This window comes from Maylandia zebra, linkage group LG3, assembly GCF_041146795.1.
Source record: "Maylandia zebra isolate NMK-2024a linkage group LG3, Mzebra_GT3a, whole genome shotgun sequence".
Lineage (NCBI taxonomy): Eukaryota > Metazoa > Chordata > Actinopteri > Cichliformes > Cichlidae > Maylandia > Maylandia zebra.
This window is the reverse complement of record NC_135169.1, coordinates 15,508,037-16,661,469: the sequence shown is the minus strand read 5'-3', so window position 1 is coordinate 16,661,469 and position 1,153,433 is coordinate 15,508,037. Positions and strand designations below refer to the sequence as shown.

Below are 1,153,433 nucleotides of genomic sequence, written 5' to 3'. Positions count from 1 at the left end.
TCAAATTTTAATATATGTATGCATTAAGTCCATAGTAACTACTAGGGCTGTGCGATATGACCAAAATCTCATATCCCGATATAAAACATCTATTGTCCGATAACAATATAAATCACAAAAATTTAACATTTTCTGTAACTTCTGTGAATCTCGGTTTTCTGAAGTGTTTCCAGTTGGGCATCGTGTACCTGAAGTCGAGTGTTTTAACCGATGCATTTTATTATTACGTCAGGGATGTTTTGTTTGTTATGTTGGCCTTGGCTCTCCCTTATGTTATACCTCAGTCTGAACCCAAATCTCATCACCAGCATTAAATAAACCTTCTAAAATTACCATCTTGGCTCCTCCTTCTCTATCCCCAATTTATGTTACATCCCCTGGCTAGTCTAGGGGGTTGAAGGGTCATCATTTTCAGCTCCTCCCATAAATGAAACAAGCCTCGATACGCACATCACAGAAACGCCCGCTAAATTACTCGACACAAGCTTTGAATCCTCGATACAGAACATCACATCACTACTCTGACCACTACCAGTAGGCAACGGGTGAAGTGTCTTGACCAAGGGCTCGAATCGAAACCTTCCGATTGCAAGGCGAACTCCCAACTCTTGAGAACTCCCAACTCCCAACTCTACGAGAATAGCCTGGGGCGGCTATTCTCGTAGGCTAGAATCATGGCATTGGTCAAGGACGGTCCAGGCATGGGATTTCTCTCCTGGAAATATCCACATTATTTTTTCCTTTCTGTTGGTAGGTGGGACAGTGCACTTGTGGCAAGTAAACAAGCTAGAAGACTGGCAATCTTGGTGGGTATCCAGAAGCAACACATTAACAAGAGAATTCTGAGTAAAATCAGAGTTACTTTCCTTAGTAACTAGTTCCTTTGAAGGTAACGAGTAACTTAAAGTAACTGAGTTACTTTTGACAGAAGTAACTAGTAATGTAACTCGTTAATAAATTTAACGTAACTTACCAAACACTGGTTGTCATTTAATATGTTATCACCTCAAATGACATTTTGTTCAACAATGTAAAATCTCTTTATTAGGTAAATTGTTTTCTGTATGTGTTGAATTACATAAACTCAGGGAAATGTCTGTTTTTTGAATCAAATGCAGCTACTGATATGATGACACTGACTCTCACAGTTTTATTTTGAAGTTTACTTGATTGAAATGATTAGCAGAGATTGATCTTCACTTTATCACTAATATAATTCTCAATTTATTGTTTCATTAACTTAATATAAATGCATATAAATGTAGCCCAGATGAGAAAAATCATATTTATTCTCTTTTATATTAACTGTCTACATCAGCAAAACGTCATATTTCCTATGACCATTGAATGCACCTCGCTCAGCGACCAATCAGAGCCTACCCAGGCCGCATTGACCCTGTCAGCCAGGAAGTGAGGTGAAGGTGCATGGTGCTCCCGGGTTTTCTCATCTCTGCAAGAGGAGTGGAGGCATCTGCTACTCAAACCGAGAAATCCACGGACAAAAGAGAGGAAAAACTCAGGATTGAGAGGAAGGAAAGCCAGCCTACTTACCTGCTGGAAGTCCGGAGTTGAGTGGCTGGATGAAGGAGAGAGGCAACGTCGGTAAGACGAATGTTATTCTGATGAAAAAAAACTTGTAGAGACTTACCGTCGCGATCATGCTAATGCTAGCTCGGTGTCTCACAGGCTAACCACTCACCTTTCATCCGGAGAGCTGCTGCAATTCCAACGCCAGTGTGTGTTGGGCATTTGTGAAACAGAGCAACGGTGAGCAACATGTTCTTAGCTGCTCTAAAGCTAATTTTTGTCAGTTCACTGTGAGTTTAAAGTAAGCTAGAGGGTAATTTTTAGTGCATTTCTCTCTCACGAATAGGCCTATAGTGTGGAGAAATTAAGCACACCGCTTTAATGCCTCTGAACTGAACTCGCATGTATATTTTGTTGCTTATTTGCACATAGTTCTGAATTTGTTATGGTGTATTGTATTTTGAATGTCAATGGTTACTTACCATAAGCATTGTTTAATTAATGTTTACATGAATAGAGAAATATTTGATCAACTTAAATGTTTAGTTCTCATATTTGATATGCTTGAAAATTGAATGTTGTACAACAGAACTGTGAGATTTGATAAGATTTAAGATGTCGATGCAATGAATGTGAGGTGATGCAATATTTTGATTTTGTATTTTAACCTAAAACAATGCATCTGGGAAAGACTGATTAGAATATACATTTTATGACCTGGATTATAGGTCAGGTTTTTTGGAGAGGACGAAAAAGTCCAAGGACCAGGACGATATTCCGGTCGTGATAGATGGCGAGCCAACCACTTTGAGGACGATCTACCCCAAAGAAGATACACACCACACACTCATACATTCCAGTTACACTCACAAGGACCTTTGAAGTTGGCTATCGCCAGCTTAACTCTAAATTCTTAAAGGGCCCCAACGAGTACTTTTATTTTGTTTGAGTGTGCACACTATTTATTTTATTTTATATTTTATCTGTATAAATTGGACAAATACCTGTTATACTTTGTAACAATACAAGAGTGGCTACTCAAAAGTTAACCTTGTTTCCAGATCATTATTGCTGCTCAATACTTTGGCTCCATACGAATTTGGTGTCTTCTGATTCTGGCCAGGGTCTTATTACGAGCCCGAGTAATTATTGCACTGTAATTCACCTTTATACCTTAAAGTTGGTTACATAAAGCTTTCATAAAGCTGCCCGAGAATTCAACATTAATGAATCAATTGTACGGAAGTAGATGAAGCAAGAAGAATGAATTGAGTGAAGTTTGACTTATCTGACTGCTTTGCTTTGCTTAACCCTTCAAAGCCGGTCGGAGCGGGCATGCTCCATTTTGCATAACTATTTTTAAATCCCAGTAGCACTGCAACCACGTAAGCTAGCGCAATAATATTTTTTGCATATGAAACCGGAGGAGGTGTACTTACACCTTCTGCCATCAGCTTGTCCTAGGTCACAGTTTCCTTCCATATATAGGTTTGAAAAAACAACATAAAAAGCCCTTGAAGCAACAAAAAAATGTTCCAGAAGCACGTTTTGCCGATCCGATCAGCCGTTTGTAACACTTCCTACGTCCATCAGCACGAACTATCGCATGTCCGCCATGACCTGCCAGAAACTGGAAGTGACGTCTGTCACGGCTGGTAAGGCGAGCCGTGTGGTGTGGAGGAAGGAGGACCCAAGATGCAATCAGTGGATGAAAATGCTAGTGAAGTTTATTTACAAGGTGTAGTGGCAAACAAGCAGTGGGGCATGACAAATAACTGAAAACTAGTGATGTGTCCTGTGTGTCGAAGCTTCGAATCGTGCGTCGGGTAATCGCGGGGGCGTTTTTCTGAAGCGTGTATCGAGGCTTGCGTTGATTACGTATGCAGTGACGTTCGAGGCCTCGCGGGCAGTCCGTACCACGTGACTGATTCGGGAACTGGTTCACCGGTTCGCGCCAGATTCGAAATAAAATGGGCAGCAAAACACAGCTGATTCCCCCATGAGCACTGTTATAAAGTCACAAGCACATTCACATCACAACTCCCTCCCTTTTTGTTTCCATGTACATTCCTGTGTTAAGCTGCCAATTTATTATACACAAACATTAATTCAATTAATATAATATAAAATTAGTATAATATTAAATATAACTAATATTTAGAGTTCAGTTATTGGTGTCATGAACAATAGTAATTCCTTTATTCATTCAACTTGAACACTAGTTTGTGTCATTATTGAGATGTACATAAGCATGATTACGCAGTTACACAATCATCCCAAAAACTGTGTACTGATAGTTTCCACTTTCTCTTTTGTATCAGACATACTGAGACAATATTCGGGATAAATAACCATAAAAAACAATTTATTTATTCAGTTTAGAGGTTTACACATCACATCATTATAATCATTGAGCCCGTTTCACTTGAATTGTCCACTTGATGGCGCAGTAGAGCAAATGAATCATCACAATGCTTCGAACCATGAGTCGACCAGTTGGATGGGAAGCTTCAGTTCATCATGAGGCTTCATCTCACCATCACTACTGAAAACACCTAAACTGGGAAAACTAAAATAACAGACCTGGGAGCATACGACAAAGGGACGAGAGGCAGATGACGAGCAGGACACCAAGTAACACAGACGAACCGGCAACAGGCAGGAGAACACACAGGGCTTAAATACACAGACCAGTAATCAGGGGATGAGAGACAGGAGGGCAACACAGCTGGGAGGAATCAGAGCTGACGGGACAGGGGAAACGTAAACTGAACACACTCACATCAGACAGAGACCTTCACAATAAAACAGGAAACTCAGACACGGGGAACCAAACAAGACACAGAACTAAACAGACAGCTTCACAAACAGACGGGGTGACACCATAGACAGACAGAGACGCAGACTCAAAGGCAGACCGAATATAATACATAGAACTCAAACCATCATCATCAACTAGAAAATGATAACAAACTAAAAGCGCTGGGTCACCGACCCAGGACCATGACAAAGTCATTTTGCGGAAATGTAGTTTTTCATCATCGGGGCCTTATGAGCCTATACTGGTGTTTTTAAAAGTTATGTTTGACTTTATGCCTTTCTGTGTCGTTTCTGGGATGCTTAGGACTCATATTGCACTGCTGGAAATAGTTTAGTTTGATGCATATGCTGTTTTCTTTGCAAATTTGCACTATAATATTTATTTTAATTTTTCCTGCCATTATATGAACATTGGTGTATTTCAAAAATAAAACTATGAAGAAACTCAAAATAAATTTCCTGTGGTGGGAAACTATTTTGTGCAACTTTTTTGTATTTACAGTTTTGAGGGATAAGCCTCTTAAATTTCTCTAACTACAAATATATTTAAAAAAAAACAAAAACAATTTTCAATTTTTTATAGTTTATTGCACTTTTTTGCAATTTATGTAGTTACTACGCACTTAATGAATGCATATTATTAAAAGTTGGGCTATAATGGTTGTATTGATGTATATCAACTTGAAATGCTCCCAGAAATGGCTCCACAGCATGTAAAAATATTATATAAGCTCTGGCGGATTTGGTTCTATGGTAGGTCTTAAAGGGTTAATGCGCCTTATGGTCTGAAAAATACAGATGGTGAAACTGAGAAATTTGTATCTGGAAGGATGTATTTGTTGGCAGCAAAAAAAAAAAATTGAGTTGAAAGAAAATGAAATGGAGTGTTTCAGAAGTAAAGATGATGGCCATGTAGGTCTGTGATCAGAAGCCTAAACCAGCTGTCAAACACATGGTTAAAACCAGTGTTAAAACAAAAATCTTTTCTTTAGAATTACACTTTAAACTATTTTAAAGGGGATTTGTTTAAGGTTTTGGGTGTGTTTGAAACCTGCTCAGCAATAATGCTCTAGAAACAGAGTGTATACATGACACCTTTTTATTGATAAACATAAAAAGTTCAAAGAATGGACTTGTTATGGACTAACATAATCTTCAAACATAAGTTTCAAATTCTTATTAACACAAATCTAAACCTTTCTCTGTATTACTGATTTGAACTTTTTCCTTCTCACATCACAAAAGGTATTTAAAATATACCTTGTAGACACCATTCAGAAAACTTAATCTAGATCATTTGTGGTGTATTATTTCAATTATTTCCACTGAATGATAGTTAGTAAACCTATAGTAATTGTGATGTCCAAAGTCAACAGAAAACAATTTACTGACATTAAGATACAAATTACACTCTGTTCCTGTGTTTATTGTCCTTTATCTCCATATTGATGTACAATTAATTACATGCAGATGAATTCAATTCACACCCATCATCATTGTATTTTGCAGGCCCCCATCTTCACTACCACAGCTGCACCTCCCACTAAAGCCCCAACTACCGCCCCCACTGCAGTACCTACTGGTCCCACCGCAGATCCAATAAGTACTCCTGTAATTACTCCATGACCCACTCCACAAATGGACACACAGGTTGCTAGAAAAAAACGACTAAAGCGGTTGTTTTTTTCTGCCACTTTTCTTGCCTCTGCAGGAGTTATGGATAAATTTTCTCTCATAATTTGTTTTATCTCATCTACAATAGCTTGATAAGCCTCTTTGAATATTTCATTGGTATAGTAGCTTCCTCCGTTGACCTTAACCATCACATTGATCTTTTCCAGCAGCTCTCTGACCTGAGTGGGTTCCTTGTTTCTGTTGTTAAAAACATGATATCCTCCATGACACTGACGGATGAAGTCAGAGAGAGCTTTACTTTCTTTAATGAAGTCCTCTATGTTGAATTCATCTGCCTCCAGATTGTCTCCATAAGTGAACAACACCATAGTGTAATGGTTTGCTTCCTTGCCAAATATCTTCTGAATCATTTTCACTGTGGTTTGTTCTTCCTCTGTAAATCGGAATGACTGCAGCACAACCAGGAACACATGAGGACCAGGAGCAGCAAATAAGATGCACCTAGCAATCTCTGTCACCACCTCATTGTTACTTTTTACAGTGTCAAACAGACCTGGAGTATCGACTACAGCCAGTTCTTGACCTTCAAACTGACAGGTTTCCTTCTGACACTCTGTTGTTACTGAGGAAGGAGATGATGTAGACTTGAAAGCTTTTGTTCCTAAGATGGTGTTTCCTGCTGAACTTTTCCCAACTCCAGTTTTCCCAACTAGCACAATCCTAAGACCTTTGTCCACTGGTTTCTCTTCTTCCTCCACTCCTTGTTCACCTGTGTGGAAATTTCATTGATATATAAAGGTATTAGTGACTTTTGAAATGTACCTCTACTTATCATCAGCTTGTTTCTTCCACACTTCTGAAGAATTGTCAGTATAATCAGAAAAATCCTGACCTCATTATGTGTAGTTGTTAAAGCTGCGAACATGAAACGTGTTCAGTTTCATGCATCCAGCCTGCTGTAAGCTGCTCCACCCAAATCATAAACTGTGTCACTGGATGTAAACAAGTCTGAGCAAGCCTGGTAACAAATGCTTTACATACCATCTCCAAGAAAGAAAAAATCTTTGGTTTGTTTTATGACTATCTAAAATGTTAATTTCCACGGAGAAGCTGGAGAACAACAGGAGAATTCTGTCAACTAGCAACTCACGGTTTACATTGTACTTTTGATCAGACAAAATCATCTGAAAACACAAACATGCATTTTTTTTTTATCTCTGTGGACCGAGCACAAATTTATTCATCAGAAAGTAGGCTTTGTGAGGTTGTCTTTGTTTGCGTACTCTACTGAGCAATTCAGACAGTTATTGTACACATGTACAAGTTTAACCCAATACATGTCTGCCAAGCTGCGTTGCTCTTTATCTAAAGTGTAAAGTACACCTGGAAAAGAGTGTGATATATAGAGAGGCACTTACCAATCTGGACAACCTGTCTGTCCTTGTCGTCTTCCATAGTTTTGTTTCAGGCCGTCGTCGTGTGAAGTGTGACCTGCTGAATAGTTTCGTTTTCTTCTTAGCTTTCTTATATTCTGCTTCTAGTCCCCTCCCCTTAAACATGCCATTCAGACACACTTATGTAGCTGCCTCATGCCTGTGCCGAAGACATCTCATCCCAAAGATTATGTGTGTGTGTGTCAACCTTACATGCGCTCTCAATTCACCCGTTTCACTTCTGACCTTTTACCAGACAGAGAGACAAAAGCCACTCTCATATACTGTATGTCATAACCGAACTGAAACTATGTATATGTAATCTACTGAATAAATGTTTTAATCAAGAACCTCCACTAAAAGCTTAATAAAAGAATATAAAAGTATAACAGACAATTTGAATACCCTAGTTATTCACATAGCCTCATCTAACCAGCTCCTCAGAATAACCTGGACTTAGATTCTGCGTTCGGTTTCAGTTCTGCAAACTCTCTGCAAGCCTGCAGTTTCCTGTCACTCTGACTCTGTACAGAGTGTACTCAAAATCAACAGAATCAGCACATACACACTTAAGATTATAACAAGCATTCAAAAGAATTTAAGATTATAGATTCAACTCAACAGTTTAAAGTGGTTATAACTGCACCTGTAATAAAGGCTAATTGGGTACCAAAATGTTTAAACATCTGAATGCACTATCAATGCTGTAGATTATATTATCAATGCCATGGTAGTGATGATTATTACTAACAATAGCAGCAAAATATCTCTCCACTCTGTTGAGTTTGTAATCAGGCAGCGGAGGCGACGTCTGGTTTCAACACTTTATTTTAGGCTTTACAGCGGAGCTCCATCTTGTTCTCGCTCTCTACTTTCTTCTTCTCCTCTTTCTCTTACCCAGCCTCATTAGCGACACCCCTGGTCTGACAGGGTAACAGCATGTACTAATTTTCTTCATTTATTATAGAACCTTGTAAACACAACATCTCCCCCTTTTCTCAAATAATACTCTCTCCCTTGTAGCACAACATGAAACATTCGACAGCCTTTTACTTTTGTGGCAATTAGTAACTTCAGAACAGTATTAGATATATATCCTGATAAAAGAACTGTAATGGCAAAGTAAACATGCCCCGGATCAACCCTGAATCAAAAGGAACAACCATGTGCCCTCTTCTCAGAAGTCACAGCTGGAATTAAAGATAACTAATGAAACTCAAATGCACTTTCCCTTCACAGTCATTTCTCACATCTGCATATTTCTCCTTTCTTTTTACCTCTGGACTATTTCATAACAAAGTCTTTTGTCCATCTTGGTGGTTGTCTGTCCCTCTGCAGTGTGGGACGTGTAGCAGTCTGTGCTGAGCTGATGTTTTCTGTCTCTGTATCAGCTCTTTGTGTGCTTTTTGAGTTCTCTGGAACAAGTGAGAGACGTGCTGCATTCCATCTTCTCCCATCGCTGAGGATGAAAGAACTCTCACCCGTCTGCTGCTGTACCTCCAGCGGCTTGGTGTATTGTGGCTCTCCTTTTCCCACATGGAATGGCTTTCGTACTCTCACTGAAGCACCCACAGTCACTTTAGTAGGTTTAGCACCTCTCTTTCTGTCCGTATAAAGTGCACTTCTTTTCTGTGTCAATGTCACTTTGGATCTGATGTGGTCATATTGTCCAGCATCCTTTGGTGGAGGCAGGATGTTGAGTTTAGTCCGCATGGCTCTTCCTCTGAGGAGCTGGAAAGGGGGCTCACCGGTTGTAGCGTGGGGAGTGGCTCGATAATTTTGAAGCAGTTCTGTAACCACAGTTTTCCATGGTCGCTGAGTAGCTTGTGCTGTCTGTATGGAGTCCTTCAGTACTCTATTAAAGCGCTCCACACATCCATTTGCTTGAGGATGATAGACGCTTGTCCTTATGTGTTTTATGCCCCTTTCAGCGAGAAACTCAGCAAAGGCAGCTGAGGTGAACTGCGGACCATTATCAGTTGTAATTTCATAAGGGTTTCCTTCACGGGCGAAAATGGAAGTCAGGAATGCAATCACTGTCGCAGTTGAGGCGTTTGGTGTGAATGCGACTTCAGGCCACTTACTGAAATAGTCAACTAGTGTGATGGCAAACCTGCAGTCATAGGTTCCTTGTTCAAACGGACCAACAATGTCGACAGCAACATGTTGAAACGGACCCTCTGGGAATTTGATGGGTTGTAACGGTGCAGGTGAAACAGCTGCAGTCTTGTCACACGATTGGCAGGTTGTGCATGTGGACAATATTTCGTGGACCAGTTCATCCATGTTTGGCCACCAATATAGATCTCTCAGGCGTTGTTTGGTTCGGACCATGCCTTGATGTCCTTCATGGGCTAGGTGCACTACTTTTCCTCGCAGAGATTTGGGAACAATCAGCCGTGTTCCTCTAAATATCAGCGGTGATTCTGCTGCCAGTTCATGTCGGACCAGGAAGTAGGGTTTGACATCATCTGGTAAGGATTTGCTTACTTTCGGCCAGCCCGAAAGAACGATCTGTCTTAGTTTTGTTAATTCAGGACAGTCTTCACATTCTGCCTTGAAGTCAGCCAGTGGAAGCGCTGTTAGCTGAGGAGAAATTTCAGCAATCTCTGTGATTAAGTCCTGTTCAAAGTCTTCATTTGTGTTTGTGGTATGCAGGGGAACACGGGACATACAGTCAGCTATAACATTTTGGCTTCCTGGACGGTACTCTAAGTCATACTGGAAACACATCAGTCTGGCTGACCAACGTGCTATCCTCATGCCAGGTCTGTTCATCCCCTTAGTACTTAACAGGGTGGTGAGGGCCTGGTGATCAGTTCTCAGAGTAAATCTGCGTCCCCATATGTACGTCCTCCATCTTTCAACGGCCCATACGCAGGCAAGGGCTTCTTTTTCAATTGTTGAATATTTCCTCTCGGCTGGGGACAGGGTGCGGGAACCAAAAGCAACAGCACGTTCCTCATTGTTTGAGTTGATCTGGGTCAGAACAGCTCCAAGACCATAATCTGACGCATCAGTGGTGATGAACGTTGGCAGATTTGGGTTGAAGATTGCCAGTGCTGGGCTTTTTAGTAGCATTTCCTTCAGTTTGTTGAAGCTTTCATTTGCTGTATCAGTCCATTGAAGTTCAGCCGTCTGACTTGTCCGAAGTAACTCACGGAGTGGTTCAACCACAGTTGCATAGTTTGCTAGGAATTTGCTGAACCACGAAGTCAAGCCTAAGAAGGAACGAAGAGCAGCCATGTCCTTTGGTGCAGGGGCTTTGGCAATGGCAGTCAGGTGGTCTGGGCTGGGACTCAGGCCATCCTTGGAAATGACATGTCCCAAGAACGGAATAGATGTCTGTCCAAATGAACTTTTGTTGAAGTTGATCTGCAGACCGACATCCTTCAGGCGTTGGAGGACAGCCTGTAACCGTTCATCATGCTCTTCTCTGGAATGTCCATACACTATTATGTCATCCAAGTAGTTCTGTACTCCTGTCTGGTCTTTTAGGACTGTTTGCATCATCTTTTGGAAGGCAGAAGGGGCTGAAGCAAGTCCAAATGGAACTCGGGTAAACCGGAAGAGTCCCTCATGGGTTATGAATGCTGTGAGGCTTCGGCTATCAGGGTGAAGAGGCAGTTGGTGATAAGCTGAACTTAAATCAATCTGGCTAAAATGTGTAGCCCCAGCCAGCTGTGCGAACAAATCCTCCATGTGAGGAAGAGGGTAACAGTCCATGATCACACTCTTGTTAGGTTCACGCAGATCCACACAAAGTCTTAAGTCTTCCTTACTTTTTCTTCCCACCACCAGAGGACTCACCCATTCAGCTGCATCCACTGGTTCGATGATGCCTGCTTGGAGTAGACGTTTCAATTCAGCTGACACCTCCTCGCGTATGCTGAGTGGTAGACGCCGTAGTTTTTGGCGAACCGGCTGTACTGTCTTGTTCACTTGAACTTTGTGGATAAACCCTTTAACAGCTCCGAGATGATGGGAAGAAGAGGAATCAATGTTATTGAAGAATGATCCTGGCACTTTTCTGTCATTGTTTGCAACCCTCACTGAAGCCTGTAGGCAGCCAATGACAGGCAAGTCACCTTTTGCATAAGTGACAAGCTTAACTTTCGGTTCAGTCAAAGCACAGGGTGCAAAATGTTCTTTGTAGATGGCTTCTGGGAGGATAGATACTGAAGCTCCTGTATCCACAATTAACTCCAGAACCTGAGAGTTTCCCTGTGGTGTTTCAATGTTCATTTTGCATATAATCTTATCACATGCTGCAGTCATCAGTTTGTGATCATCGACACATAAAACTGTAAACTCAGGAACAACTACTTCCCTGACCACTGCTACAGCTGATTTACAAACTCTGGCGAAGTGCCCTTTTTTGTTGCATTTATCACAGTTTACTGTTGCTGCTGGACAGTTTTTATCATTAGCCAGGTGTTTCTCGGATCCACATCTGAAACGATGACGCTGTTGCTCTTTATCACTTGCCTTGTTGTGCCATTCTTTAGATGTAGGTCCCCGAGCTTGAGCCGGTCGCGCTCCTCTTTTTCCCCGAAGACGTGCGTCCTTCACCTCCACAGCTTGTACTGCCGCAGTCTGGGCCGTGGGCGCAGCAGAGAGGAGTGTAGCATTCTTGACCGCAGCCTCCACCTGACATGCAATAGTAACTGCCTTGTCCAATGTGAGGTCCTCCTCCAGCAGCAATTTTTCTTTAACAACACTGAGATTAGCAATAGCAACAAGTTGATCCCTAATCATTTCACCCTCCATTATTCCAAAACCACATGGCACAGCTAACGCTCTGAGGGCGGCAACATACTGGGTCACCGTTTCATCAGCCCGCTGAACTCGCTGTCTGAATGTGTGCCTGCATGCCACTACATTCACTTTAGGGACAAAGTGGTTTTCAAGCGCAGTCATGGCTTCAGCAAACGTTGTACCTTGATTCGGCAGTGTGTAGAACAGTCGTTGTCCCTCTGGTCCCAAGCAATGTAATAAGACGGCTCGTCGTCTCGCCTCCGGCCATGCATCTCCCGTAGCATTTATCACTAGCATGTAGTTCTCAAAGAATTTGCGCCACGTCATAAACGGTATTGGCGGCTCACCCGCATGTTGCAAAAAGGGCGGTGGGCTCGGTACTGAGGCGCTCATCTTCGTCGCCAATTTGTTGAGTTTGTAATCGGGCAGCGGAGGCGACGTCTGGGTTCAACACTTTATTTTAGGCTTTACAGCGGAGCTCCATCTTGTTCTCGCTCTCTACTTTCTTCTTCTCCTCTTTCTCTTACCCAGCCTCATTAGCGACACCCCTGGTCTGACAGGGTAACAGCATGTACTAATTTTCTTCATTTATTATAGAACCTTGTAAACACAACACACTCTCAATACACATTATTAAAACTGTGGTCAAACAGTACTTGTCTTGATGAAAGAAAGCAATTGATTCTTGCTGCCTGCTGATTCCTCTTCTGAACAGTGCAAGGAGTGAAAGGCAGTGCAAAGTGACGGAAAAATCATACTCTCTAGCTAAATACCATGAGTAAACAGACCAAGAGAACTAATGTGAGTCATTAAGCCAGGTTGCGTGTCAAGAGGAGCAGGAAGAGAAAAAGAGGAACATGTCTAGACATGTCACTAGGGATCTGAAAGAGTGCTGGGCAGAAAAGACAAGACATTACTTCTCCTTGTCCTAAGTGGATGGCTGGAAACTAACCGAGCCATCTGCACTACAACTTCCCAGTAAGGCCAAACAGATTGTTAACCGTCCTTCTCAGTAGATCATTCACTCTCAAGTAAGAGGCAGAGGCAGCAATTCTTAGACTAAAGTGTACATTTGAGTTGACCAATGGTCATGTTATGCCTGTGGTTCCTATGCACAATGGACTAAGTACTGAAAATGCTGCCCATGAACTCTCTTTGGGGACTAAGGATGAATATATGAAATTGGCTCATGGTAAGTTGAACTTAGAATTAGACTGAATTCTGTACATCTGTGAATAATAAGTTCATGATTTTGAACTGTCTAGCTCCTCTAACCTGGCCCGGTTAGTACAAGACAAGCTTTTGATTGTGCGTAATGATGTGTCCGCTACCTCACAGTCTAAAGTAGTGATGGGCAGATGAAGCTTCATGAAGCACTGAAGCTTTCCATCCAATTGGTTCATCCCAGCACAAAGCTTCTTGAAGCTTCATTTGCTCTAGCAGGACACCTACTGGATGTAAAAATATTAGTTGGCATGAATTTGAAGAGTGTGGCCTTTTGCACACAGCCTGTAAATGTCAACAACAAAAGGAGTGTGTAAAACATCTATATTGTAGTGATGCAGTATACTGTGTATATTTATACTGGCAGTATGGAAAATGATCATTTGGAAATGCTTAAAATGGAAACGATCATTTACTGTGAGGTGAGGTGTGGTTGGGGTGTGGACAGTGGTTGTGCTTTTGTAACGTTGAGGTATGGACAGCTACACACTGAGGCGTCAGTCCTGCCCATATTTTATTCAGTAAAAACTAAATTTTCACTGCTTTTATGACCTTTTTAGTGGGGAGAACATAGCTAGGATTTAATGATTTAACAAATCTTTTGAATCCTTTGTCCTCCACAATGCTAAATGGCTGGGAGTCCTCAATCACCATGGTAACCAGGTCTTCATCTATTGGAGATTGTTCTCCTGAGGAAAGACAATAAAGATAAAGCACAAATATAAATATCACACACATAACTTATTACAGCTGTATAATATTGTTACATCATTTAGTAACATTACTGCATGCTGTATTATCCTGGCATTTGATGGCTCACCTGGTCTTGCTGCACAATTGGTGTTCCCCTTATTCTCATGCAAAGCTCTGTAGTGCCTAAGCATGGATGAGGTGTTGTTGTTATATCCCAGCTCCCTGGCACATAGCAAACACTTCACCTTGTACAAAAGTACAGACAGCTTAACATAAGTTTTATTGCACCATCAGTATTATGAAAATACATCTTCTGTAGAAATTTACATACCTTGTTGGGAGGAATAAAATAAAAATGTTCCCACACTGTCCTGGGAACGCCTTGGTGTTCCCCCGGATAAGCTGGAGGAGGTGGCTGGGGAGAGGGAGGTCTGGGCCTCTTTGCTTAGGCTGCTGCCCCCGCGACCCGGCCTCGGATAAAGCGGATGAAGATGGATGGATGGATGGACACAGGGGAGGACATCCTCCTCTTCTTAGCTGGCTCCATACTCTCCTGACTTTCTCTCCTCACTCTCACAAACCTCCAAACTGTCTCCAAACTCTCACTAACCGCAGCTCTCCATCAAACACCTACATTTTGTACGAAGTCTGGGGGGTTTTATCGCTGTCATATCTCGCAGCAAAGTTCGAACCACTTCATGAACCAGTCACGTGGTACAGCCGGGCAGCGAGGCTTCAGACGTCATCATTTTCAGCTCCTCCCATAAATGCAAGCCTCGATACGCGCATCGCGGAAACGCCCCCTCCATTACTCGACACAAGCTTCGAAGCCTCGATACAGAACGTCACATCACTAGTCTAAAGAGCCACCTATATGTGCTAATTGTTCTAACAGGAGGGGGTCTCCTCCAGGTGGGAAGTGCCCGGAAAGCATCCTTGTCAGACACCCAAAACATCTCAACTAGCTCATTGCTTCCACAGTCGCTCTCAAATTACCGAATTATACTAAAGGGCTATTATTGTGCAGCACCAGTTTATAGCATCATATTTATGTTCGCTCGCTCTGCGGTAGAGTATCACTTCCTGTTCCTGCTCAAACAAAGTGGTGTTTCTGAGTCACTTATTTGCTTAGCAATTTAATTAACAACTTTTAAATACATTCTTCTTTCATAGTAAAATCTTCACGTGCTTCATCCAAAGCACACTTTCTGTGTACTCACTACCTAATTTATAGCCAAAGTATTCACTCACTGTCTCTGTACTGTCTCGTTAGCTTAGCTTAGCTTAGCTTGTAGCCGACTCGCTAGCACCATGGCCTCTTCACCTGTCCCTCCTGCACTTTCTTGCTCATTGTGTCAGATGTTTAGTTACTCCTCGGCCTCCTTTAGCAGTAATGATATCTGTAACAAATGTAGCATATTTGCAGCTCTGGAGGTCAGGATTACTGAATTGGAGACTCGGCTTCGCACCCTTCATTCACCCGTAGCTAGCCAGGCCCCTGTAGCTGGTGCAGCCGAAGATAGCGTAGGCCCCGCTAGCTGTTCCCCTGCAGACCCCAAGCAGCTGGGGAAAGAGGGCGGCTGGGTGATGGTGAGGAGGAAGCATAGTCCTAAACAGAAGCCCCAGGTACACCACCAACCCGTTCATGTGTCTAACCGTTTTCCCCACTCGGCGACACACCCGCCGGGGTCAAACTCTGGTAATTGGTGATTCTGTTCTCAGACATGTGAAGCTAGAGACACCGGCAACCATAGTCAATTGTCTTCCAGGGGCCAGAGCAGGCGACATTGAAGGAAATTTAAAACTGCTGGCTAAGGGTAAACGTAAATTCAGTAAAATCATAATTCACGTCGGCAGTAATGACACCCGGTTACGCCAATCGGAGGTCACTAAAATCAATATTGAATCGGTGTGCAACTTTGCTAAAACAATGTGGGACTCTGTAGTTTTCTCTGGTCCCCTCCCCAATCAGACCAGGAGTGACATGTTTAGCCGCATGTTCTCCTTAAATTGCTGGCTGTCTGAGTGGTGTCCCAGAAACGATGTGGGCTTCACAGATAATTGGCAAACCTTCTGGAGGAAACCTGGTCTTGTTAGGAGAGACGGCATCCATCCCACTTTGATGGAGCAGCTCTCATTTCTAGAAATATGGACAAATTTATTAAACCCCTCAAAATATGACTATCCAGAGTTGGGACCAGGAAGCAGAGTTGCAGTCTTACATGCCTCTCTGCAGCTTCTCTCCTCCTGCTACCCCCCAAAAAACCCATCTCCATAGAGACTGTGTCAGCTTCCAAAAAGACAAAAAACAAACTAAAAACCAGCAACAAACAACTTAAACATAAACAATCACAAAGAAAGAACAATACAGTATCCACATCTGAACCAAAGAGTAAAACAGTGAAATGTGGATTATTAAATATTAGGTCTCTCTCCTCCAAGTCTCTGTTAGTACATGACTTAATAATTCCATCCATCCATCCATCCATCCATCCATCCATCTTCATCCGCTTTATCCGAGGCCGGGTCGCGGGGGCAGCAGCCTAAGCAAAGAGGCCCAGACCTCCCTCTCCCCAGCCACCTCCTCCAGCTTATCCGGGGGAACACTAAGGCGTTCCCAGGACAGTGTGGGAACATTTTTATTTTATTCCTCCCAACAAGGTATGTAAATTTCTACAGAAGATGTATTTTCATAATACTGATGGTGCAATACAATTTATGTTAAGCGGCTTTACTTTTGTACAAGGTGAAGTGTTCGCTATGTGCCAGGGAGCTGGGATATAACAACAACACCTCATCCATGCTTAGGCACTACAGAGCTTTGCATGAGAATAAGGGGAACACCGATTGTGGAGTGTAGGAATGTTTAGCTGATGTAGAGTTTAGAAATATGTTATCATAGAATGTAGAATTATTGTAGAGACACTGTTTGTAAAGTAATAAAGGCCTTATTGTGTTGTGAATTTAGGAGTAGATTTTAGAAGGCTTCTCCCCCATTAAGTGGAAATTCCCCAGAGGATGCAAGGGGGGTTTTATGACCTCTAGGAAGATATCTTCACCCACAGTGTTTTAACTGTCACGCACACACATCCACACACACAGTCACACACGAGCACTCACATAGACACGTGGGAACGTGCACATGTAGGCATTCACGTGCTCGTGCACATAGACACAGACAGAGTTTGCAGCACACCGTAGAGGGGGTTTTATGATGGGGTCACTTCTATAAAGCTGGCTGTATCTAACAAAGGGGTGAAGATTTTTGCAGAGGGACACCGGCCTCATCTTCCCTTCTAGAAGTGCATGCTTAAATGAAGAAGAGTAAAGATGAACGAAGAAGAATGAAGATGAATAAAGATTTTGTAAAAATGACTACTGAGTCCGGTGCCATCTCTGGATGCTCGAGGAATAAAAAGAACCGGGGTAAAACTGATTTCGCGACAGGAGCAAGACCAGGTGAGCCATCAAATGCCAGGATAATACAGCATGCAGTAATGTTACTAAATGATATAACAATATTATACAGCTGTAATAAGTTATGTGTGTGATATTTATATTTGTGCTTTGTCTTTATTGTCTTTCCTCAGGAGAACAATCTCCAATAGATGAAGACCTGGTTACCATGGTGATTGAGGACTCCCAGCCATTTAGCATTGTGGAGGACAAAGGATTCAAAAGATTTGTTAAATCATTAAATCCTAGCTATGTTCTCCCCACTAAAAAGGTCATAAAAGCAGTGAAAATTTAGTTTTTACTGAATAAAATATGGGCAGGACTGACGCCTCAGTGTGTAGCTGTCCATACCTCAACGTTACAAAAGCACAACCACTGTCCACACCCCAACCACACCTCACCTCACAGTAAATGATCGTTTCCATTTTAAGCATTTCCAAATGATCATTTTCCATACTGCCAGTATAAATATACACAGTATACTGCATCACTACAATATAGATGTTTTACACACTCCTTTTGTTGTTGACATTTACAGGCTGTGTGCAAAAGGCCACACTCTTCAAATTCATGCCAACTAATATTTTTACATCCAGTAGGTGTCCTGCTAGAGCAAATGAAGCTTCAAGAAGCTTTGTGCTGGGATGAACCAATTGGATGGAAAGCTTCAGTGCTTCATGAAGCTTCATCTGCCCATCACTACTTTAGACTGTGAGGTAGCGGACACATCATTACGCACAATCAAAAGCTTGTCTTGTACTAACCGGGCCAGGTTAGAGGAGCTAGACAGTTCAAAATCATGAACTTATTATTCACAGATGTACAGAATTCAGTCTAATTCTAAGTTCAACTTACCATGAGCCAATTTCATATATTCATCCTTAGTCCCCAAAGAGAGTTCATGGGCAGCATTTTCAGTACTTAGTCCATTGTGCATAGGAACCACAGGCATAACATGACCATTGGTCAACTCAAATGTACACTTTAGTCTAAGAATTGCTGCCTCTGCCTCTTACTTGAGAGTGAATGATCTACTGAGAAGGACGGTTAACAATCTGTTTGGCCTTACTGGGAAGTTGTAGTGCAGATGGCTCGGTTAGTTTCCAGCCATCCACTTAGGACAAGGAGAAGTAATGTCTTGTCTTTTCTGCCCAGCACTCTTTCAGATCCCTAGTGACATGTCTAGACATGTTCCTCTTTTTCTCTTCCTGCTCCTCTTGACACGCAACCTGGCTTAATGACTCACATTAGTTCTCTTGGTCTGTTTACTCATGGTATTTAGCTAGAGAGTATGATTTTTCCGTCGCTTTGCACTGCCTTTCACTCCTTGCACTGTTCAGAAGAGGAATCAGCAGGCAGCAAGAATCAATTGCTTTCTTCCATCAAGACAAGTACTGTTTGACCACAGTTTTAATAATGTGTATTGAGAGTGGAGAGATATTTTGCTGCTATTGTTAGTAATAATCATCACTACCATGGCATTGATAATATAATCTACAGCATTGATAGTGCATTCAGATGTTTAAACATTTTGGTACCCAATTAGCCTTTATTACAGGTGCAGTTATAACCACTTTAAACTGTTGAGTTGAATCTATAATCTTAAATTCTTTTGAATGCTTGTTATAATCTTAAGTGTGTATGTGCTGATTCTGTTGATTTTGAGTACACTCTGTACAGAGTCAGAGTGACAGGAAACTGCAGGCTTGCAGAGAGTTTGCAGAACTGAAACCGAACGCAGAATCTAAGTCCAGGTTATTCTGAGGAGCTGGTTAGATGAGGCTATGTGAATAACTAGGGTATTCAAATTGTCTGTTATACTTTTATATTCTTTTATTAAGCTTTTAGTGGAGGTTCTTAATTAAAACATTTATTCAGTAGATTACATATACATAGTTTCAGTTCGGTTATGACATATATGAGAGTGGCTTTTGTCTCTCTGTCTGGTAAAAGGTCAGAAGTGAAACGGGTGAATTGAGAGCGCATGTAAGGTTGACACACACACACACACACACATAATCTTTGGGATGAGATGTCTTCGGCACAGGCATGAGGCAGCTACATAAGTGTGTCTGAATGGCATGTTTAAGGGGAGGGGACTAGAAGCAGAATATAAGAAAGCTAAGAAGAAAACGAAACTATTCAGCAGGTCACACTTCACACGACGACGGCCTGAAACAAAACTATGGAAGACGACAAGGACAGACAGGTTGTCCAGATTGGTAAGTGCCTCTCTATATATCACACTCTTTTCCAGGTGTACTTTACACTTTAGATAAAGAGCAACGCAGCTTGGCAGACATGTATTGGGTTAAACTTGTACATGTGTACAATAACTGTCTGAATTGCTCAGTAGAGTACGCAAACAAAGACAACCTCACAAAGCCTACTTTCTGATGAATAAATTTGTGCTCGGTCCACAGAGATAAAAAAAAAAATGCATGTTTGTGTTTTCAGATGATTTTGTCTGATCAAAAGTACAATGTAAACCGTGAGTTGCTAGTTGACAGAATTCTCCTGTTGTTCTCCAGCTTCTCCGTGGAAATTAACATTTTAGATAGTCATAAAACAAACCAAAGATTTTTTCTTTCTTGGAGATGGTATGTAAAGCATTTGTTACCAGGCTTGCTCAGACTTGTTTACATCCAGTGACACAGTTTATGATTTGGGTGGAGCAGCTTACAGCAGGCTGGATGCATGAAACTGAACACGTTTCATGTTCGCAGCTTTAACAACTACACATAATGAGGTCAGGATTTTTCTGATTATACTGACAATTCTTCAGAAGTGTGGAAGAAACATGCTGATGATAAGTAGAGGTACATTTAAAAAGTCACTAATACCTTTATAATACACAATATACAACTACACATGTTACTCAACTACACATGTTTCTTTTCCAACTATTTATTTATGAGTGACTTATGTATGTATGTATGTATATATATGTATATATTGTACTATTCTTAGTTAGTGTATTGTCTGTCTTGTCTTAATGTTGGTTTAAAATGGAGCACTGTAACAAAAATAATTTCCCCCAGGGATCAATAAAGTATTCTGATTCTGATTCTGATATATCAATGAAATTTCCACACAGGTGAACAAGGAGTGGAGGAAGAAGAGAAACCAGTGGACAAAGGTCTTAGGATTGTGCTAGTTGGGAAAACTGGAGTTGGGAAAAGTTCAGCAGGAAACACCATCTTAGGAACAAAAGCTTTCAAGTCTACATCATCTCCTTCCTCAGTAACAACAGGGTGTCAGAAGGAAACCTGTCAGTTTGAAGGTCAAGAACTGGCTGTAGTCGATACTCCAGGTCTGTTTGACACCGTAAAAAGTAACAATGAGGTGGTGACAGAGATTGCTAGGTGCATCTTATTTGCTGCTCCTGGTCCTCATGTGTTCCTGGTTGTGCTGCAGTCATTCCGATTTACAGAGGAAGAACAAAACACAGTGAAAATGATTCAGAAGATATTTGGCAAGGAAGCAAACCATTACACTATGGTGTTGTTCACTTATGGAGACAATCTGGAGGCAGATGAAGTCAACATAGAGGACTTCATTAAAGAAAGTAAAGCTCTCTCTGACTTCATCCGTCAGTGTCATGGAGGATATCATGTTTTTAACAACAGAAACAAGGAACCCACTCAGGTCAGAGAGCTGCTGGAAAAGATCAATGTGATGGTTGAGGACAACGGAGGAAGCTACTATACCAATGAAATATTCAAAGAGGCTTATCAAGCTATTGTAGATGAGATAAAACAAATTGTGAGAGAAAATGTATCTATAACTCTTGCAGAGGCAAGAAAAGTGGCAGAAGAAGACAGTCGCTTCATTCAGCGTTTTATACGAACTAGTAGGTCCATTAGTGGAGTGGGTGCAGCAGTAGTTACAGGAGCACTTATTGGATCTGCGGTGGGACCAGTAGGTACCGCAGTGGGGGCAGCAGTTGGGGCTTTAGTGGGAAGTGTAGCTGTGGTAGTGAAGATGGGGGCCTGCAAAACACAATGATGATGGGTGTGAATTGAATTTATCTGCATGTAATTAATTGCACATCAATATGCAGATAAAGGACAATAAACACAGGAACAGAGTGTAATTTGTATCTTAATGTCAGTAAATTTTTTTCTGTTGAATTTGGACATCATAGGTTTACTAATTATTACCCAGTAGCAATAATAAAATAATACACCAAAAATTATCTTGACTTGGTTTTCTTAATGGTGTAAACAAGAATTATTTTGAAATACCTATTCTTCTGATATGAGAAGGGAAAAGTAGAAAGCTTTACATTTGTGTTGATGAGAATTTGACAGAAGAAAATAAAAGCATGTTAGTCCATATATTCCCCAGACTTTTTTATGTTTATCAATAAAAAGGTGTCATGTATACACTCCTTGTGTCTAGAGCATTATTGCTGAGCATGTTTCAAATTAAAATTAACAACCAAAACCTTAAACAAATCCCCTTTAAAATATTTAAAGTGTATTTCAAAAGAAAATATTTTTGTTTTAACAGCAGCTTTAACCTGTAAAATCTGTTTCATTCCCAGAACTTAAATAAATTATGTAAAGTTGCCTCAAAAACATTGACTAAAGCTGACTTAAGATAACTAAGTTTGGGTAAGATATTCATTATAAGTACACAGTACTAAGAATAACCTGATACAGTGGCTTGCAAAAGTATTCGCCCCCTTGAACTTTCCCACATTTTGTCACATTACAGCCACAAACATGAATCAACTTTATTGGAATTCAACGTGAAAGACCAACACAAAGTGGTGCACACGTGAGAAGTGGAACACAAATCATACATGATTCCAAACATTTTTTACAAATAAATAACTGCAAAGTGGGGTGTGCGTAATTATTCAGCCCCCTGAGTCAATACTTTGTAGAACCACCGTTTTGATGCAATTACAGCTGCCAGTCTTTTAGGGTCTGTCTCTACCAGCTTTGCACATCTAGAGACTAAAATCATTGCTCATTCTTCTTTGCAAAACAGCTCCAGCTCAGTCAGATTAGATGGACAGCGTTTGTGAACAGCAGTTTTCAGATCTTGCCACAGATTCTGGATTGGATTTAGATCTGGACTTTGACTGGGCCATTCTAACACATGGATATGTTTTGTTTTAAACCATCCCATTGTTGCCCTGGCTTTATGTTCAGGGTCGTCGTCCTGCTGGAAGGTGAACCTGTCTCAAGTCTTTTGCAGACTCCAAGAGGTTTTCTTCCAACATTGCCCTGTATTTGGCTCCATCCATCTTCCCATCAACTCTGACCAGCTTCCCTGTCCCTGCTGAAGAGGAGCACCCCCAGAGCATGATGCTGCCACCACCATATTTGACAGTGGGGATGGTGTGTTCAGAGTGATGTGCAGTGTTAGTTTTCCGGCACACATTTTGCATTTTGGCCAAAAAGTTCCATTTTGGTCTGATCTGACCAGAGCAGTTTCTTCCACATGTTTGCTGTGTCCCCCACATGGCTTGTGACAAACTGCAAACGGGACTTATGGTTTTCTGTTAACAATGGCTTTCTTCTTGCCACTCTTCCATAAAGGCCAAATTTGTGCAGTGCACGACTAATAGATGTCTTATACACATTTCCCCCCTGATCTCTGCAGCTATAATGGGCTATAATGGTTGTATTGATGTATAGCAACTTGAAATGTTCCCAAAAATGGCTACACTACAGAATGTAAAAATATAATATATTCTCTGGCGGACTTGGTTCTATTGTAGGTCTTAAAGGGTTAATAATGCGTTAGTCCCTACACTGCTAATAACACACATTCCAACACACTGAGTAAAGGTTTGTGGAATTATACAGGTACACAAGTACACTCAGGGAACACTTCATTAGGAAAACCTGTAAGCTGCTCATTGATCTAAACATCTAACCAGCCAATCACATGACACCAACTTACTGCACTTAACCTGCAGAAGTTCAGACTTTCCTCTGCAGGAAAACATGGTGCAAGCTTTACAGAGCTGTTTCAAGGTTTCTGAAAGAAGAGAAAATCCATAATTGACGGACCTTCTTCCATTGTGTAAAGTTATCTTCCTCCCTCTTTCTCTTTGTCATGTGTTGCAAAGTTGGTGTGAAATGTAAAGACCAGAGCTGGATCATTTAAAATGAATTCTTAACGCATCAGAGCACATCCTGCAGGTTTAAATCCAATATTTGGTAAAGCCTCGACTTACATCAGAACCTCAACACTGAAAGCATTGCTCATCTATCTTTCAATCCCCTTTTATTGATCAAGTTTGTCTTATTTCTATTATACATCGAAAGTGAATCAAGTGAACCATTATTTGATTGTCATGTTAAACTGGAAACAGCAATGTTACAGATGTCGATCATTTGGTTGCCCTAACTATCTCTATTGTCCTCCCTGGACCAGGATTTATGAATCTATTCCTCTCACAACTAATGAAACAAGTTGATGTTAATGTGGCAGCACGAGGTGAGAATAAAGTAAATACTCTTCACAGTTTGAAAGAGAACGCCACCCAATTTCACCCAGAGAATACTGGAATTAACACTAATCACCAAGAAGGCAGTTAGGTTTTTGATACTGTGATACTGTTAAAGGAGGTAACACCTCAAATCCGATGAAACACCTGGCGACGCATAGCTTCTTTTTTTTTTTAAAGTCGAGAATTGCGCTGTATTTGATAGCTTGCTGCAAGACCTCCCACTACGAGCACATCTACTGCGGGTGTGGTGCCTGTTATCGGGCCCGGAGTTAGCAACATCCCCCAAAAACCGCAAGAGGAGAGCCCTTTTTTTTTGTAAGCGACTCAGGTTGTAACTGAGTCGCTGGAGATTTTGGCAGAAAATTAAAGCGAATGGTAGTTAAGATTTGAACAAATTTATTTAAGCTTCAGTATTACCAAATACACTTATCAATTGTCTTATAACTAACAATATTTGTCTAAATAATCTCCAACACCCTGGAGAACAACGGGGAGAGTTTTAGAGACTCTCCAAGATTATATTGATCAGTGCTTTCAGGATCTCGTGATGAAGAAGGCCCAGTGTGCAGCCTCCCCGGCCAAACCTGAGACGCCGTCGTCGAAAAGACAACGCCCGGCAGATTCCCCCGGCTCAACATCGCCAGCCGGCAAAGATATTGCCGACATACTGGAGTCAATCGACAGGCGATTGTCCAGTTTCGACGCAAGGCTGTCCTTGGTGGAGATTCTTCACTGAGAATTTAAATGCTTGCGAGAATCCCCGGAGTTCAGCCAGCAGCAGGTGGAAACGCTAAGGGAGTCGGTGAAATGTCTCACAGAAAATGTTACCCAGCTCAATAGAGAAAATAAAAAAATAAAAGAAACAGTTATTGATCTACAAGCTCAGAGCATGCGTGATAATCTGGTATTTTCTAGTATTCCAGAAGCTGCTGGAGAGGACGCGGAGACCACGGTAAAAAGCTTCATCAAAACCCACCTGAAGCTGCCTGAGGACACGGTGAAGAACATCGTCTTCAATCGGGTACATCGCCTTGGCCCCATGTGGGCTGCGACCGGGAGACCACGTCCTATCGTGGCCAAATTCGGCCACTTCAAACAAAAGCAACATGTGAAAAGCCGCGACAGGGAATTAAAAGGAATGGACTTCAGCGTGAACCACCAGTTCCCCAAAGAGATCCTGGAACGACGCAGGGTCCTCTTCCCAATCCGATGCGGCTTTATCCAGAAGGGCTCCCGCGCTGTCATCGCTGTGGACCGGCTGTACGTGGAGGGACAGCTCCACCGCGACCCCAACATCACTCCATGGCTGTATTAACCTCACACCAGATAAGAATCAGCTACACCCTTTCCCTATCCACTCACACTAACTTGCATTAACATCTGTTATCAAATCGCATCTTAAAGTGTGATTTCATAGCAGAATTAACACCGTCACTCTCCGTCAGTGATTTAATTGGAATGTTTACGTTTTGTTTTTTGTTTTTTCCCCTCTCTTTTCCCCCTCTTGTTTTTATGCTGCTCACCCCTGTCCTTGGTTTCTTTCTTTATTCCTTTCACTGCCTTGATCACCTACTTCGACACTCATCCACAAACAACATCCTTTATTTCGACACATACGCACCATGCGCTCAACAGCAGCACATTTACATCAGTCAGACAGCGCACACAGTCATTTAGGATACACACACTTAAGCCAAGCCTACTCATATTAGTAAATATGCATACACATAGTCAGACTCAGGGAGCATCTCGCCACACATTTTTCTCTCTCTCCTTCTCTTTATTTATGAACAAGTGACGTATTCTCTCCACCTGTCTAAGCGACGCACACAGCATACATCCCTAGTTATGCACAGAAATCTATGGGTGCACTAAAGTTCGTTACATGAAATATAAATGGAGCTGGCTCCAGAGAAAAGAGGTTAAAAATATTTAACCAACTCAAAAAACTACAGGCAGATGTTGTCCTTTTACAAGAGACCCACAGACCTCTTAGAGGTTCGAATGGACTTAAAACACCTGAGTTTCCTAATGTGTTCTCAGCTTGTTATAATTCTAGACAAAGAGGAGTAGCAATTTTAATACATAAAAATATTAATTTCACAGTACTCTATACAGTTATAGATCCAGAGGGCAGATTCTTAATCATTAAACTATCTATACTTGATAAAAAGCTGTGTATTGCAAGTGTATATGGAATCAGAATCAGAAAGGGTTTTATTGCCAAATGTTGAGCAGGTTTACAACATTAGGAAATTGCTGCGGTGCTTCAGTGCAAACATACTGTCATAAATTGCACTTAAATAGACATGAAAAAATAAAAGTAAGAATAAGAATTAAAAGTGCTACATAGAAAGATATATGCATGAGATATACATGAGATATATACATGAGAATAATAATTAAAAGTGCTACGTAGAAAGATATATACATGAGTGCAGGTGGTGATCAGTGCCAAACATGGAATGATGCAGTGAACACAGCGTAGGGTCATGTGTTAGTGGCGGGAACAGTCATATGGTTATTGTTCATGTGTCCGACAGCAGAGGGGAAGAAACTGTTCTTATGGCGAGAGGTTCTGGTGCGAATGGACCGGAGCCTCCTGCCTGAGGGGAGCAGGTCAAACAGACTGTGTCCAGGGTGAGAAGGGTCAGCTGAGATCCGAGCTGCACGCCCCAGTGTCCTGGAGGTGTACAGGTCCTGCAAAGATGGGAGTCTGCAGCCAATCAACTTCTTAGCAGAGCGCACAACACGCTGCAGTCTCTGTTTGTCCCTGATAGTGGCTCCAGCGTACCACACGGTGATGGAGGAGGTGAGGATGGACTCGATGATTGCAGTGTAGAACTGCATCATCGTCCGTGTTGGCAGGTTGAATTTCTTCAGCTGCCTCAGGAAGTACATCCTCTGCTGGGCTTTCTTGATGACGGAGGTGATGGTGGGCTCCCACTTCAGGTCCTGGGTGATGGTGGTACCCAGGAAGCGGAATGAGTCCACAGAGGTGATGGGGGTGTCAGTCAGGATGATGGGGGGGAGTGGGGCTGTGTGCTTCCTGAAGTCCACAATAATCTCCACTGTCTTCTGGGCATTCAGCACCAGGTTGTTGTGGCTGCACCAGGAATAGAATAGAATAGAATAGAATAGAATAGAATTCAACTTTATTGTCATTGCACAGGTACAGGGCAACGAAATGCAGTTTGCATCCATCCAGAAGTGCTTTAGTGATATAGGTATATTACAATATATATTAGCAATAGTATAGATATGTAAGTATATTACAGAAATGGGTCTATTATGGTATGTTATAATGTACATGGTATGAAGTATGTTGTGAATATTCTAGAACTATACAGTGGGACAACAAAGTATTTAGTCAGCCACCGATTGTGCAAGTTCCCCCACCTAAAATGATGACAGAGGTCAGTAATTTGCACCAGAGTTACACTTCAACTGTGAGAGACAGAATGTGAAAAAGAAATCCATGAATTCACACGGTAGGATTTGTAAAGAATTTATTCGTAAATCAGGGTGGAAAATAAGTATTTTGGTGATATTTAGGAATATCACCAACTACAAGCCTAAAACCCCCCACTCCGCTGATGACTTGCTCTTGGCCAACACCCTCAATGTCACAGGCTGGGTCTCTGACCCAGCGCTCTGAGTTCATGTTTGTATTTGTCTCATTTTGTTATGTGATTTAGTTTGTGTTATTTCCTATCTGCCTTTAGTTTAGGCAGTTATTGTTCCTGGGTTTTCTATGTTTTGGGGTTTTGTATTTATTCATCACATATTAGGTCTGTTAAGTTGTGTTGTCATGTTTTAGTTTTAGTATTTCCTGTTTTATTCTGACAATGTCATGTGTTCTTTGTTTATTGTATTTAGCTTTCCTCTCCTGGTCCTGTCATTAGGTTTATGTCTGTCAGCTGTTTCCCCCATGTGTCTCCACTTCCCCTGATCACCTCATGTATGTATTTAAGCCCTTTGTTTTCTGCATGCCATTGTCAGGTCGTCTGCTCATCCATGTCTCATCTCCAGGTACCCATGTCAGTTCACTATGGTTAAGGTTTTTCATGTTTTGTTATTAGTTCACCCAGTTTAGGTTATTGTTTAGTTTTCAACGATGCCCTGTTATTTTGTACCCTCATTGCTAGTCTCAATAAACGGCTTGTTTTGTTAATCCACACCACGTTTTGGTCTGCGTTTGAGTCCTCCTCTGCAACACATACGGTCTGCCCCAGTCAGACCGTGACAGTACGACCTGACACCTCAAGTGACTGTTTTGGGTGTGGCTTCACCCCTGGACTTTGCTGCTCACCAGTCAGCTTATTCTGAGACTGCCTTTGCAAACCTACCTACTCCTGTGACCACTCCTGAGCTCCGCTCTCCACCACCTGTCCCGGCTCCCAGGGTGAGGCCAGCCAGGACACAGCCTACCTCCGCACCCGTACCTACTCCTCGGGTGGGAGTGGCTCGTGTCTGGCGGGTGCCTGCACCCATTCCTGTGTCCGCTGAAGGCTCAGGTGAGCCTATCCAGCCCCTGTCCTTGTGTTCTGTAGGCTCGGAGATATGTCAGCAACAACTACCACAATCACTACAACCTCTCATTTTTTCCATAGTTCAGTCTGTTGCTCAATTAGCTCAGTCATGTGGTCAGGCTTCAGTTTTGTCTCCAGGTCAGGCTTCAGTTTTGTCACCCATGCCGGTCCCCAGGGTGAGGTCAGCCAGGATACAGCCCGTCTCCGCACCCGTACCTACTCCTCGGGTGGGAGTGGCTAGCGTCCGGCATGTGCCTGCACCCGTCCCTGTTTCTACTGAGGGCTCAGGAGAATTCAGTCTACAACCCACACCGCCATCACTACTGCATGCCTTTCAGTCATTAGCTCGGTCACTAGCACTGTTAGCGGCCCAGTCCATAGTACACTTTCCTGTGCTTCCGTTAGCTCAGCCCTTAGCCCACTGTGCAGCTCAGTCATTTGCTCCATCACCTGCTCAGCCTTATGTTCAGCCGGTGGTCTCTGCACCTACTGCTCATGCCTCGTCAGCTGGAGGGCCCGAGGAGCCCGTCCAGCCTCATGCCTCGTCAGCTGGAGGGCCCGAGGAGCCCGTCCAGCCTCATGCCTCGTCAGCTGGAGGTTCAGGAGAACCGCACCAGCCTCATGCCTCGTCAGCTGGGGGTTCAGGAGAACCGCACCAGCCTCATGCCTCGTCAGCTGGAGGGCCCGAGGAGCCCGTCCAGCCTCATGCCTCGTCAGCTGGGGGTTCAGGAGAACCGCACCAGCCTCATGCCTTGTCAGCTGGAGGGCCCAAGGAGCCCGTCCAGCCTCATGCTTCGGTTTCTGCGTCGCCTGGGCCGGCTTCGGTTTCTGCTTCTGCTTCGCCTGGGCCGGCTTCAGCCTCTGCTTCTGCTTCGCCTGGTCCGGTTTCAGCCTCTGCTTCTGTTTCGCCTGGACCGGCCTCAGCCTCTGCTTCTGCTTCGCCTGGTGCCGCCTCTGCCACGTCTGGTCTGGCCTCTGCCATGCCTGGTCCTGCCTCTGCCACGCCTGGCCCGGCCTCTGCCTCTGCCACGCCTGGTCCTGCCTCGACCCAGCCAGAGGTCGACGCCACGCCTCTGCTCGTCTCGCCTGCCACGACCCAGCCAGAGGTCGACGCCACGCCTCTGCTCGTCTCGCCTGCCAAGCCACGTCCAGCATGGCTGTTTCCAGGGCCTGTCAAAACAGCCTGTTCACAGAAATCCACCAAACCACCCGAAGGGTCACGTCCACATCCACACTACAGTCGACCGCCAGCCAAGCCACCCGACAGGTCTTGTCCACGTCGCCGCCGGCCGGCCGCCAGCCAAGCCGCCCGAGTGTGGCCAGCCATACCTGCTTCGCCACGGCCACCTTCCTCGTGGCCGGCCCCCTGAACCTTTGACCTATGAACTGTTATGCTATCGACCTCCAGGACGGCCCCCTGAACCGTTTCCATGTCGCCACCGTTGCCGTCCGCACGGACGGCCCCCGGAACTGTTTGGCCTTGAACTCCTGTGCTGTCAGCCTCTGGGCCGGCCCCCCCGATCTAGTGAACTCTGGGTTTCTGGACCGTCACCCTCCGGGTCGGCCCCCTGAGGAGTTGTGTACTGTTCTCTGTGCTCCTCTGCTTTTGATGGACATTTTGGTTTTTTTTGGCCTTGTTTCTGGCCCTCTATCCTGGACCCCCGCCGCCCGCCCTGTGTGGGTTGTTTTTGGGTTTTGTTTTGTTTTTCGAGGTTTTTGGGCGTCTGGAATCCGCCCTTGAAGGGGGGGCTCTGTCACGGTCCTGGGTCTTATGGCCCAGTGTTTTGAGTTTTAGTTCATTTTGATGTTTATAGTATGTTTAACATCATTATGTCTCCTATGTTCATTTGCTTATTAGATTCCCCTTGTGTATCAAACCCTGTTAAGTCTCCCTTGTCCTTCATGTGCTTCATGTCTGCGTTTCTTATGTTGTCATGTTTGCATTTCTTTGTTTCCCATTTTGTTTTGAAAGAGGTCCTGTGTTCCTGCATTTTGTTTTACTCTTCCCCTGTGGCGTTATGTTCATATTGATCTACTGTGCCTTTCTGTTCCATGTTTCAGGTCCCTATGTTCTGTCTCCCCCAGTCTGTTAAGTTCACATGTCTTGAGTTCCGTCAGTGTGTTTCCTGTTTTACTTTCACAGTCTGTTCTATGTTAATGTTTCTAGTTTTGCTTCCCTTGCCTCGTCCTGCTTAATTACACTCAGCTGTGCTCTCCTCCTGTGGCTCATTCCCCCTCATTATCCCTCAGTGTATTTAAGCCCCATGTTTCTCTTTGTCAGTGTTGCGTCCTCCCTCATGGCTGTGTGATTTTTCCCTGTGGCTCCTTGTGCTTTTGTTTTCCCAGTTTAGTTTATTTTGTATTGTTTTTCGTGTCCCACTTCACGCCAGCAATAAAGCTGTGTTTTTTGAGTTTACCTTTTGACTCTGTGAGTTTGCGTTTGGGTCCTACTCTTGCCTGCACACAGCCGTATTGTGACACTCAACGACTTTTACTGCCGTTTTGACGAGCCATCAGGCAGCCTTCACACCTCCAACGGCCCCAACAATAGAGACACTTTGGACACTCATTCCCCCACCTCTCCCCCCTCCATAAAGCCATCACCACCTTCAAACACTTCACCTACAACACCCCCCTCCTCACCCCACACAAAAGAGGATTTCACACCACCTCCTCCCACCACAACTCTTCATATTCATGAAGCAGGTGTGAGGAAGCAGTTTAACCCTTTAAGACCTACCATAGAACCAAGTCCGCCAGAGCTTATATTATATTTTTACATGCTGTGGAGCCATTTTTGGGAGCATTTCAAGTTGCTATACATCAATACAACCATTATAGCCCAAACTTTAATAATATGTCTGCATTAGGTGCATAGTAATTACATAAATTGCAAAAAAGTGCAATAAACTACAAAAAAATTGAAAATCGTTTTTGTTTTCTTAACATATATTTCTTGTTAGAGAAATTTTAGAGGCTTATCCCTCAAAACTGTAAATACAAAAGTTGCACAAACTAGTTTCCCACCACAGGAAATTTATTTTAAGTGTCTTCATAGTTTTATTTTTGAAATACACCAATTTTTATATACTGCAGGAAAAACGGAAATAAATATTATAGTGCAAATTTGCAAAATAACAGCATATGCATCATAATAAACTATTTCCAGCAGTGCAATATGAGTCCTAAGCATCCCAGAAACGACACAGAAAGTCATGAAGTCAAACATAACTTTTAAAAACACAAGTATAAGCTCATGAGGCCACGATGGTAAAAAAACTACATTTCCGCAAAATGACGTCACTTCCGGTTTCGGGCAGGTCATGCGGTGATAGTTCGCGGTGATGGACGTAGGAAGTGTTACAAACAGCTGATCGGATCGGCGAAGCGTGTTTCTGGAATATCATGTTTTTGTTGCTGCAAGTGATTTTTATGCAGTTTTTGCAAAGCTATATGTGGAAGGAAACTGTGACCTAGGACAAGCTGATGGCATAAGATGTAAGTACAACTCCTCCAGTTTCATATGCAAAAAAAATTATTGCGCTAGCTTACGTGGTTGCAGAGCTACCAGGATTTAAAAATAGTTACGCAAAACAGAGCGTGCCCGCTCCGATCGGCTGTAAAGGGTTAAGAGTCTGAATGCTCGAAAAGCTCCCGGCCCAGACGGTGTGTCTCCTGCCACCCTCAGACACTGTGCAAACGAGCTGGCCCCAGTGTTTTCTGGCATTTTCAACTCCTCACTGCAGGCATGTCATGTGCCTGCCTGCTTCAAGTCCTCTACCATAATCCCTGTCCCCAAGAAACCTAGGATCACTGGACTAAATGACTACAGACCCGTGGCTCTGACATCTGTGGTCATGAAGTCATTTGAGCGCCTGGTTCTCTCCTATCTCAAGACCCTCACGGCCCCCCTCCTGGACCCCCTGCCGTTTGCATACAGAGCCAACAGGTCTGTAGACGACGCAATCAACATGGCCCTACACTTCATCCTGCAGCATCTGGACTCCCCAGGAACCTACGCCAGGATCCTGTTTGTGGACTTCAGCTCTGCCTTCAACACCATCGTTCCAGACCATCTCCGAGGCAAGCTTTCCCAGATGAATGTGCCTGATCCCATCTGCCGGTGGATCACTGACTTCCTGACGGACAGGAAGCAGCATGTGAGGCTGGGAAAGAATGTCTCGGACTCCCGGACCATCAGCACCGGCTCCCCTCAGGGCTGTGTTCTTTCTCCTCTGCTCTTCTCCCTGTACACCAACTGCTGCACCTCCACCCACCAGTCTGTCAAGCTAATCAAGTTTGCAGATGACACCACCGTTATTGGGCTCATCTCGGACGGGGATGAGTCTGCCTACAGGAGGGAGGTTGAACGTCTGGTGTCCTGGTGCAGCCACAACAACCTGGTGCTAAATGTCCAGAAGACAGTGGAGATTATTGTGGACTTCAGGAAGCACACAGCCCCACTCCCCCCCATCATCCTGACTGACACCCCCATCACCTCTGTGGACTCATTCCGCTTCCCGGGAACCACCATCACCCAGGACCTGAAGTGGGAGCCCACCATCACCTCTGTCATCAAGAAAGCCCAGCAGAGGATGTACTTCCTGAGGCAGCTGAAGAAATTCAACCTGCCAACACGGACGATGATGCAGTTCTACACTGCAATCATCGAGTCCATCCTCACCTCCTCCATCACCGTGTGGTACGTGTAACGTGCGGCGACACTAAAGCAGTCGCGCCAGAATGCCACTCTAAAAAGAAAGATTCTTTAAAATACAAGGGGGAGCAAGCGAGTCAGATACCACGGGCACAGCGAGGAAGCAGGTCTGATCAGAAACAGTTTATTACTAGGCCAGGGAGCACAAATAAAAACACCCTTAAAAAGTACGTAATAAAATGTTGTCAATCTACTAAAACTAAATAAAACAATTCTAAAACCGGTAAAACTAGCATTTGCTACATTCACTAAAACCCCCCTTACTATAATTATGCCACGTGTTCATTATGGGTCCATCCGCAGGCCAGGAATTTCTTCTTTAGAGCAGAGTCCATGCCAGCCTCGTCTTCGGCAGACAAGAAAGAGCCTCCCATCTTCTTGTCCTTCCGCTGACCCAGCACTTCCCAGCCCGGCTTGCGTTCTGCACCCGAATCCATCATGTGACCACCGCCACAGCTCCCCTTGCGTCAGTGTCAAATGCAGGCCTGCTGCCAATCACACGCGTTGTCTCTTACTGTTGCCATTCCATGAGGTCAGGACTGGGTCGCCGCGTCACGCTGGCCATCTCATATTAACCTTCCAGTCTGGGGCCTCTCTCCTTCGGTGCTCAGTTAGCCTGTTTTTAAAAGGTCTTTACACAGCTGATAGGCCACCTCTGGACACGCCCCTGCCTCAGCAGGTGGTCCCTATCAGCTAATTTGTCCCATGTGCAGCGAGTCCACAGTGGATAAAAACCATGTCACATAAAACACAAAAAACCATGCAATAGAAACAGAATAAAACCATGCAAATAAAACACCACTCATAAATAAACACTAAAAAGCAGAATAAAAACAATATACAAGATAAATACAAATTTCCACTGTGTGACATACGCTGGACCACTATCAGGGATAAACAGAGACTGCAGCGTGTTGTGCGCTCTGCTGAGAAGGTGATTGGGTGCAGACTCCCATCTCTGCAGGACCTGTACACCTCCAGGACACTGGGGCGTGCAGCTCGGATCTCAGCTGACCCTTCTCACCCTGGACACAGTCTGTTTGACCTGCTCCCCTCAGGCAGGAGGCTCCGGTCCATTCGCACCAGAACCTCTCGCCATAAGAACAGTTTCTTCCCCTCTGCTGTTGGACACATGAACAATAACCGTATGACTGTTCCCACCACTAACACATGACCCTACGCTGTGTTCACTGCATCATTCCATGTTTGGCACTGATCACCACCTGCACTCATGTATATATCATGTATATATCTATCTACTTAGCACTTTTAATTCTTATTCTTATTTTTATTTCATGTCTATTTAAGCGTAATTTATGACAGTATGTTTGCACTGAAGCACCGCAGCAATTTCCAAATGTTGTAAACCTGCTCAACATTTGGCAATAAAACCCTTTCTGATTCTGATTCTGATGGGATCAGACAACTACTGCAGCATGTGAGAATGGTAATAAAAGTAGCTATGGATATTAGCAACGACATCACTACAGGGAGTGCAGAATTATTAGGCAAGTTGTATTTTTGAGGAATAATTTTATTATTGAACAACAACCATGTTCTCAATGAACCCAAAAAACTCATTAATATCAAAGCTGAATGTTTTTGGAAGTAGTTTTTAGTTTGTTTTTAGTTTGAGCTATTTTAGGGGGATATCTGTGTGTGCAGGTGACTATTACTGTGCAGAATTATTAGGCAACTTAACAAAAAACAAATATATACCCATTTCAATTATTTATTTTTACCAGTGACACCAATATAACATCTCCACATTCACAAATATACATTTCTGACATTCAAAAACAAAAAACAAATCAGCGACCAATATAGCCACCTTTCTTTGCAAGGACACTCAAAAGCCTGCCATCCATGGATTCTGTCAGTGTTTTGATCTGTTCACCATCAACATTGCGTGCAGCAGCAACCACAGCCTCCCAGACACTGTTCAGAGAGGTGTACTGTTTTCCCTCCTTGTAAATCTCACATTTGATGATGGACCACAGGTTCTCAATGGGGTTCAGATCAGGTGAACAAGGCGGCCATGTCATTAGTTTTTCTTCTTTTATACCCTTTCTTGCCAGCCACGCTGTGGAGTACTTGGACGCGTGTGATGGAGCATTGTCCTGCATGAAAATCATGTTTTTCTTGAAGGATGCAGACTTCTTCCTGTACCACTGCTTGAAGAAGGTGTCTTCCAGAAACTGGCAGTAAGACTGGGAGTTCAGCTTGACTCCATCCTCAACCCGAAAAGGCCCCACAAGCTCATCTTTGATGATACCAGCCCAAACCAGTTCTCCACCTCCACCTTGCTGGCGTCTGAGTGGGACTGGAGCTCTCTGCCCTTTATCAATCCAGCCACGGGCCCATCCATCTGGCCCATCAAGACTCACTCTCATGTCATCAGTCCATAAAACCTTAGAAAAACCAGTCTTGAGATATTTCTTGGCCCAGTCTTGACGTTTCAGCTTGTGTGTCTTGTTTAGTGGTGGTCGTCTTTCAGCCTTTCTTACCTTGGCCATGTCTCTGAGTATTGCACACCTTGTGCTTTTGGGCACTCCAGTGATGTTGCAGCTCTGAAATATGGCCAAACTGGTGGCAAGTGGCATCTTGGCAGCTGCACGCTTGACTTTTCTCAGTTCATGAGCAGTTATTTTGCGCCTTGGTTTTTCCACACGCTTCTTGCGACCCTGTTGACTATTTTGAATGAAACGCTTGATTGTTCGATGATCACGCTTCAGAAGCTTTGCAATTTTGAGACTGCTGCATCCCTCTGCAAGATATCTCACTATTTTTGACTTTTCTGAGCCTGTCAAGTCCTTCTTTTGACCCATTTTGCCAAAGGAAAGGACGTTGCCTAATAATTATGCACACCTGATATAGGGTGTTGATGTCATTAGACCACACCCCTTCTCATTACAGAGATGCACATCACCTAATATGCTTAATTGGTAGTAGGCTTTCGAGCCTATACAGCTTGGAGTAAGACAACATGCATGAAGAGGATGATGTGGACAAAATACTCATTTGCCTAATAATTCTGCACTCCCTGCATGGCCTTATACTTCCCAAACTGTCTGTTGAACCACCCGTCTAAGGGGTTAGTAATGCCGGAGTCCTCTGTCATTTGGGATGATAGTGTTCACAAACCTTCCAAGGCTCTGGTTACAGTGCCATCTGGGGCTGTGTTTTTTGGAATGAAAGTGCAGCACAGAGGACCCACCATAGTTCAGCCCCCCCCCCCCCCCCCCCCCCCCCCTCTTTTAGCCAAGAGCATGTCCAGAGCCATTCGATTCTGCCAGGCCATCAAGGATGCGGCAGCCGGCTGTTCGGATAGGTCCGCCACTGCATCCCGTGTCAGATTGGCCAGTCGTTGGACATTGTAATGTACATAGTTGATTCTATCCACATTCTTATTCGGAGTTACCCATAAGAAGATGGACTCAAACCTCCCTGCAACCTGGTTGGCCAATTTAAACTCATCAGGGACACCTCTGGGGACACCTACAGCATCTATATAAGTTCGGGAGTTTTTAGCCAAATCAAAATCTTCCGTTGTGGTCCTACGGGCCCTTCCCACATGGGCCTCTGCAGAGGCGTGGGACCCTGCTAACACTATAGGGAGTGCCAACCTCACAGTTGTGCAGGTTCCTGACCAGCATAGTGTCTCTTAACACCTTGTCACTGCACCACCAGAACAGATCGGCTCGAGCTGCATTAATGCTGCTCATAATTTCCCCATTTTGTGACATTTATTATTTTAGCACACCATGAATCATCAGGAGGTCCTACAGGGGTGGCATTAACCCTGGTTAGGCACATAAAATTTCTGGCCTTTGCGGAGAACACGGGGGTTGACACTTTTCCTTACCACTGGGAAGGGAGGGAATACAGTGCAATCATTGTCCACCCTCTCCCTCATATGGAGTTGCAGCATGCAATCAAATCCTGGCCTGTCCTCCCAGAACAATAAAGGGGGAGACACAGTGAACAGTGTGGGGCGGGCTGCAGGGCAGGCCACACAGTCTGTCATGTTGTTTACCCTGGCTGTGTATGTTATCCAGTCAAGCCAAGTATTTTTGTCTAGTAACCCGTCTCTACTTGCACGACATTCTCTGGGGAGGTGATATTCAGAAAATTTACAAAGGGGTCCGCAAGTGGTCTGAACCTTTGCTTGGCTATGGTGGCGGTGACCTCTGTTGCATTAGCACGGGTCATACTGTGGTTTGGGCTTAGTGCATGATGTAGTCTTACCTTTATTATGCCCATTGTGTCTGCACCGGCCTGATCCACTCCTATGATTAAATAAAAGGAGTCTTTTTTGGAGTCGTGGCATTGTCCTGGGAAGTTTGGTCTCCTGGAAAGTGGGGTTTCAATTCAGGTTATTAATTGTTAGCAGTAATGGTTTCAGGCCACTACCAGTCGCCAATTAGGCTCTAACAAAGGAAAAACTATTCTTACTTTTCATCTTACCCTCTGATTTTGTCTGTTCCCCCAGTACCCTGGCTTGGAATGCCACCACACAAAACTCCAACATGATAAACATCATAATCTCTCCAGCTTTCATTATAGCCTTTACAGTCTATCACATTGCACAGATCAAAGCTGAAAGTCTGGGTGGTCGCATACATATAGTGTAGGTCAATGTATCCGCCATACTCAGTAAGGCCTTTGTCTCTCATCTCGTGGGTTGCTCTTGGCTTGTCGCAGGTAGAGGGTAGACTGCCTACTACCTGAATGAGGTGCAGGGATTATTCTGCTCCGTTTGTCTTTTATAGTTGTTCTTCCGTTCTGGGTGGTTCTCCTCCAAAGAGTTTACAGTGGCTGGCGTTGATCCAAGTAACTTGTTCTCCAACTTTCACCGCCGTTTGTGTGGTCAGCAGGACTTGGAATGGGCCCAGCCACTGCTTCGCCTTCCAGTGTCTCCTTCTGAAATCTTTCACTAACACCCAGTCCCCTGGTTTGAGTGGGTACAGGGGTCCTTCTGCTGGCCTGGGCAGGGCTGCTTTCACTGCTCGGTGTACCTGTAAGAGAGTCCTGGAGAGATTTTGACAGTACACAATCATTTCGCTGTTGCACAACTGTGTGGACATGCCTGTCCATTTGGGGGGTTCTGCCCCCACTCTGGCAGGTTGTCAATACAACACCTCATAAGGGCTGAGGTGTACTGGAGGTCTGGTTCGCGTATGCACATACATCAGCACGAGGGGAAGTGCTTTTGGCCATGTGAGGCCAGTTTCTTCACAGCACTTTACCAGCTTGGATTATAAGGAGCCGTTCATTCTCTCCACAGCACCTCCAGGTTGTGGGTGATATGCACAGTTGTTTGCAATTTGAAACCTAGTTGCTCGCTAATCTCCTTCAATGCCTGGTTCACAAAGTGAGTACCATTATCACTTGTGATTTTTTTTTTCCGGGATGCCCCACCTGGGAATGATTTCTGACAGGAAGGCTTTTGCCACTGCACTGCTGTCTGCACTTTTAGTGGGGAATGCTTCTACCCACTTAGAGAACACGTCCACTATTACCAGACAATACTTCTTTCCCTCGGCTGGTGTCAATTCAATGAAATCCATCATTAGATGGTCGAAAGGCATGTCTGGTGGGGGGTGTGCTGCAGTGTTTACCTGTACTGGGCGTTCCACATTGTTGGTCGCACAAATGAGACACCTTTTACAAAACCTCCCAGCTGCTGTGGAAAACCCTTTGGTGAACCATAATGATGTTACTGCTTGTAGCATCCCCCCTTTGGACGCATGGTCTAACCCATGTGTCCATTTTAGAAACCAGGGGAAGAAGTGTTTAGGTAGACATGGGTGGCCGTCAGGAGATCGCCAGACAGATTCGACCAGTGTGCAGCCATGTTTTCTCTCTGGGAGGCAAATGACTGTACAGCAGGAAGATCAGCGAGGTTAGGTGTGGACAGTGGTGCCAAGACAAGTTGGAAGGGTAGGCCTCCTTCGGCGGCTGCTTTGGCTGCTGCATCGGCGGCATTTCCTTGAGAGACAGAATCAGTTTTACCTGTGTGTGCTGCACACTTCACTACAGCAATGCGAGCAGGCAGGAGGATGGCGTCCAGCAGTGCTGCTACCTGGTTAGCATTGAGGATGGGCTTCCCATCAGATTTCAGGAACTTTCTGTGCCTCCACAAGGCGCCAAAATCATGCACCACACCGAACGCGTAGCGAGAGTCAGTGTAGATGGTGGCCGACTGACTCTTGTTGAGGAAAACATCTGATTTTACTGTCACTATATATCATTCATAAAGCACTGTCCTTATTTCATCGTTACTTCATTAGTCTGTATTACTTATCATCAGTTTATCATGTATCATTTACCATTTATTTCAGAGCACGTAGGATAAAACTCATTCTAGAAGTAATACTCTATTATGTGCAGAAGCCTGTGGTCCTGCTGGACCCTGGAACGGTCTATGTTCAGTTTTGCACGTATTCAGCCTTACACCAACACGCACGTACACACACACACTTATGGAGAACTGTGAGGGCGTCTCAGGACATGCTCCCTGTTTGACACACACACACTCACAATCGACACGAATAGATATACACACCACACACACTGGTTGTCTCGGAGTGCTGGACTGAGTGGAAACATCTGGAGTCCATATAAGGAGAACTTTTTGAGTGGGGTGAACTGTTATCATTTCCAGTAAGATCTAACTTTGTGACGTCAGAATGACTATAAAGCTTTCTGTCTTTGTGCAAACGACGAAGAAGTCCGGCTCTTCCCACACTGTATAATGTGTGTTTTAATAAAATGATTTGTGCTGACCCACTATGGATTCTCAGTCGTTTGTCTCTTCCTCAAATACGAACCATGACACTCTCCGCAAGTTTACAGGCTTCTGTGAGCTCCACAAGTTCTGCAGTCTGTGCTGAGAAGTGTCTGGGCAACGAGCCTGAAAAGAGAGTGGCATGATCAGAATAGACAGCAAAACCCACCCGGTTAGTTCCACGTGAATCATGTGAGGAGGAGCCATCTACATATAAGTTCTCGATGGGAACATCTAACAAGTCAATCCAAGGTGTACAAGTTTCACCCAATACAGCAGTGCAACTGTGTGGCTCACCATCCTCTAGCGTGGGGAGAAGAGTGGCTGGGTTGACTGTTGTGCATCGCTTCACTGTGATGTTGGGCATGTCAAGCAGTATGGAAGAGTACCTGAGCCAGCGAGCTGCAAAAAGGTGTGAAATTTTCTGCTCCAGCAGGGGGTTAGGAACCACAGGGGCTCTGGGGATTACATCCTTGTTCACAGCTTGTAAGTCCTGCACAAACCGCCACTCAACAGGTTCATTTGGTCCTCTGATTATCTTCACAGGGAATAGTGGAGTGCAAACCGGGGAGGTGGGGAATGGGATAATTACTCCGGCATTTAACAAGGATTCAAACACAGGAGTAATCCCCTCTATGGCTTCCTGTTTCAGAGGATATTGTCTTTGCCATGGTCTAAAAGAGGACTTTGGAGTGATTACCACTGGCTCACAATCTGTAATCAGGTCTACATCATACTTAGATGAGGCCCACAGGCTGTCAGGCACCTCTGTCAGCAGGGGGTGTGAGGAGTTTAGAGGAGGTGTCGCTTGAAGCAGACAGTGTGAGACAGCTATGCCCACTAGCTCAACTGAGTGGACACAATGGACTGTATACATCACGGTTTGGTTGTAGGCTTTCATTTCTCGAGAAAACAGCACTGTGGGATTCTCTGTGGTCTCCCAATCGCAAGCGCGGTAGCACCGGTGCATAAATTCTCCCATGTCTTCCCACTGGCAGCTGTGAGCTTTTGCCAGGGAAACATGTGGGACGGATGCATCCATAGTAAACATGTTTCTTTGCTCAGCGGTGAGAGAAATCGCAAGCGCAGCAAATGTGGAGCTCCAAAACATACATGTCACAGTTAGTAAATCATTCTCGGTTCTGCACCATTCTTCCTCATAACTGTCATCAGGGCCATGCAGAGAAAAGTGAGACATGCAACTCAACTCTCCAGGAGCCATAAAACAGACATCTGGAGGCATGCAGTTGTGAGTTGCTTTTATGAATTCTGTAACAAGCGGCCCCTCCTCCAGCTTCCACCCGTAAGCGAAAGCTGGAGTCACGGGGTTATATTTCACCATCATATAATCATAGTCAGATTGCGTGATTGTGATGCCATTATAGCAGGAGATTAAACTTATTTTCATTTTGCACATCAAATCTCTGGCAAGAAAATTGACCGGGCACAGGTCTGACCACAGAAAACCGTGTGTGAATTTTCTACCCTGTCCGTCTAAACAACACAGGGGTATGGTTAAAGTTTCTCTCTGTATGGTTCCTGATGCAGATACAGAATGAGTGAACCTCTCACCCAGCACGGGCTGGGGTGAGAGAGAATCTGAGCGTAGTACAGAGTGGGTGGCCCCAGAATCTACAAGAAATTCTACTTCCTGATTAAAAACGAACATTTTTTACAAGGCGCGCCATTTAAATGTACATATGTACCAGCTGGTGACAAAGAAACCTGCTCTACATGCTCAAAAGTGTGATGTATTAAAGTGTGTGTAAAACATTTTCTACATCAATGGGTGTGTGTGATTTTCACTTCCCTGTTATGATGAGGTGGGCAAACCACAGCCTGAAGCATACTCTGGCATCCTTTCCCCCCAGTCTCAGTCCGCATGCATCCACCGCTGGCCCTGGTCACTTTGGCGTTGATGCTGGTCACCTCTAGGGTAGCCGTAGTTAGGGCAGCTTCGCCTCCAATCTCCATGTTCACCACAGGAAAAACAGATAGCTAGGTCTCTTCTCCAGTGTTGTCGTTGTCGATCGCGTCCTCGATCACGTCTTCCTCCCCGGCCTCGGTCGTGCCAGCTGCCTTTACCGTGGAAGCCACTCCACGGGTTCGCTGCAGTTTTGTACAGCGTTAAGGCCGCGTTGTGGAGATCGGCGCTCTGTTTTTCTCTTTCTTGTTTTTTCTTTCGTCCAGGTGATTCTGAGCATGGCGGGCATGGCGTCGCAGTTCCGTTAGCCGAGGTTCATCATCTCCCCCCACATATGAACACTTCACCTCGGCTGTCACACCTGGTCTCAGTCCTCTGAAAATATGGCCGCAGAGATTGTGCTCATGTGTGGAGGCGGAGGCGCCCGTCATGTCTTCTTTGGGTATTCCGCCATTAGCTTCAAAAACAGTTGTCATGCAATGTATGAAATCATCCACAGATTCATCCTTTCTTTGCTTACAAGCCTGAATCTTTGACATGTCCACCTTATCTGGGAAAACCTCCTTTAGCTTATCCACCAGGTGGGTCACTGCAGTACAATATTCACGGTTTTCTCCATGCTCATAGGTAAGGTGTCTTATCTTCAGCGTAGGATCAGGCAAGTGAGGTGATATTCTCCTCAGGTCACATGGTTTCAGCTTGCCTGCCAGTGCGCATCTAATTTCTTGACCCGTGGGACGATATTCTTGGCAGAAAATTAGGAGCTGCTCACCGAACTTTGCACCCGACACGAGCGGGTCAGGTAGATGGCTTGTGGCGTCAGCGATGTCTGACTGTGTCCACAGTCTGTCAACTAAAATAGGTCCCTCGGGTCCCGCCACTTCCACCATCGGGAGCTGCAGGTTTTCTCCTTTCGCCTGTTGCTGTCTCCGCGTTCTCTGCACGGTCTGGAACTTTTCGAACTCCTCGCTGCTGTCTGCATTCTCTGTATCGTCCCACTCATCATCAGTGAGACAATATTCAGGCTGATCCGTGGCAAAAGGAAGGGCGCAATATCCATGGCGGCTGTCCTTACTTCTGCACTTTCCTCTCACATCTCTCCGTTTCTGTATTTTCTCTTTCTTCGCTTCAGCTCGCGACGCGCTCCGTGTGACTGAGCGCTTGGAGGGCCTCTCTCGGCCCTGTGTCGGATCTGAGTGTCATTCTCTCCGCTTCCTCCTGGCGGGGCTGCCGCTCCTCAGTCGCGGAACTGGCACTGGCATCCTCTGGTGGTGAGGTGTGTGGTGCAGAGCGGGATGGGGAGGGAAAGGAGTCCAGGTCTGCATCGGCTTTCAGGCCCTGCAAAACAGCTTGTACTGGGGCACAAGGAGAAGCACAGAGAGTGCGTGAACAGGGAAATGATGTTTTGTTCTCCGTGTTATACGAAGGTGGAAGAAGCGCGGAGGCACACTGTGCGTCTTCCACGCACTTCTCTAGGTAATTCTTTCAGAGCTGCTTCATTTTCCCTCCTTTCTGCTTCCCTCATCCACATTTTCAAACATTCCTTCTCATCGCTTACCCTACGCAGATCACAGAATGTCCCCCACTCAGGGGTCAAGCCTTCCTGTGTGAGCTTCCATCTCCTGGAAGACATTCACCAGTTTCTCACCATCTATTTCCCGGCATAAATGAGGTGTGAACCAGACATGCTAAACTCAGTAACATGAAAGAATTTCATCAAGACAATACATTAAAGGACAATACACTAAAGAGAAATCTAGGGATGGGTATCGTTTAGGTTTTATCCGATACCGGTGCCAAACCGGTACTTTTGAAACAGTGCCGGTGCTTAAATGGTGCTCAAACCGGTGCTTTAAGAATGGAAAAAACACAAAATTGGTCCAAAAACCTCTCATGTTCAGCTGTTTTTTTGTAAAAAGATAACAATGTTAGCCTTTTCTGCAGCTATGGGGCATATATGGTATCACTCTTGGCTGGAAACAGTGCTTAACCAATGAAAAAACAAAAACTTTGTCCAAAAACCTCTCATGTTCAGCTGTTTTCCACTTTTTCTTTGGTCATTTTAGCCTTTTTGGCCAGGGTGAAGGGAGCATCTGCCATCAAACAAGAAGACAGCCGCATGTAGCTATGATGATGTTTGCTAGTTCACCTTACATGCATTAATGTAATAACGTGGTTAGCCTACTCAGCGTAAATTACGCACGAACAACATTAAGCTACTCACGCAGAGAAGAACGGCTGCTGCATCATCATCCTCATCATTTCTGCTACACTGGCAGGGCTAGGGGCCAGGACTCTCCTCTTCGTGTTTTTGGGGGATGTTGCTAACTCCGGGTCCGATAACAGGCACCACACCCGCAGTAGATGTGCTCGGTGTGAGGTCTCACAGCAAGCTATCAAATATGGCGCATTTCTCGGCTTTTAAAAAACAAAAAAACGCTATACGTCGCCAGGTGTTTCATCGGATTTGAGATGTTACCTCCTTTGACAGTATCACAGTATCAGCTTAAAGCACTTGTTGCTGCTGAGTTTGCATCTTTTGCTGTGAAGTACAGCCAGACTTTTGACCGCTTCGCCTTGGGCATTTTTAATCTGTAGCTCTGCTCTAAAAGAACGTACGTACCTGGCCCCGCCTACTATCCTCGGAAACATAAAATGATTGGCTAGAATCTAAAGTGTATCACAGCTCAGGAAAAAAAAGCACCGAAATAAAGCACCGAAATGTGCGCTGCTTTTCTGTCTGGTTACTACCGTTTATGTTAGAACCGGTGCCGTCATGGCACCGGATACCGGTACCCATCCCTAGAGAAATCCCACAACACGCTTCATCCCATACACAAAATAAAACTCCAGTAAAACTATGAAATCATAACAACACCTTGTCCCTGAACGTGCTCAATCCCTCCTGGGCTTTTGTTGTTGTTTTTGTCATCTATTTAAATTGTACTTTTGATCAGACAAATTCATCTGAAAACACAAACATGCATTTTTATATAAGCCAGTTACAATCTCTGTGGACCGAGCACCAATTTACTCATCAGAAAGCAGACTTTGTGAGGTTGTCTTTGTTTGCGTACTCTACTGAGCAATTCAGACAGTTACTGTACACATGTACAAGTTTAACCCAATACATGTCTGCCAAGCTGCGTTGCTCTTTATCTAAAGTGTAAAGTACACCTAAAAAAGAGTGTGATATATAGAGAGGCACTTACCAATCTGGACAACGTGTCTATCCTTGTTCTCATTGTATGACGTACCATTATGTATTCATGATTTGAATCCTGGGTAGTGCAAAATCCCAGAAATAAACCTTAGACAAAGTTAATCTGTGAACTAAGGTGTAGATCTATTAGGTTATGTTGTGGTGATCCTCGGGTTGGGGAGTGGGTGCTCATACTGGAGTGCAACATTAAAACCAATGTAAGATGGACAAGAAAAGTTGAAAGCCATCAGGTGCTCAGTTTAGAAAAAAAGAGAAAAGAAGAGGAGGAGAAACGAGCAAAAGATACAGGTAAGCAGATGTGTCATTGGATAATGGCAGGTCATCCTGAAAAAATCTGAATCAGAATACTTTATTATTCCCTAAGGAAATTATGTGGCTTACAGTTGCTCCAAGAAGAAATGGTAAAGATAAATTCAAATTCAAATTTTTATTTGTCACATACACAGTCATACACAGTACGATATGCAGTGAAATGCGTAGACAACTGCTCGTGACCTAAAGAAAAAAAAAAGGAAAGGGCTATGAATAAGATAGGAAATAAATATGAAAAATTAAAAGGGGTAAATTTAACTAGGAAGGAATAAAATATAAAAAAACTAAGGTTAAAAATGAAATAACTGTACAACACAAATTAGAATGAAGGGTAAATTTAACTGGGAAAGAATAAGATAAAATATATAAATTAAAGTTGAAAATAAAATAACTGTACAACAAAATACACAATATAGAACTATATAAGAATGTATGAAGAAATATAAATGTATATATATACATATATATATACATATATATATATATATATATATATATATATATATATATATATATATATATATATATGTATATATATATATATATATGTATATATATATATATATATATATATATATATATATATATACACACGCACACAATAACAGCAGCTGTACAAGTATTAACTGGGAATGAAGAATATAGTGACCAGTGTTGTGCGATCCACATTATGTCTTGTGCAGTGCAAATATGCTTAAAGTGATTTAAGTGATAACAATGTCCAGAATGTCCAGTGTGTGTGTAAGAACTATATGTGTGGGTCAGTACTGTGTGGTGGTGTGTTTGTGATTGAGAGACCGTATCGCCTGCGGGAAGAAGCTCCTCCTCAGTCTCTCTGTGTTGGTCTTCAGGGAGCGGAATCGCTTTCCTGACCTCAACAGAGAGAACAGTCTGTTGTTGGGATGGCTGAGGTCCTTCACCATCTTCCTGGCCTTGGTCCAGCACCGCCTGCTGTAGATTGAGTGCAGGTCAGTGAGCTCGGAGTGGATGGTGCGCTCAACCCTCTGTAGAGCTCATCTGTCTAGCATGGTGCTGCTCCCGAACCAGGTTAAGATGTTTCCCGTCAGGATGCTCTCTATGGTGCACGAGTAAAAGTTCCTGATAGTAACAGTAACAGACTAAACTCCAAACAATACCTTATGTTACAGATTTTAATATTAATTAGTCATTGTCAATTGTTGATTTGTCCTGTTCTCATTGTATGACGTATTATGATGGCTGTTTGGTAGCTGTTTGCATGCTATGCATACTCTCTCTCTTCATATGTGTGTGTGTGTGTGTGTGTGTGTGTTTCTCTGGTGGAATTCAGTATGGTTCCGACAACAGTTTTATGTTAACCCTTTAAGAACTACCATAGAACCAAAGTCCGCCACAGCTTATCTTTATATTTTTACATGCTGTAGTGCCATTTTGGGGAGCATTTCAAGTTGCCATAAATCAATACAACTTTTATAGCTCAAATTTTAATATATGTATGCATTAAGTCCATAGTAACTACTAGGGCTGTGCGATATGACCAAAATCTCATATCCCGATATAAAACATCTATTGTCCGATAACAATATAAATCACAAAAATTTAACATTTTCTGTAACTTCTGTGAATCTCGGTTTTCTGAAGTGTTTCCAGTTGGGCATCGTGTACCTGAAGTCGAGTGTTTTAACCGATGCATTTTATTATTACGTCAGGGATGTTTTGTTTGTTATGTTGGCCTTGGCTCTCCCTTATGTTATACCTCAGTCTGAACCCAAATCTCATCACCAGCATTAAATAAACCTTCTAAAATTACCATCTTGGCTCCTCCTTCTCTATCCCCAATTTATGTTACATCCCCTGGCTAGTCTAGGGGGTTGAAGGGTCATCATTTTCAGCTCCTCCCATAAATGAAACAAGCCTCGATACGCACATCACAGAAACGCCCGCTAAATTACTCGACACAAGCTTTGAATCCTCGATACAGAACATCACATCACTACTCTGACCACTACCAGTAGGCAACGGGTGAAGTGTCTTGACCAAGGGCTCGAATCGAAACCTTCCGATTGCAAGGCGAACTCCCAACTCTTGAGAACTCCCAACTCCCAACTCTACGAGAATAGCCTGGGGCGGCTATTCTCGTAGGCTAGAATCATGGCATTGGTCAAGGACGGTCCAGGCATGGGATTTCTCTCCTGGAAATATCCACATTATTTTTTCCTTTCTGTTGGTAGGTGGGACAGTGCACTTGTGGCAAGTAAACAAGCTAGAAGACTGGCAATCTTGGTGGGTATCCAGAAGCAACACATTAACAAGAGAATTCTGAGTAAAATCAGAGTTACTTTCCTTAGTAACTAGTTCCTTTGAAGGTAACGAGTAACTTAAAGTAACTGAGTTACTTTTGACAGAAGTAACTAGTAATGTAACTCGTTAATAAATTTAACGTAACTTACCAAACACTGGTTGTCATTTAATATGTTATCACCTCAAATGACATTTTGTTCAACAATGTAAAATCTCTTTATTAGGTAAATTGTTTTCTGTATGTGTTGAATTACATAAACTCAGGGAAATGTCTGTTTTTTGAATCAAATGCAGCTACTGATATGATGACACTGACTCTCACAGTTTTATTTTGAAGTTTACTTGATTGAAATGATTAGCAGAGATTGATCTTCACTTTATCACTAATATAATTCTCAATTTATTGTTTCATTAACTTAATATAAATGCATATAAATGTAGCCCAGATGAGAAAAATCATATTTATTCTCTTTTATATTAACTGTCTACATCAGCAAAACGTCATATTTCCTATGACCATTGAATGCACCTCGCTCAGCGACCAATCAGAGCCTACCCAGGCCACATTGACCCTGTCAGCCAGGAAGTGAGGTGAAGGTGCATGGTGCTCCCGGGTTTTCTCATCTCTGCAAGAGGAGTGGAGGCATCTGCTACTCAAACCGAGAAATCCACGGACAAAAGAGAGGAAAAACTCAGGATTGAGAGGAAGGAAAGCCAGCCTACTTACCTGCTGGAAGTCCGGAGTTGAGTGGCTGGATGAAGGAGAGAGGCAACGTCGGTAAGACGAATGTTATTCTGATGAAAAAAAACTTGTAGAGACTTACCGTCGCGATCATGCTAATGCTAGCTCGGTGTCTCACAGGCTAACCACTCACCTTTCATCCGGAGAGCTGCTGCAATTCCAACGCCAGTGTGTGTTGGGCATTTGTGAAACAGAGCAACGGTGAGCAACATGTTCTTAGCTGCTCTAAAGCTAATTTTTGTCAGTTCACTGTGAGTTTAAAGTAAGCTAGAGGGTAATTTTTAGTGCATTTCTCTCTCACGAATAGGCCTATAGTGTGGAGAAATTAAGCACACCGCTTTAATGCCTCTGAACTGAACTCGCATGTATATTTTGTTGCTTATTTGCACATAGTTCTGAATTTGTTATGGTGTATTGTATTTTGAATGTCAATGGTTACTTACCATAAGCATTGTTTAATTAATGTTTACATGAATAGAGAAATATTTGATCAACTTAAATGTTTAGTTCTCATATTTGATATGCTTGAAAATTGAATGTTGTACAACAGAACTGTGAGATTTGATAAGATTTAAGATGTCGATGCAATGAATGTGAGGTGATGCAATATTTTGATTTTGTATTTTAACCTAAAACAATGCATCTGGGAAAGACTGATTAGAATATACATTTTATGACCTGGATTATAGGTCAGGTTTTTTGGAGAGGACGAAAAAGTCCAAGGACCAGGACGATATTCCGGTCGTGATAGATGGCGAGCCAACCACTTTGAGGACGATCTACCCCAAAGAAGATACACACCACACACTCATACATTCCAGTTACACTCACAAGGACCTTTGAAGTTGGCTATCGCCAGCTTAACTCTAAATTCTTAAAGGGCCCCAACGAGTACTTTTATTTTGTTTGAGTGTGCACACTATTTATTTTATTTTATATTTTATCTGTATAAATTGGACAAATACCTGTTATACTTTGTAACAATACAAGAGTGGCTACTCAAAAGTTAACCTTGTTTCCAGATCATTATTGCTGCTCAATACTTTGGCTCCATACGAATTTGGTGTCTTCTGATTCTGGCCAGGGTCTTATTACGAGCCCGAGTAATTATTGCACTGTAATTCACCTTTATACCTTAAAGTTGGTTACATAAAGCTTTCATAAAGCTGCCCGAGAATTCAACATTAATGAATCAATTGTACGGAAGTAGATGAAGCAAGAAGAATGAATTGAGTGAAGTTTGACTTATCTGACTGCTTTGCTTTGCTTAACCCTTCAAAGCCGGTCGGAGCGGGCATGCTCCATTTTGCATAACTATTTTTAAATCCCAGTAGCACTGCAACCACGTAAGCTAGCGCAATAATATTTTTTGCATATGAAACCGGAGGAGGTGTACTTACACCTTCTGCCATCAGCTTGTCCTAGGTCACAGTTTCCTTCCATATATAGGTTTGAAAAAACAACATAAAAAGCCCTTGAAGCAACAAAAAAATGTTCCAGAAGCACGTTTTGCCGATCCGATCAGCCGTTTGTAACACTTCCTACGTCCATCAGCACGAACTATCGCATGTCCGCCATGACCTGCCAGAAACTGGAAGTGACGTCTGTCACGGCTGGTAAGGCGAGCCGTGTGGTGTGGAGGAAGGAGGACCCAAGATGCAATCAGTGGATGAAAATGCTAGTGAAGTTTATTTACAAGGTGTAGTGGCAAACAAGCAGTGGGGCATGACAAATAACTGAAAACTAGTGATGTGTCCTGTGTGTCGAAGCTTCGAATCGTGCGTCGGGTAATCGCGGGGGCGTTTTTCTGAAGCGTGTATCGAGGCTTGCGTTGATTATGTATGCAGTGACGTTCGAGGCCTCGCGGGCAGTCCGTACCACGTGACTGATTCGGGAACTGGTTCACCGGTTCGCGCCAGATTCGAAATAAAATGGGCAGCAAAACACAGCTGATTCCCCCATGAGCACTGTTATAAAGTCACAAGCACATTCACATCACAACTCCCTCCCTTTTTGTTTCCATGTACATTCCTGTGTTAAGCTGCCAATTTATTATACACAAACATTAATTCAATTAATATAATATAAAATTAGTATAATATTAAATATAACTAATATTTAGAGTTCAGTTATTGGTGTCATGAACAATAGTAATTCCTTTATTCATTCAACTTGAACACTAGTTTGTGTCATTATTGAGATGTACATAAGCATGATTACGCAGTTACACAATCATCCCAAAAACTGTGTACTGATAGTTTCCACTTTCTCTTTTGTATCAGACATACTGAGACAATATTCGGGATAAATAACCATAAAAAACAATTTATTTATTCAGTTTAGAGGTTTACACATCACATCATTATAATCATTGAGCCCGTTTCACTTGAATTGTCCACTTGATGGCGCAGTAGAGCAAATGAATCATCACAATGCTTCGAACCATGAGTCGACCAGTTGGATGGGAAGCTTCAGTTCATCATGAGGCTTCATCTCACCATCACTACTGAAAACACCTAAACTGGGAAAACTAAAATAACAGACCTGGGAGCATACGACAAAGGGACGAGAGGCAGATGACGAGCAGGACACCAAGTAACACAGACGAACCGGCAACAGGCAGGAGAACACACAGGGCTTAAATACACAGACCAGTAATCAGGGGATGAGAGACAGGAGGGCAACACAGCTGGGAGGAATCAGAGCTGACGGGACAGGGGAAACGTAAACTGAACACACTCACATCAGACAGAGACCTTCACAATAAAACAGGAAACTCAGACACGGGGAACCAAACAAGACACAGAACTAAACAGACAGCTTCACAAACAGACGGGGTGACACCATAGACAGACAGAGACGCAGACTCAAAGGCAGACCGAATATAATACATAGAACTCAAACCATCATCATCAACTAGAAAATGATAACAAACTAAAAGCGCTGGGTCACCGACCCAGGACCATGACAAAGTCATTTTGCGGAAATGTAGTTTTTCATCATCGGGGCCTTATGAGCCTATACTGGTGTTTTTAAAAGTTATGTTTGACTTTATGCCTTTCTGTGTCGTTTCTGGGATGCTTAGGACTCATATTGCACTGCTGGAAATAGTTTAGTTTGATGCATATGCTGTTTTCTTTGCAAATTTGCACTATAATATTTATTTTAATTTTTCCTGCCATTATATGAACATTGGTGTATTTCAAAAATAAAACTATGAAGAAACTCAAAATAAATTTCCTGTGGTGGGAAACTATTTTGTGCAACTTTTTTGTATTTACAGTTTTGAGGGATAAGCCTCTTAAATTTCTCTAACTACAAATATATTTAAAAAAAACAAAAACAATTTTCAATTTTTTATAGTTTATTGCACTTTTTTGCAATTTATGTAGTTACTACGCACTTAATGAATGCATATTATTAAAAGTTGGGCTATAATGGTTGTATTGATGTATATCAACTTGAAATGCTCCCAGAAATGGCTCCACAGCATGTAAAAATATTATATAAGCTCTGGCGGATTTGGTTCTATGGTAGGTCTTAAAGGGTTAATGCGCCTTATGGTCTGAAAAATACAGATGGTGAAACTGAGAAATTTGTATCTGGAAGGATGTATTTGTTGGCAGCAAAAAAAAAAAATTGAGTTGAAAGAAAATGAAATGGAGTGTTTCAGAAGTAAAGATGATGGCCATGTAGGTCTGTGATCAGAAGCCTAAACCAGCTGTCAAACACATGGTTAAAACCAGTGTTAAAACAAAAATCTTTTCTTTAGAATTACACTTTAAACTATTTTAAAGGGGATTTGTTTAAGGTTTTGGGTGTGTTTGAAACCTGCTCAGCAATAATGCTCTAGAAACAGAGTGTATACATGACACCTTTTTATTGATAAACATAAAAAGTTCAAAGAATGGACTTGTTATGGACTAACATAATCTTCAAACATAAGTTTCAAATTCTTATTAACACAAATCTAAACCTTTCTCTGTATTACTGATTTGAACTTTTTCCTTCTCACATCACAAAAGGTATTTAAAATATACCTTGTAGACACCATTCAGAAAACTTAATCTAGATCATTTGTGGTGTATTATTTCAATTATTTCCACTGAATGATAGTTAGTAAACCTATAGTAATTGTGATGTCCAAAGTCAACAGAAAACAATTTACTGACATTAAGATACAAATTACACTCTGTTCCTGTGTTTATTGTCCTTTATCTCCATATTGATGTACAATTAATTACATGCAGATGAATTCAATTCACACCCATCATCATTGTATTTTGCAGGCCCCCATCTTCACTACCACAGCTGCACCTCCCACTAAAGCCCCAACTACCGCCCCCACTGCAGTACCTACTGGTCCCACCGCAGATCCAATAAGTACTCCTGTAATTACTCCATGACCCACTCCACAAATGGACACACAGGTTGCTAGAAAAAAACGACTAAAGCGGTTGTTTTTTTCTGCCACTTTTCTTGCCTCTGCAGGAGTTATGGATAAATTTTCTCTCATAATTTGTTTTATCTCATCTACAATAGCTTGATAAGCCTCTTTGAATATTTCATTGGTATAGTAGCTTCCTCCGTTGACCTTAACCATCACATTGATCTTTTCCAGCAGCTCTCTGACCTGAGTGGGTTCCTTGTTTCTGTTGTTAAAAACATGATATCCTCCATGACACTGACGGATGAAGTCAGAGAGAGCTTTACTTTCTTTAATGAAGTCCTCTATGTTGAATTCATCTGCCTCCAGATTGTCTCCATAAGTGAACAACACCATAGTGTAATGGTTTGCTTCCTTGCCAAATATCTTCTGAATCATTTTCACTGTGGTTTGTTCTTCCTCTGTAAATCGGAATGACTGCAGCACAACCAGGAACACATGAGGACCAGGAGCAGCAAATAAGATGCACCTAGCAATCTCTGTCACCACCTCATTGTTACTTTTTACAGTGTCAAACAGACCTGGAGTATCGACTACAGCCAGTTCTTGACCTTCAAACTGACAGGTTTCCTTCTGACACTCTGTTGTTACTGAGGAAGGAGATGATGTAGACTTGAAAGCTTTTGTTCCTAAGATGGTGTTTCCTGCTGAACTTTTCCCAACTCCAGTTTTCCCAACTAGCACAATCCTAAGACCTTTGTCCACTGGTTTCTCTTCTTCCTCCACTCCTTGTTCACCTGTGTGGAAATTTCATTGATATATAAAGGTATTAGTGACTTTTGAAATGTACCTCTACTTATCATCAGCTTGTTTCTTCCACACTTCTGAAGAATTGTCAGTATAATCAGAAAAATCCTGACCTCATTATGTGTAGTTGTTAAAGCTGCGAACATGAAACGTGTTCAGTTTCATGCATCCAGCCTGCTGTAAGCTGCTCCACCCAAATCATAAACTGTGTCACTGGATGTAAACAAGTCTGAGCAAGCCTGGTAACAAATGCTTTACATACCATCTCCAAGAAAGCAAAAAATCTTTGGTTTGTTTTATGACTATCTAAAATGTTAATTTCCACGGAGAAGCTGGAGAACAACAGGAGAATTCTGTCAACTAGCAACTCACGGTTTACATTGTACTTTTGATCAGACAAAATCATCTGAAAACACAAACATGCATTTTTTTTTTTATCTCTGTGGACCGAGCACAAATTTATTCATCAGAAAGTAGGCTTTGTGAGGTTGTCTTTGTTTGCGTACTCTACTGAGCAATTCAGACAGTTATTGTACACATGTACAAGTTTAACCCAATACATGTCTGCCAAGCTGCGTTGCTCTTTATCTAAAGTGTAAAGTACACCTGGAAAAGAGTGTGATATATAGAGAGGCACTTACCAATCTGGACAACCTGTCTGTCCTTGTCGTCTTCCATAGTTTTGTTTCAGGCCGTCGTCGTGTGAAGTGTGACCTGCTGAATAGTTTCGTTTTCTTCTTAGCTTTCTTATATTCTGCTTCTAGTCCCCTCCCCTTAAACATGCCATTCAGACACACTTATGTAGCTGCCTCATGCCTGTGCCGAAGACATCTCATCCCAAAGATTATGTGTGTGTGTGTCAACCTTACATGCGCTCTCAATTCACCCGTTTCACTTCTGACCTTTTACCAGACAGAGAGACAAAAGCCACTCTCATATACTGTATGTCATAACCGAACTGAAACTATGTATATGTAATCTACTGAATAAATGTTTTAATCAAGAACCTCCACTAAAAGCTTAATAAAAGAATATAAAAGTATAACAGACAATTTGAATACCCTAGTTATTCACATAGCCTCATCTAACCAGCTCCTCAGAATAACCTGGACTTAGATTCTGCGTTCGGTTTCAGTTCTGCAAACTCTCTGCAAGCCTGCAGTTTCCTGTCACTCTGACTCTGTACAGAGTGTACTCAAAATCAACAGAATCAGCACATACACACTTAAGATTATAACAAGCATTCAAAAGAATTTAAGATTATAGATTCAACTCAACAGTTTAAAGTGGTTATAACTGCACCTGTAATAAAGGCTAATTGGGTACCAAAATGTTTAAACATCTGAATGCACTATCAATGCTGTAGATTATATTATCAATGCCATGGTAGTGATGATTATTACTAACAATAGCAGCAAAATATCTCTCCACTCTGTTGAGTTTGTAATCAGGCAGCGGAGGCGACGTCTGGTTTCAACACTTTATTTTAGGCTTTACAGCGGAGCTCCATCTTGTTCTCGCTCTCTACTTTCTTCTTCTCCTCTTTCTCTTACCCAGCCTCATTAGCGACACCCCTGGTCTGACAGGGTAACAGCATGTACTAATTTTCTTCATTTATTATAGAACCTTGTAAACACAACATCTCCCCCTTTTCTCAAATAATACTCTCTCCCTTGTAGCACAACATGAAACATTCGACAGCCTTTTACTTTTGTGGCAATTAGTAACTTCAGAACAGTATTAGATATATATCCTGATAAAAGAACTGTAATGGCAAAGTAAACATGCCCCGGATCAACCCTGAATCAAAAGGAACAACCATGTGCCCTCTTCTCAGAAGTCACAGCTGGAATTAAAGATAACTAATGAAACTCAAATGCACTTTCCCTTCACAGTCATTTCTCACATCTGCATATTTCTCCTTTCTTTTTACCTCTGGACTATTTCATAACAAAGTCTTTTGTCCATCTTGGTGGTTGTCTGTCCCTCTGCAGTGTGGGACATGTAGCAGTCTGTGCTGAGCTGATGTTTTCTGTCTCTGTATCAGCTCTTTGTGTGCTTTTTGAGTTCTCTGGAACAAGTGAGAGACGTGCTGCATTCCATCTTCTCCCATCGCTGAGGATGAAAGAACTCTCACCCGTCTGCTGCTGTACCTCCAGCGGCTTGGTGTATTGTGGCTCTCCTTTTCCCACATGGAATGGCTTTCGTACTCTCACTGAAGCACCCACAGTCACTTTAGTAGGTTTAGCACCTCTCTTTCTGTCCGTATAAAGTGCACTTCTTTTCTGTGTCAATGTCACTTTGGATCTGATGTGGTCATATTGTCCAGCATCCTTTGGTGGAGGCAGGATGTTGAGTTTAGTCCGCATGGCTCTTCCTCTGAGGAGCTGGAAAGGGGGCTCACCGGTTGTAGCGTGGGGAGTGGCTCGATAATTTTGAAGCAGTTCTGTAACCACAGTTTTCCATGGTCGCTGAGTAGCTTGTGCTGTCTGTATGGAGTCCTTCAGTACTCTATTAAAGCGCTCCACACATCCATTTGCTTGAGGATGATAGACGCTTGTCCTTATGTGTTTTATGCCCCTTTCAGCGAGAAACTCAGCAAAGGCAGCTGAGGTGAACTGCGGACCATTATCAGTTGTAATTTCATAAGGGTTTCCTTCACGGGCGAAAATGGAAGTCAGGAATGCAATCACTGTCGCAGTTGAGGCGTTTGGTGTGAATGCGACTTCAGGCCACTTACTGAAATAGTCAACTAGTGTGATGGCAAACCTGCAGTCATAGGTTCCTTGTTCAAACGGACCAACAATGTCGACAGCAACATGTTGAAACGGACCCTCTGGGAATTTGATGGGTTGTAACGGTGCAGGTGAAACAGCTGCAGTCTTGTCACACGATTGGCAGGTTGTGCATGTGGACAATATTTCGTGGACCAGTTCATCCATGTTTGGCCACCAATATAGATCTCTCAGGCGTTGTTTGGTTCGGACCATGCCTTGATGTCCTTCATGGGCTAGGTGCACTACTTTTCCTCGCAGAGATTTGGGAACAATCAGCCGTGTTCCTCTAAATATCAGCGGTGATTCTGCTGCCAGTTCATGTCGGACCAGGAAGTAGGGTTTGACATCATCTGGTAAGGATTTGCTTACTTTCGGCCAGCCCGAAAGAACGATCTGTCTTAGTTTTGTTAATTCAGGACAGTCTTCACATTCTGCCTTGAAGTCAGCCAGTGGAAGCGCTGTTAGCTGAGGAGAAATTTCAGCAATCTCTGTGATTAAGTCCTGTTCAAAGTCTTCATTTGTGTTTGTGGTATGCAGGGGAACACGGGACATACAGTCAGCTATAACATTTTGGCTTCCTGGACGGTACTCTAAGTCATACTGGAAACACATCAGTCTGGCTGACCAACGTGCTATCCTCATGCCAGGTCTGTTCATCCCCTTAGTACTTAACAGGGTGGTGAGGGCCTGGTGATCAGTTCTCAGAGTAAATCTGCGTCCCCATATGTACGTCCTCCATCTTTCAACGGCCCATACGCAGGCGAGGGCTTCTTTTTCAATTGTTGAATATTTCCTCTCGGCTGGGGACAGGGTGCGGGAACCAAAAGCAACAGCACGTTCCTCATTGTTTGAGTTGATCTGGGTCAGAACAGCTCCAAGACCATAATCTGACGCATCAGTGGTGATGAACGTTGGCAGATTTGGGTTGAAGATTGCCAGTGCTGGGCTTTTTAGTAGCATTTCCTTCAGTTTGTTGAAGCTTTCATTTGCTGTATCAGTCCATTGAAGTTCAGCCGTCTGACTTGTCCGAAGTAACTCACGGAGTGGTTCAACCACAGTTGCATAGTTTGCTAGGAATTTGCTGAACCACGAAGTCAAGCCTAAGAAGGAACGAAGAGCAGCCATGTCCTTTGGTGCAGGGGCTTTGGCAATGGCAGTCAGGTGGTCTGGGCTGGGACTCAGGCCATCCTTGGAAATGACATGTCCCAAGAACGGAATAGATGTCTGTCCAAATGAACTTTTGTTGAAGTTGATCTGCAGACCGACATCCTTCAGGCGTTGGAGGACAGCCTGTAACCGTTCATCATGCTCTTCTCTGGAATGTCCATACACTATTATGTCATCCAAGTAGTTCTGTACTCCTGTCTGGTCTTTTAGGACTGTTTGCATCATCTTTTGGAAGGCAGAAGGGGCTGAAGCAAGTCCAAATGGAACTCGGGTAAACCGGAAGAGTCCCTCATGGGTTATGAATGCTGTGAGGCTTCGGCTATCAGGGTGAAGAGGCAGTTGGTGATAAGCTGAACTTAAATCAATCTGGCTAAAATGTGTAGCCCCAGCCAGCTGTGCGAACAAATCCTCCATGTGAGGAAGAGGGTAACAGTCCATGATCACACTCTTGTTAGGTTCACGCAGATCCACACAAAGTCTTAAGTCTTCCTTACTTTTTCTTCCCACCACCAGAGGACTCACCCATTCAGCTGCATCCACTGGTTCGATGATGCCTGCTTGGAGTAGACGTTTCAATTCAGCTGACACCTCCTCGCGTATGCTGAGTGGTAGACGCCGTAGTTTTTGGCGAACCGGCTGTACTGTCTTGTTCACTTGAACTTTGTGGATAAACCCTTTAACAGCTCCGAGATGATGGGAAGAAGAGGAATCAATGTTATTGAAGAATGATCCTGGCACTTTTCTGTCATTGTTTGCAACCCTCACTGAAGCCTGTAGGCAGCCAATGACAGGCAAGTCACCTTTTGCATAAGTGACAAGCTTAACTTTCGGTTCAGTCAAAGCACAGGGTGCAAAATGTTCTTTGTAGATGGCTTCTGGGAGGATAGATACTGAAGCTCCTGTATCCACAATTAACTCCAGAACCTGAGAGTTTCCCTGTGGTGTTTCAATGTTCATTTTGCATATAATCTTATCACATGCTGCAGTCATCAGTTTGTGATCATCGACACATAAAACTGTAAACTCAGGAACAACTACTTCCCTGACCACTGCTACAGCTGATTTACAAACTCTGGCGAAGTGCCCTTTTTTGTTGCATTTATCACAGTTTACTGTTGCTGCTGGACAGTTTTTATCATTAGCCAGGTGTTTCTCGGATCCACATCTGAAACGATGACGCTGTTGCTCTTTATCACTTGCCTTGTTGTGCCATTCTTTAGATGTAGGTCCCCGAGCTTGAGCCGGTCGCGCTCCTCTTTTTCCCCGAAGACGTGCGTCCTTCACCTCCACAGCTTGTACTGCCGCAGTCTGGGCCGTGGGCGCAGCAGAGAGGAGTGTAGCATTCTTGACCGCAGCCTCCACCTGACATGCAATAGTAACTGCCTTGTCCAATGTGAGGTCCTCCTCCAGCAGCAATTTTTCTTTAACAACACTGAGATTAGCAATAGCAACAAGTTGATCCCTAATCATTTCACCCTCCATTATTCCAAAACCACATGGCACAGCTAACGCTCTGAGGGCGGCAACATACTGGGTCACCGTTTCATCAGCCCGCTGAACTCGCTGTCTGAATGTGTGCCTGCATGCCACTACATTCACTTTAGGGACAAAGTGGTTTTCAAGCGCAGTCATGGCTTCAGCAAACGTTGTACCTTGATTCGGCAGTGTGTAGAACAGTCGTTGTCCCTCTGGTCCCAAGCAATGTAATAAGACGGCTCGTCGTCTCGCCTCCGGCCATGCATCTCCCGTAGCATTTATCACTAGCATGTAGTTCTCAAAGAATTTGCGCCACGTCATAAACGGTATTGGCGGCTCACCCGCATGTTGCAAAAAGGGCGGTGGGCTCGGTACTGAGGCGCTCATCTTCGTCGCCAATTTGTTGAGTTTGTAATCGGGCAGCGGAGGCGACGTCTGGGTTCAACACTTTATTTTAGGCTTTACAGCGGAGCTCCATCTTGTTCTCGCTCTCTACTTTCTTCTTCTCCTCTTTCTCTTACCCAGCCTCATTAGCGACACCCCTGGTCTGACAGGGTAACAGCATGTACTAATTTTCTTCATTTATTATAGAACCTTGTAAACACAACACACTCTCAATACACATTATTAAAACTGTGGTCAAACAGTACTTGTCTTGATGAAAGAAAGCAATTGATTCTTGCTGCCTGCTGATTCCTCTTCTGAACAGTGCAAGGAGTGAAAGGCAGTGCAAAGTGACGGAAAAATCATACTCTCTAGCTAAATACCATGAGTAAACAGACCAAGAGAACTAATGTGAGTCATTAAGCCAGGTTGCGTGTCAAGAGGAGCAGGAAGAGAAAAAGAGGAACATGTCTAGACATGTCACTAGGGATCTGAAAGAGTGCTGGGCAGAAAAGACAAGACATTACTTCTCCTTGTCCTAAGTGGATGGCTGGAAACTAACCGAGCCATCTGCACTACAACTTCCCAGTAAGGCCAAACAGATTGTTAACCGTCCTTCTCAGTAGATCATTCACTCTCAAGTAAGAGGCAGAGGCAGCAATTCTTAGACTAAAGTGTACATTTGAGTTGACCAATGGTCATGTTATGCCTGTGGTTCCTATGCACAATGGACTAAGTACTGAAAATGCTGCCCATGAACTCTCTTTGGGGACTAAGGATGAATATATGAAATTGGCTCATGGTAAGTTGAACTTAGAATTAGACTGAATTCTGTACATCTGTGAATAATAAGTTCATGATTTTGAACTGTCTAGCTCCTCTAACCTGGCCCGGTTAGTACAAGACAAGCTTTTGATTGTGCGTAATGATGTGTCCGCTACCTCACAGTCTAAAGTAGTGATGGGCAGATGAAGCTTCATGAAGCACTGAAGCTTTCCATCCAATTGGTTCATCCCAGCACAAAGCTTCTTGAAGCTTCATTTGCTCTAGCAGGACACCTACTGGATGTAAAAATATTAGTTGGCATGAATTTGAAGAGTGTGGCCTTTTGCACACAGCCTGTAAATGTCAACAACAAAAGGAGTGTGTAAAACATCTATATTGTAGTGATGCAGTATACTGTGTATATTTATACTGGCAGTATGGAAAATGATCATTTGGAAATGCTTAAAATGGAAACGATCATTTACTGTGAGGTGAGGTGTGGTTGGGGTGTGGACAGTGGTTGTGCTTTTGTAACGTTGAGGTATGGACAGCTACACACTGAGGCGTCAGTCCTGCCCATATTTTATTCAGTAAAAACTAAATTTTCACTGCTTTTATGACCTTTTTAGTGGGGAGAACATAGCTAGGATTTAATGATTTAACAAATCTTTTGAATCCTTTGTCCTCCACAATGCTAAATGGCTGGGAGTCCTCAATCACCATGGTAACCAGGTCTTCATCTATTGGAGATTGTTCTCCTGAGGAAAGACAATAAAGATAAAGCACAAATATAAATATCACACACATAACTTATTACAGCTGTATAATATTGTTACATCATTTAGTAACATTACTGCATGCTGTATTATCCTGGCATTTGATGGCTCACCTGGTCTTGCTGCACAATTGGTGTTCCCCTTATTCTCATGCAAAGCTCTGTAGTGCCTAAGCATGGATGAGGTGTTGTTGTTATATCCCAGCTCCCTGGCACATAGCAAACACTTCACCTTGTACAAAAGTACAGACAGCTTAACATAAGTTTTATTGCACCATCAGTATTATGAAAATACATCTTCTGTAGAAATTTACATACCTTGTTGGGAGGAATAAAATAAAAATGTTCCCACACTGTCCTGGGAACGCCTTGGTGTTCCCCCGGATAAGCTGGAGGAGGTGGCTGGGGAGAGGGAGGTCTGGGCCTCTTTGCTTAGGCTGCTGCCCCCGCGACCCGGCCTCGGATAAAGCGGATGAAGATGGATGGATGGATGGACACAGGGGAGGACATCCTCCTCTTCTTAGCTGGCTCCATACTCTCCTGACTTTCTCTCCTCACTCTCACAAACCTCCAAACTGTCTCCAAACTCTCACTAACCGCAGCTCTCCATCAAACACCTACATTTTGTACGAAGTCTGGGGGGTTTTATCGCTGTCATATCTCGCAGCAAAGTTCGAACCACTTCATGAACCAGTCACGTGGTACAGCCGGGCAGCGAGGCTTCAGACGTCATCATTTTCAGCTCCTCCCATAAATGCAAGCCTCGATACGCGCATCGCGGAAACGCCCCCTCCATTACTCGACACAAGCTTCGAAGCCTCGATACAGAACGTCACATCACTAGTCTAAAGAGCCACCTATATGTGCTAATTGTTCTAACAGGAGGGGGTCTCCTCCAGGTGGGAAGTGCCCGGAAAGCATCCTTGTCAGACACCCAAAACATCTCAACTAGCTCATTGCTTCCACAGTCGCTCTCAAATTACCGAATTATACTAAAGGGCTATTATTGTGCAGCACCAGTTTATAGCATCATATTTATGTTCGCTCGCTCTGCGGTAGAGTATCACTTCCTGTTCCTGCTCAAACAAAGTGGTGTTTCTGAGTCACTTATTTGCTTAGCAATTTAATTAACAACTTTTAAATACATTCTTCTTTCATAGTAAAATCTTCACGTGCTTCATCCAAAGCACACTTTCTGTGTACTCACTACCTAATTTATAGCCAAAGTATTCACTCACTGTCTCTGTACTGTCTCGTTAGCTTAGCTTAGCTTAGCTTGTAGCCGACTCGCTAGCACCATGGCCTCTTCACCTGTCCCTCCTGCACTTTCTTGCTCATTGTGTCAGATGTTTAGTTACTCCTCGGCCTCCTTTAGCAGTAATGATATCTGTAACAAATGTAGCATATTTGCAGCTCTGGAGGTCAGGATTACTGAATTGGAGACTCGGCTTCGCACCCTTCATTCACCCGTAGCTAGCCAGGCCCCTGTAGCTGGTGCAGCCGAAGATAGCGTAGGCCCCGCTAGCTGTTCCCCTGCAGACCCCAAGCAGCTGGGGAAAGAGGGCGGCTGGGTGATGGTGAGGAGGAAGCATAGTCCTAAACAGAAGCCCCAGGTACACCACCAACCCGTTCATGTGTCTAACCGTTTTCCCCACTCGGCGACACACCCGCCGGGGTCAAACTCTGGTAATTGGTGATTCTGTTCTCAGACATGTGAAGCTAGAGACACCGGCAACCATAGTCAATTGTCTTCCAGGGGCCAGAGCAGGCGACATTGAAGGAAATTTAAAACTGCTGGCTAAGGGTAAACGTAAATTCAGTAAAATCATAATTCACGTCGGCAGTAATGACACCCGGTTACGCCAATCGGAGGTCACTAAAATCAATATTGAATCGGTGTGCAACTTTGCTAAAACAATGTGGGACTCTGTAGTTTTCTCTGGTCCCCTCCCCAATCAGACCAGGAGTGACATGTTTAGCCGCATGTTCTCCTTAAATTGCTGGCTGTCTGAGTGGTGTCCCAGAAACGATGTGGGCTTCACAGATAATTGGCAAACCTTCTGGAGGAAACCTGGTCTTGTTAGGAGAGACGGCATCCATCCCACTTTGATGGAGCAGCTCTCATTTCTAGAAATATGGACAAATTTATTAAACCCCTCAAAATATGACTATCCAGAGTTGGGACCAGGAAGCAGAGTTGCAGTCTTACATGCCTCTCTGCAGCTTCTCTCCTCCTGCTACCCCCCAAAAAACCCATCTCCATAGAGACTGTGTCAGCTTCCAAAAAGACAAAAAACAAACTAAAAACCAGCAACAAACAACTTAAACATAAACAATCACAAAGAAAGAACAATACAGTATCCACATCTGAACCAAAGAGTAAAACAGTGAAATGTGGATTATTAAATATTAGGTCTCTCTCCTCCAAGTCTCTGTTAGTACATGACTTAATAATTCCATCCATCCATCCATCCATCCATCCATCCATCTTCATCCGCTTTATCCGAGGCCGGGTCGCGGGGGCAGCAGCCTAAGCAAAGAGGCCCAGACCTCCCTCTCCCCAGCCACCTCCTCCAGCTTATCCGGGGGAACACTAAGGCGTTCCCAGGACAGTGTGGGAACATTTTTATTTTATTCCTCCCAACAAGGTATGTAAATTTCTACAGAAGATGTATTTTCATAATACTGATGGTGCAATACAATTTATGTTAAGCGGCTTTACTTTTGTACAAGGTGAAGTGTTCGCTATGTGCCAGGGAGCTGGGATATAACAACAACACCTCATCCATGCTTAGGCACTACAGAGCTTTGCATGAGAATAAGGGGAACACCGATTGTGGAGTGTAGGAATGTTTAGCTGATGTAGAGTTTAGAAATATGTTATCATAGAATGTAGAATTATTGTAGAGACACTGTTTGTAAAGTAATAAAGGCCTTATTGTGTTGTGAATTTAGGAGTAGATTTTAGAAGGCTTCTCCCCCATTAAGTGGAAATTCCCCAGAGGATGCAAGGGGGGTTTTATGACCTCTAGGAAGATATCTTCACCCACAGTGTTTTAACTGTCACGCACACACATCCACACACACAGTCACACACGAGCACTCACATAGACACGTGGGAACGTGCACATGTAGGCATTCACGTGCTCGTGCACATAGACACAGACAGAGTTTGCAGCACACCGTAGAGGGGGTTTTATGATGGGGTCACTTCTATAAAGCTGGCTGTATCTAACAAAGGGGTGAAGATTTTTGCAGAGGGACACCGGCCTCATCTTCCCTTCTAGAAGTGCATGCTTAAATGAAGAAGAGTAAAGATGAACGAAGAAGAATGAAGATGAATAAAGATTTTGTAAAAATGACTACTGAGTCCGGTGCCATCTCTGGATGCTCGAGGAATAAAAAGAACCGGGGTAAAACTGATTTCGCGACAGGAGCAAGACCAGGTGAGCCATCAAATGCCAGGATAATACAGCATGCAGTAATGTTACTAAATGATATAACAATATTATACAGCTGTAATAAGTTATGTGTGTGATATTTATATTTGTGCTTTGTCTTTATTGTCTTTCCTCAGGAGAACAATCTCCAATAGATGAAGACCTGGTTACCATGGTGATTGAGGACTCCCAGCCATTTAGCATTGTGGAGGACAAAGGATTCAAAAGATTTGTTAAATCATTAAATCCTAGCTATGTTCTCCCCACTAAAAAGGTCATAAAAGCAGTGAAAATTTAGTTTTTACTGAATAAAATATGGGCAGGACTGACGCCTCAGTGTGTAGCTGTCCATACCTCAACGTTACAAAAGCACAACCACTGTCCACACCCCAACCACACCTCACCTCACAGTAAATGATCGTTTCCATTTTAAGCATTTCCAAATGATCATTTTCCATACTGCCAGTATAAATATACACAGTATACTGCATCACTACAATATAGATGTTTTACACACTCCTTTTGTTGTTGACATTTACAGGCTGTGTGCAAAAGGCCACACTCTTCAAATTCATGCCAACTAATATTTTTACATCCAGTAGGTGTCCTGCTAGAGCAAATGAAGCTTCAAGAAGCTTTGTGCTGGGATGAACCAATTGGATGGAAAGCTTCAGTGCTTCATGAAGCTTCATCTGCCCATCACTACTTTAGACTGTGAGGTAGCGGACACATCATTACGCACAATCAAAAGCTTGTCTTGTACTAACCGGGCCAGGTTAGAGGAGCTAGACAGTTCAAAATCATGAACTTATTATTCACAGATGTACAGAATTCAGTCTAATTCTAAGTTCAACTTACCATGAGCCAATTTCATATATTCATCCTTAGTCCCCAAAGAGAGTTCATGGGCAGCATTTTCAGTACTTAGTCCATTGTGCATAGGAACCACAGGCATAACATGACCATTGGTCAACTCAAATGTACACTTTAGTCTAAGAATTGCTGCCTCTGCCTCTTACTTGAGAGTGAATGATCTACTGAGAAGGACGGTTAACAATCTGTTTGGCCTTACTGGGAAGTTGTAGTGCAGATGGCTCGGTTAGTTTCCAGCCATCCACTTAGGACAAGGAGAAGTAATGTCTTGTCTTTTCTGCCCAGCACTCTTTCAGATCCCTAGTGACATGTCTAGACATGTTCCTCTTTTTCTCTTCCTGCTCCTCTTGACACGCAACCTGGCTTAATGACTCACATTAGTTCTCTTGGTCTGTTTACTCATGGTATTTAGCTAGAGAGTATGATTTTTCCGTCGCTTTGCACTGCCTTTCACTCCTTGCACTGTTCAGAAGAGGAATCAGCAGGCAGCAAGAATCAATTGCTTTCTTCCATCAAGACAAGTACTGTTTGACCACAGTTTTAATAATGTGTATTGAGAGTGGAGAGATATTTTGCTGCTATTGTTAGTAATAATCATCACTACCATGGCATTGATAATATAATCTACAGCATTGATAGTGCATTCAGATGTTTAAACATTTTGGTACCCAATTAGCCTTTATTACAGGTGCAGTTATAACCACTTTAAACTGTTGAGTTGAATCTATAATCTTAAATTCTTTTGAATGCTTGTTATAATCTTAAGTGTGTATGTGCTGATTCTGTTGATTTTGAGTACACTCTGTACAGAGTCAGAGTGACAGGAAACTGCAGGCTTGCAGAGAGTTTGCAGAACTGAAACCGAACGCAGAATCTAAGTCCAGGTTATTCTGAGGAGCTGGTTAGATGAGGCTATGTGAATAACTAGGGTATTCAAATTGTCTGTTATACTTTTATATTCTTTTATTAAGCTTTTAGTGGAGGTTCTTAATTAAAACATTTATTCAGTAGATTACATATACATAGTTTCAGTTCGGTTATGACATATATGAGAGTGGCTTTTGTCTCTCTGTCTGGTAAAAGGTCAGAAGTGAAACGGGTGAATTGAGAGCGCATGTAAGGTTGACACACACACACACACACACATAATCTTTGGGATGAGATGTCTTCGGCACAGGCATGAGGCAGCTACATAAGTGTGTCTTAATGGCATGTTTAAGGGGAGGGGACTAGAAGCAGAATATAAGAAAGCTAAGAAGAAAACGAAACTATTCAGCAGGTCACACTTCACACGACGACGGCCTGAAACAAAACTATGGAAGACGACAAGGACAGACAGGTTGTCCAGATTGGTAAGTGCCTCTCTATATATCACACTCTTTTCCAGGTGTACTTTACACTTTAGATAAAGAGCAACGCAGCTTGGCAGACATGTATTGGGTTAAACTTGTACATGTGTACAATAACTGTCTGAATTGCTCAGTAGAGTACGCAAACAAAGACAACCTCACAAAGCCTACTTTCTGATGAATAAATTTGTGCTCGGTCCACAGAGATAAAAAAAAAAATGCATGTTTGTGTTTTCAGATGATTTTGTCTGATCAAAAGTACAATGTAAACCGTGAGTTGCTAGTTGACAGAATTCTCCTGTTGTTCTCCAGCTTCTCCGTGGAAATTAACATTTTAGATAGTCATAAAACAAACCAAAGATTTTTTCTTTCTTGGAGATGGTATGTAAAGCATTTGTTACCAGGCTTGCTCAGACTTGTTTACATCCAGTGACACAGTTTATGATTTGGGTGGAGCAGCTTACAGCAGGCTGGATGCATGAAACTGAACACGTTTCATGTTCGCAGCTTTAACAACTACACATAATGAGGTCAGGATTTTTCTGATTATACTGACAATTCTTCAGAAGTGTGGAAGAAACATGCTGATGATAAGTAGAGGTACATTTAAAAAGTCACTAATACCTTTATAATACACAATATACAACTACACATGTTACTCAACTACACATGTTTCTTTTCCAACTATTTATTTATGAGTGACTTATGTATGTATGTATGTATATATATGTATATATTGTACTATTCTTAGTTAGTGTATTGTCTGTCTTGTCTTAATGTTGGTTTAAAATGGAGCACTGTAACAAAAATAATTTCCCCCAGGGATCAATAAAGTATTCTGATTCTGATTCTGATATATCAATGAAATTTCCACACAGGTGAACAAGGAGTGGAGGAAGAAGAGAAACCAGTGGACAAAGGTCTTAGGATTGTGCTAGTTGGGAAAACTGGAGTTGGGAAAAGTTCAGCAGGAAACACCATCTTAGGAACAAAAGCTTTCAAGTCTACATCATCTCCTTCCTCAGTAACAACAGGGTGTCAGAAGGAAACCTGTCAGTTTGAAGGTCAAGAACTGGCTGTAGTCGATACTCCAGGTCTGTTTGACACCGTAAAAAGTAACAATGAGGTGGTGACAGAGATTGCTAGGTGCATCTTATTTGCTGCTCCTGGTCCTCATGTGTTCCTGGTTGTGCTGCAGTCATTCCGATTTACAGAGGAAGAACAAAACACAGTGAAAATGATTCAGAAGATATTTGGCAAGGAAGCAAACCATTACACTATGGTGTTGTTCACTTATGGAGACAATCTGGAGGCAGATGAAGTCAACATAGAGGACTTCATTAAAGAAAGTAAAGCTCTCTCTGACTTCATCCGTCAGTGTCATGGAGGATATCATGTTTTTAACAACAGAAACAAGGAACCCACTCAGGTCAGAGAGCTGCTGGAAAAGATCAATGTGATGGTTGAGGACAACGGAGGAAGCTACTATACCAATGAAATATTCAAAGAGGCTTATCAAGCTATTGTAGATGAGATAAAACAAATTGTGAGAGAAAATGTATCTATAACTCTTGCAGAGGCAAGAAAAGTGGCAGAAGAAGACAGTCGCTTCATTCAGCGTTTTATACGAACTAGTAGGTCCATTAGTGGAGTGGGGGTAGCAGTAGTTACAGGAGCACTTATTGGATCTGCGGTGGGACCAGTAGGTACCGCAGTGGGGGCGGCAGTTGGGGCTTTAGTGGGAAGTGTAGCTGTGGTAGTGAAGATGGGGGCCTGCAAAACACAATGATGATGGGTGTGAATTGAATTTATCTGCATGTAATTAATTGCACATCAATATGCAGATAAAGGACAATAAACACAGGAACAGAGTGTAATTTGTATCTTAATGTCAGTAAATTTTTTTCTGTTGAATTTGGACATCATAGGTTTACTAATTATTACCCAGTAGCAATAATAAAATAATACACCAAAAATTATCTTGACTTGGTTTTCTTAATGGTGTAAACAAGAATTATTTTGAAATACCTATTCTTCTGATATGAGAAGGGAAAAGTAGAAAGCTTTACATTTGTGTTGATGAGAATTTGACAGAAGAAAATAAAAGCATGTTAGTCCATATATTCCCCAGACTTTTTTATGTTTATCAATAAAAAGGTGTCATGTATACACTCCTTGTGTCTAGAGCATTATTGCTGAGCATGTTTCAAATTAAAATTAACAACCAAAACCTTAAACAAATCCCCTTTAAAATATTTAAAGTGTATTTCAAAAGAAAATATTTTTGTTTTAACAGCAGCTTTAACCTGTAAAATCTGTTTCATTCCCAGAACTTAAATAAATTATGTAAAGTTGCCTCAAAAACATTGACTAAAGCTGACTTAAGATAACTAAGTTTGGGTAAGATATTCATTATAAGTACACAGTACTAAGAATAACCTGATACAGTGGCTTGCAAAAGTATTCGCCCCCTTGAACTTTCCCACATTTTGTCACATTACAGCCACAAACATGAATCAACTTTATTGGAATTCAACGTGAAAGACCAACACAAAGTGGTGCACACGTGAGAAGTGGAACACAAATCATACATGATTCCAAACATTTTTTACAAATAAATAACTGCAAAGTGGGGTGTGCGTAATTATTCAGCCCCCTGAGTCAATACTTTGTAGAACCACCGTTTTGATGCAATTACAGCTGCCAGTCTTTTAGGGTCTGTCTCTACCAGCTTTGCACATCTAGAGACTAAAATCATTGCTCATTCTTCTTTGCAAAACAGCTCCAGCTCAGTCAGATTAGATGGACAGCGTTTGTGAACAGCAGTTTTCAGATCTTGCCACAGATTCTGGATTGGATTTAGATCTGGACTTTGACTGGGCCATTCTAACACATGGATATGTTTTGTTTTAAACCATCCCATTGTTGCCCTGGCTTTATGTTCAGGGTCGTCGTCCTGCTGGAAGGTGAACCTGTCTCAAGTCTTTTGCAGACTCCAAGAGGTTTTCTTCCAACATTGCCCTGTATTTGGCTCCATCCATCTTCCCATCAACTCTGACCAGCTTCCCTGTCCCTGCTGAAGAGGAGCACCCCCAGAGCATGATGCTGCCACCACCATATTTGACAGTGGGGATGGTGTGTTCAGAGTGATGTGCAGTGTTAGTTTTCCGGCACACATTTTGCATTTTGGCCAAAAAGTTCCATTTTGGTCTGATCTGACCAGAGCAGTTTCTTCCACATGTTTGCTGTGTCCCCCACATGGCTTGTGACAAACTGCAAACGGGACTTATGGTTTTCTGTTAACAATGGCTTTCTTCTTGCCACTCTTCCATAAAGGCCAAATTTGTGCAGTGCACGACTAATAGATGTCTTATACACATTTCCCCCCTGATCTCTGCAGCTATAATGGGCTATAATGGTTGTATTGATGTATAGCAACTTGAAATGTTCCCAAAAATGGCTACACTACAGAATGTAAAAATATAATATATTCTCTGGCGGACTTGGTTCTATTGTAGGTCTTAAAGGGTTAATAATGCGTTAGTCCCTACACTGCTAATAACACACATTCCAACACACTGAGTAAAGGTTTGTGGAATTATACAGGTACACAAGTACACTCAGGGAACACTTCATTAGGAAAACCTGTAAGCTGCTCATTGATCTAAACATCTAACCAGCCAATCACATGACACCAACTTACTGCACTTAACCTGCAGAAGTTCAGACTTTCCTCTGCAGGAAAACATGGTGCAAGCTTTACAGAGCTGTTTCAAGGTTTCTGAAAGAAGAGAAAATCCATAATTGACGGACCTTCTTCCATTGTGTAAAGTTATCTTCCTCCCTCTTTCTCTTTGTCATGTGTTGCAAAGTTGGTGTGAAATGTAAAGACCAGAGCTGGATCATTTAAAATGAATTCTTAACGCATCAGAGCACATCCTGCAGGTTTAAATCCAATATTTGGTAAAGCCTCGACTTACATCAGAACCTCAACACTGAAAGCATTGCTCATCTATCTTTCAATCCCCTTTTATTGATCAAGTTTGTCTTATTTCTATTATACATCGAAAGTGAATCAAGTGAACCATTATTTGATTGTCATGTTAAACTGGAAACAGCAATGTTACAGATGTCGATCATTTGGTTGCCCTAACTATCTCTATTGTCCTCCCTGGACCAGGATTTATGAATCTATTCCTCTCACAACTAATGAAACAAGTTGATGTTAATGTGGCAGCACGAGGTGAGAATAAAGTAAATACTCTTCACAGTTTGAAAGAGAACGCCACCCAATTTCACCCAGAGAATACTGGAATTAACACTAATCACCAAGAAGGCAGTTAGGTTTTTGATACTGTGATACTGTTAAAGGAGGTAACACCTCAAATCCGATGAAACACCTGGCGACGCATAGCTTCTTTTTTTTTTTAAAGTCGAGAATTGCGCTGTATTTGATAGCTTGCTTCAAGACCTCCCACTACGAGCACATCTACTGCGGGTGTGGTGCCTGTTATCGGGCCCGGAGTTAGCAACATCCCCCAAAAACCGCAAGAGGAGAGCCCTTTTTTTTTGTAAGCGACTCAGGTTGTAACTGAGTCGCTGGAGATTTTGGCAGAAAATTAAAGCGAATGGTAGTTAAGATTTGAACAAATTTATTTAAGCTTCAGTATTACCAAATACACTTATCAATTGTCTTATAACTAACAATATTTGTCTAAATAATCTCCAACACCCTGGAGAACAACGGGGAGAGTTTTAGAGACTCTCCAAGATTATATTGATCAGTGCTTTCAGGATCTCGTGATGAAGAAGGCCCAGTGTGCAGCCTCCCCGGCCAAACCTGAGACGCCGTCGTCGAAAAGACAACGCCCGGCAGATTCCCCCGGCTCAACATCGCCAGCCGGCAAAGATATTGCCGACATACTGGAGTCAATCGACAGGCGATTGTCCAGTTTCGACGCAAGGCTGTCCTTGGTGGAGATTCTTCACTGAGAATTTAAATGCTTGCGAGAATCCCCGGAGTTCAGCCAGCAGCAGGTGGAAACGCTAAGGGAGTCGGTGAAATGTCTCACAGAAAATGTTACCCAGCTCAATAGAGAAAATAAAAAAATAAAAGAAACAGTTATTGATCTACAAGCTCAGAGCATGCGTGATAATCTGGTATTTTCTAGTATTCCAGAAGCTGCTGGAGAGGACGCGGAGACCACGGTAAAAAGCTTCATCAAAACCCACCTGAAGCTGCCTGAGGACACGGTGAAGAACATCGTCTTCAATCGGGTACATCGCCTTGGCCCCATGTGGGCTGCGACCGGGAGACCACGTCCTATCGTGGCCAAATTCGGCCACTTCAAACAAAAGCAACATGTGAAAAGCCGCGACAGGGAATTAAAAGGAATGGACTTCAGCGTGAACCACCAGTTCCCCAAAGAGATCCTGGAACGACGCAGGGTCCTCTTCCCAATCCGATGCGGCTTTATCCAGAAGGGCTCCCGCGCTGTCATCGCTGTGGACCGGCTGTACGTGGAGGGACAGCTCCACCGCGACCCCAACATCACTCCATGGCTGTATTAACCTCACACCAGATAAGAATCAGCTACACCCTTTCCCTATCCACTCACACTAACTTGCATTAACATCTGTTATCAAATCGCATCTTAAAGTGTGATTTCATAGCAGAATTAACACCGTCACTCTCCGTCAGTGATTTAATTGGAATGTTTACGTTTTGTTTTTTGTTTTTTCCCCTCTCTTTTCCCCCTCTTGTTTTTATGCTGCTCACCCCTGTCCTTGGTTTCTTTCTTTATTCCTTTCACTGCCTTGATCACCTACTTCGACACTCATCCACAAACAACATCCTTTATTTCGACACATACGCACCATGCGCTCAACAGCAGCACATTTACATCAGTCAGACAGCGCACACAGTCATTTAGGATACACACACTTAAGCCAAGCCTACTCATATTAGTAAATATGCATACACATAGTCAGACTCAGGGAGCATCTCGCCACACATTTTTCTCTCTCTCCTTCTCTTTATTTATGAACAAGTGACGTATTCTCTCCACCTGTCTAAGCGACGCACACAGCATACATCCCTAGTTATGCACAGAAATCTATGGGTGCACTAAAGTTCGTTACATGAAATATAAATGGAGCTGGCTCCAGAGAAAAGAGGTTAAAAATATTTAACCAACTCAAAAAACTACAGGCAGATGTTGTCCTTTTACAAGAGACCCACAGACCTCTTAGAGGTTCGAATGGACTTAAAACACCTGAGTTTCCTAATGTGTTCTCAGCTTGTTATAATTCTAGACAAAGAGGAGTAGCAATTTTAATACATAAAAATATTAATTTCACAGTACTCTATACAGTTATAGATCCAGAGGGCAGATTCTTAATCATTAAACTATCTATACTTGATAAAAAGCTGTGTATTGCAAGTGTATATGGAATCAGAATCAGAAAGGGTTTTATTGCCAAATGTTGAGCAGGTTTACAACATTAGGAAATTGCTGCGGTGCTTCAGTGCAAACATACTGTCATAAATTGCACTTAAATAGACATGAAAAAATAAAAGTAAGAATAAGAATTAAAAGTGCTACATAGAAAGATATATGCATGAGATATACATGAGATATATACATGAGAATAATAATTAAAAGTGCTACGTAGAAAGATATATACATGAGTGCAGGTGGTGATCAGTGCCAAACATGGAATGATGCAGTGAACACAGCGTAGGGTCATGTGTTAGTGGCGGGAACAGTCATATGGTTATTGTTCATGTGTCCGACAGCAGAGGGGAAGAAACTGTTCTTATGGCGAGAGGTTCTGGTGCGAATGGACCGGAGCCTCCTGCCTGAGGGGAGCAGGTCAAACAGACTGTGTCCAGGGTGAGAAGGGTCAGCTGAGATCCGAGCTGCACGCCCCAGTGTCCTGGAGGTGTACAGGTCCTGCAAAGATGGGAGTCTGCAGCCAATCAACTTCTTAGCAGAGCGCACAACACGCTGCAGTCTCTGTTTGTCCCTGATAGTGGCTCCAGCGTACCACACGGTGATGGAGGAGGTGAGGATGGACTCGATGATTGCAGTGTAGAACTGCATCATCGTCCGTGTTGGCAGGTTGAATTTCTTCAGCTGCCTCAGGAAGTACATCCTCTGCTGGGCTTTCTTGATGACGGAGGTGATGGTGGGCTCCCACTTCAGGTCCTGGGTGATGGTGGTACCCAGGAAGCGGAATGAGTCCACAGAGGTGATGGGGGTGTCAGTCAGGATGATGGGGGGGAGTGGGGCTGTGTGCTTCCTGAAGTCCACAATAATCTCCACTGTCTTCTGGGCATTCAGCACCAGGTTGTTGTGGCTGCACCAGGAATAGAATAGAATAGAATAGAATAGAATAGAATAGAATTCAACTTTATTGTCATTGCACAGGTACAGGGCAACGAAATGCAGTTTGCATCCATCCAGAAGTGCTTTAGTGATATAGGTATATTACAATATATATTAGCAATAGTATAGATATGTAAGTATATTACAGAAATGGGTCTATTATGGTATGTTATAATGTACATGGTATGAAGTATGTTGTGAATATTCTAGAACTATACAGTGGGACAACAAAGTATTTAGTCAGCCACCGATTGTGCAAGTTCCCCCACCTAAAATGATGACAGAGGTCAGTAATTTGCACCAGAGTTACACTTCAACTGTGAGAGACAGAATGTGAAAAAGAAATCCATGAATTCACACGGTAGGATTTGTAAAGAATTTATTCGTAAATCAGGGTGGAAAATAAGTATTTTGGTGATATTTAGGAATATCACCAACTACAAGCCTAAAACCCCCCACTCCGCTGATGACTTGCTCTTGGCCAACACCCTCAATGTCACAGGCTGGGTCTCTGACCCAGCGCTCTGAGTTCATGTTTGTATTTGTCTCATTTTGTTATGTGATTTAGTTTGTGTTATTTCCTATCTGCCTTTAGTTTAGGCAGTTATTGTTCCTGGGTTTTCTATGTTTTGGGGTTTTGTATTTATTCATCACATATTAGGTCTGTTAAGTTGTGTTGTCATGTTTTAGTTTTAGTATTTCCTGTTTTATTCTGACAATGTCATGTGTTCTTTGTTTATTGTATTTAGCTTTCCTCTCCTGGTCCTGTCATTAGGTTTATGTCTGTCAGCTGTTTCCCCCATGTGTCTCCACTTCCCCTGATCACCTCATGTATGTATTTAAGCCCTTTGTTTTCTGCATGCCATTGTCAGGTCGTCTGCTCATCCATGTCTCATCTCCAGGTACCCATGTCAGTTCACTATGGTTAAGGTTTTTCATGTTTTGTTATTAGTTCACCCAGTTTAGGTTATTGTTTAGTTTTCAACGATGCCCTGTTATTTTGTACCCTCATTGCTAGTCTCAATAAACGGCTTGTTTTGTTAATCCACACCACGTTTTGGTCTGCGTTTGAGTCCTCCTCTGCAACACATACGGTCTGCCCCAGTCAGACCGTGACAGTACGACCTGACACCTCAAGTGACTGTTTTGGGTGTGGCTTCACCCCTGGACTTTGCTGCTCACCAGTCAGCTTATTCTGAGACTGCCTTTGCAAACCTACCTACTCCTGTGACCACTCCTGAGCTCCGCTCTCCACCACCTGTCCCGGCTCCCAGGGTGAGGCCAGCCAGGACACAGCCTACCTCCGCACCCGTACCTACTCCTCGGGTGGGAGTGGCTCGTGTCTGGCGGGTGCCTGCACCCATTCCTGTGTCCGCTGAAGGCTCAGGTGAGCCTATCCAGCCCCTGTCCTTGTGTTCTGTAGGCTCGGAGATATGTCAGCAACAACTACCACAATCACTACAACCTCTCATTTTTTCCATAGTTCAGTCTGTTGCTCAATTAGCTCAGTCATGTGGTCAGGCTTCAGTTTTGTCTCCAGGTCAGGCTTCAGTTTTGTCACCCATGCCGGTCCCCAGGGTGAGGTCAGCCAGGATACAGCCCGTCTCCGCACCCGTACCTACTCCTCGGGTGGGAGTGGCTAGCGTCCGGCATGTGCCTGCACCCGTCCCTGTTTCTACTGAGGGCTCAGGAGAATTCAGTCTACAACCCACACCGCCATCACTACTGCATGCCTTTCAGTCATTAGCTCGGTCACTAGCACTGTTAGTGGCCCAGTCCATAGTACACTTTCCTGTGCTTCCGTTAGCTCAGCCCTTAGCCCACTGTGCAGCTCAGTCATTTGCTCCATCACCTGCTCAGCCTTATGTTCAGCCGGTGGTCTCTGCACCTACTGCTCATGCCTCGTCAGCTGGAGGGCCCGAGGAGCCCGTCCAGCCTCATGCCTCGTCAGCTGGAGGGCCCGAGGAGCCCGTCCAGCCTCATGCCTCGTCAGCTGGAGGGCCCGAGGAGCCCGTCCAGCCTCATGCCTCGTCAGCTGGAGGTTCAGGAGAACCGCACCAGCCTCATGCCTCGTCAGCTGGGGGTTCAGGAGAACCGCACCAGCCTCATGCCTCGTCAGCTGGAGGGCCCGAGGAGCCCGTCCAGCCTCATGCCTCGTCAGCTGGGGGTTTAGGAGAACCGCACCAGCCTCATGCCTTGTCAGCTGGAGGGCCCAAGGAGCCCGTCCAGCCTCATGCTTCGGTTTCTGCGTCGCCTGGGCCGGCTTCGGTTTCTGCTTCTGCTTCGCCTGGGCCGGCTTCAGCCTCTGCTTCTGCTTCGCCTGGTCCGGTTTCAGCCTCTGCTTCTGTTTCGCCTGGACCGGCCTCAGCCTCTGCTTCTGCTTCGCCTGGTGCCGCCTCTGCCACGTCTGGTCTGGCCTCTGCCATGCCTGGTCCTGCCTCTGCCACGCCTGGCCCGGCCTCTGCCTCTGCCACGCCTGGTCCTGCCTCGACCCAGCCAGAGGTCGACGCCACGCCTCTGCTCGTCTCGCCTGCCACGACCCAGCCAGAGGTCGACGCCACGCCTCTGCTCGTCTCGCCTGCCAAGCCACGTCCAGCATGGCTGTTTCCAGGGCCTGTCAAAACAGCCTGTTCACAGAAATCCACCAAACCACCCGAAGGGTCACGTCCACATCCACACTACAGTCGACCGCCAGCCAAGCCACCCGACAGGTCTTGTCCACGTCGCCGCCGGCCGGCCGCCAGCCAAGCCGCCCGAGTGTGGCCAGCCATACCTGCTTCGCCACGGCCACCTTCCTCGTGGCCGGCCCCCTGAACCTTTGACCTATGAACTGTTATGCTATCGACCTCCAGGACGGCCCCCTGAACCGTTTCCATGTCGCCACCGTTGCCGTCCGCACGGACGGCCCCCGGAACTGTTTGGCCTTGAACTCCTGTGCTGTCAGCCTCTGGGCCGGCCCCCCCGATCTAGTGAACTCTGGGTTTCTGGACCGTCACCCTCCGGGTCGGCCCCCTGAGGAGTTGTGTACTGTTCTCTGTGCTCCTCTGCTTTTGATGGACATTTTGGTTTTTTTTGGCCTTGTTTCTGGCCCTCTATCCTGGACCCCCGCCGCCCGCCCTGTGTGGGTTGTTTTTGGGTTTTGTTTTGTTTTTCGAGGTTTTTGGGCGTCTGGAATCCGCCCTTGAAGGGGGGGCTCTGTCACGGTCCTGGGTCTTATGGCCCAGTGTTTTGAGTTTTAGTTCATTTTGATGTTTATAGTATGTTTAACATCATTATGTCTCCTATGTTCATTTGCTTATTAGATTCCCCTTGTGTATCAAACCCTGTTAAGTCTCCCTTGTCCTTCATGTGCTTCATGTCTGCGTTTCTTATGTTGTCATGTTTGCATTTCTTTGTTTCCCATTTTGTTTTGAAAGAGGTCCTGTGTTCCTGCATTTTGTTTTACTCTTCCCCTGTGGCGTTATGTTCATATTGATCTACTGTGCCTTTCTGTTCCATGTTTCAGGTCCCTATGTTCTGTCTCCCCCAGTCTGTTAAGTTCACATGTCTTGAGTTCCGTCAGTGTGTTTCCTGTTTTACTTTCACAGTCTGTTCTATGTTAATGTTTCTAGTTTTGCTTCCCTTGCCTCGTCCTGCTTAATTACACTCAGCTGTGCTCTCCTCCTGTGGCTCATTCCCCCTCATTATCCCTCAGTGTATTTAAGCCCCATGTTTCTCTTTGTCAGTGTTGCGTCCTCCCTCATGGCTGTGTGATTTTTCCCTGTGGCTCCTTGTGCTTTTGTTTTCCCAGTTTAGTTTATTTTGTATTGTTTTTCGTGTCCCACTTCACGCCAGCAATAAAGCTGTGTTTTTTGAGTTTACCTTTTGACTCTGTGAGTTTGCGTTTGGGTCCTACTCTTGCCTGCACACAGCCGTATTGTGACACTCAACGACTTTTACTGCCGTTTTGACGAGCCATCAGGCAGCCTTCACACCTCCAACGGCCCCAACAATAGAGACACTTTGGACACTCATTCCCCCACCTCTCCCCCCTCCATAAAGCCATCACCACCTTCAAACACTTCACCTACAACACCCCCCTCCTCACCCCACACAAAAGAGGATTTCACACCACCTCCTCCCACCACAACTCTTCATATTCATGAAGCAGGTGTGAGGAAGCAGTTTAACCCTTTAAGACCTACCATAGAACCAAGTCCGCCAGAGCTTATATTATATTTTTACATGCTGTGGAGCCATTTTTGGGAGCATTTCAAGTTGCTATACATCAATACAACCATTATAGCCCAAACTTTAATAATATGTCTGCATTAGGTGCATAGTAATTACATAAATTGCAAAAAAGTGCAATAAACTACAAAAAAATTGAAAATCGTTTTTGTTTTCTTAACATATATTTCTTGTTAGAGAAATTTTAGAGGCTTATCCCTCAAAACTGTAAATACAAAAGTTGCACAAACTAGTTTCCCACCACAGGAAATTTATTTTAAGTGTCTTCATAGTTTTATTTTTGAAATACACCAATTTTTATATACTGCAGGAAAAACGGAAATAAATATTATAGTGCAAATTTGCAAAATAACAGCATATGCATCATAATAAACTATTTCCAGCAGTGCAATATGAGTCCTAAGCATCCCAGAAACGACACAGAAAGTCATGAAGTCAAACATAACTTTTAAAAACACAAGTATAAGCTCATGAGGCCACGATGGTAAAAAAACTACATTTCCACAAAATGACGTCACTTCCGGTTTCGGGCAGGTCATGCGGTGATAGTTCGCGGTGATGGACGTAGGAAGTGTTACAAACAGCTGATCGGATCGGCGAAGCGTGTTTCTGGAATATCATGTTTTTGTTGCTGCAAGTGATTTTTATGCAGTTTTTGCAAAGCTATATGTGGAAGGAAACTGTGACCTAGGACAAGCTGATGGCATAAGATGTAAGTACAACTCCTCCAGTTTCATATGCAAAAAAAATTATTGCGCTAGCTTACGTGGTTGCAGAGCTACCAGGATTTAAAAATAGTTACGCAAAACAGAGCGTGCCCGCTCCGATCGGCTGTAAAGGGTTAAGAGTCTGAATGCTCGAAAAGCTCCCGGCCCAGACGGTGTGTCTCCTGCCACCCTCAGACACTGTGCAAACGAGCTGGCCCCAGTGTTTTCTGGCATTTTCAACTCCTCACTGCAGGCATGTCATGTGCCTGCCTGCTTCAAGTCCTCTACCATAATCCCTGTCCCCAAGAAACCTAGGATCACTGGACTAAATGACTACAGACCCGTGGCTCTGACATCTGTGGTCATGAAGTCATTTGAGCGCCTGGTTCTCTCCTATCTCAAGACCCTCACGGCCCCCCTCCTGGACCCCCTGCCGTTTGCATACAGAGCCAACAGGTCTGTAGACGACGCAATCAACATGGCCCTACACTTCATCCTGCAGCATCTGGACTCCCCAGGAACCTACGCCAGGATCCTGTTTGTGGACTTCAGCTCTGCCTTCAACACCATCGTTCCAGACCATCTCCGAGGCAAGCTTTCCCAGATGAATGTGCCTGATCCCATCTGCCGGTGGATCACTGACTTCCTGACGGACAGGAAGCAGCATGTGAGGCTGGGAAAGAATGTCTCGGACTCCCGGACCATCAGCACCGGCTCCCCTCAGGGCTGTGTTCTTTCTCCTCTGCTCTTCTCCCTGTACACCAACTGCTGCACCTCCACCCACCAGTCTGTCAAGCTAATCAAGTTTGCAGATGACACCACCGTTATTGGGCTCATCTCGGACGGGGATGAGTCTGCCTACAGGAGGGAGGTTGAACGTCTGGTGTCCTGGTGCAGCCACAACAACCTGGTGCTAAATGTCCAGAAGACAGTGGAGATTATTGTGGACTTCAGGAAGCACACAGCCCCACTCCCCCCCATCATCCTGACTGACACCCCCATCACCTCTGTGGACTCATTCCGCTTCCCGGGAACCACCATCACCCAGGACCTGAAGTGGGAGCCCACCATCACCTCTGTCATCAAGAAAGCCCAGCAGAGGATGTACTTCCTGAGGCAGCTGAAGAAATTCAACCTGCCAACACGGACGATGATGCAGTTCTACACTGCAATCATCGAGTCCATCCTCACCTCCTCCATCACCGTGTGGTACGTGTAACGTGCGGCGACACTAAAGCAGTCGCGCCAGAATGCCACTCTAAAAAGAAAGATTCTTTAAAATACAAGGGGGAGCAAGCGAGTCAGATACCACGGGCACAGCGAGGAAGCAGGTCTGATCAGAAACAGTTTATTACTAGGCCAGGGAGCACAAATAAAAACACCCTTAAAAAGTACGTAATAAAATGTTGTCAATCTACTAAAACTAAATAAAACAATTCTAAAACCGGTAAAACTAGCATTTGCTACATTCACTAAAACCCCCCTTACTATAATTATGCCACGTGTTCATTATGGGTCCATCCGCAGGCCAGGAATTTCTTCTTTAGAGCAGAGTCCATGCCAGCCTCGTCTTCGGCAGACAAGAAAGAGCCTCCCATCTTCTTGTCCTTCCGCTGACCCAGCACTTCCCAGCCCGGCTTGCGTTCTGCACCCGAATCCATCATGTGACCACCGCCACAGCTCCCCTTGCGTCAGTGTCAAATGCAGGCCTGCTGCCAATCACACGCGTTGTCTCTTACTGTTGCCATTCCATGAGGTCAGGACTGGGTCGCCGCGTCACGCTGGCCATCTCATATTAACCTTCCAGTCTGGGGCCTCTCTCCTTCGGTGCTCAGTTAGCCTGTTTTTAAAAGGTCTTTACACAGCTGATAGGCCACCTCTGGACACGCCCCTGCCTCAGCAGGTGGTCCCTATCAGCTAATTTGTCCCATGTGCAGCGAGTCCACAGTGGATAAAAACCATGTCACATAAAACACAAAAAACCATGCAATAGAAACAGAATAAAACCATGCAAATAAAACACCACTCATAAATAAACACTAAAAAGCAGAATAAAAACAATATACAAGATAAATACAAATTTCCACTGTGTGACATACGCTGGACCACTATCAGGGATAAACAGAGACTGCAGCGTGTTGTGCGCTCTGCTGAGAAGGTGATTGGGTGCAGACTCCCATCTCTGCAGGACCTGTACACCTCCAGGACACTGGGGCGTGCAGCTCGGATCTCAGCTGACCCTTCTCACCCTGGACACAGTCTGTTTGACCTGCTCCCCTCAGGCAGGAGGCTCCGGTCCATTCGCACCAGAACCTCTCGCCATAAGAACAGTTTCTTCCCCTCTGCTGTTGGACACATGAACAATAACCGTATGACTGTTCCCACCACTAACACATGACCCTACGCTGTGTTCACTGCATCATTCCATGTTTGGCACTGATCACCACCTGCACTCATGTATATATCATGTATATATCTATCTACTTAGCACTTTTAATTCTTATTCTTATTTTTATTTCATGTCTATTTAAGCGTAATTTATGACAGTATGTTTGCACTGAAGCACCGCAGCAATTTCCAAATGTTGTAAACCTGCTCAACATTTGGCAATAAAACCCTTTCTGATTCTGATTCTGATGGGATCAGACAACTACTGCAGCATGTGAGAATGGTAATAAAAGTAGCTATGGATATTAGCAACGACATCACTACAGGGAGTGCAGAATTATTAGGCAAGTTGTATTTTTGAGGAATAATTTTATTATTGAACAACAACCATGTTCTCAATGAACCCAAAAAACTCATTAATATCAAAGCTGAATGTTTTTGGAAGTAGTTTTTAGTTTGTTTTTAGTTTGAGCTATTTTAGGGGGATATCTGTGTGTGCAGGTGACTATTACTGTGCAGAATTATTAGGCAACTTAACAAAAAACAAATATATACCCATTTCAATTATTTATTTTTACCAGTGACACCAATATAACATCTCCACATTCACAAATATACATTTCTGACATTCAAAAACAAAAAACAAATCAGCGACCAATATAGCCACCTTTCTTTGCAAGGACACTCAAAAGCCTGCCATCCATGGATTCTGTCAGTGTTTTGATCTGTTCACCATCAACATTGCGTGCAGCAGCAACCACAGCCTCCCAGACACTGTTCAGAGAGGTGTACTGTTTTCCCTCCTTGTAAATCTCACATTTGATGATGGACCACAGGTTCTCAATGGGGTTCAGATCAGGTGAACAAGGCGGCCATGTCATTAGTTTTTCTTCTTTTATACCCTTTCTTGCCAGCCACGCTGTGGAGTACTTGGACGCGTGTGATGGAGCATTGTCCTGCATGAAAATCATGTTTTTCTTGAAGGATGCAGACTTCTTCCTGTACCACTGCTTGAAGAAGGTGTCTTCCAGAAACTGGCAGTAAGACTGGGAGTTCAGCTTGACTCCATCCTCAACCCGAAAAGGCCCCACAAGCTCATCTTTGATGATACCAGCCCAAACCAGTTCTCCACCTCCACCTTGCTGGCGTCTGAGTGGGACTGGAGCTCTCTGCCCTTTATCAATCCAGCCACGGGCCCATCCATCTGGCCCATCAAGACTCACTCTCATGTCATCAGTCCATAAAACCTTAGAAAAACCAGTCTTGAGATATTTCTTGGCCCAGTCTTGACGTTTCAGCTTGTGTGTCTTGTTTAGTGGTGGTCGTCTTTCAGCCTTTCTTACCTTGGCCATGTCTCTGAGTATTGCACACCTTGTGCTTTTGGGCACTCCAGTGATGTTGCAGCTCTGAAATATGGCCAAACTGGTGGCAAGTGGCATCTTGGCAGCTGCACGCTTGACTTTTCTCAGTTCATGAGCAGTTATTTTGCGCCTTGGTTTTTCCACACGCTTCTTGCGACCCTGTTGACTATTTTGAATGAAACGCTTGATTGTTCGATGATCACGCTTCAGAAGCTTTGCAATTTTGAGACTGCTGCATCCCTCTGCAAGATATCTCACTATTTTTGACTTTTCTGAGCCTGTCAAGTCCTTCTTTTGACCCATTTTGCCAAAGGAAAGGACGTTGCCTAATAATTATGCACACCTGATATAGGGTGTTGATGTCATTAGACCACACCCCTTCTCATTACAGAGATGCACATCACCTAATATGCTTAATTGGTAGTAGGCTTTCGAGCCTATACAGCTTGGAGTAAGACAACATGCATGAAGAGGATGATGTGGACAAAATACTCATTTGCCTAATAATTCTGCACTCCCTGCATGGCCTTATACTTCCCAAACTGTCTGTTGAACCACCCGTCTAAGGGGTTAGTAATGCCGGAGTCCTCTGTCATTTGGGATGATAGTGTTCACAAACCTTCCAAGGCTCTGGTTACAGTGCCATCTGGGGCTGTGTTTTTTGGAATGAAAGTGCAGCACAGAGGACCCACCATAGTTCAGCCCCCCCCCCCCCCCCCCCCCCCCCTCTTTTAGCCAAGAGCATGTCCAGAGCCATTCGATTCTGCCAGGCCATCAAGGATGCGGCAGCCGGCTGTTCGGATAGGTCCGCCACTGCATCCCGTGTCAGATTGGCCAGTCGTTGGACATTGTAATGTACATAGTTGATTCTATCCACATTCTTATTCGGAGTTACCCATAAGAAGATGGACTCAAACCTCCCTGCAACCTGGTTGGCCAATTTAAACTCATCAGGGACACCTCTGGGGACACCTACAGCATCTATATAAGTTCGGGAGTTTTTAGCCAAATCAAAATCTTCCGTTGTGGTCCTACGGGCCCTTCCCACATGGGCCTCTGCAGAGGCGTGGGACCCTGCTAACACTATAGGGAGTGCCAACCTCACAGTTGTGCAGGTTCCTGACCAGCATAGTGTCTCTTAACACCTTGTCACTGCACCACCAGAACAGATCGGCTCGAGCTGCATTAATGCTGCTCATAATTTCCCCATTTTGTGACATTTATTATTTTAGCACACCATGAATCATCAGGAGGTCCTACAGGGGTGGCATTAACCCTGGTTAGGCACATAAAATTTCTGGCCTTTGCGGAGAACACGGGGGTTGACACTTTTCCTTACCACTGGGAAGGGAGGGAATACAGTGCAATCATTGTCCACCCTCTCCCTCATATGGAGTTGCAGCATGCAATCAAATCCTGGCCTGTCCTCCCAGAACAATAAAGGGGGAGACACAGTGAACAGTGTGGGGCGGGCTGCAGGGCAGGCCACACAGTCTGTCATGTTGTTTACCCTGGCTGTGTATGTTATCCAGTCAAGCCAAGTATTTTTGTCTAGTAACCCGTCTCTACTTGCACGACATTCTCTGGGGAGGTGATATTCAGAAAATTTACAAAGGGGTCCGCAAGTGGTCTGAACCTTTGCTTGGCTATGGTGGCGGTGACCTCTGTTGCATTAGCACGGGTCATACTGTGGTTTGGGCTTAGTGCATGATGTAGTCTTACCTTTATTATGCCCATTGTGTCTGCACCGGCCTGATCCACTCCTATGATTAAATAAAAGGAGTCTTTTTTGGAGTCGTGGCATTGTCCTGGGAAGTTTGGTCTCCTGGAAAGTGGGGTTTCAATTCAGGTTATTAATTGTTAGCAGTAATGGTTTCAGGCCACTACCAGTCGCCAATTAGGCTCTAACAAAGGAAAAACTATTCTTACTTTTCATCTTACCCTCTGATTTTGTCTGTTCCCCCAGTACCCTGGCTTGGAATGCCACCACACAAAACTCCAACATGATAAACATCATAATCTCTCCAGCTTTCATTATAGCCTTTACAGTCTATCACATTGCACAGATCAAAGCTGAAAGTCTGGGTGGTCGCATACATATAGTGTAGGTCAATGTATCCGCCATACTCAGTAAGGCCTTTGTCTCTCATCTCGTGGGTTGCTCTTGGCTTGTCGCAGGTAGAGGGTAGACTGCCTACTACCTGAATGAGGTGCAGGGATTATTCTGCTCCGTTTGTCTTTTATAGTTGTTCTTCCGTTCTGGGTGGTTCTCCTCCAAAGAGTTTACAGTGGCTGGCGTTGATCCAAGTAACTTGTTCTCCAACTTTCACCGCCGTTTGTGTGGTCAGCAGGACTTGGAATGGGCCCAGCCACTGCTTCGCCTTCCAGTGTCTCCTTCTGAAATCTTTCACTAACACCCAGTCCCCTGGTTTGAGTGGGTACAGGGGTCCTTCTGCTGGCCTGGGCAGGGCTGCTTTCACTGCTCGGTGTACCTGTAAGAGAGTCCTGGAGAGATTTTGACAGTACACAATCATTTCGCTGTTGCACAACTGTGTGGACATGCCTGTCCATTTGGGGGGTTCTGCCCCCACTCTGGCAGGTTGTCAATACAACACCTCATAAGGGCTGAGGTGTACTGGAGGTCTGGTTCGCGTATGCACATACATCAGCACGAGGGGAAGTGCTTTTGGCCATGTGAGGCCAGTTTCTTCACAGCACTTTACCAGCTTGGATTATAAGGAGCCGTTCATTCTCTCCACAGCACCTCCAGGTTGTGGGTGATATGCACAGTTGTTTGCAATTTGAAACCTAGTTGCTCGCTAATCTCCTTCAATGCCTGGTTCACAAAGTGAGTACCATTATCACTTGTGATTTTTTTTTTCCGGGATGCCCCACCTGGGAATGATTTCTGACAGGAAGGCTTTTGCCACTGCACTGCTGTCTGCACTTTTAGTGGGGAATGCTTCTACCCACTTAGAGAACACGTCCACTATTACCAGACAATACTTCTTTCCCTCGGCTGGTGTCAATTCAATGAAATCCATCATTAGATGGTCGAAAGGCATGTCTGGTGGGGGGTGTGCTGCAGTGTTTACCTGTACTGGGCGTTCCACATTGTTGGTCGCACAAATGAGACACCTTTTACAAAACCTCCCAGCTGCTGTGGAAAACCCTTTGGTGAACCATAATGATGTTACTGCTTGTAGCATCCCCCCTTTGGACGCATGGTCTAACCCATGTGTCCATTTTAGAAACCAGGGGAAGAAGTGTTTAGGTAGACATGGGTGGCCGTCAGGAGATCGCCAGACAGATTCGACCAGTGTGCAGCCATGTTTTCTCTCTGGGAGGCAAATGACTGTACAGCAGGAAGATCAGCGAGGTTAGGTGTGGACAGTGGTGCCAAGACAAGTTGGAAGGGTAGGCCTCCTTCGGCGGCTGCTTTGGCTGCTGCATCGGCGGCATTTCCTTGAGAGACAGAATCAGTTTTACCTGTGTGTGCTGCACACTTCACTACAGCAATGCGAGCAGGCAGGAGGATGGCGTCCAGCAGTGCTGCTACCTGGTTAGCATTGAGGATGGGCTTCCCATCAGATTTCAGGAACTTTCTGTGCCTCCACAAGGCGCCAAAATCATGCACCACACCGAACGCGTAGCGAGAGTCAGTGTAGATGGTGGCCGACTGACTCTTGTTGAGGAAAACATCTGATTTTACTGTCACTATATATCATTCATAAAGCACTGTCCTTATTTCATCGTTACTTCATTAGTCTGTATTACTTATCATCAGTTTATCATGTATCATTTACCATTTATTTCAGAGCACGTAGGATAAAACTCATTCTAGAAGTAATACTCTATTATGTGCAGAAGCCTGTGGTCCTGCTGGACCCTGGAACGGTCTATGTTCAGTTTTGCACGTATTCAGCCTTACACCAACACGCACGTACACACACACACTTATGGAGAACTGTGAGGGCGTCTCAGGACATGCTCCCTGTTTGACACACACACACTCACAATCGACACGAATAGATATACACACCACACACACTGGTTGTCTCGGAGTGCTGGACTGAGTGGAAACATCTGGAGTCCATATAAGGAGAACTTTTTGAGTGGGGTGAACTGTTATCATTTCCAGTAAGATCTAACTTTGTGACGTCAGAATGACTATAAAGCTTTCTGTCTTTGTGCAAACGACGAAGAAGTCCGGCTCTTCCCACACTGTATAATGTGTGTTTTAATAAAATGATTTGTGCTGACCCACTATGGATTCTCAGTCGTTTGTCTCTTCCTCAAATACGAACCATGACACTCTCCGGAAGCTTACAGGCTTCTGTGAGCTCCACAAGTTCTGCAGTCTGTGCTGAGAAGTGTCTGGGCAACGAGTCTGAAAAGAGAGTGGCATGATCAGAATAGACAGCAAAACCCACCCGGTTAGTTCCACGTGAATCATGTGAGGAGGAGCCATCTACATATAAGTTCTCGATGGGAACATCTAACAAGTCAATCCAAGGTGTACAAGTTTCACCCAATACAGCAGTGCAACTGTGTGGCTCACCATCCTCTAGCGTGGGGAGAAGAGTGGCTGGGTTGACTGTTGTGCATCGCTTCACTGTGATGTTGGGCATGTCAAGCAGTATGGAAGAGTACCTGAGCCAGCGAGCTGCAAAAAGGTGTGAAATTTTCTGCTCCAGCAGGGGGTTAGGAACCACAGGGGCTCTGGGGATTACATCCTTGTTCACAGCTTGTAAGTCCTGCACAAACCGCCACTCAACAGGTTCATTTGGTCCTCTGATTATCTTCACAGGGAATAGTGGAGTGCAAACCGGGGAGGTGGGGAATGGGATAATTACTCCGGCATTTAACAAGGATTCAAACACAGGAGTAATCCCCTCTATGGCTTCCTGTTTCAGAGGATATTGTCTTTGCCATGGTCTAAAAGAGGACTTTGGAGTGATTACCACTGGCTCACAATCTGTAATCAGGTCTACATCATACTTAGATGAGGCCCACAGGCTGTCAGGCACCTCTGTCAGCAGGGGGTGTGAGAAGTTTAGAGGAGGTGTCGTTTGAAGCACACAGTGTGAGACAGCTATGCCCACTAGCTCAACTGAGTGGACACAATGGACTGTATACATCACGGTTTGCTTGTAGGCTTTCATTTCTCGAGAAAACAGCACTGTGGGATTCTCTGTGGTCTCCCAATCGCAAGCGCGGTAGCACCGGTGCATAAATTCTCCCATGTCTTCCCACTTGCAGCTGTGAGCTTTTGCCAGGGAAACATGTGGGACGGATGCATCCATAGTAAACATGTTTCTTTGCTCAGCGGTGAGAGAAATCGCAAGCGCAGCAAATGTGGAGCTCCAAAACATACATGTCACAGTTAGTAAATCATTCTCGGTTCTGCACCATTCTTCCTCATAACTGTCATCAGGGCCATGCAGAGAAAAGTGAGACATGCAACTCAACTCTCCAGGAGCCATAAAACAGACATCTGGAGGCATGCAGTTGTGAGTTGCTTTTATGAATTCTGTAACAAGCGGCCCCTCCTCCAGCTTCCACCCGTAAGCGAAAGCTGGAGTCACGGGGTTATATTTCACCATCATATAATCATAGTCAGATTGCGTGATTGTGATGCCATTATAGCAGGAGATTAAACTTATTTTCATTTTGCACATCAAATCTCTGGCAAGAAAATTGACCGGGCACAGGTCTGACCACAGAAAACCGTGTGTGAATTTTCTACCCTGTCCGTCTAAACAACACAGGGGTATGGTTAAAGTTTCTCTCTGTATGGTTCCTGATGCAGATACAGAATGAGTGAACCTCTCACCCAGCACGGGCTGGGGTGAGAGAGAATCTGAGCGTAGTACAGAGTGGGTGGCCCCAGAATCTACAAGAAATTCTACTTCCTGATTAAAAACGAACATTTTTTACAAGGCGCGCCATTTAAATGTACATATGTACCAGCTGGTGACAAAGAAACCTGCTCTACATGCTCAAAAGTGTGATGTATTAAAGTGTGTGTAAAACATTTTCTACATCAATGGGTGTGTGTGATGGCATCAGCCACACAGGGGTAAATTAGTCCATTTTTCACTTTATTATTTTGCTTTGCAGTTTTCTTAATCATTTGGTTAAACCTAACACTGGTATTATGAGGCGCGCACATAGTAACATTGTGTTGTTTTTCTAAAATGTTTTGTTATAATTATGTTTCTCTTTCTTTGAGTTTCCTGGGTTTGGGCGGTGGCTGTTTCCTGTCTGGGCAAAAGGCGTGGCTGAGGACTCTGGGGACAAAATGCCTGCTCAGCAGGACCAACCATGGGCTTACCAGGAGCAGGGGTGTTTTAGGTTTAGTTAGGTTATTCTGTGCTTAGTTAATATTAGTGTGTGTTTTTGTTTTCCCCCCTATTGTGTTCAAATGGTTTGGCCAAATCATTATAAAAGCTACCCTCATGTGTCTTTGTAATTAGGTCAGTTTGTGAGTTAAGTTGTGTCTCACTTTGTTTTGTTTAAGTTTCTGGAAATTCTTTTTTGTAGAGTTATATTTAGTTGACCTGTTTTTTGGGCCTGCTAAGTATGGTTTTGAATTTTGTTAATTTTGGACTTTTTTGAGGGTTAAAATAAAGAAAACCCTTTTTGAATATCTTTTTTTGCCTGTGTCCTCTTTGCTTTGGCTGCTTGGTCCCTCACAATTGGTGGCAGCAGTGGGATCTGCCAGTTGAGGACACAGGTTTTTTTTCTTTGAGGTTTTTTTTTTTCACCCCCAGAAAAAAGAAAAATGCATCGAGGAGGAAAGGTGGAAAAGAAGAAAGGAGTAACTGTTCAGAAGGAAGCTGATGCTGAGGAGGAAATTGGAGTCTCTGAAATGGTGGAGAGCACTGAGGTTGAAGAAAGGGAGCCATCTCTGTCAGATCTGATGTCGATATTGCAAGCTCATATGGGTCAACAGGAGGCTCGGGAAGCAAGGCAAGAAGCGGTAACTGCACGACAAGAACAAAAATTCAAAGCATTGCAACATCAGTTTCAGCTTTTACAGTTAGAGGTGCAGTCCCGGACATCACCAGTACCAGAGCTACCATTACCTACCACAGAGTCACCAGAGTTACCTCACATTCCTAGTTCCCCTCAAGCTGAATCCAGTCAGTCATTATCAGGTCAGTTTTCATTGCATGAACCCAGACTGGAAAAGTTGACTGATAGTGATGATATTGAGCATTTTTTGACTACATTTGAACGCATTGCCTTAGCATATCGTTGGGAAAAAACAGACTGGGTTTTTCGATTAATACCACTGCTAACGGGCAAGGCAAGAGGGGCATACGTTCATATGGGTATTGATGACTCTCTCAGCTATGACAAAGTTAAAGCTGCAATTTTGTCCAAATATGATGTTAACCCTGAGACCTACAGGCAGCGATTCCGTTCACTGGAAGTCAGGCTTGATGAGAACCCTAAGGAGTTGTATGCTCGACTTAAAGATCTGTACGGGAAATGGATTCAGCCAATAGGTAAAACAAACCAAGAAATTGGTGAAATAATCATCCTTGAACAATATTTGAGAATGTTGTCCCCTGAGCTGCAGGTTTGGATTCGAGAGCACAATCCGTCCTCTGCAGCGAAGGCAGCTGAGCTGGCAGAAGTATTTGTAGCTGCCAGGAGGAAAGGGCAACCTTGGACCTGTAATGCAAATAAAATGCCAAAGGAAGGCCCCAAATCAGCCCAGATGTATCATCAAAGGCCACTGTCAGCAGATAAAACTCTTGTGGGTGAGAACCAGTTTGCTGGCAGACCATTAAAAATTCAAAAAAGATCGTTTGTTACCTCTGTGGGTTAGAGGGCCACACAAAGCCAATGTGCCCAAAAACCTCAGCTAAGATGGTTCAAATGTGTTTCATGCCACGTTCACATGCTGAACATGGGCTCCAGTGTGACCAGACTGTTAAAATGATAAAAATTGAAGCTAATGGAACAACTTTAAGAGCTTTACTTGATTCTGGCAGTTCTCGTACACTGATACACAGAGATTTTGTGCCCCCCAATATTGTCCGTGTCAGTGATACCATCCCCATTTGTTGTGTGCACGGAGATGAGAAGATGTACTCAACAGCTGACATGTACATTAAAGTGAATGGACACTCTCCTTTTAAATGTTGGGGTGGTTGATAACCTGCCTTATTCAGCTATTCTGGGACGAGATTTTCCAGTGCTTTTTGATTTGTTGGAGTCAGACCAGAATCATCAATGCAATGTGGCTGTTACTAGAGCCCAAGCTCAAAAATCTAGTGAAACCTCAGAAGTTTTCAGTGCCTTGCCATTTTTTAATGAGGAATGGGAAGTTGCACCTGTGAAGCCTCGGAAAAGTCGCAGACAGAGGAGACAGGAGAAGTTCCAGCATACTATAGTACACCCAGAAATGCATACTGACCCAGACTTGCCTTTGGGACTTCAAATTCCTGGCAATATAATAGAGTTGCAAAAAACTGATCCTAGCTTAGCTTCCTGTTTTCAGCGAGCAATAGACAAGGACCAAGTAGAGGAGGCAGGCATTAACAAAAGTGACTATGTCTTGCAAAATGGCATACTTTACCATCAGATGGGCTCACTTCTGAAGCTAGTGGTCCCCCAAGAAGTTGGAGAAACTGTGCTTAATTTGGGACACTCTATTCCCTGGTCTGGCCACCTTGGTAAGCACAAAACCACAGCTCGTATTAAACAACATTTTTTCTGGCCTGGCCTCCATAGAGATGTAGCCTAAGAGCTGTCCTCAGTGCCAGATGACATCCTCCAAAGTCCCTTCCAAAGCTCCACTCCAACCACTGCCTATTATTGGTACCCCATTTGAGCACCTCAGAATGGATATTGTTGGACCCGTTGAGAAGAGTAAGTCAGGGAATCGCTATATGCTTGTAATCACTGATTATGCAACTAAATATCCAGAGGTCTTCCCACTGAAATCCATCAAGGCAAAATCAGTAGCTTTCTGCCTCGTACAGCTCTTCGCAAGAGTAGGGTTCCCACAGGAAATACTGACTGATCAGGGGAGTAACGTTATGTCCAACTTACTAAAATAGGTGTACAAGCTGCTGGGCATTAGAAGCCTGAGGACTACCCCATACCATCCTCAGACTGATGGGCTAACAGAACGGTTCAATCAGACTCTGAAGCAGATGCTCCAGAAGGTGGTAGATAAGAATGGTGCTGATTGGGATCAGTGGCTTCCTTATCTTCTCTTTGCCTACAGGGAAGTGCCACAAGCCTCCACTGGTTTCTCTCCGTTCGAACTTTTGTATGGGTATGAGGTACAAGGACCTCTAGCCCTGTTAAGAAACATCTGGGAGGGAGGCAAGGAAAAGATGGACTCTGTTAACATTGTTTCCTATGTTGTGCAGATGAGGGAGCGACTGCAGAAAATGAGTGAGCTTGCTCAGTCAAATATGACCAAAATCCAGCAGAAGCAGAAGTTTTGGTATGACCGAGCAGCTCGTCAGAGGTCTTTTAGTCCTGGACAAAAGGTGTTGGTGCTCCTCTCCACTGACAACAACAAGCTATTGGCTAAGTGGCAAGGGCCCTTTGAGGTTCAGAAGAAATTGGGGGTCCACTACTTACCAAGTGTTCATCCCTGGAAAGCCACGCTCCAGTTGTGTTCTGCACATAAATCTTTTGAAGGAATGGGCGCAGCGCCCTGAAAAGACAGCAGAGGTGATGCTCATAAGGGGTGTGCCAGAGGAAGAAGAGGTTGGTGAGCAATACTTGCCTTCTGCTGATGTGGTAGATTTTGACCTTTGTCATCTGCCAGATGATAAACAGCTTCAGGTGAGAGCTGCATGCAACTCTAAAGTGCTTCAAGTGAATCCTGGCCGAACAGATATTGTTGAGCATGACATTGTCATTAAAGAGGGCGTCTCAGTAAAGCGTTTGAGCTACAGGATCCCTGAACGTCTGCTGATATCCCTGAAGAAGGAAATTGACCTCATGTTGTCCTTGGGGATCATCGAGCCATCAAAGAGTGAGTGGTGTAATCCGGTGGTCCTGGTGCCAAAGAAGGATGAAAGCATGAGGTTCTGTATAGACTTCAGGTACCTAAACTCAATATCACTGTTTGATTCATACCCCACCCCACGCATTGATGATTTGCTGGAACGGCTGGGGAAGGCAAAGTATTTGACCACACTTGACTTGTGCAAGGGATATTGGCAGGTGCCACTAACGGAGCGATCAAAGAAGTTGACTGCCTTTCGAACACCTTGGGGTCTCTTCCAATTTACAGTGATGCCATTCGGGCTGCATGGGGCTCCAGCAACCTTTCAGAGATTAATGGACCAAGTACTATGTGGTTTCTCAGATTTTGCATCTGCATATCTTGATGATATTGTCATCTACAGCACCACATGGGAGGAACACTTGGAACATCTGCATGCTGTCTTCGACCGTCTTGGCACTGCTGGGTTGACGGTGAACCCCTCTAAGTGTGTTTTTGCCTCTGCTGAGACTGCGTACCTGGGCCATGTGATCGGGAATGGGGTGATCAAGCCTCAGGTCAGTAAGATCCAAGCCATTGAGTGTTGTCCTCTCCCACAGACAAGGAAGCAACTAAGATCCCTTTTGGGCATGGCAGGCTTTTATCGTCGGTTCATACCACAATTCTCCACCAGGGCAGCTCCACTAACAGACTTGACAGGCATCAAGTGTCCTAATCAGATTAACTGGACAGAGGAGGCTATAGCAGCTTTCAAGGACATTAGTCAATCACTGAGTAGCGAACCAGTTTTGTACAGTCCAGACTTTAATGAGCACTTTTTCCTTCAAACGGATGCATCTCATAGGGGTCTGGGCGCAGTGCTACTTCAAGGTTTGGAAGGAGAACGTCATCCTGTTGCTTATATCAGCCGAAAGCTGTTCCCAAGAGAGGTTCGGTATTCAACAGTGGAAAAGGAGGCCCTTGCCATCAAGTGGGCCCTCGATTCCTTCAGGTACTACCTTCTTGGAAGAGAATTCACCCTGGAGACGGATCATAGTGCACTTCAGTGGATGGAAAAGATCAAAGATAAGAACGGAAGGATCACAAGATGGTACCTTGCTCTGCAACCTTTCCGGTTTGTCATCAAGCACATTCCTGGGAAGAACAACGTTACCGCCGACTTCCTTTCTCGCTGTACCAGCGAGAGTCCTGAAGAGGAGGGGTGTGTGATGGCATCAGCCACACAGGGGTAAATTAGTCCATTTTTCACTTTATTATTTTGCTTTGCAGTTTTCTTAATCATTTGGTTAAACCTAACACTGGTATTATGAGGCGTGCACATAGTAACATTGTGTGGTTTTTCTAAAATGTTTTGTTATATTAATTATGTTTCTCTTTCTTTGAGTTACCTGGGTTTGGGCGGTGGCTGTTTCCTGTCTGGGCAAAAGGCGTGGCTGAGGACTCTGGGGACAAAATGCCTGCTCAGCAGGACCAACCATGGGCTTACCAGGAGCAGGGGTGTTTTAGGTTTAGTTGGGTTATTCTGTGCTTAGTTAATATTAGTGTGTGCTTTTGTTTTCCCCCCTATTGTGTTCAAATGGTTTGGCCAAATCATTATAAAAGCTACCCTCATGTGTCTTTGTAATTAGGTCAGTTTGTGAGTTAAGTTGTGTCTCACTTTGTTTTGTTTAAGTTTCTGGAAATTCTTTTTTGTAGAGTTATATTTAGTTGACCTGTTTTTTGGGCCTGCTAAGTATGGTTTTGAATTTTGTTAATTTTGGACTTTTTTTGAGGGTTAAAATAAAGAAAACCCTTTTTGAATATCTTTTTTTTGCCTGTGTCCTCTTTGCTTTGGCTGCTTGGTCCCTCACAGTGTGTGTGATTTTCACTTCCCTGTTCTGATGAGGTGGGCAAACCACAGCCTGAAGCATACTCTGGCATCCTTTCCCCCCAGTCTCAGTCCGCATGCATCCACCGCTGGCCCTGGTCACTTTGGCGTTGATGCTGGTCACCTCTAGGGTAGCCGTAGTTAGGGCAGCTTCGCCTCCAATCTCCATGTTCACCACATGAAAAACAGATAGCTAGGTCTCTTCTCCAGTGTTGTAGTTGTCGATTGCGTCCTCGATCACGTCTTCCTCCCCGGCCTCGGTCGTGCCAGCTGCCTTTACCGTGGAAGCCACTCCACGGGTTCGCTGCAGTTTTGTACAGCGTTAAGGCCGCGTTGTGGAGATCGGCGTTCTTTTTTTCTCTTTCTTGTTTTTTTCTTTCGTCCAGGTGATTCTGAGCATGGCGGGCATGGCGTCGCAGTTCCGTTAGCCGAGGTTCATCATCTCCCCCCACATATGAACACTTCACCTCGGCTGTCACACCTGGTCTCAGTCCTCTGAAAATATGGCCACAGTGATGGTGCTCATGTGTGGAGGCGGAGGCGCCCGTCATGTTATCTTTGGGTATTCCACCATTAGCTTCAAACACAGTTGTCATGCAATGTATGAAATCATCCACAGATTCATCCTTTCTTTGCTTACAAGCCTGAATCTTTGACATGTCCACCTTATCTGGGAAAACCTCCTTTAGCTTATCCACCAGGTGGGTCACTGCAGTACAATATTCATGGTTTTCTCCATGGTCATAGGTAAGGTGTCTTATCTTCAGCGTAGGATCAGGCAAGTGAGGTGATATTCTCCTCAGGTCACATGGTTTCAGCTTGCCTGCCAGTGCGTATCTAATTTCTTGACCCGTGGGACGATATTCTTGGCAGAAAATTAGGAGCGCTCACCAAACTTTGCACCCGACACGAGCGGGTCAGGTAGATGGCTTGTGGCGTCAGCGATGTCTGACTGTGTCCACAGTCTGTCAACTAAAATAGGTCCCTCGGGTCCCGCCACTTCCACCATTGGGAGCTGCAGGTTTTCTCCTTTCGCCTGTTGCTGTCTCCGCGTTCTCTGCACGGTCTGGAACTTTTCGAACTCCTCGCTGCTGTCTGCAGTCTGTATCGTCCCGCTCATCATCAGTGAGACAATATTCAGGCTGATCCGTGGCAAAAGGAAGGGCGCAATATCCATGGCGGCTGTCCTTACTTCTGCACTTTCCTCTCACATCTCTCCGTTTCTGTATTTTCTCTTTCTTCGCTTCAGCTCGCGACGCGCTCCGTGTGACTGAGCGCTTGGAGGGCCTCTCTCGGCCCTGTGTCGGATCTGAGTGTCATTCTCTCCACTTCCTCCTGGCGGGGCTGCTGCTCCTCAGTCGCGGAACTGGCACTGGCATCCTCTGGTGGTGAGGTGTGTGGTGCAGAGCGGGATGGGGAGGGAAAGGAGTCCAGGTCTGCATTGGCTTTCAGGCCTTGCAAAACAGCTTGTACTGGGGCACAAGGAGAAGCACAGAGAGTGCGTGAACAGGGAAATGATGTTTTGTTCTCCGTGTTATACGAAGGTGGAAGAGGCGCGGAGGCACACTGTGCGTCTTCCACGCACTTCTCTAGGTAATTCTTTCAGAGCTGCTTCATTTTCCCTCCTTTCTGCTTCCCTCATCCACATTTTCAAACATTCTTTCTCATCGCTTACCCTACGCAGATCACAGAATGTCCCCCACTCAGGGGTCAAGTCTTCCTGTGTGAGCTTCCGTCTCCTGGGAGACATTCACCAGTTTCTCACCATCTATTTCCCAGCGTAACCAGCGTGAGGTGTGAACCAGACATGCTAAACTAAGTAACATGAAAGAATTTCATCAAGACATACATTAGGACAATACACTAAAGAGAAATCTAGGGATGGGTATCGTTTAGGTTTTATCCCATACCGGTGCCAAACCGGTACTTTTGAAACGGTGCCGGTGCTTAAACGGTACTCAAACCGGTGCTTAAAGAATGGAGAACACAAACTTTGTCCAAAAACCTCTCATGTTCAGCTGTTTTTTTTGTAAAAAGATAACAATGTTAGCCTTTTCTGCAGCTATGGGGCATATATGGCATCACTCTTAGCTGGAAGCAGTGCTTAAACAATGGAAAAAACACAAACTTTGTCCAAAAACCTCTCATGTTTAACTGTTTTCCTCTTTTTCTTTGGTCATTTTAGCCTTTTTGACCAGGGTGAAGGGAGTATCTGCCATCAAACAAGAAGACAGCCGCATGTAGCTATGATGATGTTTGCTAGTTCACCTTACATGCATTAATGTAATAACGTGGTTAGCCTACTCAACGTAAATTACACGCGAACAACATTAAGCTACTCACGCAGAGAAGAACGGCTGCTGCTGCTGCATCATCATCCTCATCATTTCTGCTACACTGGCAGGGCTAGGGGCCAGGACTCTCCTCTTCGGGTTTTTGGGGGATGTTGCTCCGGGTCCGATAACTGGCAACCCACCCGCAGTAGATGTGCACGGACTGAGGTCTCACAGCAAGCTATCAAATATATGTCAAATATATGGCTGTACTTCACAGCAAAAGATGCAAACTCAGCAGCCTGCAACAAGTGCTTTGAGCTGATACTGTGATACTGTCAAAGGAGGTAACATCTCAAATCCGATGAAACACCTGATTTGATTTTTGATTTTATTGATTAGCATTCAAATTCAAATCTCAGTGAAAACAGTGAAAAACAAAACAAAACAAACAAACAGTGAAAACAGAACAAAAATCTACCATAAAGAAAGAAAGCATGAGACAAGGCTAATCAAAAGGTATTGGCTGAAGCATTTGCTTATTACGCCAACCCTTTTCACAAAATATCTTTTTGTATGCAGCTCCTGTACACAGGGCTTGAAGAAAATAATAAAACAAAGCAAAAACCAAACAAAGCAAAAACCAAACAAACAAACAAACAAAAAAAACAAACAAACAAAAAAAAACTTTCCACCTTAGATAAGTAACTACATCAAAGCAAAAGAATCAAGAGGTTGTTTTTTTTTTCTCCTTTTTGCTCTTTTCATTCTTGATTTATATATTTTTCTATTACTCTATTTTTAAACATGTTTTTAAACAAGGAAAATGAACTACACCTTTTTAAATCACTGTCATAACTATTCCACAGGTTAACTCCTCTAACAGAAACACATCTCTGCTTTATATTTGTCCTTATCTTGTTTTTTTTAAAGAAATCTGTTCCCCTTAAGTCATATTGACTCTCTCTGACTTTGAACAGCTTCTGAGTACTGGGGCAAAGCAAGTTATTTTGTGCTTTATACATTATCTGTGCCATTTTATATTCAACTAAATCATAAAATTTCAGGGTATTCAGATTAATAAACAAAATGTTAGTTGGTTCTATATAGTTTGATTGGTTTATAATTCTTATAGCTTTTTTTTTGTAACTTGAAAATATGAAGAGTGTTCGTTTTATATGCATTACCCCATATCTCCAGACAGTAAGTCATATATGGAAGCAACAGAGTACAATAAAGTGTGTATAATGTTTTTTTGTTCAGGACATGCTTTGTTTTATAGAGAATAGCAATGGTTTTTGACATTTTTGTTTTCACATGGTTTATATGAGACTTCCAACTCATCTTGTCATCAATTATCACTCCAAGAAATTTATTTTCGTACACTCTTTCAATTTCAATTCCATTAACCCTTATTTTAGATACATTTTTCATTTGTCTAGTGCCAAAAATAATCAATTTTGTTTTCTTTATATTTAATGATAACTTATTTACATCAAACCAGTTTTTTAATATATTTAACTTCTTTTCCGCTGCAGTCAGAAGCTGTTCTAAGTTTTTACCTGAGCAGTACAGAGTGGTATCATCAGCAAACAATACACATTTTAACAGTTTGGAAACACTACATATGTCATTTATATATAATATAAATAATTTAGGGCCCAGCACAGAGCCCTGAGGAACACCACAAGTTACCTTCAACTGCTTAGATTTTACATTATTGAATTCGACATATTGATATCTTTCATCCAGGTAACTTTTCATCCACTTGTATGCTATCCCTCTTATGCCATATCTCTCTAGTTTATTCATTAATATAGAATGATCAATTGTATCAAACGCCTTTTTTAAGTCTATGAAAACACCAACATTATATTCCTTATTATCTATAGCATTAGATATCCCTTCAACAAGTTCCATCACTGCCATTGAAGTGGACCTTTTCACTCTAAAGCCATATTGGTTATCACTTAGGAGATTATGCTTCTCAATATATTTATCAAGTCTATTAACAAATAACTTTTCTAAAATTTTTGAGAACTGTGGGAGTAGTGATATTGGCCTGTAATTGGTAAACTGACATCTCTCTCCGTTTTTATGGATTGGAATAACTTTTGCTATTTTCATTTGTGAGGGAAACACACCAGTTTGAAAGGACAGATTACAAATGTATGCGAAAGGTTGCACTATATATTCTATAATACTTTTAACTAATATCATGTCAATACCAAAACAGTCAGTGGACTTTTTATTTTTAAATGTCTTCACAATGTTAATTATTTCTCTATGAGTTACAGCACCAATAAACATGGAGGACACATTCTGAGTAATATGTTTATTTAGGTCGTTATTATTTCTTGACTCTGGAATTTCTTTTGCTAAATTAAAGCCAACATTTACAAAGAAATCATTAAATTCATTGTCTTTAGTTTTATCAAGCACAATATCTTTATCTTTTTTTTAAATAATCTGGATAATTCTTATTTTTTGAGCCCTTTTTGATTATACTGTTTAATATCCTCCATGTTTCTTGTGTGTTACTTCTACTTTGCTCCAATAATTTGTGGTAATATTCTTTCTTACTTGTTCTTATAATATTTACTAATCTATTTTTATATAACTTGTACTTTATTTCAGCATCTTTTGTCCTCTGTTTTATAAATCTCTTATATAGATTATTTTTCTTTTTACATGCATCTTCTATCCCCTTTGTGATCCATGGCTTATTTGATCTGTGATGCTTTCTAGTGATTTTCATTAAAGGACAGTGTTTTTCATATAGTGAAATTACAGTTGATAAGAATGCATCATACGCACTATTTGAATCTTCATTTGCAAAAACCTCATTCCAATCGTGTTCCTTTAAGTCCACCTGGAGGGCAGCAATGGCTCTTGTTGTTCTATGTCGTATCATATCAAATATTTGATTCTTTTGTTTAGTTTTAATCCCAAAATAATTTTGAAAAATTGCAAAAACAGGAAGATGATCGCTTATATCAGTTATAAGAAGTCCACCTACTATTTCATGGTCAATTTTATTTGTGAATATATTATCTATCAATGTAGCTGTATCAATTGTTATTCTACTTGGTTTCATAATTACAGGGAAAAGGGAGTTACTATACATTGTATTTATGAAATCTGTTGTTTTCTGATGTCCATTTGGGTTTAGCAAATCTATATTAAAATCACCACAAATTATTTGCACTTTTTTATCATTTAGGTTGCTAAACATAGCAGCAAGTTTTTCATTGAATATCTCAAGGCATGAACCTGGTGTCCTATAGATGCAACTTATAATTATATTGTTAGCTTTTTCAACATGAATTTCAATAGTGACACATTCCAATACGTTATCTATGGTGCTTGACATGCATTCAATCAGACTACATTTCAAAACTTTATCTACATATAAAGCAACACCGCCTCCTTTTTTATTCACCCTGTTCATTGTAAATAATTCATATCCTTCCAGTCCCATTTCACTAACTTTCTCATTATCGAGCCATGTTTCTGATATTGCAATTATATTAAACTTTTTTAACTTACTTAAACATTCTGTAATTTTAGAAAAAATTTTATACAGGCTTCTACTATTGAAATGTATGACCGACAATGCATTTGCCATTTTAATATTCACATTGAATTGGTCATCTGTATAGTACTCACAAGTATTATTGGTGTTATTGTAGAAGTGGGTATCTGGGTCAATGTTACTTTCAGGGTCATTCATGTTGTGCTCTGCATAGTTACACGTTTTGAAGTTCGTTTTCTCAGCGTGTGTGGCAAAATAACCACCTTGACAGTCCTTTTCATAATCAAAGTCTTCCTCTTCAATATCTCCGAATGGAAACCTATAATCTGTGTCCAAACTTGTCATTTATGTGTTTTTTTTGTTGTTGTTTCCATTGTTTTTGAGCCATAAGGCCAGAAACACTTTCCATACCCATTGTTCATTATCCAATCGTCACTTTTCCAATAGATTCCATAGCAGATTCCTGATTATTTATATTGCTCTAAGTCTTTGAGTTCTCTTATCATCACAACTTTCGCTTCTTCGGGATTGCCATTTAGTCTTATCATTACTTTGCAGTTCCTCGTCCATGTCGCTTGTATCTTATTTTGTTTTCTCAGGCTGCGTGCCTGTCTTGCAATTTCAGCAGTCTTTTTCGTTAAATGTTCATTTAAATACACACCAGTCCCTTTTAGCTTCTTACCCTGTTTCAGTAACTCAATCTTTGTTTTGCGACTCACAAACCGAAGAATGATTGCTGGCTTTGTTTTACTGTCTTTTCTGGGGAGCGTGTGGCATGCTGCAATATGATGGCTCTGAATACTTACATTCTTCGTTTGAAGGAATTTTATCACTTGCTGTTCAAGCGTTTGCAGCTCCTCTACCGGGGCATCTTCACCGTCTTTACCTCCGCCAGCTGTTACTCTGGCGTAGGTTCGGTGTTGCGTCTCCAGACCACTTATGACTAAATCATCCATTCTTGTGTATTGTTCAAGGTCCTCGATTCGCCGTTCCAAGTCGTCTATTTTCTTGTCCTTGTCCTTTATGAGGTTTTTTAGTTGTTTTATTTCATCCATTAGGTCATGTAGCATACCTTGTTGTTTAGCCACTTTGCTCAGTTCATCAGACATGAAATTAAGCGATTTCCTAATCTCCTCCAACTCCTCTTCAACTCCTGGGTTAGCTTTTTTAGGTGGCATCTTGAAAATGGTGAGATTAGTATTTCCTTGTGATGGCCCGTTGAAGTCACTGTTGATTTACTTGTTGGTGCCTTGCTAGAGGAGCCTGGGCCCAGTGGCTGCTGGAGGATCCTGGGCCTGGTGGAGCAGGAGGATCAAGGGCCTAGTGACTGCTGGAAGAGCCTGGGCCTGGTGGCTGCTGGAGGATCCTGGGCCTGGTGGCTGCTGGAAGAGCCTGGGCCTGGTGGCTGCTGCAGGATCCTGGGCCTGGTGGCTGCTGGAAGAGCCTGGGCCTGGTGGCTGCTGCAGGATCCTGGGCCTGGTGGCTGCTGCAGGATCCTGGGCCTGGTGGCTGCTGGAGGATCCTGGGCCTAGTGGCTGCTGGAAGAGCCTGGGCCTGGTGGCTGCTGGAGGATCCTGGGCCTGGTGGCTGCTGGAAGAGCCTGGGCCTGGTGGCTGCTGCAGGATCCTGGGCCTGGTGGCTGCTGCAGGATCCTGGGCCTGGTGGCTGCTGGAGGATCCTGGGCCTGGTGGCTGCTGGAGGATCCTGGGCCTAGTGGCTGCTGGAAGAGCCTGGGCCTGGTGGCTGCTGGAGGATCCTGGGCCTGGTGGCTGCTGGAGGATCCTGGGCCTAGTGGCTGCTGGAAGAGCCTGGGCCTGGTGGCTGCTGGAGGATCCTGGGCCTGGTGGCTGCTGGAAGAGCCTGGGCCTGGTGGCTGCTGCAGGATCCTGGGCCTGGTGGCTGCTGCAGGATCCTGGGCCTGGTGGCTGCTGGAGGATCCTGGGCCTGGTGGCTGCTGCAGGATCCTGGGCCTAGTTACTGCTGGAAGAGCTTGGGCCTGGTGGCTGCTGGAGGATCCTGGGCCTAGTGGCTGCTGGAAGAGCCTGGGCCTGGTGGCTGCTGCAGGATCCTGGGCCCAGTGGCTGCTGGAGGATCCTGGGCCTGGTGGAGCAGGAGGATCCTGGGCCTAGTGACTGCTGGAAGAGCATGGGCCTGGTGGCTGCTGGAGGATCCTGGGCCTGGTGGCTGCTGGAAGAGCCTGGGCCTGGTGGCTGCTGCAGGATCCTGGGCCTGGTGGCTGCTGGAAGAGCCTGGGCCTGGTGGCTGCTGGAGGATCCTGGGCCAGGTTTGGTTAGTGTTGTTGCAAAGAGATTCTTAATCGCAGTCGTTTTATGGATGCATTAAAACGAATGTATTTGCTTTTTCCACACATAAATGTACGTGTAGAACTTAGGGACCTGTCCAAAAACAGGTGGCTGCAGACTGACCACAGAGGCTGAGCATGCCGCGGCAGCAGCCCTCCTCTAAATGTTCCTGTGAAAAGTGACGCATAGCGTTTTTTTGTTTTTTAAAAGCCGAGAAATGCGCCATATTTGATAGCTTGCTGTGAGACCTCACACCGAGCACATCTACTGCGGGTGGGTTGCCTGTTATCGGACCCGGAGTTAGCAACATCCCCCAAAAACCCGAAGAGGAGAGTCCTGGCCCCTAGCCCTGCCAGTGTAGCAGAAATGATGAGGATGATGATGCAGCAGCAGCCGTTCTTCTCTGCGTGAGGAGCTTAATGTTGTTCGTGTGTAATTTACGTTGAGTAGGCTAACCACGTTATTACATTAATGCATGTAAGGTGAACTAGCAAACATCATCATAGCTACATGCGGCTGTCTTCTTGTTTGATGGCAGATGCTCCCTTCACCCTGGCCAAAAAGGCTAAAATGACCAAAGAAAAAGTGGAAAACAGCTGAACATGAGAGGTTTTTGGACAGAGTTTGTGTTTTTTCCATTGTTTAAGCACTGCTTCCAGCCAAGAGTGATACCATATATGCCCCATAGCTGCAGAAAAGGCTAACATTATTATCTTTTTACAAAAAAACAGCTGAACATGAGAGGTTTTTGGACCAATTTTGTGTTTTTTCCATTCTTTAAGCACCGGTTTGAGTACCGTTTAAGCACCGGCACTGTTTCAAAAGTACCGGTTTGGCACCGGTATCGGATAAAACCTAAACGATACCCATCCCTAGATTTCTCTTTAGTGTATTGTCCTTTAATGTATTGTCTTGATGAAATTCTTTCATGTTACTTAGTTTAGCATGTCTGGTTCACACCTCATTTATGCTGTGAAATAGATGGTGAGAAACTGGTGAATGTCTTCCAGGAGATGGAAGCTCACACAGGAAGGCTTGACCCCTGAGTGGGGGACATTCTGTGATCTGCGTAGGGTAAGCGATGAGAAGGAATGTTTGAAAATGTGGATGAGGGAAGCAGAAAGGAGGGAAAATGAAGCAGCTCTGAAAGAATTATCTAGAGAAGTGCGTGGAAGACGCACAGTGTGCCTCCGCGCCTCTTCCACCTTCATATAACACGGAGAACAAAACATCATTTCCCTGTTCACGCACTCTCTGTGCTTCTCCTTGTGCCCCAGTACAAGCTGTTTTGCAAGGCCTGAAAGCCAATGCAGACCTGGACTCCTTTCCCTCCCCATCCCGCTCTGCACCACACACCTCACCACCAGAGGATGCCAGTGCCAGTTCCGCGACTGAGGAGCGGCAGCCCCGCCAGGAGGAAGCGGAGAGAATGACACTCAGATCCGACACAGGGCCGAGAGAGGCCCTCCAAGCGCTCAGTCACACGGAGCGCGTCGTGAGCTGAGGCGAAGAAAGAGAAAATACAGAAACGGAGAGATGTGAGAGGAAAGTGCAGAAGTAAGGACAGCCGCCATGGATATTGCGCCCTTCCTTTTGCCACGGATCAGCCTGAATATTGTCTCACTGATGATGAGTGGGACGATACAGACTGCAGACAGCAGCGAGGAGTTCGAAAAGTTCCAGACCGTGCAGAGAACGCGGAGACAGCAACAGGCAAAAGGAGAAAACCTGCAGCTCCCGATGGTGGAAGTGGCGGGACCCGAGGGACCTATTTTAGTTGACAGACTGTGGACACAGTCAGACATCGCTGACGCCACAAGCCATCTACCTGACCCGCTCGTGTCGGGTGCAAAGTTCGGTGAGCAGCTCCTAATTTTCTGCCAAGAATATCGTCCCACGGGTCAAGAAATTAGATGCGCACTGGCAGGCAAGCTGAAACCATGTGACCTGAGGAGAATATCACCTCACTTGCCTGATCCTACGCTGAAGATAAGACACCTTACCTATGACCATGGAGAAAACCGTGAATATTGTACTGCAGTGACCCACCTGGTGGATAAGCTAAAGGAGGTTTTCCCAGATAAGGTGGACATGTCAAAGATTCAGGCTTGTAAGCAAAGAAAGGATGAATCTGTGGATGATTTCGTACATCGCATGACAACTGTTTTTGAAGCTAATGGTGGAATACCCAAAGAAGACATGACGGGCGCCTCCGCCTCCACACATGAGCACAATCTCTGCGGCCATATTTTCCGAGGACTGAGACCAGGTGTGGCAGCCGAGGTGAAGTGTTCATATGTGGGGGGAGCTGATGAACCTCGGCTAACGGAACTGCGACGCCATGCACGCCATGCTCAGAATCACCTGGACGAAAGAAAAAACAAGAAAGAGAAAAACAGAGCGCCGATCTCCACAACGCGGCCTTAACGCTGTACAAAACTGCAGCGAACCCGTGGAGTGGCTTCCACGGTAAAGGCAGCTGGCACGACCGAGGCCGGGGAGGAAGACGTGATCGAGGACGCGATCGACAACTACAACACTGGAGAAGAGACCTAGCTATCTGTTTTTCCTGTGGTGAACATGGAGATTGGAGGCGAAGCTGCCCTAACTACAATTACCCTAGAGGTGACCAGCATCAACGCCAAAGTGACCAGGGCCAGCGGTGGATGCATGCGGACTGAGACTGGGGGGAAAGGATGCCAGAGTATGCTTCAGGCTGTGGTTTGCCCACCTCATCAGAACAGGGAAGTGAAAATCACACACACTGTGAGGGACCAAGCAGCCAAAGCAAAGAGGACACAGGCAAAAAAAGATATTCAAAAAGGGTTTTCTTTATTTTAACCCTCAAAAAAAGTCCAAAATTAACAAAATTCAAAACCATACTTAGCAGGCCCAAAAAACAGGTCAACTAAATATAACTCTACAAAAAAGAATTTCCAGAAACTTAAACAAAACAAAGTGAGACGCAACTTAACTCACAAACTGACCTAATTACAAAGACACATGAGGGTAGCTTTTATAATGATTTGGCCAAACCATTTGAACACAATAGGGGGAAAAACAAAAACACACACTAATATTAACTAAGCACAGAATAACCTAACTAAACCTAAAACACCCCTGCTCCTGGTAAGCCCATGGTTGGTCCTGCTGAGCAGGCATTTTGTCCCCAGAGTCCTCAGCCACGCCTTTTGCCCAGACAGGAAACAGCCACCGCCCAAACCCAGGTAACTCAAAGAAAGAGAAACATAATTAATATAACAAAACATTTTAGAAAAACCACACAATGTTACTATGTGCACGCCTCATAATACCAGTGTTAGGTTTAACCAAATGATTAAGAAAACTGCAAAGCAAAATAATAAAGTGAAAAATGGACTAATTTACTCCTGTGTGGCTGATGCCATCACACACACCCATTGATGTAGAAAATGTTTTACACACACTTTAATACATCACACTTTTGAGCATGTAGAGCAGGTTTCTTTGTCACCAGCTGGTACATATGTACATTTAAATGGCGCGCCTTGTAAAAAATGTTCGTTTTTAATCAGGAAGTAGAATTTCTTGTAGATTCTGGGGCCACCCACTCTGTACTACGCTCAGATTCTCTCTCACCCCAGCCCGTGCTGGGTGAGAGGTTCACTCATTCTGTATCTGCATCAGGAACCATACAGAGAGAAACTTTAACCATACCCCTGTGTTGTTTAGACGGACAGGGTAGAAAATTCACACACGGTTTTCTGTGGTCAGACCTGTGCCCGGTCAATTTTCTTGCCAGAGATTTGATGTGCAAAATGAAAGTAAGTTTAATCTCCTGCTATAATGGCATCACAATCACGCAATCTGACTATGATTATATGATGGTGAAATATAACCCCGTGACTCCAGCTTTCGCTTACGGGTGGAAGCTGGAGGAGGGGCCACTTGTTACAGAATTCATAAAAGCAACTCACAACTGCATGCCTCCAGATGTCTGTTTTATGGCTCCTGGAGAGTTGAGTTGCATGTCTCACTTTTCTCTGCATGGCCCTGATGACAGTTATGAGGAAGAATGGTGCAGAACCGAGAATGATTTACTAACTGTGACATGTATGTTTTGGAGCTCCACATTTGCTGCGCTTGCGATTTCTCTCACCGCTGAGCAAAGAAACATGTTTACTATGGATGCATCCGTCCCACATGTTTCCCTGGCAAAAGCTCACAGCTGCCAGTGGGAAGACATGGGAGAATTTATGCACCGGTGCTACCGCGCTTGCGATTGGGAGACCACAGAGAATCCCACAGTGCTGTTTTCTCGAGAAATGAAAGCCTACAAGCAAACCGTGATGTATACAGTCCATTGTGTCCACTCAGTTGAGCTAGTGGGCATAGCTGTCTCACACTGTCTGCTTCAAGCGACACCTCCTCTAAACTCCTCACACCCCCTGCTGACAGAGGTGCCTGACAGCCTGTGGGCCTCATCTAAGTATGATGTAGACCTGATTACAGATTGTGAGCCAGTGGTAATCACTCCAAAGTCCTCTTTTAGACCATGGCAAAGACAATATCCTCTGAAACAGGAAGCCATAGAGGGGATTACTCCTGTGTTTGAATCCTTGTTAAATGCCGGAGTAATTATCCCATTCCCCACCTCCCCGGTTTGCACTCCACTATTCCCTGTGAAGATAATCAGAGGACCAAATGAACCTGTTGAGTGGCGGTTTGTGCAGGACTTACAAGCTGTGAACAATTTTCCAGCTGTGGTTCCGAATCTCCACACCATTTTGTCCCAAATCCCATCTGATGCTATGTGGTTTAGTGTTGCTGACCTGACTAATGCATTCTCTGTTCCAGTTCACTACTGTGTGCACCCACACAAGAGCAGTGTCTGAAAGATTCTCTCACTTTACTGACACACTTGCATCACAAGGGCCACAAAGCGAGTAAGTCAAAACTACAGTTTTGTAAAGAGCAAGTCACATTCTAAGGGCATGTGATTTCTTACAACTCTCACCAGATTTCCTCCAAGAGGGTGGAAGCTGTGATGACCATTCCAAAACCTCTCACCAAAAAACAGATGTCATTCCTAGGAACTACATCATACTGCCGCAATTTCATTCCACACTACTCCTCTGTGGAAGCCCTACTTACTGCACTCATTCATGGTACAAGTCTGTCAGCCAATGATTGCATTTCTTGGACACCAGAGGCCTGAGCTGCCTTCACTTCCTTGAAACAGCTGCTGCAAACAGCGCCCGTTTTAGCGCTTCCAAACCCATCCAAACCATATACACAAATGGTGGATGAAAAGAATGGTTTCATGTCCTCTTTTCTTTTACAGCAGCATGGTGATTCACTTCGCCCGGTGGGTTATTACTCTTCCAAGCTGGACCCAGTGGCTGCAGGACTACCTGGATGCCTACGAGCAGTAGCTGCGTGTGAGAAGGCCGTGCTCGCCTCACGTGACATCGTAGGGTCTCCTCTGGCAGTGCAGGTACCCCATGTAGTTTCTCTCATTTTGCTGGAGCAGAAAATTTCACACCTTTTTGCAGCTCGCTGGCTCAGGTACTCTTCCATACTGCTTGACATGCCCAACATCACAGTGAAGCGATGCACAACAGTCAACCCAGCCACTCTTCTCCCCACACTAGAGGATGGTGAGCCACACAGCTGCACTGCTGTATTGGGTGAAACTTGTACACCTTGGATTGACTTGTTAGATGTTCCCATCGAGAACTTATATGTAGATGGCTCCTCCTCACATGATTCACGTGGAACTAACCGGGTGGGTTTTGCTGTCTATTCTGATCATGCCACTCTCTTTTCAGGCTCGTTGCCCAGACACTTCTCAGCACAGACTGCAGAACTTGTGGAGCTCACAGAAGCCTGTAAACTTGCGGAGAGTCAGTCGGCCACCATCTACACTGACTCTCGCTACGCGTTCGGTGTGGTGCATGATTTTGGCGCCTTGTGGAGGCACAGAAAGTTCCTGAAATCTGATGGGAAGCCCATCCTCAATGCTAACCAGGTAGCAGCACTGCTGGACGCCATCCTCCTGCCTGCTCACATTGCTGTAGTGAAATGTGCAGCACACACAGGTAAAACTGATTCTGTCTCTCAAGGAAATGGCGCCGATGCAGCAGCCAAAGCAGCCGCCGAAGGAGGCCTACCCTTCCAACTTGTCTTGGCACCACTGTCCACACCTAACCTCACTGATCTTCCTGCTGTACAGTCATTTGCCTCCCAGAGAGAAAACTCTCTGGCACAAACATGGCTGCACACTGGTCGAATCTGTCTGGCGATCTCCTGACGGCCGCCCACGTCTACCTAAACACTTCTTCCCCTGGTTTCTAAAATGGACACATGGGTTAGACCATGCGTCCAAAGGGGGGATGCTACAAGCAGTAACATCATTATGGTTCACCAAAGGGTTTTCCACAGCAGCTGGGAGGTTTTGTAAAAGGTGTCTCATTTGCGCGACCAACAATGTGGGACGCCCAGTACAGGTAAACACTGCAGCACACCCCCCACCAGACATGCCTTTCGAACATCTAATGAAGGATTTCATTGAATTGACACCAGCCGAGGGAAAGAAATATTGTCTGGTAATAGTGGACGTGTTCTCTAAGTGGGTAGAAGCATTCCCCACTAAAAGTGCAGACAGCAGTGCAGTGGCAAAAGCCTTCCTGTCAGAAATCATTCCCAGGTGGGGCATCCCGGAAAAAAATCACAAGTGATAATGGTACTCACTTTGTGAACCAGGCATTGAAGGAGATTAGCGAGAAACTAGGTTTCAAATTGCAAACACACTGTGCATATCACCCACAACCTGGAGGTGCTGTGGAGAGAATGAACGGCTCCTTAAAGTCCAAGCTGGTAAAGTGCTGTGAAGAAAATGGCCTCACGTGGCCAAAAGCACTTCCCCTCGTGCTGATGTATGTGCATACGCGAACCAGACCTCCAGTACACCTCAGCCCTTGTGAGGTGTTGTATTGACAACCTGCCAGAGTGGGGGCAGAACCCCCCAAATGGACAGGCATGTCCACAGAGTTTTGCAACAGCGAAATGATTGTGTACTGTCAAAATCTCTCCAGGACTCTCTTACAGGTACACCGAGCAGTGAAAGCAGCCCTGCCCAGGCCAGCAGAAGGACCCCTGTACCCACTCAAACCAGGGGACTGGGTGTTAGTGAAAGATTTCAGGAGGAGACACTGGAAGGCGAAGCAGTGGCTGTGCCCATTCCAAGTCCTGCTGACCACACAAACGGCAGTAAAAGTTGGAGAACAAGTTACTTGTTACGCCAGCCACTGTAAACTCTTTGGAGGAGAACCACCCAGAACGGAAGAACAACTATAAAAGACAAACGGAGCAGAATAATCCCTGCACCTCATTCAGGTAGTAGGCAGTCTACCCTCTACCTGCGACAAGCCAAGAGCAACCCACGAGATGAGAGACAAAGGCCTTACTGAGTATGGCGGATACATTGACCTACACTATATGTATGCGACCACCCAGACTTTCAGCTTTGATCTGTGCAATGTGATAGACTGTAAAGGCTATAATGTATCGAGGACAACATCTTATTTTACTGTCACTATATATCATTCATAAAGCACTGTTATTATTTCATCATTAATTCATTAGTCAGTCGTTTGTCTCCTCCTCAAAAACTTGAACCTTGACATTTTGGTGCCGAAACCCGGTTTGAGGAGGAAACTAATGGAGCTTGGCTGACGGTCTAGTGGTGTCAGACGGACGGCCGGGAGGTCCACTGAGTGATGGGCCCCGAAATATGAGAGGTAAGCACCGCCTGTTGATGGATCTCCAAAGGTGCTGAATTGGAAATTAAGCTAAATTAAATGTTCACTCGGTGGAGCTTCCGTTCTGTCCGTGGTGATTTTGGGGTAATTAGTGTTAAAAGCAGGGAATATTTCCCTGACTAAGTGTATTGCTGTTTATTTTGGGAGTGAACTTTTGAGTTAAGAGGTTATGTGTTTAAGTCAATACGGTTTAAAGGGTTAAATGTGGGTTGATTATTGGGTGCCAGCCAAATCAACCGGTAGTGTAGGGAATTTGGTCAGATTGACCAGCAGAAACGCAGTTTCGGGTGTCAGATAATTAATAGTTGAGTGTGGAGACCTCACTTTGATGCTTATAATACCTTGAGTAAATTTAATTAGGACTGGGGGCGTGGCCCCCCTAAGAATGCAGTTTTGTTCAGCAGGTGGCACTGACCAATAACCATGGACGCGTGGTTATTTTTAGCTCGGAGTGGCTTTCCGCGGGATTCGAACACCCGTTAAATAAGCTAGGTGATCTATGAGTGATTACCTTTTATACTGCATTGATTGGGTGATAGAGTCGGACTCAGCTGTAACCTTTAACGTCGGGGACTTGTGACCTTTAAGTAAAGCCAAAAGCGTGAACTGGGATATTTCACGCAGCTGGTGGAGGTTCTGGTTTTGCCGGACGGGAAGCAGTGATAAATTAATTAGGACTTGGGAATCTGACCGCTTTCAAGGCGGCGTCCTTGAAGCGTTTAATTGATCAGCAAGGCGCGGCCTGGGCTATAGATGCTTTTAAATCAGTCAAAAGTTTAGGAACACCAGCAGAGAAATAGAGAAGATAAGTTGTTCTGGCATATGGTGTTTTTCTTACGTTTATACGGGCCCGTGTATGTAAATAGAATGTAAATTACCTGTATGTAAATAAAGTATAAATTAGTTGTACAAACTGTCTGTTGAATTTGAAACTCTTTTCTGTTCTCCCTGAGATGGGATTTTGTGTGTATGTGTGCTGGAAAAAAAAAAGGAAACTCTTTTCCTTTCTCTCTCTGTGTGCGTGTGTATTTCTGCTTAGGAGAGGGAGGGGGGCCTGTGAGAGTGTGTGTGTGATAGGAAGTTTGCATGCCCATATAAGAAAAACTCTGGGCAGATAGAGCGTAGGTCTCTCTCTCTCTCAAGCAGTTGCAAGAAGGGGGGCCTGTAACCCCGCATTGAGTGTGTGTGAGGAGAGAAGGAGAGAGAGGGGGGCAGCGTGCGTCCATTTAATATTGAGGAAAGTGCAGAAGCTGTTTTTTCTGTTTCTTTAAGGTTGAATGGGCATGAGGCGAATGGAGGTTTTAAGAAAAGAAATGAAAATCATATTAATGCTATGTTTTAGTGTGTTAATACAGGTTACAGATGAATAAAGGTGGACTTCTCTCAACCTGGAATTTTGAGTACGGCGCCATAACCAGTAGAGTAGTATAATTGGGAGAAAACAGGCCAGATTTTGGCTTAAAATTTTACAGCTTGACCTGGCACTTGTCCCGATCCTGAGAAGAAGCTCAAAGGACAATTAATCTCCTGATGAAGACCAATAGAACATCGTGAACTTGAGAAGAATTTACAAGCAGCCAAAAACAGTGCAACTGAACTGTTAACCCTGAAACCAAACTGACATGCACTCTGAGTTGCAGGCTGGATAGTTGAACGGTGGGAAAGCACTGGACACTGATTGTCAGATTTGCCATGCTGGGAGTAATCGTGAAAGAGACGATTGAAGGCATCAACAGCGAAGAAGAAACCACGTGATGGAAAATGCACGGTGGACTGCAGGCTGGTAAGAACAGTGTGACATGACACTGAATGTGATATTTTGCCAGGTTGGGACTTAATCCAGAAGGAAGATACTGAAGAGAAACGGAGAAGAAAGAAACTGTGCTGGTGAATCCAGGACAATAGATGGACACTGAGAGAAGAGGACGGGAACCAGTGAGAGGTGAAGCTTGACTGTAAGAATACGGGGTATAATTAGATTGAAATGAAAGCCTGAACTCATGATGGTGTTTAGAGATGTCCACCAGAAAACTAAAAGAGGTAAACAGAAGAAGGTAAAATGAAGAAAGAAAATAACTGACAATTACATGAGTGAATGGAAAACACACATACACAAAGTGTTACAGGTGAAATTATACTCTTATAAAGAATCAGAAGTGAGATAGTTTTGAATTAAGAAATCAGTGAAACGATGCATGAATTAAACCTGACTATAACATATAGAGGCAATGAAGAAAGCAGCTTACACGCACTGAACATTAACAAAAATACATAGGAACAGCAATGAAGACCTGCTTACACTTACGGGCAGTTTAAGTACTCATGATAGTAATAAAATGTCTCAGTTGTGTTTCTTCAGGTGGAAAATAAACAGACCTGGATCAATTCTCCACGTGCAGCAGTCGGAAGAGACCTATAGGTTAACTTGACTGGATATGTTAAGGCAAGTTTCTGGTTGAATTGTTCACAGCGCCATGTCTCCATAAACCTGACAAGTGGGCCCTAACTTCTGGCAGAGGACCAGGAATGCTGTTAATAAGGTGGAAACTTAAAATTTGGGTTAGCAAAATTGGGGAAAGAAAACTGACGGCTTAAGTGGAGAAGATGTGCAAGAGTCTGACACACTGCCAAAAGCAACATATGCAAAATCACATACACAAGCAGAAAATGCATTAACCTTACAAGGACAAGCTCATAATGATTACTGCATAGACATTGATTACACTTGGCTAAGAACACAAACATATCCAGTGAAGAACAGCTTGGTGTGAATGGTTAATAAAAAACATTTGAGTATGTTGAATCTAGGTATGTTAAAGTGCGTAAAGGGGGTGATTGTTGTGTGCAAATTGTGTGGTTTTAACTAGACTTTCGGTGTATTGAGGAGGTGGAATTATGTGGTGACAATACTTGTGTCTTTAAGGGGTTTGAGGTTGTAGTGGTGATGGGCTGATTTTGTCAGCTAGGGTGGAATTGTTGTTGTTTTTGTTTTTAATAGAGGGAGTTTTAGGACAGATGGACATGTTTGAGAGGGGCCCATTATTTTTGTAACAGTGCACTCAAAGAAAACCTGTCAGGTGATTTTGTTTTGTGTTTTCATGAGCTAATAATCAGCTCTCTTTTTCTCATTTTTGTTCTAAGCAGGCCTGCAACAGTGAATAACAGCGCTGACAAATTCTCGGGAAGAGCAAATATAAGGTGGGCTTTCCAGATTACAACTGGCTGAGGAGAAAGCTACCTGTGGGGATCTGATCAGGTCGTAAGTCCCTGTCTAAAGGATTGTTGCAATTCAATCCAGTCCAAAACATAAGGAACTATTTTCCTAGGCTCCACTGTTAGCGAAATATGGTGTGACTGCATGTGAATAAATGTGAACAAACAATTTGCTTTTACTAGAGAAAGTTTCTGTTTTATTGAGTGGGGTTATATTATGGGATTATAGTATATTGTTGGGAGAATCCCAAATGCTAAAGGGGGTAGGTGTCAAAATAAAGGAAATGTGCCAAATGTTAAAGGGGAAAATCAGTGAGGGTTGAAGAAGGAGAATAGGTTTGATTTCTTTTTTGATTTCTAGAAGTAGTGGTTATAATGTAGGCTTACACATACAGTTATTACATAGATTTATTTTTGGGATAAAGGGGAGAGCTTAAAAATAGAGATGATTTCTTTTTAATATACATATTGCATTCTGTGCCTTTAAAGGAGTTGTGGCTCAATTCATCTCTTGAGGGTCACGAGCTTTTGGCTAGCGCTATGATTGGCCAATCTACTGTGAGGAGGATATGAGTCATTGAAGGATTGCAAGCGCTTACAGACACAGAGTCCCGAAACACACATGAGAGCATGGATTCCAGGCAAAAGGCCTCAAATTCGTTTAGCTTTTAACTGAATTTAAAGACGGACCAAAGAGGAAGGAAAGCATAGATTTTGAGTCTGATAAACTAGAATTAGAATGTATTTTTACATTAAAAGGAGCGAAATGAAATGAAAAGAGTTATATCAAAACAGGTTATAACATAGGAAATGTGAGGTTAAAGTGAAGTTAGTGTTAACACACAGGAGTTGTTTCTGGGTAGCATTTAGCTATGATGAAATTTATGCAGGAGCAATTGCTTATATGCTTAAACTCAATTGATTAAAGTGGAAATGGGGTTTTGTTTCCTTTGCAGTAGATCTCGGGACCACAAGAGAGGGTCAGAGCGAGGACACAATCTATGGCGACCTCTGGTGTCCCAGAAGGCGAGAGAGGGAGTGTGGAGCAGGGAAATTATTTTACTGCTATTGCTAAATAATAAAACATCATCACCATTGCATTAATAATATAATTTACAGCACAGATATTGCATTTGGAGGTTTTAAACAGGGTGTGTCTTTCAGAAACACTAAGTCATATTATTTTACTAAGCTCTTAGTAGGGGTTTTTGATGAAAACATTTATTCAGCCTCTGGTCTGGTAAAAGGTCAGAAGGGCAACGGGTGAATTGAATTGAGAGAGCATTTGAGGACGACACACACACATGCAATGGAGTAATGAAAGTCATTAGGATCAAACACAATTTTAAGTAGGTAATACTGTTACCATCATCATGTCTGGTTTATTGAGTGGGTTGAGAACTGATACATAGATGACTGAATTAGTATTGTTTTGGGGAACGTGATAGCAGGAGTAAATAGGATCCTGCAGCCAGAGTCTAAATGACTGAAACTAAATGAGGGAAACTAGGAGAGTTTTGTTTTGTTTTATTTTGGGGTTTCTGAAGTATGGGGAAGGTTTTACCATGGCACCAAGTTTTAGAGTTGGTATTTTTTCACCTATAAGAGAAAGAATAGTCAGTGACAAGTCCTAAGACCCAGGCTTCTTTTTATTTACTTTTGATTTTTGATTTATATTTTGAACAGTGCACTGACTTTTGTTGGAGAATCTTTTCTTTAAGCAGATCTGCATATCGGAAATTACAAGCGTTACACGTCGGCGAGAAAAAGTGTTGTAAGTGAGTTTCTCCACATTAAAATGGGTGCTGGAGAAAGCCACATGGTGGGACAATATTAAATAAAAGTCCCGGCCTAAAAAAGGATTCAGCAAGGTAATCCGACCTCAAGTTCTTGTTTTTCTTTTTTGAAATGACGTCATTTTGCTGAGGACGGAAATCTAAATGCGGCGATGGTTTCCACTATCAGCAAAGAAAGAATGGATGAATGAATGAATGGATGAAAGACTGGAAATAAAAACAAATGGACTGACTGGTAAAAGATGACAAGACTTGACCACGACTCAAGGTTAACCACCTCCACCTAGATAGGACAAAAGGGTGGATGAATTTATGTGTTTCTTTCTACAGGAGCAGAAAGAGGACAGCGACATCTGAGGTTGCATGACAATTTAACTTTAACTTTCTGTGTATGTGAAATTGTGTGTACACACCTGCGCAGCGTTAACACTCTTTTTTTTTTTAAGTTGACAAGTGGTTGATGTTTGCCAATAATGTTTTCCTACTACAGGATTTCTGGGCTTATGTGTGAAGAAACGGTGTTTATGGGTTATGATTTGGTAAGGCGATTAAACGGCGGGAGACACATCCTGTCTTGAAAACAGTGTGATTCTTTTTACAGGAAATCTTTTATAGCATCTCTGGTAGGTAGATGGCTGGCCGCGGTCAATGTGCTGCTACTGTTTGCTTTGCTTTTGTTAAGAATGTGTGAGGAGGGTGCAGTAGAAAACAGACAAGTGACATGAAAACAAAAGAATAATAATAAAACAAGTAATAATAACAATTAACAAATTTGGGGACAGTTTGTCGTAGAGCTCACTAACTGGCCATTAGGGGGCTCTTAGTGATAAACCAGTGGAGTAACATTGCCCAAGTGTGAATAAAACAAATTGCGGCAATAATAGTGATTTAATGATCGGAGAAAATCTGAACATGATACTTGTCTGTTGTGCTGAATCTTTTAGTAATCTTATGATTTACAGGGGGTTGTAAATAAGCTGTTTGATTTAACAGATTTGCTTTTTAGGTGAATTGGGAGTTAAAGGAGCTTAACATGTAACTGCTGACTGATGTTTTACACAAGGTTACAGGTTGACAGGAGATTGTTTTAGAGAGAATGTATGACGTTCTTGTACAGGTCTCAGTAGGGAGTCAACATGTGTGAGGCGACCAGGAGGGCCCAGGAGGAGGTGGCCCCGGGAGAGAGCTTACTCGAGATAAGCTCCACCCAACACAGGGGGAACATAGAGGCAGAATAATCATCTCCCCTGTGCACCTCCTCACCAGTAGTCCACCTGGTTGAGGTGAAGAATGAAGAGGAGCGTCGTGCCAAGCAGCAATTGATTAATTCATTCCAGGCTCCTAATAGGCTAGGGCTCTAGTCTGAAGTAATTGATAGTTTAAAGGAATCGTAATAGTTTTGTACGTTAATTGCATATTTTATACTCATAACTTGATGCTCTTATTACGAAGTTTAAAGTAAAAGTAAAAGAGCCTGAGAAAAGGGATCATGAAACTGTGGGGAAAATTGGAAACTAACGAGGATGTTGGGGTTGATAAGTGCTGTAACGTGTTGGTTGAAGTTATGCTGGCAAGCCAGCCCAAGAGGGGGAGTTATCGAGGAAAACATCTTATTTTACTGTCACTATATATCATTCATAAAGCACTGTTATTATTTCATCATTAATTCATTAGTCTCCATCAGTTTATCAGCATTTTATTATCATCAATATTATCATGTATCACTTATCATTTAGTAAATCTGCTACAATAGAATTCTAGATACAATACTCTATCAGTTAGTAAAGCACCAGTTTAGCTGGGGATCCAGTCAGGCCGCAGTAAAGTCATATGAGGACACTCAACTTTGGTTGGCCTGAACTCACAATATAGCAAAACTGCACACTTAGATACACACTTGGTTATGTTCCCAGATACAGAGGAGTGGAAACATCTGGAACATGTTGTTGTTCTTAGCCATAGAAGGACATAGAAGTGAGAACTGACTGATACTTATCATGTGACTTGACGTCATCATTGCAATAAAAACCTTGTGAAGAGACTGTTCGAGGGAGATCGGCTCTTAAAGGCTTGTGATGCTCATCTTCCCCATATGTACATATGTATAATAAAAATCACTATTTTGACATCTACTGAGAGACCATGCAGTCGTTTGTTTCCTCCTCAAAAACTCGAACCTTGACAAATGAAAGCTGGAGAGATTATGATGTTTATCATGTTGGAGTTTTGTGTGGTGGATTTCCAGGCCAGGGTACTGGGGGAACAGACAAAATCAACAGAGGGTAAGATGAAAAGTAAGAATAGTTTTTCCTTTGTTAGAGCCCAATTGGCGACTGGTACCAGCCTGAACCCATTACTGCTAACAATTAAGAACCTGAATTGGAACCCCACTTTCCAGGAGACCAAACTTCCCAGGACAATGCCACGACTCCAAAGAAGACTCCTTTTATTTAATCATAGGAGTGGATCAGGCCGGTTCAGACACAATGGGCATAATAAAGGTAAGACTACATCATGCACTAAGCCCAAACCACAGTATGACCCGTGCTAATGCAACAGAGGTCACCGCCACAATAGCCAAGCAAAGGTTCAGACCACTTGCGGACCCCTTTGTAAATTATCTGAATATCACCTCCCCAGAGAATGTCGTGCAAGTAGAGACGGGTTACTAGACAAAAATACTTGGCTTGACTGGATAACATACACAGCCAGGGTAAACAACATAACAGAATGTGTGGCCTGCTCTGCAGCCCGCCCCACACTGTTCACTGTGCCTGCCCCTTTATTGTTCTGGGAGGACAGGCCAGGATTTGATTGCATGCTGCAACTCCACATGAGCGAGAGGGTGGACCATGATTGCACTGTATTCCCTCCCTTCCCAGTGGTAAGGAAAAGTGTCACCCCCCGTGTTCTCCCCAACGGCCAGAAATTTTATGTGCCTAACCAGGGTGAATGCCACCCCTGTAGGACCTCCTGATGATTCATGGTGTGCTAAAATAATAAATGTCACAAAATGGGGAAAATATGAGCAGCATTAATGCGGCTCGAGCCGATCTGTTCTGGTGGTGCGGTGACAAGGTGTTAAGAGACACTATGCTGGTCAGGAACCTGCACAACTGTGAGGTTGGCACTCCCTATAGTGTTAGCAGGGTGGACCATGATTGCGCTGTATAGGGCTTTGGAGCGTGATGTCACGGGGGTGGGCGTGGAAAGGATTTTGGCCCGATCCGCCATTTTGGGGGTCTAAGTGTTGTCGGCTGCAATGTTCGATCGCACGACCGGCACTTGAATAAGCTTGAAAAGGGTTTATCTTTTAATTCTTTCCCAACCTGGAAGCAACACGAGCAGCTCGTGTATCGATGTTACCAAACGAAGGCGTCTAGCCTGGATAGCAGCTGTGAGACGAGCTGACGTGCAGCTCTCTTCCATCTCCAAATATCTGTTGGTGCTCCAGACATTTTCATTCCGGTAAGTTCTAAATATGTTCATATCTCTCTTTATAGCCTATTAGTTTCATTTTCGATGCGCTCTGAGGTCATAGCAAATTAGAACAAACATCCTACTGAGTGCAGAACTACCGTCTATTTATAGAGTTGCTAATTATTTGACATTATTGCAGCAAACCAGCCGATGAAATGGATGAAACATCATGACTGGGTTCCAGCGCTACACAAGGGACCTGCTTCAAACAAACCACCATGCCAATCAGATTACTTCTTCCATGTGAGGGTGAAGAGGTGACCCTTCTGGATAAGATGGTGAAGGTTTGCTGCGTTTGGTGAACAGTGTGATAATAAAACCAGAGAAGAATGAAACCTGCTCCTGTTAAATATTCTTAAGTCTTTTGCTGTATAAATAGCAGTATTTTTTCAAAAGATACAGTAAATAAAGTAATGTTAGTAATGGGTGATATCATGTAAACATGATTTTGTGTGAACATTTTGTCATTTGTAAACTATCAATGACATGGATTCTACATTGTACCTGATGTGATGTTCTATAAAGTGGTTTCAATAAAAAAAAAAGAGGCAAAAATTAGTTTGTTTCTTTATTCAACTTTTGAACAGTGGGACTCAGTCAGTACATATTCAGTAAATGCAAATTATTTACACGGCAGTGCACTACAGGCATACATCTAGACCCCTAGATAAAACATGATGGCATTATAGCAGTGACAACTCCTCCACAGTAGCAGGTGGGAGTTTTCTTTTTTGAGGCTCCTTTTACCTGTCACTACAGATGGTCTGTTTATGTTTTGATCAAGAGCCTTTTTTGGGCAGCTGAAGAGAAGTCGTCTATCTTATGGCCAACCTCTGGCTGTATCTTGGTCATATTACCCAGCAAAACCCGGTATGCAGGTTCATCTGTAACAGTCCTTGTGCCACGGATCAACACTGTTGCATCTACTTTAAACAGAAGAGCAGCGACGTGGGTGCAGGTCTCTGCAACTCCGGCCATACAGGTGCAGCGGGCGGCTTCAACCTTCCCTGTGATGCTCACAGTGACCCATGGCTGCAATGCTGGTTCATTCAGTCTTAGAGTGCAGCACCTGAAACACACACAGACAAAGTTCATTTAAAGACAAGAACTATGAGCCAAGGCCGACACAAATGTGTTTTATCTACTTTATCATAAATGTAACAAAGTGTCTAGAAAGTTAGCACACACATGTAATTATGCATTTCTTTATGTGTCCATCTATAGAACGCTGCATGTTATAGTGTAAATCTGCCTGTTCTGTCAGAAACCTGCCTGCAGAAAATGAACCTAAAGTATGTAATGCAAGGATGTCATCACTTTAGAGATGGAGAAAGCATAAAGTGACAATTATGAATCACTTAATATGATAAGGAGATTCTGCAGGTCATTAATCAATGTATAAAATTAAAATAAAATGTATTTTTAGTGACACAGGATACAAATATGGAAGCAAGATGTATAATTAGAATTATAATAAACATTAATAAATCATTGCAATTTCTTTAACCATAGAGAATAACTAAATCCTTCAGGACAGTGTCTCATCAATGCACTGAACTCACTATGTTATCCACCTAACAGCCTCCACATGTTCTCACTGTAATTTCCCCTCATGAATGAATTTATGCAGCACTAATGTGAATGTTTGCAGGGAAATCAAACGCATTTCACACGCAGTACTCGAGCTGACTTACCTTTGTTTGAATGACGACTTGTACGCTGATTCCACAGATAAGGTATGAAATATGTCAGGCTACGTCAATAGTGGTTGGTCTTCAGGGTTTCTACTCCACGGCCGTATTTCATACGGGTCCACATTTCCAATGCACGCTATTTTCTGCAAGTACCGCCGCTTCGCCTCTGGACGCAATCGGTCTCTATACAGTCCATTCTCTATTGAGCTGCTTTTAAGCATCTTGTAATCGTCGTTCCAACACAGTGTGTTTGATTTGATTCGTAGACCCCGAAAATGGTGCCGCGCTCCCACAATGCATTGCGGCGTGACGTCAACTCCAAAGCCCTATTAAGTACTCCCTTCCCAGTGGTAAGGAAAAGTGTCACCCCCCGTGTTCTCCCCAACGGCCAGAAATTTTATGTGCCTTACCAGGGTGAATGCCACCCCTGTAGGACCTCCTGATGATTCATGGTGTGCTAAAATAATAAATGTCACAAAATGGGGAAAATATGAGCAGCATTAATGTGGCTCGAGCCGATCTGTTCTGGTGGTGCGGTGACAAGGTGTTAAGAGACACTATGCTGGTCAGGAACCTGCACAACTGTGAGGTTGGCACTCCCTATAGTGTTAGCAGGGTCCCACACCTCTGCAGAGGCCCATGTGGGAAGGGCCCGTAGGAACACAACGGAAGATTTTGATTTGACTAAAAACTCCCCAACTTATATGGATGCTGTAGGTGTCCCCAGAGGTGTCCCTGATAAGTTTAAATTGGCCAACCAGTTTGAAGGGGTGTTTGAGTGCATCTTCTTATGGGTAACTCCGAATAAGAATGTGGACAGAATCAACTATGTACAATACAAAGTCCAACGACTGGCCAATCTGACATGGGATGCAGTGGCGGACCTATCCGAACAGCCGGCTGCCGCATCCTTGATGGCCTGGCAGAATCGAATGGCTCTGGACATGCTCTTGGCTGAAAAAAAAAGGGGGGGGGGGGGGGGGGGGGGGCTGAACTATGGTGGGTCCTCTGTGCTGCACTTTCATTCCAAAAAACACAGCCCCAGATGGCACTGTAACCAGAGCCTTGGAAGGTTTGTGAACACTGTCATCCCAAATGACAGAGGACTCCGGCATTACTAACCCCTTAGACGGGTGGTTCAACAGACAGTTTGGGAAGTATAAGGCCATACAGGGAGTGCAGAATTATTAGGCAAATGAGTATTTTGTCCACATCATCCTCTTCATGCATGTTGTCTTACTCCAAGCTGTATAGGCTCGAAAGCCTACTACCAATTAAGCATATTAGGTGATGTGCATCTCTGTAATGAGAAGGGGTGTGGTCTAATGACATCAACACCCTATATCAGGTGTGCATAATTATTAGGCAACGTCCTTTCCTTTGGCAAAATGGGTCAAAAGAAGGACTTGACAGGCTCAGAAAAGTCAAAAATAGTGAGATATCTTGCAGAGGGATGCAGCAGTCTCAAAATTGCAAAGCTTCTGAAGCGTGATCATCGAACAATCAAGCGTTTCATTGAAAATAGTCAACAGGGTCGCAAGAAGCGTGTGGAAAAACCAAGGCGCAAAATAACTGCCCATGAACTGAGAAAAGTCAAGCGTGCAGCTGCCAAGATGCCACTTGCCACCAGTTTGGCCATATTTCAGAGCTGCAACATCACTGGAGTGCCCAAAAGCACAAGGTGTGCAATACTCAGAGACATGGCCAAGGTAAGAAAGGCTGAAAGACGACCACCACTGAACAAGACACACAAGCTGAAACGTCAAGACTGGGCCAAGAAATATCTCAAGACTGGTTTTTCTAAGGTTTTATGGACTGATGAAATGAGAGTGAGTCTTGATGGGCCAGATGGATGGGCCCGTGGCTGGATTGGTAAAGGGCGGAGAGCTCCAGTCCCACTCAGACGCCAGCAAGGTGGAGGTGGAGTACTGGTTTGGGCTGGTATCATCAAAGATGAGCTTGTGGGGCCTTTTCGGGTTGAGGATGGAGTCAAGCTCAACTCCCAGTCCTACTGCCAGTTTCTGGAAGACACCTTCTTCAAGCAGTGGTACAGGAAGAAGTCTGCATCCTTCAAGAAAAACATGATCTTCATGCAGGACAATGCTCCATCACACGCGTCCAAGTACTCCACAGCGTGGCTGGCAAGAAAGGGTATAAAAGAAGAAAAACTAATGACATGGCCTCCTTGTTCACCTGATCTGAACCCCATTGAGAACCTGTGGTCCATCATCAAATGTGAGATTTACAAGGAGGGAAAACAGTACACCTCTCTGAACAGTGTCTGGGAGGCTGTGGTTGCTGCTGCACGCAATGTTGATGGTGAACAGATCAAAACACTGACAGGATCCATGGAAGGCAGGCTTTTGTTGTGGGATTTCTCTTTAGTGTATTGTCCTTTAATGTATTGTCTTGATGAAATGCTTTCATGTTACTTAGTTTAGTATGTCTGGTTAACACATCATTCATGCCAGGAAACAGACGGTGAGAAACTGGTGAATATCTCCCTGGAAAAGGAAGCTCGGTCAGGAAGCCCTGACCCCAGAGTGGGGGAGATTCATACAGGTGATAGAGAGTCTTTCTGTTTAGAGCCAAGGTGTGAACTGCAAGTGTAAAAGTCTTTTGTTTTGCGACTGTGTACAAAAGGGACCTGAATTGTTCATTGTCAGTGTCAAAGGATTTTTGTTTTTACAGGTTTTATTATTCATATAATAATCAGCTAAGAGTGTTTATATTTCTGTTTGTACTCAACCAGCTGCACAATTAACCGTTGGCTCTTTGCTCTATAACGGAAACTGTTTGCCGTCACATTATCTGTCAGCAGCAGGAAATCGCCACCCAAGAGTAAGAAACGACCTTGTAGAGAACACAACGTTTTGAGAAGTTACACCACATTTTATCCCACAACTTAGACATTCACATTACTCACACCCTCATTACACATACATATAGGATCTTGGGGGTGGGCACAATACACGGAGTCCAAGTTACCATCAGGGTGTACACCTCACCCCTGGCTTCGTTGCCCACCTCTCAATTTTAAATACATGTAGACATTGAGGGCTAACAGGAGGGACTATGCGCTTACCTGCTGCTTTCTGGCAGGTAGCTCCATGCCCTCCTGGGTTTTAATTGCACCTTAGAACACACATGCATCAACACTACTATGAGCGGGTGGAGGGAGGTTTGGAGTCTTTTCTCACCCCCGTTCTCTGCGGCCTGCTGGAGCAAGGGGGGCTGGGAGGAGTTGGCCGTCCGGCTGCGGTCTGGGGTGTGGGGCCTCCCTGCTGCTGCGGAGTCGGGGCGGTCTGCCTCTCCCCACCGCAGGGAAAAGGGTAACACCACCTGGGTCTGGGTGCAGTTCCCCCCTCCAGGGGCAGGGGTACCTAGACCCGGTATGTAGAGTACGCTTGGGGAGTGTGATTGCGTATACAGCGTCTCTTTATATTTGTCTCCACGTCGGTTGAGTGTGAAGTGCACATGAGAGCATGAGGGTGGGAATGGATGTTTGTGTCTGTGTGTGCCTGTATGTTTGTATCTATATGTCAGGTTGGGTATCAGACGCCACCTCTCTGGGGACATCTCGGGCCTTCCAAGGTTTGGAGGCCTATCTCCACCCACCACCACTTCCCCTGCCGGTGGCGGACTCCCTCAGGTGTCGGTGCATTGGTGGTTCTTTGTGTCTGGGGGTGGGCGTCCGGGTACACACCGGCTCACTCCTTGGCGGCCGCTTATTGGGGCTCGCTCGGGCCATTTCGGAGGTGGGGTGCCCCCGGCCTCTCGGCCTGGGGCTCGGTCACTCAGGCACAGCTGGCTGCCGGCGGAGCCCACGGGCGCGTCACTGCAACCCCCCCTGGCTTCTGCTCCGCGGCTGCTGAATGAGCCCTCATCTGGGACTCTCCTTAGCTCTTACTGGGACAGTGGCGCAGCTGCCCCTCTGTGGGTCTTCCTTGGTCTCTTGTGTTCTGGGGGCCTCTGGATGTCTGGAGTTTTGATCTCCTCCATACCCGCTTGATACCATAAAGGACAGGGCTGTGGCTCCCCACACTCCCTAACAGATCATTACATGGAGAAACCTTTGGAATGCAAGCATGCTGATCCACACAGGTATGCACACAGGTGTACACATGGGTATTCACAGACGCGGACTAAAGCTTTCTTGGCTGCTGCCTCAAAGCACACTGTGCGCTGTCTATCTTGCGTGCTGAACAATATCGTCTATTATTTAGTAACTATTGATATTTATGACTAGCTAGTTTATTGTGATGGTGCTTTTTTTTTCTATTATTGTGTTGCTCTTTGTTGTTTGCTGTCTCCTCTGTTTGTTTGTTTGTTTGTTTTTTTCTCCATACAGGTGACCCAGGAGTTTGTTTTTTTTGTTGTTTGTTTTTTTTTCTTTCTTCCCCCCCTTCTCACCGTCTCTTCTCCCCTTTGGTTTTCTTTCTTTCTCTCCCCCTCTTTCTTTCATTCTTTTCCCCCTGTCCTATTAAAAAAAAAAAAAAGAAAAAAGAAAAAAGATGACAAAGGATGAATTGAAGCTCCGCCATCACGTGATGTCACATGCTGCTGTTTCTGATGTCACTTAAAAAAAAAAAAAAAAAAAAAAAAGAGAAGTTACACCTGCCTGCTCGACAAGATAAGCATGTTATTTCCTTTTTTGTATGCGTCATGCTGTGTATAAATAAAGGCAGAGAGCTGCTGCAGGGTGTGAGTCTCCGTTGAGCTCTCACCCGTGCACGTTAAACTGCTGAAGTGTCTGAGTGTTATTTTATTATATCTGAGTGCTTGATAAGAGAATATCTCTCACAGTCAGAGACGACTTTCAGTGCCCCCTGCCTGACGTCCCTCCTTATGCATGAGATAGCTGAAATAAAAGTGTTGTTACAACTCATCGTGTTGGCAGGCTTTGGTAATTAAAATTTCCACAACAAGCGACATAACCCAAACGAAAAGACATAAAACAAACCAAAGATTTTTTGCTTTCTTGGAGATGGTATGTAAAGCATTTGTTACCAGGCTTGCTCAGACTTGTTTACATCCAGTGACACAGTTTATGATTTGGGTGGAGCAGCTTACAGCAGGCTGGATGCATGAAACTGAACACATTTCATGTTCGCAGCTTTAACAACTACACATAATGAGGTTAGGATTTTTCTGATTATACTGACAATTCTTCAGAAGTGTGCAAGAAACATGCTGATGATAAGTAGAGGTACATTTCAAAAGTCACTAATACCTTTATATATCAATGAAATTTCCACACAGGTGAACAAGGAGTGGAGGAAGAAGAGGAAGCAGTGGAGGAAGGTCTTAGGATTGTGCTAGTTGGGAAAACTGGAGTTGGGAAAAGTTCAGCAGGAAACACCACCTTAGGAACAAGAGCTTTCAAGTCTACATCATCTCCTTCCTCAGTAACAACAGAGTGTCAGAAGGAAACCTGTCAGTTTGAAGGTCAAGAACTGGCTGTAGTCGATACTCCAGGTCTGTTTGACACCGAAAAAAGTAACAATGAGGTGGTGACAGAGATTGCTAGGTGCATCTTATTTGCTGCTCCTGGTCCTCATGTGTTCCTGGTTGTGCTGCAGTCACTCCGATTTAACAAACCACAGTGAAAATGATTCAGAAGATATTTGGCAAGGAAGCACACCATTACACTATGGTGTTGTTCACTTATGGAGACAATCTGGAGGCAGATGAAGTCAGCATAGAGGACTTCATTAAAGAAAGTAAAGCTCTCTCTGACTTCATCTGTCAGTGCCATGGAGGATATCACATTTTTAACAGCAGATACAAGGAACCCACTCACGTCCGAAAGCTGCTGTAAAATGTAAAATGACAACATTTAACAATTCAATTTAACAGAGACCCCCTTCCTGTTAGAACAATTAGCACATAAAGGTGGCTCTTTCAGTTCAGTTCTTTTTTATTTCAAACATATACATTCACCAACATTTCATAAAATCATTCCATGCAGTTTTTTTGAAAAGGAGTAGGCAGAAGTATATACTTATTTAGCCCTACCCCTGAGGTTTACATCCTCATCATCTAAATTTGAACAACAAAAATATATACAACGCCTTTAACTTAGAACATAACATCACAAAAAAATATTTTCTTATGTTCAACTAAAACTATATTTAGATTTGCTAATTTGCAGAAGAAAATAAACATCAGTCTGACTGCTGTCTTGGGTTAATTGCATTTTCTTCATTCTTATACTTATTTAAAATTTCTTTTTTGAGTTTTATTTTAAATTGGTTTATATCACTACTGACTTTTATTTCTTCTTTTAACTCATTCCAGAATGTAACTGCCCCTATTGAAATCCTTTTCAATGTTGTTCTTACTCTTTGTATTTCTAAATTCCACTTCACTCTAAAAATTATACCTCACTTCTCTCTCTAAGAACCATTTACTTATTTCCATTGGGAGCATCCCTTTCCTTGCCTTATATATTATTTGCACTGTTTTAAACTTCACCAGATCCTGGAATTTTATAGCTCACATCCTAATAAAGAGTGCATTTATGTGAGCCCTATACCCCTCCTGATTTATTAATCTAATAGCCCTTTTCTGCATTATGATTATAGTCTGAATATTACTTTTATATGTATTGCCCCAAACCTCTACACAATAACACATGTATGTTAATAGCAAAGCACAATATAACATATACAATGTTTTCCTATCCAGAAATCCCCTTTTGTGAGTGTGGACACTTCATCTATTTGCTCTTTAAATGCTTTGCTTCTTTTATTGATTTTTTCCCCCCCTTTTTTCCTTATGAGCTTACCTGCGATAGCTTCTGGACACTTATAGATCATTAGGACTAAAGTGTTCTTAACAGAAACAGCAACATTTTTATAGTTACCTTATCCTCAGCGCTCCGTGTGTCTGTGGCCTAGACACAGCTGAAGCCTGATTACAGCGTCTGGGCACCGAACAGCCTCAATAGCCTGGAAAGGGGCTAACCGCTAGGCTAACTAGCAACAAGATGCCTTCCCTCTCCACAGATGACTACGACAGCCTCCTGCAGAAGATTGCAGTACTGGAGACAAAAATTCATCGCTTAGAAGTAAACGTGGAGGTAAATGGACTGTGTGGAAATGAAACAACCTTGCCTTTGATTCAAAACAATGGCGATGAGCAAGCTAGTACACAGCTAAGGAGCACAGATAACATGACCAAGAAAGTAGACTCTGTGCATTATTATAAATCATCAAGTGATAATCCCCACTTGGACTGTCTTGGTGCAAAACCAAGACATAAATCATGTCTCCTGGAAGGGGGAGGACGTATCACGGGCAGAGCACAGCGAGCTGAAATCTCTGAAACCGACTGGCCTTCATTTCCTACGAGACAGAGAAGCTCTTCTACCCCTGTATACGAGAGGAAACAGGTCTGGACAACCGTGAATAGGAAGATTAACAACAAACCTTCAAAACAACAGAATCTGAAACTGCAGAACAGATTTGCTCCACTATCAAAGGACCCTGGATCTATATCAGACAACCATCCATCTAAAAGCAGCAAAGTAAGGTCTGAAAATCTGTTGAAAAGTAAAAGACCACAGGGAAAGCTAAAGGCTAGGCCTGAAACTCTGATTGTGGGTGACTCTGCCGTAAAGGATGTACAAAGGATGTGTGGTAAGAACACTAAAGTCCTCTGCTTTCCTAAGGATATGGTCAACAACCTGAAGGAGAGAATTCTTCAAATTGCAGATGAATATCGAACTGTGACAAATATTGTTCTGCATACAGGGTCAAACGATGTGTCCAAACAACAGTCGGAGGTTCTGAAACTGGACTTTACCGGATTACTAAATACTGTAAACTCTCTGAATGCAGCTGTATACATCAGTGGACCTGTACCGGCGGTCAGAGGAGGAGACGAGAGATTCAGCAGGTTGTTTACACTGAGTAAATGGCTTATATCAGCATGTGCCGACCACTCAGTGCATTTTATCGACAACTTTAATATTTTTTGGGAACGCAGGCATCTGTTCAAAGCAAATGGATTTAATTTTAACAAGTCAGGGGTGAAACTGTTCACCTCCAACTTGTTTTATTCCATACGTCATCCATCTGTGCTTGGTGCCAAGGCTGAGATAAACGAGGAGTTATCCCATAAAGAGGAACAAACAGTACTCCAAGAACAGACAAAGCCCAGCAGAAACCTTGAGGAGGAGCTCCATTTGCCCCCACCCGGGAAGAGCCTCAGAAAGGAGAGACATCTGAGGCAAGAAGAGGGGTCCCTATTTGCCTCCAACTCTCTCAACAACACCAACGACCAGGACCAGGGACCACGACCTTCCCCAGTCCCCCAAACCCCTGACAGGCCATCACCCTCCTCCCCCTCCCTTTCTCCCTCCTCCCCACACCTGAAATTCACTGAGGAGATGATGGAGCGGGTCAATGCTGGGCTCAGATCTACCCCCCGGCCGAATCCCTTTTTGTCCCCCATAAACCCCCCACCAGAGCGGCCAAAGGTTTGCCATCGAGTCCCACCCTCAACTAGGGCTGCCACAAACGATTATTTTGATAGTCGACTAGTCACCGATTATTTTTGCGATTAGTCGACTAATCAGATCATCATTCATTGGACGTAAAACGTACAGCTTATTGCACCAGCAGCATCTGCTCTTATATAACTATCATTAGCTTACAGCTTTAAGTGTTCAAGGTATGTGCTAACTAAAGATAAAGACAAGATGATAGTTTATTAAATTTTAATAAAATTTGCAGATTGTTTCAGTGAAGTTTAATAAACTCCTTGCTATCTAAAATATAACAGGACACCGGAGTAGATTCTGGAGTATCTCACACTTCTGATAATCAGCTGTCTGCTTGACGTTTATTCAGCTGTGTAAAAACTATAACTTTAATCTCAGCCAAACCGATTTACTCAGGAACAAATAAAATACTGAAAAAAGCCAAACAATAACATTTTGAAGTTATCTAAGTGACTCATATATCATGTTTAACCTGAGCAGCGAAAGACAGCGGTGGGTTTGAAAACGATTAGCCGGGAGTCCGGTGTTCTCACGGCTCTAGTTAACCTTGCCCCCAGCTAGCTATCGAGCTAGTGGGTAACAGACGTCTCCGAAAACGTCGGAGCGCTTTTGAAAATATGTGGTGTCTTGATAAACTGAGCAGATATTTGATGTTTACACAGCTATATTCTCGCCTGAAAATATGTTAAACGTTTATTTTGTGACCCAGAAAGAATAATAAGAGTAATATTAAAACTAACTAGAAAGCGAAAATTTCTGAAGAAATTTTAAGTGTGCCTATGCCACCGCTAATCAGTGTAGTTTGCCATTCAAACGGCTACAGAGAGCAAAACTCAGCAGAGCAGCCATTCTCCACCATGAACTATGGTAAAACCAAACACCGCTCGCGCCTCACAGATGACAGCTTACAGTTATGTGTAAAGATGAGGTGACTTCGTACAGCCCCAATTTGTAGACGCTGTGCGCAGAGGTTCATAAGCAGACCCGACAATGTTTGCATAAACACGCTTTGAAGCATTACGTTATGGACCACTTTTCACACATAGTTGCTGTACCCACACAGCCGGCTGTAGCTTTTCATCTTACAGCCCGACACATACAAAAAAAAAAGAAAAAAAAAGAAAAAAGAAACAGCCGAGAGAGCACAGACTTTACGCCTGAGAGGCGTGATTGCAGATGCCGCTGAGGTGGGGCCACCTCCCCTGCAGCGGCACAGCAGACCACGCCCTGCCACACACATCAAACACGTAAAATAAATATTTATGCACTTTTGCATTCACTTTTTGTTTTTTTTTTACTTTTACAAAGTGTTCTGAATGATTAACAATGGTCTACAGCCAATCTTGTGTATTATTTTACAAACTTTGGTTGTAAGATTCAGATAACTATTTAATAAAAGCTAAATATTTTATACGAGAGTAAGAGAGAAAAGTATATCTTTGTGTCCCCCTCTCCCTGTTAATGCCCTACCTAGCCTAGAAATTAAAATCAAATGAATTCTAACAACAGCTGATCAAGCTTAAACGTGCTGCTGTTGTTTAGCGCGATAAACAAACAAGAGAGAAAAGCCGATCATTGATCAGTTTCACGATTGAAGTTGCAACAGGCGAGAGAATGACAGGGGAGCCTGAGTAACGACAGAATAAATCCAGCTTTGTGTCTTCTTCCATTCTACCTGAAGTACGGGACAAACTGTGTTCCTTTTCAGCTCAATACGAAACGCGTAATATTTTCTCTGAATGCGGGATGATTTCGTTTGCACGGGACGGTTGGCAACCCAATAACTAACCTTATGAATACAATAAAGTTCACCATCAGTAACACAGCACCCAACCAGCTGTACGACTTATTGGTCGTGTCCAAATTCATGGGCTGCATCCTCCTGAGGCCGCATTTATAGACCGATTACGTCATGGCGCGGCCCAGCCAAACTCCAGTTTCCAGCAATGGCAACTGAACTTGAAAGTGTTACTCATTTGTTTTATGACTGTTTATATAGTGCTACATTTTGGAGAGAGCTTGAAAATTATATACTGTGCAAGACAACATACGAAATCAAAATTGAAGGGAAGAACATTATCACTTATTTTGAAACTAAAGAAAAATATAAATGTGCCATTGTCAATCTTTATATCTTATTAGGGAAATTCCATATACATAAATGTAAATTTCAAAACTCAACCCCATCATTTAATTTGTTTTTGATTGAAATTGAATATTATTTAAACTCTCTTAAATTAACAGGGCTGATTGCGGGAGGAAAAAAAAAACCTGACCTAAACAAGGTCAAAAACATAAATTATCATTCACAGAAGAAAATGAAACAGCATTCTACTGCTGTGACAAAATAAATACATAAATAACAAGGACAAGTAATTAATGCCATGTTTCATACAACAATCAACAAACCATCATCTCTTATAATGAATTTCATTCAAAATACTATTATAGAAAAACATTCTCATGGGTCCCATCAAAGTATATCAGCCACAAAGCTAATAACTACAATCCAAAGTTAATCAAATATATTTACAAAACTCATTTAATCACAGGTGTTGCGCAACAGATTCAATAATTTAAATGGAATTTAACTCAATGCAAAATCTCATAGGCCGTTTCGGCATTTCATCAGAAAAGTAACAAAAAACATCCAAAACGGACAAAACTACAAAAATCAAATCACTCGTTCAACTCTAGATACGTTAAGTCAACATTCGGCCATAATGGAATAAACAAAAACAACAATATTCAATAGATGAAACTAGTAATTGCACTTATTGTCGCTAGCCTAGCATTAGCTTACCGGCATTGTAGGATGTGCGATCGCGGCTCCGCATTTACATTAATTGTGACAAAACAAAACAAACAAATAACTCACCGTTGAGTCGATTGTGAGGTAGTGTAAAGACGAATGAATCGGCTGGGTTATTGCACGCTGTCAACTGGTCTGTAGTGTAGGATTTGTCGATATCTGACAAGTACGCCAACCACAGGGACACAGCGGCCGCCTCGCATTTCTTTCACCACATACGAGGGGAAAGAGACACATACCGGTGGCTAGCTAGCTCCGCGTTAGCCACCACCAAACAACTCCGTTTTTCTTCATCTACCAGCATCATTGGCCCATATAAACGAAAAAATAAGTCCAGCTAAGACAAAGATTGTTTGCGGAGCGACCGGGGATGAAAGGAGTTAGAGACGCCAAGCCTGGGTGCTTTGAGTAAAGCGGCGCTAGCCGGCTAGCTAGCGCTAGCTAGCCAACATTGTGAAAAATCTGTTGCCAATACTCCCGACATACCACTAGATTGAGCCAGCACACCACAAATTAAGTTTAGATAAGTTTCGATTTACTGCCCATTCATTTCAATGGGCAAAAACTTGCATTAAAATATTCATATTTAAAAAACTATAGAAGTAATAACCACCAAAAGTCATAGCAACTCATTCCAGCTCCAGCCGCACAAAATTATATAACATATGTGAACCTTGTCTCAAAACTGTGGGACGAGTTACGGACCAAAATTTCAGGCGGAAAAAGGAAAATAACTAGAAAAATTTGCATTTCCTGCGAAAATGCTGTGTGGATGCCTTAAGGGCTGAAGATATCTGCTGAAAAAAGCTGAAAAAGTAGAAACCCCCCCCCCCCCAAAAAAAATGCTGCCCTGAGCAGGATTTGAACCTGGCCCTTCTGGTACTCAAAGCAGGTTCTCATGTCACTGAACCAAGCTCTTTCTCACAAAGAAGAGGTGGAGAGACTGACAATTGTGCTGAAATGAGCAGAAGAGGCTGAGAATTGTGCTGATAAGAGGTGAAAAGGCTAAACATTTGGGAGAAAAGTGGTGAATCAGAAGAATTTCTGCTGAAAAGAGGTAAAGAAGCAAAAAGATGAGCTGAAAAGAGGTGTAGAAGCAGAAGTGCTTGCTGAAGATTGCTGTATGTGCAATGACACACTGGAGAGTGTCAAGAAAGCAGAGCGCATGCAAGCAGGGAACATGTGTAGCCACTGTCACAGGTAGGATTCGAACCTCTGCCACCGGGTCTCACGGAAGCTGCCCTACCCTATGAGCCAAATGAGTTCTGGTCATAAGCAAAGATATGATGAGAGGGAAAATGTGCACTGTGGAGCAGAAGCTCAAATTAGCAGAAAAGAGGTGAAGAGGAAGAACTTTGTTGTGAAATGAGGTAAAGAAACTGAAATTTGTGCTTAAAAAAAGTGAAAAGGCTGAACTCTGAAATCCTGCTAAAACAGCAGAAGAGGCTGATATTTTTCAGCTACTCATTGAGCCAAACTGGTTCTCACGTAACTGAAAAAAGGTGGAAAAGCTTAAAATTCTAATGAAAACAGCAGAAGAGGCTGAGATTTGTGCTGATAAGAGGTGAAAATCTTGAACCAATCAGAGGTACTGCTTCTGTCTGCTTCATCAGGCTGTGTACTTGTATGTATTTCTGCCATAGACTGTTAACAAGAATCTGAAGTCCATATTAGAAAAGCTGGTAAAATCATAAAACTTTGCAGAATTGTAATAAATTATCAATATGAATTACCGGTCTGTGATAGTGTATAATTTTGTAGTTAAAAAAAACATGTAGGCCAAGGTGGAATCGAACCGACGACCTTTGGTCTGAAGAGCCGTGTCATTACCAATCACGCCACCTGGAAAAGGGGGTGGGCGTCTGAAAAAAAAGGTTGATGAGCAGTGAGAATTTGATCGCGGTGAGAGGCAAAAAACGCCGTTTTTTGGAGTTACAAAACGTCGTGTAACTCAAAAACTAGGTGGACTGGGTGAATCAGCGGACTTTGGAGTACTTTGACTGCGATTTACATAGCTCTTTGTATCTCCGTCGCGGAGATATGACGAGAGAAGAAACGGCTTCATTTCCAGAGTTTGTAAAATGAGAGGAGGACAGATTTCCACCCATCAAACAAGTCTAACTCATCTCAGAACGGTAATAGGTGAGAAAATAATTCTTGAATTGTGAGCGTCAGGAGTGTCTGAAGATATACGGGGACAAGCCTCATGTCTTAACTTTGCTTCGTTAAGGAGATATGACGATTTGAAAATGCCTTCAGTTTCAGTATTTCAGCTCTGAGTTTCACAACCTCCCCATAGACTTTGAATGGGGAGTTTTTAGACCTTGTGTCACTTCGAGGCAAATTGTGAAAAAACCGTAACTCTCACAATAATTATAGTGACACTGTCTTAAAGCCAGCAAAAATACCTACGTTTTGATGTATAATTTGTGGAACTTGAGTGGAAATTGAGCGAGTAGCAAGAAGTTGTTCAGACATGAAGAGAAAATTCAGAACGGACGAGTGTGCACTGGGAGTTAATTGCATAGCAACCATAGCAACGCATGTATTTTCTGAAAAATCACAATTTTGCAACTGAAGACTTAAAGAGAGATAAGATAAAAACGGTAGAAGATCTGAAAAAACTGAATCACACAGGAATAGCCCAATCATTTGAGAACGTTTTAAAGTTTGAATGGAGTTTCTAGGTGAAAGTATGAGGAAGTAGTTAAGTTTCAAAGACAAGAAAGTTTTAACAGAATTGTGGAAGTTTTCCATTCATTTCAATGGGACAAATTAAAGGAAAAAAGTGTAATATTTTAAAAAGTATAATAGCAATAAACACCAAAAGATAAAGCTGGAATTAGCAGAAAGAGGAGAACAGTTTAGAGTTTGAACGGAGAAAATCGGCTGAAAACTGAGGGAGTAGTTAAGTGCCGAAAAACGCGGAGCAACTATAAGAATAAAGTTTAAAGAGAAACAGGATCTCAATAGTGTGGATGCCTCCTTCAGGGCATCCACACAACTAGAAAAATTTGCATTTCCTGCGAAAATGCAGTGTGGATGCCTTAAAGCTGAAGCTGCATGCAAAAAGTAGCTGAAAAAGCTGAAAAGTTGCAGAAATTGTAAAAACTTTGCAGAAAAAAAGGAACATTGCTAAAATGTAATAATTTAGCAGAACTGCAATATCTTAGAGGAAACATAATACTTGGCAGAAATACAATAGCATAGCAGAACTTAGCAGAAATATTGTAATTTACCAGAAACATAACTTCTCAAAAATACAAGAATTTAGGAGAAATAGTATAAGATAACAGAAAGAATATATTTAGCCAAAAATACTTAAACATTACAGAAACACTATGATTTAGAAAAATAGTACAACATAGCAGAAATATTGTGATTTACCAGAGACACTGTGATGCACTATGAATATTGTAATTTTAAATTAAGACTATGTTTTAGCACAAATATTATAATTTGGCAGAAATACAATTATATAGCAGAAATGCTATATTTAGAAAGAAAAATATAATATAGTAGAAATACAATGATTTAGCAGAAATACTACAATATAGCATAATAACAATGATTTAGAACAAATACTATGATTCAGCAGAATAGCAATAACTGAAGTAGAAATATTGGAAAAGTTAAATGACAAGATGAAAAAAAACAGAATATGGTTAAGTTCCCTCAAAACTAATTGTTGTTCACCTGTGAAAAAAAAAAGAAATAAAAATAAATTAAAAAACAAGAAGGAACAGCCAACAATTACACATAAAATCAAATATGTATACACAAATGCACAGAGAGAGAGACACACAGAGGGTCTATGCCAGTCAACCAGTCTGAATATATTAAATGTTTTTCCAACAATGAGATGATGCCCTAAAGTTGGTCTCTCTCTCTCTCTCTCTGTCACACACACACACACACACACACACACACACACACACACACACACAGAGAGAGAGAGAGAGAGTGAGAGAAGTAAGTTTCTAGGTCAGCCTGGGAGCTGCTGAATTTGAATCCACCAATCAGAGTGGCTGTGTACTTTTTCCCGCCAAAACAGGTGCTTCTGTTTACACAGAGAGACACAGGATTATTGCAGTCTATTTCTCATAGTGACGACTCCCCTCAAACAAATGACCATAATTTCCTAACCGTAGAGGCTAGAACGGTCATTCTTACACTGTTTTGTTCAGAAGTGATTGGGGAATCTTCAAGTGTTGAGAATTTATCATTAAAATATGAATTTTTAGAGATATATGACATGGATGACTTGTTGACTTAGAAGCCACGAATTCCCCAATATGCAAATTTGAATGCCTGAGCCCACATATATGATTGGCTGGCTTAGAAGCCACGAATTCCCCAATATGCAAATTTGAATGCCTGAGCCCACATATATGATTGGCTGGCTTAGAAGCCACGAATTCCCCAATATGCAAATTTGAATGCCTGAGCCCACATATATGATTGGCTGGCTTAGAAGCCATGAAGGCCCCAATATGCAAATTTGAATGCCTGAGCCCACATATATGATTGGCTGCCTGGGAAGCCGTGTAGGCCCTGATTTGTGGATTTGAATTCCTCAGCCCTCAGATATGATTGGCTGGCTTAGAAGCCATGAAGGCCCCAATATGCAAAATTGTATTCCTCAGCCCACATATATGATTGGCTGCCTGGGGACCTGGCAGTAATATATAGAAATAGTATGATTAAGCATAAATACTACATTTGGTAGAAATACTATGTTTTAGCACAAATACTATAAAAAGCAGAAATACTATAATTTAGCAGAAATAATATATTAAGCAGAAATACTACATTTAGCAGAAATACTATATTAAGCACAAATCTTATAAAATAGCAGAAATAGTATGATTTAGCACAATAGTAATAAGTTAAACAGAAAAATTGGAAAAGCAAAATGGACAGCTGAAAAAATGCTGAACATGCTGAGGGTCCCTCAAATATACTTGTTAAATGACAAAAATCTGCAAAAAAAATGAAATATAACAGCCACACAATCACAAATATGTACACATAAGGAAACACACATGCACATAGAGACATACACACAAGATCCAATTCAATCAACCAGTCTAAATATATTGAATTTGAATCTTAGAATGAGATCATCCCATTAAAAGGCTTTCTCTCTCTCTCTCTCTCTCTCTGTCACACACACACACACACACACACACACACACACACACACACACACACACACAATGGGATCATCCCATAAAGAGGTTCTCTCTCTCTCTCTCTCTCTGTCTCTCTCTCTCTCTCTCTGTCACACACACACACACACACACACACGAGATCTAATTCAGTCAACCAGTCTAAATATATTGAATTTAAATCTTACAATGGGATCATCCCATAAAGAGGCTCTCTCTCACCCTCTCTCTGTCACACACACACACACACACACACACACACACACACACACACACACACACACACAAACACACACACACACACACACACACACACACACACACACACACACACACACAGGGAGAGAGAAGTAAGTTTCTAGGTCAGCCTGGGAGCTGCTGAATTTGAATCCACCAATCAGGGAGCCTGTGCACTTTTTCCCGCCAAAACAGGTGCCTGCACACAGAGACAGAGACAGGATTTTTACAGTCTATTTCTCATAGTGACGACTCCCCTGAAACAAATGACCATAATTTCCTAACCGTAGGGGCTAGAGTGGTCATTCTTACACCGTTTTGTTCAGAAGAGATGGGGGAATCTTCCAGTGTTGACAATTTATCATTAAAATATGAATTATTAAAGATATTTGACTTCTAATGCACCATAACTGAGTAGAGCGAAGCAAAAACTGCCTTGACTTGCCCTCAAACAACGCATTGTAACTCTAAATCTTTTTGGAGTATCGATATAATTCTTTCACCATAAGAGACAGCAGGCTTTGGTGAACAGTCATGGAAATTTTCAGGTCTCTGTGGAAATCCAACAAAAACTTATGACGAGAGAAAAAAGTGGTTCATTTCCAGAGTTTGAAATCTGAAGAAATCTGAGCGAAGGACAAATTTCCTACCCTCAAACAAGTCCAACTCATTTCAAAACGGTAATAGGTGAGAAAGAAATTCTTGAATTGTGAGCGTCAGGAGTGTCTGAAGATATACCGGGACAAGCCTCATGTCTTAACTTTGCTTCGTTAAGGAGATATGACTATTCGAATATGCCTCTCATTACAGAAATGCAGCGGTGAGTTTGAACAAACTCTCCATTGACTTTATATGGAGAGTTTTCTGACATTGTGTTGGTCTGAGGAGATTTGCCAAAATTCTATAAATCCCACAACAATGATAGTGACATGTTCTGAAAGCCAGCAAAAATACCTACGTTTTGATGTATAATTTGTGGAAGTTGAGTGAAAATTGAGCAAGTAGCAAACAGTTGTTCAGACATGAAGAGAAGACTGCAAAAGCTTCAGTGTCACACTGGAAGCCAAGAGCATAGCAACCATAACAACGCATGTATTTTGTGAAAAATCACAATTTTGCAACTCAAAACTTTAAGAGGCATAAAAGTAAAACGGTAAAAGATTTGAAAAAGCTGAATCATACCTGAATAGCCCAATAATTTGTGAACATTTTAAAGTTTGAATGGTTGCTCTAGGTGAAAGTATCAGGAAGTAGTTAAGTTTCAAAAACAAGCAAAATTTAGCAGAATTGCAGAAATTTCCCATTCATTTCAATGGGACAAATTAAAGGAAAAAAGCTTAATATTTTAAGAAGTATAATAGCAAAAAATACCAAAAGTCATAGCAGTCATTAGCAGAAATAGCAGAATAGTTTAAAATTTGAATGGTGAAAATAGCACAAAAATTGTGGAAGTAGTTTATCGGCGAAATACGGAGCAACTAGAAGAATAATAAAGTACTAGAAAAATTTGCATTTCCTGCGAAAATGCAGTGTGGATGCTTAAAGCTGAAGCTGTATGCAAAAAGTAGCTGAAAAAGCTGAAAAGTTGCAGAAATTGTAAAAACTTTGCAGAAGCAAAAGAAGTTTGCTAAAATGGAATAACTTAGCAGAACTGCAATATCTTAGAGGAAACATAATACTTGGCAGAAATACAATAGCATAGCAGAATTTAGCAGAAATATTGTAACTTACCAGAAACATGATAACTTCTCAAAAATACAAGAATTTAGGAGAAATAGTATAAGATAACAGAAAGAATATATTTAGCCAAAAATACTTAAACATTACAGAAACACTATGATTTAGAAAAATAGTACAACAGAGCAGAAATATTGTGATTTACCAGAGACACTGTGATGAACTATGAATATTGTAATTTTAAATTGAGACTATGTTTTAGCACAAATATTATAATTTGGCAGAAATACTATAATTTAGCAGAAATACTATATTAAGCACAAATCCTATAAAAAGCAGAAATGGTATGATTAAGCACAAATACTACATTTAGTAGAAATACTTTGTTTTAGCACAAATCCCATAAAAAGCAGAAATACTGTACTATGATTTAGTAGAAAAACTATAATTAATCAGAAATAATAAATTTAGCAGAAATACTATATTAAGCACAAATACTATAAAAAGCAGAAATAGTATGATTAAGCATAAATACTACATTTAGCAGAAATACTATATTAAGCACAAATCCTATAAAAGCAGAAATAGTATATTAAGCACAAATCTTATAAAATAGCAGAAATAGTATGATTTAGCACAATAGTAATAAGTTAAACAGAAAAATTGGAAAAGCAAAATGGACAGCTGAAAAAATGCTGAACATGCTGAGGGTCCCTCAAATATACTTGTTAAATGACAAAAATCTGCAAAAAAATTTATTACAGCCACACAATCACAAATATGTACACATGAGGAAACACACATGCACAGAGAGACACACACACAAGATCCAATTCAGTCAACCAGTCTAAATATATTGAATTTGAATCTTAGAATGAGATCATCCCATTAAAAGCCTTTCTCTCTCTCTCTCTCTCTCTCTCTCTCTCTGTCACACACACACACACACACACACACACACACACACACACACACACACACACACACACACACACAGGGAGAGAGAAGTAAGTTTCTAGGTCAGCCTGGGAGCTGGTGAATTTGAATCCACCAATCAGAGAGGCTGTGCACTTTTCCCCACCAAAACAGGTGCATCTGTTTACACACGCAGCAGCACAGAGAGACACAGGATTTTTGCAGTCTATTTCTCATAGTGACGACTCCCCTCAAACAAATGACCGTAATTTCCTAACCGTAGGGGCTAGAACGGTCATTCTTACACCGTTTTGTTCAGAAGAGATGGGGGAATCTTCAAGTGTTGACAATTTAATATTAAAATATGAATTTTTAGAGATATATGACATGGATGACTTGTTGACTTAGAAGCCACGAATTCCCCAATATGCAAATTTGAATGCCTGAGACCACATATGTGATTGGCTGGCTGGGAAGCCGTGCAGGCCCTGATTTGTGGATTTGAATTCCTCAGCCCTCAGATATGATTGGCTGGCTTAGAAGCCATGAAGGCCCCAATATGCAAATTTGAATGCCTCAGGACACTTATTTGATTGGCTGGGAAACTGTGCAGGCCCTGATTTGAAAATTTGAATGTCTCAGTCCTCACAGAGGATTGGCTGCCTGGGGACCTGGCAGAAATATATAGAAATACTATTATTAAGCATAAATACTACATTTAGTAGAAATACTATGTTTTAGCACAAATATTATAAAAAGAAGAAAAACTATAATTTAGCAGAAATACTATATTAAGCACAAATCCTATAAAAAGCAGAAATACTATAATTTAGAACAAATAGTATAAAAAGCAGAAATACTATAATTTAGCAGAAATACTATATTAAGCACAAATCCTATAAAAAGCAGAAATAGGATGATTAAGCATAAACACTACATTTAGTAGAAATACTATGTTTGAGCAAAAATCCTATAAAAAGCAGAAATACTATATTAGGCACAAATCTTATAAAATAGCAGAAATAGTATTATTTAGCACAATAGTAATAAGTTAAACAGAAAACTTGGAAAAGCAAAATGGACAGCTGAAAAAATGCTGAACATGCTGAGGGTCCCTCAAATATACTTGTTAAATGAAAAAATCAGCAAAAAAATGCACAGGGAGAGAGAAGTAAGTTTCTAGGTCAGCCTGGGAGCTGCTGAATTTGAATCCACCAATCAGAGAGCCTGTGTACTTTTTCCCGCCAAAACATGTGCCTCTTTTTACACACGCAGCACAGAGAGGCACAGGATTATTGCAGCCTATTTCTCATAGTGAGGACTCCCCTCAAACAAATGACCATAATTTCCAAACCGTAGGGGCTAGAGCGGTCATTCTTACACCGTTTTGTTCAGAAGAGATGGGGGAATCTTCCAGTGTTTACAATTTATCATTAAAATATGAATTATTAAAGATATTTGACTTGTAATGCACCATAACTGAGTAGAGCGAAGCAAAAACTGCCTTGACTTGCCCTCAAACAACGCTTTCTAACTCGAAATCTATTTGGAGTATCGATATCATTCTTTCACCGTAAGAGACAGCAGGCTTTGGTGAACAATCATGGAAATTTTCAGGTCTCTGTGGAAATCCAACAAAAAGTTATGACGAGAGAAAAAAGTGGTTCATTTCCACAGTTTGAAATCTGAAGAAATCTGAGCGAAGGACGAATTTCCTACCCTCAAACAAGTCCAACTCATTTCAGAACGGTAATAGGTGAGAAAGAAATTCTTGAATTGTGAGCGTCAGGGGTGTCTGAAGATATTCGGGGACAAGCCTCATGTCTTAACTTTGCTTCGTTAAGGAGATATGACGATTCGAATATGCCTCTCATTACAGAAATGCAGCGGTGATTTTGAACAAGCTCTCCATTCACTTTATATGGAGAGTTTTCTGACCTTGTGTTAGTCTGAGGAGATTTGCAAAAATTCTATAAATCCCACAACAATGATGGTGACATTTTCTGAAAGCCAGCAAAAATACCTACGTTTTGATGTATAATTTGTGGAAGTTGAGTGAAAATTGAGCAAGTAGCAGGAAGTTGTTCGGACATGAAGTGAAAATTGCAAAACCTTCAGTGGCACACTGGAAGCCAAGAGCATAGCAACCATAACAACACATGTATTTTGTGAAAAATCACAATTTTGCAACTCAAAACTTTAAGAGGCATAAAAGTAAAACAGTAAAAGATTTGAAAAAGCTGAATCATACCTGAATAGCCCAATAATTTGTGAACATTTTAAAGTTTGAATGGTTGTTCTAGGTGAAAATATGAGGAAGTAGTTAAGTTTCAAAAACAAGCAAATTTTAGCAGAATTGCTGAAGTTTCCCATTCATTTCAATGGGACAAATTAAAGGAAAAAAGTGGAATATTTTAAAAAGTATAATAGTTAAAAATAGCAAAAATCATAGCAGGAATTAGCAAAAATAGCTGAATAGTTTAAAATTTGAACGGTGAAAATCGGCTGAAAATTGTGGAAGTAGTTTAACGGCGAAAAGTGTACGGAAGCAACTAGAACTAGAAAAATTTGCATTTCCTGCGAAAATGCAGTGTGGATGCTTAAAGCTGAAGCTGTATGCAAAAAGTAGCTGAAAAAGCTGAAAAGTTGCAGAAATTGTAAAAACTTTGCAGAAGCAAAAGAAGTTTGCTAAAATGGAATAACTTAGCAGAACTGCAATATCTTAGAGGAAACATAATACTTGGCAGAAATACAATAGCATAGCAGAATTTAGCAGAAATATTGTAACTTACCAGAAACATGATAACTTCTCAAAAATACAAGAATTTAGGAGAAATAGTATAAGATAACAGAAAGAATATATTTAGCCAAAAATACTTAAACATTACAGAAACACTATGATTTAGAAAAATAGTACAACAGAGCAGAAATATTGTGATTTACCAGAGACACTGTGATGAACTATGAATATTGTAATTTTAAATTGAGACTATGTTTTAGCACAAATATTATAATTTGGCAGAAATACTATAATTTAGCAGAAATACTATATTAAGCACAAATCCTATAAAAAGCAGAAATGGTATGATTAAGCACAAATACTACATTTAGTAGAAATACTTTGTTTTAGCACAAATCCCATAAAAAGCAGAAATACTGTACTATGATTTAGTAGAAAAACTATAATTAATCAGAAATACTAAATTTAGCAGAAATACTATATTAAGCACAAATACTATGAAAAGCAGAAATAGTATGATTAAGCATAAATACTACATTTAGCAGAAATACTATATTAAGCACAAATCCTATAAAAGCAGAAATAGTATATTAAGCACAAATCTTATAAAATAGCAGAAATGCTATGATTTAGCACAATAGTAATAAGTTAAACAGAAAAATTGGAAAAGCAAAATGGACAGCTGAAAAAATGCTGAACATGCTGAGGGTCCCTCAAATATACTTGTTAAATGACAAAAATCTGCAAAAAAATTTATTACAGCCACACAATCACAAATATGTACACATGAGGAAACACACATGCACATAGAGACCCACACACAAGATCCAATTCAGTCAACCAGTCTAAATATATTGAATTTAAATCTTAGAATGAGATCATCCCATTAAAAGCCTTTCTCTCTCTCTCTCTCTCTCTGTCACACACACACACACACACACACACACACACAGGGAGAGAGAAGTAAGTTTCTAGGTCAGCCTGGGAGCTGCTGAATTTGAATCCACCAATCAGAGAGGCTGTGCACTTTTCCCCACCAAAACAGGTGCATCTGTTTACACACGCAGCAGCACAGAGAGACACAGGATTTTTGCAGTTTATTTCTCATAGTGACGACTCCCCTCAAACAAATGACCGTAATTTCCTAACCGTAGGGGCTAGAACGGTCATTCTTACACCGTTTTGTTCAGAAGAGATGGGGGAATCTTCAAGTGTTGACAATTTAATATTAAAATATGAATTTTTAGAGATATATGACATGGATGACTTGTTGACTTAGAAGCCACGAATTCCCCAATATGCAAATTTGAATGCCTGAGACCACATATGTGATTGGCTGGCTGGGAAGCCGTGCAGGCCCTGATTTGTGGATTTGAATTCCTCAGCCCTCAGATATGATTGGCTGGCTTAGAAGCCACGAAGGCCCAAATATGCAAATTTGAATGCCTCAGGACACATATTTGATTGGCTGGGAAACTGTGCAGGCCCTGATTTGAAAATTTGAATGTCTCAGTCCTCACAGAGGATTGGCTGCCTGGGGACCTGGCAGAAATATATAGAAATACTATTATTAAGCATAAATACTACATTTAGTAGAAATACTATGTTTTAGCACAAATACTATAAAAAGCAGAAATACTATAATTTAGAACAAATAGTATAAAAAGCAGAAATATTATAATTTAGCAGAAATACTATGTTAGGCACAAATCCTATAAAAAGCAGAAATACTATAATTTAGCAGAAATACTATGTTAGGCACAAATCCTATAAAAAGCAGAAATACTATAATTTAGCAGAAATACTATATTAGGCATAAATCCTATAAAAAGCAGAAATAGTATGATTTAGCAGAAATACTGTATTTAGCACAAGTACCGAAAAGTACCAGAAATACTATGATTTAGCAGAATAGTAATAACTTATTGAAACAGAAATGCACAGAGGGACACACAAACACAGGCTCTAATCCAGTCAACCAGTCTAACTATGTTCAATTTAAATCCTACAATGACATGCTGCCAAATAAGGGCAGGGTCCTCTCTCTCCCACTAAACACACACACACACACACACACACACACACACACAGACACAGAGGGAGAGAGCTGCCGAATTTAAATCCACCAATCAGAGTGGCTGTTTACGTTTTCCCGCCAAAACAGGTGCATCTTTTTACACACGCAGCAGCACAGAGAGGCACAGGATTATTGCAGCCTATTTCTCATAGTGAGGACTCCCCTCAAACAAATGACCATAATTTCCTAACTGTAGGGGCTAGAGCGGTCATTCTTACACTGTTTTGTTCAGAAGAGATGGGGGAATCTTCCAGTGTTAACAATTTATCATTAAAATGTGAATTTTTAGAGATATATGACATGGATGACTTGTTGACTTAGAAGCCACGAATTCCCCAATATGCAAATATGAATGCCTGAGACCACATATATGATTGGCTGGCTGGGAAGCCGTGCAGGCCCTGATTTGTGGATTTGAATTCCTCAGCCCTCAGATATGATTGGCTGGCTTAGAAGCCATGAAGGCCCCAATATGCAAATTTGAATGCCTCAGGACACATATATGATTGGCTGGGAAGCCGTGCAGGCCCTGATTTGAAAATTTGAATTTCTCAGTCCTCACAGAGGATTGGCTGCCTGGGGACCTGGCAGAAATATATAGAAATACTATGATTAAGCATAAATACTACATTTAGTAGAAATACTATGTTTTAGCACAAATACTATAAAAAGCAGAAATACTATAATTTAGCAGAAATACTATATTAAGCACAAATCCTATAAAAAGCAGAAATAGGATGATTAAGCATAAACACTACATTTAGTAGAAATACTATGTTTGAGCAAAAATCCTATAAAAAGCAGAAATACTATATTAGGCACAAATCCCATAAAAAGCAGAAATAGTATGATTAAGCATAAATACTACATTTAGTAGAAATACTATGTTTTAGCACAAATAGTATAAAAAGCAGAAATATTGTAATTTAGCAGAAATACTATATTAGGCACAAATCTTATAAAATAGCAGAAATAGTATTATTTAGCACAATAGTAATAAGTTAAACAGAAAAATTGGAAAAGCAAAATGGACAGCTGAAAAAATGCTGAACATGCTGAGGGTCCCTCAAATATACTTGTTAAATGAAAAAATCAGCAAAAAAATGCACAGGGAGAGAGAAGTAAGTTTCTAGGTCAGCCTGGGAGCTGCTGAATTTGAATCCACCAATCAGAGAGCCTGTGTACTTTTTCCCGCCAAAACATGTGCCTCTTTTTACACACGCAGCACAGAGAGGCACAGGATTATTGCAGCCTATTTCTCATAGTGAGGACTCCCCTCAAACAAATGACCATAATTTCCAAACCGTAGGGGCTAGAGCGGTCATTCTTACACCGTTTTGTTCAGAAGAGATGGGGGAATCTTCCAGTGTTTACAATTTATCATTAAAATATGAATTATTAAAGATATTTGACTTGTAATGCACCATAACTGAGTAGAGCGAAGCAAAAACTGCCTTGACTTGCCCTCAAACAACGCTTTGTGACTTGAAATCTATTTGGAGTATCGATATCATTCTTTCACCGTAAGAGACAGCAGACTTTGGTGAACAATCATGGAAATTTTCAGGTGTCTGTGGAAATCCAACAAAAAGTTATGACGAGAGAAAAAAGTGGTTCATTTCCACAGTTTGAAATCTGAAGAAATCTGAGCGAAGGACGAATTTCCTACCCTCAAACAAGTCCAACTCATTTCAGAACGGTAATAGGTGAGAAAGAAATTCTTGAATTGTGAGCGTCAGGGGTGTCTGAAGATATTCGGGGACAAGCCTCATGTCTTAACTTTGCTTCGTTAAGGAGATATGACGATTCGAATATGCCTCTCATTACAGAAATCCAGCGGTGATTTTGAACAAGCTCTCCATTCACTTTATATGGAGAGTTTTCTGACCTTGTGTTAGTCTGAGGAGATTTGCAAAAATTCTATAAATCCCACAACAATGATGGTGACATTTTCTGAAAGCCAGCAAAAATACCTACGTTTTGATGTATAATTTGTGGAAGTTGAGTGAAAATTGAGCAAGTAGCAGGAAGTTGTTCGGACATGAAGTGAAAATTGCAAAACCTTCAGTGGCACACTGGAAGCCAAGAGCATAGCAACCATAACAACACATGTATTTTGTGAAAAATCACAATTTTGCAACTCAAAACTTTAAGAGGCATAAAAGTAAAACAGTAGAAGATTTGAAAAAGCTGAATCATACCTGAATAGCCCAATAATTTGTGAACATTTTAAAATTTGAATGGTTGTTCTAGGTGAAAATATGAGGAAGTAGTTAAGTTTCAAAAACAAGCAAATTTTAGCAGAATTGCAGAAGTTTCCCATTCATTTCAATGGGACAAATTAAAGGAAAAAAGCTTAATATTTTAAAAAGTATAATAGTTAAAAATAGCAAAAGTCATAGCGCACATTAGCAGAAGAAGCAGAATAGTTTAAAATTTGAACGGTGAAAATAGCACAAAAATTGTGGAAGTAGTTAAAGGACGAAAAACGAGCAACTTGAAGAATAATAATAACTAGAAAAATTTGCATTTCCTGCGAAAATGCAGTGTGGATGCTTAAAGCTGAAGCTGTATGCAAAAAGTAGCTGAAAAAGCTGAAAAGTTGCAGAAATTGTAAAAACTTTGCAGAAGCAAAAGAACTTTGCTAAAATGGAATAACTTAGCAGAACTGCAATATCTTAGAGGAAACATAATACTTGGCAGAAATACAATAGCATAGCAGAATTTAGCAGAAATATTGTAACTTACCAGAAACATGATAACTTCTCAAAAATACAAGAATTTAGGAGAAATAGTATAAGATAACAGAAAGAATATATTTAGCCAAAAACACTTAAACATTACAGAAACACTATGATTTAGAAAAATAGTACAACAGAGCAGAAATATTGTGATTTACCAGAGACACTGTGATGAACTATGAATCTTGTAATTTTAAATTGAGACTATGTTTTAGCACAAATATTATAATTTGGCAGAAATACTATAATTTAGCAGAAATACTATATTAAGCACAAATCCTATAAAAAGCAGAAATGGCATGATTAAGCACAAATACTACATTTAGTAGAAATACTTTGTTTTAGCACAAATCCCATAAAAAGCAGAAATACTGTACTATGATTTAGTAGAAAAACTATAATTAATCAGAAATACTAAATTTAGCAGAAATACTATATTAAGCACAAATACTATGAAAAGCAGAAATAGTATATTAAGCACAAATCTTATAAAATAGCAGAAATGCTATGATTTAGCACAATAGTAATAAGTTAAACAGAAAAATTGGAAAAGCAAAATGGACAGCTGAAAAAATGCTGAACATGCTGAGGGTCCCTCAAATATACTTGTTAAATGACAAAAATCTGCAAAAAAATTTATTACAGCCACACAATCACAAATATGTACACATGAGGAAACACACATGCACATAGAGACCCACACACAAGATCCAATTCAGTCAACCAGTCTAAATATATTGAATTTAAATCTTAGAATGAGATCATCCCATTAAAAGCCTCTCTCTCTCTCTCTCTCTCTCTCTCTCTCTCTCTCTCTCTGTCACAGACACACACACACACACACACACACACACACACACACACACACAGGGAGAGAGGACTAAGTTTCTAGGTCAGCCTGGGAACTGCTGAATTTGAATCCACCAATCAGAGAGCCTGTGCACTTTTCCCCACCAAAACAGGTGCATCTGTTTACACACGCAGCAGCACAGAGAGACACAGGATTTTTGCAGTCTATTTCTCATAGTGACGACTCCCTCAAACAAATGACCGTAATTTCCTAACCGTAGGGGCTAGAACGGTCATTCTTACACCGTTTTGTTCAGAAGAGGTGGGGGAATCTTCAAGTGTTGACAATTTAATATTAAAATATGAATTTTTAGAGATATATGACATGGATGACTTGTTGACTTAGAAGCCACGAATTCCCCAATATGCAAATTTGAATGCCTGAGACCACATATGTGATTGGCTGGCTGGGAAGCCGTGCAGGCCCTGATTTGTGGATTTGAATTCCTCAGCCCTCAGATATGATTGGCTGGCTTAGAAGCCATGAAGTCCCCAATATGCAAATTTGAATGCCTCAGGACACATATATGATTGGCTGGGAAACCGTGCAGGACCTGATTTGAAAATTTGAATGTCTAAGTCCTCACAGAGGATTGGCTGCCTGGGGACCTGGCAGAAATATATAGAAATACTATGATTAAGCATAAATACTACATTTAGTAGAAATACTATGTTTTAGCACAAATCCTATAAAAAGCAGAAATACTATAATTTAGCAGAAATACTATATTAAGCACAAATCATATAAAAAGCAGAAATACTATATTAAGCACAAATCCTATAAAAAGCAGAAATACTATATTAAGCACAAATTCTATAAAAAGCAGAAATACTATATTAAGCACAAATTCTATAAAAAGCAGAAATACTATATTAAGCACAAATCCTATTAAAAGCAGAAATACTATATTAAGCACAAATCTTATAAAATAGCAGAAACAGTATGATTTAGCACAATAGTAATAAGTTAAACAGAAAAATTGGAAAAGCAAAATGGACAGCTGAAAAAATGCTGAACATGCTGAGGGTCCCTCAAATATACTTGTTAAATGAAAAAATCAGCAAAAAAATGCACAGGGAGAGAGAAGTGAGTTTCTAGGTCAGCCTGGGAGCTGCCGAATTTGAATCCACCAATCAGAGAGCCTGTGTACTTTTTCCCGCCAAAACATGTGCCTCTTTTTACACACGCAGCACAGAGAGGCACAGGATTATTGCAGCCTATTTCTCATAGTGAGGACTCCCCTCAAACAAATGACCATAATTTCCTAACCATAGGGGCTAGAGCGGTCATTCTTACACCGTTTTGTTCAGAAGAGATGGGGGAATCTTCAAGTGTTGACAATTTATCATTAAAATATGAATTTTTAGAGATATATGACATGGATGACTTGTTGACTTAGAAGCCACGAATTCCCCAATATGCAAATTTGAATACCTGGAGCCCACATACATGATTGGCTGGCTGGGAAGCTGTGCAGGCCCTGATTTGTGGATTTGAATTCCTCAGCCCTCAGATATGATTGGCTGGCTTAGAAGCCATGAAGGCCCCAATATGCAAATTTGAATGCCTCAGGACACATATATGATTGGCTGGGAAACCGTGCAGGCCCTGATTTGAAAATTTGAATGTCTAAGTCCTCACAGAGGATTGGCTGCCTGGGGACCTGGCAGAAATATATAGAAATACTATGATTAAGCATAAATACTACATTTAGTAGAAATACTATGTTTTAGCACAAATACTATAAAAAGCAGAAATACTATAATTTAGCAGAAATACTATATTAAGCACAAATCCTATAAAAAGCAGAAATACTATATTAGGTACAAATCCTATAAAAAGCAGAAATACTATATTAGGCACAAATAGTATAAAAAGCAGAAATACTATAATTTAACAGAAATACTATATTTGGCACAAATCCTATAAAAATAATAAATACTATAATTTAGCAGAAATACTATATTAGGCACAAATCTTATGAAAAGCAGAAATAGTATCATTTAGCAGAATAGTAATAACTTACAAAATTACAAATATGAAGGCATATTGAAACACAAATGCACAGAGGGACACACAAACACAGGCTCTAATCCAGTCAACCAGTCTAACTATATTCAATTTAAAACCTACAATGACATGCTGCCAAATAAGGGCAGGGTCCTCTCTCTCCCACTAAACACACACACACACACACACACACACACACACACACACACACACAGACACAGAGGGAGAGAGCTGCCGAATTTAAATCCACCAATCAGAGTGGCTGTTTACGTTTTCCCGCCAAAACAGGTGCATCTTTTTACACACGCAGGACAGAGAGGCACAGGATTATTGCAGCCTATTTCTCATAGTGAGGACTTCCCTCAAACAAATGACCATAATTTCCTAACCGTAGGGGCTAGAGCGGTCATTCTTACACCGTTTTGTTCAGAAGAGATGGGGGAATCTTCCAGTGTTAACAATTTATCATTAAAATATGAATTATTAAAGATATTAGACTTCTAATGCACCATAACTGAGCAGAGCGAAGCAAAAACTGCCTTGACTTGCCCTCAAACAACGCTTTCTAACTCTAAATCTATTTGGAGTATCGATATCATTCTTTCACCGTAAGAGACAGCAGGCTTTGGTGAACAGTCAGAGAAATTTTCAGGTCTCTGTGGAAATCCAACAAAAAGTTATGACGAGAGAAAAAAGTGGTTCATTTCCACAGTTTGAAATCTGAAGAAATCTGAGCGAAGGACAAATTTCCTACCCTCAAACAAGTCCAACTCATTTCAGAACGGTAATAGGTGAGAAAGAAATTCTTGAATTGTGAGCGTCAGGAGTGTCTGAAGATATACCGGGACAAGCCTCATGTCTTAACTTTGCTTCGTTAAGGAGATATGACGATTCGAATATGCCTCTCATTACAGAAATGCAGCGATGATTTTGAACAAGCTCTCCATTCACTTTATATGGAGAGTTTTCTGACATTGTGTTAGTCTGAGGAGATTTGCAAAAATTCTATAAATCCCACAACAATGATAGTGACATTTTCTGAAAGCCAGCAAAAATACCTACGTTTTGATGTATAATTTGTGGAAGTTGAGTGAAAATTGAGCAAGTAGCAAGAAGTTGTTCGGACATGAAGTGAAAATTGCAAAACCTTCAGTGACACACTGGAAGCCAAGAGCATAGCAACCATAACAACGCATGTATTTTGTGAAAAATCACAATTTTGCAACTCAAAACTTTAAGAGGCATAAAAGTAAAACGGTAAAAGATTTGAAAAAGCTGAATCATACATGAATAGCCCAATAATTTGTGAACATTTTAAAGTTTGAATGGTTTTTCTAGGCGAAAGTATGAGGAAGTAGTTAAGTTTCAAAAACAAGCAAAATTTAGCAGAATTGCAGAAGTTTTCCATTCATTTCAATGGGACAAATTAAAGGAAAAAAGCTTAATATTTTAAAAAGTATAATAGCAAAAAATAGCAAAAATCATAGCGCAAATTAGCAGAAATAGCAGAATAGTTTAAAGTTTGAACGGTGAAAATAGCACAAAAATTGTGGAAGTAGTTAAAGGACGAAAAATGAGCAACTTGAAGAATAATAATAATAATAAAGAATAAAGAGAAACAGGAACTCAATAGTGTGGATGCTTAAAGCATCCACACAACTAGAAAAATTTGCATTTCCTGCGAAAATGCAGTGTGGATGCTTAAAGCTGAAGCTGTCTGCAAAAAGTAGCTGAAAAAGCTGAAAAGTTGCAGAAATTGTAAAAACTTTGCAGAAGCAAAAGAACCTTGCTAAAATGTAATAACTTAGCAGAACTGCAATCACTTAGAGGAAACTGTAAAGCTGAAGCTGTCTGCTGAAAATAGTTGAAAATAGCTGAAGAAGCTGAAGAAATCAAAGTCAGTGTTTAAAAAGTTGCTGAAATTTTAATAACTTTGCAGAACAATATCAAGTTAAGAAAAATGTAATAACTTAGCAGAAATGCAATAATTTAGAATAACATAACTTAACATAACATAACAAACAAAAGTAGTGTAACCTAGCAGGAATAATATAATTTAGTAGAAAATTAAAAACTTGGCAGAAATATTACAACTTATCAGAACTGCTAGAATTTTGCAGAAATGTAATAATTAGGCAAAACTGTCAACAGATAACAGCTGAAAATGCTGAAGTAACCTCAAAGTTACTTGTTTAACTGTGAAAAATTACCAAAAACATTAGAAAAGGAAGAAAACGTGCCAGCAGATAAACTAATGTGGAACAAAACCAAGGTAAAATTGCAAGTTTGCACAGCTGGTGAAATCTAAAAATGGCAAAAAAACATAACAAAGGCAAGACCCACACAAACAACATTTAGGTAATAAATGCACAAGATGCTGCGGTCAGAGATTAAAACACCCAAAAATAATGTTATTGAAATGCCAAAAAGTGGCAGAAAGTTTAGAAAGTAGAAAACCAGTAGTAGAAAAGTAGAACATTCAAATATTTTTAGAAACATATGATACAAAATATTTACTCAGTTGTTTCCAATGATTACAATAATGGCATAAAGAAATAAAAATACCATTTGGGACAAACAGAAAAATATTAATAGAAAATGCAAATCAAATTGATCTAAAATCTATACAAACAATTGAAGCATCTGTTGGAATTGTGAACATATCCTTGTTTGCCATGTTTATGTTTATGGCCCTAAGATGCGCAGACACATGATAGGCTATTAACTGCAAAAATATACACATATATAGCAAGTGAGAGACAAAAATATATCCTCTGATTTGCTGGAGTTTTGTGTAAATACCATTTGGCAAGGATAAACAACATGTTCCTATGCCACATTAAAATTTTCATAAGCTTAATTTTTTCAATTAGTTTACAGTTTCCTGATTTGATGATAAATATGGTACCAATCTACAAAATACTGTCAAAATGAAGTCCACATTGTGATATATTTGAGGTGTGGAGAGTCACACAGCTGAACAATCGATTTGCATATTTAAAGAAACAAGGATCAAATAAAGAACATCGTTGTGGAATAAATTACAGTGAAAAATAATCACTGCTTTGCGTTAGTGAGTGACTTATGATGAGGTATTAATTGGCTTAACTTTACCTCTAACAGCTTTTCACATAGTGCTGTGACCAGGGTGAAATCCATCATAAAGTAACTGTAAACAGTAGAACCATTAGCATGAATGTCATGGTTCTACTCTGATCAAAACTCAAGTCAGCTGTTTGACCTGATATAAAATGATAAAGAGGAACACATATAAATGACCTTTATGAACTTTTCAAAATGACTTTATATGTCTGACCCATTATCTATATATATTACAGCAGCGGTCCCCAACCCCCGGGCCTCAGACCGGTACCGGTCCGTGAGTCGTTTGGTACCGGGCCGCGAGAGATGAGGCTCAGGTGTGAAATGTATAGTTTTCAGGGTTTTTATCGGTTTTCAGCGTTATTTTGTTATCGTTTTTATCGTTTACTTGGTTTTCCTGGGTCTTTTCACGTGTGTTATGAATAAATTTTCTTTTTTTCAGTACCGGTACTAGTTTTATTTTGTTATATTTATCCGCGACACCTTAAAGGCCGGTCCATGAAAATATTGTCGGGCATAAACCGGTCCGTGGCGCAAAAAAGGTTGGGGACCGCTGTATTAGAGCAGATGTGGAAAACCACTGTTAGACCTACTCTATACTAATGTAGTTACTGACACCCCATACTAAGGCAGGATTCATACAAACACACATTATTTATTCTCTTAAACACTTTCTTTTTTCACATTTTGAGATTGTGTAATTTCTAAAAAGAATACATGTAATGGTTCAATAGATATAGTTATTTAAATGTCCATAATAATCACATGATCATTTTTGTACATCCTACAATCCAGGATTTAGAGCTGTGTGTCTGTATGAATTCAGCTTGCTATACTTATAGACTTAGATATATTAATCCACTATTTACCCAAACAAGTTACATTGTTTGGGTAAATAGATTGGGTTTGTTCTACAAAATAATTATTCAACAATAAAAAAAAACACAAAAAAAATCTGCACATTAATCCAGAGTTCAGTTTCATATGTCTGATATTGTTAGTTAAATCTGATGACACAAACACAGTCAATAATTCATTGCTAGTGTGACATGTGGTCCTTTTTGCCTTTGACCAATGATATGCTGGGTACTTGGACCAGTTTAGTATTTGCTGTCACAGAGGAATGTTAACCAGAAATCCGGAAGATAAAACTTAAAAAAAATATGTTAATTGCAAACATGTTTTTGCTTAGTAAAAGGATTGAAATTACATGGAAACTGTCACCTTAAAGCCTCATTGTAAATATCATCACAAACAGATGTTTTCCACACAGTTAACAAAGCTCCACCACATCCGATCAGTGCACATAAATCTAAAAGAAAACAAAAACAAATAAAATAAAAAAAATTAACACAAGGGAAGACTTTTGATTTAATAACTAAGCTTAAAACAAGTGTTACCTTTGAATATTTGTGGGAAAAATCTGATGCTACCCCAAGAATACAAAGCCACACTGGAAACGATGACAGGCTTGCAGCCCTGTGTCTTCCTGGAGTGAGGTGCCTGATCAGTAGCAGTGAGTTGACAGAAGTTGGTGTCTGTAAGAGTGGCCAAACACTGATACTCTGTCCACTTGAGTAGAGTCTAAGAAGCTGGAATGCAGGCACACTGGACGAGCTTGTTCTAAAAAATACAGAAAAAGGAACATTTTATTTGTGTTAAGGCCTAAAAACTACAAATAAGTTATACAATGAACAATGTTGAAATACCTTATAGGTGCTGCAGGCCACATAACCAGAATCCAGAGCAATCTCACAGTCACATGATGGTGAGGAAAGACATGAGCTCTGCAATGAGGTTTGAAGGCCTCAGTTGGGACACGGAAGAACTCAGAAGACAGCAATACCTGCACAGAGAGACAGAGTAGAAAAAGCATAGATTTGTAATCCGTAATGTGAATTAAAACTCAAAAAGTGTCAACAAGTATAATCATTTGAGTGTGGAATTATTTATGCACTAAACAGGATTTTAATTAATTAATTGAATTAAAAACACTGCCATTTTTTATCAAAGATAAAGAATGATACCTCTCTCTGCTCTGAGGATCACTGAGCATCTCTGACAGGAAATAGTTTCCTCAGTAGGAGTCATCATTCATGGTCTCAGAGGTGTGTAGTGTGGCAGCATCATGACGGTCTCCAGATCAGGCAGGAGGTCAGGTGATGGGTGTGTCATCTTCTCCATTGAAGACACACTGGTATAGCAGTTCATAAAACAGCAGTCTCTGTGTGGCATGTGGTTATCTGTGCAGTCCAGCACTGATGGATCAGGTTTGGCTTAGCAGTTCATGAAGATGGTGTTAAGATGTTGTTGTTTCAGCTGAGGATGGTGAAGTTTGAAGGTTTTCCCACAAAGGAAACAGGACTGTGTGTGCCCTGTCTGAAAAAAATACATCTACAAAACATACAGTGCTTTTAACACCACCCACCCACCCTCCCCACCCACCCATCTCTGCCCCCAAGTGTCTATATAATGCTGGTATGGGGTGTCAGTTACTAAATCTAATTAGTGCGTCAGAAAGCGGGGGCTACACCTAAAGCCCCCGCTTTCTGATGTCTTTGTTTATTATCAGCTTTTTCCAGCTGCTCAGAGAATTCTGACTTGGCCTTTATCCACCCAAACCCAAACCCACCCAGATAAAGGCCAAGTCAGAAAATGGATGCAGAAACTTTCCATGTACTTCTAAATCAGTTTTTATACAAATTCTGTAAGCTGTAAAAATGTTTTTCTCTACATAATGTATAATTATAGACATCTCTGTTAGCCTGAAGATAGTTTAAAACTTTAAAAAAAATTTACCTGTAAAACATGATAAGCAAAACCTCATTCATCCCAAAAACATTTGATTCTACAAAATTTACTATAATCAAGAAAATATAATTGTCTGTATTTATTCATGTGACCCATAATAAATACCTGCATTTATCTGGGATTTATTTATTTACTATTTCATATTTGAAAGCATCTTTGAGGGGAAGATCTCGTTTGTTGAGATACATACGTCAGAGTAAAAAAAGTATCAAAAAAGGAGATAACAATTAACATCCATGAAAAAATGTATAAGTAGATTTAGTCATTTAAAACATGAGAATAAAAAATAAATTATGTCCATTTAATGCAGTATATTTCAGATCTGAGGTGCATGATAACAGAAAGCAGATCTCCCGGCTCTGCATGAAGTACAGCCATGATTTGGTGAAATGATTAATAACATTGCAATAAGAAAGGGTCTTCTTACAGACAGAGTAGGGAAGACAATTTTTTCCAATGAAAAATATTTTTCATACTCTACAATCAGTAAACTCTGTAACAAACATGATCTGTAATTGTTTCAAAACTCACCAGACGCCTTCATGATTGGCTCAAGGACAGGACACAAAACACAGGGTTGTGGTAACTGTAGTATGATCTCAGAACACCTGAATGACGACATAGCTGTGGCTGAGAAATAAAAATGAGGTCAAGCAGGGTGTTCTTGTCTGTAGTGGCAGAAGTGATCAGCTGTGAATACCCTCTAGACTGAAACTGCTCCAGAATCTGTTTTCTTCCACTCTGCAACTGGTTCTCATTAAAATCTCCACACACAATTATTGGGTGACAGTCCATTATTTCAAGTGAATCTAAAAGACTTACCAGGTTTTGCATGAATGGTGTCAAACTGTAGTCAGGAGGTCTGTACACAACAGCAATGAGTGCAGGGAATGGAGCCTGAACCTTCAACACTAAAAACTCAAGATCAGTGACATTATGCAGATACTGTTTTACCTGAACCTGAAAATGATTCCTCAAATACACAACAACTCCACCACCACTTCTGCTGGCCATGTGAGGAAAGTTTGTGTAGGACACATGTCTGTTGCGTTTGAACATGGTGTAGCCATCCAAATTAAGACTGTCTGCAACAAAGGAGCCTTGGAGGTGAGACTCTGTGAGACACAAAACATCTGCTAAACACATTTCATGATGACTCTTGATGTCACTGATGTGAGATGGCAAACCCTCCGTATTGTGATGGATCAGTGTAAGAGTGTCAAGTCTGTTGGCTGTTTCTCTGACCTGAAGAAGAGGCATCATTTCCTCAACACTGGCTTGTCTCATGGTTTGGAGCGCTGCAGTTACCTCGGGATTGGCGTAAATCTTTTTCTCATCCAAGTCCTGTAAATACAGTCCACTGAGAGACGTCACCCTGCTGAGAGCAACATAAGCCATACCTGGTTCAAAAATGTTCTTCATTGAAACTACAGCTGTCTGTGTTGTAAGACCCTGAGTTTTGTGAATTGTGCAGGCGAATGCTAGCTTTACAGGAAACTGTCTGCGTACCGCTCCTTTAAACTTCAGACTCTCCTCTGCTCTCTCAATGTAAACCAGATCATCAGATGCTGCATTAGCACTGCGGTTGTGTCTCATAGGCTGCCGGTTGTCCATTCTGAGCCCCAGTTTAATTATGTGTCCATCATTTTCAGATCTCACCACCTTTACCAGTATACCAAAAGCACCGTTGACCAAACCGTTTAGTGTGTCCAAGTTTCTGGTCAGCATAACTCGAGCTCCTTCAGCAACATTCAGAGTGTCAGGTAAATCATTTCGCCCACCTGTAAATGGTTTGTCTCTTCGTTCCATTCTGCCTGTACGTTTATCCTTCTGGAAATCGTCTGCAGTGATGATTATGATGTTTGAATGAAGCTTCTTCAGGGTATCTGTGTTATGGGATTCCACATTCTTGTTGGTGGCATAAATGTGTAAGACCTCAGTTGGACATTCTTCTGGTGCAGTCACAGCCTGTGACAACAAATCTCTGTCGCACTGAGAAAGCTCTTCTGTCTTTTCTTTGACTCTAATCCTGTTCAACATCTCTGCAAAGGCCACATCATCTTTCTGACGCATGATCTCGGTTAGAGTGATCATCTGAAAATGTTCCTGCCATAGGTCAATCTGTTCTGGATCGTAAACGCAGAGAGGTTTAGACTGTCGCACTGGTGGCAGCTGGTAAAAATCTCCAACAGCTAAAACTGACATTCCACCAAAAGGTCTCTGAGTGCCTTTGATTTGTTTCAGTCTTGCATCCACATAAGCAAAAAGGGGTTTTGAAACCATTGAAATCTCATCAATAACAATAATTTCAGCATTCATCAGCTCAGATCTGACTTCATCCAGTTGGTTACCAAGTCCTTGAATGGGTGGTTTCAGACTCCTGGGTAGTTTCAGTAGAGAATGTAATGTAGAGCCATTGATAGAAAAAGCTGCTGTCCCGGTAAATGAAGTCAGTAAAACAGTTGGATTTGATATGTCAGCTTCTTCTGCATTAGCAGGCAGTCTGCTCAGGATCTTTGATGCTTCAGAGTGAATACACTTAATCAGATGTGACTTTCCAGTTCCTGCACCACCGTTGATATAGAAGAAAAATGGATCTGGGTTCAAACCACAAACTCGCTGAATACACCAGTCTCTTATGGCATAGAACACGCAGGCCTGCTTCTGGTTCAGATTCTGATACATTACACGTACCACGGCTGGATCGACTGCAGGTTGTTCTCTGATGGCTCTGATCTCTGTTACAGCATCAGACTGACGACTGTAGTCGGGGACATTCTCCTGTTCGTTCTCATCATCAGAATGTCTCTCAGGAAGATTCTCATCACATTGCAGCCTCACAACTTCAGATTCAGGAGCCAGATTACACCATTCATCGATCACAACATCCCTATTTTGTTCAAACTCTTCCAGTGCACTCTCAATATCCTCAGAGTTCTTCTCATACTTGTCTTTATTTCTCTTCACAATCCGTTTCACAGACTCACTGTGGTCTGAACATGGAAGTCGCACAAAACCTGAGTTGTAGAAGGACTGATAGGTTTGGAAACATTGTGGTTTCAGTTCCTGCTCTGATCTGTGTGGAAGGTAAAGTCTCAACAGTCGACCATAATATTGCTCAGGATCTTTTTCCTGTGAACAGTGGTAATATCTGATTATAGCTGGTTTATCATTCTTTCGCCTTTGTACAAATCCAAGCTGGTTTAGAAGAGGAAGCACATCTTTTCCTTCATTTGGACCACTCACCAACCTGCACAAGGCAGCAAAATCAGCCAGTGACATTTCCTCATATTCTGGGGTCTCAGGTCTGCATTTGTATTTATCACTCAAACTTGTCATCCAAATATTACAACTGTCATGTGTTGTGCTTTCCAGGAAGCTCATGGGCCGACTCATTTTTACCGGGTTATCATCTGTTGGTACAAATACAACACTGCGGGAACATTTTTTCATTTTTAGGCCACAGACTCGAGTCACACACTCCTGTGCACTGATCTCTCTCTTTTTTGAGTAAGCCTGCATCACAGCTCTCATTTCATCACATTCATTGACCATGTTGTTTCCAGAGTTATCAATAACTGTCTTCAGGTATTCAGAGAGGCCAGATTCTTTCTTCGTTATATATTTACAGAGGTATTCTACACATGAATAGGCATTCAAAATGAATGAGACATCTAAATTAGAGTTCCAGGCTTCAAGCAGGTGTGGGTTGTAATTGTTGATCCAACAGTCCTTTGGGTCACGTTTCAGAATCAGACCTGTTTTCTTGTTTATGTTCTGGAGGCATTGTTCATACTCATTCATTGTCAAGTTGCATCGTGACAGAATCTGCTCTATGGTGAGGGAAGCAGCTTCAGGTTCCTTCAGCAGGTTCAACAAAGGTCTGAGTTTGGCTTTTGCAGCTTCAGTGTCTGAATCCTCATCCTGTCTCACAATCATTGTTCTTGTGGATGGTGGTTTTGGAAACCCAAATCTACAACCAGAGTTCACACTCTTAAAGCATGTTTTTGTGTGGTTTTTGCTGTGCTTTTGTAGTTCAGTGACTTTTTTGTGCAGTTCAGGTTGCTTTTCTGGATCAGGGAGTTGAGCTGAGATGTATCTGTCCACAAAGTCACAGACAGTTTGGTCGTCATCCACATCTGCTTCTACCTTTTCTCGAATCCACAGCAACATGTGTATATGCGGACTACCTCTGTGCTGGAACTCAACTCTGTAAAAGTAATCAATGATCTCACCAAGGGGCTGTGCAGGAGAAAAAAGCAAATCTCTGAACAAAGCCTCAACACGCTTATCAAACATCCGCATGGTAGTTACTGGATTTGATCTTAGAATTTCACACTTTTCTGACCAGTCCAGGGCTCCAAAATCAACCTCTTCACCTTGCTGTCTCTTTATTGCTTGAATCACTTCAGGCCATCTCATCTCAGCAGCAGAGAAAGTGACAAAGAACTGAGGTGTTCCTATTTGACGAATCATACTGAATAAATCTTTGGTAGTTTTCTGCCAGTAAGCTGGAGTTCCTCTGAGTGGCTGCATAAATCTGATTGCATCTTTATTTCTTACCAGCTTCTCTACTTCTGTCTTACTTTGTAACATTCCTGATGTGATTTTGCGTCCATCTTTGGTCATAGTTTTACCTTTCCTTAGCTGTATTGTCATGCTGGAATTAGCCAAATGTATTTCAGTGACAAACTGTGAGAAAAACAGGTAATTTGTGTCTTTAGCAAATCTTGCATCAATGTTGAAAAGCCTTGACTTGAAGTAAGCACTTGGTGTGAGTTTAAGAAGTCTCTTTTCATCCAGTGTATTCTGACCAGTAGGAAACTGCACAGGAAATGCCATGGCTTCCAAATGAGGAGTTCTGAAGAAGCTGACAGGATTGTTTCTTTCTGCAGGAGCCACACAATATGTGTTATCACTGAAACAGAGAATCTCTTCTGAAATGTCAACAGGCTGCAGACAACTTTCTAGAGCAAAACCTCCATTGTTCAAATCACTTTCTGGTTCATCTGGATTTTGTTCCTCTGGTTGTTCATCACAGGATTGCATATTAATAGCTTGTTCACTTTCAGACTCACTTTCGCACAAAAGGGCATCTTTTTCATAGTTGTCAATTTCCATTAAATCTGCTTCATCATAATCATCACTTCCCATGCTGGCTTCATCACTGCTGTCATCATCAGGTAATGTTGGATCACAAAGCAATGCATCATCTCTGATAACAATATCTGTGTACTGTGGGTGAATCTGTTTCAGTTTACGCAGGGCTTCGATCAGTTTAGACCAGGTGACAGTCTGGAACAGCTGATGGCCTTTGTAGCACAGTCGTCTTTTCAATTTCACCCTCATGATCTGTGATTGGCTTCTGAGCCGAGGTAGATAGTCAACTGTTTGTTGGACTTCAGATGGTACACACACCACATTACCACGTATGAGTCTTTGTCTGCCCTTTGGAAGAGGAATAATCTTTGCAAATGGTATGCATTTGGCAATCAGATGTCTCTCCAGAATGTTGAGATCACACAGTTCAGCTGGAATATCCTGCAGTTCTAAACCGTTGACAGCAGCAAGCCTGGGCATGCATCCACTTTTGAGGGAACTGTGACACGTGTGACAGATATACTCCTTTTTTCTCTCAACAGGAAAGCTGCAGTGATCATTACATGCTTCATCACACACATGAACAAATTTACCAGTTAGACACTGCTGAGCTACAGTTTGGTGTTTTGAGTAATTTTCTCTTTTGCAGATTTTCACCTGATTAGGAAAAGAAGCTTTTAGACAAACAGTACAAACATAAGATGGTGCTGACTTAATGTTGGATCTGAAACGAGATATGGCCTCATTCATTAAACTGTTATCTGGATGACACTGTAAACTTTCAGCTGGTCGATGCATCTGACGATATTTTCTTTTTATGTTCATTGCACATCTGATATTATGCATCTGTCTAAAAGAAAAACCGTTCCAATATTTTACTCTCATTCGTTCTCTCATATTCTCTTTGTGTTGTTGCTGAAATTGTCTCTCTTCTCCATAACGTTTAGTGATGTAACATTTTTTTTTCTGTCTAAATTCTACACTTTCTTTATATAGGTTAGAAACATATGACCTCATGTAAGCTTTATGTTTCTCTCTGAATTCGGCACAAGTTCTGTATGTTCTTGTTATTCGTTCCTTCTGCTTTTCTCGGAACACGGGAGATTCTCTGTATGTTCTTGTTATTCGTTCCTTCTGCTTTTCTCGGAACACGGGAGATTCTCTGTATGTTCTTGTTATTCGTTCCTTCTGCTTTTCTCGGAACACGGGAGATTCTTTGTATGTTCTTGTTATTCGTTCCTTCTGCTTTTCTCTGAATAAAGAATCTTCTTTATACATCCTTATGACACGTTCTCTTTTTCTCTCTCTAATTTTAGCACTTTCTCTATAGATCCTTCTCATTTGCGCCTTCTGTTTTTCCTTAAAATCATCTCTTTCCTTATAGATCTTTCTCAAATGTTCCCTCTGTTTCTCTCTATATATAGGATTTAGCTTATATAGATTACTTTTGTACACAGTCTTCTTTTGTCTGTGATCAGGATCCTTTCTTTTTGGTAGTTTTTGTTGGGCCAATGATCTTCTCCTCATTTTTTTCCTTCCCTGTTTACTATATTTCAGCAGTTTATGTGAAAGTTCCTGTGTTGTCTTTGTTGAACAGTGGTTGGCAGCGGTTGGATCCTTCTGAGGAACAGAATCTGATGTTACCTGAGGTTCTCTCACAGAAGATGCAGAGGTTTCTATTTCTAAATAATCAGAATTGTTCAGCTCAGCAGCTGGCTCATTTGAATAATCCACTCTGGATGACATCACTTCAGTAGCTAAAGTGTCGGCCACAGTTTTCTGTGTCTGCTCAGTGGACTTTGGGGTTTCAAATTCAGGTTCATTTAAAGCTGGTGCTGAAACAGTTGTAGCTGTTTGTCTGTTTTGATCAGCATTTCTTTGGTCAGCAGCGTTTTCACTGTGGAACTCAACAGGCTGTAGCTCATAAGCACAGGTTGGTGCGATGCTACACATTCGGTACAAACGTTTGATCCTGTCAATCATGTCGTTAAGACGTGTGAATTTTAACATAACTGCAGTTCCACCACTTACACTTAGCGACAATGGCATTCCTGTAGACTTACGTGGGTGAGGGTCAAAGTATGCGTATTCACCTGAAGTCAGCCTGGAAACTGCGATGGCTGTTCCTCCCATGACTAGCAAAGCGTAGCGAAACTCTGAAGCCAAACGCTGTAGTCCCTGTTCAAGGCTCGGAAGATGATCTGTACCGTCAAATGTGCCATAATGAGCAAACTGAGACATGTCGACTTGATACTCGTGTCTGCGGCTGATGATCACAGTGGGAAGTTCATCACAGGCTAGAAACACGCTGTTCACAAACCTCTTTCTGGCATCTGAATACACGGCATGGCCTTTGTCCAACACACGGTTGAGATCTGCTCTGGTAATGAATTCATCCTCGTGTAAGAATGACAGGAAAACCAAACTGTTCGCCATGCATTGCTGATTCCGGTACTTTCCATACTTAGCATTGGCCTGGCTTCGAGACGCACAGATGCTACTCACTCGTGGACGACTTTCACTGTTTGTAACCTGTACATGAGACGGTCCTGGAGCTTCTCCATCATGCTGCGTTTGCACAGTTAGCTGGGGTTCAGTCTGGATTACCTGTTGTTCTTTAGCATTTGGCACAGATGATGAGCAAACACCTCTCTTTACCACATCTGCATAAGACACTGCGGCCGTCTGAACGCTGAGCTGCACTTCTGGACTGGGAATACTTGTAACAGACACCTTTACCTGCTCACCGGTCTGAGAAAGATTTACCTGCTCCTTCTGCTTTTGCCATCTAAGCTTCTGGGACTGTGACCTTTGACCTTTCCTTGGCATTTTGTGCAAGTACAAACTGGACCTTATATGTATTTATACACAAATGTATACAAAACTCAACCTGTAAACACTGAAAAACTCAAGTTTCTATTAAATGGATCAACTATACAAATGGTAAAGTGTTCTTATGACCGTTTAATTGATGTAAAAGGCTGGCTTAAATACAAACTCAATATAAAAGTTATTGAAAGATCCTTAAAAACGTTTTATTGTAGCTTTTTCAACAACTGTATATTATTACTTCTTTTTTTTAACCAGACTGGTTAATGAATAGGTCTATACTTCTGTGAAGTAATATGCAGAATAAATCTCAACAATCAACAGGCTATAATAAAACTCTTAGCTTTGAAGTAGACTTTGTGTAAATCTTTGAGATATCTAAAATCTAAAGCAAATATAAGGAGCTGTGGTGGTGTGGTGATCAGATGACAGGCGATGAGGATTCTTCAGCTGGATGTTCTGCAGCAGTCAGGAAACAGGAAGTCTGGGTCCTCAGGGCAGCTTCTCAATGACAATTGTAACTCAATACTTACACTGAGTAATAGAAATGGGTTTTTCCTTAAATAATATTAGTATAAACTTACTGTAGTCAAATGTTATAGTCAATGAAACAGACTTGAAAAATGTATTTGAATCTAATTTAATATTTATGTAAATAGAGCAGTCTGAATGTATATATTACAAAATAACCAGATTGTCTTATTACAAATAAACCTTTAAGAGGTGTATATTTTATATAATTTATCAAAGCAATTGCACCTGTAAGCCAATCAATGTTTATTCCAAAGTGTAATGCAAAATTAAAATGACAAATGTAGGGCTGTGTAAGTAGTTTCTACAGTGACTTCTACTATACTGTATATTCAACTTCTTACTTGTAATTTCCAGTAAAATGAGTGGATATGAGAGAGTTTAACGACAGGAAAGAAGGAGCAGTGAGAGCAGAGATCTCTCAGATTTCTGAAAACAGATCGTCGAAGTTGCGGTAACTTCAATTTCCAAAAACTTGGTTTGTTGTCAACCTTGGTTTGTTGTCAAACTTGGTTTCTTGTCAAACTAGGGCTTATGCTTGTCAAAATTAGATAGAGTACATGGCGGAGAATGGATAGAAGATAGAATGGCTTGTCAAAAAAGATGGAGCAGGGAGAGGGAGAGTGATAGGACAGACTGAATTTGCTTGTTAATGGCTTGTTAATGATAGAGGGAGAGGGTTTTCTGCAGCAGGTCACCTGTAAGACAGAAAGAAAGTGGAATTAGACACACTTCCAATAAACCTGGCTTTACCGTATTTTTCAGACTATAAGGCACATTTAAAAGCCTTTAATTTTCTCAAAAATAGACAGTGCACCTTCTGTATGGTTGTGCTTACTGATTTCAAACCAATTCTATGTGGTACACGGCACTCTGTCAAATGTTTTAGTATGACTTTGGTAAGCTACAAAGCAGCACCACTTGATGTATTGTCGGAGCATGGCTTTTCTTTTTTTTTTTTTTCTTTTTTTCTAAGGAGCATGGCTAACATAGTCAGCACCCTCATAGAGTAATTCGTACTGTGCTTCAACATAATATGGTGTGTGTGTGTATAAGGGCCTGGCACCTGTTGAGAGCCATGCTTATGAAGCAGATTTCAAACTGATCAATCCACATTCATCAGTCCATAAATCCTGAAAAGTGAGTGTATTGTTCTGTATTTTGTGTCTTACAACTGAACAATTTTGAGAGTTATTGTAAATGAGTTGAATAAAGTTTGACTTATCTGTTTTGTTTGGCTTAATGTGCCTTAGAATTTAGTGCGCCTTACAGTCCGAAAAATACAGAACATATATATATCATTACACACTGAAGAGTCGTACAGTACATTATTAGATTCAACTGAATGAAAATGTTTATCATATGGTGGTGGAACATTTCTAAGGACATTTTTGCATTCTATTAACACAATAAAAACAAACACAGTCTGTAAACCAAGATGTGGTGCTACAGTAACTTACTATAAACATTATATGGTCAAGCTAAACCCACACAATGAAGTCAGAGCAGACAGTTTCAGACCACCTGCTTTAAACACTTCACAGCACTCAACTCACATGATCCTAAATGCCCAAAGGTCTCAAATTCCCGTTTCTGTGTGTACTTACCTGGTTCAACAGTATATCATAATGTCTGGGGAGCCGTTAACATAAAAGTAAAAAATAATTTACTCAGTATGACTTTTGGCAAAATGAAAAATTTGGAGACAGATGACTCCTAAACAGCAGTTTCTACATTTTTCAGTCAAATATGGGGCATGTTTAATACACACTCCACTAAATCTACAATAAACTTAGCATGGCCGATATTAGGGCCTAATTAAAAATGTACTATGATGATAAGAGAGATCTGTAAGTCTGGAAATGTTTACACAGACTTTTCTACGATCTGATTATTCCCAAGAGCTGTGCTGACTCACTCCACTAAACTGAATGTCCTATAATGAGAAACATTTCCCAGCACTGTACCTCAGACAAACCTTTACTTACCAGACTGGAGACGATCAGATCAGCAGTCTAGAGAAAGGAAACAATTAATCAGATCACTGTTTGATGATTCAGACTGTTGAGCCTCTTCACACACAATCCAATTTACTGTGACATAAATTAACTAGTAAAATTCTTAATTTATTTAAGGCTTTATGAGCTTAATGTAGTCTAAAGAGGAGATAAATGAACTGCAGCGTCTCACATGGCTGTAGCAAGTGTAATAAAAGCATTCATTACTACAGAAATATAAAGAATAGCCACCAATATTTGTTGGCACAAGTGCAGGATATACCAAATATTTCCTACACAGAAGCTTTGTGGCTCCAACATTTTCTACAACAGGTCAGTACTACTAAAGTGTGAAAGCCAAAACTTTTAAAAATGTTAGATACAAAATAATTATATAAATCAGAAGCAACAGAAAACCTCGTCATGTCTGATATGAATATGTAAATCTTAAAATAGTTTTAAATATTGACATGTTACAATAGCAGAGGTGCACCATGTTTTGTAATTAAAATTAAATGTCTTAAATTTTTACACTAAAAAGTCCTTTCATTATACCTGTTGCTAGGAATATTTATGTATTTTGCAGTGTACCTTTTTGGCAACTTTTCTATTAAATTTTAAAACACATTATATTCACCAAATAAGTGATAAACGAATTAGACACACTGGCTGTAATGTACCTAACAATGTCCACTCACACCTCTGGTTTTCTTAGTTTTTCATTATTGCTTAACTGTACAAAATACTTCTACAGTGTTCTGACTTTAATGTAACACATCAGCAGAATTTGAGAGACAATATGAATCAATACCTGTGCAGCTCTTAAGTGTTTGAGCAACCACTTATACTGACTCCCCTAAAACACTTTCATTGTTTTGTCTGCTACTTAAATCCACAAACATAAGGAGAAAATGAACAACTGACATTTAGCTATGTTTGGATTCAATAAGCCATAAGAAATTTAAATCATACATAAATGGGCTATTAAACTTCAGGGACATTTTCAGGGACAGTCAGAGGTCCCGTGTGAGGACTTTGCTGCTACAGGTAATAAATCCTGACTTTGTGTTTTTGCCCATCAGTAAATGGAAACATATCACAAAAAGTCAAACTACTGTATGTAAGTTGTCAAATGTGCTACGCAATGCCAGGTTCATACTGCCTCAGTTACAATCACTGTTTACTTACCAGCAAAGGCAAAACCAAAGATCTCTTTCACTCTGTGTAACAAAAGACAAAGCACAAAAATACAGAATGAGACAACTCAAATCAGCATCACAGTCAATACTGCATCACTCTGTGTAGTACAAAAGATTCAGTACATTCTTTGTTTACCACAGCAACAAACAACTCACCTTTTTCTACACCTTATTAAAGATTACTGTCTTCATTAAGGTAAAATATGGTTTCATCCATTTGTAATAAGCCACACACGTCTCTTAGTTATGTGATAGCTCTATTAGTTTGGTGCTATTAGATAACACAGTAGATTTAATAAGCAATGATTTGCTACACCTAGCTCTGCACACTTTATCAAATTCTGACATCACAATTTCAAAGCATGAACAATCATAAATGAAAGCTTGGATGATATTTTTGTAGGCTTCAACATTTGAGTTCGTCTGCATTCAAATTCTGCTTCCTAAAAATATTATCACCTGCACACAGTATCATTTAATATGCTGTTGTTTTAAATATCTACATATCATATTTATAATATTAATGGTGCACTGCTGCATTTTATTTATTTGAAGGTGGACTTTTTTATATTTCGTTAGTTTTTCACAAAGTGAGAAGTTAAACAGAGCTGCAGGTGTAGGTTTCATTTAAAAAAAAAAAAAAACAACCTGCACAAACAAGTGTTTGTTAAACAGTTCTTAAAATTTAACTAAAAAACTAAAATTACCTAATTAAAAAAAACTTCTTGTTAAGAGATGTTATTATTCTTATATTATGTGTTTCATCCTCACTCTCTCTCTCCCTTCTGTTAATTAACCCACAGCACAAAAACACACCGGTACAGGCACGTGACTCTTTTTCTCCCGGCTTTCAGTCAGAAGCTGTGTCCCAAAATGTCGGCTGCATCCTCCGGAGGCCGCATTTGAAGGCCGATTATGTCACAGCCAGTCGACGAAGGCTGTCTCAAATGCGGCCGACAAATGAGTCCTTCATTTCCCCGAATAAACTTTTAACATATTTTTAGGCGAGAAAGTAGCGGTGTAAATATCTGCTTGGTTTATCAAGACATCGCATATTTGCAAAAGTGTGCCGACGTTTTCAGAGACGTCTGTCACCCACCGGCTCGATGGCAAGCCGGGAGGGGGGTTCAGACCCCCGCTCTTTCGCTACTCAGGTTAAACATGATATACAAGTCACTCTGATAACTTAAAAATGTAATTGTTTGCCTTTTTCTGTGTTTTATTTGTTCTGGAGTAAATCGGTTTGGCTGAGATCAAAGTTATTAGATTATTAGATTAAATAAAGCTTTATTAATCAATCCGGTGGGTTCCTCCGGGATTTTCACACAGCTCAATAAACGTTAAACGGTCGAGAATTTACGCCAGTGTCCTGTTATATTTTAAATAGCAAGGAGCAGACGGCCGAGTTTATTAAACTCCAGAGAGACAGCGGTGACGCAAATCTGAAGGCTAGACCGTCCAGTTTCACAGCCTTCTCGGTCCACGTAGACCGCGAAGGCTGGGTCCTCCGAAAGATGCAGCCGACGTTTTGGGAAACAGCTAATGGCGGTAAAATGGCTCCTTTGAAGTTGCCGACCCTGCTGCTTCAGCAGCTAATCAGTGGTTCTAAAATGACGGCTCATTACCTTACAACCGAAAGAATGAGGCCGTTTTTAACTGACTGATTTGTGAAGAGAATTAACTTCAGCTTCCCTAACAGACTCAGAAACACTAACACACCGAATGAACCAAATACAACACAATAACTGTAATAAACAATCAAATGAACCATATTAATTTCACACTGGGCCTATAGCAGCTAGGCTAGGCGTTAGCACTTAGTGCTAGCATACCAAACACTCCTTTTAAATAGTAAAATTACAACGTTTCACTAAAAAAGCAGCCATTGTGTTACTTTAACATGACTTATACTTCGACTGGCTTCATAAGTCACTAACAACAACTGGGTAAATCCCTCATACAGCTTATAGACATTTCATTTCAGAAAAGAGAGACAGAGAAGCAGCGCTTACCGGTGGGGATCGAGCTGAGAGTGGACGGAGATTCAGGAGTCAGGCAGAGACGTTAAAAAAAGAGGCATTCACGGGTAGTGGGAAACTCCGCAATTACACAAAATTGGCATGGAAAACGTGAAAAATATATGTAAATTTAAATATTATTATACTAGATTTTTTTGCAACAAAAAGCAACTAGCAGAAATTTAATTCTATAAGTTTAATAAATGTTTAAAACAGGATTCTTTGAATTTGAAATAATGGTTAAAAGACATAAATAAACACAAGGTCATTATGTTAAAATGTACTTTATTATGATAGATTTATTTAACTGACTGCAGTAATAAGAACAGTCTTCTGCTGAACACCAACACCAAGGAGCTGGTGTTGGTGATCGCCTAAGCATCCTCACAGTAGGAGCTGCAGAGGTTCATCTCACTCCACTGCAGGACTCAAGAGGTTCAGGAGGTCCCTTAACCACACTGCTATGAGACTTTTTAACAGGGACTCCTGATATGTTCATTGCACATTTGTTTCTTTTATTCTACTACATATTGGTTGTAATCATGAATTCTGAATTGCTTTAAAGCTGAAGCTGTCTGCTAAAACTAGCTGAAAAAGCTGAAAAGTTGCAGAAATTGTAAAAACTTTGCAGAAGCAAAGGAACTTTGCTAAAATGGAATAACTTAGCAGAACTGCAATATCTTAGAGGAAACATAATACTTGGCAGAAATACAATAGCATAGCAGAATTTAGCAGAAATATTGTAACTTACCAGAAACATGATAACTTCTCAAAAATACAAGAATTTAGGAGAAATAGTATAAGATAACAGAAAGAATATATTTAGCCAAAAATACTTAAACATTACAGAAACACTATGATTTAGAAAAATAGTACAACAGAGCAGAAATATTGTGATTTACCAGAGACACTGTGATGAACTATGAATATTGTAATTTTAAATTAAGACTATGTTTTAGCACAAATATTATAATTTGGCAGAAATACTATAATTTAGCAGAAATACTATAATTAATCAGAAATACTACATTTAGCAGAAATACTATATTAAGCACAAATCCTATGAAAAGCAGAAATAGTATGATTAAGCATAAATACTACATTTAGCAGAAATACTATATTAAGCACAAATCTTATAAAAAGCAGAAATACTATATTAAGCACAAATCCTATAAAAGCAGAAATACTATATTAAGCACAAATCTTATAAAATAGCAGAAATAGTATGACTTAGCACAATAGTAATAAGTTAAACAGAAAAATTGGAAAAGCAAAATGGACAGCTGAAAAAATGCTGAACATGCTGAGGGTCCCTCAAATATACTTGTTAAATGAAAAAAAAATCAGCAAAAAAATATATAACAGCCACACAATCACAAATATGTACACATAAGGAAACACACATGCACAGAGAGACACACACACAAGATCCAATTCAGTCAACCAGTCTAAATATATTGAATTTGAATCTTACAATGAGATCATCCCATTAAAAGGCTTTCTCTCTCTCTCTCTCTCTCTCTCTCTCTCTGTCACACACACACACACACACACACACACACACACACACACACACACACAGGGAGAGAGGACTAAGTTTCTAGGTCAGCCTGGGAACTGCTGAATTTGAATCCACCAATCAGAGAGCCTATGCACTTTTCCCCACCAAAACAGGTGCATCTGTTTACACACGCAGCAGCACAGAGAGACACAGGATTTTTGCAGTCTATTTCTCATAGTGACGACTCCCTCAAACAAATGACCGTAATTTCCTAACCGTAGGGGCTAGAACGGTCATTCTTACACCGTTTTGTTCAGAAGAGGTGGGGGAATCTTCAAGTGTTGACAATTTAATATTAAAATATGAATTTTTAGAGATATATGACATGGATGACTTGTTGACTTAGAAGCCACGAATTCCCCAATATGCAAATTTGAATGCCTGAGACCACATATGTGATTGGCTGGCTGGGAAGCCGTGCAGGCCCTGATTTGTGGATTTGAATTCCTCAGCCCTCAGATATGATTGGCTGGCTTAGAAGCCATGAAGTCCCCAATATGCAAATTTGAATGCCTCAGGACACATATATGATTGGCTGGGAAACCGTGCAGGACCTGATTTGAAAATTTGAATGTCTAAGTCCTCACAGAGGATTGGCTGCCTGGGGACCAGGCAGAAATATATAGAAATACTATGATTAAGCATAAATACTACATTTAGTAGAAATACTATGTTTTAGCACAAATCCTATAAAAAGCAGAAATACTATAATTTAGCAGAAATACTATATTAAGCACAAATCATATAAAAAGCAGAAATACTATATTAAGCACAAATCCTATAAAAAGCAGAAATACTATATTAAGCACAAATTCTATAAAAAGCAGAAATACTATATTAAGCACAAATTCTATAAAAAGCAGAAATACTATATTAAGCACAAATCCTATTAAAAGCAGAAATACTATATTAAGCACAAATCTTATAAAATAGCAGAAACAGTGTGATTTAGCACAATAGTAATAAGTTAAACAGAAAAATTGGAAAAGCAAAATGGACAGCTGAAAAAATGCTGAACATGCTGAGGGTCCCTCAAATATACTTGTTAAATGAAAAAATCAGCAAAAAAATGCACAGGGAGAGAGAAGTAAGTTTCTAGGTCAGCCTGGGAGCTGCTGAATTTGAATCCACCAATCAGAGAACCTGTGTACTTTTTCCCGCCAAAACATGTGCCTCTTTTTACACACGCAGCACAGAGAGGCACAGGATTATTGCAGCCTATTTCTCATAGTGAGGACTCCCCTCAAACAAATGACCATAATTTCCTAACCATAGGGGCTAGAGCGGTCATTCTTACACCGTTTTGTTCAGAAGAGATGGGGGAATCTTCAAGTGTTGACAATTTATCATTAAAATATGAATTTTTAGAGATATATGACATGGATGACTTGTTGACTTAGAAGCCACGAATTCCCCAATATGCAAATTTGAATACCTGGAGCCCACATACATGATTGGCTGGCTGGGAAGCTGTGCAGGCCCTGATTTGTGGATTTGAATTCCTCAGCCCTCAGATATGATTGGCTGGCTTAGAAGCCATGAAGGCCCCAATATGCAAATTTGAATGCCTCAGGACACATATATGATTGGCTGGGAAACCGTGCAGGCCCTGATTTGAAAATTTGAATGTCTAAGTCCTCACAGAGGATTGGCTGCCTGGGGACCTGGCAGAAATATATAGAAATACTATGATTAAGCATAAATACTACATTTAGTAGAAATACTATGTTTTAGCACAAATCCTATAAAAAGCAGAAATACTATATTAGGTACAAATCCTATAAAAAGCAGAAATACTATATTAGGCACAAATAGTATAAAAAGCAGAAATACTATAATTTAACAGAAATACTATGTTTGGCACAAATCCTATAAAAATAATAAATACTATAATTTAGCAGAAATACTATATTAGGCACAAATCTTATGAAAAGCAGAAATAGTATCATTTAGCAGAATAGTAATAACTTACAAAATTACAAATATGAAGGCATATTGAAACACAAATGCACAGAGGGACACACAAACACAGGCTCTAATCCAGTCAACCAGTCTAACTATATTCAATTTAAATCCTACAATGACATGCTGCCAAATAAGGGCAGGGTCCTCTCTCTCCCACTAAACACACACACACACACACACACACACAGACAGACACAGAGGGAGAGAGCTGCCGAATTTAAATCCACCAATCAGAGTGGCTGTTTACGTTTTCCCGCCAAAACAGGTGCATCTTTTTACACACGCAGGACAGAGAGGCACAGGATTATTGCAGCCTATTTCTCATAGTGAGGACTTCCCTCAAACAAATGACCATAATTTCCTAACCGTAGGGGCTAGAGCGGTCATTCTTACACCGTTTTGTTCAGAAGAGATGGGGGAATCTTCCAGTGTTAACAATTTATCATTAAAATATGAATTATTAAAGATATTAGACTTCTAATGCACCATAACTGAGCAGAGCGAAGCAAAAACTGCCTTGACTTGCCCTCAAACAACGCTTTCTAACTCTAAATCTATTTGGAGTATCGATATCATTCTTTCACCGTAAGAGACAGCAGGCTTTGGTGAACAGTCAGAGAAATTTTCAGGTCTCTGTGGAAATCCAACAAAAAGTTATGACGAGAGAAAAAAGTGGTTCATTTCCAGAGTTTGAAATCTGAAGAAATCTGAGCGAAGGACAAATTTCCTACCCTCAAACAAGTCCAACTCATTTCAGAACGGTAATAGGTGAGAAAGAAATTCTTGAATTGTGAGCGTCAGGAGTGTCTGAAGATATACCGGGACAAGCCTCATGTCTTAACTTTGCTTCGTTAAGGAGATATGACGATTCGAATATGCCTCTCATTACAGAAATGCAGCGATGATTTTGAACAAGCTCTCCATTCACTTTATATGGAGAGTTTTCTGACATTGTGTTAGTCTGAGGAGATTTGCAAAAATTCTATAAATCCCACGACAATGATAGTGACATTTTCTGAAAGCCAGCAAAAATACCTACGTTTTGATGTATAATTTGTGGAAGTTGAGTGAAAATTGAGCAAGTAGCAAGAAGTTGTTCGGACATGAAGTGAAAATTGCAAAACCTTCAATGACACACTGGAAGCCAAGAGCATAGCAACCATAACAACGCATGTATTTTGTGAAAAATCACAATTTTGCAACTCAAAACTTTAAGAGGCATAAAAGTAAAACGGTAAAAGATTTGAAAAAGCTGAATCATACATGAATAGCCCAATAATTTGTGAACATTTTAAAGTTTGAATGGTTTTTCTAGGCGAAAGTATGAGGAAGTAGTTAAGTTTCAAAAACAAGCAAAATTTAGCAGAATTGCAGAAGTTTTCCATTCATTTCAATGGGACAAATTAAAGGAAAAAAGCTTAATATTTTAAAAAGTATAATAGCAAAAAATAGCAAAAATCATAGCGCAAATTAGCAGAAATAGCAGAATAGTTTAAAGTTTGAACGGTGAAAATAGCACAAAAATTGTGGAAGTAGTTAAAGGACGAAAAATGAGCAACTTGAAGAATAATAATAACTAGAAAAATTTGCATTTCCTGCGAAAATGCAGTGTGGATGCTTAAAGCTGAAGCTGTATGCAAAAAGTAGCTGAAAAAGCTGAAAAGTTGCAGAAATTGTAAAAACTTTGCAGAAGCAAAAGAAGTTTGCTAAAATGGAATAACTTAGCAGAACTGCAATATCTTAGAGGAAACATAATGCTTGGCAGAAATACAATAGCATAGCAGAATTTAGCAGAAATATTGTAACTTACCAGAAACATGATAACTTCTCAAAAATACAAGAATTTAGGAGAAATAGTATAAGATAACAGAAAGAATATATTTAGCCAAAAATACTTAAACATTACAGAAACACTATGATTTAGAAAAATAGTACAACAGAGCAGAAATATTGTGATTTACCAGAGACACTGTGATGAACTATGAATATTGTAATTTTAAATTGAGACTATGTTTTAGCACAAATATTATAATTTGGCAGAAATACTATAACTTAGCAGAAATACTATATTAAGCACAAATCCTATAAAAAGCAGAAATGGTATGATTAAGCACAAATACTACATTTAGTAGAAATACTTTGTTTTAGCACAAATCCCATAAAAAGCAGAAATACTATACTATGATTTAGTAGAAAAACTATAATTAATCAGAAATACTAAATTTAGCAGAAATACTATATTAAGCACAAATACTATGAAAAGCAGAAATAGTATGATTAAGCATAAATACTACATTTAGCAGAAATACTATATTAAGCACAAATCCTATAAAAGCAGAAATAGTATATTAAGCACAAATCTTATAAAATAGCAGAAACAGTATGATTTAGCACAATAGTAATAAGTTAAACAGAAAAATTGGAAAAGCAAAATGGACAGCTGAAAAAATGCTGAACATGCTGAGGGTCCCTCAAATATACTTGTTAAATGACAAAAATCTGCAAAAAAATTTATTACAGCCACACAATCACAAATATGTACACATGAGGAAACACACATGCACAGAGAGACCCACACACAAGATCCAATTCAGTCAACCAGTCTAAATATATTGAATTTAAATCTTAGAATGAGATCATCCCATTAAAAGCCTTTCTCTCTCTCTCTCTCTCTCTCTCTCTCTCTGTCACACACACACACACACACACACACACACACACACACACACACAGGGAGAGAGAAGTAAGTTTCTAGGTCAGCCTGGGAGCTGCTGAATTTGAATCCACCAATCAGAGAGCCTGTGTACTTTTTCCCGCCAAAACAGGTGCATCTTTTTACACACGCAGCAGAGAGAGGCACAGGATTAATGCAGCCTATTTCTCATAGTTAGGACTCCCCTCAAACAAATGACCGTAATTTCCTAACCGTAGGGGCTAGAACGGTCATTCTTACACCGTTTTGTTCAGAAGAGATGGGGGAATCTTCAAGTGTTGACAATTTAATATTAAAATATGAATTTTTAGAGATATATGACATGGATGACTTGTTGACTTAGAAGCCACGAATTCCCAAATATGCAAATTTGAATGCCTGAGACCACATATGTGATTGGCTGGCTGGGAAGCCGTGCAGGCCCTGATTTGTGGATTTGAATTCCTCAGCCCTCAGATATGATTGGCTGGCTTAGAAGCCACGAAAGCCCCAATATGCAAATTTGAATGCCTCAGGACACTTATTTGATTGGCTGGGAAACTGTGCAGGCCCTGATTTGAAAATTTGAATGTCTCAGTCCTCACAGAGGATTGGCTGCCTGGGGACCTGGCAGAAATATATAGAAATACTATTATTAAGCATAAATACTACATTTAGTAGAAATACTATGTTTTAGCACAAATACTATAAAAAGAAGAAAAACTAATTTAGCAGAAATACTATATTAAGCACAAATCCTATAAAAAGCAGAAATACTATAATTTAGAACAAATAGTATAAAAAGCAGAAATACTATAATTTAGCAGAAATACTATGTTAGGCACAAATCCTATAAAAAGCAGAAATACTATAATTTAGCAGAAATACTATGTTAGGCACAAATCCTATAAAATAGCAGAAATACTATAATTTAGCAGAAATACTATATTAGGCATAAATCCTATGAAAAGCAGAAATAGTATGATTTAGCAGAAATACTGTATTTAGCACAAGTACCGAAAAGTACCAGAAATACTATGATTTAGCAGAATAGTAATAACTTATTGAAACACAAATGCACAGAGGGACACACAAACACAGGCTCTAATCCAGTCAACCAGTCTAACTATGTTCAATTTAAATCCTACAATGACATGCTGTCAAATAAGGGCAGGGTCCTCTCTCTCCCACTAAACACACACACACACACACACACACACACACACACACACACACACACACACAGGGAGAGAGGACTAAGTTTCTAGGTCAGCCTGGGAGCTGCTGAATTTGAATCCACCAATCAGAGAGGCTGTTTACGTTTTCCCGCCAAAACAGGTGCATCTTTTTACACACGCAGCACAGAGACATAGACCTGCTTCTTTCAGTTTATTTCACATAGTGAGGATTCCCCTCAAACAAATGACCATAATTTCCTAACCATAGGGGCTAGAGCGGTCATTCTTACACCGTTTTGTTCAGAAGAGATGGGGGAATCTTCAAGTGTTGACAATTTATCATTAAAATATGAATTTTTAGAGATATATGACATGGATGACTTGTTGACTTAGAAGCCACGAATTCCCCAATATGCAAATTTGAATACCTGGAGCCCACATACATGATTGGCTGGCTGGGAAGCTGTGCAGGCCCTGATTTGTGGATTTGAATTCCTCAGCCCTCAGATATGATTGGCTGGCTTAGAAGCCATGAAGGCCCCAATATGCAAATTTGAATGCCTCAGGACACATATATGATTGGCTGGGAAACCGTGCAGGCCCTGATTTGAAAATTTGAATGTCTAAGTCCTCACAGAGGATTGGCTGCCTGGGGACCTGGCAGAAATATATAGAAATACTATGATTAAGCATAAATACTACATTTAGTAGAAATACTATGTTTTAGCACAAATACTATAAAAAGCAGAAATACTATAATTTAGCAGAAATACTATATTAAGCACAAATCTTATAAAAAGCAGAAATAGGATGATTAAGCATAAACACTACATTTAGCAGAAATACTATGTTTGAGCAAAAATCCTATAAAAAGCAGAAATACTATATTAGGCACAAATCCCATAAAAAGCAGAAATAGTATGATTAAGCATAAATACTACATTTAGTAGAAATACTATGTTTTAGCACAAACAGTATAAAAAGCAGAAATATTGTAATTTAGCAGAAATACTATATTAGGCACAAATCTTATAAAATAGCAGAAATAGTATTATTTAGCACAATAGTAATAAGTTAAACAGAAAAATTGGAAAAGCAAAATGGACAGCTGAAAAAATGCTGAACATGCTGAGGGTCCCTCAAATATACTTGTTAAATGAAAAAATCAGCAAAAAAATGCACAGGGAGAGAGAAGTAAGTTTCTAGGTCAGCCTGGGAGCTGCTGAATTTGAATCCACCAATCAGAGAGCCTGTGTACTTTTTCCCGCCAAAACATGTGCCTCTTTTTACACACGCAGCACAGAGAGGCACAGGATTATTGCAGCCTATTTCTCATAGTGAGGACTCCCCTCAAACAAATGACCATAATTTCCAAACCGTAGGGGCTAGAGCGGTCATTCTTACACCGTTTTGTTCAGAAGAGATGGGGGAATCTTCCAGTGTTTACAATTTATCATTAAAATATGAATTATTAAAGATATTTGACTTGTAATGCACCATAACTGAGTAGAGCGAAGCAAAAACTGCCTTGACTTGCCCTCAAACAACGCTTTCTAACTCGAGATCTATTTGGAGTATCGATATCATTCTTTCACCGTAAGAGACAGCAGGCTTTGGTGAACAATCATGGAAATTTTCAGGTCTCTGTGGAAATCCAACAAAAAGTTATGACGAGAGAAAAAAGTGGTTCATTTCCACAGTTTGAAATCTGAAGAAATCTGAGCGAAGGACGAATTTCCTACCCTCAAACAAGTCCAACTCATTTCAGAACGGTAATAGGTGAGAAAGAAATTCTTGAATTGTGAGCGTCAGGGGTGTCTGAAGATATTCGGGGACAAGCCTCATGTCTTAACTTTGCTTCGTTAAGGAGATATGACGATTCGAATATGCCTCTCATTACAGAAATCCAGCGGTGATTTTGAACAAGCTCTCCATTCACTTTATATGGAGAGTTTTCTGACCTTGTGTTAGTCTGAGGAGATTTGCAAAAATTCTATAAATCCCACAACAATGATGGTGACATTTTCTGAAAGCCAGCAAAAATACCTACGTTTTGATGTATAATTTGTGGAAGTTGAGTGAAAATTGAGCAAGTAGCAGGAAGTTGTTCGGACATGAAGTGAAAATTGCAAAACCTTCAGTGGCACACTGGAAGCCAAGAGCATAGCAACCATAACAACACATGTATTTTGTGAAAAATCACAATTTTGCAACTCAAAACTTTAAGAGGCATAAAAGTAAAACAGTAAAACATTTGAAAAAGCTGAATCATACCTGAATAGCCCAATAATTTGTGAACATTTTAAAGTTTGAATGGTTGTTCTAGGTGAAAATATGAGGAAGTAGTTAAGTTTCAAAAACAAGCAAATTTTAGCAGAATTGCTGAAGTTTCCCATTCATTTCAATGGGACAAATTAAAGGAAAAAAGCTTAATATTTTAAAAAGTATAATAGTTAAAAATAGCAAAAGTCATAGCGCACATTAGCAGAAATAGCAGAATAGTTTAAAATTTGAACGGTGAAAATCGGCTGAAAATTGTGGAAGTAGTTAAGTGCCAAAAAGTGTACGGAAGCAACTAGAATAATAATAAAGAATAAAGAGAAACAGGAACTCAATAGTGTGGATGCTTAAGCATCCACACAACTAGAAAAATTTGCATTTCCTGCGAAAATGCAGTGTGGATGCTTAAAGCTGAAGCTGTATGCAAAAAGTAGCTGAAAAAGCTGAAAAGTTGCAGAAATTGTAAAAACTTTGCAGAAGCAAAAGAACTTTGCTAAAATGGAATAACTTAGCAGAACTGCAATATCTTAGAGGAAACATAATACTTGGCAGAAATACAATAGCATAGCAGAATTTAGCAGAAATATTGTAACTTACCAGAAACATGATAACTTCTCAAAAATACAAGAATTTAGGAGAAATAGTATAAGATAACAGAAAGAATATATTTAGCCAAAAATACTTAAACATTACAGAAACACTATGATTTAGAAAAATAGTACAACAGAGCAGAAATATTGTGATTTACCAGAGACACTGTGATGAACTATGAATCTTGTAATTTTAAATTGAGACTATGTTTTAGCACAAATATTATAATTTGGCAGAAATACTATAATTTAGCAGAAATACTATATTAAGCACAAATCCTATAAAAAGCAGAAATGGCATGATTAAGCACAAATACTACATTTAGTAGAAATACTTTGTTTTAGCACAAATCCCATAAAAAGCAGAAATACTGTACTATGATTTAGTAGAAAAACTATAATTAATCAGAAATACTAAATTTAGCAGAAATACTATATTAAGCACAAATACTATGAAAAGCAGAAATAGTATATTAAGCACAAATCTTATAAAATAGCAGAAATGCTATGATTTAGCACAATAGTAATAAGTTAAACAGAAAAATTGGAAAAGCAAAATGGACAGCTGAAAAAATGCTGAACATGCTGAGGGTCCCTCAAATATACTTGTTAAATGACAAAAATCTGCAAAAAAATTTATTACAGCCACACAATCACAAATATGTACACATGAGGAAACACACATGCACATAGAGACCCACACACAAGATCCAATTCAGTCAACCAGTCTAAATATATTGAATTTAAATCTTAGAATGAGATCATCCCATTAAAAGCCTCTCTCTCTCTCTCTCTCTCTCTCTCTCTCTGTCACAGACACACACACACACACACACACACACACACACACACACACAGGGAGAGAGGACTAAGTTTCTAGGTCAGCCTGGGAACTGCTGAATTTGAATCCACCAATCAGAGAGCCTGTGCACTTTTCCCCACCAAAACAGGTGCATCTGTTTACACACGCAGCAGCACAGAGAGACACAGGATTTTTGCAGTCTATTTCTCATAGTGACGACTCCCTCAAACAAATGACCGTAATTTCCTAACCGTAGGGGCTAGAACGGTCATTCTTACACCGTTTTGTTCAGAAGAGGTGGGGGAATCTTCAAGTGTTGACAATTTAATATTAAAATATGAATTTTTAGAGATATATGACATGGATGACTTGTTGACTTAGAAGCCACGAATTCCCCAATATGCAAATTTGAATGCCTGAGACCACATATGTGATTGGCTGGCTGGGAAGCCGTGCAGGCCCTGATTTGTGGATTTGAATTCCTCAGCCCTCATATATGATTGGCTGGCTTAGAAGCCACGAAGGCCCCAATATGCAAATTTGAATGCCTCAGGACACTTATTTGATTGGCTGGGAAACTGTGCAGGCCCTGATTTGAAAATTTGAATGTCTCAGTCCTCACAGAGGATTGGCTGCCTGGGGACCTGGCAGAAATATATAGAAATACTATTATTAAGCATAAATACTACATTTAGTAGAAATACTATGTTTTAGCACAAATACTATAAAAAGAAGAAAAACTATAATTTAGCAGAAATACTATATTAAGCACAAATCCTATAAAAAGCAGAAATACTATAATTTAGCAGAAATACTATGTTAGGCACAAATCCTATAAAAAGCAGAAATACTATAATTTAGCAGAAATACTATGTTAGGCACAAATCCTATAAAAAGCAGAAATACTATAATTTAGCAGAAATACTATATTAGGCATAAATCCTATGAAAAGCAGAAATACTATGATTTAGCAGAATAGTAATAACTTATTGAAACACAAATGCACAGAGGGACACACAAACACAGGCTCTAATCCAGTCAACCAGTCTAACTATGTTCAATTTAAATCCTACAATGACATGCTGCCAAATAAGGGCAGGGTCCTCTCTCTCCCACTAAACACACACACACACACACACAGGGAGAGAGGACTAAGTTTCTAGGTCAGCCTGGGAACTGCTGAATTTGAATCCACCAATCAGAGAGGCTGTTTACGTTTTCCCGCCAAAACAGGTGCATCTTTTTACACACGCAGCACAGAGACATAGACCTGCTTCTTTCAGTTTATTTCACATAGTGAGGATTCCCCTCAAACAAATGACCATAATTTCCTAACCTTAGCGGCTAGAGCGGTCATTCTTACACCGTTTTGTTCAGAAGAGATGGGGGAATCTTCAAGTGTTGACAATTTATCATTAAAATATGAATTTTTAGAGATATATGACATGGATGACTTGTTGACTTAGAAGCCACGAATTCCCCAATATGCAAATTTGAATACCTGGAGCCCACATACATGATTGGCTGGCTGGGAAGCTGTGCAGGCCCTGATTTGTGGATTTGAATTCCTCAGCCCTCAGATATGATTGGCTGGCTTAGAAGCCATGAAGGCCCCAATATGCAAATTTGAATGCCTCAGGACACATATATGATTGGCTGGGAAACCGTGCAGGCCCTGATTTGAAAATTTGAATGTCTAAGTCCTCACAGAGGATTGGCTGCCTGGGGACCTGGCAGAAATATATAGAAATATATAGAAATACTATGATTAAGCATAAATACTACATTTAGTAGAAATACTATGTTTTAGCACAAATACTATAAAAAGCAGAAATACTATAATTTAGCAGAAATACTATATTAAGCACAAATCCTATAAAAAGCAGAAATGGTATGATTAAGCATAAATACTACATTTAGTAGAAATACTTTGTTTTAGCACAAATCCCATAAAAAGCAGAAATACTGTACTATGATTTAGTAGAAAGACTATAATTAATCAGAAATACTAAATTTAGCAGAAATACTATATTAAGCACAAATCCTATGAAAAGCAGAAATAGTATGATTAAGCATAAATACTACATTTAGCAGAAATACTATATTAAGCACAAATCCTATAAAAGCAGAAATAGTATATTAAGCACAAATCTTATAAAATAGCAGAAATAGTGTGATTTAGCACAATAGTAATAACTTAAACAGAAAAATTGGAAAAGCAAAATGGACAGCTGAAAAAATGCTGAACATGCTGAGGTTCCCTCAAATATACTTGTTAAATGACAAAAATCAGCAAAAAAATTTATGACTGCCACACAATTACAAATATGTACACATGAGGAAACACACATGCACAGAGAGACCCACACACAAGATCCAATTCAGTCAACCAGTCTAAATATATTGAATTTGAATCTTACAATGGGATCATCCCATTAAAAGGCTTTCTCTCTCTCTCTCTCTCTGTCACACACAAACACACACACACACACACACACACACACACACACACACACACACACACACACACACACACACACACACACACAGGGAGAGAGAAGTAAGTTTCTAGGTCAGCCTGGGAGCTGGTGAATTTGAATCCACCAATCAGAGAGGCTGTGCACTTTTCCCCACCAAAACAGGTGCATCTGTTTACACACGCAGCAGCACAGAGAGACACAGGATCATTGCAGTCTATTTCTCATAGTGACGACTCCCCTCAAACAAATGACCGTAATTTCCTAACCGTAGGGGCTAGAACGGTCATTCTTACACCGTTTTGTTCAGAAGAGATGGGGGAATCTTCAAGTGTTGACAATTTAATATTAAAATATGAATTTTTAGAGATATATGACATGGATGACTTGTTGACTTAGAAGCCACGAATTCCCCAATATGCAAATTTGAATGCCTGAGACCACATATGTGATTGGCTGGCTGGGAAGCCGTGCAGGCCCTGATTTGTGGATTTGAATTCCTCAGCCCTCATATATGATTGGCTGGCTTAGAAGCCACGAAGGCCCCAATATGCAAATTTGAATGCCTCAGGACACTTATTTGATTGGCTGGGAAACTGTGCAGGCCCTGATTTGAAAATTTGAATGTCTCAGTCCTCACAGAGGATTGGCTGCCTGGGGACCTGGCAGAAATATATAGAAATACTATTATTAAGCATAAATACTACATTTAGTAGAAATACTATGTTTTAGCACAAATACTATAAAAAGCAGAAATACTATAATTTAGCAGAAATACTATATTAAGCACAAATCCTATAAAAAGCAGAAATAGGATGATTAAGCATAAACACTACATTTAGTAGAAATATTATGTTTGAGCAAAAATCCTATAAAAAGCAGAAATACTATATTAGGCACAAATCCCATAAAAAGCAGAAATAGTATGATTAAGCATAAATACTACATTTAGTAGAAATACTATGTTTTAGCACAAATAGTATAAAAAGCAGAAATATTGTAATTTAGCAGAAATACTATATTAGGCACAAATCTTATAAAATAGCAGAAATAGTATTATTTAGCACAATAGTAATCAGTTAAACAGAAAAATTGGAAAAGCAAAATGGACAGCTGAAAAAATGCTGAACATGCTGAGGGTCCCTCAAATATACTTGTTAAATGAAAAAATCAGCAAAAAAATGCACAGGGAGAGAGAAGTAAGTTTCTAGGTCAGCCTGGGAGCTGCTGAATTTGAATCCACCAATCAGAGAGGCTGTGTACTTTTTCCCGCCAAAACATGTGCCTCTTTTTACACACGCAGCACAGAGAGGCACAGGATTATTGCAGCCTATTTCTCATAGTGAGGACTCCCCTCAAACAAATGACCATAATTTCCAAACCGTAGGGGCTAGAGCGGTCATTCTTACACCGTTTTGTTCAGAAGAGATGGGGGAATCTTCCAGTGTTTACAATTTATCATTAAAATATGAATTATTAAAGATATTTGACTTCTAATGCACCATAACTGAGTAGAGCGAAGCAAAAACTGCCTTGACTTGCCCTCAAACAACGCTTTCTAACTCGAAATCTATTTGGAGTATCGATATCATTCTTTCACCGTAAGAGACAGCAGGCTTTGGTGAACAATCATGGAAATTTTCAGGTCTCTGTGGAAATCCAACAAAAAGTTATGACGAGAGAAAAAAGTGGTTCATTTCCACAGTTTGAAATCTGAAGAAATCTGAGCGAAGGACGAATTTCCTACCCTCAAACAAGTCCAACTCATTTCAGAACGGTAATAGGTGAGAAAGAAATTCTTGAATTGTGAGCGTCAGGGGTGTCTGAAGATATTCGGGGACAAGCCTCATGTCTTAACTTTGCTTCGTTAAGGAGATATGACGATTCGAATATGCCTCTCATTACAGAAATCCAGCGGTGATTTTGAACAAGCTCTCCATTGACTTTCTATGGAGAGTTTTCTGACCTTGTGTTAGTCTGAGGAGATTTGCAAAAATTCTATAAATCCCACAACAATGATGGTGACATTTTCTGAAAGCCAGCAAAAATACCTACGTTTTGATGTATAATTTGTGGAAGTTGAGTGAAAATTGAGCAAGTAGCAGGAAGTTGTTCGGACATGAAGTGAAAATTGCAAAACCTTCAGTGGCACACTGGAAGCCAAGAGCATAGCAACCATAACAACACATGTATTTTGTGAAAAATCACAATTTTGCAACTCAAAACTTTAAGAGGCATAAAAGTAAAACAGTAGAAGATTTGAAAAAGCTGAATCATACCTGAATAGCCCAATAATTTGTGAACATTTTAAAATTTGAATGGTTGTTCTAGGTGAAAATATGAGGAAGTAGTTAAGTTTCAAAAACAAGCAAATTTTAGCAGAATTGCAGAAGTTTCCCATTCATTTCAATGGGACAAATTAAAGGAAAAAAGCTTAATATTTTAAAAAGTATAATAGTTAAAAATAGCAAAAGTCATAGCGCACATTAGCAGAAATAGCAGAATAGTTTAAAATTTGAACGGTGAAAATCGGCTGAAAATTGTGGAAGTAGTTAAGTGCCAAAAAGTGTACGGAAGCAACTAGAATAATAACTAGAAAGATTTGCATTTCCTGCGAAAATGCAGTGTGGATGCTTTAAAGCTGAAGCTGTATGCAAAAACTAGCTGAAAACGCTGAAAAGTTGCAGAAATTGTAAAAACTTTGCAGAAGCAAAGGAACTTTGCTAAAATGGAATAACTTAGCAGAACTGCAATATCTTAGAGGAAACATAATACTTGGCAGAAATACAATAGCATAGCAGAACTTAGCAGAAATATTGTAACTTACCAGAAACATGATAACTTCTCAAAAATACAAGAATTTAGGAGAAATAGTATAAGATAACAGAAAGAATATATTTAGCCAAAAATACTTAAGCATTACAGAAACACTATGATTTAGAAAAATAGTACAACAGAGCAGAAATACTGTGATTTACCAGAGACACTGTGATGAACTATGAATATTGTAATTTTAAATCAATACTATGTTTTAGCACAAATACTATAATTTGACAGAAATACTATATTTAGCACAAATCTTATAAAATAGCAGAAATAGTATGATTTAGCACAATAGTAATAACTTAAACAGAAAAATTGGAAAAGCAAAATGGACAGCTGAAAAAATGCTGAACATGCTGAGGGTCCCTCAAATATACTTGTTAAATGAAAAAAATTGGCAAAAAAAATATAACAGCCACACAATCACAAATATGGACACATATGGAAACACACATGCACAGAGAGAGACACACACAAGATCCAATCTCTTACAATGAGATCATCCCATAAAAAGGCTTCCTCTCTCTCTCTCTCTCTCTCTCTCTCTCTCTCTCTCTCTCTCTCTCTCTCTCTCTCACACTCACACACACACACAGAAGTAAGTTTCTAGCTCAGTCAAGCAGCCTTGGAGCTGTTGAATTTGAATCCACCAATCAGAGAGCCTGTGCACTTTTTCCCGCCAAAACAGGTGCATGCAGCACAGAGAGACACAGGATTTTTGCAGTCTATTTCTCATAATGACGACTCCCCTCAAACAAATGACCATAATTTTCTAACCGTAGGGGCTAGAATGGTCATTCTTACACCGTTTTGTTCAGAAGAGATGGGGGAATCTTAAAGTGTTGACAATTTATCATTAAAATATGAATTATTAAAGATAATTGACTTCTAATGCACCATAACTGAGTAGAGCAAAGCAAAAACTGCCTTGACTTGCCCTCAAACAACGCTTTCTAACTCTAAATCTATTTGGAGTATCAATATCATTCTTTCACCGTAAGAGACAGCAGGCTTTGGTGAACAATCATGGAAATTTTCAGGTCTCTGTGGAAATCCATTAAAAAGATATGACGAGAGAAAAAAGTGGTTCATTTCCAGAGTTTGAAATCTGAAGAAATCTGAGCGAAGGACGAATTTCCTACCCTCAAACAAGTCTAACTCATTTCAGAACGGTAATAGGTGAGAAAATAATTCTTGAATTGTGAGCGTCAGGAGTGTCTGAAGATATACTGGGACAAGCCTTATGTCTTAACTTTGCTTCGTTGAGGAGATATGACGATTCGAATATGCCTCTCATTACAGAAATCAAGCGGTGATTTTGAACAAGCTCTCCATTGACTTTCTATGGAGAGTTTTGCGACTTTGTGTTGGTCTGAGGAGATTTGCCAAAATTCTATAAATCCCACAACAATGATAGTGACATTTTCGGAAAGCCAGCAAAAATACCTACGTTTTGATGTATAATTTGTGGAAGTTGAGTGAAGATTGAGCAAGTAGCAAGAAGTTGTTTGGACATGAAGAGAAGACTGCAAAACCTTCAGTGGCAGACTGGAAGCCAAGTGCAATAGCAACCATAACAACGCATGTATTTTGTGAAAAATCACAATTTTGCAACTGAAAACTTTAAGAGGCATAAAGGTAAAACGGTAAAAGATTTGAAAAAGCTGAATCATACCTGAATAGCCCAATAATTTGAGAACATTTTAAAGTTTGAATGGTTGTTCTACGTGAAAATATGAGGAAGTAGTTAAGTTTCAGAAACAAGCAAATTTTAGCAGAATTGCAGAAGTTTCCCATTCATTTCAATGGGACAAATTAAGCTTAATATTTTAAAAAGTATAATAGTGAAAAATACCAAAAGACATAGCAGGAATTAGCAGAAATAGCAGAATATTTTAAAATTTGAACGGTGAAAATCGGCTGAAAATTGCGGAAGTAGTTAAGTGCCAAAAAGTGTACGGAAGTCCCAAGAGGAACTCTATAGTGTGGATGCTTAAAGCATCCACACAATAATAATAAAGAATAAAGAGAAACAGGAACTCAATAGTGTGGATGCTTAAAGCATCCACACAACTAGAAAAAATTGCATTTCCTGCGAAAATGCAGTGTGGATGCCTTAACGGCTGAAGATATCTGCTGAAAAAAGCTGAAAAAGTAGAAACAAAAAAAAAAAAAAGATGCTCTGAGCAGGATTCGAACCTGGCCCTCCTGGTCAAAGGGCAGCTATTTAGCTCACTGAGCAAAACACTTTCTCACCAAGAAAAGGTGGAGAGATTGACAATTGTGCTGAAATGAGCAGAAGCTACTGAGAATTGTGCTGATAACAGGTGGAAAGGCGGAAAATTTTTCAGAAGAGGTGAATAAGCAGAATTTGGGCAAAAATAAAGGGGTGAAAATTCTGCTGAAAAGAGTTGAATGAGCAGAATTCTGCTGAAAAGAGGTTTTTGCTGAAAAAGAGTTGAAAAAGTTTGGATTTGTGCTGAAAAGGGGTTAAAAAAAACTGAAAATTTTGCTGAAAAGGGGTGAAAAAGATGAAATTTGTGTTGAAAAGAGTTTAAAAAAAGTTTAACTGTTAAGTGAAAGAAATGTTGCCATAAGCTGGATTTGAACCCAGGCCTCCCAGTCTGAGAACGGATGCTTATCTCACTGAGCTAAAACACAGCTCAGCCCATCATGCAAAATCAGTGACCACATTGATAATGTGTTCCATTCATTTCAATGGTCAAAAGTCATAACACACATCAGCAGAAATAGCAGAATTTTTTAAAGTTTAAACATAGTATTTCTGCTAAAACTTAGTATATATACTAAATAATATTTTTTTCCTGCCAAATCATAGCATTTGTGCTGGAACACAGAAAGTTCTGCCAAATCATACAATTTGTACTAAAACATTATTTATGATTAAGCAGAAACACTGGGACTTGGTAGAAATACTATGATTTACATGAAATACTTTGACTTAGCAGAAGTACTACAATCTAGGAAAAAAGTACTACAGCATAGCAGAAATTCTATCATTGAGCAGAATTACTAGGATTTAGAAGAAATACTAAGATTTGGCACAAACACTGATGTGGCTCAAGAACCTTTATTGTGCAGTTATACTATGATTTGGAAGAAATACTATACTTTGGCACAAATACTATGATTTGGAAGAAATACTATGTTTTAGCACAAATACTATGATTTGGCTCAAATACTATAACTATCCTCGGTCAGAAGGAGAGGCTGACATCCAGGGATTAGATTACCACAGGTGGAGTTTATTGCGGTCAGATGGATGGTACAGGGAGGTATGGCATACAGTAGGAGGATGTGGAGAGGTGATATGGTGTGGTTTCTATGATTAAGAACAGGGTATGCATTACAACATGCATACAGATTAAAGATTAAGAAAACTGGCAACAAATTCCTCCACTACAAATCAGTCTGATGCCACTTTTTACAGGGTTCCCGTTTACTAAGGCACTACCCAAAAGGCGCCACAAGAGGGCACTCCAACACAAGAGCTGACCTATTTACACTGATGCACTTAGTAAACAGCCCCTACTTAGCCACTACATAATACAGTGATATTACAGTATACAAATTCACACAAATACTATGATTTGGCAGAAATACTATGACTTAGTAGTAATACTATAACATAACAGATTTCCTAAAAAAAACTATGAAATTGCAGTAATTCTATGACTTGGCAGAGATACTACGTTTTAGCACAAATACTATAACAACGCAGAAATACTATGACTTAGTAGTAATACTATAACATAACAGTTCAATGTTCTTGCACAAATACCACAATATGGCAGAAATACTATGTTTTAGCACAAATACTGTGATTTGGTATAAATACTATGATTTGGCACACATACTATATTCCGCAGATACACTATAACATAACAGATATTCTACAACTTAGTAGTAATACTATAACATAACAGAATTATTATTTGGGCACAAATACCACGATTTGGCAAAAATACTATGATTGGGTACAAATACTATGATTTGGCAATAATACTGCATTTTAACACAACTACTGAGATTTGATTGAAATACTATGATTTAGAAGAAATACTATTACTCCATACAAATACGATACTTTGGGACAAATACTATGTTTTGGTTCCAATACTATGATGTGCAACAAATACTATGATTTGGCACAAGTACTATGATTTAGTACAAATACTATGATTTGGCAGAAATACTATGACTTAGTAGTAATACTATAACATAACAGATTTCCTAAAAAAAAACTATGAAATTGCATTAATTCTATGACTTGGCAGAGATACTACGTTTTAGCACAAATACTATAACAACGCAGAAATACTATGACTTAGTAGTAATACTATAACATAACAGTTCAATGTTCTTGCACAAATACCACAATATGGCAGAAATACTATGTTTTAGCACAAATACTGTGATTTGCTATAAATACTACGATTTGGCACACATACTATATTCCGCAGATACACTATAACATAACAGATATTCTACGACTTAGTAGTAATACTATAACATAACAGAATTATTAATTGGGCACAAATACCACGATTTGGCAAAAATACTATGATTGGGTACAAATACTATGATTTGGCAATAATACTGCATTTTAACACAACTACTGAGATTTGATTGAAATACTATGATTTAGAAGAAATACTATTACTCAATACAAATACGATGCTTTGGGACAAATACTATGTTTTGGTTCCAATACTATGATGTTCAACAAATACTATGATTTGGCACAAGTACTATGATTTAGTACAAATACTATGATTTGGCAGAAATACTATGCCTTAGTAGTAATACTATAACATAAGAGATATACTATGGTTTTGCAGACATACTATGTTTTTGCACAAATACCATGATTTGGCACAAATGCTATGATTTAGCAGAAATACTATGATTGGGTACAAATACTATGATTTGGCAATAATACTGCGTTTTAACAACAACTACTGAGATTTGATTGAAATACATACTATGACTTAAAAGAAATACTATGACTCCATACAAATACGGTGCTTTGGCACAAATACTATGATTTGGCAGAAGTACTATCATTTAGTACAAATACTATGATTGGGCAGAAGTACCATGTTTCAGTACAAATACTATGATTTGGCAGGAATACTCTGGTTTAGCAGAAATACTCTGATTTAGCAGAAGTACTATCTTTTGGTAGAAATTCCTGCTAAAAGGTACTATTTCTGCGTTTTAGCAGAAATACTGTAATTTGGCATAAATACTATAATTTGGGATAAATACTATGATTTGGCACATATAATATATTCAGCACATACATTATAAAATAACAGAAATATTTGGCCCCAAAACCATGATTTTGCGCAAATACCATGATTTTTGCAAAAATACTATTATTTAGCAGAAATACTATGATTTGGCAAAAGTACTTAGATGTAGTAGAAGTACTTTGCTTTAGCAGAAATACTATGATTGAGGAGTAATACTTAAACATAGGAGAAATATTGATACACAGACACACATACACAAAGGGAACAGGAGCTGTGGAGAGTCTGGGCTTGGTATATGTAGGTCAGTTAAATTAGCTGCACCTGCTGTAGTCAGCCCTTACACACACAGACACAGAGAGAGGTGTGAGTTTTCTTCAGTGTATTTCTGACATTCAGGATTCCCCTCGAACAAATGGCCATAATTTCCTAACCGTAGAGGCTAGAACGGTCATTCAGACATCGTTTTGTTCAGAAGAGATGGGGGAATCTTCAGGTCTTCATAATTCAGAGATAAAATATAAATTATTAAAGATATATGACTTGTAATACACTGTAACTGAGTAGAGGCGAAGCAAAAACTGCATTGACTTGCTCTCAAACAACCTTTGGTAACTCTAAATCTATATGGAGCATCAAAATCATTCTTTCACCGTAAGAAACAGCAGGCTTTGGTGAACAGTCATGGAAATTTTCAGGGCTCTGTGGAAATCCATCAAAAAGATATGATGAGAGAAAAAAGTGACTCATTTCCAGAATTTGAAATCTGATGAAATCTGAGCGAGGGACAAATTTCCTACCCTCAAACAAGTCTAACTCATCTCAGAACGGTAATAGGTGAGAAAATAATTCTTGAATTGTGAGCATCAGGAGTGTCTGAAGATATGCGGGGACAAGCCTCATGTCTTAACTTCGCTTCGTTAAGGAGATATGACAATTTGAAAATGCCTCTCATTACAGAAATCCAGCGATGATTTTGAACAAACTCTCCATTGAGTTTATATGGAGAGTTTTCACACTTTGTGTTACTCTGAGGAGATTTGCAAAATATCTATGAGTCCCACAACAATGATAGGGACATTTTCTGAAAGCCAGCAAAAATACCTACGTTTTGATGTATAATTTGTGCGGCTTGAGTGGAAATTGAGCGAGTAGCAAGAAGTTGTTTGGACATGAAGAGAAAATTCAAACAGTTTCACTGTCCCCTCTGAGTTAATTGCATAGCAACCATAGCAACGCATGTATTTTCTGAAAAATCACAATTTTGCAACTGAAGACTTAAAGAGAGATAAGATGAAAAAGGTAGAAGATCTGAAAAAGCTGAATCACACAGGAATAGCCCAATCATTTGAGAACGTTTTAAAGTTTGAATGGAGTTTCTAGGTGAAAGTATGAGGCAGTAGTTAAGTTTCAAAGACAAGAAAGTTTTAGCAGAATTGTGGAAGTTTCCCATTCATTTCAATGGGACAAATTAAAGGAAAAAAGTGTAATATTTTAAAAAGTATAATAGTAATAAACACCAAAAGTCATAGCCGGCATAAGCAGAAAGAGCAGAACAGTTTAGAGTTTGAACGGTGAAAATAGCACAAAAATTGTGGAAGTAGATCCACGGCGAAAAGTGTACGGAAACACCCGGAATAATAAAGAATAAAGAGAAACAGGAACTCAATAGTGTGGATGCCTATTAAGGCATCCACACAATAATAAAGAATAAAGAGAAACAGGAACTCAATAGTGTGGATGCTTAAAGCATCCACACAATAAAGAATAAAGAGAAACAGGAACTCAATAGTGTGGATGCTTAAAGCATCCACACAATAATAATAATAAAGAATAAAGAGAAACAGGAACTCAATAGTGTGGATGCTTAAGCATCCACACAATAAAGAATAAAGAGAAACAGGAAAACAATAGTGTGGATGCTTAACGCATCCACACAATTTGCATTTCCTGCGAAAATGCAGTGTGGATGCTTAAAGCTGAAGCTGTCTGCAAAAACTAGCTGAAAAAGCTGAAAAGTTGCAGAAATTGTAAAAGCTTTGCAGAAGCAAAGGAACTTTGCTAAAATGTAATAACTTAGCAGAACTGCAATCACTTAGAGGAAACTGTAAAGCTGAAGCTGTCTCCTGAAAATAGTTGAAAATAGCTGAAGAAGATGAAGAAATCAAACTCAGTGTTTAAAAAGTTGCTGAAATTTTAATAACTTTGCAGAGCAATATCAAGTTAAGAAAAATGTAATAACTTAGCAGAAATGCAATAATTTAGAATAACATAACTTAACATAACATAACATAACAAACAAAAGTAGTGTAACCTAGCAGAAATAATATAATTTAGTAAAAAATTAAAAACTTGGCAGAAATATTACAACTTATGAGAACTGCTAGAAATTTGCAGAAATGTAATAATTAGGCAAAACTGTCAACAGATAACAGCTGAAAATGCTGAAGTAACCTCAAAGTTACTTGTTTAACTGTGAAAAATTACCAAAAACATTAGAAAAGAAAGAAAACATGCCGGCAGATAAACTAATATGGAATAAAACCAAGGTAAAATTGCAGAGTTTGCACAGCTGGTGAAATCTAAAAATGGCAAACAAGACAAAACAAAAGCAAAACCCACACAAACATTTAGGTAATAAATGAAAAAGATGCTGCGGTCAGAGATTAAAACACCCAAAAATAATGTTATTGAAATGCCAAAAAGTGGCAGAAAGTTTAGAAAGTAGAAAACCAGTAGTAGAAAGTAGAACATTCAAATATTTTTAGAAACATATGATACAAAATATTTACTCAGTTGTTTCCAATGATTACAATAATGACATAAAGAAATAAAAATACCATTTGGGACAAACAGAAAAATATTAATAGAAAATGCAAATCAAATTAATCTAAAATCTATACAAACAATTGAAGCATCTGTTGGAATTGTGAACATATCCTTGTTTGCCATGTTTATGTTTATGGCCCTAAGATGCGCAGACACATGATAGGCTATTAACTGCAAAAATATACACATATATAGCAAGTGAGAGATAAAAATATATCCTCTGATTTGCTGGAATTTTGTGTAAATACCATTTGGCAAGGATAAACAACATGTTCCTATGCCACATTAAAATTTTCATAAGCTTCATTTTTTCAATTAGTTTACAGTTTCCTGATTTGATGATAAATATGGTACCAATCTACAAAATACTGTCAAAATGAAGTCCACATTGTGATATATTTGAGGTGTGGAGAGTCACACAGCTGAACAATCGATGTGCATATTTAAAGAAACAAGGATCAAGGATAAAGAACATTGTTGTGCAATAAATTACAGTGAAAAATAATCACTGCTTTGAGTTAGAGAGTGACTTATGATGAGGTATTAATTGGCTTAACTTTACCTCTAACAGCTTTTCACATAGTGCTGTGACCAGGCTGAAATCCATCATAAAGTAACTGTAAACAGTAGAACCATTAGCATGAATGTTATGGTTCTACTCTGATCAAAACTCAAGTCAGCTGTGTGACCTGATATAAAATGATAAAGAGGAACACATATAAATGGATGTGACCTTTATGAACTTTTCAAAATGACTTTATATGTATGACCCATTATCTATATATATTACAGCAGCGGTCCCCAACCCCCGGGCCTCGGACCAGTACCGGTCCGTGAGTCGTTTGGTACCGGGCTGCGAGAGATGAGGCTCAGGTGTGAAATGTATAGTTTTCAGGGTTTTTATCGGTTTTCAGCGTTATTTTGTTATCGTTTTTATCGTTTACTCAGTTTTCCTGGGTCTTTTCACGTGTGTTATGAATAAATTTCCTTTTTTCGGTACCGGTACTAGTTTTATTTTGTTATATTTATCCGCGACACCTTAAAGGCCGGTCCATGAAAATATTGTCGGGCATAAACCGGTCCATGGCGCAAAAAAGGTTGGGGACCACTGTATTAGAGCAGATGTGGAAAACCACTGTTAGACCTACTCTATACTAATGTAGTTACTGACACCCCATACTAAGGCAGGATTCATACAAACACACATTATTTATTCTCTTAAACACTTTCTTTTTTCACATTTTGAGATTGTGTAATTTCTAAAAAGAATACATGTAATGGTTCAATAGATATAGATATTTAAATGTCCATAATAATCACATGATCATTTTTCTACATCCTACAATCCAGGATTTAGAGCTGTGTGTCTGTATGAATTCAGCTTGCTATACTTATAGACTTAGATATATTAATCCACTATTTACCCAAACAAGTTACATTGTTTGGGTAAATAGATTGGGTTTGTTCTACAAAATAATTATTCAACAATAAAAAAAAAACAGAAAAAAAATCTGCACATTAATCCAGAGTTCAGTTTCATATGTCTGATATTGTTTGTTAAATCTGGTGACACAAACACAGTCAATAATTCATTGCTAGTGTGACATGTGGTCCTTTTTGCCTTTGACCAATGATATGCTGGTTACTTGGACCAGTTTAGTATTTGCTGTCACAGAGGAATGTTAACCATAAATCCAAAAGACAAAACTGAAAAAAATATGTTAATTGCAAACATGTTTTTGCTTAGTAAAAGGATTGAAATTACATGGAAACTGTCACCTTAAAGCCTCATTGTAAATATCATCACAAACAGATGTTTTCCACACAGTTAACAAAGCTCCACCACATCCAATCACTGCACATAAATCTAAAAGAAAACAAAAATAAATAAAATTAACACAAGGGAAGACTTTTGATTTAATAACTAAGCTTAAAATAAGTGTTACCTTTGAATATTTGTGGGAAAAATCTGATGCTACCCCGAGAATACAAAGCCACACTGGAAACGATGACAGGCTTGCAGCCCTCTGTCTTCCTGGAGTGAGGTGCCTGATCAGTAGCAGTGAGTTGACAGAAGTCGGTGTCTGTAAGAGTGGCCAAACATTGATACTCTGTCCACTTGAGTAGAGTCAAAGAAGCTGGAATGCAGGCACACTGGACGAGCTTGTTCTAAAAAATACAGAAAAAGGAACATTTTATTTGTGTTAAGGCCTAAAAACTACAAATAAGTTATACAATGAACAATGTTGAAATACCTTATAGGTGCTGCAGGCCACATAACCAGAATCCAGAGCAATCTCACACTCACATGATGGTGGGGAAAGACATGAGCTCTGCAATGAGGTTTGAATGTCCCAGTTGGGACACTGAAGAACTCAGAAGACAGCAATACCTGCACAGAGAGACAGAGTAGAAAAAGCATAGATTTGTAATGTGAATTAAAACTCAAAAAGTGTCAACAAGTATAATCATTTGAGTGTGGAATTATTTATGCAATAAACAGGATTTAAATTAATTAATTGAATTAAAAACACTGACATTTTTTATCAAAGATAAAGAATCATACCTCTCTCTGCTCTGAGGATCACTGAGCATCTCTGACAGGAAATACAGTTTCCTCAGTAGGGGTCATCATTCATGGTCTCAGAGGTGTGTAGTGTGGCAGCATCATGATGGTCTCCAGATCAGGCAGGAGGTCAGGTGATGGGTGTGTCATCTTCTCCATTGAAGACATACTGGTATGGCAATTCATAAAACAGCAGTCTCTGTGTGGCATGTAGTTATCTGTGCAGTCCAGCACTGATGGATCAGGTTTGGCTCAGCAGTTCATGAAGATGGTGTTAAGATGTTGTTGTTTCAGCTGAGGATGGTCAAGTTTGAAGGTTTTCCCACAAAGGAAACAGGACTGTGTGTGCCCTGTCTGAAAAAAATACATCTACAAAACATAAAGTGCTTTTAACACCACCCATCCCCCCATACCCACCCATCTCAGCCCCGCAAGTGTCTATGTAATGCTGGTATGGGGTGTCAGTTACTAAATCTAATTAGTGCGTCAGAAAGCGGGGGCTACACCTAAAGCCCCCGCTTTCTGATGTCTTTGTTTATTAGCAGCTTTTTCCAGCTGCTCAGAGAATTCTGACTTGGCCTTTATCCACCCAAACCCAAACCCACCCGGATAAAGGCCAAGTCAGAAAATGGATGCAGAAACTTTCCATGTACTTCTAAATCAGTTTTTATACAAATTCTGTAATCTGTAAAAATGTTTTTCTCTACATAATGTATAATTATAGACATCTCTCGTAGCCTAAAGATAGTTTAAAACTTTTAACATTTTTTACCTGTAAAACATGATAAGCAAAACCTCATTCATCCCAAAAACATTTGATTCTACAAAATTTACTATAATCAAGAAAATATAATTGTCTGTATTTATTCACGTGACCCATAATAAATACCTGCATTTATCTGTGATTTATTTATTTACTATTTCATATTTGAAAGCATCTTGGAGGGGAAGATCTCGTTTGTTGAGATACATACGTCAGAGTAAAAAAAGTATCAAAAAAGGAGATGACAATTAACATCCATGAAAAAATGTATAAGTAGATTTAGTCATTTAAAACATGAGAATAAAAAATAAATTATGTCCGTTTAATGCAGTATATTTCAGATCTGAGGTGCATGATAACAGAAAGCAGATCTCCCGGCTCTGCATGAAGTACAGCCATGATTTGGTGAAATGATTAATAACATTGCAATAAGAAAGGGTCTTCTTACAGACAGAGTAGGGAAGACAATTTTTTCAATGAAAAATTTTTTTCATACTCTACAATCAGTAAAATCTGTAACAAACATGATCTGTAATTGTTTCAAAACTCACCAGACGACTTCATGATTGGCTCGAGGACAGGACACAAAAGACAGGATTGTGGTAACTGTAATATGTCCTCAGAACACCTGACTGCAGACATTTCTGTGGCTGAGAAATAAAAATGAGGTCAAGCAGGGTGTTCTTATCTGTAGTGGCAGAAGAGATAAGCTGTGAATACCCTCTAGACTGAAACTGCTCCAGAATCTGTTTTCTTCCACTCTGCAACTGGTTCTCATTAAAATCTCCACACACAATGATTGGGTGACAGTCCATTATTTCAAGTGAATCTAAAAGACTTACCAGGTTTTGCATGAATGGTCTCAAATTGTAGTCAGGGGGTCTGTACACAACAGCAATGAGTGCAGGGAATGGAGCCTGAACCTTCAACACTAAAAACTCAAGATCAGTGACATTATGCAGATACTGTTTTACCTGAACCTGAAAATGATTCCTCAAATACACAACAACTCCACCACCACTTCTGCTGGCCATGTGAGGAAAGTTTGTGTAGGACACATGTCTGTTGCGTTTGAACATGGTGTAGCCGTCCAAATGAAGACTGTCTGCAACAAAGGAGCCTTGAAGGTGAGACTCAGTGAGACACAAAACATCTGCTAAACACATTTCATGATGACTCTTGATGTCACTGATGTGAGATGGCAAACCCTCCGTATTGTGATGGATCAGTGTAAGAGTGTCAGGTCTGCTGGCTGTTTCTCTGACCTGAAGAAGAGGCATCATTTCCTCAATGCTGGCTTGTCTCATGGTTTGGAGCGCTGCAGTTACCTCGGAATTGGAGTAAATCTTTTTTCTCATCCAAGTCCTGCAAATAGAGTCCACTGAGAGACGTCACCCTGCTGAGAGCAACATAAGCCATACCTGGTTCAAAAATGTTCCTCATTGAAACTACAGCTGTCTGTGTTGTAAGACCCTGAGTTTTATGAATTGTGCAGGCGAATGCTAGCTTTACAGGAAACTGTCTGCGTACCGCTCCTTTAAACTTCAGACTCTCCTCTGCTCTCTCAATGTAAACCAGATCATCAGATGCTGCATTAGCACTGCGGTTGTGTCTCATAGGCTGCCGGTTGTCCATTCTGAGCCCCAGTTTGATTATGTGTCCATCATTTTCAGATCTCACCACCTTTACCAGTATACCAAAAGCACCGTTGACCAAACCGTTTAGTGTGTCCAAGTTTCTGGTCAGCATGACTCGAGCTCCTTCAGCGACGTTCAGGGTGTCGGGTAAATCATTTCTCCCACCTGTAAATGGTTTGTCTCTTCGTTCCATTCTGCCTGTACGTTTATCCTTCTGGAAATCGTCTGCAGTGATGATTATGATGTTTGAATGAAGCTTCTTGAGCGTATCTGTGTTATGGCATTCCACATTCTTGTTGGTGGCATAAATGTGTAAGACCTCAGTTGGACATTCTTCTGGTGCAGTCACAGCCTGTGACAACAAATCTCTGTCACACTGAGAAAGTTCATCTGTCTTTTCTTTGACTCTAATCCTGTTCAACATCTCTGCAAAGGCCACATCATCTTTCTGACGCATGATCTCGGTTAGAGTGATCATCTGAAAATGTTCCCGCCATAGGTCGATCTGTTCTGGATCGTAAACGCAGAGAGGTTTAGACTGTCGCACTGGTGGCAGCTGGTAAAAATCTCCAACAGCTAAAACTGACATTCCACCAAAAGGTCTCTGAGTGCCTTTGATTTGTTTCAGTCTTGCATCCACATAAGCAAAAAGGGGTTTTGAAACCATTGAAATCTCATCAATAACAATAATTTCTGCATTCATCAGCTCAGATCTGACTTCATCCAGTTGGTTACCAAGTCCTTGAATGGGTGGTTTCAGACTCCTGGGTAGTTTCAGTAGAGAATGTAATGTAGAGCCATTGATAGAAAAAGCTGCTGTCCCGGTAAATGAAGTCAGTAAAACAGTTGGATTTGATATGTCAGCTTCTTCTGCATTAGCAGGCAGTCTGCTCAGGATCTTTGATGCTTCAGAGTGAATACATTTAATCAGATGTGACTTTCCAGTTCCTGCACCACCATTGATATAGAAGAAAAATGGATCTGGGTTCAAACCACATACTCGGTGAATACACCAGTCTCTTATAGCATAGAGCACGCAGGCCTGCTTCTGGTTCAGATTCTGATACATTACACGTACCACAGCTGGATCTACTGCAGGTTGTTCTCTGATGGCTCTGATCTCTGTTACAGCATCAGACTGACGACTGTAGTCGGGAACATTCTCCTGTTCGTTCTCATCATCAGAATGTCTCTCAGGAAGATTCTCATCACATTGCAGCCTCACAACTTCAGATTCAGGAGCCAGATTACACCATTCATCGATCACAACATCCCTGTTTTGTTCAAACTCTTCCACTGCACTCTCAATATCCTCAGAGTTCTTCTCATACTTGTCTTTATTTCTTTTCACAATCCGTTTCACAGACTGACTGTGGTCTGAACATGGAAGTCGCACAAAACCCGAGTTGTAGAAGGACTGATAGGTTTGGAAACATTGTGGTTTCAGTTCCTGCTCTGATCTGTGTGGAAGGTAAAGTCTCAACAGTCGACCATAATATTGCTCAGGATCTTTTTCTTGTGAGCTGTGGTAATACCTGATTATAGCTGGTTTATCATTCTTTCGCCTTTGTACAAATCCAAGCTGGTTTAGAAGAGGAAGCACATCTTTTCCTTTTGGACCACTCACCAACCTGCACAAGGCAGCAAAATCAGCCAGCGACATTTCCTCATATTCTGGGATCTCAGGTCTGCATTTGTATTTATCACTCAAACTTGTCATCCAAATATTACAGCTGTCATGTGTTGTGCTTTCCAGGAAGCTCATGGGCCGACTCATTTTTACTGGGTTATCATCTGTTGGTACAAATACAACACTGCGGGAACATTTTTTCATTTTTAGGCCACAGACTCGAGTCACACACTCCTGTGCACTGATCTCTCTCTTTTTTGAGTAAGCCTGCATCACAGCTCTCATTTCATCACATTCATTGACCATGTTGTTTCCAGAGTTATCAATAACTGTCTTCAGGTATTCAGAGAGGCCAGATTCTTTCTTCGTTATATATTTACAGAGGTATTCTACACATGAATAGGCATTCAAAATGAATGAGACATCTAAATTAGAGTTCCAGGCTTCAAGCAGGTCTGGGTTGTAATTGTTGATCCAACAGTCCTTTGGGTCACGTTTCAGAATGAGACCTGTTTTCTTGTTTATGTCTTGGAGGCATTGTTCATACTCATTCATTGTCAAGTTGCATCGTGACAGAATCTGCTCTATGGTGAGGGAAGCAGCTTCAGGTTCCTTCAGCAGGTTCAACAAAGGTCTGAGTTTGGCTTTTGCAGCTTCAGTGTCTGAATCCTCATCCTGTCTCACAATCATTGTTCTTGTGGCGGGTGGTTTTGGAAACCCAAATCTACAACCAGAGTTCACACTCTTAAAGCATGTTTTTGTGTGGTTTTTGCTGTGCTTTTGTAGTTCAGTGACTTTTTTGTGCAGTTCAGGTTGTTTTTCTGGATCAGGGAGTTGAGCTGAGATGTATCTGTCCACAAAGTCACAGACAGTTTGGTCGTCATCCACATCTACTTCTACCTTTTCTTGAATCCACAGCAACATATGTATATGTGGACTACCTCTGTGCTGGAACTCAACTCTGTAAAAGTAATCAATGATCTCACCAAGGGGCTGTGCAGGAGAAAACAGCAAATCTCTGAACAAAGCCTCAACACGTTTATCAAACATTCGCATGGTGGTTACTGGATTTGATCTTAGAATTTCACACTTTTCTGACCAGTCCAGGGCTTCAAAATCAACCTCTTCACCTTGCTGTCTCTTTATTGCTTGAATCACTTCAGGCCATCTCATCTCAGCACCAGAGAAAGTGACAAAGAACTGAGGTGTTCCTATCTGACGAAGCATACTGAATAAATCTTTGGTAGTTTTCTGCCAGTAAGCTGGAGTTCCTCTGAGTGGCTGCATAAATCTGATTGCATCTTTATTTCTTACCAGCTTCTCTACTTCTGTCTTACTTTGTAACATTCCTGATGTGATTTTGCGTCCATCTTTGGTCATAGTTTTACCTTTCCTTAGCTGTATTGTCATGCTGGAATTAGCCAAGTGTATTTCAGTGACAAACTGTGAGAAAAACAGGTAATTTGTGTCTTTAGCAAATCTTGCATCAATGTTGAAAAGCCTTGACTTGAAGTAAGCACTTGGTGTGAGTTTAAGAAGTCTCTTTTCATCCAGTGTATTCTGACCAGTAGGAAACTGCACAGGAAATGCCATGGCTTCCAAATGAGGAGTTCTGAAGAAGCTGACAGGATTGTTTCTTTCTGCAGGAGCCACACAATATGTGTTATCACTGAAACAGAGAATCTCTTCTGAAATGTCAACAGGCTGCAGACAACTTTCTAGAGCAAAACCTCCATTGTTCAAATCACTTTCTGGTTCCTCTGGATTTTGTTCCTCTGGTTGTTCATCACAGGATTGCATATTAATATCTTGTTCACTTTCAGACTCGTTTTCGCACAAAAGGGCATCTTTTTCATAGTTGTCAATTTCCATTAAATCTGCTTCATCATAATCATCACTTCCCATGCTGGCTTCATCACTGCTGTCATCATCAGGTAACGTTGGATCACAAAGCAATGCATCATCTCTAATAACAATATCTGTGTACTGTGGGTGAATCTGTTTGAGTTTACGCAGGGCTTGAATGAGTTTAGACCAGGTGACAGTCTGGAACAGCTGATGGCCTTTGTAGCACAGTCGTCTTTTCAGCTTTATTCTGATTACCTGTGAATGGTTTCTGATCCTCGGTAGACAGTCAACTGTTTGTTGGACTTCAGATGGTACACACACCACATTACCACGTATGAGTCTTTGTCTGCCCTTTGGAAGAGGAATAATCTTAGCAAATGGTATGCATTTGGCAATCAGATGTCTCTCCAGAATGTTGAGATCACACAGTTCAGCTGGAATATCCTGCAGTTCTAAACCGTTGACAGCAGCAAGTCTTGGCATGCGTCCACTTTTGAGGGAACTGTGACACGTGTGACAGATATACTCCTTTTTTCTCTCAACGTGAAAGCTGCAGTGATCATTACATGCTTCATCACACACATGAACAAATTTACCAGTTAGACACTGCTGAGCTACAGTTTGGTGTTTTGAGTAATTGGTTCTTTTGCAAAGTTTCACCTGATTAGGAAAAGAAGCTTTTAGACAAACAGTACAAACATAAGATGGTGCTGATTTAATGTTTGATCTGAAACGAGATATGGCCTCATTCATTAAAGTGTTCTCTGGATGACACTGTAAACTCTCAGCTGGTCGATGCATCTGGCGATATTTCCGTTTTATGTTCATTGCACAGCTGATATTATGCATCTGTCTGAAAGAAAAACTGTTCCAATATTTTACTCTCATTCGTTCTCTCATATTGTCCTTGTGTTGCTGCTGAAATTGTCTCTCTTCTCCGTAACGTTTAGTGATGTAACATTTTTTTTTCTGTCTAAATTCTACACTTTCTTTATATAGGTTAGAAACATATGACCTCATGTAAGCTTTATGTTTCTCTCTGAATTCGGCACAAGTTCTGTATGTTCTTGTTATTCGTTCCTTCTGCTTTTCTCTGAATGAAGAATCTTCTTTATACATCCTTATGACACGTTCTCTTTTTCTCTCTCTAATTTTAGCACTTTCTCTATAGATCCTTCTCATTTGCGCCTTCTGTTTTTCCTTAAAATCATCTCTTTCCTTATAGATCTTTCTCAAATGTTCCCTCTGTTTCTCTCTATATATAGGATTTAGCTTATATAGATTACTTTTGTACACACTCCTGTGATCAGGATCCTTTCTTTTTGGTAGTTTTTGTTGGGCCAATGATCTTCTCATTTTTTTCCTTTTCTGTTTACTATATTTCAGCAGTTTATGTGAAAGTTCCTGTGTTGTCTTTGTTGAACAGGAGGCAGCGGTTGGATCCTTCTGAGGAACAGAATATGATGTTACCTGAGGTTCTCTCACAGAAGATGCAGAGGTTTCTATTTCTAAATAATCAGAATTGTTCAGCTCAGCAGCTGGCTCATTTGAATAATCCACTCTGGATGACATCACTTCAGTAGCTAAAGTGTCGGCCACAGTTTTCTGTGTCTGCTCAGTGGACTTTGGGGTTTCAAATTCAGGTTCATTTAAAGCTGGTGCTGGAACAGTTGTAGCTGCTTGTCTGTTTTCATCAGCATTTCTTTGGTCAGCAGCGTTTTCACTGTGGAACTCAACAGGCTGTAGTTCATAAGCGCAGGTTGCTGCGATGCAAAACATTCGGTACAAACGTTTGATCCTCTCAATCATGTCGTTAAGACGTGTGAATTTTAACATTACTGCAGTTCCACCACTTACACTTAGCGACAATGGCATTCCTGTAGACCTACGTGGGTGAGGGTCAAAGTATGCGTATTCACCTGAAGTCAGCCTGGAAACTGCGATGGCTGTTCCTCCCATGACTAGCAAAGCGTAGCGAAACTCTGAAGCCAAACACTGTAGTCCCTGTTCAAGGCTCGGAAGATGATCTGTACCGTCAAATGTGCCATAATGAGCAAACTGAGACATGTCGACTTGATACTCGTGTCTGCGGCTGATGATCACAGTGGGAAGTTCATCACAGGCTAGAAACACGCTGTTCACAAACCTCTTTCTAGCATCTGAATACACGGCATGGCCTTTGTCCAACACACGGTTAAGATCTGCTCTGGTAATAAATTCATCCTCGTGTAAGAATGAGAGGAAAACCAAACTGTTCGCCATGCATTGCTGATTCCGGTACTTTGCATACTTAGCATTGGCCTGGCTTCGGGATGCACAGATGCTACTCACTCGTGGACGACTTTCACTGTTTGTAACCTGTACTTGAGACGGTCCTGGAGCTTCTCCATCATGCTGCGTTTGCACAGTTACCTGGGGTTCAGTCTGGATTACCTGCTGTACTTTAGCATTTGGCACAGATGATGAGCAAACACCTCTCTTTACCACATCTGCATAAGACACTGCGGCCGTCTGAACGCTGAGCTGCACTTCTGGACTGGGAATACTTGTAACAGACACCTTTACCTGCTCACCGCTCTGAGAAACATTTACCTGTTCCTTCTGCTTTTGCCATCTAAGCTTCTGGGACTGTGACCTTTGACCTTTCCTTGGCATTTTGTGCAAGTACAAAGTGGACCTTATATGTATTTATACACAAATGTATACAAAAACTCAACCTGTAAACACTGAAAAACTCCTCAAGTTTCTATTAAATGGATAAATGTAAAACTATACAAATGGTAAAGTGTTCTTATAACTGTTTAATTGATGTAAAAGGCTGACTTAAATACAAACTCAATATAAAAGTTATTGAAAGATCCTTAAAAAGTTTTATTGTAGCTTTTCAAAAACTGTATATTATTCTTTTTTTTTAACCAGACTGGTTAATGAATAGGTCTATACTTCTGTGAAGTAATATGTAGAAAAAATCTCAACAATCAATCAACAGGCTATAATAAAACTCTTAGCTTTGAAGTAGACTTTGTGTAAATCTTTCAGATATCTAAAATTTAAAGCAAATATAAGGAGCTGTGGTGGTGTGGTGATCAGATGACAGGCGATGAGGATTCTTCAGCTGGATGTTCTGCAGCAGTCAGGAAACAGGAAGTCTGGGTCCTCAGGGCAGCTTCTCAAAGACAATTGTAACTCAATACTTACACTGAGTAATAAAAATTGGTTTGTCCTTAAATGATATTAGTATAAACTTACTGTAGTCAAATGTTATAGTCAATGAAACAGACTTGAAAAATGTATTTGAATCTAATTTAATATTTATCTAAATACAGCAGTCTGAATGTATATATTACAAAATAACCAGATTGTCTTATTACAAATAAACCTTTAAGAGGTGTATATGTTATATAATTTATCAAAGCAATTGCACCTGTAAGCCAAACAGCCAATCAATGTTTATTCCAAAGTGTAATGCAAAATTAAAATGAGAAATGTAAGGCTCTGTAAGTAGTTTCTACTGTGAGTTCTACTGTACTGAAATTCTACTACTGTAATTTTAACTTTGTACTTGTGATTTCCAGAAAAATGACTGGATGTGAGAGAGTTTAACGACAGGAAAGATGGAGCAGTGAGAGCAGAGATCTCTCAGAATTCTGAATACAGATTGACGAAGTTCAGGTAACTTCAATTCCAAAAACTTAGATTCTGGTAAAACTTGATTTCAAGTCACAGGATTGCGTTTCAACTCAGGTTCAAGTTTGTCAAATTAGATAGAGCACATGGCGGAGAATGGATAGAAGATAGAATGGCTTGTCAAAAAAGATTGAGCAGGGAGAGGGAGAGTGATAGGACAGACTGAATTGCTTGTTAATGATAGAGGGAGAGGGTTTTCTGCAGCAGGTCACCTGTAAGACAGAAAGAAAGTGGAATTAGACGCACTTCCAATAAACCTGGCTTTACCGTATTTTTCAGACTATAAGGCACATTTAAAAGTCTTTAATTTTCTCAAAAATAGACAGTGCACCTTATGTATGGTTGTGCTTACTGATTTAAAACCAATTCTATGTGGTACACGGCACTCAAATATCTGTCAAATGTTTTAGTATGACTTTGGTAAGCTACAAAGCAGCACCACTTGATGTATTGTCGGAGCATGGCTACCATAGTCAGCACCCTCGTAGAGTAATTCGTACTGTGCTTCAACATAATATGGTGTGTAAGGGCCTGGCACCTGTTGAGAGCCATGCTTATGAAGCAGATTTCAAATTGATCAATCCACATTCATCAATCCACAAATCCTGAAAAGTGAGTGTATTGTTCTGTATTTTATGTCTTACAACTGAACAATTTTGAGAGTTATTGTAAATGAGTTGAATAAAGTTTGACTTATCTGTTTTGTTTGGCTTAATGTGCCTTAGAATTTACTGCGCCTTACAGTCCGAAAAATACAGAACATATATATCATTACACACTGAAGAGTCGTACAGTACATTATTAGATTCAACTGAATGAAAATGTTTATCATATGGTGGTGGAACATTTCTAAGGACATTTTTGCATTCTATTCACACAATAAAAACAAACAGAGTCTGTAAACCAAGATGTGGTGCTACAGTAACTTACTATAAACATTATATGGTCAAGCTAAACCCACACAATGAAGTCAGAGCAGACAGTTTCAGACCACCTGCTTTAAACACTTCACATGCACTCAACTCACATGATCCTAAATGCCCAAAGGTCTCAAATTCCCGTTTCTGTGTGTACTTACCTGGTACAACAGTATATCATAATGTCTGGGGAGCAGTTAACATAAAAGTAAAAAATAATTTACTCAGTATGACTTTTGGCAAAATGAAAAATTTGGAGACATGACTCCTATACAGCAGTTTCTACATTTTTCAGTCAAATATGGGGCATGTTTAATACACACTCCACTAAATCTACAATAAATTTAACATGGCCGATATTAGGGCCTAATTAAAAATGTACTATGATGATAAGAGAGATCTGTAAGTCTGGAAATGTTTACATAGACTTTTCTAGGATCTGATGATTGTCAAGAGCTGTGCTGACTCACTCCACTAAACTGAATCTCCTATAATGAGAAACATTTCCCAGCACTGCACCTCAGACACCTTTACTTACCAGACTTGAGACGATCAGATCAGCAGTCTAGAGAAAGGAAACAATTCATCAGATCACTGTTTGATGATTCAGACTGTTGAGCCTCTTCCCACACAATCCAATTTACTGTGACAAAAATTAACTAGTAAAATTCTCAATTTACTTAAGGCTTTATGAGCTTATGTAGTCTAAAGAGGAGATAAATGAACTGTAGCATCTCACATGGCTATAGCAAGTGTAATAAAAGCATTCATTACTACAGAAATATAAAGAATAGCCACCAATATTTGATGGCACAAGTGCAGGATATACCAAATATTTCCTACACAGAAGCTTTGTGGCTCCAACATTTTCTACAACAGGTCAGTACTAGTAAAGTGTGAAAACCAAAACTTTTAAAAATGTTAGATACAAAGTAATTATATAAATCAGAAGCAACAGAAAACCTCATCATGTCTGATATGAATATACCTTTAAATATTGACATGTTACAATAGCAGAGGTGCACCATGTTTTGTAATTAAAATTAAATGTCTTAAATTTTTACACTAAAAAGTCCTTTCATTATACCTGTTGCTAGGAATATTTATGTATTTTGCAGTCACCTTTTTGGCAACTTTTCTATTAAATTTTAAAACACATTATATTCACCAAATAAGTGATAAACTAATTAGACACACTGGCTGTAATGTACCTAACAATGTCCACTCACACCTCTGGTTCTCTTAGTTTTTCATTATTGCTTAACTGTACAAAACACTTCTACAGTGTTCTGACTTTAATGTAACACATCAGCAGAATTTGAGAGACAATATGAATCAATCACTGTGCAGCTCTTAAGTGTTTGAGCAACCACTTATACCGACTCCCCTAAAACACTTTCATTGTTTTGTCTGCTACTTAAATCCACAAACATAAGGAGAAAATGAACAACTGACATTTAGCTGTATGTTTGGATTTGATAAGCCATAAGAAATTGAAATCATACATAAATGGGCTATTAAACTTCAGGGACAGTCAGAGGTCCCGTGTGAGGACTTTGCTGCTACGTGTAATAAATCCTGACTTTGTGTTTTTGCCAATCAGTAAATGGAAACATATCACAAAAAGTCAAACTACTGTATGTAAGTTGCCACATCTGCTACGCAATGCCAGGTTCATACTGCTTCAGTTACAATCACTGTTTACTTACCAGCAAAGGCAAAACCAAAGATCTCTTTCACTCTGTGTAACAAAAGACAAAGCACAAAAATACAGAATGAGACAACTCAAATCAGCATCACAGTCAATACTGCATCACTCTGTGTAGTCCAAAAGATTCAGTGCATTCTTTGTTTACCACAGCAACAAACAGCTCACCTTTTTCTACACCTTATTAAAGATTACTGTCTTCATTAAGGTAAAATGTGGTTTCATCCATTTGTAATAAGCCACACACGTCTCTTAGTTATGTGATAGCTCTATTAGTTTGGTGCTATTAGATAACACAATAGATTTAATGTGCAATGATTTGCTACACCTAGCTCTGCACACTTTATCAAATTCTGACATCACAATTTCAAAGTATGAACAATCATAAATGAAAGCTTGGATGATATATTTGTAGGCTTCAACATTTGAGTTGGTCTGCATTCAAATTCTGCTTCCTAAAAATATTATCACCTGCACACAGTATCATTTAATATGCTGTTGTTTTAAATATCTACATATCATATTTATAATATTAATGGTGCACTGATGCATTTTATTTATTTGAAGGTGGACTTTTTTATATTTCGTTAATTTTTCACAAAGTGAGAAGTTAAACAGAACTGCAGGTGTAGGTTTTATTTAAAAAAAAAAAAACAACCTGCACAAACAAGTGCTCGTTAAACAGTTCTTAAAATTTAACTAAAAAACTAAAATTAACTAATTAAAAAAAAAGTTCTTGTTAAGTGATGTTATTATTCTTATATTATGTGTTTCATCCTCACTCTCTCTCTCCCTTCTGTTAATTAACCCACAGCACAAAAACACACGGTACAGGCACGTGACTCTTTTTCTCCCGGCTTTAAGTCAGTGTGTCCCAAAATGTCGGCTGCATCCTCTTTTTTTTTTTTTAACTTTATTTATCACATTTTAGACATACAGTCAAGTCGGCTGCATCCTCCGGAGGCCGCAGTTGAAGGCCGATTACGTCACAGCCAGTCGACGAAGGCTGTCCCAAATGCGTCCTTCATTTCCCCGAATAAAGGTTTAACATTTTTAGGCGAGAAAGTAGCGGTGTAAATTACAAATATCTGATTGGTTTATCAAGACATCGCATATTTGCAAAAGTGTGCCGACGTTTTCAGAGACGTCTGTCACCCACCGGCTCGATAGCAAGCGGGGAGGAGGGTTCAGACCCCCGCTCTTTCGCTACTCAGGTTAAACATGATATACAAGTCACTCGGATAACTTAAAAATGTAATTGTTTGCCTTTTTCTGTGTTTTATTTGTTCTGGAGTAAATCGGTTTGGCTGAGATCAAAGTTATTAGATTATTAGATTAAATAAAGCTTTATTAATCAATCCGGTGGGTTCCTCCGGGATTTTCACACAGCTCAATAAACGTTAAACGGTCGAGAATTTACGCCAGTGTCCTGTTATATCTTAAATAGCAAGGAGCAGACGGCCGAGTTTATTAAACTCCAGCGAGACAGCAGTGATGCAAATCTTAAGGCTAGACCGTCCAGTTTCACAGCCTTCTCGGTCTTTGAAGGACCCGGCCCACGTACACCGCGAAGGCCGGGTCCTCTGAAAGATGAAGCCAACGTTTTGGGACACAGCTAATGGCGGTAAAATGGCTCCTTTGAAGTTGCCGACCCTGCTGCTTCAGCAGCTAATCGGCTCATTACCGCACAACCGAAAGAATGAGGCCGTTTTTAACTGACTGATTTGTGAAGAGAACAAACTTCAGCTTCCCTAACAGACTCAGAAACATTAATACACCGAATGAACCAAATACAACACAATAACTGTAATAAACAATCAAATGAACCATATTAATTTCACACTGGGCCTATAGCAGCTAGGCGTTAGGGCTAGCATACCAAACACTCCTTTTAAATAGTAAAATTACAACGTTTCACTAAAAAGCAGCCATTGTGTTACTTTAACATGACTTATACTTCGACTGGCTTCATAACTCACTAACAACAACTGGGTAAATCCCCCATACAGCTTATAGACATTTCATTTCATTTCAGAGAGACAGAGAAGGAGAACTTACCGGCACGGATAGAGCTGAGAGTGGGCGGAGATTCAGGAGTCAGGCAGAGACGTAAAAAAAGAGGCATTCACGGGTAGTGGGAAACTCCGCAATTACACAAAGTTGGCACGGAAAACATGAAAAATATATGTAAATTTAAATATTATTATACTAGTTTTTTTGCAACAAAAAGCAACTAGCAGAAATTTAATTCTATAAGTTTAATAAATGTTTCAAACAGGATTCTTTGAATTTGAAATAATGGTTAAAAGACATAAATAAATATAAGGTCATTATGTTAAAATGTACTTTATTATGATAGATTTATTTAACTGACTGCAGTAATAAGAACAGTCTTCTTCTGAACACCAACACCAAGGAACTGCTGTTGGTGATCGCCTAAGCATCCTCACAGTAGGAGCTGCAGAGGCTCAACTCACTCCACTGCAGGACTCAAGAGGTTCAGGAGGTCCCTTAACCCCAATGCCATGAGACTTTTTAACAGCGACTCCTGACATGTTCATTGCACATTTGTTTCTTTTATTCTAATACATATTGGTTGTAATCATGAATTCTGAATTGCTTTAAAGCTGAAGCTGTCTGCTAAAACTAGCTGAAAAAGCTGAAAAGTTGCAGAAATTGTAAAAACTTTGCAGAAGCAAAAGAAAATGTAATAACTTAGCAAAACTGCAATATCTTAAAGGAAACATAATACTTGGCAGAAATACAATAGCATAGCAGAACTTAGCAAAAATATTGTAACTAACCAGAAACATGATAACTTCTCAAAAATACAAGAATTTAGGAGAAATAGTATGAGATAACAGAAAGAATATATTTAGCCAAAAATACTTAAACATTACAGAAACACTATGATTTAGAAAAATAGTACAACATAGCAGAAATATTGTTATTTACCAGAGAGACTGTGATGAACTATGAATATTGTAATTTTAAATTAAGACTATGTTTTAGCAAAAATATTATAATTTGGCAGAAATACTATCATTTGGCAGAAATACTATGATACAGCACAAATACTCTGGTTTAGCACAAATATTATAACATAGCAGAAATACAATTATATAGCAGAAATGCTATATTTAGATAGAAAAATATAATATCAATCAATCAAGCAATCAATCTTTATTTATTAAGCACTTTTCATACAGAAAAAATGTAGCACAAAGTGCTTTACATAGTTAAAAGCAGCCCACCCCACCCTCCAACTGACTCTCAATATAGTAGAAATACTATGATTTAGCAGAAATACTACAATATAGCATAATAACAATGATTTAGAACAAATACTATGATTGAGCAGAATAGCAATAACTGAAGTAAAAATATTGGAAAAGTAAAATGACAAGATGAAAAAAAACATAACATGGTTAAATTCCCTCAAAACTAATTGTTGTTCACCTGTGAAAAAAAAAAGAAATAAAAATAAATTAAAAAACAAGAAGGAACAGCCAACAATTACACATAAAATCAAATATGTATACACAAATGCACAGAGAGAGAGACACACAGAGGGTCTATGCCAGTCAACCAGTCTGAATATATTATATGTTTTTCCAACAATGAGATGCTGCCCTAAAGTGGGTCTCTTGCCCTCTCTCTCTGTTACACACACACACACACACACACACACACACACACACACACACACACACACACACACACACACACACACACACACACACACCACACACACACACAGAGTGAGAGAAGCAAGTTTCTAGGTCAGCCTGGGAGCTGCTATTTATTTATATAGTCTATTTCTCATAGTGACGACTCCCCTGAAACAAATGACCATAATTTCCTAACCGTAGGGGCTAGAGTGGTCATTCTTACACCGTTTTGTTCAGAAGAGATGGGGGAATCTTCCAGTGTTGACAATTTATCATTAAAATATGAATTATTAAAGATATTTGACTTCTAATGCACCATAACTGAGTAGAGCGAAGCAAAAACTGCCTTGACTTGCCCTCAAACAACGCTTTGTAACTCTAAATCTATTTGGAGTATCGATATCATTCTTTCACCGTAAGAGACAGCAGGCTTTGGTGAACAGTCATGGAAATTTTCAGGTCTCTGTGGAAATCCAACAAAAACTTATGACGAGAGAAAAAAGTGGTTCATTTCCAGAGTTTGAACTCTGAAGAAATCTGAGCGAAGGATGAATTTCCTACCCTTAAACAAGTCCAACTCATTTCAGAACGGTAATAGGTGAGAAAGAAATTCTTGAATTGTGAGCGTCAGGAGTGTCTGAAGATATACCGGGACAAGCCTCATGTCTTAAAGTCGCTTCGTTAAGGAGATATGACGATTCGAATATGCCTCTCATTACAGAAATCCAGCGATGATTTTGGACAAGCACTCCATTCACTTTATATGGAGAGTTTTCTGACATTGTGTTGGTCTGAGGAGATTTGCCAAAATTCTATAAATCCCACAACAATGATAGTGACATTTTCTGAAAGCCAGCAAAAATACCTACGTTTTGATGTATAATTTGTGGAAGTTGAGTGAAAATTGAGCAAGTAGCAGGAAGTTGTTCGGACATGAAGAGAAGACTGCAAAAGCTTCAGTGTCACACTGGAAGCCAAGAGCATAGCAACCATAACAACGCATGTATTTTGTGAAAAATCACAATTGTGCAACTCAAAACTTTAAGAGGCATAAAAGTAAAACGGTAAAAGATTTGAAAAAGCTGAATCACAGCTGAATAGCTCAATAATTTGTGAACATTTTAAAGTTTGAATGGTTGTTCTAGGTGAAAGTATCAGGAAGTAGTTAAGTTTCAAAAACAAGCAAAATTTAGCAGAATTGCAGAAGTTTGCAGAAGTTTCCCATTCATTTCAATGGGACAAATTAAAGGAAAAAAGCTTAATATTTTAAAAAGTATAATAGCAGAAAATACCAAAAGTCATAGCACACATTAGCAGAAATAGCAGAATAGTTTAAAATTTGAACGGTGAAAATAGCACAAAAATTGTGGAAGTAGTTAGCGGACAAAAAACTGCAACTTGAAGAATAATAAAGTATAAAGAGAAACAGGAACTCAATAGTGTGGATGCTTAACGCATCCACACAACTAGAAAAATTTGCATTTCCTGCGAAAATGCTGTGTGGATGCCTTAAGGGCTGAAGATATCTGCAGAAAAAAGCTGAAAAAGTTGAAAAAAAAAAAACCCAAAAAAATGCTGCCCTGAGCAGGATTTGAACCTGGCCCTTCTGGTACTCAAGGCAGGTTCTCATGTCACTGCACCAAGCTCTTTCTCACATAGAAGAGGTGGAGAGACTGACAATTGTGCTGAAATGAGCAGAAGAGGCTGAGAATTGTGCTGATAAGAGGTGAAAAGGCTAAACATTTGGGAGAAAAGTGGTGAATCAGAAGAATTTCTGCTGAAAAGAGGTAAAGAAGCAAAAAGATGAGCTGAAAAGAGGTGTAGAAGCAGAAGTGCTTGCTGAAGATGGCTGTATGTGTAATGACACACTGGAGAGTGTCAAGAAAGCAGAGCGCATGCAAGCAGGGAACATGTGTAGCAACTGTCACAGGTAGGATTCGAACCTCTGCCACCGGGTCTCACGGCAGCTGCCCTACCCTCTGAGCCAAATGAGCTCTGGTCACAAGCAAAGATATGATGAGAGGGGAAATGTGCACTTTGGAGCAGAAGCTCAAATTAGCAGAAAAGAGGTGAAGAGGAAGAAGTTTGTTGTGAAATGAGGTAAAGAAACTGAAATTTGTGCTTAAAACAAGTGAAAAAGCTGAACTCTGAAATCCTGCTAAAACAGCAGAAGAGGCTGAAGGAAATTGCCATCCCGGTTTTCCTCCGTGGCGTGAGCGATAAGCAGAGTTTTTCCCTTTCCTTATAAGATTCCTAATTATTCAAAGTAACACTCAAGTATGCCGTTCAGCAGGTTAGTTACAGCGCCGGGAGTAGCTTGGGAGAACAAGGAAACACAGACTGCTTCAGGTTGCTTTCCCAAAATCAACTCCACTTTATTCACAAGTACAACAGTTTATATAGAGGGTAAAAATCATGAGACAGCAGATTATCAGTTTAAACCAGTACAGACCAAGATAAGGGAGCGTCTTCCTGCCCTTGGGTGAAGAAGCATCCTTTGTGTAGTTTATTAGTTCAGATACAATTGTGATTATCTCAGCGACATATTTTCAAGGCACAAAACAAAGAGTTCTTACATTAGTGAAATCTGAAACAAACCATTTGGCCTCAACAGGCGTCTCCTAAAAGATTAAGAAACTAATGTAGCTGAGGGAGTGATCTCAGTGGTATTTCAACCTTGTACCAGCCTGTGATTCTCACACATAAACTCTTGGGTCAAAGAGAAAAATAACTAAAACAAAGGGGCCTTATTGAATGACAGAGTTTTCCTGCATAATGTCACTATAAAACAATATCCAGTAAATGCTCCCATGGTACTAAAATACCTAACAGTTCCACTCTTTTTTTATTATTATTTTTTTTAAAAATAATAACTCAAATATAAAGGAAAAATCACAAATGTAATAACATAATATAAAAAGCAAATCATAAAATGCAATAGTTCACAACCTAATGTTCAATATACACATCAGGAACATCATTGGTAACATCTGGCACATCCTCAGGATCAATTTGTGCTAATTGCAAATGCATTGAAGTAGCTGTACTGCTAGCTATATGGGTTATCATTGAAAATGTGGCTTGCAGAAATGTGAACAGGGCTGCAGTTTACAATACGAAATAGTAAATAAAAATCCTAAAGTTAATGCAGTAGATATGATTAATAACCTAAATATATAAAAAAGACAGTTCTTAAGTCGTCTCCTGGCCTGGTCCCAGGTTCGTGTGATGACAATGGGCAATTCATTTTCTCCATTATCAGGATGAAACGAGTCTATCTTTATCAGGTTAGACATTGTGTGGTACTCTAGGCTTTCTGTTCCTGCTGGAGGTTCGAGTACCTTGTTGTTGTTCAGGCGGGGGATCAAAGGGCTTTCTGAGTCTTGGCTCTTTCAGGCGTTGTGTGTTAATCAGTGATTGTGTGTGTGTAGGTGTATTGGATCCGGGCGTTGGCTCGCCTGAGATGTCATCTACCCGTGTGTGTTTATTTGTTCTTGTTCCTGGCGCTGGCTCGCCTGAGATGTCGTCTGCTTGATCCGACGCCTGAGATGGTCCGATTGGGCTGGTCTTAACCCTGCTGGCATGAATCCACTGAGGTTGTCCGTCTGTGAGGATGCTGGTTCTTCGTCACTGCCAGTACAGCCTGGTGGCTGGAAAACGCGCGGCCTCCCAGAGTGTCCTTGGTTTTAGTGGCTTCACCAACACGCATCTCCTGGTCTCCACTGGTGGTCTGGAACTGTGGAGGGGAGAGGCTACGAAAGACAAACTTTCTGATAGTTATTATTCAGCGTTTCTACCAAATTGTAGACATCGTCGGACAATGCAATATCTACATCACCTTCTGATAGTGGTGCCCCTCTGGAAGCTGACCATGGTCTTGGAAATAGTCTTATTTCAAATGGAGATAATTTGGTTACTGCAGATGGAGTCATTCTAATCTCACAGAGGACTTGAGAAAGTAATTTGACCCAGGTCATTAAAGTTTTAGCACACTTTTGAATTACTTCTGATGTGAATGGAGATCCTCTATCACTGTTAATTTGGTGAGGTATTCCGAATCTGGGTATTATTTCATTGCTCAACTTTTGACAGACTACTTCTGCAGATTCTTTTGAGGTTGGATAAGCTTCTACTCATTTACTAAATTGATCCTGGTAGTACTTGATGCTTCCTTGTGCTGGCATGTGTGTAAAATCAATTTGTAATGTATGAAATGGAAAATCTGGTTGTGGTAAATGCTGATGTTCTGCTTTTAGTTTTCCTACATTAGTTCGTGCACATGTTAGACAGGTTGCTAATATGCTTTTTACTGCATGCAATGTTTTCTCAATTACAAATCTTGATTTTACAAATAAATCTTGATTTTACAAATCTTGATTTTGCCCCTATTACCCCTCTCTTTGTCCGACAGGACTCACACGTGAAAATGTCGGACAATGACTGGCAGTAGGGAAGATGGGAGGGCAATCAAACCCTCAAAATTTTTGTATAGGCCATCCTTGTCATCTAAGGTACAGTCATTATTCTATGCACAGGCTTGCTCTTATATCAATTTTAAATCAAAATTTGTGTCTAAATAGTCTGGGAGTTTAACAAGTGGCAGCTGTAGGGGCACAGATAATACTTCCTGTGGAGGTGCTGCAGCTGTGATGCAGCTGCAGCCTTGGCTGTCACGTCTGCTAGGGCATTACCTGTTGCTTCGTCTGTGTCAGCTGTACTGTGTCCTTTCGTTTTTACAACTGCAACGGCCGATGGCAGCTGTATAGCCTGCAAAAGTCTTTGCACAAGATCAGAATTAGCAATCGGTTTTCCATCAGCAGGTCTAAATCCTCTTTGTCTCCACAATGTGCCAAAGTCATTTACAACGCCAAACGCATAGCGGCTGTCTGTGTAAATCGTCACACGCCTATCCACATGTAACTCACAAGCGCGTATTAAAGCCATGAGCTCTGCTTTTTGTGCTGAGTGAAATGGTAATGAGTGAGCCTCTAGTATGATGTCAGGCAATGTCACCACTGAATAGCTGTGGATTTCTGTATACGTGTCATGCAGTCATGATCGTCAAGCCTGTCTGAGCCAACCTGTCGGTCAGAAGAACACAGCATAGGATCAATAAATGTGCTGGCGAATTGGGTGTGCTGCTCGCTTTTATAGTGACAGTTGCATATGTTGTGTAGTTCTGTTTGCTAGAATGGTCATGACCTGGTGATTGGTGTGTAGAATAGTGTCATGTGAGAGTGTGAGCTTCTCGCAGTCCCTTATCATGATAGAGCAAACTGCTACTGCCCTCAGGCAGGCCGGCATTCCTGAACAACCACGGACAGCACCTTGAATAGAAGGCTACTGGACGGTAGCCACTGCCATGCTCTTGGGCCAGTACATCTGTGCAGGTTCACAACAGTCACGCAGAATGTGGTCATGAAAAGAACAGTCTGGTATCCACTGTCTGCAATAGTTCACCATGCCTAAGAAGGACAGCATTTCCTTCTGTGTAGTAGGCCGAGGGACAGAGGTCACAGCTTTGACCCTGTCTGCAGTCATGGAACGTTTTCCGTGAGACAATGTAAATCCCAAATATTGAACAGAAGTCTGACAGTACTGCATTTTCTTTGCTGATGCTTTGTGGCCAGTCTGTTGAAGATGCTGGAGAAGCATGTGTGTAGCAGTTTGACATAGTTCCTCACTTTCAGCACAGAGGAGGAGGTCATCCACGTGTGGATCAGGGTGCAGCCCTCAGGAGTGACGCTGTCCAGGGTAGCACGGACCACCATTGAGAAAGCAGCAGAGCTGTCTATCATGCCTTGGGGCAAACGAATCCAAGTGTACTGCTTATTTCTATGTGTGAATGCAAATAACGGAAATCCACCACAGTAAAATGTGTGGCTGTTGCTGGAATAAATGTCAATATGCTGCGAACGTCTGGAAGAGAGGTAGCAGAGGCATAATGACTGCATTAATTTGCCTTAAGTTTTGTGTGAAACGCCATACGCCAGGTTTGTTAGGCTTTGGCACAGGATTGACAGGAGTGTGGGCTTTATTACTCCTGTAGTCAATAAATCTCCTATGATGACATCTAGAGCTGAGGCTTTTTCGGTGGAAATGGGATATTGCTTGACATATACTGGCTTGTTGCATTTCATGAGCTGTGCGTGATAATATATACAATCAATATAAGGTAGGTTAGATCTATGTGTGACATAATGGGTTAGTTATGTCGTAACCTATGTCTGAGTTATGTGACAAAATCACTGTTTGACCTTCACTTGTGTGAGCAGTTATCATGTTGTTGAACAGTGTGAGAGAAACAAAAGTGTGGCTTGTTGTATTTGTACACGTTTTTTTTTTTTTTTTTTTTGGCACAGTGTGTGACGTGGAATACCAGAAAAAACGGTGTTGAGTTCATTCTCTGCTGAGGCGTCCAGCTGACACAGAGGCTGTTCCTTCTCCATTATGTCGATATATAGGGCAGAGAAAACATAAGCTGTTATCAGTGTCAGCAAACATTTCACACTTTGTGTTAAATTAAATACACAAATTCATTTTTGCTCTGGGTGTTTGCGGCTAATGGAAAACTGAGCTAAATTTGCACCTCTAGCTTGTCTACCTTGTAAATTGTAAGGCTGCTTATGTGGAGCCATTATTGCGTGCTTCCCGTTGTTGCCAGTCACCTTGACTGGAAGAGCTCCGCTAATGCCTAGTGGCAGGAACTTGTACTGCATTCTGTGGTCGAGGCGTGCGTGCTTTGTTGGAGACTGAAAATCGATACTCACGAAATCAATGTCCTAGCTTTTCCACAATAAAAACACACATCTCTACTCTTATCTTTCCTTCCTCTGAAATCTCCCTGCTGCGCTGGAGCAGATCCTGCATACATTTTTCACTTTCCTCTGAGCCTTCAACATTATCTTAACACTTTTAGCTTTCATGGTAGTATCTGCACTGGCCTTCAGCTTTACTGACCTGTTTTCTGGCGATAATCGTTCGGGATAGGGCTCCGAAAAGAGATTAGAATGCATTGAACTTACAGTTTTTAAGTTGTAAACAAAGTCAGTCACGTAAGTACTTCCGCATGTTCTGGTTACGTAATCATGGAAGTCTTCACCGATTCGCGGACACGTCACCGGAAGTGGGAGGCGTCCTGAGCCGTCATTCGAAACTTTATATTTTATTTTATTATTTTTTTTGGTTTTACAGATAATTTTGATTTTTTTATCGGACCTGTCTGTGGTCTTTGAATTATTCTGACCCATGTTCAGTGATTTCCAGAAGGGTTTACACGCTTTGAAGGATTTATGTTAGTATTTTGCTGTGGCACAGCTTAGGTTACTTTAAATTTTATTGCTAGCAATTTTTGTTTGGGTGAGTAACTTCTCACATAACGAGCAACTTCTCGCAATACAACAGGCAACTTCCTGTGTCTTTCAATACAACAGGCAACTTCCTGTGTCTTTCTGCTTTTAATTTACCTTATTCGGGGACTAAAGAAGTCGTCAGTGTATCTCTCTGGATCACTAAGTGAAACTTGCATCAGCATATCCCGTTTTCTTTTATGGGTCGATCACTGAGAAAGGTATAATACAGTCTCATATAAATATAAAAGACATATATTTACCTTAGTCAGCGTCCCACTTCTTGACACCAAAATTGAAGGAAATTGCCATCCCGGTTTTCCTCCGTGGCGTGAGCGATAAGCAGAGTTTTTCCCTTTCCTTATAAGATTCCTAATTATTCAAAGTAACACTCAAGTATGCCGTTCAGCAGGTTAGTTACAGCGCCGGGAGTAGCTTGGGAGAACAAGGAAACACAGACTGCTTCAGGTTGCTTTCCCAAAATCAACTCCACTTTATTCACAAGTACAACAGTTTATATAGAGGGTAAAAATCATGAGACAGCAGATTATCAGTTTAAACCAGTACAGACCAAGATAAGGGAGCGTCTTCCTGCCCTTGGGTGAAGAAGCATCCTTTGTGTAGTTTATTAGTTCAGATACAATTGTGATTATCTCAGCGACATATTTTCAAGGCACAAAACAAAGAGTTCTTACATTAGTGAAATCTGAAACAAACCATTTGGCCTCAACAGGCGTCTCCTAAAAGATTAAGAAACTAATGTAGCTGAGGGAGTGATCTCAGTGGTATTTCAACCTTGTACCAGCCTGTGATTCTCACACATAAACTCTTGGGTCAAAGAGAAAAATAACTAAAACAAAGGGGCCTTATTGAATGACAGAGTTTTCCTGCATAATGTCACTATAAAACAATATCCAGTAAATGCTCCCATGGTACTAAAATACCTAACAGAGGCTGATATTTTTCAGCTACTCATTGAGCCAAACTGGTTGTCACGTAACTGAAAAAAGGTGGAAAAGCTTAAAATTCTAATGAAAACAGCAGAAGAGGCTGAGATTTGTGCTGATAAGAGGTGAAAATGCTGAACCAATCAGAGGTACTGCTTGTGTCTGCTTCATCAGGCTGTGTACTTGTATGTATTTCTGCCATAGACTGTTAACAAGAATCTGAGGTCCATATTAGAAAAGCTGGCAAAATCATAAAAGTTTGCAGAATTGTAATAAATTATTGTGGAGTAGGGAAATTATTTTACTGCTATTGTTAAATAATTATCAACAGTACCATTGCATTAATAATATAATCTGGAGTTTATATTGCGTTTTGAACAGTGTGTGTCTGTCAGAAAGTAACAGGACAGGAAACAGGCTTGCAGAGAGTTTGCAGGACTGAAACCGAAAGTTATTCTGAGGAGCAGGCTAGACGAGGCTATTTTAATTGCTAGGTTATTTAAAAGATTCTGTTATACTTTTATATTCTTTTACTAAGCTCTTAGTAGAGGTTCTTGATTAAAACATTTATTTAACATAGTACATGTAGTTTCAGTTAGGTTATTACACATAAGGATGAGCCTCTGGTCTGGTAAAAGATCGTGAGGGGAAACAGGGTGCAATTGTGGTTAGCACACACACTCAGTTAGAGAGAATCATTTATAGGTGGAAGTTTAATCATGTTTTGCTTGGCTCGCAAAAGCAGTTTGTCGCCGAACTGCTGCTGAGGTGTCAGGATGATAAGCGAGCATCCGGCAGTGACAGGAAGCACCTGCTATGAAGATGGAAGACGATGCTCTTTTAAAAACTGTGTTAAAAGGTCTTTGTGGTGTTGATCTGACGTATGTATAAAATGTATCTGTGACGTATGAAGGGGCGTCAGTAAATCAAACCCTGATGCTATAAAATATCTGTTATGCTTTGAGGAAGTTGAAGATCACTTCCTGTCTGCGCACAGAGTGACTTCCCACACGTGTGTCCATTAAAAATCAACTGTTTGACAAAGAGCTTTTGGACCAATGGTTGTTTGTACTCTCTTCCTCAATCTTTGAACCTTAACATTTTGGGGGCTTCTCGTCCGGTGGTTGAGGAGGAGAATTGGAGGTTTAGATGGAGAAATTTGGTCTGAGGTGGTCTGACGGGCAGACATGAATTCCAGTGGTCGAAGTGAGTGGGCATAAGCCGGCTTATCCAAAAGGTAAGGCACTACCTGTTGAATTATTTCCAAAGTGTGCCGAATTGGATATGATAAAATTTAAGTCTACTCACTGAAATTGCCGGTAAATGTCTGTTTTGATTTTAATGAGAATCTTATGACAGTACTGAGGATTTAAAGCAGTTGGACTGCTGAAGATAATTTAATACGGTTGGACCGTAAAAGCAGTTGGACTGCTGGTAAAATGATTGAATGTGGTTGGACCGCTAAAAGGATTTAATACGGTTGGACCGTAAAAGCAGTTGGACTGCTCAATGATTTTAGTATGTTAGGGTATTTGGTTATTTTTTGGTTATAAGGTTGGACCTGCTTCAGTCTTACACTTTGTTGGGTGTTTTGCTGTTGTTCCAGAATATTATAAATTACTCAAGAACGCCAGTTGGACTGGTAAGAAGCGCAGTGCTCAGAGGCAACGCTTGCCAATGCCAGGGACGCCTAGGCATTGTCCTCGAAGGTAGAGGGATAGTCAGTTGGTCACTGTGGAGCTTGGGGCACTCCAGAATAACTAGTGGTTGGACCACTTTACCGTTTGGAACGGTAATCTGCGCTTTTTTGGGTAGTAAAGGCTGGGCCTTGGGTGTTGGACACTTTTAAAATTGTGTTAGGGATTTTAGAGATGAGGCCAGAAACTGTTGGACAGATACTGGTTAATTGATTACAAAAAAGTTGGACTTTATCGGTTGGACCGTTAACTTAAATTTGTCAAAATTGTTTAGGCGCTAAAAGCTGACAGATCTGACAGTGGTTGTAAATATAAGACGTCTTTGTAATTATATAAGAAGATCTCTGTGTGAAAGGAGTCTGAGGTAATGCTGGAGCTATTTTTAGACGGAGTGTGTGAGTGTGAAGATGCAAATTAGTAAGCAGTGAACTGTTTAAACCACAGTTGGTTTTAAAAATGCTGCTGCAAACATTGTTGAGTGTGTGTTTAAGAGGCCATTTTTGTTTATTAGAGGGTTATAAATAAAGTTTTGAGTTACAGAGGATGTATAGTAATTGACTGAGTTTGGATGTAGATATAAATATATTGAGTGCACTGTGTATACTTAAGATTAACAGATTACTTTCAGTAGTAACTTGTCTCCAGCAATAGTTGCTGGTGTGTTTTATTTTTTCAATTTCTTGAGAAAAAAAAGGAAAAAAGAGAGAGTGTGTCGTGGGTAGAGAGGGCGACCGGGAGCAGCATTCTAACAGGCTACAGCCAATGCAGTGTTTCGAAGTGTGCAGTACTGTTATTAAAGCCTCATCTCTTCAGTACTCTCCGGTGTCTCAGCTGATTAACCTCGAAGGAGGACAAACTTCGGCCCTGGAGGAAGCATCTCCCCTTGCGTCTCCCGACCACGGTGAGGGGACTGACGGCGAGGGATGGTTAACACTTGATATTTATCATCATATAATCATAGAGGGGCTGATAATATTGTGGCAGATGCACTATGCCATGTAGGAATTTAGGCCGAGCATTTCTTCAGGGGTAGAAATGTGGCTACTACATTTTATATCCAATACTTGATTTTAAATTGTGGGTGTTATGACTCAGGTCATAATTTTGTTTGTTTTCACTCCTGATGGTGGCATTGTTAATCTCTCTCTCTCTCTTTTTTTTTTTTTTTTGGTCGCTTATGTAAGTTCCAGATGGAGGCTGGCCACCGGTTGAAGACTGAATGAAATGCCCTACAATTTAGGACCAGTGTAGCTCCACCTACTTCCTGCTTCCAACCAGGCAGTTATCTACTGTGTGTGATGAATTTTCTGTATCTAGAAGAACTAGATTAGTTATTTTTTCTATGTATTGTAAATATTGTGAATAGACTATTTTGTTGATTGACCTGGTAACTGTTTTCATAGGAAGCTTATGGCTTTTAAAACCTTTTCTCTTGTTCAGGTTAGGGAGACAAATGACAGGCCTGGATTTTCTTTGGGATTTTCATGATAGGAAAGTTGATTCGGTTTACTTTCTTGAATATTTTGTTTGTTGTTTTGGCCATGCCCAGCCTGATGTTTCCTACCTTCAAAGATAAATAAAATATTTCATTTCATTTCAATTCATTTTATTTTGTTTCACACATGGTACAGCAGTAATTCATTTCCTATACACAAACCTTCCTTTCAATTGAAGTAACACTGTATCCATGCATGAGAAGGAACAGGAAGAAGAATAAATTCTTATTAACACCTGCCCACTATCTGTAATAATACAAGTAGGCACTTACAACCAAAATACACTCTGACACTATCCTACACACAGCTAAACAAAACAAAGAAAACAATATACTCAACAACAAGCAATACCACTAAATATAAAACTAAAAGGATAATTCTTTCTACAGTTAACTCCTGTTATTTTCATCTTCTTCATATTGGTTTATCATTTTATTCTTACAGCACATTTTAAATTGAAAAACATTTGTGCAGCCCTTACGATTATCATGGAGACAATTCCATATTTTACACCTTTGTGTGGTCCGAGCAAACGGATGCTTAAAATACACTGAACAAAAATATAAACGCAATACTTTTGTTTTTGCTCTCATTTTTCATGAGCTGAACTTAAAGATGTGAAACATTTTCTACATACACAAAGGACCCATTACTATCAAATATTGTTCACAAATCTGTCTAAATCTGTGTTGGTGAGAACTTCTCGTTTGCCGAGATAATCCATCCCACCTCACAGGTGTGGCATGTCAAGGTGCTGATTAGATAGCATTGATATCGCTCAGGTGTGCCTTAGACTGCCCACAATAAAAGGCCACTCTGAAATATGCAGCTTGATCACACAGCACAATGCCGCCACTTTTCATGTCCGATGTCTCCACAGTACAGTTAGCAAGCATTTAGTTAGCACCAGCAACTGCGCAAACAGACATACAGCAAATAGTGAAGGTCTGGTAGAGAAAGCCGCTTGGTTAATACCAAGTATTCAGCAAAGGAGGGGGGTTACATTACTAGATGATTAAACATGCAACTGTTTTGCTGGCAATAATTAAAATGATTAAAGAAAATTAACAAGCTATTTATTGTTATGGTTCGTTCGATTTAGGGAAGAGAAGAAAGCAAGCCCAGGCCGAAGTAGGTGTCAAAAAATAGTGATCTTTATTACACACTTTGCGCAGTCAGTGTGGGAAAGACAATTTGCAATACAATCCTTCGTCAACTGGACCGTCCCGTCTCCTTATATTGCCATTATGACATCACAGTTGGATCTTTACTGGAAATGATCACAAATGATAACAATTCCCCGCCTCTCAAAGAGTTTTCCCTTATATAGACATCAACTGCTACTCTTAAGAGAAAAACAAGTGTGTATTACATTGTGCATTTTGTGAAAGTGTATCTATCAGAGAAACTGTCCTCAGACGACCCTCCTATTATTACTAAGTGTGTAGGTGAACGTGCGTGTGTTACATAAGTGCGTGCATGTGGTTACAGGCCGGCGTACGTGCAGAACTGAACGCAGGCGGGCCTGGGCCCAACAGGACTGGTGGGTCTGAGCGGTGTGACTGCACTAAAGTGCAACAACTTAAGCAGATAACAAGAATGATACAGAACCTCAATAAACAGTCAGTGTGCATTAATATTTGCTCAGAGTAACATAGATGTAATTAAAAGATTATTTTGTCAACAGATTCAACAATGGTAAATGATTAATCAATGATAACTGATTATGAGAATACAAAATAAAATATCTCCTGATCACACTCCTCCTCTTTGGCCTTTAGAAAAAAGGCCAACATTTAGAGATATTGTGTCACTCCTCCGTCCAAGCGGCTTCTCGCAACGGCATCATATGTTCCGGACCAGCTGACCCAGCTGAACCAGAAGCTATGGCCCTGCTCACCAGATTACCCAACACCTGCCTCACCAGAGGAATGAGACAACACCCGATCAGCAATAAACCTAGAAAAACTAAAAGAGAAAACATGGCAGACATAAACAATCCCTTATATTGCCCAAAAACAGATGTGATCCAGTCTCCCAGCCTCGAGTTCACGCCTGATTGCTCATGCATGGTTCTAGATAACGCTTTCAAATTCTCCAGCGCCCGTGTGACCGTTCTGTCCGGAGCTGTATTGTTGGGAATAAAGGTGCAACATAAGTCCCCAAACATCGCACACACGCCTCCCTTTTCAGCCAATAACATGTCCAGCGCCATTCGATTTTGGATTCCCATTAACGACGTCGGACCTAATTGTTCTGCAAGACCTTCCACCGCGTCCCTAGTGAGATTAGAGAGTCTCAACACATTATAATGAACATAATTAATGCGGTCAACGTTTTTATTTGGAGTCACCCACAAAAACACACTTTCAAACCCGGCCGCTATCTGATCAACTAACTTATACTCATCTGGAACTCCTCTGGGAACTCCTATGGAGTCAATCCAGGTTGGCGAGTCCCGTCTTGGATCATACCTGTGGATACCCCCTGTGGCTCTCCTTCGTCTGGCTGTAGACACATCCGCGCCTTGCTGTGGAACTGTCTCTAGCCTACTGCCTATGAGCATCAAAGGTGCAGCTAGGCGCACCAGAGCACACGTTCCCACACTCCCCAAGGGAACCTGCACCAAAAGGGTATACTCTTTTGTGATTGTCCTCTGACACCAGCTTGGATCAATCCTTCCTAGCCTAAATCTCACTCTGTCTGTAGAGAACTCAAAACATGTATAATTATCTCGTTTTGGTGTGAATGAACCTGGTTGTGTACGTTTATCAATTGGCGGATATAAACCTGACAAAGTGGTGCAGTTACCTGTGTCCACCGCCTCTCTAGTTAATCTCAGCATGCAATTATATCCCCACTCATCCTCTGGATACAGGGGAGCGGGTTCAGTAAACAAATGAGGTCGAGCGGTAGCACAAGCAACACAATCAACCACTTCCTGCTCTTTAGCATTTTGAGCCACCCAATCTAACCAAAGATTCCTATCTCCAAAACCTGTGGCACGCTCTATCAACTCCTGAGGTTTTAACCTAGTATAATCAGTGGCAACAAACCATTTCTCTTCTGAGTCCTTGTAAGTAACTGTCTCTAAGGGATCCATTTGCTCCGTGAGATTCAGTGCTGAGTCATTTCCCAGCGGTTTAGACCTGGGATTAAATAAATTCACCCGAATTATCCCGAATGGATCTGTCCCTACTTTATCTACCCCTACTACTAAATAAAACGCACCTCCATCAAACCCAGGTTCAGGGAGTTCACTCCATGGTCCTAGGGAAAGAGTAATAGGGTTATTTGTAACAGAATAATCTCTCTGAATAGCTATTCCTTCAAGGGCCGGTGGCACTGTTGGCTGCCATCCTACCCCTGTCCACGCGACCACATCCTGCCAAGAACACCACTGATCCGTTACATAGGTGTAGATGTCACTATCCCATGATGGGCCCCACACCGACTTAGGGTAACACATCATTGGATGATAACAAACCCACACATTATATGTTCTCCAGCTATTCCCGTCACCCGAGCATTTAATTACCTCACACAAATCGAATGTGAACGCTGTCGTGGATCCATTAACATACCCAAACTCGACTCCGCCACTGGCTTTGAGACACCCATCATCCCCACCTGAACCAACCGCACGCTTGATAATTCATAATTTTATAAACTGGAATGATGAAATTATATTGGGGGGTTATATTGGCTGGATCTCATTATTGGGGGGATCATGACCCCCATAACCCCCTGGAAATTACGCACGTGAACGGTGAAGTTACTGCTCTGTTAACCGTATGTTTTTGTAATAGAGAAGACATTTAAAACCTTCTATAGAAAATGTGTTTATTTTAGATTTTAAAAAAATATAAGTATCTAGCATATTAATACAATTTGCATTTTTCCCCAATAAGAATGTGTATTTCAAAGAAAATGAGATTTAGAGATAGAATGACAGACCACTTATAATTAATTGATCGCCTGAAATTCCTCATTTTACATTTTCTCACCAAAAGTGTTCTATCAGTCTTTGCTTTCTGGCAGTTTTGCTTGGCTCAACTACATGGGAGGTAAACCTTTGTTTCTTCTTTACTCTGAAATGATTCCAACCTAAAGGCTAAAGAAACTAACTCCACTACATGATCACTTGACAACACAAATCAGCCAGCTGCTAATGCATGAGACACACCTGGCTTGGTTAACCAAAGGGCAGAAGGTCTTGATCCCCAAGGATCCCACACTGAAAAAAGAAAATAGTTGAACCAACTTAATTGAATTATTTCAATTGGTAACACCAAATTTAATTAAGTTCTTTGAAATTAAGTTAATACATTAAATTAACACAACTGATTTAAGTTACATGTACTTAATAAATTAATTGCTGTCAAATAAACATTTTGCATTAATCCAACTTAAAATTAAGACATTTCAACTTAAAGTTTTCAGTTTTTCCAACCCAATAATTTGCATAACCCAAAAGTAAAATATTGCTCTTTGCTAACCTAATAATGTGGTTTAGTGTAAATTACTTTTTGTAGTGACTCTAAAATGAAATTTTAGTTTGTATAATAAAGCTTAAATCAAAATTTTAAGTTGCCTGAAAATATTTTTCAAAAATTCAAAATCCAATGTTTTTTTTTTTAAATGCTTTATTGTATAAATGTAATAAAGTATTACCTTTATGGCAACCAACACAGCTTTTGGTCAAATACATTACACATTTGTCCTTTTTGAAACACATATGCACAAAATGCAAGTAATGCTTAGTAGGACCACAAAGTTGTCAACAAAGTGTAAAGTGCAACACAGTATTACACAAATATCAATCTTAACACATACAGTGTCAACTATGAAAAAGTGCCCCAAGAGTATACAGAAACTTCTCTTCAGCTATAGCCAATGAATAAATATCTGAACAGTGTAGCTGACCAATGGGGATGAAAAAATATAAACACTCCTCTAGAGTTTTAGAATGTCACAACAGTTTGTTGTATAACTGAGCACATCAAACCTGAAATGCAACCTTTCCCTTGAAACGAAGGCAAATATGTCTGAAAAAAAATTAAAAAATAAATAAAAATACCATAAAAGCACATTAAATTGGGGTTTGAGGTCTCTTGGAGCATAAAAAAGGCCCAACATCCAAAAGAGACTACATATTTTACATGCTATATGTCCAAACACAGTTGTTCCTTCGCATTATGGCACAGGGCCATTTGTTGGTCATTGTTCTGTGCCATTACTGGGAGCTTTGAAGTTTGATATACAGATTTTGGACTTTGGGGGACATCTTGTGCTGATCAAGCTGCATGAAGATTTTTTGGAGCACTTCAAAAGTGAAGCGAAAGGGTTTTGGATAAGCTAGGTTGAGTGCATAGATCAAACCTAGAAGCAGGGCACAAGCTGAGGCAACTGAAGTTAGTTCATGCAACACTTCCACACCCTCAATGACAATGCCAATGTCTTCAGGTGGCTCCTGCAGTCCCTCCCCCTCCTTCCGAATCACATACACTGCCATGGTGACCTCCTCCAGGTCCCTCTGAACATCATCTGCTCCACAGTCCTACAGAGGGGTACAAGACACAAACATAAATCATCATTAGCCTCACTTCTTACTGTGATTAAGTGTTTGGGTGATGTACCAATATGTGTTATGTGCTGGGCTATTTCTTGGCTGGGTGTCATCACACACCAGAAACAGCAGAGAGAGGTGTATCAATCTGACTCTAATCAAATTGTAAGCAAGAAAGATAAGATTTCCCAACATGTCAAACTATTCCTTTGAACTTAAATAATCAAGTAAGCCCGTCTTACTTAAAACAAAGTCAATCCGATATGTAATGTGTTGTTGCTGGGAATTACATAATGTCCAATATGGTCATGATAATAAATACATGTCAGCAATCCAACTAGGGTTCACGTGTTATGTTTGTTCTAACAGTTAACTTTTTTGTGTCCCTTTGACAAGATGTGCTGACAAACTGTTGAAACTTACAAGGTATTCCTTGATCAGGCCATCTGCATCTTCTCCCAGGAAGATGGTGAGGGCTTTCAGCACACATTCCCTCCGATGATTAATGTCCACAGTCTAGAACAACAAATGTTGAGTAATTTTAAACTCTAAATTTCATAAGACAGACATCCTTACTCTTATTGCTTAACTTACATGTACTTTATTTAAAAACAGTAATTCACAAGCCCAGAGATTCATTACAGAAAGAAAAGGGGATGAGTTCAGTGCAGTCGCTAAAAACATTCATGCATATGAAAGCCATGATTAGCATTGGCCTGCCCATATTGTCTTTATGAAAGATTCAGTTAAATATATATATATTTTTTTGGATTCAGATATATTTTGACAGCCCTCTTAGTTACGAAGCATCTTGTTTGATGGTACAGATTTACCTGGTCCAATGTGTCCAAGATGTTCGCAATCTTTTGGCGTGTTGCTCCTCCTTTGGCACGTATGACTTTGATCAGCTGACTTGAGTGCATGTCTAACTGGGCCATGAACTTCCACTCAAGAGGAACAGCCATGAGCCTCTGGAACTCTGTATTTATCTAAAAACAAAACACAAATGACAGTAGATATTGTATTATGGAACAAAATGCTGAAACTGATTGTATGCCAAAATGTCTATATCCCAAAAAGTATAACATATATGGGAATTCAAAATGTAAATTCTTTCATTAAGTTCAGTGTTATAAAATCTCAACCAAATCAAGTTATGACCGATTCATGAAAGTTAACTGCAATAAATCCCGAAGCATACAGACTTCGATCACTTCAGTTCCATTCTTACCTCTTTCTGTGTGAAGAGTGCAGGCCATCTGTCCTTCAGTTCCTGAATGCTTGGTTCTTGGTTTACCACCTCATGTCGTCTGTAGGCAAACGTGTTAGCCATTTTGTCTGCGATGACCCTTTCATTGTCCCTTATCCCGATCTCTGTCAGAAGTTCTAGTCTCACTTTTTCCATGCTGTCCAGAGTCTCACCAGTAGGAAAGGATGGATAAAAGTTAGCTTCAGAACGTTTTGGCTTCTTCACTTTTTTAGCAGGGAAAGCATCTGTAGTAGCTTTAGATTTCAGTGAGTTTACACACAGCTCTGGACACCCCTGTAATTTGAGCTGGGTCCTGTAGTTTGCCATTTTGTACTTCAGTCGTTGTTTCCAACCGTAGCAGCCATTGAATGATCCAGGTTCTTTCAAACATGGGTGCTTTTTGATAAGGGCCTCTGCAGCTGCGCAGAAATGTGCATCCTCTGGATAGGCCTTGTAACGGTAAATTTCTTCTGCAACTCTTTTCAGGATATCAGACAGCATTCGGGCGCTTAAAGTCAACATTTTTTGGCTCACACGGTACTCAGTATTCCCCCTCTCTAGCTGTAGCTCTGTGTCATATGAAAATTGGGGAATTGCAAAGTCTTCTGGCCACTGTTGTGTTCGAGATGACATAGATTCAGGGGATGAGAGGATAATTGTGTCATTTGATGCCACCGAAATACCGTCATCAGACTCAAATGAAAGAGACAGAGATGAAGTGGACTGATCGGCACTGATCAAAGGTGGATTTGTTTGCTGGTGGATCACTTTGATTGTCCCCAAATTCCGAAGTTCGGTGGTAGAATTCAGATTAAAGAAGTCGTTGCCAAAGTCTTGGTCCATGTATTGCAGTCTGAAGTTACCTTTTAACCCAAAGGTAGTCTTTATCGTGCTGAGAAGGTCTTCAAGTGACTCTGGGATGCCATTTGGAAGAGTCAGCTTTTCAATGTTGTTCTCTCCTAAAATCACCTTCAGTCTTGCAGGTGTTGAACCAGCCATGGTGGTCTGAGAACAAAGCACAAGCACAGTTAGTGAGGATCAACATGTAAACCACTGACATTTCCAATTAGGAGAATTTCATGTCAAACTAGAGGAAAAGAGAGAAGGCAAAGAGAGGAGGAAAGGGGAGGAGAAAATGAAGAGGAGAGGTGGAGATCAGCTGAGGCAGCGAGGAGAGAAGGCAAACCGAAGAGGAGAAGGGAGGAGAAGAGAGATGGCGAGAATATGGGAGACATTGAAGAGAAGAGAGAAGGAGAGGAGGTGAGGAGAATATAGGAGACAATAAGGAGAGGAAAGAAGAAAAAGAGAAGAGAAGCAGAAGGGGGGAGAGCATAGGATTAGCATTCACTGACTGGAATCCAGCGACCTGCATTAAAAAAAATGACATAACTGATGAATTGCCAATGACATCATCACACCACTTTGGCTTGCAGTATAAAATAAATATGTTCTGAGAACACATTAGTATTGTATGGGTCTGGGTTTTGTTTTCCCACTTAAGAAAATACTTTATCATATTTTGAGGCCTCACCATTTAAACATGGACATATCTTTTCAAGGTGACAAGACGCATCCCTCTAATATTGTAGTCTGCCAGTGGGTAGGTATCATGCAGTTCTTGTGGCTCAACAAGTTCCACTTCTTTGCTTGGTGATGTTTTGAGATCATAAGCTCTGTAGTGTTCCATATACCATCCGCTAAGCTTTTTCAGAATGAAGATTAGTTTGTCCTGCAGTATCACCATTTGGATGATTTCACCAAACTCTGGCAGTCCTCCCAGTGAGCCGTGGATCAAGATCATCCCACACTTGTAGATTATTCCATTATATGCTACACTTTTAGCCAAGCACACATTGTCCATATCTGGAGACTTCTGTCTCAGTGCATTTGAGATGTCCTTGTTAAGAACATCAATGTGAACAGTGGAAACATCTGTTACTTCCAGTGGGGGTTTGGCAAAGCTAATTGCATGCAAATGATATGCAATCTGATACTGATGTCTCTGTGAAAGGGAAAGAAGTACATTTTTGAAGCATCTGATGTTCCTTGTGTGGAGAAGGGAAATTATTTTACTCCTATTGTTAAATAATTGTCATCATTACCATTGCATTAATAATATAATCTGGAGTTTATATTGCATTCAGGGGTTAAACAGTGTGTCTTTCAGAAAGGCTAAAAGTAACAGGAAACAGGCTTGCAGAGAGTTTTGCAGAAGTGAAAGCAAAGTCTAAGTTATTCACACAGTTATTATGTTTAGTAGAGGTTCTTGATTAAAACATTTATTTAGTAGAAGACATACACATAGTCTCAGTGAGCTTCTGGTCTAGTGAAAGGTCAGAAGTGCAACAGGTGAATTGGGAAAGAACATTTGAGGACGAGACACAGACAGTAGGAGGTGAAGAGGTGACACAAAGAGCATGTGAGGTCAACACATACACACATATTAGTTAGACTTATTTAGAGGAGAGATTAGTTATGTCTCGACAAGAAAGAGGAACAATTCACTTTGAGACAAGAACGGAAAGTACCAGCCATAAAAATAGAAGATGATTTTCTGGGTGAAAAGTCATGGTGATGTTGATCTGATCTATGTATAAAATGTATCGGTGACGCATGAAGGGGCGTCAGTAAACAAACCCTGATGCTATAAAATATCTGTTCATGCTTTGATTAAGTCGAGGACTACTGGCTGTCTGCGTACAGAGTGTCTTCCCACGCGTGTATTCATTAAAATCATTGTTGGACCAAGATCCTCTGGACCAAGAGTGGTTTGTACTCTCCCTCCTCAATTGTGAACCTTAACACTTGCAACTCTTTTAAAAAAACTATGCTTTGCTTCGAATCGCATAGTCCATAGTGCAACCAGTGGCCCAAACTTACGGATCAAGTATGGATAATGTTCCAAGTAGTGGTGCTTTGGTTTAAGATTAACATCTGGGAAAACCTCTTGAAACTTGATTCTGTGCTCGGAGATCTTAAAACCAAGATATGCAATGGAGTCCTCAGTATGAACAGGACTGACAACAAGATCAACAATGTCCTTCAAGTCTGTTAAGATGTGCCAAGCGGGCTCCTCACAGGGTACACTCTGCCCAACGAACAAAGGCAAAAATCTGATAAGACTCCAGTTCTCGTGTGCATTCCCTCCTACACTTTTTTTGGATGCAAAACTGAGAGCCACAGGATGAGGTCGATTTGTTTTGTCAGCCCACTTAAAGTTGAAAGATGATATTGCTTCATTCAATGTACATAATGTGAAATACTTTTTTTTTATTAACAAATTGAGGCAAAGCGCAAGTTCAAAAGGAACAATTCCCTCAAAAAGATCATGTACAACATCAGGTGGAAACCCAGTGGTAACATCAAAATGTGAGAGGTGCTTTGACAAAATACACTTTGATTTCACACCATAATAACTGGGCCATTTGTTTTCCTCGATAATTCGTAAATGATCTGCATGAATGTCTTTTGTTCTTAAAGTAAAGACTTCACTTCTGACTTCAATAGTCTGGAACTCTGATGTTTCTGCAGTGCAAAATCTACATACGTATGTCCCTGAGAAATTTTCAAAGAATCCAGCAATACTGTGTGCACCAAGGTTGTTGGCAACAACACACTGAACAGTGCCTTTTACTGTTCTGCCCAACTTTGACAGAAATATCCCACTCTGTTCCAAAATTACAAGATCATTAATTACAGGTTTTAACACTTTCTCATACCCATAGCACTTCAGATCATTACTTTTGATTAAAGCAGCCAAATAGATTGAGGTTAAAGCAGAATTACAGCCTGGTGGCAAATTACCCAAAACCCAGTACAATCCACAAATTTTATGCTTCCTCCGTGATGTACCAAGGGGATTACATATTTCGAATTCATCAATGTATAATATCAATGAAATGCTTTCCTGCTTGGACAACAGTCCATTTTCATGGAAGAAGTCACCATCGAAGATAGTTTTGTAGTGCACATAAGTTTTTTGAGGCTGATTATCTACAGTATTCAAATTAACAGCCTGATCCAAGATTGTCTGGCAGTCAAGAATATGCTGCAAAGACTTTAAAATTGAAATATATTGGAATGACTTGTTATTTTTTCGGTCAAGTATATATTCCACTGGTTCCACTACTTTAAAGTGGCTCTTATAGTATGCTTTTCGTCTCCAAGGACTGGAAAGTGGACCTTTATCTCCAATTGCTTTTTTTACAGGGTTTGTCTCACAGAGTACACTGGCTAGCTTTTCAACAACTGACTGGTCAAATTGGCATCCGTTGTCTTGTAATACTTGGCTAATAGTCTTTTGGGTAATCGCCACAGAAACAGAACCAATCAAATAGTTTAACTCCTGCAAAAGCTCATCTACAGCTGCATTAGACACAAGAAAGATGTGTTCCAACTTAAGGAGCACTGAAGCAATTTTAAGCTCAATATCCTTCTCTAAGTTTTCAGAATACCCATTGTCAAAAGCAGAATTTAAATTTACATCACTCTCTATAATTTCCACATCTGAAATATCACTGGCAACACTGGCAAAAGATTCATCAACAGAACTTATTCCAGGCTTAAATGTGTTCACTGTACCAGAGTGTTTTCTGTATTTATGACTTTTGAAGTTCTCATAGACATTGGTTTTATATTCACAGTTTTGGAACACACATGTTACAGTCTCCTTATTTTTAAGATGCTGATAGATATGTTGAAAATATTCTCTTTCTGTGGAGAGTTGATTATGGCCACAAATATGGCAAGTGAATGTGGACGCAGCTTTGGAGACTGCTTGTTGGGCAGGGTGATTTCTTGATAGATGGCTCAGTAGGGCGTTCCAAGTCTTGAACCTACATGCACAATTTAAATAAGTGCATGGATATGAGTGGCCTCGTCCGTAATGCCTATGAATCAGTTTGTAGTGTTTGAGCAATTCAGATCTTTTTGTTAATGTTGTCCCACAGTCCTTGCATCTCCACATGAAGCATAGCACTGGAGGAACAAAGAGACACGCTTTACTGGGTGTATATAAATAATTTGAGAAAACACAGAGGGAGAGTTGGGCAATATTACAATATATCAATATGGTGATATGAGACTAGATCTCATCTCAGCTTTTTGCCACATTGCCCAACACAAAGCGAATCATTTAAACACAAAATGTATTCATCAAATGTAGCCAGCCCTCTCTAATTAGATTTTAAAGGGATAAGTTCAAAACAAAAGTTTAAAAACAAAACCCAAATGCCCATAGGTAAATTTTTTTTTTTTGCAATTGTTTTATATATAAAGCCGATTCCTGTTCAGTGTAAAACTGAATTAAGTTTAAATGAGACATTACTATTTTGAACTTGCATACCTTTGTTGTTGATAAACTGAAAGTACGCAAGTTCACAGGTAAAACGAGCTGCCTGGCACGCCTCCACACAGGAATGCCCCTCTTGAAGTAGTCACAGAGCTGAGAAGAAGTTAGGTCAGAAGGTGGCGATGGGGCATCACATTGGACACCAAGCCAAAGGTTGTGGCACTGTCCAGGGTTCCAACCAGAGGTGATGTAATCTTTCTGCCATCAGCAGACACCCCTCTGGAGAGGTTGACAGGAAGGAAAGGAAGCGCTACCCAAAGTCCTAAAGATTAAAGATATGTTCGAGTTAGTCTGTCGATCTTTCATCATGTTTACAGTGTTCATCTGCATCTATGTACTTATATATGTATCCAGACACAGACCAGAAGTGTGCTAGGTCTACAAGAAATCTGATGGCTGTATTTTCTGTGTTCAATAGCGTAATACTTTCTTCTATGATTTCTAATTTTGATTTTCTGCCGCACACCATCTCCCTCTCACACGGCTGATCCGTGTGTGTACGAGCGCTGCACGCACCCTTTCTCCTCGCCTTCTTAACGTTATGTACATTGAAAGCAATGCAAGCGGCAGTAAATGCATGCTTCCTGGAGCCACCACAGCTAAACTTTACCTCCTACATCACCCGTGGCCGTGACCGCGTGAACTATTCGCGCCGACAGGCATACTGCGAACAACCACTCGTGTATAAATGCGCGCGCCCGAAGTAACGTATTCTGAAGAGAACCGCGGCCCAGCTTGCCGCTATAATGTGCTAATGCTAATGAATAACTAACAGTAAGCCAACACCGACACACTGCATGAATACACAACTTTAAGCTAGCGTTACGATATTAAAACAAGAGAGTACCGCCGGAAAACTACTAACTTAACCTACATGTCCAAGCACAAACTACCAACAGGTCTGACATTTCGCTAATGTTAGCAGGGCTGAATGATAGCGGTTTGGTCAGGTCAGTTTACTAAACACTTTACAAACTTAACAATACAGTTGGAATATTTTTATATCTAATATATTAAAATATGTGTTCTACATTTGACTTACCTTCAAGGACTATGGAAAAAGTAATATCTTCGTTACCTTATTGACCAAATTGTTCACGAGGTCCTGCCTGCAGCCAAGTGCCTCTCAAATTGTTGTTCTCAACCGCAAGTAGAAAATTCTGGAGAAGGCGGAGACGTCATGACATCAGATGCACTGTGTCAGGAGAAACCTAATTGATGCAGGTTGACTCTAATGAGAATAGCAGGTTACATGTGTACTGAGGGAACAACACGTAATAACAAGTTGATATACTCCACAAATTTAGACTGGCTCCACTAAAGCAGAAATCTTAATGAAACTGACTCTGAACTTTACATAACTTCAACTACTGCTGAAATACACTTTTTAGAGTGCAAGAAAAGACCAGTCCTGTGCACTCTCTGGAGTTACTAAAACAAATCCTATGTCTCTTGGAAAGCTTGATTAAGGATCAGGAATTAAATTTGGGGATATGGAAAACAACACTGGAGGCTAACTTCAAGCCAACTGTACAAGCCATCATAAATTGTGGGATTAACAAAGGAGATGCTTTGCCCCCACTGCTGTTCTGCATGGGCCTGAAACACCTGGCTATGGATATCAACTATGAAGTGGAACAATTGTAAGCTGTCTCCACTGCATGGATGAATATAGAGAAGATGGCTGTATTCCAGGAGTGAACGAGACATTGGTTGATTGATGCACACGACTTGATTTTACAGCAGTGACATTAGAATTTCATTTGGACTGGAGAACTGCAGTCAGATGTTAACAAATAGAGGGGACCTCAGCGCAGCAGCAAGCAGGCTCGGTTTTTTTTTAACGACCCATTGCCAACGCAAGAAAGTTGGCGTTTTTACAACAGCAGCCTCATTGTTCGGCCGGGTTTTTTTTTTCTCTTTAGCATCGTTCAAAAGTGACTTAGCTAGCAGTGGCAACTTCTATCTTAAACAATTAAAAGTAATACCCAGATTGAAATATAGCAAGGTGTTGTATATTTAGTGTGCTGATAAGGTTTTCAGTATTTTTATTTTTTATTCCAAGGCTGAAGACTGATGGCGTAATGACTGCACCAATGGCGTGCAGTCATTACGTGTTGGTTTCCAAACTATCTATAGTGGGGCAAAAAAGTATTTAGTCGGCCACCCATTGTGCAAGTTCCCCCACCTAAAATGATGACAGAGGTCAGTAATTTGCACCAGAGGTACACTTCAACTGTGAGAGACAGAATGTGAAAAAAAAAAATAGGATTTGTAAAGAATTTATTCGTAAATCAGGGTGGCAAATAAGTATTTGGTCAATAACAAAAATACAACTCAATACTTTGTAACATAACCTTTGTTGGCAATAACAGAGGTCAAACGTTTACTATACGTCTTTACCAGGTTTGCACACACAGTAGCTGGTATTTTGGCCCATTCCTCCATGCAGATCTTCTTGAGAGCAGTGATGTTTTGGGGCTGTCGCCGAGCAACACGGACTTTCAACTCCCGCCACAGATTTTCTATGGGGTTGAGGTCTGGAGACTGGCTAGGCCACTCCAGGACTTTCAAATGCTTCTTACGGAGCCACTCCTTTGTTGCCCGGGTGGTGTGTTTTGGATCATTGTCATGTTGGAAGACCCAGCCTCGTTTCATCTTCAAAGTTCTCACTGATGGAAGGAGGTTTTGACTCAAAATCTCACGATACATGGCCCCATTCATTCTGTCCTTAACACGGATCAGTCGTACTGTCCCCTTGGCAGAAAAACAGCCCCATAGTATGATGTTTCCACCCCCATGCTTCACAGTAGGTATGGTGTTCTTGGGATGCAACTCAGTATTCTTCGTCCTCCAAATACGACAAGTTGAGTTTATACCAAAAAGTTCTACTTTGGTTTCATCTGACCACATGACATTCTCCCAATCCTCTGCTGTATCATCCATGTGCTCTCTGGCAAACTTCAGACGGGCCTGGACATGCACTGGCTTCAGCAGCGGAACACGTCTGGCACTGCGGGATTTGATTCCCTGCCGTTGTAGTGTGTTACTGATGGTGACCTTTGTTACTTTGGTCCCAGCTCTCTGCAGGTCATTCACCAGGTCCCCCCGTGTGGTTCTGGGATCTTTGCTCACCGTTCTCATGATCATTTTGACCCCACGGGATGAGATCTTGCGTGGAGCCCCAGATCGTGGGAGATTATCAGTGGTCTTGTATGTCTTCCATTTTCTGATGATTGCTCCCACAGTTGATTTTTTCACACCAAGCTGCTTGCCTATTGTAGATTCACTCTTCCCAGTCTGGTGCAGGTCTACAATACTTTTCTTGGTGTCCTTCGAAAGCTCTTTGGTCTTGGCCATGGCGGAGTTTGGAGTCTGACTGTTTGAGGCTGTGGATAGGTGTCTTTTATACAGATGATGAGTTCAAACAGGTGCCATTCATACAGGTAACGAGTGGGGGACAGAAAAGCGTCTTACAGAAGACGTTACAGGTCTGTGAGAGCCAGAGATTTTCCTTGTTTGAGGTGACCAAATACTTATTTTCCACCCTAATTTACGAATAAATTCTTTACAAATCCTATCATGTGGATTCATGGATTTTTTTTTCACATTCTGTCTCTCACAGTTGAAGTGTACCTCTGGTGCAAATTACTGACCTCTGTCATCATTTTAGGTGGGGGAACTTGCACAATCGGTGGCTGACTAAATACTTTTTTGCCCCACTGTATATATTACTGAACATTTGATAAAATGTTAAGTGTGTGGTGCATGCTGAATACATCACTTCAACAACCCTAAACTGCTATTGTAGTTGATAATGACACAAAAACGCACTCTAGTTTGGATTAGCTGGATCATTTAGATATTTAAGTAGGGGTGGCAGAACATCAGCTCTCTGTAAGCATCTGCACAGAGAGCACGTGTTGAGAAATCAGTTTTACCCCGGTTCTTTTTATTCCTCGAGCATCCAGAGATGGCACCGGACTCAGTAGTCATTTTTACAAAATCTTTATTCATCTTTATTCATCTTCATTTAAGCATGCACTTCTAGAAGGGAAGACGAGGCCGGTGTCCCTCTCCAAATCTTCACCCCTTTGTTAGTTCCAGCCAGCTTTATAGAAGTAACCCCATCATAAAACCCCCCACAGTGTGCTGCAAATTCTGTGTCTGTGTCTATGTGCACGAGCACATGAGTGCCTACATGTGCGCGTTCCCACGTGCCTATGTGAGTGCTCGTGTGTGACTGTGTACGCATACATGTGTGTATGTGTGAGTGCACATGAGTGAGTGTGCGTGTGGATGTGTGTGCTTGACAGTTAAAACACTGTGGGTGTAGGTAACTCCCTAGAGGTCATAAAACTCATCTCCCTTCCAGACCACAGTTATCAAGTTACAAATCTTGAGACCCCCAACCTAAACATCCTCTGGGGAATTTCCACTCAGTGGGGGAGGGGTCTCCTACAATCTTACTCCTAAGTTCACAACACTATGAGGCCTTTATAATATTAAGGGCAGTATCTCTACAATAGTTCTACATTCTATCTTAACACATTTCTAAACTCTAAAATAAGCTAAACAATCCTACACATGCTAACACTAAGCTAGTAAAAAACCCAGCTGAATGAATGCTGACCCCAGGCCAGTAGCCAGACCCTGAACTTCAAAAGGTAAAAAACAGATTAGCCGTTAATCTGCTAGGTTTCTACCTGTTCGTGTTTCTAAAGTAGAATCACTGTACGATTGCTTTGTAGTCTCTTAGTGCTGGTTTTTATCATTGTGTTGTGTTGTCAGTTTTGTGTTCATACCTAGATACTACAAGCCACAAGACTATTGGAGCAATGTCCATTGGATAAAATAGAAAAAAAAAGCTAAAATATTTGGCAATAATACACAGCTCCATGTTTTGCATATCAGCATATCAGTTTTGCTACTTTGTATATCAGCGCAAACACCTCATACAGACTGTCAAGCATGGTGATGAAATTCCTCATCATAGAGTCAAGTGTAAGGCCGTCACTCCGATAAGTAAAGCATGTCTGAAATTGAGTCATGCAATAGGACAAGGACACCAGTAACTCTACAACATAAAAAACCTTAAACAAGCTATGCATAAAGAAATTCTCACAAACCTGAATGAAGTGACGCAATGTTGCAAAGAAAGGTGGGCCAAGACTCTTCCACAACAATGCAAGACATGGATAATGTCATTCATGCTATTGCTGGTAAGAAAGGGTCTACAAACTACTGAATCATGAGGTACACATTTTTTTCCACAAGAGTACATGAAACTACCAACCTGTGCACTGGCTGGATTTACTACAATAAAGCCTATAACTCCTGGAATACATAGAACTGTACAAGAGCAACAGGATGCTAAGATTTGAAATTGAATAGGGATGTGGAAAACAAATCTTCTTCATTATTATTTCTCAGTTGTTTGTCTGTTAAATATATTTTTGCATAGACATACATGGTTTTAATTTACTGTCCATAACTGCCTTCATGTGAAAGCTACGGAGTCATCAGGGTCTGTTTTGAAGATTTAGTGGTTTAACCTTGTTCAGCTCAGTCTTCCTGTTCACACAACTGAAAACACTGTTTACAAGAACTGTTGCAGTTTATAAGAAGACACTATAAGGTTAGTGCTAACCACTGAGTGTGTATTTTCATTTAGTCTGTCTAAAGTGTTTGCTTTAGTTCATAAAAGAAAATTTAAGCAAAGTGTGTCAATTTTGAAACAATAGAATTACTGAGACGTGATGCAATCACTGATATACAATTCACATGATATTACGATAAGACAAGATAATACAAGCTTGTCATTGTTAGCACAAGAATACAGTTATTCTACTTGATTAAAAGAGTAATGATAAAATATCTTCTATGCTGTATTATGACCCAGGTCGTGTTTTCGTGTATTGATTTGGCTCCTGCACACCTGGTGGTCGCATTGTTTATTTTCTCTGTTTTTGTGAAACCGTACCACTTCTTACATTGTACTGTAATGCCATATGGGTTATGAAATGCTGCAGCCAATGTCCTAAGGCTGATGAATAGAGTACTCTCTGGTGTCAGCAGCTGCAAAGTATACTCAAATAATATTGTAGTTTATTCATCAACATGGTCAGAGCACATGGACACTTTGCAGGAATTCTTCACCAGGTTAGAGAGTGCATACTTGACTTTAAATCGTGTAAAATGTGAGTCTGACAAAGCTGTGGTCTAGGAAAACAAGTAGGTCAAGAGCAAGTGTGCCATTTGGTACAGGAAAATCCAAAATGGCTTGAACCCTGGCTTTCAATTTCTGGGTATGTGTGGCTACTATCCTGCTTTCTGCAAGTTGGGCTTTGTTGGTTGTTCCTTTAGCTGATTTGTGAAGTCCTGCCGACACTTTTGTGTGGACTTCTGGATGTCAGGAGTCATTTGACTCAGCCAAAGCCCGGCTGTGCAGTGCTCCAGTGGTGGCTGCTGCTTATTTTTCTTGTGCTTTCAAGCTAGAGGTGGATGCAAGTTCTTATGGTGCAGGTGCTGCACTTCTCCAGGAGGCTGCTCACCCAGTGTGCTGCTTTTCAAAGAAATTCAATACACATCAGAAGAATTGCAGCACAAATGAAAAGGAAACCTTAGCATTACTTTTAGCACTGCAACATTTCCTGTCTCCCATGCGCAATAACATCAGGGCCTCATGCATTGGTCCATATTGCTGCAAGATTTTAACCTTGATATTTATCATCATATAATCGTAGAGGGGCTGATAATATTGTGTCAGATGCGCTATGCCATGTAGGAATTTAGGTTGAGCATTTCTTCAGGGGTAGAAATGCTTGATTTTAAATCGGGGGTGTTATGACCCAGGTCATAATTTTGTTTATTGTTTTCACTCCTGATGGTGGCATTGTTAATTTTCTCTCTCTCTTTTTGTTTCCTTATGAAAGTTCCAGGTGGAGGCTGGCCATCGGTTGAATGAAGCTCCCTGTAAATTAGGACCAGTGTAGCTCCGCCTACTTTGTGCAGATTTATGTACTGTGTGTGATGAAGTTCCTGTATCTAGAAGAACTAGATTAGTTATTTTTCTATATATTGTAAATATTGTAAATAGACTATTTTGTTGATTGATCTGGTAGCTATTTTTGTAGGAAGCTTATGGCTTTTAAAACCTTTTCTCCTGTTTAGGTTAGGGAGACAAATGAGAGGCCTGTATTATTTTTTGGATTTTCAAGAAAAGAAAGTTGGTTCGGTTTCCTTACTTGAATTTTTTGTTCGTTGTTTTGGCCGTGCCCAGCCTGATGTTTCCTACCTTCAAAGATAAATAAAATATTCAGTTGCTGTAACCATATACGTTTTTGTAATAGAGAAGACATTTAAAAACCTTCTATAGAAAATAAGTTTATTTAGATAAGAAAAATTAATTTTAAGTATCTAGCATATTAATACAAATGCATTTTTCCCAATAAGAATGTGTCTTTCAAAGAAAATGAGATTTAGAGATAGAATGACAGACCACTTTTAATAAATTAATCACCTAAATTTTTTTACATTTTCTCACCAAAAGTGTTCTGTCAGTCCGATTGCTTGCTGGCAGTTTTGCTATGTGGCTCAACTACATGGAAGGTAAACCTTTTATTGAGAACTAAGTACATTATGAAATCAACATCAGATTGTTTCTTCTTTATTCAGAATGAGGTGTTACTTGGACACTTGGATAATGTCATTTGGACTGAAGAACTGTAGTCAGATTAACAAACAGTTAACAAATAGGGTTAAGGTAGTCAGGACTGAGTGGACCACATTAACAGAATGTAAAATAGCAAACACTGAGGATAGCTAAAAATTACTCAGGAATCCCATACACCCATGGGAACCACGAAGAGACAACTAGGATAAAAGGTGATTTTAAAGGGCAGGGGCTATCAATTTTGGCTGCATGTTATAAGTGTCTCTCTCTTGCTCAAAATGAATCTGTTTTTACATTTGTCTTCCCAATAGACTGTGTTGACATCATACGTTGTCGCAGATTTTAGTATACAGTTGCTTTATTTAATAGTGGACTCGACTGAGGATTTCCACTTAAATATGAGAATACTCTTTACCTCCTAATTGTTACAGTAACACAACATTTAAAAAATGTATATAAAAAAAAGTCTTGGTTAAATGAGGACAAGATCAAGGCTCAGTTATAATACACCATTCTAAAATTAACTACATGTTACATAGCTTAGTCAGATTTGTTTGGAATTGCATCATGTAAAGGTGCCACCAGCTTACATGTTACGAGACCAGAGGTCTAGCTGAAAAAATACTAAGACTAACAGGACTAATAGTAATAGTCCTACTTTCCATTATGCCAGCAGCCAGTTTTTAAAAGCTCATACCTAACACTCTCATACCTTAGTCTATCATACTTTTTTAAACACAAAGTTGTTGGAATATCATACATATCTGCCTGTTATCGACTGAAATAAGGCTCAAAATCCTCAACCCATATAACAAAGATAATAAAACAGGGTCTAACCTACATTTTTTCAGTTATATTTCAGTCTAATTTTAATACAGCAGTAGCAATAAACCATGGAGCTCACAGCTCTTTGCAAGAAACTGTGTGAGTACTTTTGTCTTCTTGTAAAATGTAGCAATTTATTCATAAAACATTAAACAATTTACAGTTTGAATTACATATAGGGAGGCAGGATTCCTGTTTTGATAATAATATGTTGTTTGATGGGGTTATTTACAGACATAATGTTTGGAATAAAAAGTCTAAGACACTTTTGTGTTTTCTTCATCTCTACAGTTACAGCTTTTTTGTTGTTGCTGGTTTTACAAATTGACTATAACTACACACATGACAGATGTAAGTTATCATCAACTTAAAAAACCCACAAAAACAAAAAAACTAAACAGAGACATAAAGGCATAAAGAAAAAAAAGAAAGAAAGCAAGTCATTAAATATTATTATTCAGTGCTAAACAAGTTTTTAGGGTCAGTTGTCTACATATGTGTTGTTGATTTCAAATTATCACTATATTGTCAAACTCATTTCTTTATATTTTAGTATCATTGTTATTACATTTCAAATACAGCTTTTGCTCAGATTGTTCCCACTGGACTTCAGCTCTTTGAATATAGCTCCCTCTCAATTAACTGTGAGGGTCTTAATCCCGAAACTGGATGGACTGTAAAGAGGAGACGAAAGGGAGAAGTCAGTGCATGTGTCAGTAACTGGGTGACAACAACTGCGTCTGTCTGCGCCATCAAACCTGTTTATCTCACAGAAAGTGGGGAATACTGGTGTGAGAATTGAAACGAGAGGAGAAACACTGTCAACGTCATAGTCGCTGGTAATATGCATTTATGTAAAAAAAATATTTTTGATAATTAGCTGGAATAAATCTAAGCTGAAATGTAAAGGTAAATTAAAGAATAGAGAAATTATAGTAAAACTAAAACAAGCGGGAGAAAAAAGGTGCTCTATCTGGACAGGTATACTTTGCTACCTTTCAGAGCTGCCTTAATTCCTTTTTTTTTTTTTTTTTTTTTTTGTCCCGTTTGGATCTATAGCCATCAGAATTGTTGTCTTGAGGCCAAGAAAGATGCCAAGCGGATTTATTTTACCAAGTGGATCATCATGGCCTTGCCATATTAGTCCATTTGGTTGACCTTTATTATAATTATGAATTTATTTTATTTTCAGTTGCAAACGGGACAGACATAACTGTGGGATAGGACAGGGGGAAAGAATGAAAGAAAGAGGGGGAGAGAAAGAAAGAAAACCAAAGGGGGGAAGAGACGGTGAGAAGGGGGGGAAGAGAGAGAAAAAAAACAAACAACAAAAAAAACTCCTGGGTCACCTGTATGGAGAAAAAAAAAAAACAGAGGAGACAGCAAACAACAAAGAGCAACATAATAATAGAAAAAAAAAGCACCATCACAATAAACTAGCTAGCAGTAGATATCAATAGTTACTAAATAATAAACGATATTGTGCAGCACGCAGGATAGACAACGCACAGTGTGCTTTGAGGCAGCAGCCAAGAAAGCTGTAGTCCGCGTCTGTGAATACCCGTGTGTACACCTGTGTGCATACCTGTGTGGATCAGCATGCTTGCATTCCAAAGGTTTCTCCATGTAATGATCTGCTAGGGAGTGTGGGGAGCCACAGCCCTGTCCTTTATGGTATCAAGCAGGTATGGAGGAGATCAAAACTCCAGACATCCAGAGGCCCCCAGAACACAAGAGACCAAGGAAGACCCACAGAGGGGCAGCTGCGCCACTGTCCCAGTAAGAGCTAAGGAGAGTCCCAGATGAGGGCTCATTCAGCAGCCGCGGAGCAGAAGCCAGGGGGAGTTGCAGTGACGCGCCCGTGAGCTCCGCCGGCAGCCAGCTGTGCCTGAGTGACCGAGCCCCAGGCCAAGAGGCCGGGGGCACCCCACCTCCGAAATGGCCCGAGCGAGCCCCAATAAGCGGCCGCCAAGGAGTGAGCCGGTGTGTACCTGGACGCCCACCCCCAGATACAAAGAACCACCAATGCACCGACACCTGAGGGAGTCCGCCACCGGCAGGGGAAGTGGTGGTGGGTGGAGATAGGCCTCCAAACCTTGGAAGGCCCGAGATGTCCCCAGAGAGGTGGCGTCTGATACCCAACCTGACATATAGACACAGACATACAGGCACACACAGACACAAACATCCATTCCCACCCTCATGCTCTCATGTGCACTTCACACTCAACCGACGTGGAGACAGACATAAAGAGACGCTGTATACACGATCACACTCCCCAAGCGTACTCTACAAACCGGGTCTAGGTACCCTTGCCCCTGGAGGGGGGAACCGCACCCAGACCCAGGTGGTGTTACCCTTTTCCCTGCGGTGGGGAGAGGCAGACTCCGCAGCAGCAGGGAGGCCCCACACCCCAGACTGCAGCCGGACGGCCAACTCCTCCTAGCCCCCCCGCTCCAGCAGGCCGCAGAGAACGGGGGTGAGAGAAGACTCCAAACCTACCTCCACCCGCTCATAGTAGTGTTGATGCATGTGTGTTCTAAGGTGCAATTAAATTCCTAATGGGATAGATTTCAACAAGGTGCTGGAAATATTCCTCAGAGACTTTGGTCCATTTTCAATTCAGTTCAATTCAATGTTATTTATAACACCAAGTCACAACTACAATTGTCCTAAGGCGTTTCTTATTGTAAGGTAAAGTGGATTTGTTTGATGTGAATGTGAAATTTCCATTCTGCAACATCCCAAAGGTGCTCTGCAGTCTAAAATGCTTTGTTACATGGTGTGTTGTCCTGTTAGATGGATTCATCATACAAATAAAGGGATAGTCATCATCAATACAAAAGGTGTGCCAAGAAATTATTCCACACACTATTATACTGCAAGCAGCATGCAAAACTGCTGATACAAGGCAGGATGGATCCCTCTATCTAGATATCACAGAAGAAATTAAGAGTCATCAGATCAGTTCTAATTTTTGTGAGCCTGTGTAAATTGTGGCCTCACTTTTCCTCGTCTTAGCTGATAGAAGTCGCTTCTTTTTCTGTAGCCCATCTGCTTCAAGGTTCAGTGTGTATTCAGAGATGGTCTTTTCTATAGCTTAATTGAAATAAGTAATTATCTTGTTACTTTTGTTTCCCAAACCACTTGAATGAGTCTGGCCTTTCTCCTCTGACCTCTGGCATTAACAAGTCTTTTTTGGATCAGTCTCTGTAGACCCCAAATATGTTTGTGTTGGTCATGACCCAAAGCATAGTCAAGCTCACTTAAATCACATTTTTTTCCCTATTCTGATGCTCAGTTTGAGCTTCAGGTAAACTTGGCCACTATCCAGTGCCTTTATACACTGTGTTGCTGTCTTGTACAGTATATAACAATAATCAAATCACTTAAACTAATCTAAAAAAAACATTTTCTGAGCTAATGCTGAGATTGTTCTTATCTTATCCCCATGCTCTGAGTTAATGATAATCACCCAACAGGAAAGCAGAGCAGCTGGGCATTGAGTGGAAGTATGATGTAACTCAAAATCCTTCTGAATTAACCATCTAACAGGCAAAACTGAGCAGATATTTTAGCAGATATAAATTCCAAAATCAATTCACACTTTGGACTTTTACCCTTTTTAGTGTCCCTGCTAGAATTTTCACCTCTTAGATCCAATTTTCTGAACTGCTCATCTCACAGAAGACAAAAGGGAAGAACCCAGAGTCTCTTTTACACCCCATTTTTATACCTGTTCACTCTTTCTCCCCCCCTTTCCTACTGGGCATCACATCTTCACATTTTGGAAATCCAATCAAGTTGTTGACATTTTATGATCCGCTGTCCACCACACATCTGTCACTCTCTGTCTGTCTGACTTACATGATTTAACACAAAGTTTGTACTTTTTAAACCTTTGAAATCAACTCATTGCATTTTCTTTGTTATTCTTAACATGAAGAATTTGAGGAACATTTTAACTTGAACATTTGTTGCAGCATAATCCCTCTTTGTTTTAAATACAAAGGGATATTTTCTTTAACCTTTTTAAAATCTGTTAATTAACCTTTTTTAATTTTTATTTATTTATTTATTTATTTTAATAACTTATTTTACTGAATCATACATTTTGTAGTCAGACATTTTCTAATATAATTGGCCCCAGGCTGTCACTTTCACCCCCATCCTGCACCACACACACACACACACACACCAAGGTCAGATTCTTGGTGAAGCCTGTTATTAGAAACACAAAACTGCCACGGTTGAAGCTGCTCATGAGCACTCACACATTTCACCACAGAACTCAGACATTAAAACAGTTATTTCTATTACTCAAACTATGTTTGTCATTAATATATTGATTACATTTGTATTTTATTTATCTTGATTAAGAATACAGGGAGTGCAGAATTATTAGGCAAGTTGTATTTTTGAGGAATAATTTTATTATTGAACAACAACCATGTTCTCAATGAACCCAGAAAACTCATTAATATCAAAGCTGAATGTTTTTGGAAGTAGTTTTTAGTTTGTTTTTAGTTTTAGCTATTTTAAGGGGATATCTGTGTGTGCAGGTGACTATTACTGTGCATAATTATTAGGCAACTTAACAAAAAACAAATATATACCCATTTCAATTATTGATTTTTACCAGTGAAACCAATATAACATCTCCAAATTCACAAATATACATTTCTGACATTCAAAAACAAAAGAAATCAGATCAGGTGAACAAGGAGGCCATGTCATTAGTTTTTCTTCTTTTATACCCTTTCTTGCCAGCCACGCTGTGGAGTACTTGGACGCGTGTGATGGAGCATTGTCCTGCATGAAAATCATGTTTTTCTTGAAGGATGCAGACTTCTTCCTGTACCACTGCTTGAAGAAGGTGTCTTCCAGAAACTGGCAGTAGGACTGGGAGTTGAGCTTGACTCCATCCTCAACCCGAAAAGGCCCCACAAGCTCATCTTTGATGATACCAGCCCAAACCAGTACTCCACCTCCACCTTGCTGGCGTCTGAGCCTGACTGGAGCTCTCTGCCCTTTACCAATCCAGCCACGGGCCCATCCATCTGGCCCATCAAGACTCACTCTCATTTCATCAGTCCATAAAACCTTAGAAAAACCAGTCTTGAGATATTTCTTGGCCCAGTCTTGACGTTTCAGCTTGTGTGTCTTGTTCAGTGGTGGTCGTCTTTCAGCCTTTCTTACCTTGGCCATGTCTCTGAGTATTGCACACCTTGTGCTTTTGGGCACTCCAGTGATGTTGCAGCTCTGAAATATGGCCAAACTGGTGGCAAGTGGCATCTTGGCAGCTGCACGCTTGACTTTTCTCAGTTCATGGGCAGTTATTTTGCGCCTTGGTTTTTCCACACGCTTCTTGCGACCCTGTTGACTATTTTGAATGAAATGCTTGATTGTTCGATGATCACGCTTCAGAAGCTTTGCAATTTTGAGACTGCTGCATCCCTCTGCAAGATATCTCACTATTTTTGACTTTTCTGAGCCTGTCAAGTCCTTCTTTTGACCCATTTTGCCAAAGGAAAGGACGTTGCCTAATAATTATGCACACCTGATATAGGGTGTTGATGTCATTAGACCACACCCCTTCTCATTACAGAGATGCACATCACCTAATATGCTTTATTGGTAGTAGGCTTTCGAGCCTATACAGCTTGGAGTAAGACAACATGCATGAAGAGGATGATGTGGACAAAATACTCATTTGCCTAATAATTCTGCACTCCCTGTAAAATGCTTAATTATTATGAAATGCATGAAAGCTCTGTTTTAGAACTTTGATCACTTTTACTCACATAAGTCTGACTATTAAGACCTTCAATATCTCTTAGCTGTGATGATGAGGCGGCCAGGGGGGGACTTCAATCTCATTCTACCCCAGGTCTCACGACAATACAGACATATTTTCTTCTTCCTCTCACAGTGTAATTCTTACTTACACACAGACAAAAGATTTAAAGGATCACAAAAATGTTGATACATTTTATCATAACAAACTCTCCTATGATAAAATACAGTAAAACTGCATTTCTTGTTTAAATGTATATAGTATAAATTTAAAGCAAACAAATAAAGAAACATTAGGCATCACATTGCAAAATGACAACAAGAGAAAAAAACAGCAAACTCCATATTTAATTTGTCGTGTTACTCTGTCCTTTGCTGAGGGAGAAAAGCAAAAAGAAAAACGGGTCAGGTTTATAACTGAAGACACAACACGACAGTTTGTACGTGTGATTTTAGCAAGAAATATATACAAGAAAAACTTACACACCTGTTCATTGTTTCTCGCTTGTTTCTCTGACAGTTTCTTCTTAATCTCTTCTATGTCTTCCTGTTTCTTTCTCAAGTGTTTAATAATTTGTTCCTTGTCTATTTCTAGTTTTCCCTTTCTTTCTGTCATTTGGATTATAATGTTCTCGGTTTCCTCCATTAGCTTTTCTGTCATCTTTAACAGTTCTTCATGTACTTCTGTTCTCTTTTCCAGGTCAGTTTTTTTATCTTCACGCTTATTCATTTTTTTCTCTTTGTCAAAAGTTGGGGCTTTGTCTTTCTCCAACTTTTTCTTGACCTCTTTCATCTCTGCCTTGTCCTCCTGCAGCAGTGTGTTGAGTTTTGTTCTCTGGTTCTTCAGAGATGTCTTCTGCTCCATCAGTTTTTCAATGGTTTGTCTGACATGTTTTAAATCTTCCTCCTTGTTCTGCAGCTCATCTTCAAGTCTTTTCTTTTCCTCACGTTCTCTCTGTAATTTTTCCTCCATCTCTGTTTGATGTGGTTCATTTTCATCCTCATCTTGTTTGCTGATTTCTGTGTGATAAAATTGCAGGAATTTACTATACCAGTAATCAAATATAAATGGAAATAAACATTAAACATTTGAAGCATTACTATAGAGTCTAGAACAAAGTCTTCTTTTGAGATGGACTGACTTTCAGATGTATTTCAAAATTCAGTGAAAATAGATGTTCAGAAATCACAAATGAAGGATATTTAAAATAACATTAGATGTACTGAAACTGCTACATGTGAGTCAGAGAGGTTTGGCCAATTTTATTCAAAATCACATCTATTCATGCATATCTAATTTTCACGTTTAATTTTCTTTCACTGCTTTGTTTATATGAGTAAACGAGTGAGAACATGACATTTTGGTCGCAATTCCTACAACAAGGATGAAGCACAAAAAGTTTTCATTTATATTGTTGCTATAACTATAATTTTACAGTGGGTGATTTCCTCAAATATTTTTACCTTTGCCCCCAAAATGTCTCAGTCATACTAGAGGAAAACAATAGGAAGGCAACTTCCTCGTGTGGAATTTCTACACATTCAGCAGGTGGTTGTGGCAACCAGGTGTTCTTCTAGAGGTTGATGGTGTTCTATACTCCACTTCTGATCACAAGGGAATTGCACAGGTTGCTAATGGGATGCAAACTGGATGTTATAATGATATGATATATGATATGATATAATCACAGTCTGACTTGAAGTAAGTCCAGTTACTCAACCCGTCCAGTTACAGACGGGCAACCACTTGCCAATAATTAACACTTAGTTTATAAATGCAGACAGAGAGTCAAGATATTGCATTCAATCTCAGTCAGTCTGCACTGATGGGAACAATTCTGCATGTCTTAACACATCTCTTTACAACACAGGACACAGGGTTATATTCCTTTATAAAAGTAAAGTTGCTGAGAGCCTCCAATTTTGCTAGTAAATCGCTGTAATTTCTGCAGTCTCCATCCACTGTTTTCCCTCGAGCGCCTTTAACATAACTGTTTATGTGTTTGTGTCATTTTTATTTGAATCACGTTTGTACTTCTTAGCCCTTAATTTTAAAGGCAGTTACACTAAAACCAGACATTAAAAAGGCCTGATGATAATTTAAGGTTGGGGTAAAAAGTACAATGTAGTTTGAACTTACTGGTTTTCTTTTGTCCACATTTCCATATTAGGATTACTGCTGTCCCGACGCTTATTAAACAGACAGCCAAGTTGATGGTAATGTGAACAGCAGTATTAGACTGGACCATGAAGAGATCACCTGTAAATACAAGGAGACAAAATGTTCTAGATTCTACTTTCTGTAACTGAAAATTAATGTGAGTCATAAAAAAGCATTTCTACCTGAAACATGGATTTGTGTCTCTTTGATTTGACTGATATTCTTCTGTTGAACTTTGCAGGTGAAGCTGTAGCTCTGTCCTTTCTCCACAGTCACTTTACTGCTGACAGTATAGAGGCCATCAGAACCTCTGACAATCTTTGTAGGTTCAACAGAAATGGGTTTTCCCTCACTGTACACCCACAACATCTGAGGCTCTGGATACCAGCCATTAGATTTACACTCTAACACCATTTCATTTTTGACATTAGTGAGTTCTATGACTGGTGAGGAAACTGAACCTACAAAGAAAAGAATGAAAGACAAAATATTGAAATGTAGTTGCCAAAATATATATCTAAAAAAAAGATTCTTAAAATAGTTACAGTTCGCCCAAATGTCTCTCTTTTTGACCTTAACTCAAATTGTCCTTTTAAACTTATAGAGAGGCACAATGCTATGTGACATCAACTGTGCCAATCTAACTGGTCAAATTTCTAATAATCTTACTTATTTATTCCATTTTCTCTTTTCAAAGTTCCTGTATATAGGCTGAAATTAACTTGTACCTATCCAAGTAGTTCTTTGTCAAATCAGCTTTCCTCTGGTTCATCTTGGTAAAAGGGCCTCCTTGGCTGAAGTGTTTTTCTCATGGGGCCAGATACCCCTCAGTTGGCAAAAAGCCCATTTAGTGGGTGCACAAATCCCCTGTGATTCTAAGTACTTTTGTTTTTTGTTATGTATCTCTCTTATTTGTCCAGTTGTACTGCTTAATAACCCAGCTGCTCCATGTGCTACACTGGTCAGGTTGTGTGCCCTAATGGCCAGAAAACCAGAATGCCAATGACTCTGTAGTCATTCCCCTGTCATGTTCATGTCAATATGCTCAGTCCAAATATCTGTCCAGGAAGTATTTTCTAGCCCAAGTAAGAGCTATTTTGGTTACCCAGAATGATTGCACTTCTATTCTCAACTCATATGCCTCTGTGAATGATCCACTTTCTACTGGAGCTGACCCAAGTGTTCCTTTATCCCTCTTGTCATTCTGAGTGCCCTTTGACCTTCAATATCTATGTTGCTTAAAGTCTTTCTTCACATCTAAATTGCAAAGTGAAGAAATTAATCTGAATTAAATGAAACTTACCTACAGCAAGCGTCACCACAGTTTCTGCATTAAATTTAGGTACAAGGCATTTGTATGTTCCTGCATCAGAGAGTTGCACTGTGGAGAGTTTCAATGAAACGTCTCCACACTGCAATTTGTTGACAGAGAGTGATGTTCTTCCTGTGTACAAAGGATTCTGCTCAGTCAGAAGCTCCACACCCTCTCGCCTCACATAGACAGATCTAGGTTTGAGGTCAGTTCTGGACCAATCCACAGTCAGGTCAACAGCATCCACAGCAGGTTCCAGATGGCATGGCAAAATGATGTCATCACCAATCATGGCCACTACTGGCTGAGTTGGACCAATCATTTGATGCTGACCTAACAAATTTAGGGACACAAACAAATTCTGCAGTTTAGTAATTGTGAAGATCAGTCTGAGCAAGATATGTAATTGATTTATTTAACTACATCAACATAAACTGGTGCTGTTACAGTGTGTGTTTCCATCATCTGTGAAAGACTACAGGTAAGAACTTTAAATTGTGTATTTTATAAATGTTTGTGTGCAACTTACCACCACAAGTTTGTGTTAGAAAAAGGAGGACGGCAACAACATGATGCAAAACCAAGAGATGTTTATTCTTCATAGGACTCATTCTAGATGTCTGCAACAAAACAAAGGGGGGGGGGGCATAGCAACACACACCTTTTTATATTAAGCCATTCTCTGATAGAAAAAATGAAACAGTGAAAGACTGATTTGTAGACTGTCACGGTAATATCACATTTGAAAAAATTATTTAATTATGTTGAATTTATTTTTAATCATTTCGAAATGCGCTCCTTTCCAGGAGTAACAGTAACAAGAGAGATCAAGACCATTGCAGGAAATCTGGACATTCAATTGAAAGACAAGCTGGGAATTGTTGACTTTTTTTTCTTATCTCTTGATGAGAACTACCATGTCATCTGGACAAAGCCCAGTTACTCATCTTTACGAAGTCATTATACTACAAGCAAAATAACAAAAGCACTTTTTACTAAATCAAAGGTCTCCCTTTTTTTTCTCCTTTGTGCAATATTTTAGCAGATGTGCAATTTTCATAGCCCTTCCACCCTTATTTATTTATTATTTATTATATTTGAGTGTACATAGTGTTTATGTATTTCTTTCTTCTTCTTTTGTCTTTTATTTTCAAACCCTGTGGTCTTGTTACATAATTTAATGGTGCAAGTAACTATACAATGACAATACAAGTTCTACATCTAAGTCTGTGAAATTTAGCACAAAAGTAAGTTTTTATTGATAAACAGTGATAAAACATTGGTGATTTTTTTTTCTGTCCCATTTTCATTGTCTGATTCCAACATCTACTCTTACCAGTAACTGCTTATAAAGAGATCAAAATAATAGAGGGATGAAAGTTGAGAGACAAGAGACACAAGTAACATTGAGTTCAGTATATCCATGAGGTCCTCCTCAACCAATAAGCTGTGTCTGTGCATAGGTCATGGTTTCTTTTGTCCTGTTTGCAATTAATAGACTTACGGTCTATAAAATGCTGATAGAAGATAGGGATTTTGTTTCAAATTGTAAACTCTTGAAGTAGCAACTAATAACAGCATGTAATTAAAAGTACACATTTTAAATATTTATGAATGTACAAGTATCCAGAAATAATAATTATGTTACTTTCGCTCCTTACAGCACTCTTTGTGCCTCTGTTAACTGTTAATGCTAATGGGATCAATGTGATTTTATGTATTATAAGCACCTACTAGAAAACTGAGGCTAAGTAATCTAAATAAATACAGAAGGAAAAGATTACAGTTTAGCTTTCTATGGTAAAAGTCTACATACCTGTCGAACTGCTCAAAACAGTCACCAAAGCTCAAAGAAAGTAAGTTGTAATAAAACTATGTGCACTCTCAACCCAACCCTCTGTTAAACAATAACGCGTGTTTACTTTATAGTTACTGATATCAAAGGTCAGTTCTTTTCATAAAGTGAGGACGGGTTGGAATTTTGTTAAACTTTCAATTTGATTCATTTGTTCATTTAAGTCAAAGCTGTGTTTTAACATGATGAATGTGCTTCAACATCCTACATGCTGTGAATTCCTTGTTTAGGAGTTGTGAACAAGGACATTATGTCCGTGAAAGGTGTCAAATATAACTCACTGTGTATAGTGCATACAGCTTTCTTGGTGTGTGTATTTAAGAGCAGCGCTTCAGTAATTGGATGACCCATTTCATCAAATGAAATGATAAGGGTGTAAAAAAATTGTTACATGGTATATTTGCATTGGGTCTTTAAAATGTTTCTCTCTTCTGAGTGAAAGAGCTTCAGCTCTCTCACGGCATAACTGGCAATTTTAAATATTGGTGTGTGGTTTTTAAAGAGAAACACTGGAATATCACTTTCCACACGTGCTGTCTGGTTAGCTTTTAATGTGCTTGAATTTGCTTCATTTAGAGGACAAGCCAGGTACATATACACACTAACAACAGTTTTTCTTTTTGAATAAGAGGCCATGCTTTGGCTTAAGCACCTCTTCAAACATACATCAAACATATCTGCTAAGATGATCTTTTTCACCCCATTAAATGATCAGTGCATATTTACAGATTTACATGCTCTCTCATACACACCCAATTCTCCCAACCCCCACCAACACACACACACACACTATTGGGAAAATATATTTTCTAGCGCTTATTTGCCGTGTATTTTGTTTTATGCATTTAATAACAGGTCAGTATATTAAAGGCCGTCTTTGAGTTATAAACTGTGTCATAGGTCATTAGAAAATTGTGCAGAACAGGATGTACTCAGGATGTGTCATAGACTATTATAGGCAGTGTTGGGGAGTAACGGAATACATGTACCGCCGTTACGTATTTAAAATACAAAATATGAGTAACTGTATTCCGTTACAGTTACCGTTTAAAAAGGTGGTATTCAGAATACAGTTACTTTGTTGAAATAAATGGATTACACTGCGGTACTTTCCTGTTTCATATTGTCGCGGGTCAGGACTGTTTGGTTTTGTTTGACAGCTACGTTCTTTTGTTCCAGGCGGCAGCGTTGCGGTTGCCATGGTTACAGGGGGGCGCTCTGCATGTTTCCTTGGTGAGAGAGCGCCTTTTCGTTGTTGTTGTTGTTGTGCTAAGCTAACAGGCAGAATGCTACAAGCATAGCTCTAAAGAATGTAGCCTCATGGGTAGTGTAGTCCGTGTTGCAGGGAGAATGGACTGCCATACACGTTATGGGTCTGTGAGCGCGAGGAGGGAGAAAAAGGGGAGTGGAAAGGTACGAGTTGTCATCGAGGAAAAACGGGAGCTGGAAGCATGTAAATATAATAACCACTTCAGCCAAGAAGAGAGCCTGACGAGCCCAGTTGTAAGTAAGCTATTAAGACTCGACTGTACGCTGTGTTTGTGCTTTCCTCCGAAACAATAAGTTCTGTTGGAGCAGCCTTTCAACGCTTCTCTCTGTCTCTCGCAAGCAGAGTTGACCCACACAACAAAGTAAAGCCATTTTTCGGCTACAATCCCGACAAGGAACCCGTATTAGTCAGAGGTCCCTTTACTACAGTTCAGTGTCGCGGACCTTCAGTAATAGTAATAAACCACACAGCAATAGTACATTCACGTAGTTGTAAAAAGCATGATAATATGTTAAGTAATCCAAAGTATTCAGAATACATTACTCTCATTGAGTAATGTAACGGAATACGTTACAGAATACATTTTGGGGCATGTATTCTGTATTCTGTAATGGAATACATTTTAAAAGTAACCTTCCCAACACTGATTATAGGCCTCATATTAAGAACAGGAAACAGCAAGGAGAGAGGCAGTTAAGATAGATTTTTAAGTAATTGTAGAAGATCACCAAAAAAGGAATCATATCTAGCTGTCTCTAACTGTAACTGATGGATGATAAATATACTCTGCTTACGCATGAAGAGGCCTGAACCCTGACATATACAACTGTGTATCAAAGTGCTTCCTCTTTGAGATCCACCGGACCACGCTTTGGGCGGTGTCGTGTGGATGTCCCACATATATGTACTAAAATAAATTATTGTTGTTAACTGGACCTGTTCTGAGTATTGGTTGTTTGTTCTCAGCACATCAACAAAGAATCGAGACAACACACACACACACACACACACACACACACACACACACACACACACACACACACACACACACACAAAGAGATCCATTTATCTCTTTCCCCCAAACACAGACACACATCACATATTCAAAGCCTGGATGTTTCAGATTCAAATGTATACATATTTCATATGTTCTGTTGTGTATATCTTTTGTTGGTGAAGTTTTCCGTGTTGGTGCAGTTTGCATAATAAATGTGCTCATTGATGAATCAGACGTTGATCTAAAAATAGTTTCACACACACATCCATATAAATCACTCTTGGGACGCCCTGGTGATCACACGGCTCCAGAATATAAGTGGCAAAAAGGCAAAAAGGCAAGAATTTCATGCATTAGCCTACAATGGAAAACAGTAAAAATGTAAAATATCACTACTTTTCTTTAAAAAATGCTGACATGAAATGAACGGGGCATTTTTGTGTTGAGAGAAACTATACAAAAAAATAATAATCCAATCAAATTTATTTTGTTTCTCTTCTTTGACATGTCCAAGAATCGAATCACCTCCAATTTCTGCTGTACAGACTCCATTGATTCTTTTAAAAAGCAACTGAAGACATTTTCATATAAAAACTTTTTCAACTAATTTGTTGTTTTTATGTTGCACGAATCAGCAGCAGTCTCCCACACAGCAAAATTGATATGGCACAGATCTGGCCCACACAATGTGCTTGCCAGAGGTGGCAGACCAGATTCCTACTTGTTCTCGGACTCAAAATCAAAAGAAAACCAAAACAAACAAAAAAGAAACCAAACAAACAAATAAACATAAAGACTTACCACAGATAAAGACCCTAGACTCAGACACAGTGATCCAAACTAATCCAAAGTGTCGCTGTTAAAGTGAAATGAGTCACTGGAGCCGAGCAGGAAACAAAAACTGAGACAAGTATCAACCAGTTACTGCAAAACAGACACTCCGGTTGGACCAGTTTCTAACGTTCATTGCTGCACATTCCTTTATGTTTATCAGATAAACACTGGGCATTACTAACACAGGGATGGCTTACCTTGACTGCATACGGCATCAGATCAGTTCAGATCATGTGTAAACCAAAGAGGAGCTCAAAATGGTTTTGTCATGGTGCTGGGTCATTGACCCAGTGTTTTGTGTTTGGCATTGTGTTTATTATTATTAGCTGATCTGATGTTTAATTTCTTCATGGTTATCTTTATTAGTATGTAGGTTTCATCGTCAGGGTTTCCAGTAGTAGGTTTATTTCCTGTGTCGTTACCCTGGTGCTTTGTTTGTCTCCCTGAGTTTGTGTTTGTGAATTTCCTGTTTTACTTTGAAGGTCTGTGTCTGCGAGCGGGTCTATCCCATGCTTTGCTGTGAGACTGAGCTGGGCAGACATCTCTGAAATCATCGACACACTTTTGTAAAGAGGCTCTATCTTGACAAACCGACCAGATATCTGAAGATTAAACCACTACATTCTCGGCTAAAAAATATTAAAACTATATTTGGTGACACACAAACAGGGTTTTTCAAAGTACAGTTCAGTTAGTTTCCACATGCCGGTTGTTTGTTTGCAGAAATGCCTTCTAAAAACGATGGCCACCAGGCCAAAGCAATGGTTTTGACTCGATCAGTGTTAATCCCGCCCCCGAGTTTAATCGGTGAGGTTGACAGATAAAATTATTTCATGGTGAGACCTGAAGGAGTCAAGTGTGCCAAAATTAATTAATTAAATACACATTAATTAATTATGTAAATGTTCCAATAATTAATTAAATGTGTCAAAAATATTAATTTAATTAACATGTTTAATTAATTATTTAATGGTGTATTTAATTAATTAATTCATTCATCATTGTCAGTCCTGGCATTCCATATGCTACAGCTGTATGTATGAATATGTGTCTCTGTGCTCACAGTCCACCTCTCAGGAACCTGCAGTTCATTTTTAATCTACTTTAAACAGACCTCACAAAAGGCTGATGTGGCTGGTTCAGTAGTCCGATTTAAGTATGATACCTTTGGACAGGGATTAATCTGGTACGTCGCTTCACTGCACTCTTATGTATTTTCCCCACACCTGAATAAAACATACTGATATTTACAAATAACAGATTCAGCTGATGAAGCCTGACTCAATCCTGATTCTGCGATTCTGCGATCTGGCTGCGATTAAACACTTTACTGGAAACTTTATTAACTAGTAACTTTATCAGTCATGACAGAAGCTAATATTTCTGTGCTAACATCGTTTAACCAGTAACAGCTTTACTCCAATATAAGCTAACATTTACACCGTAACTTTAAGCTAGCACCATAAAGACGGTAAAACGCGTAATAACATCTACAAATGCATCTTAAAGCTGTTATATTAGCACTCGGTGTATTACTAACATAACCACATTAACATTACTGACACTCGCTGACTTTTAATAGTCATTCTATAAATGCTGTCCGTTTAAATGGTCTTACCTGTACACACTGCATATCCACCGGATTCCAGTCAGAGTGGATTCTGGAGTCTCCCACGCTCCTGTTAGTGATCCTCCATCTGGATGGATGAGAACAACCTTATGAACAAACTAGAAGGTAGAGAAGGTCCCTTCTGGCCCATATTTATGGAAATGATTTCTGATAATAACACCCAATGTATTGACTGGTAGCATCCGAAGTGGGTGCATGGTAATATAAACCCAACAGATTTAAAACAATATCATGTCAGTTTCTTTTCTTTTCTTTTTTACATATCTTTTAGACATAATGCTCATATAAGAGGCTGTTCTAAAATAGACACAATTTGCAGTGTGGAGGCCAATCCCACTATCGAGAGTAGAAATGTAAGCACATAATTATACAGCATAGTTATCAAAGAAATCATGTTAGCAAGTGCTTAAGATTTATGTAGGTCTTAGCATATGAAAAACCATCAATACTGTAGTATTAGTGATGCCATTAGATCTTGATGAAAACTTTTACAAGTTGTTACAAGTATGTTAAATATACATTACCTGAATACAACAGGATGCAAAGAAAAACCCAGCAAAAGATAAATGACCTCATTTTTGGCTTATGTAAAAACCAAAAAAACAAAAAATGTAATTGATGTAGTATTACAGAGATCAGCAAAGTCTACTTAAATAAGAATAAAAGAAAAAGACACAGTGATGTGTTTAGGAGATCTTTCCTTTTTCTAAGGGATTATTTAGCTTGGATTTTTGAAGCATTCAGGAAATGTGTAAGCAGTCATTTTACTGTACAACGTATCTGCTATAAATTGCACTGTATACTTAATATCAATTATCTGTATAAATGCCGTTTTTTGTAAAAACAATCACTGTGTACCACCATCAGAAACTAATGCTAATATAGAAAGAGATAAATAAATACAAATAAATAAATAAATTGTAAGATATTATGAATTGTTATGCATTGTTAGGTATTACTGTCATTGCAAATTATCATTAACAGGAATTTTATCAAATCATACGTACATACCATGGAGTGTGGCAGAATGTCAGCTCACCTCAGAGGAAAGTAAGTTGCCTGGTCAAAGTCCATTTATAAAATCTTGCTATTGTGGAGGAATGTAAAGACAACAGGAGAGGTCTCAATATGTCTCACTCCAACTTCTTTATTCACAGCTTCACAACAACTCCACATACAAATAGCGCCAAAACCTCCACCCCAGCACTTCCCTTGACCTTGGGTGTGAGTGGAGCCACCTGGTGGTCTGCCACACTATCTCTTTTAATTGCTATCACCCTAGAGTAATTATTTAATACAGATACATGCCTAACCTATGACTTTTTCCTCAAAGTCAAATTGAAGAACTGCTGTAAGCTAATTAAAAACGCACAAAAAGAAAAAGCACACAACCCCCCCAAACACACACACACAAAAAGTAAAAAAAATGTAGGAAATTGGAAGGCTGTCTGTTGTTCAGTCCCATCAACATGCTGATAATATTTAATCTGAGACTGCTATAAATCAGATATGTTGCAGCAACAACATAGCTGCCTTTAATTTTAACTGTGTTTATTGGAATTGACCTTTAGACGACAGGAGGTAAAGCAACACACCAGAGAGAGAATCTTTTAAGAAAATGTGGTAGATGTGGTCTTTGACAGATTATCACAAGAATCATAAAAACTAAATGATCATAAAATTTATAAATGGGAACAAAGAAGGAAAAGTAAATATAAAAGAAAAAAGGAAAAGAAAACTTGGCTGTGAAGGGGGTGGCACAACTTTTTTTTTGAGTTACATACTTTTTCCACATAGGTTTTGATAGATTTTGTGATTGATCTGAAACGTGTGACAAATCTGCAAAACAACAACAAAAAAATCAGGGAGACAGCATTGTAAAAACATAAAAATAGAATATAGAATAGAAAAATACGTAGAATATTAAGATGGGAGGATGAAGACGCACAGGAACCGACAGCACTGGCGGCTTCCTAAACAGTAGAAAAGGGCCTGCATGCCCAACCGTCGTCCCCTGATCGATGATGATGATGATGAAGCTTTATTTGTCACTTGCAGTTGCCTGCAGTGAAATTGGACCTCTTCCAATCATACACACATTACAAAAACATCACACCGGGGAGACAGGTCAGAACAGGTAGCATTAAAGAAAAACAGTGAAACGTACAACATAGTAGGGAAGAGGAGGAGAAAAAAAGAGAACTCCACTCAGACTGAGCTCCTTATAGGGGATCAGTATGAGAACAGAAAACAAAAACTCCTTAGTACAAAAAGCACATAAATGTTCACACTGTAACACCATGAAAACCCATGACAAGCAACAGGGGTAGCTAAATGGGGTTAGAGTAAGCCAATGTAGAAAGCAGCATCGGCTCCTGCAGAATCTCTGGTGGAATCCAGGCGACCCGGCTTCTGCATCAGGTTGGGGCAAGCGTCGGAATGCGGATGTATCTGATGGTAGATCTTTATTTGCAAGTCATTTACTGCAGTGCTGCTCTGATAATGGCTTAAATCTCTCCAGTAAAGTCTTTTTGCCTGATAATAGCTACACACATATTAGAGAAGCATGGCACACAACATCATGGTTAGATCATTGTATCTGCACAGCTCAGAACTCATTAGAGAGAGTTTATGAGCATTAATTAGCATCTTGCTCTTACTGATCATGTGCCTGTATCTCTTTATCTGTATATTTGGGCAAATTGTCTTCGATTAATAATATATTTGAGGGGAAAATTGGTCTAACCTGATTGAGGAGGATCTTCTGGTATATTCTGATAGGATTGAGCTACCAAAAGATGCATTTACATGTTAATTGTAATAATCCCCAACATGCGGCTGAGTTGTGTTCCTTATATGAGAATATTGTGGAGTCCCTACTCATGTCGAGCAGCTCACTGCCTTAGACTAAAATGTATAAAGCTAAATGAGGCTGGAAGTTACAGTGGGATGCAAAAGTTTGGGCAACCTTGTAATAGTCATTATTTTCCTGTATAAATCTTTGGTTGTTACGATAAAAAATGTCAGTTAAATATATCATATAGGAGACACACACAGTGATATTTGAGAAGTGAAATGAAGTTTATTGGATTTACAGAAAGTGTGCAATAATTGTTTAAACAAAATTAGGCAGGTGAATTAATTTGGGCACCACAAAAAAAGAAATGAAATCAACATTTAGTAGATCCGTCTTTTGCAGAAATTACAGCCTCCAAACACTTCCTGTAGGTTCCAATGAGAGTCTGGATTGTGGTTGAAGGTATTTTGGACCATTCCTCTTTACAAAACAGGGCCCTGTTTCAGGAAGCCGGTTTAGAAAACTCAGAGTGAAAAACGATACGCAGGGTTGAGTAATCCCGAACTGTCCAACTCGGAATATTCGGTTTCAGAAAGGCTGATAACAATTAGTTCAGTCAACGCGGAGTTGCTTTAACCCCAAGTGAAGCGCGCGGACGAGGATACATAAAGCCCTGATAAGCGGAGCACAGATTAAGCGAGTCACCATGGAGACGGAGGGAAAGAAGGCAAAGAAGGCGTGATCAATGTATTTTACAGCGCTTGAGGCCGAAATTCTGATGGCAGCATATGCCGATAACACGCAAATTCCGCGGAAAAAAGTAACACAGCCACAGCTGCGAAAGACAGGGAGCATGCATGGCAAAACATAGCCGACAGAGTCAATGCGTGAGTGTTAATATAAACATTGATCTAGGGATTTCCACCCATTTAACACGTTATTTTATCATATGTTATTTTATTTGTTATTTTATACATTTTATTTTGTGATGTGATGTGAGCGCAGGTGCAACCCAACAGGCCCCAAACGTTCCTGGCAGCAAGTAAAAATGAAATATAAAAATATAGTCCAAACAGGTAAGGTGTAATTGTATTATGAGCCACAGTGCTTGGTCTGTTTGTCTGATGTAAATCAATTGCAGTTAGAGGCTACATTAATTTTCTTTCTGTAAGCACTTATTGAAATTATCTGAGCACATTACAAGTAGATATTTGCGTACTCTGTATGCTCAAATGTGGCCCGTTATAGCCAACAGAAAAAAAGCGGAGGCCCGAAAAACAGGTGGGGGTCCTCCACCACCACCACTCACAGAGGCTGAGCAGTTGGCCCTCAGCCAAAACAGTGGGCGCCCTGTGGCCGAAGGCATCTCTGCGGGGACATCCTCTGAGTCAATAACCCCGCAAGACACAAGTGCCTACATAGGGGGTAAATTCAAAATAATACATGATGTGCATACATCCTTTCTTCACAGTCACCTTTGCAGTGCTACTCATTCATTTGATAAACTCTTTACCATAATGGATTATTTTGTAGTGAAGTTATTTTCCTACTGATTTTGCCTTCCCTCAGTCTTGGTTGTCTTTGAGAGCATAATGACAATGAAGTGTAAGGTGATTGGTATGTTTGTTAATTGCCATTTGGTCCCTTGTAAGTTATAAGTGACCTGTATAAACCTCATATTCTATCAGTTGATGGTGGTGGTGTACTGCATCTGGTGCAGCCTCCTGTTGAGCCAGACCAACATGCAGTTGTGAGTAATACTCCACAGATTATATGAGTTTACAGTAGAACAGCAATGTTGTCTATTTCTTTACTACAGGAAAATAATGAAGAAACATTGACAGCTGTTACAGAGGAGGAAGCAACAGAGACACTTTATGAGGTTTACATCTTTTAATACTTTGTGTACAGGAAATACAGGCGACCAATAAAGCCAGTTGAACAAAAAATCTGTTTATTCTTCTTTCAACATGTTGAGGTGATGGGTCAAAAGAAATGATTGTGACATATGGTGTCTCTGACTGCTCTTCCATCTTGTATGTCCGTGGGAGGGTCAGGATGTTCATGGTTTGGATCACTGCTGTTTGGTTCAGAAGGACAGTGTTCTCCTCTAATTGTGGCAATGTTGTGAAGAATCACACATGCCACAATAATGTCACATGCCCTTTCTGGGGTGACCCTGAGTCTTTGCAGGCACTGGAACCGGGCCTTAAGCATTCCGATAGTCATTTCAATTCTGGCTCTTGTCCTGCAATTAGCCAGATTATATCGCTGCTGTGGGCCCGGTTCAGGGTCAGGGTAAGGGGTAAGCAAATAGGGTAAACATGGATACCCCCTATCACCAAGCAAGTAGCCAGTGAACTCTCCTAAGACAGAAGGATACACTTCAGTTCAAATGTCCCTGAAGCAATTGGTCTTTATATATTTTAAAGTATTCTCAACTCACCATGTCCAAATTTTGTGCTCAGTGTACATTCACGGAATATTTGTGAGTCATGGACAGAGCCTGGCCACTTGGCTTCCACATTTGTGATAATGTTGGCAGCATCATATATGATCTTCACAGTGCAAAGAACACAAATTAGCATCCATTACTATAATGAAATAATTTGTTAGTTTGAAATGCTACAGGGAACTATGTACCTGTACATTAATGCTGTGGAAAGACTTCCTGTTCACATAGTCTCCTTCATTTACTAAAGGAGCAATGACTGGAATGTGAGTACCATCTATACAGCCAATCACGCCTGGGAACCCTGAAAATAAATGTAAAATTTAAGTAGTAGTCCAAGTATCACCACACCATAAATTAAGTTTTGGTCCTGATACCTGCAATTTTGTGGAATCCCTCTTTGATGAATCTTGTGGGTCTATGACCGGGGAACACCACAGACGAGTACAGGGGACGTTTCAGTGCAACTGTAACATTCCTGACTGCCCGACAGACGGTAGCCTTGGAAACGTGCTCAGCGTCACCAATATTATACAGAAAGCTCCCGTTTGCAAAAAAACGAAGTGCAATACAAATAATATGTACAGAACTGAGAGCATGTCCGCGATGTGTCACATGTGTAATATATGGCCTGAGGATGTTATTCAAATAACTTATAGATTGTGCTGAGAAACGGTAACGTTCGCACAGAAAATCATCAGGAAATGATAAAATGTCCAAACGCGCTCTAATCACTCTCTCCCGGCGGAGAGCTCTGCGGAGAATTTGGGCTTCACGATCTACTGGCTCTTCAAGGAAGGGGCACGCCATGTCCGACACTTCCTACTGTCAGGTTTCCGACAAAGGGGCGGAGACAGTCAGGGTTAGTTGTAGTAAACCTGCTAGGGGGCAGGTTAGCTTCACGGCGTGTGTCGTCATAGTGACTCACTCAGGCTTCAGCTGAACTCGCTTTGTGAAACCGAAAACCCAGAGTTTTCGTTAACTCAGGGTATACTTACTCAGTTTTTCCACTAAACCGGCTTCCTGAAACAGGGCCCAGCTCTAGTTCATTTAGGTTTGATGGCTTCCGAGCATGGACAGCTCTCTTTAACTCACACCACAGATTTTCAATAATATTCAGGTCTGGGGACTGAGATGGCCATTCCAGAACGTTGTACTTGTTCCTCTGCATGAATGCCTTAGTGGATTTTGAGCAGTGTTTCGGGTCGTTGTCTTGTTGAAAGATCCAGCCCCGGCGCAGCTTCAGCTTTGTTACTGATTCCTGGACATTGGTCTCCAGAATCTGCTGATACTGAGTGGAATCCATGTGTCCCTCAACTCTGACAAGATTCCCAGTCCTTGCACTGGCCACCAGAGATGGGCAGTAACGCGTTACTGTAATCTGATTACTTTCAGGTAACACGTGAAGTAAGGGATTACTATTGCAAAAACGGTAATTAGATTACTGTTACTTTCCTGTAGGAACGCTGCGTTACTGCGTTACTAAAACCGTGATTTTTTTGGGAGAATGTCTCATGACAGTGACGTAAGCGAGTACAACGTTCGTGACAACAGCTGTGTGCAGATCAACAATGGATAATATATCGAGTGTGGGAGAGAGTATGAGTGTGCAGCATTTAAAGCGTGGAAGTACTGACCTTACTTTGAGTTTGATTCCATAAAAAGTGACAAAAAACATTTGTGTCCGTTGTGCGTGGGAAGAAAGCTTCTTTTTACAGCGAAAAAAAACCCCTAAACTTCCAAGCAAGCAATGTACAGAAAATAGGTTTAAATGTTAAATAAATTTCTTCCAGTCAGAGAATGGTGCATATAATTAAATTTTTGCTTGATGCATAAAGTTAAAAGATTAAAACTGATAAAACAAGTTTTAAAAAGACACTTTTTCATTTGATTACATTTTGTATGATGGATTATGCAGAAAAAGTAGAATTGGGCTGAAAGATCTATCGCTTTATCACCTATTCAGGTTGTAAATTGTGTTTTTAAAAGTAACTAAGTAATTAATTATTTTTGAAAATAAGTAATCAGTTTGGGGAAGTAATTGGTAATTAGTTACTGATTACTTTTTTCAAGTAACTTGACCAACACTGCTGGCCACACAGCCCCACAGCATGATGGAACCACCACTATATTTTACTGTAGATAGCAGCTTTTCTTGGAATGCTGTGTTCTTTTTCCTCCATGCATAATGCCCCTTGTTATGCCCAAATAACTCAATTTTAGTTTCATCAGTCCACAGCACCTTATTCCAGTATGAAGCTGGCTTGTCCAAATGTGCTTTAGCATACCTCAAGCGGCTCTGTTTGTGCTGTGGGTGGAGAAAAGGCTTCCTCTTCATCACTCTCGCATACAGCATCTCCTTGTGTAAAGTACGCCGAATGGTAGAACGATGCACAGTGACTCCATCTGCTGCAAGATGATGTTGCAGGTCTTTGGTGCTGGTCTGTGGGTTGATTATGACTGTTCTCACCATCCTTCGCCTCTGCTTATCTAAGATTTTCCTTGACCTGTCACTTCCGGCCTTAACTAGAACTGTGCCTGTGGTCTTCCATTTCGTCACTATGTTCCTCACAGTGGAAACTGACAGCTGAAATCTCTGAGATAGCTTTTTCTATACTTTCACTAAACCATGATGTTGAACAATATTTGTTTTCAGGTCATTTGAGAGTTGTTTTGAGGCTTCCATGTAGCCACTCTTGAGAGAAGATGCAAAGAGGAGAAAAATTTGCAATTGGCCACCTTAAATACACTTTCTAATGACTGGATTCACCTGTGTGTGTAGGTCAAGGGTCAATGAGCTTACCAAACAAATTTTGTGTTCCAATAATTAGTGCTCAAGGTATTCAAATAAATAAAATGACAAGGGTGCCCAAATTTATGCACCTGCCTAATTTAGTTTAAGTAACTATTGCACACTTTCTGTAAATCCTATAAAATTCATTTCAAATATCATTGTGTTCATCTGCTGTATGATATATTTAAATGAAATTTCTGATCCAAACAACCAATAATTTATGAAGGAAAATCATGAAAATTATCAGGGGTGCCCAAACTTTTGCATCCTACTGCATATGCTAATGAGCTTTAAAAGATCCTTTAAGGCTTGGGTGGAGTCAGGGCAGAGATGTTATGGCGTTATCTGTTTGAACATAGGAAAAGCACAGATACTCATTTTAAGTATGCTTTATGTTTTATTAAAAGGAATGAATTTGGAGACTAATAAAGTAAATAGTTATTTCTAGAATTTTTTTTTGATGAATAGTGTTAAGAACTCTGTACCAGCTAATATTGATTGTTAGGGGCTCAGCGGAAATTACTCGAATATAACAGAAACATTACTGTGATGTGTTTTATTTAAACTGATAATAAAGAAGATGTTGTAGTGTTATCAAGAGTAATTTAAGACGCAATTAAAAACGTTTAAAGGTAGTAAGGCATGGGGGATGGATATCTGCTGAACATTTAGAATTTGCTAGTAAAAAACTTTGCCCACCCTTTGTTTCACAGGGTCATAGTCGATATGATTTAATTCTTCTTGTCAAGCTGTTATTGATGCCTCCAAAGTGTTTGATCGTGTAAATCATGAAGAGTTATTCTGTAAGTTATACAACAAAGGGTTTCCCAAATCTTTGGTTAGAATTCTGTCCTTGTGGTATGCCCATCAGTCCATGCACATAAAATGGGGTAACCGTGTGTCTGCCCCCTTATATGTGGGGAATAGGGTTAGACAGGGGAGTGTTTGGTCTCCTCGTATGTTTAATGTTTACATGGATGATTTGTCAAAGCTGTTAGATGACTGTGTAAAAGGTTTTGATCAGTGGTTGTTAGTAGTTGTAGTAGGAGTGCTTTAGGAGAAGAAGTTTGTCTTTAACACGCTGTACAAGACAAAGCAACAGAAGAAAATGTGTTTTAAATTTAATGTTGGTGACACTGTACGAATATCAAAACTGAGAGGCGTGTTTCGAAAAGAATATGAGCAGACCTACACCGATGAAATCTTTACCGTCAAAAAATGCATACGGAGACAGCCACCAGTGTACAGACTAGCGAACCTCGCAGGAGAGGTATTGAAAGAGACATTTTATGAGCCTGAGATACAACGTGTGGTTGTTGATTAAAACAAAGCATTTAAAACTGAAAACATATTGGCTAGAAAAAAAGTGGGACGGAAAAAGGTGGCACTAGTGAAATGGCTACGATGGCCCGCCTCTTTAACATTTGAGATTCCGAACAAGTCTTGCATAGGTCATGTGAACTATTACATGGACCTTCTTTTTTTTGTATTATGCATCAAACTTATGCAAATAGCTTGTAATTTATTTGAACAAATCTAGGGAGAAGCAGCTCCTTTTTAGCTTCTGTGATGCATATACTTCTCACACCTTAAATTACGGTTCTCAAAGTTAACATGTCTCATGTTACCATCTTGTATTTCTAAAACACAGCCTCAGCGTATGCCTTGTAGTCTCTCAGATGGAAAACACCAATGATCTAGATATTCAGAAATTTCTTCAGGCCATATTTAACGTCTTAAGTTTTGTTGTTTTTATGTTTTACATAAAAAATTTCAAATTTTTATATTATGAAATGAAAGCATCTGTGTTTATCTGTGCAATATGTCACCAATTTTTATTCAATAACCAAAAAGTACACAAATACAAGATTAAATATTTTATTTATCAAATATACATAATTACACATTGATACAATGAACAAAGTGTGTATAAAAATTACACACGGTGTATGAAAAACATTATAACATACAGATAAGTGTTTAATGATAATCTGACATACTTTTAAAGCATAAGAATAAGTTTTTAAAATCATATTCTTTGATGATCACATTAAATGTATCACATTTTCAAAGCATGATATAGATTTGCACTATGTTAGCATATGAACTAAAGTAGGGGGATGATTTCTCTAACATTAGACAGGGCGCAACAACAAATAACGTATGCGTCTGGGGACATTGTTAGAAGCAGAAAATTAACGTAATTAAAACACATTTTTTAACACTTTTTCTGACTAAATGTAAATTAAAAAAGCCATCGTGCGATTTCAGGCTTTGTCAAGGGTTGTCGTGGCAATGGAGAAATAAAACTGTTCCGCTCATTCAGACAAGACAAGACAAAGAATTGCTTTAAGAACGTTTCATAACTGGATGCCAAGACATCCCCGCAACCCATAAAGAGTAGTGGGCTGAGGGGGGGAATAAAAAAAAGCACTCCTACTACTACTGTTGTTGATCAATGGTCATGAGAATTTGCATATTAATGATCAAGGATCTGACCTCCCAGCCCATTGTTCCTTCAGTGGCGCTAGTTTCAGTCATCATGCAAATGTACTGTTTATAAGATTGGGGAAGGCTGTGTGCAGGCAGGAGTGGTGGTAACGAGGTGTGCAGACTCACGGAGATGGAGGGTAAACTCAAACTTAGATTTATTGTAAAACAAAACCAAAAACTCAACGGAAAACTACAAAACCAAACAGGGTGACTGGCAGAACATACAGCATGATAAGACGCTAGAAAGCAACATGAACAGATGAAAACACAGGGCTTAAATACACAGAGGGAGCAATCAGTGAATGAGAAACAGAACGGAAACACAGCTGGGGCAAATCAGAGCTAACGAGACGAGGGAAGCAAAACCAGATACATTAACATAGGACACGGACTTTCAAAGTAAAACAGGAAACACAGATTGGCCTTACAGACAGACTCACAAGCAGACACTGTAACAGAGGGAACAGAGACGTGGGACCAGGGCAGACACAGACACCGACTGGACACAGAACAGAGGGAGTATGGAAACCCAAACTTAAGAACTACAAAATCATAAACCAAGAAGAACCGGGGAAAATAGAAATGCAAAACAGAAACCAAAACCTTCACATTAATAAACCAAGATGAGAACATAATGGTACAAAAATGAAAACACTGGGTCAACGACCCAGGAACCCTAACAGGATGAGTGACGAAATGTTTCTGCCACTGAAACAAATGAACAGAATCAACCTTTTGGGATGTGTAACAGGTTGTGCAATTGGCAATACCATAGTTAACCATTTGATATACGCAGATAATTTAGTAATCTTCTCCCCATAAAGTGCTTTCCTTCAACAATTATTGAGGGCCTGCTCTCAATATGATCTGGAGTTTGATATCCAATGCCAAGAAGAGTAATATTTTGATTGCCAGAAGTAAGGAGAACCAGAATTGAGTTATTCCTGAATTTTCTCTGGCAGGCTGTTCTTAAAGTGCAAACTGCTGTTAAATATTTAGGTCACTACATATATGATGATTTGTCTGATGATATGGACATCTATAGACAATGCCGGTTAATATATACCCAAGCTAATATGTTGAGTCAAAATTTTGGTATGTGCACTGTTCAAAGTGCAATCAGACAGGGACCACCAGGTATAAGGACTCAGATGCAGACAGCACACAGAGACACAGGCTGCCTGTGAAAGCAGTGCTTTATTTACAGAGTGAGAACTGTGGAAAACAATAATCACTAAACACTGTAAACCTAAACCATGCACAGGCGATAGTTAAGTACGTAAAGCAAGAGAAACACTATTAACTAAGCAATGCTATGAACATTTACAGTTCTATGAATGTGGCTACGCTATAACCACAAAGTCATTTACTATGAGGTGTGAGAGTCCAGAACAGAGCTAGTACAGAACCCGATACTGGGTGACTGCAGGTACAGGAACCCAGAAGTGGCTGGAAACAGGGAGGCTAAGCAGGGGACTGGAGGCTCAGTGTCTCTGCAGCGAGAAAAAAGCCGTTAGGTGAGAATTCCAGGCGGGAAATCCAGGTGATAAACAGCAATACGTGCACAGTCTTACTTTCTCATAAGGTGGGGTGAAGCGTGGAGAGGGGCACGTGGCCCGGGTCAATAGTGAAGTTCAGAGCTGAGATCGCATATAGAAAAGAACAGAGTAGCCCTTCATTGTCATTGTACATGGACAACAAAATTGTGGGTGCTCCACACCAACTGTGTGTGAATAAAATATAAATAGTAGACATCAGGAATAGATAGTAAACAGAAAAAATATACACAATCAAGAGTGATATATACAAAACAAGAGAAATGTATACAAAAATAATAAAGGCACACATTAGACAACAAGATAGTTTCAAAGTACTCGGAAGTAGTGCACATAGTCTTAGTCTGTGTCTGAAGTCTCTGTATGAGTTTCCTGAGTGATGGGGGTTACTCAAACCATGGCTCAGATTGGTGAGGTGGGTGGGCAAGAGTGGGGTGTGGGGGGGCAGTGTTTACTGCCAGTCCGCATGGCCCAGGGGAAGGAGCTGTTTGTGAGTCTGGAGGTGTGGGACCTGATTGAGAGGTTAAACAGCCTGTTGAGGATTCCTGCCAGTTGGTCTGCGCTCTCAGTCTCATCCTGACCTCATGTTTCTCGAGGGAGAGGGGGTGTGGTGGTTGTGGGGGAGTTGGGGAGGGGTGGTGATTTATATGGATACACCGTAATAACATGGGAATGGTTGGTGATATTAAAGTCCTGTTTGTGGCACATTAGTATGTGTGAGGGGGCAAACTCCTCAAGATGGGTGGTGACCATGGTGGCCATTTAGAAGTCGGCCATCTTGGATATAACTTTTGTTTTTCCAATAGGGAGAGGGCCATGTGACACATCAAACTTATTGGTAATGTCACAAGAAAAACAATGGTGTGCTTGGTTTCAACATAACTTTATTCTCTCATGAGTTATTTACAAGTTTCCCTTTGTTCCCCATAAAAGTTAATCATGTGGAGAAAAAAAAATCCCCAGAAGTCGAGGTAGCTTCTACACTGAACAGGAAAAAGGAAGTACTGCACCTTCGCATCTGTGATATTGTGCTTTTACTCAGTGATATCTTGAGACATGTGAGGGGTAACATGGAGGTCACAGGGCTGGGTGTGAAACAGAGTAAGTACTGATTCTTCTTTCCATCTCAATTCAATTTCAAAATCTTAAGATACAACAAAAACAGTCTTTGTCTACGTGTTTAACTACTGCAAAAATTTTAAAGATTTCACGTGTTTGAATTGTGAATTAGTGTGTGTGATTACATAATATATTACTGTTATCAAAACATGAATCCTACTTTTAGTCAGTGTTTACAATATGTATTTATTGAAAAAGTTGGAAAATGGTTGAAATATCTCACTAAAAGTTAAATTTGATATCGACTAGTTGTGTTGATCAAGGTTTTCTTTTTGTGTCTGCAGTGGTGATGATACTCTTTCTGCTCATAGCTGAAGATCAGAAATGGTGCTTTGTTCAGAAATGTAAGGAGAAATTTTTGATATATAAATTGTAAAAAAATGAGGATGTAGTTACTGTATGTATTTTCTATCCTGAGGTTCATAATTTGAACAATGATGGCTGTCTTTGCTTTTCGTGTAACTTCATGTGACTTTTTCATTTCACTTTTCTTTGAACAGTGAATATCAACTGACTTTATTTTTTCTTCTCTTTTCTTCTTCTTCTTTTTGTAATTATTTGTGCAGCAGAAGGAGCTTATCTTCATGTTCATCCAAATAGACTGCAGTTCTTTGAATATGACTCCATCTCATTAAACTGCTCGGGGTTTCATGGCCCAGCAGAATGGAGAGTGATCAAAAAGCTTGGCTTAAATTCTACTCAGTGGGAAACATCAACAAGAACTTTGTACATTAAACCTGCCTTTAAGTCACACAGTGGAGAATACTGGTGCGGAAATGAAGACGGAGAGAAAAGCAGCACTGTCAACATCACCATCACTAGTATGTTTAGTAACCGCCAGTTTAAAAAATCCCAGTATTATGTCAAAATCTCAAGATTGCCTTCAGTTAAAAATATTTTTACAGTCATCTTCACTTTAGTCACATTTAAACATGGACTTTGTATTAAATGGAATTTGTATTTTTTTATTTATTTATTTTTTTTTTGGGGGGGGGGGGGGGGGTGAGGGGATCACTGTATTCATCATTATAATTGTTGCTGTCTTTTTTTTTTTTTTTAGGTGGAGATGTGATCCTGGAGATCCCTGCTTTTCCTGTTATGGAGGGAGACAATATTGCTTTGGGCTGCAAGAAAAAAACAATACCTTCCAGTCTTGCAGCTGATTTTTATAAAGATGGCCACTACTTGGAAACTGGATATGTAGGAAAAATAACCATTCCCAATATTTCCAAGTCTAATGAAGGACTGTACAAGTGCATCTTTACTGAATCTCAAGGGAAATCACCAGAGAGTTGGCTGACTGTTGGGGGTGAGTAATAACCACATATTTGACGTATAATTGTGTATAAAAGAAAGAGCACGCACATAGTACTTCCCCTCTTCTGCTCTTTTAGCTTTACGCAATAATTAGTCTAAAAATGTGATGCTAAAACAAAATCGCAATGTACCATATAAACCAAGGCTCACCAGGATTCATCTTCTAGTAAAAAAATCTTTAATATATTGCCTGCATGACAATCTGGAAAACAAAAAAGTCAATTGAGACAAAACAAAAAGGTTGATTGTTTTGCCAAGATCTGTTTGACAAAATGACATTAATTATGAAACATTATATTGTCACAGAATAAATACTAAGAGGTTTTGATAAGTGCTTTTTTTCTTTGACTGATAATCTCCAGGAGGAAACTTGAATATTGCCATACTAATGCTTTTGTTGTGTTAGCAGTGAATATTCCTACTACACCTCAAGAAACAATACCTACAGATAATGAAAGAACTCCTGAGGAGACACCCAACTCCACTGAGCCCTCAGTCTTGTTGCCGTCTGTCTTTACCATATTAGGTGTAGCTGTGCTGGTAGTTATTGGAGCACTTTACTGCCGGAAAAATAGAGGTATAGAAAAAATGATTTACTTTATTCTATATAGAATGCTTCCCTATAAAGGAATCATTCTAAAACCCAACACATTTGGTAGTTCTCACATTTGATCTCTCTGTTTATCTATTTTTCTATCTAATAGCATGGGCTTTCTCGGGGACATCAGCACCAGGTGAGAATCACATGGTAAATGAACAGAAACCACACTGCATAACAATACTATTATATAAAATTACTAGTAGTAGTAATTACTCCTCTTGAAGCATAGTTGTAATTTCAAGTGAGGCATTAACTCAAGCCTCTAGACTTTATTGAAATTCTTTTTCCTGAAGTCTAATGAATACATTGACTGTAAAGATTACTGTTTTTAAAGTATGTATCTTTTTATGTCTACTCTACTAATATTACTTTATATCTATACATGTGTATACATTGGTGTCATATGTTTATTTGTTTCAGTGTATGAAGATGTCAGGGTACCTGATCTAATCATGGATAAACGTGATAATGACAAAAAAAACAACAAGAAAACAGGTACTTATTACATAATATCTTGTTTTATACCATAGTGTGGTTGAAAATAGCAATAAGCATACTATTGTAATGCATGTAGGTATTAGAGTATAATGTACGTAGCATAATGTAAAGTGGTGTGAAAAAGTTTTGGCCCCCATCCTGAATTCCTATTTTTTTGTGTCACACTTAAATGTTTCAGATCATCAAACAAATTTAAATATTAGACAAAGAAAATGTAATTAAACACAAAATGCAGTTTCTAAATGAAGGTGTTTAATATTAAGCTGGGGATCCAAACCTACATGCCCCCTGTGTGAAAAAGTGAACCACACACAGGCCTAATTACTGCCACACCTGTTCATGCCATGCCATGACATCATGTCGGTATCCAAGAAAATTCTGAAAGAAATGAGAAAAAACATAACTGGCATCAATCAGACTGGAAAAGCTTAACCCACATCTAAATCTGTGGGACTCCACCAAACCACAATGAGAGGCAGTAAATTAAATTAATTAATTCTGGTGTCTTGCAGCACGGTGGCACGGTGGTTAGCACTGTTGCCGCACAGCAAGAAGGTCCCGTGTTTGCGTGGGTTCCCTCCGGGTACTCTGGCTTCCTCCCACCGTCCAAAGACATGCAGTTAGTGGGGATAGGTTAATTGGATAATCCAAATTGTCACTAGGTGTGAATGTGCGAATGAATGTGAGTGCGAATGGTTGTCTGTCCCTGTGTGTTGGCCCTGCGACAGACTGGCGACCTGTCCAGGGTGTACCCTGCCTCTCGCCCTATGACAGCTGGGATAGGCTCCAGCGCCCCCCGCGACCCTGAAAAGGATAAGCGGAAGCGAATGGATGGATGGATGAATTCTGGTGTCTACCAAAACATCCTGAAGGAGAATGTACAGCTAGCTGTTCATGACCTCAAGCTTAAGCCCACTTGAAGATTCTGCAGCAGGATAATGATCAAAAACAAATGAGTAAGTCCTCTCTGAATGGCTTAAGAAAAACAAAATGGAGACTCTGGAGTGGCCTAGTACAAGTCCTGACCTGATTCTGATGAGATGCTGTCTGACAAACATGCAAAAAAAGAGGAAATCAGGAAAGGGACAAACAGGTTTTTACACCACTGTATGTGTATAAAGCCTTTTATATCCATAATAATAATGTCTTAGCTCCATCTTACCATTAATCAAAGGATTTATTGCTTCTTGTGTTGAATTAAGAGGTGAAATGTATTTTTATATTGTTACAGAACGTCAGAGAGCAAATGTAGCTGATTCAGACAGTGTTACATATGCTGCTGTCACAGTCAAACCAAAGAGGGAGAGAGGTAACTTATTTGTATTAAGTTATTTTGTGTCGTTCGCTGACAGAAGCACAAAATATGTGAAATATGTTATATGGATGGATAATATATTTTTTTCATTAATAAGGGCTAGTGACAGGTTTGTAGCTTGAACCTATTCGCTGGAACGTTGAAGACAGTATAATTACACAGCAAGCAAGACACGAAGTAGGCAAAGTTCTTCATGTTTCTCGTGCACGGGAGAGAACCGGACAAACGCCGTTTCTTCGCTTGACCCCAGTTGCTCTCGTCCGCTCCCCCGTAACACTTTTATTGAGGTTACATGAATATGCATAGGTTCATTAACATATGACGTCTACATACAAACAAAGAGTACCTTGTGTGTGTGTGTGTGTGTGTGTGTGTGTGTGTGTGTGTGTGTGTGTGTGTGTGTGAGTCAGAGTGTGACCCCATAAATGACTTCCCTAAACCTGCTGGTCTCGAAGTACAGCAGTTCATCAAACCAAAAGGCACTTAGACTATTTTTCTGTTGCACCCTTTATTAAGATTTTTGCTTAATTCCAGTCACTATTACGTATTTCACATCTATCGCATCTATTTTTTTGTCCTGAGGGTAATAAAGTGAACCGACGACGTTATATCTCTGTTCAAACATGAGTGTTACTTATACCAGAACAGACATGCTGTCATTTGTAAATGCACTCACTGTGGTGAACTACTTATATTGCAATTTTAGTACAGATCATTTTGAGATGAGTGAGAAACATTGTGTGGCAGGAACTTCATTCTACATTAAAAGGAAACTGAAAGCACATAACCACATAAACTATAATAGCCATGTTTAAGTAAGCTGATTCGTTGTTTTGTTTTCATACAGGTCATGTTCTCTGTCTGTGTACTTAGTAATTACAGTGTATCTGTCTACATACTGCTTTAGTATTAAAGTGTATGTGGCTGATACATATAGTTTGTCATGTTCTTCTCTTATTTGTCAGTTTGTAAAAGGAAAAATGAATCCGATCCAGAGAAAACAACATATGCTACTGTTGCATATCATAAGAAGGACCGAGGTAATTTTCGCCTTACAGACTACAGCAACGGGACATTTGTAGACATCAAAGCAAGCCAAACAACATCACATTTTTGTTTGTTTTCCAGGTTATTGACAGCAGAAAAATGCATCTGAATACAGAAAAAGTTAAGACATAAATCTGAAGCCTTTTGAATTTTTTTTTCGAGTTTTATTGTTTTTTGGATGCATTACAATGTCCACCTTATACTGTTTCTTTTGGCTGTGTTGCAGTTTTACTGATTGTAAATCTAAGTCTTATTATTATTTCAGACATGACCATGTTATGTTATATATTTAGATTACATAAATCTTTGTTAATTAAACAAAATAGAAATATATATTTAAATGTTGGTTTTAATAATTGTTTTCAAATGCAGGCAAGCAGACTTTCAATCTAAATATTTGAATTGTTAAATCACAAAAACCTATCTTTGAAAAGGAAGAAGTTATTAACTTTTTTCTTTTTTGTTAAAAAAAATAGAATATCTATTGAGAGCATTTCGGACAATTGTTTTCCCATATGAGCTTCAGCTTAACACCAACAGGGCTTGTTTTAAAGGCAGCGGGTTATTATATACTAAGAAGTTATACTGCAATGCTATTTGTTTTAAGCACTATTGCTGCTGTGGCGATAGCTAAAAGTACCTGTAAATCTCCATTTGAACCGAAGCAGAGATGCAGTGTGACAGAGGGACTATACGGCCAAAACTATTCACCTATCCAGATCAGTGAATTCAGGTGTTTCAATCAGTTCCAAGGACCTAGGCATGCAGACTGAGTCTTTACTTTAAGTTCTGCTCGTTTGCAATGCTTTCGGCAAAGACGAAACGGCCAGGTTGCTGGACTCCCGTGTCAGTGAAGAACAGGAACATTTTGCTCCTCCTCCCCCATCTTGTCTTTAGGTGCTGCACTGTCACATGACATGACTTAAAGGCTTTGGGGGTTGTTAAGTTGCTTACATATTAATTATATTTTAATTAATTATATTTTACACCAGTTGTTTTTGTTGTTTAGAATTTTAATTGTAATTTTAGTATTATAGTTTCTCAACAGTACTTGTTTGTTTTAATTTGTTTACTGGTTTGCTTGCACTTTTAGATTTTTATTAAAAAAATAAATAAATAATAAAAACTTGATAACCAAACCACCACGGCAGACCTGATGGCATTTTCATGCTTCGCAGCATCATTTGTTCTTACAATAATTACACGGTTGCTGTATCACTACATTCAACGACTGCAGTTCTCCCGCTGCCAGCCCTACACATCACCACCAACAACAACACAAGAAGAGCACAGGTTTTAAGCTGGAGAGGTGTGATTGTAGATGCCGTGCAGGTGAGTCCATCTCACCTGCACCGTGTCCCTGGCCAGTATGATAACATGGCATGTTATCATATTGAAGGCATCCACCAGAAGATGGGGGATAGACATAGAGGGTTTAAGTTCTCAGGTTGGCTGTGGCGCTTAAACAATGCTCACTTGAAGCTCAAAGGCAAAGAAAATAATTCCGACAAGACAGGATGGATCCATGCTTCATGCCGTTTGCTGCATGCAAAAATTTGACCACGAGATCCATCAGACCAGGTGATATTTTTACAGACTTTTTTTTTTTACAGTTATGGTAATAATGAGGAAGGACATGTTGTAGCTGTATTGCAAGCTGAGTGACAGCAGAGGGCAGAAAAGGATGAATTTCTTTGTTCACATAACTGTGAGAGAAAGGACAAAGAACTAATAAAGGATAACATTACTATTGTGTATATGGCTCATCTCAGTGTCAGTAAGACTGACACAAATCTACTAATCTGAAAGATGGAGAGTCAGAGTCATTATAGCAGTAGTTCAATTTAAAGAATATACTTTTGGTAGATTTAAGCAACTTAATATATATCAAAGTAAATGTGGTCGATCTTTTAAAATAGATAATTAAATAAAATATAAATTAACCATAATGTCATTTATGACATATTAAAAACATTTTAGTGATCATATTTATAAAAATGACGAATATAATCTTGGTTAAAGACCGATTAGTAGACCATCATGTGTAATTTTGATTAAATTATGACACAAAATAACTACTCCGACAGATACCTCATCATAGTATAAGTTTATTCAGCCAGATATGCTATTGAAAGAGCAAAACTAATCTAAACTATTCACAAAACATAGTTTTACAAAAAAGCATTTACTTTACACTAGAAAAAGTTGGCAAAACAAATCTTTGCCAGAAGCTACGCTCACAGTACATTGCACCAAGTAGAATCACTGAGCAAGGTAACTTGTCATTAAAAAAAAAAAATAATAATAAATTAGGTTTTCCCTGCTAGCATCACACACACACATACACTTTGATTTACATCATTATGAAAGAAATGTATTTGCAAGCAGCACCCCCCTCCCCTTTCGACAGGTTGTGTGTGAGACCTCAGCGCAGCAGCAAGCAGGCTCGGTTTTTTTTTAACGACCCATTGCCAACGCAAGAAAGTTGGGGTTTTTACAACAGCAGCCTCATTGTTCGGCCGGGTTTTTTTTTTTTTTTTCCTCATTAGCATCGTTCAAAAGTGACTTAGCTAGCAGTGGCAACTTCTATCTTAAACAATTAAAAGTAATACCCAGATTGAAATATAGCAAGGTGTTGTATATTTAGTGTGCTGATAAGGTTTTCAGTATTTTTATTTTTTATTCCAAGGCTGAAGACCGATGGCGTAATGACTGCACCAATGGCGTGTCATTACGTGTTGGTTTCCAAACTATCTACTGTATATATTACTGAACATTTGATAAAATGTTAAGTGTGTGGTGCATGCTGAATACATCACTTCAACAACCCTAACCTGCTATTGTAGTTGATAATGACACAAAAACGCACTCTAGTTTGGATTAGCTGGATCATTTAGATATTTAAGTAGGGGTGGCAGAACATCAGCTCTTTGTAAGCATCTGCACAGAGAGCATGTGTTGAGAAATCAGTTTTACCCCGGTTCTTTTTATTCCTCGAGCATCCAGAGATGGCACCGGACTCAGTAGTCATTTTTACAAAATCTTTATTCATCGTTATTCATCTTCATTTAAGCATGCACTTCTAGAAGGGAAGACGAGGCCGGTGTCCCTCTCCAAATCTTCACCCCTTTGTTAGTTCCAGCCAGCTTTATAGAAGTGACCCCATCATAACCCCCCCCCCCCCCCCCCCCCCCCCCCACGGTGTGCTGCAAATTCTGTGTCTGTGTCTATGTGCACGAGCACATGAATGCCTACATGTGCGCGTTCCCACGTGTCTATGTGAGTGCTCGTGTGTGACTGTGTACGCATATGAGTGAGTGCACATGAGTGAGTGTGCGTGTGGATGTGTGTGCGTGACAGTTAAAACACTGTGGGTGTAGGTGACTCCCTAGAGGTCATAAAACCCATCTCCCTTCCAGACCACAGTTATCAAGTTACAAATCTTGAGACCCCCAACCTAAACATCCTCTGGGGAATTTCCACTCAGTGGGGGAGGGGTCTCCTACAATCTTACTCCTAAGTTCACAACACAATGAGGCCTTTATAATATTTAAGGCAGTATCTCTACAATAGTTCTACATTCTATGTTAACACATTTCTAAACTCTAAAATAAGCTAAACACTCCTACACATGCTAACACTAAGCTAGTAAAAAACCCAGCTGAATGAATGCTGACCCCAGGCCAGTAGCCAGACCCTGAACTTCAAAAGGTGAAAAACAGATTAGCAGTTAAACTGCTAGGTTTCTACCTGTTCGTGTTTCTAAAGTAGAATCACTGTACGATTGCTTTGTAGTCTCTTAGTGCTGGTTTTTATCATTGTGTTGTGTTGTCAGTTTTGTGTTCATACCTAGATACTACAAGCCACAAGACTATTGGAGCAATGTCCATTGGATAAAATAGAAAAAAAAAGCTAAAATATTTGGCAATAATACACAGCTCCATGTTTTGCATATCAGCATATCAGTTTTGCTTCTTTGTATATCAGCGCAAACACCTCATACAGACTGTCAAGCATGGTGATGAAATTCCTCATCATAGAGTCAAGTGTAAGGCCGTCACTCCGATAAGTAAAGCATGTCTGAAATTGAGTCATGCAATAGGACAAGGACACCAGTAACTCTACAACATAAAAAACCTTAAACAAGCTATGCATAAAGAAATTCTCACAAACCTGAATGAAGTGCAAGACATGGATAATGTCATTCATGCTATTGCTGGTAAGAAAGGGTCTACAAACTACTGAATCATGAGGTACACATTTTTTTCCACAAGAGTACATGAAACTACCAACCTGTGCACTGGCTGGATTTACTACAATAAAGCCTATAACTCCTGGAATACATAGAACTGTACAAGAGCAACAGGACGCTAAGATTTGAAATTGAATAGGGATGTGGAAAACAAATCTTCTTCATTATTATTTCTCAGTTGTTTGTCTGTTAAATATATTTTTGCATAGACATACATGGTTTTAATTTACTGTCCATAACTGCCTTCATGTGAAAGCTACGGAGTCATCAGGGTCTGTTTTGAAGATTTAGTGGTTTAACCTTGTTCAGCTCAGTCTTCCTGTTCACACAACTGAAAACACTGTTTACAAGAACTGTTGCAGTTTATAAGAAGACACTATAAGGTTAGTGCTAACCACTGAGTGTGTATTTTCATTTAGTCTGTCTAAAGTGTTTGCTTTAGTTCATAAAAGAAAATTTAAGCAAAGTGTGTCAATTTTGAAACAATAGAATTACTGAGACGTGATGCAATCACTGATATACAATGGTCAGAGCACATGGACACTTTGCAGGAATTCTTCACCAGGTTAGAGAGTGTATGTTTGACTTTAAATCATGTAAAATGTGAGTCTGACAAAGCTGTGGTCAACTGTCTAGGAAAACAAGCAGGTCAAGAGCAAGTGTGCCATTTGGTACAGGAAAATCCAAAATGGCTTGAACCCTGGCTTTCAGTTTCTGGGTATGTGTGGTTACTATCCTGCTTTCTGCAAGTTGGGCTTTGTTGGTTGTTCCTTTAGCTGATATGTCAAGTCCTGCCGACACTTTTGTGTGGACTTCTGGATGTCAGGAGTCATTTGACTCACCCAAAGCTCAGCTGTGCAGTGCTCCAGTGGTGGCTGCTGCTGATTTTGCTTGTGCTTTCAAGCTAGAGGTGGATGCAAGTTCTTATGGTGCAGGTGCTGCACTTCTCCAGGAGGTTGCTCACCCAGTGTGCTGCTTTTCAAAGAAATTCAATACACATCAGAAGAATTACAGCACAAATGAAAAAGAAACCTTAGCATTACTTTTAGCACTGCAACATTTCCTGTCTCCCATGCGCAATAACATCAGGGACTCATGCACTGGTCCATATTGCTGAAAGATTTTAACCTTGATATTTATCATCATATAATCGTAGAGGGGCTGATAATATTGTGTCAGATGTGCTATGCCATGTAGGAATTTAGGTTGAGCATTTCTTCAGGGGTAGAAATGCTTGATTTTAAATCGGGGGTGTTATGACCCAGGTCATAATTTTGTTTATTGTTTTCACTCCTGATGGTGGCATTGTTAATTTTCTCTCTCTCTCTTTTTGTTTCCTTATGAAAGTTCCAGGTGGAGGCTGGCCATCGGTTGAATGAAGCTCCCTGTAAATTAAGACCAGTATAGCTCCGCCTACTTCGTGCAGAGTTATGTACTGTGTGTGATGAAGTTCCTGTATCTAGAAGAACTAGATTAGTTATTTTTCTATATATTGTAAATATTGTAAATAGACTCTTTTGTTGATTGATCTGGTAGCTATTTTTGTAGGAAGCTTATGGCTTTTAAAACCTTTTCTCCTGTTTAGGTTAGGGAGACAAATGAGAGGCCTGTATTATTTTTTGGATTTTCACGAAAAGAAAGTTGGTTCGGTGTCCTTACTTGAATTTTTTGTTCGTTGTTTTGGCTGTGCCCAGCCTGATGTTTCCTACCTTCAAAGATAAATAAAATATTCAGTTGCTGTAACCATATACGTTTTTGTAATAGAGAAGACATTTAAAAACCTTCTATAGAAAATAAGTTTATTTAGATAGGAAAAATTAATTATAAGTATCTAGCATATTAATACAAATGCATTTTTCCCAATACGAATGTGTCTTTCAAAGAAAATGAGATTTAGAGATAGAATGACAGACCACTTTTAATAAATTAATCACCTAATTTTTTTTTACATTTTCTCACCAAAAGTGTTCTGTCAGTCCAATTGCTTGCTGGCTGTTTTGCTAGTTGGCTCAACTACATGGAAGGTAAACCTTTTATTGAGAACTAAGTACATTATGAAATCAACATCAGATTGTTTCTTCTTTATTCAGAATGAGGTGTTACTTGGACACTCTTATAATGTCATTTGGACTGGAGAACTGTAGTCAAATTAACAAACAGTTAACAAATAGAGTTAAGGTAGTCAGGACTGAATGTAAAATAGCAAACACTGAGGATAGCTAAAAATTACTCAGGAATCCCATACGCCAATGGGAACCACGAAGAGGCCACTAGGATAAAAGGTGATTTTAAAGGGCAGGGGCTATCAATTTTGGCTGCATGTTATAAATGTCTCTCTCTTGCTCAAAATGAATCTGTTTTTACCAGGGCCGTGCAGAGAGGTTTAAAGGGGCGGGTGCTCAAAGTTAAAAAGGGGCACATTGAACCAGGCTGAATAACAACAACACACATTCATCAAGAATCTAATATGGGAAGGGCGGGGCTGTGTTGATCTGAGACTGTAGACATTAAAAAGTCCACAGGAGAGATGGTAGCTGATTAAACAAGTATCATGAGATAATAACAAAATGCAAAGATTGGTGACAGCGCTTGGAACCATAAGGCAACAAAAAACTGTGACATAAACTCAGCTCTGCCTGTGAATCACTCTTTGCTTCTCTTCTTCCTTCCATCCCATCTTTTCATATATCACTCTCCACTTGCTATGTGAGAACAAGGCACAACTTGCTATTGCAATAAACTATAATCTAATTATCCACACCTAACAACTCCAGCACTTAATCTATAATAAAATGATGACAGAAAAATGTTATAGCACTGCCTTTAGTAGCCTCACACAGCTCCTGCTGTTTCCTCCTCATGTCCTTACCAGCCATGTCTGCACAATGTTATATCATGAGTAATATTTTTTTAAATCCAGCTAAATAAAACACACACATGCACGCACACACAGTGACATTTTAGACCTTCTTCAGAATACTGTATATACTATGGGCATCACTGTGCTGATCCAGAATCCTTACATTATTATTTATTACTAGAGCTACAATAATAAAGCAAAGAGGAGGGGGAAGTAATAAATATGAAATAATGTCATTATGATGATTCCATTTGTTTCACTATCCACTCTGTGCAGGGGCAAAGCTTATTACATGTTTAAACTGTAGAGATACAATCATTTTACTGCTGTAAAATCCAAATTTTGTCTTATTTAAAATATAAATCTAATATAATCTGCTTCTTAATGTATGTTCTTTAAAATACAGCTTGTGTTTTTTAATATATTATAATTATAATAATTATTATGTGGACATGCATATTAGATCGTTTTTTAGTGAAATATAATCCCTCCAGAAAGGCAGGAAAAGCCCAGAAACTTACTTTAAAATTAAATATGTTCTAAATACTTTAAAACTAAATATGTTCCCTAAAACGGTGACAGAGCTACAGACCCATGACAGCCTTACACAGGTAGCCAGCAGCTGTGACCAGCACTACTTGTGCAGTTAATAAAAGGACAGGTAATGTTTGTCGCGCTGTTGCACACACAGCACGCTCGTTTGTTTCAGTTCATCAGTTGTAATAAGCTAATACTCCTGTGTGCTACACACTACAGTGTGCGCTGCACACCTACTTACTGGTTTTGTCGCATCAGTCTGTGTCTCTGAGTTAACTTGTGTTTCTCCTACAGCTCCGGACCGCAAAAAATGCGCGTACTCTTTGTGAGCTCGTTCCCGGCTCGTAACCAGCGCGTTCTGCCGTCGAGGGCGATCATTGGTTAAATGTGATCATGTGACTGATGCAAGCCAGATCCTTTTATTTAGCAAAACTGTGATTAATAGTTAAATATTATTGTTGAGGGGCACAGACAAGACTCCGCACGCACACACACATAAAAAAATAAATTAAAAAAATTTAAAAGTTGCCTCAACAAAAGGGCACTTTGGGCACTCATCAGGAAAGGGGCGGGTGCTCAAGCCCCTCTAGCCCCCCCCTCTGCACGTCCCTGGTTTTTACATTTGTCTTCCCAATAGACTGTGTTGACATCATACGTTGTCGCAGGTTTTATTATACAGTTGCTTTATTTAATAGTGGACTCGACTGAGGATTTCCACTTAAATATAAGAATACTCTTTACCTCCTAATTGTTACAGTAACACAACATTTAAAAAATGTATATAAAAAAAGTCTTGGTTAAATGAGGACAAGATCAAGGCTTAGTTATAATACATCATTCTAAAATTAACTACATGTTACATAGCTTAGTCAGATTTGTTTGGAATTGCATCATGTAAAGGTGCCACCAGCTTACATGTTACGAGACCAGAGGTCTAGCTGCAAAAATACTAAGACTAACATGACTAATAATAATAGTCCTACTTTCCATTATGCCAGCAGCCAGTTTTTAAAAGCTCATACCTAACAAAGCACTAGTTAGTCTATCATACTTTTTTAAAAACAAAGTTGTTGGAATATCATACATATCTGCCCGTTATCGACTGAAATAAGGCTCAAAATCTCTGACCCAAATAACAAAGTTTTAGGCGAAGCTAATAAAACAGGGTCCCTTTGTGACACAGCCTGAGCCGAAGTTTATTTTTGCATTAGTGGTATCCATCAGTCACACAGTAGGAGGCGGGTCTAACCTACATTTTTTTGTTATATTTCTAATTTTAATACAGTCACTAGCGAGACACCATGGAGCTCACAGCTCTTTGCAAGAAACTGTGTGAGTACTTTTGTCTTCTTGTAAAATGTAGTAATTTATCCTTACAATGTATCCTCCCTTTCTGAATTCCTAATTTGATAATGACATGCTGTTTGATGGAGTTATTTGCTGAAAAAACTTCAAATTTAAAAAAATCTAAGACCCTTTTATATTTTCTTCATCTCTACAGTGACAGCGTTTTTGGTGTTGGTGGTTTCACAAATTCAACATAACTATGCACAGGACATGTGTAAGTTATTATCAACTTAAAAGCAAAGAAAAACAGACGTAAAAGCAGAAAGAAAGAAAGAAAGAACGTCACTAACATATTATTATTCAGCAGTAACCAAGTTTTTTTAGGTCCTACATATATTTCAAAATATCACTATATTGTCAAACTCATTTCTTTTTATTTTATTATCATTGTTATTTTTACATTTCAAATACAGCTTTTGCTCAGATTGTTCCCACTGGACTTCAGCTCTTTGAATATAGCTCCCTCTCAATTAACTGTGAGGGTTTTACTCCTGAAACTGGATGGACTGTAAAGAGGAGACGAAAGGGAGAAGTCAGTGCATGTGTCAGTAACTGGGTGACAACAACTACGTCTGTCTGCGCCATCAAACCTGTTTATCTCACAGACAGCGGAGAATACTGGTGTGAGATTGGAGGCGAGAGGAGCAACACTGTCAACGTCACAGTCACTGGTAATATGCATTTTCATAAAAAACATTCACTCAAGTAACACATGAGCTTTAAACTATGTATATTACCTGCAATAAAGCGAGTCGTGTGTTACAAAAAGTTAGTCAGAGGTAAATTAAAGCTTAGATAAGTTAGAGTAAAACCCAAACAAACAAGAAAAAAAGGTGCTCTATCCAGACACTTTTTCAGGTTTACTTTGCTATTACTGGGTTAGCCCTCTTTTCCTTTCAGAGCTGCCTTAATTCTTGATGCCATAGATTTCAACATGGTGCTAGAAACATTCCTTAGAGATTTTGGTTTATATTCAATTCCTTTTATTCAATTCAATTGAGTTAAATTTTATTTATATAACATCAAGTCACAACTACAATTGTCTCAAGGTGTTTTATAATGTAAGGTAAAGACCCTACAATAATATGTCTATATTGACATGATGAAAAACATCATCACACAGTTGCAGTGGATGTTTCATGTGCATGTGAATCTCCCATTCTGCAACAAGGGGCTCCACTGAATTTTTGTTCACAGAACCAATATAAGATGCTTTGTGAGAAGGTGTGTTGTCCTGTTTGATGGATTCACCACACACATGAAGGGATGGACATAGTCAGCACTAATACAAAATGTGTGCCAAGAAAATATTCCCCACACTATTATACTGCGAGCAGCATGCAAAACTGCTGATACAAGGCAGGATGGATCCCTGTATCCAGATATCACAGCAGAAATCCAGATTCATCAGATCAGTTCTAATTTTGGCGAGCCTGTGTTAATTGTTGTCTCACTTTCTTCTTCTTAGCTGACAGGATTGGCTTCTCTTGCTCTGTAGCCCATCTGCTTCAAGGTTCAGTGTGTATTCAGAGATGGTCTTTTGCACAGTTTAATTTAAACAAAGTAAGTATTTGAATTACTTTTGTTTTCTTATCCACTTGAATCAGTCTGGCCATTCTCCTCTGACCTCTGGCATCAACAAGGTATTTCTACCCAGGGAGCTGATGCTTATTGCATATTTTCTCTCTTTTGGATCCGTCTCCAGAAACCCTAGAGATGATTGTGTTGGCGACGGTCATGAGCCAAAGCATAATCAAGCTCATTTAAATCACCTTTTTTCTCCCATTCTGATGCTCATTATCCAGTGCCTATACACCAAGTTGCTGTCTTGTGATTGACTGATGAGACATTCGCTTTAATAATGACAAAATTAAACAAAGTGACAACATTTTGTCAAAGCAGCTGACTCTCAGTAATGTCTGTTGATATTTTAGCTGGAGCTGTGATCCTGGAAAGTCCTGTTGTTCCTGTGAAGGAGGGAGAAGTCGTGACTTTTATCTGTAGAAGTACCATGGCCCCTTCTGCCCACATAGCAGATTTCTTCAAAGATGACCGACACATCAGCAGCAGCTCCACAGGCAAGATGACCATTACTAGAGTTTCTGAGTCTGATGAAGGGCTTTATAAGTGCAATATCTCAGAGTTTGGAGAATCTCCAGAGAGCTGGCTGGCAGTCCGAGGTGAGACGTGAAGATTTTTTACTATTAGGCTCAATTAAAAAAAAAAAAAACAAAACAAGTCACAGCAAAAATATAAGACAGTAAAACTGAAAAAAGTCATTCTCAAACACCAAATATTAAAATAAAAATAACAAACTGTAATTATGAAAAACAATTCAGATTTAAATCAATCAATCTATCTATCTATCTATCTATCTATCTATCTATCTATCTATCTATCTATCTATCTATCTATCTATCTATCTAGATTTTTCTAAATTTTACAGTTCTTGCAATGCTGTTAAATAGTGTTTTATTAATTTTAAAATGTAAGATGTGAACATCTCTCTTGATTATGTATCGACTGTATGTTTTAAAATAAAAAAATTAAACAGCTTAAGTATAATATTTATTGCCTATTCAAATGCTTCTCTTTCCATCTGCTATTTGTTCGGTTTTGTAACTCTAAGAAGTGTAAATTAGGCATGTTTTGTTTTTTCTTTCTTTCAGCCTTTCAAAGAGGCACTCAAAATGCTCAGAGCTACTCACAGAACTCTTGCCATTGTTACCTGGTAGTATGGACTATTTTCACTGTAATCATGGTAGTTCTGCTGCTGCTCATCGTGGGACTTCTTTACCGTGGAAATATATGAGTTACAAAGAACTGACTCAAACTCACTTCACCAAACAAACAATCGTTTCTGGGGTTTCATTTCATACCAAAATAGAAATATTCTAGCAAGAAGCTTTGGCTTTGTCTTGCTTAGCCAAGGCTTATTTTTTTCTCTAATCTTCTCTAAAATATAAGGTTGTGCTTTCATAATTTCCGATATAGCTTGAGGTATTTTATTTTGTCTGATCTTAGACAAGCACAACGTGTGACAGCTTTTACTATATATAATAAATAGTAAGAAGTTTCAGTTTCTGTTCAGTTACCACTTGCAGAAATGATCAAAGAGTGAAATCAACCACAGGTTAACAATCCATTAAAAAAAAACCTGTAGTGGTGGAGTGTGGTCTGTAGCTCAGCTGCAGGGGAGGGGTGGTATAGTGGGTTGAGGGCTAGTGCCAGGGAGGCTGGCTGGTGCTATTATCAGTAGTTATCTAATCATCCCTCCCCTATTTGTACAACAGTAGTGTGGTGGGACCAGAGAGAGAAGAACTGAGCTGGTGTCACTGCAAAGTGTTATTATGCAGTAAGGAAAGAAAGTGTGAAATAAAGAGTCTGCACAGCAACAGAAAATTTCTGGATGGGGCCCTCAATATCTTGTTACAGATGGGCTTTATAATTTTAGACGCTCTACATAGCTATACATATGAGATGAATTAAGATAATTCTTTCAGCAAAAAGTATTTTTGAAAATAGTTTGGAAAATCTTATTACTTTAAAATATTATCAAAATCTGCTACAACTGTTTGAGGGTGAAAGGAGGAAGACAGGACAAAAGGTATGCTGTGGAGGAGCCAGAGATTACATTAATGACAAATAATAATTAAATGCAGAATGGTGTATAAAAACATGGTGAGTGAAAAAAAACAGATAAGGGAAGAAACAGTGCATCATGGGAAGCCCCATCCCAGGCATAAGTAACAGGTTCAGGGTCATCTGACCCAGCCCTAAATATATACTTAGGGCTGGATCATTCTTGTTTTTGTCTTTTTTTTTTTTGTTCCTGCAATTCTCAGACATCAAATAAAGATTTCACTGGAATTATTACACCATAAATCGGTTCCAGCATTTTTTTTGTCTGCAGTTATAAATTCTTCCGTGAAAGTATTATTTTCTCTTTAGATTTCAAAAGTGAAAATAAACCAATAATTGAATAACCACATCAAATCATCTCAATAAGCCAACTCCATAATACTTCAGGTATTTATTCACTTACAAACATAAAACATTTTTTTCATTATTTAAAAAAAAAAAAGTAAATATATGATTTACTATTTTTTTTAAATAGCAAATATATGAGGTGACATGGTAGTTGCCGCACAGCAAGAAGGTCAATTCCACCTTCCACCATCAGGCCAGGGTTTTTCTGTGTGGAGTTAGCACATTCTCCCTGTTTTTGCGTGGGTTCTCCCTGGGTACTCCGGCTTCCTCCCACAGAACAAAGATATGTTAGTGGGGATAGGTTAATTGATCAATCTAAATTGCCCATAGGTGTGAATGTGAGTGTGAATGGTTGTCTGTCTCTGTGTGTTAGCCCTGCGACAGACTTTCCAGGGTGTACCCCGCCTCTCGCCCTATAACAGCTGGGATAGGCTCCAGCGACCCCCGCGACCCTGAAAGGTATAAGCAGAAGCGAGTGGATGGATGGATGGATGGATAGTAAATATATGATATTTCAGCAACTGTAATTCTACCAGAGTATCACCAGTATATTTATGACTTTAGTAATGTTGGGAAAAAACTGCTGACCTTGTTGTCCTCATATCAGCTGGAAGATGTGCTTGTATTATTAGTAGAGTTTAATGTACGCTTGAGTATAAAATAAATAATGGTAAACATGATGTGAGCAAAAAAGTAAAAAAAGTAAAAAAGTAAGCAGCTTTAAACTGATTATGGACAGTGACTTTCATTCCTTCTTAAAAAGATCAACTAGAAGTCATCAGAACATTACACTGTTTGTAGTTCTTTTGCCAGCTTTAACCCTTTAAGACCTACCATAGAACCAAGTCCGCCAGAGCTTATATTATATTTTTACATGCTGTGGAGCCATTTTTGGGAGCATTTCAAGTTGCTATACATCAATACAACCATTATAGCCCAGATTTTAATAATATGTATTCATTAAGTGCATAGTAATTACATAAATTGCAAAAAAGTGCAATAAACTACAAAAAAATTGAAAATCGTTTTTGCTTTTTTAACATATATTTCTTAGTTAGAGAAATTTAAGAGGCTTATCCCTCAAAACTGTAAATACAAAAAAGTTGCACAAAATAGTTTCCCACCACAGGAAATTTATTTCGAGTGTCTTCATAGTTTTATTGTTGAAATACACTAATTTTTATACACTGCAGGAAAAACGAAAATAAATATTATACTGCAAATTTGCAAAAAAGCAGCATATGCATCAAAATAAACTATTTCCAGCAGTGCAATATGAGTCCTAAGCATCCCAGAAACGACACAGAAAGTCATAAAGTCAAAGATAACTTTTAAAAACACAAGTATAGGCCCTGAGGCCCTGATGGCAAAAAAGACTACATTTCTGCGAAAATGACGTCACTTCCGGTTTCGGGCAGGTAATGGCGGAAATGCAAAAGTTCGCGCTGACGTCTATTCCAACGTAGGAAGTGTTATGAACAGCTGATCGGATTGGCAAAGCGTGTTTCTGGAATATTATGTTTTTGTTCCTGCAAGTTCTTTTTATGCAGTTTTTGCAAAGCTTTATGTGGAAGGAAACCGTGACCTAGGACAAGCTGATGGCATAAGATGTAAGTACAACTCCTCCGGTTTCATATGCAAAAAAATTTTTTGCGCTAGCTTACGTGGTTGCAGAGCTACCGGGATTTAAAAATAGTTACGCAAAATGGAGCGTGTCCGCTCCGATCGGCTCTAAAGGGTTAAATAAAAGGCTCACCTTCTGTTATGTCAAGTTTTGTCACTTTACGTGTCTATGTTTGGGCCCAACTCGTCACTCCATATAGTCTGCCACAGCCAGACTGTGACAGAATAATACTTAGACCATTACCTTTACTGTTTCACAAAAGGTTAAAAAGTGAATGCCCACACTTTAGACTTTAATTGCAGAATATTTTATTAAAGAAATTTAGCAAGAGCAAAGCAAAATCAAATAGCAAGAATCACAAAATAATAATCAAATCACTTAAAATGCAAAACTGAGCACATATAAATAAACGAGATATACATTCAAAAAACGAAATCACGGGTTCACTGTTTGGACTTCCATTTTCAAGTCTTAAATCCAATCCTCTAAACTGCTCATTTCACAGAAGACCCCCCCCACACACACACACACACACAAAGAGATAACCATTTATCTCTTTCTCGGAAACAGACACATACATCATATATTCAAAGCCTGGATGTTTCAGATTCAAATGTATACATATTTCATATTTTCTGTTGTGTTTATCTTTTGTTTTTGAGGTTTTCAATGTTGGTGCAGTTTGCATAATAAATGTGCTCATTGATGAATCAGATGGTGATCTGAAAATTGTTTTACACACACATCCATATAAATCACTCGTCCGACCCCCTGGTGGTCACACGGCTTCGTAATGTTAGAGACAAAAATAATAGAAATTCATGCATTAGCCTACAATGGCAAAATGTTTGAATCTGATGGAAAACAGTAAAAATATAAAATATCACTTCGTTTCTTTAAAAAAAAATGCTGACATTATTGAATGCATGGTTTTATATTACAAGAGTATTACAAGAGAGATTTAAAAATGGGGTTTCAATGGAAGTGAATGGGGCATTTTTGTGTCGAGAGAGACTATACAAACAATAATAATGCAATCAAATCAAATTTTTTCCTGTTCTTTGACATGTCCAAGAATCTAAAAACCCCCAATGTCCCATCCTCGTTCTATTTACTGTATGGAAAACTACACAATTAGACTTTTTTCAATGAATAAACTGGCATTTCAAGGCTTAAAATCCTGAAATTAATTTAATGTTTGATCATTGTGAAAAGGGCTCAAGATGATTTAGTGATTTATGAAAAAAAGCAGATTTTGTGTGTGTAGAATTTTGTGCACAAAGGTGTTGAAATGGTGCAAAATGCATCAACAGAGTATGGATGACATGTAAGATTAAAGGACACAAGATTTTAAAAATTTGACTAAAAAGAAGATTTCCTTCAAAAATCCATGTCACGAGCTATAACACGGCCAACATGATTGCCAAATTTTAAAAAAAGTCCTAAAAGGGGCATGAGGGTTTCAACGGTGTAGTAAACAGTAATCACACCCCTGTGGTTCACTCACAAGAGTAACATTGTACCAATGCCTGACTATCATAACTCCACAAATGATCAAGGGTGATATGTCATCGTCAGGATTTGAGTTTTTTCAGCATGAACCACAAGTCTTTGGGCTAGTGCCCCCTCTCCTTGAGTTGCTACAATATTTTCCTTTGAAAGGCGAGCTCTCTAGCTTTGATTGACAAAGTGCAAAACAAACATGATGACTGTAAAGCTTAAAATCAACCAAACACCTCCAAACTTTCAGGATTCTTTCTGAGGAGGAAACTGACTCTGCCTTCAAACAGCTGAAAACTCGTGTTAACTGATGATTGTTACAGTTCAACACAGACAGGTGCAAACTCAGTTTAATCTACGTAAATTCAGAAAATGTGCTTCATCTTCAGTCATTTCAGACAGCTGTGCTCCTGGGTTTCAAGCAGTCATTTTCAAAGGAGAGTTTTATAAATTATCTAGTTTTAATAACTGTCTGACAGAAATCAAGCAATGGTTAAACATGAACTTCCTCCAGCTAATCTTCGATAAAACAGAAACCTTAATTATTGCTCTCAACCATATGATTTCAGAAAGTAGACAGCATATCAGCTTCTTAGACCTTCCTGTTAAATCGAGCCTTAGAAACCTCGGTGTCATATTTGACAGCTCAATGTTGATTGAGAAACATTCCAAACGGCTTGTCCAGAACTGTTTTTATTATCTAAGGAATACTTTAAAACTCAGAGTAATGTTGTCAAAGGCTGATTAGTCATGCTTTTATTTCTTCCCGTTTGGATTTTCCAGTTGTGTTTTTACTTGTTTTAACAAATAATCTTTAAATCATCTTCAGACTGTGCAGAATGCTGCAGCATGTCTCTTACCAGGCACCAACAGAAGATCTCATATCACTCAAGTTTTGGCCTCCCTTCACTGATTGCCTGTAAGTTTTAGGCTTCATTTTAAAATTTTAGTTCTAACCTGTGGATCAGTTTCTAACGTTCTAAAAAAAAAAGTCTTAAAACTTAGAAACTATGATTATTAATAGTGTGCTGTGTAATGCCAACATTTATAAAGTATAAAGATTTAAAATATCATATCACATTTGACCTTTGACCTCTCCCATAAGTTCAACAGCTCAACCTGAAAGTCAAAGTAATGATAATGCTTTATAGAGCCATTTATTTAAAACTATGTCTCTGTTGGTACTGACAGCGTGTAGGGAATGATACATGGGGATTGTAAATATCAGGTTACTTTGGACCTCTGACCTTTTCTTTAGGGTCAAATATGTTCAAACTTGCATAAAATGTATTTCATCTATGCTTCAAATTCTGCTGCCTTGATATTGGTGACATGTTTCATGACTTTATTTTGTGCATTACAGTAACAGGTTACAACCTTAAATACAAACTAATACATTTTCAATGTTGCTGAATGTTTTTTAAATAAATTGTTGAAATCTTATTTTCACTTCATATTCATTTTTAAATATTTGCATGAATTTTTCTTAAAATCAAATGAATGCTACACTTGTACTATATCCACATAAATAGCAAATAATTATACTCAAATTATGTCAGGTGTTTAAGATCAGTTTTAAAATACTGTTTGACATGTTCGTTTGCTGGAACTCGTGTGGAACAAGTCAGTGTTACTGTTTTTACATTAAATCCAACAGTGACCTCTAGTGTCAATCTCTGGTATTGCACTGAAAGGACGCAGCACAGCTGGAGCTCTGTTTGTTCAGCCTCTGAATTCTTCGAGTGAGCTAGCCTGTAGCTCCAGGTCAGCTGCAGAGTTTTTGACCTTAAACAACAAACAACAGAGGGCTTTGTGATCAGATCAGGCTCTGTGTGTCCTTCCTTTAATTCCCGACTCTGACATCAGCTCACAGCTTCTAATTAGTGAAATTAGTAACTAGTATTGACATTCAAGTTGAAATCCAAACTTCTGCTGAAGAAGAAATGTTCATGTCACGGTATGCCATGGCACACCGTGGGGATGTGGGGAATTAGTACCCAAACGCTGGACTCTGATGAACAGTTAATTCCCGTGTGATCCCCTGACTCCCGTGTCGTGTCTTCTTCCCAATAAGTCCATGCCTCGTGCTCTCCGCTCCGTGTGTCCGCACTCCCTGTGCTCGCTGCTCTCTGGCTTTCCACACTCTTCCTGGTGGAAACAATAGAAGCAGCCGTCAGGACACTTAACTACTGTGGGCATACACTCACTGAACTTGTCTCTCTAAAAACACTTTGTGGAGTCTCACGCAATGATCCCACAACAGTGAGAGCTCCATCATACTCTTAAATAGCTCCCCCGATGAGCCTGATCAGCAGCAGGTGTGTGGCAAGGTCTTAAGGTGTGGCCAGCCCCCTAGCACGGCCACACCAACCAGGCCTGCAGGTGCCTGTCAGCTGGCCTACAGGAAACAGCCGCACTGCGTACACTCACCCACACACAACTGCCTATACATACAACGTGGAAACACAACAGCAGCACAGACCAACTAAAAACACACTGTCCACACTGCTCATGGACCCTGGGTCCCTGACAGTTCAGGTCTTCTCTGTGGTTTCCACATGCTGATGCTCTCTTCATTAAGGCGTCTACACTGGTGTGTGAGCAGGAGTCTCTGTTTAAAACAAAACAAGTTTGGACTTCAAAGTATACACTGTTTTTTAAATTTTAACTACAGGCCAGTAAATCCAGAGTTATGATTTAAAAAAATATAAGCCATGATTTCTTCTAAATACTGTTGTCACTGTGTTTTTTTTTTGGATAAAAAAAAAAAAGCATTTAAAAAGCAAGGACAGCGCGAGAACAGTAAAGAAAGAAAAAAAGCCACCTCTTTCCTATCAGTGGAAACAATGTGCTATGTCGACCAAGTAAAAACAAAAGTCAACATGTGGGATTTGGTTGTTTAGGAAGAGGGGAAAGTTTGGGAAGTGTTGGTAACAGCAGCGAGACAGAGCGAGCGAGTGAAAGAGAGAGAGAGAGAGTTTCAAGATGTGGGAGATTTGTGATGTTTAGTGTTAGCTTGTTAATGCGTTGATGCCGTCTGGCCCCACGCACTGGGCGATCCGCCGTAACTAGTTAACGGAGATTAATGCAGTTATGGCGTTAACGTCATTTTAACGAGATTAACGCTGACAGCACTACTGTTTTTATTTACATTTTTTACAAAGCTCCAACTTATTTGGAAATAGGGCAAAAATCATGGTTCATAAGTCACGTCACTGTTTGTTGTGATCTTTATAAAGAATCACTTTCACCTCTAACTTTGTTCTTTTCATTCACAGCTGCTGTTTGCAGAGGTCTGGATCACAGCGCTGTTGTCATCGCCATAATTTTAGCAGCATTTGACTCTGAAAAAAATGTTTTTTTAATAAATAACAGATAAAAATACTACATGGATTATCAAATAATAATTTTCCTAAGAAGGCTTAAAGAAGCTTTATATAATGCAGCATAACTAATTAAAATCAAAGCTAGAATAACTCTGTGTGACATCATCAATTACGATATGAAACATTTCCTGGAAGAACTCACCAACAACCAGCCTGATATCTGCAGCTCTCTTCAGGCCCCATAACTCTGGGAAGAAACATCTATCTGTATATTCCTTCTACTGAGAGCTCCACCGTGCAATGTGCTGCAGCTTTTCAGGCCATCCTTGAACAGCTCTGTCCTCCCAGCGTACCTCCACATCTTCATGTTGTTGTCATCCTGGTTTTGGTTTTAACGGTGCACATACTGGCTCTGTCGAGGAAGGTCCGGTCTCCACCACTCCTTGTCCACAACTGGAGGCTCCAACTGACATGGCAGCATGGCATCATTGTCATGAGTGGCCACGATTGGATGAGATGAACCGATCGCCTCAGGATAACCTGAGCCACAGAGAGCAAACATGAAACATTTCATTGTTTTTGAAACATGGTGAAGCTCATTTAGTCACATATTCACTGAGCATCCGGCCAGAGTCAAAGAGCCCTGCTACACATGTTCAAACACTTATGCATATAAGAGTCACTTGGAGCTGCTTTCATGCCATGGTGAAATTCTTTATAACAAAGTGTTAGAGGAGGTCACAACATGAAGAAGCAGCAGACAAGCCAAAGCAAGCAAACATGTTTACGGTTTCTTTCAACAGCTCAAACTATCTGCATTTATAACATCCACCATACCTGCTGCTGAACCACAGCATGGTGTTTATACTCTTTACTGTACACATCCATGTATATACTGTATATATAGAAACCACTTATGCACTCTTTATTCATTCCATGATTTATTCCAAAATCTTTGAACTTTGCAGCATAAATAGAATTATTTTGTGGAAAAAAATTCAGAAAAAGTTGCTTTTTATTTAATTTTTCCTCATGTTAATCTTTGAAATATCTTCACCAGAAATAAATAGCTATTAATTAAATGTCACAAGCAGGAGGCCTCAGTATCAAAATAAAGCGAAAACTTGTGAGATTTCATCAGAGGTGTAAATATTACAGCAGATGTTACTGTGTCAATGTTACTGAGGCTGGAACATAGAAAAATAGATTTTAACCTTGCCTAATTTATTTTTGGATTGCTTTGGATAAAACCACTTTGAAAATATGCTTCAGTAGACAATAAACTCCAGAAAACCAGGAATCAACACATCTGTGCAAAGACTGATGCTGCTGAAGTGAAACAGTGAAATGTGATCAAGCTTTTAATAAACTAGTTGCCAGGCATTTTTCCATTTGGAGCATTTTGGCACCATCTGTCAGCTGAAATGTCTTAGGTATTGAACGACAGAAATGATTGAACTTGATGTACATGCCTTAAAATTGTTGTTTTTTGAATAATTATTGAAGAACGACGTACACATTCAGGTATATTGGATCTTTGTGCCTTTGCGTAATGCACTTTTAGAAAATAGCCTCGGCCCTTTAATTCTGAGGGGCCATAACTTTGGCTTCTATTGGCCGATTTACATGTTTGATCCCTCTTTTTAATCATCTGAGCCAAAAGAGTCACGCTAATATAATGCTGTTTACATCAGTTCCACCAATCAAAAGTTTTAAGACAAAAAATGCACGTGACAAACAATTTACAACACACTCGCTCATCCGATCACACGTCTGTAATCGGGCTGAAAATGTTGAAAATGTTGATTGCTTCTACCTGAAACATTGTGAACGACCTTGTGTATTCAGGAAATGAGTTTATAGAGGCTATTGTCAGCATCTGTGAAGAAAAACTAATAAATTTCATGAAAGTTTGTAACTGCTCTTTTAATTATTTTTTTTTTTGTTTTCTGTGTGTTTGGTGATAGTAGAAATGGTTTAGCTTTTTAGCTAAACTTTTTAGCTGCGATGCGGAGGTTTCTGTGGATACCACACATGTGGATATTTACATAACAGACCTTGTATCACAACTGATGAAACAGAACCGTGCTTTACTAAAATCTGGCTTGATTCATTTCAATAATTCGGCAGTTCCTTGGTGTCAATTTCACAACCTGAAAAAAAATGGAAGGGTGATATCAGGTTTATGAATCTAGTCTACTGTTAAGAAAAAGGAAAACAAATAAATTTTCATCTGTCAGATAGAAAATACCTTCTGGTACTCTTCAGTCCGTCAGTGCCTGGGGGAGGTGGCGTACAGGATTCAGGAACAGAGTGGCCCCTTATCAGGGCATGACCATCCATCTGGGGCAACAGCGGGGCTGTGAGCAGACCTAGACTCCATTCCTACAGATTCTTCTACCAACAATGTGGCCCCACCTAGTTCCCACCTCCTGACTCTCATGCTGTGAGTCCCATGACTCCTGGGCCAGTGACCTCTCCTGTTGCAGCCTTTTTCTCCTGTGGTCCACATCATATCTTATGCAGTCAGTCTTGTCTCTGTGTTTGTATTTCTGTCTGTGTGTCAAGGTTGCATCTCTGTAGTCCGTACTTCCTGTCTTATATTGCCAGTGCCGAGTGTTTAGTTAAGTTTCTGTTATTCTTTGTGTTCCTTTCCACCTGTGTCAAATTCTTGTATTTAGTCTATTCATGTGTGTGTCTCCTTATGAAGTCTGTTTACTTTTTTATCTGTACCAAGCTCTTGTGTTGTAGTCAGTCGAGGTTTCCTGTTTTATTTATTCATCATTCCATTCAGGTGTTTTTTCTCTTCCCTGACCTCATTTGTGGATTTAAGTTTTCAGTTTTCCTTTGTTCCTCATTGTATTGTGATCCGTCCTACCCCAGGCTGTGTGCTCTCTCCTAGTATTAGTGTTTCTAGTTTCTATGTTCCCAGTTCAGTTGATGCCCGAGGTTTGTGTTTCCTGTGTTGTTCGGGCATGAAATTGGAAATGCTGTTGCACCCTCAGACCTGATTCTAGGATCACACTGTTTTTAAATGTACACATTTGTGTGAAAAAAACAGTAAGCAGCAGTCTGTCAGAGTGGGCTCCTGAAAGGATTGCTGCACCTCCAGGTCAAAGGTCAAACCCTCCTCTATGCCTCAGTTTACTGAGCACTGAGGTATTTTGTGTCACAAAATAAGCAAATAAAAAAAATAAGTTTAAGGTTTGGATAATCATCAAAAATGTGGTTTGCTGCATGAGGGCAACATCCCACATAGCAAAATTTGTATGGCCCGGATCTGGCCCGCACAATGTGCCTACATGTGGCCCATATACTGCAAAGAATGAAGGCCCTTTGGTGGCCCAGATCTGGTTTGCCAGAGGTGCCCCACACATGGGTCAGCACAAGGCCAGTTGCAGAAACACTGGTGGTCCTGTGCTGGCCCATGTATGGATTACCTCTGGAAAACCTGACCTGGGCCACCAAAGGGCCGTCATTCTTTGCGGTATGTGGGCCATGTGTAAGTTGTGTGCAGTCACGGGCCAGCTACAGACACAACTTCGACCCAATAAGCTTCCGATCAGCTACAGCCACCCAGTGGTAAACATGAGTAAACCCTCACTAGGGTTTGGATAAAGTGTACACTCACAAACCTGTCAAACCTGCATTTGAAATGTTGGCTACTATAGCAGTATAGTATTGCAACATAGCATTTGGGTCCATCCATCCATCCATCCACTTATCCTTTTCAGGGTCGCGGGGGGCGCTGGAGCCTATCCTAGCTGTCATAGGGCGAGAGGCGGGGTACACCCTGGACAGGTCGCCAGTCTGTCGCAGGGCATTTGGGTCTTCTAACTAAAATAGGAAAATAGGAACATAAATAGTGCCATCATTGCCAGACCTGGCCCACATGTGGTTGACATACACCCTGCCATGACACCAGTCAGTCGGAAGTGCCAGCTTGATGCCAGATCGGGGCCAGACCTGTTTTCTATGACCCTGGGCCACATAAACCAAACCACAATCTTGCCAGATGTGGCATGCCATCACATAAACACTGCCATCTTTGCCAGGTCTGGCCCATATCTAGATGACATACCACTTAACATGCCAGAAGTCAGCCAGTGGTGCCGTCTTTACACTAGATCCGGGCCAGACCTTTCTGCTACGTGGGATATAGGATTAAATAAACTATTTCACAAAATAGTATATCATCCCAAATGATATACAAAAAACTTAGTAACTGTCAAGTGTTACGAAATCAGTTTTACCCCGGTTCTTTTTATTCCTCGAGCATCCAGAGACGGCACCGGACTCAGTAGTCATTTTCACAAAACTTTATTCATCTTTATTGTGTGGACACTATTGAGTTCCTTCTTGGTGTTTCCGTACACTTTTCGCCGTGGATCTACTTCCACAATTTTCAGCCGATTTTCACCGTTCAAATTTTAAACTATTCTGCTATTTCTGCTAATGACGGCTATGTCTTTTGGTATTTTTCACTATTATACTTTTTAAAATATTAAGCTTTTTTCCTTTAATTTGAAATGAATGGGAAACTTCTGCAATTCTGCTAAAATTTGCTTGTTTTTGAAACTTAACTACTTCCTCATATTTTCATGTAGAACAACCATTCAAACTTTAAAATGTTCTCAAATTATTGGGCTATTCAGGTATAAATCAGCTTTTTCAAATCTTTTACCGTTTTACTTTTATGCCTCTTAAAGTTTTGAGTTGCAAAATTGTGATTTTTCACAAAATACATGCGTTGTTATGGTTGCTATGCACTTGGCTTCCAGTGTGCCACTGAAGGTTTCTCTTCATGTCCGAACAACTTCTTGCTACTTGCTCAAATTTCACTCAACTTCCACAAATTATACATCAAAACGTAGGTATTTTTGCTGGCTTTCAGGAAATGTCACTATCATTGTTGTGGGATTTATAGAATTTTGGCAAATCTCCTCAGACCAACAGAAAGTCCGAAAACTCTCCATAGAAAGTCAATGGAGAGTTTGTTCAAAATCACCGCTTGATTTCTGTAATGAGAGGCATTTTCGAATTGTCATATCTCCTTAACGAAGCAAAGTTAAGACATGAGGCTTGTCCCAGTATATCTTCAGACACTCCTGACGCTCACAATTCAAGAATTTCTTTCTCACCTATTACCGTTCTGAAATGAGTTAGACTTGTTTGAGGGTAAGAAATTCGTCCTTCGCTCAGATTTCTTCAGATTTCAAACTCTGGAAATGAACCACTTTTTTTCTCTCGTCATATCTTTTTAATGGATTTCCACAGAGACCTGAAAATTTCCATGATTGTTCACCAAAGCCTGCTGTCTCTTATGGTGAAAGAATGATATTGATACTCCAAATAGATTAAGAGTTAGAAAGCGTTGTTTGAGGGGAAGTCAAGGCAGTTTTTGCTTTGCACTACTCAGTTATGGTGCATTAGAAGTCAAATATCTTTAATAATTCATATTTTAATGATAAATTGTCAACACTGGAAGATTCCCCCATCTCTTCTGAACAAAACGGTGTAAGAATGACCGCTCTAGCCCCTACGGTTAGGAAATTATGGTCATTTGTTTGAGGGGAGTCATCATTATGAGAAATAGACTGCAAAAATCCTGTGTCTCTCCATGCTGCGTTTACCTGTTTTGGCGGGAAAAAGTGCACAGGCTCTCTGATTGGTGGATTCAAATTCAGCAGCTCTCAGGCTGCTTGACTGAAAACTTGCTTCTCTCTCCCTGTGTGTGTGTGTGTGTGTGTGTGACAGAGAGAGAAAGAGAGAGAGAGAAAGCCTTTTTATGGGATGATCTCATTGTACGATTCAAATTCAATATATTTAGACTGGTTGACTGAATTGGATCTTGTGTGTCTCTCTCTGTGCATGTGTTTTTCCATATGTGTCCATATTTGTGATTGTGTGGCTGTTATATTTTTTTTTGCTGATTTTTTTCATTTAACAAGTATATTTGAGGGACATGTTCAGCATGTTCAGCATTTTTTCAGCTGTCCATTTTGCTTTTCCAATTTTTCTGGTCAAGTTATTACTATTGTGCTAAATCATAGCATTTCTGCTGTTTTATAAGATTTGTGCTAAATATAGTATTTCTGATTAATTATAGTTTTTCTACCAAATCATAGTACAGTATTTTTGCTTTTTATAGGATTTTTATAGGATATTTATATTGCTTAATATAGTATTTCTGCTTTTTATAGGATTTGTGCTTAACCCTTTAAGACCTACCATAGAACCAAGTCCGCCAGAGCTTATATTATATTTTTACCTGCTGTGGTGCCATTTTTGGGAGAATTTCAAGTTGCTATACATCAATACAACCATTATAGTCCAGATTTTAATAATATGTATTCATTAAGTGCATAGTAATTACATAAATTGCAAAAAAGTGCAATAAACTACAAAAAAATTGAAAATCGTTTTTGCTTTTTTAACATATATTTGTAGTTAGAGAAACTTAAGAGGCTTATCCCTCAAAACTGTAAATACAAAAAAGTTGCACAAAATAGTTTCCCACCACAGGAAATTTATTTTGAGTGTCTTCATAGTTTTATTTTTGAAATACACCAATTTTTATACACTGCAGGAAAAACAAAAATAAATATTATAGTGCAAATTTGCAAAAAAGCAGCATATGCATCAAAATAAACTATTTCCAGCAGTGCAATATGAGTCCTAAGCATCCCAGAAACGACACAGAAAGTCATAAAGTCAAACATAACTTTTAAAAAGACGAGTATAGGCCCTGAGGCCCTGATAGTAAAAAAGACTACATTTCCGCGAAAATGACGTCACTTCCGGTTTCGGGCAGGTAATGGCGGAAATGCAAGAGTTCGCGCTGACGTCTATTCCAACGTAGGAAGTGTTACAAACAGCTGATCGGATCGGTAAAGCGTGTTTCTGGAATATTATGTTTTTGTTCCTGCAAGCGCTTTTTATGCAGTTTTTGCAAAGCTATATGTGGAAGGAAACCGTGACCTAGGACAAGCTGATGGCATCAGATGTAAGTACAACTCCTCCGGTTTCATATACAAAAAAATTTTTTGCGCTAGCTTACGTGGTTGCAGTGCTACTGGGATTTAAAAATAGTTACGCAAAACAGAGCGTGCCCGCTCCGACCGGCTGTAAAGGGTTAATATAGTATTTCTGCTAAATGTAGTATTTATGCTTAATCATAGTATTTCTATATATTTCTGCCAGGTCCCCAGGCAGCCAATCCTCTGTGAGGACTGAGGCATTCAAATTACATATCAGGGCCTGCACAGCTTCCCAGCCAGCCAATCATATCTGAGGGATGAGACATTCAAATTTGCAAATCAGGGCCTGCACGGCTTCCCAGCCAGCCAATCATATATGTGGGCTGAGGCATTCAAATTCGCATATAATGGGGCCTTCGTGGCTTCTAAGCCAACAAGTCATCGATGTCATATATCTCTAAAAATTCATATTTTAATGATAAATTGTCAACACTTGACGATTCCCCCATCTCTTCTGAACAAAATGGTGTAAGAATGACCGTTCTTGCCAATACAGTTAGGAAATTGCTTCTCTCTCCCTGTGTGTGTGTGTGTGTGTGTGTGTGTGTGTGTGTGTGTGTGTGTGTGTGTGTGTGTGTGCATGAGAGAGAGAAAGAGACCCTCTTTAGGGCAGCATCTCATTGTTGGAAAAAAATATAATATATTCAGACTGGTTGACTGGCATAGACCCTCCATGTGTCTCTCTCTCTGTGCATTTGTGTATACATATTTGATTTTGTGTGTATCTGTTGGCTGTTCCTTCTTGTTTTTTAAATTTATTTTTATTTCTTTATTTTTTTTCCACAGGTGAACAACAATTAGTTTTGACGGAACTTAACCATGTCCCGTTTTTTTTTCAGCTTGTCATCTTATTTTTCTAGTATTTTCACTTAAGTTATTACTATTCTGCTCAATCATAGTATTTGTTCTAAATCATTGTTATTATGCTATATTGTAGTATTTCTGCTAAATCATACTATTTCTACTATATTATATTTTTCTTTCTAAATATAGCATTTCTGCTATATAATTGTATTTCTGCTATGTTATAATATTTGTGCTAAACCAGAGTATTTGTGCTGAAACATAGTATTTCTGCCAAATGATAGTATTTGTGCTAAAACATGGTATTGATTTAAAATTACAATATTCATAGTTCATCACAGTGTCTCTGGTAAATCACAGTATTTCTGCTATGTTGTACTATTTTTCTAAATCATAGTGTTTCTGTAATGCTTAAGGATTTTTGGCTAAATATATTCTTTCTGTTATCTTATACTATTTCTCCTAAATTCTTGTATTTTTGAGAAGTTATCATGTTTCTGGTAAGTTACAATATTTCTGCTAAGTTCTGCTATGCCATTGTATTTCTGCCAATTATTATGTTTCCTCTAAGATATTGCAGTTCTGCTTTTTTAGCAAAGTTCCTTCGCTTCTGCAAAGTTTTTACAATTTCTGCAACTTTTCAGCTTTTTCAGCTAGTTTTTGCAGACAGCTTCAGCTTTAAAGCATCCACACTGCATTTTCGCAGGAAATGCAAATTTTTCTAGTTCATCTTCATTTAAGCATGCACTTCTAGAAGGGAAGACGAGGCCGATGTCCCTCTGCAAAATCTTTACCCCTTTGTTAGTTATAGCCAGCTTTATAGAGGCGACCCCATCATAAAACCCACCCACGGTGTGCTGCAAACTCTGTGTCTGTGTCTATGTGCACAAGCACGTGAGGGCCTACATGTGTGCGTTCCCACGTGTCTACTGTATATGAGTACTCGTGAGTGACTGTGTACGCATACCTGTGTGTATGTGTGTGCACGTGAGTGAGTGTGCGTGACAGTTAACCCTTTAAGACCTACCATAGAACCAAGTCCGCCAGAGCTTATATTATATTTCTACATGCTGTGGAGCCATTTTTGGGAGCTTTTCAAGTTGCTATACATCAATACAACCATTACAGCCTAAATTTTAATAATATGTCTGCATTAAGTGCATAGTAATTACATAAATTGCAAAAAAGTGCAATAAACTACAAAAAAATTGAAAATCGTTTTTGTTTTTTAACATATTGTGGCATGCAGAGGAATCTTTACAAAGAAGCTCACAGAGAGAGATTGAGCTTGTTATTCAACCCCAAGCTGGTAGGGGGAGCTCTTTATTACAACACTTACTGATGCTACACTGTGCTTCGAGGGTCATTAACAGCATAACAGAACTCACTTATCGTTGCATTCATTCTATAAAACAATAACTGTAAGTGACTTTGAACCGCAGTACAAACATAACATTCAAGATAACATTTAAAAGTAGTGTAACCATAAACAATAAAACAAGAACATCTAAATAGCAGCATATGTCCCAAGGCATGATGGGAGAGAACTAGCTGTTCCCCCAACACGCCACAATATATTTCGAGTTAGAGAAATTTATCCCTCAAAACTATAAATACAAAAAAGTTGCACAAAATAGTTTCCCACCACAGGAAATTTATTTTGAGTGTCTTCATAGTTTTATTTTTGAAATAATTTCTATACACTGCAGGAAAAAACGAAAATAAATATTATAGTGCAAATTTGCAAAAAAGCAGCATATGCATCAAAATAAACTATTTCCAGCAGTGCAATATGAGTCCTGAGCATCCCAGAAACGACACAGAACGTCATAAAGTCAAAGATAACCTTTAAAAAGACCAGTATAGGCCCTCAGGCCCTGAGGGTAAAAAGAACTACATTTCCGCGAAAATGACGTCACTTCCGGTTTTCGGGCAGGTAATGGCGGACATGCAAAAGTTCGCGCTGACGTCTATTCCAACGTAGGAAGTGTTATGAACAGCTGATCGGATCAGCAAAGCATGTTTCTGGAATATTATGTTTGTGTTGCTGCAAGTGCTTTTTATGCAGTTTTTGCAAAGCTATATGTGGAAGGAAACTGTGACCTAGGACAAGCTGATGGCATAAGATGTAAGTACAACTCCTCCGGTTTCATATGCAAAAAAAAAATATTGCGCTAGCTTACGTGGTTGCAGAGCTACCGGGATTTAAAAATAGTTACGCAAAACAGAGCGTGCCCGCTCCGACCGGCTCTAAAGGGTTAAAACATTTGTAGAATATAAACAGAGCGCTCTGCTTCTCTTTACAGCTCCTCACTCCACCAGGGCTCTGTTTGGCACTTTCTGATTTCTGAGTGTGCAAATGTGGTGCACGTACTGCGGCAGTCATACAGACAACTAGATAGTCCAAAAGTTGGCCTACCTATTACTGGCTGAGGTTTTAGTAGAGTTGTGGCTGAACCACATAAAAATATATAATTAATTTTAATCTCCCCAATCAATGATAATGTTATGTTGGAATTAAAGAGGGTCAAAAAATGTTTCAACCGAGTTTGTTTTACAGATTCTGTATAGCAGCTTTAATATAGGGAGGACACAACTTCCAGATTGTATGAGTAAAGTTAGGTTTTTTCTTCTTCTTTGGAGCACAACTTTAACAGTTTCTGTTACATTTTCTAAATAGAGACATTGACTGAATTTCAAAATTCTCCCCTTTCTTAGAATTCATGAAGATCATATCTTTATAACTTTTTTTGAACTTCTTTATGTTTGGACATTGTTTCAACTGCATATTCAAATGCTCTACAGTTTCACTACACACACAGAAACACTTGCTTTGAACAGAATCTGTGCTCTTTGAATTTCCAGTAGACTTGCAAGTTTTAATGTTTCAGACTGCAAGAATAGTGCGTTTGTATGATCCCCATAACCTGCATTGTGGATAATTTGAACTGTTTTTTTAAGAGTAAAAAATGAATGTAATGTACTTTTATAGTTATTTCCCCAGACCTCTATACAATAGCTTAAGTAAGGTGAAACCAGTGAACAGTAGAGAATATGAAGTGATGTCCAGTCTAATACCTCCTTTGCCTTGTTAAGGATTGCAATGGTTTGTGATACTTTAGAATGAATATATCTTATTTGTGCTCCCCAGTTAAGTTTTCATCTGTAACTACCCAACCATTTATTTAATTTTTTCCCCTAACAGAGGCTCTGCAGAGTTTAGACAAATCAGAGAAAATTACAATTCTGATCTGGTCTCTCATCAGAGGCAGCAGATAAACCAGTGCAAGTAGTGCAATACAAATATATTCTTTAAATATCATACAATATGATTTCCTGAATTGTTTTAAATGGTGTCTCTCATAGTGGGAATGCACTTACAATGCAAATTTTACACCCCTCCATGATTTCTAAGTGGGGGGACTTGCAAAATTGCAAGGTGTTCAAATACTTATGTTCCTCACTGTATATCCCTTTACAAAAAAGATGTTCTTTTAAATATAAAGCAGCTCACTCTCTCTGGAAGACAATACCCGCTAGTGAGTTATTTAGAAACACAGGAAGTTCTCAAAAGCAACACATTCTCGTTTCAGTCTGATGCTCACACAGTCAGCAGCAAGCCAACATGCAGGTCAGAGTTTCCAGCATCAGACTCTGTGAGTACTGACATTATCTGTCAATAAAAAGATATTAAGTCAACTGTTGAGAAAATGTATGTATGAACTTAAAGGGAAATTATTATATCCAAAACACACCCATACATTTTCATGCATTCATTATGCAAATTTGTAACTTCTCAATGATAATCTCTTTGTCCATATTTCCAGTGGTGAACATGCTGTTTTTGTTTGTTCCAAAAGCTGGATTGAGTGTTTCTCAAAGACATAGTAAGTAGTTCAAACTCAGCTTGAGGCATTTGAGATACTGGGGTATAAAAATAAAGTTGATTTAATATATCACATACATCTCATAACAACTTGAACGTTTCTGTAACTGCTGCAGTTGCTGTTTTTAGATTCAAATCTGAAAGAGTACAACAAGGGTACTGCATTAACCTTTTAAAACACAAAAATAATTCTCTGAAGGAAGCATACAAAAGAAAGAATGGAAATGCATATTTACTTATTCGGTAGATATGTGTAAATATTTTTTTGTTATTCTGAAAATATTTCAGCAATATATTAGTGCTTAATTCTTTTCTGTTTGTATTTCTCTAAAAAAAGAAAGAAAATACCTTTGATTTTCTGTCTCAGATTCAGGTTTTCCTCAAGTTGCTCCAAACAGACAGCAGTTCTTTGAATTAGAATCTATCACGATCAGCTGTGAAGGGCTAAATGGACTGAATGGATGGAGAGTGATGAAAAAGATAAATGGAGATGTTAGAACATGTGCTTCATCCTGGGAAACATCTACTGGGCCTTGCAATATTATTAATGCATATCCAAAAACTGACAGTGGAAAATACTGGTGTGAATATGGAGGAAAACAAAAAAGTAACACTGTCAACATCACTGTAGCTGGTATGTACATGGAAAGAAATATCAACTATATATTGACACATTTAGGTAATTTAGTTTTTAGATCAGTTGTTTTGGTATATCATAAATGGCACCATATTTTTGAGAATCAAGTATTACCAGTAAAAGAGAGTTTTTCAGATAACAGAAGCATCATGATCACAATAAGGTCTGTTATAAGTGTGAAATAATGTTTTATGTCTTAAAAATGATATACGACCTATTGTCTGTAGTAGTTGAAAGATTTGTTTGTATGAATAATTTCAACATAAATTCCACATAAGGATAATTTTTTTCCTCCAAGTCCACAAAGTTTTCAGATCATTTGTCATTCACATTTAGATGGTCCTGTGATTCTGGAGAGTCCTGTCTATCCTGTGATGGAGGGAGAAAATGTGAGCTTGTATTGTAGAAAAAAGCATGCAAACTGTAGCTTCACTGCAAAATTCTATAAAAATGGTGCCTCAATTAGGAGCAGCTCAACTGGAAACATTACCACTCCCACTGCATCCAAATCTGATGAAGGACTCTACAAATGTAGTATTGCTGATACTGGAGAATCACCAGAGAGCTGGCTTAACATAAAAGGTGAGCTATGCCTGTGTGGGTTTTATTAATCACAGGTTATGCTTTTGTTGAATTTTGTTTTAGTCGAAACTAACTATCAGAGAACTGATAATACCTACAACTGTAGCATTTTGAGACTAAAGGCTTTCTAAAGTCAGATTTTGTAAAGGAAAACATAAATTTGTTTCATTATGAGATATTGACTGTTGTTTTTTCCTAGCTGCTTTTAACTGTTAATTTGGTTTATTTAAAATGTAAAATGTTGTAAATGAAATTATATTTCATATTTAACAATTAAAAATTTCTTGAGATAATAATTATTCTGAATTGTCCCAGTATAATGAAAATTAAAACTGGTGAATAAGAATCACTTTTCATTATCTTTATAGCAACTGATTTTCAAGCACACGGGCCTTCTCAACCCACTGGACTTATTGTGCTGCGCTCCATTGGTCTCATTTTTTTGTTGGTGACTTTTCTTGTCTTGGTGGCACTTCCACAATATTGGAAACATAAACTGTCATTATAGGTACTCGAAAAGAAAAATAAAGTTTTATATATTTTACATTTACATTTTTACTCTTCAGTTATAACAGATAGCCATCTGTTAACCAAGTGCTAGTACATCCAAAACGTTGTTGTCAAGATTCTTCTTTCACTGCTTATTAAGTTACTTTAGGGAAAACTTTATTGATATATATATATATATAATTTGCCAATTGTCATAACAAACCATCAACCACGATTAACACTTTTTTTCATTGTCTCCACAGACAATACAAGGTAAGGTAATTTACCTGTTTTTAACAGACTGACAAGAATAATACAATAAAGATTATAAAATATATAGAAATAAACATTAAATCACAGGTAAAGTCTCTCAGGTAAAGTTTCCAGATGAATAGACAGCTTTAATGTCAAAACCAGAAAATGGGGAGTTTTATAGAACTTTTAATGTTTGTTCCTTTTATGACTGTCAGAGTTTGTCTTCTGAGAAAATGCAAGTGCTGGTAAGCATTTTAGAATCAGGACTAGAAATGTACAGATAAAAATAACAACACGAAACCCTCAACATATTGTGCAGCAGCAGCTGTTGGTGTGATATATTTTACAGTCTGTGTTCTATTTAAGGAATCAGAATTAAAATACTAAATACCAACATACAGATTGACAAGTATGATAATCAATGTTGCATCATCTAAGCTAGCAAAGTCTTTACTAATTAGTTAAGATGGTAGTTTTATAAATAATGACATATATAAAATGGAAGACTGCATTTAAACCTTTGTTTTTTCACATTGCTTGGATGCTCTTTAGTGTGAGACAGGTTATCTATCTAAATTGTAGATGCAAACAGAAAACTGAATTATTTTTTCAATTTGTGTATGAATCAAACATATGAATGACAGATAAAACCAGTGCAATCTAAAATAATAGTTAATTATCAGCTCACAAAAAAAAAGAATAATTAAAAAACAAATTAATACATTATGACTGGACATAATGAAGTGCAATTTATAGAAAAATAAACTGGTAAATTACAAATGAAGGCAAAACTTTTAATTTGAGGGAAAAAGCTACAGGAAGTGCAGAATTATTAGGCAAGTTGTATTTTTGAGGAATAATTTTATTATTGAACAACAACCATGTTCTCAATGAACCCAAAAAACTCATTAATATCAAAGCTGAATGTTTTTGGAAGTAGTTTTTAGTTTGTTTTTAGTTTTAGCTATTTTAGGGGGATATCTGTGTGTGCAGGTGACTATTACTGTGCATAATTATTAGGTAACTTAACAAAAAACAAATATATACCCATTTCAATTATTAATTTTTACCAGTGAAACCAATATAACATCTCCACATTCACAAATATACATTTCTGACATTCAAAAACAAAACAAAAACAAATCAGCGACCAATATAGCCACCTTTCTTTGCAAGGACACTCAAAAGCCTGCCATCCATGGATTCTGTCAGTGTTTTGATCTGTTCACCATCAACATTGCGTGCAGCAGCAACCACAGCCTCCCAGACACTGTTCAGAGAGGTGTACTGTTTTCCCTCCTTGTAAATCTCACATTTGATGATGGACCACAGGTTCTCAATGGGGTTCAGATCAGGTGAACAAGGAGGCCATGTCATTAGTTTTTTTTCTTTTATACCCTTTCTTGCCAGCCACGCTGTGGAGTACTTGGACGCGTGTGATGGAGCATTGTCCTGCATGAAAATCATGTTTTTCTTGAAGGATGCAGACTTCTTCCTGTACCACTGCTTGAAGAAGGTGTCTTCCAGAAACTGGCAGTAGGACTGGGAGTTGAGCTTGACTCCATCCTCAACCCAAAAAGGCCCCACAAGCTCATCTTTGATGATACCAGCCCAAACCAGTACTCCACCTCCACCTTGCTGGCGTCTGAATCGGACTGGAGCTCTCTGCCCTTTACCAATCCAGCCACGGGCCCATCCATCTGGCCCATCAAGACTCACTCTCATTTCATCAGTCCATAAAACCTTAGAAAAACCAGTCTTGAGATATTTCTTGGCCCAGTCTTGACGTTTCAGCTTGTGTGTCTTGTTCAGTGGTGGTCGTCTTTCAGCCTTTCTTACCTTGGCCATGTCTCTGAGTATTGCACACCTTGTGCTTTTGGGCACTCCAGTGATGTTGCAGCTCTGAAATATGGCCAAACTGGTGGCAAGTGGCATCTTGGCAGCTGCACGCTTGACTTTTCTCAGTTCATGGGCAGTTATTTTGCGCCTTGGTTTTTCCACACGCTTCTTGCGACCCTGTTGACTATTTTGAATGAAACGCTTGATTGTTCGATGATTACGCTTCAGAAGCTTTGCAATTTTGAGACTGCTGCATCCCTCTGCAAGATATCTCACCATTTTTGACTTTTGTGAGCCTGTCAAGTCCTTCTTTTGACCCATTTTGCCAAAGGAAAGGACGTTGCCTAATAATTATGCACACCTGATATAGGGTGTTGATGTCATTAGACCACACCCCTTCTCATTACAGAGATGCACATCACCTAATATGCTTAATTGGTAGTAGGCTTTCGAGCCTATACAGCTTGGAGTAAGACAACATGCATGAAGAGGATGATGTGGACAAAATACTCATTTGCCTAATAATTCTGCACTCCCTGTATAATTACAAAAACAGTCACCAACTGATTGGGCAGTTCCCTAGTGGAGGTTTCCAGTATGTCACGGACTCATCTTTCAAACTTCATTAAGTTAAACACGAGAAACACTTTCCTTTTTACATTTTGAACCACCATGCAGACCTTAATTGTCTGGAAAACATTTTCCAACAAATGCAACTCAACAGTTATATAAACTAATATGAAGTTTTCTAGATGTCTGATTATTTTCTTTTGTTACACTATATTCAAACTGGGTGGTATTATTATTCTTTTAGTAGAATTCCTTCTATAAATCAAAAAAAAAAAAAAAGAATGAGGGTAATACTTGTCTCCGGTAGCTTTGTGCTCTTTAAAATTAAATATCTTATTCCATCCATCCATCCATTTTCTCCTGCTTATCCTAGGTCAGGTTGCTGGGGCAGCAGCCTAAGGAGAGAAGCCCAGACCTCCCTCTCCCTAGCCACCAATAATCCATAGTCCATGGGAACACCAAGGTATTCTCACACCAGCCCAGAATTATGATCTCTCCTGGTTCTGCCCAAGGGCCTTCTCTGGGTGTGACATGCCTGGGACACCTCACCACGGAGGCATTCATGTCAGATGCCTCATCCACCTGAACTGGCTCCTTTCAATGTGAAAGAGTAGTGGCTCTACTCTGAGCCCCTCCTGGATGGTTTAACCCTTTAAGACCTACCATAGAACCAAGTCCACCAGAGTTTATATTATATTTTTACATGTTGTAGTGCCATTTTTTGGAGCATTTCAAGTTGCTATACATCAATACAACCATTATAGCCCACATTTTAATAATATGCATGCATTAAGTGCATAGTAATTACATAAATTGCAAGAAAGTGCAATAAACTACAAAAAAATTGAAAATCGTTTTTGCTTTTTTAACATATATTTCTAGTTAGAGAAACTTAAGAGGCTTATCCCTCAAAACTGTAAATACAAAAAAGTTGCACAAAATAGTTTCCCACCACAGGAAATTTATTTTGAGTGTTGTGGAGCAGGGAAATTATTTTACTGCTATTGTTAAATAATCATCATTATTACCATTGCATTAATAATATAATCTGCAGTATGATCATTGCTTTGACAATGTAACAGATAGCTTTAAGATGGCCTTAAGATGTTTATGATGATGTTAATTTTGTATTTCAGATGCAGTTATAACTATTGTGTACACAATGCATATCTGTGCTTATTTGAGTTGATGTTCAGGTTCATTAATGGTCTTAAGCTTCATCTAGTGAGAGTGTCTAGATGATCCATGCTGAGGGAAAACTAGAACATAGAAGGAATTGCAGTACATGCTTACACAACAGTTCATTTTAATATCTTTTATATGTTCATATTCTTATATTAAGCTTTTAGTAGGGGTTCTTGATTAAAACATTTATTTAGTAGAGGACACATACATAGTTTCAGTTGTTACATATCAGAGTGGCTTCTGTCTCTCTGTCTGGTTAGAGGTTAGGAGCTAGTCGCGAGGTGAAACAGGGTGCAATTGTGGTTAGCACACAGACACACACACACACACACACTTAGTTAGAGAGAATCATTTATAGGTGAAAGTTTAATCATGTTTTGCTGGGGTTGCAAAAAGAGCAGTTTGTCGCAGAACTGCTGCTGAGGTGTCAGGATGACAGGCGAGCATCCGGCAGTGACAGGAAGCACCTGTTATGAAGATGGAAGACGATGTTCTTTTTAAATTGTGTTAAAAGGTCATTGTGGTTTTGATTTGACGTATGTATAAAATGTATCTGTGACGCATGAAGGGGCGTCAGTAAATCAAACCCTGATGCTATAAAATATCTGTTCATGCTTTGATTAAGTTGAAGATTAATTCCTGTCTGTGTACAGATTATTCTTCCCACACGTGTGTATTCATTAAAAATCATTGTTTGACCAAGAGCTTCTGGACCAAGGGTGGTTTGTACTCTGCCTCCTCAATTTTGAACCTTAACAGTGTCTTCATAGTTTTATTTTTGAAATACACCAATTTTTATATACTGCAGGAAAAACAAAAATAAATATGATACTGCAAATTTGCAAAAAAGCAGCATATGCATCAAAATAAACTATTTCCAGCAGTGCAATCTGAGTCCTAAGCATCCCAGAAACGACACAGAAAGTCATAAAGTCAAAGACAACTTTTAAAAAGACCAGTATAGGCCCTGATGGTAAAAAAGACTACATTCCCGCAAAATGACGTCACTTCCGGTTTCGGGCAGGTAATGGCGGACATGCAAAAGTTCGCGCTGACATCTATTCCAACATAGGAAGTGTTACGAACAGCTGATCGGATCGGCAAAGCGTGTTTCTGGAATATTATGTTTTTGTTGCTGCAAGTGCTTTTTATGCAGTTTTTGCAAAGCTATATGTGGAAGGAAACTGTGACCTAGGACAAGCTGATGGCATAAGATGTAAGTACAACTCCTCCGGTTTCATATGCAAAAAAAATTATTGCGCTAGCTTACGTGGTTGCAGAGCTACCGGGATTTAAAAATAGTTACGTAAAACAGAGCGTGCCCGCTCCGACCGGCTCTAAAGGGTTAAAGGGTTAAGTCCTTACCCTATTTCTAAGGGAAAGGCCAGCCACCCTTCACCGCAAATTCATATTTCTGTTATCCTGTTCTTTTGTTCACTACCCAGAACTCATCACCATAGGTGTAGTGGGGATGTAGATAGAGCAGCAAATCTTGAGCTTCACTTTTACACTCAGCTCTCTTTTCACTACAAAGCTGCAGTCACAGCACTAATCTGTTTCAATCTACCAATCTCCCGCTCCCATCTCCCCTCAGTCATGAACAACACCCAGAGATACTTAAACTCTTTAGATGTCTGGGTTATCATTTCCTCCACTTCACACTTGGCTACTAACCACTCCAGCGCAAACTGGAGGCGACTACATGAGGCCAACAGAACCTCATTATCTGCGAAAATCAGAGACAAGATTCTGAGGCCAACCAAGACGAAGTCTTCTGCCATTTGTATACTCTTCAAAATTCTGTCATTAAAAATTATACACAGACTCACTGACAAAGTCTTGTACTGGGAGAGTCCAGCACCCACTGGGAATGAGTTCAACTTATTGTCAACAATGCTGTCCAAAATCTTGCAATAGTTTTATAAGGACCAAATGTCTCATAGCAACGGGCCAGAAAACCCAGACTCCTGAAGCACCTCCTACAGAATACTACGAGGGACACAGTCAAATAACTTCTCCAAGTCCACAAAACACATGTAAGGGGTGTCCAAGTTCATAGGCTGCATCCTCCTGAGGACCGGGCCTTTGCGCGCTACGTGGGCTGGGTCCTCAGGAGGCTGGGTAGGCCGGAAGTGAGCAACTGTATAATTGGAGGGTCTAACCTTCAGATTCGCGTCACCGGATGTCTCAGTGGAGTTTAATAAACTCAGCCGTCTGCTCCTTGCTATCTAAAATATAACAGGACACTGGCGTAAATTCTCGATCATGTCACTCTTCTGTTTAATCAGTTTTCCGTGTGAAGTTTATTCAGCTGTGTGAAAACTATAACTTCAATCTCAGCCAAACTGATTTACTCACAACCAAATAAAACACTGAAAAAAGCCAAACAGTAACATTTCTAAGTTATCTCACTGAACTATATTTATCATCTTTAACCTGAGTAGCGAACGACCGTGGAGGATTGAAAACGATGTGCTGGGAGTTCGCTGTTTTCACCGGCTCTAGTGAACCGGCTAGCTATCGAGCTGGTGGGTAACAGACGTCTCAGAAAAAGTCAGAGCACTTTTGCAAATATGTGATGTCTGGATAAATCAAGCAGATATTTGAAGTTTACACAGCTACATGGCTTGCTGAAGATTCTGTAATTTACCTGTTGCAGTTTTTCAATACTGTCTCTGACCACAGTCTATGACAATGTGTATGTATGTTCTGCTGCTGCTATTCTGACCAGTGTTGTACACTATAGAAGTCAGCTTGAAAAAAAAAGTATGATCTAAACTATGTATAAATTGTACAGTATAAATTTTAAACATATTAAAGTTTCATGTTGGAATTGAAATTGTTGCATTTCTGTTTCACTATTATTATAGACAAGTGTCATTTTGTTATCTATGAGATCCACTGGATTCTGATGAAGAATATCTTCAATGACAAAAAGAAAGACAAAAAAAACATTTCAATTGCTGAATCCAATATTTTCCAGTGCTACTACAAAGCAAAGCAAATTATCAGCATATGTAGTACCACTACTGTTATGATTATTAGTATATATGTATTAGAGCAGGGCGATATGACCAAAAATATTTATCACGATATAGATTTGAAAATTTGCGATAACGATCTAACTGACGATATAATTGACACTAGACAAAATACTTTACAACTCTACAACTTTATTAGTGCAAAAAACACATCAATGTATTTTCACTTAAACAAGCAGCTGTTTTTTATGTGCATTAAAGTTATATAAAAATGTAACAGTGCAAATGCAGATTCCTTGCTGACAGTTTAACCAAAAGGCATTTCCAGTGGAAATTGGCTGACATATCCTCAGCATAACCATGTATAATATCCACAAAACTTAAAAAGAGGTTATACACACACAATACGGTAAAATTATGTTGAAGCACCGTACATATCACTCCGCGAGGCTCCTGCCTACGATAGCTGTAATGCTCCGACAATCCATCAAGTTCGTAGCTTAGCAAAGTCGTACTAAAACATTTGACAGATTTTCGAGCATAAAATCGTTTCGAGATCAGTAAACACAACCAGAATTCAAACATAAGGCACACTGGATTATAAAAATGTCGATTTTCAGAAAAATCAAAGGATTGATTTTAAGTGTGCCGTATTTTCCAAAAAAACACGGTAATAACGACAGTCCGTTAGCATGCGCTACCAAAAATAGTGCTTTGTTGTGTGTCTGACGGACGAAAGCTAAACCAGTTCCACACCACTGAAGTTGCAGCATTTTTACAAACCAATTCTGGTTCATCCGTTTCATTCAACCATCCGCTTTCGCCCTTATCATTCTCCTGACCAGCCGTTGGTAATCATTCCTCCCGGCTAGAAAGGGGTATTTAACCTGGACTCGCGGCGACAGTCGACGTGGGATTATTACTCCGAACTGGTATAGTCCGTGCGAGCAGTGTGAGCTTGTTATTCGGCTAGCGTGTGGCTAATGGTGGATTTTCCTTCTTCCTCCAGGAGGGGCGAGCGGAGAAGCGAGTTGGGGAGCACACACACTAAGGGAGTTACAACACGGAACGCACTGGGAGCAAGGGACGAGCACGATTGGAAAATTGCACTTTTGAGTGAATTGTTGGACTTGCCTGTCTGTTTCACTGTAAATAAACGCACTGTGTTTCTGTGAAGAAGAACCGCGCCTGGGTCCCTCTTTTCCGTGACAATAACTCAATGAATCAAAACGATAAAAGTTTAACATAGGCTGGATAATCATGTTTAAAATAAAACATTTTTGGATACATGATTATTATGACATGTCATACATTTTTCTGCTGCATATACACCATTTTAAAACAAAGAACAGTACATTATAAAACCACATTTAGGCTGCATTAGGGCATTATTTGATTGCATGTAAATGGAAAAGATTCTGTAAAATTTTGACACCCTGGTTTATTCAGTTGTGGACACTGCTTATGTTTGATGAATTTCAATTCACTTGATGCTTTATTTTGGCATTCTACTTTGCCAAATTATATACTTTTAAAAAATAGATGTTATTTTAAACAGACTACCTCTCTCTCTCTCTCTCCCTCTCAGGAAGACCAGAACCTGTCAGTGGATTCACTGTGGATGTTTTAACTTCTTATTGATAAATACAGGACTCAACAATAATGATGAAGAAAATATTTTTAAAATATTTTATATGTTTAACTGTCATTCTTAATCCTTACAGTGATTAATGTCCTGTTGATCTTAGTTACAGTAGATTAATTCAGTGACTCTCAAACGCATATTAAGTAGTTAAAAATGTATATTAATGTATTTCTAACAAAACTATAATAGGCTAAATATTATCTCTTATTGTGGAAAACATCTTATTTTACTGTCACTGTATATCATTCATAATGCACTGTCATTATTTCATTATTACTTCATTAGTCCGCATCAGCTTATCATCAATATTATCATGTATCACTTATCATTTAGTAAATCGGCTATAATAGAATTCTAGATACAATACTCTATCAGTTAGTAAAGCACCAGTTTAGCTGGGGGTCCAGTCAGCCCGCAGTAAAGTCATATGAGGACATGGTGAACTTTTGTTGGCCGGAAACGAACACTCTCACACAACTACACATTCTACACACTATTGGTTATGTTCCCAGGAAAGCCTGAGTGGAAACATCTGGAAAATGTTGTTGTTCTGGAGATAGGGGAGATAGGGGAATTCTGCCGAATTCTGCTGACGTCATATTAGGCTATAAAGCTTTCTGTATCGAGCAGAGAAGCTGGAAGACCGGCCTCCCACACTCTGTCTGCGCTCCCTGCGGGGGGAGATGGAGTCTGATGTTTTGCAGTGCCTATCTTCCCCATATGTACATATGTATAATAAAATCACTATTCTGACATCTACTGAGAGACCATGCAGTCGTTTGTCTCTTCCTCAAATTCGAACCTTGACACTCTTTTTTTTTTTTTTTTCTTTTTGTTCTTTTTTTTCCCACTGGAAGAATAGATACGGGTCTGTGTGGATAGATTTTACATGGCTTGAGCTGAGGGCGAGGTTGAAGTAGAGTAGACTCATAGAAAAAGCTCATTTCTAAGAAATACCATAGCAGAACAGTTGGTGTGGGAGTGGTTCGGAGGCAACAGTCAGGCAATCCAATGTGGAGACATGTATAGCAAAATTTACAAAAAGATTAAGCCAGGCTGACTGTTACAAAGCCTACAATCAAGTGATGTGGACAGAAGCAATTGGATGATTACAGAGCCCAACCCTACCACCTCTAATACCAGAGAAAGGAAGGAAAACTGTCCTAACTGAGAAGGAAGTAGATGTAGTGGATGTATAAATAGGGCTATGCGTAAAGGGGGTCTATTATACCCAGCAGCCAAGAAAGCTTTAGTCCGCGTCTGTGAATACCCATGTGTACACCTGTGTGCATACCTGTGTGGATCAGCATGCTTGCATTCCAAAGGTTTCTCCATGTAATGATCTGCTAGGGAGTGTGGGGAGCCACAGCGCTGTCCTTTATGGTGTCAAGCAGGTGTGGAGGAGATCAAAACTCCAGACATCCAGAGGCCCCCAGAACACAAGAGACCAAGGAAGACCCACAGAGGGGCAGCTGCGCCACTGTCCCAGTAAGAGCTAAGGAGAGTCCCAGATGAGGGCTCATTCAGCAGCCGCGGAGCAGAAGCCAGGGGGAGTTGCAGTGATGCGCCCGTGAGCTCCGCCGGCAGCCAGCTGTGCCTGAGTGACCGAGCCCCAGGCCGAGAGGCCGGGGGCACCCCACCTCCGAAATGGCCCGAGCGAGCCCCAATAAGCGGCCGCCAAGGAGTGAGCCGGTGTGTACCCGGACGCCCACCCCCACATACAAAGAACCACCAACGCACCGACACCTGAGGGAATCCGCCACCGGCAGGGGAAGTGGTGGTGGGTGGAGATAGGCCTCCAAACCTTGGAAGGCCCGATGATGAAGAAAATATTTTTAAAATATTTTATATGTTTAACTGTCATTCTTAATCCTTACAGTGATTAATGTCCTGTTGATCTTAGTTACAGTAGATTAATTCAGTGACTCTCAAACGCATATTAAGTAGTTAAAAATGTATATTAATGTATTTCTAACTAGAGATGGACCGATCCGATATTACGTATCGGTATCGGTCCGATACTGACCTAAATTACTGGATCGGATATCGGAGAAAAATAAAAAATGTAATCCGATCCATTAAATATCACGAAAGCACCTCACAAAACTTGCAACACGCCGTAACTCGCCTCAGAACGTCGGAGCAGTATGCATCACGTGATAGAGCAGCTGTGGCATGCGGGACCTGTCGGTGGTCTGGATAGCATTTGGAGCTTCGCTAGCAACCTGGCATTTCATCTCCGACAAAGTTATCCCCGAGAGAAGTAAAGCAAGTGTGTAAGTCCATCTCTGAATGTTTGTAAAGCATTCCCACGTTAAGCTTAACGAGCGACTGCCTCTCGCTCTCCGGCTGCTACTTCAATCGTGAAACTGCTAATGATCAGCTGATCGGCTTTTCTGTCGCGAGTCCGTGTCTCTTGTTTGTTTTTGGCCCACTTTGCACCAGAAAGAGGAAACCAGCGGCTGAACAACAGCAGAACGTTTAAGCTTGATCAGCTGTTGTTAGAATGTATTTAATATTACTTTCTACACCAGGATCTTTTTCTACGTAGCTGAAGGCTGGTAACTGTGCAGGGGCGGATCTAGCAAAGTTTAGCCAGGGGGGCCGATAGGGCATTAACTGGGAAAAGGGGGCACAAAGACATACTTTTCTTTCTTATTCTCATTTAAAATGTCGAGCTTTTAATAAATAATTATCTGACACCCAAAGTTTTAATTTGATGTAAAATGAATAGAAGTCAATTACTGTATATAGTGACTATTAAGTCTAATATATATACCCTAGTAAGCTATAGTACTTTTTACTTTGGGAAGGTACCATCTGTGCAGTCTGCAATTTTGTTGAAGAAAGATGTTGAATCTATTTAATATTTCTTGAAAAATAATTGATTTCTGTGCATTTTTTTTCACACTGCATCAAATTAAGGTTGATTACGTTGATTAAGCATCATGAGGTGGAGCATGAGGGGTGGTTCCCTATTTTTTATTTATTTATTTTTGTTGTTGCTGGGAGTTGGAACCCTATTAGTTAGGTTGCTTAATATTTACGCTAAGTACTCTTTAAAATACCAGAATAGGGAGGATGGTGTAGGTTTAAGTTTATTAGATTGATCAGTATTGCTGAACTATGAAATATTTTTTTTGTATACAGGTATAACAGAATAGCTTTAGTGTAGTTGTTGTTTTAAACTTGAGTATGAACTTGCAGACTTGCAAAATGCAGCAAGATATTTTAAAAAACAGTTTTGTTGATTAAAAAACACTATATCGGATTCATATCGGTATCGGCAGATATCCAAATTTATGATATCGGTATCGGTATCGGACATAAAAAAGTGGTATCGTGCCATCTCTATTTCTAACAAAACTATAATAGGCTAAATATTATCTCATGACAACTTGAAAGACCTACAAAACAAAGCTAAAGCTAATGAGCCCCACTGTTTCCAGGTCTGATGAAGGGCTCTAAAAATGTAACATCTCTAAGACAAAAGAATCACTAGAGAGCTGGCTAGTTTTTGGAAGTAAGTTTTATCAAGAATTTAAAAGTGTGCGTTTCGTCATTACAGAACGTTATTTTTTAATTTTTTTATCTTTTGAAACAAATAATAATAAGCCACTAATAAGCACTAGTTGCCTTGGTCCTTTCCAATGTCAGTCCAGAGAAGAAATGCAGACTTACATATCTCTTTAGCATATTCTGAAAACAAATATCCCCATGCTACATGATACTGTGGTAATATAATTTGCATAGTTAATGTTGTGAATAAATATTACATGTTACTGTCATGAAATTACTGAAGTTTCATAAGATAAGATACAATAAGATTTTTGTCACTGCAGAAAGTACGTTTAAGAGCAGTAAAAGTTAAAGAAAAAACATAATAGAATAGAATAACTTAAAATAGAATTACATACTATACATAATATAATAAAATACTATATGCAATAGAATAAATTACGATACAAATTGACTAAAATGCTTTGTTATAGTAGGAAGTATAGTGTGGTCATCTGCAGTAGAGTCTGACAGGAGTTGGAAGGAAAGACCTGTGAAATCTCTCAATCCCACATTGTGGGATTGAGAGATTCTGCCACTGAAGGCAGAATAAAAACAGGCCTCAGCCTGCCACTGAATGAGCTGCTCAGTACTGTCAGAGTCTCCTGCATGGGGTGGGAGATGTTGTCCAACAGGGATGACAGCCACCATTCTCCTGTCACTCACCCCACCTCCACCAGGTCCAGAGGGCATCCAGTCTCTTCTCTTGCGCAGGACTTGACAACCCTTGAGCTGCAGCCGATGTTGGAGACTGCCTCCTGGATTAATCAAACCTGTTAAAGAAGTGATTCAGTTCATTTGCCCACCTCACATCCCCCCAGGAAGAGAGTTTTGATCTTTGTGGCTGAGAAAAACATTTTCATCTTCCTCTCTACTTTGAAACATACAGGCAAGTCAAGACTATACAGAGTCAGCAGGGCCCCACATGACTGAATCCACCCAGGTGATGCATACTCTCATCACAAAACGAAACATGATGAAGGGTATTTTGCCTAACGTGTGGAAATATTGAAAATATATCAGCCCTAACTGTTTAAAAGGCTAGTGGAGTAAAAAAAAATGTAATCATAAAAAAAAGACAAAAGATTAAGGCTGTTTACATAACACATTAACGCATCATTGCAATTAAAATTTTAATGCAATTAACCCATCTGGAGCGCAGAATAAATTAATTTTGGACAAACTGCCCGAAATGCATTGGCAACAGACATTTCATTCGTCATTCTGCGCTCCAGATGGGTTAATTGCGTTAAAAATTTTAATCGCGTAAATTGTGATGATGGATTAATCCCCGTTAATGCAGACAGCCCTAAAAAAAAAAAAAAAAAAAAAAATATATATATATATATATATATATATATATATATAATCACTTTAGTGCTACAGACATTAAATCTGTCTGATTTTTTTGGAGCATTTTTGAAAGTCATGTCATTATTTAGTCATTGTTACACTGTGTTTCAACAGCTGAAGATGTTCTCACAGAGAAAAAGACATACTTAGCCAGCTTATTTTTTAACATCTCTAACAATAACCACACTAGAAACCCACAGACAAAAATGTGTGAAGCTGAGCACCCTCAGTTCAACATGTTGGAGCTGAAGGTTGTTTGCAGGTCATGGAGTATCATAATGAAAATGCTATTTGGCATTGCTATCATTAGATTTATTTTTAACTGGTGGTCATATGACCATCTCAGCCACTTGACATCTGAAGCAGAGTGTTTGCAAGTGAGTGAAATATTTAAAATTAACAAACTGTTTTAAATTTGGTACCTTATTTTTTTCATCATTGTATTTCATAGATTAACAAAATTTATTACAGTGGCCATAAGGCACACCGGAATATAAGGCCCACTGTCGATGAACGGGTCTATTTTCATACATAAGGCGCACCGGATTATAAGGTGCATTAAGCAAAACAAAATCAGATAAATCAAACTTTACTCAAATCATCCTTCTTGCTTCCTCCACTTCTGTACCATTGATGGATTATCTCAGTTGTTCTCCTGACTAAAGTTTGGTCCGTTTACAGCATCCTGCTATGCGATTGCATTTGCCCATAACCACGGGGAACCCTCACGTTAAGTTTTATCGTGTGGAAAAAAGTTAGCATTCATCCTCCAGCTTCACTGTGTTTATGTTATGCTAACATAGCTGTGTCGCTAGTCATCACGTAGCACATCATTATATACCAGCTAGTCCAACTTCAGCAACCCTACAAACATGCCTGGATGTTAAGCTTAATTGTTACACCTGGTAAAGCAGCAACGCTGATCATTTTACTAAAGATGAAAGAATTTAGACGGTTTTCAACTCTCAGTGATGCCGCAGTGTTTGTTTGACTTTGGGACCTGAAGCGGATAGAGTTTTGGACCCAGATTACTCCGCGAGGCTCCTGACTACAGTAGCTGTAATGCTCCGACAATCCATCAAGAGGTGCGGTTTCGTAGCTTACCAAAGTCATACTAAAACATTTTTTGACAGATTTTTGAGTGCCATGTACCACATAAAATCGGTTTGAGGTCAGTAAGCACAACCAGAATTCATACATAAGGCCCCCCGGATAGTAAGGTGGATATGTCTGTGAAGGTTCTCAGTCATCCAGGTCATCGTAGTCAAAGGAGCTTGCAAAGAAAAAAAGAAAAGCGTCTGGACTTCTTTAAGTTACTTGAGTGAAAGAAACCATCTATGTCCACTGTGAGCGACCATCTTTGAACAGAGGCGGGGGTTTACGACACCAACTCTCTGCCATCTATAATCCAGTTTTGAGATCCCTTCCCAGACGCCTTAACGCCCACTCACATCCTGGGCCATCTGATCTCAGGAATTCGCATGATAAGGTGGGGCCAGGTTTCACAATGAACTCACCCGAAACTGGCTGATTGGGACCCACACCCAGTTTCACACCTTGGCTCAGGCGATTAGAGGATCATCAGGGGGTCCTTTTGTCCCTCTGTGGGGGGATACTCCCACTAGGTTTATATCTGGGACTCTCCACCATTTGACCTTAGAACTGAAGAAGCTTCTCGGATGAGAGGTGAAACGTCTTCAAGTAACTTAAAGAAGTCCAGACGCTTTTCTTTGCAAGCTCCTTTGAGTAAGGTGGATAGTAAACACTTAAAGGATTTTAAGTGTGCCTTATAGTGGGGAAAATACAGTAAATAATTTAGAAGGGCAACAATTTGTAATTTTTTGGGTGCTGGAAGTATAATTTCCAGAATGCTTCAGCTTTCATTTAAAAGAAAAATGAATATTTTGAAATTTAATTTGTATTCAAAACAGAATTGACCGTAGCAGGCTGACCGGAAACCGTTCATGAGGGTACCAACTCAGTTTTAACAGAAGAGGATTTGGATCACTTCTAAAATACAATCCAAAGCCACGAATGAAGGATATATTAGTCTCCATTGTTCTTTTTTGATTTTTAATGTTACTGAAGTTATGAAAGCTATGAAAAGAACTGTCAAAACAGTAACATTTAGACAGAAGACAGTGAACATTTCTGTGGTTATTAACAGAATTTTAATGTTTTAGATTGTGCAGGCTACTTACTTTTATATAAAGAGTGTGTGTTGATTTATAATACAGGGTGGGCCAGTTATATGGATACACCGTAATAACATGGGAATGGTTGGTGATATTAAAGTCCTGTTTGTGGCACATTAGTATATGTGAGGGGGCAAACTCCTCAAGATGGGTGGTGACCATGGTGGCCATTTAGAAGTTGGCCATCTTGGATAGTCAAAGGAGCTTGCAAAGAAAAGTGTCTGAACTTCTTTAAGTTGCTTGAAGATGTTTCACCTCTCATCCGAGAAGCTTCTTCAGTTCTAAGGTCAAATTCCTGAGGTCAGACGGCCCAGGATGTGAGTGGGCGTTAAGGCGTCTGGGGAGGGACACCACATTGTTAAGTCTGTCACAGACTTAACAATGTGGTGTATGCTTTACAGTGCAGCGAGGAAAGCCCAGACCTCTACATTGGAGAGACCAGACAGCCACAGTCTTCGAACTCCATATTCTACAAAATTTCTAGATAAATAATTTCCAACTGATGTCAATGGACTACTGAGTCTACTAGAATGTTGATGATGGCTTAAGGTGGTCAATGAGAATGACTAACCAATGTGCGAGTAACACTGAAATTGAGTGATACTATCATACTTTTAAAATCATACTATATGCAAGAGAATCACTTATTGTGGAGTTATATGTATTCACAACAACTCATGTCCTTAAAATAACTATACATTTTTTTTGCAATATTGCTGTTTAGTAAGTTTTCACATCTAAGAATATGAGCTAAGTTTTACCATCAATAGACATTTTATTTTTAGTTTACTAACGGGAACCCAAAACCATCTTGTTTATGCTGTCACCTCACACAGTAAAGATGCTCTCAAAGAGCTATTTTGACATTTGTCACGTACTGTGGTCACCACAGTACGTGACAAATGATAGTGTCATGAACATTGGGTTATATTAATTTTGTGCACCATGAACTCTTACTGTCATGTACCAGTAAGATTCTAATGATATTGGCCATCTATAAAAAAAATAAAACTGCAGAATTTGTATGATCTGAAGTATTTTTCAAATGTGCTGTGGGAATTGAACACGTCAAAGTTCCATATTGTAGTTGGAAAAGTTTTGTTGATTTTCTTCTGCAATATCAAAACACAGCATGAATATTTTTATTCCTCATTTTAAACATAAACAGAACATAAAGAATTAATGGTGAACAGAGGAAAGAAACACAAGTGTCAGTCTGAATTTCACAATCTATCTTATACGTTACTATTACTGAGAACTTGAAGAATTAAAAGAGTAGGCTGAATGATCAAAATCTAGAACTGATCAAACATAAACGAATAAAGAAATTCAAGAAATTGAACATATAGTAGGTTGCAGGGACATTTTTTATGCAATCACATGTGATTGAAATTGAACCCTGTTGGGCCCCAGTCACTACAAAGAACCACAGGAAGAGGAAATTCCTTCAAAAGAATATATCCTGATTTGAGTTTGATGCTCACACAGTCAGCAGCAAGACGACATGGAGGTCAGAATCTCCACCAACAGTGTCTGTGAGTACTGACCTTGTCTTTTGTAAAAAAAAAATATATATATATATATACAAATTAAAAAATAAATACATGGATTAAGGACAAATAACAATATTCAAAATACAGCTATGCATTTGCATGAAGTCATTATGGATGTTTGTAACTGCTCACTAAAAATGCATAGGACTTATTGCTAATGATGGAAAAAAAACCTGTTAAATATTAAAACTGTCATTCTCAATCTTTTCAGTGATGAATGTCCTGTTTCTGTTGGTTATAGTTGCTGAATTCAGTGATTCGCAAACATATAGTAAGTCTTTAAATATTCATTTTGTTGTATGTCTAAGTGTGTATGTATGTTATTGATTTAATAAATCTTATGAGAATATGAGTTTTCTGAAACTACTGCAGTTACTTTTTTTTCAGCTAAAAATAGAACTACAATATAACATAAACCTCTAAAACACTTGTGAAAAAACTGCACGCATACGATCTATCTATCTATCTATCTATCTATCTATCTATCTATCTATCTATCTATCTATCTATCTATCTATATATATATATATATATATATATATATATATATAATTATTTGAAAGCAGTCGAGCATTAGAGTGCTTAATGTATATACATTTGTGGTTGTCTGAAAAACAGTTTTTTGAGACTATTATGTTCTGTATTTGTTGAGTCTTTATTTGATTTTCTGTCTCAGATTCAGGTTTTCCTCAAGTTGTTCCAAACAGGCAGCAGTTCTTTCAAACAGAGCCTATCACTATCAGCTGTGAAGGGCTAAATGGGCTGACTGGATGGAGAGTGATGAAAAAGATAAATGGAGATGTTAGAACATGTGCTTCAACCTGGGAAACATCGACTGGACCTTGCAATATTATCAATGCATATCCTTCAAGTGACAGTGGAGAATACTGGTGTGAAATGGGAGGAATACAAAAAAGCAACTCTGTCAACGTCACTGTAACTGGTATGTACATAGAAAAAAAAATAATTATAAGTTGACATACTTAGTCCATCAACAGTTTTTAAAAAAAACAAAAGAAAACTCTGTTCAGTTTCAGTACATCACTTACAGTAATAGATAGTGTCATATTTGGTACTGTAGTACTGTGGTAGTTTTTATAGCACACACACACACACACACACACATATATATATATATATACACACACACACATATATATGCTGCATGTGCATTGTAATAAGCAGAAAAAGCACATATTTGACACAGATGTCTGTTAAAAACGATGTGAGCTGTCATGACTGTTGACTATGATTAACATGTAAAAGTCCCTTTTTACACAAAATAACTTCCATATTTTCTGCCATTTAGATTTAGAGAGTCATGTGATCCTGGAGATTCCTGTCTATCCTGTGATGCAGGGAGAAAATATGACCTTGCATTGTAGAAAAAAGGATGCAAACTCCAAGTACACTGCAAAATTCTATAAAAATGGCATCTCCATTGGGAGCAGCTCATCAGGAAACATAATGGCTCCCACTGTATCCAAATCTGATGAAGGACTTTACAAATGTAGTATTGCTGATGCTGGAGAATCACCAGAGAGCTGGCTTAGTGTTGAAGGTAAGATGCATCAATATTTTCTAAATAAATTAGAGACAAACTTTGTACCCAAACTGTATTTTAGACCTTCATGATAAAGTGTGTTAATGAAGAGCAACATGTGGTCTATGATGAACATACCTACTGTGCAAAGTGACGCCAGAGTGTTGCTTTTATGTGTCATCTTTGGACATCGTATTTTGGTCTACTAAAGGGGTTGTTGGTAACACCACGTAACATCTTTTATGTCTACTAAACGTCTAGTGTTGACGTCCATTGGACCTCTGTCCACAGGCTATGTGTAGTCCAAATGTGGTCGTTGTGGACGTCTTTTCAACAACAAACTAGACTCATTGTTAATGTGGTTTTTAATACAACTTCTTTAGTGGGTGGAGGACATGTTTTCTATTGGCAACTGGTTAATTTTTATGAAGCTTTGTTTACACCTTTGTATGCATGTCCAGTTATCATATGCGGCTGAGACATAAATAAATAAATAATTTATTTAGACAGAAATAAAGTAATTGGAAAATGATCTGGAACAGTGTGCCACCTTTTGAAAAAGGGCTAAATCATATTGGGCATACATAATTATATTGAATAGGATTTATTTTATTTTTTAAAATATTTAGAGTAATTTACAACATAATTTTAATCATTTCTAATACACAGTGCAATCATCTTTCTGGCAGGACATCCTACAGTGCCTTACTTCAAGCTCTACCTGGTGCTCTGCACAGGTTTCAGTGTTTTATTGGTGGTCATTCTGCTAATACTGGCAGGAGTGTTTCAACATAATAAACATCAACAAACCATCAGAAGTCGTACAGAAGAAACTTCTTTGACACCAAGTATGCTGACAGTTGGCTCATCAAAACATTTTATTTTTTTATGACTTTTTATTTTATAACAATAAACATACTTTTTTCCTGTTTATTTTGTCTTTTTCATAAGCAGGTGCTCACAATTCTGCTGCCTCCTTCCAGCCTCCCTCTTCTGCACAAACAGGTTAGGAAGGCAAACATCTGTTTAAGAAAAAAAAAAACTGAACTTCAAATGTACAGGATCATGGAAATTAGAAACAAGCAAGCAAGATTGGTCAATTAAATTAACACTAGTTGTTATTAGGCAATATGATGATGTCAAAATATACCATGTTTAATAACATTTTTTTAATTATAATTTGCATGTTACTGTTGTGGAAAGAAATATGTTGCGCTTTCTTATGGTAGAAGCATAAATGCTACAAATTGGTCACTTTAGCCCACTGGTTGCGAGGCAACATGATGACAACATAATAATTGATATACAGTCCCGATCAAAAGTTTATGACCACTTGAAAAATGCCAAAAAATCATGGTTGGATCTTAACTAGGTTCCAAGTAGAGCTTCAACATCCAACAAGAAGAAATGGGAGTGAGACATGTTTTGAGCCGGCACCTTCATTCATTCATAAGATAGTGCTGTTTTACAGCTGATCAAAAGCTTAGGACCACACCTACAAAAGAACCTGTAAATCCCCTCAAAACAGAAATCACAGTTCCAAACATGAACTCAATAATGAGTAGCTCCACCATTATTGTTGATCACTTCAAAGATTCGTTGTGGCATGCTTGATGCAAGCGTTTCCATGAGGTGAGTGGGAACATTTCTCCAAGTGGTGAAGACGGTCATCTACTGTATGGAACTGTTGTCCATTTTGTAACTGTAGTCCATTTTTTGTAAACTTCCCTTGCCATTCATCCCCAAAGGTTCTCAGTTGAATTTAGATCAATGGAACATGCACGATAGTCCTAAAGAGTGATGTTTTGGGTGGCTGTAGCTCAGGTGGCAGAGCAGGTCAGCCACTAATCAGAAGGTCGGTGGTTCGATCCCAGGCTGCCTACTGGCTGCATGCCAAATATCCTTGGGCAAGATACTAACCCCATGTTTGCCTACTGGTGGTGGTCAGAGGGCCCGGTGGCGCCAGTGTCCGGCAGCCTCGCCTCTGTCAGTGCGCCCCAGGGCAGCTGTGGCTACGATGTAGCTTGCTATCGCCAGTGTGTGAATGTGTGTGTGAATGGGTGAATGACTGAATGTAGTGTAAAGCGCTTTGGGGTCCTATGGACTAGAAAAGCGCTATACAAATGCAGGCCATTTACCATGTTATTATTGGAAGAAGTCCCTTGTCCTGCGGGCATTGTGTACTGTAGTGTTGGCGTGTTGAAAAACCCAGTTGTTACCACACAAACAAGGGCCCTCAGTTATTAGGGATGCTTTTTGCAACATCTGGATATAGCCACTGGCCGTTTGATGCCCCTTTCACCTCCTGAAGCTCCATTATAGATTTTAAAGGCATGTGGTCCTGACCTTTTGATCAGCTGTAAAACAGACTGTTTAAGTTTAAGCGATGTTTATAAATTGGAAGCTCAAAAAATTTGTTACGTTTGTTTATTTTAGTGAAATTCAAATAATAAAAAAAAATCAGCCATTTCAACCAAAAAACACCAAGGTTTTAATCATCACTCTGGTTTTGGTATGTCTCTTTGATTTGATTTTACTGTCTGCACTTTGACATTGTTATCATATAGAAAGAGTGTCTAGAATCAGAGTTGTTGTTGTTGTTGTTTTGTTTTTTTTTAAATTTCAACTAAAAAATGTCTGCCCATATCATATTCGTTTAAGGTCTTGACTTGTCGCTATATTTCAGTGCCTGCAGTGGTAAGCATAGCTGAAGAAAACAACGAGACATATTCCCTCATCACAAAACCAAGAATGTCGACAGGTAATTTGCCTAAACTGAAAACATTGAAGTTATAATACCCTTAATTGCTTAGATGTGTAGGGGAAGTGTCATGGTTCAGGAGTTTTTGACCCAGCATTCTGAGTTTGGTGACTTGTGTTTTATTATGTTCTAGTTTATTTATTTAGTCTAGGCTTTATTTGGCTCTATGTTTTGAGTCCTGTTTCCCTGTTTAGTTCTTGTATGTTTAGGTTCCTCCCATGTTTGTGTCTCCTCAATATGTTGTTTATGTTGTTGTGTCTTCATCGTGTGAGTCTGTCCTCCATTGCCCTTTATGTCTCATGATGTCTTTATCTCCCTTTTTGTCCCTTTCTCTTGCTCTCTCCCTTTGTGTCTCGTCTCTTCTTCTTGTTTACATCTCTCCCATGGTGTCTCATTTCATGTCTCCCCTATCTGTCATGTGTCACTTTGAAAGTCTCACGCCCCATGCTCAGTATGTCCAGTTTAATTCCTCCTGTCTTGTCATTGTGTCAAGTTGCCCCAGCTCCACATGTGTTTCCTCTTCCTTTGTCACCCTCATGTGCATTCAGGTAGTCTTTGTCATTCATTTTCGGTCAGGTTGTCTGTTAAGTTCATGCCATGTTTCCAAGTTTCCATGTTCCAGGTATCCACACACCCACACCAGATTTCATGTTTAGGGTTTTTCATGTCTATTTTTGGTTTTCCCATTTTAGGTTATTATTTAGCTTCATCTTGGTTCGCCTTTCCCCATTGTTTTGTAGTTTGCCACCAGCCATAATAAATGCCTCACTCTTTGTGAAGAATCCTTTTTTTTGCCTTTGGTTGTCTGCATTACTCTCCCCTACACATGATCTAACAGCATAGATCGTGACAGGAAGAAAAACATGTCACCATATAAAAAGTAACATCGCTCTGAAGACCATACGTGTGTCCCAGCCAGAAATGAGTGAGAACAATTTACATTTTAAATGTAATGAAAAGAAAAATCACTCTTATGATGTTTTGTTGTTATATGCCTGCAGAGGACAATGCACTTGAATCAGTCCAGGTGATGTATGCTATGGTCAGGAAACCCAGGGATGTGAAAGGTAATTGACACTGAAAGTAGACTATTAAATCCTTAATGCTCACCCCATGTTTTGGGAACAATTTAGGGTTGCAGCAGGACTGGAGCCTCTGCACATTATCACTGAGCAAAGGGCCAGGACAAATACATCTTGGACAAGATGGATATATAATCTGACAGTAATGTTATATTCTTGGTTTTTAAATTATATATTTTTTTAAACACAGCATGCACGTGTTTCATGCTGTTGATATTTTCAGCTTTGTTTTTAACATCTCAGAAAAAAACCCACACGAGAAACCCACAGGCAAAAATGTGTTGATGAGTCTATCTGATGGTCTATCATGCAGCAGCCAGATAAGACTGTTTTAACAAATAACTGTTTTGAAATGTATTGTGCCTCCAAACAGAGATGGCAGTAGTGAGCTGGTTGGAGTCCCACAACTGACTGGCATGGATCTGGATAACTTTTACTGCACAGTACAAGACTAAAAATAAAGGGAATGCTGGTCTTCAGTGTGCATTTTATTTTCTTTGTTAATGCCATCATGAAATCTAGAAAAAGTGACACATGTTTATATATATTTATATAAAATACAATGAAACATTTTTGTGGTTAAAAACACATTTAATTAGTTAACTTCTAGTTAATTTCTAATATGTGAAAAGATGGCAGTTTATATCAAATTGCAAATATCTCAACCTGCATGTTTAAAAAAATATTATCTCTGTTCTTATTCTGAGAGTGAAAACTTCAGCCACCTCATATCATCATGTCTATTTAAACAGGGAGCAGTGTGTTAATAAATATTATTAGTGAAGCCCAGGTCTATTTGCTATGCCTAATTGTAGACATGAGTACACTGTTGCAGTTCTTAAACATGCTCACTGTGGCTTCTGTGGCAAGACAGTGTGACAAATGCTATGTTAATGTAATGTGAGCCATCAACAGAATATCCTTTTATGGTAAAGATGGTGGTACTGTGAACACAAGGTGAATCTTATGTAAAATTATGAAGATGGCGGAATAAATTGAAGGCAAAAAATGTGCGTTCTTTTAATAAAAGCAAATTTATGTAAAATTATTTTTTGTTAACTTGTGTTGTTGTTGTTTTTTGAGTATCCATAAAATTTAAGAAAATAAATAATAATAATAAATGAATAAATATATAATCTTAAGTGATATATATATATATATATATTAAAAAAAATTCCCCACTCGCCCCTGTGGGCGGTCAATCCTTCAAGCTCGGGTCCTCTACCAGAGGCCTGGGAGCTTGAGGGTCCTGCACAGTATCTTAGCTGTTCCCAGGACTGCACGCTTCTGGACAGAGATCTCCGATGTTGTTCCCGGGATCTGCTGGAGCCACTCGCCTAGCTTGGGAGTCACTGCATCTAGTGCTCCGAATACCACGGGGACCACCGTCACCTTCACCCTCCACATCTTCTCGAGCTCTTCTCTGAGCCCTTGGTATTTCTCGAGCTTCTTGTGTTCCTTCTTCCTGATATTGCTGTCATTCGGAACCGCTACATCGATCACTACGGCCGTCTTCTTCTGTTTGTCTACCACCACTATGTCCAGTTGGTTAGCCACCACCATTTTGTCCGTCTGTATCTGGAAGTCCCACAGGATCTTAGCTCTGTCATTCTCCATCACCCTTGGGGGCATCTCCCATTTTGACCTCGAAACTTCCAGGTTATACTCGGCACAGATGTTCCTGTATACTATACCGGCCACTTGGTTATAGCGTTCCATCTATGCCCTGCCTGCTAGCATCTTACACCCTGCTGTTATGTGCTGGATTGTCTCTGGAGCATCTTTACACAGCCTGCACCTGGGTGCCTGGTGTGATAAACCCCAGCCTCAATGGATCTTGTGCTTACTGGAGACCAACAAGATGCCTTCCCTCTCCACAGATGACTACCACAGCCTCCTGCAGAAGATTGCACTACTGGAGACAAAAATTCATCGCTTAGAAGTAAATGTGGAGGTAAATGGACTGTGTGGAAATGAAACAACCTTGCCTTTGATTCAAAACAATGGCAATGAGCAAGCTAGTACACAGCTAAGGAGCACAGATAACATGACCAAGAAAGTAGACTTTGTGCACTATTATAAATCCTCAAGCGATAATCCCCCCTTGGACTGTCTTGGTGCAAAACCAAGACATAAATCATGTCTCCTGGAAGGGGGAGGATGTATCACAGGCAGGGCACAGCGAGCTGAAATCTCTGAAACCGACTGGCCTTCACTTCCTACGAGACAGAGAAGCTCTTCTACCCCTGTATACGGGAGGAAACAGGACTGGACAACCGTGAATAGGAAGGTTAACAACAACCCTTCAAAACAACTGAATGTGAAACTGCAGAACAGATTTGCTCCACTATCAAAGGACCCTGGATCTATATCGGACAACCATCCATCTAAAAGTGGCGAAGTAAGGTCTGAAAATCTTTTGAAAAGTAAAAGGCCACAGGGAAAGCTAAAGGCTAGGCCTGAAACTCTGATTGTGGGTGACTCTGCCGTAAAGGATGTACAAAGGATGTGCGGTAAGAACACTAAAGTCCTCTGCTTTCCTAACGATATGGTCAACAACCTGAAGGAGAGAATTCTTCAAATTGCAGATGAATATCCAACTGTGACAAACATTGTTCTGCATACAGGGTCAAACAATGTGTCCAAACAACAGTCGGAGGTTCTGAAACGGGACTTTACTGGATTATTAAACACTGTAAACTCTCTGAATGCAGCTGTATTCATCAGTGGACCTGTACCGCCGGTCAGAGGAGGAGACGAGAGATTCAGCAGGTTGTTTACACTGAATAAATGGCTTATATCAGCATGTGCTGACCACTCAGTGCATTTTATCAACAACTTTAATATTTTTTGGGAACGCAGGCATCTGTTCAAAGCAAATGGATTTAATTTTAACAAGTCAGGGGTGAAACTGTTCACCTCCAACTTGTTTTATTCCATACGTCATCCATCTGTGCTTGGTGCCAAGGCTGAGATAAACGAGGAGTTATCTCATAAAGATGAACAAACAGTACTCCAAGAACAGACAAAGCCCAGCAGAGAACTGGTGGGCTTTGTCTGTTCACTCATGAGAAGTGCCCTCCTCCGTTGGCAAAAAGGGTTTGACAGATTCAGAATTGTGCACCACTTTATGGTAATATGTGTGGTTGTGAGAGTAACAGTAACATTAAAGACAAGTGTCTTGTAGGTGACAGAAATGTAAGTTTAGTCTGCAGTAGTAAACATCTACCTCGTGTGGAACTAACAATGTCAAAAGGTGAAATAAACTATTGAAACATTGTACAGCTTAACCCTTGTATGGTGTTCGGGTCTGTGAGACCCGTTTTCAGTTTTTTTCAAAAGAAAAATTAAACAATTAATTATTTTTTCAACCTGAAATTCATTGGCTTATTTTCTGTGAAGAACATAAATCCAAACTCATTTTCAATGACCTCATACTGTACCTCCCCCCACACATTTACATTACATACAAGGTGTTCGGGTCCACTGGACCCAGGTCTAATAAAAGTGTTGAAAGTGTAGGTCCTGTGTTCCCACACTCTGTCTTCCTCCTTTCTGGTGCTGCTGATAGTGTTTTCTTCCCCTCCTGCTCCTGCACAAAGTTGCAACATTGTTGAAAATTCAACTATCAACACCGTCTGCTCTGACATTCCCACACATTTTACCCTCTTTCTTGAGGGATCCAAATTTTATTTTCTCATACCCTGTCCCTCCTGCAAATTAGGGGCATAATACTATAAATAAGACTTTGCCAGTGTGGTTCTTTATCACAACTGATCAAGATGGCAAAAGATTATCTGCTGCGAGGGCGATCCAATTGATTTTGGAAGAGAGAGGGGCTTCGGATGATGATGTTGACAAAGAGGTTTCAGAATATTTCACATTTCTGAAAATTCAGAGTCTGACAGTGACTTTGAAGAGGATGAGGTTGAGCACCATTTAGTAGCAAAACGAAGACGAGTACCCCATCTGCAGCCAGCTCCAGGACCAGAACAAGCCCACCAGACAGCAAGTGAAGAAATATGGATGTCAACAACTGGTGAAATTGAATGGTCTTCTTGCCCAAGAAATGAGCCACCCTGCAGAGCTGTTACTGTGATAAGCCAGGGCCAACACGGCTGACAGTTACTCATGTGCAGGACATCAAGTCTTCATTTTAGCTTTTCATCCCAGATTCCATCCAGAAAATTATTCTGGATTGCAGTAATCTAGAAGGAAGGTGTGTTTTTGGAGAGAGGTGGAAGGAGATGGACCAAATTCATCTAAGAACCCCAAAGGCCTACTTTGGGGTTCTTATCCTTGCAGGAGTTTTCAGGTCCAAAGGGGAATCCAAAGAATCCCTGTGGGATGCAGAAACCGGCAAGAACCTTTCCGTGCATCAATGTCTCTGGAAAACTTCCACAAAATTTCCAGGATTATCCGTTTTGATAACCGAGACGACAGACCAGCTCGACGGCAGAGAGACAAGCTAGCTGCCATCAGGACAGTGTGGGATAAGTGTGTGCACCACCTCCCCTGTTTTACAACCCTGGGCCTAATGTCACCATCGATGAGCAGCTGATCCCATTTAGTTGTGAAACATATTGCTTCACGTGTAAATGTGTTGTGTCTTTCCACTCACTCCACTCACTAAATTCACAGACAGAGAATTTAAACTAAAAAGGTTAAATTTTCAGAGTTCACATAGTCATGTGACCCAAGTTTCCTCCTGTGGTCTCCTTCTGCTCCTGCAACAGAGACACACACAGAGATACATCCACACCTTTGTCAGGTGGGGGTTGACTTCACACAATGGTGTTAAGTCAGTCAGTCTTGTCAGCTTTTGTCAGTCAGTCAGTTCCCCATTTATTTTAAAATTCTTACTCATTCACTCAGTGATTCCTTCTTTTGCTAATTGTGGAAATTATTGTCGCATTCGTTTCCACGCTCAGCAAAACGACATCATTTCAAAAAGAAAAACAATTTAGACTGGATTTCCTCGTTGAATCCTTTTAGACAGGAACTTGTTTCCTAATTGTCCCAAATAAGTGGATTTCTCCTGAGCCCATTTTAATTTTGGAGAAGCTCACTTTGCAACAGTTTTCTCGACGACGCTTCGATTCTAATCGTGCAGATCTGCTCAAACAGAGATCATCAAACAAAACTTTCAGTGCACCATGAAAGTAACAAAATAAAAGAAAGAAAATAAAGGAAAGAAAGAAAATAAAGGAAAGAAAGGCCTTGTTAAAGTCATGACACGTGTTCTTCATGCCAGGGGGATAAATCGTAACAACCCAATTGGCAGGCTCAACTTAATAACATAAGACAAATCAACAGCCAGTTTAATCTCAAACATTCATCCAATCAGCCATACACACAACATATAGCATAACCCTGTTGTCTTAGCACATAATAAGTTTCTTCTCATGTAACTAAATGTGTGCCATGGTAAAACTTCTTCACACACCAGAAACTCACAATCAGCTCACTCAGCTCACTCATTTAAGACCTCTCATCAGCATTCTGTTTTCTCCTCTATGATGCAACCATCTGTCCTCCTATAATATTCAGTCCACTAGTCTATGTATCACTTTCATCTTACTAGTGACTTGGACAAGATGACAAACAGAATCTCATGTTTAAGATGCTGTCTGGTCTTCATGAGTATCATTGTATGTGTATATGCATGTAAGGTTTAGTATAGTTAATGCATTTTCTGTATGTTTTTGTGTTAGTCTCTCATCACACTTTCATTATTCTCATCACTGCTTAAACAACACACATCTCTCTCTGTTTTTTGTTTTTGTTTTTTTTAACTGTACTTTTCTCCAAAACAGAAAATAGCATTACAGCTGTTTCAGACTGAGAAACACCAAACACTCTTCATGCTATCATTCATCCACACAACTATTTTATTCCTTTTTGTCCACTGGGCAGGTGATCTGCAGAATCAGTCTGCCCCAGCTGGATACCTTTCACACACACCATGACGTCAGACACACTCACGGACTGGATCAGGAGAAAAACTTTCTTCATCTTCACACTCTGGGACAGAAACACCATATGTTTGTTTTTTTGTGTTGTGTCAGGGATGGATATGTAGTTGTAACGTTTGTGTTCACTAACTTTACTTTCTGTTTCCTACCCTGCCTAGTCTGTCTTGGACTCAATGCTGCTCCTAATGCCTCTCCATACTCAGCCTTTAATTTCTCCTCCACCTCTGCCTCTGCTCTCTCACGCTGTTCTCTGGCTCTTCTTTCTGCTAACATTCTTGCTCTTTCTAAAGCTTTTCTATGGTTCTAAAGTAGTTGCAGTGGATTGAGCTGTGTTTTCATCCTCAGGTTTCACAACTACTGCTTGCAATATTGCTCTTTTAACATTCTGTGCTTCTCTTCTCTTTTGAGCCTGCTCCAGCCACAACTTAGCAACTGCTAACTGCAACTCCTTCCTCTGCTTCGCTTTCCCTGTTTTACCTGCTACACTTACAGCTATTCTTTCTACAAGCATTTTACCTTTAACTTCCACTAATGTCCCTTCAAATCCATATTTTTTACACCAACAACCCACATACTGCGTGCTGCCCGGTGAAAATTTCTCCATAAATTTTACATCCCCTTCTAAGGCAGACTTACACATTTTATTCTCCATTACAAGACAACAATCAGCCACACTCACGCAGACCACGTCTGGCCCGCACACCCACACAACATAGGCCTATTGCTTGCGTCTGCACGCACAGCTAGCGCTCTCTGTTGAAAACTCTCAAACGCCCCATATGGCGGAGAATTCAACCTTCGGACACTCTCTAACGCCCCAAATGGCGGAGATTCCGGACTCTTTTCACGGCAGAGTCACCGAACCTAGGTTATCTCCACGCCCCACACAGCGGAGAAGCCTGCGTCTCTCTCACGCGGCTAGCGCGCTCCCGTACCTGCGGTCAACGCAGGGTCACGTAGCCGCTCTCTAAGGCCTTCTGTACTCACTGTTTGTTTACGTTCATGGGAAGAGTCTCTGGATCCCGTCAATCGTCATCCATCCCGAGGGGAGTTCAGGCGCAAACTTCCCGGCCTGGTGACAAAGCAAAGTGAAACACCAGGGCTTTACGTCAATCATCCCAGACGTTGCGGTGGTGTCCTCTCCCTCTCCTCGGTGGATGCAATGTGTTAGGATCCGGCTCGAGGACCAAATAAATGTTGGGTCTGTGTTTCCACAAGCCCCGCTAATTCTAGAGACTTATTCATCATGAAGAAAACAAGACAGTCGATCGATCCATTACTTGCGCAAGGGAGGCCTCTCATCTGTGTCCAGCACGACAATGACCCCGATGATGGCCTCCTCTCGCTGCCTTTTATTGACAAACATCAAACAATAGTTTACAAAACACCTCCCCTTGCAACCCCCTTTGGTTACAAAGACAAGGCACTGTATGTAAATGTATACACTGAGTGTGTGTGTGTGTTATGTGAGAATGTGTGTGTGTGTGTGTGTGTGTGTCAGACCTCCTGCTGACCAAAGGGTCGTAAACCCAGGAAGTTTACATCAAAAGAAACAGATCTTTCAGATAGGATGTATCTACAATAAAACCTCCCCCAGCACAGAGTGGTTGGAGAGGTGGTCAGGATCAAAGGAATGGCTTTGATCCTACTGCTTGAACTAAGACTGTACAAATTTAAGAAACACAATGGCAACATTCAACAATTAGACTTAACAGCAGGTCTTTCAGGAACTGTACTAAACTGGTTCAAAACATACTTAGAAAACAGGAAATACTTTGTATCAATAGGTAACTTCACATCTGAGCAGACAAGTATCACATGTGGAGTTCCCCAAGGTTCCATCTTGGGACCCCCTCTGTTTAACATTTACATGCTCCCACTGGCACAGATTATAAAGAACAACAAAATAAACTACCACAGCTATGCAGATGACACACAAATATATATCACAATGTCACCAGGAGACCGAGGCCCTGTACAGGCTCTTGGTAAATGCACTGAGGAAATTAATGTCTAGTTGTGCCACAATTTTCTCCAGCTAAACAAAAACAAAACTGAAGTAATAGTCTTTGGCGCCAAAGAAAAACGATTACAGGTCACCAGAGAACTTCAATCTATACACCTAAAAACCACAAACCAGGCGAGAAATTTGGGTGTAGTGATGGATGCAGAGCTAAACTTAGTAAGCTGATTTTGTTATTGTCTTAATGTGTTTTTCTATCACCTCAAGAATATATCAAGGATAAAAGATTTGATGTCTCAACAGGACCTGGAAAAACTAGTCCATGCATTCATATTTAATAGGCTTGATTACTGTAACAGTAAAACAGGTCTACCTAAAAAATCAGTCAGACAACTACAGGTCATTCAGAAATCTGCTGCTCGAGTCCTCACTAAGACCAAAAAAGTGGACCACATCAGTCCAGCTCTGAGGTCTTTACACTGGCTGCCTGTCCGTCAGAGGATAGACTTTAAAGTTCTGATGCTGGTCTATAAAGCTCTGAATGGTTTAGGACCAAAATACATCAGTGACCTCCTGACCCAGTATGAACCTTCCAGATCCCTCAGGTCATCTGGATCCGGTTTTTTATCAGTTCCCAGAGTCAGAACCAGACACGGAGAAGCTGCATTCAGCTTTTATGCTCCTTATATCTGGAACAAACTCCCAGAAAGCCTCAGATCAGCTGAAACACTCAGTTTATTTAAATCCAGGTTGAAGACTCACCTGTTCTCAGCTGCATTTGAATAAAGCACCAAATCCACACTTTTAAGCTTAAATTTCAAAACTAACATTTTAACTACTGATTTTATCTACTGTTCTGATTTTATCTGTTTTGATTTTATATACTGTTTTGTTTGTTTGTTTGTTTGTTAATTAGTTAGTTTGTTTGTTTGCTTGTTTTAATCAATTTTAAATCATGCTTTTTATTTGTTTTGATTTGGTAGGATTTCTGGATATCAGCCACCTCCTCTATCTGCCGGTGGTACATACCGTGCACGGGCCTGTCCTTCCATGATGGTTCCTTGCCTTCCTCCACTTTCTTGGGTTTCTGCTGCCTGAGGTATTCACTGAGCACTCGGTCAGTTGGGACCATCTTCGTGATGTATTCGTGGATGTTCCTTGTCTCATCCTGGACTGTGGTGCTGACACTCACTCCTTCCGCTTAGCGTACAGCCTCAGGATGCTGGACTTGGCGTGAAACCCTCCATGCATGGTAAGGAGCTTTCTTGCCTTGATGTCAGTGGTTTCTATCTCTTCCTTTTGCCTATTACCCCAGCAGGGTACCTGATCACGGGCAGGGCATAGGTGTTGATAGCCCGGATCTTGTTCTTACTGTTCAGCTGACTCCTCAGGACTTGCCTGACCCTCTGCAGGTACTTGGTGGTTGCAGCTTTCCTAGCGGCCTCCTCGTGGTTTCCATTTGCCTGCGGGATCCCCAGGTACTTGTAACTGTTCTCTATGTCTGCAATGTTGCCTTCTGGTAGTTTGATCCCCTCAGTTCTGACTACCTTCCCTCTCTTTGTTATCATCCGACTACACTTCTCCAGTCTGAACGACATTCCGATATCATTGCTGTATATCCTGGCGGTGTGGATCAGTGAATCAATGTCTCGTTCACTCTTGGCATACAGCTTGATGTCATCCATGTACAGGAGGTGGCTGACAACTGCTCCATTCCGTAGCCAGTCTTGTCAATTATCTCACTGAGGGGGTTCAGGCCTATGCAGAACAGCAGTGGGAACAGAGCATCTCCTTGGTAGATCTCGCACTTGATGGTGACTTGTGCTATGGGCTTGAGGTTGGCCTCCACTGTTGTCCACCACATCCCCATTGAGTTCCTGATGAAGGCTCTCAGGGTCCTGTTCAGGGGTCGGCAACCCTGAACAGGTTATCTGATGGCACGACCATAGCTTAGATTAGATTAGATTAGATTAGATGAAACTTTATTAATCCCTCGGGTGGGTTCCTCCAGGAAATTCAGTTTCCAGTAGCAAAGCACCGAAAGAAGTTGCATGTTACAGATACATTAAGGGGAATGAGAGTAAGGATATACCGTATTTTCACGACCATAAGACGCACCGTACAAAAAGGCGCAGTCTCAGTTATGTGTGCCATTACTGTATTTAACACACACATAAGGCGCACCTGATTATAGGGCGCATTCAAGTATGCGTGTTTAAAAATAAAGCGGGAGCAAAACTGAGTTTGGTACTCACATTTTTATTACCGGTAATCGTCATCATCAGCATACAAGCATACAAGTATGCGTATTTAAAAATGAAGCGGGAGCAAAACTGAGTTTGGTACTCACATTTTTATTACCGGTAATTGTCATCAATCAAACCCATCGAAGTCCTCATCTTCTGTGTCTGAATTGAACAGCTGCGCTAAATCTCCATCAAACATTCCAGGTTCACTTTCTTCACCGTCAGAGTCACTTTCCGTGCCGTGCGGCTCCTCGGGAATGATGCCGGCTTTTGCGAAAGCTCGAACAACAGTGCCAGCAGACATATTAGCCCAAGCATCTACAATCCATTCGCAAATTGTGGCGTACCTGTAACTCGCCCGGCGCTGCCTTCCACTCTTAGTGAAACTGTGGTCTCCATCGGTCATCCATCGCTCCCACGCCGCTCGCAGCCTTACTTTGAACGGCCGGTTCACACCGATGTCCAGCGGTTGGAGTTCCTTTGTCAGGCCTCCCGGAATGACAGCAAGCTCACAGTTCATTCGTTTCACTTGTTTTTTCACATCGGCTGTGAGATGGGCACGCATAGAGTCACAGATCAACAGCGATGCGTTGTAAAAACCACCTGGTCTCCTTACATACACCTCCCTCAGCCAGTCTTTCATCATTTCCTCATCCATCCAGCCCTTTTCATTTGCCTTAATGATGATTCCTGCTGGAAACTTCTCTTTAGGCAAAGTCTTTCTCTTAAAAATCACCATAGGCGGCAGTTTCTGTCCATTAGCATGGCAGCCAAGCACAACAGTAAAAGAAGACTTTTCGTGCCCCGTTGTGCGTATCGCTACCGTGCTGGTCCCCTTCTTCTCCACAGTGTGACTCACCGGGATGTCGAAAGTGAGCGGCACCTCGTCCATGTTAGTGATGTGGCTGGGCTGGATGTGTTTGTCGGCGATGTGTTTGCTGCAGTAGGAGCAGAAGATGGCCAGCTTTTCATTATAATCCGCTGGAAGTTGCTGCGCTACCGTAGTCCTGGTCCGGATGGAAAAATGGCACCGTTTCATTTCTTCTGCTAGCGAAACCGCTTTTAGTCAAATGGTGACCGTCGAAACGCTTCTCCCACTCGTTCTTTGCTCAGTGATCCACTGCTCGAGTCTTTCCTCCAACTCGGGCCACCTCGCCTTATGTCCGCGGAAACTCAGCTGCGTCTTCTTGACCTGTCGGAGCTTGTTTTCCAGCTTCCTCCACTTGCGAACCATCGATTCATTAATCTTAAATTCTCTCGCGGCTGCTCAATTTCCATGTTCCTCCGCGTAGCTGATGGCCTTCAGTTTAAACTGTGCTTCATAAGCGTGTCTCTTTGCCATTTTCAGGGTTGTTAAAACAACGATGTTCCGCATAATGCACCTACCTGTCCTTTTATACAGGTATGTGCGATTGTCCCGGTATATACGATCAACGCCCACACTTCACCCTTTAGCGTTCTCATGGTGTTCTCTACTACGTCCTCCTTACAACACACAGGGCGCACTGCACTATAGGGCGCGCCGCACTTTTTAAAGAAAATCTAAGGCTTTTATGTGCGCCTTATAGTTGCGAAAATACGGTAAGCATAAATACACCATATATACACATATACACATATATAGATACAGAATATACAATATGGATAAATAGGATTGCTCATTTGAGTGAGTATATTGCACACAGCTGGACTAGCCATCGGGCATACCAGGCATTTGCTCGGTGGCCCGATAATTTGTCTTTTTTTTTTCTTTTTTGTAACGGTATAAACAATGAAAGGTGGTGGATTGGCCAGATGCTGGCCGGTGTGTAAAAATAACTCAGTTGTTTGGTGGTGGCTATGGCGGAGCTTCCACAGATTCAGTAACATTAGCAAGTGGTGGAGGCCAGCAGGTGGATCAGGGAGAGGGGAGGCAGGAGGAGGAGAGACCCGAGGCAGCCGCCGGTCCGACTTCAGGTAAGAAGTTATGACCTGCAGTCTATCTGGGTCAGATATGAACCAAGTTTAGGTGGAGTTTATTTTCGTTGTGCTAACTTTTTACAGTCAGTTGCAATAATTTGTGCTGCGTACTAGCTAGCATGACAGAGTTTCAATACAGCTGGGTCGGTGCTATGGTGTTACTGATAGTGAACTTTATTTTATTCATAAGGTAAGTTAGTAGAGTTGCCAACTGTCCCGTAAAAAGACGGAATCGTCCCGCGTTCAGAGAAATTATTACGCATTTTGTGTTGAGCTGAGAAGGGACGCAGTTTGTCCCGGACTTCAGCTAGGATGGAAAAAGACACAAATGTGGAGTTATTCTGCCATTACGCTGCACAGCTGCCTCTTCTTCTCCTCTCATTCTCTCCCCTCCCTCTCCTGTTGTTACTTTAATCATGAAACTGATCAATGATCAGCTGATCAGCTTTTCTCTCTCGTTTGTTTATCGCCCACTTTGCGCCAGATGTCACGCTAAACAACAGCAGCATGTTTAAGCTTGATCAGCTGTTGTTAGAATTGATTTAATATCACTTTCTACTATCAGCTGAGGTTTGCTGGAGCCACAGTGCCACAGTGCTGGTCATTATGTCTGTTTGGTTATCTGGTGAGAGGGGAAACGTGAAGATGAAACCAGGAGATGTCCTTACTGGATCATCAGAGCTGAACAGGTGATGGAGAAACAGGTTTACCTTTTAGGTGACATGAATAAATTGGAGGGAAGTTATGAACTGTTTCTGAGAGACAAATGACACCAGGATCCTTTTCTATGTAGCTGACGGCTAGTAACTGTGCAGGGGCGGGTCTAGCAAAGTTCTGCCAGGGGGGCCAGGTGGGGCAGGGAAAGAGGGACACAAAGAAATACTTTCTTATTTTCATTTAAAATGTCTGGCGGTTATTAAGTGATTATCTGAAGCTTACAACCAACGTTTTTATGTGACATAAAATGTATAGAAATCATACATATACTAACAAGACTGTACATCACTGTCACAACAGCGTTTGTTTTCATTCAAAGGCTTTATGGCTTTAATACCTGGTGGGCCGGTCTCTAGTCAAGCCCGGGCTGTTTTTTTGTCCCAGTCCAGCCCTGGGCACGACACGCAGTGAATTAATCTGAGAAGGTGCATCAAAAAATAAATGGCAAATCAGCTCGCATAGACACATTAGTTGTTCCTCGTCTTAATGACGGTATCTTAGCTAACAACCCCAACTACTAGATTAAACTTGTAATTGGCTAAAAATAACTTAGCCTACTGGTGAGAGGGACATTTTTAGCACTTTTTCCACATTCCGACACTTCAAAAGCTTCAGGAGCTTTCCGCTCAGCACAGCATCAGCACCACGGAAATACACGGACACATCTGTAGACTCGAGACACAATGGATTTTTGGGACTTTCTGGTGTATGGACCAATGTTTGATTTTCTGAACAAACCAGAAATCTTTAATGAGCAGCTAGATTTGTCTCGCATTAACTGGCTGAGTTAATGCCAGTTAATGCAACATCAAAGCAGCTGGAATCAATAGATGTGCGTGTTCATGGAGCTTGCATTTTCACCTGCTGGACATCAATACCTGACAAGTTTAACTGTCTTCAGAACATTGTAGAGGCCTTATTGAAAGCATTTGGCTCTACATATCTGTGTGAGCAGATTTTCTCTCACATGAGTCCTCAGGTAGCCGTCTGAATGTTGGACACTCGGAGACCTGTGTCTCTGAATGGGAGACCAAAGATCACATTAACATGTGTGTCTTTGTATTAACAGACATGCCATATTGGCTCAGTTTATTTTTCTTATCATTGTTGTGAGGAGACTATAAATAGCATTTGTATTTTCCGTTGTACAGTTCATTTGCTGTTATGGATAAAAAGTGTCTTTTTTGTTTCAAAATAGATGATAACTATTCGCTGATAGCTGCCAACATCTGCAAACAAATATAATTCTATAAAGTGGTTCTATATATTGTGTAACTGTTCATATAGAGCGTTATTAAATTTATTGCTAATGCAATCATATGGCACACTGACTTCTGAGGAAATTTTAAATGGCACTCGCCATCAGAAAGGTTGCCTACCCCTGGTCCTGTTGATCTTATATAGTTCTAGGCATTCCAGGATCCAGGTGTGGGGCATTGAGTCATAGGCCTTCTTGTAATCAATCCAGGCAGGGCACAGGTTGGTCAGTCTGGTCCTGCAGTCTCGGCTGACTGCTTGGTCTGCCAGTAGCTGGTGTTTTGTGCCTCTGGTATTCTTGCCCATTCCTTTCTGTGCCCCGCTCATGTATTGACCCATGTGCCTGTTCATCTTAGCCGCTATGATGCCTGACAGGAGCTTTCACGTGGTGCTGAGGCAGGTTATTGGTCGGTAGTTGGAGGGGACCGGTCCCTTTTGGGGGTCCTTGAGGATCAGGACTGTCCGGCCTTCGGTAAGCCATTCCGGGTGTCTTTCGTCAACTAGCAGCTGGTGGAGTGCAGTCAGCTTCTTCAGCCAGTAGGCGTGAACCATGTCGGGCCCTGGTGCTGTCCAACTCTTCATACTGGAGACCCTTTCTTGGATATTTGCCACTGTGATGGTTACTGGACCCTGTTCGGGGAGGTCGCTGTGGTCTGCCCTCAGATCCACTAGCCACTGAGTATTGCCGTTATGGGTTGCGTCCTTCTCCCATATGCTCTTCCAGTATTGTTCTGCCTCCAGCCTTGGTGGTGCTGTTCTCATATTGTTCCCCTGCCACTGAGAGTACACCTTGGCTGGTTCCGTGGAGAACAGCTGGTTTATTCTCCTGCCTTCTATCTTTCTGGTGTACCTCCTCAAGCGGCTGGCCAAGGCTGTGAGTCGTTGCTTGGTAGTTTCCAAGGCCTCATGTAGGGACAGCTTCCTGTACTTCTTAGGCACCTTCCTCATCGCGCCTTTCTGCAACTCCGATAGTTGGCTTACCTCCCTCCGTGCTAACTTGATCTTAGCCTCTAGCCTCCTCCTCCTCTTATTTTAGGTGATTTTAACAATTGTAATCTTAAGAGATCACTGAACATAATTTCTTAAGACTACAATATAATTAAAAAAATTATATTTCACCTGTCCTACAAGGCATAACAAAACGCTGGATTTGTGTTATGGATCAATTAAGGAGGAATATAAGTCTGTGGCTGGACCTGCACTACGTTCTTCAGATCTCCAAAGACATCAAGAATCTGATTCTTAAAAGGAAAATTCCTTTTAATGAGTATGACGTTTCCACTATGAGGACATTAAGGAAGGAGGTGAGAGCTGTAATAAAGAAGACGAGATATAAAAATAAGATTGAAGCAGAAATGAGTAGTAATTACCTTAACAGAGCTTGGTGTGGTATGAAAACCATCTAAGGGCTACAAACTAAGGGTCACTGTAACATTTCTTAAGATGGGTTTACCTCTGACAAACATTTGGCAGATAATTGTAATAGTTTTTATCTTTATTTTGAGAATCTTGATTGTTTTATGGAGACGAGTACACTAAAAAAAAAAAAAACTACTACTCCCTCATCATTTTGTACTGAGGAGAGGGGTGTAGTTAATGTCTTTAGACACACTAAGATTAAGAGTCCTGGACCTGACAACATCTGTGGGCAGGTACTGAAAACTTGTGCTGATCAGTTGAGTGGGATTTTTCATCACATTTCTTTCACTTTCCCTAGAGTTACAGACAGTATCAAAGATTTGGAATAATCCAATCATTGTTCCAGCAGGAAGAGGTGTGGGATATGCTGTTGTCACACTCATGCATTTCTTGTGTAAGCATTTTGAGGGCCCTAACACTCATGCAAGATTATTATTTACTGACTTTTCGTCAGCATTCAACACAATTCAGCCCACCTTACTTGCTGATGGGCTTTATAACCACCTTAAGCTCGATCTTAGTCTGATTAGTTGGGAGCTAGACTTTTTCACTTACAGCTCACAATGCATGAAGGTGAACCATGTACTTTCTGATGTGCTGGGTTGCCGTCTCTCACCCCTTCTTTTAATTCTGTATACGAATGAGCAGTGTTACTAACAGACACATCGTAAAGTTTGCTGATGACACAGTGATCGTTAGTGTTTTTGTGGGGGACGAGACAGGCCATGGGCAGGTTGTAGAAGATTTTGTGGCTTGGTGTGATGAGTCCTTCCTTTCATTAAATGTGTCAAAAACAAAAGACATGATTATTGATTTCAGGAAGTCTTCTTTTAGTTCATCACCTTACTATTATTAAAGCTGCTGATATTGAGCATTTAGGGGTTGTTCTTGACCACAAACTGTTTTGACTGTGTTTTGAGCCTCATGCTGATGTCACTACCAAAGAAGTTCAGCAAAGACTGTTCCTTTTAAGGAAAATTACATATTTTAAAGTCTCATCTGAATTGCTGACGTTGTTTTACAGAATTTTATTGAATATGTTATTTCTTTCTGTATCGCTGCTACAGGACCGGAGGACAGCAAAGAGAAAGAAAGAGAAATTAGGAAGAGAGTTAACAGAAGGAGAGGGAAAGAACAATAGAGGAGAAGATGTCACGGTACTGGGTCTGCAACCCAGTATTTGTGTTTCAGACTCTGTAATTATATTATTTGATTATTGTTGTCATGGTTTTGGTTTTCTTTAGTTCTTAGTGATTGTAGTCCTTCCTCCCTTAGTATTTATATTAGCCTGTGTTTAGATTCTGTTCTCATGTCTACTCTATACTTTTCCTAAAGCCATCATGTGACAGATCATAACTGCCATAAATGTATACAATTAATAGTAATTGTATATTTACTAAATGTATTTTGCAAATAAAGTTAATTCTCCTGATAAGGTACTTCTTTTTCTTTTACACATTTTAAAGATTTTAATGGCATGCTTAATATTTTTACAACAAAAACTGATTTCTTTTTCACCAAACAAAAAAGAAATACACACTTGTAGGGAATTTAGAAAGACAAGTTACAGTCAGAAATCTGATTATTATCTCATATTATATAAAATGTAAATAACTTGCACATTAAAAAAGAACAAAGACAATAAAAAGAAAAAAAAGAAAAAAAAGTATATGTATGGACTGGTACATGGCACCAAATATGTAAAATGATCTAATGTTTGGTTTATATTATTATTAGAATTTTATTAAAATGGAACAATAACACTGTAATGTTCTTTGTGACTGAAAGAGCGCAACTGTCTTTTGGCTCTGAAACACATTTCTCCTTATATGCAGTTATCATAAATTATATGCCCACTAGAGGTAACTAAAGTTCATTTAAAATTGTGTCACTAGGGTATTCTGCTGTTGTGTTAAAACTGGTGATGACAGGCTCTCTTCTGTGAAATAAGTGCAATTCATATCGTCTCTACTATAGCTGCTGTTTTGGATTTGGTTTCATCCATGTAATTATCTTGTAGTGCTGTGTTAGAGATTGTAAATGTCTTACTTTTTTAACTGTGATAAATGAATGCTTAAATGAATAATGTGAGCGTTATTTAATGTTCACTTTTATGCCTCTGAATTGCCTGATTGGAACTGTATTTGAACTTCATTTCTCCTCTTCTCTATTTTCTCCTTCTGTGTATGAATTTTGTATAAAGTGTCATCTAACTCTATCTTCTTCTCTGTCATTACATCAATCCCATACAACACTGATTTTCTTTGTGTTTCCTTTTCCTCTATTTCTGTTTCAAGGTTTTCCTTCATTGTTTCAAAATTAGTTTCTGTTTCAATACCCTCTTCTTCATTTATTTTGTCAGATGTTTTTTCATTTTGTTCTATTTGTTTAATATTGTTTACCAGCTGACTCTGATTTTCATCTTGCTGTTTTTGTAGCTCGAGCAGTTTCAGTTTCAGTTCATAAATATCATTTTCTAAGTCACATTTATGACTCATTAAAAATTGAACCACCATTATCAAATGAAATTTGTCTTCCTTTCCTTCTTTAAAACAAGTGTTGAGGTTTTCTTGTTCCATATCAAAGTCGACAGTGTCAGTACTATCTTCTGTGAGATGCAGTGCTTCTCTTTTTTTCTCAGTGAGGGGCTGACACTCTCTGTGATCAGTGGAAATTTTTGTCTTTCTTCCTGTTGTACAAAAAAAGTCATTTAAATTGACAGAAATACATTATTTTGTCTTTCTTTAATAAATAATGGATGATTTTTTTAGTCACTTTATTTCCGTTTTTAGTCAAAAAACTGTACCTTGATGTTTTGAACGATATTTCCAGACAACAGAGACAACTGCCAGAATAAGCAGGACTGTCACAACAACACTTATGATGATGTGACCAGCAGAACTACATGGAGGATTAAATAAATCACCTGTAATGAGAACACACAGAATATCAACAAGTAGCCTGCAGCAATTTTACAAACAAACAAAAAAAATATAACTAAATAACTTGTTTTTTACCTGGAACATGTATGTGTGTCTCTCTGCTCTGGTTGGTGTTCCTCTGTTGGACTCTGCAGGTGATGTTGTTGCTGTGTCTCTTCTCCACAGTCACTCTGCTGCTGACAGTATAGAGGTCATCAGGACCTCTGAGGGTCTCTGTAGGTCCAGCAGAGAGGAGGTTTCCCTCACCGTCCAACCACAGCAGCTCAGGCTCTGGATACCAGCCTGCAGACTCACACTGTAACACCACTTTACTACTGTCCTCACTATTTCTCATTAAAGTGATGATAAGTGATGAAACTACACCTAAAGATTAGGAAAAGAGAAAACACATTACTGTTGCTACCAGTTACAGTCACCAAAGAGCCAAGTTTAAAATTCTGGGAAATGTATTGACTACTTTTACACCAATCATATTTGAACCACTGAATAGTGACCTGCCCTGCTGTCAATACATAAGGTACTGACATTCATTTAGGGGCTTCTTTAACATATAAACAATCAAGCAGTTGTAATGCACTACCGACTGCTTTATTTTTATTTCACTTCAATTCAGCTTTACTTATATAGTGCCAAATCACAGTCAAACAGTCAAATCAAGGTGCTTTATATTGCAAGGTAGAGACCTTTCAATAATAAAGAGAAACTGATGACTCCCTATGATCAAGCACATGGCAACAATGGGAATGAAAAATTCCCTTTAAACATGAAGAAACTTCCAGTAAAACCAGCTTCAGAGAGCGGCAGCCATCTGCCATAACTGGTCGATGATGAGCGGAAGAAGACAGGACAAAAAACAGATTATAATTTCTTTCCTTTTGCACACATCAAAAACCACTCAAGGAACAGGAATGACTTTGTTGTCAACCCATCCTTCAAACTCCCCAGATAATAATATGATAGAGTATTCATTCACTGTAACTAAGTTTAGGAATATAATCCACCCACTGTTATCATCTTCAATGCCCTGTACCAACATAGAGCAGAGCATCTACCTGAACGCTACTCCAACAGAGGTCGATTATCTTGTTAATAATTTCACCTCCTCACTACGTACGACTCTGGATACTGTAGCTCCTGTGAAAACTAAGGTCTCTAATCAGAAGTACCTGACTCCGTGGTATAATTCTCAAATACGTACCCTAAAGCAGATGACTCGTAATCTGGAGAGGAAATGGCGTGTCACAAATTTAGAGGATCATCATTTAGCCTGGAGAAATAGTTTGCTGCTTTATAAGAATGCCCTCCGCAAAGCCAGAACATCTTACTATTTGTCACTGATTGAAGAAAATAAGAACAACCCCAGGTTTCTCTTCAGCACTGTAGCCAGGCTGACAAAAAGTCAGAGCTCTTTTGAGCCAACCATCCTTTTAACGTTAACTAGTAATGACTTCATGAACTTCTTCACAAATAAAATTTTAATCATTAGAGAAAAAATTACCAATAATCATCCCACAGATGTAATATTATCTACAGCTACTCTTAGTACCATTGATGTTAAGTTAGACTCTTTTTCTCCAATTGATCTTTCTGAGTTAACTTCATTAATTACTTCCTCCAAACCATCAACCTGTCTTTTAGACCCCATTCCTACAAAACTGCTCAAAGAAGTCCTGCCATTAATTAATTCTTCGATATTAAATATGATCAACCTACCTCTAATAATCGGCTATGTACCACAGGCCTTCAAGCTGGCTGTAGTTAAACCTTTACTCAAAAAGCCATCTCTAGACCCAGCAGTCTTAGCTAATTATAGGCCAATCTCCAACCTTCCTTTCATATCAAAAATCCTTGAAAGAGTAGTTGTCAAACAGCTAACAGATCATCTGCAGAGGAATGGTTTATTTGAAGAGTTTCAGTCAGGTTTCAGAGCTCAGCACAGCACAGAAACAGCTTTAGTGAAGGTTACAAATGATCTTCTTATGGCCTCTGACAGTGGACTCATCTCTGTGCTTGTCCTGCTAGACCTTAGTGCAGCATTCGATACTGTTGACCATAATATCCTATTAGAGCGATTAGAACATGCTGTAGGTATTAGAGGTACTGCACTGCAGTGGTTTGTATCATATCTATCTAATAGACTCCAATTTGTGCATGTAAATGGAGAGTCCTCTTCACACACTGAGGTTAATTATGGAGTTCCACAGGGTTCAGTGCTAGGACCAATTCTGTTTACATTATACATGCTTCCCCTAGGCAGTATCATTAGAAGACATAGCATACATTTTCACTGCTATGCAGATGACACCCAGCTCTATCTGTCCATGAAGCCAGATAACACACACCAATTAGTTAAACTGCAGGAATGTCTTAAAGACATAAAGACCTGGATGGCCGCTAACTTTCTGCTTCTTAATTCAGATAAAACTGAGGTTATTGTACTCGGCCCTGAAAAGCTTAGAAATATGGTATCTAACCAGATTCTTACTCTGGATGGCATTACCTTGGCCTCCAGTAACGCTGTGAGGAACCTTGGAGTCATTTTTGACCAGGATATGTCAACGCACATATTAAAGAAATATGTAAGACTGCCTTCTTATATTTGCACAACATCTCTAAAATTAGAAATATCCTGTCTCAGAGTGACGCTGAAAAACTAGTTCATGCATTTATTACTTCCAGGCTGGACTACTGTAATTCATTATTATCAGGATGTCCAAAAAACTCACTGAAAAGCCTTCAGTTAATCCAAATGCAGCAAGAGTACTGACAGGGACTAGAAAGAGAGAGCATATTTCTCCTGTTTTGGCTTCCCTTCATTGGCTTCCTGTTAAATCCAGAATTGAATTCAAAATCCTGCTCCTCACATACAAGGTCTTAAATAATCAGGCCCCATCTTATCTTAATGACCTTGCAGTACCATATCACCCTATTAGAGCACTTCGCTCTCGCACTGCAGGCCTACTTGTTGTTCCTAGAGTATTTAAAAGTAGAATAGGAGGGAGAACCTTCAGTTTTCAGGCCCCTCTTCTGTGGAACCAGCTTCCAGTTTGGATTCGGGAGACAGACACTATCTCTACTTTTAAGATTAGGCTTAAAACTTTCCTTTTTGCTAAAGCATATAGTTAGGGCTGGACCAGGTGACCCTGAATCCTCCCTTAGTTATGCAGCAATAGACATAGGCTGCCGGGGGATTCCCATGATGCATTGAGTTTTTCCTTTCCAGTCACCTTTCTCACTCACTATGTGTTAATAGACCTCTCTGCATTGAATCATATCTGCTATTAATCTCTGTCTCTCTTCCACAGCATGTCTTTCATCTTGTTTTTCTTCTCTCACCCCAACCGGTCGCAGCAGATGGCCGCTCCTCCCTGAGCCTGGTTCTGCTGGAGGTTTCTTCCTGTTTAAAGGGAGTTTTTCCTTCCCACTGTTGCCAAAGTGCTTGCTCATAGGGGGTCATATGATTGTTGTGTTTTTCTCTGTATCTATTATTGTAGGATCTACTGTACAATATAAAGCGCCTTGGGGCAACTGTTGTTGTGATTTGGCACTATATAAGTAAAATGGAATTGAATTGAATACAACAAGCCCTGTCCTCAAATGGCCATGCCACAACCATCAGAAGCCAAATGATTTCCTGCCTATATATCCCTGTCTCAGGCACAAAAAGGACAGCCCAAACAATAGAGCAATCTCTTCTGACCAGGCAAGCAGCACCAAGACCCTTTTAATCAAGTAGTTTTAATGTTGGACCTAACACATTGTCTAAAACTGCTTATCAGCTACCTTTGTACTTCCATTTGATAAATGGTGCCACCTTACCAACACTAACTACAATAAAACAAAATAAGACACCACTTTTGATATTGTTGTTGATTGCATTCATTGCAGCTGTCTTTGACTTATTATTACAAGCTATCTTTAATTTATGAGTGAACCTTTCCTAAATTTATTCCAGTACTAATGCAACAGCAAGGATTCATTTGTTTTAATTGTTAACAATAATTTTGAATGGATTCAATATATATGTAATTAAACAACAGAATGCAAAAAAAAAACTAGAGCAAAAATGTTTGTGGAAATTGATTTAAATAAACATTGGCTCACTTTGTAAAATAGAATAAAGAGGCCACAGTGTGTCTTTTAGCTGAGAAAACACTTCATCTAAAAATGGAAATGAATAATTTTCCCTTTCAGTGATGATGTGTAGATTTTTCTTTTCAGTTTGTCATCATTTTGAGCACAAATATTGACTCTACACTGAATGCACATTGTTATTGGTTTGATTTTAGTGTTATTCTGTATGTTCTTTTGCATGTATGTGTTAAATGATAGTGCAGCATAACATGCTTATTTTACCCTTATGATTTTTTACTACTATCATTGTACTTTTTCTAAACTAAATAATGACTGATGATTTTCAACATCAGATATCATTTTGACCTTTCTGTACAAGGACAATATCTCCACTTACCAACAACAAGCTCAACAGTGGTTTGTCCACTAAGGGCAGGAATGAAGCATTTGTATGATCCCCTATCTGACAGTTTCACTTTGGAGAGTTTTAGTGAAATGTCTCCGAGCTTCAGGTTGTTAATGGGTAGGGATGTTCTTTCCATGTAGGCTTCATTTTTTTTATTCACGAGCTCCACGCCGTCACGCCAAACATGCACAAATTTAGGTGTGAGGTCAGATCGTGTCCACTCTACTGTCATATCAGCAGCATTCACAGCAGGATCCAGATGGCATGGTAACACAGTGTCATCACCAACTATTGCCACAACTGGCTCAGATGGACCAACCACCTGAGACACACCTAAAGGAAAATTACAAATACGTGTTAAACATGTTAAAAAAAAAAAAAAAAGGTTCGGAAGCCCAGGTGATGTAACTCTTTTAAATTTGCTGTTTTACTCTATGACATAAATTAAACGGCTGATATTTAATCAATAACATAAATATCTGTGTAATTAATAGACTTCGATGTTTTGTATAATTTGTGTAACTTCATGAACATAAGACTTATTTACCTCCACAAAACTGAAAGAAAAAAATAGAGTGATGAAAAAGAAAGACACAGATGGCCCCAAGTGGCATCTTACAGCAACGTCCGTCCTTCAGGCAAAACATTGTAGAAGTTTGAAGACTGAAATGAAAAATATGGGAAAAAAATCATAAAGAAATTGCACATTAATCATACAAATAATCACTATAAACAATTATGATTTGGCTTTTCACATCACAATTGTAGACATATAAAACATATTGAGGCAACTGTCATTGTGTCATTGTGTGTGTGTCAACTACCAAATGAACAAATTGAAAACAAATCTTTTTCTGGCCAGACGCGTGGCAGCACTTCTGCTATAATTTTGTTCGTATTTAACAAAATTAAAAATGCAGACATAAGTGTACACATTAGTTTCTGACTGCTAGTGAAAATTGTTTTCTTTACAAATACCTCTCTCATTGAACCAACAGAGCCAATCCCTCAACATGTTTGTACTCTCTGCTCATATTGCCTTCATATGAATTAATTTTTTGAATTAAAAGAATGTATTTGGACATTGCACTCAGCAACAAACAAATTCTCCCTAACAAAAAAGTGACTTCAAGGGCCAAATTGCGTTATATTTCTTCAATATACGGGCCGCAAGTAGGGGTGACGTGGGCCGCAAGAGTTTCAGACAGCAGCTTTAATTGGATGATCATACGACACAGATGCTAAAATTGTAGAATGTGTTCTCAGTTATAATTCTCCATACATGTATTTTTCAGGGGTATAACAACTTAAAACACTACAAAGGCTGAACAGTTAAGTCCAGGCTACATGGTTCACACAGTCAGCTTGATATGCTGTTGATAAATCACTCTCAGAGTGGCAGTGCCTGTGCCATGTTTATATAATATTGATACTTCAGTTGTAAAATATTATATTGCATATCAGATGTACCAATAAGAAAATATATTAAATATTATGACACTTATATATATCTTATATACACATTTATATCAACTTTTTTTGTGGTCTACTTTCCCCTAGCTCTCCAGTCACAATATCATATGACATGCCTTTAAGCACTTTTGCATCCTCCTTTCAAGGTCTGTGTGCAGAAGGCAGGAAGGGAGGAACCAGAAGCAGACTCCAGGATGTAAAACTTAAACTCAAAAAACCTCAGCTTTATTGCTTGCACGAGTCAAAATAAAACCAAACCGGAAAAACTGTGAACAGAACACACAGGATACTTATACTTGGAGGACAACATGGACAATAAATACAAAGAGTAAACGAGGGAATGAGGGCCAGGAGGGAAACACAGATGACACTAATTAAACAGGCAAGACCGGGGAGACGTAAAACCAGAAACACTGCCATGGGTCAAGGGACCGTCAAAGTAAAACAGGAAACACACGACAGAGGCAAGGACTTCACACTGAACAAAGGGACCACGGAGCACAGAGACAACAGTGACATGACATACAAAACAGAAACCAAAACACAAGTAATCATAAACCACAATGAAATCACGGATTAATAATAATAAAAAAACAAAAGTTAAAACACTGGGTCACCGACCCAGGACCGTGACACTCCATATTCACTCGGTCAAATGTAGAAAACAAACAACAGACTAAAAGGTTTGGACAGATTGAACAAATGATTAAAAGCATTTTATGCAACCAATCATTTCCCTACTGATCATTTTAAATGAAATTTAAAGTATTATTAAAGCCTACTTGCCTCTCACAGTCACAGGATGCAGTCAGTTTCTCTGTCAAAGTCCACTGAAATGACCTCATCTGTTAATCATTGATCTGTACCTTGTTTGATATGGCATATCAGAGCATTTAGAGTTTACTGGCTGTGTTGCCTGCGTGGACGTGTCCTACCCTCTTTCCAGCCTAATGTACCACCTCTGTGTAGGGCTGTTTCTCCACAGAGAGGAGGTACCCTGGCAATTAGTACTTAAGGCCAGAGAGCCTTTGTGTTATAGCCTGTGGACTGAGATTGTTCTTGTAAACTCTTTCAACCTGGACAATCCTATGTGCAGTCTTTAGATATATTTTGGCAAGCTTTCAAATAATTTATTTTCCAAAAAGGAGGAATGCTGTCTCATTTCACTCTGTACTGTACATGGCTGAAACGACAATAAAAACCACTTGACTTGATATACTAAACAGTATATGAATGGGACATTGGTGGTGATTAAAGTTTTGGACAAACATCAGCAACAAAACTGATTTCACTGCATTATTTTGTTTTTGTAGTGCCGAATACTCCTTCTTGACACCTACAAGAAGGAAAATTGTGCCCTGTTCTCAGATGGACAGCAAGTGGAGAGTGATAACTCAGATGAGGAGATGGAAGGGGGAAGAGAGGCAGAGTAAGTTCAGGGCTTTTCCTGCCTTTCTGGAGGACTTATATTTCACTAAAAGTTATCTAATATGCATATCCACTTAATTATACATTATTATAATTTCGATATTATAAAAAAAAAACACTATTTAAAAAAAATACATTTGATTACATTACATTTATATTTCAAATATGGCAAAATGCTCATTTGCTGATAAATTATTGTATCTCTACAGTTTACAAATTTAATAAGCTTTCTCCCTGCACAGAGTGGAAACAAATGGAATAATCGTAAATACATTTTTTCCTATTTATTACTTTATTTTTTTTTCTCATTGCTTTATTATTATAGCTCTAGTAATACATATTAAGAGAAGGATTCTGGATCAGCACAATGATGGAAACTTGTGGCCATAGTATATACAGTACTCTGAAGGAGCTCTAAATGTCACTGTATGTGCGTGCGTGCGTGCGTGCGTGTGTCTGTTTTATGTGTATAGATTTTTAAAATTATTACTCATATAACATTGATTTTCATCCATAACCTGGCGCGTAGCATAAGAACACGGACGGTCACCTTTCGGGTTCCTCAGTGAGAACAGGCTGGACTGATGCAATCCAGTTCCTTTTATTTAGCAAAACTTGATTAATAGTTAAATATTATTGTTGAGGGGCACAGGCAGGACTCCACATGCACAGACACATTAAAAAAATGCCTCAAGAAAAGGGCACTTGGGGCATCCATCAGGAAAGGGGCAGGTGCTCAAGCCCCTTCCGCCCACCCCTCTGCACATGCCTGTGTGTCATGCATTTTCTTTTGAGTTGGGAAGAAAATGACCACACAATTTTAAGTTTTTCTATTTTGCTTTTTTTTTCTGTGTTTATGTTTTCCTTTTCTTTTATAATTGGAACTGATCAAATCTATTCATGATCACAGCATGTAATAATACTGTCAGTCCAGGGTATTATTGTTTGTTGAGCTAGGGTTAGCAATTTAGACATATGCAATCTATATTATTCTTGATGAATCTGACAAATACCCAGGAATTTGTATTATAATTTCTTTTTTTTTTTTTTTTTTTTTTTTTTTTTTTAAATGACATCAGAAACAGCAGTATGCGACATTACGTGATGGCAGAGCTTCAGTTCATCCTTTGTCATTTTTTTTTTTTTTTTTTTTTTTTTAATAAATAGGACAGGGGGAATGAATGAGAGAAAGAGGGGGAGAGAAAGAAAGAAAACCAAAGGGGAGAAGAGACGGTGAGAAGGGGGGGGAAGAGAGAGAGAAAAAATAAAAAGAACTCCTGGGTCACCTGTATGGAGAAAAAAAAAAAACAAAAAACAAAAAAAACAAACAGAGGAGACAGCAAACAACAAAGAGTAACATAATAATAGAGAAAACAAAGCACCATCACAATAAACTAGCTAGTCATAGATATCAATATTTACTAAATAATAAACGATATTGTGCAGCACGCAAGATAGACAGCGCACAGTGTGCTTTGAGGCAGCAGCCAAGAAAGCTTTAGTCCGCGTCTGTGAATACCCATGTGTGCATACCTGTCTGGATCAGCATGCTTGCATTCCAAAGGTTTCTCCATGTAATGATCTGCTAGGGAGTGTGGGGGGGCCACAGCCCCGTCCTCCAGGGTGTGAAGCGGGTATGGAGGAGATCAAAACTCCAGACATCCAGAGGCCCCCAGAACACAAGAGACCATGGAAGACCAACAGGGGGGCAGCCGCACCACTGTTCCAGTAAGAGCTGAGGAGAGTCCCAGATGAGGGCTCGCCCAGCAGCCGCGGAGCAGAAGTCAGGGGAGTTGCAGTGACGCGCCCGTGAGCTCCGCCGGCCCCCAGCTGTGCCTGAGTGACCGAGCCCCAGGCCGAGAGGCCGGGGGCACCCCACCTCCAAAGGGGCCCGAGCGAGCCCCAGGCCCCAGGCCCCGACAAGCGGCCGCCAAGGAGTGAGCCGGTGTGTACCCGGACGCCCACCCCCAGACACAAAGAACCACCAACACACCGACACCTGAGGGAGTCCGCCGCCGGCAGGGGAAGTGGTGGTGGGTGGAGATAGGCCTCCAAACCTTGGAGGGCCTGATGTGTCCCCAGAGAGGTGGCGTCTGATACCCAACCTGACATATAGACACAGACATACAGGCACACACAGACACAAACATCCATTCCCACCCTCATGCTCTCATATGCACTCACTCCACACTCAACCAACGTGGAGACAGACATAAAGAGACGCTGTACACACAATCACACTCCCCAAGCGTACTCTACAAACCGGGTCTAGGTACCCTTGCCCCTGGAGGGGGGAATTGCACCCAGACCCAGGTGGTGTTACCCTTTTCCCTGCGGTGGGGAGAGGCAGACCACCCCGACTCCGCAGCAGCAGGGAGGCCCCACACCCCAGACCGCAGTCGGACGGCCAACTCCTCCTACTAGCCCTCCCGCTCCAGCAGGCCGCAGAGAATGGGGGTGGGAGAAGACTCCAAACCTCCCTCCACCCGCTCATTGTAGTGTTGATGCATATGTGTTCTAAGGTGCAATTAAAACCCAGGAGGGCATGGAGCCACCTGCCAAGGAGCAGCAGGTAAGCGCATAGTCCCTCCTGCTAGCCCTCAATGACTAAGTGTATTTAAAATTGAGAGGTGGGCAACGACGTCAGGGGTGAGGTATACACCCTGATGGTGATTTGGACTCCGTGATTGTGCCCACCCCCAAGATCCTATATGTATGTGTAATGAGAGTGTGAATAATGTGAATGTCTAAGTTGTGGGATAAAATTGAGGCAGAGGCAGCCAGAAGGGGACAGGGGGGGGGGGGGGGGTAGCCTCCTCTGCACCCTGGTGACATACCCCCACTCGAAGGCCCTGCATGTGTGGGTGGTTGTGGAGGAGCGGGAAGAGGGAGGCAGCTGGAGATGGGGAGGGAAGGAAGGGAGGGGCAGGTAACCCCTCCCTGGGGCCAGCTCCCCCGCTGACCCCAGTAGGCACTCCCACCCTCTGCGACCCGCCAGGGAAGGGGGGCCCAGGCCCATCCAGACCGGGGCCCAGTGCAGTAGCGCCCCCCGGCTCCACAGAGCCCTGGACAGTCCACCCAACCCCACCACAGAGAAAACTGCACCCACCCCACCATCCACACATCTTCCAGACTACATAAGACGGTAAACGCCCAGGCTGAGATCTTCCTCCACCTCTCCTGTATCTCCCCCTCCTGCAGAGAGTTCCTGAAGAGAAGAAAGCTCCTGCAAGATGTGACCATCCCCCCCACCAGTTGAAGAGCCCCCCAGGCGGCTCGACGCACCGGCGGCACCCTGCTCCAGGGCCGGGCCCCCATGCACCCACCCGCCCACAACCCCGGCAACACACCAACCAGGACCCAAGCCCCCGAGGCCCGGCCCGGGCCCCAGCCCAGAGACGGAGCGCCCCCAGAACCTCACGCCCATCCCGGACCCACCCAGGGGCAGCCAGGTTGCCAGGTCAGTAACCCACGTCCGTCAGCACAGACCCTCCCCTAGCCCCGCTGCTTTTTAAGGAATATTCATATTCAATATCAGTCATTTCATTTTATAACCACGTATCCACCCAGGATCATGGTGGGGCTGAGCAATGTCCTGGGATCCTTGAGTGAAAGGCAATGTACCCTGGGAAGGACCCAGTCTATCATAGCTGTATTCAACATTTCGTTAAAAAATATGAATGCAAACAAAAATCAAACTAGAATTCTTGAAAATGAAAGATGGCTGTGTATATTCAAATCTGTTTGTGACTATCATCAGTGGAGGCTGAATGCAAAGTGCATTCTAAATTCAAATGAGCTATATGAATGTGCAAAGAGTCACTGTCAAGGCTAACAGATGGATTCAAGTGTAGACCACGTTCTGGCAAGCAAAAGGTTGCTAGAACGTTATTTATTTTCTTGGGTAAGTATTTGATTAGTCCTATGGGGTAAAGGATAGGATAATTACAAGCCATATGGCTTCAGCCTATTCCTTTTTTCGGTTATTGTTTGCTTGTGTGTGTGTTTTCCTCATTTTTTTTGTCAAAGTAAAATGGAAGATTTACAAGGTAGTAGTAAAATCTTCTATGCTATATGATTTTGCGATTGTGAATAGTAAATAGACTCTTTCTGATATAATGGTTTTCTACTGTACTTCAGCACTCAAAACACTTTGTACAATATACAACAAAGGGGAAGACCAATGAAACTACTTATGGTGTGCAGTGTGGGTTTCTATGGCCGATCAGTTCCCTTGGTTGTAATGTACAGGCGATCCAGTTAACTTGTCCATATTGTGTGTTCATCCTAAACTATGATTTATTATCCATTATCTATAGGGCATGAGAAGAGATTTAAGATAAATTCTTGGCACTGTGATACTGGAGAGTCCTCCCCATCCTGTGATGGAGGGTAATAAAGTGACTCTGCAATGTAAAAAGAATCAGACACCTTCACTGCTGAATTCTATAAAGATGGCATCTTTATTGGGAAAAGCTCAACAGTAAACATTACCAACCCCACAGTTTCCAAGTCTGATGAAGGACTCTACAAGGGCAGCTTTACTGAATTTGGGGAAGAAAGCTGGCTCTCTGCCAAAGGTGATGTATGCACCTTTTAAGAATGTCTCGTGCTGATATACCTGCAAACTTGACAACAAAGGTTTTTCAGACTACATGTAGCTGTCCTCTATGTCAGCTCACACATTTACATTCATGTCACACTTATTTCTGCTTTCCCATTTTATAATTATTACTTACATTTTGATTAGATATCTTGAGTTTGTAAATGATCAGATTACATAATTGGAATACAATGTATCCAATTCAGGGTCACGGGAGGATGAAGCCTATCCCAGCTGATACAGGACAAAGACAGGCTGCCAGTTTATCGCAGGGCTAACACAATATGTGTAACAGAAAATCCACTTAAATGTTTGATATTTCTAATAATAATCAGAATTATGACTATTATTTAAAGGTTTCTTTATAAATACATGTAACCCATATTTGAGTATGGCTTAACTAGAATACACCAGAATAAAAGAATCATTAATCTAAGCAGCACACTTCATTTGTAATGAATAAACCATAGGTGCAGCAGTTAAGGAGTTAACTGTTCTGGTTTAGACACGTGTTACTCTAGGCCAATGAGCTGCTGAGACGTGGTACAGGCTCCGCCTGCCGCCCCTGCCTAGGAGGACACAGATTTTTCTCTTTCTCTTCCGCTCGCGAACCTTCCATGAGCAAGCTAGTGAGGAAACGAGACACGGCGATTTACTGAGACGAGGTATGAAAAAGAGTAATATAGACGGAGAGCTAGCACTCGCCGTTTACGAAAGATTGTTTTACTGTATGTATATTGCTAAGACGAGTAATTAGCTGGTTCTTTTTACATTGCTTAGTCGAGAAAGGTCGGGAGTTAAAGACGGCGCCATTTCATCGGTCGTGCGCCATCTCGCGCTGCTCCGTCTTTCTAATTCTGAGATCGGTGAGCAAAATATTTTACTTGTTCATTATTTAGAAATCAGAAATCAGAAAGGGGTTTATTGCCAAATGTTGAGCAGGTTTACAACATCAGGAAATTGCTGCGGTGCTTCAGTGCAAACATAGTGTCATAAGTTGCGCTTAAATAGACATGAAAAAATAAAAGTAAGAATAAGAATTAAAAGTGCTACGTAGAAAGATATATACATGAGTGCAGGTGGTGATCAGTGCCAAACATGGAATGATGCAGTGACACAACGTAGGGTCATGTGTTAGTGGCGGGAACAGTCATATGGTTATTGTTCATGTGTCCAACAGCAGAGGGGAAGAAACTGTTCTTATGGCGAGAGGTTCTGGTGCGAATGGACCGGAGCCTCCTGCCTGAGGGGAGCAGGTCAAACAGACTGTGTCCAGGGTGAGAAGGGTCAGCTGAGATCCGAGCTGCACGCCGCAATGTCCTGGAGGTGTACAGGTCCTGCAGAGATGGGAGTCTGCAGCCAATCACCTTCTCAGCAGAGCGCACAACACGCTGCAGTCTCTGTTTGTCCCTGATAGTGGCTCCAGCGTACCACACAGTGATGGAGGAGGTGAGGATGGACTCGATGATTGCGGTGTAGAACTGCATCATCGTCCGTGTTGGCAGGTTGAATTTCTTCAGCTGCCTCAGGAAGTACATCCTCTGCTGGGCTTTCTTGATGATGGAGGTGATGGTGGGCTCCCACTTCAGGTCCTGGGTGATGGTGGTACCCAGGAAGCGGAATGAGTCCACAGAGGTGATGGGGGTGTCAGTCAGGATGATGGGGGGGAGTGGGGCTGTGTGCTTCCTGAAGTCCACAATAATCTCCACTGTCTTCTGGGCATTCAGCACCAGGTTATTGTGGCTGCACCAGGACACCAGACGTTCAACCTCCCTCCTGTAGGCAGACTCATCCCCGTCCGAGATGAGCCCAATAACGGTGGTGTCATCTGCAAACTTGATTAGCTTGACAGACTGGTGGGTGGAGGTGCAGCAGTTGGTGTACAGGGAGAAGAGCAGAGGAGAAAGAACACAGCCCTGAGGGGAGCCGGTGCTGATGGTCCGGGAGTCCGAGACATTCTTTCCCAGCCTCACATGCTGCTTCCTGTCCGTCAGGAAGTCAGTGATCCACCGGCAGGTGTTTCATGAAGGCCTTGCAAGTAAAATGTTCCAGTGTTTAATGATAATTGTTTAGGAATGTTCTGTAGGAAACTTTGTTCAAATTACTGAAACCCAGCAGTTGAAGTGAATGTGTGAATTGGGATTTTATGAGGAACTTAATATGTCCCATGACACTGTCGTTGACAGGTCAGGTTTTTTCTTTTGTTTGGTTTTGTTTTTTTTGTTTCTTTGGTTGTATCTTCCTGGTGCATTCCAACGGATCCTGAAATTGATGGCGAGCCAACCCTGTTGAAGGACCAAATGACTTTGTTCTGTCCTGCACATCAGAGTGTGGTAGGCCAGATGCAACAAAACAGAAACACACCACGCCATTTTGTACTCGTAGTCCCCCTTCTTCACACACATCCCCCTGGACTCACGGGCGGGTCGTTTTAAGGACTTGTTTTACGGACTCTGTACATTCCATGAATGTGAACAAAAGTGAGTGTGAGCGGTTGGAAATAATCCTCCAGCTGATTAACTGTTGCTATTTGTTAACGAAGTCTGTGAAAATGCAAATAAGTGTTACCATTTATATGCTGATGATTGAAATTGTGGTTCATTGTTGGATGTGAACCTGTTCGCCTGTTTTGTTTTGTTTTTGTTTTTTCTGAAAGCCGAAGCTGACCTGGACTCCTACCCTCCCCTCTACCATCGTTGCCCTCTCCGCGACCATCTTTGACCCTTTGACCCCTGAAGGCCACAGCAGCTGAACTCACAACAACAACTTGAGGATGTCAACAGTGCTGCAAAAGAGCGATCTCATGCAGCAGAGACGGAGAGCACTAAAACCTAACGCCCGTTTCACTACACGGGGGAAATTCCCAGGCTGCGTCAGCTGACAGAGCTGTGACGAGACGCGCATTAAGCCCGGAGGAAAAGGGACGGTGAGCAGAAGAATGCTGACCTCTGAGAAGAGCCGAACAGCAGAGCTGCAGAAGGCCGTGGAGCAAAGTAAGGACAACATAAACAGACTCCAATCTGACGTGGAAGGAAAGACTCTGAGGTTTTTTGCCCTCAGTAAGAGCTTAAGGCATCAGAGCAGAAACTGAGCATGGCTCCGGAGGAGCTGGCTGCTAATGGAACTCATCAGTCAGATGTGGAGCTTCACGTACAGGACTTGTAATCAGGCGGAAGCTTGCTGGAGCAGGAGGTCGTCAGACTTGACGCAAAGCTCCAACAGCAGGAGTAAACCCTGAAAGACCATACAGAAGCAAAAGGGTCAAGGTACAAGGAGAAGATGCAGGCAGCTGCAACAACGGATGAAAACAGACCCAAAGAGGAGGGGAGGACCCTAGGCCATGCGTCAGGCCGCTGGTTTACCTAAACTACAGAACAGGAAGGTGATGAACACAAACATACACCAACACGCGAACACACACTTCTGCATGCACCGACTTAGAATGAAGAGAAACACACACATGAACACTTATGCACTCGTTGAGGGAGTGAAAACTGATACATACCCATGCACTAAAATCAAAATGTTGATTTAATTTACTAAGAAGTGACACACAATGCCCCAGCTGCTGCAATGAAGAATGCTTTACTGACAAAGGCTCAATGCTGCACACGACAACGTCAAATACAGAATTTGCTATAATAATAAGCCCAGAGGGCATTTGTGTGGTCTGGGGAGCAGAGTCCGGAGCGGTTTGGTTATGAAAATGATGCCTGTGCGAGATATCTGGGGCTTAAGGCCTCGACTTAATTGTTTACTCTACACTAAAAAGAAAAGAAAACACTCTGAGCAGTGGTGCAGAGTGAAAACGAGGAATTAACAGTGTGAGTTTTATTTCAGAGCGCCACGTCATTGTGATGGAGATTTAATAAAGGAGGAACACACGGACAAAGAAGAAGAGAAGGGGGGGCAGCCCTTGAACGCGATTGCCTGAGGCATTAAAGTTCTGTACTAAATTCTGGTTTCCAGTGTGAGAAAAGTCACGCAGTGCCAGTAGTAGAGCTAGGTTGAGTGATGATTCTAAATTACTGAAAGTAAATCATCGTACACCGTTCAAGTTTCATGATAACGGGGATCTAGACTTTGTTGAACCCTAGGCAATTTGAACAGGTAAAAGTCGAGTGACCAAGTAGCAGTTGAATAAAAGTCATTGAATAAGTGTTGAAATAAACTGGCAGAATTAAGAGAATTAAAACATTTCAAGAGCTCAACTTACTTAATGGTTCAATTTTGTTTCACGAACGCAAAACATATAGGTTTATGAATATGAAAAGGTTGAGGTGGTGTTGATTTGACTCTGTGTAGGTTTAGGTTGGTATTTTTATTGATGGGAAGAATATTCAGTGACAAGTCCTAAGACCCGGGCGTCTGCATTTTGTTTTTGTTATTTTTCATTTTATTTTGTTTTATATTTACTGATTTTTGTTTGTGAATCTTTTCTTTAAGCAGATCTGCATATCGGAAATTACAAGCATTACACGTCGGCGAGAAAATTGTTGTAAGTGAGTTTCTCCGCATTGAAATGGGTTCTGGAGGAAACACTTGTGGGGACAATTAGAAACGAGAGTCCCTGTTTAAAAAAGGATTCAGCGAGGTAATCCAAACTCAAGTTCTTGTTTCTTTTTGAGATGACGTCATTTTGCTGAGTGTGGAAACTAAATGCGACGACAGGTTTCACTATCAGCAAAGAATGGATGAATGGATGAAAGACTGGAAACAAAAACAAACGGACTGACTGGTAAAAGATGACAAGACTTGACCATGACTCAAGGTTAACCACCTCCACCTAGATAGGATAAAAGGGTGGATGAATTTATGTGTGTTTCTTTTACAGGAGTAGAAGGATGACAAAATATTCGAGGATGAGTGAACCTTTAAATGCCATTTTTGTGTCTTGTGTTGTTTACAGAGGTAACTGCGCAGCGTTACCATTTACATTTTCTTCCCTACAGGGTTACAGTTTTAATGTTTTTCTATTACAGGATTTCTGGGCGGATGTGTGAAGAAACGGTGTTTATGGGTTAGGAGTTGGGGATGCTATTACACTGTATTCTGGTGAGAGTGTTGGGGGAGACACACCCTGTCTTGAAAACTGTGATTCTTTTACAGGAAATGTTTTTATAGCACCTATGGAATGAGGATGGCTGACTACGGTCAATGTGCTGCTGATGTTTGCTTTGCTTTGGTGAGAAGGGTGCAGTAGAAAACAGACAAGTGACATGAAAACAAGTAATAATAACAAATAACAAATTTGGGGACAGTTTGACCTAGAGCCCACTAACTGGCCATTAGGGGCTCTCTCTCTTGGAATAACATTGCCCAAAGGGCGAATAAAGCAAATTGTGGCAATGATAGTGATTTAATGATTGGAGAAACCTGAACATGATACTTGTCTGTTGTGCTGAACCGTTTATTACTCTTATGATTTGCAGGTGGTTGTAAATAAGCTGTTTACTTTAACAGGTTTGCTTTTTAGCTGAATTGCAAAATACAACTAGAACGATTGATTGAGACTAATCGCTACTAACCTGAAACTGAGGAGGTTCTATATAAGGAGGAATTAAAACAGGTATAAAATGCATCTGATCTTTAATTGCAGGTGGGACCATGAAGATTTTTTGGTACAGATTGCAGGTTGTTGCTCATTATTGAAGTGTGCTCATAAAGGTAAAAGCTATATAGGGGGTCTATCATTTGGTCTGTGTTTTAATAATTTAGGTATGGCTAAATTAAAGGTTTCTAGACAATTTAGGGAACGAGTGAGAAGCATAATTAGATGATCAGAAACGGAGTACTACACTCAAGTTAGAATTAAGAATGCCCAATTTGTTTGAGGTCTGTTGTTCATTTTTATACACACATTGCAAATGTGCTTATAAGGAGCTGGCACTTAGTCTGTGAAGGTCAAAAGCTTCATCCGACAACGGATCGGATTGATATATTGGTGCTATTGACTTCACGTGCAGAGGGTTAAATGCATGCACGCTTACACACATAAGCATGGCATAGGATTGGAATAAACAAAGTCAACGACCTTAGGTTAGGAGAACCAGCGCAGGAGAGGTGTTGGCTTTCTGTCTCTTGCAGAGAAGGGAACAGACGCCAGACGGGGACACGGAGATATGGGGACCCTTCACAGCAACTGGGGTCAAGTGTCATGGCCTTGGGGCTCCTTGATAAGATGGATCCCATAACCACAGCGATAACCAGGAAGGGGTTGGCTAAAACTAGGAACACCAGAGACCAACGTGGTTCGAGAGGCTTTTGGCAAAAAGGGGGACACGGCGGTGACAACGGACAACAAACACACAGATCTGTGTAGCGACTGAAGGGTGGTCTAACCCCGGAAGACGAAGAAAGAAGAATCCGAGGGCGTTTCTTCACTCCAAGAGGAGGTGGTAAAGGGGCCTGAAGCGTGTCAGGCTGAAACTCGAGTCTGAAGCTAAAAGAACAGCTGGGTTGTGGGAAAATTGGAAAACAACGGAGGTGTTGGGATTGATAAGTGTCATAACGTGTTTGTTTGGTTTGGAAATAAATCCTGGTGTGAGTTGGGCTGGCAAGCCAGCCCAAAGAGGAGGAATGTGACCAGGAGATATTTCATTTTGTATTCTTATGATCACAGTTATAATCAGAAGTATCAATCATTAATCATTTACCATTGTTGAACCAGTTGACAGAATAATCTTTGAACCATATCTAGGTTAACATTAATCTACACAGATTATCAGTACTCTAATCAGTCTATTGTTGTTCTGTACTATTCATGTTATTTGCTTAAAGCTGTTTCACAGTTCTGTAATCACTCAGAAGCCTGTGGGGCCTGCTGGACCCTGCCTTGGTTCTATGTTCAGTTCTGCACGTACACAGGCCTTGAAAGTACATGCACGCTCTTATACAACACATGAATGTGTACACACACCCTTAGTAAGAATAGGAGGGTTGTCTGAGGACAGTTTTCTGATAGATATACTTTCACAATAGACACGAATAGATATACACACAACACACACTGGTTTTCTCTGAGTGCTGGGCTGAGTGGAAACATCTGGAGGCCTTATAAGGAGAACTTGTGGAGTGAGGGGAACTTCCTGAGTTCTGAGAACTGACTGATACTTATCATGTGACTTGACGTCATCATTGTAATAAAAGCTTTGTGAGATGCTTGCTCGGGGGAGATCGGCTCTAAAAGGCTTGTGATGCTCATCTTCCCCATATGTACATATGTATAATAAAAATCACTATTCTGACATCTACTGAGACCATGCAGTCGTTTGTCTCTTCCTCAAATTCGAACCCTGACAATGTGAACTGTACTTCTAGAAAGGGTGCACCCAGGTAAGATTTCTTTTTTTTCATCGAATGATTACTGTGATTTTGCCAAAAGGTATTATTAAGAGAGTACTGGTACCGAAAGGGAATAATTTCATTTGTAAGTGTTTTGTATGTTTGTCATAATGTCCTGTTGTTTCTAATTGAAAAGAAAATACAATTCCGGTTATTTTTCAAAACTCGCGGTTGTCTGAGTCTCATTCAGTTCGCCTCTCCTGTACGTAGCCGAACCTACTGGTCCAAATCTTTGAGCTCTTTGGTGTCAAATTTGGGTGACATACTCTTGTTTTGATCTGGGAGTATTCGAAACACGCACATCAGTGTTACAAGTTGGCGAGCCAGCAGCCAGGAGTTATTGTGAAACTGCATGAGACTCATCTTATTAAGTATTACAACGATAAGAAACAATCAAAACCTAGTTTGACAAAATGGATGTAGTACTTAAAGAGGCAATTAAAATCCCTAACTCTGTAATCATAAAAGGGCTTACTAACAGTGACCTTGATGAGGAAGTAGCTATTTACCTGGGGAAACACGGTTCAGTTAACCGCCACATCCGTATAGATGATCCGCATTCTGAGTTTCACAGGCAGATCATAGCTGAGTTCAATCATGCCAGTGCAATGGATACTTTGAATCCTCTTTTGCCGCAGACTATTCGAAGCTCTGCTCAGCCTGAAGTCACGTTTGGAATTAGGAGTTTAACTGAGGCATATGCAGCGAATGCAAGGAATGTCACAAGAGCATACATGAGACAACTGTCTGAAATGGCCAATCTTAGTGGCCATTCACTAGAAAACATGCTCAAAGAGGGACTGGCTAACTTAAACGCGCCTCCCCTATCTCCTCAGCCTACAGTTTCTCCCCCTGTTGACAGAGGCGAGACAAGTTTGCATGCACAGGGTGACCATTCCCCCAGTCAACCTGCTGCTGATTTTTCACAGTCTATGGATTCGATTCCAATCTTAAATCAAAACCTGACCGATCTTGACTCACCGACCCAGTTCCATCCCACACTTGAGCTTAACCCGCCCAATGTCCGGCGGGTGGTAGTTGAACATGTGGTGCGCAGTAGTGAAGTTTCTTCACACTCGCCCATGCCGAGCAGGATTAGAGCTTTCTCTGGGCGCATTCCTCGCCCTAACAGTGAAGCTGATTACGACGCCTGGCGCACAAGTGTTGAAGTCCTCATGAGTGATCCAGCCGTTTCTGACTTGAACTGCACACAGAGGATACTTGACAGTCTTCTGTCGCCTGCCACAGATGTCACTAAGCATTTAGGTCCAAATGCTAGACCCTCTGAGTACCTGAGAGTACTCGATTCTGCGTTTGGAGCCGTCGAAGATGGCGATGAGCTCTATGCGCGATTCATGAACACACTTCAGAATGAAGGAGAAAGACCATCAGCCTATTTGCAAAGGTTACATGTCTGTTTGACCAAAGCAATACGACGAGGAGGTGTCAATGTGTCGGATTTTGACAAGCAATTGCTAAAGCAATTCCTTCGCGGCTGTTGGGAGGATAATCTCATCAGTGACCTCCAGCTAGGACAAAGAAAAGAGAGCCCGCCTTCGTTCTCTGAGCTACTCTTGCTTCTACGCACGGAAGAGGACAAGCAAGCCTCAAAAGTCCGTCGTATGAGACAACATCTTGGTCAGAGCAAACCTGGCCCTAGTAATCCAAAGCACCGGGCCATGTCAAATGTACAAACAGCAAGTAGCTGTGAGTCCGACCTCGATGTGTTAAAGAAACAAATTGCTGATTTGAGTGCACAACTTAACAGTTGGAAAATAGAAAGTCAAAAGCAAAATCAGCCCAAGCACTCAAAGTCAGAGTGCCACACAGTTAATGCCAAAGTCGAAGTCTACCCCACGAAAAGGAAGGCTTCGACCACACAGAACTTTGCAAAAGCCAATGCAAAGCTGCGTCCTTGGTATTGCTTTCACTGTGGTGAGGACGGTCATATTGCCTCATCATGTGAAAACGAACCAAATCCATCCTTAGTGGCCACAAAGAGAAAACAGCTGAGAGAAAGGCAATCTAGTTGGGAAGCATCAACTAGGGCCAGTGATGAGCCGCCTTTAAACTAATCCCAGCCTCCAGTGTGGGACAAGTGGGGGCTGCCGGAGACAATTCTCGTACCAAGCCTCAACGTGCCTTTTCAAGGGAAGTTCAGTCAAAAGCGCCGTCTATACACCTTCCAAAGGGGTTGGTCGGAACTAAAACTTCTGCTACTGTCATTATCGCTGGCAGAGAAACGAACTGTCTTCTTGATACAGGGTCACAAGTGACAACCGTGCCTCAGAGTTTTTATGAGAAGCATCTCTCAGACTTGCCTATAAACCCGTTGGGCGATCTCCTGGACGTAGAGTGTGCAAACGGCCAATCCGTCCCTTATCTAGGTTATGTAGAACTCTCAATCACCTTTCCCAAGAACTTTGTGGGTTCGGATATTAGTGTTAATACCCTAGCATTAGTTATCCCCCCTCTGCGAGCCAAGGCGCGAGAACAGATCTTGATAGGTACAAATACTCTAGATGCCCTTTATGCTGACTTCCATGAGTCCAGTGCGAACTTTCAGCCCGTCCCCCATGGTTTCAGAGCGCTCCTCAAAATCCTTGGAGTATGTCGAAAAGCCGCTAACAATTGCAGCCTTGGGTGTGCAAAGTTAACGGGTAAAGAGCAAGCTGTGGTGGCGGCAGGGCAGACGGCGGTTTTAGAAGCTTCGGTGTACATTCCCAACTCCATTAATGAGAAATGTGCAGTTGTCGAATCGTCATCAGATTTTCCCTTGCCCAGTGGTTTGCTTGTGTTAACTGGTCTTGTCAACCTGCCAGCCAAGCGGCCTTGTAAGCTGCCGGTTATAGTGAAAAATGAAACCGATCACGACATTGTTGTCCCGTCAGGCCGTGTGCTAGCTGACATTAATGCTGTGACCAGAGTCATATGTAAAGAACAGACAGAGAAGATGTCAAACTCTTCAGACCACTCAGGAAATTCTTCTCAACCTGAAGAAATCAGTTTCGACTTTGGAAATGTCTTGCCTGATGAATGGAGAAATCGTGTCACAAAATTGCTAAATTCAATGCCTGAAGTATTTTCGCAGCATGCATTGGATTTTGGACACACAGAAAAGGTGCAACATCACATCAAGCTTAGTGATGAAACCCCATTCAAGTCCAGACCCCGACCAATACATCCACACGATGTGGAAGCCGTGAGGAAGCACCTGCAGGAACTGCTTGACGTGGGAGTGATACGGGAATCTGAATCACCATTCGCTTCCCCAATCGTAGTAGTCAAAAAGAAAGATGGTTCAGTTCGCTTGTGCATTGACTACCGGAGGTTGAACCTCCAAACCATCAAAGATGCATATGCACTCCCGAATCTGGAAGAAGCTTTATCCGCTCTAGCAGGGTCGAAATGGTTCTCGGTCCTGGATCTCAAGTCGGGATACTATCAGATTGAAATGTCAGAGTCGGACAAGCAGAAAACAGCCTTCGTATGTCCCTTAGGATTTTGGGAATTCCTCCACTTTTCAAAGGCTCATGGAGCGGTGTATGGGTCCGATGAATCTTAAGGAGGTACTTGTCTTTATTGATGATCTCATCATCTTTTCATCATCTCTTGAAGAACACGAGCAACGCCTGAAGAGGGTCCTGTTGTGGTTGAAAGAGTTTGGGTTAAAATTGGCACCCGAGAAGTGTAAATTTTTCCAAACCTCTGTTAAGTATCTCGGCCATGTTGTGTCAGAACGTGGAGTCGAGACTGATGCAGAGAAGATCAAAGCCCTCACGAGTTGGCCCGTCCCCACCAACCTTAAAGAGTTAAGGTCATTTTTGGGCTTTGCTGGGTACTACCGGCGATTCATCCAGGGTTTTTCTAATATTGTAAGGCCGTTGAATGAGTTAACCGCTGGTTACCCACCATTGAGAAAAGGAAAGAAAAGACCCACGAAGCAACAAAGCTCCATGTACCATAGCCCGAAAGAGCTATTTGGGGACAGGTGGACTCAAAAGTGTCAAGAGGCTTTTGAACAAGTCATTGGTAGGCTAACCTCGGCCCCAGTGTTGGGTTTTGCCGACCCCAGACTCCCATATATCCTCCACACGGATGCTAGTACCATTGGCCTTGGTGCCGCTCTGTACCAACTCCAGGATGGACAGTTGAGGGCCATAGCCTTTGCTAGCAGAGGACTTTCAAGAAGTGAAATGAGGTATCCAGCCCATAAGCTGGAGTTCTTGGCTCTCAAGTGGGCTGTCACCGAAAAGTTCTCCGACTACCTGTATGGTACGGAATTCACAGTAGTGACAGACAGTAATCCGTTAACGTACATCCTAACATCAGCGAAGCTGGATGCAACGAGTTACCGTTGGCTCTCAGCCTTGTCTACTTTTTCATTCCAACTCCAGTACAGGGCTGATAAACAAAACGTAGACGCGGATGCAGTGTCTCGTCGTCGTCATGGTAGCCCAGGTGATGATCCTGTCTCACAGAAGGAAAGTGAAAGGATCCGGCAATTCGCCCTCACTCACCTCAGTGGCGATGACAAAGAAATGGTTTCTAGGGAGGTTGTACAGGCCATCTGCGAAAGGCATTCAGTTAATTCTGCAGGCCCGGATTCAGTGTCATTCACTTGCCCAGGCTTGGCTTTAGTTGAGTCCTTAGCCTTACATGCTACAGCTGTCCCTGATAGCTTTGCAGAAGAGCTGTTGGATGGTTCTCCTCTTCCCCCACCTATGGCAGAGGATGAGCTCAGACAGAAACAGAGGCTAGACCCAGCTCTCGATGCTATAGTCACTCTGTTAGAAACTGGTCAGACCCCACCTCCCAGTCTTAGAGCAGAACTACCTGAGCTTCCCTTGTTGCTGCGTGAGCTCAGTCGTCTTGAACTGCAGAATGGAGTTCTTTACAGAAAGAGGCAAACCGGTCCAGACATCTCCTTTCAACTCGTGTTACCCGAGGAGTTGAGGTCAGTAGTCTTCCAACACCTCCACAGTAACATGGGCCACCTAGGAACTCACCGCACTATTGACCTGGTCAGAACTCGGTTTTACTGGCCAAAAATGCAGACGTCAGTTGAAAAAATGATCAACACGTGTGAACGGTGTGTTCGCCGGAAGTGTAGGCCGGAGAGGGCAGCTCCCCTCATGAACATCAAGACAAGCAGGCCCCTTGAACTGGTCTGTATAGATTATCTATCTATTGAGCCAGATCAGTCTAACACTAAGGATGTATTAGTTATGACTGATCACTTCACTAAGTTCGCAGTAGCTGTCCCTACACCCAACCAACGAGCGCGCACTGTTGCAAAGGCCCTCTGGGAGAACTTAATTGTTCATTATGGTGTCCCAGAGAGACTTTTAAGTGATCAAGGTCCCGATTTCGAATCGAAGACAATAAAAGAACTCTGCGAAATTATCGGCATGAAAAAGATACACACAACGCCGTATCACCCCAGAGCCAATCCAGTTGAGAGGTTCAACAGAACACTTCTCCAAATGCTTGGTACCCTGAATGACAATGAGAAGTTGCATTGGAAAGAGTATGTAAAGCCTCTAGTACATGCATATAATTGTACCAAGAATGATGTGACAGGCTATTCGCCTTATGTGCTGATGTTTGGGAGACAACCAAGGCTTCCCATTGATCTAGTATTTGGGTTGCCTGTGGATGCTCAGAAGAAGTCACACTCCCAGTACGTCAGTGATCTGAAACATAGGTTGGAGGAAAGTTTTAAGATCGCAACATCAAACGCACAAAAGAATGCTGAGCGCAATAAAACCCGCTTTGACAAGCAAGTGGTTGACTCAACTCTCAACGTGGGCGACAGGGTTCTCGTGCGTAATGTTAAACTGAGGGGAAAACATAAGTTGGCAGACAAATGGGAGGAAGATGTGTATGTAGTTCTGAGAAGAGCGGGTGAACTACCAGTCTATACGGTTAAACCGGAAGCGAAAGAAAGACCAGTCCGAACAGTGCACAGAGACCTGCTCCTTCCTTGTAGCTTCATACCGGTCACGGAGTCAACTGAAAACAGTCCCAAAAAGCCCCAAGCTCGGCGGAACACAAGGCAAACTGTTGTCCAGGAAGACGACGACGACGACCTCGACTCCGAGTACTTCCCAGTACCCACCTGGATACCAATCTCCATTACCAGTTCCATCAAGCCGACTCTCGTTGTGCCCCGTGCTGAAAGTGTGCAGAGACCACTTCCAGCTTATGATGAAGCCGAATGTGACAACCCCACCGAATGTGACGACCCCACTGAATATGACGACCCCACCGAATGTGACAACCCCACCGAATGTTACGACCCCACCGAATGTGACGACCCCACCGAATGTGACGACCCCACCGAACGTGACAACCCCACCGAATGTGACAATCCCATCGGACGTGACAGACAATCAGAGGAAATTGAGGAAACGGAAGTTGTGAACTTACCCGAAACGGAAGTTGTGAACTTACCTGAAACTGCAACTGAGAACTTACCCGAACATGTGGACTTACCTGAGCCTAGTTTGCGGGAAACCAACGTTCAAGTTAAAAATCCTGTGGAAAGGACCCAGCAACCTAGTGAGCAAGTCCTGCCCGAAGTGGATGAGACGATGCTAGAGCATCCTAATGACCAAGAAAGAGTCATAACTGAGCAGCCCAGTTCATTTGGTTCACAGAACAGCTCTCAGGAAGAACATGACGTTCTTCGTCGATCTCAAAGGTCACGTCAGACACCAGAAAGGTTGCAGTATTCTACCTTAGGTAACCCCTTACTGTATGTTGTTAACGCAGTATTTAATAGCCTAAACGAAGCCATTTCAAGCTCTATGCAGTCTAACCATTTGGATGCACAGGGACGTGCATACCATCAAGTGGGGAGGGTGTAACCCATATTTGAGTATGGCTTAACTAGAATACACCAGAATAAAAGAATCATTAATCTAAGCAGCACACTTCATTTTTAATGAATAAACCATAGGTGCAGCAGTTAAGGAGTTAACTGTTCTGGTTTAGACACATGTTACTCTAGGCCAATGAGCTGCTGAGACGTGGTACAGGCTCCGCCTGCCGCCCCTGCCTAGGAGGACACAGATTTTTCTCTTTTCTCTTCCGCTCGCGAACCTTCCATGAGCAAGCTAGTGAGGAAACGAGACACGGCGATTTACTGAGACGAGGTATGAAAAAGAGTAATATAGACGGAGAGCTAGCACTCGCCGTTTACGAAAGATTGTTTTACTGTATGTATATTGCTAAGACGAGTAATTAGCTGGTTCTTTTTACATTGCTTAGTCGAGAAAGGTCGGGAGTTAAAGACGGCGCCATTTCATCGGTCGTGCGCCATCTCGCGCTGCTCCGTCTTTCTAATTCTGAGATCGGTGAGCAAAATATTTTACTTGTTCATTATTTATGTGTTTCATGAAGGCCTTGCAAGTAAAATGTTCCAGTGTTTAATGATATTTGTTTAGGAATGTTCTGTAGGAAACTTTGTTCAAATTACTGAAACCCAGCAGTTGAAGTGAATGTGTGAATTGGGATTTTATGAGGAACTTAATATGTCCCATGACACTGTCGTTGACAGGTCAGGTTTTTTCTTTTGTTTGGTTTTGTTTTTTTTTGTTTCTTTGGTTGTATCTTCCTGGTGCATTCCAACGGATCCTGAAATTGATCGCGAGCCAACCCTGTTGAAGGACCAAATGACTTTGTTCTGTCCTGCACATCAGAGTGTGGTAGGCCAGATGCAACAAAATAGAAACACACCACGCCATTTTGTACTCGTAGTCCCCCTTCTTCACACACATCCCCCTGGACTCACGGGCGGGTCGTGTTAAGGACTTGTTTTACAGACTCTGTACATTCCATGAATGTGAACAAAAGTAAGTGTGAGCGGCTGGAAATAATCCTCCAGCTGATTAACTGTTGCTATTTGTTAACGAAGTCTGTGAAAATGCAAATAAGTGTTACCATTTATATGCTGATGATTGAAATTGTGGTTCATTGTTGGATGTGAACTGTACTTCTAGAAAGGGTGCACCCAGGTAAGATTTCTTTTTTTTCATCGAATGATTACTGTGATTTTGCCAAAAGGTATTATTAAGAGAGTACTGGTACCGAAAGGGAATAATTTCATTTGTAAGTGTTTTGTATGTTTGTCATAATGTCCTGTTGTTTCTAATTGAAAAGAAAAATACAATTCCGGTTATTTATCAAAACTCGCGGTTGTCTGAGTCTCATTCAGTTCGCCTCTCCTGTACGTAGCCGAACCTACTGGTCCAAATCTTTGAGCTCTTTGGTGTCAAATTTGGGTGACATACTCTTGTTTTGATCTGGGAGTATTCGAAACACGCACATCAGTGTTACAATACATTTTAATTTTTTTTATAACCCCTAGAATATAAACCTGAGCTGTTTCAGATTCTGAGATCTGACCTCAGTGACCTGGCTGTGTCCTCACTGCAGCTCCTTCTTGGAAGTACGTCTGCTTCTTGTCTTCCCCCAGTGATGACCGCCTGCACTTAATATCACGTACTGTACCTGAGGAACAAAAAAGGACAAACACTTGCCTTCATTTAAGAAGTACATTCATACAGAGGTAATCTATGGAAACACACTAGTTCACCCTTTGGGAGAAATCAGTTCCTGTGAAACATTTCTGTAAATGAACATCATGGAGAATGAATGAAATGAGTTCTTCAGGTGACTCAGCAGTCCCACACTGACAAAGGAAACTTCTGTGGAAGAAGAATCTGGATTTTTTTTTATTTCCAATCCAGTTAAACTATTAAGGATTAAGCAACAGTGCTCATCTTTGCTCTTCTGAAATCTGTGTTAAACAACAACAAACATAAATTAGTAACAAAAATACAGCCGAGTAGAGGCTTTACAAACCACCAGCAGCCATAATGCTAAATTTTAATCTTCAAATGTTTCTGAGCCATCTTCAACCTGCTTTTAACACATTAAAGTCCAACAGTCAATGCAGCCTGACTCAATCCTAGATGTTCAGCACACAGAGACACAGAGGTGCCGTTTAAAGTTTAGTGTTAACCTGAGTCACTGATCATTTGCAGTATTACAGAGTCTGGCGGTCTTTGCATGATGTCCACATCACTGTAAGTTTCTAGCTGACTCTCAGGTGTGACAGGTGTGCCAGCAGGAAAGAGTAATAATAACCTGCATCCTGAGGTTTGTCATGCAGGATTAAAGGAGCCAGGCTTTGTTCACACAGCTAGGATTGTATTTTACACTGACCCTGGGTCAGTATAAGTATCATACAGTTTAAACGAAGCACTGAAACTTGCACATATTTATTACAGATGCATTGAAGCTAATCAAGATAATGTCAATCTGTGGCTGCAATTAATCACTTTACTGCAAACTTTATTAACTAGTAACTTCATCAGTCATGACAGGAGCTAATATTTCTGTGCTAACATCGTTTAAAGCTAGTAAATAACAATTAGCTAATGTTGTTCATGAGACTAAAGTCATCTCACTTTGGTAATGTAGATATAATATGGCCAATATTATATTAATCATTATTAGTTATTACAGCAGTGAACATGAACTCTGCGCCAAACACTGAGCTTCAGTAAAGATTCAAGTTGCATTTATTTATATTTCCTTTCACCTTAAATCTTCACTTAAAGACAAGTATCTTTGACAGTGTATCTATAGATGTATTATATATAAATGACAAATATTGTTCTTTTAATATGTTGGCATTACTAAATTTGGCTCAATGCTTACATATATGTGTAAAAAGAAAATGTACGAGCTGTGAAAACTGTGTCTGATAGAATGAAGAGTAGACTGATATATTAAATATTCCTTTATTGGGTGAGAAAATCAGACCATGTCATAACTGCTTTAAGTCATACAGAATAGATATCAGAGCCTTAAACAGGCTGACTTCTGCTAAATGGGTCAAACTGGGCAGAAAGTATCCAAACACATAGCATCCTTATAGAATATGACGTAACACTATAGATCAACTTACCTCAGAATATATAAAGCATATAAACAATTACAGCAATATGATGCAACAAACACAGCAGTGCTACTAATCCAAAATACTCAAAGCTTCATAGAACTGAAACAAACATTTATTTTTAGCTCCATTCTGCTGCTGATACATACTTTAGGTTTCTGAATATTAAACTTGTCTCTGCCTTTCATAGTGTGTAACTTGAAGGCCCTGAGTACTTTCTCCCACACTGAAAACACTGGGATGATACAATTATTTGAACATTACCTAATAAGACTGATTCAGGACAGACAATTAGTTATGTTAAACTTTCCTAGCAGTCCTTCACAAACAGGGAACAGTCTGTCTATTCTCTCCATCTGTGAGCTGCTGCTGGCTCTTCCTCCTCCTCTTCCTCACACACTGCTGAGTTTGTCCTGGTGGATCATCAGGGGTGCAAAGCCTCACAGATGATGTGCAGCAGTGGGTCCCTCAGTCTGTCCTCACTCTGGACACTTGCAGTTGTCACACATGGAAATCAAATGTGTGATAAGCTGCAGGATTCAAACACAAGTGTAACTTATAAATACATGTTCATACTTTTATTCCACAATCAGAGAGAAAGAAACAGAGAGAGAGTGCAGGACAGACAGACAGGTGACAGTCTCAGGTGTTTACACTGCTACAAAACAGCACAGGAGGATTTAGTGTTTGTGTTATTACGAGTGCTAAACAAGAAGAGTTCCCAGATGGTGCAGTGGACACATGTGTGACTCCTGTGATTAAAGCATCTTTCTTTCAGCTTAACGAGTGAACCGTCAGCTCGTTCAAACACATGTTAAAGTCTGTTTGGCTCGACACGACCGAACAGAGGCAGCAATATAACATAGCTAACATTAACAGTGCAGTGAATCCTGCTTGTGCCGTGATATTCAGGACTGCAAACCGAGCAGAATCACTGACTTTCAGCTTGTTGTGTTTGTGGATATATGACTGACTTTAATTATCCACAAAATCATCACATTCTCTGTAAGATTAAGGTCAACTATCGAACGGCGTATAAAGTAAAGGTTTTAAAACAAAGTAAATGCTGAAAGTACAAACATCGCTAATGTCACATAACTTTGCCGGCATGTGGCCAACAGTAATGTTTTATTGTTCCTCATTATTAAACATTTGCACATAAATAAGTGACATAATATTCAGAACTTACTTTTGAAAGTTTACTCTTTGCCCGCTCCGCTTCCACTTCTTTGAAGTGTCTCCCAGTCCCAGTGCACTTGTTAGCATGTTTAGGTTCGTGCAACTGGTCCGTCCGGTTATTGTCTCCCCAGAAACATTTCCGTTGTGTTGTGTGTGCTTTTTCAGCGTTTTTCTTTTTGCACCATTTTTCTTTTTGCAGGTGTTTTTTCTTATTGCAGCATTTTTCTTTTTGCAAGTGTTTTCTGAAGTTGCAGTCTGTTTGGCCTCTCAGGGCCACTGTAATGAGCCTCTTAAATTTCTCTAACTAGAAATATATGTTAAAAAAACAAAAACGATTTAAAAATTCTTTGTAGTTTATTGCACTTTTTTGCAATTTATGTAATTACTATGCACTTAATGCATACATATCATTAGAATTTGGGCTATAATGGTTGTATTGATGTATATCAACTTGAAATGCTCCCAAAAATGGCACAACAGCATGTAAAAATATAATATAAGCTCTGGCGGACTTGGTTCTATGGTTAAGTGAATAAATAAATATATAAATAAATGGTTCCCTTAAATGAAATATCCACTTTGCAAGTATTGCAAGTTGCCCTGTTGTCATCCGTTCTCGTAAAGTATGACCAAACTTTTGAGCGTTTGACCCGCCATGTTTCCTGCCAGGTAAATGACGCTACGCAACGTGGTGACGTCATTCAGGTCGACTGGAATCGATAAGGTAATCGTTTGCAAAAATGGCAAACAATTCCAAGGAATTGAAATAGTGGGAATCGGTTCTCAACAAGAACCGGGTTTCGATACCCATCCCTAACCACGATAAAGTCACACTTCATGTACAGCTCTCTCTCTCGCTCTCTCTGTACTTCAAGAACAGTTTCCCGTCTACCCGTTATTTACAGCGCTGTCGGACGCTGTTTTTTTCCTTTTACTTACATCCGAAAAGAAAGCCTCATTTCTGCCGTTCAATATTCAATTCAATAGGCTTCTGAACAAATGTAAACTTTTTAAAATTATGCAAAATGCAAAACGCTTAGCTGTGTCTGTAATAAAACTGCTGTAACTTCAGAGGTAATGTTCATATTGTGGCGAGCTCAGACAAGGAGGAGACAGAATTCCGTTCGGTCTTGCTCTCCCGCCCTCCTAGCCAGGGAGCACAGCCATTTATTTACATCTGCCAGAAGAACACTGCCGCTAGCTAACTGCTCAGCGCGGCAACAGCACAGCAACAACAACAACACACAGGGCGCCCTCTGACCCCGGAAGGACACACCGTCACAGCGAGAGGGCATCACCCATCACTATGGTAACATAAACAAAACATAACTGTAAAAACAGAACCCCGAACAGCCCTGACCCGCTACAATATGTTGATTAATGGTTTTCATTCGTTTTTGATGTACTGCAGAATATTTTTATAAAATCCCAGGCCAGGAAAATCACCTTCATGTTTTTCTGTGTTTTGTCTTCAGCTACTTTGACACAAAGGCATCTGCTGTGATGCTTACACCTTTGATAAAGTCTCGCGAGTGTCAGCTTCCTTTTTATAGATACAAAAATATGTAAATGTACTGATCTGAATTATAATATTTCTGACTGTCTGAGGCAAAATTTCCCAGATTTAACCCTACCATAGAACCAATTCTGCCAGAGCTTATCTTATATTTTTACATGCTGTAGTGCCATTTTTGGGAGCATTTCAAGTTGCTATACATCAATACAACCATTATAGCCTAAATTTTAATAATATGCATGCATTAAGTGCATAGTAATTACATAAATTGCAAAAAAAGTGCAATAAACTACAAAAAAATTGAAAATCTTTTTTGTTTTTTAACATATATTTCTAGTTAGAGAAATTTAAGAGGCTTATCCCTCAAAACTGTAAATACAAAAAAAGTTGCACAAAATAGTTTCCCACCACAGGAAATTTATTTTGAGTGTCTTCATAGATTTATTTTTGAAATACACCAATTTTTATACACTGCAGGAAAAACGAAAATAAATATTATAGTGCAAATTTGCAAAAAAGTAGCATCTGCATCAAAATAAACTATTTCCAGCAGTGCAATATGAGTCCTAAGCATCCCAGAATCAACACAGAAAGTCATAAAGTCAAACATAACTTTTAAAAACACCAGTATAAGCTTATGAGGCCTTGATGGTAAAAAAAAACTATATTTCCGCGAAAATGACGTCACTTCCGGTTTCGGGCAGGACATGGCGGACATGTGATAGTTCACGCTGATGGACGTAGGAAGTGTTACAAACAGCTGATCGGATCGGCAAAGCGTGTTTCTGGAATATTGTGTTTTTGTTGCTGCAAGTGCTTTTTATTCAGTTTTTGCAAAGATATGTGTGGAAGGAAACTGTGACCTAGGACAAGCTGATGGCATAAGATGTAAGTACAACTCCTCCGGATTCATATGCAAAAAAAATTATTGCGCTAGCTCACGTGGTTGCAGAGCTACCAGGATTTAAAAATAGTTACGCAAAATGGAGCGTGCCCGCTCTGACCGGTTTTAAAGGGTTAAATCGAATCGAAATGAATTGAATCGAATCATGGACCAAATCGATTCGGGACCTTGTGAATCGGAATTGAATTGATTCTAGAAATCAGTGACGATACCCAGCCCTACTACCAATACTTCCTACAGGCCCATGTGGGCACTGCTGACACTGTCAGCTCTTGTGAGGGCCACTTTAGTGTTCAAGTAGTACCAAAAAACAAACAAACGAACTAGAAAACACCCACAAATATTTCCGAAAATCATGTTTTTTGGTGGGGTTTTTTTGTTTGGTTTTTTTCCTTCTTTTTTTTCTCCCTTTTTCTTTATTAGTTTTTCTGTTTTCACAAACAGTACATAATTACTGTTAAGGGTTCAATATTGAGGAAGGGTACAAGAGGTGATCGAAGAATAACCACACTGATCCGGCCGGGTGAAGTCAAACGATGATTTTAATACACGCGTGGGAAGATCACTACAGACAGCAATTGATCTTCGACTTAATCAAAGCATAAACAGATATTTTATATCACCTGGGCTTAAATTTAATGACGCCCCTTCAACGTCACAGATACATTTTATACATAGATCAGATCAAAACCACAATGACTTTTAACACAGTTTAAAAAGAACGTTGTCGTCGTCTTCATGACAGGTACATCCTGTTACTGCCAGATGCTCGCTTGTCATCTTGACACATCAGCAGCAGTTCTGCGACAAACTGCTCTTTTTGCAACCCCAAACAAAACATGATTAAACTTTCACCTATAAATGATTCTCTCTAACTGAGTGTGTGTGTGTGTGTGTCTGTGTGCTAACCACAATTGCACCCTATTTCACCTCGCCGACTAGCTCCTGACCTCTAACCAGACAGAGAGACAGAAGCCACTCTCATATATGTAATAACCGAACTGAAACTATGTATATGTCCTCTACTAAATAAATGTTTTAATCAAGAACCTCTACTAAAAGCTTAATACAAGAATATGAACTTATAAATGATAATAAAAATGACCTGATATAAGTGTTCTGTAAGCATGTATTGCAATCCCTCTATGTTCTAGTTTCCCTCAACATGTATCACCTGGACAGTCACGCCAGTGAAGCTTAAGACCCTTAATGAACCGAACATCAACTCAAAATAAGCACAGATATGCAATGTGTATAAAATAATTATAACCGCATCTGAAATACAAGGTTAATATGATAACAGTATGCATAAACATCTTAAGGCCATCTTAAAGCTATCTGTTACATTGTTAAAGCAATGATCATACTGCAAATTATATTATGTTGGTAAAATACTTTTGTTCATCCCCACATTACATAACATAATAAAGTGTACAATTCAGAACCAAAAATAAATAAATAAATAAAAAACAAACAAAAAACAAAAACAAATAAACAAAACAAAAAACAAACAGACTAATAACTAAGCACAGAACACCAGCTCAGTTCCATCTAAAAAATAAATAAATAAATAAATAAAGAGAGAATACAATACAGTACCAATACCTGTGGTCCCAGTATTACGCTGCAGTTTGAACACTCAAGAGAATCCTTGTAACATAATATTAGAAACATCAGGTTCCACATAATTCAAGTATGGTTCCCACACCTTAAAGAATTGATCTGTTTTTGAATGCAGTATACATGCAAGATATTCCAATGGCACTAGATCCAACACTACTCTTTGCCAACCTTTAATAGTTGGTGCTTTTTCATAAATCCATTGGAGTAGTATATTCTTCCTTGCCGCATAGGTGAGAACACAGTACAATCTCCTATTATTCTTGGATATTAATCGCCGGCTGGGGAGGCCCAGTATGAGAGACAGAGGGTCCATGTCCAATTCACAACCGAAAATCTTCTCCATTTCAGATAACACATTAGACCAATTTTCTTGCAATTTCAAACATGACCAGAAGCTGTGAGTTAGGGTACCAATTTCTGTCTTACATTTGAGGCACATGGGTGAAAGGGTAGGATTATATTGATGTCTGCGAAATATGGATATATGCATTCTGTGTAAGATTTTTAACTGTATTGCTTTGGTACGATTACAAACTGAGATTGATTTGGCATAACTCCAGACATCTTTCCACTCTTCATCATCAATTGCTATACCTAACTCCTTTTCCCATGTGCCTTTAAGCCTCTGTGAAATCACTGAAATACAGAATATAAAGCCCTATAAAATATCTTCACAAGTACCTCTTTGTCTGTTAAAAATAATAATTTTTCAACAGGAGAGACTTCATGACTCTCACTAAAGTTAGTACTATGTAAAATATAATGCCTTATCTGTAAGTAAAGGAAAAAGTCATGTTTGGGGAGAGAATATTTCTCAACCATTTGGTCAAATGGCATAACTACATGGTCGGAGAATAAGTCCCTCAGTCTCTGAATTCCTTTGTTCTTCCATTCCTTAAAACCTATATCGAACATCCCCGGTTGAAAGTCAAGATTATTCACAATAGGGGTAAACACAGATGTTAACTTCAACCTTCCCTCAATTCGACATACTGACCGCCAGGCCTTAAGAGTATTAAGTGTGACTGGATTATCACAGCTCAATCTAATATCTTTAAAGTTCTTAAAGAACAGTAAGTCCCTTAATGGATACTTTGAAAGAGAGGTTTCAATCCCCAACCAGATAGAGTGTGAATTATTTGTGACCCAGTCATGTTTTTTTTTTAATTCAAATATTGAATTACAAGACAAAACTGCAAATATGGACTCTTAACTAACTGAAGCCTTTCATTGAACTACCAAATAAACACATTGGTACTCTCTTTCTGGCCAGACGCGTGGCAGCACTTCTGCTATAATTTTGTTCCTATTTAACAAAATACAAATGCAGACGTAAGTGTACACATTAGTTTTTGACTGTTAGTGAAAATTGTTTTCTCTCCAAATAACTCTCATTTTACCAACACAGTCAATCCCTCAACATGTTTGTACTCTTTGCTAACATTGCCTTCATGTTAAATAATTTTTTGCTTTTTAAAGAATGCATTTGGACATTGCACTCAAAACCAAACAAATCTTCCCTTACAAAAAGCTAACTTCAAGGGCCAAATTGCATTACATTTCTTCACATCAATATACAGGCCACAAGTAGGAGTGACGTGGGCCACAAGAGGCCCCCAGGTCGCAAGTTTGAAACACCTGCATTAATCCGATGATCACACAACACAGATGCTAAAGTTGTAGAATGTGTTCTCAATTATAATTTTCCATACATGTATTGTTCAGGGGTATAACAACTCAAAAGAGTACAAAGGCTGAAGAGTTAAATCCTACTCATCATTTTCCCATTATTCACTTTTAGTGTTGTTCCAGCCTACATGGTTCACACAGTCAGCTTGATATACTGTTGATACAGAAATCCACTCTTACAATGGGAGTGCCTGTAATCATAACTCTATGACAGAATGCCAAAAATACACAACAATGTCCTGTAATACTGTGTCGGAGTGCCATATTTATATAATATTGATACTTCATTTGTAAAATATCACATCACATATCAGATGTACCAATTAGAAAATATATAAAATATGTTGATATTCATATATATCTTATATACACATTTATATCAACTTTTTTTGTGGTCTGCTTTTCCCAAGCTCTCCAGTCACATGATCATATGACACATGACTTCAAGCAATCTTTTGCCGTTTTGTATCTTCCTGTCAAGGTCTGTGTGTAGCAGACAGGAAGGGAGGAACCAAAAGCAGATTCTATGATATGAAACTTAAATTCAAAAACTCCAGCTTTATTGCTGGCACGAGTCAAAACAAAAGCAAATTGGAAAAACTCCTAACAGAACACAAAGGCCAGTACAACAACGCGACACTGAATGGAGGAAAACACAGACAATAAATACAAGGAGTAAAGTATGGCGTTATTTTTGTGCCACTATTCTGAGCACACATAGAAAAAGTTTTGAGCCCACGTAAAAATAAATTGCAAGTACAAGTGTTGCATTTTGAAGTTAATTTTATTTTGAGCAAAGAAAAGCTAAATTTGAGCAAACAAAATTCATTGCTGCGCGTGAAATATGTATTTCAGTGTTTGCTTTTATCCGTATACACACACAATAACAGCCCCTATCGCTCAGTTTTTGCATTTGCTCTTGGTCAGATCTCTGTGGATCTGCTCGCAGTGTGTGCTTCAAAAACAACCAATCACAGACTTGGATGGCAAAATTCTGATATATTTATAATATAGCATTTAATATTTATAATATAATATTTAACATATAATCTGACCGTTTTTGGAGCTGCCTTCAGGATCTCCATGTATTATAGATTTAATTTAGAGCCAGCTATTAAAATAAAAACAGAACATTTTATATCAGGGGATAGGATGGGTGAAATTCAAAAATATAGAGAGAAGCCATTGCTGGGGTAAACGTTCTGCAGAGTCTCTAACTGAGCCCAGCATGCCCTGGGTTTAAATACTTCCTACAGAAACATAAGGCAGTACATTGGTGTTTCACACCTTTGGTCTTTCCCCCCAAAAACAGTCCATACTCCCTTGCTACTTCTTACAGTCGCTGAAGAGACAAAAGACTTTTCCTGTGGAGTTGTCTGCTTCCCCCTGAATTACAATCACCCGGCTGTTCAATGGCATGAATGTGGGAGGCATTGAGACATGCTAAAACCCATTGGCACCAAGGCATTACAAAATAAAGTAATGTGAATAATAAATAAATAAAATAAATTCCTCTACATTTGTCAGACTTTTTATCTGATTTAATTCTCAGCTCAGATAAAATAATTATTGTGGGTGATTTTAACATCCATGTAGATGCTAAAAATGACAGCATCAACACAGCCTTTAATATGTTATTAGACTCAATTGGCTTCTCAATTGGCAGCTGGATAGTGTACTGGCAAGACGACACAACTTTGGAGCAGTGGTCGCAAGTTCATTTCCCACCAGGTATCCAATAAGAGTCCTGGTTAGACACCCCATGCTAAAATCCAAGCCCTGGAATGGCGCGGCTACGTCTGCAGCCTGTCCGCAGCTCGGACACAAGCATTTCAGTACATGTTGTGCTCTGTATAATTGTGTATGTGACAAAGAAAGGTTGTTTGTTCATCAAAATGTCAAAGAACCCACCCACCACTTCAATCACACTCTAGACCTTGTTTTAACATATGAATATTTAACAGTATTTCCTGAAAACCCTCTCCTGTCTGATCATTTCCACATAACATTTACAATAATTGATTACACAGCAGTGGGGAGTAGACTTTATCACAGTAAATGTCTTTCTGAAAGTGCTGTAACTAAGTTTAAGAATATAATCCACCCACTGTTATCATCTTCAAAACCCTGTACCAACGCAGAGAAAAGGAGCTACCAGAAATCTACTCTAACAAAGGTTGATTATTTTGTTAATAATTTTGCCTCCTCACTACGTATGACACTGGATACTGTAGCTCCTGTGAAAAATAGAGCCTCAAATCAGAAGTACTTGACTCTATGGTATAATTCTCAAACACGTAGCCTAAAGCGGATAACTTGTAAGATGGAGAGGAAATAGCATGTCATAAATTTAGAAGATCATCATTTAGCCTGGAGAAATAGTTTGTTGCTTTATAAGAAAGTCCAAGGAGTCTAAGGAGCTTGGAAAGAAAAGCGTCTGGACTTCTTTAAGTTGCTTGAAGACCTTTCACCTCTCATCCGGGAAGCTTCTTCAGTTCTAAGGTCAAATGGTGGAGAGTCCCAGATTTAAGCCCTGTGGGAGTTTCCCCTCAAAGAGGGACAATGGACCCCCTAATGATCCTCTACCTAATCACATGAGCCAAAGTGTGAAAATGGGTATAGATCACAATCAGCCAAGGTTTTGGGTGAGCTCATTGTGAAAACTAACCCCACCCTATCATGTGATTTCCTGAGGTCAAATGGCCCAGGATGTGAGTGGGTGTTAAGGCATCTGGGAAGGGATCTCAAAACTGGATTATAGATGGCAGACAGTTGGTGTCGTAAACCATCGGCTTCTTTCACTCCTCTTTCAAACCATCTGTCTTCTCTGTCCAAAATGTGAACATTGGCATCCTCTAAAGAGTGACATTTGTCTTTTAGATGCAGATGGACCGCCGAATCTTGTCCCTTGAAGGTGGCTCTTCTATGTTGTGCAATGTGTTTATGAAGTGGCTGTTTGGTCTCTCCAATTTAAATGAATGTGCTTTAGTTTTTGTTTGTTTTGTTTACTATGTTCCTAAAATTAATTGCTTTTCTCAGACAATAAAGATGTCACTGGGCATATTACACCATGAATCAGTTCTAGCATTTATTTATTTATTTATTTAATGCTGCAGTTATGAGTTCTTCTGTGAAAATATTATTTTTACTTTGGATTTCAAAAGTGAAAATAATCTTTAATTACATGCTGCAGAGTAACCACATCAATTCATCTCCATAAAACTTCCGATATTTATGCACTTGCGAACATAAAACATTTTTTTCAAATTATTAAAAAAACAGGCAAATATGTTAGAGCAACTGCAATTCCTTCAGAGTATTACCACGAACGTTAATATTTTAGTAATGTTTGGAAGAAACTGCTGACGTAATTATATGATGTGCTTGTATTATTAGTAATGTATGCTTGAGTGTAAAATAAATAAGGACACAGTAAATGTGGAGAAAAAAAATGATGTGAGCAAAACTCTGATAGTTGATACTGTTCATCTGGACATAGCGTTTTCAGTCGGAGAAATGTTTCATCACTCATCCAAGTGACTTTTTGGATGAGTGACAAAATCTCAGGACGTACCACAATTCACGGATCACATTAACTTGGTGGACCAACACATCAAGTTCACCAGGAAGGATATGAAAAGTGGTAGGTTAGCCTTCTTAGACTGTAGGATTTCCATCAGTAATAGGGGACTTTTAGAAGTTGATGTGTACCGTAAATCAAAGCATACAGATCAGTGTTTAAGGTTTGACTCTCATCATCCACTGGAGCGCAAACTGGGTGTCATCAAGACACTACATAGAGCGAACACTATCCACACAGACACAGCGGCCAGGGAAGCAGAAGAACATCACATCAAGAAGGCCCTGAGTAAATGTGGTTATCCCAGCTGGACTTTTGTGAAAGCTAGGAAGGTGCGTATAGAAAGCTCCAGCCGATCCAGGAGAGAAGGACAACCGCTGCCCAAGCGAAAGCCTGTAGTGATCCCGTACGTGTCAGGAGTATCGGAGCAGCTGAGACACATTTTTTCTAAACACCGGGTCTCTGTGGCCTTTTGAACCCCAAAACACGCTGCACCAAAAACTGGTCCACCCCAAGGATCGGGTCCCCCGACACAAACAGAGTAACATAGTGTATGCTGTTAAGTGCCAGGAGGATTGCCAGGATTTATACATCAGGGAAACCAAACAACTTCTGGCAAAGCAGATGGCACAACACAGAAGAGCTACCTCGTCAGGCCAGGACTCTGCAGTCTATTTACACCTACAGGCCAGTGGACACTCTTTTAAATCATGACGATGTACACATCGTGGACAGGGAGGAACGCTGGTTTGAGCGCGGAGTCAAGGAGGCCATTTACATGAAAAGGGAAAGACCATCTCTGAATCGAGGAGGGGGCCTAAGGGTACATTTTTTGCCATCTTACAATGCTGTGATTGCAGCCATACCCCAACTCTCTGTGAATGGTACTCATGACCATTGATCAGTGGGCTTTGATCAGTGGTTGTTGATCAATGGTCATGAGAATTTGCATAATTAAGATTAAGGAACTGACCTCCCTGCCCATTGTTCCTTCAGTGGGCTGGTTTCAGTCGTTATGCAAATGTACTGTTTATAAGATTTGGGGAAACCTGCAGTCAGCTGAGACTGAAGACGTCACTTGGATGAGTGAAGAAACGTTTCTCGCACAAAACGCTACGTACAGATGAACAGAATCAACTTTTGGAGATTTACTTTCCTGGATGATTGAGCATGCATCAAGATGTGAGCAAAAAGTAAACCACTTTGATTGTTGATGGACAGTAACTTTCTTTCCTTATTAAACAGATTATAATCAAGTAGAAGTCATCAGAACATTACTTATAGATCTATTCGTGTTGCAAGTTAAATCTGGTCCACTCCCCAGCCTGAGAAACAACACTGATGGAAAGGAAAAATGGTACGTCATCACCAACTACTGCTTTGATTGGCAGGGTAACCTGTAAGAGCTATTTGCACTAATAAAGAATAATACTCAGACCACTACCTTTGCTATTTCAAAAAAGGTTAAAAAGTGAATGTTTACAATTTAGACTTTATTTACAGAATATTTTACTACAGAAATTTAGCAAGAGCAAAGCAAAAGAAAAATCAAATACTAAGAGTCACAAAACAATGAAATTAGCCTTGGAACAAGTGGAGCAGTAGTAATCCTCACAAACTCTGCTTCCACCTGAAAACATGTCAACAAACACAACATACTGTACTGTAAATATACATACTATATGTACACATATACATACCTTATAACTTAAACTAATGTAGAAAGACCTCATTAAAGTTATAATTTTAACACAAACATTTACACAAAATGCTAATGGAGCCATTACAGCTTTTATTATATTTATATTATATCTATTTATAAGTTCCAAAAAATATTGATCACAGCTGGTCTGAAAAGAATTTCATGCCTCAGGCCCTTGAACTGCAACCTTTACAATGGTTCAGATGTGGAGAAGAAATAACAGGGGCATGGGATGGGTCACTAAAAAAAAAACTTATAAAACAGTTTTGTTTTTAAAAGTATAACAACAGTTCACATACCACATACAAGCTCAGCAGTACCACATACACCACATCAGTATAGGAGGGAGCAGGTAAAGGCCCGGATCTGAAATTTATAAAGTAAAACAAGAACTTCATTACTTAATTTCAAGAAGCAAATTATTGATTGAATTACAACTAAATAAAATACTACTCAGAAGAAAAGCAAGAGATTGACACTGCCATGTGCTAACTTTCTATAGAAGCAATTATCACCAGGTCTGTCGACCTCCATTGTCTGTCCACTCATCTGTCGTGAATAATTTTATTAAAAAAATTAAGTGTGTACTTTCACAAACTGTAATTTATAACTATGCTGATATGTATAACTCCGCTAGGAAACATGCTGTATTTACAGACCATTTTTACATAATACAGATTACTGACAGAGCATAACAATGGTGTCACAGTGGCTTTCGCCCTTGACTTTTTGGATTTTAAATGTCACTTTATGCTATCCTTGCCATCCTATTCGATATTTACGACTCTCGGATTACAGTAAAGGAATCCCAAGAAAGCAAATGAAAAAATAACCCCATGAACCCCTGTAGCTAATCCCTTAATAAAACAAAAAACAATAAAAATGTTTCTTACACGGTCCACAAAATAAGCATGTCCAGGACCCAGTAAAACTAATGTAGAACAAGCGCACGCAAACGATATAACATGTCTTGTAAGTGAAGAAAATATAATCTGATCAAACATTATTCAGCTTTAAATATTGTTCAGCTTTAAAGTTACTGTGCAACTGTGTAATAAAAATGTGCTCACGACTTTGGCCTTGAGAGCGATAAGAAGCGATCGCCTCATCCTGCAGGTGCAAGATATCTGCAAGCGAAGAGACTAGAACACCCAAGGCCGATTTCCTTTTATGGAGTTGTTTTTCTGCTAATGCAGCACTTTCCTCACAACCCCCTCCTGTAAGTTTTAGAGAATATATACCTATCCTCACAGCAAATCTGGGGAATCTCCTGATGTGAGCTGTGTTGAGAGGTTGTCTCTGTCTCAATAAAAGTTCACTGATTCCCCATCTGCCGCAGGTGTCCGGTTGTCTTCATTCTCCGCCAGCCTGGTTAAGTCAATTCCTCCTTAACATCTAAAAGAACCTATTTAATGAAGGAAGACGGGTTCACTTTGTGTTTAATATTATTCTATTGCTGTTGTGTTTTTTTTGTATCCTTCAATTGGCGTCACGAACAGGATACGCTCCAGGTCAACTGGAACGGATGGGAGGACTTCGGCCGTGGTCTGAGTGAACGGAGTTTGGACAAAAGCTGTGTGCACACAAAAACAAGGTAAGCAGACCTTTTATTTCTGCTATATTGAACATTATAAAAATACTTAGTGTCCAAACTCCTAGTAATTCATAACCAAAATTGTCTGGCTTACTTAAGGCTTGTTGAGAATCAGACAAGTGAATAAGAAATAAGTGAATAAGAGATAAGTGAATAAGAAATAAGTGAATAAGTGAATAAAGATAAGAGTGAACTGAGGTCTGACCACGGTTGCAGCCGACGGGTTGCTCTCCGGTGTCGGATACATACCTCAGTGCAGGTCTGGGACCTTGAAAGGGTTTATTAGTAACGCCTTTCTAAACAAATTAAAAGGTTAAAGGCCTTGAGAATATTTTTTAGTAATATTCTCTAAACTACAGAAGGGTTAGGAAGGCCCAGAGGACTTTATTAGAAAAGATCCTCTAAAACTTAAAAAGGAGAAGTACTGGTTGGAGTCCAAAGGAGGGGTCCCTTTGATCAATAGGAGAAAACGGATCTCTTCTTAAAACCCCGATGATTTTAGTGTTTTAAATGTTTTGATGTTCTGTTTGATATTGGACACACATAAATACACGCTGAATGCTTGCTGTGGAACACTGGGCAGGACAGTTTGGTTCTCCGTTGTTCACAGATTACACAATTAAAGGAACTAGGTTCCTCTTTTGGTTAAAATAATACACCACACATAGAATTTTTTTTTACACATTTATTACATACATAAGGAGGGTAATGAGTGACTGCAGGTAATGTATGAAGTGTGAATGAGACGTGTGAACAAGGTGACAACCAACTAGCACCCCTATCAGGAAGCTCTAGGCAAGGTTACCCGCCAGACTCCGGTTTGGTAGAAGCTTGGTAACACCTGAAGGGATATTTCAGTGCTGACTCACCTTTAAAGCAGCGCCCCAGCTGTTAGTGCCTAACAGAGGCAGAAACCCAGCTGGCCCAAATTCTCCTTTAAAATCAATAAAAGAACACTCCTCCATTGACAGTAAAATGGATGGAGAATTAGATCGAGAAACTAATGATGATGGTTGGGGTCCCGGTGTTATTCTTAGCACATTGGGAGAACAATTAACATGTGTTGAGACAGTCATCAACTCCACACACCAGCCTAAAGAAGCAAAAAAGCAGAAAGAGTCATTGAGGAAAACAGCTGAAAGGTTAATGAAAGAAAAGGGAAAGGACGAGGGGAGTAGTGGTAACTGGGGAATAATTTGGCAGAATAAGGCTATGCAGGCAAAAGAGAAAGAGGAAGAAGCCAACTCAGCAGCAGCAGGTGCAGGTGTGATGAGCGGGGTGAGACACAGAAAGGAAGCAGATAAGCACGCAGGCCGCAAAGCTAAATTTAATCACTGGGTGTGTTTATGGGAAACTGCAAAACCACACATGAAGAAAAATAGGTCTCAGCCACCTCCCTATTCTGCCTCAACTCCTCCCTCAGCAGGCATATATCCGGTACTTAATATCTCTGGTGGAATAATGACTATTGGAGAAGAACCGCCCGTAGCTCCAACTCCCATAGATACCAAGCATTTTTGCCCAGGAAGCTCCTCTCTGTCGGCGACATCCTCAGCTAGTAGTAGAGCCCCCTCTTCTATGTCCCATTGTTTTGGAACCGGATCTGAGGGCCTAACTGACCCCCCTGCGAGCGCACCATTTGCGGTTCGAATGAACAGACAGGAACCCACTGAACAACAATTAACTGATCAAGAAGCAGCATTACGCAGCTGCTTAAATGAACATAGGTCAGTGGTCCAGGTGAATAATCGTGTTGCGTCAGCCCCTCTTTCCCGGTCCAACCCCTTTGCCAGCACTCCTGTCGCTGTTAAAGGAGATCTGACCGCTACTGCAAAAACTGAGCCTGGCACTTCACCAAATGTCACAGTTACCATGTCTTTGGTGGGCCGTCAGGATCCGGAAACACAGATGAGTTTAGCCCACGTTTTTGCTGACACTGCTACCCCACCAGGCGGGGAAGAAACTGAGGATACTGATGATGAACTCAGTGACCTTAACAATACACCCCCCTCTACCCCTCCCAGTTTAGGATATCAGACTAGATCTAAGGGCCCTGTGCCTCAGCCTCCAGGCATATTTCCCCTGGTCCAGACTAAAGCGCAACGTAGACCAGTGTATCAACCTTATTCATTCGGAGATGTCCAGGCCTTAGTGGACAAACTCCCTGACATAACGGAGGGAGGGAATGCCTGGTTGGCTGGTTTGGATAAATACACAGCTGGACAGGACCTCGCACTGGGAGATTTTAGAGCTATTATAACTAGGTGCACATCCCGATCTCAGGCAGCGGACCTGGAACAAAATGCGGGTACTACCATGCATGAGAACGAGGTGCCACTAATGCAGGCCTTGAGGTTTATTGGACCGGCCCTGCGCAAACAATTCCCACCCAAAAATCAAGGCACCTTACAGAAATTTAAATGGGAGGGAAAGCAAAATCCCACCCATTATCTAAATCAGGCTGTTGAAGACTGGGTGAACCATACAGGTCATCACCCCAGTAGGACTTGTTCACAGAGCATGTGGTTTAGAAGGGCGGTGCTGAGGGGCATTCCGGAGTCAGTAAGCCAGAAAATGGAGGATAATCCTGATTTGCAGGACTGTGACTTTGCAATCTGGAAGAAACATTTGATTTTTAATCTTAACAAAGTGCAGATTAAGTCTGATGATAAAGCGGAGAGCGTCGAAGATTTACAGTTGCAACTGTTGAAGGTTCAGCTGCAGAAAGCTAAAAACGACCTGGGTGGAAAAGGTGACAAGCCTAAAAAGCAGCTTGTGGCCGCTGCGGCTCCCCCTCCTGGTCCAGTTGCCCCTGATTTGTATCCGAACCCATGGCCAACTGATCCACAGCCCCCCCAGTATGGTGCTTATCACTCCCCGGCCCCTTATGGGCAGAGAGGTTCCCCATTTGGAGGAAACAGAGGTGGTTTCAGGGGAAGGGGTCAGATGGGAGGTGGTAGGGGAGGCCAGATGTATGTTTGTTTCCGGTGTGGACAACCTGGACACTGGGCTAAAGCGTGCCCTTTGAACCCGGCTGCTGGAAGAGGCAGGGGAGCCCGTGGTGGGCCCTATCAGCATCCTGGCCACAGAGGTGGACCTCGTGGTGCTGTAGTTGGAGTGCCCCCGGCCCCACAGATGCCTGTGATGGGGTGGGAGTACTACGAGGGTGGTCCCCAGCTATAGGACACCCCACAGACTGCCCAGGACGGTGAAGGGACAACGGCGGACCCTATGCTGTCCATAACTGTAGATAGAAGAAGAAGCAGCTTTTTAGTGGACACTGGAGCTACGTACTCCACCATTAAGGATGTTGCTCGTGAAAGACTTACTGACAGAGTGATTACAGTGGTGGGCATATCTGGGGAACCTAAAACTCTGCCTTACACCGTGCCCCTCCCCACAACGGTTGGAGATCAGACCTTGTTACACAGCTATGTTTGTTCAAAACAGGCGCCTGTGAATTTACTGGGAAGAGACTTGTTGATTAAATTAGGAGCCACAATACTCTGCTCTTCACAAGGCCTAACTGTGACTCTCCCTACTGGGGTTGTACTTCCCTGCTCTGATGGGCCAGAGGGAGGTGGTCAGTTTCTGCTGCAACCCTCCTCCTGTTTGGCGGACTCTGCTGACATCTACTGGGCATTATTGGAAGTTGAAACACCTGCTGAACCAGGAGTTTGGACTGCTTTTCAGCAATGGCGGCCGTGGCTCTCACTCCTGCATCCTTATGTCCCTCCCCCTGACCCACCTCATGTTACACTGTTTTATGACAGGCATGACACCACCTGGTACCAGCACATGTTCCAAGAGCAGTGTGAGGGGCGGGCTTGGTCTCTGAACATGTCGTGCATTTTTGCGGCACCGGAGGGAGTGGCAGCAGCGGTTACTTTTACAACAGATCAATTACAGTGGTACATGATGTCTGATGAGGCAGCTCCCCATGTGTCACTGGCCTTACATCCTGGACACCAGGCTAAGGAGCTGGGTGGAATGGTTAAACGTTCCCTTGCGGCCACTGACTGGACACCTACAAAACTCCCACAGGTTTTGTTTTCTCCATCTACCAAGACATACCAAATTTTAAATGATTGCTTTAATTCCTCAACACTGCAACATGGAGTGGTCAGCGGGTCACATGGAAGAGAACACACAGACCACTGTGATGCTGCGCCTTTACTCGACTCTCTTCCAGATTGTTTGTGGTCCCTTGGACCCACAGATGTAGGTTTAGTTGATGTGGAGCCAGTCTCTTTTCAACTGTCATCTGCTACCCCTTTGTGGCAGCCTCAGTACCCACACAGACCGGAGGCTGAGGCTGGGATTGCAGAAACAATTTCTGGTTTGGTCACGGCCGGTGTCTTGGAGCCCTCCTGCTCTAAGTGGAACACGCCCATCCTACCCGTTGAGAAAAAAGGCACGGGGAAGTTCAGAATGGCACATGATTTGAGAAGGATTAATGCCTTACTTGGCACTCCTACTTTGCCTGTGCCTAATCCTTATGTTGCCTTGACCAACCTCCCACCATCTCATGCCTGGTTCACCTGCATTGACTTGGCTAATGCCTTTTTCTGCCTTCCACTTCGTGAGTCACTGCGTGACATTTTCTCATTTACATTTAGAGGCCGACAATGGCGTTACACTCGCTTACCACAGGGATTTGCCCTCTCCCCAGGACTGTTTAATCAGTGTTTGAAAGAACTTTTACAAACCAGCCCACTACCATCTGACTGTATGTTAATACAATATGTGGATGACCTTTTGCTGTCTGCCCCCACGGCTGACATCTGTTTGGAGGCCACCAGAGTGGTACTTCACCACCTGGCCAACACAGGTTTTAAAGTGAGCAAAAACAAACTACAGATTGCAAGAAAACAGGTTTCTTTTCTAGGCCGCATGGTCTCACAGTCCGGTATTTCCTTGTCCCCAGAACACAGGAACTCCATTTTGCACCATCCAAAACCTCTAACTGTAAAAGACATGTTGTCATTTTTGGGCCTGACTGGTTACAGCAGGACCTATGTCCCAGACTATGTTGGCCTTACTTCCCCTTTGCGCGTTTTGGTAAATGAACAAGGCATGAGAAACCTCTCTGCTCCCCTCTCATGGACTACAGAAACAGAACAGGCGTTTATAAAGTTAAAACAACAGCTTTCTGTCGCCTCTGACCTTGCTGTGCCAGATTATGCTTTGCCTTTTCATCTTGATGTTTCTGGAACTGGAACCCATATCAATGGTATCCTGTTCCAGAAAAAAGGGGGAGAGAGAAAAGTGTTGACATATGTAAGCGTAATGCTTGACAACACTGAAAAACGCCACCCACCGTGCACACAACACGTTTCTGGACTTGCAAAAATCATTCAGAAAACAGCACACATAGTGATGAACCACCCACTAAAAATTTTGACATCACACAGTGTGGTGGCCTACGTCTCCTCACAGGCCTTCACACTCACTTCACTCAGGCAGAGACGCCTCAGTACCATTTTGGAAGCACCACACATCACCTACTCACATGAAGGCATAAACATGGCTGATCACATGGGATCAGGGGAACCACATATGTGTGAAGAGGTTGTGCAGGTACAGGAGAAAATCAGGCCAGATTTGCAGGCAGAACCTCTAATGGATGCAGAAAAAGATTGGTTCACAGATGGATGTTGTTTCAGAACTGAAAGTGGAATGTTGAAGGCTGCATGGGCAATAGTGGAACAGACAGACATGAGATGGAAAACAGTGAAAGCAGAACAGTTGACAGGACAACAGTCTGCACAGAGAGCTGAACTGAGAGCGGTGATTGAAGCCTTAAGGATGGGAAAGGGACAGAAAGTGAATATATACAGTGATTCAGCTTATGCTGTGGGAGCAGTGCATGTGGAGCTCAAGCAGTGGCTAAGAGCTGGTTTTTTGACAGCCAGCGGAAAGCCTATTAAACATGAGATAGAAATGAGGGAATTAGCGGAAGCACTGTTGTTACCTGTTAAGGTGGCAGTGGTAAAATGCAAAGGACACAGTGCCGGATTGGACTTAGTGGCATTAGGTAACAAACAGGCCGACTTAGTAGCTAAGCAGACAGCTGGTTACTTACCCTCCCTGATTATGGTAATGGACCCAGAAGCCACACCCCCTCCAGAAAGACCACCCATACAACTAGGCCTAGCCACAATCAGAGAGTTACAGGACAAAGCCAGCCCCCAGGAAAAATCATTATGGGTAACAAGAGGGGCCACAAACACAGATGTTTGGCGTGGCCCAGATGGAAGGCCCATTCTACCGCCAGGGGTCAGACAGACAGCAATGGAAGAGGCACATGGAGTGGGGCATGTGGGACCTGCACAAATGATGAGGAACTTAGCCGCCTGGTGGCACCCTTATCTAAAAGACATGACAAAATACATGGTTAAAACCTGTAAGGAGTGCAACCAATTTGGAATCAAGCCCGCCTTCAAGCCAATAGCAGGGTACTTCCCCATCCCACTTTGCCCAGGGAAAGAAATAATCATTGATTACACAGACATGGTGGACAGAGTAGGTAGTTACAGGTACCTGCTGGTGGCTGTGGATGCATTTTCAGGTTGGCCAGAAGCCTGGCCGACAGCAAGTGAAAACAGTAGAACTGTGGTGAAGTGTCTGATTAATCATTATATACCACAGCATGGGTTTCCCGAGGTCATAAGGTCGGACAATGGTTCACATTTCAGGAACCACGATCTGCAGAGGGTTGAAGCCGCATTAGGTTTGAAACATAAGTTTGGCTCAGTTTACCACCCCCAATCCCAGGGGAAAGTGGAAAGGATGAATCAAACTCTAAAAACTAAATTGGCTAAAATCTGTGCACAGACCAAATTAGATTGGGTTAAGGCATTGCCTCTTGCATTAATGTCCATAAGATGCTCAGTAAATCAAACCTCTGGTTACACTCCATTTGAGTTGGAGCATGGCAGGCCTTTTCCTGGCCCCTCCTCTCGCCTGTTAATGTCGGATGAAGCTGATTCAGACCTCGATCCGAGGACATATTATAACATGCTCCGCAGTTTTGTTGCCCAGTATTCCTCACAGGTCGCTGAAAGAAACCAGCAAGAGCTGAAAGAGGCGGCTACACCTGGAATGGACTACGTCCTCCTGAAAGTCACAAAGAGAAAGTGGGCTGAGCCTCGCTGGACAGGCCCTTACCGCATAACAGAGCGGACCTCCCACGCTGTCAGGCTCGAAGGGAAAGGTGACACCTGGTTTCATTACACACAGTGCGCTGCTGCCACCGAACCAGGAAGAACCTTGAGAGAGGTGCAGAAGGACCTGTCAGAAGGAGCTGCAACAGCATCACCAACCACTTGAGGGAGCCAAAACTCAACCTACAAGCCGGCTGGTTACAAAAGGGGGTGTTCTTCATACTGAACTAAACATTTTTATTTTTCTATTTTTAACATCTTTTATGACTTTGCTTTTATATTGGCTTGAGTTTTTAAGATTTACATTTTACATTGCAATAGTTTTAACCGCTGAAAGCTCATTTAAAGTTGTGTCACTGATACTTTTTGTTGCTCTTTAACTCCTAGAACACGCCCTTGGCGAGGTGGGGGGAACTGGACCACCTTTCTGTGCCCCATCATCCTCTATTAGAAGACATCCAAGCTAAGTAAACATGTCTTGGCCCTTTCCCCCTGAAATGACAGGCAGGCAAAGATGTTGCGTCTTTGTTTGCTTCCTGGCCCTGGGTCTCATTCCCATTGGCATAATCCTGATCTGTGAAGGGCCCCCGACACTTCTGACACCTTCAAGTTCAAAAGCTTCGCCCCCTTCTGACAGTCCCAATCTGACAAATGTAGCCCCTAGGGTCTTGCCCACCACTTCCTCTCCAGTTTTGCCCACGCCCGATCCATTTAGAAAGAAACGAGACACGGTTACCTCCTGTACCCCAAGTACGACTAGAATGATTACTCTCTGTGTCCCCAACAATAAAAGTTGGGTAGTCGAAATAGATTTCGCTAGCTTCCCAGTCACTCCCGTCACCAAAGACCAAGGGGGGGATCTTTTTAACCTTGCAGTACATCTCTCCTCCTCAGTGTGGTATATAACCCTGGGAGGTTGGCATCAGTGGAAGTGGTCCAGTTTAGTGTCAGAAACGGACCTCGATTGGTCCAAGCACTCTAGGGGGCAGGCTTTGCACTGGAGAAACCAAAATATGCTCAGAATAGCAAAAAAACCGGATCTTTCAGGCTTAATTTTTACCCTAAAGGATCTGACCTTGACCTCCTGTCAACAATTTATACTTGCCCCTTGGACTGATCGCACCGCCCTGTATTGGCAAATGGAAATATGCCCTAGCGTTGGTGCAGCTCCAAGCTCTGTAGTTAAAGATGATAACCCCACCTTTAATGGCCCTCCGGTGACATATACAAACGGGGGGAGAAACGGCCGAATACGCATTGTAGACACAAATAAAATGTCTAAAGATGACCTCTTCCAAATTCTAACCGGTATTTCTGGAGCAACAAACAACTGGTTACTACTAGCTGAACAAGCTGCTGACAAGACGGCTTCCGACTGCATAGTGTGTATGGGAGCCCGCCCCACTTTAAGAGTGGTACCGGCGCCAGTCAATAGTGCATGCCTCCTGCATCTTATGAACAATACAAAACGAGGTCATTGCTCATATCTGGAAAACCACTTTCCTAAAACTCAACGCTCGGTCTCTAATAAACCACCTTTCTTTTCTTCAGATGTAGCTGTGAACAATTTCACTTGTATTAACCTGACTGGCAATGCAGTAAAACTAGGTAGCTTGAACTCTTCTTGGTGCACTGAGATGACGGTTATGAAACCAAACTTCCGACCTACGGCTAGGGCTGATTTGTGGTGGTGGTGTGGCAATAACAAGTTATATGATGGTTTCCCTCGGGATGCGTCAGGCCTTTGCGCTCTCATAACTCTTATTTTACCTGTTTTAGTCACTCCAGTAGATCTCTCTATAGAAGTACACGAAGTTGGCCTCCCATCCTCCTCTGAACGCCGCTCTAAACGTTCTCTAATCCCAGGTTCAGCTCATAATCCAACCTATATTGATGCTGTAGGTATACCCCGTGGGGTCCCCGATGAATATAAACTGCGAGACCAGGTTAAAGCAGGATGGGCCTCGATACTTTGGATGGTTGAAATAAATGCGAATGTAGACAGAATTAACTACATTCACTTTAATGTGCAACTGTTGGCTAATTACACTCGAGATGGTTTTGAAGCTGTGCATGCACAGTTATCTGCCACTTCCCTAATGGCTTTCCAAAACAGGGTCGCAACGGATTTTCTCCTCGCAGAAAGAGGCGGAGTCTGCAGCCTTTTTGGTCAGGAGTGCTGTACCTATATCCCCAATAACACAGCTCCTGATGGTTCCCTCACTAAAGCTATTACTGGTCTCACAGCTCTCACTGTTAAAATGAAGGAACACTCGGGCGTTGATACTGCCATGTGGGACTCTTGGCTTAACATGTTTGGCAAATATAAGGCCCTTGTAGCTTCCATCCTAGTTTCCATCTCAGTTTTTGTTGCTGTCCTAGTCACCTGCGGTTGCTGTTGTATTCCATGCATTCGATCCCTCTTCCAGAGACTGATTGTTACAGCTCTCACTCCTGAGGATAAGGATCTCGCCCGGCAGATGCCTTTATTGGCTAGTCAACTTCCCACCTCCTCGCCAACGGATGATGAAAACTCTGATCGTGAGGGTGACGAACATTATCGTCTTTCTCTTGTTTAAATGCTTCTAGAATGGTTGTTTCTCTGTGGTGTTTTGTATTAGGCTTGTTATTAATTGTTTCCCTCACCCACTTCCTCTTGAAGGATATATCTGGTTGAACTGTGTCTGGTCGGGTTGTGAGGGTTAAGCGATGTTCTCAGGGTCTCCGGACTTAAGCCTGAGCGAATGTGTACTCCCACCACTGGATATAAATTGTTTTTTTCCACACCCCTTCCTCACGTTTTACCATAGTCACTTTTGAATGTCCTTAGCAGTTACCGTTCTGGGTTTATTTTACGGTTGATTTATTCTTTCACATTTTCACGTTTATATCTCTCATTATTATAGTATACTCTGTACTCTCCACATTTTTATCATTACTTATGCTTTTTGGTTGCTGGGTTACAGGAACTGTTAATTTTGTGTCACTACCCTGGTTGCACTGACTCGTTGTATCCTTGGGTGCAGGACAGCTGTTACTGCTTTCGTCGGGAACCGAGACTGCTTGCAGCCGACCCCTGGGCAGGGTGGTGCCTGGACTCTTTTCTCCTCATCTGCAATGACAGATAAAGACAAATGACAAGACCCGAGGAGTTTTTCGAGCCAGGCTTCGACACGTCTCTGTGTTCCTTTGAATGTTACTTATTTTTGTGTGTTGACCCATTTAAGATGGGTCAAAAGGGGGGTTTGAAGAAAATATAATCTGATCAAACATTATTCAGCTTTAAATATTGTTCAGCTTTAAAGTTACTGTGCAACTGTGTAATAAAAATGTGCTCACGACTTTGGCCTTGAGAGCGATAAGAAGCGATCGCCTCATCCTGCAGGTGCAAGATATCTGCAAGCGAAGAGACTAGAACACCCAAGGCCGATTTCCTTTTATGGAGTTGTTTTTCTGCTAATGCAGCACTTTCCTCACAACCCCCTCCTGTAAGTTTTAGAGAATATATACCTATCCTCACAGCAAATCTGGGGAATCTCCTGATGTGAGCTGTGTTGAGAGGTTGTCTCTGTCTCAATAAAAGTTCACTGATTCCCCATCTGCCGCAGGTGTCCGGTTGTCTTCATTCTCCGCCAGCCTGGTTAAGTCAATTCCTCCTTAACATCTAAAAGAACCTATTTAATGAAGGAAGACGGGTTCACTTTGTGTTTAATATTATTCTATTGCTGTTGTGTTTTTTTTGTATCCTTCATAAGACAAACGCAAAATATAACCATGCTCGCCATGTAGATACTACACAACATAGTCAAAGAAAAAAATGGTCTTAGCTCTCAAAGAAACAGCAGCTTGACGCCAAAACAACGTTTTCAAGTTAAATTTGAAGTCTTGCGCATGAGCAGGCACAAGCTGTGAAACCTTCTTGTTCTTCGCGGTTTCATTACAACTGTTTTTGCATTACTGCCACCTTGTGGACATACAAGGTATATCGATCCTAATTGACTTAACTTAAATGTTATGCCATCAAGTAACACATTAGTATTATGTACGTTGAATAATAGACACAATTACGTAGACTTGATTAGAAAAACATATGTTAACTTAACAAAAACATATATTTTAAGTAAAATGAACATAAATAATTAATATACACTGAACAATCCCCATCATTCATTTTTTTGAGTGTGTCTGACCTACATGATTAAACACAAAGTTTGTACTTTTAAACCTTAAATTCAATTTATTATATTTTCTTTGTTATTCTTAACATGCAGAATTTGTCTTTAGCACATTTTCACATGGAGATTCATTGTAACATAATCTCTTTTCAGACACTTTCTGAGATTAGTGGTTCCAGTGTGTCTCTTTCACCCCCATCCTGCACCACACACACACACACACCAAGGTCAGACTCTTGGTGAAGCCTGTTATTAGAAACACAAAACTGCCACAGATGAAGCTGCTCATGAGCACTCACACATTTCACCACAAAACTCAGACATTAAAACAGTATTTTTATTACTCAAACTATGTTAATTATATAATTATATAATATTAATTATATTAATATATTGATTACATTTGTATTTTATTTATCTTGATTAAGAATAAAATGCTTAATTATTAGGAAATAGATGAAAGCTCTGTTTTAGAACTTTGATCACTTTTACTCACATGAGTGATTATCCGGTTGTTCAGTCTGACGTCACTAGCCGTGTCTGGGTCTAAACTCCGCTGCAGGTCCATATATCAAACGATCACTATGGCATTACTGAGAGTTGAAAAACTGTCTAAAGTCTTTCATCTTTAATAAAATGATCAGCGTTCTGCTCTACCAGGTATAACAATTGAGTTTAACATCCAGGCATCCATGAAAACGGAATTTATGACATTTAACGGAGTTAGAAGTTAGCAGGGAGTTAGCTCGCTAGCTTCTATCTAAATACAATATAGCATGTCCTGACTGTGGGGTTTTGGAAACAAATTAAAACGTATAGCTCTGTTATCACTTCCAACATAAAAGAAGACAGAAAGCTAAACAGCAGTGACATTTGTAGGGTTACTGAAGTTTGGCTAGCTGGTATATAATGATGTGCTACGTGACCGCTAGCGACACAGCTATGTTAGCATAATATAAACAAGCTAACTTTTTTTCCATTCGATAAAAGTTAACGTGAGTGTTCTCGGTGGTCAGGAACAAATGTAATCGCATGGCAGGATGCTGTAAAAGGACCAAACTTCAGCCAGGAGAACAATTGAGATAATCCATCCACAATACGAGGTTAGTCATTCATATACTGCTGCATGGGCTGGGCTGTAGTTACATCCTAAGGTTTTAAAAACTGAGCTTAAATAAATGATTAGCGGTAAAAAAAGCCGAGGGAGGTCAACAGTGATTACTGACTGTTTTAGGAGCTTTTTGAGATTAAATAGAAGAAAATACAAAACATTAAACATGTTAACAACACAAAAGCCATATTAAACGCAGCTACTTTAGGCCCGGAAGTAGGATTCGTCACGTCATCAACAACCGGATTAAGAACTTTTAACATCTCTTAGCTTTGATGTGGAGGCGGCCAGGGGGGAGTTTAATCTTTTTCTACCCCGGGGGCCCGTTCTTCGTACCTCGCTAAGTAAGTTAGCCGGATTAGATTGTTGACGATTTCGCGTGATCCTGGATCAGTCGGTTCCCCGAAGCTCATCCGGGACTTGCTGTCATAGCAACAGAGCCGTAAGCGTAAACCTGCTCGGGAGCAGGTTTACTTTATGTAAACAGGATTAGATCGCGGCCACGCAGGTATGTCCGCTTCATTTATACGAAAGCAACAGCGATATTTTTCCACTGTTTCACCATAAATAAATATTATCAATGTAACTAAAGATAATGCAGCACTTGATCCTTTTATTGATGTCACACAGATACATACAGGTCATTTCCTAAAAAAGGGAAATGAACTATTAACATTCTATTACATGTATGTGATTATTACAGATGTAATTCATATTTCAGAGTAGTAATTGTAAATTACTTCGTGTAATCAAGATGAGAGACCACGGCTATAAAAGCGAAGGTGGATTTGGGAAGCCTGTCGCAGCCATGTCCTGTCCGTATACGCGACCAACCCATTGCGGAAGGTGCAAGATTGATAAGGAGAGTCCTCAGAATTCAGCGTATATTGCGGGACAGACAGGATCCTTTAGCTCAGCGCGACAGTGTGCTCATTGCGAGATATCGATTTTCCCGTGAGGGTATTATTTACTTAACCAACTTGTTGACGAGGGGGTGCAGGACCACCACCTGTCTTTTTTTCCTCTGCCCTTTTCTTGGTTGCTGTTATGAACAAACTAACAGAGTATTACAGGCCAGTATTACCTTGCCAAGAGACGCAAAGCAATCTAAGAGATAAATATTACCATTCTGTAGAATACTCCTGTATTCCACTTTTACTTGTTCCCATGTTCTTGTGGGTCCTGTTGTGGGTCTAATGTGAAAGGGGATATAATATAACATATTATAATATAATATAATGCCATATGATATTGGACAATATAGTGTCATATGATAGATCTACCCTACCGCCTACTGGTGTTGGCCAGAGGGGCCGATGGCGCGATATGGCAGCCTGGCTACAACCGTAGCTGCCTCCACCAGTGTGTGAATGTGGGAGTGAATGAATAGTGGTATCGTAAAGCGCTTTGGGTGCCTTGGAAAGCGCTATATAAATCCAATCCATTATTATTATTATTATTAAATTACCTACGAGTTTGATTTGTCAGCAACTTTCTGCCAGCCCTCTCTCCTTGCTTTTGCAGCCTTTGCAGTGTTCTCTTGCGTTTTAATTAAACTCTGAAACTCCTGAAATCCCTCACTCAAGAGTTCTTGCTCTGCTGCCGGAAAATACCGAGCGCGCCCCTTCGACATTTTCGCCGACCAATCAGCGGGTTGCCGATCAATGTTTCTACTATCGATGCGTAGCCCCTTTTACGACACCCAGTGATGTCACATTCCTGCGTCCAGCTGTAGTAATCGTCAACAGCAGGTGTGTTCGGGGAACCGGATTAGCGAGCTCACGGTTAGCGCGATGATTTGATCTTGGATGTGTCATTTGATCTTGGATGTAGTAAGCGACGTACGAAGAACGGGCCCCGGGTCTCATGACAATACAGATATTTTCTTCTTGCTTTCACAGTGTAATTCTTACTTTCACAAAGACAAAAGATTTAAAGAATCACAAAAATGTTTATCTCCTATGATAAAATACAGTCAAACTGCATTTCTTGTTTAAAAGTATATAGTATAAATTTAAATCAAACAAATAAAGAAACATTAGGCATCACATTGCAAAACGACAGCAAGAGAAAAAAACCCAGCAAAATCCATGTTTTTTTGTCGTGTTACTCTGTCCTTTGCTGAGGAAGAAAAGCAAAAAAACGGGTTAGGTTTATAATTGAAGACACTGGAAATGTAAACTGAACACAACACGACAGTTGGTACATGTGATTTTAGCAAGAAATATATACAAGAAAAACTTGCACACCTGTTCAGTGTTTCTCGCTTGTTTCTCTGACAGTTTCTTCTTAATCTCTTCTATGTCTTTCTGTTTCTCTCTCAAGTGTTTAATAATTTGTTCCTTGTCTATTTCTAGTTTTCCCTTTCTTTCTGTCATTTGGATTATAATGTTCTCCGTTTCCTCCATTAGCTTTTCTGTCATCTTTAACAGTTCTTGATGTACTTCTGTTCTCTTTTCCAGTTCAGTTTTTTTATCTTCACGCTTATTCATTTTTCTCTCTTTGTCAAGGAATGGGGTTTCTTTCTCCAACTTTTTCGTGATCTCTTTCATCTCTGCCTTGTCCTCCTGCAGTAGAGTGATGAGTTTTTCTCTCTGGTTCTTCAGAAATGTCTTCTGTTCCATCAGTTTTTCAGTGGTTTGTCTGACATGTTTTAAGTCTTCTTCCTTGTTCTGCAACTCATCTTCAAGTCTTTTCTTTTCCTCACGTTCTCTCTGTAATTTTTCCTCCATCTCTGTTTCATGTAGTTCATTTTTGTCCTCATCATGTATACTGATTTCTGTGTGTTAAAATTGCAGGAAAAAAATATTTGGAAAATAGGGACAACATATTAGTCATTTTTATGTGTTCACGTGTTGACAGTATTAATTTACTATACCAGTAATCAAATATAAATGGAAATAAAGAGTTTGAAGCATTACTATAGATATAGACGGATATTTAAAATAACATTAGATGTACTGAAACTGCTACGTGTGAATCAGAGAGGTTTCGCCAATTTTATTCAAAATCACATCTATCTATTCATGCATATCTAATTTTCACATTTAATTTTCTTTCACTGCTTTGTTTATATGAGTAAACGAGTGAGAACGTGACATTTTGGTCGCAATTCCTATAACAAGGATAAAACACAAAAAGTTTTAATTCATATTGTTGCTATAACTATAATTTCACAGTGGGTGATTTCCTCAAATATCTTTACCTTTGCCCCCAAAATGTCTCAGTCCCACTAGAGGAAAACAATAAGAAGGCAACTTCCTCGTGTGGAATTTCTACACATTCAGCAGGTGGTTGTGGCAACCAGTTGGTCTTCTACAGGTTGAGGGTGTTCTATACTTCACTTCTGATCACAAGGCAATTGCACAGGTTGCTTATAGGATGCAAACTGCCAACAAATAATCACAGCGTGACTTGAACTAAGTCTAGTTACTCTCTGACAGACGGGCAACCACTTGCCAATTGACACTTAGTTTATAAATGCAGACAGAGAGTCAAGATATTGCATTCAATCTCAGTCAGTCTGCACTGATGGGACCAACTCTGCATGTCTTAACACATCTCTTTACAACACAGGACACAGGGTTATATTCCTTTATAAAAGTAAAGTTGCTGAGAGCCTCCAATTTTGCTAGTAAATCGCTGTAATTTCTGCAGTTTCCATCCACTGTTTTCCCTCAAGCGCCTTTAACATAACTGTTTATGTGTTTGTGTCATTTTTACTTGAATCACGTTTGTACTTCTTAGCCCTTAATTTTAAAGGCAGTTACACTAAAACAAGACATTAAAAAGGTCGGATGATTATTTGAGGTTGGGGTAAAAAGTACAATGTAGTTTGAACTTACTGGTTTTCTTTTGTCCACATTTCCATATTAGGATTACTGCTGTCCCAACGCTTATAAAACAGACAGCCAAGTTGATGATAATGTGAACAGCAGTATTAGACTGAACCATAAAGAGATCACCTGTAAATATAAGGAGACAAAATGTTCTAGATTCTACTTTCTGTAACTGAAAATGAATGTGAGTGATATAAAAAAAGGCATTTCTACCTGAAACATGGATGTGTGTCTCTTTGATTTGACTGATATTCTTCTGTTGAACTTTGCAGGTGAAGCTGTAGCTCTGTCCTTTCTCCACAGTCACTTTACTGCTGACAGTATAGAGGCCATCAGAACCTCTGACATTCTTTGTAGGTTCAACAGAAATGGGTTTTCCCTCACTGTCCACCCACAACATCTGAGGCTCTGGATACCAGCCATTAGATTTACACTCTAACACCATTTCATTTTTGACATTGGTGAGTTCTATGACTGGTGAGGAAACTGAACCTTCAAAGAAAAGAATGAAAGACAAAATATTGAAATGTAGTTGCCAAAATATATATCTAAAAAAAAGATTCTTAAAATAGTTACAGTTCGCCCAAAGGTCTCTCTTATTGACCTTAACTCAAATTGTCCTTTTAAGCTTATAGAGAGGCATGATGCTATGTGACATCAACTGTGCCAATCTAACTGGTCAAAATTCTAATAATCTTACTTATTTATTCCATTTTCTCTTTTCAAAGTTCCTGTATATAGACTGAAATTAACTTGTACCTATCCACTATATATATATGTTGCTTAAAGACTTTCTTCACATCTAAATTGTAAAGTGAAGAAATTAATCTAAATTAAATGAAACTTACCTACAGCAAGCGTCACCACAGTTTCTGCATTAAATTTAGGTACAAGGCATTTGTATGTTCCTGCATCAGAGAGTTTTACTGTGGAGAGTTTCAGTGAAACGTCTCCACACTGCAGTTTGTTGACAGAGAGTGATGTTCTTCCTGTGTACAAAGGATTCTGCTCAGTCAAAAGCTCCACACCCTCTCGCCTCACATAGACAGATCTAGGTTTGAGGTCAGTTCTGGACCAATCCACAGTCAGGTCAACAGCATCCACAGCAGGTTCCAGGTGGCATGGCAAAATGATGTCATCACCAATCATGGCCACTACTGGCTGAGTTGGACCAATCATCTGATGCTGACCTAACAAATTTAGGGACACATACAGTTCAGCAGTTTTGTAATTGTGAAGATCAGTCTGAGCAAGATATGTAATTGATTTATTTAAGTACATCAACATAAACTGGTGCTGTTACAGTGTGTGTTTCCATCGTCTGTGTAAGACTACAGGTAAGCACTTTAAATTGTGGATTTTATAAATGTTTGTGTGCAACTTACCACCACAAGTTTGTGTTAGAAAAAGGAGGACGACAACAACATGATGCAAAACCAAGAGATGTTTATTCTTTATAGGTCTCATTCTAGATGTCTGCAACAAAAAGGGGGGGGGGGGGGGGGGGGGGGGGGCATAGCAACACACACTTTTTTATATTAAGCCATTCTCTGATAGAAAAAATGAAACAGTGAAAGAGTGATTTTTACAGTGTCACGGTAATATCACATTTGAAAAAAGTATTTAATTATGTTAAAATTTATTTTTAATCATTTGGAAATGCGCTCCTTTCCAGGAGTAACAGTAACAAGAGAGATCAAGAACATTGCAGGAAATCTGGACATTCAATTGAAAGACAAACTGGGAATTGTTGACTTTTTCTTCTTAGCTCTTGATGAGAGCTACCATGTCATCTGGACACAGCCCAGTTACTCATCTTTACGAAGTCATTATACTACAAGCAAAATAACAAAAGCACTTTTTACCAAATCAAAGGTCTGTGAAAATTTGCACAAAAGTATGTTTTTGTTGATAAACAGTGATAAAACATTGGCTGTTGTACTGTGCCTTTTTCACATTTTCTGGTTGCCACATCTACTCTTACAAGTAACCGCTAAAGAGATCAAATTAATAGAGCGATGAAAGTAGAGAGACAAGAGACACAAGTAATATTGAGTTCAGTATATCCATGAGGTCCTCCTCCAATAAGCTGTCTGTGCATAGGTCATGGTTTCTATTGTCCTGTTTGCAATTAATAGACTTACTGTCTATTTAATGCTGATAGAAGATAGGGATTTTGTTTCAAATTTCAAACTCTCCAAGTAGCTACTAATAACAGCATGCAATTAAAAGTTCACATTCTAAATATTTATGAATGCACATTATCCAAAAATAATAATTATGTTACTTTCACTCCTTCACTACAAAAAATGTTTTCGCTTACACATTCTTTGTGCCTCTGGTAACTGTAAATGCTCATGTGATTAATCAGATTTTATGTATTATTAACACCTGCTAGATAATTTAGTAAGTAAAGTAAGTAAATAATCAAAATAAATAAAGAAGGAAATGATTACATTGTAGCTTACATGGTAAAAATCTACATACCCGTTGAACTGCTTAAAACCATCCCCACAGCTCAAAGAAAGTAGGTTGCAAGAAAACAATGTGCACTCTCAGCCCAACCCTCTGTTAAACAATAACGTGTGTTGACTTTATAGTTCCTGATATCAAAGGTCAGTTCTTTTCATAAAATGAGTTGAACTTTGTTTAAATGAACAAATGAATCAAATTGAAAGTTTAAGTCAAAGCTGTGTTTTAACAGTTGAATACGTTTCAACATCGTACATGCTGTGAATTTCTTGTTGAGGAGTTTAGGAATGAACAAGGACATTATGTTTGTGAAGGGTGTCAAATATAACTAACTGTGTACAAGGAGTGACATGAAACTCAAGGTGTAGTTTTATCAGTTAAGTAGTTAGTAGAGTGTTAGGTGAAAACAGAGAGAGGAAGACAGAAAAGAAATAGAAACACGTTTATGTTTAAATGTCTTTATGTAAAGTGTAGATATAATGCATACAGTTTTCTTGTATGCAAGAGCAGCACTTCAGTAATTGGATAAGCCATTCCATCAAATAAAATTAATTAATAAGGGTGTAAAAACAATGTTCTTAGCTATATTTGCATTGGGACTTTAAAATTCTTCAACACCATGGCCATTCCTCATCTGAGAGAAAGAGCTTCAGCTCACTCACGGCACAGCTGGCAATTTTAAAAATAAGTGTTTTCTTAAAGAGAAACACTAGAACAAAATTTTTTTGATTGGCTGTTTTGGTCTCCAATCAGCTCGCTAGCTACTGTAGCTAACCCCAGGCAAATATCCCAGAATGCATTTTGTCCAAAACTCAAACGAGGCAATGGCGGAGGAACGCGGCTAAAAAGTTTGAAATATTACTCTTTCTGGATCACAAAATAAACTTCTTGTCATGTTTTGGGTGAGTCTGAGTGATTTTCCACAGCATCAGCTCTCCTCCCCTGGGTGGAGCTCTCCTTGCTCCTCCCTGCTCCTCACCTGTTGGCAATTACTCCAGCAGTATTTATGACAAGCGCTCACAATGAACCTTCGCCAGATTGTCTGCTTGCCATAGTCAGTTCTCTGCCTCACATTTTGTCTTGAGTTCCTCAGCGTGTTTTGCTTAACCCTTTTTTCCTGCTCGCTAGTCGGCACCTGGATATATTTTCCAACTCTCGCCATAGTAATGTTTCAGGATTCTGGTCTGCTGCTGCTGGTAAAACTCACTCACAAACTGCCATCCTCACCTGCCTGCCTCCCTGCACACCCACATCGCACTCTGTACTCACCTTCATCTAAATCACCTCCTCCTCCAGCTAATCTCCACCTGCAGCCATGTAAGACCTTAGTTTTGAAATCTTAGGTTCATTTACAACGCCGCGGACCACTCTGATTATTATCTCCTATAGTTTCCATCGCCCGTCACTTAGGTCCAGTTTTTGGTTCTGTGCTTTGTCCATTCCTTTTCACGGGCCATTGAGCCCTGGCACTTTTAAGATACTTTCAGGTGAGAATTTTGCTGTGTAAACTTCAACTATCTGCTTGATTTATCAAGACATCACATATTTGCAAAAGTGCTCTGACGTTTTTCGAGATGGCTTTTACCCACCAGCTGACTGGGTGGTCAAGGCACAGAATCCCAGCGCATCATTTTCAAACCCCTCTCGGTCTTTCGCTACTCGGGTTAAACATGATATATAAGTCACTTAGATAACTTCTAAATGTTCATGTTTGGTTTATTTCAGTGTTTGATTTGTTCCTGAGTAAATTGGTTTGGCTGAAATTAAAGTTCAGCTTTATAACTGGACCGTTTTATTTAATACTGAAGTCTTATTTGGAGAGCTGTCAGTCTATTTTGAATTTCACCCGTCATATCCCCTGATGTAAAATGTTCTGTTCTTAGTTAAACAGCTGACTCTGAATTAAATCTCACATAAAAATATTTAAATTCAGGAGGAAACATTTCACCGGGAGCAATAACAGCATGTTACTACATGGAGATCCTAAAGGCTGCTACAAAAATGATCAGATTATATGTTAAATATTTGTTCAATTCTCTTCCAAAATCCAGCCATCTATTGTCAGTTTTGTGTGTCTACTAAAATAAAAACAAAAGCGTTCTAACGTCTCACCTGTTTGTTGTTATTCAGGCATACATGTGTACAATTTTTATTGAGAGAGAGATTAAATTTGTGTTTCTGTCATGTAGTGAGTCATTGTGCTTAACTGTATGAAGTTTATTAGACATTATGAAACATGATATGTAAAATTGAATTTTGCCAAAGTGCTTTTTAAAGTTATCTTAAAAAAAAAAACTGCATCATGTGTAATTTCAATTGCAAATATTAATCACAGTTAAATTAAGAGGGAATGGCAGTAAAAACTGGCGTTCTCAGGAAGTCTGGACTTGCGAAGTCTGAACGTGAGTGCGGGCTCGTTTACTTGAAATTTGAGAAACCGCCCCATTTTTGATTAGTATGTTTAATTATTTTATTTTAAAGTATATAATTTTAAGACTATTGTTGGTTTTAAGCTAGTTTAAACCAAACCACTCCACTGGATTTAGCTACATTTTGGACAGTGTTCCCAAAATGCAGTAGCTAGCAAGCTGATTGGAGACAAAAACAGCTAATCAGAAGTTTTTGCATCCAAGTCTGTTATTGGTTGGTATTGTAGTACATATATAACGGTGTACAGAAAGAGTTGAACATGCAGGGAGCAGAGATGTTGAGAGTGCGAGCGACGCACTGCGAGCAGGTCCCCAGAGATCTGACCAAGAGCAAATGCAAAAACAGAGCTAGAGGGGCTGTTACTGTATGTGTATATGGATAATAGCAAACACTGAAATACACTGTTTGCACGCAGCAATAAATTTTGTTCACTCAAATTGATCTTTTCTTTGCTCAAAATAAATTTCTCCTCAAAATACAATACTTGTACTTTTACTTGTACTTCAATACTTGTACTTGCAATTTTTTTTTTTATGTGCCATAGATGTTGTGCTTCATTCAGGCATCCCCCAGCATGATGCCAGGGCCCACAAGATATTCAATTTTAAGAATCTATCATGTGGCCACTTCTTTTGACCTTTTCTTCTCTCCTGACATGATGCTGTTGATTATGTAAATGACAAACCTCAAGTTAGGCATTCGATGTCAGGATGGGGTGATGTGAAGAGATTTGAGTACACAGGACTTCTCATCCTAGCAGATGTGTATCAGTCCAAAGGGGAATCTATCCTCATCCCATCCTGTGGGATGAGCATAATGGGTAACCAATCTTCAGGGCCACCACGTCAGATAGTAAGCACCAACCTCCGACTCACCTGTCCTTATCAACACAAGGAGGCTCCAGGGTGTCAAACTTACATGTTATAAGTTTTTCATAACCTACTCCCTTGCCCAGTATCATCCATACTCTGTATCAGCAGAGCATGGATAATACTGGTAGGGAATATCAAGGCAAACAAGCCGGAGCTTCCCTCCAACGCTGAAGCTGACAAAGGGGAGAGCTGTCTTCTCATCTCTGTTTGCATTCACAGCCACCACCATGGCAGTAAGTTACATGTCCTCCTCCTGAGCACCAAGACTGTATACTAACTAACTGTATAACTGTATATCAAGATTATAAGTAGAAACCACAAATGATCATGCATTTATTTAAAAAAAATAAATTATATTAAATATTGTGAGTGGTGAGGAAGGACTTTTATGTTTTTCTTGTTTGTTTTTTTTCTTGTCCTCTTCTTCAATTGCATCGATGAGTCTGCCTTCAATAATTTAGTACTGTTCACTGTTGTGGATCCTTCTTGGAATCAGCAAAGAACATACAGACAGAGATTATTCTTACAGGTGCTAGGGAAATCCTGACATAATAATAATAATAATAATAATAATAATAATGGATACTTTATTGATCCCCATGGGGATTACAGGATGCATGGTGTTATACTACAACGGCAGAAGTAGAAGTGAATGGGGCATTTTTGTATCGAGAGGCACTACACAAAAAATAATAATGCAATACAATCCATTTTGTGTCTGTTCTTTGACATGTCCAATAATCTAATCACCCCCAATGTCCCATCCTCATCCAATTTATTACATGGAAATTTATTTTTTGTGAGTTTTTTCAATAAATAGTAAATGATTCAAACATTTAAAGTGGAATTTAAAGGCTTAAAATCCAAAAGATAATTTAATACTTGTGAATACTTTAATACAAGTGATATATGACAAAAAGCAGAAGAAATATTGTTGGTTGAGGTTTTTCTGGCAGATTTTGAGAGTGTAGATTTTTGTACACAAAGGTATCGAAATGGTGCAAAATGCATAAGCAGAGTATTGATGAGAAAAAGACTAAAAGACTCTAGATTTTAAAAAAGAAGATTTCTGGCAAAAATCCATGATGCAAGCTATAACGCAGCCAAACACTCCTGTGTTTCACTGACTAGAGTAACATTGCTGACATTGTACTAATGCCTGACTGTCACACTCCCACAACTGATTGTGGGTGATATGTCATCATCAGGGTAACCGGTTTTGTTTTTGGGTTTTTTTCAGCATGAACTGTGAGTCTTTGGGCTAGTGCTCTCACCCATCGAGCCCCTAATATATTGTCCTTTGAAAGTAGAAAAGTGAGCTCTAGCTATGATTGACAGAGTGCAGAACAAACCTGATGAGTCTAAAGCTTAAAATCAACAAAACACCTCCAAACTTTCAGGATTTTTTCTGAGGAGTAAACTGACTCTTGCTCTCAAGAGTTTGTATCAAGCAGTCATTTTCAGAGGAGAAACCGAAACAATTCATGTGAGTTGACTCCGCCCACTCTGTACACAGCAGAGCAATCAGCACCAGCCTGAAAGAAAATCTGAGAAACCTGCTGCAGTCAGTCAGCTCTGTTTTATCTCTATTTGGCAAATACATTAAAGAAAAGCACAAAGGCTCAGCCAAGGCTGGAGATGACCCATCAAACACTCACCAGGAACACAGATAAGCTTAGACTATGACCTTTTATTTTAAAATTAACCTGCTCCATAGCAGTGTAACTTAGGTACATAACTAAAACTGAAAGCTCAGAGTTTCTTTTAAGTCACCTTGATGAGACAAAGTCCTGCTTTGAGTGCAGGTCTCTGCACGACTCCAAGAACAGTTCTTTATAAACATAAATACAGCTTTTCTCACACTTTGCTGCTACATTTGGAGCTTTTAACAACTGACAGACATATGTCATCTTGTATGTGCTCACGGTTTGACAGCAAAGCAACAAAAAAAATAACTTTTTTTTTCTTTAACCACATATTTCAGTGTTTTTTATAAGGTTCTTGTTTGTTTGTTCTCTGAATCAAAAAACAAAACAACAAAACAGCAAAGAACCAGACAAATAAATAAAAAAAGACTTACCACAGATAAAGAAACAGTGATCCAAACTGTTGCTGTTAAAGTGAAATGAATCGTTGTAGCTGAGCAGGAAACGAAGACTGAGACAATGATTAACGAGTCACTGCAAACCAGACACTCAAGTCTGATCAGTTTCTAACGTTCACTGCTGCACATTCCTTGGTGTTTATCAGATAAACACTGAGCATGACGAACACAGGGACGGTTGACCTTGATTGCATATTGCACCAGATCACTACAGAGCATGTGTAGATAGCTCAGCAGTTTCTTATTACCTTCAACAAGGAGCTCATGTTTTTGGTAGTGTTTGCATTACGTTCTGTCTGTAAACAGCTCTAAAAACTCTGTAGGGTGTAGAGCAGGATGATGTTATAACAATCCAATGAAATCTGGTTTCCGTCCACCAAGGTCAACTTTATGACTTGTTGGTGGAAAATTGACAAAAAGTCTTAAAACTTGTACACTTGTACAAGTGCACTGTGTAACAACATTTATAAAGTATAAAGATTTTAAATATCATGTCACGTTTGACCTCTGACCTCTCCCCAAGTTCAACAGATCAACCTGAAAGTCAGAGTAATGATAATGTTATATAGAGCCATTTATTTAAAACTATGTCATTGTTGGTACTGACAGCATGTAGCGAATGATACATGATAAATATCAGGTTACTTTGGACCTCTGACCTCTTCTTTAGGGTCAAATATGGTCAAACTTTCATAAAATGTATTTTATCTATAATTCTAATTCTACTGCCTTTATATTGGTGACATGTTTCATGACTTTGTTTTGTGCACTACAGTAACAGGTTGCAACCACTTAAATACAAAACAGTACATGTACAATGTTCCTGAATGTTTTTAAATAAACAGTTTCTTATAAAAACCCTTTTATTTTGGTATTTACCATTAAAAATGTAAATGTATTTGAGTCAAAATCAAATGAATGCTACACATGTACTATATCCACATAAATAGAAACTAATTATACTCAAAATTATGTCAGGTATATCAGATTAGTTTTTAAACATTTTAATATTCACTGTATACATCTTTTGCAAATAGTTTCTTCGGTGCCCCTTGCACCAAACTTTGATGTATTGCTGGTTACATACAGCCTTTTTGTGACATTGTTGTGGAGAACATAGAATGGCTCAATTTATTAAAATGAGGAGATAATGATCACCTCTTCCCTGGGGTAATGAATTTGGCCACTCTGGCATGGCAACACGTTCTCACTCCCAACTCGTCAAACGTGTGACGCATGGTCAGGCTCCCTCTGCTGCACTTATGGACGCGCAGGGTACCCCTCTCGCGTCGGGAATTGACGTGAAGGGTCCTCCGATTGAAGAGATTGCCGCGGAAGTGCCTGTTGTCGGTATATTTAGACATTTTCCAAATCACATTGTAGTGACGTATACAGAACACAATAAATTATATACAAGAATAAATCAATTTACGGTACTCCTCTGGTGTTCTGCAGTGAAAACTTGTGGATCTAGGGATTAACATAGTTGCCATGGTTTCCTCTCTTCTCTTTTTTATTTTGTGTGATCAAGACAATTCTGGAGAAGATGGGCCTAGAGGGGAAAGTCACCCCCTTGCAGGCCAAAAGGAAAATGGGATAACTTACAAAGTATGGATGTGTGTTATCAAGAAGATAATTCTTAAGAACACAAGTTAACCCTTTAAGACTGGTCAGAGCGGGCACGCTCCGTTTTGCGTAACTATTTTTAAATCCCTGTAGAACTGCAATCACGTAAAGTAGCACAAAAATTTTTTTGCATATGAAACCGGAGGAGTTGTACTTACATCTTATGCCATCAGCTTGTCCTCGGTCACAGTTTCCTTCCACATATGGCTTTGCAAAAACTGCATAAAAAGCACTTGCAGCAACAACAACATAATATTCCAGAAACACGCTTTGCCGATCCGATCAGCTGTTCGTAACACTTCCTACGTTGGAATAGACGTCAGCGCGAACTAGCTCATGTCCGCCATTACCTGCCCGAAACCGGAATTGACGCCATTTTGTGGGGTTTTTTTTTGTTTTCTTTTTTTACCTTCAGGGCCTTATGAGCCTATACTGGTGTTTTTTAAAGTCATCTTTGACTTTATGCTTTTCTGTATCATTTCTGTGATGCTTAGGACTCAAATTGCACTGCTGGAAATAGTTTATTTTGATGCATATGCTGTTTTATTTGCAAATTTTGCAAATAAAACTATAATATTTCTTCATTGTTTTTCTGAATGTGTTCGCCTCTCGGCTCTGTTTGCGCTCCTGAAAGCTATTTTTAGTAGATGTGGGGTGACTATTTTTATTTGTGGTTTTTAGATTTACTCGTCTTAGGAGGAACAAATGCCAGCTGCTTAAACCCAATTCTAACCCTGTCACTAAAACCACATTCTGAGTCTCAAAAATGCCTTCAAACTTGTGGGGACCGGGATTTTGGTCCTCATAAGGGCTGTTGGTCCCAACAAGTATGGCTGACTTCCAAATTTTTGTTCCCACCAAGATAAGATTACATGGTTACACACAGGTGTGTTTTCATCATGGATCAGTTTAGATGATTAAATCATCAGAATAAATTATAACAGAAAAATTATTATTAGAAATCAACTTAAATAATAAACACATCAATATTTTTTTGTAACACATTAGCACTTTCAAGAGCATTACTTTTAGTTAATGGAAAATATTATCATTGTAGTCTCTCCTATTCTGTCCACTTTACAAAATCCATTTAGGTTTTACCCAAATACTACTCAGTAAAGTCTGAACATAACGATGTTTTTGAAAAACTGCTGCTTAATAATAGTGTTTATAGTACATAGTAAATTGTTTCCTCTTCTTCTTGGACTTGCCGTGTACACCTTAATAAAACACTATTGTTTAGAAGTTATAGTTTGTTTTTATAAATACAGCTTTACAGTTTACAGTTCAACATACTGCATGTTTTATTGTCTTGGCTTTTATAGAATTAACATGTTCAACTGGAATCTTTCTGGGTGACATTTGAAATTTTTCCTTGTTTCTGTGTGCATATTAAGTTAATTGGTGATTCTCCCTCTGTATTTTAGCATATTCATTAAACTCAAAGAGAAAAAAAAATTCAAGTAAAATAAACATCTGACTTCTTAGACAGATGTTCATCAAGTGAGTTTCTTCTGAATCTCTTCTATTTTATTCTAAAGAAACAAAATAAAATATTCATCCATCCATTCGCTTCCGCTTATCCTTTTCAGGGTCGCGGGGGGCGCTGGAGCCTATCCCAGCTGTCATAGGGCGAGAGGCGGGTTACACCCTGGACAGGTCGCCAGTCTGTCGCAGGGCCAACACACAGGGACAGACAACCAGTCGCACTCACATTCATTCGCACATTCACACCTAGTGACAATTTGGATTATCCAATTAACCTATCCCCACAAGCTGCATGTCTTTGGACGGTGGGAGGAAGCCGGAGTACCCGGAGGGAACCCACGCAAACACGGGGAGAACATGCAAACTCCACACAGAAAGACCCCGGCCTGATGTTGGAATTGAACTCAGGACCTTCTTGCTGCGCGGCAACAGTGCTAACCACCGTGCCACCGTGCTGCCTAAAATAAAATATTCTATGATAAAATTCACTCAAAATGCATGTCTTGTTAAACTGTATATAGTATAAATTTAAAGCAAAAAAATATAGAAATATCCGGCATCACATTGCAAAATGACAGCACTGACAAAAATAACCCATGTTTTATTTGTTGTTTTACTCTGTCCTTCGCTGATTAAAAAAAAAGGAGAGACATTAAAGACACTGGGAACGTAAATTGAACACAACACGACAGTTTGTACATGTGACTTTAGCAAGAAATATATTAAAGAAAAACTTACACACCTGTTCAGTGTTTCTCGCTTGTTTCTCTGACAGTTTCTTCTAAATCTCTTTCATTTTTTTTGTTTTTTGGGGAGTTTAATCTTTTTCTACCCCAGGTCTCATGACAATACAGAGAGCATATTTTCTTCTTGCTTTCACAGTGTAATTCTTACTTTCACAAAGACAAAAGATTTAAAGAATCACAAAAATGTTTATCTCCTATGATAAAATACAGTCAAACTGCATTTCTTGTTTAAAAGTATATAGTATAAATTTAAATCAAACAAATAAAGAAACATTAGGCATCACATTGCAAAACGACAGCAAGAGAAAAAAACCCAGCAAAATCCATGTTTTTTTGTCGTGTTACTCTGTCCTTTGCTGAGGAAGAAAAGCAAAAAAACGGGTTAGGTTTATAATTGAAGACACTGGAAATGTAAACTGAACACAACACGACAGTTGGTACATGTGATTTTAGCAAGAAATATATACAAGAAAAACTTGCACACCTGTTCAGTGTTTCTCGCTTGTTTCTCTGACAGTTTCTTCTTAATCTCTTCTATGTCTTTGTGTTTCTTTCTCAAGTGTTTAATAATTTGTTCCTTGTCTATTTCTAGTTTTCCCTTTCTTTCTGTCATTTGGATTATAATGTTCTCCGTTTCCTCCATTAGCTTTTCTGTCATCTTTAACAGTTCTTGATGTACTTCTGTTCTCTTTTCCAGGTCAGTTTTTTTATCTTCACGCTTATTCATTTTTCTCTCTTTGTCAAGGAATGGGGTTTCTTTCTCCAACCTTTTCGTGATCTCTTTCATCTCTCTCTTGTCCTCCTGCAGTAGAGTGATGAGTTTTTCTCTCTGGTTCTTCAGAAATGTCTTCTGTTCCATCAGTTTTTCAATGGTTTGTCTGATGTGTTTTAAGTCTTCCTCATTGTTCTGCAACTCCTCTTCAAGTCTTTTCTTTTCCTCACGTTCTCTCTGTAATTTTTCCTCCATCTCTGTTTGATGTAGTTCATTTTCATCCTCATCATGTATGCTGATTTCTGTGTGAATAAAAATGAAAAAAAAATGTTGAAAAGTAATATCACTGAGAGCTAAAAAACTTACTTGCTTCCTACAGTAAACATTTTTCCCCCCAAAATTTCACATTTGCAGGGGAAAATGAAATCATAATCAACATAACAAAAAAGTTAAATAATTCGCACTGAAACAGTATTAATGAAACCTAATAAATATCAGTTAGATATATATATTATGTTTTTAAGAAACATTTTAAACTAGAACACTAAAAAAAAAATAGATTATGTTGGTTCCAAAGGTAGGGATAAATTTAGTAATCAGTACGTGTTTAAAGTTCCAAACTACTGCATCCATGAATTTAATGATTATCTGCGTTTGTCAGAAAAGTATGATAAAGTTAGAACTTACTTGTTTTCTTTTGTCCGCATTTCCATATTAGTAATACTGTTGTAACAATCAATATTAAGCAAACAGCTAGGTTGATAGTAATCTGATCAGCAGGATTACACTGGACCAAGTAGAAATCACCTTAAATTAGAAAGCACACAGAATATACTGTCTGTAAATAAGAAGTAATGTGAATAACTAATAAAGTCAGGCCATAGCTGGACTGGCCATGGGGCATACTGGGCATTTGCTCGGTGGGCCGATTGTGATTTTTCGTTTTCATGGGCCCATGGGGTTTTTTTGGTTTGTCTTTTGTAACGGTATAAACAATGAAAGGTGGTGGATTGACCAGATGCTGTAAAAATAACAGTTGTTTGGTGGTGGCTATGGCGGAGCTTCCACTGAGGCCAGCAGGTGGATGAGGGAAAGGAGGGGAAGCAGGAGGAGAGACCTGAGACGGCCACAGGTGAACTGAAGTTCAGGTAAGAAGTTATGACCTGCAGTCTATCTGGGTCAGATATAAACCAAGTTTTGCTGTAGTTAATTTTCGTTGTGCTGACTTTTTACAGTCAGTTACAATAACTCGTACTGCGTACTAGCTAGCATGACAGAGTTTCTATACAGCTGGTGGGTGCTACTACTGATAGTGAACTTTATTTTATTCATAAGTTTAGTTAGTAGAGTTGCCAACCTTCCCGTAAAAAACGGAATCGTCCCGTATTCAGAGAAAATATTACGCGTTTCGTATTGAGCTGAAAAGAAACAAAGTTTGTCCTGTACTTCAGCTAGAATGAAAAAGACAGAAAGCTGGAGGTATTTTGCCCCCCAGAAAGCACAGCTGTTTCTTCTTCTCTCATTCTCTCCCCCTCCCTCTCCTGTTGCTACTTCAATCATGAAACTGATCAATGATCGGCTGATTGGCTTTTCTGACACCATTCACTCTTGTTTATCGCCCACTTTGCGCCAGAAAGAGGAAACCAGCGGATGTCGCGCTAAACAACAGCAGCACGTTTAAGCTTGATCAGCTGTTGTTAGAATTTATTTAATATTACTTTCTAGTATCAGCTGATGTTTGCTGGAGCCACAGCTGTAAAGCTGCTGGTCGTGATATCGGTTTGGATATATGGTGAGAGGGAAACATGAAGATGAAACCAGGAGATGTCCTTACTGAATCATCAGAGCTGAACAGGTGATGGAGAAACAGGTTTACCCTTTAGGTGACATGAATGAGTTGAAGGGAAGTTATGAACTGTTTCTGAGAGGATCCTTTTCTACATAGCTGAGAGGTGGAAACTGTGCAGGGGAGGGTCAAGCAAAGTTTTGCCAGGGGGCCAGTTAGGGAAATTAACAGGGAATGGGGGGCACAAAGAAATACTTTTCTTTCTTATTCTCATTTAAAATGTCTAGCTTATAATAAATAATTATCTGAATCTTACAACCAAAGTTTTTATCTGATGTAAAATGTATAGAAATCATACATATACCAACAAGACAGTTTACATCACTGTCACAAACAGCGTTTGTTTTCATTCAAAGGCTTTTTGGCTCTTCCTATAATACCTGGTGGGCCGGTCTCTAGTCAAAATGCCCGGGCCGAATTTTTGTCCCAGTCCAGCCCTGAGTCAGGCATATATCATTTTTCTACCTGATACATGGATATATGCTTCTTCAGTCTGGTTGATGTTCTTCTGTTGGACTCTGCAGGTGAGACTGTAGGTCTGTTTCTTGTTCACAGTCACAGTGCTGCTGACAGTATAGAGGCCATCAGAACCTTTGGCACTGTTTGTAGATTCAGCTGTGATTTCATTTCCCTGACTGTTCAGCCAAAACACGTGAGGCTCTGGATACCAGCCATTAGATTTGCATTTAAAGAAGATTTCATTTTTGACTTTGGATATCTCCATGACTACAGAAGAAACAGAACCTACAGGGGAAATAAGGATAAAAGTTATTTGGAATGCAAAGTTAAGAATTAAAACATTTTTGAATTATTTCAGTGGTTCATGTTATTCCAAATTCCTTCCCGATTACCTTCAATTACTCTGTGGTCACGCCATATACTTAAGCTTTTTGTTGAAATGGTACAGTGGCTTAAATTGTAATTATAAATACTACTATGCTCTTTTAAAGATCCATTATGGTTGTCCGATTTAATCCTGTTACATATTTAACCCTTTAGAGCCGGTCGGAGCGGGCACGCTCTGTTTTACGTAACTATTTTTAAATCCCGGTAGCACTGCAACCACGTAAGCTGGCGCAATAATTTTTTTTGCATATGAAACCGGAGGAGTTGTACTTACATCTTATGCCATCAGCTTGTCCTAGGTCACGGTTTCCTTCCACATAAAGCTTTGCAAAAACTGCATAAAAAGCACTTGCAGGAACAAAAACATAATATTCCAGAAACACGCTTTGCCGATCCGATCAGCTGTTCATAACACTTCCTACGTTGGAATAGACGTCAGCGCGAACTTTTGCATGTCCGCCATTACCTGCCCGAAACCGGAAGTGACGTCATTTTCGTGGAAATGTAGTCTTTTTTACCATCAGGGCCTCAGGGCCTATACTGGTGTTTTTAAAAGTTATGTTTGACTTTATGACTTTCTGTGTCATTTCTGAGATGCTTAGGACTCATATTGCACTGCTGGAAATAGTTTATTTTGATGCATATGCTGCTTTTTTGCAAATTTGCATTATAATATTTATTTTCGTTTTTCCTGCAGTGTATAAAAATTGGTGTATTTCAAAAATAAAAATATGAAGACACTCAAAATAAATTTCCTGTGGTGGGAAACTATTTTGTGCAACTTTTTTGTATTTACAGTTTTGGGGGATAAGCCTCTTAAATTTCTCTAACTAGAAATATATGTTAAAAAAGCAAAAACGATTTTCAATTTTTTTGTAGTTTATTGCACTTTTTTGCAATTTATGTAATTACTATGCACTTAATGAATACATATTATTAAAATCTGGGCTATAATTGTTGTATTGATGTATAGCAACTTGAAATGCTATATGGCACTACAGTATATAAAAATATAATATAAGCTCTGGCGGACTTGGTTCTATGGTAGGTCTTAAAGGGTTAAATGTCCATCTGGTCGGGTCAAATGCTTTTTTCTTTTGTTGTTTTTTACCCAGCTGCCCAAATGTTCCTCTCATTGGCCTTAATGCCCTATGAAATGTCTCTAATTCTAAATACCCTCACTATCTTCCACACCTCTCTCCTGTTAGTAAACTGCACTTCTTGAGAACTCAATAAACTATGCCATGAGTCTGGTCAGTCCAAATCTCAATCCAGTTAGCTATGTTAGCTCAAGTAAGAACTAATCTGTCTTTCCCAAATTTTATTCAACTTATATGCTCCTGTAGATGATTAACTTCCCAGTAGAATATCCATCTTGTCATCCAAGGTAACCTTCTGTTATTTGTCAGTATCCCATCCCTTAATGTTTTTCTTTTTTTTTTTAAGAGCAAATGGTATTGATATCAACTTACCAACAACGAGCTCCATCCCAGTTTCTGCACCAATTTCAGGAACAAGGCAGTTATACATTCCTGCATCAGAGACTTGCACTTTGGAGAGTTTCAATGAAATGTCACCGCATTTCAGTTTGTTGACAGACAGTGATGTTCTTCTGGAGTATAAAGTATTCTGAGTCACGAGCTCCGCATCGTCCCGCTTTAAGTGGACAAATCTTGGTTTAAGGTCATGTCTAGACCATTCCACAGTCAAGTCAACAGCATCCCTAGCTGGATCTAGCTGGCATGGTAAAATGATGTCATCCCCTGTCATTACAACCAATGGTTGAGTTGGACCAATCATCTGAGACTGACCTGTGGATAAAGTATAATAAACAAATACTGGTAATATAATTACACTTGCTTTGGGTAATTTTTCTTGGGCTGCAATTTCCCAGGTGGTGTTTTCTTTATATCTTTCTTCCAGTTGTCTTGCAACACTCCCATCACATATACACAAAAACTCTCACCACATTAACATTATTTTCATTGTTCAATATTACTCGGCAACTTACCTCCACAATGCCATGTTAGAAGAAGAAGGATAACATCATGATAGAAAACCAAGAGAAGCCTGTCCTTCATTGAACGCATTCTGGATTTCTGCATAGTAAAAATAATATAAATACAGTGGGTGTGGAAAGTATTCAGACCTCCTTAAATTTTTCACTTTTTGTTATATTGCAGCCATTAATGTACACACAGCACCCCATAATGACAGAAAAACACAGAATTGTTGATGTTTTTTGCTGATTTGGAGGAGGTAGAGCAGGTCATCTGCTAATCTGAAGGTTGGTGGTTGGATTTGCATGTAAGATTGAAAGCACATCCATAGAGAAAACATTCTGTGAATTAAGTCCTTTCAGTACTCAGAGTAGAAAATTGCTAAGAACCTGTGTGATATCAGTTACACAGTTTCAAATTTATACATATATTCTGTTGTGCTTATCTTTTGTTGTTAAAGTTTTCAGTGCTGGTGCAGTTTGCATAATAAATGTGCTCAATAATGAAACACATGTTGATTTAAAAGTAGTTTCACACACACGTGCATATAAATCACTCTTGGGGATCCCTGGTGGTCACACCAGTTGCAAAAAGACAAGAATTTTGTGCATTAACCTACAATGGCAAAATGGCTGAATCTGAGGGAATACAGTAAAAATGTAAAATAAATACAGCTTTTCTTCAAAATAAAATGCTGACATTACAGGATGCATGGTTTTATACTACAACAGTATTACAAGAGAGAATAAAAAATGTGGTTTCAGTAGACGTGAATGGGGCATTTTTGTGTCGAAAGACACTACATAAAAAAGAATAATGCAATCAAATCAATGTTGTTGCTGTTCTTTGACATGCCCAAGAATCTAATCACCCCAATGTCACATCCTCATCCTATTTATTATATGGAAAATTATTTTTTGTTTGACTAAATAATTAATACATCAGATGTTTAAGCTGTCATTTAAAGGCTTAAAATTCTAAAAACCACTTAATGTTTTATAATTTTGAAAAGTGCTCAATTTGATTAAGTGATTAATCAGCAGAGTATGGATGACATCTAGTTCAAAAATGTGAATAAAAAGACAATTTCCTTCAAAATGTCACAATCTATAACACAGCCAACATGATTGCCAAATAAATAAAAGTCCTGAGAAGGGCATGTGGGTTTTTACAGTGTAGTAAACAGTAGTAGCTGCTGCTATATCTTCCTTTGAAAGCAGAAAAGTGAGCTCTCTCGTTTTGATTGACAGAGTACAGAATAAACCTGTTGAGCTTAAAGCTTAAAATCAACCAAACACCTCCAAACATACAGGTTTTTTTTCTGAGGAGGAAATTGACTCTGCCCCCAAACAGCTGAAAAGTCGTGTTAACTGATGATTGTCACAGTTCAACACTTTAATCTCAGTAAATTCTACAAACGTGCTTCATCTTCAGTCGTTTCAGACAGCTGTGCTCCTGAGTTTGTATCAAGCAGTCATTTTCAAAGAAGAAACTGAAATTATTCATGTGAGTTTACTCCGCCCACTCTGTAAACAGCAGACCAATCAGCACCAGCCTGTGGCATTGACAGAAAGAAAATCTGAGAAACCTGCTGCAGTCAGTCAGCTCTGTGTTTTATCTCTTTTGGGCAAATAAATTAAAGAAAAGCACAAAGACTCAGCCAAGGCTGGAGGTGACCCTCAAACACTCACCAGGAACACAGATCAGCTTAGACTATGACCTTTTAGTTTAAAATTAACTTGCTCAGTATCAGTGTAACTTAAGCACATGACTAAGACTGAAAGCTCAGAGTTTCTTTTAAGTCACCTTGATGAGACAAAGTCCTGCTTTACGTGCAGGTCTCTGCACGACTCCAAGAACAGTTCTTTATAAACATAATACAGCTTTTTGCTGCTACATTTGGAGCTTTGTGGGAGCTTTTAACAACTGACAGAAACATTTATCATCTTGTATGTGCTCACAGTTTGACAGAGAAACAACAGTCTGACTTTATTCAGAGTTTATTCAGTAACATGTAGAAAAAATCCCTTTGTTTTTCACATTTTTTGTGTTTTGTTATAAGGTTCTTGTTTGTTTGTTCTCTGACTCAAAACAAATGAAAAACGAAAACAAACAAATAAAAAAAAAGACTTACCACAGATAAAGACCCTAGACGCTGACACAGTGATTCAATCTGTCACTCTCAAAGTGAAACAAGTCGCTGGAGCCGAGCAGGAAACAGGAACTGAGACAATGATTAACGAGTCACTGCAAACCAGACACTCAAGTCTGATCAGTTTCTAACGTTCACTGCTGCACATTCCTTGGTGTTTATTAGATAAACACTGAGCATGACGAACACAGGGACGGATGACCTTGATTGCATATTGCATCAGTTCAGTGCCGAATCCGATCATGTGTAAACCAAAGAGGAGCTCAAAATGGTTTCAGGAGTTTCTTATTACCTTCAACAAGAAGCTCATGTTTTTGGCAACATTTGCATTTCATTCTGTCTGTAAACACAACAGCTCTAAAAGTTTGAATGTATTCTGATAAAACTCTGTAGGGTGTAGAGCAAGATCATGTTATAAAAATCCAATAAAATCTGGCTTACATCCATCGAGGTCTTCACGGTAAACTTTATGAGTTGTTGGTTGAAAATTGACAAAAAAACTTAAAAGTCAAAAATTATGATTCTTAAAAGTGTCCTGTGTAATTTCAACATTTATAAAGTACAAGTCAGAGTAATGATAATGTTATATAGAGCCATTTATTTAAAACTATGTCATTGTTGGTACTGACAGCATGTAGCGAATGATACATGATAAATATCAGGTTACTTTGGACCTCTGACCTCTTCTTTTGGATCAAATATGGTCAAACTTTCATAAAATGTATTTCATCTATGCTTCAAATTATTTAGCCTTTATTCTGTTGCCGTGCTTCACGACTCTGTTTTGTTCATTACACTAATAGGTTACAACCATTTAAATAAAAAACAGTACATGTACAATGTTCCTGAATGTTTTTAAATAAATCTTTTTCTTAAAAAAAAGTTTTTTTCACTTCATATTTATCATGTATGTTATATGAATTTGACTAAAAATCAAATGTATGCTACACATGTAGTCACATAAATAGAAAATAATTATATTTAAAATGATGTAAATTATATAAGATTAGTTTTAAAAGACTCTTTGACATGTTTGTATGCTGGAAGCAGAGGCTCCCACTCATATGTGGAACAAGTCAGCGTCAGTGTTTTGACACTAAATCAAACAGTGACCTCTAGTGTCCAGCTCTGTTATTGCACTGAAAGGACACAGCACAGCTGGAGCTCTGTGTGTTCAGCCTCTGAGGTCTTCAGGTGAACCACCCTGGTGCTCCAGGTCAGCTGCAGAGTTTCTGACCTTATAAGACAAACATCAGAGGTCTTTGTGATCAGATCAGGATCTGTGTGTCCTTCCTTCATTTCCCGACTCTGACATCAGCTCACAGCTTCAAATTAGAATCAGAATCAGAATCAGAATCAGAAAGGGTTTTATTGCCAAATGTTGAGCAGGTTTACAACATTAGGAAATTGCTGCGGTGCTTCAGTGCAAACATACTGTTATAAATTACGTTTAAATAGACATGAAAATAAAAATAAGAGTAAGAATTAAAAGTGCTAAGTAGATAGATATATACATGATATATACATGAGTGCAGGTGGTGATCAGTGCCAAACATGGAATGATGCAGTGAACACAGCGTAGGGTCATGTGTTAGTGGTGGGAACAGTCATACGGTTATTGTTCATGTGTCCGACAGCAGAGGGGAAGAAACTGTTCTTATGGCGAGAGGTTTTGGTGCGAATGGACCGGAGCCTCCTGCCTGAGGGGAGCAGGTCAAACAGACTGTGTCCAGGGTGAGAAGGGTCAGCTGTGATCCGAGCTGCACGCCCCAGTTTCCTGGAGGTGTACAGGTCCTGCAGAGATGGGAGTCTGCAGCCAATCACCTTCTCAGCAGAGCGCACAACACGCTGCAGTCTCTGTTTGTCCCTGATAGTGGCTCCAGCGTACCACACAGTGATGGAGGAGGTGAGGATGGACTCGATGATTGCAGTGTAGAATTGCGTCATCGTCCGTGTTGGCAGGTTGAATTTCTTCAGCTGCCTCAGGAAGTACATCCTCTGCTGGGCTTTCTTAATGACGGAGGTGATGGTGGGCTCCCACTTCAGGTCCTGGGTGATGGTGGTACCCAGGAAGCGGAATGAGTCCACAGAGGTGATGGGGGTGTCAGACAGGATGATGAGGGGGAGTGGAGCTGTGTGCTTCCTGAAGTCCACAATAATCTCCACTGTCTTCTGGGCATTCAGCACCAGGTTGTTGTGGCTGCACCAGGACACCAGACGTTCAACCTCCCTCCTGTAGGCAGACTCATCCCCGTCCGAGATGAGTCCAATAACGGTGGTGTCATCTGCAAACTTGATTAGCTTGACAGACTGGTGGGTGGAGGTGCAGCAGTTGGTGTATAGGGAGAAGAGCAGAGGAGAAAGAACACAGCCCTGAGGGGAGCCGGTGCTGATGGTCCGGGAGTCCGAGACATTCTTTCCCAGCCTCACATGTTGCTTCCTGTCCGTCAGGAAGTCAGTGATCCACCGGCAGATGGGATCAGGCACATTCATCTGGGAAAGCTTGCCTCGGAGATGGTCTGGAAGGATGGTGTTGAAGGCAGAGCTGAAGTCCACAAACAGGATCCTGGCGTAGGTTCCTGGGGAGTCCAGATGCTGCAGGATGAAGTGTAGGGCCATGTTGATGGCGTCGTCTACAGACCTGTTGGCTCTGTATGCAAACTGCAGGGGGTCCAGGAGGGGGGCCGTGAGGGTCTTGAGATAGGAGAGAACCAGGCGCTCAAATGACTTCATGACCACAGATGTTAGAGCCACGGGTCTGTAGTCATTTAGTCCAGTGATCCTAGGTTTCTTGGGGACAGGGATTATGGTAGAGGACTTGAAGCAGGCAGGCACATGACATGCCTGCAGTGAGGAGTTGAAAATGCCAGAAAACACTGGGGCCAGCTCGTTTGCACAGTGTCTGAGGGTGGCAGGAGACACACCGTCTGGGCCGGGAGCTTTCCGAGCATTCAGACTCTTAAACTGCTTCCTCACATCTGCTTCATGAATATGAAGAGTTGTGGTGGGAGGAGGTGGTGTGAAATCCTCTTTTGTGTGGGGTGAGGAGGGGGGTGTTGTAGGTGAAGTGTTTGAATGTGGTGATGGCTCTATGGAGGGGGGAGAGGTGGGGGAATGAGTGTCCAAAGTGTCTCTATTGTTGGGGCCGTTGGAGGTGTGAAGGCTGCCTGATGGCTCGTCAAAACGGCAGTAGAAGTCGTTAAGGGTGTTGGCCAAGAGCAAGTCATCAGTGGAGTGGGGGGTTTTAGGCTTGTAGTTGGTGATATTCCTAAAACCTTTCCACACAGAGGCTGAGTCATTGTCTGAGATCTGCTGCTGCATCTTCTCAGAGTGCTGATGTTTTGCAATGTCCACTTCCTTAGTGAACCTGTACTTGGCCTCTCTGTAGCAGTCCCTGTCTCCGCTTCTGAACGCCTTTCTCTTTTCCAGCCACAGCTTTTTGAGTTTAGGAGTAAACCAGGGTTTGTCATTGTTATAACTCACCCTGGTGCGTGATGGCACAATGCTGTCCTCACAGAAGTGGATATAGGAGGTGACAGTGTCCGTAAACTCGTCCAAGCTGTTAGAAGCAGCCTTCATTGTGTCCCAGTCTGTAGACTCCAAACACGTGCGACGCTCCTCCACAGCCTCGTTGCTCCACAGTTTTTTGGTCCTCACGACAGGTTTGGAGAGCTTCAGCCTCTGTCTGTACGCGGGGATCAGGTGGATCATGACGTGGTCAGAAAGTCCGAGTGAAGCGCGGGGCACCGCACGATAGGCCCCGCTGATCGTGCTGTAGCAGTGGTCTAATTGTCCTCTCCTCTCTGGTCGGGCATTTAATATACTGCTTGTATTTGGGAAGCTCATGGCTCAGATTGGCTTTGTTAAAGTCCCCAAGAGCAATGATGAGAGAGTCCGGGTATGTCCGCTCCATGTGCAGTGTCTGCTCCGCGAGTGCGCACTGAGCTGCCTGCGCATCCGCATCTGGCGGGATGTAAACAGCGGCCAGGATGAATGAAGCAAACTCCCGCGGAGAATAAAACGGTTTGCAGTGAATAAAAAGGTATTCCAGAGAGGAAGAGCAGTGCTGAGCAATCACTGTTACATCTGTGCACCAGCCACTATTAATGTAGAAGCAGAGACCTCCACCTTTGGTCTTACCAGAGAGAGAGGCCTGCCGGTCCGCACGCAGCAGATGAAAGCCCTCCAGCTTGAGCACGCTGTCCGGGATGTCCTCACAGAGCCACGTCTCCGTAAAACATAAGACACAGGAGGAGGCAAAGTCTCTGTTCATGCTTCTCATCAGGGCCAGCTCGTCTATCTTATTCCTGAGTGAGCGTACATTGGAAAGGAAGATCCCAGGAAGAGCAGTTCGCAGTCCGCGTCTCCTCAGACGCACGAGTGCGCCGGCTCGCTTACCTCTCTTTCGGCGTCTCACTTTCCTGATCAGAGTCAGAGCAGTAAATCTGCCGCAGATGCGACAAATATTGGAAGTAAATCCACAGGTGTTGTAGTCCTGTAGTTAAGGAGCTCTTCTCTGGTGTAAGAATATCCAGAGGAGTGCCCAGACACAGAAGTTATGCACAAAAACAAAACAGAAGTAACGCACTGAAGCACCAGGGCATCCATACGCGGCGCCATCTTGGATCAACCAAATTAGTGACTGGTGTTGAGATTCAAGCTGAAATCCAAACTTCTGCTCAATAAGAAATGTTCAAGTCTTCTCTTCAGCAGCTTCTAGGATCTCTTCTTCTGACTCTTTGCGTCCAGCTGTTGGTTTCCACATGCTGAGGCTCTCTTCATCAAGGCCTCTACACCGGTGTGTGAGCAGGAGTCACTCTCTTTAAAACAAAACACAACTGAATATCACAAGTTTAAGAAACTTCAAAGCAGAGACGGAACAACAGAAACAATCATATTTGATGAAAGTGCTCTGATAGAAACTGACCTCTGTCTAAGTCAGTATCCACCTGCTCCACCCAGGATCAGCAGGAGGAAGAAACTCACTGCAGCAGCAGCAGCGATCAGTCCTCCTCCGCCTAAAAATAAGAACATCCCACACAGGAGACGTTACTGAAGGAGAACTCAAAGTCTTTGCACTTTTATTCTGAAGTTGTTCCATGGTTAGTAGAAACAGGTTTTTGCTGACAGGTGAAGCTCTGCCTCTTTTTATTTCATGTTACTGACCTGCTGCCAGGTAGTGACAAACTATCCCTCCAGCTTTTTTGTGTTGCTGCCATCAGCTTCAAACTGAGCTGATGTTTTTTTTTTTTCAATAAATAGTAAAAGGTCTCAATTTAAACACTTGGTGTTTTCTATGTTCTGCTGTGAATCAAATGAGTTTATGTGATTTGCAAATCACTGTTTTTATTTATATTTTCTACAAAGCTCCAACTTATTTGAGAATAGGGCATAAAACAGGTCACTGTTTATTGTGATCTTTACAAAGAATATTTTTACCTCTAATTTTGTTATTTTTCATTCACAGCTGCTGTTTGCAGAGGTCTGGATCACAGTGCTGCTGTTGTCACTGCAGTTTTAGCAACGTTTGACTGTGAAATAAATGTTTTTAATTAACAGAGAGAGAAAAAAAAACATGACTCTGTAACTCTGGGAGGAAACATCTGTATATTCCTTCACCTGAGAGCTCCACCTTCTTGATCTTGATCAATGCGTTGCAGCTTTTCAGGCCATCCTTGAACAGCTCCGTCCTCCCAGGTTTCAGTTTTAAAGGGCACATGCCTGTGCTGGCTCTGTGGGTCTTCGGGGTCAGGAGGAAGGTCCAGTCTCCACCACTCATGGTCCTCAACCAGGGGCTCAACATGACATGGCAGGATGGCATCATTGTCATGAGTGGACACGATTAGCTGAGATGAACTGAGGATAACTTGAGACACAGAGAGGAAACATGAAACGTTTTAGTGTTTTTAAAACAGGGTGAAGCTCAAATATTCACATATTCCCTGAGCATCCAGCCAGAGTCAAAGAGCCTTGCTACACATGTTCAAACACTACTGCATATTAGAGTCACTGGGAGCTGCTTTCACGTCATGGTGAAAATCTCTGTAACAAACCGATAGAGGAGGTCACAACATGAAGAAGTAGCAGACAGAGAACTGTTTCAGCTGAAGTTGTTGATCCATTTTCACTCTGCAGTAATCTTCTCTGTTCTCTGCTCGTCCATCACTGCTTTTTTGGATCAGCCACCAAATAGGACAAGAACAGACCACAGCAGACAGTGAGGTCTGCAGAAAACATCACTTCTGCTGAACTGATCTCCAATCAGGAAACAAGCAGGTATCATCACTGCAGACCCATCACACACTGAACACTGTAACAGCTCCTAACCTCTGACATGTGTTTCTTTCCACAGGCTAAACTGTCTGTATTTAAAACATCCACCATACCTGCTGCTGAACCACAATGTGCTGTTTATACTCCTTACTGTACACACCCGTGTATATACTGTATGTATAGAAACCAATTATGCACTCTTTATTTATTCCATGATTTATTTAAAAAATATATATAAATATTTCATGGAAACTGATTTAGAAAAAGCTGCTTTTTATTTAATTTTTCACATGTTAACCTTTCAAATATCTTCAGCAGAAATGAATAGCTATTATTTGAGTCTGAAATGTCTTTCTGAGCTTCCTGCTTAAAAAAACCACACGCAAAATGAACAGTATTTCTTTGCTATAACAAACGAATCTTGGTATTAAAATAAAGCTATTGCTTCTGAGATTTCATCAGAGATGTAAATATTATAGTTGATTCTATTGTGTCAATGTTACTGAGGCTCGAAGATAGAAAAAGTAAGTATGTTTTAACCTCTTCTAATTTATTTTTGGATTTTATTGCATAAAACCACTTCGAAAATATGCTTCAGTAGACAATAAACTCCAGAAAACCAGGAACCGATGTATGGACATTATATAAAAATTGATGCTGCTGAAGTGAAACAGTAAAAGGTGATAAAACTTTTAATAAACTCATTGCCAGACATGTTGCCATTGGAGCATTTTGGCACCATTCTTTGGTATTGAACGGCAGAAATTATTGAACTTTATATACATGTCAAAAAATGGTTGTTTTTTTTAATTATTTTTTTTAAAGAATTACCCCCACACTCAGGTACATTGGATCTTTTTGCCTTTTAGAAAACGCACTTTTAGAAAATAGCCTTTAACTTTGGTTTGCTTCTCTGTAGCTTGTAGGGTGGGCTCGCTAGAATGGGTTAGGGCGCTCTTGGATGAACTGGATCTAGTTCAGTTATTCGAGTAAACAATGAAGATCAAGATCCGTTAGAGTTTATATTCTAACACAGCAAAATGAGCAGAGAAAAAAAGACAAAAAATATAAAATCAATTTGCAGCTGAATGCAGGTTTCCCCAACCTTATAAACAATGCATTTGCATAATCTTCAACTCAGACTGAAAGTGTCACTTGGATGAGTGACGAAACGTTTCTCCCACTGAAAATGTCCAGTTGAACAGAATCACCTTTTTGGGATTTCCTTACCTGGATGATTGAACATGCATTTAGACAATTTAAAGTTGAAAATTTAAAGTTTCAACTTTAAAACAACTTTATTACTTTTTCTCCTTTTCCATTTTCTACTTAACATGGAATTAACAATAATCCCATTACTTTTGAAAATTTAGTCACATATGAATATACTTCACTCCTTTTTTCATTCAGTTTATGAAATTTATCTTCAATTAGATTCATCCTCAGTTCATTCTCGGATGAGCATCCATTTTGACATAATCTCCTTTTACTTTTTCTCTTTAAAACTTGTGGTTTGCTGATCACAATATACTCAATAAAAATAGTCAATTGAATATATTGTACATTTACAATATATTCAAACAGGCTGTGTAACTCACTCACCCTTCCCATCCTGTTCACATACACACAGACTCAAAGCCTCTGAGGTCATCTTTACACAAACAAGCCACTACATAAGAAGTCTAACTGAAAGGCCCTTCAGGAACACACGGAAAACCTAATCCACACCAAGCCCTCTTGCCACCATGGAGTTGTGTAACTACCTCAGTGACCTTACCCTCAGAGTAGATGAGTCATCTACCTCATCCAGAGACTCTGCTTCCTCTACGGAAGACATGTTAGTGAACTTCAAGTACTCCTTCCACCATCCGACAATATCCTGAGTTGAAGACAACGAGACTCCACCCGCACTATACACAGTGTGGGTAGAGCACCACTTTCCCCTTCTAAGTCGCCTGACTGTTTTCCAAAATTACTTTGAGGCAGTCCGAAAGACAACATAGCACCTGGGATCCCTGGGACACACAAATCCATCCATATCATTTTATATTTCAATGGATTGAAATGATAAAAGTTTAACATAGAATGCATAATCATGTTTAAAATAAAAGATCTTTATTGTAAGGTAGTGACTTACAAATAATATGTCACAGGGTGTCACTGTTGAGCTGCATATACACTGTACACTCAAAAAAATCTGTTGTTGGATGAACACAATTTAATCATGGCACCCTTTTTGCACACAATTTAACCAAGTACAATAAACCCTTTTGGATCATGTCAAACCAACACATTTAGCATTTGGTGGTTTAATGTAATCAGATTACGTTGGATCAACATACTATACTTACATTGATTTGAAGTGATTTATTTAAGTATGTAGAGTGAAATTTGTTTTAATTCATTCTACACAATTTAAAAAGTTTAGGAAAACAGAATTAAATCTTGTTGTTTCAACAACTACTTTGTTAATCAAGGCAATGATTTCACTCATTTCAACCAAATTATTTCAATTAGATTTGTTTACATTTGTTACACATTTAGAAACCCACTACTTTACAAAAAAAGTCACAATCAGATTATGATAACATTATCTTTATTAACTGGATTTAGTGGACAATATAAAAGCTTACCATTTTTGTACACCTGCAAGCATTATGCCACTTCAAAAGGTAAAATGTTAGAATACTTATTTACATAGGTAATATGTTGGAACCAAAGCTTCCACAACTAAAAACAGATGCAAAATTTGCTCAATATATCGACTGCATTTTAAAAAATTAAACTAAAAGATAAAAATACATCTCCCACTTGGCAAATTAAAACATGTGACAAAATCGAATTGTGTGAATTTGGAAAAATAAAATAAAATAATTAGAAATATTTTGGGGGCAATACAACAACAACAAAAAATTCCATAGGTGATGAAAATCTATATTTGTTTGGTGTATCTCATTGAAATAATTATTAGTTTGACCAATTTTTATATTTCTGTATTTATTTTTTTAATTTTGGTTGCAGTCCTCCACAGCTAGCAATATAGTTTTGCTGTGTTTTAAAACATGCTAGCAAGCAAAATGGAAACAATAATACAGTGAACTTAACAGGTGGCAGTGGTCTTAAACTTTACAGGACCTTGATACATAAACACAACATAGTACTTCTGTCAGTACTTCTGATCCATTTTGAGCCATCTATATAAGGACAAACAAAAATCATCTGCAGTGCTGTATAAAAGGTGAATTGCCCAACAGAGAGAATCCAAAAACTTAAAAAAAAAATGTTTTAAATGAAAGAAAAAAAATATAAACAACTCAAATATTAACATTATATATTGGAAATCACCATTGCACCAATGAACCATTCAAGACCTATCAGTCATTTTCAAGTGCTCTCACCCCATAAGCTTGTTTTTCAGAAACTGCACCTTTGAAGACAGCTTTTGTCCATCAAGATTTAAAAGTATCTTCTGGAGGACTTCAAAGGTGCATTTAAGTTCTGGTGGGTAGCTCAGGTTCAAACGGTATATGAGTCCAAACAACAGAGCACATGCTTGTGCAATGTTACCCAAATCAGTGTTAGCCTCCACACCCTCAATCACGACACCAACGTCCTCTGGGTCATCTTCAGGTTCAGCACCCTCCTTCTGGATGACGTACACCCCCATCACAGTTTGCTCCATGCAGCTTTTTGCCTCGCTGTCCGTATCCTACATGAAAAAGTATAAGACAACAAAGTAAAATTTAAGAGATTGTTTAAACAACTGTTTCTATGCTGTTCATAAAATCCAAGTAGTCAAAGTAATAAACAGAAAATTACACCACTAAAGTAGTTGTTAGTAATTACTCCAATACATAAATTATAAAATACACCTCTCATGTCAAAAGAGGTGGCATAATTGACCTCTCACCGGCCCCTCCCCCGAAAGGGCCATTGTCCAATTACACATTATAGCAACCGTTACTGTGTCTGACAAACATTAACCTCAAGCAAGATGGAGAAGCGGTGTGCCCACCGATACGCCGAGAGATTGTGTCTGGAGGAGTTGTGTTCTTTCCATTCACAAAGTCAAAAACAACGTGAATGGATTAAACAGTGTGTATGGCCCCATTCCCAGGTAAATGTACTGAACATTATGAAGCATGTCTGCTCGCACATTCGGGTACCCATTGGTGCGCAGAGGAAACCATTTGTTTGTCGGACGTAGCAAGAGTAACTTAGGGGGACAGGACTCGAGAAAAGGCTAACTCAGCTGCTAAAATAAAACAGGTATAGAAGTAGGGCTGCCACAAACGATTATTTTGATAGTCGACTAGTCAGCGATTACTTTTGCGATTAGTCGACTAATCAGATCATCATCCATTGAACATACAGCATACAGCTTATTGCACCAGCAGCATCTGCTCTTATATAACTATCATTAGCTTTCAGCTTTAAGTGTTTAAGGTATGTGCTAACTAAAAATAAAGACAAGATGATAGTTTATTAAATTTTAATGACATTTGCAGAGTGTTTCGGTGGAGTTTAATAAACTCCTTGCTATCTAAAATATAACAGGACACCGGAGTATATTCTCCAGCATCTCACACTTCTGATAATCAGCTGTCTGCTTGACGTTTATTCAGCTGTGTAAAAACTATAACTTTAATCTCATCCAAACCGATTTACTCAGGAACAAATAAAACACTGAAAAAAGCCAAACAACATTTTGAAGTTATCTAAGTGACTTATATATCATGTTTAACCTGAGTAGTGAAAGACAGCGGTGGGTTTGAAAACGATCTGCCGGGAGTCCGGTGTTCTCACGGCTCTAGTTAGCCTAGCCCCCGGCTAGCTATCGAGCTAGTGGGTAACAGATGCCTCCGAAAACGTCGGAGCGCTTTTGAAAATATGTGGTGTCTTGATAAACTGAGCAGATATTTGAGGTTTACACAGCTACATTCTCGCCTGAAAATATGTTAAACGTTTATTTTGTGACCCAGAAAGAATAATAAGAATAATATTAAAACTAACCAGCTGCCGCCATTGTTGGAAACGAAGCAGGGCCGCGATGGGCCGCGCTATGAATTCTGGGACACAGTTTCTTCTTCTTCGGGGTTTAACGGCAGCTGGCATCCTTGGACATGCAGTGCTGCCATCTTCTGTTTCAGTCCATTATTACACTCTTAAATCCTACTGATTCCTGCGTCTTTTGTGATCTTACAAAGCTTCAAACGACGCGTCGACTATTAAATTAGTCGTCGACGATTTTGATAGTCGACGTAATCGTGACTAGTCGACTAATCGTGGCAGCCCTATATAGAAGTGTTAGTACTAAACAGCTCAAAGTTCATAGACATTTCTATTTACAAATACTGATGACCATAACAATGAAAAAACAACAGGACTTGTTTTAATCCAAGTACAGATTCAAAAGCAATATAGTCTTGATGCATGTTAAATGCATTGTATGTTTGTGTATCAAGTTTAAGTAGGCATAAATTTCTTTCCTTCCAATACCAAATTCCAGAAATTCTTTATTGCAACGCTTAATACTGTTTGGTATTCAAGACATCCTTTCCCCAATACCAGGTGTCTTGTTGCTAATCTCAAAATTTTAATTTTAATGATTTGCATTTGAGGCAACGTCACAATTTGTATGAGAATGTTACAGACAACATGCTGTCACAATGGCTCACCAAGTACTCCTTTATTAACTTCTCATAGTCTTCGTTTAGGTGGATGCACAAAGACTTCAAGATGCATGCTCGTCTGGTATGGATGTTGTCATGCTGGAGAGGAGGAGGAGATAATATGAGCCAAAACCAGTCTGTTTTTCTTAAAGCTAGGGTAATCAGTTAACTTGCATAATTATTCTTTAGGTTAGAACCTGGCATGTACCACTTGTTAAGCCGAAACAAAATTGACAACTTCATCTCCAAATAAAAGTTATTTTTGCTGCCTATGACAAAGTCTACTCAATCCTAATACAAACCTTGGAGATGGCAAGCATGAGACCTCTTATTTTCTTTCCACGTGTCCCTCCTTTGGTCAGAAAGATTTCCATTAAGCGTGCCGCGTATTGGTCAAGCTCGGCAAAGAAAGTAGATAGCAGAGGCTTTGTGGTGATTCGCAGAAACTCCTTCTCAATCTGCAATAGAGAACAAATACATTGATTAAAAACGCAACTGTATATTTCACTCACTTCACATCTAAGCTGACTAAAGCTGCTTTTAGAAGACCATGCAGACATCAGTGCTGTCTGTGTAGGACATGAATCAGTCTGTGTCAGATACTGAATTTGAAATTTCCACTAAAGTCACAAGTAAGAGGCAAGTGGAACCAAGATCTAGGCCATTTGCTTTTTGAAGTTTGCAAAGACTGCTAAATTGCACCAGTGGTAGTTCACTCTTTGCAACACAGTATGCTGTTCTAAACAGATTTTTCAGGTTTATTTTTAGTATATTATTTGCAATTGGTGTTTGTTCTGGGAAAGATATTGCAGACTGAGCAATAATCCATTTCTAATGGGGGCCTTTCTTAAAATGACTGGTCCCAGTAACAAAGGCGCTTGTCGACTCAGAAATCGAGGGAAAACCAACAACACACCCGGCAGAACATTATGTTATTTACACGGGTGCACATAAGTGGTCCACATGTGCGCATTCGCTGTCAAAATAAAAGACGCGCAACAGATAAGAAGTTGCAACGCACGTTTGCATCCATATAAAAGGCACTGTTTTTGTCCGCTAGAGTGGGATTTTCACGGCACATTCTGCACCACATCTGTGTGTTCATCATTTGTTTGAAGCCAGCTCACCTCCTGCAATCACTTTTGCGAGAATACGCGCTTCTTTTGTGGTTCGGACTCCTTCTGACATTTCTTTGGAGGTGGAGGAAAACCAAAGTAATTGCTTAAAGGAGCTTCTTCGACATATTTAAGAGTTCTAAACAAATATGTCCTCCTCCAGAAAATCTTATGTATGCAAACACGCGTTGCAACTTCTTATCTTGTGCGCGTTTTTTATTTTGACAGCAAATACGCACTTGCGGACCACTTATGTGCAGCCCCGGTTATATAGCTCGTCATGTTGCAGCCACAGAAATTCTTTTGTCCATGAAACCATAAAGCTGCACTTTCTTTTTGCCTTATAGTCTGATTTGTCATAACTTTTCCGTTTTGTGGTAAGCTTTTCTTTGGCTGTCACTTCTTCACCCTGACCTGTCTTATTTGGCTAAGCAGAACTACAATTAATATCCTGCTGCTTTTACACACGCACTCACATAACACTCAGCGATTGTCTGCGCGATCAACCTCTCACATGTTTAAGCTGCGGGAGATTTCACTTGTCATGTTTGCATAGTAAGCTAACGATTGATAAGACGATGTCAGAGGAATTGGTGCACAAATTATCATCACTCACAGATCAGTGCTGTCGCTCTCTATACACAGGTCGCGCGATTGCAAAGTGAAAGCAAAAAACAAGCGCAAATTCAAACGCGATTTCAATATGTCACATATTGACAGTGGCTCACCGATGCCAATGACATAATTACCCAGCTACATTTCCGAAAGAATGCAGAAGCATTGACATATATTTTTCCTTCTTATGACAGCCCGACGGGCAGGGCAGAGATAGATTTTGGTAGCCCGACTGGAAAAATCGCTAGCCCTGGGACGTCGGGCTAGCCATTTTGCGAGCCCTGTACAGTGTTTCAATAATTGTACCTACTACTCTCCCTGATGGAACAACGCTTGCACTGCCACATACAAGTCACTGAAAGAAAAAAAGAAAAGCAGTTTTAAGGATAGTTTTATTGGCACCTTTTTTTCACTTTGATTAAATCATAAAACTATCATAAAAAATATATGATGGTAAAAGGCTTACCATGTATTAAAGAGGAGGCACAAACAATCAGAAAAAGGGGTCAGCTTTCTTTGTGGTGTTACTATGGTAAAGAAAACAGAAAAAATTATTTTATAAAAATTCCACAGTGGATTTTTTTTTACTTTGTTGCAAATGTATAAAAAAAATACAAATACATATAAACACCTCTTGCAATATAAAATTCACAGATAAATATCCAATCTGTTGCCAAATGTAATAGCAGTGTTTCACACTATGCAATAAAGATGCGGGTAGTTGCGGTAAAGGTCCGACAGGCAATTTTCATAACTATCCGCCATTGCCTTTTCCTCTGACCTCGTGTTTATGCTCTTTTTCCCATGCACTAGCATCAAGTCAATTCGAAGGATGCAGCCCCTGAATTTGGACACAGCTAATATTTAGCAAATCGCGCATGCTAGTTTAACTTGCATTACTGTGAGAGGCCGAATGCTTAAAATAAAAGGAGAGAGAAAGAAAGAAAGAAGAAAAAATGCAAATGATAATAAAAAAAAGTGAACAAAGACCATGTCTTGCAATAACCGTCATTTAAAACCAAAGTGAATGCTAACAGAGCTAGGTAGAAGTTCAATGAGACAACCATACTAGCTTTAGCTAACTTCATTTACTTTGAAAGTGAATTACAAACGTGTTAAATATTGAATTAAACATATCAATAACCGCTAAAAACACTATAAGACTAACTGCAAAAACGGGTAAAAAAAAAAAAGAAAAACAATGAAGTGGAAATGCTAATAATAGTATAAATATACCCAGAGCGGATTATAAATCAGGTATTAGACGGTACCGATTGGCACCGTCTAATACCAGATTTTCACTGTATTTGCTCCACTCCCGCTGTCTAATGACAACTTACACATTTGGAATTAAAAACATTGTTAAACAATTAATGGACAAAACAACTTCGTTTGACTAAGATATTTTGAGTTATTTATTACTTACCTGTATTGTGGAAGATTCCGCAGAGGGAAATGGCAGTCCACTGAACACATATAACTTCTCCGCGTTCCCGCCTCTTCACTTTTGGGAAGTTTGAGCATGCGCACTAGGCATCGGTTTTAGAGTTGTTGATTTAAAATAATTACATTTAATTGAACTGAAGAATGCAAATCTAGTTCATTAAACTTTTTGTTATTTTATGTTAAACCAACAACTGATAATGATTTAAAAACCTAAACTCAATATGTTCATGTTAAATAGACAAATGTCTATTGAATTAATCAAACAACTGCCTTAGTTGACTTTTTTGAGTGTAGATTTGAGCAATTTTGACAATTGTCCCCTACAGGACACCCTAGGTCGAGTTTCCTGTTTGTGAGGGCGCCATCTTGGCTCAGAGTTTTCTGTGATTACTTTGCAAAGTAAGCACTGTCTTTGGCATTCCACATAGTTTAGATTAAAAAAATCAGTATTATACTTTGTAAAATGGTGATTGTCCAGTCAAACTATGAATATACTGTATTTATTGAGATGTTCATGTACTGTCTGATGAGAGTGTGTTTATGTTTGGAAATATCTGTGGCGATTTGGGGCAACACTTCTGCTTGCTAACAGAGGACTCATTGATGCAATGATGAAGAAGATGAAGAATTAGTTCTTCAGCTACAGTTTGCTAGTAGTGTTGTTATGTAAATTTTGCCTCATACACGTACCTGAAACCAAGAAATGTTGTTAAGATGCCAGCAGCTGAGTTGGAGTTGTTTATGCCCCAGTGTCTAAATAAGCGCTGTGGTCCGACCCACATATTGAATGACTGGTCTCTCTACTGTGCACCCCAATCCAAACCAAAATCACACAACACAGAGTCCAGGGTGGAGGGAGATCCTTGGACTGGCAGGGTTACATATACATGATTATTATGTGATCTTATACATTCTTCCGCTGCATAGAAACAGACATTTTTTTAATCATGTAAAACAAAGAACAGTGCATCAAATAATCACATTTAGGCTGAATTAGGGGCTTTTTTAATTTGATTGCATGTAAATGGAGTGGAAACCACATCCTTGTTTATCCTTTTATGCACACAATGTTCTTTTAAACACAGAGCATTTCTCTGTCTCAGGAAGACTAAAACCTGTTGGTGAGCTAGACAAACACAGGAAGAGGAAGTTCTTACAAACAACTCATCCTCATTTCAGTCTGACACTCACACAGCCAGCAGAAAGACAACATGGAGGTCAGAGTTGCTGATATCAAAGTCTGTGAGTACTGATCCTTGTCTATCTATACAAACATACTGAATAAGCTATTGAAAAAATGCACCTATGAAATTAAAGGGCAAATTAAGATATCTAAAACACACTTATAAATATTAATGAATTAATTATGGAATTTGTAACTGCTCAGTGCTAAATGCAGGAATCAACACTACAGGGAGTGCAGAATTATTAGGCAAGTTGTATTTTTGAGGAATAATTTTATTATTGAACAACAACCATGTTCTCAATGAACCCAAAAAACTCATTAATATCAAAGCTGAATGTTTTTGGAAGTAGTTTTTAGTTTGTTTTTAGTTTTAGCTATTTTAGGGGGATATCTGTGTGTGCAGGTGACTATTACTGTGCATAATTATTAGGCAACTTAACAAAAAACAAACATATACCCATTTCAATTATTTATTTTTACCAGTGAAACCAATATAACATCTCCACATTCACAAATATACATTTCTGACATTCAAAAACAAAACAAAAACAAATCAGCGACACTCAAGGACACTCAAAAGCCTGCCATCCATGGATTCTGTCAGTGTTTTGATCTGTTCACCATCAACATTGCGTGCAGCAGCAACCACAGCCTCCCAGACACTGTTCAGAGAGGTGTACTGTTTTCCCTCCTTGTAAATCTCACATTTGATGATGGACCACAGGTTCTCAATGGGGTTCAGATCAGGTGAACAAGGAGGCCATGTCATTAGTTTTTCTTCTTTTATACTTTTATTATATTTCTTGCCAGCCACGCTGTGGAGTACTTGGACGCGTGTGATGGAGCATTGTCCTGCATGAAAATCATGTTTTTCTTGAAGGATACAGACTTCTTCCTGTACCACTGCTTGAAGAAGGTGTCTTCCAGAAACTGGCAGTAGGACTGGGAGTTGAGCTTGACTCCATCCTCAACCCGAAAAGGCCCCACAAGCTCATCTTTGATGATACCAGCCCAAACCAGTACTCCACCTCCACCTTGCTGGCGTCTGAGTCGGACTGGAGCTCTCTGCCCTTTACCAATCCAGCCACGGGCCCATCCATCTGGCCCATCAAGACTCACTCTCATTTCATCAGTCCATAAAACCTTAGAAAAACCAGTCTTGAGATATTTCTTGGCCCAGTCTCGACGTTTCAGCTTGTGTGTCTTGTTCAGTGGTGGTCGTCTTTCAGCCTTTCTTACCTTGGCCATGTCTCTGAGTATTGCACACCTTGTGCTTTTGGGCACTCCAGTGATGTTGCAGCTCTGAAATATGGCCAAACTGGTGGAAAGTGGCATCTGCACGCTTGACTTTTCTCAGTTCATGGGCAGTTATTTTGCACCTTGGTTTTTCCACACGCTTCTTGCGACCCTGTTGACTATTTTGAATGAAACGCTTGATTGTTCGATGATCACGCTTCAGAAGCTTTGCAATTTTGACACTGCTGCATCCCTCTGCAAGATATCTCACTATTTTTGACTTTTCTGAGCCTGTCAAGTCCTTCTTTTGACCCATTTTGCAAAAGGAATGGAAGTTGCCTAATAATTATGCACACCCGATATAGGGTGTTGATGTCATTAGACCACACCCCTTCTCATTACAGAGATGCACATCACCTAATATGCTTAATTGGTAGTAGGCTTTCGAGCCTATACAGCTTGGAGTAAGACAACATGCATGAAGAGGATGATGTGGACAAAATACTCATTTGCCTAATAATTCTGCACTCCCTGTAATGATGAAGAAAAAATATTCAAAAAGTTTACATGTTTAACTGTCATTCTTAATCCCTACAGTGATTAATGTGCTGTTGATCTCAGTTACAGTAGCTGAATTCAGTGACTCTCAAACACATAGTAAGTAGTTAAAAATTCATGTTGATCTATTTATAACAAAAATGTAATAGGTAAATATTGTCTCATGACAACGTGAAAGGTTCGGCAACTATTGCACTTACTTTTGGGCTACAACAGCTGCAAAAGCATAGTGCATTCCAACACAACATTACATTAGAATACAACTTTGAAAAAAAAAATCTGTATTTAAGAAAAACCTAAAAATACAGCATACATGTGCATTTGTTTCAGTAAATATAGTAATATTGTCCATTTGTGTTTTGAAAGACAGAAGCAATAACACATCTTGATTTTCTGTTTTAGATTCAGGTTTTCCTGAAGTTGTTCCAAACAGGCAACAGTTCTTTGAATTAGAATCTATAACAATCAGCTGTGAAGGGCTACGTGGACTGACTGGATGGAGAGTGATGAAAAAGATAAATGGAGATCTTAGAACATGTGCTCCAACCTGGGATAGAGCTACTGGGCCTTGCAATATTAGTAATGCATATCCGAAAACTGACAGTGGAGAATACTGGTGTGAAATGGGAAGAACACAAAGAAGCAACTCTGTCAATATCACTGTAACTGGTATGCACATACACCAAAAAATATAAAAACATATTTAGTCCATCCACTTTTTAGATCTGTTGGTTTGGTATATCAGTTACAGTGTTGCGTGTGTGTGTGTGTGTGTGTGTGTGTGTGTGTGTGTGTGTGTGTGTGTGCTTAAACAATCATTTTACACATTTCGCTTAAGGAATGACATATGTCAGTTGTTTTTGGTAGCAAACACAGCACATTATATTTGGAAATTAAGCATTACTCTGATAACAAAGGCATCTTCGTCAAAGTTTGTATAATGTGTTATGCATTTTTTCTTAAAAATGATATTTGACCTATTGCCAGTAGTATTTGAAAGATTATATAATTTAATCAGAAATCAAGTTTTCTATAAGAAACTTTTCAAGTCATGTGCCATTCACATTCAGATGGTCCTGTGATCCTGGAGAGTCCTGCCTATCCTTTGTTGGAGGGAGATAATGTGACCCTGCTCTGTAAAAAGAAGCATGCACACCCCAATTTCACTGCTGAATTCTATAAAAATGGTGCCTTCATTGGGATCAGTTCAACAGGAAAGATGATGAACCCCATTGTCTCCAAGTCTGATGAAGGCTTCTACAAATGTGGCATTTCTAAGACTGAAGAATCACCAGAGAGCTGGCTAGCTGTTGGAAGTAAGTTTTATAGACAATTAAAAGCTGTGTGTTTTATCTACAATGCATTTTGAAGCTTTGCATAAACATGAAGTTCATGTGTTCAGATACGCATTATTTGATGAATGTATACCATAAATTGATGGTTTAGGGTTTGTGTTTGGTTTTTTATATTAATATAAAGTGTTTACATTAATTTACATCATTATAATTATGTCTAATACACAATGCATGCAATTATCTTTCTAGGAGCTGATGCTCCACCTCAGGTGCTTCGCTTAGACCTCTACCTTGTGTTTGGCATTGGTTTCTGTATTTTAATGGTGATTATTTTGGTCCTTCTGACTGGAGTATTTCAACATCAGAAACATCAACAGACCACCAGACGTCACATAGAAGAAACTTCTTTGACACCAAGTATGGCTCACCATTATAGAACATGACTTCTTGTTTAGCTTTGAAACCAATAAACCAAATCATAAGCATTGGCTGCCCTGGCCCTCTCTGATGTCACTCCAGAGTAGAGATGAAGACTTACACCTTTTTTAGTAGATTTTAAAAACTAATACATGCCCATGCTACATTTCTTTTAGAGTTTTAAAGTTTTTTAATTTTAGTCTGTTCTTAGATGGGTACTAGGTAACATGATAATGCCATAATATGACATACATAGTTGAGGTTTTGTGAATACATATTGGATGCTACTTTCATGAAATTAAAATCATGCTGTCCTTTTTTAAGATGTTCTAGTGCTGAAACACTGTAAATTTGGTATTATTATTTGGTAGGTGGTTGCTAGGCAGCATGATGATCGCATAGTACTTACATAATATCATAAATGCGTATCTTTTATGTTACACTATCTGTACTTTGTGATTAGCCTTGGCATGTGTGAGTCAAGCTGAGGAAACATTTTTCCTTCATAGTTATCTTTGTATTATGGTCTTGACTTGCCTGTATGTTTCAATGTCTGCAGGGGTCAGCATAACTAATTCTACCCAGGCGATGCGTACCCTCATCACAAGAAGCAAAGTTGATGAAAGGTAATTTGCCTAACGTGAAAATATTGAAACTATAACATCTCTAGCTGTTTAAAAAGCCAGTGGAAGAAACAATGTAATCATTAAAAAAGAAAAATAAATGATTTTTTCAGCAGTCCATCACTTTTCTGCTCCAGACAGAAATTATTGATCAAGACTTAAATTTATCTGATGTTTTGTGAGCATTTGTTAAAGTCTTGTCATTATTCAATCATTGTTACACTGTGTGTCAGCAGCTGAATCTTCTCACAGAGAGAAAGACAAACTTTACCAGCTTCTTTTTTTAACAGAAGGTCATGATGTCTGACAATAACCACACCAGAAACCCAAATACAAAAATGTATGCAGCTGAGCACCCTCACTTCAACATGTAGGTTGTTTGAAGGCTGTGAAGTATCATAATGAATGCGCACATAAGATATATTTTTAACTGGTGGTCACATGCTCAGCCACTTGACAGCTTAAGTTGTGTGTCTGCAAGTGAAATAAAAAAAGACTAGAAGTTTTTAAATTTGGTACCTTATTTTATTTTATTTTATTCATAATTGCATTTCATAAATGAACAAATCGTATTAGAGTAAATAATGTAGAAGAGCAACAATGTATAAATCATGTGTTGTTTCAAATATAATTCCCAGAATGCTTCAGGTTTCATTTAAAAAAAAAAAAAAGAATATTTTGAAATTTAATTTGTACTCAAAAGAGAATCAACCCTAGCAGGCATGTTCATGAAGGTACCAACTCAGTTTTAACAGAAGAGGATTTGAAACACTTCTATTGTACAACCCAAAGCCACAAATGAAGGATATATTAGTCTCTAATGCTCTTTTTTGAATTTTAATGTTATTGAAGCTATGAGTGTATGGAAAAAAACTGTCAAAAGAGTTGCATTTAGAGAGAAGACAATGGACATTTCTGTGTTTATTAGCAGAATTTTGATGTTTTAGATTGTGCTTTTCTATAAACAGTGAATGTGTTGATTTATAATTGATGAAATGGTGTCAGTTTGCATGAAATAAAAATGACCCCAAGACCATGTTTTTTCATCGTCTTTATTCTTCACATGAAAGAGGAAACTTCACCCACCTCACATCATCACTTCTAATTTAAAAGGTAGCAGTGTGTTAAAATTAAACATGAAAGAGAGAGACAGGTACAGGACATTACAGGTATGAGAGTGCTGTTGCAAATTTTTAAAAATATACTCACCGTGGCCTTTGCAGCAACACAATATGACAAATGTAGCTTAAGACATAAAGCTAAAATGTCATAAGCCATCAACACAATGTTCATTTATAGGAAAAATGGTGATAATATTGTCAACACAAGACTTGTCTTATATGAAATAGTGAAGATTGGGTAAAGTAATTCTAAAATACATGTTTGCAACATGGCTTTCATCTCAAAAATTCTTGAAAGGGTGTTGTCGAACAGCTAACAGGTCATCTGCAAAGGCTTATTTGAAGAGTTTCAGTCAGGTTTCAGAGCTCATCACAGCATAGAAACAGCTTTAGTGAAGGTTACAAATGAGGCAGTATCATCAGTAGGCATGGCATACATTTTCAGTGCTATGCAGATGACATACAGCCAGTGTTGGGAAGGTTACTTTTGAAATGTATTCCATTACAGATTACAGAATACATGCCCCAAAATGTATTCTGTAACGTATTCCGTTACGTTACTCAATGACAGTAACGTATTCTGAATACTTTGGATTACTTAATATATTATCATGCTTTTTACAACAACGTGAATGTACTATTGCTGTGTGATTTATTACTATTACTGAAGGTCCGCGACTCCGAACTGTAGTAAAGGGACCTCTGACTAATACGGCGGGGTCCCTGTCGGCTCGTAGCCGAAAAATAGCTTTACTTTGTTGTGTGGGTCAACTTTTCTTGCGAGAGACAGAGAGAGGCGTTGAAAGGCTGCTCCAACGGAACTTATTGTTTCGGAGGAAAACACGAACAGGTGTTTTCCTCGAGTCTTAATAGCTTACTTACAACTTGGGCTCGTCAGGCACTCTTCTTGGCTGCAGTGGTTATTATTATATTTACATGCTTCCAGCTCCCGTTTTTTCTCGATGACTGCTTGTACCTTTCCACTCCCCTTTTTCTCCCTCCTCGCGCCCACAGACCCATAACGTGTATGGCAGTCCATTCTCCCTGCAGCACGGACTACACTGCCCATGATGCTACATTCTTTAGAGCTATGCTTGTAGCATTCTGCCTGTTAGCTTAGCACGACAACAACAACAACGAAAAGGCGCTCTCTCACCCAGGAAACACACAGTCGCAGAGAGAGAGAGAGAGCGTCGCCCTGTAACCATGGCAACCGTAACGCTGCCGCCTGGAACAACAGAACGTAGCTGTCAAACAAAACCCAAACAGTCCTGACCGGCGACAAAATGAAACAGGAAAGTACCGCAGTGTAATCCATTTATGTCAACAAAGTAACTGTATTCTGAATACCACCTTTTTAAACGGTAACTGTAACGGAATACAGTTACTCATATTTTGTATTTTAAATATGTAACGGCGGTACATGTATTCCGTTACTCCCCAACACTGCATACAGCTTTATCTATGTCACGGTACTGGGTCGTGTGACCCAGTGTTTGAGTTTTTATGTATCTTTTGTATTCATTTTTGTTCTAGTTTAGCTCATCTAGTTAATTTCTAGGTTGCATTTTAGTCCTTTTTTTTTTAGTTCTTTTTGTCATCCCCCCTGAACCAAGGCTACATTCACACTGCAGGTCTTAATGCTCAATTCCGATTTTTTGATCAAATCCGATTTTTTTGTCTGCTTGTTCACACTACAAATAAAATGGGACAGCAAACGTGCTCTAGTGTGAACACTCAAAGCGGCCCAGCCCGCATGCGCAAAAGAAGACGTCACACACATCTCTGTACACCCAGAGCAAACAATATTGTTTGACTGATGGCCCTTAATATAAAGACTTCAGACTTTACGTTTCCCAATTTTTGCTTTAAGTTATTTTGTTATTTACATAATAATCTAGATAACCTAATAATTATCACATCTTATCTTACAGAGAATGTGATGATTTTGTGGATAATTAAAGTCAGTCATATATCCACAAACACAACAAGCTGAAAGTCAGTGATGCTGCTCGGTTTGCAGTCCTGAATATCACGGCACAAGCAGGATCCACTGCACTGTTAATGTTAGCTATGTTATATTGCTGCCTCTGTTCGGTGGTGTCGAGCCAAACGGACTTTAACGTGTGTTTGAACGAGCTGACGGTTCACTCGTTAAGCTGAAAGAAAGATGCTTTAATCACAGGAGTCACACATGTGTCCACTGCACCATCTGGGAACTCTTCTTGTTTAGCACTCGTAATAACACAAACACTAAATCCTCCTTCTCTGGTGCTGTTTTGTAGCAGTGTGTACACCTGAGACTGTCACCTGTCTGTCTGTCCTGCACTCTCTCTCTGTTTCTTTCTCTCTGATTGTGTAATAAAAGTATGAACATTTATTCATAAGTTACACTTGTGTTTGAAGCTTATCACACATTTGATTTCCATGTGTGACAACTGCAAGTGTCCAGAGTGAAGACAGACTGAGGGACCCACTGCTGCACATCATCTGTGAGGCTTTGCACCCCTGATGATCCACCAGGACAAACTCAGCAGTGTGTGAGGAAGAGGAGGAGGAAGAGCCAGCAGCAGCTGACAGATGGAGAGAATAGAGAGACTGTTCCCTGTTTGTGAAGGACTGCTAGGAAAGTTTAACATAACTAACTGTCTGTCCAGAATCAGTCTTATTAGGTAATGTTCAAATACTTTTATCATTCCAGTGTTTTCAGTGTGGGAGAAAGTACTCAGGGCCTTCAAGTTACACACTATGAAAGGCAGCAACAAGTTTAATATTCAGAAACCTAAAGTATGTATCAGCAGCAGAATGGACCTAAAAATAAATGTTTGTTTCAGTTCTATGAAGCTTTGAGTATTTTGGATTAGTAGCACTGCTGTGTTTGTTGCATCATATTGCTGTAATTGTTTATATGCTTTATATATTCTGAGGTAAGTTGATCTATAGTGTTACATCATATTCTATAAGGATGTTATGTGTTTGTAGACTTTCTGCCCAGTTTGACCCATTTAGCAGAAGTCAGCCTGTTTAAGGCTCTGATATCTGTTCTGTATGACTTAAAGCAGTTATGACATGGTCTGATTTTCTCACCCAATAAAGGAATATTTCATATATCAGTCTACTCTTCATTTTATCAGAAACAATTATCACAGCTCGTACATTTGCTTTTTACACATATATGTAGGCATTGAGCCAAATGTAATAATGCCAACATCGTGGCTCAAGAGATGGGCGTTCGTCTTGTAATCAAAAGGTTGCTGGTTCGAACCCCGGCTCTCGGTCGTTGTGTCCTTGGGCAAGACACTTCACCCGTTGCCTACTGGTGGTGGTCAGAGGGCCCGGTGTCTCAGTGTCCTCGCCTCTGTCAGCGGTTGTGGCTACACTGTAGCTTGCCATCACCAGTGTGTGAATGGTAGTGATGTGACGTTCTGTATCGAGGCTTCGAAGCGTGTGTCGAGTAATGGAGGGGGCGTTTCCGCGAAGCGCGTATCGAGGCGTGCTTCATTTATGGGAGGAGCTGAAAATGATGACGTCCGAAGCCTCGCTGCCCGGCTGTACCACGTGACTGGTTCAGGAAGCGGTTCGAACTTTGCCGCGAGATATGACAGCGATATAAACCCCTCAGACTTCATTCAAAATGTGGGTGTTTGATGGAGAGTTGCGGTTAGTGAGAGTTTGGAGACAGTTTGGAGGTTTATGAGAGTGAGGAGAGAAAGTCAGGAGAGAATGAAGCCAGCTAAGAAGAGGAGGATGTCCTCCCCTGTGTGGGAACATTTTGAGCTTATATCTCCCAACAAGGTATGTAACTTTCCACAGAAGATGTATTTTCATAATACTGATGGTGCAATAAAACCTATGTTAAGCTGTCTGTACTTTTGTACAAGGTGAGGTGTTTGCTATGTGCCAGGGAGCTGGGATATAACAACAACACCTCATCCATGCTTTGGCACTACAGAGCTATGCATGAGAATAAGGGGGACACCGATTGTGGAGCAAGACCAGGTGAGCCATCAAATGCCATGATAATATAGCATGCTGTAATGTTACTAAATGATAGAACAATATTAAACAATGCAATAAGTTATGTGTGTGATATTTATATTTGTGATATTTATATTTGTGCTTTGTCTTTATTGTCTTTCCTCAGGAGAACAATCTCAAATAGATGAAGACCTGGGCCCTATTTCAGGAAGCCGGTTTAGAAAACTCAGAGTGAAAAACGATACGCAGGGTTGAGTAACCCCGAACTGTCCAACTCGGAATATTCGGTTTCAGAAAGGCTGATAACAATTAGTTCAGTCAACGCGGAGTTGCTTTAACCCCAAGTGAAGCGCGCGGACGAGGATACATAAAGCCCTGATAAGTGGAGCACAGATTAAGCGAGTCACCATGGAGACGGAGGGAAAGAAGGCGCGGTCAATGTATTTCACAGCGCTTGAGGCCGAAATTCTGATGGCAGCATATGCCGATAACATGCAAATTCCGCGGAAAAAAGTAACACAGCCACAGCTGCAAGAGAAAGGGAGCATGCATGGCAAAACATAGCCGACAGAGTCAATGCGTGAGTGTAAATATAAACATTGATCTAGGGATTTCCACCCATTTAACACGTTATTTTATCATATGTTATTTTATTTGTTATTTTATACATTTTATTTTGTGATGTGATGTGAGCGCAGGTGCAACCCAACAGGCCCCAAACGTTCCTGGCAGCAAGTAAAAATGAAATATAAAAATATAGTCCAAACAGGTAAGGTGTAATTGTATTATGAGCCATAGTGCTTGGTCTGTTTGTCCGATGTAAATCAATTGCAGTTAGAGGCTACATTAATTTTCTTTCTGTAAGCACTTATTGAAATTATCTGAGCACATTACAAGTACATATTTGCTTACTCTGTATGCTCAAATGTGGCCCGTTATAGCCAACAGAAAAAAAGCGGAGGCCCGAAAAACAGGTGGGGGTCCTCCACCACCACTACTCACAGAGGCTGAGCAGTTGGCCCTCAGCCAAAACAGTGGGCGCCCTGTGGCCGAAGGCATCTCTGCGGGGACATCCTCTGAGTCAATAACCCCGCAAGACACAAGTGCCGACATAAGAGGTAAATTCAAAATAATACATGATGTGCATACATCCTTTCTTCACAGTCACCTTTGCAGTGCGACACATTCATTTGATAAACTCTTTACCATAATGAATTATTTTGTAGTGAAGTTATTTTCCTACTGATTTTGCCTTCCCTCAGTCTTGGTTGTCTTTGAGAGCATAATGACAATGAAGTGTAAGGTGATTGGTATGTTTGTTAATTGCCATTTGGTCCCTTGTAAGTTATAAGTGACCTGTATAAACCTCATATTCTATCAGTTGATGGTGATGGTGTACTGCATCTGGTGCAGCCTCCTGTTGAGCCAGACCAACATGCAGTTGTGAGTAATACTCCACAGATTATATGAGTTTACAGTAGAACAGCAATGTTGTCTATTTCTTTACTACAGGAAAATAATGAAGAAACATTGACAGCTGTTACAGAGGAGGAAGCAACAGAGACACTTTATGAGGTTTACATCTTTTAATACTTTGTGTACAGGAAACACAGGCGACCAATAAAGCCAGTTGAACAAAAAATCTGTTTATTCTTCTTTCAACATGTTGAGGTGATGGGTCAAAGGAAATGATTGTGACATATGGTGTCTCTGACTGCGCTTCCATCTTGTATGTCCGTGGGAGGGTCAGGATGTTCATGGTTTGGATCACTGCTGATGTTTGGTTCAGAAGGACAGTGTTCTCCTCTAATTGTGGCAATGTTGTGAAGAATCACACATGCCACAATAATGTCACATGCCCTTTCTGGGGTGACCCTGAGTCTTTGCAGGCACTGGAACCGGGCCTTAAGCATTCCGATAGTCATTTCAATTCTGGCTCTTGTCCTGCAATTAGCCAGATTATATCGCTGCTGTGGGCCCGGTTCAGGGTCAGGGTAAGGGGTAAGCAAATAGGGTAAACATGGATACCCCCTATCACCAAGCAAGTAGCCAGTGAACTCTCCTAAGACAGAAGGATACACTTCAGTTCAAATGTCCCTGAAGCAATTGGTCTTTATATATTTTAAAGTATTCTCAACTCACCATGTCCAAATTTTGTGCTCAGTGTACATTCACGGAATATTTGTGAGTCATGGACAGAGCCTGGCCACTTGGCTTCCACATTTGTGTTACTGTTGGCAGCATCACATATGATCTTCACAGTGCAGAGAACACAAATTAGCATCCATTACTATAATGAAATAATTTGTTAGTTTGACATGCTACAGGGAACTATGTACCTGTACATTAATGCTGTGGAAAGACTTCCTGTTCACATAGTCTCCTTCATTTACTGAAGGAGCAATGATTGGAATGTGAGTGCCATCTATACAGCCAATCACGCCTGGGAACCCTGAAAATAAATGTAAAATTTAAGTAGTAGTCCAAGTATCACCACATCATAAATTAGGTTTTGGTCATCCTGATACCTGCAATTTTGTGGCATCCCTCTTTGAAAAATCTTGTGGGTCTATGACCAGGGAACACCACAAACGGGTACAGGAGACGTTTCAGTGCAACTGTAACATTCCTGACTGCCCGACAGATGGTAGCCTTGGAAACGTGCTCAGCGTCACCAATATTATACAGAAGGCTCCCGTTTGCAAAAAACCGAAGTGCAATACAAAGAATATGTAATGAACTGAGAGCATGTCCGCGATGTGTCACATGCGTAATATATGGCCTGAGGATGTTATCCAAATAACTTAGAGATTGTGCTGAGAAACGGTAACGTTCGCACAGAAAATCATCAGGAAATGATAAAATGTCCAAACGCGCTCTGATCACTCTCTCCCGGCGGAGAGCTCTGCGGAGAATTTGGGCTTCACGATCTACTGGCTCTTCAAGGAAGTGGCACGCCATGTCCGACACTTCCTACTGTCAGGTTTCCGACAAAGGGGCGGAGACAGTCAGGGTTAGTTGTAGTAAACCTGCTAGGGGGCAGGTTAGCTTCACGGAGTGTGTCGTCATAGTGACTCACTGAGGCTTCATCTGAACTCGCTTTGTGAAACCGAAAACCCAGAGTTTTCGTTAACTCAGGGTATACTTACTCAGTTTTTCCACTAAACCGGCTTCCTGAAATAGGGCCCTGATTAGCATGGTGATTGAGGACTCCCAGCCAGTTAGCATTGTGGAGGACAAAGGATTTAAAAGATGTGTTAAATCATTAAATCCTAGCTATGTTCTCCCCACTAAAAGGTCATAAAAGCAGTGAACATTTAGTTTTTACAGAATAAAATGTGAACAGGCAGGACTGAGGCCTCAGTGTGTAGCTGTCCATACCTCAACGTTACAAAAGCACAACTACTGTCCACACCCCAACCACACCTCACCTCACAGTAAATGATCATTTCCATTTTAAACATTTCCAAATGATCATTTTCCGTACTGCCAGTATAAATATACACAGTATGCTGCCATCACTAGAATATACATGTTTTACACACTCCTTTTGTTGTTGACATTTACAGGCTGTGTGCAAAAGGCCACACTCTTCAAATTCATGCCAACTAATATTTTTACGTCCAGTAGGTGTCCTACTAGAGCAAATGAAGCTTCAAGAAGCTTTGTGCTGGGGTGAACCAATTGGATGAAAAGCTTCAGTGCTTCATGAAGCTTCATCTGCCCATCACTAGTGAATGGGTGGATGATTGTGTATAGTGTAAAGCGCTTTGGGGTCCTTAGGACCAAGTAAAGCGCTATACAAATACAGACCATTTACCATACTAAACGAATAATATGTCTCTTATATATAATACATCTGTATATACACTGTCAAATCTACACTTGTCTTTGAGTGAAGATTTAAGGTGATAGGAAATATAAATAACTGCAACTTGAAAAAAGAGTTCAAGCTCACTATATATATCTATACATCATAATAATCTGACAATACATATATTGTCCATATTATATTTACATTACCACAGTGAGATGATTTTAGTCTCATGAACAACATTAGCTAATTGTTATTTACTAGCTAATCTTAAATGACTGTTCAGTACAGAAATGAAGCCCAACAATCATGTTTTACAGTCCCGTGGTCTCAGCCTCAGATACTCAACTAATCAAAGTGATGTCATGACAAAAATGAATGACCAACAAAACATTTTTTCTCCTTCATTTCTGTCAAACAAAGCTGTATGTAACGTTTCTCGCGGTTAGTATCATGGTTGCTAGGCAACCTGAACAGTGTGACGAAGGCTAGACCGTCCAATTTCACAAGCCTCTTACTTCCGCACTTCTTGTACTTCTTGCACTACGCGTACTACAGTACGCGTAGTACAGTACGCGTAGTGCGCGCATTTCAAGCGTGCAGACCCTGAATTGGGATACAGCCTCTGTGTTTCATTCAGTCTGCGTCGCGTCATCTGTTACCATCCCTGTCACTTTAGCTACACGTCATAATTCATAGTTCTCAAGACTCTGTTATTGTCATGTTCATAGTTATCTGCTCCTGTTGTGTTTTCATAGTCTTTCATGTACCAGTCCAGAATTCTGTTCTTTGCCTTTTCATGTCCTGTTCATTGCTCATAGTTACAGTAATAAGTAACAGTCTTAGTAATTGATAGTCTTTAGTTGTTTCCCAGTTTAGGTTCTTTGTTTGGGTTATTGCCATAGTTTATGTTTGGTTATTTTTGCTTTACTGTTTACCGGCCCTAATAAAGGCTCGCTTTGAGTTCAGTAAAAGTTTTGCCCCCTCATCTGTGTCCTCCAAACACCCACCGTGACAATCTATCCATGAAGCCAGATAACACACCCCAATTAGTTAAATTGCAGCAATGTCTTAAAGACATAAAGACCTGGATGGACTCTAATTTTCTTCTTCTAAATTCAGATAAAACTGAGACTATTGTACTTGGCCCTAAAAATCATTTTCTCTGTTAACTTTGTATACGTTAACTAGTTAACATGAAAACATGTTAACTTGTAAAGTTTTAGATTTGGGAGGGAGACACTATCTCTACTATTAGGATAAGGCTTAAAACTTTCCTTGGATGTTTAGTAGTTGCAGTGGAGAATGTTCATTGGCAGTAGTCTTCTGCCAATGAACAAACTTACATTTGAGAAACAAATTAAATTAGTTGTTCAGTTCTCCTTTTTTAAATTAAGACTCCTATCCAAGGTGAGATCATTTTTATGATTTGTACAAAATGCTGCAGCCTGCCTTTTGACTTGTGTGAAGAGACATCAACATATTACTCCGGTCCTTGCTTCCCTTCATTGGCTTCCAGTGCATTTTAGAATTTAATTTTTGACTTATAAAGAGCTAAGTGGCCAGGCACCAGACTATTTGTCTGACCTTTTGCAGCATTATACGCCCTCTAGAGCCCTTTGATCAAGTGATCATTTACTCCTTACCTTACACAAGTTTAGGAAGGTTCATAGAGGGGATCAGGTGGCTGCGGTTGTGGCGCCGAAAATGTGGAACGATCTACCTCTCCACATTAGGAAGGCCCCAACTGTTACTCTTTTTAAATCCCATTTTAAAACATTTTTTTTTTCACTTTGGCTTTCGATACTGCATGAGAGTTACCAATTCTTTTATCCTAATTTTCTTACCTGTTGTTGATGTTAATGTCACTGTTTAATTATTACTTTGCACAGCACTTTGGTCAACTCTGTTGTTATTGAATGTGCTTTGTAAATAAATGAATAAAACAAATAAAATAAAATTCATCAGTTGGATATGTCAGAGCCACCGGCCTGTAGCTGTTGAGGTCCTTGGGACGTGGAATCTTTGGCACTGGTACAACACAAGAGGTTTTCCAGAGCTGTGGGACTCTCCCCACCCTCCGGCTCAGGTTGAAGATGCGCTCCATCTGGACCCACTGCCTTCCTGCCTCTGATCCTCCTCAGTTCCCTCCTAACCTGGATGTTCGAGAGAGACAGGCTGGAGCTTTGTGTTGGCTGCGTGCTGGATGCTGTGGTTGGGGGTGGAGAGTAGTGATCAGGGTGAGTAGAGGAGGTGTGAAGTGGCTGAGGTATCTGAGGTGGAACAGCAGCAGTGGGGGCGGATAAGTCTGCAGCTGATGTTGAAGACTGCCTCACGGCTAAATCAAACCCATTAAAGGAATGATTCAGTTCATTTGCCCACCTCACATCCCTCCCAGGCACAGAGTTCTGACCTTTGTGGCCCGAGATGGTTCTAAGGCCTCTCCAGACTCCACCAACGTTGTTTTCTTGAAGCTGGTTCTCCATCTTCTGCCTGTAGCTGTCCTAGCCTTTCCTTATCAGTCCCTTCAGCTCTCTCTGCACCCTTTTCAGCTCCCCAGGCGCAGAAGAGGCATACAGGTAATACACTGTATGCCTCTTCTGTGCCTGAGTAAAGTAAGTCCAGTGTTTTACTGTCTCTGGTTGGGCATGTCAGATACTGGGTGAAGGTGGGAAGTGTGGAGTTCATCGAGGATTGATTAAAGTCCCCTAATATTAGGAGAAGAGCTTGTGTTTGCAGTCTGCTGACCACAGTATGGAGAGCGTCACAGGCTGCATCCGCGTTGGCCAAGGGAGGGACATACGCTGTTATCACGATAACATGTGAGAAACCCTGGGGATGTAGAACGGACACATACTAACGGCTAACAGCTCAATGTCTCTGCTGCAGAGTTGTTCTTTCACAGTGATGTTCCCAGGGTTACACCATCTGTCGTTCACAACACTGCCAGTCCCCCTCCTTTCCTCTTACTGCTCTCTCTCGTCCTGGTCGCCCGCAGCAGCTGGAATCAAGGTAGTGTCACGCTCGTTCCGGAGTTAGCAGTGTTAGCCAGGACTCACCGGTATTCCCTCTGTGACCAGGTTAGCGATGTGAGCCCAACCATCTAATTAACTCTTAAATTAATTAATTAATTTATTTATTCATGTATTTTTTTTTATCAACTACAGAAAGAGTAGCTTTCTAGATATCTAATTTTAAGTCCACATTTTAAGTCTACATTTTAGAGACATAATTGGAGAATACTGGTGCGAAATTGGAGGGATGCATATAAGCAGCACAGTCATCATGCATAATTCATAATATTTGCATTTGGCATACTTAGTGGGATCCAGATAAAATTTTGTTTCCCTCTTGACCAAGCTGCATCTCTGTTTTAATGTATAGCATAGAATAGATATGTACAGTATGTAACGCTAAGTTATTTAAGGACTAGTTTATGTCAATGGATGAATTTACTGACTGACGCGCAGAAGAAATAGTTCTTTATGGAGCCCAGATGGTGTGAATGATGAGACCAAAAACTGCAATGTCTTGTACCAAAAATATATTGAAAAAATAGGGGAAAGGGGAAATGGAACAAAATAATTAATACAACACACAACGTAAATGTCCACAATTAAATAATAAATCAGTGCTGTGATTTTTCTGTGCAAGAGTCCTTTTGCTAAGAGTCCTTTTTTTTTGGTCCTTTTCTTTTTAAAGTTCACTTTTAAGGTATTCCTCCTTAGGGTCCAGCTTCATACAAGGGGGAAATATGTCCGTAATCCAAAGACGGCTAAGTGGGGGAAAAGAGGGGAAAACAAAGAATGGTCCTACCGGCTCGCCACTTCAATATGAAGAAGATCAATTCAAAGGGGAAAAAAAACCTGACCTGTAGGTCAGAAAAATGTCCATTAGCACATCAAGTTCAATTCAGTTTACCGGTAAACAAGTATATTCTTCTGCATGTCTAGGTAACAATGCAAACCATAAATCATCATCAATCCATGTACAACAGTTAAATCATTAATCATCTTAGCTACGTAGCTTAATCTATACAGTCCAGTAGCGTTCGCTACAAACAATACAAAAACAACAATAAAGGAAAACAACTGTCTAACAGACAGCATAGCCGAATTCAAGGCAACACATAACAATAATCTTTCAATCGCACTTTGTTTCAAAGTAAGCCCATTAACATGCTTAAGTAAATAAAGTGTTCAAAAACAGCGGTTTTTGAACCGGAGTTCTGCTTGCGGTGGGAGCGCTGCCGCACAAAGTCATTTTCTAATCGCGAAAACGATCGGCTGGTTACTGACAACCAAAGGTTGAAAGATATTAAGGACACTTACCGCTGAGTTTAAAGTTTAAAGATGAATTGAGGGGAGAAAACGCTTTGTTTTCCAACACCGTTCTAAATGCCATAAGCTCACAGCCACAGCAGGAGTCGAACCCGGAAGTATCCCTCCACAGCCGGTTTTCAGAGTTGCCGCGACATGGAAGGAGCCAATCAGAAGAGGGACCTCAAATCAGCTGACGTGGGTCATGTGACAGGGAGTAGTTGATATGGGTTACAGGTACAAATGAGCCATGAGGAGAAAAAAAGCCATTTTGTAATAATTTATTCATGAATTGTAATGGAGCTTAAAAAAATATAATGGAATACCTGGGACAACATGAACTATATGGAAAAAAAATATTATGCCACACCACTTAATCTGAATCTTTCCTAAAAATGTTGTGTGGATTAAAATGCCATAATGATTCAGGAGATTTTAAGCATTCTTTTAGCTTATAGCTTTAGCTGTACATTTTCTCCTTAAATGTACAGTTCAGGTCCATGAAGTCCAGAAGGCCAAAACCACCTTTATCTTTAGGTCAAAAGGCAATGATTTGTTCTTAGTCTCATTAAATCAAGCACCTATTCATGCTTCTACAAACCTGGTCACTGATTTAAAGGGTTGTACAGAAATTGTCTTTCGCTCCTGGGAAAATTCCACAGTCATATGTTGTGTTATTTCAAAATGGCTTTTAGGAATCACAGTGACTCAGCCACAAAGCGGAAGAAATAAAGTTACAAAGCAGGGGTCGCCAAGTGGTTAGAGCCATAGTGCTTTAAAGTTCTCTCTATTACCCAAACTCTGCTGACTCAGTAACTGCAGAAATCTTAAACTATGGCATTACCATCAGCCATCAGCAAAAACAAAACAAAAAAACAATAAAACACGGTGCACTGTGGTTTCTATGACTGAGCAATTACTTGATTTTTTTAAATTTTCACCAGATGCCAAAAAGTAGGCTGAGTGATCGAAATCTAAAATTGAGAAAACACAAAATTCAATAAATAAAAGGGCATAAAACAAATAATAGTCTGTAGGGGCATTTTCATGCAATCACATGTGTTTGAAATGGAACCCTGTTGGGCCTCAGTCACCACAGAAGCACAGGAAGAGGAAGTTCGTACAAAATAATATATCCTCAAGTTAGTCTGATGCTCATGCAGTCAGCAGCAAGACAGCATGGAGGTCAGATTTCCCACCATCAGAATTTGTAAGTACTGACATTGTCTTAAAAAAATACATGGATAGACTGAAGGGCAAATTAATATATCCAAAATACAGCCATATATTTGCATGTATTTTTATGGTGAGCTGTTTGTAACAGCTGTTTGTAACAGCTCACTAATAAATGCATAGGACTTATTATTAATGATTAGGGATGGGTATCGAAAACCGGTTCTTGTTGAGAACCGGTTCCCACTGTTTCAATTCCTTGGAATCGTTTGCCATTTTTGCAAACGATTCCCTTATCGATTCCAGTCGCCCCGAATGACGTCACCACGTTGCGGAGCGTCATTTACCTGGCAGGAAACACGGCGCCTAAGCGGCTCAAACGCTCAAAAGTTTGATTATACTTTATGAGAACCGATGACAACAGGGCAACTTGCAAAGTAGATATTTCATTTAAGGGAGGAAACACTACGAATATGCAAAAGCATTTGGTCACAAAACACGCGATGACACGTGTTTTTAATTCCGCTCCGGACTCGTGACTCTCAACCCAGCAGCAGCAGTAACGTTGCACGTCCTCTCCCGTTAATGCGGCAGGTAAATAATCAACTAACAGTGCATATTATGTTAGCGCAATCTGCCTTATTACAAGACCTGCCATTACTGTACATGTAGGTGACCATGATGAGAGAGACAGACAGAGTCTGGCTGGCGCTCGCTGGCAGTTCTCGCTGCAGTCTACCGGTAGCGTCTCCTTTCAGGCCAGGATAGACGAATGTTACCGAGCAGTGACTAAGTTTGTGGTCAAAGGCTTGCACCCATTTGCCACAGCAGATGCCCCCGATTTTCGGTAAGTGAATGTGTTTAATTGTAGGCAGGGACATTACTGGATATTCTTGTGTAATTGCTACAGAATAATATTTATTTTATTATTTTACATTTACAATTTTTTTTCCTGGGGACCCTGTGACACCCCATTGAAGAGCCGTAGGCTGGATCTCTTAAGATCTCACTGTTGGCTTTGTAAGGCCATGTTACTCCTAAATTTCTATCTTGTTCAAAGAGAAGATATAAAACAAAGTTCTAAGCTAATCGACCTTAGTGTTCTCCTTTTTAAAAAAAAAAAAAAGAATCGATAAGAGAATCGATAAAGAATCGAATCGTTAAACAGAATCGAAAATGGAATCGGAATCGTTAAAATCTTATCAATACCCATCCCTATTAATGATGCAAAAAACCCCAAAAAAACATGGTTATGCTTTATAATATGAACCATAAATAAGGTGCAAGTACCCTATTCTAACGTGCATTTTGCAGACAACAAGGTACAAATACACCGTACTTACATGCAGTTTGCAAGCAACAAGTCAGGTTTTTGCAAGAAGCAATGAACAAAGTACACTGTAAGTACAACTCATGTTTTTGAAGTCAACGATGAAACAAGTAGATTGTAAGTACTGTGTACTTTCTAAAATGTGAGTCACCTGCAAGACCCCTGAAACAATTAAACAATTACACTGTAGCACACATGACTAAGGCACAAGTAGCCTGTACTTTCATGAAATATGAAATATGAAATATTTCAATAATAACATAAAATTTAATTAGGTAATTTTAATACTGGGTGATTTCATGGTAAAATCCTGGGAAAAAAACCCAACAACTATATTTCTCCATCTTGGATCTTCTGCCAGTTGATTCCTGCAAAATGCAAGTAAATACAGGGTACTTGTGCTTTATTAGCTGGTTGTGTTAAAAAGTGTTATCAAAAACACTGACAAAAATATTAAATGTTAAAAGTCTCATTCTTAACCTTTTCAGTGCTGAATGTTCTGTTGCTGTTGGTTACAGTAGCTGAATTCAGTGATTCTCAAACACATAGTAAGTTTTTAATTATTCATGTTGTTTTTTGTGTTTTTTAAGTGTCTGTGTGTGTGAATGTAATACTGTGTGTAATAGATTGTATAATCTCTTAACAATCTGAATGTTTTTGAAACTAATGCAGTTGTTGTTTTCCAGCTAAAAATAGAGCTACAACATAAACCTCTAAAACAGTTCTGAAATAGCCCCCTATATGTATGTATATATATGTTGCATATATATATATATATATATATATATATATATATATATATATATATATATATATATATATATATACATATATATATGTGTGTGTGTGTGTGTGTGTGTGTGTGTGTGTGTGTGTGTGATATTTATTTATGGAATGAAATTTGTATATATATAGAATGATCTTCTGAATATATTTAATGAAAAGTGACGTTAAATTTGTTTGCATTTTTATGCCTTATCTTGGATGTAAAATGGTATAACGGTTTCAGTGATATGGTATTATGTGTTATCATGTGCTTCAGCTTCTGCTTGACATGTTATCTCAGTTGACATCTCCATCTTTGATTGATAATTTCTCTCAAGTATTGTGCAAAATCTTCTCTTCGTTTGAACAGCTGTCACAAGACAGTTGTCAAACTCTTCAAACTACTGAAATATTTCTGCTGTTGCCATATTGTAAAGGCAGATAATTCAGAAAACCTTAACTATCAACATGAGGTTCATTTATTCTACATATCCAAGTTTTATTCTATATATTTAGACATTGACGGCAGAGTCTTTATTTGATTTTCTGTCTCAGATTCAGGTTTTCCTCAAGTTGTTCCAAACAAGCAGCAGTTCTTTCAAACAGAACCTATCACTATCAGCTGTGAAGGGCAAAATGGGCTGAATGGATGGAGAGTGATGAAAAAGACAAAAGGAGATGTTAGAACATGTGCTTCAACCTGGGAAACATCGATTGGACCTTGCAAAATTATTAATGCATATCCATCAACTGACAGTGGAGAATACTGGTGTGAACATGGAGGAATACAAAAACGCAACTCTGTCAACATCACTGTAACTGGTATGTACATAAAAAAGCAATTATGTGTTAACATATTTAGTCCATTCACCATTTGTTCTGTTAAGTATATCGATTACAGTAATGCACAATGTCATATTTGATATATATTTTCATAACACTAAGGGATAATTTTTCTTCATAAAATGCATCACAATCATAATAAAGTAACACATATACATATATATTTACTGCATGTGCATTGTAATAATCAGAAATATCTATTTAAAACTGATTTGAGCTATTATTGTTGTTAGTAATGAATGAATATAATTAATGATTTCTATATATGTATAATTTTAACAAATATCACTTTTTTAAACAATAACTGTTATACATTCTTCCATTTAGATTTAGAGAGTCATGTGATCCTGGAGATTCCTGCTCAACCTGTGATGCAGGGAGAAAATGTGACCTTGCATTGTAGAAAAAAGGATGCAAACTCCAGCTACACTGCAAAATTCTATAAAAATGGCGTCTCCACTGGGAGCAGCTCATCAGGAAACATAATGCTTCCCACTGTATCCAAATCTGATGAAGGACTCTACAAATGTAGTATTGCTGATGGTGGAGAATCACCAGAGAGCTGGCTAACTGTTGGAAGTAAGATGCATCAATATTTTCCCCCCAAAAATGGAGACAAACTTTTTATCTGTGGCAGCAAAGATGGACCTGATTACACTTGAATGCTTTTCAGCATCTTTACTCACTCAGTTTCTTGCGTCATACACTCACAGCCGCAGCTTTTTAGCTGCCAGCCACATGTACACAACAACAACACAGTCAGGACCCAGTTCACCCTTATATGCAGGGGAGGCATGACGAGCTGATGCAGCTAAGGTGTGTCTGTCTCACCTGCAACCGCGCCAAAGTACCCAAACTATATTTTAAAGCTTCATGATAAATTGTGTAAATGAGAAATAATATATGGTCCATGATGAACATAGCCACTGTTCAAAGAGACATCAGAATGATGCCTTTACATGTCATTTTTGGAAGTTCAGTCCTGAAGTTGGTTGTTTTGTAACATAAGGCAACATCTTTATTTCGATATCTAATGATAGTCTGGTGTTGACGTCCATAGGATTGCTGTACACAGGTATGTGTAGTCAAAATGTGGTCGTTGTTGACATCTCTTTTTTTTTTAACAACAAACTTTTAGGTTATATTGAAATATCTGAAGTTCTTGTGGTGTTATTCTTAGTAAGGGTTTAGTTGACGTTTAGTCTAGTTGTGTTTTCACCCATGTCTCTGTGTTTGTGTCTTTTCCTGTCTTTTGTGTTAGTCTGTCATAGGTTTCTTGTCTGCGTGTTCATGTTGTCAAGTTTGTGTTATCATGTTATCATGTCTACGTCTCTACATGTTTCCTGTTTTATTTTGTAAGTCTTGTGTTTCTTTGTTCAGTGTTTAGTTTTACTCTTCTCCTACGATGTTCATGTTTCTTGTCCATACAAACTCTTCATAGTTTCTCACATACACCTGTGCAGAACCGTATTCATGTCACTGTTTTCGTAGTCACTGTTTCTTCCGATTTAAGCCTTAGTTTAGTTTTGTCCCAGTTCTTTTTTTACCTTGGTTTGTGTACTCATGTTGTCACCCTCTATAAGAGGCTCACTTTTTGTTTGTCAAAGTTATTTGTTGTCTATCATTCACGCAACACACAGTCAGCTCCAGCTGCCTTTTGTTGTCCCATGTTTCCTAGCACATTTTTTCTATTGGCTAATGATTGGATCAGTATGCTACCTTCTGAAATGGGACTAAATCATATTGGGTATACATAATTGTCTTGAATAGGATTTATTTAAGTTTTTACATGAATATATATATATATATATATATATATATATATATATATATATATATATATATATATATATATATATATATATATATATATATATATATATATATATATATATATATAGTAATTTAAAACATTTTAATCCTTTCTAATGCACATTGCAATTATCTTTCTTGCAGGTCATCCTACAGTGCCTTACTTAGAGATCTACCTGGGGCTCTGCATTGGTTTGGGTGTTTTATTGGTGGTCATTCTGCTAATATTGGTAGGAGTGTTTCAACGTAATAAACATCAACAAACCATCAGAAATCACACCGAAGAAACTTCTTTGACACCAGGTATGTTGACAGTATGCTAATCAAAACATGTCTTTTTATTTTATAACAATAAGCATGCTTAGTGATTCCTGGTGGATATTAATAATAATATTTTTTTTCTTGTTTATTTTGTCTTCTTTATAAGAAGGTGCTCAAAATTCTACTGCCTCCTTCCGGTCTCCCTCTTCTGCACAAACAGGTCAGGAAGGCCAACATTTGTTTAGGAATAAAAAACATGAACTTCAAATCTACAGGATCATGGAAATTAGAAACACAGTCCTTTAGTAAACCATATACCCTAGGACATGCACCTGCCATTGTATTGTTTGGTCTGTGATTTTAGTCCCTCAGCAGTTTTTTTAGTGTTAATTGTGATATCAAATGTTTCATTTAGCTTTTAATTTAGTTTAATTATATATATTTTTTGTGGATAAAACAAAATTTAGGCATCTAAATCTTTTGAATTTTAATCTTGTCTTAGTTGACTGAATATGATTAATATTATAGCAGACCTTTGATTAAAATTGTTGAATAAAACATCATCTTGTTTTAGTCATAATTTAGTCAACTAAATTCATAGTTTTAGTCGACTAAATATCATAAGACTTTAGGAGACTAAAAATGTATTCAGTTGACTGAAATAGAAAGTATAAAAGTTTGAAGTATTTCGACTGGTGTGTTTCTCCAGACAACTTATTTTCCTTGACATAAAATGTGTCTCTATATCTACTCTTAACATTTTGTCACATTTTCATGAGACACGGGGAGCACGAGAGCTAGATCTACCTTCCCCTCTGCAAAAAAAGGCTTTACCATTTCCCAGTATAACCTTACTGCACAAGCAAGATTGGTCAATTATTTTTATTAGGCAACATGCTGTTATCATTTTTTGTATATAAATTGCATGTTACTGTTATGAAACAAATTGTGTTGTGTTTTCATGTGGTAGAAGCATATATCCTATAAATATGTGCCACTCTACTGGTTGCTAGGAAAGACAATGACATTGTAATAACTAATATAAATACGAACTATCAGGGTCCTAAGATGTAAGTAATATAATTTAATTTAGTAATAACTTGTTGACCAAAAACAACAACACAACATTTTAACCATCACTCTTGTTTTGTCATTTCTCTTTCATTTTACTATCTTTACTTTGAGATGGTTATCATATAGAGAAAGTGTCTAGAATGAGAGATTTAAAAAAATGTAACTAAATTGTCTGCCCATATCTTTATACTTTGTTTAAGGTTTGGCTTATCTTTATTTTTCAGTGCCTGCAGTGGTAAGCAGAGCTGAACAAAACAATGAGACATATTCCCTCATCACAAAACCAAGAATGCCAAAAGGTAATTTGCCTAAACTGGAAAACATTGAAGTTATAATACCCTTAATTGCTTAAAAGGCCTAGTGGAAGAGAAATATGCTATCATATAAAAAGTAACATCTTCCAGAAGTCCACACATCACATTTTCACAGCCGGAAATAAGTGAGGACAATTTACATTTGAATGTAATGAAAGAAAAATCATTCTTATGATGTTTTGTTGTTATATGTCTGCAGAGGACCATGCACTTGAATCAGTCCAGGAGACGTATTCTATAGTCAGAAAACCCAGCAATGTGAAAGGTAACTGACACTGAAAAGATTTAACATCCTTCATGCTCACCACTATGTTTTGAGAACAACTAAAATGTATGTTAGTTTTGGTGCTTTTGGGGGATTTCAGTGACAGTGATGTTATATATTTTTTCTTTTTGATTTATATTTCTTTTAAACACACCGTGTGTGTTTCATGTTGTTGATATTTTGAGCTTTGTTTTGTGGATCTCAGAAAAAAAAAAAACCCACACAAGAAACTGACAGAAATATATGTTGATGAGTCCCCTCGGTTTATCAGATTTAAAACAGTTAGATAACACTGTTTTAAATTTGGAGCCTTAATTTGTCATAGTTGGCAAAAAAAATTTGAAATTATTAGTTGGTTCAAATATAGTTTCCAAAATTTCTGATAGCTATGTTGTTATTTCAAAATAAATAAACAACTGTTTTGAAATTGATTGTGTCTCCAAACAGAGCTGGCAGCAGCGAGCTGGTTGCAGAGAGATGCCAGTCAACGAATTACTGACATGGATCCGGATAACTTTTACTGTGCAATACAAAACTAAAAGTAAAGGGAATGCTAGTCTTCAGTGTGCCTTTTAATTCCTTTGGAAAAATTGGCATTTATATAAAATACAATGAAACATTTTTGTGGTTATTAGCACATTTCATTCCTTTTGTATAAATAGTTAATGTCTAATTGGTGAAAAGATGGCTGTTTATAGAAACTTGCAAACATCTCACCCTCATGGTTTGTTTTCTTAATTATCTCCATTCTTCATCTGAGAGTAAAACGTCTGTCAATTCACATCATCATGTCTATTTTAAAGGGTAGCAGTTTTTTAAAAAATAGTGAAGCCCAGGTCTATTTGCTTTGCCTCATGCCTCATTATAGATATGAATGAATACACTGTTGCAATTTTTCAATATACTCACTGTGGCTTCTGTGGCAACACAGTGTGTCAAATGTTAGTGTTGTGTCAGCTATCAACAGAATATCCGTTTATGGTAAAGATGGTGATACTGTCAACACAAGGTGGGAGAATAGATTTAATGCAAAAAAGTCTGCATTTTGTTATAAAAGAAATTTATCTAAGATGATTATGTTGTTAGCTTGTTTTGTGAGTTGTTTTCATATATATATATATATATATATATATATATATATATATATATATATATATATATATATATATATATAATTGATTCATTTCTAATTTTTTGTAATATGTTTGGTTTGGACTCTTATTAAAAACACTGGCCTAACAACTCATTTGTGGTTAATATAATTATTTATTGTTGCTATAGTGAATTGACATGGTAAGGTATTTAATCTCAGAATTCTTTCCTCACACAACAGAGCTATTTCTTCAGCATTGTGACCAGCACTAGAAGTACTTCAAGTTGTATTTTTTCTCCTCCTGATTTCAAATCAGGAAACTTTTGCATGCAAAATGAATGTGATAACATCAACATCACAAACCTCCTTTGTTTAGTCACAAAAGAACGTAAAGGACACAAATATTTTTCTAGCAGTACAGGTGGATAATCAATGTTAAAGGGCAACATTTAGTACTCTAAGGTAGTAGTGAGACATGTTTTATGATTTAAAGATGGTGAAAAGTAAATGGACTCTATACACCATGTTTCATTCCCCCTTTTAACAAACACATTCATAAAAACACATTTTTCTGTGTTTTTATGTATTTTCTGTGCTGGTGTGATGGAAGAGGAAGCTAGGCACAGGATGAGATGGAGATCAGTAATCCACTGTGGCAAATCTCAAAGGGAATAGTCGAAAGAAGAGCTTGGGCTGATGGATGGAGAAGTAATGTTTTATCTGTGAAATAACCTTTTTTGACAACTGTTGCATTTTAGGGGAAAAATGAAATTAAGATCGTTAGATATCCAAGTCACCTCATCTGTCTCGTCCAATGAAGATCTAAGCACTGAAACATCAGGTTAATGGAGAGACTTGATGTGTTTTTTCTTTCTACCACATCTGTCACCTTGCAATGTTTAAGAACTGTACAGTAAAAACATCCTCCAAGATTACTTGTAAAGTATCAGCTGGGTACTTGTGCCTACTTTGTACAACTTTCAGCTTGCAGTAAATGTTTTACGAAACTGTTGAAGACGGTAACTTTCTAAAGACATCACTGTGTACATTTACAGTATTTTATATGGCCACCATGTATTGAAGTAGCTATTACCTGGAAATAAGCTGAACTGGAAATTGGCTCATGTGGTTATTACTCTTTTCATCAGAGTTTGTTTATTAAGAGATATCCATTCAGCATAACAGTTCAACCACTTTTTTTAAAATCTTTTACTGTCAACTAGAAGATGCTGCTGATATGAAGAGCTATTAATACACTGACTGGTAATGATAGTTTCACTTGTAACCACACACACACACACCAGGCTTAAAAACACGACATCATGTGACAGATCATGACTATCTTTAAATATCTGGTGCATTTAATAGTGATGGTACATTCTGCTGATAATGTGAATTTTGCTGTCACGGTACTAACGTATTTTACACGTTTTAATGTCTTATTTGACATTTTGACACAACCTTTGTGAATTTTTTTTTTCTTAAACAAAAGAGAACTACACACTTGCAGTATATCCAAAGCAAAACTTTAGCTTTAGAAAGACAAAATTAAAGACAGAAAGCAATCAGATAACAAATAGATTTGGAAACTGTGATGTAGAATGTGAATGTATGAACTGGTACATGGCACCAAAATGCACTAATATTCAGTTTATATTAAGGTCATCGCCAGTGTTGGGTTGTCATTACCAGTAAGAAAGGAAAAAAGCTACACAAAAATGCCATTTCCTTGACACAGGCAACTCTATCTTGCATCGGTATCTACTCATATACTGTTGTCATAAATCTTATGGCCACTAGAGGTCACTGAGGTATAATTAAACATTGTGTGAGTGGGGCAACTCAACCAATGCCTTCTACTGTGTTTATCTGGTGATGACAGGGTCTCTTCTGTGGAAGAAATAAAAGTCATCTTCTCTTTACTTCAGCTGCTGTGGTTATGTCAATGTTAGAGACTCTTCATTAAATGAATAATGTGACTGTTTTAGGCTTTACTTTTATGCCTCTGGTCTGTCTGATTGGAGTTACATTTGAACTTCATTTCTGTTCTTTATTTTCTCCAACTGTTCAAGAATTGTTTCTAAAGTCTTGTCTAATTCTTCCTTCTTCTCTGACATTACCTGAACCGCATACACTACTGATTCGTTTTCGTGTATTTTTCTATCAAGAGCTTGCTTCATTGAACAAAAAATAATTTTTGTTTCCTCATCTTGATTTATTTTTGCAGACTGTATATTATTTTGTTCTGTTGGTTGCATATTTGTCACCAGTTGATTTTTATCTTGCTGTTTCTCTAGCTCCCGCACTTCGGAAGTAAGTTCATCAATATCTTTTTCTAAATTAAATTTATGATTCATTAATAATTGAACTGCTGTTAACAAATGAAATTTGTCTACTGCTTGTTTTTCTTTTTGAGCCTCAAGATTTTCTTGTTTTGTATTTATGTCACCAGTGTCAATACAGTCTTCGGTGAGATGCTTTGTTTCTCCTTTCTCCTCAGTGTCGAGCTGAAGTGATCTGTGATCAGAGGACGTTCTTGTGAAGTTTCTTCCTGTTGTACAAAAGAAAGTCATTTAAATTCACAGAAATCTATTATCCTATAATTTTTTTAAGAAAATATTTTTTTTGTCACTTTTTACAACAAGATACTGTACCTCGGCGTTTAGAACGATATTTCCACACAACTAAGACAACTGCAAGAATTAGCAAGACTGTCACAACAACAGCAATGGTGATGTGAGCCGCAGAACTACATGAGGGGTTAAATAAATCACCTGGAATGAGAACACACAGGATATTTTACACAAAAAATACATAAAACTATAACTAAATACTTTGTGTGTTTGATTTTTTTACCTGGAACATGTATGTGTGTCTCTCTGCTCTGGTTGGTGTTCCTCTGTTGGACTCTGCAGGTGATGTTGTTGCTGTGTCTCTTCTCCACAGTCACTCTGCTGCTGACAGTATAGAGGTCATCAGGACCTCTGAGGGTCTCTGTAGGTCCAGCAGAGAGGAGGTTTCCCTCACCGTCCAACCACAGCAGCTCAGGCTCTGGATACCAGCCTGCAGACTCACACTGTAACACAACTTTACTGCTGTCCTCACTGTTCCTCATTACAGTGATGGTAAGTGATGAAACTACACCTAATTTTGAAAAGGGAAAACACATTGGTCACCATAACTAGTAGCAACACTAAAGGGCCATTAAATTTATTGCAAATGCACTGAATACTTGTACACCAACTGTATTTAAACCATTTAACAGTGACATGAAAAACACTATTCTACTATTCTGTATTTTTTACCCTTGTGATTTTTTACTACTAACAATGTTTTTTTTTTCTAAACTAAATATTGACTGATGATTTTCAACATTAGATCTCATTTTGAGCTTTCTGTGCAAAGACTATATCTCCACTTACCAACAACAAGCTCAACACTGGCTTGTCCACTAAGCGCAGGACTGAAGCATTTGTATGATCCCCTATCTGACAGTTTCACTTTGGAGAGTTTTAGTGAAATGTCTCCGAGCTTCAGGTTGTTAATGGGTAGTGATGTTCTTTCCATGTAGGCTTCATTTTTTTTATTCACGAGCTCCACGCCGTCACGCCAAACATGCACAAATTTAGGTGTGAGGTCAGATCGTGTCCACTCTACTGTCATATCAGCAGCATTCACAGCAGGATCCAGATGACATGGTAACACAGTGTCATCACCAACTATTGCCACAACTGGCTCAGATGGACCAACCACCTGAGACACACCTAAAGGAAAATTACAAATACGTGTCATTTTTGAAAGAAAGTTACCAAACATTGTTTTATTAGTTTCTGATTAGATTATTTTAAACCGAGGTTCAGAAGCACAGGTGTTGTACATTTGCTGTTTTAGCCTGTGGCATAAATGAAATGGCTGACATTTAATCAATAACAGAAATATTTGAGTAATTAATAGACTTAGATGTGTTGCATAATTTGTGTAACTCCATAACGATAAGACTTAATTACCTCCACAAAACTGTGCTAAGTGAAAGAAAAAAATAAAGTGATGAAAAAGGAAGACACAGATGGGCCCAACTGCCATTTTACAGCATCGTCCATCCTTCAGGCAAAACATTGTAGATGTAGACTGAAGTGAAAAATATGGGAAAAAAATCCTAGAAGGCACAGAAAATTGAACATTATTCATACAAATAACCACTATAAACAATTATGATTTAGCTTTTCACATCACAATTGTAGACATATAAAGCATCTTGAGGCAACTGGGGCAACTACAGAAGAACCTTATCTGTTAATCATTGATAAAGGACAATCTGTCCCTTGTTTAATGAGGCTTGTTTGATATGGCATATCAGAGCATTTAGAGTTTACTGGCTCTTTTGCCTTTGTGGGCGTCCTACCCTCTTTCCAGCCTTATGCACCACCTCTGTGTAGAGCTATTTCTCCACAGAGAGGAGGCACCCAGGCAATTTGTACTTAAGGCCAGAGAGTCTTTAGTCTCTGGTGGGCAGTTACAGTTTATATTATCACATTTTTGTTAGACAAATAAAAGGACACAAAATATCTGTCTTAAATTTTTCACCGTTGCAACACCTTTGTAGACAAAAATGTACACTGACAATATCTGCCATAAAATCCTAATACAGCAATATTTTTTCTGTCCTTTTCCCCAAAAATAACCAACTTGAGCGCTTTTCAAAATGATCAAACATTAAATAATTTTCAAGGTTTGAACGCTTTAAATGCCAGTTTAAACATTTGAATCATTACTTATCTATGGAAAAACTGACAAAACCTATGTTTGTTTCCATATATGTGTCTGTGTTTTTGAGGATTTTATGGCAGATGTTGTAACATTGAGGTTGTCATGTAAATCTGCTGTACAAGGCAGGATGAGGACCCAAAAACAGGACTCAATACTCATAAGAACTACATGAAGAAGGAGCTTAATTTCATTGTAAAAACTACAACACTTTATTATTTTCTGCACCCTAAGACACACTTAAAATCCTTGAATTTTCACAAAAATCGACAGTGCGCCTGATAATCCAGTGCACCTTATATGTATTCTGATTATGCTTAATGACCTTGAACCAAACTTATGCGGTACACGGCGCTCAAAGATCTGTCAGAAAATGTTTTAGTACGACTTTGGAAGCCGCACCACTTGATGGATTGTCGGAGCATTACGGCTACCGTAGGCAGGAGCCTTTCGGAGTAATCTGGGTCCAAACTCCGTCTTCTCCAGGTCCCAAAGTCAAACGAGTTGAAAACTGTCTAAACTATTTCCTCTCTAATAAAATGATCAGCGTTGCTGCTTTACTGGGTGTAACAATTACGTTTAACATCTAGGCATCCATGAAAACGGAATTTATTAAATTTACTTTAGCTGGAAGCTAGCAGGAAGTTAGCTCACTAGTTTCCATCTAAACATGATATACCATGTTCTGACTAAGAGATTTCTTAAAAATTCAAACGTACAGCTCTGCTATCACTTCAACATAAATTCGACATAAATGAAGACAGAAAACTAAACATCAGTGACGTTTGTAGGGTTACTGAAGTTGGACTACCTGGTATATAATGATGTGCTCCGTGATCGCTAGTGACAGCTATGTTAGCATAACATAAACACAGTGAAGCTGTGCTAACTAAATGCTAACTTTTTTGACTTATCTGACTTGTTTGTTTTGCTTAACCCTTTAAGACCTACCATAGAACCAAGTCCGCCAGAGCTTATAGTATATTTTTACATGCTGTGGTGCCATTTTTGGGAGCATTTCAACTTGCTATACATCAATACAACCATTACAGCCTAGGTTTTAATAATATGTATGCATTATCTTTATAGTAACTACATAAATTGCAAAAAAGTGCAATAAACTACGAAAAAATTGAAAATCGTTTTTGCTTTTTTAACATATATTTCTAGTTAGAGAAATTTAAGAGGCTTATCCCTCAAAACTGAGAATACAAAAAAGTTGCACAAAATAGTTTCCTACCACAGGAAATTTATTTTGAATGTCTTCATAGTTTTATTTTTGAAATACACCAATTTTTATATACTGCAGGAAAAACGAAAATAGATATTATGATGCAGATTTGCAAAAAAGCAGCATATGCATCAAAATAAACTATTTCCAGCAGTGCAATATTAGTCCTAAGCATCCCAGAAACGACACAGAAAGTCATAAAGTCAAAGATAACTTTTAAAAACAGGAGTATAGGCTCAGATGGTAAAAAAAAAACTACATTTCCGCGAAAATGACGTCACTTCCGGTTTTGGGTAGATCATGGCGGACATGCGATAGTTCGCGCTGATAGACGTAGGAAGTGTTATGAATAGCTGATCGAATCGGCAAAGCGTGTTTCTGGAATATTATGTTTTTATTGCTGCAAGTGCTTTTTATGCAGTTTTTTCAAAGCTATATGTGGAAGGAAACTATGATAACATATGCAAAAAAAAAAATTTGCGCCAGCTTACGTGGTTGCAGTGCTACCGGGATTTAAAAATAGTTACGCAAAACAGAGTGTGCCCGCTCTGACCGGTTTTAAAGGGTTAATGTGCCTTATAATCTGGTGTGCCTTATGAATGAAATCAGACCCGTTCATCGGCAGCGTGCTTAATAATCCGGTGCTCTTTATGGTCCTAAAATATGGTAAATAGGAGACACGAAACCAAAACTGCAAACTAGAAACAAGGAACTAAAACTAGAAAACAGGGAAATTGGTTAACTAGAACTAGACAAACCAGGAGGAAATTCACAGCTTCAAGGAAGACAGAGAAACAACACAGCAACATGGGACAACGCAACAATGTGCAGAGCAAATAACAGAGTCTAAATACACAAATAATAACAATGGAATGAGACACAGGACGAAAACACAGCTGGAACAAATCTGACAAGGATTGAGACAAGGAGGAAGCAAACTGGAAACACTGAACACAGGACTTGGAACTGTCAAAATAAAACAGGAAACAGACAGAGACTCAAGACATGCAAGATGGCAGACACTACCTTCACCCAAAATGACCAAAGAAAAGTGGAAAACAGTTAAACATGAGAGGTTTTTGGACAAAGTTTGTGTTTTTTCCATTGTTTAAGCACTGCTTCCAGCCAAGAGTGATACCATATATGGCCTATAGCTGCAGAAAAGGCTAACATTGTTATCTTTTTACAATAAAACAGCTGAACATGAGAGGTTTTTGGACAAAGTGTGTGTTCTCCATTCTATAAGCACCGGTTCGAGCACTGTTTAAGCACCGACACCGTTTCAAAAGTACCAGTTTGGCACCGGTATCGGATAAAACCTAAACGATCCCCATCCCTAGGTTTCACTACCATCAGGTTAACTGCACAGCCCCCAGGAATCCCTGAGAGAGTTGTATCAGTCAACCAGTAAATTTTCTAGTGTTAGATATTCTACCCTTTTGACGCCCTCTACTGAGGCAGGCCCACCATGGGTCAAGTAATCCTCGGCATGTGTCTCACGGTTAGCTGACTACCTTAGCTGCCCGAGTGATGTCAGCCCTCTTTAGTCATAGCCAGTGACTGGTCCTCTCAGCAGTGTTATTTAATTCTCTTATAGCCTGCCTTTGTGCCTGTCCTCTGATTCCAGTCTCTCTAAGTAGTTTTGCTGTTGTACTGGCAACAAAGCCCCTGCACCCCACTTCCACTGGGCAGACCTTGATCTTCCAACCGCTGTCCTCTACCAAGTATGCATACTGCAGTTTCTTACACTCAAATGCTTCCTAATTGCATCCTCCCATGGTACCATCAGCTCAGCCGCGTAAGCAAGTTTTAAGGAGTTAGACCAAAGGACAAGGTCTGGTCACAGAATAGTTGTTACAATCTCTATGGGAAAAATTAACTTCTGATCTAAGTCACTCATGAAAGTGGAAGATTGAGGAAATATTTCTCACACTGTAAACGCTACATCCAGATAAACAGAATGAACCTTTTAGGGACTAAATCCCAGAGGATAATTGAAACCTGAAAATGCATGAACACTGGGTCACAGGCTCAGTGCAATGACAATAGTTAGATTTAAGACCGTTATTCGCAATAGAGGTATTTATAAATAACACAGAAGATCATTTTTTAGCTTTTATAGGCAAGCTCTGTAAATAAATATTTATTTAGGATCTGCTACTACTTTACACTGTATTGAATTCGAGTCTGTTTAACCTCAACACCCTGGTTATTTATTTATTTTTTTGATCACAGTTTTAGACATATCATATTGAGAACTAAAAGAAAATTAATATTCCCATTTAACTTCATGTGACTTCCTGCCTCGTTGCAGCTAAAAGAAACCACCCAAACACAGGATATCTGTCACGGACCCGGCTCTGGGGACTCGGGGTCCGTGGGCAGTGGGGACTATGACTGTTGTTGTTGTTGTTGTTGTTGTTGTTGTTGTTATTATTATTATTATTATTATTATTTGGTGTGTTGTCTGCACTGCCCCTTGGCACATCTGTATGTAGGCAGGTATGTGTGTGTGTGTATTGCCTTTCTGCTGTGGCCAAGTTACAGGCACCTTCAGCCCTGGGGGCGTGGCCTAACTTGAGGGCTGGCCACACCCGAAGTCCTGGCCGCACACCTGCTCCTCATCTGGGCTCGTCGGGGGAGCTATTTAGATGAGCGATGGAGCTTCCACCGACGCTGGATTATTGCGTTTGACTACACGTCAGTCTTCTAGCAAGTCAAGTCAAGTGAAGTGTGAGTGTATGCCTGCTGGGATAAGTTGTAACGGCTGCCTCTATTGTTTTCCCCTCAGGAGGAGTGTGGGACGAGAAGGAGCAGTGAGCACGGGGAGTGCAGGGACACTGGGGATTTATTGTTGTTTACTTCACCACCTTGTAAATAAACACTGTTGCACTGAAGAGTCCGGCGTTTGGGTCCTATTTCCCCATCTCCCCACGGTCTGCCAGCCAGACCGTGACAATATCAATGGAAAGCCCGGGATGTTCTGTATTTCGTACATCAGGATTTAGTAGGGTAGCTTAAATAATTTAAAAAGTATAGATCAAGAAATGCCCATTATGGAGGGCATAAATGAATAGACTGGTTGCTGGGAGGATATTGGCATGTCTTTCTGGCTGAACAGAAAATTTGCCTTATCTTAGATTTCCTGGAATCTACCTACGCTACTCTCTGAGTGCCTGTGTTTCCCTGCTTCTCATCTTTCTCCTCAGCTGTTATTATTCGAATCCCTTCATTTGATAGCTTTGAAAGTTTTCTGTAGACATTCTTCAATCTCGTTTTTCTTTTCTCCAGCTCTTGAGCTGCTGCAGTCAGCTCTGTATTTTATCTCTATTTGGCAAATACATTAAAGAAAAGCACAAAGGCTCAGCCAAGGCTGGAGGTGACCCATCAAACACTCACCAGAAACACAGATCAGCTTAGACTATGACCTTTTATTTTGAAATTTATTTTTAGTGTTTTGTGTTCTTGATTGTTTGTTCTCTTACTCAAAACAAATGAAAAACAAAACGAACAAATAAAAAAATAGACTTACCACAGATAAAGACCCCAGATTCCGACACAGTGATCCAAACTGTCGCTGTCAAAGTGAAGTGACTTACTGGAGACGAGCAGGAACTGAGACAAGAATTAATGAGTCACTGAAAACCAGACAATCCAGTCTGATCACCTTCTAGAATTCCTTGGTCTATTCATCATGTGAACAGTGAGCACTATGAACACAGGGACAGGTTCACTTGTGTAAATCACGTGTAAACCAAAGTACAAAATAGTTTCAGCAGTTTGTTATTACCTTCAACAAGGAGCTCATGTTGTTGGTAGTATTTGTATTTCATTCTGTCTGTAAACACAACCAGTGTTGGGACTAACACGTTATTAAGTAACACGTTTTAGTAACTACGTTATTATTGTGGTAACAAGCACGGTAACTAGTTATTATGGCAAAATCAGGAACGCGTTAATCGTTACTGGGATTTAGGGTCGTTATTTGTTACTTCGTGTGGTGGCTGTCGCGGCGCTTCCACAGATTCAGTAACACAAGTGGTGGAGGCCAGCAGGTGGATGAAGGAAAGGGGATGCAGGAGGAAGAGAGACTGCCGGCCCGAGTGTCAGGTGGACTGAACTTCAGTTAAGAAGTTATAACCTGCAGTCTATCTGGGTCAGATATAAACCAAGTTTAGGTGGAGTTTATTTTGCTTACGCTGACTTCTTCGTACTGGGTACTAGCTAGCATGACGGAGTTTCTACAGCTGGGTGGGTGCTATGTTACTGATGTTGAACTTATTTTGTTCATAAGGTTAATTGTCAGTGGAAAATTGTATTTAGTAGTCAGTACAAGCTTTTAATGATATAAGTTTACATGTGATAGAATCCTGCATGATGACCTTTTCCTTGCTTAGAACTGATTGTTCTTTATAAAATGTGTTCTGATATTTTTATCTGAATCTTCCCACAGCGATAGTGGGAAGTTGAACAAGCAGTTCTGACCTCGCTCGTGCACACACACACACACACACACACACGCACACACACAATCACATACGTAAAATGCAAGAACAGAGCGCGCACATCACAGGCCCCCACTCTGATGTGAGCGCTCTATGACCGCCCTTGCAAGTAAAAACTGCAGCGTGTGACTTTCTACTCTCTGACTCTCAGCTGAAGAAGTGTCTTTTAGAATGAATCTCTTGACAATTATTTTGGTCCTTCGTAGCTGGGGCAGAAACATCAGAACTGTTATCTGTGACTCTGTTCCAGGATCTGGCAAGACTGATTCCTGACGCCGTGGGAAGCCAGCACTGAAGTCTGTTGACAGCCCTCTTAGACGAGGACGAAAGCCCCGCGACGTAAATTTGGGTCCGGGCCGGTGTTTATAGTCTGGTCCACGGCGGTGGGATTCAGTCTGGCGATCCGAACCACCAGTGAGACGTCTGAGGGTGAGAAACACTATTTTGATGTATAAAACCACCGAGAAGGTTTTAAGAAACGCGTGAAATAAGGTGATAAAATAGGTTAAGTTCGCCAAAAGGAACTAAGTTTAGACTAGTTTTAGAAGTAGCCATAAAATATCTATGTGTGTATGTTTTGGAAGTAAGTTGATTTTACAGCACAATACGCTGCTGAACTACTTCCATTCTGTTTTCTTTGCTGAGGCTCGCGTACTGGTGATAAAGGAGAACGGTTGAGTTTCATCTCATAAAACTGATACTGCTTCACCGTTAGGGTGAAGTCGAAGGCCGTATCAGTAAACCACTCTGAAGTCAAGCGTGCCAGCGACGGTCCAGCAAAATCTTTGAAAATGGGGAATAAACAAGCAAAATTAACACCTGATGAGGAGCGGTTAGAAAAACAACAAGCCGGAGCAGGAATCATCCAAAAGAAGGGGAGAGGAATGCAGAGTGGAAGAGCAAGAGGTAGAGGCAGGTTTAGACACACACCAAACAGTGGCTTTAGCACTACATGCTGGGAGTGTGGGGAAAAGGGACGCCTTGCACGTGACTGTAAGACACAGAGAACGCCCGGCACAGAATGACTGGCTGCAACCACTGTGGCTGCCACCACCCAGACAGATGAAAGGAAGAGGCAGACAGGCAAAAAAGAATAAAAGCATTAACAAACAAAGAAGACAGAGACTCAGAACAGGATAGCAGCTCAGGTGATGAGAGCAGTTCAGATCAGGAAGAACGTAATAATCCCTCACCCAGTGAAAAATTAGAGGTCAAAGTAGAAGTTTAAAAAGGGCTGGAAACAAACCCGACTGAATACATATAAATACAAGAGGAATAAAGTTAAATAAACCAAAGGCTTAATTACATTAGAGCTTAACTGTAATGTATTCAAACTAATAATAGCAAGGATAACAACCTGTAAACTGGTATTAACAATGAGACATGCCCAGAATGAATAGAATGAATGAAAGCAGATAATTCACACAAACACATACTAAATAAAATAGAGAGATGCATAAGGTATATTAAGGTTGTGTCATTGTTCAGCCACGGAAAGTGTGGAAAATGTCTCCAGCTTGCAAAAGGGTGAAACTGCAGATCACCCGCAGCCCTAGGTGGATACAAAATAAAAATAAATAAAATATTGTAATATACCATTGCTGTTATATAAAAATAATAGCATTAATAATGAAATAATATTAATATGAAGAGGAACCTTAGTCAGTTATGATGTGAGGTGGATAATTGTTAGAAATAGTCTGCATCAAGCTTAAGGTTGCTCAAATTCAGTACAATGACATATGAGATGAAGAAAATAAAGAGAATATCTAAACTAATTAAGTGCATAGAGGCACTTGACCTGCTTGAAAACCTGTCATCCTGGATGAGACATTATTGAGATATAGAGCACACCTATACTAACAACTAATAAGCTAAACCCTGCATACAACAGCTAAGCTACAAGAGTGAGAAGCTGAATTAAATATGTGGTCACTGTAAGCTGATGAGCAAGTAACACGTTTTCTAGAGCAGGAGCTGCATGAGAGCTCAAACATGCAGCTGTCTGTGAGCTCAGTTTTTTCTTCTCTCATACTTCTGATTTGTTTTTGGCAGCAGCCTTTTTTGCATCCTGACTCATGTGTGTAAAGCGTTCATGTGATCAGCAATTTGTTTTTTGTTTTGTTTTGTTTGCTTTTGTTTTGTTTTGAAAAATAAGTAACTTTGTGATCACACTCGTGGATCACAGTGACATATAATGATTAGGCATATGATTTACTAATGCAGATTAAGTTTATTCTAAAGTTCAAGGAGAACGAAGAAGAAGAACAGCGTTTTCAGTTGTGTCTTGACTGTTGTTCTCTGTGTAGTGTGCTGAGTTTTTTGCTTTTTGTTTTTGTTTTTGACGTGTTGCTTGAGTGAGGAGCACTGTGACTTCTGAAGTAGCTCTCACCATGCGACCTTGATAATGATAAGTTCAGAGCCAGCTGAGAGCTGGGTTGTTTGCTTTGTTTTAGGTGACAAGGTAGAAAAGTTAAAACTTAGTTTCTTGTCTTGAAAGCTAAACAAAAAAAGGGGGTTTTGTGTTTCTCAGCCATAAACAACTACAATTTCATTTTCTGTTTTTTGAGAAAGGAAAATGTAATTTTTATAATAATAATAATAATAATAATAATAATAATAATAATAATAATAAAACAAAGAGTGATGTTTTGTTTAAGTGGTGAAGAAAGCTAATACTGCAAAATACCGTCTAGTGCATGATCTGCGAGTAATAAATGAAATCACTGAAATGATGCTACCAGTAGTAGCAAATCCTCACACTATACTGAATCCAGTCACTCCAAAAGAACAATGGTTCTCAGTGAGACTTATCAAACGCCTTGAGGCGACTTTTGTTGTGATTTGGCGCCATATAAATAAAATTGAATTGAATTGAATTGAATTTTTTCTCTCAGTGCCTTTCCACCCCGACCCACAACACCTGTTTGGCTTCACTTTTGAGGGGCAGAGACAGTTTCTACTCTACGTAGATGACATTTTAGTGACTGGCCACACAGAGGAAGGGTGTAAACAAAATACTATGGCTATGTTACGCCACTTGGTTAAGTTAGGGCCACAAGGTATCTTTAAATAAACTCTAATTATGGAGACCTGAAGGCACATACCTAGGGCACACCCTCTCAGGTGAAGGCAGAAAGCTACTGAACAAAAGAAAAGAAGCCATACAAAATGTGCCACAGCCACAAAACTAAGCATTCACATCCTGTGAATGTCAGTGAGCATGAGTTATGATCTTGGCTCCCTGTTTTTCTGCTTTCAACAAAAGGTGGGGGTGAAGCTCCCATGTAATGTCCTCTGTTGTCTCTTCTATCAGGGGGAAAAAAAGGGTCCCTGACTCTCTGAACACAATATTCTCTTCATAGCTCAGCAATATGAAATGTCATGAAATAGTCTAAATCACTCACAGAAAATCAGCAGCATAGGATGATACAAACTTATCTAATACATCTAATGATTTTCACATTCTTTTAACTCAGAAGTGTGATGCAAACTAAAACTACATACTGATTACACAAGAAGTATGATGTGGCCTACAGCAGTATCATGATTCACTCAGTTTGATTACAGGTATAATGTAACATATAACAGCATAATAATCTCACAACTGCTACAAGCACATTTGCCTTTCTTAACACACGTGAGAGAAAGGCAGCTGTTAAGAAAATGCCCTTTTGAGTGAGACAGGCCCACAGGCCCTGCATGCAAGCGTACTAATACACATACAGTACATGCAATGAAGAACAGCTTACACTATAGCACACACTATACATGCGCCTATATCTCCCATTGGTGTTAAAGCAGGGAAATTTTGAAAGAATTTTGTTATCAAATGTTGAATTTATCCACTGCTGACATTTAACTCTCCAGCTTGCAGGACAATAGGTGAAACGTTTGTGAAAACAGAGAAGAAAAAATAAAGACAAAGAGAGTCTGGTATGACCAAGCAGTAATCAGACAATACATTTAGTTGGTAATACAATAAATTGTGAAATGCTCTCTGGTTGATTGATGCAACACAAGTAATTTACTGTATGAAAGATATTCTCTTTTGTGATAATATTTTGAACGTGTATTTCTGTTGACCTCTCAACGTAGCGCATTATGAGCTGATATGCAAATTTGTTGATTGATACTAGATTTGGAAAAATGAGTGGATTATAAAATAAGAGAATAAGAAGTAACAGAGGGTTGAAATCAGTTTCTTATTTCTAGTGTGGAGGAAGGTTTTATCATGGCACACATCTGTTTACATGGGAGCAAACTCCTCATGTTACGCGACATTTAGCAATTTGCAAATGTGCAGCACATCAGAAGAATGACTCTGAAATTACAATTTTGCTGACAAAGCTGCAAAAGCAGCAGCCACAGCAACCACAGTCTTACTAACAACTCGTGAAAACCACACCAGTCCACTATCTGTACTGCAGGGCGAACAAAAAGCAGCATCACCAAGAGAACAGAAGCAAAACACAGAGCAGTAGACACTGATGATATAGTGAAAATAGCAGGAAAACCCATTCTTCCCAAGTCATTACACAAAACAGCCGCTCTAGTGAGGCATGGTTTTGAGCCATGGCTCATCAGGAGGGATACTCTGAGGGATGGTCTTTATGATATACCGACAATTCTACACTATGCATTTTGAAATTTCAGCAAAAGAATATGTGAGAACATGTATGACCTGCCAAAAACGGGGCGGGGTGTATATATAATAGGACATGATAAATCCTATTCCCAATGGTTAAATGTTTATAGTTTAACAAATGGACCTTATCCACTAGCAGATGTGTTTTGGATATGTGAAGAAGAAATTAAGTCTGTTCTATTACCAAATTGGAAAGGCATTTGTGATATTAACGGCTCAATTTTATGTGATCAATTTTGCAGACAAAGAAGAAAATGCCCTCACACATACACACACACACACACACGCACACACACACACACACACACACACACACACACACACACACACACACACACACACACACACACACACAGCAAATGTTTTTCATGCTGCTGAAAGCAACATAATGAATCCCTTAATGTCTTTCTGCCTAATTTGGTCAACTCCAAGCCAAACTGGGTCTTAGCTCTAACTTCTGTCATGCAATTATTGGAGTTGCATCTGGAAGCACTCAAAGCTTTGCAAATGCTTCTATATCATTTGCCTTACACATGGCTCACCACCATTTTCTAAACAGTTCTATTTACTCAGTTTTTGTCTTGGCACGAGGCGTGAATGGGCATTGACAATATATTAAATAATTGATGGTATTTTGAAGAGATGGTACAATACCATTTTTTTATGTCCGATGCCGCTATCATAAATTTTGATATCTGCCAATACCGATATGAATTCGATACAGTGTATTTTCTAATCAATAAAACTGTTTTTTAATGTCTTGCTGTATTTTGTACAAGTTCATACTCAAATTTAAAAAGACAAAACAAAAAACACTAAAGCTACTCTATTATATATGTATGCAAAAATTACACTGCACCCAAAATATTTTGTAGTTCAGCAATACTGATGTTTTATTTTAACTTTTAGCAGAACTTTAAACCTAAGTATTTAAAGTAATAAAAGTAATAATGAAGTAATTTATATAATATATATGTAACATGTAAAGTAATAATAACAAGTAATATATATTGCAATTTTATGCAGATTTAAAAAACTCTGGTTCTGAAAAAAATAAGTAAAAGTGCAATATCAGTACAAATTAATGTTTCTATTCAACAACCTAAAAAAATCTGATTGTAGAATGGACCCTTTTATACTTACAGCTCAACATAAGTAAGACATCCAGAGTGGAAAGCAGCGCAAATAAATGCAAACACAGCTTCATGACACTCATCTTTTATCAAGATGGATGTCAGTGTAAGCTGTTTCTATCATATCTAACCTGAAATTTGTGTAATTTCTATACAAAACTGTGTTTTTCATAAATTTATTTTAGAACCATAAAACTGTTTAGCCTGCAACACTGCTTTTTGTAAAACTTGAGTCTATCCATCGTACGGTCAGACTTAGCAATGACAACACACAGACATTGGAGCTCCGTATATTGGTTGTTGAGCTTAAGGTGGGAATGCTTTACAAACGTTCAGAGAACAACTTACACACCTGCTTTACTTGTCTGGGTTGGCCTGCTCGGAGATGAAATGCTGGTTTGGCAGCACAGACTGAGACTCCAGATGCTCCAAATGCTTTCAGTGTGAAGTAACTCGCTCTATCATGTGACGGACACTTCTCACTACCTGGATTATGTCATGTGGTAAGTTTTGTGAGGTGCTTTTGTGATATTTAAAGGATTGGATTACATTTTTTATTTCTCCCTGATCTCCGACCCAGTAATTTAGGTCAGGATCAGACTGATACCGATGCTGTATATTGGATCAGTCTATCTCTAGTAGATACAACCATGGTCTCGCAGAGAATCATACCCACACCTATTACTTCTATATGGAGGTCTCTGATGAATTATTAGTTGAAGGTGTGGGAAACGGGGAGACCAGGAAGGCAAATCTACAGAAAGGGGCGTCCCAAATCATTTGTGCAAGATGACATCAAATCAGTTGACAGTCACTGGGTGAGGCAGTGGCCTTTTTGATTATTGTGTTATTATTTTATACTATTTTAAATTAAGCTAAAAAAAGAGGGGCTCAAATGAGGAAGAAGAAAAGAGAACAGAATATTTAGGACTGCCAGGACCTTCAGTTTGAGCACTGTTGTCTTTGATTGTTGTTTATGATGCTGAACACAAGGCCCAGGCAGACTGAGGCTTGAAGGTGATTTTAACTGATAAATAACACAAGTAGGGATTCAAAATTCAATTCATAAGTTAAATAATATTTTTTTTTTTTATAATATCTTTATTCTGTCTTTATTTACTCATTCCTTTGACATTACTCCAAGATGTCACTAGGTGGCGCATGGCGCTAAGTAGAAATGGAAACCCCCTTAGAGGCAAGTGTGTCAAGCTGTACACAAGCTCATGTTCTGTCCCTCTTTATTATAATATACTGGCAACATAACCCTCATGAAGGCACCATCCATACATAATTTTAGGGGCTCGGCTAATGTTGGGATCTTTTCAACGGGGGAATATTAGTGCTAAAACAATGGGATCAGATGTAAAAGATGTAAAAGTAGCCAAGATAGAGCCCAAGTGCTCTGAGTATCAACACTTTCTAGTTAGGGGAATGTTTTTTGTTTGTTTTTGTTGCCTGTCCTGTTTGGTTTTTTAGCCGTCAGAATTTATCTGTGAAAGCCAACAAATATACCCAAAGGATTTGCTTTGCCAAGTGAATCATCACAGCCTTGTCATTTTGGTCCATTTGACCGACCTTTGCTGTTATCATTTATTTTATTTGGTTTTCAGTTGTTACTGATGGGACAGACATGGCTGGTGGGATAGGAAAGGGAGAGAGAAAGATGAAGGAACAGAAAAACAGAGAGGAAGGAGGACAGTGAGGAAGGACACTTAAAAGAAAAAAAAATCTCCTGGATCACTTGTTGAGAGAGAATAAAAAGAGAGAACAAAAAAGACAGCAACATAATAAACACAGCACCATTGCATTAATCTAGATAACAGTAAATAACAGTAAATACTAAATATTGAATGTTGTTGTGCAGCACGCAAGACGGACAGCACTTAATGTGCTTTGAGGTAGCAGCCAAGAAAAGTGTAGTTTGTGTCTGTTAACACCTTTGTGCACACCTGTGTGGATCAGCACACTTGTATTCAAATGGTTTCTCCAAGTAACGATCTGCTAGAGGGTGTGGGGAGCCATAGCTCTGACCCCCAGGGCATGAAGCAGGCATGGAGGAGATCCAGGCCCCAGACATGCAGACTCCCCGGAGTGCAAGAGCCCAAGGAGGACCACCGGAGGGGCATCCTTGCCACCCTCCTGGGAAGAGCTGAGGAGAGCCCCAGATGAGGGGTCACCCAGCAGCCACGGAGCAGAAGCCAGAGGGGACTGCAGTGATGTGCCCGCAGGCTCTGCAGGAAGCCAGCTGTGCCAGAGGGAATTGAGCAACAGGCCCAGAGGCTGAGGAGGGCTGAGGGTCCCCCACACCCTGGAAGAGGACTGAGCCATGGGTGGCAGGCCCCGCCATGCTGCCACCGGGAGTGAGCCAGTACACACCTGAGTGCCCAGCCCTGGACACCAAAAAACACCAATGCACTGACGCCTGAGGGCATCAGCCACTGGCAGGAAGTATGGTGAAGGGAGATAAGCCTCCACACTTTGGAGTAGGGATGGGTATCGTTTAGGTTTTATCCGATACCGGTGCCAAATCGGTACTCAGTTCACATTTCATTACAGAAATTCAGTAACCAACATATAAACATCATTTGTGCAAAGATTTATGTTTTTAAAGTGAAAGAGTGAAAAATTACAGCGCTGTCAATGCACGAATATCCAGACGTTGTACAAAAATATCCAATTTTGGCACACAATTGTACACCATGCCAGTTGAATTTTTCAGGTATTTAAGAGCAGAAATTAATAAATTTTATTAACATGCCTAAAAATGATTTTTTAAAATATATTTTTGAAGAATTAACCACACGTTTACATGATAATGGGCCTTTTCTGCCATGCGCATGGAGCGCTTAATTGGCCCTTTAAACTCTGAGGGGCTGTAACTTTTGATTCTTTTGGCCAATTTGCATGATTGACGCCTCTTTTTAATTGTTTGAGCCAATAGAATCACAGTAATGAAGCCACCTTCACGTTACTTCAACCAATCAGACGTTCCAAGGCCAAAACCCACGTGGGCCCAAATTTACTGCATGTGATGTCACATGTACGGTGTACATTTTAGGACATCGTCAATTCTCAAGAAAAAAGTTGTCAGGTATCAGAACACAAGGTTCCAGAGAGAAAATCTTGCTGCAGGTGGCGGTGTTGTCACGTCCCACCCGAATTGATTTCCAAATACGTCATCAACGTGTGACAGTGGGAGAGCGTGAGGTCATTGACCTCACCGGAGTTTTACCGCAGTTCAGGCTCCTAACGACATAATGTAAGTTTAACTTTGGTCGTGTCCAAATTCATGGGCTGCATCCTCCTGAGGCTGCATTTGTAGACCGATTACGTCACAGCGACGCACCGAAGGCTGTCTCCGACTCCTCCAAATGCAGCCGACCAGCTCGATAGCTAGCCCGGAGCTCGAGGGTCACTGATGCGGCTGAGAACGGCACAACTCCCAGCACATCATTTTCAGATCACCGCGGACTTTCGCTGCTCTGGTTAAACGTAATATATAAGTCACTTAGACAACCTAAAAATGTTATTGTTGGGCCTTTTTTCAGTGTTTTGTTTGTTTGTGAGTAAATCGGTTTGGCTGAGATTAAAGTTATTAGATTAGATAAAATAAAACTTTATTAATCCCCCGGGTGGGTTCCTCCTTGGTTTTTACACAGCTGACTAAACGTCAAACAGAAAACTGATTAAACAGTGTGAGACGGTCGAGAATTTACGCCAGTGTCCTGTTATATTTTAGATAGCAAGGACCAGACGGCTGAGTTTATTAAAATCCACCGAGACAGCAGTGACGCTAATCAGAAGGCTACACCGTCCAATTTTATTACCTTTCATTACCAGTCGCATTGATTACTGTAATGCCCTGCTCTCTGGTCTTCCTAAGAAGAATATTTCAACTTTACAACTTTTGCAAAACTCGGCAGCTCGTGTGCTGACGAAGACCAGAGGGCGGGCCCACATTACACCGGTTTTAGAATCGCTGCACTGGCCCCCCGTGTGTTTCAGGATCGATTTTAAAGTTCTTTTATTGGTTTTTAAATGTCTTAATGGTCTTGGGCCTTCTTATCTCTCAGATCTGCTTTTACCATACGAACCCTCGCGGACCCTGAGGTTCTCTGGTACTGGCCTTTTCATTGTCCCTAAAGTTAGGACACATACTCACGGAGAGGCAGCTTTTCAGTGGTATGGTCCTCGTCTGTGGAACAGCCTGCCGGAGGAGCTCAGGGCCGCAGAGAACGTACATGTTTTTAAGAACAGGCTCATGACCCACCTTTTTAATTTAGCTTTTACTTAGCGTTTATTTATTTTATGCTTATTTATTCTATCCTGTTATTCTATTATTAATTTAGGCTTCACCTAATATTTGTTTGATTTTATTCTTATTCATTTTTTAATCTTCTTACTCTATTTATATTTATATTTATATTGTATCCTATTCTTATTTATTTTTTTACCCTGTATATATCGTATTGTGTCATATCTCCAGTGTTTCCTCGGAGGGCGCTCTCTGCACCGGGGCTGTGATTGACCGTGGCTGCTGGGTCTCTGGGGGTCCTCTCAGCCTGGCTGGGGGGCTCCTTGGCCTCCCTCCTGCTGTGTGCCCAGCCTGGAGGCTGCGGTCTGTGACCGGCTCCCGGTGCAGACGGCTCCTTGTTATAGTGTTTCCTCACTTGGCTCATGCGAGCCCAGCCCAATTTTTACTCTTTAAGTGTGCGCGTGTGTGTATGTGTGTGTATGTGTGTGTGTGTGTGGGGGGGGATATGTGTGTATTCACATCATTTATGTTAATGAGAGTGTGGGGAGTGAGTTGGAGGGTGGGGTGGGCTGCTTTTAACTATGTAAAGCACTTTGTGCTACATTTTTTTGTATGAAAAGTGCTTATAAATAATAAATCTTATAAATAATAATAAATAAACAATAAATAAATAATAAGTCTTATAAATAAAGACTGATTGATTGATTGAAATTTCACGGCCGTTTACTTCCGGCCTACCCGACCTTCTGAGGACCCGGCCCACGTAGACCGCGAAGGCCGGGTCCTCAGGAGGATGGAGCTCATGAATTTGGACACGACCTTTTGTTTATATTTTTGCCACAGTTGTGTTATATTAAGTCGCGGTTATGTTGTGAAAGTTACATATCAGAGAAGGAAAGCTATTTTTGTACGAAACCAAATCAGTACTATTTTTGTCTGGCTAATTCATTCTAGCTAGCGACAATGGTGAAACGTGATTTTTTTTGTTTTTTATTCGGAGATGTTTCTGTTTTATTAGGAGACTGTCTCACCCCAACATCGTCAGACTCATGGCAGTTGCCCGCACTGAGTCCTGCTTTTTGTTGGCAGCTGAATACGTTCATGGCGCAACCCTGCAGCAAGTGCTTCACACAGACAGCTGCTACTCTAATAGTCTGTGTTGTTGAAGGATTCAGCACTTCTTATGGTTTTTTTAATCCATTTTTAGACAGCGATGAGATCGGCTACACACTCCACAGAAGCCCAGAGTTACTGTTAATATCAAAAATATAATGCTGTCCTTTGAGATTTTAACATTTAAGACTGTGAGTGTAATGGATTTAAAACTGTTTAAATCTCTTCAGCCTGGTAACATGGAAACTTTAAAATCAGCAGCAGAAGGTTTCAGTAGTCTAATTTGTTCTTTTTATTTAATAATAATCCATATTATGTATAACAGCTACATTCACCCTGGAGAGAAACTAGTGAGGGAGACCATCAGGACCAAGCTGGGTTTCTGGGTCTAGAGGTTTGGAGAAACTTCTTCCCTTTCTTTCATCACAGCTGTCCTGTGCCAGAAGTTCTGTTGACCCACTGAAAGAGGCATCATTTAAGAAACACCAGGAACACTGAAGCACATGGCATTGATTAAGCAGGACTCATGATCTTCACCAGCAGCTCCCTCACAGGGAAATCTTCATCACTCCTCTGTAGGCCCGCCCCAGAAGATGGATAAACCCAGCATTTCATGAACGCTGTGATGAGACCTTTGCTTTGTGTAATGTTATAAATACTCAGATACTCCCAGAGGCTCTGGACTTTTACATAAAGATATTATATTCAGTCCTGTAGAAAGTTATATATTTAAAAATATATATGATCCTCTCTGGTTACTCTGGTATGATTAACTCTGAATCACTTTATGGTAAATAACACAACATCTGCAAAAAACTGTGAAAGAATTCCAGATCACAAGTTTGTAGTTCAACATACAAGTGACTTTTTGTCTTTAACGTTATCAATTGTCAAGAGATTTATTCTAAAAGACACTTCTTCAGCTGAGAGTCAGAGAGTAGAAAGTCACACGCTGCAGATTTTACTTGCAAGGGCGGTCATAGAGCGCTCACACCAGAGTGGGGGCCCTGTGATGTGCGCGCTCTGTTCTTGTGCTTGTCTTTATTTATACACAAGAAGAGTAATACAACAGTGAATACATTTGTTCAGTGGAATGTTGAGTCGTGAGCATGTGCGTATGTGGTTGTGTGTGCGTGTGCGGTTTGTGGGAAGCAGCTCATTTTCCTGGTAGGGAGCGAAAACTGCTTGTTCAGCTCTTACTATCGCTGTGGGAAGAAACTGATAAGAAAAGAACAGAACAAGTCTTATAGTGAAAAATCAGTCTAAGTAATAAAAAGGTCATCATGTAGTATTCTATCACATGTAAACTTAGATCATTAAAAGCTTATACTGACTACTAAGTACAATTTTTTATTGACATCAATAAAACAGCTGCAGCTTTCACTACAGCACATGTTGTACTTTAACCTTTGTACTGTTTTCATCAGTTCATTTTGCAGGCCTGGGGCACCTCCCGCACTGCAAATAACAGAGGGTCTAGCCAGCGATCACAATTGCGTTCATCTTCGGTAATGAACTTACGAATCATGGACTTTAAAGTCTTATTTAGCCGCTCCACCACTCCGTCCGTCTGAGGGTGGTAGACGCTGATCCGAATAGATTTAATGCCCAGTAATTCGTACAGTTCCCGCAGTGTGCGAGACATGAACAAAGTGCCCTGGTCAGTCAATATCTCTTTCGGGATTCCGACTCGGGAGATGACCTGAAACAGTGCCTGCGCCACACTCTTTGCAGAGATGTTGCGCAGCGGGACTGCTTCCGGTGTTGTGCCAAAAAGTGATTGTCTGCCAAAAACTGATTTCCGGTATTTGCCAAAAACTGATGCTCATATTTAAACTGCTATAAGTAACTTGTTGGGCTATAATATGTTAAACATATGTCAAATGCATCCCTTATGGATGACATAAAGTCATCTTGAGCCACAAACAACATTCGTGTAAGGTAGAAGCCGCAATCAGTTTTTGGCAGTGACTTTTATATAACCTTTATTTATGTAGTTAAAAAAATCTCATTAACATTACAAATGTATTTTGTAAGAGTAAGTTGGCCAACAGGACAGCAGAAATGGCAGCAAATATTACAATAGTTCTGTAAAAACATTTTAAGTGGGGATAAAGGACCGGATTGGTTATAATGTAAGTACAATAACACAGAGTTGTAAAGATACTTGAAAAACAGATAATTTTTTAATTCTGTATGTAACCCCTTTGTAAACCCTGTTTACCAAAGTCTATTTACGAACATACGTAAAGATATTACACAGAAAAAATACACAGCAACATTGGAAATCAGTTTTTGGCAGACAATCACTTTTTGGCACAACACCGGCTATCGCACTGCATAATCCACCAGGACTAATACAAAGCGATAGCCGCGTGCACTCCGGTGAAACGGCCCGATGAGGTCCATGCCAATGCGCTCAAAGGGGACCTCCATGAGTGGGAGCGGGCGCAAAGGCGCTTTTGGTATGGCCGGCTGATTAACAAGTTGGCAGTCCGGGCAGGACGCGCACCAGCGGCGCACATCTGCTCCGATGCCCGGCCAATAAAATCGGGCCGTTATTCGCTCCAGAGTTTTTTCATATCCCATATGCCCTGCCATGGGGTTATAATGAGCCGCCTGGAAAATCATTTCCCGACGGCCCGGCAGCACCAACAACTGGGCGTGTGCCTCCTCCGTGTGAGTGTCACGACTCACTCAATATAATATTTTAATAAAATGAAGCGCAGGTAGGTCCGCATGGCTTCAGGGCGCACCACATGACCATCAGTTTCAATTACCTGGTCAAAGGCTGAGCGTAGGGTGTCATCACGAGACTGCTCCAGTGGGAAATCACCCGTGGGGGGAATTTCCGGAGCCGGCGGGGCCTCCCATGAAGGACCCGCCGTCTCCCCCTCCCCGGAGTCAGTGTCACATGTGAGTGAAGTCAACACTGAAACCAGTGTTTCAAGGTTTCTGCATGTATTAAAAACAGGCGGCTTTTCTGTAAACATTTCATGCCAGAGTGTCATGATGGGAAGTAAATGATCTGTGAGTCAGAGTAGTTCATCAGTCTACCTGCAACATAAATTAGAAATTCTCTTTAACAAGCCCCCCAAAAAGCAGTACTCAAAAAAGGAAGGCAAGAAAGGAGCAGGATGAGAACAGCTGGGATTTTAGATTTGAGGATTTTTTTCAATGACTGTTTTGAGCATAAGGTCTAAAAATGAAATTCTAAAGTAAGTAGTAGTTTGTGTGTTTTTGTAAAGGATTGAAACATTGTTACCACTTATATGCTGAAGCTTTGAACTCGTACTGTGTTGTGTGTGTGGTTTATATGGAGGCTGGTTGGTGATTGTTGAATGAATGTCTTCTGTTTCATGTTTAGAGACGATCCGGTTGTTTTTATGTTAACTGGGCAAAATCACTCTGTTTTGGATTTGTGGTAACTTAGTTATAGAATAAAATGTGTTCGCTCTGGCACCACATGGTGGTCAGGGCTCTAAAAATATCTGTGTGTGTTTATGTTGACTTGTAAAACTGGAGGTGGAAGAGTTGAAAATGTTAATATTTTTACTGGGATTGACAAAAATGGACAAGATTAGAAATGAGTACATCAGACACAAAACTCAGCAGTTTGGAGATAAAGTCAGAGAGGAGAAGCTTAGATAGTTTAGATATGTGCCGAGGAGTAGAGGTAGATTCATGGATATGTGGCAGGAGTACGGTGTACATTTTAGGACATCGTCAGGTCTCAGGAAAAAAAGTTGTCAGGTCTCAGACTCACATGAAAAAATGTCAGGTCTCAGTCTCACATGAAAAATGTCAGGTCTCAGTCTCAGATGGAGGCTGCCATCTTGCAAATTTGGAGTAGTGACTTGAGGTGGAGCGACTGTGTAACGCTCCCGCCCACACACCCGCTGTTGACCGCAAACACGCCCCCCCTACACTTATTACGTAGCCCAACGACTCAAGTTTTTTTGCTGGTTTACCACGACGGACGACTCGTTTAATTAAGGTAAATACAACCATGTCACTGTTATAAAAAAGACACACAGTTTATCATCTTATAGTTCTAAAATCACTCTGTTGTTAATTCGTTTGCTAGATTAGCCGCTAGCATACGCACTGTGTTGGAGGCTTGTTGCTAGCTAGTTAGCGATGCTACACACCTGCTACTCTAATAGTCTGTGTTATTGAAGCATTCAGCACTCCTTAGGTTTTGTTATACATTTTTAGACAGCGATGAGATCATCTGCACACTCTACAGAAGCCCAGAGTTACTGTTAATATCAAAAATATAATGCTGCCCTTTGAGATTTTAACATTTAAGACTATGAGTGTAATGGATCTAAAACTGTTTAAATCTTCAGACCCCTCTACAGCCTGGTAACATTAGACTTTAAAAACAGCAGCAGAACGTTTCAGTAATGTAGTGTAATTTGTTTTTTTTGATTTAATAATAGAGTCCATATTATATCAACAGCTACATTCACCCTGGAGAGAAACTAGTGAGGGAGACTATCAGGACCAAGCTGGGTTTCTGGGTCTAGAGGTTTGGAGAAACTTCTTCCCTTTCTTTCATCACAGCTGTCCTGTGCCAGCTGAGTAAATCAAGTGTTTAAAACGGAAGCTGTGCAGGTCTGAGATACAAACTGAGGTCCTGTTAATGCTGATATATAGTGACACAGTTACATGAGTGATTAATCCTTTTGACTTTTTGTCTTTAACTTTATCAATAAAGCTGCAGCCTTCACTGACAGCACATGTGGTACTTTAACCTTTGTACTGTTTTCATCAGTTCATTTTGCAGTTAACATGTGAACATGTTGGATGATCTGTCTGCTGTCACTGGGTGGTGCTGAGGTCTGAATCTGAGGGCAGCTCCTGTAATCACAAAGAGAACAGAACCATCACAAACTAAAATATAAAGTTTATCTCTCCAATCTGAAATAAAGCTGATTCTTCTGTCCTCACACACTCAGGATCTGAAGTTCTTCTCTTTCATTTTTTTCAGCATTACACTACAGTACTTTAATCCATAGTTACTGATTAATGAGGAGTTACTGAAGTACAAGCTTTTTAAAAAAAAAAAAAAAAAAGTTACTGTCTTTACAGATGTGGCAAGACACTGAAAACATGCTGTTGTTTGCACATATTTAATATTCAACTCTGCACAGGAGCTGAAGCAGGATGCAGCCTGTTGCTTTTACAGTATAATACTTGTAACAAAAGTACAGTAACAGTAATCAGTGACTGAGTAACCCGGGACGTTTCTCTTGATTTCTTTAGTCCGTGTAAATTCATTCACCTGCACAGATTAGCTAAACGAACCCCGACAGCCAAGTGCTCATCTTAGCTAGCTAGGTCTCAGGACCGAGCTAAGGATGGTAGTTACGGATTAGCTTACAAACACGTTTAACTTACCAAAAAAGTGCGCCGGGGCCTCGGGTCCTTCTGTTGGGTAGTCCAGTTTACTGAAGAACACCTCAGGCTGTCAGGTTAAAACAGTCGGTTGTGTTTTCGTAACGTAAACGCTGGCCCTCCGCTCAGAGCTTACGCTCTATCTGCTATTCCCGAACAAAGATACACAAGTTTCTCTATGACTGTGGCTGCCAGTCAAAGCTGCTATGATGACGTTTCACCCCAATCACCGTGGTAGGAATTAGAATCAAATTTATGGGAGAGGAGACCCCTTGGACATCAATCAACGTGATGAGAACTATTGATAACAAAAGAAAGAATCTTTGGAAAAAAATTATCTGAGGAGAATAAATTAATTTTAGTCTGACCCCAGTCTCATCCGCTAACATTTTTCTTCTTTTTCAAATCTTCGGATCACGTGCGTGCCAAACTGTGGAGTGGGATCGGTTCGGATTACAGATCCGTTGCACCACTATTTCTCACCCCGTGTTATAACCGATTAAAGGTGATCTCCTCCTTTCTGCCCCCGGGGGCGTGGGGCTTAAAGAACTTGCTGCTGAGTTTGCATCTTTTGCTGTGAAGTACAGCCAGACTTTTGACCGCTTCACCTTGCGCATTTTTAATCTGTAGCTCTGCTCTAAAAGAACATACGTACCTGGGCCCGCCTACATTTTACTTCCTTGTGATCGGGTAGAATCCAAAGTGTATGACATCTCATGAAAAAAAAAAAAGCACCGAAATAAAGCACTGAAATGTGCGCTGATTTTTGGTCTGGTTACTACCGTTTATGTCAGAACCGGTGCCATACTGGTACCCATCCCTACTTTGGAGGGCCTGAAAAGGTGGAGAAAGGTGGAGTCTGGGATCGACCTGACATATAGACACAGACGAACAGGTGCACACAGGCACAAACGTGCACTCCCACCCTCATGCACACATCCCCTGTACGTTTGCATGGGTTAATGAAGACCCGTTATTTTTAGAATCTCCCACCATGCTGTCAAAGAAGAGTTGACATTGATGCTTTTAAACTATTCATGTCGCTTGATGTTTGAGCTGATAAATGGTAAGTCTGAAATCTCTAGATTATTGCATATTACCTGTTCTACATCTAGCCAAGGCTCATCTAAGGGGGTATGACATGAACGGAAGCCTGTTGGCTAAGAAGTAGTGTTGAAAGTTAGGCAGATCTCGTCCTCCTTTATATTTGGTCCTTTGTAGCTGAACGCGGGGGTTTGTCTTTCCAAAAGAAGAAATATATGAATCCAGAGATCTGAACCAATCTTGTGATGGTTCGTTCGGGGTCACTGAAAATAAATAGTTGTTTTTTTTGGCAAGACCATCATTTTTATAGCAGTGCTCCTTCCCATGAGTGATATGGGTAAAGATTAACATCTAGCCAGATCGCCTTCTACTTTCTTTAGAAGTGGGATGTGGTTTAACTTTATTAAATCTGCAAGCTTAGGAGAGATATTAATACCTAAGTATTTAATATTTCGAGGTTGAAGTGGGGTAGAAGAAGAATTATGGAAGGAACAATAAATTGGAAGAACTGTAGATTTTGACCAGTAAATTGAATAATCTGAAACTCTTGTGTTTGCCTCTGTGTCAGACTGTGAGAACACAGCTCTGTTATTGATGCTGGTGTCCCACCAGTTTAATATCTGTACAACTACATGGTGCAAAATATTCATTTAGTCAGTGCTTTGTTATGGGTGATCAGTACAAATGACTTAAAGCAACATGAGCTTTTTTTAGTGCTACCATGGAAATTTAGTTATAAACTGTCAGGATTACTGTAACTCGCTAGGCCATCACTGGTATAATGAAAGCATAAAAAACCCGTTAAATGGCTACAAATAGATTTGAAAGCATCAGTATGTGCTCTGTCTCACCTACCACAGCAACAGCTCTGCTTCTCTGAAAACTATTTTCACATAGTTGTTTTACAAAGGTCATACAGGAAGCATCTATTGGTTGGTCTCCAGCAAGACATCATGGAGGTCAGAGCTCTGTGCATCAGACTGTGTAAGTACTGTCTCAGTTTATACATTAAAATTAAACTATAAAGAGTTTGTTAAGGTTAACAATGTTGTTAAAAGGCTGTGGTTATTTAAATCTTTCATGTAGCAGAAACCTTTGGTGACACCTTAGAAATAACAAGTACAAAGTAATGTTTCTATTCAACAACTTAACAAGGAATAGCACTATTAACTCTAAGAGTTGGCAACTCTAAAGATGTCTGAAGATGTGGGTACATCTTATAGTAACTATTTTTGGTCTTTTTAGTGATGACTGTGCTGATTCTGCTGTGTGCACATGCTCAGAAAGTTGGTGAGTAATATCTGTTTGCTTATTTATCATTTTGTGATTGGAGGAAAAGATGGTTTATTTAAAAACCAAAAAGAACATTTTGGTCAATCAACACCTTTACTGGGTTTGGTCACAAAAGTTGTTATGCACATTTTATTGGTTATCACATTTTTAATTTACAACTTAAATCCATGTCTTTGGACTGTGGGAGGAAGCCGTTGAAAACCTTGAAACCTGAAAACATATACAGGGAGAATATGCAAACTCAACAAAGAAAGACCCTGGCCTGGTGGAACTGAACTCATAACCTTCTTCCTCTGAGGCAACAGTGGTAATCACCATGCTGCCATCTGCACTTAGTGGGGATAGGTTAATTGGAAAGTCTAAATTGCCCATAGGTCTGAATGCAGGAGTGAATGTGAGTGCAAATGGTTGTCTGTGTCTATGCGTTACCCCTGTGACAGAGTGGCGATCTGTCCAGGGTGTACCCCGCCTCTCGCCTTAAGACTGCTGGGATAGGTTCCAGCGCCCCTCGCAACCCTGTAAAAGGAAGTGGAAGCGAATGATTGGATGAAACTTAAATCCAGCTCTTTGTTAATTCAGCAATAACATTGAATCTTTGTTGTATTTTGTCATTTTTTCTCAGATGCAGTTTTTCTTCATATTGTTCCAAACAAATCCCAGTTTTTTGAATATGAGTCAGTTAGTTTTTACTGTGAGGAGCCTTCTCATGGAGATGTGTTATATAAGATGAAGGAGGAAGTAGAGCAATGCAGCAAAACCAGTAAGAAAACAACAGTAACGACAACAGGTTCAAAGTGCACCATTCATCCTCTTTATGCAAGTGACAGTGGAGAATACTGGTGTGGGACAGCAGGAGGGAAGAGAAGCAACAATATCAACATCACTGTCACTGGTATGTTTTAGTGAAGGCAGTATTTTGTCACAAACAAACACAAGTTCAACATTTTATAACTTGAAATCACCTGTCATTCAGCTGGTTCTGTGATCCTGGAGAGTCCTGCTGTTCCTGTGATGGAGGGAGAAGCTGTGACGCTGCGCTGCAGAAACAAGATGTCTTTATCCAATATCGCAGCTGATTTCTACAAAAATGGAGTTCACAACAGGAGCAGCTCCTCAGGAAGCCTGACCATCCAAGGAGTTTTAAAGTCTGATGAAGGACTTTACAAGTGCAAAATCGCAGGAGCTGGAGAATCACCAGAGAGCTGGCTGTCTGTCTCTGCGCCATGTTTCACAGGTGAGAAACAGCAATGTTTCAAAATAATTATACACATGTGTGATGCAAATATTTGCAAAGCCTTTCAGTATGTTTTTTTTTCTTTGTGGGGTTAATCATCAGTTACTGAAGAAGGTTCTTTGGACCTTTTAGAGGACTTTGGTATAGGATTCGTAACATTTTAAACATGCAAGTGTGAAATTATTAATAGTGAAATTTATACTTAATCTTTCTTCAAACTCGATAAATGTACATTCAACAACTTATCTAGACAGTTACAACAAGAGGAGCCACTGTGCTGCTACTACACCTTGGATCGTTGTCACTATTTTACTGAGCACTCTGATTGCAGTGGTGGGACTCTATCACTTCCGCAAAGATTTGTACAGAGGTAAAAAAAGGGGAAACATTTTTATATAATTAAATGTATATAATATATATATATATATGTGTGTGTGTGCTTTATTCTTCAGTTGCTAATGTTTCTTCAGTTTCTTTAATTGCTCTATTCATCTGTTTTGATTATTGGTTATTGCAGTTATTTTTCCTTTTTTTATTGCAGCTTTGGTCTATTGGTCAACAATGGCATGCGGTTCAGGCTCAACAGAAGATCAAACAGGACAGAACACAAACAGTAAGAAATGCCTTTACTATCAGCAATAACATCCCGTTAGATTAAGTTTCTCATAAGAAATCTGTTTTTTAATTTCATTTCATTTCATTTTCTGTTACTGTATTTTATTTTATTTTTTACCTTATTTAATAATAACTGTGTTATCTGGTGTGATCCTATTATTGACGATGAGAGGCAGACATGGGTTGTAATTACTGATGTTGCTGTGGTTATCTGCTCCCTCACTCCCACTGTTTGTCTCCATCAGATGAAGTTGAATTGTGTCCTAATCCAGTTTATCATTCTTTGGGCCAGGGTGACACTCAACCTCTAGGTAAAAATCATTGTGATAATATAGTATAAGTCTGCACATAATATTTAGTAAAATCTGGTTAAAAAGTACAACTGCTCTACCCTCTAGAATTTTCCATGACCCCACAGCTGTGTCATCAGTACCACTCCTCTTTCAACTCTTCATTATCTTCACAGCTTCACATTTCCTCCTTACTAATGCTCTGCACTTCCTGATTCACTAAGTTTCTTCGATCTGTCCTCCCCGCTCTCTTATTTGCTGATCCCTTCTTTTGTATACTCGCCTACACTTATTCATTCTGCCATCAAGTCTAATCACCTTCTTTGGTCTGTCGACCAAACACTTTGACATTTTCCCTAACAGAACATGTTTCAGCACAGCCATTTTGATCATTTCACAAAACCATTCTTCTACCTAATACGAAATAAGAAATGAACATTTTATTGCTAGTATAATATCACCTTGTTGCCAAAATATACAATACTATGACTAACTGTTATTTTGTACTCCTTTAATAATAATATTGGTATTAAATTGTTCTCCCTGTTTATTGCATCTTTTATCACAATTTAAACAATGTTATTGCTGAGATGTGATGAAAAGTGTTGTAAATAAGTGATTGAATTAGATTCAATTTTGTTAACCAACATATTCAATTTCATCTCTCTTCAAACAGAAACAGTGAAAACCACAGTAGCATACATGGCTTCACCAGGTATCTACCAAGCTGTGGCAGAGGATGCTTGCTATTCTACAATACCTTAGGTAAGACTGAGAACAATGATGCCTTATGCTCAGCATTCACCTAACATGTGATGAATGGTTGAGACTAGTGAATTACTGATGAATCACTGGTTGCAACACCATTGGCAATCACGTTTTTGGGATACCTGACAATGAGTCTTTCACTTCAAAATGGTTTTGCAGCTCTTTCCAGATGACTTTGTTTCTCCATGCTTTAGTTTCTTTTCAATCGTGGCATGATCATGTTGCTCTTTAACCTGCTTCTCTGGTTCTTTTTAAGTGATTTCTTGATTCAGTAAGAGTGGCAATATTCATGTCTGGGTATGACTAGTGAAGCTGAACTCACTGTTCCAAAAAAGTAACATTTAATAACAAACTTGTCTTACAACAGATATCAATGTTTCTTGGCATTAGTTCATGTGACATGAGTCTTTTGTAACATAACTGTATCATAGACACTAAAAATTCAAATATAAAACAAACAAAATGTTAAATTTATTTCATCCACTCATTCTTTTCTGCTCCTTGATTTCAGTGTTGCTGTTGGGTTGGAGCCGATCCTAGGAAAGGTATACCTTGGACAGGTCGCTAGTCTATCATGGGTCTGTAGCATGTCCTCAACTTGTGGAGGCATCATGGGATATTTGTGAACATACCCATGTAAACCACTGATCTCCGCCAACTCCGCCTTGAACAACACCCCAGGCCAAACCAGGACCAGGGTTTTGATAAATTGGATAAGTCTACCACAGCCCACTGTGTATGCCCTTGGCACCTTACCAGAATGCTGTATTTCCCTCCTGGACTGAGATCATCTTCATCAGTGGAGGTGGGCAGCTTCCTGCAAGTTGGAAGGACAACCCTTAGCCACTAAGGAGTAAAAGCAGATGAAAAAGGGCTGATTCATTAACATCTAGTGACCAGAAGGTTGGTGGTTCAATCCCTGTCGGCTCCAGTCTGCATGCCAAAGATCCTTGGGCAAGATGTTAACACCAAGTTGCTCTCTGATGCATCCATCAGAGTGTGAATGCTGAAAAAGCTCTTAACCATAGAAGAAAGTTCTTCTGTTAATGGATGAATAACGCATGCTGTATAAAGTGCTTTGAGTACTCTGGGAGAGTAGACTCAGAATCAGTTCATAGACAGAACATGCAGACCCCGTATAAAAAGCCATCAGCTGGCCCAAGAAATCATAATTACAACCGAGACAACAGACTAGCTCGACGGCAGAGAGACAAGCTAGCTGCCATCAGGACAGTGTGGGATAAGTGTGTGCACCACCTCCACCTGTTTTACATCCCCAATGTCACCATTGATGAGCAGCTGATCCCATTTAGTTGTGAAACATATTGCTTCACGTGTAAATGTGTTGTCTTTCCACTCACTCCACTTGATTATAACTGATTTTTTTTTTAGAACATTTTATAAAAACAAAAACAAAAAACAAAACAAAAACGAGAAGCACATTAATTCATAAATGTGATCTAACAAAGTTAAAGGGAAAAAATTAACCATGTTTGCTGTTCATATGGCTTGTAATTGGGATGAAGTAAACATCTGTTGAGTAATTTAACATAAAATTGTTTGATAGTGTTAATTTGGAAAGCCAAAACTCTAGCGGGTCCACCAGACCCATGAACACTGGCTGAGTAACAAAAATATGAACACCACACAAGGGTTAATGCTTAGATTTATTTATTTCATCCAAAAAATCATACATTTTTAGCTTAGCTCAAAAAATGAATCCAACAAATCCACCCAGTGAAATTGTGACTTAGTTATAACAAACATTATCACTGATGTTACTGTAGTTACCTGTCTCTGTAGCTTTCCAACATACGATGAATGTGAACTGTCCTTTAGACTCATAGCCATGCATGACACTAAACTGTGATTAAAAATATTTTAATAGTAAATATTAAGCAACATTAAAAACTTTGCCAAGTACTTTTGCAATAAAGGTGAGTGTTTTATTAAGCAAAAATGTGGCATCCAACTGATTTAATCCGCCTGTTGTCACAGCAGAACCAGGAACCATCGCAGAGATCCCCTCAGCGGGTCCCTACCAACCCATAGCAGAAAATCATTGATTGACTCACAACAGATGCTCCGAAAACAAATGTTTAAATTCAAAAACACATTGGTGTGTGATATGCTGAAGAGCAAATAGTTTAGTTTCTTTTTGTTCTGCACTTCCTTTATACCTTACAGTGAGGAGCGGTTTATCCAGCTTGTACTTGAACAAGCTGTACAGTACATTTTCAGATCAGGTTTGGTGTGCATGTCTATAAATTGATATAGCTCGTGTGCATGCATTTAGCTACAGATGCAAGCCACGTGGTTCTTAGCATATGTGAAGTTCGAATACTAACAAAAGAACATGTCTGTTATTTAGATGTTGAACTTAACCCTTTACAGCCGATCGGAGTGGGCACGCTCTGTTTTGCGTAACTATTTTTAAATCCCAGTAGCTCTGCAACCACGTAAGCTAGCGCAAAATTTTTTTTTGCATATGAAACCGGAGGAGTTGTACTTACATTTTATGCCATCAGCTTGTCCTAGGTCACAGTTTCCTTCCACATAAAGCTTTGCAAAAACTGCATAAAAAGCGCTTGCAGGAACAAAAACATAATATTCCAGAAACACGCTTTGCCGATCCGATCAGCTGTTCATAACACTTCCTACGTTGGAATAGACGTCAGCGCGAACTTTTGCATTTCCGCCATTACCTGCCCGAAACCGGAAGTGACGTCATTTTCGCGGAAATGTAGTCTTTTTTATGATCAGGGCCTCAGGGCATATACTGGTCTTTTTAAAAGTTATCTTTGACTTTATAACTTTCTGTGTCGTTTCTGGGATGCTTAGGACTCATATTGCACTGCTGGAAATAGTTTATTTTGATGCATATGCTGCTTTTTTGCAAATTTGCAGTATAATATTTATTTTCGTTTTTCCTGCAGTGTATAAAAATTGGTGTATTTCAAAAATAAAACTATGAAGACACTCAAAATAAATTTCCTGTGGTAGGAAACTAGTTTGTGCAACTTTTTTGTATTTACAGTTTTGAGGGATAAGCCTCTTAAATTTCTCTAACTACAAATATATGTTAAAAAAGCAAAAACGATTTTCAATTTTTTTGTAGTTTATTGCACTTTTTTGCAATTTATGTAATTACTATGCACTTAATGAATACATATTATTAAAATCTGGGCTATAATGGTTGTATTGATGTATAGCAACTTGAAATGCTCCCAAAAATGGCTCCACAGCATGTAAAAATATAATATAAGCTCTGGCGGACTTGGTTCTATGGTAGGTCTTAAAGGGTTAACTTAAAAGTGTATGAATGCTGTTACAAGAAAAGAGCTGCACTGACTTTCAAAAACACTCACTGTGGTTAACTCCTAATCTTAAAGTGTTTTGAAACTGTTTTTTTCTGAAACAGACACACCAAGCTTGTGGTCAGCAGTCAAATATACCCGTGAAGCACGACTCTGTGCATGTCTGTAACTGAAATATGGTTGATTAAAAAAATGGTGTCTTGTTTCTACTCAATAAAGCCAAAGACTTTCTATATTTGTTTGGTCAGACTGTGTGAAATCAGATGACGGGAGCTCAGTGGGTGTTAGTGATGCTATGATTATGAAGGAAGTGAGGTGGTGCACAAATAGTGTTTATTTCTTGTGAAGAATATCAAATCTGATTTTCAACTTTTTAACCCAGATGCCATCCAGAAGCTCAACCTGATCAGGAGATACTCCCTGATCTAAATTCTATTCTAGGCCCAAAACTAACAAAAAAGGAGAACTGCAATGTGTTTTATCCCACTGCACTTTCATTCATAAATGATAAAAAGTAGAAATGTTAAGTATTAATTCCTGACAACTATTGCTTTTGATAAAGTAAACATTTATACAACATAAAGCTTTTTTACTTACATGTATATGGTACTGATATATTCTGGCTGAGTACACACAGACCTCCGCAATGCTAAAGCTTTTTTTCTTCAGATGATTTGGCGGTGACGGGTTATCTGGCAAAGATGACAGATCAGCTCTGCTACCATCTAATGGCTATTGTTGGTATTGCTATGGAAGGTGACCAGAAAAATAAAAAGTGCCACAGTATCTAGGGACTTACTAAATCTGGATAAAAAAACTATGAAACTGTGAGTGTGTGTCTGTGGGCGTGTGGCAAAGTTTCTATTGACGCTTTCATTTTCCAGCTCAAACTGTCCTCTACAGCAAAGATAAGCCTTGAGGTATCATCGAAAGGAAAAAAACAATGTGCACTGTCCCCTTTTAGGATTTGGTAGCAGGGCAGAGGTCATATCATACTAAATGCTCTGTGAGTTTTTAATATATATTTAGATGAGTAATGCATGTTACTCATTTTACTAATGCTTGAAAACACTATTAAAACTACAAGTCACAAAATTTGGACACGCTTTCTCATATAATGGTTTTTCTTTATTTGTAATAATTTCAACATTGTAGATACAAAATAAAGACACTAAATATATTATTAATTTATAAATATATTAGGCTAGATTTATGGAATTATGTAGCAAAAAATATATATACATAACTCTAAATATGTCATATAATATAGATTCCTCAAAGTAGTCACTGTTTGCTTTGTTGACTGCTTTGCAAACCTTTGGCCTTCTCTCAATGAGCTTCATAACGTAGTCACCTGAAATACTTCACAGGTGTGTCAGGGATCATTTGTGGAATTTCTTGCTTTGGTTAGGACCACAAGTTGTGTTGTGCCGAAGTCAGGTCGGTAAACAGCTGACAGCCTTTTTTGACAGCAGGTAGAATTCATATCATGGCACGAACCAATCAGCTAAATAAAGAGAAATGACAGTCCATCATTACTTTAAGAACTGAAGCTCAGTCAGTGTGGAAAACTTCAAATGTGACCCCAAGTGCAGTCGCACTTGAGAGGAAGACCAAGAGTGACCTCTGCTGCTGGGAATAAATTCATCCGAGTGGCCAGCTTAAAGTTAATAGCATCTCGGATTAGAGCCCAGACAAATGCCACACAGAGTTCCAGTAGCAGACACATCTCCACATCAGCTGTTGAGAGGATACTGTGTTAATCAGACCTTTATGGTCAAATTGCTGCTAAAAAACACTACTAAGGAAAGCAATAAGCAGAAGAGATTTGTTTGGGCTAAGAAATCTGCACTTTGGTCTGATGTGTCCAAATTTGAGAAGTTTGGTTTTACCTGTCTTTTTAAATGGACTGGTTACAGGACTTTTCTACTCTACATGACCTTTCAAAGCACGTTTTCCGTTGAGAGTCACTAACACACTGCATCACAGTATGTTACCGCATCTGCTCCAAGGCAGATAGAGCAAGGCTTCAGAGTGTAGTCAAGGTAGCACAGGAGATCATCAGCTGCCCTCTCCCGTCCCTGATGGACATTTATTCCTCCTGTTGCCTCAGCAGAGCAGCAAATATCAAAGACAGCTCCCACCCTGGTTTCGACCTGTTCAACCTGCTTCCCTCAGGGAAGTGCTGCAGGTGTATCAGCACAAAGCACAAAGGCTCACAGACTCACGAATAAATTCTTTTCAAAGGCCATAACCACCCTGAACTCACACATGCACTGACGACTAGTGATGGGAATAACGGCATTACATATAACGGCGTTACTTTTTCCGTAACGAGTAATCTAACTAATTACTATTCCTATCGTTACAACGCTGTTACAGTTACTAACAAGAAAATGCGATCCGTTGCTATTTTTCAACAAACAGACGGTTGAAGCTGTGTTCAGCTTACTGCATCTTATATCAGTTGCATGGAAGTAGCTGACTACGTAAGTAATCTGGACGCTACAGCTTTAAGCAGCTCCCGCGGACGGTAATCACGATCACTGTCCAGCACAACACCTGGAGCTAAGGGGGCAAAACAAACGCATGAGTGCTGCTGTTTGACTGAGGAAGAATAAAGTAGTCGTGGTAATCCAATCACATGACCACTTAAAGACAAAGCAACAAGGTGATACAGTGGGGCAAAAAAGTATTTAGTCAGCCACCGATTGTGCAAGTTCCCCCACTTAAAATGATGACAGAGGTCAGTCATTTGCACCAGAGGTACACTTCAACTGTGAGAGACAGAATGTGAAAAAAAAATCCATGAATTCACATGGTAGGATTTGTAAAGAATTTATTCGTAAATCAGGGTGGAAAATAAGTATTTGGTCAATAACAAAAATACAACTCAATACTTTGTAACATAACCTTTGTTGGCAATAACAGAGGTCAAACGTTTACTATAGGTCTTTACCAGGTTTGCACACACAGTAGCTGGTATTTTGGCCCATTCCTCCATGCAGATCTTCTCGAGAGCAGTGATGTTTTGGTGCTGTCGCCGAGCAACACGGACTTTCAACTCCCGCCAACCCCAGAGGGTTAAACGTTTTTTTAAAGTAACGCAATTGTTACTTTTCAAGTATTAATTACTTTTAGAATATTGTAACTCAGTTACTATTTTTGAAGAAGTAACTAGTAACTATAATTAATTACTTTTTCAAAGTAACTTGCCCAACACTGCTGAGGACACAGTTTGACAGTTAATTGTCTGCTATCCAAGGACTTTCTTCTATACACAGACTACACAACTACTATCACCACCACTGTGCAATATTTAACTTTCTGGACCAGAGTCCTGCATTTTGGGTCATATATATATATATATATATATATATATATATATATGCTAAGCTAGATATATGGAATTATGTAGCAAAGAAAAAAATACATAATTCTAAATATGCCTTATATCATAGACTCCGCAGTCACGGTTTGCTTTGTTGACTGCACTGCAGTCTGGCCTTCTCTCAATGAGCTTCACGATGTAGTCCAAGCAGTGTTGGGGAGTAACGGAATACATGTACCGCCGTTACATATTTAAAATACAAAATATGAGTAACTGTATTCCGTTACAGTTACCGTTTAAAAAGAATACAGTTACATTGTTGAAAGAAATGGATTACACTGCGGTACTTTCCTGTTTCATTTTGTCGCGGGTCAGGACTGTTTGGGTTTTGTTTGACAGCTACGTTCTGTTGTTCCAGGCGGCAGCGTTACGGTTGCCATGGATACAGGGCGACACTCTCTCTCTCTCTCTCTCTCTCTGCGACTGTGTGTTTCCTGGGTGAGAGAGCGCCTTTTCGTTGTTGTTGTTGTTGTGCTAAGCTAACAGGCAGAATGCTACAGGCATAGCTCTAAAGAATGTAGCATCATGGGCAGTGTAGTCCGTGTTGCAGGGAGAATGCACTGCCATACACGTTATGGGTCTGTGAGCGCGAGGAGGGAGAAAAAGGGGAGTGGAAAGGTACGAGCAGTCATCGAGGAAAAACGGGAGCTGGAAGCATGTAAATATAATAATAACCACTGCAGCCAAGAAGAGTGCCTGACGAGCCCAGTTGTAAGTAAGCTATTAAGACTCGACTGTACAACGTGTTCGTGTTTTCCTCCGAAAACAATAAGTTCCGTTGGAGCAGTCTTTCAACGCCTCTCTCTGTCTCTCGCAAGAAAAGTTGACCCACACAACAAAGTAAAGCTATTTTTCGGCTACGAGCCGACAGGGACCCCGCCGTATTAGTCAGAGGTCCCTTTACTACAGTTCGGAGTCGTGGACCTTCAGTAATAGTAATAAATCACACAGCAATAGTACATTCAGGTTGTTGTAAAAAGCATGATAATATATTAATTAATCCAAAGTATTCAGAATACGTTACTGTCATTGAGTAACGTAACGGAATACGTTAGAGAATACATTTTGGGGCATGTATTCTGTATTCTGTAATGGAATACCTTTTAAAAGTAACCTTCCCAACACTGAGTCCAAGTGTATAAAACCCCTGTGATTTGTGTATATAGACTGTTCCACGGACCCCCTCTAACCACTGCTAAGATGGTACATTCCTCCCATCCTTTGTTTGTGTTTGCGCTGGTTCACCGTGATAGCGCTGGTGGAGCTGGGCTGTTGTACTGAACATGTCTAGTGCGTGTGCGTGAATGATAAGTAAGTGCCTTGTATTTGTTTGTTCTATCGTTGTAACTTATCATATACTTAGCTATGTACATTGGGTGATGCTTAGTAGAGTTTTCCAGCTGTTCGTGTAGCCAGGAGACAATGTATATTCACGCTGATCTGACCAAAATGGCGCTACCCTTGTGAACTGAGCTGCCCAAAGTAAAGATGGAGTCTATCCCTGTGCAGCAGCCCATTTGTGTCCACCAGGGGGTGGTGTTTAATCATTTCTGTTCAACCCTTTCTGTATTATTTAGACCAGTTTGGTTGACTTTAATTGTCTGCTAATTGTAATTTCTGTTATTTTTACAGAACCACACATACATATACTCACACGAATTCATTTCTGGAGATGTTTGGATTAAAGGAACCCTAATTATCATTGCTGTGGACCCTCTTTTTCATCATATAAGTCACCTGTGCCTTCTGACCGAGGATAGGAAAATCCTGCTGTAATTTGCCAGTCTATTAAGCAGAGGAGGAGCCAGACATTTGAAACACCCGGGGCTTAGCCCTAAAGGGTAGTATGCATGTGGGATTTTTTTTTTTTTTTTTGAGGGGGGGGGGGGGGGGGGGGGGGTGTAGAAATGACTGAAAGATTAATAGGCTCTGTTTTGAGTTTTGTTCAAAAAAGAATGACTTCATATAGGGAAAAATATATATCACACATGCAGGACACCTTAAACTAGTTTTTTAATTGAGCAGCAAGACAGAACGAAGTCGGGGCTGTATCAAGACACAGGGACTAAACCCCAATTCAACCAGACCCAGAACTGATCCAGAATTAAAACAGGACTACAACAGTTCAAAAGCAGGATTACTGAGGACTTAACCAAGACATAACCACAATCAGAACTAGATGATAGTAGCACTAAAAATCATCATAGACCTGCACTACACTTATTTATTTAATTCTACCAAAGTACAATATTTAGATTGAGAAAAGTTTATATAATTATTTAGCCTTGTTGTGCAAACAAGCCTGCAGAACTTAATAAATATAGAATTTGAAAAATAGCAAACCTAAAAAGAAACACTAGGTACGAGATACATGAGGACCTGTGATACGGTGATACTTTTAGTAAGCAACCATTTGACTAACATGTGTGTCTCACCTGCTCTTGTTCATCTCTGTTCTGTCCTCATTCTCCATCTCAATCTCTGCTCCTCTCTCCCTCTTTGTGCTGACAATCATCAAATATACAGTTGAAACCAGATATTTACAAACTCTTCAGATCAAAACACAAACACTTTTTTAATTGTAACATCAAATCAGACTAAATGTTTATTTTTTTAGATTGATAAATATAAAAACATATTTGTTAACTTTAAGAGTAAAGAGAGAAACTGTCTGTGTTTTTTAATTGCAAATGGCACCAAATTGTATTCAAACTGAGCCACACTTATGGAGCTCCACGATTCTTTTCCTGGTGTTTTGGTTGACATCTCTTGATTTTCCCATGTCAAAGAAACAGGCTCTGTGTTTTGCCTTATATGCATCCACAGCTGTGCCACCTGTTTACTCACATGGACTCTACTAACCTATCAGAAGCTTCTTCAGCTCAGAATGGAATCGTCTGGAGTTTTCTTATTAATTAACAATAAACTTAGTGTACATGTACTCCTAAATTTAATGAAAGTGATAAAAAAATAAACAGCTCTGTCTCTCTTTATTCTGACATTTAACTAATTCAAAATATATTTCAATATTTATCTAAAACAAAAGTTTACTCTAAATTGATGTTGTACAGTAAAAATGTTTTATGTTTTCTCCCTAAAGTGTAAATATCTGGTTACAAATGTGAATATCCTGCTGTGTACTGAAATCCCTCTTGTTTTGCATAGAAATATACTGAACAACATACAAAGCATAATATATAAAATAACATTTACCTGAGTTTTTTCTTTGAAAGAACCCTCTAATGTCCATTCTTATATTTCAGTGCATTACTGAAACCGATTTAGTCGGGAGGGTAAGAACTGAAAATATGAAATAAACACACATAAGCTAAGACTCTAAAAAAAAATAGCATTTGTTCGGCTTTTCATTTCGCCATTTGTTGATTCACTTGAAGAGCAAGTAACGTAATATTGGTCAAGTGATCAGTTTGATATCAATCTTTCGTGATGCACCGTCATATTTACATTATTTGTACGGTACGAATGATTTGCTTTGGTACCTGGTCAAACTTAAGCTCTCCTTAGTATGGCTGGCTCCGTCTCTCCAACAGCGCACTCACGGGCAGCAGCTGCCCCCGCCCCCTCGCTCAGTCGCTTAGTGCCTGAGCTTGGATCATACCAATATCAGGGGGGGATTCACGCACAGTCGTAAATTCCCACAGTGTGCACTATGTGCTTCGAATATTGTGTGTACTTTTTGTTTTATACAGTTGTCAGCCAGGCATCTAACTATGAAAAAATTACACTCCAAAATACCCCGGGCTTCTGACAAAACAACCCGGGCTTAAGCCCCGTAAGCCACCCCCATGCTCCGCCCCTGCTATTAAGCACACACATGTCCAGTTCAGTGTTGGTTGTTAAGCATATCGTGGGAATGCTTTACAACCATTCAGAGATGAACTTACACACTTGCTTTAATTCTCTGGGATAGCTTGCTCAGAGATGTTCAGAGGTGGTTTTGTGATATTTAATCGATTGGATCACATTTTTATTTCTCCCTGATATCCGATCCAGTAACTTAGGTCAACTACACATGTTTCTTTTCCAAATATTTATTTATAAGTGACTTATGTATGTATGTATGTATGTATATATATGTATATATTGTACTATTCTTAGTTAGCGTATTGTCTGTCTTGTCTTAATGTTGGTTTAAAATGGAGCACTGTAACAAAAAATAATTTCCCCCAGGGATCAATAAAGTATTCTGATTCTGATTCTGATTCTGATCAGACTGATAGCAATACTGTATATTGGGTCAGTCCATTTCTAGGAGATACCACCACGGTCTCGCAGAGAATCACATCAACCACTATTCCTTAAATATTTACGTGATGAATTATTAGTTGAAGGTGTGGGAAACAGGGGGAGACCAGGAAGGCAACTCAATAGAAATGAGCCTCCCAAATCATTTGTGCAAGATGACCCCAAAACACTTGACAGTCACTCTGTGAGGCAATGGCCTTTTTAATTATTTTGTTGTTATTTTATACTTTTTAAAATTAAGCTAAAAAAGAGGTGCTCAAATGAGGAAGAAGAAAAGAGAACAGAATATTTAGGACTGCCAGGACCTTCAGTTTAAGCACTGTTGTCTTTGATTGTTGTTTATGATGCTGAACACAAGGCCCAGAAGATGAAGTCATACCGAGTAATTTGTGATTTTCTGAAGGTATTTGTACACTGTTATGACCTACATGTTGAAAATATGTGCTTATACTCTAATGGGTGTGTAATATATCTAGAAGCTGGTCCACTGAAATAAGTCAGGTGCAGTGGTTAATGTGTTTTTCTTGTTTGTTTCAAGCTTATATACTTGATATTTGACTTTCTTTTAGAAATATAAATATTCAGCTTTAGGCATGATAATAAAGTGACTCGTCCTATGACCTTCCCCATGTTGATAATCCAAAGCTAGAATGATGCTATTGATTGAGACAGAGAGAGAGAGAGGGAGAGAGAGAGGCAGACTGAGGCTCAAAGATCATTGTAACTGATAAATAACATAAGTGGGGATTCAAAATTCAATTCATGAGTCAAATAATATTTTTATCATATCTTTATTCTGTCTTTATTTACTGATTCCTTTGATATTACTCAAAGGTCACTAGGTGGTGCATGGCGCTAAGGAGAAATGGAAACCCCCTTAGATGCAAGTCAAGCTGTAAACAAGCTCATGTCATATTCATCTTTCTTTTAAAATACTGGCAACATAACCCTCATAAAGGCACCATCCAGATCACTGTGCTTCATGTACAAAATCCTTATCATCTCTCACAGAAATCCTTAAAGCAGTCCAGTCATATTTACCTTTTAAAACTGATGATAACATCATTGCATCATTAAAGTGTCTCTGCTAATGTTAGGATATTTTCAATGGGCTAATGTTAGTGCTGAAACAATGGGGTCAAATGTAAACGTAGCCATAATAGAGCTTTGCTCTGAATATTAACACCTACTCTTTAGGAGAATGTCGGAGGCATAAACCTGTATGCACATGTAAATATAACTCTGGTAACTCTGGCAACACTGTAGATCGCAACTGATTTAGTTCAGTGCTATGAATCAAGAATAAAAAAGTGAATGTGAAATGACTACATGTTGTGTTGAAGGCAGCACTAGTGTGACTTTCTGGTTATAAATGGAATTACTGAGGTTTAACCCATATAACAGCAGATTGGAAATATTTAGTTGTTTCAAGTCTGTTTTTGTGTCTGATGCAAAACATCACTGAGTTCAGTGTTTGTCTCTGTGTCAGACTGTGAGAAAACAGCTCTGTTGTTGACTCTGGTGTCACACCAGTTTAATATCTGTACAACTACACGGTGCAAAATATTCATTTAGTCAGTGCTTTCTTATTGGTGAGGATTTCCAATGACTTAAAGCTACTTGAGCTTTCCTGTAGTGCTACATGAAAATTTAGTTATAAGCTGTTAGTATTACTGTGACTGACTAAGCCATCACTGGTATAATGTAAGTATAACAAAGGTGAATGTTAAAAAGCTACAAATAGATTTGAAAGCGTCAGTCTGTGTTCTCTTTCACCTACCACAGCAACAGCTCTGCTTCTCTATTTACAATCTTTACATAGTTGATTCACAAAGGTCATACAGGAAGCATCTATTGGTTGGTCTCCGGCAAGACATCATGGAGGTCAGAGCTCTGTGCATCAGACTGTGTAAGTAGTGTCTCAGTTTATACATGAAAATTAAACTATAAAGAGTTCCTTAAGTTTAACAATGTTGTTAAAAGGCTGTGGTTATTTAAAGCTTTCATGTAGCAGAAACCTTTGGTGACACCTTAGAAACGTAATAAGGAATAGCAACTGTAACTCTAAGAGTTGGCATGTTTGACATCTTTTGGTAACATTTTTTTCTCTTTTCAGTGATAATTGTGCTGATCCTGCAGTGTGCACATGATCAGAAAGTTGGTGGGTAATATCTGTGTACTTGTTATCATTTTGCTATAAGTGGAAAATATGATTTATTTAAACACAAAAAAGAACATTTTAGTCAATCACCACTTGTACTGGGTTTAGTCACATTTTATTGCATATTTTATTGGCTATTATAGTTTTCATTTTGGGTTTTTTATTGTAAAACTAAAACCCAGGAGTTTGTTAATTTATTAATAAACTGAATCCATTTTTGTTTTTTTGGTCATTTTTTCTCAGATGCAGTTTCTCTTCGTATTGTTCCAAACAAATCCCAGTTTTTTGAATATGAGTCAGCCAGCTTTTACTGTGGGGAGATCTCTCATGGACATGTGTTATATAAGATGACAGAGGAAGCAAAGCAATGCAACAAAACCAGTAAGAAAACAACAGGTTCAGAGTGTATGATTAATCCTCTTCATGCACGTGACAGTGGAGAATACTGGTGTGGGACAGCAGGAGGGAAGAGAAGCAACAATATCAACATCACTGTCACTGGTATGATTGAATGAAGGCAGCAATATTTTGTCACAAACAAACACAAGTTCAATATTTTATAAATTTAACTCACTTGCTGTTCAGCTGGTTCTGTTATCCTGGAGATTGCTGCTGTTCCTGTGATGGAGGGAGATGCTGTTACTCTACGCTGCAGAAACAAGATCCTTTCCTCCAGCATCGCAGCTGACTTCTATAAATATGGGCGTCACATAGGGAGCAGCTCAAGAGGAAACTTGACCATCACCAGAGTTTCCAAGTCTGATGAAGGACTTTACAAGTGCAAAATCTCAGGAGGTGGAGAATCCCCAGAGAGCTGGCTGTCTGTCTCTGCGCCATGTCTCACAGGTGAGAAACAGCAATTTTTCTAAATATTTATACAAACGTGTGATACAAATATTTGCCTTTTCTCTTTTTTGTTTTTTCTGAAAGAGGCTTAAAGCAAAGCTGTGAAATTTGAGCAGTTAATTAATCGGTTATTTAAGGTTATTTGAAATTTTTTAGAGGAGTTGATTACAAGATTTGTAACATTTTAAACATTATGTAAGTGTGAAGAAGCAAAATTAACATTTCATCTTTCTTCATACGCTCAAGATATAAATCCAACAACTAATCAAGATGGTTGCAAAGAGAAGTGCCACTATGCAGATTCAACACCTTGGATCATTGCAACTATTTTACTGAGTACTGTGGTTGTGGTGGTGGGACTCTATCTTATCGGCAAAGATATCTACAGAGGTAAAGTAAATACACACACACACACACACACACACACACACACACACACATACATACACATATATATATGTATATATATATATACACTTTTTTTTAACTTTTTTTATTTATTTATTTATTTTACTTTTTTTTTACTTTTTTTTTTTTTTACTGCAGGCTCAAAAAGGGATCAAATGGGACAGAACACAGAACACAGTAAGAAATGCCTTTACGATTAAGGTGCACTAGCCAGCCTCCCTTCATACAATTTTGTAAACCAACATATTCAATTCTATCTCTCTTCAAAGCAGAAACAGTGAAAACGGCTGTTGCATACAAACCTTCACAAGATATCTACCAACCTGTGGCAGAGGAACCTTTCTATTCTACAATTAAAAAACGTGCCCATCACTGAGTGAGACTGAAAACAAGGAAGTAACTTAGAAACATCCCGTATTGTTTATCGTGTATCATTTTGCAGTCAGTTAAAATCTGTGTATTGTGTATTCGTAAGTGCTTACTGTATTACAGGTCTCTGTATAATGATATGTAAAGAATTCACAATGATTAGAAATGTGAAAACAAATTTACTTCAGATTTGTTGTCAATTCAAAGAATTCAAATGAAATTGAATTAAATTGAGTTCCAAATGTTACAGGTGATTGCATTAGATAACAGCTCAATCATCTGGACTTTATTTGTTTGAGCTTTCTTTCTCAGTTACAAATGAGGCCCAGTGGAGTAAAGGCATAAAAAAGAAATAGTCATGTTTCCAACGTTGTTAGCATGGTCCAACTATAAACATGGTTGTGGATAAAATAATTCATGTATTGCTAATGATATATTTCACAAATCAGCTATTAATATAATTATAACTTAATATAATGAATGAAGTACTTTGATTTTATTCTGTGTGGATTTTTGTGCCCCCTGCATCCAAGTACTGTGTGTGTAGGTGTGTGTCTGTGTACTTCATGAGGACATAGCATTTGGTCTTCACAAAACAAAACCCTCCATCCTCATAATTTTGAAGTCATTTTTGAGGTTCAAGGCTCCCTTCGTTGACTTTCTGTCAATTTTAGGAAACACTTTTTAAAGATTTAATTAATTAATTTTATGATCATGATTCTGAATGGACTGACACCGCTGCATCAGTCTGACAATATTCATGGTCACACTCTTATAAGGTCATCCAATGAAATGATCCTAAATAATCCAAGAACTAGACTTAGAAAAAACTGACGTTAAAAACTGAGGTGGCCACTTCATGTTAGAACTGCCCAGTACTTTTAACTGTTTATTCTTTAGTCTTTGATTCAAGCTAAAGCGGCCTCACGGTGCAGAGATAGTCTCTCACTAAGAGAACCAAGGTTACACCGTAACCGTAAGATCTAGTAATGTTTTTTCTTCTCATCATTATTATTATTTCTTTACTTGTTCAACATAGGTGTTATCCATGGACATGTAGTGTTTTATTTTATTTTTGTTTAATCATTAAATAAAGGAATTGAAAAATAAACAGGATCTTCTTTGTTTCAGATACAGTTTCTTTTTATATCATTCCAAACAGATTACAGTTCTTTGAATACAGTAACCGTAACATTTTATTGTGAAGGGGTCCTTTATTGTGCATAAAATGGAAAACAGACTGCTGCAGCAAAATTAATACGTCAACACCAGCAGGATCATCCTGCATCATTAAATATATTTGTACAATTGTGTACTGAGACTGAAGGAGGAAAAAGAAGCAACATTATCAACAACTCTGCCACTTGGACCTTTGCAGAAAGAACATTATTTTATGATTAACCCTAATAAAAGTTAATATCAATTAAATACCAAATGCAGACTTGAAGTACTGAACTACTGATGTTCAAAGTGACTTTGCTCACTGAGAGCATGGCCAGATACCGCTGGTTTAAGAGCAGCATTAATGTACAGTCAGTTAGTCTTGACTATATATATTCAGTATCTGTGAATATTTCAGATACAGTGTAGAAGTGGATGATCTGATTGTTTACATCTATTTATTTCATCCAAAAAAATATAATTTTTTAGCTTAGTTCAAAAAACGAATCCAACAAATCCATCTGCTGAAATTGTGACTTAGTCATAACTATAGTGAACAGCAAACATCATCACTGAATTTACTGTAGTTACCTCTCTGTGTCTTTTTAACACAAGACGAATGTGGACTGTCCTCTAGATCCATAACTAGACTTTAGGCCTGTGTGACACTAAACTGTGATTAAAACCTATTATAGCAGTGTCATTGATATTAAGCAATATTATAAACATTAGAAACAAAGGCAAATAAGTGTATTATTAAGTAAAAATAAAGTATTAGGTAAACTGATTTAATTCCACCTGTTGTCATAGCAGAACCAGGAACCATCACAGAATTACCCACAGCTTGTGTATTTCCTACTATGCCCAAGCTTGAACAAGCTGTACAGTACGTTTTCAGATCAGGTTTAGTGTGCATGTCTATAAATTGATATAGCTCGTGTGTATTCAGTTAGGTACAAGTGCAAGCCAGACCCATGTGGTTTTTAGTATATATAAAGTTTGAATACTAACAAAAGCACAAGTTTGTTATTTAGATGTTGACCTTTATTGATGGAACTTGTTCCACCTGCTTTGTTTTTTTACAAGTGTATAATTGCTGTTACAAGAAAAGAGCTGCATTAGCTCTCAAAGGCAGTTACTGTGGTTAACCCCTAATCTTAAGGTGTTTTTAAACTGTTTTTTTTTCCGAGACAGATACACCAAGTTTGTGGTCAGCAGTCAAATATACCTGTGAAGCACGACTCTGTGCATGTCTGTAACTGAAATGTGGTTGAAGTGAAAAAGTGGTGTGTTGTTTACGGCTGTGGCTACATCTATTCAATAAAGCCAAATAAAATAAGAAGCCTTTCTATATTTGTTTGGACAGATTGTATGAAAACAGAAGACATGAGCTGAGTGGGTGTTAGTGATGTTATAATACAGAAGACAAGTGAGGTGGTGCACAAATGGTGGTTATTTTTTGTGCAGAATATAAAATCTGATTTGAAGCAGAGTGTTTACATCTTAAGGATGAATGCTGACTTCTGTTTCCTACACAGACACACACATATCACTGATCACATCACATGCTCATAGAGACACACACATCAGATGTTCTCTGTTGCAGACACACATGACACATGTTCGCATGTGAGTGTTTTATCTGTTGCATGATTAATGAGATGTTTGTGTGACCACAGAGTTAATAAAAGGCTGTAGGGGAGGCTGGCTCTTGGGAGTTGTCTGGGATCAGGTGAGGAGCTTGCAGCTCCAAGACCCTGGTCCTATCAGCTCCCCGTGCAAGTTAAAATAAATGGAGCTCTGTCTTGCTTTGTTCATGGGAATAAGTCTAAACCAGTGGGGCCTGCGAAACACAGACCTAACAGCCAGCATTCGGATGACTCTCTCCCACTACACTTTCATTCAGAATTTAGTCTATCAGAAGTAGCAACAACAACATGAACACCACACAGAGCTCCGCAATGCTAAAGCTTTTTTTTAGATGGTTTGGTGGTGACGGGTAATCTGTTAAAGATCACAGATCAGTAGTTGAGAAAAAACCTTTGCTCTGCTCCCATCTAATGGTTATTGTTGGTATTGCCATTCAAGGTGACCAGAAAAGTTATAAAACTGCATCTACAGTCTTATTAAATCTGCATACAAAACTGTGAAACTGTGAGTGTGTGTCTGTGGGCGTGTGGCAAAGTTTTATCTATTGACACTGTAATTTTACAGCTCAAACTGTCCTCTACAGCAAAGATAGGACTTGAGGAATGAAAGGAAAAAAAACATGTGTACTGTCCCCTTTTCAGATTTGGTAACAGGGCAGAGGTCATATCATACTGGATGCTCTGTGACTGTTTTTGTTTTTAAATGAGTAATGCATGTTACTCATTTTACTAATTCATGAAAACACTATTTACACTACAATTCAATAATTTGGACACACTTTCTCATTTAATGGTTTTTCTTTCATTTGAATACTTTCAACATTGTAGATACAAACCTAATATGTTAAGCTAGATATATGGAATTATGTAGCAAAGAAAAAAATTACATAACTCTAAATATGTCTCATAATGTAGATTCCTCAAAGTAGTCACTGTTTGTTTTGTTGACTGCATTGAAAACCCTTGGCAGTACTACTGTAGGCCCTGGTCTGGATGGACCTGGGCTCCCTTGCCTTGGTGGGTACCAGAGGACGGGGGTGCCTACTGGGGTCAGCGGGGGAGCTGGCCCTAGGGAGGGGCATCCTCCCCTCCCTCCTTTTCCTCCCCATCCCCGGCTACCTCCCTCTTCCCGCTCCACCACACTCACCCACACAGGTAGGGCCTTGGGGGCAGGTGTGTCACAGGGGTGCAGGGGAGACATTCCCCCCCCCCCGTCCCCTTCTGGCCACCTGTGCCTCAATTTTATCTCACAACTTAGACATCCACATTACTTACACTCTCATAACACACACATATATATAGGGCCTTGAGGGTGGGCACGTTAACGCCATCCAGTGGGTGGTCTGTGTACTCAAACCTACCTCTGGCGCTGGTGCCCACCTCTCAATTTTAAATCCATGTAGACATTGAGGGTTCTCGGGAGGGGCCGTGCTAACACCTGCTGCTCTCTGGCAGCAGCACCATGCTCTCCCTTGTTTTAAATGCACTTTAGAACAACACGCAGTAACACTACACATGAGCGGGAGGAGGGAGGTATGGGGTCTTCACACACCCCCGTTCTCTGCTAGCCATCGGGGCGGGGGGGCTGGGAGGAGATGTTGGCTGTCCGATTAGCCTCCCTGCTGCTGCGGAGCTTGGGACGGTCTGCTTGCCTCCACCCCGGGGGGAAGGGTAACATCTCTTGGGTCTGGGTTCTGTTTCCCCCTCTGGGGGCGAGGGTACCTGGACCCGGAGTATAGAGTATGTTTGGGGAGTGTGATTGTGTGTACATGTCCATTTATGTCAGTCCTTACGTTGGGTGAGTGCTGAGTGTTTGTATATGTGTGCATGAGGGTGGGAATGCATGTTTGTGTCTGTGTGTGCCTGTTTGTCTGTGTCTATATGTCAGGTCGGGTCTTAGACTCCACCTCTCTGGGAACTCCCAGGCCCTCCAAGGCCTATCTCCCCTCACCACACTCCCTGCCGGTGACTGATGCCCTCAGGGGTCGTGCATTGGTGGTTCTTGGTGTCCGGGGCTGGGCACTCAGGTATGTACCAGCTCACTCCCGGTGGCTACCTGGCGGGGCCTGGCGCCTGTTGCTCGGTCAGGCCTCCTCCGGGGTGCGGGGGGCCCTCGGGCCTCCGGCCCCTGGGCCTGCGGCTCGGTTCACTCTGGCACAGCTGGCTGCCGGCAGAGCCGGCGGGCACGCCGGTGCAGCCCCCTCTAGCTTCTGCTCGGTGGCTACTGGGTGACGCCTCGTCTGGGGATCCTCAGCCCTTCCCATGAGGGTGGCACGGATGCCCCTCCGGTGGTCCTCCTTGGGCTCTCGCACTCTGAGGCCTCTGGATGTCTGGGGCCTGGATCTCCTCCATGCCTGCTTCATGCCCTGGGGGACGGGGCTATGGCTCGCTACATCCTCTTGCAGACCATTACATGTGGAAACCTTTTGAATACAAGCGCGCTGATCCACACAGGTATGCACACGGGTGTTCACTGCTCGTAGACTTAAATTACACCTTTCTTGGCTGCTACTTCGAAGCACATCTGTCCTGCGTGCTGCACAACAACATTGAATATTTAGTATTTACTGCTGTTTACACTTAGCTAGATTAATGCGATGGTGTTGTGTTTAGTATGTTGCTTTGTTTTTTTTGTTTTTTTTTGCTTGTTTTCTATTCTTCTCTCAACAGGTGATCCAGGAGATTTTTATTTTTTTTCTCCCCCCCTTTCTCACTGTCCCTCTCCCCTTCTGTTTTTCCTTTCCTTCCTCTTTCTTTCTCCCTTTCCTATCCCTCACTCATGTCTGTCCCGTCTGTAACATCTGAAAATAAAATATAATAAATAATAAAAACAAAGGTCGATCAAATGGACCAATACGGCAATGCCACGATGATCCATTTGGCAAAGTAAATCCAATGGGTATCCTTGTTGGTCTTCAGACAACAATTCTGACGGCTAAAGAACCAAATGGGACAGGCAAAAAAAAAAGAAAAACAAAAAAGAAAACCCTTGGCCTTCTCTCGATGAGCTTCATGATTTATTTACCTGCTTCACACGTGTGCCTTTTCAGGGATCTTGTGTGGAATTTCTCGCCTTCTTAATCGGCTGGGACCACCATTTTGTGCAGAAGCCGGGTTGGCACACAGCTGACAGCCCTGTATTTGTATAGCGCTTTACTAGTCCCTAAGGACACCAAAGCGCTTTACATAACCGGTCATCCACCCATTCACACACACATTCACACACTGGTGATGGTAAGCTACATTGTAGCCACAGCCACCCTGGGGCGCACTGACAGATGCGAGGCTGCCGCACACTGGCGCCACCAGGTCTTCTGACTACCACCAGAAGGCAACGGGTGAAGTGTCTTGCCCAAAGACACAACGACCGAGACTGTCCAAGCCGGGACTCAAACTGGCAACCTTCCAATTACAAGGCGAACTCCCAACTCTTGAGCCACGATCGCCCATATTATCGCCATATTATGAATTATGAATATATTTTATGACAAGAACCAATCAGCTAAGATGAGAGAAATGACAGTTCATCATTACTTTAAGAACTGAAGGTTAGTCAGTCTTAAAAATTGCTATTTTTAATATTTCCACAAGTGGAGTCACAAAAACCATCAAGCATCATAACGATACTGGCTCACACAAGGACCGCCCCAGGAAAGGAAGACCAAGAGTCACCTTTGCTGCTTAGAATAAATTCATCAGTCACCAGCCTCAGCAAGCACAGGTTAAAAGCACCTGAGATTAGAGCCCAGATAAATGCCACACAGAGTTCCAGTAGCAGATACATCTGCTCTGTTCAGAGCAGACTGTGTCAATTAGACCTTTATGGTCAAATTGCTGCTAAAAAATCACTACTAAGGAAAAGCAACAAGCAGAATTAAATTTTGTTGCCAAGAAACACAATTACAATGGAATTCTGTGCTTTGTCTGGCGAGTCCAAATTTGAGATCTTTGGTTTCACCTGTCTTTGTAAATGGACTGGTTACAGGACTTACTTTCCTTCTCTCACCCCAACCGGTCGCAGCAGATGGCCGCCCCTCCCTGAGCCTGGTTCTGCTGGAGGTTTCTTCCTGGGAGTTTTTCCTTCCTTGTGCTTGCTCATAGGGGGTCATATGATTGTTGGGTTTTTCTCTGTATCTATGAAGCGCCTTGAGGCGACTTTTGTTGTGATTTGGCGCTATATAAATAAAATTGAATTGAATTGAATTGAATTGAATTGAACTTTCAAAGCACCTTTTCCATTGAGAGTTGTTAACATACTGCATCACAGTATGGTGTGGCAGCTGCACTAAAGCAGACAGAGCAAGGCTTCAGAGTGTAGTCAAGGCAGCACAGAAGATCTTTGGCTGCCCTCTCCCCTCCCTGATGAACATTTATTCCTCCCGTTGCCTCAGCAGATCAGCAAACATATTCAAAGACAGCTCCCACCCTGGTTTTGACCTGTTCAACCTGCTTCCCTCAGGGAAGTGCTGCAGGTGTATCAGCAAAAAGACCCATAGACTGGCAAATAGATTCTTCCCTGAACTCACACATACACCGACAACACAGTTCCACAATTGATTTTCTGCTATCCAAGGACTTTGCTCTGTACAGAGACAACTACTATCACCACTGTGCAATATTTAATTTATGTGCAATAATCCAGACTTTAAATATATAACCTGATTGGATATTTGTACATCTGCTATTTTTTGAGTACTTTTCATATTTTTTTTGTATATGTGCTGCAGAACTGTGCACCTCATCCCATTTATTTTCCCACATGTCTTCACTGATTAGGAGATGCTCTGTAGCTCATTGTACATGTGTATAGTGACAATACAATGCATTCTATTCTATTCTATACAGCATACCTCATTTACCGATGTACAACAGGACTTTTTTAATGCTTAAGTGCTTACTATCCAACATTCACAGACATTAATACTCAAATTATTAGTATTAATTAGTATCTTGTCAGAATATTTGGCATGCAGACTGGAACAGCCATCTCACTAACCCGAGCTACAACCACCAGTTATGATACTCCTATTCAGGCTGTTGCAATGTCACAAACAATAAAACAGTGGATGATGAATCCGTCCAAGTAATGAGAATCCAAATGTCAGCTGATAATTGTCCAGTTACGTATTGTCAGATAGTATATCAAGTACAATTTATTCAAGTATTTAAGAAAACCTCCTTTTTTTTATCTGCAGAAACTCTGCTAAAGCTACACTTTACTTTTACTTTTTTTAAATTTAAATGTTCCTTTTAGGATGATTTTGGCCATGTAAGTTGGCTGTGGTGACCTGGCTGTTTTTTTTTTTTGCGTGTCTGTTTGTTTTAGGACCATTTTCAAATGCCTGTTAATATACTCTGTGCTGTGTTTGTGGACACACGTGTGAGCTGTGACTTTGTGTTTCCAAATATATTTAACTTGCAATATGTATTTAAGAAAATCTGCAATGCTGGTTGATGGATAGTGGATTCAAAGGTGCTCAGTTTCAACCTCCTGTATATTGTCTTTAGGGTTATTGTTTAGTGTGTTTGGCTGTTAACAAAAGGATGGTGGTTTGAGCCCAACCAGGAATGATGTCATTACATTTTTGACACATTTCACTGTGTGTTGTTCTTGTATAACTATGCATGTAAAATGAAAAGTCTTGAATCTTGAAACTGTTGCAAATGTATTTGGGGAGTTCCTTTCTCCAGGCTCAAAATACAGGGAGGAGAATATTTAAACCTCCTGTTATGTTCATTTCTCAGGTGCATTTCTTATGAAGTATAATAATAGCATCTAGGTTGTCTCTCTCCCATCTGACAGTGCTCATCTCTTTACAATTTTTCAGCAGTCCTTGCCAAAGTGGGTTAAAATGACTTCCAGACCCCGGCCAGGATGAGGACCCAAAAAGCCATCTAAATCCATGCAAATAGATTTTATTCATCTCGTTCCATTCTTCTCCCAAAATATGTACAATGTCTTTTTAAATGAGTCTTTTTGAGAATGATTTTGTGTATTGAGTTGGACATGACCAGCTCGAAAGCTGACTTGATGTCACATGTGTCACTGTGAAAATATATCAAATAAAACATTTTCATTTTATTACACTTGCACTTGAAGTTTCATAATAAAACAAAACAAAATGGGTCACTTTAACCTACAACAGTACAAGGAGGTTAAATCCAAAATGCAAAATTATTTACTAACAACTGCCACATGCAATTTAGTAATAATTGCACTGATATTTAATGGAAGTAATTTGCTTGATATTAAAATGAACTGACTATACCTGTTTTGAAAACAGGACAAATTTTGTTAATAACCTGTAAAACCAAGCAAACCAACCAGCACTTTTTGGGGATTGTGCTCACTTTTGTTTTACCTTTTTTAGTCTGTGTCATTTATGTTAAATAAAATAAAAAAAAATGTGACTTTAGGCTGTATTGCTGTCAGCAGGAGTCAACAGTAACGTATTTTTGGGCCTATAAGGCACACTGAAAATATTTACATTTTCTCAAAAATTGACAGTGCGCCTTATGTATGAATTTTGGTTGTGCTTACTGACCTCAGAACAATTTTATATAGTACACGGCGCTCAAATCTGTTAAAAAAGGTTTTAGTATGACTTTGGTAAGCTACAAAGCTGCACCGCTTGATGGATTGTCAGAGCATACGGCTACTGTAGTCAGGAGCCTCGCGGAGTAAAACTTCCTGTAAATAATGTTGATTGTGTGTGTATAAAGACCCCCAAATGGCACCTGTTAAGAGACATGTTTATGAACTGGATTTCAAACTCAAGGCTATCAGTCACGCAGTTGACGGAACAGAGCAGCTGCAAGAGAATCAATCAGAATCTCGTTTCATCTTGTTTCCTTCGGGTTCCTTTTGGCTTCCTACACCTGGTCTGATAACTCCCTACTATTCCTAGGTCCAAACGATGAAGACCTTAAAGAGCTGGCTTTGAGAGATTTGGAAAAGATTCATGGCAAGAAGGTCAGGGATCTCTGCACAGGGGTCATAGTGAAGAAGTGGAGCTTGGATCCTTATAGTTTGGGTGCATTTGCTTTGTTTACACCCTACCAACACTTAGAATATGCTGCAGAGCTCTTTAAAAGTGAGGGCAAGGTGCACTTTGCTGGTGAGCACACAGCCTTCCCTCATGGTTGGATCGAGACATCAATGAAATCAGCAAGCAGGGCGGCTATCAACAATAACAAAGCTGCAGACAAAGGGTCAGTCAGAAGCACAGCATGAGAGGAACTCTAATGGAACGACTGCAGCGTATAGATGATTTGAACCAGATGAACAGTCAGCTCAGACAAAGATGTGTGATTATTTGGTGATGCTGAATTGACTGTATTTCTTAAACTTCTATTTATATAAAAGAACATTGCAGGTACACTGTTTATTTACTTCATGTTTTTAAAATTTCCATTGGTGCTTGTTTGTAATTTTATTACAACTTAGTTAGTTAAACTTGGTGATAATTACTAAGAAATGAAATTGAACCTTTTTTGTCTCTATGACTTCAGTCAGCACCTTATAATGTTTTATTTTAGTGTATGTATAATTACATTCTTCTATATTGTTCTTCTATATTTCATATATATTGTATATTTTTGTACTCAAATATGTACTCAAAAGTCTTTAAATTAAAGTCTAAATTATCCTCTATGTGGTCTTGAGAGGCTGCATTTGTCACGGACTCAGCTCTGGAGGACTCGGGGTCCATGAGAAGTGTGGACTATTATCATTGTTGTTGTTGTTGTTATTGTTATTAGTTGGTGTGTGCATGTGTCTTTAGTTGTTTTCTGTGGCCAAGTTACAGGCACCTTCAGACCTGGTGGGTGTGGCCCTGCTAGGGGACTGGCCACACACGAAGCCTTGCCGCACACCTGCTGCTGATCTGGGCTTGTCGGGGGAGCTATTTAGAAGAGCGATGGAGCTTCCTCTGGCGCGGGATCATTACGTGTGTATCCCCTCGGTTGTATGTGTCCTGACTGCTGCTTCTATTGTGTCCCCAGGGGAGGTGTGGATTGCCAGACAGCAGGAAGCATGAGGAGTGCTGAGACACGGGAGCGGAGAGCACAAAGACACGGACTTGGTAAGGGAAGACACAACACGGGAGTCAGGGGAGATCACGGGCATTTATTGTTATTTTCCATTCACTGTAAATAAATGCACTGCTGATATTCAGAGCTCTGCGCCTGGGTTCTTCTTCCTCACTTCCCCACGGTTGGCCATCGTCAACCGTGACAGCATTACCCTAAACACTGTGACAATCATTTTTACAGAATAATTTTGGAACAAGAAATGTCTTGTTTTGATATGTACACATATCTACACAACTGTATGAGATTCTATAATTTGATATAACTGTATGCCTCAGAATAGATATGGAACTATCAAAGTACAAGAAGACCTTCTGTCCACCATGACATTGCCCAATCTGGTCTCACAGCAGTTTATGAAATATTTGTCAATCCATCTCAATTTCCAGTCCTGCTACATCCTTCAGGATCGTACATACAATGTATTATATGATACATTGCGTGTATGATTCATTTATACAATTTATTTACATTTGAAATAATGAAGACACTGAAGTTTCATTGCATTGATACATTGGATTTCATTGCATAAGCATATTGCTTTTAGTGCCAATAAAATATCAGGCATATGTACTCAGTGTAAACTGTCTTTAACTTTATTTTATAGACAGAAAGAAGAAAAAAACAAACAAACAAAACATAAAAAATAAAAATAAACAAAATAAAACACAGTGTAATGTTTTATGACACAGAGTAGGAAGCAGAGTAGGACTGTTGTGAAACGTGCTGCCATTACTATAAATCTATTCAATTTTAAACCAGAGGCATGCGGCAACTTTTATAGAAAGGTAAGCAGAGATTATTTGTGCATGTAGTGAATGCACTTTAGAGGGAGGGGGCGCTCTAAAGACTCTTCCTTTTGACTTCTGTGCAGCTATGCTGTCATGCCTCGAGGGCCTTGAGCAGAACTGAAGTGAGAGTATGGAGAGTATGTAGGTAATACAGCTGATGTTTTGCTTTTAAAATAAAAAAATATATATATAATGGAGTTGGCTGTTTGTGGGCAATTTGATCAGAGACAGTAACCAAGACCCACGTTGAGATGTTTGCTGACTGAGGACAAATGTGTTGCATTCAGAGCTGTAATCAGAGAAAAGGATTCTCACATATGTTTGTTTATGATTAAAATGCTATATGAGGCCATACTGATATAATCTTTTGTGGATTTAGTTCTGCAATCACACAGGTCCTGGGTGTACAAATAGGCATATTATTCAAATAGCTTCATCCCACATATGTGAATATGCTGTTTTAGTCAGATTTGAAAATTCTTAGTTGTTATGGGTTTTTAGAAACAGTGATATCAACACATCTCCATTGTTGTATTACAGAACAGGCTTATGTCATATCTCAGCGTTATCCCTGCGTTTTCTTTACTTCAAAGGTGGTCCACTTCTTACCAGGGGTATATCCTTATGCTACGTTATCCTTCAGTCCTAAACTACTCTGGAGCAGGTTATGTTTGCCATTAGCGATCAACAGATATCCAATTACCACCTACTGACCAATCATTTCTCTGGAAAACAGCATAGCTCTGTGCATGGATAGTACGAGGGACTGAATTTTATAATAACATCAGAAGACTTTGTTTGTTACCAATGAACATCAATAATAACTATGTAGATTCCTAAATCTTATTGTTTTATAAAAAAATGTTACATCTCAGAACAGAATAGTCTATGTTTGTATGTTCTTTTTATATATATATATATTTTTTGTCTCGGAGCAGTCTTTATGATACACTTCTTATTTTGGTATGTCTGTTAACTTAAAGTGGACAGCTGGCTTTTATGGCAGATTTTCTTCCCATTTTCAAATAGGCAAAACATATTCATAAGCAACTCTTTCCCAGTCTTACTGACTTTTAAAGTGCACGCACATTTATATAGTATATTTAAGACTGAACTAAAGTAAACTAAACTGAACTTAACCTTTGCTCTTACAGAACACACACTCACACTGCTGCTTTGTCTGCAGCGGCTGTGTTACTTTTGTTTTTTATTATGTTTTTAACCTCTTCAGCTTTTTGCAACATTGTGGTTTTATCGTCCTTTGTAAATTCACCAACAGTGCTGCTGGGACAGTTTTTCATGTGAACCTGTCTGGTTATTAGCTTACCAAGTTAACCTTGCAAGTTGGGAACCAACTTTATGTCACTGCTTCTCATTATTGGAGATGTTAGGGTTAGTAAATCTAATTATATTATTATTATTATTATTATTATTATTATTACTACTTCAGTTTTGGTGATTCTACTACTCAAATCTTTTAGTACAAATAAATGTATGTTAGTATGCTAATACATAAAAGTATAAAGTAAACATCACTAATAAATAAATATTAAACGATTAAAAGTATTGAACGCAGCATTATTCTGTCTTTGTTGCCTCTTTCATAGTGAAGTGAAACACTGCTGGTAACTTGAAGGCAACAACTTCTTTGAAAGTTCTTTTTAAAGGTTTAGCATTGCTTTAAGTGCAGAAAGAAGCCACACAGGAAAACGCCCCTGCTCATTGCTTTTACATTTGTCACGTGCTGACACAGTCAGCAGCACGGCATCATGGAGGTCAGAGCTATGTGCATCAAATTATGTAAGTACCACGTCTATTTCCACATAAAAACTAAACTACAGTAGTTATGAGATGCTATGATACCTTTGTCAGCAGCTGTGGGAGCCAACAAGAGTTTTTTTGTAAACTCTATTTTCTTTTTTGTCTCCTTAGTGATCCTGCTGTGTACACATTACCAGGAAGTTGGTGTGTATCATACATTTGCTTGTTGATATGAACGATGTTTACTATTTTCTGCTTCGGGGAGCAGACAATGTATAAAAAGTATGGAAAATATATGTTCTGTGGTGTTTCTAGTGAACCTGCACATTTGGTACATGTAATCAGTCGGAGTCATGAGTCACTTCTTCAGTTAATTTGCTTTCATTTACTCAAGTGTTTTTTTTTTTTCATTGTTTAACCACAGCAGTTTTGGTACAAGTCTAAACTGTACCTTTCTCTTTTTTTCTTTTTCACAGATGCAGTTTCTCTTCGTATCGCTCCAAACAGATTGCAGTTCTTTGAATATGAATCAGTGATATTTTACTGTGAGGATGCTGTTTATTGGGAAGTTGTGCATAATTCCAAAGGGAAAATAAACTCATGCAGTCACAACAACCAGGGAAAAGCAGGATCATTGTGCATAATAAAAAGTGTGTATCCAGATGACGGTGGAGAGCGCTGGTGTGAGACTAAAGGAGCAAACAGAAGTGACAGCATCAACATTACTGTTACTGGTAAGTTTGCACTGGGACAACATTTTGTTTCAAACTTAGTTTAAATAAATTTCACAGCAACTAAATCTCAGATTCTTGTCATTCAGCTGGATCTGTGGTCCTGGAGAGTCCTGCTGTTCCTGTGATGCAGGGTGAAGCTGTGACTCTTCGCTGCAGAAACAAAACTGCTTCCTCCAACTTCACCTCTAATTTTTATAAAGATGGAGCTCATGTTCACAGCAGCTCCACAGGAGACATGATAATCCACAGAGTTTCAAAGTCAGATGAGGGACTTTACACATGCAACATCTCAGGAGGTGGACAGTCACCGGAGAGCTGGCTCAGTGTCACAGGTAAGACCCTGAAGAGGTCATATCTTTTTTTCTTTCTTTTTTAATGGCAGTACTATTACAACTGCATCACTTTGTAATTCTAAGCTAAGTCATGTGCCAGTAGGGTATCTTTTGTGTTACATTTTAATATAAGGTTGGTGCAGACGTGTGATGTAATTGAAATGTAGACACATTTTCAATCATTGATTTTTAAGCAAAGCCGTTGTATCTTTTCGTGTTTTAGAAATATTATGAAATATAAAAAAATAAATATTATGAAATGTGCAAAATATACCTTCTGATATTATCAAATGTGAAGTAAGGTTTGTGGGTTGTTTTTTTTTTCAGTTTTGAATGCAGATATGTCAAATTTTAAACAGTGTTGCACTATAAAGAAGTATAAATGAAAATTTAGGGTTGTTTATGTTCCCCTGTTTATGTTTTAACTCTTTAACATTCAACAACTCATTCAGAAAGTCTCAACAAGATGCCATGTGCCACATCTTGGATCATTGCCACTATTTCATTGAGTGCTCTGTTGTTGGTGGTGGGACTGCATCACTTTGGTAAATGTCGCCAGGGCGGAGGTAAAAAAAAAAAAAAGAAAAAGAAAAACATTTCACATAATTTTGTGTTCATGGGTTTTGGTTTGCTACAAGCAATGCAGTTCTGTTCATTCAGAAGTATATTATTTTAAGCACTAGAAAGACGGAATCACTGCAGTGTAACAATTGCTACATAGAAAATGTGCTAATTTAAAGTTTATTCAAAAAAAAGTTTTTTGTTTTTTTTTGTTGTTTATTTTTTTGTTTTTCCCCTCTTCTACTGCAGTGTCACTCTGTCAGTCAACAAAGGTAGATGATTCTCGCTCATTCGAGGATCAAACAGGTAAGAAAACAAACACTGTTTCAATATTATTGTAATAGTAATAGTAAAACACTGGTTTAATATCTAGAATAAAACTGAAATTTCCTATTAGAGGTTTGTATTAAGGAATTAAAGTGACTTAAGCTAAATTCACATGGGGCAACCTAAATGATTTAGAAATAGTCATTGCATGTTCTTTTTTCCCCCAGTTTCAACAGAAGCCAGTACAGTGAATGCAGTGAAAGAAACACATGCTGTTGTAAGAAAAAACAGAGGTAATTTATGCTGTATCTTTTGTTTGTTTTCTTTTCTATGCTTGTGTTTTCTCTCTTAATATTTATTTTCTTGTGTGGCAATGTCTGGATCTAATTTATTTATTAATTCATTTTGGACAATATCTATTTTTTTATGGCTATATAATGATACATTTTTGTTTACTTTCTTCTGTTTCAGCATCACTCTGTCTGTCAGCAAAGGAATATAGTTTGATCGAGGATCAAACAGGTCAGAACACACAATGTTTTTAGTATTATTGTATAAAGAAATAAAAACTTACTCAGTGAAACCAATTCAGGGATTACCACCACAGCGGGCAGCAACCTATTAAATGTACAGTCACCTGAACAACAGAAGTACTGAACTCTCAGTGTACCCAGCTTCTCCTGAAATGCTGTAAAATCCTGCAGAAAGCCGTATGTTACAGTGTCCTTTCCCACCAACTAATCCAACTCACCACCAGGTGGTGATCAGTTGAGAGCTCAGCTCTTTCTCTCATTACCCACGTTTCCAGACAATACAGACCCAAATCTGATCATGACTGAAAAATTGATCATGAGTCTCGACCTGGATCTGCAAATTATGAAATCCCTTATGCTAGAGCATGGTGTTTTTTTATGGGCAAACTGTGATTTGCACAGAAGTTCATGAACAAAACACCACTCTGGTTCAGAGTGAGTCACAGTCATGCCTCTCCAGATCTCATTGCCCACACAAGAACTGATGTCTGTCAGTAGGACAATAGAATTGCCAGGTGGAGAAGCAACTTCAAGAAGGTACTGAAACAACAAGACACCCTCTGATAATCAGTAAGGCAGAAGGATAAAAAGAATACTCTGCTCTCCACATTGACTTTCACTGAAGACAACTACATAGTGGAACAGAGGAACAGAGCCAAGCACATCTTTCAGGAGACTGGTTACAAACCCCAAACTGTGCATTGGCACACTAGTTCAGGCTCTTTCACCACCAGAGAGTTAAAATTCCATAGCCCCTTAACCATGGACCACCAGGGGCACTGCCCTTTACCGCCTCCCAACATAAATTACACCCGATCCCTAAGACATCTCCTACAGGTGGTGTGCCATTTGGGCTAATACATTTTCTTCTCATCAAAGTGGAACTGCCAGGCAAATAGAAAGCAGAAACGCCATTAGAGATTCACCTTTTTTGTTAGCCCTGTTAGCAGCACCTTGCATATAGCGAAATAAATGTTTTATGAAATAAACATTTTGGCTAACAACTGATTTAATTCCATCTGTTGCTGAAGCAGAACCGGGACCCATCACAAGAATGCCCTCAACATGTATCAACCAACCTGTATCAGCAGATCCCTTCTATTCTATAATATCATAGGTAAGATTGGCAATAATAGTTCCTGATTTGTCACATTCAGATAATGCGCAATGGTCAGTAAATACTAATAAACATAGATAACGAATCTATCTATATATCTCTCTCTCTCTATATATATATATATATATATATATATATATATATATATATATATATATATATATATATATATATACACACACACATACATACACACACACACACACACACACAGTGGAATCCCGACTTATGAAATTAATTAGTTCCCGAAGGTCTTTCCTAAGTTTTCGTAATGGGCTGAAATATTGCCGTTAAGTGCCTTCGTAACTTGAATTTTTTGATATATGGGAAATTCGTAAGCTGGGATTCCACTGTATATCTTTGTGAGGTTTCATCCTTTCAGAAGTCATGTGTAAAATGATCCTATCATAATACAAATGCAGAATTAATGCTTGACCCACCAGAGACAATAAGAATGCTAATGTTTCAGGTCAAATATATTCATTCTGTTTTAAGTTAAACATTGGTGTGTAATATGCACCAAAGCAATTTCTTTCCATCATTAAAAGTAAAGAAAGAAAATAAATGTATAAAATATTCTTTTTTGTAATTTCTGTGTGTCCTACAGGTTGCTGAGAGAGCTGAATAAAGACATAATTTCAACTAACAGAGAGTAAAAACAACCCAGAATTATACTGTATTGTTTTTTTTGTAACTGAAGAAGTTGTACACATTGTACACTGAGTTTGGTTTGCATGTCTATAAACTGTTATAGCTTGTGTGCATTCAGTTAAATAGACCCATGTGGTTCAAAGTACGTAGAACGTTCAGTTACCAAGACAGACACTGTTCTGCTTTTCTCTACGTTTACATCTAATTAAAGCTAACTTGTGGCTTCTGCTTTCTCTTTTCACATATGTATGGTTGCAGCTCACAGGCACTCACTGTGGTGAACTGCTAATCTGAGTGTTGCGTTGCCTTTTCCAAAACAGCTGCGTGGTCAAGAGTAAAATATGATTTTGTAGTTTGATATAAAGCATATCTTTAATTAAAGTGTGGTTTAGTACACAGACAGAATAAGTTGTAGCTTGTTTTGTCTTCCAGAACTGTGATAACCTCAGCTGTTCAATAAAGCCAAAGGTGAGACTATCTGCATGGCCAGTGTTAGACTGTGTCTGAAAACAAAATTTAGAAGCTGAAAGAGAGTTAATGAAACCATGAAAAGCCAAGAAAGGAATTTGATTTTGATGGTGGAAGGTGGTGCTCAGTGCCTCTGGGCCTGATCTTAAGTAATTACAGTAAACATTTGACAATCTGTTACTGTTAATTTACTTTTAGTTACTCTTAATTATTACATCACAATTTTCCACCCCCACATCATGATTGATTTTCACATGAAAAAAAGGAAATGGCTCACAAAAGACCAGATTGGGTCATAATGAAAAAGCTTATATTTGACACATTGATGCTGTAGACAAGGGGAGTTAACAGAACACAAAGTGACATTACAGAGATGCATTTCTTTAAAGTAGCAGCAGAAAATGAGAATATGTAAGTGAATTTAAAGGGTATCCAAAATGTGCCTGAGTAAATTTGCGATGTTTGCCGTGCTTAAAAAAACGCTTCCATTTCCATCATTTCAGTGCCAGTCTGCTACAATGACCAATATATTAACAGCCCTGTCATACTTTCCCTGTTGGTAGATGAGATGTTTTAAAATAGGTTTTTAATTCTTTTACAAATAATTTTTATTTGTAAATGTGGGGGTGGGATGCTAAGTAATTTGTCGTGTGCAAACTGGAATGGCTGGTTTAAAAAAACTAAAACTTTTTAAAAAAATTTAAATTAGACTGGATTATATTTTAAATGTATCAGTATTAAGAAGCTAACATGAACATGTGGGTGGTTTATGTTCCTTCTCTCATATCGTTTTTTTTTTTTCTTTTTATTCAAACCGTCATTTAGATATATTAGATAGAGATTCTCAAAATGTGGACTTCTGGTCTGGGTCTGCCTCTTCTGGCTGTCAAATGGTGGAGCAAAGACACCAATCGTTTGACAGCCAAGAAAGATAGGTGTACTGTTACCATCATTCATTCACAGTCAACGTCCAGACAATATTGACCAGTGCATCTCACACTGCTGGGCTGTCTGTATGAGAGTGTTCCCTTTGAACAAGAATCCAGTATTTTTAAAAGATTTTGCTTCCAGTTGCCCACAATTTGAAGCAAGTCAACATCCCAGCCATTGTTATATAAAGATGAACCTCCAAATCCACCTCTAAACGCCACATTGTTTCAGAACGTGGGTGCAACCCCTGGCCCTCACTAACACTACCATATGTGGGTTTGCACTAGTACAGTTAGCATTACTGGAAACATCTGCCATGTCAATGTAACAGCCTGGAATGGTGCTGCCTATGACTCTTTCTTGGACAGCTTCCACTGTGATGGTTACTGGACTCAGGTGGGTTGGTTCTGTTCTCATATTGTTCCCCTGCCACTAAGAGAACACCTTGGATGGTTCAGTAGAGAGAGAGTTTATTCCCCCGGCTTCTATCTATATGGTGAGCCAAGGGTGTGAGTCTTTTCTTGGCTGTTTCTAAGACCTTAGGTTTAGACAGCTTTCTGTATTTCTTGTTGTTCTGCAGCTCTCATAGTTGTATTTGCAGTCTTACAAGCTGTAAAAATCCAAAACTACAGTATTGTAGCATCCCTCTGACAGAAGACAGAGACGATTGGTATTGTGTTTACTGGCTGTTTATTAATACCAGTAACACAGGCTACTGTAGACCATAGCCAATGCCAAAACAACAGGAAAACTAACTTATAAACCAGTCCGTTACAGTATATTAGACAATGCCTCCAAGATATAAGTATGAAACTGTTTGCTTGATCCACCAGAAACAATTACCACCTGACCTCAGAAATGTCCATGCCAAAAGGTTGATTCTGTCCATTTTAACCCACTTTGGCACATCAGTATGAACAAACAGCATGTAAGATCGCTGATTACAGGAACCACCTGCGATTCAGCCTCAGATGCAGACAAAATGTCAGGGTTCCTGTGTCGTTGACCCCGTGTTTTCAGTTTAGTCATGTTCTACTTTTAGTTTCCATATATACACGTCCTGTTTTATTATGTCAGCCCTTTGTCAGTCTCTGTGCATTGTGTTCTAGTTTCCTTCTGTTCACAGTCTTCTCATTGATGTTGTCATTGCCGTGTGTTCAGTTCAGTCAGCCATCTCCTGCTGTCTTCATTCGTAAATTACAATAAACACCCTTAATCCTCACCACTAGTCCTGCGTTTGGGTCCCTCTTCTCCACATCCACACAGCAACCCCTGACACAAAAGAGGATTACTCATAAAAGTCTAAAGGGCCTTGGTATGATTACCATGACCAGAATTAGCCTTTTGGGATTTATTCACTGGATGACTGAACATGTATCATGACAAAAATTGAAACTGCTCTATGAAGTGAATAGTAGTATATAATATGCATCACAAATAATGGTTTCTACCCTTTTTAATTTTTTATTCTCTTACAGGTTACAAAGAGACTGAAGACAGTCACATCTGAGAGAGTGACCCAGATAACCCAGATCTTTTACATATTGTTTTTGTAACTGAACAAGCTGTGCATTTTCAGCTTCAGTGTGTATCTCTATAAGTTGATATAGCTTGTGTATGTTCCATTCGGTACAGCTGGATGCTAGAGCCAATTCATTGTGAACACATATAAAATTTGAATGTTAACAAAAGCAGCCATCTGTCTGTTTATAGGCTGAATTTAAAACAACTTGTTCCATATGCTTCGTCCTATTACAAGTGTATGAATGCTGTTACAAGAAAAGAGCTTTAAAAAGGACTCACTGAGGTTGTCCACTAATCAGAAACATCAACTTTGTGGTCAGCAGTGAAATATACCTGCATAGCCTGAGCATATTGCTGATTAAAGTGAGGTTTAGTACACATACAAAGTAAGAGTGTGTTTAATGCAACAGTAATGTGAAAATTTCAACTGTTCAATAAAGTCAAAGGGAAATCAGTTTTCTACATTTGTATGTTTGTTATTAGTATCTGAAGTTAAGATTTGCAGGTTGAGTGAATTGGTGAAAGTATAATGAAGTAAACTTCTATTTAACAGGTTAAAAAGGTCTGTTAAAATTTTCTACTAATGCCACAACCACCTCATGTAAGATAAGATAAGATAAAACTTTATTAATCCCTCGGGTGGGTTCCTCTGGGAAATTCGGTTTCCAAAAAGCACAGCACTGACAGAAGTTACAAAATATTATTTATATATATATATATATATATATATATATATGAATATATATATATATATATATATGAATATATATATATATATATATGAATATATATATATATATATATGAATATATATATATATATATATATATATATATATATATATATATATATATATATATATATATATATATATATGAATATGAGGGGCCCTCATCGTAAAAAGCAACGCTGTGAAAACGCCGTAGATGGGGCTGAATTTAAGTTAGAATATCGAGGCAGTAATGAGTATGTGTATACCGTTAAATATACCAGTGGTGCAGTTATACTTCATGTAGATTGTGGTGAGGGACTGTTTTGGGGGGAGTCACAAGTCATGTCTACTAAAAACTGGAAACTCTTTCGCACCGTTGTTTGTGCGGGCTTGGACAATGTGGGCTTCCCAGAGATGCTGTATGTTTCCCAGTGGAACAGTCCAACAGGCCCTGAGCTTTACAGGGTTGAGGCTGATCGCTTCAACCGCAGCCCGATGACTTTATTTTTCTCAGTGTATGTGATGACAGGGAAAGTCTTATTGCTGCCAGAGGGGTTGAAAACTGGAGGTTAAATCCTTACCCTCTAAGCATAGAAGAGAGCACTATATGGTTTAAGGACATTTTTTTTATACAGTGGTGCGACTGGAGAGCTATGCTGCGTCTGTTTAGCCAGATTGACAACACCATCGTCAACATAGGCTCAACACTGCGTAGGAGGGTATTAGAAAACGCCTGGTTTTTGATGATTTTGCGACTTGTCCGAAGACTGGCTTGCCTTCTACCCTGTGCAAACCTAAAATCATAAGGCCGTCTGACAACTAAATAAACCAAATGGTAGGGTGTGTGTGTGTGTGTGTGCAACAAATTATAACCTCTTTTTATTGTTTTCATTTTAGAGAGGGAGACATGCATGCGTGGGCAACACGTTCTCACTCCCAACTCGTCAAACGTGTGACGCATGGTCAGGCTCCCTCTGCTGCACTTATGGACGCGCAGGGTACCCCCCTCGCGTCGGGAATTGACGTGAAGGGTCCTCCGATTGAAGAGATTGCCGCGGAAGAGCCTGTTGTCGGTATATTTATATATTTCCGAAATCACTTTGTAGTGACGTATACTGAACACAATAAATTATATAATGTAAACAACTACCTGAAAAACAGGTAGAACGATACTTTTGTATGGTTTATTGCATTTGTGGAGGGAGTGATGTATGCTGGGTAATGGCACAGCTAGCTACTGGGTGACTTTATTCACCCGCTTCGGCTGTTATCAGTCCATACAATGGGCGTTATTAGCACAAATCAGTCCCATAGATATGGGCCATCTCCTGCTAGATTGTTCAGAAGGTTGTTCTCATCCATCCAGATGGAGGATCACTAACAGGAGCGTGGAAGACTCCAGAATCCACTCTGGCTGGAATCCGGTGGATATGCAGTGTTTACAGGTAGGACCGTTTAAACGGACAGCATTTATAGAATGACTATTAAAAGTCAGCGAGTGTCAGTAATGTTAATGTGGTTATGTTAGTAATACACAGAGTGCTAATATAACAGCTTTAAGATGCATTTGTAGATGTTATTACGTGTTTTACCGTCTTTATGGTGCTAGCTTAAAGTTACGGTGTAAACGTTAGCTTATATTGGAGGAAAGCTGTTACTGGTTAAACGATGTTAGCACAGAAATATTAGCTTCTGTCATGACTGATGAAGTTACTAGTTAATAAAGTTTCCAGTAAAGTGTTTAATCGCAGCCACAGACTGACAGCAAATATCTCGATTAGCTTCAGTGCATCTATAATAAATATGTGCAAGTTTCAGTGCTTCGTTTAAACTGTATGATACTTATACTGACCCAGGGTCAGTGTAAAATACAATCCCAGCTGTGTGAACAAAGCCTGGCTCCTTTAATCCTGCATGACAAACCTCAGGATGCAGGTTATTATTACGCTTTCCTGCTGGCACACCTGTCACACCTGAGAGTCAGCTAGAAACTTACAGTGACGTGGACATCATGCAAAGACTGCCAGACTCTGTAATACTGCAAATGATCAGTGACTCAGGTTAACACTAAACTTTAAACGGCACCTCTGTGTCTCTGTGTGCTGAACATCTAGGATTGAGTCAGGCTGCATTGACTGTGGGACTTTAATGTGTTAAAAGCAGGTTGAAGACGGCTCAGAAACATTTGAAGATTAAAATTTAGCATTATGGCTGCTGGTGGTTTGGAAAGCCTCTACTCAGCTGTATTTTTGTTACTAACTTATGTTTGTTGTTGTTTAACACAGATTTCAGAAGAGCAAATATGCTTAATAGTTTAACTAGATTTCATTTGTCAGTGTGGGACTGCTGAGTCACCTGAAGAACTCGTTTCATTCATTCTCCACATGATGTTCATTTACAGAAATGTTTCACAGGAACTGATTTCTCCCAAAGGGTGAACTAGTGTGTTTCCATAGATTACCTCTGTATGAATGTACTTCTTAAATGAAGGCAAGTGTTTGTCCTTTTCTGTTCCTCGGGTACAGTACGTGATATCAAGGGCAGGCGGTCAACACTGGGGGTAGACAAGAAGCAGACGTACTTCCAAGAGGGAGCTGCAGTGAGGTCAGAGGTCAGAATCTGAAACGGCTCAGGTTTATATTTTAGAGGTTATAAAAATCAAAATGTATTTATAAAGAAACCTTTAAATAATAGTCATAATTATGATTATTATAAGAAATATCAAACATTTAAGTGGATTTTCTGTTACACATATCGTGTTAGCCCTGCAATAAACTGGCAGCCTGTCTTTGTCCTGTATCAGCTGGGATAGGCTTCATCCTCCCGCAACCCTGAATTGGATACATTGTATTCCAATTATGTAATCTGATCATTTACAAACTCAAGGTATCTAATCAAAATGTAAGTAATAATTATAAAATGGGAAAGCAGAAATAAGTGTGACATGAATGTAAATGTGTGAGCTGACATAGAGGACAGCTACATGCAGTCTGAAAAACCTTTGTTGTCTTACATAGAAGAGACGTTAAAGTCTCTAACTCAGTGAAGCATTATTGGTCCCGTCTGTTTGGATAAATATAGTAAGTTGATGTTTGTCCATTTATTCACACATTTTCTTAAGTGCTTATCCAGTTCAGGATCACAGTGGAGCTGCAGCTGGATATGTTCAGTAAATAAACCTTACAAAAGTTAACAATAAACCTGCATCCATGTACGTTGTTGTCCACAGGATGAGAAAATCAAACTGGAAGACTGTGGAACATGTTAATAAATGTTTGTGTGTTTATGCCTGTGTCTTTCACAGGAGGCGCTGGAAGGTTTCCCTAATAGTTCCTGGTGAATCAAAGCAGAACCATAAAGGTTGCTGGACTGCATGATGGCCTTACCCCTGAGCCGTCATCCTGTTAAAGGAGGAACCAGTTAGAAGCTGTTTTCAAAGTAGCTGAGCAGATTTCATCTCAAGTAAGCGATTAACTGTTTGTTCATCTGTTCTGCCACTTAAAGAGCATTTAAGGACATCTTTTGAGTGTCCAGTTGAATTAATTCTACTGGCTCTCATGGTCATTTGTTTTTATAGACATATTTTTCATGTTCATCCAGCTATTTAGTAAATTCTATCTATTTAGTAATATCCGTCAGCTATAAAATGTAATATAAATATAAAAATATCTAAATATCTCCTGCCCTTTATGTTTTAATGATGTAAGTCTGTTATCGTGTTACATTAGCATTTTTCACATATCAATGAGATGCTGTACAGTACAATCCTACTGACACAGCAGAGGGATAACGACGGCTATTCAACATCGTTACACGACACATTCGAGCTGCATGACGCAGACAAAGTGACTAAATCATCTTTTTGTGGTTTATTGTCTTCAAACCAGCAGACAAAGCCGATGTCAGAAGATGTCGGAGAAGAACTTCAGGCCGTGGACTGAAAAGGTATTTTTGTCTTGTTATCAAAGACATTTGGAGTGGCAGCTTCTACAACTGGTTGTGCTGAAGTAAAGCTTACAGTCTAAGAAATCACAGTGTTGATATTCAGCACAAAGAGAAAAGCTCACTTGTTTGAATTTATTTACAATCATAGTTTTATAAATTCTGACTGTAAACAGCTTTTACAGCTCTGATATTGTTTGACACTCGATATCAGGTGATAGTGTTTAATTTAAAGGTTTCTGTGTCCCAATGAGCCATTTACACTGACCAGTGTCACTTTAACTGTAACACATTCATTATTTAGATTCAACAAAGAAATAACTGAATGTAAAAATGGCAGCCCACAGGCCAGGTTTATAGAGATATATGCATGCATTATGAAATTTATGTATCCCAGATAATTGTTATTCATCTAGTCATGGCAGACCTACCCCTTCCTCCCAAGTTAACTGCAACCCAAAAGAACTAGTGGGGCTATTTACACACTCACAACCAGTGTGGGGTAAAAAGAGCCACCAAAAAGCTGTCAGCCACAGATGTGCTAGAAGAGTTAGAAACTCTACTTATGGAGAAACTTTCTAAGTCTAACAGGGGACAGGTACTCCTGCCCAAATAACATGATATAACCCCACATACAGCCCAGCCATAAAATGAACCAAGTCATTTAGTTAAAGACAGCATGGGACCAAATGCATGTAACCAGCCTGCACCCACCTGACATTTCTTCCTCCTGAATTAAATGAATGAATGGATGAAAGTTAAATGACTACAAACCTAAAGCCACTAGTTCCCACACTGGAGCTCCCTGACACTGTGTGTTAACCGTATTTAGCTTGTATCAACAGTTGTAACAGGCTAAGATACGTGAGACACTGCATTGAATGATTGTTCCTGTCTTAATGGTTTCAGCTCAGATGTTCTGCTTTTTCCTTTCAGTAGATCAAAGCAGCTCGTGCTCCTTCTGCTTCCAATTTAGAAGAAGAAGAAGAAGAAGAAGGCGAAGGCTTCAGCGAAGTGGCGTTCATGGTCTCAGTGAACAGTCACGGTCACACACTGCATGTGGTTTTAAAAGCAACATGTCTGTTCACCACATCAATGGAGATGTGTAATATTAGTGCAGCTACGGTTTGTTCTTGAACATCACTTCTGTTTTCTACTTTGATCACTTAGACCAAAAAAGTGTTGTTTTCAGATTCTTTCTTTTACATCTATAAACTACCTGTTCATTTTTTTTATTACAATTAGTTTCACATAAATGTTAGTGTTTCCTTTGTGATCTTTTAATGCTTACACTACACTGTACACGTCTACATTAGAGACATTTCTGTTTCCTGTTTCTGTTGACTCAGTTGTGAAATGTTCTTTTATTTGATGCACAATATGAAGCTCATAATTTTCTTACAAATAAAACTCTAATGACAAACATGAACAGCCGTGCTTATTTCTGAGACATGAGTTTTTGAATGTGTTCATATTTACACAGTGTGCATCTGTATGCTGAAACTGTGATGGTGAACCTGAGGTGATGGTCAACAGAAGGCAAATATATATCAATATAAAACAATATTGAAGTAATGTCTTTACCCTCTGCAGCGTGTGGACGCTGTGCACGCAATCACCTTATTCACTGTAGTAAACATGCACCGCTAGCTCACGTGACTGACTGTCTCCATGGTTACATCGTATATTATTAGCTATGTAAACAGCTTCCAAAGATACCGCCATAGCTCTCTGCAGCTGTAACACTTTCACACTTTGCAAATCATTTCACGTTTTTGATAGTTATGAAGACAGAAAATGTTTTTAAGGTCATGCTAGGCGGTTGCTATGGTGGTTGCTGTGGACTTGGCTGGACCGCGTCCGATTCCTGTTATTAGCTGTCCGCCGTAGGAAGGCTGCGTTCCATTTACAAGTAGTGACAGTCTGCCGCAACTCGAACTCAAACCCCGCTTTGTTCTTTAATTATAGGCCTTTTATAGCCGTTCATGACACGCACACACACACATAAAGCACTTTGCCTCACCATGAGAATGCAAGTTTACCTAACCTAACCTTAAAGTATCTGATATAGGATAGAAAAATGAAGCAACCAGAGATTTAATGATGAAGACTCTGGGTTCTGTAGTTGACGTTTTACAGTCCTGAATGACTCTTTGCATATGATTTATTGAAGAGGAGTGTAGAATGCACTTTACATTTAGACTGTTGCTTACAGTTAGACTGTCAGGGTGTACATTACCTTGTACTCAAGCATCCCAGGACAGAGCCCTGCCCCACCATGAGCCTGGGTGGATACGTGGTTATAATATAAAAGGACCGATACTGAATATGAATATTTCATGAAAATTGAATTATAATACAAATTAGTAATAAGGGTTTCTCTGCGCCCTTATCTAACCCATACTTAAAGAGCTGCGGGTAGAGAGGGTGACAGGAGAGGATGGCACTGAAGAGAAGATGCTCGGTTTCTGGAGTCTCCTGGTCCTGTCAGTATTAGTAGGATGCATCTGCTGTGTCTTCTCGTGGATGCTCACCTACCTTGACTTGTTCCAGCCTGGTATGGATTTCCCAACACTGTGGACAGTGGCCCACGTCAGATCGTTTAATATTGATTACATATGTCTGAATTGCTAACCCTAACCCTAGCTCAACAGACCACAATGCCCTGGACTGTCAGTATTATTACATGCTGTGAACATAAGTAGCTTTGATCACAGTTTATGTCGTAAAAGAGAAGGAATATTGAAAAAAAGATCAACATTGTGATATTATTTGTTCCAAACTGACCAGAAACATGCTTGTCAGACTCTCACAGCAAAGGATCAGACTCACTGTGCATGACAGCTCAGGCCAATGATGTCTGTTAGATTGTCAGTTGTTTAGTGCTTCTGTACAGTTAGAGTCACCGTCTCTATTTCAGAATAATTAATATGCGGAAAACACTAAAAGTTGATTGTCTTCCAATATTCTAGCATAATTAAAAAACTTTGACTTTGTAAGTACATATTATTAGTCCTAATGTCAGTATGATTCTTCATAACTCCTGCCCCTGAACTTTAAAATTTACCTGATGAAAGATCATTTACAGTGGCACTCTGTCAGGATGATTCTGACCATAAGATCACTGTATTAATCTGAATCCTTCTGCAATGTGCTGTGAATGAATGCTGATGCAACTCACTGTGGGAAAGCTGTTAATAAAATGAATCTGTGACACATGCAACACATTCACAGAGGAAGAGGACACAAAGGGAGGACACACAGAGGCTGTGTTGAAGTCAGAAATCCAAATCTTTATTAAAAAACAGGCGGCGGTTACAAACAGGAAGACAAGCAGTCCATCAAACTGTCTACAGGGTCAAACATACAGAGAATTCAAACAGCAGTAAAAAATAACTGGACACTGAAAAACATAAAGGAATGTGTGATGCAATAAAAGGAAGCAGCGCAGTATATTCACTGAATTATCATCAATTACAAAAGAGAAAAATGACGATTTCTAAGGATTATTTTCTTAAATGCAGTTAGAGTGGCTGGTAAAGATGGAAACATACAGAATGTAAACTGTGTGAGTTTGTGAACTTTGTTAGAAACAAATGAGGTAAAAAACAAAACAGACAAAACACAGAAAGAGGCTCTCAGTATTCATTCATAATTAGAAAGAAACATTCTGGTTGTGGATTTTTACAGTCTTAGTTCCGCTCGCTGTCATCATTATAATCATCATGATCAATGGCGAGGTCCTGAGGTGGGCGGGGCTGTCTCTGGTGATGTCACCATGAAGGAACAGCATCTGGCACGTGTTGGTGAAACATCCCAGTACACTGGTGTAGTTTCCTCTCCAGCTGTTTGACATGTGACACTTGAACATTAAGGGGAAGAAGAAGAAACAGTGTTAGGTCAGGTGACCACATGGTTTCTAAAGTAACTGACAGGAAGTAACCAGGCCGTCAGAAATTGATGGCATGTGTTTAGAGTTACTGGAGTTGGGTAACTCTACTTACCAAAAGCAGAAGCACACAGATGAAGGATCAGATGCTGAATGTTGCAGGAACATGCTCGTGCGGTGGTCATTCAGTGCTGCTCCGGCAGGTTAGACAGTCCAAGACTGATATGCTGCCCATCTGAGAGTTTGAAAACACACATGCAAAGATTTATTTTGTGTTACAGTCAAAGTTGGATGTTCATTTTTGTCCTTTAAAAATGTTTGTGTATTTGAAAGCACTAACATTTAAGGATGACTTGGATCGTCTCCTTTAAAGGGGAGACAAGTGTATCCACTGATCCACGTCACTTTACCTGGATGATGACTCCTCTCCCCCTCACTCAGAAACACTCCTAATATAACCAAGCAAATAAATAATATTGAAGATTTACTTACATCATTACAAAAACATAAAAAACATCTCCCTTTGATTCTATTTCTCCATTCCTGCTGAACATCAGGCAACAAATATCTCAATAAATCACAGTAAAATGTAAAGCACATGTTTTCTCTGCTTTGTCTAACCTCTGCAGAGCCTCTGTCAAGAAAAACATAACTGTAAGCATAAAACAAATATACATTTCATAACACGTCACTGGACAAACCTCGGTCAGTTGATTTCCTCTGTGCAGTGCAGACGAACATCAGTCAGCAAGTGACTCTGCTGGTTCTTCTGAGGAAACACCACCATCTCTCCACACCGTCACCATCTGTGAGCACAAACTGCTGCTCTGCTCTGCCAGCATGTAGGAAATCACATATCACACACACAGGGGTGAAGAAACATCAGAGCTCAACTTTGGATACTTTAGATCTAAACAGATCAAAGTAGCTCTTAGTTTCAGCAATCAGACAAACAATGATACCAAACTGATTCTGTATGAATACAATATGGTATTTTCAATACAGCTGTCAAATTAATTTATTAAAACTAATACAGCTATATGTATATTTTTTTTGATAAATTAGTTTGCTAAATTATAAGAATATATATATTTTTTCATTTATCAATTGCAACTGAAAGAAATTAAATATTGAACAAAAATATATTGTCACATTCTGAGCATGCTCAGCACGCTGACAGACTTGAAGTTGCTACAGATTTTAAGAAGTGATATTTATAGGGAAGAAACTTCTCTTTTTCATCCGTTTAATCAAACATTTGATGCCTCAGCTGTCTCAGTCTATAGCGTTCTGCAACTACAACTAACCTGAGGCTTGGATTTGGCTGCAGGTGCCCCTGTACATCCTTCTCAGCAGCACACATGTGGGTACCATTTAATCACACTTCTTCCTGAGCTTTGCTTCATCACAAGACCAAAGGTGGCATCCCGTGTCACAGTCTTATCATCATCCAGAAAAAACATTTGAAGAAACATCATGGAGAAGAAACATTTACGCGCCTCCTGGTTTTGTTTTCTGATCCTGCGAAAAGACTGAGGACAACAAAGCCCAGAGAACACGAGATACACAACATCCAACATTCAGACTCAACAGCCTCCATAAATGAAGAGCACCAGGTTGGTTCAGTTATAGTAGATATGAGCATACTTCACATTACTGGGTATGAATAATAATGAGGAGGCAAACTTTGAAGATGCAGAGCATGATGTCCCATCATCAGACTGTAAACAAACATCCACCAGGCTTCTTTGTTGCCAAAATTGATGATTCTCCCATCAGGGATCAGTAGCCTGTGTTAACCTGTGGTGGTTTCAGATAAGAAATCTAGCACATAAAAGCCAGGGTGGGAGGGATCTCTGCAAACTGACTTAACTCTGCAAGTGTGAAGCTCAACAAAAATCTGACTCTCTAGTCACAGACAAACAAAAACTCCAGCTGGGAGATAGAAAACGCTGTCTGGGTCCTGCTGGATGTTGCTGGTCAGAGTCCCACATTAGCAGAGTGCTTCTTGGTCCCACTGACCCATGTGGACAGCGACTGTGGAGAACTGTTCTGGAAAACAGAGAAGAGAATTAAAGACTCTCTTGGAATCAGCAATCAAAAAATCACTGGTTCATATTTCAATTAAATATTAACAGGTTCCTTAAATGTACGCAGTTCAGATCTGATTTAATTTAATTTCCTTCACACAGCACATTCGTCCAGGCTGACAGGTAAACATAGAATTAATCTCAGGTAACATGACTCATAGTAGAGATTCAGTAAGAAAGATTGCAGGCTCTAATATTATTACCACACAATCCAAGGACACACCAACAGCTCCGATTTCTAGAACTATTTAAACAAATGTCTTCTGAATATTCAATTCAGGTTCACAGTGGGAGGGGGGGGAGGTGTCGTGGAATTTTTTAAATAAAGTCTGCAACACAGAAAGAGCTGTGATCAAGCTATTTATTACTGCGCCGACACACATCAAACATCACAGTTCAGTCATGTCAGCGCTGCCACAGAAGTTGTGCTCCTCCTCCTTTATGCATTCCAAGGAAGAGGGAGGAAGTTAAACTGATCCTACCACACTTCACATGTCTCGCTATGAAACCTAACGCATCAATGGTTGTGCTGTTTTGTGCCCTTGGCCTTATCAGCACCTGTAAAGGGAGTTGTTTTCTCAAACTGCTGACGCTGAAGTAAGTTCATCTAGTTTTAGAAACTTTCACTGAACAGTAACAGTGTCACAACTAAGCATATGCATAAGCACTTAAATACTTCAAATGAGAATAACAGAAAATTTCTTTTACAGGAGCTAGAGCCTGTCCCAGTAGTCATAGGTAGAGCACATCTGGACAGGTCACCAGTCTGTCAGAGGACTAACACACAGACAGACATCAGAGTAACAAATCTATTTAAAATTAATGTAAGTTTGCTGCAGCTGTATGTATGAACATGTGTTTCTGTGCTCACAGTCCACCTCTCAGGAACCTGCAGTTGACTTTTAGTCAACTTTAAACAGACCTCACAAAAGGCTGATGTGGCTGGATCAGTAGTCTGATTTGAGTACGATACCTTTGGCCAGGGATTACTCTGGTGCATCGCTTCACTGCAGTCTTACGTATTTTCCCCACACCTGAATAAAAAATACTGATATATACAAATAACAGCTTCAGCTGATGCAGCCTGACTCAATCCTAGATGTTCAGCACACAGAGACACAGAGGTGCCGTTTAAAGTTTAGTGTTAACCTGAGTCACTGATCATTTGCAGTATTACAGAGTCTGGCAGTCTTTGCATGATGTCCACGTCACTGTAAGTTTCTAGCTGACTCTCAGGTGTGACAGGTGTGCCAGCAGGAAAGAGTAATAATAACCTGCATCCTGAGGTTTGTCATGCAGGATTAAAGGAGCCAGGCTTTGTTCACACAGCTGGGATTGTATTTTACACTGACCCTGGGTCAGTATAAGTATCATACAGTTTAAACGAAGCACTGAAACTTGCACATATTTATTATAGATGCACTGAAGCTAATCGAGATATTTGCTGTCAGTCTGTGGCTGCGATTAAACACTTTACTGGAAACTTTATTAACTAGTAACTTCATCAGTCATGACAGAAGCTAATATTTCTGTGCTAACATCGTTTAACCAGTAACAGCTTTCCTCCAATATAAGCTAACGTTTACACCGTAACTTTAAGCTAGCACCATAAAGACGGTAAAACACGTAATAACATCTACAAATGCATCTTAAAGCTGTTATATTAGCACTCTGTGTATTACTAACATAACCACATTAACATTACTGACACTCGCTGACTTTTAATAGTCATTCTATAAATGCTGTCCGTTTAAACGGTCTTACCTGTAAACACTGCATATCCACCGGATAGTAGCCAGAGTGGATTCTGGAGTCTTCCACGCTCCTGTTAGTGATCCTCCATCTGGATGGATGAGAACAACCTTCTGAACAATCTAGCAGGAGATGGCCCATATCTATGGGACTGATTTGTGCTAATAACGCCCATTGTATGGACTGATAACAGCCGAAGCGGGTGAATAAAGTCACCCAGTAGCTAGCTGTGCCATTACCCAGCATACATCACTCCCTCCACAAATGCAATAAACCATACAAAAGTATCGTTCTACCTGTTTTTCAGGTAGTTGTTTACATTATATAATTTATTGTGTTCAGTATACGTCACTACAAAGTGATTTCGGAAATATATAAATATACCGACAACAGGCTCTTCCGCGGCAATCTCTTCAATCGGAGGACCCTTCACGTCAATTCCCGACGCGAGGGGGGTACCCTGCGCGTCCATAAGTGCAGCAGAGGGAGCCTGACCATGCGTCACACGTTTGACGAGTTGGGAGTGAGAACGTGTTGGCGTGGGACCTCTCAGACTTGATCAGGTCTGTGTGAGGAAACGGTAATCGACATCAAGCTTGCAACCCACCACCTACTGATGTTGGTGCTAAATGACTTTCTACAGGACACATGCTACAGATGTCAAACAGGTCATCCCAGTCAGGTGCAACACAGCTGCTTGCTTGAATTGCCAGAGTATTTCTTTGACACCTACTATGACAATGTGATGATAAGGCTCCAGACAGACCGATTCATCCCAGCCATTCACCTGTTTGTACGCTCATACACAGTCGCTGGGACTGGAACACAATTCCGCAGGCTTGCAGAACACACCATGACCAAACTGAGATCATCACAACATATAGTATGCACAATTAATGACAATATTGCACAACTGTTAGAAGCAAGTCGTTATGCCCGTCGTGTTAAACCAGCCATCCTTCGCATGATTGGTAACTACAGGGCTGGGAGACACATGGTTTAATGTATGCTGTTCAGTATTCATTGTCTGTGTGAATGAAATAAAAAGACATGTTAACACCAGCATCTTAGTCATTTGTGTCTTGCATTCATCATGGAAAACACCTTGTCTAAAATTTATCATGATCCGGCCCATCCTGCAGGCTTGGCCAGTTTAAATAAGCTACGTATAGTAGTGATGGGATTTCTTTCGGCTCCGAACCAGCTCTTCAGGTTGTTTTGTTGCATTAATTAATTTATTATTAACAATAATATAAAATTATGCACAAAAGGAATTACTAATGTAAAAGAAAAAAAAAAGTGGTTTTATTTATGTTTATATATAAATATATGCAGTGGCCTCTTGAGACAAAACACGTACAAACTCCAAAAAACATTTCTAGCATGAACTGAACTTCCAAAGCAGAGCTACCTAGATCACTTAAATTACACAATTCAAAGCATGAAAGCATGTGTGTATTGTTTGTGTATTTATACACAAGCATTCATATATAGTCAAATAAAAAAAAATAAAAAAAAGTTCAGTTACCTGTTACTACCACACACCAAATCCAGTCGTTGGTACTTGCTGGCTTGTGTAGCCACTAGGTAACAAAAGTTCAACACTGCCCCTAGCATCCTGGAGCACTTCTGTTGTGTTTTGTACGTGCTTTGGAGTTTGAATGTGCTTTGTCTCTAGGGGCCACCGTAAATATAATTTTATTTATTCACTCCACATAAAATGTAATAAATAAATCATATAATACAAAAATCAACTATTCACATTTCAACTTTTAACTATTTCAATTTTCAGCTTTTTCCTTTTACAAATTTAAAGTGAAACAACACAAAACACTGCAAACCACAACACAATTAAATATAAATTATAATATGAAAACAAAAAGAACATGCATATTCTCTGTCATATGGACCTGCATGAATAAACTTTCTGAATCCTTTATCATCTGCAACCGAAAATAGTTGTGGATGATTACTATACCTTTCTAATGTGACGTTGTTGTCCCTGGCTCTCTTTCTTTGTCTCTCCCTCTGGCTCTGTTCCTGTGTTACTGAGTGTAACTACCATCCACCCCCCTCTTTCCAGCGTAAAGCACAAGGCTCGCATGCTGAGTGAAGCGAAAAAAAAGTGCGAGAGAGAGGGTGAGAGAAAGAAAAAAGAAAAAAAAACCCACGCCTCGCGATGAGCCGGCTCGCGTCGTTCACATCAAAGACCCGGCTCTAAGAGCCATTTCGTTCGCGAACGACCCATCACTAACGTAAAGCATCCTGTGAGGCAACAGGTGTAAAACCCTTGTTATCTCAGGTCAAACATTATTTAGAATGAGATGACACTTACACACTCCATAAACCAGTTAGGATCCACTTTCCCAGAAATAGAGTATTGGTCAATGGGATCGACAAACAGTTTCAAGCCGATCTGGTTGATATGTCTGAATATATGGCAGATATTGATAATGTTAGATACCTGCTAACATGTATAGATGTATTCTCAAAATATGCATGGGTTAGATGCCTCACAAACAAGACAGGGACTGCTGCATCAGCCGCTTTTGAGGATATACTTACTGAGGGAAGGATCCCTATGAAACTAGAAACAGATGAAGGTAAAGAGTTTTATAATACAACCGTTAAACAGCTAAAGAAGCGATAAAGCGACCTCCTTGTTGAGAAATGTTTGAAGTTATCGGGATCAATAAAGTATTCTGATAACATCAAACATTTCTCAACAAAGAGGTACGTTTTATGAGCCTGAAATACAGCGCGTGATTGTTGATAAAAACAAAATATTGAAAGCATATTGGCTAGAAAAAAAAGTGGCCCGGAAAAAGATGGCTCTAGTAAAATGGTTAGGATGGCCTGCAAGCTTTAATTCATGGATTTCAGAAAAAGACATCATCGATGCGTGATTAACCAGACGACATAGCTCTGCAGTCATTCATTCAGCACAGTGCAGTGACATTAAAACACAATACAGCCCAGTTAGTAACTATGTCAGTGTTATGGGGCCTAAAGGCAGTGTTCTCACATTTAGAGGGAGACTGGCAGAAATCCTAGGATTCAAAACAGAAGTACTTCATTATAAAAACACATACGCCCCACATCCTGCAGACATATACAGTGGGGCAAAAAAGTATTTAGTCAGCCACCGATTGTGCAAGTTCCCCCACTTAAAATGATGACAGAGGTCAGTAATTCGCACCAGAGGTACACTTCAACTGTGAGAGACAGAATGTGAAAAAAAAAAAATCCATGAATTCACATGGTAGGATTTGTAAAGAATTTATTCGTAAATTAGGGTGGAAAATAAGTACTTGGTCACCTCAAACATGGAAAATCTCTGGCTCTCACAGACCTGTAACGTCTTCTGTAAGAAGCTTTTCTGTCCCCCACTCGTTACCTGTATGAATGGCACCTGTTTGAACTCATCTGTATAAAAGACACCTGTCCACAGCCTCAAACAGTCAGACTCCAAACTCCGCCATGGCCAAGACCAAAGAGCTTTCGAAGGACACCAGGAAAAGTATTGTAGACCTGCACCAGACTGGGAAGAGTGAATCTACAATAGGCAAGCAGCTTGGTGTGAAAAAATCAACTGTGGGAGCAATCATCAGAAAATGGAAGACATACAAGACCACTGATAATCTCCCACGATCTGGGGCTCCACGCAAGATCTCATCCCGTGGGGTCAAAATGATCATGAGAACGGTGAGCAAAGATCCCAGAACCACACGGGGGACCTGGTGAATGACCTGCAGAGAGCTGGGACCAAAGTAACAAAGGTCACCATCAGTAACACACTACAACGGCAGGGAATCAAATCCCGCAGTGCCAGACGTGTTCCGCTGCTGAAGCCAGTGCATGTCCAGGCCCGTCTGAAGTTTGCCAGAGAGCACATGGATGATACAGCAGAGGATTGGGAGAATGTCATGTGGTCAGATGAAACCAAAGTAGAACTTTTTGGTATAAACTCAACTCCTCGTGTTTGGAGGACGAAGAATACTGAGTTGCATCCCAAGAACACCATACCTACTGTGAAGCATGGGGGTGGAAACATCATGCTATGGGGCTGTTCTTCTGCCAAGGGGACAGGACGACTGATCCGTGTTAAGGACAGAATGAATGGGGCCATGTATCGTGAGATTTTGAGCCAAAACCTCCTTCCATCAGTGAGAACTTTGAAGATGAAACGAGGCTGGGTCTTCCAACATGACAATGATCCAAAACACACCGCCCGGGCAACAAAGGAGTGGCTCCGTAAGAAGCATTTGAAAGTCCTGGAGTGGCCTAGCCAGTCTCCAGACCTCAACCCCATAGAAAATCTGTGGCGGGAGTTGAAAGTCCGTGTTGCTCGGCGACAGCCCCAAAACATCACTGCTCTCGAGAAGATCTGCATGGAGGAATGGGCCAAAATACCAGCTACTGTGTGTGCAAACCTGGTAAAGACCTATAGTAAACATTTGACCTCTGTTATTGCCAACAAAGGTTATGTTACAAAGTATTGAGTTGTATTTTGGTTATTGACCAAATACTTATTTTCCACCCTGATTTACGAATAAATTCTTTACAAATCCTACCATGTGAATTAATGGATTATTTTTTCACATTTTGTCTCTCACAGTTGAAGTGTACCTCTGGTGCAAATTACTGACCTCCGTCATCATTTTAGGTGGGGGAACTTGCACAATCGGTGGCTGACTAAATACTTTTTTGCCCCACTGTATGGCAGAAAATACAACATGTTTATTTATGCAGATATCACTGATTACCAACTTGTGGGTGATGCCCATGCGCGACGATGGCGCGTAACCATTTTACAATTTGACAGCCCACACTACACACCCGTGTCAAAGACATTAATTGACGACATAGAAATTGATTTGAAAGACGACCAGAATCAACACATACCCTTTTTATACGGTAAGGTGCTTGTCAAGCTACACTTCTGTCCGATAAGACAGCATTTAAAAAAAATAAAGGATGGTTGTTTACAACACAGGTGAAGCAAAATATGTACGGTATTATCTGAATCAGGCTGGGGGAGAGCTTGGAGGGTATATCAGCACCAGCATGCAGTATGGGGCTGGACTGGGAGGCTTGTTCCGCAGCTTGTTTAGATTTGCAGTACCGCTGTTTAGAAAAGGAGTCAGTATAGTCAAACCCCACCTAAAAACTGCCGCATCAGGCATAGTGTCTGATGTCGTATCCAACATAACCAAACCCGCAACCACTAAGCAGGATGGTAACGGAGTGTATGTGTATACGCCCAATACTTCAAAGACCCCACCCACAGGACACACTATGTCTAACAAGTGTAAAACCACAAAACCCGCCAGGAGACCCAGCAAAACCATCGCGCGGAGTGAAAAAAAACCCAGAGCCAGTCGTTCAAAAACTACAGCGTTTGACATTTTCTAAATGGCACTGTTACACAGTCAATCTGGAGAATGTGTAAAAACAGAGCTGGACCGGTTTACCATTCCCTACACACAGACTAGCATTGAGAAAAGCACGTTTATTGAAATACTTCCAGTGTTGGCAATCACTGACGGAGGCCCGATCGAGTTTTACATCTCATCGTCTGGAGAAGATTACCTGGATCTAAACGACACATATATCTACACGCGTGTGAGAATCACAAACGCCGATGGCACAAACTTGACTAGGGATGCAAATGTAGGATTTGTTAATTATCTTGGATGTTCTAACAAGTCTGTTAATTTGGGAGATAGACTCACTAGCCAATCATCCAACACGTATCCATACAGAGGTGTGATAGAATGTCATCAATTATAATAAGGACACTTTAGACACACAGTTCAGCACCGGGTTATTCTGTAAGGATACATCATCACACATGAATGACACATCCATAGAAGGGGACAACTAAGGCCTTGTGACCAGAGGCAGATATACAGCGAATAGCAGCATTGTTGAATTGATAGCGCCTGTACATGCAGACCTGTTTTTTCAAGAAAAAACTATTACTTAATGGAATAGATCTGTCACTGAAATTTGTGCGCTATAAAGACGAATTTGCTCTCATGACAGCGGATGACAATGCGTACAGAGTTAAAATTGTCTCAGCCAGTCTGTTTGTCAAAAAAGTAAGCGTCTCATTTATACCAGCAAAGCATATTTATACTTAAATTTGTCATCATAAGCATCTCACCAAGCGTCACACTTGCGCACAGCAAGGCATTGCATCATGCAAATGCAAAATACACTATAGACAGAGTATCTTTAAAGACTTTTTCCATACCTGCTGGGGCAAGAATGATAACTACTGACAATTTATTTATACCTAAATTTGTCATCATTGCCTTCATTGATAACGAAGCTTACACAGGCAGCCTCACCTGTAATCCATTTAATTTCAAAAACTGTGATATAGAATTAATTTCTTTATATGCTGATGGTCAGGCTTATCCTGCTAAACCGTTCCAGCCAAATTTCCAGAGTAAACAGTATACCACAGAATTCTATCAGCTGATACAAACCGCTGGAAGACATTTAAAGGACAGACTACTTGCCATAACTGGTGACGACTTTGGTAGCGGGTAAACTTTATTCTGTTTCAATCTGGAAGCTGACAAAGGACATTCAGGCAATGTATCGTTAATTAAAAATGGGAACGCGAGGCTTGAAACCCATTTCAGAAACCCACTACCCCGCACAATGAACATCTTGTGCTATTCCGTATTTGATTCAGTCATTGAAATAGCTAACATGAGACAGGTGCTCTTGGATTACTATTGAGACAACAAACACTGTCATGAACACTATAAAAACTATACAACTATCAGCCGTGATGGGCAGGATTATCAATAAAAACACATTTTCTAGGTGTGTTAGCCATGCAATCAGCTACCCATTGCACAGCTTCAAGGACTCCCGGCTATGGCTATTGTAAACACTCACTCTTCTACAATGCCCGGGGAACACTGGCTTGGTGTGTCGCTTTGTCAACAACATAGAACCTGTGGCAGTATGCAGCGATTATGTGTGTGTGCAACGTGGATACTGATATGTACTAGTGGCTATAATAAAAGACAATATGAGAGCATGATTTAATCGAGTCAATGGTATTTATTATCAAAAATTGTTGCATATATTATACAGTCACATCATACATGCTTCAAGTGTAATAAAGAAATCAAAAATACATTAATAATAACAAAAAATATATTTAACATTGATAAAAGAAAAAACATTAACTATAATAAAAGAAAACAATCTAACCGCAGCAGTTAGTGAAAACAAATTACAGCAGAAAAACAACAGTCAATATTTTTGGCAGAAAAATAAACAACATTACAGCTGTGATAAGATAGTCTGAATTCAAAAATCCAACCACTCAACAGGACCACCCTTTAATTTATTTTTTATTCTTTATTTTTTCTTTAAATGTACTATCACGCAGTGGGACTGACAAGGGTCAATCAGTGTGTGACCTTCTTTATACAAGGCAATGGTCTTATGTACGCTGATAACGGTATGTTTAAATCTGAAACAGCCTTTAAAAACTCTGTCCAGCCTATAGATCTGTGTGTGGTTGTGACAGCTTTAATCAGGTCATAAATGTGCGAACCCGGGATGGTGCGTTTATCAACAACAATTTCGCCTTTGTCATTGTAAGAAATTAAGTCCGGCGAATGGTTCAGAGCTGACAGAATGAGTTCTGCATTCCGCCTACTCCTTTTTGGTATGTGTGTCAAAACACTCTCTGCAATAAAATCCTTCACCCCAACATCACCATAAACAGGAGGGGTGACCGCAGGTGGGACTTGCACATCTGTGTTAAACTGTTCCGGTAGTGATAAAGACAAAACACTCTTTTCACGGGCCCCTTGTCTCACAACTGTTAGGTATCTTTGGAGAATATCGCCATATTTTTTAGCTTTCTCATACACATCTATGTCTGATTCATGTAACACATGAAGCATCTCCTTGTCCAAGTCATTCTGAGCCTGCTGTCTGATGTTGCCTGTGTGCTGTTGCGGTTGCTTCAATAAGTCCAGCTGATGTTGAGGCACCAAAAACATCTTTTGCACATGCTCCATTGTCACCTGTTTGCTATCAGACTGGTTATAAAAGGGATTGCAGCCCCTAATAAGGGTAGTAAAAACCCTCCAGATTGAAAAAGAGAAAGACAATCAACCAAAGTTTTTATCAGCAATCAGTCTGATTAGAGATGTTTTCTTTTTTAGCCGTTTGTACTGCTGATTGGTCAGCGGAATGTTACCTTGCAATACGTTAAAGGCTATCTCACACAATGCATTGATGAAATCCAAGCCAGCATTGCTAATAATAACTCTGCATAGAGCCGGTGGAGACTTTTATATCAACTCCAACAGAGACAGATTCCTCCGCATGCGTGATGACATCCTTTCACCTCTTCACTGTTTTTTGTTTTGGGATATAAACAACCAGACGGTATGACAGCAAATTTGTTCTGAGTTTTAAATAATCTGGGGTCTTGGCTTTATAGTCTATTAAAATATACCCATATGTTGTGGGTGTGGCATCATTAAACGCTTCCCTAAAATATTTAGTATTACCAGGAAACATTTGTCTACCTAAAAGCATGATTTGATATTTATCTCTAGGATTGTTAAACAATATTAGGTAGTTAGTGTTCAAGGAAATAGTTCTTCTGGATTTTCCTTGAATAAACAAATTCTGAACCAGATATATACAACTCAAATTCCTATGATGCACATACTTTGTGAACACATTTTGTACTTCTAAATTGTTGGCGGCATCGTTCATTACATCGTCTATAATTAACAAATTATTCTTGTCTGTAGGCAGAAGGGTGTCATCAGCCAGAGATTCGGGTATACCGTTAACAAAGTTTATGTCTCTTATCTTATCTTAAGAAGCTGGTCATAGAGTGGCTGCCAGCATGAGCATATATACACAATGTTATCAATGCTGTGTGAAATAATCCTGGAAGCATTTTCAATGACATTTTTGACAAAAAAAAAAAAAAAAAAAAAAAAAAAAAAAAAAAAGTCTTGCCGCAGTTACTGGGACCGCTGACCACCATGCTGAACGGGTGCTGCAACCTGGCATCAAACCCATGATCTAATTTAAAATCCATAAGGTTGTGTAGTATAGTCTGGGAGCACACGGCGCTTGTTGTAGACAACTTTAAGCTTCTTCACAACGGTTTCATTCTTCAAATGAAGCTTCTTTTTATCGCGTTTGATATTATCAGACACAGCCACTAGGCGTGTGTCTGATTGGCTACAACTTGTGAACTAAACCTTAAGGATTTGTGGGTGACAACTTTGGAGTTTAGTGCGTTCAGTGTTACACCTTTACAGTTGACCTGGGTTTTGCCCAGCGATGTGTGATACGCGTAGCATTTTGGCCCACCGGAAACAAATTCTATTGTGTGATCCTCCACACCTCCCTTTCCAGAGTCTAATTCGCTGGTGAGATCCCCCCAGTCATTCAGTCGCCAGGGCGTGCTGTGAAAATGACGCTGTCTGTATCACAATACAGCACACGCTGCTGCAAGTTATCTAACAAATCATACAGCATGAGTCTGGCGTGTCTTGAAGTCTTCATGGCCCCCACAAGGACATTAATGTTCTTCACGCGGGATGCTCTACCATCAGCGTGGCGCCACTTCACCATGGCGACGTCGTCAGAGATTAAACAAAACTGCGGCACGTCGTACTGGTCGCTGAACATTAGCTGAACTTGTTGCCGTTTGTCAAGTGTTTTCACATGTTCTGGATACTCTGAGGCCTCCTGTTTAAGTTTTAGAAAAGCTTTCACATAGTCTTTAAACATTGTGTCAGTCTTGTTGGGGAAGTGCCACACCTCATCAATAGAAACATTCCAGTATCCTTTCTCAACAGCTTTTTCAAGCTCAAATGAGACCCACTGTTCCCGCATGCTGTGTGCTGGTTCTGGTCTTCAGCGCACATGCTGCAGAGCGGAAACATCAGTTTACCATGGCACCTGTAGGGAAGGACTGTGTGAAAAAGACCTCTTGGAGGCAGGACTGTGCATTTAACAAAACCGAAATAATTTTCTAGTCTGTCAAAGTTGGTGTAAATGATTTGAGGGTGTCCTACAGGATAATCTTTTTTAGATTGCACTGTGGGATAGCTTCACTTTCGGGTAACATTTAACACAGCCGTGGTGAAAATATCCTGCAAATTCATAAGCCCTGTTACTTGTGGGGTCAAAGCAGTCCACAAAAATATGGCCCAACCCTCTGTTCGCCTCCTTTGAGAGCATGTTTTATCACTGTGTTGGTAGTGTGGGACAGCCATTCAATAGAGACGTTTGAAAACGTCTTATTCTGCTCAACGTATGCACCATCATACGTGAGAGCGAGCGTGTCTCTAGGCAGAAACAGTGTTTTATACACACACCCATACTGAACGCAGCCAGGGTGGTATACATGAATGGATCAACTTGTGTACAACCCAGTAGAGTGTCACAATATATGGTGCATGCTTTACGCAGGACATCAACATCGTTAACACAGTAGCGTCTGACTTCAGCCTGAAAATCAAAGGGGTTCTGTGAGGCGGTCTGATACCATTCCATGAAACTCGCCTTACCACTTTCAGACATGCGCTCATAGCCATAGAAGGATGGGGCTGGGTACGGACCAACACAATACTCATTATCCCTCGTGTTGAATCTGTGTGGGAAATGGCCCTTCTGCAGGTCATGAAAACTTAAAGCAGAGGGTATTTTGGCAAGTCCCATGGGCAAAAAGCTGAATGAATCAATCCACCGCTGGTCATAGTCCCTGTCATGCATCAGAATCACACGGCTCCCTCTCATTGTGACGGTAGGTGTTATGCCCTGCATGACAAAGTACTCCAGAAGTATGTAGTTATCAAAGCCAGATGCATTATAGGCTATGAATGTGTACCCACGAAACCTCGGACGTCTGTAATGCTGCACAAACGCCTCCACACATTTTAATGTATTATATGTGAACTTGTTACCCTTCAGATCAGACACACACACAAAGTTGGCCCCATGTCTGCCGTTGTGATACCGTGTCTCAAAATCATATAAAATATATTCATCACAAGGGTTCCGTTTTTCAACAGGCTGTATGAAACACTGATGCTCAGAGTCCCTGGCTAATTTAGGCTCGTGTCAGTGCTCACATTTAGGGTGGACACATCTGTGTGGTGATTTCTTTGATTCTTTATATGTGACACCACAACTCATGCAATACTTCATATTGTCACATGGGACCATGTTGTGTTTTATTTCTGGTAATTTGTGTTGTCGGTAACAGTGTTGTGATTTGCAGATGTGGTTACAGTCACTGCATTTCACGGTGGGACCACTGTGGTGATGACAGAGTGTGAAACATATGTTGCATCTATATTTACAGCTGTGATAGAGCGGTGCTTCCTATGTGTTGTAACAGAAATTACAAACATAGCATGCCCCGAGAAAACCTAATGGCTTTTCAATCAGGTGATAATGTTCATTGTGCAGGTACAATCATTACAGTGTTTGGATTTGGCTCATCATGTGTGAAAAACCTATGCAGACGTTTACACCCTGCTGCGTGATAACAGATTACTTCCTTAATGTTTAGGTGTTTCTCAAATTTGCCGGCATCAGAGAATGACACTGGCTGTAGTGCATAGACCTACTTGAGCATTTAACTGTTTAGCAGTAGCAAGTTTTTCATGCTCAGGGGATGTTGAATTTAATGAATGTGCTATGCAAAGGGAGAAGCACAAATTGTGTGTGTTGTTTGGTGTGTACAAATGTTTACCCTTCTTTGAGAGAATCTCATCATAAGAGATGTTTGCCAGTTTTAAGCGAGCACCATCGCTACTGTTTTGAGCAACCGTGACAATAAACTCTAATTCAACATGACCGATAGATTCGTCATTACTTTGCATAACTTGAGCTATTTGGTTGAGAAACAGGTCAAGGTCATACTGATCATCAGGATTTAAAACAGCTTGAACATCAGAAGCCAATGAGGGCCCTCGCAGGACCACATTCAGAACACAGCCCTGCTGAGATCCATCCACAGCTCTATCACATTGGCGAAGCAGTTTCTAACTCTTTCTGGCAGTTGTTCAGGATCATCAAGACTTATGTCCCTAAAATCAAGGTGCTCACGCAAGTCTCGGGCGTTGAAATTAGGTATCTCTCTAATGCCAAGTTGACTGACTGCCAGACCCAAACTGAACAATGGGCTCGACTACTGCAGCACCTGTTTGTGAATGGTTAACACTTAAGGAATTTCCATTGTTTGAGGGGTTGTGTGGTGATGCGTCAGCAGCAGCTGCAGCAGCACCCAGATACGCATGTACGCTAGGTGCACACCCCCGATCAGGTGTGACAGAAGCCTCAGTAATAAGACAGTCAGTGGTAGCCTGAGTAACAACAGTCCCTGCAGAAGCCATGGCAACAGGCAAATCTGGATGTGAATCGGTTGCATGATCAGCAGCATCAATATAAACAGCATCAGGTTCAGAATGAGTTGGGCAAGGACGTGCATTAGACACAAGACTGCCTACTACAGTGACACTATTAAGTCTTGCATGCAAACTTTTGAATTGTTTATTATTTGCGCAGCCCACTAGTTAAAAGCCTCAAAGTCAAACCATTTAGCCGAGTGAAGGTACCAAAATTGTGTTTGAATAATTTACGGAGTGGGTCCATGGTGTGGATTTTAAAAGTCAGCGATTTAAAAATCAGCTACTAATGAGATCTAATAAACCCCAGGTATTGTGTATTGCCTGGGTGATACCAGTTAGACCACCTGCAATTTCTTGCAAGTCCCCCTGTGCTGCTTCTTGTTGTTGGTTGAGTTTAGCTGCCATTTCTTGCAGGTTCCTCTGTACTGCTTGTTGATTTTGGCGAGCATCGATCAAAGATAGTATATCGTTTTTGAAGCAGAATGACTCTGTTCTGAAGTAGAGGTGCTTGTAGCATTTAAGTATGCGTCATATGCCTGTGATATTTGAGAGTCTGTTATGCAGCCTTCTTCAAAACCTATGTCTGAATCACTGTTGTTTCTGAGACATTCTGGCGTGATGGGTATGTCAACTATATTGAAATCTGATAGACTGTACTCAAAAACATCGCTGAAATCACAAGGCAGGCACTCACTCTGGGGTATGATGGAGAATGGCTCTGAGTCTCCTCTGTTGCACAAAGCTTGTGGTTTTTCTTGTTGTTGTTCTGGGAGTTGAATATCACGTAAATATTCCAAAAGCATCAAGGGGTCTTCATGGTCCACCTCATGGGAAGGGGTTGTGTGATTGCTGTGGAGCTAGACGTGTGTTAAAAACATTATAAATACACACACACACACACACACACACACACACACACACACACACACACACACACACACACACACACACACACACACTTCAAAAACCGTATATGCTTGCGTCTTGATTTATTTATGACTATACTCACCCACTCGCACTGTATTCTGTCTCAGGCCTGGTGTATTAGAGCATTTGTAATTATTTAAACTTTTTTCCTTTAAATTGGTTGACATGTATACTGAGACTTGTATACATACCTAACGTAAGGTTTGGTCTTATCGCCCCCGCTTCTGTAAGTTTTTCTGGACAGCTTATTGACCCTATGCCCGGGGGAAAAGCACAGTTAATACACGGTTTAAACAAAACATACTTATATTTAAAATGTGTGTAACACTGTGTATACCTTGTGTTTTTTAGAGGTGTAGTTTGACCTGCCTGTGATCCTGTAGAATGAGACAGAAACATACATTTTAAATGTTACTATATAAGAAACAGGTAAGATTGTTTCTAAAACAATGAGACATCGTAGAAAAAAAAAAAAACTGGTTTGCATGAGCGCATGACTATTTAAAAAAAAAAAAAAAAAAAAGAGAAGAAACACCAGCCTTGTGTGAAACGTATGCTGTCCTATTGTGACGAGCTCCTAAAAATTAGGCTTTTGTTTTAGAAAAGAAAACAGATTGAATATCCTATGATATGCTATGATATAAATTTAAAAATACAATAATAGTATTGTTTTACTTACCATATATGAAGTCCATGTTAAAAAAAAATAAATAAATAAAAAAAAAATTAAAAAAAACACTGTTAGCTTTGCTGACCGTTCTGCTGAACGAAGTGTTGTGCTCGCGAGGGCTGTTTTGTAGTAGTGAGGAAAAATACAGTGTGTCTGATTAGGGTGTTTTTATATAGGTGGGGCTGGTTTCAGTTGACCTCTGAAATGCAGAGATAAAAGAGTAGGATGTAAAGAAAAAAAGGTGGAAAACCCTGTGGAGGTTCAGTTGGACATGGTTTCAGTTGACCTCTGACATGGAGAGATAAAGGAGCAGTTTACAATGAAAAAGGTGTAAACTATGGAGGTACAGTTGGGATGTGTGTGCTGGGATGCTCTTGATAAGGAAGCCTCTTTAAATGTTTTCTGACCTTTGGGGTGTGACAAAGTGGAGGAGCAGTTGTAATGCTCTCCATTTGTCCCATATGTGTTTGCCTTTTTTTTTTTGCACTTTGTACACATTATTCTGTTTCTATGTATTTGCTATGATTTGCTATTTGTAAAATAACATTGCTTCACTCACTATCCTGAGTTTGTTTGTGTAAGCGTTTTGTTGCCGGCAAATTAAACATTCTGCAAATTAAGGCAAATACAAATTACATGTTTCTTTATATTTTATTATGTTACAGATTAAGTCATTTGTTCATACTTACTTTGTTTGTCTCTTCAGTCTTCGTGAGGATCAGGTGTGGGGGAAACACCCGCCTGGCATTTCCTCATTTTAAAGTCTTGATGATGTCACATATGACATCAGCAGGTCAAACCAAGTGGAGGGGTTTCTTTTTCCATAGAGATGCTTCCTTTTGTTGGTGTTAAGGTTTAAAGGGATTTGTTGAATGTTTTTCCTTTCCTTAATACTGCCATTTAGTTGTGTAAATGTGCATATTAGAAGTGTGTAGAGGTTTTGTGTTTTTAGATCATCTGTGTAGAGTTTTAGGTCCCTCAGTTTGAGTGAGTGGTACTGGCTGGGCAATTGGAGGGAAATTGATGGCCCTATTTAAAGCCAGTCTCTACCAGTAGTGATGGCCAAATGAAGCTTTCTGAAGCACTGAAGCTTGTATTGAAAAACGGTTCATTACTTGAAGCTTTTCAACACAGTCCTCTCCGGTGACATCTGGTGGTGAAAATTTTGAAGAGCAGCTTGAATCTGCAAAATAAAACGGACTGCTCAATCATCACTGCTCACTCAAGAGTGGAGTTCTCTCTGATATTGGGCCACCGTTCCGTTGCTTTGAACATGTAATTGGTTTTGTTTTCTCGATTGGCGGGCTGAAAAAATGTAATGTGTATTTGCGTAATACATTTTGATCAATAAACTTTACCTATTTAAACATGCACTATGGTGTTGCCTTTCTTTGCTCATAACTCCTTGATGTTGGTAAATACAATAAGTGAGCAATATATATAATATACATATGATAACGCACAGCACATTATGGAGTATGCCCCTGCTGTGGAGTCCTGCCTCCATCTACTTGTCATTTAATCACTGGACAGCTGGACAGGTTCATACAAAATATTAGATGAGGCCTATTGTCCTATACATATTTTTGACCTAGGGGTGGGATTGATTGTGAACTGGAAAGGGAAAATGCTTAGGGGGCTGAGTATGGCTGCATCGTCACTGATTTGTAGAATCATTTTGATTCGATACAGGATCCGATTCAATTTGATTGGAATCTGGAAAGTTTTGCCTCAGTCAGAAATATTACAATTCTGGTCATGTATCAGTATATATCCATAATTTCGTATCTATTAAAAGAAAGCTGACACATGTGAGCCTTAATTAGAGATGTAAACAGAGAGTTATGAAACCTGCAGCTGCAGAAGCCAGCGAAAAAAAAAGAGGCAAACACAGCGCGGACCCGACAACACACCAAAATCTGATTCTGACGCGTCGGGTCCGCGCTCTGTGTTCACGTTTGTATGCAGAATCCGTAAACCCAGTTACTGTTTTAGCTGCATGGTGTTTGACGACATGTTGTGAGGTTTAACCTGAGATGCTGGCGTTTCAGGCATAATAACGTTAATTTACAAATCGACACGGGATTTTAATGAATCAATATCACTTTATTCAATTTAGCATGGATTGTAATCAGAAAAGCGATAATCAAAACCCACCCCTAATCAAGAACTTGCAAAGTAAAAACATGATCTATGTAAGGTAGCCCTTTTGTTATTTACATTTAAAAAGAGGATTAGTGTTACTGTGCGCTGGCTGAGTCTGTTTCTTTTCTTAGAAATAGTTTCTCCTGCCCTGGAGAAAATCCACTTGCATGGAACAGAAGAGGCTGTGGAGTGCAGGAACCACACTGCAAGCTGGTAGATATGCAGGTATTCCTGGGTCCTGCAGACTATCACCTAAAAACAATAAACAAAATGATTTTCTAAACTGTAGCAATGTAATGTACGTATAGTGTCAAATACATTTTTGTAGTCTTCATTAGCTTTAATTCACATGGAAGTGTTCCTAAAGTCATATGCTGTAATGATATTTACATTATGAAAACATGATTTTGGACATTTCAGGTTTTTCACTTCGGCAGATAAAATGAATTGAGCAAAATCAACTCAAAATATTTCCACACGCCATAACGTCCTCTCTTCCTCGCTGGCTCCATATCTGTCAGTGGAATGATCACCTCTTCGCTCTCTGTCACCATCAGCACACTCCACGAATCCCGTCCGTTTGAATCAGGTACCGAAGCAGTTACGTGCGTAATGAAGCTTCGGACGTCACTGGTCACGTGACGTTTGCCAAACGAAGCAAGCCTCGACACAGTGCTTCTGAACCAGTGTGTTGTTTTTTTCGACACACGCTCACGCTCCGGAGCGTCAGCTTCAAGCGGGCCATCACTATCTACCAGTTTCAAGAGAGGAGAGGTGAGTGTCACATGGGGCCCTCTCTGCAGCCCCCTATGTGTAGTTGAGTCTTACTGTTACATAGTGTGGCTACTAGATAATTGTAGGGGGTTGATACAGTGCTACTGTGGCCAGGTGTGAATATGTGGTTTTAGATTTATCACAAGAAAAGTGATTTTCTAAAGGAATGCATGTTGTTTGTGGTGCTCTGTTTAAAAACTGTCTTTCGGAGCGCTAAAGAAAGTGAAATGCTCCTAAACTAGTTACATTAAATCACCTATGTCTAAATAACAGTGCTGAGACCTATACAATCCTTAAAAACAGTTTAATTAAAACACATAATGGTTTCATTAAATAAAGCGCAATTAAACACTTATGAACTCACATGACCCCTGAACTCACATGCACGTGCAAAGCCAGTACACACATACATGCACTCACATGGACGCGCAGGGTGGGGAGCAAAAAAATATTACTACTCACCTCACTACTTGTGGGCCTCAACAGCAGTAGAGCTTGCTGCAGCTAGCGACGGGGTGGCCCTGTGGGCCTTCGAAAGTGCACCTTAGTTTGTTGTTTTCTTTGTTGTTGTGACCATTTTCCTTTTTTTGACTTATTGATAAAGCGTTGTTGCGGTCTCTTTGTGTTAAGATTATTTCAAATAAAACCTTAATATGAGCTAAACACCTCTGTTTGGTTTCCTCTTCATTTTTTCCTGTTTGTCATTGCTCCCCACACCTTCCCCTAGACCTCATTTGTGGGGACGTAACACCAATAAATGCCAAACAATATTTTCTAGTCATTAAAATTGTTTAATTATGTGACCTAAATCATAATAAATCCATAAAAGTGTCATCCACACGTGTACAGTGACAAACTGCATGTAACGTATTTCTTGTTTGTTTTGTTTTTTTCTCAACTGAAAAAAGAAAAAGACAATGTTTCATGATGCACTCTAGAGTTGGGCTGAAATTAAGACATGATTTAATTACTGCAAAGTTAGAGGGAAAAAATAGTGCACCCTCTTTTACATTCCTCAGAGATTTTGGTCCATTTTGACATGAAAAGCATCTCACTGTTCCCCAACCATCCAACTGTAGCTGCAGAAATCAATAATCATCAAACGAAATTATGACTTTTTTTTTCCAGTCAAGGCTGGGATGGTTTGGACATATTCAGAGGAAGGGTAGTGGATATATTGCATGGAGCTGCCAGGTGAAAAAAGGATGATCAAAGGGAAGATTTGTGGATGTAGTACATATGCCCACAAAGAGTTGTGAAAGGCTCTTTGTTGCTTTTATTATCTTTAGTTTAAAACATGTATGAGTAACTCCAGGTAGCTTCATCTCACATTCATGTACAGGGTGGGGCATTTATATGGATACACCGTAATAAAATTGGAATGGTTGGTGATATTAAAGTCTTGTTTGTGGCACATTATTAGATGTGAGGGGGCAAACTCCTCAAGATGGGTGGTGACCATTTAGAAGTTGGCCATCTTGGATACAACTTTTGTTTTTTCAATAGGAAGAGGGCCATGTGACACATCAAACTTATTGGTAATGTCACAAGAAAAACAATGATGTGCTTGGTTTCAACGTAACTTTATTCTATCCCTTCACTTCCACTGTCCCTCCCCATCAGAAGATGATGGTTTATTGCCCTCTAGACCTGTTCACTACATCTACACCATAAGGGACACTCAACCACAAGGTGAGACTGATTCTAATTCAAAGCCATTTTAATCAGTGGACTGAGATATTAAAAACATCACTCAGTAATTTGTCTTAGTCAGGGATTTCAAACTCATTTTGCATTGAGGGCCACATACAGCTCACTTTGATTTTAAGTGGGCCAGATGAGTGAAACTTTCTGGTAAATTAAAGATGTTTAATCCCTGAGATATCTTAATATGATATAAAGAAGTCAAAGGAGCTTGCAAAGAAAAGCGTCTGGACTTCTTTAAGTTACTTGAAGACGTTTCACCTCTCATCCGAGAAGCTTCTTCAGTTCTAAGGTCAAATGGTGGATAGTCCCAGATATAAACCTAGTGGGAGTAACCCCCCACAGAGGGACAAAAAGACCCCTGATGATCCTCTAATCGCCTGAGACAAGGTGTGAAACTGGGTGTGGGTCCCAATCAGCCAGAGTATCGGGTGAGTTCATTGTGAAACCTGGCCCCACCTTGTCATGCGAATTCCTGAGATCAGATGGCCCAGGATGTGAGTGGGCGTTAAGGTGTCTGGGAAGGGATCTCAAAACTGGATTATAGATGGCAGAGAGTTGGTGTCGTAAACCCCCGCCTCTGTTCAAAGATGGTCGCTCACAGTGGACATAGATGGCTTCTTTCACTCCTCTTTCAAACCATCTGTCCTCTCTGTCCACAATGTGAACATTGGCATCCTCGAAAGAGTGTCCTTTATCCTTAAGATGCGGATGGACAGCTGAGTCTTGTCCTGTGGAGCCACTTCACAAGCGCATGGCACAACACAGAAGAGCCACCTCCACAGGACAAGACTATACAGACTAATGGTACAGTCATATTTACAAGCAGAGACAGCACGTGTGTATATTAACTCCTCACATCCTGCTCCTCACATACAAGGTCTTAAATAATCAGGCCCCATCTTATCTTAATGACCTTGTAGTACCATATCACCCTATTAGAGCGCTCCGCTCTCGCTCTGCAGGCCTACTTGTTGTTCCTAGAGTATTTAAAAGTAGAATGGGAGGGAGAGCCTTCAGTTTTCAGGCCCCTGTTCTGTGGAACCAGCTTCCAGTTTGGATTCGGGAGACAGACACTATCTCTACTTTTAAGATTAGGCTTAAAACTTTCCTTTTTGCTAAAGCATATAGTTAGGGCTGGACCAGGTGACCCTGAATCCTCCCTTAGTTATGCTGCAATAGATGTAGGCTGCCGGGGGATTCCCATGATGCATTGAGTTTTTCCTTTCCAGTCACCTTTCTCACTCACTATGTATTAATAGACCTCTCTGCATTGAATCATATCTGTTATTAACCTCTGTCTCTCTTCCACAGCATGTCTTTACCCTGTCTTCCTTCTCTCACCCCAACCGGTCGCAGCAGATGGCCGCCCCTCCCTGAGCCTGGTTCTGCCGGAGGTTTCTTCCTGTTAAAAGGGAGTTTTTCCTTCCCACTGTTGCCAAAGTGCTTGCTCATAGGGGGTCATATGATTGTTGGGTTTTTCTCTGTATCTATGAAGCGCCTTGAGGCGACTTCTGTTGTGATTTGGCGCTATATAAATAAAATTGAATTGAATTGAATTAACATTATGCCATTTAATGGTGTAATAATGTTGCCATAAATAATTCTGCTAAATATCTGTGTTTTAAAGTTTCTGCAGGTAAGAAGACCAGACTGCTGACAGCTTTTGCACCTCTGTTTTCTCATCACACTGAAATCACATGTTTGAACTTGCCCACAAACTGTAACGCAAAACTCAGCTTGCTTAATCCTTCGGGTTAACTGTTAAATGTTAAACTGTTTGTTCACTGTGAACTGCATGCAGACAAGAACTTAAGGCCAGAACATGTTGTTGCATTATAAACTGGCTTTTGGCAAAAAAAATGTGCTGCCGGCATTTACAACAAGAGCATGCAGTGACAAGATTGAGCGTTACAGGTGGGAACTGTTGCACATGTACTTGTGGGAGTTCCTTTCTCCAGGCTCGAAATACAGGAAGGAGAGTGTTTAAACCTCCTGTTATGTTAGCTTCTTAGGTGCATTTCTTATGGAGCTGCTAGCTTGTCTGTCTCGCATCTGACAGTGCTCAGCTCTTATCAAACTTTAGGCAGTCCTTGCCAAAGTGGGTTAAATTGTCTTAAAACTGAAAAAGCTATGTCCAGATGAACAGAATCAACCTTTTGGGACTCAAATTATATTACTCTGGAGAAAATGTCTGCAGAGACTCCAGAGACATTGAAGCCCATAGCCTGGCTGTTGATTCATCCCTTGACTTATAGACAGCCAGGATGAGGACCCAAATAGCCATCTAAATCCATGCAAATGGATTTTATTCATTTACTTCCAATTCCCCAAATATGTACAATGTCCTTTTAAATTAGTCTTTTTCAGAATGAGTTTTTGTATTGAGTTGGACATGACCAACTCGAAAGCTGACTTGATGTCACATGTGTGACTGTGAAAATATATTAAATAAAACATTTGTTTCATTCATTTTATATGTTGGTTACATTAGCACGTACAATTGTGAAGCAGAATGTTTCATAATGAAACAAAAAATGGGTTTAACCAGCAACAGAACAGGAGGGTTAAATCAAAAATACAAAATTATTTACTAACATCTGCCACATGCAATTTAGTAATAATTGCACAGATATTTAATGCAAAAAAATGTGCTTGATATTAAAATGAACCGACTTCACCTTTTCCGAAAACAGCACAACTTTGGTAAATAACCTGTAAATCCAAGCACACCAACCAGCACTTTTTGGGGATTGTGCTCTCTCTGTTTTAGCTCTTTTAGTAAATCTGGCCTTTCATAGTTACATTGTAATTTTTTTCCATCTTCGTCTGCTTGTCCAACACCACTATGTCTGGTTCGTTAGATATCACCAGTTTGTCTGTCTGTATCTGGAAGTCCCACAGGATCTTATCTCATTCAAAACCACCCTGGGGGGCCTGTCCCATTTTGACCTCAGGACTCCCAGGCCATACTCAGCACAGATGCTCCTATATACTTTCTTGGCCTCTTAGTTATGGCCTTCCATGTATGCCCTGCCTGCTAGGATCTTGCACCCTGTTGTTATCATGTGCTGGATGCCACGTGTTAGATTCTGGCCATCATTTGACCCCATGGATCTTGTTTGATTCATCTTGGATAATGGTTCTGACAGTGGCATCTTCCCCACTGCTTAGCATGCAGCACCAGGTTACAGAGCCTGGGGTTAAACCCTCCATTAATGGTAATGAACGTTCTTGTCTAGATGCCAGTGGCTTCTATCTCATAAAAAAAAAAAACACCCAGCACGCCCCTGCGGGCGGTTTATCCTTCAAGCTCGGGTCCTCTACCAGAGGCCTGGGAGCTTGAGGGTCCTGCGCAGTATCTTAGCTGTTCCCAGGACTGCGCTCTTCTGGACAGAGATCTCCGATGTTGTTCCCGGGATCTGCTGGAGCCACTCGCCTAGCTTGGGAGTCACCGCACCTAGTGCTCCGATTACCACGGGGACCACCATTACCTTCACCCTCCACATCCTCTCGAGCTCTTCTCTGAGCCCTTGGTATTTCTCCAGCTTCTCGTGTTCCTTCTTCCTGATATTGCTGTCATTCGGAATCGCTACATCGATCACTACGGCCGTCTTCTTCTGTTTGTCTACCACCACTATGTCCGGTTGGTTAGCCACCACCATTTTGTCCGTCTGTATCTGGAAGTCCCACAGGATCTTAGCTCGGTCATTCTTCACCACCCTTGGGGGCATCTCCCATTTTGACCTCGGGACTTCCAGGTTATACTCGGCACAGATGTTCCTGTACACTATGCCGGCCACTTGGTTATGGCGTTCCATGTATGCCTTGCCTGCTAGCATCTTGTACCCTGCTGTTATGTGCTGGATTGTCTCTGGGGCATCTTTACACAGCCTGCACCTGGGGTCTTGCCTGGTGTGATAGACCCCAGCCTCTATGGATCTTGTACTCAGAGCTTGTTCTTGTGCTGCCATGATTAGTGCCTCTGTGCTGTCTTTCAGTCCAGCTTTGTCCAGCCACTGGTAGGATTTCTGGATATCAGCCACCTCCTCTATCTGCCGGTGGTACATACCGTGCAGGGGCCTGTCCTTCCATGATGGTTCCTCGTCTCCCTCCTCTTTCTTGGGTTTCTGCTGCCTGAGGTATTCACTGAGCACTCGGTCAGTTGGGGCCATCTTCCCAATGTATTCTTGGATGTTCGTTGTCTCATCCTGGACTGTGGTGCTGACACTCACCAGTCCCCGGCCCCCTTCCTTCCGCTTAGCGTACAGCCTCAGGGTGCTGGACTTGGGGTGAAACCCTCCATGCATGGTAAGGAGCTTTCTTGTCTTTATGTCAGTGGCTTCTATCTCCTCCTTTGGCCAGCCTATTACCCCAGCAGGGTACCTGATCACGGGCAGGGCGTACGTGTTGATGGCCCGGATCTTGTTCTTACCATTCAGCTGACTCCTCAGGACTTGCCTGACCCTCTGCAGGTACTTGGTGGTTGCAGCCTTTCTAGCGGCCTCTTCATGGTTCCCATTTGCCTGCGGGATCCCCAGGTACTTGTAACTGTCCTCTATGTCTGCAATGTTGCCTTCTGGTAGTTCAATCCCCTCAGTTCTGACTACCTTCCCTCTCTTTGATACCATCCGACTACACTTCTCCAGTCCGAACGACATTCCAATGTCATTGCTGTATAGCCTGGTAGTGTGGATCAGTGAATCGATGTCTCGTTCACTCTTGGCATACAGCTTGATGTCATCCATGTACAGGAGGTGGCTGACAACTGCTCCGTTCCGTAGTCGGTATCCGTAGCCAGTCTTGTTAATGATCTCACTGAGGGGGTTCAGGCCTATGCAGAACAGCAGTGGGGACAGAGCATCTCCTTGGTAGATCCCGCACTTGATGGTGACTTGTGCTATGGGCTTGGAGTTGGCCTCTAGTGTTGTACGCCACATCCCCATTGAGTTCCTGATGAAGGCCCTTAGGGTCCCATTGATCTTGTACAATTCTAGGCATTCCAGTATCCAGCTGTGGGGCATTGAGTCATAGGCCTTCTTGTAATCAATCCAGGCAGTGCACAGGTTGGTCAGTCTGGTCTTGCAGTCTCGGCTGATTGTTCTGTCTACCAGTAGCTGGTGTTTTGCGCCTCTGGTATTCTTGCCAATTCCTTTCTGTGTCCCGCTCATGTATTGACCCATGTGCCTGTTCATCTTAGCCGATATGATGCCTGACAGGAGCTTCCATGTAGTACTGAGGCAGGTTATTGGTCGGTAGTTGGAGGGGACCGGTCCCTTCTTGGGGTCCTTGGGGATCAGGACCGTCCGGCCTTCAGTTAGCCATTCCGGGTGTCTCTCGTTAACTAGCAGCTGGTTCATTTGTGCTGCCAGATGCTCGTGGAGTGCAGTCAGCTTCTTCAGCCAGTAGGCATGAACCATGTCGGGCCCTGGTGCTGTCCAACTCTTCATACTGGAGACTCTTTCTTGGATATCTGCCACTGTGATGGTTACTGGACCCTGTTCAGGGAGGTCGCTGTGGTCTGCCCTCAGATCCTCTAGCCACTGAGCATTGCCGTTATGGGTTGCATCCTTCTCCCATATGCTCTTCCAGTATTGCTCCGTCTCCAGCCTTGGTGGTGCTGTTCTCTTATTGTTCCCTTGCCACTGAGAGTACACCTTTGCTGGTTCTGTGGAGAACAGCTGGTTTATTCTCCTGCCTTCTATCTCTCTGGTGTACCTCCTCAAGCGGCTGGCCAAGGCTGTGAGTCTTTGCTTGGCAGTTTCCAAGGCCTCAGGTATGGACAGCTTGCTGTATTTCTTAGGCACCTTATTTGTCGCACCTTTCTGCAACTCCGTTAGTTGGCTAACCTCCCTCCGTGCTACTTTGATCTTGCCCTCTAGCCTCCTTCTCCATGGAGGGTACTGCCCCTTGTCGCTGTTCAACGTGTAGCCAAGCATCTCACTGATCACTGCTGCCGTATTGTAGATCAGCTTGTTAGTGTCGGTAATCGTGGTTGTAGGTATTGCCCGTAGTGCTGCATTAACATCATCTAGCAGACCTTCTGAGGGTACTTCACGTAATCTTGGTAACCGGCTACGGGGGATCGAGGTTTCAAGCTTGGCCATGATCCTATTTTTCAGGTCAGTTCCTCTTGCATATATATATATATATATATATATATATATATATATATATATATATATATATATATATATATATATATATATGCGAGAGAGAGGGGGGCAGAAATACACAATGTCAGCTCAAACAGGAAAAACAACTGTAAGTTGTATGTGCAATCTTACTGGCAACTTCTCAAAATCTTAGCTTATTTGTCCTACCCTCCTTTCCACGGAAAGGAACAGACAAGTGATTGCACAATTTTTAGGGTGCAGACAATGAGGTAATTCTTCTTAGTGGAAAGCACAGCAGAGGTCAGTTGCTTTACGCTTTACCCAAATGTTTCTTAACCTCTGTCTCTCTTCCACAGCATGTCTTTGTCCTGTCTTCCTTCTCTCACCCCAACCGGTCGCAGCAGATGGCCGCCCCTCCCTGAGCCTGGTTCTGCCGGAGGTTTCTTCCTGTTAAAAGGGAGTTTTTCCTTCCCACTGTCGCCAAAGTGCTTGCTCATAGGAGGTCATATGATTGTTGGGTTTTTCTCTGTATCTATGAAGCGCCTTGAGGCGACTTTTGTTGTGATTTGGCGCTATATAAATAAAATTGAATTGAATTGAACTTCATGCGGATACCCTCTCGGCGCCAGCTGGGGTCTCAAGGCTGGAGCCGAACAAAAAAAGACCCTGATAACGACTGTGTTTAACCCTTTAAGACCTACCATAGAACCAAGTCCGCCAGAGCTTATATTATATTTTTACATGCTGTGGAGCCATTTTTGGGAGCATTTCAAGTTGCTATACATCAATACAACCATTATAGCCCAAACTTTAATAATATGTCTGCATTAGGTGCATTACCTCCTTTATTACTTCCTTTGCAATAAATAATTTGACACGGCCATAATTCACTCGTTTGACACAAAGTATGTGGGGATTTCTCTTTTATCTCCCTGGGAGAAGATCTTGCAGTATTCGTGTTGCACGGCAAGAGGCAGAGTAGTACCGCTGAAACCATTATTGCAAATAATATTGTAATATTGTAATATTATTGCAACAAACAAATATAAAGCTAGAAATGTACCAGACGGTTTATTTTTTCCTATGTTAATTTGATCCTATGTTTGGATAACAGTTTTCATTGACTGCCTCCGTGTGGACTCTGTGTTAATACTAATATGTAGAATGAATAATACAAAATAATTTTGGGTGAAAGAAAGTGATTGATGTTTAAATAGCTAAAAAGAAATCATGGTAGTTAAAACACGGGTATGTCAAACTCATTTTTCTTCTAGGCCAGCTTACTTTGATCTTAAGTAGGTTGAATAACTGAAACTCCAAGCAATATGTTCATAGAAGACAAAGAAGTTCAATTTCAAAAGCACATATCAGTTTTTCTACATGATATATTTTGGGCAGAACTTTGTGCCATCAGAAACTGAATTTGAATAAGTTAAATTCTAATTTGCATTTGTCAGATTGAATCTGTAACTTGACTAAATGATTTTTAAAACTGAATTTGAGTTAGCCTAATTTGAAATCCAATGTATTGGTTTGAAAATAATCGTCACTAAATTGAAATTGAATTGTATATTTTGAAAATGAATTCATTTCCTTTCAAACTGTATTTCATCTTTTTAAAAATTTTCTTTCCAGTAATTTCAATTTCACTTCTCACCATTCAGTTTCAGTTCTAAAATTCAATTTCAGTTCTTAAATTCATTATTTGGGGATTTACATCTGGGTCCTTCGAGAAAACCACAGAGTAATCCAGCGCTGATTACTAGAACTACATTTTACCAGTGGACCCAATGTGTTATTGAGGGGAATCTACAGCACCTTCAGCTGGAGGTGGATTAAGACTTCAGAAGAATGTCCAGCATAACTCTCGGGTTGGTAATAAATGTATTACATGTATCAGAACAAGCATCATGTTAACAAATGATAGCCGTACAGTAACTTTTATGCTTATTGGGCTGCTTCAGGAGTCATGCATGCATGTAATAGACACGCTGTGTGAAAATTATCATTGCAAATAAAATGTCCAGTCTCTTAAGTATTTGTATTTGTACCTCTGTTTGATGTGCTCATATGTCCATAAACAATCAGGTATTCACACTGATAAGTGCAAGCAGCTTCACCACAAGTGTATGTTCATGATTTTAACAATAAGAAAAATGTTGTGTACTGGAATAAACCCATTAGCTGTGCATTTTTTGTTTAAACAATGATACCACTCTGGATTTTATATTAATACATACTTGTTCACATGTTACTGTATCGTAGTAAAGTGAATGTGAGAAACATTGAATTATTATTAAGTTGCATTAAAGGCAGCTTTCTTCTCTGATTTCACTCCAGTGAACTGAAACTGCAGTGTTACTAGACCAGCATTTTTGCTTCTTCTTTTAAATGCCAAGTGTTGCATCAGCAGCACGAATAAGTCAAACAGAAACAGAATGTTGTTAACAATCTGGACGACATCATGGATTTTAGAGCTCTCTGCGTCAAACTCAGTGAGTCCTCTCTTCACTTCCACATTAAAACTAAACTGTAATAAATCTATAAGTTAATAATGGTTTTAGAAAATTATGTGGTTTGAAAAGTTTCATCTAGAGGAAAATGCCAAATAACAAGTAGCTTTGTCAGCAGTTTTACATTTAAGTATTATGTATGGCGGTTATTCTTTTTTGTTATTTTTCTTTTTTAATGTGTTTTTTAGTGTGTGTTTGTTTTAATGTGTGTTTTTAATGCCTGTTTTTGTCTTTTCAGTGATGAGTGTGATCATCCTGCTTTGTGCACATGATCAGAAAAGTGGTAAGTACCAGAAAAGTAAACTGACATGAACATTTATCAGTTTGTGTTTGGAACTTAAATTTGTGATATTCAAAAATAAAACTAAAGTAAATCTCTCCTTTTCTTCATCTAGATGCATTTTCTCTTCATATCCTTCCAAACAGATTACAGTTCTTTGAATATGAGGCAGTGACCTTTTACTGTGAGGGAGTTGTTTATTGTGAATTTGTGCATAAAGTCAAAGGGAAAATAAAAACATGTCCCAAAGGATCATCCTGCACCATCACAAATGTTTATCTAGATGACAGTGGGGAGTACTGGTATGAAAATGAAGAAGGGATCAGAAGCAACAGTATCAACATCTCCATCACTGGTATGTTTGCAGTGGGACAATATTTTGTGATTCATTTTAATCAAATTTTATTTAAAAAAACCCCAAAAAACTCTTGTTATTCAGCTGGTTCTGTGATCCTGGAGAGTCCTGCTGTTCCTGTGATGGAGGGAGAAGATGTGACCCTGAGCTGCAGAAATAAGTTAACTCCCTCAGACTTCATGGCTGATTTCTATAAATATGGAGTCCACATCAGGAACAACTCAACAGGAAGCATGACCATCCACAAAGTTTCAAAATCTGATGAAGGACTTTATAAATGCAGCATTGTAGGAGCTGGAGAATCCCCAGAGAGCTGGCTCAGTGTCACAGGTGAGACAGTGAAGAGGTCTTGTTTTTCTCCTTTTTAATGCCGGTAGTAATACAACTGTATCACTTATCATTATACTAGAATTTATGGTGAATTTGTCTGACAGAAGAGGAAACAAAGAAGTGGGTTTGTGACTGACACATGAATCAGCTGATGATCGCTAACTGCTCACTTCAGGCTCCTGCTTTGTGTGATTAAACAGACTCTTTTATTATAAAATAATTCAGTAATTTTTTTTATCATTTACACAATTTTCTCTTCAGATCAGACATCATAAACCACTGTGAAAAAAAAATATGTCATGGATAATAAACAACAAACAACAAACGGGATAAGAACTTTTGGACTACATATGGAGGAAAAATGTGCAGATATAATTTACATAAAATTTTATACCATATTTCTTTAATTGTTCATTTGCTGGGCTTTTTAACAGTTTGGTAGTCTATGGGGGTAAATTCACAACTTAAATGGACAATAGAGGAACTGCATTTCTGCCAGTTTTTCAGCCCTTGAATTTGCCAATGTAAATATTAAGTAAATAACCAAGGTGAACACTGAAATAATTAATGAATTGTTTTTATCTCCTCAATCAATCACACAGAGACCCAGACAGACCCCTCGTCACAGCCTGGCTGTCATATTTACCTCGTCTTACGGACTGTGTTCACCATCATAATGGTGGCTCTGCTGTTGCTGCTTGTGGGACTTCTTCACTCTGGGAAAATCAGAGCCACAACACCTAATTTAAACTCAATCTCATGAAATTGCAACTGCTATGATACATGAAACAGAGCAGGCAATGGTTATTATGAGTAACACAAATAGACAATAGAAAGCTGTCCTCCATTCTTCGTTGAGTGATATATTAAACAATCCAAATATACCATGCATTGTTTTGTAATTGAAATAGATGTATCCATTTGCATTATTTGCATGTCTATTAATTGTTATAAACATGCGCGTATTCAGTTAGATAAACCTGACAAACCCATATAGTGTTGGATTCAAATGCTAACAAAAGCAATTGTCTGTTATTTAAAATTTTAACTTAAATAAACTTGATCTATGTGCTTTAATTTTTTGTAAGTGTATGAATGCTGTTACAAGCTGTTACCTTTTAATCCAGTTATATAGAAATATTTTCTTTTACTTGTTCTCTGTTAAACTCTATTAAATTATATATTTCTCACTCCCTCCCGTCTTGCGCAACCCACACATACACAATCACACACACACACACCAAAGTCTTAAGTTTAATTCAATTTGGTTTTCTTTATATTGCGCCAAATCACAGTAACAGTTGCCTCAAGGTGATTTATTTGAGGCCTGTCTTCAGATTCATTATTATGTTCTAAATTTTCTTATGCAGTATACTGGTTAACTTAAGCATATTTATAATTAATATACCTGGTTATATTCTGATCAGTATTAAGCAATTGAGTATACTTAATCAGTACTACAACCACATATACATTATGATTCTATCAACAGTCACAACATTGAATGCTATTTCTCTGATTCAGGATCACGTTTATGTGTTCTCAACACAATTCTTATCCTATAAAAAAAAACTACATGTAAAACTCTGCGCTCAAGTTCCCTGGCTGTGTGTGAGTTTGAACTTACAAGTACAAATTTTGACCCAATTTTCCCTTTCTTTCAGCTGATTGGTCAATGTTATGTCAATCACAAATGTAAACAGATGGATTTGGTTGTCGGAGAGGTGGCTTACTGAGCTTCTGGTCCTAATTCACACAAATTCTCATCTATGGACGCACAAACATAACATTTTTGGATATTGTGGTTTACGAGGTTACAAAACTCAGTTCACAACTACGCATTTGATGTACAAGTACAACATATCTATGGCCACAATTTGAGCCCATAGACAGAGGACAGCCCATCTTTAAACACCCTGACTAAAGTGTGGTTGTGTACCCAGACAGAAGAAGTGGTGTCTTTTTTCATGCTGCAGCAATATCTATTAGAAAGCCAAAATACAATGCAGCCAAAAAATATCATGTGCCTGCATTTGTTTGGCAAAACTTTATGAAAGCAGAAGTCATTTGGGTTGAGTCAGAGTTTTTCCCACTTCCACTTAACATATAACCCTGATAACCACATGCAAAGTAGCATATACTGCTACATGTCTGTCAACACTTTTTGTGGCTGGTTTGTGGACATAAGTGACCTGTGACTTACTTTGCACTGAAATGTCTGTCTCCACTATCACATATTATTTTCATGTACTATGTTAGAGAATAAAAACAATTTTCTATTTTAGAAAAACATGGCCACAAACAAATACGCAAGTCTCTTCACTACTGTTTCCAGCTTCAGTTCAAAAGTGGTGTGTTTACTAGGATCAACAAAAGCTTCATCACAAAATGTGAATGGACTTTTTAAATATGGAAAACAGATGAATGAGGAACTCATCAGAGTTATAAAGCAAGCACAAGAAGGTGCATCTTAAATGACAACAGCTAGTTATGTATGCGGGTGAAGGAGCCATGATTACATCCCTCTCTGGTCTGTGGATGGAAAAAAGATGTAATAAGATGTAAGATGTAATCTGCACAATGAGGAGGTTAAGCTACAGAAAGCTAGAAACACCATTTTATACCATACTGTATTTCTTTAGTTGTTCACAAGTTGTAATTTTAACAGTTTGGACTTGCAGGACATGTGTGGTGGATCGTAAATTTGATTAGTTTTGAAGTTGTACATCTCTGTTCCTTACATTTCATGTCATGCCCTTATTAATGTTTTATTTGTTGCTTTGACTGTTTTCGAATAGAATATGCAGTGGGAATATAGAGGGAGATAAGTAGTGAAAGTTTTGCCTGGGTTGATTGTGCTTCGATCCATTGTTAATGCCTCAGGGCTCCAGTAGGTGGGTTCGCGCGCTTCCTCCTTCACTCAATACAGACGAGTGAGAGTGAGAGCTGCGTGTCTGTGCCGTTCTTTCACCTCTCCTCACTATTTCCCCTGTTTAAGGTAACTGTCATGCACAAATCTGTATAAATGTGTGTTACTGTTGATTATTACATTGTTATCATTGTTCATTGTAGCGGAAGATGTGAATTGCGGACTATTTTGCTGAGAAGTTCCAGTTAATCTCTGTTGCTGTGTATGCTAGTTTTCGCTATCACTCCGCCATATTGTGTGAAGATTTTTCTGTTACTATCTGTATAAGTTAACTACTGGAAGACATGCAGTACTTAAAGTATTATTTCATTGCTGTGGAAAGTTAGTGACTGTGTCAGCTAACATGTGCGAGTTAAAAAGATGTTTTTGTCTAATGCTACAGTTCATGTTATCTAAAGTATTCTCATCAGCTAATGCAGCGAACAATAGTGACTTAGTTTGGATACAGTTGTCCTGAGACTGAGTGCATCCATAAGAATATTGTTTTGGTTGTATTGCTTCTGAAACTCAATACAGACGAGTGAGAGTGAGAGCTGAGTGTCTGTGCCGTTCTTTCACCTCTCCTCACTATTTCCCCTGTTTAAGGGCACAACACATGCATGAGGAAATGCAGTTTCTGGGAATTTTCACCCCCTGATTTTTATTTAATTCCTGCTATCCCAGTCAGCTGGAGACTCAATGCACAGAGTGAGACATGTTCAGAGCCCACCTGTTATATTTACCTCATGTTCAATCTTTTGTAAATGTAACTTTCATGATATAGGAAACTGCAGCAAACGATGATTAGTAGCACAAACAGATTATTTCTATAAGGAGAAGCATTTGGTCTAATTAAATGTAGTTTTCTTTATATAGCGTCAAATCCTAATAACAGTTGCCTCAAGGTGATTAATAATTTTTTATTCTTTACTAAAAACCAGAATAGGATATATTTGAATTGACAAAAATTAGTTGTCTTGTTGGTATTTCCTGCATCTTTGTTTGTGTACGTGTTAAATATCCAAGGCTTTGTGTTTTGTTTTTTTGTTGTTTATTTTATTGGTATTCTACATTTTTCAACATTTATCCTCAACCTCCTGTTTTATTTTGATAATAGTTTGTTTTATGTTCACATGTATATTAAACACAAAGAATACAAACTGCTTCTCTTTAAGAGATCTACTCTAGCACAAGGTTGTGAGTTACAATAGTTACATATGACAAAATTTGATATCCCTTGCCTTTCTGTCTGTACCACCGGCACACACTCAGCTCTGGAGTTCTGACATCCAATGTAACTGTAACGCAGGAGGTGCAAGGGAAAATTATGTTTACTCAATCTCCATTAATGTATTTAATCTGAAACATACGTAAACACACACTCCCACATGCTCATACAGTGCAATACAGCAATGATCTAAAAAAAAAATTGGGATCAGACAAAATTCACTCTAATGATACCTCCTGTCTTCTCTCTATTGCATTAAGTGATCACACAGATCATGTTTGCTGCAAATTAGTTCAATACTGTGTCATTTACACTAATTTAAATGTTTCCTCTTCTATCAAGCAACTGAACAAGTGGTAAATAAGTGACTTTAATAATGCCCATTAAATACCAAACAATATTTCCTAATCATTATTATTTTAAACATTGACAGAAATCACAATACACCGATATTTTAATGGTTTTAAAGATGGTATCAGGCACATGTACACACTGTCAAACTTGTAACCTTTTTGTGCCCGAAAATAAATCTTGCAATATTTCATGACGACCAGCAGATGGCAGAGTTGGGCTAAAATGAACAAATTTTAGCCCAACTGCCATCAATAACAATAACTCACTGGAAAACTAAAAACAAAAGTACAGACTGTACTTAAGTAGAACTACAAATACTGATTCATCTTCTTTACTCAAGTGAAGATGAAAAGGTAGAGGCTCTAAAAAGTACGCAAAGCAAGAAAGTAAAAGTAGCCCCATAAAAAAACATTTCCATGAGCTATTTTTATGCAGAACTACCTGCACATTGTTCTAATGTAATGTGCTGGAGCCACTATAGGGAAGCTGTACAAACAGATACTTACAAATAGCTCTGACAGCACTGAGCAGCTCCTTCAGTGGCTGCGGCATCCACGATGTGGGATGGAGAGATTTCGCAGGTCTTTCCTCCCCACTGCTGTCAGACTCAAACAACAAAGACTTCAACTGATCAAACACACACTTCCACACATGTGCAATAGCAATAACACTAAGTGCAATACTCTTTTCTGGCATCATTGTATTATACTCAATTGTGTATAGCATTTGTATTCTATTTTATTGATTATATATAGTATTTTATTTTATTTTATTCTATTATATTGTGCACGGTATCTTATTGATATCTTATTCCAGTGTTTTTCTGTAATTTTTCTAGGCAACTTTGCACTGTCCACACCTGTAACAAAACAAATTCCCCACACGTGGGACTAATAAAGATTATCTTATCTTATTCTCTGTATTGTAGAGAGTTGGGATGATAAAATAAATTTAATGTTGGCCATATTATATTTAGATTATATTACCAAAATGTGTCTCTATTCTCATGAAGGACGTTAGCTCACTTTTGTTTACTAGCTCATCTTAAAATTACTGTTGGGTAAGCATGACCCATGGTCTCTCCACCTCAGATACATCACAAACCAATAAAATAAAATCTCACTAAAAGTAAAAATAAGATGCGATTAAGATTTCTGCCTTCATTTTCTTTTTTGTATTCTTTTTTTTTCCTGTCCTGTCCAGCAGTGTAACAATCAGAATTGTTGTCTGAAGGCCAAAGAAATGCCCAAAAGATTTATTTCAAAAGTGGATAATTTTGGCTGTTGCTTTACTTGTCCACTATCCATATTTTATTAGAAGTGAATTATTTTTTTTTAATTTTTTTTTTATTTTGAGTTATTAAAATCACACAAGATGAGGAGAAGGAAAAGAGAAAAGAAAAACAAGGAGAGAGAGAGAAAAAAAAACCTAATAAATTTGCTTGACCTCCAGCTGAAGAAAAAAAAATGTGAGAAAAAAGCAACACAGCAGGAAACCCACAGAAACAACCAACATATGTATAAGTAACCGTAAATAAGAAATATTAAATGTTATTGAGCAGAATACAGTATTATTAATACATGACATGTTTAGAGTCAGCAGTCGACCAAGATCAAGCCCAAGAGTGTGTCTGTACATCACTGTTTGTGCACCTGTGTGAACATGTGAGTGTTAAGCGTGCTTGTGTTCATAAGGTTTCTCCTTTTAAGTATCTAATAGGTGTGGGGAGCCACAGTCCTGCCCTCCAGGACATGAAGCAGGCATGGAGGGGACTCAGGCCCCAGAAATCCAGAGGCCTCCCAGACCAGGAGGATAACAGCAGGGGCAAATTACCCCTCAATAGGTAAAATGGAGAGGTGGGCACCGACACCACAGGTGAGGCTGAATAAACAGACCGTCTGGACTCCGTTCAGGGTGCCCACCCCCAAGGCCCTATATGTATGACAGTACGGGTGAGAGGACAAATAACAACAGTGATATAAATGATGAGGATTTGTTTATTACTGTCACAATGAAAACCATGAAACTAAGAAGGCAGACATGATATATATGCAATGACTGCAAGTTGTATTAAAAGCAGCAGTTTGTTTTCTCCCCTTTTATAGTGATCTGAAACTGCGGGTAACTTTAATGTAACGTAGCTTATTCAAACACTATTTTTAAATGTTTAGCATCGCTTCAGCTGCAGAAAGAAGCCACACAGGAAACACCCCCTGCTCACTGACTTAACATTTGTCAAGTGTGCACATAGTCAGCAGCAAGACAGCATGGAGGTCAGAGCTCTGTGCATCAAACTGTGTACGTACTTTTTTCTTTTTCTACATTAGAGCTAAATTATAAATAGTTTAGTAAATTTAATAATGAGGTTTAGATGTAATACTTTTTTTAACTTTCAGAAAATATTTTCTAATTTAGTTGTGCCATCCTGAGATGTTATTAGTATTGCACTGTAGGCCTCAATAATTTGTATCTCTTTTCTGTCTCTTCAGTTATGACTCTTGTGGTCCTTTGTGCACATGGTCAGAAAGTTGGCAAGTATCAAAAAATTGCTTGTTGATATGGATGTTGTTTAGTATTTTGTGTTTTGTGGACCAAATATATGAAAAGTAGGAAAAAAGTATTCTTTTGTGATCATGTATATAAAGAGTTATGGTGCACATTTTCAGTTCATTTTCCTTTTTTCCTGAAATGTTGTTTTCTCTATATTTAGGTAAAGCTCATCAGTGAGTCTTTTCGTTTGTTCTTTTCTCAGATGCAGTGTCCTTTCGAATCAGTCCAAACAGACTGCAGTTCTTTGAATATGAATCAGTAACATTTTACTGTGATGGGGTCCTTTATTGTCAAGTTGTTCATGAATTCAAAGGGAAAATAGAATCATGTAATAAAACTAACATGAAAACACCAACAGGATCATACTGCACCATTTCAAATATTTATCCAGATGATGGTGGAGAGTACTGGTGTGAGACTGAAGGAGGGAACAGAAGCAACAAAATCAACATAACTGTCACTGGTATGTTTACAACAAGGTAACAATATTTTGTGATTTTAAATAATTTTATTGTCACATGAATCACAGACTTGTCTCATACAGTTGGCTCTGTGATCCTGGAGAGTCCTGCCATTCCTGTAATAGAGGAAGGAAATGTGACTCTGTGCTGCAGAAACAAGATGGCTTCTTCCAACTTCAAAACTGATTTCTATAAATATGGACATCTCATCCATAATAGCTCCACAGGAAACGTGACAATCCACAGAGTTTCCAAGTCTGATGAAGGACTTTACAAGTGTGGGATTTCGGGAGTTGGAGAATCATCAGAGAGCTGGCTCAGTGTCAGGGGTGATTTGAAGCCTTTATAACCTTCCTGTTGTGTTGTCTGATTGTCCGTCCCTCAGGTTTTTAGAAGCTTTTAATGCCAGATATGTAACGTTTTAAACATCATCTCAGTATAAGGAAGCTTGAATTAACATTTTATCTTCCGCTTAATTTTTTTTAGCTTTTAATCATTCAGCAACTAATCCAGACATTTACAAAGATACAAGACTTTTCACCTGTGATGCCACACCTTGGATCATTTCCACTACTGTATTCGGTGCTCTGTTGTTGTTGGTGGGACTGTACCACTTTGGCAAATGTTGCTGGGAGAGAGGTAAAAAAAAAACACCAATTGCTGCTACCTAAATGTTTTTACATGGATTACATTTATTGTGTGGTTAAGTTTAGTTGGTGCATAATGTTTGAAAAAATGTTCATTTCTTTCTCGCTGGCTATGTTGATACAGTTTATTTTATTATTCTTTTTTTCCCTTCTGCAAATTTCTTCTGTCCATCAACAACAGTCAATGGTTCAGGCTCAGCCGACGATCAAACAGGTCAGAACACAAACACTGTGGCAGTGTTGTTTTTATACCATCCAACTGAAGGAAACTGGAAGATATATAATTTGAAATAGAAATGCTCTTATTGATTATTTGGATATTGTACTGAAGTTATACTGAGTTTATTTTTTAATTAATTAATTTTTTGATAGGCTAAGGCTATAGACTATTTATTAAGCTAAGTAAGAGTCTGTGCCTGTTTTCATATATTTTGATAACTTTTGTTATTTTACAGCTTCCACAGCGGCCACTATGGTGAATCCAGTCAGAGAAATGTATGCTGTTATAAGAAAAAAAAACAGGAAGAAGAAAGGTATTTTATAAAACATGTCTCTAAATTGACAAGCAGACAATCATAATTAGTTTTCTTGTTGCTATTACCTGCATTTTTGTTTGTATATCTAATCATTTATAAATTTGGAGATTTTAGTGATAATTTTCAACGTGTAGGATATTTTTATTTGCTTTGTTGAGTGTTATATAAAGAACAACCATGTTTTCTCTCCTTTATGCAAAGTATTGAGTAGGAGCCAGAAAATTATACCATAGCTTAGCACACAGGTAATCAATTAAAGGGTTGTTTGTTTGTTTGTTTTTACCTCAGAGTCCTGCTAGCAGCAGGTAACATAACGGACTGATAGAAATGGTATTGATTTTCGTTTCTAACTCTGAATGAGAGATTTTCCTAAAATTTCACATGAAATTGAATAACCACAGTGAATGATAACCAGAGATCATCATCCGTTATATTACTGTTAATATAAGTGATGACCTCTCAGCTTTACTGCTTTCCTCTATTAGACAAAGATGTACTGTCCTCTAGATCCATATTCTACAGCTCAGGCTGTCAAATATGTGTCCAGAATATGGGTCTAGTGACACTTACCCACAAGTTGCAACTCAATTAAAAAAAATCATCGTAATGGGTGATCCACCTGGGGACTCACTCAATGCTCATGTGTCCATAAGTGCACATGGCACCAGAACACCCTAGGCCTCAGGTCAATGATCAACTTTGTAATCGTATCATCAGATCTACAGCCATATATTGGAAAGTTGCATAAAGAGAGGTACTGAGCTGTCAACTGATCACCACCTGCTGATCAGGTGGATCACACTGTGGGGGAGGAAGCTGGACAGACCTGGGGTGTGTTGGGAATGCCTAGGAGATGACCCCATCCCTACGATCTTCAACTCCCACCTCCATCAGAGCTTTGACAGCATTCAAGGGATATTGGGGACACTTAGGCCAAGTAGAACACAACTCAGGCAGTGGTTTGAGTGGCTGGACTTCGGAGAGGCCATGGAAAAATGCTTTCGGACTGCCTTGAAGAGATTCTGGTCAGACAACTCAGGAGGGGAAAAGGTAAAGTGTGGGTGGAGCGCTGCTGACTTTGACTGAAGATATTCTCGGGCGGTGGAAGGGATACTTTATCAGTGGGATTACCTCCTTAATCCCACTGACACATCTTCCATAGGAGAAGCAGTGTCTGGGATAGGGGTGACAACTCTCCATCACAGGGAATGAGGTCACTGAAGCAGTTAAACAACTCCTCGGTGGCAGGGCTGCACAGGTTGGATTAGGTTCACCCTGAGTTCCTGAAGACTATGGATGTTGTAGGGCTCTCTTGATTTACACACCTCTGCAATGTTGCATGGAGATCATGGGCAGTACCTATGAACTGGCAGACCGGGTGGGGGTGCTTCAGAACTTCAAAAAGGGGGACTAGAATGTGCCAGGGTGCTGGAAAGGAGAATCTTTCCATTATTCGAACATTTGATTCAGGAAGAGCAATGCGATTTTTGTCCAGGTTGGTGGAACACTGGACAAACTCTTTACGCTCTCGATGATACTTGAGGGTGCATGAGTTGGCCCAACCAGTCTGCATGTGTTTTGTGGACTTGGAGAAGGCATTCGAACCATGTTCCTCAGGATGTTCTATGGGAGGTGCTTTGCTTCTTATATAACTGTTGTTAGTGCTTTCCGGTGTCCCATCTGCTTTATCTGTTTACAGCTCTATAAATACCATTACGTGAAAAAAAGCTAATTGTGGTCAACCATCAATCTGAAAATGTCACATTACTTTATTTTGCAAAACAGATGCAAATGCAAGTTTGTTGTCAGTGATGCAAAGTCTGATACTGAGCATGTCTCTAACTTAGATGTGGTCTTGTACTCAGAAATAAGTGCCGTTTCTGTTCAATATAGTCAAAGAAAATTATGTGGCTTTCTACTTTTGTTTGACCACACTGTGTGAAAGCAGAAGTCATAAGCTGAGTGTTAGCGATGATGAAGAAATGGTTATGAGACATACTCAGCTTCTCTGTGCTTCCCTTTAATTAATTACAGTAAACTTATACTGGTCTACTGGTTCCCGCACTCATATTAGTTCCTGGGGTGGGGACAGCTGGTGTCCAGCCATCACCTGCTCCCCAGATGAGGATAGCCATAACCCAGTTCATTCCTGCACCTGTACATGTTCCTCATGCAGGGGCAGTTGGTGTCCAGCTACTTCTTGCGCCTTTCCCTGTTCCTAGTGTCATGATCCCATCCCTCTCTGGCTGGCTCGTGATGGCTGCAGGTTTTGTTTATGTGTTGTTCTCTCTCACTCTCTCCTGCCTGCCTGGGTGGAGCTCGTTATGGGCTCTTGCTCTTGGCCCGCACACCTGTGCTGATTGCCACCACCTGTTAATGATCAGTGCCATAACACCAGGGTGCTCTGTAACTATTTAATTCTCTGGCACGGAGCAGTTAGTTGTGGGAACGTTGAACTTGTGTTTGTTCTCTCACCTCTTTCTTAGAAATCGCTCTTTGTTTACTCACCTGTTGAACTAACCTGTGCTCTCTATATATAGATTTCACTGGACCTTGTGACAGACCCTCCCTTGTGATTTCTGTGTACGGCAGCATGAGTGGAGATCTGGATGAGAGTGGCTGAAGAGGAGTGAGTGTGTGCAGAAGAGAAGTGGTGGTGATGGTGCTGAAGAGGAAAGTGTGTGTGTGGATTCCCTTTCCTCTTCCCCCTGGACCCCTGCCCAACTCACTGTTAAAATATATATATAGCACTGTGGTTCACCCCTTTTCTAAATAAACTGTCACATTTCTGCTTGCCAGAACTCTGTCTGTGTGTGAGACTGTCCGTTAGCAAGAAGCAAGCCCATCCCTCCAACCATACCCATTTCTCAGGTGGGGACAGCTGGTGTTTAGCCAGTCCCAGAACCCAATGAGGGGGCTCCGCGCTGCTGGCCGCACGGCCAACCCGAACTGCTCTGTGTAGGCCACTGGCTACGTGGCCAGGCCCCTAAACTGCTTGTTCTTTTTTTGGAACTCTAATGACCCAGTGTTTTTGGACTTTGTTTATTATTGTGGTGATATGTGTTTCTTATTTATTTGGTATTGTTTAGTTTCCTTCTGCTTGTAGTTTAATCATGTGTATTTCTAGTTCTTAGTTACTTGTTTAATTGGTCTGTTCTCTTTCGTGTCCTGTTTGTCTTTGTCTTGCTTCTGTGCGTCCTCCCCAGAATCTCCGGTGTTAGTTAGTTGTACCTCACTGTAAAGTCTGTCTTGTCACCATGTTTTTTCATCTGTTTCCCATTCATGTCTCTGTGTGTCTGTCCGGTTTCTGTCATGCTGCTTGTCCCTCACTCACTCGCCCCCTTTTTGTGTCTTCGTGGTCTTGTGTCTGTTTCCTTCCTCTGTTCTCTGTATTTAGACAAACTGCATCTCATGTGTTTCTTGTGTTTTATTATTTGTTTTATTCTGAGTCTTTTGTTGTGTGCACATGTTCAGTTTTGCTTCCCCTGTCTCATCAGTTAGATTATGTCCATCCATCTTCCGCAGGTGTTTTCCCTCTGCCCTGATTCCCTCTTGCGCATATATGGTCTTTCTCTCTCTCCATCCAGTGTCTCGTTCTTGCTGCATATTTTGCCTGTTTGGATCTCTGAGTTCCTGCCAGTTAAATTATTCAAATTTAACTTATAACTTATAATATAAATATGATATAAATATGTTATAATATAATACAAACGTAACTTAAATTAATTATTTAAATAAAACTGATTCTGAGTCCAGTTCAGCCTTTGACTCCCTCATATTGGGTTCACAACTCTTCCTGCTAAACACAGCATAAGATGACAAGTTTGCATTGAAATGCGTGTCTTCACTATAAAGCATTGTTTTTATCTTCTGCAGTAGAAGATTAAAACAATCGTCTATATGTATCAGAAAACACCAACTTTTATGTATGTATTCAAATAATTCTGACATTGCTTGAAATAGTTATGTGGATCTCTTTTTCGCTGCTTCCAGCTTCAGTTTAAAACTGGCTTCATCACAAAATGTAGAGTAACTGTTTGATTAAATAAATAAAAAAGCAGAAGAACAATGAATCCATTGCTGCTCTAATCCAAGCACAAGATGAAGGTTAAATAACTACAAGTTTCACTGAAGGCAGCATCAGGCTGTCTTTGTGTCAGATGACCAACCACAACCTCACCTCTGGTTCTCTGAAAACTATTTAGAGTTCTTTCAAATTAGTCACACAAAGAGAGTCTGTTGGTCTGCAGCAAGACATCATGGAGGTCAGAGCTCTCTGCATCAGACTGTGTGAGTACTGTCTCCATTTATACATTAAAGCTAAACTATAAAGACTTTGGTAATGTGAAAATGTTGTATATTTAAAGCTATCATAGTGAGGACCCTTTTGGTGGCACATTAGAGATGTAACAAATACCATTTTTAGCTGATAGATTCAACAAGTTTTAAAAGTGAATATACTGATTTTTATCTGTGTTTTTGGCTTATCAGTGATGATCATCGCGGTCCTGCTCTGCTCACATTCTCAGAAAGCTGGTGAGTATAATCTGTTTCTCATTGGTATGACCATTAATTTTATTTTTTAGTTCGAAGCAGTAGGCAGTTTAAAAGAAGTAAAAAAGGATGTGCCAGTTTAGCTCAGAGTACAGTGTCACAGGCTGGCGTCCAACTTTTGGCCCTGTACTGCATCTCTTGTCGTTCTTCCCCCTAATTCTGGGTTTAATCACTGGGAAAGTTCTCATAGCGGATTACCCAGTTATGATGAGGATTTTATTTACTGTTATGCTTTCCATTTTGTTTTATTGTAAGAGTAACTCCAGAAGTTTTTGAATTCATCAGTAAACTGCACCTGTCTCTTTTTCTTCATCTAGATGCAGTTTCTCTTCATATCCTTCCAAACAGACTACAGTTCTTTGAATATGAGGCAGTGACCTTTTACTGTGAAGGTTTTTTTTATTGTGACGTTGTGCATAATGTCAAAGGGAAAATAAAAACATGTCCCAAAACTAACAAGAGAACACCGACAGGATCATCCTGCACCATCACAAATGTTTATCGTGATGACAGTGGGGAGTACTGGCATGAGACTAAAGGAGTGATCAGAAGCAACAGTATCAACATCTCTGTCACTGGAGACAATGAGACAATATTTTGTGATTCATTTTAATTACATGTAATATCAACTTAATATCAGACTCATGTTACTTAGCTGGTTCTGTGATCCTGGAGATCCCTGCTGTTCCTGTGATGGAGGGAGAAACTGTGACCCTGGGCTGCAGAAACAAGACAACTTCCTTCAACTTCACAACTGATTTCTATAAAGATGGACTCCACATCAGCACCAACTCCACACAAAACATGACCATCCACAGAGTTTCAAAGTCTGATGAAGGATATTACAAGTGCAGCATCTCAGGAGCTGGAGAATCACCAGAGACCTGGCTCAGTACCACAGGTGAGACAATGAAGAGGTCTTTTTTTTTCTCCCTTTTAATGCCAGTAGTATTACAACTGTAATATGTGAGCAATGTGTCAGCTATAAAGAAACTTAAGTTGTTTCTATTCTGTCAGACAAAATCAGCAGAAATTGTAGTCCAACTCTATTCTCATCACTCCTGTCTTCTGCTTTGTGTGATTAAAAACTGTTTCATTACTAAATAATTTACTATATTTTTGTCACACAAAATTGTTACACAATTTTTCTTCCCTAGTTAAGCCTTTAACAGTTTGGCAGTCTATGGGGATTAACTAACTTTGTCCTCTAGTGGACATTGGAGGAACTGCATCTCTGGCAACTTCTCAGCCCTTGAATTTAACAATATTAAATGTAGATCCAAGATAAATAACCAAGGTGACCACATATAGTTAATTAATTTCTATCATCTCTCCAGTCGATCACTTGAAAACTCATCACACAGACACTGAGATAAACCCCTTCTCAGAGGCCAGCTGTCATATCTACCTCGTCTTACGGACCGTGTTCACCATGGTGATGGTGGCTCTGCTGCTGGTGGTGGTGGGACTTCTTAATTCTGGGAAATTCAGAGCCGCAAAAACTAACTCAAGTTCAGTCTCATGTAAATGTAAATGTCATGTTACTGCAAGCAGTGAATGATTACAAGTAGCACAAATAGACAATAGAAAGCTGTACCTCATTACTTTACTTTACCTCACGCTCTATTTGATGCATCATGTGCTGTGACTGCTTAGACACAGAGTGGTTAGGACTGTTTTTTATAGGGTTTTTTTTTTTTTTTTTTTTTGGCAGTGGTCAAAAATGTCTCTGCAAGGCATGCACAATTGTGTGCATGTGATGTGTCTCTGCATCAAACTTTCATTTTCATTATCAAACTAAAATGTAGAGATTGTTACATTTATTGTTGTTAAAATGCTGTGATGTTTTAAATGTTGGTGACACCTCAGAGCCAGACCATGTGAAGTCGAGGTCGTGTGGGTAGTGCCGCACTCCCTATGTTAAAAAAAAGACAACACAGTACATTTTGCAAAAGGCAAAATACAAAAAAACAACACAAAAAGGAAAACAATTACACTTCAAAAATGTCATTATTGAGGAAATGCGTGATAAGTAATAAGTATTCATTATCCAATTTATATTGATGCAGAGACTCATACCTCTCACTGATGAATGTAGTTATAGACATTTTGAACACTGATCAATTTCCCAATTTCCCCTCATGAAGAAATTATTACCATTTAAGCAACATTTGGAGTATTATAACCATGTACCTGGATGATGGTGATACGTTGGCCTAATATGAACCTCTGTAATATTTTGGTGTCTGTAATTGAGCTATTTGTATATATTAGAGCTATATTTTGTAAACTTTATAATGTATTGCAATATTTAATTAGTTCACTATGTTACTGTTAATGTCTTGGAGCAACTGTAAACCACATAGGGATAATTAAAATATTATAATTCTGGTTCTATTTTATTGCCAGCCATTCACACAAACACTGTTTTTGTATCTAACATTCATACTCTGATGAACACAGACCAAGTCAAGCATCAGTATCTTTCCCAAGGATGAAGTCACCTCACTGACTGCTACATAGAGATTGGAATAAAGAAGAGTTGTCCATTTCCTTGTTTACTTACTGATTCCATTTATCAGTTCAACTTGCACTTGCACTACAATCAGCTGATTTTAGTTCATATCCCAGAGAGAAAAATAGTGGCACTTTTTACTACTATTATATGTATTATTACTTTTTTATTGCAAAAAGGGCAAGAGCGTAATGGTGAAGTGACAGCTGGACAAAAATCTGCATTATGCAGTATGTTAACACAACTTGGTTCTTTGCAACAATCTATAAAGGCAGCATGCTAATGCTAAGCTAGCCAAGAAACAAAAGTGATACTAAAGCTGAGTGAATGCCTACCCCAGTCCAGCAGCCAGACTGTGAACTTAAGCAAGTAAAAAATGGATGGGCAGCCAGGCTCCAGTTTCCATTTCCACCTGTTCTTGGTTCTGAAACCGAATGATTGTGGTGATCACTTTGTGCTGGTTTTCATCTTTGCTTTGTACTACCGGCTTTGTGTTCATAACTAAATACCAAAGACAAATATCATATCTGTGTCCTCATTAGGATAGGGATTTGTGTCGTAGCCTATAAGTTTATATTGTTAAATAGTAATTATGAGATGGTGTGTTTCAGGTTATTTTACAGACAAATGCAAAAGCAATTTAACAAGTTGTATACTGAGTTACATTCTCCTGGAAGTTAGATATTCACTAATGCACCACATTGCTTTTAAGAAAAGTGTTTTAAATGTGTAATATTACATTTTTTTTGAGTAATAGCTCCAACACTGATCGCAATAAAAAAGATGTGAAATACCTCCAACATACACAGCCATCTAACCATACAGCAGGTAATTCATTTGCAAATGTAATGTCTTCCACATGCTGCTTAGTGATGGTGGTGACTGTCAAAGTGGAGCCAATGAGAATCGATAAGAACATGGATAAGTGATATTGATAATGGAATTGGATCTGCAAAACTTTAGCAGTGGCTGCCTTGCTATAGACCATAGTTGCCAACAATAATGTGCAATGATTAATACAAATACAGTATATAACTCTAGGTGAAACACTTTAATATGCTGATGTGCTGAATAATGATAAAAAAAATAAAAAGCTAAAAAAATTATTGATATATTTGCAGCTGGTCCTAAAGATGATTTCTTATATGCACATCTGGTTATTATTCTTCATCATAGTCAAAATTGTACTCAGGGTCAACAAGCATGTAGTGTTTTTCTGCCTGACGAAAGTGAATGCTGCAATGTTCATGATTTACTGCAGGTGGCAGAGATGGATTGAAATGAACACATGCTGCCATCAATGCAAAGGGACCCACTGCAGGGCTCTAGACTAACTTTTTGCCATGGGCGTACCGGTACGCCTAACTTTAAAAAGTTAGGCTTACCGGCACAAAAGTTAGGCGCACAAAATTTTTTATAATAATTGATATAATATAATGTGTTTTTCTGGATACACTGTGCTTTTTCAGCATTCAAAGATTAATGACACCGTGTCAGAGCACTGGCTATGAATTTCAGAAGGATCAGGCCTTAACCTAACAGAAAAGTTAGCAATAGTTCTTTTCCTATTACAGCTACATCCACTTCTGTCGTGCCTAGGCTGCTCATAGGGCTGGGTATCATCACTGATTTCTATAATCCATTCGATTCCGGTTTTCAAAGTCCCGATTCGATTCAACTTAGCCTCAGACAGTCAGAAATATTATAATTCTGATCATTTATCAGTACTGACTTCATCAGAATTGTGAACATCACAGCAGATGCCTTTGTGTGAAAGTAACTGAGAATAAAACACCAAAAAACATAAAGGAGATTTTCCTGGTCTGGCTTTTTATAGCAGATAACCTTAAAAATATTCTACAATGTTCTGCATATAAAGTTTAAATTTCTTCAGTATTGAACAACAGAAAAAATAGGCTTTCTTGTCCGAGGTCATTTAAGTGAAAAAAAGAAAAAGACAGCAGCCACAGCGCTGTAAACAACGGTAGACTGGTGGGTAATAAGCGAATGAATAATACAGAAAACAGAGATTGGAGACGGGAAACTGTTCTTGAAGTACAGAGAGAGAGAGAGCTAGCTGTGCATGAAGTGTGATTTTAATAGTCGTGGAAGCAAAACAGCAAAATTCATGACGACATTGATCAAATGTGAAGCGCAGTTTGCTGCTTCTTTTGCTGCTGGCTCGGTGAATTTTGGTTGGAGAGACAAAACCTGCAGCTCAGAATCAGCGCAAAAAGACGTAATCACAGCGCGGACCGGACGCATCAGAACCGCTAAGCTCTGACAGCGTGTCCGTCTGCGGGCCGTCAGGTGAGAAAGCCGAGAAAGACAAAGCTGATTCTGACGCGTCGGCTCTGTGTTTACGTCTTTGTGTGGAGTGCGTGTACCTGCTCTCATTTGCTGTTTGGTTGTTGTTGAAATGGTTTTGTGAGCTTTAATCTGAGAATCTGGCGTTTCTGGCAAAACACAGTTATATTTAAAAGTCGATTCAGGATTTAATGAATTGATATCGCTTTATTCAAGATACTCACCTCCCACTTCCACCTGCACTTTCAACTGGACCACGGCCAATCAGAGCGGTCCCGCCCCTGACTATCTCTGATTGGTTGAGTCCACGATAGGGGCATAATGTGTGTCTGTTGTTGACCACAGGGAAGGTTGCAGATTTTTTTTTTTTTTTTTTTGCTAGCCGAACATTTGCTCGCACAGGTTCAACCAAAAAGTTTTTTGAGTCGCACCACTGAAAAATTTGGTCGCATTTGCTACCAAATTTTTTATGGCCCTCCTTGTCCTCCAGGTGCAGATCTGCCTTTGTCTATCAAGTGTATTTTCATTCCTGCTCTAAAGTGGGTGTGTCCATTCACCTTCCAGCTGACACAGCTGTCCTGAGACCTGTACAAGAGGAGTTTGACTTATCCGTGTAACTTCTGTATATTTTTATATATTTTATTTTATTATTTTTTACTATTTAATTTGTAAAAATGTGTATACACACACACACACACACACACACACACACACACACACACACGTAGAAAAACATTTAGTATACACATCCAGAAATGCATACACTATTATATATTGTACATATATTTATTAGTTTCAGGTTGGCCATTCTTGTATTTTGCTCGTTTGTGTTGTTGTGTTTGCACATCTCTGTTGCTTGTGGGGCTCGCACACAAGAATTTCACTCGCATGTGCTGTGCCAGTGTGCCTGCACATGTGATGTGACAATAAAAGTGATTTGATTTTGATTTGATTTGATTTCAGGGTTCTCCTCGAGCGTTTCTGTGTTACAAAGATGGTTCAGTTTTTACTGGTGTAAATCACTTCAGGAACTTAAAACTGCGTTTTTTGTTTGTGTATTAATTTTGTGATTTAGAAAAATATAATACTAGCCTATAGTATACTTGATTCTAATCTGTTGCATGGTCTCTTTTACTTTAGTGCTATTTTAGCTACTAGAACATAGAACACACAGCAAGTGTACCTGTTCTATCTACAAAATTAATGTTGCTTTGATCTGCAACAAACTTAAGCAATTTCCACCTCACCATCCGATTATGTCTCTGATGCTTCTTGTGTGGAAGAAAACTGCCTTTGTGATTGATCAGATGCTGCCAACACCACCACTGTCATGTGTTTCCACATCCCAGATCTGCTGCCTGAGCAAGTTAATATCACGGTAAATCATGTAATAGATATGCTGTTCCACTGTGTGGTTGTCACACTTTGTAAGGAAGCTTCAGTACCAGCAACGGACAATATTTTATTTCAAGCCAACATGAAAACAAACATTTAAAGAGACACTACTAACACATTTACATCTAGGTTAATAATATTCTGGCATTGAATGGCTGAAATGTAATTCTTACCATCCTTAGTAAGTAACGACTTGTTGGTTTTAAACATATTATCTCCTCCTGCTGGTACTGTAACTTCGTATCCATTTCACACTTAGGAGAGGCAAAGTGTGACGTCCACCTGAGCCAGATACTTCAGGAATCAGCCTGCTTAATATGCATCTGCAATTCTACTGGAGAGCTGAGAGAGTTTTAGAGTTCTGAGCCTTCTGAGAGACTAGAGATTTATCTGTGAAACTAATTAGACAGTCATTTAGATTTAGACCTGATAAAGAAACTTTTGATTAGCTTACCTGAGAGTTGAGTTCTGGGAATCTAGTTACTCTGCCTTCCCTGTAAAATACTCCAGACGTCATGGAGGTCAGAGCCCTCTGCATCAAACTCACGGAGTACTTTCTTCTTTCCCAGATTAAAACTAAAATATAAGGAATCTGTTTAAGTTAGTAAAGTTTTTAAATTACTGTGTTGTTTTAAAAGTTTTATGTCGAGGAATCATAACAAATGCACAATGCCAAATAACAAATACATTTATCAGTAGCTTTAAAGTTTAGCACTTTTTTGTCTTTTCAGTGATGAGTGTGATGATCCTGTTGTGCACACGATCAGAGTTGGTAAGTACTGGCTAGTTAAACTGCTTGAACATCATTTCATGCAATTTGAGATTTATTATTTTACCCTGTGATTTCATTTAGTTTGCTCTCCCATTTCAGTTATTAAAAAAAATACAAAAAAATAAAGTGAATCTTTATTTTGACTCAGATGCAGTTTTTGTGTTTTTCAAAACAGATCACAGTTCCTTGATTATGAGCCAATAACTTTTCACTGTGAGGGCTTCTCTTATTATAATGTTTTACATAAGTTGATCCAAGTTAATTCAAAATGCTGCAGCAAGAGTACTGACGGGGACTAGAAAGAAAGAGCATATTTCTCCTGTATTGGCTTCCCTTCATTGGCTCATTGTTAAATCCAGAATTTTATTCAAAATCCTGCTCCTCACATACAAGGTCTTAAATAAGCAGGACCTATTTTATTTTAATGAATCAAAAGTAGAATGGAACGGCAGAGCCTTCAATTTTCAGGCTCCTCTTTTGTGGAACATACACTATCTCTACTTTTAAGATTAAGCTTCAAACCTTTAAGCTTCAAACTTTAAACCTTTTTTCAATGGCATATAGTTAGGACTGGATCAGATGAAGTATCTTCATCAAAGGCATGCATTTATTTCTTCATTAAAAGTTAATGTTGTGAAATTTCCATCCATCTTTTTCCACCTACTCAGGGCAAAGTCGCGGTGGCAGCATTCTAAACAGACAAGGCCAGACCTCCCAGCCACCTCCTCCAGCTTGTCCAGGGGAACACCAAGGTGTTCCCAGACTAGCCAAGAGATATAATCTCTCCAGCATGTACTGGGTCTGCCCCAACTGGGTCTGTGAGAAATGCCAGAAACACCTCACCCAGGAGGCATCCTCATCCTTATCACATCCCCAAACCACCTAACCTGCTTTGACTCTAGTCTGACCTCTCCCTCTCTAAGGCAGAGGTCAGCCACCTTTCAGTGAAAGCTCATTTCCGTCATATATATCCTTTATGCTGGCTTCTACACATACACAAGAGACACAAGAGTTCTTTTTTACTGCTTTTTACTGTGATCCTCTTAACATACATAGGTACACCGTACAACTGGTGAACACAAATGTCCAATGCATTATATTTCAACATTAAAACATATGACAATATAAAATTCCGAAAATATAAACAAACACACCAGTGGACAAACTGGTGTGTTTGGAAACTTATTATTTCTTCCTTAGCTTGATAATCACACGGCTAGACAGCCACCATGAGCAGCTTCTCTGACCTTTTTTCTAAATAGAAGTGACTTCTGCCCTTACCTTAAACTTCCTTAAATCAATTATTTTGCATGTGTCAAATTAACAGTATACTAATCCTGTATACAAATAGGAACATTTTAAACATGTTTAACATAAAAATAAAAACATAAAATAAAATGCATTAATGGCATTAGCATTGCAAGAGCTCTGCCTGGTGGTGAAACACTAGCATTTCAACAGCTTTTACATCCTTGATCTATTGTTTTCAGTCACTACTCAAAGCTCATAACCTTAGATAAGTGTCGAGCTTTAAATTAGACTGGTTAATGTAATAACAATGTAGTAACCTAATTAATTACAGTTGTTCCAATTTAAAAGCAGTGCAGCTGGATTTGATGTGCTTGTGTATAATTTATTGTAGTTCATGTGTATTTAATCATCTGCTTTCAGTTTCATTTGCTTTGTCCTTGTACACATATATGAATGCTTTTACAAGAAAAAAGCTCCTGCAGCTTTCAAATGCACCTGGTGTGGTCAACCACTACTCGGAAGGTGTCATATTACTTTCTCAAAACAGAAGAACCAAGTTTGTGGTCAGCAATGAAGTAAACCTGTTTGAGACTGAACATGTCTTTGGCTGAATTGTGGTCTAATACCCAGACATAATAAGTGATGTTTTGTTTCATGCTGCAGCAGAAGCTATTTAATAAAGCCAAAGAAAATTAAGTGCCTTTTTCCATTTGTTTGGTCAAAAATGTGTGAAAGCAAAAGTCAAACGCTCAGCGTGTTTTGGTGACATAATGATAATGAATAACAGGATATGGTTTAGCTGTTGTGATGAGGTGCTCATTCAACATGCATAGATGCTCTCTGTCGGGGACCAAGTAGTAAAGCGGTATAGAGCACACAGGTGTTTAGTTCAAAAATAAAGTTTGTATTTACCCAGAAATGTGAAAAAATGATTAACAAATCCAAAGCTTGGACTGACAAATAAAAGAGGTCAACTCAATAAACTAAACTCAAAATAATAACAAACAAAATCTCAAACATACATAAGCCAAACTGACCTCTTGCATTGACATATCAGGGAACTTTATTACTGGTTTAGCTAAAATATATAACACATGAAGAGAAGACAAAATGGCTGCCACTTAACCAACCAACACAAAACAATGAAATAAACTCTAAACACCTTCCAGGCAATGAAGCATGTGGTTCAGTCCATTGAGACTCTCAGGAGAACTTCGGATGCCCCAGCCCTTTACCAGTAAGAAAAAGCCAAACCACCAGGTATGTCAAACAAAAAAAAATTGGTATTAATACAACATAAAATATAATTTAACCTTGCAGCATTGATATGTGTGCACTTCATATAAACATTGCAAGGTGTGATGGAGAAATGAGCTAATTTAATAATGAAATAATATATTGGACGAGTAGTGACACGAACTACTGGTGTGAGTCTTACCATGTGTGGCTTACCATCACACTCTCCCTAACATTTTCTGAGTATACCTGAATGGAAGTGTGACTTACATTCATGTAAACCTGAACTATGTGTGAATAACGGAATTGCAATTATTTATCTATAGCGATATTAACTATCCTGTGACGAAAAATAGCTTCAATGACTTTGGTAATTCCTTGAGTGGGCTGAGTACCCCTGGAAGATGTTTCAAATGTTCACTACTTCTGTGACATATCTCAGCACAGTTCACCCAACTGTGCACAGGAAACATGAACCAGTCTAGAAGCTGCATCAAACACAGCATTAGTCTGAATGGGTTTTTTGTTCCGCCCACTGACAGTGAACTGAAACAGTGAGAGTTGACTTAACACAAAAGCAACTGAGCTTCTTTGGAAACTGTAAAACTATATTGTTTCATTGCCTAAAGTCATAAAAATATTAAATTAATATTAAAATTGTTTTAGTAGATGCACTCTGAAAACTGATTTTATACGTCAGTCTTCAGTCTGTGGCAAGGAGACATGGAGATCAGAGCTCTCTGTATCATACTGTGTGAGTACTTTCTCTTTTTCCACATTACTATAAATGCTAAGTTAATAATTCTGTAAAAAAAATATGACTTTGTTTTTGTTTCTTTTTACTTTAAGACAAAAGCATTTTTGTGACAATGAATTTATTAGTAGCTGTAGGATTCAACATGTATCTTAGTAAATCTTTATCTCCCTTCAGTGATGACCATCATGACTCTGATGGGTGTACAGGGTCAGAAAGTTGGTGAGTACCAGCTGTTTGCTCATCTATGTGAAAAATATTTAAGATTTCAGAGGAGACAGAAATTTAGTCAAAAAAGTAGGAAGCAGCACAACTTGTTCTTTTGTGAACCGAACAGCGTGCGACAGTGGCTCAGGAATTAACTTGTTGTTCATCAGATCACACGGATGCTACTGAATCAGTTTTTTCATATACATCTGAAGGTCTGAAAATGTCAGTGGCTGCTGTGATGAGCAACTGGCCATCCTGAATTTAGAAGGAGTAATGAGGTACTCCTCCACAAATGCTTGTTTCTCACAAGGCTTGACGTTTCTGAGGCATCCAGCAGTTTGGAAGATTGTGCTGTTTTGCAAAATAAGATTATGCAAAGACTCCTCTGATTCAGCTTTCAGGACCTATAAAAAAAAAAAGGTTTACTGTAAGAAAAACAAAAATATAATTTTCACTACTTTTACAATTCATTCAAACATTGGATTAAAAAAGTAATCAATTTGATATTTCACTTGTGTTGTTGGGAGGTGGAAATCTGTCCTTTTAGATTACAGAATCTACACTGAAAAAAATAATCAGTGGGATAAACATAAAAAAATTATTGTAATCGGTTGCACGCAATTAAGTTATGTTTTGTCAGCCTTATTTTTTCATGTTATAACTGCACACAAATATTTTTGTAACATGAACATGATTTTTTCATGTTGTTTGTATCCTTTTCATTCATGTCAAATATTTATAGAAACTACTCGTTTATCAGACATTAACTGGTTATGTAAAATGTAAAGAGTTCTTTTATGTTAATTGTATTTGACTGCCATGTGTTAGATTGGATCGACAAGATAATTTTATGCTATATACACACACACACACTGTATGTACTGTATATTTTTCTTTCAATCAAAACATTTTTTAACAATGACCTGTATTTTTCAAAACAGTATACAATTGGAAGTTGTAACAGAGGTTCAGATTATACATGAGTCATCTGAATGCATCTCTTCCAAAATGTACCAAACACAAACAACTTCTGGATCTTAATTCAACATTCTAGGGCCTATGAAAATGTTAACGCTGAATTTTCTAGGAATACTGGCCCAAAGGTAAAAGGTGAGAAATCCTCGGGTAATTTTCAAAAAAAAAATTTTTTAAATGTAAGGCACTACGGCAACAGGAATGCAAATATTAAAATGTGACGAAGAAAAGCTTGAAAATAACATTTTCACCCACAAACACAAAACCAAGAGCCCTAAAATGTGATTCGTTTTGGCTTCCTTCTATAAGTGAAAAATCACAATAACTTATACTAACAAGCAAAACAAAACAGTGGTTGGACATCACAACATAACCAAAATTACTGTAACCATGTCCAATAAACTTAAAAATTGTATGCCTTCTAAACAGCTGCTTCAATTACTTCAGGCTTTTGACCTGAGAGCAGTTACCAGCTTCAAAATGACTTTGGTGACGGCAATGATGCAACGATCATTTTACAATTGAATGGGACTGAGTTGGCAATTACATGTGTTACGGCCCTAGCAGGGCCTCCTCCTGAAGGTGCCTGTGTGGGCGTGTCCCACCACCTCTTCTGCCTGAGGTGCCACCTTTCCCTGTTACACAGCTGACTCACATCAGTAATTAAAAGTATTTAAGCCCAGGGAAAGGTGAGCGCTGGGCCAGAGTGCCAGTAGTGTAGTTAGAGCTTGTGAGCTGAGCTGAGCTGAGCTGAGCTGAGCTGAGCTGAGCTGAGCTGAGCTGAGCTGAGCTGAGCTGAGCTGAGCTGAGCTGAGCTGAGCTGAGCTGTTGTGGTGTTTGCAGCTAGTGAGCTGTGTTTTTGGTGGTTTTCAGCTAGTGAGCTGCTCTTTCTTTTTGGCTTACGTTTTACTTTATTGACCAACGCCTGAGTTTTGTTTGTTTTCTTAAATGGTAATAGCGGCTTGTCCGTCTCTTTTAGTTAGTATAAATTGAAACTTTAATAAAACTCTTTAATTTAACCCTTTTGCCTCCTTGACTCCTTTTTCTGACCCGGTCACTTTTGTTACTTCCCCCTCCCTGCCTAGACCCCTCAGGGGAACGTAACACATGCAATGTCAGTGGCAATACACCTATAAAATTGTGAGAAAAATTAGTTTCACTATATACTGTAATTTTACCAGTGTTGGCAAAAAAGAATCAATGGAACATATTCAGAGAGGTAGACATATTGTTTCCATGTCATAACTGTTCACTCGTACAGTCTGTTCTTGAGAACCTGTGCCTTCTTTGAAATGCTGTTCCCTTCGAGCTCCATAAGCAGTTTCTGGAATACCTCGAAGGTATACTTCAGTTTTGGTGGGTAGGTCAGGTTCAAAGTGTACATTAATCCAAATAGCATAGCAGCTGCTAGGGCACAGTTGTCCAAATCCTGCAAGACTCTCTGGCCTTCCAGGACTATCCCAATGTCCTCAGGGCTGTCACTGGCATCTCTTGACTTGATGATATAGATTCCCATGGTTGTTTCCTCAATAGATTGTTGGATAACTCCTTTATCTGTGTCCTGGAAAATACACATTCCCAGAATTAAATTCAACAGAACACTGGTCATTGCAAAGAAGCAGAATACTGTCAGAGAATGAAGGAGTGTTCAACTATGAACACCTCTTCATTCTCTGAAGAGGTGTTCAGAGAACACGTGGTCCTAATGCATGTAGAAGGAAAAAAAAAAAAAAAGGTAAAACACCTAAACATAATATCTTCTCTAACCCATATAGACAATTCTCTGTATCTCTTCCTTGGTTAAGGTGACATTCAACCCCATTTATTAGTAGATAACTACATTTTGCCATGGTTTAGAAAGGACGCTGAAAAAAAGCAGTATTTTTTACAAAGTGAATGACACAAAACAAGCTTGTCGATTTAGTCTGGTTTTTGGTTATTATGTTAATTTTGTCAAAAGCAATAACCGTGGAGATACTAACATCTGAACTGTGCTAAACTATGATCCAAAACAAAGACGTTAGCTGGATCCAAGTATTTCATAAATATTTTTTTTATAAACACTTCCAGGCCATACAGTATTTTGTCTAATAAATAAGGTGGCCCCAATATTTATTAAATATGTCCATTAAAAAGTGAAATTGTGGCATGTCAGCATGTATATAAAACAAGGTTTCATAGCTAAATATAGTCTAATCCTTTTCACATATGTCTATTCATTTTAGAATAAAAAAAAGACAATCCGACATGACTTTGTTGTTCAGTTGTCCACGCGTCATTGTGGCAATAAAAGCCTTTTTCAGCCAAGGGGTAAGAGATTTTAGATTTTTAAGTTTTGGGAGGGGGGGTTTAGTTCATGAAGCAACCACATTTATTTTCAATAAAAAATGACCTTCTATAATAACACTTACCACATGATCTGTCATTAAATTGCTGGGGTCTTCGTTGAGGTACACACAGAGCCCCTTGATAATACTTTCACGCACAAGATCAACATCATCCTGGCAAAGGGTGACAAGCAGCACTTTGTTAAAATTATTATTTTCTCTAAACTGTAGACACAAATTAAAATTCTTTCTTACCTGGGCCATGGGTTCCAGAATATTCTGCAGTCTTCTTCCTATGTGTCCTCCTTGCTTTTTGAACACGTTTATAAATTTGTCCGATAGCACATCTATTTGCGAGAGAAATTGGGACTGCAGTGGCATGGTGGTAATCTGCCTAAACTCTGCATTTATCTAAAAAGAGAAGTTGACACATACAAATACAGTCACGAACTCAAATGTGACAAGGTCACATTTACAAAAACTTATATTTTTTCTCATATTACTAATTTTTAGCTATGCATCCCACTCACTTTTGTGGTGAAATGGACTGATTTTTATATAGTGCTTTTCTACTCTCCCAGAGTACTCAAAGCGCTGTATACAACATGCCGCATTCATCCAATCACATCAATTCACACAAACACTGTTTTCTAAGTTTTTTAGTGCTTGCTAACTACCATTCATACTCCGATGAACGCATCAGAGAGCAATTGGAGTTAGTATCTCTTGTAGCCGAAGGATACTTGGCATGCAGACTTGAGGAGCCAGAGATCAAACCACTAAGCTTCTGATCAGTAGATGGCCTGCTCTACCTCCTGAGCTAAAGCCTACAAAAAGAACAATGTCACAGGCCACACAGATTGACAACCCTCCATCAGTAGAGCTTAATTTCGACAGGCTTCCAGAGGAAAAAAGTTACACAACTGCTCGCGTTAGAAGTGGCTTATAACAACTGATAGTATATAAAAAGAGAATGATGTCACCACTTGTTAATTTCTAATTTGAAGTCTTAAGCTGTGCGTTTCCACAGTTGCCCTTCCAGCTTTCTTTTAAATAGCACGTCATTAGCACAGTGTAGATCTGCCTATGGAACCAAGAGACATTGTACCCTCATTAGTTAATCAAAAATCGTTAGCCAATGAGCATACACTAGTCCACTGTCCTTTTCCATATTAATGGGTACAATGAACACCATGTCATAATGGTAAATGGCCTGTATTTATATAGCGCTTTACTAGTCCCTAACTAAGGACCCCAAAGCGCTTTACATATCCAGTCATCCACCCATTCACGCACACATTCACACACTGGTGATGGCAAGCTACATTGTAGCCACAGCCACCCTGGGGCGCACTGACAGAGGCGAGGCTGCCAGACACTGGCGCCACCGGGCCCTTTGACCACCACCAGTAGGCAACGGGTGAAGTGTCTTGCCCAAGGACACAACGACCGAGACTGTCCAAGCCGGGCAGTGAAACTAGCAACTTAGACCACAAACACTAAGGAACCATAAACCATATTTACTGAGGTCAAAGATAAAGTCAGCAGACCTAGAAACCATTTCTATCTTTTATATACAGTGTATGCTTCAGGTGCTATAATCAATAACAAAAAATCTTTACAATTCAAAATGACTTTTGACATTTTCCACAAACCTGGCAAACAACGTAAATGTTGTCAATGTTCTATTACAGGATACCATTAAAACACAATGATCTTCACAAAAGAATTCACAAATTACATACCTCGCTCACTTCAAAGAGTGCTGGCCATCTTGCCTGGAAGTCGCTGATCATGGGTGTGTCACAAAGTACTTCATGTCTCCTATATGCAAATGTTTTCTCCATTTTCATTCTCACCACCTCCCGGTTGTTTGTCTTCTTCACATCTAAAAGAAGCTCCCCTCTCACAGTCTCAAGGCTATCTTCAGATTCTCCAACCGGATAGGGGAGACATAGTTTACTTCAGACCGCCGTGGTCTTTTAATGGCAAAAGCAGCACTTGATTTGCCCCCTGGTTTCTGTGTCACAGAGTTCATAACCACCTCAGGGCATCCTAACTTTCTTAATTGAGTGCGGTAACTTGCCAGTTTTTTCTTTAAGCTAGCTTTCCATCCAGCATATCCTGTGAGGGAGCCCCTCTCAGTGAGACAAGGATGTTTTGAGATGAGGGCCTGACCAACTGTGTTAAAGTCTTTATCAGTGACATAAACTTTGTATCTGAGGCCTTCAAGAATTTGCGACTTCAGTTTAGGATCTGGAGTAAGCAATGTGCCCTTTTCTTTGTATGCTGCATTGCCTCGCTCAAGTTTTAGCTCTGCATCAAAGGAAAACTGAGGAACACAGAAAACCCTTGGCCACAATGCCCTAGAGGTTGATGAGCAGGATGCCTCAGATTCTGGTGATGAGAGTATGTCTGTATCAACACATCCACTGGACCGGGAGGTGGAATCATCCAGACCAAAACTGCATGAAGCATCAGCCTCAGCAGACTGTGTAGTTAAGCCTTTAGCCAGGGAAGTCATTCTGATTGTTCCCCTATCTTGTATTTCATCCATTGAAGTAAGGCTCATGAACTCATTCCCAAATAGTGGATCCATGAACTAAAGCCGGAAGTTGCTATTATTGAGGCCACACTGTCTTTGCACTTCTTCAATAAGTTCAATAACGGATCCTGGAAGTCCACAGTGAAAAGTCAGCCTCTGACTGCTGTTGTCTCCCAAAATCACTTTGAGAATTGCCGGGACCATTGTATATCCTTAATCTGCGAAATAGATGGAAAAGAACACTATACTTTAAAAATGTGAAATGATCAATCACAAAAACACGTCTGAATAATTAAATCTCAAACTTAAAAATTACATAACAGATAATTAAAAGATTGATAAGCTGCCCACAAGAAAATTAACAATTTAAATTGGAAAAAATAGAAAAATCAAAAAAATAAACATTATGTCTGCATAGCCAGTGTTTAACAAACTTATTACACCACAAGCCCCCCCCCCCAAAAAAAGAAAGAAAAACGAAATATTTCAGAATTAAAAGTTTAGAAGTCCTTTTCCTTTTCAGTGCATTACCAACATTTTAACATTAAGAACAGGAGTGAGGAGTTTAAAACTGAAGTCATCTTTTTATACGCAAATGTGAGCTGGCATACTAGACTTCTCTGAGAAATCAGAAATTAATCAAGCACAATCCACCACTAAAATCTATTTTTCTGTTCAGGATTGGTACTTAACTGAAATTTCACAGCAAAAGCTCAAAATCTTACCAAGTATATTTGTCTCTTTTCTAGTCAAAATACAGAGTTACATTTCAGTGAGATATAGTAACTTGTTTTTAGACAGTGCATCTTAAAACTGAAGAACTTTCACCTAATACAAGTTATTTTTGCTTGAAATGAATTAAAAAAATCTGCCAAGTGAACAAGTGAAAATTCTCCAGTTTCAAGATGCACTGATGATTTTTTTTGACTAGAAATAAGACAAATATACTTTGACCATTACAGAAACATAAACAGGAAGCACATAGAGTGCAAACCTCTGCCAAGCCAACTCACTCTCTGGGTAGAAGAGATCAGAGAGCCAAAGAAATTTGATATTTAGAATCCCTGTATGACTATATTTTGTAAATATAACCAATGGCAGTAAGAAACATAGTTTTAAATAGCTCTATATAACATTACTGTCACTTCGACCTTTAGAAAAATCTGTTGAGCTTGAAGGTCAGAGGTCGAAAGTGACATAATATTTAAAAAAAAAAAAGTTAAATGATACAATCTATGTTTACAATAAAAACTACACTTGTAATAATCAGTTTCTAAGTTAAAAGACTTTTTGTGAATTTTCCACCAATAAATCCTTAAGTTGACCTTGAAGACATCACTTCCTTGGCGGTGGTAATAATTTTGGTAATTACCAATACTGTTAATATAGGGCAGATCTACATTAAACCTTACATTGGGTGGTCAAACAAATGTGTTAAGCACTGCACATTATTTGTCTTGTAGCCCTATGTCCAAAAAAACCCCAAAAAGTGCAGTCAAGTAAGAACAAAACTGCAAACTAATCAAAACTCCTAATTAACCAACCTTTTATGATGATGTGTCTTTTTAAGGTCACCATTCGGATTGGGCCAATCATGTAATCAGCCAACAGATAAGTGTCACAGAGTTCACTCAGTGCTAGAAGCTTGATTTCTCTTGAATGGGACATACTTAATTCAAAGGCTGTCATGGTCCTGGGCCGTCTCTCTTTGTGTTTTATTCTATGTTTTCCCCAGCCCGTTATGTCTGTGTTCTCCCCGTGCTCTCTCTCCTCCTGTCTGAACCTCTGTACTTCCTGTTTTACTTTGCCCGTCTCCCGTTAGTGTTGTGTTCACTCCTGCCGTGTCTTGTTATGATTATCAGTGTCACCTGTGTTCTCCGTGTGCTCCCACTTCCCTCGTTAACCCTCTGTGTATTTATGTCTGCGTCTCCCTCAGTTCTGTGTCGCGTTCTCCCTCATGTTGTGTGTGTTCCTCCCTGTGTCTCTTGGCGAGCTTTGTATTTAGTTTTCCCAGTTTAGTTTTGTATTTCCTACGTTCTGCCTCTCCAGAATTAAAGCTGTGATTTTTTGAGTTCATCCCCGTGTCTGTGAGTTTTGCATTTTGGGTCCTCCTCCTGCCTGCCACACAGCGATCCACGACAAAGGCTCTGTAGTGTTCATTGTACCACCCACACAAAAATTTGACATTTGATATTAATGAGAAACAGGTTCTCATTAATAACACACATCTGAATAATTTCGGCAAACTCTGGTAATCCGGATGTTGAACCATGAGTAACTATCATCCCTTCACTGTAGGTTATGCCAATAACTGACACGTTTTTGGCCAGATATACTTCACAGGGTGTTTTGACCTAATAGCTTGACAAACGTCCTCTTTCAGTAGATCAACTGGAATTGGGGACGCATGATGTGCATCTAGGTTGCATTTACCATATGACGGTGAGCTGATGTGGAAAGAAATCATCAGCTGATGTTTTGAAGTCAACGGTACATTTTTATAGCAACTGGTGTGTTTGACAATTTGCTTAAAAAAAATCGATGTTTGGCTTCAAATCGCATTGTCCATACTGCTGAAAGAGGGCCAAAATACCTTATCATCTGAGGATAGTGCTCAAGAAAGTGATGCTTTGGTAGAGGTCTGACACAGGAAAACAGCTCTTGGTGTCACGGTCCTGGGTCTCCTGACCCAGCGTTTTTAGTTCTTTGTGATTTTTGTATTATTGTACTTGTGTGTGATTTATTCTATGGCTTCTAGTTTTGATCCCTTGCCCTTCATGTCTCTCTGTGTCCCCTCTGTTCTGTGTAATTGTGTGTCTTTGCATGTTTGCGTTTCTTGTTTTCTGTCACTCTGCATTGTGCATTATGTTCTCATGGTTGGTCTTTTGTTACTCTCTCTAGTCTAGTCTCTTGTGTTCCAAGCTGAGTATTTCCGTCTGTGTATTTTGGTTCTTAGAGTCCTCTGCCTTATGGTTTATGTCTCTGTGTTTCTTAGTTGCTGTCTCCACTGTGTCAAGTTCGCGTCTCTGTGTGATACTTCCTGTTTTACTTTGATGGTCCATGTCTTATGTGAATGCGTCCTGCTTTGCTTGTCACGTCAGTCCTGATTTCTCCCAGCTGTGCCCTCCTGTGTCTCATTCCCCTCGTTACTTCCCAGTGTATTTAAACCCTGTGTTTCTCTGAGTCAGTGTCGCGTCGTCCCTCATGCTGTGTGGATCTCCCTGTGTCTCTCTGTGAGTTTTTAGTTCCCAGTTTAGATTAGTTTGTATGTTTTTTCCCTGCCAGCAAATAAAGCTATGTTTTGAGTTCACCTCCCCGAGTCTGTGAGTCCTGCATTTTGGGTCCAACTCCTGCCTGACGCACAGCGATTCATGACACTTGGTACCTTTGTCTGTGTTCAACTATTTTGCTTTCAAGATATGAGATGGACTCATCAGTATGTACAAGGGGAACAACTAACTCAACAATATCTTTTAAAACCATTAATACAACCTATGCTGGCTCATTTTCTGGCACACGATGTCCTATTAAAAATGGGAGCAACCTCAGCAAATTCCAGTTTTCATGGGCATTGCCTCCAATTGTTTTCAGACCCAAGAGTCTCTGTAGCACATGTGGCTTGTTTGTTTTGTCTGACCATTTATAGGGGAATGACAATATAGCTTTATTTAGCTCATCTATTGTAAAAAATCTTCTTGGATATCAGTGATGCTAAGCAATGAGCCACCTCTACTGGCACAATACCCTCAAATAAGTCGTGAGCAATGTCAGGGGGAAAACCAGAGACTACATTAAAATGTGACAATCGTTTTGCAAAAACACAATCTTGTTTAACCCCCAAGTATTGTGTGCTGTTCTCAGAGGCTTTTTTAACATGTTCTGCATGAACTGCTTTAGTTCGGAGGCCAAAAAAACCTGAAGCAACACTGTGAGAATTACTATCACAACGTTTTGCTGTGAAAAACCGACAGAAGTAATCACCAGAAAATTTTTCAACAAAGCCAGCAATGCTGTGTGCTCCCAAATTATCAGCCACAATGCTATGCAAAGAACCTTTGAGAGATTTCCCTAACAAAGCAATATACACACCATGGTCCTCCAAACTTTTAAGATCTTCCACAAGAGGTTCCAAAACTTTGTCATAACCATATGCTCTAACATCATCACTTTTACAAAGCACAGCAAGATAAATAGATGATAAAGCAGAGTGACAGCCTGGGGGCAGGTTTGCTAGTATCCAATAAACACCAAAAAGCTTGTGCTTCTTTCGAGACGTCCCTAGGGGATTGCAGGTCTCAAAATCATCTACATACAAACAAAGTGATATACGCAACTCATCAGCATTCAAGAAACGGTTGTTTTTGAAATGATAACCATCTTTAACAGACCTGTACTCATAAGATGGGTCAACTTCAGTTTCGTCCTTTCCTCTATGACTTTCAAGTACCTTATCAAGAATTGCTTTTCTATTTAAACGTTGCTGTAATGATTGTAACAGTGGGACATACTGAAATGTGCGCTTCTTTTTTTGATCAAGTATGTAGGTAACTGGTTCCACAACACCAAACGTTTCCCTGTAAAATTGTTTATGTTGATATGTGGTGCTAAGAGGGCCTCCTTTTCCTATTGCTTTTTGAAGAGGGTCAGATAAACTGCTGCAAGGATTTCTTCAACTACAGAGTCTTCAACTTGAAGATGGTGATGGCTAAAGATGTCAGTTATGAAGTCTCTAGATACTGGGACTGATGCAGCGCTTTTTAAATGATAAAGTTCTTGTAAAAATTCATCAATAGCTGTACCTGGCACATGTACTAAACACTCCAACTTCAGTAAGGCCGCTGCAAGCTGCTGCTCTATTGCATTTGGCAGGGCTTTATCTTGATCACTGCAATCTACCGATATACAATTTGAATCCTCCTCGACAAATTCCTCACACTTTTCATCAGGAAATGATGACAGAGATGCTACTGTAGATTTCTTCACAGTACCTGGTTTAAAATCTGCAAGGTTATGGGGTGTATGTCTGCGACTCTTGTGAGATTTAAAGGTTCCATAAATACAAGTCTGAAAACTGCAACCAACAAACATGCAAGAAACATTTTCATTTTTCTTTAGATGTGAGTTGATATGAATAAAGTACTCCCTTTCATTTGCCAAGTTTTTGCAGGAACATAAGTGACAACTAACTATAGATAACTCTTTCAAAATCTGACTGTCTTGTGAAGAATGCACTCTACTTTGATGTACATTTAAGGCGTTCCATGTCTTAAATGTGCATGGGCATTTTGAATACATACATGGATAACGGGAAGTACGTCCAAAGTGTGGATGTTTGAGTTTGTAATGATTAAGTAGCTCCAATATACAATGGGGCAAAAAAGTATTTAGTCAGCCACCGATTGTGCAAGTTCCCCCACTTAAAATGATGACAGAGGTCAGTAATTTGCACCAGAGGTACACTTCAACTGTGAGAGACAGAATGTGAAAAAAAAATCCATGAATCCACATGGTAGGATTTGTAAAGAATTTATTCGTAAATCAGGGTGGAAAATAAGTATTTGGTCACCTCAAACAAGGAAAATCTCTGGCTCCCACAGACCTGTAACGTTTTCTGTAAGAAGCTTTTCTGTCCCCCACTCGTTACCTGTATGAATGGCACCTGTTTGAACTGATCATCTGTATAAAAGACACCTGTCCACAGCCTCAAACAGTCAGACTCCAAACTCCGCCATGGCCAAGACCAAAGAGCTTTCGAAGGACACCAGGAAAAGTATTGTAGACCTGCACCAGACTGGGAAGAGTGAATCTACAATAGGCAAGCAGCTTGGTGTGAAAAAATCAACTGTGGGAGCAATCATCAGAAAATGGAAGACATACAAGACCACTGATAATCTCCCACGATCTGGGGCTCCACGCAAGATCTCATCCCGTGGGGTCAAAATGATCATGAGAACGGTGAGCAAAGATCCCAGAACCACACGGGGGGACCTGGTGAATGACCTGCAGAGAGCTGGGACCAAAGTAACAAAGGTCACCATCAGTAACACACTACAATGGCAGGGAATCAAATCCCGCAGTGCCAGACGTGTTCCGCTGCTGAAGCCAGTGCATGTCCAGGCCCGTCTGAAGTTTGCCAGAGAGCACATGGATGATACAGCAGAGGATTGGGAGAATGTCATGTGGTCAGATGAAACCAAAGTAGAACTTTTTGGTATAAACTCAACTCGTCGTGTTTGGAGGAAGAAGAATACTGAGTTGCATCCCAAGAACACCATAACTACTGTGAAGCATGGGGGTGGAAACATCATGCTATGGGGCTGTTTTTCTGCCAAGGGGACAGGACGACTGATCCGTGTTAAGGACAGAATGAATGGGGCCATGTATCGTGAGATTTTGAGCCAAAACCTCCTTCCATCAGTGAGAACTTTGAAGATGAAACGAGGCTGGGTCTTCCAACATGACAATGATCCAAAACACACCGCCCGGGCAACAAAGGAGTGGCTCCGTAAGAAGCATTTGAAAGTCCTGGAGTGGCCTAGCCAGTCTCCAGACCTCAACCCCATAGAAAATCTGTGGCGGGAGTTGAAAGTCCGTGTTGCTCGGCGACAGCCCCAAAACATCACTGCTCTCGAGAAGATCTGCATGGAGGAATGGGCCAAAATACCAGCTACTGTGTGTGCAAACCTGGTAAAGACCTATAGTAAACGTTTGACCTCTGTTATTGCCAACAAAGGTTATGTTACAAAGTATTGAGTTGTATTTTTGTTATTGACCAAATACTTATTTTCCACCCTGATTTACGAATAAATTCTTTACAAATCCTACCATGTGGATTCATGGATTTTTTTTTTCACATTCTGTCTCTCACAGTTGAAGTGTACCTCTGGTGCAAATTACTGACCTCTGTCATCATTTTAGGTGGGGGAACTTGCACAATCGGTGGCTGACTAAATACTTTTTTGCCCCACTGTACCTTTAACTGATACTGAGCACCCTTTACACTGCCACATTCACTGGAGAAGGAGGAGAGGGAGAGAGACAGATTCATTAACATTTGCAATGCAATTTAGTAGAGCTTATATGTACTTAAGCTTAAAGTACTGCCCTATTTATAGTTCAAACACTCACCACTCCTACAGAGCCTTTAGGGACACTCAGGACAGAGGTAAATTTTGTTTCACAGGCAGAATACGATATCTAGAAAATATCAAATTTTGCCTCAATTATAAAAACATTTAGCATCTATTAAAGATGTAGACAAACTGTTCAACATAGTTCTATGTGTGTTTTAAAAATAAACTAATCATGGTTATTAATTATACATTAAAGTAATTTTCCATCTGATTAAAGCATTACAGATATATGGTAAATTATATTATGCAGCGTGTTGTGCGCTCTGCTGAGAAGGTGATTGGCTGCAGACTCCCATCTCTGCAGGACCTGTACACCTCCAGGACACTGCGGCGTGCAGCCCGGATCTCAGCTGACCCTTCTCACCCTGGACACAGTCTGTTTGACCTGCTCCCCTCAGGCAGGAGGCTCCGGTCCATTCGCACCAGAACCTCTCGCCATAAGAACAGTTTCTTCCCCTCTGCTGTTGGACACATGAACAATAACCACATGACTGTCCCCGCCACTATCACATGACCCTACGCTGTGTCACTGCATCATTTCATGTCTGGCACTGATCACAGTAGTAATACGATGGCACCTGTCCAAGATGGCGGCCAACCAAACCGGTTTGACAACCGGTTTGACCGGTTTCGTGCGTGTGCGCATGCGCGTTCAGTAATACGATGGCAGTAGTCCAAGATGGCGGCCAACCAAACGGTTTGACAACCGGTTTGGCCGGTTTGACAACCGATTTGACCAGTTTCGTGTGTGTGCGCATGCGCGTTCAGGTGTTCTTACCCTCTGGGCGGGAACGACTCCTCCTAGTGGGATGTGCTAGGTTGTATGGGTATAAAAGCGATCCTTTCACATTCTAAGAGCATCACCGCCACGGTCTGAGGAGCACCGACACATCGCGCTAAGGATCCCCGACGCATCGACCTAGAGCACCGACACATTGCGCTAAGGATCCCCGACGCATCGACCTAGAGCACCGACACATAGCGCTCGCTAAGGATCCCCGACGCATCGACCTATGGAGCTCGGAATGACACCCAGCCAGGACATCGCCCATGCCACAGGCACTCTAGGTATGTCTTCAGGAGTATGCAGTCGGGGTCCTCAACGTAAAAAGCAACGCTGTGGAAACGCCGCAGATGGAACTGTATTCAAGTTAGAATATCGAGGCGTCGAAGGGTATGTGTATGCCATTAAATATACCGAAGGGACAGTTGTGCTTAGTGTAGATTGTGGTGAGGGATTGTTTTGGGGGGAAGCCCAAGTCATGTCTACTAAAAACTGGAAGCTCTTCCGCACCGTAGTGTGTGCGGACCTGGACAATGTGGGTTTCCCAGAGCTGCTGTATGTTTCCCAGTGGAACAGTGCATCAGGCCCTGAGCTTTACAGGGTTGAGGCTGATCGTTTCAATCGCAACCCCGACGACTTTATTTTTCTCAGTGTATGTGATGACAGGGATAGTCTTATTGCTTCCAGAGGGCTTGAAAACTGGAGGTTAAATCCATACCCTCTAAACCTCGAAGAGCGCACAAGATGGTTTAAGGACTTGTTTTTTATACAGTGGTGCGACTGGAGAGGTTTGTCGCGTCTGTTTAGCCAGATTGATGACGCGATCAAGAGGGACAGACTCAACACTGCGTACGAGAGTATTAGAAAGCGCCTTGTTTTTGACGATCTGGCGAGTTGTCCGAAGACTGGTTTGCCTGGTACCCTGTGTAAACCTAAAATCATAAGACCTTCCGACAGCTAAACAATAAACTGGTAGGTTTAATGTGCGGGTGTGTGGGGTTGAGTGTGTATCTATGTGACAAATTAAGAGCTTGTGGTTTTCATTTTACAGAGAATGACACGCCCTCGTGGGACCTGTTGGAGTCACCATCAACAGAGCTGCTAATCCCGACCCCCCAGACTCCACCACCCTCACCACAATGCTCGCAGGACCCCCTCATATCAGACCTGTGGGATGAAACTGTAATCGACATCAAACTCGCAACTCTCCACCTGTTAATGTTGGCTTTGAATGAGTTTATACAAGAGACATGTTACGGATGCCAAACAGGCCACCCCAGTCAGGTGCAACACAGCTGCTTGCAGGAATTGTCTGAGTATTTCTTCGACACCTACTATGATGATGTGATGATAAGGCTCCAGACTGACCGATTCATACCTGCCATCCGGCTGTTTGTACGCTCATCCACTGCAGATGGGTCTGGAACACAAATCCGCAGAGTTGCAGAACACATCATGTGTGAACTGAGATCAGAGCGATATATAGTATGCGCCATTAATGACAACATTGGGCACCTGCTAGATGCAAGTACTTGCGCCCGCCGTGTTAAACCAGCCATGCTCCGCATGATTGGAAACTACTGGGCTGGGTTACATCTGGTTTAATGTGGGGTGTCCAAGTATCCATTGTCTGTGATTGTGTCTTTGTGAAAATTAAATAAAAAGACTTGTTAACATCAACATCATAGTCATTTGTGGTTTGTAAATCATGGAAAGCACATTGCATAAAATATATCATGATCCAGCCCATCCTGCGGGGTTAGCCAGTTTAAATAAGCTACGTATAGCGGCAGGGGAGGCATCAGGTGTAACACCTCCACTATCTCAGGTCAAACATTATTTAGAACAAGACGACACCTACACACTCCATAAACCTGCGAGGATCCATTTCCCCAGAAATAGAGTATTGGTGACAGGGGTCGACAAACAGTTTCAAGCCGATCTGGTTGACATGTGTGAATATGTGACAGATAATGATAATGTGAGATATCTGCTAACATGTATAGATGTATTCTCAAAATACGCATGGGTTAGATGCCTAACAAACAAGACAGGGTCTGTTGTATCAGCTGCTTTTGAGGATATACTTAGTGAGGGTAGGATCCCTGTGAAACTACAAACAGATGAAGGCAAAGAGTTTTATAATGCAACCTTTAAACAGCTAATGAAGCGATATAATATCAAGCATTTCTCAACAGCTAGCGAGGTTAAATGCAGTATTGTCGAGAGATTCAATCGTAGCTTCAAGGGTAGAATGTGGAAGTACTTAACATCAGCCAACTCCCGGAGATATGTAGATATCATACCAGATCTCACACAAGCATATAACAATGCTTATCACAGATCTATCCAAATGGCTCCGGCAGAGGTGAATAAGGATAATGAGAAGTCGGTCTTCAACGCGCTGTACAAAACGAGGCCTCAGAGGGAACTGCGCTTTAAATTTAATATCGGTGACACTGTACGAATATCAAAACTGAGAGGAAAGTTTCGAAAAGGATACGAGCAGACCTACACCGATGAGATTTTCACAGTCAAGGAACGTATAGGGAGACAGCCCCCAGTGTACAGACTAGTGGATCTAGCAGGAGAGGTATTGAAAGGGTCATTTTATGAGCCTGAGATACAACGTGTGGTTGTTGATGAAAACAAAACATTTAAAATTGAAAACATATTGGCTAGAAAAAAAGTGGGTCGGAAAAAGCAGGTGCTAGTGAAATGGCTAGGATGGCCCAACAGCTTTAATTCGTGGATTCCAGAAAAAGACATCGTTGAGGCGTAATTAACTCAGATGACGCAGCTCTACACACATTCATTCAACACTGAGCATAGACTGAGAAAGCATGAATAAAAAGAACAACAATGCAGGCTTCTATGTAAGCCTCTTCTCGAATGCTTCATCACATGTTTACCCGGGTAATAAGATATCTAATTTTAGAACAAAGCTAGCAAAACCTATTGTTTTGGATCAGCCATATGAGGTCGCTGTTATAGAGATACAGTACCCACGCATATGGCGGACTTTTCCACAATCAGATTCGGAAGTGGAAATTCATGACCCCGTCAAAGACGGAACCATAGCCGTAACCATGATCGAACTGTCTGTGGGCCATTATGCATCTGTGGAACAGATAATAAAAGAATTTAATTTTAAATGTCAACAGCACCAAGCCACTGGAGACATTAAAATGCAGTACAACGCCGTTAGTAACCATGCCTGTGTTATGGGGCCTAGGGGGACTATTCTCACATTTAGAGGGAGACTGGCGGAAATCCTAGGATTCAAAACAGGAGAACCGTTTGCACTTCATTATAAAAACACATATGCCCCGCACCCCGCAGACATATACGGGGGAAAATATAACATCTTTATTTATGCAGATATCGTTGATTACCAGCTTGTGGGTGACGCCCACGCGAGGCTATTAAGAGCTATAAATATTACAGACGATGACCGCCGGTTGCCTATTCTACAATTTGACAGCCCACACTACACACCTGTGTCAAAGACATTAATCGACGACATAGAAATTGATTTGAAAGACGATCGAAATCAACACATACCCTTTTTATACGGCAAAGTGTTTGTCAAGTTACACTTCCGACCGATAACACAGCATTTTTGAAAAAAAAAGGATGGCCGTCTACAACTCTGATGACTCAAAATATGTAAAATACTACTTATCACAGGCTGGTGGAGAGCTCGGAGGGTATGTTGGGACCAGTACACAATATGGGACAGGTCTGGGTGGGTTGTTCCGTAGCTTGTTTAGATTTGCAGTACCGCTGTTTAAAAAAGGAGTCAGCATAGTCAAACCACACCTAAAAACAGCCGCATCGGGCATAGTGTCTGATGTCATAACCAACATAACCAGACCCTCAACCACTAAGCAGGACGGTAACGGCTTGTATGTGTATACGCCCAAACCATCTAAGACCCCACCCCCAGGGCAGCCGTTGTCTAAAAAGCGTAAAACCACAAAACCTAGCAGGAGAGCCACCAAACGGACACCGTCACGCAGAGTGAAGAGACCCAGAACCACTCGTTCAAAAACTGCAGCGCTTGACATATTCTAAATGGCACTGTTACACAGTCATTCTGGAGAATGTGTAAAAACAGAGCTCGATCTTTTTACTGTCCCATACACACAGACTAGCATTGAGAAAAGTACATTTATTGAAATCCCACCTGTATCTGCAATCACTGATGGAGGGCCGATCGAGTTTTACATCTCATCGTCGGGTGAAGATTACCTGGATCTAAATGACTCATATATCTACACACGGGTGAGAATCACAAACGCTGATGGCTCAAACCTGGCTAGGGACGCTAATGTAGGATTTATTAATTATCCTGGATGCAGCATATTTAGTCAAGTCGATATTAATTTGGGAGACCGGCTCATTAGTCAATCATCCAATACATATCCATACAGAGGTGTGATAGAATGTCTTATCAATTATAATAAGGACACTTTAGACACACAGTTCAGCACCGGGTTATTCTGTAAGGATACAGCATCACACATGAATGACACATCTATAGAAGGAGAGAACCAGGGTCTGATGACCAGAGGTGGCTACACAGCAAATAGTAGTATTGTTGAATTGATTGCACCAGTACATGCAGACCTGTTTTTTCAAGAAAAACTGTTACTTAATGGAATCGACCTGTCGCTGAAATTTGTGCGCTCTAAAGACGAATTTGCTCTCATGACAGCGGATGCCAATGCATACAGAGTTAAAATTGTCTCAGCCAGTCTCTTTGTCAAGAAAGTTAGTGTATCACCTAGCGTCAGACTTGCACACAGCAAGGCATTGCACCATGCAAACGCAAAATACACGGTAGACAGAGTATCTTTAAAGACCTTCTCCATACCTGCAGGGGCTAGAATATCAACAAATGACAATTTATTTATGGGTAGGATACCTAAATTTGTCATCATTGCATTCATAGACAATGAAGCATACACAGGCTCCTACCAGCGTAATCCATTTCATTTTGAAAACTGCGATATAGAATTTATGTCTTTATATGCTGATAGTCAGGCTTATCCTGCTAAACCATTCCAGCCAAATTTCCAGAGAAAACACTATATCAGAGAATTTTACCAGCTGATACAAACCACAGGAAGACATTTAAAGGACAGATCGTTGGCCATAACACGTGACGACTTTGGTAACGGCTACACTTTATTCTGTTTCAATCTGGAAGCTGACGAAGGACATTCAGGGAATGTGTCGTTAATTAAAACTGGGAACGTGAGATTGGAAACCCGTTTCAGAAATCCACTACCCCGTACAGTGAACCTCTTGTGTTATTCTGTATTTGATTCAGTCATTGAAATATCTAACATGAGACAGGTGCTCTTGGACTACTATTGAGACAAAAACGGTCATGAACACTATAGAACTATCAGCCGTGGTCGGCGGCATTATCAATAAAAACACACATTTCCTAGGCGTGTTAGCCTATGATCAACTAACCACTGAACGGCTTCAAAGACTCCCTGCTATGTGTATTGTAAACACCCACCCTTCTACGATGCCAGGGGAACATTGGCTTGCTGTTTATATTTCGAGAGACAGACGCGGTTATTTTTTTGATAGTTTTGGTCACTCGTTAGACAGTTTTCCCCCAGCAATAAAGATGTTTCTTCTAAAAAACTGCTCCACTGTTTTATATTCAGGAAAACAAGTGCAGAACGACTTCTCCATCACATGCGGTCAACATTGTGTATTTTTTTTATATCATATGCAAAATGGTGTATCTTATGCCCGCCTGCTTAACATGTATGGGTCTGATTTAATTTGTAATGATGCTATGGTGTGTCGATTTGTCAACAACATACAACCTGTTGCTGTATGCAGTGCTTATGTGTGTGTGCAATGTGGATACTGATATGTACTAATGAGAATAATAATAAAAACAACATGAGAGCATGATTTAATCGAGTCAATGGTATTTATTATCAAATCTCGTATATATATATATAGATTCATAACATACTTTGTTTAAACATAAAAGAAATCAAACATTAACCAGTAATAAAAGACATAAAATATTTAACAGTAATAAAAGAAAATAAAACAAAACAATTTAGCAGCAATAAGTGAAAAAAAAAAAACATAACAGTAGAAAAACACCAAACAGCAAATATTTTTAGCAGAAAAACAATTTCTGCAATAAGAAAAAAAACCTGAATTCAAAAATCCAACCACTCTACAGGACCCCCCTTTAATTTGTTTTTTTTATTCTTTATTTTTTTTAGTGTACTATGTCGCAGCGGTCCACCGGGGGTGTTCTTTTTTGGTGTGTGTTTTAAAAAACCACGGTCTTCAGACAGTGTGTGATCGGTTTTATACAAGGCGACGGTCTTATGTATGCCTGTGTTAGATATGGCTGATAACGGTATGTTTAAATCTGAGAAAGCTTTTAAAAACTCTGTCCAGCCGATAGGTCTCAAACCCTCAGAAGGTGTGTGTGTGGTTGTGACGGCTTTAATTAGATCATAAATGTGTGAACCAGGGATGGTTTGTTTATCAACAACAATTTCGCCTTTGTCATTGTAAGAGATCAAGTGTGGCGAACGGTTCACCGCTGATAGAATAAGTTCTGCATTCCTCCTACTCCTTTTAGGTATGTGTGTTAAAACATTCTCCGCAACAAGATCCCGCACCCCGGCATCACCATGAACAGGCAATGTGTCCGCCGACTGGGGTTGCACATCCCTGTTAAATTGTTCAGGTAATGATAAAGACAATACATTCTTTTCACGGGCACCTTGTCTCACAAGGGTGAGGTATCTTTGGAGAATATTGCTGTATTTTTTAGCCTTCTCATACACATCTATGTCAGAATCTTGTAACACTTGTAACATCTCCTTATCCAACTCGTTCTGAGACTGTTGTCTGATGGTGCCTGTTTGCTGCTGCTGCTGCTGTTGCTTTATTAAGTCCAACTGGTGTTGGGGTACCAAAAACATCTTTTGCACATGTTCCATTTTCACCTGTTTGCTATCAGACTGGTTATGAAAGGGATTGCAGCCCCTAATAACGGCAGTAAAAACCCTCCAGATTGGTTGATTGTCTTTCTCTTTTTCAAAGATTTTATTTTTTTGTCTGCAATCAGTCTGATTATTGTTTTTTTCTTTTTTAGCTGTTTGTACTGCTGATTGGTCAGTGGAATGTTACCATGCAATACATTAAAGGCTATCTCACACAATGCATTGATAAAATCTAAGTTTGAATTACTAATAATAACTCTGCGTAGAGTAGGAGGAGCCCTGTATATCATCTCCAACAGAGACAGATTCCTCCGCATGCGTGATGACATCCTCTCACCTCTTTGCTGATTTTTGTTTTGGAATGTAAACAACCGGACGGTCTGACAGTAAATTTGTTCTGAGTCTTAAATAGTCCGGGGTCTTAGCTTTATAGTCTATTAAAAGATACCCGTATGTTGTCGACGTGGCATCATTAAACGCTTCTATAAAATATTTAGTATTACCCGGAAACATTTGCCTGGCTAAAAGCATAACCTGATATTTATCTCTCGGATTTTTAAACAATATTAGGTAATTAGTGTTCAAGGAAATGGTTCTACTGGATTTTCCCTGAATAAACAAATTCTGAACTAGATATATACAACTCAAATTCCTATGATGCACATACTTTGTGAACACATTTTGTACTTCTAAATTGTTAGCTGCATCGTTCATTACATCGTCTATAATTAACAAATTGTTCTTTTCTGCAGGCAGAAGGGTGTCATCAGCAAGAGATTCGGGTATACCGTTAACAAAGTTTATGTTTCTTATCTTAAGAAGCTGGTCATATAGTGTCTGCCAGCATGAGTATATATACACAATGTTATCAATGCTGCATGATATAATCCTGGAAGAGTTTTCAATTATGTTTTTAACAAAAAAAGTCTTGCCACAGTTACTGGGACCGCTGACCACCATGCTGAACGGATGCTGCAACCGGGCGTCAAACCGCTGTTCTAATTTAAAATCCATAAGGAAGGGTTGTGAAGTCTGGGAGCACACGGCGCTTATTGTAAACAACTTTAACTTTTTTCACAATGGTTTCATTCTTCAAATGAAGCTTCTTTTTATCGCGTCTGATGCTATCAGACACGGCAACTAGGTGTGCGTCTGATGTCTGATTGGCTACAAACTTGCGGACTAAACCTTTCAAGGAGTCGTGGGTGACAACTTTCGAGTTTAATGCATTCAGTGTGACGCCTTTACATTTGACCTGGGTCTTGCCCAGCGATGTGTGATACGCGTAACATTTTGGCCCACCGGAAACAAATTCCGCTATGTAATCCTCCACACCATCCTCTCCACAATCTAATTCACTTGTGAGATCCCCCAGAAACGGACCTAGAGGAGGCATCCACTCGCCAGGGCGTGCAGTGAAAATGACACTGTCCGTGTCACAATACAGCACGCGCTGCTGCAAGTTGTCTAGCAAATCATACAGCATGAGTCTGGCGTGTGCAGTGGTCATGGCCCCGACAAAGACATTAACGTCCTTCACACGGGAAGCTCTACCATCAGCGTGGCGCCACTGCACCATTGCGACGTCGTCAGAGATGAAACAAAACTGACGCACGTCGTACTGGTCGCTAAACATTAGCTGGCTAAATCTGGAAGGGTCTGTAATGAGCTCAGATGATGCCATGTTTGACCTCATGCTGAAACGACCCCATAACGAGTTTAACAACAGCTTGTTACAGTTACGAACAGCTTTATTTACACAAATCTTGGATGGGTCTAGCATTATTCCCTCCTTCTCATAATACTCGTCTATGTACTTCTGCTGTTCGTCAGGTGTGTTCACATGTTCAGGATACCCCGAGGCCTCCTGTTTGAGTTTTAGGAAGGCTTTCACATAGTCTTTAAACAATGTGTCGGTCTTATTGGGGAAATGCCACACCTCATCAACAGCAAGAACCCTGTATCCCTTCTCAACAGCTTTTTCAAGCTCAAATGAGACCCATGTGCCTTTCAACACCCGCTCACTGTCACTGTGCCCGCATGCAGTATGCTGGTTCTGGTCTTCAGCACACATGCTGCAGAGTGGAAACATCAGTTTTCCATGGCATCTGTAGGGTAGGACGGGGTGAAAAAGACCCTTAGGTGGGAGCACTGTGCATTTAACAAAGCCGAAATAATTTTCTAGCTTGTCAAAGTTGGTGTAAATGACTTGAGGGTGTCCTACAGGATAGTCTTTTTTAGACTGCACTGTGGGATAGAGACTGGTGAAGTCGTAGTAAAATATTTTTTCATCACAAGCAGTCTTGTGGTACAGCTTTAGAGCATTTGTGCGACCGCCAAAAAGGGCGTCTCGGGGATTCAGGCGTTCTGGCTTTCTGTACGTATGCATGAAAGCCACAACTGCAGGGTCTGTCTGCTTCAAGGCAGCCCATTCACACTCCCACATCACTATTACGCTCACACTGTGTTGTGATCTCAGTGCATCAACTTTGTCACAAAACATGCGATGCAGCAGTCCATAGGATGCTTTGCTGACAGGATTAACTTCACTCTCGGGGTAGCATTTAACACAACCGTGGTGAAAACATCCTGCAAATTCATAAGCTGTATTACTTGTGGGGTCAAAACCGTCCACAAAATACGGTCCAACCCTCTGTTCGCCTCCTCTGAGAGCATGTTTTACCACTTTGTTGGTGGTGTGGGACACATATTGAAGCCATTCAATAGAGACGTTAGAAAACGTCTTGTTCTGCTCAACGTATGCCCCTTCATACGTGAGAGCGAGCGCGTCTCTAGGCAGAAACAGCGTTTTATACACACCCATACTAAATGCAGCCAGGGTGGTATACATGAATGGATCAACTTGAGTACAACCCAGTAGCGTGTCACGATAAATGATGCATGCTTTACGCAGGACATCAACATCGTTAACACAGTAACGCCTGAGTTCAGCCTGAAAATCAAAGGGATTCTGTGAGGCAACCTGGTACCATTCCATGAATCGCACCTTATCGCTTTCAGACATGTGCTCATAGCCGTAGAAGGAGGGGTCTGGGTACGGGCCCACATAACGCTCATTATCCCTCGTATTAAACCTGTGTGGGAAATGGCCCTTCTGCAGGTCTTGAAAACCTAAAGCAGAGGGTATTTTGGCAAGGCCCATGGGCAAAAAGCTGAACGAATCAATCCACCGCTGGTCATAGTCCCTGTCATGCATTAAAATCACACGGCTGCCGCTCATTATGACACTAGGTGTTATGCTCTGTCTGACAAAGTACTCGAGGAGTATGTAGTTATCAAAGCCAGATGCATTATGTGCTATGAAAGTGTACCCACGAAACCTTGGGCGTCTGTAATGCTGCACAAACGCCTCCACACACTTTAATGTATTAAATGTGAACTTGTTGCCCTTCAGATCAGACGCACACACAAAGTTAGCCTCGTGTTTACCGTTGTGGTACCGCGTCTCAAAATCATATAAAATGTATTTATCGTTAGGCTTCTGTTTTTCAACAGGCTGTATGAAACACTGATGGTCGGAGTCTCCTGCTAATTTAGGTTCGCGGCAGTGCTCGCATCTAGGCTGCGCACATTTGTGTGGCAATTTCTTGGATTCTCTATATGTGGTGCCACAGTGCATGCAATGTTTCATATTATCACAGGGGATCATGTTGTGTTTTAATTCAGGTAATTTGTGTTGTTGGTAACAGTGTTGTGATTTGCAGATGCGGTTACAGTCGCTGCATTTCACTGTGGGTCCCCTGTGATGTTGACAGAGTGTGTAACATGTGTTACATCTATGTTTACAGCTGTGCTGTAATGGTGTATTATATATACTGTAACAGAAATTACACACATAGGATCCCCCCAAAAAAGCGGTCGGGTTTAAAATCAGGTGGTAATGTTGATTATGGAGATACATCATCAACGTGTTAGGGTTTGGCTCTTCATGTGTGTAAAAACATTCCAGGCGTTTACGCCCTTCTGTGTGGTAATAGATTACAATCTTAATGTTGAAGTGCTTCTCAAATTTACCGACGTCAGAGAATGATACTTGCTGTGTGTCGCATAGACCTACTTCAGCATGCATCTGTTTAGCTGTAGCAAGTTTTTCATGCTCAGAGGATGATGAGTTTAATGAATGTGCTATGCATAGGGAGAAGCACAAATTGTTTGTGTTGTTTGGTGTGTATAAATGTCTGCCTTTCTTTGAGAGAATCTCATCATAAGGTATGTGCGCCAGTCTTAAGCGAGACCCGCCACTACTGTTCTGAGCTACCGTGACAATAAACTCTAATTCATCATCACCGATAGATTCATCATTACTCTGCATAACTTGTGCAATTTGATCGAGAAACAGCTCCGGATCATACCGATCATCAGCGTTTAAAACAGCCTGAACATCTGAAGCCAGCGAGGGGCCACGCAGGACCACGTTTAGAACACTGCCCTGTTGGGATCCCGCCACAGCTCTGTCTATCACATTGGCTAAGCACTCGCGCACTCGCGCCGGCACTTGTTCTGGATGATCGAGACTTATACCCCTAAAATCAAGGCGTTCACGCAATTCGCGAGCATTAAAATTAGGTATCTCTCTAATGTGCGACTGAGAGCGACTGCCGGACCCAGACTGCACAACGGGCTCAATTACAGCAGTATCTGTTTGTGAGAAATTTACAATGATTGAGGGGGTGTGTTGTGTTGCAGCATCACCAGCGGAGCCCGGACACGCATGTGTGGTTGAAGTAATAGTAGAAGCGGTAACAGGCTCAATAACAACTGCAGTAGCTGCAGCAGAGGTGACCCGGCTAGAATGTGCATCAGACGCAAAATCACCAGCAGCACAAGCTATATGGTTAGCATCAGTAACAGCAACGGCCCGAGCAACACCTGCTGTACTATCACTATTATTAGCAACAATAGCCCCATCAGCAATAGCAGACGTAGGAACAGTCTGACAAGGATGTGTATCGGATGAGGATGATGCTGCTGCACTACTAAGTCTTGCATGCAAAACTTGGCATTTGTTTACTATTTCCGCAGCCCACTGGTTATAAGCCTCAAAGTCAAACCATTTAGCTCGAGTGGAGGTACCATCATTGTGTTTGAATAATTTACGGGGTGGGTCCATGGTGTGGATTTTAAAAGTCAGCGATTTAAAAAGCGGGTACTAATGAGATCTAATAAACCCCAGGTACTGTTTATTGCCTGCCGGGTACTATTTAGACCACCAGCTATTTCATGCAAGTTGCCCTGTGCTGCTTCTTGATGTTGATTGAGTTTAGTGACTATTTCTTGTAAGCCCTCCTGTACTGCTTGTTGAAACTGGTTGAGTTTAACTGCTATTTCTTGCACATGCCTCTGTACTGCTTGTTGATGTTGGCTGAGTTTAGCATCGATCAAAGATCATTTTTTGAAGCTATATGACTCTGTTCAGCAGGCTGAGCGTCTGGAAGCTTCATGTAAGCATCATACGCCGCTGATATTTGAGAGTCTGTTATGCCGCCTTCTTCGAAATCTATGTGTGAATCAACGCTATTTCTGACACATTCTGGGGTGGTGGGTATATGAACTAGATCAAAATCTGATATACTGTACTCAAAAACATCAGAGAAATCGCGAGGTAGCCACTCACTCGGGGGTGTTGCAGGTTCGCTGATGAAGATCGGTTCTGACTCTCCACTGTTGCACAAAGCTCCAGGTTTTTGTTGTTCTGGGAGGTCGATACTGCTTAAACATTCCAAAAACGTCTGGAATCGTACGGTGTCCTGATCATTATGAGGAGGGGTGCTGTTCTGCAGTCTGTGCAGATAGATAGACATGTGTTAAAACATTTTATACATGTACCCATTTCAAACTGAATAAGCGTGTCTCCCTCTCTATCTCTTTTTATCTAATTTATATATGCCTATGCTTACCTTGTAGTGTGCGTTATTCGGGATGGTCCTGCTTCTCCACACACCCGGTTCTCTGGCGTGGCTCTGTATGTGTAAAACGGTCAGTTTAGAACATTTGTAATTGTTTAAACCCCTTTAAAAAAAAAATACACAACTATACATCCCGTTGTATACACACCTGATGTAAGGTTGGGCTCTGTGGTAGCGGTGTCTGAATGTTTTCCTGCTCAGTTTGTTAACCCTGGAACAAACAAAAACGTTATTACATAATTTAAAACAATCGCTAGTTTAAAACATACATACGTTTAAAAATCCAGTAATGCTGTACACACCTTGTGCCTGTTAGAGAACTAGTTCCAGCTGTAAAAGCGCCCGTTTCTAAAGAAAAGGGTCCTGGGCCGTTCTCCCGAACTCCTAAAAATTAAGCTTTTGTTTTAGGAAAAAAAATAGTTTGAATATCCTATAATATGTTAACATAACACTTTTTAAAAATCCAATAATAGGTTTTGTTTTACTTACCGTTTACGATGTCCATGTTATAAAGAACGATGTTAGTGTTGATGATCGCAAAGAAAATGGTGTGCTCTGCAGCGAATCTTGAGGCGTAAATGGCTCAGGGTATCGGGCTCTGAGCGTGTTTTTTTATATAGGGTGGGTGTTTCCAAAAAGAAAGGTATGTCTCCAATCAATTTAAATGAGACCCTACAGGGCTTTTGTCTTCTCAAGGAATTACAAAGGAGCCGATACTTCAGACAATAGGCGGGGTCGCCACCCGACTGGTACACCTGCCCCATTTACCTTGTCGAGGAATTACAAAAAGAGCCAATACTGGCTACTTTAAACAATAGGCTGGGCCCTTGTTCGCATGGTACTCTCAACAACTAAGTGATACCCGCGGTGGGCTTTTACAATCCTGAACAAATTCAAACAATTAGCTAGCTGTTGAAAAGTTGGAGCGGGTCTGGGCGACTGGTTTTAGAAGTATCACTGTAGCGTTTATTTTCTAAAGGGCTGAATGTTATTTGCGACTATCTGTTGTGTTAAAAACTACTCTGAAACCATGAAACCACTTACAGAAGAAATGGCCCGTTTGATCCGTTTTTAAATAAATAAAATGCTTGCATCGGTGCAAGGTGTGACACCAGAATCACAAAATGAGTGTATTTAAAAGACGATTAGTTTGAAAAGAGCGATACTGGCTGCTTTGGGGGAAAAGGTGACATTGTGTGCAGCGTGTTTTAGAAGTATCACTGTAGCGTTTATTTTCTAAAGGGCTGAATGTTATTTGCGACTATCTGTTGTGTTAAAAACTACTCTGAAACCATGAAACCACTTACAGAAGAAATGGCCCGTTTGATCCGTTTTTAAATAAATAAAATGCTTGCATCGGTGCAAGGTGTTGACACCGGAATCACAAAATGAGTGTATTTAAAAGACGATTAGTTTGAAAAGAGCGATACTGGCTGCTTATAGCATTTATTTTCTAAAGGACTGAATGCTATTTGTGACATTTACTGTGTTAAAAACTAGCTGGCTGGCTTTGTCTCACTCTTAGTTCAACATTCCGAAATCCCGATTTTTAAATAAAATGATCGCATCAACCCTGGAAAGAAACCCCAGTAGATGTGTAAAAACTAGTTAAATTAAAACTAGGGGTTTGATTAAATGAAACGCTTGTGAACATGCTGACATCACCCATTCAGAAGAAATTCCCATTTGTGCCATTTATAAAATAAAATGCATGCCTCACCGCAAGCTGAGACATTGTCAGATTTAGAAAATTAGTGTGATTAAAACACTATTACCAACACTTTTGACTAGAGCACACCCTCTTTGTTAAGGCGCACTGTGAACCAAAACAGCTTCCACTCCGCCAAGAATGAAACAAGAAACAAAGAATTGCTTTTAAGAACACATGCATAACTGAATGTTGCGATACACCTAAGTGAAAAAATAGTTTAATTAAAAACCCTATGGTTTGATTAAATTAAAACCCCGTTAAAAACACATAAACTCATATAACCCCTCTGATACCCTGTGGTATTTCCACACCTGAACGCGCATGCGCACACACACGAAACTGGTCAAATCGGTTTGGTTGGCCGCCATCTTGGACTAGTGCCATCGAATTACTGAACGCGCATGCGCACACGCACGAAACCGGTCAAACCGGTTGTCAAACCGGTTTGGTTGGCCGCCATATTGGACAGGTGCCATCGTATTACTACTGATCACCACCTGCACTCATGTATATATCTTTCTACGTAGCACTCATAATTCTTATTCTCATGTATATATCTCATGTATATCTCATGCACATATCTTTCTTTCTACATAGCACTTTAATTCTTATTGTTTGCACTGAAGCACCGCAGCAATTTCCTAATGTTGTAAACCTCAACATCTGGCAATAAACCCATTCTGATTCTGATTACTACGCACCTTTATCTGAAAAAGAAAAAAAAAAATTCCATGTGGCAACCCAAACCTAATCCAAAAACTTAAAACTAAGTACAATGTTGATAACTGGAATATTACACATCTGTATCCTACCACCAAAATTCTCTTTCAGTAATACTTAGTTACATAATTTAATTTGATCTTTCTGAAAAATAAAATTTACAAAAAGTAAGATTGTGGAGGTAAGTATCAACGACACAGCTCTCAGTTCTCACTCCTTCTTTATTCGTCTCCAACATCAACTGCGCATATCGCGCCACAAAACACAGGAACACACTTCCTATACACTGGGTGTGAGTGGAGCCCTCTAGTGGTCCACCACACATGCCCCCCCCCCCCCCCCCCCCCCCCGAACACCCAGCAGAACTAGTCCAGGACCCGGGGCTTAAGCAAACGGCCGGAACGGCTGAACTGGGGGGGTGGGGAAATGACAGAGGGCAACCCAGCCCGGGAGCGAGGCTGGCACTGGCGGTCAGAAAAAGCTGAAGACGACTCGGACTCCGTTGATTTTGGGTCGCTCCTGGGGGAAAAAACAGAATCCATCAGCCCGGTGGCAGGTGGGCGGCCGCGGCGAGGGGCCTGGGCCGGGACCACCTGATCCTCTTGCATAACATGTGCAGGCTTAAGTCTGTCAACAGAGACAACTTCCTGCCGACCGCCAAAGTCCAAAACGAAATGTTTGTTGCCTGGTTTAAGAACCCTGTATGGCCCGTCATATGGTGGACGCAGCGGAGTCCTATGGGCATCGTGCCTGACGAAAACGAAACGAGCAGAGTCCAATGAACTCGGAACAAAGGTGTCAGGCAGGCAGTGGTGCACAGGACCAGGAACAGGAAATGAGTTTCTTGGGGGGCGAAAAGGCAACAAAGAGGTATCGAAACATGGGGGAGGGCTCTCAGGTAAGAATTCCCCGGGGACCCGGAGAGGCTGGCCGAGGACTAGTTCAGCCGGGGAAACCCCGAGGTCTTCTTTAACCGCGCTACGCAAACCCAGCAAAACCCACGGAAGACGGTCGACCCAGTCGCCACTTGTCAAGGAAGCACGGAGCGCGGCCTTAAGTGACCGGTGAAACCGTTCGCACATCCCATTAGCTTGCGGGTGGTATGCTGTGGTGCGGTGGACCTTGACTCCCAGGCCGTCAGCCATAGCAGACCAAAGCTCGGAAACAAACTGGGGGCCCCTGTCCGAGGTAATGTCAGCAGGGGGGCCAAAACGTGAAACCCACGCTGACAAAAATGCCCTGGCCACCGTCGCCGCTGTCGTGGACGCCAGGGGTACCGCCTCCGGCCACCTGGTTGTGCGGTCCACCACAGTCAAAAGGTGCGTGAAACCCTGTGACTGCGGCAAGGGACCAACCAGGTCCACATGAACGTGATCGAAACGCCTACCCGGGACACGGAAAGGTTCGAGGGGTGCCTGTGTGTGCCGGTGGATTTTCGAGCGTTGGCATGGGATACAAACTGCCGCCCATTCTTTCACCGTCTTGCGAAGGCCCGGCCAAACAAACCTGGCGCTGACCAGCTTGACTGAGGCCCGGACGCCGGGATGAGAGAGGGCATGCACCGAGTCAAAAACACGACGACGCCACGAAAGGGGAACCACCGGGCGGGGGCGGCCGGTGGAAACGTCGCAAAGAAGGTGCGGACCGCCGTCCCACACCGGGGTGTCCTCCAGCACGAGGCCCGTTTTTGTTGACTGAAGGGCAAGGACGTCCGGGTCAGCACGTTGCTCGGCGGCCATGGCAGCGTAGTCGATGCCGACATACACCGGAGAAACCAACACACGTGAGAGACAGTCGGTGACGTGATTGGACTTACCAGCCACATGCTGAATGTCTGTGGTAAACTCAGAAATGGCCGCCAACTGGCGCTGCTGGCGTGCGCTCCATGGGTCAGAGACCTTGGACATCGCAAACGTCAAAGGTTTGTGGTCAACGTACGCAGTAAAGTTGCGACCCTCGAGGAAAAAACGAAAATGCCGTGTCGCGAGGTGCAGGGCCAGCAACTCCCTGTCAAAAACACTGTACTTGCGTTCAGCATCCCGGAGCGTACGACTGAAAAAGGCGAGCGGTTGCCAGAGACCTGAAACCCGCTGTTCCAACACTCCGCCCACTGCCACGTCCGAGGCGTCGGTGGTCAACGCGATCTCCGCCGACGGAAGCGGGTGGGCCAGCAGGGCGGCGTCAGCCAGCGCAGACTTGGCTGCGGAAAACGCGCGGACGCGTTCAGGCAGCCAGTCAACCGGATCTTTGGCTGTTTTACCTTTTAAGGCAGCATAGAGTGGCTGTAGCAGGTGGGCAGCTCTGGGGAGAAAGCGGTTGTAAAAATTTATCATCCCCAAGAACTCCTGCAACGCTTTAACCGACGTGGGACGCGGGAAAGCCGAAACGGCCTGGACTCTGTCGGGCAACGGAACCACACCTTCAGCGGAAATGCGGTGCCCGAGGAAATCCAGAACAGGCAACCCAAACTGGCACTTGGAAGGGTTGATGATCAGGCCGTGCGCTGCCAAACGCTGGAAAACCTGGCGCAGATGGGACTCGTGCTGGCTCGCTGAGCAGCTGGCCACCAATATATCATCCAGATAAACAAAAACGAACGGCAGCCCACGCAAAACGGAGTCCATCAGCCGCTGAAAGGTCTGGGCGGCACCTTTCAGGCCAAACGGCATGCGCAAAAACTCGAACAAGCCGAAGGGGGTAATGACAGCGGTTTTAGGAACGTCTTCGGGGCGCACGGGAACCTGGTGATACCCCCGCACCAAGTCAATTTTAGAAAAAATCGACGTTCCGGCGAGATTGGCAGAAAAATCCTGAATGTGGGGGATGGGGTAACGGTCATTCTCCGTGGCATTATTTAAACGGCGGAAATCTCCGCATGGCCGCCACCGACCGTCCGATTTGGGCACCATGTGAAGCGGAGAGGCCCATGCACTGTTCGAACGCTGTACAATGCCAAGGCGCTCCATGGCTACAAACTCTTCCCGAGCGACGGACAGTTTCGCGGGGTCGAGGCGGCGCGCGCGCGCGAACACCGGGGGCCCGACCGTGGGAATATAATGCTCAACCCCATGCTTCGTTACTGTGCTAGAGAAATTAGGGACAGACAGCGATGGAAACTCTAAAAGCAAACGCTGAAAAGCATCCCCGGAGGTCACTACATTAGCCCGAATCAGGGGCTCGGCGGCCCGAGTAAAACAGGGTAGCGAAGAAAACGAGAGAGCATCGATTAAACGTCTGTTAGCGACATCGACAAGTAGTCCATGAGCACACAGGAAATCAGCACCCAAAATAGGTACAGAGCTAGCAGCAACAACAAAGTTCCACTGGAAATCCCGGCCATGAAAACAAACAGTCACCAACCTTTCCCCAAACGTTTTGATGGGAGAGCCGTTAGCTGCAATGAGCTGCGGCCCACAGTTCGCTGCTAGTCCGTCGGCAGCGGTAGGGGGAAGGAGGCTCTTCTGGGAGCCGGAGTCCACGAGAAAACGTCTCCCGGAGCGCGAGTCCTCTATGAAGAGCAGCCTTTCTGTATTGCCAGTGGTCGCGGCTGCTACGGCGCGCTGGCGGGTCCGTTTCCCTGGGCCGTGAAAGCGCAAGGCGGCAGGCAGCGACGCGCTCTGTCGCCAAAACGCTGATGGTAGAAACAGATGCTCTTTCCGCGGTGCCGGCGTGTAGCAATCCCTGCCGTCAGCAAGGGGGCGGATGCTCCGGGGGAGGCAGGTGGAGGCGTGGAAGGTGCCGCCGGCGTGTCCGTAGCCAGGGCGTGAACGTCGAAAGTGCGGCTAGCCAGGAGAATACGATCCGCTTCTTCAGCCAGGGAGCGATAATCCTTCGCAGGCAGAAGCGGAGAGTTCGCGAGGACAGCTCTCACGGCGGCCGGTAGTTGGCGGAGGAAGAGGTGCACGAAGAGGAAACCACCGTCATCCGGCCCGAGCAACAATAGCATGTTCTCCATGAGCTCGAGCGCGGTACCGCCACCCAAGCCTGACAGGTTGAGGAGCTTTTCGGCTCGTTCGGCGTCGGAGAGGGCATAGCGCCGAAGAAGCAGCTCTTTGAGGGCGGCGTATTTCCCTTGGGCGGGTGGGTCCCGGAGGAGCGCCATCGCGCGACGGGTGGCCAGCGGGTCGAGCGAGGCCACCACATGGTGATACTTCGTGTCGTCAGCCGAGATGCCGCGAAGGGCGAACTGAGCCTCCACGTGTACGAACCATGACGGGGGGTCATGGAGCCAAAAGTCCGGCAGTTTCAGCGCCACAGCGAACGTAGCTGCAACAGGAGGCGGAGGTCCGGCGGCCGCTGATGCATCCATAGCGGAGTGTGCGTTATCTACGGCCCGTTGCATGCTCGAGTCAGGGGTCACCAATGTGGAGGTAAGTATCAACGACACAGCTCTCAGTTCTCTCTCCTTCTTTATTCGTCTCCAACATCAACTGCGCATATCGCGCCACAAAACACAGGAACACACTTCCTATACACTGGGTGTGAGTGGAGCCCTCTAGTGGTCCACCACAAGATAACATATGCAAATCTTCACTAACAAACAAAATATTATTACAACATTAACTTTAATACCACTACAGAACAGCACTAGATAATTGCTCTGAAGTGACAACAATCTGCCTCTCAGCAGGGACAAGCACCAAATATCTGTAAAGAAAAAGTCAATACATTTCAAATAATTATATTGTCACAATGACCCAGAAAATACAAAAAACTTACAATTTCTCTGGCACTAATGACTACTGCAGGCCCTTCATACCTTTCTTTTTTTTGTAAAACATTTTTACTAACACCAGTTAACTAAATGCACACAAGTTTGTTGGAAAAGATGTTAACACGCATAATACTGCCCTGCAGCTTAAGCTAGCATTATCGTCACTTAATTTGAGGAATAATTCTTATTTTCCATTATGTTGCTCAACAGCAGTATATATGAAAAACTACCTCGGTAAAAATTCACACATCTGATAGATTTTATCTTCATTTCCTTTCGGAAATTTAGTTTTAAATTTAATTTACCTCGACAAAGTAGAGCTCTGCACCAAACGTACGCCTCCCACGAAGAGAAGAAATGGCGGACACCACGGTCAATCTTCCCTCGCAGAACACACCCTATAGGGGTAAATATGACCTTACATGAGCACAAATTTACTTTATTTTGTGGCAGAAGACAGTCGTATCCCTATTAGCTTGTTTAATGGTTAAGCCACTGAGGTTACCACCACTTAGTACAGACACTGATGCAACTTTGTAATACTCAGTAAATTTAGGCTGAAAAAAGATATAAATCTTATTTGATTATTACTAATTTATTTATCACATTTATCACACATTTATCGCATAATTTCTGTTACCATTAGCTAACTGGAGCCTTACGTTGGCCTTTCATGGTTTTTGATAAACAACCCATATTCTGCCCTCACTAGGGTGTAAAGCTGGTTTCTAGCTTGGCAGATAGCTAACAGGTCCACAATAAACATCCAGGAGTCAGCGGATACGTTTTAGATGTTTACTGTTGAAGCACTGTAAATCTGGTACAGAAACAAATATAAAATATTACATTTCTGCTGTAATTGCATTTTCTTTACAACATCAAACATTAAGTCATGCACTACAATGTATATAACACATAAACACAAACTTATCCAAACCCTTTCACTGGTTATCAGGCTCACGCATTTAGCGATTAGCTTAATGCTAACATTACATGGGAAATCCCATAGATGGGCTAACGTGTTAGCATCGCGGCCGTTTTTCCTCACAAAAGAAAGTTTTCCACACAAATCTCTAAACTGCTACACATAACTATCGCGGGAAAGCTTACAAAACAGATAGCAACTACTTACAGGCATGTGCTCTCTCAGGCTGAGCAAGAAAAAGTGAACAAAAAGTGGAATAGACGACAGTTTGTCTAAAGGACTGTTTTTCACTGGTGAGATACTACGGCAAGTCTGCTGGTACAAAAAACACACACCCAAATGATCATGCCTGCCTTAAAGGGGCAGCACAACCCACATACCAGAAAAATAACATTACATCAGTAAAAGTCCACATAACTAAAGGGTCTACACTTTTTCTCACTGGTGTTTTAGCTTTAAATTCTTATTTACCTTCAAGTAAAGAACTCCAGACGGTTTCCAGTTTCCAAAGCAAGAGACAAAAATGGCGGACGGTGCAGGCAATCCGGTTGTTCAGTGATGACTCGACGAATCCTACTTCCGGGTCTAAAGTAGTCTGCATTTAATATGGCTTTTGTGTTGTTAACATGTTTAATGTTATGTATTTTCTTCTATTTGATCTCAAAAAGCTCCTAAAACAGTCAGTGATCCCTGTTGACCTCCCTCGGCTTTTATTACCGCTAATCATTTATTTAAGCTCAGTTTTTAAAACCTTAGGGTGTAGCTACAGCCCATCCCATGCAGCAGTATATGAATGACTAACCTTGTATTGTGGATGGATTATCTCGGTAGTTCTCCTGGTTTTGTCCTTTTACAGCATCCTGCCATGCGATTACATTTGTTCCTGACCACCGAGAACACTCACGTTTAACTTTTATTGAGTGGAAAAAAAGTTAGCTTGTTTATATTATGCTAACATAGCTGTGTCGCTAGCGGTCACGTAGCACATCATTATATACCAGCTAGCCCAACTTCAGTAACCCTACAAACGTCACTGCTGTCTAGTTTTCTGTCTTCATTTATGCTGGAAGTGATAGCAGAGCTGTACGTTTTAATTTATTTCCAAAACCCCGCAGTCAGGACATGCTATATTGTATCTAGATAGAAGCTAGCGAGCTAACTGCCTGCTAACTTCTAACTCCGTTAAATGTCATAAATTCCATTTTCATGGATGCCTGGATGTTAAACTCAATCGTTACACCTGGTAGAGCAGAACGCTGATCATTTTATTAAAGATCAAAGACTTTAGACAGTTTTTCAACTCTCAGTAATGCCATAGTGATCGTTTGATATATGGACCTGCAGCGGAGTTTAGACCCAGACACGGCCAGTGACGTCAGACTGAACAATCTGATTTTTCCTCCTGAACATTTCCAGGGGGTGGAGCTTCAGGAGAAAATATCACTGCTTTGTTTCTTTCCAACATGATTTAGTCTAATACACTGAACATCCTTAAAGAATATGTGAAAATGAAAAGACTAAATTATGTTGAGATGAGAAATTGAAATTAGTCAAGCTGGATATATGAAATCCTTATATGCAAATTCAACAACCAGCCTATTGCATTTTTTTCAGTGTACCTTGAACCTACTTTCAAGATATGATCCAACCTGGATAACTTTTATCATGATTAAATCTTTTAAACTGGCCCCAAGTGTCTTCTAAGTAAACCCATTCCCTGAGCCTAGGTAATTTTCTACCTGATGTAGAACTTTTGTGATCTCCTCATCTTGCACATCTTCTACAGTGGCGCTGAAACTCTGATTCCCTGTGATGTGGTTGACCAGGTTCTTGGAGAGGAAATGTGGTGCTGGTCCTCCATGCACAATGGATACAGGGATCATCTTTCCTGCTAAAAAGTACTCATCTTGCCTGGCAGCTGTTATACAGGGCACATAATTATCATGGTTAATTGCTATTAAATATGCTAATGAAAAAAATAAGCCAATTTTTATTAAAATTTCCATTGTAATAATTACGGAGAAAACATCCACCTCTTGAATTAAGATAACGGCTCTCTGGAGGTCCATCAAAGATGGGGCAATTTCTCAGACTGCCCATAAGAAGTGTGAGGAATTCACGCCTCGGGCCACCTGTATCCAAACCTTCTTCAAAGCTGCCAGCATCATCATTAAACTTGATGAACATGTCGTAGTTGTCAGAGTATGTGCTGCGTCGAAATCCTCTAACAGCTCCATCCCATACAGCTGACCTTGATATATTGAACCTGCTGACCTTCTTGTGGTCAAGTTCCAGTGCCAAATTTGGAATAATTTCATGTGCCTGCAAATTGGTGTCTCTAAAAAAAAGGGAAACTTATTTTTTAAATGTGTATATACTTCTCTTATGATTGCATGATGTCTTGTACAGAACAAGATGGCAGTTAATTGGATTCAAATGTTTAAATTACTGACACAGGTTCTTCTAGGGGCTCAGCTTTGGCTTCGTTAGGAGTAGGATCTTCATCATCAATCACAATCGGTTCAAACAGCTGTGTGTAGTTTCTGCAGAGTGAAAACATGTACACAAAGTGTAGATGCAAAAAGACAAATGCATAAACATGCAGTTCCAGTTTTATAGAACGGTTCTACTATTTTTTTTTCTGAAGAATCTAATGTAAAAGAGTCAAACTACATACATTTATAATAATTGTGTGTATATATTTTGTGCAACCCTCTGGAATAATTACTCAAGATACAACGCACCTGTAACAGGAGCTCTCGACAGTGAGGCATTCAGTAGTGCCTGTATCGTTTTCTTCTTCCAAATCTATGACCTGGAAATACAGAAATGAGGACGAATGAAAATTCATATTTGACCAATTGATAACTATTTTAATATAGGGAGCCTATTTCTCCTCCCCTTCTGGTCTGCTCATGGGTCCCTGAACAAAAGAAAAATGAATGGAAGTGAATGGAGCTATAAAAGTTATTTTCTGGTCTGCTTTGTCTTACTCTCTGAATCACACATATGTTGTACTTCAATTTAAAAAATAAATAATTGTGTTTCAACTATGTCTGTAATGTAATTTGAGATTTGTTAGCTTGTAAAAATTCGTCATTAAAATGACTACAAGTCAGATGTCGCAAATATGACATCGCCTCAGAAGCTTTTCTCCCCCAGCGTAGCTGCTAATTACCACATGGCCAGATTTATAGTGGTTTTCTCCACATCATCCTGGAAGAAGGATTCGAAGCTCGCTAAACAAAACTAAGCTTTTCCTCTTCTCTGTGTCTGGTTCGATGATGTCAATTTTGTGAGAGGAACATTTACATTTCGCCACGTCTTTTCAAACAAAACCTAAAATAACCTTTGCCACCTATCGCTTAAGCACTTTTTGGCATCAAAATGTGTTTATATACTTCACGGACATCATATTTTAATTCCATGGCACACATCAAATGGGACCAGAAAATAATTTTTATTGGCTCATAGACTCCTATTTTTTTAGCAGTAGGGGACCCATGGTCCGGAAGTAGATGGATGTACCTTAGGTTCCCTATCCCAATAGATTATCTAAAGGTACAATAAGTAAGAATGAAATAAGAGGAACATCCTGTGGTCAAATTTGTGTACTGCAGTCTATCTTTATAAACAAACGAGTGACTCTCCCTCCTCCCGTTCCATGAGTTTCATGGCTACGGATCAGCGCCAGAAGATTCTAGATGACATAAATCAATAAATAACAAACATTTTATTATGCTTATTAACTTACTCAATGGGAGTGAGGTGTCTCCGATGCAAGATGCGTGATAAAGCCTCTCGCCACAGCCGCTGCAAAAGTTCGGTGACTCCTCAACCAGCTTTTTCCCACAGCTAGGACAAAACATTCCGCCGTTCTTGTTCAAACGAAATGCGCTACAGGCAGAGTAACTTCCGGTTCCAAAGACAAACAGCGCGGACATCCAATCAGTGAGGTCTCCTGTTGCCGACTGGTGCCTACCCTTTCCGGTTTTCTTAATGTAATTGTGCTTCTTAATTTGATTTTGTGATTCTCAGTTTTGTTTTTGTGCTTCTTAATTTGATTTTGTGATTCTCAGTATTGTTTTTGTGCTTCTCAATTTTGTTGTTGTGTTTAGCAATTTGTTTGTGTGATTTGCACTTCAGGGCCACCGTATCAGGGCCTATACTGGTGTTTTTAAAAGTTATGTTTGACTGTATGACTTTTCTGGGATGCTTAGGACTCATATTGCACTGCTGGAAATAGTTTATTTTGATGCATATGCTGCTTTTTTGCAAATTTGCAGTATAATATTCATTTTCGTTTTTCCTGCAGTGTATAAAAATTGGTGTATTTCAAAAATAAAATGATGAAGACACTCAAAATAAATTTCCTGTGGTGGGAAACTATTTTGTGCAACTTTTTTGTATTTACAGTTTTGAGGGATAAGCCTCTTAAATTTCTCTAACTAAGAAATATATGTTAAAAAATCAAAAATGATTTTCAATTTTTTTGTAGTTTATTGCACTTTTTTGCAATTTATGTAATTACTATGCACTTAAGGAATACATATTATTAAAATCTGGGCTATAATTGTTGTATTGATGTATAGCAACTTGAAATGCTCCCAAAAATGGCACCACACCATGTAAAAATATAATATAACCTCTGGCGGACTTGGTTCTATGGTAGGTCTTAAAGGGTTAAATACACAGAGGGAGCAATCAGTGAATGAGAGACAGAAGGGAAGCATAGCTGGTAGTGATGGGATTTCCGGCTCTTTTTAGAGATCCGGCTCTTTCAGTTCGGCTCACTAAATAGAGCCGGCTCTTTCGGCTCCGAACCGGCTCTTCAGGTTGTTTTGTTGCTTTAATTAATTTATTATTAACAATATTATAAAATTATGCACAAAAGGAATTACTAACGTAAAAAAGAGTGGTTATATTTATATATGTTTATATATAAATATATGCGGTGGTCCCTAGAGACAAAACACGTACAAACTCCAAGACACATTTCTAGCATGAACTGAACTTCCAAAGCAGAGCTACTAGATCACTTAAATTACACAATTGAAAGCATATGTGTATTCTTTGTGTATTTATACACAGGCACTCATATATATTCAAATAATTTTTAAAAAAAATGTTCATTTACCTGTTATTAGGGCTGTGCGATATGACCCAAAATTCATATCTTGATGTTTTTTAGCTGGATGGCGATATAAGATATATATCTCGATATATTTTTTTTTAAAGCCATAAAGTAAGAACAAAAAGAGAGTTCTTAGTCCAAGCTGTGTCCCAGATGTCACACAGGCACTTTTATTAACATAGAGCAGATGTACATAAAATTTACTCAAAAATAATTTATGAGCATTTATTAAATAATAATGCTCCATAAATAAAAGAAAACAGTGTTGTTTTTGTGCATAACAAAAAGCTCACAATTGTGCAGTCAAAATGTAAACTAACAGACGCTGAGCACAATAACAAAGACAGATTTCACAGCTGCTCTGTTCCCAATTTGTACTGTGTGACTGACAGCCTGGAGTTTGTAATCCGCTTCGCAACCACGTCTCTTAACAGGTGCCATTTATGGTCCTTATACACAGTAGGGTAATATTACGTTGAAGCACAGTACGTATCACTCCGCGAGGCTAAGCCGTAATGCTCCGACAATCCATCAAGCGGTGCAGCGCCGTAGCTTACCAAAGTCGTACTAAAACCTTTTTTGACAGATTGCTGAGCGCCATGTTCCACATAAAATCGGTTCGCGGCCATCAAGCACAACCAGAATTCATACATAAGGTGCGCTGTCAACTTTTGAGAAAATGAAAGGATTTTAGTCCATGCAGCACCTCTGGGCTGCATGGCGTTAGCGTGGTTAGCTAGCTAACACGTTGACGCCGTCCAGCCCCACGCACGGGCGATGCGCAGTAACTCGTTAACGGAGATTTGCCGTGTCCATCTTGTCGCTTCCTGCAGGTGACGCGATGGGGGAGGAAGGGGAGTTGTGTTCAGTGAAGGAGAGGCGAGGCCGAGTAACGTTGCGTAAAGACAAAAGTGGACGCAAGAGAGGCAAACTTGCGGCTCCACAAGTATAGTTATAATGTAACATAGACTATATCAATATAAAGGATATTGTCACATCTTATATCTCGTATAAAAAATATATCGATATTTTTTAATAACTCGATATATCGCCCAGCTCTACCTGTTATTACCACAAAGCAAATCCGGTTGTTGGTGGTACTTGCTGGCTTTCATTTATGTTCTAGAATCAATTCTCACATTAAAATATCGATATTTTAGTAATTTAGGGTAAATTTGTAGTTTATCATTAACAGGAACACAGTGGAAAGAAACTATAACATTCGGATTGTCTACATTCAAAGGAACTACTTCCCCTTCCGCCTTTCATAGTCATGTGCGAAATACGGCTGTATAAATGTCTCGCAGCCCCTTGGCGTGCACACTCACAACAATGGCTGAGCGTAATTGTGCGGACGTATTTTACCTCCACAAACAGCTGAGACGTGGTTTGTGATACATATGGCAAAAAAGTGAGGTGTTGTGGCCATACTTGCCAACCTTGAGACCTCGAATTAGGAAGACATTCAAAAGGGCTGTTGGGGGGGGGGATAAATACATTTTACAGTGTTTATTTATCGGATAAAATACGTTAAATGTCACCATTATTATTGGCCAGCCCGGAAACAGCGGGGGTGTCCAAATTCAGAGGCTGCTTCCACCTGAGGACCCGGCCTTCGTGGTCTAAAGAAAGCCGTCACGTATACGTCACGAGCTCCCTCGGTGGAGTGAAACTCTGCCGTCTGCTCCTTGCTATCTAAAATATAACAGGGCGCTGGCGTAAACTCTCGACCGTCTCACACTTTGTTTAATTAGTTTTCTGTTTAACGTTTATTCAGTTGTGTGAAAACCCCGCAGGAACCCTCCCAAGGGATTATTAAAGTTAAATTTAATCTAATATAATAACTTTAATTTCAGCCAAACCGATTTACTCACGAACAAATAAAACACTGAAAAAGCCAAACAATAGCATTTTTACGTTATCAATAACTTATATATCATGTTTAACCCGAGTAGCGAAAGACAGGGGGGGTTTGAAAACGATGTGTTGATCGGCTCAGATATTTAAAGTTTACACAGCTACATTCTGAAACCTGAAAATATGTTAAAAGTTTTTTTGCGACCCAGAAAGAGAAATAAGAGTGATATTAAAACTAAGTCGCTGCCGTCATTGTTGGAAACTGGAATTGGCTGGGGCGCGCTATGAATTCTGCATATAGTTTTTCAATTTTGTTGCCTGGGTGGAAAATCGGGAGAAATTCGGGATTCTCCCGGAAAAATCAGGAGGGTTGGCATGTATGGTTGTGGCAACATCATTAACCTTGTCAAACACCTCAGAGTAAATCATATCACAGAATATGACGAGCATATGTTGAGATGAACTGAAGAGGAAGACAGGGACAGGTGACGTCTCTCACGGAGTCCTTTAGTGCTGCAGGCAGGCAAGGTGTTCAAATAGTGCACAACTTCAGTTTTTTTTATTTCTATATGATGAACTCTGCATTATTAAGTGATAAGAACAAGAAATCTGATGTCCTGTAATCATTATGACGCTATAATTTGAGATACAATAAATAAAATACGTTTTTGTACAAAGTATTGGTATCGGATCAGTATCGTCGATACCACCCTGAATATTACTTGGTATCGGATTGGAAAGGAAATCAGTGGTATCGCACATCACTACTACCTGGGCCAAGAAACACCCATTGGGTCAAGATCAGAAACATCAGCATTGGCTGTGCATGGCTGCTCTGTTTTGGACTGAGCTTTGGAGCTCTAGTTTTGCAAAATGAACTCTCCATACAATTGTTATGTGTTTTGATTTTATCGGTAACAGTCATATCTTTTTGCAGCCTGTTCTCTGTGTTCTGATTCATCCAGGGCCAGGGGAAGCAAGTGGAGAAAAGAAACAGGTTGACCAATCAAAGCAAAGAGCCTTCTACACCATCACAGTTATATCATCTGTGCTTTATCTGTAGTTATCAGGGCAATTGCTGCAGTGGAACTTTTATGTTTTTAAAAATAAATACATTTTTTAAAAAGAAAAACAAAGCACAGGTAGCTTTCTTCACAATGTTCACTGCCATGCAAACAGGACCTGCTCAGCATAGTTGGTTTGTCCTCAGTTGTTCAGTTACAGAGGTTGTGACAGTGTCTGCTTGTAGTTTTGGTTCCTAAATGTAACTCAGCTGCAAGTGAAAAAGAATGAAAATAGTGATTAAAGCAAACTTAAAAACTACCTTGCACATGTAGGGTCCTGTTGTGTGGTTGTTGTTTGTTGTGAGTGTGTCTAGCTGGCAGCTGGGACGCTGCAGCCAAGGTGCATTGTAACAGCAACCAAGTGAAATAAAAAGGAAATGTCAGCAAATGGAGACTTGTGGTCACGTCATGCCTCATTCCAGCCACAGGTAGACTTTAATTGTATTGTTTGCTTTTCAGATTGTTGCACTTATCTGGTGGTTTTATTTCATATAGGGGTGTTAGGATGTGTTTTTGAGTGATTGTACATCTGCTTTTAGGTGATTGCTAAGATTTAATGGTGGGTTATTTAAAATTCTGAGAATATTCAAGAAGTTGGTTGTATTTTGCATTTGCTATAAATAGTTTAGGATGTTGGTACATTCCATCATTCTGACATTCCTGCTCAGGTGGAGCAGATGCTGCAGATGGAAAGACTATGGACTTGGCATGTGACTTTTCCACATTGGCAGCAGGTAGTCACAACTCTTCTGCTTTTGTCGGAGCAAAACTCGCATTGCCTCCTGCTTTTCGTTTTAGTGCCTGAAGAGGGGCCTGCAGCAGCAGCACCCTGCGCACTTCTCACCAAATCTGCTGTGAGTGATGAGCGGGGAAGGTAGCCTCTCTTCGCTATCTGTGGCTAGACTAACATCTCTCCCACCTCCTCAATGTACAGCCTCCTCTTGTGTGATTTGGCCTGCTGCCATGATGGGTCAATTTCGTTCCACAAGACGCAGCCATTGTAGAGGGAGACATCAAGGAGGTGGTGGAATAGGGCCAATGGCTACCGTGCTGTGTGCCTCCTGCATGAAGAGGTGGCGACAGCCTAACATAAAAAGAAAGAAAAAAAAGACCAAATACATTAAACCTATGTATATTTTACACAAGAATAGATGAGCAAGAATTAAAAAATGTGTGCGTAACTGATGGGTAATGACACCTACCCTATCAAGGTTGTTGACACCTCCCTTACATTTGTTGTACTCAGTTATCATTTTTGGCTTTCTCTTGGCGTCATCGGTTATGGATGAAGTCTGGTGCTTTGTGCCCAGCAGGAGGCTGTTTGCTTTGTGTCGGGGGACGTAAGACACCAGGGTGTGCGTCTTTGTGAAGGCGAAGATGTGTCCCTGTCATCTCCAGGACCACCCTCATCCCCTGGTTGACCTACGCCTGTTTACCAGCTGCTTGGTGGAAGAAAGTGCAAGTGTAGACTTGCACTTTCCAGGCGTATGACGTCTTGACATCGCGTAAGCCCCAAACCTTCAGGCCATACTTAGCAGGCTTTTTTGGCATGTACTGCCTAAATCCGCACCTGCCTTTGAATGGCACAAGTTGCTCGTCCACACACACGTCTCTGTCTGGGCAGAACAGCATCTTGAGGCGGTGCACCCACATGTCCCAGACTTTGCGTATTGGAGCCAGTTTGTCACCATGGCGTTGGGGTCGGGAAAGTTTATCATCGAAATGCAACGCCCTGGTGATGTGAAGAAATCTTTTTACCGACATGGTGGCCCGGAAAACCAGCCGTCTGGTTTTCTCACTAAAGAGGTTGCGCAATGACTCGTTTCTTGAACGGTACACACCGGACAAGATCAGCAGTCCCACATAAGCCCTTATTTCATCCGTGTCCACGTCTCTCCATTGTTCGAACCTGCGACTTCCTTGTAGATTTGTCATTTGTCATCGATGCAATGTGCAGCACTATTTCATCTGTGAGAAACAGCGCAAAGCTGGGTCGCTAATTCGGGCAGTGGCATAATGTGTGGGTCCCGGGATAAGTTCCGTGGCTGCGGGGACATAATGGAACGTCCATCCCTAGTGAAAGAAGAATATATGTATGCGAGAGTGAAAGAATGAATTTTGGCTTGTACAGCCCCTCATATATATGTATGTATATACATATATAGCTATACCACACACACTCATCTGCAAAGATGAGTAGAATCCTTGTTCACCACTCTCCTTGGTGGAGCGATACGTCTCTGGAAAAACAAACCAACTGGATTTACCTTCCAAACATTGATCAAGTATCCAGCTGTCTCTCGCACTATGTCCCAACAAAGTAAAAATACAACTGGAGAATGGGATGCAAGGTAAGCAAATCCCAACAAGTCTGTAACTGTGAAAACCTTCACACTTAGGAAAAAAGTTCTTATTCCCTCCGGTACTCCATGCACTCAGTGCGTTGTTTTTCTGCCTTGCTGGCTATCTGCTCTGCTGCAGTTCTTCTTCTTGCCGCATAACGCAGTGCAGGACAACTTTAGCGCCATCACTGCCCTCTTTTGGATATAATTGGTACTGCTACTACTACATTAAACATTAAAACACTGGTTTGAACTGCAGTGGATAACCTTGAGAGGGTTTCATATGTATATGTTTCTAGGGAATTTAACGTTTGTAGAGAATACTCCTTCAGCTGTGTTGTCTGCAAACTCTGCAGGATGCACATCTCTTCATAAACTGTCTGCATCACTTCCTTTTTCATCAATATATTTGTGTTTTAGTGGGTGTATGACGAGTGCTGGACAACTGGCTGATCTTCTCCTCCAGAATATTAGTCCTGTGAAATTCGATGGTGACACAGACAACATCATATGATGCAGAACCCGTTGCTTCATCGCTTATAGATGTACCTAGAGTACTGACTGCTGTGTTTGTTAGAGGAAATGTAATGGATGTGATGACCAGACCATGTTCTCCAAACTGGAGGCATGGTTCATGTATTACAGTGTCATCAAAATGACAACCCAGAGGCGCTACAAGGTAGAGTCCAATCATTAACCTCAGATGAGTCCAATACATCTTCATCAGCATTCCTAAAATCTGATGATGGGATCATGAAGCTTTCTCATCTCCTTGATGTGAGTCAGTCAGTTGTGTAGCATCGTTCACATGTGTTTTCCCTCTATCATAAACTTCACCATCATCTTCATCAGTGGAAAATCGCATATGTTCTTTTTTTTTTCTTAGAAGCAAATAACTCCTCATGATCTGGTTTCTTCTCATTTTCATTAATGTGCATCTTATCCATAAATTTTTTAGGCAAAGAGTTTTGTTCTTAATTATTTAGTTACTGGCGTTTAAAAGTTAAAGGCACTTAATAAATAAACTTTGCTTACTTGTGCCATTGTTTTCCAAGCCGAACCATCTGGCAGCTCTCTGATCAACATATGTTGGGATGTAACCAGACAGGGTCTTCACTGTGGCATCAAGCTGTAATAACAGAGATATTTATTACTGTACAGAAAAACAAATTACTGCTTTCACGTCACATGTTATTACATATATTAATGGTACACCAGAATAAAAATGTATATGCTTTTCACATGTGTTTTGATAATTGTTTATGTCATTCTATGAAATCTGTTATTATTTTAGTGTCAGCCATCAGTCTTGAGAATTTATTCTTATCCTTGCTTTAAATTGAAGCCAAATATCAATATAAACACGGTTTAATTCATTTATTTTTAGATAAGCAAGGAAACGAAGAAGTTGTAAAACTGCTATGATTGCTAACTTAGCAATATGTCACATTTTTAGATGCTGCAACTTCGCATAAAGTGAGTTTTACAAATTTACCCATAGAGAGAGTAGTTCTGTGTTCTTGTAGCATTTACAAGAGACAGTCTTCAGGTACATCGTGATTCCCGAAGAAATCTTGGAAGTGGGCTATTCTGGTTTGTGTCCAAGTTGAAAGCAGCACATTGCAAGTTGCCACTGCCAGTTCTCAAGAGCGTGGGCTCTCCACACCTACCATGCATTTGGATTTCTGAACACAACACGTTTTATGTTCGTGCAATAAAAAAATAATAATCTAATTTTTTTTATGTTTGTACAGTATATTTCGTACATTCGTACAATATAATATTTATATTGTATTGTATTTATTGTATTTATTTATATTTATATTTATAGATATTATGTTGTTGAATGTGAAAAATATATTGTACAAAAATGAAAAGCATATTGTTAGAATGAAATCTTCTCATTATAATGCAATATAGCTCCTTTTTTCTTTGGCCTGGTTGGCAGCTCTCCGCTTCCATAAAGAATGGAAATGAGATCCCATAAATCTTCTCTATGTACACACAGGTGGCATGACACTGCCTAATTTGAATAAACAGCTGCTTTTAATTACAGGCCCTTTGAACACTATCAGATCTAATGAAGTGAATGAAAACATAGACATTAAAAATCTCTAACACTACTTTTTCCACATTGTTGATAGTCCAAAGTACATGTTACTATATGTCACATTTAAAAACTGAATCTAAACCAGTTGCATCAATTAAACAAACTGCTTGTTAGTTTTGGTTTGGGTGAAAATAAAAATTCTATTTTCACTACATAAAGTCTCCACATAGTTAGAAAATGCAGATGTACCTACTACACTGCTCTGTGACCCAAATTAGAATAGAATAGAATAGAATTCAACTTTATTGTCATTGCACATGCACAGGTACAGGGCAACGAAATGCAGTTTGCATCCATCCAGAAGTGCTTTAGTGATATAGGTATATTACAATATATATTAGCAATAGTATAGATATGTAAGTATATTACAGAAATGAGTCTATTATGGTATGTTATAATGTACACGGTATGAAGTATGTTGTGAATATTCTATAACTATAAGTATGTACAGGCTGTAGTGAGTACAAGCTATGTACAGGCTATGAACAGGATATAAATATGAAAAACTATACAGAATATGAAATAAATAACTTTACAGAAATCTGAGATATACAGCTATACAGAAATGGGAACTATGCAAGTTGTAAACAGTTGTAGGATTAAAGATTATAGAATGTACAGAATGATTATTTACACAGAGCTATACAGTAGTGCAGTTAAGATAAGTGAGGGTGTAGATAGTTTCTACAGAGGCTATATAAAGTGCTAGTGGTTGTGAGTGGTGGTTCACTCCATGTTATTATTGTGTGTTTGAGGGTACAGTTGTCCATTGTGGGGGTTCAGTCCATGAGTTTAACGTGGGTCAGATGTCAGGAGGCAGAGTTCAGGAGTCTGACAGCTGTGGGGAAGAAGCTGTTCCTGTACCTGGTCGTCTTAGTCCGGAGGCTCCTGTAGCGCCTCCCAGAGGGCAGGAGGGTGAAGAGTCCATGTGATGGGTGACTGGGGTCTTTGATGATTTTCCCAGCCCTTTTCAGACACCGCTTCCTGTAGATGTCTTTTATGGCAGGAAGTGGTGCTCTGGCGATGCGCTGGGCAGTTTTCACGACCCTCTGCAACGCCTTCCGGTCCGAGGCAGAGCAGTTCCCGTACCAGACTGTTATACAGTTGGTCAGGATGCTCTCGATGGTGCAGCGATAGAAGTTCACCAGGATGTCTGAGGACAGGTGGTTCTTCCTCAGAGTCCTCAAGAAGAAGAGGCGCTGGTGAGCCTTCTTGACCAGCTTGGAGCAGTTGGTCGTCCAGGTGAGATCCTCGGAGATGTGGACTCCCAGGAACTTGAAGCTGCTCACACGCTCCACAGCCGTCCCTTTAATGTGGATGGGTGGATGTGGGTCAGCATTCCTCCTGTAGTCCACGATGAGCTCCTTGGTCTTCTCGGTGTTAAGCAGCAGGTTGTTTGTGTCGCACCACTCAGCCAGACGATCCACCTCCTCCCTGTAGGCGGCCTCATCGTTGTCACTGATGAGGCCAATCACCGTGGTGTCATCTGCAAACTTAATGATGATGTTGGAACCATCAGCAGGTCTGCAGTCGTGGGTGAAGAGGGAGTAGAGGAAAGGGCTCATCACACAGCCTTGTGGTACACCGGTGTTCATCGTGATTGTAGATGAACAGCGGTTATCCAGCCGGACATGTTGGGGGCGGTTGGTCAGGAAGTCCAGTAACCATTTGCAGATGAGGGAACTGATGCCCAGGTCTGTCAGTTTCCTGATGAGTTGTGAGGGGTGGATTGTATTGAATGCTGAACTGAAGTCTATAAACAGCATTCTGAAGTACAAGTGCATTGTGAAGTACAATTTGCTGCTGTAATTTACATTAAGTGCCACCTAATGATTCATGCAAAAAGCTCACATAGTTCTACTGCTGTGTCAACTGTGAGCACCCTGAACACTAGCAGAAGCATCAGCGCACGTTTAGGGTAAATAGCAGTCAGTCAGTTTGGAGACGTGAACTAGAGGAAACAATTCAACCAAAAGGTGCTCTTTAATATCTTTTATTATAGTGATACCTTAATTTTTAAATGCCTTCTTTTTCATACATATTTAAACTGTTGTATCTTTTTAAACTAATGCAACTGGCATAAAAGCAGATGAGTCTTGAAGATTTGGGGGGATTTTAGATGATTCCTTCTGACAGCAGCACAGACAAAGGTTGCTCTGTGTTAACTATAAATTACTTACATTTTTTATAAATGTTGTCCACTGTACAGATGTTTTTGTACTGCTTTATGTGTGATCAGATCAGACATCTTCTTAATACTTGCTTGTTGATTAGGTAGATGTAAGAACTTTGACTGGGATTATATAATTATATTATATCATGGATGAGGGACACAATTTGTTTTGTATTGGAACATACACTGCCAGTCAAGTTTGGAGACACATTCTCATTTAATGGTTTTTCTTTATTTTACATTGTAGATCTTCACTGAAAGCATGAAAACTATGAATGAAAACATGAATTTATTTCATAATTTTTTTGTTAACTCAAAACACGTTTTATATTTTGTATTCTTAAAAATGACCACCCTTTTCTTTGCTTACTGCTTTGCACACTCTTGGGATTCTCTCAATGAGCTTCATGAGGTAGGCACCTTGTTTTCCAACAGCCTTGAAGGAGTTCCCAGAGATGCTGAGCACTTGTTGGGCTTTTTGCCTTCACTCTGCAGTTCATCTCACCCTAAATCATCTCAATTAGGTTTAGGTCAGGTGACTGTGGAGGTCAGGCCATCTGGTGCAGCACTCCATCACTATACTTATTGGACAAGTAGCCCTTACATACCTCCTCCTCCGTGCTTCATGGTGGGAACCACGCATGTGGAAACTCTGTTCACCTTTTCTGTATCAAACAAAGGCACAACGGGTGGAACCACAGATCTCAAATTTGGACTCATCAGACCAAAGCACAGATTTTCACTGGTCTAATGTCCGTTCCTTGTGTTTCTTGGCCCAAACAAATCTCTTCTGCTTTTCCTAAGTAGTGATTTCTTAGCAGGTAGGTGACCATACCCATATGGAAAAGATATATATAAATCTTATAAAGTTTTTATCTGTCTTGTGTGAAACTTGTATGAAAAGCATACAAGAGTGAAAACAGATATAAGATCCCTTGAAAAATTATATAAATAAAACTTGTATGTTTTGGATACTTACTAAAACAATATATGAAAGTAATGAGAAAGTGGCCACTTTCATGAGTAAATCATATAAGCCTTATATGATTCACTATATGAAGTAGGCCACATCTTATGCAAACCATTACAGGTGACTACCGTATTTCCTGGACTACAGAGCGCACCCAAATATTAGCCGCAGAAGCTAAAATCAGTGGAAAATCCTGTTTTGTACATACATTAGCTGCACCTGACTAAAAGCCGCAGGTGTTTCAATGTTGACTTATCATATGTAAGAGAATATGCACAAAGCGAATTGTCAGGAAAGAGATGGCTGTTTGGAGACACACCCCTTTTATTAATATTTTGAAAAACAAGTTATGGGTACATATTTGCACAACTTTTTAGGTATATGTACAAGTAGCGGTAATTACAAGTACAAAACATGTACTGTGCTTCATAAACAAGTAACAAATGTAGTACATAACAATAACCTACAGCACACCAGAAAAATAGATTCGGACTACCTTTTAGGCTCAGGTGCAGCTACATGGCTTTAACAAGAAGAAAAGTCAGTCATTCACCATCTTCCTCTTCTTCCTGCGCAATAAAACCACCAAAGTCCTCTTCTCCAATGTCGGAAACGAACAGGCTCAGGGTGGCTTCGTCATCCACTCTCCGCTTCTCTCCTCCGTTGTCACTTTCAAAACCAACCAAACAAATCCTCGTTGTCAGCGTCAGAGTCGAACACCCTCAGAAGGGCCGTGGCAGTGTCCTCCTCTCCATCATGCAGCTGGACTGCTGCATGATGGAATCCGTTGGTGATCGTGGATGTTTTCACACTTTTCCACACTGTCAGAATCCAATGGTGGAGTTAGGCATAACTTGCTTTTTGCAAGTTTATCGCCACTCATCATTCACACCTCGAGCTGAACGCGTAGCGCTACTTTGAAGTTTGTTTTTCGCGCTACTTCGTACGGCACTACGTTGCCTGGCGGATGGACATGTGACCAACATACCACTCTTGAACCCCGATCCTTCCGCCAGGCAACGTAGTGCCGTACAACAGCGGAACAAACAAAACAAATCCGCTCATGGACAATAAATAGAAAAGCCGCACCTGACTAAAAGCCGCAGGGTTCAAAGCTTGTGTAAAAAGTAGCGGCTTATAGCCCGACAATTACGGTACATAATGAAGCTCATTGAGAGAAGGCCAAGGGTTTGCAGTGGTGTCAACAAAGCAAAGTGTGGCTACTTTGAGGAATCTAAAATATAAAACATTTGGTGATATGTCTCTATTTTCCTTTGCTACATAATTCCATATATCTTGCTTTATGTATTTGCTATACTAACTGGTCCATGACTGCCTTAAAGTACAGTTCCTTAATACGATGCATCATAACTGAACTTTCAATCCGTCCCCTTTCTGTCTCTCTAATCATTTTTTTTTCTTTTCAGACCTACAACAAACAGGAGATATGTCACTTAACTCCACCTCAAACAATTTTCTGGACTATTTTTGCTCCTACAAGTCACCAAAATTCATTCCGTTCTATGCAGTGAGATTCATCCTCATACTCACTATTTCTGTTCTTGTTTTTTATGTGGGTCATCAAAGATGGCGAAGGCAGCGCTCCTTTAAAACAGCAAGCCACTCTGACATCTTCACCTACCACGTGGCTGCCATGGAGCTAATCTGGGTCTTGGGGTGCTTCCTCATCTACTATGGCACATACACTAATCACTTAATGAGTGAGACTGTAGGATCACACGCGTCTCGTATTGCTTATTACGGAGAGATATTTTTCCACATCCTGACCTGTGTAGAGCGTTATCTTGCTGTTGTTCACCCCATCACCTACATGAGTTTAAGAAATGCCCGTGGGGTCAGGATCAGAAACAGCTGCATTGGCTGTGTTTGGGTGCTGAGCTTTGGACTGACATGTGTTAAAGTTTTATTACCTCCTAATTACCAAACTGCCCCACTGTTCTGCATTTTGGCTCCCTCCATAATAATCATATCTTTCTGCAGCCTCTCTGTACTCTGTGTTCTGATTCGCCCAGGGCCAGGGGAAGCGGCTAGGCAAAGGGAGACGTTGCACCAATCAAAGCTGAGAGTTTTCTACACCATCCTGGCTATAACCTGCACTGTGTGGCTATGGGTTGTTGGTTTTCTTGTATCAAATTCTCTCAAGCAGTCACTTCTGCTGAGCAGCACTGGCAAGTGTTCAATGTTGATGTATATGGTTTGGTTTAACTTGCCCAGCAGTTTGGTGTTACCTCTGTTATATCTGCATAGGGCAGGAAAACTCTCATGTTGTAGTTATACCAACAAGTAAAGACAACCACAGTCTTAGTGTGTGGTGTAATGTGTTTATATCAGTGTGTTTTGGGCTGCTCTTTAAAGAAGGGAAACTTCCATCTTAATCTTTTTGGGAAGAAAAGCCATATTTCATCAGCTGCATACAAAAGAAAGTGATTATAAGGTACATACTGAGTTGATCATGTGTCGTTACAAAGTGTGGCATCACATAATTATGTTAAAACTTTGAAGAAGGTTCTGGGTTGATGGATCAGTTTGCCATATTGATTTAATTCTTTGTTTGAATGGGGGAAAATGCAAAACAAAATAAATGATGTCTTCCAAAGTCACATACAGAATAATGGCTGCTGTCTATGTAAATGACAGCACAAATCATCTTTACTGTTTGTACAGTGCTTGTTGGTGCTTTGTGTTTGCTTATATGATTTATTATATAACTTGCCGAGAAGTGAAATTAAGCTTTAACCACACACATTGATGTGATATTATCAAACTGTGTACTCGCATAAGGCCTGCCATGTAGAAATCATTCATAAGCCTGGAAACTTGCGGGCCTGAAATATGAAAGAACATTCTCTTCCCAATTAGTATATTGTTGAAAACACATGATTGTACCAAATTCCCTAGATAGGGCTGTTTAAGGCAGGTTTTTACCAGCACATGTTCTAAGAAATTAATTATACATTATAGTGTAATATACTGTATATATATTTGTATTTTAAACAGTACTGCAGTGTAGAATACTTTTCTGAAAATAAGTAACCAGCTGAAATCATGAAAGACAGAGACTAAAAATAAAAAAATAATTTAATGCATCTTATTCGTCAATGCTTTTTCCAAAAGCTCATTTGCTAGTTCTGGGAACTGGTAGCTAATGTCTGCGTCCAAATGGCAGAATGAAACTCAAATCCATAGGGGAAGTTTCTAATTATGTAGTTATTGTTATTGAGGGTTGTAGGAAAGCATATTGTTAGAAAATGGGCCTGGCTATAGATTATTACCCATGCTAATGAAAGCTTTGCCTAATTCCAGCTTTAAAGCAGATTGTGTTTAGCTCGGTACTGTATGTGATGAAGATTCTGTGGCCGGATTAGTTGTTTTTTGTATTTACAGTAAATATTGTAAATAGACTTCTGTTGACAGAGCTGGTAGATGTAAGGTGGTAGACAGTGGATCTCTTAAATTTGACATCTCTGAACCAATGTGTCATGAGTTTTGCCTTCCCATGCATCACACCTGCATCCCATTAAGTAATATCTGTAGGAAGGCTGCAAATTATTGAGATTTTCCATTGCACCTCACATGAGCCTATCTTAAACACTACTGAGAGTTGTCTGGTATCCATCTTTAGATTTTTTTTTTATGCTGTTACCAAATTAAAATAATCAAAAATATCTACTTCCCAAATGAGGTCTCTTATCACTGGAACTTTTTAACTGGCTTGTTTATCTCTGCTATTTATCCCCTTTTCCAAATTTACAGGCACCAATAGAGGCTCACAAAGTTGTCATATTATTTGACGGTTCTCACTGTATGACTTCAATTCAACCACTGCTCTGTTATTCACCACTCTACTGCCTCCACGTCACCACCCCCTATCGTCATTTAAGCCTCCATCACTGCAGGTAGCAGTAAACTTTAAAGCATTGATTGCCGGTCATCCACTGCAACATGTCCATCTGACGTAAGAGCCAGACCTTGGGCTCCATACAGAGTAAGTAAGTAAGTAAAACTTTATTTATATAGCACCTTTCAAGATAAAAATCACAAAGTGCTTCACAGAAGCTGAAACCTAAAAATAAAAATCAACTAAAAGCAAGTTTAAAAAGATGGGTTTTTAGCTGTTTTTTAAAAGTGACCACTGAGTCCACAGATCTCAGGCTCAAAGGGAGAGAGTTCCACAATCTGGGGGCCACAGTTCCAAAAGCTTTGTCGCCTTTTGTTTTCAGCCTCGTGTGCTGGACAGCAAGCAAGCCCTGGTCACATGACCTCAGGGACCTGCTGGGAATGTATGGATGCAAAAGTTCACTTATATATGTTGGTGCTTGTCCATGCAGGGCCCTGAAAGTCAAGGTCAAAACCTTAAACGGGATCCTGAATTTAACGGGGAGCCAGTGCAGCTGAATCAGCAGGGGTGTGACATGGGAAAACTTGGAGGACTTGGTCAGAAGCTTTGCAGCAGCATTCTGAACAACTTGCAGACGATCCAAAGAGGCTTTACATAAACAAGTAAACAAAGAATTACAGTAGTCCAGACGAGATAAAACAAATGCATGAATGACAATTTCTAATTCGGAGCGCGATACAATGGGACTCAGCTTAGCAATGTTTCTCAAATGATAAAAACAGGAGCGAACCAAAGATTTTACATGGGCATCCAAAGTCAGAGCTGAGTCAATACTAACACCAAGGCTCCTGATAGACGGTTTTGCAAATGTAGCAACTGGACCCAAATTTTCCATAACACTAGGTACAAAAGTTTTAGGAGCACAAACAAGAACTTCAGTCTTCTCCTCATTTAGTTGAAGAAAGTTTCCAGCCATCCAACATCTAATGGAGTCTATGCACTTGTGCAAAATTTGTAGCTTGGAAACATCATGGGGCTTAAAGGAGATATATACCTGAATATCATCTGCATAACAGTGATACGAAATGTCCTTAAAAGTGCTCAATAAGTGTTGAAGAGGAAGTAAATACAGTAAGAACAATAAAGGCCCCAAAACTGAACCTTGTGGCACACCATAGGCAAGAGAAGTAGAAGAGGAACTGTACTTAGAGGTAGCCACAGAAAAGGATCGTTCATGCAAATAGGATTCAAACCAGTCCAAAGCAGCCCCTGATATACCCACCCAGTCTCTCAGCCTATCTAGCAGAATATGATGGTCCACAGTATCAAAGGCGGAGGTCAGGTCCAACATCAACAGAACGGAGCATTCTCCTGCATCACATCTCATTAAAATGTCGTTGGAGACTCTAAGAAGTGTAGTTTCAGTAGAGTGAGCTCTACGAAAGCCAGATTGGAATTTATCCAGAATGCTGTATTCATCTAGAACAGCTATAAGCTGCTTAGCCACAACCTTTTCTAAAATCTTAGAAATGAACGGTAATTTTGAAATCGGTCTGTAGCTACTGAGAAGAGAAGCATCAAGCTTAGGTTTTTTTAACAGTGGGTGAATAACAGCATTCTTACAATACACAGGGACCTGACCAGAAACCAGTGAGGTATTAATAATTGTGAGCACACAGGGACCAATAGACTGAAAGACATTTTTAAACAAAGATCCAGGTAAAATATCAAGAGAGCAGGAGGATGCTTTCATTGAATTAACCAACTTGACCAGCTCAGGTAAGGACACAGGTAAAAATCTTTCTAAAATTACAGGCCTAGCTTGAGTTGGAGCAGACAAGAGAGACACAGAAGGAGAGATACTGTTCCTCACGTTACTGACTTTTTCAACGAAGAAAGAAAGAAATTTTTCACAATCTTCATTTGATGAAATTGGGACAGCAGGTGGAGCAGGAGCAACAATATCACTAATGGTGTCGAATAGTACCTTAGGGTTACTTCTGCTCTTAGACACTAAGTCTGAGAAATAGGCCGCCCTCGCATCTCGAACTGAAGTGTTAAAAGAGACTAAAAGGTCCTTTAGATAAAGGAGATGGACATGCAAACGCGTTTTCCTCCGTAAACGCTCAACCTTACAGCAGCAACACTTTAAGAAGCGAATGCTGTCATTTAACCAGGGAGACGACTTTGAAACCGGAGCTAGTCTAACTTTGACAGGACAAACATTGTCTAAAATACAAAGACAATGATTATTAAAAAGCTTTGTTAAAAAATGAACATCATTATAGGGAGATAAAACTAAATTAAAAGCATCAGAAAATTTAACAGCACTAGAGGAAGTTAAGATGCGAGAGCTAACCACGTGTCGAATAGGAGAGAAGGACAAATGAAAAGACAAATTAAAAAGAATACAATGATGATCCGAAATCAAAATGTCCTCAGTACAAATAAAATCAATGTTTAAACCTAAAGTAAAAACAAGGTCCAGTGTGTGTCCTTTGGTGTGTGTGGGACCAGACACATGCTGAGTAAAATGAAAAGAATCCATGACGCTAAGGAAACCTCTGGCAAAGAGGTCAGAGTCATCATCAACGTGTATATTAAAATCCCCGACTATAACCAGTCTGGACAGCTTCAAAGTCGAGGATAAAAAGTCACTGAACTCCTTTAAAAACATAGTGTTTAGGCCAGGAGGACGATACACTACAGCGCAGTAAAATGGATCTTTATTTCCAATTCTAACCAGCTGTAGTTCAAAGGATGAAAAATGTCCGACCAACACTGCGCGACAGTAAAACCGGCTTCCAAACACCGCAGCGACACCTCCTCCTCGACCCGACGTCCGAGGCTGGCTGATGAAGGAGTACCCACTCGGACAGAGTTCAATGAAGGATGAAAAGTCACCATCGCGCTGCCAGGTTTCGGTTAGAAATAAGAAGTCCAGTTTCTTGGAAAGAATAAAATCGTTCAGCAGGAACGTTTTATTAGTCATTGATCGAGCGTTGAAAAGCGCCACTCTCAGCGAAGTAGAAGACATATTATTAACAGAAGCGGCCCGATTTAGGGGACAAAGAAACAGAGAGTTTGATCCGCGACGTTCATAAATTCCACTCACCGCGGGGATGGAAGGCCAAACAACAGGAGAGTCTGGATGAACACTCCTGAGGTAGCGCCGTCTCATAGATCCAGGCACAGTTAGTCCCCGCTTCCAGAACAGTCTGAGTTTTACCTGGACACCTGCTCTTTTTCCTCTCCTTCTCCGTGACTTGCGCGGACACAGAAAGGCGCCACTGATGACACCTAACGAAGATCCAGACACCGGTGTCGGCAGCGGAGGATGGAAAATACCGCAGGAGGATAAGGCATCTTGACTTATCATAGAGGATCGGATGGATAATAGCGTCAGGCGATCATAGACAAGGGCAGCCAACACATTAGTGACAAAAAGCGAAAGCAAAAAGGCCGAAAAAAACAGCACAGAGAAACCACGGCCGGCAGCGGCAAAGCCAAACACAGGCGCCATCATACCGGAAGTGGGTCTGATGATGCTTTGATTTTAGACAGGAAGGAGTCACTGCCTTAAATGCCTACAAATGTTTCATCAGGGAGAGTGTATGTAATTGATGTCATTTTCAAACATGTTTATTTTTTATATATGAAAGCCCTACACATCAGTGTTTTACCTGTATTCTGCTGTTGCCCCAGTGAGTTACAATGATGTCCACTGGACATTAATGGGAGACTAGAGAAATAATGAGAAAGATTTATTATTGAAAATCCTCTCAAAGCATCCTTCAGCTTAACATTTAACATTAACATAAAATTACTTACACTAAAAGTATCATTTAACTCTAAGCTGAGTAAACATGAAAAAATGCACTACTGTATGTTGTGTACCTTGACAGGTAAACAATTAATACTTATTTTGAATTTACTTCAATGATTTTAAACACTTTCACTTCACAAGTATTTTGGAGAAAGGCAAAACTGAATGTGAATAGTTTTTACCCTCAGTGAAAAAGTTTGATGGACTATTGCTGTCACCAGGCAGGACTGGCAGAGAGCATGGACACTCAAGTTTATGAACATTATTGAAAATGAGCCGGTGTAGGATTTTCAAATTGATATTATAGGCACATCTACTAAAACAATTGTACAAGTTCAAATCTCAGTGACCTCTGACCTTGAGGTCGAGGTCACTGTGATTTGAATTTGTCCAAATCTTAGTGACCTAGACAGATGTCACCTAGGCTTTTCTATTGATACCATGTTGGGGGAAAACTCTGTAAAAGACCCAGGAGAAATAAAGACACAATGAGACAAAGTTACTTTCTTTATCAAACGTGTACACGGGTGAGCTGCTAAGAACAACTCACACCATGCACAGTGGCTTGGTAATTTTTATAGGCACAGAGCACAGAGACAGTGAGAACAGGATAACAAATAATAAACAGATAAAATAAAACAACTCCATATATGGTGCTAGTCTCGTCAGCAGAGAGCTAGGGAAGATAAAACAATCTAAAACAATATGTCCCAGAAACAAGATGTGTTTGCTGGGAAAGTCTAAAAAGATAATTCTAAACTAATCTAACCATAGGCAGAGGGCAGACAAAAGGCATCTTTATACATTTAAAAGAAGGTAAAGAAACATAGAATCATTTTTCCTGTAACATTCCCTCCTGTTTTAACTTATTTTAAATGTATACAACAATTGTCTGTGAAGGTTATTTATCAAGTATCTTAAGCAATTTTTTAATTTTCAAAATGTCAGCATAGCAGAAATGGAAGTCATTTGGTCTAAAGAATAAAACAAAAGAAAATAATAAAAAGAAAAACATAGCAAATGAAATCATAGTAAATGAAATAACAAGAAAAAATAATAAAACTAAAACTACAAAAAATAAAGGATAAAAACTAAAATGAAAACTTTGTATTTAAAAATGATGAAAACCTAATATGTAAAATGAAAACTTCAAAAAGTACAAGGATGAAAACCTTATATTTAAAATGATGCAAACCTTAAATTGAAAGCTTTATATGTAAAATGATGAAAACTTCATATTTAAAATGAAAACTTCAAAAAATAAAAGGATGAGAACTTCAAAAAAATAAAAGGATGAAAACCTGCATAACCTACTAATGTTTTAATCAGTGCGTGATCACTTGGCAAGTCATTTTTAATCACCACGTCATTCATTAGCAGTTATTACAAGTTCTCCTCTAACAGAATTGCAACGGGATGCTGGTCTTCTTCAGGCACGGCAACATAAGCAGTCATTGTAGTTGTTATCATCTTTGAAATCATTACTCTTAGGCATGGCAACACACACAACACTAATATGAGCAGTGCTATCATGATGAGACCTAGAAGAAAAAATGGCTTTGCTACAGCAGCCAGCCATGAACCGCTGAACAGCCAGTCAAGCCAGCCTTGTGCTGTAGCTGCTCCAGGTGTGTGGTCAGTGACATATTTTTGCAGAGCGGTCAAATTCTGCAAAGCTTCATAAATGTCTCCTCCAGTTTCGTATCCATCAGGGATAAAAGTGCAACATGTTTCCCCGATCAGCTTGCAAACTCCTCCTTGTGATGCTGTTAGCAGGTCTAGTGTCAGTCTGTTCTGCAGCACCATCGTTCTGATGGCCTGCTGTTCTCCTGCTAAGGCGGTTCCCAGGGTCTTAGTTAAGTTGATGTGTCGTAGCAGAGCATATCGGTTGATTTCCACATGATCCCGCACCTCGGCAACTCCAATGCCGGGGATCAAGCTCTGTAAGAATTTCACTCCACCTCCCCAGATGCGAAACTCTCCCGGCACTCCAGTGTCCACAGTAATGCCGAAAGAATTGGGTGAGGTGAAGTCCACTTCACGTCTCTGTCGGCGGCTTGGGTGATGTGCAACACGTTGCATGAAGAAAACGTGATCTGATAATTCCACCAGGGCGCACAGACCTCCCCAACCTTCAGGGAGTGACAGATAAGCCTTGTTGCCACAGAGGAAGTACCAGTCAGCCAAAACTCTGGTTCCTCTGCTGCTGGGTGCCGTCCGTGCACATCCTGTCTGGTACTGAGTCTTTGTTTGTAGTATCATTCGGTAGCTGTAGTTGGAGCGACAGTTGAGGCTCATCAGTGTCGCGTTACTGGCACAGGTTTCGTTGAGTGAACAGTCCATACACTTCCTCTCGTTCCTCGGTGGGCAGAAAGTGTATATGTATTTGCATAGCAGTCAGTTTTATTATTCCAGTAAGCTGTAGTGTTCGTAAACTGCCACCAGAAATTAGTGGCATAGCCATGGGGAAACTTGGTGTACTTTCCTTTGTCATACAGTGTCTGCCTTTTCTTCATATAGCGTGACTTATTGTCCCTCACGGAAGCAAAGGTGAGGAGCCCGGCCATGGTCAGGGCCGCTGCAGTTGTTAAGAGCCACCACCTCATGACGACGGGACACACCCTCCTGTCGCGAGTAGACCCCCCGGCCAGGAAAGCTGACCCCTCCACCGGGCGAGATCACAACAAGTGGGCAAGCCTGCCGTCAGCTGTGTTTAGATGGCTTCACTTACTGGCCCTGATGGATGCAAGATGGTCGTTCCGCTATTTTGCAAGCTCCAGTTTTTCCTTTGGAGCACTTTGATCAGAACCCAGTCACCGGGCTGTGATCTGCAAGACACTTGATAGACATCATTACATTCTTCGTCATTTACAATCATCTCTTTATTTTCCTACAACTTAGACATACATTTTGCTACTGAAATTGTATCTGCCTTTTTCACTGGGTAGATTTCTGGCCACTTTGAGAATACATCTATAACCACTAGGGCGTATTTTTACCCTTGGCATTCATTTAGCTCAATAAAGTCCATATGGATTGTGTGGTCTCAGGTTTCCCTGAGCATTATATTTTTTCACACGTCATGCACGTTCTGACAAATTGTTTTGCTGAGGTTTCAAAATTTACAGTGTAGAATTTACAGTGTAGAAATGAGAGTTGACAATACTGGTCAGTCCCCCCGTTGACAAATGCGTACAGCCATGAGTCACTAATGCCGCCATTTTGTGGAGGAATTTTTTGGCAACACTGGCTTGCCATAACACATCATTAAATCGTTTGTCAGAACTGCACCGTGTTTTAGCCATTTTGCCTGCTCTGCTGTGCTTGCTGCTTTTCGTTCATTTTTCAACACATCCAGTGGAATCTGATGTGTGTTTACTGCCATCAATGTGATGTTTGTCTTTTGTGCCGCCTATTTTGCTGCTCTGTCAGCAAAATTGTTGCCTGTAGTAATGAAAGAGTCAGTAGGCGTTGTAAGAGGTTGGCATGCTGGTTTGCCAGTTGGTGTAATCATTCCTCTGTTATGCCAAATTTTTTGCAAAATGATGCACAGCAGAGAAAACATACTGGCTGTCTGTATGTATGTTTATTAGTTTGTCTTTGTGTATTTAGCTTTCGCGTATCACAGCTATCAGCTCAGCGCTCTGTGCAGGACATGAAGAAGAAAGTGGTTTTGCTTCTATTATTTTACTATCTGTGGTTACTGCGTAACCTACACAATTTCGGCCTGTGCTGTAAGGTCAAATGCTGTTCTCCTAGCTTCCACACTTGCTGATCATAAGGTGGATCTGGGCCTGGAGTTTGTTTAAATCTCAGAATGTTGTGATACTCGGTCGGTTTCTGGCACTCAGGTGTAATACCAGAAAAGAATGGCATGACTGCTATCTTAAGTTTTGTCAGAGCGTCTCTACCTAGCAAATTTACTGGACACGACGGGTCATATATGCATTTAATAAAGCACCTGCGGCCACTTGCTGTGTGTACTAGTTCTAAAAGGGCAGTTAATTGTTGTACAGTTGTGTGGCCTGAAGCTGACTTTACAACTAATTTGTCCTCTACTCCTACAATCTCGTGGGAAGTGACCTTCCTCTCCACGGTTCTAGCAGGCGTTGTCTCTATGTTATCTGCTGTTTCTGCGTGGCTGTCTGCGGCCTTGGTGTTTGTGACTTTGCTCGCCTCTCTGTTCCTGATAGCCACCTGCGAATTAGTGTTTTGGTCTGTTGTCAACAGTCAGCCTTATTTTTAAGTTACAGAATGCTTCTCCCTTTTTTTGTTTTTTGTTTTTTTTGTTTGGGAGAATAGATGCAACTCTACATTTTCACTTAAGGCAGTTTTAGATAATTTCTAGTTCTTCAAACAATGCATGGATCTCACACATTTCAAACTTTCAAGTTAGGGTTGTTTCCCATTTATACAAATATATATATTTAACTTTGCATTGCTCACAGCTCATAGCTCACAGCTCTAAACCTAGGCATTTTTCAATCATATGCCTAATCACTATGTGTCACTGTGATTCTCAAGTATGGTCACAAGTTCGTTTAAATTCGTTTCCAAAACCAACAAAATAATCAAACAAAAACAAAAAACATAAACGTGTCAGGACACAAAAGAAAAAAGAAAAATGCTGCCACCCGAACAAGGCAGAAATCTGCATATGTTGGCTTTTAATAGCATGCAGCTTGTAACATGGTAGACTAATGTGCCTGTGTTAATTCAGCTCCATATTATTGTGTGAAGTTGCACTGGGTTGGGAGTGGTTTTGTGTGTGTCACATTTTTGGTGAGCCAATGGCTGGAATGAGGTTGGACTAATTAGAGGCAGGTGTACTTGATTGCACTGATACACCGGTCTACTTATAGCCCACACTACAAACACTGCTGTGTTGTTTTGTCTCTCTGTGCAGGTATGTAATGTGATGAAATCAGATATGTTTGGGATGGATGGGTTTTGCCCTATGAATTTTATATTAAGTGTGTCGTTTTGTCTCTCTGTCCAGGCCAGGGCCTATTATATGCCACAGCCTAAAGGCAGCAGGGTTGCAGAGGCTTGAGTGACCACTGACTATATGCTTGCAGGGTGGTGGGTCTCCAAGGACAACTTCTAACCCTGTTAAAGGCAACATGTGGAGTGCAACTTGGCTGTGTGGCATAGCTGGCTCTGGCCTTGGGACTGTGTGTTTTTATACAATTCATAAGTGGGACACTGGACTGTTTTATCTTTTATCTCTTGATATATTTTTCGTCAATAATTTATCTTTTAGAATTTTATTGACTGTCATCTTTTTGCCCACGACTGAGACGGTTGGTCAGACCTAGAGTCTTTCTTTGGGTGTGTTACAGCAGCTTCTGCTGTAAAAGAAACAAATACAGCAGCTTCTGCTGTAAAAGAAACAAATAAATAAAAAGAAAAGAAAATGTGTAACATGCTCATCAGCTTAGCAATGTCTACATATTTAATTCAGCTTCTCAATCCTGTAGTTGTAGCTGTTGTCTACAGGGTTTTGCTTATTGGTTGTTATTATAGGTGTGCTCTATATCTCAGCAATGTGTCGTTCTAGGATGATAGGTTTCAAGCTGGTCAAGTGCCTCTATGCACTTCATTAGTTTAGTTATTCTCTGTATTGTCTTCATCTCACATGTCATTACACTGAGTTTCAGCAAACCTTAAGCTTGATGCAGACTACTGCTTAACAATTATCCACCTTACATCATAACCGATTAAGGTGCCTCTTCATATTAATATTATGTCATTGTTAATATTATCCTCTTTGTCTTATATAACAGCAATAGCATATTATAATATTTTATTAGTGTGTACCACTATACTACTACTGAGCCAATTTGTTAGTTAGGATCATCTTATTCAGCAAACAGATAATTTTGAATTCATCCAATCTGCGGTCACATTTGTTCTCTCTGTTGCATGGCGGACCAGGCAGGTCTATTATAATATATTATTTATATTTTATTTTGTATCCATCAAGGGCTTCAGATGACCTGCAGAATCATCCTTTTCCCAGGGTGGAGACAGTTACCTTTTCACACACTGTCCTTGGCTGAACAGTGACACAGCCTTAATATACTTTATTTATTTTATTAAAATATTTTCGTGTGAATTATTTGCTTTATATTCATTTTATACATTGTGGGCATGGTCATCATGCCAACTGTGTTTCATTGTTAATATCACTTTACAGGTTGTTATCCTTGCTATTATTAATTTCAAATACTCTAAAGATAATTTCTACTGTAACTTTCCCTTCATCTTTATTTCGTACTTTTATATTTATATCTACTCAGTGGGGTCTGTTTTCAACCCTTTTAAACTACTTCAAACTACTTTGATCTCTAGTTTTCACTTAATAAGGGATTATGTTCTTCCTGATATGGGTGGTGCTGCAGATGCGGCTGCAGGAATGAGTGATGGCTTTCTAAAAGGGTTGTGGGAACTGCACAGTGTCTCGTCTTCTGGTTTTACTAAACTGGCAGTTGAGTTCTGTTCTTCTGACTGTTTATATTTTGTTTTCTTAAATCTCTCAGTTTACAGACACTGTTTTTGTCCGGCGTCTGGACTTTTCTTTTCTCACCACTGCTCGTCAGCAGGAGTGAGTTTTAATTTCACTTGCTTGATTACCCATCTTATTTATGTATTTACTTATTTTTTTGTTTAAGTAATACACAATACAGCTGCTATCACCTTCGCTGGTATTAGAGACGAGAGTGGTTGCTCACACGCCCTTCTACTTTCGGACTATTTCCAAAAGCGGTGTGAACTTTACGAGACGGAACTCGACCGTTCTCTCAACTCACCAGTACGTCAGTGAACAGCAGTAAAAGGAAAAACACAGTAGGAGCAGCTCAGTCTCTTGTTGGACCGTGAAAATTCAGCTTGCTCCATTAATTAAAACAATACACACACACACACACACACACACACTCACAGCTTCGACGCGCGCGCGACCGGAACCCTTATGATAAGGGGAGCTCCCAGAGCTACTTACTCCCTAGACCCAGTCTAGACCCAGCTGGGGGAGCTACCCAGAGCTCCAAAGCTACCAGTCGACGAGCTTCCAAAGCTTCCAGTCGACGAGCTACGCTACCAGTCGACGAGCTTCCAAAGCTACCAGTCGACGAGCTACTTCCGCTATTTTAAATTCCCTGAATTCAAAATGCGCTTTTACGCAAGATTGTGTCAGTGTGTCTGTATCTACCTGGTCAGTGTCGCCGGGTCTGGTCCACCTCGATCGGGTCCCACCACCGTGGGTCGCTTTCTAATACGTTGGCCAAGACCCGAATTTAAACGCTCCTGGACTTTTATCACACACCTGGTGTGTGAGCTGTCGACAGACGAACAATGTGGACTGGTCACGGAGATGGGACACGATGGAGGCGCTCCGGCTCCGAAGGACCAAGAAATGTTGGGGAAAACTCTGTAAAAGACCCAGGAGAAATAAAGACACAATGAGACAAAGTTACTTTCTTTATCAAACGTGTACACGGGTGAGCTGCTAAGAACAACTCACACCATGCACAGTGGCTTGGTAATTTTTATAGGCACAGAGCACAGAGACAGTGAGAACAGGATAACAAATAATAAACAGATAAAATAAGACAACTCCATATATGGTGCTAGTCTCGTCAGCAGAGGGCTAGGGAAGATAAAACAATCTAAAACAATATGTCCCAGAAATAAGATGTGTTTGCTGGGAAAGTCTAAAAAGATAATTCTAAACTAATCTAACCATAGGCAGAGGGCAGACAAAAGGCATCTTTATACATTTAAAAGAAGGTAAAGAAACATAGAATCATTTTTCCTGTAACATACCATAAGTGTATTTTTTTTTAATATTTCAGACAAATTTGGCTTCAAGGTCAAAGTCAGCGGACATGTTTCCTGAAAATCTTGTGAGCTAAATAACATGAGAAAGAAGCGATGTAGGCTTTTCAAATCCTTACCATAGGTACTAGGAGAGTGAAGGTTAGCACTGGGCACCGCCGATATGTTCAATGTCTGTCAGCAGGATTAAGACTTGGAAAAACATTAAAAGGAAAAAAAAACACAATTAAATTTTTTATGGGTTACAGGTTGAGTCATGAAGTGATTTAAAAATTCCATTCAGTTCTTACATCACCTTTCAGACAGAAAGTTAACTGTTTCACTGCACCACAACAATTGTTTGTACAAAAAGGGGGAAACTGAAATTAATTTGAAATTAATTTAGTGAATTTACACAATTTCCCTTTTTCTATCAGACAAATGAAAAAATGTGAATAAGGGACTTTAACTATGGCCATTAATGTCAAGCACTATTTTGTAATCATTATCGTTTTAACCACATCACAAAAACTATGGAATCAGAACGATGCCACCTTGAAACGAAACCGAAAAAAAATATTGTAACTGAAAAAAAATATTGTAACTGAAATAGATGTACTGAAAAATCTTGTATTGAACAGTGGGTTCAGTTCCACCCACTGTTATCATCTTCAATGCCCTGTACCAACACAGAGCAGAGCAGCTATCTGAACGCTACCCCAACAGAGGTCGATTATCTTGTTAATAATTTCACCTCCTCACTACGTACGACTCTGGATACTGTAGCTCCTGTGAAAACTAAGGCCTTAAATCAGAAGTACCTGACTCCGTGGTATAATTCTCAAACATGTACCCTAAAGCAGATGACTCGTAATCTGGAGAGGAAATGGCGTGTCACAAATTTAGAGGATCATCATTTAGCCTGGAGAAATAGTTTGCTGCTTTATAAGAAAGCCCTCCGCAAAGCCAGAACATCTTACTATTCGTCACTGATTGAAGAAAATAAGAACAACCCCAGGTTTCTCTTCAGCACTGTAGCCAGGCTGACAAAAAGTCAGAGCTCTGTTGAGCCAACAATCCCTTTAACGTTAACTAGTAATGACTTCATGAACTTCTTCACAAATAAAATTTTTATCATTAGAGAAAAAATTACCAATAATCATCCCACAGATGTAATATTATCTACAGCTACTCTTAGTACCATTGATGTTAAGTTAGACTCTTTTTCTCCAATTGATCTTTCTGAGTTAACTTCAATAATTACTTCCTCCAAACCCCATTCCTACAAAACTGCTCAAAGAAGTCCTGCCATTAATTAATTCTTCGATCTTAAATATGATCAACCTATCTCTAATGATCGGCTATGTACCACAGGCCTTCAAGCTGGCTGTAGTTAAACCTTTACTCAAAAAGCATCTCTAGACCCAGCAGTCTTAGCTAATTATAGGCCAATCTCCAACCTTCCTTTCATATCAAAAATCCTTGAAAGAGTAGTTGTCAAACAAATCTCTAAAATTAGAAATATCCTGTTTCAGAGTGACGATGAAAAACTAGTTCATGCATTTATTACTTCCAGGCTGGACTACTGTAATTCATTATTATCAGGATGTCCAAAAACTCGCTGAAAAGCCTTCAGCTAATCCAAAATGCTGCAGCAAGAGTCCTGACAGGGACTAGAAAGAGAGAGCATATTTCTCCTGTATTGGCTTCCCTTCATCGGCTCCCTGTTAAATCCAGAATTGACTCCAAAATCAGGTAAATAATCAGACCCCATCTTATCTTAATGACCTTGTAGTACCATATCACCCTATTAGAGCACCTCTCTCTCTCTCTCTGCAGGCCTACTTGTTGTTCCTAGAGTATTTAAAAGTAGAATGGGAGGGAGAGCCTTCAGTTTTCAGGCCCCTCTTCTGTGGAACCAGCTTCCAGTTTGGATTTAGGAGACAGACACTATCTCTACTTTTAAGATTAGGCTTAAAACTTTCCTTTTTGCTAAAGCATATAGTTAGGGCTGGACCAGGTGACCCTGAATCCTCCCTTAGTTACATTGAAATAGGTGTAGGCTGCTGGGAGATTTCCCTGATGCACTGAGTGTTTCTTCTTCAATCACCTTTCTCACTCAGTATGTGTTAATAGATCTCTCTGCATTGAATCACACTTCTTATTAATCTCTCTTCCACAGCATGTCTTTTGTCTTTTTCTGCATGTGTGTTTCCGTGGTTCTGCACATTGAGAAAAAAAAAAGTACAATAAAACTATCTGTCATGTACAGTGGTGAATTCAAGTAAGATATCTGTTTGGTTTCTAAACCATCTCTCAGTATTTCTATTGCTATTGTTGGTTAGGCCTTTTTTAAAGACTGACAAACTATCTGCAGCATAACCAAAATCTCTATAAAGCTCTGTGAAAAGAGGCTGTATGTTTGTTTGAACACTGAAAGACCACCGAGATCATACACTTTGCTATAAGGAAGAATAAATCGATTATTAAAACATATTTATTACATGACTTATAGTCAATATCTGATGTAGTTTACATTGAAATTATTTTATTAAATTATATTATTATGTTGCATTATTGAATATTGAATATATAGTTCAGTCTCTTAATGCAGCAGTCCCAAACCTTTTTTGCGCCACGGACCGGTTTGTGCCCGACAACATTTTCACGAACCGGCCTTTAAGGTGTCGTGGATAAATACAACAAAATAAAACTAGTACCGGTACTGAAAAAAATAAGATTTATTCATAACACACATGAAAAGATCCAGGAAAACCGAGTTAACGAAAAAACGATAACAAAAAACCCTGAAAACCATACATTTCACACCCGAGTCTCACTCTCGCGGCCCGGTACCAAATGACTCACGGACCCGTACCGGTCCGTGGCCCGGGGGTTGGGGACCGGTGTCTTAATGCACTTCCAAAAATGTACAATAAAGAGTCAGACAACAACACAACCTATTAAAACAAACCTACAGTCAGCATGTGGCTGTAAAAATATCAGTTAAGAGGATTAAGACTGTATGTTAAAATTATAATTTTTCTTGAGTATACACTAATTCACCTTGACAACATAATCAGTTATAGTATAGTACACCATGAGAAAGGGGAAGTATGAAAGTCAGAAATAAACAGAAACACCCAAAAGCACATGAACGTCTTCTGGAACCCAATTAAAAAAAAATAAATACAAAAATTCTCTCACATGACGCAAACTTATTGAAATTGTTCTTTCACGCCAATTTCTTTGTGTGCAGTTCACACACACATTCACACATTGCATCATAACAATCATCATAGATTCAGTCTGATTATAATTGCTGTGTTCACTCTCTTGGTCTGTGTAATAACACAAACCATGTTTGCTGCAAATGAATTTAAACAGCAGTCTCACACAGTCTCCCCAGTTTCTCTATCAGGCAGATGAAAAATTGTAAATAAATGAATTTGATGACCTAATAAAATTCAAGCTGTATTTTAGAACATTATTCATTTAATCATGTGACAGAAATTATGAGTAAATTCATAATTTAATGGTTTTAATGGCAGTATTACACTCATGTACTCAACATCAACAAACATGTATTGTTTTTTGGGCTGATGAAAATAAATGCTGCAATGTTCATGAGTCACTGCAGGTGCCAGAGTTGGACTGAAATGAACACATGCTACCATCAATGCAAAGGGACTGACTGGGACAATAAATGTTTACAATACAGTGACTGTTCAATTTATACAGTACATGAAGATTAGATATTAACAGTGTGATTGGATACTACAAGAGATGATGTCAGCTATCATCTCAGAAGATGTAACATTCAGTCTGAGAGGGTGGAGAAAGAGTGAACAGGTATAAAACTGTGGTGGAGATTAAATGGATAAATGAAACTAAACAAATGGGAATAAATTATGTGGTTTTGTGACGGGATGCTAGTAAAAAGTGCTAACAAAACATAACTACAATGTGTTTTTTTTTTTTTTTTTTACTAAGCTGTCTATTGTGTCTCCACAGAACTGGATCATTCCTTGAATTATCTGGTTTTTGATGCTTGAATGATTCATGGGTCACTGGTGAGAGACTTAACAGAAGACAAACAATGATTTACACTGGCTCATTTCTGGAGTTACCCTCTAGTGGACACCAGAGAAACTGCAGTCTGTGGCAGTCTGTCATTTATATTGTTGTGGAAGTTTTAAATAAACGGCAAACCCTCAATGATCTCCTCCATACCTGCTTCATACCCTGGAGGACGGGGCTGTGGCCCCCCCACACTCCCTAGCAGATCGTTACATGGAGAAACCTTTGGAATGCAAGCATGCTGATCCACACAGGTATGCACACAGGTGTACACACGGGTATTCACAGACCGGACTACAGCTTTCTTGGCTGCTGCCTCAAAGCACATTGTGCGCTGTCTATCTTGCGTGCTGCACAATATCGTTTATTATTTAGTATCTACTGATATCTACTGCTAGCTAGTTTATTGTGATGGTGCCGGTTTTTTTTTATTATGTTGCTCTTTGTTGTTTGCTTTTTCTCCATACAGGTGACCCAGGTGTTTTGTTTTTTTTGTTGGTTTTTTTTTTCTTTCTTCCCCCCCTTCTCACCGTCTCTTCTCCCCTTTGGTTTTCTTTCTTTCTCTCCCTCTCTTTCTTTCATTCTTTCCCCCTGTCCTATCCCACAGTCATGTCTGTCCCGTTTGTAGCAACTGAAAATAAAATAAATTCATAATTATAATAAAGGTCAATCAAATGGACCAATATGGCAAGGCCATGATGATCCACTTGGTAAAATAAATCCGCTTGGCATCTTTCTTGGCCTTAAGACAACAATTCTGATGGCTAAAGATCCAAACGGGACACAAAAAAAAAAAAAAAAAACCCCTCAATGAACCTTTTTTGAAGTGGTTTAATCCCATTCAGAGAGAGCAGCTGAGTCAGATGCCCATGCCACTTTCTGTGAAGATGGCCGCTGTTTGCTCATGTCTTATATACGAGCTGACAAAACACAGAGACAAGACAATATTTTACAGCAAATCACATGGGTCTATACCTTCAGCTCATCCTTGAAATCTTCCCTACGTAGTGTTGTCACACTTTGTTAGTAAGGTGCAGTACCAGCAACGGGCAATATTTTATTTCAAGCCAACATGAAAACAAACGTTTAAAGAGACACTACGAACACATTTACATCTAGGTTAATCGTTTCTGTGGCTTGCGCCTCGCAGTGAATCCTTTACATTTATCTTCATGTAGTCTTCTCTTTATTGTCCACTTGGATATCAATACACCTCCTGGAGAGTGTTGTTCACTTGGTTCGCCCTTGAAAAGAGGTTTCTCTCCACCATGGAAATTATTCTGTGATTAGACCTACTGTGTTGGTCTTCCATGGTCTCTTGTGTTCTGGGGGCCTCTGGATGTCTGGAGTTTTGATCTCCTCCATACCCGCTTCACACCCTGGAGGACGGGGCTGTGGCCCCCCCACACTCCCTAGCAGATCATTACATGGAGAAACCTTTGGAATGCAAGCATGCTGATCCACACAGGTATGCACACATGGGTATTCACAGACGCGGACTAAAGCTTTCTTGGCTGCTACCTCAAAGCACACTGTGCGCTGTCTATCTTGCGTGCTGCACAATATCGTTTATTATTTAGTAAATATTGATATCTATGACTAGCTAGTTTATTGTGATGGTGCTTTGTTTTCTCTATTATTATGTTGCTCTTTGTTGTTTGCTGTCTCCTCTGTTTGTTTTTTTTTGTTTGTTTTTTTTTTTTTCTCCATACAGGTGACCCAGGAGTTCTTTTTTTTTTTTTCTCTCTCTTCCCCCCCCTTCTCACCGTCTCTTCTCCCCTTTGGTTTTCTTTCTTTCTCTCATTCATTCCCCCTGTCCTATTTATTAAAAAAAAAAAAAAAAAAAAAAAAAAAAAAAATGACAAAGGATGAACTGAAGCTCTGCCATCACGTAATGTCGCATACTGCTGTTTCTGATGTCATTTAGAAAAAAAAAAAAAAAAAAAAAAAAAAAAAAGACCTACTGTGAGGACTTTTTCTCTTATTAAGTTCACCAGTGCTTACTTCCTCAGGATGTACCTAACTGTAGATTTTGCTCCTCCTGATACTGTAGCATTTTTCGGATGGATTTTCTTTCTGTTTCACAGCTTAAGGATGACTTATTTCACCTGCATGGAGAGCTCCGCATATTTTCGGTTCACAGCCAAATCTTCCAAATGCAAGGACTACACCTCAAATCAACTCCAGGCCTTTCATCAGCTTAAAAGAAAATGATGTAATGAAGGAACTGTTCACACCTGCCCATGAAATAGCCTTTGAGTAAGCAGGTCGATTACTTTTGATCCCATTAAAAAGAGGGTGGCACATGTTAAGGAGCTGAAACTGCTAAACCCTTCATGAATGGGGATATCATATTCAAATGAAAGCTGAGAGTCTACACATTATGTCTATGTCTATTATATAACTATGACTGGAATATGTTTAAGTGAACAGGTTAAAAAACAAAAAAACAACTTGTGTCCGTGTCAAAACATATATCCACCTAAGTGTATATCGTCAGGGTTTCATAATAAGGGGGAAATCTGTGTAAAAATCATTATTTGAAATTAAAGTCCAGAATGTATTCTGCTATAAAGTTCTGGTTTACATTTGTATCTCTGTTTGATGTACTCACAGTCTCATACTTGCAAATCTTAGCTTCAGTTTAAAACAGGTTAATTCACTGATAAGTGCAAGCACCTTCATCATATACAATGAACCCATTAGCAGTGCAATTTTTTTTCCAGTGTTCAGACAGTAGTGTCACTCTGGGTTTAGCGAAGCATTAGCTTGTTTTTTCCCTGCAGTGAGTGTGAACTGAAACACTGAGGCGTGACAACAACAGCAGTGTCTCTGCTTCTTTGAAAGCTATTTTTAAATGCTAAATATTGTTTCAGCAGCAGAAATGAGCCACACAGGAAGAGACTGTTGTTCACAATCTGCAAGACGTTATGGAGGTCAGAGCCCTCTGCATCAAACTCAGTGAGTATTTTTTTTTATTCCCGCATTAAAACTAAAATATAAGGAATCTGTTTAAGAAAGTAACATTGTTAAACTACTGTGTTGTTTAAAAGTCTCATGTTGAGGAACCATAACAAACTGCCAAACAGCAAATACATTTATCAGTAGGTTTACAAGTTTAGCCCTTTTTGTTATTTCAGTAATGAGTGTGATGATCCCGTTTTGTGCACATGATCAGAGAGTTGGTAAGTACTGGCTAGTTAAACTGACATTAACATTTATCAGTTATATCAGTTTGAGATATTTTATTTTACCCTGTGCTCCCACATTTCAGTTATTGAAAAATAAAACTAATGTGAACCTTTTATTTTGTCTCAGATGCAGTTTTTCTTCGTGTTGTTCCAAACAGATCACAGTTCTTTGAATATGAGTCAGTAACTTTTTACTGTGAGGGCGTCTCTAATTATAATATTGTACATAAGTTGAGAGGGAAAATGAAATCATGCAGCTACACTAATGAGAAAACAGCAACAGGATTGTCCTGCTCTATAAAAAATGTTTATACAGAAGAAGGTGGAGAGTTCATATGTGAGACTGGAGGAGGGGAGAAAAGCAACATTATCAACATCACTGTTACTGGTAAGTTTCCATTTAGTAAGCATTACGTTGCCATAATCAAACACATCATTGAATAGATTTATACATGTTGGTTTTCAGCTGGTCCTGTGATCCTGGAGAGTCCTGCTGTTCCTGTGATGGAGGGAGAAGCTGTGACTCTGAGCTGCAGGAACAAGACAACTTCCTCCAACTTCACAGCTGATTTCTACAAAGATGGAATCCTCATCAGGAAGAGCTCCACAGGATACATGACCATCGGCAGAGTTTTAAATTCTCATGAAGGATGTTACAAATGCAACATTTCAGGAGCTGGAGAGTCACCAGTGAGCTGGCTGAATGTCACAGGTGAGACACTGAGGAAATCAACACGTTCCCCCCTTTTTTAATGCCAGGAGTATTAAAGCTGCATCACTAAACACACTCTTTCATTGCAAAATAATTCACTATATTTTTCTCATTCACACAATTTTCTCTTCACATCAGACGCCAAAAACCACCAAAAACACCCCAATTCTGTCATGGATAGTAAACATCAAACAGGCTAACAACATGATTACATCCCCCTCTGACTTGTGGATTCAGTTATGAAAATATATAAAATAACCAGAGTTAATATCATAAAGAGAAGGAAAAGCTAAAAAAAAAAAAAAATGAGCAGCAACAGGATTGTCCTGTTGAAAAAGCTAAAAGAAAAGCTAAAAAAAAAAAGAAAGATCTAGAAACAACATTTTTATTCAAGTCCAGAAACATATTTCTTTAGTTGGCCAATTGTTGGGCATTTTAACAGTTTGACAGTCTGTGGGGGCAATAGAGGAACTGCAGGTTCTGGCAATTGTTGAGGCCTTTGCCTGTATGAAATGTAGATATTAATGAATTAAGTAATTAACCAAGGTGAACACATCTAATTAATTTTTATCATCTATGCAGGCAATCACACAGAAACTGAGACAGACCCCTCCTCAGAGCCTGGATGTCATATTTACCTCATCGTACGGACCGTGTTCACCATCACGATGGTGGCTCTTCTACTGCTGCTCGTGGGACTTCTTCACTGTGGGAAAATCAGAGCAACTAATTGTTAACCCAGATGTAAATGTAACTGTCATGATACTGGAAACTGTGCAACATGTCTGTGAAGGTTCTCAGTCATCCAGGTCATCGTAGTCTAAGGAGCTTGCAAAGAAAAGCGTCTGGACTTCTTTAAGTTGCTTAAAGACGTTTCACCTCTCATCCGAGAAGCTTCTTCAGTTCTAAGGTCAAATGGTGGAGAGTCCCAGATATAAACCTAGTGGGAGTGACCCCCCACAGAGGGACAAAAGGACCCCCTGATGATCCTCTAATCGCCTGAGCCAAGGTGTGAAACTGGGTGTGGGACCCACAGCATATGTGTAGCACAAATAAACATCCATCCATCCATTCGCTTATCCTTTTCAGGGTCGCGGGGGGCGCTAGAGCCTATCCCAGCTGTCATAGGGCGAGAGGCGGGGTACACCCTGGACAGGTCGCCAGTCTGTCGCAGGGCCAACACACAGGGACAAACAACCATTTGCACTCACTTTCATTCGCACATTCACACCTAGTGACAATTTGGATTATCCAATTAACCTATCCCCACAAGCTGCATGTCTTTGGACGGTGGGAGGAAGCCGGAGTACCCGGAGGGAACCCACGCAAACATGGGGAGAACATGCAAACTCCACACAGAAAGACCCCGGCCTGATGGTGGAATTGAACTCAGGACCTTCTTGCTGTGCGGCAACAGTGCTAACCACTGTGCCACCGTGCTGCCATCACAAATAAACAATAGTTTTAAAAAATAGTCATTTTGGAAAAAATGCCTGTAAAATCCCACCGTAATGCTGATAAACATCTCTGAAGTACCCACAACACTGCTTCTTTAAAAGACTGTGATGTATTTGAAGGAAAAAAATATTGTAAATATCTGCAAACACCTGCAAATTCCACCACTTTCTATTGCATGTGTGGTTGTAGGTGACCTGCAACTTAATTGTATTGAAATATTTCTTTCCAACATCAAGTGTATTTTTTTATTATAATCTATTTCTTACATATTTCCTGTTGTGGTGAGCATGATATGTGTTGTAAATATTATTATTAAATAATCACAGACTGCAAAGCTATTCATCTCTTAAATTTCCTGTTATTTGTCTCCTGTAAAAAATCACTATCCGTAGGACAGTAAACGTTTGAAAAGAAGTAAACATGTGTAAAAATGTTCACTGCAAGTAAAAATTTGAGACTGCTCCGTGCTCTGAAGTATTGGTTTGCATTTGTACCTCTGTTTCATGAACTCACATCACCACAAAAAGTTGTGTTGTTATTCTTGTCTTCAGTTTAAAATGAGTGTATTCACTGGTAACCACAAAGAGCTTCATTGCAGGTGTGTAGCTATATTCAGTTTTTTTTCTTTAGCTTTATTGTTCCTGTTGTATATGCTCCCTCTTCAGCATGTATTGAGCCCTTTTAAGGACATTTCTTATCACTGCTATGCAGATGATATTCAGTTATATATCTCCTTTAAGCCTCAAGATGTTTCCAAACTACAGATTTTCCATATCGTTAGCTTCATAGCATAAGTGCCTAAGTCATTGACTTAGTCAAATGACTTAGGCAATTATGCTATGAAGCTAACGATATATGGACTCCACTTTCTTGGAGTCCTTGTTTGTGCTCCTAACTTTTTTTTTTTTTTTTTTTTTTTTACCTAGAGCTATGGAAAAACCAGTTGCTACATTTGCCAAATCTTCTATCAGGAACCTTGGTGTAACGTCTGACTCAGCTCTGACTTTGGACCTTTGTGCTAAATCTCTGGTCCACTCCTGTTTTTATCACTTGAGAAATATTGCTAAGCTGAGTTCCATTGTATCAGCTGCATTGTATTGGAAATTGTCATACACGCATTTGTCTCATCTCATCTGGATTATTGTAATTCTTTGTTTACTTGTTCATGTAAAACCTCTTTGCAGCATCTGCAAGTTGTTCAGAACGCTGCAGCAAAGCTTCTGCCCAAGTCTTCTAAGTACTCCCATGCCTTATCACTCTGACATTCAGGGCCCTGCATGGAAACAGCACCAACATATATCAGTGATCTTTTCCATCCTTACATCCCCAGCAGGATGTTAGATACATTTACATGCTGTGACACATGAATGAACTTTATAGAGTTTGTGAGTTGTAATCACCCCAAAACTCTAAATAAAATCTGTACAAAATGACACTGCCAAAATGCAAAAGTGGAATTAACACTTTTTCCACCAGAGACAATAATAAATGTGTTTCTTTTCAAAGATATTCATTCTCGTTTGGAAACAGTTTGTTTATTTTTGTTCTCTCCTTCCAATGTATGTTACAGAGAGCTGACCGAAGACATAATCACATCTGAGTGAGAGTGAAAACAACAAAAACTTATCATGTATTGCTTTTGTAATTAAGCAACATATTGTCAGTTGAGTTTGATACATGTATATAAATTGTTATAGCTTGTGTGTGTTCATTTAGATACAGCTGACAGGCAGACCCAAATGCTCTTAAACTTGTTCCATCTGATTGGTCTTTTTAAAAGTGTATGAATGTTGCTACAGGAAATAACTGCCACACCTTTACCATTCACTGTGGTCTTTCTGTGGTCAGCAGTGGAAAAAAAACCTCAATTTCTTTGCATGAGCATGTCTCTAACTGAAGTGTGGTCTAGTACCCAGGCATAGTAAGCGGTGTCTTGTTTCATGCTACAGCAACATCTGTTCAGTACAGCCAAAGAAAATGACATGACTTTCTATATTTGTTATGTCAAACTGTGAAAGCACAAGTCATAATCTGAGTGTTGGTTGACACTGTGAGAAAAATGTAGAAAAGGCAATAAGAGATTCTCAGCTCTTAAACCTTTCTCAAGGTTAGAGAGGGACCATAATGACAGTCATCCCTCATTCATTCAGCAATGTGGCTGCTGATCTTATCATTAAGAACAAACCTTTTCAGTCTTTCTGTTGCCACACATGATAATGGCCTGTCTCACAGTGGGCTTTGTTTTGTGGCTTTCAAGAAAAACATATTATTTCAATAAGGAGAGATCACTTAGAAGAATAGAACATGATTTGTTGAAATAGAGAAATTTATGCATTTGCCAATTAGACTCTGATGACTCACGGTAGTAGGTGGTGGCATTTGTCATTCTGGATTCATGTTTTGAGTTTGACACGGAGAAGTGGTTAGCATAATAATTTGGTGTTTCATCTGCCTAAACTACGAAGCCAGGTCAGAGATGACTTTGTCCTCTTACGCTTAGAACTCTCTTCAGATGTCTCTCACTTATGTAATATCTTAATAGTTCCGGCCAAGCTCAAAATGAAAATCTATGAATCACACCAATGGATGTGTGTCTTCCATCACTATGATTGCTTCCAACATCTCAGCGCTGACCTGAAACTGCATGGACTAAAATTAAACTGTTTTTTCTTTCTCCAATATCACTTGTGGGGCTCCATACTACACCATAAATGTAGTTATAATGTCTGAACCTAAACAAACCACAGAAAGGTTGACGGGGAAAATGGACATTTTTAAAAAAAGGGCTTAAAGGAGGAGGTCCTGTCCTTCTACAATAACCAAACATTTTTTTTTAAATAAAATAAACTTTTGTAACATGTACAAAGGAATTTGCAACTTCTAAATGATGGAGAAATGTTGGAATTCTCGGTATTTGCATTTTGTTTTTTTAAAATCCTGATCATATCCAGGAGTTGATCAGTGTTTCTCACTAAACATGATTCTAACCTGAACTGCATCTGGAACGCATGTTGTTCAGCTAAAGTCCTGCTGTTCCTGTGCTGAATAAGCCAGCAACATTTTAGCATGTGAGGGAACAGAAGCAACATTATGAATTTCATTGTCACTGGTACATCTGCAGAAGGAAAGCAATATTCTGAGATAAGGTTGACATGTATTTAACTCTTTCCTGCAGAAACATGATGTGTTCCTCCAACATGGCAGCTGATTTTTGTGATAGTGGCTTTGCTGCTGGTAGTGGTGATGGTGGGAATTCTTAACTGTGGAAAAATCAGAGCAACAATAACTAACTCGTCCTTACGCAAACATAAATGTCATGATATATAAAAAACAATGCAGCCAGCGATGAGAGATAGACCACATCTTGCCTGTTGACGTTGTTGCATGTCTATTAAGAAACTCTGTGGGTAGTTTGTGAACAAACTTCACCTCCGACTTAGTTTGCACTGAAATGTTTTTCTCGTCAGTGCTGTAAAACAAGAAGAAGAAGATGAACTTTAAAATGGCTACAAATAGAACTGAAAGCAGCATCAGGCTGTTTTTGTGTCAGGTGACCTACCACAACAGCAGCTCTGCTTCTCTGAAAACTATTTAGATTCATTTCAAATATGCCAAATAGTCAGTCTGCAGCAAGACATCATGGAGGGCAGAGAACTCTGCTTTAGACTGTGTGAGTATTGCCTCAGTTTATACATTAAAACTAAACTATTAACTTTAACAAAGTCTCATAAAGCTGTTAAAATGTGATGTGAACCTTTTCGTGAGACTTCCTGAGAGAAGTAACGATGAATAACATTTTAGCAAAAAGAGTCAACAAAGATGAAAAGTCACACATTTTATTATCTATTGTGTTTTCTTTTGTCTCAGTGACTCAGTGAAAGTGACTGTCATCATCCTCCTGTGTACACATGATCAGAAAGTTGGTGAGTACCATTTATTACTAGAGCTACAATAATAAAGCAAAGAGGAGGGGGAAGTAATAAATATGAAATAATGTATTGATGATGATTCCATTTGTTTCACTATCCACTCTGTGCAGGGGCAAAGCTTATTACATTTTTAAACTGTAGAGATACAATAATTTTACTGCTGTAAAATCCAAATTTTGTCTTATTTAAAATATAAATCTAATATAATCTGCTTCTTAATGTATGTTCTTTAAAATACAGCGTGTGTTTTTAATATATTATAATTATAATAATGCATAATTATGTGGACATGCATATTAGATCGTTTTTTATTCAAATATAATCCCTCCAGAAAGGCAGGAAAAGCCCGGAAACTTACTTTAAAGCTAAATATGTTTCTAAATACTTTAAAACTAAATATGTTCCCTAAAACGGTGACAGAGCTACAGACCCATGACAGCCTTACACAGGTAGCCAGCAGCTATGACCAGCACTACTTGTGCAGTTAATAAACACTAGCACCCCCAGGCTTCTACCTTTCTACCTATAAAACCCGAGAGCAGCCAAATGGCTGGTAGGCTTTTAGCTAAGCTTTAGCTTCAGCCAAGTGGAAGCTAAATTGTCTAGTCATTCATATGTAAATTGGGTCGTTATCTGGGAATTCTGGAGGGAGGGGAGTGGGGGTGTGTGATTGAGGGCCATCTAAGTTTGCCATCTTAGGGAGAAATCAACACACATGGGTATATGTCCTTTGTTGCTAAGATTTATTGATAAAAACAGTACAAAAAACCAACCATTTGTACACATATTTACAAATAATAATAAAAAGTGAGTGAGTACAAACAATTCAACATTTTCAGCAATCACTCACAATCCTGGCACTGCCATGGTATCTGTAGTCTGCATTTACCACATGTGTATCTTTTGCAGTGAACACATCGCACAGTGGCATGATTGTTCTTGCAGTTGTGTTTGACCTGACACGAGGCTCTTTTTCCAGGGCTAGATGTGGAGCGTTGTGTCCGAAGCAACTGTTCTTTTCTTGCCTTCTTCCCAGCTACATGAGAGCGAGCCAACTCTGTTGCAAGCGCCACCAGGAAGTCCACCCGTCTTTCCTTCGTCCCGGTGCATGCTTGATACAGCACATGTGCATTCAGTGCTGCCATGTCAATCATGTTATAAAACACGGCGACTGGCCAGCGCCGTGTTCCTTTGCGGACAGTGTACTCCCGAACCATCTGGTCCATCACATCCACGCCACACTTTGTTTTGTTGTAAAGGGTGACAGTGTTTGGCTTCCTTTTGGTGGTGTTATCAGTCTGAACCACGCTGTGCATGCTGCTCAGAATATAGACTGTCTTCTTCCGTTTGGCCGCATACGCCGTCAGCGTGGCAGCAGAGGTTGAAACATATACCCATGTGTGTTGATTTCTCCCTAAGATGGCAAACTTAGATGGCCCTCAATCACACACCCCCACACCTCCCTCCAGAATTCCCAGATAACGACCCAATTTACATATGAATGACTAGACAATGTAGCTTCCACTTGGCTGAAGCTAAAGCTTAGCTAAAAGCCATTTGGCTGCTCTCCGGGTTTTAAAGGTAGAAAATGGCCAAATGACTATCCGTGGGGGTCTAAGTGTAAAAGGACAGGTAATGTTTGTCACGCTGTTGCACACACAGCACGCTCGTTTGTTTCAGTGCGTCAGTTGCAACAAGACAGCTTACCAACATGTACGTGATAAGCTAATACTCCTGGGTGCTACACACTACAGTGTACGCTGTACACCTACTTACTGGTTTTGTCGCATCAGTATGTGTCTCTGAGTTAACTTGTGTTTCTCCTACAGCTCCGGGCCGCAAAAAATGCGCGTGCTCTTTGTGAGCTCGTTCGCGGCTCGTAACCAGCGCTTTCTGCCGTCAAGGGCGATCATTGGTTAAATGTGATCATGTGACTGATGCAAGCCAGATCCTTTTATTTAGCAAAACTGTGATTAATAGTTAAATATTATTGTTGAGGGGCACAGACAGGACTCCGCACGCACACACACATAAAAAAAAAATAATAATAATTTTTTTTTTAAAAAGTTGCCTCAACAAAAGGGCACCATGGGCACCCATCAGGAAAGGGGCAGGTGCTCAAGCCCCTCTAGCCCCCCCCCCTCTGCACGTGCCTGGGTATGAGTGAATGAAGGCTGTAATATTTTGTCAAAAACAAAAACAAGTTCAACATTTAAAATTTTAAGTCACTTGTTGTGCAGATGGTTCTGTGATCCTGGAGAGTCCTGCTGTTCCTGTGATAGAGGGAGAAGCTGTGACTCTTCGCTGCAGGAACAAGATGACTTCACCCAACTTCACAGCTGATTTCTTTCTTTTTTTTTTTTCTTTTTTGCCTGTCCCATTTGGTTCTTTAGCCATCAGAATTGTTGTCTGAAGACGAACAAGGATACCCAATGGATTTACTTTGCCAAATGGATCATCGTGGCATTGCCGTATTGGTCCATTTGGTCGATCTTTGTTTTTATTATTTATTATATTTTATTTTCAGATGTTACAGACGGGACAGACATGAGTGAGGGATAGGAAAGGGAGAAAGAAAGAGGAAGGAAAGGAAAAACAGAAGGGGAGAGGGACAGTGAGAAAGGGGGGGAGAAAAAAAATAAAAATCTCCTGGATCACCTGTTGAGAGAAAAATAGAAAACAAGCAAAAAAAACCAAAAAAAACAAAGCAACATACTAAACACAACACCATCGCATTAATCTAGCTTAGTGTAAACAGCAGTAAATACTAAATATTCAATGTTGTTGTGCAGCACGCAGGACAGATGTGCTTCGAAGTATCAGCCAAGAAAGGTGTAATTTAAGTCTACGAGCAGTGAACACCCGTGTGCATACCTGTGTGGATCAGCGCGCTTGTATTCCAAAGGTTTCTCCATGTAACGATCTGCTAGGGAGTGTGGGGGGGCCACAGCCCCATTCTCCATGGTATGAAGCAGGTATGGAGGAGATCAAAACTCCAGACATCCAGAGGCCCCCAGAACACAAGAGACCAAGGAAGACCAACAGAGGGGCAGCCGCGCCACTGTCCCAGAAAGAGCTGAGGAGAGTCCCAGATGAGGGCTCACTCAGCAGCCGCGGAGCAGAAGCCAGGGGGAGTTGCAGTGACGCGCCCATGAGCTCCGCCGGCGGCCAGCTGTGCCTGAGTGACCGAGCCCCAGGCCGAGAGGCCGGGGGCACCCCACCTCCGAAGTGGCCCGAGCGAGCCCCAGGCTCCAGGCCCCGATAAGCGGCCGCCAAGGAGTGAGCCGGTGTGTACCTGGACGCTCACCCCCGGACACAAAGAACCACCAACGGACCGACACCTGAGGGAGTCCGCCACTGGCAGGGGAAGTGGTGGTAGGGGGAGATAGGCCTCCAAACCTTGGAAGGCCCGAGATGTCCCCAGAGAGGTGGCGTCTGATACCCAACCTGACATATAGACACAGACATACAGGCACACACAGACACAAACATCCATTCCCCCCCTCATGCTCTCATATGCACTTACTCCACACTCAACCAACGTGGAGACAGACATAAAGAGACGCTGTACACACAATCACACTCCCCAAGCGTACTCTACAAACCGGGTCTAGGTACCCTTGCCCCTGGAGGGGGGAACTGCACCCAGACCCAGGTGGTGTTACCCTTTTCCCTGCGGTGGGGAGAGGCAGACCACCCCGACTCCGTAGCAGCAGGGAGGCCCCACACCCCAGACCGCAGTCGGACGGCCAACTCCTCCTAGCCCTCCCGCTCCAGCAGGCCGCAGAGAATGGGGGTGAGAGAAGACTCCAAACCTCCCTCCACCCGCTCATTGTAGTGTTGATGCATGTGTGTTCTAAGGTGCAATTAAAACCCAGGAGGGCAAATGTGACGTTGTTGTCCCTGGCTCTCTTTCTCTCTCTTCCCCTCCGGCTCTGTTCCTGTGCTACTGAGTGTAACTACCGGCTCTTCCCCCTCTGCTCAGCCCAAAGCACAAGGCTGGCGTGTGAAGTGAAGCGGGAAAAAAGTGCAAGAGAGAGAGGGTGAGAGAAAGAAAAGGTCGTTCACTTTAAAGAATCTGTTCTAAGAGCCGTTTCGTTTGTGACCGACACATCACTAGTGACTATAGCTCAGGAGGAAGAGCAGGTAATTTGTTGTTGTTTCTTCGATCAGAGTCTATATGCCAAATATCTTTGGGAAACATACTAACTTTAAGTTTCTCTCCGATGCGTCCATCAGTGTGGGAATGAATCACTGAAAAAAAGAAAATCAAAAGTAATCAAAAATGGCCAATTATACCCTGGAACCCAGAGAGTTAAATATATTGTGTAGAGACGGAGGAAATATAGCAAAAGAGTGTTTTGTACTAGCCTATCAACATGTTTGTTTAATTGTTTATTACTCAGGTGGGCATTTACACAAAATGCAGTTTCTGTCAATTTTTCAGTCCTTGAATTTGCCAGAATAAAATGTAGATATTAAGTAACCAGCCAATGTTAAGACAACTAATTAATTTCTATTATTTCTGCAGTCAGTTACCCAGAGATTCATATTTACCTCATCTTACAGACTGTTCACCATCGTGATGGTGGCTCTGCTGCTGCTGCTGCTGGGATTTCTTTGCTGTGGGAAAATCAAAGTTAAAACAACAGATTCACCAGCATGTTAATGCATGTTAACTGTTGTGATACACGAAACAGTGCAATGATGGCAAGTAGTACAAATAAAATAATAGAAAGACATTAATGTGCTTCATTTATTTTGAGTTTTTTATTTTTAAGTTTCTAGAAGCAGATCCATTATGTGCTGGGACAGTTTCAAAAAATGAAAACATGAAACATATTATATTCCTATATTTCACTAAAACTCTGCATCAGCATAGGCATATGTAAAGTATTCACTGCTTCTTCTTTATAAAATTGCTTTTATGTACACACATGTGAGCCGTGACTTTCTTTGTACTGACACATTTCTCAGATGTATTTAGAGTCAAACTGTATGTAGCATTGCATCTCCCTGAGAGAAAATGTCGCAGTGTTTCATGTTGGGGCAAGGGCGGAGTAGGACCGCTGAAACATGCTGTCATTATTGCAAAACAACTGACTTGAAAAATTTCCAACATCCTGTATAACATGTACAGGAAATGTCACTTTTTTTAAACAGAATTAAATGACTGCTATCCAATAGTCACAGCCTGCAAAACTCCATTAAAAATGATATCATAACAGTCCAAAGACTGTCAGCTGCGAAAAGCTAAGGGAGAAATAACTACAATTAGTTGGGGTGTATGTATACTTTTGACTCTGTGTGAATTAGAAAATATAAAAAAATATTTTTAAACTTCTGTGCCCACTAACTGTTCTTAAAAGTCTTTAATGATGTATGTTGTATAACCATTTCATTATAAAAAAATATTTTAAAAATTGTGTATGTTTGTGTCCTGTGTCCTATGTACTGTTTGTTTGTATATGTTTCTTTCTGGCTGCTCTTTCAACCAAATTTCCCCTTGTGGGACGATTAAAGGATTATTTTATTCTATGCTATTTATTTGTGCTGCTCCAGCCAATCTTGAACAATATATGTGAAAGCTGCTCCTTTTGCAATGATCCATGGTGAGGGGTTGGTCGCCTATGCTTAGAGAAGCCAATACAGGTATACCAAGTTTAAATGAGCCAATAAGTGGATGCCTACACCTGGAGGACATGAGACAAAGAGACAGAAAAACCAGTTACATGTTATATTGTTCCATTGTTTATTTTTGTTATTTCGAGTCCTAAATTGATGAAATTCCAGTCCTTGTCCTATAGTTTCCAAAGGTCATCAAAGCAGAGAAGCTATAACTACTGTCTATTATGTAATGTTCTCCTGTAGGGATTCCTGTTGAGATTGCTTTAGACTGATGGTTTATTTTGATGATATTATGAACTGTTGATGATGGCAGTAGTCTTCAAAATTTTACGTTGAGAAGACTTATTCTGTAATTCTTCAACAATTTGTGAATGAATGCAGTTGTTTTAACTCATGGAAATTGAATCCAGCACATAAAACAAACAACTCCTTCTGCGCTCATGACTACTAGAATCATGAATCATGCAAATGAGAATGAGAAAGTGCTCCCTGTACACGCTGCCTGCAAGATTATGCCTCATTTGAATTAACACCTGTTTTTTTCTTTGCAGTACATTTGAATCCTGTCAAAGGTAATGGACTGGTAGCCTCAAGCACAGCAAGTCATATAGAAATGAGTCAGTATAATGAAATAGGGCTTACTGTTTTTTCAGACTTCATTAACAGTTTACTTTGTTGTAAAGTCTGAACTAATTCAACTCTGAGTTGGTGTTTATTTACTGCATGTTTGAATTTCTATTATTTATTATCTGCCACATAAAGAGTCCATGGTCATTAGAATGGGCCCTAGAGCAAGATTGTAGTTTCTCCATGCCTGATAAAGTTCACAGTAACTGAGTCAGAGAACACTCTGCTGCAAACAACTCAGACAGTCCTGCTGCTGTGGTGGTGAGCACAAGCCAGATGCTTCAAAGGACATTTGCAGTGAACAGCAATCACTCAGTTTGGACGCCTGAGATTAACAACAACGAGACGACAGACGAGGTACTTGTTCTTTATTATAATCCATATTATGCAGAAAAGTTTGCATTCTATGTCTTTGTTTGTAGAAAATTAAAAATCTGCACTTACCTTTGTTTAAAAAACAATTACACTTTCATTGCTTCTTATTAAACACTTTAAAGAGAAAAAATACATTGCAGCTCTCTGTTAGTAAAAAGTTTGATGATCATGAATTAAAAATAGTATTTATACCTGACTGGGAAATGGGACTTGATTAGTTTAATGGCCATATAATGTATTAAAATTATTGATATTGCATTGGAAACCAAATAAATGATACCCAGACAATTTAAATACACAATAAAAGCTGTGGAAAAAACACACACACGCTGTTATGTGTGTCCAAAATGTACTGTAATATTTTGGCCATGCTGAACTTAAACTCAGCAGCCTTCTACTAAGACTGAATTATGATATGCATTAAGGCCCCAAAAGGTGCAGAATGACAACAAGTAAAAGGTGATATAACAGCAGCACACTATGATCAAAACAGATGTCCCTGAAAGTCAATAAGAAATGGAAAATGATTGTTACCTGTGCTAAGAAATGATCACTGTTAGAGCTACAATTGGAAAATAGGATAAAAAATATCCCAATTTGACACCAAAATTAAAATCAACCAAAAAAAACTTTAACTGCTGATGATATTGCAGTTTTTATTAAGATTAAATACTTATTTGTGACTTCAAATTGCATAATTCATAAAACACGATGGCAGAGCAGGTTATAGTCCAGAAATTAAGTTTGATTTGAATAAACATCTTTGGTAATAAATGTTCTACAAATGTAACCGATTGGATTTCTAATCTGTGAACTAGTGGGTGCAATTCCAGCATTTTTTTAAATAAGACTGTCACGGGACTGTCACGGCAACAGTCTTGTGGTGTGTGGGAAAAGGACTCGAATGCAGGCACTTAGTGAGATGCGAGGGAGATTTATTATAAATGAAAGAACAGAAAGTGGGGATGGCAAAAACAGAACTTAGGATAATCTAAACTGGGAGAAACTAAACTATTGAACGGAAAACCTGAACACGAAGGGGAACAGCAGGGAGAGCACACAGTGGATTCACAAAGAGGTTCGCAGACAGTTTCCAGGAGACGAACACAGACGGTCCAGTAACCAGCACACCAATTCACACAACATAAATACACCCAGGGACACTGGGACATCACACACAGCTGGACCTGATTAACCTGACGAGACAAAAGAAACACCAGGGACAACAGTAAAAGTGTTTCAATTTCTTTTTTCCTTTTTCTACTCTATACCTTCTGTCTCCTTATTTGTCTCTTGAATTCCCTTTTTTCAGCACAACTGCAATATACAGGAGATATGGCAGATATGTCAGTTAACACCTCATCCACCTCCAGTGTTCTGGATTGCAACAACTACAATGTTTACAGATATGTAAGCATTACCATCAATACCTTGAGAATCCTCCTCCTCCTCCCTCTCTCCACTATCGTCCTCTACCTGGGTCATAGACAATGGCGGCAGCAGCGCTCTTTTAAAACAGCAAGTCACTCTGACATCTTCACCTACCACATGGCTGCCATGGAACTGATCTGGATCTTTGGGGGCTTCTTTGTTCTTGGTAGCAATTATATTAATAACTCAGCACTGACAAACCTTGGATTAAATGCTTATTATATGACTTTCTATGGGAGGATCATTTTCCACATTCTCACCTGTGTAGAACGTTACCTGGCTGTTGTTCATCCCATCACCTACATGAGTCTAAGAAACGCCCGTGGGGTCAAGATCAGAAACATCAGCATTGGCTGTGCTTGGCTGCTATGTTTTGGACTGAGCTTTGGAGCTCTAGTTATGCATAATGAACTCTCCATACAATTGTTATGTGTTTTGATTTTATCCATAACAGTCATATCTTTCTGCAACCTCGCTGTTCTCCGTGTTCTGATTCGTCCAGGGCCAGGGGAAGCAAGTGGAGAAAAGAAACAGGTTGACCAATCAAAGCAAAGAGCCTTCTACACCATCACAGTTATATCATCCGTGCTCTGGTTGTGGTGCATTGGGCTGCTTGCTTCTGTTCCAGTGCACAATATGCCTGTAATAAGCAAGACTGTCAAGTGTTTGGTGAAAATAAGTGTAGAGGGACTTAACCTTCCCAGCTGTTTGGTGTTACCTCTGCTTTATCTACACAGAGCAGGAAAATTCACATGTTGCTTTTCTTTTAGGAAACTATTCATGAATTCTAGTTGAGTATTTATCGTAGTTGTCAGGGCAATTGTTGCAGTGGAACTTTTATGTTTTCATAAAAATACTTTAAAAAAAAGGGACCTGTCTTCACACCTTTCACTGTCATGTAAGCAGAATCTGTTCAGCATAGTTGGTTTGTACTGAGTTTTTCAGATAATTGCAGAGGTTTTGTCATTGTCTGCTTGTAGTTTTGGCTCCTAAATGTAACTGAGCTGCAAGTGAAAAAGAATGAAAATAGTGATTTAAGCAAACTTAAAAGACCGCTATCTTGAATATAAATGCTGTAGTTCCTTTAAAATTGAATGTTCTCGTATGTAATTTCAGTAATGCTTACACTGGTTTCATCATATAGCAGGAACTGATGTGTTTGACTAGTTAGATGACCTGCCAGTGCCAAAATAAATAAAAAGCATTAGCCGTAAAACAGCTAACTGTACTAGAATGGTTTATTTGAGGAATTTCAGTCAGGTTTCAGAGCTCATTGCTTCTCATGGCCTCTGACAGTGGATTTAACTCTGTGCTTGTCCTGCTTGACCTCAGTGCAGTGTTCGAAAAATACTGTTGACCATAATATCCTACTAGAGCGATTAGAGCACGCTGTAGGTATTACAGGTACTGCGCTGCAGTGGTTTGCATCATATCTATCTAATAGACTCTGATTTCTTCATGTAAATGGACAGTCCTCTTCACACACTAAGGTCCATGCTAGCACCACTTCTGTTTACATTATGCATGCTTCCCTTAGACAGCATCATCAGAAGAAAGACTTTAATTTTATTTATTGCTTTTCAGTTGCACTTATCCAGTGGTTTTATTTCGTATATTTGTAATTGATGAAGTGCAGACTGTTTGCTGGGGTGTTAGGTTGTGTTTTTGAGCGATTGTGCGTTTGTTTTTAGGTGGTTGTTAAGATTTAATGGTGGGTTCTTTAAAATTCTGAGAATATGTGTTAGATCATGTAAGTCAGAGAGAGGATGGTAACGTGTGGGTGCAGATCGGGTGATTAAATGTTAATGATGTGACTACATGTCCCCAGAGGTGAGGGTAGGTGTTAGAGGTGGTATAAAAGTGGGCAGTAAAAGACATTTGGGGTTCTTCCCCTCTGTCTTCTGTGAGATGAGCAGTTTAGATGATTGGATATAAGAGGTTCCTCTCTGCTCATTTTTGCTGTGTTAGATGGTTAATTCAGAAGGATTTTGGGTTACATCATACTTCTACAAAATGCCCAGAGAATGCTGCTTTCCTTCTGGGTGATTATCATCAATAGGTGCATCTATGGATCCAGGTATGCTCATCCTTTCTTCAGCCTCTCTCCACTAAAGACAAGAACAAAATCAGCATTAGCTCAGAGTAGGTTAAGTAGATAAATATGATACATGTTATTTGATCATTTTTTGTTATTGATATTATTTGATTTTGCTTTTCTCTTGCAAAATTGTTTTAATTAAATATTGTGCAAAACTATTCTGGAATTAAAGTCTAAATTGTGGACAATCACTTTTTAACCTTTTGTGAAAAGGTAAAAGACTGACTAGTGTCGTGACACCAGTCTCTCTCATCTTTTTTATCTTGGTAGAGATCACGCAGACATTGTGAGAGTGATAACTTAAAATTGCCATTTGTACTTAGAAACATATAATCATTTATGCTTAGAGATATATAATCGTTTGTATGTTGATAAAATATCTCATCCTTGTTTAGGTCTGCTAGTTCTGTATGCACTCTGTGCACCATGAGATGGGAGGATGTTCACTCCGTTCTGCTGTTTCGGCATACCTCATACACATGTTAAGTTCATGGGAAGGTCACATCTTGTTTGATGATATATGGTATGGCAGAACTTACACTTTTCAGTTACAACAGTCTTTTGTCTTCGTTGGGCTGCTGCAAGGAGGACTCCTACTATTCTCCTGGGAGGCTAATGGCACCGGTCAACTTGGGAGTTTCATCCCTTTGCAGATAACATAGTAAACCATTGCTAGGCCTGGCTGAGCAGTTTTCACAGGATCATATTTTGACACACACACACACACACACTCACACATACAGACTCTAAACTCAGAGTTTTGCATCCATTCCAAGCACTTTGTTCTCCAACGTGCCTTTCTCTTGATTTGTGTGGCATGAATTCTATTCCCATTCATTTTTCCCTCTGTTCTGTGATTTTTATGTGCCTGCACGTTTGTGTGTATTTTCAGGCTAATATTACTTTAAAAAAAACCCTCAAATTTCAGAGTGAGAGCAACATTCACAGCATTTTGTCTGTCAGGTGGAAATTTTCTAGCAATTATTCACTGATTTTGTATAAAGATGACATAAAGATCTCTGTGTATGTCTCAGATGGATTAACAGAAACAATGCTGCAGATTTTCTGTGTTAAAGCTGGAGGAAAAAACATTTGTTACCATAAAAAGGCTCAACGAAATGAAAGTGCTCGAGCTTCGGGCCCTCTTCGGGTCTGATTTTAACCATGTGAGGCTGCTCTGATCAACAACATGGACATTTACTTGCCTTTTTTTCCTCATTATTAATTGCGTTTGACTGACAGGAGGAATCTCTGAATCTCTGTGTATGACTGTGTACGTGACAAATAAAATTTGAATTTGAATTTGAATGTGGAATGTGGAAATATTCATCACCTCTGACACATTCACACGGACTGAAAAAATGCTAGAATTTTTATTTTATTTATTTATTTTTTAGAAAGAGGGGCAATACATATTAATGAACATTTTAACAAATGTAAATATGCCAGATTATAGCCTTGGGCTAATTTCCATCTGCAGACCCTCTGGCAGGTTGGTGTTAAACACAAGTTAGTAAAAACATACAGAGACACTATTTACAGGTCATGTGACAAGGACAAAAACAGTGATCACATTATACTAGAACAAACAATGACAAGGAGAGTGGACACAGAATGCAGTTCAGCAGGCATTGAGTGAGCTAGTTTCTCAGAGCCCCCTGAGCTGCAGTGACATGTTTTTCATCACCTGATTAGCACCGCTGCCATCCTCCTGCTTACATCTAAAAATTTCCTCCTTGCATTGTTTCGATTATGTCTCTGTACAAACTGCAATAACAGTAAAGTTCAAATCCTCTTCCTCTCAGTCGTTTACAGACATTGTTGTGGTGAAACTGAATTAACTCTATGTTCAAACTAATAAAAGTAAATGATAACAAAAAATTAAATATGAATGAGTCAGTATAAATAGAACACACAAACTCTCTCTGTGCCTTGTATCCTGTGTGACCATGTATCTTTGCACATTACAATGAATCACCGGTTTCACATTTTCTAAATAAACTATAATGACATTAGTTATATTTGCACAGCACTCTATCACAAATGAAACATGCAAATAAAGTCTGTTAGGACTGTGTTTACTTCATTAACTTAACTGGGGTGTTTGTTTGGATAAGTGTGACATAGCTGAGCTCAGTACTCACAAAAAAAGCCAAGCTCATGGTGTGTTTTTGGAACCACTAATAAATTGTTAAATATGTCAGTTCTGTAAATGTAAGGTTTTTTTACTTGATAAAATTCTATTTTTGTTAGCTTATTTATTTATATTTAATTTGCAGTTGGAAACTGTTTTCTCTAAATGAAATACATCTTATTTGTCTTCACTGAGTATTTGTCCCAGATGTTTTGAACAAGGCCCCACATATTTCTGTTCATTTCAGGTACACTCAGTATTAGAGTTGGATGTCTCGAGACCTCTTGGTCTTGTCTTGGTCTCGCAGTCTCGGTCTTGCTGTCTCAGATCGACATAGTGGTCGGGAGATTTGGAGTCAACAGTATCCATGACACACAACGTAACGTTCGATAATGTGTCATGCACAAAAATATCAGCTGTAAGAGCCGTGCTTAGAGAGTGCTTTGTAGTGAATCAGAAGAGTTGACTCCTATTGAGTCACTTAATTTCCTTTCGCTGCTCAGCTCTCACACAGTGGCTCAGCTATGCTCCAATCCCTCCATATTGTGGGCAATCACATGCAAGGATATAGGATAATATCATTATGTGAATAAAACAGAGAGGGCGAGAGACGCGACAGTCAATTGGAGCGTGCGTCTGTCCTCTCAGTAAGTGAGTGAGACAGTAGACAGCGGTGAGGAGGGCTGTGCGAGTGCATCGTAAAAACACATAAATATGCCTGACACCTGTAAATGAAGCAGCATCTGGCTGCAGGTTAAAGATGTTTTTGTCTCGGTCTCGTCTCGACTTTGTCTTGGTCTTGTCTTGGTCTTGTCTTGGTCTCGATACCCTCTGGTCTTGGTATTGTCCTGGTCTTGGTTTAGGCGGTCTTGACTACAAGTCTACTCAATATCATAAAGTAATGTGGTAACATCTGGACTGATGGGTTTACAAACTGCATTTTAACCGCTAGTTTAACCCTTTAGAGCCGATTGGAGCGGGCACGCTCTGTTTTGCGTAACTATTTTTAAATCCCCGTAGCACTGCAACCACGTAAGCTAGCGCAATAATTTTTTTTGCATATGAAACCGGAGGAGTTGTACTTACATCTTATGCCATCAGCTTGTCCTAGGTCACGGTTGCCTTCTGAAGGAAATTGCCTTCCCGGGTTTCCTCCGTGGCGTGAGCGATAAGCAGAGTTCTGTCCTTTCCTTATAAGATTCCTAATTATTTAAAGTAACACTCAGGTATGCCATTCAGCGTGTTAGTACGAGCTCGGGAGCAGCTTGGGAGAACAAGAAAACAGGGACTGCTTTAGGTTGCCTTCCCAATCGACTCAAAGGTTTATTTGATGCACAGCAGTTTATATAGATGAAAAAAGGTTCGTGTGTCAGCTTTCCCAGTTCAAACCGGTACAGACCAAATAAGGAAACGTCTTCCTGCCTTCTGAGCAAAGTATCCCTTGTGTAGTTTATCAGTTCAGCTACAATTTATGATCATCCCAGCAAAATACACTCCTAGACATAGAATACAGAGTTCTTTCATTAGTGAATTCTGAAACAAACCACCTAGCCTTTAACGAGCCTTTTCCAGGAGATAAAGAAAAGGGAGGATGGGAGTAAAGAAGTGGTCTCATCTCTGTGGTGTTTTCGACCTTGAGGTACCAGCTTGTGAGTCTCACATTAATTCTTGGGTCACAGAGAAAGAGAAAAACAACTAGTAGATTGGCCTTATTGAGTAACAGTTTTCCTGTATAAAACAATATCCTGTAAATGCTTACCGTGGTATCAAAATATCTAACACCTTCCACATAAAGCTTTGCAAAAACTGCATAAAAAGCGCTTGCAGGAACAAAAACATAATATTCCAGAAACACGCTTTGCCGATCCGATCAGCTGTTCATAACACTTCCTACGTTGGAATAGACGTCAGCGCGAACTTTTGCATTTCCGCCATTACCTGCCCGAAACCGGAAGTGACGTCATTTTCGCAGAAATGTAGTCTTTTTTACCATCAAGGCCTCAGGGCCTATACTGGTCTTTTTAAAAGTTATCTTTGACTTTATGCCTTTCTGTGTCGTTTCTGGGATGCTTAGGACTCATATTGCACTGCTGGAAATAGTTTATTTTGATGCATATGCTGCTTTGTTGCAAATTTGCAGTATAATATTTATTTTAGTTTTTCCTGCAGTATATAAAAATTGGTGTATTTCAAAAATAAAACTATGAAGACACTTAAAATAAATTTCCTGTGGTGGGAAACTATTTTGTGCAACTTTTTTGTATTTACAGTTTTGAGGGATAAGCCTCTTAAATTTCTCTAACTACAAATATATGTTAAAAAAGCAAAAACGATTTTCAATTTTTTTGTAGTTTATTGCACTTTTTTGCAATTTATGTAATTACTATGCACTTAATGAATACATATTATTACAATCTGGGCTATAATTGTTGTATTGATGTATAGCAACTTGAAATGCTCCCAAAAATGGCTCCACAGCATGTAAAAATATAATATAAGCTCTGGCGGACTTGGTTCTATGGTGTAAGAAGCAAGCAGGGAAAAGAAGTAGGGCATTTTGATATCTTCATAGCAGGAGAATAGCAGGAGGAGCAGGGAGCCAGGACATATGGCAGTAAGAGACACAACAGTTACACACATACATGGTCATAGGATGGAGCGTATGGATTCAGTGATCACAGTCACATGTGGAGGGTCAGGTCAAAGTGTGTAAATGTATTGTGTGACAAAAGTTATAAATGTACATGACTGAAGGAGCGGCCTTCAGATCTGCAGGAGGCTTCGTGCTGTGCACATCTCCCCATGTGCATGGGTAAATAAAGAAGAACAAGGGAAGTGAAGTATGATGTCTCAAGTCGTGTGTTTTATACCAGTTCAGAATCAAAAGAATCAGGAGCTACAGAAGGTTGGAACAGTAACTATTTTTTAAATCCCTGTAGAACTGCAACCACATAAGCTAGCGCAATGATTTTTTTTTTTTTTTTTTGCATATGAAACTGGAGCAGTTGTACTTCCACACATAGCTTTGCAACAATTGCACAAAAAGCACTTGTAGCAACAAAAACATAATATTCCAGAAGCACGCTTTGAGGATCTGATCAGCTGTTCAAAACACTTCCTCCACCATTACCTGCCTAAAACCGAAAGTGACCTCAGGAAAATGTAGTTTTTTTACCTTCGGGGCCTTATAATCCTATACTTTTATATAGGATTAGGATAGGATATACTTATACCTCTAGAGTACATGATCACATTCGTACAATATAATATTTATATTGTAAGAGCGTGAAAGGCTTTTTTATAACATGATGAGTATGTATATTGTAATAACATGATATTATCCTTTGTCCCACACGCCATCAGACTGTTTAACTCCTCTCTGGAGGGGAGAGGGAGGGGAGACAGGAGGACAAAGGAGGGGGGAACAACTAAGCTGTAGTGCCTCTTCACTTCACTGTGCAATAGTTTTGTTAATAGTCAACGGTGCAATAGACCTCAATACTTGAAATGTGCAATTCACTTGTATTTTTATTTTTATTCCTATTTATTCTATTTATCCCCTTCGTATATTTTATTTATATATGTCTTTGTATTTATATATGTCTTTGTATTTATATGTGTGTGTGTGTGTGTGTGTGTGTGTGTGTGTGTGTGTAAAAAAAAAAACACCCAGCATGCCCCTGCGGGCGGTTTATCCTTCAAGCTCGGGTCCTCTACCAGAGGCCTGGGAGCTTGAGGGTCCTGCGCAGTATCTTATGGCGTTCCATGTATGCCTTGCCTGCTAGCATCTTGCACCCTGCTGTTATGTGCTGGATTGTCTCTGGGGCCTTGCCTGGTGTGATAGACCCCAGCCTCTATGGATCTTGTACTCAGAGCTTGTTCTGCCATGATTAGTGCCTCTGTGCTGTCTTTCAGTCCAGCTTTGTCCAGCCACTGGTAGGATTTCTGGATATCAGCCACCTCCTCTATCTGCCGGTGGTACATACCGTGCAGGGGCCTGTCCTTCCATGATGGTTCCTCGTCTCCCTCCTCTTTCTTGGGTTTCTGCTGCCTGAGGGATTCACTGAGCACTCGGTCAGTTGGGGCCATCTTCCCAATGTATTCTTGGATGTTCGTTGTCTCATCCTGGTCTGTGGTGCTGACACTCATCAGTCCCCGGCCCCCTTCCTTCCGCTTAGCGTACAGCCTCAGGGTGCTGGACTTGGGGTGAAACCCTCCATGCATGGTAAGGAGCTTTCTTGTCTTTATGTCAGTGGCTTCTATCTCCTACTTTGGCCCCTACTTTTGGGGGTGATGATATCTCGTAGCATTTGTGTTGTACCTCGTCAATCTCTAGCTGTGAGAGCAGTCCCTTCTTTCGAATGTTGGAACATTGAGCTACTAGTTGTTTCGCCGTCATTGTGGATGTTGGGTATCGAAGAATCCATAGGTCCGTCATCCTATTCATGTAGCCCCTTCCGCCGGGGTTACTTGCGTAGTAGCATTCCAACAACGCCCTGTTTTTGTCTCTTGCCCACCGATGCCTTCTTGTTCCAGTAGCCCACTTTTCGTCAGGGTGCCCTGGTTCCTCAACACCTGACGCGGACCTTGTTGATCCGGGCGACGTCCGAGCCGGCATGCCTTCATATTTATCTGTCTCGCTCATGTCTGCGGTAGGCTCACTTAGCATAGGGGGTCTAGCCTTAGGACCCTTACTGGATACAGACGCCCCAGGCAGGAATCGAACTTGCGATCCTGGGTTCCAAAGGCGTGTAGTCTAACCACTACGCTATCCAGCTGCTGGGTAGCGTAGCAGCAGCTGTGTGTGTATATATATATATATATATATATATATATATATATATATATATATATATATATATATATATATATATATATATATATATATATATATATATATATATATATAATATTCTGTAACTCTGTAACTTCTGTCGGTGCTGTGCTTTTGGAAACCGAATTTCCCAGAGGAACCCACCCGAGGGATTAATAAAGTTTTATCTTATCTTATCTTATCTTATGTTGAATGTGAAAAGTATATTGTTAGAATGAAAAGGTTTTCTCATTATAATGCAACATAGCTCTTTTTTTCTTTGGCCTGGGTGGCAGCTCTCCGCTTCCATAAAGAATGGAAATGAGATCCCATAAATCTTCTCTATATACACACAGGTGGCATGACACTGCCTAATTTGAATAAACAGCTGCATTTAATTACAGGCCCTTTGAACACTATCAGATGTAATGAATGAATGAAAACAGACATTACAAATCTCCAACACTACATTTTCCACATTGTTGACAGTCCAAAGTACATGTTACTATATGTCACATTTAAAAACTGAATCTAAACCAATTTCATCAATTAAACAAACTGCTTGTTAGTTTTGGTTTGGGTGAAAATAAAAATTCTATTTTCACTACATAAAGTCTCCACATGGTTAGAAAATGCAGATGTACCTACTACACTGCTCTGTGACCCGAATTGTGAAGTACAATTTGCTGCTGTAATTTACATTAAGTACCACCTAATGATTCATGCAAAAAGCTCACATAGTTCTACTGCTGTGTCAACTGTGAGCACCCTGAACACTAGCAGAAGCATCAGCGCACATTTAGGGTCAATAGCAGTCAGTCAGTTTGGAGACGTGAACTAGAGGAAACAATTCAACCAAAAGGTGCTCTTTAATATCTTTTATTATAGTGACTTAATTTTTAAATGCCTTCTTTTTCAAATATATTTAAGCTGTTATGTATCTTTTTAAACTGATGCAACTGGCATAAAAGCAGATGAGTCTTGAAGATTTTGGGGGATATTAGATAATTCCTTCTGACAGCAGCACAGACAAAGGATGCTCTTCCATAAATTAATCTGTGTTAACTAATTTTTTATAAATGTTGTCCACTTTACAGATGTTTTTGTGTTGTTTTATGTGTGATTAGAGCAGACATCTTGTTAATATTTGTTTGTTGATTAGGTAGATCTAAGAACTTTGACTGGGATTACATAATTATATTATATCATGGATAAGGGACACAGTGTGTTTTGTATTGGAACATACACTGCCAGTCAAGTTCGGAGACACATTCTCATTTAATGGTCTTTCTTATTTCACTGAAAGCATGGAAACTATGAATGAAAACATGAATTTATTTCATAACTTTTTTGTTTACTACATAACTCAAAACGTTTTATATTTTATATTCTTAAAGATAACCACCATTTGCTTTGCTTACTGCTTTGCAGACTCTTTCTCTCATTGTCTCTATGAGCTTCACGAGGTAGGCACCTGATTGTCCAACAGCCTTGAAGGAGTTCCCAGAGATGTTGAGCATTTGTTGGGCTTTTTGCCTTCACTCTGCAGTCCATCTCACCCTTAACCATCTCACTTGGGTTTGGGTCAGGTGACTGTGGAGGCCAGGCCATCTGGTGCAGCACTCCATCACTATACTTATTGGACAAGTAGCCCTTACACACCTCCTCCTCCATGCTTCATGGTGGGAACCATGGATGTAGAAATTATCTGTTCACCTTTTCTGTATCACACTAAAGCACAATGAGTGGAACCACAGATCTCAAATTTGGACTCATCAGACCAAAGCACAGATTTCCACTGGTCTAATGTCCGTTCCTGGATTCGTGCAGTCTCCTCTGAACAGTTGTAGAAATGTGTCTGCTACTAGAACACTGTGTTGTTAAATTCCACAAATGAACGCCAACAAGGCACACTTGTGACAGGAAAACATTACAGGTGACTACATAATGAAGCTCACTGAGAGAAGGCCAAGGGTTTGCAGTGCTGTCAACAAAGTAAAGTGTGGCTACTTTGAGGAATCTAAAATATAAAACATTTGGTGATATGTCTCTATTTTCCTTTGCTACATAATTCCATATATCTTGCTTTATATATTTGCTATACTAACTGGTCCATGATTGCCTTAAAGTACAGTTGCTTAAAACAATGCATCATAACTGAACTTTCAATCCGTCCCCTTTCTGTCTCTCTAATTGTTTTTTTTTTTCTTTTCAGACCTACAACATACAGGAGATATGTCACTTAACTCCACCTCCAACTATCTTCTGGACTATTTCTGCTCCTACAATTCACCTAAATTCATTCCCTTCAATACAGTGAGAATCATACTCCTACTCACTGTTTCTGTCCTTGTCTTTTATGTGGGTCACCAACGATGGCGAAGGCAACACACTTTTAAAACAGCAAGCCACTCTGACATCTTCACCTACCACGTGGCCGCCATGGAGCTAATCTGGGTCTTGGGGTGCTTCCTCATCTATTATGGCACATACACTAATCACTTAGTGAGTGAGACTGTAGGATCACACGCTTCTCGCATTACTTATTATGGAGAGATATTTTTCAACCTCCTGACCTGTGTAGAGCGTTATATGGCTGTCATTCACCCCATCACCTACATGAGTTTAAGAAATGCCCGTGGGGTCAGGATCAGAAACACCAGCATTGGTTGTGTTTGGCTGCTGAGCTTAGGAATGACATGTGTTAAAGTTTTATTACCTCCTAATTACAAAACTGTCCTACTGTTCTGCATTTTGGCTCCCTCCATAATAGTCATGTCTTTCTGCAGCCTCTCTGTACTCTTTGTTCTGATTCGCCCAGGGCCAGGGGAAGGAGGTGGGAAAAGGGAGATGGTTGACCAATCAAAGCTGAGAGCTTTCTACACCATCACGGCTATAACCTGCACTGTGTGGCTATGGGTTGTTGGCTTTCTTGTATCAAATGTTCTCAAGGAGTCACTTCTGCTGAGCAGCACTGGCAAGTGTTCAATGTTGGTGTATATGGTCTGGTTTAACTTGCCCAGCTGTTTGGTGTTACCTCTGTTATATCTTCACAGGGCAGGAAAACTCTCCTGTTGCTGTAATACCAACAAGTGAAGACAAGGATCTGATTTGAGTACACAAGAGAATATAGAGTTACATGATCTAGAAACAAAAAGTATGCTAAAATATTTGGAACAGTTTCAGTTTTATTATTATCATAACACAGGGCAAGTCAAGACTTCAACCAGACTAAGTTCCAGAAGTAGACCCAGGAGAATTAAGAAATTAATTATATTGGCCAATAAGTCTTAACTGTTAGTTTAATTGTAAGATCAATTAGCAAATCATTCTAATTGAACACTAATTTGATCTAGCGCCAGAATACTATTTTTCTTTTAGTCCTTGAGATTCAAAGTTTACAAAGATGATTATTAAGGGTTTCAGAGCTAATACTATCCTCCATCCATCCATTATTTCCCGCTTATTATTGTCAGGGTCACGGCTGGGCTGGTGCATATCCCAGCTGCCCTGCATGCAAAACAAAATAAAAGATTTGTCTTTCAGAAGTACACATGTCACATGACTGTGTACAAACATATTGCCTGCCAGGTAGTTATCATTCATGAGCTTGGAAACTTACAGGCCTGAATTATGACAGCTTTCATTTTACCATTAGCATATTTTTCAAAAGCTAGGGCTTTTTCAGGCAGGCTATAGTGCTTTTGGATCCCAAACTTTACAGATAATTATTTACCTGTAGTGACGTCATTTTTTCAGAAAATGTATTTTTTTCCTATAGAGCATTTACAAAGATATGTTGGTGTTTTTTTTTAAATTTATGTTTGAGTTTATGCCTTTCTGTATAGTTCCTGTGATGTTAAGAACTCAAATTAAACTGTTGGAAATAGTTTATTTTGATGCACATGCTATTTCTTTCTTCTTTTTTTTTCTTTGCAAATTTGCATTAAAATATTTTTTTCCTGCAGTATATAAAATTTGGTGTATTTCAAAAATAAAACTATGAAGACACTCAAAATAAATTTCCTGTGGTTGGAAACTATTTTGTGCAACTTTTTTGCATTTACAGTTTTAAGGGATATACCTCCAAAATTTCTCTAACTAGAAATATGTGTAAAAAACAAAACAAAATCATTTTCATTCTTTTTGTAGTTTATTGCACTTTTTTGAAATTTATGTAATTACTATGGACTTAATGCATGCATATTATTACAATGTGGGATATAACGGTTGTGTTAATGTATAACACCTCGAAATACTCCCAAAAATGGCTCTGGGAGCCGTGCTTTTTATTTTTCTTTCTCTCACCCTCTTTCTCTCGCATTTTTTTTCTGCTTCACTCCGCACGTGAGCCTTGTGCTTGCGCTGGGCAGAGGGGGGAGAGGCGGTAGTTACTAGTGATGGGATTTCCGCCTCTTTTTAGAGAACCGGCTCTTTCGGCTCCCAACCGTCTCTTCAGGTTGTTTTGTTGCAAAAAGACTTACTAATATATGTTTGAAAACAAAACAAAACGTGGTTTTATTTATATATTGTGGCAGAGAAATCTTAGCAAAGAAGCTCTATGGAAAGTTGGAGCTTGTTGTTTGACCCCAAGCTGATAGGGGGGGCTCTTTATTAAACACACTTGCTGATGCTACACTGTGCTTCGAGCCTGATTAACAGCATAACAGAACTCACTTATGGTACTGCATTCATTCTATAAAACAATAACTGTGACTTTGAACCACAGTACAAACATAACAGTCAAGATAACACTTAAAAGTAGCGTAACCATAAACAATAAAACAACATCTAAACAGTAGCATGTGTCCCAAGGCATGATGGGAGAGAACTAGCTGCTCCCCCAACACGCCACAATATGTTTATATATAAATATATATGGTGGCCCCTAGAGACAAAGCATGTACAAACTCCAAAAGGTGTTTTGGAGTTTGTACGTGCGTTGTCTCTAGGGGTCACCGTAAATATACTTTTATTTATTCACTCCACATAAAATTTAATAAATAAATCATATAATACAAAAACCAACTATTCACATTTCAACTTTTAACTATTTAAATTTTCAGCTTTTTCCTTTTAAACATATTTAAAGTGAAACAACACAAAACACTTCAAACCACAACACAATTAAATATAAATTAAAATATGAAAACAAAAAGAAGATGCACATTCTCTGTCATATGGGCCTGCATGAATAAACCTTCTGAATCCTTTATCACCCGCAACTGCAAATAGTTGTGGATGATTACTATACCTTTCTAATGTGACGTTGTTGTCCCTGACTCTTTCTCTCTCTTTTCCTCCCGCTCTGTTCCTGTGCTACAGCGAGTGTAACTACCGCCCCTCCGCATTCTTCCCAGCGCAAAGCACAAGGCTCGCGTGCGGAGTGAAGCAGAAAAAAAGTGCGAGAGAGAGGGTGAGAGAAAGAAGAAAAGAAAACCCCACGGCTCCTATGGAAGAAATATAGTATCATCAGAATTCAAGTATTTTTAGACATTGAATTTATGACACTGAATTTTTATCCTCCAAATTTCCCTGCAAAAATATTCACCTGCAAAAAATTCACTTGCAAAAATTCACCTGAAAAAAATTCACCTGCAAAAAATTCACCTGAAAAAAATTCACCTTTAGGAGACACGCTGCTGGCTAACGGTGTCATGTGATCAAACAGCGTAATTTAATTGGCTGAGAGCCGCTCGACTCGATCTAGTGCTGATTGCTCTGGCTTGGGTCATTCAAGTTCATCACTTTTGCAGTTGAATTTTTGCAGGTGAATTTTTTGCAGGTGAATTTTTTTCAGGTGAATTTTTTTCAGGTGAATTTTTGCAGATGAATTTTTGTAGGTGAATTTTTTGCAGGTGAATTTTTGCAGGTGAATATTTTTGCAGGGAAATTTGGAGGATAAAAATTCAGTGTCATAAATTCAATGTCTAAAAATACTATATTTCTTCCATAGGCTCCCAATAAGGCGAAGGTTTATTCATGCAGGCCTATATGACAGAGAATGTGCATCTTCTTTTAGTTTTTGATGGCTGAAAATTCCTCCAATTTAATAAAGGAAAAACTGAAGTTCTCTTATGTGCTCCTGACAGGCATGTACCTAAGATAATGAATGCTCTTGGTCCCCTTTCAACATTTGTGAAATCGTCTATCAGGAATCTAGGGTTAATTTTTGACCCGGCTCTCACTTTGGGTGTTCATGGAACCTAGGGGTAACATTTGATTCTGCTCTTACCCTGGATGTTCACGTCAAATCTCTGGTTCAGTCCTCCATCCATCCATTTTCAACCGCTTATCCGAGGCCGGGTCGCGGGGGCAGCAGCCTAAGCAAAGAGGCCCAGACCTCCCTCTCCCCAGCCACCTCCTCCAGCTTATCCGGGGGAATACCAAGGCGTTCCCAGGCCAGCCGAGAGATATAATCTCTCCAGCGTGTCCTGGGTCTTCCCCGGGGCCTCCTCCCGGTGGGACATGCCTGGAACACCTCACCCAGGAGGCGCCCAGGGGGCATCCTTGTCAGATGCCCGAACCACCTCAGCTGACTCCTTTCGATGTGGAGCAGCAGCGGCTCTACTCTGAGCCCCTCCCGGATGGCCGAACTTCTCACCCTATCTCTAAGGGAGAGGCCAGCCACCCTTCGGAGGAAGCTCATTTCCGCCGCTTGTATCCGCGATCTCGTTCTTTCGGTCACTACCCACAGCTCGTGGCCATAGGTGAGGGTAGGGACGTAGATCGACCGGTAAATTGAGAGCTTCGCTTTTACACTCAGCTCCCTCTTCACCACGACGGACCGGTGCAGCGTCCGCATTACAGCAGCTGCAGCCCCAATCCTCTGTCAATCTCCGGCTCCCTTCTCCCATCACAAGACCCCGAGATACTTGAACTCCTCCACTTGGGGCAGGAACTCATCCCCGACCCGGAGAGGGCACTCCACCCTTTTCCGGCTGAGAACCATGGCCTCAGATTTGGAGGTGCTGATCCTCATTCCCGCTGCTTCGCACTCGGCTGCGAACCGTTCCAGTGCGAGCTGGAGGCCCTCACCTGATGAAGCCAACAGAACCACATCATCCGCAAAAATCAGAGATGAGATTCTGAGGCCACCAAAGCGAAAGCCCTCCGCCACTTGGCTGCGCCTAGAAATCCTGTCCATAAAAATTATGAACAGAACCGGAGACAAAGGGCAGCCCTGGCGGAGCCCATCACCCACCGGGAACGAGTCCGACTTATTGCCGGCAATGCGAACCAAGCTCCTGCAACGGTTGTATAGGGATCGAATGGCCCGTAGCAATGGGCCAGACACCCCATACTCCCGCAGCACCTCCCACAGGACACCCCGAGGGACACGGTCGAATGCCTTCTCCAAGTCCACAAAACACATGTAGACTGGTTGGGCAAACTCCCATGCGCCCTCAAGTACCCTCGAGAGGATAAAGAGCTGGTCCAGTGTTCCGCGACCAGGACGAAAACCGCATTGTTCCTCCTGTATCCGAGGTTCGACTAGCGGACGAACTCTCCTTTCCAGCACCCTGGCATAGACTTTCCCAGGGAGGCTGAGGAGTGTGATCCCCCTGTAGTTGGAACACACCCTCCGGTCCCCCTTCTTAAAGATGGGGACCACCACCCCGGTCTGCCAGTCCACAGGTACTGCCCCTGATCTCCACGCAACATTGCAGAGGCGTGTCAACCAGGACAGCCCTACAACGTCCAGAGCCTTCAGGAACTCGGGGCGGACCTCGTCAACACCAGGGGCTCTGCCACCAAGGAGTTGTTTAACTGCCTCAGTGACCTCGCCCCCGGAAATTGGCGGGTCATTCCCCTCATCCCCAGACTCTGCTTCCTCCTCGGAAGACGTGTCAGTGGGATTAAGGAGGTCCTCGAAGTATTCCTTCCACCGCCTGACAATTTTCTCAGTCGACGTCAACAGCGCTCCACCAGCACTATACACAGTGCAGGTAGAGCACCGCTTTCCCCTCCTGAGACGCCTGACGGTTTGCCAGAATCTCTTCGAGGCAGTCCGAAAGTCTTTTTCCATGGCCTCTCCGAACTCCTCCCACACCCGAATTTTTGCTTCAGCCACTGCCCGAGCCGCATTCCGCTTGGCCTGTCGATACCTGTCGGCTGCCTCCGGAGTCCCACAGGCTAACCAAGCCAGATAGGACTCTTCTTCAGCCTGGTGGCTCCCTTCACCTCTGGTGTCCACCATTTGGTTCGGGGATTACCACCACGGCAGGCACCAACCACCCTGCGGCCGCAGCTCAATGCAGCAGCTTCGGCAATGGAGACGCTGAACATGGTCCATTCGGACTCAATGTCCCCAGTCTCCCTCGGAATGCTGTTGAAGCTCTGCCGGAGGTGTGCGTTGAAGATCTCACGGACTGGGGCCTCTGCTAGACGTTCCCAGCACACCCTCACTACGCGTTTAGGTGTACCAGGTCTGTCCAGTGTCCTCCCCCGCCACCTGATCCAACTCACCACCAGGTGGTGATCAGTTGACAGCTCAGCCCCTCTCTTTACCCGAGTGTCCAGAACATATGGTCGCAGGTCTGGTGATACGATTACAAAATCGATCATCGACCTACGGCCTAGAGTGTCCTGGTGCCACGTGCACTTATGGACACTCTTATGTTCGAACAGGGTGTTCGTTATGGACAAACTGTGATTAGCACAGAAGTCCAATAACAAAGCACCGCTCGGGTTCAGATCAGGGAGGCCGTTCCTCCCAATCACGCCCCTCCAGGTCTCGCTGTCGTTACCCACGTGAGTCTCCAGGTGGAGCACCTTCCAGCACCCCCCCCCCCCCCCCCCCCCCCCCCAGGGACTCTAAGAAGGCTGGGTACTCTGAACTGCCACTCGGCGCATAAGCGCAGATGACAGTCAGGTCCCGTTCCCCGACCCTAAGGCGCAGGGAACAAACCCTCTCGTCCACCGGGAAAAACCCCAACATACCGGCAGCAAGCCGAGGGGATATTAGAATACCCACCCCAGCCCGCCGCCTCTCACCAGGGGCAACTCCAGACTGAGACAGAGTCCAGCCCCTCTCCAGGAGACTGGTTCCAGAGCCCAAGCCATGCGTAGAGGTGAGCCCAACTATATCTAGCCGGTACCTCTCAACCTCACGCACTAACTCAGGCTCCTTCCCCACCAGAGAGGTGACATTCCATGTCCCTATTGCCAGTCTTGGCAGCCGGGGGTCAGTCCGCCAGGGCCTCCGCTCCTGGCCGCCACCCGACACACAATGCACCCGACCCCTATGGCGCCTCCTGCGGGTGGTGGGCCTGCGGGAGGATGGGCCCATGTCTCCTCTTCGGGCTGTGCCCGGCCGGGCCCCATGGACTAAGGCCCGGCCACCAGGCGCTCGCCCTCGAGCACCCTCCCCGGGCCTGGCCAGGGCGGGGCCCCGGTAACCCTATCCCGGGCAGGGTAAACTGTTCCCTCGATGTCCTTTTCATAAGGGTCTTCTGAATCGCTTTTTGTCTGGTCCCTCACCCAGGACCAATTTGCCATGGGAGACCCTACCAGGGGGCAAAAGCCCCCAGACAACATAGCCCCCGGGATCCCTGGGACACACAAACCCCTCCACCACGATAAGGTAGCGATTCAAGGAGGAGAGGTTCAGTCCTGCTTTTATCAATTAAGAAACATTTCTAAATTAAGCCCTGTTGTGTCACGCACTGAAATAGAGATTGTTATACATGCATTCATTTCATCATGATTGGACTATTGTAATTCACTGTTTAACATGTCTAAGCAAAAACTCCCTGGAGCGTTTGCAGATTGTTTAAAACACAGTAGCAAGACTTCTGACCAAATACTCAAAGTACTCACATGTGACACTGTTGCTAATACAGCTGCATTGGCTGCCCATTGAATTCACAGTCCATTTTAAGATTTTGGTTCTGACCTTTTCAGCTTTTCATGGACAAGCACCAGCCTATATCATTGAACCTTTACAGCTCTACGTCCCTGAGGTCATGTGATCAGGGCCTTCTTGTTATTCAGCTTACAAGGCTGAGAACTAAGGGTCCTAGACTGTGGAGCTATCTCCCACTGAGCTTAAGATCTGTGGACTCAGTAGTTTCTTTTAAAAGACAACTAAAAACAAAAATGCAGTTTTTAGAATTGCATTTTTATTAACTGTCGTCTGTTTTTGTTTTATACTTTGTTATCTCTATGTGAAGCACTTTGCAATATTTTATCTAGAAGGATGCTATATAAATAAAATTTTACTTACTTACTTGCTGGTTGCTTTTTTTAGAAAAAAAGTCATTAACCCTTTAAAACTGGTCGGAGCGGGCACGCTCCGTTTTGCACAACTACTTTTAAATCCCGGTAGCTCTGCAACCACGTAAGCTAGCGCAATAATTTTTTTCCCATATGAAACCGGAGGAGTTGTACTTACATCTTATGCCATCAGCTTGTCCTAGGTCACAGTTTCTTTCCACATATAGTTTTGCATCCCCGACGAGTCCCCAGGCAGCACGGTGGTTAGCACTGTTGCCGCACAGCAAGAAGTCCCGAGTTCAATTTCACCATCAGGCCGGGGTCTTTCTGTGTGGAGTTTTCATGTTCTCCCCGTGTTTGATGATTCTTGCAATTGAATGTCCGAATGATTTAACTTACCCTGACCCTTTTATTCCTCCCCACAATTGTGAGATTAACTATATGTGTCAGCTCCAAAGGTCCATCATTCTCTAACACAGTGATGTGATCGTGCAGCTGACTTCTCCTTAAACATCTCCTACCTGTGTTTTTCTTTTCTTTTTTTGTCTTTGTATTTATGGAAAGTAAAAGGGATATGACTTTAGTTAAAAAAAGCATGCTGTTGTTATTTTTCTTCCTTTCCTTTTTTTAATAGGAAAGGATTAGTACTTAGCTGCTGCTACAGAGGCTGCCTGACACTGCTTAATTTGAATGAACACCTGCTTTTGATCACAGGCTATTTGAATATGGTCAGATGTAATGGAGTGAAGGAAACGTAGACATTAAAAAACTCTAACACTACTCTTTCCACATTGTTGACAGCCCAAACTGCATGTTACCTGTCACATAAGTCACTAAGTCTAAACCAGTTGCATTCTTTACACAAATTCTTTGTTAGTTTTAGGTTGAGTTAGTTAGTTTAGTTTTAGTAAAAATAAGAATTCTGTTTTAATATGGTTTGATAATACACATGTACCCTGTGATATGACTCTGTGTTCCAAAGGCTAGAGTATAATTTGCTGCTTGATTTGCATTAAGTGCCACCTACTGAGTCATGCAAAAAGCTCCTATCACTCTGCTGCTGTGTGAACTACCCAGTGTGAGTACCCAGAAGCATCGCTGCACATTTAGTGTAAAGAGCAATCAATCAGTTTGGAGACGCAAGCCAGAGGAAACAATTCAGCCAAAAAGGTGCTTTTTAATGTATTTTATTATAGTGAGAACTTCATTTAAAATGCCTTATTTGGTTATTTAATCTGTTATTTATCTTTTTAAAACTAATTATAAATTGAATATTAGGGGCTATGCAATTAACTCATTCCTTCTAAAGGCAGACAATAGACACTTGTCCATACATGAATCTATGTTGCCTATACACCCCTAATATGTAAAAAAAAAAAAGCTATCCACTGCACAAATGTTTTTGTGTTGGTTTTCTGTGATTAAATCAGACTTGATTAGGAGAATCTAAGAACACTGACTATGATTACATAAGTATATGCTATCATAAGAGAGACAGTATATTTTATGTTTGAACATATATTCATATAGAGAGTCAATCTTCTGTAATAACATAGATACTGGCTCTGACTATTTAAATTTTATTCAGTGTGAACAAACCAACAACTTAATGATATTGCAGATAACAATGATAATGATCAGCTCTATGTTTTTATCACAAGCTTTGTTGGTAGATTTTTTCCAGTGTCAATAATTCTTTTCATTTTGGTTTTGTATTAAAAAGTCAGTTAACATTTAAGATTATATGTCCTGTAAAATTCCTTTTAAAAAATATTTCAGGAAGCAGTTTATTACTCACACTTTCGCTCCCAAAGATATAGTAACTGATCTATGACTGTCTAGGAGTACATTTTCTTGATAAGATGCATTTTAATTGTGAACTGTCGATCCCTCCCCTGTTTGTCCCTATAATTGTTTTTGTTTTTTTTCATCAGACCTACAGGAGATATGTCACTTAACACCACCTCCAACAATTTTCTGGACTATTTCTGTTCCACAAATGCAAATTCATCCCAAATGGTTCCCTTCTATACAGTGAGAATCATCCTCCTCCTCACTCTCTCTGTCATCATCTTTTATATTGGTCACCAAAGATGGCGGCAGCAGCGCTCCTTTAAAACAGCAAGCCACTCTGACATCTTCACCTACCACATGGCTGCTATGGAGCTGATCTGGGTCTTAGCATGTTTGATCATGTTTTGTGGTGCATACACTAATCACTTAGTGAGTGAGACTGTGGGATCATATGCCAGTAGCATTGCTTATTATGGAGAAATACTTTTCCACCTCCTGACCTGTGTAGAACGTTATATGGCTGTTGTTCATCCCATCACCTACATGAGTCTAAGGAATGCCCGTGGGGTCAGGATCAGAAACATCAGCATTGGCTGTGTTTGGCTGCTGAGTTTAGGACTGTCAGGTGTTAAAGTTTTATTACCCTCTAACTACAAACCTGCCCCATTGTTCTTTGTTTTGGCTCTCTCCATAATAATCATAACTTTCTGCAGCCTCTCTGTTCTGTGTGTGTTGATTCGCCCAAGGCCAGGGGAAGGGGGTGGGGAAAAGGAGATGGTTGACCAATCAAAGCTGAGAGCTTTCTACACCATCATGGCTATAACCTGTGCTGTGTGGCTGTGGGTTGTTGGGGTGCTTTTATTTAATGCTCTCAACATGTCACGTCTAGTGAGCAGCACTGCCCTGTGCTCAGCATTGATGTACATGATCTGGTTTAATTTTCCAAATTGTTTGGTGTTACCTCTGCTGTTTCTGCATAGAGCAGGAAAACTCTCATGTTGAATTTGAGTACAACAGAGAGATGTAAATGATTTATATAATATGCTAAAATGTTTGGAAATGTTTCAGTTTGGATGGATGGATGGATCATACATGATCATAAAATTTTTACGTTTCCTTTTCTAAAAGAAAAGCTTATTTGCAGAACACAAAAGGTTGTTCTGCATTTGTGCACACTAATTAAGTTTGATGTAGCAGTGCTACTTTCATTGTTTTGTTAATCCAACATTTGAGAGTTATGGACCACTGAAAAGTGCAGCAGAGTAACTTCCATGTAAAACAGAGTCTTGGAGAAGATGAACCTAAATTTTGAAGCTCTATTTCAACAGCTGCTCACAAAAGAAAGAGATTATAAGATACATGTTGGGTCCATCACTTGTTATTTTACTAGATGTGAAATCATAGACATCCTCAGCTCTTATAGTTATCTCACCCTTTTGATAAAGATTGTGGATTGAAGTGATTGTTAAGCACATTGCTTTCATTCTTATTTGAATTGGGGAAAATGGACAAAATTATTTGCCTTCCAAATGTTTCATTTCCCTTACAGAATAACGGTTGCTGGCCATGCAAATGACAGCACAAATCACCTTTATTGTTTGTACAATTTTTGTATGTGCTTTGTGTGTATGTACGTACAATTCATTGTTGTCCAATTGTAGTCGGCAGGATGCTTTAAAGTTAAAGTGTATGCTCATGTTAGGTCTAGCAGGCAGTAATCATTCAGTTAATCTCTGTAGTATTCATAAGTTTGAAAACTAATATGACTGAACTTTTACTTCATCATTAACAGAATGGTACACAATTGTATCATAATCGCCAGCTAGAGATAATCAAGACAGGTTGTAGTTCTTTTAGGTCTATGCTGGCATTAGGTATTTTCTGTTCTGCAGCAGATTGCCCTCTAGTGGTTGTTATTGTGTATTTTTTACACTGCAAGATCTAGCCAGAGGCAGTTTCACTTCTGTTAATCTGTTGCCATCCATGCCTTCACAAGTTGATAAACGGCATCATCTGTAAGTAATATTGTTTGTTATCACTGAGACGACTTGTGTGCATTATTATTTGTTGTGAAGGCGTGATATAGTTTGTAGTTTGTATTTAATTTGAATGCATGTATAACCTAAGCTAGTAAGTTTAAGCTAGCTCATATGCCATGAGGTTTCTTTAACATTTTGATCATGAGCGTGATTTCATTTGATGTTTTATTCGGGCACTCACTAAGCAGATAAATATAGTGTTCTTATATTTTTGAATATGTGTTTGTTATATTTTATATTGATGCAACATTTTTATTGGTTTATTTCTGGTTTTGTCAACAGTTTCACACTTTTTCCTTATTAAATCATCCAACTCAACACATCGGCCTGTTCCTTTGATTTTGATGAGGAGAGTGTTTAGCTGTCTGTATAGCTGAGTCTATGTTCATGAGGACAACACTTAGTCAGGACAGAAAAAGGTCCTTTAGGGAATTTTAGCTGAACTGTAAGAACACATACATGACAAAATGAAATTGGGCATTAATTGTTCATGTTATTAACCTTTTGCATAATTAATAGGGTGTAGCTCCTATATATTTCTGTTCACATTCAGATTTTGTAATATAGTAAAAAGTTATAGCAACAAGTTTGTTTGTATGTTTGACTATGTTGATTAGGTTCATTAGGTTTAGCTGAGATGTGCAGCATCTCCATGATGCCAGTTAAAAATCATTTCATTATCAGTATATTATTTAAATTTACAGTACTGTGCAAAAGTTTAAGACAGGTGAGAAAAAATGCCGTAAACAAAGAATGCTTTCAAAAATGGAAGTGTTAATTGTTTATTTTCATCAATCAACAAAATGCAGTGAATGAACAAAAGATAAATCTAAAACAAATGAATATTTGGTGTGACCACCCTTTGCCTTCAAAACAGCATCTATTCTTCTAGGCACACTTGCACCCAGTCTTTGAAGGAACTCGACTGGTAGGTTGTTCCAAACATCTTGGAGAACTTACGACAGATCTTCTGTGGATGGATGCTTTCTCACATCCTTCGGTGTCTTCATGTAATCCCAGACACACTTGATGATGTTGAGATCAGAGCTCTGTTGGGGCCATACCATAACTTCCAGTACTTATTGTTCTTCTTTTTGCTCTAGATAATTTATGCTCTAGATAAGCATCAGGGCAACTACAAGCCTAATCTTAAAAGTAGAGATAGTGTCTGTCTCCCGAATCCAAACTGGAAGCTGGTTCCACAGAAGAGGGGTCGGAAAACTGAAGGCTCTCCCTCCCATTCTACTTTTAAATACTCTAGGAACAACAAGTAGGCCTGCAGAGCGAGAGCGAAGTGCTCTAATGGGGTGATATGGTACTACAAGGTCATTAAGATAAGATGGGGCCTGATTATTTAAGACCTTGTATGTGAGGAGCAGGATTTTGAATTCGATTCTGGATTTAACAGGAAGCCAATGAAGGGAAGCCAAAACAGGAGAAATATGCTTTCTAGTCCCTGTCAGGACTCTTGCTGCAGCATTTTGGATTAACTGAAGGCTTTTCAGCGAGTATTTTGGACATCCTGTCTTCACACAGAGACTGCTGGTGTCCTTCTACAGAGCCAACATCGAGAGTGTACTAACCTATTGCATATGCATCTGCTGCACAGTGGACCAGAGGAAATCACTCCAAAGGATCATTAACACCGCCCAAAAGATCACTGGCTGCCCTCTCCCCACACTGGAAGATCTACACAATACTCACTGTCTTAAAAAAGCCCAAAACATTATAAAATATACCTCACATCCTGGCCACTCCCTGTTTAAACTGTTGCCCTCAGGCAGAGAGCACTCAGTGTAAGGACAAATAGACTCAAACACAACTCTTAGACTCAAACACAGCTTTTATCCAACTGTAATAACATGTCTGAATGCTGCTACAAAAAAATGTCCATCACGCCACTCAGCACTTCAAGTATTCTATTTATTTTATTTATTGAATTTTATTGTAAAACTTTTTTCCACTCTGATTTTAATTTTTTTGTATGAACTTAGATCAATTTGTTCTAATATAGTATGCCAAAATGAAAAAATAACTCCAAGTTTTTAAAGGTGAAATATGGAGGTAAAATCAAAAGTAGTCAAAAACGGTCAATTATACCCTGGATCCCAGAGGGTTAAAAAGCATTTTAATGATGGCATTGAGATTAATGTCAAAGATGCCCACTGCTCCCTTCAATTTTCTCTTGTTGCTACCTTGATTCCATTTTTCTTTTTCTTTTTTTTACACAGAGTCAATGAGTTTCCTTCTTAAACCATATTTTCTCTTGCATCATGGTGATGGTGATTATTCTTCTGCATCTAGTGGGAGTCCTTCACTGTGGGAAAATTGAAGCTTTTTTCCCCTTCTTCTCTTAGATAGTGATCTGAAACACTGTGGGTAACTTGAATGCAACGCAGCTTCTTTGAAAACTGTTTTTGTTTAGCATCGCTTTCGCTGCAGAAAGAAACCACACAGTAGAACATCCCATGCTCACTGTCAGTTGTCCACACAGCATCATGGATGTCACAGCTCTGTGCATCAGACTGTGTAAGTGTCTATTTCCACATGAAAAATAAGCTTCAGCTTATTTATTAATCATTATAGTCACAATTCAATAACAGCAATTATTAAATTCCAAAGACTTAATAGTTAATTTTTCTCAACAAATTTTTGTACCAATTACGAGATTTTATAATACATTTGTTAGCAGCTGTAGGAATTTTTGTAAGTTGTAGCTGTTTTTGATTTCTTCAGTGATGACTCATGATCCTGCTGTGTTCACATGATCAAAAAGTTGGTGAGTGTCATAAGTTTCCTCATTGAACAGAATCAACCTTTTGGGATAATTAATCATGGTGAACAAAGACAGCAACAGTGTATTGAATATTGTTTTATCCAGACTGTTATACAAAATGCATCCAACACATTCAAAAGTAATTTCTATCATCTTGTGCTATTTGTGCTTAGATCTGGTCCACTTCTCAGCCTTAGAAACAACACTGATGGCAGATTCGAAAAAAAAATGCCATGTCATCACCAACTACTGTTTTGATTGGCAGGGTAACATGTAAGAGCTATTTGCACTAATAAAGAGTAATACTCAGACCATTATCTTTACTGTTTAAAGTTAAAATGTCCACAATTTAGACTTTAATTGCAGAATATTTTATTAGAGATATAAATTCCACAATCAATTCACAGGTTCAAAGTTTGGACTTCCACTACCCCTTTTAGTGTCCCTGCTAGAATTTTCCCCTCTTTTCACCTCGAGTCTTCTGAACTGCTCATCTCACAGAAGACAAAGGGGAAGAACCCAAAATCTCTTTTATACCCAATGTTCCCTCTAAGCTGCGCACGTGCGCAATTGCGCACTGCTGGCACGGTCTCTGCGCACAGAAAACTTGCGTTGCGCACAAAAAAATCTAACCTGAATTGAAATTAAAACTTCAACAATTCTGTTTTGCAGTGTTAGTCAGTGGCTGCTCCGTATGGGATTAGAACGATGCCACCTTATCCCATAGTCCAGCCAATAATGCGATTCACATTCGTATATACGCAGCTAATCAACGTTGTTGACAGGCTATCAGAATCAGAATCAGAATCAGAATACTTTATTGATCCCTGGGAGAAATTATTTTTTGTTACAGTGCTCCATTTTAAACCAACATTAAGACAAGACAGACAATACGCTAACTAAGAATAGTACAATATATACATATATATACATACATACATACATAAGTCACTTATAAATAAATATTTGGAAAAGAAACATGTGTAGTTGTAGCAGCAAACAGTGTGTTAAGTGGATGCGTTGTACAGGGAGATGGCCACAGGCAGGAATGATTTCCTGTGTCGTTCAGTGGTGCTTTTCGGTAATCTCAGTCTCTCACTGAACGAGCTCCTGTGACTGACCAGCATGTCATGGAGTGGGTGGGAGGTGTTATCCAACATTGTCTTTATCTTGGACAGCATCCGCCTCTCCGACACCACCTTGAGGGAGTCCAGCTCCATCCCCACAACATTGCTGGCCTTACGGATCAGTTTATTAAGTCTGTTGGCATCTGCGACCCTCAGCCTGCTCCCCCAGCATGCAACAGCATAGAGGATCGCACTGGCCACCACAGACTCATAGAAAATCCTCAGCATTTTCTGGCAGATGTTGAAGGACCTCAGTCGCCTCAAAAAATAGAGACGACTCTGGCCCTTCCTGTAAAGTGCTGTGGTGTTTTTAGCCCAGTCCAGTTTATTGTCAATGTGTACTCCAAGGTATTTATAGTCCTCCACAATGTCAACACTGACCCCCTGGATTGAAACAGGGGTCAAGTGTTTCCTGGTCTTCCTGAAGTCCACGATCAGTTCCTTGGTCTTTGCCACGTTGAGCTGCAGATGATTCTGCTCACACCACGTGACAAAGGAGTCGACCACAGCCCGGTACTCTGTCTCATCATCCCTGCTGATGCATCCAACCACCGCAGAGTCATCAGAAAACTTCTGAAGATGGCAGGTCTCTGTGCAGTGGCTGAAGTCTGTGGTGTAGAGGGTGAAGAGGAAGGGGGAGAGGACAGTCCCCTGTGGTGCCCCTGTGTTGCTAATCACCTTGTCAGACACACACTGTGGGAGACGTACATATTGTGGTCTTCCTGTCAGGTAATCAACAATCCAGCGTACTATGACAGCGTCCTTATGTGCCGACACCGGTGTTTTAGCTAGCAAAGTGGCGTGGCTGATGTGGAGTGAAGCCACGTTAATGACAACGTGTACAACCATTGGAGATGTGAGCAGGACAGACGGAACAACTGATGGAGAAAGTGTGGACTTTATACCAGTTTTTAAATTGTGTTGATAGGCCACGTAAAACCAGAGTTATGATAAAAATATCTGCAATGTTTGGTTTTCTTCCTGAATACTGTCGTTGTTTATATTTACTACGGGAAGAAACGGTCTATAAGAAAAAACGCTCGAAAGAGCTTTCCGCCTGTGAGCAAAAACAAAACCAAAAACACCCCCACCCTTCCCTATTGGTCGAAAAAAGTACCATGTCGACCAATCAAAAAATGATATGGCAACATGGCATCTAGTTGTTAAGAAACGGGGGGAAGTTTTAGGAGTGACGGCAGTGTTTTGAGATGTGAGATGTGAGAGATTTGCAACATTGCGCAAATCTTATGTAGTTAGTGTGTAGTGTAGTCAATAGTTTTGTTGTGTGTGTCAGAAAAATGAGGCGACTGCTGAATGTTACAGGTTTTACAGGAGTGATACATCTCCTGTTGTCAGGCCTGCAGGTATCAGGCTTGTGATGTTCTCCTTTATGTGGACAGAAATTATTTTTGGAGTGGCACAAAGGATTTGTATGGCATCAAATTTGATGCAGAACACCTGATTGTTCTGTAAATAGTTTGAAATGTTTATTTAAAAAAAACACCTTGGCTGCATTAAAAAAAAAATAGCTTCAAAAAACTTTGTTGTTTGCCAAACTCAGTTACTTTTTTGAAGAAGTAACTATATAATTAATTGCCCAACATTGGTCATTATATACTGTATTTTGCAGACAGAGTTACAGGACTCTCTCCCAGACCACAGACTCATACTCATAATACAAGTCAGAGCTTTATAAAAATAAAAAAAAATAAAAAAGAAGAAAGTTGTGTTTTCAAAATTTGAGTTCAAGTTATTTTTACTTCCAATAGTGTTAACATACTACACAGGTCAATGACTACATTTTTGTTTTACATTTTCATTGTAAGTGGGGCTAAAGCAGTTAATCAAAAGTAGTCTAACATAAATGTAAATGCTGTGATTTGATTATCTTAATAAATCATGTAACTTGGATGGATTCAATGCTGGCATGACCACAGTGCACACGTCTGATGTCGCTCACAGTGGTCCAAGGGATCGCTCAGGGAGTTTGTGTGTTCGCTCAGACACGTGAAAAATTAGAGGGAACATTGTTTATACCCCATTTTTTACCTGCTCACCCTTTCTCCCCTTTCTCATACTGGGCGTCACATCTTCACATTTTGGACATCCAATCAAGTGGTTGATATTTTATCACCCTATGTCCACCTTATCTGTCACTCTCTGTCTCTCTGAATTATAATATGATTTAACACAAAGTTTGTACTTTTAAACTTTAAAATCAATTCATTACATTTCCTTTGTTTTTCTTAACATTCTTTAGCACATTTTCACATGAAAATTTATTGTAACATAATTCAAACACAGAGGAATACTTTCACATCTTTAAACTCTGTTAATTCACTTTTTAAAAATGACTTATTTTATTAAACTTCTTTTATTAAATCATACATTTTGTAGTCAGATATTTTCTTAAATTAGTGGCCCCAGGCTGTCACTTTCACCCCCCCATCCTGCACCACACACCCACACACACACCAAGGTCAGACTCTTGGTGAGGAATTAGACACAAAACTGTAAAGGTTGAAGTTGCTCATGAGCACTTACACACCACCACAAAACTCAGACATTAAAACAGTTATTTCCATTAATCAAACTTTGTTTCTCATTGAAATAGTGATCTAATATTGATCAAACTTATATTTTGATTCATCTTTGATTAAAATTAAAAAAGCTTTATTATGAGGAAATAGAGGGAAAGCTCCGTTTTAGAACTTTGATGACTTTTAGGCTTTTAGTCTACACTAGTCCGGATAAATTTGAAAATGGCGTTTTCATCTTAAAACGCTCCGCGTCCACACTACCATTTTCAGTCGTTTTCACAGAGTTGTGAGTGCACATTGAAACGTCCAAAAACGTTGCGGCAAAATGTTGAGGAAAAGCACCAAGTTTTTTAAATGGACTAACAATTAGGTGGAGTTGTTGCTGCGAGTAACACAAAAGTACAAAGTTGCAAAAGCGAGTGGGAATTAAAGAATTTGAAGAAAAGCTATCTGGAGCATGTACAAACTGATATTAATCTTTAATAGAGCTGTCAAAATTGAGAGCAAACAAAACAACTGCTGTAACAACTGCCCTCCGCTGTCTTAGTTTAATTGGTCACATGACTGCATCACATGACTAAAATGCGTCATGGTTTTCAAAAAGGCTCCAGGTACGCTGTCCACACTGCGATGCGAAAACAACATTTTTAAATGTATCCGCTTTGAAGAACATCTTCAAAACGCTCCATTTTCCTTGACTGAAAACGCCGTCTCAGTGTGGACTGAAGGCCAAAACGGAGAGAAAAAGATGCGTTTTCAAACGAAAACGTATTAGTGTGACCTTGTGTGTGGCCTTACTCACATAAGTCTGAATATTAAGACCCTTTAATCTCTTTAATCTTTTAATCTCTCTCACCTCTGATCTAGCGATGACTGGGGGGGACTTTAGTCTCTTTCTACCACAGATCTCACAACAATACAATACATACAGCATATTTTCTTCTTTCTCTCACAGTGTAATTCTTACTTTCACACAGACAGAAGATTAAAAAGATTAAAAAATATTGATACATTTTATCATAACAACATCTCCTATGATAAAATACAGTCAAAATGTCTTGTTTAAGTGTATATAATATAAATTTAAAGCAAATAAATAAAGACATATCAGGTATCGCATCGCAAAATGACAGCAATGCAAAATCCACGTTTTATTTATCGTGTTACTCTGTTGCTTGCTGAGGAAAAAAGAAAAAAATAGGGTTAGGTTCACTACTGAAGACACTGGGAACATAAACTGAACACAACATGACAGTTTGTATGTGTGATTTTAGCATTGACATATTAAAGAAAAACTCATCCTGGGTTCTTACACACCGGTTCATTGTTTCTCGCTTGTTTCTCTGACAGTTTCTTCAAAATCTTTTTCATTTCTTTGTTTCTCTCTCAAGTGTTTAATAATTTGTTCCTTGTCTTTTTCTAACTTTCCCTTTCTTTCTGTCATCTGGATTATAATGTTCTCTGTTTCCTCCATTAGCTTTTCTGTCATCTTTAACAGTTCATCATGAACTTCCATTCTCTTTTCCAGGTCCTTTTCTTTATTTGTAAGCTTTTGCCTTTGTTTGCATTTATCCAAAGCCAAAGCTGGGATAGTCTCCAACATGATTTCTTTCTTCTCTGCCTTGTCCTCCTGAATCAGTGTGATGAGTTTTTCTCTCTGGTTCTTCAGAGATGTCTTCTGCTCCTTGAGTTTTTTAATGGTTTGTTGGACATGTTCTAAGTCTTCCTCATTGTTCTGAAACTCATCTTCAAGGCTTTTGTTTTCTGTTAGAATAAAATTGCAGGAAAAAAAATGTTTAAACCTAATATCGCTGAGAGCTAAAACACATACTTGGATGCTTCTTAAAACAAAACAAAACAAACAAACCAAAATATTTAAACTCTTCAAGACTATTAATTACTGTATAATATAATACTAATTTAAATTAAAAAATGAATAAAAACATGAAACAATCTTGATTAGAATGTATATCCACATACATATCAATATAAGGGTTAATATAAATACCCTGTATTTAACTGTATTTATCTACAAGTATGTAGATCATAGGGATAAAATTTTGGTAATTTCTATGTATTACACATGTGCTGGCAGTTCTAAATTACTATACCAGTATTAAAATGTAAATAAAAATAGATAGTTTGAAGCATTACTATTACATTAGAGAAGTGCTGCCAATTTTATTCAAAATCACATATCTATTCATACATATTTATACATATTTTTCACATTTTAATTTCCTTTCACTTTGTTGTTTATAGAAGTAAATGAGTGCGAACATGATATTTTGATGGCAATACATACAATCAGGATGAAGCACAAAAAGTTTTTTTTTTATTATTATTGTTGCTATAACAATAATTTTACAGTGGGTGATTTCCTCAAATATCTTTACCTATCCCCCCCCAAATGTCTCAGTCACAATAGAGGAAAATTTTTACACATTCAGCAGGTCGCTGGTTATATTCTTTTATAAAAGTAAAGTTGTTGAGAGCCTTCAATTTTGCTGGTAAACCGCTGCCCTGCAGCAATTACATTAACTGATCTTCAAAGCAACAATTATAAAGGCAATGAGATTACAAGATCATTGCTGTAATAATTTTGGTCATGCTGCAATCTCCATCCACTGTTTTCCCTAGGGTGCCTTTAACATTGTTGTTTATGTGTTTGTGTCATTTTTATTTGAATCACGTTTGTACTTCTTAGCCCTTTATTTTAAAGGCAGTTACACTAAAACAAGACATTAAAAAGGTCTGATGATAATTTGAGGTTGGGGTAAAAAGTACCATGAAGTTTGAACTTACTGGTTTTATTTTGTCCACATTTCCATATTAGGAATATTACTGTGCAGATGCTTATTAAACAGACAGCCAAGTTGATGGTAATGTGAACAGCAGTATTAGACTGGACCATGAAGAGATCACCTGTAAATACAAGGAGACAAAATGTTCTAGATTCTACTTTCTGTAACTGAAAATTAATGTGAGTGATATAAGAAAAAAGCATTTCTACCTGAAACATGGATGTGTGTCTCTTTGATTTGACTGATATTCTTCTGTTGAACTTTGCAGGTGAAGCTGTAGCTCTGTCCTTTCTCCACAGTCACTTTACTGCTGACAGCATAGAGGCCATCAGAACCTCTGACATTCTTTGTAGGTTCAACAGAAATGGGTTTTCCCTCACTGTACACCCACAACATCTGAGGCTCTGGATACCAGCCATTAGATTTACACTCTAACACCATTTTATTTTTGACATTAGTGAGTTCTATGACTGGTGAGGAAACTGAACCTGCAAAGAAAAGAATTAAATAGTTACTGTTCGCCCAAATTTATCTCTGATCAATCTTAACTCACATTGTTCTTGTCCTAAGAGACTTATAGATTGGCCCAATGATATGTGAAATCAACATTGCCAATCTGGCAGGACAAAATTCGAATATTCTTATTTATTCCATTTGCTCTTGTCAAAATTCCTGTATATAGGCTGAAATTACCCTGTGCCTATCCAAGTATTTCCTTTGTCAAATCAACGTTCCTCTGGTCCCTCTTGGTCGTTAAAAGGGCCTCCTTGGCTGTAGTGTTTTTATCATGGGGCCAACTCCCCCTCGGTTGGCTAAATGCCCATTTAGTGGGTGCACAAATCCCCTCCAATTATAAATACTGTTGGTTTTTGTTATGCACCTCTCTTATTTGTCCAGCTGTTCCATGTGCTACACTGGTCAGGTTGTGTACCCCTATGGCCAGAATACTAGATTGCCAATGATTCAGTAGGGATTCCCTCTTGTCAGTTTGTGTCGGTATGCTCAGTCCAAATATATGTTCAAGAAGCATTTTTTAGCCCAAATCAGAGCTGGTTTGGTTACCCAAAATAAATGCACTTCTATTCTCAACTCACATGTCTGTGATCCACTTTCTACTGGAGCTGACACAAGTGTTCCTTTATCCTACTTGTCATTCTGAGTGCCCTTTGATCCTCAATATCTATGTTGCTTAAAGTCTTTCTTCACATCTAAATTGCAAAGTGAAGAAATGAATCTAAATTAAATGAAACTTACCTACAGCAAGCGTCACCACACTTTCTGCATTAAATTTAGGTACAAGGCATTTGTATGTTCCTGCATCAGAGAGTTGCACTGTGGAGAGTTTCAATGAAACGTCTCCACACTGCAGTTTGTTGACAGAGAGTGATGTTCTTCCTGTGTACAAAGGATTCTGCTCAGTCAGAAGCTCCACACCCTCTCGCCTCACATAGACAGATCTAGGTTTGAGGTCCTTTCTGGACCAATCCACAGTCAGGTCAACAGCATCCACAGCAGGTTCCAGGTGGCATGGCAAAATGATGTCATCACCAATCATGGCCACTACTGGCTGAGTTGGACCAATCATCTGATGTTGACCTAATAAATTTAGGCACACAAACAAATTCTGCAGTTTTGTAATTCTGGAGACTTCATGAGTTTCCAAGATCAGGCTGAGTAAGATATGTAACTGATTTATTTAACGAAATCAACATAAACTGTTGCTGTAACAGTGTTTGTTTTCATGTTCTGTTAAAAACTACAGGTAAGTACTTTAAACTGTGGATTTTCTAAATGTTGGTGTGCAACTTACCACCACAAGATTGTGTTAAAAAAATGAGGATCACAACATGTTGCAAAACCAAGCGATGTCTATCCTTTATACCACTCATTCTAGATGTCTGCAAAAAAAAGGGCATATATCAAATCTGCAAAAACAACACACACACTCCAGCCCTGGAGAGCTGGTGTCATGCAGGTTTTATATGTGTGCTTGATCCAACACAGCTTATTTAAATGGCTAAATTACCTCCTCAACATGTCTTGAACCTCTCCAGGGTAATGAACTAATCATTTGAGTCGAGTGTGTTGACCCAGGGTGATATCTAAAACCTGCAGGAGACCAGCTCTCAAGGCCTGGAGTTCGACACCCCTGCACTAAGCCGTTCTCATGCTAAAATGCCCTTAAAAAATTCCATTATTTTAAAATAAAATTCTTAAAAGGTAATCATTTAAAATGTACTCCTCTCCAGACAAACAGTTACAAGACAGATCAATTGCATTGCAGGAAATATGGATATTCAGTTAAAAGACAAACTGGAAAATTATGACTTTTTCTTTGTGATGGTCCCCGTTCCTCACCGGCTGACTCTGTGTTTTGTTTGTTTTTTTCCTTTGTGCTCTCTCTCTCCTCTGCCAGGGCGGTGCTCATTATGGGCTCCTGTCCCTGGCCCACGCACCTGTGCTCACCGTCACACCTGCAGCCAATCCCAGCTGATTTGGAGCACTATTTATGATGGCGGACCTGTGTCATCCTTCACTGGATTGTTGAGCCATCAGCATCTGCCCTGGACCCGAGCACTTGTTGCAGGCTGCTGAGTTTGCATATTTTGCTGTGAAGTACAGCCAGACTTTGACCGCTTCGCCTTGGGCATTTTTAATCTGTAGCTCTGCTCTAAAAGAACGTACGTACCTGGCCCCGCCTACTATCCTCGGAAACGTAAAATGATTGGCTAGAATCTAAAGTGTATCACAGCTCAGGAAAAAAAAGCACCGAAATAAAGCACCGAAATGTGTGCTGCTTTTCAGTCTGGTTACTACCAGGGACATAGCAAACACTGAAATTAATTTTTTTGCATGCAGCAATGAATTTTGTTCACTCAAGTTTAGCTTTTCTTCTTTCAAAATAAATTTCTCCTCAAAATGCAACACGTGTACTTGCAAATTCTTTTTACGTGGTCTCATTCTTTTTTTTACATGTGCTCAGAATAGTGGCAAAAAAATAATGCCATAGTTTTTGACAACAAATTTTAGTGTTTTGTTATGAAGTTCTTGTTTGTTTGTTCCCTGTCTCAAAAACAAACACACACACACAAACCGCACAAACCAAAGAAACAAAAAAAAGATAACGACTTACCACAGATGAAGACTCCAGACTATGACACAGTGATCCAAACTTTCACTGTCGAAGTGAAATGAGTCACTGAAGCTGAGCAGGAAGCAGGAACTAATGAGTCACTGCAAACCTGACATTCCTGTCTGATCAGTTTCTAGTGTTCCATCTATTAGATAAACACTGAGCACTATGAACACAGGGACAGTTACCTTTAATTGCATATATTTCATCAATCAGATCAGTACAGATCATGTGTAAAACAAAGATGAGCTCAAAATAGTTTCAGCAGTTTCTTATCACCTTCAATAAGGAGCTCATGTTGTTGGTAGCATTTGCACTTCATTCTCTCTGTAAACACAACAGCTCTAAAAGTTTTGAACGTATTCTGATAAAACTCTGTAGGCTGTAGAGCAGGATCATGTTATAACAATTCAATTAAAATCTGTCTGACATCCACCAAAATCAACTTTATGATTTGTTGGTGGAAAATTGACAAAAAGACTTAAAACCTAGAAACTACTATGCTTAAAAGTACGCTGTATAATGTCAACATTTATAAAGTATAAAGATTTAAATTATCATATCACATTTGACCTCTGACCTCTTCCTAAGTTTAACAGATCAACCTGGAAGTTAAAGTAAAAGGAGGCAGCACAGCTGGAACTCTGTGTGTTCAGGGCACAAATCATCGTTCATGTGTCACTTCACTGTTGTGATCTTTGTAAAGAATCATTTTTACCTCTAACATTGTTCTTTTCATTCACAACTGCTGTTTGCAGAGGTCCGGTTCGCAGCTCTGTTGACATCACCACAGTTTTAGCAACGTTTGACTCTGAAAAAAAAAGTTTTTTAATTAATAACAGAGGCAGATAAAATACTACATGACGTATCAAATAATAATTTCTCTAAGAAGGCTTAAAAGAACTTTATATAATGTCAAATTACTCATTAAAATTAAAGCTAGAATAGCTCAGTGCGACATCATCAACAGTGAGTTAGATATTAAACATTTCCTGGAAGAACTCACCAACAACCAGCCGGATATCTGCAGATCTTTGCATGCTCTGTATCTCTGGGAGGAAACATCTGTATATTCCATCATCTGAGAGCTCCACCTTCCTGATCTTGAGCGATGCGTTGCAGCTTTTCAGGCCTTGAACAGCTCCGACCTCCCAGCGTACCTCCACATCTTCATGTTTACGTCCTCCTGGTTTGGGTGGTAACAGTACACATACATGTGCTGGCTTTGTGCATCTTTGGGGTCAGGAGGAAGGACCAGTCTCCACCATTCCACTGTCACCTCCTTGTCCTAAACTGGAGAGGCTGCACGTGACACGGCAGGATGACATCATCACCATGAATGGCCACGACTGGCTGAGATGAACCAATCACCTGAAGATAACCTGAGACACAGAGAGGAAGGGTGAAATATAAAATACTGTGTTTTTAGAACAGGGTGAAGCACAAATATTCACATATTCACTGAGCCTTCTGGCAGAGTCAAAGAGTCCTGCTACACATGTTCAAACACTCCTGCATATTTCATGTCATAGTGAAAATCTTCGTAACAAAGCATTAGAGGAGGTCATCACATGAAGAAAAATCAGACAGAGAGTGTTTTCAGAGTTCATCTAAGACACCAACAAACTGTCTGGTGATCCATTTCCACTCTGCAGTAATCCTTTCTGTTCTCCACTACGATATCACTATTATTTTGGATCACCAAACAGGACAAGAACAGACAACAGCAGACAGTGAGGTCTGCAGAAAACACCACTGCTGCTGAACTGACCTCAGATCAGGAAACAAGCAAGGAACATCACTGCAGAGCCATCATACCCTTAACACTGTAACAGCTCCTAACCTCTGGCCAAAAATGGTAGCACTTTCTATTACAGCGCAGTAATAAGGGGTAATAGTAGGGTAACAAGCAGGAAACAAGATGGTAAAAGTGTGGTTACTTATTACTATGCAATTACCAAAGGAAAAACCAGGTAATATCCAGGTAATATCATAGTAGCAATAGTGGTTACAATTGAGTAATATTATGCTGGAATTAATGTAATTGGATAACAAAGGTCCCAAAACTGGGGGTAACAATGTGAAAATAGAGCTCTGTCATAAAGTGGGAACACGGAAGAAACAAGACCGTAATAATGTGGTAATTTCTAAGTTATTATACCTGTGGTAGTTTGTGTAATAAGCACAATAAAAACTGCAAAATGCAAAACAGTCTAGTTCTATTTAATAGCATATTAATAAACTATTAAAGCAAACTTAAAAACTGTGTGATTATTGCCTGGAAAAACCTGTGGTAGGTTCTGTATAATAAGCATAAATAGAAACAGCCTGCAACAAGCTGGCAGCCAGTCGGTGGCAGACTCCTGCCAACTGGGAGTCTGCACATTCAATTTTATCCCTGGATAATGTGACTTTAGCTAACATTTGCCTCTTTTTTGGCTTGCCCTGTAGAGCCATGCTTGCATAAACCAATGAATTATAACAATACATTTGGAATCAAGTCCATATTATAGGTTCTGCTGTAGGACTGCAGGATAAGTAAAACCTTTTTTTATTTTTTAGTTGTATTTAGGACCATGTGTCTTGTAGTTTTTTTTGTTTTCTTTAAAAATAACTCTCACTGAACCACCACAGTCAATCTGTCAACATGTTTGTACTCTCTGCTCAAATTGCCTTCATATTATTATTATTATTATTTTTTTTGCTTTTTAAAGAACTTATTTTAACATTGCACTCATCAACAAACAAATCGTCCCTAACAAAAAAAAGTAACTTCAAGGACCAAATTAAATTATATTCATATTTTATTACATGTCAACATACAGGCCACAAGTAGGGGTGACATGGGCCTAAAGAGAGAAAGAGTTTGAGACACCTGCTTTAATTAGATGATCACATGACACAGATATAAAATGGTAGAATATGTTCTCAATTATAATTTACCATAAATGTATTGCTCAGGAATAGAACAACTTAAAAGACTACAAAGGCTGAACAGCTAAGTCCTACTTATTATTTCTCCATTATTCACTTTTAGTGTTGTTCCAGCGTACATGGTTCATGTCACAGTCCTGGTTTTGGTGACCTGGGCCCTGTTTCAGGAAGCCGGTTTAGTGGAAAAACTGACTAAGTATACCCTGAGTTAACGAAAACTCTGGGTTTTCGGTTTCACAAAGCAAGTTCAGATGAAGCCTCAGTGAGTCACTATGACGACACACTCCGTGAAGCTAACCTGCCCCCTAGCAGGTTTACTACAACTAACCCTGACTGTCTCCGCCCCTTTGTCGGAAACCTGACAGTAGGAAGTGTCGGACATGGCGTGCCTCTTCCTTGAAGAGCCAGTAGATCGTGAAGCCCAAATTCTCCGCAGAGCTCTCCGCCGGGAGAGAGTGATCAGAGCGCGTTTGGACATTTTATCATTTCCTGATGATTTTCTGTGCGAACGTTACCGTTTCTCAGCACAATCTATAAGGTATTTGGATAATATCCTCAGGCCATATATTACGCATGTGACACATCGCGGACATGCTCTCAGTTCATCACATATTATTTGTATTGCACTTCGGTTTTTTGCAAACGGGAGCTTTCTGTATAATATTGGTGACGCTGAGCACGTTTCCAAGGCTACCGTCTGTCGGGCAGTCAGGAATGTTACAGTTGCACTGAAACGTCTCCTGTACTCATTTGTGTTCCCCGGTCATAGACCCACAAGATTTATCAAAGAGAGATGCCACAAAATTGCAGGTATCAGGATGACCAAAACTTAATTTATGATGTGGTGATACTTGGACTACTACTTAAATTTTACATTTATTTTCAGGGTTCCCAGGCGTGATTGGCTGTATAGATGGCACTCACATTCCAATCATTGCTCCTTCAGTAAATGAAGGAGACTATGTGAACAGGAAGTCTTTCCACAGCATTAATGTGCAGGTACATAGTTCCCTGTAGCATTTCAAACTAACAAATTATTTCATTATAGTAATGGATGCTAATTTGTGTTCTCTGCACTGTGAAGATCATATATGATGCTGCCAACATTATCACAAATGTGGAAGCCAAGTGGCCAGGCTCTGTCCATGACTCACAAATATTCCGTGAATGTACACTGAGCACAAAATTTGGACATGGTGAGTTGAGAATACTTTAAAATATATAAAGACCAATTGCTTCAGGGACATTTGAACTGAAGTGTATCCTTCTGTCTTAGGAGAGTTCACTGGCTACTTGCTTGGTGATAGGGGGTATCCATGTTTACCCTATTTGCTTACCCCTTACTCTGACCCTGAACCGGGCCCACAGCAGCGATATAATCTGGCTAATTGCAGGACAAGAGCCAGAATTGAAATGACTATCGGAATGCTTAAGGCCCGGTTCCAGTGCCTGCAAAGACTCAAGGTCACCCCAGAAAGGGCATGTGACATTATTGTGGCATGTGTGATTCTTCACAACATTGCCACAATTAGAGGAGAACACTGTCCTTCTGAACCAAACATCAGCAGTGATCCAAACCACGAACATCCTGACCCTCCCACGGACATACAAGATGGAAGCACAGTCAGAGACACCATATGTCACAATCATTTCTTTTGACCCATCACCTCAACATGTTGAAAGAAGAATAAACAGATTTTTTGTTCAACTGGCTTTATTGGTCGCCTGTGTTTCCTGTACACAAAGTATTAAAAGATGTAAACCTCATAAAGTGTCTCTGTTGCTTCCTCCTCTGTAACAGCTGTCAATGTTTCTTCATTATTTTCCTAAAGAAATAAACAACATTGCTGTTCTACTGTAAACTCATATAATCTGTGGAGTATTACTCACAACTGCATGTTGGTCTGGCTCAACAGGAGGCTGCACCAGATGCAGTACACCACCACCATCAACTGATAGAATATGAGGTTTATACAGGTCACTTATAACTTACAAGGGACCAAATGGCAATTAACAAACATACCAATCACCTTACACTTCATTGTCATTATGCTCTCAAAGACAACCAAGACTGAGGGAAGGCAAAATCAGTAGGAAAATAACTTCACTACAAAATAATCCATTATGGTAAAGAGTTTATCAAATGAATGAGCAGCACTGCAAAGGTGACTGTGAAGAAAGGATGTATGCACATCATGTATTATTTTGGATTTACCCCCTATGTAGGCACTTGTGTCTTGCGGGGTTATTGACTCAGAGGATGTCCCCGCAGAGATGCCTTCGGCCACAGGGCGCCCACTGTTTTGGCTGAGGGCCAACTGCTCAGCCTCTGTGAGTGGTGGTGGTGGAGGACCCCCACCTGTTTTTCGGGCCTCCGCTTTTTTTCTGTTGGCTATAACGGGCCACATTTGAGCATACAGAGTACGCAAATATGTACTTGTAATGTGCTCAGATGATTTCAATAAGTGCTTACAGGAAGGAAATTAATGTAGCCTCTAACTGCAATTGATTTACATCGGACAAACAGACCAAGCACTATGGCTCATAATACAATTACACCTTACCTGTTTGGACTATATTTTTATATTTCATTTTTACTTGCTGCCAGGAACGTTTGGGGCCTGTTGGGTTGCACCTGCGCTCAATGTTTATATTAACACTCACGCATTGACTCTGTCGGCTATGTTTTGCCATGCATGCTCCCTGTCTTTTGCAGCTGTGGCTGTGTTACTTTTTTTTCCGCAAAATTTGCATGTTATCGGCATATGCTGCCATCAGAATTTCGGCGTCAAGCGCTGTGAAATACATTGACCGTGCCTTCTTTCCCTCCGTCTCCATGGTGACTCGCTTAATCTGTGCTCCGCTTATCAGGGCTTTATGTATCCTCGTCCGCGCGCTTCACTTGGGGTTAAAGCAACTCCGCGTTGACTGAACTACTTGTTATCAGCCTTTCTGAAACCGAATATTCCGAGTTGGACAGTTCGGGGTTACTAAACCCTGAGTATCGTTTTTCACTCTGAGTTTTCTAAACCGGCTTCCTGAAACAGGGCCCTGTAGTGTTTTGTGTATTGTTATTGTTTTTTTTTATGATTTCTTTGTGGTTTGTGATTTCTAGTGTTTTGTAGTGGTTTAGTTCTGTGCCTGTGTGTCTCCTGTTTTACTTTGAAGGTCCGTGTCTCATGTTAATGTTTCTGGTTTTGCTCCCTTGTCTCGTTAGATCGGATTTGTCCCAGCTGTGTTGCCCTCCTGTCTGTCATTCCCTGATTGCTCCATCTGTGTATTTAATCCCTGCGTTTCTCTTTGTCAGTGTCGTGTCGTACCCTTGTTCTGGCCTTTGTGTTTTGTTTCCAGTTCAGTTTCCAGCCCTCGTAGTTTTGTTCTGTTTTTTGACTAATTCCTGCAATAAAGCAGTGGAGTTAGAGTTTAAGTTCTGCCTCCACGAGTCTGCATATTGGGTTCTTTTTCCTGCCTGGCTGCACACAGCCATAACAGTTCACACAGTCAGCTTGATATACTGTTGATAAAGAAATTCCCTCTCACAATGGGAGTACCTGTAATCATAACTCTATGATAGAATGCCAAAAATACATAATAATTTCTTGTAATACTGTGTGGTATGTGCCATATTTATGTAATGTTGATACTTCATTTGTAAAATATCACGTCACATATAAGATGTACCAATGAGAAAATACATAAATTATGTCAATACTCATATCTTAAATACACATTTATATAATTTTTTTGTGGTCTACTTTTCCCTAGCTCTCCAGTCACATGATCATATGACACATGACTTCAAGTACTCTTCCACCCTTTTGTATCCTCCTGTCAAGGTCTGTGTGCGATAGGCAGGAAGGGAGGAAACAAAAACTCCAGGATGCGCCTCTGTCAGTGTGCCCCGGGCAGCTGTGGCTACAATGTAGTTGCCATCACCAGTGTGTGAATGTGTGAATGACTGAATGTAGTGCAAAACGCTTTGGGCTCCTTAGGGACTAAGTAAAGCGAGGCCATTTACTTAAACTCAAAAAAACCTCAGCTTTATTGCACGAGTTAAAACTAAACTAAACTAAACTAAACTGGAAAAAGTGAACAGAACACACAGGCAAGTAAAAGGATGTGACGCAACACTGAACAGAGGAAAACGCAGACAATAAATTAAAGGAGTAAATGAGGGCCAGGAGGGAAACACAGCTGACACTAATTAAACAAGAGACGCAACACTATAAACACAGACAGCTAAGGGAGCACAGAGACAGGAGTAACTTGAAACACGACTGACTGGGGAAGAATATAAACATAAAGACTGAACTAAACCTACACTAAACACGAGGAGACAGGAACAAAGCCTTGTATTTACAAAGTAAAGAAGAACTAGAGCACGGAAAATACAAAACAGAAAGAAAAACACAAGTAATCATAAACCACGATGAAATCACAGATTAATAATAAAACTAAAGTCAAAACACTGAGTCACCAGTGATTAAAGTGATTAAAGTTTTAGACATAATTTTTTTTTTTTTTTTGGAGTGCCAAATACTACTACTAATACTACTACTACTACTACTACTTTCCCTTGTATAAAAATGCCCCATTCACTTCCACTAAAACCACATTTTTTTAATCTCTCTGCCATTGTAGTATAAAAACATGCTTTATTTAATTTCATTTTGAAGAAAAGTTGTGATATTTGACATTTTTACTTTACTTCACCAGATTTAACCATTTTGCCATTCTAGGCCAATTGAAAACATTTATTTTGGAAACTCCAACAACACCAAAAACTTAAACAACATAAGAACACCACTGAACATATGTAATGTGGAAAAATTTAAAATAATAATAATAATAATAATAATAATAATAATAATAATAATGGATTGCATTCATATAGCGCTTTTTGAGACCCTCAAAGTGCTTTATAATTCCACTATTCATTCACTCTCACATTCACACACTGGTGGAGGCAACTACAGTTGTAGCCACAGCTGCCCTGGGGCAGACTGACAGAAGGGAGGCTGCCATATTGCACCATCAGCCCCTCTGGCCAACACCAGTAGGTGGTAGGTGAAGTGTCTTGCCCAAGGACACAACGACCAGGACAGAGAGAGCAAGGGGATCAAACCGGCAACCTTCCGGTTACAGATGAGCTTCCCAATCCCCTGAGCCACGGTCGCCCCAAAATGAAAACATCCAGGCTTTGAATGAGAAAAAGTGTGTGTGTGTGTGTGGGGGGGGGAGGGAGAGAGAGCGAGAGAGAGAGAGACAGAGAGAGAGAGAGAGAGAGAGGATTTTATGGCAGATTTTATACACAAAGGTGTTAAAACAGAGTATGGATGGCATGTGAAAGACCCTAGATTTCAAAACTTGGACTGAAAAGAAGATTTCCTACTAAAATCTGTGCCACAAGCTATAACACAGCCAAAATGATCGCCAAATCAAAAGAAAAAAAGTTTTTAAAAAATGCACGTAACAATGCCTTCAGATCCGGAGACGCTCAGGCCTACAGTACATTACAGGGGGGCATCAAAGAGGCCAAGCACAGCTACAAGCTGAAGGTGGAGGAACACTTTGTCCACACTGACCCACGATGCATGTGCCTGCGCATCCAGGTCATCTCTGGCCACAAGCCTAGCAATTCCAAGGAAAAGCAAAGCAACAAGGAAAAGTCTGCCTAAACCCTCCCCTTGATGACTGCCATAACGTCATTCTCACCACAATGCACGTCCATAACGCACTGAGCAGTATCAACCCTTGCAAAGCTGCTGGCCCTGACAGATTTAAACCCAATGGGAGTATCCCCCCCAAAGAGGGACAAAAGGACCCACTGACGATCCTCTAATCACCTGAGCCAAGGTGTGAAAGCGGGTGTGGGTCCCAATCAGCCAGGGTTTCGGGTGAATCCCTGGAAACAAGACAAGACAGTGGAATGCTAGACAGAATAGGAAAATACACACAAAAGCAAAAGAGCAAAAGTAACTTGGTGTGTGTTTGTGTGTGTGTATATGAGTGTGAGATACTGCAGATAAGTGCTTGGAAGTGACGTGTATGAAGGTGTGTGCGTGCGTGTGTCAGTCTAGTCACTCACTGACAAACACTTAATAAACAGGAGAAAACGTACACCAATATATAGCCAGTTCATCCCTTCTGCTTTATTGCTGTTTAAAAATGGTCACAACGATTTAAAATACTGTACACAAAGCCTAGGATTCTTAGATCAAACAAACAAACACACACACACACACACACGATTAAGCACTACAAGTTGGGAGGCTGAGGCTTCAGCAAACAGCCTGATTTAAAAATGATTTAAAAATTAAAAACATTTACATTGACAGGGCTCTAAAGAGTCTTCCAGAACTTAAGCAACAAATTTGTGTTGAGGATTTTTCATACAGTTATTATAACTATAAATTGACTATTAATTGCTTTCACATCAATTCTTGATGTTTCTTTTGTGCCAACAAGAAAACAGTTTATTTTTCATTATGCATTCATTTGTTTGGATATCTTATTTAATATTGGGTTAATTTGGTACATAGTTTACAATCTGTATAGTCTACAGATTGTAAACTATGAACAAGATTAATATTTAAGTTTTTTTCTTGTATTTCTGTAATGATACAACCATCAGTTACATTATTTTTGTATTAGTATGACAAAAGTCAAAGTACCATGGGAAACATGAACCAGCCTGCTAGTTGTGTCAGATGCAGCAAAAGTCTGAAGTGGTTACTTGTTCCACCCACTGATATGAACGTAATCACAGAGGCTTAAATTACCACAAGAGAAAATCGGTCTCAGTGGAAACTACTTTCGTAAAACTACTTTGTAGCATTGCAACATTTGATATTAAAACTGTTTGAGGACACTGCCGTAACACTTTAGTCTTCAGCAAAACAATATGGATATCAGAGCTCTCGATATCAGACTGTGTGAGTAATTTCCACATTTGAAAAAAATACATAGAAATAAATTAGATAAATAAATGCATAATATACTTAAATTAATCTTGTAAAAAAAAAGTATCAATGTTGTTCATGTTTTGCTGCAAAGGACTGCATTTTTATGAAATGGTTATGAGATGTCAACTTTGTCACATATCTTTGTTCCACATTACAAAAAGGTTATAAAGTTAAAAATTTTTAAAAAGTTAAAAATGTTGTCTAAAATATGTTTATTTCAGTTTGTTTTACTTAAAGACAAAGTAGCCTAGAGCATACGTGGGTCACGTATGATGAATTCATATATTAGTACCTGTAAGAGTCAGCAGATACCTTCATAAATCTGCCTTTATCTCTTCAGCGATGACCATTATGATTCTGCTGGGTGTTCAGGGTGAGAGAGTTGGTGAGTACCAGCGATGTTCTTGTTTATATAAATTCCATTTCATTTTTTTCATTTCTGAGTAGCAAACAATTCAAGAAAGAAATGTAGGTAGCAGGTTCTTTGTCCTTGACTTAATGATCATAGGTGTAATGATATATTTTGTGTTTAGACTTTTATTTCTTGCAGTGATATTGTTTCATCAATGAATTTTGTTTTATTTATCTACAAATTTATGTATTTTAATGGCTGATATTAAGTGAAACATGCCCACAAAATGTCCCAGAGTGTTTTTTTAAAGGCTTTTAAAACTGTTGGGTATTTTATCTTCCTCTTTCATTTGAACTCTTTTTACATATTCATTATTTAATCCAGACTGTTTTGAAGAGGCGGGCCTTTTCTCTTCTGATGGTACACCTTGGGTCATTGTCATTGTTTTATGGAGCGCTCTGGTGCTGTCGTTTGGAATCTACTTTGGCAACAATTGCTGGGACAGAGGTGAAGAACATGATGTTTTGCACACAACTTTGTGTTGATCACTTTTACTTTGTCACATGCTCTCATCATGCACATCAGCACATAATTCAAGCTCAGCCAGGAGTCAGAACACGAATGTTGTTTGTTAATTGTTGTTGTACTATGAAACACTATAATATTATATAACAAATTGGACAAAAGAAACAGAAATTTTGTGAATGTTCTGTTTTTGTTTTTTGTTTTAATTGTAATGGGTGTAAGTTAAATGGCTTAAACTAAGAAATAGACTTTAGCTGTTTAGTGTGCTTCTCTTATCGTTATTTTATTATTTCTCTTGTTTTTTTAATTTCATCTTGTAAATTTATTTATTTTCAGTCTTAACAGAAAATATGCAGAGCACTCCAAGAAAAGACATGAAGTAGAAAGAGATTTAATCAGCTCTTTTCAGTAATAATACAAAACAAGTTAAAAAGCAAGAGATAAATACATTTACTAAACACAATGTGCTGTTTTTCTGCTACCTGTAAATATGGATAAGGAAAGAGTATAGGTGCTGGTGATACTACACTATGAGCTTTCTACACTTCTGCTTCAAATAAAAATAGTTTCATCGTACAGATCAAAACTGTGGCCTGAAGTGCAACTTCTATTGTTCCATTTAGAATAAGCTTAGCTTAGCAGAATGCCCAAGAAACGCAATATTTTCAGCTTCATCTACAACCAGCCCGTTGCTATCACCTGTAATAAAGAAAAAAGCTTTGAAAAGCTGGTCAGAGCACTCCTAACCCACAGTTTTGACAACCAACAGTGTGCTTACAGAGCAATTAGATCTACAGAGGACACCATAGACACAGCCACACTTAGAGCAACAGTGGAGCTATGTGCAGATGCTCTTGGTTGACTTTAGCTCTGTATTTAATGCCACCCTTCCCCACAAACTGGCAGAAAAACTAAGACTTGGGCCTTTCACACGCCACTATAATGTGGGTCAGCAGCTTCTTGTCCAGCACCAGAGAGTGGGAAACCACACATTTTTGGGCCCAAGTCTTAGCATTGGCTCCCCACAGGGGAGACCCCCATATACCTACGACTCCACCTGTTCCCACAGGACAGCATGTCTGTGTCTATCATGTGTGAGCGTGATCGTCTTATTTTATTAATATTACTGCCAATTTTATATTTTTTTTACCTAGTGTGCACTATTCTAGTGTAAAGTCTAGTGTACTTATTACAATGACAATAATAATAACAATAATAAATTTTATTTATGAGCACCTTTCAAGTCACCCAAGGACACTTTACAATAGGATAAAACACTTAGTAAAACAATGGCAGAATAAGAACAATAAAACAAAAGCACAAGATAAAATTAACAAACAGTGGATTCACAGAGAATATGCAGATTTGAACAGAACAGAATTTGAGCAGAACTGGTAGTGGTTAACAGGTCAGAAAGGTAAGGAGCAGCGAGGTTATGAATGGCCTTGAAGGTGAGCAGAAGAAGTTTGAAAATTATCCGGAATTTCACAGGGAGCCAGTGAAGTTCCTGAAGAACAGGGTGATGTGCTGGTAGGAGGGGGTTCTGGTGATAATGCGAGCAGCAGAGTTCTGAACCAGTTGAAGCTTATGGAGGGATTTTTGGGGGAGACCATGCAGAACAGAATTGCAGTAGTCAATACGGGAGGTAACCAGACTGTGGACAAGAAAGGACGTAGACTGGGTGGAAAGAGAAGGAATAGAGCTGTTCTATTCTATTCTATTCTAAAAATCAAGAAGCTCGTCAGAACAGCTGACACTTTTGTCATCAAAATAAAACTGTCAGACTACAGTGAATAGCAAATAGTATTCTGATGTTACTGTGGATATCTGTCCTCTCACTCCTGCTGTATCTCTCCATTAGATGACAACATATTGTCTTCTACCGCCATTTACTACACCCTAAGCCTGGGTGAGACTGAACTTAAAGGTGAGATTAATGATTCCATATGTGCTCCATTTATTATGATTTGTTCTAAATATTAATTAAAAGCTTTATTAGGAAAAGGAAAACCACGCTATAGTTTGACTAGCTATGCTAACAAACTATTAGGTACAAATCAAAAAGCTGTTTAGAGCAGCTGATGTTTATGTCATTAAGATGAAGCTGCAGAAAAATAAGAATGACATTACTTTTTTCTGATTGACAAGATTTAAAATTAGATCTGATGAATACAGTAAATAGAAAATATTGTACATCATCACTGATGTCACTGTGGTCGTCTGTCCTCTCACTCCAGCTGTATCTCTCCATTAGATGATGACATGTTATCTTCTACTACATCTTACACCCAGGTGAAACTAAACTCAAAGGTGAGAGTAACTTTGATGAATGACTCCTTATGTATTGCATTCAGATAATATGTAATTTGTTATGGGTGGTAAATACAAAATATAATATTAAGAAAACTAATGCTTCATGGCAAAATGTTCATAGTTGTTTTAGTAGCTGTCCTGTGAAGTTAATATTGGTGTGTAATACAAACAATAGCATTTTTTCTTTTCCACCCCAAAAATACTGTTTTAGTTCTTTACTATTTGTATATTTGACAGGTCGCAGAAAGAGAGCTGACTAAAGACAAAATCACATCTGAGTGAAAATGAAGTCAATGAAGTAATCCACATTTATCACATATTGTTATTGCAATTGTAGAAGTTGTATATCATCTGCTGGGTTTGGTGTGAATGTCAGTGTGTAAAATGTCATGTCTAATGTATATTCAAAAATAGCTAGCTGTCAGATGTAGCTGATCGTAAGTACTCATAAAGTTCACATGCAAACAAACACTTCTGTCAGTTATTTAGATGTTTAATTTAAAGCACGTGTTGCTTTTCGTATTTTGCTTGTGCATGAATGGTGTTCAAAAGAAAAAAGCTGCTGCAGCTCATTTCTTCTAAACAGTAGGTACTCACTGTGGTCAACCACAAATGTAAATGTGTCGCTTTTTTTCCCCTCCAAAACAGATGAAGAAAATTTGTGGTAAGCAGTGAACTATAACTGCAAAGTTTGGTACTGAGCATGGCTCTGCATAAAATGTTATATAGTGCACAGACTGAATACAGTGGGGCAAAAAAGTATTTAGTCAGCCACCGATTGTGCAAGTTTCCCCACTTAAAATGATGACAGAGGTCAGTAATTTGCACCAGAGGTACACTTCAACTGTGAGAGACAGAATGTGAAAAAAAAAATCCATGAATTCACATGGTAGGATTTGTAAAGAATTTTACGTCATTTACGTCCACTGTGAGCGACCATCTGTGAACAGAGGTAGTGGTTTACGACACCAACTATAATCCAGTTTTGAGATCCCTCCCCAGATGCCTTAACGCCCACTCACATCCTGGGCCATCTGACCTCAGGAAATCACATGATAGGGTGGGGCCAGGTTTCACAATGAGCTCACCTGAAACCCTGGCTGATTGTGACCCACACCCGCTTTCACACCTTGGCTCATGTGATTAGGAAGAGGATCATCAGGGGGTCCTTTTGTCCCTCTTTGGGGGGAAACTCCCACTAGGTTTATATCTGGGACTCTCCACCATTTGACCTTAGAACTGAAGAAGCTTCTCGGATGAGAGGTGAAACGTCTTCAAGCAACTCAAAGAAGTCCAGACGCTTTTCTTTCCGAGCTCCTTAGATCTCTTTATCTACTTATCAGATTATCACTAAAATTATATAAATATTGTAACTATTGATGGCTTTCATATATTCTTCAACAATGTTTCTCTTGTGCCTGCAAGAAAATTGTGTTCTTTTTTTATTATTTGTTTATAATTGTGTTGAAATATCTTAATAAATATAAATTTGGTGAATATTTTATACTCAATGAACTTTGAAGAAGATTTGAGTTTATCTTGTTTTTCAGCAACAATATTACTGTACCATCAGTTAAGTCATTACAAGCTAGTTATGAACATCAAAGTAACAATGCGAGTGTGGGAAACATGAACCAGCCTTCTAATTGTGTCAGATGCAGCAAAAGTCTGAGTGGTTTCTTGTTCCACCCACTGACAGTGAACTTGACTATCAGTGACGCTCGACTTGTCACAAAAGCAAATTGGTCTCACTGGAAACTACTTTCATTAAACTACTTTGTTGCATTGCATGAAGTTTTAAAATTATTGGATACTAAAAAGGTTTGAGCAGCAGAAAGACCCATGCTCACTGCCGTAACACCTCAGTCTTCAGTTTGCAGCAAAAAAACATGGATGCCGGAGCTCTCGGCATCAGACTGTGTGAGTAATTTCTCATTTTCATTGGAAAAAAAATAATTATATATATAAACAAATAAGATAAATACACATAAATAATAGATACATTTAATATATAATAGATAAAATTGGTAAATATAATTTACAATAAATAAATGCATTTTGATTTATCTCGATAAATGTATCAGTTTTGTTTTTTGTTCAGTCCTTTGTAACAGAAAGGACTGTATCTTTATGAAACATGAGATGTCATCTTTGTCATATCTTTATTCCATCTTAAAAAAGGTTAAAGCTATAAATTATGTCTAAAATGGAATGATTTAGTTTGTTTTACTTTAAAATGAAGTAGCTCATAGCCTAGTGGGCAAGTTATGATATGTAACAAAATGTTTTATTATTACCTGCAAAAGTCAGCAACTCTTTTATCTCTTCAGTGATGACCACTATGATTCTGCTGGGAGTTCAAGCTGAGAGAGTTGGTGAGTACCAGCTATGTTCTTGTTTATATAAACTTCATTTTTCCTTTTTGGAGGAGTAAATAATTCAATTAAAAATTTTTTTGTATTTTATTTAGCATTTCATTTATTTCATCAATCAAATACAGTCCAGAGTTTTCAGTAGTAAAATACTTTTTTCTGGTAATGGTTGATATAAGTAAGTTAATCAGATGCATAAAATATCCAAGATTTTTTATTTAAAAGCTTGTGTAATCTTCAAGTATTTTATCTTCACTCTTATCTTTTAAATTTTTTCCACATTCAACATTTAATCAAAACTGTTTCAAAGATGCAGACCTTTTCCCTTCTGAGGATGCACCATGGATCCTTGCCATTGCTTTATTGAGTGCTCTGGTGCTGTTGCTTGGAATGTATTTTGGCAACGATTGCTGGTACAGAAATAAAGGTAATATTTTGTAAACTAAGATACATGAAACTTTGTGTTCATTAATGTTGAAAAAAAATGTTATGTTGATTTATTTTTCATGGTCATATATATACACACACATGTATGAATAAATTACATTTTAAACAAATACAATCAAAGCATAAAAACAGTCTTCTTTCTGGTGTTGTTTTTCCTACATTTTTAAAATGTGTACACAGTAGCGTGAATGTTCCATTCTAAATAATTTTAATAAAACTATTTAATTAGCCCAAGAGGCTCAAGAGACAAAATATCTAAACTATTTAAAAATTTTAGTATTGAGAAATAATATATATATTTTGTGCAATATAATTTTGTATTTCTGAGTTCTGCCAGGAAAGCAACACTGAAGCTTGACTAGCAGTGTTAATGAAATGTAGGATAAAAATCAAGAAGCTGTTTAGAGCATCAGATAATTATTTCATTAAGATGAAACTGCCAAAAAATAATGTTCGGATGTAAGAATACTATTATTTTCTTCTGATTGTCAAGAAAATTAAAAATTAAAATTAGATCTAATGAATACAGAAAATAGTTTTCATCATCAGTGATGTTACTGTGATCGTCTGTCCTCTCACTCCGTCTGCATCTCTCCACTAGATGATGAGACGTTATCTTCTAGAGCCATTTACTATACCTTATGCCCGGTCAAGACTGAACTGAAAGGTAAGATTAACTTTGATTAGTGATTCTTTATGTATTGCATTCAGATAATACGTAATATGTGATGCGTGGTAAATATTAAATACTAGCAATAATAATAAAACTTTTGTTCATGGCAAAAAAATTACTGTTTTTTTAAGTAGCTGCTATATGGAGTTTATTTCTGGTGTGTGACATAAACAATAGCATTTTTTATCCTTTAAAGAAAATAAATACATGTTTTGTTCTGTACTTCTTTTTTATATGACAGGTCTCAAAAAAAGAGCTGATTGAAGACAAAATCACATCTGAGTGGAATTGAAGACGATGAAGTATCACATATTGTTATTGCGATTTAAAAAGCTGTACATGGTCTGCTGGGTATATAACTAAACAATAAAGAACTATAAGTACCAATAAAGTTCACATACTAACAAACGCTGTTATGTAGACTTTTAAATTAAACCACTTGTTGCATCTTCTCTTTTTGCTTGTGCATGAATGCTGTTCAAAACAAAAAAGCTGCTGCAGCTCATTTCTTGTATACAGCAGGTTCTCACTGTGGTCAACCACTAATATAAATGTGCCGCATTGCTTTGTTTTCCAAAACAGATGAACCAAATTTTTGGTAGGCAGTGAAATACACCTGCAAAGTTTGCTACTGAGCATGCCTTTATGTGTGGTCTAGTGCACAGGCTTGTTTCATGCTGCAGCAGAAACTGTTCAGTCGAGTCAAAGAATACAGGCTAATTTTGTAGGTCAAACTGTGTCTCTTGAGAAGTGAGAAGTAGATATGACTAAGATGCTGAGAGGTGTTGTTCAGCTGTTTTCTGCTTCAATATTTATAGTAAGCTTATAATTAATAGGCCAAATATCAGTTTAAGGATAAAAACCTTCGACATGCTTCATGATGAAGTGCAATATGGATTTTAACAATGTGCCAGCCTTAGGCTGTACCGAAATGGTAAATGGACTGGTTCTTATATAGTGGTTTTCTACGCTCTCATTCACCCATTCACACAAACACTTCCTTCTATACTTAAGTGCAATCTAAGCATTCACACTCTGATGGACTGAGAGCAACTTGGGGTTAGTATCTTGCCCGAGGATACTTGGCATGCAGTCTGGGGAAGCCAAGGACTGAACCACCAACCTTCCAGTCAGTAGCTGAGCTGCTCTACCACCTGAACCACAGCCACCCAGAAGTACAAACTGGTAAGGCAGGCATTCAGACATATGCTGAGGCATTCGAAGCCATAGCTTCATCACATTAATTATTTATTTTGTATTATTTATGACTTAATTTATCTGTAGTATTCTTCTTATTCTTCCTAGATTATGCATTGCATTGCATACTTGAACCAGATGAGTTAAAGCCTGAACTTTCTCTGCCATCAGTGACTGTTGGCACTGAACAAGGAGCTGTTTTCAAAATAAACTTTTATAGAATAAATACTTAAATACTAAGCCTGCAAAGCATAATGAGATATCTTACTGTCAGGCTGATCACCACTTAATCTCCTGCTTTGAAATAGAAAAGAGAAAAAGATTCAATACATGTGTCCCAGGGCCAAGTAACAATATACAGCAGTTCATGTGAGGTAGAGGCTGACATGACACTGATTAATTTTTAACTCTTTTCTTTGGTATGTATATCAATTGGAATTGGGGTGAAGTAAACATGTGAAGAGTTTATGTAAACAGTTATGGCTGTACTGATACACCAGCATTGGTTGAGTATTAAAAATATGAACATTGAATACAATACTAATGCAGTTTCTTTAGCGCTTTTGGTGATGACTGATAATCTGTGGAAGAGCACTCATTATTATGTAATGAAGGGAAAACCTTTCCACTGCTGCAATCTAGTGGTTACTGTTGGTATTACAACGTGCTGCAGACTTATTAAACTCTGACAGTTTTCTGACTGATTCTGCTTCTTTTGGCGTCTGTCTGTTTGATTACTTATATGTTTTCACATACAGTTTCTCTTTGTTCTAAAAGCAAATAAAAATTGCATTTTTAAAAAAAGAAATGAACTGTTGATGAAATGATCTGCTGTTTCTACAAATACAGTGGAACCTCGACTTCTGAAATTAATTTGTTCCTGACAGTCTTTCGTAAGTCGAAAAATTTCATAACCCACACAGTGTGGTCTGTAAAGGTCAGTGGAAACTCAACTTGACGTAATGGGACTCCCAACTTAAAACCATCTGTCAGTCTAACTCATGGGCGTAGATTTGGCATGGACGGCAGGGACATGTCCCCACCAATATCCAGGGTTTATTGAATTGCCCCCACCAATAATTTGATCTCTTCGAGTAAAGAAAAAAAACCCGATAGAAAGAAAAAAAAAGATCTGTCAGCGTCAGAGATGGGCAGTAACACGTTACTGTAATCTGATTACTTTGTCCAAGTAACGAGTAAAGTAAGGGATTACTATTGCAAAAACGGTAATTAGTTACTTTCCCACAGGAACGCTGCGTTACTGCGTTACTAAAACAGTGATCTTAATGCGAGAATGTCTCACAACAGTGACGTAAGCGAGTGTGACGTTTGTGACAACAGCTGTGTGCAGATCAACAATGGATAATATATCGAGTGCAGGAGAGAGTATGAGCGTGCAGCGTTTAAAGTGTGGAAGTACTGACCTTACTTTGAGTTTGATTCCATAAAAAGTGACAAAAACATTAGTGCCGCTGTGCGTGTGAAGAAAACTTTATTTTACAGCAAAAAAAAACAAAAAAACCCTAAACAAGCACCAAGTGCGCAACGACGTAATGGGAAATTCACAGAGAAACTCATGGATTCTTCCACTGACCGCTGCGGCACACCTGCACCAGGGTAAACCTCCGCCTACCTCATTCCTGCTTTACAGGTGAAAATAGAGCAACAGGACCGCTGAGTCTTTGATTTTATTTATTTTCTGCTGTGTTTTACTTGCATCTATTTGAAAGACTGAGTGTAAACACAAAAAATATTTTATGTGCTGGAATGTGCAGAAAATGGGTTTAAATATTAAACTAATTTCTTCAAGTCAGAGAATGTTGCATATAATTTAATTTTTGCTTGATGCATAAAGTTAAAAGATTAAAACTGATAAAACAAGTTTTAAAGAGACTTTTCCATTTGATCACATTTTGTATGATGGATTATGGAGAAAAAGTAGAATTGGGCTGAAAGATCTATCGCTTTATCACCTATTCAGGTTGTAAATTGTGTTTTTAAAAAGTAACTAAGTAATTAATTACTTTTGAAAATAAGTAATCAGTAGAGTAACGGGATTACTTTTTTGGGGAAGTAATCAGTAATTAGTTACTGATTACTTTTTTCAAGTTACTTGACCAACACTGGTCAGCGTCTCATTCACCCAGCGGTGCAGAAACAGTTAAATTACTTCTGTACTGGAGTCCTACATCATGTGACATATATGGCCAATGTGATTGGCTGTGCCTTTCAGGGAGCTCTGTTTAGTTTTAGCTAGTGATGGCCAAATGAAGCTTTCCGAAGCACTGAAGCTTGTATTGAAAAACGGTTCATTACTCGAAGCTTTTCAACACAGTCCTCTCCGGTGACATCTGGTGGTGAAAATTTTGAAGAGCAGCTTGAATCTGCAAAATAAAACGGACTGCTCAATTATCACTGCTCACTCAAGAGTGGAGTTCTCTCTGATATTGGGCCACCGTTCCGTTGCTTTGAACATGTAATTGGTTTTGTTTTCTCGATTGGGGGGCTGAAAAAAATGTAATGCGTATTTGCGTAATACATTTTGATCAATAAACTTTACATTTACCATTACCATTTATTTAAACATGCACTATGGTGTGGCCTTTCTTTGCTCATAACTCCTTGATGTTGGTAAATACAATAAGTGAGCAATATATATAATATACATATGATAACGCACAGCACATTATGGAGTATGCCCCTGCTGTGAAGTCCTGCCTCCATCTACTTGTTGTTTAATCACTGGACAGCTGGACAGGTTCATACAAAATATTAGATGAGGCCAATTGTCCTATACATATTTTTGACCTAGGGGTGGGATTGATTGTGAACTGGAAAGGGAAAATGCTTAGGGGGCTGAGTATGGCTGCATCGTCACTGGTTTGTAGAATCATTTTTGATTCGATACAGGATCCGATTCAATTTGATTGGAATCTGGAAAGTTTTGCCTCAGTCAGAAATATTACAATTCTGATCATTTAACAGTATACAGTTGTGGTCAAAAGTTTACATACACTTGTAAAGAATATAATATAATGGCTCTACCGAGTGTCCCGTTATTTCTAAAACTCTAATTTTTCTCTGATAGAGTGATTGGAACAGATACTTCTTTGTCACAAAAAACATTCATGAAGTTTGGTTCTTTTATGACTTTATTATGGGTTAACAGAAAAAAGTGATCACATCTGCTGGGTCAAAAATATACATACAGCAGTGCTAATATTTGGTTACATGTCCCTTAGCCATTTTCACTTCAATTAGGCGCTTTTGGTAGCCATCCACAAGCTTCTGGTTGAATCTTTGACCACTCCTCTTGACAGAATTAGTGCAGTTCAGTTAAATTTGATGGCTTTCTGACATGGACTTGTTTCTTCAGCATTGTCCACATGTTTTCAATGGGGTTTAAGTCAGGACTTTGGGAAGGCCATTCTAAAACCCTTATTCTAGCCTGACTTAGCCATTCCTTTACCACTTTTGATGTGTGTTTGGGATCATTGTCCTGTTGGAACACCCAACTGTGCCCAAGACCCAACCTTCGTGCTGATGATTTTAGGTTATGTTGAAGAATGTGAAGGTAATCCTCCTTCTTCATTGTCCCATTTACTCTCTGTAAAGCACCAGTTCCATTGGCAGCAAAACAGCCCCACAGCATAATACTCCCACCACCATGCTTGATTGTAGGCATGGTGTTCTTGGGGTTAAAGGCCTCACCTTTTCTCCTCCAAACATATCGCTGGGCATTGTGGCCAAAAAGCTCGATTTTTGTTTCGTCTGACCACAGAACTTTCCTCCAGAAGGTCTTATCTTTGTCCATGTGATCAGCAGCAAACTTCAGTCGAACCTTAAGGTGCCGCTTTTGGAACTAGGGCTTCCTTCTTGCACGGCAGCCTCTCAGTCCATGGAGATGCAAAACACGTATGACTGTGGACAATAACACCTGTGTTCCAGCAGCTTCTAATTCTTGGCAGATCTGCTTTTTGGTGATTCTTGGTTGACTCTTCACCCTCCTGACCAATTTTCTCTCAGCAGCAGGTGATAGCTTGCGTTTTCTTCCTGATCTTAGCAGTGACGAAACAGTGCCATGCACTTTATACTTACAAACAATTGTTTGCACTGTTGCTCTTGGGACATGCAGCTGCTTTGAAATGGCCCCAAGTGACTTTCCTGACTTGTTCAAGTTAATAATTCGCTTTTTCAGATCCATGCTAAGCTCCTTTGACTTTTCCATTGTAGCGTTTGTGGGCGTTTGTATCCAATGAGCCCTATTTAACTGGCCTAAGAGAAGTCAGCAGCTGTAGTCACTCATAATCACTCACAAGAAGTTAAGAGGCCATGCTATGAAGCTCAGTTCACTGACAACTTTGTAAGTCACCAAAATTGCTAATTCATGTTGCTGTATGTATATTTTTGACCCAGCAAATGTGATCACTTTTTTCTGTTAACCCATAATAAAGTCATTAAAGAACCAAACTTCATGAATGTTTTTTGTGACAAAGAAGTATCTGTTCCAATCACTCTATCAGAGAAAAATCAGAGTTTTAGAAATAACGGGACACTCGGTAGAGCCATTATATTATATTCTTTACAAGTGTATGTAAACTTTTGACCACAACTGTATATCCATAATTTCGTATCTATTAAAAGAAAGCTGACACATGTGAGACTTAATTAGAGATGTAAACAGAGAGTTATGAAACCTGCAGCTGCAGAAGCCAGCGGGAAAAAAAAGAGGCAAACACAGCGCGGACCCGACGACGCACCAAAATCTGATTCTGACGCGTCGGGTCCGCGCTCTGTGTTCACGTTTGTATGCAGAATCCGTAAACCTGCTCCCAGTTACTGTTTTAGCTGTATGGTGTTTGACGACATGTTGTGAGGTTTAACCTGAGATGCTGGCGTTTCAGGCATAATAACGTTAATTTACAAATCGACACGGGATTTTAATGAATCAATATCACTTTATTCAATTTAGCATGGATTGTAATCAGAAAGGCGATAATCAAAACCCACCCCTAATCAAGAACTTGCAAAGTAAAAACATGCTCCATGTCAGGTAGCCCTTTTGTTATTTACATTTAAAAAGAGGATTAGTGTTACTGTGCGCTGGCTGAGTCTGTTTCTTTTCTTAGAAATAGTTTCTCCTGCCCTGGAGAAAATCCACTTGCATGGAACAGAAGAGGCTGTGGAGTGCAGGAACTACACTGCAAGCTGGTAGATATGCAGGTATTCCTGGGTCCTGCAGACTATCACCTAAAAACAATAAACAAAATGATTTTCTAAACTGTAGCAATGTAATGTACGTATAGTGTCAAATACATTGTTGTAGTCTTCATTAGCTTTAATTCACATGGAAGTGTTCCTAAAGTCATATGCTGTAATGATATTTACATTATGAAAACATGATTTTGGACATTTCAAGTTTTTCACTTCGGCAGATAAAATGAATTGAGCAAAATCAACTCAAAATATTCCCACACGCCAGAATGTCCTCTCTTCCTCGCTGGCTCCATATCTGTCAGTGGAATGATCACCTCTTTGCTCTCTGTCACCATCAACACACTCCACGAATCCCGTGGATGATTCACTTCCTTATATCCGTTTGAATCAGGTACCGAAGCAGTTACGTGCGTAATGAAGCTTCGGACGTCACTGGTCACGTGACTTTTGCCAAACGAAGCAAGCCTCGACACAGTGCTTCTGAACCAGTGTGTTGTTTTTTTCGACACACGCTCCGGAGCGTCAGCTTCAAGCGGGCCATCACTAGTTTTAGCAGCGGCAAACCTGCGCTGTGAGGAGGAGAGGAGGATGGCAGCAAAAAGGAAGAACCTGGATACAAGAAAGTATTTTTCAAAGAAACCTGTAAGTCTTTTAAAGCCAAATTAACTCATAAAATGTGTCCGTCATAATAACGTTACAGGCTATGCTAGGCTTTGGCCCACATCAGTCTAAAATTGTATGTAACCATGAATAATGTGTTTTGGAAACTAACTGCACAAGAGGCAGCACTATTAGTTATCTCAGTCTCCCAGAGTAGCATTTCTAATTTTGATTGAAACTTTCAGAGACAACGGCATTTTTGAGCAAGCCAGGATATTAGTTTACAGAGGCTGTTAAAATTATATGTCTAACGTTAAATGTTGGTGACACAATAATTTCATCCTAACGGCACTGACATATTCATAGGGTTAATTTTTGAGACAAAATATCATGAGGTAGTCATGATTTTGCAAATATCCACCTTGTAGTGCAGTTTGCACAACTTGTTTTAAAAATGCACTCAGCCTACAAACATTACTGAGTGACTCATCAGTAATGTTTGTATGGTGTCTAAAATGTTGCATAATTTTGCTGAGAGATCTTTTACTTTTGTGGTAATCTTAGATCAGTAGTTTTATGGTGTTAGATTATAATATTATTTTATGCCATGCTATACCCCTAATTAAAGATTGTGAATTATTATGTAGTTTTAGTTTGCATTATTCTCCTGAATTAGAAGAAGCTGATAACTATTGCATTAGTTAAACTGATGTGCATTATATTAAACTGTTGATTTATTGTGAATGAATGATATTGTTTTATGATGCATTATACTGCTGAGTTATAAGAAATACTGTTTGCAGAAAGTCATCGCCTTATTTGTCTGATTAGAAGAGAACAGAACATACTGGAGTTTTCTGCCCCATCTCAGCAGGAGCAGATAAACGGGGAGCCAAGGTCGTAGCTTAGGCGCTGTGTGAGAGAAGGCATGTGAATGTTTAGGTTTTATGATAAGGTGGAGACACCAGAGGCTATAAAAGTTTGAGCAATGCTCCACCATTTTGAGATCAGAGACTGTCTGCATCAGTGTCCATCTCCCACGTGTGTGATCATTAAAAATCATCGTTTGACTCGACCCGACCGGACCAGTGTTGTTATTGTGGTTTTTCTCTTGTCTCCACCCCCAATAATTTTGAACCTTAACAATGGACAAAACCCACTAGGTCATTCAGTGTTCCCTTAGTGCTAATGTATCAGAGATGTTGGTGTACTATAACTGAAGTAATGTTGTTAAGTCTTGCTGGACTTTATTGGACGCCCTGAAGCCTTCTTAACAAGAATTGAATCTCTTTCCTTGAAGTTCTCGATGATCCTATAAATTGTTGATTTAGGTGCAATCTTAGTAGCCACAATATCCTTGCCTGTGAAGCCATTTTTATGCAACGCAGTGATGGCTGCACGCGTTTCTTTGCAGGTCACCATGGTTAACAATGGAAGAACAATGATTTCAAGCATCACCCTCCTTTTAACATGTCAGCTCTGCCATTCTAACCCAATCAACCTGACATAATGATCTCCAGCCTTGTGCTCGTCAACATTCTCACCTGAGTTAACAAGAAGATTACTGAAATGGTCTCAGCAGGTCCTTTAATGACAGCAATGAAATGCAGTGCAAAGGGGTTTTTTTGGGATTAAGTTAATTTTCAGGGCAAAGAAGGACTTTGCAATTCATCTGATCACTCTTCTTAACATTCTGGAGTATATGCAAATTGCTATTATGAAAAATTAAGCAGCAACTTTTCCAATTTCCAATATTTATGTGATTCTCAAAACTTTCTTCAGGATCTGAAGTTCTTATCTTACATTTCTTCAGTTCTATGGCTCTGCTGACATATGAGCTTTTTATAAAAAACAGAAAAAAAGTCTTATATACACTAACAGATTTTCCAATATAATATTTACCTCCCAAAAGTTCAACTTTGGTCTTGTCTGACCAGATCATCTTCTTCCACCTGTTTGCCATGTCCCCTACATGTGAACTAATTTTTTCACAACTCTTAGTTTGTGTCAGAAGACGAGCATTCTGGACCAACTGCAGTCTTGCAAGGCAGGTCGGACTAACTCCAACATATAAAGAGTGTCATGGAATTGCTATGTGGAGGCAAGAAAAGAACCAAGTGCAGACTCACGGAAAGATAACTAAACTCAAAAATCACTGCTTTATTGCAGGCCTAACGGCGAAACAGAATATCACACTAAACTAGGGAATGATAAACTGAGACACGAGGAAACACGGGGAAAATCACACAGCTCCAGGGATGAGACAGTGACGACATGACATGACACTAAGCACGGAGAACACAGGGCCTTAAATACAAAAGACAGTAAAGACACAGAGACCGAGGGAAACAGAACAGAATACATTAAACCGAGACATGGACCTTCAAAGTAAAACAGGAAATGCACAGACTGAACTTACAGACACAGACTCGGGGGGAAACACAGAGACATGGGACCAGGCCAGGCACAGAGACACAGAACAGAAGGAGCTCAAAAATATAACCAAAACCCTACCGCAAAGAACATGTAAACAAGAATTAACCTGAAACATAAGATAATAATAACCGAAACCAAAAACCACTGAGTCAAAGACTCAGTACCATGACAAGGGGTTACAATTGTCGAACTGGGATATAATACCATATTTTTCGGACCATAAGGCACACCGGATTATAAGGCACATTAAGCAAAACAAAATAGTCAAATAAGCCGAACTTTACTCAACTCATTCTTCTTGCGTCCTCTTCTTCAGTACCATTGATTCATTAATGTTGAATTCTCTCGCAGCTGCTCTATTTCCATATTGTTGCAGTATATTACGACTACCAAAGTCGTACTTTGACAGATTTTTGAGATTTTTGCGCCTTCTTCACTGTTTTGTACACACAAACAAAAGAGTGAAGAAGGCGCAGCAGCGCCTCTTCTTTCTCAGGAGACTGAAAAGATTCGGCATGAGCCCCCGCATCCTCAGGACCTTCTATCACTGTGCCATTGAGAGCATCCTCACTGGATGCATCACCACCTGGTATGGCAACAGCACCGCCTACAACTGCAAAGCTCTCCAGCGAGTAGTGCGGTGCTCTGAACGGATAATTGGAGGTGAGCTTCCCTCCCTCCAAGACATCTACAGGAAGCGGTGCCTGAGGAAAGCGGGGAGGATCATCAAGGACTCCAGTCACCCCAGCCATAAACTGTTCAGACTGCTTCCATCAGGAAGGAGGTTCTGCAGCATCCGGTCCCGTACCAGCAGACTGAGAGACAGCTTCTTCCATCAGGCCATCAGACTGCTGAACACTTCATAGACACCTCAGCTTCACTACGGGAACTTCAACACTATGCACTCCACACTGTATATAAATGCCACTTGTTTTGCACATATTCAACTCTGTATATTTTTATATATTTTATTTATTATTTTTTTTACTATTTAATTTGTAAAATGTGTATACACACACACACACACACACACGTAGGATAATATTTAGTATACACATCCAGAAATGCATACACTATTATATATTGTACATATATTTATTAGTTTCAGATGTAGCCATTCTTGTATTTGCTGGTTTGTGTTGTTGTGTTTGCACATCTCTGTTGCTTGTGGGGCTCGCACACAAGAATTTCACTCGCATGTGCTGTGCCAGTGTGCCTGCACATGCGATGTGACAATAAAAGTGATTTGATTTGATTTGATTTGATAAAATCAGTTAGTAACCACAACCAGAATTCATACTTAAGGTGGACTGTGCATTTTTGATAAAATTAAAGTATTTTAAGTGTGCCTTATAGTGCGAAAAATATGGTCAAAGCATGTTCAAAGATAAAAATGATTTCACCTTAGATAAAAGCTTCAGTCTGAAAAAGGACCGCTGTACAACTGAGCTAATATGTTTTTCAAAGGTAATATTACTGTCAAATATAACTCCCAACAGGTGTTGATCAATGGGCAAGACCAAAACAAGTGGAAGTGTTTTATTCCTTGGGCCCCACAGTTTCTGCAGCAGCTAGAGTGATTAGAGTAGTGTTTACTTTGTGCAGGTGTAATAACAAACCTACAGAGACTCTTCCAACCAAAACATCTCCATATATTAGAAATTTTCCACTGAAAGGCACACACTGCTGATACCAGATATCATTTGAAATTGCTATATTTGTTTCCCTTTCCCATTTTTGTTTAATGTAGATAGTGTTCAACTTCTTAACCTCTTGTAAACCCTTATACAATCTAGAAATCACCTTGAGGCCAGGATCTACATGGTAAGCCTTGACAAATATATTCAAAATGGGAAGAGAGAAAAGATCTGTTCTCTTAGGTATAAAGTTATGTAGATAATGCCTGATTTGAAGAAACATGAAAAAATCCATATTGCTTAACTGGTATTGATCTTTTACTGATTTGAAGTCCCTAAGAGTTCCCTTATCATAAAACATACAATATGCCATTAAGCCTTGCCCTGCCCATTTTTTTTATGTTCGTCTAACTCACAGGTGTCGAACTCCAGGCCTCGAGGGCCGGTGTCCTGCAGGTTTTAGATGTGTCCTTGAACCAACACAGCTGATTGAAATGGCTAAATGACCTCCTCAACATGTCTTGAAGTTCTCCAGAGACTGGTAATGAAATAATCATTTGATTCAGGTGTGTTGACCCAGGGTGAGATCTAAAACTTGCAGGACACCGGCCCTCGAGGCCTGGAGTTCGACACCCCTGGTCTAACTTATTGGGTAAAAAATCAAGATCATAACCATCCTAAGATCCTGGCCTCTTCATTCCAATCATTCTTATTAAGACATTATAACCAGAGTTTTAAAGGCAAGTTAATCCATTGGTTTCCTTGATTAATTTGTTTTTTTTAATAAGTGTCACGTCCCCTAAGCTTGCCTGAATCGGAAAATCTCTTGAGACAACTGTTTCTATTTCTTTCCATCTTGCTTGGTAGTCTACATTGCACCAACACACTAGGATCCTCAGAGTAAGCTAGTGAGTGATGTTGTGTCCTGTCTGACTATACCATATTGCACCACTAGAGGGTGGTGTCATGAAATAAGAGGAAAGTGCAGTTGGGAAATTGTAGAGTTAGAATATAGTTAAGACGGCTATCTGATAACTCGATATGTCTCCCTGTTACCTCTACAATGTAAAGTTATGTGCTGCATTCATTAAAGAGCACTGTTCTTTGATGAGGACTCAGCTAATTACTCAGCTACATTTGCGAAAGAAAGCAAAGGCATTGTCATATATTTTTACTTCCTATGATAGCCCGACGGGCAGGGCTGAGATAGATTTTGGTAGCCCAACTGGAAATATCACTAGCCCCGGGACGTCGGGCTAGCAATTTTGCGAGCCCTGAGTCAGGTGACTGTGGAGGCCAGGCCATCTGGTGCAGCACTCCATCACTATACTTATACTTATTGGACAAGTAGCCCTTACACACCTCCTCCATGCTTTATGGTGGGAACCACGCATGTGGAAACTCTGTTCACCTTTTCTGTATCACACAAAAGCACAACGGGTGGAACCACAGATCTCAAATTTGGACTCATCAGACCAAAGCACAGATTTTCACTGGTCTAATGTCCGTTCCTTGTGTTTCTTGGCCCAAAGAAATCTCTTCTGCTTTTCCTAAGTAGTGATTTCTTAGCAGGTAGTTGACCATACCCATATGGAAAATATATATATAAATCTTATAAAGTTTTTATCTGTCTTGTGTGAAACTTGTATGAAAAGCTTACAAGAGTGAAAACAGATATAAGATCCCTTGAAAAATTATATAAATAAAACTTGTATGTTTTGGATACTTACTAAAAATATATGAAAGTAATGAGAAAGTGGCCACTTTCATGAGTAAATCATATAAGCCTTATATGATTCACTATATGAAGTAGGCCACATCTTATGCAAACCATTACAGGTGACTACATAATGAAGCTCATTGAGAGAAGGCCAAGGGTTTGCAGTGGTGTCAACGAAGCAAAGTGTGGCTACTTTGAGGAATCTAAAATATAAAACATTTGGTGATATGTCTCTATTTTTCTTTGCTACATAATTCCATATATCTTGCTTTATGTATTTGCTATACTAACTGGTCCATGACTGCCTTAAAGTACAGTTCCTTAATACGATGCATCATAACTGAACTTTCAATCTGTCCCGTCTGTCTCTCTAATCATTTTTTTTTCTTTTCAGACCTACAACATACAGGAGATATGTCACTTAACTCCACCTCAAACAATTTTCTGGACTATTTTTGCTCCTACAAGTCACCAAAATTCATTCCGTTCTATGCAGTGAGATTCATCCTCATACTCACTATTTCTGTTCTTGTTTTTTATGTGGGTCATCAAAGATGGCGAAGGCAGCGCTCCTTTAAAACAGCAAGTCACTCTGACATCTTCACCTACCACGTGGCTGCCATGGAGCTAATCTGGGTCTTGGGGTGCTTCCTCATCTATTATGGCACATACACTAATCACTTAATGAGTGAGACTGTAGGATCACACGCTTCTCGTATTGCTTATTACGGAGAGATATTTTTCCACATCCTGACCTGTATAGAGCGTTATCTGGCTGTTGTTCACCCCATCACCTACATGAGTTTAAGAAATGCCCGTGGGGTCAGGATCAGAAACAACTGCATTGGCTGTGTTTGGGTGCTGAGCTTTGGACTGACATGTCTTAAAGTTTTATTACCTCCTAATTACCAAACTGCCCCACTGTTCTGTATTTTGGCTCCCTCCATAATAATCATATCTTTCTGCAGCCTCTCTGTTCTCTGTGTTCTGATTCGCCCAGGGCCAGGGGAAGCAGCTAGGGAAAGGGAGACGTTGCACCAATCAAAGCTGAGAGTTTTCTACACCATCCTGGCTATAACCTGCACTGTGTGGCTATGGGTTGTTGGTTTTCTTGTATCAAATTCTCTCAAGCAGTCACTTCTGCTGAGCAGCACTGGCAAGTGTTCAATGTTGATGTATACGGTTTGGTTTAACTTGCCCAGCAGTTTGGTGTTACCTCTGTTATATCTGCATAGGGCAGGAAAACTCTCATGTTGTAGTTATACCAACAAGTAAAGACAACCACAGTCTTAGTGTGTGGTGTAATGTGTTTATATCAGTGTGTTTTGGGCTGCTCTTTAAAGAAGGGAAACTTCCATCTTAATCTTTTTGGGAAGAAAAGCCATATTTCATCAGCTGCATACAAAAGAAAGTGATTATAAGGTACATACTGGGTTGATCATGTGTCGTTATAAAGTGTGGCATCACATAATTATGTTAAAACTTTGAAGAAGGTTCTGGGTTGATGGATCAGTTTGCCATATTGATTTAATTCTTTGTTTGAATGGGGAAAAATGCAAAACAAAATAAATGATGTCTTCCAAAGTCACATACAGAATAATGGCTGCTCTCTATGTAAATGACAGCACAAATCATCTTTACTGTTTGTACAGTGCTTGTTGGTGCTTTGTGTTTGCTTATATGATTTATTATATAACTTGCCGAGAAGTGAAATTAAGCTTTAACCACACACATTGATGTGATATTATCGAACTGTGTACTCGCATAAGGCCTGCCATGTAGAAATCATTCATAAGCCTGGAAACTTGCGGGCCTGAAATATGAAAGAACATTCTCTTCCCAATTAGTATATTGTTTTTTTTTTTTTTTTTTTTTTTTTCTAAATGACATCAGAAACAGCAGTATGCGACATTACGTGATGGCAGAGCTTCAGTTCATCCTTTGTCATTTTTTTTTTTTTTTTTTTTTTAATAAATAGGACAGGGGGAATGAATGAGAGAGAGAGGGGGAGAGAAAGAAAGAAAACCAAAGGGGAGAAGAGACGGTGAGAAGGGGGGGGAAGAGAGACAAAAAAAAAAAAAAAAAAAAAAAACTCCTGGGTCACCTGTATGGAGAAAAAAAACAAACAAACAAACAAACAAAAACAAACAGAGGAGACAGCAAACAACAAAGAGCAACATAATAATAGAGAAAACAAAGCACCATACCATCACAATAAACTAGCTAGTCATAGATATCAGTATTTACTAAGTAATAAACGATATTGTGCAGCACGCAAGATAGACAGCGCACAGTGTGCTTTGAGGCAGCAGCCAAGAAAGCTTTAGTCCGCGTCTGTGAATACCCATGTGTGCATACCTGTGTGGATCAGCATGCTTGCATTCCAAAGGTTTCTCCATGTAATGATCTGCTAGGGAGTGTGGGGGGGCCACAGCCCCGTCCTCCAGGGTGTGAAGCGGGTATGGAGGAGATCAAAACTCCAGACATCCAGAGGCCCCCAGAACACAAGAGACCATGGAAGACCAACAGAGGGGCAGCCGCGCCACTGTCCCAGTAAGAGCTGAGGAGAGTCCCAGATGAGGGCTCGCCCAGCAGCCGCGGAGCAGAAGTCAGGGGGAGTTGCAGTGACGCGCCCGTGAGCTCCGCCGGCCCCCAGCTGCGCCTGAGTGACCGAGCCCTAGGCCGAGAGGCCGGGGGCACCCCACCTCCAAAGGGGCCCGAGCGAGCCCCAGGCCCCAGGCCCCGACAAGCGGCCGCCAAGGAGTGAGCCGGTGTGTACCCGGACGCCCACCCCCAGACACAAAGAACCACCAACACACCGACACCTGAGGGAGTCCGCCACCGGCAGGGGAAGTGGTGGTGGGTGGAGATAGGCCTCCAAACCTTGGAGGGCCTGAGGTGTCCCCAGAGAGGTGGCGTCTGATACCCAACCTGACATATAGACACAGACATACAGGCACACACAGACACAAACATCCATTCCCACCCTCATGCTCTCATATGCACTCACTCCACACTCAACCAACGTGGAGACAGACATAAAGAGACGCTGTACACACAATCACACTCCCCAAGCGTACTCTACAAACCGGGTCTAGGTACCCTTGCCCCTGGAGGGGGGAATTGCACCCAGACCCAGGTGGTGTTACCCTTTTCCCTGCGGTGGGGAGAGGCAGACCACCCCGACTCCGCAGCAGCAGGGAGGCCCCACACCCCAGACCGCAGTCGGACGGCCAACTCCTCCTACTAGCCCTCCCGCTCCAGCAGGCCGCAGAGAATGGGGGTGGGAGAAGACTCCAAACCTCCCTCCACCCGCTCATTGTAGTGTTGATGCATATGTGTTCTAAGGTGCAATTAAAACCCAGGAGGGCATGGAGCTACCTGCCAAGGAGCAGCAGGTAAGCGCATAGTCCCTCCTGCTAACCCTCAATGACTAAGTGTATTTAAAATTGAGAGGTGGGCAACGACGTCAGGGGTGAGGTATACACCCTGATGGTGATTTGGACTCCGTGATTGTGCCCACCCCCAAGATCCTATATGTATGTGTAATGAGAGTGTGAATAATGTGAATGTCTAAGTTGTGGGATAAAATTGAGGCAGAGGCAGCCAGAAGGGGACAGGGGGGGGGGGGGGTAGCCTCCTCTGCACTCTGGTGACATACCCCCACTCCAAGGCCCTGCATGTGTGGGTGGTTGTGGAGGAGCGGGAAGAGGGAGGCAGCTGGAGATGGGGAGGGAAGGAAGGGAGGGGCAGGTAACCCCTCCCTGGGGCCAGCTCCCCCGCTGACCCCAGTAGGCACTCCCACCCTCCGCGACCCGCCAGGGAAGGGGGGCCCAGGCCCATCAGACCGGGGCCCAGTGCAGTAGCGCCCCCCGGCTCCACAGAGCCCTGGACAGTCCACCCAACCCCACCACAGAGAAAACTGCACCCACCCCACCAACCACACATCTTCCAGACTACATAAGACGGTAAACGCCCAGGCTGAGATCTTCCTCCACCTCTCCTGTATCTCCCCCTCCTGCAGAGAGTTCCTGAGAGAAGAAAGCTCCTGCAAGATGTGACCATCCCCCCCACCAGTTGAAGAGCCCCCCAGGCGGCTCGATGCACTGGCGGCACCCTGCTCCAGGGCCGGGCCCCCATGCACCCACCCGCCCACAACCCCGGCAACGCACCAACCAGGACCCGAGCCCCCGAGGCCCGGCCCGGGCCCCAGCCCAGAGACGGAGCGCCCCCAGAACCTCACGCCCATCCCGGACCCACCCAGGGGCAGCCAGGTTGCCAGGTCAGTAACCCGCGTCCGTCAGCACAGACCCTCCCCTAGCCCCGCTGCACGCAGCCGCGAGGAAACAGTCACCTGAGAGCCAACAGAGCCCTCAACCGGACGTGACCGCTACCCCGGGTTGAGCCCCCCAAGGAAGATGCCTCCGGGGAACCCCCCGACGCCCTAAGCCTGTCCCTACCCCCTCACCAATCACAACAGTGAAGGCGGGACCAAACTATGACCCCCCACCCCCACTAGGTGATGGAGCTGATAAAAGGGGCCCAGAGCAATTGATCTGATGTGGTGGCAGAGGCTGTGTCAAGACTAATGTAATCTAATAGATAATTTCTATATTGGTTAGAATTAAGATTATTTTTATTTTTCCAGTTCATGAGGACTGTTTTCTTGGCTATGCATAGGGCAGTGAAGATCATATGGGCGATATTCTTTTCTGAAGTGACATTATCTAAGCTGCCCAACAAACACACTAAGGGGGAGGTTGGAATGTTACATTTCAGACATTTTGATAAGTCTTCACATATCTCGCGCCAAAACTTTTGCACTGGTGGACAGAACCAAAGAGCGTGGATGTAATTGTCTGGTGTATTGCCTTGACAGTGTGAGCAGTTGTTGGAAGATGTAAAGCCCATCTTGAACATCCGATGACCTGTAAAGTGCACTCTATGAAGTATTTTGTATTGTATTAATTGCAGACTGGGATTTTTAATTAATTTAAAAGTTTTTAAGCAAATCTGAGACCAGAAGTTTTGGTCTAGGTTGACTGATAAATCTGCTTCCCACTTTGCAGTAGGAAGGGATATTGATTCATCTAATTTAGAAAGTGTTCTGTATATTTTAGATAATAATTTGGGGGATTTAAGAGTAAGAAAATGTGCCGCACTTAGTGGTGTTTGTAATTCAACTTGACTGAGGTTAAATTTCTTTTTTACTATGGATTTAATTTGTTGATATTCTAAAAACCTTGTCTTGTTGATCCCATATTGTTCAACTAGTCTGTCAAATGGAATAAATTCTGTTCCCTCTAATATATGTTCTAAGTATTTAATTCCTTTACAACTCCATTCTGGGAAATTAATCATATTATTGTTTTGTAATATGTCAGGGTTATTCCAGATAGGTGTACGTTTGCATGGGATTAATGAAGACTCCGTTATTTTTAGAAACTCCCACCATGCTGTTAGAGAAAAGCTGATGTTGATACTTTTAAAGCATTCATGTCTTTTGATGTTTGAGCTAATAAATGGTAGGTCTGAAATCTCTAGATCCTTGCATAGTGCCTGTTCAACATCTAGCCAGGGCTCAACTAAGAAGGTATGTTTTAACCATTCTGAGATGAACTGAAGCCTGTTGGCTAAGAAGTATTGGTGAAAATTAGGCAGATCTAATCCTCCTCTATCCTTGGTTCTTTGTAGCGTTTTTAAGCTAATACGCGGGGGTTTATCTTTCCAAAGGAATTTGGAAATATATGAATCCAGAGATCTGAACCAATCTTGTGATGGTTTGTTAGGGATCATCAAAAATAAGTAATTTATTTTTGGCAAGATCATCATTTTTATAGTGGCGACCCTTCCCATGAGTGATATGGGTAAAGATTTCCATCTAGTCAGATCGCCTTCTACTTTCTTTAGAAGTGGGATGTGGTTTAGTTTAGTTAAGTCTGAAAGCTTAGGAGAGATATTAATACCTAAATATTTAATATTTCCGGATTGCAGTGGGGCAGAGGAAGAATTATGGAAGGAGCAGTTAATGGGGAGAACTGTAGATTTTGGCCAGTTAATTGAATAATCTGAAACTCTTGAAAACCAGTTTATTAAAGTAATTACCTCAGAGAGGTTGGTTTGTGTGTTTTGCAGAAAAAGCAACACATCATCCGCATAGAGACTGATTTTATGTTCTATGTTCTTACATTTTATGCCCTTAATTGTTGTAGCCTGTCTAAATGCTGCTGCTAGAGGTTCGATAAAAATTGCAAAAAGTGAGGGGGAGAGTGGGCATCCCTGTCTGGTGCCCCTCAGGAGACAGAAGCTGGAGGATGTCTGGTCATTTGTTCTGATACGAGCCGTTGGGGAATTGTATAATATTCTTATCCAGTTTATGAAAGAGTTTCCAAAACCAAATTTGTGTAAAGTTGCGAATAAAAATTTCCAATTAACTCTGTCAAATGCTTTTTCTGCATCTAGAGATAATATTATGGTTTCGATGTTTTTATCGTATGAGTAGTCTATTAAATTAAGTAATCTACGAGTGTTTGTTGAGGAGTGCCGACCTTTTATGAAACCAGTTTGGTCAGGATGAATTAAGAGGGGGGTCATTTTCTCTAATCTCTTTGAGAGAGCTTTGCAGATTATTTTAAGGTCTACATTTAAGAGAGAAATTGGACGATAGCTTGAGGGAAATAAAGGGTCTTTGCCTGGTTTTAGCAGGAGACTAATGTTGGCAGAATTCATATTTGGTGGTAGTCTGCCCTTTTCCTCGATTTCCTGCAACATGCTGTGGAATACTGGTGCCAAAATTGTCCAGAATTCTTTGTAGAATTCTGCAGGGAAGCCGTCTGGACCTGGAGCCTTATTATTGGGCATACTTATCAGGGCTTCCTGGAGTTCACTTGGCGTCAGTGGCGAATCCAATTCCATTGCTTGACTGTCTAGTAATTTTGGAAGAGTTACGTTGTCAAGAAACAGATCAATTTCATTTTTAGATGGGTTTATTTGTGGTGAGTATAAAGTTTCATAGAAATCCCTAAAAATGTTGTTTAATCTTCCAGGATCATATATTGTGTTCCCCGATAAATCTTTAGCAGCACATATAGTTGTTTTTTCTTTATTTATTTTTAGCTGGTTAGCTAGAAATCGACCTGATTTGTTACTGTGTTCAAAATTCTGCAAGCGAAGTCTTTGTATAAGGAATTGTGTTTTTTTATTAATAGTTTCATTTAATTCTAGTTTTGTTTTGCATATTTTGTTCAATGTTTCCTGATCTTGGTGGGACGTGTAGGCTTCTTCTAGTGATTTGATGTTTTTTTCTAATTCCTGAATATTTTTGTTTTCTTCTTTCTTTTTGTGTGATGAGAAAGAAATTATTTTACCTCTCATCACAGCTTTCCCTGCTTCCCATAGAACAGAAGCAGATATTCCGGGAGTGTCATTAAAGTCTAAATATGAAGTCCATTCCTTTTTAAAGTATTTAATAAAGTCTTCATCTTTAAGTAGTGATATATTAAATCTCCAGTTTTTACTTGGCGTAGTATTATTCTTGTGCATTAGTGTTAAAGATACAGGAGCATGATCGCTGACAGCTATAGGATGAATCTCAGTGTCTGAAATGTCACACAGCAGTGAGCTGCTGACCAAAAAATAATCCAGACGAGAGTAAGAGTGATGAACATGCGAGAAAAAAGTATATTCCTTACTGGTGGGGTGAAGAGAGCGCCATGCATCGCAAAGACCAAAGTCGTTCATATACTGTTTGATTATATTTGTGGACTGCCAATTACGCTGAGTTCCTGTTGTGTTGAGCCTATCCATTTCTTCATTTAGTCCAAGGTTGAGGTCACCGCCAAGAATGAGTGTGCAATCAAGGTGTTCAGAGAGTGCACTAAAAAAACCGTGGAAGAATGAGGGTTCATCAACATTTGGACCATATATACTAACAATACATAGTTTTTTGTTCAATATTGATAGTTTAATAATTAGAAATCTACCCTCTGGATCTATAACTGTATCGAGTACTGTAAAATTAACATTTTTATGTATTAAAATTGCTACTCCCCGTTGTCTAGAATTATAACCGGCTGCAAACACGTTAGGAAACTCAGGTGTTTTAAGTTCATTTAAACCTGTGACAGGTTTGTGAGTTTCTTGTAATAAAACAACATCTGCCTGTAGTTTTTTAAGCTGGTTAAATATTTTTAACCTCTTTCCTCTGGTGCCAGCTCCATTTACATTCCATGTGACAAACCTCAGCATGCCCTTAATTGTGCGTGTATGTTTAATGATGTATGCTGGGTGTTTCGTTTAGACAGGTGGAGAGAATATGGAAACATCCCTTGTTTGTAAATAGAAAGAGAAAAAGAAGTGTGGTGAGAGACTCCATAAGTCTGACTATGTGTGTGAATATTCACTAATATGAACAAGCGTGGCTTGCTTATGTGTCCTGCAAGTCTGTGCGTGCTGTGAGGCTGTTGTGAATGTGCTGCCGTTGAGCTGATGTGTTTGCATGATCGTGGTGTGAAAATATGGAGAAATAGAGGGTGTTGTTTGTAGGTGAGTGGGGAAGTAGGTGACCACAGCAGTGAAAGACAAGAGAAAGAAAGAAACCACATGAACTGTGAGCGACAACAAAAAAAAGGAAACGAAACGGAAACATTCCAATTAAAGCAATGACGGAGGGTGACGGTGTTATATCTGCTATGACATCCTACTGATATTACTAGGTTAAACACATTTTAAAGGAGAAAGTGTGAATGAATAAGAAAAGAGTGTAGCGGGTTCTTATCTGGAGTGCAGTCAGTATAACCACGGTGTGGTGCCGGGGTCGCGGTACAGCTGTCCGTCCACGTAGAGCCGGTCCACAGCGATGACAGCACGGGAGCCTTTCTGGATAAAGCTACGTCGAACTGGGAACAGGACCTTGCGTCGTTCCAGGATCTCTTTGGGGAACTGGTCGTTCACGCTGAAGTCCGTTCCTTTCAGCTCTCTGCCGCGACTCTTCACCTGTTTCTTCTGTTTGAATTGACTGAATTTGGCCACAATAGGCCGTGGTCTCCCGGTCCGCGACTGCGCGCCCCCCAAGCGATGTACTCTATCGAAGTCGATGTTCTTTACGGTGTCCTCCGGCAGCTTCAGGTGGATTTTAATGAAGCTTTTCACCGTTGCCTCTGCGTCCTCTCTGGCAGTTTCTGGAATACCAGAAAACACAAGATTATCTCTCATGCTACGGGCTTGTAGATCGATAACGGACTCTTTTATTTTTTTATTTTCAATGTTTAGCTGACCTTCTATCACTGTGCCATTGAGAGCATCCTCACTGGATGCATCACCACCTGGTATGGCAACAGCACCGCCTACAACTGCAAAGCTCTCCAGCGAGTAGTGCGGTGCTCTGAACGGATAATTGGAGGTGAGCTTCCCTCCCTCCAAGACATCTACAGGAAGCGGTGCCTGAGGAAAGCGGGGAGGATCATCAAGGACTCCAGTCACCCCAGCCATAAACTGTTCAGACTGCTTCCATCAGGAAGGAGGTTCTGCAGCATCCGGTCCCGTACCAGCAGACTGAGAGACAGCTTCTTCCATCAGGCCATCAGACTGCTGAACACTTCATAGACACCTCAGCTTCACTACGGGAACTTCAACACTATGCACTCCACACTGTATATAAATGCCACTTGTTTTGCACATATTCAACTCTGTATATTTTTATATATTTTATTTATTATTTTTTTTACTATTTAATTTGTAAAATGTGTATACACACACACACACACACACACGTAGGATAATATTTAGTATACACATCCAGAAATGCATACACTATTATATATTGTACATATATTTATTAGTTTCAGATGTAGCCATTCTTGTATTTGCTGGTTTGTGTTGTTGTGTTTGCACATCTCTGTTGCTTGTGGGGCTCGCACACAAGAATTTCACTCGCATGTGCTGTGCCAGTGTGCCTGCACATGCGATGTGACAATAAAAGTGATTTGATTTGATTTGATTTGATAAAATCAGTTAGTAACCACAACCAGAATTCATACTTAAGGTGGACTGTGCATTTTTGATAAAATTAAAGTATTTTAAGTGTGCCTTATAGTGCGAAAAATATGGTCAAAGCATGTTCAAAGATAAAAATGATTTCACCTTAGATAAAAGCTTCAGTCTGAAAAAGGACCGCTGTACAACTGAGCTAATATGTTTTTCAAAGGTAATATTACTGTCAAATATAACTCCCAACAGGTGTTGATCAATGGGCAAGACCAAAACAAGTGGAAGTGTTTTATTCCTTGGGCCCCACAGTTTCTGCAGCAGCTAGAGTGATTAGAGTAGTGTTTACTTTGTGCAGGTGTAATAACAAACCTACAGAGACTCTTCCAACCAAAACATCTCCATATATTAGAAATTTTCCACTGAAAGGCACACACTGCTGATACCAGATATCATTTGAAATTGCTATATTTGTTTCCCTTTCCCATTTTTGTTTAATGTAGATAGTGTTCAACTTCTTAACCTCTTGTAAACCCTTATACAATCTAGAAATCACCTTGAGGCCAGGATCTACATGGTAAGCCTTGACAAATATATTCAAAATGGGAAGAGAGAAAAGATCTGTTCTCTTAGGTATAAAGTTATGTAGATAATGCCTGATTTAAAGAAACATGAAAAAATCCATATTGCTTAACTGGTATTGATCTTTTACTGATTTGAAGTCCCTAAGAGTTCCCTTATCATAAAACATACAATATGCCATTAAGCCTTGCCCTGCCCATTTTTTTTATGTTCGTCTAACTCACAGGTGTCGAACTCCAGGCCTCGAGGGCCGGTGTCCTGCAGGTTTTAGATGTGTCCTTGAACCAACACAGCTGATTGAAATGGCTAAATGACCTCCTCAACATGTCTTGAAGTTCTCCAGAGACTGGTAATGAAATAATCATTTGATTCAGGTGTGTTGACCCAGGGTGAGATCTAAAACTTGCAGGACACCGGCCCTCGAGGCCTGGAGTTCGACACCCCTGGTCTAACTTATTGGGTAAAAAATCAAGATCATAACCATCCTAAGATCCTGGCCTCTTCATTCCAATCATTCTTATTAAGACATTATAACCAGAGTTTTAAAGGCAAGTTAATCCATTGGTTTCCTTGATTAATTTGTTTTTTTAATAAGTGTCACGTCCCCTAAGCTTGCCTGAATCGGAAAATCTCTTGAGACAACTGTTTCTATTTCTTTCCATCTTGCTTGGTAGTCTACATTGCACCAACACACTAGGATCCTCAGAGTAAGCTAGTGAGTGATGTTGTGTCCTGTCTGACTATACCATATTGCACCACTAGAGGGTGGTGTCATGAAATAAGAGGAAAGTGCAGTTGGGAAATTGTAGAGTTAGAATATAGTTAAGACGGCTATCTGATAACTCGATATGTCTCCCTGTTACCTCTACAATGTAAAGTTATGTGCTGCATTCATTAAAGAGCACTGTTCTTTGATGAGGACTCAGCTAATTACTCAGCTACATTTGCGAAAGAAAGCAAAGGCATTGTCATATATTTTTACTTCCTATGATAGCCCGACGGGCAGGGCTGAGATAGATTTTGGTAGCCCAACTGGAAATATCACTAGCCCCGGGACGTCGGGCTAGCAATTTTGCGAGCCCTGAGTCAGGTGACTGTGGAGGCCAGGCCATCTGGTGCAGCACTCCATCACTATACTTATACTTATTGGACAAGTAGCCCTTACACACCTCCTCCATGCTTTATGGTGGGAACCACGCATGTGGAAACTCTGTTCACCTTTTCTGTATCACACAAAAGCACAACGGGTGGAACCACAGATCTCAAATTTGGACTCATCAGACCAAAGCACAGATTTTCACTGGTCTAATGTCCGTTCCTTGTGTTTCTTGGCCCAAAGAAATCTCTTCTGCTTTTCCTAAGTAGTGATTTCTTAGCAGGTAGTTGACCATACCCATATGGAAAATATATATATAAATCTTATAAAGTTTTTATCTGTCTTGTGTGAAACTTGTATGAAAAGCTTACAAGAGTGAAAACAGATATAAGATCCCTTGAAAAATTATATAAATAAAACTTGTATGTTTTGGATACTTACTAAAAATATATGAAAGTAATGAGAAAGTGGCCACTTTCATGAGTAAATCATATAAGCCTTATATGATTCACTATATGAAGTAGGCCACATCTTATGCAAACCATTACAGGTGACTACATAATGAAGCTCATTGAGAGAAGGCCAAGGGTTTGCAGTGGTGTCAACGAAGCAAAGTGTGGCTACTTTGAGGAATCTAAAATATAAAACATTTGGTGATATGTCTCTATTTTTCTTTGCTACATAATTCCATATATCTTGCTTTATGTATTTGCTATACTAACTGGTCCATGACTGCCTTAAAGTACAGTTCCTTAATACGATGCATCATAACTGAACTTTCAATCTGTCCCGTCTGTCTCTCTAATCATTTTTTTTTTCTTTTCAGACCTACAACATACAGGAGATATGTCACTTAACTCCACCTCAAACAATTTTCTGGACTATTTTTGCTCCTACAAGTCACCAAAATTCATTCCGTTCTATGCAGTGAGATTCATCCTCATACTCACTATTTCTGTTCTTGTTTTTTATGTGGGTCATCAAAGATGGCGAAGGCAGCGCTCCTTTAAAACAGCAAGTCACTCTGACATCTTCACCTACCACGTGGCTGCCATGGAGCTAATCTGGGTCTTGGGGTGCTTCCTCATCTATTATGGCACATACACTAATCACTTAATGAGTGAGACTGTAGGATCACACGCTTCTCGTATTGCTTATTACGGAGAGATATTTTTCCACATCCTGACCTGTATAGAGCGTTATCTGGCTGTTGTTCACCCCATCACCTACATGAGTTTAAGAAATGCCCGTGGGGTCAGGATCAGAAACAACTGCATTGGCTGTGTTTGGGTGCTGAGCTTTGGACTGACATGTCTTAAAGTTTTATTACCTCCTAATTACCAAACTGCCCCACTGTTCTGTATTTTGGCTCCCTCCATAATAATCATATCTTTCTGCAGCCTCTCTGTTCTCTGTGTTCTGATTCGCCCAGGGCCAGGGGAAGCAGCTAGGGAAAGGGAGACGTTGCACCAATCAAAGCTGAGAGTTTTCTACACCATCCTGGCTATAACCTGCACTGTGTGGCTATGGGTTGTTGGTTTTCTTGTATCAAATTCTCTCAAGCAGTCACTTCTGCTGAGCAGCACTGGCAAGTGTTCAATGTTGATGTATACGGTTTGGTTTAACTTGCCCAGCAGTTTGGTGTTACCTCTGTTATATCTGCATAGGGCAGGAAAACTCTCATGTTGTAGTTATACCAACAAGTAAAGACAACCACAGTCTTAGTGTGTGGTGTAATGTGTTTATATCAGTGTGTTTTGGGCTGCTCTTTAAAGAAGGGAAACTTCCATCTTAATCTTTTTGGGAAGAAAAGCCATATTTCATCAGCTGCATACAAAAGAAAGTGATTATAAGGTACATACTGGGTTGATCATGTGTCGTTATAAAGTGTGGCATCACATAATTATGTTAAAACTTTGAAGAAGGTTCTGGGTTGATGGATCAGTTTGCCATATTGATTTAATTCTTTGTTTGAATGGGGAAAAATGCAAAACAAAATAAATGATGTCTTCCAAAGTCACATACAGAATAATGGCTGCTCTCTATGTAAATGACAGCACAAATCATCTTTACTGTTTGTACAGTGCTTGTTGGTGCTTTGTGTTTGCTTATATGATTTATTATATAACTTGCCGAGAAGTGAAATTAAGCTTTAACCACACACATTGATGTGATATTATCGAACTGTGTACTCGCATAAGGCCTGCCATGTAGAAATCATTCATAAGCCTGGAAACTTGCGGGCCTGAAATATGAAAGAACATTCTCTTCCCAATTAGTATATTGTTGAAAACACATGATTGTACCAAATTCCCTAGATAGGGCTGTTTAAGGCAGGTTTTTACCAGCACATGTTCTAAGAAATTAATTATACATTATAGTGTAATATACTGTATATATATTTGTATTTTAAACAGTACTGCAGTGTAGAATACTTTTCTGAAAATAAGTAACCAGCTGAAATCATGAAAGACAGAGAATAAAAAAAAAAAAATAATTTAATGCATCTTATTCGTCAATGCTTTTTTCCAAAAGCTCATTTGCTAGTTCTGGGAACTGATAGCTAATGTCTGCGTCCAAATGGCAGAATGAAACTCAAATCCATAGGGGAAGTTTCTAATTATGTAGTTATTGTTATTGAGGGTTGTAGGAAAGCATATTGTTAGAAAATGGGCCTGGCTATAAATTATTACCCATGCTAATGAAAGCTTTGCCTAATTCCAGCTTTAAAGCAGATTGTGTTTAGCTCTGTACTGTATGTGATGAAGATTCTGTGGCCAGATTAGTTGTTTTTTGTATTTACAGTAAATATTGTAAATAGACTTCTGTTGACAGAGCTGGTAGATGTAAGGTGGTAGACAGTGGATCTCTTAAATTTGACATCTCTGAACCAATGTGTCATGAGTTTTGCCTTCCCATGCATCACACCTGCATCCCATTAAGTAATATCTGTAGGAAGGCTGCAAATTATTGAGATTTTCCATTGCACCTCACATGAGCCTATCTTAAACACTACTGAGAGTTGTCTGGTATCCATCTTTTGATTTTTTTTTATGCTGTTACCAAATTAAAATAATCAAAAATATCTACTTCCCAAATGAGGTCTCTTATCATTGGAACTTTTTCACTGGCTTGTTTATCTCTGCTATTTATCCCCTTTTCCAAATTTACAGGCACCAATAGAGGCTCACAAAGTTGTCATATTATTTGACGGTTCTCACTGTATGACTTCAATTCAACCACTGCTCTGTTATTCACCACTCTACTGCCTCCACGTCACCACCCCCTATCGTCATTTAAGCCTCCATCACTGCAGGTAGCAGTAAACTTTAAAGCAATGATTGCCGGTCATCCACTGCAACATGTCCATCTGACGTAAGAGCCAGACCTTGGGCTCCATACAGAGGGTCTGATGATGCTTTGATTTTAGACAGGAAGGAGTCACTGCCTTAAATGCCTACAAATGTTTCATCAGGGAGAGTGTATGTAATTGATGTCATTTTCAAACATGTTTATTTTTTATATATGAAAGCCCTACACATCAGTGTTTTACCTGTATTCTGCTGTTGCCCCAGTGAGTTACAATGATGTCCACTGGACATTAATGGGAGACTAGAGAAATAATGAGAAAGATTTATTATTGAAAATCCTCTCAAAGCATCCTTCAGCTTAACATTTAACATTAACATAAAATTACTTACACTAAAAGTATCATTTAACTCTCAGCTGACTAAACATGAAAAAATGCACTACTGTATGTTGTGTACCTTGACAGGTAAACAATTAATACTTATTTTGAATTTACTTCAACGATTTTAAACACTTTCACTTCACAAGTATTTTGGAGAAAGGCAAAACCGGCATTTGTGAATGTGAATAGTTTTTTCCCTCAGTGAAAAAGGTTGATGGACTATTGCTGTCACCAGGCAGGACTGGCAGAGAGCATGGACACTCAAGTTTATGAACATTATTGAAAATGAGCCGATGTAGGATTTTCAAATTGATATTATAGGCACATCTACTAAAACAATTGTACAAGTTCAAATCTCAGTGACCTCTGACCTTGAGGTCGAGGTCACTGAGATTTGAATTTGTCCAAATCTTAGTGACCTAGAAAGATGTCACCTAGTCTTTTCTATTGATACCATAAGTGTATTTTTTTTTTAATATTTCAGACAAATTTGGCTTCAAGGTCAAAGTCAGCGGACATGTTTCCTGAAAATCTTGTGAGCTAAATAACATGAGAATGAAGCGATGTAGGCTTTTCAAATCCTTACCATAGGTACTAGGAGAGTGAAGGATAGCACTGGGCACCGCCAATATATTCAATGTCTGTCAGCAGGATTAAGACTTGGAAAAACAATAAAAGGAAAAAAAAACACAATTTAAGTTTTTATGGGTTACAGGTTGAGTCATGAAGTGATTTAAAAATTCCATTCAGTTCTTACATCACGTTTCAGACAGAAAGTTAACTGTTTCACTGCACCACAACAATTATTTGTACAAAAAGGGGGAAACTGAAATTAATTTGAAATTAATTTAGTGAATTTACACAATTTCCCTTTTTCTATCAGACAAATGAAAAAATGTGAATAAGGGACTTTAACCCTTTACAGGTGATCGGAGCGGGCACGCTCTGTTTTGCGTAACTATTTTTAAATCCCGGTAGCTCTGCAACCACGTAAGCTAGCGCAATCATTTTTTTTGCATATGAAACTGGAGGAGTTGTACTTACAGCTTATGCCATCAGCTTGTCCTAGGTCACAGTTTCCTTCCACATATAGCTTTGCAAAAACTGCATAAAAATCACTTGCAGCAACAAAAACATGATATTCCAGAAACACGCTTCGCCGATCCGATCAGCTGTTTGCAAAACTTCCTACGTCCATGAGCGCGAACTATCACATGACCGCATGACCTGCCCGAAACCGGAAGTGACGTCATTTTGCGGAAATGTAGTTTTTTTTACCATCGTGGCCTCAAGAGCTTATACTTGTGTTTTTAAAAGTTATGTTTGACTTCATGACTTTCTGTGTCGTTTCTGGGATGCTTAGGACTCATACTGCACTGCTGGAAATAGTTTATTTTGATGCATATGCTGTTATTTTGCAAATTTGCACTATAATATTTATTTTTGTTTTTCCTGCAGTATATAAAAATTGGTGTATTTCAAAAATAAAACTATGAAGACACTTAAAATAAATTTCCTGTGGTGGGAAACTAGTTTGTGCAACTTTTTTGTATTTACCGTTTTGAGGGATGTTAAGGTTCAAAAATATTGGGGATGGAGACAAGAGATAAACCACAATAACAACACTGGTCCGGTCGGGTTGAGTCAAACGATGATTTTAATGATCACACGCGTGGGAGATGGACACTGATGCAGACAGCCTCAGATCTCAAAATGGTGGAGCATTGCTCAAACTTTTATAGCCTCTGGTGCCTCCACCTTATCATAAAAAGCCTAAACATTCACATGCTTTCTCTCACACAGCGCCTAAGCTACGACCTTGGCTCCCTGTTTATCTGCTCCTGCTGAGATGGGGCAGAAAACTCCAGCATATTCTGTTCTCTTCTAATCAGACAAATAAGGCGATGACTTTCTGCAAACAGTATTTCTTATAACTCAGCAGTATAATGCATCATAAACAATATCATTCATTCACAATAAGTCAACAGTTTAATATAATGCACATCAGTTTAACTAATGCAATAGCTATCAGCTTCTTCTAATTCAGGAGAATAATGCAAACTAAAACTACATAATAATTCACAATCTTTAATTAGGGGTATAACATGGCATAAAATAATATTATAATCTAACAGGGATAAGCCTCTTAAATTTCTCTAACTAGAAATATATGTTAAAAAAACAAAAACGATTTTCAATTTTTTTGTAGTTTATTGCACTTTTTTGCAATTTATGTAATTACTATGCACCTAATGCAGACATATTATTAAAGTTTGGGCTATAATGGTTGTATTGATGTATAGCAACTTGAAATGCTCCCAAAAATGGCTCCACAGCATTTAAAAATATAATATAAGCTCTGGCGGACTTGGTTCTATGGTAGGTCTTAAAGGGTTAACTATCGCCATTAATGTCAAGCACTATTTTGTAATCATTATCGTTTTAACCACATCACAAAAACTATGGAATCAGAATGATGCCACCTTGAAACGAAACCGAAAAAAAATATTTTAACAGAAATAAATGTACTGAAAAATCTTGTATTGAACAGTGGGTTCTAACAGTTCAGGTGGTTCAGTTCCACCCACTGTTATCATCTTCAATGCCCTGTACCAACATAGAGCAGAGCAGCTATCTGAACGCTACCCCAACAGAGGTCGATTATCTTGTTAATAATTTCACCTCCTCACTACGTACGACTCTGGATACTGTAGCTCCTGTGAAAACTAAGGTCTCTAATCAGAAGTACCTGACTCCGTGGTATAATTCTCAAACATGTACCCTAAAGCAGATGACTCGTAACCTGGAGAGGAAATGGTGTGTCACAAATTTAGAGGATCATCATTTAGCCTGGAGAAATAGTTTGCTGCTTTATAAGAAAGCCCTCCACAAAGCCAGAACATCTTACTATTCATCACTGATTGAAGAAAATAAGAACAACCCCAGGTTTCTCTTCAGCACTGTAGCCAGGCTGACAAAAAGTCAGAGCTCTTTTGAGCCAACCATCCCTTTAACGTTAACTAGTAATGACTTCATGAACTTCTTCACAAATAAAATTTTTATCATTAGAGAAAAAATTACCAGTAATCATCCCACAGATGTAATATTATCTACAGCTACTCTTAGTACCATTGATGTTAAGTTAGACTCTTTTTCTCCAATTGATCTTTCTGAGTTAACTTCAATAATTACTTCCTCCAAACCATCAACGTGTCTTTTAGACCCCATTCCTACAAAACTGCTCAAAGAAGTCCTGCCATTAATTAATTCTTCGATCTTAAATATGATCAACCTATCTCTAAATAATCGGCTATGTACCACAGGCCTTCAAGCTGGCTGTAGTTAAACCTTTACTTAAAAAGCATCTCTAGACCCAGCAGTCTTAGCTAATTATAGGCCAATCTCCAACCTTCTTTTCATATCAAAAATCCTTGAAAGAGTAGTTGTCAAACAAATCTCTAAAATTAGAAATATCCTGTCTCAGAGTGACGCTGAAAAACTAGTTCATGCATTTATTACTTCCAGGCTGGACTACTGTAATTCATTATTATCAGGATGTCCAAAAACTCGCTGAAAAGCCTTCAGCTGATCCAAAATGCTGCAGCAAGAGTCCTGACAGGGATAGAAAGAGAGAGCAGATTTCTCCTGTATTGGCTTCCCTTCATTGGCTTCCTGTTAAATCCAGAATTGAATTCAAAACCCTGCTCCTCACATACAAGGTCTTAAATAATCAGGCCCCATCTTATCTTAATGACCTTGTAGTACCATATCACCCTATTAGAGCACTTCGCTCTCGCTCTGCAGGCCTACTTGTTGTTCCTAGAGTATTTAAAAGTAGAATGGGAGGGAGAGCCTTCAGTTTTCAGGCCCCTCTTCTGTGGAACCAGCTTCCAGTTTGGATTCGGGAGACAGACACTATCTCTACTTTCAAGATTAGGCTTAAAACTTTCCTCTTTGCTAAAGCATATAGTTAGGGCTGGACCAGGTGACCCTGAATCCTCCCTTAGTTACATTGAAATAGGTGTAGGCTGCTGGGAGATTTCCCTGATGCATTGAGTGTTTCTTCTTCAATCACCTTTCTCACTCAGTATGTGTTAATAGATCTCTCTGCATTGAATCACACTTCTTATTAATCTCTCTTCCACAGCATGTCTTTTGTCTTTTTCTGCATGTGTGTTTCCGTGGTTCTGCACATTGAGGAAAAAAAAAGTACAATAAAACTATCTGTCATGTACAGTGGTGAATTCAAGTAAGATATCTGTTTGGTTTCTAAACCATCCCTCAGTATTTCTATTGCTATTGTTGGTTAGGCCTTTATTTAAGACTGACAAACTATTTGCAGCATAACCAAAATCTCTATAAAGCTCTGTGAAAAGAGGCTGTATGTTTGTTTGAACACTGAAAGACCACCGAGATCATACACTTTGCTATAAGGAAGAATAAATCGATTATTAAAACATTAAAACAACATTAAAACATACATGACTTATAGTCAATATCTGATGTAGTTTACATTGAAATTATTTTATTAAATTGTATTATTATGTTGCATTACTGAATATTGAATATATAGTTCAGTCTCTTAATGCAGCGGTCCCCAACCTTTTTTGCGTCACGGACCGGTTTGTGCCCGACAATATTTTCACCGAACGGCCTTTAAGGTGTCGCGGATAAATACAACAAAATAAAACTAGTACCGATACCGAAAAAAAGAAGATTTATTCATAACACACGTGAAAAGACCCAGGAAAACAGAGTAAACGATAACAAAATAACGCTAAAAACCGATAAAAACCCTGAAAACCATACATTTCACACCTGAGTCTCACTCTCGCGGCCTGGTACCAAACGACTCACGGACCGGTACCCGTCCGAGGCCCGGGGGTTGGGGACCGCTGTCTTAATGCACTTCCAAAAATGTACAATAAAGAGTCAGACAACAACACAACCTATTAAAACAAACCTACAGTCAGCATGTGGCTGTAAAAATATCAGTTAAGAGGATTAAGACTGTATGTTAAAATTATAATTTTTCTTGAGTATACACTAATTCACCTTGACAACATAATCAGTTATAGTATAGTACACCATGAGAAAGGGGAAGTATGAAAGTCAGAAATAAACAGAAACACCCAAAAGCACATGAACGTCTTCTGGAACCCAATTAAAAACAAAATACAAAAATTCACATGACGCAAACTTATTGAAATTGTTCTTTCACGCCAATTTCTTTGTGTGCAGTTCACACACACATTCACACATTGCATCATAACAATCATCATAGATTCAGTCTGATTATAATTGCTGTGTTCACTCTCTTGGTCTGTATAATAATACAAACCATGTTTGCTGCAAATAAATTTAAACAGCGGTCTCCCCAGTTTCTCTATCAGGCAGATAAAAAAATTGTAAATAAATGAATTTGATGACCTAATAAAATTCAAGCTGTATTTTAGAACATTATTCATTTAAACATGTGACAAAAATTATGAGTAAATCCATAATTTAATGATTTTAATGGCAGTATTACACTCATGTACTCAACATCAACAAACATGTATTGTTTTTTGGGCTGATGAAAATAAATGCTGCAATGTTCATGAGTCACTGCAGGTGCCAGAGTTGGACTGAAATGAACACATGCTGCCATCAATGCAAAGGGACTGACTGGGACAATAAATGTTTACAATACAGTGACTGTTCAATTTATACAGTAAATGAAGATTATATTTAACAGCGTGATTGGATACTACAAGAGATGATGTCAGCTATCATCTCAGAAGATGTAACATTCAGTCTGAGAGGGTGGAGAAAGAGTGAACAGGTATAAAACTGTGGTGGAGATTAAACGGATAAATGAAACTAAACAAATGGGAATAAATTATGTGGTTTTGTGACGGGATGCTAGTAAAAAGTGCTAACAAAACATGACTACAATGTGCTTTTTTTTTTTTTTTAACTAAGCTGTCTATTATGTCTCCACAGAACTGGATCATTCCTTGAATTATCTGGTTTTTGTTGCTTGGATGATTCATGGGTCACTGGTGAGAGACTTAGCAGAAGACCAACAATGATTTACACTGGCTCATTTCTGGAGTTACCCTCTAGTGGACACTAGAGAAACTGCAGTCTGAGGCAGTCTGTCATTTATATTGTTGTGGAAGTTTTAAATGAACGGCAAACCGTCAATGAACCTTTTTTGAAGTGGTTTAATCCCATTCAGAGAGAGCAGCTGAGTCAGATGCCCATGCCACTTTCTGTGAAGTGAAGTGTGAAGTGCCGCTGTTTGCTCATGTCTTAGATACGAGCTGACAAAACACAGAGACAAGACAATATTTTACAGCAAATCACGTGGGTCTATACTTTCAGCTCATCCTTGAAACCTTCCCTACATAGTGTTGTCACACTTTGTTTGTAAGGTGCAGTACCAACAACGGGCAATATTTTATTTCAAACCAACATGAAAACAAACGTTTAAAGAGACACTACGAACACATTTACATCTAGGTTAATCGTTTCTGTAGCTTGCGCCTCGCAGTGAATCCTTTACATTTATCTTCATGTAGTCTTCTCTTTATTGTCCACTTGGATATCAGTACACCTCCTGAAGAGTGTTGTTCACTTGGTTCGCCCTTGAAAAGAGGTTTCTCTGCACCATGGAAATTATTCTGTGATTAGACCTACTGTGAGGTCTTTTTCTCTTATTAAGTTCACCAGTGCTTACTTCCTCAGGATGTACCTAACTGTAGATTTTGCTCCTCCTGATACTGTAGCATTTTTCGGATGGATTTTTTTCTGTTTCACAGCTTAAGGATGACTTATTTCACCTGCATGGAGAGCTCCGCATATTTTCGGTTCACAGCCAAATCTTCCAAATGCAAGGACTACACCTCAAATCAACTCCAGGCCTTTCATCAGCTTAAAAGAAAATGACGTAATGAAGGAACTGTTCACACCTGCCCATGAAATAGCCTTTGAGTAAGCAGGTCGATTACTTTTGATCCCATTAAAAAGAGGGTGGCACATGTTAAGGAGCTGAAACTGCTAAACCCTTCATCCAGTTTGAATGGGGATATCATATTCAAATGAAAGCTGAGAGTCTACACATTATGTCTATGTCTATTATATAACTATGACTGGAATATGTTTAAGTGAACAGGTTAAAAAACAAAAAAACAACTTGTGTCCGTGTCAAAACCTATATCCACCTAAGTGTATATCGTTAGGGTTTCATAATAAGGGGTAAATCTGCATAAAAATCATTGTTTGAAATAAAAGTCCAGAATGTATTCTGCTATAAAGTTCTGGTTTACATTTGTATCTCTGTTTGATGTACTCACAGTCTCATACTTGCAAATCTTAGCTTCAGTTTAAAACAAGTTAATTCACTGATAAGTGCAAGCACCTTCATCATATACAATGAACCCATTAGCAGTGCAATTTTTTTTTCCAGTGTTCAGACAGTAGTGTCACTCTGGGTTTAGCGAAGCATTAGCTTGTTTTTTCCCTTCAGTGAGTGTGAACTGAAACACTGATGCGTGACAACAACAGGAGTGTCTCTGCTTCTTTGAACGCTATTTTTAAATGCTAAATATTGTTTCAGCAGCAGAAATGAGCCGCACAGGAAGAGACTGTTGTTCACAATCTGCAAGACGTTATGGAGGTCAGAGCCTTCTGCATCAAGCTCAGTGAGTATTTTTTTTTATTCCCGCATTAAAACTAAAATATAAGGAATCTGTTTAAGATAGTATCATTGTTAAACTACTGTGCTGTTTAAAAGTTTCATGTTGAGGAACCATAACAAACTGCCAAACAGCAAATACATTTATCAGTAGGTTTACAAGTTTAGCCCTTTTTGTCTTTTCAGTAATGAGTGTGATGATCCCATTTTGTGCACATGATCAGAGAGTTGGTAAGTACTGGCTAGTTAAACTGACATTAACATTTATCAGTTATATCAGTTTGAGATATTTTATTTTACCCTGTGCTCCCACATTTCAGTTATTGAAAAATAAAACTAATGTGAACCTTTTATTTTGTCTCAGATGCAGTTTTTCTTCGTGTTGTTCCAAACAGATCACAGTTCTTTGAATATGAGTCAGTAACTTTTTACTGTGAGGGCGTCTCTCATTATAATATTGTACATAAGCTGAGAGGGGAAATGAAATTATGCAGCTACACTAATGAGAAAACAGCAGCAGCATCGTCCTGCTTTATAAAAAATGTTTATACAGACGACAGTGGAGAGTTCATATGTGAGACTGGAGGAGGGGAGAAAAGCAACATTATCAACATCACTGTTACTGGTAAGTTTCCATTTAGTAAGCAATATGCTGTAATAATCAAACACATCATTGAATAGATTTATACATGTTGGTTTTCAGCTGGTCCTGTGATCCTGGAGAGTCCTGCTGTTCCTGTGATGGAGGGAGAAGCTGTGACTCTGAGCTGCAGGAACAAGACAACTTCCTCCAACTTCACAGCTGATTTCTACAAAGATGGAATCCTCATCAGGAAGAGCTCCACAGGATACATGACCATCGGCAGAGTTTTAAATTTTCATGAAGGACATTACAAATGCAGCATTTCAGGAGCTGGAGAGTCACCAGTGAGCTGGCTGAATGTCACAGGTGAGACACTGAGGAAGTCAACACTTTCCCCCCTTTTTTAATGCCAGGAGTATTAAAGCTGCATCACTAAACACACTCTTTCATTGCAAAATAATTCACTGTATTTTTCTCATTCACACAATTTTCTTTTCACATCAGACACCAAAAACCACCAAAAACACCCCAATTCTGTCATGGATAGTAAACATCAAACAGGCTAACAACATGATTACATCCCCCTCTGACTTGTGGATTATGAAAATATATAAAATAACCAGAGTTAATATCGTAAAGAGAAGGAAAAGCTAAAAAATAAAAAAGAAAGAAAGAAAGATCTAGAAACAACATTTTTATTCAAGTCCATAAACATATTTCTTTAGTTGGCCAATTGTTGAGCATTTTAACAGTTTGACAGTCTGTGGGGGCAATAGAGGAACTGCAGGTTCTGGCAATTGTTGAGGCCTTTGCCTGTATGAAATGTAGATATTAATGAATTAAGTAATTAACCAAGGTGAACACATCTAATTAATTTTCATCTATGCTGGCAATCACACAGAAACTGAGACAGACCCCTCCTCAGAGCCTGGATATCATATTTACCTCATCTTACGGATCGTGTTCACCATCATTATGGTGGCTCTTCTACTGCTGCTCGTGGGACTTCTTCACTGTGGGAAAATCAGAGCAACTAATTGTTAACCCAGATGTAAATGTAACTGTCATGATACTGGAAACTGTGCAACATGTCTGTGAAGGTTCTCAGTCATCCAGGTCATCGTAGTCTAAGGAGCTTGCAAAGAAAAGCGTCTGGACTTCTTTAAGTTGCTTGAAGACGTTTCACCTCTCATCCGAGAAGCTTCTTCAGTTCTAAGGTCAAATGGTGGAGAGTCCCAGATATAAACCTAGTGGGAGTGACCCCCCACAGAGGGACAAAAGGACCCCCTGATGATCCTCTAATCGCCTGAGCCAAGGTGTGAAACTGGGTGTGGGACCCACAGCATATGTGTAGCACAAATAAACAATAGTTTTAAAAAATAGTCATTTTGGAAAAAATGCCTGTAAAATCCCACCATAATGCTGATAAACATCTCTGAAGGACCCACAACACTGTGGGTACTTCAGTGATGTTCAAATACATCACAAGACTGTGATGTATTTGAAGGAAAAAAACATTGTAAATATCTGCAAACACCTGCAAATTCCACCACTTTCTATTGCATGTGTGGTTGTAGGTGACCTGCAACTTAATTGCATTGAAATATTTCAATGCAATATAAGTGTTCTTTTTTTATTATAATCTATTTCTTACATATTTCCTGTTGTGGTGAGCATGATATGTGTTGTAAGTATTATTATTAAATAATCACAGACTGCAAAGCTATTCATCTCTTAAATTTCCTGTTATTTGTCTCCTGTAAAAAATCACTATCCGTAGGACAGTAAACGTTTGAAAAGAAGTAAACATGTTTAAAAATGTTCACTGCAAGTAAACATTTAAGACTGCTCCGTGCTCTGAAGTATTGGTTTGCATTTGTACCTCTGTTTCATGAATTCACATCACCACAAAAAGTTGTGTTGTTATTCTTGTCTTCAGTTTAAAATGAGTGTATTCACTGGTAACCACAAAGAGCTTCATTGCAGGTGTGTAGCTATATTCAGTTTTTTTTTCATGTATTGTATGTATGTATTGCATGTATTGAGCCCTTTTAAGGACATTTCTTATCACTGCTATGCAGATGATATTCAGTTATATATGTCCTTTAAGCCTCAAGATGTTTCCAAACTACAGATTTTCCATATGTGGACTCCATTAGAGGTTGGATGACTTTCTTGAAGTCCTTGTTTGTTCTCCTAACTTTTTTTTTTTTTTTTTTTTTTTTTTGCCTAGGGCTATGGAAAAACCAGTTGCTACATTTGCCAAATCTTCTATCAGGAACCTTGGTGTAACGTCTGACTCAGCTCTGACTTTGGATCTTTGTGCTAAATCTCTGGTCCTTCTCCTGTTTTTATCACTTGAGAAATATTGCCAAGCTGAGTTCCATTGTATCAGCTGCATTGTATTGGAAATTGTCATACACGCATTTGTCTCATCTCGTCTGGATTATTGTAATTCTTTGTTTACTTGTTTATGTAAAACCTCTTTGCAGCATCTGCAAGTTGTTCAGAACGCTGCAGCAAAGCTTCTGCCCAAGTCTTCTAAGTACTCCCATGCCTTATCACTCTGACATTCAGGGCCCTGCATGGAAACAGCACCAACATATATCAGTGATCTTTTCCATCCTTACATCCCCAGCAGGATGTTAGATACATTTACATGCTATGACACATGAATGAACTTTATAGAGTTTGTGAGTTGTAATCACCCCAAAACTCTAAATAAAATCTGTACAAAATGACACTGCCAAAATGCAAAAGTGGAATTAACACCTTTTCCACCAGAGACAATAATAAATGTGTTTCTTTTCAAAGATATTCATTCTCGTTTGGAAACAGTTTTTTATTTTTGTTCTCTCCTTCCAATGTATGTTACAGAGAGCTGACCGAAGACATAATCACATCTGAGTGAGAGTGAAAACAACAAAAACTTATCATGTATTGCTTTTGTAATTAAGCAACATATTGTCAGTTGGGTTTGATACATGTATATAAATTGTTATAGCTTGTGTGTGTTCATTTAGATACAGCTGACAGGCAGACCCAAATGCTCTTAAACTTGTTCCATCTGATTGGTCTTTTTAAAAGTGTATGAATGTTGCTACAGGAAATAACTGCCACACCTTTACCATTCACTGCGGTCTTTTTGTGGTGAGCAGTGGAAAAAAAAACTCAATTTCTTTGCATGAGCATGTCTCTAACTGAAGTGTGGTCTAGTACCCAGGCATAGTAAGCGGTGTCTTGTTTCATGCTACAGCAACATCAACAGCAACATCTGTTCAGTACAGCCAAAGAAAATGACATGACTTTCTATATTTGCTATGTCAAACTGTGAAAGCACAAGTCATAATCTGAATGTTGTTGACACTGTGAGAAAAATGTAGAAAAGGCAACAAGAGATTCTCAGCTCTTAAACCTTTCTCAAAGTTAGAGAGGGACCATAATAACAGTCATCCCTCATTCATTCAGCAATGTGGCTGCTGATCTTATCATTAAGAACAAACCTTTTCAGTCTTTCTGTTGCCACACATGATAATGGCCTGTCTCACAGTGGGCTTTGTTTTGTGGCTTTCAAGAAAAACATATTATTTCAATAAGGAGAGATCACTTAGAAGAATAGAACATGATTTGTTGAAATAGAGAAATTTATGCATTTGCCAATTAGACTCTGATGACTCACGGTAGTAGGTGGTGGCATTTGTCATTCTGGATTCATGTTTTGAGTTTGACACGGAGAAGTGGTTAGCATAATAATTTGGTGTTTCATCTGCCTAAACTACGAAGCCAGGTCAGAGATGACTTTGTCCTCTTACGCTTAGAACTCTCTTCAGATGTCTCTCACTTATGTAATATCTTAATAGTTCAGGCCAAGCTCAAAATGAAAATCTATGAATCACACCAATGGATGTGTGTCTTCCATCACTATGATTGCTTCCAACATCTCAGCGCTGACCTGAAACTGCATGGACTAAAACTAAACTGTTTTTTCTTTCTCCAATATCCCTTGTGGGGCTCCATACTACACCATAAATGTAGTTATAATGTCTGAACCTAAACAAACCACAGAAAGGTTGACGGGGAAAATGGACATTTTAAAAAAAGGGCTTAAAGGAGGAGGTCCTGTCCTTCTACAATAACCAAACATTTTTTTTTTAAATAAAATAAACTTTTGTAACATGTACAAAGGAATTTGCAACTTCTAAATGATGGAGAAATGTTGTAATTCTCGGTATTTGCATTTTGTTCTTTTAAAATCCTGATCATATCCAGGAGTTGATCAGTGTTTCTCACTAAACATGATTCTAACCTGAACTGCATCTGGAACGCATGTTGTTCAGCTAAAGTCCTGCTGTTCCTGTGATGAATGAGCCAGCAACATTTTAGCATGTGAGGGAACAGAAGCAACATTATGAATTTCATTGTCACTGGTACATCTGCAGAAGGAAAGCAATATTCTGAGATAAGGTTGACATTTATTTAACTCTTTCCTGCAGAAACATGATGTGTTCCTCCAACATGGCAGCTGATTTTTGTGATAGTGGCTTTGCTGCTGGTAGTGGTGATGGTGGGAATTCTTAACTGTGGAAAAATCAGAGCAACAATAACTAACTCGTCCTTACGCAAACATAAATGTCATGATATATAAAAAACAATGCAGCCAGCGATGAGAGATAGACCACATCTTGCCTGTTGACGTTGTTGCATGTCTATTAAGAAACTCTGTGGGTAGTTTGTGAACAAACTTCACCTCCGACTTAGTTTGCACTGAAATGTTTTTCTCGTCAGTGCTGTAAAACAAGAAGAAGAAGATGAACTTTAAAATGGCTACAAATAGAACTGAAAGCAGCATCAGGCTGTTTTTGTGTCAGGTGACCTACCACAACAGCAGCTCTGCTTCTCTGAAAACTATTTAGATTCATTTCAAATATGCCAAATAGTCAGTCTGCAGCAAGACATCATGGAGGGCAGAGAACTCTGCTTTAGACTGTGTGAGTATTGCCTCAGTTTATACATTAAAACTAAACTATTAACTTTAACAAAGTCTCATAAAGCTGTTAAAATGTGATGTGAACCTTTTCGTGAGACTTCCTGAGAGAAGTAACGATGAATAACATTTTAGCAAAAAGAGTCAACAAAGATGAAAAGTCACACATTTTATTATCTATTGTGTTTTCTTTTGTCTCAGTGACTCAGTGAAAGTGACTGTCATCATCCTCCTGTGTACACATGATCAGAAAGTTGGTGAGTACCATTTATTACTAGAGCTACAATAATAAAGCAAAGAGGAGGGGGAAGTAATAAATATGAAATAATGTATTGATGATGATTCCATTTGTTTCACTATCCACTCTGTGCAGGGGCAAAGCTTATTACATTTTTAAACTGTAGAGATACAATAATTTTACTGCTGTAAAATCCAAATTTTGTCTTATTTAAAATATAAATCTAATATAATCTGCTTCTTAATGTATGTTCTTTAAAATACAGCGTGTGTTTTTAATATATTATAATTATAATAATGCATAATTATGTGGACATGCATATTAGATCGTTTTTTATTCAAATATAATCCCTCCAGAAAGGCAGGAAAAGCCCGGAAACTTACTTTAAAGCTAAATATGTTTCTAAATACTTTAAAACTAAATATGTTCCCTAAAACGGTGACAGAGCTACAGACCCATGACAGCCTTACACAGGTAGCCAGCAGCTGTGACCAGCACTACTTGTGCAGTTAATAAACACTAGCACCCCCAGGCTTCTACCTTTCTACCTATAAAACCCGAGAGCAGCCAAATGGCTGGTAGGCTTTTAGCTAAGCTTTAGCTTCAGCCAAGTGGAAGCTAAATTGTCTAGTCATTCATATGTAAATTGGGTCGTTATCTGGGAATTCTGGAGGGAGGGGAGTGGGGGTGTGTGATTGAGGGTCATCTAAGTTTGCCATCTTAGGGAGAAATCAACACACATGGGTATATGTCCTTTGTTGCTAAGATTTATTGATAAAAACAGTACAAAAAACCAACCATTTGTACACATATTTACAAATAATAATAAAAAGTGAGTGAGTACAAACAATTCAACATTTTCAGCAATCACTCACAATCCTGGCACTGCCATGGTATCTGTAGTCTGCATTTACCACATGTGTATCTTTTGCAGTGAACACATCGCACAGTGGCATGATTGTTCTTGCAGTTGTGTTTGACCTGACACGAGGCTCTTTTTCCAGGGCTAGATGTGGAGGGTTGTGTCCGAAGCAACTGTTCTTTTCTTGCCTTCTTCCCAGCTACATGAGAGCGAGCCAACTCTGTTGCAAGCGCCACCAGGAAGTCCACCCGTCTTTCCTTCGTCCCGGTGCATGCTTGATACAGCACATGTGCATTCAGTGCTGCCATGTCAATCATGTTATAAAACACGGCGACTGGCCAGCGCCGTGTTCCTTTGCGGACAGTGTACTCCCGAACCATCTGGTCCATCACATCCACGCCACACTTTGTTTTGTTGTAAAGGGTGACAGTGTTTGGCTTCCTTTTGGTGGTGTTATCAGTCTGAACCACGCTGTGCATGCTGCTAAGAATATAGACTGTCTTCTTCCGTTTGGCCGCATACGCCGTCAGCGTGGCAGCAGAGGTTGAAACATATACCCATGTGTGTTGATTTCTCCCTAAGATGGCAAACTTAGATGGCCCTCAATCACACACCCCCACACCCCCACTCCCCTCCCTCCAGAATTCCCAGATAACGACCCAATTTACATATGAATGACTAGACAATTTAGCTTCCACTTGGCTGAAGCTAAAGCTTAGCTAAAAGCCATTTGGCTGCTCTCCGGGTTTTAAAGGTAGAAAATGGCCAAATGACTATCCGTGGGGGTCTAAGTGTAAAAGGACAGGTAATGTTTGTCACGCTGTTGCACACACAGCACGCTCGTTTGTTTCAGTGCGTCAGTTGCAACAAGACAGCTTACCAACATGTACGTGATAAGCTAATACTCCTGGGTGCTACACACTACTGTCATGGTCCTGGGCCATGTGGGCCCAGTATTCTTAGTTCCTTGTATTTTTGTATTTCGTTCCTTATTTAGGCCATGTTTCCTGAGTTGCCCTGTTGTGTTGTTCCCTAAGTGTTTTCCCTTCATGGCTTTTACCCCCGGTGTGCCCCTCTGTGTATCTGTGAGCCCTCGTCTCTCCTTATGTTTTATTCCATGTTTCCCCTGCCCGTTATGTCTGTGTTCTCCCCGTGCTCTCTCTCCTCCTGTCTGAACCTCTGTGCACTTCCTGTTTACTTTGTGACTCTCACGCCTGTACATGTCATGTTCAGTTCACCCCGCCCTGTCTCGTTATGATTATCAGTGTCACCTGTGTTCCCCGTGTGTTCCCTCTTTCCTCGTTAACCCTCTGTGTATTTCTGTCTGCGTCTCCCTTTGTTCGGCGTCGCGTTCTCCCTCATGTTGTGTGGAGCTCCCTGTGTCTCTCTGCGTATGTTAGTTTACTTTTCCCAGTTTAGTTTTGTATTTCCTATGTTCTGCCATTCCAGCATTAAAGCTGTGATTTTGAGTTCATCCCCGTGTCCGTGAGTTTTGCGTTTGGGTCCTCCTCCTGCCTGCCACACAGCGAATCATGACAACTACAGTGTACGCTGTACACCTACTTACTGGTTTTGTCGCATCAGTATGTGTCTCTGAGTTAACTTGTGTTTCTCCTACAGCTCCGGGCCGCAAAAAATGCGCGTGCTCTTTGTGAGCTCGTTCGCGGCTCGTAACCAGCGCTTTCTGCTGTCAAGGGCGATCATTGGTTAAATGTGATCATGTGACTGATGCAAGCCAGATCCTTTTATTTAGCAAAACTGTGATTAATAGTTAAATATTATTGTTGAGGGGCACAGACAGGACTCCGCACGCACACACACATAAAAAAAAAATAATAATAATTTTTTTTTTAAAAAGTTGCCTCAACAAAAGGGCACCATGGGCACCCATCAGGAAAGGGGCGGGTGCTCAAGCCCCTCTAGCCCCCCCCTCTGCACGTGCCTGGGTATGAGTGAATGAAGGCTGTAATATTTTGTCAAAAACAAAAACAAGTTCAACATTTAAAATTTTAAGTCACTTGTTGTGCAGATGGTTCTGTGATCCTGGAGAGTCCTGCTGTTCCTGTGATAGAGGGAGAAGCTGTGACTCTTCGCTGCAGGAACAAGATGATCCAACTTCACAGCTGATTTCTTTCTTTTTTTTTTTTTTCTTTTTTGCCTGTCCCATTTGGTTCTTTAGCCATCAGAATTGTTGTCTGAAGACGAACAAGGATACCCAATGGATTTACTTTGCCAAATGGATCATCGTGGCATTGCCGTATTGGTCCATTTGGTCGATCTTTGTTTTTATTATTTATTATATTTTATTTTCAGATGTTACAGACGGGACAGACATGAGTGAGGGATAGGAAAGGGAGAAAGAAAGAGGAAGGAAAGGAAAAACAGAAGGGGAGAGGGACAGTGAGAAAGGGGGGGAGAAAAAAAATAAAAATCTCCTGGATCACCTGTTGAGAGAAAAATAGAAAACAAGCAAAAAAAACCAAAAAAAACAAAGCAACATACTAAACACAACACCATCGCATTAATCTAGCTTAGTGTAAACAGCAGTAAATACTAAATATTCAATGTTGTTGTGCAGCACACAGGACAGATGTGCTTCGAAGTATCAGCCAAGAAAGGTGTAATTTAAGTCTACGAGCAGTGAACACCTGTGTGCATACCTGTGTGGATCAGCGCGCTTGTATTCCAAAGGTTTCTCCATGTAACGATCTGCTAGGGAGTGTGGGGGGGCCACAGCCCCATTCTCCAGGGTATGAAGCAGGTATGGAGGAGATCAAAACTCCAGACATCCAGAGGCCCCCAGAACACAAGAGACCAAGGAAGACCAACAGAGGGGCAGCCGCGCCACTGTCCCAGAAAGAGCTGAGGAGAGTCCCAGATGAGGGCTCACTCAGCAGCCGCGGAGCAGAAGCCAGGGGGAGTTGCAGTGACACGCCCGTGAGCTCCGCCGGCGGCGAGCTGTGCCTGAGTGACCGAGCCCCAGGCCGAGAGGCCGGGGGCACCCCACCTCCGAAATGGCCCGAGCGAGCCCCAGGCTCCAGGCCCCGATAAGCGGCCGCCAAGGAGTGAGCCGGTGTGTACCTGGACGCTCACCCCCGGACACAAAGAACCACCAACGCACCGACACCTGAGGGAGTCCGCCACTGGCAGGGGAAGTGGTGGTAGGGGGAGATAGGCCTCCAAACCTTGGAGGGCCTGAGATGTCCCCAGAGAGGTGGCGTCTGATACCCAACCTGACATATAGACACAGACATACAGGCACACACAGACACAAACATCCATTCCCCCCCTCATGCTCTCATATGCACTTACTCCACACTCAACCAACGTGGAGACAGACATAAAGAGACGCTGTACACACGATCACACTCCCCAAGCGTACTCTACAAACCGGGTCTAGGTACCCTTGCCCCTGGAGGGGGGAACTGCACCCAGACCCAGGTGGTGTTACCCTTTTCCCTGCGGTGGGGAGAGGCAGACCACCCCGACTCCGTAGCAGCAGGGAGGCCCCACACCCCAGACCACAGTCGGACGGCCAACTCCTCCTAGCCCTCCCGCTCCAGCAGGCCGCAGAGAACGGGGGTGAGAGAAGACTCCAAACCTCCCTCCACCCGCTCATTGTAGTGTTGATGCATGTGTGTTCTAAGGTGCAATTAAAACCCAGGAGGGCAAATGGGACGTTGTTGTCCCTGGCTCTCTTTCTCTCTCTTCCCCTCCGGCTCTGTTCCTGTGCTACTGAGTGTAACTACCGGCTCTTCCCCCTCTGCTCAGCCCAAAGCACAAGGCTGGCGTGTGAAGTGAAGCGGGAAAAAAGTGCAAGAGAGAGAGGGTGAGAGAAAGAAAAGGTCGTTCACTTTAAAGAATCTGTTCTAAGAGCCGTTTCGTTTGTGACCGACACATCACTAGTGACTATAGCTCAGGAGGAAGAGCAGGTAATTTGTTGTTGTTTCTTCGATCAGAGTCTATATGCCAAATATCTTTGGGAAACATACTAACTTTAAGTTTCTCTCCGATGCGTCCATCAGTGTGGGAATGAATCACTGAAAAAAAGAAAATCAAAAGTAATCAAAAATGGCCAATTATACCCTGGAACCCAGAGAGTTAAATATATTGTGTAGAGACGGAGGAAATATAGCAAAAGAGTGTTTTGTACTAGCCTATCAACATGTTTGTTTAATTGTTTATTACTCAGGTGGGCATTTACACAAAATGCAGTTTCTGTCAATTTTTCAGTCCTTGAATTTGCCAGAATAAAATGTAGATATTAAGTAACCAGCCAATGTTAAGACAACTAATTAATTTCTATTATTTCTGCAGTCAGTTACCCAGAGATTCATATTTACCTCATCTTACAGACTGTTCACCATCGTGATGGTGGCTCTGCTGCTGCTGGGATTTCTTTGCTGTGGGAAAATCAAAGTTAAAACAACAGATTCACCAGCATGTTAATGCATGTTAACTGTTGTGATACACGAAACAGTGCAATGATGGCAAGTAGTACAAATAAAATAATAGAAAGACATTAATGTGCTTCATTTATTTTGAGTTTTTTATTTTTAAGTTTCTAGAAGCAGATCCATTATGTGCTGGGACAGTTTCAAAAAATGAAAACATGAAACATATTATATTCCTATATTTCACTAAAACTCTGCATCAGCATAGGCATATGTAAAGTATTCACTGCTTCTTCTTTATAAAATTGCTTTTATGTACACACATGTGAGCCGTGACTTTCTTTGTACTGACACATTTCTCAGATGTATTTAGAGTCAAACTGTATGTAGCATTGCATCTCCCTGAGAGAAAATGTCGCAGTGTTTCATGTTGGGGCAAGGGCGGAGTAGGACTGCTGAAACATGCTGTCATTATTGCAAAACAACTGACTTGAAAAATTTCCAACATCCTGTATAACATGTACAGGAAATGTCACTTTTTTTAAACAGAATTAAATGACTGCTATCCAATAGTCACAGCCTGCAAAACTCCATTAAAAATGATATCATAACAGTCCAAAGACTGTCAGCTGCGAAAAGCTAAGGGAGAAATAACTACAATTAGTTGGGGTGTATGTATACTTTTGACTCTGTGTGAATTAGAAAATATAAAAAAATATTTTTAAACTTCTGTGCCCACTAACTGTTCTTAAAAGTCTTTAATGATGTATGTTGTATAACCATTTCATTATAAAAAAATATTTTAAAAATTGTGTATGTTTGTGTCCTGTGTCCTATGTACTGTTTGTTTGTATATGTTTCTTTCTGGCTGCTCTTTCAACCAAATTTCCCCTTGTGGGACGATTAAAGGATTATTTTATTCTATGCTATTTATTTGTGCTGCTCCAGCCAATCTTGAACAATATATGTGAAAGCTGCTCCTTTTGCAATGATCCATGGTGAGGGGTTGGTCGCCTATGCTTAGAGAAGCCAATACAAGTATACCAAGTTTAAATGAGCCAATAAGTGGATGCCTACACCTGGAGGACATGAGACAAAGAGACAGAAAAACCAGTTACATGTTATATTGTTCCATTGTTTATTTTTGTTATTTCGAGTCCTAAATTGATGAAATTCCAGTCCTTGTCCTATAGTTTCCAAAGGTCATCAAAGCAGAGAAGCTATAACTACTGTCTATTATGTAATGTTCTCCTGTAGGGATTCCTGTTGAGATTGCTTTAGACTGATGGTTTATTTTGATGATATTATGAACTGTTGATGATGGCAGTAGTCTTCAAAATTTTACGTTGAGAAGACTTATTCTGTAATTCTTCAACAATTTGTGAATGAATGCAGTTGTTTTAACTCATGGAAATTGAATCCAGCACATAAAACAAACAACTCCTTCTGCGCTCATGACTACTAGAATCATGAATCATGCAAATGAGAATGAGAAAGTGCTCCCTGTACACGCTGCCTGCAAGATTATGCCTCATTTGAATTAACACCTGTTTTTTCTTTGCAGTACATTTGAATCCTGTCAAAGGTAATGGACTGGTAGCCTCAAGCACAGCAAGTCATATAGAAATGAGTCAGTATAATGAAATAGGGCTTACTGTTTTTTCAGACTTCATTAACAGTTTACTTTGTTGTAAAGTCTGAACTAATTCAACTCTGAGTTGGTGTTTATTTACTGCATGTTTGAATTTCTATTATTTATTATTTGCCACATAAAGGGTCCATGGTCATTAGAATGGGCCCTAGAGCAAGATTGTAGTTTCTCCATGCCTGATAAAGTTGACAGTAACTGAGTCAGAGAACACTCTGCTGCAAACAACTCAGACAGTCCTGCTGCTGTGGTGGTGAGCACAAGCCAGATGCTTCAAAGGACATTTGCAGTGAACAGCAATCACTCAGTTTGGACGCCTGAGATTAACAACAACGAGACGACAGACGAGGTACTTGTTCTTTATTATAATCCATATTATGCAGAAAAGTTTGCATTCTATGTCTTTGTTTGTAGAAAATTAAAAATCTGCACTTACCTTTGTTTAAAAAACAATTACACTTTCATTGCTTCTTATTAAACACTTTAAAGAGAAAAAATACATTGCAGCTCTCTGTTAGTAAAAAGTTTGATGATCATGAATTAAAAATAGTATTTATACCTGACTGGGAAATGGGACTTGATTAGTTTAATGGCCATATAATGTATTAAAATTATTGATATTGCATTGGAAACCAAATAAATGATACCCAGACAATTTAAATACACAATAAAAGCTGTGGAAAAAACACACACACGCTGTTATGTGTGTCCAAAATGTACTGTAATATTTTGGCCATGCTGAACTTAAACTCAGCAGCCTTCTACTAAGACTGAATTATGATATGCATTAAGGCCCCAAAAGGTGCAGAATGACAACAAGTAAAAGGTGATATAACAGCAGCACACTATGATCAAAACAGATGTCCCTGAAAGTCAATAAGAAATGGAAAATGATTGTTACCTGTGCTAAGAAATGATCACTGTTAGAGCTACAATTGGAAAATAGGATAAAAAATATCCCAATTTGACACCAAAATTAAAATCAACCAAAAAAAACTTTAACTGCTGATGATATTGCAGTTTTTATTAAGATTAAATACTTATTTGTGACTTCAAATTGCATAATTCATAAAACACGATGGCAGAGCAGGTTATAGTCCAGAAATTAAGTTTGATTTGAATAAACATCTTTGGTAATAAATGTTCTACAAATGTAACCGATTGGATTTCTAATCTGTGAACTAGTGGGTGCAATTCCAGCATTTTTTTAAAATGAGACTGTCACGGGACTGTCACGGCAACAGTCTTGTGGTGTGTGGGAAAAGGACTCGAATGCAGGCACTTAGTGAGATGCGAGGGAGATTTATTATAAATGAAAGAACACAAAGTGGGGATGGCAAAAACAGAACTTAGGATAATCTAAACTGGGAGAAACTAAACTATTGAACGGAAAACCTGAACACGAAGGGGAACAGCAGGGAGAGCACACAGTGGATTCACAAAGAGGTTCGCAGACAGTTTCCAGGAGACGAACACAGACGGTCCAGTAACCAGCACACCAATTCACACAACATAAATACACCCAGGGACACTGGGACATCACACACAGCTGGACCTGATTAACCTGACGAGACAAAAGAAACACCAGGGACAACAGTAAAAGTGTTTCAATTTCTTTTTTCCTTTTTCTACTCTATACCTTCTGTCTCCTTATTTGTCTCTTGAATTCCCTTTTTTCAGCACAACTGCAATATACAGGAGATATGGCAGATATGTCAGTTAACACCTCATCCACCTCCAGTGTTCTGGATTGCAACAACTACAATGTTTACAGATATGTAAGCATTACCATCAATACCTTGAGAATCCTCCTCCTCCTCCCTCTCTCCACTATCGTCCTCTACCTGGGTCATAGACAATGGCGGCAGCAGCGCTCTTTTAAAACAGCAAGTCACTCTGACATCTTCACCTACCACATGGCTGCCATGGAACTGATCTGGATCTTTGGGGGCTTCTTTGTTCTTGGTAGCAATTATATTAATAACTCAGCACTGACAAACCTTGGATTAAATGCTTATTATATGACTTTCTATGGGAGGATCATTTTCCACATTCTCACCTGTGTAGAACGTTACCTGGCTGTTGTTCATCCCATCACCTACATGAGTCTAAGAAACGCCCGTGGGGTCAAGATCAGAAACATCAGCATTGGCTGTGCTTGGCTGCTATGTTTTGGACTGAGCTTTGGAGCTCTAGTTATGCATAATGAACTCTCCATACAATTGTTATGTGTTTTGATTTTATCCATAACAGTCATATCTTTCTGCAACCTCGCTGTTCTCCGTGTTCTGATTCGTCCAGGGCCAGGGGAAGCAAGTGGAGAAAAGAAACAGGTTGACCAATCAAAGCAAAGAGCCTTCTACACCATCACAGTTATATCATCCGTGCTCTGGTTGTGGTGCATTGGGCTGCTTGCCTCTGTTCCAGTGCACAATATGCCTGTAATAAGCAAGACTGTCAAGTGTTTGGTGAAAATAAGTGTAGAGGGACTTAACCTTCCCAGCTGTTTGGTGTTACCTCTGCTTTATCTACACAGAGCAGGAAAATTCACATGTTGCTTTTCTTTTAGGAAACTATTGATGAATTCTAGTTGAGTATTTATCGTAGTTGTCAGGGCAATTGTTGCAGTGGAACTTTTATGTTTTCATAAAAATACTTTAAAAAAAAGGGACCTGTCTTCACACCTTTCACTGTCATGTAAGCAGAATCTGTTCAGCATAGTTGGTTTGTACTGAGTTTTTCAGATAATTGCAGAGGTTTTGTCATTGTCTGCTTGTAGTTTTGGCTCCTAAATGTAACTGAGCTGCAAGTGAAAAAGAATGAAAATAGTGATTTAAGCAAACTTAAAAGACCGCTATCTTGAATATAAATGCTGTAGTTCCTTTAAAATTGAATGTTCTCGTATGTAATTTCAGTAATGCTTACACTGGTTTCATCATATAGCAGGAACTGATGTGTTTGACTAGTTAGATGACCTGCCAGTGCCAAAATAAATAAAAAGCATTAGCCGTAAAACAGCTAACTGTACTAGAATGGTTTATTTGAGGAATTTCAGTCAGGTTTCAGAGCTCATTGCTTCTCATGGCCTCTGACAGTGGATTTAACTCTGTGCTTGTCCTGCTTGACCTCAGTGCAGTGTTCGAAAAATACTGTTGACCATAATATCCTACTAGAGCGATTAGAGCACGCTGTAGGTATTACAGGTACTGCGCTGCAGTGGTTTGCATCATATCTATCTAATAGACTCTGATTTCTTCATGTAAATGGACAGTCCTCTTCACACACTAAGGTCCATGCTAGCACCACTTCTGTTTACATTATGCATGCTTCCCTTAGACAGCATCATCAGAAGAAAGACTTTAATTTTATTTATTGCTTTTCAGTTGCACTTATCCAGTGGTTTTATTTCGTATATTTGTAATTGATGAAGTGCAGACTGTTTGCTGGGGTGTTAGGTTGTGTTTTTGAGCGATTGTGCGTTTGTTTTTAGGTGGTTGTTAAGATTTAATGGTGGGTTCTTTAAAATTCTGAGAATATGTGTTAGATCATGTAAGTCAGAGAGAGGATGGTAACGTGTGGGTGCAGATCGGGTGATTAAATGTTAATGATGTGACTACATGTCCCCAGAGGTGAGGGTAGGTGTTAGAGGTGGTATAAAAGTGGGCAGTAAAAGACATTTGGGGTTCTTCCCCTCTGTCTTCTGTGAGATGAGCAGTTTAGATGATTGGATATAAGAGGTTCCTCTCTGCTCATTTTTGCTGTGTTAGATGGTTAATTCAGAAGGATTTTGGGTTACATCATACTTCTACAAAATGCCCAGAGAATGCTGCTTTCCTTCTGGGTGATTATCATCAATAGGTGCATCTATGGATCCAGGTATGCTCATCCTTTCTTCAGCCTCTCTCCACTAAAGACAAGAACAAAATCAGCATTAGCTCAGAGTAGGTTAAGTAGATAAATATGATACATGTTATTTGATCATTTTTTGTTATTGATATTATTTGATTTTGCTTTTCTCTTGCAAAATTGTTTTAATTAAATATTGTGCAAAACTATTCTGGAATTAAAGTCTAAATTGTGGACAATCACTTTTTAACCTTTTGTGAAAAGGTAAAAGACTGACTAGTGTCGTGACACCAGTCTCTCTCATCTTTTTTATCTTGGTAGAGATCACGCAGACATTGTGAGAGTGATAACTTAAAATTGCCATTTGTACTTAGAAACATATAATCATTTATGCTTAGAGATATATAATCGTTTGTATGTTGATAAAATATCTCATCCTTGTTTAGGTCTGCTAGTTCTGTATGCACTCTGTGCACCATGAGATGGGAGGATGTTCACTCCGTTCTGCTGTTTCGGCATACCTCATACACATGTTAAGTTCATGGGAAGGTCACATCTTGTTTGATGATATATGGTATGGCAGAACTTACACTTTTCAGTTACAACAGTCTTTTGTCTTCGTTGGGCTGCTGCAAGGAGGACTCCTACTATTCTCCTGGGAGGCTAATGGCACCGGTCAACTTGGGAGTTTCATCCCTTTGCAGATAACATAGTAAACCATTGCTAGGCCTGGCTGAGCAGTTTTCACAGGATCATATTTTGACACACACACACACACACTCACACATACAGACTCTAAACTCAGAGTTTTGCATCCATTCCAAGCACTTTGTTCTCCAACGTGCCTTTCTCTTGATTTGTGTGGCATGAATTCTATTCCCATTCATTTTTCCCTCTGTTCTGTGATTTTTATGTGCCTGCACGTTTGTGTGTATTTTCAGGCTAATATTACTTTAAAAAAAAACCTCAAATTTCAGAGTGAGAGCAACATTCACAGCATTCTGTCTGTCAGGTGGAAATTTTCTAGCAATTATTCACTGATTTTGTATAAAGATGACATAAAGATCTCTGTGTATGTCTCAGATGGATTAACAGAAACAATGCTGCAGATTTTCTGTGTTAAAGCTGGAGGAAAAAACATTTGTTACCATAAAAAGGCTCAACGAAATGAAAGTGCTCGAGCTTCGGGCCCTCTTCGGGTCTGATTTTAACCATGTGAGGCTGCTCTGATCAACAACATGGACATTTACTTGCCTTTTTTTCCTCATTATTAATTGCGTTTGACTGACAGGAGGAATCTCTGAATCTCTGTGTATGACTGTGTACGTGACAAATAAAATTTGAATTTGAATTTGAATGTGGAATGTGGAAATATTCATCACCTCTGACACATTCACATGGACTGAAAAAATGCTAGAATTTTTATTTTATTTATTTATTTTTTAGAAAGAGGGGCAATACATATTAATGAACATTTTAACAAATGTAAATATGCCAGATTATAGCCTTGGGCTAATTTCCATCTGCAGACCCTCTGGCAGGTTGGTGTTAAACACAAGTTAGTAAAAACATACAGAGACACTATTTACAGGTCATGTGACAAGGACAAAAACAGTGATCACATTATACTAGAAAAAACAATGACAAGGAGAGTGGACACAGAATGCAGTTCAGCAGGCATTGAGTGAGCTAGTTTCTCAGAGCCCCCTGAGCTGCAGTGACATGTTTTTCATCACCTGATTAGCACCGCTGCCATCCTCCTGCTTACATCTAAAAATTTCCTCCTTGCATTGTTTCGATTATGTCTCTGTACAAACTGCAATAACAGTAAAGTTCAAATCCTCTTCCTCTCAGTCGTTTACAGACATTGTTGTGGTGAAACTGAATTAACTCTATGTTCAAACTAATAAAAGTAAATGATAACAAAAAATTAAATATGAATGAGTCAGTATAAATAGAACACACAAACTCTCTCTGTGCCTTGTATCCTGTGTGACCATGTATCTTTGCACATTACAATGAATCACCGGTTTCACATTTTCTAAATAAACTATAATGACATTAGTTATATTTGCACAGCACTCTATCACAAATGAAACATGCAAATAAAGTCTGTTAGGACTGTGTTTACTTCATTAACTTAACTGGGGTGTTTGTTTGGATAAGTGTGACATAGCTGAGCTCAGTACTCACAAAAAAAGCCAAGCTCATGGTGTGTTTTTGGAACCACTAATAAATTGTTAAATATGTCAGTTCTGTAAATGTAAGGTTTTTTTACTTGATAAAATTCTATTTTTGTTAGCTTATTTATTTATATTTAATTTGCAGTTGGAAACTGTTTTCTCTAAATGAAATACATCTTATTTGTCTTCACTGAGTATTTGTCCCAGATGTTTTGAACAAGGCCCCACATATTTCTGTTCATTTCAGGTACACTCAGTATTAGAGTTGGATGTCTCGAGACCTCTTGGTCTTGTCTTGGTCTCGCAGTCTCGGTCTTGCTGTCTCAGATCGACATAGTGGTCGGGAGATTTGGAGTCAACAGTATCCATGACACACAACGTAACATTCGATAATGTGTCATGCACAAAAACATCAGCTGTAAGAGCCGTGCTTAGAGAGTGCTTTGTAGTGAATCAGAAGAGTTGACTCCTATTGAGTCACTTAATTTCCTTTCGCTGCTCAGCTCTCACACAGTGGCTCAGCTATGCTCCAATCCCTCCATATTGTGGGCAATCACATGCAAGGATATAGGATAATATCATTATGTGAATAAAACAGAGAGGGCGAGAGACGCGACAGTCAATTGGAGCGTGCGTCTGTCCTCTCAGTAAGTGAGTGAGACAGTAGACAGCGGTGAGGAGGGCTGTGCGAGTGCATCGTAAAAACACATAAATATGCCTGACACCTGTAAATGAAGCAGCATCTGGCTGCAGGTTAAAGATGTTTTTGTCTCGGTCTCGTCTCGACTTTGTCTTGGTCTTGTCTTGGTCTTGTCTTGGTCTCGATACCCTCTGGTCTTGGTATTGTCCTGGTCTTGGTTTAGGCGGTCTTGACTACAAGTCTACTCAATATCATAAAGTAATGTGGTAACATCTGGACTGATGGGTTTACAAACTGCATTTTAACCGCTAGTTTAACCCTTTAGAGCCGATTGGAGCGGGCACGCTCTGTTTTGCGTAACTATTTTTAAATCCCCGTAGCACTGCAACCACGTAAGCTAGCGCAATAATTTTTTTTGCATATGAAACCGGAGGAGTTGTACTTACATCTTATGCCATCAGCTTGTCCTAGGTCACGGTTGCCTTCCACATAAAGCTTTGCAAAAACTGCATAAAAAGCGCTTGCAGGAACAAAAACATAATATTCCAGAAACACGCTTTGCCAATCCGATCAGCTGTTCATAACACTTCCTACGTTGGAATAGACGTCAGCGCGAACTTTTGCATTTCCGCCATTACCTGCCCGAAACCGGAAGTGACGTCATTTTCGCAGAAATGTAGTCTTTTTTACCATCAAGGCCTCAGGGCCTATACTGGTCTTTTTAAAAGTTATCTTTGACTTTATGCCTTTCTGTGTCGTTTCTGGGATGCTTAGGACTCATATTGCACTGCTGGAAATAGTTTATTTTGATGCATATGCTGCTTTGTTGCAAATTTGCAGTATAATATTTATTTTAGTTTTTCCTGCAGTATATAAAAATTGGTGTATTTCAAAAATAAAACTATGAAGACACTTAAAATAAATTTCCTGTGGTGGGAAACTATTTTGTGCAACTTTTTTGTATTTACAGTTTTGAGGGATAAGCCTCTTAAATTTCTGTAACTAGAAATATATGTTAAAAAAGCAAAAACGATTTTCAATTTTTTTGTAGTTTATTGCACTTTTTTGCAATTTATGTAATTACTATGCACTTAATGAATACATATTATTAAAATCTGGGCTATAATTGTTGTATTGATGTATAGCAACTTGAAATGCTCCCAAAAATGGCTCCACAGCATGTAAAAATATAATATAAGCTCTGGCGGACTTGGTTCTATGGTGTAAGAAGCAAGCAGGGAAAAGAAGTAGGGCATTTTGATATCTTCATAGCAGGAGAATAGCAGGAGGAGCAGGGAGCCAGGACATATGGCAGTAAGAGACACAACAGTTACACACATACATGGTCATAGGATGGAGCGTATGGATTCAGTGATCACAGTCACATGTGGAGGGTCAGGTCAAAGTGTGTAAATGTATTGTGTGACAAAAGTTATAAATGTACATGACTGAAGGAGCGGCCTTCAGATCTGCAGGAGGCTTCGTGCTGTGCACATCTCCCCATGTGCATGGGTAAATAAAGAAGAACAAGGGAAGTGAAGTATGATGTCTCAAGTCGTGTGTTTTATACCAGTTCAGAATCAAAAGAATCAGGAGCTACAGAAGGTTGGAACAGTAACTATTTTTTAAATCCCTGTAGAACTGCAACCACATAAGCTAGCGCAATGATTTTTTTTTTTTTTTTTTGCATATGAAACTGGAGCAGTTGTACTTCCACACATAGCTTTGCAACAATTGCACAAAAAGCACTTGTAGCAACAAAAACATAATATTCCAGAAGCACGCTTTGAGGATCTGATCAGCTGTTCAAAACACTTCCTCCACCATTACCTGCCTAAAACCGAAAGTGACCTCAGGAAAATGTAGTTTTTTTACCTTCGGGGCCTTATAATCCTATACTTTTATATAGGATTAGGATAGGATATACTTATACCTCTAGAGTACATGATCACATTCGTACAATATAATATTTATATTGTAAGAGCGTGAAAGGCTTTTTTATAACATGATGAGTATGTATATTGTAATAACATGATATTATCCTTTGTCCCACACGCCATCAGACTGTTTAACTCCTCTCTGGAGGGGAGAGGGAGGGGAGACAGGAGGACAAAGGAGGGGGGAACAACTAAGCTGTAGTGCCTCTTCACTTCACTGTGCAATAGTTTTGTTAATAGTCAACGGTGCAATAGACCTCAATACTTGAAATGTGCAATTCACTTGTATTTTTATTTTTATTCCTATTTATTCTATTTATCCCCTTCGTATATTTTATTTATATATGTCTTTGTATTTATATATGTCTTTGTATCTTATGGCGTTCCATGTATGCCTTGCCTGCTAGCATCTTGCACCCTGCTGTTATGTGCTGGATTGTCTCTGGGGCATCTTTACACAGCCTGCACCTGGGGTCTTGCCTGGTGTGGTAGACCCCAACCTCTATGGATCTTGTACTCAGAGCTTGTTCTGCCATGATTAGTGCCTCTGTGCTGTCTTTCAGTCCAGCTTTGTCCAGCCACTGGTAGGATTTCTGGATATCAGCCACCTCCTCTATCTGCCGGTGGTACATACCGTGCAGGGGCCTGTTCTTCCATGATGGTTCCTCGTCTCCCTCCTCTTTCTTGGGTTTCTGCTGCCTGAGGTATGTCTGCGGTAGGCTCGCTTAGCATAGGGGGTCTAGCCTTAGGACCCTTACTGGATACAGACGCCCCAGGCAGGAATCGAACTTGCGATCCTGGGTTCCAAAGGCGTGTAGTCTAACCACTACGCTATCCAGCTGCTGGGTAGCGTAGCAGCAGCAGCTGTGTGTGTGTGTATATATATATATATATATATATATATATATATATATATATATATATATATATATATATATATATATATATATATATATATATATATATATATATATATAATATTCTGTAACTCTGTAACTTCTGTCGGTGCTGTGCTTTTGGAAACCGAATTTCCCAGAGGAACCCACCCGAGGGATTAATAAAGTTTTATCTTATCTTATCTTATCTTATGTTGAATGTGAAAAGTATATTGTTAGAATGAAAAGGTTTTCTCATTATAATGCAACATAGCTCTTTTTTTCTTTGGCCTGGGTGGCAGCTCTCCGCTTCCATAAAGAATGGAAATGAGATCCCATAAATCTTCTCTATATACACACAGGTGGCATGACACTGCCTAATTTGAATAAACAGCTGCATTTAATTACAGGCCCTTTGAACACTATCAGATGTAATGAATGAATGAAAACAGACATTACAAATCTCCAACACTACATTTTCCACATTGTTGACAGTCCAAAGTACATGTTACTATATGTCACATTTAAAAACTGAATCTAAACCAGTTTCATCAATTAAACAAACTGCTTGTTAGTTTTGGTTTGGGTGAAAATAAAAATTCTATTTTCACTACATAAAGTCTCCACATGGTTAGAAAATGCAGATGTACCTACTACACTGCTCTGTGACCCGAATTGTGAAGTACAATTTGCTGCTGTAATTTACATTAAGTACCACCTAATGATTCATGCAAAAAGCTCACATAGTTCTACTGCTGTGTCAACTGTGAGCACCCTGAACACTAGCAGAAGCATCAGCGCACATTTAGGGTCAATAGCAGTCAGTCAGTTTGGAGACGTGAACTAGAGGAAACAATTCAACCAAAAGGTGCTCTTTAATATCTTTTATTATAGTGACTTAATTTTTAAATGCCTTCTTTTTCAAATATATTTAAGCTGTTATGTATCTTTTTAAACTGATGCAACTGGCATAAAAGCAGATGAGTCTTGAAGATTTTGGGGGATATTAGATAATTCCTTCTGACAGCAGCACAGACAAAGGATGCTCTTCCATAAATTAATCTGTGTTAACTAATTTTTTATAAATGTTGTCCACTTTACAGATGTTTTTGTGTTGTTTTATGTGTGATTAGAGCAGACATCTTGTTAATATTTGTTTGTTGATTAGGTAGATCTAAGAACTTTGACTGGGATTACATAATTATATTATATCATGGATAAGGGACACAGTGTGTTTTGTATTGGAACATACACTGCCAGTCAAGTTCGGAGACACATTCTCATTTAATGGTCTTTCTTATTTCACTGAAAGCATGGAAACTATGAATGAAAACATGAATTTATTTCATAACTTTTTTGTTTACTACATAACTCAAAACGTTTTATATTTTATATTCTTAAAGATAACCACCATTTGCTTTGCTTACTGCTTTGCAGACTCTTTCTCTCATTGTCTCTATGAGCTTCACGAGGTAGGCACCTGATTGTCCAACAGCCTTGAAGGAGTTCCCAGAGATGTTGAGCATTTGTTGGGCTTTTTGCCTTCACTCTGCAGTCCATCTCACCCTTAACCATCTCACTTGGGTTTGGGTCAGGTGACTGTGGAGGCCAGGCCATCTGGTGCAGCACTCCATCACTATACTTATTGGACAAGTAGCCCTTACACACCTCCTCCTCCATGCTTCATGGTGGGAACCATGGATGTAGAAATTATCTGTTCACCTTTTCTGTATCACACTAAAGCACAATGAGTGGAACCACAGATCTCAAATTTGGACTCATCAGACCAAAGCACAGATTTCCACTGGTCTAATGTCCGTTCCTGGATTCGTGCAGTCTCCTCTGAACAGTTGTAGAAATGTGTCTGCTACTAGAACACTGTGTTGTTAAATTCCACAAATGAACGCCAACAAGGCACACTTGTGACAGGAAAACATTACAGGTGACTACATAATGAAGCTCACTGAGAGAAGGCCAAGGGTTTGCAGTGCTGTCAACAAAGTAAAGTGTGGCTACTTTGAGGAATCTAAAATATAAAACATTTGGTGATATGTCTCTATTTTCCTTTGCTACATAATTCCATATATCTTGCTTTATATATTTGCTATACTAACTGGTCCATGATTGCCTTAAAGTACAGTTGCTTAAAACAATGCATCATAACTGAACTTTCAATCCGTCCCCTTTCTGTCTCTCTAATTGTTTTTTTTTTTCTTTTCAGACCTACAACATACAGGAGATATGTCACTTAACTCCACCTCCAACTATCTTCTGGACTATTTCTGCTCCTACAATTCACCTAAATTCATTCCCTTCAATACAGTGAGAATCATACTCCTACTCACTGTTTCTGTCCTTGTCTTTTATGTGGGTCACCAACGATGGCGAAGGCAACACACTTTTAAAACAGCAAGCCACTCTGACATCTTCACCTACCACGTGGCCGCCATGGAGCTAATCTGGGTCTTGGGGTGCTTCCTCATCTATTATGGCACATACACTAATCACTTAGTGAGTGAGACTGTAGGATCACACGCTTCTCGCATTACTTATTATGGAGAGATATTTTTCAACCTCCTGACCTGTGTAGAGCGTTATATGGCTGTCATTCACCCCATCACCTACATGAGTTTAAGAAATGCCCGTGGGGTCAGGATCAGAAACACCAGCATTGGTTGTGTTTGGCTGCTGAGCTTAGGAATGACATGTGTTAAAGTTTTATTACCTCCTAATTACAAAACTGTCCTACTGTTCTGCATTTTGGCTCCCTCCATAATAGTCATGTCTTTCTGCAGCCTCTCTGTACTCTTTGTTCTGATTCGCCCAGGGCCAGGGGAAGGAGGTGGGAAAAGGGAGATGGTTGACCAATCAAAGCTGAGAGCTTTCTACACCATCACGGCTATAACCTGCACTGTGTGGCTATGGGTTGTTGGCTTTCTTGTATCAAATGTTCTCAAGGAGTCACTTCTGCTGAGCAGCACTGGCAAGTGTTCAATGTTGGTGTATATGGTCTGGTTTAACTTGCCCAGCTGTTTGGTGTTACCTCTGTTATATCTTCACAGGGCAGGAAAACTCTCCTGTTGCTGTAATACCAACAAGTGAAGACAAGGATCTGATTTGAGTACACAAGAGAATATAGAGTTACATGATCTAGAAACAAAAAGTATGCTAAAATATTTGGAACAGTTTCAGTTTTATTATTATCATAACACAGGGCAAGTCAAGACTTCAACCAGACTAAGTTCCAGAAGTAGACCCAGGAGAATTAAGAAATTAATTATATTGGCCAATAAGTCTTAACTGTTAGTTTAATTGTAAGATCAATTAGCAAATCATTCTAATTGAACACTAATTTGATCTAGCGCCAGAATACTATTTTTCTTTTAGTCCTTGAGATTCAAAGTTTACAAAGATGATTATTAAGGGTTTCAGAGCTAATACTATCCTCCATCCATCCATTATTTCCCGCTTATTATTGTCAGGGTCACGGCTGGGCTGGTGCATATCCCAGCTGCCCTGCATGCAAAACAAAATAAAAGATTTGTCTTTCAGAAGTACACATGTCACATGACTGTGTACAAACATATTGCCTGCCAGGTAGTTATCATTCATGAGCTTGGAAACTTACAGGCCTGAATTATGACAGCTTTCATTTTACCATTAGCATATTTTTCAAAAGCTAGGGCTTTTTCAGGCAGGCTATAGTGCTTTTGGATCCCAAACTTTACAGATAATTATTTACCTGTAGTGACGTCATTTTTTCAGAAAATGTATTTTTTTCCTATAGAGCATTTACAAAGATATGTTGGTGTTTTTTTTTAAATTTATGTTTGAGTTTATGCCTTTCTGTATAGTTCCTGTGATGTTAAGAACTCAAATTAAACTGTTGGAAATAGTTTATTTTGATGCACATGCTATTTCTTTCTTCTTTTTTTTTCTTTGCAAATTTGCATTAAAATATTTTTTTCCTGCAGTATATAAAATTTGGTGTATTTCAAAAATAAAACTATGAAGACACTCAAAATAAATTTCCTGTGGTTGGAAACTATTTTGTGCAACTTTTTTGCATTTACAGTTTTAAGGGATATACCTCCAAAATTTCTCTAACTAGAAATATGTGTAAAAAACAAAACAAAATCATTTTCATTCTTTTTGTAGTTTATTGCACTTTTTTGAAATTTATGTAATTACTATGGACTTAATGCATGCATATTATTACAATGTGGGATATAACGGTTGTGTTAATGTATAACACCTCGAAATACTCCCAAAAATGGCTCTGGGAGCCGTGCTTTTTATTTTTCTTTCTCTCACCCTCTTTCTCTCGCATTTTTTTTCTGCTTCACTCCGCACGTGAGCCTTGTGCTTGCGCTGGGCAGAGGGGGGAGAGGCGGTAGTTACTAGTGATGGGATTTCCGCCTCTTTTTAGAGAACCGGCTCTTTCGGCTCCCAACCGTCTCTTCAGGTTGTTTTGTTGCAAAAAGACTTACTAATATATGTTTGAAAACAAAACAAAACGTGGTTTTATTTATATATTGTGGCAGAGAAATCTTAGCAAAGAAGCTCTATGGAAAGTTGGAGCTTGTTGTTTGACCCCAAGCTGATAGGGGGGGCTCTTTATTAAACACACTTGCTGATGCTACACTGTGCTTCGAGCCTGATTAACAGCATAACAGAACTCACTTATGGTACTGCATTCATTCTATAAAACAATAACTGTGACTTTGAACCACAGTACAAACATAACAGTCAAGATAACACTTAAAAGTAGCGTAACCATAAACAATAAAACAACATCTAAACAGTAGCATGTGTCCCAAGGCATGATGGGAGAGAACTAGCTGCTCCCCCAACACGCCACAATATGTTTATATATAAATATATATGGTGGCCCCTAGAGACAAAGCATGTACAAACTCCAAAAGGTGTTTTGGAGTTTGTACGTGCGTTGTCTCTAGGGGTCACCGTAAATATACTTTTATTTATTCACTCCACATAAAATTTAATAAATAAATCATATAATACAAAAACCAACTATTCACATTTCAACTTTTAACTATTTAAATTTTCAGCTTTTTCCTTTTAAACATATTTAAAGTGAAACAACACAAAACACTTCAAACCACAACACAATTAAATATAAATTAAAATATGAAAACAAAAAGAAGATGCACATTCTCTGTCATATGGGCCTGCATGAATAAACCTTCTGAATCCTTTATCACCCGCAACTGCAAATAGTTGTGGATGATTACTATACCTTTCTAATGTGACGTTGTTGTCCCTGACTCTTTCTCTCTCTTTTCCTCCCGCTCTGTTCCTGTGCTACAGCGAGTGTAACTACCGCCCCTCCGCATTCTTCCCAGCGCAAAGCACAAGGCTCGCGTGCGGAGTGAAGCAGAAAAAAAGTGCGAGAGAGAGGGTGAGAGAAAGAAGAAAAGAAAACCCCACGGCTCCTATGGAAGAAATATAGTATCATCAGAATTCAAGTATTTTTAGACATTGAATTTATGACACTGAATTTTTATCCTCCAAATTTCCCTGCAGAAATATTCACCTGCAAAAAATTCACTTGCAAAAATTCACCTGAAAAAAATTCACCTGCAAAAAATTCACCTGAAAAAAATTCACCTTTAGGAGACACGCTGCTGGCTAACGGTGTCATGTGATCAAACAGCGTAATTTAATTGGCTGAGAGCCGCTCGACTCGATCTAGTGCTGATTGCTCTGGCTTGGGTCATTCAAGTTCATCACTTTTGCAGTTGAATTTTTGCAGGTGAATTTTTTGCAGGTGAATTTTTTTCAGGTGAATTTTTTTCAGGTGAATTTTTGCAGATGAATTTTTGTAGGTGAATTTTTTGCAGGTGAATTTTTGCAGGTGAATATTTTTGCAGGGAAATTTGGAGGATAAAAATTCAGTGTCATAAATTCAATGTCTAAAAATACTATATTTCTTCCATAGGCTCCCAATAAGGCGAAGGTTTATTCATGCAGGCCTATATGACAGAGAATGTGCATCTTCTTTTAGTTTTTGATGGCTGAAAATTCCTCCAATTTAATAAAGGAAAAACTGAAGTTCTCTTATGTGCTCCTGACAGGCATGTACCTAAGATAATGAATGCTCTTGGTCCCCTTTCAACATTTGTGAAATCGTCTATCAGGAATCTAGGGTTAATTTTTGACCCGGCTCTCACTTTGGGTGTTCATGGAACCTAGGGGTAACATTTGATTCTGCTCTTACCCTGGATGTTCACGTCAAATCTCTGGTTCAGTCCTCCATCCATCCATTTTCAACCGCTTATCCGAGGCCGGGTCGCGGGGGCAGCAGCCTAAGCAAAGAGGCCCAGACCTCCCTCTCCCCAGCCACCTCCTCCAGCTTATCCGGGGGAATACCAAGGCGTTCCCAGGCCAGCCGAGAGATATAATCTCTCCAGCGTGTCCTGGGTCTTCCCCGGGGCCTCCTCCCGGTGGGACATGCCTGGAACACCTCACCCAGGAGGCGCCCAGGGGGCATCCTTGTCAGATGCCCGAACCACCTCAGCTGACTCCTTTCGATGTGGAGCAGCAGCGGCTCTACTCTGAGCCCCTCCCGGATGGCCGAACTTCTCACCCTATCTCTAAGGGAGAGGCCAGCCACCCTTCGGAGGAAGCTCATTTCCGCCGCTTGTATCCGCGATCTCGTTCTTTCGGTCACTACCCACAGCTCGTGGCCATAGGTGAGGGTAGGGACGTAGATCGACCGGTAAATTGAGAGCTTCGCTTTTACACTCAGCTCCCTCTTCACCACGACGGACCGGTGCAGCGTCCGCATTACAGCAGCTGCAGCCCCAATCCTCTGTCAATCTCCGGCTCCCTTCTCCCATCACAAGACCCCGAGATACTTGAACTCCTCCACTTGGGGCAGGAACTCATCCCCGACCCGGAGAGGGCACTCCACCCTTTTCCGGCTGAGAACCATGGCCTCAGATTTGGAGGTGCTGATCCTCATTCCCGCTGCTTCGCACTCGGCTGCGAACCGTTCCAGTGCGAGCTGGAGGCCCTCACCTGATGAAGCCAACAGAACCACATCATCCGCAAAAATCAGAGATGAGATTCTGAGGCCACCAAAGCGAAAGCCCTCCGCCACTTGGCTGCGCCTAGAAATCCTGTCCATAAAAATTATGAACAGAACCGGAGACAAAGGGCAGCCCTGGCGGAGCCCATCACCCACCGGGAACGAGTCCGACTTATTGCCGGCAATGCGAACCAAGCTCCTGCAACGGTTGTATAGGGATCGAATGGCCCGTAGCAATGGGCCAGACACCCCATACTCCCGCAGCACCTCCCACAGGACACCCCGAGGGACACGGTCGAATGCCTTCTCCAAGTCCACAAAACACATGTAGACTGGTTGGGCAAACTCCCATGCGCCCTCAAGTACCCTCGAGAGGATAAAGAGCTGGTCCAGTGTTCCGCGACCAGGACGAAAACCGCATTGTTCCTCCTGTATCCGAGGTTCGACTAGCGGACGAACTCTCCTTTCCAGCACCCTGGCATAGACTTTCCCAGGGAGGCTGAGGAGTGTGATCCCCCTGTAGTTGGAACACACCCTCCGGTCCCCCTTCTTAAAGATGGGGACCACCACCCCGGTCTGCCAGTCCACAGGTACTGCCCCTGATCTCCACGCAACATTGCAGAGGCGTGTCAACCAGGACAGCCCTACAACGTCCAGAGCCTTCAGGAACTCGGGGCGGACCTCGTCAACACCAGGGGCTCTGCCACCAAGGAGTTGTTTAACTGCCTCAGTGACCTCGCCCCCGGAAATTGGCGGGTCATTCCCCTCATCCCCAGACTCTGCTTCCTCCTCGGAAGACGTGTCAGTGGGATTAAGGAGGTCCTCGAAGTATTCCTTCCACCGCCTGACAATTTTCTCAGTCGACGTCAACAGCGCTCCACCAGCACTATACACAGTGCAGGTAGAGCACCGCTTTCCCCTCCTGAGACGCCTGACGGTTTGCCAGAATCTCTTCGAGGCAGTCCGAAAGTCTTTTTCCATGGCCTCTCCGAACTCCTCCCACACCCGAATTTTTGCTTCAGCCACTGCCCGAGCCGCATTCCGCTTGGCCTGTCGATACCTGTCGGCTGCCTCCGGAGTCCCACAGGCTAACCAAGCCAGATAGGACTCTTCTTCAGCCTGGTGGCTCCCTTCACCTCTGGTGTCCACCATTTGGTTCGGGGATTACCACCACGGCAGGCACCAACCACCCTGCGGCCGCAGCTCAATGCAGCAGCTTCGGCAATGGAGACGCTGAACATGGTCCATTCGGACTCAATGTCCCCAGTCTCCCTCGGAATGCTGTTGAAGCTCTGCCGGAGGTGTGCGTTGAAGATCTCACGGACTGGGGCCTCTGCTAGACGTTCCCAGCACACCCTCACTACGCGTTTAGGTGTACCAGGTCTGTCCAGTGTCCTCCCCCGCCACCTGATCCAACTCACCACCAGGTGGTGATCAGTTGACAGCTCAGCCCCTCTCTTTACCCGAGTGTCCAGAACATATGGTCGCAGGTCTGGTGATACGATTACAAAATCGATCATCGACCTACGGCCTAGAGTGTCCTGGTGCCACGTGCACTTATGGACACTCTTATGTTCGAACAGGGTGTTCGTTATGGACAAACTGTGATTAGCACAGAAGTCCAATAACAAAGCACCGCTCGGGTTCAGATCAGGGAGGCCGTTCCTCCCAATCACGCCCCTCCAGGTCTCGCTGTCGTTACCCACGTGAGTCTCCAGGTGGAGCACCTTCCAGCACCCCCCCCCCCCCCCCCCCCCCCCCCAGGGACTCTAAGAAGGCTGGGTACTCTGAACTGCCACTCGGCGCATAAGCGCAGATGACAGTCAGGTCCCGTTCCCCGACCCTAAGGCGCAGGGAACAAACCCTCTCGTCCACCGGGAAAAACCCCAACATACCGGCAGCAAGCCGAGGGGATATTAGAATACCCACCCCAGCCCGCCGCCTCTCACCAGGGGCAACTCCAGACTGAGACAGAGTCCAGCCCCTCTCCAGGAGACTGGTTCCAGAGCCCAAGCCATGCGTAGAGGTGAGCCCAACTATATCTAGCCGGTACCTCTCAACCTCACGCACTAACTCAGGCTCCTTCCCCACCAGAGAGGTGACATTCCATGTCCCTATTGCCAGTCTTGGCAGCCGGGGGTCAGTCCGCCAGGGCCTCCGCTCCTGGCCGCCACCCGACACACAATGCACCCGACCCCTATGGCGCCTCCTGCGGGTGGTGGGCCTGCGGGAGGATGGGCCCATGTCTCCTCTTCGGGCTGTGCCCGGCCGGGCCCCATGGACTAAGGCCCGGCCACCAGGCGCTCGCCCTCGAGCACCCTCCCCGGGCCTGGCCAGGGCGGGGCCCCGGTAACCCTATCCCGGGCAGGGTAAACTGTTCCCTCGATGTCCTTTTCATAAGGGTCTTCTGAATCGCTTTTTGTCTGGTCCCTCACCCAGGACCAATTTGCCATGGGAGACCCTACCAGGGGGCAAAAGCCCCCAGACAACATAGCCCCCGGGATCCCTGGGACACACAAACCCCTCCACCACGATAAGGTAGCGATTCAAGGAGGAGAGGTTCAGTCCTGCTTTTATCAATTAAGAAACATTTCTAAATTAAGCCCTGTTGTGTCACGCACTGAAATAGAGATTGTTATACATGCATTCATTTCATCATGATTGGACTATTGTAATTCACTGTTTAACATGTCTAAGCAAAAACTCCCTGGAGCGTTTGCAGATTGTTTAAAACACAGTAGCAAGACTTCTGACCAAATACTCAAAGTACTCACATGTGACACTGTTGCTAATACAGCTGCATTGGCTGCCCATTGAATTCACAGTCCATTTTAAGATTTTGGTTCTGACCTTTTCAGCTTTTCATGGACAAGCACCAGCCTATATCATTGAACCTTTACAGCTCTACGTCCCTGAGGTCATGTGATCAGGGCCTTCTTGTTATTCAGCTTACAAGGCTGAGAACTAAGGGTCCTAGACTGTGGAGCTATCTCCCACTGAGCTTAAGATCTGTGGACTCAGTAGTTTCTTTTAAAAGACAACTAAAAACAAAAATGCAGTTTTTAGAATTGCATTTTTATTAACTGTCGTCTGTTTTTGTTTTATACTTTGTTATCTCTATGTGAAGCACTTTGCAATATTTTATCTAGAAGGATGCTATATAAATAAAATTTTACTTACTTACTTGCTGGTTGCTTTTTTTAGAAAAAAAGTCATTAACCCTTTAAAACTGGTCGGAGCGGGCACGCTCCGTTTTGCACAACTACTTTTAAATCCCGGTAGCTCTGCAACCACGTAAGCTAGCGCAATAATTTTTTTCCCATATGAAACCGGAGGAGTTGTACTTACATCTTATGCCATCAGCTTGTCCTAGGTCACAGTTTCTTTCCACATATAGTTTTGCATCCCCGACGAGTCCCCAGGCAGCACGGTGGTTAGCACTGTTGCCGCACAGCAAGAAGTCCCGAGTTCAATTTCACCATCAGGCCGGGGTCTTTCTGTGTGGAGTTTTCATGTTCTCCCCGTGTTTGATGATTCTTGCAATTGAATGTCCGAATGATTTAACTTACCCTGACCCTTTTATTCCTCCCCACAATTGTGAGATTAACTATATGTGTCAGCTCCAAAGGTCCATCATTCTCTAACACAGTGATGTGATCGTGCAGCTGACTTCTCCTTAAACATCTCCTACCTGTGTTTTTCTTTTCTTTTTTTGTCTTTGTATTTATGGAAAGTAAAAGGGATATGACTTTAGTTAAAAAAAGCATGCTGTTGTTATTTTTCTTCCTTTCCTTTTTTTAATAGGAAAGGATTAGTACTTAGCTGCTGCTACAGAGGCTGCCTGACACTGCTTAATTTGAATGAACACCTGCTTTTGATCACAGGCTATTTGAATATGGTCAGATGTAATGGAGTGAAGGAAACGTAGACATTAAAAAACTCTAACACTACTCTTTCCACATTGTTGACAGCCCAAACTGCATGTTACCTGTCACATAAGTCACTAAGTCTAAACCAGTTGCATTCTTTACACAAATTCTTTGTTAGTTTTAGGTTGAGTTAGTTAGTTTAGTTTTAGTAAAAATAAGAATTCTGTTTTAATATGGTTTGATAATACACATGTACCCTGTGATATGACTCTGTGTTCCAAAGGCTAGAGTATAATTTGCTGCTTGATTTGCATTAAGTGCCACCTACTGAGTCATGCAAAAAGCTCCTATCACTCTGCTGCTGTGTGAACTACCCAGTGTGAGTACCCAGAAGCATCGCTGCACATTTAGTGTAAAGAGCAATCAATCAGTTTGGAGACGCAAGCCAGAGGAAACAATTCAGCCAAAAAGGTGCTTTTTAATGTATTTTATTATAGTGAGAACTTCATTTAAAATGCCTTATTTGGTTATTTAATCTGTTATTTATCTTTTTAAAACTAATTATAAATTGAATATTAGGGGCTATGCAATTAACTCATTCCTTCTAAAGGCAGACAATAGACACTTGTCCATACATGAATCTATGTTGCCTATACACCCCTAATATGTAAAAAAAAAAAAGCTATCCACTGCACAAATGTTTTTGTGTTGGTTTTCTGTGATTAAATCAGACTTGATTAGGAGAATCTAAGAACACTGACTATGATTACATAAGTATATGCTATCATAAGAGAGACAGTATATTTTATGTTTGAACATATATTCATATAGAGAGTCAATCTTCTGTAATAACATAGATACTGGCTCTGACTATTTAAATTTTATTCAGTGTGAACAAACCAACAACTTAATGATATTGCAGATAACAATGATAATGATCAGCTCTATGTTTTTATCACAAGCTTTGTTGGTAGATTTTTTCCAGTGTCAATAATTCTTTTCATTTTGGTTTTGTATTAAAAAGTCAGTTAACATTTAAGATTATATGTCCTGTAAAATTCCTTTTAAAAAATATTTCAGGAAGCAGTTTATTACTCACACTTTCGCTCCCAAAGATATAGTAACTGATCTATGACTGTCTAGGAGTACATTTTCTTGATAAGATGCATTTTAATTGTGAACTGTCGATCCCTCCCCTGTTTGTCCCTATAATTGTTTTTGTTTTTTTTCATCAGACCTACAGGAGATATGTCACTTAACACCACCTCCAACAATTTTCTGGACTATTTCTGTTCCACAAATGCAAATTCATCCCAAATGGTTCCCTTCTATACAGTGAGAATCATCCTCCTCCTCACTCTCTCTGTCATCATCTTTTATATTGGTCACCAAAGATGGCGGCAGCAGCGCTCCTTTAAAACAGCAAGCCACTCTGACATCTTCACCTACCACATGGCTGCTATGGAGCTGATCTGGGTCTTAGCATGTTTGATCATGTTTTGTGGTGCATACACTAATCACTTAGTGAGTGAGACTGTGGGATCATATGCCAGTAGCATTGCTTATTATGGAGAAATACTTTTCCACCTCCTGACCTGTGTAGAACGTTATATGGCTGTTGTTCATCCCATCACCTACATGAGTCTAAGGAATGCCCGTGGGGTCAGGATCAGAAACATCAGCATTGGCTGTGTTTGGCTGCTGAGTTTAGGACTGTCAGGTGTTAAAGTTTTATTACCCTCTAACTACAAACCTGCCCCATTGTTCTTTGTTTTGGCTCTCTCCATAATAATCATAACTTTCTGCAGCCTCTCTGTTCTGTGTGTGTTGATTCGCCCAAGGCCAGGGGAAGGGGGTGGGGAAAAGGAGATGGTTGACCAATCAAAGCTGAGAGCTTTCTACACCATCATGGCTATAACCTGTGCTGTGTGGCTGTGGGTTGTTGGGGTGCTTTTATTTAATGCTCTCAACATGTCACGTCTAGTGAGCAGCACTGCCCTGTGCTCAGCATTGATGTACATGATCTGGTTTAATTTTCCAAATTGTTTGGTGTTACCTCTGCTGTTTCTGCATAGAGCAGGAAAACTCTCATGTTGAATTTGAGTACAACAGAGAGATGTAAATGATTTATATAATATGCTAAAATGTTTGGAAATGTTTCAGTTTGGATGGATGGATGGATCATACATGATCATAAAATTTTTACGTTTCCTTTTCTAAAAGAAAAGCTTATTTGCAGAACACAAAAGGTTGTTCTGCATTTGTGCACACTAATTAAGTTTGATGTAGCAGTGCTACTTTCATTGTTTTGTTAATCCAACATTTGAGAGTTATGGACCACTGAAAAGTGCAGCAGAGTAACTTCCATGTAAAACAGAGTCTTGGAGAAGATGAACCTAAATTTTGAAGCTCTATTTCAACAGCTGCTCACAAAAGAAAGAGATTATAAGATACATGTTGGGTCCATCACTTGTTATTTTACTAGATGTGAAATCATAGACATCCTCAGCTCTTATAGTTATCTCACCCTTTTGATAAAGATTGTGGATTGAAGTGATTGTTAAGCACATTGCTTTCATTCTTATTTGAATTGGGGAAAATGGACAAAATTATTTGCCTTCCAAATGTTTCATTTCCCTTACAGAATAACGGTTGCTGGCCATGCAAATGACAGCACAAATCACCTTTATTGTTTGTACAATTTTTGTATGTGCTTTGTGTGTATGTACGTACAATTCATTGTTGTCCAATTGTAGTCGGCAGGATGCTTTAAAGTTAAAGTGTATGCTCATGTTAGGTCTAGCAGGCAGTAATCATTCAGTTAATCTCTGTAGTATTCATAAGTTTGAAAACTAATATGACTGAACTTTTACTTCATCATTAACAGAATGGTACACAATTGTATCATAATCGCCAGCTAGAGATAATCAAGACAGGTTGTAGTTCTTTTAGGTCTATGCTGGCATTAGGTATTTTCTGTTCTGCAGCAGATTGCCCTCTAGTGGTTGTTATTGTGTATTTTTTACACTGCAAGATCTAGCCAGAGGCAGTTTCACTTCTGTTAATCTGTTGCCATCCATGCCTTCACAAGTTGATAAACGGCATCATCTGTAAGTAATATTGTTTGTTATCACTGAGACGACTTGTGTGCATTATTATTTGTTGTGAAGGCGTGATATAGTTTGTAGTTTGTATTTAATTTGAATGCATGTATAACCTAAGCTAGTAAGTTTAAGCTAGCTCATATGCCATGAGGTTTCTTTAACATTTTGATCATGAGCGTGATTTCATTTGATGTTTTATTCGGGCACTCACTAAGCAGATAAATATAGTGTTCTTATATTTTTGAATATGTGTTTGTTATATTTTATATTGATGCAACATTTTTATTGGTTTATTTCTGGTTTTGTCAACAGTTTCACACTTTTTCCTTATTAAATCATCCAACTCAACACATCGGCCTGTTCCTTTGATTTTGATGAGGAGAGTGTTTAGCTGTCTGTATAGCTGAGTCTATGTTCATGAGGACAACACTTAGTCAGGACAGAAAAAGGTCCTTTAGGGAATTTTAGCTGAACTGTAAGAACACATACATGACAAAATGAAATTGGGCATTAATTGTTCATGTTATTAACCTTTTGCATAATTAATAGGGTGTAGCTCCTATATATTTCTGTTCACATTCAGATTTTGTAATATAGTAAAAAGTTATAGCAACAAGTTTGTTTGTATGTTTGACTATGTTGATTAGGTTCATTAGGTTTAGCTGAGATGTGCAGCATCTCCATGATGCCAGTTAAAAATCATTTCATTATCAGTATATTATTTAAATTTACAGTACTGTGCAAAAGTTTAAGACAGGTGAGAAAAAATGCCGTAAACAAAGAATGCTTTCAAAAATGGAAGTGTTAATTGTTTATTTTCATCAATCAACAAAATGCAGTGAATGAACAAAAGATAAATCTAAAACAAATGAATATTTGGTGTGACCACCCTTTGCCTTCAAAACAGCATCTATTCTTCTAGGCACACTTGCACCCAGTCTTTGAAGGAACTCGACTGGTAGGTTGTTCCAAACATCTTGGAGAACTTACGACAGATCTTCTGTGGATGGATGCTTTCTCACATCCTTCGGTGTCTTCATGTAATCCCAGACACACTTGATGATGTTGAGATCAGAGCTCTGTTGGGGCCATACCATAACTTCCAGTACTTATTGTTCTTCTTTTTGCTCTAGATAATTTATGCTCTAGATAAGCATCAGGGCAACTACAAGCCTAATCTTAAAAGTAGAGATAGTGTCTGTCTCCCGAATCCAAACTGGAAGCTGGTTCCACAGAAGAGGGGTCGGAAAACTGAAGGCTCTCCCTCCCATTCTACTTTTAAATACTCTAGGAACAACAAGTAGGCCTGCAGAGCGAGAGCGAAGTGCTCTAATGGGGTGATATGGTACTACAAGGTCATTAAGATAAGATGGGGCCTGATTATTTAAGACCTTGTATGTGAGGAGCAGGATTTTGAATTCGATTCTGGATTTAACAGGAAGCCAATGAAGGGAAGCCAAAACAGGAGAAATATGCTTTCTAGTCCCTGTCAGGACTCTTGCTGCAGCATTTTGGATTAACTGAAGGCTTTTCAGCGAGTATTTTGGACATCCTGTCTTCACACAGAGACTGCTGGTGTCCTTCTACAGAGCCAACATCGAGAGTGTACTAACCTATTGCATATGCATCTGCTGCACAGTGGACCAGAGGAAATCACTCCAAAGGATCATTAACACCGCCCAAAAGATCACTGGCTGCCCTCTCCCCACACTGGAAGATCTACACAATACTCACTGTCTTAAAAAAGCCCAAAACATTATAAAATATACCTCACATCCTGGCCACTCCCTGTTTAAACTGTTGCCCTCAGGCAGAGAGCACTCAGTGTAAGGACAAATAGACTCAAACACAACTCTTAGACTCAAACACAGCTTTTATCCAACTGTAATAACATGCCTGAATGCTGCTACAAAAAAATGTCCATCACGCCACTCAGCACTTCAAGTATTCTATTTATTTTATTTATTGAATTTTATTGTAAAACTTTTTTCCACTCTGATTTTAATTTTTTTGTATGAACTTAGATCAATTTGTTCTAATATAGTATGCCAAAATGAAAAAATAACTCCAAGTTTTTAAAGGTGAAATATGGAGGTAAAATCAAAAGTAGTCAAAAACGGTCAATTATACCCTGGATCCCAGAGGGTTAAAAAGCATTTTAATGATGGCATTGAGATTAATGTCAAAGATGCCCACTGCTCCCTTCAATTTTCTCTTGTTGCTACCTTGATTCCATTTTTCTTTTTCTTTTTTTTACACAGAGTCAATGAGTTTCCTTCTTAAACCATATTTTCTCTTGCATCATGGTGATGGTGATTATTCTTCTGCATCTAGTGGGAGTCCTTCACTGTGGGAAAATTGAAGCTTTTTTCCCCTTCTTCTCTTAGATAGTGATCTGAAACACTGTGGGTAACTTGAATGCAACGCAGCTTCTTTGAAAACTGTTTTTGTTTAGCATCGCTTTCGCTGCAGAAAGAAACCACACAGTAGAACATCCCATGCTCACTGTCAGTTGTCCACACAGCATCATGGATGTCACAGCTCTGTGCATCAGACTGTGTAAGTGTCTATTTCCACATGAAAAATAAGCTTCAGCTTATTTATTAATCATTATAGTCACAATTCAATAACAGCAATTATTAAATTCCAAAGACTTAATAGTTAATTTTTCTCAACAAATTTTTGTACCAATTACGAGATTTTATAATACATTTGTTAGCAGCTGTAGGAATTTTTGTAAGTTGTAGCTGTTTTTGATTTCTTCAGTGATGACTCATGATCCTGCTGTGTTCACATGATCAAAAAGTTGGTGAGTGTCATAAGTTTCCTCATTGAACAGAATCAACCTTTTGGGATAATTAATCATGGTGAACAAAGACAGCAACAGTGTATTGAATATTGTTTTATCCAGACTGTTATACAAAATGCATCCAACACATTCAAAAGTAATTTCTATCATCTTGTGCTATTTGTGCTTAGATCTGGTCCACTTCTCAGCCTTAGAAACAACACTGATGGCAGATTCGAAAAAAAAATGCCATGTCATCACCAACTACTGTTTTGATTGGCAGGGTAACATGTAAGAGCTATTTGCACTAATAAAGAGTAATACTCAGACCATTATCTTTACTGTTTAAAGTTAAAATGTCCACAATTTAGACTTTAATTGCAGAATATTTTATTAGAGATATAAATTCCACAATCAATTCACAGGTTCAAAGTTTGGACTTCCACTACCCCTTTTAGTGTCCCTGCTAGAATTTTCCCCTCTTTTCACCTCGAGTCTTCTGAACTGCTCATCTCACAGAAGACAAAGGGGAAGAACCCAAAATCTCTTTTATACCCAATGTTCCCTCTAAGCTGCGCACGTGCGCAATTGCGCACTGCTGGCACGGTCTCTGCGCACAGAAAACTTGCGTTGCGCACAAAAAAATCTAACCTGAATTGAAATTAAAACTTCAACAATTCTGTTTTGCAGTGTTAGTCAGTGGCTGCTCCGTATGGGATTAGAACGATGCCACCTTATCCCATAGTCCAGCCAATAATGCGATTCACATTCGTATATACGCAGCTAATCAACGTTGTTGACAGGCTATCAGAATCAGAATCAGAATCAGAATACTTTATTGATCCCTGGGAGAAATTATTTTTTGTTACAGTGCTCCATTTTAAACCAACATTAAGACAAGACAGACAATACGCTAACTAAGAATAGTACAATATATACATATATATACATACATACATACATAAGTCACTTATAAATAAATATTTGGAAAAGAAACATGTGTAGTTGTAGCAGCAAACAGTGTGTTAAGTGGATGCGTTGTACAGGGAGATGGCCACAGGCAGGAATGATTTCCTGTGTCGTTCAGTGGTGCTTTTCGGTAATCTCAGTCTCTCACTGAACGAGCTCCTGTGACTGACCAGCATGTCATGGAGTGGGTGGGAGGTGTTATCCAACATTGTCTTTATCTTGGACAGCATCCGCCTCTCCGACACCACCTTGAGGGAGTCCAGCTCCATCCCCACAACATTGCTGGCCTTACGGATCAGTTTATTAAGTCTGTTGGCATCTGCGACCCTCAGCCTGCTCCCCCAGCATGCAACAGCATAGAGGATCGCACTGGCCACCACAGACTCATAGAAAATCCTCAGCATTTTCTGGCAGATGTTGAAGGACCTCAGTCGCCTCAAAAAATAGAGACGACTCTGGCCCTTCCTGTAAAGTGCTGTGGTGTTTTTAGCCCAGTCCAGTTTATTGTCAATGTGTACTCCAAGGTATTTATAGTCCTCCACAATGTCAACACTGACCCCCTGGATTGAAACAGGGGTCAAGTGTTTCCTGGTCTTCCTGAAGTCCACGATCAGTTCCTTGGTCTTTGCCACGTTGAGCTGCAGATGATTCTGCTCACACCACGTGACAAAGGAGTCGACCACAGCCCGGTACTCTGTCTCATCATCCCTGCTGATGCATCCAACCACCGCAGAGTCATCAGAAAACTTCTGAAGATGGCAGGTCTCTGTGCAGTGGCTGAAGTCTGTGGTGTAGAGGGTGAAGAGGAAGGGGGAGAGGACAGTCCCCTGTGGTGCCCCTGTGTTGCTAATCACCTTGTCAGACACACACTGTGGGAGACGTACATATTGTGGTCTTCCTGTCAGGTAATCAACAATCCAGCGTACTATGACAGCGTCCTTATGTGCCGACACCGGTGTTTTAGCTAGCAAAGTGGCGTGGCTGATGTGGAGTGAAGCCACGTTAATGACAACGTGTACAACCATTGGAGATGTGAGCAGGACAGACGGAACAACTGATGGAGAAAGTGTGGACTTTATACCAGTTTTTAAATTGTGTTGATAGGCCACGTAAAACCAGAGTTATGATAAAAATATCTGCAATGTTTGGTTTTCTTCCTGAATACTGTCGTTGTTTATATTTACTACGGGAAGAAACGGTCTATAAGAAAAAACGCTCGAAAGAGCTTTCCGCCTGTGAGCAAAAACAAAACCAAAAACACCCCCACCCTTCCCTATTGGTCGAAAAAAGTACCATGTCGACCAATCAAAAAATGATATGGCAACATGGCATCTAGTTGTTAAGAAACGGGGGGAAGTTTTAGGAGTGACGGCAGTGTTTTGAGATGTGAGATGTGAGAGATTTGCAACATTGCGCAAATCTTATGTAGTTAGTGTGTAGTGTAGTCAATAGTTTTGTTGTGTGTGTCAGAAAAATGAGGCGACTGCTGAATGTTACAGGTTTTACAGGAGTGATACATCTCCTGTTGTCAGGCCTGCAGGTATCAGGCTTGTGATGTTCTCCTTTATGTGGACAGAAATTATTTTTGGAGTGGCACAAAGGATTTGTATGGCATCAAATTTGATGCAGAACACCTGATTGTTCTGTAAATAGTTTGAAATGTTTATTTAAAAAAAACACCTTGGCTGCATTAAAAAAAAAATAGCTTCAAAAAACTTTGTTGTTTGCCAAACTCAGTTACTTTTTTGAAGAAGTAACTATATAATTAATTGCCCAACATTGGTCATTATATACTGTATTTTGCAGACAGAGTTACAGGACTCTCTCCCAGACCACAGACTCATACTCATAATACAAGTCAGAGCTTTATAAAAATAAAAAAAAATAAAAAAGAAGAAAGTTGTGTTTTCAAAATTTGAGTTCAAGTTATTTTTACTTCCAATAGTGTTAACATACTACACAGGTCAATGACTACATTTTTGTTTTACATTTTCATTGTAAGTGGGGCTAAAGCAGTTAATCAAAAGTAGTCTAACATAAATGTAAATGCTGTGATTTGATTATCTTAATAAATCATGTAACTTGGATGGATTCAATGCTGGCATGACCACAGTGCACACGTCTGATGTCGCTCACAGTGGTCCAAGGGATCGCTCAGGGAGTTTGTGTGTTCGCTCAGACACGTGAAAAATTAGAGGGAACATTGTTTATACCCCATTTTTTACCTGCTCACCCTTTCTCCCCTTTCTCATACTGGGCGTCACATCTTCACATTTTGGACATCCAATCAAGTGGTTGATATTTTATCACCCTATGTCCACCTTATCTGTCACTCTCTGTCTCTCTGAATTATAATATGATTTAACACAAAGTTTGTACTTTTAAACTTTAAAATCAATTCATTACATTTCCTTTGTTTTTCTTAACATTCTTTAGCACATTTTCACATGAAAATTTATTGTAACATAATTCAAACACAGAGGAATACTTTCACATCTTTAAACTCTGTTAATTCACTTTTTAAAAATGACTTATTTTATTAAACTTCTTTTATTAAATCATACATTTTGTAGTCAGATATTTTCTTAAATTAGTGGCCCCAGGCTGTCACTTTCACCCCCCCATCCTGCACCACACACCCACACACACACCAAGGTCAGACTCTTGGTGAGGAATTAGACACAAAACTGTAAAGGTTGAAGTTGCTCATGAGCACTTACACACCACCACAAAACTCAGACATTAAAACAGTTATTTCCATTAATCAAACTTTGTTTCTCATTGAAATAGTGATCTAATATTGATCAAACTTATATTTTGATTCATCTTTGATTAAAATTAAAAAAGCTTTATTATGAGGAAATAGAGGGAAAGCTCCGTTTTAGAACTTTGATGACTTTTAGGCTTTTAGTCTACACTAGTCCGGATAAATTTGAAAATGGCGTTTTCATCTTAAAACGCTCCGCGTCCACACTACCATTTTCAGTCGTTTTCACAGAGTTGTGAGTGCACATTGAAACGTCCAAAAACGTTGCGGCAAAATGTTGAGGAAAAGCACCAAGTTTTTTAAATGGACTAACAATTAGGTGGAGTTGTTGCTGCGAGTAACACAAAAGTACAAAGTTGCAAAAGCGAGTGGGAATTAAAGAATTTGAAGAAAAGCTATCTGGAGCATGTACAAACTGATATTAATCTTTAATAGAGCTGTCAAAATTGAGAGCAAACAAAACAACTGCTGTAACAACTGCCCTCCGCTGTCTTAGTTTAATTGGTCACATGACTGCATCACATGACTAAAATGCGTCATGGTTTTCAAAAAGGCTCCAGGTACGCTGTCCACACTGCGATGCGAAAACAACATTTTTAAATGTATCCGCTTTGAAGAACATCTTCAAAACGCTCCATTTTCCTTGACTGAAAACGCCGTCTCAGTGTGGACTGAAGGCCAAAACGGAGAGAAAAAGATGCGTTTTCAAACGAAAACGTATTAGTGTGACCTTGTGTGTGGCCTTACTCACATAAGTCTGAATATTAAGACCCTTTAATCTCTTTAATCTTTTAATCTCTCTCACCTCTGATCTAGCGATGACTGGGGGGGACTTTAGTCTCTTTCTACCACAGATCTCACAACAATACAATACATACAGCATATTTTCTTCTTTCTCTCACAGTGTAATTCTTACTTTCACACAGACAGAAGATTAAAAAGATTAAAAAATATTGATACATTTTATCATAACAACATCTCCTATGATAAAATACAGTCAAAATGTCTTGTTTAAGTGTATATAATATAAATTTAAAGCAAATAAATAAAGACATATCAGGTATCGCATCGCAAAATGACAGCAATGCAAAATCCACGTTTTATTTATCGTGTTACTCTGTTGCTTGCTGAGGAAAAAAGAAAAAAATAGGGTTAGGTTCACTACTGAAGACACTGGGAACATAAACTGAACACAACATGACAGTTTGTATGTGTGATTTTAGCATTGACATATTAAAGAAAAACTCATCCTGGGTTCTTACACACCGGTTCATTGTTTCTCGCTTGTTTCTCTGACAGTTTCTTCAAAATCTTTTTCATTTCTTTGTTTCTCTCTCAAGTGTTTAATAATTTGTTCCTTGTCTTTTTCTAACTTTCCCTTTCTTTCTGTCATCTGGATTATAATGTTCTCTGTTTCCTCCATTAGCTTTTCTGTCATCTTTAACAGTTCATCATGAACTTCCATTCTCTTTTCCAGGTCCTTTTCTTTATTTGTAAGCTTTTGCCTTTGTTTGCATTTATCCAAAGCCAAAGCTGGGATAGTCTCCAACATGATTTCTTTCTTCTCTGCCTTGTCCTCCTGAATCAGTGTGATGAGTTTTTCTCTCTGGTTCTTCAGAGATGTCTTCTGCTCCTTGAGTTTTTTAATGGTTTGTTGGACATGTTCTAAGTCTTCCTCATTGTTCTGAAACTCATCTTCAAGGCTTTTGTTTTCTGTTAGAATAAAATTGCAGGAAAAAAAATGTTTAAACCTAATATCGCTGAGAGCTAAAACACATACTTGGATGCTTCTTAAAACAAAACAAAACAAACAAACCAAAATATTTAAACTCTTCAAGACTATTAATTACTGTATAATATAATACTAATTTAAATTAAAAAATGAATAAAAACATGAAACAATCTTGATTAGAATGTATATCCACATACATATCAATATAAGGGTTAATATAAATACCCTGTATTTAACTGTATTTATCTACAAGTATGTAGATCATAGGGATAAAATTTTGGTAATTTCTATGTATTACACATGTGCTGGCAGTTCTAAATTACTATACCAGTATTAAAATGTAAATAAAAATAGATAGTTTGAAGCATTACTATTACATTAGAGAAGTGCTGCCAATTTTATTCAAAATCACATATCTATTCATACATATTTATACATATTTTTCACATTTTAATTTCCTTTCACTTTGTTGTTTATAGAAGTAAATGAGTGCGAACATGATATTTTGATGGCAATACATACAATCAGGATGAAGCACAAAAAGTTTTTTTTTTATTATTATTGTTGCTATAACAATAATTTTACAGTGGGTGATTTCCTCAAATATCTTTACCTATCCCCCCCCAAATGTCTCAGTCACAATAGAGGAAAATTTTTACACATTCAGCAGGTCGCTGGTTATATTCTTTTATAAAAGTAAAGTTGTTGAGAGCCTTCAATTTTGCTGGTAAACCGCTGCCCTGCAGCAATTACATTAACTGATCTTCAAAGCAACAATTATAAAGGCAATGAGATTACAAGATCATTGCTGTAATAATTTTGGTCATGCTGCAATCTCCATCCACTGTTTTCCCTAGGGTGCCTTTAACATTGTTGTTTATGTGTTTGTGTCATTTTTATTTGAATCACGTTTGTACTTCTTAGCCCTTTATTTTAAAGGCAGTTACACTAAAACAAGACATTAAAAAGGTCTGATGATAATTTGAGGTTGGGGTAAAAAGTACCATGAAGTTTGAACTTACTGGTTTTATTTTGTCCACACTTCCATATTAGGATTACTGCTGTCCCGACGCTTATTAAACAGACAGTCAAGTTGATGGTAATGTGAACAGCAGTATTAGACTGGACCATGAAGAGATCACCTGTGAATATAAGGAGACAAAATGTTCTAGATTCTACTTTCTGTAACTGAAAATTAATGTGAGTGATATAAAAAAAAAGGCATTTCTACCTGAAACATGGATGTGTGTCTCTTTGATTTGACTGATATTCTTCTGTTGAACTTTGCAGTTGAAGCTGTAGCTCTGTCCTTTCTCCACAGTCACTTTACTGCTGACAGCATAGAGCCCATCAGAACCTCTGACAATCTTTGTAGGTTCAACAGAAATGGGTTTTCCCTCACTGTACACCCACAACATCTGAGGCTCTGGATACCAGCCATTAGATTTACACTCTAACACCATTTTATTTTTGACATTAGTGAGTTCTATGACTGGTGAGGAAACTGAACCTGCAAAGAAAAGAAATAGTTACTGTTCGCCCAAATTTATCTCTGATCAATCTTAACTCACATTGTTCTTGTCCTAAGAGACTTATAGATTGGCCCAATGATATGTGAAATCAACATTGCCAATCTGGCAGGACAAAATTCGAATATTCTTATTTATTCCATTTGCTCCTGTCAAAATTCCTGTATATAGGCTGAAATTACTCTGTACCTATCCAAGTATTTCCTTTGTCAAATCAACGTTCCTCTGGTCCCTCTTGGTCGTTAAAAGGGCCTCCTTGGCTGTAGTGTTTTTATCATGGGGCCAACTCCCCCTCGGTTGGCTAAACGCCCATTTAGTGGGTGCACAAATCCCCTCCAATTATAAATACTGTTGGTTTTTGTTATGCACCTCTCTTATTTGTCCAGCTGTTCCATGTGCTACACTGGTCAGGTTGTGTACCCCTATGGCCAGAATACTAGATTGCCAATGATTCAGTAGGGATTCCCTCTTGTCAGTTTGTGTTGGTATGCTCAGTCCAAATATATGTTCAAGAAGCATTTTTTAGCCCAAATCAGAGCTGGTTTGGTTACCCAAAATAAATGCACTTCTATTCTCAACTCACATGTCTGTGATCCACTTTCTACTGGAGCTGACACAAGTGTTCCTTTATCCTACTTGTCATTCTGAGTGCCCTTTGATCCTCAATATCTATGTTGCTTAAAGTCTTTCTTCACATCTAAATTGCAAAGTGAAGAAATGAATCTAAATTAAATGAAACTTACCTACAGCAAGCGTCACCACACTTTCTGCATTAAATTTAGGTACAAGGCATTTGTATGTTCCTGCATCAGAGAGTTGCACTGTGGAGAGTTTCAATGAAACGTCTCCACACTGCAGTTTGTTGACAGAGAGTGATGTTCTTCCTGTGTACAAAGGATTCTTCTCAGTCAGAAGCTCCACACCCTCTCGCCTCACATAGACAGATCTAGGTTTGAGGTCCTTTCTGGACCAATCCACAGTCAGGTCAACAGCATCCACAGCAGGTTCCAGGTGGCATGGCAAAATGATGTCATCACCAATCATGGCCACTACTGGCTGAGTTGGACCAATCATCTGATGTTGACCTAATAAATTTAGGCACACAAACAAATTCTGCAGTTTTGTAATTCTGGAGACTTCATGAGTTTCCAAGATCAGGCTGAGTAAGATATGTAACTGATTTATTTAACGAAATCAACATAAACTGTTGCTGTAACAGTGTTTGTTTTCATGTTCTGTTAAAAACTACAGGTAAGTACTTTAAACTGTGGATTTTCTAAATGTTGGTGTGCAACTTACCACCACAAGATTGTGTTAAAAAAATGAGGATCACAACATGTTGCAAAACCAAGCGATGTCTATCCTTTATACCACTCATTCTAGATGTCTGCAAAAAAAAGGGCATATATCAAATCTGCAAAAACAACACACACACTCCAGCCCTGGAGAGCTGGTGTCATGCAGGTTTTATATGTGTCCTTGATCCAACACAGCTTATTTAAATGGCTAAATTACCTCCTCAACATGTCTTGAACCTCTCCAGGGTAATGAACTAATCATTTGAGTCGAGTGTGTTGACCCAGGGTGATATCTAAAACCTGCAGGAGACCAGCTCTCAAGGCCTGGAGTTCGACACCCCTGCACTAAGCCGTTCTCATGCTAAAATGCCCTTAAAAAATTCCATTATTTTAAAATAAAATTCTTAAAAGGTAATCATTTAAAATGTACTCCTCTCCAGACAAACAGTTACAAGACAGATCAATTGCATTGCAGGAAATATGGATATTCAGTTAAAAGACAAACTGGAAAATTATGACTTTTTCTTTGTGATGGTCCCCGTTCCTCACCGGCTGACTCTGTGTTTTGTTTGTTTTTTTCCTTTGTGCTCTCTCTCTCCTCTGCCAGGGCAGTGCTCATTATGGGCTCCTGTCCCTGGCCCACGCACCTGTGCTCACCGTCACACCTGCAGCCAATCCCAGCTGATTTGGAGCACTATTTATGATGGCGGACCTGTGTCATCCTTCACTGGATTGTTGAGCCATCAGCATCTGCCCTGGACCCGAGCACTTGTTGCAGGCAACTGAGTTTGCATATTTTGCTGTGAAGTACAGCCAGACTTTGACCGCTTCGCCTTGGGCATTTTTAATCTGTAGCTCTGCTCTAAAAGAACGTACGTACCTGGCCCCGCCTACTATCCTCGGAAACGTAAAATGATTGGCTAGAATCTAAAGTGTATCACAGCTCAGGAAAAAAAAGCACCGAAATAAAGCACCGAAATGTGCGCTGCTTTTCAGTCTGGTTACTACCAGGGACATAGCAAACACTGAAATTAATTTTTTTGCATGCAGCAATGAATTTTGTTCACTCAAGTTTAGCTTTTCTTCTTTCAAAATAAATTTCTCCTCAAAATGCAACACGTGTACTTGCAAATTCTTTTTACGTGGTCTCATTCTTTTTTTTACATGTGCTCAGAATAGTGGCAAAAAAATAATGCCATAGTTTTTGACAACAAATTTTAGTGTTTTGTTATGAAGTTCTTGTTAGTTTGTTCCCTGTCTCAAAAACAAACACACACACACAAACCGCACAAACCAAAGAAACAAAAAAAAGATAACGACTTACCACAGATGAAGACTCCAGACTATGACACAGTGATCCAAACTTTCACTGTCGAAGTGAAATGAGTCACTGAAGCTGAGCAGGAAGCAGGAACTAATGAGTCACTGCAAACCTGACATTCCTGTCTGATCAGTTTCTAGTGTTCCATCTATTAGATAAACACTGAGCACTATGAACACAGGGACAGTTACCTTTAATTGCATATATTTCATCAATCAGATCAGTACAGATCATGTGTAAAACAAAGATGAGCTCAAAATAGTTTCAGCAGTTTCTTATCACCTTCAATAAGGAGCTCATGTTGTTGGTAGCATTTGCACTTCATTCTCTCTGTAAACACAACAGCTCTAAAAGTTTTGAACGTATTCTGATAAAACTCTGTAGGCTGTAGAGCAGGATCATGTTATAACAATTCAATTAAAATCTGTCTGACATCCACCAAAATCAACTTTATGATTTGTTGGTGGAAAATTGACAAAAAGACTTAAAACCTAGAAACTACTATGCTTAAAAGTACGCTGTATAATGTCAACATTTATAAAGTATAAAGATTTAAATTATCATATCACATTTGACCTCTGACCTCTTCCTAAGTTTAACAGATCAACCTGGAAGTTAAAGTAAAAGGAGGCAGCACAGCTGGAACTCTGTGTGTTCAGGGCACAAATCATCGTTCATATGTCACTTCACTGTTGTGATCTTTGTAAAGAATCATTTTTACCTCTAACATTGTTCTTTTCATTCACAACTGCTGTTTGCAGAGGTCCGGTTCGCAGCTCTGTTGACATCACCACAGTTTTAGCAACGTTTGACTCTGAAAAAAAAAGTTTTTTAATTAATAACAGAGGCAGATAAAATACTACATGACGTATCAAATAATAATTTCTCTAAGAAGGCTTAAAAGAACTTTATATAATGTCAAATTACTCATTAAAATTAAAGCTAGAATAGCTCAGTGCGACATCATCAACAGTGAGTTAGATATTAAACATTTCCTGGAAGAACTCACCAACAACCAGCCGGATATCTGCAGATCTTTGCATGCTCTGTATCTCTGGGAGGAAACATCTGTATATTCCATCATCTGAGAGCTCCACCTTCCTGATCTTGAGCGATGCGTTGCAGCTTTTCAGGCCTTGAACAGCTCCGACCTCCCAGCGTACCTCCACATCTTCATGTTTACGTCCTCCTGGTTTTGGTGGTAACAGTACACATACATGTGCTGGCTTTGTGCATCTTTGGGGTCAGGAGGAAGGACCAGTCTCCACCATTCCACTGTCACCTCCTTGTCCTAAACTGGAGAGGCTGCACGTGACACGGCAGGATGACATCATCACCATGAATGGCCACGACTGGCTGAGATGAACCAATCACCTGAAGATAACCTGAGACACAGAGAGGAAGGGTGAAATATAAAATACCGTGTTTTTAGAACAGGGTGAAGCACAAATATTCACATATTCACTGAGCCTTCTGGCAGAGTCAAAGAGTCCTGCTACACATGTTCAAACACTCCTGCATATTTCATGTCATAGTGAAAATCTTCGTAACAAAGCATTAGAGGAGGTCATCACATGAAGAAAAAGCAGACAGACAGTGTTTTCAGAGTTCATCTAAGACACCAACAAACTGTCTGGTGATCCATTTCCACTCTGCAGTAATCCTTTCTGTTCTCCACTACGATATCACTATTATTTTGGATCACCAAACAGGACAAGAACAGACAACAGCAGACAGTGAGGTCTGCAGAAAACACCACTGCTGCTGAACTGACCTCAGATCAGGAAACAAGCAAGGAACATCACTGCAGAGCCATCATACCCTTAACACTGTAACAGCTCCTAACCTCTGGCCAAAAATGGTAGCACTTTCTATTACAGCGCAGTAATAAGGGGTAATAGTAGGGTAACAAGCAGGAAACAAGATGGTAAGAGTGTGGTTACTTATTACTATGCAATTACCAAAGGAAAAACCAGGTAATATCCAGGTAATATCATAGTAGCAATAGTGGTTACAATTGAGTAATATTATGCTGGAATTAATGTAATTGGATAACAAAGGTCCCAAAACTGGGGGTAACAATGTGAAAATAGAGCTCTGTCATAAAGTGGGAACACGGAAGAAACAAGACCGTAATAATGTGGTAATTTCTAAGTTATTATACCTGTGGTAGTTTGTGTAATAAGCACAATAAAAACTGCAAAATGCAAAACAGTCTAGTTCTATTTAATAGCATATTAATAAACTATTAAAGCAAACTTAAAAACTGTGTGATTATTGCCTGGAAAAACCTGTGGTAGGTTCTGTATAATAAGCATAAATAGAAACAGCCTGCAACAAGCTGGCAGCCAGTCGGTGGCAGACTCCTGCCAACTGGGAGTCTGCACTTTCAATTTTATCCGTGGATAATGTGACTTTAGCTAACATTTGCCTCTTTTTTGGTTTGCCCTGTAGAGCCATGCTTGCATAAACCAATGAATTATAACAATACATTTGGAATCAAGTCCATATTATAGGTTCTGCTGTAGGACTGCAGGATAAGTAAAACCTTTTTTTATTTTTTAGTTGTATTTAGGACCATGTGTCTTGTAGTTTTTTTGTTTTCTTTAAAAATAACTCTCACTGAACCACCACAGTCAATCTGTCAACATGTTTGTACTCTCTTCTCAAATTGCCTTCATATTATTATTATTATTATTATTTTGCTTTTTAAAGAACTTATTTTAACATTGCACTCATCAACAAACAAATCGTCCCTAACAAAAAAAAGTAACTTCAAGGACCAAATTAAATTATATTCATATTTTATTACATGTCAACATACAGGCCACAAGTAGGGGTGACATGGGCCTAAAGAGAGAAAGAGTTTGAGACACCTGCTTTAATTAGATGATCACATGACACAGATATAAAATGGTAGAATATGTTCTCAATTATAATTTACCATAAATGTATTGCTCAGGAATAGAACAACTTAAAAGACTACAAAGGCTGAACAGCTAAGTCCTACTTATTATTTCTCCATTATTCACTTTTAGTGTTGTTCCAGCGTACATGGTTCATGTCACAGTCCTGGTTTTGGTGACCTGGGCCCTGGTTCAGGAAGCCGGTTTAGTGGAAAAACTGAGTAAGTATACCCTGATTTAACGAAAACTCTGGGTTTTCGGTTTCACAAAGCAAGTTCAGATGAAGCCTCAGTGAGTCACTATGACGACACACTCCGTGAAGCTAACCTGCCCCCTAGCAGGTTTACTACAACTAACCCTGACTGTCTCCGCCCCTTTGTCGGAAACCTGACAGTAGGAAGTGTCGGACATGGCGTGCCACTTCCTTGAAGAGCCAGTAGATCGTGAAGCCCAAATTCTCCGCAGAGCTCTCCGCCGGGAGAGAGTGATTAGAGCGCGTTTGGACATTTTATCATTTCCTGATGATTTTCTGTGCGAACGTTACCGTTTCTCAGCACAATCTATAATTTATTTGGATAACATCCTCAGGCCATATATTGCGCATGTGACACATCGCGGACATGCTCTCAGTTCTGTACATATTATTTGTATTGCACTTCGGTTTTTTGCAAACGGGAGCTTTCTGTATAATATTGGTGACGCTGAGCACGTTTCCAAGGCTACCGTCTGTCGGGCAGTCAGGAATGTTACAGTTGCACTGAAACGTCTCCTGTACTCGTTTGTGGTGTTCCCCGGTCACAGACCCACAAGATTTATCAAAGAGAGATGCCACAAAATTGCAGGTATCAGGATGACCAAAACTTAATTTATGATGTGGTGATACTTGGACTACTACTTAAATTTTACATTTATTTTCAGGGTTCCCAGGCGTGATTGGCTGTACAGATGGCACTCACATTCCAATCATTGCTCCTTCAGTAAATGAAGGAGACTATGTGAACAGGAAGTCTTTCCACAGCATTAATGTGCAGGTACATAGTTCCCTGTAGCATTTCAAACTAACAAATCATTTCATTATAGTAATGGATGCTAATTTGTGTTCTCTGCACTGTGAAGATCATATGTGATGCTGCCAACATTATCACAAATGTGGAAGCCAAGTGGCCAGGCTCTGTCCATGACTCACAAATATTCCGTGAATGTACACTGAGCACAAAATTTGGACATGGTGAGTTGAGAATACTTTAAAATATATAAAGACCAATTGCTTCAGGGACATTTGAACTGAAGTGTATCCTTCTGTCTTAGGAGAGTTCACTGGCTACTTGCTTGGTGATAGGGGGTATCCATGTTTACCCTATTTGCTTACCCCTTACTCTGACCCTGAACCGGGCCCACAGCAGCGATATAATCTGGCTAATTGCAGGACAAGAGCCAGAATTGAAATGACTATCGGAATGCTTAAGGCCCGGTTCCAGTGCCTGCAAAGACTCAGGGTCACCCCAGAAAGGGCATGTGACATTATTGTGGCATGTGTGATTCTTCACAACATTGCCACAATTAGAGGAGAACACTGTCCTTCTGAACCAAACATCAGCAGTGATCCAAACCATGAACATCCTGACCCTCCCACGGACATACAAGATGGAAGCACAGTCAGAGACACCATATGTCACAATCATTTCTTTTGACCCATCACCTCAACATGTTGAAAGAAGAATAAACAGATTTTTTGTTCAACTGGCTTTATTGGTCGCCTGTGTTTCCTGTACACAAAGTATTAAAAGATGTAAACCTCATAAAGTGTCTCTGTTGCTTCCTCCTCTGTAACAGCTGTCAATGTTTCTTCATTATTTTCCTAAAGAAATAAACAACATTGCTGTTCTACTGTAAACTCATATAATCTGTGGAGTATTACTCACAACTGCATGTTGGTCTGGCTCAACAGGAGGCTGCACCAGATGCAGTACACCACCACCATCAACTGATAGAATATGAGGTTTATACAGGTCACTTATAACTTACAAGGGACCAAATGGCAATTAACAAACATACCAAGCACCTTACACTTCATTGTCATTATGCTCTCAAAGACAACCAAGACTGAGGCAAGGCAAAATCAGTAGGAAAATAACTTCACTACAAAATAATCCATTATGGTAAAGAGTTTATCAAATGAATGAGTAGCACTGCAAAGGTGACTGTGAAGAAAGGATGTATGCACATCATGTATTATTTTGAATTTACCCCCTATGTAGGCACTTGTGTCTTGCAGGGTTATTGACTCAGAGGATGTCCCCGCAGAGATGCCTTCGGCCACAGGGCGCCCACTGTTTTGGCTGAGGGCCAACTGCTCAGCCTCTGTGAGTGGTGGTGGTGGAGGACCCCCACCTGTCTTTCGGGCCTCCGCTTTTTTTCTGTTGGCTATAACGGGCCACATTTGAGCATACAGAGTACGCAAATATGTACTTGTAATGTGCTCAGATGATTTCAATAAGTGCTTACAGAAAGAAAATTAATGTAGCCTCTAACTGCAATTGATTTACATTGGACAAACAGACCAAGCACTATGGCTCATAATACAATTACACCTTACCTGTTTGGACTATATTTTTATATTTCATTTTTACTTGCTGCCAGGAACGTTTGGGGCCTGTTGGGTTGCACCTGCGCTCACATCACATCACAAAATAAAATGTATAAAATAACAAATAAAATAACATATGATAAAATAACGTGTTAAATGGGTGGAAATCCCTAGATCAATGTTTATATTAACACTCACGCATTGACTCTGTCGGCTATGTTTTGCCATGCATGCTCCCTGTCTTTTGCAGCTGTGGCTGTGTTACTTTTTTTTCCGCAAAATTTGCATGTTATCGGCATATGCTGCCATCAGAATTTCGGCGTCAAGCGCTGTGAAATACATTGACCGTGCCTTCTTTCCCTCCGTCTCCATGGTGACTCGCTTAATCTGTGCTCCGCTTATCAGGGCTTTATGTATCCTCGTCCGCGCGCTTCACTTGGGGTTAAAGCAACTCCGCGTTGACTGAACTACTTGTTATCAGCCTTTCTGAAACCGAATATTCCGAGTTGGACAGTTCGGGGTTACTAAACCCTGCGTATCGTTTTTCACTCTGAGTTTTCTAAACCGGCTTCCTGAAACAGGGCCCTGTAGTGTTTTGTGTATTGTTATTGTTTTTTTTTATGATTTCTTTGTGGTTTGTGATTTCTAGTGTTTTGTAGTGGTTTAGTTCTGTGCCTGTGTGTCTCCTGTTTTACTTTGAAGGTCCGTGTCTCATGTTAATGTTTCTGGTTTTGCTCCCTTGTCTCGTTAGATCGGATTTGTCCCAGCTGTGTTGCCCTCCTGTCTGTCATTCCCTGATTGCTCCATCTGTGTATTTAATCCCTGCGTTTCTCTTTGTCAGTGTCGTGTCGTACCCTTGTTCTGGCCTTTGTGTTTTGTTTCCAGTTCAGTTTCCAGCCCTCGTAGTTTTGTTCTGTTTTTTGACTAATTCCTGCAATAAAGCAGTGGAGTTAGAGTTTAAATTCTGCCTCCACGAGTCTGCATATTGGGTTCTTTTTCCTGCCTGGCTGCACACAGCCATAACAGTTCACACAGTCAGCTTGATATACTGTTGATAAAGAAATTCCCTCTCACAATGGGAGTACCTGTAATCATAACTCTATGATAGAATGCCAAAAATACATAATAATTTCTTGTAATACTGTGTGGTATGTGCCATATTTATGTAATGTTGATACTTCATTTGTAAAATATCACGTCACATATAAGATGTACCAATGAGAAAATACATAAATTATGTCAATACTCATATCTTAAATACACATTTATATAATTTTTTTGTGGTCTACTTTTCCCTAGCTCTCCAGTCACATGATCATATGACACATGACTTCAAGTACTCTTCCACCCTTTTGTATCCTCCTGTCAAGGTCTGTGTGTGATAGGCAGGAAGGGAGGAAACAAAAACTCCAGGATGCGCCTCTGTCAGTGTGCCCCGGGCAGCTGTGGCTACAATGTAGTTGCCATCACCAGTGTGTGAATGTGTGAATGACTGAATGTAGTGCAAAACGCTTTGGGCTCCTTAGGGACTAAGTAAAGCGAGGCCATTTACTTAAACTCAAAAAAACCTCAGCTTTATTGCACGAGTTAAAACTAAACTAAACTAAACTAAACTGGAAAAAGTGAACAGAACACACAGGCAAGTAAAAGGATGTGACGCAACACTGAACAGAGGAAAACGCAGACAATAAATTAAAGGAGTAAATGAGGGCCAGGAGGGAAACACAGCTGACACTAATTAAACAAGAGACGCAACACTATAAACACAGACAGCTAAGGGAGCACAGAGACAGGAGTAACTTGAAACACGACTGACTGGGGAAGAATATAAACATAAAGACTGAACTAAACCTACACTAAACACGAGGAGACAGGAACAAAGCCTTGTATTTACAAAGTAAAGAAGAACTAGAGCACGGAAAATACAAAACAGAAAGAAAAACACAAGTAATCATAAACCACGATGAAATCACAGATTAATAATAAAACTAAAGTCAAAACACTGAGTCACCAGTGATTAAAGTGATTAAAGTTTTAGACATAATTTTTTTTTTTTTTTGGAGTGCCAAATACTACTACTAATACTACTACTACTACTTTCCCTTGTATAAAAATGCCCCATTCACTTCCACTAAAACCACATTTTTTTAATCTCTCTGCCATTGTAGTATAAAAACATGCTTTATTTAATTTCATTTTGAAGAAAAGTTGTGATATTTGACATTTTTACTTTACTTCACCAGATTTAACCATTTTGCCATTCTAGGCCAATTGAAAACATTTATTTTGGAAACTCCAACAACACCAAAAACTTAAACAACATAAGAACACCACTGAACATATGCAATGTGGAAAAATTTAAAATAATAATAATAATAATAATAATAATAATAATAATAATGGATTGCATTCATATAGCGCTTTTTGAGACCCTCAAAGTGCTTTATAATACCACTATTCATTCACTCTCACATTCACACACTGGTGGAGGCAACTACAGTTGTAGCCACAGCTGCCCTGGGGCAGACTGACAGAAGGGAGGCTGCCATATTGCACCATCAGCCCCTCTGGCCAACACCAGTAGGTGGTAGGTGAAGTGTCTTGCCCAAGGACACAACGACCAGGACAGAGAGAGCAAGGGGATCAAACCGGCAACCTTCCGGTTACAGATGAGCTTCCCAATCCCCTGAGCCACGGTCGCCCCAAAATGAAAACATCCAGGCTTTGAATGAGAAAAAGTGTGTGTGTGTGTGTGTGTGTGGGGGGGGGGGGAGAGAGAGAGAGAGAGAGAGAGAGAGAGAGAGAGAGAGAGAGAGAGAGAGAGAGAGAGAGAGAGAGAGAGAGAGAGAGAGAGAGGATTTTATGGCAGATTTTATACACAAAGGTGTTAAAACAGAGTATGGATGGCATGTGAAAGACCCTAGATTTCAAAACTTGGACTGAAAAGAAGATTTCCTACTAAAATCTGTGCCACAAGCTATAACACAGCCAAAATGATCGCCAAATCAAAAGAAAAAAAGTTTTTAAAAAATGCACGTAACAATGCCTTCAGATCCGGAGACGCTCAGGCCTACAGTACGTTACAGGGGGGCATCAAAGAGGCCAAGCACAGCTACAAGCTGAAGGTGGAGGAACACTTTGTCCACACTGACCCACGATGCATGTGCCTGCGCATCCAGGTCATCTCTGGCCACAAGCCTAGCAATTCCAAGGAAAAGCAAAGCAACAAGGAAAAGTCTGCCTAAACCCTCCCCTTGATGACTGCCATAACGTCATTCTCACCACAATGCACGTCCATAACGCACTGAGCAGTATCAACCCTTGCAAAGCTGCTGGCCCTGACAGATTTAAACCCAATGGGAGTATCCCCCCCAAAGAGGGACAAAAGGACCCACTGACGATCCTCTAATCACCTGAGCCAAGGTGTGAAAGCGGGTGTGGGTCCCAATCAGCCAGGGTTTCAGGTGAATCCCTGGAAACAAGACAAGACAGTGGAATGCTAGACAGAATAGGAAAATACACACAAAAGCAAAAGAGCAAAAGTAACTTGGTGTGTGTTTTTGTGTGTGTATATGAGTGTGAGATACTGCAGATAAGTGCTTGGAAGTGACGTGTATGAAGGTGTGTGCGTGCGTGTGTCAGTCTAGTCACTCACTGACAAACACTTAATAAACAGGAGAAAACGTACACCAATATATAGCCAGTTCATCCCTTCTGCTTTATTGCTGTTTAAAAATGGTCACAACGATTTAAAATACTGTACACAAAGCCTAGGATTCTTAGATCAAACAAACAAACACACACACACACACACACACACGATTAAGCACTACAAGTTGGGAGGCTGAGGCTTCAGCAAACAGCCTGATTTAAAAATGATTTAAAAATTAAAAACATTTACATTGACAGGGCTCTAAAGAGTCTTCCAGAACTTAAGCAACAAATTTGTGTTGAGGATTTTTCATACAGTTATTATAACTATAAATTGACTATTAATTGCTTTCACATCAATTCTTGATGTTTCTTTTGTGCCAACAAGAAAACAGTTTATTTTTCATTATGCATTCATTTGTTTGGATATCTCATTTAATATTGGGTTAATTTGGTACATAGTTTACAATCTGTATAGTCTACAGATTGTAAACTATGAACAAGATTAATATTTAAGTTTTTTTCTTGTATTTCTGTAATGATACAACCATCAGTTACATTATTTTTGTATTAGTATGACAAAAGTCAAAGTACCATGGGAAACATGAACCAGCCTGCTAGTTGTGTCAGATGCAGCAAAAGTCTGAAGTGGTTACTTGTTCCACCCACTGATATGAACGTAATCACAGAGGCTTAAATTACCACAAGAGAAAATCGGTCTCAGTGGAAACTACTTTCGTAAAACTACTTCGTAGCATTGCAACATTTGATATTAAAACTGTTTGAGGACACTGCCGTGACACTTTAGTCTTCAGCAAAACAATATGGATATCAGAGCTCTCGATATCAGACTGTGTGAGTAATTTCCACATTTGAAAAAAATACATAGAAATAAATTAGATAAATAAATGCATAATTTACTTAAATTAATCTTGTAAAAAAAAGTATCAATGTTGTTCATGTTTTGCTGCAAAGGACTGCATTTTTATGAAATGGTTATGAGATGTCAACTTTGTCACATATCTTTGTTCCACATTACAAAAAGGTTATAAAGTTAAAAATTTTTTAAAAAGTTAAAAATGTTGTCTAAAATATGTTTATTTCAGTTTGTTTTACTTAAAGACAAAGTAGCCTAGAGCATACGTGGGTCACGTATGATGAATTCATATATTAGTACCTGTAAGAGTCAGCAGATACCTTCATAAATCTGCCTTTATCTCTTCAGCGATGACCATTATGATTCTGCTGGGTGTTCAGGGTGAGAGAGTTGGTGAGTACCAGCGATGTTCTTGTTTATATAAATTCCATTTCATTTTTTTCATTTCTGAGTAGCAAACAATTCAAGAAAGAAATGTAGGTAGCAGGTTCTTTGTCCTTGTCTTAATGATCATAGGTGTAATGATATATTTTGTGTTTAGACTTTTATTTCTTGCAGTGATATTCTTTCATCAATGAATTTTGTTTTATTTATCTACAAATTTATGTATTTTAATGGCTGATATTAACTGAAACATGCACACAAAATGTCCCAGAGTGTTTTTTTAAAAGGCTTTTAAAACTGTTGGGTATTTTATCTTCCTCTTTCATTTGAACTCTTTTTACATATTCATTATTTAATCCAGACTGTTTTGAAGAGGCGGGCCTTTTCTCTTCTGATGGTACACCTTGGGTCATTGTCATTGTTTTATGGAGCGCTCTGGTGCTGTCGTTTGGAATCTACTTTGGCAACAATTGCTGGGACAGAGGTGAAGAACATGATGTTTTGCACACAACTTTGTGTTGATCACTTTTACTTTGTCACATGCTCTCATCATGCACATCAGCACGTAATTCAAGCTTAGCCAGGAGTCAGAACACGAATGTTGTTTGTTAATTGTTGTACTATGAAATACTATAATATTATATAACAAATTGGACAAAAGAAACAGAAATTTTGTGAATGTTCTGTTTTTGTTTTAATTGTAATGGGTGTAAGTTAAATGGCTTAAACTAAGAAATAGACTTTAGCTGTTTAGTGTGCTTCTCTTATCGTTATTTTATTATTTCTCTTGTTTTTTTAATTTCATCTTGTAAATTTGTTTATTTTCAGTCTTAACAGAAAATATGCAGAGCACTCCAAGAAAAGACAGAGTAGTAGAAAGAGATTTAATCAGTTCTTTTCAGTAATAATACAAAACAGGTTAAAAAGCAAGAGATAAATACATTTACTAAACACAATGTGCTGTTTTTCTGGTATCTGTAAACATGGATAAGGAAAGAGTAGGTGCTGGTGATAATACACTATGAGCTTTCTACACTTCTGCTTCAAATAAAAATAGTTTCATCATACAGATCAAAACTGTGGCCTGAAGTGCAACTTCTATTGTTCCATTTAGAATAAGCTTAGCTTAGCAGAATGCCCAAGAAACGCAATATTTTCAGCTTCATCTACAACCAGCCCGTTGCTATCACCTGTAATAAAGAAAAAAGCTTTGAAAAGCTGGTCAGAGCACTCCTAACCCACAGTTTTGACAACCAACATTGTGCTTACAGAGCAATTAGATCTACAGAGGACACCATAGACACAGGCACACTTAGAGCAACAGTGGAGCTGTGTGCAGATGCTCTTGGTTGACTTTAGCTCTGTATTTAATGCCACCCTTCCCCACAAACTGGCAGAAAAACTAAGACTTGGGTCTTTCACACGCCACTATAATGTGGGTCAGCAGCTTCTTGTCCAGCACCGGAGAGTGGGAAACGACACATTTTTGGGCCCAAGTCTTAGCATTGGCTCCCCACAGGGGAGACCCCCATATACCTACGACTCCACCTGTTCCCACAGGACAGCATGTCTGTGTCTATCATGTGTGAGCGTGATCGTCTTATTTTATTAATATTACTGCCAATTTTATATTTTTTTTTACCTAGTGTGCACTATTCTAGTGTAAAGTCTAGTGTACTTATTACAATGACAATAATAATAATAATAATAATAATAATAATAATAATAAATTTTATTTATGAGCACCTTTCAAGTCACCCAAGGACACTTTACAATAGGATAAAACACTTAGTAAAACAATGGCAGAATAAGAACAATAAAACAAAAGCACAAGATAAAATATACAAACAGTGGATTCACAGAGAATATGCAGATTTGAACAGAACAGAATTTGAGCAGAACTGGTAGTGGTTAACAGGTCAGAAAGGTAAGGAGCAGCGAGGTCATGAATGGCCTTGAAGGTGAGCAGAAGAAGTTTGAATATTATCCGGAATTTCACAGGGAGCCAGTGAAGTTCCTGAAGAACAGGGTGATGTGCTGGTAGGAGGGGGTTCTGGTGATAATGCGAGCAGCAGAGTTCTGAACCAGTTGAAGCTTATGGGGGGATTTTTGGGGGAGCCCATGCAGAACAGAATTGCAGTAGTCAATACGGGAGGTAACCAGACTGTGGACAAGAATGGACGTAGACTGGGTGGAAAGAGAAGGAATAAAGCTGTTCTATTCTATTCTAAAAATCAAGAAGCTCGTCAGAACAGCTGACACTTTTGTCATCAAAATAAAACTGTCAGACTACAGTGAATAGCAAATAGTATTCTGATGTTACTGTGGATATCTGTCCTCTCACTCCTGCTGTATCTCTCCATTAGATGACAACATATTGTCTTCTACCGCCAATTACTACACCCTAAGCCTGGGTGAGACTGAACTTAAAGGTGAGATTAATGATTCCATATGTGCTCCATTTATTATGATTTGTTCTAAATATTAATTAAAAGCTTTATTAGGAAAAGGAAAACCACGCTATAGTTTGACTAGCTATGCTAACAAACTATTAGGTACAAATCAAAAAGCTGTTTAGAGCAGCTGATGTTTATGTCATTAAGATGAAGCTGCAGAAAAATAAGAATGACATTACTTTTTTCTGATTGACAAGATTTAAAATTAGATCTGATGAATACAGTAAATAGAAAATATTGTACATCATCACTGATGTCACTGTGGTCGTCTGTCCTCTCACTCCAGCTGTATCTCTCCATTAGATGATGACAGGTTATCTTCTACTACATCTTACACTCAGGTGAAACTAAACTCAAAGGTGAGAGTAACTTTGACGAATGACTCCTTATGTATTGCATTCAGATAATATGTAATTTGTTATGGGTGGTAAATATTAAATACAAAATATAATATTAAGAAAACTAATGCTTCATGGCAAAATGTTCATAGTTGTTTTAGTAGCTGTCCTGTGAAGTTAATATTGGTGTGTAATACAAACAATAGCATTTTTTCTTTTCCACCCAAAAAATACTGTTTTAGTTCTTTACTATTTGTATATTTGACAGGTCGCAGAAAGAGAGCTGACTAAAGACAAGATCACATCTGAGTGAAAATGAAGTCAATGAAGTAATCCACATTTATCACATATTGTTATTGCAATTGTAGAAGTTGTATATCATCTGCTGGGTTTGGTGTGAATGTCAGTGTGTAAAATGTTATGTCTAATGTATATTCAAAAATAGCTAGCTGTCAGATGTAGCTGATCGTAAGTACTCATAAAGTTCACATGCAAACAAACACTTCTGTCAGTTATTTAGATGTTTAATTTAAAGCACGTGTTGCTTTTCGTATTTTGCTTGTGCATGAATGGTGTTCAAAAGAAAAAAGCTGCTGCAGCTCATTTCTTCTAAACAGTAGGTACTCACTGTGGTCAACCACAAATGTAAATGTGTCGCTTTTTCCCCCCTCCAAAACAGATGAAGAAAATTTGTGGTAAGCAGTGAACTATAACTGCAAAGTTTGGTACTGAGCATGGCTCTGCATAAAATGTTATATAGTGCACAGACTGAATACAGTGGGGCAAAAAAGTATTTAGTCAGCCACCGATTGTGCAAGTTCCCCCACCTAAAATGATGACAGAGGTCAGTAATTTGCACCAGAGGTACACTTCAACTGTGAGAGACAGAATGTGAAAAAAAATCCATGAATTCACATGGTAGGATTTGTAAAGAATTTTACGTCATTTACGTCCACTGTGAGCGACCATCTGTGAACAGAGGCAGTGGTTTATGACACCAACTATAATCCAGTTTTGAGATCCCTCCCCAGATGCCTTAACGCCCACTCACATCCTGGGCCATCTGACCTCAGGAAATCACATGATAGGGTGGGGCCAGGTTTCACAATGAGCTCACCTGAAACCCTGGCTGATTGTGACCCACACCCGCTTTCACACCTTGGCTCATGTGATTAGGAAGAGGATCATCAGGGGGTCCTTTGTCCCTCTTTGGGGGGAAACTCCCACTAGGTTTATATCTGGGACTCTCCACCATTTGACCTTAGAACTGAAGAAGCTTCTCGGATGAGAGGTGAAACGTCTTCAAGTAACTCAAAGAAGTCCAGACGCTTTTCTTTCCGAGCTCCTTAGATCTCTTTATCTACTTATCAGATTATCACTAAAATTATATAAATATTGTAACTATTGATGGCTTTCATATATTCTTCAACAATGTTTCTCTTGTGCCTGCAAGAAAATTGTGGGGTTTTTTTATTATTTGTTTATAATTGTGTTGAAGTATCTTAATAAATATAAATTTGGTGAATATTTTATACTCAATGAACTTTGAAGAAGATTTTGAGTTTATCTTGTTTTTCAGCAACAATATTACTGTACCATCAGTTAAGTCATTACAAGCTAGTTATGAACATCAAAGTAACAACATGAACCAGCCTTCTAATTGTGTCAGATGCAGCAAAAGTCTGAGTGGTTTCTTGTTCCACCCACTGACAGTGAACTTGACTATCAGTGACGCTCGACTTGTCACAAAAGCAAATCGGTCTCACTGGAAACTACTTTCATTAAACTACTTTGTTGCATTGCATGAAGTTTTAAAATTATTGGATACTAAAAAGGTTTGAGCAGCAGAAAGACCCATGCTCACTGCCGTAACACCTCAGTCTTCAGTTTGCAGCAAAAAAACATGGATGCCGGAGCTCTCGGCATCAGACTGTGTGAGTAATTTCTCATTTTCATTAGAAAAAAAATAATTATATATATATAAACAAATAAGATAAATACACATAAATAATAGATACATTTAATATATAATAGATAAAATTGGTAAATATAATTTACAATAAATAAATGCATTTTGATTTATCTCGATAAATGTATCAGTTTTGTTTTTTGTTCAGTCCTTTGTAACAGAAAGGACTGTGTTTTTATGAAACATGAGATGTCATCTTTGTCATATCTTTATTCCACCTTAAAAAAGGTTAAAGCTATAAATTATGTCTAAAATGGAATGATTTAGTTTGTTTTACTTTAAAATGAAGTAGCTCATAGCCTAGTGGGCAAGTTATGATATGTAACAAAATGTTTTATTATTACCTGCAAAAGTCAGCAACTCTTTTATCTCTTCAGTGATGACCACTATGATTCTGCTGGGAGTTCAAGCTGAGAGAGTTGGTGAGTACCAGCTATGTTCTTGTTTATATAAACTTCATTTTTCCTTTTTGGAGGAGTAAATAATTCAATTAATTTTTTTTTTGTATTTTATTTAGTATTTCATTTATTTCATCAATCAAATACAGTCCAGAGTTTTCAGTAGTAAAATACTTTTTTCTGGTAATGGTTGATATAAGTAAGTTAATCAGATGCATAAAATATCCAAGATTTTTTATTTAAAAGCTTGTGTAATCTTCAAGTATTTTATCTTCACTCTTATCTTTTAAGTTTTTTCCACATTCAACATTTAATCAAAACTGTTTCAAAGATGCAGACCTTTTCCCTTCTGAGGATGCACCATGGATCCTTGCCATTGCTTTATTGAGCGCTCTGGTGCTGTTGCTTGGAATGTATTTTGGCAACGATTGCTGGTACAGAAATAAAGGTAATATTTTGTAAACTAAGATACATGAAACTTTGTGTTCATTAATGTTGAAAAAAAATGTTATGTTGATTTATTTTTCATGGTCATATATATACACACACATGTATGAATAAATTACGTTTTAAACAAATACAATAAAAGCATAAAAACAGTCTTCTTTCTGGTGTTGTTTTTCCTACATTTTTAAAATGTGTACACAGTGGCGTGAATGTTCCATTCTAAATAATTTTAATAAAACTATTTAATTAGCCCAAGAGGCTCAAGAGACAAAATATCTAAAAACTATTTAAAAATTTTAGTATTGAGAAATAATATATATATTTTGTGCAATATAATTTTGTATTTCTGAGTTCTGCCAGGAAAGCAACACTGAAGCTTGACTAGCAGTGTTAATGAAATGTAGGATAAAAATCAAGAAGCTGTTTAGAGCATCAGATAATTATTTCATTAAGATGAAACTGCCAAAAAATAATGTTCGGATGTAAGAATACTATTATTTTCTTCTGATTGTCAAGAAAATTAAAATTAAAAATTAAAATTAGATCTAATGAATACAGAAAATAGAAAATAGTTTTCATCATCAGTGATGTTACTGTGATCGTCTGTCCTCTCACTCCATCTGCATCTCTCCACTAGATGATGAGACGTTATCTTCTAGAGCCATTTACTATACCTTATGCCCGGTCAAGACTGAACTGAAAGGTAAGATTAACTTTGATTAGTGATTCTTTATGTATTGCATTCAGATAATACGTAATATGTGATGCGTGGTAAATATTAAATACTAGCAATAATAATAAAACTTTTGTTCATGGCAAAAAAAAAATCACTGTTTTTTTAAGTAGCTGCTATATGGAGTTTATTTCTGGTGTGTGACACAAACAATAGCATTTTTTTATCCTTTAAAGAAAATAAATACATGTTTTGTTCTGTACTTCTTTTTTATATGACAGGTCTCAAAAAAAGAGCTGATTGAAGACAAAATCACATCTGAGTGGAATTGAAGACGATGAAGTATCACATATTGTTATTGTGATTTAAGAAGCTTTACATGGTCTGCTGGGTATATAACTAAACAATAAAGAACTATGAGTACCAATAAAGTTCACATACTAACAAACACTGTTATGTAGACTTTTAAATTATATAAATTAAACCACTTGTTGCATCTTCTCTTTTTGCTTGTGCATGAATGCTGTTCAAAACAAAAAAGCTGCTGCAGCTCATTTCTTGTAAACAGCAGGTTCTCACTGTGGTCAACCACTAATATAAATGTGCCGCATTGCTTTGTTTTCCAAAACAGATGAACCAAATTTTTGGTAGGCAGTGAAATACACCTGCAAAGTTTGCTACTGAGCATGCCTTTATGTGTGGTCTAGTGCACAGGCTTGTTTCATGCTGCAGCAGAAACTGTTCAGTCGAGTCAAAGAAAACAGGCTAATTTTGTAGGTCAAACTGTGTCTCTTGAGAAGTGAGAAGTAGATATGATTAAGATGCTGAGAGGTGGTTTTCAGCTGTTTTCTGCTTCAATATTTATGGTAAGCTTATAATTAATAGGCCAAATATCAGTTTAAGGATAAAAACCTTCGACATGCTTCATGATGAAGTGCAATATGGATTTTAACAATGTGCCAGCCTTAGGCTGTACCGAAATGGTAAATGGACTGGTTCTTATATACAGTGGGGCAAAAAAGTATTTAGTCAGCCACCGATTGTGCAAGTTCCCCCACCTAAAATGATGACAGAGGTCAGTAATTTGCACCAGAGGTACACTTCAACTGTGAGAGACAGAATGTGAAGAAAAAAAAAAAATCCATGAATCCACATGGTAGGATTTGTAAAGAATTTATTTGTAAATCAGGGTGGAAAATAAGTATTTGGTCAATAACAAAAATACAACTCAATACTTTGTAACATAACCTTTGTTGGCAATAACAGAGATCAAACATTTACTATAGGTCTTTACCAGGTTTGCACACACAGTAGCTGGTATTTTGGCCCATTCCTCCATGCAGATCTTCTCGAGAGCAGTGATGTTTTTTGAGCTGTCGCCGAGCAACACGGACTTTCAACTCCGGCCACAGATTTTCTATGGGGTTGAGGTCTGGAGACTGGCTAGGCCACTCCAGGACTTTCAAATGCTTCTTACGGAGCCACTCCTTTGTTGCCCGGGCGGTGTGTTTTGGATCATTGTCATGTTGGAAGACCCAGCCTCGTTTCATCTTCAAAGTTCTCACTGATGGAAGGAGGTTTTGGCTCAAAATCTCACAATACATGGCCCCATTCATCCTGTCCTTAACACGGATCAGTCATCCTGTCCCCTTGGCAGAAAAACAGCCCCATAGCATGATGTTTCCACCCCCATGCTTCACAGTAGGTATGGTGTTCTTGGGATGCAACTCAGTATTCTTCGTCCTCCAAACACGACGAGTTGAGTTTATACCAAAAAGTTCTACTTTGGTTTCATCTGACCACATGACATTCTCCCAATCCTCTGCTGTATCATCCATGTGCTCTCTGGCAAACTTCAGACGGGCCTGGACATGCACTGGCTTCAGCAGCGGAACACGTCTGGCACTGCGGGATTTGATTCCCTGCCGTTGTAGTGTGTTACTGATGGTGACCTTTGTTACTTTGGTCCCAGCTCTCTGCAGGTCATTCACCAGGTCCCCCCGTGTGGTTCTGGGATCTTTGCTCACCGTTCTCATGATCATTTTGACCCCACGGGATGAGATCTTGCGTGGAGCCCCAGATCGTGGGAGATTATCAGTGGTCTTGTATGTCTTCCATTTTCTGATGATTGCTCCCACAGTTGATTTTTTCACACCAAGCTGCTTGCCTATTGTAGATTCACTCTTCCCAGTCTGGTGCAGGTCTACAATACTTTTCCTGGTGTCCTTCGAAAGCTCTTTGGTCTTGGCCATGGCGGGGTTTGGACTCTGACTGTTTGAGGCTGTGGACAGGTGTCTTTTATACAGATGATGAGTTCAAACAGGTGCCATTCATAAAGGTAACGAGTGGGGGACAGAAAAGCGTCTTACAGAAGAAGTTGCAGGTCTGTGAGAGCCAGAGATTTTCCATGTTTGAGGTGACCAAATACTTATTTTCCACCCTGATTTACGAATAAATTCTTTACAAATCCTACTATGTGAATTCATGGATTTTTTTTCACATTCTGTCTCTCACAGTTGAAGTGTACCTCTGGTGCAAATTACTGACCTCTGTCATCATTTTAAGTGGGGGAACTTGCACAATCGGTGGCTGACTAAATACTTTTTTGCCCCACTGTAGTGGTTTTCTACGCTCTCATTCACCCATTCACACAAACACTTCCTTCTATACTTAAGTGCAATCTAAGCATTCACACTCTGATGGACTGAGAGCAACTTGGGGTTAGTATCTTGCCCGAGGATACTTGGCATGCAGTCTGGGGAAGCCAAGGACTGAACCACCAACCTTCCAGTCAGTAGCTGAGCTGCTCTACCACCTGAACCACACCCACCCAGAAGTACAAACTGGTAAGGCAGGCATTCAGACATATGCTGAGGCATGCGAAGCCATAGCTTCATCACATTAATTATTTATTTTGTATTATTTATGACTTAATTTATCTGTAGTATTCTTCCTAGATTATGCATTGCATTGCATACCTGAACCAGATGAGTTAAAGCCTGAACTTTCTCTACCACCAGTGACTGTTGGCACTGAACAAAGTAAAACCTCTAGGAGCTGTTTTCAAAATAAACTTTTATAGAATAAATACTTAAATACTAAGCCTGCAAAGCATGATGAGATATCTTACTGTCAGGCTGATCACCACTTAATCTCCTGCTTTGAAATAGAAAAGAGAAAAAGATTCAATACATGTGTCAAGTAACAATATACATTATACATGCTTCAAATGCAAGAAATATGTTTTAAACAGCAAAGCTCAGCAGTTCATGTGAGGTAGAGGCTGACATGACACTGATTAATTTTTAACTCTTTTCTTTGGTATGTATATCAATTGGAATTGGGGTGAAGTAAACATGTGAAGAGTTTATGTAAACAGTTATGGCTGTACTGATACACCAGCATTGGTTGAGTATTAAAAATATGAACATTGAATACAATACTAATGCAGTTTCTTTAGCGCTTTTGGTGAAGATTGATAATCTGTGGAAGAGCACTCATTATTATGTAATGAAGGGAAAACCTTTCCACTGCTGCAATCTAGTGGTTACTGTTGGTATTACAACGTGCTGCAGACTTATTAAACTCTGACAGTTTTCTGACTGATTCTGCTTCTTTTGGCGTCTGTCTGTTTGCTTACTTATATGTTTTCACATACAGTTTCTCTTTGTTCTAAAAGCAAATAAAAATTGCATTTTTAAAAAAAAGAAATGAACTGTTGATGAAATGATCTGCTGTTTCTACAAATACAGTGGAACCTCGACTTCTGAAATTAATTTGTTCCTGACAGTCTTTCGTAAGTCGAAAAGTTTCATAACCCACACAGTGTGGTCTGTAAAGGTCAGTGGAAACTCAACTTGACGTAATGGGACTCCCAACTTAAAACCATCTGTCAGTCCAACTCATGGGCGTAGATTTGGCATGGACGGCAGGGACATGTCCCCACCAATATCCAGGGTTTATTGAATTGCCCCCACCAATAATTTGATCTCTTCGAGTAAAGAAAAAAAACCCGATAGAAAGAAAAAAAACGATCTGTCAGCGTCAGAGATGGGCAGTAACACGTTACTGTAATCTGATTACTTTGTCCAAGTAACGAGTAAAGTAAGGGATTACTATTGCAAAAACGGTAATTAGTTACTTTCCCACAGGAACGCTGCGTTACTGCGTTACTAAAACCTTGATCTTAATGCGAGAATGTCTCACAACAGTGACGTAAGCGAGTGTGACGTTTGTGACAACAGCTGTGTGCAGATCAACAATGGATCATATATCGAGTGCAGGAGAGAGTATGAGCGTGCAGCGTTTAAAGTGTGGAAGTACTGACCTTACTTTGAGTTTGATTCAATAAAAAGTGACAAAAACATTAGTGCCATTGTGCATGTGAAGAAAACTTCTTTTTACAGCAAAAAAAAAAAAAACCTAAACAAGCACCAAGTGTGCAACGACGTAATGGGAAATTCACAGAGAAACTCGCGGATTCTTCCACTGACCGCTGCGGCACACCTGCACCAGGGTAAACCTCCGCCTACCTCATTCCTGCTTTACAGGTAAAAATAGAGCAACAGGACCGCTGAGTCTTTGATTTTATTTATTTTCTGCTGTGTTTTACTTGCATCTATTTGAAAGACTGAGTGTAAACACAAAAAATATTTTATGTGCTGGAATGTGCAGAAAATAGGTTTAAATATTAAATTAATTTCTTCAAATCAGAGAATGTTGCATATAATTTAATTTTTGCTTGATGCATAAAGTTAAAAGATTAAAACTGATAAAACAAGTTTTAAAGAGACTTTTCCATTTGATTACATTTTGTATGATGGATTATGGAGAAAAAGTAGAATTGGGCTGAAAGATCTATCGCTTTATCACCTATTCAGGCTGTAAATCGTGTTTTTAAAAAGTAACTAAGTAATTAATTACTTTTGAAAATAAGTAATCAGTAAAGTAACGGGATTACTTTTTTGGGGAAGTAATCAGTAATTAGTTACTGATTACTTTTTTCAAGTTACTTGACCAACACTGGTCAGCGTCTCATTCACCCAGCGGTGCAGAAACAGTTAAATTACTTCTGTACTGGAGTCCTACATCATGTGACATATATGGCCAATGTGATTGGCTGTGCCTTTCAGGGAGCTCTGTTTAGTTTTAGCAGCGGCAAACCTGCGCAGCGAGGAGGATGGCAGCAAAAAGGAAGAACCTGGATACAAGAAAGTATTTTTCAAAGAAACCTGTAAGTCACTTAAAGCCAAATTAACTCATAAAATGTGTCCGTCATAATAACGTTACAGGCTATGCTAGGCTTTGGCCCACATCAGTCTAAAATTGTATGTAACCATGAATAATGTGTTTTGGAAACTAACTGCACAAGAGGCAGCACTATTAGTTATCTCAGTCTCCCAGAGTAGCATTTCTAATTTTGATTGAAACTTTCAGAGACAACGGCATTTTTGAGCAAGCCAGGATATTAGTTTACAGAGGCTGTTAAAATTATATGTCTAACGTTAAATGTTGGTGACACAATAATTTCATCCTAACGGCACTGACCTATTCATAGGGTTAATTTTTGAGACAAAATATCATGAGGTAGTCATGATTTTGCAAATATCCACCTTGTAGTGCAGTTTGCACAACTTGTTTTAAAAATGCACTCAGCCTACAAACATTACTGAGTGACTCATCAGTAATGTTTGTATGGTGTCTAAAATGTTGCATAATTTTGCTGAGAGATCTTTTACTTTTGTGGTAATCTTAGATCAGTAGTTTTATGGACAAAACCCACTAGGTCATTCAGTGTTCCCTTAGTGCTAATGTATCAGAGATGTTGGTGTACTATAACTGAAGTAATGTTGTTAAGTCTTGCTGGACTTTATTGGACGCCCTGAAACCTTCTTAACAAGAATTGAATCTCTTTCCTGGAAGTTCTCGATGATCCTATAAATTGTTGACTTAGGTGCAATCTTAGTAGCCACAATATCCTTGCCTGTGAAGCCATTTTTATGCAACGCAGTGATGGCTGCATGCGTTTCTTTGCAGGTCACCATGGTTAACAATGGAAGAACAATGATTTCAAGCATCACCCTCCTTTTAACATGTCAGCTCTGCCATTCTAACCCAATCAACCTGACATAATGATCTCCAGCCTTGTGCTCGTCAACATTCTCACCTGAGGTAACAAGAAGATTACTGAAATGGTCTCAGCAGGTCCTTTAATGACAGCAATGAAATGCAGTGCAAAGGGGTTTTTTTGGGATTAAGTTAATTTTCATGGCAAAGAAGGACTTTGCAATTCATCTGATCACTCTTCTTAACATTCTGGAGTATATGCAAATTGCTATTATGAAAAATTAAGCAGCAACTTTTCCAATTTCCAATATTTATGTGATTCTCAAAACTTTCTTCAGGATCTGAAGTTCTTATCTTACATTTCTTCAGTTCTATGGCTCTGCTGACATATGAGCTTTTTATAAAAAACAGAAAAAAAGTCTTATATACACTAACAGATTTTCCAATATAATATTTACCTCCCAAAAGTTCAACTTTGGTCTTGTCTGACCAGATCATCTTCTTCCACCTGTTTGCCATGTCCCCTACATGTGAACTAATTTTTTCACAACTTTTAGTTTGTGTCAGAAGACGAGCATTCTGGACCAACTGCAGTCTTGCAAGGCAGGTCTGACTAACTCCAACATATAAAGAGTGTCATGGAATTGCTATGTGGAGGCAAGAAAAGAACCAAGTGCAGACTCACGGAAAGATAACTAAACTCAAAAATCACTGCTTTATTGCAGGCCTAACGGCGAAACAGAATATCACACTAAACTAGGGAATGATAAACTGAGACACGAGGAAACACGGGGAAAATCACACAGCTCCAGGGATGAGACAGTGATGACATGACATGACACTAAGCACGGAGAACACAGGGCCTTAAATACAAAAGACAGTAAAGACACAGAGACCGAGGGAAACAGAACAGAATACATTAAACCGAGACATGGACCTTCAAAGTAAAACAGGAAATGCACAGACTGAACTTACAGACACAGACTCGGGGGGAAACACAGAGACATGGGACCAGGCCAGGCACAGAGACACAGAACAGAAGGAGCTCAAAAATATAACCAAAACCCTACCGCAAAGAACATGTAAACAAGAATTAACCTGAAACATAAGATAATAATAACTGAAACCAAAAACCACTGAGTCAAAGACTCAGTACCATGACAAGGGGTTACAATTGTCGAACTGGGATATAATACCATATTTTTCGGACCATAAGGCACACCGGATTATAAGGCACATTAAGCAAAACAAAATAGTCAAATAAGCCGAACTTTACTCAACTCATTCTTCTTGCGTCCTCTTCTTCAGTACCATTGATTCATTAATGTTGAATTCTCTCGCAGCTGCTCTATTTCCATATTGTTGCAGTATATTACGACTACCAAAGTTGTACTTTGACAGATTTTTGAGATTTTTGCGCCTTCTTCACTGTTTTGTACACACAAACAAAACAGTGAAGAAGGCGCAGCAGCGCCTCTTCTTTCTCAGGAGACTGAAAAGATTCGGCATGAGCCCCCGCATCCTCAGGACCTTCTATCACTGTGCCATTGAGAGCATCCTCACTGGATGCATCACCACCTGGTATGGCAACAGCACCGCCTACAACTGCAAAGCTCTCCAGCGAGTAGTGCGGTGCTCTGAACGGATAATTGGAGGTGAGCTTCCCTCCCTCCAAGACATCTACAGGAAGCGGTGCCTGAGGAAAGCGGGGAGGATCATCAAGGACTCCAGTCACCCCAGCCATAAACTGTTCAGACTGCTTCCATCAGGAAGGAGGTTCTGCAGCATCCGGTCCCGTACCAGCAGACTGAGAGACAGCTTCTTCCATCAGGCCATCAGACTGCTGAACACGTCATAGACACCTCAGCTTCACTACTGGAACTTCAACACTATGCACTCCACACTGTATATAAATGCCACTTGTTTTGCACATATTCAACTCTGTATATTTTTATATATTTTATTTATTATTTTTTTTACTATTTAATTTGTAAAATGTGTATACACAGACACACACACACACACACGTAGGATAATATTTAGTATACACATCCAGAAATGCATACACTATTATATATTGTACATATATTTATTAGTTTCAGATGTAGCCATTCTTGTATTTGCTGGTTTGTGTTGTTGTGTTTGCACATCTCTGTTGCTTGTGGGGCTCGCACACAAGAATTTCACTCGCATGTGCTGTGCCAGTGTGCCTGCACATGCGATGTGACAATAAAAGTGATTTGATTTGATTTGATTTGATAAAATCAGTTAGTAACCACAACCAGAATTCATACTTAAGGTGGACTGTGCATTTTTGATAAAATTAAAGTATTTTAAGTGTGCCTTATAGTGCGAAAAATATGGTCAAAGCATGTTCAAAGATAAAAATGATTTCACCTTAGATAAAAGCTTCAGTCTGAAAAAGGACCGCTGTACAACTGAGCTAATATGTTTTTCAAAGGTAATATTACTGTCAAATATAACTCCCAACAGGTGTTGATCAATGGGCAAGACCAAAACAAGTGGAAGTGTTTTATTCCTTGGGCCCCACAGTTTCTGCAGCAGCTAGAGTGATTAGAGTAGTGTTTACTTTGTGCAGGTGTAATAACAAACCTACAGAGACTCTTCCAACCAAAACATCTCCATATATTAGAAATTTTCCACTGAAAGGCACACACTGCTGATACCAGATATCATTTGAAATTGCTATATTTGTTTCCCTTTCCCATTTTTGTTTAATGTAGATAGTGTTCAACTTCTTAACCTCTTGTAAACCCTTATACAATCTAGAAATCACCTTGAGGCCAGGATCTACATGGTAAGCCTTGACAAATATATTCAAAATGGGAAGAGAGAAAAGATCTGTTCTCTTAGGTATAAAGTTATGTAGATAATGCCTGATTTGAAGAAACATGAAAAAATCCATATTGCTTAACTGGTATTGATCTTTTACTGATTTGAAGTCCCTAAGAGTTCCCTTATCATAAAACATACAATATGCCATTAAGCCTTGCCCTGCCCATTTTTTTTATGTTCGTCTAACTCACAGGTGTCGAACTCCAGGCCTCGAGGGCCGGTGTCCTGCAGGTTTTAGATGTGTCCTTGAACCAACACAGCTGATTGAAATGGCTAAATGACCTCCTCAACATGTCTTGAAGTTCTCCAGAGACTGGTAATGAAATAATCATTTGATTCAGGTGTGTTGACCCAGGGTGAGATCTAAAACTTGCAGGACACCGGCCCTCGAGGCCTGGAGTTCGACACCCCTGGTCTAACTTATTGGGTAAAAAATCAAGATCATAACCATCCTAAGATCCTGGCCTCTTCATTCCAATCATTCTTATTAAGACATTATAACCAGAGTTTTAAAGGCAAGTTAATCCATTGGTTTCCTTGATTAATTTGTTTTTTTAATAAGTGTCACGTCCCCTAAGCTTGCCTGAATCGGAAAATCTCTTGAGACAACTGTTTCTATTTCTTTCCATCTTGCTTGGTAGTCTACATTGCACCAACACACTAGGATCCTCAGTTGAGCTGAAATATAGTAATCTTTCAAGCATGGAAACCCCAACCCCACTTTATCTTTAGCCAACCAGATAGTTTGGTACTTAATCCGTGGTCTTTTCCCCTGCCATATGAACCTAGAGATTATTTTATCCCACTCCTGAAATTGTTTATCAGTTATTTCAACTGGGAGTGTTAGGAACAGATAAAGCATCCTAGGCAAAATATTCACTTTGAAATTTAAAAATACGTATTAAGTTTAATCTTTTAATATCCTCATTTATTTTATAACACAAAGGTTATATTTTAGACAGATCTTTAGTGATATTTACTCCAGGTTTGCTGTTTAGTTTTAGTTTTTCCCAGTTCAGGTTATCTTTAGTTCTGTTTTTGCCATCCCTGCCTTGTTTTCTGTTATTTACAATAAACCTCCCTCATGTCTCAGTAAGTGCCTGCATTCCTCCTTTTTCTTACACATCACATCAATGAAATCTTGATTATGGTGACCACAGAAGGATCAACAGACTGAAAAACTGCGAAGATGCAGGTAAAATGTCAAGAGTTTCACTGGGTCAAATAATTTTACAAGTAAAGAAACAGGTGAACAACCTTCTGATGGATAATACTACTTGTTACAATGCTGCTTTTTTCCCCTACAAAATATTAACAATCTATATTTGAAAAATTGTGATAGCAGGTGAGGCAGTCGTGATAGAATTAGAATTAAAAATTAATTAAAAATTAATTAAGGGCAGCTCTCCGATCTTTAATTAAATTACCGGTAAACATTAATAATAAGATTTTTAAATGATCTGCAGTAAATAATGAAGTAAGTCAATATTACATTTTTTTCTTTTTTCAGTTTTGATAAAGAGTTTAATGTTATTAAATGTATGTTAACATGCTAGTACATCAAAGTATGTATAAAAATACAGACTGCTTTCAGTGCAACGTGCAAGTTGCACTGAAAGCAGTCTGTATTTTTCTCCTGATCTGTGGGTAACTTGAATGCAATGCAGCTTCTTTGAAAACTATTTTTGTTTAGCATCGCTTTAGCTGCAGAAAGAAACCACAAAGTAGAACCCCCCATGCTCACTGTCAGTTGTCCACACAGTCAGCAGCAGAGCATCATGGATGTCACAGCTCCGTGCATCAGACTGTGTAAGTGTCTATTTCCACATGAAAAATAAGCTTCAGCTTATTTATTAATCATTATAGCCACCATTAAATAACAGTAATTATTAAATGCCAAATATTTAATAATTCATTTGTCTTTACAAATTTGTTGTACAACTTATAAGATGTTAAAATACATTTATCAGCAGCTGTAGGACTCAATAGAATATTTGTAACCTGTGGCTCTTTGGTCTCTTCAGTGATGAACCTCATGATCCTGCTGTGTGCACATGATCAAAAAGTTGGTGAGTGTCATAAGTTTCCTCATTGATCTGAACACTGTTCGTGGTTTTGTGTTTGTCGGAGCAGACAACGTATGAATGTATGAATAGTAGGAAAAAAGTATTTTTAGTGAACATGTAATTTTGCTCAAGTGATGTTTTTTCATTGTTTAACAAACAGTACTTTTATTACAAGTCTGAAACTTTCTTTTTTTTTCTTTTTCTCAGATGCAGTTTCTCTTCGTATCGCTCCAAACAGATTGCAGTTCTTTGAATATGAATCAGTGATATTTTACTGTGAGGATGCTGTTTATTGGGAAGTTGTGCATAATTCCAAAGGGAAAATAAACTCATGCAGTCACAACGACCAGGGAAAAGCAGGATCATTGTGCATAATAAAAAGTGTGTATCCAGATGACGGTGGAGAGCGCTGGTGTGAGACTAAAGGAGCAAACAGAAGCGACAGCATCAACATTACTGTTACTGGTAAGTTTGCACCGGGACAACATTTTGTTTCAAACTTAGTTTAAATAAATTTCAATAAATCTCAGATTCTTGTCATTCAGCTGGATCTGTGGTCCTGGAGAGTCCTGCTGTTCCTGTGATGCAGGGTGAAGCTGTGACTCTTCGCTGCAAAAACAAAACTGCTTCCTCCAACTTCACCTCTAATTTTTATAAAGATGGAGCTCATGTTCACAGCAGCTCCACAGGATACATGATAATCCACAGAGTTTCAAAGTCAGATGAGGGACTTTACAAGTGCAACATCTCAGGAGGTGGACAGTCACCGGAGAGCTGGCTCAGTGTCACAGGTGACAAACAGCAATGTTTAATGTCCATATGACACAAAAATTCCATCAATACAGTAGAAATTCAAGATCTATAGATGCTGTCAGACAAACTCATGGTAAAAACCATGTTACCAACAATTTATCTTTAAACAGGGGTGAAAATCTTGGTTCACTGATGTCAAATTGTATTTTGTAACCATTCATTTTTATTCATGTGACAAAATCTGCATAATTACATTTGATTAACAATTGCTATAGTGCAAAAATGTAAGCGGACAGGACACATTTACACGGACTATATTTTAAAGATGGTCTCAGATTCTGTGATTTTAAGGTTAATGTACGACTCTTGTAAAGCAATAAGTCTGGGATTTTGGCTGTCTCTGCCACCTTAACTAGATTAGTCTTTTGTTTAAATAATCATATGTCATATATATCATATATGATATATTATAAATGAGGATAGTACATAATTAGCCAGAAGAAGAAAGAAGTCACTTGGATGAGTGACAAAACATTTCTCCCATTTAAAACGTCCAGATGAACACAATCAACCTTTTGGGATATTTAACCAGAGCAGAGACAGTCATATTCAATCAGTCAGTCAATTCAGCAACAGTGTATTGAATATTGTTTCCAAACTGTTATACAAAATACATTTAACACATTGAAAGTTCACTGTGTCTCACAAAGTAATTTCTATCATCTCTGCATCCCATCACACAGAGACTGTAACCAATGTGATCAGGAGATATTTTATTTTGTATTCTCACAATCAGTTATCATTGATTAATCATTTACCATTGTTAAATTGGTTGACAGAATAATCTTTTAATTACATCTGTGTTACTTTGAGCAAATATTAATGCACACTGACTGTTTATATAAAGTTGTTGCACTTTAGTGCAGTCACACCATACAGACCCACTAGTTCTGTTGGGCCCTGGCTCGCCTGCGTGTAGTTCTGCACGTACGCCGGCCTGTAACCACATGCACGCACTTATGTAACACACACGCACGTTCACCTACACACTTAGTAATAATAGGAGGGTCGTCTGAGGACAGTTTCTCTGATAGATACACTTTCACAAAATGCACAATGTAATACACACTTATTTTTCTCTTAAGAGTAGCAGTTGATGTCTATATAAGGGAAAACTTTGTGATAGGCGGGGAATTGTTATCATTTGAGATCATTTCCAGTAAAGATCCAACTGTGATGTCATAATGGCAATATAAGGAGACCGATGCTTCAGTTGAGGAGAAGATTCGATTGCAAATTGTCTTTTCCCACACTTAGTGCACAAAGTGTGTAATAAAGTTCACTATTTTTGACACCTACTTCGGCTTGGGCTTGCTTTCTTCTCTTCCCTAACTCGAACGAACCTTAACACCAACCACTCCTCAGAGCCCAGCTGTCATATTTACCTCATCTTACGAAATGTCTTCACTCTGATGATGGTGGCTCTGCTGCTGCTTTTTGTGGGACTTCTTCACTTTAGGAAACTCGGAGCTACAGCTAACTAATGGTTGCCCAACTATAAATGTCACTGTGACACAAGAGAAAATGATTCAGCTACTGAAGAAAAATAGAAACATCAAAGCTAAAGAGTTAACATCACATCATGATTCATCTGGATACTCAATGAAGAATTTTGCATGCTGTATTTTTAAGCTTTTAGCAGCAGGTGTATGATGTGCTGTGACATCTTTAAGAAGTTAAAACAATAAAAAACAAAATAAAAGTCATATATGTAGAAACATTTTTAAGACAACCACCATAATTCTGACAAACATCTGCAAAATTACTGCAATATTGCTACTTGTCTAGTAAGATACTTTCATATGTGTTTGTTTTTGTGGACACAAGTGAGAAGTATGACGTTTTATGTACTAATATGTGTCTCACTTTTATCTGATTGTATTTTATATGCTAAAAATAATAAATACATTAAACAAAGATTTGGTCATATACTTAATTAATTGCTTTTGCAATGCAAGGCATGTTGGGCTGGACAGTAGATAACTTTAAAACATGCCTTTCAGGTGTTTTTTTTTTTTTTAATTCTTTTAAATTGGCTGTTATGCATTAATTTTAATGGTACAGTTAACTTGAGATCAAGTTGAGGTTGTGAGTGATTTTGATCCACAAACTACAATTTGTAAATGTTTCACAATAAATTTTAGCAAACAGCAAACCTTGCTGTTTTCAGAGGGAGAGTGCAATTGTTGTATTTCAGTGATTTATCTTCGGTTATACTGTCATACACCAGCATATGTGATCAAAGGTACAAACCAGAAGCATGAAAATGCCCATTGAAAGACAAAGGCCCACAATGCTTTCTGCTCTGAAGAACGTATTTGCATTTGGAGAGCTGCTTCCTCTGTCTCACATGCTTGCAAACAGTTATAAAAATCTCATTATTTTTACTTATAGGTGTCACGGCTGCAGTTATTTGTTCACTCAAACATAAACGTGAAATGTAAAGTTAAAGTTAAAAAACTAAGAGTAACAGTGAACTTTTAAATCTATGGTCAAGTGCTTTAACTGTGAAAGTTCTTAATAATTATTTATGAAATTGTCATCATCTTTTTATTTGAGGTTGCCAGAGAAAGAACTTTTGAAGAACCTGGTAGATCTGAAAAGATCTTAGCGTAATGGTGCAGGGGAGCATTTCTATGCACACTTTGCCCCCATTAGTACCAACTGAGAATATTTAAAAAATCACAGCCTACCTGAGTGTTGTTGCTGGTGTCCACCACTTTACGATCACAGTGTACCCATGTTGTGATGGTTTCTTACAAGAGCTCAAATCATCTCGCACTGGTTTCTTCAATATGAAGATGAATTAACTGTATATAAATGGTCTTCATAGTCGCCAGATCTCAGTCCAATAGAACACCTTTCAGATGTGGTGGAAGAGGAGAGTAATATCCCAAAGATGAATAAACATAACAATAATAATAACATTAAGGAGAAGAAAAAATAACTTTATTTATCAAAGGAAAGTCTGATACAGCTCATCCGCTATTTGTATGAGAACTAAAAAGCCTGATGGCTGCAGGGCCGAATGATTTTCTGCGTCTCTCTGTTTTAAATCAGAGAAAGAGAGGAGGATTCCAGTACTGATGTGTTTGTTGTTGTTTTCGTTCCATAAACATATTATAAAGTAGTTCATCTGTATTCAGGGACCAGTCTAGTTTGTTTTTTAGGTCTCCAACCCACAAATTTGGGGATTGTGGATCTGTAGCTAATATGTCTGTTCAAAAGTTATACTACATTAAAGTGATGTTTTCAATGGTCATTGCCATAGGAACAACAAATCTTAAACAGCTAGGCAGCGCCTGTATCACCTACGACAACTGAGGAAGTTCAGGGTCTCTCCAAAGAGCCTCAGGATTTTCTATACAGGCGCTGTGGAGAGCATCCTCACACAGAACATCACATCGTGGTTTGGGAACAGCTGTGTGAAGGACCAAAAAGCTCTCCAGAGAGTGCTCCGTACAGCAGAACGCTGCTGCAGGATTGCTCTCCCCCCACTTCAGGACACCTACACCAGGAGATGCCGGACTAGAGCAGCGCAGATACTGAAGGACCCGTCCCATCCTGGCAACAAACTGTTCCAACTTCTGCAATCTGGTAGAAGGTTCCGCATCATCCGGGCAAGGACAGAGAGACTCAAGAGGAGCTTCTATCCCCAAGCCATCCGGGCCCTAAACACACACACCCGCCCTCTCACATCATCTATAATTGACTGAGACAGGACTCTCTTCCAGACACTCTAAACCAAGGCACAATGTACATTTCAAATTCCTTTAATTTTAAATATGTTTATATTGTCTATCCTGTAAAATAGTCAGAGGTCTATTCTTATTAATGTACAGAATTCACCTGCTTGCTGCTACTACTGCACATTCACCCAATGTATATACTATATATGTATAATGTTCTTCCTCTACCCCCCCCCCCCCCCCCCTCCCCATTTTTGCACATGTCGAGGAGCGTGTCAGGCTACATTTCACTGTGTGTTATACTTGTATAACTATGCATGTGACAAATAAAGAACCTTGAACCTAAACAGATGTGTATTGAACATGTACAGATCCAGAATAGCATTTATTTATCTATAGCAATATTAAATGCCCTGTGACTGAGTGGCTTCAATGATTTTGGTGATTTTCTGAGTGCCTGGGCTAACCCTCAAAGAGGCTTAAAATGTTCACTATTTTTGTGATGTGTTTCTGCACAGTTCACCAAACTGAGCACAGGAAACATGAACCAGCCTACAAGCTGCATCAAACACAGCATTAGTCTGAACTGGTTTGTTGTTCCACCCACTGACAGTGAACTGAAACAGTGAGGCTTGACTTGACACAAAAGACACTCAGCTTCTTTGGAAACTGCTTTACTAAAACTAGATTATTGAATTACTTTTAGTAGCAAAGAGACACCTGTGCTCACGACTGTTAAGTTTTCCGTCTACATCAAGACGACATGGAGATCAGAGCTCTCTGCATCAGACTGTGTGAGTACTTTCTCTATTTCTACATTATTAATAAATTTAGGTTATTAAAGTAGGCTATTGTATTTTTGTGGACTCCATATTAGATGTGGTTATTTTAGTATTACTTTTAGTAATTATACATATTTTAGTAACTGAGTAGCTCCTTTATCTTCTTTAGTGATAAGCATCATGATACTGCTGGACGTACAGGATGAGAAAGTTGGTGAGTTTTATCATATATATCAACTTTAATTCCCCTTTTTGGAAAATAAACTAATTTATAGGAAATAGTTAGATTTTTTGTGATGATTTGTTTATTTTTTATTCAATGAGTGTAGTATGTTGGTTTAATAGTCTAAAGTGAGTCTTTTGTTTTTCTGTGTTTCAGATGCAGTTTCTCTTCTTGTTGTTCCAAACAGATTGCAGTTCTTTGAATATGAACCATTTGTAACATTTCACTGCGAAGGAGTCGATTATTGTGAAGTTGTGCAGAAATTCAAAGGGACAATAAAATCGTGTAACAAAACGAATGAGAGAACACCAACAGGATCATCCTGCACTATTAAAAATGTTTATACAGACGACAGTGGAGAGTACTGGTATGAGACTGGAGGAGGGACAAGAAGCAACATTATCATCCTCTCTGTCACTGGTATATTTTCATCAAGGTAACATTATTTCCTGAAAAATATTGATTGAATATAATATATAACTATCAAATGCATGTCATTTAGCTGGTCCTGTGATCCTGGAGAGTCCTGCTGTTCCTGTGTTGATGGAAGAACCTGTGACTCTGAGCTGCAGAAACCAAACAGCTTCCTCCAACAACTTTACAGCTGATTTCTACAAAGATGGACGTCACATCCATAGAAGCTCCACAGGAAACATTGCCATCCACAGAGTTTCAAAGTCAGATGAAGGACTTTACAAGTGTAGCATCTCAGGAGTTGGAGAATCACCAGAAAGCTGGCTGAAAGTCTCAGGTGAGACACTGAGATGTTTTAAAATAAGGTTTTAAAATAAGGTGATCTGAATGGCAGCTGATGCTCTTTATGCAGAGCTGCTAAATCTCTTTGAATTAGCATTTGTGAAATACTGAGAAGTTTCTAGTGTTCAAACCTAAGTTGCAGATTTAAACAATAGGTGTGCCAACATTTCCATTGCATTTTAGAAGCTTTTAAGTTGATTAGTAAGATTTTTAAATGTCATAACAAAGAAACTAAAATTAACCTTTGATGATTTACCATTCTTGTCTCATTTAAACATTTCTGTGCTTTCAAACCAGACATGACTCATTCCTCCTCTGCTGCCATACCTCGGATCATTGCCACCATTTTAGTCAGTGCTCTGTTGGTGGCAGTGGGACTGCATCACTTTGGAAAAGGTTACTGGAAGAGAGGTAATGGAAATTATTATTAGTAGTAGTAGCGTAAAATCTGCAAAATTATTGTCTGTCAGGCAGATGCATTTTAAAATTTATCATCCACAGATTTTAAACAAAAGTGAACTCTATAAGCTAACTGGCTTAAACTACACAGCAAAAACTCCAGTGTTAAATTAACACTGGAGAGTGTCTATATGGTCACCTCTGAGTGTTAAATACAACACTGTTGAGTGTTAAATTAACACTTTTGACAGTGTTATATGTTTAAAAGTAACCCAGTCAGTTTTGAAGATTAACAAAGACTAACACTGAGCAGTGCTGGTTTTCTAACATTGGAAAATAACTCAAAATGTTAGAAATATTCCAGGAGCAACATATGCTTTTGTTAGAAAAAACAGGAAGACAGGAGGTAGTTTATGGAGCAACAATATCACAAAATTAAGACTGTGAAAAGAAGTTTTGCCTTTGTCTACTCATGTAGTGTTGTCTGTAGGTTGGTTAGACATGTATGTAATATTCATAAATGTATAGATGCGAGTGATAATTTTTTCAAAACGTTCAGCTCAAATGCAAACCACAATTTTACAGCAGCTCTTTTAAACACGTAATGTACCTCAGACTGCTCGAAATAGTTACATGACGTTCAGACAGTTCAGACATGCGTTCAGTTTCAAAATTAACTTTACATTTAACACAACTTGTTTCTCTTTTAAACAATAATATTCAGTGAATTAGCATTAATTGTCTCAAAAAGTATTTACATGAAGGAGAAAAAATGCAGAATACAATCAATAATTTTACCATTTGACCATCCATAAAGGAAAGAAATATCTCATTGCATAGTCAAAAAATTTGAAAATAAATAAATAAAACACATTCATAAAAGTGTCTGAAAATTTTAGAGTATATGTTGTACAGTAAATGTAAAACATATAGATCAGAACTGTAAAGTATAATATCTTAGTTTAGTACAATAGTAAAAAAATACTAAGAAGCTCTTAAGAGAAGCTGATATTCTTGTAGTCAAATCAGGCAGACAGCAGAAACTCATTTGGAAAGTTAGGGTTTTTGTTAGCTCAGTGTTCGATTAGCACCCCTTACATAATGATGCAGGAGTGACACAGATTTTCTTTTCTAACCCTGAATGTCAGATTTTCTTTAAAATTAAGCTTAATGAATACATTGAATAACAGACAGGGATCATCGTGGTTATTGTTCCCCTCACTCCCATTGTCCCTCTCCAGTACAAGATGAAGCTGCATCACCCTCAAGACCTATTTACTACAGCTTAGGCCATGGTGACAATCAACTACAAGGTAAGACTAGTTGTGATTCAAAGGAATTTCAATGATGGCACTGAGACATCAGAAACACCAGAAAATGATTTTAAATGATCTTCAACAAATAAATGTTTTATTATGTAAAGTATTTTGGATGACAACTGATTTAATTCCATCAGTTGTCAAAGCAGAATCAGGAACAAGCACAGAGATGCCCTCAGCAGGTCCCTGCCAACCCATAGCAGAGGATCTCTTCTATTCTACAGTACAATAAGTAAGTAAGACTGGGGACAGGAATGCCTTATGTGCTGCATTCACACAATCTGTGATGGATTATAGAGATCTATAAGTATATGGAAGATTTATACTTTTTATACATACCACTCATTCACTCACTCCTAGATTTGTGTATGTAAAAGATCTGATTTTGCAACACAGGAAAACTAGTGTTTTACACAGAATGTTCTTTTTGTTGGAAACTATTCTATAAAGTCATCATTGGTGCGTAATATGCACCATTAAAGTATTTTTTTTTCCAATCCTGTTTTTTAATTTTTTCTTCTGCACCTTTTTGTGAGTCTTACAGGTTGCAGAGAGAGATGACTGAAAACATCTGAGTGAGAGTAAAAACAAAGAAGTGACCAAATGTTATTACATATTGTTTTGTTTTTATTAATCAAGTTGTACATTGCTTGTTGTTGATGTTGTACATCAAACCCAGACATTGCTGTCTGTAACCTGTTAACGGATTTGTTTGTTCAGAAATAGCTGCTTACCATTCCGCGTGGTTACAAGTGTATATATACAGTTTGAATCAACTTCTAAATAAGTTTAATCACCTTGTTCGATCTTCTTTCCATTTTTACACATGTATGAATGCTATTACAGTAAAAGAGCTGCTGCAGCTTTCAAAGACACCCACTGTGGTCAACCGCTAACGTCAAAGTGTCACATTACTTTTTTCCAAAACAGACGCACCGAGTTTGTGGTGAGCAAATAAAAATATAACTGCCAAGTTTGATACTGAGCATGACGTTAACTGAGTTTAAGTGTTGTCTAGTACCCAGAATGAGGTGTCTGGTTTCATGCTGCTACCTGATCTGAAATTCTGCTTTTACACCGTCTGAGCAAACAAAAGTAGAAGTCAGTTGCTGAGTGAGGACCGCAGCTCTCAACTCCTGTGGGCTCGGCTTCAGTAGGTTACAGTAGTTTATATTTTGAGAGGCTAAATAAGGTTTTTTTTTAACATTAATTGCTTTAGCAAAATTCCCTCTCCTCATGCCTGTTTTAAATAAAGTTACACAGCGATATAAGAAATGTGGAAGTAACTATTGTAAAAAAGTGTTTGCAGATATTATGTGTCTATTTTTAGAGATATAAATACCACAACTAAAAATGAATTAAATTCACAATTAATTACAAATATATTACAAAAATCCACACACTCTATGCAGATTGCTGGATAGTGTTTTGTTTTTTGTTTTTTGTTTTTTTTTAAGCTTTAATCTTACCTGAAAAAATAAAAAAAAATTCTCTCCAGCTATACGGGAAACTTATGATGATGTTTTGTTTTTGTTTTTTACTGAACCTGTTAATAGTAGTGACTGCTGCTCGAGTCAAATCTTTGCTCTGGGCTTCGTGCTGATATGTTTTTTTATGCATATGTTAATAAATCACAGTGATAGTGAAAATGATGAATATTAAATGATTACATGATTTATTTAGAGCAGCATAAGTTTGTCTTTGTCCCCTTTGATAAAACTAGTTTTTAATACTAAGTGTTGTTTCAGCAGCATAAATGAGCCACACAGTTTTCAATTCTGCAATAATTTTAGAGGTCAGAAGAATATGTGAGTAAATAAAAAAAGTAAAAGTTTTAAGAGCTAAAAATTTAAAAATGTACTGAATGTAATGTAATGAACAATGAGTTTGAAATGTGATGTTAATGTGTGAAGGTTTCATGCTTCCGTGACACAGTGAGAAAGGTAGAGTAATTATAAAGTGATACACAAACCCCTATTGCAAAGGGCAGACATTACAGCACTCCTTGCAAAATTACAAGGAGTAATAAGAGGCCCCCCAGAGCCTCTTATTACTAAAGAACTTTTGCAAAATCTCGCAAAACTTTTGCGAGATCCCGGCTGCATCCTTCTCAGGTTGCATTTGAAGGCCGAGTCGGTGTATCCTTCGTGACCCAATGTATCTCAGAATTCATAGCGCAGCCCAGCCAATTTGTTTCTAACAATGGCGGCAGCTACTTAGTTTTAATATTACTCTTTCTGGGTCACAATATAAACTTTTAAGATATTTTCAGGCGTGAAGGTGTGTAAACCTCAAATATCTGCTCAGTTTATCAAGACATCACATATTTGTAAAAGTGCTCTGACGTTTTCAAAGAAGACTTGCCCTCCATCTCGAAGCCAATGTTAGTAACCTCTATTTCTATGTTACTGGTTATCGTTTTATCATTTTAATCATATGTGAAAATCACAATCAATTTGTCTTTTAATGGTTGTAATAATAATAATAATAATAATAATAATAATAATAATAATAATAGATTGCATTTATATAGCACTTTTCTAGGCACCCAAAGCACTTTACAGTTCCACTATTCATTCACTCTCACATTCACACACTAGTGGAGGCTACAGTTGTAGCCACAGCTGCCCTGGGGCAGACTGGCAGAAGCGAGGCTGCCATATCGTGCCATCAGCCCCTCTGGCCAGTAGTGGTAATATCAGGCACACGTAGTCAGTGCAGAGGTGGGAAGTATTGAAGTACAAATGCTTTGTTAGTGTAATGAAGTAGTGTCATGGAATACTTTAAATAAACTATAAACACCTGGTGAGCGTCATTTTGAAGTGGGTTTAATAACATATTGCAATATGGAGAAAAGCTCTGCTCAAACAGCTGAGCAGTCACTAAAGATGGGCCGCCGCCCTGATCTTTTTATACCTTGACCAAACTCACAGACAAAGAAAAATAAAAGTAACAGAAAATAGAGCATTTTTTTAACAAAGAAGTCATTGTTTTTTCTTTGAATAAAATAGAACAGATCTTTATTGTCAAACAGAGTTTGGCATCTCTCCATTGACAGCATGTAGATTTACATTCAGATTGTTTAAGGATACCTACTCAGGGAATGTGTGTAATACACAATAATGTCAGTATCTACATAGTAACACAGGTGTTTAACAAAAAGATATATACAAGTTATACATACACATCTGTACATACATACATAGTATAGTATAATAAATACAGTTTATAAATACAGTGTAAATGTCCGTGAATAGCACAGTAAGCCTTCAATAAGTTGGAGGTGGTCTCTGAGGTGATTATGTTGAACGTAACTGATTCAAAAAAATTAGACTGAAGTAAAGTTTGTAGTTTGTACTCCATTGTACTAATATAATTTTATTACATTAATATAACACGAGGTTCACTTAGCTTTGCAAGTAAATGTCTGGTAGAAAGTTTTGAAGGTAGTTTTTACTATCTTGCTTGAGTGTGTTTCAGATTCATGACCCTTTCACTTTTAGTTGAGTAAAAAGGTTGAATAACTGTGTAATTTTACAGATACACAAGTATCTGTATGTCTGCTTAACTACAGAATGTCTGTACTTTTGCCACCTCTGGCTCGGTGTCAAACTACATGTAACCTTTCAATGCCTGAAAAAAGTAAATGTTGTAATGTCTTATGATGCACTGCAGATGGCAGAGTTTGACTGCAATGAAGAAATGCAATGATTACTGTAAAAGATGCTAAAATACTGAACACATAAACACTTCAAACAAACATTGCACAACGACTTTGTTCCATATTGACATGAAAAGCATCACACAGTTGCCACATCCCAAAGATGCTCCACTGGATTGAGACATGGTGACTCTAGAGGTCATCTGAGTACAAGCAAAACATTATCATGTGCAAGAAAACAGTTGGACATGATTTGAACTTAATGACATGGTCTGCATACAAGTTGCACCAAACAGAACATAAGTCTGAACCAGTTTGTTGTTCTGGCCAAGGATAGTGAACTGAAACAGTGAGTTAACTCAGCTTTTTTGGAGAGTTATTTTATAAAACTTGATTATTGCATTGCATTGTCCTAAAAGTCCTAAAAATATTTGATGTTAAGATGTATTTATTAGCAATTAGCAATACCTCTGCTCACTGCTGTTACAGTTCAGTTAATGCTGCCTTCGTCAGTCTGCAGCAAGACAACATGGACGTCAGAGCTCTGTGCATCTATGCGAGTACTTTCCACTTGATGGAAAAAAGTAACAAATGTTTTTAAAATATTGTGGTGGACCACTAGAGGGCTCCACTCACACCCAGTGTATAGGAAGTGTGTTCCTGTGTTTTGTGGCGCGATATGCTCAGTTGTTGTTGTTGAGAGACGAATAAAGGAGTGAGAACTGAGAGCTCTGTGTCGTTGATGCTTACCTCCACAATATGACATTTTTGTTTGTTTTAACCTTAAGACATAGGTCCAGTTATAAGATGTGATGATATATTTACTCATATCGGTAAAAGTCAACAAGTCTGTGAGGTCTCTGGCCGGTTGCACCCCTCCCCCTGTGATTGTGACTCTTCATATGTTCACAGTGACAGTCAGAGAGGAAGGAGAGTGGACGTGCTAGCGGAGCAGGAGTGTCTGTGTCCCATTGTAAACCCACAGTAAACCGAATGTCAAAATAAAGAAGTGCTGTCACCACGTCCATGTCTTGTACATGTGTAAACTTCACAAAGTTGTAGTAAATCTTCTGGGTATACAGAAACAGTAAGTTGGTGAGTCCCAGCTCTTTACTTGTCTATATGAACGTCATTAATCATTTTGGATTAGAGAGCAATTCAGAAGAAGAGTTGTTGTTGTTTTTTTGTGATTTTTGTGAACCTTGTCCTGTGATGATTAATCATCATATGAGTTTTTGATACACTTAAAAAAAATATTTTACTTGTTCATTATTTCGATACAGCACTGCAGTTTTAGTAGACAGTGAGCTTAATGTCACAGGTGAGATATTGAGCTGTTTTAAAATATGTTTTACATGCACATGTGATATGAATGACTGCTGGTGCACTTTTTAAATAAAGTTTTTACATCTGTTTGTAGGAAATAACTTTTAAATACTGCTTAAGATTAGCACTCTAAACTCAAGCTTTCTTTTTTCTTTGTTTCAGATGCAGTGTCTCTTTGTATTGTTCCAAACAGACTGCAGTTCTTTGAATATGAAGCAATAATATTTCACTTTAAATGAGTTGTTAATTGTAAAGTTGTGCATAAATCCAAAGGGAAAATAATTCATGTAACACAACAAACAAGAGAACACCAACAGGATCATCCCGCAAGATTAAAACTCTTTATACAAATGACAGTGAAGAGTACTGATATGAGACTTCAGGAGGGAACAGAAGCAACAGTACGTCAGTGCTCTGATACTTTTGCAGAAAGAATATTTAATGATTCATTTTGATTAAAATTTATAGAAACTGTGACTCTGAGCAGCAGAAACAAAATTGCTTCCTTTACCTTCACAGCTGATTAAAGATGGACATCTCATCAAGCCAAGCCGCAAAACAAACACGAACATGTACAGATTTTCAAAGCTAGACGAGTGGCTTAAAAGTGTAGTGTAGTTTTGTTTTTTTTTTCCTTGTTTTCAAAGTAAGGGAGTCACTGCACCTTAAATATTGTGACATGGAAAAATGTGCTAATTAATTTCTTTTGACATGTAATGTTTGTAATCTTGTACATTTTTCTTGCGCATTGCTCTGTCAGTCAACAGAAGTAGATGGTTAAGGCATAACTGAGGTTCAAACAGGTCAGAACAGAGATGTAGTGGTAATATTTCTGTTCATTTTTATTGTTCAGTTGTAATGTTTATGACGAATACTTTGTCTGCCCTATATTTAAGAAATTATTTTATTACAGCAGCTGAAATAATAATTACGATGATAATATCTAGGAGATGATTCTCTGCCCAAGAGATGTATTGTCCGAATAGAGTAGTCCAAGTTTTGAAAGCAAAGTGTTTTTTCCATGTCCATAGAGGCCAGCAGAGTAAATGCAGGTAGAGCAACATGTGCTGCTGTAAGGAAAAAACAAGAAGAGGGAAAATATGTTACTGAGCATTTTTCAACAACAGTAGCACAATATTATTTATACAGTATTAAGTCACAAGGAGAAAAAAAGTGCACCATCTGAATGTTTCTTCAGTGTGTATGTGATATTTATAAATGTGCAGATGCTAGTGATAATTTGAGCTTAGTGAACTTACGCTCCAAATGTAAACCACATAGGGTGTAAGTCTGAAGCACCTCTTTTAGACAGATATACAGATACAGATATACTGTATCTAGTGACAGTGAGGGTTGTGAATTTCCTCACATAGCTTAGAATGGTTATGGTAAATGGCCTGTATTTATATAGCGCTTTACTAGTCCCTAAGGACCCCAAAGCGCTTTACATATCCAGTCATCCACCCATTCACACACACATTCACACACTGGTGATGGCAAGCTACATTGTAGCCACAGCCACCCTGGGGCGCACTGACAGAGGCGAGGCTGCCGGACACTGGCGCCACCGGGCCCTCTGACCACCACCAGTAGGCAACGGGTGAAGTGTCTTGCCCAAGGACACAACGACCAAAACTGTCCAAGCCGGGGCTCGAACCGGCAACCTTCCGATTACAAGGCGAACGCCCAACTCTTGAGCCACGATCGCCCATGTCATGAAGTACAACTTCTGACATGCGTTTTTATTTTAACACAAATCTTTAATTAAACACACTATTAATATTGCTCTTATTTTTGAATAAATATAATAAAAATGATTGCGCACTTAAAAAGCATAGTTAAAGATAAACGTTGTTAGATAAAAGACAAAAAAACAAAAACATTGTTAGTAAAAGGTTAAAGACTCAACCGAAGGTCAAATCATGAACAAATAACACATAAGGAAAAAATGTAGTTTGATTTAAATAGTAGTAAATGTTATACTATCATACATACACACAGTAGTGTTAAAGGTGTTTGCCTCTCCCTGTTTTTTTTTTTTTATTCTTTTAGTATGTTTGTCACATTAAGATGTTTCAGATCATCAAACAATTTTAAATATTTCACAGATCATTGACCACCACCATATTTTACTGTTAAAAGTAAAGTAATCAGGCCACCTGATCCAGCTCTAACTATATGCTTTATGAAAAAGGAAAGGGTGTCTGTCTCCCAAATCCAAACTGGGAGTAGGTTTCACAGAAGAGGGGCCAGGAAACTGAAGGCTCTCCCTCTCATTCTACTTTAAAATATGTTAGGAATGAAGATAGCCAGCAGTCTGAAAGCGAGGTACTCTGTTGGAGTGATACGGTACTATGAGGTCTTTAAGATAAGATGGGGCCTGATTATTTAAGACCTTGTATGTGAGGAGCAGGATTTTGAATTCAATTCTGGATTTAACAGGAAGCCAATGAAGGGAAGCCAAAACAGGAGAAATCTGCTCTCTCTTTCTAGTCCCTGTCAGTACTCTTGCTGCAGCATTTTGGATTAACTGAAGGCTTTTCAGCGCATTTTTAGGACATCCTGATAATAATGAATTACAGTAGTCCAGCCTGGAAATAATAAATGTATGAACTAGTTTTTCAGCTTAATTTCCCTGATGGTGGCCTGAAACACTGAGGCTTGACAACAACAGCAGCATCTCTGCTTCTTTCAAAGCTATTTTTAAATGCCAAGTATTGTTTCAGTAGCATAAATTAGCCACACAGGAAGAGAGTTGTTCACAACCGGCAAGACGTCATGGGGGTCAGAGCTTTTTGCATCCGACTCAGTGAGTACTTTCTCCATTATCACATTAACTATTTATTAAGCTAAACTTTAAGGATTCTGTTTAAGTTAGTAATTTTGTCAAATCACTGTGTTGTTTGAAATATTTCATGTTGAGAAACCTTTATATATATATATATATATATATATATATATATATATATATATATATATCGTGCCATCTCTAATATATACATATTAGAGATGGCACGATATATATATATATATATATATATATATATATATATATATATATATATATATATATATATATATATATATATCGTGCCATCTCTAATATATACATATTAGAGATGGCACGATACCACTTTTTCATGTCCGATACCGATACCGATATCATAAATTTGGATATCTGCCGATACCGATATGAATCCGATATAGTGTTTTTTAATCAACAAAACTGTTTTTAAATATCTTGCTGCATTTTGTATAAGTTCATACTCAAGTTTAAAACAACAACTACACTAAAGCTATTCTGTTATACCTGTATGCAAAAAAAAATATTTCATAGTTCAGCAATACTGATCAATCTAATAAACTTAAACCTACACCATCCTCCCTATTCTGGTATTTTAAAGAGTACTTAGCGTAAATATTAAGCAACCTAACTAATAGGGTTCCAACTCCCAGCAACAACAAAAATAAATAAATAAAAAATAGGGAACCACCCCTCACGCTCCACCTCATGATGCTTAATCGACGTAATCAACCTTAATTTGATGCAGTGTGAAAAAAAATGCACAGAAATCAATTATTTTTCAAGAAATATTAAATAGATTCAACATCTTTCTTCAACAAAATTGCAGACTGCACAGATGGTACCTTCCCAAAGGAAAAAGTACTATAGCTTACTAGGGTATATATATTAGACTTAATAGTCACTATATACAGTAATTGACTTCTATTCCTTTTACATCAAATTAAAACTTTGGGTGTGAGATAATTATTTATTAAAAGCTCGACATTTTAAATGAGAATAAGAAAGAAAAGTCTGTCTTTGTGCCCCCTTTTCCCAGTTAATGCCCTATCGGCCCCCTTGGCTAAACTTTGCTAGATCCGCCCCTGCACAGTTACCAGCGTCAGCTACGTAGAAAAAGATCCTCGAGTAGAAAGTAAGATTAAATAAATTCTAACAACAGCTTATCAAGCTTAAACGTGCTGCTGCTGTTCAGCCGCTGGTTTCCTCTTTCTGGTGCAAAGTGGGCCAAAAACAAACAAGAGAGATGGACTTGCGACAGAAAAGCCGATCAGCTGATCATTAAGCAGTTTCATGATTGAAGTAGCAGCAAGATGAGGCAGTTTGCTTGTTAAGCTTAAGGCAGAAATGCTTTACAAACATTCAGAGATGGACTTACACACTTGCTTTACTTCTCTCGGGGATAACTTTATCGGAGATGAAATGCCGGGTTGCTAGCAAAGCTCCAAATGCTATCCAGACCACCGACAGGTCCCGCATGCCACAGCCGCTCTATCACGTGATGCATACTGTTCCGACATGCTAACGTTCTGAGGTGAGTTACGGCGTGTTGCAAGTTTTGCGAGGTGCTTTCGTGATATTTAATGGATCGGATTAAATTTTTTAATTTTCTCCGATATCCGATCCAGTAATTTAGGTCAGCATCGGACCGATACCGATACGTAATATCGGATCGGTCCATCTCTAATACACACATACATATATATATATATATATATATATATATATATATATATATATATATATATATATATATATATATATATATATATATATATATATTAGTGCTGTCAAAATTAACGTGTTAATACAAATTAATCCGCCATCACGGTTGATTAAAAAAACGATTAAAATTTTTAACACGATTAATTTGTGTGTGTGTGCAATCCTTTTGTTTTTTGTCTTTTCAGTGATGAGTTGGATGATGATGTTTTTTGCACATGATCAGAGAGTTGGTAAGTAACAGCTAGTTAAACTGACATGAACATTTGTCAATTTGTTTTTATCAATTTGTGATTTCCTTTTTTTTTATTTCAGTTAGCATAGTCGCATATTTTGGTTTTTCAAAAACAAAAGTAAATAGGTTTTTTTTTTTGTTGTCTCAGATGCAGTTTTTCTTCGTGTTGTTCCAAACAGATCACAGTTCTTTGAATATGAGCCAGTAACTTTTTACTGTGAGGGAGTCTCTCATCATAATGTCTTACATAAGTTGAAAGATAAAATACAATCATGTAGCAACAGCAATAAGAAGACAGCAACAGGATCCTCCTGCACTGTAAACGCTATTTATGTAGACGACAGTGGAAAGCACTGGTGTGAAACTAGAGAAGGGAAGAGGAGCAACATTATCAACATCACTGTCACTGGTATGTTTGGTTTAAGTAAACAATATATTGTTATATTCAAAAACAACTTTTCATTAAAAGAATTATGCACATGGGTATTCAGCTGGTTCTGTGATCCTGGAGAGTCCTGTTGTTCCTGTGATGGAGGGAGAAGATGTGACTCTGAGCTGCAGAAGCAAGATGAATTCCTCCACGTTCACAGCAGATTTCTACAAAGATGGACTCAACATCAGCAGCAGCTCCAAAGGAATTGTGACCATCCACAAAGTTTCAAAATCTGATGAAGGACTTTACAAGTGCAGCATTTCAGGAGCTGAATCACCAGAAAGCTGGCTGAATGTCACAGGTTAGACATTGACACAGACACTGAAGAGCTGTTTATCATTTCTTTCTGCCCCCCCCCCCCCCCCCCCCCCTTTTAATGCCAGTATTACAACAGAATCATGTAGTGACTCTTAACTGAGTTATGTGTCAGTCTTAGGAACCTTTGGTGGTTTGGTGGAACCTGTGGTTTCTATTCTTTCAGACAAAATCAGCATAAATTCTAGTCCAATGACTACGACTTACTTCAGTCTCCTGCTTTGTGTGATTAAACAGATTCTTTCATCACATTCATTGACTCTTCAGAGCACAGCTGTAATGTTTACCTCATCTTACGGACTGTGTTCACCATCATGCTGGTGGCTCTGCTGCTGCTGCTGCTGGGTCTACTTCACCATGGGAAAATTGGAGCTACAACAGCTAACTCATGTTCAACTTCATGTAAATGTAACTGTCATTGCACAGGAAACAAGCGAATATGAATAACAGCACAAACAGAAAACAGAAAGTGATTAATATGGGTGTATGGCCACACTATCGTGAGCATGTCCCATCTTGTCTGAAATCCGGAGGTAAGCAGGGTCGGGCCTGGTTAGTACTTGGATGTGGGACTGCCTGAGAATACAAGGTGCTGTGGCTGAGGTAGAGTGGCTGGTACACCAGTTGGAAGGTTGACGGGTCAATCTGGGTAATGTCTGTAAAAATACCACGATAACTCCATTAAACAACTGTAAAGGAGTCACACTGTTGCTTTTTCTCTATACCGTATATAGACTTTGACACCTGTTACCTTTGATTTAACTGCACTGAAACGTTTCATTATGCCACCTTGTGTATTTTATTCTTTAATCATACTCATTCCTTATTCATATTTGTTACTATTCAATATTCTCAGTTAAACTCATCCTTTTTAAAAGTACTTGTGAATATATATTTTTTTGCATTTGTATTTGTTAGATTTGTATTGTTTATTGTCATTTATGCTTAGAAATATTTAACCATATATGCTTAGAGGTGTATAATCGATTGTGTAGTGATAGGATGTGTGATCCTTAATAGTCTGCAAAGGCTTGGTGTGAATGCCAGTGTTCTGGCATTCACACCCACATTCTGGGAGCATGGGAGAGGGCATACCTTCTCTTATTGTTTTATGGTAGGATAAACGTGTCTCTATCTGTTTTAGGATAAGTGCCTTTTGTTTAGATGAACTGCTGGACTTCCAAACCAGCAGGGTTAGGGAAGTCATTTATGGGGTCACACTCTGACCACACACACACACACACACACACACACACACACACACACACACACACTTACACAACGCACAGGCAAGGTACTCTTTGTGTGTATGTAGACGTCATATGTTAATGAACCTATGTATATTCATGTAACCTCAATAAAAGAGCAGTGTTACAGGGGAGCGGACGAGAGCGACTGGGGTCAAGCGAACGAACGGCGCTTGTCGTGGTTCTCTCCCTCATGCATGAGTAACACGAAGAACTTTGCCTACTTGGTGTTTAATGCTTTTTTGCTGTGTAGTTGAATTGTCCTTAACGTTCCAGCGAATAGGTTTATGCTACAAACCTATCAGTGTTCTGTCAAAAATATGTACTACCTGTAGTATACCTGGTCAAAGTTGCAAAACACAAACATGTAAAAACATTTCATGCAAGTAAAAAGTCTAAACTACAGCCAGCTCTTAAGTATTGGTTTGAATTTGTGCCCTTTTTTGTGCCCTTTTTTGTGCCCTTTTATCCACTGCAAACCGTTTTATTCTCCGCGGGAGTTTGCTTCATTCATCCTGGCCGCTGTTTACATCCCGCCAGACGCAGATGCGCAGGCAGCTCAGAGCGCACTCGCGGAGCAGATTCTCCACATGGAGCGGACATTCCCGGACTCTCTCATCATTGCTCTTGGGGACTTTAACAAAGCCAATCTGAGCCATGAGCTTCCCAAATACAAGCAGTATATTAAATGCCCGACCAGAGAGGAGAGGACATTAGACCACTGTTACAGCACGATCAGCGGGGCCTATATATCAGCGGGGCATATACTCACATCCCCACAACTAGTTGTGTGTCATTGTTGTTCTTATTTTGTAGATACCTTTAAAAGTACAAGTTCACCGGCTTTCATTACAGTTGTGTGGCTATAACAGGATAAACCTACAAAGGAAGAGACTCTGAGACTATTAAGCTTTCTGCATCACCATGGTCACCACCCATCTTGAAGAGTTTGCCCCCTCACATATACTAATGTGCCACAAACAGGACTTTAATATCACCAACCATTCCCATTTTATTACGGTGTATCCATATAAATGGCCCACCCTGTAGATTTAAATTGACAGAGCTCTAAAGAGAGGAAGAACTGAAGCAACAAATTTGTGTTGAGGATTTTTCATACAGTTATTATACTATAACTGTAACTATAAATTGACTATTAGTTGCTTCTATATGCATTCTTGACATTTCTCTTGTGCCACTAAGAAAACAGGTTATTTTTCATTATGTATTTATTTGTTTGGATAGCTCATTTAATATTGGTGTAATTTCGTACATAGTTTACAATCTGTATAGTCTACAGACTGTAAACTATGAACAAGATGAATATTTACGTTTTTTTCTTGTATTTCTGTAATGATACAACCATCAGTTAAGATATTTTTGTATTAGTGTTACGTCCCCACGCTAGTCAAGGGGTTAGAAGGGACTAACATAAAGGTAAATAGTGAAGGAGGAGCTAAGATGGTAGTTTTAAAAGGTTTATTTCCTGCTAGCATAAATGTTCTAGTTCAGACTGAGGGTTAGAGCTAAGGCCAACATAACAAACAAAATATCCTTGATATGAAAATAACTTGCCTAACCCCAAAGAAAACAAAATATACAACATAGAAGCATAACCTACCTACCAACACATAAACGGAGGAAAACAGGGAATCAAAACAAAGGGCAGCTCTCCCGTACAGGCAGTCTGAACAAAAGTCTGAAGTGGTTATTTGTTCCACCCACTGATATGAACGTAATCACAGAGGCTTAAATTACCACAAGAGCAAATCAGTCTAAGTGAAAACTACTTTTGTAAAACTACTTTGTTGCATTGCATGAAGTTTTAAAATTTTTTGATATTAAAACTGTTTGAGGACACCCCCACTCACTGCCTTCATTCTTCAGCAAAACAACATGGATTTTAGATCTCTCTGTATCAGACTGTGTAAGTAATATCCACATCTGAAAAATTTGTATAAAAAATAAATTAAATATATTTATTAAAAAAGTTTTTAATTAATCTTGTTAAAAACGTGTCAGTGTTGTTCATGTTTTGCTTTAAGAGAAAGGACTGCATTTTTATGAAACGGATATGACAATTCAGGGTCTGCAGCCTTAAAGGCCGCATTTTAAGGCCGATTACGTCACAGCGACGCGACGAAGGCTGTCCCAATTCAAAGGCTGCTCGAAATGCGGCCCTCAAATGTGTCTTTCATTTCCCTGAATTTTAAGGATGTGGCAGTGTAGACTTCGTGGCCCAACATATCCCAGAATGCATAGCGCGGCGGTGGGTGTGGATAATTTTGCCAAAAAAAAAATGGCAGATGAGGGGCGCCCGAAGAGTAAACTTTAAGTAAGTACTGAATATGATGTCACTTATTTATGTGCAAATGTTTAATAACGAAGAACATTAAAACATTACTGTTGGCCACATGTCGGCAAAGTCATGTGACATTAGTGAAGTTTGTACTAACTTGGTTTTAAAGCCTTTACTTTAAAATATACACCGTTCAATAGCTGAGCTTAATCTTACAGAGAATGATCAAAGCTCATGTAGAAACAAACAAACAATGAACAAAATATTTTCTCCTTCATTTCTGTCAAACAAAGCTGTATGAAACGTTTCCAGCTGTTAGTATCATGGTTACTAGGCAACCTGGACAGCGCGACGGAGGCTAGACCGTCCCATTTCACAAGCCTCGCACTTCCGGCCTTTGTGGACCGTTAAGGCTGCGTACTTTAAGGCTGCAGACCCTGAATTGGGATGCAGCCTGTGTATTTATGTTGTGTGAACTCATGTGCTCGTTACTGGTCCATCTGTGAACGTCTCCGTGAAACTGCCATATCTTCTCCCTGCTCACCACCTCCTTCATGTTACTTTTGCTCTCCTCAGGTTTGCTGTTTAGTTTTAGTTTTTCCCAGTTCAGGTTATCTTTCGTTCTGTTTTTGCCATCCCTGCTATGTGTTCCGTTATTTACAATAAACCTCCCTTGGTTCTCAGTAAGTGCCTGCATTCAAGTCCTTTTCCCACACACCACAGGACTGCTGCTGCAGCTGTGACAAAAACAGGAACACGATAATGTGGCATGAAAGAGGAAGAAAAACTTGGGGCTCAAGGAAAGCTGACATGAGTAAAACAAGAGGTCTTTGGATGACAATAACAATAGGGTGACCAACCGTCCCCTTTTCCCCGGACATGTCCACTTTTCACGTTCTGTCCGGGGGGATTTTTGAGATTGATGAAAATGTCCGGGTTTTCCTATAGGCCTACAGAGGACCCATATGTGTGACGTCATCCCCAAGCTGCTGCTTTGTGAGTGGTTGTTCTGCGCTCACAGACGGGACAGACAGCGCCCCGCAGCATGGCTGATGATGTTTAAAAGATGCCAAAGCGCAACTACAGCTTTTCAGACAAACTATGAGACCTTATTTATGTACCATTATTTAATTCCAGAGGTTTTTAAGTTGTTTTTTTGCCCTTGTTGACTTGTAAAAGCCTATATGACATTTTCAAAGTCAAAGTCAACTTTATTTGTCGATTCTGCCACATGTACAGGACATACAGAGAATAGAAATTGCGTTACTCTCAATCCCTAGATAAATAGCAAATGAACATTTAAATATAATTAAATATAAAAGTGATTAAAAATGCAAGTAAAATAATTAAAAAGTAAAAATTTAAATAAATACAATTTTACATATAACAAGAAAGCTATACAATATACAATATAATGGGTAAGTGACATTGAGTGTAAACCAGGCAGAGTAGTGCAAATAGGCAAATAGTGCAAATGGAGATTTAGTAGTGTACGGTAAGAGAAAGTGTAACAACAAAGTCTTATGAGGTAATGGCAGTCCAATGCTCCACAAAGTGACTGGTAACTGGTGCAGGCCAGTGAGTGAGTCAGAGAGTGTGTGTGTTTGTGTGTGTGTGACAGAGTTCAGTGAGACCGTGGAGGAGAGAGGGGAGAGGGGGCAGAATCGGGAGGGAGTTAAGCTTCCTGACAGCCTGATGGATGAAGCTGTCCTTCAGCCTGCTGGTCCTGGCCTGGAGACTCCGCAGTCTCCTCCCCGACGGCAGCAGCTTGAAGAAGCTTTGCATTGGGTGCGTGGGATCAGCCGCTATGCAAAGGGCTTTTTTAGTGAGACGGGTGCTGTAAATGTCCTGGAGGGAGGGGAGAGAGACACCAATGATCCTCTCTGCAGCTCTCACTATGCGTTGGAGGGTTCTATGACAGGACGCATTGCAGGCTCCAAACCACACAGTGATGCAGCTCGACAGGATGCTCTCGATGGTGCCTCTGTAGAAAGTGTACATGATGGGGGCTGGTGCTCCTGCTCTTCTTAGTTTGCGGAGAAAGAAGAGACGCTGCTGTGATTTCTTGGCCAGTGCTGTGGTGTTGTACGTCCAGGAGAGATCCTCTGTGATGTGCACACCCAAGAACTTGGTGCTGCTCACTCTCTCCACAGACGCTCCGTCAATGGTCAGAGGAGCATGTTGGGTGTGCATTCTCCTGAAGTCCACAACAATCTCCTTCGTCTTCTCCACATTCAGAGAGAGATTGTTGTCAGCACACCACGTGGCCAGGCGTCTCACCTCACTTCTGTAGTCGGTCTCATCCCTGTTGCTAATGAGACCCACCACCGTTGTGTCGTCCGCAAACTTGATGAAGAGGTTGGAGCTGTATGATGGAGTGCAGTCATGGGTCAGCAGAGTGAAGAGGAGGGGGCTCAGCACACATCCCTGCGGGGCCCCCGTGTTTAAAATGATGGTGCTGGATGTATTACTGCCAACCCGTACTGCTTGAGGTCTTCCGGTGAGGAAATCCAACAGCCAGTTGCACAGTGAGGTGTTGAGCCCCAGCTGGACCAGTTTTTGAATGAGCTGTTGGGGGATTATGGTGTTGAATGCTGAACTGAAATCTATGAACAGCATTCGAACATATGAGTCATTTTTGTCCAGGTGTGTGAGTGCCGAGTGGAGTGCAGTGGAGATGGCATCATCGGTTGAGCGGTTGGGCCGATACGCAAACTGGAAGGGATCCAGGGAGGGGGGCAGGACAGTCTTGATGTGTTGCATGACTAGTCATTCGAAGCACTTCATCAGGATGGGAGTAAGTGCAACAGGACGGTAGTCATTAAAGCAGGAGGGAGATGACTTTTTTGGAACCGGAATGATTGTGGTGGCTTTAAAACATGTGGGGACGACAGCCTGGATGAGTGATATGTTGAAGATGTCTGTGAAGACATCAGTGAGTTCCACTGCACAGTCTCTCAGTACACGACCAGGAATGTTGTCAGGACCCGGAGCTTTACGTGCATTGATCCTGCTGAGGGATCTCCTCACGCTGTCCGGTGACAGAGTCATCACCTGGTCACCAGGAGGGGGTGGGGTCTTCTGTGCAGTGGTGCTGTTTTGGACTTCAAAGCGAGCATTTTACCACTCATTAACCGCACCCCACATAGCAAAATCGGTATGGCCCGGATCTGGCCCACAAAATGTGCTTACACACGCCCACATACTGCAAAGAATGACAAGGTCTGGTTTGCCCGATGTCGCCCACACATGGGCCAGCTGCAGACACACTGCGGGCCCTATGCTGGCCCAGGACAGTTTCAGCTCTGGGCCCAGATGTCAGCCTAATGTGTACCTTAATGAAGCCATGTAATAACAACATGTGCCAGAACATAATAGTGCAAAAGTAACATGACAAATCTCTGTTGTCACAGTGAATGGACTGATTCTTATATAGCGCTTTTCTACTCTCCCAGATTACTCAAAGTGCTCTATACCACATGTTACATTCACACACTTTCTCTAAACTGAGTGCTTCCTAACTACATTCATACACATTCTCACTCTTGACATGCAGACTGGAGGAGCCAGGGATCGAATCACTAACCTTCTGACCAGTAGGTGATCTGCTCTTCCAACTGAGCTACAGCCACCCAGTGCTAAACATGAGTAAACCCTTACTAGGTTTTGGATAAGGTGTACACTCACAAACCTGTCAAACCTGCATTTGAAACTGTGGCGCGGGTGTGGTCTCTGGCCCACTGCAGAGGAGGGGTGGCACAGTGAGCTCCCGGGGTGCTGTGGAAGCGGGGCTGAACAGGTGTTTGGGACAAGTGTCTGATTGAGACTTTTCTTATGTTTCAGTGACAGTCGAGGAAGAAGGAGAGCGACTACTGAGCAGGAGTGTCTGTGTCCCCTGCATCAAGCCAAAACCACAGTATATAATAAAAAAAGTGCGTGTCACCATAACCACGGTGTGTGTGTGTATGTGTCGGAGTCCGACGTCACAGAAATGTTGGCTACTATAACAGTACAGTATTGCAACATGGCATTTGGGTCTTCTAACTAAAATAGGAAAATTGGAACATAAATAGTTTCATCATTGCCAGACCTGGTGCACATCTGGTTGACATACACTCTGCCATGACACCAGTCAGTCAGAAGTGCAAGCTTGATGCCAGATCTGGGCCAGACCTGTCTGCTATGGGGACAGAGAAGGTATCGTTTAAATATGTTAAGATTTTCTTTAAGCAAACAGTATTATTAAAGTTCTTCATGACTGGGCCAAGTGTCCTCTTTTTTGGAAATCAAAATATGGTCACCCTAAATAATAAGAGTGTGTCAAACTGTGATTAAAGTTAAGAGACATAATTATTCGACACAAAGCCAGAGTTTCAAGGCAATTAAGGTCAGGCCGTCAGCTACAGAGGCCACACCTATGGTTTGTGGGTCTGCCCACAGTGTACCCACATGGACTCCATGAGTGTATGTTTGCTAGGTATGGGCTTGAAATCTTAAAAAATAAATAAATCAAATCAATTATTTAATGTTTTTCAGCCCCCCAAAAAAGTGTTTGAATGAGCATAAAACAACCATGGATAGGATTGCCAAATGATTAATTTCTTTATCTTGGCATTATGCAGTTCTGTTATTCCAACTTAATTCATGAATTAATTAAGCTGGTCCAAACTGCTCCCATTCAAGTGCAATAACTTATTTATTGCAGTTGAGTCCAACTTAATTTGATTGAGTTCATCCAACCCATGAAAAATTTGATTTAAACAGTTGTTTTATGTAGTGCTTAACACATTCTACAGTGTGGTTGACATAAAACTTACTATATGCACCATTTTTTCTTCAGTATGTTGGATTTATAGGAGAATTTGACAGGTTACCAGTCTATTGCACAACTAACACAGAAAGACAGACAACCATTCACATCTATGGACAATTTAGAACGACCAATTAACCTAATCCCACTACCAGCATGTCTTTGGACTGTGGAAGGAAACCAGATTACCCAGAGAAAACCCACGCAAACACAGGGAGACCATGCAAACTCCACACAGAACTCATGTTGTGGTTTGAACTCAGAACCTTCTTGCGTTAAGGCAACAGTGCTAACCACCACGCCATTGAGCAGTCTCTCTATACTTTAAAAAAATTAGGGAAGCTATGATTTAGTGGCACAGCGTTAATCTTGTTAAAATGACGTTAATGCCATAACCGCATTAACGCGGCAAATCTCCGTTAGCGAGTTACCGCTGATGGGGCTGCACACCGTCAGCGCGTTAGCACGGTTAGCTCATTAACGAATTGACGCCGTCCAGGACGATGCACGAGGGGATCGGCGGGAACTCACTAATGGACACGTTAATGCAGTTATGGCGTTAACGTCATTTTAACGAGATTAACACTTACAGCATTACTATGATTACAAAGCTTGATACAGAATTATCTTTTCTCTTTTGTCCTTGACAGGTTAGACCACAATAAATAGCAAGAGCATTTATGTGAAGTGTGTATTCATTTTGGGCCTTATTATAACCGATTATTATAACTGATTTTCCTATGGTTTGAGATCTTGTGTGATTTTATGATATTGCATGACCATGCAACTAATTGGACTCAAGCAAATGTAATAACCACCCAATTTATTTATTTATTTATTTTTGAGTGAACCAGACGAACAGGTCGAGTAATGGTGGACCTCTTTTACACCTGAAATCTGCAGACTCATAAGACATTATGACTAAACAAACTGCACAGGAACAGGAAACCTGCCCTCCCCCAGTGATATTCTTCAGTTGTATTTTAGTCTGTTACTCAGTCAGTGAGCAGTAAGACAACATGGTGACTACAACTCCCTGTTTCAGACTATGTGAGTAATTGTTGTAAGGTTTATTTTTATATTTTCAGATTTACTGTATATATGTCTGTACATCATATAATTTATGGCTTTCCTGTGCTGATCTAGTAATGTTGGAAGTTATTCTGCTGGGGACACATGTTCGAAATGGTTTTACCCAAAAAATGGGTGAGTACGTTAGAGACGTTAATAAAATAAATAATCTTTTTTTTACTTTTTTGGGGGTGAGTAAGTTGGGGTTGACTTAAACATTTTACAAGTCTGTTGATGATGTTTATTAAAATCCTTTTAAGTTTAATCATCTTTTACTAACACATTTTATAAGAATTTTGATTATTCTGTTTACTATTAATCTTGTGGTGTTTCTAATTTTTAGGTGCAGCTACTCTTCGTGTGACTCCTAACAGACTCCAACACTTTCAATTCAAGTCTTTATCTTTTGTTTGTGAGAGCCCTGATGGTTCTGCTGAACTGAGAGGAATCAAAACCTCTGAGGACAAGTTAGAATCTTTTAGTCCATTATGTAATAGTAAAGGGAATTCCTCTTCATGCACAATTACTCAAACGTATGTAACAGACAGTGCAGAGTACTGGTGTGAGGTTAAAGGGGGTCAGAGGAGCAACAGTGTCAACATTACCATAACTGGTAAGTTCATCATATTTGTGAAATTAGTAAAAAGTTTTATTTTAAAATTAGGTGAGATTTATTGTCCACTTTGTCTTGTATGGTACAGAATGTATTTGTATTTGTCATTTAACATTTTGCATTTTCTTCAGATGGTTCTGTGATCCTACAGAGTCCAGTTTTCCCTGTTTTTGAGGGAAACAACGTGACTCTCCGCTGCATAAGCAAGACAACTCACATCAACCAAAGTGCAAATTTCTACAAAGACGATGGCCTCATAGACCGGAGCCCTTCTGATAACATGGAAATTAACAGTGTTTCCAGGTCTGATGAAGGACGATACAAGTGCAGCATTTCTGGTGTTGGAACATCACCAGAAAGCTGGCTTCATGTCAGATGTAAGACTAAAACTTTATTTAGTTATTTCTGTGTCTGAGCTTCATAGAGAGAGAAATGTGACTCTAACAACTAGATTTCTGCTTTTTGGTCTTCATGAAAATGTTTATGTTATAAAAATGATGTTACAATTTTTTATGTTTAAAGTCAGAAATATTACACGTGCTATGATATTTATAAAGTTGTACCATTGCAGCATATTCTTCAGCAGAGACCCCGTCAGATGACTCCAATTCCACTCCTGACTTATTCCTGCTGTGGACTGTGTTGCCTATTTTAGTGATAATATTGACACTGCTGGTAGTCGGATTTCTTAATACTTGCAAACACAGAGGTAATTCAGTTTTTTTTTCAGTTTACATAATTTCTAAGAATAGCTCCCTTCTATTCCCTGTTCATTTTTTTTTCTAATGCTGGGTTTTTCTTTTCTATTCATCAGTTTCCTCAAAGACATCATCAGCGACAAACTCACATGGAGACCATCCAGGAGGTGAGAGAGAAATAATTATCACAATTGTATTACTCTATTTCATGCTTGTTACCGATTTTATGGCCTTCTATTCATTTATCAATTTAAAGTTGTTAATCAGTCCAAATCAGGGTCACAGTGGGAGTAACTTCATCAGTATCAATCGATTAAAATTGCATCGCTTGTTTGAGAGACTGAATGATACAATTTCTAGGTTGACATTTAAGAAAATTAAAATAAAAGCTAAAGTGAAGTGTGGTAGTTTTACGTGACATATGCTGCTCGAAAGGATTATTTTTGTGTCTGCTCAGTATGTCATATGTGGTGTTTTTGTTTTCGACACTGGTGATGCTTTGATAATTTAAAACTGTCTTAGGTCAAACCACAGCACAAAGCCAGAAAAAGAAGCGTCAGGGCTACCAAAAAACAGCTTTAGAGTCTATATATATATATATATATATATATATATATAACCTCTCTTGCCCAGGGATGATTCTTCCTCTTCAGGTTATAGCTCTAAACAACCTGTTTACACCACTGTGACCATAGACAACACACGACAAACTCAAGAACTTGGTTCTTATGTTATAAACATTTAGATATTTTATTGAACATGATGTTTTGCACATAACTTTGTGTTTTCCTTCTCTCACCCCAACCGGTCGCAGCAGATGGCCGCCCCTCCCTGAGCCTGGTTCTGCTGGAAGTTTCTTCCTGTTAAAAGGGAGTTTTTCCTTCCCACTGTGGCCAAAGTGGTTGCTCATGGGGGGTCATATGATTGTTGGGTTGTTCTCTGTATCTATGAAGCGCCTTGAGGTGACTTATGTTGTGTTTTGGCGCTATATAAATAAAATTGAATTGAATTGAATTGATCACTTTTGCTTTGTCGCATGCTCACATCATGCACATCAGCACGTAAATCAAGGCAACATAAGTTTTGTGAATGTTGTGTTCTTCTCTTATCGTTATTTTATTATTTCTCTTATTTAATTAAATCTTTTTTCAGGAATAATACCAAAATAATTAAGAAAGCAGGAGATAAATACATTTAGTTAAAAACTTCTGCTTTCCTGTGCTGTTTTTTCTGGTATCTATAAACATGGATAAGGAAAGAGTATAGGTGCTGGTGATAATACACAGAGCGTTCTCACTCCCGAGGCGTAACATGTCGACGTTTTGTCACGTCCCGCGGCGTTCCTGAGGAACGCGAAAGGAGACCTTCGGCGTTCTTATGGTACGCGGCGGGTTATGGCTGGAATCCAGTGAATGACACTCCCACGGTAATAGACGTTCCAGCCCTGTATTCCAGCCCTAAACCTAACCTTATCCCTGACCTTAACCAGGACTTTAATGATGTTAAATAGCGTGTTTATAAGCGATTTGAAGAAAAAGAGCGAACATGTGTAGATTCAGTCCAGACGGTTCTCATATGTCCTCTTTTTTCCGAGGTCGTCATTTAGGAACGTGGTGGGTAGCCGAAAACGTAATATGGTGACGATTTGTCACCTAGCGTAAAATGTTACGCTTTGGGAGTGAGAACGGGTTGCAATACACTATGAGCTTTCTACACTTCTGCTCCAAATGAAAAGAGTTTCATCGTGCAGGTCAAAACTGTGGCCTGAAGTGCAACTTTTATTGTTTAGAATAAACTTTGAACACATCCACTTTAATTTATGAACAAACCTAAACATTGCTTAGCACAAAGAGATGCCCAGGAAACAAAATATTTTCAGCTTCATCTACAACCAGCCAGTTGCTATCACCCCTGTAACAAAGAAATGTTTTGAAAAGCTGGTCACATTAGGGCACTCCTGCCCCACAGTTATGACCACCACCAGTTTGCTTACATGTTCTGATGTAATAGTGACATTATGTTCCTTTGATTGTCAGATTTTCCTAAGATTCCAAATTAGACCTAATGAACAGTGAATAGCAAATATTGTTCATCATCACTGATGTTACTGTGGTCGTCTGTCCTCTCATTATGGCTGTATCTCTCCATTAGATGATGACATGTTATATTCTAGAGCCATTTACTACACCTTACGCCCGGGTGAGACTAAACTCAAAGGTGAGATTAACTTGGATTGATTATTCTTTATGTGTTGCATTTAGATAATATCTAATATGTGATGCATGGTTAATATTAAATCAGAATCAGAATCAGAATACTTTATTCATCCCGAGGGAAATTAGGGTTACAGCAGGCAGCACGCTAATGGCGCATGCGCACTTACAAAGGAACCTTCTGACCAACTTTACACAAACATCACATTGGGCAGACATGTCAGAAAGGTAGGCTGATAGGAAAAAACAACGAAAATACACTACATGAGGTAAGAGGAGGAGAAAAAAATAAATAAATAAAAATACTAGCAATATTAATAAAACTTATGGTTTATGGCAAAAAAAAATCATGTTCGTTAATTAGCTGCCCTGTGAAGTAAATTTTGGTGTGTAATACAAACTACAAATTTATTCTATCCTTTAAAGAAAATAACATTTTTTTCTGTATTTCGTGTCTGACAGGTCTCAAAAAGAGCTGAATGAAGACAAAAATCGCATCTGAGAGAAATTGACATCGATGATGTAATCCACATTTATCACATATTGTTATTGCAAATGAACAAGCTGTACATCATCTGCTTGGTATATAACTGAACTACAAAGAACTATAAGTATAAAGTTTACATGCTAGCAAACGCTTCTGTCTGTTATTTAGAAGTTGCATTTAAAGCACTTGTTGCTTCTGCTCTTTTTGTTTGTGCATGAATGTTGTTCAAAACAAAAAAAAACTGCTGCAGCTCATTTCTTGTAAACAGCAGGTTCTCACTGTGGTCAACTGCTGATGTGAATGTGTCGCATTGTTTTATTTTCCAAAACAGATGAACCAAATTTGCGGTAGGCAGTGAAATACACCTGCAAAGTTTGCTACTGAGCATGCCTTTATGTGTGGTCTAGTGCACAGGCTTGTTTCATACTGCAGCAGAAAATGTTCAGTCGAGTCAAAGAAAACAGGCTAATTTTGAAGGTCAGACTGTGTCTCTTGAGGAGTGAGAAGTGGATACGATTAAGATGCTGAGAGGTGGTGTTCAGCTCTTTTCTGCTTGAATATTTATAGTAAGCTTATAATTAATAGGCCAAATATCAGTATATAAAGGATAAAAAACTTCAGCATATTTCATGATGAAGTGCAACATGGATTTTAACAATGTATGTAATGTATGTATATTTAACAATGTAAGGTGCTGCTCAGCTCTTTTCTGCTTGAATATTTATAGTAAGCTTATAATTCATAGGCTAATTATCAGTATAAGGATAAAAACCTTCAGCATATTTCATGATGAATATGGATTATAATATGTTATCAATATGGATTTTAACAAGGTACTAATTTATCAAGCATATTTAATATGTTTACGTCATAGCAGAAAATGTGATTATGCAAAGGATTAACAATACTCTTGTTTTTTTAAATTAAATTAACTTTTGAAATGTAGACATTACTGAAATTTGTGTTTGTCATGATAAAAGAAACATCCCTTCTAATTCCACCACATATGCACCAGTATGCAACAAATAAAGATTATATACGGTGATGCCCTCAATGCCAGCCTGTTAAAGACACTGGACTGACAAGTAAAACCTCCAGGAGCTGTTTTCAAAATGAGCTTGTTTTAAAGAAATGTAAACAGTTATAGCTGTACTGATGCACCAGCATTGGTTGAATAGTATAAATATGGACACATATGAACATGTATTACTTAAGACAAGTGTTAAATAATACAGTACTAATGCAGTTTCTTTGGCACCTCTGTTGATGACTGATAATATGTGGAAGAGCACTCATTATTACTATAATAATGAGTGCACATATTATCAGTCATCAACAGAGGTGCCAAAGAAACTGCATTAGTACTGTATTATTGTATGTAATGAAGGAAAAAACCTTTCCTCTGCTGCAAATGTAGTGGTTACTGTTGGTATTACAACGTGCTGCAGACTTATTAAACTTTAAAACTCCCGTGCCTGTGGGCATGGGACAAAATTTCAATTATATGTGATTTCATTGTCCTGTTTAAATTGTCCACTTGAGTAAAGATAATAGAGATTGTTCTGCCCAATCAATCTGATCACATCTAGCTATAAATCATAAGTGGTGTGTTTTGTTTACTGACAGAGTCCTCTGACTGATTCTGCTTCTTTGCGGGAAGAGAAAAACAAAACAAAACAAAAAAAACAAAAAACAAATCTCCAAACATTTTTTTTTACATCCAGCCAGTTTTACCGCGGCATTAGTTTCTGTAATTTCTGCAGCCAGTTATACAGAGACTCAGAGAGCCCACGCATCAGAGCCTGACTGTCATAATTATGTTACCATCATGCTTCTTGCATCATGTATCTGTTTGCTTACCAGTTCACTGATTCGTTTTTTTGTTGTTGTTTGCTGTATTTCTAGAAGCAGATGCATCATGGTCTGTGACTCTATATCTGTGCTGTGTTTGTGGATAAATATGCGACCTGTGACTTTCTGTTTTCACATTCAATAATTGAAATTAAAAAGTCAAACAGATATAATTATATAAAGATAATAAAGATTAAAAAACAAGGATTTTCATATAGAATTGTTTAATTTTAATTTCAATAATTGGCTGATATATTAGCCAAATGCACTCAGTGTCAAATTGTGTTTATTTCTGTCAGTCTTGTATTGCTAGTTGACATACTGCAGGGGGCAGCCTGAACACATTCAATATTATTGCACGTTTAAAAGCAATGTGTTCAATATGTTCTGATCAGAAAAAACACTTAAATCCACCTCTGTCTTTTATACATATTAAATAATCTCTGCAGAAACATTCAGTGACACCACGCCTCAGAGCACAGCTGTCACATTCACCTCATCTTACACACTGTTTTCATAGATGTGACTGTGGCTCTGCTGCTGTTCCTCACTGACAGCTGGTCTAGCTCAGACTTTCTAACTTGTGTTCACCCATGTGTAAATGTAACTGTCATGAAACAGAAAACTGTCCATGCAATGATAAAAAAAATAGATCAATGAAACCAGTTATCACACTCATCATGCTTCATGTAGCTGATGAACAATTCACTGATTCATTCATTTTGCTGGTAATAGTGACCGTCTGAAGAAATGAACTGGTTAATCTGCTGTTTCTACAAATACCTTTTTTCACTCCTTATTTTCGCTTTGAAGATAACTCATCAACATCTGCTCTGCTCTCACTGCCGATCACACTGTGGTCTGTGAAAGTCAAAGGAAAATTAACCTGATGTAATGTGACTCCCAACCTAAAACCATCTGTCAGTCCCAACACACACCTCTACTGGCAGATTTCTGTCACTTTGTCTCTTAGGTTAGCCTCCCAAATGGGCCTTATTGTATTTCACACACACACACACACACACACACACACACACACACACACACACACACACACACACACACACACACACACACACAGTGGGGCTTTAATCAATGGAAATTTGATATGTATTTTGTTATTTTACTGTGTTTAGTTTGATATTTTTTTTTTCTTTTATTCAAAAATAAAACTGAAATTAATTTCTTCTTTTCTTAATCTCAGCTGCAGCTTCGCTTTGTTGTTCCAAACAGATCACAGCTCTTTAAGTATGAGCCGAGAACTTTTTACTGTGACGGGGGTCTCTCATTATATTGTTGTACATACATTAAAAGAGAATATAAAATCATACAGCTACGCTAATGACAAAATAGCAACAGGATCGCCCTGAAACATCACTGTTACTGGTATGTTTTAATTTAGTAAGCAATAATTTTTCATAATCAAACACACATTTTAATTAAATAAACAACACATTGATTTTCAACTGGTTTTCTGATCCTGGAGACTGCTGCTGTTCCTGTGATAAAGGGAGAAGATGTAACTCTGAGCTGCAGAAACGATCCAGTACTTCAGGACCTGGAGAATCACTAAAGAACTGTCAGCCAGAGAGCTGTTTTTAAGGTATGTGTACCTATGTGCAGGGGCGCAATTTCCATGGGGGTTAGGGGGGTTATGACCCCCCCAATAATCAGACCCAACAATATAACCCCCCAAATAAAATTATGAATCATCTTGCATAAATAGGCTGTTGATTTTCTTTACTCATTTCAGGTAGTTGCATGTTTAATCATCTGGGAATTTACCCAGATTTATTTATTTATTTAGACAGATCTTGACCCATCCACGTGCTGGTTTATGTCTGACAATATTTTCACGGATCGGCCTTTAAGGTGTCTTAAATAAATACAACAAAATAAAACCAGTACCGGTACCAAAAAAAGGGAGATTTGGTCATGACACATGGGAAAAGACCCAGGGAAACCGAGTTAACGGTAAAAGTGATAAAAAATAACAATAAAAATTGTCACAAACCATATTTACAGTCATACATGCATCAATAGTCATTGTTTTTCATCCCTTTGACAGTGAACTAAAACACAGCAGATAATGCAAATACAAAGATGCATAGAAAGATGAGTTTTTAGTCGTTTCTTGAATGAGACCAGAGTCCACTGACTTCACGCTCGGTGGAAGAGAGGTCCAGAGTCTGGTGGCCACTGTTGCCAAAGCTCTGTCTCTGTCAGCGGTAGTGTCGTGGATGAGAGAAGGAGGACCCAAACGCTGGACTCACAGGCAGGTAGGTGAAGGTGGATGTTTATTGCCGAAGGAGCGAGCAAACAGTACAGAGGGAGGAAATAGCTGGCTGGCTGGCTGACTGAATGAATGAATGAATGAATGACCAAAAGACTGACTGACTTAACATACAGACGACATTAGACTTACATCATCAATGACCCGACACTGAATGGGTAGAACAGAGGGCTTAAATACACAGGCTGGTGATAATGATGATAATGAGGGACCGGTGAGTACACAGCTGAACATAATGAACTAATGATAATGGGAAGAGGACTGAACATAATACACACAGACCAAGGCTAACACAATAAAACAGGAAGTGGAACAGGCAGTAGATAAACAGTGAGTGTGAACTGAAAACACTGGGTCACCGACCCAGGAACCCTGACAGTCTCCTTTAGTTTTATCATCATAGGCTCTGATAACATTACCTCAAAGACCTGCTGGAGATCTATGGATGTAAAAGTTATCTAATGTAAGCTGGTGCTTGTCTAGGAGAGCTCTTAAAGTCAGAACCAGAATCTTGAAAAAGACTGTATTCAATCAGCAACAGTGTGACATACAAATACGTTTTAGTCAGAAGCCTCACAGCAGCGTTCAGAAAAATCTGCTGATGTACAGTTCTCCAAACATGATGAAATAAATGCATGAATAACAATGTCCACCAGTCCAACAATATGTCTTAACAGATAAAAACAGGAGCAAAACAGAGATTTCATATAAGCATCCAAGAGCTTTCACTGGGCACAAATATCTGAGAGGCATAAACAAGGACTTTTTTTTCATCATTAAGTCGGAGAAAGCTTCTAACCATCCAACTTTTAATGGACCATCCACTCTGTCAGTGCGCCCCAGGGTGGCTGTGGCTACAATGTAGCTTGCTATCGCCAGTGTGTGAATGTGTGTGTGAATGGGTGAATGTCTGAATGTAGTGTAAAGCGCTTTGGGGTCCTTAAGGACTAGAAAAGCACTATACAAATGCAGGCCATTTACCTTTTAAGCATCTATTCATAACCTGCAGCTTTGAAACATCTTGGGGCTTAAAAGAGATATATAACTGTATTCCAGCTCCATAGGAGTGATAACATGTCCTTAAAGGTACTCAAAATGTGCTGAACATGGAGTAGAAACAATTTTTAAAAAAATGACCCCGGTACATAACCTTGTGGGACACCACGGCTAAGAGAAGAAGAGAAAGACTTATAATTGAAAACAGCCACTGAAAAGATAGATAGACAGACAGATAGATATAATGTGAACTGTTCCAGAACAAATCCAGATATGGGCGCTGAATATTTCAGCATATCAGTAAAGATGTGGTTAACAGAGAACATATCCAACATTAGGCAATGAAAATGCTGATGGATATACTAATTTTTTTTAAATTTTCATTAAAAAAATTTTGGCCATAGGTGGAACAAGAGTAACAATATCACTGATGGTGAAAGCATGACGGTGAGCATGAGAAATACCACATGACTGCATTTCATACTGAAAGCAGCATTCTGTCTTTTTCTCTCATTTGATAGTGATCTGAAATACTGAATGCACTTGAAAACTTGAATGCAGCACAGCTTCTGTGAAAACTATTTTCATTTAGCATCGCTTTACCTGCAGAAAGAAGCCACACGGGAAAAGGCCCCTCGCTCACTGCCTTTACATTTGTCAGTTGTCCACACAGTCAGCAGCGAGACATCATGGAGGTCAAAGCTCTGTGCTTCAAACTGTGTAAGTGTCTATTTCAACAAAAAACTTAAGTACAACTAATTTATTAAACCTAATAGTGTAATTTATTAAATGCCAAAAATTGCATAATTTTCTTTATTTTTATTTTTATGTACCGATTATGAGATCTTGTAACACATTTGTCAACAGAATTTTTGTAATGGGTAGCTGTTTTTTGTCTCTTTAGTAATGACCCTTATGATCCTGCTGTGTTCACATGATCACAAAGTTGGTGAGTGTCATTGATTTGCTCATTGATTTGAATGTTGTTCAATATTTTGTGTTTGTTGAAAAAAAAGTCATTTTTCAGTGAACTTTTTCCTTCGAAACATATAATCTTCTTTGGGAACATAATCATTATATGTAATATATAATGAGTTAAAATGTACTTTTTTCAGTTATTTTGCTTTGATTTTCTCAAGTGTAATTTTTTCAGTGTTTAACCACAGTAGTCTTAGTACCAGAACGTTAAACTGAATCTTCCATTTTCTTTCTTTTTGTCAGATGCGGTTTCTCTTCGTATCGTTCCAAACAGATTGCAGTTTTTCGAATATGAATCAGTGATATTTTACTGTGAGGATGCTGTTTATTGGGAAGTTGTGCATAATTCCAAAGGGAAAATTAACTCATGCAGTCACACCAACCAGGGAAAAACAAGATCATTCTGCATAGTTAAAAATGTGTATCCAGACGACAGTGGAGACCACTGGTGTGAGATTGAAGAAGGGAAGAGAAGCTACAGTGTCAACATCTTTGTGACTGGTATGTTTGCACAAAGACAAGAATATTTTGTGATTAATTTTCCATGAATTCAATAGCTAACAAATCTCATCCACGACTAATTATCAGCTGGTTCTGTGATCCTGGAGAGTCCTGCTGTTACTGTTACTTCACCTTTAATTTTTACAAAGGTGGAGTTCATGTTAAGAGCAGCTCAACAGGAAACATGACTATCCAAAGAGTTTCCAAGTTGGATGAAGGATTTAACAAGTGCAGCATCTCAGGAGGTGCAGAATCTATAGCGAGCTGGCTAAGTGTCAAAGGTGAGAAACAGCGATGTTTAATGTCCACATGACACAGCAATTGCCTCAACACAATAAAAGTTCTGGATTTTTAGATGCTGTCAGACAACCTCATGGTGAAACAATAATGGTGTTATTGTCACCATGTCAAAGTTAATTTACCTACACTGAATTGTTTTCAGTTACACAATTTTTTTCACCACGAGTGAAAAGTTTGATGATGTCAAACTTTAATTTGTAATCACTCATTTTTATTCATGTAACAAAACTAAAGTAACTTCCTTTCATTAAAAAATAACATAGTGCAAAATGTATGCAGACAGTAAACATTCAATACACTGAAAACCCACTTTGTCTCACTGTCGGTTGTCATATTAACCTCGTCTTACGGACTGTCTTCACTATCATGATGGTGGCGGCTCTGCTGCTGCTTTTGGTGGGACTTCATCACTTTGGGAAAATCAGAGCTACAGCTAACTAATGGTTGCCCAGCTATAAATGATTCAGCTACTGATGACAAATAGAACAATGAAAGCTAAATGGCTGATATCCTATCATGCTTCATATAGGTACTCAATGAATTGTTTTGCAAGCTTTTTAAGCTTCTAAAAGCACATGCATCATGTGCTGTGACTGTTTTAAGAAATTAAAATATATTTTAAATAAAAATGTTATGATATAAAAAAGTCATCTGTGTAAGTACAATTTAAAAAAACCCATCATAATTCTGAAAAACATCTGCAAAGTCATCGCAATATTTCTACTATGAAAGAACTTTGTAGTGTGTTTGTTGTGACCTATGATTTTCTATGTACTGAAATGCCTCTCACTGCATTTTAAATGCTTCAATTAATAAAAATAGAAAACAGAGATTTTATGTACTTTAATAATTGCTTACAGAATACAAGGCTCATATCAAACACATACATTTGTTGCATTTCAGTGATTTATCTTGTATTATATTGCCATGCATCAGTATGTGTGATCAAAAGTCCAAAACCTGCAGTGATTAAGTATGAAAATACTTGCTGAAAGACAAAAGTCCACACTGCTTCCTTGTTTCCTTCATTGTAATGCTGCTTCATCATTGATCTCTGTTGGAAAGCTGTACAGTGACTGGCTAACATGCTGTAGCAGAGGCAGCGTGGTGTCTTCAGGGAGCTGAGAATTGATTCCGTTTACGACTTGTGAACAGCAATTTATGAAGCAACTGAACTGCAAGTCAGACTGTTTGGGCTCTTACCGGGGAGAAGAGGTGTTCGGCCATCACACAGCGAAAAACAGGCCTGTAACAAGTGTGAATGTGAGTGTGTGTAGGGCCCATGAGTGACATGAGGTGATAACTTGAGTTTGAGTTGTTTAAGATTAGATTAGATTAGATTAGATTAGATTAGATTAGATTAGATTAGATTAGATTAGATGAAACTTTATTAATCCCTCGGATGGGTTCCTCTGGCAAATTCAGTTTCCAGCAGCACAGCACTGACAGAAGTTGCATGTTACAGATACAATAAGGGGAATGAGAGTAAGGATATAAGCATAAATACACCATATATACACATATATAAATACAGAATATACAACATGGATAAATAGGATTGCACATTTGAGCGACTATATTGCACAATGATTATTGCACAGTCAAATATAAGAAAAAAACAAACATTGCAAATATTGCACAGTGTAAAAAGCACTACAGATTAGTTGTTCCCGCCCTCCCTTGTCCCCCTGTTCCCCCTCCCCTTCCCTGCAGTGAGGAGTTAAACAGCCTGATGGCGTGTGGGACAAAGGAGTTTTTTTAAGTCTGTTGGTTTTTGACTTTGGGAGAAGCAACCTGTCGCTGAATAGGTTCGTCTGATTGTTTACGACCGTGTGCAGAGGATGCCCAGCATTGTTCATAATGTCCAGCAGCTTCTTTAGTGTCCTTTTCTCTGCCACTGTCACCAGAGTGTCCAGCTTCATGCCGACCACAGAGCCCGCTGTCCTGATTAGTTTCTCCAGCCTGGATGAGTCCGTCTTTGCTGTGCTGCTCCCCCAGCACACCACAGCATAGAAAAGGACTCGTGCAACCACCGACTGGTAAAACATCCTCAGGAGCTTCCTGCAGATGTTAAAAGACCTCAGCCTCCTGAGGAAGTACAGTCGGCTTTGGCCTTTATTACACAGGTGCTGCGTGTTGCATGACCAGTCCAGTTTGTTGTCCACCCACAGCCCAAGGTACTTGTATGTGTTGACCACCTACACCTCCTCCCCCTCTATCTGAACTGGCAGTGGACCTTCCATGGACCTCCCGAAGTCCAGAACCAGTTCCTTAGTCTTTGAGGTGTTGAGTTGCAGGTGGTTTGTGTGACTCCATGTGACAAAAGGGAATCATTTTATTTACAAATTATATTTAATTTGTTTAAGGAACTGGAATATCATTTGAGATAAAAAGGGCGTGTGTTGTACATTTTTCCTGCCCTTATGTTCAGCAAACGTTCCGTTTTGTGTTACAGAGTTGCCTGGGGTCTTTTACTACTGGTTAAGTCTAACCTGCAGGCAAGGGGTTTACTGTTAGTTTCCCTGATTCCTGTCTATACCAGAACCATTTGTGGTATCTTGGTTGCAACGAACCTCATACCCCAACTAGGGGTACAAACTGAGGTAAGTGGGTTTAGATTCAGTATAACGGTTGGGGTGCTACAATAACATGCAATGTTCACTTCAGCTTCAAGGAACAAATTTCATCAGACGGCAATTCTTTATGCCACAGTTATGGTAGTTATATAAACACTTATCAGCCACTTCTTCACACATTCTCAGCTGCTTATTAATGCAAATATCTAATCAACCAATAACACAGCAGCAACAAAATGCATTTAGGTGAAGGTACATGGTCAGGTCAGAGTATCAGAATTGGCACGACAAGTGATTTAAGTGACTCTGAATGTAGAAGGTTTACTAGGATTGGAGGGGTTTTTTTCTGACCTTTTGAGAAACTGATGATTTACTGGGATTTTAAAGTTGCAGAATACAGAAATGAACATTTGAACACCATAGCCTACTTGAATATTGTGACGATGTCTCTCAGGCTCATATCAGCTCACGCTAGTTTCTTTAATATGGCAATTAACTGTATTGAATTGGTCTCCATAGACACCAGATATAAATTAAAAATAAAACCTTTGGGATTTGGTGGTAGAGGAATTTTACATCTCAGATAATAATAATAATAATTAAAAAACTATTGCTCAGAGGAAACGTCACATGTCTGCTCATCTGCTCTTGTATCAGAATTGAAAAGCTTGATGGCTGATGTTATAAAGATGTCATAAAGTGGAGTTGTTCAGGATTGCTTCTTAAGTCTTTAGTGTGCGTCTTTCCACCACCTTCCCCAGTGGGTTCAGTCTGGCTCCAATTACAAAGCCAGCTTTCCTCACTAGTTTGTCCAGTGTCCTTGCATCCTTTTGTTTTGGAAGGGATTAGGGCTAACGAGACAAGGGGAGCGAAGCTAGAAACACTGACATAAGACATAACCCTTCAAAATAAAACAGGAAACAATTCACAAAGACGCGGACTAGGAAACACGGACTTTACAGAGAGGGAACACAGGCAGAAAAGACTAAGCACCGGACTAATCCTAAACTAAACATGGGGGCATAAGAACAAAACCTAAGAACTAAACCCAAAACCTGAATAAACTGAAAGATAGGTTTATAATAATAAACAGCAAAGCATAACAAAAGCATCAGAATACAAACCATAAAAGAAAGGAATATAAGAAACTGAAAATGCTGGTTCAAAATGACCCAGAACCGTGACACAGCATCAATCAGTTGTAAGAACAACACAAGGAAAATTGGTCACTCCCTTCCACCCTCAACAGCCTACTGCAACGTAAAGCTTCCATACACTAAAATAAACGCATATATCACACCTAATAAAGAAACCACAACGTGTTTATAGTTATGTTTCTTATGTGATAGTGTGTTTTTCACGGTGGGTATATTAGATATTAGATTATTTTTTCATGCTTAACTTTTTAAATCTCCATATTGTTGTACATCTGGCAAAGTTGGGCTTGTCTTTCAATAGAGTTTTGACAGGTGAGCCATTGTGTCTCTAAGACCCCAATACATTTATTTCCACATTTTATCTTATTATCTTAAGGATTAAGATATTAATTTTTTTACTTCCATTTTTTACCATTCCCAACATGCAACATCTGTGTCTCTTTAAGCCTGTTTAAAATGAAACTGTAGTCACAATATATTAAAGTGATGGTTAACAAATCTTAAGCAGATATGTATTAACATGCATAGATAACTATTTATCTGTTTCAATATTAACTGTCTTGTGACTGAAAATAGCTTCAATGACTTTGACGATTCCCTTAGTGTCCTGAGTACTTCTAGAGGAGGTTTAAATTTACATTTGTGACATATCTCAGCACCGTACACCAAACTGAGCACAGGGAACATGAACCAGTCTACAAGCTGCATCAAACACAGCATTAGTCTGAACTGGTTGTTGCTCCGCCCACTGACAGTGAACTGAAACAGTGAGGCTTGACTTGACACAAAAGACACTCAGCTTCTTTGGAATCAGTTTTTGTAAAACTAGATAATTGCACTAATCCCTAAAACATTATAATTAATATTAAAATACTTTTAGTAGGACAAACACACCCCTGCTCAGTATTGTTACGCTTCAGCAAGACAACATGGAGGTCAGAGCTCTCTGCATCAGACTGTGTGAGTATTTTCTCTATTTCCACAATACCAAAAGCTTTAAGTTATTCATGCCGATTAATAATATGACAGTTTTATATATTTTATATAGAAAATTAGGCTGTTGTATTTTTGTGGACTAGTTATGAGATTAGATTTTCACGATTCTGATTCCATTTTCGATTCTTTATCGATTCTCCGATCGATTCTTGTTTTTAAAAAAGGAGAACACTGAGGTCGATTAGCTTAGAACTTTGTTATATTTTTTTCTTTTTAAACAAGATAGAAATTTAGGAGTAACATGGCCTTACAAACCCAACAGTGAGATCTTAAGAGATCCACTTCAATGGGGTCCCCAGGAAAGGAATTGTAAATGTAAAATAATAAAATAAATATTCTTCTGTAGCAATAACAAAGTATAACATAAATTATTCTGTAGCAATTACACAAGAATATCCAGTAATGTCTCTGCCTACAATTAAACACATTCACTTACCGAAAATCTGCTGCGGCAAATAGGTGCAAGCCTTTGCCCACAAACTTAGTCACTGCTCGGTGACATTCGTCTATCATGCCAGCATCTGAGCCAGCCAGACTCTGTCTGTCTGTCTCATCATGGTCACCTAAATGCACAGTAATGGCAGGTTTTGTAATAAGGCAGATCACTGTTAGTTGATTTTTCACCTGCCGCATTAACGGGAGAGGATGTACAAGCGTTACCGCTGCTGGTGGGTTGAGATTCACGAGTCCGGATCGGAATTAAAAACACGACATTCATTTAAGGTTTGTGAGCAAATGCTTTTGCATATTCGTAGTGTTTCCATCATTGCAAAAATGACAAGCAATTCCAATTAATTGAAACAGTGAGCACCGGTTCTCAACAAGAACTGGTTTTCGATTCCCATCGCTATATGAGATGTAATATTTTTTAGCATTACTTTCATATTTTTAGTATATTTACTAATTATATGTGTCTTAATAGCTCTGTACCTTTTACATCTCTTTTCAGCAATCACTGTCATGATTCTGCTGCATGTGCAGGATCAGGAAGTTGGTGAGTGAGTTTTCTCTTCTATATCAACATTAGTTCACATTTTGGAGGAACAAGAATTTTTTTGAAAGAAAAATTTGGTTGTCATATTTTTAATGGGATTATTTACTGTTTTAACCTTTTACTGTTGACGTGCAGTATACCCATTTTAGCAGTAAAACTCTAAACTGAGTCTTTGATTTTTCTTTGTTTCAGATGCAGTTTCTCTTCGTGTTGTTCCAAACAGATTGCAGTTCTTTGAATATGAATCACTAACATTTCACTGTGAAGGAGTCGATTATTGTGCAGTTGTGCATAAATTCAAAGGAAAAGTAGAATCATGTAGTAAAGCTAATAAGAGGACACCAACAGGATCATCCTGCACCTTTAAAATTGTTTATACAGACGACAGTGGAGAGTACTGGTATGAGCCCGAGGGAGGAAAAAGAAGTAACATTATCAACCTCTCTGTCACTGGTAATTTTGGAAAAAAAACAAACAACAACAACAGATTTTTTATAATAAATTGTAATTAAATGTAATTTCATGTATTTAATTATCAAATGCATTTCATTTAGCTGGTCCTGTGATCCTGGAGAGTCCTGCTGTTCCTGTATTAATGGAAGAAACTGTGACTCTGAACTGCAGAAACAAAACAGCTTCCTCCAACTTCAAAGCTGATTTCTACAAAGATGGACGTCAGATCCATAGAAGCTCCACAGGAAACATGACCATCCACAGAGTTTCAAAGTCAGATGAAGGATTTTACAAGTGTAGCATCTCAGGAGTTGGAGAATCACCAGAGAGCTGGCTGAAAGTCACAGGTGAGACACTGAGATGTTTTAAGATAAGGTGATCTGAATGACAGCTGATGCTTTTCAAAGCTGGTAAATGTCTTTGTATTAGCATTTCTGAATGCTAAAACTAAATTGCAGATTATACCCATAATTTTGACAATAAAGGGCTATTCTATTCTATTCTATTCTATTTTTTTGGCAAGATTCTTCTCCATGTTGTTATGCAAGAGCTAAAATGATGGTTTACCATTATTTTTTCATATAAGCCTTTCTGTTTTTTCAGACCATCATTTAGTCACTCAAACTACAAAGTATACAGTCAATCCACACAGTCACAAAGAGGCATGCCATTCCTCTTCTGCTGCCACACCTTGGATCATTGTCACCATTTTAGTCAGTGCTCTGTTGGTGGTAGTGGGACTGCATCACTTTGGAAACGATTGCTGGAAAAGAGGTAATGAAAATTATTATTAATGTTATTATTATCAGATGGAAAATGAGTCTATCAGGCAGATGCATTATCAGATTTTCTCATCCAACGTTTTTTAATACAATTGAATGTCATAAACTACTGGGCTTGAACTAAGAAATCCTCTATACCTGTTTAATGTGTTTTAAAACAACAACAACAAAATAAAACTTTTTTGAAATGTATTTCTTTAAACTTCATAGAGGCCGGCACAGTGGATGCAGGTTGAGTAACATATGTTGTTATAAGAAAGGCAGGAGATATTTTACTGAACAGTAGAACAAAATTACTTCTTTGAATAAACGGGTTGCTTTTTTTTCTCAGGTGGTGTTGTCTGTAGCTTTGGTAGAGTTGTATGTAATATTTATAAATGTATAGATGTGAGTGATAATTTGAGCCTTCAAAACATACGCCTCAAATGAAAACCACATAGAATATAATTTTATAGCTACTGTATCTCAGACGGCTCAGAATAGTAAAATGCTGCATGAAGTACAATTTCAGACATGCGTTCAGTTTCAAAATTAACTTTATATTAAACCCAATTACTTTCTTTTTTGATCAATAATATTCAGTGACTAGCATTCATTGTCTTTTTTTTGCCTATGGTGTGGTAATTGGTAATTACTTATTTCACATCTGCCAGGATATTTCACAGAGACCAAAATATTGCACATAAAAAGGGTAGAGCTGAGTGTAAAAGTGTAAAGTCTAATATTTTAGTTTAGTACAAAAATAGCAAAAAGCAAGAAGTTGAAGAGCAGCTGATATTTTGCAGTCAAAGTAGAGTTGACTTGCAAACAGCAGAAATTCAATTAGAAATGTCAGTTTTTGTTAGCTCAGTAGCAACACCTTACATAATGGGCCCATGAATGGCTTCAATTTTCTTTCTAATCTTGAATGTCATTTTTTTCTAAAATTTAAAATCAAATCTAATAAATGCATTAAATAACAGACAGGGATCATGATCACTAATATTGCTGTGGTTATCATTCCCCTCACTCTCACTGTCCCTCTCCATCACAAGCTGAAGATGCATCACTCTCTAGACCAATTTCCAATAGCTTAGGACTCTTTGACACTCAACAGCAAGGTAAGACTACCTGTGATTAAAAGCCATTTTAACTTTAGCATTTAGAAATCCAAAACATCAGTAAGTAATTTGGTATAATCTAAGACAAATAAGTGTTTTATTATGTAAAATGCTTTGGATACCAACTGATTTCATTCCATCTGTTGTCAAAGCAGAAGCAGGAACCAGCAGAGAGATGCCCTCAACAGGTCCCTGCCAACCCATAGCAGAGGATCCCTTCTATTCTACAGTACAATACAGTAAGTAGAGATTATGCTTCATGTGCTGCAGTCAGGTAGTAATTAGTAAATTTGGGATTTTCTATATAGACAGTTACCGTAAGCAGATTAATTCTTTGATTTTTTGATGACATTTCTTTATGTTGTGCTTTACATTTTTTCTCCTACAATTCTTTTGTTTACAGGTTGCAGAGAGACAGATGCACATAATCACATCTGAGTAAGAATGAAATCAAAGAAGCAACCCAGTTTTATCACAATGTTGTTGTTTTTTTTTTGTAATTAAACAAGCTGTGCATTTTCTGACAGGTTTGGTTTACATGTCTATAAACTGTTAGAGTTTTTCTTCATTCAGTCAGTTACAGCTGCATGTCATTCCCACGGTGTTATACACATATATAAAGTTTGAACATAAGCGTCTTTGCTAAAGCTGAACTTTAACCAACACGTTTGATCTTTCTGTTTTTACACATGTATGAATGTTGTTTCAATAAAAGAGATGCTGCAGCTTTCAATGACACCCACTGTGGTGAACCTCTAATCTCAAAGTGTCACATTACTTTTTTTCCAAAACAGATGCAATGAGTTTGTGGTCAGAAATGAAATATAACTGCCATGTTCGATACAGAGCATGACTGACTTTAAGTGTGGTCTATTACCCAGACAAAATAAATGGTGTTTTGTTTTATTGCTTCAGCTTCTTTTTTGGTCAGACTGTGTGAAAGCAGAATTTAGGAGCTAAGTGAGGGAGGCAACACTCATCTTGGTTTGGCCTTAACAGAATAGGTTACAGTCAGTTATTTTTTCAGTCAGTGAATATTAATTATTTCAGCAGAATTTACTTTCTCTGTGACATAATGCACTTACTAGTTACTTGTGTATACGAACTGGACACAATGGTTACATCCTTCTCTGGATCACAAATTCAGTTATGAAGTGTTTTGACAGTTTTAAGAAATGGGGATCTTAAAATACTTTTAAATGTCTGTAACATCGTACTATAACTCTGATAAAGTACCCACACTATTCTTCTCTATGCACTGCAGTGCCTTTTGGGGACACACATGTGACCTATGACTTTGTTTGTATAAAACATATCATCTTAAAAAGCAGATAGTACTTACATTTTATGTCTTTAACTTAAATTAGTCATAATCATCTGATAGATGCAATATTATCTACAGGTTCTTTCACTGCCTTTCATATATATTTATTTAGTCTTTTTCTCAAAATGATCTTTGTGAGTTAACTTCTGTAATTACTTCCTCCAAATCATCAGAATGTCTTTTAGACCCCATTCCTACAGGACTGCTCAAAGAAGTCCTGCCATTAATGAATGCTTCAGTCTTAAATATGATCATTATATTATCCATATTATCAGATTAATCTCTTTCTCTCTTCCACAACATGTATTTTATCCTGTTTTACTTCTCTCACCCTAACCTGTTGCAGCAGATGGCCGCCCCTCCCTGAGCCTGGTTCTGCTGGAGGTTTCTTCCTGTTAAAAGTAGGGATGGGTATCGTTTAGGTTTTATCCGATACCGGTGCCAAACCGGTACTTTTGAAATGGTGCCGGTGCTTAAACGGTGCTCAAACCGGTGCTTAAAGAATGGAGAACACAAAATTGGTCCAAAAACCTCTCATGTTTAGCTGTTTTTTTGTAAAAAGATAACAATGTTAGCCTTTTCTGCAGCTATGGGGCATATATGGTATCACTCTTGGCTGGAAGCAGTGCTTAAACAATGGAAAAAACACAAACTTTGTCCAAAAACCTCTCATGTTTAGCTGTTTTCCACTTTTTCTTTGGTCATTTTAGCCTTTTTGGCCAGGGTGAAGGTAGTATCTGCCATCAAACAAGAAGACAGCCGCATGTAGCTATGATGATGTTTGCTAGTTCACCTTACTGCATTAATGTAATAACGTGGTTAGCCTACTCAACGTAAATTAAACACGAACAACATCATGGCACCGGATACCGGTACCCATCCCTAGTTAAAAGGGAGTCTCTCCTTCCCACTGTCGCCAAAGTGCTTGCTCATGAGTGGTCAAATGATCAGTGGTTTTTTCTTTGTATGTATAGAGTCTAGCTTACAATATAAATCACCTTGAGTTGTTTTCAAATAAAAGTAAGCACAGATGAATTGAGTCATTGTTTTGCATTTGTGCCTTTCTTTGGTGTACTTTGATGTACATCCCAACAAACAGTTATGTGTCATTGTTGCTGTTTTTACCTTCAGTTTAACATGAGTGTATTCACTGCTACCAGCAACAAGGATTACTGTAGGTATGTGGATATGATATGATACTTGCTGCTCAACTTTTGGCAGTAGTCAAAAATAAAATCCCTCTACAGCAAAAGGGTAACTTACTTACTTACCAGCCAAGCCTGTACTCTGGGCTTAGTAGTAATACACATATTTTAGCATATTAATACATTAGAGTCAGAGTGGACATAGAGAATAAAAAATGATTACAAGATTTCTTTAAGACAGGATTTGTTTGTTTCCTCCCCCTCTGAAAGAGAACTGTACACCAAAGCTATTTTTTTAAAGTGTTGTTTCAGCAGCAGAAATGAGTCACAGTGGTTTTACTCAGCAAGACATCATGGAGGTGAGAGCTCTCTGCATCAGATTGTGTGAATATTTTTCTGAATTAAAAGAAAATTATGGAGTTCAATTTTTTTTAAAACATACATGAGTAATTCTCAAATGTGATATTAATGTGTTTTTCATGCAAAGGAATCACTTGGTGACGACTCAGAGAAAGGTCAAGTAGAAGTGCTGCAGAATCAGAATCAGAATCAGAAAGGGGTTTATTGCCAAATGTTGAGCAGGTTTACAACATTAGGAAATTGCTGCGGTGCTTCAGTGCAAACATAGTGTCAACATCGCCCCCTGTTGCAAAAAGCAGGCATTACAGCACTCCTTGTAAAAAAGAAAAAGAAAAAAAAAGGAAACCTCTTTATGAGCTAATACTGTATGATAATAAACCTCGGTTGTCACAAACGGTCTCCATGTGATTTAACTGAAAGATTTTTAGGCCAGAAAGATGCCAAAGATCCCAATACAACAACAAAGGAACTTGTGTCTCCTGCACAAATAAATAAATCAAATTCAAGAATAATGGAATGACTCATAGCATCTTGTTTAAATAATATTACACAGTAGTTACTGTTGGTGTAGTAGTAGTAGAAGTTTGTACTGTAATGGACTGTAATGTACTATAATGGAGGTATAGTTAAAAAAAACACAACAACAACAACAGAATCCTAACTCAGGCTCTGACTGTTCTAATTTCCCTCTTTATGTGTTGAGGTAAAGGTCATCTACAATGTAGGCAACAGAAAATAGAGCAATTAAAAAAATCATTGTTTTTTTTCCACTTATGCGTTAAAAAAAACGATTCAAGCTGAGTGCCTTCATTAGAATTAAAATGTATAATGAAATAAATTTGAACATGTACTAATAATATTATTTTATTACATTATCATATTACATTATATATACCTATACTTTCTTGTGAAAGTACAGAATATCTGTACTTTTGCCAAATCTGACTCAGTGTCAAACTGCATGTAACCTTTTTTGCCTAAAGAAAATGAATGTTCTAATGTTTTGTGATGCACTGCAGGTGGCAGAGTTGTACTACAATGAACTGCAAAGGACTCGCCCGAAAACTGAACACACACATACACTTACTGGCCTCTCCATAGATCCAAACAAGCATTGTGACTTTAATCTCAGGATTCAGAATTAAAGTCAGAAAAAACACACTTTTTTCCCAGTGGCCTCTGGAAGTGGTCCCTTTGTTCCACTGGAGGAAAAAGCACCACAGAACATTATTGCACCCACTCCACTGTGACATGCAGAAAATGTCTCAGGGAGGATCTGCTTGTCATGGCAGTAACATTGGAAACCATCAGGACCATCAAGGTTAAATTATTTCTTATCAGAGAATAAAACTTTCTTCCACCTTTCAATCTCCCATGTTTGGTGCACTCTTGCACAGTCCAAACAGGGAGTCCTGTGGTGTTCAAGGAGACAAGGCCTTTGAAGACCTTTTGTGTTTTTGAAGCCCTTCAGTCTCAGATGCCGTCTGATGTTTATAGGGCTGCAGTCGGCACCAGTAACGGCCTTTATTTGGATCGAGGATAATCCAGTGTCTTGGCAGAGAGCCAGTTGTATCCTCCAGCTCAGTGCTGGTGAAAATTTCTTTGGGTCTTCCACTTGACTTTTTTCCATAACGCTGAGATCATTGAAGAAATTCCAAATGACTGTCTTACAGTGTCCCACCTCAGATTACCAGTCATGACTCACCTGTTAGTGGAGTCAGAATCCAGGTAAAGGTCACCAATATGTAGCCACACATCTGAAAGCATATTGATTTGCTCTCCTGATATTTAGACTGTAGTATTGATATTTTTTTTTGCCTTTACCATCAGAATGTCATGACAGTTACTCTACATGACAGAACATGACCATGTCCTCATTCCATGCACCAAGGTATGTGCAGATTTTGCAGACTCATGGCAAACTCTCTTTCAAGATGGCGCCGGTGTGCATGGCTGGCCGTCTTCGACTCCGTCTGCGCCTCGGCGTTGTACTCCTTGTGTCTTTATCTTTGGCACTTTGTTCTCTAGGTGATTGTACGCTAATAACCTATGATAGAAACACGCTCCTGAATCTTCGTTTCTCCTGTTCTCAACGACCGAACTGTCTTGGGACCGCGGGTGATGCCATTCCCCTGATGCCCGTCTCTCCCACTCATCTGACCGATTTACCTCTTCCCATGCCCCGCAGGATACGTCCCAGGAGACGGGGTAGAAGGAGTGGTGTCCGTGTCCGCTTCAAGGCTTATATCAGAGCCATGGCTACGGATTACCCCCCTACTAGCTGTGAATTTTCTCGTTTCATCCACCATCTTGGTAGCCGCTTTGCGGCTAAACTGCTCAACCACCGTTGGATACGTCCCGTTGGCCCTCAGTCCTATCCTGCCTGCCCAGTGGCCTTCCACTCTGCTCGTTCTTGGATATCACTGCCTGGCCGTGGTGTTCAACAAAACAACCTCAGTACCCTCAAACGAGCTACTACTAAGGACAGGACTCCTCGGACTCGGATGGCCTTATTTAATGTTAGGTCTCTTTCTAATAAGGCCTTCCTCTTAAATGATTTTTTTCTCTCCTCGGGTCTGGATGTTTTATTTTTGACTGAGACATGGACCTCTCCGGGTGAGTTCATCCCCTTCTCTGAACTTCTCCCTTCTGACTGTGCCTTTTTTAGCTCATCGAGGCTTACTGGTAGAGGTGGTGGCTTAGCCTCGGTTTTTAGAAATAAACTTGAGGCACGGCTGCTACCCTCCCCAACCTATTCTAGCTTTGAAGCTCAGCTATTGGAATTGACTGGCCCTCGAACTACTCTGTGTGTCGTGGCTTATCGTCCGCCTAAATATCATAAGATGTTCATCTCTGAATTTGCTGATTTTTTGGGTTCTATTCTTTTTAAATATGATTCTGTAGTTATTTCTGGTGACTTCAATATTCATGTTTGTTGTATGGATGACCACCTGTCTAAAGATTTTTCTGCACTGACTGACTCTTTTAATCTTACCCAGTGGGTAAATGAACCTACTCATGTTAAGGGTCACACCCTTGATCTGGTTTTTTCATTTAACGTGGATATATGCATTAAGGAAATTAGAAATACTGGACTTTCTGATCATTCCCCGGTCATCTTTGACGTTGACCTGGGTATCACTGACCCTTACTTGGAGGTTCCTCTCCATCCTACTCGGACTATTAACGCCGATACTGTGGTCAACTTCTCTACATCTTTTGTTAATTCTTCATTTAATATGTCGGACTGTTTTATTCCACACACACTTGAGAATTTTACCAATACTTTTTTAACTACATGTTCCTCGATTCTTAACACTGTTGCACCTATCAAACACAAACGCCCCAGAACCTACTCGCAATGCTGGTTAAACGACTCTGTCCGTGTTCTACGGCGTTTGTGCAGGCGCGATGAGAGGAGGTGGAGGAATGATAGACTCCAGTCATCATATGACATTTTACGTATTAGCCGCTCGAAATTCCAATCTGCTGCCAGAATGGCTAAAGCAGCCTTCTTCGCTAAGATTATTACTTCTAATGGTGACAATCCTCGCATCCTATTTAAAATTTTTAACTCAGTGGTGAATCCTCGTCCCTCTATGCCACTCTCGTGCTCCCCAGGTCTCTGTGAAAAATTTTCAAACTACTTTCTAGATAAAGTTTTATCTCTTAGATCTACGCTTCCTTTGGTGGCTGACAGTATGTCTAATCCTGACTGTTCTGCTGCCTTACATCAATTTGAATTAATTTCACTTCCCACTCTGAAGCGTATAACTGAGAAACTAAACAATACTAATTGTGTACATGATGTTCTTCCATCTCGTATAGTCAAGGATTGTTTTAATGTAATTGGACCCTGTCTATTGTCTATATTGAACCTCTCCTTGCTTTCTGGTTATGTACCTTCAGTTCTTAAACATGCTTTTATTCAACCCGTTTTAAAGAAAAATAACCTGGATCATAGTGATTTTGCCAACTATAGACCGATTTCCAAGCTTCCTTTCTTGGCTAAAATCCTTGAGAAGGTGGTTCTACTTCAACTGCAGACCTACCTGGACGAGAATAATATAAATGATAAATTCCAATCAGCCTTTAAACAACATCATAGCACTGAATCAGCGCTGCTTCGTGTTTTTAATGATCTTTTACTTATGGCTGATAATGGTCGTCCTTCTGTTTTAGTTCTATTGGATCTTTCATCTGCATTTGATATGGTTGACCATAACATCCTAGTCGCAAGATTAGAGCACTCTGTTGGCATTAAGGGCACTGCCTTGGACTGGTTCAAATCTTACCTCTCCAATCGGCTTTCTTCGGTACATCTGGCCTCATCTTCCTCTTCCCCTGTACCTGTTTGCTGTGGTGTCCCCCAGGGTTCTGTGTTAGGCCCGACCCTTTTCTCACTGTATATGCTTCCTTTAAGCGCTATCTTTGAGAAATACCACATTGCTTTTCACTATTATGCGGATGACATCCAGATTTATTTTGAGTTACATGATGATCTCGCTTTATCTTTAAATAACTTTCGTGAGTGCATGAGTGAGGTCAAGAAATGGCTGTTGGCAAATACTCTTATTCTCAATGAAAAAAAGACTGAAATCATGATTTTTGGCAGTAATGCCCTTCGCGCCAAACTTCAAGATGCCTTTGGCTTTCTTACTAGTTCTTTCTCTGATACTGTCAGGAATCTGGGTGTCTTGTTTGACAGCTCCTTTAAACTTGATAAACAGGTGTCTGCTGTTGTCAGATCTAGTTTTTATCAGCTTCGTCTCATCTCCAGGGCCAGACACTATATCCCGTATAATGACTTAGAAAAACTCATTCATGCTTTTGTAACGTCAAGACTAGATTACTGTAACTCACTCTATTCTGGTCTCCATGTTACCCTTCTACATAGATTACAGACAGTTCAGAATGCTGCGGCACGTATTCTAACTAAAACCAAGAAGTTTGACCATATTACTCCGGTTCTTGCTGAGCTGCATTGGCTGCCTATCAAATACCGTATTCAATTTAAAATTTTGCTGCTTACGTTTAAAATTATCAATAATACTGCACCAACCTATCTTAAGGAACTTTTAAACCCTTATGTCCCTGCCAGGGCTTTAAGGTCATCCTCGCAGTTATTGTTAGTTCAGCCCAAATCTCGGTTGAAATCTAGAGGCGATCGATCGTTTGCCTTTGTTGCACCTGAGTTATGGAACAGCCTCCCGATTGGCATTCGGGAGTCTGATTCTATTTTTTCTTTTAAAGCACGCCTTAAAACTTATCTTTTTGAACTTGCCTTCTCTACCCGTTAAATGCTGACTGTTAACTGCGACCTATTGCATTAACTTTTTACTATTCCTTCATTCTTGGTGTTTTCTATCATGCGGCACTGGGTCTGCTATAATCTATGTGCTGCAGTCCATTTTATTAGTGGCTTTCTACTGTGAACATTGTCTGCTGTTCTTATTATATTTGATATTAATGCTCTTAACTGTATTATTTTATTGTTTTTTGTAAAGCACTTTGGTATGCCTAAGGCTTTTAATGTGCTCTATAAATAAAGGTTGTTGTTGTTGTTGTTGTTATCACATAGCATCATCCTGCAGTACACCTACAGTAACCCACTCTTCAGTAACTTAGCCACAGCCATAAAAGCTGCTGGTCATGATATCAGTTTGGATATGTGGTGAGAGGGAAACATGAAGATGTAAGCAGGAGATGTCCTTACTGAATCATCAGAGCTGAACAGTTCAATTCAATTCGATTCAATTTTATTTATTTAGCGGGAGGGAGGGGCGGCCTTCTGCTGCGTCCGATTGGGGTGAGAGAAGGAGATGGAAAAACAGGTTTACCTTTTAGGTGACATGAATGAGTTGGAGGGAAATTATGAACTTTCTGAGAGACAAATAAAACCAGGATCCTTTATCTGTAACTGACAGCTGGTATGAGGGCCAGGTAGGGCATTAACAGGAAAGGGGGGGGGGGGGGGGGGGGGGGGGCACAAAGAAATACTTTTTTTCTTACTCTCATTTAATATGCCTAGTTTTTAATAAATAACCAAAGTTTTTATCTGATTAAAATGTATAGAAATCATACATATACCAACAAGGCAGTGTACATCACTGTCACAGTGTTTGTTTTCATTCAAAGGCTTTATGGCTTTTCCCATAATACCTGGTGGGCCAGTTTCTAGTCAAAATGCCCGGGACGATTTTTTGTCCCAGTCCAGCTCTGTCCTCGATTGAACAGATTACCACAAAAATCATTTAAAGATTGTAACTATTGATGGCTTTCATATCCTTCCTTAACGTTTCTCTTGTGCCACCAAGAAAACTGTTCATTTATATTATTTGTTTATTGATGTGTTGAAATATTTTATTAAAATATAAATTTGATATAGAGTTAGAGACTGTAAACTATGAACAAGACTTAAGTTTATATTGTTTTTCTGTAATGATACTACTGTACCATCAGTTAGGTCATTATAAGCTAGTGATGAACATCAAAGTAACAATGCGAGCATGTGAAACATGAACCAGCCTGCTAATTGTGTCAGATGCAGCAACAGTCTGAAGTGGTTACTTGTTCCGCCCACTGATTGTGAACGTCACTATCACTCCTCTTGTCATAAGAGCAAATCGGTCTCAGTGGAAACTACTTTCATTAAACTTTGTTGCATTGCATGAAGTTGTAAAAATATTTGATATTAAAACAGCCATAACGGGATCACGTGACCCGTCGGCAGGAATGCCAGCATAGTTTTTAGCTCTGCACACATTGTCACTGTTTATCACTATCCTGTCATATAAATTAGTTATCTCACCGCCGATCCCACTATGGACACCGCTTCAACCAGAGACTCACGGAAAAGGGAGGTTGCTCAGTCTCCCTTAAAGAAGAAGTTTAAAGATTCCTCCGTCACTAAGGAAGACCTCGACGAGGCTATTGCTAACGGTGTGAAGCTAGCACTCCAGGAACAACAAAAGTCCCTCGATTCAGTGGTTGCCTCGGCAGTCAGGGAAGCTATGGACTCTATCTTGATTCCTGCTCTGCGCGACCTACGCACAGACCTTCAAAAGACCAATGAAGTGGTAAATAATGTTAGCGGGGAAATCGAGAGGGTAACTGCAATGGCTAAACGCACTCAAGACCGAGTGGACTCAGTGCAAGCCGCCGCGCGTGAGGACAGACGATCGGTTATCGATCTGAAGAAACAACTCGACCTACTCACGACAAAGCTTACAGATCTGGAGGACAGGGGTCGCAGGAATAACATCAGGCTTGTTGGCTTACCTGAAATGCTGGAGGGCTCGGATACAGTTGGCTACATTAAGGCTAATCTCCCCAAGTGGATTCCGTCATTGGAGGGGCGCGACATCGACATTGAACGAGCACATCGGGTGTACGACGGCCGCGATACTAATACCAAGAAGCCTCGCACCCTAATCTTCAGATTGCTACGGTGGCAGGACAGATTGGCAATTCTCAAAGGGGCACGCAAAGCATATCCAGTGAAGCATGCCGCCAACACCACTCTTCTTTTCTTCCCTGACTTCAGTCCGACTACAACAGCAAAGAGGAAGAGTTTCTCTCCTGTCATGAAGAAGGCTACGGCTATGGGCCTGGAACCATTCCTCATTTACCCCGCCGTGATGAAGATAGAGCACGGTGGTAAGAAGATGGCTTTCGAATCCCCTCAACTGGCAGAAGATTTCATTAACTCCCTGCCGCGAAAGCTGAATCCTGCAACGCCGCAGTGTGTTGATGGGGCCCCCGCTTTTCCTCCCGATCTAAACAGCGCGGCCAACAACGCTGGCAATCAGCATGCGGGAGAAGGCAACTTAGTGGACATGAATGACTGAACGCCGGTTAGTTGTCCTGTTTTAGTTGCAGCAGGCCTCAACTAGGTTGACGGCAGGATCACTTTCATGGGTTGAGGTTGGTTACATTTAATTTAGCGACTTGCTTCGCCCCTACCGGGGGTACTTTTTATTTATTTATTTATTTTTCTATTTTATCTTATTTTGTTTTGTGTATGTGTATGTGTGTACGTATGTATGTGTGTGTGGATGAATGTGTGCATGCACGTGCATGCATGTGCGTGTATATGTGTGTGTATGCATATGTACATATACATGTATATTTTTTTATTTTTTTATTTTTTTATTTTTTTATTTATTTTTGTATTAATTATTTATTTTACTTTTCTTTGAGCTTATCATGGTCAAACATTTGCTGGCTGTTGTTACTGTACATATGTAAGATGCATTTGTTTTATTTTATTTTTTATGCAAATATTTATATTTTATATATTTATTTTTTTTTCTTTCTTCGCTTTATAAGATAATTTCACTCAGTCGGGAGGGTGTGGGATATACTTACCCACTTAATTTTCATTGACTATGTGTGCACGTCTGACCCTCAAGTTTTCTGTGTTGGTGTGGAAGGACCGGTTACGAATCAATCAGAAGTTTGTGTTCTAGCAGACCTATGGAGGAAGCTCTGTGCGGTCTGCACCAGTTTTTGTATATAGTTTTTTCCTCCCCTGTCCCCTCCCTTGCAGACATATCTCTATGCAAAGTTAAAATTCCAGTAGCTCTAGTGAAACATTGCAGTACTTGGCAGGGGTATGGTGGCCTTATATTTTACTACACATTGACGTTCCTCTCTTGCTATCTTCACATTGGGACCATTCTTGGACACTTGCCGTACCGATGCCACCATTGATTATTCTGTCACTTAACGTTAATGGTCGTAACTCCGCTATTAAGCGGACACGTGTCCTTGAGTACCTATACCGTAAAAAGGCTGACATTGCTTTAATCCAAGAAACACATCTGAAACAAGGTGATGTGGCACGTTTTCAAAACAAACACTACAAACTAATAGCTTCGTCCTCTGCCCCAAATAAAACGAAGGGTGTCTGTATCTTGCTGAAGAGAAAATTCGACCTTACTACCAGGTATAGCACGAGTGATGAAAACGGCCGGCTGGCACTTGTAACTGGCAGTATCTTAATAATAATAATAATAATAATAATAATGGATACTTTATTGATCCCCATGGGGAAATTACTTGTTTTTCTCTGCATTTGACCCATTCACTCAGTGAAGCAGTGGGCAGCCCACTAAGCAGGCGCCCGGGGAGCAGTGTGTAGGGACGGTACCTTGCTCAGGGGTACCTCAGGGTAGCTGTTAAGTGGATTCGAACCGCCGACCTTCCGACCACTTTACCTACTGAGCTATCCCTGCCCCTATCTTAAACCATAAACTGGTATTCGTATCTGTATACTGTCCAAATGAGCCAGACAGGGACTTTTTTACTTATATTGCCAATACACTATTAGAATACAATGATTATTCCGTAGTGTTGGGTGGGGACTTCAATGCTGTCGTCAACCCCGTTTTAGATAAATCTCATCCAGATGCAGTAGCTAATCTCTCATCTTCTCTGTTGAATACACTTATAAAAGATCTTAATCTCATCGACTTTTGGCGGATGCAGAATCTCGACATTAGGGATTATACATTCTTTTCTAATAGACATAAGACATTCTCTAGGATAGATTACGTTTTTGTTAGTCCTTCCTTAATTTCAGGTGATACGTCTATTTCTATTCAGCCAATCTTGATATCGGATCATTCAGCTTTGTTATGCTCTGTCGATCTGCCCAATTTAAAGAATAGGGCCCCCAGGTGGCGCTTTAATACGTCCCTGTTAACTAACTCTGCCTTTCTCAGCCTGCTTAAGCTCCAGCTGAAGGAATTTTTAGATATCAACGCTAATGAGGATATCGACCCACAAGTCTTATGGGAGACTACAAAATGTTTCATTCGTGGCTTTTCCATCTCATTCTCCTCCATGTTGGCAAAAACAAAACTTGCTCAGGTGTCCAATCTAGAAAATCAGATGGAATCTTTACAGAATCTGCAAAAACTTAGTCGGTCGGACGATCAGTCTACACTCCTAGCTTCACTAAAAGAAGAATATGATGCAATAACCTTGTCCAAAGCAGAGTTCATCTTGCATAGAACTAGACAGAAGTACTATTTTGAATCAGAGCGTCCTAGTCATTTGTTGGCACTTATGCTTAAAGAATGTGAAACAAGGGCACATATTCCAGCTATAACAGCTGCAAACGGTAAAATTACGACAAATCCTCAGTCCATTAACACCACTTTCTCGTCATTTTTTGTAAATCTGTATAAATCAGATATCAATTTTGAGGATACTATCTGTAATAGCTTCCTTGAAAATCATAGATGCCGCTAACAGCTATCAAAATCCATGTGCAGTATTTTCACTTGATGCAGAAAAAGCCTTTGATAGGCTAGAGTGGGACTATATGTGGATGGTATTGAAACACTTTGGGTTTAAGCAGAAATTTGTTGCTATGATTCAAACACTATATCACTCACCTCTTGCTAGTGTCTTAACAGGGGACCTGGTCTCTCCCCCTTTCACGCTGCAGCGTGGAACGAGGCAGGGTTGCCCTCTCTCTCCTCTCCTATTCTGCCTCTCTCTAGAGCCCCTAGCACAAGCCATCAGACAGTCCACAATTTCTCCCATAAGAATTGGTGGTCAAAATCATATCATATCTCTATATGCGGATGATATTATTCTGTTTTTGGACAACTATGAGACGTCCATCCATCCATTAATTAAAAACTTTGACCATTTCAGCTCTCTATCTGGCTACAAAATAAACTGGTCGAAATCTGCTCTGATGCCTTTGAACGTTAAAGCTACGAAAGTTTCCTTACCCGGTTGTGTTCAGATCAAAAGCACTTTTACTTATCTGGGCATTTCAATTCATAATAGTATTCCAAAGATAATCAAGGACAATTTTACTACTATGCTAAATAAGATCAAATCCGACTTTCAAAGATGGGACAATTTAAAAACTTCGCTTCAGGGTAGAATCAACACAGTAAAGATGAACATACTGCCACGGCTTAATTTCCTTTTTTTATGTTGCCACTCTCTCCTCCTCTAACTTATTTTAAAGACATACACTCTGCGGTGTCTAAATTTATTTGGAATGGCAAAAGGCCTAGGATACGTTTGTCAACATTGCAGCGGCCCAAATTGTTTGGTGGCCTGGCAGTGCCAAACTTCGAGTTTTTTTACTGGTCGTTCCAAATCAGGGCGTTTAGTACGTGGGTCAACCCAGAGGCTACTACTGCGTGGAAAATGATCGAATCCGCCAAGGCAGCACCGCATAGACTGCAAGATCTTCTGTTTGCTAATGTTCCCGCCAATACGCTCTACAACAACATCAAATTCGGACCTATTATTGCCAACTCTATACAGGTATGGAGGAAAATAGAAAGGCGGCTGGGTGCTCCAGTTAAATTTTGTAAAAGCTCACCACTCTGGCATAATTTAAAGTTACTACGTGGCAGCCGACCATTTGTTCAACCATCTTGGTTCTCACTCGGGATAAACCTTTTTGATGATCTATTCAACGCCCAAGGCTCATTTCAGGACTTAAGGACCCGTTTTTCTCTTCCTGCATCTTCTTACTTTGTGTATCTGCAGCTCAGATCAGCTTTAAAAGCATATGGTGTCCCCTGGGATTCTCCTCTTCCCTCTCATCCCATGTTGGACTGGATCCTGCCTAAATCTGGCAGACCCTCTGTTTCCAAAATCTACAACAAATTAGCCGAACATGGTGTGAAGTCCCTGCCCATTGAATCTATTTGGGTCAGGGAACTGGGAGAACTACATGTTAATATAGACTGGGATACAGTTTGGTCTAATCTGAGTTTGACTTCTAAGAACCTGGCACATCAATTAATTCATTTCAAAACCATACACAGAACATACATTACACCCTATAGGAGGTTCCAGATGAAACTACAGGCTACGTATCACTGTCACATCTGCAATGATTCATCACCTGGCACGTTTTTGCACATGTTTTGGGACTGTCCTGTGGTATCCAACTTTTGAGTCTTTGTGAACTCTGTGTTATCTGAGGTACTGGAAGTTTTTTATGTTCCCAATCCTGGTCTTTGTCTCCTTAATGATACCTCTGAAATCTCCTTAAAACAAATGCAATGCAAAATGTTGTTCGCTGGATTCACATCCGCAAAGAAGACTATTACAAAGCAATGGTTCTGTCCTGACATTTGTCTGGAATCATTCTGGAGGCGATGTCTTATCCGTGTTATTGGTTTTGAACATACCACAGCAAAATTAAATAAAGCTCGACCCACGACTATTGACGCTTGGAAAATCTTCTCATCCAGAGTTATCTCCTGGAAGAGGCAATAATTGGTTTTAATTTTGTGTTTTTGTGTCTTTTCTTTGCTGTCCCTATGCCTTGTTTGCTAATGTTTGCTTTGCTACTGCAGTTTACAGTTGTGCTGTATATGTCTGTACCCCCCCCCCCCCCACCCCGTTTTAAATCAATAAAATGTTGATCACAAAAAAAAACAGCCATAACATCACAGTCTCAGACACCCGTGCTCACTGCCGTCTTCAGTTTGCAGCAAAACAACATGGATGTCAGAGCTCTCGGAATCAGAGTGTGTGAGTAATTTCTCAATTTCCATATTTAAAAAAAATTATGCATGTAAACAAATAAGATAAATACACAGAAGTAATAAACATACATATCATATATAATAATAAATAAAATAGGTAAATGTGCAATAAATAAAAGCTTTTTTATTTGTCTTGTTAAAAATATGTCAATTTTGTTCATTTTTTACTAGGACTGCAATTTTATTAAATCGTTATTAGATGTCCTCTTTGTCATATTCTTTTAATCCACAGTAGAAAAAGGTTAAAGTTATAAATTCTGTCTAAAATGTGGTGATTTAGTTTGTTTTACTTTAAAACCAAAGTAGCCCATAGCTGTAAAAGTCTGCATCTCTTTTATCTCTTCAGTGATGACCACTATGATTCTACTGAGTGTTCAGGCTGAAAGAGTTGGTGAGTACCGGCTATGTTCTTGTTTATTTACACTTAATTTTCCATTTTGGAGGAGCAAACAATTGAATTCAATTTTTTGTATTTTACTTAGTGTTTTATTTCTTTCATCAATCAAATATAAGTAAGTTAATCAGATGCGCAAAATATCCCAGATTTTTAAAACCTTGCGTAACCTTCAGGTATTTTATCTTCCTTTTCTCTTTTAACTTTTTTTTCACATTCAACATTCACACTGCTTCAAAGAGGCGAGCCTTTTACCTTTTGAGGAAGCACCATGGATCCTTGTCTTTACTTTATTGAGCACTCTGTTGCTGTTCCTCGGAATGTACCTTGTCAACGATTGCTTGTACAGAAGTAAAGGTAATATTTTGTATATTGCTGCAAAAATTTCTGTCACAACTTCACCTACTTCAAACGTACATGGAGAGGATGAAAAACTCACAACGCAGGGACTCTAGCAAAACTTAAAATTAAAGAGGAACAACTTAATCAACTGACCAACGTGTCTAGGTCTTCATCAGGGGCATGATCCTGATGAATGCCACAAGTGTTGCTGGAGTCCCTGCATTGTGATAATTTGTACATTAAAAGCCATGAAACCTTGTGTTAATTGCTTTTGCTTTTTGCACACTCACATCATGCTTTGTTAAACCAAAAGCAATCTGGAATCATTGCACCATAAATGTTGTTAACTGAAAAATGTTTTACATTTATGTCATGCTTAATGTTGAGAAATCACAATTAATATCTTTATTTCTTTATTAAAGAGATGCTTTAGTCTGTCAATAAAACCACATAATTCAGGCTCAGCCAAGAATCAAACTGTGTCTGAACAAGAATATTGTGTCTATTAATTGTTATTATATTTGGAAAAATAAAAACAATGTATATTACAACAGAAAGAGGAAATATATTTAACCAGGCATCTTTTTATAAAATCTTTTTTAGTAATAATACCAGAGTAATAAATACATTTATAATTTATACATTCATTTATAAATAAATTAAAACAAATAATGAAACATTCTTCTTTTTTGTCTTGTTTTTCCTACATCTTTGTTAAATATGTACACATTATTTAGAATGAAACATTCACTCTAATATTTGAATGAAACTAATTAAAATAATTAAGCTCTTCAAAAACCTGAGAGACTCAAAAGAAACATATTACAAAACTTTTCAAAACTTCAGTTTTGGAAGAAATACACAAATTGCATAAAATATATATTTTTTATTTCTCAACTCTTTGATGCTAAACAAGCAACGGAAAGCTTGACTCGCTATGTAAATGAAATGTGCAATAAAACTCAAGAAGCTTTTTAGATTAGCTGATATTTATGTCATTAAGATGAAATGGCAGAAAAATGATTTTCTGATGTAAGAGTGGCATTATTTTCTTCTGATTGTCAGATTTCCCAAGATTTCAAATTAGATCTAATGAATACAGTGAAGATCAAATAGTTTTCATCATCACTGATGTTACTGTGGTTGTCTGTCCTCTCACTATGGCTGTATCTCTCCATTAGATGATGACATGTTATATTCTAGAGCCATTTGCTATACCCTAAGCGCAGGTGAGACTAAACTTAAAGGTGAGATTAATGATTCCATATGTGCTCTATTTAAATATGATAGGTTCTAAATATCAATTAAAAGTGATATTAGGAAAAGTAACAAACACTAAAGCTTGACCAGCTATGCTAATAAAATGTAGGACAACAATCAAAAAACTGTTTAGAGCAGCTGATATTAATGTCATTAAGATAAAACTGCAGAATAATAATGTTCTGATGTAAGAGTGATATATTTTTCTTCTGATTGTCAGATTTTCCTAAGATTTTAAATAAGACCTAATGAACAGTGAAGAGCAAATAGTTTTCATCGTCAATGATGTTACTGTGGTTGTCTGTCCTCTCACTATGGCTGCATCTTTCCATTAGAGGATGACATGTTATATTCTAGAGCCATTTACTACACCTTACGCCCGGGTGAGACTAAACTCAAAGGTGAGATTAACTGTAACTAATGATTCCTTGTGCATTACATTCAGATAACATGTAATATGTGATGGGTAGTAAATATTAAATACTAGCAATATTAATAAAACGTATTGTTCATGGCAAAAAATTCATGTTTGTAATGAAGATGCCCTGTGAAGTTAATTTTGGTTTGCAATACTAACAATAGCATTTTTTCTACACTTTAAAGAAAAATGAATACATTTTTGTTCTGTACTTCTTGTAAATCTAACAGGTCTCAGAAAAATAGCAGATTGAAGTCAAAATCACATCTGAGTGAAAGTGAAGACATTTATCACACATTGTTATTACAATTGAACAAGCTGTATATTATCTACTCTGCATATAACAAAACTATAAAGAACTATAAGTACCAATAAAGTTAATATGCTAACAAACGCTTCTGTCTGTTATGTACACTCAACAAAAATATAAACGCAGCACCTTTGTTACTGCTCCCATTCCCCATGGGATGGACGTAGAGACCTAAAATTCATTCCAGATACACAATATAACCATCCCTCCCAAACAGTGGTCACAAATCAGTCCAAATGTGTGGTAGTGGGCACATCTGCTATATTGAGATAATCCATCCCACCTCACAGGTGTGCCACATCAGGATGCTGATCTGACATCATGAGTAGTGCACAGGTGTACCTCAGACTGCCCACAACAAAAGGCCACCCTGGAATGTGCAGTTTTTGTCTCACAGCAAAATGCCACAGATGCCACAAGCAATGAGGGAGCGTGCAATTGGCATGCTGACAGCAGGAATGTCAACCAGATCTGTCGCCCGTGCATTGAATGTTCATTTCTCAACCATAAGCCGTCTCCACAGGCGTTTCAGAGAATATGGCAGCACATCCAACCGGCCTCACAACCGCAGACCTCGTGTAACCACACCAGCCCAGGACCTCCACATCCACCAGGTTCACCTCTAAGATCGTCTGAGACCAGCCACCCAGACAGCTGCTGGAACAATTGGTTTGCACAACCAAACAATTTCTGCACAAACTGTCAGAAACCGTCTCAGGGACGCTCAACTGCATGCCCGTCGTCCTCATCGGGGTCTTGACCTGACTCCAGCTCGTCGCCGTAACAGACTTGTGTGGGCAAATGCTCACATTCGATGGCGTCCGGCACGTTGGAGAGGTGTGCGCTTCACGGATGAATCGTGGTTCACATTGTTCAGGGCAGATGGCAGCTGAGAATGTCCCAGTTCTTGCATGGCCAGCATACTCACCGGACATGTCACCCATTGAGCATGTTCAGGATGTGCTTGACCGGCGTATACGACAGCGTGTACCAGTTCCCACGAATATCCAACAACCTCGCACAGCCATTGAAGTGGAGTGGACCAACATTCCACAGGCCACAATTGACAATCTGATAGACTCCATGCGACGATGTGTTGCACTGCATGAGGCAAATGGTGGTCACACCAGATACTGACCGGTTCTGGGTCCCCAGACCCCCAATAGCACAAAAAACTGCACATTCCAGGGTGGCCTTTTGTTGTGGGCAGTCTGAGGTACACCTGTGCACTACTCATGATGTCAGATCAGCATCCTGATGTGGCACACCTGTGAGGTGGGATGGATTATCTCAATATAGCAGATGTGCCCACTACCACACATTTGGACTGATTTGTGACCACTGTTTGGGAGGGATGGTTATATTGTGTATCTGGAATGAATTTTAGGTCTCTACGTCCATCCCATGGGGAATGGGAGCAAAAAAAAAAGTGTTGCGTTTATATTTTTGTTGAGTGTAGAATTTTAATTAAACCAGTTGTTGCTTCTGCTCATTCTGCTTGTGCATGAATGCTGTTCAAAGAAAAAGGAAAAGCTGCTGCTGCTCATTTCTTCTAAACAGCAGGTACTCACTGTGGTCAACTGCTGATGTAAATGTGTCACATTGCTTTGTTTTCCAAAAAAGATGAGCCAAATTTTTGGTAGGTGAAATACACCTGCAAAGGTTACTGAGCATGTCTCTATGTCAGGTCTAGTGCACACACTGAATAAATGGTGGCTTGTTTCATGCTGCACCAGAAACTGTTCAGTAGAGTCAAAGAAAACAAGCCATTTTAAAATGTTGTTTTAGGTCAGACTGAGTGTCTTGAGAAGTGAGAAGATTATATGATTAAGACGCTGAGAAATGGAGCTCTTTTCTACTTGAATATTTAAAATTATATCTGTCACGGACCCGGCTCTGGGGACTCGGGGGTCCGTGAGAAGTGTGTACTCTTATCGTTGTTGTTGTTGTTATTATTATTGTTATTAGTTGGTGTGTGCATGTGTCTGTAGCTGTTTTCTGTGGCCAAGTTACAGGCACCTTCAGACCTGGTGGGTCTGGTCGCATCCGAAGCCTTGCCACACACCTGCTGCTAATCTGGGCTCGTTGGGGAGCTATTTAGGAGAGCGATGGAGCTTCCTCCGACGCATGATCATTGTGTGAGACTCCATGTTAGTCTTCCAGTTTAGGTTTAGGTTTTGAGTGCATGCCTGCTATAGTTGAGTGCTGCTATTGTTTCCTGCAGGAGGAGCATGGAAAGCCAGAAGAGCAGCGAGCACGGGGAGCGCAGAAAACACAGGACCAGAGAGAACAAGACATGGATTTATTGGGAAGGAAGGCACGACATGGGAGAGCACGGGGATTTATTGTTGTTTGTTTCCTTTCACTGTAAATAAAGTGTACTGTTTGCATCACAGAGTCCTGTGTTTGGGTCCTTGCCAGGGCAAACCGTGACATATCAGTCCAAATATCAGGATAAAAATGAGCCTTCATGTACTCAGTCATTCTACTTTTAAATACTCTAGGAACAACAAGTAGGCCTGCAGTGCGAGAGCAGAGTGCTCTAATAGGGTGATATGATTCTACAAGGTCATTAATATAAGATGGGGCCTGATTATTTAAGACCTTAAAATGGCTACTCAATCCACATTTCCTTTTGGAAATGTCACGAACTGGGTGTGCGACCCAGTATTTGTGTTTTCAGATCTTGATTTGATATTTGATGATTGTTATTCCTGTTTGTTTTAATCTTTCGTTTGTGTTTAGTGATCTTAGTTCCTTTCTTTGTCTTTTTCTTAGTCTGTGGTTAGCCTCAGTTCCCATGTTTTCTCTGTGCCTGTCCTGTCTCATGTCTAGTCACCCTTGTGCCTATGTTCCCTCTGTTCCAGAGTCAGTCATGTCTCAATGTGAAGCCCGTGTCTCTGAGTCTGTGTCTTTACGTAGGTGTCATGCTTCCTGTTTTACTTTGATAATCTGTGTCCTTTGTCAGTGTTTTTTGCATTGCTTCTTTTGTCTCGATAGGTTTTATTTGCCTGTGGGTACTTTAGGCCCTGTGTTTCTCTCAGTAAGTTGCCATGTCATACTGTCACTATGCTGTGTTTCTTCCCTCTGTGTTCCAAGTAACTCTAGTTCTCAGTTCCTGTTTTTTTTCTAATGTTTTAGTTTGAGTTTTCTGTTTCTAGTTTTGTTTTGTACTGGTAATTATGACTTCCAGCAATAAAGCTGCCACTTTAAAGTCCTGCCTGCCACACAGCAGAACATTACAGGAAAGCAAAAATAAAACCCAATCAGCAAATTAAGTGATTGCATCACTCTGAACGAGTTGAGCTATTGCAGAAAACTAGCACTGGGCACAGCAGCCTCAATTTTTCTTCACTGATATGTGATTTTGACATTACATTTACTCATGTTAAGGGTTTTAATGAATTTCAATTTAATGTGATGATGCTTAGATTCATTCCACCTTCATATGACCTTTAATGTCCAGTATACAGAAAGTATAAACTGTCAACCTGCAACCTATTTTAGTTTTACCGCACCAGAATCCTACGTCAAGCTCTGACTGTTCTCATTTCCCTCTTTATTTGTGAAGGTAAAGTTCATCTACAATGTAGGCAACAGAAAATAGAGCAATAAAAAAATCACTTTTTTTTCATTTATGCTGTAATAAAACGATTCAAGCTGAGTGCCTTCATTAGAATTGAAATTTAGAAAATAAGTAACACTGAATTTTTAAAACATTGCCCCCAGCAAAACGTTTGACTTTTTTTGACCTTTTTTTTTTTACCCTGAAGCATTTCTACAATTCCAATTTAACTAATGATTTTAGTTCATGGTTGTCAAAGGAGTTGGTAGCCTTTTGAAGAGGTATTGTTGAGACCAGTAGTAAAACATATGTTAGTTTATGACCAGTAGTCAATGTAGTTGAATTATGATAACAGCTGTAGGACATATATTATCCTTTAGTTTAGATGGTGTGCTGTGTATGTAGTTTAGTCTTTATTATACTTTTGAGTAAAAGAACATAATCATTTTGTAGGCCATTAGATAAAGTGTGCATCACTCTGTATCCTTGATCGGCTGTGAATGTCTTACACTGTTTTCTTGACATGCTTTATTGTTGAATCATAGAAGAAGGTTACAAGCAGGAGACTTGGTGTCTGGGGAACAGAGATAAAACCACATACCATACCCCCACCTACTTTCACACAGAAAGACAGGGAGCCAAGGTCAGGAGCCAGTCTCGCTAAGAATTAGAAAAACATGTGAAGATGCAGCTTTTATGACTAGCTGGGGGTCGTCAGTAGCTATAAAAGGCTGTGTGATTCGCTACCATTTTGAGACATGCTGCTGACCCTCTGCAGGCATCTCTCCCGTCCGGACGCTTTAATGCTCTGATTGTTGAATTGTATTAAAATAAAGAATTGTTGATTGAGCATTTATACACCGAGCACTGTCCTTCTTTCAGCCCAAAGATTAAAAGGATTGGGATTTTTCAACAGTACACTTGTTCAACTGCTCATTAATGCAAACATCTAATGAACCTACAACATGCTAGCAAATCAATGTTTTTAGGCAGGCATCAAGATGAACCATTTTCAACCAAAATTTAGAAATAATGAGGCACCACTTTTGTGGACATCATTTTGATGAAAAGAGAAGGTATTTCACATTTCACTTTCTAACTAAATGAAATCATTATGTGCGGTCATGTGTACATGAACTATGTTTAAATAGCAGAATGCATTATTTTATGTTCTCTGTCTTATCTGTCTTATGGCTGAAAGATCTTCTGATGATTTTCTGAATGCCAGAAAAGATTTAAAATGTTCACTACTTCTGTGATATATCTCAGCATTTTACTTATTTAACCTTTATTTTTACAAGTAATCGCACTGACACTCAGTGTCGCCTTTACAAGAGAGAAATCTAAAAATAACAAAAAAATGTTTCCTGTCTTATTAAAAAAAAGAACAAGTTCCCAGTGACGCACATACTACACCTAAACTGAGGATGTGAGCATAACAAACCAGCCTACAAGTTGCACCAAACAGAACTGGTTTCATGTTCCGCCCACTGATAGTGAACTGAAACAAGGTGGCTTGACATGACACAGAAGCCATTCAACTTCTTTGGATTATTGTGTTCAACGTCACAAAAATATTTAATGTTAAAATAGATTTATTAGCAAGAAGATACCTCTGCTAACTGCTGTAACACTTCAGTTTACTCTGCAGTGTTTAGTCTGCAGCAAGACAACATGGACGTCAGAGCTCTGTGCATCAGACTGTGTGAGTACTTTCTCATTTCCACTTGACCATATTGCATTTTTTTTGTTTTTACCTTAAGATACAGTAACCTAATGCATTTTTGTGATCCAGTTATAAGATGTGATGACACGTTTACTCTTAGCTGTAAAAGTCAAAAAGAAAATGTGAAACTTTGTTGTGTCTCTTTAGTGATGGCCAGCATGATTCTGCTGGGTGCACAGGATCTGAAAATTGGTGTGTACATGCTATTTTCTCATCTATATTAAAATTATTAAACATTTTGGAGGCGAGAGCAATTCAGAAGAAAAGTTGTTGTTTCTTGTTCTTTTGTGATTTTAGCGAAACGCGTCCTGTGATGATTAATCATCATATGACTTATGATACACATTAAAAATATATATATTTTTACTCTGTCATTATTAAAGTCTAGTACATCAGTTTAAGTAATAAGAATCTAAACTGAATCTTTCTTTATTCTTTGTTTCAGATGCAGTTTCTCTTCATATTGTTCCAAACAGATTGCAGTTCTTTGAATATGAATCCACAACATTTCACTGTGAAGGAGTCGATTATTGTGAAGTTCTGCATAAACTTAAAAGGAAAATAAATGCATGTAACAAAACTAACATGAGGACACCAACAGGATCATCCTGCAAAATGAGAAATCTTTATACAGACGACAGTGGAGAGTACTGGTATGAGACTGAAGGAGGAATAAGGAGCAACAGTATCAACATTTGTGTCACTAGTACGTTTGAAGAAAAATAAAGAAAGAACAACAACTTTTGATAAATTTTAATTACTTGATATTGGTTATAATTTAATATTGCTTTCTATTTAAATTTACATTAAATAAATATCAAATGTTTGTTGTTTCAGATGGTTCTGTTATCCTGGAGAGTCCTGCTGTTTCTGTGTTAATGGAAGAAACTGTGACTCTGAGCTGCAGAAACAAAACTGCTTCCTCCAACTTTACAGCTGATTTCTACAAAGATGGACGTCTTATCCATAGAACCTCCACAGGAAACATGACCATCCACAGAGTTTCAAAATCAAACGAGGGACTTTACAAGTGTAACATCTCAGGAGTTGGAGAATCACCAGAGAGCTGGCTAAAAGTCTCAGGTGAAACACAAAGATATATGAAAATGAAGCAAAACTGTTGAGCCTGACACACTATTTAAAATGTGTCAGTCTGAATAAACACTGAACATCTGAAAATGAACATTTGGGGTTTTTGTTGTCTTAACTGAACTCTTCTCTCTTTTCAAACTGTCATTTGGACTCTCAAATTGTGAATTCAACTACTAATCCAGACAGTCACATAGAGACAAGCCACGCTTCCTCTGCTGCCACACCTTGGATCACTGCTATGATTTTATTTCTTTTTCTCTTGATTGTGACCATGGGACTGTATCACTTTAGCAAAGGTTAGTGTGACAGAGGTAATGAAAATACTGAAAATATTTTCTTTTCATGCAAAACTTTGGATTCAATGCTTTTGCTTTGCTGTACATACTAAACATATATGTTTTCTTTGCAACATTAATCTGGAATCGAGGCACTTTAGGTGTTCTGACATGGAAAAATTAAAAGTGATAATTGCATGTCACATATAATGTTTGAAAAATATTTTGTTCATTTTTCTAAACGTAGATGGTTAAGGCACAACTGAAGCTCAAACAGGTCAGAACAGAGATACTGTGTTAATATTTTCTGTTCATTTTTATTGTTCAGTGGAACAAATGTAATAATTATAATAAATACTTTCTGTACCTTATATTTGAGAAATTATTTTATGTCAGAACTTGAAATAATTATGATGATAGCATTTAGGAGATTATTCTCAGCCCAAGAGATGTATTGCCTAATTAGATTATGCATTGTTTTGAAATCAACATGCCTGTTGTGCATTACACTAACATCATTACTCTAAAACGTAGTTTATCAGCGTTTTAATGATTTTTATGTTTTGTGTTTCCGTGTCCATAGAGGCCAGTAGAGTGAACACAGGTAGAGCAACATGTGCTGCCGTAAGAAAAAACAGGAAGAAGAAAGGTATGTTTATGAGTTTTCAACTGCAGTAGCACAATACTTTTTCTATGAAGTCGTAAGCAGAAAAAAAGTGCACTGTCTGAATGTTTTGTCAGTGTGTATGTGTTATTTATAAATGTGCAGATGCTAGTGTTAATTTGAGCTTAGTGAACTTACGCCTCAAATGAAAACCACATAGACTCTAAGTCTCTTTCAGATATGAACTGTATCTACAGTGAGAGATTTGAGTTTCCTCATACAGCTCAGAAAGGTTACATGTGGCAAGAAGTACAACTTCTGATATGCATTTCATTTCAACATAAATATTTAACACAGCTTTTAATTGAGCACTTAAAAAGTATAGGAGTTAAAAACTCAATGAAAGGTGAAAACATGAACACATATAACATAATTAATTTTAATTCAATTTTCAATTTTATTTATACAGCACCAAATCACAACAATAGTCACCTGAAGGTGCTTTATACTGTAAGGTAGATCCTACAATAATACATAGAGAGAAAAACCCAACAATCATATGACCCCCCTATGAGCAAGCACTTTGGCGACAGTTGGAAGGAAAAACTCCCTTTTAACAGGAAGAAACCTCCGGCAGAACCAGGCTCAGGGAGGGGCGGGGCCATCTGCTGCGACCGGTTGGGGTGAGAGAAGGAAAACAGGACAAAGACATGCTGTGGAAAAGAGACAGAGGTTAATAACAAGTATCATTAAATGCAGAGAGGTCTCAGTGCATCATGGGAATCCCCAGCAGTCTACACCTTTTGCAGCATAACTTTTTTTTTTGCCTGTCCCGTTTGGCTCTTTTGCCATCAGAATTGTTGTCTAAAGGCAAAGAAAGATGCCCAACGGATTTACTTTACCAAATTGACCATCCCAGCCTTGCCGTAATGGTCCATTTGATTCATCTTTTATTGTTTATTTTATTTTCACTTGCTGAATACGGGACAGACTTGACTGGAGGAAAGAAGGGGAGAGAGAAAGAGGGAAAGAGAAACAGCTGAGAAGAGGGACGGGGGAGAAGGGCAAAAAACAAAAAACAACAGAATGGGCAGGAAAAAAAAAAAATGCATCTATCGATCACCTAGATCACCTGTTGAGAAAGAAAAAAGAAAACAAGCAGAAGAGAACAAGAGTAATAGAATAAGCAACATCACAATGATATATGGGAATATGACAGTAAATACTAAATATTAAACATTATTGTGCAGCATAACTAAGGGAGGATTCAGGGTCACCTGATCCAGCCCTTAATATATGTTTTAGCAAAAAGGAAAGTTTTAAGCCTGATCTGAAAAGTAGAGTGTTAGTTTAATATGTGCATTGAAGAATATCCTGTTGAAAAATGACTCCAAGATTCCTCACAGTGTTACTGGAGGCCAAAATAATGGTATCCAGAGAATAAAAGGAAGGTTAGAGATTGGGCAATAATTAATTATGACCACTGGGTCTAGAGATGGCTTTTTAAGTAACGGTTAAACTACTGCCAGCCTGAAGACCTGTGGTATATAGCGTGGTACACAGTCAAATTTATGTCATAAAGTGACACAACAGCAATAGAATGATGTCAACGTCCATTTGTGTGTGTGTCTGTGTGTATGTGCGAGAGAGAGAGAGAGAGCGTGTGTGTAACTGTCTACACAATTCCTGTCTGTGTTATCTTTTCTTGCTTTGTCCCCTCACTGTTTGGAGCTTTGAGTTTTGGCTTTAATCACTGCACATATATACATTGTATTTCCCACATGGACTGCTGACTTTAACAAATTATCTTTGTTATTTGGAACTGAAATCTTGTTGTCTTTAGACCTGTCCTGTCTGCTGTTTTCATGTGGCTGAGTTGTGGCTTTTATCAGCGCACAAATGCTGGACAGTGATTTCCCTCAAATTCTTCTGAACTTCTTTCCTTATTTGTATCCCTGTGAAAACATTCTAGATATTGCATTGGGGATGTGTGAATCCCAAACCCAGAAAATCTCAAGGTCATACTTGACAGGCTTGTTTGGCATGTACTCTAGAAATTTTAACTTATGTCTACCACTACTATGTCATGTTGGTTAGCCATCAACAGTTTGTCTGTCTGTATCTGGAAACAAACTTGTCTGGCGTGGTAGACCCCAGCCTCTATGGATCTTGTGATCAGAACTTTTTCCTGTGCTGCTATGATTAGTGCCTCTGTCTTTCAGTCCAGCTTTGTACAGCCACTCGTTGGATTTTTGGATGTCAACCACTTGTTCCATCTGCCAGTGGTACATACCATGCAGGGCTTGTCCTTCCATGATGGCTACTAGAGCGACTGCTCTCGCTATGATAAACATGTACATATAATTCCCCAGCTACTGGCGGATAGAGCAGTCACTCAACATATATAACTATTTTGCTAATTTAACTTTAGGATTTAGCTTTTATAACATAGATTAATGATTGATGAATCTGATGAAATATATATAAACATATATTTGTTGGTTAGTTATTTTATTTCTAACTAACCAAAAAGCTGCATTCTTATCTAACTGTGAATGTGAAATTTTACTAAATTCAAATGAAAATCTATGAATATATTAAAAAGCAAACACAGATTATTGTTATTGATATTGATATTACTGTGGTTATTCATCCTCTCACTCTTACTGTTTCTCTCTGATGAAAGAAGATGCACTGTCGTCTACATCCATTTACTACAGCTTTGTCCCGAGTGACACTCAACCACAAGGTACGATTCAGTGTTATTAAAGGTCATTTGTTGTTGACACTAAGATTAAGAAAGCAGAAATATCACGTAGTATTTGAAACAATCGAAGGTAAATAAGTGTTAATATTATTAGTGCAAATAAGGTAAATAAGAAATTGGCTTCAAACTAATTTAATTTTATTATAGAACATATTCAACATTTTTCTTAAATTTAAACCACTGAATATAGAGGTTAGCAATCCTTGGTCATTGTCACTGATATTACTTTGGTCATCTATCCTTTCACTCTCACTGTTTCTCTCCATCAGATGCACGGTCCAATAGACCTATTTACAGCTTAGTCCAGGGGGACACTCAACCACAAGGTAAGACTCAGTGTGATTAAAAGTCATTTAATAGTGACACTAAGATTAAGAAAAAAAGGAAATATCACCTAGTATTTGAAACAATCTAAGGTAAATAAGTGTGTTATTACATAAAAAATGGGCTTCAAACTAATGTCATTTTATTATAGAACAACATATTCAAGATTTCCCTAAAAACTTAAATTAAAACCACTGAATATAGAGGTTAGCAATCCTTGGTCATTGTCACTGATATTACTTTGGTCCTCTATTCTTTCACTCTCACTGTTTCTCTCCATCAGATGCACGGTCCAATAGAGCTATTTACAGCTTAGCCCAGGGTGAAACTCAGCCACAAAGTAAGACTCATTGTGATTAAAAGCCATAATGTTATTATGGTTACCTATCTTTTCACTCCCACTGTTTCTTTCGGTTTCATTCTATTAGATGAAGGTGAACTGTCTTCTAGAAGCTTTTACTACAGTTTAGCCCAGGGTGACACTCATCCACAAGGTGAGACTCATTGTGATTAAAAGCCATTTAATAGTGATGCTTAGATTAAGCAACAGCAGAAACATCACCTAACAAGTGTTTTATTATATAGAAATATGGGTTACCAACTAATTTATTTCCATCTATTATCAAAGCAGAATCAGAATCCACCACAAAAATCCTCTCACCAGGTATAAACCAGCCAATAGCAGAGGATCCCTTTTATTCTCCAATCCAGACGGTAAGACTGGGGGCAATTATGCCTTACGTGTTGCATTCAGATAATATGTGATGAAGATGAATAAATGGGTTTCATAGTGTAGACACTCCAATGCTAACTCCAGTGTTATAATATAGATATACAGTGGTGTGAATAAGTGTTGGCCCCATCCTGATTTCCTAGTGTTTTGCATTTTCATAATAACATGTTTCAGATTATCAAACACATTTTAATAACAAAAATAACTCAAGTAAATGCAAAATGCGGTTTTTAATTAACGATTACATTGATTGAGGGAGAAAAGTTATACAAACCTACCTGGTCCTGTGTGAAAAAATGATTGCCCTTTTTGTTAAATCAGGAATTAACTGTGATTAATCACATTGTTCGGAAAGCTTGGAAAGCTCAGTTTCACTAACAGTACTCAGGCCCGATTACTGGCAGACCTGTTGAATCAAGAAATCACTTAAACAGAACCTGTCTGACAAAGTGAATCTGCTTAAAATATGTCAAAAAAACAATATCATCATCATCTAAAGAAACACCTGAGAAACAATGTCACTGAAATCTATCAGTCTGGAAAGGTAACAAAGCCATTTCTAATGCTTTGGCACACTAATGATCCACGGAGAGAGCCATTGTACACAAATGGAAAAAACCTGGAACAGTGGTGAATCTTCCCAGGAGTTACTGGTCTACCAAAATTACTTCAAGAGCACATCAACGAATCATCCAGGAAGTCACAAAAGAACTCAAAGAACAACATTAAAGAACCACAGGCCTCGTGTTTCACTTAATGTCGGAGTTCATGATTCAACAATAAGAAAGAGACTGGGCAAAAATGATGGAAGAATTCAAGGAGAAAACCACTTCTGAACAAAAAGAACATACAGGCATGTCTGACATTTGCCAAAAACATCTTCAAGACTTTTAGGAAAATATTCGTGGACTGACAAAACAAAAGTTAATTTTTTTGGAAGGTTTCAGTCACATGACATCTGTAATAAAACCTACAGCATTTCAGAAAAGAAACATCATAGCAACTGTAAAATATGGTGGTAGTAGTGTGATGGTCTGGGCTGTTTTCCTGTCTCAGGACCTCTACCAAAACATCCTGAAGGAGAATGTCTGGTCATCTGTTTGTGACCTCCAGCAAAGCAGACTTGCGTTTTACAGCCGGTCCAAAACACACTAGCAAGTCCAAATGAAGATTTTGGAGTGGCCCAGTCAAAGTCCTGACCTCAATACTGACCTAAACTGAGTTGCTGTTGCATGACCTTAAAAAGGCACAATACAATAAATGCCAGATATAAACTAATCCAGTTTAAAGTCATTCATAGACTACACTTTTCTAAACTTAAACTTAACCGGATCTATAATCCTGTATCCCCCTTATGTGACAGATGTAAAGTCGGTGAAGGTTCCCTTGCACATTTATTTTGGCATTGCCCTGTTTTGAATGCTTTTTGGAGCCAGATTTTTATGTGGTTTTCAAACCAATTTAGGAAAAAAGTACCACGTGGCATTGGCTATACTTGGATCATTTGCATCAGTCGAATCTTTTTCCTTTTCACAAAAACAGATAATTACAATGGGTATGCTGGCTGCAAAGAAACGTATTCTTTTACAGTGGCGGTCTTCTTCGGCCCCGTGTTTTAACAGGTGGCTTAATGAGATGGTGTCTGTGGCCAGGGTGGAGCAGATAAGATTTGATAGAGAGGGGAAACTGGCGAGTTTTTGTATGATTTGGCAACCATTTCTAGAATTCTTAAAAAAATAACTGATCATAATTCATGCCTCACACTACGCGTGAATTATTTTATTTGTTTTTTCTTTTTGTTTTTTGTTTTTTTCTTCCTCTTCTTTTTCTTCCTTTTTCCTTTCTTTTTTTTTCCTTTCATGCTTATAAGTTCATAAATGTTAAAAACAGTAATTGTTCTTGGTTGATTTTGTATAAGCATGTTATGTTTAATTTAAATGCAAAAATTTAATTTAAGAAAAAAAAAGGCACAATACCATGTAGGTTTGGATTGTTTTCATCCTTAAAATGAACACCTGTATTTAGGAACAGCATTTTGTGTTTACTTGTGTTATCTAGCTCTAATATTTAAATTTCTTTGATCTGAGACATTCAGGTGTAACAAAAATACAAAAAAAAAAAAAACAACTCAAAAATCTGGAAGAGTGCAAACACTTTTTACATCACTGTATATAGCTTATATACTCATTCCCAAACTTGTGTTAAATGATGCTGCCATGAAATAATACGTATGTAGAAAAGAAACCGTGTTACAGTACAAGAAAAATATACTTTACATCAAAAGTGATAATACATGTTTGGCAACTACTCGTTGACATTAAAATTGGCTTACAATGTACAGAATACAAAAATTGTTTCTATGTTTTTTGTTTGTTTTAGTTAATTTTTTTTCTATTCCATTCTATCTTGCAGGTTGCAGAGTGATCTTATTGAAGACATAATCACATCTCAGTGAGAGATTTTTGGTTTCTACATTTATAAATTGTGATAGCTTTTGTCTAGTTAGTTAGACACAGCTGGCTGCCAGACACACATGGTTATAAGTACATATGAGGCTGAATGCTAATAAAAGCACCTGACTTGACCTGTCTGTTGTCTTCTATGTGTATGAATGCTGTTTACAAGAAAAGAATCATTACAGCTTGTAACACTCACTGTGGTCAACCACTAATCTTTTTTTTTCTTTTCTTTTGTGTCCCGTTTGGATCTTTAGCCATCAGAATTGTTGTCTTAAGGCCAAGAAAGATGCCAAGCAGATTTATTTTACCAAGTGGATCATCATGGCCTTGCCATATTGGTCCATTTGATTGACCTTTATTATAATTATGAATTTATTTTATTTTCAGTTGCTACAAACGGGACAGACATGACTGGGGGATAGGACAGGGGGAAAGAATGAAAGAAAGAGAGGGAGAGAAAGAAAGAAAACCAAAGGGGAGAAGAGACGGTGAGAAGGGGGGGAAGAGAGAAAAACAAAACAAAAAAAAAAAAACACCTGGATCACCTGTATGGAGAAAAAAACCAGAAGAGAAAGCAAACAGCAAAGAGCAACATAATAAAAAAAAAAACAGCACCATCACAATAAACTAGCTAGCAGTAGATACTAAATAATAAACGATATTGTGCAGCACGCAAGATAGACAGCGCACAATGTGCTTTGAGGCAGCAGCAAGAAAGCTGTAGTCCGTGTCTGTGAATACCCGTGTGTACACCTGTGTGCACACCTGTGTGGATCAGCATGCTTGTATTCCAAAGGTTTCTCCATGTAACGATCTGCTAGGGAGTGTGGGGAGCCATAGCCCCGTCCACCAGGGTATGAAGCAGGTATGGAGGAGATCCAGGCCCCAGAGTACGAGGACCCGAGGAGGACCACCAAAGGGGGGGGAACCGTGCCACCCTCCTGGGAGGAGCTGAGTAGAGCCCCAAACGAGAGGTCACCCAGCAGCTACAAAGCAGAGGCCAGAGGGGGTTGCAGTGGCGTGCCCGCGGGCTCTACCGGCAGCCAGCTGTGCCAGAGAGGACCGAGCTTCAGGCCCAGAGGCCAGACGTCTGAGGGCATCCCAACCCTTGGAAGGAGCCCAGCTGGGCCAGAGGCGCCCGGCCCCGCCAATCGGCCACTGGGAGTGAGCCGGTACATACATGAGCGCCCAGCCCCAGACGACAAGGACCACCAACACACCAACGTCTGAGGGCATCAGCCACCGGCAGGGAGTGTGGTGAGGGGAGATTGGCCTCCGTACTTTGGAGGGCCTGAGATGTACCCAGAGAGGTTGAGTCTAAGACCCAACCTGACATATAGACACAGACGAACAGGCGCACGTGGACACAAACGTGCATTCCCACCCCATATGCACAACCAAATACTCGGCACTCACCCAACATAGATAACTTCTAAATTTTATAATCCAATCCAGTCTGACCAAAAAAGAAGCTGAAGCAATAAAACAAAACACCACTTATTTTGTCTGGGTAATAGACCACACTTAAAGTCTGTCATGCTCTGTATCGAACATGGCAGTTATATTTCATTTCTGACCACAAACTCATTGCATCTGTTTTGGAAAAAAAAGTAATGTGACACTTTGAGATTAGAGGTTGACCTCAATGGGTGTCATTGAAAGCTGCAGCAGCTCTTTTATTGAAACAACATTCATACATGTGTAAAAACAGAAAGATCAAACGTGTTGGTTAAAGTTCAGCTTTAGCAAAGACGCTTATGTTCAAACTTTATATATGTGTATAACACCGTGGGAATGACATGCAGCTGTAATTGACTGAATGAAGAAAAACTCTAACAGTTTATAGACATGTAAACCAAACCTGTCAGAAAATGCACAGCTTGTTTAATTCCAAAAAAAACAACAACAACATTGTGATAAAACTGAGTTGCTTCTTTGATTTCATTCTTACTCAGATGTGATTATGTGCATCTCTCTCTCTGCAACCTGTAAACAAAAGAATTGTAGGAGAAAAAATGTAAAGCACAACATAAAGAAATGTCATCAAAAAAATCAAAGAATTAATCTGCATACTTTTTACAGTATATCATGGCTTTTAATACACAAATTTGGGTGTGAGTGAAATGTATGACAAACTATACATATTCCACTGTCAGGTAATAGTAGGTAACTGTCTATATAGAAAATCCCAAATTTACTAATTACTATTACCTGACTGCAGCACATGAAGCATAATCTCTACTTACTGTATTGTAGAATAGAAGGGATCCTCTGCTATGGGTTGGCAGGGACCTGTTGAGGGCATCTCTCTGCTGGTTCCTGCTTCTGCTTTGACAACAGATGGAATGAAATCAGTTGGTATCCAAAGCATTTTACATAATAAAACACTTATTTGTCTTAGATTATACCAAATTACTTACTGATGTTTTGGATTTCTAAATGCTAAAGTTAAAATGGCTTTTAATCACAAGTTGTTGAGTGTCAAAGAGTCCTAAGCTATTGGAAATTGGTCTAGAGAGTGATGCATCTTCAGCTTGTGATGGAGAGGGACAGTGGGAGTGAGTGGAATGATAACCACAGCAATATTAGTGATCATGATCCCTGTCTGTTATTTAATGCATTTATTAGATTTGATTTTAAATTTTAGAAAAAAAATGACATTCAAGATTAGAAAGAAAATTGAAGCCATTCATGGGCCCATTATGTAAGGTGTTGCTACTGAGCTAACAAAAACTGACATTTCTAATTGAATTTCTGCCGTTTACAAGTCAATTCTACTTTGACTGCAAAATATCAGCTGCTCTTCAACTTCTTGCTTTTTGCTATTTTTGTACTAAACTAAAATATTAGACTTTACACTTTTACACTCAGCTCTACCCTTTTTATGTGCAATATTTTGGTCTCTGTGAAATATCCTGGCAGATGTGAAATAAGTAATTACCAATTACCACACCATAGGCAAAAAAAAGACAATGAACGCCCCTCCAGGGGCGGGGGTACCTAGACCCGGTTTGTAGAGTACGCTTGGGGAGTGTGATCGTGTGTACAGCGTCTCTTTATGTCTGTCTCCACGTCGGTTGAGTGTGAAGTGCACATGAGAGCATGAGGGTGGGAATGGATGTTTGTGTCTGTGTGTGCCTGTATGTTTGTGTCTATATGTCAGGTTGGGTATCAGATGCCACCTCTCTGGAGACATCTCGGACCTTCCAAGGTTTGTAGGCCTATCTCCACCCACCACCACTTCCCCTGCCGGTGGTGGACTCCCTCAGGTGTCGGTGCGTTGGTGGTTCTTTGTATCTGGGGGTGGGCGTCCGGGTACACACCGGCTCACTCCCTGGCGGCCGCTTATTGGGGCTCGCTCGGGCCATTTCGGAGGTGGGGTGCCCCCGGCCTCTCAGCCTGGGGCTCGGTCACTCAGGCACAGCTGGCTGCCGGCGGAGCTCACGGGCGCGTCACTGCAACTCCCCCTGGCTTCTGCTCCGCGGCTGCTGAATGAGCCCTCATCTGGGACTCTCCTCAGCTCTTACTGGGACAGTGGCGCAGCTGCCCGTCTGTGGGTCTTCCTTGGTCTCTTGTGTTCTGGGGGCCTCTGGATGTCTGGAGTTTTGATCTCCTCCATACCTGCTTGATACCATGAAGGACAGGGCTGTGGCTCCCCACACTCCCTAGCAGATCTTTACATGGAGAAACCTTTGGAATGCAAGCATGCTGATCCACACAGGTATGCACACAGGTGTACACACGGGTATTCACAGACGCGGACTACAGCTTTCTTGGCTGCTGCCTCAAAGCACACTGTGCGCTGTCTATCTTGCGTGTTGCACAATATCGTTTATTGTTTAGTAACTATTGATATCTATGGCTAGCTAGTTTATTGTGATGGTGCTTTTTTTTTCCTATTATTATGTTGCTCTTTGTTGTTTGCTGTCTCCTCTGTTTTTTTTTTCTCCATACAGGTGACCCAGGAGTTTTTTTTTTTTTTTCTCTCTCCCCCCCCCTTCTCACCGTCTCTTCTCCCCTTTGGTTTTCTTTCTTTCTCTCCCCCTCTTTCTTTCATTCTTTCCCCCTGTCCTATCCCACAGTTATGTCTGTCCCGTTTGCAACTGAAAATAAAATAAATTCATAATTATAATAAAGGTCAATCAAATGGACCAATATGGCAAGGCCATGATGATCCACTTGGTAAAATAAATCCGCTGGGCATCTTTCTTGGCCTCAAGACAACAATTCTGATGGCTAAAGATCCAAACGGGACACAAAAAAAGAAAAAAAAAAAAAAAAAAAAAAAGACAATGAATGCTAGTCACTGAATATTATTGATCAAAAAAGAAAGTAATTGGGTTTAATATAAAGTTAATTTTGAAACTGAATGCATGTCTGAAATTGTACTTCATGTGGCATTTTACTATTCTGAGCCGTCTGAGATACAGTAGCTATAAAATTATATTCTATGTGGTTTTCATTTGAGGCGTACGTTTTGAAGGCTCAAATTATCACTCACATCTATACATTTATAAATATTACATACAACTCTACCAAAGCTACAGACATCACCACCTGAGAAAAAAAAAGCAACCCTTTTATTCAAAGAAGTAATTTTGTTCTACTGTTCAGTAAAATATCTCCTGCCTTTCTTATAACAACATATGTTACTCAACCTGCATCCACTGTGCCGGCCTCTATGAAGTTTAAAGAAATACATTTCAAAAAAGTTTTATTTTGTTGTTGTTGTTGTTTTAAAACACATTAAACAGGTATAGAGGATTTCTTAGTTCAAGCCCAGTAGTTTATGACATTCAACTGTATTAAAAAACGTTGGATGAGAAAATCTGATAATGCATCTGCCTGATAGACTCATTTTCCATCTGATAATAATAACATTAATAATAATTTTCATTACCTCTTTTCCAGCAATCTTTTCCAAAGTGAAACAGTCCCACTACCACCAACAGAGCACTGACTAAAATGGTGACAATGATCCAAGGTGTGGCAGCAGAGGAGGAATGGCATGCCTCTTTGTGACTGTGTGGATTGATTGTATACTTTGTAGTTTGAGTGACTAAATGATGGTCTGAAAAAACAGAAAGGCTTACATGAAAAAAGAATGGTAAACCATCATTTTAGCTCTTGCATAACAACATGGAGAAGAATCTTGCCAAAAAAAATAGAATAGAATAGAATAGCCCTTTATTGTCAAAATTATGGGTGTAATCTGCAATTTAGTTTTAGCATTCAAAAATGCTAATACAAAGAGATTTACCAGCTTTGAAAAGCATCAGCTGTCATCCAGATCACCTTCATTTAAAACATCTCAGTGTCTCACCTGTGACTTTCAGCCAGCTCTCAAGAGATTCTCCAACTCCTGACCTAGTCAACCCGTCAACCACTAATCTAAAACTGTTGCATTACATTTTTTTCCCCAAACAGACGCATCACCTTCTGGGTGAGCCTAACAAGCTTGTCTCTAACTGAAATATGGTCTAGTAAAAGATAAAACACAGTGTTGTACAAACAAAACTTTACAACAAATGATTCATTAAATTTAAACAGGATTTGCGTTTACATGACGCACCCATCCCTCATTGCAGTTAGACCTGGTGACTCACTTAAATAGAACTCATCTGATGAAGTGAAATACGCTATACGATCTCAACAAGCAATAATAGACAAGGGGGAAAAAAGTAGGACACTCAAAGCAACAAAGTCATTGACATCAAAATAAAGATTTTGTAGTGGTCTAGTCAAACTCTGGACCTAAATCTGTTTGAAATGCTTGACATAATGTTAAACAAGCCATTTATGCTTGAAACCCCTCCAGTGTGGCAAAAAAAAAAAAAAAAAAAAGATGCCGCTTAAAGAATTTTGCAAAAAAAAGTGGGCCAATTTCTTTTTTGCATAGGGCCAGGTAGGTTTGGATATTTCCATTAATAATCTAATCATCTTTTAAAAACTACATTTTTGTACTTACTTTGGTTATTTTTGTGTTTTTCAGATTCACCACAGCCAGTGTTGGGGAGTAACGGAATACATGTACCGCCGTTACGTATTTAGAATACAAAATATGAGTAACTGTATTCCGTTACAGTTACCGTTTAAAAAGGTGGTATTCAGAATACAGTTACTTTGTTGAAATAAATGGATTACACTGCGGTACTTTCCTGTTTCATATTGTCGCGGGTCAGGACTGTTTGGGTTTTGTTTGACAGCTAAGTTCTGTAGTTCCAGGCAGCAGCGTTACGGTTGCCATGGTTACAGGGCGACGCTCGCTCTCTCTCTCTCTCTGCGACTGTGTGTTTCCTGGGTGAGAGAGCGCCTTTTCGTTGTTGTTGTTGTTGTTGTGCTAAGCTAACAGGCAGAATGCTACAAGCATAGCTCTAAAGAATGTAGCATCATGGGCAGTGTAGTCCGTGCTGCAGGGAGAATGGACTGCCATACACGTTATGGGTCTGTGAGCGCCAGGAGGGAGAAAAAGGGGAGTGGAAAGGTACGAGCTGTCGTCGAGGAAAAACGGGAGCTGGAAGCATGTAAATATAATAATAACCACTTCAGCCAAGAAGAGTGCCTGACGAGCCCAGTTGTAAGTAAGCTATTAAGACTCGACTGTACACCGTGTTCGTGTTTTCCTCCGAAACAATAAGTTCCGTTGGAGCAGCCTTTCAACGCCTCTCTCTGTCTCTCGCAAGAAAAATTGACCCACTCAACAAGGTAAAGCTATTTTTCGGGTATGAACCAACAGGGACCCCGCCGTATTAGTCAGAGGAGTCGCGGACCTTCAGCAATAGTAATAAATCACACAGCAATAGTACATTCACATTGTTGTAAAAAGCATGATAATATATTAAGTAATCCAAAGTATTCAGAATACGTTACTGTCATTGAGTAACGTAACGGAATACGTAACAGAATACATTTTGGGGCATGTATTCTGTATTCTGTAACGGAATACATTTTAAAAGTAACCTTCCCAACACTGACCACAGCCCTACCATAATGTTTACCTCATCTTGCAGACTGTGTTCATCAAGATGATGGTGGCTCTGCTGCTGCTTTTGGGTCTACTTCACTATGCGAAAGTTGGAGCTACAACAACTAACTCATGTTCAACATTATGTAATTGTAACTGTCATTAAATCAAAGATGGCGGTGTGCTTTGATGCAGTGGTTTTCTGCTCTTCACGTTCGGTGCTTTGTTTTCTATATTTTCTACATGTACAGTGGCTTGCAAAAGTATTTGGTCCCCTTGAATTTTTCCACATTGTGTCATATTACAGCCACAAACATGAATCAATTTTATTGGAATTCCACGTGAAAGACCAATACAAAAGTGGTGTACACGTGAGAAGTGGAACGGAAATCATACATGATTCCAAACACTTTTTACAAATAAATAACTGCAAAGTGGGGTGTGCGTAATTATTCAGCCCCCTGAGTAAATACTTTATAGAGCCACCTTTTGCTGCAATTGCAGCTGCCAGTCTTTTAGGGTATGTCTCTACTAGCTTTGCACATCTAGAGACTGAAATTCTTGCCCATTCTTCTTTGCAAAACAGCTCCAGCTCAGTCAGATTAGATGGACAGCGTTTGTGAACAGCAGCTTTCAGATCTTGCCACATATTCTCGATTGCAAAGACGCTTACACACATGGATAATGGTTAGAATAAGTCTCTGGGTCAGAGAGTCCCAAACATGATATTCTAAACCAACTTTGAATCACTAGAAGAAAAATGGATAATAGTATTCAATTATCAAGGCTAGGCAGAGAGGTGTTTTCCTTTTCTGTCTCTTACAGAGAAAGACGAAGACACCAGACGAGGTCATGGAAATATGAGGATGCTTCGCAGCAGACACCAAGACTGCCACATCCGTGCAGTAGGAGGATAGTTGCTATAATCTATGCTTTTGTCTCACTATATAATGTTGTGCAGCGCACTTGAGCGTTGTCCTTTTTATGAAGCATGCTGCCGATTCACACAGAGGTCACCAGCACTGTGTAAACTTATAATTTCAACTGCCAATGCAAACAAAATCTTTTTTTAAATGACAGATCTTTCTCCTGAGATTCCTTCCAAAAAAAGTCTGAAGCTTAAATCTCCAACCTGATTGCCTCAATCAGCTTCAGGTGAGGGAGGCTGTAGGCCCTGCCCATGCGTGGATACCAGGGAGGTCCAGACCTTCAATGGAATTTTACAGCCACACACCCAGACCATGACACTTATGTGTGTTTAATTGATTTTCTTTTATTCTGTGTTCCCTTCCTCCTTTTTCAATTTCTTGTATTTAGTCTATGCATGTTTGTGTGTCTCCATATGAAGTCTGTTTACTTTTTTGTCCGTGTCAAGCTCTTGTGTTGTAGTCAGTCTGGGTTTCCTGTTTTATTTATCCATCATTCCATTCAGCTGTGTTCAGGTGTTTTCTCTCATCCCTGAGCTCATTTGTGCATTTAAGTTTTCAGTTTTCCTTTGTTCATCGACGCATTGTGATCTGTCCGAACCCAGGCTGTGTGCTCTCTCCTAGTATTAGTGTTCTTAGTTTCTATCAGTTGATGGCTGAGTTTTGTGCTTCAGCAAGCTGCTATTTACATTTAGTCTGCATTTAGTTCTTCCCTCTAGAACCACACAGCGCTTCCATGTGTCAGGTGTAAGGGAGCGGATGCTGTTGGCCCCTACCCACCACCCACCCTTACATCCATCGTAACCAGACATTTCTATGTTTAATTTAAAAGCAGATCCTGACAACACAATCGTTGTTTTGGATAACTAAACTAAAAAAACTAAACTTGTCGCGCTGACCTAGTAGGTGTGGCTGTTACTCCTCTCTTCCTCCTCCTGCCCACTACCTGCTCTGTGCTGCTGCTTGCACGTGGCCGCTGATTAGACCTTGTGTGCAATCTACAACTAAGCGCAGCCTGGTGCGCGCCGCTCTGCCAGGTGAGCTGAATTAGAGCAATCAAGGGCTGGCGTGCCTAGTAGACCATAAAATGCATGCAGCAGTCATTTGACCTGGGTGCGACATACTGAGAGGACAGCAAATGAAGCACAATCCACTTGCCACTGTGAGGAAGACTTTGAGCTAGACGGGCTATCGGTAAACGCTTGGACTTGTATTTGCTGCTTATATGTTTGGGATCTATGGAAGCTCAATTGTGGAAATGTATTTATGCTTTGGGAAATAGTTACTGCATTTAAGTTTAAAAAATTATATTGATATTAAAATGAATGTTTAAGTTTGAGTAAATTGTTTATGTAGATAGTAGTGATGGCCAAATGAAGCTTTCTGAAGCACTGAAGCTTGTATTGAAAAACGGTTCATTACTCGAAGCTTTTCAACACAGTCCTCTCTGGTGACATCTGGTGGCCAAAAATATGAAGAGCAGCTTGAATCCACAAAATAAAACCAACCGCTTCATTATGATTGCACACTACAGAGTGGAATTCTGTCTGATATTGGGCCTCCGTTGTATGGAACGCCAGTATGGAGTGCCAGGACTGCCATAATGAATTAATTAAATGTGGCAATAATTAATTAAATAAATAGTTATGACACATGTAATTAAATTATTGACACATTTAATTATGTATGTAGTTCACATTTTAATTAATTATTGACACAATTAATTATTTAATGATTTATTTATTTCATTTTGGCAGTCCTGGCGCCTGGCTCTCATCATGAAATAATTTTATCTGTCAGCCTCACCCATCAAACTCAGGGGGCGGGGTTAACGCTGCCCATGCAGCTTCTCTAACATTTGATTGGTTGCCGTGCAAAGTAAGTCAAAACAGGTCGATCCTAGATAATCGATTGCTTGTGTAGACTTGGGGCAGCCAGGTATCCCAGAATGCAGATCAAATCACAGGCAATGGTGGTGGTGTAGTTTTAAAATACCCCGTTTTTCTGTCACCAACTACACTTTTAACAGTGTTTTAGCCGCGAATGTCGCGACGTATGTCTGGTCAGGTTGTCAACATAGAACATGTTTGCAAAAGTGCTCAGATGTTTTCAGAGATTTCACTATCTCTGCTGACAGTCAGCATGCAGAGTGCACCGAGGGGGTACATTAACCGGTTTGTTTACATATTCCACTCTCCGTGTTCCACATGTTGCATTCGCAGATTCTCATTTTCACCGAACGATCGTCTCTTTCCGCCTGGTCTTGTGTCTCTGTGCTTCTGTAACATAAAGAACGAGCTGACATTTTTCTCACGAAACCAGCAATCAGCTCAACAGACCCTCAGTTTACCTGCATGCTGCATCCTCCTCATCTGTCAGCTGTCTAACACCTGCTGCTAATTCAAGAAACACGCCTACGTTTCCTGGTGATAGTCACAGTTTAACCGGGCAGCCGGTGCTCGATATAACGCAATGTCAGCGCATTTTTCTGCACAAGATAAGTAAATATAGTATTTTCCCTGAGCGCAGAGCTGCTGGAGCTTGTTTCCTTACAGAGCACTTTATAGGCGAACAGCTTCATCAGCGGCTGATGTCCAATCACCGGCACACAGCTTTGAAACCTCAGCTGAGTTTTAGCTCTCAGTGGTTAAACGCTGGACTTCATTCACTCAGGTTCTGTCTGTCGGGTCACGTTTACTTCGCTGTTTTATTTACAACTGAGCAAATCGGTTTGGCTGAGGTTAAAGCTACGTTTCATAACTGCATAGTTTCACAGACATTTAATGGTTCACTGGCACATGTGTTAGACTGAACTATCATCTAAATATCATCTGTTTTTTAATAGTTATTCAACTGTATTCTAAGCACCAGCTGTCTGTTAGAATGTGATTTTTAGTTAGCCGTTAGCCATGACAGAACATTCCAGCCAGAATATGGACTCAGCAGACCAAGACCAGGACCCGACCCAGTGAGCCCTGGCAGCACAGGAGGCGCTGCTGGTCCATCACGAGGAGATGTTTTTGCATCTCCTAGGCGAAATTGTTACCCTGATCTAGGCAGCAGCCCAGCTTATGCCACTGGTGAGAATGCCTCTTGTGGCTGATCTTCAAGAATATTTATACAGTTGAGAGTGGAGAGTACTGGTATTAGACTGAAGAAGGGAACAGAAGCAACAGCATCAACTCTATCACTTGTATGTTTACAACAAGGAAACAATATTTGGGGATTTTAAATTATTTTAATAGATGAATACATCTGACTATTCAGATACAGCTGATTTTATAGTTTAATACTCTTAACAGCAATAAAATACCATCCATAAATATTCAGGCTACCCACAGAGAGTCTTCGCCTCCTTCACGAATGCTCCCGGGTACTGCACCATCCACTGGACCAGATCTGGGGCACCCTTTCTGCACAGGCACCAACAAGGAGTAGTAAAAACCAACTCCAAAAACCTTTTTGTTTTTTGTTCGGTTTTGTTGTTGTTGATGTTTTTGTTTGTTTGTGTGGGTGTGGGCAAGATGCGATGGCTGCTGTTTTGTCCATCCATCCAACCGCACACTTCTTTGGGTTGGCCGTGAGCCCCACCTGCATCAAGGATTCCAGGTCGACGGCCACTTGCTGCACATGCTCTGCCCATGTGTTGCTGTAGATAATAATGTTGTCCAGGTGGTCATCAGCATATGTTGCATGTGGACGTATCCTGTCCATGAGGCACTGGAAGGTGGTTGTGACTCCAAACAACGGAAGTGAGACAAATTGGTACAAACCATAGGGAGGCCATTTTATTTTCCTTGGACTCTGCAGACAAGGGAGTCTGCTGGTTGCCATTGATTAAATCCAGTGTCATTAAAAAGGAACAGTACCTAAAAGGTCCAGGAGCTTTACGTTTCGCATTTTAAATCTCAGTATTTTTGCACATCTGCAAAGTTGTTTTCAATTTTGATGGGAGACCTGTAGTGTTACTAAGACCTCAATACAAATTTTATCCCCTCAAATTTTATCTCATTAACTTTCTCTTGTTTTGTAAAATGATAAAGACATTAAATATTTTCATCAATACTTTTATTTTATTACCATCCCAACACAAAAGCAACCTCTATTTCTTGGATCATTTTTTAGGCCAGTGGCATCTGTTTCTCTTATCCTAGAGCATCACCATGGAGTTCACTCAGTGACAAAGATGGAAATAAATGTTCAAAAGTTACACTAAATTAAAGTAATGTTTTTTATCATGTATTGAGATCAGAAATACAAATTTTAGAATAGAATAGAATTCAACTTTATTGTCATTGCATATGCACAGGTACAGGGCAACGAAATGCAGTTTGCATCCATCCAGAAGTGCTTTAGTGATATAGGTATATTACAATATATATTAGCAATAGTATAGATATGTAAGTATATTACAGAAATGGGTCTATTATGGTATGTTATAATGTACACGGTATGAAGTATGTTGTGAATATTCTATAACTAAGTATGTACAGGCTGTAGTGAGTACAAGCTATGTACAGGCTATGAACAGGATATAAATATGAAAAACTATACAGAATATGAAATAAATAACTTTACAGAAATCTGAGATATACAGCTATACAGAAATGGGAACTATGCAAGTTGTAAACAGTTGTAGGATTAAAGATTATCGAATGTACAGAATGATTATTTACACAGAGCTATACAGTAGTGCAGTTAAGATAAGTGAGGGTGTAGATAGTTTCTACAGAGGCTATATAAAGTGCTAGTGGTTGTGAGTGGTGGTTCACTCCATGTTATTATTGTGTGTTTGAGGGTACAGTTGTCCATTGTGGGTGTGTGTATGTTCAGTCCATGAGTTTAACGTGGGTCAGATGTCAGGAGGCAGAGTTCAGGAGTCTGACAGCTGTGGGGAAGAAGCTGTTCCGGTACCTGGTGGTCTTAGTCCGGAGGCTCCTGTAGCGCCTCCCAGAGGGCAGGAGGGTGAAGAGTCCATGTGATGGGTGACTGGGGTCTTTGATGATTTTCCCAGCCCTTTTCAGACACCGCTTCCTGTAGATGTCTTTTATGGCAGGAAGTGGTGCTCCGGCGATGCGCTGGGCAGTTTTCACGACCTTCTGCAACGCCTTCCGGTCCGAGGCAGAGCAGTTCCCGTATGTTACGTTCCCCTGGGGGGTCTAGGCGGGGAGGGGGAAGTAACAAAAGTGACCGGGTCAGAAAAAGGAGTCAAGAGGCGAAACAGTTAAATAAAACAGTTTTATTGAAGTAATTAAACTAAAAGAGACGGACAAGCTGCTATCACCATAAAAGTAACACAAACAAAACTCAGGCGTTGGTCAGTAATGCAAAATGTCAAAAGGAAAACACAGCTCACTAGCTGAAAACCACAAAACACACAGCTCACTAGCCGGAAACACCGCAAAACACTCAGCTCACTAGCTGTACCCACACAAATGGCACTCTGGCCCAGAGCTCACCCTGCTCTGGGCTTAAATACCCTTAATTGCTGATGGGAGTCAGCTGTACAGGAGGGAAAGGTGGCATCTCAGGCAGGGGAGGTAGTGGGACACGCCCACACAGGCACCCTCAGGAGAGAGAGAGAGAGAGAGAGAGGCTAGGGCCGTAACACCCCCTCCCATAAATGCAAACCCATGGTTTGTCAAATCACAGTAACCAAAAGTGAGTCCATAGCCGTGTCAGGACGAAATGCAGGCTTTCCAACAGTTAGGCATGGCCTGCGGGAGCTGCCAATCCCATCTCAGTGGGTTCACCACATTACCAGAGAGTGGCCCCAGACCCTCAAAACAGTGTCCCATGGGATAGCCGGGGCTTCGAACCATCGCGTGTGGAGAACCCAGCAGGCAGCTAGCAGGCTTCACTGAAACACAAACATGATTGTTAGCAAGGGGTGCAGGTCTGAAGGGTGGTTTTGAACATGGGTCAACCAGCGGCAGCTCAGGGTTAGTTGGCCTCATACACTGATTACGGGGTGCTACCGAGCAACTGTGCTCCAGGTTTAGCCTATCAGTAGGCCTGGCAGGCTTGTCAGTTTGAGAGCCACGACTGACTTTACTCAAAACAGGCCCCTCTCGTGTTGAGTGGGCTTTCTGTTTGAGTGCCAGTCTGACACAATTGGCAACCACATGGCCAGGCTTGTGACAGAAAAAAACACAGTTTGGGCCTAGGTCTTAACACCATAACTGAGTTTTCCTTCTTAGCTGGCCCATTCTTACCTGTCCAGGCTGCGCTATAGTGCAGAGGGATATCCTGTCCTACCGCACTTGCTGTATGAGTCAGCGTAAACTCATCTGCCAGGGTGGCGGCTTGCTCTAGAGTTGTAGCCCTCTGTTCACTTAAATAAAGGGCCACCGTCTTCGGAACAGAGTTTTTAAAATCCTCCACCAGCATAAGCTCACGTATGGACCCCACATCATTAACCTGGCTTGCCGCACACCACCTATCAAAGAGCCTCGCCTTCTCCCTGGCGAAGTCAAGATAGGACTGTCCCTGCGCCAACTCCAACCCGCGAAAATGCTGCCTATAGGCCTCAGGTACCAGTTCATAGGCTTGGAGGACGGCACTTTTGATCTTTCCATAAACCAGGCCGTCCTGCCTAGACAGACCAGAACACGCTTCTTGAGCCTTACCTGTCAACCGACACAGCAACATCACCCCCCACACATCTTGAGGCCACTGCAGTGCAGTTGCCAGGCGTTCGAACACACTGAAAAAGCTGTGAACACCGGATTCACAGAAGTCTGGAACCAGGTGAATGTTATTGCTCACAAACGAGCCTCTAGACACCTGTACACTAGCAGCTGTGTCAACCATTTTGGGGATGGTGAAGGGTTAGGAAAACACAACCTAATTAAGACAATTAACAGACAACTACACAATTTACTTTGGCTGACCAACTTACCTCTCGCCACACCCACCTTAACAAAAACAACTTACCCAGTTCCTAAACACGACAACCTTGCCCTACCTATCTTCCGGAGCGTGCTGGGCTCGAGGCAACTTTAAAGGCAGAACTTCAGCGACCGGAGCCCTGAATTGCCTACCCCCGACAGAGAATTAATCCCCACCCAGGATTACTCCAAACACAACAAAGGCAAAATAACAAAAGAGTGCCCGAAGGAGGAACTTAAAAAGCTCAGCTGGGCACTCACCTACCTTAACTGGGAAGTTATGAATCTCTAAAAGGTGACAAAGCGAGATAATCAAAAAACCAAATCGAACACAGAACTCCCTTTTCAAATATCCCGGACGAGCCCCCACTTGTTACGTTCCCCTGGGGGGTCTAGGCGGGGAGGGGGAAGTAACAAAAGTGACCGGGTCAGAAAAAGGAGTCAAGAGGCGAAACAGTTAAATAAAACAGTTTTATTGAAGTAATTAAACTAAAAGAGACGGACAAGCCGCTATCACCATAAAAGTAACACAAACAAAACTCAGGCGTTGGTCAGTAATGCAAAATGTCAAAAGGAAAACACAGCTCACTAGCTGAAAACCACAAAACACACAGCTCACTAGCCGGAAACACCGCAAAACACTCAGCTCACTAGCTGTACCCACACAAATGGCACTCTGGCCCAGAGCTCACCCTGCTCTGGGCTTAAATACCCTTAATTGCTGATGGGAGTCAGCTGTACAGGAGGGAAAGGTGGCATCTCAGGCAGGGGAGGTAGTGGGACACGCCCACACAGGCACCCTCAGGAGAGAGAGAGAGAGAGAGAGAGAGAGAGAGAGAGGCTAGGGCCGTAACACCGTACCAGACTGTTATACAGTTGGTCAGGATGCTCTCGATGGTGCAGCGATAGAAGTTCACCAGGATGTCTGAGGACAGGTGGTTCTTCCTCAGAGTCCTCAAGAAGAAGAGGCGCTGGTGAGCCTTCTTGACCAGCTTGGAGCAGTTGGTCGTCCAGGTGAGATCCTCGGAGATGTGGACTCCCAGGAACTTGAAGCTGCTCACACGCTCCACAGCCGTCCCCTTAATGTGGATGGGTGGATGTGGGTCAGCATTCCTCCTGTAGTCCACGATGAGCTCCTTGGTCTTCTCGGTGTTAAGCAGCAGGTTGTTTGTGTCGCACCACTCAGCCAGACGATCCACTTCCTCCCTGTAGGCGGCCTCATTGTTGTCACTGATGAGGCCAATCACCGTGGTGTCATCTGCAAACTTAATGATGGTGTTGGAACCATCAGCAGGTCTGCAGTCGTGGGTGAAGAGGGAGTAGAGGAAAGGGCTCATCACACAGCCTTGTGGTACACCGGTGTTCATTGTGATGGTAGATGAGCAGCGGTTATCCAGCCGGACATGTTGGGGGCGGTTGGTCAGGAAGTCCAGTAACCATTTGCAGATGAGGGAACTGATGCCCAGGTCTGTCAGTTTCCTGATGAGTTGTGAGGGGTGGATTGTATTGAATGCTGAACTGAAGTCTATAAACAGCATTCTGGCGTAGGTGTTGTTGTTGTCCACGTGTGAGAGGACAGAGTGCAGTACGATGGAGACTGCATCCTCTGTGCTCCTGTTCTGGCGGTATGCGAATTGGTGGGGGTCCAGGGTGGGGGGGAGATAGGATTTGAAGTGTGCTAGGACCAGCTGCTCTAAGCACTTAGTGATGATGGGGGTGAGTGCTACTGGGCGGTAGTCATTGAGGCAAGATGGGTTGGAGTTTTTGGGTATCGGGACGATGGAGGTGGATTTGAAGCAGGCCGGTACCACAGCGTGGGCCAAGGACAGATTGAATATGTCTGTGAGCACTCCTGCAAGCTCCCCAGAACACGCTCTGAGAACACGCCCGGGGATGCCATCAGGACCTGCAGCCTTGTGGACATTGATCCTGCTCAGCACCGCTCCTACATCGGTGGGGGAGAGAGTCAGAGGTTGGTGGTCTGGCGTCACGTCTGCTTTGGTTGTGGTTGTGGGGTTCCCTCGCTCAAAACGAGCATAAAAGTTGTTGAGCTCGTTGAGGAAGGAGACATCAGAGGATGTGGGGGAGGGTTTGGTGGTCCTGTAGTCTGTAATGGTCTCGAGTCCTTGCCACATGCCAAGCAGGACTCCAGACCATTACATTTAAGCAGAAATGGCAATTATCATACATGAACAGATTCTCTCCCTGCCATTTTTGGAGTATATCTGAGTTAAATCATTGGGCAGATAAATATCTACTATGTTTGAATTACAGAATACTTTATCTATAATAGCATTTACTGTCCTGTAACTGAAAATAACTTCAGTGACTTGACTTCAGACATGACCCCTATAAAAGGTTTAAAATGTTCACTACTTTTGAGACATATCTCAGCACAGTTCACCAAACTGAGCACAGGAAACAGGAACCAGTCTACAAGCTGCATCAAACACAGCATTAGTCTGAACTGGTTTGTTGTTCCGCCCACTGACAGTGAACTGAAACAGTGAGGCTTGACTTGACACAAAAACAGCTCAGCTTCTTTGGGAACGCTTCTTTTGTAAAACTATATAATAGCATTAAGTCTGAAAACTATTTAATTATTTTAAAAATACTTTTAGTAGCAAAGAGACAGCTGTGCTCACTATTGTTAAGTCTTCCATCTACATCAAGACGACATGGAGATCAGAGCTCTCTGCATCAGACTGTGTGAGTAGTTGCTCTAGTTCTACATTATTAATAGATTTAGGTTATTCATTCTGATTAAAAATATGACAGTTTACTTTGTTTTATATTTTAGGCTAGAAAAGTAGTATTTTTGTGGACATATGAGATATAATAATACTTTTAAACTTTTAGTACATTTAGCAATTTTACAGTACATGTGTTAGTTACTCTGTACCTCGTTTATCTCTGTTCAGTGATGACCATCATTATTATCTTGGGTGTACAGGATGAGAAAGTTGGTGAGTACCAGCTGTTTGCTTGTCCATATCAATGTTCAGATTTTGGACAAGGAATTTAGCAGAAAAAAAAATAACTTGTGAGAGAAAAAAATGTTTCTGTGATATTTGTTATTGTTTTATTTACTGTTTTATTCATTCACTTTTGATGTGTGGGATGCCAGATTTAGTAGTAAACTTTAAACTGAGTCTTTCTTTTTTCTTTGTTTCAGATGCAGTTTCTCTTCGTGTTGTTCCAAACAGATTGCAGTTCTTTGAATATGAATCAGTGACATTTTATTGTGAAGGAGTCGATTATTGTGAAGTTGTGCATAGAATTAAAGGAAAAATAGAATCATGTAGTAAAACTAACAAGAGGACACCAACAGGATCATCCTGCTCCATTCAAATTGTTTATGCAGACAACAGTGGAGAGTACTGGTATGAGACTGAAGGAGGGAGAAGAAGCAACATTATCAACCTCTCTTTCACTGGTAGCTTTGAAGAAATAAACATTAAACAAAAATTAAAGAACTTTTTTATAATAAGTTTTAATTAAATTTAATTTCTAGTATTTAATTATCAAATGCATCTCATTTAGCTGGTGCTGTGATCCTGGAGAGTCCTGCTGTTCCTGTGTTGATGGAAGAAACTGTGACTCTGAGCTGCAGAAGCAAAATTCCTTCCTCCAACTTCAAAGCTGATTTCTACAAAGATGGATTTTTCACCCACAGAAGCTCCACAGGAAGCATGACCATCCAGAGAGTTTCCAAGTCAGATGAAGGACTTTACAAATGTAGCATCTCAGGAGTTGGAGAATCACCAAAGAGCTGGCTGAAAGTCACAGGTGAGACACTGAGATGTTTTAAAATAAGGTTTTTATGTATAATTGTGATATAAATGGCAGCTGATGCTCTTTATGTAAAACTGGTAAATCCGTTTGTATTAGCATCTTTGAAATACTGAGAAGTTTCCAGTGTGCAAACCTAAATTTCAAATTTAAACAACTAAAACAGGTGTGCCAAACTTCCATAGTGTTTTAGAAGTTTTAAGTTGGTTGGAAAGATATTTCATGTCATTATGAAGAAGCTAAAATTAACGTTTGATAGTTTACCATTCTTTTCTCATTTAAATCTTCCTGTCTTTTCTAACCATCATTTAGATTCTCAAAATGTAAATTACACGATTAATCCAGACAAAGAAGCGCGCCATTCCTCCTCTGCTGCCACACCTTGGATCATTTTAACCATTTTAGTCAGTGCTCTGTTGGTGGCAGTGGGACTGTATCACTTTGGCAAAGGTTACTGGAAGAGAAGTAATGAAAATTATTATTATTGTTATTATTGTTGTTGTTGTTGTTGTTATTATATTTATATTGAAAATTAGTCTGTCAGACAGATACATTGTCTGATTTTCTATTCAAAATAATTAATAAATATTTATTTCTTTAATCTCCGTAGAGGCTGGCACAGTGGAAGCAGGCAGAGCAACATATTCTGCTGTAAGAAAGACAAGAGGTATTTTACTTTGCAACAGTAGCACACAATTACTTTTCTGAAGAAATGGATTGGTTTTGTTTTTTGCATCTTTGTTAGATGTGTATGTGATATTTATAAATGTATGGATGCAAGTGATAATTTGAGCTTCCAAAAGCCTCCAATGAAAACCGCATAGAATACAATTTTAAAGCTCATCTTTTAGACACGTACTGTATCTCAATATAGGTACATGTGGTATTAGATACAACTTCAGACAAGCATTCAGTTTCAAAATCAACTTTAAATTGAACCCAATTACTTTCTCTTTCAAACATTAATATTCAGTGACTAGCATTAATTGTCTCACAAAGTATTCTTCAGGAGAAAAAAAATGCAGAATACAACCAAGAATTTTACAATTTGACAACCCATAAAACAAAGAAATATATGATTTCCTTGTTTTGTCATTAAGTCATCAAAAATTTGAAAATAAATAAAATACCTTCAAATGATATCTGAGATTCTTAGGGGGTAGAGTATATACTGTACACTAAACCTAATACAAATAGTTAAAAACTGTAAAGTTTTAATATATATTTTAGATTAGAACAAAATAAGCTACAATACAATAAATATGTAAGATTAGATTCCCTGCTTATTACAAAGAAAATACCACAGGTATTTGAGTCGTAATAACTTAGAAATTTCCCCATTATTATGTTCTTTTGTCTTTCTTGTTACTCTACAATAAGCGTATTATTAACAAGCTGTAGTTCCACATTATTACCTCCAGTTTTGGGGCCCTTATTATCCATATTATACATACATTTAAGTGTAATATTATTAATCTGTAATGACTATTGTTACCATGCTGTGAAGTGACTATTACTTTGGTAACTGCATGGTCATAACTTGGAAATTCCTAAATTATGTTATTGTTGTTACCATACTATTAAACCTTTACTTCTAATAGAAAGTGCTACCCATTTAATTTAATCTCTTGTCAAAGCAGAAGCAGGACCCAGCAGAGTGATGTCCTCAGCAGGTCCTTGCCAACCCATTGCAGTGGATCCCTTCTATTCCGTAATACAGTAGGTAAGACTGGGGACAGGGATGCCTTATGTGCTGCATTCACACAATGTGTGATGCATAGTTTGGGATTGGTAAAATAGACAATTTCTTACATGTAATATGTATACTTTTTCATGCATTCGACTCACTCACCCCCAGATTTGTGTATGTAAAAATGCTGATTTCATTATATCCTCCAGAGAACCAGCCTTTACATTTATTTCCTCTGTAATGAACATTTTTTGGTTTTTTTTGTCTAGGTCTTGATCTACTAAACAGGACTTTCAGGGCTTTTCGCTGATATCTCATGTGTTTGGGTGGTCTCTTTTAGCTCCAAAGATGCAGGGAATCATAAAAAAAAACTTTAATGGGAAGATTCTCTTTTTCTTCAATTCTCAGGAGGATATAGAAACAGAAACCTAATGTTTTACATTTACCGTGCTTATTTGGGAACTACTATATGAAGTGGATATTGCTGTGAAATATGCACCATTATAGTAATTTTGTTTTCAATTCAGTTTTTTTCCCCCTCTACACTTCATTTGTGTGTCAGGTTGAAGAAAGAGACCTGTCTGAAGACTTGATCACATCCGAGTAAGAGCGAAAACAACGAGATTTTATCACATATTGTTTTTGTTGTTAACCAAATTGTACATTGTCATCTTAGTTTGGTGTACATGTCTGTAAACCGTTATAACTTTTTTTACTCAGTCAGATGCAGCTAGTTGCCATTCCCATGTGGTTATAAGTATATATAAAGACTGAACACAAGCACAAGCGCCTGCCTGATATGTAGAAGTTGAACTTGAACCAACGTGCTTGATCTTTCTGTTTTTACACATGTATGAATGCTGTTACAATAAAAGTGCTGCTGCAGCTTTCATAGACACCCACTGTGGTCAACTGCTGAAGTCAAAATGTCACATTACTTTATTTGAAAACAGATGACCCGAGTTTGTGGTCAACAATGAAATATAACAGCCAAGTTTGATACTGAGGATGACTTTAACTGACTTTAACTGTGGTCTAGAACTGAGACAAAATAAGTGGTGACTTCATGCTGCAACTTCTCTTCAAACAAAGCCAAAATAATTATGTGAATTTCTACATTTTTTGGTCAGACTGTGTGAAAGCAGAAGTCATGAGGTAGGTCAAACATGATTTGAGCAAGCACATAAATATGGGGAGATGTAGAACTGAAACAGATACAGAAAGAAAATATCGCTGATGGCCCGCAGTCCAGTTGAAGATGAGAAGGAGGAAAGTTCTTTATATTTGTAGGGTGTTACCTTACAATGTTAAGCCTCTTAATAAATAAATGATTGTAATTGGATTGTAAGGCTCTAGAGGTACAACTTACCGACCTATTTAGTGACCTTTGATCTTTGAAAAATCACCATGAAACAGCACAGACAGAGGTTTACTAGCTCTAAATGCAGGCCCTTTCTGAAGATATACCTTTAGTTTGCAATCGATGACAAATAATGATATGAAATATAGGGATGCACATATCTCCAATTTCACCTTATAAGAAACATGCTCGAAATGTTCCTGTGCAGGACAGGAAACATAAGAAACTAAGGAGGGCCACTCCTGCTGACTATTGCTTGAACCCCCAAAATCTGAAGATGGTGCTAAATTTTCAAAGCACTGAGATGAAGACAGAAATGGACACACAATTCAAAATATTGAGCAGGTATGACAAACCTTTCGAAACCATCTTGATCACATAGGAGCACCATGCAGTATACACACAGTAATACACAGGGAATCTGCTACTCAGTGAAAAAGACAAACCAAATGTTCAAAAGTTTGCTCTCACTGCAATAAATTCAGAATCAGAGAAACTTTATTAATCCCAGAGGGAAATTGAGTTGTCATAGCAGCAAATATACAACAAACAAGAAGCAGTCAAGAAAATGAGTGTAGAAACAGAGTGATGATAGGTAAATATTAAGATAGATAAATATAGAGAAGTGACAGGGTGCATTGAGGTGTAATTAATTCTTTTCCACATATGTGCGGAAAGAGTCAGATAGCAGTAGGAAGGGATGACCTTCCAACAGATAGCGAGGTTGAAGGAACCTGTTGCTGAAACTGCTCTTCGGATTGTCCAGTGTGTTATGGAGGGGGTGGGAGCATTCTATCACTGATCACCTCCTCCAGGGTGGCGAACTTCATGCCAACAACAAACTCAGCCTTCACAATGACTTTGTTCAGTCTGTTTGGGTCCTTTGCTTTGATGCCTGCACCCCAGCATGCCACAGCAAATATAGCTTGTGATCCAGATGAACTCCCAGATACTTGTAGGCTGTGACTATTTTCACATTAGTCCCACCAATGCAGACAGGGGAGGGTTGGGATCTGTTTCTGCCAAAGTCCACAACCAGCTCCTTTGTTTTGGCCACATTCAGCTGAAGGTGATTCACCTCACACCACCTCATGAAGCGCTCAATCAGTCCTCTGTACTCTGTACTCCTCTTCCCTTCCCATCCCCACACTTTTCCAATAATCAGAGAATTTCTGGAGGAGACAGGTTTCTGTGATATACTTGAATTTGGCGGTATAGATGTTGAAGATATTGAAGGGGACAGAACAGTTCCCTGGGTTGCTCCTGTGTTGCTGTTCAGACTCTCTGACACAAAGCTCTGCAGTCTCACAAATTGTGGTCTGCCTGTCAGGTAGTCTGGACTGGTGGAGCCTCCACCTGCATGTCATCCAACAACAATCTCAGAGCCCGGGCTAGATTGTGTTAAAGGCACTGGAGAGGTCAAAGAACATCATCCGGACTGTGGTTTGGGGTCTGTGGAGGGAGGAATACACTCTCTGCAGCAGATGTATCACTGTGTTGTCCACCCCCAAGTGGGCCTGGTATGCAAACTGCAGAGGGTCTTGTGACTTGCTCACCAGGGGCCTGAAGTGTTCCAGGATAAGTCTCTCCATAACCTTCATATTATGAGAAGTTAGTGCTACAGGCCTGTAGTCATTTAATGCCGCTGGATGATACTTCTTAGGCACTGGGACCAGGCATGATGTTTTCCATAGCACTGGGACTCTCTGGAGGTGCAGGCAGATACCACATACTATCTTACAGGTTGCAGAGTGAACTGACTGAAAATATAATTACATCTCAGTGAGATTGAGAAGAATAAAGTAATCCAGATTACTTACATATTGTTTTTGTAATTGAACATTTGGGAGTTGGGTTTGGTTTGCATGTGTATAATTTAGAATATGTTGTCTCTTGTCAGTTAGACACAGCTGGCTGCAAGACCCACATATTTATAAGTACATATGAGGTTTGAATGCCAATAAAAACACCTGACTTAGTCCATCTGCTGTCTTTTGAAATGTATTGATCCTGTTTACAAGAAATGAGTTGTTACAGCTTGTACATGCTGATACTCACTGTGGTCAACCACTAATCTAAAACTGTTGGTTTACTTTTTTCCCCAGACACATCACGTTTGAGGTCAGCATAACAAGCATGCCTCTAACTGAAATATGATCTAGTACCAGACAAAACACAATGTTTAAAAAAATATTTGACAAGAAATGACTCATTAAGTTTAAATAAGTTTTTGGTTTCACAAGTCACACCCAAGCCTGGTTACTACCAGATTTACTGACTCACTTAAATAGAACTCATCTAACAAAGTAAAGTACACTAGTTCTATATATCTGTCGCATATCAGTATTTAGATAGTGGTTTGCACACCAGCCAAATCATTACCTTGGATCTCATGGTAATAAGGTTGTGTTAATGTTAATGATTGCATTGAAGAAAATGTTACTTTGTGATTCTGTTTAAGTTTGTAATGTTGTTAAACTACTGTGTTGTTTAAAAAGTTTCACGCTGAGGAACCTTAACAAATTAATAAATGCCAAATAAAAAATATGTTTGTCAGTAGATTGCCTGAGTGGGCTGAGAAGCCCTAGAAGATATTTCTACATTTGTGACATATTTCTGCACAGTTCACCAAACTGAGCACAGGAAACATGAATCTGTCTACAAGCTGCATCAAACACATCATTAATCTGATCTGGTTTGTTGTTCCGCCCACTGACAGTGAACTGAAACAGTGAGGCTTGACTTGATGCAAAAGACACTCAGCATATTTACCAACACTTCTATTGTAAAACTATATAATAGCATTAAGTCCTAAAACATTTTAATCAATATTAAAATACTTTTAGTAGCAAAGAGATACCCCTGCTCACTATTATTAAGTCTTCCATCTACATCAAGACGACATGGAGATCAGAGCTCTCTGCATCAGACTGTGTGAGTACTTTCTGTTTACTTTTCTAATCTATTTCTACATTATTATAAAATTTGGAGTGTAATTTTCAATCAAAAATATGACAGTTTTATTTATATTTTAGGTTAAAAAAGTAGGCTAATGTATTTTTATGGTCTGCGTATGAGATGTCATAGTACTTTAGTATAGTTAGTAATTATACAGCACATGTTTTGGTAACTCTGAAGCTCTTTCATCTCTCTTTAGTGATGGCCATCATGATTATCTTGGGTGTGCAGGATCAGGAATTTGGTGAGTACCAGCTCTTTGCTTGTTTATATCAAAGTTATAATATTACATTATGGATGAGCTAACCAACTGGAGAAAAGTAAAAAAAAATTGTGGGAGAAAGAAATGGTTTTGTGACTTTTTTTTTTTTTACTGTTTTATTTACTGTTTTATTTGTTTACTGTTGAAGTGCAGTGTGCCAATTTTAGTGGTAAAACTCTAAACTTTAAACTGAGTCTTTCTTTTTTCTTTGTTTCAGATGCAGTTCCTCTTCGTGTTGTTCCAAACAGACTGCAGTTCTTTGAATATGAATCAGTGACATTTTATTGTGAAGGAGTCGATTATTGTGAAGTTGTGCATAGAATTAAAGGAAAAATAGAATCATGTAGTAAAACTAACAAGAGGACTCCAACAGGATCATCCTGCTCCATTCAAATTGTTTATGCAGACAACAGTGGAGAGTACTGGTATGAGACTGAAGGAGGGAGAAGAAGCAACATTATTAACCTCTCTTTCACTGGTATATTTGAAGAAAGAACAATATTTTATGATATATTTCGATTAAATTTAATCTCATGTATTTAATTATCAAATGCATTTCTTTTAGCTGGTCCTGTGATCCTGGAGAGTCCTGCTGTCCCTGTGTTGATGGAAGAAACTGTGACTCTGAGCTGCAGAAGCAAAATTCCTTCCTCCAACTTCAAAGTTGATTTCTATAAATATGGAAATCAGATCCATAGAAGCTCCACAGGAAACATGACCATCCACAGAGTTTCCAAGTCAGATGAAGGGCTTTACAAGTGCAGCATCTCAGGAGTTGGAGAATCACCAGAGAGCTGGCTGAAAGTCACAGGTGAGACACTGAGATGTTTCAAAATAATGTTGATGTATAATTTTTATATGAATGACAGCTGATGCTCTTCATGCAAAGCTGTTGAATCTGTTTGTATTAGCATTTTTAACACAAAGAAATGTTCAGTGTGGAAACATAAATTGGACATTTAAGTTTGTACACCAAACTTTCCATGGTGGTTTAGGAGCTTTTAAGTTGATTGTCAAGATGCTTAATGTCATTATGAAGAATTTAAAATCAATATTTGATGGTTTAACCATTCTTTTCTTTTTAACCATTATTTAGATTCTCTAAATATAAATTACACAACTGATCCAGATAAAGAGGGGGGCCATTTCGCTTCTGTTACCATACGGATCATTTCAACCATTTTAGTCAGTGCTCTGTTGGTGGCAGTGGGACTGTTTCACATTGTCAAAGCTTGCTGGAAGAGAGGTAATGACAAGTATTTTATTGTTATCACATGGAAATGTAATCATCAGCCAGATACATTGTCTGATTTTCTTATCCAAAGTTTTTAAATAAAAATGACTATCATAAACTAAATAACTTGATCTAAGAAATCATCTATATCTGTTTAATGTCTTTAAAAAAAACAAGAAAAAACAATTCACTTATTTCTTTAATCTTCATAGAGGCCAGCACGGTGGATGCAGGCAATATAAGCAACATAAGAGCAGCATAAGTTGTAAGATAGACAGGAGGTATTTTACTGAGCAAGAATATCACAGAATTACTTATGTGAAGGAAAGTATTGGTTTTGTTTTCTCATGTGGTGTTGTCTGTATCTTTGTTAGACGTGTGTTTAATATTTATAAATGTATAGATGTGAGTGATAATTTGAGCTTCCAAAACTTCCACCTCAAATAAAAGCCACATAGAATACAATTTTAAAGCTCCTCTTTTAGACATGTACTGTATCTCATACAGCTCAAAATAGTTACATGTGGCGAGAAGTACAACTTCAGACATTCATTCGGTAATAGGTCAGAAATGTAATATCTTAGTTTTGTACAAAGGCATCTTTAAAACCAAGAAGCTCTTAAAAGCAGCTGATATTCTTGTGGTCAAAGTAGAAATATCAGGCAAACAGCAGAAATTTTTTTGTTAGCTCAGTGTTCCCTTAGCACCACCTTAGAAAACAGGCCAAAGTAGAAATGAAGTAGAAATGTAATCGATTTTCTTTCTAACCCTGAAAGTCAGATTTTCCTAAATGTTTAAATAAAGTCTACATTGAATAACAGACAGGGATCATCATGACTAATATTGCTGTGGTTGTTATTCCAGTCCCTCCCACTGTCCCTCTTCATTATTCTATTCTATGAAGCTGCATCACTGTCTCTCAGTGTACTATTACCCAACTGGTACCACTGTTGCTACCATGACATTACTTGGATATTAAGAGGTTATTACGCTGGTAATTGAGTAGTAATAACTTGAAAATTAACACGTTATTATGTTTTTGTTTTTGTCTTATTAACCTATGATTATCAAGTATTTTGTGTGTCTTACAGGTTGCAGAGAGAGAGCTGACTGAAGACATTATCACATCTGAGTAAGAGCGAAAACAAAGAAGTGACCCAGTTTTTATCACATATTTTTTTTGTTGTTAACCAAGCTGTACATGGTCATCTTACTTTGGTGTACATGTCTATAAATGTTATAGCTTTTCTTTGTTCAGTAAGATACAGCCAGTTGCCATTCCCATGTGGTTATAAGTAGATATAAAGTTTGAACACAAGCAAAGACACCTGCCCGATACGTAGAAGATTAACCAAATTGTTGGATCTTCTTTCTGTTTTTACACATGTATTCATGCTGTTAAAATAAAAGCTGCTGCACCTTTCAAACACATGACTCAGGACGAAAGTTCAGTGGTCTTATTTACACAGAGAATGATGAAACTATTTACAAAATCTCTAAAAAAAAAAAGGAAAATCCACAGTCTCTTTATACATTAATCCAAAAATCAGTGAAAGTATAAGTTTTAACCTTTAAAAATGTAGATGTTTTAAAATGTGATGCCAAAGCGTATGATGTTTAAAAAAGTTTAATCATTGTGCTGCAGCACTCCCTGTCACAGAAGGCAGCCCTTACAGTATCCCTTGCAAAATGTGAAATTAAAAAATAAAAAAGAAAGAAAAAATTCTTTACTATCACTGCTGTTAAGGTTAGGGTCATTTATTCATTTGTCTCAGAAATACATGATTTAGGAAAATTTAATAAAGCCCGTTGTCACAAGGAGTAATTACAGCGGATAACTCCGCTAACATGTTTTACTTGCCAGATTTGGAGATGCACTTCCTGGTGCAACATCAAAGGGATTTGTGTCTCTTCCTGGAGTTTAGAAAGTTCTAATGAATAAATACAATTCCGGAATAATAATTTTTCATAGTGAGGTACCCACTATCACAATATTATTAAATAATCTTTTTCTTGTTTTCTGTTGTGTTCTTTTCTTGATAAAAAGAACACAACGGAAAACAAGCATATTAAAGAGCTCAATTTCTCAGAACACGCCTTGTGTCCTTTTGTTGGCCTCATCCAAATGATCACGATCTCCAACTTGAGAATATAGTAATGGCTATGACCATTAAGCAGAAGAGACTCAACTCCTGAGTGCCCATCATTAGGAACTGCCATTTAAGCAGCAAGTAACATCTGAAGCATAAAAACTGTACAGCCAGAGGAAGACTACATTTTGGCCTATTATGAACGGGTCAGCATCATCATTAAGTAATAATATTACACTTATCCCTTTCCTTGAAAAGACCAGTGAACATTTTGTGTGGCTTTTGGACTGGGTTAAATATTCACATTTAGATAGTTTTTAGTCTGCTGTGAGCAAAAAAGGTCATAGTATATCATGTTACTACGCCTTAAGAGAAATTGTAGTTATAATTTTAAAAATTATTATTATTATTATTATTATTATTATTATTATTATTATTATTATTATTATTAATAATAATAATAATAATAATAATAATAATGTGTACACTAAGGCAAAAACTGGTTCATCCCAAAGACAAAACTTTAGGAGTAATTTACCAACAGGGTCTAACACTTACACAATATTTTTATTATTATATTATAAAAACTCCCTGAAAAGCCTTCAGTTAATCCAAAATGCTGCAGAAAGAGTACTGACAGGGACTAGAAAGAGAGAGCATATTTCTCCTATATTGGGTTCCCTTCATTGGCTCCCTGTTAAATCGAGAATTGAATTCAACATCCTGTTCCTCACATTAGAGGTCTTAAATAATCAGGCCCCATCTTATCGACCGTGGCTCAGGGGGTTGGGAATCGCATCTATAACCAGAAGGTCACCGGTTCGATCCCTGGGCTCTCTGTCCTGGTCGTTGTGTCCTTGGGCAAGACACTTTACCCTACCGCCTACTGGTGTTGGCCAGAGGGGCTGATGGCGCGATATGGCAGCCTCACTTCTGTCAGTCTGCCCCAGGGCAGGTGTGGCTACAACCGTAGCTTGCCTCCACCAGTGTGTGAATGCGAGAGTGAATGAATAGTGGAATTGAAAAGCGCTATATAAATCCAATCCATTATTATTAATAACCTTATAGTACCATATCAACCCATTAGAGCTCTAACACTGCAGGTATAACAGAGTTACAAAAAAGCTTAATGAATTTCTACATAATTGATGTGCTTTATGAATAGTTAGAGCCACCTGGAGGACAAATACCGCAACTGCATTCTTAAGGTTCCAAATCGCTGCACAGTGCATTCCTGAGCAAAGGAAAATAATCCCAAACTGGAGTTAGGAGCACATGAGCAATGCTGTTGTCAATTTTGTAGATATATTAGTGAAAACATTCTCACAGTGGTAATTGTCAATATGTATTTTTTATTGTAAGCAGTACTAACATGTGCCCTGAAAGTTACAGGCATTTTCGTGCATCAATTGTAACATTATTCACGAGTAGCATTTTTGGTTAGCATGCTAAGCTAATACTAGTTAGCTATTTGAGTGCTCTCTGGCATGCACTCAGCTATGTTTCTCTATGAGATTCTAACTGTTGTAATCCTTGTAACAGAACTGAATGTTGCAGTTGCATAACAAACTGTTGATGACAACTGTGTGCTGTTATCTTTGTACCAGGTAGGCGCTGTTAAGCAAGTTTTACTTGATGTTGTTATATAAAAAATGATAAAGAATGATGTTTGCTTTTTATGAAAAAAAAAACTAATGCTCGCCTTGTCTCTTTGTCTTCTGTATCCCTTCCTGTGCGTCTGTGTTTGCGGGTGTTTGTGTGAGTTCTTTTGTCTGGTTTCCCATGTGTGACATTCTATGTTCCCCTTGCCTATCTTGTGTGTCCATATTTCCCAGCATGTCAGGTCTCTCTCTCCCTCTCATGCTCTCTCGGGTTCCCTCGCCCTTTCCCTCTTCTTTCTGTTCTCCTCTCACTTTCCCTTGCCCTCTTAGGAGTGTCTATGTTTTATTCCCCTGTTCACATGTCCCTCTTGTGTTCCACCCATTCTCCCCAGTCGGTCATGTGTTTCATGCCTGCACGTCTGGTTGTCACAGTCATGTTTCCTGTTTTACTTTGACAGTCCGTGTCCTGGGTTTGTGTTTTCAGTTTTGCTTTCTTTACCGTCTCAGGTCTAATTTGTGTCAGCTGTGTTGCCCGTGTGTTTCTACCTTCCTCGTTACCTTTTTGTGTATTTAGGTCTGAGTCTACCTCTGTCCTGTGTCACATTCTCCTTCATGGTTGTATTTTTCTCTGTGTGCCTCCCCGTGTGTTTAGTTCCTATATTTCCGAGTCGAGTAGTTGTTTTTAGTTTGTTAATGTCCTACCTATAAGTCTGCATTTGAGCCCAATTACGCCTGCTGTGCAACCTGTTCATGTCAGAACGGAATAAAACTGTTCTGTTGGCAAAAGTGGGTCAAACATGTAACTAGCAAAGTGTATAGTACCTAATGAAGAAGCCACCAAGTGTATATGATAAATTAAAATGATTTTTGCCATGTGATAGTCTCACTGTGTGTTGCATGATGAAGCCATTTGTTTCAGCTTCTTTATAGACAAACTGTATTGTTCTCAGATACATTGGCTTTCTGAGGAGATTGCAGATATTTTAAAGAGGAAAGGGCTCCATTAACCTTTAAAGTAAATTTAGGCATAAAAAGGCATTGTTTTATAGATGTTATTTCAAATTTAATGATTTTTTACTTTTTTATTTTTTTTTAAAATCACAATATTTTCAGCATTACATACTTCAATAGAATTTCTTTCCCCCACATTTTATCTGATTAACTTTCTTTTGTGTTAAAAAAAAGATAAAAACATTCAACATTCAAGTTTTTATTAGCATTTGCAACACACAACCAACTCTATATCTCTTTAAGACTGTTTATGTAGTCCATAGTCATTACTTTCTCTTATCATATAGCATCACAATGGAGTACCCTTCAGTGACAAAGACTAAATAAATGTTCATGTTTTACCATTAACGTGATGTTTTTATTGCTTGTTGACACAAGATCAACACATTTTAAGCAGATATGGCAAATATCACACATGAACAAATCACTGGGCAGATCAATATAAGAATGAATTATGTCAGAGTGGCATTATTATATATGCCATTTACTGTCCTGTAAGAGAAAATAGCTTTAATGACTTTCCCTGAGTGGGCTTAGTACCCCTAGAAGAGGATTAAATGTTCAATAGTTCTGTGACATAAATAAGCACAGTTCACCAAGCACAGGAAACATGAAGCAGTCTACAAGCTACATCAAACACAGCATTTGTCTGAACTGGTTGTTGTTCCGCCCACTGACAGGGAACTGAAACAGTGAGGCTTGACTTGACACAAAAGACACTCAGCTTCTTTGGAAACAGCTTTTCTGAAACTAGATGCTTTTTAATTGATATTAAAATACTTTTAGTGGCAAACAGACACCACTGCTCACAACTGTTAAGCCTTCAGTCTACATCAAGACGACATGGGGATCAGCGCTCTCCGCATCAAACTGTGTGAGTACTTTCTCTATTTCTACATTATTATAAAATATAGGTTATTCATTCTGATTAAAAATATGACAGTTTACTTTGTTTTACATTTTAGATTAGAAAAGTAGGCTATTGGCAGCACAGTGGCACGGTGGTTAGCACTGTTGCCGCACAGCAAGAAGGTCCTGAGTTCAATTCCAACATCAGGCCGGGGTCTTTCTGTGTGGAGTTTGCATGTTCTCCCCGTGTTTGCGTGGGTTCTCTCCGGGTACTCCGGCTTCCTCCCACCGTCCAAAGACATGCAGCTTGTGGGGATAGGTTAATTGGAAAATCCAAATTGCCACTAGGTGTGAATGTGCGATTGAATGTGAGCGCGAATGGTTGTCTGTCCCTCTGTGTTGGCCCTGTGACAGACTGGCGACCTGTCCAGGGTGTACCCCGCCTTTCGCCCTATGACAGCTGGGATAGGCTCCAGCGCCCCCCGCGACCCTGAAAAGGATAAGCGAATGGATGGATGGATGGAAAAGTAGGCTATTGTATTTTTGTGGACATATAACATGCAATAATACTTTTGAACTTTTAGTTCATTTAAAAATTTTACAGTGCATGTTTTAGTTAATCTGTACCTCTTTAATCTCTCTTCAGTGATGGCCATCATGATTCATCTGGATGTGCAGGATCAGAAAGTTGGTGAGTACTAACGGTTTGATTTTTTGATATCAAAGTTCACATTTTTGGATAAATAAGGAATTTAGCAGAAAAACTGAGAGAAAGAACTGTTTCTGTGATATTTGTTATTGTTTTATTACTGTTTTATTTGTTCACTGTTTAAGTGCAGTATGGCAGTTTTAGTAGTAAAACTTAGTAAACTGAGTCTTTCTTTTTTCTTTGTTTCAGATGCAGTTTCTCTTCATGTTGTTCCAAACAGATTGCAGTTCTTTGAATATGAATCAGTGACATTTTATTGTGAAGGGGTCGATTATTGTGAAGTTTTGCATAAATTCAAAGGAAAAATAAAATCATGTAGTAAAACTAATAAGATGACACCAACAGGATCATCCTGCTCCATTCAAGCTGTTTATGCAGACAACAGTGGAGAGTACTGGTATGAGCTTGAAGGAGGGAGAAGAAGCAACATTATCAACCTCTCTGTCACTGGTAGCTTTGAATAAACAAAACTTTTATGACATTCATTTTAATAGAATTTAATTTCATGTATTTAATTATCAAATGCATCTCATTTAGCTGGTCCTGTGATCCTGGAGAGTCCTGCTGTTCCTGTGTTGATGGAAGAAACTGTGACTCTGAGCTGCAGAAACAAAACTCATTCCTCCAACTTTAAGGCTGAGTTCTACAAAAATAGACGCTCCATCCATAAAACCTCCACAGGAAACATGACCATCCAGAGAGTTTCCAAGTCAGATGAAGGACATTACAAGTGTAGCATCTCGGGAGCTGGGGAATCACCAGACAGCTGGCTGAACATCACAGGTGAGACACTGAGATGTTTTAAGATAAGATTTAGACATACATATTATATGAATGACAGTTGATTTGGGGGAGGCTGTTGCTCAGGAGGTAAGAGCAGGTTATCTGCTGATCGGAAGGTTGGTGGTTTCATTCCTCCCTCCCACAGTCTGTTTTTAAGTAGATCTTCGATGCATGCTTCGGAGTATGAATGGGTGTGAATGTGTGTGTGTACATGTTTTGAATACTGATAACTTTCCAGCTTCCAAACCTAAAATGCAGATTTTAATAACTAAAACAGGTGTGTGGTGTTTTAGAAGCTTTAATTTCATTGGAAAGATTTTTAATGTCATTATGAAGAGCGAAAATTAACTTTTGATGGTTTACCATTCTTGTCTCATTTAAACCTTCCTGTTTTTTCTAACCACCATTTAGAGTCTCAAAATAAAAAATCCAAATCTAATCCAGACGAAGAGGCGTGCCATTTTTCCTCTGCTGCCACACGGATCATTTCTACCATTTTAGTTAGTGCCCTGTTGGTGGTAGTGGGACTGTATCACATTTGCAAAGCTTGCTGTAAGAGAGGTAATGACAATTATTATTATTTCTATTATTATTTTTTAAAAAACTTTAAAGAACTTTTTAAAAAATAAAAGTGAATGTCATAAACTAATTGGCTTGAACTAAAAAAAAACATTTATACCTTTTATATGTGTTTAAAAAGCAAATTAAAAATTATTTTGTCATTTATTCCTTTAATCTTCATAGAGGCCGACACAGTGGATGCAGGCAAAGCAACACCTGCTGCTGTAAGAGAGACGGAGGGTTCTTTACTCAGCAACAGTAGCACAATATTACTTCTGTCAAAAGGATTTTTTTTCTCTTGTGGTGTTGTCTGTATCTTTGTTAGACGTGTATGTAATATTTTTGTATGTAATATATAGATGCGAGTGATAATTTGAGCATCCAAAACTTACGCCCCAAATGGAAACCACTTAGAAACAATTTTAAACCTCTTCTTTTAGACACGAACTGTGTCTCATACGTCTCAAAATGTGAAGTTCATCTTCAGACATCCATTCTGTTTCAAAATTAACTTTAAACGTAATTAGTGTTTTTTAACAATAACATTCAGTGACTAGCATTAACTGTCTCATAAAGTACACTACTGCAGGAGAAGAAAATGCAAAATAATAATTTTACCATTTGACAACACAAACAACAAAGTAATATATAATGGAGTAGTATAGTACAAGACATTAAAAAATTTAACAAAAAAATGTTTAGAGCTGTAAAGTGTGATATCTTGGTTTTGTGCAAAGGCAGGATCAAAAGTAGCGCAACTGATATTGTTGTCAAATTATCAGGCAAGCAGCAAAAATTCAATTTGAAAAGGAAGTTTTTAGTTAGCTCAGTGTTCCGTATGCCATCGCCTTACATAACAGGCCCATCTAGGAATGACATCGATTTTCTTTCTAAAATTGAATTTCAGATTTTCCCCAAAATGTTAATGAATACATTAAAAAACAAACAGGAATCATTATCACTAATATTGCTGTGCTTATTATCGCCACTATCCTGCTTCATTACTATATTACTATATGAATAATATAGCAACATATTACTATTACTTCCTTATTATATGAAGATGCATTGACCTGTATCTACTAACAATTAGGCCTTGGTGATGCTCAACTACAAGGTAATATTAATTGTGATAAAAAGGCATGCCCATGATAGCGGAGATAAGAGATGGACGCAAAATGCAGGCACCGGCTTGATGCGAGTGAGTGTTCATTTACAAAGGTGAGGACACAAACAGAAGTGGGCATGGCACAAACAGAAACTAAGGGAAACCTGAACTGGAAAAACTAAGGAACAACAAACCAAACTAACAAACCTGAAATGCAAGAGACAGAGAGTAGAGATGCAGGGAAACATGGAGAATGAAATGCATGAATACACAGACGGACCAACAGGAAGCAAAGGCAAATACACAATATAGACGCAGGTGAACCTACTTGGGCAAAGGACACAGACCTTTAAAGTAAAACAGGAAACCCACAGACTGAACTTACAGACGCAGACTCAGTGACAAAAAACAGAGGGAGCACAGAGTACAGGGACCAGAGTGACATGAGGAGCAGAGGAAACCAAAACCTAAGAACTAGAAACAGAAACCAAACCAAACCGGAATACTAACAAACGTGAACCAAGAAGAAACCACAGACTAAGAAACATAATACTACAAAATCAAAAACTGGGTCACAGAACTAGGAACGTGACAATCAGAAACATCACCAAGTAAGTGTTAATGAACTAAGAAGAATTTGTGTTTTTTTATTTAAAATTTCTTGTCTACCAATTTATTTAATTGTAGCATTCGTCCGAGGAGAAGCAGGAACCAGCAGAGCAATGTCTTCAGCAGGTCCCCAGCAACCCGTAGCAGTGGATTCCTTCTATTCTACTAAACAAAAGGTAAAACTATATGGACACGGATGCCTTATGTGCTGCATTAAGGCATCCGTTAAGGATTGGTAAAATTGACAACTTCATACATGGAATATTTATACTTTTTCACACATATAACACTGCTAGATTTGCATATGTAAAACTCTGATTTCACTAATGTTTCACACTGAACATATTTTTTGGGAACTCCTCAAAGACCTGAATATTGGCGTGGAATATGCACCATAGTCATTCTTTTTTCTATTCTATGTTTTACATGTATGAGCAAAGATGGTGGCGTGCACAGATGCAGCGGCTCACTGCTCCTCACGTTTGGTGCTTTGTTTTTTACTTTTTATACGGATATATGTGTGGGTGCATGTGTTTTCTATTACTATACATTGAGTAGTCAACTTACAGTCGTCAAGACCTTCTGAATTTGGAATTAGTCTGACATAATATTCATTGCGTAGCATGTCACCAATTCCACGGCATTCCAGAAGAAATAATAAGAACTCCAGGGTCTTCCCAGCGGCAAGCCAAAGAAGAAATGTAAACAAAGAAGGCAAAAGTTTGTCTGCAGGGTAAGCCTGCTAGTATGGCTAACAAAACAACGATTTAAGCCACTGCTTCCAAGTATCTTTCTCTCAAACGTCAGGCCCATAACCAACAAAAGTATGTACAGGACAGCAGCATTGTACAGAGACTTGGCGGCAGTCATTAATTCTGGATTCGGCTATTGAGCTTGCAGGTTCCAGTTCCGAAACAGTCCTAGGGGGGTGCAGTTAGCCACTACTTCTACCTTGCTAGGGTCTGTGGAAACACCCTGATCAGAGATGACGTGGCCCAAGTAGCAAACCTCCCGCTAGAAAAAGGCAGGTTTACCAAACTTTGCTTTTAAACTTTTAAACCTCCAGCTGGAGCTGACCTAGCACTACATACAGTCGCTCAAGACGTTGCTGTACTGTTGATGAGAAGATTACAATGCCATCAAGATAGAGAAGCAGAGACTGGCATTGTTGATCACCAAAAATGCATAGCTTTAGTTTCTGGAAGGTGCTAGGTGCATTAAAGAGCCCAAACGGCATTCGGTTCCATTCAAATAACCCAAAGGGAGTGCAGAACGCAGTCTTGGGTCTATCCTCTTCCGTAACTGGGACTTGATTCAATCAATCAATCAATTAATCTTTATTTATAAAGCACTTTTCATACAGAGAAAATGTAGCACAAAGTGCTTTACATAGTTAAAAGCAGCCCACCCCACCCTCCAACTCACTCCCCACACTCTCAATACACATATATCCCCCCACCCACACACACATACACACACGCGCACACTTAAAGACTAAAAATTGGGCTGGGCTCGCATGAGCCAAGTGAGGAAACACTATAACAGGGAGCCGTCTGCACTGGGAGCCGGTCACAGACCGCAGCCTCCAGGCTGGGCACACAGCAGGAGGGAGGCAAAGGAGCCCCCCAGCCAGGCTGAGAGGACCCCAGAGACCCAGCAGCCACGGTCAATAACAGCCCCGGTGCAGAGAGCGCCCTCCGAGGAAACACTGGAGATATGACGCAATACAATATATATAGGGTAAAATGATAAAATAAATAAGAACAGGATACAATATAAATATAAATAGAATAAGAAGATTAAAAAATGAATAAGAATAAAATCAAACAAATATTAGGTAAATCCTAAATTAATAATAGAATAACAGGATAGAATAAATAAGCATAAAGTAAATAAACGCTAAGTAAAAGCTAAATTAAAAAGGTGGGTCTTGAGCCTGTTCTTGAAACTAACCACTGGCTAAATCCATGGTGGAAAATCAACAGGCACCAGTCAGAGCATCTAGGGATTCCTCAATGTGCAGCAGGTGGAATGCATCTATCCTCGTTTTGCACGGGCTGCCACCCCGAGCAGTCATGTCATGGGAGATCAAGTTAGTGCAACCCAAGTCAGTCTCTTAAGCAGAAAAGACAGAGCTGTATTTCTTAAGGAGAGACCTCGCCTACTCCTGTTCCTTTGCTGACAGTTTAGACAAATCAATTCCTTGAATCTGATCCAATTATCACTGATCTTATTATTATTTATTATTATTATTACTAACATCATGGCACTTTTGTAGTGCATGGACATGGAGCTTAGGGGCCTCTGTGACAGAGCCCAGACTAAACAATGCTTCACCATGTTGCCCAAAAAGCTTGTGGTAACATTTCCAAATAACATTCATCCCTAATGCACCTGGAGGATCTTTAACGATCAACATGCCATACTGTGTACCTGTGATATTGGTCTTCCTTCTACCACCTACCGCTGGTTTAGAGACTTCCTCTCAGACTATGTAGAGAGAGTTAGAGAGGAGCCCTATCTTTCCCCAGCCCTCAGTACACCACCTTGTAGTGAGTCAGGGTTAAGGCTAAGTCCCCTACTGTACGCTCTGTACACACATGACTGTGTTCATTCCCACCCAGACAACACAGTCGTTAAGTTGATACCACCATGGTGGAGATCATCTCTGGGGGAGACGAGACGGCAAACAGAGCTGAAGGTTAGACACTGTCAGACTGTTGTGTAGACAACAACCTGGACCTCAATATCACCAAGAAAAAAAAATTGGTAGTCGACTTCAGAAGGTGGAAGTATTCACTGCAGCTTTTAAGCATCAACAGAGAGTGTGTGTTAAGGGTGTCCAGTTTTAAGTTCCTGGGTGTGCACATAGACACAGACCTCCAAAGGAGCTCAAACACCTCAGTGGTTTTAAAGAAGGCCCAACAGCGTCTCCACTTTCTGAGAATCCTCAGAAAAATGGACCTGAAGAAGGAGCTGCTGATCGTCTTCTACCGCTGCTCCATTGAAAGTGTACTGACATATTGCATCGGTGTGTGGTTCTCCAGCACACAAAAAAGCACTTGAGACAGTCATTACTATGGACCCCAAAAATAATTGGACATCCTCTTCCCTACCTGAAGGACCTGTACAGCACTAATTGTCTCAAGAGGGCACGCAGCATCCTACTGGACTGTACACACCCAGGACACCGGGTTTAAGCTGGTGCTGTCTGGCAGGAGATTAAGGCTGCTGAGGTCTCAGACGAAGACACTCACAACAACAATAATAATACACAACAATACACATGCACTTCTTCTTCTTTTAAATAAAGTTACTGTGTTGTGTTGTGTTGTGTTGCGTTGTGTTGTGTCATGTTGTGCCATGTTGTATGTAGTGCCAACTTGGGACAATATTCCAGTTTCATTGTACTATTCTACTATGTATGATTGTGCAATGACAATAAAGAGTTTTCTTGTCATCTATCTTACATTTTTTCTTCTACACTTATTTTGTGTGTCTCACAGGTTGCAGAGAGAGAGAGAGCTGAAGAAATAATCACATCTGAGGGAGAGTGAAAACAAAAATATAACTCAGTTTTATCACATATTGTTCTAGTAATTAACCAAGTTGTACATTGTCATCTCAGTTTTGTCTACATGTCTATAAATTGTTATATGTTTTCTTTTTTCAGATACAGCTATTTGCCATTACTGTGTGGTCATAAGTATATATAAACCTTTGCTTGAATACAAGCAAAGGTACCAGTGTGATATTTAGAAGTTGAAGTTTAAACAAAGTGTTCGATCATTCCATTTTTACACATGTATGTATGAATAACTATGTATGCTGTTAAAATAAAAGTGCTGGTGCAGCTTTTAAAAACACCCATTGTGGTCAACTGCTAATGTCAAAGTGTCACATTACTTATTACACAACAGACACACTGAGGTTGTGGTCAGCAATGAAATATAACTACCAAGTCTGATACTGAGCACGACTTTAACTGACTTCAAGTTAAAGTCTATTAGAGACACCACTTATTTTGTCTGGGTATACACAGACAAAATAAGTGGTGTCTTATTTCATTCTAAAAACTATCTTAAATAAAGAAAATGATCTGAATTGCTACCTTACATTTGTTCATTTGTGAAAAGCATAAATCAGGAGCTCTATATTTGCAATTTTGTGCAAATATAATGTGTCTTCAATTTAAAGATATAATTAATGCATTTATAAATTAATTAATGTGCAATTAATTTAAAAAAAGCCACATGCTCTACATACATTAATGCAAGTAGGCGAATAGAGTTGATTTTTTTTTAGCTTTAATCTCAGCTGTTGGCAGTAGTCAAAAATAAAAATGTCTCTATTGTGGCGAGCTCAGACAAGGAGGAGACAGAGGTATCGTTTGGTCTTGCTTCCCGTGAGCCAGCCAGGGAGCACAGCCGTTTATTAACATTTGCAGAAGAACACTGCCGCTAGCTAACTGCTCAGCGCGGCAACAACAACAACACACAGGGCGCCCTCTGACCCCGGAAGGACACACCGTCGCAGCGAGAAGGCGTCACTCATCACTATGGCAACATAAACAAAACATAACTGTACAAACAGAACCCCGGACAGCCCTGACCCACTACAATATTACTATATATATATATATATATATATATATATATAATAGTATTATTTTAGGTTAGTGTGACAGAGGTAAAGAAAACTCTGATATTACTTTCGTTATCTGTCCCTTCACTCCCACTGTTTTTCATTCATCCAATGAATATAGACTTTCTTCTAGACCCATTTACTACTGCTCAGCCTAGGCTGATACTCACCCACAAGGTGAGCCTGGTTGTGATTAAAAGCTATTTAATGGTGGCATTGAGATTAAGCAACAGGAGACACATTAGCAACTTGAAAGAATCATCGATGCGCTCCCTGATGCAGCTGGTCACAGATGATCTGTACTCCTACCAAGTTGGTGTGGTTCAGTTCTCTTTTTCACTGTAGGGTCCCTTCATTCTTAACATATCTGTATTGACCTGAGTGTAAATTCGGGAGCTTAATGTGTATTGTACAAGCACACACCCTTCAGGGCAAAGCTATGCCCACAAACGGCAGCGTAGAAAATCCAGGCAGCTTCTCAGTGTCTGAGCAACCAATCAAAGAGCTCTTTACATCGCACTACATGGCTAGTTTGTATTGCTTTGGGATTTCAGAAATGAGATAGCTAAAGAGTAGTTAATCCAATAGCTAATATAATTTTAATGTCAGAACTAAATCTTTGACTTTTTAAAATCATTGAGTTATTTATCTTTTTAAAATGTGTTTTAAAAATGATTTTTAATTTTGAAATTAGAAACTGTTTTTTGAAATGAGGTTTTTATTGAGAGTTTATTTCTTTTTTTTTTGTGAAATTCATTTTCAAAAGTATTTATTTATGTATTAATAATTCATTTTGAAAAATAGTGTTTTTATTTAAAATTGAATTAAGCATTTTGAGTTTGCATGTGTTTTTGTCATTTTGAATTATGATTTATGTTTAAATCCACTTTGTTAGTCATGAGTTTATAGTGCCGAGATTGTTCTGTTTTGCTTTTGATTATTAGATTCCCTCTTGTGTTGTTCTTACTTCCCACGTGTTTCACTCTGTTCCCCCCTGCTTGTCATGTTTATCTTTGTTTTTGGGTTTATCTGGACCTCTGTGCGTGTTCCCATTACTTCCTGTTTTACTTTGGTAGTGACTGTGTGTGTCTGTGAATATGGTGTCTGTGTGCACCATGTTTTGGTTGGCTTCTCTTACTTTGAATGTACCTTGTCTCATGTATTATGATTAGCTTTGCCTTCTCTGCCTCGTGTGTAATTTGCCCCAGCAGTGTTCCCCATGTGTTTCATGTTCCCTCATCATTCCCTGTGTCTTTAAAGCCTTTTGTTTTCTTCTGTCCAGTGTTGAAATCTCTCTCCAGGCTTTGTGAGGCTCTCTGTGAAAAGTCTAATTGATTTTGCTTTCAGATTTTAGTTGCAGTTTTTTTCTTTACTTGGACATAATCAAGTGAAAATATACTGTAAAGATAAAGTAAAAAACAAAAACATCTTAATAATTACTAATGAAGTTGGTTACCAGAAGGAAAATGGTGGCCACTTGCAGAACCTGGCAGGGTAGAATATTTATCATTTTATATAAATATAACATACAATGTTAATTTCAGCTACCAGTAACAATCAGAATCACAATGTCTTTATTGTCATTGTCACAGGTACAACGAATGTAGAAGTGGTCTCCAACCAGTGCATCATCCGTAAAAATAAAAAAATGTCAATACAATCAATAAAATAAAATACTTAAAGTACTAATAAGAATAATCTTACTGTATGTACAAATATTTACATACATTCCCACACACATGCCTCAGTCAGTGCATAGATCATTTCAAGGGTAGCGTGATGGCCATTTTTTGGCAGGCAACAAGGCGGCTGGGAACAGCGAGTGCCAAACTATCTCGAGCCATCAGAGCAGCAAAGCGCACACATTGCAGAAGAATGTACATTAACTTCCAGGACACCAGTGATGCATGGCACATGTGGCAGGGCATCCAGGGCATCCAGGCCATCACCAACTACAGGAAGACGACACCTGCCTGCAAGGGTGACTCTTTCCTACTAGATGTGTTGAACAACTTCAATGCATGGTTTGACGCTCAGAATGACCTTGGTGAGAAGGTCCACCCCGTCTCACAACAACCAGGTTCTGTGTCTGACCTAGGCTAATGTAAGGAAAACTCTTCGTTACCCCACAGAAAGCTGCTGGTCCAGATAACATCCCTGGAAGAGTGTTCAGAGAACGCGCAGACCAGCTGACAGATGTCCTCACTGACATCTTCAGCCTCTCCGTGAGCACTGCTGTCGTCCCAACATGCCTCACGGTCACCACTATCATTCCTGTACCAAAGAAGTCCTCAGTGTCCTGCCTGAGGCGACTACCATCCTTTGCACTCACACCGATCATGATGAAGTGCTTTGAGAGGCTCATCATGAAGCACATTAAGACCTGGCTGCCACCCACACTGGACCAACTGCAGTTCGCCTATCGCCCAAACAGCAGATGAAGCCATCGCCACCACCCTACATTTTGCCCTCACCCACCTGGACAATAAAGACACATATGTATGAATGCTGTTCACAGACTTCAATTGAGCACTCAGTGCAATCATTCCTCAGCATCTGATGAGAAAACTGAGCCTGCTGGGCCTGAACACCTCTCTCTACAATTGGATCCCGGATTTTATGACTAAGATACTGAGAGACAGTCCAGATCATTAACAGCATCTCCAACACCATCACACTGAGCACTGGAGCCCCTCAGGTCTGTGTGCTCATCCCACTGCTGTTCACTCTGTTGACTCACAACTGTGCACCAATGCCCAGTTTGAACCACCTCATTAAGTTTGACACAACTGTGGTGGGTCTCATCAGCAAGGATGATGAGTCAGAATACAAAGGGGAGATGCAACAGCTAATGGATTATTTTAGAGTCAGCAACCTGTCTATAAATGTGGACTAAACAAAAGAGATTATTGTTGACTTCAGGAGAGCATGGAGAGAGCACTGTCTACTTAACATTGATGTATCCTCTGTGGAGGTCATCAAGAGCACCAAATTCTTTGGATTCCACCTGGCGGAGAATCTCTCCTGGTCCCTCAACACCAGTTCCATAACTAAGAACACCCAACACCATCTCTACTGATGCAGAGACTGAGGGAAGCCCATCTCTCACCATCTATTCTCACTACCTTCTACGGAGGGAATATTGAGAGTGTCCTGAGCAGCCGCATCACTGTCTGGTAAGGTAACTGCACCGCATCTGATCGCAATACCGTAGAACTGATAGTGGGAACAGCTGAGAACATAATTGGAGCATCTCCATCCCAGACCCTTAATGAAACCCACTGAATCGGCAAAGCCACCAGCATTGTGGAGAACCCCACACACCCCTAACACACACTCTTCACCCCACTGCTTTCTGGCAAGTGCTACCGGAACATTCAGGCCTTCACTATTAGACTGTGAAACAGTTTAGTCACCCAGGCCATCAGACTCCTGAACACTCAGTGGCTGTACTCACACACACACGCATACCTTCATATGGTATATGTCATATGTAGCACCATGGTCTTGTTTCACTGTGAAGACATGGTTGGAATGAAAATAAAGCCACTTGACTTGACACTAATGCCACCTGGCACTGTACCATCCACTGGACCAGATCTGGGGCACCCTTTTGGTTGTAATGATATTAATAATGGATTGGATTTATATAGCGCTTTTCAAGGCACCCAAAGCGCTTTACAATTCCACTATTCATTCACCCTCACATTCATACACTGGTGGAGGCAAGCTACAGTTGTAGCCACAGCCACCCTGGGGCAGACTGACAGAAGCGAGGCTGCCATGTCGCGCCATCGGCCCCTCTGGCCAACACCAGTAGGTAAGTAGGGTAAAGTGTCTTGCCCAAGGACACAACGACCAGGACAGAGAGCCCAGGGATCGAACCGGTGACCTTCTGGTTATAGATGCGATTCCCAACCCCCTGAGCCACGGTCGCCCGTTGTGACCAATTAAAGGACTGGTCAAAGCCAGGAATGAAAAAGGAGTAGTAACAACTAGCCCCAAGAACGACTTCATCTCCCTTTTTTTTTGTTTTAGCTTTGGGACACAGGCAGGATGCAATGGTTGCTGTTTTATCCATCCAGGTGCGCAGCAGCATGTGAAGCACGTGAATATAGCACCCTGTTCACGAGGTGCAGGAATGTTCAGGGCTCTGAACAAACTGAACAGATGTGTGGCAAATTGATATGAACCACAGGGAGTCCATTTTTTGACATTGAATTCTGCTATAATCCCTTGTTTAAATCCCTTGTTTAAGTCTTGAAACCCCAAGCAGTGCCTAATTGATCATGTCAATATGGACTAAAACATTCAGAGGAATGTTTCTTAAACCACGAGGTATAAAAGTAAATAAAAGTATAAAACGAGGTATAAAACTGCTCTGGAGGCAAAAATTGGTCCAAGATGACACTATCAAGATTTAAAGTATCAAATAAAGCAGTCACTGTATATGATCAATTTAAATCATTTCAAATTGAGTGATTGTTTTTTAACTTTTCATTTTTTAAATCACAATATTTTCAGTTGTAGTGTTACTAAGACTAACAGAATTTGTTTTCCCTACATTTTGATCTTCTTAACCTTCTCTTTTGCAAAAAGATACTAAAAAATTTTTTCAGTATTTTCCTCACTATTTTTTTGCTAGTATTTGTAACAAAAAAGCAAACTCTTATCAAATAGCATCACCACTGAGTACACTTCTGTTAAGTGACGGCTGTGTGCGGACAGGAATAGGACCCAAGGTGCAGACTCCAGAGACAGATGAGAACTCAAAACAACTTTAATATTAAACTCAAAAGTAACATAACTGGGGAAAATCAAAATAAACTTACACCGGCAGACTGACAGAACACACAGCTAAATAAATGCTAGATCGCCACTTGGATACAGAGAAACACAGGGCTTAAATACACAGAGGGAGAGTAATGAGTAACAGGAGGGAAACACAGCTGGAGCAAATCAGGCTTAACGAGGCAAGGGGAAGAAAAACCAGACACATTAACATCAGTCATGGACTTTCAAAGTAAAACAGGAAACATAACACAGACTCACAGGCAGGCACTATAACAAAGGGAACAGAGACGTGGGACCAGGGCAGACACAGACACTGACTGGATGTGGGGATACAGCAGACAGGGGAGACAGCAACATGGAGCACAGACAGAAAACCAGAACACTAAAACTCTAACCAAACCCCACCCAGAGAACCTAAACTAAGAATGATCCTAAAACCCATAAAGCAAAGCTAGAATATAATGAAATAACAAAAATCAAAGAACCAAAAACACAAAACACTGGGTCACCGACCCAGGGACCCTCACAACTTCAGTGACAAAGATTAAATAAATGTTGAAATGTTACACTACCATTAAAGTGATGTTTTTATTGATTATTGCCAGTATCATTACTTTGTGTATAGTAACATTTACTGTTACTGACTGAAAATATCTTCAGTGTCTCTGGTGATTCCCTGAGTGGGCGAAAGACACCTAGAAGATGTTTCAAATGTTCCCTTTCTCAGCAGCGTCCACCAAATTGAGCACAGGAAACAAGAACCAGTCTACAAGCTACATCAAACACAGCATTAGTCTGAACAGGTTTGTTGTTCTGCCCACTGACAGTGAACTGAAACAGTGAGGCTTCACTTGACACAAAAGCAACTCAGCTTCTTTAGAACGGCTTTTGTAATGCTAGATAATTGCATTCAGACAAAAAACTAATTAAAATTAAAATATTTTTATCAGCAAAGTGACACCCCTGTTCATTTCAGTTAAGCTACAATTTTCTGTATACAGCAATACGACATGAAGGTCAGTGCTCTCTGCATCACACTGTGTGAGTACTTTCTCTATTTCTACGTTATTCTAATAATAAAATTAGGGTTATTCATGCTGATAAAAAATATGAATTGTTTTGTTTTATACTATACTAAGAAGGGTTTTGCATTTTGTTGGACTATGTATGAGATGTAATAATAATTATTATTTTAATTTAACTTTTAAGCTTTTAGTACATTTAGCAAATAATACAGTATGTGTATAGTTACTATGTAGCTCTTTTTGTTCTCACTTCAGTGATGAGCATCATGATTCTGCTGTTTGTACAGTATCAGAAAGTTGGTGAGTACCAGCTGTTTGATCATCTAAATCAGTTCATTCATTGTTTAGATGCATTATGGTGGTTTTAGTAGTAGAGTTTAGTAAAACTCTAAACTGATAGTTTTTTACTTTTTTCTTTTTCTTCAGATGCAGTTTTTCTTCGCATCATTCCAAACAGATTGCAGTTCTTTGTATATGAATCACTAACATTTCACTGTGAAGGAGTCGATTACTGTGAAGTTGTGCATAAATTCAGAGGGACAATAAAATCATGTAGTGAAGTTACTGAGACAAGACCAACAGGATCATCCTGCCGTGTTAAAATTGTTTATTCAGACAACAGTGGAGAGTACTGGTATGAGCCTGAAGCAGGGAGAAGAAGTAATATTATCAACCTCTCTGTTACTGGTACTTAAACAAACATTTTATGAAATTTATTTTAATAGAATTTAATTTCATGTATTTAATTATCAAATGCATCTCATTTAGCTGGTCCTGTGATCCTGGAGAGTCCTGCTGTTCCTGTGTTAATGGAAGAAACTGTGACTCTGAGCTGCAGAAAGAAAATTTCTTCCTCCAACTTCAAAGCTGATTTCTACAAAAATGGACGTCTCATCCATAAAACCTCCACAGGAAACATGACCATCCACAGGATTTTCAAATCAGATGAAGGATTTTACAAATGTATTATCTCAGGAGTTGGAGAATCACCAGAGAGCTGGCTGAAAGTCACAGGTGAGACACTGAGATGTTTTAAAATAATGTGTTTCTACATAAATAACATATGATTTGGGGGAGGCTGTTGCACAGTAGATAGTAGGTAGAGCAGGTTATCTGTTGATCAGAATGTTGTTGGTTCTATTTCTGGCTCCCCCAGTCTGCATAAGCTTAAGATAACTCTCCGATGCATCAAACCGAATGTGAATGTTAGCTTTAAAGCATAGGAGGAATTGCTATTGTGAAAGAGTCAATGTGACATATTGTATAAAGCTCCAGAAGAGTAGGAAAGCTCTGTACAGTATAAGAATTACCTCTTTAAACAAAGAGGTTAAATCTGTTTGTATGATAATTTTTGAAAAACTTTGAAGTTTCCAGTGTGCACATCTAAAATGCAAATTTAAACAACTAAAACAGGTGTGCCAAACTTTCCATGGGTTTTTAGAAGCTTTAAGTTGTTTTGAAAGGTTTTTAATGTCATTATGAAGAAGCTAAAAATAACATTTGATCGTTTACCATTCTTGTCTCATTTAAGCCTTCCTATCTGTTCTAACCATCATTTAGATTCTCTTAGTTTAAAATACACAAATAATCTAGACAAGAATGTGTGCCATTCCTCATCTGCTGCCACACCTTGCATCATTACCACCATTTTAGTCAGTGCTCTGTTGGTGGCAGTGGGACTGCATCACTTTGGCAAAGGTTACTGGAAGAGAGGTAATGAAAATTATTATTATTATTATTATTATTATTATTATTATTACTGTTTTTATTATTAAGTGGAAACTTTTTACATAAAAGTGAATGTCATGGACTAAAAGACTTGAAACAAGAAATCCTTTTATTTTTTATTGTGTTTAAAAAACAAAACACAAAACTTTTTCTTTTTTTATGTATCTTGATAGAGACGGGCACAGAGGATGCAGACAGAGAAACATATGCTGCTGTAAGAAAGACAGGAGGTATTTTACTGAGAAACAATATCACAAAATTACTTCTGTGAAGAAAAGTTTCACACTTCTTTTCTCATGTGGTGTTGTCTGTACCTTTATTCAACACATATATATTATGTATAAATGTCAGTGATAATTTGAGCTTCCAAAACTTGCGCCTCAAATGAAAACCACATAGAATATAATTTTAAAGCTCTTCTTTTAGACACATGATGTATTTCATACAGTTCAAAATAGTTGCATGTGACATAAATGACAACTTCAGTTTTGAATTCAGCTTCAAAATTAAGTTGAATCATATTACTTTCTCTTTTTGACGATAACATTCAGTGACTAGGATTAAGTTTCTCACAAAGTGTTGTACTGCAGGAGAAAAAAAAATGCAGAATACAACCAAGAATTTTACCATTTGACAACCAATTAAACCAAAAAATATATGATGGAGTAGTTATAAATTTAAAACATAATAAAATAAAAGACATTAAAAAATATCAGACTTTTTGGGGGAAAGAGTATATTTTGTACATTAAATCTAATACAAATCACTCAGAAGTGTAAAGTGTAATATCTTTGTTTTGTAAAAAGGCAGAATTAAAAAACCAAGAAGCTGTTAAGAGCATCTGATATCCTTGTGTTCAAAGTGGAATTACCAGACAAACATCAGAAATTCAAATAGAAATTTAAATTTTTAGTTAACTCAGTACTTCTTACCTTGCATAATGGTGGGCCCATGTAGAAACAACACTGATTTTTTTTTCTTTCCAACCCTGAATTTCCAATTTTCAAAAAATTGTAAACCTAATGAATACATTGAATAACAGACAGGGATCATCACTAATATTGCTGTGGTTATTATTTCCCTCATCCCACTGTCCTTCTTACAAGATGAAGATACATTGCCCTCTAAACCTAGTTGCCACAGCGTAGGCCTTGGTGATACTCAGCCACAAGGTAAGACTAATTGTGATTTAAAGCCATTTCCTTTATAGCATTGAGACATCAGAAAAAAAATTGAAATGACAAATAAGTGCTTTTTTTAATTATGTAAAGTCTTTTTGCTATCAATTCATTTATTTCCATCATGTGTCAAAGCAGAAGCTGGAACCAGCACAGAGATGTCCTCAGCAGGTCCCTGCAAACCCAGAGCAGAGTATCCCCTCATTTCCACTAAACCACAGGTAAGACTGGGAACAGGTAACAGATAACTTATGTGATCCATTCACACAATATGTGTTGGATAATAGAGATGTATAAGTCTGGGATTGGTAAAACTGACAACTTCATAATATTCAATTTATGGTGATGTATATATGTAAAAATGCTGATTTCACTACATAGAATAAGAAAAGTAATTTGTTACACTGAACATACTTGTTTGGGAACTTCTCAAAGGAGTGAATATTGGTGTGTAATATGCACCATAGTCATTTTTTGTTTGTTCCATGTTTTTAATTGTGTCTTCTACACTTTTTTTGTGTCTTACAGGTTGCTAAGAGAGAGCTGCCTGAAAAAATAGTCACATCTGAATGAGAGCAAAAACAAAGAAGCATTTTCACATATTGTTTTTGTTGCTAAGAAATTTGTACATTATCATCTTAGTTTGGTGTTCAAGTAAACTGTTTTTTGTTCAATCAGATCCGGCTAGTTGCCTTTCCTATGTTGTTACAAGTAGATCTAAAGTTTGAAGACAAGCAAAGGCACCTGCCTGATAATTATAAGTTTATCTTTAACCAACTTGGTCTATCTTCTTTCCGTTTTTAGACATGTATGAATGCTGTTACAATAAAAGAGGTACTGCAGCTTTTAAAAGGGCCCACTGTGGTCAACCGCTAATTTATTTTTTTTATTTTTTATTTTTTTTGTTGTCCCGTTTGGATCTTTAGCCATCAGAATTGTTGTCTTAAGGCCAAGAAAGATGCCAAGCGGATTTATTTTACCAAGTGGATCATCATGGCCTTGCCATATTGGTCCATTTGATTGACCTTTATTATAATTATGTATTTATTTTATTTTATTTTCGGTTGCTACAAACGGGAAAGACATGACTGGGGGATAGGACAGCGAGAAAGAATGAAAGAAAGAGGGGGAGAGAAAGAAAAACAGAGGGGAGAAGAGACGGTGAGAAAGGGGGGAAGAAAGAAAGAAAAACAAACAAAACACCTGGATCACCTGTATGGAGGAAAAAAAACAGAAGAGAAAACAAACAAAAAAGAGCAACATAATAACAAACAGCACCATCACAATAAACTAGCTAGCAGTAGATAACAGTAGATACTAAATATTAAACGATATTGTGCAGCATGTAATATAGACAGCGCACAATGTGCTTTGGCAGCAGCCAAGAAAGCTGTAGTCCGTGTCTGTGAACACCTGTGTGTACACCTGTGTGCATACCTGTGAGGATCAGCATGCTTGCATTCCAAAGGTTTCTCCATGTAATGATCTCCTAGGGAGTGTGGGGAGTCATAGCCCCATCCCCCAGTGCATGAAGCAGGTATGGAGGAGAACCAGGCCCCAGAGTACGAGGACCCGAGGAGGACCACCAAAGGATGGGAACTGTGCCACCTTCCTGGGAAGAGCTGAGTAGAGCCCCAAACGAGAGGTCACTCAGCAGAACCACCAACACACCAACGTCTGAGGGCATCAGCCACCGGCAGGGAGTGTGGTGAGGGGAGATAGGCCTCCGTACTCTGGAGGGCCTGAGATGTACCCAGAGAGGTTGAGTCTAAGACCCAACCTGACATATACAGTAGACACATACCCCAATCTGACGGCCAGCACCTCCTCCCAGCCCCCCAGCCCTAACGGCTAACAGAACTGGGGTGAGTGAAGACCCCAAACCTCCCTCTGCCCGCTCATATGTAGTGTTGCTGTGTGCTGTTCTAAAGTGCATGTAAAACACAGGAGAGCATGGTTCCTGCTTCCTATCAGAGAGCAGCACGGCTCCTCCCGAAAACCCTTAGTGTCTATATGCATTTAAAATTGAGGGCAGGGCACCAGCACCAGAGTTGGGTTGGAATACACCGACCATCCTCTGGATGCTGTAAAACGTGGCCACCCCCAAGGCCCTATATGGGACAGAGAGTGCCTCCCCTGCACCCTGGTGACATACCTGCACCCCAAGCCCTTTTTTTGTGCCCAGTAGGCACCCTCACACTCTGGAACCCACCAGGGCAAGGGGGCCCAGGCCCATCCGGACCGGGGCCAGCAGCAGCAGCACCGCCCAGCCCCACAGAGTCCGGGGCAGCCCACCCGACTCCACCCAAAAGAAAACTGCACCCACCCCATCATCCAATCATCTCCCAAACTACACAAGACAATAGACACCCAGGTTGAGTTCATTCTCTCCCCCACCGGCAGAGTGAGCTCCTGTAGAGAGGAGACCACCTGCAAAGATATAACAGCCTCCCCACCAGTTAGAGAGCCCCCTAGTTGGGCTGATGCACCAGCGGTCCCCTGCACTGGGGCTGAGCCCCCCTGCACCCACCCGCCCACAGCTCCGGCGACACAACAACCAGGACCCAAGCCCCCAAGGCCCAGCCAGCACCCCAGACCGGGGGCGGAGCACCCGAAGACCCCCAAGCCTCCACGCCCGTCCCGGACCTACCTAGGGGCAGCCAGGCTACCAGGCCAGTAACCAACGTCCGCCAGCACAGACCCTCCCCATCTCCGCTGTACGCAGCCACAAGGAAAACACCATCTAAGAGCAACCAGAGCACCTAACCAGGTCATGGCCACATCCCCCGGGTTAGGCCCTCCAGGGAAAACGTCCCTAGGGACTCCCCAGACGCCCTAAGGCCGTCCCTACCCCCATATCAACCACAATAGCAAAGGCAGGACCAAACCATGACCCCCCACCCCCACTAGGTGATGAAGCCGATCATAGGAGCCCAAAGGGATTGATCAAATGTGATGGCAGAGGCTGTATCAAGACTAATGTGATCTATTAGATGGTTTTTATATTGGTTAGAATTAAGATTATTTTTATTTTTTATTTTTTATCCAGTTAAGTATGTATGCTGAACAGACTCATGAGGAGACAGTATGACTGACTTGACAGAGGGGACCCACAGGAGGGTCCAGGGTAGGCACAGAACAAAGGGGCTCAAAAAAACAAACAGAAACCAAAACAGCCACCTCAAAATACTGGGTCAAAATGACCAAGAACTGTAACAGAGCATGACTTTAACTGACTTTAAGTGTGGTCCAGCTGGAACTGCATGATAGTTTGAATTACTTGTTGTGCTTTGGAAAACACAGCAAAATATGGAGAATGTCTTTTCATTCAACATATTTCACATACAAGGGTCAGTACTAAAGACAGAAACGTGTGTTTGGGAAAGACGGCTGTGTTATCTACCCTGGAACACCACGATTTATTGATTCAGATGTGGATGACACCTCGGTGAAAATCAAATCTCAGGACGTACCACAATTTGCTGATCACATTAACTCGGTGGACCAACAGAACATTCTCCAGTGAAGATATGAAAAGTGTCAGGTTAGCCTTCGTAGACTGTGAGATTTCCATCAGTAATGGGGGACATTTAAAAGTTGAGTACAGGAATCAAAGCATACAGATCAGTATTTAAGGTCTGATTCTCATCATCCACTGGAGCATAAACCGAGTGTCATCAGGACGCTTAGGGTTATGGTGTTAGGGTTCAAATTCAAATTCAAATTTTATTTGTCACATACACAGTCATACACAGTACGATATGTAGTGAAATGCTTGGACAACTGCTTGTGACCTAAAGAAAACAAAAAAGGAAAAGGCTATGAATAAGATAGGAAATAAATATGAAAAATTAAAAAGGGTAAATTTAACTAGGAAGGAATAAAATATAAATTAAGGTTAAAAATGAAATAACTGTACAACACACTGGGAAAGAATAAGATAAAATATATAAATTAAATTGAAAATAAAATAACTGTACAACAAAATACACAAGAAGTATAAATAAATATATACACAATAACAGCAGCAGTGATTTAAGTGATGAAGTGAAAACAATGTCCAGAATGTCCAGTGTGTGTGTAAGAACTGTATGTGTGGGTCAGTACTGTGTGGTGGTGTGATTGTGATTGAGAGACCGTATCGCCTGCGGGAAGAAGCTCCTCCTCAGTCTCTCTGTGTTGGTCTTCAGGGAGCGGAATCGCTTTCCTGACCTCAACAGAGAGAACAGTCTGTTGTTGGGATGGCTGAGGTCCTTCACGATCTTCCTGGCCTTGGTCCAGCACCGCCTGCTGTAGATTGAGTGCAGGTCAGGGAGCTCGGAGCGGATGGTGCGCTCAGCTGATCGCACAACCCTCTGTAGAGCTCATCTGTCCTGCATGGTGCTGTTCCCGAACCAGGTTAAGATGTTTCCCGTCAGGATGCTCTCTATGGTGCACGAGTAAAAGTTCCTGAGCACCTTGGAGGGCAGTTGGAAGTCTCTCAAGCGTCTGAGGTGGTAAAGACGCTGACGGGCCTTTTTCACCACGGTGTTGATGTGACAGGACCATGACAGGTCCTGCGTGATGTGAACTCCGAGGTATTTGATTTATTATGGCCAACGGTGACAAGTCCAAAAATAATTAATTGAATGTGGCACTGCTAAAGATTCTCATGGGAGTTTCTTGCCCCGTCTTCGCTGCTTAAAGTTATGAACAACCCTTCTTTAACAAATATAGTAATCAATCTTTTCCCTGCTGAGAATGCAGCTGAGACTCTCTTTGCCCACCTCCACTGCCCAAATATGTGAAAAGCCCTTCCTTAACAAATACAGTAGCCTTAACAAATACAGTAGCCACTCAGTGATTGGATTGACATGCACGCACGCACACACACACACACACACACACACACACACACACACACACACACACACACACACCTTTATACATTCCAATTACCAAATACCTTTTTTACAGTCATTGTTGCACAGCTCACTGTCATTATTCATATTTTCTATTGCAGGCACTGTCTTGTGTCTGCATAATTCTGTTCAGTCCTTTGTTGCACTGTTTGCATGTCTTTTTATGACATTACGAAGCTTCATCATGTTTTGTCATGATTGACAATATGCAAAGTAAATTGTTACGCTGCATATTCAAATTTCATTAAAAAATTTGAATTTGAAGTAGTTGACAAAAAAACCCCACAAGTTTCTACAAAAAAGTAGATATCCATGTGAAAGATGTCTTAATGTTGCACTTTTTGTATTTCATCTTAGAAAAATTGCTTTGATTCTTCAATTGCACAGAGAATAATGTACATGGACTATGTCGGCCAAACATTCTTCATAAAAAAACAAGAGCCAGTGTTCTGTCACCATGTAACCGGGTTCTGTTTAAATAGATTTTCCCTGAGAAAGTTACTCTTTAGTGCCCTCTTCTGGCACGACCTGGTGTAACATGCACGACTCTGTCTCTGTTCGATGATGTCATCAGAAAGCGCATGTTATTGTTTGGGGAAAGGACTTCTCCCGTTCTCCCGTCCGCTGCTGTAGTGGCATTTGTCTCCCTTAAGACGGTCTTTAAGGGCATTGTCGGTATGTAATTCTGTTCTACCCTTACTAATGAACAAATCTACTTGAAGTAATGTGATTGCAGTGTTTACTTAATAGAAACGTTTGTAAAGAGAGGATTTGCTAACGCTTTCGGCTAAACAAGCAATTTGTGCTGTTATTGTGTATTTGTCCTCATCTGTGATTTCTAAGAGCATTTCATGTTGTTTCTCAGTTTTACCCTACTTCAACTGGCCTAAGTAAAGGGAGTGAAGTCAAACCCTCTTATCTGCGTGGTCATTTTGAAGAGGAGTTTAGTCTGAATGTCGACTCTAGCAAGGCGTTAGAGGCAGAGGACATTACAGTAAAACGACAGCCTCTCAAAGACCAGTCTCGTGGGGAACTGGACAGCAATTAGAGCTATCCTCCGGAAACAGCTCAGATGTAGGAAGAAATCCAATCGACAGCAACATGTCGCAGAGAACCAGCGCATCAATGAAAACCAGATCTAATATATCTGGCTCCTCCAGGCATACCAGGAGCTCAGCTGCAAGTAAGGCAGCCGCTGCACAAGCACGTGCAGAAGCTGAGGCGGCTAAGGCTGAAGCAGCATTTGTGGATAAAGAGAACGATCTGAAGCTGCAGCAAGCGGAACTGGAAGCTTCTATGCAGCTTCGAAAAATACGTCTTGAAGCGTCATTAGATAAAGTACGCATGGAAAAAAGGGCTGCAGCTGCAGAAGCAAAAGCAGAAGTTTTGGAGGCTGCAGCGATCCAAGATGATGGCGAGGGTCTTAGTGAGATAGATGTTCCTGCTGACGACCCAGTAACGCGCACAAGAGAATATGTGAAGGGTGCCTCACACGGCAGCCAAACCACGCCCATTCTAGAAACCTCCAATGATAACACGGAGACGAAACTCCTTCAGCATTCACCGACCATAGACTCCTACTCCAAGATCTTTACGCCAGGATCTGATGTACATTTTCGACCAAGCCTCAAGCCAGTTGCGACACCACACATCCAAACCCAAACCACACCCATAATAGCAAATCTAAAGGATCATTTCCCAGGCAAAGCTGATCAAAGTGAGACCTACACCCCTAAACAAGAACCAACGGTCAATTATGCACGACAGCCTCTGGACAGCGGCTACACCGGCGCGGCGTATATCACAACCCCAGACAACTCCGGTCACCCACATGAGACCACATGCCGGGAAAGGGGCCCACTGTACACTCCACTAGAAATGGAGCAGAACATGTCAGACCTTGTTAGATTTATGGCTCGACGTGAACTGGTGACTACAGGGCTCCTTCACTTCAACGACCGTCCCGAATGCTACAGAGCCTGGAAAGCATCGTTTATGAATGCCATCAGAGGTCTCAACCTCTCACCAAGTGAACAGCTTGACCTCCTCGTGAAATGGCTAGGTAAGGACTCAGCTGAACATGCCAGACGAATACGATCCGTGTATGCGAACCAACCAGCTAACGGACTCAGAGCTATGTGGGACAGGCTTAATGAGTGCTACGGTGCACCAGAGGTCATCGAGGGTGCCTTTTTGAAAAGATTAGACAACTTTCCCAAGATTCCAAACAGAGATGGTCGTAAACTAAGAGAGCTGGGAGACTTGCTGTCGGAGATACAGGCTGCCAAAGAAGATGGTGACTTGCTTGGGCTTAGTTATCTGGATACCCCTCGTGGTGTTACCCCTGTCGTCCAGAAGCTGCCATTTTATCTCCAGGAAAAATGGCTTTCTTTAGGCTTTAAGTACAAAGAAGATCGCGGGGCTCCCTATCCCCCATTCGGTTTCTTTGTAGACTTTGTGTGTCGGGAAGCACGGATGCGCAACGACCCTGGCCTCACACAGACAGCATACAGTAGTGAGTTATTAAGCAGTAAGCAATCGTCTAAAGCCGAAGGTCACAAAGCTGTGGCAGTTTTTAAAACGAGGGTCTCGCCGGATCCTCGGCCCCTTTTTCAACGGTACAAGGACTGCATCGTTTCGCACCCAATCTGTAAGCGAGTCATCCACTAGAGATGATCCAGCAGAGCGCTGCCCGCTACACAACAAACCCCACCCCTTACCCAGGTGTCGCGGGTTTAGAGAGAAGCCAATGGAAGAAAGGAAAGCACTCTTAAAAAGGTACGGAATATGTTACAGGTGCTGCAGAGCCACACATTTGGCAAGGAATTGTGAAGACGACATCTCCTGCTCAGAGTGTGGAAGCAAGAGCCACATTGCAGCCCTCCACCCTGGATCTGCCCCATGGTCCACCAACACAGCACATTCCGCACCAGATCAGGGCGGGGAGGGAAATTCCAACCTGAATGAAAGTGATGTTTCCACAGCATGTACTGAGGTCTGCGGAAATTATTCCGCAGGGCGTTCCTGCTCAAAAATATGTCTGACCAGGGTGTACCCAACCGACTGCCCTGAAGCTGCAGTTACGGTATACACAATATTAGATGATCAGAGCAACAGATCACTTGCACGTACCGAGTTTTTTGACCTATTCAACATTGCAGGGCCTCCTTCACCATACACTTTGAAGACATGTGCCGGAACACAAGAGACAGAAGGCAGACAAGCACGTGGCTTTGTGATCGAACCCATTAACGGGAGTGTCACACTCTCTTTGCCGTCACTGATTGAATGCAACGAGATCCCAAATAACCGCGCAGAAATACCAACACCAGAGGTAGCATTAAACCACAGTCATTTGAAGGCCCTTGCAAAACACATTCCAAAGCTGGACTCCCAAGCTTCCATCCTGCTCTTGCTAGGCAGAGATATCATCAGAGTTCATAAGGTCAGAAGACAAGTGAATGGCCCACAAAACGCACCTTATGCCCAGAAGTTGGATCTGGGTTGGGTTATTGTAGGAGATGTGTGCATTGGAGATGTCCACAGACCTACGGTTATCAGCTCTTGCTACACTAACGTACTGAAAAATGGACGTCCTTCTCTCTTTCAGCCATGCCCAAACGATTACTATGTAAAAGAGAAGTATAGTAGTGGTAGCTCCCCCTCATTTCCCCTAACATGCAAACATCTCCCTGCTAGTGAGAAATGGGCCACCTTAGACTGTAATGTGTTCCAGACAACAAAGGACGACGACAAAGAAGCTCCTTCAATCGAGGACGGACAGTTCATCCACATCATGGAGCAAGAGGTCTATAAGGACCAAGAAAACAGGTGGGTGGCTCCCCTGCCTTTCAGATCTCTACGACCAAAGCTCCCTCATAACCACGAGCAAGCACTTGAACGTCTCAAATCTCTACAGCGGTCCTTCAGAAGGAAGCCTAAAATGAAGGAAGAGTTTGTCTCGTTCATGGCAAAGATCTTTCAGAATGGGCACGCTGAAGAAGCCCCACCTCTGAAGCCTAATGAGGAGCATTGGTACCTACCTTGTTTTGGGGTTTACCATCCCAAGAAGCCCTCCCAAATAAGAGTCGTCTTCGACTCCAGTGCCCAGCACAAAGGTTTGTCTCTGAACCAAGTACTCCTAACGGGACCAGACCTCAACAACACCCTGGTAGGAGTCCTCCTTCGGTTTCGGAAAGAACAGATCGCCTTCACTGTGGACGTGCAACAGATGTTTCATTGTTTCAAGGTGCGTCCTGAAGACCGGAACTTCCTCAGGTTCCTCTGGTTTAAAGAGAACAACCCAGAGAAAGAGATTATGGAGTTCCGTATGAACGTGCACGTCTTTGGAAATAGTCCTTCGCCGGCTGTGGCTATCTACTGTCTTAGACGTGCAGCACAGGAAGGCCGGAAGGAGTATGGGGAGGACGTAGAACAGTTTGTCACTCGTGACTTTTACGTAGATGACGGGTTAAAGTCCTTGCCCACAACAGACGCAGCTATCGACCTGCTCAAAAGAACTCAAAAAATGCTGGCTCGCTCTAACCTTAGGCTGCATAAGCTGGCTTCGAACAGCAAGGAGGTCATGAAGGCCTTTCCCAGTGAAGATCATGCCACAGACCTGAAAGATTTGGACCTTACTGCTGACACTCTACCAATGCAGCGTAGCCTTGGGCTGTACTGGGACTTGGATTCAGACTGTTTTACTTACCGCGTCCAGGACGAGAGAAAGGCATTCACTCAACGAGGAGTTCTCTCAACGGTGAACAGCCTGTACGATCCTCTAGGATTCGTCTCCCCCGTGACAATTCAAGGGAAACTGCTGCTTCGAGAACTGGCCTCACAATCTTCAGATTGGGACACCCCACTACCAGCAGAAAAGGAAAAGGTGTGGGAAAGTTGGAGAGATTCTCTGCAGGAGTTAAGACATCTGAGGATCCCCCGACCATACTCAAACATGTCACCATCTACTGTCAAGTTAACAGAACTCTGTGTCTTCTCAGATGCCTCAGAGAAAGCAGTAGCTGCCGTTGCCTACTTGAAGACTGTGGATGCAGATGGGGGATGCTGCACTAGATTGGTTGCAAGTAAAGCCAAACTGGCCCCACGTCCAGAGCATACTATACCTCGGTTGGAGCTTTGTGCAGCAGTCATGGCAGTAACTCTGTCTGAGGTCATCACCTCCGAAATAGACATTGTATTTGACGCAGTCACCTACTACACAGACAGTAAGGTGGTGCTCGGATATATCTACAATGAGAAGAGAAGGTTTTATGTATACGTGAGCAACCGAGTCCAGAGGATCAGACGAAGCACTACGCCACAGCAGTGGCGATATGTCTGCTCAGAAGACAACCCCGCAGACATCGCCTCACGGTCTATCACAGCAGACCACCTTGAGAACACAATATGGTTCTCTGGACCGGCATTCTTGTCTCGACTTGAAGGGGCGTCACCGGTGGTACAGAGGTTTGACCTTTTGGAACCAGATCAAGACAGTGAAATCAGGCCTCAAGTCACAACACTGTCGGTCACTGTCCTCAAACATCTCGGCTCTGGGCGGTTCAATCGCTTCTCATGCTGGGGTTCCCTCATAAGGGCTCTTGGTACCCTTATTCACATTGTTCAGAGCTTCAAAAAAGGAACGGAGTGTGTCGCTCAGAAATGTGAGGGTTGGCACCAGTGCAGCACACCCCCAACCAGGGATATTCTTGAACAGAGTAAGCTAGTCATTATCAAAGCAGTTCAACAAGAGGTCTATAGGAAAGAACTGGAGTGTCTTGCATCAAACGCCAACATTCCCAAGAGCAGCCCACTCGTTGCCCTGGATCCTTTCATTGACTCAGACGGGCTGTTAAGGATCGGGGGTCGCCTCATTGAGGCAAAAATAGGATTCCACGAAAAACGGCCACTGGTCCTGCCTGGACGGCATCACGTAACCACTCTCATAGTGCGTCACCTTCATGAGCAGGTACGTCACCAAGGACGTCTTTTCACTGAAGGAGCTGTCCGAGCTGCAGGTTACTGGATCGTTGGTGGCAGGAGATGCATTAATAGACTCGTTTTCGAGTGCGTCACTTGTCGAAGGCTGAGAGGGAGGTGTGAAGTCCAAAAGATGGCAGACTTGCCACCTGACAGGCTCAGCATGGAACCACCCTTTAGCAACGTCGGCATTGATGTGTTCGGGCCCTGGTCTGTATCAGCCCGTCGCACGAGAGGAGGCCACGCCGAAAATAAGAGGTGGGCTGTCCTCTTTACCTGTCTGTGTGTCAGAGCTATACACATTGAGGTAATTGAGTCATTGGATGCCTCCAGTTTCATAAACTCATTCAGAAGGTTTATGGCGATTCGAGGACCTTTGAAAAGCATACGCTCCGACCAGGGTACTAATTTCACCAGAGCTTGCAAGGATATGGGGATTCCCTCGAATCTTGATGGGAAACACATGGAGAGGTTTCTGTCAGAACACGGATGTACGTGGACTTTCAACACACCACATTCCTCTCATATGGGAGGAGCGTGGGAAAGGATGATCGGCATCACACGTCGTATCCTGGACTCGATGCTTCTTCAGATGGGCTCCTCCAAACTCACGCATGAGGTACTCACAACATTCATGGCTGAGGTCTCGGCCATAGTGAACAGTCGACCATTGGTGCCCGTGTCAAATGATCCTACAGATCCTTTCATTCTTACACCGGCTTCATTGCTTACTCAGAAAGTAGGTCCTTGCCCAGTACCAGAAGGAGATTTTGGACATAAAGACCTATTGAAGCAACAGTGGCGCAGGGTCCAAAGCTTGTCTAACACATTTTGGGACAGGTGGCGGAAACAGTATCTGTCAACACTACAGTGTCGAACAAAGTGGACTTCTGACCGGCCAAACCTTAAGCAAGGAAGTGTGGTGCTTCTTAAGGACAGTCAGTGTAGCAGGAACGACTGGCCCTTAGGTATCATCGTCGATGTGTATCCCAGTAAAGACGGAAGGGTGCGCAAAGTGCAAGTGAAGGTCATTAAGAAAGAGGGACCAAAGCTTTACGTCCGACCCGTGAATGAGATGATCTTGCTTATTCCTCCAGATGACTGAAATGTGTTTGACCTTGTCATATTAGTAGGTGAAACCCTGCTGAGTTTCAGACGGGGAGTGTTCTGTCACCATGTAACCGGGTTCTGTTTAAATAGATTTTCCCTGAGAAAGTTACTCTTTAGTGCCCTCTTCTGGCACGACCTGGTGTAACATGCACGACTCTGTCTCTGTTCGATGATGTCATCAGAAAGCGCATGTTATTGTTTGGGGAAAGGACTTCTCCCGTTCTCCCGTCCGCTGCTGTAGTGGCATTTGTCTCCCTTAAGACGGTCTTTAAGGGCATTGTCGGTATGTAATTCTGTTCTACCCTTACTAATGAACAAATCTACTTGAAGTAATGTGATTGCAGTGTTTACTTAATAGAAACGTTTGTAAAGAGAGGATTTGCTAACGCTTTCGGCTAAACAAGCAATTTGTGCTGTTATTGTGTATTTGTCCTCATCTGTGATTTCTAAGAGCATTTCATGTTGTTTCTCAGTTTTACCCTACTTCAACTGGCCTAAGTAAAGGGAGTGAAGTCAAACCCTCTTGTCTGCGTGGTCATTTTGAAGAGGAGTTTAGTCTGAATGTCGACTCTAGCAAGGCGTTAGAGGCAGAGGACATTACAGCCAGTAAGTAAAGAAACTAATGCACCAACATTACTTGAGTAGCATAAAAAATAAACACCACAGAAGCGTTAAGTAATAAAGTACTAAAGAAGTTTCTTTAGCTGTTTTACTGATAAGTGATAATCTGTGGATGGTCACTGATCATTATGTAGTGAAGAGAAAAAAACTTTCTTTTGCTGCAATCTAGTGGTTACTCTTGGTCCTGAAATGTGAGGATACCAGAACCACAAATTATGTCACGTCATCTGCAGACTCATTAAACTGTAAAGATCCAGTGTCTGTGGACATGTGGCAAAATTTCAGTTATCTGTGATTCCCTGTTTAGATCCCTTAGGTCCCCGCATCCTTAAATGTCTCCAGTTGTCCCAAGTTCTCTTTGACTGTCTCTTTGGTGCATTTAAACCCCTGTTTCTTCCTGTCCTTGTCGTCTGTTGTCTTCGTCTCCATATTCAATTCAATTCAATTTTATTTATATAGCGCCAAATCACAACAAAAGTCGCCTCAAGGCGCTTCATAGATACAGAGAAAAACCCAACAATCATATGACCCCCTATGAGCAAGCACTTTGGCGACAGTGGGAAGGAAAAACTCCCTTTTAACAGGAAGAAACCTCCGGCAGAACCAGGCTCAGGGAGGGGCGGCCATCTGCTGCGACCGGTTGGGGTGAGAGAAGGAAGACAGGATAAAGACATGCTGTGGATCATCATCAGAGTCATCAGAGTTTTAACATCTCTGTGCATGTCTGCAAATTTCTTTATTAAATAATAAGATTCTTAAATTCATCTCTCTGTGCCTGGGTCCTCGTCACAAAACATGACATCACTGTTTTGTACTCAAAGGAGCTTGCAAAGAAAAGAGTCTGGACTTCTTTTTTTTTTTTTTTTTTTTTTTAAATTCAAATATTTAGAGTTTTACTTTAATTTTACTGCATCTACTCAGAAAATGTCTATAGAAAATACTTCTTTGCACGTGGACAAAGTTTGATACTAATTGAACATTATTGGTTTCAGTTGTTTGTTTACACCGTAACACGCTGTGGTATAACCAGCTCATTTATTTGGCGCCTGTTTGAAACACCAGTGCTGATGTGGAACAAAAATAACAGAGTAAAGATAAACAGGCTGAAAAAATGGGCTGAAAATCTGGGATCCGTGATGTCTGAGAGGAGAGTGGGTGAAGTGGAGTTTCTAAATAGATGCCACATGAATACGAGTCACCCAGCACTGAGATATAACACTATTAATCCACACGACATGTTCAAATCAAGTATGTCAGGCTGTGCTTTCTGAGCGGCTAAACATCGCTGATCTGATGACATCATCTTTGTTATAACTGACTGTCGCACTCCACTTCCACGTGGTCGCCAGACTTCCCGTTGTTCTGCGCAGGCTGTAAATGATCAGGAAGCAGGACCTCAACACTGTAGCTGATGCGTTTGGCCTGGAAGATGCTGTAGGTGTTGTTGAATCTCAGCACATAGACTCCTGGACGCTCACAGGTCAGTGAGCCGTCCTCGGGTACTAAGTGGGCGTTGTATCGCTGACTGGGCACGATTTCCTCCTTCTCAGCCGCCTTCTTCCATTCACCCTTTTTGGCCTTTTGAAAGACCCCAAATCCGATGTCTCCACCATCACTGGCAAACTGCCACCTGAGAACACAGCCGGGGAACAAGATCTCAAAGTCCAGTTGCTCTGAAGAAACTCGGCTGATGGTCACAGACTGCTCGTAATCCACTTTCACATGGTCCCGCACGTAGTAGGAGGGAGGAACTGGTCCAACATGGTTTGTCTGGACTTCTTTAAGTTGCTTGAAGACGTTTCATCTCTCATCCGAGAAGCTTCTTCAGTTCTAAGGTCAAAGGGTGGGGAGTCCCAGATTTAAACCTAGTGGAAGCTCCTTGGACTACGATGACCTGGATGACTGAGAACCTTTACAGACACACTGTTTTGTACATTTTAACACAATTTAATCCCCACATTTGTGAAAGAAAAGCAAAACACTTTTTTGAAAAGTCTGTAACAAAACCATCAAATCTGATAAAGGTTATTTAAATACTGCAAAGACTACTACTGCAAATGAAGAATGGATTGGAATGTAAAAAAAAAAAAAAAATACATATCCTAACCTTAATTACTGGGGGAGAATAAAGCATGATGCTCATAGTGAGTAACAAGTAAACTGAGTGCATTTTTTGGACAGAGATTCACTTTTAATGTGTATGTATAATATAATACAGATACATAAAAAATACACTCCAAAAATAGAAGAGTCCTTGAAATGGGTTGGTAAAATATTAAGTTTCAACCTAATATTCTCAAAACAGTAAGAAATCTTTTGGGGTGCTTTGATTCTTTTAACCCCCAAAATAGGCTAAAAATGCCTCTGGTCTCCTATCATGCTTTAAAAATTAATTTTGTTATTGTACAGTTAAAGATCGTCAGTTTGGTAATTCATCAATAAACTAAATATTCAACATTTTCTTTCTTTTTTTTTAATTTATGGATATGTTATAGAGAAGATGAAAGTGTGCATTGTATGAGTACAGGTGATATTTGACCTTAGTTTCCCATATTAGAATAATCATTATTAATGATGAAGAAACTGAAATAGTAATTAGTGAGTTTTTTAAATTTGTTTTTGTTTTTGTTTTTTTTTGTTTGTTTGTTTTTTGTGCTTTGATAATGAATTATCCACCTGTGCTTAATCATCTATGTATATCCCCAAAAGTTGATACTGTTCATCAGTACATAGTGTTTTCAGTGGAAGAAACGTTTCATCACTCATCCAAGCGACTTCTTCAGTCTCAGCTGACTGCAGGTTTCTCCAATCTTATAAACAGTACATTTGCATAATGACTGAAACCAGCCCACTGAAGGAACAATGGGCTGGGAGGTCAGTTCTGTTGATTTAGCCAGTACTGTTGTTAAAAGCCAAAAAATACCATCTATATAAATTCAGTGTCTAACGTTAAGTAACTTTACTACAGTACTTGCCTTGGAGAAAATGCTGCAATATTTAATACTGCACAGCAGGGGGAAGAGTAGGACTGGTGAAATGTGCTGCAGACGTTCACTCAACTGTTGGTTGTCAAATGCAAAATTTCTCTGTAGGCAACTTGCAACGCTGATCATACTGATTTTTCTGACCAGCCAAACCTTTACTCTGGGCTTGGTGGAAAAGTTGTTGTATGAACTTTCTAAAGCCTGCTTCCCTTATCCCTACTTAAAATTTGTTGACTGTGCTTAAAATCAAAGTTTGTGGCAGGAAAATAACCAGTTTGAATTAACTACTAATTTTGGCAAGAAGAGTGGTCAAGTATCCAGACCAAATTATATCAGAAGCATCTATGCTTTTTTGACCCTGTGTGGCTTATAAAAAATCCAAAATAATATAAAACTTGTTCACCAAGCCTGGCAGACACAGGGCTCACTTGTGGATTTACTTCACAACAAAATACAAGCAGAAAATACCTTGAGGAAAAGACAATTTAAGTAAGTAAGTAAGTAAACTTCATTTATTAAGCGCTTTTCATAGATAGGCTGTACACAAAGATTAAAATAAACAGAAAGTTGAGTAACAAAATAGACAACAATCGCAATATAAAACATTAAAGGTAAATACAAAATGTAAAATTTCAAAAGCATTGATAAACAGAAGGCTTGTTTAAACAGAAAAGTTTAACTGCTTTTTAAAGGATTCCACAGAGTCAACCAAAGATAGTTGTGGTTGGTGGTAGACTGTTCCACAGCCTTGGTGACACAGACTAAAAGGCTCTGTCCCCTTTCGTCTTCAGTCCTGTACTGGGAACAACCAACAAACTCTGAGTCTGTGAGCAGAGACAATGAGCAGCAGTGTATTTTATAAGAAGCTTGGATAAATAATGTGGGACCCGGCCATTTATTATTCTATATGTTAAAACAAGAATTCTAACAAAAATTCTAAAATCAATTTGAATTTGAAGAAGAAAAGAAAATTTGCAACGTACACTGTATTTGCCGAAAACAACTGCTAGCTGGTTGGCTACAAGCCTTTCTAAAATCTTAGCAATAAACAGTAATTTTGAGATTGGTAGGTACGTGCTAAGTCGGTAACTGCTAAGAAATAATGGGTCAAGCTTTGTTTGGTTTTTTTTCTCTTGGTAAATAATGAAGCCTTCAGTAGGTCAATATTACTAACTCTTTTCTTTTTTCAGCTTTGAGCTTTAGTTTTTCCTCTAGCCAAAGCTTTATGGGGCGCCGTTTGTAAAGTGAAACATGCTGAAATTAACAGCAACATTTTTCCACATTTAGCTCAAAACAAGTCATTTTTTACAACATTTAGTAAAATATTAGTAACTTTTCATATTTAAAACAGAATTTTAAATGTTAAATCTAAATGTTAAATATTCAATCTAAATGTTAAATGTTAAATCTAAATATTATATTTAAATCTAAATGTTAAATGTTGAATTTAAATATTATATTTAAATCTAAATCTAAATGTTAAATCTAAATATTATATTTAAAGCTAAATCTAAATGCTAAATGTTAAATGTTAAATCTAAATGTTTAGGCTAACATGCAAATTTATTGCACGGATCAGCGGAAATACCAAAATAAAAGCTTTCCGAAAGCCTCCGGTGCAAAATTGTGTCTGTTCTCCTCCTCACTTCTCCCTGCCATGTGCTGCTTCACTTCTTGCCTACGAGCATGACTACGAAGTCTGTATTCACTTTCAAATTACAGGTACCATCTGGGTTACCAGTCACTTATAATATTTACATGTTTCTAAACATTATCATCAAGAACATCACATTGTTTCAAAAAGTTCATTGGCCATATATGTATATATATATATATATATATATCCCACTCCTGACACCAAGCAGCTGGATAGCGTAGTGGTTAAACTACACGCCTTTGGAACAGAGGATCGCAAGTTCGATTCCTGCCTGGGGCGTCTGTATCCAGTAAGGGTCCTAAGGCTAGACCCCCTATGCTAAGCAAGCCTACCGCAGACATGAGCGAGACAGATAAATATGAAGGCATGCCGGCTCGGACGTCGCCCGGATCAACAAGGTCCGCGTCAGGTGTTGAGGAACCAGGGCACCCTGACGAAAAGTGGGCTACTGGAACAAGAAGGCATCGGTGGGCAAGAGACGAAAACAGGGCGTTGTTGGAATGCTACTACGCAAGTAACCCCGGCGGAAGGGGCTACATGAATAGGATGAGGGACCTATGGATTCTTCGATACCCAACATCCACAATGACGGCGAAACAACTAGTAGCTCAGTGTTCCAACATTCGAAAGAAGGGACTGCTCTCACAGCTAGAGATTGACGAGGTACAACACAAATGCTACGGCAAGGAGGAGTCAGGACGCCAGGTCAGGGGGGAGATATCATCACCCCCACCCGAGATTGGGTACATAGCCCCAAGTGCGATAGGAGAAGGATCGTTGAGTGCGAGAGGAACTGACCTGAAAAATAGGATCATGGCCAAGCTTGAAACCTGGATCCCCCGTAGCCGGTTACCAAGATTACGTGAAGTACCCTCAGAAGGTCTGCTAGATGATGTTAATGCAGCACTACGGGCAATACCTACAACCACGATTACCGACACTAATAAGCTGATCTACAATACGGCAGCAGTGATCAGTGAGATGCTTGGCTACAAGTTGAACAGCCACAAGGGGCAGTACCCTCCATGGAGAAGGAGGCTAGAGGGCAAGATCAAAGTAGCACGGAGGGAGGTTAGCCAACTAACGGAGTTGCAGAAAGGTGCGACAAATAAGGTGCCTAAGAAATACAGCAAGTTGTCCATACCTGAGGCCTTGGAAACTGCCAAGCAAAGACTCACAGCCTTGGCCAGCCGCTTGAGGAGGTACACCAGAGAGATAGAAGGCAGGAGAATAAACCAGCTGTTCTCCACAGAACCAGCAAAGGTGTACTCTCAGTGGCAAGGGAACAATAATAATAAGAGAACAGCACCACCAAGGCTGGAGACGGAGCAATACTGGAAGAGCATATGGGAGAAGGATGCAACCCATAACGGCAATGCTCAGTGGCTAGAGGATCTGAGGGCAGACCACAGCGACCTCCCTGAACAGGGTCCAGTAACCATCACAGTGGCAGATATCCAAGAAAGGGTCTCCAGTATGAAGAGTTGGACAGCACCAGGGCCCGACATGGTTCACGCCTACTGGCTGAAGAAGCTGACTGCACTCCACGAGCGTCTGGCAGCACAAATGAACCAGCTGCTAGTTAACGAAAGACACCCGGAATGGCTAACTGAAGGCCGGACGGTCCTGATCCCCAAGGACCCCAAGAAGGGACCGGTCCCCTCCAACTACCGACCAATAACCTGCCTCAGTACTACATGGAAGCTCCTGTCAGGCATCATATCGGCTAAGATGAACAGGCACATGGGTCAATACATGAGCGGGACACAGAAAGGAATTGGCAAGAATACCAGAGGTGCAAAACACCAGCTACTGGTAGACAGAACAATCAGCCGAGACTGCAAGACCAGACTGACCAACCTGTGCACTGCCTGGATTGATTACAAGAAGGCCTATGACTCAATGCCCCACAGCTGGATACTGGAATGCCTAGAATTGTACAAGATCAATGGGACCCTAAGAGCCTTCATCAGGAACTCAATGGGGATGTGGCGTACAACACTAGAGGCCAACTCCAAGCCCATAGCACAAGTTACCATCAAGTGCGGGATCTACCAAGGAGATGCTCTGTCCCCACTGCTGTTCTGCATAGGCCTGAACCCCCTCAGTGAGATCATTAACAAGACTGGCTACGGATACCGACTACGGAACGGAGCAGTTGTCAGCCACCTCCTGTATATGGATGACATCAAGCTGTATGCCAAGAGTGAACGAGACATCGATTCACTGATCCACACTACCAGGCTATACAGCAATGACATTGGAATGTCGTTCGGACTGGAGAAGTGTAGTCGGATGGTAACAAAGAGAGGGAAGGTAGTCAGAACTGAGGGGATTGAACTACCAGAAGGCAACATTGCAGACATAGAGGACAGTTACAAGTACCTGGGGATCCCGCAGGCAAATGGGAACCATGAAGAGGCCGCTAGAAAGGCTGCAACCACCAAGTACCTGCAGAGGGTCAGGCAAGTCCTGAGGAGTCAGCTGAATGGTAAGAACAAGATCCGGGCCATCAACACGTACGCCCTGCCCATGATCAGGTACCCTGCTGGGGTAATAGGCTGGCCAAAGGAGGAGATAGAAGCCACTGACATAAAGACAAGAAAGCTCCTGACCATGCATGGAGGGTTTCACCCCAAGTCCAGCACCCTGAGGCTGTACGCTAAGCGGAAGGAAGGGGGCCGGGGACTGGTGAGTGTCAGCACCACAGTCCAGGATGAGACAAGGAACATCCAAGAATACATTGGGAAGATGGCCCCAACTGACCGAGTGCTCAGTGAATACCTCAGGCAGCAGAAACCCAAGAAAGAGGAGGGAGACGAGGAACCATCATGGAAGGACAGGCCCCTGCACGGTATGTACCACCGGCAGATAGAGGAGGTGGCTGATATCCAGAAATCCTACCAGTGGCTGGACAAAGCTGGACTGAAAGACAGCACAGAGGCACTAATCATGGCAGCACAAGAACAAGCTCTGAGTACAAGATCCATAGAGGCTGGGGTCTATCACACCAGGCAAGACCCCAGATGCAGGCTGTGTAAAGATGCCCCAGAGACAATCCAGCACATAACAGCAGGGTGCAAGATGCTAGCAGGCAAGGCATACATGGAACGCCATAACCAAGTGGCCGGCATAGTGTACAGGAACATCTGTGCCGAGTATAACCTAGAAGTCCCGAGGTCAAAATGGGAGATGCCCCCAAGGGTGGTGGAGAATGACCGAGCTAAGATCCTGTGGGACTTCCAGATACAGACGGACAAAATGGTGGTGGCTAACCAACCGGACATAGTGGTGGTAGACAAACAGAAGAAGACGGCCGTAGTGATCGATGTAGCGGTTCCCAATGACAGCAATATCAGGAAGAAGGAACACGAGAAGCTGGAGAAATACCAAGGGCTCAGAGAAGAGCTCGAGAGGATGTGGAGGGTGAAGGTAACGGTGGTCCCCGTGGTAATCGGAGCACTAGGTGCGGTGACTCCCAAGCTAGGCGAGTGGCTCCAGCAGATCCCGGGAAAAACATCGGAGATCTCTGTCCAGAAGAGCGCAGTCCTGGGAACAGCTAAGATACTGCGCAGGACCCTCAAGCTCCCAGGCCTCTGGTAGAGGACCCGAGCTTGAGGGATAAACCGCCCGCAGGGGCGTGCTGGGTGTTTTTTATATATATATATATATATATATGTGTGTGTGTGTGTGTGTGTGTTTGTGTGTATATTTGCGTGATGGTGCACATGCTTACAGATATGATGCAGACCAAAGCAGATACAAAAACACTTTTGCTTATTTCATTAATTAATAAATTAAGAAAAGTGTGTTGATTAACGGAGGTCAGGTCCAACATCAGCAAAATACAGTTGCATCGCTTTGGGTAAAAATGTCACCTGACACTCTAGAAAGAACATGAGATTTATGAAAACCAAAATGAAATGTGTCAAGTAAAATATTTGTCAAAGACGACTGTTAGCTAGTCAGGTATAACGCTTTCTAAAATCTTACCATTGAACAGCAATTTTCAGATTGGTTGGTAACTGCTAAGAAGAGAAGGGCCAAGCCCATGCTTACTTCTTTTACATCTGTCCACGCAGTCAGCACCACAGCATCATGGAGGTCAGAGCTCTGTGTATCAAACTGTGCACGTGTCTGTTTCCACATAAAAACTAAACTACAACTGATTTATTAAACCTAATAATAGTATTTATTAAATGCCAAAAAATTATATTAAACTCATGTCGCTACACCAACCTGTGAATAACAGGTTTATCCTGCCAATTCTGTGATCATTCTGTGAAAGTTAGAGAGACCCTTTGAAACTCGAGCTTACTTTTTTAGCAGTCAGTTTTTCCAGTGGTGCATATACAACAATTTATAAATGAGGACAGTCCATAATTAACCAGGGTGAAAAAAGACAATCATATTATGCATTTCTGTCTACTAAATATTGTTGTATCCAGACCTTTATACAAAATGTATACAACGCACTGAAAGTTAATTGTGTCTCACAAATTATTTCTATCATCTCTGAAACCCCTCACACAGAGACATAAAAACGCAGCTGCCATATTTACCTCATCTTATGAACTGCCCTCACTATCATGATGTTGGCTTTGCTTCTGCTTTTGTTGGGATGTCTTCACTTGGGGAAAATCAAATCTACAGATGAGAGATGATGAGAGAACATGATTCAGCTAATGATGACAAATGGAAACATGAAAGCTAAATAGTTAGTATCCCATCATGTTTCATCCAGATACTCATTACTTTGTGTTCTGTCTTTTTAAGCTTCTAGAAGCAGATGCTTCATGTTCTGTGACTGTGTTAAGAAATGACAATATTTAAAAAAAAATAAAAAAATAAAAGTCATCTTTGTAAGTGCAATTTTTAAAACAGCCACCATAATTCTGACAAACATCTGGAAACATCTGTGAACACCGTGTGACCTATGATTTTGTATATATTGATATATACTTTTATCTGATTGTATTTTATATTACTGAAATAATAAAAAAAAAAAAAGATTTTATTATATATTTTAAGGATTACTCATACAATACAAGGTGGATATCAAACACACACACATACCACGTTGGACTTGAGGGTAGATAATTTTAAAACTAAATTTGTGAGTGAGTTTGATCGACCTGCTCTAGAACACAACACGATTTGTAAATGTTCCCAGTAAACAACAATCTGCAAAACCAGCTGTTTAAAACCTGTATTTGTTGCATTTTGGTGAATTGTCTTCTGTTATAATTTCATTTGTCAGCTTATTTCACATGATTGCAAAATAGTTATAAAAGTGTCATTGATTTTACTTTCAGTTTCAGGTCTGCAGTTCTTTCTTTACTTGAACATAATCAAGAAAATGTAAAGTTACATTTTAAAAACAAGTTTTTTGACTGTGATACATTTTACATATTATTTATGAAGTTGATTGGCAGAAGGAAATGTTGGCTCCTTAAAGAACCTGACATGATCTTATCAGAATGAGAAAAGTAAAAGTAATCAGTTTTAAAGATGAGAAAGATACTAAATCACGAACAGCTATTGTTTGAAAGATGGAAGCCATTATTTTTATTTTTATTTATTTATTTGGTACAACATTTAACATTTTATATAAATATTACATACACTATTCACTTTAGCAACAAGTAACAAATCAGATGGTAATTCTTTATGCCACCCTAACGATATTTATATAAACATTTATCAGCTACTTCGCACTTGTTCAGCTTCTCATTAATGCAAATAACTATTCAACCAAAAACATGGCAAAACCATACATCTGTTTATTTGGTCTTGGGATGGAGAATGCAATGGCTGCTGTTTTATCTATCCATCCAATCACACACTATAGTAACATTTGCTATCCTGTGATTGAAAATAACTTTAATGACTTTGGTGATTCCCTGAGTGGGCTGAGTACCCCTAGACGAGATTTCTACTTTTGTGCTATATCTCAGCACCGTACACCAAACTGAGCACAGGAAACATAAACCAGTCAACAAGCTGCATCAAACACAGTATTAATCTTGAACTGGTTTGTTGTTCCGCCCACTGACAGTGAACTGAAACAGTGAGGCTTGACTTGACACAAAAACAGCTCAGCTTCTTTGGGAACGCTTCTTTTGTAAAACTATATAATAGCATTACGTCTGAAAAATATTTAATTATTTTAAAAATACTTTTAGTAGGAAAGAGACACCTGTGCTCACTATTGTTAAGTCTTCCATCTACATCAAGACGACATGGAGATCAGAGCTCTCTGCATCAGACAGTGTGAGTAGTTGCTCTATTTCTACATCATTATAAAATTTAGGTCATTCATTCTGATTAAAAACATGACAGTTTTATCTCTAATGTTTTAGGTAAGAAAAGTAGGCTATGGTATTTTTATGGACTATGTATAAGATGTAGTAATACTTTAATTTTAGTATATTTAGTAATTATACAGTACTCCACTCTTTTATCTCTCTTCAGTGATTACCATCATGATTCTGTTGTGTGTACTGGATCATAAAGTTGGTGAGTACCAATGGTTTTGCTTGCATTAATACATGTTGCGGATGAGGGAGGAACTTTACTTGTTTTGACCTTTTTATTTGTTCAATGTTTAAGTGCAGTATGCCAGTTTTAGTACTGAAACTCTCAACAGTCTTACTTTTTTCTTTGTTTCAGATGCAGTTTCTCTTCGTGTTGTTCCAAACAGATTGCAATTCTTCGAATATGAACCAGTGACATTTCACTGTGAAGGAGTCAATTATTGTGAAGTTGTGCATAAAATTAATGGGAAAGTAGAATCATGTAGTAAAGCTAACAAGAGGACACCAACAGGATCATCCTGCTCCATTCAAATTGTTTATACAGACCACAGTGGAGAGTACTGGTATGAGACTGAAGGAGGGACAAGGAGCAACATTATCAACCTCTCTGTCACTGGTAGCCTACTTTTAAAGAAGGACAATATTTTATGATATATTATAATTACATTTAATTTCCTGTATTTAATTGATAAATGCATCTCATTTAGCTGGTCCTGTGATCTTGGAGAGTCCTGCTGTTCCTGTGTTAATGGAAGAAACTGTGACGCTGAGCTGCAGAAACCAAATTCCATCCTCCAACTTCAAAGCTGATTTCTACGAAAATGGATATCTCATCCACAGAAGCTCCACAGGAAACATGACCATCCCGAGAGTTTCCAAGTCAGATGAAGGACTTTACAAGTGTGTTATCTCAGGAGCTGGAGAATCACCAGTGAGCTGGCTGAACATCACAGGTGAGACACTGGGATGTTTTAAAATAAGGTTTATTTATAATTGTAATATGAATAAAAGTTGATCCTCTTTATGCAAAGCTGTTGTGTAATGTCTTTATGAAGAAGTTGAAATTAACATTTCATGGTTTACCATTCTTGCCTCATTTAAACCTTTGTTATTTTGCTAACCATCATTCAGATTCTCAAAATTTAAATTACACAACCAATCCAGAGAAACAGGGGAGCCATTCCTCCTCTCCTGCCACACGGATAATTTCCACCATTTTAGTCAGTGCTCTGTTGGTGACAGCGGGCCTGTATCACATTGGCAAAGGCTACTGGAAGAGAGGTAATTAAAATTATTATTATTATTATTATTATAACCATTATATTAAAAATTAGCCTGTAAGGCAGATACTGTGTCTGATTTTCTTTCCCAAAGGTTTTTAAAATAAAAGTGAAAGCTGTAAGAAATAATAGGTAAGGAAAGACAGGAGGTATTTTACTGAGCAACAATATCACAAAAATACTTCTGTGAAGAAAAGGATTGCATTTGTTTTCTCATGTGATGTTGTCTGTAGCTTTGTTTGACTTTTATGTATTTATTATGTATAGATGCGAGTGATAATTTGAGTTTCCAAAACGTAGACCGTAAATGAAAACCACACAACTATAAATAAATACTATAAATGCAATTTTAAAGCTCTTATTTTAGACACATACTGTATCTCAGACAGCTCAAGATACAGTAGTTACATGTGGCATGAAGTACAACTTCAAACATGCATTCAGTTTTAAAATTCACTTTAAATTGAACCCAATTACTTTTAAATAATAATATTCAGTGAGTAGCAAATCGTTATACTACAGAAGAAAAAAAAAGTAGAATACAATTAAGAATTTTACCATTGGACCACCCATAAAACAAAAAAATATATGATGTAGAGGTCGTCATATATTTTAAAAAAAGTTAAATATATTAGAACTGAGATTTCTAGGGCATAGAGGATATGTTGTACAGTAAATCTAATACAAATACTGTAGCTTGACTCCACCAGTGTATGAATTTGAGAGTGAATGAATAGTGGCATTGTAAAGCGCTTTGAGTGCCTTGAAAAGCGGTATATAAATCCAATCCATTATTATTATTATTAGTTTCGTACAAAGGCAACATTAAATACAACAAACAGTTATGAATAGCTGATATTCTTGTGACTGATGGAGAGTTATCAGGCAAACAGCAAAAATTCATTTAGAAATGTAAGGTTTTCATTAGCTCACTGTTCTGTTAGCAGTCTTACAAAATGGGGTGATGTAGGAATGATTTTTTTTTGTAGCCCTCAATATCAGATTTTCCTAAAATTTTAAATCAAGCCTAAGAAACAGATTGAATAACAGACAGAGACCATCATCACCAATGTTGATGTGGTTATTATTCCCATCACTCCCACTGTCCTTCTTCATTACAAGATGAAGAAGCATTTTTAATGTAGTAGAGCTCCACTGTACTATGATATTAATTGGACATTAAGTGGTTACTACTTTGGGAATTGGGTGGTAATACTTAGAACATTGTTATGTTTTTGTTTCTGCGTTGTTGCGCTACTATACCTTCCAATATCTTTGTGCTATTGTGCTAATTATGCCTTTACATTGACAAAAAAAAAATTGTCTTAGCTTATCTTATTACTACTTTATTATTAAACTATTGTTAACTTTTTCTATTCTGTTTTATCTTCTACTCTTCTTTTGTGTGTCTTACAGGTTTTCAGAGTGAGAGAGCTGTCTGAAGACATCATCACCTCTGAGTGAGAGCGAAAACAAAGAAGTAACCCGGTTTTATCATATATTGTTTTTGTTATTGTCAACTGGGTTTGATGTACAAGTGTATGGACAGTTATAGCTTTTCTTTAATTAGTCAGATACAACTATTTGCCATTCCTATTTGGTTATAAGTATATATAAAGTTTGAACACAAGCAAAGGCACCTGCCTGAAATACAGACGTTGAAGCTTAGCCAACTTGTTTGATCTTCTTTCTGTTTTTAGACATGTATGAATGCTGTTACACGGAAAGAGCTTTTGCAGCTTTTCACTGAGGTCAACCTCTAATCTAATAAGTGTCACATTACTTTCTTCCAAAACAGATGCACTGAGTTTGTGGTCAGCAATCAAATATAACTGCCATGTTTGATACTGAGAATGACTTTAACTGACTTTAAGTGTGGTCTAGTACCGAAACAAAAAAGTGGTGTCTTATTTCATTCTGCAATTTCTCTTCAATAAAGCCAAAGAAATTATGTGAATTTCTACTTTTGTTTGGTCAGACTGTGTGAAAAGCAAAAGTCAGGAGCTGAGTGAGGGAGGAAGTGCTCAACTCCTGTGGGCTTGGCCTCAATAGGTTACAGTAGATTATATTTTGAGAGGCTAAATAAGGTCAGTGACTATATGATTTATTTCAGCAAAATTTCCTCTCCCTATGCCATTAGTTTTACACAATAGGGATGTCCAAATTCATGGGCTGCATCCTTCTAAGGCCACATTTGTGGGACGATTACATCACAGTGATGCAACGGAGTTACGAACTTTCCCGTAAGCACGCTGTGTTACTGCACTACTAAAACCGCGATTTGTTGCGAGAGTGTCTCATGACAATGGCGTAAGCGAGTGCGACATTCGTGGCAAAAGCTGTGTGCAGATCAACAATGGATAATATATGGAGTGTGGGAGAGAGTATGAGAGTGCAGCGTTTAAAGCGTGGAAGTACTGACCTTACTTTGAGTTTGATTCCGTAAAAAGTGACCGCTGTTAGTGTCCGCTGTTCACTGCGTGGGAAGAAAACTTCTTTTTACAGCGAAAAAAAAACCCTTAACTTCCGAGCAAGCACCGTGTACGTTACCACCTAATGGGAAATTCACAGACAAACTCGCGGCTTCTTCCACTGACCGTGGCACACCTGCACCAGGGCAAACCTCCTCCTGCTATACAGGTGAAAATAGAGCAACAGGATCGCTGAGTCTTTGATTTTATTTATTTTCTGCTGTGTTCCACTTCCATTTATTTGAAAGAGTGAGTGTAAACACAAAAAATATTTTATTTTATGTGCTGGAATGTGCAGAAAATAGGTTTAAATGTTAAACTAATTTATATCAATCAGAGAATGTTGCATATAATTACATTTTTGCTTGATGATTAAAGTTAAAAGATTAAAACTGATAAAACAAGTTGAAAAAAAGGGACTTATCTATTTGATTACATTTTGTATGATGGATTATGCAGAAAAAGTAGAATTGGGCTGAAAGATCTATCACTTCATCACCTCTTCAGGTTGTAAATCGTGTTTTTTTAAAGTAACTAAGTAACTAAATAATTAATTACTTTTGAAAATAAGTAACCAGTAAAGTAACGGGATTACTTTTTGGGGGGAAGTAATCAGTAATTAGTTACTGTCTGTGACAGGTGAGTTGTTGGATCTCTTCAATTAGCAGAGAGATGACACACACACTCCTAACTCTCCTGTGTCTCCTATCTGCCTGACCTGAGCTCAGCTGGGCTCCCGCCCTTGGCCCATGCACCTGTTGTAATCACTCACCTGCTGGGAATCTGCCTGAGCTGCTATTTAATTAAGATGATGGCTCAGAATGCTTCTTTGCTGGATTGTTGAGTAACTCTAGTCAGTACAGCTCTATTAACCTCTGTTTTCCATGTGAAGTTCCAGTCTGTTCTTACTGTGTTTCCTAGTATAGAAATTCCTTGACCCGTCCCTGTTTCCTGATCTGTTCCCCTGAGTATGGAAGTGAGGTGTGAAAAGGATGTTAGCATGAGTGCTGAAAAGGATTATTAAAGTGGACGTGTGGAGTGTGGAGTGTGTTTTGGACCCGTTCTCCTTCCATCCCAGGATTCCTGGAAACTCCAGTCCCGTGCACTGTATATAATTTCACCTGGTGTGATTGCAATTTAACTTGTGACTTTGATTCTAAATTCAACTGAGTCCATTCCACCCTTGTGAAGCCTTTTCTTCATGTTTATTAATTAAGGTGTGAGTAACCTAAACTTAACCTCATGGGACCTGGGGTCCACAGATGTGGACATCACATTTTGGGTTGTCTATACCAAAATACTACATTTTGCTCTACAAGGGCCTGATATCCACTTACGAGGACATCATACTGCCACTGTTCTATTGAAATTTTAAACAAATATGCTCACATGTGGATCTCATTTTTCTCAGAAACAAAAATTAGATAAAAAAAAAAATTCTTTGTATTTACATTTATCAGGTGTCAATCAGCCGGGGCTCGAACCTGCAACCTTCCGATTACAAGGTGACCTCCCAACTTTTGAGCCACGATGAAGGAGGAGACAACAGGACAGTTAAGAATCAGGCAGGATTTATTGGTTGCTTGCCTTGATCGTCAAACTTAACAAACAAAAGGTGGGGGAGGAGGACTGGGTGGTTGAGCCAAATCAAAGAAATTAATAAAACAAAAAGAGGTCGATAGCTTCCAGGGCCTAACTGAAACAAAAATGCAAAACAAAAGGCCTATCTAGCTACTAGACAAAAGGTTAGTGAAAACATACAAAAGTGGCATCAACTGCATAACCTAGTGTGTCTAACAGTTTAAAACCTGCAGCCAGTGTATAGTAGTGATGTGACGTTCTGTATCGAGACTTCAAAGCTTGTGTCGAGTAATGGAGGGGGCATCCGCGATGCGCGTATCGAGGCCTTTCTTCATTTATGGGAGGAGCTGAAAATGATGACGTCCGAAGCCTCGCTGCCCCGCTGTACCACGTGACTGGTTCATGAAGTGGTTCGAACTTTGCCGCGAGATATGACAGCGATATAAACCCCTCTGACTTCATGCAAAAATGTGGGTGTTTGATGGAGAGTTGCGGTTAGTGAGAGTTTGGAGACAGTTTGGAGGTTTATGAGAGTGAGGAGAGAAAGTCAGGAGAGAATGGAGCCAGCTAAGAAGAGGAGGATGTCCTCCCCTGTGTGGGAACATTTTGATTTTATTCCTCCCAACAAGATATGTAAATTTCTACAGAAGATGTATTTTCATAATACTGATGGTGCAATACAATTTATGTTAAGCGGCTTTACTTTTGTACAAGGTGAAGTGTTTGCTATGTGCCAGGGAGCTGGGATATAACAACAACACCTCATCCACGCTTAGACACTACAGAGCTTTGCATGAGAATAAGGGGAACAGCGATTGTGGAGCAAGACCAGGTGAGCCATCAAATGCCCTGATAATATAGCATGCAGTAATGTTACTAAATGATATAACAAACTTTTCAGGTTGTTTGTTTGTACCTAATAAAGCAGCCACATTGAAATGATGTTTTCCATGTGGTCGTCTCGTTGTGTGTTGCTTGGTGAGCTCATTTGTTTAAGCCTCTACATAGTCAAACTGTATTACTGCCATATACTCTGGTTTTCTGAAGACATTGCTGAGAGGTTAACGAGAAAAGTTTCTATTAACTTTTAACCATATTTAGGCACAATGAGGTATTGTTTTGTTGATATAATTTCAAAGAAATTTGATGGTTTTCTATATTTTATTATTTTTGTTATATTTTTATCTCATTACCTTTCCTCTGTTTTTTATAAAGATTAAGACATTCAGTATTTTTATCATTACTATTTTTTCAATCTGATCTCAGGATGGCATTACACAGCAAATTCGAAAGTGTTAAATGTTTTGGTGTTAATAGTCTTCTTGCAAAAGTAGAGTTAATTTTACTCTAAGTAGAGTCACATTCTTTTAATGTAACTCTGAGGTGTAAAATGATAGTAGTTAAAATCGAGTGTTAAAAATGAGTGTTTCGCTGTCAAATCTGGAGGTGTTACAATGGAAACATTAACTCTTGACCTCTTAACTCTGAACTCCTACAGGGGCTATGACACCAACAGAGTAAATTCACCGACTCCGCCCCCAGCACGGCTCCAATCGAAGCCGAAGTGAAGCCGTTTCGGAACATTTTGCTCTACATATTTGAGTTGTTTGCCATGCTTGGTAAGTCAGTTTTTCAAAGATTGTTTCAATTATTATTATTAGCTTTTACTTCTGTGGCTCTTTGGAGTTGAGACAAAGCTGTGTTAAAGGCATTAGCCATGTTGCTCGCTGATAGCATAACATTCTGTTTTAGCTAGCTGAAAGGTATTGTTTGCGGGCAAATACCACAGCCTTGAAAAAGCTTGCATGTGAATTTTCAGTCAAACTTTTGGTCAAATACACCTAAAACAATGTGTAGAATGTGAAATGTTGGTATAATGGTGCTACTTGAAGCCTGAAAACGATCGCCCATAAAAAAACAAACAAACGAGCAAACAGCAGTAGCAGACGTCCTGACTGGATTCTACGTTAGCATTTAGATCCCTCCAGAGTTTTGTGCACACGGTTTAGGTAAAAATGAAAAAGGTTGAGGTTTTACATTTAGTTCTGTATTACCTGTTGCCTGTGTCCTTGTCTTTTGGGAAAATACTTTACACAAGTAATGGCTCAAAGAGGATTCCTTTTTTTTTTTTTTTTACTGTGCTGCAATTGTTTACTGGATTATTTGTGCCATTAATTACTGTCAACTAATTTTTATTCAATCTCCGCACAGGATATGCTTGTGAAGATGGAATATGGGGGAGAGCAGAAGTGCGTTGAAGTTCCACAAAGGAATGAATGAAGGACATGCATATTGTATTGGAGAAATAAGTGATGAGAATGCTGTTATTTGCATTTACCAGCTCACCTGTGTCAGACTTTTTGATAAACACAATTCTAATGAAAGTGAGAACATGTACACTGTTACATCTTTCAGAAAATGTTTTGAAATTGTGGTGCACAGTTCAGAATAAATGTTTTTCAAAAACCATTGCATCTTTTTAGTAAATGTTTATTTCCAAAAGAAATTTCTAGAAGTTCAGCACAGTAAAATTCCCGCTTTTTAGAATGAATTAGAAGTTAACTCTTACGTAGTTAAACTAAAATACTCTTTGAGAGTTAATATATAAATTCTTAACACCAAGTGTTAAATTATCAACTCCAGACAGATTTGGTGTTTAACACTAAATCAGAGTTAACGTACCAACTCTCCAAAAAGAGTTAAATTAACACTCTCTGGTGTGGACCCATATAGACACTTTAATAGTGTTGAAATCAAATCCGACAGTGTTAATTTGGACATGCTGGATTTGCTGTGTACTTTATCTATAGTAACATTTACTGCCGTGTGACCCAGACAACAAAGTAAAGCTAGTTTTCGGCTACGAGCCCAACACGAACCCGAGATATTAGCCAGAGGTCCCTTTACTACGGTTCGGAGCCGCAGACCTGTTTTATATATGCGCTGATTATTTTTCTATACGAGATCGCTGCAATAAGTGCAGCCTTACATGATGTCCACCCTACTGTTACTCATTTTATAATAAGATTTAAAAATTTAGTTGGTATTTGTTTTGCGAGTACCCTTCAGCAATAGTAATAAATCACACAGCAATAGTACAGTCACTTAGTTTTAAAAAGCTAGATAATATATTAAGTAATCCAAAGTATTCAGAATATGTTACATAACGGAATACATTACAAAATACATTTTGGGACATGTATTCTGTAATCTGTAGTGGATTATATTTTAAAAATAACCTTCCCAACATTGGCTATATGTAGTTCATGCATTTATTACTTCCAGGCTGGACTACTGTAATTCATTATTATCAGGATGTCCAAAAAACTCACTGAAAAGCCTTCAGCTAATCCAAAATGCTGCAGCAAGAGTCCTGACAGGGACTAGAAAGAGAGAGCATATTTCTCCTGTTTTGGCTTCCCTTCATTGGCTTCCTGTTAAATCCAGAATTGAATTCAAAATCCTGCTCCTCACATACAAGGTCTTAAATAATCAGGCCCCATCTTATCTTAATGACCTTGTAGTACCATATCACCCTATTAGAGCGCTCCGCTCTCGCTCTGCAGGCCTACTTGTTGTTCCTAGAGTATTTAAAAGTAGAATGGGAGGGAGAGCCTTCAGTTTTCAGGCCCCTCTTCTGTGGAACCAGCTTCCAGTTTGGATTCGGGAGACAGACACTATCTCTACTTTTAAGATTAGGCTTAAAACTTTCCTTTTTTCTAAAGCATATAGTTAGGGCTGGACCAGGTGACCCTGAATCCTCCCTTTGTTATGCTGCAATAGATGTAGGCTGCCGGGGGATTCCCATGATGCATTGAGTTTTTCCTTTCCAGTCACCTTTCTCACTCACTATGTATTAACAGACCTCTCTGCATTGAATCATATCTGTTATTAACCTCTGTCTCTCTTCCACAGCATGTCTTTATCCTGTCTTCCTTCTCTCACCCCAACCGGTCGCAGCAGATGGCCGCCCCTCCCTGAGCCTGGTTCTGCCGGAGGTTTCTTCCTGTTAAAAGGGAGTTTTTCCTTCCCACTGTCGCCAAAGTGCTTGCTCATAGGGGGTCATATGATTGTTGGGTTTTTCTCTGTATCTATGAAGCGCCTTGAGGCGACTTTTGTTGTGATTTGGCGCTATATAAATAAAATTGAATTGAATTGAATTGAATTGAATAGAGCCAGAGACTATGAATGTATTCAAATCACAGTACTGTAGCTTGTTTTAGGTGTTTGAGAAAAAAAGGAAATGAGCTAACTTACAACACTTGTTTGGCCAGATTGTGTAAAAGCTGAAGTCGCTAGCCAAGTAAGTGTTGATGAGACTATAATAAGGACAATGAGACTCCAATTTAGCATACACAAAGGCAAATTTCTACCTGAATAAAGGACCTGATGTCAGAATTGCAGATACAGGAGCAGGAGACTCTTTGAATGAAGACAGTGCGTTTATTTACAGTGCAAAAGACAACCGAAATTCAGAATGTCTTCACAGGAAGCATGATCATTCATAGAGTTTTGAAGGCAGATAAAGGACTTTACAAGTGCAGCAGGAGCTGAATCACCAGAGAGCTGGCTGACTGTAATGTGTGATACCCTGAAGAAGTGTTTATCATTTCCTTTTGTGTTTTCCCTTTTGTAATGGCAGCAGTATTATGACTGCATCGTGTAATGACTCGTAACTGAGTTTCCAGTTTTTCACACAAAGTCAGAAATTCTAGTCCAAAGATTACAGCTCACTTCAATCTCTAGCTTTGTGTGATTAAACAGATTCTCTCATCACATTCACTGACTCTTCAGAGCTGAGCTGTTTACGGATGTAAGGTAAGCAGGCTCTGACCAATTTATTACTTGGGTGTGCTTGGACAAACATGTTAGTTTAATTGAGCTGAAACATTTCATTCTGCCACCTTGTGTATTTTTTTATTTATTCATGCTCATTTCTTATTCATATTCATAATGTTACTATTCAGTATTCACAATCTGTTAAACTAATCCTTTTGAAAAGTACTGAATACTTTTTCTTGCATTTGTATTGTATCAATAATATGTACTATTTGTAGTATATCTGGGCAAAGCTGTAAAACAAGTACACATGTAAACATGTTTATTTAGTGTGTAAAAAAATGTCTAAATTACAGCCAACTCTGAAGTATTGGTTTGAATTTGTGCCCTTTTTTGATATACTTACATCTCCATAACCAGTTGTGTATCCTTGTTGTTCTTATCTTCAAGTTAAGCTTTAAAACTGATAAGTGTACAGGCATTCGTTACAGTTGTGTGGCTATATTACTTGTTAACAAGAATGTTGGGGGAAAACTCTGTAAAAGACCCAGGAGAAATAAAGACACAATGAGACAAGGTTACTTTTTATGCTTTAACGTGCGCACGGGTAAGCTGTTCAGAACAACTCACACCGTGAACAGAGGCTTGGCACTTTTTATAGACACAAATCACAGAGACAGTGAGAACAGGATAAGAAAATAATAAACAGATAAAATAAACAACTCCATATGTGGCGCTAGTCTCGTCAGCAGAGAGCTGGGAGAAAGCTGTGAGAGATAAAACAATCTAAAACAATATGTCCCAAAACAGTATGTCTTTGCTGAGAAAGTCTAAAAGGATAATTCTAAACTAATCTAACCATAGACAAAGGGCATCTTTGCACATTTAAAAGAAGGTAAAGAAACATAGAATCATTTTTCCTGTAACATTCCCTCCTGTTTTAACTTATTTTAAATGTATACAACAATTGTCTGTGAAGGTTATTTATTAAGTATCTTAAGCAATTTTTTAATCTTCAAAATGTCAGCATAGCAGAAATGGAAATCATGTGTTCTAAAGAATAAAACAAATAAAATAATAAAAAGAACAAAGAAAAGCATGGTAAATGAAATAACAAAAGGAATAATCAAGAGAAAACAATAAAACTAAACTACAAAAAATAAAAGGATGAAAACCTTATATTTAAAATGAAAACTACAAAAAATAAAAGGATGAAAACCTTATATTTAAAATGAAAACTACAAAAGTAAAAGGATGAAAACCTTAAAATTAAAATGAAAACTACAAAAGTAAAAGGATGAAAACCTCATATTGTACCTGCATAAACTACTAATGTGTTAATCAGTGCATGATCACTTGACAAGTCATTTTTAATCACCACGTCATTCATTAGCAGTTATTACAAGTTCTCTTCTAACAGAATTGCAACGGGATGCTGTTCTTCTTGAGGCACGGCAACATAAGCAGTCATTGTAGTTGTTATCATCTTTGAAATCATTACTTTTAGACATGGCGGTGTTGCTGCTCCAGATGTGTGGTCAGTGCATAAATGTCTCCTCGATCAGCTTGCAAACTCCTCCTTGTGATGCTGTTAGCAGGTCTAGAGTCAGTGTGTTCTTCAGCACCATCGTTCTGATGGCCTTCTGCTCCTCTGCTAAAGCCGGTCCCAGGGTCTTTGTCAAAGTTCATGTGTCATAGCAGAGCATATCGGTTGATCTCCACATGATCCCGCACCTCGGCAGCTCCAATGCCGGGGATCAAGCTCTGTAAGAATTTCACTCCTCCTCAGATGCGAAACTATGGTTCGTTTACTGCTTGGTGCCGTCCGTGCACTTCCTGTCTGGTACTGAGTCTTTGTTTGTAGTGTCATCCGGTAGATAGGTGAGTAGGCAGCTCCCCCACTGCCCGCGATCCATTGTTCATCACACATACTGGCAGTTGTGCTGCATTCAGCTTGTTCAGTAGAATTACATCAGGCAGTGGGTCTGAGACTTGGGGCCAGGTCAGTAGGTAGGTCTGTCCGGAACAGTTCACATTTGTGAGTGACGATGACCTCCAGGTTGCTTTTGCTGGGATGCTGTAGTTGGCCTTGGACCAAAGAGTACCGTAGCCTGGATGTGTTGCCAGGCCCAACAGACACCAACTGCGATCTTCAGGTATGCTGTACGGCCACAGGTCAGACGTCTGTGAGGATAGGGGCATGTGGGTACATTCATAGCAGTCAGTTTTATTATTCAAGTGAGCTGTAGTGTTCATAAACTGCCACCAGAAATTAGTGTCGTAGCCATGGGGAAACTCGGTGTAATTTCCTTTGTCATACAGTGTCTGCCTTTTCTTCATATAGCGTGACTTATTGTCCCTCACGGAAGCAAAGATGAGGAGCCCGGCCAGGGTCAGGGCCGCTGCAGTTATTAGGAGCCACCACCTCATGACGACGGGACACACCCTCCTGTCGCGAGTAGACCCCCCGGCCAGGAAAGCTGACCCCTCCACCGGGCAAGATCACAACAATTGGGCGAGCCTGTGTCAGCTGTTTTTAGATGGCTTCACTTACTGGCTCTGATGGATGCAAGACTGTCGTTCCGCTATTTTGCAAGCTCCAGTTTTTCCTTTGGAGCACTTTGATCAGAACCCAGTCACCGGGCTGTAATCTGCAAGACACTTGATAGACATCATTACATTCTTCGTTATTTACAATCATCTCTTTATTTTCCTACAACTTAGACATAAATTTTGCTACTGAAATTGTATCTGCCTTTTTCACTGGGTAGATTTCTGGCCACTTTGAGAATACATCTATAACCACTAGGGCGTATTTTTACCCTTGGCATTCATTTAGCTCAATAAAGTCCATATGGATTGTGTGAAAAAGATAAGGTGGTGTGGGAAAACGGCCTCTTTTATATTATATTTTTGACACGTCATGCACGTTCTGACAAATTGTTTTGCTGAGGTTTCAAAATTTACAGTGTAGAATTTACAGTGTAGAAATGAGAGTTGACAATACTGGTCAGTCCCCCCGTTGACAAATGCGTACAGCCATGAGTCACTAATGCCGCCATTTTGTGGAGGAATTTTGGCAACACTGGCTTGCCATAACACATCATTAAGTCATTTGTCAGAACTGCACCGTGTTTTAGCCATTTTGCCTGCTCTGCTGTGCTTGCTGCTTTTTGTTCATTTTTCAACACATCCAGTGGAATCTGATGTGTGTTTACTGCCATCAATGTGATGTTTGTCTTTTGTGCCGCCTGTTTTGCTGCTCTGTCAGCAAAGTTATTGCCTGTAGCAATGAAAGAGGCGTTGTAAGAGGTTGGCATGCTGAACTGGTTTTCCGGTTGGTGTAATCATTCCTCTGGTTTTCCAGATTTTTTGCAAAATGATGAGAAAACATACTGGCTGTCTATCTAAATGGTTATTTGTTTATCTTTGTGTATTTCACATGCGCAAATCACAGCTAACAGCTCAGCGCTCTGTGCAGAATATGAAGAAGAAAGTGGTTTTGCTTCTATTATTTTACTATCTGTGGTTACTGCGTAACCTACACAATTTCAGCCTGTGCTGTAAGGTCAAATGCTGTTCTCCTAGCTTCCACACTTGCTGATCATAAGGTGGATCTGGGCCTGGAGTTTGTTTAAATCTCAGAATGTTGTGATACTCGGTCGGTTTCTGGAAAGTGGATGTGGCGGGTGTCATTTAGCATGCACTCAGGTGTAATACCAGAAAAGAATGGCATGACTGCTATCTTAAGTTTTGTCAGAGCGTCTCTACCTACCTAAATTTACTGGACACGACGGGTCATATATGCATTTAATAAAGCACCTGCGGCCACTTGCTGTATGTACTAGTTCTAAAAGGGCAGTTAATTGTTGTACAGTTGTGTGGCCTGAAGCTGACTTTACAACTAATTTGTCCTCTACTCCTACAATCTCGTGGGAAGTGACCTTCCTCTCCACGGTTCTAGCAGGCGTTGTCTCTATGTTATCTGCTGTTTCTGCGTGGCTGTCTGCAGCCTTGGTGTTTGTGACTTTGCTCGCCTCTCTGTTCCTGATAGCCACCTGCGAATTAGTGTTTTAGTCTATTGTCAACAGTCAGCCTTATTTTTAAGTTACAGAATGCTGCTTCTTTTTTTTGTCTTGGTTTGGGAGAATAGATGCAACACTACATTTTCACTTAAGGCAGTTTTAAATAATTTCTAGTTTTTCAAACAATTCATGGATCTCACACATTTCAAACTTTCAAGTTAGGGTTGTTTCCCATTTATACACATATATATATATATATATATATATTTAACTTTGCATTGCTCATAGCTCACAGCTCTCAACCTAGGCATTTTTCAATCATATGCCTAATCACTATGTGTCACTGTGACTCTCAAGTATTGTCACAAGTTCGTTTAAATTCGTTTCCAAAACCAACAAAATAATCAAACAAAAACAAAAAACATAAACGTGTCAGGACACAAAAGAAAAAAGAAAAATGCTGCCACCCGAACAAGGCAGAAGTCTGCATATGTTGGCTTGTAATAGCATGCAGCTTGTAACATGGTAGACTAATGTGCCTGTGTTAATTCAGCTCCATATTATTGTGTGAAGTTGCACTGGGTTGGGAGTGGTTTTGTGTGTGTGTCACATTTTTGGTGAGCCAATGGCTGGAATGGGGTTGGACTAATTAGAGGCAGGTGTACTTGATTGCACTGATACACTGGTCTACTTATAGCCCACACTACAAACACTGCTGTGTCGTTTTGTCTCTCTGTGCAGTCCAGGGCCTATTATATGCCACAGCCTAAAGGCAGCTGGGTTGCAGAGGCTTGAGTGACCACTGACTATATGCTTGCAGGGTGGTGGGTCTCCAAAGACAACTTCTAACCCTGTTAAAGGCAACATGTGGAGTGCAACTTGGCCGTGTGGCATAGCTGGCTCTGGCCTTGGGACTGTGTGTTTTTATACAATTCATAAATGGGACGCTGGACTGTTTTATCTTTTATCTCTTGATATACTTTTCGTCAATAAATTATCTTTTAGAATTTTATTGACTGTCATCTTTTTGCCCACGACTGAGATGGTTGGTCAGACCTAGAGTCTTTCTTTGGGTGTGTTACAGCAGCTTCTGCTCTAAAAGAAACAAAAAAGAAAAAGAAAATGTGTAACATGCTCATCAGCTTAGCAGTGTCTACATATTTAATTCAGCTTCTCAATCCTGTAGTTTTAGCTGTTGTCTACAGGGTTTTGCTTATTGGTTGTTATTATAGGTGTGCTCTATATCTCAGCAATGTGTCATTCTAGAATGATAAGTTTCAAGCTGGTCAAGTGCCTCTATGCACTTCATTAGTTTAGTTATTCTCTGTATTGTCTTCATCTCACATGTCATTACACTGAGTTTCAGCAAACCTTAAGCTTGATGCAGACTACTGCTTAACAATTATCCACCTCACATCATAACCGATTAAGGTGCCTCTTCATATTAATATTATGTCATTGTTAATATTATCCTCTTTGTCTTATATAACAGCAATAGCATATTATAATATTTTATTAGTGTGTACCATTATGCTACTACTGAGCCAATTTGTTAGTTAGGATCATCTTATTCAGCAAACAGATAATTTAGAATTCATCCAATCTGCGGTCACATTTGTTCTCTCTGTTGCATGGCGGACCAGGCAGTTCTATTATAATATATTATTTATATTTTATTTTGTATCCATCAAGGGCTTCAGATGACCTGCAGAATCATCCTTTTCCCAAGGTGGAGACAGTTACCTTTTCACACACTGTCCTTGGCTGAACAGTGACACAGTCTTAATATACATTATTTATGTTATTAAAATATTTTCGTGTGAATTATTTGCTTTATATTCATTTTATACATGCTGGGCATGGTCATCATGCCAACTGTGTTTCATTGTTAATATCACTTTACAGGTTGTTATCCTTGCTATTATTAATTTCAAATACTCTAAAGATAATTTCTACTGTAATTTTCCCTTTGTTCATCTTTATTTCATACTTTTTATATTTATATCTACTCAGTGGGGTCTGTTTTCAACCCTTTTAAACTACTTCAAACTACTTTGATCTCTAGTTTTCACTTAATAAGGGATTATTAAGTTCTTCCTGATATGGGTGGTGCTGCAGATGTGGCTGCAGGAATGAGTGATGGCTTTCTAAAAGGGTTGTGGGAACTGCACAGTGTCTCGTCTTCTGGTTTTACTAAACTGGCAGTTGAGTTCTGTTCTTCTGACTGTTTATATTTTGTTTTCTTAAATCTCTCAATTTACAGACATTGTTTTTGTCCGGCGTCTGGACTTTTCTTTTCTCACCAGTGCTCGTCAGCAGGAGTGACTTTTAATTTCACTTGCTTGATTACCCATCTTATTTATGTATTTACTTATTTTTTGTTTAAGTAATATATACACGATACAGCTGCTATCACCTTCGCTGGTATTAGAGACGAGAGTGGTTGCTCACACGCCCTTCTACTTTCGGACTAGTTCCGAAAGCGGTGTGAACTTTACGAGACGGAACTCGACCGTTCTTTCAACTCACCAGCACATCAGTGAATAGCAGTAAAAGAAAAACACAGTAGGAGCAGCTCAGTCTCTTATTGGACCGTGAAAATTCAGCTTGCTCCATTAATTAAAACAATACACACACACACATTCACATTCACACCTATTCGCGCGATCGGAACCCTTATCATAAGGGGAGCTGCCAGTCTTTCTGTAGACGAGCTACTTATTCCCTAGACCCTGTCTAGACCCAGCTGGGGGAGCTACCCAGAGCTCCAAACCTAACCCACAGAAGTGGGGAGCTTCCAGTCGACGAGCTCCAAGCTACCAGTCGACGAGCTACTTCCGCTATTTTAAATTCCCTGAATTTATTTTAAATTCCCTGAATTTAAAATACGCTTTTACGCAAAATTGTGTCAGTGTGTCTGTATCTATCTGGTCAGTGTCGCCGGGTCTGGTCCACCTCGATCGGGTCCCACCACCGTGGGTCGCTTTCTAAGACGTTGGCCAAGACTCGAATTTAAACGCTCTTGGACTTTTATCACACACCTGGTGTGTGAGCTGTCGACAGACGAACAACGTGGACTGGTCACGGAGATGGGACACGATGGAGGCGATCCGGCTCGAAGGACCAAGAAATGTTGGGGGAAAACTCTGTAAAAGACCCAGGAGAAATAAAGACACAATGAGACAAGGTTACTTTTTATGCTTTAACGTGCGCACGGGTAAGCTGTTCAGAACAACTCACACCGTGAAAAGAGGCTTGGCACTTTTTATAGACACAAATCACAGAGACAGTGAGAACAGGATAAGAAAATAATAAACAGATAAAATAAACAACTCCATATGTGGCGCTACTCTCGTCAGCAGAGAGCTGGGAGAAAGCTGTGAGAGATAAAACAATCTAAAACAATATGTCCCAAAACAGTATGTCTTTGCTGAGAAAGTCTAAAAGGATAATTCTAAACTAATCTAACCATAGACAAAGGGAAGACAAAGGGCATCTTTGCACATTTAAAAGAAGGTAAAGATCTTTACTCTGGGCTTAGTGGTAATAAACTAATATTGGTTTATTAAAATGCATCAAAATTAAACTGTGTCTTTTTACCCTCTGATAGAGAAATGAACCCTGAAGCTATTTTTGGATATTAAGTATTGCTTCAGCGCCAGGATAAACCTACACAGGAAGAGACTGTTGAGACTGTTAAGCTTTCTGCATCAGACTCTGAGAGCTTTGTCTCCATTTCCATATAAAAAAAAAGAACTAAACTACAGAGTTTGTTAAAATTATGTTGTCAAAATTGTGTGATGTTTTAGAGGTAGAGGACCATGTCGATGACACATCAGAGCAAGGCACAGTGAAGTAAAGGTGCTGCAGCACCCCCTGTTGCAAAGGGCAGATATCACAGCAACTCTTGCAAAATACAAAATTCAAAGAAAACAAGTTATAAAACTACATATGTGGCCTATATAATAATCCTGATATTTATGCAATTTTTTAAATTTAAGAAATGCATGATTTGCTGTTTTCACATAACACTTACTCAAAGACTTGAATCTACCCTAGACACCATTACAAGTATTCATAAAACTTGATTCTTTGGTCTTTGGTGTGAAAAACCAGCAAAAGAATCTGAAGTATTGTACTTTCATTCACATGTGCTCATTAATGGTGTTGTGCCAATACCGATATGTAATATCGGATCGGTCCATCCCTACATTAAACTACATTTTTAAATCTATTGCTATTTTAATAAAAAATAGGTCATGCTAAATGGGTCAAAGGTCACAATAATAATGATAATAATAATAATGATATTAATACTTTCCACACAAATCAGACTTAAAAGGTCAAAGTGGATATTCTCTTAAAATAATCCACAATGCAAACACCTTGTAAGCTGGTCACATGACAACAAAATAAGTACATTTAGGCATATATCTCATTGAAGTATCTCATTAAATAAGAATTCGGTACAGTTTACACTCTGTATAGTCTATGGACCGTAAACTATGGACAAAATAAATATTTAAGTGTGTCTTGTACTTCTTTGATGACACTACCATCAGTTGTACTGTATTAACAGGATAAACTTCAAACTAACAACAGAAAACATGAACCAGCCTGCTAGTTACGTCAAATGCAGCGTTAGACATAAGTGGTTACTTGTTCCACCCACTGATAGTGAACTTAATCACTGAGGACTGACTTGTCACAAAAGCAAATCAGACTCAGTGGAAGCTAATTTTGTAAAACTACTTTGTTTAATTGCATGAAGTTTTAAAAATATTTGATATTAAAACTGTTTAAGCAGCAGTAAGACACCTGTGCTCACTGCTGTAACACTTCAGTCTTCAGTTAGCAGTGAAACAACAGCAAAACAATGGAAGTCAAAGCTTTCGGCACCAAACTCTGTAAGTATTTTTCATATTTAAAGAATAACAACATAAAATTATACAAAAATAAATAATAATTTTTAATCAAAGTTAAAAAGGAAATGTGCCATTTTTTTGTGAGAAGTGAAAGAACTGCATTTTTCTGATTTTTTTCTGACAGTTTTGAGATGCGTTACTGTTAGCTGTAAGTCCCTTCATAAATCTGCAGCTTTTTTATCTCTTCAGTGATGACGATTATGTTACTACTGGGGGTTCAAGGTCAGAGAGTTGGTGAGTGCCAGCTATATTCGTATATGAACTTAATTTTCCAATTTGGAGGAGCAAACAATTCAAGAAAAAAAAGTGGGAAATAGGTTCTTTGTCCATTTCTTAATGATCAGAGGAGTTGTGATGCAGTTTTTCTTTTGTTTTGTTTGTTTATTTTATTTAGTCTTTTGTTTCTTTCATAAAAAAAAATACAGTCCAGTAGGTTTAAGTAGTATGCAATTTTTTGTTGTTGTACTCACTGATATAAGTTAATCACAGTTACACAATATCAAAGACAGTTTTTTAATGCATGTGCAAGATGTATTTTAGCTTTCTCTTCCCTTTGATTTTTTTTAGATACAACATTTAATCCAGACTGTCTCAAAGAGGCGAACCTTTTCTCTTCTGAGGACACACCTTGGCTTATTGCCATTGCTTTCTTGAGCGCTGTGGTGCTGACATTTGGAGTGTACCTTGGCAACGATTCGTGGGACAGAGGTAAAAGAAAGTACAAAGTAATTTTTTTTGCACATCTTTGTGTTCATTGGGTTCTCATCATGCTTTATTAAATCATTGCACCACAAGTATTTTTAAATGGAACTCCTGTGCTGCAGCATTACTCTGTCTGTCGACAAGTCAGAACATGAATGTTGTGCCAATATTTCCTATTAATTGTTATTAAACTTGGAAATAGAAACACAATATTACCTATTATGAGACAAATTTCACAAGGAAATTTTGGCAATGCTGTAATTTTTTTTCAAAAATTTTGTTTTTCAAAGTTGCAGCAATTACCTTTCAAAGAAAGGTAATTGCTGTAAGCTAAATCAGTGGTCCCCAAACCCCAGGCCACGGATCGGTACTGGCATGTGAGTCGCTTGGCACCGGGCCTCGGGAGTGGAGGCTCAGGTGTGAAATGTATGGGTTTCAGGGTTTTTATCATTCAGAATCAGATAACTAGGTTTCACTGGGTCTTTGAAAGAAATATTTACGCGTTACAATAGTGACCAGAGAGCATTAAGGGGCACAGAGGAGGAGGATGTTACTCTCAATATTGTTGGCACATTTCAGGATGACGCTGCTAAGGAAGTTACACAGTTACACAATGAATTCGTGTTTACTATTATATTTACAAAATTCCATAGTTTTTGTCTCTCATATCATTTTATTTTGTTGTATTTATCGGCAAAGGCTGGTCTGTGAAAATACTGTCTGATATTAAACCGGTCCGTGGGGCAAAAAAGGTCTGGGACTGCTGAGCTAAATAACTTAAATTAAGAAATAAACTATGGCTACTCAGTGACTTCTCTTCTTTGCATGCTATTATTTCTCTTATTTATTTAATTTTATTTTTGCAGGAAAGGAATACATTTTTCTAATGCATTTTAAAACAGTAAAACACACACACACAAATCTGCTTTTGCGTGTTGTAATTAACTCTGTGATGCTAGCAAAGCAACAGCTTCAGTAGCTAGATTAATGAAATATAGTGCAGAAATTTAAGAAATTGTTCAAAGCAGATGATACTGTTTGTATCAAGATGAAGCCCCAGACTTGGTTAAAGATTATAGTGCATTGTCGTTTTAGCAGTGCCTTATAAGTATCTGAAAAAAAGGTGATATTATTTTCTTGTCATTACCAGATTTTCCTAAGATTTCAAATGAATTCAGTGAATAGAAAATAGTGTTATCACTGATGTTACTGTGGTTGTCTGTCCTCTCACTCTGGCTGCATCCCTCCTTTAGATGATGACACGTTATATTCTAGAACCATTTATTACACCTTACACCCGAATGAGACTGAACTCAAAGGTAAGATTAACCGTTATTAATCATTCCTTATGTGTTGCATTCAGATAACATGTAATATGTGATGTGTGGTAAATATTAAATTAAATTACATAGCGCTTTTCTAGGCACCCAAAGCGCTTTACAATTCCACTATTCATTCACTCTCACATTCACACACTGGTGGAGACAAGCTACAGTTGTAGCCACAGCTGCCCTGGGGCAGACTGACAGAAGCGAGGCTGCCATATAGCGCCATCGGCCCCTCTCGCCAACACCAGTAGGCGGTAGGGTAAAGTGTCTTGCCCAAGGACACAACGACCAGGACAAAGAGAGCAGGGGGATCAAACCGGCAACCGTCCGGTTACAGATGAGCTTCCCAATCCCCTGAGCCACGGTCGCCCAAATTCTAGCAATACTAAGAACACTAATAGTCCATGACAAAATGTTAATGCTTGTTTAGTAGCTGCCCTGTGAAGTTAATATTGGTGTAAAGTTAATACTAACAACAGCATGTTTTCTATCCTTTAAACAAAATAAATATATAAATATTTTTTTGTTCTGTACTTCTTGACAGGTCTCAAAAAAAGAGCGGAATGAAGACAAAATAACATCTGAGTGAAAGTGAAGACATTTATCACGTATTATTAATAGTGCAATTGAACAAGCTGTACGTCATCTGCTGCGTTTGGTGTGAAAGTCAACAAACTGTTATGTGCCTCTTCAGCTAGAAACAGCTGTCAGACTCACATGGTTATAAGAACAGATAATGTTCACATAGTAACAAATGTATCTGGCTCTTGTGTAGAAGTTAAAATTAAACCACTTGTTTCTTGTGTTCTTTTTGCTTGTGTGTGAATGTTGTTTAAAAGAAAAGAACAACTGCAGCTCATTTCTTCTAGACAGCAGGTTGTCACCGTGGTAACCGCTAATGTAAATGTGTTGCATTGCTTTGTTTTCCAAAACAGATGAACCAAATTTGTGGTAAGCAGTGAAATACACCTGCAACGTTTACTGTCTCTATGTGAATTGTGGTCTAGTGCACAGACTAAATATCTGGTGGCTTATTTCATGTTGTAGCAGCAGCTGTTCAGTAAAGTAAAGAAAATAAGCTGGGTTTTTTTTTGTTTGTTTTATTTGTTAGACTTTGTAAAAGCAGAAGTGAGAAGAGGATGTGATGCTGAGGTGGAGCTCAGCTTGTTTCAGCTTGACCTTAATTGTTTGTAGTATATATGATGGGCCTCAAAAGGTCACTTTCTGAGCTACTACTACTAAGAAGGATAAAAATTAGCCTTTATTTAATCTTTCTGTCTTCTTTAAAAAAACATCCACAAAGCAGGGAAGTAAATAGAATCTTGTGAGTGAGTGATAAGTCTTCTTAAAAGATACAAAGCTTCATCATGTTTTATGGTGAACTGCAATATGGATAATTTATCAAGCATATTTAAAATATTTAAGTCATATCAGTATGCAAAGTATTACCATTACTTTTTTAAATCAATTATCTCTTGGAATTTAGACATTACAGAAATGTGTGTTGTTCATGTTACAAAAAACATCCCCTTCTAATTCCACCATGTATGTTCCAGTATGCTACAAGTTACGATACTCTATATGGTGAAGCCCTCAATGCCAGCCTGAGGCTGTACCTGAGTCAGATGAGTTAAAGACTCAACTTTCTCTGCCATTAAGAGCTGCTGGCACTGACACTGCACTAAGTAAAACCTCCACTGAAGAAATATTGAAATCAACTCAAAGTCAAACTGTGTGTAACTTTTATTTCTGCCAGTGTTGTAATGCTGGTTGATTTACTGCAGGGGGCAGATTTAACACATCCAATATTATTACATAATTTAAAAACAAATATGTTTAATATATTTTGATCAGAAAAACACATTTAAATCTGCCCGTGTCCTTTATACATGATAAATAATCTCTGCAGACACATTGAGTGAGATCATGCCTCAGAGCACAGCGGTCACCTCATCTTATAGACACTTTTCATAGTTGTGATTGTGGTTCTGCTGCTGTTCTTCACTGATAGATAGTCAAAGCTAGACCAACTAACTCGTGTTCACCTATGTGTTAGTGTAATTGCCATGAAGCGGATAATAGTCCATGCAATTGTGAAAAATAGAGCAATAAAACCAATTATCCCATCATACTTCTTGTAGTTAATGAATAACTTACTGATTCATTAATTTTGCTGGTAATAGTGACTGTCTCAAGAAATGAACTGGTTGATCTGTTGTTTCTACAAAAAACTTTTTTATACTCCTTTTTGTCACTTTGAACATACGTGATAAACATCAGCTCTACTCTTACTGCCGATCACACTGTGGTTTGTGAAAGTCATAATCTACCGAAACTCCTGCCTGACCTCATCTCTCAACCTGACCTAATTTTCTCCCAGCTTAAACCATGTGTCAGTCCAATCACACGCCTCACCTCTAACTTGCTGATCTCAAACGTGTGCATGTATGAGATGTGCAACCCAACCACAGCATTGTTATTTCTACACTCATAGATTATGTGGTTATTTTCTCTTTATTGAAATGTGTATTTCTCCTATCACTTGTTGGGTTTAAGGTCGCTTTGCGTTTTATGTAGTTGAAATAAATATATTTGAAATAATAAAGAAAAACTTTATTTGTGATAAGAAAAAAACTGAATGAAATGACTGCTGGGTAATGAATCGCAGGGATCAGAGTTTTACAGTTGTTAACCGACGTTACTGCAAAGTATCACAGGTTGGGTCTCTGACCTAGTGCTCTGAGTACATTTGGTATCTGCATTTGGGTCCACCTTTCACGCTACACACAGCCCCAGCCCTGCTGATTGTGACACAGAGGCTGATTTACTGGTTTTCAGGTCTAGTAATATGGAGTTTTGATCCTGCCTCAGACTGAGTATTTTTGTGTAGTCTGTGTCATGTTTGTCGTGTTTAGCATGAGTTTTATCCATCATGTCTCTGTGTTTGGAGATTACTTACACCTCCATTCAGTTTCTCAGTGTACATAGCCCAGTATTCCCCTTTATTTTTGCAGAAGCATCTCTGTAGCTGTGTTGTGGTAACTTTTCTCTGATGTGCTTCCCCAATTTTGTCTTTCTGTTTTTTACCTGGTTGTGTGGTTGTTTTTGGAGTATTGCTTCCGCTTCAATAATATATCGATCATATTTAAATGCCTTGCCTTGCTTTGGTTCATGTGTTTTGAAACTACTAAGACATTTTAAAATAGGACTCCTGATTGTTGACAAGTATCACTAAAGACTATAAAGTATATCTAAAGTGGTTACAACACTGTCAGGCCGACTGTAACATCACTGGTCTGGTTCAAATCATCTAGCTGGCCAATCGGTCTTTACTTGGCACTTTTTTTACTCCTTCACACCTAAGACTTTCTCTTGCAGACACCTTTGTGTAACCCACCTCCTCCCCATCATCACCCCTCCTATGTCACTCGGGCTCCACCACCACCACAACCACCAGGGGTTTCTTGCCTAATCCCTATCACTGATAGGAATCCATTATGCTGTGATGGGCCATTGGAGTCAAACCACCAGTCTGAATTCTGTACATGAATCAATCATGTTCAGTTCCTTCTAATGATCTGTCTATACTGAGATAGTCACTGATACATTTGAATGACATAATCACTTTATCTTCAGCAGTGTTAACTCTCCTATTTCTCTAAAGTGCTTTTACACATTTGTTGAACGGCTAACATTTTTCAGACACTGAAGCAGTTCCTTGCTCCACCCACAGATAAGCTTCAGTGTTTCAGTTTCCTAAGCTGACACAAGATCAACTTGGTTACTGTGGAAACTACTTTAGTAAAGTTAAATGATTACATTAATTAGCATTGAGTTGTAAAAGAAATAATAGAAAGTAGTAGTGGTAGTAAAACTGCTTTAGGCACAGGAAGACAAACAGGAAGACGCCCCTGCTCTCAGTTTTCACACTTTAGTATTCAGTCTGCAGCACGACATCATGGTGTTCAGAGCTGCCTGCATCAAGCTGTGTGAGTACGGTCTTACATCTGCAATAAAACTAAGCAATATAAAGGTTAAAGGTACTGATGCTTTTAAAATGTCAGTAATTATTAAGATCATAATAAAGTATTTATTTTAATAGCTCTTTAATTCTCTTCAGTGATAACTGTCAAGATCCTGCTGTGTGCACATGATGACAACGTTGGTGAGTCCCAGCTACCTGCTCACTGATATCAGTATTTATTTATTTTTTTGCAATTGTTTGATGGAAAAGTAGATAATTTAGAAATTAAATGTAGGACATGTGTTCATCCCTCATGTATATTTGATACATATTTGCCGTTATTTTTATCTGTTGTTATTTTGTTCTGTATAGTTTGACAACATTTTTATTAAACAATAAAACTGAACTGAATTTCTCCTTTTCCTTATGTCAGGTGCAGTTTTTCTTCGTGTTGTTCCAAACAGATCACAGTTCTTTGAATATGAGTCAGTAACTTTTTACTGTGAGGGCGTCTCTAATTATAATATTGTACATAAGCTGAGAGGGAAAATGAAATCATGCAGCTACACTAATGAGAAAACAGCAACAGCATCGCCCTGCTCTATGAAAAATTTTTATACAGACGACAGTGGAGAGTTCATATGTGAGACTGGAGGAGGGGAGAAAAGCAACATTATCAACATCACTGTTACTGGTAAGTTTCCATTTAGTAAGCAATATGCTGTAATAATCAAACACATCATTGAATAGATTTATACATGTTGGTTTTCAGCTGGTCCTGTGATCCTGGAGAGTCCTGCTGTTCCTGTGATGGAGGGAGAAGCTGTGACTCTGAGCTGCAGGAACAAGACAACTTCCTCCAACTTCACAGCTGATTTCTACAAAGATGGAATCCTCATCAGGAAGAGCTCCACAGGATACATGACCATCGGCAGAGTTTTAAATTCTCATGAAGGATTTTACAAATGCAGCATTTCAGGAGCTGGAGAGTCACCAGTGAGCTGGCTGAATGTCACAGGTCAGAACACATGAGAATCAACAAAGTTTTAAAATAAATCCCATAGATACATTTGATTGCTGTCATTCAAATCTGTAGCTTTCTGAAATACTGTGGAATTTCCAGTGTGCAGTATTAAAGGTACACTTTAAGGAAATGGAACAGGTGTACTAAACTTTCACATACCCTCTGACTGATTTTCATCTTCCTGTTTGACCTTTTTTTTTGCTTTTTTTCCATTTTTTTCAAAAGATAAATTAAACGACTTTATTCATATTTACAAATATATTTAAATATATTTACAGGTAGTTCCAAAAAGGAAAGCCATCCTGCCACACCTTGGATTATTGTCACTGTTTTATTGAGTGTTGTGTTGGTGGTGGGGGCACTGCGTCACTTTGGGAAAGATTACTGGGACAGAGGTAAAGAAAATAACAAACATTACATTTCATGTAGAATTTTGTGCTCATTCTTTTAGCAAAATACAAAGAAATAGCAGTGGCTCATAACTTTTTCATAGCACTGTTGTTCTCTAAAGTTTTAAAAATACCTTTTTTTTTCCATGTTGTTCACTGGTGACGTTGTTTTTCTTCCTTGTACTATAGCACTGCTCTATCTGTCAACTAAGGTGCGTACTTCAGATTCAACAGAGCGTCAAACAGGTCAGAACACAAACACTGTTTAATTACCCATGTGTATGGCATCCTACAAAAGACTTAACTATGCAAACATAATTTAACTTGGAACCTATAAAGTACTTTAAAACCAAGCATTAACAGTCACCACACAGGAAAGACAAGAACTATGTATTAGAATGTGCTTTTAATTGTTATTGTATTAATAAATAAAAACTTGTGTCCTCTTGACCAACATGAAATAAATACTTGGTTAAAGTAATATACATTAAAAGATTTTTAATTGTGAAAAACAGAAGCTAAACGTCCTGACATAAAAAAAACTCTGTTTAGACTATTTTGTCTCAAGACTGTTGTGATGTTTTATGTTGTTTTTTTTTAATCACAGAGGCCAGTGCACCTAATGCAAGCAGAGCAACATACGCTACTGTAAATAAAAACAGGAAAAAAACAGGTAATGTCATGTAAATTATAGTTATCTCCTGTTAAAAAATAACTTATTAAGTTTACACTAACAGAATTTAAGTTGATATAAGGTTTGTCGCAAATTTGATTTATGAAATCAAACAAGACTTGTTTGTCTGGTATTGCCTTACTCTTTCTTGTGATGTGTATCTGTTATTGCTAAATGTGTAGGCGGTGGTGAGTACATGAGTTTCCTGGACTTGTTCTTCAAATAAAAACCACAGTGCTAATACGGTTCAAGCATGTATTTTAGACGCCCATCTAGAGTGAGAGGTGTGAATTTGCTTTGTACAGCTCAAAACTAAAAGTTTTGTATTGAAATTTTGTATTAAGTTTATATAATAAACTATAAATTAAACAAAACAAGAATAGGAACATGATATAATCAATATTCAATCATCTTACTCATTTGGAAATGACAAAAACAATGCATGTAGCATAAAAATGTATAAGACTGCAGGTATTGCCTTATATGTATATTAGGCATTTCGAAAATGTCAAATTTGACTTCATTGTTTTCAACATATTGATATCCTCACTTTACTCTCACTCTGTGTCTCCTTTAGATGAAGATGGATTGTCTTCTGGACCCTGTTACTACCTCGTAGAACAGGAGTACGCTGAAGTAAATGAAGGTGAGAATTGTTATGACTTGTTAAAAGCCATTTGTATACATTATCAATTAACTTATAATAATGTAAGGCAATATAAGTGTTTTATTGAGTAGAAATTGTTGCTATCGACTGATTTAATTCTGTTGTCAAAACAGAACCAGAAAAGTCCACTGCAAGAAGAACTTCGTCACATGTCTATCAACTTGTGGCAGATGACACTTTTTATTCTGTATTACAAGAGGTAAGACTGAGGCAGTGGTGTTATATTGCAGATAATATGTGATGAATACTAAAGAGTGGACAGTTAATAGAGATTTCAATACAATATCCTTTTCAAAAAGTACTTTTAATGTTGGCAACTTATTTTACTGAAGTTATTTTACTGAAAGTACAGGCTTGGGAATGTATTAAAAATAATAAAGTAAAAAGTAGCTCCTCATTAGGACATTTGAAAAAAAAAAACACAAAAACAAAAACAGTTTGTGTATTTGCTGGGCTGATAGAAACGCTGCATTTGAAATTGCCTGCCACTTAAAGATGCTAGTTCCTCTTCTGTAGGGCTGGTTAGATGCTGAAGCACCACAACTGCGTATATGTTGTAACTAATTCCATCTCTTTGTGTGCAGTAGGCCATGGTTATGGATACACCAGTAAGATTGTACTTTGCAAAAAGAAATTGCCTGGAACAGGAAAAACTGAGAAACTGCTGCAAATCCAGTCCACCACCCATGATCCTGCTGCTCATCAGAAGGACCAGAAGCAAATAGGCAGCAGTTCAGAGAAGGCCAGCCTGTTTCACTACTGATCATCTTAGAGTGGTGATAAGCCATTATCCTGATCATCTGATTGTTATGATGTCTGTGTTATATTGTAGATGCCCTGTAAAGTGGCCTAACCCTACATGGGCTAAGGTTATGCAAGGCCTAATGTATTTATTTTATATTTTGTGAAATGATAACTAAAACAACTCTGGTCTTTCAGGAAACATTTGTATTTTCTGTCCGGCTCAAATGGCAATGAAGTTACAAGCATTTAAAGAGTTTTTGTAAAATGGGTCCACCTCTGGACCCATTACTCATTTCACTTTTTTAGTGAGTCCAAATCCATTTGGCCGTATCAAATGACATAAGAGGTCTCACTACACACACAATGGCTTGCAATTATCTATTTGTAAAAAATGTTCGGAATCATGTATGATTTTCGTTCCACTTCTCACGTGTGCACCACTTTGTGTTGGTCTTTCACGTGGAATTCCAATAAAATTGATTCATGTTTGTGGCTGTAATGTGACAAAATGTGGAAAAGTTCAAGGGGCCAAATACTTTTGCAAGCCACTGTATACATATGTGAATTGATTTCAGGCACAGTGCTCTTAAACTGCTCCACCAGTAACAGCTCTTGCACTAATCCAACCCTTATCTACAGAACACCATTGATTAAAGTGCCTCCCCTTCTTTCTGTGAAAGTCAGTGCTGTTGTGATTAAATTGTTTTGTGTTACGTTGGAAACACTGGTTGTAGACATTGTAGACATCGAAGTTCAAGTCCATAAAACTAAATCACCCGAATGCCGGTCAGCTCTATAAAAACATGCTGCGACATGCCAGTGCTCTTTAACTAAGAGTACATTAAGAGTTTCTAATCATGTGAGCTATATATATGGAACAATGCTGCTATTAAATAAATAAGATTAACCCAAAACACACTTACTCAGTAACTGCTGGGTGGTGTCTATATTTGAAGCTTTAACACTGCAATTTAACACTTTAACACAGCACCACTGCAATCCATTTCTATTCTTTTTGATTTAGTCATAAGGTCTTGTATTTATATTTGTTCTGTACTTCCTGTGTGCTTTGCAGGGTGCAGAGAGAAAGAGTTGATGAAGGAGGAGCGTTAAACAGCACACTCACGTGTTACTTGTTTTCACGAGTGAAAAAGTAACACGGGTTAATTTAGATAGGTATAGTGTGCATGTCTATAAATTGTTGTCTTGCGTATGTTCAATTAGATCAGTGGTTCCCAAACGTTTTTTGCTAGGCCCCCTGCGCGCACAAACATATCCTCCAGCCACATTGCGGTTTATTTCACACCTCAAACATTTAGTAAACAATTAAGCAAATACAAGTAATCTGCAATAAATTAAAGGTAGTAATAAAATAAACTACTAACTCTTTTATGCTACGTCCACACTTACAAGTTTATTTTTGAAAACGCAGCTGTTTCTATGCGTTTGGGCCTTTCGTCCACACGTAAATGGCGCGCCAAACCACCGAAAACTCAGGTTTTTTTAAGACTATGTGTGGACAAGGAATACAGAGTGGATCACGCAACGTCAAAGGTATGTGCCTTTTTTCACCTCATTCTTTGCGCCATGTTATTGTTTACATGAAATGAATTGCAGAATGACAGATGGAGACAAAATCAGCTCATAGCTTTGCCCTGCTAAGAAGCATGTGTGCTTGTACAAAGGCCGTTCAGCCTCGGGATTTGCACTCTGCCCGACATAGATATGACAACATGTTAGCAAAAAGGATTGACAAATGCATAATTTATTCTACAATTCATTACTTAAGCACAGAATTCTTAGTTGTCACGCATCTTTTTCGATGCGTGTGGCTCTTGTGGTCCTCCATACTTTAATATGCTGATACTGTACCTTGTTCCACTAAGGAGTAGGGATGGGTATCGTTTAGGTTTTATCCGATACCGGTGCCAAACCGGTACTTTTGAAACGGTGCCGGTGCTTAAACGGTGCTCAAACTGGTGCTTAAAGAATGGAGAACACAAAATTGGTCCAAAAACCTCTCATGTTCAGCTGTTTTTGTAAAAAGATAACAATGTTAGCCTTTTCTGCAGCTATGGGGCATATATGGTATCACTCTTGGCTGGAAGCAGTGCTTAAACAATGGAAAAAACACAAACTTTGTCCAAAAACCTCTCATGTTTAACTGTTTTCCACTTTTTCTTTGGTCATTTTAGCCTTTTTGGCCAGGGTGAAGGGAGTATCTGCCATCAAACAAGAAGACAGTCGCATGTAGCTATGACGGTGTTTGCTAGTTCACCTTACATGCATTAATGTAATAACATGGTTAGCTTACTCAACGTAAATTACACACGAACAACATTAAGTTACTCACGCAGAGAAGAACGGCTGCTGCTGCCATCCTCATCATTTCTGCTACACTGGCAGGGCTAGGGGCCAGGGCTCTCCTCTTTGGGTTTTTGGGGATGTTGCTCCGGGTCCGATAACAGGCAACCCACCCGCAGTAGATGTGCTCGGTGTGAGGTCTCGCAGCAAGCTATCAAATACAGTGCATTTCTCGGCTTTAAAAAAAAAAAAAACGCTATGCGTCGCCAGGTGTTTCATCGGATTTGAGGTGTTACCTCCTTTGACAGTATCACAGTATCACCTTAAAGCACTTGTTGCAGGCTGCTGAGTTTGCATATTTTGCTGTGAAGTACAGCCAGACTTTTGACCGCTTTGCCTTGGTCAATTTTAATCTGTAGCTCTGCTCTAAAAGAACGTACGTACCTGACCCCGCCTACTATCCTCGGAAACGTAAAATGATTGTCTAGAATCTAAAGTGTATCAAAGCTCAGGAAAAAAATGCACCGAAAGAAAGCACCGAGATGTGCGCTGCTTTTCGGTCTGTTTACTACCCATCCCTACTAAGGAGACTGTTTCTAGTGAAAAAAGACATTCCTGCAAAGCATGACGGGACAGAAATATTTGTGTGAACATGCTTAAGATGAAAAAAAAAAAAAACAAGTCAGGGTCTGTGAATGATTTCACTGAGCATAAAATAATCAATTTACTGTTCTGAAATAGAAAATGGTAAGATTTTACATGATGCTATATTTAAATGAGTTGCACTTACTTCAAACTTAATGATTGATTATAAATATTTTATAATAAAATAAATCCAGTTTGTGCTACAAGAATTTTATTGTCCATTCATGAACAAAGTGGCTTTAACTCAAAATATGTGTTTGAGGAAGAAATATAAACAACAACAACATACTGTTCACTTGATGACCACAGATCATCACATAATGACGAAGCTTCTGGTATGTTGCCTTCTAGTGTTTACTGCTGACATTGCTGCAGATTAGTGATGCGCGAATCATGAACGAATCGTTCAGTACTCGAGAATCACTTTACTGACTCATGAATCATGATTCACAAGGCCAACTGACTCATCCCCATTGCTGTTAGCAGCAATATATCTAGCTTATAATTAAAATTGTGGAGAAAAACACAACATCCAGTATCTTAACAAAAAAATTTCTGCTCTGAACTGGAAGAAAAAACCCCGAGTAGAAGCTCACATCAAGAAAATAACTCCTCGGTTCACAGTAGCATCGCTCCGCTAACATGCTAACAGCACATTTGAGCTACTCAGCCCCTCCCTCCTGTGCTGAATCATAGCACGAACGAATCACTCACCCCCTCCCTCCTGGCGCACAGCTTCTTCTTCTTCTTGGTTGGAAACCAATGTTAAGGTGCATTACCGCCCCCTGGCTCACAGCTCAGTGGACATTTAGATGAGAAAATATATATTTAACACATTTAAGGAAAATGCTAATAAAATAAAAATAAACAAAATAAATGTTTATTAAGCAATTTTGATAGGAAATCTGCCGGGACCTCCGAAGTAAGCGGAAATTGGACTTCAGTTTTGCGTCACCGCCCTGGCTACCTATCGAGCTGGTGGGTAACAGATATCACCGAAAACACCGAGCACTTTTGCAAATACGTGATGTCTTGATAAACCGAGCAGATATGTGAAGTTTAAACAACTACATTCTCGCCTAAAAATATCTTAAAAGTTTATTTACCAGAAACACAGAAAGAGTAATTAGAGTAATATTAAAACTTAGTAGCGGCAGCCATTGTTGAAAACTGGAATTGTCTGGTCAGCACTATGAATTCTGGGATATGGTGGGCCACAAAGGATACACCCGACCCAATTCAGGAAAAAGGATGATACCTTTGCCAGCTGCATTTGGAGGAGTCTGCGAATCTGGACACAGCGACACAACGACGTAATCGGTCTACAAATGTGGCCTCAGGAGAATACAGCCCATGGATTTTGACACCCGTTAATTGTTCAGTGCAACAGGAAAATACCACATCTTCTTCTCTTTAAAACCCGTCTGTGGGTGTCTGACTCAGCATGTTTTTACATACTTATCTAGCTGTTGGTAAAGTTTGTACTCTGTAGTCATTACAGTGAGAAAAGCCATGACGGATCTGGCTTTAAGAAATTTTTGCTCACATTAAACGAAATTAAAATCTACTGTTATTCAGTATTAAATTGTTGCTTAGTAAAATGTTAAGTTGGCCAATAAAGAGTGGTATATACCCAGTCTAGAAAATTTTTGTTGGGGGGTCAGGTAGGGGCACAGATTTGGAGAAGGGTTGCAGATGTAATTGGCAGATAAAGTTTAAAAAAAATTCTACCAACCATTAACCATAATTCAATAACCCCATAAACCTAATAATCGAATGCGCTTTTAACTCTTATTAGAATGAGATTTTAACCACTACGGTGCAAAGTTTTTAGATACTGCGTTGATAAAGTACAAGAGATACAATCAGTGCTTTGTCAGTGTTTACTCAGCATTCAAGGACAGCAATATTTGCATAGTATTTTTTACTGACATATACTGCACATATGTTTTGGGCAAAAACATTTTTGAATATTAAAATACGAACATTTGTAGCAAACAATTGACAAATTAGCCAGTTCCAATGTAAAACTTTATCTGCCTGTTAAAAAAAGAAGATAATCTTCTCACAAACTGGTGTTTGATTTTGAAACAGGAAAAAAGTGGGGAAACAAATGAAAAGACTAACATTTGAATAAAACCTGAAAGCAAGTAAATACTTTCTATGCTGCCTTATGGTAAACTTTGGTAATATTGATCAAGAACAACACTGGCTGATGATGAAATACAGTCAGCTGGCATGGTGACACTGCCAGTATAACCTGCAGGGCTGGACTGGGACAGAAAATCGGGCATTTTGACTACAGACCGGCCCACCAGGTATTAAAGCCATAAAGACTTTGAATGAAAACAAACGCTGTTGTGACAGTGATGTACAGTCTTCTTGGTATATGTATGATTTCTATACATTTTACGTCAGATAAAAACTTTGGTTGTAAGATTTAGATAATTATTTAATAAAAGCGAGATATTTTAAATGAGAATAAGAAAGAAAAGTATTTCTTTGTGCCCCCTTTCCCTGTTAATGCCCTACCTGCCCCCTGGCAAAACTTTCCTAGACCCACCCCTGCACAGTTTACCAGCTGTCAGCTACTTAGAAAAGGATCCTGGTGTTATTTGTCTCTCAGAAACAGTTCATAACTTCCCTTCAACTCATTCATGTCACCTAAAAGGTAAACCTGTTTCTCCATCACCCGTTCAGCTCTGATGATTCAGTAAGGACATCTCCTGTATGGTGTACATTTTAGGACATCGTCAGGTATCAGAAAAAAAATTGTCAGGTGTCAGTTGTCAAAAAAAAAATTGTCAGGTATCAGAAAAAAAATTGTCAGGTGTCAGTTGTCAAAAAAAAAATTGTCAGGTGTCAGAAAAAAAGTTGTCAGGTGTCAGAAAAAAAGTTGTCAGGTGTCAGGAAAAAAGTTGTCAGGTGTCAGAAAAAAAGTTGTCAGAAAAAATATTGTCAGGTATCAGAACACAAGGTACCAGAGAGAAAATCTTCCTGCAGGTGGCGCTGTTGTCATGTCCCACCCGAATTGATTTCCAAATACGTCATCAACGTGTGACCGTGGGAGAGCGTAAGGTCATTGACCTCACCGGAGTTTTACCGTGGTTCAGGCTCCTAACGACACAAGGTAAGTTTAACTTTTTCTCCCTTTTGTTCATATTTTTGCCACAGTTGTGTTATATTAAGTTGCAGTTATGTTGTGAAAGTTACATATCAGAGACGGAAAGCCAGTTTTGTACCAAACCAAAGTCGCTAAGGGGTCTGAAAACTCGCTAAGTTGGCAACACTGTCTCCGCCTGCGAGTGAAAAAAGAAAAAGAAAAAACACCCCTTCCCTATTGGTGTGAGTTTACCATGTCAGCCAATCAAAAAAAATGATAAGGCAACATGTGACATTTGGTTGTTTAGGGAGAAGGGGAAGTTTTTAGGAGTGACACCCGCAAAGGAAAGCGGGCGAGCGAAACACAGAGAGAGCAAGTTTTCATATGTGAGACATTAGTGACGTTTAGCGTGTTTGGAGGCTGTAGTTAGTGTGTTGTGCAGTTATTGTTTTGTATTGTGTGTCAGTTATACTGCTGAATGTTACATTTTCTCCAAAAAAAGCCATCAAAGGCAGATTCCAGTGTAAACGCTGTTCCCACATGGAAAACTGGACTGATGCACCTCCTGCTGTCAGACCTGCAGGGTTTAGGCCTGTGCTGTTCTCCTCTGTCTTATACTGAACACAAACTACATTTTTGGACTGGCACAAATAATTTGTGTGCCTTCTTATTTGATGCAGCACACCTAATTGTTCTGTAAATAGATTTAAATGGCTATATAAAGGCCTGAGGCCTTGGCTGCATTTCCAGGTAAATAGTATCATATAACTTTGTTGTTTGCAAAACTTGTGCATAATTTTTAGAAATGTACAATTTCTATTTGCATTTCAAGTTATGAAAATGATTCATTAAACATGTTTGTGGGTTTTACAGTAAGAAATATAACTGTTTTCTACTCGGATTTTGAATTCTTTGTCTGAATTTAGGTCAACTGTGCTAATATAGTATACCAAAATGAAAAAATAACTCAAATTTCAGATATTTGAGGTTGTGCTGAAAATATATGGAGTTAAATCAGGGCCATAATGTTTGTGTAGTTAAAAGAAAAATTTTAAATCGAAAATATGTAAACTGAAAGCAAAAGTCACATTTTTAGAGTGAACTTTGAAAAAGAAAGAGTTGGATTTAAAATGAAATCAAACGTTTTGAATATTTGTATTAACTGAAAACCCAATGGTTCTTTTATCTATAATTTCTCTGAGTAAACTTTATTTAAAAAGTTTCAGTAATCTTCTTTTCATTATTATTATTTTTAAAAAATCTATTCAGTCTCAGATTACATTTTATCAGATTCAGATCTTTTAAATTAATGTACAAAAAAAATTCTTCAGGTTCGGATTTTTCTCTCAGCTTCAATTTTTTTTTTTCACTTTCAGATCTCTATTTTTCAGTTACAGACTTTTGGCCCTGTTCTGGCCTGGTGGGCGTGGCTACACAGAGAGGGGCGGGGAATCATGAGTGACAGCAGACCGCTGCAGGCTCAAGATGGTCCATTTTTCATGTTGCCTTCAGGAAACCTGGGAATGAACATAATTTATCAAACACCTCCTGCACTGTATTATTTGATAATGTTTAGAAAACATGTCATGCATAACTGCTAAAACTCAGTTACTAAAGCTCTTTCAAGCAGTAATGTGTACAAATTACGCTGTAACTGATCAATTATGAGACGTTTTCCCACTTACATATCCTCACTACGTGAGAAGTGGTCATTTCCCATGCTCTCAAAGTAGCGCGCATTGTATCGGGTGGGGGCAAAAAACCCTCTGGACACCCAGGAGGCATCATAGTCAGATACCCAAAGCACCGTAAAAGGGGTCAATCAGCATTCTCCAGAGGTTGGCTGGCCTCTGCCTTAGATATAAGGGGAGGAGCAGGTGGTCAGAGTAGAGCAGCTACTCCTCTGCATCGAAAGGAGCCATTTATTGCCTCAGTTTCAGCTTCAGTTGTGTTAATTGTCTGAGAGTAAGGCTTAAATCTAAAAATATATTTAGAAAACACATCAAATATAGCATGCTCAATCGTAGCTAAGTCCATGTGCAAAACATATTTAAAGTCACCAAGTACAGTGCAGGTGTCGTGTGCGTCTCCTCTGCAGGGAGAGTTCAGGTCCAGGATCAAACAGGGACATCAGGAACAGAAGCAGCTCCATTGATCCAACTCCTCTGATGGCTGATCGATCAGTTCATAGATCCTCTGAACTGTGACGGAGGTCTCACTCTGGAGGAAGCTCTCAGCACTTTCCAGCAGCTCCTCCATCATGGAGGACGTTCCCTCACTGTAACAGGTGGAGGAGAGAGGAGAGGAAGCACAGGTGGATCCTCTGAGGAAGAGGAGCGTTCCTACAAACCAGAGGGGCGTGGCCTTCAGTGGTAGTAATAAAGGAACAGTCCACATGTTCCACTTTGAAGGCTCCAACAAAGCAGACCTGTGATCACTTTGACTCAGTATGATGAATTCTTTGGATTTGTCTTTGTTTCTCTGGCTTTTCTTGTGTGTCTGTAGCTGTGTCCCAAAACGTCGGCCGCATCCTTCGGAGGACCCAGCCTTCCTAGCCTACGTGGGCCGGGTCCTGCAAAGACCGAGAAGGCCAGAAGTGCGAGGCTGTGAAATGGGACGGTCTAGCCTTCAGATCTGTGTCTCCGCTGTGTGGGTGGAGTTTAATAAACTCGCCGTCTGCTCCTTGCTATCTAAAATATTACAGGACACTGGAGTAAACTCTCGACCGTCTCACACTTCTGTTTAATCAGTTTTCTGTTTGACGTTTATTCAGCTGTGTGAAAATCCCGCAGGAACCCACCGATGAATTAATAAAGTTGCATTTAATCTAATAATCTAATAACTTTGATCTCAGCCAAACCGATTTACTCCGGAACAAATGAAACACAGAAAAAAGGCAAACAATTACATTTTTAAGTTATCCGAGTGACTTATGGTAAATGGCCTGTACAGCGCTTTACTTGGTCCTAAGGACCCCAAAGCGCTTGACACATCCAGTCATCCACCCATCCACACACACATCCACACACTGGTGATGGCAGCTACAGTGTAGCCACAGCCGCCCTGGGGCGCACTGACAGAGGCTGCCGGACACTGGCGCCACCGGGCCCTCTGACTTATATATCATGTTTAACCTGAGTAGCCAAAGAGCGGGGTCTGAAAACGATGAAGCCGGGAGTCCGCTGCTCTCGCCGGCTGGAGTGACCGTTGAACCCCCTGGCTTGCTATCGAGTGGGTGGGTAACAGACGTCTCCGAAAACGTCGGCGCACTTTTGCAAATATGCGATGTCTTGATAAACCCAGCAGATATTTGAAGTTTACACAGCTACTTTCTCCCCTTAATATATGTTAAAAGTTTATTTTGTGGCCCAGAAAGATTAATAAGACTAATTTTAAAACTTAGTAGCAGCCGCCATTGTTGGCAGCTGAAATTTGGCTGGGCCGCGCTATGAATTCTGGGATATGGTGGGCCACGCAGGACACACCCGACTCATCCTTCAAACTCAGGGGAATGAAGGACGCATTTGAAGGAGTCGAGGAATCGGGACAGCCTTCGTCGCCTGGCTGTGACATCATCGGCCTTCAAATGCGGCCTCCGGAGGATGCAGCCGACGTTTTGGGACGCAGCTTGTGTGTGTTTGTTGGACAGAGTCATGTGACCTCCCAGGGACTACACATGGAAATGAGCAGTTTAGCTCAAATCTGGCAGGTTTCCATCGTCTGTTTTTGTCCTGATGTCCATGAACATGAACACTGTCCCTGTCAAACACGTCCAGATAATCTGATCCAGTGTTGTTCTTCTTCTGTGGTGTTTGTGATGGAGCAGCAGCTGCTGATCCTGATGTCCTCCACCAAGGGGGCAGGAAATTCAGCTGACTGTCATCATTTATTAAAAAGATGTAACAATGTGACATAATGCAATATAATAGTGTCAGTTACACATTGTGGGTTGCACTGTGTCCAGAATGGACATTACCTCCTGCCTAATGGAAGCTGTCAGCCATCCTGCAACCATGAATTAGATAAGCAGAAGTGAAGGGATTGTTAACAACAATTTAATAATAAAATCTAATGTGATAGTTGCACTTTATTAGCTCCCCACAATCGTATGAATAATAACCATGAATGCATTGCATGCTCATAGCAAGTTCTTTAGGTTTAAAGTGAGATCCTGCTTTAAAGGGCGCTTCATCTGCTGGGAATGACATGTTTCTTCTAGTATGTAAGGCTCAGCCCATCTTACTGGGACTTACTTTTGTAGATCCACATGCTCTAAACCTGGTGCTCCATGATTGGTGCAGAAGCTTTAAGCTACTATTAACAAATAATAACCATGGACTTAGTTGTTACTACAATAACTTATCATTGAGCAACTTGTATATTTAATTTTACTTGTAAAACTATGCAAGTAGAATTCAATGGGGCACAGTGAGCTGGCACAGGCCCACTCTGTGACACTCAGAGGTTTGTGGATATCATACTGAGAGTATTGGACACAGTGCAGCCAGCTTGCAGCCACTTTCCCACCACTTTAGCACAATGTTTACATGAGACTCAGCCACACTAATGTTCCTGGGCAGACATGTGGTGCAGCATGGCTGATGGCACTGTACCTGCAGCTGTCATGGACAAGAACCACTCAATACCTCACCCAAGCCAAGCCTGTGCTGATGTTGTGATCTGAGACCGAGACACTAACCCAGGATCATGATATGATGTTGTGAGAGTTTCACTAAGAATTAGCTCTGATTACAAGATTTCAATCTATCGTAACTCTAGTTTGTATTTACTTCAGTTTGTTCATCTTCGAGCTGTGTGCAGCTGAGGACAGTCTTATTATTACCAGGTAGGATATGTAACAGCCACAGTCTGTAGAGATGATGTCACCATGGAGTGGTGTCTCCTTTCCAGTGATGTCACTGGAGCTGCCAATATGTGCTCCAGCCAAAGCTACACCAGAGGGTTGTGCTGTGTAACAGGTTGGTGCAGGTGGTGTTATCTACATTTGAACATTAGGCAACCGTCTCATGAAGACACTTTATATTGTTCACTAAAGACCAACAATAACAGAGACAAAGGGAGAGCAGCAGAACTAGTGCTAACAATTACAGTTTTTCTCAGCTGCCTTGGTGCATTTCTCACAACAGAATTAAACTTTGCACAATAGTTAGTTCAACCTCCACAACATGTAGTCGTTTTGGCACAAGCTTGTGGCGGCAAGCTATCTATCTATCTATCTATCTATCTATCTATCTATCTATCTATCTATCTATCTATCTATCTATCTATCTATCTATCTATCTATCTATCTATCTATCTATGCGAGGGGGAAGAAACTGTTCCTGTGTCGGGTGGTCCTCGTCTGCAGGCTTCTGTAGTGTCTGCCAGAGGGCAGCAGCTCAAAAAGTCTGTGTGCAGGGTGTGAGGGGTCTGCGATGATTTTTCCCTGCCTGGTTCTTGAGAGGTACAGATCCTGGATGGGGGGCGCTGATGATCCTTTCTGCTGCCCGTGCAGTCTGCTCCTGTCCTGTTTAGTGGCTGCTCCATACCACACTGTGATGGAGGAGCACAGGACAGACTCAATGACCGCAGTGTAGAACTGGATCAGCAGCTCCTGTGGAAGACTGTACTTCCCCAGTTGTCTCAGGAAGTACATCCTCTGCTGGGTCTTTTTGAGGATGGAGTTGATGTTGGTCTCCCACTTCAGGTCCTGTGAGATGGTTGTACCCAGGAACTTGAAGGTCTTCACAGTTGACACAGGGCTGTCTGATATGGTGAGGGGGAGCAGAGTTGAGGGATGTCTCCTGAAGTCCACTGTCATCTCTACAGTCTTAAGAGTGTTCAGCTCCAGATTGTGCTGACTGCACCAGAGTGCCAGCCGCTCAACTTCCTGCCGGTATGCAGACTCATCACCATCTTGAATGAGGCCAATGACAGTGGTGTCATCTGCAAACTTTAGGAGTTTGACAGCTGAGTTCTTGGAGGTGCAGTCGTTAGTGTAGAGGGAGAACAGTAGTGGTGAGAGGACACATCCTTGAGGGGCACCAATACTGAGGGACCGGGTTTCAGAGGTGATCTCCCCCAGCCTCACTTGTTGCTTTCTGTCTGTCAGGAAGCTGGTGATCCACTGACAGGTAGCTGGTGACACGCTGAGCTGGGAGAGTTTGGAGGAAAGAAGTTCAGGCACAATGGTGTTAAAAGTCGAACTAAAGTCCACAAACAGGACCCTGGCATAAGTTCCCGGGCGGTCAAGGTGTTGCAGGATGTAATGCAGCCCCATGTTCACTGCATCATCCACTGACCTGTTTGCCCGGTAGGCAAACTGCAGAGGGTCCAGCTGGTGGCCTGTAATGTCTTTCAGATGGGCTAACACCAGTCGTTCGAAGGATTTCATGACCACAGACGTCAAGGCGACAGGTCTGTAGTCATTCAGTCCTGTGATGGTGGGTTTCTTGGGAACAGGGATGATGGTGGAGCGTTTGAAGCAGGAGGGAACTTCACACAGCTCCAGGGATCTGTTGAAGATGCGAGTAAAGATGGGAGCCAGCTGTTCAGCACAGGTTTTGAGGCAGGAGGGTGAGACATGTTAAGGTTCAAAATTATTGGGTATGGAGACAAGAGAAAAACCACAATAACAACACTGGTCCGGTCGGGTTGAGTCAAACGATGATTTTAATGATCACACGCGTGGGAGATGGACACTGATGCAGACAGCCTCAGATCTCAAAATGGTGGAGCATTGCTCAAACTTTTATAGCCTCTGGTGCCTCCCCCTTATCATAAAAAGCCTAAACATTCACATGCTTTCTCTCACACAGCGCCTAAGCTACGACCTTGGCTCCCCGTTTATCTGCTCCTGCTGAGATGGGGCAGAAAACTCCAGCATATTCTGTTCTCTTCTAATCAGACAAATAAGGCGATGACTTTTCTGCAAACAGTATTTCTTATAACTCAGCAGTATAATGCATCATAAAACAATATCATTCATTCACAATAAGTCAACAGTTTAATATAATGCACATCAGTTTAACTAATGCAATAGTTATCAGCTTCTTCTAATTCAGGAGAATAATGCAAACTAAAACTACATAATAATTCACAATCTTTAATTAGGGGTATAACATGGCATAAAATAATATTATAATCTAACAATTCCCCCTGATGAGGTCATTAGAATAATGACCTCACCAACACCCTTCAATTCAGTGTGGCCGGGTTCATCTCTTCTCACTCCTGAGGTCCTTTGTCCCCCTGAGGGGCGAACCCTATGTGGGATGACCTCTGTGTTTGCGCAGTTCAGATGTAAGAAAAACTATTATTCCAACAATAGCGGAAACTAGACTAAACTAGCAAAGAATTGGTAAAAACTAATTACAACTGGTAAAAATTGAAAATCTGGAGTTGAAACTAAATAAAAAATAACAACTAATGAAAATGGCGAAACGTTTAGAACCCTGGTGCAGAGATTGGCAAATCTGACCAGGAAACGTTATAAAATGGATTGTCAGGACAGTCAGCGTTAAAGCCACTTTTGACAGTCCATACTAGGATGGCATTGGACATCTTCGGGGCGGAAAAGGGTTGGTGTGACAGACTTATTAAAGGAGGAGAAGGAATTTCCTGGGATTGGAGATCCTCTGGGTGAGTGGTTGATTAAAACCATGCATAAAATAGGAGTTATCTGTTGTTATTGATTGGTAATTGGCCACATTTACAGCTGTATTGACTTGTTGTGGACGCAGTCGACTTCAGGTTTAAGTACTCTAATTAACAGGTTGAAAATAGTGACATTAAAGGAAGAGTATGCAGGTAAAGCTTAAGCTAATAGCGGTCCGAGAAGACGGACCTTTTAGAGAATCAGTGAAAAAGCATAAACCATCACTTTCATGTTTAATCATTACTCATTGAAATTAACTGAGTAGCGTTTAGAAGATTTGTTAATTTCTTTGTCTTTTGTTAAAAAGAGGGGTTTCAATCATTTTCAGACAAACCTTGCAAATGTGCTTATAACGAGTTGGCACTCGGCCTTTTGAAGGTCATAAGCTTCGTTCGGCGTGATTGTCCGGACTGATATATTGCAGGTATTGACTTTGAGTGCAGAGGGCTAAATGCAAACACGCTTACACACACATAAGATATGATTAGAATAAGTCCCTGGGACATTCTGAATGTTTTAAACCAATTCTGAATCACTAGAAGGTCAGTAGATAACAACATTAGATTATTAGGGGTAGGAAGAGAGGTGTTTTGGTTTTCTGTCTCTTACAGGGAAAGGAACAGACACCAGACGAGGTCACAGAGATGCGAGGATCCTCCGCAGCAGAGACAGACACAGTGACTGCCGAGACACCAACTGGGTCCAAGGGTCATGGCGTTTGGGCTCCAGCTAGTCACCACAAAAGGATGGATCCCATAAACACAGCAATAACCATGAAGGGTTTGGCGGAAATCCGGGAACACCAGACCAACGAAGTTCGAGAGGCGTTTGGAAAAAAAAAGGGGGCACCTTCCTGTTCCTTTTTCTGGAGGATACACAGATCGTTGTTTGAAATCGGGGCAGAATAATCCCCTGATCTGTGCCACGACTGAAGGGTTGTCTAACCCCTAAGGTTGAAGAATGAAGAGCAGAGGATCACCCAACTGGACGACACTGGTAGCTGCAGCAATAAAATAAAGGCTAAAAGTTGTGGGAGACCTGGGGAGTGTCATCTGTACCCGCTATTGTTGGAATAATAGTTTTTCTTACATCTGAACTGCGCAAACACAGAGGTCATCCCACATAGGGTTCGCCCCTCAGGGGGACAAAGGACCTCAGGAGTGAGAAGAGATGAACCCGGCCACACTGAATTGAAGGGTGTTGGTGAGGTCATTATTCTAATGACCTCATCAGGGGGAATTGTTAGATTATAATATTATTTTATGCCATGTTATACCCCTAATTAAAGATTGTGAATTATTATGTAGTTTTAGTTTGCATTATTCTCCTGAATTAGAAGAAGCTGATAACTATTGCATTAGTTAAACTGATGTGCATTATATTAAACTGTTGACTTATTGTGAATGAATGATATTGTTTTATGATGCATTATACTGCTGAGTTATAAGAAATACTGTTTGCAGAAAAGTCATCGCCTTATTTGTCTGATTAGAAGAGAACAGAATATGCTGGAGTTTTCTGCCCCATCTCAGCAGGAGCAGATAAACGGGGAGCCAAGGTCGTAGCTTAGGCGCTGTGTGAGAGAAAGCATGTGAATGTTTAGGCTTTTTATGATAAGGGGGAGGCACCAGAGGCTATAAAAGTTTGAGCAATGCTCCACCATTTTGAGATCTGAGGCTGTCTGCATCAGTGTCCATCTCCCACGCGTGTGATCATTAAAATCATCGTTTGACTCAACCCGACCGGACCAGTGTTGTTATTGTGGTTTTTCTCTTGTCTCCATACCCAATAATTTTGAACCTTAACATGTCTCACCCTCCTGCCTCAAAACCTGTGCTGAACAGCTGGCTCCCATCTTTACTCGCATCTTCAACAGATCCCTGGAGCTGTGTGAAGTTCCCTCCTGCTTCAAACGCTCCACCATCATCCCTGTTCCCAAGAAACCCACCATCACAGGACTGAATGACTACAGACCTGTCGCCTTGACGTCTGTGGTCATGAAATCCTTCGAACGACTGGTGTTAGCCCATCTGAAAGACATTACAGGCCACCAGCTGGACCCTCTGCAGTTTGCCTACCGGGCAAACAGGTCAGTGGATGATGCAGTGAACATGGGGCTGCATTACATCCTGCAACACCTTGACCGCCCGGGAACTTATGCCAGGGTCCTGTTTGTGGACTTTAGTTCGACTTTTAACACCATTGTGCCTGAACTTCTTTCCTCCAAACTCTCCCAGCTCAGCGTGTCACCAGCTACCTGTCAGTGGATCACCAGCTTCCTGACAGACAGAAAGCAACAAGTGAGGCTGGGGGAGATCACCTCTGAAACCCGGTCCCTCAGTATTGGTGCCCCTCAAGGATGTGTCCTCTCACCACTACTGTTCTCCCTCTACACTAACGACTGCACCTCCAAGAACTCAGCTGTCAAACTCCTAAAGTTTGCAGATGACACCACTGTCATTGGCCTCATTCAAGATGGTGATGAGTCTGCATACCGGCAGGAAGTTGAGCGGCTGGCACTCTGGTGCAGTCAGCACAATCTGGAGCTGAACACTCTTAAGACTGTAGAGATGACAGTGGACTTCAGGAGACATCCCTCAACTCTGCTCCCCCTCACCATATCAGACAGCCCTGTGTCAACTGTGAAGACCTTCAAGTTCCTGGGTACAACCATCTCACAGGACCTGAAGTGGGAGACCAACATCAACTCCATCCTCAAAAAGACCCAGCAGAGGATGTACTTCCTGAGACAACTGGGGAAGTACAGTCTTCCACAGGAGCTGCTGATCCAGTTCTACACTGCGGTCATTGAGTCTGTCCTGTGCTCCTCCATCACAGTGTGGTATGGAGCAGCCACTAAACAGGACAGGAGCAGACTGCACGGGCAGCAGAAAGGATCATCAGCGCCCCCCATCCAGGATCTGTACCTCTCAAGAACCAGGCAGGGAAAAATCATCGCAGACCCCTCACACCCTGCACACAGACTTTTTGAGCTGCTGCCCTCTGGCAGACACTACAGAAGCCTGCAGACGAGGACCACCCGACACAGGAACAGTTTCTTCCCCCTCGCATAGATAGATAGATAGATAGATAGATAGATAGATAGATAGATAGATAGATAGATAGATAGATAGATAGATAGATAGATAGATAGATAGATAGATAGCTTGCCGCCACAAGCTTGTGCCAAAACGACTACATGTTGTGGAGGTTGAACTAACTATTGTGCAAAGTTTAATTCTGTTGTGAGAAATGCACCAAGGCAGCTGAGAAAAACTGTAATTGTTAGCACTAGTTCTGCTGCTCTCCCTTTGTCTCTGTTATTGTTGGTCTTTAGTGAACAATATAAAGTGTCTTCATGAGACGGTTGCCTAATGTTCAAATGTAGATAACACCACCTGCACCAACCTGTTACACAGCACAACCCTCTGGTGTAGCTTTGGCTGGAGCACATATTGGCAGCTCCAGTGACATCACTGGAAAGGAGACACCACTCCATGGTGACATCATCTCTACAGACTGTGGCTGTTACATATCCTACCTGGTAATAATAAGACTGTCCTCAGCTGCACACAGCTCGAAGATGAACAAACTGAAGTAAATACAAACTAGAGTTACGATAGATTGAAATCTTGTAATCAGAGCTAATTCTTAGTGAAACTCTCACAACATCATATCATGATCCTGGGTTAGTGTCTCGGTCTCAGATCACAACATCAGCACAGGCTTGGCTTGGGTGAGGTATTGAGTGGTTCTTGTCCATGACAGCTGCAGGTACAGTGCCATCAGCCATGCTGCACCACATGTCTGCCCAGGAACATTAGTGTGGCTGAGTCTCATGTAAACATTGTGCTAAAGTGGTGGGAAAGTGGCTGCAAGCTGGCTGCACTGTGTCCAATACTCTCAGTATGATATCCACAAACCTCTGAGTGTCACAGAGTGGGCCTGTGCCAGCTCACTGTGCCCCATTGAATTCTACTTGCATAGTTTTACAAGTAAAATTAAATATACAAGTTGCTCAATGATAAGTTATTGTAGTAACAACTAAGTCCATGGTTATTATTTGTTAATAGTAGCTTAAAGCTTCTGCACCAATCATGGAGCACCAGGTTTAGAGCATGTGGATCTACAAAAGTAAGTCCCAGTAAGATGGGCTGAGCCTTACATACTAGAAGAAACATGTCATTCCCAGCAGATGAAGCGCCCTTTAAAGCAGGATCTCACTTTAAACCTAAAGAACTTGCTATGAGCATGCAATGCATTCATGGTTATTATTCATACGATTGTGGGGAGCTAATAAAGTGCAACTATCACATTAGATTTTATTATTAAATTGTTGTTAACAATCCCTTCACTTCTGCTTATCTAATTCATGGTTGCAGGATGGCTGACAGCTTCCATTAGGCAGGAGGTAATGTCCATTCTGGACACAGTGCAACCCACAATGTGTAACTGACACTATTATATTGCATTATGTCACATTGTTACATCTTTTTAATAAATGATGACAGTCAGCTGAATTTCCTGCCCCCTTGGTGGAGGACATCAGGATCAGCAGCTGCTGCTCCATCACAAACACCACAGAAGAAGAACAACACTGGATCAGATTATCTGGACGTGTTTGACAGGGACAGTGTTCATGTTCATGGACATCAGGACAAAAACAGACGATGGAAACCTGCCAGATTTGAGCTAAACTGCTCGTTTCCATGTGTAGTCCCTGGGAGGTCACATGACTCTGTCCAACAAACACACACAAGCTGCGTCCCAAAACGTCGGCTGCATCCTCCGGAGGCCGCATTTGAAGGCCGATGATGTCACAGCCAGGCGACGAAGGCTGTCCCGATTCCTCGACTCCTTCAAATGCGTCCTTCATTCCCCTGAGTTTGAAGGATGAGTCGGGTGTGTCCTGCGTGGCCCACCATATCCCAGAATTCATAGCGCGGCCCAGCCAAATTTCAGCTGCCAACAATGGCGGCTGCTACTAAGTTTTAAAATTAGTCTTATTAATCTTTCTGGGCCACAAAATAAACTTTTAACATATATTAAGGGGAGAAAGTAGCTGTGTAAACTTCAAATATCTGCTGGGTTTATCAAGACATCGCATATTTGCAAAAGTGCGCCGACGTTTTCGGAGATGTCTGTTACCCACCCACTCGATAGCAAGCCAGGGGGTTCAACGGTCACTCCAGCCGGCGAGAGCAGCGGACTCCCGGCTTCATCGTTTTCAGACCCCGCTCTTTGGCTACTCAGGTTAAACATGATATATAAGTCAGAGGGCCCGGTGGCGCCAGTGTCCGGCAGCCTCTGTCAGTGCGCCCCAGGGCGGCTGTGGCTACACTGTAGCTGCCATCACCAGTGTGTGGATGTGTGTGTGGATGGGTGGATGACTGGATGTGTCAAGCGCTTTGGGGTCCTTAGGACCAAGTAAAGCGCTGTACAGGCCATTTACCATAAGTCACTCGGATAACTTAAAAATGTAATTGTTTGCCTTTTTTCTGTGTTTCATTTGTTCCGGAGTAAATCGGTTTGGCTGAGATCAAAGTTATTAGATTATTAGATTAAATGCAACTTTATTAATTCATCGGTGGGTTCCTGCGGGATTTTCACACAGCTGAATAAACGTCAAACAGAAAACTGATTAAACAGAAGTGTGAGACGGTCGAGAGTTTACTCCAGTGTCCTGTAATATTTTAGATAGCAAGGAGCAGACGGCGAGTTTATTAAACTCCACCCACACAGCGGAGACACAGATCTGAAGGCTAGACCGTCCCATTTCACAGCCTCGCACTTCTGGCCTTCTCGGTCTTTGCAGGACCCGGCCCACGTAGGCTAGGAAGGCTGGGTCCTCCGAAGGATGCGGCCGACGTTTTGGGACACAGCTACAGACACACAAGAAAAGCCAGAGAAACAAAGACAAATCCAAAGAATTCATCATACTGAGTCAAAGTGATCACAGGTCTGCTTTGTTGGAGCCTTCAAAGTGGAACATGTGGACTGTTCCTTTATTACTACCACTGAAGGCCACGCCCCTCTGGTTTGTAGGAACGCTCCTCTTCCTCAGAGGATCCACCTGTGCTTCCTCTCCTCTCTCCTCCACCTGTTACAGTGAGGGAACGTCCTCCATGATGGAGGAGCTGCTGGAAAGTGCTGAGAGCTTCCTCCAGAGTGAGACCTCCGTCACAGTTCAGAGGATCTATGAACTGATCGATCAGCCATCAGAGGAGTCGGATCAATGGAGCTGCTTCTGTTCCTGATGTCCCTGTTTGATCCTGGACCTGAACTCTCCCTGCAGAGGAGACGCACACGACACCTGCACTGTACTTGGTGACTTTAAATATGTTTTGCACATGGACTTAGCTACGATTGAGCATGCTATATTTGATGTGTTTTCTAAATATATTTTTAGATTTAAGCCTTACTCTCAGACAATTAACACAACTGAAGCTGAAACTGAGGCAATAAATGGCTCCTTTCGATGCAGAGGAGTAGCTGCTCTACTCTGACCACCTGCTCCTCCCCTTATATCTAAGGCAGAGGCCAGCCAACCTCTGGAGAATGCTGATTGACCCCTTTTACGGTGCTTTGGGTATCTGACTATGATGCCTCCTGGGTGTCCAGAGGGTTTTTTGCCCCCACCCGATACAATGCGCGCTACTTTGAGAGCATGGGAAATGACCACTTCTCACGTAGTGAGGATATGTAAGTGGGAAAACGTCTCATAATTGATCAGTTACAGCGTAATTTGTACACATTACTGCTTGAAAGAGCTTTAGTAACTGAGTTTTAGCAGTTATGCATGACATGTTTTCTAAACATTATCAAATAATACAGTGCAGGAGGTGTTTGATAAATTATGTTCATTCCCAGGTTTCCTGAAGGCAACATGAAAAATGGACCATCTTGAGCCTGCAGCGGTCTGCTGTCACTCATGATTCCCCGCCCCTCTCTGTGTAGCCACGCCCACCAGGCCAGAACAGGGCCAAAAGTCTGTAACTGAAAAATAGAGATCTGAAAGTGAAAAAAAAAAATTGAAGCTGAGAGAAAAATCCGAACCTGAAGAATTTTTTTTGTACATTAATTTAAAAGATCTGAATCTGATAAAATGTAATCTGAGACTGAATAGATTTTTTAAAAATAATAATAATGAAAAGAAGATTACTGAAACTTTTTAAATAAAGTTTACTCAGAGAAATTATAGATAAAAGAACCATTGGGTTTTCAGTTAATACAAATATTCAAAACGTTTGATTTCATTTTAAATCCAACTCTTTCTTTTTCAAAGTTCACTCTAAAAATGTGACTTTTGCTTTCAGTTTACATATTTTCGATTTAAAATTTTTCTTTTAACTACACAAACATTATGGCCCTGATTTAACTCCATAAAAATAATGATATCAAACAAGGCAAGAAAAACATATTTTAAAGGTGAAATATAGAGGTAAAATCAAAAGTATTTGTATATACATGCCTATATGTACATTATGCAAATGCTTAATTCTTTATTTTTGTTGAGCATATTTCTTTTTTGTAGTTTCACAAGTTCTGGGAAAGCACTGTAAGATATACATTGGTGAAGACAAACAAGTAAACAGCCCTCAACTTTATTTCACGTCTGACTCATCATTCAACATTTTCAGTGCCTGCATATGTTTAGCTATCTGTCACTTCGTGTACCAGAACCACACATGCAGGGGACAGAATAAACTGTTTTATGAAACTTTAAGCCAAATATCACACAACTATGTGAACCCGAAAGGCAGTATGTAATATGTGCCTTAGTGTGTTGAAAGTAAGTAAAGAAAATAATCTCTGCTCTTGCTCTTGACGAAGGCGGTCGCACTTTTCTCCTCTTCTCCTCTCCCGTAGCTTCCCTGCTTAGCCTCTTATGTCCTTGTCTAGTCTTGTGTTTTTTGTATTACTTTTCCCTGGAACACTCTCTCACAGTCTGTTCTCTAAAACCTAAAAGAGAATTATGGATTTGATCAACTGGTCTCTGAATGCAATTGACACCCCTTTCTCAACGAGAAGTCTGGGCTCGGGTGAGCCTGAATGCTGAAGATATCTACCTATTCTGAACCGTGGTAACAGGGTTCTTGCTGACCGGAGCTGGCTTGGCCCTGGCTTATCGAAGAATGAAGGAAGCGGAACCAGCTGTTCAAACCCCCACAAGGCTGCCCGCTGGGATTGAAATGATGGGACGAGGCGTGAGTTTCTCAAAATGGGCTCATTGAGTGCAGCACGGGGAAGATCTTGGAGAACGCACGGCTGCCGTGAATACTCAGAACAAGACCTCTGAGTGAAAAACTGGATTACATCTGGAGGGGCTAGCTCAAATAACACCTTTGAGCGCAAATTCGATCACATCTTGGGGAAGTGCACTGCGGTCGTGAGTTCTCAGAACCTGCTCTTTGAGCAAAAAGAATGACAACATCACGGAACATAAGTTTGGATAACATCATAGAAAGCTCGCGGCTCTCCAACCGGAGATTGAGAGACCAGTGTTGGACTGTTAGAACAGCTTTGAAATTCATATGAGCTGTTCGCACTAAAGTAAAAACCACCATCACTTCATGCAGATACCCCCTTTGGCGCCAGCTGCGGCCTCAAGGCTGGAGCCGAACAAAAAAAGACCCTGATAACGACTGTGTTTAGACTGTTCTTCCCATTCCATGCAAGGCCACCTGGGTTGGCTGGAAGACTGTTTACTTAGCCTAGCAGGGCAAAGGACACTGTCTCAGCTGAACTCTGGACACACACACACATACATATACACTGATATGCACACACTCATCCCCCCTCCCTTTCCAAACGCCTTCGACGCTGACCCTTCCGATGCTGACGGTGGATCAAGGAGACCAGCGCACAGGCTGCAGGCCTGGATGTATTGTCTAAATCGGCTGTCTCTCACCCTTTACCCTCCCCTGTTGCTTGTCATGTGTTTCTTTGGTGTATTAAGAGTTTTTTCATGTGCTATGTGCAGAGGTGTTTTTTTTCTGTTCTCAAACTGATCTCCCTGTTGGAGCTCAGTCTGGGGGGAGTTATTTTTTTCTCCTTCTCTTTCCTCATGTGGTGCATTTTCCATTGTTATACCTCTCTGACCTGTCTTCCCCATGTGATGTTTTGTGTCATATATGTATGGTTGGAGGGTAAGATGGCGCCGCCATTGCGTGCAATAGGTCAGCAGCCTTATGAAATTATGAAATTTCCCCTTGTGGGACTAATAAAGGTATATCAAATCAAATCAAAATAATGAATTCAATCTTAAAATGTGGATATTATAATTATTATTTAGACATAAGTTCTGTTTTCTGAGGTCAAAAAGTATATAAGTGCCAGCTACAAGGAGAGATAGAGAGGCATATTAAGAGCCTCACCATACATCCCCTATTGAGGCCCTGCATACCAGCATAAAGGCATAGCTGAGTATCACGATATCAAGTTTGAGCTGTCTCTGAAGACACGTACTACTTTGATGTACTGACACTGTACCTGGCTCCACTAAAGTACAACCCTCAGGGGACTTTTTTAAGACTGCTTATACTAAAAACAGACATTCCTGCAAAGCATGATGGGATAGAAACATTTGTGTGCACATGCTTAAAAAGAAAACTGAACAAGTCAGGGTCTGTGAATGATTTCAGTGAGCATAAAATAAAAAGTTGTATTTAAGAATGTTGTAGTTACTTCAAACTTAATGTTTGATTATAAACATTGTATTAACAGGAGTGCAACTCTGCTTTGTTCTGGATTTGCACCTATAATAAAATAAATCCAGTTTGTGCTAGAAGAATTGTATTATCCATTCATAAACAAAGTGGTTTTAGCTCAAAATATGTGTTTGAGTGGGTAATTAACAAATAAAAATTCCAGTTCAGTTGATGACCACAGACCATAGTGAAGAAGCTTCTCCTATGCTGCCATCTAGTGTTTACTGCTGACATTGCTGCAGGTGATGAGGAGAATGAACAAATTGTTTAGTGCAACCGGAAAATGCCACAACCACTGCAGACTTCTTAAAACTCCACCGTCTGTGGGTGTCTGACTGAGCAAGTTTGTACATACGTATGTAGCTGTTGGTAAAGTTACTCTGCAAATCTGGCAAAACTTAAGCTTTTGCAAAACTTAGGATTTACTCTTATTCATCAGAATTATCATAATTACATTAGAACTTTGAACTTTTGAATTGTTATTGAACAGTTGCTTAAACAGCAAAATTAGGTAGCACAACAGAGGTGCACAAAGAAAACAATATACAAAAAAGGAAGAACAATATAAGAACACTATATACACAATTTGTGAGTTACAGGAAGCATTGTGTGGGTGTACAAGGGCATGTGTACATATAATAAATAATAAATAAGGCTGGAAGGGCTATGGTCATTGAAGATAGGGATGGAAGTTGCAAATTTGCCAAAATATTGCACAGGAAATGGCAGCAACATAATCAATAGCAGTGAGAGAATGATTGTACGGGGGAGGTCTGCTCGCACTCTTAATTTGCATTACACTGAAACTGTTGCTTACCAAAATGTCAAGTTGCCCAATAAAGACTGGTATATACTCACTCAACTGGCCTACCTTCCTGCTTAAATGGATGTTAAAGTAAACAAAGGTGATACATCAGTTAACATGTTTCTAGAGGGTGCCCATCAGGTCAAACCCACTGGGGCCTAAACAGGGGACTTCTATGGTGTGTGCCACCAGGAGTTATCAGGATCATTTGGGTTCTGTGCATTACGCAGTAGGGCTTCAGTGCATTAAGTCTTTTCCACAGTGGATTTCTGCAGTGCTTGAAGGGTGGGTGAACACCTTCAGTGCTTTGTTGTGCTTCATCAAGCAGTTTTGCAATGTGATATGGGGGAAATCTCTTGCATGGTTGGCAATGCCTTGTGCATAGTCTGCCGTGTTCACATAATTGGTAGATGTCACAAGAATGTTATGATGTTATGTGTGTGTGTGTGTGTGTGTGTGTGTGTGTGTGTGTGTGTGTGTGTGTGAGAGAGAGAGAGAGAGAGAGAGAGAGAGAGAGAGAGAGAGAGAGAGAGAGAGAGAGAAAGGGCTAAAACAAATAGTAGGCTGCAGAGAGACGCTACCACTTGTGACTGAAGTGGAACCCTGTTGGGCCTCAGTCACCACAGAAACAGAGGAAGAGGAAGTTCTGACAAAAAATATATATCTTCAGTTCAGTCTGACACTCACACAGTCAGCAGCAAGGCAACATGGAGGTCAGATTTCCCACCATCAGACTCTGTGAGTACTGACCTTGTCTTTTTATAAAAAAGATATTAAGTCTGTAACAGAGAAAATGAACACAAGGGAAATTAATATATCCAAAATGCACCCATATATTTCAATGTATTCATTTTGCACATTTGTAACTGCTCACTAATAAATGCATAGGACTTATTACTACTGATGGAGAAAAAATGAAAACATGTTAAACATTAAAACTGTCATTCTCAATCTTTTCAGTGAGGAATGTTCTGACTCTGTTGGTTATGGTAGTCGAATACAGTGATTCTCAAACATACTGTAAGTTTCTTTTTAAAAAATTTTGTGTGGATTTTTAGGTGTGTGGCTGCATGTTTGTATAATAGTGTGTTGTAATAGATTTAATATATCTGTTAACAATCTGAAATTATTGTAAATTACTGCAGTTATTATTTTCTAGATAAAAATAGAGATACTACATAAACCTCTGAAACAGTTGCATATCTATATTTACCATAACAGTAAATATATATATGCATAAATGTTTATCATTTGAAAGCTTGCATGCTTAATGTGTATACTTTTGTCTTTGTCTGAAAAAGTAAAAAACAACAACAACAATAAGAAGGCGCACATGTGCAATAACCTTAAGTTTAAGACTATTTTGTTCAAATTGAAAAATGAGTCTTTATTGGATTTTGTGTCTCAGATTCAGGTTTTCCTCAAGTTGTTCCGAACAGACAGCAGTTCTTTCAAACAGAGCCCATCACTATCAGCTGTGAAGGGCTAAATGGGCTGACTGGATGGAGAGTGATGAAAAAGACAAAAGGAGATGTTAGAAGATGTGCTTCATTCTGGAAAACACCCACTGGACCTTGCAATATTATTAATGCATATCCATCAACAGACAGTGGAGAATACTGGTGTGAACATGGAGAAATACAAAAAAGCAACTCTGTCAACATCACTGTAACTGGTATGCACATAAAAAAACTTATTTAGTCCATTTGTATTCTTTCATTGGCAGTAAGTGATAATTTTTCTTCAGAAAATGCATCGTAACCTTAATAAAATAACACACACACACACACACACACACACAGACACACACACATATGTACATATATATACTTATATATATATATATATGTATATGTATAATTTAAACAGAAAACACTTTTACAGACAAAATAACTGTCGTATTTCCTGCCATTTAAATTTAGAGGGTCATGTAATTCTGGAAAGTCCTGTCTATCCTGTCATCGAGGGAGAAAATGTGACCTTGCATTGTAGAAAAAAGGATTCAACCTCCAACTACACTGCAAAATTCTATAAAAATAGCATCTCCATTGGGAGCAGCTCATCAGGAAACATAATGATTCCGACTGTATCCAAATCTGATGGAGGACTCTACAAATGTAGTATTGTCGATACTGGAGACTCACCAGAGAGCTGGCTTAACATCAAAGGTGCGCTATACCTGTGATACTTTTGTTTTAATTTTGTTTTAGCTGAAACTAATTATCAGATACCTGATAATACCTACAACTGAAGCATTTTGAGACTCAAGGCTTTCTAAAGTCAGATTTTGTAAAGAAAAACATATTTTTTTAATGTGATATTGACTGTTGGTTTTTCCTAGCTGGTTTTAATTGTTAATGTGGTTTACGTAACCTTTAGAATATTGTAAATGAAAATATATTTGATTGAACTGGTGAATAAGAATCACATTTCATTTCAAGGACATGGGCTTTCTCAACCCACCGGACTTATTGTGCTGCGCTCCCTTGGTGTCATGTGTTTGTTGGTGACTTGTCTTCTGTCGGTGGGACTACCACGATATTGGAAACATAAACTGTCATTAGAGGTACTCAAACAGAAAAATAAAGTTTTATAAATTTTACATTTACATTTTAACTGTTCAGTTATAACAGACATCCATCGTTAATAACCTTGACACAGTGCTAGTACATCCACAACTAACTTTTTTTGACAAAATTTCTGTTTTACTGCTTAATTAGTTACTTCAGGGAAAACTTTATTGATATCTACCTCATATTTGTCAGTGTTCATAACCAACCAACAACAATGATTCACACTTTTTTCATTGTCTCCACAGACAACATATGCAATTCAACTTTATTTTTTACAATTATTATAGATGTTGTAAGGCTCTACACTTTTCTTACAAAGGCATGAACATTTTCACACTTTTTCCTCTTGTTTAAACACTCTCAAAGTTCAAACCTTTGTAGAAAAATAAGTCCAGTATTATAGAATGAAACCAAAGATCAAACCCTGTTTTCAGGTCCAGAACATGGGAATAGAGCAGCTGCCAGAGAATTCAACATCAATGAATCAATCGTACAGAAGTAGAGGAAGCAAGAACAATGAGTTGAGTACAGTTTTACTTATCTGACTGTTTTGTTTCGTTTAATGCACCTTATAATTCGGTGTGCCTTATAATGGATTGGATTTATATAGCGCTTTTCAAGGCACCCAAAGCGCTTTACAATGCCACTATTCATTCACTCTCACATTCATACACTGGTGGAGGCAGCTACGGTTGTAGCCACAGCTGCCCTGGGGCAGGCTGACAGAAGCGAGGCTGCCATATCGCGCCAACACCAGTAGGCGGTAGGGTAAAGTGTCTTGCCCAGGGACACAACGACCAGGACAGAGAGCCCGGGCATCGAACCAGCGACCTTCCGGTTACAGATACGCTTCCCAACCCCCTGAGCCACGGTCGCCCCAATGGTCCGAAAAATACTGCGGCTTTGACCTTCCTTTAGTCTTTCCCGAAGTCCAACTTTTTTGTGCAATGGTCAGCAAAGGCAGACCTTTTGGGTGCAAAAGGTTTCATCGACATAGTTTTTGTTGGAAATTGCACAAAAAAAATTTGCGAAACAGCAAGGCCGCGAGAGGTGAAACACGTTATAGCGAGGGACCACTGTACATAGAACTAAACATTAAATCACATCTCCTCTCAGTTATAGTTTCTGTTAATCCTGATGATCAGACTGCTCTAATGTGAAAACCAGAAAATGGTTTTGTAGAACATGTTTTAATGTTTGTTCCTTTTAAGATTGTCGGAGAGTGTCTTCTGAGAGAATACAAGTGTTCATAAGCATTTTAGAATCAGACCTAGAAATGCACAGATAAAAACGACAACATGAATCCCTCAACAACAATGTTACACCATCTAAGCTAGCAAAGTCTTTACTAATTATGTAAGATGGTCATTTTATAAATAATGGCATATATAAAATGGAAGACTGCATTTGAACCTTTGCTTTTTCACATGTTGCTTGAATGCTCTCTGGTGTGAGACAGTTTGTCTAACTAAATCGTTAATAAATTAGACGGAAAACTGAATTATTTTATATATTTGTGTATAAATCTAAAAAAACAAAATCAAACATATCAATGCTAGATCAAGCCAATGCAATCTAAATTCTAGTTATTACATTATCAACACACAAAAAACAAACAAACAATAATTAATAAAAAAATTAATACGTTATGACTAGACATGAAGTGTAATTTGTAGAAACAATAAACTGGTAAATTAAAAATTAAGGCATAACTTTTAATTTGAGGGTGAAAGCTATAATTCACTAGGGCAGTTCCCTAGTGGAGGTTTCCAGTATGTCACTGACTTGTCTTTAGAACTTAATTAACTTAAAGAAGAGAAAGACAATTATTTTTACATTTTGAACCAGCATGCAGATCTTAACTGTCTGAAAAACATTTTTCTACAAATGCTACTGAAAAGTTATATAAGCTAATGTGAGTTTTTGTAGATGTCTGATTATTTTATTTTGTTACACTTTATTCAGGAAACTTTTTGTAAGAGCAGCAGCCTAATCAGAGAAGCCCAGACCTCCTTCTACCAAGCCACCTTCTCTAGCTTGACCATGGGGACACCAAGGCATTCTCAGACCAGTGACAGATTATACAGTCTCTCCTGGTTCTGCCACAGAGCGTCCTCTGGGTGGGGCATGTCAGGACACCTCCACAAGAGGCATCCTTGTCAGATGCCTCATCCACTTGAACTGGCTCCTTTCAATATGAAGGAGTAGTGGCTCTACTCTGAGCCAATCCTGGATGATTTAAGTCCTTATCCTAACTTGGAAGAAGCCAACCACCCTTCCATGAAAGCTCGTGTATCTGTGATCTTGCTCTTTTGGTCACTACCCAGAACTCATCACCAAAGGTGGGGTGTAGAGTGAGCAGCAAATCGAGAGCTTCACTTTTACACTCAGCTCTCTTTTCACTACAAAGCTGCAGTCACAGCACCAATTTGTCTCAGTCTACCAATCTCCCGCTCTCCTCTTCCCTCACTCGTGAACCAAAAGATACTTAAACTCATTGGATGTCTGATTATACTTCCCGCTGCTTCACACTTGGCTGCTAACTACTCCAGCACAAACTGGAGACGACCACATGATGAAGCCAACAGAACCACATTACAGTGGTCCCTCATTTATCGCGGGAGTTTTAAAAATAACCCGCGATAGGTGAAATCTGCGTGGCCAAGTAGCAAGCTTTATTTTTTAATTATTATTATTTTAATTATTATTGTATTTTAAGGCTATAAGCTGTAAAACCCCTCACTACACACTTCATACACTTTTCTCAGACAGACAATTGAAATTTCTCCCTTGTTTAAACACACTCACATTTCAGACCTCCGTAGAAAAATAAGTCCAGTATTACAGAATGAAACCAAAGACAAAACCCTGTTTTCAGGTCCAGAACATGGGAATAGAGTAGCTGCGAGAGAATTCAACATAATGAATGGTAAATGGCCTGCATTTGTATAGCGCTTGTCTAGTCCATAAGGACCCCAAACTACACACTACATTCAGTCATTCACACACTGGCAATGGCAAGCTACCCTGGGGTGCACTGACAGAGGCGAGGCTGCTGGACACTGGCGCCACCGGGCCCTCTGACCACCACCAGTAGGCAAACACGGGGTTAGTATCTTGCCCAAGGATATTTGGCATGCAGCCAGGGTGCAGCCTGGGATCGAACCACTGACCTTCTGATTAGTGGCTGACCTGCTCTGCCACCTGAGCTACAGCCAGGTGGCAGAATCAATGGTATGGAAGTAAAGGAAGCAAGAAGAATGAGTTGAGTGAGATTTGACTTATCTGACTGTTTTGTTTCGCTTAATGCGACTTATAATCCGGTGTCCCAGAAGTCCAACTTTTTGTGCGATGGTTAGCATCTTCCTCTGCCTTTTGGGGCTACCACAGGTGCCTTTGACTGTGCAAAAAATTTTGTCGATATTATTTTTGTTGGGCAGAAAACTTACAAACATGTAGTTGCACACTTCAGAGTCACACTTCTAGCAATTGAAGTTTTATGTAAATTTCACGCATTCTGTTCTGTACAGGAGACACGGCACAGAGGAGATTGATTGACCATGGTCTACAGCCAATCAGGACGCAGAACACAATGCGCTGTAAAAATTAAATAAAAAATAGGGCATGCAAAATTACACTAAAAAAAAAAATCCACGAAACAGCCACGATAGGTGAGCCATGTTTTAGAGAGGGACCACTGTATCTGCAAAAATCGAATGCGAGATCCTGAGACCAACCAAGTCGAAGTCTTCTGCCATTTGTCTAGGCCTCAAAATTCTGTCCTTAAAAATATACACAGAATCACTGACAAGGTCTAGTCCTGGAGGAATCCACCACCCACTGGGAATGAGTTCAACTTATTGCTGACAATGTGGTCCAAGCTTTTGCAATGGTTTTATAAGGACCGAATGTCTCTTACTGTAACAGGCCAGAAAACCCAGACTGAAGCACCTCCTACAGAAAACTACAAGCAACACAGTCGAATGGCTTCTCCAAGTTCGCAAAGCATATGTAGACTAGTTGGGCTAACCTTCATGCACACTCACATATCCTCTAGAGGGTAAAGAGCTGGTCCAATGTTCTGCGATTGGGATGAAAACTGCATTGTTCCTCTTGTATCTGAGATTCAACTAATGGACTAATTCTCTTTTCCAGCAGCCTGGCTTGCTCTGCCAATCCAGAGGTACCGCCCGATTTCCATGGAACATTGGATGTTGTAGAGCTGTCATGGTTGACACGCCTCTACAGAGCATTCAGGAACACTGTGCGAGTCTAATCCAGACCAAAGGCTCTGCCATCAAGGATTTGTGTACTGCCTGTGTGACCTCACCCAGAGTGGATGAGTCATCTACCTTATCTCCAGACTGTGCTCTATAGAAGACAGATCATTGAACTTTAGGAGGGCCTCAAGTATTCCTCCCACCCCCTGACAATATCCTTAGTTGAGCATCAGCAGCACTCCACCTGCACTATACACATGTGGGTTTAGCACCACTTTCCCTTCCTGATGGCTTACCAGAATCAGTTCGGAGTAGCCTGAAAGACATCGTAGACCCTGGGATCCCTGGGACACCCTTCATTTCATTTCATTCTATTAATTTCTTTTTCAGAGATCATGTATAAGCAGAAGAAAACACTGACTGAACGACAGACAGCCAAATAAAACTTTGTATTCATTATGATTAACTGTCAGTGACTTTGTAACGCAGTATAAGCAGAACAGTTAAGAGAACAGTTAAAAGTCATGTAACAGTAAACAGTAAAACAAGAACATGTCCCAAGGCATGATGGGAAATAACTAGCTGCTCCCCCAACACACCACAATATGATTGTTTGCTTGCAGGGCACCAGGAGAGATGAGTCCTCCATCACAGATGGTGTGGTAAGTGAAAATGGTCACCTGCAGGTTACAGCTCATTGGATCTCCAACTCACATTCAGTGCCACTGTACTTAAGGGAAGTTAAAGACTTTCTTCTGCGCTTACATTTGGATCACCTAAACCCATGACAGTCGTTCTAGCATTAATACCAGGACTGGAAACAATCCATCCTTAAAATATTACAACATACCAGCTTCTGTGTTTGAAGGCAAAACAAATGTCTTGTTTAAACCAGAGACTGCACTTGTGACAGAACAATAAGTATATTTTATTTTGATTATGTAAGTAATGTAACTTGCAAAACAAAGTTGTGTAAAGCCTAAGCTTAGTTTCAGAATAATTAAATATGAGACTTTGTTTCACTGTAAGATTGTAACAATATAATTTTTTGTTGTTCAGCAGAACAGTGTCCAGTATGTTGGCTGATATACTTTTTTGCATTTGAAAATAAAAGTTGGACTGATTTTAACACAATTACAAGAAGTGTTGTTAATTATTCTTTTTGAATCACAAATTGTTTCTAATTTAGTAGAACTTTGAGTGTTTGTCAGTGGGTAAACAATTAGTATTGACCAGTCTGAAACATCAAGTTATTCTTAATACTGCATACTTGCAAAGAAAAAGTTGCCTAACTGTCATCTCAAGTAAGCGTTACTCAATTTTGTTTGAGGCAATGAGTTTGCATAGTTTTGTTTTTTTGTTTTTTGTAGTTCTGGGAACTAATTAAATTTTACAGTGAATAAATGGAAATATTGTTAGGTAAGATAAGATAAGATAAGATAGAACTTTATTAATCCCTCGGGTGGGTTCCTCTGGGAAATTCGATGTGCATGTGTAAGTGCATTAGTAAAGCAATAATCATTTATATATGTATCTGTTTTTCATAACTCAGTGGATCAAAAGGATAAAAGTTAACACAGGCTACATAGTTATGTTTAAATTTTGTTTTAATTATTGTATACATGATTATTATATCATCTCACACTCTAAAAAATGTTTTGTCAGCTCAATTTTAAAAATTTGTTGCAACAATTTACAATCAGCTTTTAAGTAATAAGCGTTGTATATTATTAAGTAAATCCAGCTATTATTTTTTAGCTTTGGCTAACTCAGCTGGTTAAACCAACCAGTATTATTTACTTTGAGATCTAAAAGCATAGTTACGTTTAAGCAACCTAATGTTAATTTAGATTTTCTGGTAATATTGAGTAACTTTTCTGCAAAAATAAGAAAAAACAAACAATGCAAGACATTTTCCAAGTAATGCACTTCTGTGTCATAGAACATAAATCAAACATTACAGCAGCCATTGAATTATGAATGAGTGGGCAAAACAATAATGTATTTCATTACAATCACACCACTCCACAAACAACGTCAGTAACAAAAGAAAATGTAGCATGTTCATTACCTGGACAAGGCACATTTAGTGAATCAGAAGCTAAAACATACCAATTCACTGTTTTCCTTACTCTACAATGGAGTCTTCTAATTCTGCAAGACTGAACACACCAGGCAATCAACAGAGTGTAGTGTATTAATAGCTGGGAAACAAGCAGAGCAGTGGGGCCTGATTACCGACTTTAAGAACCATTATAAAGATTTGTAAAGGCATATTAAATAAAGTGGTCAATAAATATATAAAGTCTTCCAAATTACAATAATTTTAAGCCATGCCCTTCTAAAATGCAATTGTTTTTTGCAAATCTGCTTATTATGTTAAACTTTAACTTATCAACTTGGTAAATATTACAGAATCAAGGAAATGACAAAATATTTTAATGTTCAACAACGCAACAGTCCAAAGGTAAGGTTATATGTATTATGAACTCTCAAAACTACACTCATGTATGAATGCATAATAAAACATAAGAAGAGGCACAACTGAAACTACAGTCTAATTCACATTTGTTTCACGGCACAGGTTTGTAATTAAGAGACATTACCCTTGGGCTGGCTTTTTCAATTCAATTCAATTTTCTTTATTTATGAAAGCGGTCTATTTCCCTTGGGTGGGGGGATCCCGGAGGAGAGTCATCACATGGTGGGTGGACAGCAGATCCAGTGAGGCCACTGCATGATGGTATTTCGTGTCGGCGGCTGAAACGGCATGAAGCGCAAACTGAGCTTCGACGTGCACGAACCACGTGTGAAGCCAAAAATCCACAGCTTAACATCCACAGCAAAAATTAAAACGTACAGCTCTGCTTTCACTAACGACATAAATGAAGACAGACAACTGAACAACAGTGATGTTTGTAGGGTTACTGAAGTTGGGCTAGCTTGTATATAATGATGTGCTCTGTGGTGGCTAGCTACGCAGCTATGTTAGCATATGTTATATGTTAACATAAACACAGTGAATCTGGAGGATGAATGCTAACTTTTTTCCACTCGATAAAAGAGAGAGGCTGACAGTGATCACTGACTGTTTTAGGGGCTTGTTCAGATTACATAGAACAAGATATAAAGCATTAAAACAATTTAAAAACACAACAGCCTTAATAAATGCAGAGTAGTTTGGACCCGGAACTTGCAATTCACCTATTTAGAACTCAGTGCTTAGTTAACTCACCGAACACAGTCTAGGGGAAACACACCTCTACTTCGATAAGAATTCAGTCAAATGTTGCGCCCATCATGATACGGACATATGCTATGGCGTTGGCCTCGGCTGTATGCATGGTCACACATACACCTATGGCTAACCAAAGTAACCACCAGTGACAGATTTAAATGACAACAGAAAAAAAATACATTTTGCCTTTTACCTTTTGTAGAGTAACAACTAGTTTAGCAGACTAAGTGTTGATTCACATCATGTAGCTACCACTGTCAAAACTTACATAGTAAACTTACAGTATACAACTAGTATTATTAATAGTATATTAGTAAAACACTATATAAAGAAGAAACTTACTAGGCAGTGTTGCCAGATTATATACTTTACAAAATAGATGTTTTTTTTAAACACAGACCACCCTTCTCTCTCTCAGGAAGACCAAAACCTGTTGGTGAGTTAGTCAGAAACACAGGAAGTTCTTACAAGCAACACAGCTTCATTTCATTCTTGAATTCATTGTGGAATTTGTAAATGCTCAGTGATAAATACAGGACTCAACACTTATGATGAGGAAAATATAATTTAAAAAGCTGTCATCTTTAATCCTTACAGTGATTAATGTGCTGTAGATGATGGTTGCAGTAGCTGAATTCAGTGACTCAAACACATAGAAAGTAGTTAAAAATGTATATTTATGTATTTCTAACAAAAATATAATAGTTTAAATATTATCTCAAGATAACTTGAAAGGTTCGGCCACTATTGCACTTATTTTTGGACTAAAATAGAGCTACAAAAGGAAGCTAAAGCTAGAGCCTCATAGTTTCCAAGTCTGGTGAAGGGCTTGAAAAATGTAACATCTCAAAGACAAAAAAAAAAAAAAATCACTAAAGAGCTGTCTAGCTGTTGGAGATACGTTTTATCAACAATTTAAGACTACGTGGTTTGTCATTACGGAACTTTATTTTACCTTTTAAAACAAATAATAATAATAAGCACTAGTTTCCCTGTCCTTTCCAATGTCAATCCAGAGGGGAAATGCAGACTTACACATCTCTTTAGCATATTCTGAAAACTAATTAATACATGCCCATGCTACAATGTTTTCAGTCTGTAATTTTAGTCTGTTCTTAGGTGGTTACTACTTAAAATGATAATGTCATAATATAATTTTTATAGTTGGGGTTGTGAATAAATATTACATGTTGCTGTCATGAAATTACCGAAGAAGTTCTAGGAGCAGAAACATTACAAATTGGATCATATTGATTGGTACGCAACACAGTAACCTCATAATACTTACAAAATATTTACATAATACATAACGTCACAAGTGCTTTTTTTTTTTACACTCTCTGCACTTTGAGATTGTTTTTCATGCGTGCTAGTGAAGCTGAGAAAACAATTTTCATCAGGTGATGATTACCCTGCCCAGGTAATATGTCTGTGAAGGATGCCTGAGAACCTTCACAGACATATTACCCTGATCACAAAACCAACAATGATGAAATGTATTTCGTATGTATGTATTTTGCCTAAAATGTGAACATATTGAAAATATAACATCCCTAGCTGCTTAAAAGGCTAGTGGAATAAAAATAATAATAATAATCAAAGAAAAAGAAAATGTGTTGAGGAGTCCATCACTTAAGTGCTACAGACAGAAATTAGTGAGTAAGACTTAAATATATCTGAGGTTTTGGAGCATTTTCGAAAGTCTTGTCATTATTTAGTCATTGTTACACTGTGTTTCAGCAGCTGAAGATGTTCTCACAGACAGAAAGACACACGTAACCAGCTTCCTTTTTAACATCTCTGACAATAACCACACTTGCATAATGAAAATGCTATGTGGCATTGTGCACCTCAGATTTATTTTTAACTGGTGGTCACATGGTCAGCTACTTGACAGCTCAAGCAGTGTGTTTGCACGTGAGTGGGATATTTAAAATATATAAACCAACAGTAGCAAACAGGACACATAACTGTTTTAAATTTGATACATTATGTTTTTCATAATTGCATTTCATAAATGAACAAAACTTATTACAGTAAATTATTTACAAGGGCAACAATTTATAGTCGTTGTGTCCTTGGGCAAGACACTTCACCCATTGCCTACTGGTGGTGGTCAGAGGCGCCAGTGTCCGGCAGCCTCGCCCCTGTCAGTGCGCCCCAGGGTGGCTGTGACTACAATGTAGCTGCCATCACCAGTGTGCGAATTCGTGTGAATTGTTGTGTGAATGGATGTGCAAAGCGCTTTGGGGTCCTTAGGGACTAGTGAAGCCATTTACCATTTATAAATTATTTGTTGTTGCAAGTGTAATTCCCAGAATGATTCAGCTTTCATTTAAAATAACAAATGTGTATTTTGAAATGTAATTTGTATTTAAAACTGAATCGGCAGTAGCCAGCTGAATGGAAACAGTTTGTGCAGGTACCAGAGGAAGAAAAGGATTTGGATCACTTCTACTGTACAATCCAAAGTCACAAATGAAGGATATATTAGTCTCCAGTTTTAATGTTACTGAAGCTATGAGAGCTATGGAAAAGAACTGTGAAAAGAGTTACATTTAGACAGAAGGCAATGAATATTTATCAGGTTATTAACATGATTTTAATGTTTTAGGTTGTACAGGCTACTTACTTTTATATAAAGAGTGATTGTGTTAATTTATAATTGATGAAACGTTATCAGTTTGCATGAAATAAAAATGACCTCGACCAACCTCACATCATCACTTCTAATTTAAAATGTAGCAGTGTGTTAAAATTGAACCATAAACCGCATTGCAGGTATGAGAGTGCTGTTGCAATTTTTAAAAATATATTCACTGTGGCGTCTGTGGCAACACAATGTGACAAATCTAGCTTAAACATGAAGCTATAATGTCATAAGCCATCAACACAATGTTCATTTATGGTAAAAATGGTGTTTCTGAATAATGTTGTCAACACAAGACTTGTCTTATATGGAATATTGAATTTGGGGGAATATAATTCTAAAATAAATGTATGTAACATGACTTTTGCTTTCAGTATATGTACAGTATGAGAAAAAGGTTTATAAATATATTGCCACAAAATACCCCACATATATTTTATTAATAAAGTTCTTGTTCTTGCAAAGCTAATGCATTAACCCCTTTGTGTCATTTTTGATACAAACCGTTTCTTTGTTTTGAGTTTTTAAGACATGTCATCCGTTGTATTTTTTTCCCTTGAAAAATCTAAATAAATTGCAAAATACATTTTTAATCAATTTGAAAAAAAAAAAAAGCCAGATGTAGGAAAAATAAAACCAGCTGACTGCAGGTTTCCCCAAATCTTATAAACAGTACATTTGCATAATGACTGAAACCAGCCCACTGAAGGAACAATGGGCTGGGAGGTCAGTTCCTTAATCTTAATTATGCAAATTCTCATGACCATTGAACAACAACCACTGACCAATGGCCATGAGTACCATTCACAGAGAGTTGGGGAATGGCTGCAATCACAGCATTGCAAGCTGGCGATGTACCCTTAGGAACCCTCCTCGATTCAGAGATGGTCTTTCCCTTTTCATGTAAATGGCCTCCTTGACTCTGCGCTCAAACTAGCGTTCCTCCCTGTCCACGATTTTGGCGCAGTGTGCTTTGGGGTTTAAAAGCCACAGAGACACGGTGTTTAGAAAAATGTGTCTCAGCTGTTCTGGTACTCCTGACACATATGGGATCACTACAGGTTTTCACTTAGTCAGCAGTTGTCCTTCTCTCCTGGATCAGCTGGAGCTTTCTCCCACTGAAAATGCTACGAACAGCAAGTATGTCAAATGTTTGTCGATGTATAAATTCTACATTTTCAAAAAGAATAAATGTTTTCTAGCAATTATATCATATTTCAAACTTTAAGATGTTAACCACTAACCCACAAAGTATTTTAGTTAGAAGTAAACAACCAGACAATAAGGAATCATCATTTCCTCCACAAGATGGTCGTTATGTCACTTTGCAAAGCCGGCTGCCTGCTATAATTTAAAAGAGAAAATATTTTAATTTCTTCATTTAAAATGAATCTCAGGGCTGAGGTTAAAACTGTATTGTGTCATGTTATCTCTATTAACGCTTGATCATTCATTTTCATCCATTCACAATAACAAAAATCAGTCACGTGACTTCACCAGACATGTATGTTTCACGAAGATCACAGGGAAGCTGCTTTTGGATAGTGTAGTGTGGTGACTGATTAACTCTACTGTGTGTAAAACAGGATTACATTCCTCCCATGTGATGTTTGATGTTCTGCATGATGACACTGAGTGAGTACAGAAAAACTATACACAATACTGTTCCCTAATTTTTCATTTTTAAATTGAAAAAGATCCAGTTTACTGTCTCGTTGCACTCTTAAATGAAAATATAGTACAAATAAGCAATTGGAGTTAAAAACAAAATTATAGACAGAAATTTATCATCGAAGTAGCCACATTTGGTAGCTATAACACCTGAAAAAACATAAAAAACATAAAACATTCTTTCTACAAAAACATCAAAATATTCCTTGGAAAGTTTTTCCCATGCCTGTTGGAGAACTTCCCATAACTGCCCTGTGATGTTAGTATTGGTATGTATTACGAACAATAGCAGTTTTTCTTTTTTATCCTTTAAAAAACTAGTGTTTTAGTTCAAATTTCAAGATTTTTATTTGCCATTTGTGCAAAGGACCAACAGTCCATCCACACGGGAATTCTTTTGCAGAGCTCTCAGGGTCAGTTACATTTTTTACAGGATAACGACAAATCAACAAAATAAAAAGGAAAATAGAAATAAAACAAAGAATGGAGCAATCATAGTATTTACTATATACAAAAACAGTGCACAGAGAGGGTGGTAATACACTTTCTAGTATTGGCACACATGATATTGCACATTAGTCAGTGATTTAATCCTGTTGTACATTCGAAGTGGGTGAGGTAGTGCTGTGTTACTTTAGGTTTTCAGTTGTTTTTTGTTTTGTTTTGCCATCAGTCTGACAGTTGCGGTGAAGAGCTGTTGAAAAACCTTGTTCTGTGTGTGATGATGCTGTCCACTCTGTTGTGTCTTAGACTGTACGTACAGCTTTTGTGTCTGAGCAGACGGTGAGCTGGATGGATGGTGAGCCTGATAAATAGCATGACAATATTTATCAAATGTGAAGCGTCACCACTCACCACTGGCTGCTAACCTGACAAAGCTGTCAGAAGGATTAATTGTTTTCTCTTTGCAATATGTTTGATATTTGTAGTTTTGTGTACTTTGGGCCATAAAACAAAGTGCAAATTGACAGCTGATTGGGGGAAAGTATTGAAAACATATTACATATTAATATGTAATTAATATTACATATTACAATGGAAAAATACCCACCAGCAGAAGCAGGGGTCACTGACACTAACAAAGATGGGTCAGATGCACCCGGATGGATTTTGTTATTTGTCTGTTTGTGTTGGTTTTTGATCTGCATGTCTCACGGTGAGCACCATAGGGGAGCTTTTTTGCTTTTCCTATGTTTTGCTGAACTTGTTACGGTAACAGGAAGGACTCAAACGCAGGACTTGTTTGTTCAAAGGAAGAACAGAGGGGTTATTCACAAACACCAGGTGAAATGTGCGACAGTGACAAAGTGCTATATACAAGGGTGCAGGGATCAGGGCTCCAGGGAATCCACAGGGGAAAGCAGGGGAACACCCTTACTCCTCATCTGTCTGTTCTGGTGTCTCATCAGTCTTTCACTCCTCTCTCGCACCACAATCTCTGTAAGGAACAAGGGCAGATCTAGGGTGTCTGTACACAAGGAAACGACATGTTAACACAAGCAGAAAAACCAAGGGAACTAGATTAGCAGTGTCCTAGCCAGGATTTCACTGACACAGGCCAAGCAACGATCCAGCGAAGAGCTGTCTCGCTTCTTCCCTTACGTAGAAGCCGCTTAATAAGACGCAGGTGTTACTCATCTCCCAGGTATGTAGGCCATAGGCGGGAGCCCACATTGAACTCCGCCCAGGCGACAGAGGGAGAGTGAGAGGGGGAGAGGGGAAAGAGAGAAAACACAATAGCAGAATTTTTCTCTGGCAGATCTGCTGGACCGTGACAGGACTTGACCATTCAATAAACCAACTGGCAAAGAACTCTGCTCTTCTCCTGTGATCTTTGAGTTTTAGATTTTAATTGGCATCTGGACACAGAAATCAACTCCTTCTAACCTGAGCAAAGTTTGAACAAATTTTAAGATTTGCGGCTCAACAAGAGTCCATGGAAGGAAGTTTTGTTCCTATGATTATGGAAGAAATATAGTATCATCAGAATTCAAGTATTTTTAGACATTGAATTTATGACACTGAATTTTTATCCTCCAAATTTCCCTGCAAAAATATTCACCTGCAAAAATTCACGTGCAAAAAATTCACCTGCAAAAAATTCACCTGCAAAAATTCACCTGAAAAAAATTCACCTGCAAAAATTCACCTGCAAAAATTCAACTGCAAAAGTGATGAACTTTAATGACCCAAGCCAGAGCAATCAGCACCAGATCGAGTCGAGTGGCTCTCAGCCAATTAAATTACGCTGTTTGATCACATGACACCGTTAGCCAGCAGTGTGTCTCCTAAAAGAGAGCTGTTTAAAGGTGAGTGATTAAGTTTTTCTCCTAAATAGAGATCATTACAGAACGCCTAGTCCTACTTAAAATCCCATTTATTTATTTTTTATCATCTACTGGAACTAAGGAAAACGTTTGACTAACTCAAAGACAATTTCCACGCCTCCCCTGCCTGACTGCAGAGGCAGTTTTGAATTTAGGAGCAGCAAGATGGAAGCGGCAAACCCTGGCGATTCTCCGGTAAGTATATTGTTATGTATCTTCAAGTTTGTCTTTTGAAACGTTAATGTTATTAAAATCTGTTGCTCACGTATAAAGTACACAGACGGTGTCTTTGCTCAACTCGTCTGAGGCGTGTCTCACTAAGCGCTACATGCTAGCATCCTGCTAACCGAGCTACCCTTTACATGCTGTGCTTTAGAAAATAGGATACTCGTTAAAAAAATACTCCGCAGATATTGATAGATAGACGAACACTGCAAATATAATGTTGTAAACGAAAACGGCCTTTGGTGAAGGAGTAAAATACACCATGAATAAAGCCATAGAGTGACTTGGCTGCCATGGTTGCAGAACAGCCTGATTTAATGACAAGAATGGGGAAGAGTGAGGTGAAGTGAACCACAGCCACAAAACACGGTCAGACAAGGCGGCAAAAGGGCAGTGATCTGTCCGTCAGTATGAAGTTGGTGTGTGCTTTGGTGAACAAAAACTCGAGACCGGTAGCAGGAAGATGGGAGACTCGTGTTTCACTGGAATAGTGGTGAATTAAAACATCCTTTGTTGGGGACATTTCAGTGTAAATGCATCCATACAGGTGAGACAGAGGCAGACCAGACAGTGAAGAAAACAAGGCAAACATTAGAAATATTAAAACGGAAATATAGGATTAATATAACATACAATTTGGGAAAATGTAAGGAACGCAATGTAAATGATATTGTAAAGTCATTAAAACAGCATACTCTGATTAAAAGAAACAGATAATTGGGTAGGATAATAATGTTAAAAAAACATGTACAAGATGGGTATGTATACTTGTAGCCAGAATTTAACAACTATAAAGTTGTAGCATGTCAGTACCTTACCCCATCCATTATATCCCCACTTTCAGAAAAGGATATGGTCAATATCTTTACAAATACTATCTAAACTTAAACGGGATATTCCCTCTGCTTCTTCTGCTTCTCGTATACACCCTCAGGGTTTGTGATCAGCTAGCGGCTGATATGATCATTAATCTTGTAAAATAATATTTTCGGTTTATGAATCTGTTAGCATGGATTTCTTAATCAGTTTCCACTGTTAGCAGAAGTTGTGCATGCAGTTTTGGTGTGCTGCTCTCCAAGACTACAAGCTGCGTTAAAGTTGGAAGTAACTGCCCGATGTTCCACTGTTGAAGATCAGCTGTGCCCATTTGTTGCACATTGTGGGTATGGAGAAGTTGAGGCCCTTGCAGGCTACCCACAATTTCCCCAAACTGAGCGATTATACATCTTGCTTCCATATTTGTATCTTGTGTCACTAAAAATACATTTTATTTTGGTTTTATACATTGATTAATGACCTGCAGAATCTCCTTATCATATTAAGTGATTCATAATTGTCACTTTATGCTTTCTCCATCTTGAAAGTGATTACATCCTTGCATTACATCCTTTAGGTTCATTTTCTGCAGGCAGGTTTCTGACAGAACAGGCAGATTTGCACTATAACCTGCAGCAATGGACACATAAAGAAATGAAACATTACATGTATGTGCTAACTTTCTAAACACTGCTACATTAATGATTAAGTAGATAAAACATTTATGTCTGCCTTGGCTCATAGTTCTTGTCTTTAAATTAACTTTGTCTGTGTGTGTTTCAGGTCCTGCACTCTCAAAGACTGAATGAACCAGCATTGCAGCCATGGGTCACTGTGAGCATCACAGGGAAGGTTGAAGCCGCCCACTGCAGCTGTAAGGCCGGAGTCACGGAGACCTGCACCCACGTCACTGCTCTTCTGTTTAATGTAGAAGCAACAGTGTTGATCCGTGGCACAAGGACTGTTACAGATGAACCTGCATACTGGGTTTTGCTGGGTAATATGACCAAGATACAGTCAGTGGTTGGCCATAACATAGACTTCTCCTCTTCAGCTGCCCAAAAAAAGGCTCTTGATCAAAAACATAAACAGACCATCTGTAGTGACAGGTTAAAGGAGCCGCCCTCAAAAAAGAAATCCCACCTGCTACTGTGGAGGAGTTGTCACTGCTATAATGCCATCATGTTTTATCTAGGTGTCTAGATTTGTCTATAGTGCACTGCCGTGTAAATAATTTGCATTTACTGAATGAGTATCACTGTTCAAAAATTGAATAAAGAAACAAACTAATTTTTGCCTTTTTATTTTATTAAAACCACTCTATAGAACATCACATCAGTTACAATGTAGAATCCATGTCACTGGAGCATTTTGATTCAATAAACAGTAAAAAGGTGAGCTGTGAAGACCAAGGACAAGTGCAGTTCACAGGTTTTCTATCCAAGGAATCCCAGAAGATTGCATGGTGTCATTGCCCAGCAGTTGTTCGCAGGACATATGGACTCAACCTCAACAATCCCTCACACTGAGCAGCATGAAGTGACAGTGCAGAGGAAAAACTCCCCTTTAACAAGAAGAAACCTCCAGCAGAACCCGGTTGAGTACCAGCAGCCATCTGGGTTTGGAGGAGAGAGACAGAGACACAGAACTACCAAAAGTATAATTTTTTATGTGATTGACTGTTGTTGTAATTCAAGCCCTGAGTGTAGAGCAGGTAAGATATAAAGTTGCATCCTAAATTCCATGCTCATGCAGAGTGTTTAGTTTATGACTTTTTCACCTGGTCATTTCTTGATGAACAGATGGTCTTTTAGGGTTGACCAAGCTGGTACCTTGACTCTGTTCTCTGCAAGATGTTGCAAAAAACAAAATCATATGGAGACAATATTGGACACAAAAAAAATATATAACAATTTAGTTAAATGTAGCATTAACTCATAAGTCTTGCTAAAGTAAACCTTGTATTCTGATTCATCACAGCAGCAGTTCAGTTGGATGATGTCAGCAACTGCAGCAAGTGTCTTGCTGACTGAATAATTTCATCTTGCATAATCTGAAACAAAGACAGAAACAATTTATAAATTAACGTTCGATAAAATCTAAAAATTAATCATTTATTAGATACCAATATGAATATGTCTACCATAAAACTTGTGTGGAGCGAAGTTACATTCAATCAAGATGGTCTGGCATGCTACAACTTTATAGTTGTTAAATTCTGGCTACAAGTATACATTGTGTTCTGGGGGCCTCTGGATGTCTGGAGTTTTGATCTCCTCCATACCTGCTTGATACCATAAAGGACAGGGCTGTGGCTCCCCACACTCCCTAGCAGATCATTACATGGAGAAACCTTTGGAATGCAAGCATGCTGATCCACACAGGTATGCACACATGGGTATTCACAGACGCGGACTACAGCTTTCTTGGCTGCTGCCTCAAAGCACACTGTGCGCTGTCTATCTTGCGTGTTGCACAATATCGTTTATTATTTAGTAACTATTGATATCTATGGCTAGCTAGTTTATTGTGATGGTGCTTTTTTTTTTCTATTATTATGTTGCTCTTTGTTGTTTGCTGTCTCCTCTGTTTTTTTCTCCATACAGGTGACCCAGGAGTTGTTTTTTTTTGTTTTTTTTGTTTGTTTGTTTTTCTCTCTTCCCCCCCTTCTCACCGTCTCTTCTCCCCTTTGGTTTTCTTTCTTTCTCTACCTCTCTTTCTTTCATTCTTTCCCCCTGTCCTATCCCCCAGTCATGTCTGTCCCGTTTGCAACTGAAAATAAAATAAATTCATAATTATAATAAAGGTCAATCAAATGGACCAATATGGCAAGGCCATGATGATCCACTTGGTAAAATAAATCCGCTTGGCATCTTTCTTGGCCTCAAGACAACAATTCTGATGGCTATAGATCCAAACGGGACAAAAAAAAAAAAAAGTATACATACCCATCTTGTACATGTTTTTTTAACATTATTATCCTACCCAATTACATGTTTCTTTTAATCAGAGTATGCTGTTTTAATGACTTTACAATATCATTTACATTGTGTTCCTTACATTTTCCCAAATTGTATGTTATATTAATCCTATATTTCCGTTTTAATATTTCTAATGTTTGCCTTGTTTTCTTCACTGTCTGGTCTGCCTCTGTCTCACCTGTATGGATGCATTTACACTGAAATGTCCCCAACAAAGGATGTTTTAATTCACCACTATTCCAGTGAAACACGAGTCTCCCATCTTCCTGCTACCGGTCTCGAGTTTTTGTTCACCAAAGCACACACCAACTTCATACTGACGGACAGATCACTGCCCTTTTGCCGCCTTGTCTGACCGTGTTTTGTGGCTGTGGTTCACTTCACCTCACTCTTCCCCATTCTTGTCATTAAATCAGGCTGTTCTGCAACCATGGCAGCCAAGTCACTCTATGGCTTTATTCATGGTGTATTTTACTCCTTCACCAAAGGCCGTTTTCGTTTACAACATTATATTTGCAGTGTTCGTCTATCTATCAATATCTGCGGAGTATTTTTTTAACGAGTATCCTATTTTCTAAAGCACAGCATGTAAAGGGTAGCTCGGTTAGCAGGATGCTAGCATGTAGCGCTTAGTGAGACACGCCTCAGACGAGTTGAGCAAAGACACCGTCTGTGTACTTTATACGTGAGCAACAGATTTTAATAACATTAACGTTTCAAAAGACAAACTTGAAGATACATAACAATATACTTACCGGAGAATCGCCAGGGTTTGCCGCTTCCATCTTGCTGCTCCTAAATTCAAAACTGCCTCTGCAGTCAGGCAGGGGAGGCGTGGAAATTGTCTTTGAGTTAGTCAAACGTTTTCCTTAGTTCCAGTAGATGATAAAAAATAAATAAATGGGATTTTAAGTAGGACTAGGCGTTCTGTAATGATCTCTATTTAGGAGAAAAACTTAATCACTCACCTTTAAACAGCTCTCTTTTAGGAGACACACTGCTGGCTAACGGTGTCATGTGATCAAACAGCGTAATTTAATTGGCTGAGAGCCACTCGACTCGATCTGGTGCTGATTGCTCTGGCTTGGGTCATTAAAGTTCATCACTTTTGCAGTTGAATTTTTGCAGGTGAATTTTTGCAGGTGAATTTTTTTCAGGTGAATTTTTGCAGGTGAATTTTTTGCAGGTGAATTTTTGCAGGTGAATATTTTTGCAGGGAAATTTGGAGGATAAAAATTCAGTGTCATAAATTCAATGTCTAAAAATACTTGAATTCTGATGATACTATATTTCTTCCATAGTAGTGAAAGATGAACAGGAAACAAGCCTAAATAACACCAAACTACTTCCTAAAAATAAGGTTTAAAGGTGATTTTTAAAGGTGATAAAAAGCGTCTGTCCTCCTGTGTCTTATCTAAATTTAAAAATAATATGTTTCTATCATGTTTAGTGATATGAATCTCAATATGCAAAGAGGGAAGTAATTAAGTAAATTCAATTACATTTATAATGTGTGCATTTAAAGAAATGTGTGTGTAAAATACATGATGTCCAAAAGTGTATTTTATGTCAGAGAAAAAAATTTTAAACTTCATTTTGTCAGCCAAATATCACAAAGCAATATGAAACTGAAAGACATAGAGACCATATGTAACTTAGTTGTTGGAAGTAAGTAAAGAAAATGCATCACTGAAACAGTAATGCACATTCTAAAAATGTGGAAATTATAATTATTATCAAGACATAAGTTCTGTTTTCCAAGGTTAATGTCATGAATGTGTGCAGGCAGGCAGGAAGAGAGGACCTAAAATGCAGGACTCACGGAGGCAGAAGTAACTCAAAATGCTCAGCTTTACTGCTGAAAGAAACTGAACAAAACAAAAAAAACAACTAACTAAACTGGGAACACAGAACAAACTAAACAGGCTGGCAAACAGAACACTGTCACGGTTCTGGGTCCGTTGGACCCAGTATTTTGAGTTTATTGTGTTTTGATTTAAGTTTGCATCAGGGATTGTGTTCTTGTTTTCTTGTCATGTTATGGTAATGTTTATGTCTATTATTAGAGTTCCATGTTCTGTTTATCTGGGTTTAAGATGTGGGTTTAGTTTCGTATGTCATTTCAAGTCTGTCTCTGTCTAGTCTGTGTCTTAGTAAAGTGTGTTTTGTTTCCTGTTTTATTGTGAAGGTCTGCGTCTCATGTGAGTGTGTTCAGTTTTACCTTTGTCTCGTCTTGTTGATTATTCCCAGCTGTGTCCACCACCTGTGTGTAATTCCCCTGTGATTCTCTGTGTATTTAAGTCATGTCTTCAGTCGTCGTTGTTGCTGGTCCGTCTGTGTTTCCACCCTGCGTCATCTGTGTGTTTCCCTGCCGTCACCATCTTGTACCGTCGTCCACCTTGCTTCATGTTTGAGTTCCGGTTTGTATTCAGTAGTTTAGTTGTCTCCAGTTTAGTTTAGTCATTGCTCCGTTCGCCGTTTGTCCATTTCCTTTTTGTGTTTAATAAACCACCCTCACACCCATACAAGTGCCTGCGTTTGGATCCTCCTTTATTTTCCACACGGCTCATCTCACTCGCCGTGACAAACACACAGTGAAAGTGAGGGTATGATGCAACAACCAGCAGGGGAAGATGCAGACACTAAATAATACAAGAGGTGAACAGAGCAACGAGGAAACAGCTGGGAAACACGGCTGACGCTGATTACACTGACGAGACAGGGGCTGTATCCCAATTCAGGGTCTGCAGCCTTAGTACGCAGCCTCAATGGTCCTCAAGGGCCGCATACTCAAAGACCGCTAAGGCCGGAAGTAGTGATGGGCAGATGAAGCCCCATGAAGCACTGGAGCTTTTCATCCAATTGGTTCACCCCAACGCGAAGCTTCATGAAGCTTCATTTGCTCTAGCAGGACACCTACTGGACGTAAAAATAATAGCTGGCATGAATTTGAAGAGTGTGGCATTTTGCACACAGCCTGTAAATGTCAACAACAAAAGGAGTGTGTAAAACATGTATATTGTAGTGATGGCAGTATACTGTGTATATTTATGCTGGCAGTATGGAAAATGATTATTTGCGGCAAAGTTCGAACCGCTTCATGAACCAGTCACGTGGTACAGCCGGGCAGCGAGGCTTCGGACGTCATCATTTTCAGCTCCTCCCATAAATGAAGCAAGCCTCGATACGCGCTTCGCGGAAACGCCCCCTCCATTACTCGACACACGCTCCGAAGCCTCGATACAGAACGTCCCATCACTAGCCGGAAGTGTGAGGCTTGTGAAATGGGACGGTCTAGCCTCCGTCGCGCTGCCCAGGTTGCCAACCAACCATGATAGCGGGAAACGTGTGGTTGACAGAAATGAAGGAGAATATATTTTCTTTGTTTGTTTCTACATGAGCTTTGTGTGATTTAATAAGTATCTGAGGCTGAGACTACAGGACTGTAAAACATGATTTTTGGGCTTCATTTCTGTACTAGTAAATAACAAATAGTTAATGTTGTTCATGAGACTAAAGTCAGTGTAAATATGATATGGCCAATATTATAATTATTATATTAATCATTATTAGTTATTACAGCAGTGAGTTTGAACTCTCAAATCAAATCACTTCTATTGTCACATCACATGTGCAGGTACACTGGTACAGCACATGTGAGTGAACTCTGTGTCAAATACTTTGCTTCAGTAAAGATTCAATTTGCAGTTATTTATATGTCTTATCACCTCAAAATCTTCACTCAAAGACACTCAAGTATCTTTGACAGTGCATATATAGGTGTATCATATATAAGAGACAAATGTTGTTCCTTCAGTATGTTGGCATTACTAAATTTGGCTCAATGCTTACATATATGTGTAAAAAGAAAATGTACGAGCTGTGATAATTGTTTCTGATAGAATGAAGAGTAGACTGATATATGAAATATTCCTTTATTGGGTGAGAAAATCAGACCATGTCATAACTGCTTTAAGTCATACAGAATAGACATCAGAGCCTTAAACAGGCTGACGTCTGCTAAATGGATCAAACTGGGCAGAAAGTATACAAACACATAACATCCTTATAGAATATGATGTAACACTATAGATCAACTTACCTCAGAATATTTAAAGCATATAAACAATTACAGCAATATGATGCAACAAACACAGCAGTGCTACTGATCCAAAATACTCAAAGCTTCATAGAACTGAAACAAACATTTAGTTTTAGGTCCATTCTGCTGCTGATACATACTTTAGGTTTCTGAATATTACACTTGTCTCTGCCTTTCATAGTGTGTAACTTGAAGGCCCTGAGTACTTTCTCCCACACTGAAAACACTGGAATGATGTGGAAGAGAGACAGAGGTTAATAACAGATATGATTCAATGCAGAGAGGTCTATTAATACATAGTGAGTGAGAAAGGTGACTGGAAAGGAAAAACTCAGTGCATCATGGGAATCCCCCGGCATCCTACGTCTATTGCAGCATAACTAAGGGAGGATTCAGGGTCACCTGGTCCAGCCCTAACTATATGCTTTAGCAAAAAGGAAAGTTTTAAGCCTAATCTTAAAAGTAGAGATAGTGTCTGTCTCCCGAATCCAAACTGGAAGCTGGTTCCACAGAAGAGGGGCCTGAAAACTGAAGGCTCTCCCTCCCATTCTACTTTTAAATACTCTAGGAACAACAAGTAGGCCTGCAGAGCGAGAGCGAAGTGCTCTAATAGGGTGATATGGTACTACAAGGTCATTAAGATAAGATGGGGCCTGATTATTTAAGACCTTGTATGTGAGGAGCAGGATTTGAATTCACTTCTGGATTTAACAGGAAGCCAAAACAGGAGAAACATGCTCTCTCTTTCTAGTCCCTGTCAGGACTCTTGCTGCAGCATTTTGGATTAGCTGAAGGCTTTTCAGTGAGTTTTTGGACATCCTGATAATAATGAATTACAGTAGTCCAGCCTGGAAGTAATAAATGCATGAACTAGTTTTTCAGCGTCACTCTGAGACAGGATATTTCTAATTTTAGAGATGTTGCGCAAATGGAAGAAAGCAGTCTTACATATTTGTTTAATATGTGCGTTGAAGGACATGTAATGGTCAAAAATGACTCCAAGCAGATGATGTGCAGCAGTGTGTCCCTCAGTCTGTCCTCACTCTGGACACTTGCAGATGTCACACATGGAAATCAAATGTGTGATAAGCTGCAGGATTCAAACACAAGTGTAACTTATAAACACATGTTCATACTTTTATTACACAATCAGAGAGAAAGAAACAGAGAAAGAGTGCAGGACAGACAGGTGACAGTCTCAGGTGTATACACTGCTACAAATAGGAGGATTTAGTGTTTGTGTTATTACGAAACAAGAAGAGTTCCCAGATGGTACAGTGGACACATGTGTGACTGCTGTGATTAAAGCATCTTTCTTTCAGCTTAACGAGTGAACCGTCAGCTCGTTCAAACACACGTTAAAGTCCGTTTGGCTCGACACCACCAAACAGAGGCAGCAATATAACATAGCTAACATTAACAGTGCAGTGAATCCTGCTTGTGCCGTGATATTCAGGACTGCAAACCGAGCAGCATCACTGACTTTCAGCTTGTTGTGTTTGTGGATAAATGACTGACTTTAATTATCCACAAAATCATCATATTCTCTGTAAGATTAAGGTCGACTATTGTATTATTATATTTTAAAGGCTTTAAAGGCAAGTAAAAGCTGAGCGTACAAACATCGCTAATGTCACATAACTTTGCCGACATGTGGCCAACAGTAATGTTTTATTGTTCCTCATTATTAAACATTTGCACATAAATAAGTGAAATAATATTCAGTACTTACTTTTCACAGTTTACTCTTCGGCTGCTCCGCTTCTGCCGTCTGCGGCAAAATTATCCACACCGACTGCCGCGCTATGAATTGTGGGATATGTTGGGCCACGAAGTCTACACTGCCACAGCGTTAAAATTCAGGGAAATGAAGGACGCATTTGAGGGCCGCATTTCGAGCAGCCTTTGAATTGGGACAGCCTTCGGAGTGCCACTGTGACGTAATCGGCCTTAAAATGCGGCCTTTAAGGCTGCAGACCCTGAATTGGGATACAGCCAGGGAGAGCACATAGCTGAATGCACTAACATAAGGCACAGACCTACAAAGTAAAACAGGAAGTACACGACAGACACAGTGACCCAGACGTGACACAGAACTAAACAGACACAGACTCACGAGCAGACATAATGACATCATAGACAGACAGAGGGAACACAGAGAAGAGAGACCAGGACAGGCACAGAACAGAAACCTAACAGATGTTAAATCTTAATGGAGAACATAATCAGAATAAACAAGATCATATTAAAGAAACACAAAACCCTGAGTCACCAGACTCAGGACCACGACAGTTAAAAAGTATATAGAGAGAGATATCAAGAGCCTCACCATACATCCCCTATTGAGGCCCTGCACACCAGCATGGACGCATAACGAAGTATCCTGGTATGAAGTTTGAGCTGTCTCTGAAGTCATGGACTACTTTGATGTACTGAGACTGTACCTGGTTCCACTAAAGTAAAACCCACAGGGTACTTTTTTTAGACTGCTTATACTGAAAAAATGACATTCCTGCAAAGCATGATGGGACAGAAACATTTGTGTGCACATGCTTAAGAAGAAAAGTGAAGAAGTCAGGATGTGTGAATGATTTCAGTGAGCATAAAATAATCGGTTTACTGTTCTGATACAGAAAATTGTAAAACTTCAGAGCATGTTGTATCTAAACAGGTTGTACTTACTTCAATTCAATTCAATTCAATTTTATTTATATAGTGCGCTTTATATTGTACAGTAGAAGTACAGTACTTCAAACGTAATGTTTGATTATAATGTTTTATGAACATGAGTACAACTCTGCTTTCTTCTGGATTTGCACCTATAACAAAATAAAGCCAGGTTGTGCTAGAAGAATTTTATTATCCATTCATAAACTTTAACTCAAAATATGTGTTTGAGGAAGAAATAAAACATCAACATCATGCTGTTCAGTTGATGACCACAGATCGTCACAGAGTGAAGAAGCTTCTCCTATGCTGCCATTTAGTGTTTACCACTGACATTGCTGCAGATGATGAGGAGAATTACCGAAATTGTTCAGCACAACAGGAAAATGCCACATTATCTGCAGACTTCTCTTTAAGCACTCATGACACAATCGCCACCACCTGTAGCTCACCTGCCTCCCGGTACCACCCCCATGAGCTCACCGCTCCACCCCTCCCCTGCAGCTACGCCAGGGACCACACCTCCACCACACCCTTTTAGCAATGTTTTATGCATAGTCTGCAGTGTTAAAATAATTGGTAGGTGTCAAAGTACCATTCAAATGAATACCATAATCCAAGGTTTCCTAGAAGGACGTTATGATGTTATTCCAGGTATCTAAGTAACTCACTGAACTGCTTTCAGTGTTGTAGATCAACGGGGTGTAGTGGAAACAAAAGATAATGTGAACAAGATTTAGTTCAGGTTTAGCAGCTGGGAAAGAGAAAATAAAACTTGATTCAACAAACTGATTGACATTTTAAGTAAGACAGTTTCATGCATGGAGCAAGACTGCAGAGGGAGGTCATGCAGACATGGGAAAAACATGTAAAAGCCATACAAAAAGACCCAGCCAGGATTTGAACCCAGGACCCAAGTGCTACACACCATGAGAATTTTTAACTGATAAAAAATACTCCAAATAAGACTAGTAATTTAAAGTAATTAAACTTGAACTTAAACTTAAAGCTGAGAAACTAAAAACTCCTTCTGTTGAGATTTTGAGGGTTTCGATATCTTACACATGTGAAAATGAAAAACCATCCACTGGATGGTTAAGGATCACAACATCTTCCATAAAACCATTTTTTTTTTTCCAAATCCATTTTCAACATCATTTTTTCTGTTTTTCTCTTGGTAAGGTTGATCCAGTGAAACAGCCATTGTGTTTAGCCCAAAACAGGCTTAATACCAACACCTCACACCACCCACTGCTCCATGTAATATCAATTAGTACAATTTTTAGATTCACCAGATAATTTACAGAGCTTTATGTATTGATTTAATTTTTCTTTCTTTATATTTTTAACTCTCCTTCTGCCAAAAACAAAAACATTCAAAACTGCAGTATGCAAGTTTTTGATACTATAAATACACACAAATTTATTCACAGGTAACACAGGTACTCATGAAGCCATTGTTGTACACTACACAACTATATAAATGACAGATCAATCAGAATCACAGATTTGCAGTGAATTAATATATTTTTGCAAACTCCTTTGCTCCAAGCTTTAGCTGTTGAGTAGTCCTTTATATTTAGGCATGTCATGTGCAGATGCCTTATGAGAAGCTGCTTCTGTCTTTGCTGAAACCCACAGAACAAAACCCACTGTGAGACCAGCCATTTTCATGTCTTATGTCTGAGAAACAGGATATAAAACAATCACATGCTGACACGACACCTTCATCTGTAAGGGCACATCTGAAAAAAAAAAAAATCATGATCTAACCAGTTGGTGCAAGTAGGATTTTTTTTACCATTTTTGTGCAGACTAAATTACGCACAGTGCTTTCTTTAACAATTTTTCATTGAGTGTTTGCTCTACAGCAAGATGACAGCCTGTATGGACTACCCCCTGCTTTTTTGCCCTATGACAACTGGATAATTTGACCATAAATTGGATAAGCAGAACAACATTGCACCTTGGTATAGGAAATTGCATCTCAGTGGCACCTCACCATCCAGAGTTACCACAGTATATGTTATTATAAGTCATTGGAGACTTTTGCCTAGTCGTTTTTCCATTAAATCTCTCTCCTACTGATCATAACAGTTCATCTGCATTGTGTACTCACTTGATGACTTCATTTAAATTAGTTGCACTAACTTCAAACTTAGCATTTGATTATAAATGTTTTATGAGCAGACTGCAATGCTGCTTTGGTCTGGATATGCACCTGTAATAAAATAAATCCAGTTTTTGCTAGAATAATTTTATTATCCCTTCATAAACAAAGTTTATGTTTAAGTCACAAAGATCCACATATGAACGACCAATACCATTCTAAACAAAGTGGCTTTAAGTCAGAATATGTGTTTGAGGAAGAAAAAATTGCGCTGTTCAGTTGATGACCACGGATCATCACATAGTGACGAGGTTTCTTTTATGCTGCCATCTAGTGTTTACCACTGACATTGCTGCAGATGATGAGAAGAATTACTGAAATTCTTCAGCGCAAGAGGAAAATGCCACATCGTCTGCAGACTTATTTTTAAAACTCCAGCATCTGTGGGTGTCCGGCTGAGCAGGTTTGTACATACTTATGCAGTTAGTAAAGTTTGTACTCTGCAGTCATTACAGTGAAGATAAGCCTTGAGAGATCTGTATTTTAAGAAATTTTATTTTAAGAGCCATTGCTCAAATTAAACAAACTTAACATCTACTCCTATTCACCAGAATTACCATGAACCTTTTTTATTGTCATTGTACAGTTCCTTGCACAGCAGAATTAGGTAGCAAGACCACAAAGGTGTGCAAGTAAAGAAAGCAATATGTTGTTCTTCTTTTTTTCTATAAGAAAGGGGGAACGAAGAGTGTGGAGCTCAGGAGCGCCATAATCGGGATCGTGGGGAAACTGCAACAAAAGGTGAGACACAGTTAACAGCACGCAGGTTGCCAGGAGAGAAACAGCTAGACTTCATAAATCGCCGAGGCTTACAGGTAGAGCAGGACCGTGGAGATTGGAGGGGAGAGGTGCCCGTCAAGAGAATCGTAGGGAGGGAGGCAGGCAGGGAGGGAGGCAGGCAGGAGGACAGGCAGGTCACAGGCTTCCATGCCGAACGCTGGTCACACTGGGAGGAAACTTACGGACTGGCGAAGAGAAGCCGTCAGAGTTGGCTAAAGTACTCCTCCGGTGATTGCCTCAGATGGGACGCAGGTGGTTTGGAGGCGGCCCAGCCCGAGGGTGTGGCCACCGCAGCCTCCCACGGCTCCCTGGATGCTGAGCCATGGGCCGTGACAACTTATCCATCCTTTCAGTTTTGCGAACTATTGGCATGTAGTGGTATAAAAAAAGACAGTGTAAACAAGATTTAGTTTAGTTTTAGCAGCTCGAAAAGAAACAATAAAACTTGATTTAAGAAACCGATTGACATTTTAAACAATCATTTGCTCTGTACAAAAAAGAGCAGATGGCCAAATGAGCTTACATGCCAGGGACGGTTGGTATAAGTGGCCTGAAAGGCTAAGCCTTCCCTATCATTATATATATATATATATATATATATATATATATATATATATATATATATATATATATATATATATAAAAATACATATATGTATGTATGTATGTATCTAGTTTAGAATTAATAAAACATTCAATTCAATTAAAAAGGGCATAAAAGAAATCATAGTGACTGAAGTCGAACCCTGTTGGGCCTCAGTCACCACAGAAACACAGGAAGAGGAGGTTCTTACAAAAAATATATCTTCAGTTCAGTCTAACACTCACGCAGTCAGCAGTAAGATGACATGGAGGTCAGATTTGCCACCATCAGACTCTGTGAGTACTGACCTTGTCTTTTTATAAAAAAGATATTAAGTCTGTAACAGAGGAAATGTACGCAAGGGAAATTAATATGTACAAAATGCACCCATATATTTGCATGTATTCATTTTGGATATTTGTAACTCACTAACAAATGCAAAGGACTTATTACTGCAAAAACATTAAAAACATGTTAAATATTAAAACTGTCATTCTCAATCTTTTCAGTGCTGAATGTTCTGTTGCTGTTGGTTACAGTAGCTGATGATTCTCAAACACATAGTAAGTTTTTAAATATTGGTGGGGGGGGGGGGCGGGCTTGTATTTTTAAGTGTATAATAGTGTGTGTAATAGTTTTGATATATCTCTTAACAATACAAAGTTTCTGAAACTTCTGCAGTTGTTATTCTCCAGTTTTAGAGGTTTAGCTACAACATAAACCTGTAAAACACTTCTCAAATAACCACATGCATATGTATATTCACTATTACAGTAAATATGCTTGTATAAATCTTTATAATTTGAAAGCTTACATGCTTTGAAAACTTATTTGACTTTCTGTCTCAGATTCAGGTTTTCCTCAAGTTGTTCCAAACAGGCAGCAGTTCTTTCAATCAGAGGGTGTCACTATCAGCTGTGAACGGCTAAATGGGCTGACTGGATGGAGAGTGATGAAAAAGATAAATGGAGGTGTTAGACCATGTGCTTCAAACTGGGAAACATCGATTGGACCTTGCAAAATTATTAATGCATATCCATCAACAGACAGTGGAGAATACTGGTGTGAACATGGAGGAATACAAAAAAGCAACTCTGTCAACATCACTGTAACTGGTATGTACATAGAAAAGCAATTATGTGTTAACATATTTAGTCCATTCACCATTTTTTCTGTTTAGTACATCACTTACAGCAATGCATAGTGTCATATTTGGTACTGTAGTTTTCATTGGCTGTAAGGTATGTTTTTTCTTGATAAAATGCATCACAATCATAATAAAATAACATATATGCTAAATATAATAACTTAATAACATATATTTACTGCAACTTGAGCAAACCTTGTGAGCTATCATCTGTCATAATTAATGATTTCTATGTTTGTATAATTTTAACAAAAATCACATTTTACACAAGTTACCCATATTGAAAAGAAATAGAAAAAAGGTATAAAAGACTTGCATCAGATTTGGCTTGCTTCATATAGTGAATCATATAAGACATGATTTACTCATGAAGGTGTCCACTTTCTCATTCCTTTCATATATTGTTTTAGTCAAAACATTTATATAATTTTTCAAGGGATCTTATATCTGTTTTCACTCTTATATGCTTTTCATACACGTTTCACACAAGATAGATAAAAACTTTATAAGATTTAGATATACCTGTTCCATGTGGGTAACTGTCATATCTTCTGCCATCTAGATTTAGAGAGTCATGTGATCCTGGAGATTCCTGTCCAACCTGTGATGGAGGGAGAAAATGTGACCTTGCATTGTAGAAAAAAGGATGCAAACTCCAACTACACTGCAAAATTCTATAAAAATGGCGTGTCCACTGGGAGCAGCTCATCAGGAAACATAATGATTCCCACTGTATCCAAATCTGATGAAGGACTCTACAAATGTAGTATTGCTGATGCTGGAGAATCACCAGAGAGCTGGCTTAGTGTTGAAGGTAAGATGCATCAATATTTTCTAACTAAATAAATTTTAACATTTCATTAAAAAGTGTGTAAGTGGGAAACAGTATATGGTCTATGATGAACATAGCCATTGCGCAAAGCGATGTCAGAGTGATGATCTATTTTTCATTTTTTGGACGTTCAGTTTTGGTCCACTGAAGAGGTTGTTTTGTAACATAAGGCAAGGACTTTTTATTCAATCTCTACTGAACGTCTGGTGTTGACGTCCATCAGACTTCTGTGCACAGGCTATGTGTAGTCCAAATGTGGCCGTTTTTTCAACAACACCTTTTTTTAAACATTGGGTGTACATAATTGTATTGAATGGGATTTATCTGAGTGTTTACATGAAATAAATATAAAAATATTTAGAGTAAATTACAACATCATTTTAATTATTTCTAATACACAGTGCAATTATCTTTCTTGCAGGTCATCCTACAGTGCATTACGTAGAGCGCTACCTGGGGCTGTGCATTGGTTTGGGTGTTTTATTGGTGGTCATTCTGCTCATACTGGCAGGACTGATTCAATGTAATAAACATCAACAAACCATCAGAAGTCACTCAGAAGAAACTTCTTTGAAAACAAGTATGCTGACAGTTGGCTCATCAAAACATGAACTTTTATTTTATAACAATAAGCATGCTCAATGATTCCTGGTGGCTGTCATCAAATAACTTTTTTTCTTGTTTATTTTGTCTTTTTCATAAGCAGGTGCCAAAAATTCTACTGCTTCCTCCCAGTCTCCCTCTTCTGCACAAACAGGTCAAGAAAGCCAACATCTCTTTAAGAATAAAAAAAAAAAACATGAACTTTAAATCTACAGCATCACAGAAATCCAAAGTAGAAACACAGTCCTTTAGTAGATTATATACACTAGGATATTCCTTGTTATGTTATTGTTTGGTCTGTGATTTTAGTCCCTCGGCAGCTTTTTTCAGTGTTGATATCTGCTCTTAAGATTTTGTCACATTTTCATGAGAAACAGGGAGCATGAGAGCTAGATCTACCTCCCACTCTGCTGTATTGTTTCTGAGTCTAACCTTACTATGCAAGCAAGACTGGTCAATTAAATTAACACTAGTTGTCATTAGAGATGGCACGATACCACTTTTTATGTCTGATACCGATATCATAAATTTGGATATCTGCCGATACCGATATGAATCCGATATAGTGTGTTTTTTAATCAATAAAACAGTTTTTTTAATATCTTGCTGCATTTTGTATAAGTTCATACTCAAGTTTAAAACAAAACACTAAAGCTATTCTGTTATACCTGCATGCAAAAAATACACTGCACCCAAAATATTTCATAGTTCAGCAATACTGATCAATCTAATAAACTTAAACCTACTCCATCCTCCATATTCTGGTATTTTAAAGAGTACTTAGCAGAAATATTAAGCAACCTAACTAACAGGGTTGCAAACTCCCAGCATATAAAAAAGGGGGAACCACCCTCCACCTCATGATGCTAAATCAATGTAATCAACTTTAATTCGATGCAGTGTGGAAAAAAAATGCACAGAAATACATTTGTTTTCAAGAATAATTAAATAGATTTAACATCTTTCTTCAACAGAACTGCTGACTGCACAGATGGTACCTTCCCAAAGGAAAAAGTACTATAGCTTACTAGGGTATATTAGACTTAATAGTTACTATATACAGTAATGGACTTCTATACATTTTACATCAGATTAAAATTTTGGTTGTAAGATTCAGATAATTATTTATTAAAAGCTAGACATTTTAAATGAGAATAAGAAAGAAAAGTATGTCTTTGTGCCCCCTTTTCCCTGTTCATGCCCTATCGGCCCCCCTGGCTAAACTTTGCTAGATCCGCCTCTGCACAGTTATCAGCCGTCAGCTGCATAGAAAAAGATCCTGGTGTAGAAAGTAATATTAAATAAATTCTAACAAAAGCTTATCAAGCTTAAACGTGCTGCTGTTTTTCAGCCGCTGGTTTCCTCTTTCTGGTGCAAAGTGGGCCAAAACCAAACAAGAGAGACGATCAGCTGATCATTGATCAGTTTCATGATTGAAGTAGCAGCAGGAGAGGGAGTCGCTCCATATATCGGTTGTTAAGCTTAACGCGGGAATGCTTTACAAACATTCAGAGATGAACTTACTCACTTGCTTTACTTCTTTCTGGGATAACTTTCTCGGAGATGAAATGCCGGGTTGGTAGCCAGGCTCCAAATGCTCAACCAGACCCGACCGTCTTGCACGCCACAGCTGCTCTATCACGTGACGCATGCTGCTCCGATGTGCTACGGTTATGAGCCGAGTTATGCCGTGTCGCAAGTTTTGTGAGATGCTTTTTTGATATTTAATGAATCGGATTACATTTTCTATTTCACTCCGATCCAGTAATTAAAGTCAGTATCAGACTGGTACCGATACATAATATCGGATCGGTCCATCTCTAGTTGTTATTAGTCAACATGCAGATGTCAAAATATATCAGGCATAATAATCTTTTTTGGGAATATTAATCGCATGTAACTAATGTGAAACAAATGACGTTTTTTAACCTAGTGTGTTGACACTTTTAATTGTATGGTTCTTTTGTCTCGCTATCCAGTCCTTCAGGGCTGAAACTGAAACTTTCCCATGTGTCCCAAGTTCTATAGAACTTGTCCGTATGCTGAGGTAGCCATTGGATTAATTGTATAGCAGCTCATGAGTGAATGAACACGGTGCAATTAAAGTACTTAAATTTAAAAGTATGTAAAAAAGTATGTACATTTTTCCAAACACTTACATTTAATTAAATTTACTAGAATAGGGTTAGGGGTTACCACTTCGGCATGCAATCAAGTTCTATACGTTTGCTAATAACCTACTAATTTTATTCAGGTGTGTTGCAACAGCAACACATGGAAAAGTTTCAGGACACCGGACCTCGAGGACTTCGAGACCTCTGATTTACAATGGCAATAAAGCTGTTCTGTTTTACAGTGGTCCCTCGCTATAACGAGGATTATACCTGTCTCGGATTATTTTTGGAATGCAACTCGAGGTACCACTGTATTTTAAAAATCAAGAAGTTCATCAGAACAGCTTGTCATCAAAATAAAACTACCAGAATAAAGTGAATAGCAAATACTATTCATTGTAACTAATGTTACTGTGGATAACTGTCCTCTCACTCCTGCTCATATTGTCTTCTGTCGTCATTTACTACACCCTAAGCCTGAATGAGACTGTGCTGTATTTAAATATGATGGGTTTTAAATATTAAATAAAAGCTATATTAGGAAAAGGAAAACCATGCTAAAGTTTAACTAGCTATGCTACCAAGCTATTAGGTGTAAATCAAAAAGCTGTTTAGAGCAGCTGATGTTTATGTCATTAAGATGAAACTGCAGAAAAATAATGGGCTAATGTAAGAGTGACATTTTTTTTCCACTGATTGTCAGACTTTCCTAAGATTTTAAATTAGATATAATGAATTCAGTGAATAGAAAATAGTGTTTATCATCACTGATGTTACTGTGGCTGTCAGTCCTCTCACTCTGGCTGTATCTCTCCGTTAGATGATGACATGTTATCTTCTAGAGCCATTTACACCACCGTACGGCCGGATGAGACTAAACTCAAGGGTGAGAGCAACTTTGATTAATGATTCTTTATGTATTGCATTCAAATAATATTTAATCTGTGGTGGTAAATATTAAATACAAACTATAATATTAAGATAACTAATGGTTCATGGTTGTTTTGCTGATGTCCTGTGAAGTTAATGTTGGTGTGAAATATGAATCCCCCTTTAAAAAATACTGTTTTAGTTCTTTACTTCTTGTACATCTGACAGGTCGCAGAAAGAGAGCCGACTGAAGACAAAATCACATCTGAGTGAAAGTGAAGTCAATGAAGTAATCCACATTTATCACATTTTTTTTTTTGCAATTGTACAAGCTGTACATCATCTGCTGGGTTTGATCTGAATGTCATTGTGTAAAATGTCATGTCTTGTGTATATTCAAAAACAACTGGCTGCCAGATGTGGCTGATCATAAGTACTCATAAAGTTCACATGCTAACAAATGCTTCTGTCTGTTATGTAGAAGTTGAATTTAAAGCACTTGTTGCTTCTGCTCTTTTTGCTTGTGCATGAATGCTTCTCAAAAGAAAAAAGCTGCTGCAGCTCATTTCTTTTCACCACTAATGTAAATGTGTCACTTTGTTTTTCAAAACAGATGAAACACATTTGTGGCAAGCAGTGAAATATAACTGCACAGTTTTATCCTCAGAATGTCTACACGTAAAAAGTTATATAGATGAATAAGTTGTGGCTTATCTCATGCTGTCACAGTAGCTGTTCAGTTGAGTCACCCAAAATAAGCTGATTTTGTCTTATTTTACATGTTTTTTGTGAGACTTTGTGAAAGCAGAACTCAGAAGCTGAATAAGTGTAACGCTGTTATTTCAGCATCTAAATTGGATTTAGATGCTGAGAGGTGGTGCTCAGCTCATTTCTAACTGTTTTTAGACAACATACTTGATAGGCTATATATCAGTTCCCTAATGTCAGAATGGTCAGAATAAACCTTATCGAGCTGCTTCTTAAAAGATGGCTAAAAAAGAGTGACTTCCCTTTTTCTGTTTTTTAATCCACAAAAACTTTGTCACTTTACAAGTCATTTTATAAAGTTACAAAGCTTTGTCATGTTTTGTGATCAATTACAACATGCAAAGTAACTTGTTGCTTTGCAAAGTGCAGAGGCTCAAAAGAAAAATAGCCAAAAACTTTTTACATATCTCAGTTTTGAGAAAAATACATATATTTGTGAAGTATAATTTTTTTTTTATTCCTCATATCTTTTATGCTAGGAAAGCAACGCTAAAACTTAACTAGCTATGTCAATGAAATGTAGGATAAAAATCAAGAAGCTGTTTGGAGCAGCTAATATTTATGTCATTAAGATCAAACTGCAGAAAAAAAATATTCTGATGTAAGAGTGACATTGTTTTCTTCCGATTGTCAGACTTTACCAAGATTTCAAATTAGACCTAATGAATACAGTGAATAGCAAATAGTCTTTATCATCACTGATGTTACTGCCGTTGTCTGCCCTCTCATTATTGTTGTTGCTCTTTTCTCTTTGTACATGTTGCCCTTGGGATTAATTTTTAGTAAATACAACATCTCCTTTCACTGTTATGCTGATGATATCCAGATTTATTTACCTTTGAAATCCGATGTGACTGCTTCTTTGCAACCTCTGTTCAACTGTTTGCATGAAGTTAAAATTTGGTTATCATATAATTTCCTTACATTGAACGAGAATAAGACCGAAATCATATTCTTTGGTAGCCACACTCCACTAGACCAGTTAGCTGATGCCCTAGGCCCTCTCGCTAGCCATCTTTCGTCCACTGTAAGAAACCTCGGAGTGTTCCTGGATGGCTCTTTTAAACTCGAGAAACAGGTGTCCACTGTGGTAAAAAACAGCTTTTACCAGTTGCGTCAGATTTCCAAAGCAAAGCCGTTCCTTCCTTTAAAGGACCTTGAAAAGCTTATCCACGCATTTATTACATCCAGATTGGACTACTGTAACTCCCTCTACTCGGGCCTTCAACACTCCTCTCTTTGCCGACTCCAGTTAATTCAAAATGCAGCTGCGCGTCTTTTAACAGGTACGAGAATTCATGAACACATAACTCCAATCTTAGCCAAATTACATTGGCTCCCTGTTAAATATCGTATAGATTTTAAAATTCTTCTGTTCACTTTTAATATTTTGAATAATTTAGCGCCCAGTTATCTTTCTGATTTACTCCATTCATACAATCCCAACAGAGCACTTAGATCGTCAAACCACAGGCTCCTAGCACAACCTAGGACTCGAATGAAGTCGAGAGGCGACCGGGCCTTTGCATCCGTGGCACCCAGACTCTGGAATAACCTCCCCGTTCATATTCGCACTGCCGAGTCTATCCAGTCTTTTAAATTACGTCTTAAAACTTATTTTTTTACTTTGGCTTTTGATTCTGTCTAGTTGGCTGTTTTAGCTTGTTGCGTTGTTACCTATTGTTGTTGTCCTCTTTTATTGCTTGTTTTAACTGTCTCATGTTTTTATTGACTGTGAAGCACTATGGTCAACACTGTTGTTTTTAATATGTGCTATATAAAATAAATTTTGATTTGATTTGATTTGATTTGATTATGGCTGTATCTCATCACTAGATGACGACATGTTATGTTCTAGGGCCTTTTACTATGATTCCTTATGTGTTGCATTCAGATAAAATGTAATATGTGATGGGTCGTAAATATTAAATGTATTTGTTTTTACTGTTTTGGGTGTTTAAGTAATCAAGAAGAACTGTAATATGAACAATAGCATTTTTCTATGCTTTAAAAAAAATAAGCACATTTTTTGTTCTGTACTTCTTGTATATTTGAAAGGTCTCAAAAAAAAGACAAAGACAAAATCACATCTGAGTGAAAGTGAAGACATTTATCGCAATTGAACAAGCTGTACATCATCTGCTGGGCTTGGTGTGAATGTCAGTGTGTAAAATGTCATGTCTTGTGTATATTCAGAAATAGCTGGCTGCCAGATGGGGCTGATCATAAGTACTCACAAAGTTCGCATGCTGACAAACACTTCTGTCTCTTATGTAGAAGTTAAAATTAAGCCTGTTGTTGCTTCTGCTCTTTTTGCTTGTGCATGAATGCTTCTCAAAAGAAAAAAGCGGATGCAGCTCATTTCTTTTCAACAGCAGGCACTCACTGTGGTCAACCACTAATGTAAATGTGTCGCATTTCTTTATTTTCTAAAACAGAGCAGTGAAATACACCTATACCTACAAGTTTACTGGGCATGACTCTGTGTGCAGTGTGGTCTAGTGCACAGACTGAATAAGTTGTGGCTTGTCAGCAGAAACTGTTCACTAAAGTCAAAGAAAACTAACCAATTGTTTTTAGGTCAGACTGTGTGCCTTGAGAAGTGTGAAGAGGATATGATTAAGATGCTGAGAGGTGATGCTCAGCTCTTTTGTGCTTTACTTTAATTATTTATATTAAGCTTATACTTGATAAGCCAAGAATAAATATAAGGATAAAATTGAGCCATCATTTAATCACTTCCCCCCCACAAACCAGGGAAGTAAACACAACTCTGTGGCTTCAAGTTTTCTTTTAAAGTTACAAAGCTTCATTACATTTCATGATGAACTGCAATATGGATTGTAACAAGGTACTAATTTATCAAGCATATTTAAGTCATAGCAAAAAAACATAAATATGCAAAGGATTAACATTCCACATTTTAAAAACATTAACTCTTGAAATTTAGACATTACGGAAATTTGTGTTTTTCATGTTAAAAAACATCTCTTCCACTTCCACCATGTATATGCCAGTATGCTACAAATAAACACATTTAAAATACAAAATATGAGTAGCTTTATTTAGTTACAGTGACCAAACATAGATACTTTGTTGAAATAAATGGATTACATGGCGCCTTTTCCGGTTTCATACCGGTCAGAAGGTTCCTTTGTGAGTGCGCATGCGCCATTAGCGTGCTGCCTGCTGTAACCCTAATTTCCTTCGGGATGAATAAAGTATTCTGATTCTGATTCTGATTCTGATATGTTAGGCTATCCCCTCTCTGCCCCCATTCTAAATGTGTAATTAAACGCATTGCAACACCCAAACAAAACACACAATAAGGGGTTCCAGCATTCTGTTAATGATGGTCAGTTAAACGATGGAGCCAGCACAACAGAACCAGCAGTGCACATACAGGGATTCATTTCTTACTTGGAAACTTACATTTTAAGAAGGAAGGGATGCACGGAATTTGACTGTTTTTTTGTTTTTTTTGGTGTCCCGTTTGGATCTATAGCCATCAGAATTGTTGTCTTAAGGCCAAGAAAGATGCCAAGCGGATTTATTTTACCAAGTGGATCATCATGGCCTTGCCATATTGGTCCACTTGATTGACCTTTATTATAATTATGTATTTATTTTATTTTATTTAACGGGACAGACTTGACTGGGGGATAGGACAGGGAGAAAGAACGAAAGAAAGAGAGGGAGAGAAAGAAAAACAGAGGGGAGAAGAGACGATGAGAAAGGGGGGAAGAAAGAAAGAAAAACAAACAAAACACCTGGGTCACCTGTATGGAGAAAAAAAACAGAAGAGAAAACAAACAAAAAAGAGCAACATAATAAATACAGCACCATCACAATAAACTAGCTAGCAGTAGATAACAGTAGATACTAAATATCAAACGATATTGTGCAGCATGCAAGATAAACAGTGCACAATGTGCTTTGAGGCAGCAGCCAAGAAAGGTGTAGTTTGCGTCTGTGAACACCTGTGTGCATACCTGTGTGGATCAGCATGCTTGTATTCCAAAGGTTTCCCCATGTAACGATCTGCTAGGGAGTGTGGGGAGCCATAGCCCCGTCCCCCAGGGCATGAAGCAGGTATGGAGGAGATCCAGGCCCCAGACATCCAGAGGCCCCAGAGTACGAGGACCCGAGGAGGACCACCAAAAGGGGGAGAAACCGTGCCACCCTCCTGGGAAGAGCTGAGTAGAGCCCCAAATGAGATGTCACCCAGCAGCTACAGAGCAGAGGCCAGAGGGGGTTGCAGTGGATCGGAATTTGACTGTTAAATGCACACCCTGTTTGCCAGCAACCAAGCTGCTGCCAGCATCATAAGACTCCACCTCAAACCTAAAGAAATATCTTGAAGTAAGTTCTTTTTTAAAAACTAATTTTGGTTAGTGTTACGAACTTGCATGTCCATGTGTTTGTTTTGTGCAGGTGTTGTGTCTTTTTATGTTAATTTAGCTGTGCCAGGCCCCTGCTCCGATTGGTGCGTGGATACACTGCCCCGACGTGACTGGTTCCAGCTGGAGGACCCACCCATTAAAAGGAGGCTGGAGTGCTACAGCGGTGGAGGTCCTCGCGTTTCCCCTCACGGCCCAGCAGTATTTCTGTGGCAGCCACTGGCTGCAGTGCACTTAAAAGTTGTGGAAGTGGAGTGGGTAGGGGTGAGCTGCCGTTTCTTTTGATCACCCGTTTTCTCCTGTTTTGAGTTAGTTAAGGAGGTCAGACTCTGTCTTTATTTTTGACTTTGATGGATTTGTGTAGATTTGTTTTGTTTATTGTTTTGGCCTTGGCTCACCCTGAAGTGTTGACGCTCCCATTTTGGTTCCTTTATTTCACATTGTAAATAAATCACCTTGTATCTAACGGATTTGTTTCTTGTGGCTGCTTGGGTCTTGGGGTCGAGTTAGAGAGAAACAAAAACCTGCAGCTTCGGAATCAGTGAGCTTTCAGCCCCAACGGCGCGTCCAGGTACGTGCCATTAAGCGAGAAACCCAACATCTCGCAGATTCTCATCGGGTCCATGCTTTATTTTTTTTTTCAGATCCAAGATGGCGGCGCGTGAACAACGCGAGGCTCAGTGTCTCTCCAGAATCTGCTATTTAGCGGTTTTTTATCTACTTTTAACCGGATTATTCGTCCAGAATTGCTGTGCGTTGCTGACCTACAGCAGACAAGAGCTTCTGGACATCTGGACTCACAACTCCAACAGTTTTATCGCCGATCTCTGACTCATCCCAGAGATCTCCAGAACACCGGAGGCTGCCCACTCTCCCCGGCTGGGCGGAAGTGCACGCAGACGGCGCCGAGATCGTAAACAAAGGCGAGGTAGGCGCGGAGGGCTACAGGCTAAGCTAAAGCTAACACCACACCAGCTGCCTTTACCCAGTATTTTTCTCGCCAATGTCCGTTCTCTGGCAAACAAAATGGATGAGATACGGCTCTCCATCACTAACAACAGACGGATTATGGACTCAAATGTCATGTTTTTCACCGAAACATGGCTGAACAACAGAAACCAACAGAAGAAGAAACCAAACCAAGAGGAAATCATATTCTTTTAAACATTAAACACCCAAGCACAAAAAGGTACTTAAAATTGCAAGGTGCACAGTATATCTATCGAGTTAGCAGGACGCCACACACACCGAGCCGACAGGCTAGCAGATGACTCCGGCAAGACCAGAGGTGGAGGTTTGTGCATTTATATTAACAATGCTTGGTGCATGAACTCCACTACTACTGAGAGTCACTGCTCACCTAATGCGGAGTTTTTAATGGTCAAATGCAGACCTTATTATCTCCCCAGAGAATTCACTTCGATCATACTCACTGCCGTGTATATACCCCCCGACGCTAATGCTAGGTTGGCCATGAAAGAACTTTCTGCAGCCATTAACAAACACCAGAATAAACACCCCGAGGCTGCTTTTATTGTTGCTGGCGACTTCAACCACACCAACTTAAAGACAGTCCTCCCCAGATTCTACCAACATGTCTCCTGCCACACCAGAGGAGACAAGACTTTAGACCATGTGTATTCCAACCTGGCTGGAGCCTACAAAGCCACACCCCTCCCCCACATTGGACAATCGGACCATCTCTCCCTGTTCCTCACACCTCGGTATTCACCACTCATCCAACGTGTGAAACCTGCTGTGAGGACAATTAAAGTGTGGCCAGAGGGGACAGACGCAGTGCTCCAGGACAGATTTAAAAACACAGACTGGAATATGTTCACCCACACAGACCTGGACCAGTACGCCTCATCTGTACTGGATTACATCTCCAAAACCACAGACAGTGTCACCACCCAGAAACGGATCACCATGTACCCCAACCAGAAGCCTTGGATGAACCGGGATGTTCGTCTCCTCCTGAAGGCCCGCAACACTGCCTTTAGGTCAGGAGATGCACACGCCTACAGTACAGCCAGGGCTAATCTAAAGAAGGGCATCAAAAAAGCCAAACACCATTACAAAAAGAAGGTAGAAGAACACTTCTCCAACTCCAACCCCCGACGCATGTGGCAAGGACTCCAGACCATCACAGACTACAGGACCACCAAACCCTCCCCCGCATCCTCTGATGTCTCCTTCCTCAACGAGCTCAACAACTTTTATGCTCGCTTTGAGCGAGGGAACCCCACAACCACAACCAAAGCAGACATGACGCCAGACCACCAACCTATGACTCTCTCCCCCACCGATGTAGGAGCGGTGCTGAGCAGGATCAATGTCCACAAGGCTGCAGGCCCTGATGGCATCCCCGGGCGTGTTCTCAGAGCGTGTTCTGGGGAGCTTGCAGGAGTGCTCACAGACATATTCAATCTGTCCTTGGCCCACGCTGTGGTACCGGCCTGCTTCAAATCCACCTCCATCGTCCCGATACCCAAAAACTCCAACCCATCTTGCCTCAATGATTAGTAGCACTCACCCCCATCATCACTAAGTGCTTAGAGCGACTGGTCCTAGCACACTTCAAATCCTGTCTCCCCCCCACCCTGGACCCCCACCAATTCGCATACCGCCGGAACAGGAGCACAGAGGATGCAGTCTCCATCGCAATGCACTCTGTCCTCTCACACCTGGACAACAACAACACCTACGCCAGAATGCTGTTTATAGACTTCAGTTCAGCATTCAATACAATCCACCCCTCACAACTCATCAGGAAACTGACAGACCTGGGTATCAGTTCCCTCATCTGCAAATGGTTACTGGACTTCCTGACCAACCGCCCCCAACATGTCCGGCTGGATAACCGCTGCTCATCTACCATCACAATGAACACCGGTGTACCACAAGGCTGTGTGATGAGCCCTTTCCTCTACTCCCTCTTCACCCACGACTGCAGACCTGCTGATGGTTCCAACACCATCATTAAGTTTGCAGATGACACCACGGTGATTGGCCTCATCAGTGACAACGATGAGGCCACCTACAGGGAGGAGGTGGATCGTCTGGCTGAGTGGTGCGACAGAAACAACCTGCTGCTTAACACCGAGAAGACCAAGGAGCTCATCGTGGACTACAGGAGGAATGCTGACCCACATCCACCCATCCACATTAAGGGGACGGCTGTGGAGCGTGTGAGCAGCTTCAAGTTCCTGGGAGTCCACATCTCCGAGGATCTCACCTGGACGACCAACTGCTCCAAGCTGGTCAAGAAGGCTCACCAGCGCCTCTTCTTCTTGAGGACTCTGAGGAAGAACCACCTGTCCTCAGACATCCTGGTGAACTTCTATCGCTGCACCATCGAGAGCATCCTGACCAACTGTATAACAGTCTGGTACGGGAACTGCTCTGCCTCGGACCGGAAGGCGTTGCAGAGGGTCGTGAAAACTGCCCAGCGCATCGCCGGAGCACCACTTCCTGCCATAAAAGACATCTACAGGAAGCGGTGTCTGAAAAGGGCTGGGAAAATCATCAAAGACCCCAGTCACCCATCACATGGACTCTTCACCCTCCTGCCCTCTGGGAGGCGCCACAGGAGCCTCCGGACTAAGACCACCAGGTACCGGAACAGCGTCTTCCCCACAGCTGTCAGACTCCTGAACTCTGCCTCCTGACATCTGACCCACGTTAAACTCATGGACTGAACATACACACACCCACAGTGGACAACTGTACCCTCAAACACAATAATAACATGGACTGAACCACCACTCACAACCACTAGCACTTTATATAGCCTCTGTAGAAACTATCTACACCCTCACTTATCTTAACTGCACTACTGTATAGCTCTGTGTAAATAATCATTCTGTACATTCGATAATCTTTAATCCTACAACTGTTTACAACTTGCATAGTTCCCATTTCTGTATAGCTGTATATCCCAGATTCTGTAAAGTTATTTATTTCATATTCTGTATAGTTTTTCATATTTATATCCTGTTCATATCCTGTACATAGCTTGTACTCACTACAGCCTGTACATACTTATAGTTATAGAATATTCACAACATACTTCATACCGTGTACATTATAACATACCATAATAGACCCATTTCTGTAATATACTCACATATCTATATTATTGCTAATATATATCTATATCACTAAAGCACTTCTGGATGGATGCAAACTGCATTTCGTTGCCCTGTACCTGTGCATGTGCAATGACAATAAAGTTGAATTCTATTCTATTCTATTCTATTCTATTTATGTGTTAGCTGTTTGGTGGTTGCTGAAATAGTTTTGTGAGGTTCTGATATGAGATTCTGGTATTCCTGGCAAAATGCATTTATTTTAAAAAATGGATCCAGGATTTAATGAATTGATATCACTTTATTCATAAAAATCGATTTGACAAAATCTGAGATACTTTCAAAGATTAGGAATAAAAGTTTTATTAAAATAATGTTCTTTGAAGATCACATTAAATGTGTCACATTTTAAAAAAACAAGAAATAAAAAAGATCTCACAAAACAGTTTTGGAGAACATACACATCTTTACTGTTTCCACAGTGCCTGTATGGCTCTTCCAAAATCTTTGTGCTTTTCACCATCAGACACAATAACTCACGATTATCTAAGACCTGCTATCAAATGTCCGTAGCTTCTTCACAATCATTTGTGCGCTCTCCTGACATGTGCTGGATCAGATCCACATGCAGAGTCTTCTGTACTGGGGGGTAAAATTGGCTCTTTGGCAGTTCATCAAAAAATATCTGAAAGAGCGATGTTTTAAGTGGACAAACTTGTGTCGTGGACTGACAAGTGACTACAAGAGAGTACTATGACTACAAGAGTGTCAGCCACGTTGGAAAGCTGCATTGAGGGTTCAGCTTAAGATGAAGCCATGTGTACGAATATCTGTGAGCTGAAAAGCTGCAGCCAGGAGTCGTCTAAACAAGCAACTGTCATAAAGATGCTGAAAAGTGTTGAAGTGTGGTCCGTCCTTGCTGCCACAGTGTAATATCAGAAACGGTTGTGTATTCCTTGTGCAAGTCCTCCTTACTCCACCTGGTCCCATCAGAATGGCAAAGAGTGAACTCACTCCCCTCAGTATGCTGTTGCAAGAAGTGTTTTTTTCCTATGTTAATTAAATCATGATTGGTTTCATGGCCTTGCACAATCAGAATCAGGATACTTAATTAATCCCGAAGGAAATTAGGGTTACAGCAGGCAGCACGCTAATGGCGCATGCGCACTTACAAAGGAACCTTCTGACCAACTTTACACAAACATCACATTGGGGAGACATGTCAGAAAGGTAGGCTGATAGGAAAAAAACAACAAAAATACATAACATGAGGTAAAAGGAGGAGAAAAAAATCTCCACTCAGACTGAGCTCCTAGTGGGAGAACAGTTTGATAACAGAAAAAACACCTCAGCACAAAAAGCACATGACTATCAATACACCATAGAAACACAAGACAAGCAACAGGGGCGGGTAAAGGGTAAGAGAGAGCCGGTGTAGACAGCGCATCTGGTCCTGCAGCATGTTTGCGCTGGTCCAGTCAACTGCCATCTTCCCCGGGAGGGGACAAGCATCGAAGGCGTTTGGAAAGGGAGGGGGGATCAGTGTGTGCATATCAGTGTATGTGTGCATGTGTGTGTCCAGAGTTCAGCTGAGACAGTGTCCTTCGCCCTGCCAGGCTAAGTAAACAGTCTTCCAGCCAACCCAGGTGGCCTTGCATGGAATGGGGGGAACAGTCTAAACACAGTCGTTATCAGGGTGTTTTGTTCAGCTCCACCCTTGAGGCCGCAGCTGGCGCCGAATTGATGATGGTTTTTACTTTAGTTCGAACAGCTCATATGAATTTCAAAGCTGTTCTAACAGTCCAACACTGGTCTCTCAATCTCCCGTTGGAGAGCCGTGATCTTTCTAAAAACTTACGTTCCGTGATGTTGTCGTTCTTTTTGCTCAAAGAGCAGGTTCTGAGAACTCACGACCGCAGTGCACTTCCCCAAGATGTGATCGAATTTGCGCTCAAAGGTGTTGTTTGAGCTAGCCTCTCCAGATGTAATCCAGTTTTTCACTCAGAGGTCTTGTTCTGAGTATTCACGGCAGCCGTGCGTTCTCCAAGATCTTCTCCGTGCTGCACTCAATGAGCCCATTTTGAGAAACTCACGCCTCGTCCCATCATTTCAATCCCAGCGGGCAGCCTTGTGGGAGTTTGAACAGCCCGTTCCGCTTCCTTAATTCTTCGATAAGTCAGGGCCAAGCCAGCTCAGATCAGCAAGAACCCTGTTATCACGGTTCCGAATAGGTAGATATCTTCAGCAGTCAGGCTCACCCGAGCCCAAACTTCTCGTTGAGAAGAGGTGTCAATTGCATTCAGAGACCAGTTGATCAAATCCATAATTCTCTTTTAGGTTTTAGAGAACAGACTGTGAGGGCATCACAACATCACCTAATGCTGTGTCACTGTGCTATACATGCAGTGACACTCTGAAGAGGGTCTTCCTTTGTGTCATTGCTGTTGTCATTTGCATCATGACCACTTCTACAAGACTGCTGAGATGACTCAACAGGTGGGATCATAACAGCAATAAGAAGACTGGATCCAATTTCCTTTCCACAAAGGGGTTTTCTGCAGAGATGAATGGACAATAGAGGAGTTATAAGTATCCCCAAAAGGACGAAGGCCTGAAGTGAGGTGATGGGGGTTGAAAGAGGCCTTAAAACAGGAGTGCTGATGAGGCCTGCAGCTTTGAAGATAGCTGAAAGCCATGTCGCCAAACAACAAAACCACCTGGTATGTTTGAATTCCTATTCTACATACATTTGGACTCTAGTCCTATGGACAGTGATGGAAGGAACTGGAAGAGACATTTATGATGCCCTGCCTAACTCAAACCATTCTGCACAGAAGAAGTGTGATCACCGCAAAACTGGAATGATTTTGAAAATGTTAATTTCTCTTTTGACTGTTAACAGTTCATTTGTTTGCTCGTAGGATGCAGTTTACCATTGAATGAGATCAATGAGGAATACGATGACTGTTAATACATTTGTCAACTGTGTACTCCTACACTAATTTAGGGTGATTAACAGATGCTGAGTATAAAAATCTTTGCAGTGAACCTGTCAGAAATAAGGTGTTCTAGGGATGGGCGTCCGGGTACACACCGGCTCACTCCTTGGCGGCCGCTTATCGGGGCCTGGAGCCTGGGGCTCGCTCGGGCCACTTCGGAGGTGGGGTGCCCCCGGCCTCTCGGCCTGGGGCTCGGTCACTCAGGCACAGCTGGCTGCCGACGGAGCTCACGGGCGCGTCACTGCAACTCCCCCTGGCTTCTGCTCCGCGGCTGCTGAATGAGCCCTCATCTGGGACTCCTCAGCTCTTTCTGGGACAGTGGTGCAGCTGCCCCTCTGTTGGTCTTCCTTGGTCTCTTGTGTTCTGGGGGCCTCTGGATGTCTGGAGTTTTGATCTCCTCCATACCTGCTTCATGCCCTGGAGGACGGGGCTGTGGCCCCCCCACACCCTCTAGCAGATCATTACATGAAGGAACCTTTTAAAAAAACAAGTGCGTCCATGCTCACAGGTGTACACACGGGTGATCACACCCACAAACTACACCCTTTTTGGCTCCTACCTCAAAGCACACTGTGTTCTGTTGATCTTATGTGCTGCACAATAATGTTTAATATTTAGTATTTACTGTCATATTCCCATATATCATTGTGATGTTGTTTATTCTATTACTCTTGTTTTCTTCTGCTTGTTTTCCTTTTTCTTTCTCAGCAGGTGATCCAGGTGATCGATATATGCATTTTTTTTTCTTTTTCTGCCCATTCTGTTGGTTTTTGTTTTTTTGCCCTTCTCCCCTGTCCCTCTTCTCAGCTCTTTCTCTTTCTTTCTCCCCTTCTTTCCCCCAGTCAAGTCTGTCCCGTATTCAGCAAGTGAAAATAAAATGGACCATTACGGCAAGGCTGGGATGGTCAATTTGGTAAAGTAAATCCGTTGGGCATCTTTCTTTGCCTTTAGACAATAATTCTGATGGCAAAAGAGCCAAACGGGACAGGCAAAAAAAAAAAAAAAAAAAAAAGGTGTTCAGAACTGGGAACATTTCTAGCATAAATGTCAAACAGGGCGGAAAAGAATGCTGAGGTGACTCAACAGTCTTTTGACTATTGAGTCACCTCAGCATTTCTAAATGCTTAGAAATATTTACTCATATATGCTTAGAGTTTATAATTGATGTCATATTGATAGGGGTCTGATCCTTAGTAGTCTGCAAAGGCTCTGTATGCCTTCTGGCATACACACATACACACTCACATCCTGGGGTCACAAGAAGAGGTTGTACCTTCTTTTATTGTTTTATGGTATAGCAAACACAAGTATATCTGTTTTAGTCTAAGTGCCTTTTGTTTAGATGAACTGCTGGAGTCCCAGACCAGCCGGTTTAGGGAAGTCGTTTATGGGGTCACATTCTAGGTCACATTGTATATTATGGGATCACATATTTTATCGACAATTTAAAACCATGCGGTATGTCATTATGGAACTTTTTTTTTAGCCTTTAAAACAAATAATAATAATAAGCACTAGTTTCCCTGTCCTTTCCAATGTCAATCCAGAGGAGAAATGCAGACTTGCACATCTCTTTAGCATATTCTGAAAACTAATTAATACATGCCCATGCTACAATGTTTTCAGTCTGTAATTTTAGTCTGTTCTTAGGTGGTTACTACTTAAAATGATAATGTCATAATATAATTTTTATAGTTGGGGTTGTGAATAAATATTACATGTTGCTGTCATGAAATTACCGAAGAAGTTCTAGGAGCAGAAACCAGGGATCAATAAAGTATTCTGATTCTGATTCTGATTACAAATTGGATCATATTGATTGGTATGCAACACAGTAACCTCATAATACTTACAAAATATTTACATAATACATAACGTCACAAGTGCTTTTTTTTTTTTTACACTCTCTGCACTTTGAGATTGTTCTTGATGTGTGCTAGTGAAGCTGAGGAAACAATTTTCATCAGGTGATGATTACACCGATCACAAAACCTAGAATGATGAAAGGTATTCTACCTAAAATGTGAACATATTGAAAATATAACATCCCTAGCTGCTTAAAAGGCTAGTGGAATAAAAATAATAATAATAATCAAAGAAAAAGAAAATGTGTTGAGGAGTCCATCACTTAAGTGCTACAGACAGAAATTAGTGAGTAAGACTTAAATATATCTGAGGTTTTGGAGCATTTTCGAAAGTCTTGTCATTATTTAGTCATTGTTACACTGTGTTTCAGCAGCTGAAGATGTTCTCACAGACAGAAAGACACACGTAACCAGCTTCCTTTTTAACATCTCTGACAATAACCACACTTGAAACCCAGAGACAAAAATGTATGCAGCTGACCACCTTCAGTTCAACATATAGGAGCTCAAGGTGTTTTGCATAATGAAAATGCTATGTGGCATTGTGCACCTCAGATTTATTTTTAACTGGTGGTCACATGGTCAGCTACTTGACAGCTCAAGCAGTGTGTTTGCACGTGAGTGGGATATTTAAAATATATAAACCAACAGTAGCAAACAGGACACATACCGTAATTGTCGGGCTATAAGCCGCTACTTTTTCCACAAGCTTTGAACCCTGCGGCTTTTAGTCAGGTGCGGCTTTTCTATGGATTGTCCCTGATTTTTGTCATATCGTAAGACGATTTGTTTTGTTTGTTCCGCTGTTGTACGGCACTACGTTGCCTGGCGGAAGGGCATGTGATCAGACACACAGTATCGGTGTTCAAGAGTGGTATGTTGGTCACATGTCCATCCGCCAGGCAACATAGTGCCGTACAAGTAGCACGAAAAACAAACTTCAAAGTAGCGCTACGCGTTCAGCGGGAGTCGTGGATGGTGTGCAGCAATAAACTTGCGAAAAGCAAGTTATGCTCAACTCCACCGGTGGAATCTGACAGCGTGGAAAAGTGTGAAAACATCCATCCATCCACCTGAGCCTAAAAGGTAGTCTGAATCTATTTTTCTGGTGTGCTGTAGGTTATTGTTATGTACTACATTTGTTACTCGTTTATGAAGCACAGCACATGTTTCGTACTTGTAATTACCGCTACTTGTACATATACCTAAAAAGTTGTGCAAATATGTACCCATAACTTATTTTTCAAAATATTAATAAAAGTGATGTGTCTCCAAACAGCCATCTCTTTCCTGACAATTTGCTTTGTGCATATTCTCTTACATATGATAAGTCAACATTGAAACACCTGCGGCTTTTAGTCAGGTGCGGCTAATGTATGTACAAAACAGGATTTTCCCCTGATTTTAGCTTGTGCGGCTAATATTCAGGTGCGCTTTGTAGTCCGGGAAATACGGTAACTGTTTTAAATTTGATACATTATGTTTTTCATAATTGCATTTCATAAATGAACAAAACTTATTACAGCAAATGATTTAGAAGGGCAACAACTTATAACGCCACATTTATTATGGGGTGATCGTGGCTCAAAAGTTGGGAGTTCGCCTCATAATCAGAAGGTTACCGGTTTGATCCCCGGCTTGGACAGTCTCGGTCGTTGTGTCCTTGGGCAAGACACTTCACCCGTTGCCTACTGGTGGTGGTCAGAGGGCCTGGTGGCGCCAGTGTCTGGCAGCCTCGCCTCTGTCAGTGCGCCCTTTGTTCCCAAAGGTTCCCCTTTGTTTGAATTCCCTGCCACATGCTGCACGTGTTGTTGTTGAGGTAATAGCCATCAAGTTTTTACGAGTGGGGCCTCTTTGCTGCTCTGATGGACTTCTGCAGTTCGTGGCGGGCTCTCTTATACTCCGCCTCAGTCTCATTTGGAAACTGTTGGATGATGTCAGTATTTGAAGCTTTAACATGAACCACTGCAATGAATTTCTATGCTTTTTTTTTTAAATAGCCAGAAGGTCTTCTATATGTTCTCTACTTCCTGTGTGCTTTGCAGGTTGCAGAGAGAAAGAGCTAACAGTAGGAGGATCGTTAAATCGTTAAACGGCACGCTGATGTCTGCTTATGTCTGAGTGAAAACAATGAAGAAAGACAGGTTATTTTAGATAGGTATACTGTGCATGTCTTTAAATTGTTACATCTTGCATAGGTTCAGTTAGGTGCAGTCTGACCCACACAGCTGAGAGTACTTATAACTTTCTATGCTAACAAAAGTTAACAAATGTTATTTAGGGATTGAAAGTAAAACTAAATTTTTCCATTTGCCTTGTTCTTTTACATGTTTATAAATGCTGTTCATGAAAAAGAGCTGCTGAATGCTTATAAGGAGAACTCGGCTGCTAATATGAAATGCCACATGACTTTTAAGCCTACACACCTTGTTTGTGGTCAGCAGAGAAATAAAATTGTGAACTGGTATAATGAGCAGGTGTCTAACTGAAATGTAGTACTCACGGTCTACTACCGTACGTACTAGCATAAGTGTAAGCGTGTACCATGCTGTAAATAAAGTACAAATGAATGGAGTTGACTTTCCACATTTGTTTGTTTGTACTGTGCTGCACCTTGCTGTAAATGGTACATGCTGTAACATTTCACCAGCTGAGCCCTGGTGATGCCTCCATGCCATGATTTGCATGCGACAGAAAAAACAAAAATCTAAAGGGTAGAGTGGGGTAATATTGAGTGGAACCTTTGCAGTCGATGTGAAAGATGAACAGGAAACAAGCCTAAATACCACCAAACTACTTCCTAAAAATAAGGTTTAAAGGTGATTTTTAAAGGTGATAAAAAGCGTCTGTCCTCCTGTGTCTTATCTAAATCTAAAAATAATATATGTTTCTATCATGTTTAGTGATATGAATCTCAATATACAAAGAGGGAAGTAATTAAATAAATTCAATTACATTTATAATGTGTGCATTTAAAGAAGTAGTAGATAATTGAAATGTGTGTGTAAAATACAGGATGTCCAAAAGTGCATTTTATGTCAGAGAAAAAAATTTTAAACTTCATTTTGTCAGCCAAATATCACAAAACAATATGAAACTGAAAGACATACAGACCATATGTAACTTAGTTGTTGGAAGTAAGAAAAAGAAAATGCATCACTGAAACAGTGATGCACAGTCTAAAAATGTGGAAATTATAATTATTATTATTAAGAGTTTTGTTTTCCAAGGTTAATGTCATGAATGTGTGCAGGCAGGCAGGAAGAGAGGACCTAAAACGCAGGACTCACGGAGGCAGAAGTAACTCAAAATGCTCAGCTTTACTGCTGGAAAGAAACTGAACAAAACAAAAAAAACAACTAACTAAACTGGGAACACAGAACAAACTAAACAGGCTGGCAAACAGAACACACAGTGAAAGTGAGGGTATGATGGAACAACCAGCAGGGGAAGATGCAGACACTAAATAATACAAGAGGTGAACAGAGCAACGAGGAAACAGCTGGAAGACACGGCTGACGCTGATCACACTGACGAGACAGGGAGAGCACATAGCTGAATGCACTAACATAAGGCACAGACCTACAAAGTAAAACAGGAAGTACACGACAGACACAGAGACCCAGACGTGACACAGAAGTAAACAGACACAGACTCACGAGCAGACATAATGACATCATAGACAGACAGAGGGAACACAGAGAAGAGAGACCAGGACAGGCACAGAACAGAAACCTAACAGATGTTAAATCTTAATGGAGAACACAATCAGAATAAACAAGATCATATTAAAGAAACACAAAACCCTGAGTCACCAGACTCAGGACCACGACAGTCTCTGAAGTCATGCACTACTTTGATGTACTGTGACTGTACCTGGTTCCACTAAAGTAAAACCCACAGGGTGCTTTTTTTAGACTGCTTATACTGAAAAAATGACATTCCTGCAAAGCATGATGGGACAGAAACATTTGTGTGCACATGCTTAACAAGAAAAGTGAAGAAGTCAGGATGTGTGAATGATTTCATCCATCCATTCGCTTCCACTTCTCCTTTTCAGGGTCGCGGGGGGAGCTGGAGCCTATCCAAGCTGTCATAGGGCGAGAGGCGGGTCGCCAGGGCCAACACACAGGGACAGACAACCATTCGCACTCACATTCACACCTAGTAATAATAATAATAATAATAATGGATTGCATTTATGTAGCACTTTTCAGGGCCCTCAAAGCTTTACAATACCATTATTCATTCACTCTCACATTCACACACTGGTGAAGGCAGCTACAGTTGTAGCCACAGCTGCCCTGGGGCAGACTGACAGAGTGGCAATTTGGATTTTCCAATTAACCTATCCCCACAAGCTCCATGTCTTTGGATGGCGGGAGGAGACCCCGGCCTGATGTTGGAACTGAACTCAGGACCTTCTTGTTGTGCAGCAACAGTGCTAATGACCGTGTCACCGTGCTGCCGTGAATGATTTCCGTGAGCATAAAATAATCGGTTTACTGTTCTGAAACAGGAAATTTTAAAATTTTAGAGCATGTTGTATGTCAACAGGTTGTACTTACTTCAATTCAATCTTATTTATATAGCACCAAATGACAACAAAAGTTGCCTCAGGATGCTTTATATTGTACAGTAGAAGTACAGTACTTCAAACTTAATGTTTGATTATAATGTTTTATGAACATGAGTACAACTCTGCTTTCTTCTGGATTTGCACCTATAACAAAATAAAGCCAGTTTGTGCTAGAAGAATTTTATTATCCATTCATAAACTTTAACTCAAAATATGTGTTTGAGGAAGAAATAAAACATCAACATCATGCTGTTCAGTTGATGACCACAGATCGTCACAGAGTGAAGAAGCTTCTCCTATGCTGCCATCTAGTGTTTACCACTGACATTGCTGCAGATGATGAGAAGAATTACTGAAATTCTTCAGCGCAAGAGGAAAATGCCACATCATCTGCAGACTTCTCTTTAAAACTCCTGCATCTGTGGGTGTCTGGCTGACCAAGTTTGTAGATACTTACACAGCTGTTTGAATAGTTTGTTGCTGGACTGCAGAGCTTCTTCAGTGACAGACTGCTGCATCCTAGATGCAAGAAGGAGCGTTTCTTCCTCCCTGTCTGGGCCTCTCTGCTTAGGCTGCTGCCCCCGCGACCCGGCCTTGGATAAAGCGGATGAAGATGGATGGATATGCCTCAACCCACAGGAAGAAAACAGAGAATAGATGCCAAACCTTGAGTTCCAAATGTAAGTTAAATTGTGTCTTTTTGTGGCTTCTCCAGGACGTTACAGTGTCTGCTAGTGTGCTGTTCTTGATAATGAGTAGAGGTATTAAGACGTGGCACTTTATATTGGAAGGTAGACAATAATACATACAGAAAAAAAAACATCAATCATATGACGCCCTATGAGCAGGAACTTTGGCGACAGTGGGAAGGAAAAACACCCTTTTAACAGGAAGAAACCTCCGGCAGAACCAGGCTCAGGGAGGGGCGGCCATCTGCTGTGACCGGTTGAGGTGAGAGAAGGAAAACAGAATAAAGACATGCTGTGGAAGAGAGACAGAGATTAATAACAGACATGATTGAATGCAGAGAGGTCTATTAATACATAGTGAGTGAAAATGTTCACTGATGAAGAAACACAAGGCATCATGGGAGTTCCCCTGCAGCCTACACCTATTGCAACATAACTAAGGGAGGATTCAGGGTCACATGATCCATCTCTAACTATAACTAAGATGATCAGGTCACACCCACTGGGGCCTGAACAAGGAACTTCTATGGTGTCTGCCACATGTTAGCAGAGGATCCTTTAGATTGTGTACATTGGAGGTTGATGCTTCAGTGGATTAAGTATTTTCCACAGTGGTTTTCTGCAGAGCTTGGAGGGTGGGTGAACACCTTGGGCTCTTTGTGTTTTATCAACCTGTTTTGCTCTCTAGTAAGGCAGAAACCTCTTGTATGCTTGGCTGTTTCCCTTTTAGCAATGCCTTGTGCATAGTCTGCAGTGTTAACATAATTGGTAGGTGTCAAAGTACCATCCACATGAATCCCGTTATATAACGTTATGATGTTATTCCAAATATCTAAGTAACTCACTGAACTTGTCTGTGCTTTCAGTATTGTAGATTAATGGGGTGTAGTGGAATAAAAAAGAATCAAAAGATAGTGTGAACAAGATATAGTTGAGGTTTAGCAGCTGGGAAAGAGAAAGTAAAACTCGATTCAACAGATTGACATTTTAATGAAAGCACTGTGGGTCATTTGGTCTGTACAAAAAGGGTAGATGGCAAAAAAAAAAATCCTACTTGCACCAACTGCTTAGATCATGATTTTTTTTTTTCAGATGTGCCCTTAGAAGGTGTCGTGTCAGCATGTGATTGTTTTATATCCTGTTTCTCAGACGTAAGACATGAAAATGGCTGGTCTCACGGTGGGATTTGTTCTGTGGGTTTCAGCAAAGACAGAAGCAGCTTCTCATAAGGCATCTGCACATGACATGCCTAAATATAAAGGACTGTTCAATAGCTAAAGAAAATATATTAATATATATTATAAGAATTAATGTATTAAGTCACTGCAAATCAGTGATTTTGATTGATCTGTCATTTATATAGTTGTGTAGTGTACAACAATGGCTTCATGATTACCTGTGTTACCTGTGTATAAAGGTGTGTCTTTGTTAATTGTATCAAAAACTTGCATATTGTAGTTTTGATTGTTTTTGCTTTTGGCAGAGTTAAAAATAAAAATCCTAGCTTGATCACCAATGAAACCTCTCAGAAGAAAAATTTACATCAGTACATAACTATTTTAATGATATTGAAAATGGAAGTGAAAAAATGGTTTTATGGAAGATCCTGTGATCCTTAACCATCCACCCCAACCACACACACAACCTAAAATGATAGTTTCAGAGTTTTTCGTTTTCACATGCGTAAGATATCGAAACCCTCGAAACCCCAAGAATTCTCATGGTGTGTAGCACTTGGGTCCTGGGTTCAAATCCTGGCTGGGTCTGTTTGTATGGCTTTTACATGTTTTTCCCATGTCTGCAGTCTTTCTCCACACATAAAGTTATGTTAATTAACAATTCTTCATTGAGTGTTTGCTCTACAGCAAGATCACAGCCTGTATGGACTACCCTCTGCTTTTTGCCCTATGACAACTGGATAAGTTGACCCTGAATTGGATAAGCAGAACAAAATTGCACCCTGGTATAGGAAATTGCATCTAAGTGGCACCTCACCATCCCAAGTTAGCACAGTATATGTTATCAAAAGTTATTATAAAAAAAAAAAAGAAAAAAAAAGGAGCATGTTGTCTCTTTCCGGACACAACATGTGTCTGTAATGACCTCCTTAGTCTTGCTGGTGTTTGGGAACAGGTTGTCTGAACACCATTTGGTCAGGTGCTGGACCTAGATCTTTGGAAATATCTGCGAAATACATTAAAGCAGAAAATTTGACTATACTACTATTCTGAAAGTCTGACGTGGTGTTACACTCTTAGTATCGATCACAGACAATAAATATTTAGCGCCCTTTTAGGCCAGAAGGTGGCAGCAGCAACACTCTAAGTGACGCAGCAAGCAGCAAGAGCACTTTCTCTCATGAGGAAAGGTAAACTCCTCAAACATTAAGGGTTTTTTTTTTTTTCAATTGTTTGTTGTTGTTTTTTTGTTTTTCAGCTGCATGCAAATTCTAATTGTGAATTACATTTAATGGTCCACATCAGATTGTGTTTAGTCTGGCCTGAAAATCTTAAGGTGAACATCTGCATGCAATTCCTCTCATTCAAACTTGAGAAGCAGCTTTACTTATCCAAAACAATTGGCAGCCTCATACATCCAAGGAAATGCCTGCTTATCTGCATCTCACAAAGTTTTGTAACTATGCTTGCAGTAGCCGCCCTGTTAAAGCGCTTTCGGAAGTCCAGGGTGTGCGTCTTGAGTCTCAGTTTCACACAAAAAGAGAGAAGAAGAAGAGCATACTTAATAGGACATCCCGTAGGTCCGCTGCTGAAGAGAGCAGCAAACACAGATCAAATTAGACTTCAGTGTCATGCTTGGTGACACTTCATCTCGACACAGGTTAACACTTCAACCCTTGCACCCTGTCAGCCAGTAAATTACTCAGCTGATAAAGTCTCCTTATAGCACTGGTTCCTCTCTAGCCCACAGCTAATTTCCATACACTAACTCACATTCTCAGATAGGAGCGCCTTACCTCAAGAGGGCAAGAAATTGCCAAATAATACCGTCCTCATTGGGGGGAGTGGAATGCAGTGAGAATACAAATTGTGGTCTCTTGAGCTATCGCTAGACTGACTGCATGCAAATAACTGTTACCGACATATTTCTGTGAGTAATTACAGAATCTACAACCCACATCAAGTTAATGAGAGCGCAGTTTTAAAATGTTAATTCTTCCAAAACATGGCATAAAATATGGTAATTTAATCAACTTTCTATATCTATGTAAGAGATTTTGGATTATTCTGCTTTGTATTCTGTTTTAAATGCAGCACAGAAGGAAGTAGTCTGTATTTAATAATATTTATTTTGTTCTGCTTTTATTTTAGCAAGCTTCAAGAAATATTGGCACATTTGATGTAGGAATGGAATTAGTGCTTACTCTTTATCTGCAGCGTTCACAGCTCACAGCTCTTACTTTAACATCTGGATTAGGTTTAGGCCTTGTTAGCATCATTTTCTCAGCATTTGCCTTTCTTTGGATCATTAAGCTCAAGCAGTCACATGCAGATTGCTAACAGTGCAATTAGCTCAAGAGGCACAAGGGCACAACCTCATTCATACTGTCTTAAAGATTTAACCTTAAGTGACCCTTTCCTCAGAAATTGAAAATCATCATTTTCTTAAAGCAGTTAATGTGAATGTCTGGCAACAATTAGGGATGCATTATACTTTCCAGCTCGCTACATATTTTCTGTGGATGTTGCATATATTAACGTTAAACACAATCAGTGTTTGTCACTGTTGGAAGTTCTCACATCGTTCGGTGTACAAGACAAGAAGATTGCCATTAAGACTGTTCATGTATTTGACAATATTAATAGCAAACAGGTCATTTAAAAATCAGTGAAACAATGTTGTAACAAGCTGAAACTCAGTTTTTGATATGACCACCTTTATTCTTCAAAACAACCTTTGTCTTCTACGCAAGCTATTTTGTAATTTCTTTAAATAGTATTCAGGAATAGTTCTGCAGTTTCTTTTGTTCTTTTCCATGATTCAGTAATGTTGACACTGGGACTCTGGGGAGGCCAATAGAAAAAAAAAGAAAGAAAAGTTATTATTAGTGACTTTTGCCTAGTTGTTTTTCCATTAAATCACTATGCTGATCATAACAGTTCATCTGCATTATGTATTTATTTATTAACCTTTATTTTACCAGGAAAAGTCCCATTGAGATTAAAAACCTCTTTTCCAAGGGAGTCCTGGCCAAGAGGCGACAACATGTTAAAATTACAAAGTTACATACATGATTATAAGTAACAATTACATTTTAAAAAACATTTTTCTCTGGCTCTCTCAATTTGGACTTAAAAGCATTTAATGAAATAAGATCTGCTATCTTCCAGTCTTTTTGCATCATGTTCCATGTAAAAGGGGCAGCATAAGAAAAAGCCCTCTTTCCCAGTGCAGTTCTGGCAAATGGAATATTGAGCAGAAGAAGATCACTTGAACGCAGGCTATAAGAAACAGTACTCCTCCATGTGAGCAGATCGCAAATATAGGTGGGCATTTGTCCAAGCAGGGCCTTGTAAATAAAGATGCACCAGTGATCAAACCTCCTTGAGGACAACGAAGGCCATCCCACTCGAGCATACAGATCACAACAATGGGTCAAAGCCCTACAGTTTGTAATAAACCGTAAAGAGGCATGATATACTGAGTCAATCTTATGAAGACACTGGGCGGAAGCATTCATGTACAGCAGATCACCATAATCTAAAACAGATAAAAATGTGGCATTTACAAGACGCTTTTTTGTCTCAAAAGAAAAGCAAAATTTGTTTCGACAGAAAAATCCTAATTTTAGTTTGAGTTTTTTCACAAGATTGTCTATGTGAGATTTAAAGGTCAGAGAATCATCAATTAAAAAGCCAAGATATTTATACGTATGCACCACTTCTATGAGGTTTCCCTCAAGAGTGGACACCAAAGGGACAGTTTGAGGAAATCTCTTCATGTTTGAAAACAACATTAGCTTTGTCTTTTCAGCATTAAGAACCAATTTCAGCTCCAGAAGTGTGTGCTGAACCACATCAAAAGCTTTCTGCAAAGATTCTATTGCCTTTTCAAGGCAAGCTTTATGTACTCACTTGATGATTTAATAATGAGATGTAACACTTCTAATCTTTGTTCCCTGTGCAATACCTGCAAAGTGTGACTGCTAATATTTCTCCTGATTGAGCTTTTAGAGGGCCAGGACTGATTCAGAGGTAAAGAACCCATTTTTATTTTCACCCATACCGTGTGTGTTCGAGAGCTAACACAGCTCAGAAAGCACTGTTGTCACAGTTAGTAGGTTCGGAAAGTAAGATCATCTGGTTTGTATTTGGTACATGTACGATGTAAGAACATAAAAGTGCTTACACCACCACACTGTGGAGGCTAACTTTTGTTTGAGATTTAAAAAAACCATGTCCGCCATCAGCTAAAATACATTTTGGTGTTGGTGCATGATTTAGGAATGGAGTGGAGTTCAGGGCATAAATTTCAATAAGCACACTGCCCGAATGAAACAACTATGGATTGCAACAGGTTTTGGTTATGATCCAAAACGACAGTTTTGGATGATGGCCAGGTTTTCTTTATTACTAATTTTTGGGGTTGATTTGTTGTTCCACCGGATGCTTTCTCTGCACATTCACCCAATGTATATACTGTATATATATAATGTTCTTCTTCTAGCCCCCCTCCCCCCCCCATTTTTGCACATGTCGAGGAGCGTGTCAGGTTACATTTCTGTCATGGTCCTGGGTCGGTGACCCAGCGCTTTTAGTTTGTTATCATTTTCATGATGATGATTGTTTTAGTTCTGTGTTATATTCGGTCTGCCTCTGAGTCTGCGTCTGGATCTGTCTGTCTATGGTGTCACCCCATCTGTTTGTGAAGCTGTCTGTTTAGATCTGTGTCTTGTTTGGTTCCCCGTGTCTGAGTTTCCTGTTTTATTGTGAAGGTCTCTGTCTGATGTGAGTGTGTTCAGTTTACATTTCCCCTGTCCCGTCAGTTCTGATTTCTCCCAGCTGTGTTGCCCTCCTGTCCCTCATCCCCTGATTACTGGTGTGTATTTAAGCCCTGTGTGTTCTCCTGCCTGTTGTCGGCTCGTCTGCATTCATCTGTCTACCTCTGCGGTCTATGGTGTTCCTGTCTCTGCGTCTCTCTGCCCCGCACCCCTTTTGTATGGTCTCAGGTTTGTCACTTAGTTTCTCCCAGTTTAGGTTTCCGTTTGTAAAGTACTCATACCTCGTTGCCTGTTTTTGTCACCACCACCTTTGTAAATAAAACATCACTCGTATCATCAGTTTGCTGCATCTTGGGTCCTCCTTTTCCTCCACACCACACGGCTCCCTCCGCCAGCCGTGACAGTACGAGCCGACCAACATGGACCCAGCAGCATCCGCACCTTCCCAGGAGTTTCGGGAGGAATTAATTGACACTGTTTCAAGGTTGGTCAACTTGTGGCTCGAGCACGAGGGGGAAGGGTTTCACCGCGCGGTAGAAGCCAGGATACAGCAGCTAATCTCTGCCCACTCCTGGCTGCTGGACTCGCTTCACCCGCTAGCACAAGACTTCCTCCTTCATGAGCTGCACCTTCGCCCTCCAGCCGCTACCGCTTCCCAACCCAGCCCGGTGGTGAAGGTTTTGCCCGGCCCGCCGGAGGTTTTGCCCGGCCCGCCGGAGGTTTTGCCCGGCCCGCCGGAGGTTTTGCCCGGCCCGCCGGAGGTTTTGCCCGGGAGGAAGCGACGATCGCGCCGTCGGCGCGTCACCCCACAGCCGGAGATTAGGACTTCGGAACTGCCGGCTGTGGTGAGTGAGAAGGACCCTTTTTCTGTTTTGGACTGTGTGACTGTTTGTTCCGGGGCTGTGTTTTTTGAGTCAGCTGCCCCGCCGGTAGCTCAGTTAGCTGCCCAGCAGCCACTAGCTCAGTTAGCCGCTCAGTCGCCACCTCCATCACATTCAGCCTCACTACCCATAGCCCAGTTACAGTCACAGTCAGATTCATTAGACACTATGTTACAGTCCATAGCCCAGTCAATAGCTCAGTTGGTAGAGTCCATCCAACCCAAAAAGCACTGTTTTTCACCTGTTCATGTCCAGCAGAGAGACACGCCACATAACGCAGTAATCAGTCCCCAACAGCTGGCCAGTACAGAGACTGTGATGCACTCCAGGGCCTCCCCAGAGGCTGGGTTCCAGCCCCCAGCCGACTCTGGACCCCTGGAGGTCAAGAAGCCAGCTGAGGACTGCATCCGGCTGTCGCTGCCTGAGCTGAGTCACTGCTCTGTGCAGCCGCAGCCCGCTTTGTGTTCGCCAGAGGCCCGTGCGCCTGCTGGTTCTGCTCTGTCTCTGCCAGAGGTCCCCGTGCCTGCTGGTTCTGTCTTGTTCCTGCCAGAGGCCCGTGCACCTGCTGGTTCTGACCCGTTCCTGCCAGAGGCCCGTGTGCCTGCTGGTTCTGTTGCGTTCCTGCCAGAGGCCCGTGTGCCTGCTGGTTTTGTCCCGTGTGTTCCAGGGGCCCCTGTGCCCACTGGTCCTGAGACTGTTCTCGCTGGAGGGCCCGAGGAGCCCGTCCAGCCTCCCGCCTCGTCAGCTGGAGGGCCCGAAGAGCCCGTCCAGCCTCCCGCCTCGTCAGCTGGAGGGCCCGAGGAGCCCGTCCAGCCTCCCGCCTCGTCAGCTGGAGGGCCCGAGGAGCCCGTCCAGCCTCAAGTGTCTTCTGCTGGGGGTTCTGGAGAACCCAGCCAGCCTCAAGTGTCTTCTGCTGGGGGTTTAGGAGAACCCAGCCAGCCTCAAGTGCCGTCTGCTGGAGGGCCCGAGGAGCCCACCCAGCACCACGCCTCGTTAGCTGACGGTCCTGGAGGACCCAGCCAGCACATCCTCACACCTGCTGACGGTCCTGGAGGACCCAGCCAGCACATCTCCACATCACCTCCTGCAGCATCGCTGCCGTCAGGTTTTGCAGCCGTCCCGCTGCCGTCATCCACGCCTGGTCCGGCCTCCGTGTCTTCATCCTCGCCTGGTCCAGCCTCCACCTCAGTCTCGTCTGGTCCGGCCTCCGCTTTAACCTCAGTCTCGTCTGGTCCGGCCTCCGCTTTAACCTCAGTCTCGTCTGGTCCGGCCTCCGCTTTAACCTCAGTCTCGTCTGGTCCGGCCTCCGCTTCAACATCAGTCTCGCCTGGTCCAGCATCAGTCTCGCCTGGTCCAGCATCAGTCTCGCCTGGTCCAGCATCAGCATCGCCTGGTCCAGCATCACCTGGTCCAGCTACTGCTTCACCTACGCCGTCGCCTGGACCAGCCTCCGCATCGACTTCAGCCTCGCCTGGACCAGCCTCCGCATCGGCTTCAGCCTCGTCTGGTCCAACCTCCGCTTCGCCTGGGGCTGCAGGGGCCACGCAGCCTTCGGGTCCCCTACTACCACCTTCACATCGTCGGTCGTCTGCCAGGTCGCTTGTTGGGCATCATCACCACCGTGGCCGCCCTCCGGACTTCTGTTGCCACCCCCGCCTGCTGCGTGGACGACCTCCTACACGCCGCCGTTGCCGTCTGCACGGTCGGCCCCCGGACCTGCATTTGCGCCGCCGTTGCCGTCCGCACGGTCGGCCGCCTGAACTGTTTCCCCGTCGCCGCCGTTGCTGTCCGCACGGTCGGCCGCCTGAACTGTTTCCCCGTCGCCGCCATTGCTGTCCGCACGGTCGGCCGCCTGAACGGTTTCCCCGTCGCCGCCACTGCCTTCCGCATGGTCGGCCCCCGGAGATGAACTATTCTAGGCTCCTGAGTTGTCAGCCTCCGGGCCGGCCTCCTGAACTATATTTTGGGACCCTGTTCGGGGACTCCAGTGTGTGTTGTGTTTTGGTCAATTCTTTTGGGTCACTGGAGTTTTTTTTTGTTTGGTGGGTTAAATGGGTTAAATGGGTTAAATGGGTAAACGTTTCCAGATGAATGAAAACACATAAGATGCTTGTTCACCTCAAGTGACTCCAACTGTGCATGTAATGTTTATGCTCCTAACGGGTAAGAATTTATTATACATACTTGATACATAGAGTCATGAATCATCTGACTCAAATTCAGGACTTAAAGATGCAAGTTTAGTTTAGTGAGTTTATTTACAGTGTAAGTGCGAGATGTGCTATTTACAAAATCTTTCTGAGGTTGTCAGTTAAAAAGTCCATTATTTAGAAATTCAACAGAAGGGAGGTCCCATGAATCAGAGTCCTCTGCTTCTCCTGAACAGAATCTCTCATCTCCACCAAGTGACGCACACTCCGCAGTTAGAGCACAAGTGCTTGACTGAACCAGGTGCATCCAGGATAGGGCTGATATCCCAGCAGGATCCTGCCCCAGTAAGGTATGTAGACACACCCACACACAGCAGCAAGCACACTGATGAAAAGGAAAAGCGAGAGAAAACAAAGTGGCGAGAGGAAAATTGTCACGACACACTTGAGGACTGTGACAGATACATACATAGATAGATAGATGACATTTGCTTAAATCAAATTCAGATATTGAAGTTATTATGCATTGTTTCTAGGGGACACAGGGGCTTAGGTGGGGGAATGATTTGTTTCATTTGAAAGAGAACTCAGTACTTTCCAAGACTGAAGCTTTCATTGTGTTTTTTCTCTTCCTCTTCTGTCTTTTCAAATAGCATAAGAACATAGCAACAATAACTAAGATGGATAAAGTCCAATGGAACTTAGGTGAGTACTAAATTAACCCTTACATTTTTTTTCTTACTTTATTGTTTCATTCCATTTGAATTCATTGCGATCGCTTACCTGACTGAGGCTGTGGCTGCTCAACAGCAGGAAACCTGTTTTGTTAGGCAGTTGTGAATCCCAGTATCTGTCTTGTAAAAGTAAATATGTTTGAAAGTACAATACTCAATCTGCTGAAAGTGCACATTCCCTTTCTTCAGTTCCTCAAACACATTCCTGTCTGCGGTAATGATTGAAAATTATTCTACTTCTGCTTTTTTCTGGGTTTCATTCACATTAATCACTCCATTCTTACTTCAGCAGAAGTCATTTTCTGGACTTTCCATAAAACACATGTGACACTGTGACAGGAGGAACCTTACCCATTCTTTTGGGGTAAAAAATGGTTATTCTAGCCCACTGACATAATGAGACAATGTCTGTGATGCAATCAAATAGTTACTCAACTAGACTTTGATTTGATAGTATTTAGCAATTTTGTCTGATCTGTTACTTAAAAAAATGCTTTCCTCTTGTTTTAAAAGGACCTTTCACTGTGTTTCCAGGTGCTGTCACTGTGTTGCTGTTCACTGTGTACCACAGTCTAACAGCAGCTGCCAGGCTGAAGGAACATCTGGCTGATTGTCTGGAGGACAAAGACTATAATGAACTGCTGCTGACAGCAAAGACTGGTCTTCCACACATAAATACATCTCATCATGTTGTTATTGTTGGAGCTGGAATGGCTGGGTTGACAGCTGCCAAGTTACTGCAAGATGCAGGACACAAGGTACATGGGGCGACCGTGGCACAGGGGGTTGGGAAGCCAGAACCTGAAGGTCGCCGGTTCGATCCCCGGGCTCTCTGTCCTGGTCGTTGTGTCCTTGGGCAAGACACTTTACCCTACCGCCTACTGGCGTTGGCCAGAGGGGCCGATGGCGCGATATGGCAGCCTCGCCTCTGTCAGTCTGCCCCAGGGCAGCTGTGGCTACAACTGTAGCTGCCTCCACCAGTGTGTGAATGTGAGAGTGAATGAATAGTGCAATTGTAAAGTGCTTTGGGTGCCTTGAAAAGCGCTATATAAATATATGATCAAAAACAATGTCCACAATAACCATCCATGGCTCACCACCGCCAGCGTCAAAGCCTTCCTATAACATTGGGCACTTCAATTCTCCATCGTTTTTCTAATTTTTTGGATAAAGTAATAGTTCATTAGTTGCTAGTGTTCCACTCAGGAGGAGCAAAAGCAGCCCTTGTTTTTAAGTTTTGCATAAAACATGGTAGTTGTAGTAAAACCTAAAAAATAAGGTAGATCAATAAATAATAAATGGTAAGTAATAAAACAAACATTAGCAAGTGTAGTTAGAATAGTGGCTACAAAGACGACTGTATTATCAGTATGATTAATCTAATAGAATCAATGGCACATAACAAGTAGCAAAAACATTAACAATAGTTCCCAAAAGGTTGATTCTGTTCATCTGGACGTAGCGTTTTCAGTGGGAGAAACATTTCATCACTCATCCAAGTGACTTCTTCAGTCTCAGCTGACTGCAGGTTTGCCCAATCTTATAAACAGAATCAACCTTTTGGGATTTACATACATGTGTGAGCATGCATCAAGACATTAACAATAGCTGTACCAGCAGAAGCAGTAACAATATTGTTATTAAAATTTCCTAAATACCATTAATACTGATATTTCCTAAACACTACAACACAAGTGTTTGGCTCTACATATCTGTTTTTATCATTCATTTGGGCTGCCTGTTATTTTCCAAAAGGTTTGTAACTCCTTCCTAAAACTAACCAGGAACTTTCATCTGTTATGCAAATGTGTCAACATTCACATAACATATGCATAACAATCATAACAGTCCATCTTAAAATCCATCTGTTATTATGGATAAACAATTGCATAACAGTCATTATTCTAGTGGCACCATGGTGTTTCTAATTCTAATTCATGTGGTTGTCAAGGTAACTATTGTAGAAGCAAGTGGTCGCGTTGGTGGACGGGTTGAAACCTACAGAAATGAAAAAGATGGGTGGTATGCTGAACTGGGGGCCATGAGGATCCCAAGTTTTCACCGGTAAGGTTTAACTATACAGATTAAATCCACTGAAGACTTGCATTAAATCAAAAGGAAAACCTCGCAAACATGTGTTTTCCTTATCTTTAACATCTGGGATCATATATATCTAACTCTGCTACCACTGACCTTATCTTCCTACAGAATTGTGCAATGGTTTGCTGATGACCTAGGGGTCAAATTGAATGAATTCATCATGGATAACCCTAACACCTTTTACCATGTTAATGGAAAGCGGAAAAGAACATTTGCAGCTCAAGCAAATCCCGATGTTCTTGGGTACAATGTGTGGCCAAGTGAAAAAGGGAAGTCAGCAGATGAACTCCTTCAGCAAGCTTTACAGAAGGTGAGAAAAAAGGAAGAGAGTCAAACGTCTCTGGCATAAAAGAGTTGGATTGAGAAACATACAGTAGCTAATTCCTCCAGTTATTCAATTTGCAACTTTTGCAAAAATGGAACCCTTTTTCATCATTATTGACCACATAACACGTCACTGACCACTAGCACAAAAAAGGGAATCTCAGAGTGGTTAGTGATGCATGAACATGTATGTTTCCTTGAATTTTAAACTGTTCAAATCATTAAAGCAGTTAAACTAAATTAAGCACACTCAAATGCATTTAAACATTTCCTACTCAACACTATAACATGACAAATGTTTTGACTGAAGATATTCTGAAAAGTCAAAGCAAGAAATTAAAATTGATTTCACCAACTGTACCTGCTCCTTCAGTCATGAAAGTATGTTGTAGACTAATATGGACATTTCTGACTCCTCATTGCAAAAAGAATCAATGCAATAAGTAAGGTTCTGGACTTTTTCCATATAAGCAACTGTTCTTTCTCCTTTTTTGGTAGGTAAAGGATGAGGTGGAGGCTCATGGCTGCTGGGCTGCACTGAAAAAATATGACCATTATTCCGTGAAGGTATAAATCATAATGAGATAATGAATGGTAAAAAGTCCTGGTTGACTAAGTGAATCATGAGGATACATTCTAAAGAATCAGAGTACTTGCATTGGCATTTCTAAATGTTAAACATTTAAATGATTACCACATTTTATTACAAATAAGGGTATATGGATAACATAAACTAGTAAAAACACATTAGTAAATATTTATTTTAATAAAAAATTACTTACGTCATTTTACTTTTTAACCATGAACCACAAAACTGAAAGAGGTGGTTGTAACTGTTACAGCACAAATGTGTGTCAGTGCAAGTAAAACTAGCAAAAACATTTAATCAGATGATATTAATGTACATCCTGAGTTCACAAAATGTAATTGTTTGTTGCAAATAGGAGTACCTGAAAGAAGAAGGAGATCTGAGCCCCGAAGCATTGAGAATGATTGGAGAGCTGCTCAACGAACAGAGTCTTATGTACACTGCACTTAGTGAGATGATCTATGACCAAACTGACATCAGTGACAGCACCAAGTAGGGCCTGACAACTCCTCAAACCTTCTTCATGTTTACATTTGTGTAAAAACATAATTAAAATGTCTTTATTATCACCCAAGTAGAGCTTACAACAAATTTAAGAGTGCTTCTCTACCATTTGGTCACAAAAAGAGACAGTCACACACATGATTAATCCAAGAAAAAACTAATGTAATAATATATAATAGCTTAAATGTGCTTTTTTTTATCATTTGAGCCATTTAACATAGCAGCAAAGGCTTCAAATATAAAATGTATCTTATGTGTTTGCAAACAGCAACTGCAATTTTTCATGTCTTTATGTAGAATATAAAAAAGTATCTGAGTTTCCAGTGCATGCAAGCATATCAATAAACAATGATAACATCCAGAAGACACGGAGCAGTTAAACAGTCATTTGGCACGACTTGTTTTGATATTTCCTGCTCTTTTTACGTAAGCGCTTCACTATGTTTATCATGAGGGCCTTACCTTTGCCGCAAGGTATGGAGCACTTATCATCACGAAGCACGATACCATAACATTGTGATGACTGAACTTGTTCGAACATGCAGCAGAAGAGATACAAACATTTAATGTGATCCAACAGCCACACACACGCAATAAAGTTTGCTTCTGCCTGCTCTGAGCAGTTCATTAGAACCTAAAAATGGAATTGTAGAAACTGTACATGTAAATAATTTCCTACAGATATTAACTGCAATAATAATAAAATGTTATTTTTATGGCTCTTTTTTTATAGGTACTTTGAAGTTGTTGGTGGGTCTGATCTTCTCCCCAAAGCCTTTCTTACTGTCCTTGATATCCCTATTCTCCTGAACTCTAGAGTCAAGCGTATCAGTCACTCACACAAAGGAGTCATTGTATCATACCAAACCGGACAACAGTCCTCTCTTACTGATCTTCAGGCTGATGTTGTCCTAGTAACAACCACAACAAAAGCAGCTCTATTTATGGATTTCATCCCACCTCTGTCCCCCAAAAAGATGGGGGCACTGAGGGCTGTCCATTATGACAGCTCCACTAAAATCCTCCTCACCTTTAACAACAAGTTCTGGGAGAACGACGGTATCCGAGGAGGAAAGAGTATCACAGACGGGCCTACTCGTTTTATCTACTATCCCGGCCACAATTTCCAAAAAAATAAAACCATTGGTGTCCTCCTGGCATCCTACACCTGGGGTGATGATTCACTACTCTTCCTAGGTGCAAGTGATGAAGCCCTCAAAGAACTGGCTCTGAGCGATTTGGCAAAGATTCACGGTGAGCAGGTCTGGAATTTCTGCACTGGGGTGGTGGTGAAAAAGTGGAGCATGGATCCTTACAGCCTTGGTGCCTTCGCTCTGTTCACACCCTACCAACACTTAGAGTATGCTAAGCAGCTCTTTAAAAGTGAAGGCAGTGTCCACTTTGCTGGTGAACACACAGCCTTCCCTCATGCTTGGATTGAGACGTCCATGAAATCTGCAGTAAGGGCAGCGAAAAACATTAACAGAGCTGTGCTGCTGAATTCAGAGTCAGCTAAATGTCGAAAAAGAGATGAACTCTAGGGTCTGACATATTTAGTCTTCAACAATCTTCAAAAGAAGGATCCTTAAACCACTTATGTACTTATTACAAACCAATCGTTTCCATGAATTAGCTAAGTGACAATACTAAATATTATTGTTTCAGAGTTTACAGCTTTTTATCCTTTTGTTAATTGATCTCTTTTTTGTGCTGTACTACTCACTTTTCATATAAAAGGCCTTTAGTGGTGATAGAGATATATTATTAAAAACTGTATCTGTATCAAAGACTTTTTGTGATGTAGCATTTTCACACAATAAAGTGGCAATGTTACACAAAGTTAATGTCTATAGTCTCATTTTTTTCTTTGTAATAATCAAACCTGCTCAAAGATATACGTCCTGCATGTGGTGCCACTGAAAACACGTGACTTCTGGAAAGACGTTTGTTTAGCAAATGACAGAATGATAAAAGATTTAAAGGAAGTTACATTTTTCTCATCATAGGACCCAAACAGTGGATGTATATCATCTGACCGCACGAGACAGGGAAAAACTGAAACCAAAACGGAAGCCTCATTTTCAAAAGAGGCGGGGCAAGCCTGTCCTTTAGGATGGGGCAGTCAGGTGAGTAGTATAAACAGGAGTGAACTGAAGTGAATGACAAGGAGGAGACAAGAGTTAAATCGGATTAGCAAGTTCTTTTAAACGGTAATATAGTTTTATTTCTGCTTGGTAAAAACAATACTTGTATTATATGTGTGCAGGTTTTTCATATTTTTTATGCTTTTTAAAAGATGATTACAAATGACTTTCTAGACTTTTTTTATCACAAAGTAAAACAAAATATTTATAGGGATTAGATAAATGCAGCACCAAATGTATCAGTTTGTATAGATAAATAAAAAAAAAAACAATAAAGCAGTTAGAAAAGTGAAAGTATCTGAGGAATTTTTCCAAGGGTTAGAGTTATCTGCTGCACTCCCGTCTGTTCTTTCAGGATTTGAGCATGTATGTGGGTTTATGTTGATGGATATCATATAGGATATGAATAGTTGTGTTCTCCTGTCCTTAGAAAGAAAAGAGAACACAACATTTCTTTGTAAATAGTGTTAATGAATTTTCTCTGATAATAGAATAAAAAAATCAGCGGTATTACAAAGCACTGGCAGAAGTGAAAGTAAAACTACAGCTGCTGTGGTAAAATTTTGGGATATAAATGCTTCCTCTTTTTGAAATTCACAAATATGAAGATGAAAGATAAAGGTACTGTGTCCTGATCCCAGTTTCTATTTCTCATTCTAATTCAGTTTTTCGTCTTGTTCTTTACTTGCTGCCAAAGATATAAGGAAAACCATTGAGCAAAGTGAGATGAAGCCACAATTTGCCAAGTGGAAATTTTGTGAGTAATTCTGGTGCAATCTTTAATTTTGGTCTTGAAAATGTAAAAACTCTTTGAGTTTGTGATCATCATTAAAATGTGCACCACGTGGTGTCCTGAAACACTTGGTGTTGACATTCTATAATCCCAGGAAGTCAATATGACTATCAAAATGGTAAATGGAGTGATTCTTATATAGTGCTTTTTTACTCTACCTGAGTACTTAAAGCTTTTTACTGGATTTACCTCATTCACCTAGTCACACCGATTCATACAAGAATATTGTTCTATGCAATTTGAGAATTGGGAAATAGAAATACTTTAAGTTTTTAGTTTTAATAAGTTTTTTGCACATTCATCATATAGTATAGCTCAAAGTTATTAGTAACTGAAATTGTAACTCCACAAACTTAAATTTACTTATATGGATTATGTAATATGTAATGTAATATAATACGTATAATATGTATGTTATGTGTTATTCATAACATAAATGTTTTAAAATCTCTTTTTATCTTCAGTCCATTCATTTGCCATCAGTGTGCTGCTGTTGGCTTTGTATCCCACTGCTGCTGTTGCCAGCATGAATGAAGAGCTGGCTAAATGTCTGGAAGATGACGATAATTATCAGCTCATGGACACAGTGAAGACTGGCCTTCCTCAGATCAAGAAGTCTCATCATGTTATTATTGTTGGGGCTGGGATCGCTGGGCTGACGGCTGCCAAGCTATTGGAAGGTGCAGGACACAAGGTACATGCAAGATTTGAATATGTGTATGCCTAGTTATGTTGTCCATCCAGTGAATGCAAACACTGCCATCTGCAGGTTAAAAAATGGTGCAAGAAAATGTTTTCTTTTTAAAGTAGAATACATCTGTTCCAATGACATCATTTTATATTTAAAAGTGTTTAAAAATCTTCCCTTACTTTTAAAAGGACAAAAACATTTAACACATTTTTTTTATTCATGCCTAATTATTGTATCCAGTCAATGCAATTTTCTTTTATATGAAAATCATCTCCAACCCCAAAACACAAATCCCAAGAATTTTGTAATTTTGCTCACTTCACACTATGAGATTCTGGATCCAGAAGGATAAGAAGAATAGTTTGTAATATTTTCTTGAGACAATGAATTCTTATATCTGCTATTTATATTATATATAAATATTTTAAATTTTGTCCGGTCTTGCAGTGGTCCGAAAGGCTCTGGTAAAAAGTTCTTGTAAATATTCTCTTTAAATATATTTTTTAAGAGCCTGCTAACAATCATACAAACGTTATCAATCACATAAGTTGTGTTTTGGGCCCTAGTAGAAGTAATTTCATGTCTGAATTTGATACAAACGTCTTTGGACTTCATGTTTCTGTAAAACAAAAAGGTGCACAGTAGTGAAATGGCATGGATGAGGCATTTTTAAGATTCTTCTGAGATCAGAATGTGATTTGAGAGTGATTGCAGACAAGAACAAACACAATTACCTATCAACCTTTCTCATATTTTTTTAGCTTTCATTTAAACTCATTATAAATAAAGTCCTAATGGCTTATGTACAACACTCCAGGAGCATTACAAGTGTCTAATTCTCTGGATTTATAACAATATGGTATGTTTCTAGATGTTCCAAGATAGAACAGCAAAAGTATATATTTTCCACAATATTTTTGTTTATTGCTTTTTCTCTTGAACTGTTTGATTAAGGTAACCATCATAGAAGCTAGTCCTCGTGTGGGAGGAAGGGTGGAGACCTACAGGGATGAAGAAAATGGCTGGTATGCTGATTTGGGTGCAATGAGGATACCGAGTAACCACCAGTGAGTAAAAGAATGTCAAACATTGTCAAGTTTTGCTCTCAAAGGACCAGTTTTTGTACTGCATTATAAACATTAACAAGCGAATGACCTCATGCTTTAACAGGATCATCCGCTGGTACATCAAAGAAATGGGGCTCAAGCTGAATCCATTCATCATGTATGACTCCAACACTTTTTACTTGGTTAATGAACGGAACAGGACGAGGACATACGCAGTGACAGCAAACCCCGACATCCTGAATTATAAACTGCCAGAGAGGGAGAGGGGGAAATCAGCTGACGACCTGTTGTGGCAGGCTTTGCAGAAGGTAGGTAAAGATGTAGGAGGAATTCATGGCACTTTTTATACAGAGTGATACCATAGCAGAGCTGTCTATTAAAAATACAACAGATTCAGCAGTTGTCCTATAAAATATTAATTTAATGCATTTATGCACTCCATGGACTCTAAGCCTTAAATCCAAGTGTTGACTTATTCATGCAGACACACACTCCACATGGTTATCCCACTGTTACTGAAAATTAAAGTTAACAATTTCTTGTCACTTCATACTCTCAAATAAAGGCAAAAAAGCTCAAAAGATTTTTTTTTAAGTTTCTTAAAGGTTAAAATGCACAAGAAGCCAAAGAAAATGTACCAAATTGACAGTTTTCAAGGACCAATTAAATGCAAATCTTAACATGTGAGCTGTTGAGTTTTTTAAGATTCAAATGGGCAATGCTTTGTCTTCATGTTTGTAGGTATTAAATATTTAATAAAATTGTAGGTGTTGTAGGCTCCTAATGGTGTACCAGTGTTTTACCAAGACTCAACTGGAACAGACTCCATTCCTGTAACGACTCTATTGGATGAGGTGTTATTAATATTGCAATACAAAATTGCAATACTAAATGAGCTGTGCTCTGACTTTGCATACAGAACCACTGGAAATAACTTTTGTATGTATCTTTTCTTTCAAGGTGAGAGACGAAATTAAAGCCCATGGATGCAAAGCTGCATTTAAGAAATATGACCATTATTCAGTGAAGGTAAAGTGCAGAATCATCTTCTGAAATAGTGCCTGTTATGATATTAGGTCTTCATTGGACAATGTAAAAAAAATAAATTTACTAAAAGACCATGTACAACCTTCTTTTTTTATAGGAGTATCTGAAAGAGGAAGGTGGTTTAAGTCCAGAGGCAGTGGTTATGATTGCAGAGTTACTGAATGAACAGAGCATGATGCATCTGGCTCTGACTGAGATGCTCTACGTCGAGAATGATGTCAGCGATAGCACAACGTAAGATTATTAGACTTAAAAAGGAAGTGATGGTAGTCGTGAACAATGCAAAGAAAGAATAATCAAATCTTATTTTTGTTCTTGTTTTGTTCACAATCCTGACCCAGTACAACGTTGTAGTTGGATTTCCTTGATTGGATTTACTTATAAGCAAATTCTTAGGGAATCTCTCATAATTCCTGTTGAAAATTATACTCATATCAGCTACTCGCTTAGTTTAATGTTGTAACATTTAATCACAAAGGAAGCAACCAGTTTGCTGTATATGTAACATTTGAGACTAAAAACAAACAAGCTGGAAACAAATATGAGGTTATAACCATGTCTCTGTCATACACCCACCACAAAATACTACAGCTGTAAAATTGAACATGAATAGGGTAACATCAAAGTAAGTAAATAACGAAGAAATGTGATGGTAAATATAATTTACTTACACGTCTAGGTAGCGAAATGTTCCCCTATTCCTAAATGCTGACTACTAACTAATTTCCTCTTAAATTCAACTGTTTATGTCACCACTGCATGGTCCTAAGGTCTTTGCACTGATTCTGTACAAAAGCTCAGGCTGACATTCGTGTTTTTGTGTTTGTTTGTTTTTTAAGGTATGATGAAATAACTGGTGGGACAGATCTCCTCCCCAAAGCTTTTCTCTCTTTCATTAATGGCCCCATCCTCTTCAACTCCAAAGTCAAATTCATCAGCCAGTCAAATGAGGGTGTAACTGTGTCATATAGAAGAAAGGGCGAGTCAGCTTTGACATACATTACTGGCGATGCCGTCTTAGTAACAACCACAGCCAAAGCTGCCCTCTTCCTGGATTTCAACCCACCTCTCTCCACCCAGAAAATGGAGGCATTGAGGGCTGTCCACTATGAATGCTCCACTAAAATCATCCTCACCTTCAAGAGGAAGTTCTGGGTGGACGATGGCATCCATGGAGGAAAGAGTATCACAGACCGGCCCTCTCGTTACATCTACTACCCCAGCCACAGTTTCCCAAGAAATCAAACAATTGGTGTCCTCTTGGCTTCCTACACCTGGGCTGATGACGCCCAGTTTTTACAAGGTGCGACCGATGAAGACCTTAAAGAGCTAGCATTGAGAGATTTAGCGAAGATTCATGGTGAGCAGGTGTGGGACCTCTGCATTGGGGTGGTGGTGAAAAGGTGGGGCATTGATCCATACAGCTTGGGTGGCTTTGCTTTCTTCGCGCCATACCAACACATAGAGTACGCAAAGGAGCTCTTCAGAAGTGAAGGCAGGGTCCACTTTGCTGGGGAGCACACAGCTTTCCCTCATGCTTGGATTGAGACATCTATGAAATCAGCTATTAGAGCAGCTAAAAACATCAACAACGCTGCACACGAGGAGTTGGCTAGAAATCAAGATCGAAATGAGCTCTGAAATGTCAAATATGTACTCTAGGTCAAACAGTTTTACTGAAGTTATATATAACCATTTTGGGATAAGGTATGTCAAATGTCAAAAAGAAGAAGCTGTTTCTAAAAGGTTTTTACTTACAGTTCTAAATGTTGTTAAATAGTATTCACCCTGTTTCCAGAACAGTAAATACTGGGTTATGTTGCATTTTTGTTATCGGTTGTCTGAAATCACGTCAGACATTTTTTACAATTCTTAATAAAATTATCCTATTTAAAGTTTAAAGTTTAAAGGGCGATCGTGGCTCAAGAGTTGGGAGTTCGCCTTGTAATCGGAAGGTTGCCGGTTCGAGCCCCGGCTTGGACAGTCTCGGTCGTTGTGTCCTTGGGCAAGACACTTCACCCGTTGCCTACTGGTGGTGGTCAGAGGGCCCGGTGGCGCCAGTGTTCGGCAGCCTCGCCTCTGTCAGTGCGCCCCAGGGTGGCTGTGGCTACAATGTAGCTTGCCATCATCAGTGTGTGATTGTGTGTGTGAATGGGTGGATGACTGGATATGTAAAGCGCTTTGGGGTCCTTAGGGACTAGTAAGGCGCTATATAAATACAGGCCATTTACCATTTATGTTTTATGATAATTTTAGTCCATGTCTGTCCAATTCTGTCCAGAAATCTTGAGAAGGGGCTCATTGAATCCCTTCTTTTAAAGAAAAAGTCCCAACTGTGCAACCTGTAGTACTAGTAGCATTACTCTCTAGTGTTTTCTTTGCAGTTACATAAGTTTATATTGACATTTCAAGGCAGAGCTAACACTATTTAATACTTTCAATTTAAATGCACAATACTTTATTTAAACCCACGGGGCAATTAAGAAGTGTGTGTGTTTTGTTTTTTTAAATCATTGGAACCAAGCTGTTAAAGTGTGTGATTTATAGCAGAGGTCCCCAATCCCCGGGCCATGGACCAGTACCGGTCCATGAGTCGTTTGGTTCAGGGTGGCGAGAGTTGAGGCTGGGGTGTGAAATGTATGGTTTTCAGGGTTTTTATCGTTTTTTAGCGTTGTTTTGTTATTGTTTTTTATTGTTAACTCGGTTTTCCTGGGTCTTTTCACATGTGTTATGAATAAATCTTCTTTTTTTCAGTACCGGTACTAGTTTTATTTTGTTGTATTTATCCACGACACCTTATAGGACGGTCCGTGAAAATATTGTGGGGCATAAACCAGTCCGTGGCGCAAAAAAGGTTGGGGACCGCTGATTTATAGCACTGAAAATGTTTGTTTGAAACCAACAGCAGCAATTCTGACTTGTAACGTGCACATGTGAGGTTATCTGTTTCTTGGATCGCCATTGTGGGTGTGATACTAATATCAGTGATTTGTAGTACAACAAAGAAAAACAAAAACAAAACCTTGAAATATTTTTTAATATGTTAAACTGTTAAACTGTTATTTATAAATGTTTTTATAAATAAGAAAGAAAGTATACTTTATTGATCCCTGTTGGGAAAATTCCTCTCTGCTTTTAACCTATTCACTCAGTGAAGCAGTGGGCAGCCATTGGGCGCCCGGGGAGCAGTGTGTAGGGACAGTACCTTGCTCAGGGGTACCTCAGGGTAGCTGTTAAGGGGAATCGAACCCCCGACCTTCCAATCATGGGGCCACCACTCTACCTACTGAGCTATCCCTGCCCTATAACAGGGTTATTATTTCAGGCTTATCAATTAACAATTTAAAGATCAACTGAGCATTAACATGAATTAGCATTTTAAAAATTTTCCAATAAGTCTCTCTTCTCTCTCTCTCTTTTTATAATTCTCTGCAGTTTGTTAAATGAAGTATCCACCTGTTCTCATTTTAATGTGCCTCTGTGTTTACCATCTAGACAGCAGTTTTCCCTGAAGGTACAGAGAAATCATAGTATTGTTCAGTTCTGGTTACTTTTTTTGTGTCCAAATGTGATCAGATCACTCTAATTATTCTTATCTAATTACCCGATTCTGACTTAATGCTGATTTTGTTCGAATATCTGGGAGGAGAGAGTTTGCAGAAGAGAAATGTGCATGACTTCCCACCGATGCAGCAGGAAAACATGAATATCCAAATTTTTCTGAATTAATTTTCTAACATGTCAAAAATGAGCTAACAGAAAGGTTTGGGGCAAAGGCTGCTCCTCTGGCGTTACTTGCTATAATGTCTAACTATAGACTCCCTGGGTATCATGTTCATATTTTTTTTCTGCAACTTGCAAGAACTAGAGCAAGTAACCCTGAATGTTCCTTGGCACCCTCTTTTATACTCATTTTCCCTTTGCCTCCCCCTGTCTGGACATCCAATTCATATCGTGAACTTACAATTACTCGATGTCCAGCCACACATACACTGATGTTTTTTGCATATATGATTGAAAACAAAATTTTAACTCTAAACTTTAAAACCACATTGATACATGTTCTTCTTTTCTATGTTGTACTTTAAAATAACATGTTTTTAATTCTATACTTCACTTCATGGTTCACTCATTTTACTTTCACTTGAAGCAGATTTCTCAGCAGGTCATTCTCACATGAAAATCCACATTCTTCAACATCAACCACTATTTGATTTAAATATAGTTGTAATCTGACAAGACTACAATCATCATAATCTAAATACTACGTTAAGAGGTTGAGAACAGAGGTGACAATCACCATCTCTCCATGCTAAGAAAAACATTATCAATACAATGATTTCCTTGAGAGTGTTGATGGAGAAGTATAGAGAAGGTCAGAAGGTGTTGCAATCTTCCTTTGTGTGTCTAAAGAAATCATATGATAGTGTCCCAAGACAAGAACTCTGTTATTGCATGAGCAAGTCAGGCGTGAAAGGGAACTAGCTGAGCCTGGGGCTGGACATATGAAAATGGCACGACAGTGGTGAGGTGTCGACTCTAATTGTGTGTATTCACAGCAATGCAAAAATTACAATACAAATACAATAAAGATTTGATGACATAACAGGTGATGAAAATTGCACCGAAAATAAATGTACAAGTAGAAAATAATATTTACATGGATAGCCGCATTTACTTATTGCTGAAAAGGCAAAGTGAGAGTTTTCCTGCTCTGTGTAAAAACAGCAGAGGCAAAATCAGGCTGACGGGCAGAGAAACCCAGGATGAAAACATTAGAATCGCACACCTGTCTATATCACTCAGCAGATTTGTGGTACCCAGAGCAACTGTAAAAAGTGTTCCTAGGCAAGACATAAGGAGAGCTGCCATTATGGCTGTGATGGTACAGAAAGCTTTCTGTTTTGACCGATTCATCTGCTGCCTGTCTCCTCCCATTTCCCCTGGCCCTGGACGAACGAGAACACAGAGAACAGAGAAGCTACAAAAAGACACTATAACTAAGGAGACCAGAATCATACAGAAATATGGAATATATGGGACATTAGGGTAGTAGGAAACTGCTAGACCAACGCACCCAAAGCACAACAACCAGACAAACCCAATGCAGATATTTCTGATCCTGACACCACCTGATTGTTTCAGCCCCAGATAGGTGATGGGGTGAACTACAGCCAAGTAACGCTCCACACATGTCACAGTGTTAAAGAACATCTCTCCAGGGTAGCTGATAGTGATTGCAGACATACCCATGAAAACCGCCACAAAGTTATTAGACCACCAGCCAAATATGACAAGTGTGGCCCCCAATACAAATATTAGCTCAACTATGGTGACATTATAGGTAAATATGTCAGAGTGACTCATTGCTGCAAAGGAACGCTGCTGCCGCTGCCATCGTTGGTACCCCAGGTACAAGACGATGATGGAGATTGGGAGAATGATAAACGTCTTGGTGACAAAGAAGGTGGTGACAATATACGATGCACTTGAGCTATAGAAGTCAAAGGTAAACGAAGAAGTGTTGTCTGACATGCTTCTTGTAGCTTTGAGCTCAGCTTCTTCTGCCCTGAGAAATAAACAAGAAGTGAGGCCACAATACTTCAACAAAAATCCCATTTATGTCTTTCTTTGTGTTTAGATATAGATGTTACAGTTCACTCCTGCTGCTGTGACAGTAATGAACTGTTTTTTAGCACTTCTTTTGTTTGTTTGACATTGACATTCCCATTTAATGTCAGTTCAAAGAAAAAAATGCTAAACAACTCCTGCAGTTGTGACAGTAATGAACAGAAGAACATTTTATGTCCACCTTCGTAGTTCACAAAAGAAATGAAGACAGTTCAAAGAAAATATTGTCTGAAATGCTCTGTAGGCCAATGCTAAACATTTTAGTATCGCCAGCTTCAGATAATAGTCTGTGGAAAATTAGCACATAGTTCAGTTACCATAATGGAAAAGTACAAATATTAACTGAAATACTTTATGAAGCTAAATGACCCCCACCTTGTCTTTTGTGGTGTTTGATTTAAATCTCCTGGAAATCCAAAATCACCAACTTGTCTTCATTAACATAAAAATCGACATAAATGTTTTTATGTCTAAGTGTGGTGAAAAGGTGGACTCCTGCACAACGGTGCCTTGTTGTTTGCAGTCAAACAAATGATTGAGTTTGCATTAACCTATGGTCTTAAGTTAGGAATGCAAATTGTAGTTTCACACTATGCGTCAATTGGTGGACTCCTGCACAACGGTGCCTTGTTGTTTGCAGTCAAACAAATGATTGAGTTTGCATTAACCTATGGTCTTAAGTTAGGAATGCAAATTGTAGTTTCACACTATGCGTCAATTGGTAGGTTGGAGCACAGGGTCAGCTGCTAATGAGTCTCACTGCTAGTGGAACGTATTGTTGTTGTTTAACAGGATTCAAATAACCTGGAAGCAAGTACTAGCTTTCACTGGAATGTTTACATAGTGTGTTTATTATACTGGCTGTTAAGAATAAAATAATAAGCAAATTGTTATTTTGCATTTTTAGTGTTTTCAGCCAAGTGTAACTATGGCTACTGTGCTATTTGTCAAGTGAATCACAATAGGTCTGATTGCACTTCCAAAAATGAAATTATGTAAAAGGATAAACTGACTATTGTTTATAGAGCACTTTTCTTCACAAATTAAAAACTCAAAGCACTTCTTTACTACAAGCCTCATTCACCCTCTTTCAGACGTTGGAGTGGCTGTAGCTCAGGAGGAACAGCAGTGCATCAACTGATAGCAAGGTTGGTTGTTCAACTCCCAGTTGATCTGTCTGTCTTGCACAAGATACTAACCCCAACTGTGAAGGTTAGATGGAAAGCACTTATCTGCGCATGTGAATCACGGATGTTGTATTAATTGATTTGTGTGTTCCAGGAGAGGAAAAATCAATATAAAGAATCAGTCCATTCACCTAGTCTGTAAAGTTACTTTTTTTTTTGTCAAATAACTTTTAATGAACTATTCACAGACACAACTGGATGCATCAGAGCAACAGTGTTTTTAGTATTTTGTTTATTAAGGACAGGTCAAGATGCAGGCAAAAACAACCATCCAAACAGCAATATAGGATTTATTAAACTTCATTACACAATGTCTAATCTTTTGGTTGGCAAACAAAGACACATCCTACCGTTTGCAGGACAGGAACTTTGCACGCCCCAGGTTTCCATTGTGCCATTAAAAATGTATTCATATTATGTTCAATCAGATCATGATGCAGTGGTTAGGTAGGTCATTATTGAGAGTGACTCATGTTGTTGTTTGACAGGATTCAAATTCCCTGGAAACAAAGACTGGTATGTGGTCAATTCAAATCAAGGTAACCATTTGGAAAATTTACACGTGGTTCTACAGTGTGTGTTTCTTACTGACTATGAACAGGTGGGAATTCAGGGACTGTTGACCTGATGGATGATTGCTGACCTGATGCCAAGTTTCACTTTATTGATGAAAATGACACCTAGCCAATTTGTCACTGTCAAGTGATTCATGCTTGGCTGTTTTGTTATGTCAGTCAAATGAGTAAATGTTTCTACATGAATAAAAGCACATAAGAGGCTTGTTGATTTCAAGTGATCTGACATTTATGCTCTTATAATAGTTATACATACAGATAGATAGATTGTCCTTCCTCTTCTGTCTTTACAAACAGTGTAAGAGCACAGCAAAACTGACTGAGATATTAGGTTATTATTAATTAACCTCACAGTGTTTTTGTTTTGTTTCTCAAATCATTTCAATGGTTTCACTATGATGAGTGAGACTCTAGATGCACACGCAGAGAGCAGGAAATGAGTTTTGTCAGGCAGTTGTGAATGTGGTCTCACGACTGTCTAACAAAAGTAAAATCATGTTTGAAAGTTCAGTAGTCGATTTGCTCCAAGTGCATACTCCCTTTCAAAAGTTCCTTAAACACATTGCTGTGTTAAGGAACTGTCTCAGGAAGAACCTGACTCTGACCCATGGTTTTGGGGAATAAGTGATTCATCTTGCCTAGTCACACAAGTGAGATAATGTCTGTGGAAGTGACAAAAACAACTAGTTGCTCAACTAGACTTTGACCTTATAACACTCTGTATGACTTTGCAATTTTGTTAGATTTGCTTCTTAAACTATTCTTTCCAAAGAAACAAAGGCAGAAATGCATATTTTACCTTCCATTGCATCCAGGTGCTGCAGCTATGTTGCTGCTTACTATTTCACAGTCACATAACAGACGCTCGTGTGACTGATTGTCTGGAGAACATAGACTATAATTAGCTGCTGGGCTTTTGGCTGGGCTGATAGCTATGCAGGACACCTTGTACATGTAACAGATTAAATATGTTATGTGTTGTATGTCACAATAAGTGGCAATGTTGCTCTTCTGTTTCTCTTGTCTTTCAGGTATAACGTCCACCTATTGGCCCATTCAAATTTGGCCAATTACTCGCCAGGAATCATTAATTTTATGTCACATACATGAAGTGAAGACACAGTCGCCTGTTTATGGGGCTTTTGATCTCCCTGAAAAAAAAAATATTCCTGGCCCTTCTTTTTTCCTTGTCTGTAGTATTACCGTGAGATTCACAGCAAGGTTTTTCCATTTTTTATGAAAAACAATGTCCTATTCACCTATTCATAACTCAGCACCAGGTCAGTGTCAACACATTTTTAGAACAGTTGTGACCCCAAGTGGTGATAGTTGTCTATAATCTTTAGATGAAGTAATGGTTCATTCCTAGTGTTTCACTGAACAAAAGCAGACTTCGTTTTAAGTTTTACATAAAACTAAGGAGTTTACTTGGTGGTGGTAATAAATAATAAAACTAACACGAACCATTTCATGGTTCACTCATATTATATACACTCTCAGAAATAGGGGTACCAAAGTTTACCAAAAAGGGTACAAATGCTTGTCGCTGGGGGTGTTCCTTTTTGAAGGACATTTCTGTACCCTTTAGGCTTGGTACATTTTTGTACCTTATAAAGTTGTACCATCTGAAGTACAATCATGTACTTTCCTAAGACATAAATGTACCTTCAAACTATAGTACAGAAATGTTCCCTTGAAAAGGGTACAATAGGGTACCTATGAGGGTACCCCCCCAGCGACAACCTATTTCGTACCTAAAGAGACAAAAATGTACCCCCAATAGTCCAAAATATTTGGTTATTTAACTATTTATTTTCGATAATAGAATCACATCAAAGCATTTAAACAACCACAGGAATACATCCTTGATTACATTCATACATTGCCATAGGACATGTTAAGAAAAATACATTCATTTAAAAAAAGTAAACAATCACATAAAGACATTAAACACCTGAACACAATGTTTTGACGGATCACAGAGATGTCATGTATTTAAAAAACTGTCCACACAAATGTTTTGCTCTACTTCATCAAGCCAGAATATATATATGTCATATATATAGACAAAGTGGAAAATGTTCTTGCAATCACGTCACACAGAATACCTCAAGGACACAAGCAGTCTATCATCAACTAAATAGGTGTCTAGAGCTTGAAAATCTAATTCATTTCCTGGATTGAACAGGATCCAGTCATTGTCAACTGCCACTTGGTAAGCATGGAAATGACATTCATAAGTGCGAGGAAGTAACATTTTCCCACACAATACCCAACAAGTATCAACATTCAAAATATACTTGATTTTAAAGAATATAGGTATGGCTTCAGTGTGTACATGGCCAACTACAAAAACATCCTCAAGTTCATATTTGACACTGCTGACAGATATAGCAGACACACGCTGAAGCACTTTATCCTGAAAATGCACATCTGTAAAACTTTTGTTCATTTCCAGAGCATTCTGTAAGTCACCTGGCAGAGATGAAAATGGCACACTGACACTTGTGCTGAGTGAATGTTCAAAGTCAACAAGCAACTTATCTGAAGAAAACTCCCAGCACTGTTTCATTTGATGACGATTGCTAAGAGTTGCAGTGATGTTTACAAAGTTTTTGCATTTACTCGCTATATTTTTGAAATATTGATGCTTGCTTTCATATCTCATACACCATAAAGGGCGAAGAGGACCATACATCAAAATCAGCCTTGGGTAGTGAATAAGGTAGTGACACTTGGGTGTTAAAACATTTCCAAAGACTTTTGTAGTCATTTCAAGAAATTCTTGAATAAGCAGGTTTAAATGAGCAAGCTCATCTTTTCTCACATTTGTAGCCATTACACGATCTACGATTTCTGAACATAATAAGAACACATGCCAGTATGGAGTGCCAGGTGGAACATGGGGAGCCATTAAAAAAGGCAAGAGCCTGAAAAGGCACCATTTCTGACTGGCTGATCCAACTATGTTAGAATTTTGAAGCATCTTTTCCGTCAGTGGCACTGGTCTGTTCGGCTTGTCATTCCTCCCAAACTTCACATTTTTCAGCTCATCATTGATTTCATATATGGTGATGTGCTTTTCCCTGTGAGCTTTACAAATAACCAAGTTCATTACCAAAGGAATAACCCCCTCCAGCAAGTCGTGCATTACATCTGGGGGAAGAGACTGGGTCACATCAAAATAAGGCAGTGCATCAAATGTACAGTTACCATACACACCGTACAAAGCAGCACTCTCTGGGTTGTTTTCCACACAGTTTATGTGGTACTCATGTACTTTGGTTGTTCTAATAACAAAATGGTCCTCACAAAAGTGCTGTTGTATCTCCGAGTGCGATGCCATACAAAATCGGCATATTCTGCCTGTATTGAAAGACATTGAGAAACGCCCAATCATATGAGCAGAAAGGTTGTCGCATGAAATGGTAGCAAGAGCAGCATGAACTGTGTGCTCTACTTCATCGACACAGATAGTGAAACCCTCTGTGGACAGCATCTTCAAGTCAGTTATCAAGGGCTGAAGTATAGTTTCAAGCCCACACTCTTTTAAATGTGAATGGCGAACCAGTAAGGCTAAATGAATGTGACTCAACTTTGAGCGATGTTTTCCACTTATGTTTCCTATAGTATAATAAAATGCACAGATTTTGTATTTAATTCGTTTTGCACCAAGGGAGTTCACAATTTCAAATTCATCTTCATAAAAATGAAGTCTTAGAGCTTGAGGATGGTCTTTGAAAAATGAGTGGTCTTTAAAATACATGCCATCTTTGTAATCAGTCAAAACATCATCATCTTGATTTCTGTGGTTATCCAGAACAATTTGTTCCCACACATCCTCCACCTGACAGTATTTGTTTAATACCTGTAGGATTGGAACATACGAATAACTACCAATTTTCACACCAGAATGGTCTCTTACTGTGTAACTGATAGGTTCTGTCATGTTCATTTTTGATTTGCAGTGTTCTTTTATCATAAATGGTGAACGAATTGAATCACATGCTTTCTGGAAAAAATCTGAAGTAGACAAAACCTGCTCAAGTTCTGGACAATCACTGAGGCGGAAACCATGTTTATCCAAATGATAACGAATAAACAAGTCGTAGTTTTCTTTAAAAAAACACAAAAGAAAACTAAGATCATCAACGATGTCTTGCTGAACAGAGTGTGGAAGGTTATTTTTTTCAGTACATTTGAGAATAAAGCTAAATAAATGATCTCCTAAATTATCAAGCAAACTGTCCATAAAGGTGGTGTGGGCTGCTGAACTGTGTGCGTCTCGTCTGAACTGTGTGTGTGTGTGGGTCTTCAACCTCTTTGTGTGCATGGTTTTCAAATCCATCTTCAACTACCTCAAGGCTATTCAAAACAGAGGGTTTGTGTTTGCGATACACATGGCGTCGAAAAGAGTGATACTTGGAAAAAGCTGCCTGGCAGTCATTTATTCCACAAGTGATGCTGAAATGAGGCTCATGTGCGTGTACTAACCCAACATGTATAATCAACTTCCTCAGAGTAAATGCCCTTTTTGAACATTTTGAACATTTGTGGAGTGGGGGCATATTTAATAGAGTTGGTTAAGTACCCTGGTGACACTTACTGGCAGGGGTTTGTCTCCCTGGTCTCCTATGTTGACAATGCAGTTCTGAAGAAAGACAAGTGTTTTCTTGAAGTATGCATGTTGAACATGAAGAAGGTGGAGAATGCTGAGATGTAGGCCTCATCCAGCGAGACCTTCTTCAGTGGCAAATCCTTGGTCATTTGAAGAACAGCAGTGAAGTTTTCGCTAAAGCAGCGACAGATGTTGTCTTGGCAGGGATGCATTAAATCAACCTCATAACACAACTGGAAATGAAAAGAGCAGAATAGACAAAAGAATGACATTTTACATTGAGGATTTAAATTTTTGACATGTTTAAAGACACAGACTGGAGATAAATGTAAAGTGCTTTAACCCGTGAACAAAAATTCTAAAGATAATGAACAGATTGATTAATCAGTTAGTACAGAAAATAATAATCAGATTTAGAGACAAAAAATCATTAGCTGTTTCCCCAATCATCTTAACAATTCTTACCCCTGCAGATGTCCCCAGGAATGGATATCTCTTTAATAGGTCCACAGTACACATTCCTTCAGCTACCTCTCGACGTCTCCATGCAAAGGTTTTTGTCATGCGGTCTTTCACCAGTGCTGTGTCAGGATGTAGCTTCTTGTGCTGATCATTTAGCACCTTGATATGAGCATCAACGGAGGCTGCATCTTCCCCCACAAAGCACGAATCCTTTGTCAAAACAGATATCAGTATTATCATAAGTAAAATCTGATAAGTTAATGTTACTCGAAATGCGGTAATTTGTACACCAAATGCTTTGAAAAAAATGCAAAAATGTTGAATAGGAATTGCAAGTTGAGCTGACTTTTGTTAAATCAACTGTGAAGTTCCTTTTTCTATGTTAATGTTATCTGTTAACATGTTTCTTTCAATTAATGTTTACTTTTAGCTTTACAGTGAACATAATAAGACTACATATGTTACCTTAGCTCTTAAAGGCTGAGGGTGTGAGGACTTACGAGAGAGGGCTTCAGTCTCTTCAGACAGGAGCTGCTGGATTCCTCTGTGGTCCGATGTTTCTGCGTGCGTCCAAACTTTTCTTTAACCCGGTTCACTTCTTCGTTGCTGATTAGGGGAGCCCGTTCTGCTTTGAACTTTCTCTTGAGTTGGCTGTGCCAGGTGTCCTAGTTGTTTCAAATGTATATAAGTAGTTAATTATGCTTACTTTATATTAATATAATCTATAAAAGAAACAAAAAAGGAGAGGTACTCACATAACCATTTCCGTGTACATCTCTTAAAGAATACTTCACAATCAGGGCTTTGATGACCTGGATGTAGTCTGAGTGGGTTGGGTACCTGTTTCAAACATAAGAAAGACAACCCACAGTGCACTGATTACTCTTATCCTTTCCTGGGGGCTTTTCTGTTCTTCAATTCTTCTAATCATATTGTTATTACCGTAAATAGTATGTTGTAGACCAATGTCAAATCAATGTAGCTAAAGTTGATTTAAATTTTTTAAAAATGGGCGTGGACAAACAGCCACATCTCTCCCAAACTTAATAACATAATAATAACAATAAGCTATCATTGTGAATCTGTCTATATTCCCCAAAAGGAAGTTACAATTAATTCTCTTGATTAATTGTTAATATAAATTAACTGCTAATATAAAAATGTAAGTAAGTGTACGTGTCCCTGCACAGAGCTTACAGCTCTCATATTCGAAAATCCCACTAAGTAGGTGGAATGGTACAAATGTGTACCTTCCATTGTTTAAAATCCCTTTGAGCGGGAAACAAGTTAGATGGGATAAATTTTGCTTAGAAAACGATTTTGTTAATAGCTATATTTACATACTAGCATGTTTTGAGAAATTATTGATTTTTTTTACATTTTTGTACACGGTTCGACACTATTTATTGATAAAACACTCGAATACGGCGGGCAGACAGACGTTGAACATTCCACCAACAGTCTAAATAGTCCACATTTGTACCTTTCTTTGTTTAAAACTTAGCTAACTGCTAGCTTTCGCCCATGTTAAATCTAGCTCTTCGGACTTTTGCTAACTCTACTGTAAAATTACACGTTGTAATTTTTATAAAAACACAAAATCACACCCGACTTACCTCTAAATCTTTGCGCCTCATCGTCTGACATATCAATGCCTTCTTCCATCAACCTTTTAAGGAGCTCCTCCGTGGATAACCCCCTGAGAGTCATTTTCTGTGTCAACGCTAGTCAGCGCGGAGGCGGAGCACTCATCACTGCTGCCTTTTCGGCCTTTGGGATTAATGCGCGTTGCGAACTTGACACATGAAAATACAACATTGTGGTATTAATGCGCAGTTGTTTAGAAACGTTATGCTGTCTTGGCGAACTATATTTGTAACTTACAAAATGTAGTCACCGTAACATAAAAATCTGCTTGACATTTTAACTTCCAAAGAACCTCGGTTTAACTTGATGTTGCAAATTCCATAAAAACCTCACAATTAATGAACAATTCTAGGATGTAGTTAAAGCAAAAAAGTAAAGTCCAAACATAACAGTAAAATGATTTCACATTTTTGAAAGATTTAAAACATTAAAAAATTATAACTGGAACTTAATAAAATGGAAATGGACCAGTTTTTTTTTAACATCATTTGGTTGTGCCTGCATGTCATTGTGTGTGTGTTTTTTTTTAAATATAATTTAACATAACTTACACAAAGGTAGGTTACAGATATTCTTTGCATCATAGGATAATTTACGTACAGAGGAGAGGACCAACAGATTTGATTATAACATGTAGCTTTTATGAGCACACTCACATCTCATATGAATTTTACAATTAACCAGGCCCATCCAGATTTTCCCATGCTGACCCATTACCACATTCTGCCACTGCAGTACAGGTCAAAATGGTACAGATTTGTACTTTATTTCAAATTGAACCTTTAAAGGGGCATTTCTGGACTTTTAAAGACCAGTATTGTACTTTTAAGGGAACATTTTAAAAAAATGTACCTATAGGTACAAAAATGTTATTCTCTCGTACCTCTATTTCTGAGAGTGTACCTTCACTTGAATTAGATTTCTCATCAGGTCATTCTCACATGAAAATCCACATTCTTCAATATCAGTCACTATTTGATTTCAATATGGTTGTAATCTGACAAATCTACAATCATCATAATCTAAATACTACGTTAAGAGGTTGAGAACAGAGGTGACAATCACCATCTCTCCATGCTAAGAAAAACATTATCAATACAATGTTTTCCTTGAGAGTGTTGATGGAGAAGTATAGAGAAGGTCAGAAGGTGTTGCAATCTTTGTGTGTCTAAAGAAATCATATGATAGTGTCCCAAGACAAGAACTCTGTTATTGCATGAGCAAAGCAGGCATGAAAGGGAACCAGCTGAGCCTGGGGCTGGACATATGAAAATGGCTGTGACAGTGGTGAGCTGTGCAGTAGGAGCAGTGTTGGGGAGTAACGGAATACATGTACCGCCGTTACGTATTTAAAATACAAAATATGAGTAACTGTATTCCGTTACAGTTACCGTTTAAAAAGGTGGTATTCATTTTTTTTTTTTTTTTTTTTTTTTTTTGTCCCGTTTGGATCTTTAGCCATCAGAATTGTTGTCTTGAGGCCAAGAAAGATGCCAAGCGGATTTATTTTACCAAGTGGATCATCATGGCCTTGCCATATTGACCTTTATTATAATTATGAATTTATTTTATTTTCAGTTGCTACAAACGGGACAGATATGACTGTGGGATAGGACAGGGGGAAAGAATGAAAGAAAGAGAGGGAGAGAGAAAAAGAAAACCAAAGGGGAGAAGAGACAGTGAGAAGGGGGGGGAAGAGAGAAAAAAACAAACAAACAAAAAAAAAAAACTCCTGGGTCACCTGTATGGAGAAAAAAAAAAACAGAGGAGAAAGCAAACAACAAAGAGCAACATAATAAGAGAAAAAAAAAGCACCATCACAATAAACTAGCTAGCAGTAGATATCAATAGTTACTAAATAATAAACGATATTGTGCAGCACGCAAGATAGACAGCGCACAATGTGCTTTGAGGCAGCAGCCAAGAAAGCTGTAGTCCGCGTCTGTGAATACCCGTGTGTACACCTCTGTGCACACCTGTGTGGATCAGCATGCTTGCATTCCAAAGGTTTCTCCATGTAACGATCTGCTAGGGAGTGTGGGGAGCCACAGCCCCGTCCTCCAGGGCATGAAGCAGGTATGGAGGAGATCAAAACTCCAGACATCCAGAGGCCCCCAGAACACAAGAGACCAAGGAAGACCAACAGAGGGGCAGCCGCGCCACTGTCCCAGTAAGAGCTAAGGAGAATCCCAGATGAGGGCTCACTCAGCAGCCGCGGAGCAGAAGCCAGGGGGAGTTGCAGTGACGCGCCCGTGAGCTCCGCCGGCAGCCAGCTGTGCCTGAGTGACCGAGCCCCAGGCCGAGAGGCCGGGGGCACCCCACCTCCGAAGTGGCCCGAGCGAGCCCCAAATAAGCGGCTGCCAAGGAGTGAGCCGGTGTGTACCTGGACGCCCACCCCCAGATACAAAGAACCACCAATGCACCGACACCTGAGGGAGTCCGCCACCGGCAGGGGTAGTGATGGTGGGTGGGGGAGATAGGCCTCCAAACCTTGGAGGGCCCGAGATGTCCCCAGAGAGGTGGCGACTGATACCCAACCTGACATATAGACACAGACATACAGGCACACACAGACACAAACATCCATTCCCACCCTCATGCTCTCATATGCACTTCACACTCAACCGACGTGGAGACAGACATAAAGAACATGGGAATAGAGCAGCTGCCAGACAATTCAACATTAATGAATCAATGGAAGTAGAGGAAGCAAGAAGAATGAGCTGAGTAAAGTTCGACTCATCTGACTGTTTTGTTTCGCTTAGTGCGCCCTATAATCTGGAAAATACGGTAACTTCTACCTCCCTGTAGCATGTCCAGAAGTCCAACTTTTTGTGCGATGATAAGCATCATCCTCTGCCTTTTGGGTGCAAAATGTTTCATCGACATTGTCCAAGTTAATCTATATTATTGAATTATTGTAAGTTTTTCATTGCAGCACAATGCCAAACAAATAAATACATTTAGTACATCACAGAAACATCTTTAAAAAATTAAAATCTATAAAAACACACATTAAAAAGGCAACTTATAAACAAAATTTGTCACTTCCATGAAATGCAATATGTCATGCCATGTATGAATGTACATTTTTCAGGCTCCAGATATA

The 1,153,433-nt window shown here is 39.9% G+C and overlaps 21 protein-coding genes, 19 long non-coding RNA genes and 1 pseudogene across 52 annotated transcripts; 25 read left to right on the top strand and 16 right to left on the bottom strand.

Moving 5' to 3' along the window:
• The first annotated feature begins 1,266 nt into the window (after positions 1-1,266).
• LOC143416999 (uncharacterized) lies at positions 1,267-2,721 on the top strand. The gene is made up of 3 exons (XR_013097235.1): positions 1,267-1,602; positions 1,687-1,767; positions 2,256-2,721. It is a non-coding gene; the product is annotated as an uncharacterized LOC143416999 (long non-coding RNA).
• Positions 2,722-5,840: 3,119 nt separating this feature from the next.
• Positions 5,841-6,725, bottom strand: LOC143416675 (GTPase IMAP family member 7-like; the record flags this gene model as incomplete). Its single annotated transcript, XM_076882131.1, has 1 exon — positions 5,841-6,725. A coding segment is annotated over one exon (885 nt), but the record flags the coding sequence as incomplete, so codon positions are not given.
• A 13,944-nt stretch (positions 6,726-20,669) lies between these two features.
• On the top strand, positions 20,670-21,554 carry LOC143416674 (GTPase IMAP family member 7-like; the record flags this gene model as incomplete). The annotated part of the gene is made up of 1 exon (XM_076882130.1): positions 20,670-21,554. A coding segment is annotated over one exon (885 nt), but the record flags the coding sequence as incomplete, so codon positions are not given.
• Positions 21,555-48,391: 26,837 nt separating this feature from the next.
• On the top strand, positions 48,392-49,696 carry LOC143416998 (uncharacterized). Its single transcript, XR_013097234.1, has 3 exons — positions 48,392-48,577; positions 48,662-48,742; positions 49,231-49,696. It is a non-coding gene; the product is annotated as an uncharacterized LOC143416998 (long non-coding RNA).
• Positions 49,697-52,814: 3,118 nt separating this feature from the next.
• On the bottom strand, positions 52,815-53,699 carry LOC143416673 (GTPase IMAP family member 7-like; the record flags this gene model as incomplete). Its single annotated transcript, XM_076882129.1, has 1 exon — positions 52,815-53,699. A coding segment is annotated over one exon (885 nt), but the record flags the coding sequence as incomplete, so codon positions are not given.
• A 13,946-nt stretch (positions 53,700-67,645) lies between these two features.
• On the top strand, positions 67,646-68,530 carry LOC143416672 (GTPase IMAP family member 7-like; the record flags this gene model as incomplete). Its single annotated transcript, XM_076882128.1, has 1 exon — positions 67,646-68,530. A coding segment is annotated over one exon (885 nt), but the record flags the coding sequence as incomplete, so codon positions are not given.
• An 86,568-nt stretch (positions 68,531-155,098) lies between these two features.
• Positions 155,099-155,731, bottom strand: LOC143416997 (uncharacterized). The gene is made up of 3 exons (XR_013097233.1): positions 155,638-155,731; positions 155,320-155,456; positions 155,099-155,233 (listed from the first exon to the last, which is right to left on the bottom strand). It is a non-coding gene; the product is annotated as an uncharacterized LOC143416997 (long non-coding RNA).
• Positions 155,732-165,209: 9,478 nt separating this feature from the next.
• On the bottom strand, positions 165,210-168,103 carry LOC143416996 (uncharacterized). Its single transcript, XR_013097232.1, has 3 exons — positions 168,067-168,103; positions 166,870-166,896; positions 165,210-165,579 (listed from the first exon to the last, which is right to left on the bottom strand). It is a non-coding gene; the product is annotated as an uncharacterized LOC143416996 (long non-coding RNA).
• Positions 168,104-229,155: 61,052 nt separating this feature from the next.
• On the bottom strand, positions 229,156-236,850 carry LOC112435446 (uncharacterized). Its single transcript, XM_076880218.1, has 5 exons — positions 236,647-236,850; positions 231,285-232,307; positions 230,887-231,042; positions 230,477-230,569; positions 229,156-230,044 (listed from the first exon to the last, which is right to left on the bottom strand). Exons 2-5 carry the CDS (start codon positions 232,299-232,301, stop codon positions 229,721-229,723), a joined length of 1,590 nt encoding a protein of 529 aa, XP_076736333.1. The 5' UTR covers positions 232,302-232,307; positions 236,647-236,850; the 3' UTR covers positions 229,156-229,720.
• A 12,322-nt stretch (positions 236,851-249,172) lies between these two features.
• Positions 249,173-414,805, bottom strand: LOC101482912 (butyrophilin subfamily 3 member A2). Of its 3 annotated transcripts, none has more exons than XM_076880206.1 (7): positions 414,735-414,805; positions 413,633-413,723; positions 413,096-413,437; positions 412,461-412,739; positions 253,089-253,208; positions 251,436-251,968; positions 249,173-251,323 (listed from the first exon to the last, which is right to left on the bottom strand). In XM_076880206.1, exons 2-7 carry the CDS (start codon positions 413,712-413,714, stop codon positions 251,309-251,311), a joined length of 1,371 nt encoding a protein of 456 aa, XP_076736321.1. In that variant the 5' UTR covers positions 413,715-413,723; positions 414,735-414,805; the 3' UTR covers positions 249,173-251,308. The 3 variants fall into 3 exon arrangements, with proteins under 3 accessions (XP_076736321.1, XP_024656316.2, XP_076736326.1); XM_024800548.2 differs by lacking the exons at positions 412,461-412,739; positions 413,096-413,437; positions 413,633-413,723; positions 414,735-414,805 and adding exons at positions 253,292-253,570; positions 254,413-254,754; positions 254,951-255,041; positions 259,345-259,454 and having other exon boundaries at positions 249,177-251,323; XM_076880211.1 differs by lacking the exons at positions 412,461-412,739; positions 413,096-413,437; positions 413,633-413,723; positions 414,735-414,805 and adding exons at positions 253,292-253,570; positions 254,413-254,754; positions 254,951-255,041; positions 256,238-256,678 and having other exon boundaries at positions 249,177-251,323.
• Positions 265,379-266,516, bottom strand: LOC143416995 (uncharacterized). The gene is made up of 3 exons (XR_013097231.1): positions 266,448-266,516; positions 266,251-266,362; positions 265,379-266,170 (listed from the first exon to the last, which is right to left on the bottom strand). It is a non-coding gene; the product is annotated as an uncharacterized LOC143416995 (long non-coding RNA).
• Positions 273,497-276,586, top strand: LOC143414063 (uncharacterized). Its single transcript, XM_076877704.1, has 6 exons — positions 273,497-273,646; positions 274,922-275,039; positions 275,279-275,527; positions 275,945-276,112; positions 276,240-276,283; positions 276,557-276,586. The coding sequence occupies exons 1-6, from the start codon at positions 273,497-273,499 to the stop codon at positions 276,584-276,586; spliced, it is 759 nt and encodes a 252-aa protein (XP_076733819.1).
• Positions 351,832-358,082, bottom strand: LOC106675290 (butyrophilin subfamily 1 member A1). The gene is made up of 5 exons (XM_024800592.2): positions 357,896-358,082; positions 357,340-357,681; positions 352,944-353,231; positions 352,733-352,852; positions 351,832-352,615 (listed from the first exon to the last, which is right to left on the bottom strand). Exons 1-5 carry the CDS (start codon positions 357,993-357,995, stop codon positions 352,038-352,040), a joined length of 1,428 nt encoding a protein of 475 aa, XP_024656360.2. The 5' UTR covers positions 357,996-358,082; the 3' UTR covers positions 351,832-352,037.
• Positions 367,474-372,105, top strand: LOC143414996 (uncharacterized). The gene is made up of 2 exons (XR_013095605.1): positions 367,474-370,284; positions 370,452-372,105. It is a non-coding gene; the product is annotated as an uncharacterized LOC143414996 (long non-coding RNA).
• An 8,880-nt stretch (positions 414,806-423,685) lies between the features above and the next one.
• On the bottom strand, positions 423,686-829,988 carry LOC101487469 (butyrophilin subfamily 3 member A2). 5 transcript variants are annotated; one of them, XM_024800593.2, is made up of 7 exons: positions 431,524-431,608; positions 429,401-429,488; positions 428,862-429,200; positions 427,009-427,287; positions 425,385-425,504; positions 424,470-424,999; positions 423,686-424,341 (listed from the first exon to the last, which is right to left on the bottom strand). In XM_024800593.2, exons 2-7 carry the CDS (start codon positions 429,477-429,479, stop codon positions 424,327-424,329), a joined length of 1,362 nt encoding a protein of 453 aa, XP_024656361.2. In that variant the 5' UTR covers positions 429,480-429,488; positions 431,524-431,608; the 3' UTR covers positions 423,686-424,326. The 5 variants fall into 5 exon arrangements, with proteins under 5 accessions (XP_024656361.2, XP_076736286.1, XP_076736281.1 ...); XM_076880171.1 differs by lacking the exons at positions 425,385-425,504; positions 427,009-427,287; positions 428,862-429,200; positions 429,401-429,488; positions 431,524-431,608 and adding exons at positions 826,820-826,939; positions 827,029-827,307; positions 828,070-828,411; positions 828,626-828,713; positions 829,949-829,988 and having other exon boundaries at positions 423,689-424,341; XM_076880166.1 differs by lacking the exons at positions 425,385-425,504; positions 427,009-427,287; positions 428,862-429,200; positions 429,401-429,488; positions 431,524-431,608 and adding exons at positions 826,820-826,939; positions 827,029-827,307; positions 828,070-828,411; positions 828,626-828,793 and having other exon boundaries at positions 423,689-424,341.
• Positions 447,773-452,047, top strand: LOC143416994 (low affinity immunoglobulin gamma Fc region receptor III-A-like). Its single transcript, XM_076882637.1, has 5 exons — positions 447,773-447,904; positions 450,045-450,311; positions 450,713-450,958; positions 451,187-451,354; positions 451,914-452,047. Exons 1-5 carry the CDS (start codon positions 447,874-447,876, stop codon positions 451,982-451,984), a joined length of 783 nt encoding a protein of 260 aa, XP_076738752.1. The 5' UTR covers positions 447,773-447,873; the 3' UTR covers positions 451,985-452,047.
• Positions 467,814-474,160, top strand: LOC143414059 (uncharacterized). Its single transcript, XM_076877699.1, has 7 exons — positions 467,814-467,829; positions 469,648-469,899; positions 471,277-471,435; positions 471,563-471,613; positions 472,692-472,766; positions 472,981-473,046; positions 473,494-474,160. Exons 1-7 carry the CDS (start codon positions 467,814-467,816, stop codon positions 473,583-473,585), a joined length of 711 nt encoding a protein of 236 aa, XP_076733814.1. The 3' UTR covers positions 473,586-474,160.
• On the bottom strand, positions 476,074-483,731 carry LOC101463834 (butyrophilin subfamily 3 member A2). Its single transcript, XR_013095598.1, has 6 exons — positions 483,667-483,731; positions 478,147-478,295; positions 477,562-477,903; positions 476,996-477,283; positions 476,794-476,913; positions 476,074-476,690 (listed from the first exon to the last, which is right to left on the bottom strand). It is a non-coding gene; the product is annotated as a butyrophilin subfamily 3 member A2 (long non-coding RNA).
• Positions 484,707-500,367, top strand: LOC143416993 (uncharacterized). Of its 2 annotated transcripts, none has more exons than XR_013097230.1 (3): positions 484,707-484,748; positions 484,890-485,068; positions 500,234-500,367. It is a non-coding gene; the product is annotated as an uncharacterized LOC143416993 (long non-coding RNA). The 2 variants fall into 2 exon arrangements; XR_013097229.1 differs by lacking the exon at positions 500,234-500,367 and adding an exon at positions 496,114-497,186.
• Positions 502,586-504,926, top strand: LOC143414053 (sialoadhesin-like). The gene is made up of 5 exons (XM_076877696.1): positions 502,586-503,219; positions 503,481-503,525; positions 504,151-504,420; positions 504,502-504,762; positions 504,865-504,926. The coding sequence occupies exons 1-5, from the start codon at positions 503,189-503,191 to the stop codon at positions 504,924-504,926; spliced, it is 669 nt and encodes a 222-aa protein (XP_076733811.1). The 5' UTR covers positions 502,586-503,188.
• Positions 519,243-519,958, top strand: LOC143416992 (uncharacterized). Its single transcript, XR_013097228.1, has 3 exons — positions 519,243-519,318; positions 519,526-519,570; positions 519,814-519,958. It is a non-coding gene; the product is annotated as an uncharacterized LOC143416992 (long non-coding RNA).
• Positions 520,303-521,001, top strand: LOC143416991 (uncharacterized). The gene is made up of 3 exons (XR_013097227.1): positions 520,303-520,416; positions 520,663-520,806; positions 520,963-521,001. It is a non-coding gene; the product is annotated as an uncharacterized LOC143416991 (long non-coding RNA).
• Positions 543,402-547,846, top strand: LOC112435593 (uncharacterized). Of its 3 annotated transcripts, none has more exons than XR_013095596.1 (6): positions 543,402-543,548; positions 543,842-543,920; positions 545,001-545,086; positions 545,780-545,937; positions 546,366-546,420; positions 547,354-547,846. It is a non-coding gene; the product is annotated as an uncharacterized LOC112435593 (long non-coding RNA). The 3 variants fall into 3 exon arrangements; XR_013095597.1 differs by having other exon boundaries at positions 546,363-546,420; positions 547,357-547,846; XR_013095595.1 differs by having other exon boundaries at positions 546,363-546,420.
• On the bottom strand, positions 549,686-732,022 carry LOC143414993 (uncharacterized). The gene is made up of 2 exons (XR_013095602.1): positions 731,988-732,022; positions 549,686-549,813 (listed from the first exon to the last, which is right to left on the bottom strand). It is a non-coding gene; the product is annotated as an uncharacterized LOC143414993 (long non-coding RNA).
• LOC143416990 (high affinity immunoglobulin gamma Fc receptor I-like) lies at positions 581,328-583,473 on the top strand. Of its 2 annotated transcripts, none has more exons than XM_076882635.1 (5): positions 581,328-581,413; positions 581,670-581,714; positions 581,827-582,066; positions 582,151-582,396; positions 582,999-583,473. In XM_076882635.1, exons 1-5 carry the CDS (start codon positions 581,383-581,385, stop codon positions 583,157-583,159), a joined length of 723 nt encoding a protein of 240 aa, XP_076738750.1. In that variant the 5' UTR covers positions 581,328-581,382; the 3' UTR covers positions 583,160-583,473. The 2 variants fall into 2 exon arrangements, with proteins under 2 accessions (XP_076738750.1, XP_076738751.1); XM_076882636.1 differs by lacking the exon at positions 582,999-583,473 and adding an exon at positions 582,658-582,722.
• On the bottom strand, positions 722,812-727,809 carry LOC106675787 (butyrophilin subfamily 3 member A2). The gene is made up of 6 exons (XM_076880139.1): positions 727,796-727,809; positions 727,580-727,667; positions 727,024-727,365; positions 725,979-726,257; positions 725,771-725,890; positions 722,812-724,729 (listed from the first exon to the last, which is right to left on the bottom strand). Exons 2-6 carry the CDS (start codon positions 727,656-727,658, stop codon positions 724,287-724,289), a joined length of 1,263 nt encoding a protein of 420 aa, XP_076736254.1. The 5' UTR covers positions 727,659-727,667; positions 727,796-727,809; the 3' UTR covers positions 722,812-724,286.
• Positions 739,144-742,366, top strand: LOC143414052 (uncharacterized). The gene is made up of 5 exons (XM_076877692.1): positions 739,144-739,186; positions 739,538-739,660; positions 741,540-741,605; positions 741,933-741,988; positions 742,229-742,366. The coding sequence occupies exons 1-5, from the start codon at positions 739,144-739,146 to the stop codon at positions 742,271-742,273; spliced, it is 333 nt and encodes a 110-aa protein (XP_076733807.1). The 3' UTR covers positions 742,274-742,366.
• Positions 829,989-865,520: 35,532 nt separating the features above from the next.
• Positions 865,521-866,187, top strand: LOC143416989 (uncharacterized). The gene is made up of 3 exons (XR_013097226.1): positions 865,521-865,594; positions 865,750-865,832; positions 866,145-866,187. It is a non-coding gene; the product is annotated as an uncharacterized LOC143416989 (long non-coding RNA).
• Positions 866,188-885,900: 19,713 nt separating this feature from the next.
• Positions 885,901-886,804, top strand: LOC143416988 (uncharacterized). Its single transcript, XR_013097225.1, has 3 exons — positions 885,901-886,135; positions 886,267-886,512; positions 886,707-886,804. It is a non-coding gene; the product is annotated as an uncharacterized LOC143416988 (long non-coding RNA).
• Positions 886,805-920,224: 33,420 nt separating this feature from the next.
• On the top strand, positions 920,225-922,660 carry LOC143416987 (uncharacterized). The gene is made up of 4 exons (XR_013097224.1): positions 920,225-920,269; positions 921,796-921,861; positions 922,210-922,275; positions 922,523-922,660. It is a non-coding gene; the product is annotated as an uncharacterized LOC143416987 (long non-coding RNA).
• Positions 922,661-927,751: 5,091 nt separating this feature from the next.
• LOC143416986 (uncharacterized) lies at positions 927,752-936,259 on the top strand. The gene is made up of 12 exons (XM_076882634.1): positions 927,752-927,872; positions 928,041-928,085; positions 928,339-928,599; positions 928,731-928,976; positions 929,168-929,281; positions 929,844-929,909; positions 932,551-932,613; positions 932,901-932,957; positions 933,239-933,295; positions 933,384-933,449; positions 933,587-933,669; positions 936,101-936,259. Exons 1-12 carry the CDS (start codon positions 927,842-927,844, stop codon positions 936,110-936,112), a joined length of 1,101 nt encoding a protein of 366 aa, XP_076738749.1. The 5' UTR covers positions 927,752-927,841; the 3' UTR covers positions 936,113-936,259.
• Positions 936,260-938,039: 1,780 nt separating this feature from the next.
• On the bottom strand, positions 938,040-941,280 carry LOC143416985 (uncharacterized). The gene is made up of 3 exons (XR_013097223.1): positions 941,048-941,280; positions 938,394-938,472; positions 938,040-938,133 (listed from the first exon to the last, which is right to left on the bottom strand). It is a non-coding gene; the product is annotated as an uncharacterized LOC143416985 (long non-coding RNA).
• A 27,405-nt stretch (positions 941,281-968,685) lies between these two features.
• On the top strand, positions 968,686-975,368 carry LOC143416984 (uncharacterized). The gene is made up of 6 exons (XM_076882633.1): positions 968,686-968,933; positions 969,021-969,266; positions 969,678-969,827; positions 970,011-970,051; positions 971,623-971,720; positions 975,051-975,368. The coding sequence occupies exons 1-5, from the start codon at positions 968,816-968,818 to the stop codon at positions 971,686-971,688; spliced, it is 621 nt and encodes a 206-aa protein (XP_076738748.1). The 5' UTR covers positions 968,686-968,815; the 3' UTR covers positions 971,689-971,720; positions 975,051-975,368.
• Positions 975,369-998,693: 23,325 nt separating this feature from the next.
• Positions 998,694-1,002,199, bottom strand: LOC111501366 (SEC14-like protein 2 pseudogene; annotated as a pseudogene).
• Positions 1,002,200-1,015,347: 13,148 nt separating this feature from the next.
• On the top strand, positions 1,015,348-1,016,284 carry LOC143416983 (uncharacterized). The gene is made up of 2 exons (XR_013097222.1): positions 1,015,348-1,015,436; positions 1,016,029-1,016,284. It is a non-coding gene; the product is annotated as an uncharacterized LOC143416983 (long non-coding RNA).
• Positions 1,016,285-1,033,533: 17,249 nt separating this feature from the next.
• Positions 1,033,534-1,037,607, top strand: LOC101469357 (putative high affinity immunoglobulin gamma Fc receptor IB). Its single transcript, XM_076882632.1, has 10 exons — positions 1,033,534-1,033,565; positions 1,033,697-1,033,741; positions 1,033,974-1,034,234; positions 1,034,313-1,034,558; positions 1,034,843-1,034,959; positions 1,035,143-1,035,199; positions 1,035,561-1,035,626; positions 1,036,204-1,036,272; positions 1,036,407-1,036,492; positions 1,036,878-1,037,607. The coding sequence occupies exons 1-10, from the start codon at positions 1,033,535-1,033,537 to the stop codon at positions 1,036,878-1,036,880; spliced, it is 981 nt and encodes a 326-aa protein (XP_076738747.1). The 5' UTR covers position 1,033,534; the 3' UTR covers positions 1,036,881-1,037,607.
• Positions 1,037,608-1,080,309: 42,702 nt separating this feature from the next.
• LOC143416982 (uncharacterized) lies at positions 1,080,310-1,083,235 on the bottom strand. The gene is made up of 3 exons (XR_013097221.1): positions 1,082,718-1,083,235; positions 1,080,940-1,081,034; positions 1,080,310-1,080,827 (listed from the first exon to the last, which is right to left on the bottom strand). It is a non-coding gene; the product is annotated as an uncharacterized LOC143416982 (long non-coding RNA).
• A 9,240-nt stretch (positions 1,083,236-1,092,475) lies between these two features.
• LOC112431070 (high affinity immunoglobulin gamma Fc receptor I-like) lies at positions 1,092,476-1,098,183 on the top strand. The gene is made up of 8 exons (XM_076882631.1): positions 1,092,476-1,092,560; positions 1,092,774-1,092,827; positions 1,093,113-1,093,379; positions 1,093,974-1,094,225; positions 1,094,665-1,094,823; positions 1,094,950-1,095,000; positions 1,097,781-1,097,846; positions 1,098,059-1,098,183. Exons 1-8 carry the CDS (start codon positions 1,092,530-1,092,532, stop codon positions 1,098,079-1,098,081), a joined length of 903 nt encoding a protein of 300 aa, XP_076738746.1. The 5' UTR covers positions 1,092,476-1,092,529; the 3' UTR covers positions 1,098,082-1,098,183.
• A 24,876-nt stretch (positions 1,098,184-1,123,059) lies between these two features.
• Positions 1,123,060-1,132,280, top strand: LOC101473683 (L-amino-acid oxidase-like). Of its 2 annotated transcripts, none has more exons than XM_076880135.1 (9): positions 1,123,060-1,123,664; positions 1,126,448-1,126,561; positions 1,126,865-1,126,916; positions 1,127,480-1,127,703; positions 1,128,897-1,129,009; positions 1,129,154-1,129,355; positions 1,129,868-1,129,936; positions 1,130,314-1,130,450; positions 1,131,196-1,132,280. In XM_076880135.1, the coding sequence occupies exons 3-9, from the start codon at positions 1,126,892-1,126,894 to the stop codon at positions 1,132,001-1,132,003; spliced, it is 1,578 nt and encodes a 525-aa protein (XP_076736250.1). In that variant the 5' UTR covers positions 1,123,060-1,123,664; positions 1,126,448-1,126,561; positions 1,126,865-1,126,891; the 3' UTR covers positions 1,132,004-1,132,280. The 2 variants fall into 2 exon arrangements, with proteins under 2 accessions (XP_076736250.1, XP_076736245.1); XM_076880130.1 differs by having other exon boundaries at positions 1,123,060-1,124,025.
• Positions 1,132,281-1,132,612: 332 nt separating this feature from the next.
• LOC101473989 (L-amino-acid oxidase-like) lies at positions 1,132,613-1,138,096 on the top strand. Of its 2 annotated transcripts, XM_004571595.3 has the most exons (8): positions 1,132,613-1,132,672; positions 1,133,304-1,133,363; positions 1,133,864-1,134,093; positions 1,135,045-1,135,157; positions 1,135,261-1,135,465; positions 1,136,118-1,136,186; positions 1,136,302-1,136,438; positions 1,137,044-1,138,096. In XM_004571595.3, the coding sequence occupies exons 2-8, from the start codon at positions 1,133,333-1,133,335 to the stop codon at positions 1,137,843-1,137,845; spliced, it is 1,587 nt and encodes a 528-aa protein (XP_004571652.3). In that variant the 5' UTR covers positions 1,132,613-1,132,672; positions 1,133,304-1,133,332; the 3' UTR covers positions 1,137,846-1,138,096. The 2 variants fall into 2 exon arrangements, with proteins under 2 accessions (XP_004571652.3, XP_076736242.1); XM_076880127.1 differs by lacking the exon at positions 1,132,613-1,132,672 and having other exon boundaries at positions 1,133,283-1,133,363.
• A 10,247-nt stretch (positions 1,138,097-1,148,343) lies between these two features.
• Positions 1,148,344-1,150,427, bottom strand: LOC143416981 (uncharacterized). Its single transcript, XR_013097220.1, has 5 exons — positions 1,150,294-1,150,427; positions 1,149,433-1,149,517; positions 1,149,178-1,149,342; positions 1,148,681-1,148,887; positions 1,148,344-1,148,448 (listed from the first exon to the last, which is right to left on the bottom strand). It is a non-coding gene; the product is annotated as an uncharacterized LOC143416981 (long non-coding RNA).
• Positions 1,150,428-1,153,433: the final 3,006 nt, after the last annotated feature.

Excerpts from the sequence above, each read along its gene's own strand:
- LOC101473683 (XM_076880135.1), top strand. The coding sequence starts at position 1,126,892 with ATGGATAAAGTCCAATGGAACTTAG. Across the intron at positions 1,126,917-1,127,479 it reads TAAAGTCCAATGGAACTTAG|GTGCTGTCACTGTGTTGCTG; the intron begins GTGAGTACTAAA and ends CTGTGTTTCCAG. Across the intron at positions 1,129,010-1,129,153 it reads AGGATCCCAAGTTTTCACCG|AATTGTGCAATGGTTTGCTG; the intron begins GTAAGGTTTAAC and ends ATCTTCCTACAG.
- LOC143414063 (XM_076877704.1), top strand. The coding sequence starts at position 273,497 with ATGGCTCAGATTGGTGAGGTGGGTGGGCAAGAGTGGGGTGTGGGGGGG. Across the intron at positions 275,040-275,278 it reads TGTCAACATCACCATCACTA|GTGGAGATGTGATCCTGGAG; the intron begins GTATGTTTAGTA and ends TTTTTTTTTTAG. Across the intron at positions 276,113-276,239 it reads TTACTGCCGGAAAAATAGAG|CATGGGCTTTCTCGGGGACA; the intron begins GTATAGAAAAAA and ends TCTATCTAATAG.
- LOC143414059 (XM_076877699.1), top strand. Across the intron at positions 471,614-472,691 it reads TCCCTCTTCTGCACAAACAG|TGCCTGCAGTGGTAAGCAGA; the intron begins GTCAGGAAGGCC and ends TTTATTTTTCAG. Across the intron at positions 472,767-472,980 it reads AAAACCAAGAATGCCAAAAG|AGGACCATGCACTTGAATCA; the intron begins GTAATTTGCCTA and ends ATATGTCTGCAG.
- LOC112431070 (XM_076882631.1), top strand. The coding sequence starts at position 1,092,530 with ATGGAGGTCAGATTTGCCACCATCAGACTCT. Across the intron at positions 1,092,828-1,093,112 it reads TGATGATTCTCAAACACATA|ATTCAGGTTTTCCTCAAGTT; the intron begins GTAAGTTTTTAA and ends TTTCTGTCTCAG. Across the intron at positions 1,094,824-1,094,949 it reads AGAAACTTCTTTGAAAACAA|GTGCCAAAAATTCTACTGCT; the intron begins GTATGCTGACAG and ends TTTCATAAGCAG.
- LOC101482912 (XM_076880206.1), bottom strand. The coding sequence starts at position 413,714 with ATGAGACCTATAAAGAATAAACATCTCTTGGTTTTGCATCATGTTGTT. Across the intron at positions 412,740-413,095 it reads TGTGGTGACGCTTGCTGTAG|GTTCAGTTTCCTCACCAGTC; the intron begins GTAAGTTTCATT and ends TTTTCTTTGAAG. Across the intron at positions 251,969-253,088 it reads ATGTGGACAAAAGAAAACCA|AAATCAGCAAACAAGATGAG; the intron begins GTAAGTTCAAAC and ends TTTATCACACAG.
- LOC143414053 (XM_076877696.1), top strand. The coding sequence starts at position 503,189 with ATGGAGGTCAGAGCTCTGTGCATCAGACTGT. Across the intron at positions 503,220-503,480 it reads AGCTCTGTGCATCAGACTGT|TGATGACTGTGCTGATTCTG; the intron begins GTAAGTACTGTC and ends TGGTCTTTTTAG. Across the intron at positions 503,526-504,150 it reads TGCACATGCTCAGAAAGTTG|ATGCAGTTTTTCTTCATATT; the intron begins GTGAGTAATATC and ends ATTTTTTCTCAG.
- LOC101469357 (XM_076882632.1), top strand. The coding sequence starts at position 1,033,535 with ATGGTGTTCAGAGCTGCCTGCATCAAGCTGT. Across the intron at positions 1,033,566-1,033,696 it reads AGCTGCCTGCATCAAGCTGT|TGATAACTGTCAAGATCCTG; the intron begins GTGAGTACGGTC and ends AATTCTCTTCAG. Across the intron at positions 1,035,200-1,035,560 it reads TTCAACAGAGCGTCAAACAG|AGGCCAGTGCACCTAATGCA; the intron begins GTCAGAACACAA and ends TTTTAATCACAG.
- LOC101487469 (XM_076880166.1), bottom strand. The coding sequence starts at position 828,731 with ATGCCCTTTTTTTTGCAGACATCTAGAATGAGTGGTATAAAGGATAGA. Across the intron at positions 827,308-828,069 it reads TGTGGTGACGCTTGCTGTAG|GTTCAGTTTCCTCACCAGTC; the intron begins GTAAGTTTCATT and ends TTTTCTTTGCAG. Across the intron at positions 826,940-827,028 it reads GACACACATCCATGTTTCAG|GTGATCTCTTCATGGTCCAG; the intron begins GTAGAAATGCCT and ends TTATATTCACAG.
- LOC101473989 (XM_004571595.3), top strand. The coding sequence starts at position 1,133,333 with ATGAAGCCACAATTTGCCAAGTGGAAATTTT. Across the intron at positions 1,135,158-1,135,260 it reads AGGATACCGAGTAACCACCA|GATCATCCGCTGGTACATCA; the intron begins GTGAGTAAAAGA and ends ATGCTTTAACAG. Across the intron at positions 1,136,439-1,137,043 it reads GATGTCAGCGATAGCACAAC|GTATGATGAAATAACTGGTG; the intron begins GTAAGATTATTA and ends TTGTTTTTTAAG.
- LOC106675787 (XM_076880139.1), bottom strand. The coding sequence starts at position 727,658 with ATGAGTGGTATAAAGGATAGACATCGCTTGGTTTTGCAACATGTTGTG. Across the intron at positions 725,891-725,978 it reads GACACACATCCATGTTTCAG|GTGATCTCTTCATGGTCCAG; the intron begins GTAGAAATGCTT and ends TTGTATTTACAG. Across the intron at positions 724,730-725,770 it reads ATGTGGACAAAATAAAACCA|AAAACAAAAGCCTTGAAGAT; the intron begins GTAAGTTCAAAC and ends TTATTCTAACAG.
- LOC143416994 (XM_076882637.1), top strand. The coding sequence starts at position 447,874 with ATGGAGGTCAGAGTTGCTGATATCAAAGTCT. Across the intron at positions 450,312-450,712 it reads TGTCAATATCACTGTAACTG|ATGGTCCTGTGATCCTGGAG; the intron begins GTATGCACATAC and ends ATTCACATTCAG. Across the intron at positions 450,959-451,186 it reads GAGCTGGCTAGCTGTTGGAA|GAGCTGATGCTCCACCTCAG; the intron begins GTAAGTTTTATA and ends TTATCTTTCTAG.
- LOC143416990 (XM_076882635.1), top strand. The coding sequence starts at position 581,383 with ATGGATTTTAGAGCTCTCTGCGTCAAACTCA. Across the intron at positions 581,414-581,669 it reads AGCTCTCTGCGTCAAACTCA|TGATGAGTGTGATCATCCTG; the intron begins GTGAGTCCTCTC and ends TTGTCTTTTCAG. Across the intron at positions 581,715-581,826 it reads TGCACATGATCAGAAAAGTG|ATGCATTTTCTCTTCATATC; the intron begins GTAAGTACCAGA and ends TTCTTCATCTAG.
- LOC112435446 (XM_076880218.1), bottom strand. The coding sequence starts at position 232,301 with ATGGCTGGTTCAACACCTGCAAGACTGAAGGTGATTTTAGGAGAGAAC. Across the intron at positions 230,570-230,886 it reads TCTTGGACACATTGGACCAG|ACTGTGGACATTAATCATCG; the intron begins GTAAATCTGTAC and ends TTGTTGTTCTAG. Across the intron at positions 230,045-230,476 it reads GCCTGATCAAGGAATACCTT|GACTGTGGAGCAGATGATGT; the intron begins GTAAGTTTCAAC and ends ACCCCTCTGTAG.
- LOC143414052 (XM_076877692.1), top strand. The coding sequence starts at position 739,144 with ATGACCATTATGATTCTGCTGGGTGTTCAGGGTGAGAGAGTTG. Across the intron at positions 739,661-741,539 it reads CAACAATTGCTGGGACAGAG|ATGACAACATATTGTCTTCT; the intron begins GTGAAGAACATG and ends TCTCTCCATTAG. Across the intron at positions 741,989-742,228 it reads AGGTGAAACTAAACTCAAAG|GTCGCAGAAAGAGAGCTGAC; the intron begins GTGAGAGTAACT and ends TATATTTGACAG.
- LOC106675290 (XM_024800592.2), bottom strand. The coding sequence starts at position 357,995 with ATGTTTTGCCTGAAGGACGGACGTTGCTGTAAGATGCCACTTGGGGCC. Across the intron at positions 357,682-357,895 it reads TTTCTTTCAGTTTTGTGGAG|GTGTGTCTCAGGTGGTTGGT; the intron begins GTAAATAAGTCT and ends ATTTTCCTTTAG. Across the intron at positions 352,853-352,943 it reads GACACACATACATGTTCCAG|GTGATTTATTTAATCCTCCA; the intron begins GTAAAAAACAAG and ends TTCTCATTACAG.
- LOC143416986 (XM_076882634.1), top strand. The coding sequence starts at position 927,842 with ATGGACGTCAGAGCTCTGTGCATCAGACTGT. Across the intron at positions 928,086-928,338 it reads TGCACAGGATCTGAAAATTG|ATGCAGTTTCTCTTCATATT; the intron begins GTGTGTACATGC and ends TCTTTGTTTCAG. Across the intron at positions 932,958-933,238 it reads GGGGGACACTCAACCACAAG|ATGCACGGTCCAATAGAGCT; the intron begins GTAAGACTCAGT and ends TCTCTCCATCAG.
- LOC143416984 (XM_076882633.1), top strand. The coding sequence starts at position 968,816 with ATGACACCAACAGGATCATCCTGCTCCATTCAAGCTGTTTATGCAGAC. Across the intron at positions 969,267-969,677 it reads CAGCTGGCTGAACATCACAG|AGTCTCAAAATAAAAAATCC; the intron begins GTGAGACACTGA and ends ACCACCATTTAG. Across the intron at positions 970,052-971,622 it reads GCAAAGCAACACCTGCTGCT|CATTCGTCCGAGGAGAAGCA; the intron begins GTAAGAGAGACG and ends ATTTAATTGTAG.